This window comes from Choloepus didactylus, chromosome 8 (assembly GCF_015220235.1).
Source record: "Choloepus didactylus isolate mChoDid1 chromosome 8, mChoDid1.pri, whole genome shotgun sequence".
In the NCBI taxonomy this organism is placed as follows: Eukaryota; Metazoa; Chordata; class Mammalia; order Pilosa; family Megalonychidae; genus Choloepus; species Choloepus didactylus.
In genome coordinates, this window is record NC_051314.1 from 51018913 (window position 1) to 52172345 (window position 1153433).

The 1153433-nt window shown below is 36.1% G+C and overlaps 2 protein-coding genes and 2 pseudogenes across 7 annotated transcripts; 3 read left to right on the forward strand and 1 right to left on the reverse strand.

Annotated features, from left to right (window-relative positions):
• Positions 1-3065: 3065 nt before the first annotated feature.
• PAWR (pro-apoptotic WT1 regulator) lies at positions 3066-148269 on the forward strand. 3 transcript variants are annotated; one of them, XM_037846295.1, is made up of 8 exons: positions 3066-3211; positions 3686-4337; positions 85262-85393; positions 101008-101042; positions 136766-136913; positions 138497-138601; positions 140874-140956; positions 147657-148269. In XM_037846295.1, exons 2-8 carry the CDS (start codon positions 3834-3836, stop codon positions 147667-147669), a joined length of 1020 nt encoding a protein of 339 aa, XP_037702223.1. In that variant the 5' UTR covers positions 3066-3211; positions 3686-3833; the 3' UTR covers positions 147670-148269. The 3 variants fall into 3 exon arrangements, with proteins under 3 accessions (XP_037702223.1, XP_037702225.1, XP_037702224.1); XM_037846297.1 differs by lacking the exon at positions 147657-148269 and having other exon boundaries at positions 140874-145513; XM_037846296.1 differs by lacking the exon at positions 3066-3211 and having other exon boundaries at positions 3351-4337.
• A 93750-nt stretch (positions 148270-242019) lies between these two features.
• On the reverse strand, positions 242020-891985 carry SYT1 (synaptotagmin 1). Of its 4 annotated transcripts, none has more exons than XM_037847277.1 (11): positions 891824-891985; positions 891619-891729; positions 767105-767220; positions 511353-511535; positions 444205-444389; positions 438130-438252; positions 434545-434712; positions 431225-431392; positions 377648-377765; positions 249098-249231; positions 242020-245080 (listed from the first exon to the last, which is right to left on the reverse strand). In XM_037847277.1, exons 4-11 carry the CDS (start codon positions 511516-511518, stop codon positions 244874-244876), a joined length of 1269 nt encoding a protein of 422 aa, XP_037703205.1. In that variant the 5' UTR covers positions 511519-511535; positions 767105-767220; positions 891619-891729; positions 891824-891985; the 3' UTR covers positions 242020-244873. The 4 variants fall into 4 exon arrangements, with proteins under 4 accessions (XP_037703205.1, XP_037703204.1, XP_037703203.1 ...); XM_037847276.1 differs by adding an exon at positions 685013-685080 and having other exon boundaries at positions 891619-891985; XM_037847275.1 differs by having other exon boundaries at positions 891619-891985.
• LOC119541554 lies at positions 261436-266558 on the forward strand (annotated as a pseudogene).
• Positions 891986-1129429: 237444 nt separating the features above from the next.
• LOC119542629 lies at positions 1129430-1130035 on the forward strand (annotated as a pseudogene).
• Positions 1130036-1153433: the final 23398 nt, after the last annotated feature.

Sequence of the window (1153433 nt, forward strand, 5' to 3'; positions counted from 1 at the left end):
ACTAAATCCTCTTCCTCTATTGCAGGGAAACAATAAGAGATGTCTACAAATTGCAAACTCAAGAAGCAAAGCAGTAAGCAATTTAAAAAATAATTATGAAAATCTATATTAGCAGAAACAGCTAAAATAGTTCAATGTTCTGGGAAGGGTTTTAGATAGTCGGGAGAGTTAGTAGGGGATTGCTAGTTGTTATAATCCTTTTAGATCTAAAATATTTGACTTTTTAAACTATATGTGTTTTTTTGTTTTGTTTTGTTTTGTTTTTAAAGAGAATGTATTGCATATGCTCCAGAAATATTTGCATTGAAGGCAGAGTGGCTATTTCCCAATATACTATTAATTATTCAATCTCAGACAAACAGGATATTTTGCATCATAGCTAAATCACTGCCTTGAAAACATTAAGACAACATTTAGAAGAAATATCACTGACATATTAAAATGAATCTTTTTATTTTTTTGTTAGCATCAGCATATTCCCCTTTATTAATATCAAGTGGGTCACCAAAATTAGTTATTTTGGGCTTGCTCAGAAGTCCTCAACTTGGGGACAATTTCCCCACCCCATCCCCTGGGGAAATTTGGCAATGTCGGGAGACAATTTTGGTTGTCACTACTGGGTAGCAGGTGCTACTGGTATCTAGTGGGTAGAGGACAAAGATGTTGCTAAACATCCTAAAATGCAAGGATAGCCCCCGCTCTCACCCCCCAACAAAGATTATCCAGCTAAAAATGCCAATAGTGCTAAGGTTGAGAAACCAAGCTCTGAGTCTTTGAGGATTATTTCATCAGAATGTTATACATAAAGATTAAGGATATGCACATATCTTGCAATTTAGGAATGACTCAGCTAATTATCCTGGTGCAATGTTGGGGAAGTAGTCTGGCTGTGAAATATATCTTTGGGAATATTGGGAATGGTAAGGTAAAAGACAAAAGGTGTAATAAACGAAAACAGTAATAATACATACTGCTTTGTACCTCAATAATCTCTTTCATCCATGGTTCCTAGGGCACTCTATAGATTAGTAACTACTCTGGAACTCAAACAGTACCTTTTATCTCAGGACCTCATGCACTTTTACAACACTCTCAAAATGTATGAGTATTATTATTCCCATTTTATATGTAAGTAAACAGAAGCACAAGAGTTAAGCAACTTGCTCAAAGCCACACAAGTCATTAGTAGCCAACTCACAATCTATTAATACTAAGAAAACTGGTCTAAGAGATGCAGTGATATATTTACATGGAATAAATGTTATCCTAGTTCATTCAAAAACTATTGTTCTCAAGTTAATATTGTATATTCAGTAACATCTTTTTGGCTCTCTTTCCAACAACTTCTTAGAGACCCAGGGTTCTAACCTTGTCATCCTATTACTAGAAGGGACTATGTCTATTGAGCACCTTCCTTGCACCAAGCACATTTTACATGTGATGTCACTTAATTCTTATAACAGCTCAAAAATATACGCGATTATTTCTGGTTTTATAGTGAAGGAAGCTGAGTTTCAGAGAAGTTAAGTAACTTGCCTAAGATTTCTCAGCTACTTAACATGTTTGCATGTATGCTGAATATACATGGTCTTTGCATTAGCTGGTGTTAAAAAGCATATAATGTGAATATGTTCAATGCCCAATCATTCCCACTACCTCCTTTCTCCTTAAAACCCAGAAAACAAAATAATGAATCTGTAATTGAGAAATTGCAGGTATGGCATCCAGCTTGGTACCAGCTAGGCAAATAGCCACTTTCCTTCAGCCTTTTAAACCTATATCCATTATTTTTCCAAGGATTTTTCCAGAGTTCTTTCTTGGTTACAGAGATGTTCACTCCAAAAGTCAGACCAAAGATTTGAACTGTGTGACCTTCCTTCTGAGAAATAAATAGCATGTGAATCACTTTCTCTTGTCACAATCCCTGTCACAGAAACATACTGACTGCCTACCCACCATGTGCCACCTGGGCAAAACAAGCATAGTTAAGTAGGGAAGAAAGATTTATGACAGGTAAGGGTGTGACTCAGGGCTCCCTCACTTTTTACAAAATGGTGACTTGATATTTGTAGCCTTACAATGATGTACCCTGGCATTACTTGGAGATAGTGAGATCAGTCTCTTCAGGTGCTTGCCAGTGGCAGCCCACACGGCTCTAATGCAGAAATATTAGATGACCTGCCTCTGCGGATAAGATTTAACTTAGGGCTTATTAAGGATGGAAAAACAGAGATAATCATCTTTGCAGCTCATCTCAAATCAGCATGAATACTGCTTTAGTACTTTCGTAGGGAGCTTTGCTGCTAAATTCAGTATCAGTAAAGAGGAGGTGTAGACATGGGGTTAAGAGGAAAATTCCAAATAGGATTGGAATCGCCAATACATACACTGTCGAAATGAGGTTTTAATTTTCTCTTGCGAGCCTAAACCCATGTAAACCCTTGATAATTCGCCGATAATTTTAAACCTCTCCCTTTGGCCAAGTCTTTAACCAAGAGACCACAGACTCTTCTTAAAAGGAAGGTAGTGGGTTTGTTTCTTTCTAGTACACCCTAGTACTAAAAAAGGGGCAGCGGACGAGGAAAAGAAACTCATGGCTGTTTCTCTATTCTGACTATTCAAGCCCTGAATCATCACCAGTTGATTGCACTTTCCCCCTCAGCCAGCAGTATTTCGAACTTTCCTAGAATATGGTCTTGTACTTAAAAGGAAGAGTGGTGGGAGACGGGAAAGGAGGAGGAGAGAAGCGGGGTTAAGGGCGTGGAGGGCCGCTCCCGCCCCAGAGTCGGAGGCGCCGAGAGGCCGGACGCCCCAAGGCGGCGAGCCCAGGAATGTGCGGTCCGCTCCGCGGGCGGCTGGCGGCGAAAGGCGGGCGCTGGGCTGGCTGCCGTGGTGGGCGGGACGCGGCGCCGCGCACCTGAGCGCCGGAGGCGGGGCGCCGGCTTGTGCGACCACCCTCCCCCCATCGCCGGAGCCGCGCCCCTCGTGCGCCGCCTCGGCCCTTTCCGCCTTGGCTTCGGCGCCGCTCGGCTCCGCTCCCACCGCTCCCTCCCTCCCTCCCGCCCTCCCTCCTACTTTCCGTGAGCAGCGAGCTCGGGACAGCGAGTTTGCCGCGGCTCGTTTCGCGCCGGCCAAGGACCGCACGGCTGCCTCGGCTCACCTGGGCGTTCACTCCCCAGTCCCGCACCTCGTCACCTCAAAGTCCTCAGAGGTAAGGAGGTGCCCCGGCTCGAGTCCGGCGCTCGCGTCCTGCCCGGCTTGACTGGACAGCGGGTGTCTGCACCAGTCCCTGTTCCTCTCCAGCTCCGCGCCTCGTCCCGGGATAGGGGTGTCGTTGGCGGGGATCTGGGCCCGCGGCGGGCCGGGCCGACAGGTGGTGGGTCTAGTCCGGGTCCCCTGACCGCCGCAGGCGCTGACCCTGCTGGGGATGAGGTGGGCGGGACGGGACCCTGGGGGTGGGGTCATTTCTCTCCCCTCCTTTCGAGGCGCGGCGATCCCCCGTCCGGGAGCAGCTGCCCGCCCGCGGTGTAGGTGCGCCGGAGAAACTGCTGGGTGGAGAATCGGCAGCCGTCCGCCACCGGGGAGAAGTGGGCACGCCCTGGGGGTCTCCGAGAGCGCGGCCGAGGGTGGCCGGGCGAGGACCAAACGTTTCCCTTCCCCACCCCCCTTTTGTGTTTCCTCTCAGACCCGCCGCCCGCTGGGGGAGCCGCGGTCGCCCCCGCGGGTCGTTCCCTCGCCTTCTCCCGGCTGCTGAAAGGAAGAGGCGGCGGCGGTCCGAGCCGGGGGAGGTGGGAACGTTCTGAGGTGAGAACCCGCCTGGCCCCGCTGGGAATATGGCGACCGGTGGCTACCGGACCAGCAGCGGCAGCACCACAGACTTCCTGGAAGAATGGAAGGCTAAGCGCGAGAAGATGCGCGCCAAGCAGAACGCCCCGAACTCGGCCGCCTCGGGCGGGGGCAGCAGCGACACGGCCGGGAAGCCCCCAACGGGGGCGCTGGGAACCTCCGTGACCGCCGCGCCAAACGAGCTCAATAACAACCTCCCGGCCGGCGCGGCCGCACCTGCCGCCCCTGGCCCGGGGGGCGTGAACTGCGCGGTGGGCCCCGCGGCGCTAGCCCGCGCCGTGCCCTGCGCGCGGAGGCCGGAGGACGAGTCCCCAGCCGCTGCCGGCTCGGGGACCCCTCCGCTCCGGGGAGAGGAGGAGGAGCGGGACGGCCCCCCAGAGAAGGGCAAGAGCTCGGGCCCCAGTGCCAGGAAAGGCAAGGGGCAGATCGAAAAGAGGAAGCTGCGGGAGAAGCGGCGCTCCACCGGAGTGGTCAACATCCCCGCGGCAGAGGTGAGCGGGCGGGGACCGCAGCCGGACCTTGGCGGGCTGCGGCTTCCTTGTCTTACTCCAGCGAGTTCCGCGGTCTCTGAGGCCGAGTTTTCCCATTTTAGCTCGTACTTCCTATCGTTTCACCGAGTTATGCAGGCAGAGGGTGATGGAGTTTTACTCTGGAACACATGCTTCCTGGGAAGTTACCGAAACCCAAAGTAGGACACGTGTTTTTCAGGCATCCTGGCTAAAGTCTCAGACCCCGGATCCTTCTTTACAAGACTTGCTTACCTAGACTTGTTTGTTTTCGCTTTATCTGTTAGAAAAATTGATTAAAGGTGATGAGGACATACTCATTTTAGTTCCCCCGTATCCATTTGAAGTTATCAGTTTGCTTATCTGTTTTTACTGTCCCCAGTGTTTAATGGCACCTGTAAAGAAACCGTAGCCTTAGCAATATCCAAGACAGCCTAAGTTTGCAGTGAACTCAAAAAGAATATATCCAAACGAGTATACGCACTCTTTAGCCTTCCCACTACTCCCACAGATTTTTCTGAGTGATATTTAGGATAATAGGAATGCAGTACTAACCCACAATTCTTTTGCTTAGATAATCTCTCCACGTTTGTAAGTATTTTGCTCAGTGTATTCTGAAAAACGTTTGCGGTAAGTCTTTTTTTTGGGGGGGTGGTGTTGTTTTTTGTTTTGGTATTTTTGAGCAGTCTCAAGACATTTCTGCCAGCAGAAGCATCTTCTCATTAGAGTGACTGGTGAAACATTTTTTACTTGGTGTATGATTGCACTTCCTCCTATACCTAACAAAACAAAATCCTAAACAAGTTTTGGTTACTTGAAATGTAGGTCACCAGTTTGGGGAAGTAGTTCGATTACCTTATTTCATCCAAAGTAACATCTTTTTAACATTGGCTCTTTAGGTTTCACATTTTTTTTTTTTTGTTTTTTTGTTTACCTCTGATATGTTCAACTTTGACACCAGTTACATTTCTAATAAGAATTTATTAACTTTCATTGTAGTTTAAATAAAAGCATTTGCAATAAATTAAGGTGTATATTGAACTTACCCCAATTTTTCAGTTTTAATACGATTTACTTAGCTGGAAAATTCAGTTTGTCTTTGTAGGCTGTATTTTCATGAGTATTTCAGAGAGACTTTTATCAGCCAGAAAAACTGCCCTCTGTGGTTTGCTACTTGCACAAAAGATCTGTTATTCATTAAATTTCTTTAAAAGGAATTCATAAGAGTGGTAATCAAATTTCTAGGTTTTTTTTTAAGTTCAAAATAAGAAGATTAAGGGGAAACTGAAGACAAGGCTTTGGAAAAGCTACATTCCTTTACTTTATTTTTAAAATTAGCTGGTAATCTAAATAAAATAATTTGTCATTTTCAATTTTTTCCTAACTGTTCATCTGATAAGGGTCTTATTTGGGGAAATATCTTGGCAGATACTGAATTTTACTTTTTGTCTGGCTGTGCTAAAATTATTTCCTCCAGTACTTTTTTTTTTTTCTTTTTTAACAAGGGTAGTGTTTACTGGGAGAAATAAGTAGGGTGTATCTTGTGAGACCCTGAGAAACATCCTTTGTTAAAACTCTTCTGCTTTGGATAAGCGAACAGAGTGCTGAGAATGTAGATGACTCCCCACTACAATTGAGTCTAATACTCTGGAATGTTTTTCGTTTGGGTGTTGGCAACTCCTAAATTTAATCTTCCTTGAAAACAAACAACCCGGGGTACCATTTTTGTCTGTGGAATTTGATCCTTTTTTATTGATGAGGGAATTGAGGGCTGCTTTCTTTTAGTGGTAACTATGGCTCTATCTGTTTCGTGCCATATGACCTAACAACAAACACAACATGGTGATGTTTTACCACAGTATCTAATTAGCAGGCACACTTCTTGAATGCCTTCTCCCACATTTTCAGTTTTTAAAAACAACTTAAGTCTAAAGATCATTTTAATAGTAGTAAAATGTATGACACAAAAGTTGAAAGGTGAATCATTTTCTTAGATTGTTTAGATTTATTTTTTTAGATTTTTGCTCTTTTAGAATGCTGTGCCTTTTCTCTTAGTAATTTCAACAGTGAGAATGGCAGTTGCTGTGAAGCTTCTTGTGTAGTACAACTTAATGCTCTTATTTTAAAGTCATATTACATTTTACAAACTTTTTGGTATGAAAAAAATGTAAAAGCTGAAAATCACCAATCTGTTGATATTCAAAAGTAGATTTGTATTATAGCTAATGTTGTGTAAGATTCTTATTTTCAGACAATATTTCCAGCCAAGTTTATAGTACTAGATAAGCAAGTACTTTGTATGTGAAGAGCCTATTTTCGTGGTTGATAAACATTGAGTTCTTTCAAAAAGTATTTATTAAACATCTGTGTGACACATTCGTGACTTTCATTAACTCATTTTACTAATCATAGGGTATTGTAAAATTGTTGTAAAGGTACCTTGAGAGTAGCTAAAGAAACCAGAATGATCTAGAAGATAATTTTAAAAGGTAATCAGGTAGATAATTTTAAAAGGTAAGCAGGTCAAAAACTGAAAGTGGCAGGTGGGATGGGATATTGCTTGTAATGACTGTAATAAAATGTGTGAATATCCAGATGCACTTTGAGAAAAACTTTAGTTCTCATTTAGTAGGCTAATTAGAGATTTAAAAAAAAATTCCTAATTTAAAAAATTCCTAAATTCCTAAAATAAAAAATATTTTTCTAATTTTTTGTAATAATTAGCCCAAATTGGATAACTTGTATGACATACTTCCTCCCAGTAATTTTTGTGTAAGTCTTACCAGGTCAGTCAAATGTTATTACCTGTCTGTGTTCAAGGTACTATTCTGAATACTGTAGAGAAAACAAGAAGTATAAGGCAGTGCCTCCTCTTAAGGAGTAAGACTGGACTCTAGGAAGAGTAAAAAGGCATTATGAAAACACTAAAATATTGAGGTAACAGTATAAAAGCCATCACATATCATGTGTTTAAAGGGAAGAAATGATTGGGCTGGGAGAAGCTATTGAGGATGAGAGTCTTTAGCTGAGTATTATTTATATATATATTTCTATACCTATATATTTATACTTATATTTGCATGTACACATATATATTGGAACATATCCATTTGTATAGTATTAAGTGTGAGAGTGTAGTGGTTTTAAAGTCTACAGCATATTGATACCATGTGAAACTTTCCCTCTACCCCTTTCCCCATACTGACTCTCTGCCTTGCCCTCCATTATGATTTCATGGGTCTGGAATGGATCCCAGGCATTAATATTTTCCTAAACTCCCCATGTGATTCTAACGAGTCAGGTTAAATAACTATTAGGTTACAGTCTGGGGATAAAAAGTGAATATGACATAGTCCTTGTCCACAAGGGGTTCTCAGTGTAAGGAAATATGGTATGTACAGTGGTATCCTCGTGTCCCAAGTAGGAAGAGGAGGATAGTCAAGGAATACTTCCTAGGGAATCAGACAGCTGTTCTCCAAGTGCTTGTGAAGTTATTACCTTTAAATAGGTTTGCGTGAATTGGTTAACAGAAATGGTTGCCATAGAAAACAGTCTTTCAAAAGGAAGAAGTCAGATGGTTATTGAAGTTTTGATTTATAATGATAACAGTTAACATGTATTGAAGCTTACTGTTTTCATAGTGATTGACTCAAGTACTTTGTGTTATTTTAATTAATCCTCACAGCAGTCCCATGTGGTAGATGTAGTTTCTCTTTCTATTCCCATTTCCAGAGGAAAAACTGAGTCTTAAGAGTTTAATTGGCTCACAGTCATACAAAGTAAGTGGTAGAGCAATGTTTTAAACATTTTTGTGCTTTTGTGGTGTGTGTGTGTGTGTGTGTTTCCCGGGAAAGGAGAGTTTTTAAAAATTAAATTAAGCTACTTTGCATTATTCAGCATTTATCTCTAGATTTTTTCTCATAACTTTTTATTAGAGGTTATTGTAAATAAACATCTGTATGAAGAAAACAGTGAAAGTATGAAATAGAAATTAACGACAAATTTGTAAGCTCAGAGATTGATTGTGATCCTCGACTCTACAGTTTGCTAAGCAAAATTGTGAACACCAGGCTATCAGCAAAATCTGTTTTTGGCTGGGGGTCAAAAATAAGTGGATCTTTGATTCTACTTAAGTTTTGATAGATACATTGTTTTTCTGTCTTGATAGGTTTATAACACCTAATCCTTACTTTGAACTCAGGATGGTAAAAGGGAAGATAAAGGAGCATTTAATGTATATAAAGCACTTTTAAGTGAACACATTTTATATCATAATTATTCAGTGCATTTATTGAATATAATATAGAACAAGTTCCACTTAGGAAATCTTATAAATCCAGGTGGATGAAGAAATGCCTTCTGGTATGCCTATTATATTCCAGACTGTCTACTTTTCTATGTGATGAGTCAGGAGAGGGACTAATAGTGACTCAGAGTTAGAGAAAATAGGACTTAGAAATAGGATAGGTAAAGTGTAAACCCAGGCTGCTTAATAAGATACTAAGCCCTGCTTTCCTAAATGTTTGAGCTCATTAATAAAGAAAATTGAAAATTTAATATGAGGATTTATAATGAGTTGTCTAGGCTGGGATGCCTTTTTCCATAAAAATAATAATTATATGATTAAAATAGATGATATTTATGGTATGCTTTTTGTGTGCCAGGCATTGTTCTAAGCACTTTCCATATATAGATTTATGTAATTATCACCATAACTCTATGAGAAAATGGGGCAGAGAAGGTAAGTCACTTACTTGCCTGAGGTCATATATAAGAAGAAGCAGAGTAGATATAGTTTGCATTCATAGCCTGGTGCTTAATAACCGTCTCATTATACTGCAGTGAATTGCATACTATATACTTACTTTAAGAAATACAAAAATTTTTTTGGAGGTAAAATATAAGATGTTAATACATTGCTATAGAATTTGAAAATAGCTCTAATTATAAAAAGTGGATGAAGTTGGGACTTTAAAGGAAAAATTTTGAGAGCAAATAAACATATAGGCATAGGATCAAAATTCTTATTTAAAATCATCAAGCCGATGGTCTATTTGTGTTCTTTATTATTTCTTAGATTTCAGCATCTATTAGGTAGGCTAGAAAATAATTATGCTATTTACTAGTAAAAGTGATAATGTTTTAGGAGTTTAAAATTATTGGCAAATATTAGAGTTTGAAATTTCTTGTTTTTTTTTTAATTGAGATATAATTTATATACCTTACAATTCACCCTTTTAAATTGTATAATTTAATGGGTTTTAGTACAGTACCCAAATTTTAGCTCCCTCTTCAGTAAAGTGCAAGTGTATTTAAACCGTTAGAACACTGGAAATATATCATTTAATACCAGCTTTACGTGCATTTCACAGAGCAAATGAAATTATGGTGGAATCTCATCAATTTAAAATTTCTTCAAACTTGGGCACTACCACCATTTGTTTGTACTGGGGTTTCTTACAAGAGGTATGTAATTTAACTGAATGTAATACTTTCTTTCAGTTGACTTAAAATTTTTACATTTCACTCTTCCATGGAGTTTACAAATATCTGCTATCTGAACATTTGTGTACATTGTGATCTAGAATACAAAATGGAATTTTAGACCACTTAATAGCTTTGATCATGTTACTTAAATCAGTGTCCTAAAAGGTATGGCTGGGGTGAGCATGGGGAGGCAGACAACCTATGGTAGTATCACCTGTGTTGTTTATTTAAAATGCAGATTTCTGGGTTCCACCTCAATCTGTGGGGAGTTACCTGAGACTGCATTTTAATGTGTCCTTCAGTGATGATTGTACATACTGCAGTTTGGGAAGAACTGAGTTAAATGCCCTGTATTGGTTTACTGATCTATCAAGAGAAATTGATACTGATTACCTAACAGTATTGTTATATGAATTAAATGAAATAATGTTTGTGAAAATGTTATAAAAATGATCAAATGGTAAATAAATTACAGTTATGGTGTAGGTTGCAATAGATAACTTATTGATGTCTAATGGAAATTTCTTATGGGATGCTAAACATTCTCATTTTTTCCTCCCAGTTAAAAATTTATAGATATTTTAACAGAAATCTTGAGCTCCTTGGTAATTCAGAACACTAACCTTTTACTGTTAGTGTCATATATTTAGTGCAAAATCCTGTGCATCGCTTCTTGCCAGAAGTTGTTAGAAGCCTAGACTATCCAAAACAACCTTGAACATTTAATATGTTATTAGAACTTTCACTCATTTTTCATTTTTAAATATCTTTAAGGGAAGATGTGTAATGCTCATAAATATATTTAATATTAATTCACACTCTTAAAGAGTATCTTGGCAATCTTCTGAAGTGCAAGAAAATTTTCCCCTTTGTTTACTATTCTCACATATTAAATCTGCAGGCAGAAGTTGTCTGACGAGCCAATTGTTTCTTACCAATTTTGTTATGGCAACTTTCAGTTAAGGTCTTAGGCACTGGTGTAGAATTGATCCTCAGCCATCTTTACATTCTCTTTAGGTTACTTAAAAATACACTGGGCACCGCAATGGAATAGAATAGTAATATTTAATTTCTAAAAGCCGCAAAATGAGATGTTTCAGAGGTAGGTAGAACAGCTCCACTGAGTTTATATCTTAGCATGTAAATTGGCTAACAAATGTTTATTCTGTGATAGTCTTTAGAAATCTCCTTTACTAAGTTTTTGAATCACAGTGTGTTTTTCAATAATAGTCTCTTTTTTATATAGTTGAATTTAAAGAAAAAGGGGCAGTTGTAGAGAGTGAGTATTGTGTTAGGGTTTTGCTGAATAGAAAAGATAGGAGAGAATTTGTTGTAGATTACAATTCTATGGTAGCTAAAACATTTGTTTGCAGTTTCTTTATATAAACTCTAGAGGACTAAGTGAATAGGATAAGTTAAAAATAATAAAATACAGTTTGAAATACAGAATGAAAACATTTGTAATAAAATTAACTCTAATAAAGATGTCATTTAAAACTGAGCTTATGTATTGGCATATATTGAATTACTTAATCTTATTTCTTTCAGAAATTTGCAGGCTTTATAAAGTATGAAGGGATTTTCTATTATTTTTGGAATTTCTTGCAGAATTTTTTAGTAGTATTTTAAAAGAATGGAAGTATCTGTTATGAAGAACACGTAACATTCAGGAGATGGTACTTGAGGAATATGAATTAAAAGTAAGATTATGTTAGTTGAAATAATCTAAGAAGTTCCTTTAGGTTGTGAATTCTTGATGAGACTTCTTGATATCCTATAATGCAAGCAAAAGTTAACCCAAAGCAAATTTATATAACATTAATTTTTTTCTACTGGCAAAAATAATGTTAGAAATAAAAGTAATTTGTTCATTGTAGTTCCTTGTGGAATATACAAGAAAGAATAGAGAAAATTATCACTTGTTATCTTATACATATTAATATTTGTATTTCTTTCTAATCTTTTTTCTGTGTAGCATCATAAAAAATGGAGCCACACTATAAATACAGCTGTGTGTGTGTATTTAATCATTTATCATGAGTATTTTTATGGTGTTATTCTTACTCTAAAAATAGGGATGGATGTATTTTGTGCTATTATATACTAAAATATTTGAGCATTACTTCATTGAGAAAGGACTCTGGCTTCTCTGCCCTATTCTGTGGCTTTCAAATTGGCAGATCAGTAAGTTTTCTTAGATTAACAGCCATTTATTTCTTTTTATATATTGTGTTTACTGAGACAGTCTTGCATTCAAGAGAAGTGTCTGGGTCACTCAAAGAGTCTCATAGGTATTAGGACCTTTAGATAATTGCATAGTGTGCCCAGAGTTTCCTTTTACCTCCTCGATAGCCTTTGATTTTGGTGGGAAAGAGGTGGTGAGAGCTGCAGTAATTCTAAGTGTAATGTATGCTATAACTGGACATAAAGATTTCAAAAGCTCATCATGATATGCAAAAGCATGCAGTAAAAACCACAGTGCTTATGGGAAAATTGAGGTAGGAATACAGCACTCAAAACTTTTTCACTGACATGTAAAATGAGAGAAATCTAATAAAGGCAGTGGCACATTTTTACATATGTTAAATGGTTAAGAAATACTTAAATAAACTGGCACTTTACCTTGAAAAAGATCTGGAGTTTGCTTAGAATGTGTGTGGGGGGATATATCTGAAATCATACAAATATATTACCAGATGTGGATAGGTGTGGCTCACAATACATGAGAGTGAACTGAAGCCACTAGTAGATGTTTGAGGTATGTGCATGTCTGCGTTTTGTGTATTCTTATGTAACAGTTTCCAGTTTTTTGTACTTCCCTGGTGCTTCTTGTAGTTGCACATAAGCAAAAGCCAAATTTGTTTTATGCTCAAATTGTTCCCTGATATATCAGTTGTGTTGGAACAAATTTGTGTTTTCCAAATGAACTTTATAGTGTATATATGTATATATTTTTATGCATCTGTTTACATCCATATCCACATCACATTACATACATTTATAAAATATGTAAAGTGTTTGGGAAGATCAATCCGAGTAGTGAGATAGGGATAGGAAGCAGACAGAGACTAGAGAAGGGAAAACTCTTTGAGAGAATTCTAATCATGATTGCTAGGGCAACAGCAATAGGAAGGGAGGGGAGAATGAATTTGAGAGGTGTTTCATTGGTGTTAAAAAAAATTACATAACTGGATGTTTTAAGCTGGCAAAGTCTTTAGAAATCATGTAGTCCGTTATAAAATGTATTAACTTGGGCTTCCCGGACAGCTCTTAAAAAATTTTGTTGGATTTCAGTCTTACCCTTCTCAGCCCTAGCTGAGTCATCTGGCATTTTGCTTATTTTATTCTTTTTTTCTTAAATACTCAGCCTCTTGGTCCATCCTACCATGCAAACTTTTCTTTCCTTAATTGTTCAACTTCTGAAAGGTATAGATTTCACCCGCTAATTCCCACTTCACTTCTCACTTCCTACTACTTTATTGGAATTGATCTCTCCAAGTTTGCTTGTGACCTCCTAATTTCTAAACGTGACAGCTTCTTTTCTGTTTTCATCCTGTTTGACCTCCCTGTACCATTTGCCCTTGTCATTCCTCTCCTTTTGATGCTACAGCATTTTTGTTAGATTCTTTTTTAGTTTTTTTTTTTTTTTTTCAGAAACATTTGTGGGTCTGCTGTGCATCCCAGGCACAATGCTAGGTGATAAAAAGATGAATTACATACTCACCATTCTTAAGGAGCTTCCAGTCTTCTGACAGGGAAAAAGATAAGAAAACAAATAATTACAGTTTGGTGTGATAAGAACTAGGATAGAGAAAAGAACCAAGTACTGAACTAGTTCAGAAAAGGGAGTCAAGGAAGGCTTTATATAACATGAGGTGGTATTATGCCTTATGTCTTGACTGGTAAGAAGGATTTCCCAAGTGGAGAGGGAGACAGAGTAACATTCTAGACAGAGTGAATAGCATGTACAAAGACGCAGAGCTGGGAAATGAGAGCATATATTACATATCTAGCATATGCCCAACACTGTGCTGTGGCCTCTGTCAGTGTTATTTCTGATCTTTACATTAACTCACAAGGTAGGTTTTTATATTCCTCATTTTACAGATGAGGAAGTTGAGCCTTAAAGAGGTTGTGACTTGCCCATAGGCTGTAGAAGCTAAGTGACAGAACTTGGATTTGACTCCTGATCTATTTGGTGCCAATTCCCACACATTGGTTATCATTGTTGAAAAGAAGGAATATGTATGTTCTAACAGAGGAAACTTTGATGTGTTGAGATTTCATGGTGGGGAGAACAGCTAACAAGGAATGATATGACTCAATTGTGATGGATGTGAATGCTGTGCCAAAGAATTCAGACTTTATTCTTTGTTAGTATCGTTGGCTGGGCACTTCCTTCCTCTGCCCGTACCTATTTATGCAATAATCCTGACAGCTTCTGGAAGGGAAGAAGTTTTTGCCTACTGAATTTGAAGTCATTAAGAGGATTTTCTTGTTCAGAGACAGGTATTTCTTCAAGAATTGTACGTAATATAAAATCCTGTAAAATTAATGTATGCATATGGTAAAATAAATAAATCCAGATCTCCACACATGGGTTGAAAAGAAACCGGAAGAAAGGCACTAAACTAAGTTGTATGGAGTGATTTTTTTTTTTTTTAATTTTTTTGGTTACAAAAATAATTCTGTTCTGAAAATAGATTTGGGAGTGACTTTTTTTCTTTCTTTTTTTTTTTTTTGTAGGATGGAGTGTGGGTGGGGGGCTCTGGTGATATTGAATTGCCAGAGTCAATTCTGAGTATAACCTTGGAAAAGTTTATAGTTCAATATTGTTCCTGGGTTTAGACTTTGCCCTGCACTTGATTTAAAAGCAGATGTTTATTCCATTTTCAGATTCTTCCATTTCATCTTGCAATACAGGTGTTAAAGTATGAGCATTGCTTTTGAATCTTTTCCCAAGTATTAGCATACTTGTTCAACTTCTACAAATATTTTCTTCTCTTTGTCCTTCCTTTCCTCCTTCCCTCCCTCCCTTTTGTATCTTAGAGGAAGTCAGGTGCTTCTCCAAATCATGTTTTTGACATAGTGTTTATTTTTAATTATAAAAAGCAATTCCTTCTTATTATAGAAAATTAAAAAAAAAACCCAAAAATAGAATTGTGCAAAGATGAGCTACATATTACCATGTTATCAATTTGATGCATTTTCTTCCATTTTTATGTTTATGTATTGAGATTATAGTCTGTGAATTTTTATAACCTACTTTTAAACTTGGCTTTTTATTATGAATGTTGTTTCATTTTTAATTTTTTTGAAAGCAGAAAGGTTATTTACCATGTAATGTTCTTTGTTTCCTAAGCAAGTAATTCCTACTATCCAATGATAACTATTACATTATACTTTCAGTGTACAATTTTTGTGGATTATTTAGGCACATATATATGGTAAGTAGATTTATGTCCAGAAATTTAATCATTCTACAAATACCATTATACAGTTTTTATTATCAATATCTTGTGGACCTCTGTCCATGCCAAATATACAGCTATGTTGTTTTTCTTAATGGCTGAAGAATATTGTCACTTAGATGTTCCATATAGCTACCATATATTTACTACCTGCTTATTATGTGTTAGATACTGTACTAGACCTTTTGGGCATTTGAGTTGCTGTACCTCTTCTGTTACCCCCAGTGCTGGGATTTGGAGGAACTCTTAATTAATGGTTTTTGTCCTTAAGCAGTTTATAATCTAATTTGGAGAAAGAAGAATACATGAGACAATTCTGGAACATTAAAAGACTGTGTTTAATAAAATGTTAAATGTAATGCAAACTGTTGGCTCAGAGAAGTGAGATCCCTGGAGGACTAGATGGTTCAGAAAGCTTCCAGGAGAGAGTGAGATTTGAGCAGGATCTTGAAGGACTGATAAGAGACGTAAAAAAGAGAGTCAGATTTCAGACTGAGAACAGAGTGGGCAGTGGTACAATGGTGAGCATTAGCAACCTAATTGGAATAGAGAGTTTATATTAGGAAGTAGTAATAGTAGGTAAAATTCGGGAGCAAAATTGTGAAGGACCTTATAAACTAGGCTGAAGATTTTTGGCTTGATATGTTAGGCTATTGGAGAAGTTGAGTAGGGGCCTCCACATGATAAGGATTTTAATAATATCTTTTGGGTCAAGGTGTAAAGGGTAGATTAGAGGAAGGAGAGAACAGAGGCAAGGAGTCTGTTTAGGAGGTTATTGCCATAATCCTATTGGGGAGGAACTATATATAAACCATTAGTACACTAATAAAATACATTTTGTTAGCATGTCCTCAGTATTTTGTTTATTGTTTAACTGATTTGTTAGTGTCCACAGTTGGAGTACCTCAAAATACAGTGTCCCTTACACTTGGCAAAAATTGGTTGCAAGATTTAGTAAGAAATCTTAAGAGTTGGAAGTATCTTTCAGGATTATCTAGGCCAGCCTCCTACCTAATACTTTCTCCAGTGTTCCTGACAGATGGGTATGCAGCTTGGCTACTTTCTGCATCAGGAAGCTTATTACTATCTGGGTCATGTAATTTCAAAGGCAGCGATTAAACCAAAAATCACTTAAACTTTAAGTTGACTTTCTAGAATTTTTTTTTTTTTTTGATTATGAGTGAAGACAGGTACTTGTATTTCAGAGTAAACAAGCCACATTAATAATAGATAACATTTTTGTGTTATCAGGCCTGGCACTATTCTAAGCCTTCCTTCATGTGTAATAATTCAGTAAATCCTTTAGCTCTAGGGAGGACAGTACTGTTATCCCTGTTTCACAGATGAAGAAAGTATCAGTTAGGGCTTTCCCAAGAAACAGAAAAAATAGGATATATGTACATATATTAAGAGATTAATATAAAAATTGGTTCACCCAATTGTAGAGCAGGCTAGTAGGTTGGAAATTCAGGCAAGAGTTGATGTAGTCTTGAGGGAGAATTTCTTCTCTGGGAAACTTGAGTTTTTCTACCTCCACCTGACTGGATAAGGCTCATCCACATTTTTGAGGTTAATCTCCTTTACTTAAAGTCAGTTGAGTATAGATACTATTCATGTCTACAGAATACTTTCACAGCAACATCTAGGCTAGTGTTTGATGAAACAGCTGGACACCATAGCCTAGCTAAGTTGACACATAAAATTTAGCCCTTGCCTGCACTTTTTTTTTATTCTTTTTCTTTTTTTATTAAATTCAGTTTTATTGAAATACATTTGCACACCATACAATCATCCATGGTATACAATCCACTGTCCACAGTATGATAACATAGTTATGCGTTCATCACCACAATCTATCTCTGAACATTTTCCTTACATCAGAAAGAACCAGAACAAGAATAAAAAATAAAAGTGAAAAAAGAACACCCAAATCATCCCCCCATCCCACCCCATTTGTCCTTTAGTTTTTATCCCCATTTTTCTACTCATCCATACACTAGATAAAGGGGGTGTGATCCACAAGGTCTTCACAATCACACTGTCACCCCTTGTAATCTACATTATTATATAATTGTCGTCAGGAGTCCAGACTGCTGGGTTGGAGTTTGGTAGTTTCAGGTATTTACTTCTAGCTATTCCAATACATTAAAACCTAAGAGGTGTTATCTGTATAGTGCGTAAGAATGTCCACCAGAGTGACCTCTCGACTCCATTTGAAATCTCTCAGCCACTGAAACTATTTCGTCTCATTTTGCATCCCCCTTTTGGTCAAGAAGATACTCTCAGTCCCACGATGCCGGGTCCACATTCATCCCCAGGAGTCATATTCTGCATTGCCAGGGAGATTTACAACCCTGGGAGTCGGGTCCCACGTAGTGGGGAGGGCAGCGAGTTCACCTGTCGAGATGGCTCAGTTAGAGAGAGAGAGGGCCACATCTGAGCAACAAAGAGGTACTCAGGGGGAGACTCTTAGGCACAACTACATGCAAGTTTGGACTCTCCTTTGCGGTAACGAGCTTCATAAGGGCACGTCCCATGATCGAGGGCTCAGCACATCAAACCGCCAGTCCCAGTGTTTGTGACAACATCAACACCAGTCCAGGTGAGGATGTCCAACACATCCACACCTTCCCCCAGATCCTCGGGGCTGGGGAGGAGGAGGCTGTAAATATATTTTTTATTATCTGCCCAAATTACTCTGGGAGGTGTCACTATTTCACTCCAGCCTATACTAACCTACCTTATCTCACTTCCTATTCAAAGTTCCATGCAATTGTGGTGTTTGAACAAATCGACTGCAGAGTTGTACCATTTAGAAAATTTAGATCCTGTACCAAATAGATATCTCTTCCCTTGGTCTCACACGAAAGTTGAAGTTTTAAAACGCAATCAGTTTCAACCTTTACCCTTTGGCTTGGCTTGCCCTGGTCTTAACCAGACCTCCTGCTTCATTCATATCACTAATTGAAGTCTGGGCTCTTTTTCAGCTGTTTTTTTTTTTTTTTTGACAGTGGCTATATGCACTGATACTGACAATCATATCTCCCAAGCTCTAGCTCTGAGTTTCAGGTGTCTCAGAGAGATGCATTGTTCCAGAGACCAATCAGGTTATACGTTGGGGGATCGGCATCTCAAAGTTTAGAGATAGGCATTACAATTCAGGGATAGAGTTAACTGCTGTAAGAGCTTACAATCTAGGGACTATTACAATTATTATGTCCATGTTAGGCTATGTTCTAAGATTCAATTCTGAGTTTACACATTGTAGTTAGTCCATATTGGTGAGGCATCATCCCTCTCACCATGTTTTCTCCAACACTTTTACTCCTATATATATATATATTTTCCTACAATTTTACAGAGTTATATTCACATACCATACATTTATCCAGTCTACAATCAGTTGTTCATGGTATCATCATAAAGTTGTACATTTACCACCACAAGCAGCACTTGAACATATTGATTACTGCAAGAAAAATTGTTTTTTTTTTTTTAGCAATAAGAAAAAAATGATAAAAAGAAAAATAACATGTCATACAATACAATATACTAGTAAGGACAGCAAATAACACCACTACCAAGAATCCCATATTCCTCCCCTATATCCCCGTCATATACATTTAGCATTGGCATATTGCCTTTGTTACATTTAATGGAGGTATATTACAATGTTACTGTTGACCATAGACTTCAGTTTGCTTTGATTATGTTTTTTCCTGAATACCATCCCCTTTTCAACTCTCTACATGGTTGACATTCATTTGCTTTCCCACATGCAAAAACATTTTTATGTTTGTATATTTAGTAACAGTCATTTTGCCTGCACTTTTGACTTTTTGTTTTTTAACCTCTGCTTCCAACTTCACAGTGGGGTCAATCTCACTTAATTAGCACTAGCCTGAACAAAGCTGACATCCTTATATTAAGCTTGCTTTCAGGTTTTTCATTAAGTATTTTGTTTTAAAAATCTTTTTCTCTTTCCTGGTTATTCTGAAGTAAAAGTTACAATAGTGTCATAAGCTTACTTGATTTCTTTATACCTCAATTTCTGAAAGTTTTAAGTAGAGGCGTTTAACCCATTTGTGAGGTGCTTTTATGGGGATTCAAATACTAATATATAGTATTCTCCTTACTCCTAGCCCTTATTTTTAGTACTCACAAATCAAACTTATATCAGTATAATTGTTTTTTATTTAGTTAATATTTATTTTTATTAATTAGACAGGAAATGACTCTCTCATTGCCAGTATTTTTACAGCTTGTGCCAGTCAGCATCCAGTCTTGCAGTCAGGAGACAGAAACCACACCAGTTATTTTAACAGAAGGAAAGCAAAGTACCAAGAATTATTAACTAAGTATAAAAGATTGGTAACTAGGTAACTGAAAGAGTAAAAAGAGAACACTAAGGTATCATGAATATTGGAGCCACAGAAAACGTCACTTTTAAGACTGAGGAACAAAGGGAAAATGTTAAAACTATTAAAATTTAGATGTTTCAAGGAGGAATCTGGTGAGGTTGAAACTCAGCTGAGAAAGGAGTGCTGTTTGGTTGGTACTTTGTCACTGAGACTGGACGAGGCTCTTTGGAGCCGGGACCCAGATCGTTGAGGAGAGGCCTCCAGCTAGCTGGTGCTAGAGTGTCTGAGGGGGGCATGATAAGGCTGGTTCTAAAACTGGTTTCACCTGCTACTATTTGAATGAACTGTCACTGCTATTGTGAAAAAGTGAGTTTTGGGTGAAACCATGGGAAAAAGAGGAAAGCAGGATAGTTACAGGAAGCACACCTGAAGGAGGAATCATATCTTCCTTCTCCAGCCTTGCAGTTTTCTTCTAGCTTTTTCTATTGGCAGAACTGGACAGCAATCTAATTCAATTGGCTCACTTAATGGTCCTGGTAATTGGGAAATTTGACTTCTGGCCGGTTATTTGGTAATATTAAGGAATTGTTTGTTATTTTTATTGTGATAATGATATTATGTGTGTCTTAAAGGAATCCTTTAAGAGAGTATACAGTGGAATATTTAGAGATGAAATATGTTTGGGATTTGCTTCCAATTAATTTGGGGATAAGGAGCTGTAGATGGAAGTATAGCTGAAATTGATAATTGTTGAAATTGTGGTAATGCTTAATGAGGAGTCACGTTATTTTCTCTACTTCTGTGTATGTTTGAAATTTTCCAGAATAAAAAATGAAAAATCATTTTTTGTGATACTTGCACATAAGTTAATAAAACTGATTCTAGTTGAAGAGTGTGTATGTGTGTATGTTTGTGTTTGTGTGTATATGTGTGTGAGATCCAAGGCAGACAGTAAACTTGATGATAAGAACTGTGAAGAGGATAAAACAGAGTAATGGGCTAGAAAGTGGGGTGGTGGTGTTCCTTATGGTTGCCAGGGAAGACCTCCATGAAGCAGGGTATTAGAGTTGAGATCTGAATTTTGGGAAGGAGCTAGTGAAAAGCATTCTAGGTGGAAGGAATAAAAATTGTTAAGGCCTTCAGGCTGGAAGCTTCTTGATGTATCCAAGATATAGAAGAAAGGTTCACATAGCTAGAGTGAGGTAGATAAGAAGAAGAGTGGTAGATGGACAGGCAGACACCAGATCATGCATCATCATCCTGTGGTTGAGTTTGGACTTTATTCTAATTGCTGTGGGGACCCACTGGTTGATCTAATTTTTGTTTCAGAAAAGGTCGCTTCATGTGCTAGGTGAAAAGTGAGCTGTGTTTGTGGCTTGAGGAGAGAGGGGGAAGACCATTGTAGCAATACAGAGAAGGGAGACTAGGGTGGGGGCAAAGGGAATAGTGAGAAATAATTTCATTAGGAATCTATTTTTGAGAGAATCTATTTCTGTGAGAAATAGAGCAATCAACTATGATAATTGGGTTTTTGTTCAGTGCAGTTGGGTGGTTGTTGCTGCCATGAACTGGATAATACTTTATACTCTATGCAGTAAAAGAAGGCTATGCAAAATTGCAGACTTTTTATATACGTAGATTTTGATCCCCTTCTATACACCCCACACACACATTTTGAGTGTAAGTCCATTCATGTTTTAATTCATTTAATTATCCCCAACAGTGTATGAACTAGATATCATTATTATCTTCATATTACGGTTGAAGAAACTATTCATTTTGCATGGTTAAAAACCTTGCCCAAGATCAACCTAATAAAACTGAGTTAGGATTCAAATTTAGGCAGTTTGAATCCAGAGTTTGTGCTTAATCACTCTTCAAGACAGACTTCTGATTATTTGTCCTTTGGCAGTAACGAGTGATATGTACAAAGGTTTATCCATAAGGATGGATATTAGCCTAGCAGTTGTTTTTTTAAAATAGTATTGAAACTAGCGTAAAAGTCCAAAATAGGGTCTGGATAAAATAAACCATGGCACATTCATTTGTTGGAATACTATGCAATCATTAAAAACAATACTGTCAAAGTAAGAATATAGGAATTTTTTAAAAAATTATTAAGTGAGAAGTAAAAGCAGGATTCAGAGTATGGTGAGCTCTAGTTTTATTTTTGATTTTATTTTAAAGAAGTAAAATACATAAATAACAAAAGGTTTGGAAAGATATCCATAGAGTTGTTAACAGTGGTTATCTCTGGATAGTAGAATTAAGGAGGTTTTTGTTTGTTGAAATGTTCTTTATTACCTAATGCATGACAAGTTTCTGTAGATGTCACAGGGGTATTTGAAAAGACTGCATATTTTCTGGGTATAAAGTGCCAAATACTTTCTATTAAATCAGACTCCCTCATTTTGTTATTCAGATCTTCTAGCCTTACCTATTTCTAATTTGCTTGATTTCTTGATTTCTTAGAGGGATTATATTGATGTTTACCACTGCAGATTTGTCCATTTCTCCTTGAACTTTTAACATAATTACATCTTATAATCAGAAGAAGGTTATTAATTGAAATTTACATACTATAAAATCACCTCTACTTCCAAACACGCAGTGGAGGGTGACAGGTGTTTCAGTTGGTAGGTTGGCTCCATTGTTACCTTTGAAGCTCTCCTATGTGGATATTCTGAACCGTTATTGTTAGTTCATAGTAACATTTCATTATTTTGTCACATATGACTTGTATTACTTAATTTACTCACCTATTTAAGTTACTCCAGATGACCCAGAGTGATTTACAAAGTCATTGTCTACTCCTCGAGGATAAAGATTTACTACCTTTAAGGAGTCACGGCACAAACTAGGTGATCAATTAATATTTGTCAAATACACAGTTCATAAGAATATGCTAAGCTCTAAGGGAATTTTCAGAAGAGGAGCACCAAAAATATTTTTGCTAATGACAGTATTTTTTTTTCCTGCAAATTTTGTTGAGATGTATTCACATACCATAAAATCCATCCAAAGTATACAGAGTTTCACAGTATCATCACCTAGTTGTGCAGTCATCAACACATCCAATTTTAAACCATTTTCATTGCTCCAAAAAGAAAAATAACAGATAGATGTGAAAAAAGGAAACCCAAAACACCCCATACCACCTGTGCCGGTTTGGATATCTTATGTCCCCTTGAAAAGCCATATTCTTTAATGCAGTCTTGTGAGGGCAGAGTTGTTAATCTTTTTGATTAGGTTGTGACCCCTTGATTGAATTTTTCCATGGAGATTTTACCTGCCCATTCTGGGTGGGTCTTAATTAAATCACTGGAGTCCTGTAAGAGAGATCACAGATAGGAGGAGGAGAGAGCAGCTGAGAGGGACATTTTGGAGAGCAACTGAGAGACTTTTGGAGAGACCAAGATGCTTGCTCATGTTTGGAGATGCAGACAGAAGGACGTTTGGAGAGGCTAAGCTAAGAGAAACCCAGAGACATTTTGGAGAATGCCATTTTTGAAGCGCATTTCGGGAGCAAAGGAACAGCAAATGCCAGCCATGTGCCTTCCCACCTGACAGAGGTGTAAGGATGCCATTGGCCATTCTTCAGTAAAGATATCCTCTTGTTGATGCCTTAGTTTGGATGCTTTTATGGCCTTAGAAATATAAATTTGTAACTTAATAAATTCCCTTTATAAAAGCCAGTCCACTTCTGTATTCTGCATAACAGCAGCATTAGCAAACGGGAACACCACCTATCCTCCCCTTTTACTGACCCCTAGTATTGGTGCTGTTGATAAAAAAATATTAAGATATTACTGTTAATTATAGTCTGTAGCTTGCAATAGGTACTTTTTTCTCATATTATTTTTGTTTTTTAATGCAATTTTATTGAGGTGTATTCACATAACATACAATCCTTCAAAGTGTACAATCATTTGTTCATAGTTGTGCATTGATCACCACAATCAATCTTTGAACATATTCATTACTCGAAAAAATAAAAATTAGAATAAAAAAGAACATCCAAAACATTCCATCACCCTCCTGCCTCCACTGTTCACTTACTTTTTTTTCCACACTCATTCATTGTTCTTTTAATTTTATCAAAAAATTTAAAAACAAATAATAAAAATACAACATTTCAAACAAAACCAAAACAAAGGATAAGAGAAAGCAAATAACCTAAAATAACTATATTGCTTCCAACATGTTCTTACCCTACCCCAAGAAAATAAAGACTATAACCTAACAAAGGAATAAGAAAAACAAATAACCTAAAATAACTACATTTCTGTGAACTTGTTCCTACCATACCCCCAGAAATTAACAAACCATAGTCGTTCCTGAGCATTCCCATAACATTAAGTTTACCCTCCATAACTTATCTGTTCTTACTAGATTATCGTTCCTCCTTCACTGTTTGCTGTCTATTGCTAGGTCCGCTACATTCTGCAATATAAACTATTTATTTTACATTTTTCACAGTGTTCACATTAGTGGTAACATACAATATTTCTCTTTTTGTGCCTGGCTTATTTTACACAGCATTATGTCTTCAAGGTTAATCCATGTTGTCGTATGTTTCACGACATCGTTTCTTCTTACTGCCATGTAGGATTCCATCATGTGTATATACCACATTTTGTTTATCCACTCATCTATTGAAGGACATTTGGGTTGTTCCTGTATCTTGGGAATTGTGAATATTGCTGCTGTGAACATTGGCATGCAGATGTCTGTTCGTGTCACTGCTTCCAGATCTTCCGGGTATATACCGAGGAGCAATTGCTGGATCGAAGGATAACTCTGTATCTACTTTTCTAAGGAACTGCCAAACTGTTGTCCAGAGTGGCTGTACCATCATACATCCCCATCAACAATGAATAAGAGTTCCAGTTTCTCCACATCCTCTCCAGCAATTGTAGTTTCCTGTTTGTTTAATGGCAGCCAAACTAATTGGTGTGAGATGGTATCTCATTGTGGTCTTAATTTGCATCTCCCTAATAGCTAGTGAAGCTGAAAATTTTTTCATGTGTTTCTTGGCCATTTGTATTTCCTCTTCAGAGAACTGTCTTCTCATATCTTTTGCCCATTTTATAATTGGGCTGTTTTTACTCTTGTTGCTGAATTGTAGGATTTCTTTATATATGCAAGATATCAGTCTTTTGTCAGATACATGGTTTCCAAAAATTTTTTCCCATTGAGTTGGCTGCCTCTTTACCTTTTTGAGAAATTCCTTTGAGGTACAGAAACTTCTAAGCTTGAGGAGTTCCCATTTATCTATTTTTTCTTTTGTTGCTTGTGCTTTGGGTGCAAAGTCTAGGAAGTGGCCGCCTAATACAAGGTTTTGAAGATGTTTTCCTACATTATCTTCTAGAAGTTTTATGGTACTTTCTTTTATATTGAGATCTTTAGTCCATTTTGAGTTAATTTGTGTGTAGGGTATGAGGTAGGGGTCCTCTTTGATTCTTTTGGATATGGTTATCCAACTCTCCCAGCCCCATTTGTTGAAAAGACCATTATGACCCAGTTCAGTGACTTTGGGGGCCTTATCAAAGATCAGTCGGCCATAGATCTGGGGGTCTATCTCCGAATTCTCAATTCGATTCCATTAATCTATATGTCTGTCTTTGTGCCAGTACCATGCTGTTTTGGCAACTGTGGCTTTATAATAAGCTTCAAAGTCAGGGAGTGTAAGTCCTCCCACTTCATTGTTCTTTTTTAGAGTGTTTTTAGCAATTCGAGGCATCTTTCCTTTTCAAATAAATTTGTTAACTAGCTTTTCCAAGTCTGCAACATAGGTTGTTGGAATTTTGATTGGGATTGCATTGAATCTGTAGATGAGTTTGGGTAGAATTGACATGTTAATGACATTTAGCCTTCCTATCCATGAACATGGAATATTTTTCCATCTTTTAAGGTCCCCTTCTATTTCTTTTAATAGAGTTATGTAGTTTTCTTTGTATAGGTCTTTTACATCTTTGGTTAAGTTTATTCCTAGGTACTTGATTTTTTTAGTTGCTGTTGAAAATGGTGTCTTTTCTTGAGTGTCTCTTCAGTTTGTTCATTTCTAGCATATAGAAACATTACTGACTTATGTGCATTAATCTTGTATCCTGCTACTTTGCTAAATTTATTAGCTCTAGTAGCTGTATCGTCGATTTCTCAGGGTTTTCCAGATACAAGATCATATCATCTGCAAACAATGACAGTTTTACTTCTTCCTTTCCAATTTGGATGCCTTTTATTTCTTTGTCTTGCCAGATTGCCCTGGCTAGCACTTCCAGCACAATGTTGAATAAGAGTGGTGATAGCGGGCATCCTTGTCTTGTTCCTGATCTTAGAGGGAAGGCTTTCAGTCTCTCACCATTGAGTAGTATGCTGGCTGTGGGTTTTTCATGTATGCTCTTTATAATATTGAGGAAGTTTCCTTCAAGTCCTACCTTTTGAAGTGTTTTTATCAAAAAGGGATGTTGGATTTTGTCAAATGCTTTTTCAGCATCTATTGAGATGATCATTTGATTTTTCCCTTTTGATTTGTTAATGTGTTGTAATACATTGATTTTCTTATGTTGAACCATCCTTGCATGCCTGGAATGAACCCCACTTGGTCATGGTGTATGATTTTTTTAATGTGTCTTTGGATTCGATTTGCAAATATTTTGTAGAGGATTTTTGCATCTGTGTTCATTAGGGAGATTGGCCGGTAGTTTTCCTCTTGTAGCATCTTTACCTGGTTTTGGTATTTGAGTGATGTTAGTTTCATAAAATTAGTTAGATAGTGTTCCATTTTCTTCAATTTTTTGGAAGAGTTTAAATAAGATTGGTGTCAGTTCTTTTGGAAAGTTTGGTAGAATTCCCCTGTGAAGCTGTCTGGCCCTGGGCATTTATTTGTGGGAAGCTTTTTGATGACTGATTGGATCTCTTTCCCTGTAATTGGTTGGTGAGATCTTCTGTTTCTTTTCTGGTTAGTCTGGATTGTTCATGTGTTTCCAGGAAATTGTCTGTTTCCTCTACATTATCTAGTTTGTTGGTAAACAGTTTTCATCTTATCTTCATATAGTTTTTAAAATTTCTTTGGGATCTACAGTAATGTTGCCTCTCATTTATTATTTTGTTTATATGGGTCTTCTCTCTTTTTGATTTTGTCAATCTAGCTAAGGGCTTGTCAATCTTGTTGATATCCTCAAAGAACCAGCTTTTGGTGTTATTTATTCTCTCTCTCTTTTTTTTTTTTTTGGTTCTCTATGTCATTTATTTCTGCTTTAATCCTTGTTACTTCTTTTCTTCTCCTTGGTTTAGGATTAGTTTGCTGTTCATTTTCTAGCTTCTTCAGTTTTTCCATTAGTTCTTTGATTTTAGCTCTTTCTTCCTTTTTAATGTATGCATTTAGAGCTATAAATTTCCCCCTCAATACTACCTTCAGTGCATCCCATAAGTTTTGATATGTTGTGTTCTCATTTTCATTCGTTTCTATATATTTAGCAGTTTCTCTTGCTATTTCTTCTTTAATCCACTGATTGTTTAGGAGTGTGTTGTTTAACCTCCAGATATTTGTGAATTTTCTAAGTCTCTGATAGTTATTGACTTCTAATTGTATTCCACTGTGATCAGAGAATGTTCTTTGAATAATTTCACTCTTTTTAAATTTATTGAGGCTTGTCTTATGGCCCAGCATATGATCTATTCTGGAGAAAGTTCCATTAGCATTAGAGACGGATGTGTATCCTGGTGATTTGGGATGTAGTGTTCTATATATATCTGTTAATTCAAATTCATTTATCATGTTGTTTAGGTTTTCAGTTTCCTTATTGGTCCTCTGTCTGGTTGATCTATCTATAGGAGAGAGTGATGTATTGAAGTCTCCCACAATTATTGTGGAAACATTTATTGCTTTCTTCAGTTTTGCTAATTGTTTGTCTCATGTATTTTGGGGGACCTTGATCAGGTGCATAGAGATTTATGATTGTTATTTCTTCTTGTTGAATTGTCCCTTTTATTACTATATAGTGTCCTTCTTTGTCTCTTATAACATCCTTGAATTTAAACTCTTTTATGTGAGATTAATATTGCTACTGCTGCTTTCTTTTGGCTGTAGCTTGCATGGAATATTTTTTTCTATCCTTTCACTTTCAATTTCTTTGTGTCTCTGTGTCTTAAGATGAATCTCTTGTAAGTAACATATTGATGGTTCATATTTTTAAATCCATTCTACCAATCTCTATCTTTTAATTGGGGAGTTTAATCCATTCACATTCAATGTTATTACTGTGAAGGCATTTCTTGAATTGGCCATCCTATCCTTTTGTTTTTGTTTTTCCCCCTCTCTCTTTATTTCCTTTAACATACCCTTACTAAATCTCTTTAGTTCTGAACTCTTCTTCATACCGCTCTCTCCTTACTTTGTTTCTCTGCTGGTAGAGCTCCCTTTAGTATCTCAAGTAGGGCAGGTCTCTTGTTAGCAAATTCTCTCAGCACTTTTTTGTCTGTGAAGATTTTAAGCTATCCCTCAAATTTGAAGGAGAGCTTTGCTGAGTAAAGGATTCTTGATTGGTAATTTTTCTCTTTCAGAATTTTAAAAATGTCTTAATACTGTCTTCTCACCTCCATGGTGGCCGCTGGGTAGTCACTGCTTAGTCTTATATTGTTGCCCTTGTATGTGGTGACTTGCTTCTCTCTTGCTGCTTTCAGAACTTGGTCCTTCTCTTCAGCATTTGACAGTCTGATCAGAATATGTCTCAGAGTGGGTTTATTTGGATTTATTCTGTTTGGAGTTTGTTGGACATCTATGATTTGTGTATTTATGTCATTTAGGAGGGCTAGGAATTTTTCCCCAACAATATCTTTGAATACTCTTCCTAGACCTTTACCCTTCTCTTCCCCTTCTGGAACACCAATGATTCTTACATTTGTGAGCTTTATTTTGTCCATCATATCCCTGAGATCCATTTCAAATTTTTTGATTTTTTTCTCCATTCTCTCTTTTGTACTTTTGCTTTCAAGCCTGCACTGTTCCAGTTCACTTATTCTTTCCTCCACTTCCACTAATCTAGTACTGTGTGTATACAGAATCTTTTTAATTTGATCAAGTTTATTTTTTTCCATAAGATGTCTTTTTTTAGTTTACTTTTGCAAATTCTTCTTTACGCTCTTCTAGGATCTTCTTCATGTCCTTTATATCCTGTGCCATTATCTTGTTGTTTGTGATTACTTCTTTGATTAATTGCTCCAAGTAGTGTGTCTCCTTTAGTTTTTTCATTTGGGTGTTTGGGTTTGGGTTATCCATATCTTCTGGTTTCTTCATATGCTTTAAATTTTTCTGTTGTTTTTGGCCTCTTGACATTTGCTTATCTGAATTGGTTTCTTTTAGGATATGCAGGCTTATTTGCAAAACTAGAATTTGTCAGCTTGGTGGAGTGCACTTTCCCTAGCTTACCAGCAGATGGCGCCCTGGAGCCACTTATTACGCTCAAGCCAGTTCTTCCCAACCTTGTGTATTTGGTGCGTGGGGGTCTGGATCTTGTGGGGGTCCAATCAGTGCACCTGATTTCCTTATGCAGTTGGTACAGCCAGACCTGAAGGTGGGCAGTGTGCCCTGTGCAGTTAGGGAGGGAAGGCAGCTTTAAGACTCAAGTCTCCTGGCTGTTCCTGGAGACTTAAAGCTGTTGCACAAGTCCAGCCCTTCAATTCAGACTCCCCACAGTCTCTCTCTGCTGCAGGCCCACAAGTCCCTGGGATTGGTGTAGGGCCTTTGGGACTTCCGTGCAGGACCCTGCCTCCAAGCTATGCCCTCTACAGACCTCAGTGAAGGAAGACTGTGCAGTGTCACAGACGAGCGGAATCCACAAGGGAAGCTCTTGGCTGCAGTGCTGCACAGGGGCATTCCAGCACACTGCAAGGAGGGCTGTATGGGGTGTGAAGAACTTCCCATTTCTGCAGATGTCCGCCTTCCTAATGGGGGCAGTTAGCTGCTGGTGTGTGAAAGGCTATTGTCCACGCCAGATACGAGGCGGGTGCCTGGGATGTGGAAGGCACTCCCCACTGCGCTCAACTGCATGGCTCTCGCTGCCGGATCCATGGCTGCTTTTGGAGTTTTTATACTAATCCATCTTCAAATGCCACCCGTTTCTCCCCATTGCAGCATGGCTGCTGTTTCCCCAGCAGCCTCACTCACTTGTTTCTGAATGCAGACTTTAGGTTTCACAAGTGTATGGTCACTGTGAATGTAGCAGACCTTGTCCAGGTGGAACAACGCTGGCATTGGTATTCTGGAGCACTTTCTGTCTTTTATCTAGTGTTTTTCACAGAGAACTATTTTGCTCTGTCTCTTGTAATCCACCATCTTGGGTCTCCAATAATTTGTTGTTAACTCTGTTATAAGTGTCATACATTTGTATTAGCTCATGAGAGAACTTATTTATATTTGTAGTGTTGATCTTAAATAACATCCACCTCAAGGTTCACTGTGTTATAACATTCCATATTTAAACTTCTAGCTTTCCTTCTGATGACATACATGACTCTAAACAACAACTTTCAACCAAATTCACTTACCATCCAGCACTATTACTTACAATCCCATTAACCAGCTACCTTCACTTCTGTTCTTTTCCAAACATTTAAGTTCAGCTTCATTAAAAATTCTGCACATAATAGGTAACCGTTGCGCTCCCCATTCTTTAGCTTCAGTCTGTCTCTTGGTAACCTATATTCTATTTTTTATGACTATGAGTTTACATATTCTGGTTAGTTCATATTAGTGAAATCATATATATAATATCTGTCCCTTTGTGTCTGGCTTATTTCACTTAGCTTTATGTTCTCAAGATTCATCCATGTTGTTGGGTGCTTCAGTACTTCATTCCTTCTTACTGCTAAGTAATATTCTATCATATGTATATACCACATTTTGTTTATCCATTCATCAGTTGGTGGACTCTTGGGTTGTTTCCTTCTTTTGGCAATTGTGAATAATGCCTCTTTGAACATTGGTGTGCAAGTCTGTTTGTGTCTCTGCTTTCAGATCTTCTGGGTATATACTGAGTAGTGGAATTGCTGGGTCATAGGGCAGCTCAATATTTCGTTTTTTGAGGAACCACCAAACTGCCTTCCATAGCGGCTGTACAATTTTACATTCCCACCAGCAGTGAGTAAGTGTTCCTATTTCTCCACATCCTCTCCAACCCTTGTAGTTTCCCGTTTGTTTAATAGCAGCCATTCTTATAGGTGTGAAATGATACCTCTTTGTGGTTTTGATTTGCATTTCCCTAATAGCTAATGAAGACGAACATCTTTTCATGTGTTTTTTAGCCATTTGTGTTTCCTCTTTGGAGAAATATTTATTCATTTCTTTTGCCCATTTTTAAATTGGGTTGTTTGTCTTTATATTGTTGAGTTGTAGGATTTCTTTATAGATACTAGATAGCAAACCCTTATTAGATAAATAGTTACCAATTGTTTTCTCCCATTGAGTTGGTTGCCTTTTCACCCTTTTGACAGATTCATTTGAAGCACTGAGGTATTTGATTTTTAGGAGTTCCCATTTATCTATTTTTTTTCTTCCATTGCCTGTGCTTTGGGTGTAAAGTCTAAGAAGCTACTGCCTATCACTAGGTCCTGCAGATGTTTCCCTATATTTTCTTCTATGAGTTTTATGGTTCTGGTTCTTCTATTTAGATCTTTGATCCATTTTGAGTTAATTTTTGTATAAGGTGTGAGGTAGGGGTACTCTTTCATTCCTTTGGGTATGGGTATCCAGTTCTTCCAGCACACTGATTGAAGAGACTATTGTAATAATGACAGTATTTTCATGAAGTGTCTGCTTTGAGAATATACTGTTACTTGTTTGATCATATCAATTAGAAAATGTATATGTTAAAATATTAATCATATTCCTTTTTAGTTCAGACTCAGTTTTTCATGTGTCTTTCCATTAAATATCTGACTAGATGGTTTCACAAAGAAACAGATGAAAATCTATCTTGACTTTCTAAAGGTTCATAGAAAGGGATGTTTATTTTTTTAATCCGTCAGTGAAATGTTAGAAGGGCAAACATCTAGAGCTAATGTGCTTGCTTTCTGCCTAGCTTCATTTCTAAATGGCAATATATATATATACACAGAACATAAATGTATTCTAGTATATTGATTAAATCCTGTGTGAATGAAGTCTATGAACTTGATTCTTCCAGAGAAGGGATTCAGTCTTGCAGTTGGTGAAATATTTCTGGTGGCAAATTGGTTAGAAAAAAGGAACTTCAAATACCTTCCTCAACACTTCTGATTTTACTAGATTCAAATTTAAGAGTCAAAGCAACTTCAGGCTGTAGCTGAATACCAAATGAGTATTTGAATGTAATCTTTTCCTTCTTTAAGCTAGGTCTTACTGAAAAATCTACTATTTTAGTACCCTCAACACTTAGTAGGTCAGTGCCTGGCAGGTGGGATTAAAAATATTAAGAATGTGGCAAATGTGGCCTGATGATTTTTACAATTGAGAAATGGTTTCATTTCTAAATCTTGTTCTCTCTTAGAGTCATGTTCTAAAATCACAGAATGCTCCAACAAAAGTTGGAGTTCAAGTTATGATGGCCCTTTTTTTCTTGCACTATAGTTTTTAACATTGTTATCCATGACAAAGAATAACTGAACATTACAAATACTAGAAAATATCTGCCAAGATATTGGGTGTAAGAGTCAGTTATAGTAATTGCTGTTATCTTGATATTTTGTACTCCCCTTACAACAGTTGATGTCTTAGGAAACCGTATTTTTTTAATGTCAAATGGAATTTTTCAGAATGAAATTGAGTAAAAGTTGTGTTTAGCAGTTTGAAACGTATTGATTTTTCTATAAAGAATTTTCATTCTTAATAATTGAAATTTTTTGTTCAAGAAAAAGCAATTGTAATAGTAACACATAAGATTGGCATTCTTATATGGTAAAATATTTATCTGTTTCATTTTACTTTGGTTACAGGAGCAGATTTGATAGTTTCAGTTTTTAAAGTTTGTATTACTTGGTTCCATGGTAAACTTTGAGAATATAGTTAAAAAGCAACCAAAAAAAAAAAAAAAAAACTACCCAAAAAACCCCACAATTCCTTTTGTAAGTCAATAACCTTTCCTGCATTTTTCTTTTAGTCTTGGCTTATACACTATCAATTTTTAGTTCTTTTGAACTTTTAGTGGTGGTGGTTGTAAAACTGTTTACATTTTCTAAAAATATGGGTGAAAAACAATAAAATTTGCCTTGTGCAAATCCAGAAGTAGTATGATTAACAACTTAATATTTTCCTATTTCTAATAAACATTTATATTTTGTATTTTGTGTACCCACAGGTTTAAAAAATTGACACTTTTCGTCTTAGAAAAGTAGTCTGGAAAAAAACAAAGATTAACTACTTATCCATATAGAAATAACTATTTCACATTTTAACATATTTTTCCTATCTTTTTTCCGTGTATCATCCAATTTTTGTTTTTTTTTTTAAAGAACACTTGAGAGTTTCTCAACTAAGGATAGATTACCAAGATATTTGTTACAGTTACTTTCCTTGGAAGATTTAAAAATGAAGCATAATTTAAGATGAGTAACAGAAGAATAAATATTATTTAAATATTTATTTTAGTTATTTCAGTTATTTGGATATGATGACCATATTTTCTAAACCATATTTGAAATTTGGGTGGATCTGGAAGAATAGACATGGCCCTACTATCCTTTCCTGCCATTCAAGGAAAGTTCTGTGGTCTCTGATTCACAAATTGTTATGCAAATTACATTTTTCCCCAAAGTTCTGTTAAGATCATTGTGCAAGCAATCTTCTACTTCTGATTATTGGTCTTACACATCTGATCTTTACATAGTCTCCATTTGATGGGATTTCCTGTATATAACTCAAGCCAACAACTTTTAGGAATTGTCCTCCAACACATCCAGGATTGAAGATATTGAACCCAAGATGCAAAGACTAATCAAATGTGTTTGCTGTATCTGAAATAGAAAAAGTCAGGGATGAAATTATTTTAAAATTCACTTGTTCTTCCTTGCTCTGGCTTTTTTTGTTTTGAATTGTTTTTTCATTTCAGTGTCTGGGCATTAGCACACTATGGGAGTACACGTTTATCAGTATGCCGGTATTTGTTCAGTTGAGACTAGAGTACTTGCCTCTAGTATGAAGTCCCTAACTTGCTATCCTAATCCCTATCCTAGTATTTGTCCTCTCTACAACCACCCTTTCTTATCAGGATTTTTTTTTTTAAATTCTCCGTGGTACATTGTTCACAAATAAGCTGCTAGAAGGCAAAAAACAAACTACTCAGTGTTACCTTGTGAAGCAGAAAAGTAAATTTAATTAGGAATCTTTTACTTATGCATATAACACATCATCAGACAGCTTAGTAGGAGAAAACAGTGGTTATAATGCCCTACATTTTAAGAATAAATGATTCAATTCACCTATGGAAATAAATTTTCTCTTAATCTGAAACATTAAAAGCATGCATACACACACACACACACACAACCTTTTACTGTAGAAAAAACCCAACAAACAAAAGTAAACAGAATAGTATAATTACCCAGGTTCAATAATTATCAACTTTTGGTCAATCTTACTTACCCCCAATTCCGTACTTTGGACTTTGTGTGCCTGGCAGAGCGGATAGAGGAAAGCAAATTGAATTGAATTCTAATTCAGCTTGGCAGTGGGGTCCGTCAGTTAATGGGTCAGAACTAGGATGGGAAAGACCAATCATCTTGGACTTTCTGTAGCTATATGACTGTGAGCAAGGTTCCATACCTCTGATCCTTTATTTATTTGTTAGAATACATCATAACCTATTCACAGAGTTGTGAGAATCAAATGAGATGTTAACTGTAAAAACTGTTTTGACATATGTGAAGTATTATTCCTGTGCATGATTTTGTGACTATTTCCTGTCCTGAATGTTCTGGATCTTTTAACCTCTCCTGTACTGACTGAGATTTTTCTGTGATTCAGGTAATGTATCTTGCATACCAATTTAAAATAGGACCTAAAAAAAAAAATTATGATGTTAAAAGATAGCTAACAAAATTTGCAGTTTTAGCCATTATTAAGTGTACAATTCAGTGATATTAATTAAATTCATGCCGTTGTGCTGCCATTACCACCATCCATTAGCAAAACCTTTTCATCATCCCAAACAGAAACTGTGTACCCATTAAGCAATAACTCCTTCTTCCTCTCTCTAATCTACTTTCTGTCTCTGAATTTCCTTTAGAATAGGCCGTTTTGAAAAGACTGTTTAGTTTGAGAAACTTTTCTAGCATTTTTCAAGTGGCAAATTTGGGTAGTTTTTTGAGGTGTTGTTATTTTGACTTTCTTTTGCTTTTCTGCTTTATTTTCTGAATGTGATTAAACCAGACTGTAGAGGACACTCCTATACTACAATTCTCTGTACGCTTTTGTCTCTGAACCCTGCTTAAAGCATGGCCCTAGGTGATCAGATTACCTTTTATGAATGATAGGACTTTCATAGATGCTTATTGAAATAAGTGTTCATGAAAGTGAGGAGAACATGGTGGGAGAAGGAGGCTTTTGTTTGATGTACATAAGAATAATGCAAAGGCAGATTGATGATGTCTTCAAAGTAAATCACAGATGGCAGCTGTTAGGCTTCCCAATTTTAATAGAGCTTTAATAAATGTAAAATGTTACTAATGTAAAACTTTTATTTTCTGAAAGTAAATAAGAAAACTGTCTTCTTATAGCTGAAAATAAAATATTACCTTAAGTGTAACATACATTAACTTTTAAAAAGTTAAATGCCCATAATAAAATTTCAAAAGGTACAAGCACCTGTTACCATTTTCTTGTGTATCCTTCCAGAAATATTCTCTACATTTACCAACAAATATGTATGGTTATCCCCTCCTCTCCTTCCCCTACAACACACACACTCAACATCATATCTTCTTGTATACATTGTTCTGCACTTTGATTTTTCATTTAACATTATCATGCAGATCTTTTTGCAATGAATAAATTTATACAAAGTTCATATTAAGGTCATAGAAGTATACCCAAAATTTATACTTAGATGAGTAGTGTCATCAACGTGGAGACATAAATAGCTGTTGAGAATCTCCCAAGAGATTCAGTGGAAAAAAAAGGAAAATTCTCACTTGTTCAGGACTTTGGAGGAAGGTAAGAACTGGAGAAGGTTCCCACAAACACTGAACCAAAAAAAGAGAAAAATACCAGGTAGGAAACTTCCATTCCGGACCAGCCAGTCCTCTCCTCTCCCCCTCACTTAGTCCCACACAGCTCAGGAAGTGCCCAAAGGCAGCAGCCAGGTTCCCTCCCACCTTCCACCAGAGACACAGACTATAAAGTCTCTCACAATGGTAAGACAGATCCACACCTATATCTGGACACAGAGACTCAAGCCCACAGGAACCACGGCAGAACTTAAGCCACCGGGGAGGGTAGAATATAAAAGGGCAATAAGGAGGAGTTTCCAAAGTGGAGAATTAGGGAGGGAATGGCAGAATTTTTCCCCAAAGCAGCAAGTAGCCTGGCAGAAGCTGTCTGAATCCACTGGGGACCTGGGAAATGGGAGGACATTTCAAGGCCCAAGGCAGAGAGGGACAAAGAGGCTGAGAAAACGTGGACACAGACTGTATTTCCAGCCATGAGTCCTGGTGCCCATCTGCCACTCTTGAGGGCAAAAATCAGTGGGTGGCCTTATCTTTGCCTGAGGGACAGCTGCAGACTAGATAGCTGGGGGGATTCTCTGCTGCAAGTAAAGTTAGGGGCACAGCCCCACATTGACTCAGTATTTGGCAGTGAAGGGAGGACACAGGAATCCCACAGTTTCAGTACCGCCTCGTCAGATGCTGTGGAGCTCCAGGAGTAAAGAGCTTCCGAGGACGATTAAGTGAGTGAACAGCACTATCTGCCGAGCAGGCTGGAAAGTGCAGGGGAAAACTGCAGGGCTTTTCAGAGCCTCTCCAGAACCTATCCCAGGCCCATTGGAACTGGTCTACACCCCATGCAGGGGTACCTGACCCTGTTTTGGCTGAGAAATGCTGATGACCCAACTAGCAAAGCAGTGCCCTAATAAAACTCAGGCAACACTAAATCCTAGACAAGAGAGAGAAACCGACAGTTCCAGTTTTCTAAAGCTGCTGATATGCAAAATACCAGAAATGGATTGGCTTTTATAAATGGGATTTATTAGGTTACAAATTTACAGTTTTGTGGGCATAGAAGTGTCCAAACTAAGGCATCAACAAGAGGATACCTTCACTGAAGAAAGGCAGATGGTGTCGGGAACACCTCTGTCAGCTATGAAGGCATGTGGCTGGCATCTGCTAGTTCTTTGCTCCTGGGTTCTCATTTCAAAATGGCCTTCTCCAAAATGTCTCTGGCCTTCTCTGTCTCTTAGCTTATTTCAGCCCTCTGCTTGGTTCTCCTGGGGGTTTCTCTGTAAGCGTCTGGGAGTCCTGTCTTAGCTTTTCTGGGGCAAACTCTGGGCTTCATTTCTTAGCGTAGCGTCTCCCAGTATCTCCAAGCATCTAGGTCTGTGTTAGCGCTTATCTTCTCTTGGGGGCAAACTCTGGATTACATATCTTAGTTTCTCTCCAAAATGTCTTTCTCAGCTTCTCTGAGCTCCTTTTCTCTGTGAGCTCTCTTAATGGACTCTAGTGATCTAATTAAGACCCACCCTGACTGGGTAGGGTCACATCTCCATGGAAATAATAAAAAAATCCCACCCCACAAGATTGGATTAAAAGATAATGGCTCTTCTGGGGTCCATAACAGCTTCAAACCAGCGAACTGACCTTCAGAATAGATCCATCAAAATAATCAGATGACCAAATATCAGCAAAAAATCACAAGGTGTACTAAAGCTCAAGAAGAAATGGCCTAGTCAAAGGAACAGATAGAAAAGAGGACACACAGAATTTGAAACAACTAATCATAGATGTGTAACCATATATCCTGAATCAATTCAAAGGAATGAAATGTGTATAAAGAGAAAAAGGATATTAAGAGAACACTCGAAGAGCATAAAGAAGAATTTGGAAGAATACATAGAAAAATAACAGACATGGAAGTAAAGGACACTGTGATGTAAATTAAAAATATACTGGAGACATACAACAGATTTGAAGAGGCAGAAGAAAGAATCAGCAAACTAGAAGACAGATCAACTGAATTCAAGAAGACAAAAGAACAAATGGAGAAAAAAATGGAAAATGTGAGCAAGGTCTCAGGGAATTGATTGGCAACGCAAAGAGCACAAACGTCTGCATCACAGGCATCCCAGAAGGAGAAGGGAAAAGGGCCAGAAAGAATATTTGAAGAAATAATGGCTGAAAATTTCCCACCCCTTATAAATGACACAGATATGCAAATTGAAGAAGCCCGACGTACTCCAAACAGACTAGATCCAAATAGACCCACTCCAAGACACATAGTAATCACACTGTCAAATGCTGAAGAGCAGGAGAAAATTCTGAAAGCAGCAAGAGAAAAGTGATTCATCACACACAAGGGAAGCCACGTAAGACTAAGTGCTGATTTCACACCATATACCATGGAAGTGAGAAGGCAGTGGCATGACGTGTAAGATACTGAATGAGAAAAATAGCCAGCCAAAAATTCCCTGTCCAAATGCTGTCCTTCAAAAATAAGGGAAAGTTTACAATATTCACAGATAAACAAACTGAGAGAGTTTGTTACTAAGAGACTGGCCCTACAAGAACTACTGAAGGGAGTATTGCTGGCTGAAAAGAAAAGACAGGAGAGAGAAGTCTGGAGGATGGTCAGAATTGAAGAGTATTAGTAAGGGTAAGTTAAAGGATCAGAAGACAGAGAAAAAAAACAGATTTGACAAATCAAAACCCAGTGATAAGATGGTTAAATGTTAATGGACACAAATTGGCAGAATGGATTTAAAAATATGATTCATCCATATGCTGTTTCTAAGAGACTTGTCTTAGACCCAAAGATACAGATAGGTTGAAAGTGAGAGGTTGTGTGGAAAAAAGATATTTCACACAAGTAGTAACCAAGAAAACATTTGGGGTAGCTATACTAATGTCAGACAAAATAGACTTTATTCTGATTTGTTAATGCTGCTGTTTTGCAAAACACCAGAAATGGATTGGCTTTTATAAAGGGGGTTTATTTGGTTACAGAGTTACAGTCTTAAGGCCATAAAGTGTCCAAGGTATGGCAACAATAGGGTACCTTCACTGAAGGGTGGCCATTGGTGTCCGGAAAACCTCTGTTAGCTTGGAAGGCATGTGGCTGGCGTCCGCTTGCTCCCAGGTTGCGTTTCAAAATGGCGTTCTCCAAAATGTTGCTGTTGGGGTGTTTTGTCCTCTCGTAGCTGCAGCTCCTCTTCAAAATGTCACTCTCAGTTGCTCTGAGGTCCCTCTGTTTGTGAGCTCTTTTTATAGGACTCCAGTTAACTAATCAAGACCCACCTTGAATGGGCGGGGCCACATTTCTATGGAAACATTCAATCAAGAGGTCACACCCTAATCAAAGGTGTCACTCGCAGTTGGGTGGGTCACATCTCCATGGAAACACTTAATCAAAAGGTTCCAACCTAATCAACACTAATACATCTGCCCCCACAAGATTACTTTTTCTGGGGGACATAGTACATACAAACTAGCACAGACTTTAAATGTAAAAGTGTTTTAAGAGATAAAGAAAGACACTATTTATTAATAAAAGGAACAATTCACCAAGAAGAAATAAAAATCATAAATATATATGTTCCTAATCAAGGACGCCCAAAGTACATGAGGCAAACACTGGCAAAACTGAAGGGAGTAATAGATGACTCTACCATAATAGTGGGAGATTTCAACACGCCACTCTCTCTGATAGATAGAACGTCTAAACAGAAGGTCAATAAAGAAACAGAGAACCTAAGTAATATGATAAGTGAATTAGACCTAATGACATATATGGAACATTGCACCCCCAAACAGCAGGCTATAAATTCTTCTCAAGTCCTCATGGAACATTCTCCAGAATAGACCATATGCTGGCACACAAATCAGGCCTTAGTAAATTTTAAAAGATTGAAATTATACAAAGTCCTTTCTCTGACAATAATGGAATGAAGCTGGAAATCAGTAACAAACAGGGAACTGGAAAATGCACAAATACAAACAACATGCTCTTCTACAGTGGGTCAAAGAAGAAATTGCAAGAGAAATCAGTAAATATCTTGAGACAAATGAAAATGAAAACACAGCTAATCAAAACTTATGGAATGCAGCAAAGGCTGTGTTGAGAGGGAAATTTATAGCCCTAAATGCCTACATTAAAAAAGGAAGAAAGTGCTAAAACTAGTGACCTAACTGAACAACTGGAGAAACTGGGTAAAGAACAGCAAACTAACCCCAAAGCAAGCAGAAGGAAAAAAATAATGAATATTAGAGCAGAAATTAATGAAATGGAGAATAATGAAACGATAAAGAGAATCAATAAAACTGAAAGTTGGTTCTTTGAGAAAATCAATAAAATCTACAAACTCTTAGCTAGACTGACAAAGACAAAAAGAGAAGCTGCAAATAAAATCAGTAACAAGATGTGTGTGTGTGGGGGCATTACCATGGACCCCAAAGAAGTAAAGAAGATCATAAGAGGTGACTATGAACAACTGTATACCAACAAACTAGACAATGTAGATGAAATAGACAACTTCCTAGAAACATATAAACAACCTACAGTGACTCAGAAGAAATAGAAGACCTCAACAAACCAATCACAAGTAAAGAGATTGAATCAGTCATCAAAAACTTATGAACAAAGAAAAACCCAGGACTGGATGGCTTCACAGGCGAATTTTACCAAGCATTCCAAGAACAGTTAATACCATTCCTGCACAGACTCTTCCAAAAAATTGAAGAAGAGGGAACACTAACTCATTCTATGAAGCCAGCATTACTCTAATACCAAAGCCATATAAAGATACTACAAGAAAAGAAAACTTCAGACCAATCTCTCTAATGAATATAGATGCAAAAATCCTCAACAAAATACTTGCAAATTGAATCCAACAGCATATTAAAAGAATTATGTACCGTAACCAAGTGGATTTTATCTCGTGTATGCAAGGGTGGTTCAACACAAGAAAATCAATGTAATACACCACATTAACAAATCAAAAGAGAAAAACTGCATGATTATCTTGGTGTAGAAAAAGTGTTTGACAAAATCCAGCATCCTTTCATTATAAAAACACTTCAAAAAGTAGGAGTCAAAGGAAACTTCCTCAACATGATAAACAGTATATATGAAAAACCCACCGCTAACATCATACTCAATGGTGAGAGACTGAAAGCTTTCCCTCTAAGATCAGGAACAAGATAAAAATGCCCACTGTCACCACTGCTATTCAACATTGTGCATGAAGTTCTAGCTAGAGCAGTTAGGCAAGATAAAGAAACACAAGGCATCCAAATTAGAAAGGAAGAAGTAAAATTGTCACTATTTGCAGATGACATAATGCTATATTTAGAAAATCCTGAAAAATGACAACAAAGCTGCTTGAGCTAATAATCGAGTTCAGTAAAGTGGCAGCATACAAGATGAACACACATAATATATGGTAGTAATAAGTTTTCTGAGGAGGTAATCAAGGAAAAAGTTCCATTTACCTTAGCAACCTAAAGGATCAAATATTTAAGAATAGCCTTAACTAAGGATGTAAAGGACTTGTACACAGGAAACTAGAAAACATTGCTAAAAGAAATCAAAGAAGACCTGAATAAATGGAAAGACATTCTGTGTTCATGGATTGGATGGCTAAATATTGTTAAGAATTCAATTCTTCCCAAATTAATTTGCAGATTCAATGCAATACCAGTCAAAATTCCAACAAACTACTTTGCATAAATGGAAAAGCTAAGTATCAGTTTTTTTGTTTTTTTGTTTTTTGTTTTTTTTTTGGAAGCTTAAGGGTCCTTGAAGAGCTAAAAGACATCTTGAAAAAGAAGAATGAAGTGGGAGGTATCATACTTCCTGACTTGAAAGCATATTATAAAGCCACAGTGGTGAAAACAGAAGGGTACTCGCATATAGATAGACATATTGATCAGTGGAATCGAATTGAGAGTTCAATAATGGACCATAATATCTATGGTTAGTTGATTTTTGACAAGGCTCCCAAGCCCACTCAATTGGTATACAATAGTCTCTTCAATTAAATGGTGTTGGGAGCACTGGATATCCATAACCAAAAGAAAGAGGACCCGTATCTCACACACTATACAAAAATTAACTCAAAATGGATCAAAGACCTAAATTTAAGAACCAGTACCATAAAACTCCTAGAAGAAAATATAGAGAAATAGCTCCAAGATCTAATGATAGTTGGTGGTTTCTTGGCCTTAAACCCAAAGCACAAGTAACAGAAAAAATAGATAAATAGGAAGTCTTCAAAATTGAATACTTCAGGGCTTCAAAGGATTTTATCAAAATGGTGAAAAGGTAACCGACTCAGTGGGAGAACATATTTGGTAACCACATATTTGATAAGAGTTTGATACCTAGTATGTATGAAGAAATCCTGCAACTCAACAGTGAAAAGACAACCCAATTTAAAAGTTGGGAAAAGACATGAATAGACATTTTTCTGAAGAGGAAATACAGCTGGCTAAAAAGCACATGAAAAAATGCTCAGCTTCACTAGCTATTAGGGAAATGCAAAAAAAAAAAAACTACAATGAGATATCATACCTATTATAATGGCCACTATTAAACAAATAAGAAGCTACAGGTGTTGGAGAGGATGTGGAGAAATAGGAGTGCTTTTTCACTGCTGGTGGTAATGTGAAAAGGTACAGCCACAGACAGTTTGGCAGTTCCTTGGGAAGCTAAGTATCCAGTTGCCTTATGACCCAGCAATCCCACTACTTGGTAAGATCTGAAAGCAGGGACTCAGATGTTTTCACACCAATGTTCACAGTAGCATTATTCACAATTGACAAAAGATGGCAACAACCCAGTTGTCCATCAACTGGTGAATGGAGAGACAAAATGTGGTATATACATACAATGGAATACTATTCAGCAGTAAGAAGGAATGAAGTCCTGAAGCACGCTACAACATGGATGTACCTTGAGAACATCATGTTATAGTGAAATTAGTGAGACACAAAAGGACAAATATTTTATGATTTCAGCGATTTGAACTGATTACAATATGTAAACTCATACATATAAAATATAGAACATAGGTTACCAGGATATAGAATGAGGCTAAAGAATGGGTAGTGGTTGCTTAATATGTGCAGAATGCTTAACTAGCTTGAATGTAAATATTTGGAAATGGACAGAGGTGATGGTAGCACCTTATTGTGAGAATAATTAACAGTGCTGAATGTTATGTGAATGTGGTGGGAAGAGTTATATATGATAAGAGTTTTATATATATATATGTATATAGTTATATATATATATAAAGAGTTATATATGACAGTTATATATGACAGCAGAAGGAAAGTTGGAGGGTGTGCTGGTTTGTATATTTATGTCCCCCAGAAAAAGCCATTTTCTTTAATTCATTCTTGTGGGGGCAGACGTATTAGTGTGGATTGGGTTGGAACCTGTTGGTTCAGTGTCCATGGAGATGTGACTCACCCAACTGTAGGTGATAACTCTGGATAATTTCCATGGAGGCGTGGCCCCACCCATTCATCATGGGCCTTGTTTAGTTTACTGAAGCACTATATAAGCTCAGACAGAAGGAGCTCACAGCTAGCTGGAGCTGAGACAGACATTTTGAAGATGGCCATTGGAAGCTGATGCAGGCATTTTGGAGAACACCATTTTGAAATGCAACCTGGAAGCAAGCAGATGCCAGCCATGTGCCTTCCCAGATAACAGGTTTTCCAGATGCCAACAGCCTTTCTCCAGTGAAGGTACCCTTTGTTGATGGACACTTTATGGCCTTAAGACTGTAACTGTGTAACCAAATAAACCCCCTTTTATAAAAGCCAATCCATTTCTGGTGTTTTGCAAAATGGCAGCATTAGCAAACTAGAACAGAGTGTAAAACATGGGAATGTATAACAGTCAGTGTTCTTGTGGACAATGTCTGTGATTAAGATTACAGATATAAAAAAGTTCTTTCAGGAACTAGAGCTAGTGTATGACACTATTACAAGGAGTTAATAATAGGTATATGGGGGAAAATGTACCTATTGCAAACTATGGCCTATAGTTAACAGTAATATTTTAATACTCTTTCATCAATAGGAACCAATGTACTACACCAATACTAGGGGTCAGTAATTGAGGGAATAAGGGGTGTGAGAGGATTGGGTTTTCTTTTTTATTTTTATTTTTTTTCTGGAGTAATGAAAGTGTTCTAACATTTATCATGGGGTTGTATGCACAACTATGTGATGATACTGGGAGCCAATAATTGTATACTTAGGATGGTTTGTATGGGATATGGATATATCTCGAAACTGCATTTAAAAAAAGAAATACTTAAAAGTGGAATTGCTTGTTAAAGGTTATATGAAATGCAATACATTTCTAATATTTAAGATTTTTTGTAACAAATGATTGTAGTTATTTTTGAGTTACTAAATTGTAACAAAGTGATATGTAGTTTATAGTTCTGCTACCATTGGAGCTTGATTTGTTGTTGATAGCATCACCAAATAGTAATACTGCTCCAAGCTCCAGAACAGGTTTCAGTTTTTAATAAAGAAATTAATGGCCTAGGGATTCTTTCTTTTAATGCTGTTAATAAACACTGTAATGAATTTGAAATCTTTTGTTAGTAAGTTTCCTAGTTAAATATATTATAATTATGTAATGAAGTATTCCCTACGTTTTAGGAACTGTTTTGGTCCCATGAACCCTGTTTTCCTTTCGGTTTCTCCCTATGGCAATGATAATGTTTATCCTGTGACAGCAGATATCCTATTGGCATCAGATAACTTGTGAGTTTCACAAGTCCATAGCCAGAGAGGAATTTTGCCTTAGGACAGACCATGCCTGTAACTGATTTTAATAACATCTTGTACTTACCTGTTGTTATTGAAGTGATTTAGGCTTTTGTGATATTGTGATAGAATGAGTGTATTTTGTATATGGAAAGAACATGTCTTTTTGGAGTCCAGGAGGTAGAATGTACTGGTTTGGATATATTATGTCCCCCCCAAAACCATGTTTTAATCCAATCTTGTGGGATATTTGGATTAGGTTGTTTCCACGGAGATGTGACTCACCCAGCTGTGTGGCCCTGCCCATTCAGAGTGGGTCTTAATTAGAACACTGGAATACTTTAAGAGGAGCCAGATGCTTAGAGATGCTTGGAGTTGTGGACAGAAGGACGTTTGGAGATGCTAAGCTAAGAGATGAAACCCAGAGTTTGTCCTGGAAAAGCACAGACTTAAGTCATATGCCTTCCCAGCTGACAGAGGTGTTCAGGATGCCGTTGACTGTTCTTCAGTGAAGAACCTCTTGTTGATGCCGTAGTTTGGGCACTTTTATGGGGTTAGGGCTGTAAATTTGTGATTTAATAAATCCTGTTTATAAAAGCCAAAAACATACATATATGTTATGGTTACGAGTTTGAAATGTAAGTTTTAAAGGGCAGATTTTTTTCCCCTTAGCTGTAAGTATGTATTTACTGTTTATATTAATTCTGTAGTCTATACGAATTTATATATATTCAAGTGGAAGTGGGAGACAGGATCCATTTTTGCTGTGTCTGAATTGTGATCGTTTTATCTCAAGCATCCTGAGTTAGAAGTCAATGTAGATAATGGGTATATATGATTTCTTTCCTTGTTCCTCATCCTAATCCTAGAACTTGGAGCTGAAAGAGTCCTTAGGTCCAAACTCTATTTTACAGATGAAGAAATTGACTCAGAAAAGGACTTGGCTGAGCTAGGATTAGAACTTGGGTCAGTCCAGCACCCTTTCCAGACTGCCTTCTGTTCCTGGGGATGTCCTACCCCAACCACTCACTGACTTCCAAGAGGTTTTGGATTCTTTCTTTTTTAATGTACAATAAAATGGTTTTTTGGACATCCCTAGTGTAGATAGGTTGAGTCTGGATTTTAGGGAAGAGGTCTGGGCTAGTGACAAAAAGTTGGAGCTAGTGAGTCAGTTTATACAAGGCAGTGATTCTTAAACTTTTGTGTACATCAGCATCACTTGGAGAGCTCGTTATAACCTAGATTGCTGGGGCTCACCCAAACAGTTTCAGTAGGTTCTGGGGTAGGCCCAAGAATTTGCATTTCTAACATTGATGCTGCTCTGGGGATCACACTTTGAGAACTATTGTTCTGTGCTATTTAAGCCATGAGAGAGTAAACGCTTCTAGGGAATTAGCTTAGAAAAGAACAGGGATCTGAGAGCTGAGTACATTTAGTTAATGGAGGCAGCAAGTGAATGTGGGGTGAGGTCCTGGGCAGGAGGCAGTCAAATAAATTTGGAAAATCCTGGGTTATAGCACTCTCTCAGAAGTTCAGAGCACACAAGAACATGCTAAAGGGTTTGAGAAATTCCTGAGGGAAAAAATGTGTTTTACCCAGTGGTCCTGTTGGAACAGGTAGTATGAGTGAGTGTGTAGTAGGATTGGGTTGTGTCAACAGAGGAATATTATGGTTCTTTAGAAGTCATTTCTGGGCCTTAGGAAGTGCTTGTCACTGGTCTAGAAATACTCAGAGAGGCAGACGCACTCATTGGAGGTATTATTTTGCCAGATTGCTTCTTCATTTTCATGCCAGAAAGAGAGGACAATCCAGTTGGCCTCCAGCGCTAGGAATTTGTAGGCATTCATATGGGAGTGGAGGGGAAGGTTTGACACCATCCTCATTAATGAAGCCTGATGGGTTTTCATTTTATGAGATGAGATTATAGATTAAGATTATAGGTTAAGAATTATTTTTTTAAGTAAATTTATTTGTACATATTCCTATAATGATTCAGAGTATGATATTTTTTAAAGCAAAGTTCTGTGTGCTTGCCTCATGGACAGAAGGAAGAAGTTTCAGTAAAGAGTGTTCCAGTTTGAAGGCTGGTTTGGGGAGGTATATGTGGTATGGAAAAGTAAGATATTGGCAGCTACCAATCCAGATTTATAGCAGAAAGGTGAACATGGTACCAGCACAAATGTCCTGATGGAGTTTCCCACCTCTTCAGTCAGTTTAGTTTGCCTGTTTAAAAACATTCCAATCCTGCATCTCTTTGGCAGTGTAACTTGAGCTAGTTAATGAAACTTTCTTTGCTTTACCTTGCTTATCTGTAATATGGGTATAATCACTGTATCTAGCTCATAGGGTAATTTGGGGGGAATTACATAAGAAAATGGGTTTGTGTTAAACATTGCTCGGTACATAGTAAGTGCTAAATAAATGTAACATGTTTATAACATCTAAATTTTGTCTCTCATAGGGATTATAAAGCTTTTAGAAGATTAGAACTGTGATTTCCAGACTTTGCTGATGATTTGAGTCATTTGGGGAAATTTTCAAAGAGATTACTCAGGGGTAGAACTCTGTATTAAACAGATCCTAGAATCTTTTTCAAAAACAAACGTGGGTAGTTTTGATGAACAGCGATGTTTGGGAATAACTGACACATGTATTCATACTTTTTATAATTGACTGTTAGAGTAGTTACTCAGTAAATGCTCCATTAATGCATTTTCACGTTCACTAGACTTTTTTTGTTTGCTTGTTTGGTATCTGTATTGACTGTACACCATCAAATCTTTTTTTACTTTTGCAAGTGCAGACATTTATGCTTTTTGTGTTTATAAGTTGAATAACTCACATTTCTTTGTATTTAGTTTTACAGTATTACTGTGATACACAAGCAAAAGAGGTGTGGGTAAAATCTCTTTTTTAATTGCTTTAGTAAATTAGGTAGGCACAAAAATAAGGAATTTGAAACCTTCAGTTTTGGGAATGCTTTATTTAGGTTGTCATATAAGATTTCCCTGTCTAATACCATAGCCACTAGCCACATGTAGCTATTGAGCACTTGAAATGTGACTAGTTTGAATTGAGATATGCTGTAAATACAACATACACACTGGATTTTGAAGACTTAGTGTGAAAAAAATGTGAAGTGTCTTAATATTTTATATGAATTACATGTTGAAATCATGAAGTTTTTTGATATTTCCGGTTAAACAGTCTATTTTATTAAAAGTAATTTCACCTGTTTCTTTTTGCCTTTTTTATGGGTTATTAGAACAATTTAAAATTACATGTTTGGCTCATATTTTATTTCTATCAGACTGCATGGATCTAGAGGGATGAAAATTATAATAGAAACATCCAACTTTTACTGCTCTTTGGAATTTGTCAGTTGGTGAAAAAACTGTGCATGGGAAAGAAAAAGGTAAACCAGATAGTGAATTATATAATGTTATAAAAAGACTGAAACAAATCTTGTTTTAAAATTGCTTAGCAAAGCAGTTGGCATAGATGTTCTAAAGACTGAGTTGGTAGAGAATGTTCTATAAATGTTAATTATAAAAGGCACTTTTTACTTGGAGAGAGAAGCAACCATCTGTTACTTGAGCTCTTTCTTCAAGGAGGTGAGTCGTAGTTTAAAAACAAAGCAATAAGATTAATGAATTAAAAATAAGATTAATGAACATAAGTCAATAATGTTCCTATATAGTAGAAATGACATAACTGAAGAGACACTCAAGAAAGAGATTCCATTCTCAATAGCAACTAAAAAAATTAAGTACCTAAGAATAAACTTAACCAAGGATGTAAAAGACCTCTACACAGAATATTACATAACTCTACTAAAAGAAATAAAAGGGGACCTAAAGAGATGGAAAGATATTCCATGTTCATGGATAGAAGGATGAATGTCATTAAGATGTCAGTCCTACCCAAACTGATCTACAGAGTCAATGCAATTCCCATCAAAATTCCAACAGTCTACTTTGCAGAACTGGAAAAGCTAGTCATCAAATTTATTTGGAAGGGAAAGATGCCTTGAATTGCTAAAAACATTCAAAAAAGAAAAAGTGGGAAGACTTACACTGCCTTACTTTGAAGCCTACTATGAAGCCACAGTAGTTAAAACAGCGTGGTATTGGCACAAAAATAGACATATTGATCAGTGGAATCAAACTGAGAATTTGAAAATAGATCCCAGATCTACAGTTGACTGATTCTTGATAAGGCCCCAAAATCCACCAAACCGGGCCATAACAGCCTCTTCAACAAATGGAGCTGGGAGAATTGGATATCTATATCCAAAAGAATGAAACACGACCCTTACATTTACACCCTATACAAAAACTAACTCAACCTTGATCAAAGATCTTGATGTAAGAGACAGTACCGTAAAACTCCTAGAAGATGATGTAGGAAAACATCTTCAAGATCTAGAATTAGGGGGTCACTTCATAGACATTACAACCAAAGTACAAGCAAAGAAAGAAAAAATAGATAAATGGGAACTCTTCAGAATTAAAACTCCTGTACCTCAAAGGAATTTGTCAAAAAAGTAAAGAGGCAGCCAACTCAATGGGAAAAAATATTTGGAAACCATGTATCTGACAAAAGACTGATATCTTGCATATATAAAGAAGTCTTACAACTCAATGACAATAGTAAAAAGAGCCCAATTATAAAATGGGCAAAAAATATGAAAAGACCTCTCCAAGGAGGAAATACAAATGGCTAAAAAACACATGAAAAAATGTTCATCTTCACTAGCTATTAGGGAGATGCAAATCAAGACCACCATGAGCTATCATCTCATACCAATAAGAATGGCTGCCATTAAACAAACAGGAAACTACAAATGCTGGAGAGGGTGTGGAGAAATTGGAACTCTTACTTATTGCTGGTGGGACTGTGTAACAGTTCAGCCCGTCTGGAAGACAGTTTGGCATTTCTTCAGAAAACTAGATAATGAGTTACAATCCAGCAATTTCACTTCTCGGTATTTACCCAGAGGATCTGAAAGCAGTAACATGAACAAGTATTTGTACATTGATGTTCATAGCGGCATTGTTCACAATTGCCAAGAGATGGGAATAACATAAATATCCTTCATCAGATGAGTGGATAAACAAAATGTGGTATATACACATGATGGAATACTACACAGTAGTAAGAATGAATGAGGTCATAAATCTTGAAGACAGTGCTGAGTGAAATAAGCCAGACACAAAAGGGGAGATATTATATGTTACCATTAATGTGAACTCTGCAAAAAATGTAAAATAAGTGTCTTATATTGTAGAATATAGGGACCTAGAGATAGACAGCAGCTGGTGAAAGGCAAACAATAATCTAATAAGACAAGATACTGAGGGTGATCTTGATATAGGAATGCTCAGGTGGGACTATGGTTTGTTAATTTTCTTTTGGTGTGGTAGGGGTATATTGGAAGGAATGAAGTTATTTCAGGATATTTGTTTTTCCCATTGCTTTGTTTTGTTTGGAAATGTTTTTTTTATTTGATAAAGTATTTTCTGTATAAAAAAACAAAAACAAAGCAGCCATCAATACTAGTTTATGTAGATAGCGCTTGACACACACATCCCGTTAGATCATATCAGCCTCATCTTTGGTAATAGAAAAAGATTTAGTGTTATACCACTGATTAGATTTATTATGCAAACTGCCACCAGATCACTTCTGGGCAGGGGAGGGTAGGTGAGTATAGATCTATATCCCAGGTCTTTCAAGTCTCCTGTTCTACTTCTCCCCTCATTTCCATCTTTGAATACATTAGTGCTCTAGGAATATGTCATATATATACACTGTGCCTCTGCACAACTGTGTCGTGGTGTCTTTTCAGGAAGGATGTTTGTATTCTAAAGTGAGAAGTACAACTTCTGAGAAGTGGAAATATGTCTGCATCTTGAGCACCTACTTTATGAGCTCTGGACATACCATAGAAGAATATAATATTGCCCCTGCTTTCTTTTCTCTTTAACACCACCCTTCTAACTATTCTTATTTGGAGGTTAATTCTGTTATGGTGTCTCCCTCCCAGCCCCCCTCAAACACACACAAATTATTTTCCTGTGTATCAGAAGACCCAGTACTTTAGGGTTCATGAATTGCAACTTTTAAAAATGAAATTATAATTAATAGCATTTAGAGTTTAGATAAAATAATGAAATTCACCAAACTTAAATTGAATTGATAGAGTTAATTATAGATTCCAGGTCCTGATGGCTCTTAACCTCAATTTCCTCACTCAAAATGGTGCTAATATTTTATCTTTTATGTTGCTAATGTATTAATAGTAATAACAATGATAAATAAATAATAAAAGCTAGGTTTTATTGCTAGACACTGCTAAGCTCTATGTAGTTGGTATTGCTATTATTATTCTCCTTTTATAAGTGAAGAAGTTGGTCTGTCTGGAATTCGGACCCGTGCATTATGTTCACTGAGGCTTGCACCTTCATGCCCTTGACCACCACGTTATTTAGCATGCAGGGTGCTCATTAAATGGTATGTTAAAAAGAAACATCAAACAAAACAACCATAGTAAATAACAAAAACTGATTTCATAGCATGAGTAAACAGTTAAGCAAGAGGTTAAAATTTTTTTTTAATCTTCATTTTATTGAGATATATTCACATACCACGCAGTCATACAAAACAAATCGTACATTCAATTGTTCACATTATCATTACATAGTTGTACATTCATCACCTAAATCAATTCCTGACACCTTCATTAGCACACACCCAAAAATAGCAAGAATAATAATTAAAGTGAAAAAGAGCAATTGAAGTAAAAAAAAGAACACTGGGTACCTTTGTCTGTTTGTTTGTTTGTTTCAAGAGGTTAAAATTTTAAAAGATTTGCCCAAGGGCATTCTACTAGGGGATGAGGTAGGAAAAACTGGGGTTTAATCCTAGGCCCACCTAACACTAAAAACAAATGATTTGATCTTTTACAACCTAGTTTGCTTACCTGTAAAAAGTAGAAAAGAGCTACTTGGAGGGTTTGATTGAATATAAGTGCTTAGATACTCAATGAATTTTAAATGATCATAATTATTATCATGGATATCTAATGGCAGTAATCTGGAACATAACTGATTCTCTCCACTTGAGTTTAACTCACCATCCTTGCCATTTTGAAACATCATCTTTCTGATCATCGTACCAAATCTTCACTGATTTTTTTTTTTTTTTTTCTTATTCATCTTGTACTTTTTGCTTTCTCTGTCTGATTGTCACACATATTTCCCTGGCTGTGGACTCCCTGTCACATTAGATGAGTGTCACTCTCATTAAGACTTGGTTAGTTCTTGCTGCAAATACTTGTAAATTTATATTGTGCCTTTACTTTTTATGTCTTCTTAACTTTTGTTTTTCTTTTAAGTGCCTTTTTTTTCCTTTGCTTTCACTTCTGTCATATATACAAGCCATGTACTTCATTGCAGTCTTGATTCACTAAATAAATTTTGGGGACTTTGATATATCAGGCACTGTGCTAAGTAGTAGGGATATAATGATGGATTTGAAAGAATCCATCCTATCCCAGAAGACAGACATTAAATAAATAAATGGTCACAGGTAGGGTGAGTGTTAGAAAAGCGTTTTTAACCTCTCTGCTTTCTTTCATTAGCCTCTCTCCCAGCTCTTTTCTCCTCTCATTGTATCCTCCTAGCACTCTGCTGCCTGTTTGTATTTCTGTCATCTTGAATTGTCATGTGGTACTTAATAATTCTTTTCCTTCTCTGCCTTGTAAAATTTTCAGTTGATCAAGAAGGGACCAGATGCCTATCAATACCACCATGAAGAAAGTTTACCTTAGAAAAAAAGCATTTTATCTGTGCTTTTTCCTGTTTCCCTAATTTCATTTTCCCTGGCCACTCCTGACATGCTTTAGGATGTTCACTGTAGCTAATTGCAGAGTTCCAAGTACTTCCACTGTGTTTGTGGTAATTTTGCTTTTAATGAGTTTTAATGGATACTTTTGTCTCCCAAACCTAGCACTAAACATCATAGAGGTATATTGTACTGAACATTTTTTTCTTTTTACTATTATTTCTTGCAGATGTGTCTTAATAAAATAGTCAATTAAGAATAATAAGTCTTTTCTTTTCAAATCCCTACTTCTTTTCCTCATTTTAATTTTTCTTCTTTTAGACAATCTGCAAAACTCCTTTTGCAGAGTATGTAGTCTTTTAAACCCAAATGTTTTCCTTTGTTGTTTATCAGAAAAGAAAAGAGACAGGATGGGCCACATGCAGAGTCTTCTAAATATCACAGAAAAATTGCCTAAAACTTTTTATTAGTGTTCTGTCTTGACTGTTGCTAGGATTTTTAATAAATGTGTACTCAACCATATTATAGTTTACTTTCCTCTTTAATTGTACAGGAATGTAATAAGTATTCTGAGTGATTACAGATCAAAATGTATATAACTGTAAAAACAGGATTTACTGTGAATTTTTTTTTAACATGTTAGTCTTATTTAAGGATTGTTTGGTCTAGACAATATATGAACTAATGAACTTTTTCCAGTCATATATTGTACTGTACAAGTGAGGAGTAAGACAGAAGGTAGAAGGCAGGGGCTATTTCCTGTCCCTGTCCATTTATCATCATCATCATCATCATCATCATTATTATTATTAGGGAAGTTTTAGGTTTACAGAAAAATTATGCATCAAATGCAGGGTTCCATATACCACCCTATTTTTAACAGCTTGAATTGGTTCAGCATATTTGTTACAATTGATGAAAGCACATTTTTATAATTGCACTGTTACTATAGACCATGGTTTAATGTAGAGTTAATGGTTTTTGTTGTTCACTTTCACGGACTTTAAAATTTTATTTTAATTCTAGTAACGTATATATAGCCTAACATTTTCCCTTTTAACCACATTCAAATATATAACTGAGTGCAATTACTTTCACAATATTGTGCTACCATCACCACCATCCATTACCAAAATTTTCCATTGTTCGAAATAGAAACTGTTTATTTTAAGCCTTAACTCTCTCTCCCCTACTCCTACTGTGTCCCTTGGTAACCTATAGTCTAGATTCTGCCTCTATGAGTTTGCTTATTCTAATTATTTCTTATTAGTGAGATAATACAATATTGTCCTTTTGTATCTGGCTTATTTCACTCAGCGTGGTATCTTCATGGTTCATCAGTCAGTGTTGGTATATTTATCAGAACTTCATTGCTGTTTATGGCTGAATAATATTCCATTGTATTATATACCACAATTAATTTATCCATTTATTGGTCGATGGACACTTGGGTTGCTTCCATCTTTTGGTAATTGTGAATAATACTGCTGTGAACATTGGTGTGCAAATATCTGTTCGAGTCCTTGCTTTCAATTCTTTTGGGTATATACCAGGAAGTGGAATTGCCAGATCATATGGTAATTTCTATACTTTAACTTTCTGAGGAGCTGATCTTAGAGGGAAAGCTTTCAGTCTTTCATCATTAAGGAGGATGTTAGCCATGGGTTTTTCATAGATGTCTTTATCATAGTTCTATTTCTAGTTTTCTAAGTGTTTTATCATGAAATGATGCTGGATTTTTATCAGATGGCTTTTCTGCGTCAGTTGAGATGATCATGTTTTTTTCTCTCTCTCTTCATTCTGTTAATGTGGTGTATTACATTAAATGATTTTCTTATATTGAGCAACTGTTACCTACCTTTGATAAAATTCCACTTGATTATGTTGTATAATTATTTTAATGTGCTGTTGGATTCGGTTTGCTGGTATTTTATTGAAGATTTTTGTATCTGTATTTGTAAGAGTTATTGGTCTGTAATTTTCTTGTGGTACCTTTGTCTGGATTTTTTATGTGGCTGATGTTGGCTTCATAAAATGAATTAGGGAGTGGTCCCTTCTCTTTTTAATTTGGAAGAATTTGAGCAGATTTGAGGTTAATTCTTCCTGGAATGTTTGGCAAAATTCCCCTGTGAACCCCTGTAGTCCTGAACTTTTTCTTTATTGATTCAATCTGTATTCCAGTTATTTATTTTTTGAGATCTTCTTACGTAAGTATAGGTAGTTGGAGTGCTTCTAGGAATTTGTCTATTTCATCTCAGCTATGTAATTGTTGGTATACAGTTGTTCACAGTATCTTATAGTCCTTTTTATTTCAGTGGTGTCAGTAGTAATGTTTCCCCTTCTCATTTCCAATTTTAGTTAGTTATGTACTCTCCTTTTTTTTTTCCTTTGTCAGTCTAGCTAAAGATTTGTCAATTTGATTGTTCTTTACAAAGAACCAACTTTTGGCATTGTTTATTACGTTGTTTCTTTATTCTCTTTCATTTATCTTTGCTCTCATCTTTGTTATTTCCTTGTGCCCACTTTGAGTTTAGTTTGCTTTTGCTTTCTCTAGTTCTGCCAGTTTGATTAGGCCTCTGTGGTGGTTTGAAATTGTTCTGTACCCCAGAAAAATACATTCTTAATCTAACCCATTCCTGTGGGTATAAAGCCATTGTCAGTAGGACCTTTTGATGAGGTTACTTCAGTTAAGGTGTGCCCCACCTCATTCGAGTGGGTTTTAATCCTATTACTGGAAGCCTTTATAAGAGAATGAAATTCAGACAGAAAGAGAAACCTACATACAGGAAGCATGAAGCTGAAATCAATGAAATCAGAAGAGAAGGGCGATACCAGGAGACACCACCATGCCTCGCCATGTGGCAGATGAGCCAAGGATCACGGGCAGCTTATCTTCAGGAAGAAAGCATCACCTTCATGATTTCTTGATTTGGATATTTTCACAGCATCAAAACCATAAGCTAGTAAATTCCCATTGTGTAAGCCAGGCTGCTTCATGGTATGTGCTTTGAGCAGCCTAAGACACTTAAAATAGTCTCTGATTTGAAATCTTTCTTCTATTTTATTGTAAGCATTGAGAGCTATAAATTTCCCAATCAGCACTGCCTTTACTGCATTCTGTAAGTTCTGGTATGTTGTATTTTCATTTTATTCACCTTGACATATTGGCTAATTTTCCTTGTGATTTCTTCTTTAACCCATTGATGCTTGAGTAGGTTCTTTAATTTCCACGTTTGGCCAATTTTCCATTTCTCCCTCTGTTACTGATTTCCTGCTTCATTCCATTGGGTCGGAGAAGATACAGTGTATGTTTTCAGTATTTTTTAAATTATTGAGACTTGTTTTGTGACCCAGGATATGGTCTGTTCTGGAGAATGATCCTTGGGCACTGAAGAAGAATGTCTATTCTGTTGTTGTTGCGTGAAGTGCCCTATATATGTGTGTTATGTCTATATATGTGTGTTTAAGGCATCGTTCAAGCCTTTATTTCCTTATTGATGTTCTGTCTAGATGTTCTATCTTATTGAAAGTAGTGTAGTAAAGCTTATTACTATTAATGTAGTACTGTTAATTTCTCCTTTCCAGTCTGTCAGTATTTCATATATTTTGGGGCTCTACTGTTTGGTGCATATGTATTTATAATTGTTATGTGTTTTGTTTAGTTGACCCCTTTGAAAGTATATAATGACTGCCTTTTCCCCTCATAACAGTGTTTTACGTAAAGTCTATTTTATCTTACATTAGTATAGCCCCCAGCTCTCTTTGGTTACTATTTGCATAGTATATATTTTTTCCATCCTTTCATTTTCAGTGTACTTATATTTTTGAACTTAGGGTGAGTCTGTTGTAAACGGCATATAGTTTGGTCAAGTTGTTTATCAATTCTACCAATCTCTGCCATTTGAGTGTAGAGTTTAATCAGTTTACGTTTAAAGCCTCTATTGATGATGCAAGAATTTCTTCTGCCAGTTTGCAAATTAGTCTTTGTGAGTCTTACTCCTTTTTTGTCCCTCAGTTCTTCCATTAATGCCTACTTTTGTATTTATTTCATTGTTTCTATTGAGTCCCTTCTTATTTCTATCTGGATTTATTTTTCTTTTATTTTCCTTGTGGTTACCATGGGGTTAAAATTTAACATACTAAAAATATAAAAATCAATATTTAATTTGATGCCAATTGACTTCAATAGCATGCACATACACTGTCTTATACCACTTTGTATCCCACCTTATTTTGTACTTGTTACAAATTATAGCTTTGTATATTTTATGTCAAAAACCATAGATTTATCAATATTTTTTATGCATTGCATTTTAGCGCCTATAGGAAGTAGGAAATGAAGTTACATCCCAAAAAATACAGTACAATACTTCTGTCATTTATAATTACCTGAATGGTTACCTTTTCTGGAGGTCTTTATTTCTTGGAGGTCTTTATTTCTTGAGCCACTGTCTAGTGTCCTTTCCTTTCAGTCTGAAGATTTCCATTTAGCATTGCTTATAGGGGAGGTCTAGTGTTGATGAACTCCCTCAGCTTTTGTTTATCTGGAAATATCTTAATCCCCTCCTCATTTTTGAAAGAAAGTCTTGCTGGATATAACATTCTTGATTGGTAATTATTTTCTCTCAGAACTTTAAGTATTTCAACCCACTGCCTTCTTGTCTCCATGGTTTCTAATGAGAAATTGGTGCTTCATCTAATTGGGACTCCTTTGCATTCAGTAGTTTGATCACTATATGTCTGAGTGTTTTTCTCTTCCAAGTTTATTCAGTTTGTTTTTCATTGTCTTTTGCTAAATTTGGGAAGTTTTCTGTCATTATTTCTTTGAATATTCCTTCTACCTGTTTCTCTCTTTCTTCTCCTTCTGGTACTCCCATAATGTGTATTGGTTTGCTTGATCATGTCCCAGAGAATTCTTTGGCTGTTTTCACATTTTATAATTCCTATTTTCTTTCTTCCCCTCAGCCTGACTCATTTCAATTGTCTTGTCATTTAGTCTGCTGATTCTTCTACAGGCTCCAATCTGCTGTTAAAACCCTCCTGGGAATTATTCATTTCAGTTATTGTGGTTTTCAACTTCAGTGATTCTGTTTGGTTCCTTTTAAAATTTCTTTTCTCTTTTATCAAGATTCTCATATTGTTCATTCATTGTTTTCCTGATACCCTGTAGTTCTTTTTATGCCTTTTCCTTCCTATCCTTGAGGATATTGAAGATTTTTTTTTTTAAGTCTTTGTCTGGTATGTCCACAATTGGGTCTTCTTCATTGGTGTTTTCTGGATTTTTATCCTTTTCCTTTGGATGAGCCATCATTTCCTGTTTCTTTGTTTGTCTTGTAATCTTTTGTTGCACAGTGTATATTTTAATATTTTTAAATATTTTTTTCTGAAATTTATTCCCTGTGATGTCTGTTTCTTGAGTTTGTGATCAGCTGGTGATATGATGATTTTCTTGAGTTTCAGGAACTAACAAAACTAAGCAAACCTAAGCAGAAAAATATCTTTCACCATCTTTGCAAATTTGCTTTGCCTTGGCTGGTGCTCTCAGTCAGAGTTCAACCCTTCTATCAGTAAGGTCAGCCTAAGGTGAATGCAAAGTTCTGGGTCCTCCCTCTTTTCTAGACCCATGTTTTGTCCTGAGCTTGTAAGCTTGCTAGTGACCTTTGAAGTTTCCCTGTTTATAGGAGTTTGAAAGCTCCCACTACTTCCCAGGAAATAGACTTTCTCTTTCTCCCAGGGGTTCCACTGCTTAAAGCAGGTAAGCCTTTGCCCCAGGCTGTCTACCTCATGTGTTTCTTACACTGCTTTTGTTGTTCCAGGAGGGCAAATTCTGACCTGGAAGGGGAGGAGAGGGGTACTCCAGAGAGGAGTTCACCAAGTCAGTTTTTCTCAACTGAACATTTCCCGGGCTCCACAGATGGATCCCTGGCCTCCCACCTCCAAACTGCCTTGGGGAGGGGGTCGGGAGGGGGCTTATTCCACAGCTCCCCAAACCTACACATTTTTGATTTGTCACCTGCTCAGCAAATACAACCCTTCTAATATTGTCTACAGCTCTGAGGAAGCCTACTGTCTTTAAGTTCCCTCTGCCTTTGCTGGGGGTGGTTTGGAGCAGTCTCCACACTCAGAGACGGGTCCCCAGCAATTGGAAGTAGCTAATCAAAAGAAGTGAACAGGGATGCTGCCCACCACCTGAGTGGGGGAATGGCTGACAGTAACAACTGCATGGAGAGAGCAGTTTACTGGTGTTTACTGTAATTTACCAGTCTCTTCCTCCAGCTCTTCCCTGGATGCTATACAATGTTCTTTTGAACTCCAGAGTTTCAAAATAGTTAATTCAGACAGTTTCTGCCTGTTTAGTAGTTGTTCTGTTGGAGGGACTGATTCCTGGAGCTTACTACTTTGCCATGGTCCCTCCAGGAGCAGTGTTTTTATGATAAGAAAAAGTAAATCCTGTCCACATTTGTGAAAGTATTTGACTGTATTTTGCCTTCTACATTTGTTTATTACCTAAATGCCCCCATTAGAAAATATTACAGGGATTTTTCCCTTGGTTTTAGATGTTTTTAAAAATGTATGTAAGAATCTGTATTTTAAAACTTTCATGTTGGAATATTTAGTAAATTGAATCTGTGTAGACATTAAGAAACAGTTAAACATAACTACTTTCTTGTATAATTTACTTTGAAGGGTTGACTAGTTTGCTCTGGGAATTTTTAGTGTTATATAACATAAATAAGTCTGCATATCTTTTGAAGATTATTCACTCATTTTAATTTATTGAATTAAATTCTTATAAGTAGTTCTGTGCATCTGTATTAAACATAAATTTTTATTCTAACACAAGGCAAAAAACTTATTTCTCTGCTTCTTTGACTGTTAGAAGGAACATAAAGAACTCAATTATTTATTAATATAGGTACACAAGTAGCAAGTCAGATATTTAGTTTCCTATTAAATTTAGATCAGAAGATAGACCTCCAAGTTGGATTTTTCCTAATGATTAATGAGTATATGCATTAATAACTCTTAGCTTGATTCTGATTTAATTTCCTTTAAAGACTCAATTAAAGACAGTTAATTACTATTACATGAGTATAGCATTTTAGTTAGGAGGATGCCAATGCCAATGTAGAATCTTGGAACCTAGGCGTCATAGTTTTTCTTTACTGTCAAACCTAAGATTTAAATTTTACTTAATTTATCTTAGTGATTCCAGGTAAACCAACTGGAATTTTTGGGTAAAGGATGACTGTTTGCCTTGGTGCTCTTCCTTTCCATGCTGCCTAACTCAGAATCTTCCTCTTTTACCTTGGACAATTTTTAGGTCTTACCTTGTATTTGACCTTGTAAATCGATCACTCTTCCTTTGAAAGATTCCCTGAGAGAAGACTCTTTTCTTTTGTTACCATGATGTCATACTCTCCAGGTTTCTCAATTCCTTGGACACTCTTTCACAATCTCCTTGCTTTATTACTTCTTTAAATTTGGCATTCCTTATGGTTCTTTGACGCTCTTCTGAGTCTGTATATGAGTTCTCAACAATCTCAGCCACTCCCCATAGCTTCAGTTACCATGTATATGTTGATAGGTTATTTTATTGAGGTATAATTGTCATATAATTCACATCTAATTTGAAGTTTACAGTTTTGACATATTTATGCACCCAAGAAACTATCACCACAATCAAGATATTAAATATATCGATCACCACCAGAAATTTACCAGTATTCCTCTGTTAAACCACCATTTCCCCCACCCCAAGATAACCACTGATCTGTGTATCAGCTTTGTTCGGATTTGTTCCCTCTAATTCTTTCAGGTTGTTTTTTTCCTGGCCTTGTGGTATTTCCTCGTGTGCCTGTGCTGGTCAGTATTTAGTTTAAGCCTGGGGTAAGGGGTAGATGCCTTCTGATCTCTGAAAATCTCTCTATGCAGATCTCTCCTCTCCAGAATTCTACTCTACTAATTATCCACCTTTGCCTTTCTGAACTCCTGTCTCCGTCTTCAATTCAGGGAGATTGCCGCGCTCTGCCCAAGGTTGCTCCTCGTTGTGCTGCAGTCTGGAAACTCTTTAGGCAGGCAGTAAGCTGGTAAATTGTAGAGCTCACCTTGCTTGTTTCCCGTCTCTTAGGGGTCATTGTTTTGTGCTGCCTTAGGTCTAGTGTCTGAAAACCATTATTTCATGAATATGATCTGGTTTTGTATGTGTGTGTATGGTTTTAGGCAGATGGTAAATCTGGTCCCTATTACTCTAACTTGGCCAGAAGTGGACCATCATATTGTTATTTATTAGTCTTATTTCTAGTCCTTGTTTTCCCCCTTGAGCTTGAGACCTGTGGGCCAGTCTGCCTGCTAGGCATTCTGCTTTTTTCTAACATTTCTTAATTTTCTTCTGCGAAACTTCATTGTTCTTGTGTTCCCTAGCTTGTGTTATCACCATCTGCCTAGTTTTACCAAGTCATTGACTTGAATGTTCTGAATTGACATGAGTTTCTTTTTTATTTGCCTGCCATACCCCCATGTCTCATCTGTTCATTTGTGTTGTCAATTTTAGTTCCTAGACATCACTCAGATTCACCAACTTCTGTCCCTTTCTTATTACTGCTACACTAGTCCAGGGCCATTATCACTCACTTGGATCACTGTAGTAGTTCTTAATTAATTTAAGAACTGTAATCTGCTTTCCATATTGCAGTCAGAATTAGCTTTCTAAAACACAAATCTGTTCACATCACTTCCCTGTTGCTCTTAAAAAAATCGGGTTTACAAGATACTTCATATTTTGGCCTCTGCTCACTCTTTCCCTCAGTCTCATCTCTCAGATCTTCTATCCCTTACTTCCTGGACTTTAGAAATAATGAATTCTGGGTTCCTCGAGTGACATGTTCTTCCTCATCTTCAGTCCTTCATATGTACTGCTCTTTGCCTGAAGGAATCCCTTCCCAAATGAGGTCATCTCCTCTCCCTTAGAGGTCATTTGAGAAACCTTCCTTGATCCTGGATTTGGGTTTAGGTGTCCCTGTACTGCCTCCATGAGCACTCCACTTTAGTTGCTTATTTGTTTCTTTCACATATTAGACTATATATAGCTCCATGAGGGTAGGATTTTTTTACTTTATGCTTCATGAAGGTAGGAATTTTGTACATCTTGTTAATTTTTATATTGGCTTTGCAAAAAACAGTGTCTGGCTCATAAGTGAATAGTCTGAATTGGAGACCATATTCACACTTAGCTATTGAAGAGGAAGAGCTGAGAGCAGAAACTTGAAATCTTTGGTTTTGACAACTTATTCTCAAGTTCTTAGACCTGTTGGACACAGGCTTGATCAGTTCATTCTCAGAATCTTGTTAGAAATATAATATCCATACTGAATCAGAATCTGCATTTTAACAGATCCACAGGTGATGCACGTGCACATTAAAGGTGGAGGTGCAGTGCTTTAGTTTAGTGGTTATTCTTTGTTGATACATATTAAAATCGCCTAGAGAACTGATGCTTAGGATTTAATACTTCTGTGCGGGCTCTGAGCATTTCTTTAAAAAATCCCTTCAGGATCCTAAGAGCCAGACATAAAAACCTGTGTTTTAGTTCAAGTCCTCTTCTTTTTAGTCTGAAATTGGAGAAAGTGTCAGTGTGTGTTCATATTTCTAGCTGTTACTCAGATTTCAAAAGCTTAAACGTTTGGAGAGGGGTGATATGTACTATGTAAAAGCACTTTACTGACTGTAAATTATACACAGAGCCTGGTGCTGCTTAAATGAAGCCTAGTGGCATTGGCAGGTGTGGCCACTTGAGACCAGTACACCTCAGGCTTTAAGGTGCATATGTGAATCATGTGAGGTTCTTGTGAAAATGCAGATTCTATTTAAAGAATCTAGGATGAGGCCTGAGATTCTGCATTTGTAACAAGCTTTCAAGCAATGCATTAAAAAACTGACAAATGCTAAGTGACTTTGATTAAACAAACAAATTTATACTTCCTTAGTTTTTCCATTAGCTTTTTCCTCAAAACAGCAGCAGTGCTTGGCACATCAGCAAGCAGAAAGAATTGCTTGATTGCTACTGAACATTTTAAGTCCCCACTATCCAAATAGTAACCCTCCCATGGGATAAAGCATGCCCTAATCAAGACTTTTTGAGCAGCCATTCATGTTAATAAAGGAAGCCAACTCTCTCAGAGTCCATTGATTTATGGGAATGAGGAACACATTGCTTTTATACAGAGGGTTCAAAAGAGTGTCTCCTCAGCCATTGTCTTAGAATTTGGTACAAAGCTTTGTCTGTTATATGGAGCCACATCCCTTCTTTTTATAAATATGTTAATCATATGTACTCTCTATTTTTTAATTTTTCACTTTATAACCAGTAGATTGATAGTCTGTGTGTGGTCAATCTCCATCCCATTCCCCATTCCTCCCCCACCCCCACTTTTCCGGTTCTTCGGTTGAATGTTATTTGTAATTAAGATAAATTTTAAATGCAGTCATGTTTAAACACACATACCATTTATGCTAATTGAATGGTGGGTACTGCTAGGCCATTGCAGGTAAACTTTCCTCCATTATTCTAGTAATGGTTGTGTTACAAGGATGCTACTTCCCTGAGTCATAGGACTGGAATGTTCTTCCAGTATTATCAAAAAGATCTTTTGGTTTTCCCCTACCTATTCTTTAAGGACAGTCAATTCATTTTGTTAATCTTTTAATTTTGCTGTCTCAGAGCTGCAGCAGCTGTTTTAACATGTTTAAGTACTTAAAAAAAAAATTAAACTGGTCTGACAATTTGGCTATTATAAGGAGATGTCATATATCATTCAGATGGTACCTTTACTTGTGCTTGATTTTCTATAATTTACCATACTAGAAATAAGGATCCTTTAAAGCAGCTTGAGTTTTTAGGCCTAAATTAAAAGTTGCAGGATTAAATGAGTTCCTGTTATCTACAACTAAAATAATACGTCAAACTAACATTTTTTTAAACGAGAATTTGAAATAAAAATAAAATGAGGGGGTAGGTTTTTTTTTTCTTAAATAAGCACTGAAAATATTCAAATGAAAAATGTTTATGGGATAAAAAATTGCATCAATTAAAACAATTATTGTAATTTCTAGTAGAGATCTTCTGTTGGGTCTTCAAAAGTAGATCCTTTAAGAGTTTTAAAATTATGCACTTGAAACAAGATTTCCTGCCAGTGGAATATTTACTTTAGTCATTTTTTGCTAAAAGTAGAAATGTGATTTCAAATGCTGTATTGCTGTAGACAGATAAAGTTAGCACAACATTGTATGGAAAACTACCAATAGTTAACTTTTAATTATTTTATATTATTTTTAAAATTTACTAATGTAATGATGAACAGTTTAAATGTGAAAACTCATGACAACATTTTAAGTTCTTCAGAGAAGAAACTCTTCCTCAAATTATAAATACGATTCTTTGCTTATAAGCCCGGTTTCAGTACCTCACAAACTAATTTAAATCCTCCCAGGAATGCACACTGTCCTTGCCAAAGGTTTTCACATGGTGATTGATGAAAAGATTTGCTGCAGAATATGCATTCTTTGTAAATATATTTCAGGAAAAGGTTAATATAAAGGTTAGAAAATGAAGTAAGTGCATGATAGTCCATATTTTTATCTTATCTTATGATTGAAGTCTTTCCAAAGAGCTTTTGAAAAGGACACATTCCCTGCAGAATCACAAATCTGAGCCTTTTTCATATAAAAGCTTTAAAGTGACTTGTATTGAAAGCCTTTCTTTAATCAGCTCAAATCCTAACATTCATCAGGTTGTGGTCTGTATTACAAGGTAAATTTAGCCCCTGAGTATCTTCGTAAAATTCCATTAAGCTGTTGAAAGCCTTTTAGGGTCTTTGCAATTTTGTGCATAATTGCTTTCATCTTTTCTTCCCTTTTATGTTATAGGTTTTAATACTGAATTGTGTCAGTCCTTTCTAGTGCTTTACCAATGGTTAGAACCCACAGTAGAAGGGATGGAGGAACTTAAGTGACAGGGCCATTGCTTCTGATTTTCTCATTGCTTTTGATTTTCTCTTTGTCCCTTGAGTCTTTTATTTTGCTGGATCAATCTTGACCTCGTCCTCTTGGCCAGTTCTAAACTGAGGTACCTGATGAGGGAGGTATGTTTGGAGTGACTGAACTGAGATAGGGAAGACTGACATGGGATCCAGGATTCAGGCTCATTATAAGCTTCAAATACAAATTATATGCCATAATTTTTTTTAACTAATTCTATGTCTTTTGGTTGTAATTTGCTTTACTTTGAGATTGTACCTGTTTGTATTTAACTTACTGGGTTTTTGTTTTTCTTTTCTGAATTGCTGCTTCATGGTTATGGTGTATTTCCTATTCAGTTACTTGAAGTAAAAATTTAAGTGTAAAGAAAGAAAAAATACATTAAATATCAGAAATGCAATATTTTGCTCTATTTAAATTTTTAAATTTACATCAGTGATTCTGCTTCATGCTTTTCCCAACCACCTAGTCTTTTGTATTCAAGGTCTTTTACTCTAGCACCTAAGTTGTTCTACTAATCACAGAATTGTTACTATAGAATTTGTGTAGAATTATTTCTTTACATCATACTGGCCTTATTCACAAAGGTAAGGATTGCTTTAAACATTAAAGTTTTGTGTTGGGTCTCACAAGTTGTTGTTCTTCCCTTATATTTACTTTTTATATTGCATTATAACTTGGGAATTAACTTGTTTGTGTAAAAGTATGGAGTATACAAATCTGCTTTTTGTAGTATCCAACTTAGAGAACTGACATCTGAGTCTGTTGCTAAATCTTACCTCTGAGTGTGGACTCAGAACTGAAAAGGCAGTAAAAAGAATTGGTGCTGATGAGGTTTAAAATATTATTTCAGCCATTGAATTTTATGGAAAGGAATAATCGAGATACTAGGGTCTCTCATCCTTCTATGTAAGAAGAATTTAAAAGTTAAATTGGGCTTGGCTTCCTCTTGGAGAGGAATGGCCACTTAGAGCCAGTGTTATTTACCAACTGCACCTGTGAAAACATTCCTTTTTACCCTCGGATGCTCACTCAGCCTTCTGTTTTCCAAGTGACATTATTACAGCCTTTAGTGGTCAGAGAAATTAAAAGCACATTTTAAAAGTATGTATAGCAGAATCTCCCTTCAGTTGCACAAAATTATTACTTTTTATGATAATACAAGTATGGGAGGATTTTGGAAAACTTAAAAGAGAATTTAAGTTTTACTGCTAAACAGTTCTTTGACTTTTTAAAGACCCAAGTCTTAGAAGTATCAAGCAGAATGATTGAGATTTTGGTTGTTTTTATGTTGTTGTTGTTGTTCGACTGTTCAATAACTTCTGATTTTGTTTAATTAAAAAGTATAGATGTGACTGTTTAAGAAGTTTGGATAATCTTTTGCTAGGACTCTGAACCAGCAATATGATTAAGTCCTCAGCTAGGATGAGATGAGTAGGATGATGAGTCTACTGTATTAAATTCAAGGTTTTTCTGAGAATACCATCTGAGAATACTAAATGGAGCAAATGTAATCTATTGGCTTTTTGTTTACTTCCCAGTTAATAATTTTATTTACTTTATAGATTTTATGAGGATTTTCAGGCTAAGAACCAACCTAAGTCTATTATACCTTAAAGTTGCTGTGTATATTTTTATACCTTCTTTGAATGCTAAGTACTGTGGTTCGAATAGTCTGCAGGGTACCAAATTAAAAGCAGATATGAGACAGATAAGACAGGAGTACCGTAAAAGGGTAACTAACGTAAACTTTCTTCCTCATTCTCTCTCCCATTGCTTCCTCCCTTTCTTCCCTCCTTCCTTCCATCCCTTCTGATATTTATTGAGCAGCTACATGCATTCCAGGCACTATGTGAGAAGCTAGTGAGTCAATGGTTTCTGTTCTCAAGTAATTTAGAGAATAGTGTGTGCAAATTGTCTAAAGTTTTATCTTGCCTCTGTAATTCAAAATGTGGAATTGATTCTAGTATGAGGATGTAGCATGAACTGAAAATAAGGACACTTTTTTGAAACTTAAAGAATTTTTAAAAACCCATACAGTAATTTAGTCTCATGAAGAGTTCTGTTTTTTAAGTTGTTGGTTCTTATGTAAAAATGACTGTGTGTTGGATAGAATTACCTCAACAATAGATTGCTGTAACAGATATAATATCTTATATTCTAACAATCGGTTCCAATAAGATCAGTTATTACATGCCATAACCTAGGCATATGTTTGGAAAACCACTTTCTCTTGGCATCTTGAAGTTCCCTACAACCACAATGAAAACCTCAATCTTAGACTGTTTCCGAGTCCTGATTTCTTCTAAATATGTTGATTCCCAAATGCTATAACAGATTAGAAGAAATGTTAATTTTCTTTTACATGGTGTGCTGGTTTAGAACTGTTATGTACCCCAGAAAACGCCATGTTCTTTTAATCCATTCTTGTGGGTGAAGATCTATCATGGGCAGAACCTTTGGTTAGGTTCCTTCAATTGGGATGTGACCCATCCACTTCAAGACAGGTCTTAATCCTTTACTAGAGCCCTTTATGAGGGGATAAGAGGCAGAGACACATGGAGAGAGAAGCACTCGGAGATGCTAAGAAAGCACCCCCAGACACCCAGAGAGAAAGCCACTGAAAACAGGAGCTAAACCTGGGAGAAAAGGACCAGCAGACTCCGGCTTGTGCCTTTCCATGTGGCAGAGAAGCACCAGATGCCAGCAGCCTTTCCTAAGAGAAAGCATCCTCTTGTTGATCCCTTAGTTTGGCCGTTTTTCATGGCATTAGAATTGTACCTTGTAACCTAATAAATCCCCATTGTTAAAAGCCAGTCCCTATCTGGTGTATTGCATTTCAGCAGCTTTAGCAGACTGGAACGCATGGTCTCATCTATTAAGCAACCATATATTGAAGGTATTCTTGATAAGTGACTGTCATTCTTTACCTTAGCCACAGTTTGTTCATTTTTTTTAATGTAATAATATACTTTTAAAGAGCAGTGTGTTGTATTTTGGCAGCATTTTCTTCTTGGTGGCATATAAAGTAATTGTGTATTTTCAACTGGTGGCATTTTGGATTCAATGAAATACATTATCTATTCCTATTATAACCCCCCCCCCCAAAAAAAAAAAATTCCTGTTCTAGCATATGAGATAAGTGTTTGTGATTCCACAAAATGCTCTGGAAAGGAGTTATTATGACGCATCCCTTGGTAAATAATTTGACATTCTTAATTCTGTTAATCATTGTATAAAATATTTGCTGTATTTGAGGCCTTGTTTTTTATAGGTAAAAGTCTAGAACATGCTAATTATGACACTAATTATAACATTAGCTGTTACTAGCTGTGTGATAGCCACTAGTAGTCTTTTGCATACATTATTTCATTTAATCCTCACAACAACTTTATAAGGTACAGGTATTGTTTTTACTCCCACCTTACAGATGAGAAAAACTGAAGCATAGAGTGGTTAAGTAAACTGCTCAAAGTCATACAGCTAGGAAGTTGAAGAATAACTTATGGAATTAGAGTGCATCATTAGATGTAACTGAAGCAAGACTGAATACTGGACTGTTTAAATCTGATAATAGCTGGAAGTTAACTGTAGATATTTTGAGTTATTTGCTGTCTTTGATTATTCATATCAATACTTCTTTATGGATGTAACCAATAATTTGTGAGGTATTGATCTGAAATGTGATGTTTATTTTTCTGATCTCAGCTACTGTTTAAAAGCTATCATTGATACTTTTAAGCTAAAATATATTTTATATATTTATCTGTTTTAATAGTTCCTTTGATAAGTTCTTTCCATACACTAGTGCCTGGTTTGTTTTACTAGCATTGTTTGTACTAGCATCCTTTGTGTGACTCACGTTGAGGAATTTTTATATTGTAAATATACAGCCTACTACTCTCAACTGCTGAGTATTAAAACAAGTCTAATTAGGCTGAAACCTGGGTTGTGGAAAATTTTTTAGATTGTATAATAGAAAAAACTGAGAAATAAATTTTCACCAGACTGGTATGATCCTAGAGTATGTCTTACTAAGTTTAGTAACATAAAAGGAAAAAAAAAAAATCCAGTGGGCTCAGATACTAATGGAAAATTATATTAACAAAGTTATTATATTCAAATATAATTGTATAATTAATATCCTGCTTGTCAAGACTTACTTCTTTCTCAGTCATCTGTTGAACAATTCAAGAGGATTACTCCCCCCTACATGGGACATGACTCCCAGGGGTGTAAGTCTCCCTGGCAATGTGGGACATGACTCCCAGGGATGAGTCTGGCCCTGGCATCATGGGATTGAGAATGCCTTCTAGACCAAAAGGAGGAAAAGAAATGGAACAAAATAAAATTTCAGTGGCTAAGAGATTTCAAATAGTGTCAAGTCATCATTCTGGAGGTATTCTCATGCAAGCTTTAGACAGCTGTTGGAAATTACCATATTATGCCAAGCCCTAATCAACAGTATTCCTGATAATCCTAAGGAGTGCCCAGGGCTCTATCTAAGTCTCTATAAAAGTTTTTCTTAAGTTTATTTTTTCAGAAATTTAAGGCCTCCAAATTGTTCCTATGCTGGATAAGCCCTGAAACCCAGAGGTACCAGTCTCTCCAAGAACATCAACCAGTTTCATTCCTACCCCGAAAGATCAATATCCCTTTCCAGCACAAAGAAGTTAAAATGGTCATTGCCCAGATGTCTCTGAAGATTGAGAGAAAGATGAGATGAGGGGGAGGAAGTGTAACTGAGAAATTAGGATGTAACAAATGACTGTAAATACTGATCATTATACAGATACTTCTTTTAGTGTATAGTGCTTTCGAATAGCTAGAAGGAAATACCTGAAGTTGTTGAACTATAATCCAGTAGCCTTGCTCTTTGATAATGATTGTATGACTATATGACAACAACAACAAAAATGATTGCCCGTGTTTGTTTGGCTCTACTTCTGGTTTGTTCTGTTCTGCTGATTTATGTATCTATCTCTGACAATACTATGCTGTCTTAGTTAACCTATCTCTAGTGTAAGTCTTAAAATTGGGTCGAGTGTAATACTAGCTGTCAATTAAGATGTTTTGGTTCTTTTTTCATTTCTTTTTCTTGAGTAATGCAAATGTTCTAACAAATGATCATGGTGATGAATACACAAATATGTTGTGATATTGTGAACCATTGATTGTATACTTTGCACAGATTGTATGGTGTGTGAATATATCTCAATAAAATTATATAAAAGAAAAAGAAAAGCTCTACCTTCCCAGGTTAATTATATGCAAGTAAAATGATAGCAGTATCAATGCATATATGCAAATGTATACCTTTCATGTTGGATAGAAGCAAAATCATATTCATATACAATAACTGATGTAATAACTGTCAGCAAATATATTTTTTAAAACAAAAAAGAAAGATTAGGATGACCCTTTTTGACACTCATTCCAAAAATGAGATAACTTGATGAAAATATTGATTAATAAGTTTCATAGTAGAATTGGACTCAAGGCAGTAATAAGCTTTAAAATAGTAACAGATAATTTTGCAGATTAGTGCTATGGAAGTATTCTTTCTGAGCTGGGCCCTCAGCTTGTCTGGAAATGCTTTTAAGTATCTTAGTTTCATTCTCTTTCATATTTCCTACAGTATCTATTTTAAACTTTTCCTAGCCTTAAGCCCACCACCTTACCCTAAACTTCTGCCTGTGATCATCAGCTGAGAAGTAACATTACCTCTCAGGGAAACAAGAGAACCGTTAGTCAGAACTTCCTCAGTTTTTGTGTGTATGTATCATCTAATTTATCTACATTTAGACTCTTCCTGGGAGGCTTCCCTGCAGTTTTTTGTTGTTTTTTTTTTTTTTTAATTTTATTTTGAAATAAATTCAAAGTTATAGGAACAGCTGCAAAAACAATACAAACTCCATACACAGAACTCCAGCATACCCTGACCCCCCTCCGCCGATACCCCAATCCACCAACTTTAACATGCTGTCACACCGCCATTTCTCTTTCCCTCCCTCCCTCCCTAACATCCATCATCTGTTGTTCTGTCTTCTGAACATAAGACAGCAAACTGCACATATCCTTGAACAAACACTATAATTCACATATACAATTCCCATGAATAAGAACATTCTTTTATGCAATCCCATTAAGTGCAGCTAAGAAGTTCAAGAAATTCAACATTGATACAAAGCTTACATTCTATATTTCCTTTTTTGTTTTTTTCTTTTGTCCCAACTGTGTCCTTTTGAGCCTCCTGTCCTCCATCCTCAGATCCCATCCAGGATCATCCTTGGCATTCAATTGTCATCTATTTAGACTTTTTTTTTTTTCAATTGTGGAAACATGTATACAGCCTAAATCTTTCCATTCCACCCCCTCCCTAGCATTCCATTAGTGGGATTAATCACATTTAGAATGTTGTAATGCTATCACCTTCCCACCATCCATTACTAGAAATTTCCCTTCACCTCAAACAGCAACCCTTCACTCATTTCTTAACTCCCCATTGCCCCTTCCCCCACTTCTCGTAACCCATACTTTTCATCTCTATGGTCATATTCTCTGATAATTTCTTTGTGTTTACTGTGGGGCTTAAATTTAACCTCTTAATCCATAACAATCTTGTTTTTCTTTGATAGCAACTTAACTTCAATAGGACATGTAAACTATGTTCCTATACTTCTTCATTCCCCCACCTTTATATAGTTCTTGTCAAAAATTACATATTTTACATTGAGTCGAAAACCACTGATTTGTCATTAGAGTTTATGCATTTTATATCCTCTAGGAAGTAAATAATGGAGTTACAAATAAAAAATTATTGACTTCTATTTGTATTCCATTGTGGTTGGAGAATGTGCTTTGAATATATTCAGTTTTTTTTCTTTTTTTTTTTTTTTTTTTTTTTTTAATTTGTTGAGGCTTGTTTTATGTCCCAGCATATATGGTCTATTCTGGAGAAAGATCTGTGATCACTAGAGAAAAATGTGTGTCCTGGTGATTTGGGATGTAATGTTATATATATGTCTATTAAAATTCTCTGTATCTCTCTCTCCTTTCTTTGTTTCTCTGTTGGTAGGGCTCTCTTTAGTATCTGTAGTAGGGCAGGTCTTTTATTGGCAAAATCTCTCAGCATTTGTTTGTCTGTGAAAAATTCAAGCTCTCCCTCAAATTTGAAGGAGAGTTTTGCTGGATAAAGTATTCTTGGTTGGAAATTTTTCTCTCTCAGAATTTTAAATATGTTGTGCCACTGCCTTCTTGCCTCCATGGTGGCCTCTGAATAGTCACTACTTAGTCTTAATGTTGTTTCCTTTGTATGTGGTGAATTGCTTTTCTCTTGCTGCTTTCAGAACTTGCTCCTTCTCGTCAGTATTTGAGAGTCTGATCAGAATATATCTTGGAGTGGGTTTATTTGGATTTATTCTATTTGGAGTTCGCTGGCCATTTATGCTTTGTTTATTTATATTGTATAGAAGGTTTGGGAAGTGTTCCCCAACAATTTCTTTGAATACTCTTTCTAGACCTTTACCCTTCTTTTCCCCTTCTGGGACACCAATGAGTCTTAAATTTGGACGTTTTATTTTATCTATCATATCCCTGAGATCTATTTCGATTTTTTTTGATTTTTTTCTCCATTCTTTCTTTTGTTCTTTCATTTTCTGTTCTGTGGACTTCTAGGACATTGAGTCATTGTTCACCTTCCTCTAATCTTGTATTATGACTATCCAGAGTCTTTTTAATTTGGTCAGCAGTTTCTTTTATTTCCATAAGATCTTCTATTTTTTATTTACTCTTGCAGTGTCTTCTTTATGCTCTTCTAGGGTCTTCTTTTTGTCCTTTATATCCTGTGCCATGTTCTTCTTCATGTCCTTTATATCCTGTGCCATGCTCTTGTTCTTTGATTGTAGTTCTTTGATTAATTGTGCCAAGTACTGTGTCTCTTCTGATAATTTGATATGGGTGTTTGGGATTGGGTTCTCCATATCATCTGGTTTTATCATATGCATTAAGATTTTCTGTTGTTTTTGGCCTCTTGGCATTTGGTTTGCTTGATAGGGTTCTTTCAAGTTCTAAAAAATACCAATCTAATTTTTCAGATCTACAACTTGGTGGCGTACACTTTCTCTAACCCGCAGATAGCGTCCGCGAGTCACCTATTCCCCTCAAGTCAGTTCTCCTCAACTTTGTCTTTGTGGTGTGTGGGGAAATGATTCTTGTGGGGTTCAATTGGTGAACTCCATTTGGGTGTGTTGTTGGTGCTGTCTGCCCTGAATGTGGGGTGTGTGTCTGGGTGGTTAGGCAGGCAGGGCCATGTTAATAATCAAACCTCCCAGGTGTTCCCGGAGATTCAAGGCTGTTGCAAGAATCTAAGCCTTCATTTCAGCTTTGCCCCACATTTTCTCTGCCGTTGACCCACAAGTCCCTGGCATTGACGTAGTGTCCCTGGGTTTTCCGAGCGGGCCCCCCTTCTCAGCTGTGATCTTCCAGGACCTCTGCTGAGGGAAGGCTGTGCTATGTCACAATTGCGCACCGTCCGTCAAGGGAAGCCCTGGACTGCTGGGCCATGCAGGGGCGCTCCCAGCCTGATGCAAAAATGACTGAATGTGGCGTCTCAACCCCCCCCCCCCGCCCCCCGCCTTTCACACAGCTCCGCCTTCCCAGCTCCGGGACAGCTAGCTGTGTGTGCACCCAAGGCCACTGTCCACAGCTGATATTGTGGCGTGTGCGCGTTGCCATGGGAGATACTCCCCATCACACTGAGTTTCCTGGCACGGCTCTGGGCTGTGGATCCAGCCCCGGGCAGTAGTGTTTCCAGCCCTCCGGGGAGCCGGCTACAAGCAGCGCGGTTTCTTTCTCCTTTTGGCTCTACCCTCTGCCCCCTGGCCCTAAGGGAATCAGCAGCGTTTTGTCCTCCACGCCAGACACTGAGAGGTTGGCACAGCCCGCTCCTGCCATGCTTCACTGCGTGGTTCTCACAGTCGTAACTGCAGCCACTCTTGGGTTTTTTGTTTTTTTTTTAAAAAAAGAACTAGTCTGTCTCCAAACGCCAACCCCCGGTTTCCCCACACCGCAGCTCGGCCACGGGACTTTCAGCCGTCTTACTCACTCATTTCAGAACGCAGACTCCCGGTTTCACCAAGTGCACAGTCCCTGTGGTTTTAGCAGACCTTGTCCAGCTGGTGCATCCCTGGAACTGGTGTTCTGGGTCACTTTCTGGTTTTTATCTAGTATTTTTCACGGAGGTGTTTTTTTGCCCTGTCTCATCTAGCCACCATCTTAGGTTCTCCCCTGCAGTTTTGATAGAAGTGTAGCTCTTCACTTGTACCTTTGATCCTTCCTTTCCTCTTGGATATCCAACAGATACCTCAAATGCTCATCAGCGATCTTCTTTTCCTTTTCTCCTCCTCTTTGATATCTTATCTGTATGGATGACACCATGAACTACAAAACCAGGAGTCACCTCTCTTTGCTCTTTTTTTCCCTGTTTTTTTTCCCTTTGTATTTGTCCGCCACTACCCCCCACCCTAATACAGTCAGATTCCTATCCACATTCCATATCTACTTCTATTGCCTTAGTTCTAACTCATTGCTAACCTATATTTCAGCAGCCCTGTTATGTGGGTACTGCTATTGTCTTCATTTTACAAGCTAGTAAGTGTTATCAGTAGTTTCCTCCAAATAATTAATACATTAATATAAATTTATTGGAATAATTTTTCTATCAGGAGAATACGTTGGCTGGGAATGGCCAACTGAAAAATGAAGAGAACTGTTAGATATTACTAAATACTATCAACTTACAATGAGGAAAATTCTGTGGTTTAATTTTCTCGTTGTTTAAAGTTTTGTAGGCAATTCTTGTAGAAATGAATATTTGATAAGCAGATCAGATGATGTCTTGTACCTCTTTTCAGCAGTGTGGTACTTCATGTAGTAGATGTACCATATTTTATTTGACTAGAGTTTTATTGATGGATATTGGGGTTGTTATGGTCTTTTGCTTTAAAAAAATGATGGAAAGCCTTGTGTATATTTCTTTTTATATATGTGCAGTGTATCTTCTGGAGAGATTCCTAGTAGGGGGATTGCTGGCTCAAAGGGCAAATGAATATGTAAATTTAGTAGAAATGCCAAATTTACTCTGTAAGACTTGTACCATTTTGCATTCCCTCCAGCATAGAGGGTTTTCATACTTTGGGATTTTTTCCAATAATAGGTGATATACAATATTTCGATGTAGTTTTAGTGTCTTTTCATATAGTTAATGTTAGTGTATGTGGAATATCTTTTCATATGGTTAGGAGTAATTTACATTTCTTCTCAGAACTATTTTTACTTTTTCTAGTCCATTTTTCTATACATTGCTATAGTTTATCTTTTCTCTTTTAGAAGTTCTTTAAATATTAGGTATGTTATGTTGCTATGTTGTTTTCTGCCATGCACATTCTTTTTTTATTTTCATGTAATCAGATTTAAATATTTTCTCTTTTTATGCCTAAATTTTAAGTTATTAATTAGGAAAGTTTTTCCATTTCTAGGTCACAGAATTCACTCATGTTCCCTTCTAGTACTTATCTTTTGTTTTTTTTTTTTACCTTTAAGTCTTTAATGCATTGAAATTTATCCTGGTCTGTGGTGTGTGAAATGGGAATTTGTAGGGTACTTGTGGCTAAAAGAACTGTATTGGTTGCTAGCAGAACTTTGGAGAGGGAGGTTGTGATTTATCAGGTAATCTCTGTTCTAAAACCTGTTTGGAATGTAAGATACACACAGTCTGCAGAAGGTTAGTATGTGTGAGGAATAGTTGCCAGGAAGTGGGTAAGCAGTGTTGCCATGGTTAAGAACATGGAGAATATCAACTTTGGGTCCCAGTATCTCTCTCCCTGATTGGACTTCTTCTGGTAACTCATTCATTCATTTATCAAACATTTACTGAGGGGTTTGTTTTTTTGTTTGTTTGTTTGTTTTGTTTTTTAAACTGTGCTGATAAGAGAGTCAGCCGTTATTGAGGAAGTGGGAGGGGGGAAGATTAGTGTTGAAGGGGTCTCAGAAAATGAACACAAGGTAAATAAAATAGCATCCTACTGCTCAAGGAGTTCATGGCTACCTGCCTCAACTTTTACTGTCTATCTGTACTACTCTTTGACTTAAGAATTCTAACTTCAAGCTACTGACAGTGGATTTGTTTTTTTCCTGGCAATGGATTTTATGGTCCAAGTGCTGGAGAAAGAGAGATGATTGCTTGTACTGAGTAGAAGACAAGAAATGAGACCACTCTTTTTTCTTTCCAGATTTTAACCTGTGTGTCTCAGTCCCCACATACCTTAAATAGTTGACCCCTCATCTCAGTAGTATTTACTGAAGAATTCCTTTGATTTAAAATGCTTTTTATACTGTTTTCATTCTCCTTTTTATAGTAGGACCTCTCTCGTACAGTTTTCATTGTTGTAGTTTTATACATTTTATCATTGACTGGGGTGAGTGTTCTATCATAATTCTTACTAAAAAGTAATTTTTGTGGATGTCTTAAGTATTTTTCTTTCAGATAACTCAACTCTACCTTCCACATAAATTCCATTAGGATTTTGATGAGAATTTTTAGTCACTTTGTAAATTGATTTCCAGATTATTGGCAGCTATACAATATTGGATTTTTCATTTAAGAATAGGTTTACCTATACATCTATGGTCAACTGATTTTACTATAAAACTCTTAAAAGAAAACATAGGGGTGACTCTTTATGACCTTGGATTTGGCAAAAGTTTCTTAGATATGATATCAAAAGTACAAGCAACAAGAAGAAAAAAGATAAATTGGACTTCATCAAAATTAAAAATTTTGTGTAAAAGGACACTGTCTAGAAAGTGAAAAGGCAACCCATAAATGGAAGAAAGTATTTCCAAATCATATCTGTAAGGGCTTTGTATTTAGAATATGTAAAGAACTCCTACAGCTCTGTAATAGACAACCCAATTCAAAAACAAAGGTTCTGAATAGACATTTTGCCAAGAAAGATAAACACATGGCCAATAAGTACATGAAAAGATTCTGAACCTTATTATTTGATTAGGGAAACGCAGATAAAACCACAATGAGATACTACTTCATATCCAACTAGGATGGCTAGAATAAAAAGATAATAAATGTTGGTAAGGATGTGGAGAAATTGTAACTCGCATACACTGCTGGTGGGAATATAAAATGGTGTAGCTGTTTTGGAAGACAGTCTGGTAGTTCCTTGGATGATTAAACATAGAATTACCCCGTGACCCAGCAATTCCACTCCAATATAGCTGTTGCTTTTTTGGGGGGGATGGTATTTATTTTTGCATATTTGAAGCATCTTAAGGAACTCTCATAATTCTACAATGTTTTTAGGTTATTTTCTTAACAAAATCATATTATTTGAAATGAGAATAATTTTGCCTTCCTTCCAATACTGAAGTCTCTTATTCCCCTTACCTAATATGTATCAGCTAGCATTTCCAGAATGATGTCAACGACTATATTAATAGTGGGCGTTAAAGTCTGAGTTTGATTTTACTTTGACATTACTTTGGTATTTTGCCATTAAGTATGATAATGTCTTAGCTTGAGTAAGTTTTTAAAAGTCACAAGAATCTAAAACAGGACTAATTTCTTCAATTTTTATACCCTTTACTAGGTTTATTTTACTGATTCTGCTTTCCACCTAGGATATATTGTTTTTCATGTGCTCGCATTCCCTACTATGTTTTTTGTTTTGTTTTGTTTTGTTTTTGAGTACCAGTGGTTTATTTTATTATCCAAAGTGTAAATCCTTCTGTATTAGCCTCACAAGAAGTTTGGGGTTCAGAAAATCGCAAAGGAAAACTTGGAGAGCAGGAGGGAGTGAGCAGTGTTTGTGAACACTAGTGTTTTCTTTGCATAATCTACAGCTGCTCTTAGTCTTTTTTTCTCCCTCTAGGATGATTCTGACAGCACAATTGCAACAAATAATTAACTTTCTATGACAGCATAGCTCAGCAGGAGGGTGTGGCCATCTTCAAGTAACTCTGAAAAGCCAGGATCTAGGTCGTTTCAGCTCTATGGTTATGCACCAGTGTCCTCTGAGATCTCAGAACTGTCCTAGAAGTTCTTTTATTTTTTAATGGATTTTTTTTATTGTGAACTTTAGCATATATACATAACAGGTATAACTTTCAAAGTACAATTTAACAAGTAGTTAGAAAGCAATTTTCAAAGAGTGTCATGGGTCACAGTTCCACAACTTCAACTATCTCCATTATTGTAAAATATGACATGCATACAGAAGATGTTAACTTACAATGTACAGCTCAACAAGCAGTTATATAGGTAATTTCAAAAACTGTTATGGGTTACAGTTCCACAGTTTCACTTCTTTCCTTATTATGGAATATAGGGTATGTACAAAAAGGTGAAGAGTTTCAAAGCAGAATTCAACAAGTAGCTATAGAGCAAATTTCAAAGATGTTACAGGCTACAGTTCCACCATGTAATTTACCTCCTTCCAGTTATTCCAACACCCCAGCATCTAAAAAAAGTATTTTTATGTAAAGTTTCAGTATTCATAGACCTTTGTTAAATATTATCTTGTTGGTTGCTACCCCTTCCTCTCACTTAATCTCTTTCTCCATCTTCAGGAGTGGAACACCCTGATGTTCACATTGAAAGACGGTGTCGACAGTATGGGAAAGGGGGCTGCATCTAATTATTGTTCTTAAAGAGGCTATTGCCTCTGGGTTTTAGGGACTTGTCTGGCATAGGAACACTCTGGTGGATTTAAGTTTCTGAGAGATAAAACTTAGTGAGTGAATCTTTTATAGAATCTCAGGTAGGGACCTATGTATTTGGGGACTACTTTTGATAAGGGCATGCCATATTGTGGCCGTTGGGATGTCTAGCTGGAGCTTGCATAAGAGAAACCTCCAGGATAGCCTCTCAACTCTATTTGGGTTCTCTCAGCCACTTGTGACCTCAGCTTGTTACCTTTCTTTTTTCCTCCTTTTGATCGAATAGGAATTTTCAGTCCCTCGCTGCCAGGGCCAGGCTCATTCTTGGGAGTCATGTCCCATTTCACCAAGGAGATTTATTCCCATGGGAGTCATGTCTCTCCTGGCGGAGGTTAATGAATTTATTTGCTGAGTTGGGCTTAGAGAGAAAAAGGCCACATCTGAGCAACTGAAGAGGTTCCTTGGAGGTGCCTCTTAAGCATAATCATAGGAGGGGTCGGCCTCCCATTTACAACCCTTAGTTTCACAACAGCAAGTCCCAAGTCAAGGGCTTGATTTATTAAGTAGTGGTTTCCTAATTTCACTTTATATATATTCCCAAGATAAATGGTCAGTTTCTTACATTATCTTCATTAGTTGTTCAGTCCTCATCACTCTCAACTTGAAACAATTACATAACATAATATATCCCAGAGCTCTTATCAGCTGCTAATTATTCATCCCTACTATTAGTGTAGTGTTGCTAAGGTATTCCTATTAAATACAGTCTTTAATATGTAATGGGAGGGTTTTCCATACAATTCTGTTGTTAACCCTCTGCATCTGTGTCATACCTTATAAGTATATCATGCTAATACTTGATTTTGGTTTGCGGTGCTACTCTGTGAGATACGTGCCTTTAAACAACCATTTACACACATGTTCACCTTCAGTGCGTCACTGATATTTATAATCCCATTAACGAGTCATAGTCACACCTGACAATTTCCACACCATTAAATTCACCCTCGTTTTCATATCTGTACATATTACATTATCAGTCCCCCTTCACTAGCTTTTGTCTATCTCTAGGTCCCCTATATTCTGCATTATAAGACACTTATTTTATATTTTCACAGAGTTCACATTACTGATAACATACAATGTCTCTCCTTTTATGTCTGGCTTATTTCAGTCAGGATTCTGTCTTCAGGGTTCATCCACATTGTCTTATATTTCACGACCTTGTTCCTTCTTCCTGCTAGTAGTATTTCATCATACATATATACCACATTTTGTTAAGTCCCTCATCTGTTGAAGGACATTTGGATTGTTTCCATCCCTTTGCAGTTGTGAACAATGCCATTATGAACATTGGTGTGCAAGTGTCTGTTTGTGTAACTGCTTTCAGATCTGTGTATATACCAAGAAGTGAAATTGCTGGATTATAGGGTAGCTCAATATCTAGTTTTCTGAGGAACCGTCAAACTGTCTTCCAGAGTGGCTGCACTGTTTGTTATACAGTCCATAAAGAATGATGAGAGTTCCAATTTCTCCACATCCTTTCCAGCATTTGTAGTTTCGTGTTTGTTTAATGGCAGCCATTCTTATTGGTGTGAGATGAGCTCTCATTGTGGTCTTGATTTGCATCTCCCTAATAGCTAGTAAAGATGAACATTTTTTCATGGGTTTTTTAGCCATTTGTATTTCCTCTTTGGAGAAATGTCTTTTCACATTGTTCGCCCATTTTATAATTGGGTTGTTTGTACAACTGTCATTGAGTTGTAAGATTTCTTTATAAATGCAAGATATTAGTCTCTTATCAGTTACATAGTTTCCAAATATTTTCTCCCATTGCATTGGCTGCCTCTGTATGATTTTTTGGTGTATGATTTTTTTTTAATGTTGTCTTTGGATTTGATTTGCAAATATTTTGTTGAGAATTTTTTTCATCTGTATTCATTAGGAAAATTGGCCTGTAGCTTTCCTTGTAGCATCTTTATTTGGTTTTGACATTAGAGTGATGCTGGCTTCATAAAATGAGTTAGGTGGTGTTCCGTTTTCTTCAGTTTTTTGAAAGAGTTTGAGTAGCAATGGTGTCAATTGTTTTTGGAAAGTTTGGTAGAATTCCCTTATGAAGCCATCTGGCTTTTATTTCTAGAAGTCTTTTTGATGACTGATTGGATCTCTTTAGTTGTGATTGGTTTGTTGAGGTCTTCTATTTCTTCTCTGGTCAGTCTGTGTTATTCTTGTATTTCCAGGAAATTATCCATTTCCTCTAAGTTGTTTAGCTTGTTGGCATCCAGTTGTTCATAGTATCGTCCTTTGATTTTTTTAAATTCTTTGGGATCTGCAGTAATGTCCCCCCTCATTTATTATTTTGTTTGTTTGGTTTCTCTCTCTTTGACTTTGTCAGTCTAGCTAAGTGTTTTTCAGTCTTGTTGATCTTCTCAGAGAACCAACTTTTGGTTTTATTTATTCTCTGTTGTTTTTTTTGATTTCCGTATCATTTATTTCTGTTTAATCCTTGTTATTTCTTTTCTTCTACTTGCTTTAGAATTAGTTTGCTGTTCATTTTCTAGCTTCTTCGGTTGTTCCATTAGTTCTTTGGTTTTAGCTCTTTCTTCCTTTTTAATGTATTCATTTAGAGTTGTAAATGCATCCCACAGATTTTGATATGTTGTGTTCTCTTTTTCATTTGTCTCTAGTTATTTAGCAATTTCTCTTGCAATTTCTTCTTTGACCCACTGATTGTTTCAGAGTGTGTTATTTAACCTCCATATATTTGTGACTTTTCTTTGTCTTTGATAGTTATTGACTCCTAGTTGCATTCCATTGTGCTCAGAGAATGTGCTTTGAATAATTTCAATCTTTTTAAATTTATTGAGGCTTGTTTGATGGCTCAGCATATATTCTATCCTGGAGAAAGTTCCATGAGCACTAGAGAAGAATATATGTCTTGGTAATTTAGGATGTAATGTTCTGTATATGTCTGTTAAATCTAATTCATTTATCACATTTTTTATGTTTTGAATTTCCTTATTGGTCCTCTGTCTGGTTGATCTGTCTATAGCAGAAGTGGTGTATTGAAATATCCCATGGTTATTTTGGAAACAGTTTTGCCAGTGTTTGTCTCATGTACTTTGGAGCACCTTGATTGGGTACATAAACATTTGTGATTGTTATTTCTTCTTGGTGAATTGTCCCTTTTATTAGTATATAGTGTCTTTCTTTGTCTCTTATGACATCCTTGCATTTAAAGCCTATTTTATCTGAAATTAGTATTGTTACTCCTGCTTTCTTTTGGCTATGGCTTGCCTGGAATATTTTTTTCCATCCTTTCACTTTCAATCTCTTTGTGTCACTGGGTCTAAGTTGAGTCTCTTGTAAACAGCATATTGATGGTTCTTTTTTTTTGTTTAATTTATTCTGCCAATCTTTATCTTTTAATTGGGGAGTTTAATCCATTCACATTCAGTGTTATTACTATGAAGGTGGTTCTTGAATCAGCCATCTTCTCCTTTGGTTTTTATTTGTCTGATAGGTTTTTTCCCTGTCTCTCTTTATTTCCTTTAAGTTACCCTTACCAATACTCTTCAATTCTGTGCCCTTCTCCATGCCTCTCTCTCCCGTCTTTTTTTCTCACCCAGTAGAGCGCTCTTTAGTATTCTTGTAGGGCACGTCTCTTGTTAACAAATTCTCTCAGTATTTGTTCATCTGTGAAAATTTTAACCTCTCCCTCAATGTTGAAGGAGTGCTTTGCTGGATAAAGAATTCTTGGGTGGCAATTTTTGTCTTTCAGGAATTTTAAATATGTGATACCACTGCCCTCTTGCCTCTGTGGTACCTGCTGAGTTTGCTGTGAATTGCTTCTCCCTTGCTGCTTTTAGAACTTGCTCCTTCTCTTCAGCATTTGACAATCTGATCAGAATATGTCTCGGAGCAGGTTTATTTTGATTTATTCTATATGGAGTTCATTGGTTATCTTTGATTTACATATTTATGTCATTTAGAAGGGTTGGGAAGTTTTCCCCAGCAATATCTTCGAATACTCTTCCTGACCCTTTACTCTTCACCTTCTGGAAGAGCAACGATTCTTATTTGGTGCGCTTCTTGTTGTCTGTCATTTCCCTGAGATCCATTTCAAATTTTTCTTTTATGCCCTCTTTTGTTATTTTGTGATTTTGCATTCCATCCTCCTGTCCTCGAGTTCACTAATTTATTCTGCCTGTTCAGAACTACTGTTATGTGTCTCAAGAATATTTTTAGTTTGGCCAACAGTGTCTTTTATTTCCATAAGATCCATTATTTTTTTATTTACTCTTGCAAATTCTTCTTTGTGCTCTTCTTGGATCTTCTTCATGTACTTTATATCCTGAGCCATGATGTTGATGTTTGCTAATACTTCTTTGATCAATTGCTCCATGTTCTGTGTCTCCTCTGGCTTTTTAATTTGGACGTTTGGGTTATCCATATCTTCTGGTCTCGTCATATGCTGTATAATTTTCTGTTGGTTTTGGCCTCTTGGCATTTACTTACCTTGATAGGATTCTTTTAGGATATGCATGATTATTTCAACATTTATCTATAATTTGGCCAAGAAACAGGTTGGTAGAGTGCATTTTCCCGGACCAACCAGCAGATGGCACTCTTGAGCCCCCTTCTTCCCCTCAAACCAGTTCTTCCCAACTTCATATTTGCACTTTGCACTAAGTGGATGTCCAAATCATGTGGAAGTCTGAACAGTGCACTAATTTTCCTCGTGCACTGGGGACTGCCAGCCCTGTGGGTGGGGCGGAGGTGTGCCCTTCACAGTTTGGAGTGGAGTCCGCTCTAGCACACGGGTCCTGGCCATTACCAGGGCTGCGAGTGGAGTACTCTGTGGCTGCAGAGCTGCATGTCTCACCTTCTAGCTCAAATGCCCTACAGCCCCTGTCTGCCATGTTCCTGTGAGTCCCTGGTATTGGGGGAGAGCTCCTGGCACTTCCATGTGTCGCCCTTGCCTCTAGGCTGTGTACACTGAGGTCTTCCTGGAGGAAGAGTGGATGCTGTCACAAGCCTGTCGAATCCCAAATTCCCTCAAGGAAGCTCTCAGCTGTAGGGCTGCAAAGGGTCATCTCCCTAGCCAACTGCAAAGCTGACTGCACAGGGCATGGAAAGCTGCTCCCCCTCCGCACTTGTCTGCCTGTTCCAACTGCCAGTTCCTGGCATGGGGGCTCTCTGCTGCAGGTCCACAAAGGGTTATCCCTGAGCCAAGTGCTGAGTAAGGTGCCTTGGACCTGGAAGGCTGCTTCCCTCCGTGCTCTCAGCTGGCTCCAACTACCCATTGCCCCATGGTCTTAAATGCAGTCTCTCAGCTTCTCCAAGTACATACTCAATATGGTTGTAGAAGTTCCTGCCCAGCTGGTGAAACCCTGGAACTGCTGTTCTGGAGCACTTTCTGTCCTTTATCTGGTGTTTTTCATGGAGGAGAATTTTGCTCTGTCTTTCCTAATCTGTCATCTTCCCAGAAGCCACTGCCTACTATGTATTTTATCTCTCCACTGTCACTGCCTATCCCTGTTAATCATTGCTGTAGCCAGGTTCTTTTCCCAAACACAATTTGCCTTTTCAGTCCTCACCTCCTTCAAGAACTGTGAAGTATCTGAGATCTTACCCTGCTGGTATAGTGTCAAGAACTGTGGAGTATCTGAGATCTTACCCTACTTGGTATAGTTTCAGGGATTCTGGCAGAAGACACTCGTCTTCTGCATCAGAGCCAAGATTAGTCGATTACTCACAGCAGTCTCAGGACCTACAAAATCATTTTTCTTTTCCCTGTTCCCCAAGCCCCAATTCCCCCAGGGTGAGATGACGAGGACCACATGACAACTGTACATGCAGTCAGTTGCATTATAGGAGAGGAATGTAAATATTCTGTGGGATCTCAGCCTGCTTATTAACTTTAATTTACCCCTGCCATTTTGTCCCAGCTTCCCTCTCCACATAATCCTAATGTAGAACTTCTCAGACAGTTGCTTTTTTCCCTATCCCCTCTGTGACCCTTTGTCTTTGAATGTTCTGGTTTATTAAGATAGCACCCCTTCTTCTATGTTCCTTCTAGCTCCAGACACTCCAGTGACCCTTCCTGATCAGTACAATGGCCTCCATCCTTTCTTCTTCATGCCTAAGTTGTCTTCTTGCCGACCCTGTCCTACTGTGATTTGGTCTGTGTCTTAGTGTTTACAGAGTTCCTGTGGAGATCTATTTCATCTATCCTCATTGATCCCTGTAGGGCAATTAGGAATGTGTTAGGAATGCCCTCATCTTTAAGGAACAGATAACCCATCCCACAATAAGTGTCATGAGTAGAGGTTCATTTTTGTTTTTTACCCCATGTAACAAAAAGTCTGGAGGTAGATCCTTGGTGTTGATTTAGCTTTTCAACAACATCTTCTCCTGCAAGCTTTTCCACATGCTGTTCCTACCCTCTGAAATTCTCTTTTCTCTCTATCTGCACTCCAAATTATACCTATCCTTTAAATTATAAGCCCTTCTACAGAGGCTTTCCTTACTATCCAGGTGAAAATACTTTTCCTTTGTATTCTTATAGGCCCTGCCAAGATAGAAAGGGCCTTTATCACTAAATTTTATATGTATACATGTCTTACCTTTCCCACTTCCATGTCTGTAGTATATCTTTTGTCACCCTCCATAAAGTGTGTTAAGGTAGACACACTCAGTTTACTTGTTGAATGAATGATAATGAATGAACCTTTTAAGAAAACCCTGTCTCTGTTAGCTAGAACTTAAAGATAGGTTGGGGGTGTTGATGTGGAGGCACAGATTTTAAACAGAAAATTGGGGTTCTTTAACTGTAATTTTCCCTAGTACATTTAAGATGATTTAGTTGCTGAAAGGAACATCTTTATCATATAAACTAGTCTATGAATGCTCAGATATTTCCTAATATGTCTTTATAGTATCAATATTCTACTAAGTATATGGAGATATAAAATGAAAAATATTCTTTTTTCAGTGCTTAGATGAATATGAAGATGATGAAGCAGGGCAGAAAGAACGGAAACGAGAGGATGCAGTTACACAACAGAACACAATGCAGAATGAAGCTGTAAGCTTATTAGATCCAGCCAGTTCCTGTCTGCTACAAGTGAGTATTTAAAAATATCAGAAAGTCATTAGGTTTTTTTAACAGTAGTTTTTAAGTGATTGTTAATAATTTTTCCAGTCTCAGTTTGGTAGTGTCAGCTCATTTTTAGTATTTCTAATGGATTTAACCACTGATTTTCCTCATATCCAAATACTTTTTGACTTAAGGAGAGTTTGGTCCTCGGTACATGATCAGTGAATATTTGTTGACTGAATGATTAAGCAAACTTAAGCAGTAGTCAATTATAAAAATAATCAAGGAAAGTTATTTCTTCCTTGCTCTTGCAAAAGTAAGAATTGGTAAGTTTAAGTGAATGGACAGCTCTGCTTTGGGCTAATCATTGCATTAGGATTACATAGCGAAGAAAGAATTGAATAGCAGTTTTCTCCAAAGTCAAATTAGCTATTCTTTTGGGCTCTTCTGGCACAAAATTGGGAGTTGATGGTATAGGGATATCTCGTTATAAAGCAAATCTCTCTAAAGAATCATTTCATATGAAGGTAATTTGAGAATGTTCTTGATATAATCTAGTCTTAAATTATTTTTGTTGTGTTCTGAGATCCCTGGCTAGTTTGTTGTCTTTTAGAATTCTAGTCCTCACTTTCTAAATGTATTTTATTATGATAAAACTTTTAAAGACGTTTCAGAGCAGTACACACATCTGCACATTTTATTGATGAAAAAAAGATGAAGTATAAACCTGTTGGCAAAGTTATGAAGGCATTCAGCAGAAAAATGCAAAATATTTTGAGATGCCTAGGGAATGGGTATACAAAACTTCTTTTCCTTTGCTTTCTGGGGCAGATGTATGGCTATGAAGATTTATACAGTAATACAGGTCCAGCTCTTCTCCCTCACCCAGATTGCTGCTACTATAAATGCTAATCATCAACAGTTTCAGAAAAAGTAGTACCTTATTATGATATGGTATAAGCCAACAAGCAATACTCTCCCAACATCTGTGAGAGCTTCATAATCTAAAATGTCTTTGTATCCCTTGTCTGACAGAGTTAAGATTAAATCTGGGCCTCCTCCAGGGAAGACTTCCCACAAGAATAGGTTTTAATTTATTAGGATAGAGATATTATAGCATTTTGATTAAGAGCTTGGGCTTTGCCTTCAGATACACCTGATTTCATTTCTTGGCGATACCACTTACTCTAGCATACTCAAATAATGGCATACTTAAATACACCAGGCAGCAGCTTTCTATACAGAGGCCTGATTTCCTCTACAATGAAGGCTTTCCTTATTCACAGCTGGGGAGCCAAGTGTTAAAACACACAGGGTATTCCTAAATGTATACACAGAGATGGAAAGTTTCTGTTGATCTGGACTTTCTAAAGAGCTTTCTACTTCATCCTGTTCGTATTCTTTATTTGTGTCTCTTTTCTAATCTCTTCCCAGGCCCACTATTCATTTCTCCCCATTTTTGTTTGTTTGTTTTATTGGTATTATTGGGATGTGATTATTTTTGGTGACCTGGCTCCAAGTGTCTATTTTGCCAGGTTATTTGCTTAGAATGAGAGTGAGACTGAGACTCTAGCATGGATACCAAATTATATCGCTGAAGTTGAAGTAGGAACAGGAACTGTTTTGTCTGCATAGCTGACTCAGATATTCTGTTACTCATATATTACTCATATAAAATAGGTATTTTTTTTACTGCTTCAAATTCAAAACCAAGAGAGAGAAAAAAATATATAAATCAGTATCATTGATTGACTTAAGCTTTCTTGAATAGGAAATAGAGAAATACTCTCTTAGTATTGTCCATGAATCTGAGCCTGTCCATGAAACAAATCTTTAAAAATGAAGAATGAAACAGGAATATGAATTTGGTATAACAAAATGCTTTGTGACAGGTTAGAGTATTTTAAGTTTCTGCTTTGTATTTTTCAAATAACGTGGAATAGTTGTAATTAAAAATGACAATTTAAAAAGTTTTCCTATTTTTAGCTACGATTTTACACATTTACATGTTTTCTAGATCAACATGTCAGTTTTCAAAGTAATATATTAATTTTTTTATTAAATAATCCATGATCAAAGGTAAAAATTAGCAAACACTAAAGAGAAAAGAGAAATCATTCAGCTTGGTCTGTTTTCTCTCCATTTTTCTACACATTATGAAATTTTAAACTTTAAGCTTAATTTTTACTTAAAAAAGGCATAGAGTCACATGGTAAAAAATGCAAAAAGTATAAAAGGGTATATGACAAAAAAACTCCCTCACCTACCTTTTAAACTTCTCTGGAGGCAGCTAATACTCTTTTCCATAGCCATTCCATAAACAAAGGGTGTGAGTGGGGGTTGGCAGATGGGTGGGTGTGTGTGTGGCTGTCTGTATGTCCTTTTTTGACCGCCTTTTCCTCAAATAGTATTTTCAGTACACTGGTTTGCATCTGTTTCACAATTTTCCTTGTTTTTTACAGATTTATAGTAGTCCATTTTATTGATGTACCATAATTTTTCTAATTCCTATTGATGTCATTTAGATTGTTTATACTCTGTATTTAAAACAATGTGGTGATAAAAAACTTGGAATGTATGCCAGTTTTGCATATGTGTATGTAAATTAGTAGGATAAAATTTTAGTATTGGAGTTCCTGATGAAAGGGAATGTGCATTTGTAATTTTTATGATATTTCCAAAATATTCTTTGTAGGTATATTGCAGCATGAACACTTTTTCATGTTATTCAAAATTCTTTGTGTGTTATTTTCAGTGGCATAGGATTTTCTTTTATTAATATGTATAATAATTAACACAAATTTCCCATTATTGGAAATGCTCAGCATGTAAATATTTTTACTATTGTAAATAATGCTGCAGTTAACATCTATATGGATTAAATTTTCTTCTGTTTTGAATTATTTTCTTTAGCTAAATTTCCAGAGATAAACTTATTGGGTCAAAAGATACAAAGAATAGTTTAAGGATTTTTAAAAATTTGTCACATATTGCCAATTACTTATGACAAAAGATATATCAGTTTATATAATCAATAGCTTTTTTTTTTTTTTTTTTTTTTGTGAGCCTTTATAGAATACTTTCTCATTTTCTTCTCTGTGACAGATAGCTTTTTTTTTTTAGTTGTACTTTTTTTTTTAAATTCATTTTATTGAGCTCTATTCACATACCTTGCAGTCATACAAAACAAATCGTACATACGATTGTTCACAGTATCATTACATAGTTGTGCATCTATCCCCAAAATCAATCCCTGACACCTTCATTACCACACACACAAAAATAACAAGAATAATAATTAAAGTGAAAAAGGGCAATTAAAGTAAAAAAGAACACTGGGTGCCTTTGTTTGTTTGTTTTTTTCCTTCCTCTATTTTTCTACTCATCCATCCATAAACTAGACAAAGGGGAGTGTGGTCCATATGGCTTTCCCAATCACATTGTCACCCCTCATAAGCTACATTTTTATACAATTGTCTTCAAGATTCATGGGTTCTAGGTTGTAGTTTGATAGTTTCAGGTATCTACTGCCAGCTACCTCAATTCATTAGAACCTAAAAAGGATTGTCTATGTTGTGTGTAAGAGTGCCCACCAGAGTGACCTCTCGGCTCCTTTTGGAATCTCTCTGCCACTGAAGCTTATTTCATTTCCTTTCACTTCCCCCTTTTGGTCAAGAAGATGTTCTCCGTCCCACGATGCCGGGTCTAGATTCCTCCCCGGGAGTCAGATTCCACGTTGCCACAGAGATTCACTCCCCTGGGTGTCTGATCCCACTTAGGGGGGGAGTGTAATCAGTAGCATTTTGAGAGGACATTCATGAGTTTTATGTTTTGCTTCTTTTTTATTTTGAAACAGTCTCAAACTTAACTGAAAAGTTGCAAGTACTGTACAGAGAACTTTTTACCCATAAATCATTTGAAAGTAAATTGCCAACCTGATGCCCCATTACATGTTGCCCCCCCCCTTATTTTATTGTGTTTTTATAAACAAGGTCATTTTCCTACCTAACCATAGGTATTAAAATAGGAAATTAAAATTGACACATTACTACCATCTGATTTTCAGATCTCATTCAAGGTTTGCCAATTGTCCCATCATGACCTAATTTATAGCAAAGGGATCTAATTTGAAACCACACATTGTGTTTTGTTGCTATATCTCTTCAGTTTCCTTCCATCTGGAACAGTTCCACAGCCTTTCCTTGACTTTCTTAATACTTCAGAGATTATAGATCAGTTATTTTGTGAAGTTTCTCTCAATGTGGGTTATCTGTGATTCCTTCTAATTAGATTCAAGTTATGCATCTTCATTAGGAATATCACACATTTGATTCTTCTCACTGCATTTTATCAGGTGGCTCATGATTTTACTTTGTCTCATTGCTGGTGGTGATCACTTTGGTTGCTTTAAGATGGTGTTTGCCAGGTTTCTCCAATGTAAAATTACTTTTTCCCTTCTTAATTAATAAGTATTTTATGGGTAAGTGCTTTGAACTATGTAGATATCTCAATCTCCATCAAACTTTATATTTTTCCCTCTCTCCCTCCTTCCTTCCCTCCCTCCTTCCTTCCTCCCTTCCATCCTTCCTCCCTTTCCTTCCTTCCTTCCTTCCTTTCGTTTCTTTCTTTCTTTCTTTCTTTTTCTTTCTTTCTTTCTTTCTTTCTTTCTTTCTTTCTTTCTTTTTCTTTCTTTCTTTCTTTTTCTTTCTTTCTCTCTTTCTTTTTCTTTCTTTCATCTATCTATCGATCTATCATTCTATCTATCTTTTTATCTATCTCTGTATCAACTCCCAATTTCCTATTTCATCCAATAGATTATACCTGCTACTGTCTGTATTAGTTTTCTATTGCTGCTATTACAAAGTACCACAAACTTGGTGGCTTAAAAACAACACAGATTTATTATCTTACAGTACTTTAGGTTAAAAGTCTGACACAGGTCTCATTGGACTAGACACAAAGTTACTGGTAGGGCTGCATTCCTTTGTGGAGGCTATGAAGGACAATCCAGTTCCTTGCCTTTTCCAGCTCCTGAAGGCTGCCTGTATTCCTTGGCTCATGGCCCCCATCCTCCTTTCTTCAAAGCCAGGAATAGCAGGTCATGTCCTTCTCTCATTGCATCATTCTGACCTTTCTTCTGTAGTCATATCTTCTCCGACCTGCTGCTGCTGCGCTTTCTTCCCTGGGACCACCATATAATCCAGGATAATCTCCCTGCTGTAAAATCAGTTGATTAGCGGGCGTAATTCAAATGCAACCTTAATTCTCCTTTGCCAAGTAACAACATATTCACAGGTTCCAGGGATTACGATGTAGACATCTTCGAGGGGCCGTTATTCTGCCTGCCACACCATTTGTTTTGATCTTCAGATTGTCCCAGATTTGGCCACTGGTAGCCCCCTTCAAGCATTTTTGTCCTTTTGACGTGTCCTCATCATTCTTGGAGCACTTCCTTTTTTGGGGGCTCATCTTTAACTTTTCCTGTCCCAGCCTTGGAATCAGCGATTTCTCTAAAGAGCCTCGACTCCTTCTACTGGAAAATATTTTGAAGCCAAGATCTGGGTTCTCATTGTATTCATTGTTATCAGGTCACCCTTTCTAGTCCTTCCACATACAGACCTACAGAATATATATATGTATGTACATACATATATATAACTGTGTCTATTAATATTTTGAGTTCATACTGTACCGCCAATTCCAACCTAGTACCACAGGGTTTATTCTAGTATTTGTAACTCCCTTTTGTGACATTGAGTTTTCTTAAAATGTTTTCTTACTTGTTCAGTTTCCCCTGTCTGTGACCCATTATGTACAACCTCTCTGCCATACATTTGCCCTCTTCACCATAAGTGGGTTCTGATACCCCATGGTGACTATTCCTGTTCATGAAAATTTTCGTCATTCTCTTTAGGCTTGAGCATCCTGTGCCAGGCTGCCACTTTACCAGGATGCTCTTCTGACTCCCCACACTGGGACACCCCACTGCATGGATCTCCTCCTTATCTTTCTTTATTCTGCAATCCTCTGCCAGACTTCTTTTCTCTAGGACCAGTCTCTGTCACGGCTCACACTCTGAGACCTCATGCTGGGCTGCTCCTTCATGGGGAAATCCTACTTAACCTGATTAAATTTTGACCCTTCCAGTCCAGGCTGCTGCTCCAGGTGGATACTTCAGTCATCCTGCTTGGTTCTGGCACATCACCACTGGTCAGGGGCTGTGAATACCCCCATGGTAGCCTGCCTCTCTAGGAGTATGTCTTCTTTATCCTTCTGCGGCTCTGACACCCCATCTTGAGGCATTCTCCTGAATGGATGACCTTTACATCCTTCTTATGGCTCTGGCTGCACTTCGAGGGGGGGGGTACCTGTTTCACCTTGCTTAAGTTGATAACAGTCTTCATTCCCATCCCCCACTTTTATAGACATCCTTTTCAGTCTGCTTGGGCTTGGATTTATTTCTCATGCTGAGTCAGGTCTCCCAGTTGTATGGATTCTTTCTCCAGTCTGCTTGGACTCTTTGCCAAACAGCTCTTGTCCATGTAGGGTTCCAGTATTCCAATACCCCAGTTTGGATAAATACAGCTCTGCCTCACCTTGTTCTGCTCCACCTAATGGCTTTAGGATTGCACTGTTCAGGAAAGGAGGGTGTTCCAGTTTGCTAAAGCTGCCACTTTGTAAAATACTAGAAATGGATTGGCTTTTATAAAGGGGATTTAATTGGTTACGGATTTATAGTTCTAAGGACATAAAACCGTCCAAACTAAGGCATCAACAAGAGGATGTCTTCACTGAAGAAAGGCTGATAGCGTCCGGAACACCTCTGTCAGCCGGAAAGGCTGGTGTCTGTTGGTCCTTTGCTACTGGGTTGTGTTTCAAAATGGCTTTCTCCAAAATATCTCTGGGCTTTTGTCTTAGCTCCTCTCTCTCAGCTCTTGTGCATCCTTGCTTCTTGTTCCCAGGGCATTTCTCTCTAAGTCTCTGGGGGTCTTCTCTTAGCTTCTCTGGGGCAAACTCTGGGCTTCATCTCTTAGCTTAGCATCTCCAGACATCTTTCTGTCTGCATCTCCCAGCATCTCCAAGCATCTGTGTCGACGCAGCTTCTTTGAGCTCCTTCTCACTGTGAGCTCTCTTAAAGGATTCCAGTGATCTAATTAAGACCCACCCTGAATGGGCAGGGCCACATCTCCATGGAGATAATCTAATCAAAAGGTCTCACCACAGCTGGGTGAGTCACCTCTCCATGGAAACAACCTGATCAAAAGATTCCACCCATAATAAGTCTGCCCCCACAAGATTGCATTAAAAAACATAGTCTTGCCTGGGGTACATAACAATTTCAAACTGGTAGAGGGATAGTGCAAATGTCTCCTTTTTTGTTAATTTGATGACGTTCTTATTTTATTTTCCATTTTCTTAGTTATGTTACCAATTATATAATACATTACAAATATTTTGTTTTGCAGTCGTCTTCAGCATTGCATCTTACTACATTATATATGCCAATATAGGTGTTTTAAATTAGTCTTGAAAGTCAGTTGACATGGCATGTTGTAGTACTACTGAGGGCTATGGCTTTGTTGCTAATTAGTTTACTTGAATAACTTCAGTCTTATTTTGCTATATTCTACTAGCCTTATATTTGTCTCATCTTATTTCACATATGCTTTTATTTTTGTTTATACTTTACAAGTTCTGATCGGCCACTGCACCTATAAAGACAGTATTCATGGGATTTCCTTATTGACCATTCTAAGCTTGAAAAAAGCAGAATGGCTTATTTAAACTTACACAAAACAGTTTGTGCTTTGCCAACATTTTCTCAGCTCTACATAGGTGTCTCCTTCTCTATTTAGTAATATTAAACCATTCCATTACAAGGAAGATTATTTCAGCAAGACTGTTTTTGAGCTCAGTTGTATAACAGACTTTGGGGTTATTGGACTCTCTAATTACATAATCTTTGAGACTTTTTAAGACCAGTATCAATCTTAGCAGTTACACTTTTAAAAGCAATTTCAGTGATACTGATATTTATCCATTTTTCCCACATATAGAATATAGTTGTCAACTTTAACAGTTGCAATAATTATTAGGTTGTCATCTTTGCTTGGAAATCTTTGTGGCTAACAGAAATAAGGAGGCTTCTAGTTAACAGTCTAAGGTAGAGTTTATATCTGTATAGAATTTTAGCATGAAGGGACATCAAGCATTTCCTCCTTAAAATTTATAAGGGATGATTCTGCTGCACCTTAAAGATTCATTTTATTGTCTCTTTACATTTGTAATTCAACCTCTGCCTAATTATTACTTTTTGGCAAGTATATAGATATCATCTTAAACTCCAACTATAATTGATAATTTTGAATACACATGAGAAGCAGCCTACCACCCCTTCCAATCTCTGTTAATACTAATACTGATTCTATTACCGGTTCTAGTAACACAATATAGCCTGTCCAATTTGGAGTGCATTCCATCGTCAGTGTTTGTAATTCAGTTATTAGAATTACTGTGAAATAACATTTAGCTACAAAATGTGTAATCTCTACTAAAGCTTGCATTTAAATCCATCAATAGAGAATAAAACTTAAGTGTTGCCTATCTGCTTCCGAATTTTAACCATTGAAATATCAGTTATATAGAACTAAAAAAAACTTAAATTTTAATTGTTTATACTTCTTGGTCCTGAGCATAGAGCAATTTGGTAAGGTATTTCAGAGTTCTAATTGTATCAGTTGTACCAAGCTAACTGTATAAAACTATGTAAAACTCTTGAGATATGTTTGAGTGACTAGTTGTTTAAAAAGAAAAATCTGTTAAAAATGTAGAAAATTGATATTATTACATGACTTCCTATTAATGTGTTTAACTGGAAACTTGTTGATACTGACTTCAATTCATTTATAATTGGGTCAGAGTCTAAAATTAATATAATGCCATTATAGTTTTTTTTAACTTTATTTATCAAAAAACTTTAAAAAAAATTTCAAACAAAACAAAGGAAGAATAAAAACAAATATCGTAAAATAATTACATTGCTTCCAATATGTTCCTACTGTACCCTAAGAAAATTAACAAACCATAGTCATTTCTGGCATTCCCATATCATTAAGATTACCCTCAATATCTTATCTGTTCTTATCAGATTATCATTCCCCCTTAACTAGTTGCAGTGTATCTCTAGGTCCCCTATATTCTACAGTATAAGACACTTGTTTTATGATTTTCACAAAGTTCACACAATATCTCTCTTCTTGTATCTGACTTATTTCACTCAACATTGTGTCCTCAAGGTTCATCCATGTTGCCATACTTGACAACCTTGTTCTTTCTCACTGCTGCATAGTGTTCCATCTTATGTATGTACCACAGTTTATTTATCCACTCATCTGATGTAGGACATTTAGGTTGTTTCCATCTCTATGAAGTTGTGAACAGTGCTACTATGAACATCGCTGTGCAAATATCTGTTCATGTCACTGCTTTCAGATCTTCTGTGTATATACCAAGAAGTGAAATTGCTGGATCATAGGGTAGCTCAATATCTAGTTTTCTGAGGAACCGTCAGACTGTCTTCCAGAGCAGCTGTACTGTTATATAGTCCCATAAAGAATGATAAGAGTTCCAATTTCTCCACATCCTCTCCAGCATTTGTAGTTTCTGTTTGCTTAATGGCAGCCATTCTTACTGGTGTGAGATGATACCTCATTCTCGTCTTGATTTGCATCTCCCTAATAATTAGTGAAGATAAACATTTTTTAATGTGTTTTTTAGCCATTTGTATTTCCTCTTTGGAGAAATGTCTTCTCATATCTTTTGCCCATTTTATAATTGGGCAGTTTGTGCTAATGTCGTTGAGTTGTAAAATTTCTTTATATATGCAAGATATCAGTCTCTTATCAGATAGATAGTTTCCAAATATTTTCTCCCATTGAGTCGACTGTCTCTTTACCTTTTTGACAAATTCCTTTGAGCCACAGAAGCTTTTAATTCTAAGGAGTTCCTATGTATGTATGTATGTATGTATGTATTTATTTATTTATTTTTCATTGCTTGTGCTTTAGGTGTAAGGCCTAAGAAGCGACCTCCTAGTACTAGTCTTGAAGATGTTTCCCTACATTATCTTCTAAGAGTTTTATGGTGGAGTCTTATTTCAGGTCTTTGATCTACTTTGAGTTAAGGTAGGGGTCCTCCTTCATTCTTTTAGATACAGATATCCAATTCTCCCAGCCCAGTTTATTGAGAGGCTGTAATGTCCCAATTCAGTTGATTTGGGGGCCATATCAAAAATCAGATGACCATAGATCTGGGGGTCTATTTCCAAATTCTCAGTTTGATTCTATTGATCGATATGTCTATCTTTGTGCCAATACCATGCTGTTTTCACTACCGTGGCTTTATAGTAGACTTCAAAGTCAGGAAGTATAAGTCCTCCCACTTTGTTTTTCTTTTTTAGAATATTTTTAGCAATTTTAGGCATCTTTCCCTTCCAAATAAATTTGATGACTAGATTTTCCAAGTCGGCAAAGTAGATTGTTGAAATTTTGATTGGAATTGCCTCGAATCTGTAGATCAGTTTGAATAGAATTGACAACTACGGTTTAGCCTTACTATCCATGATCATGGAATAAATCTCCTCTCTTTAGGTCACCTTCTATTTCTTTTAGTAGAGTTTTGTAATTTTCTGTGTAGAGGCCTTTACATCCTTGGTTGAGTTTATTCCTAGGTACTTAATTTTTTTAGCTGCTATTGTGAATGGAATCTTTTTCTTGAGTGTCTCTTCAGTTATGTCTTTTCTGTATAGAAATATTACTGACTTATGTGCATTAATCTTATATCCTGCCACTTTTGCCGAAATTGTTTAATAGTTCATGTAGGTGTGTTGTTGATTTCTCGGGGTTTTCCAAGTATAAAATCATATCATCTGCAAGTAAAGAGAGTTTTGTTTCTTCCTTTCCAATTTGATGCCATTTATTTCTTTTTCTTGCCGAATTGCTCTGGCTAGAACTTCTACCACAGTGTTGAATAATAATGATGACAGCAGGCATCCTTGTCTTGTTCCTGATCTTAGAGGGAAAGCTTTCAGTCTCTCACCATGGAGAACCATACTAGCTGTGGGTTTTTCATATATGCCCTTTATCATATTGAGGAAATTTCCTTCAATTCCTAACATTTTAAGTGTTTTTTAATCATAAAAGAATGCTGGATTTTGTCGAATGCTTTTTCAGCATCTATTGAGATAATTATTTGATTTTTCCCTTCTGATTTGTTAATGTATTTTATTACATTAATTGATATTCTTATGTTGATCCACCCTTGCATGCCAGGATGAACTGCACTTGGTCAGGGTTATAATTATTTTTAATATGTTTTTGAATTTGATTTGCAAGTGTTTGGTTAAAATTTTTGTGTCTGTATTCATTAGGGAAATTGGCCTGTAGTTTTCCTTTCTTGTAGCATCTTTATTTGGTTTTATATTTGTGCGATGTTGGCTTCATAAAATAAGTTAGGTAATGTTCCATTTTCTTCAGTTTTTTGAAAGAGTTTAAGTAGGAATGGTGTCAGTTCTTTTTGGAAAGTTTGGTAGAATACCTTGTGAAACCATCTGGGCCTGGGGTTTTATTTGTAGGAAGCTTTTTTGATAACTGATTGCATCTCTTTACTTGTAACTGGTTTGTTGAGTTCTTCTATTTCTTCTTTATTCAATCTGGGTTGTTCGTGTGTTTATAGGAAATTATCCATTTCCTCTAAATTATCTAGTTTATTGGCATAGAGTTGTTCATAGTATCCTCTTACGATATTTTTTATTTCTTCAGGATCCGTAGTAATATCCCCCTTCTCATTTATTGTTTTGTTTATTTTGGTCTTCTCTTTGATTTTGTCAGTCTAGCTAAAGGTTTGTCAATCTTGTTGATCTTCTCAAAGAACCAACTTTTGGTTTTACTTATTCTCTCTTTTGTTTTTTTGTTTTCTGTATCATTTATTTCTGCCTTAATCCTTGTTATTTCTTTTCTTTTACTTGCTTTAGGATTAGTTTGCTGATCATTTTCTAGCTTCTTCAGTTGTTCCATTAGTTCTTTGATTTTGGCTCTTCCGTTCCAATTGATACATTATTTAATCTACAAACCAGGAAATGAAGGAAGAACTGCTATCATTTTGCTTACTTTGTTTCAGTAAGGTTAGTCTGGGCAATCAATCTGATGTGATATGTTTTTAAGTATTTCATATATAACCAAAATTAGAGAGGTGTCATGTTTTTAAACTTTATTTTGGAGATTCTGGCATTATTCTCACTTCAGCATTCTTTCTCATACATATTTAGATACACATTATTTAAAGTGTATATCTTAGTTTTAGATCATGTAGGAATAAAATAACGGAATTTTATAAATGAAAGCCTTTAAAATAAGAACCAAGTACTGTTTGTGAAACTCTAGGGGAAACATTCCATATAAAATCATTTTCATACTCATTCAGTAAAATGTAGTTTGAGTGGACAAGTATAATCTTAATGTTTCTCTTTTGTATCTAAATATTAGTAATAAACAGTTTAATCTACTTAAGTTTTCAAAAATAATTTAAAAACTAGATTTTATGAAGTATATTATCTGTTCTTCATCAGAGATATATTAATAGGGGATCTGTTTTTTACCTTTGGTGTACAAAGTAACTGATTCTTAAATTTATTACGTATATTCAGCTATTTCTGTATTTGAAAACAGTTGGTGCTCTATATCTGAAAGCAGTTAATATTTCTGAGTGTTTTCTCAGACCTCAATTTGGTTACTTACATTTGAAATGTAAACTCAGTTTAACAGTTTGAACATTGTGCTAAGATAGAAAAAAGAAAAGTTAATCCCCAATTCAGGGCTGGATCATTCCAAAGATTAGCTGGACATTTGCCCAGTGATTTGTGGAATCTGTTTATTTGTCTGAACTTTCAACATATGGAGTAAGGAGGCTCTTGGCTGATGATTTGACTTTATAGGAAAATGCTAGTCTTGCCTAATTATTGTAGAAGGAACTCTTTCTGTATTACGTATTCAAATTATATGAATTTGCCAAATTATTTCCTTCTCTTATACAGTGTCATTTTAATGACTACATCTTCCCTTTTTTGGAGAAATTAATAAATTTACCTTTTTCAGTTGTTTCCATGGAATTCTGTTACAAACAAACAAAAACATAGCTTTTGAAAAGGATTATGAAAGAATTCAGTTTTTTAAAAAATTGTGTTTAATACAGTTTATCATAGAGTATGTTTGTAACTAGTTCTTAAATTTCAGCATGTTTATGAAAAGATGAACTCTTTGGGTCTTAATAAAAAACTAAATACATTGTGTGAACAATATTTTCTAAACTTAGTAAAATTAAGCAAGCATGGTGTGCTTTCTGTCTTTCTTGCCTTTTCTCCAGTAAAATGGTAATGAGCCTCTGTTTCATTCTAGGTACTGTACTAAGTGCTTTCATCTCAGTTAATTTGCTTGCAACATCTCTGTGAGATAGGACTATTATTATCCCCACATTACAGATGAGAAACCCTAGGCCTAGGTGGCATAGCTAGTTAAGTAGTGTACCTAGAATTTGAATACAGGCACTCTGACTACAGAGCCCTCATGTTATTTGATTAGATTCTGAATCTGTTCTGATGCTAGAATATAGACTGAATTAGAGAGTAATTTTTTGTGGAGATACTTTTTCACATAGAACTTATGAAAATCATTAGGTTTGGGGAGGCGGGCCACTAAAGCAAACCTCAACCACTGCCTAAGATAAGTTGTTTTTTCACTGTTATGGCTCTGTGGGTTCTAGGCTTTGACTTAGAAATCAGGTTTTCTCAAGGAAAGTTACCTCTTCCCTTTCTCATTGTCCATCTGTTATTGACCTGTCTCTTGGATTTTTGCCATTTAAGCTCCCCCAATTTCTAATTGCATAGCTTCAGAGGGTGCATTAAAATTTTAAAGCTTTATCTACCCCATCTTAAGGGAATACCATCGTTTTGTTCCTGTCCCTGCTGTAAGAGCAGTTGATGCCCAGGGAGGGTTAAAATGTCTTTGAACCAATTTTTAAGCCCACACACATGGGCATTCCAGGATCCTGTCACCTGATTACTTCCTGTAACTAGTTATTTACCTGCCAGTAATTTGTTGATAACTGTTGGTTATTAAGAAAGTTATTTCATAAGTTGTCAATATATATTTACTGCATATGAGCTAAGCTGGTGTTTTCAGGGGGAGAAAGAAAGGAATCACAGGTGGGGTCCCTGCCTGCCAGAAACTTATATTTTATTTAGAAAATAAGCATATACATTAAAAAAACTTGAGATAAAGTTGTGATTTAGGCTGTTGTTGTAATGGGACTGTTTTGACTGGGAATTATTATGACAAAATCATTAAGATTCAGCATAAAAAAGTCATAAAGCTATTTTCATGTCGGTTTGTTTTTTTATCTTAGCTGTCAAGCTTATATTGTAAGCCTATGGTCAGGAGTTATGCTAATTGCTTTATTCCCTTATGTTATTTAATCCTCATAACAGCCCAATAAAATAGGGGTTTTTTATATTCTTATTTTAGAGATAAGGAAACTGAGAGAGGTTAAGTAACTTACAGTCTCAGATCTTCTGAGTGGCCTAGACATTTGGGCTTCAAATCTAATTCCTCCTTTTAACCATTTGGTAGCTGTACCATTTGGTAGCTTGTATGCTTGTCCTTTACCATACAATACAGTCAGTTTTTACTGTTTTACTCTGGAACTGGTCATATTATAAAGGGAACTTAACTTTTAGGTTTTAACTAGATCAGAAATTTTAACCAGATCAGAAATTCTTTAATTTTAGGATCTCTCTTAGAGACTTAATTAACTAGAAAAAAAAGGACATTTACTGCTTTTTTAAAAGGCTAATTTAATTTTGAACTGTTTTATTAAAATGACTCTGCAGATAATTAGTTTTTTTTTTTAAGACTCATCATTTGATTTTCACTTGTTTTATTAAAATGAAACTGCAAAAATATTTGGGGAACCTGGACTGTCAAAATACTGAACAGAGACATGAATGACTAGGTACTTGTGAGGTAATAATTTTCCCACCTGAATGGTTAATGTTAACTTCCAGCAGTCTTTTTCATTGTTGTAGCTTAGAATCTGCCTGATGAAAAGTACTTTCTTGCTTTCATTTTTAGCTATATATAGTCTTTAAAAATAAGCATTAACCACCATGTGTGGTGAGTTACAGCATTTAAAAAAAATAATTGAGAGCATTAAAAAAACTGGAAGAAGAAATATATAAAGATAACAGTGGTTGTGGGTTTTGTTTTTGTTTTTAATTTTTTTTAAATGCCCATTGACTTCTAATAGAAATTTAACTGGCTGTTTTTTAGTGATGCTCCTATTGTCCGTTCTCTGAACTTGAAAAATATTTCCATGGGAAATTTAATTTTCCAAAAAGTCATTGGTTTTGGTTAAAAAATCAGATGTAGAATCGTGTTTATTTTGTTTGACCCATAATATGAATTTTTTGAAAGTAAAAGTTAATTGGTCTCAATTAGTTTCTTTCTAAATTAGATTTCTGTGTAATGTAATCAGTAATTGTGTGCTTACACACAAACTGAAGCTGATATGTCATTATTTTTACTTTACAGGAGCCATCTAGAACAGTTTCTGGCAGATACAAAAGGTAAGAATCTTTAACTTATGAATTACATTATAAACATAAATGTAATGTCTGTGTGACCATGGCTTATCTAACTAAAAATGTTTGAAGCAGCTGTTTTAGAGATAAGAAGAAATCTTAATGTTGTGCTCTTAAAAAGAAATTACCTTGTAAGCAGGACTGTAATATCTGTCTGACCATTGCTTATCCAGACATACCCTGCAGTGTTTGAATATTGCCCACTCCATGAATTTGCATGGGCCTGATGAACTTCACAAAATGAAAACTTAGAATCTCTTTCCCACAAATATTTGAACTTTGAAAATGCAAGTGTACCACATCTGCCCAATGTGTAACACCTCTACCAGAGAATGCATTTTGTGTATGCACATGTGTAATAGAAAATCAGAACTTGGTGTGAGAAATTGTTCATTGGAGGTGCCTACGGTATTAGCTTCCTTCTTCTCGGGCGATGCCAGAAAGGTTTGTGGCCACACTTGTGCTAATAATCATAGAATAACAGTCAGTCTTATTAAGTGCTTACGATGTCGAAGATGCTTTACATTGAGCTTTCACTCAGTTCTTAGTTATGTTACTTGGTAGGTACAGTATTTACTTTCAGTTTTATAAATGAATGAAGGAGTCAGGTTTAAAGAAGAAGAATAATTTACAGGGGTAATGTCAACAGCAGAATCTAGATTTCAGCTAATGCAGTCAGACTCCTGAGCCCACATGCTTAGTGACTACACAAAATTGCCTGCCCAGATTTACATTTAAACTTTTATGTTTTTTATCTATTTCTATGTTAAAGATTAAAATATTTTGGTCATTATTCCCATCTATAACAAAACATTAATTAACAGTAGCTCTAATTTTTAATACTAAGTTATATGTAGATAAAATTCAATTATTAATTTTTACCATGGGCCATAATATAGATAGATAAATAGATAATATAGATAAGAAAACCAAGATAATCAACAATTGAATAAGTAGGTTTGAAATGGTTCCCACCAATTAGCAGCTGTGTGGTTTTTGTGTGTCAGTTTCCTTACCTTTAAAATGGGGTCAGTAGTAGCAAGCAGGATGATTAAATGATACATGTAAGGTATGAAGATTAAATCAATTAGTACATTTAAAGTGCTTAGAAAGGTACCTGGCATGCAGAAAAACATTCTACATGTTAGCTGCTATAACTGTTATTGTTTGAGTAATTTTGATTTAGGTATAATGAAACCTATGATTCTTTTAGGCTTTTGATATTTTTACAGTGCTTGGTAATTTTTATTTACCAAGAATAGTTTAAATAAAAAAAGAATACCTTTTCTTTTGCTAGAAGTTATTGCCAAATAGTTTGATTTGGCCAGTTCCCCAGCCACATTCTCAAACCAAAATTTTTATCATCAGTTTTCGATTTGGGGGATAAATATAAACTTTGATAACTTTGTTAGTTTGTTATATCAATTATACACATGTAGTTCTTATTAGATAGAATTTTAGGTTATTACAGGCTATTTTTAAGTAAGTGTTCTTTAATTAGACTCAATAGGGGAAACTTTTTCATAGAAATCCCCTTCAGAAGCTTTATTTACTTATCATTGTGTTAAAAATCAGGAAAGAAAAATTTTTTTCATGGCGTACCTTTTTATTTTTAAGCTTTTGAGATCACTATTTTACTTGTGACATGTTTTATTTTTGTACTTTCCCTTTTATTTTTTTCTAAGTTTCTAGTCACTGTCCCTGAATTTCAACAACTCATAGTTTTATACTGTTTAAAAAGAAAAAAAAAAAAAAGCAGCAGCAGCCTAGGATCTATATCTGAAATTATAAATTCCTTATCTGGTATGAATTTTTCGTATTTTGCATTAACACTAAATTACTTTCAGCAGGCTGGGAAAATGAGTGAAGAATGGGTGTTTCTGGCGAGAATGTCTACTAACTAATAGGGATGAAAAAAGGAGTGTCTACTAACTAATAGAGTTGAAAAATAAATAGAATTTTGGCATCTTATGTTAGAAAATATTTTCAGTAAACCAAATACCTTATAATATACATACAGCTAGAAATAACTCTTATTCAAGTTATTAGTGGGTTCAAGCACCCAAAAGACAATTTTGAATGTTTGCTTTCATACATTATGAATTAAATAATTTTTCCTCACCAAAATCAGGAATATACTTTTTGTGTTTAACTTTTATTGTGGTAATATATGCAACATAAAATTTCCCATTTTAACCACTTTTAAGTGTAGAATGTAGTGGTGTTACTTAGATTTACAATGTTGTGCTGCTATTGCCACTATCCATTACCAAAATGTTTCCATCATTACAAACAGAAACTCTGTAGCCAGTAATTATTAACTCTCATTCCTCAGCCCAACTCTGTCCCTGGTAACATGTAATTTTCTTTGTGTCTCTATGAATTTACATATTCTAGTTATTTCAAATAACTGAGATCATGTAATAGTTGGTTTTCTGTGCCTGGCTTATTGAATTCAACATGATGTCTTTAAGGGTTATCCATGTTGTAGCATGTATTGATACTAGATTCCTTTTTACAGCTGAATAGTACTCCATTTTATATTTATACCATATTTTATTTATCTGTTTATCCATTGATGGACACTTGGGTTGCTTCCACCTTTTTGGTCTTGTGAATAATGCTGTTGTGAACATTGATGTGTAAATATCTGTGTGAGTTCCTGCTTTTGATTCCTTTAGGTATGTACCTAGCGAGGGCATTGCTGGATCATATGGTAATTCTATAACTTTCAGCGGAACTTCCAAACTTTTTTTGGAATGAGTGCACCATTTTATGTTCCCTCCAACAATGAATGAGGGTTCCTACTTTTTCACATTGTCACCAGCACTTTTTATTTTCTGCCTTTTTAAAAATTTGATGATAATGGTCATTCTAGTTGATGTGGGTTGGTATTTCATTGTGGTTGTGATTTCATTTCCCTCTGACTAATGATATTGAGCATCTTTTCATGTCTTTATGTCTGTTTCATTATTTTCTTTGGAGAAGTGTCTATTCAAGTCCCTGGCCCAATTGTTAATTGGATTGTTTGTCTTTTTGTTTGGTTGAGTTGTAGGGGTTCTTTCCGTTTTCTAGATATTAAGCCCTTATCAAATATTTGGTTTCCAAATATTTTCTCTCATTCTGTTTGTTGTCTTTCCACTTTCAGAATAATTTCCTTTGCACAAAAGTTTTAAATTTTGATGAAGTCAAATTTATGTATTTTTTTTTCTTTTATTGCTTATGCTTTTGATGTAAAGTCTAAGAATCCATTGCTTAATCCAGCATCCTAAAGATGCTTCTCTGTGTTTTCTCCTAGGAGCTTTACAGTTTTAGTTGTTATATTTAAGTCATTGACCCATTTTGAGTTAATTTTTGTATATGGTATGAGGTAAGTGTCCAGTTTCATTCTTTTGCATGTAGATATTATTGGGGATTATTGTTCCCCAATGAGTGGATTTGTAACCCTTGTCAAAAATCATTTGGCCTGGTTTCAGATCCCAAGATGGTGGCACAAAACACTCCAGTGTGCTGTTCCCCCACAGAATCTTTGAAGAACTAGGAAAAAACTCGTAGAGCAATCTTCTTCAGAAATCTAGAAAACAGTTAGAGACTGTAGTACCTGAGTGAACACCATATCAAGAAAGCACAGCTTTAAAAAATGGTAGAAGAGATGGTTTATATGGTGTGTACATATGTCTCAATAAAATTACGTTAAAAAATGGTATAAGAAACTTACGGAGCCCTTTCTGGCCCCTCCACTACCCCTTCCCCAGGGTTCACCAGCCAACACCTCTCTTGCGGGTCCCTGTCCTTTCCAAAGGGAGCAGAACAACCCCTATGCTCATACTGAAGTGCCTGTATGTTGGTGCCGTTCTATCAGGTGTCAGCTTGAAAGATGGAACCAAGAAACTCACCTCTGGCTCAGTTTCTAGGAACTTACCCTGTAAGCAGAAGAAGCTTGGAGACAGCATAAATCAGTATGAGAAATAATTAAGTCAAAGAAGCCTGGTGCAAAAGATTACTTGCTTTAAGTCATACAGTAGTACAGTAGAGCACCCAGGAAGGGAAGAAAGTCTGTTTCATTAGGTATAGAGGGAGCACTTAAATTCTTGTGAACATGGAAATTCCTAAGGCCATGAGCAAACATAAACCAAGAGCAAGATGCAGACTCAGAAAGCCAGGAGAGGACCCTGCACTTCACATTTGCTTCAGGCTGAGCTTCTTGATAGAAGGGCTATATGCTGAAGGGGAGCACTGGCGAATGCAGAGCCATTTTTCAGAGGCTGTGAAAGTTGTGTTTTGCATTTTTGTTGTTAGTTCCTGGCACTCAAGGAAATCTGCATCATATTGCCAATTGGATAAACACATAAGGAACAGACAGCCAGGGAATGAATCCAAGTAAACATTTTGAAATATGAAAGTGTACAGTGTGCAGCAAAAGATTAAAAGAAAACGAAAATCTAAATGATGGCCCTTCCAAACAAACAAGATTAAAATCCAGAAACCATCAATAAAGACCAGACTTTAGAAATATTGGGCAAAGACTTTAAAAAAGTGATCCTGGTATGCTCAAGGAGATAAAGGAAAACACAGAGAAAGAACTAAAGGATATCAAGAAAACAATGAATGAGCAATATGAGAATCTCAATGAAGAGATGTAAATTTTAAAGAGAAACCAAATATATACTGGAATTGAAGACCACTGAATTTTCAGCAGCAGACTGGAGCTGTCAGAAGAAAGAATTAGTGAACTTGAAGACAAGACAATTGAAATGATAGATGTTGAGGGGCAGAGAGAAAAGAGAATTAAAAAAAGCAAATAGAGCCTAAGAGACCTCTGGGATGCCATCAAACTTACAAATATATGCATTTTGGGAGTCCCAGATGGAGAAGAGAGAGAGAAAGGGACAGGAGGAATAGTAAAGGAAGTAATGGAAGAAAACTTCCCAAATATAATAAAAGACATGAATATATACATTCAGGAAACCTGCTGAACCCCAAACAGGACAAACTTGAAAAGAATCATGCTAAGACACATAGTAGTCAAATTGTCAAATGTCAAGGACCAGGGAAGTGTTCTGAAAGCCACAGGAGAAATATGAGTTATGTACAAGGGAGTCCCAGTAAGAATAAGTGCCAATTTCTCTTCAGACATCACAGAAGCAAGAAGCCCATGGAACAAAATATTTAACATGGTGAAAGAAAATAATTGCCAGGCAAGAAATTTATATCAGGTAAGACTGTCTTTCACAAATAAGGGAGAGATTAAGACATTCCGAGAGAAGTAAAAGCTGGGGGAGTTCGTCACCACTGCACCTTCCCTACAAGCAATTCTAATGGGAGTTCTTAAGACTGAAAGGAAAGGACACTAGACAGTGGATTGATGCAGCATAAAGAAATAAAGACCTCTGGTAAAGGGAAACATATGGGTAGTTATGAATGCCATTTCTATGGTACTGTATTTTTTTGGTATGTAACTCTACTTTTTACTTCTTACAGGTTATAAAATGCAAATGCATAAAAGCCTTGATAAATCTATGGTTTTGGACATACTAATGTATGAAGATATAATTTGTAACAAGTAAAACACAAAGGTGGGAGTTCAGAGTGTATAGAACAGTATATATATATATATATATATATATATATATATATATATATCCTGTTGAAAGTAAAGTAAATTGGTATCAAATCAAATGTGATGTAAATAGATTTAGGATTATTAATTTAAGCCCCATGGTAACCACAGAGAAAACATGTGAACAATATATACAGAAAGAAATGAGAAGGGACTCGAAATGGTACAGTGAAAAATCAAATAAATATGAAAGTAGGCGTTACTGGGAGAATTGAGGGGCAAGAAAGGTATAAGACTCACAAAGACCAAATTTCAAAATGACAGAAGGAAAGTTCTGCATTATCAGTAAATGGATTAAATGTAAATTGATTAAACTCTCCAGTCAAAAGTCTGGAGAATGGGTAAGAAAGCATGACCCAACTATATACTGTTTACAAGAGACTCACCTTAAATGCAGACAGAAGTAGATTGAAAGTGAAAGAATGGGAAGAAATATATACCATGCCTAGTAGTAGTAACCGAAAGAAAACTGGAGTAGATATTAGCTTTACTAATGTCAGATTAAATAAACTAAGTCATTTCAGATTTATCTGAAGAGCACCCAGGGAAGATGGCAGGGAGCTCCAGGACTCAGTTCTGCCACCAAAACAACTATTAGGGGCAGTTTAATAGTTGTCTGATACAACTATTTTGAAACTCCAGAGGCCAGGAGAACACTGAACCGCATCCAGGGAAGAACAGGAGGAAGAGACTGATAAATTATGAAAAAGAACTGTAAAAAATTGCTCTCTCCACATGGTAGCTACTGGTGCCCATTCCCCATTCTCACTGCAGGATCCTTTGGTGTCCAGTCCCTGGCTAGCTGCTGCTGACAGAAAAGGACATAAAAATCCTCTTTCCCAAGAACGGGTATACATGGCCAATCATTGATCACAGCTTTTGATTAACAAATTTGGATCACTGGGTCCTGGCTCTGAGGGCAGCTATTGTTTCAACCTGGACAAAGGTAGTGGAGCTGGCTGCCATTGTTTCAGCCCACCTAGGAAATAGGTGGAAGCAGTGTAGATTTAAAGACATGGGACTTCCTCAGGGATGCAGGGGAAAGTTAACCGAAGGGCTACAGTTAACTGGGCAGGCCAGGAAAGCTTACCTTTGGGGAGCCATCAGAGAATTTTTTGTGCCCTTCCTGACCCTCTCCACAGGGCACTTTGGAGCCAGTCTGTGCCCCCTTTGTGGGTTCCTGGACCTGTTTTGACTGGGAAAGTCCTCCTCTGCATGACCTTCCTCCCAGAATTTGCCCTCCAGGCAAAAGCAATGCATGACAACGTAAGGAGTGTAAAAATTACAGGGCCGACAGTCTGTGACAAAAAGGCCTGCTGGCTTCAGATACCCAGGAGAGGGAAGTTTAACTCCTGGAAACAGAGGGGACAACCAAACTCCGGGAAACAGGGGAACTCCAAAACAACTAATAAGGCAAAGCCCAGAGCAAGACAGAGACCTAGTAGTGCGACAGGGAAACGCACACTGCTTTTGTCTTGGTCAACCTTCCTGATAGGAGGGCTGCAGCTCAAGAAAATCTCTGTCTTATTACCAGCTGATTACAAAACCATGAAACAGACATTCCAGGGAGTAACTCCCAGAGTAAACATTTTTAAATATTAAAATGTGCAGTGTGCAAAAAAAAGAGTACAAGACAAAGAAACAGGAAATGATGGTCCATTCCAAAAGAAGAGAATATAAATACAGAAAACACCAGTGAAGAAGACAAGAATGTGGACATACTGACCAAAGCCTTTAAAAAAATCACCAATACTGTGGGCCAATAATGGGCAGAGAGGAGGGGAGATAAAGGGTATGGGAGGATTTGGGTTTTCTTTTTTATTTTTATTTCTTTTCTGGAGTAATGGAAATGTAAAATTGATCATGGGGTTGTATGCAAAACTATGTGATGATGCTGTGAGCAGTGATTGTATACTTCAGATGGGTTGAATGGTGTGTGAATATGTTTCAATAAAACTGCATTTTTAAAAAAGACCAAAAAAATGATCTTTAAAACGCTTAAGGAGGCTGCAGCCAAGATAGACATTTTGGAGACAGCTATTGAAAGCAGACTTTTGCTAGCCCAGAGTTTGCCTGGAAGAAACTAAGAGAACAGCCCCAGATGCCTAGAGAGGAATGTCCTGGGAGAAAGCCATTTTGAAAGCAGAACCCCAGAGCGGACACCAGCCACATGCTTGTGCCTTCCCAGCTAACAGATTTTTCCAAATGCTATCGGTATTCAATGAAGGTAGCCTATTGTTGATGCCTTTGTTTGGACACTTTTACGGCCTTAGGACTATAACTTCGTACCCAAATAAACCCCCTTTATAGAAGCCAGTCCATTTCTGGTGTTTTGCGTAAGGGCAGTATTAGCAAACTGGAACAAATTTTGGTACCAGAGAGGTGGGGGGCTGCTGAGTTTGCAAATTCCAAACATGTTAGAATGGCTTTTAAAATGGATAAGGGGAAGATTCTGGAAGAATTGTGAAGAACTTGATAGAAAAGGCCTAGATTGCTTTGAAGAGACTGTTGGTAGAAATACAGATTCTAAAGAAACTTCTGATGAGGCCTTGAGCAGAAATGATGAATATGTCATTGCCAACTGGAAGACAGGTGATTCTTACTTTAAAGTTGTGGAGAATTTGGCAAAATTGAGTCCTGGTGTTGGATGGAAGGCAGAATTTGAAAACAACGAGCTGGGATACTTCGCTGAAGAGATTTCAACACTAAATACCAAAAGTGTGGCCTGGCTTCTTCTTGTAGCTTATAGTAAAATGCGAGCGGAGAGAGATAAACTTAGAACTGAACTCTTAGGTACAAAGAAACCAGAAATTGATGATCTGGAAAACTCTGGGTTTCCAGAAAGTGAGACCCCAGAGGCTACAGCCCCACATGAGGATTTAACCAAACATGGAACCCAACTGCCATTTCAGTACAAGCCAGGATTGGAGATGAAGTTATCCAGAAAGGACTTGTGGAAAGTCCTATTGTCTGATGTAAACTACATGCCAAGCCTTCAGAATTTTTGTGTGAGATCTATATAAACAGAACCACTGCTGGTCTGGACTGGAGGGGAACAAATTGAAGGAAAAATTTCTTCAAAAAGAGAGCCATGGAGATTGAGGTCTGAAGTCAAGATCTTGGGCAGGGAGAGCGGCGCGGCCAGTGCACATGGAAAGGGTGAGTGTGCCCCGGATGTTGAGGATGGGCCTTCCGCCTTGATGCTCCGGAAGAGTGCTGCCACCCCAGGCTCAGAGAGGGTGGAGCCCATTCCCTGGGGATTGGGGAGAGCCTGGCCACCACCCCACTGTTTGGAGAGGGGAGAGCCTTTGCCCTGGAAAGGCAGAGTCTGGGTGGTGCCCCAATGTTTGAGGAGGCTGGCACCGAAAAGAAGGTGGTCTCCACAAACTGTGCATATGTTGGAGCACTCACCCCAGTGTTTGGAGAGAAAAGGGCTGCTGCAAAGGCCCTTAGAAAGGGTTGGACTGTCACTCTCTCAGGCCCCAAGGCTTGAGATAAAACGTCATTCTAGGACGTGTGGCAAGATGGCAGAGTGGTGATATGTAGGTTTTCGTTACTCCTCCAGGGCAGTAGGTAGAAAGCCAGGAACTGCATAGACTGGACACCGCAGAGCAATTTGACTTTGGGCATACTTCATACAACACTCACGAACGTGTGGAACAACTGAGATCAGTGAAATCTAAGCCTACTACAGAAAGCCTCGAAGACTTACAATTTGGGCCCAGACAAGAGTAGAGCTAAGATATCTCTGAGAGACAAAGCAATAAGTCTAGTGGCTGAGGAAATTCGCTAAACGCCACAACTTGCCAAGAAAAGGGTTGCGTCCCCTGACAGCCATCTTCCCGGAGAGTTGGGAATGCTCCTGCCCAGCGCCAGTGCCACAGCCCAGAGCTGCCCCAAACAACCCATGTGACGGGAAGTGGTGCCAACACCACACGCACACATCACAACATAGAGCGTGGACAATAGCCTTTCACACACCCACAGCTAATTGTCCCGGAGCCTGGAAGGCGGAGCTGTGTGAAAATGCGGAAATTAACATGTCCCATTCAACTATCCTTTCAGCAGACTGGGAACACCCCTACACAGCCCTGCAGCCCAGAACTTCCTTTGGGGAGCAGTGCTTACCTGTGACATAGCACAGTCTTCCTTCAGCAGGGGACCTAGGAGGGCACAGCTTGGAAGAGGGACTCACTCACAAGTCCCGGGGACCATACGCCATTACCAAGGACTTGTGGGTCAGAGGAGGAGACAAACTGTGGCTAGACTGAACTAAAGGATTAGACTATTGCAACAGCTTTAAATCTCCAGGAACGTCTGGGAGATTTGATTATTAAAGCCACCCTCCCTCCCTAACCACTCAGACAAACACCCCACATTCATGGTGGAAAGCACCAACTACACACGCAAACTTGGTGCACCAGTTAAACCCCACATGACTCACAACCCCACTCACCACAAAGACAAAGCTGGGGAGAACTGGCTTGAGGTGACTAGGTGGCTCACGGACGCCACCTGCGAAGCTGTAGATCTGACAAATTGGAGACAAGTGTTTGAATCAGTCAACATATCCTAAAAGAACCCTATCAAGTTAAGCAAATGCCAAGAAGCGAAAAACAACAGAAAATTTTAAAGCATATGAAAAAACCACATGATATGGATAACCCAAACCCAAACACCCAAATCGAAAGATCAGAGGAGACACAGTACTTGGAGCAATTAATCAAAGAACTAAAGACAAACATCACGAGCATGGCCCAGGATATAAAGGACATGAAGACCCCAGAAGAGCATAAAGAAGAAATTGCAAGAGTAAATTAAAAAAATAGACAGTCTTATGAAAATAAAAGAAACTGTCGACCAAATTAAAAAGATTCTGGATACTCATAGTACAAGACTAGAGGAAGCTGAACCAGCGAATCAGTGACCTCGAGGACGACAGAATGGAAAATGAAAAAAAAAAAAAGAAAGAATGGGGAAGAAATTGAAAAAATCGAAATGGACCTCAGTGATATGATAGATAATATAAAACGTCCAAATATAAGACTCATTGGTGTTCCAAAAGGGGAAGAGAAGGGTAAAGGTCTAGGAAGAGTATTCAAAGAAATTGTTGGGGAAAACTTCCCAAATCTTCTAAACACCATAAATACACAAATCATAAGTGCCCATTGAACTCCAAATAGAATAAATCCAAATAAACCCACTCCGAGACATATTCTGATCAGATTGTCAAGATACTGAAGAGAAGGAGTAAGTTCTGAAAGCAGCAAGAGAAAAGCAATTCACCACTTACAAAGGAAACAGTGTAAGACTAAGCAGTGACTACTCAGCAGCCACCATGGGGCAAGAAGGCACTGGCATGACATATTTAAAATTCTGAGAGAGAAAAATTTCCAACCAAGAATTCTTTATCCAACAAAGCTCTCCTTCAAATTTGAGGGACAGCTTAAATTTTTCACAGACAAACAAATGCCGAGAGAATTTGCTAACAGGAGACCTGCCCTACTTGAGATACTAAAGGGAGCCCTACCGACAGAGAATAAAGAAAGGAGAGGGAGATATGGAGAAAGGTTCAGTATTAAAGAGATTCAGTATGGGTACATTAAAGGACATTAAGAGAGAGAGAGAAAATATATATCTGATAAACATAAACCAAAGGATAGGATGGCTGATTCAAGAAATGCCTTCACAGTAATAACATTGAATGTAAATGGATTAAACTCCCACTTAAAAAATATAGGTTGGCAGAATGGGTCAAAAAAAATGAACCGTCAATATGTTGCATACAAGAGACTCATCTTAGACACAGGGACACAAAGAAATTGAAAGTGAAAGGATGGAAAAAGTGTTTATGCAAGCTACAGCCAAAAGAAAGCAGGAGTAGCAGTATTAATCTCAGATAAAATAGACTTTAAATGCAAGGATGTTATGAGAGACAAAGAAGTAGTTATTACTTACTAATACAAGGGGCAATTCAACAAGAAGAAATAACAATCATAAATGTTTATGCACCCAGTCAAGGTGCCACAAAATATGTGAGACAAACACTGGCAAAACTAAAAGAAGCAATGAATGTTTCCACAATAATTGTGGGAGACTTCAACACATCACTCTCTCCTATAGATAGATCAGCCAGACAGAAGACCAATAAAGAAATTGAAAACCTAAACAATCTGATAAATGAATTGGATTAAACAGACATGTATAGAACATTACATCCCACATCACCAAGATACACATTCTTCTCTAGTGCTCATGGAATTTTCTCGAGAATACATCATATGCTGGGACGTAAAACAAGCCTCAGTAAATGTAAAAAAATTGAAATTATTCAAAGCACATTCTCTGACCACAATGGAATACAATTAGAAGTCAATAACCATCGGACTTAGAAAGTTCACAAATACCTGGAGGTTAAACAACACTCTCCTAAAGAATCAGTGGGTTAAAGAAGAAATAACAAGAGAAATTGCTAAATATAGAGAGATAAATGAAAATGAAAACACAACATATCAAAAACCTATGGGATGCAGCAAAAGTGGTACTCGGAGAAATTTATAGCACTAAACACATACATCAAAAAGGAAGAAAGAGCTAAAATTACAGAACTTATGGAGCAACTGAAGAAGCTAGAAAAGGAACAGCAAACCAATCCTAAACCAAGTAGAAGAAAAGAAATAACAAGGATTAAAGCAGAAATAAATGACACAGAGAACAAAAAAAAATAGAAAACAAATAACACCAAAAGTTGGTTCTTTGAGAAGATCAAGATTGACAAGCCCCTCACTAGACTGACAAAATCAAAAAGAGAGAAGATCCATATAAGCAAAATAATGAATGAGAAAGGTGACATTACTACAGATCCTGAAGAAATTTAAAAAATTATTATAACAGGATACTATGAACAACTGTTTGCCAACAAACTGGATAATATAGAGGAAATGGACAATTTCCTGGAAACATATGAACAACCTAGACTGACCAGAGAAGAAATAGAACACTTCAGCCAACTAATCACAAGCAGAGAGATCCAATCAGTCATCAAAAAGCTTCCCACAAATAAATGCCCAGGGCCAGATGGCTTCACAGGGGAATTCTACCAAACTTTCCAAAAAGAACTGGCACCAATCTTACTTAAACTCTTCCAAAACATTGAAGAAAATGGAACACTACCTAGCACATTTTATGAAGCTAACATCAGTCTAATACAAAACCAGGCAAAGATGCTACAATAAAGGAAAACTACAGGCTAATCTCCGTAATGAATATAGATGCAAAAATTCTCAACAAAATACATGCAAATCGAATCCAAAGACACATTTGAAAAATCATACACCATGACCAAGTGGGGTTCATGCCAGGCATGCAAGGATGGTTCAACATAAGAAAATCAGTCAGTGTATTACAACACATTAACAAATCAAAAGAGAAAAATCAATTGATCATCTCAATAGATGCTGAAAAAGCATTCGACAAAATCCAGCATCCCTTCAATAGGTAGGAATTGAAGGAAACTTCCTCAATATGATAAAAGGCATATATGAAAAACCCACAGCCAGCATAGTACTCAATGGTGAGAGACTGAAAGCCTTCCCTGTAAGATTAGGAATGAGACAAGGGTGCCCGCTGTCACCACTATTATTCAAGATTGTGCTAGAAGTGCTAGCCAAGGCAATCCGGCAAGACAAAGAAATAAAAAAGACAAAGAAATAAAAGGCATCCAAATTGGAAAGGAAGAAGTAAAACTGTCATTATTTGCAGATGATATGATCTTATATCTGGAAAACCCTGAGAAATCGTCAGTACAGCTACTTGAGCTAATAAGCAAATTTAGCAAAGTATCAGGATACAAGATTAATGCACATAAGTCAATAATGTTTCTACACACTAGAAATGAACAAAGAGAAGAGACAGTCAAGAAAAAGATACCATTTTCATTCGCAACTAAAAAAATCAAATACCTAGAGATAACTTAACCAGAGATGTAAAAGACCTATACAAAGAAAACTACATAACTCTACTAAAAGAAATAGAAGTGGACCTTAAAAGATGGAAAAATATTCCATGTTCATGGATAGGAAGGCTAAATGTCCTTAAGATGTCAGTTCTACCCAAACTCATCTACAGATTCAATGCAATCTCAATCAAAATTCCAACAACCTATGTTGCAGACTTGGAAAAGCTAGTTATCAAATTTATTTGAAAAGGAAAGATGCCTCGAATTGCTAAAAGCACTCTAAAAAAGAACAATGAAGTGGGAGGACTTACACTCCCTGACTTTGAAGCTTATTATAAAGCCACAGTTGTCAAAACAGCATGGTACTGGCACAAATATAGACATCTTGATCAATGGAATCGAGTTGAGAATTTGGAGATAGACCGACCCCCAGATGTACGGCCGACTGATCTTTGCTAAGGCCCCCAAAGCCACTGAACTGAGACATAACAGTCTTTTCAACAAATGGGGCTGGGAGAGTTGGATATCCATATCCAAAAGAATGAAAGAGGACCCCTACCTCACACCCTACATAAAAATTAACTCAAAGTGGATAAAAGATCTCAATACAGAAGACAGTACCATAAAACTCCTAGAAGATAACGTAGGAAAACATCTTCAAGACCTCGTATTAGGTGGCCACTTCCTATACTTTACACCCAAAGCACAAGCAACAAAAGAGAAAATAGATAAATGGGAACTCCTCAAGCTTAGAAGTTTCTGTATCTCAAAGGAATTTCTCAAAAAGGTAAAGAGGCAGCCAATTCAATGTGAAAAAAATTTTGGAAACCATATATCTGACAAAAGACTGATATCTTGCATATATAAAGAAATCCTGCAACTCAATGACGATAGTACAGACAGCCCAATTATAAAATGGGCAAAAGATATGAAAAGACAGTTCTCTGAAGAGGAAATATAAATGGCCAAGAAACACATGAAAAAATATTCTGCTTCACTAGCTATTGAAGAGATGCAAATTAAGACCACAGTGCGATACCGTCTCACACCAATTAGAATGGCTGCCATTAAACAAACAGGAAAGTACAAATGCTGGAGAGGACGTGGAGAATGGAACTCATATTCATTGTTGGTGGGACTGTAAAATGCTTCAGCCACTCTGGAAGTTAGTCTGGCAGTTCCTTAGAAAACTAGATATAGAGTTACTCTTCAATCCAGCGATTGCACTTCTCGGTATATACCCGGAAGGTCGGAAAGCAGTGACATGAACAGATATCTGCACGCCAATGTTCAGAGCAGCATTATTCACAATTGCCAAGAGATGGAAACAACCCAAATGTCCTTCAGCAGATGAGTGGTTAAATAAAATGTGGTATATACACATGATGGAATACTACACGGCAGTGAGAAGGAACAATGTTGTGAAACATATGACAACATGGATGAACCTTGAAGACATAATGCTGAACGAAATAAGCCAGGCACAGAAAGAGAAATATTATATGCTACCTCTAATGTGAACATTGAAAAATGTAAATTAAATCATTTATAATGTAGAATGTAGGGGAACTAGCAATAGAGAGCAATTAAGGAAGGGGGAATGATAACCCAATAAGAACAGATAAGCTATTATGGGTAAATTCAACGTTCTGGGAATGCCCAGAAATGACTATGGTTTGTTAATTTCTGATAGGTATAGTAGGAACAAGTTCACAAAATATTGCTATATTAGGTTATTTTCTTGGGGTAGAGTAGGAGCATGTTGGAAGTAAAGTAGTTATTTTAGGTTAGTTGTCTTTTTCTTACTCCCTTGTTATGTTCGTTTGAAATGTTTTTTTACTGTATTTTTTTTTGATAGTTAATTTTTTTAAAAAAGTTAATTAAAAAAAAAAAAAAACAATGAAAATATATGCAGCAACCATCCCTGCCCTCCCCCCTACGTGGGATCAGACACCCAGGGGAGTGAATCTCCCTGGCAACGTGGAATACGACTCCCGGGGAGGAATGTAGACCTGGCATTGTGGGATGGAGAACATCTTCTTGACCAAAAGGGGGATGTGAAAGGAAATGAAATAAGCTTCAGTGGCAGAGAGATTCCAAAAGGAGCCGAGAGGGCACTCTGGTGGGCACTCTTATGCACACTTCAGACAACCCTTTTTAGGTTCTAAAGAATTGGGGTAGCTGGTGGTGGATACCTGAAACTATCAAACTACAACCCAGAACCCATGAATCTCGAAGACAGTTGTATAAAAATGTAGCTTATGAGGGGTGACAGTGGGATTGGGAAAGCCATAAGGACCACACTCCACTTTGTCTAGTTTATGGATGGATGAGTAGAAAAATAGGGGAAGGAAACAAACAGACAAAGGTACCCAGTGTTCTTTTTTACTTCAATTGCTCTTTTTTACTCTAATTATTATTCTTGTTATTTTTGTGTGTGTGCTAATGAAGGTGTCAGGGATTGATTTGGGTGATGAATGTACCACTATGTAATGGTACTGTAAACAATCGAAAGTACGATTTGTTTTGTATGACTGCGTGGTATGTGAATATATCTCAATAAAATGAAGATTAAAAATATATATATATATATATGCAGAGCTCCCTTGAGGAGCTGGTGGAGAATTCAGGTGTGTTTGGGCTTCCCCACCTTGTTGTTTGCTGATGTGCTCACAGACATAGGGGACTTGTGGTTTGATGGGCTGAGCCCTTTACCACAGGACTTGCCCTTGTCAAGACTGTTGCTGCAAAGGAGAGGCTAGGCCTGCTTATAATTGTGCCTAAGAGTCTCCCCCTGAATGCCTCTTTGTTGCTCAGATGTGGCCCTCTCTTTCTAGCTAAGCCAACTTGGCAGGTGAAATCACTGCCCTCCCCACTACATGGGATCTGACACCCAGGGGAGTGAATCTCCCTGGCAGCATGGAATATGTCTCCCGGGGAGGAATCTAAATCCAGCATTGTGGGATGGAGAACATCTTCTTGACCAAAAAAGGGGATGTGAAAGGAAATGAAATAAGTTTCAGTGGCTGAGAGATTCCAAAAGGAGCTGAGAGGTCACTCGGGGAGGCACTCTTACACACAATATAGACAACCCTTTTTAGGTTCTAATGAATTGGAATAGCTAGCAGTAAATACCTGAAACTATCAAACTACAACCCAGATCCCATGAATCTTGAAGGCGATTGTATAAAAATGTAGCTTATGAGGGGTGACAATGTGATTGGGAAAGCCATATGGACCATACTCCCCTTTGTCCAGTGTATGGATGAATGAGTAGAAAAATGGAGGCAAAAGAAAAGGCATCCAGTGTTCTTTTTTTACTTTAATTGTTCTTTTTCACTTTAATTTTCGTCTTACTATTTTTGTGTGTGTGGTAATGAAAATGTTCAAAAATTAATTTTGGTGATGAATGTACAACTATATCATGGTACTGTGAACAACTGAATGTATGCTTTGTATGACTGCATGATATGTGAATATATCTCAATAAAAATGAATTTTAAAAAGAAAAGGAAAAAAACATTCTGTAAATGACTTTCAGACTTTGAAATCTAATGGAATTTGCTGTGCGGGTTTTAGGAACTCTTTTGGTCCCATGAACCCTGATTTCCTTTCTGTTTCTACTTACAGCAATGGGAATGTTTATACTATGACTGTCCCCCCATATTGGAAACAGATAACTTGTTTTAGGTTTGAGAGATCCACAGCCAGAGGGGAGTTTTGCTTTAGGACAGGACCACACTTGTGACTTTTTTTGATGGGATCTTCTGCTTACCTACTGTTAATGAAAGGATTTAAGCTTTTGTGATATTGTGATGGGATGAATGTATCTTGTATATGGAAAGATCAAGTCATTTTGTGGTCCAGCGGATGGAATGTGCTGGTTTGGATTATTATGTCCCCCGAAATGCCATGTTTTTTGATGCAGTCTTGTGGGGGCATATGTATTTGTGTTGATTAGGTTGTGTCCATGGAGCTATGACCCATCCAACTGTGGGTAATACCTTTGATTAGATTATTTCTATGGAGGTGTGGCTCTGCACATTCAGCATGGGTCTTAATTAAATCACTTGAGTCCTATGAGAGCACAGACAGAAGAAGCTCACTGCTGCAGCCGAGATAGACGTTTTGGAGATGGCCGTTGAAAGCAGACTTTTGCTAGCCCAGAGTTTACCTGGGAGAAACTAAGAGAACAGCTGCAGATGCCTAGAGAGGAATGTCCTGGAGGAAGCTATTTTGAAAGCAGAACCCCAGAGCAGATGCCAGCCATGTGCCTGTGTCTTTCCAGCTAACAGAGGTTTTCCAGATGCCATCGGTGTTTTTCAATGAAGGTAGCCTATTGTTGATGCCTTTGTTTGGACACTTTTATGGCCTTGGGACTATAACTTTGTAACCAAATAAACCCCTTTATAAAAGCCAAAAAAAAAAAAAAGGTGCTTAAGGAGAGGAAGGAAAGTACAGAGAAAGAGCTAAAAAGGGTATCAGGAAAACAATGAATGAACAAATGAGTCTAAAAGATAGAAATTTTAAAAGGAACCAAACAGAACTACTGGAGTTGAAGACCACAATTACTGAAATGAAGAATGCCCCTGAGGGTTTCAAGAGCAGAATCAAGCTGGCAGAAGAAAAAGGTCAGTGAACTTGAAGACAAGACACTTAAAATGAGAGGCTGAGGAACAAAAATAAATATTAAAAGCAAAGATAACCTAAGACAGCTATGGACACAATCAGGCACACCGATATACATGTTATGGGAGTCCTAGAAGGAGAAAAGAGAGAAGGGGGCATAAGGAATGGTCAAGGAAATAATGACAGAGAACTTTCCAAACTTAGCAAAAGACTTGAATATGCACAGCTAAAAACTCGGAGAACACCAAACAGAATAAACATGAAGAAAAATACAACCTATCATATATTGATTACACCATCAAATGCAAAAGACAAGGAGAGAGTTCTGAAAGCTGCAAGACAAAAGCAGGGTGTTACATACAAGAGAATCTCAATAAGAGTGAGTGCCCCGATTTCTCATCAGAAACCACAGAGGCAGGAAGGCAGTGAGTGTAAATCTTTAAAGTGCTGAAGGAAAACAACTGCTACCAAGAATTTTATATCCGGTGGGCTTTCTTTCAAAAATAAGGGAGAGATTAAGGCATTCTCAGATAAACAAAAGGTGAGAAAGTACATCACCAGTAGACCTACCCTACAAGCAGTGCTAAGGGGGATTTCTTCAGACAGAAGCAAAAGGACTCTAGCCAGTGGTTCAAAGCAGTATAAAGAAATAAAGACCTCGAGAAAAGGTAACTATTTGGGTAATTATAAATGACATACTATTGTATTGTAACTTACAGACCATAAAATTCACCTTTTAAAGTGTACAATTTGGTAGTTTTTAATATATTGGCATAGTCATACAACCAACACCACTAATGTTAGAACATTTTCATCACCCCAAAGAAGAAACTCCACATCCATCAGCAGAAACTATTCTTGCCTCCCCTCTCCTGCTGGCAACTACTAATCTACTTTCTGTCTTTATAGATTTGCCTATTCTGGACATTTCATATAAGTGGAATTACACGATATGTGAGGGGTTTTTTTGCATCTGGCTGCTTTCAATTAGCTTGCTTTCAAGGTCCATCCATATTAGCATATATAAGTGCTTCAGTTCTTTTTAAGACTTCATTTTGTTTATCCATTCATCAGCTGATGTTTATACCTTTTGGATTTTGTGAATATTGCTGTTATAAACATTTGCTTACAAGGTTTTGTGTCATCCCTATCCTTAATACCCAGAAATTTTTCATATTGCTTATTTAGTTTTAGCAAATACATGGACATGATATGTCAAACACTTATTGAATAGTTCTAAGTACAAGGTACTATGCTTGTCTGTTCGGGAGACATGTGATAAGATAATAATGAGCATGTGACTTTGCCGTTTTTCCTGGATACAATGAACTGCATATGAAAGAGTATTTTCTGGACATGTTTTATCTAGTTCTTAGGTGTGGTATTTGAGCAACCGAGTATATTTGATGAGATAACTATTGCATTTATGTCGTTAGGATAATTTGCTATATTTAATACACCAGAAATAAACATGTATGATACCCCTAAGTGGAACAACTTAAATTTCTAACAGTGGGATAGTTTATAATCTATAACATAGTCTTATAAACAGTTACTATACAACCATTAAAATGATACTGTAGAAAAATATTAATTACACAGGAAATGATTGCCTATTTATTTTGGAGGTGGGGGCGTATTACAAAAAGTATGCTAGAAACAAAGTCTAGCATAATATATATTCAGGTTCTTAACCTGAGGTCAAGAGGTGTCGTGAACCAGTAAAAATCCTATGCAAAAAGATGTAGTGTTATTTTTCTGGGGAGAAGCTCTGTACTGTTCATCAGATTCTCAAAGGGTTCTGTGACCCCAAGGGTTAAAAACTACAAGTATGTTGTAAAATGTTAACAGTTATTATCTCTGGTTTGGTGGGATTACTGGTAATATTCATTTGTATTTTCTGTCTTTCTCAGTGAATATGTATCACAGTTGTAATAAAGAATATGAGAGTTGATTTTGATTTTTAGTTGTTAAGTTGTGTGTGCGCATGTTTTTTCTTAAAGGAAGAAGAGAGAATAGACCACATAGAGCAAGAGGTTGTTTTGAGGGGTCGGAAGGTGAGGGAGGATGAGGAAGTTAGAAATATTGAAAGGATGGAAGACAGTCACATACTTGTTAGTTATTTAGGGATTTCATGTTTTTTCCAGTATTTCTGAACTACCAATACCCATTTGATATCTGTTTTAAAAATGGGACTTTACCCACGAGTCTTGTATTTCTTCTAATTGCTAAGCTATAAAATATCTATTTTAGTGGAAAATTCCTCTAGTTGTAATCTCATAATGCTGTCAATCTTGTTCTCTGACAGTTTTAGAATAACAGTGTTTTTTCCCAACACAACACCTCCCAGGCATGGTATGTCTTTCCACAAAAGATGTGAAAATTCCCAGAAGGGAAACAAACACTTCCAGTAAAGGGGAGGTATTTATCTTTGATGATACTGTTAATTCTTTTCCCTTTTCTGAACATTATAGTTAGTATCTTCACAGCTAAGGGCAGAGGGGGAATTCTTTTTGGAGTCTTATTAGAGATTTGTGTTGACATTCCTAAGTAGAACATTACAGACTTTTTGGAGTTGATGAAACAATCTTTTTATTCTAGGTATTTTACATTTTGCCTATACAGCCTTCAAAATAGGTTAAAAACATTACTGTTTCCAGAATAGACTGAGCTAAATTTGACAATAAGATCAAGTAACAATTCTTCACAATTATGACAGTATTCTTTACAAACCTAATTATACTGGGACGATAATGCACTGATTTTGTTTTTTAGTACTAGTTATTGCTTGCTTTTGAATCTGCATAAAAGTTGCATTTATGTATTGACAAGCCTAATGTGGAGGATTTTTTAAATTGTTAGACTTTTTAAAAATACTATTTTAAAATTATCAAGCAAATACAAGATTATTAAGAAATATCCATATTTCTGGTGTTTTCTGTTTTATAGTTTCTACTTGAATAAGCGTGTCATTGATGCAGTAGTTAGACTTTCTTTTAAAGCTGCAAGATGTCCATTAAAATGGTTTTAATGCTCTTATATAATATGGTATAGCTTCAGTGATGTCTTACTCTCTCGATTTTCTTCCTACTTTTCTGCCAATACTTTCCTGTCTGATTTGTAGTTCTTCCTTTGCTGTACCTGTTTGTTATATGTTGGTGTTAATCAGCTCTCTATCTTAAATTTTATTTTTGTATTTTGTGTATTTGTGCTAGAAATTTCAGTCTAATGACTTGTTACTATCTATATATATGCTGATTACTCCAGATCATTAGCTCAGTATTTGTATAAGCAGCAACTATTAAATATCTACTTTTAGTTATGTCAGAAGCACCCAAAACTTAGCATGTTCAAAAATAAAATTATGAATCCCCGTGAGTGTCAGTGTTTGGCATCAGTATCCACTATGCTCAAGCCGAAAACCTGTACACCATTTATGACTCTTCTTTTTCCTTTCTCCACCCTACCCATATCTAGTCATTCACCAAGTCTGTTGATTCTGTCTTCTGAGTATCTACACTGCCACTACACCTATCTAAGACACTGTCATCTTTTACAATAGCCTCCAAACCAGCCTCCGTGCCTCCAGTTTTGGTCATCTCCAGTGCATTCCATTAAAATGATTCAGTTACTTTCCCTGCTTTAATGGCTTCCCATTACCTTTAAATGAAGACTTAACCAGTGGTCTCCGAAGAGGGGAAATGTACAAGATAAGCTAGTAGACTGCAGAGACAACTATTAAAATTTCTATTTCTATTTACCTTTTTATCTAAAAAAAGCAAGACATTTATATTTTATGTAATATGTAAATAAATAAACTGTGTACTAGTCATTCAGTACTCCCTTTCTCTGTATCTGTCAGTTGGTCATTTCGTACTGGAGGTATCCTGACAGTAGCATGCTTTGTTTGTTCAGTTTCTCCATGTTGTACATTACTGTGATTTTAGTGTTTTTTTTTTAATGAATTTATGGATTATTATGTAGTTAACTAATACAACTTGGATAAAACTGAGGGGGAATATTAGAGAAAGTCAAGCCTAATATACATGCAAAGATGATGGCATGGTAGTTCAGCTGGCAAGGTACACAAAGTCAAACCTGTTCTCATAAGTTTGAAAAATATCTTTATGTATCAGTTCTCGATGCAGAGTTTCTGTTTGGGGGTAATAGAAAAATTTGGTAATGTATAGTGGTAATGGTAGCACAACATTGTGAATATAATTAACACCTCTGAATTATATATCTGAATGTGGTTAAAAGGGAGTTTTAGGTTGTATATATGTTGAAAGAATAAAAATTCAACAACCACCACCGTAGGACTGTTCAGCACAGTGAACCTAATGTAAACAATGGGCTATAGCCAATAGGGCGTTGTAATAATGTTCTTTCATCAGTTGTAACAGAAGTACTGCACTGATGTAAAATGTTAAAACTAGGAGCATAATAAGGGGTGGGCGGGGCAAGGTGGCAGACTGGTGAGCTGTAAGTTTTAGTTACTCCTCCAGGAAAGTAGGTAGAAAGCCAGGAACTGCGTGGACTGGACACCACAGAGCAATCTGACTTTGGGCATACTTCATACAACACTCATGAGAACGTGGAACTGCTGAGATCAGCGAAATCTGTAAGTTTTTGCGGCCAGGGGACCCGCGCCCCTCCCTGCCAGGCTCAGTCCCGGGGGAGGAGGGGCTGTCAGCTCCGGGAAGGAGAAGGGAGAACTGCAGTGGCAGCCCTTATCGGAAACTCATTCTGCTGATCCAAACTCCAACCATAGATAGACTGAGACCAGACACCAGAGAATCTGAGAGCAGCCAGCCCAGCAGAGAGGAGACAGGCATAGAAAAAAAACAACACGAAAAACTCCAAAATAAAAGCGGAGGATTTTTGGAGTTCTGGTGAACATAGAAGGGGGAAGGGCAGAGCTCAGGCCTGAGCTCAGGCCCTGAGGCGCATATGCAAATCCCGAAGAAAAGCTGATCTCTCTGCCCTGTGGACCTTTCCTTAATGGCCCTGGTTGCTTTGTCTCTTAGCATTTCAATAACCCATTAGATCTCTGAGGAGGGCCCTTTTTTTTTCTTAATCCTTTTTTCTTTTTCTAAAACAATTACTCTAAGAAGCCCAATACAGAAAGCTTCAAAGACCTGCAATTTGGGCAGGTCAAGTCAAGAGCAGAACTAGGAGAGCTCTGAGACAAAACGCAATAATCCAGTGGCTGAGAAAATTCACTAAACACCACAACTTCCCAAGAAAACGGGGGTGTCCGCTCACAGCCATCATCCTGGTGGACAGGAAACACTCCTGCCCATCACCAGCCCCATCGCCCAGAACTGCCCCAGACAACCCAGTGTGACGGAAGTGCTTCAAATAACAGGCACACACCACAAAACTGGGCGTGGACATTAGCCTTCCCTGCAACCTCAGCTGATTGTCCCAGAGTTGGGAAGGTGGAGCAGTGTGAATTAACAAAGCCCCATTCAGCCATCATTTCAGCAGACTGGGAGCCTCCCTACACAGCCCAGCAGCCCAGTACTGCCCTGGGGGGACGGCACTCACCTGTGACATAGCACAGTCATCCCTCAACAGAGGACCAGGGGGTGCACGGCCTGGAAGAGGGGCCCACTTGCAAGTCTCAGGAGCCATACGCCAATACCAAGGACTTGTGGGTCAGTGGCAGAGACAAACTGTGGCAGGACTGAACTGAAGGATTAGACTATTGCAGCAGCCTTAAAACTCTAGGATCACCAGGGAGATTTGATTGTTAGAGCCACCCCCCACTCCCTGACTGCCCAGAAACACGCCCCATATACAGGGCAGGCAACACCAACTACACACGCAAGCTTGGTACACCATTTGGACCCCACAAGACTCACTCCCCCACTCACCAAAAAGGCTAAGCAGGGGAGAACTGGCTTGTGGAGAACAGGTGGCTCGTGGACGCCACCTGCTGGTTAGTTAGAGAAAGTGTACTCCACGAAGCTGTAGATCTGATAAATTAGACATAAGGACTTCAATTGGTCTACAAATCCTAAAAGAACCCTATCAAGTTCAGCAAATGCCACGAGGCCAAAAACAACAGAAAATTATAAAGCATATGAAAAAACCAGACAATATGGATAACCCAAGCCCAAGCACCCAAATCAAAAGATCAGAAGAGACACAGCACCTAGAGCAGCTACTCAAAGAACTAAAGATGAACAATGAGACCATAGTACGGGAGACAAAGGAAATCAAGAAGACCCTAGAAGAGCATAAAGAAGACATTGCAAGACTAAATAAAAAAATGGATGATCTTATGGAAATTAAAGAAACTGTTGACCAAATTAAAAAGATTCTGGACACTCATAGTACAAGACTAGAGGAAGTTGAAGAACGAATCAGTGACCTGGAAGATGACAGAATGGAAAATGAAAGCATAAAAGAAAGAATGGGGAAAAAAATTGAAAAAATCGAAATGGACCTCAGGGATATGATAGATAATATGAAACGTCCAAATATAAGACTCATTGGTGTCCCAGAAGGGGAAGAAAAGGGTAAAGGTCTAGGAAGAGTATTCAAAGAAATTGTTGGGGAAAACTTCCCAAATCTTCTAAACAACATAAATACACAAATCATAAATGCTCAGCGAACTCCAAATAGTATAAATCCAAATAAACCCACTCCGAGACATATACTGATCACACTGTCAAACACAGAAGAGAAGGAGCAAGTTCTGAAAGCAGCAAGAGAAAAGCAATTCACCACATACAAAGGAAACAGCATAAGACTAAGTAGTGACTACTCAGCAGCCACCATGGAGGCAAGAAGGCAGTGGCACGATATATTTAAAATTCTGGGTGAGAAAAATTTCCAGCCAAGAATACTTTATCCAGCAAAGCTCTCTTTCAAATTTGAGGGAGAGCTTAAATTTTTCACAGACAAACAAATGCTGAGAGAATTTGCTAACAAGAGACCTGCCCTACTGGAGATACTAAAGGGAGCCCTACAGACCGAGAAACAAAGAAAGGACAGAGAGACTTGGAGAAAGGTTCAGTACTAAAGAGATTCGGTATGGGTACAATAAAGGATATTAATAGACAGAGGGGAAAAATATGACAAACATAAACCAAAGGATAAGATGGCTGATTCAAGAAATGCCTTCACGGTTATAACGTTGAATGTAAATGGATTAAACTCCCCAATTAAAAGATATAGATTCACAGAATGGATCAAAAAAAATGAACCATCAATATGTTGCATACAAGAGACTCATCTTAGACACAGGGACACAAAAAAACTGAAAGTGAAAGGATGGAAAAAAAATATTTCATGCAAGCTACAGCCAAAAGAAAGCAGGTATAGCAATATTAATCTCAGATAAAATAGACTTCAAATGCAGGGATGTTTTGAGAGACAAAGAAGGCCACTACATACTAATAAAAGGGGCAATTCAGCAAGAAGAAATAACAATCGTAAATGTCTATGCACCCAATCAAGGTGCCACAAAATACATGAGAGAAACACTGGCAAAACTAAAGGAAGCAATTGATGTTTCCACAATAATTGTGGGAGACTTCAACACATCACTCTCTCCTATAGATAGATCAACCAGACAGAAGACCAATAAGGAAATTGAAAACCTAAACAATCTGATAAATGAATTAGATTTAACAGACATATGCAGGACATTACATCCCAAATCACCAGGATACACATACTTTTCTAGTGCTCATGGAACTTTCTCCAGAATAGATCATATGCTGGGACATAAAACAAGCCTCAATAAATTTAAAAAGATTGAAATTATTCAAAGCACATTCTCTGACCACAATGGAATACAATTAGAAGTCAATAACCATCAGAGACTTAGAAAATTCACAAATACCTGGAGGTTAAACAACACACTCCTAAACAATCAGTGGGTTAAAGAAGAAATAGCAAGAGAAATTGCTAAATATATAGAGACGAATGAAAATGAGAACACAGCATACCAAAACCTATGGGATGCAGCAAAAGCAGTGCTAAGGGGGAAATTTATAGCACTAAATGTGTCCCGGCCCGCGGGACGTTCAACGAAGACTCCGAATCCTGTGAGGGAGGAATGGTATGGGACAAGAGACACGAGGAACGACAGCAAGACAGGTTTCTGATCAAGCTGCAAAATTTTATTGAAGAGGCAGAGCATATATACTCTAGGAGAAGGGGAAGTGGCTAGCAAGGGCTCGTGGCGGTCTAGGATTGGTGGCTGCTGTTGCTAGGGTAGATGGCAGATGTAAGGTTAGCACTTTGGCGCGAACTAGCACTTTTGGCGCGGACTACTTCCGTAAAGAAGGCTGAGGGTAACTTAAGCTGTTGTTGCATTAGCCCTGGCGGCCATGTTGCATATTTCCGGCATTGCTGAGGGTGGATTTTATACATGCTACCTTAATCGCCCTCTACATAAATGCATATATTAAAAAGGAAGAAAGAGCCCAAATCAAAGAACTAATGGATCAACTGAAGAAGCTAGAAAATGAACAGGAAACCAATCCTAAACCAAGTACAAGAAAAGAAATAACAAGGATTAAAGCAGAAATAAATGACATAGAGAACAAAAAAACAATAGAGAGGATAAATATCACCAAAAGTTGGTTCTTTGAGAAGATCAACAAGATTGACAAGCCCCTAGCTAGACTGACAAAATCAAAAAGAGAGAAGACCCATATAAACAAACTAATGAATGAAAAAGGGGACATAACTGCAGATCCTGAAGAAATTAAAAAAATTGTAAGAGGATACTATGAACAACTGTATGGCAACAAACTGGATAATGTAGAGGAAATGGACAATTTCCTGGAAACATATGAACAACCTAGACTGACCAGAGAAGAAATAGAAGACCTCAACCAACCCATCACAAGCAAAGAGATCCAATCAGTCATCAAAAATCTTCCCACAAATAAATACCCAGGGCCAGATGGCTTCACAGGGGAATTCTACCAAACTTTCCGGAAAGAACTGACACCAATCTTACTCAAACTCTTTCAAAACATTGAAGAAAATGGAACACTACCTAACTCATTCTATGAAGCTAACATCAATCTAATACCAAAACCAGGCAAAGATGCTACAAAAAAGGAAAACTACCGGCCAATCTCCCTAATGAATATAGATGCAAAAATCCTCAACAAAATACTTGCAAATCGAATCCAAAGACACATTAAAAAAATCATACACCATGACCAAGTGGGGTTCATTCCAGGCATGCAAGGATGGTTCAACATAAGAAAATCAATCAATGTATTACAACACATTAACAAGTCAAAAGGGAAAAATCAATTGATCATCTCAATAGATGCTGAAAAAGCATTTGACAAAATCCAACATCCGTTTTTGATAAAAACACTTCAAAAGGTAGGAATTGAAGGAAACTTCCTCAACATGATAAAGCGCATATATGAAAAACCCACAGCCAGCATAGTACTCAATGGTAAGAGACTGAAAGCCTTCCCTCTAAGATCAGGAACAAGACAAGGATGCCCGCTGTCACCACTGTTATTCAACATTGTGCTGGAAGTGCTAGCCAGGGCAATCCGGCAAGACAAAGAAATAAAAGGCATCCAAATTGGAAAAGAAGAAGTAAAACTGTCATTGTTTGCAGATGATATGATCTTATATCTAGAAAACCCTGAGAAATCGACGATACAGCTACTAGAACTAATAAACAAATTTAGCAAAGTAGCAGGATACAAGGTTAATGCACATAAGTCAGTAATGTTTCTATATGCTAGAAATGAACAAACTGAAGAGACACTCAAGAAAAAGATACCATTTTCAATAGCAACGAAAAAAATCAAGTACCTAGGAATAAACTTAACCAAAGATGTAAAAGACCTATACAAAGAAAACTACATAACTCTACTAAAAGAAATAGAAGGGGACCTTAAAAGATGGAAAAATATTCCATGTTCATGGATAGGAAGGCTAAATGTCATTAAGATGTCAATTCTACCCAAACTCATCTACAGATTCAATGCAATCCCAATCAAAATTCCATCAACCTACTTTGCAGACTTGGAAAAGCTAGTCATCAAATTTATTTGGAAAGGGAAGATGCCTCGAATTGCTAAAGACACTCTAAAAAAGAAAAACGAAGTGGGAGGACTTTGAAGCTTATTATAAAGCCACAGTTGCCAAAACAGCATGGTACTGGCACAAAGATAGACATATAGATCAATGGAATCGAATTGAGAATTCGGAGATAGACCCTCAGATCTATGGCCGACTGATCTTTGATAAGGCCCCCAAAGTCACTGAACTGAGTCATAATGGTCTTTTCAACAAATGGGGCTGGGAGAGTTGGATATCCATATCCAAAAGAATGAAAGAGGACCCCTACCTCACCCCCTACACAAAAATTAACTCAAAATGGACCAAAGATCTCAATATAAAAGAAAGTACCATAAAACTCCTAGAAGATAATGTAGGAAAACATCTTCAAGACCTTGTATTAGGCGGCCACTTCCTAGACTTTACACCCAAAGCACAAGCAACAAAAGAGAAAATAGATAAATTGGAACTCCTCAAGCTTAGAAGTTTCTGCACCTCAAAGGAATTTCTCAAAAAGGTAAAGAGGCAGCCAACTCAATGGGAAAAAAATTTTGGAAACCATGTATCTGACAAAAGACTTATATCTTGCATATATAAAGAAATCCTACAACTCAGTGACAATAGTACAGTCGGCCCAATTATAAAATGGGCAAAAGATATGAAAAGACAGTTCTCTGAAGAGGAAATGCAAATGGCCAAGAAACACATGAAAAAATGTTCAGCTTCACTAGCTATTAGAGAGATGCAAATTAAGACCACAATGAGATACCATCTAACACCGGTTAGAATGGCTGCCATTAAACAAACAAGAAACTACAAATGCTGGAGGGGATGTGGAGAAATTGGAACTCTTATTCATTGTTGGTGGGACTGTATAATGGTTCAGCCACTCTGGAAGTCAGTCTGGCAGTTCCTTAGAAAACTAGATATAGAGTTACCATTCGATCCAGCGATTGCACTTCTCAGTATATACCCGGAAGATCGGAAAGCAGTGACACGAACAGATATCTGCACGCCAATGTTCATAGCAGCATTATTCACAATTGCCAAGAGATGGAAACAACCCAAATGTCCTTCAACAGATGAGTGGATAAATAAAATGTGGTATATACACACGATGGAATACTACGCGGTAGTAAGAAGGAACGATCTGGTGAAACATATGACAACATGGATGAACCTTGAAGACATAATGCTGAGCGAAATAAGCCAGGCACAAAAAGAGAAATATTATATGCTACCACTAATGTGAACTTTGAAAAATGTAAAACAAATGGTTTATAATGTAGAATGTAGGGGAACTAGCAATAGAGAGCAATTAAGGAAGGGGGAACAATAATCCAAGAAGAACAGATAAGCTATTTAACGTTCTGGGGATGCCCAGGAATGACTATGGTCTGTGAATTTCTGATGGATATAGTAGGAGCAAGTTCACAGAAATGTTGCTATATTAGGTAACTTTCTTGGGGTAAAGTAGGAACATGTTGGAAGTTAAGCAGTTATCTTAGGTTAGTTGTCTTTTTCTTACTCCCTTGTTATGGTCTCTTTGAAATGTTCTTTTATTGTATGTTTGTTTTCTTTTTAACTTTTTTTTTCATACAGTTGATTTAAAAAAGAAGGGAAAGTTAAAAAAAAAGAAAAGAAAAAAAGAAAAACAAGGAAAAAAAAAAAAGATGTAGTGCCCCCTTGAGGAGCCTGTGGAGAATGCAGGGGTATTCGCCTACCCCACCTCCATGGTTGCTAACATGACCACAGACATAGGGGACTGGTGGTTTGATGGGTTGAGCCCTCTACCACAGGTTTTACCCTTGGGAAGACGGTTGCTGCAAAGGAGAGACTAGGCCTCCCTATGGTTATGCCTAAGAGCCTCCTCCCGAATGCCTCTTTGTTGCTCAGATGTGGCCCTGTCTCTCTAGCTAAGCCAAGTTGAAAGGTGAAATCACTGCCCTCCCCCCTACGTGGGATCAGACACCCAGGGGAGTGAATCTCCCTGGCAACGTGGAATACGACTCCCGGGGAGGAATGTAGACCTGGCATCGTGGGACGGAGAACATCTTCTTGACCAAAAGGGGGATGTGAAAGGAAATGAAATAATCTTCAGTGGCAGAGAGATTCCAAAAGGAGCCGAGAGGTCACTCTGGTGGGCACTCTTATGCACACTTTAGACAACCCTTTTTAGGTTCTAAAGAATTGGGGTAGCTGGTGGTGGATACCTGAAACTATCAAACTACAACCCAGAACCCATGAACCTTGAAGACAGTTGTATAAAAATATAGCTTATGAGGGGTGACAATGGGATTGGGAAAGCCATAAGGACCACACTCCACTTTGTCTAGTTTATGGATGGATGAGTAGAAAAATAGGGGAAGGAAACAAACAGACAAAGATACCCAGTGTTCTTTTTTACTTCAATTGCTCTTTTTCACTCTAATTTTTATTCTTGTTATTTTTGTGTGTGTGCTAATGAAGGTGCCAGGGATTGATTTGGGTGATGAATGTACCACTATGTAATGGTACTGTAAACAATCGAAAGTACGATTTGTTTTGTATGACTGCATGGTATGTGAATATATCTCAAGAAAATGAAGATAAAAAAAAAATAGGAGCAGGTACGTATATGGGAACTATTTTCTGCATGATCTTTCTGTAAACGTATAACGTCTTTAATAATTAATTAATTTTAAAAATACATCTTTATGCCAATTATGAGGTATTAAGTGAAACATTTTTAAAATTCAAATTCTTATTGCGAGGCATCTTTTTCTGATATGACAGTCATTAAAAATCAAATATGAAACTGATCTTAAACTAGCTTTTCAGATCTTTGTATCATAGTGTTAAAATGATACCTTCAGAAATAATGAAGCGTATTCAATTATACTTTTCATTTTAAAATATTATCATCAATTTTAGTGTTGCATAAGTAATTAAAACAAATTTTAAAGTCTTTCATTCTTTTCTATTTTTTGTGATAAAGGTAATATTATTTTTATAATATATAAATCATAAAAATGGTAAATTAGCATACATACCAACATGCGTATGTAATGGAAAAATTTTGGAGACTGGTGGTTTAAATTCTTCCATAAGATATCTTTTAAGTCTTGTGTTTGCCTTTCTAGCTTCATTTCTTGTCATTCTTAGGTTTACATTTCATGCTTTGACCATTTTGGACTTTTTGTTTCTCTAATGGGCCACATGCTTTTTGGTTACAGGTATTTGCATTATTCTGATCTCTCTTTCATGTCTTAGTGTAAATATACTCTAACATAATGCTACTCGAAGTGTGCTGTGAACTGTTTGTTACAATTCATGGCAAGATAAGAACAGACTTAAGCATTGAATTACAATTTGACGTGCATGATCAATGGACTTCTCCTTGGACAAGTTCTGCAAGTGCTGGGGGTGGATTTCATACGGTGTGGGTTGCATGCTAGTCATGTCTAGCAGGACCATGTTACAAGTGTGATGTTTTTATATTAGTCATTTGTAACCCAAAAATGTGTATGGATTATGGAAACTACTGACTGCATGATTTTTCTGTAAACCTACAACTGCTCTAAAAGTAAATAAATGAAAAAAAAGTAAAATGCAAAAAACATGATGTGAAGAAAATGTAAATTTTTATTTTTAAAATTTAATTTTTTGTATCTTGTATTATTTTATTTTTGCTCCATAAAGTAATTTAAAGTAAATAATAAATAAAATAATAAATGTAAATAAAATAAATAAAACCAATAAATAATTTAAAAGTAAAAGCATTTTTCATTCTTTTAAATGTCTACATTTATATGTATTAGCTAAATCTAATTTCTTCAAAAATGTAAAGAAATTTTTGTACTATTTGTTTTTTGTTTTTTTAATATATATATATATCTCATTGAGATTGTTCACATACCGTACAACTATTCAGAGATCCAAAGTGTACAATCAGTTGCCCATGGTACCATCATAAAGCTGTGCACAGCTGTACTATTTGTTTTTAACTTTAATTTACTGGTGGCAAAACTACTTTACTGAACCTTATTAACAAGATAATATTGAACTTTTCTGAAGATGACAGTGGTAGCAAACCAAATGATGATTTCAAAGAGATGTAGATGAAAAGAGTTTGTACTACTTTTGATTTTTCTATATTCAGTTCAATTTTTTGCCATAATTAATTGGGAAGTGCTAAAACTGTAAGTTATTTGTAGAAATGTACTGACTGATAAAACAATGATTCACATCAAAATTTAAGTGGCATTTGTATGCATGACATAAATATGATAAAAACCAAGAGCATTTTTTTAAGAAAGACTGTTACATTAAAAAGTTAACAGAAGCAGATATTCAGTTTCACATGTAGTCATTATTGCTTTGTTGGTTTCTTATAAAGTCTCACTTGAGGTTGCTAAGATTAAAAAACTACAACCGATGACAAGACAAAGATGTTTGCTTGGAAAAGATGAGCAGGTCTGCAGTAAAGAAGGTAGTTTGTATACCAGTTTCCAGCAACACCACAGCTTGATGTATTTAGAAACTGGACAATGATACAGAAAACCAACTCTTAAATAAGGATAGCAGTTTTCATTGCAATTTGATGAACACACAGATTTTACTAACATGGCAACATGAAGGGAGAATTTATTTTTCATTTTCAATGCTGATAAAACAACTTGCTTTCTGAACTCAATAAAACTTTGAAGGGTTACAATGTCAACAAATATGGTTTAGAGTTTAGCTTTGTTGAGAGTGTGTTGTGATTGTGCAGACACAGTGACAGGAAAATAAGCTGGCGCTTGTCCAAAAAGTACATCAGTGTCCTGCTTCTTTCATTGAGAAAGTCTTGAAATTTCAACTGAACTAAATAGTATGTTTGTTATATCAGCTGAATAAACAGTAATTTACTGACAGTGTTGAATTATGTAAGCATTAATATATTAAATTTGAGATTTTTAAAAATTAAATGATAGTTTGGAAGCTGATTATAATCAACTGTTCATCATATACTGCGGTACAGTGGTTTTCAAAGGGCAATTTTCAGTTAAGAGTATTTGTATTGGGGGATGAATTCAGTGTTTTTGCAAGATAAAAAGTCAATTTGGTCCCCAGCTTTTAAACTATGTGAATTAGACAACCAAACCTACTTAAGTTGTCTGATAGCTTTGTTTTTTTCTTTTAATGAGCTTAACCTTCTATGGAAGGAAGGAATGTAAAATGTTTATCAGTGACAGATAAGAGCAAAAGACAAAAATGAATGTTAAAAACTTAGGAAAGAGCTTCTGTAGATTGTTATGATGTATTCCACAATGCAGTAACAGTTATCAGTAAAGTAAATGGTATTGCACATTTGCAGAAAGTTAAAATCAAATACCATTTTGAATTTTATTTCCCATCAAAAGAACATCCATGTTGAAGACATCATGTTGAGTGAAATGAACTAGTCACAAAAGTACAAATATTGTATGATTTCACTTGTATGTTCACATGCCTAGACTAAGCAAATTCATAGGGGCAGAAAGTAGATTACAGGTTACCAGGGCCTCAGATTATGGAGAGAAGGGAGGAGAGAATGGTAAGTTATTGCTTAATGGGTACAGTGTTTCTTGGGGTGATGAAAAAGTTTTGGTAATGGATGGTGGTAATGGTAGCACAGTATTGTGAATGTAATTGTACAATTTGTACACATGAATTGTACAAATGTAAGTGAAAATGGGAAATTTGATGTATGTATGTTATCACGATTTTTTTTCTAAGTTAAGCATTACAAAAAGGAAAATCCATGTGTAGGAAATTCATAGATTGGGAATTCATTTTTTTCACCAAGTTATTTAGATTTCCTGTAATTTTCTGGGATAAATGATTGGAGCTGGCTACCAATGAAAGATTGAAGATGCATTTTTTAAAAGTATAGTTTTCAGCATTTTGTATAAAAGGAGAAAATGAATATTCTGAGCTTGCTAAAATTGGCAGTCTCTCCTATTCCTGTCAACATACTTCTGTCAGACTAGTTTCTCTATTATTTTTGCTATTAAAACAAAACATAGGAGTAGTTTAGATATACATTATCCCTTGTGAGTATTGTCATCAGTCCAACCTAGATTAGAAAAATTAACAAGTATGGTAGCCAGACTCCAAGATAGACTCCAATGAGCCCTACCTCCTGGTATTTACACCTTTGTGTAATCATCTCTTGTATTGCACTGGTGTTGATCTGTGTGACCAGTAGAATAAGGCAGAAGTCATGATATGTCACTTCTGAGATTAGGCGATAGACACTGCAGCTTCTCTCTTGATTGCTTTGTTATTTTCTCTCTGGAATCACTTGTTTTGGGCTAACCTAGCTTTCATATGGTGAGCAGCCCAACAGAGAGGCCCACAAAGTGAAGAACTGAGGCCTTTTTCTATTAGCCACCTGAGTGTGCTTAGAAGCAGATTCTTCAACCCAGTCAAGCCTTCAGATGACTGTATCCCTGACTTGACATCTTGATTAAAATCTCATGAAAGACCCTGAGCCATAACCACCTAGCTAAGCTGCTCACAAATTCCTAACAGAAACTGTGACATAAGAAATATTTGTTATTTTAAGCCACTAAGTTTTGGAGTGATCCAAAATCAGTAGTTACACAGATAACTACTGTATTAGTTATCTATGCACTAATACATAACTAATACAGCAAGCAAGAAGTAAGCACATTTGTTATATTAAAAACTTTAAATAGTGATATATATGCTATTAGTTCAGACTGATAAGGTGTTTAATGGGGCAATTGCTATTTCATGTATTACTTTTTATTAAGTTAGCATTGTTAAGAGTGTGATAACAGTTTTCTGTATTAATTGCCTATATGAACACTTTCAATGAAAATATGCAATTTTATCTAACTCTTTTTTTCTGTATTTATTCTAATTATAATATAACATTTGGATTTGTACTTTGTATGTCCTTTTTATTTTTATTTTTCTAGTAGTTCATTTTAATTTTATTTTGTAAATGTATTGGTCCTTGATCACTTGGAATTTAAGAAATGAGAAGTTCTTCATCACAGATTGCAATGATGATGACTATCCCTCTGTTATAGTCCATGGTACCCTACACTTACCTTTATCGTAATGGTCATCTTGCTTTATTATTATTGGTTATTTCCCTGCTAAATTGAAAGTTCTATAAGGGCAGGGTCCATGTCTGTGTTTGCTGTTGTATCTGCAGTACCTTGCATGGTGCCAAGTACTTAGTAGGTTCTCAATATATATATATTTGAAAGGATTAATGTTCCTTTAAATTTTTTTTCATTTTGTTGGAATAATAAGTAACTTGTACAATTGTAAATAAGTCAGCTACTAGAACAAGGTGTCCTCAGGGGAATGTTAATTGTTTAGGGTGAATAGAAAATATTCTGCTGTTCTTCGTGCTGAGTACTAGGGAATTTTATAAAATAAGTATTTTTGTTTCCATAGCACAATTACTGCCTCTGAAGAAGATGTTTCAAATAGATATCCCCGAACAGATAGAAGTGGGTTCAGCAGATATAACAGGGATGCAAATGCTTCAGGTAATTTGGTTTCAAGTAGCACGTTGGAAAAGAAAATTGAAGATCTTGAAAAGGTATGAGTTACAAATTATTTAAGACTGATTTGGGTTTTTTTCCCCCCGTTTCCCTTTTACAACAGTTGAAAAGGAAAAGAAATTGAAATTTGCAGAAGAGAGAAGTGCCAAAAGAGGGAAAAGAGAGACAGTAATGGGATCATGTTAATCTGAATTTCCATATGTAGTCAAATAACAGCTTTTAATCACTATCTTATTGATATAGTTTCTAGATACTAGGTGGCTGGACATTTTCTGATTTCCCCAGTACTTTCCTATTCGGTTCTGCATTGCTAACGCTTTAGGAATAGAGCCAGTTCTTGTATTCCTTAATATTTAATGAAGATGTCCATTCTGCCAAGTGTTATCTCCAGTATATTGGAAACAGTCCCTGCCTCTGAAATGATTAGTAGACTGAGCTGGCAATATACACTACTATATACACGCTACAGATTTCATTTATAGACTTCCCTCTGGGTTCTGAGTTAGGGCTGTCTTTGCTGACTGACACAATTTTGTGTAAGAATAAGCCTAACTGTTTTGAAGAATTTTTTTAGAATAGCTCAAATTAATATTGGCATAAATTTATTAAACATTGGGTCTAAGGTTCTTTAGCTGTTCAACCCCTAGGACCAATCATGGTGCTGAATTACTTTCTGATTGTTGAAATTATGTTTTCTTTTACTGAACTGAAGTTATTTCCTGTGATATAAAGATTGTTTTAAATAATTAATTTAAAATTTTTGTTTCTCTATTATAAAATGAGTTATTTTTAGTTCACTTCTACGCTTTAACACTGGTTTCTACTTAGAACCATTATTTCATAGGTTTAAATTAAAAACTTTAGAGAAGATATAATCTAATAGTTTTCAAGGGTGTTCCTCAGGAGGGCTTCTGGAATTCCACAAGAGTTTGGATTAAGTTGCTTGTGGTTGGCAGCATCTGATTAACGCAGGTGGCTGACTGATTTCTCTGACGGTAGTATAAAAGGAAACAAGTTCTGGGTGATGCTTTTTCTACTCTGCCTCCCCTTTGGCCCCATGGTGGCTAACCTAGCCCAAGGTCCTGGTTTCTAAATAAAATTTATTTGAAAAAGGTGTTGAATTGTTTAAAGAAAAAAAAATTTTTTTAATCAGAAATCTAATCAATTCCTCAATTTTACCCATAATCAGTGAATGGCAGAGCCCATAGTAAAATCTAAGACCATTATTTTTCCATTGGGCCATCTCTTTTTCTTAAACTTTGGAACTTTTAAAAAATTGTTTGAATTTCCTCAAGCAGAATATAATCCATAAAGCAGTAAGATGTTAATCACTACCGGTTGTGATAATCTAAACAGAGTAAGTCGTTGAGTCTGTTAGTATTTGTTGAAACACATGTGTAAACCTGGACTTAATCAGGAACATACTTTACAGCGTCTGTATTTCCCTCATTCCCTGGTTCTTCTCTGGGTGAGTTCTTTCTTCACCGAGTATCCTAAGGAGTTCACTGAAAATTTTCATATACCTAAGTTACTTTACCAAATTTGGCAGATATATGCCATTTAAGAAGATTATAAGCAGCCAATTACTTCTCAGTTAATACTTTGTGATTATGTCTACCAGGAAGTAATAAGAGAAAGGCAAGAAAACTTAAGACTTGTGAGATTGATGCAAGATAAAGAGGAAATGATCGGAAAACTCAAAGAAGAAATTGATTTGTTAAATAGAGTGAGTATTTCACATATTTCACTTTCATGGTTTCCTTTCCCTTTTTTTTCTGTAATTGGATGAAAATGCATAGATATGAAGAAATTACTTGATTGCATTAATCAGTTTGTTCCTTGTTAATGTAATAGTATTTTGTAGTAGTAAGAACCATCAGTTCATTCCATTAGCTGATTTCCTCTGGCCAGTTTCCAACCATTTCTTGGTTCAGAATACAAATTATCAGTTTTATTCAGCTAATTTTATTCTTTTGGGGATGGATTAATGAATGGATTTGTTCCCTTTTGTCAGAATTTGGAGAGGTGAAAGGTGGCTTGGTTACCACCATATATTGAAAGGCATTGGCAAAGGGTTAACTCAGTGAAGAACTAAAATTGCTAGTTGCAATTTAACTTGCTCTTTGTAAGAAATTCTCAGATGTCCTTGTGTCTGTTTTCACCACTTTTTTTTCAGCTACACATATGCATCTCCAACTTTAGATTTACTCTTACATTAGACTCTATATTATTCTTCTTTGTAGCTTTTCCTTTTTCTTTCAGCCCCAGAATTTATTTGCTGTTTAAGAAACAGGTATTAGTACTAGATCATATTTAGGAGGTGGTCAGATGAGAAAAAAGATTCTACAGTTTTGCATTAAAGAGCTTTAGATAAGATGGAGGGAAGAGTGAAGTTTGCTTCAGGGAAAAAAGGACCAGATCCTCAATTCACTCTTAAGTGTAACCAAGAAAATAGAGCAAATAGAGAGGGTTCATTATGTGCAGACCTATGTTCTAATAAAGCTCTAATGCATTAACTACAGGCTATGGGTGAGGAAACTGAAAAGAGTTAAAGTAACTTGTTGATGGTCATAAATAGTAATCACATGGTAATCAGCTGAAGCAGTATTTGACCTTAGGTATTAAGCTCTTTCCACTGTTGTAGACTGCCTTTCATCTTGGTTCAGCATACAAGGCATTCCTATATTGGTACTGGAATTTGAGTTACTAAATTCTGCAAGTATTTTAGATGAGTATGGTATATTACAACTGCCTTAAGCACTGTAGGTATTAAAAAGAATAATAAAACCCCTGCTTTTACAAAGTTTATAACCTAACAATGATACATGAATGTATTCTGTTCAATTCTAAATCTTGGGAGATCTCAGTTGTAGTAATTTTAGGAATTCTGTAGTTTTGTTGCTTTAAATATTAGCTTCCCAACATCATTTGGTTAGTAAATACAAATTCTGTTTCTGTAAATTCTTAAATCCTTTGCCTTATTTTCCAAAGGCAATACTAAATTTATCAGAGTGCATATTTATTGTTATTATTTATTATTATTATTATAGCACGTATTATGGAATTTTATAGAAGAATATAGCTTATATTATAGATTGCATTATTATGGCATATTTATAATTCATATTGATACATCATAGTTCGTGTTTTAAGCTGTAAGGATAAATTTACAAATTTCTGCTTTTCCAACCATTACTAAGAAGTCTGCCTTGAAATGTTTCTTATAACTAAAACATGCATTTTCTTAATATTATCATGTTTTACATTTGGAACTAGTATTAATATGGAAAACATAGAGCTGAAATCATGTACCCTTAAAGCTACAGAATGATCACCTAGTTTAGTGGTTTTAAGTTTTCTTCAAAGCTCCAAACCTTCCCTCAAACAAAAAATCATGAAGAAGCCCAAAGTGTGAGTCAAACCAAATCAACCCATGTTCCAGATGCCTCCTGTGTATGCCTCAGTTCTATCATGTCCCCAGATTCTCACCCCCACATGTACACCTGTTAAAGTTCACACAAGAAGGTAGGAATATGTCCAGACTTGTACCCATACTTCTTAATGTCCAGTTTGAAACAAGGTTGGAACCCAAGCTCCTTAAACTACAAATGGCCTGCCATATGTGTTTTGTTTAGACCTTAAATTTGGGGGGTTTGGGGTACGGGGAGAAGTGGACAAGGATTGTTTTTAACCAAACATTTATGTCATTTGCAATGGTTACAAATTGGGAGATTCACAATTTAAGAATCCTGAATTTGGACTTCTTAGGAAAAATGGAAAGATCTGCCAAATTGTCCAGGTTCTCTCATGGTAACTAAGCCAGTTACTGAGTAGCGGCTGCTCCCTTGAGGTAGAGCATATTCCACCTAAAATTATTTTTAGAACTTGCCCTCTTTTCAAAATTAATAGTTAAATGCATGCTTATGTAAAGTACTTTTATCTTTTTTCAGACTATTTTAAGTACTTTTAATACATATTATTTTACTTTTTTCCTTAAGGACCTAGATGACATAGAAGATGAAAATGAACAACTAAAGCAAGAAAATAAAACTCTTTTGAAAGTTGTTGGGCAACTGACAAGGTAGAAGATTCAAGGCTCAATATGGAAAAAATATTTTAAAACTACTGATTGAATGTTATGTTCATTGCTAGGACAATATTCCTATGCTGCAATACTTTAAAATAACTATGTATATTTATTTCTATGAAACTGATGGATGTTTATTTTCAAAATACTTCTTTTTCATTGTTACGGTTCAAAAAAAGTCTCCACCTTTCATTTCACGTATCAGTAACATCTTCCAGCTATTAAAATGTTAGGTTTTGTCTTTTTTTGGCTTTTTGTGGTAGTCAAATAATTTATGGTTTAAAGTCATAACCATTTGAATATATTTTATCTGCAGTAGTGCATTTTCTCCCTAAAGAAATATACATAGTCATTGTTTACATGAATCCAGATACTTTGGGGGACTTACCTGCAAATGCCTTATTACTGATGTGTGCAACTTTTTATGTGTTGATGACTTACTCAGAAAAGTCTTTGTCTACTCTCATTTTTATTTTCAACTTAGTCTAAGTGATTTAGAATAACAGTCACTATTTTGTATAAATCATCTCTTTTAAAAGGAAAGGTATTATAAAAAGTCACAATATCATGTACTAGTTGGCTAAATATAAATTTAGAAGAACACTTGAAACAAAAATTTACTATTTTGTCTGAGTATTGAAAATTTTTAAAAATCACTTTATCTTTTGAAAAACTGTATACGATTGTGTTTTAATGTAAAATTTCTTATGTAGGTACTAATTTTTTTATTGCTCCAAGGTTTCTTAGTGAACATGGGATATTTAAAAAGTTGTTTAGTAATTATTCTTCAGGCCTGAGAAGTGTGTACAATTTCAGTGTGTAGGAAAACAATCCATATTCTTGATTATCATATTATGCATTAAAATCAAAACCAAATTATATATCCACACTTAAAAACTTCTATATTTACATTAACAAAACAGCACACAAGCAGAAATAGTAGTTCTAAAATACTTCGCTTAATTTCTAACTTTTTATAATAACACTGTGACACAGTTCTTATGTGAGAGAGTATTCTGCTACCTGAAATTTAAGGAATTTTCTTCCTAACATTAGAATTATTAAAACAGACTTATTTTTGACAAATTATAAATTTTCTTTTCTATTGAATATTGTTAGTATTTAGGATTGTTATTTTATATTACATTTTCATGTTGAGTAAAATGCCCCCTCCCTTAATATATGTTAACATTAAGAAATGTCTGCTTTATAGTTGACTCTTAAACAGAGAACAGATATCCCTTTGCATCCAGTTAATATACATAAGTGACTTGAATATAGTAAAATCTATTTTGGGTACCCTACTGGCTCCCCTCACTTGCCAAGCTCATTTATGGTTCACCATTAGAAAAGTAGGAAAGATAAAACAATTGGAAACAATATAGAGTAAATGATAAGTGTCAGATTTGGGTTAAAGCTCACCATCTTATGATTCTGATCATCACCTAGGCTTGCAAACAACTGCTCTTCCCACTTTCCTCCATGTCTTCTATTGGAGACCCTGTAATTAAAATAATTTTAGCTACTAGCAGTTTTTCCCCTTTTAGTTTATTCTATAATTAACCTGGTCACTTGGGGTAGTTTTCATATGTTTGTGTATGTATTTACTGCTCACAGAAAGTTCATTATTATATTACCAAACATGGTATAGTTACAAAATTATTACATTAAGTGCTTCTTGGAGAATATTACCCATCATGGGAATAGTGATCTGCTGCCTACATGTCAACATGGTATGCCAGGCTCAGTTGTCACCTTTGGCTGTGTGGTGCTCACCATTTTTTAGTTACCCTTACATAAGTGAAAGAAATGTTGGTGTTGCTTCCCATTCACATTTGGATGTTGTGAAAATGCTGTCATTTTCCAACCTTAAAATATATTATTAGTGTATTGATTTTTCAGTTATATAGAAGAAGTCAGAATTATTTTGAATTTTCTGTTTAATCCATAGATAGATAAATGAATATTTCATTTCACTTTTAAATGTTTCACCAGTCACTAATCCTTTAATCTTTAAGATTGAGCTGTTTTAAAATTTTTCCTGTTCAGTTTATTGGGAACATTTCCAGCAATGATTTTTACTTTTTTAACATAATAATATATAGTGCAAATAGAGGAGCACTGACAACAGAAGCACAAGCATTTCACATGCAGTCTCCCCCCACTCTTTAAAATGTGTATGTATTTCACACATAAATTTACATTGACTATTGAAAAATGAAATAGAATATATCATTCCCCCTTAAAGATTTGTGAAGTTTTGAGATTTTAAGAAGTTAACTTAAATATATATTCATTACCTTAGAAAAATTGGTTATTGTCAGTACTGTACTAGTATTTGTGAAATTATTAGTGCTATTCAGAAATATTTCTTAAATCTCCTGGGAATTTGTGGCATAATAAAACACATCAAAAGTTTTAATGTGTTTATGAGATCATTTTAAAACAGTAAGTTTATTATCTTTACAATGAGCAAGACTTTGCCTCCCTGATTTCTGATAGGCATTAACTTGAAAGTTACTGCAGTAATTTTTACTCAATTTCTAGAAATCGTTAGTAATTTTATTGGACTGCAGTTACCTTTAGGGAGCAAGGAGATGGTTTTGTAGGGTGTAGTTCTAAGTATTCTAAGGGAATTTGCTAAATATAGTAGACTAGCACTATCACACTTGTTCAAGTAGTTTAATAAAACATAGAAAATGAAATATCAGGGGCAGGTACATGAAGCAGTGTATACTTAAGATGGAAAATCTACCTCAGTTGCATGTGGTTTTTCTTTTCTGAATTAATCTGGATTTTTGTAATTAGACTGAAAGCCAAATTTGCAAAGTCCTTGGATTTGATCATTGATCTGGCCTCTTGGACCATTTTTTTAGGTGTGGGGATAGTTACATTACATCTTTTTTCTATTTGTATGATTTTTGAATCAGCACCTAGGAAGTTCCATGCAGCATTGGCACTTATTTCATAACTGTTTTGTGATTTTTATTAATAACCAGTTAAAAAATTCAGGCATATATTTTCGTTTCTGTAATATGAGAAATCTAATACACCAGCTTTCCTTTGGTGGAGTATATTAAGTGAAAAAGAACCTAGCATTCAGGAGCTTTAAAATAATATGTTAAAATTAGTGCTGAACATTCTTATATTGTATCTGAACCATTCCTAATAAATAACAATAAAGCTTGACCTCTTTTACATTGGAACTGTGCTCTGGTAAATATACGACAACCTTCAATTAGGATTGTAACTTACAGTACTTTATCTGAGAATTAGTGTGAGGCTTATTATTTTTTATGCTTTCAGTTTAAACTGAAAGCATAACATTAATAGCATATAACTAACATTTTGCTCGTCAGGCATGTCAACAAAGCACCTTCTTCCATGTTACTAAGTTTTCTCCTTAATGTTAGAAGTTGATTGTTTAAAGACTTTAACCATTACCCAAGAGAACTTGAGCCCATATGCATTTTTTTAATTAGCCAGAATCTCATAGCGTGTTAAATAAAGTCTTATCTCCAGCCTCCCCCAAATAATTACATGTGAGTATGTGAGAGAATATGTATGCGGGGGGGGGGGGGGGTTGCAGTAAATTTTCAGACCTATTCCTTCAGCAAGTATTTATTAGTCAACTGGGTATATACTATTATGGGTATTATGGGGGTTTAAAGAACGGTCATGGGCCAACCCTTCCATCTGGCAGTGTACAGTCAGAAACACAGAGTATAGTCTTAGCTGGTATTAGTCTATCTAATCTGAATTATTCATTCAAAAGTTTTTTGTTTTTTTGCTTTTCTTTTACATTAATTATCCAGCCCTTGTCTTTTAGGTCTGGTTAATAGGTACTGTTATATTTGCTGTAGCATTTATTCAACAGTGGATTGAAAGACCTGATTCTTATTGGGAAGTATCTTATACTTTTAACAATTGTATATGTATTAGAAGAAGAATATTTTTAGGGAATTTATAGCAGTAATTTGGTGAAAAGAATTTAGTTTATGTCAGATCAGCCAAACTATTGGTAGTATTCAAATGTGATCAAAAATTAGTATTTGTATATATGTTATTGATAATTAGTTTGCTTTAAGTATTTAAGTCTAATCTACAGTTTGCATATTGGCAGTTACCATGGTAATAATAGAATGTTAGTGATTTTTATTTGATGGACATTGGTTATGTACCTTGGTTGTTGGTTTTTGTTTTTTCACTAGATACCTGAAAGGTGTTTGCTACTTTTTTTGATGAACTTGTTTCTTGAAAAATTTAGCCATGCTATTCCGGGTTTTTGTTATGTTTTTCTTCTAAATTTAATTATCAGGCTTCTGCTGTTACCAGAAAAGACCATAGGAAAACTAAGACAATCCTAATACTTGTGGAAAAACATCTGGATAAATTATTGAACACATTACTATTTTGTACACTGCTTTCATCATTCCCATTGCATAGGTTGTCATTATATAGTAGTCACCTCATATAGATTTACCTTTAATATGCATTACATGTAAAATAATAGTCACTCAATAAAAAAGTAAAATTTCACTTTTTTTTCAACAAGCTAATTATTTTTTTTCTTTCCTGTATTGTTAGTAAAACCCTGACTACAAGTTTTTACTTTTTAAGTTCAAGGATAATTCTAATTAGCAAATTTATATTGACTGTTACTGAAACAAGATGCATTACTTTAAAATTCTTTATTTAGCATATTATCTAAGAAGGAATAATGTTTTAAGAAACAAAAATATGGAGGTGAGAAATCTGAATACATCAACAGTGGGACTTCTTGAACATGTGAGGAAGTACACACATGTTCAACCTGACTGAGAATTAATTATCCCTGTTTGTGTTTTAAAAGTGTATGGATTTAAAAAAGAAAAATAAAGGAAAAAATAAAATTAAAAAGTGCAGAAATAATTTCTTAATTAAAAATTGGAACTATTTTTAACTAAATATGGTATTTAAAGAATTTCAAGTCCTTCTTGGTTTGAAAAAGATAATAAAGGAATCTCGGAATGTAAAAATCTAGTCATTTCTTCAGTAAATGGTTTACATAACCTTTTGTCTAATGTGTCATTCTTCATAACCTACATAAGCTAATCAGTCTTCTTTACTTTTAGAACTCTAAATTAATCTTCTCAGTAATGCCATACATGTCTAACAAGTGAGCAAGCATCCTTCAGTCAGTCTGTTTAGATATCTCAAGTCCTGATGTAAGAACACACTCCATTAATAATCTTATTGAAAAATGTTACAAGGTTGCATGGTCTTAATTGAAACTGGAACCCTTTAGCTCAAATTCCTATTATTTCTTTTAGATTTAACTCCCACTCTGTGTCTCAGTGCATGCATGACACAAGTCTATCACCAGCTAGAAATACCCACATTTTCTTAAACTTGCTCTTCCAGTTTCTCTTTTTTCTCTCTACACGAGGTTGGATTTTCATTCTGGTCAACTTCTTGGAAAGAATTATGTTATGTTGATCATCATGTTAAAGGGATAGATCTGGCTATGATATCCTTTACAAAACACTCATTTTATTTTGATGCCTAGCCAAATAAGGTTAAAAAAAGAAGCTAAAGAACTAAGCTTTCATCTTAATCCTGGAGCAAATGCACAATTTTATTCTCACTTTCAAAACACTGACTGAATCAAAATGCTTTTTGTTGTTCAGATAGTTGAACAACATGAACAAATTTTAATATAAGCCAGTTTAGAAAGGTAGACTGAACTTTTTACTTTACATGTGAAAGAAAAAATAAGAGTTTTGACTGTGTTTTTCATGTTGAAATGTGTTCAGTTATTCAATATGAATTGCAGTCTTATTATATGATCAGTTGCTGTCTCCATTTAGATATATCATGGGACATGAAATTCACAATCTTTGCATTATGTTACAGGCTTCCTTAAAATGTAAACTGTTTACTGTGGTTAAAAAAAGGTAGATTGTCATCAGTGGACATTGTAATTTTAAGAAAGCAAATTATTAAAAATAAATAGAAATTTTTCTATTATTCTTTTAGGGCAAAATTATAAACAAAACTATTAATCAAAGGCATAGAAATCCACATTTGAAGAGTCTCTAAATCATTTTTTATAAGAATACATTCATCTGATGGTGTTAAGAAAAGTTTGTAGCTATCCATAGTGAATTGAACATGCATGGATGTTTCAAGAGAATGAATGGCATCATTTTTTTCAAGTAAAATTATTCAAGTCATTTTTGTATGAGCTGTATCCTTTACCATTTAAAGTATGGCAGCTGAATCAGTGAAAATTGTATTGAGATGTATAAACACACATTTCAAAAATGCTAATTAATGATCAAAGCAGCCTAAAAGTGAATCTTGTTTCTTGTAACCCTTTAAAGATCAATAAAACAGTATATCCTAAGATTTCAGCTACACATAAGAACTCTTTTAGGTAACAATTTGAGCATAACTTTAACTCTAATTTAGTACAGCATAAAAAATTTGAATAATTAATAGTTCAGTAGTCATATGTCCCAGGCATTGTGTTAGGTGCTTTACATTTTGTTTTAAAAAACTGCAAAAACCTGTGCAAGGTATAGATTGGGATGGTAGCTAATCTGCCCAAGGTCACAAAGCTGTTAATGTGCCTGGCTACAAAATTTTGTACTTCATCCTATGACATACTTGATTTTTTGACATAATTATTGTCCTATTAAATATTTTGCAGGCCCCCAGACTAGTAGCATTGGCTTCACTTAAGAACCCATTAGAAATGAAAATTCTTGGGCCCCACCCAAGACCTACTGAATCGGAAACTTTGGAGATGAAGCTCAGCAATTTTCCAGATGATTCTAATGTAGGTCAAAGCTTGTGAACCACTGCATTATGCATTTCTATTTTTAAGGAAATATTTTAGTCTTTCTTTTTGGACACTGTATAAATAACAACATGAACTTGTGAAAAAAAAAGATCCTTTTCATCGTTGCTTACATTGCAAAAGATTGTTATCAGCAAAAGCCTCAGCATGGATATTGGCAACTTGACATAACCCCATTAGTTTAGTATTTATTATCTCTGGAACTCAAATGGATTCCCAAGTCTGAAAGACTGTGCAAACAACAAATCTTTGTTTTTCTGACCAGATTTATCTCTGTTATTGCCTGAAGTTTCTTGGTAACTGTAATGCCTTTTTGTCAAATTTTAAAATTAGATTAGAATAAATGAATGTATGTTTCACCAGAGTTATGGTTTTTTGTATGTACAGAAGCTGTGAGGTAGCTATGGGAGATTGAATCTTGAGAGTTTACTACCTGTAAACTCAGAAATCAATAGAATTTCTATCTAATTGATCAGTGGGGAGAAATCGACAATATTGCATCCCATTGAGAAAAGAAAAAAAAATTAAAAACACTATTGTTTTGGTATCATTCTCTTATGTAATGAGATAGATGAGATAGTTAAATACACTACTTTTTTTTTAACTTTTTAAAAATTTTAGAATAGTTTTAGATTTACAAAATCATTGTGAATATAAGTGCAGAGTTTCCCTTATTAACATCATTTAGTAGTCGTGTCTCCATAGACTTCTCTTGGTTATGACAGTTTCTTGGACTTTTTGTTTTTGTTGACTTTGACAGTTTTGGGTATTACTTGATCAAGTATTTTTCACTTTTTACTGTGGGCATTTTCAAATATACACAAAAGTAGAGAGAATAGTTAAACAAACCCATCATATCCATCACCCAGCTCCAGTAATAATCAGCATCTTGCCAATCATATTTTATCTATATACGCCATCCTTTTTTCTTTTTTGCTGGGGTATGGTAAAGCAAATTCTAATCATATCATTTCAACTGTAAATGCTTTGGTATGTATCTCTAATAGATAAAGACTTTAAAAAATAATATTACCATGCTTAATAAAAATAATGCTAATTCCTTAATATCATCTGTTTAGTTGGGGTCCTCTGAGAAGCATGTATACAAAAGATTTATTAGAGGAAAACAACTGTGAAGTAAAATAGAGAAGAAGCCAAAGGAGCCTGGTGGTGCTATCAGACCTCTATGCAGGCCTGATGCCTGTGAAGGAGTAGTAGTATGATAGTTGGGTAGCAAGTCTTAGAGGGCACTGCAGTTCTAAGAGAATTGTAGCAAGGCAGATGGGGAGTCCTCAAGCCCGAGTTGCTTTCTTGTCAGTTATACCACATCTTTCTTAACTTAGGAATTATACACCACCCCCCCACACCGTTTTTGTAAATTGAGGACATTCCATTGTTTGCTCTGTGGAATTGCCCACATTCTGGATTTGGCTGATAGCATCTTCATGATATTAATATATTCTCCTAATCCCCTCTATTTACTGTAAAATGTTAGATGTAGAGGCTTTATTAGATTCTCTGGATATTATGCATTAGATATTTTATATGTTATAAATTTGTAGTACACATATAGAATAGTAATTCATGGTTAAATCACACTTTTAACGACGTTAAGATTGATCAGTGAGCAGGTTCAGATGCTATTAGTATGATTGCTCTATTTTTAAGTTTCCCATCAACCTTTTATCTAATGGTTATAGCAACCATTGATGAACATTTCCTAGATCCATTATATTATTAGGGGTTGCAAAGTGATAGTTTTCTAATTCTTTCAGACCTTTTTTGAGTAGTTAGAATTCTTCAGAGAAGAACTTTTCTTTATCAACTACTTGGTTTCCCTAAAATACAAAACAGATGGGATCACATTTGATTCTATCCCTTTATTTACCAATTTTACAATAATGGGCCAGAGCCCTATCAACCTCCAAAGGTAAGTCATTAATTTGTCTTATTTATTTTGTGTATCTTAATGTGTTGCGCTCACTATTTTTTATGTCCAAATTGTCTTGTCTTTGACCACTGGGAGCCCCTTAAAGTTGTGTCCTTTTGATCATTGCTAGTGTCCTTGTTTTCTGGCATAAGATATTTCAGTCTCATCTTGTATATTTCCTTTCCAGAGCCTACAAGAAAGAACTTTCTTTGTAGAGAATTAAGGCTTTGATAACCACCTAAAATTTTAGCAGAGGGCATTTATGGAGATCTTTTAAGTATAAAGGCTGTTAAGACATTGAAGCCTCTTTCTTTTTAAACTTTCACTGGAGATTTTTAAGTAGATAGCATCTTATTTCTTTGCTGTTTCTCATTTATTTTCTCACTCATTTTCTGTGCAATAGTAGATAGGTCTCACATATGAATTTTTCTTTGAAAATTTTTCTCCCTTCCTACCTGTGGGAATCCCAGGAAATGGATTATAACAGAAAAAAAAAAAAAGTGTTTATTTGTATTTAAGTAGTGTTCAAATTAGGATGTAGGCACAATAACGTATGTAAAGATGTATGGCTTTTCATTGTATTAGATAGCAAAAGATTAGCCATGTTAATTATATAAAAATACATAAATTCATAATAAAAATATGGTCCCCAAATTGACCTTGTCACCCCCAACCCCCACATAACATTTGTCCAAAACTCGTAATATGGGTTTTAATAGAAAGGAACTCTCCATCTCTAGTCACATCTGAAGGAAGGTCTTTGTGAGTTACCAGGCGTGGGTAAGTTTTCACAGCTGGTTGTGAGCCAGAGTATAAAGTTGTCCTGTAATGCTTGTGATAAAGCCCAGTTGCTAGCAGCCGTCACCTAGGGCTTATAATTAATGTTACAATTAATGTTCAACTTCCTCTACTCCCACCAAAATCTCCATTCAAAAGGTGGGGTCCACTATTTTCTTCCAGAACTCAGAAACCAGTTGTAGTCTGGAATTCTTGCGTTTTGCATACTGGTTTGTTAACCCCTGATTCATTCACAGATATTTATTTTTTGCCTATTTTGTGTTAAGCACTGTTCTAAGTACTAGGAATGTAGTAATGAAACAAAAAACAAAAAAGACAAATCCTGGCCTACACCATTTTATTTCTTAGTGGCCCAATAAAACTGTTAACTCAGGGTTGGGAAGTGGTTGCTCTTCAAAACATCCTTTGGTTGTTCCCAGAAGAGAGTTGAACTACACTTTTGTGTCATGGACCATAGTTTGTAAAAAGCATGCTGTGATGTAACATTAGTTTTGTTTGTCAGCTTTTGTAATAGCTGAGTTAATCAATTAAACACTAATCTAGTTGTCTTTGAAGATTACCCTTGATTATCTGGGTGAGTCGCATCCCATTAGTTGAAAGGCCATAAGAGCAAAACTCCTTCCCTCAGGAAGAAGAAATTCTGTCTGAAGATTGTAGCATCAGCTGTTGCCAGAGAGTTTCCAGCCTACTGTCTGCCCTATAGATTTCAGCTTTGCCAGCCTTGCAATTACAAAAGCTAATTCCTTGAAATAAATCTCTCTCTATACATACACAAACACACACACACTAATTCTGTTTCCCTGGAGAATCTTGACTGATATAGATTTGGATATCAGAGTGGTTCCAAAGGAACAGAACCTAAAAGATTAGTTTTTCAGTAGGTTCTGGGTTTTCTGGAATTCGTTTGCTAATCTGATTAGATTTAAAGGCACTAATGACTTTCTAGTGGTAAAGCAGTTACTGGTAGTCCATGAAGTAATGCGGCAATAAATAAACAAAATGTCACTTTTGGATATGCCTAATCAAATTCTTATAAAAGGCAAGGTTTTAGGTGACCATGTGTTCAATACCTTAGAAAATTTTTGTCAAACTAATGAGTATAACGAGATTGGTTGCTCTTAGCTGTACTGGAGTATGTGAGGAAAGAAAAACAAAAGGTTGCACTCAGGGCTTCAAATTCCCAGTTCAAACTCTGCATAAATGACCTGAAACTTTCTGTGTGCCTTGGAAGAAATCCTCATCTCCTACAGCTGCAGGGCTGAGATTTCTGGAAACCAAACCCAGAGTCTCATCCTTTATGTGGCTGAATTACAACACAACTTGACTGCTCAATGACACAAGATATCTTCTGTTAAAGTGAGGGCATTTTTACGGTAGGAATGGAATCCTGAAAATTGACGTGGAAACATTTGGGAAAATCCCAGTGAAGCTGGGGATATTGTATCCCTAACTTTTGCTGAGTCGTCTTTGTCTGTGGAATCAGCCTTAACACCCCTATCTAATAAGGTTAACTCTGCTTTACTGGAAGAAACTGTAGTAGCCTTCTCAGAAAGTAGTTGCCTTAAGTACTGCTGATTTTCCCTAAGACCTATCCCTATGCCCTTCTTTGCTTTTAGACCTATAACTAGACCCAAAGCCCAGTGTGATCTATTAGATGATGTGTTATACACCAAAACAACTTAATGGTTTCTCCAGTTTATATAGACAGGAATTGGGTGAATGTGTGTGGGAATGAACATTAAGGGTGTAGGATAATAGTGGGAGAGACATAAACTTGGATCTGGCTAAATTTATTGATATGGGCCCACTAAGCAGAGATTCTGGATTTAGTGTTCTATCTTGAAGGGTTAGAAAAATCTCCTAACTGGTTGGTTGGTTGGTTGGTTGGTTGACTGAAACACGGACCAAAAGGTGGCCTACACTAAATGAAGTTGAATTGCCAAAACTATCTTGGTGTACTGTAGAGGAAGGTAACCAAATTTGCGAAGGTCCTTGAAATGCTCTGTGGTCGCTCTTCTCTGTAAGTTAGAAATTAAAGTGGGAACTGCTGCCATAGAACTGGAATCCCTAAATGTAATGGGGATCATTGGCTCCTACGGTGGCAGGGCCAGGTGGCAGCACTTTATCACCAAATGCAAGTTGGGTGTGGTTACTGCAATAGTAGTGGGTGTCATTGTAATAATCAGAATAGTATGATTTGCAAGAAACCTATGGTTTTGGCTAGGTGATCTTGGTGTCTCTAGAAAAGTAGATTGGAAGTCTGCTAACTTCTTAGCTTATCAGTATAAGCAGAAGAGTTCTAGGTCAAATGAAAAGAAGTCTTAGCTTGAATGACCAAAACATTCACGGCCCTTCAATTCCTGGACTTGAACCGGTTTACAGTCACAGAACCCCTTGAATGAAGGGAATGTGGGGTCCCCTTGAGGGAAGACCTCACTTCACTGCCAATTCTTATACTGTTAATCTTCCAGCCTTCTCCAAAGGAATTTACCACCTTTTACCAAGGTGACTGTGCACTGGGGAAAAAGAAATTATCATACTTTTCGGAGATCACTGACACTGGCTCTGAAGTGACACTACTTCCAGGAGACCCAAAATGTCACTGTGGCCCACCAGTTAGAGTAGGGGCTTATGTGGGTAAGTTGATCAATAGAGTGTTAGCTCAGGTCAGTTCTACAGTGGGTTCAATGGGTTCTCAAAGCCAACCTTTGGATATTTCCCCAGTTCTGGACTGCATAATTGAAAAAGACATACTCCGTAACTGGCAAAACCTTCACATTGGTTCCCTGACCTGTGAAATGATGGCTTTTTATTGTAGGAGAAGCCAAGTGGAAGCCACTAGACCTGCCTCTAACCAAAAAATCAACCAAAAGCAATATTGCATTCCTGGAAGGATTGCAGAGATTAGTGCTATCATTGAGGACTTGAAGGATGCAGGGGTGGCAATTTCCACCACATGCCCATTGAACTCATCTATTTGTGCAGCAAACAAATGGCTCTTGGAGAATGATAGTGGGTTATTGTAAGTAACCAAGTGGTGACTCCAGTTGCAGCTGCTGTTCCAGGTGTGGCTTCATTGCTTGGCTCCCAAGTACCTGGTATACAGTTCTAAAGATGGCAGATGCTTTTTTTTCTCTATACCAGCTAGTAAATACCAATAAACACCAGGCCAGAAAATACACTTTCAATGTTCTACTTCAGGGGTATATCAACTCTAGCCCTAAGTCACAATTTAGTCCTCAGGGACCTTCATCAGCTTTCCCTTACACAGGACTTAAGAGTGGCCCATTATATGGATGATATGCTAACTGGACTTAGCAGAAGTAGCAACTACTCTCGATTTGTGGGTAAGACAAGTCAGAGGATGGGAAATCCAACAAAAACTCAGAGGCCTTCACCTCAGTGAAATTTCTAGGGGTCCAGTGGTATGGGACATGTTGAGATATTCCTTCAAAGGTGAAGAATAAATTATTCTGTCTGGCCCCGGCTACAATACCTTTTCTCCCAGCCCACACCTATGGCATCATGTAGAATTTAACTTATGATCATTTGACTGAGGAAGTGGAAACTTGGGCCTGATTTCCAGATGGTTCTGTGTGATATTCAGGCACTTCTCAAAGGTGGTCAGCTGCAGGACGGCAGCCCCTTTTTGGGACATCCCTGAAGGATAGTGGTGAATGGCAGTCCTCTCAGTAGGCAGAACTTTTAGCACTGTACCTGGTTGTTCTTTCACTTGGAAGAAGAGATGGCCAGAGGTGTGATTGTATGCCAATTCATGTGCTGTGGTCAGTAGTTTGACTGAGTGATCAAGCACTTTGGAGGACCATTATTAGAAAATTGGTGACAAGGAGGTCTGGGGAAGAAGTGTGTGGATAGACCTCTATGGATGGGCAAAATCATGAAGATATTTATGCCCCACATGAATGCTTACCAAAGAGCAACCTCATTAGAGGAGGATTTTAATAATCAAATGGATAGGATGACCCATTCTGTGGATGCAGCAGCTTCTTTCTCCTTTAGCTCCTTTCATTGTCCAATGGGCTCTTGAACACAGTGGCCATGGTGGCAGGGACAGATGTATTGAATGGGCTAAGCAGCATAGCAACAGCAATATGGACTCACCAAAGCCAACCTGGCTGCAGCCATTGGTGAAGTACCCAGTCTGCCAGCAGCAGAGACCAACATTCAGTCCCCAATATGGCATTATTTCCTGGCGTGATCAGCCAGCTACCTGGTAACAGGTCTATTACACTGGACCATTCCCATCATGGAAGGTCAGCACTTTATTCTTACTGCAATAGATACATCCTAGATGCAGATTTTCTTTTCCTGCATGCAATGCTTCAGCCAAAACTGTCTATAGACTTAAAGAATGCCTTATCCATTCTGCATTCTATCCCCACAATATTTCTTTTGATTGAGGGACTCACTTTGCAGCAAATGAAATGCAGCGTTAGCCTCATGCTCATGGATTTCATTGGTCTTACTGTGTTCCCCATCATCCTGAAGCAGCTGGCTTGACAGAATGTTGTAATGGACTTTTGAAGACCCACTTACAGTGCCAGCTAGGTGGTAATCCTTGCAGAGTTGGATGCACTAGTAAAACATTTTCCTCTTTTCCATGTGACCTTATGCTCTGCCTGTCCAGCGATAGTAGTTCCATAGGGAGGAATGCTCGCACCAGAAGACACAATTCCATTGAACTGGAAAGTAAGACTGTTACCTGGCCATTTTGAGGTTCTGCCTCTGAATCAGCAGCTAAAGAATGAAGTTACTGTTCTGGCTGGCTTGATTGATCCTGATTATCAGGAGAAATTGGAATGCTAATACACAATGGAGATAAGGAAGAGTATATCTGGAATACAGGAGCTCCCTTAGGGCATCTCATTACTACGATGCCCTGTAATTAAGTCAATGGAAAACTTCAGACAGAACTAGTAATGGCCCAGACTCTTGGGGGATGAAAGCTTAGGTCTCCCCACCAGGCAAAGAATTACAACCAGCTGAGGTGCCTCCTGACAGCAAAGGGAACGTGGAATTCTTAGTGAAAGAGAAGGTACTTGTAAGTGTGAACTATGATGATAAACCAGCTGCAGAACAAAATGATTTTCTTTATTTTGTTATGAATGTGTGTGTGTATAACCTGAAGTATTTTTGTTTTCTTCCCTCCCTTATCCCCTTATCATCTAACATGAGATGTATTAATAATAGTTAACTTTACATCGCAGTGTTTAAGTTGCAGGATTATCAAGAAGAGTGAATATCACCCAATGATTTTGCATCCTCTTCTGGGGAAAAGGTTGGTGTGTTTTCAGTTGTACACATAATAGTTATCTCACATGAGGTGGAAGTAGACTTTGTTATTATCTTTATTTGGAGATTAAGTATGGTTTAAGGAGATGTGAATGGGTGCCAAGTTGACAAGGGGTAGACTGTGATGGTTAGTTTTATATGTCAACCAGGCTAGGCTATATGACTTGCAAGAGACATATAAATATTCAATTAAATACCAATCTAGGTGTTGCTATGAAGGTATTTTATAGTTATGGTTAACAACAACAATCAGATGACTTTAAGTAAAGGAGATTACCCTTAATAATGTGGGTGAGCCTCATCCAATCAATTGAAAAACTTAAGAGCAAAAGTGAGGTTTCCTTGAGGAGGAAGAAACGCTGCCTCAAGACTGCAGCATCCCCTCCTGCCCGAGTTTCTAGCAACTGGCCCTCCCTAAACTTCAGACCTGCCAGCCTCATAATCACAAAAGCCGTTCCTCCAGGTATATGTAGTCTATATGTTGTATACATATGTAGGTATGTGTGGGTGTGTGTATCTCCTACTGGTCCTGTTTTTCTGGAGAACTTTGACTGATACACATGCTGATATATTTATGTTTTGGAAAAAGACAAGATTTATTCCCCTATTCTTGAGCAGTCAGAGATGACTGAAGACTTGGAGCACAAATTCATGTTTCCGTTAATCTATTATACTGAATTTTATTTTTGCCCCAAAGTCATGTCCTATTTAACAGTTATTACTAATAAGTTTTCAACAAGGTCAGCACCCCCCATTTTCCAGAGATTACATTCTGATCATCTGAAGCATTGGTAATTATTCACAGATCATTTCTGTGCTTAATTTTATAATGGATTTCTAAATATCTGGGTCCCAAGAACTCAAATTCCCAAAGTCACTCATGGTTAAATAAAACTATTTCTTCCTGTGTTTTTATTTCTTTCTAAGCTGTGCAACTGAAGTGGAACTAATGACAGTGTACTTTACAAGCTCTTGGTATCTAGTTACTTGAGAAACACTCCGCTGTGGTGAAATCATCCTCTTAATTTTTTTTTCCTATAATTGAGTGGTCAGGATACTTTATACTTTTGCTATGATTCTTGCCTAAAAATTTATTTCATTTAGAAGGACATGGGTGGGGGCATTAAATCCAAATTTGGAAATTTACTCTTGATTCATTTCTGAACTTACTGTAGCACTTAGCCTTTTATATTTTGATTTTTAAAATTTCTTAACTTAAATGATTAATTGCTGTTTCCCTTCCTGGGGTACTTGAGAAGTTTCTCTTAATTGGCCTCAAATGGGTTTACAATATCTTCCTGACTACCTTTTAAAAAGTCAGTTATCTCTGTATAGATGGGGAAATAAGACTCAGAAGGATAGTTTATTTACCTTGAAGTCACATGATGATATGAACTTAATCATATATCTTGCCTCCTAGTGCCAGCACCTGAAAACTGCCTGGCCACTAATAATATTAGTCTGCAACAAAGGTCTGTTTAGAAGGAAGGTTAGCGATTACAAGATAATATAAACCCATATGATATAGGAAGTTATGGAAGTTAGTGTTTGAGCAGAAAGAAAGTAGACATGAACAATTAGGATTTTGTCCTTGCCTCTTGAGATCGTGATTTCAATTCAGTGTTTCCAACAACAGTTGGAGGCAGTATTTCTTGAAGTGTGGTAGTCCCTCTACCACCTATATCAGAATCACCTGGAGTGCTTAGGAATATTAAAATGATTCGGGCAGTCTCTGTCCTCAAAAAGCTTGCGTATAGTTAAAGAATAGACACAATGTGCATAAGGCAGAAGAGGGAGAAATTAATTCCTTAAAGGATGTGGGTAAAAATTTTTAGGATCTAACATTTGAGGCAAGCTTTGAAGGAATCATGGAGGGAAATTGATATCTATCATGGTCAGGAATATTTAGAAAAATACAGTCAAAATTTGATGAGCTACGGTATGACACCTGATTGCTGCATTTAGGTTCTTTGTGCACACTCAACCTAGTGACACTTGAACACTAGTTTCCAAATGCTGGTGCTGTGACCTTGGAAAAGTTCCTTTACAGTGTCCTCACCTGTAACATGGAGAAAATAGTGCCTAATTTGGTTGGGTCATTGTGAAGAATATATGAAATAATGCATTATACTATGTGACACAAAGCTTCTTTATAGCTATGATATGAAGAAAATTAAAGTGAACATTTTATAGTGTGGTTTATAACCAATGAAAAGTTGAGAGGATTGTAATAGTTCTCTTTCCTGAAAGTTGGGAGAAAAAAAAAAAAAGGTTATCAGGAAGCATCTGGATTAGTAATAAATCTGCCATCTGCTCTTACATTTCAGCTTTCCTAGGAAGGCTGTCCTTAGAAGTCTAATTGAAGCGAATCAGAACTCTGTCCTAAAAAGAATGCAGTATGTGTTGATACAAATTTAATGTAATCGCTGTTGCCCCTAGTAAATTGCGACTACTCAAGAAACATTGAACGAAGTCTTGGGTAAAGAAAAACATCTTTTAGAAAGAAAAAGCTTCTTGAGTTAGTTTACTTAAGAAGGTCAGAGTATTTCCCTGTTTCAAAAGTGGGCCTGTTTTCCTACTAAGAAATGTCTCTCTGCCTTGACTCCTGAACAAACATATTCCAGGACCATATCATTAACCAAGCTGATAGGGAACTAAACAAACAGGGCGAATCAGCTTGAGTTTGTGCGCGTTGGCAACAAGTCATTTTCTCCTTCTACTTCTCCACTTTTTTTTTCCAGTGTACCTGATTACTAGTGATGGATATGTCCTGATAGCAGAGAGCAGGAAGCATATCAAACAAAGCAAGAGGTTTTTTATCCACTGACTTGCTCCTGTATAGTAACAAGCAGTTTTTGCTGATCTGGCTATACATGCCATAAAACAGCAAAACACAGGATGGCAATTACAGCTGTTGGAACTAGAGATGATTTTTTGTCCCTAAGGCAGAAGGCTACAGGGACACTTGATAGGGTCTACAAAAAAATATTTTTCTTCCTAAATTATGCAAGTTTGAAATTATGTTTCATGATCTAGAAAAATAATCTAGCTGGAATGTGAATATTTTATTTATCCAGGCATATGTATTACTTTGAAATTATACACACAGGCTAATTCCTGTGTGTTCTATTTTCTCCTCAAATATGTTGGATCATATACTTGGCCATTTTTAGAACTTACATTTCATTCTAAAAAGACTTACTGTGCTCTGCTTACACGTGGGTGATGACATGAGATTTGTGGAAAATAGGAAATAAATAAGGATTGGTCTCTGTTTAAATTAAGTTCAGAACTAGTAGGAACTTCTTTTCCCCCTAGTGAGTGAAAAAAAAGCAGGCAATAGAAGCTTTTCAACTGAAAATATTAGGGTCTTCAATTTAAATTGGTGGCAGTTACAATGATAATGTAGATTTAAAGAGATTGTTTTCTCAACAGCTAAAAGATGGCAGACTAAGCCACTAAACAGGATAAGAGATTAAAAAGGTACCTTTTAAAATGTTATTCCCCACTGAAAAAAAAATCAGTATCCAAAGAAAAAAGCTATTCCTTAAACAGTGAAGTGCTGCCATATATATCTAGAAATAAAAATAGGATATCCCTTTTCTCTTGCTTTTAAATTTATAACTTTTCTGATGGCTACCAGGAATATATTGGTAAGGGGAAGGTTTTCAGGACTGTTAGCTAACAGTATGGGAATAATTGGTGTTTTGGTGTCTGAAGGCATTTCCCTTTTGGAACCCCATAGGAGGTTCTCAAATAACTGTAGAATAAGTGAATACAAGACTGAATGAGTGGGTTAGACACCTTGTTTGCTACACCAGCCTAACCCTGACTCATCTCTTTTAAGTTTTGTGACTTTTAGCAGGATACTTTACATCCCCATGACTCTGTTTCCCAGTCAATAAAGTGAAGTTGATAACTTCATAAGGTACTCAATAATTGTTTGCTGAGTGTCTGAATTAATCACAACATCCAACCAAGATATACTGAGTCAAGTTTTCTAGAGTGTGGAGTTGAGGATTTGCCCTTTTAATAAGTACTGGTGATTCTTACACATCCAGTGCTTGAAAACTACTCCTTTAGACTCTGCTATTTACTGGGCCGGGCACTATTTTAGATGCCCTAGGAAATACTCAAATGACTCAGACCGTCTCTCTTCAATAAACTTACATATAGTTAAAGGATAGATTGAATGTGAACAAGCACTGAGGATGGAGAGATTAATTCCTTAAAGAACCAGGGAATGGAAGCAATACAGTTATTTTAAGTTATTTGTTTTTCTTATTCCTTTGTTTTGTTTTGTTTGAATTTTTTAAAAAATTTTTTGATCAAGTAAAAAAAAAAAAAAAAGGACAAGGGAAGACTTCTTTAGGATACAGAATTTCAAAACTAAGTAAAATTATAGATTTAAAATGCCTGGACAAGAATCTCTCGCATGGTCAATGCAGACTAATTGGCAACTATTGGTATGCTATTTCCACATGTGCTTTGTCTTTCCTCTCCATACATTTCTTCCTAATCTGTAAGGACTATATCTGTATATTTTCAAAAGATCTTCTCTAGCCAGTAAGTTTTATATTTCTTTGGGTGGCTAGACTACTTTTTTCTGAAAGATTTTTGTTGATTTTTACCATGTCTTGATGACAGATTTCCCACTGGTGTGTTTTTTTCTCTTCCTTTTTCTAATCAACTTACGCATTTTCTCATTTCTACTTTGGGACTCTGGCTATGAGGAAAATTTCATGAAAATAAAATTAATTGCAAACTAACATTTTATGCTGCATTTATATCCTGAGACTCTTTATATGACTTAAGAAATTTCATTTTTCTGAACTGTAGGGAAAAAATCCATTTAGTTAATTTTTATTGAGTCAGGGTAAGACTTTTTCTGGTTTCTGGATTGTCCAGATGCTTTTCTCTTCTCTTTACACATTTCCTTTTATCTGTTTATTTGTTTATTAGTCATGAGCAGAGGAAGAGAAAACAGCATGGGATTTAGCATGGGAAGTGAATGAAATTTATAGGTAAAATGAGGCTCAGATTAGAGAATTCTGTTGACATTAGGGTGCGGTGTAACAGATCTGTCTTGTTAGCAGAGGTGTAACCTAATGATCCTGGCATGGTTAGGAAAGATTTTGACCTTTGATTCTGGTATTAACTTATTGTGTAACTTGTGCAAATCAATCCATCCATTTGTACAATAGGGGAAAATGCCTACATAATTTTGGATTCAGGACTGAAAGGGATGTCAGATGTTAGGTAAAAGGAATCTAAGGAATTCAGTGAATATGAACATATTCTAGATCCTAAACAAGAAACTTAAAAAAAAAAAAAGTACTTTGCCTTGTAAGATATGCATGAAATGAAAATGGAAATTAGCTGCTTTCTCTTTCTTGAGAATTCTTTCACCAGTTGTTGTAGGTACTATATAAAATATTTAAAATTAATGATTTTGTACTGCTTATAAAATATAAAGGACACATTTTGGATCTGATTTTAGTAGTGTAGAAAACTGATATATGGGACTTGGGGACTTGCCCAAGGTTAACATAGCTAAATAATGCTGAAATAGAGGTTAAAACAGTTTTTCTGATTTCCTCTTCATAATATGGTATGCTCTAACTAACCAGTGAATATTTTTGTTCTATTTATGGAAGCCTGACATATTTATAGTCTGATGTTATCATGTGTTTAATTTTTGTTTTCCTACTGAATGGGGCAGGTGACATGTTGTCCAAACACTTAGGACTAAGCAGGAATTTTTTGAATCATAAAGAGGGATTCTAGATGTGTCTGCGGCATAAAAGAATCTCAATCCCTAGCACATGGCAGACAAAAGCTTAAATTTTACACTAAACTTAAATTGAGGAAAAGTAGAAAAGAACTCTGATCAGATCATCCTAAGATTTGGATACTCCACTTACCATGACCTTGGGCATGTTATTTCATCTCCCTGAGCCTCCATTTCCTAGTCCACAAAATGGACATAGTATCTCTATTTTGTGAGGGTGGTTTTGAATATCAAAAATGTCAAAGTTTTTAACATGGACTATAATAATAGTGGCTTATCATTAGTATAAAACTGTATATAGCTATTTTATTACTAGCTCTTATATTCTTAGCAAACAAAACTGGCTTTATCCTTTAGAGGTAAATCTTGACATCAAAAGATGATCTAAAATTCTTTGGTTTAAAATAATCCAAAAGCTACTGATTGCCAAAATCAGAAGGGAAAGTTTTAATCCGGCATCCAAATTACTAGAAGATAAAAGCATATAAAAAGTAAAGCTTGTGCTCACAGATTTCACAATATACAGAAAGAATATTATTGATGGATGGGGAGTGGCGAGGGAGAGAGGAGACTGGCCTTAGTTCAGAACTGGGCACCAAAAAAGCAAACACTCTTCTGAAGTTTCCTCTCTCATAAGATCTGAGTATAGAATGTCTGCTGTATAGTAAGTGTTCAATAAATATTTGTTGAATGAATGGATGAACAGTCATGAGTGAATGCAAATGCATCTGCTTCTCCCTTGGCTGCTTTTCCCTTTGGAAGACTTGATCTTGTAGCATTCAAATTGCACAAGAAACGTATCTTTACCAAGTCCTGTCTTTGGGCCAATTTGTTTTCAGGCTTGCTTTTGTTTTCCACATTCTTTTTTTTTGGCCTGCATTCTTATTCTCTGACCTCTGTCATGAATTCCAGTAGGTCATTCAGTTGCGACCCAAGGAAGTCAGTAAATTAAACTTGATTTGGAAAGGAATACATAGGGTATGTGGCTTGGATTCTAATCAAATTAGGTTTGGCTAAATTTATTTTGGTTTAATCTATGTGGGAAAAGATAAAAAGAGAGGAAAAGCAAACAAAAAACCGGGGAAACTATTCTTGTATAATTGGCCTGTAAGGAATAGTTCTGAGGTCCAAAACCCAAGTTATTTTTATTAGAAGTTTTGGGGACAAGATTCAGCTAAGGAACTTAGATTAACTTCTTCAGTTATCATAGTAGTTGGTATTTGTTTACTCATCTAGTTTCCCCAACCGGGATCTCCAGGCTTTTAAAATGTGGATTCTCCATAGGAAAGATAAATTTTTTAATGTAGTTTTTTTTTTTTTTTTTTTTTTTTTTTTATCTCCTTCAGGGTTCTAATAATGGATAAGCCCAATTTTTAGGAAACTTTAGCAACTAGAGAGGCAAACAAATTTCTAACACTGGGTTTACAGTCAAGTTATCCAGACTCAGTCTTGAGTTTTCATAGAACTGTTTAGAAAGTGCAAAATGTTCCTGCACTAATCATTTCTTTAAACTGACTTTTTAAAAATTATTTTCAACTTGAAATGTGTTGGACCAGTGAAGATTCAACCTTGGTACTCAGAGTTCAGGGAATCCCCTCTCTAAACTGGCTGAAAGCATTGAAATAAAATGGGAAACTTCTTCAAAGTAGGGAGGAGCAAGCCTGGAGGGAGCAAGTGAAGCTATCAACAAACAGGAGCCCTTTGATTTAGAGTTTTGATTGGGGCCTGAGGGGCCATGGATGTGATTGTTCCTTGAAGAGAATTTCATGTGATTGAAAGACTAACCATGTAGGGGTTTCTGGAATGTAAAAATATTTGTTCTTGAGAATTGACATTCCCCTCCCACAGAAGTCACTGTTTTTAATGTTCATTTAGTGTTGTTGGTTTCTTTGTTTGTTTTTGTTTTGTTTTGTTTTGTTTTGCTTCCTTAATAGGGGAAATTTAGTTGTCATTTAAAAGGTGGGGAGGAGAAGTCATCACTTTAGTTCTAATGCTGAATATTTTGACCTGTGAATTAATGGTATGAATTAAGGTTATGAAACAAGGGAATATAATATGGAATTTTTTCCAATACTTGATAGGGGGATGTAAATATTTTGTCTCCCTCAGAGTAGTTGCCTGGTGTTGGTGAAGGTGTCACTTGCCTGATCACATAATATGGGAATATGTTAATTCATCTGTCTAAAGCAGATGACTAGATCAAATTATTTCATACAGTTCTTTTACTATTAAGGTTAATGGTTCCACAACAGCAAATGAATTATGACTTTGATTAATTTTCCAAGAACAAAACTAGTTAGTGGCAATCTTGTTAACAATACAAATGACTTCTGGCAGCTGCAGCCATACTTATGTATTTTAAACAGTATTTTGTTATGTAGTCTTTTCTACATATAAAATAATATATGTACTTAAATTTAGGTGTGAAAAACAGGAAAATGAAGATCCAAGTCCCTACAAACCAACTCAAGAAATAGTATATTTTATACTTTTTAATAGGTCTTATAGTGAATAGTGTTTGAACTGCATGGATAACTTTTTTTCATTCTGTTTTGGAATAAGAAAAATGTTAAAGTTTCATTTTTTTCTGTTCTGATTCTCTATGATAATTGGTTTTGTTTTGGAAGTGGCCTCTTAAAATGTAAATTTACTGGTCGAGGTACTATTGGTAATATTTAGGTAATTGTTGCTAATAGGAAAAAGGCTAAATAAAACAAGCAACATTGTAATCAGTGATCTTTTGAAAGAGTTTATAAAAATATGGACACATGCAGATGCCTTAAATCTTTTGTGAAACAGAAGATGTGTGAATAAATAAGGTTTGAAAGTAGACCTATTATGAAAGTTTATAAGGGAGGATATAAAGTTGCATATATTGTATAATCACAACTTCTAATCATAATAGAAAGAATTATTGAAAGTTTGTCCATATCTCTGGGTGATAGAATTCTCTTCCCTCTTTCTAACTTTTCTTATTATACAAACTTTCTTTATTGAGCATGTTTCTTCATGTAATGGGAAAGATGTCTTAATTTTTTTTTTTTAAATAAAGTGATTGTTGCTGTGGTTTCCTTGGGGCTCTAGTTGCCCTAAAGCTCATTTCCGTTGCATTTCTAGCCTGATTCTGCCACCTTGTGCTTTCTGAAACCCATTGCATCACAGTTTTTTTCTTGGCCACTCACAGACAATAAGGATCAATGAAGAAAGAAAACTATTTATGAAGATTGTTATTTTGGGGGGATAATTTTACTTCACAGTGTGGGAAGCGAGAGGGAAGGAAACATTTTTCAAATACCTGGAAGATCTAAACGGTGCATGCATGTGCATGTGTGGTGTGGGTGTATGTTAAAAATCTTTCCAGAGGTCTCCAGGATTGTTCACTGAATTAGATCAGTACTAAAATTGCATTTTATCACTAGGAACTGTAACCTCGTAAAGGAGGAGAGTAAAAACATGGTTTTTAGCACTGATAGCAATCAGCTCCTTAGGTAAGATACTAAAATACGTTTTGCTACTCTCTCTCTTTGCTTGCTTTAGAAATGCGTTCCTTTCCAGATAAAAAACCTCAACTAGATACTTGTGCCTAGAAAACTCCAGATGGCTATTTAAATATGTTTCTTTAAATTAAATGACCTTCTGTGTTTACATGAAATGTTCTTCTCTTTCCGCATTATCATTCCAGACAACATTCCATTTGTTCAGTGTCTCAAACTGTTTATATGGTCTGCTGCCTTGGAGTTATGCTGAGCTCTAGAAAGGAGAGGCTTTACCTGGAACTTTGGCCTTCCTGTCCTAGCATACACGGTTCTGATTTGATGACTTGTCTGAGGACCTCTCAGATCTTTTCTTTTAGGAATTAACTTAAATCCATTTGACTTGGAAATAGTATTTAGAGAGCCCTGGATGCAAATGACTTACATTTGTCTGCTAGGTAAACACTCACTTTTAGGATGATGGTGGAATACTTTTTCTTAGTAAATATTAGTAAAATATTGACAGTACCAGGCCTAAGGCATAATTACTCACACTCTGGTTTCATGATTGTATTGAAGAATTATGACTGTAGCTGTAGGTACAGAGTTACAGTCCCAGAGAGCTTAAATGGTACAGAAACCACATTTACTGAGCACCTACTACATGGCAGGTCCAGTGCTAGGACAACACAATATAATCCTTAGTACAAAACTGTGAGACATTTATTCCTCATTTCACATTTGGGGAAAGTGAGATCAGATAGATATTAAGTGGCCTATCCAAAGTCAAATAGCTTGGAAGCAGCAGAGCTGCAATTTGACCTCAAGCATTTCTGACTCTCAAGCCTGTGCTTTTTATTTTTATTTTTATTTTTTTTATTTGAGAAGTTGTAAAATCACAGAAAAATCGTAAAGAATATACAAAGTTCCCATGTACCCCCCAAACACAGACCCATGCTTTTTATTTTATAACAGGGCATCTTTCCTTTGCAAATGGTAAGGATCTTTATGGTCATGGTGGTCGGGAAAGGGAACTCTGGTCTAGAGGGATCGAATATACTGTTGGGGCCAAGAGCAGGAGCAGGGCCTGCTGGGACGTGTACTGGCAGCCTCAGTATCACCTCCTTGCTTCCTGGTAGAGCCGTGCCATGATGGTTGGCAAAGCATTACAGCAAACTTGGAAGCGCTTCCAGTTTTCCCTATTTGATCTGCTCTGGCTTGTATTAGTACAATAACCTCCTAACTAATCTCTTGGCCTCTATTCTTGCTCTACCTCCAATCCATTCTCCACACTACATTTAGAGCAAACTTTCTGAAGAACAAATTGGATCTTGTTGCTTCCATGCTTTTAACTCTTTCAAAGATTTTGTTATAATTAGGATAAAGTCTAAATTCCTTAGCATGGCTTGTTAGCTCATTATATCCTAGCCTCACTTGTCTCTACTACCTACTACAAATACCACGTTTCAATCCAGCAGTACTTCTTACTATTTCCTCAGATGCGCTTTATGTTCTCCCCTCAGCACCTGGGTGTGTTCTATTCCTTTAGCATTGGTCATTCTTCCTCCTTTGTTCTCTTACTCTTGCTTGTCTTTTACAGTCTCTGTGTTAAAGTCGCTTCTTAGAGGAAGGCTTCCTGAACCACTCCTCAAACCCCATTTCAAATGTGTTCCAACAAGACTCTGTTCTAAGATGGCACTCATCACACTGCATTATAATTGCGGTTGTTAAGATTCAGTCTTTTAAAGTGTACAGTGGTGGGTTTTTAGTATATTCACAAAGTTGTGCAACTATCACCAATATGTAATTCTAGAATATTTTCATCATCCCAAAAAGAAACCACATACTTGGTAGCATGGTAGAATTCACTCCCCATTCCCTACTCCCCCAGTCTGTTGGCAACTATTAATCTATTTTCTATCTCAATGGATTTTCCTTTTCTGGACTTTTCATATAATATGTAGCCTTTCTTTCTGGCTTCTTTCACTCAGCATGTTTTCAAAGTTTATCCATGTTGTAGCACAGGTACTTCATTCCTTTTTATGGCTAAATAATATTCTACTGTATGGATATACCACATTTTATTAATCTACTCATAAGTTGGACATTTGGATTGTTTCTACCTTTTGGCTTTCATGAAGAGTGTGCCACAAACATTTTGGTACAAGTTCTTGCATGAACTTACGTTTTCAGTTCTCTTGGGAAGATACCTTAAGAATGGAACTGCTTGGTCATTTGGTAATTCTGTGTGTGTCTTTTTGAAAAACTGCCAAACTGTTTTCCATAGTGACTGTACAATTTACATTCTCTGAGCAATGTATGAGGGCCACAATATCTCCACATCCTTGCCAGCACTTGTTATTTTCTGTTTATTATTATTATTGTTATTATTATAGCCATCCTAGTGCTGTGTATTTCTTTACATCATATAAAAATGGCTAGAATTCAGCTTATGAATACCACTCATTAGTAAAAATTTCCTTCGCGACAATAAGTTCTGTGATGTCAAAGACTGTCCTAGAGCTTATTCATTATTATACCCCTAGTGCTGAATAAATATCTGATGAATAGGTGAGAAGACTTAAAGCTATCTTCGTTGCTTTGTTCCTATAAACCCAGGAATTATAGGGACTGGGTTGGAAAAAGATGTTTTGGCTGCCAACCCACAACACTGTTCACCATAATGCTACATGATTTTAATAACCAGACTAAGTAGATGGCTCCATGGCTTTAACAGTCTTACCTGAGAAATTCCCTGCATGGAGGATGGCGTGAGTTCCCATTTAACTAGCTCAGAATGGGGAAGAACATACTCAGCTCTGCTGGCATTTTAATCTATGATTCCGGGGAGTCTCTCTATTCCAAACACATTTTTGGAGGGCATGTGAACATTGCCTAATGAGAAAGCCACTCATTCTGAGTGAAAGTGGAGTAGAAAAAAGCAAAACAAAACTTCCTTTACTGGAAACAGGCAGGCCACATCAATTATACATTCAGCATAATACAGATTGAAGCCAAGTTGCCATGTTCTGTAACAACTCTATTTAGCCAAGTTACAACAATTGGGAATTCATCTACCATTTACCCTTTCCTAGTTCTCTGTTTTTATTTGTCCCAGCATGTCAAAATCTTAGATTTGTAAAGGTGAGCTGGGAGAAGGGAAGTGCTTTTTCTCTGATTTCTTGGGGCACAAGGTGCCTGTAAGATAAAAGGCTGTGATGCCTTCTTGCTAATGTTCCTGGGGTGGTGAGTAGATGGGTGATGACCAATAATACTGTCTGCAAAACTTTTGAATTCATCTCTACCCTTTGACAACATTCCGCCTTGTCAGGTTTTGCTAAGTCAGGAACAATCTCTCACAGCATTTTCCTCTATTCACTCTGCACCTCTCCACACTACACTTCCACCCTTGTTTTTCTATACTTTTTCTATGTTCACCTGCTGAGGAACACAAACCACCACATGTTTGCCCAACCCTGAGAGCATTTTTCTGCATCCTCCACCCAGTAAATGCCTGAAAAGGATTTCCCAAATTACAATTGCCACCTGACTAATTTTAATAAACTTTTCCTCCTTTATTTTTACCATCAGAAACATAGGCTGTACCTGTGACCTTTTGAGGACCTTTGGAAAAGTCTTACATAAATAGTACTGACTTTGTATAGTGTTAATATTATTATAGCAGTGCAAATACAAAAGCAATCTTTGTCCAGATATGGCCCATTTGAACTGTAGATGGTATTTGGCACTGCAGGAAAATTTCAGATATCTCTCTGCCTGTAAATGTTTCCCTCATTTTATATGCCTCTGTTGATAAACTGATGAGCTTGATGTCAGTGGTTATCAGTGTTTTGAAGAAGTACAGCACCAGTGTTGAGGGCAGCAATATCTATGTCCATGAAAAGCCTGTTTCATCCTTAACCTGATTTCTTTAGTACATGCATGGGTGTAAGGTCCAAGCCAAGGAGCACTAGTTGAACTCACGGGCAGGGAAATTCCGTCTCAAAAGCTTCTAGCAACTTTTGCTCTCTTTAGCATACCGACTAGCTTACCACATTTACTGGGTCACCGTTTACAATTCCCTGTGCCTCAAGTAGAGAGAAACATATGACTCTCAGTTCACATGTTCGCATACATAACTCATTGATGGATAACTTTTGACCAGCTGGGCAACCCTGCATTTAACCAACCCAAACACTTGTAGCTTGAATATGAAAACAAAACAGAATCTTGTACAAACAGGTTGTGCTGGATTATTTAACTCTTCATTCCTTTGAAAGATTCCCTTTGTTCTTAAGTAAGACTCGAGAGAAATCCCAAAATTCAGGGAGACATTTAGGGTAAAATGCAATGTTAAAAACTGGATTCTGAACTGTGCTGCAAAATTAGATAAGATTGTTCCAGATACACCAGAACGTTGGCCCGTGCAATTCATGCTGTGTGTTGCTGTGATGTGCATCTGGGTGTATCCACCCGGGAGTTTGTATATTTACAGAATTGAAACATCCTGTCACAGGATGTGTGGATGGGCCTTCTTGAATACCAAAGCCAGAGGAAATCAGGCGAGTTGGAGCAATTAGCGATGAGATTGCCCTCTAGTGGTTTGTGGCTTAAGTGAATAAACTGCAGATGCATCCCAGTTCTCCAAAAACTTTGTCCAAATAAATTCCCAGATTGTGTATGGGAAAGGGAGAGGCAGGAGGAGTGGTAGAGGGAGGGACAGAGTGAGAAAAGAAAGGAAGGAGAAGGGAGAGGACTCTTGTTAATGTAGCTCATCTCAGTAACTGAAGCTCTAGTAGCTGGGCTTTCTAGATAGGACCCCTGAGATCCAGTTAGGTCCCTAGTGGAAACATGTTTTCAAGCTTCCAGAAAGGATGTAGTAGCTAAATATCTTAATTCAGGATTATACTGGGGCCCCAGTTTCCTTTCCAGCTTCCATAACTTTTTACCGGCTTCCCCTCCCTGCTCACATTCCATTCCTAGGTAAGTCACTCCACGTGCTGTGCAAACTGCTTACCTAGAACAAGCTCCTTTTCTTGCCCCTTCCACCCTTCTGGTGTTTTGGCCTCATTCTCATCTTCCCTAATAGGCTTGCTGCCCTTCGGACTTAATTTCCTGCTGGCTTCCCACAAAAGGACTTGTGGCCCAATTCCTCAGGTAACAGTGGCAGGAATGTTTAGAGAGCTGCCTCAGCCCTTAGAGAATGACAGGAATGCTGAGAATTTGAGACACTGCTTTTCAGACCCATGGGAAGGAAAGTTTTGACATGGAGGAAGAGGAGGTTTCAAATATACCTCAGATCACAATTACCTAAGCCTATGGAACTGGCCCTGAAGCTCGAGTCCTCCCATGTCTGCTGACCTGGGAGTGGAGACTTCTAGGAAAGATTGTTGTTTGTGTAGCAAACTAAAGATTGGCAAAATTAATCTGACTCTAGGTCTTGAGATATGAGATATTTATTGTAACGTTTTAATTGTGGTGATCAATATAATGGTAAAGTGGAAGGAGAGTTATTGCTGTTTATGATCACTCTTTTCGGTGTTGAATTGTAGGGTACTGTTCCTGGGTTTGACAAATCCTGGAAGTTCTCCTGGAGTCTTACTTCATTACAAGAAAAGAAGCAAAAATTGTTAGGATTTGACCCAGAACTGTCACCAGAGTCTGTCTGATTCTCTATCCACATTGGCTTTTCCATTTGGTTATTTTTGAATGCTTTGCGCTTGACTCACACAGTTATGAGGGTAACCATCAGGTCAAAACCCACATCACAAACTCAACAACGTTTTTAATAATAGAGGAATTTCACATGAGAAACGTGATTTCATTGCTGGGGATTTAATCTGGAAAGGTAGGGCCCCTGTTTTGAATTATTTATTTACTTATGATCCTGAGGCATGTCTGGCTCTTGGTGAAGACTTACTATTGCTCCCAAATGCAGTAGCCACCTCGCTTGGCCCTTCTCCACCTTTGTCTTTGAAACCTGCTTGGAAACATAAACATGATACTTATCATGGAATGCAAACATTTACATGTGAAATCAGTTTAGTGAGAATATTTCCTTTTGTTACGGTATAAACATGAAAGGGTTTTATTTTTCCCATAATTGCTACTTTATGGTGTTCTGTCAAAACTCTCTTTTCCTGCTGAATAGTGAACTCTCTTAAGGACATCTCAACCCAATTCCATAACTTGTGCTACTTTCAGTTTATTAAAACAGTCTATTGACATCTAGACTCAGTAGTAGTATTCATTATGAAAGTTTAAAAATCATTTTCTATTCAAAGGTCTTCTCCTACCAAGACCCAGAAAGGCTAAGTCCAGCAATCCTAAGTGCTCGTAGGTGGTGGTGGGGTCTCGGTCTGTTCTCTCACATCCCAGCCCCTTTCCCTGTGCTTGCCTTGCTGGTGTAGTCAGTCACTGCACTCTGCTTTTCCTTCTCATTGCACTTTTCACACCCTTTTGTAGTATTCTCCTTACTGTCTGTTTTCCCTAATTGATCAAGTATCTTGTCTTTTCCTTTTTTCTTCAGGTCCTCCAGGAGTTTATTTGTTGGGAATATAAAATTAACCCACACATGAAATACATATGCTCATATATACCGATGTGTTTTTGAATCTGGGTACTAAATCAGCATTACAAAGGATTATTTTAGCGAAGTCCACTGGAAATGCTTGCCTACTTACTACATTGGCAATAGCTTTCCCTTTCTTTTCAGACCCTCTGAAGTCATGTTACACCTCCAGCTGTGTCTTCCTCTAGCTACATGTTCACAAGTTGTCAGTGAATCCACCCTGGATGCAGTAATGTTTATGAGGGCTTTCACAAAGTCAAAGAACTTCTACCAGTCCCTTATTGCCTAGGAAGTTTACTCTGTTTCCTTGAAGATGCTTAGAGCTGCAATAAAACAGGCATTTGAAGGTTTTCTCTGATACGCTTTCATGTTCCTTTTGGCAGGCAAGACACCATCATTTGAATAGCTTTTGTCAGGCATCATTGGTCAGAACTGTTTGCCAGAACACAAAATAAATGGAGAGAGACCACATTAGAATAAATAAGACACTTAACTCAGGATAACATGGTAGAGTGCTGAGTGGCTGAGAGAATAGTGTATAGTCTACTGCATCAGAGCATAGGAGAAAATATTTAGCAATTATAGGAAACTACATATAAGCAATATTTCATAAAATGTCTTTTTGAAAGGCTTATGGTTGTTACATAGAATGACTTTAAAGAAGGTATCTGGGTGCTAATGTATTAAATTATTGTATAGTGACCTAATTTGGGGTTCCTGCTCATCACACATCTGTTTTTTGTTTGTTTGTTTTTTTGTTTTTTTTTTCAGATGTAAACTCATAGCCCCTGCTGAAAGGAGAGGTTTAGGTTGCTAGATTTGTGCCACAGGACCCACACCCCTGTCTCCATGGACTGGGCCAGGGATGTGGACATTTGACCTAAACTGAACTAGTCAGATTTTCTTTCTCACTTTCCTAATGTAGTAAGGTAATGTTGAGCATAGTGTACTAAGTAAAATAGAGTTGTGATCTGTACCCCAACTTTTTTTAAAATTCAGTTTTATTGAGATATATTCACATAACTTACAATTATCCATGAGTACAATCAGCTGTTCACAGTACCATCATATAGTTGTGCATTCATCACCAGAAACAATTTTTGAACATTTTCCTGACACCAGAAAGAATAAAAATAAAAGTAAAATATAAAAGTGAAAAAGAACACTCAAATCATTACCCCCCACCCTACCCTATTTTTCATTTAGTTTTTGTCCCCATTTTTCTACTCATCCATCCATACACTGGATAAAGGGAGTGTGAGACGTAAGGTTTTCACAATCACACCATCACCCCATGTAAGCTACATAGTTAATCATCTTCAAGAATCAAGGCTACTGGGTTGCAGTTTGGTAGTTTCAGGTATTTCCTTCCAGCTATTCCAATACACTAAAAACTAAAAAGGGATATCTATATAGTGTAAGAATACCCTCCAGAGTGACCGCTCGACTCCATTTGAAATCTCTCAGCCACTGAAACTTTATTTTGTTTCATTTTGCTTCCCCCTTTTGGTCAAGAAGATTTGCTGAATCCCATGATGTCCAGGCTCATCCCTGGAAGTCATATCATGTGTTGCCAGGGAGATTTACTCCCCTGGGAGTCAGGTCCCATGTAGGGGGGAGGGCAGCGAAAGTGCCCTAACTTTGATATAAGGTGTTTCAGTTTGCTAATGCTGCCATTATGCAAAACACCAGAAATGTATTGACTTCTATAAAGGGAGGTTATTTGTTTACAAAGTTATAGTCTTAAAGCCATAAAGTGTCCAATGTAAAGCATCAACAATGGGGTACCTTCACTGAAGGATGGCCATTGGCATCTGGAAAACCTCTGTTAGCTCAGAAGGCATGTGGCTGGCATCTGCTGGCTCATAGGTTGCATTTCAAACTGGCATTCTCCAAAATGTTGCTCTTGGGGTGTTTTGTCCTCTCTTAGCTGAAGCTGCTCTTCAAAATGTCACTCTCAGTTGCTTTTGGGGCATTTGTCCTCTCAGCTTCTCCAGAACAAAAGTCTGCTTTCAAAGGCCGTCTTCAAACTGTTTCTCATCTGTAGCTCCTCTCTCAGCTCCTGTGTGTTCTTCAAAGTGTCCCTCTTGGCTGTAGCAAGCTAGCTCCTACTGTCTGAGCTTATATAGTGCTCTAGTAAACTAATCAAGGCCCATGCTGAATGGGCGGGGCTACACCTCCATGGAAATGATCTAATCAGAGTTATCCTCTACACTTGGGTGGGTCACATCTCCATGGAAACACTCAAAGAATTACAATCTAATGAACACTAATACCCCTGTCCACACAGGATTGCATCAGATAATGGCATTTTGGGGGACATAATACATTCGAACTGGCACATAAGGATTAAGTTTGGTTTTGAGGGAAAGAAAGCACAAATTACAATGTTGAAAGAAGATGGAAGCTCATTTTTCTCTCACATGAACCAGGCAGTCCAGGACTCATATAACTAGACATTTTATGATTTCAGAGACTCCGGCTCCTTCTGTCTTACTGCTCTGCCATCTTCAACATATGGCTTCTATCCAGTGGTGTGTTGGAAAACCAGCTCTGAGAAAAAAAAAGAAAAAAGGCTTGAATTATAGCATTTGCCTGATTTCCATAGTGGGAATACTCCCACCATGGCCAATTTCAAGCCATCAACAGTTTAATAACCAGCTTGCAAAACTGCTGAATGTTTAACAGTCCACTCTCATGTGCCCATATGAGTAACTCTCGCATACCAGGGCTTCTACCTCATGGTTCAAAATGGCTGCCCCAACCCCAGATGTTAAAACTGCATTCCTTTTGTTTTGTTTTGCTTTGTTCTTTTTTTTATTTTATTTCTTGTATTTTTTTATTAAAGAAGTTGTAGATTTACAGAAAAAAGTCATACAGAAAATACAAAGAAGACTGCATTTTGACCAGCAAGAAGGAAGAAACAGGAAGATAAGGGCAAATTCCCTCCCCTTTTAGGCTATCTCCCAGAAGTTTTAAACACCCCTTCCACTTACATCCCATTGGCCAGAAATTAATCACTTGACCATACCTACATGGAAATATATTCTTTGTTCTGTGCTGCCATGTTCCCAGCTAAAATTTGAGTATTCTGTTGTTAAAGAAGACGGGAATAAATTTTGGGGAAAATTAGCAGTCTTTTATTCATGTTAAAACCCAATACCACATAGAAGCCCAAGTTAATGAGGAACTGGACAACCAAGTTAAAAAGATAGCTTTCAGAGTGAGAAGAATTGGAGTGATATAAAGCAGAGATGGTACATATGCAGCTCCAGATAAAGAGAGATTAGCTTTGCCTTTTATTTAAATTTTAGGGTGATCAGTTGTTACTGGGCCAAGGTGGTGGATTCTTTTGCCTGTTGCACTCAAATGACCAATTCCTGAGACACCAGGGTTTCAAAGAAAGAGTTTTATTGCTAGGCATGAAGCAGGAGAACAGATGGTATATCAGTCCAAAATCTGTCTCCCTGAACAGCAGAAATTCTGATAGTTTCATAGCATCAAAAGATGGGCAGGTTTTAGGATAATGAGTACAATGGCCCCAGATGATGTAATTCAAAGTAATCTAATTGTTGAGCATGTGCAGATTGATTACATGCTTAGTCACAGAACGTATGTAAGAAAATGGTGGCCTTAATATGATGATGGGCATGGTTTTTAGTATTATGATGAGGTATAGGTAACTTGTAGGTTAAAGTCTAAGCTACTGTGCATGTCAAGTGGGCCCATTTTGGTTAGATCCAGCTTTAGTTATCATGATAACTTTGGCCTTGGGGTGGGTTAGTTCTGGGCTGACCCAAGACCCTTCATTAATAAACATTAGGGGCTGTCTTTAGTGATCATAAGACTTTGAAGTCAAAAAACTGGACAAATGGGTACAAGTGAAGGTTAGTCACAAGATTTTTGCAATCACAAGGGCACAAGGAAAAGACTATACAATCATTATCAGAGATCAAAGCAGTTGTATTACAGTTTAGATTTCAAGTATTTCCCTCTGTCTGTTCTAATATTCCAGAAAATAAAACAGAATATTTATATAATGATTCTGTAATCATCATCAGTCCTTAAATCTTAACTTCTCAGTTACACAGTAATAATACCCCATTCTTCCTTCCTGAATTCCAAACCAAATTGACAGATGGAGATAAAAGTGTGATCTTTATTACTGATGAAACTGTTTGGAGAACAACTTTTGTTCTGTAGTAACTAACAATAGGCTTACTAACTTCCCTCCAAAAATAAACTTACCCATCTAGTCAAAGGCAGAGTTATGACAGCTGTAGTGCTGCTTACCTCCCTTCCCCCACCCTCCATTCTTCCCTGCCCTGGGCATCTGCCCTGAGTGTTCCCTACTGAAGAAACCCAAAGAGTGTCTAAAAGAGAAAAAGAGAAAGGGGCTGCCTTAAGCATATGAGATTCTTCATCCAAACTCACCAATCAAATAATCAGAATTGAGGGGTAGGGAAAGAGGCCAGGATTTGTCCATCCATACTGAAACATGAAGAGTAAGTGTTTTTATCTAATATTTATGGCCTTTCAAACTTGTTGAGGTTTGACTAATCATCCCAAAATTGGGTTATGTGAAATCCCTCTGCATCCTTACAAGTATTGCCTTTTATAAACTAGTACAGATGCTTTCTCTTGTAACAAAACAATCTTTTACTAAAACAAAAATGTAATTAAGGGCCATATTGCAGGATGAGACATCAAATACTATAGGAGTTGATAAGAAAGTTTTTAAGAGGGTTGTAGCAGACAAAAGAGATTTCATGGAAGTGGTACAACTTGAACTTGCTATTAAAGCCTGGACAGGATTTCAAAAGGCTGAAGGGAATGGAAAGTGTTTCATTCAAGTGGAACTTCATAGATGAAATGAGAGGCAGGGATGGGCAATGTATGATCAAGGCCCAGGAAAGAGACCACAAAGACTAGCTGCCTGTTGGAGAGCAGTGGGCAATCAAATTAGATTGGTAGTGTGGAGCGAGTTGCTACACAGTGCGTTGTGGGAACACAGGCTCAGGGCACAACAGAAACTTTCAGCAAATGTCTGCTCTGTTCTTACACAGCACGAAGACTCCAAAAGAGCAGGGGAAGAATACTGTTGTGACCGGTCTCCCAAGGAGACCTAAACTGCTTGGGTCGGGGTCAGGAGATGGCAGCTCCACCCACCCCACCTCTCTTCAGAGTAGAGAGACAAATCTATACTGTTTGACTGTGGTGTTTATCCACCCTACCCCTGCCACTGAAAATTCCTGTCTTGATCAGCATCTGGGGCTGCTTGTTCCCAGTTTCTGGATTTACAGTCTGGTTGGGCCTTTTCATTAGACTTATCATCCCCTCCAGTTTGTGGAATGGAAATAGACTGAAACATTGTCACACAATAGAAGAGGAGACAGGGTGGCCTTGAATGTGTGTCCCTAACTTGGTCCCAACAGAGGAGTTTTTAGTTACTGGAGAAGGAAATTTGGAGTCTTTGAAGGAAAGTAGTGTTTTAACAGATTATTCTGGAGGAAGTATCCAGATTCATTTGAGAGAATAAAGACTGTCATCAAAGAGGATATTGTTTCAGTTGAATGGAGAAGAAGAAATAAAAGTGTTTTAAAGGAAAAAATAATCGAAGATTACATGATTAACTGGATATGGAGAGTAAAGCAGAAGAATGTATCAAAATGACTTAATTTCAACCACTATTTGTTCGATATGAATTATCTGTGGCGACTGTCTGTGGGTTTTGACTGGCTTGCATTCATTCCTCTTCTTCAGGAAACTCCACTCTCACTGTTCTTGGGGAATTACCCTTCTCCCACTCTCAGTCCACAGGGTTTGGTGGAGGGGACGCTGTTGAGCATGAGCCTCAGGACTGGCCAATCAAAATACTGTATATGCCTGGCCACAGTGACTGGAACAGAGATGGTTTTCCATGCAGCCAGGCCAGAGTCAGTGAGACTCAATTCCTAGACTTTTTAGGCACAAGAGAAGCTTGCAAGAGAAGCTCCTCCACCTCCACTGTATTTAAGATGATACTTTTGTAAACCTGAGATACCTGCCTAGAAGTCCACCACAAGAGAAGAACTTGCCTAAGAATGACAACACAAAGGAAAGCAGAGGGAAGAGGATGGAGACTGCTTCCCAACATTATTTGAATTGCTACAGCCAGTCGCTCCTGATTAACCCCCTGAACTTTGTAGTTGCATGGATCAACAGATTCCCTTCTCTTTTAATCTGGTTAAACTAAATAGCCCTGACTAATACATTCCATTTATATTGTATAGGGCAGTGATTCTCAGCCTTCAGCGTGCATTAGAATAACCTGAAGGGATTGTTAAAATGCAGATTGCTGGACCCTACCCCTGGAGTTTCTGATTAGTAGGTCTGGGATGAGGCCCAAGAATCTGCATTTTTAGAAAGTTCTCAGGTGATGCTGATGCTACTGGTCCTCAGATCACACTTTGAGAACTCCTGGGATGAATACTGTCCTGTTGGAATAAATGAATGAGTGAGAATGAATTCTCTAGATCACAAAATGGGAGATTAGATGAGAAGTTCTCTGAGATCTTTTTTAGTCTACACTTATGCGATTCTAACCTACAGGATACTCTTTTTTTTTTTTTCATACTATAAAAATCCCAGTGATTTCTGAGAATGTTTCATCCCTTGCTAATACATTGATTTTACATGAGCGTTCATTATCATTACCTAGGTGCAAATGTGAAGGTGAGTGTTGGACTTAAGATGCTTTTTTAACACGGGCCTTCCTTGCTTCCACAATCAAGGGAGAAAGAACAGCAGCAGCTAATGCAAATCTTGTCCATACTGCTTTAAAAGGTCGAAAGAGAAGGGGTGAGACTTTTTCCCTAAAGGAAAAATGCAGGTTGGCCCAGGGCTTGATGCTTTGGAGACACTCAAACTCTTAGAAATTTTCAGCCTTAAGAAAATATTTACCCAACTCATAATTGCCCCAAACAATCAGTTGGATGTCTGGAGGCCTGGGTCAGAAGCTTCTTAACAAGCTCAAACTCTCAACACAGAGGACCAGTGCAGGTTTATCCAGCTACAGGTCAAGGGCGTTTGTCAACATTTTGGAGGGACAGCAAACCTATCCTTATTCTAATTGGCCTAAATTAGGCCATACTGCTTGCTGAGAGAAGGCTGGCCTAAGCAGGGAGCCACGAGCAGCTGTAAGGAGAGAGCTCTGTTCAGACTGGGGGATTTCCTGCATTTCATTTAGAGTGATCTTTATATGCAGCCCTGCATCAAAGAGGTAAGGAATTGAGGTGTCTCCAAGGCAACCAGATGACAGGAGAAGCAGCCCTTAGCAGCAGAGGCAAGATTTTGAGAGCAGTAGGACAATAAGGTTTCATCCCTTGTTCAAGTAAGATGGGTTTTGTGGTTAGAGCCAAAAAGGAAGTGGTTACCCTTTCTTTGGTAATTCTCCTACATGTTGTAACCCATGGGTAAATTCTCCCTTGATCAGGAAGCACCGCATAACTTAGTAGACAAGGAGAATGTAAAACCCTTGAGTCTCTGCCCCATGATAGGATAACCTGATCCTTGTGAATTGAGTTTATTCACTGAATTGGGAACATGAGGCTGGAACAGGATTTAAATGCAGCTACTTTCACCTTGCCCCGTCTCCTCTAACTCATGTAGAATTTTATAAATATTGAAACATTGACCTTGCCACTGGGATAAGATTTCAAATGATTTCCTAGGCACTATTACTTTGAAAGCCAGAGGCTGACTAACTTTTTGGCCAGATAGCTTTATATCCATTTCACACCACATTTCCCCTTCCTCCTGGTCAATCTTCATTTACTTAAGTTATTAGCATACTTTTCTGTCTAAACCCATTACATTGTAAATTCCTTTGAGGTTGGGGGCTCTGTGTTACTCATCGTTGTAGTCTACACAGTGAGTATGCATTAGTGATATTCTCAATTCATATCTGTGTTCTAAAACTGAGCACTGATAGTGCTAAGCAGAATTCATAATATCAAAGGTCAGAACCTTCTGGAAATGACTCTGGGGAGATGCAGTGGAGGGGAGAGATAAAGAAGTAAATAGAAACCATACTACTAATATGATGTGTTTCACCCCACCTTACCTTGTTCATTTTGATCCCACTGCTTGAATGTCCTTTGCCTTGACTCTATCAAATTCTTATTCATCCTGTTACTGGACAAAGGCAGTGGATTTTCTGCCTGATGCACTCAATGACCAATTCCTGAGACACTGGGATTTCAAAGAGAGAAAGAGTTTATTGTTAGGCACGAAGCAGGAAAGCAAATGGCTTATCGGCCCAAAAATCTGCCTCTCCAAACTGCAGTAATTCTGATAGTTTTATAGTAAAAAGATGGGCAGGTTTTAGGTTAATGAGCACAATGGCTCCAGATGAAGAAACTACAGGTGGTCTAATTATTGATCATGCACAGATTGATTACATGCTTAGTAAAGAATGTATGTAAGAAAATGGTGGTCTTAAAATGATGATGGGCGTGATTTTTAGTATTATAATGAGGTATAGGTTAAAGTCTAAGCTACTGTGCGTGTCAGGCGGGCCTATTTGGTTAGATCCAGCTTTGGTTAGCAAGATAACTTTGAATTTGGGGTGGGTTAGTTCTGGGCTGACCCAATACTCTTCATTAATAAACATTAAAGGCTGTCTTTAGTGATCATAAGACTCTAAATTCGAAAAACCAGATAAAATGGCTACAAGTGAAGGTTAGTCACAAAGTTTTTACAATCATAAGGGCACAAGATAAAAACTATACAATCATTATCAGGGATCAAGGCAGCTGGATTACAGTTCAGAGATTTCAGTTATTTCCCCCTGTCTACTCTTATATACCAGAAAAGTAAAAATGATTCAGTATTCACAATCATCCCTTAAATCCTAACTTCTCAGTTACAATCCTTCAAAACCAATCTTAGCCATTGTCTCCTCTATGAAGTCCTCCCTCTTTAGTACTAATTTTGCCTTTAAATATTTTTATAATTTTTCATGAATGAAAATTAGTTGTTTACATGTCTGTGAACTATGAACTACTTGGGGTTAGACCTTTTTTTTTTCTTTTTTTTTCCTTTTTTAAGTTTTTAACTGAATTGACTTAACCACAGTAAAGGCAGAGCAGGTAGCAGTTGCATGGTACAATTTCAGAGATTCATGGAAAACTCCCCTATAGTCTCCTTACCTGTTCCCTTAATCTTGAAAACGTTCTGTAATTCAAAGCAGTGATTTCTGTTTGTTCTCTTAACTTCTTGAGAAAGGTCATCCTTGAAGCTTCTAGCAGACATTTATTTTAGTGCTAAGGATTTCAAATCTCTTCCTTAAGAGGCTGTTTTGATAGGGAAAGAACTTGAGCCATAATGTAGGGGTTTGGGGGAAGGTGGAGATGAAAGGTCACATAAGATAAACTTTGCCTTGTTTCTAATTTCACTAAGGGCTGAAGCCTTCTAATGAGTTAATCCAACGAAAAACCGTGATAGTGGAGCTCATGCTCCTTAAAGCTAGGAAAAGGAAGAATAATGCTATGCCCATCAATCATATATTGAAACTGGGTTTGAAATGGTTTTAAAATCTTAGTTGCTGAAGTGGTGGAGGCTGTGTAGCTCTCATGTCGAGTGATGATGTGTTACTAGAAATCAGATTATAATTTGGTAATTTAGACACCCAAAATTGCAATGTATTAAATCCTTAGAAATGTTAAAGTATTTCTGAACTTTTCTTGGAGGACTCATTAACTCATTTCCATACCATTTACCTGATCTGTTAAAAGCTGAGCCAGTTGGATATTGATTAGGTCTTGATTTGTTGTTGCTCATAATTATTGGCAGCTTCACAAAGGAACTTTTTCCTTAGGAAAGAATCCAGGGATACTAGTTAGTGAAAAATAGTCTTTCCCTTTTCAAAACAGGCAGTGCTGCCTCTGCTAGTTTCCATGGCTGCATCTCTATGCATCTAGATATAGGAAATCATTTGCATTTAATCTTTGCATTTCTAGGTCTGACTAGAATGAACTTTATGTTTTACATTTGTGATTTTCATACATGTCACTGTATCTACTGACAGAGATGCAGTGGTTAAAAGAGAAAATTGCTGAGTACTTTCAAGCCTACCATGGAAATAAAAGAGTTGAGAAGACAGGAAAACAGAGCAAGTTAATTCTCAAACACTTGTTAGATGCTAATTCATATTTAATTTTTAGAGATTACCATAACCAACCGAAAGAATAAAACACTTTTCATTCTGATATTTTATGCGTATACTTTTTACAGACTACAATCTCTTATACATAGTTTTCCAAAATTTCTCAGTGGTCATGTAGGTAACATACCTATTGTACTACCTATCTTCCCTGATTTTCCACAGAGTGGAGCTGTAACTTCACTAAGATGAATCAAACAGAATTCTGAAGATCAAAGATTGTGTAAACGATAGTGAGAATTGACCAGAAATTTCTTTTTGTTGAAAGACTGGAGAGGGAAAATAACTCATCAGGTTTAGTTTGAGGATCTCAGGGTGTTGAAAACAAACTTTTATATCTTAATATAGTGAAGTGAGAGATGAACTACCTATGGTACTCATTCATGACAAGCCATTTCTTTACCTTGGGATACAAATCTTATCACAGAGTGGCCTGATATACTCCTTTCAAAGAGATAGGTTGTTTGTTTTTCAAAATAGTGCCTTCCAGGTGTGTTAATTCTGGCAGAACAGTAGATCCGGTATTTGGAAAAAATTCTTTTTTGTGTGGTACTCAAGTAGTTGACAAATATTTATGAATGCATACTTTGTGACAGAAACTGCTCCAGTCCTTGGCAATAGGGCAGAGAACAAAACAGATGAATCCCTGCCCTTAAAAAGCTTCCAGTCTAGTGGCAAGAGATAATAAATGTGTAATCATGAGAAAGATAAAATAGGGTAAATTGTTAGAGCTTGGCTTAAGCTGGTCAGGAAAAACCTGAGGAGTGATGTCTGAATTAAGGTCTGAATGTTGAGAAGAAAACAGCCATTTGGCAATTTTGAGGAGTGTGAGGGGAGTGTGGCATGCCTGGCACATAGAAACAAGGCTGGCAGATTGGAATGTGGTGAACAAGGGAGGAGGAGAAAGGAAGATGAGGCCGGAGAGAAAGGGAGAGTCTGGGTCATGGAAGCCTTTATAGCCATGGTAAGGATTTTGAATTTTATTCTTGTTGTAATGAGAAGTCACTGAGTGTTTTATGCAGGCAAGGGAAGTGGTTCTTGTATAATAGAAAAATTAATTTGGCTGCTATGAAGAGGATGGATCAAATGGGTGGCAGGTAGACCTGTTTTTTGGCTTAGACTAGAGTAGTAACAGGAAATGGTCAGTTTAGAGATATTTATTGTAGCTAGGACTTATAGATGGACTGAATATAGAATATGAACAGATAGAATCAGGCAGGTTTTTGACCTGAACAATGAGTGATTCTATTGACTTAGTTTTCTGTGGCATTGGGCAGAGAGGGAGATTTACCAGGGAAATGATTCTCTACAAACTGCTTTTCAGATTTGTATAAAGGAATGAGTATTCTGTACTAAACTACTCCATTGATGTAATTAGAGGTCATGTATTTAGAAATACTTCTAGCTAGCGATTTCTAGAGAGGGACACTTTTGCTTAATAGTTTGTTTCCCAGTACTCAGTGACCTAAGATTTGTGATGGGAGTGAAGTGTTAACTTGGTAACATGTGATTTCTTTAGTCAGGTTTTTTCAGACCAAATGGTACCAAGGAAGGTGAGATGGGATTCTAATTCCCTAGTCAGTAGATGGCTGGGTTATAATTTTATTTTCAAATAGTTTGTCTAGTTTGCTGTAGTGGCTTTTGGCATGTTAAATGAATGATAAAAAATTAGCCTTGAGTACAACAAAGTAAACACAAGTAGACACTTTCTTGGGTTCAACAATTCCCGTTGAGGAGAGTAACATATCTAAAATATCAGGTTTTGTTGAGCTACCATAGATAGATAGATAGATAGATAGATAAAGATAGATGTAGATACAGATATTTTCTCCTGTGAATATAGGCATAAATATATAAATTTTCCCGCTATGAATATGAGCTAGCAGGAACATTCACAATGTTGTATCAAAACAACAAGACAGAATCGTATAAGAGCATTGTCTCATTCATTTGTTTCTTCTTACATTTATTCATTTTTGCTTATTTATTCAACAAGTACCTGCTCTTTTCTAAGCACTCTCTTGGTCTCTGTGGATACAAACACTTACAGTCTATTATCAGTTATTAACAGTTACTACTAAAGAGGAATAGCAAGAAAAGTTTAGTTTCATTGCATCCCAGATGGAGAAGATTTTTGCCAGACCCTGAAAGGTGACAGACATCATGTTAAGAGGGTTATCTTCAGGGCCATTGATGTAGATTTGCATTTTAGAAAAGATTACTATGGAAGCAATATATGGAGATATAAAGTAAAAGAATAAGAATACCCTCCACCCTCCCCCCAGCCCTGTGCCTCCCCCTTCCCCTTCTTACATTTACACAGTCTTGTGACTTTGCTGCTATTAGGGTATTCAGTGCTTCCTAAAAAAAAAAAACACATTTGTAGTATGTGCCTTGAAATTTTATAAGCAAATGCTTCTAGGTCAGGGAAAGAAAATTGCCAAACCAATTGATAGCAGCAGCTTTTTAATCTCATCATGATTTAATTGCTCTATTAAATAATATAACCTGAGTCATTTTCCAATCCAAGAACATTCCAGTGAAGTGTGTGGTTGACCATTTACATCAGCAGCCTCCTCTTTTCATTGCTCCAAACCTGTTCTTATGTGGTCAAGCAATGATGTAAACTGGGAACAGATCTTTACCTTTGCAACTATTGAGACTTGTAGTGTTCAGGTGAGGTTTCCTCTCAGGGCTTAAAGACCTTTTCCAATCAACTATATCTATATTTTTGGCATGCTTTTTGTTTTGCTTTGCTTTGCTTTGCTCCATTTCTTTTTCTTCCGTGGATCCTGAAGACTTTGGGTTTCTGGATATATCTTGGAAGCTGTTTTTCCTCTCTGTTGGCTGATGTATCTTTCTATTTGTATGATATATAGGCACTGAGACTCAGGTGGCAAGCAATGAGCTCAAGCAGAAAAATTTAAGATGGATAAAAAACTAAACAGGAGCATATAAAAGTTTTAGATTTCTATTCTACAGGATTTATATAATATCATCAGAAAAAAGCATGTGAATAACTTGTAGTAATCTAGCTTGTCATTCATTTCCTCACTAAATATTTATTGAGTGCCTTAGTATGCCAGGCAATGTCTCGGGTGTTTGATATATAATACAAATGCAGCTCCTACCTTCATAGCTATTTTGGCACAGGATTAGAAAAGGTTGGTATGCTTCTTAAGAAAAAAAAAATTCCTTAGAACTTTAAAGTAATTAGTTCTTACTCTACTTGTTTATTTAGAGATTCATTTACTAATTCATTAAACAAATATATTTATTTTGATTATTATAGAAAAGATTCTGCTAGGCTCAGGATTCATGAAAGAAAGTCAAATAAAGATGCAGCTTTCCAAGAGCTATGGAGACCCCTGCATTTCATTGGTTCCTGTGGTGTCAGTAAATGCATCAGTAGAGTTAAATCCAATATAATAACCAGCAGTTGTTTGCAACACTCATTTGAAATGTCCTGGGGCTGGAATAAATAATGAATCATTATCATGAAGTGCTAGATCCCTGGGGAGTATGATCTGTGGGCCAGCCCGAGATGGGATGAAAGGCATTTCTGGTCACTGAAGCTGTGTGAGAATACAGCATCAATAATAAATCCAGTCACATCTCAGGCTACATGATAGGGGAGAGCGCTACCTACCCTCAGATGCCTATTGTATTTTCCCGTTTCTTATTTACTGTGCTTTGCATTAGCTAAACCCTACCGAGTTTTACTCGTTGGTTCTAATGAACATTTCCCTTTAAAAATTGTTGGCCACTGTCCCTCCCACAGAGTTGCTAACAAATACTACAAATTCAAGGTGAGGAATGACAAACCATGTGAAAGTAGAGCTGGAAAAGGTGTTAGGGTCAAAAGACCATGACTCTGCAATATTTTTGTTTTGTTAATATCTGAAACATAACCCCCACACCTGTAAGATGTTAGGGTATATAAATAAGATCTTAGGTTTAGAAGCTGTGAGGTCTCGTCAACACTAAAGAAATCTGTTCAGGCTTCAGGTTGAGAGAAATCTAGAGAATTTAGGCCGACTTCCCTGAGGGAATTTTTAAAAATAAGTTAAAGGTAGAAGATTGGTTTGAAAGAGTGTCGTTTAGAGTCGGGAGGAGATGGTGGCTCATGAAGGACAATTTTCATTAGGAGGTGAGCATGATGAGAAGCGATTTTTGAGGCCTACACAAATTCTATCTCCTTTAATTCTGTAACAACTCTGCAAGGTAAATTTTGAACATTCACAGTATATGCTATTTCCATTTACAAAAGTAATTGAATTTGAATGGAAATGAATGATTTGATTTAGATGTGTGTTCTAGTTTGCTAATGCTGCAGAATGCAAAACACCAGAGATGGATTGGCTTTTATAAAAAGGGGGTTTATTTGGCTACACAGTTACAGTCTTAAGGCCATAAAGTGTCCATCAGTAATCAGGTACCTTCACTGGAAAACCTCTGCTAGCTGGGAAGGCACGTGGCTGGCATCTGCTCCAAAGTTCTGGTTTCAAAATGGCTTTCTCCCAGGATGTTCCTCCCTAGCAAGCTTGCTCCTCTTCAAAAGGTCACTCACAGCTGCACTGAGTTCCTTCTCTTTGAGTCAGCTCATTTATATGGCTCCACTGATCAAGGCCCACCCTGAATGGGTGGGGCCATGCCTCCATGGGAATATCTCATCAGAGTCATCACCCACAGCTGGGTGGGGCACATTCCAAGCAAATCTAATCAGCACCAAAACGTCTGTCCCACAAGACTACATCAAAGATAATGGCATTTGGGGGACACAATACATTCAAACTATTGTGTGCCTAATACAGTATAGTCTTCAGAAGAACACAAGCTTTCCAGTTAGATCTGCTTTGGAATCCAAGCTAGGCTACTTACTAGATTTATGTGGTCTTGTGTTAAGTTATGAGCCTAATAAAACCTGTTCTGTTATTGGAGGATTACGTAAATAATTGTATGTGAAGCATTTACTACCATATCAGGCACATCTTAGCCTTTCAATAAATGGAAACTATTATGACAGAGTTACACAAATGGTTTCAAAATCTTTATTTCCTGGGGATATTGAAAAACCAGACAGATTTTCATTGAATTGTGATACTAGGTGTTATCCTGGAAAAAACGAACTTGATAACCTACCTCATACCCCCTGAAAATAAATTTTATTTTTCCCCTTCAACACAAAATAATGTATCATTGATATAACAATTCAAAACATTCACTAATAAGTATATAAAGTAAAATTTTACTCCCTTCTAATCCCATACCCCGAGGCTATCACCATTAACAGTCTGATATATGCCCTTTTATACCATTTTATATACATGCACAATTTTTAGAATAAAAGTGGAATCATGTTGTGTACATGTTCTGGTTTGCTCGTGCTTCTGTTAAGCAAAATACCAGAAATGGATTGGCTTTTATAAAGGGGATTTATTAAGTTACAAATTTACCATTCTAAGGCTATGAATGTGTCCAAACAAAGGCATCAACAAGAGGATACTTTCACTAAAGAATGGCTGATGGCGTCCAGAACACCTCTGCCAGCTGGGAAGGCACGTGGCTGGCGTGTGCTGTTCCTTTGCTCCCAGGTTGTGTTTCAAAAGGGCATTCTCCAAAATGTCTCTGGGCTTGTCTCTTTTAGCTTCTCTGGAGCAAACTCTGGGCTAGCATCTCTTAGCTAAGCATCTCCAAACATCCTTCTGTCCACATCTCTAAGCATCTCTAGGTGTCAGCAAGCATCTCTGTCATCTTCCAGGCATCTAATGTCTATGTGTCCTGGCTTAGCATATCTCAGGGCATCTTCATCCGTCTGCTCTCTGTGTGAGCTCCGTTTAAAGGACTCCAGTGATTTAATTAAGACCCACCCTGAATGGGCAGGGCCCATATCTCCATGGGCATAATTTAATCAAAGGTCTAACTCACAGTTGATTGAGTCATATCTCCATGGAGACACTCAATCAGAAGATTAATGTCTGCCCTCACAAGCTTGCATTAAAGAATATGGCTTGGGGAACATAATATATCCAAACCAGCACAGTATATGACTCTGCAACTTGCTTTTTTCATAGGACAATGTATCACGGACATCTTTCTATGTCAGTTCATGGAGCTCTATCTATTTTTATTTTGGTTTTGGCTTAATGGCTATGTGATATCCCCTAGTATGGATATATCATTATTTGTTCAATCTCCTGCTTTTGACTTTGAGATTGTTTCTGGTTGGGTTTTATTTTTTAACATAAAAATTTCTGGTATAAAGAACAAACTTACATATTTTATTTCTGTGGGATTTATTACTAGACTTAAGAATTGTTAGGTCAATGCATGTTTAATATTATAATAGGTACTACCAGATTAGTTTTTGGAAGACTTCGCTAGATTCAGGTTAGGATTTATTTTAGCTGACTTTAAACCAATATGTATGACTTGCATTACTGGAAAACAGCTTAAAGGAAATGGTCTATTGACCATGAGCTCAATTAACTGAATAAGTTCATTAACTGAATAAGTTTGGAAATAAATGTTTATTTCTCTTGGACCTCCTCTTCGTAGAACTTGTTTCAGTAACTCTGATCCCCTGGGAACACAATTGCAGCTTCAGAGGCTTTGGGATTTATTGAAGAGGAATGTCCTTGGCAGATGTCAAGATATGCTGGTGGCTCAAGTTAGATCATTAGACCCTTTTAGTCAGCAATGCCAATGTGGTAGATCCAGTTTGAAGTGTGATCTTTGTTCATATCCCTGAGGAGACTGTTAGGATAACCAAGGTGATTTTCTCTTGCACTTTTAAGAGTGAAATCAGCTTGGAGAAAATTGGTGTCTTACTTTAGTGGGAGAAATACAGCATGCTTAGTTATCCAACTCCTATAATTGCTAATTGTTTCAACAAAATGCAATCATAGTCTGTGACATTTGTATTGTTTGGAAGGAGAAGAGAACTGGTTGGACTGTAGCTGGGAGTGGAGTAAAGGGTGGGGATTCTCTTTCTTTGCTCTCCAAGCTCCCTTATCTCTCCCTGTTTCAAACACCTTCACTGCCAAAGTCTAATCCACATCTGTACAGAGAACTACACTAATAGGGGAAGGAAAAGCACTAGAGCCCTTGGAACTCTTCCTGGGTTAAAAGCACTTCTTTTAACTTGCTGATTTGTCTAGAGAACAATTCTTATTTTCTTTCTAGTGCCTCCAGAAGAAGAAATTAATTTCTAGTTTGTATTTTCTTTTTTTATGTAGAATTTTTAAAATTTTAGCAAAATAATACATGTGCATATTATTAAAACAAAATAGTGTAAAAGGACTTATAATAAAAAGCAATTTTTACCCATTCCTTCCTCCTCAATTCTGTCTCTCTCTCTCTCTCTCTTTTTAAGCTAAGAAAATTTTCTTGGTTTTATTGTATAACAAGGTATTAAAACATCTGAACAAATCAATGCCTGGGCAGCAACAGAGCTGCTTTCTCCTTTACTTCTTTGGGTTACTAGAGCAACTTGTCAAAAAAAAAAAAAAAGAAGAAGAGAGAAAAGAAAAGAAAAGAGAAGAGAAAAGAAAAGAGAAGAAAGTAGAAAAAAGACAACCTTTTGCATTACTTAAGTCTTTCCAAGGCTTGCCCAGGTACAACATACACCTCTGTCAAATGCAACTGGTCTCTAGCTTCCAAACATCATGCACAACACCTTGGTGGCAGCAGCCCACGGTGCCCTCTCCCACCAAAGCCCTGCTTGTTTGTGTATGATATTTGAAGCATCAAGGAGTGTGAATAGTGTAGGGAAGAGGAGGAAGGAGGAAACAGCATGGGTGCCTGTCTGGGAGGCAGTCAGCCAAAGTTTTGCAGGGCAAGCCTGAACATGTCATTGGTGCAAACAAAGCATCACTGATGCATCTTTAATAGGCTGATGGTCCTGCACCATAATGCTGTATTGGATTTTCTGGAAGGGAAGGCTATAAATTGCACCTAGTTGCATTCTCTTGTCATCATTGTCAAATAACTGGTAGTAATGCTGAATGAAGCTGGATCCAATCTGCTCCCAAAAATGGCTTGTCTCCCATTCTGGAGCATCACCTGGCCTCGCTGAGACCCTTGGGGCTGGCAACATGGCGTCAGTGACAGAGGCTCTGTCTCATTTTTAACTCCTGTTTTTTTTCTGATGATTACCTCCATCTCTCTAATATCTTATAGTCTATTGACCATCTACTGTTATATATGAGAATTTACTTCACTTATATTTCCTTTTCCCTTCTGTTTTCCTTCCTTCCAGTATAGTTATATCACCAATTTTAGTTCCTCATTGAGTTACCATATGTTAGGATGCTTTCAACTACTAGTAATAGAAAACCAACTCAAAATGTTTAAACAATAAGGATAATGTATCATAATAAGATGCCCCATGATAAGTTAGCTACAAGGTTAATTAATTCAAATAGTGTCTAAAAGAATATGAGAGGCTATTTCTTCTTTTATATCTACCCAGAAGCCCAGTGAAGATTTCTCCTCAGACTGACAAGGGGTGTGGAGTAGCCACAATTTAGATGATTCATAATTTATCCTTGATCTTCCCTGAACATGATCCCAAAGAATATTATAGACTCCTGAGTAAAATCTGGGCTCTGCTGTCAAAGAAAAGTATGAGTGTGTTTGTGGGTGGGATGTGTATGTGCGTAGCAATAGGGTAGGGACTGGTAATGTCTGCTCTATTTAATTCAGTAGCTTTAATATATTTATTCTTTTCTTTCTTGCTCCATTGACTCTAGAGAGTATCTCTTAATTCCCCAACCCTTCCCTTCAGTAATGCTCCTTCCCTTCCACTTCCTGACATTTGTTGTCTGTGCTTTCACATTTTCATTTTTGCTGACATTCATATTCTGTACATTTTTAAGCATTCCAAGTTTCATGCATAGGTTGACTCTAAAAGTTGAAAATCAATAATCAGTGTTTGTATTATTGTGGCCTGTAATTCTCTTTCAAAATGAAAATTCTTTTTTTTTTCTTTTTCCTCCAGTGATTTGGATCTGTCTACAATGGTGCCTGGTACATAACAGGCCCTGATAAACGTTTGCTGAGTGAGTGAATGTGCCTTGAATTATTTCCAAATGGATTCTATATGTAACGTTAAGTCCGTTAGGATGGATTGAGGATAGAGGAAGAGTGAGGAAATAGATGTAGAAACATGCTTAAATTTAGGAACCTACCTTCTCAAGCTGGGATCTGATGTTAAGATGGCTAAAGCTGCTATAGTAACAAAGTATTTGGCATGGGGAAATTTCAGATTGCATTTGTGAATTTCAATACTATATGATTACTCTTCTCTAAGAATTGGAAGGGTCTTTCTTCCAAAGACAGTAATAGGGCATGTGAGTTATTGCTAGCTGGTGGGACTTTTTCCATTATGTTATCGGTGGATGATGCAGGGTGTGAAATAATTTCCTTTGCTCAGTACTGGCATCCAGGTTGCACACAGGAGAATATACAGACTTTCAATCAGGATTTACCTCAACAGGCCACCTCCCTATGATAAATGACCCAAGGGGAAAGACAAATGGATCCTGGCCCTGGGAAAGCTGTTCTTTGAGATTAACTCTGCTTTCCAGGTATTGTCAGTGAAGCTTCCTGGTGAGGGGAAATGGATTGTGTCCCAGGGAGAAAAAAAGCACACAGGAGTGAGTATTGCTGAGAGGACTGTGGGTGAGGTGGCTTCAAGGAAGAGTCAATAGCAGATGGATGGAGAGTTAGAAATGTGAGATTTTATATAGGAAATCTTTGTAGTTCTAATTAGAGACAGAATATGGATTCAGCTCAGAAGGCATTTCTGAAACACTTGCCACTCTATTTTGCTATTCATGGCATTCACCTGATTTAGCATATCGGTAGGCAGGAACCCTGGTTACTATGGCTCTAATTAGGGTGTCTGTACCAGCACCTAGTGGACCATTTTCCTCGCTTTGCATTCCTCGCTTTGCATCTCAAGTACTGAATGGAAGAGGGAATTTTAATGATGCCCTATTAAGGCAACTAAACAGTGTAACAAAAAGTTCTCATTTTCTCAGCTTCTCAGCTGGCCTTGTTAATAAAATGATTTGTTCTAATAGAATTCTAGTTCCCTAACAATTGGGAGTTACTGTTGACTCTCAAAGGACCACTGATTTAGATACCTCTTTAGATGAATATAGGGGAAAAGGTGGGAAATGTCCTTTTGGTTTGCATGGAGCATAATTTTATTCCCCTCATTGAAAGTCTGGTTTTCTTTTTCCTTATGATAATTATTTTGGAATAATTTTCTCCCACTGTGGGCCAACTTAAGGGTAACTGTAGAAATTGAGTTACAGAGAAGAGGTAAGGCAGATTTCCTGCATCATTAAATTGAGTATAGAATAACACTTGTACTATTAGTGAGTAGCCATTTAAGGAGCATGCTGCCATTTCAAACCAAAAAAGTTGGCCCAGGTTTTGAATGGCCCTTGACATTCAGGGATTGTATAATCTGGATCTTGGAACTTCTCTAAATGGATACTGACACCTCTCCACCTCGCCCTCACCTGTAACTCTGGCTGAGTTTACATGAACCCAGACCGCTTAGATTACTAACTCCAACCTGAAACAGACGACTTGTTTTTCCTGAACTGAAGACCTGAGACTGTTTGGAGGGCTGTTTGCTGGAACCGGACCTAGTGGTGGAGCAGCAGGACTGTGAGTGAAAGATTCACACCAATGCCAGTTTCTTTTCATGATTGCTTTTACTCTGGGTAGCTGTACCTCAAGTATTTCTTGTTCTTTGTACCTGTTTCTTTTCTTCCTTCTTGTTGGTATTTTATGCCTTTCAGTCTTGGGTCTTGCATCACCATAGGTCCATCCCAGACATAATGGTGATGGTTGCTGTCTTTCCTGCAATAAGTTGGGGTATAGGATGGCAGGATAGCTGCATATCTTGCCCCATCTGACAAGGGTTTGAAAATAGTTTCTTTTGCTTTTTCATTGATGGCTGAATCACATTCCCCTATCCCTTCTTCTTTTACTTTTTGAATCTTCCTCCCTGGCTTCTTCCCTTAGACCTACAAATGTGTTTAGATTTCCCGTATAATTAGCAAAGACCTGTTTTTTATACATCTCTCTCCTTTTTTTCAACCTGATACTCCACTGAGCTATGGCCAAAATTCCTAAAAGTAAAGCTCTTCTCACCACCTTCATGCTTTCATCACTCAAGTACTCTTTGAAACTTTGAAATCTGCCTTTTCCCCATAGCATTTATCTAAAATGGCTTTCTTCAAGATTACTAGTAACTTTTTTAATTAAAAATTTTTATTATGGAAAATGTCAAATACTTATAAAATTAGAGAGAACATTATGGTTCTCATTGAATTCCTGGTTATTTCTTTCTTTTGATACTTTCATAATCATCACCTCTCCTCCCCCACCCCCATCCCATTCCCATTGTGGGTCAATTGTAGAAGTTAAGGGAAGCTATGGAAACTGAACTACATCTATAACAGAGAAGGACGTTTTAAAAAATATGACCACCGTTTAACTATTACACCTAACCAAACTGGCAATTCCTTGGTATTTTCTAATATCCAAGGTATTTTCCATTTTTCCTGATACTAGTTGTTTTTAATTACCAAAACCAATGACCTTTTTTCTTTATTCCTTTGATGCTTATTTTTTTTTTACAGTTACTACAGACCTTTTAAATATTGTATTAAACTCTGGGCATAGATTATCTCAGCTCTTATTTTCTTTTTTTCAGGTAGGAGTTGAGGCATAGCATGGACACAGTCTCACATACTCACTTGAATTTGACTGAGCATCTCAGAGGATGTAACATCTCTCAGAAGCCTTCCCCAGCTGCCTTGACCCAGCCAGTTCCAATCCAAGTATCCATTCTCTCTGTTCCCATAGCTTCCTATACATCCCTCTATCATTCCCACAGGGTCCTGAATTTTTTATTTGTCTGTCTCCACTGGACATATTCATTCCTGTATGCCCAATGCCTGGTTGAATAGGACTGAATTCAACTATCTAATTACTCCTTAATATTAACATTACTCTGATAGTTATCGAGTACTTGCTACATGCTAGGTGCTGTGTTAAATGCTTTGCATCCTTTATTTCATTTAAATCTCATAATAACTTTTTGATTAAAGCTGTATTGTCATTGTTTTACAGTTGAGGAAGCTGAGAATTGTGAGGTTATCACTTGAGCAAGATAAGAGAATAATGTGGTTTATAGAGAGGTAGTATGGCAGAGTGGGTAGGGAGAGGTTGCAGTCAGAAAAGACCTAAGTTTGAGTTCCAGGTCCACTATTCCTTGACTGTATGGCTATGGACAAACTTTGTTAAATTATTTAAGCTTCTGCTTCTTCATTTGTAGTATGAGGATGGTAGAAATCCTTGCCTCGCAGAATGGTGAGGAGTAAATGGGATAAGGCATTTGAAGTCACTTAAAAACTGTTGGGTTTGTGAGAAAATAACCCACAGTCTTTCAACTATAATCCATTATTCTTATTTGGCTATAACTATTTTCCATTCTTTTCCACCTAGTCATATAATGCACATAGCTGTAATCATAGTATGCATTCAATTTTATAGCCTACTTTTCCAGTTATGAGCATTATTATGTTCCTGTATGCTGTTTTTCTTTTTTATTGTGAAGTGTGTCACACACATAGAAGAATGTATAAAGTGTATATGTACGTTTTAAAAAACTATTATAAAATGAAAACTTGTGTATACACCAACCAGATCAAAATATTACCAATACTTTAGAAATACCTCTGTGTTCCTCCCTGAATATATCTTCCTTTTTTCCCTTCCAGAGGAACTGCTATACTAGTTCAGTGTTCATTCTGATGTTTCCCTTTATAGTTATATCACCTATACATGGATCCTTAAACAATATGTTGTTTAATTTTGAAAAACTGAGTAGCAAGAACAAACATAGCTGTGTAATGAAAGTACAAAATTCTCACTATTAGATGAAAACTCCCAAGAAAATATAAACTAAACAGAGTCACTGAGTCATACCCTGGCCTTGACTTCCCTGAAAGTTTTCAAGAGCCTCTTTTGGGAAAGTCAGGGGGCAAGATCATGAGTGAATCCTAGGAAATAAGGCTTATCACAATGGGGCACCTGGAAGGACTGTACATGGACATGGTACTGTTTGTCCAGTTGGAATAATGTCAGGAGGAGAAGGATATACTGCATTTTATGCTTCTAAGTTTACCATATGGCCTACCTCACACTTGCAGGAATAGGACAAAGCAAAACTGTTTTCTAGGAAGAAATGAATATTCTCAGCTAATCCAAGCATCAGTATAGATATGGTGAAAACCAGAGTATCAACATCTGGTTCAAATAAGCAAAGTACATATGAAAATCAAGGCCAGACTTTATTTGGACATTTAGGCCTCCTCAGATTAAAATGAAGGCAAAAAGGCAGGAGGGTCTTGCTAATGACACTCTTCAATATGTCAGTCTTTTGAGTAATACTGTTCTATCTGGACTGGTTGCTCTCTGTATTTGCTGTATAACTATCATCTTGGGATTGTCCTTTTCTTTTCTCCTATGGATTCCATTTGGTTCCTTTTTGTGTGGAATCGCCTGTTTTCATAAAGCTCATGTTTTCCTCTTTCTCGGTTTACTTCTTCATTTTGTGACACATTCATCAGTTTTACTTGATAATGGGTTAGTGGGAGACAGATTTCCTTTTTTGAGATTGCAAATGTCTAAAAAACATGACTGTATTCTACCTCCACACTTGTTTGGTAGTTTGGTTGAGTGTATAGTTCTAGGTTTAACACCATTTTGAAGACATTTTCCCCTTGTATTCTAGCTTCCAGTATAGTGCTGAGATGTCTAAAGTTATTCTGATTTCAGATTCTTTGTAACTCCTTTTCTCTCTCTTTCTTTGGAAGCTTATAGAAGCTTCTCTTTGTCCCCAGTGTTTTGAAACTTCATAGTAATGTGCCTCACTGTGGTGGTTTGAAGCCAAAGAAGTATGTTCTTAAATCTAATCCATTCCTGTGGGTGTAAACTCATTTAAGTAGGATCTTTTGATGAAGCTACTTCATTTAAGGTGTGGCCCACCTCAATGAGAATGGGTCTTAATCCCATTACTGGAGTCCTTTATAAAAGAATGAAATTCAGACAAAGAGAGAAAGCCATGGAAGCAAGAAGCTAAAATCAACAAAACCTGGAAGAGAAGGGGGAGACCAGCAAACACTGCTATGTGCCTTGCCATGTGGCAGAGGAGCAAGGATCACTGGCAGCTGGTCTTTGGGGAGAAAGTATCACCTTAATTTGGACATTTTCCCAGCCTCAAAATTGTGACTGAATGAATTCCCATTGTTTAAGCTGAACCATTTCATGGTATTTGCCTGAGCAGCCTAGGAAACTAATACACCTACTTCAATTTGTTTTCATTCAATATACTGGGCACTCAGTGGGAGCTTTCAATGTAGCATCTCAGTTTGGGGAACTTTTCTTGATATTTTGTTAATGACATCTTCTCCTTTGTTTTCTCTGTTTCTGGAGCTCCTGCTACTTAGTCATTGGATTTCTTAGATTGGCCCTCTTGTTGTTTTTGTTTGTTTGTTTGCTTGCTTTTATCTTTTTTTTTTTTCCTTATTTCCCACATCTTTGTCTTTTTTTGTGTGAGTGTGCAATGTATTGGAAATTTCTTTAACACTTCTATTGTTATTTTTTTTTTTACTTTTGCAATCACATTTTAAATTTATAACTTTTTTTGTTCTCTGAAAATTCCTTTTTTTTTAAATAAAAAAATAGCTTCCTCTTCTTGTTTTATGAAGGCAATATCCACTCTGATTAATAATGTATTTACTGATGTTTTCTTTTTCTGCATTGTCTCTGTTTCTATTATGTTGTTTTTTTCCTATATTTGTACTTTGGGTTTCTATAGTCTATATTAGACTGAGCATGTTTTCATATGTTTGAGTTTTCATTTGAATTTCCTATTCTGATTATTGTCTATCCCTAGCCAATGTTTTAAGATTTGTAATAATTAGTATTGGCATGAATGCATAAAAATAGGCACTGTCCAAAACTCTTGGTGGAATATATATTTATAGCACTGGTTTTGTAGAACAAGTAAGTAGTTTCTCAAAAATTTGAAATAAAAAACTCAGCATCAGAGAAATGTAAATTAAAGCTACATTGAGAGCCTTCTGGCCAAGATGGAGCAAAGGGACAGGATTTACCTTCTCACCTTAAAAACTATAAAACCAGACAAAATACATGAAACAACAGTTTTTATGCATTAGATAATAGGCAGCACAGAGCTATATCCCTGAGAGGAGGAAAACAAACAAGACGAGACCTATGACTATACCAGCTTACTACCAGGAGACGGTTTTCAGGCCACAGCACAAGGAGAGAGAACCCAAAGGAAGCCTGGCAGTCTCACTTAAGTGAAGAGACAGGACTGACATTTGTGGAGACCCACATGGCAAGAATCTGTGAGTCAGAGTCCTACAGAAGTGTGAGAGAGAAATTGAGAGAAAGGGAGAGAGAGAAAACCTGACACCTGCAGAGGATATATACTCTCATGGCTGAGTACTGATGAGTGCATATGTGAGGTAAACTGTCTGAGGCCAGAAAAAACAGCCATAGCAAAGGAGTAGGGAGAACAATTATTGGCACTCAAACAAAGCTGAATATAGTTTGTGCTTCCATCACCCATAGTGGAAAGACATCATTATTTGCAATGCATTGGGAAGAAACCTCCAAAGAGGTTGTCTTAGAATTGGAACTAACTTAGCTCTGGACTAATGACTGCTCTGAAAACATCCCAACAAACTTAAAAGCAAGTCTTAAAAACATCCAATTCACTCCAAGTAACTTATCTGCCTGCCTGAAAAATATTCAACCTTATTGAAAGGAAAACAACAAAGTCTATCAATCAACAATGTAAAATTCATAATGTCTGCCATCTAATAAAAAAATTTACCAAACATTCAAAGATGCAAGAAGATATTATCTATAACCAGAAGAAAAAATAAATCAATAGAAATGGACCCAGAGGTGATAGAGATGATGGAACTAGCAGAAAGGACATTGAAGAATCTATTGTAAATATGCTCCATGTTTTCAAGAACATAAAAGAAAATAGGAGTATGTTGAGAAGAGAAAAGGAAGATATATAAAAGACCCAAAAGGAACTTCTAGAGATGAAAAATACCATATCCGAATTGAAAAAAGACTGGATGGGTTTAACAGCAGATTAGACCCGAAGAAGCAAAGATTAGCATATTTGAAGACAGTAATAGAAACTAACCAAAAGAAACACAGAGAAAGAAGAACAAGAAAAAAAACAAAACAGAGCATCATAATTTGTGGGACAATATCAGTATCAGATAGTTTTCAGGCCACAGCACAAGGAGAGAGAACCCAAAGGGAGCCTGGCAGTGTAATTGGACTCCTAGAAAAAAGGGGAGGGAGAAAAAATATTTGGAAAAAAAGGCCCCAAATTTTCCAAATTTGATGTAACTATGAACTTAGAGATCTAAGATGCTCAACAAACCCCAAACTTAAGAAACATTAATAAAACCAAAACTCATGATAAAATTTCTTTCTAGAAACCATTGGTAAGGAAAAAAAAATCTCAAAAGCAGCTTGAATAAAGAAAGACATAATTAGAGAAAACACAAAGATAAGATGACAGAACACTTCTCAGTCAACAGAAACTACGCAAGCCAGAAGATAATGGAGAACGATCTTTATCTTAGAACTCTTTACTCAGCAAAAATATATTTCAAAATTGAAGGTGAAACTTCATGTAAATGGAATCATTCAGCACGTACTACTTTGTGTCTGATTTATTTTGCTTAACAAACTGCTTTTGGAATTCCTTCCTGTTGGGTGTATCAGTTCATTTCTTGTTGTTGCTGAGTAATGTTCAGTTGTATGAATATACCACAGTTTGTTTATTCTCCTGTTTATGAACAATAGAGTAGTTCTGGTTTGGGGCTATTATGAATGAAACTGTTATTATCATTTCTGTACAAGTCTTTTTTGTGGGCGATGTGTTCACTTTTCTTGGATGTGTGCTTAGGAGTGAGCCTCAGTCATTTTAAAAGCTGTATAGTATTTCATTGAAGTATGTACTATACAATAAACAAGTTTCTAATTGGAAAAAAAATTGAAGGTAAAAGAAAGACTTGATCTTCTATATTTTCTTCTACTAGTGTTATAGTTTGATTCTACTAGTGTTATAGTTTGATTCTTCACATTAGCCCTTTGATCCATCTGGAATTTATTTTTGTCTTTGGTATGAGGTAGGGGAATTTACCTTTTTCCAAATGGCTAGACAATTTCTTAACCAGTCTATCTTTTCCCCTATTGAGGTAAAATACCACCTTTATCAAAATAATTAATTCCTACATAAAAATGGCTCTGTTTCTGAAATCTCTTAGTTTCCTAAAACATGTCTTCTAAATCAACAAATCAAGAACGTTTAAGTAAGGAAAGATATAGAGGATTTGAGTTATATTAATGGATTTCCTAAAGTTGAGCCATCTCTCTCTTCCTGGGCCAAAACCTGCTTGTTGAGTAAACATTTTTTTTTAAAGATATTACTGGATTTGATTTGTTGATAGTCAGTCCTCATTATATGCAGATTCTGTATTTGTGAATTTGCTTACTTGCTAAAATTTATTTGTAACCCCAAAAATCAATACCCACAGCATTTTCATGATTATTCACAGATATGAGCAAAGCAGTGACAATTTTGAGTTACCCAATGTGCATGTTCCAAACTGAACTTGGGCACGATGACCCTCTGCCTTCTTGTTTCAGTTCTCATTATGTTTATATTATACATATATATCATCAGCTCTCATATATTTTTGCAGTAAATTTACTACCATGTTTTTCACATTTTTGTCCTTTTTGTTGATGAGTTCACTGTTTAAAATTTCACCCTGTATAGGGCTGAAGTGCTGTCTAGTTTTCCTATATGCCAGAGGCTGTGATGTGCCTCGTGGAGAAAGTACATGTGTTAGATAAGCTTTGTTCAGGCATGAGTTACAGTGCTGTTGGCTGTGAGTTCAATGCTAATAAATCAACAATATATATTAAATAAGGTATCTTTAAACAGAAACACTCATTAAACAAGATCATATATTGATAAGTTGATGAAAGTGTTGTGAGAGAGGCTTGCAGGAAACCACCATATTTCCCTTAGGAGCAACGGTTCAATACTTTTTAATTAGGTGTTCACGATGACTTTACAGAGCATAACTACCACAAAGAATGAAAATTGACTGTATTTTATTTTGATTTTTATACAGTTTTATTGAGATATATACACATACCCTACAATCATCCACAGGTGTACAATCAACTATTCACAGCACCATCATATAGTGCAATCATCAAGAATCAACTTTTGCACATTTTTCTTACTCCAAAATAATAATAATAATAATAATAATAATAAAAGTAAAAGTAAAAAGAACACCCAAAACATTCCATACCACCCTATTTTTCATTTAGTTTTTGTCCCCATTTTTCTACTCATCTGTCCATATACTGGATAAAGGGAGTGTGAGCCCTGAGGTTTTCACAGTCATACAGTCACACCATGTAAGCTACATAGTTATACAATCGTCTTCAAGGATCAAGGCTACTGGGTTGCAGTTTGGCAGTTTCAGGTATTTCCTTCCAGCTACTCCAATACACTAAAAACTAAAAAGGGATATCTATGTAGTGCATACAAATGCCCTCCAGAGTGACCACTCGACTCTGTTTGAAATCTCTCAGCCACTGAAACTTTATTTTGTTTAATTTCACTTCCCCCTTTTGGTCAAGAAGATTTTCTCAATCCCACGATGCCATGTCCAGGCTCATCCCCAGGAGCCATGTCCCACATTGCCAGGAAGATTTCTACCCTTGGGAGTCATATCCCAGGTAGAGGGGAGGGCAGTGAGTTCGCCTGACACATGGGCTTAGAGAGAGAGAGAGGGCCACATCTGAACAACAAAGAGATTCTCTGGGGGAGACTCTTAGGTACAATGAGAAGTAAGCTCAGCCTCTCCTTTGCAGCAACAAGCTTTACAAGGGCACTCCCCAAGATCGAGGGCTCATCCTACCAAACTGTCAGTCCTCAACATTTGCAAGAATACCAGTAACAACCCAGGTGGGGAAGTCCAACATTTCTGCATTCTTCCTCGGTTCCCCAGGGAACCTGCAATTGTATCCTCATTCTCTGCCCAAATTACTTTGGGATGTAGTGGGATTTCACACTAACCTGTACAAACCTACCAGACCTCATTTCCTATTGAAAGTTCCATGTAATTATGGTGTTTGAATAAATTGACCATACAAGTTAAATTATTTAGTGTGCTGCAGAAAATATAGATCCCACACCAAATAAACATCTCTTCCCTTTATCTCAAACAGAAGTTGAAGTTTTAAAACACAGTCATAATTTTCCTTTATCCTTTGGCCTGATTTGCCTTAGTCCTGACAAGTTCTGCTTCATTCATATCTCTAATTGAAGTCTGGACTCTTTTTCAGGTTTTTTAACAGTTGCTGTATGAGGTAACACTGACATTCATGGCTGCCAAGCTCTAGCTCTGAGTTTCAGATGTCACACAGATACCCAAAGTTCCAGAGACTGACCAGATTATACACAAAGAGTTCAGCATCTCAGAATTTGGAGACAGCCGTTACAACTCAGGAATAGATGTGACTGCTATAAGAGCTTACAATTCTAGGGATCGTTACAATAAGCATTCCCCTGATAAGCTGTGCTCTAAGATTCAATTCTCAGAGTTTACTCATTATAGTCAGTCCACATTAGTAAGGCATTATAATGTTTGTCTTTTCGTTTCTGGTTACTTCACTCAAAATGCTGTCCTCAAGATCCATTCACCTAGTTGTGTGTCTTACAGCTTCATTCCTTCTTGCAGCTGCTCAATATTCTATTATGTGCATATACCACAGTTCACCATTCTGTTCATCAGTCAATGTATCCTTAAGCCACCTCCATCCATTGCAAATCGTGAATATTGCTGCTATAAACACCAGTGTGCAAATGTCTATTCATGTCCCTGCTCAGATCTTCCGAGTATACACCCCATAATGAGGTTGCAGGACCTTATGGCACCCACATACTTAGCTTCTTGTGGAACCACCACACTGTCCTCCAGATAGGCTACACCATTCTACTTCCACACCAACAGTAAATAGGTACATCCCTCTCTCCATGTTTTCTCCAGCACTTGTATCCCTCTGTTTATGTTTTTCCCTGCAATTTTATAGAGATATATTCACATACCATACACAGTGTACAGTCAATTGTTCACAGTATCATCATATAGTTGTGCATTCATCACCACAATCAGCACTTAAGCATATTCATTACTTCAAAAAATTTTTAAAGAATAATAAAAAAGATTAAAAAAATAAAATACCATACAATACAATATAATAATAAGGTCAGACAACAACATCACTATCAAGAATCCCATACCCCTCCCTTATATCCCCCTCTCATAGACATTTAGCTTTGTTATATTGCCTTTGTTACATTTAATGGAAGTGTATTACAATGTTACTGTTAACCATAGGCTCCAGTTTGCTTTGATTATATTTTTCCCCAATACCATCCCTTTTTGAACACTTTGCAAGGTTAACATTCATTTGTTCTCCCACATGTAAGAACATTTTTATTTTTGTACATTTAGTCCCCATCATTGACCCATCTTTTTAGTCTCTCTTTCCTTCTGGTGTCACACTTGCCCATAGAACTCCTCTTTCAACTTCACTCACAGATATCTTTCTTCAGCATACTTACAATATTGAGCTACCATCACACAGTATTATGCTATCCATTTCTGGATCTACACAGTCAATCCTGTTGAACATTTTATTGTCCTTCAGCATCAAATGCCTGATTTCTATCCTCTTTCTATGTGCTGATAACCTGTGTTCTCAGCTATTGACTCTCACAGTTTGCTCATTAATGTTAGTTCATATTAGTGAGATTGTACCAGTTTGTATATATTATGTCCCCCAGAAAAAGCCATGTTCTTTGATGTAATCTTGTGTGGGCAGACATATCAGTGTTAATTAGATTGCAATTCCTTGAGTGTTTCTATGGCGATTCACCCCGCCCAACTGTGGGTGATGACTGATTGGATAATTTCCATGGAGGTGTTACCCCATCCATTCAGGGTGGGTCTAAATTAAATCACTAATAAATTAAATTAAATAATTATAATTATTTATATTAATTAATTAATCAATAATAAATTAAATTAATAATAAATTAAATCATTATAAATGAGCTAACAAACAGAAGGAACTCAGTGCAGCTGTGAGTGACATTTTGAAGAGAAACTACAGCCAAGAGGGACACTTTGAAGAATGCACAGAAGCTGACAGAGTAGCTACAGATGAGAGACAGTTTGAAGATGGCTGTTGAAAGCAGACTCTTGCTCTGGAGAAGCTAAGAGAGGACAAACACCCCAAGAGCAACTAGGAGTGAGATTTTTGAGGAACTTCATCCTAGAGAGGAACGTCCTGGAAGAAAGCCATTTTGAAACCAGAACTTTGGAGCAGATGCCAGCCTAGCTAACAGAGGTTTTCTGGATGCCATCGGCCATCCTTCAGTAAAGGTACCTGACTGTTGATGCATTACCTTGTACACTTTATGGCCTTAAGACTGTAACTGTGTAACAAAATAAATCCCCTTTATAAAAGCCAATCCATTTCTGGTGTTTTGCATTCTGGAAGCATTGGCAAACTGGAGCAGAGATCATATAGTATTTGTCCTTTTGTTACTGGCTAACTTCGCTCAACGTAACATCCTCAAGGTTCATCCACATTATTATATGTTCCGTGACTTTGTTCTGTCTTACAGCTGCATAATATTACATTGTGTGTACATACCACAGTTTGTTTATCCACTCATTTGTTGATGGACATTTGGGCTGTTTCATCTCTTGGCAATCATGAATAATGCTGCTATAAATGCTGGTTTTCAAATGTCCATCCATGTCTTAACTTTCAGTTCCTCTGAGTATATACCTAGTAATGGAATTACTGGATCATATAGCAATTCTATACTTAGCTTCCTGAGGAACCACCACACTGCCTTCCAGAGCGGTTGCAACATTCTACATTCCCACCAACAGGGAAGTTGAGCATATTTTCATATAGTTTTGAGCCATTTGTATTTCCTCTTCAGAAAAGTGTTTATCCATGCCTTCTGCCCATTTCTTAAATTGGGTTGTTTGTCTTTCTGTTGTTGAGTTGTAGGATCTCTAAACATATTCTGGATATTAAATCCTTATCTGATATGTGGTTTCCAAATATTGTCTCCCATTGCACGGGCTGCCTTTTTACTTTTCTGACAAAGTCCTTTGAATGTAAAAAGTGTTTAATTTTGGGGTGATCCCATTTATCTATTTTTTCTTTCATTGCTCACACATTGGGTGTAAGGTCTAGGAAACCACCTCCTATCACAGGATCTGTAAGATATTTCCTTACATTTTCTTCTAAAAGTCTTATGGTCTTAGCATTAATGTTCAGGTCTTTGATCCATTTCAAGTTAATTTTTGTGTAAGGTGTGATATAGGAGTCTTCTTTCATTCTTTTGGATATGGATATCCAGTTCTCCGAATACTATTTATTGAAGAGGTTGCTCTGTCCCAGTTGCTTTGGCTTGACTGCCTTATCAAAGATCAATTGTCTGTAGATGAGAGGGTCTATTTCTGAACACTCAATTTGATTCCATTTGTTAGTATATCTATCTTTATTCCAGTACCATGCTTTTTTGACCACTGCAGCTTTGAAGTATGCTTTAAAGTCAGGTAGTGTGAGAATTTCCACTTTGTTCCTCTTTCTCAGGATGTTTTTGGCTTTTCAGGGCACCCTGACATTCCAAATAATTTTGGTTATTGGTGTTTTTGTTTCTTAAAGTAAGTTGTTGGGATTTTAGTTGATATTGCATTGAATCTATAAATCAGTTTAGATAGAACTGACATCTTAATGATATTTAGTCTTCCAATCCATGAACATGGTATGTTCTTCCATTTTTTTTCAGGTCCTGTTTGATTTCTTTTAGCAGTTTCTTGTAGTTTTCTCTGTATAGGTCTTTTGTGTCCTTGGTTAAGGTTATTCCTAAATACTTGATTCTTTTGGTTGCTATTGTAAATGGAATTTTTTTCTTGATTTCCTCCTCCTGTTGCTCATTTCTTGTGTATAGGAACACTACAGATTTTTGCGTGTTGATCTTGTAGCCTGTCACTTTGCTGTATTTGTTGATTAGCTCTAGTAGCTTTGCTGTAGATTCTTCTGGATTTTCTACATATAGGATCATGTCATCTGAAAACAGTGAAAGTTTTACTTCTTTCTCTCCAATTTGGATGTCTTTTATTTCTTTTTCTTGCGTAATTGCTCTAGCTAGAACTTCCACCATAGTGTTGAATAACCATGGTGACAGTGGGCATCCCTGTCTTGTTCCTGATCTTAGAGGAAAAGCTTTCAGTTTTTCTCCATTAAGTATGATGTTAGCTGGGAGTTTTTCATATATTGCCTTAATCATATTGAGAAAGTTCCCTTATATTCCTATCCTTTGAAGTGTTTTCATCAAGAAAGGATGTTGAATTTTGTCAAATGCCTTTTCTGCATCAATCGAGATGATCATGTGGTTCTTCTGCTTTGATTTATTGATATGGTTTATTACATTAATTGATTTTCTTGTGTTGAACCAGCCTTTCATACCTGGAATAAATCCCACTTGGTCATGGTGTATAATTCTTTTAATGTGCTGCTGGATTTGATTTGTGAGTATTTTGTTGAGGATTTTTGCATCTATACTCATTAAAGAGATTGGTCTGTGATTTTCTTTTTTTGGAGTATCTTTGTCTGACCTTGGTATTAGGGTGATGTGGGCTTCATAGAATGAGTTAGGTAGCTTTCCCTCCTCTTCAATTGTTTTGAAGAGTTTGAGCAGGATTGGTATTAATTCTTTCTTGAATGCTTGGTAGAATTCACATGTGAAGCCATCTTGTCCTGGGCTTTTCTTTTTTGGGAGCTTTCTGATGAATGACTCAATCTCTTTACTTGTGATTGGTTTGTTGAGGTCATCTATTTCTTCTCAAGTCAATGTTGGTTGTTCATACTTTTATAGGAAGTTGTCCATTTCACCTAAGTTGTCTAGTTTATTAGCATATAGTTGCTCATAAATTCCTCTCATTATCTCCTTTATTTCTGTGGGGTGAGTAGTTATGTCCCCTTTCACCTTTATGATTGTGTTTCATTTGCATCTGCTCATTCTCGCACCCTAGCTCTAGCTCTAGCTCTAGCTCTTTCTTTTTTGCTAGCCTAGCTAAGGGCCCATTGATTTTATTTATTTTCTCAAAGAACCAACTTCTGGTTTTGTTGATTCTCTCTATTGTTTTCATGTTCTCAATTTCATTTATTTCTTCTCTAATCTTTGTTATTTCTTTCCTTCTGTTTGCTTTGGGGTTAGTTTGCTGTTCTTTCTCTAGTTCCTCCAGGTTAACATTTAATGCTCCAATGTTTTCTCCTTCTTCTCTTTTAATGTAGGCATTTAGGGCAATAAATTTCCCTCTCAGCACTGCCTTTGTTGCATTTCATAAGTTTTGATATGCTGTATTTTCATTTTCACTTGCCTCAAGGTATTTACTAATTTATCTTGTAATTTCTTCCTTTACCCACTGGTTGTCTAAGAGTGTGTTTTTAGCCTCCATATATTTGTGAATTTTCTGACCTTCTGCCTGTTATTGATTTCCAACTTCATTCCATTGTGATTTGAATATGTGTTTTGCGTAATATCAATTTTTTAAAAATTTGTTGAGACTTGCTTTGTGACCCAACATGTGATCTATCCTAGAGAATGTTCCATGAGCACTTGAGAAGAATGTGTATCCTGCTGTTGTGGGGTGTAGTGTTCTATAAATGTCTGTCAAGTCTAGTTCATTTATCATACATTTCAACATCTCTGTTTCCTTACTGATCTTCTGTCTAGATGTTCTATCCATTGATGAGAGTGCTATATTGAAGTCTCCAACTATTATTGTGGAGTTATCTACTTCTCTCTTCAGTGTTCTTAGTGTTTGCCTCATGTATTTTGGGGCACTCTGGCTCAGTGCATAAATATTTATGATTGTTATGTTTTCTTGATGAATTGTCCCTTTTATTTATATATAGTTTCCTTCTTTGTCTCTGTTAATTGTTTTACATATGAAGTTTAATTTTTCTGATATTAATATAGCTACTCCCACTTTTTTCTGGTTGTTGTTTACATGAAACATCTTTTTTCCAACCTTTCACTTTCAGCCTATTTTTGTCCTTGTGTCTAAAGTGAGTCTCTTGTAGACAGCATATAGATGGGTCTTGTTTTTTAATCCATTCTGCCAGTCTATGTCTTTTTATTGGAGAGTTTAATACATTAACATTTAGTGTTACTACTGCAAGTGCAGTACTTTCTTCTACCATTTCATCTTTTGGTTTTTATATGTCATAACTTACTTTTTCTCTCTCTCCTTTCACTCTTCTAATAGTCTTCATTTCTACACTCTTCTCCAAACCTCTCTCTCCTGTCTTTTCCTATCAACCTATAGCACTCCCTTCAGTATATCTTGAAGCACAGTTCTCTTATTCACAGACTCTCTCAGTGTCTCTTTGTCTGAAAATATTTTAATTTCTCCCTCATTTTTGAAAGACAGTTTTTGCAGAACATAGAATCCTTGGTTGGCAGTTTTTCTCTTTCAGTATCTTAAATATATCATACCACTGCCTTCTTGCCTCCATGGTTTCTACGGAGAAATCTGTACACAGTCTTATCGAGCTTCCCTGGTATGTGACAGATAGCTTTTTCTCTTGCTGCTTTCAGAATTCTCTTTGTTTTTGACATTGGACAATCTGATCAGTAGGTGTCTTGGAGTAGGTCTATTGGCATCTATTCTGTTTGGGGTATGCTGTACTTCTTGAATCTGTAATTTTATGTCTTTCATAAGGGTTGGGAAATTTTCAGTGATTATTTTTTCTATTATTTTTTCTGCCCCTTTTCCCTTCCCTTCACCTTCTGGGACTCCCATAACACCTATATTCATGGACTTCTTGTTAGCATTCAGTTCCCTAAGACCTTGCTCAAATTTTTCCATTCTTTTTCCTATCTGTTCCTTTGTGTGCAGGATTTCAGATGTCCTGTCTTCTAGTTCACTTATCCTTTATTCTGCTTCTTCAAATCCACATTGTAAGTTGCCATTGTGTTTTCCATCTATTCTATTGTGCCTTTCATTCCCATATGTTCTGCCATTTGTTTGTTTTGTTTTCCCAGTTTTCAAGTTCCTCCTTATGTTATGTTCACCCAATTTCTTCTTTATATCCTTCATCTCTTTCTTCAGCTTATTGATTGGACTTTTGAATTGATTTAGGGGATTTGCTTGATTATTAATTAGTTGTTTCAATTCCTGTATCTCAGTTGAACTGTTTGTTTGGTCCATATTTTCATGTTTCCTAGTATGGCTTATTATTTTTAGCCATCTAGGCATCTGATTTTCTTGATTAGTTTATTCTGGAGTTCATTTTCCCTCTTTTACCTACAGCTTTCTTATTGGTTGTTTTTGTTCCCTATCTGTTCTTTGGTGTGCAGTTCTACTTATTCTATACCTCTAACCTAGCTTCTGTTTAGTTGATCAGAATTTTTCACCTTTTATTTTTCTGATTCTTGCCCTGCCTCTAGTAACCTTTTTGTGAGAGGGTTTGCCCAGATATGATCAAGCCCAATCAGATTTTCTCAGTCCAGAGAGGCCCAGGTCTCAGGAAGAGGGTGTGAATTTTCCCTGAGAATGATACTCCTCAGGTTGTCAGACCCTTCTGTTAAGCCTCTACTATGCTTTTCCTATCCTTTCTAGCAGGTGGCGCTTGTCAGCCCCACAGCTCCCCACCAGTGTAAAGAGGTGCCACAGGTGCCTTTAATTCTCTGCAGACCCTGTCCCTGCCAGGGGCATGGCTGACTCAAGCTGGTTTCTGTTATCCAGCCCCTGGGGTCTGAGTTCTTAGAGGGAGGGTGACCACTTGAGTTGGGCCCCATCCCCCCTTGTCTTTGGGAAGTCATGCCCTTTAGGGAATTGCCTCCCCCACTAGACTCATTGCTTTGTCTCTGAGACCTATCTTAGCTCCACCCTTGCCTGGATCCAGGGGTTAATTGCAAATATCTGCAGCTTTCTGTAATAAGCTACTTAGAATAGTTATTTCAGAAAGAGAGAGAGAGAGAGAGAGAGAGAGAGAGAGAGAGAGAGAGAGAGAGAGAGAGAGAGAGGGAGAGAAAGAAAGAAAGAAAGAAAGAAAGAAAGAAAGAAGGAAGGAAGGAAGGAAGGAAGGAAGAGAGAAAGGAAAAAGAAAGAAAGAAAACCCTTTTCAAGGCCTTTTCCCAGCCCCCAAGTTTTCTCAGTCTGGGTATGGACTATTTAAAGATAAGCCCTTTAGGCTCTTATCTCTTTCACCTGAATAGTTACTCTCAGACAACTTTAATTCTTAATTCCACCCTTGCCCAGAGCAGTGCTGAAGCAGAATCTCTGATGGGCTATTGAAAAGTAAAAAGATAGCCAGTCCCCAGATCCCTGGGTTTGGAAGCCAGAGCCTGATTTGGTAATGGTCTCTATGTGCCCCTTTTTCCTGGAGCCCAGCCCTTTTCCAGTATTCTGAACAACTACACCTGCAAAAGTCTCTTGCTTTTTTGTTCTTGTTGTCAGCCCTGCCTCCTTTCTGCAGGACAGATTCCTCTTGGCTCCTTTGGTGCTCAAGGCTGGTTTATCTGTGCTTGGAGGTTTTATTCAGCAGTCCAAATTTGCAATTGATGCTGGGTTGAGACCCCATCCTTGCTCCCAGCACAGATTGTTTCTTTTCCCCTCAGGGAACCAGCTCCAAGACAGTCTGCTGTGTCTGGGCGAGAGGGGCACCAGCCCCCTGGTCAGAGAAACTTAGTTTTTTCACTGTGATCCAAGCTATACCACCTGTTCCACATTGGTGTATTATGTGTGACCAGTCACAGAAGGCCCTGAAGTGGCTTTTCCATACAGTTCCTGCCCTAGAGGAGTAATTAGATTCCACACCTACTACTCTGCCATCTTGCCCCATCTCTTTTATTTAGATTTTTGCATTTACCTTCATAAATGAATTTGGACCCTAATGTGTGTGTGTATTTGAAACTATTTGGTTTCAGGGTTATGAAAGCTCCATAGAATGAATTGGTACTGCTCCTTACTTTTTAGTGCTCTGGGATATTTTCTTTAATACAGGGATTATGTATTTCTTGAAAGTTTGTAAGAACTTGCCTTCAAGATTATTTGTTTCTGTGTCTTTTTTACAGATAGATCTTTAACCATCTTTTAAATGTTTCCTAAGTTCATTTCATTCATTAGATGTCTTACTTATTGTTAACTGAATATTGGGAATATATTTTCCTAGAAAATTTATCCTATTTATCTGTTCAAATGTATTGATGTAATATTTTTACATGGCATTTTCTTATATTTTTAATATCATCTCCCTATGTAGCTATATTTCCTTCCTTGTTTCTAATGGTATGTGTGTGTTTGCATGTGTATGTGTTTGATCAGATTTCCAAAAGTTGCACTTTTTTGCTTTTTTCAGAACACCAGCTTACTATTTTACTGATATCTATTTTTAATATTTAATTTGTCCTCATTTTCCACTTCTTATTCTGTGTGCTAATTTTGTTATCCTTTCCCCTAGTTTCCAAAGTTGCTAGATTAGTTTTATTCTGCATGTGTGTCTTTCTTATTTTTAATATATATGGTTTAGGCTATAATATTTCCTGAGTACAGCTTGGGCTACATTCAAAGTGTTTGATATATGGTGCTTTTTTTTGTCCTTCTTAACTGGCTTTTAAATTTACTTTTGGTTTACTCTTGGACCTGAGTTGTTTAGAAGGATACTTCTTTAAGGTCCAAGTAGATACAAACTTTTTTTCCTTTTGCCTTTCTTTTTGTTGTTTATATGTAATTGCATTATGATTGTAGAGTGTGGTCTGCTTGGTTTATACTTTTGAAATTTGTTGAAAATTTCTTTGTGGCCTAATTTATGGTAAGGCTCTTAAGGGTTGCATTGGTATTAGAAAAGAAGTGTATATTGTTTTATTAAGTTACACACAATATCCTCTATTAGATTTAGTTTGTCAACTGTTTTGCAAATTCCCTGTCTTTATTATATTTCTTTTTTAAGTAGTGGAATTTAACCCGTTTATATTTTTGCATTGCTAATATATGAGGACCTATTTCTGTCATCTTATTTTTAGAGATATCTTTACCATGCTGCCTTGCCCCCCTCTTTCCTGCCTCTTATTGGATAATCAAGTTTTATTTTCCATTTTTTTTTCTATCAGCGTGGTTTGGAAGTTATATGTTCTACTTCTTTTATTTATTTTATGAATTTAATTTAATATTTTTAAACTAACAAATGAACATTGTTAAAAAGTCACATTATACTAAAAGGCTCCACTTGCCGGGCTGCCCTCCCAGAACCTGAGGCTGACCACAGGACTCTGAAATGACCCCAAAGACGTGAATCCTGGAGCTCCTTAGGGCATCAGTTCAACCCCACGCATGGGTGGGGCCTAGGTGGGGTGGGGGGCCCTCTGAAGGGAGAAACCCGACCGAAGCCCAGTCAGGGCCAGTCCCAGCCCAGGGTGCCCCGCAGGGACCTCTCTGCCAGCCTCAGCTGGTCCCAGTAGCTGGAGGGGCTTTGAGGTCCCTGTGTTGGGGACATTGCTATCTCTGGCCACTTTCAGGCATCAGATGGGACTCAGAAAATGTTAGGGAAGATACTTCAAAGCACAGGGCTCCCTGAGGAGCAAGGTCCAGGACCAGAACCCCACTTGCCCTGGCCTCGGGGTGTTACTGCCTCTATCTTCTTTCTCATCCCAGGGAAATCTCAAAAGCCATAGTTTGAAGATCAACTATTAAAATCAGCCTGAATGACAACATAGAGCATCCCCCATCCCTACAATTCCTGTGCTGCTAGTTGCATGTGATGTGAATGAGGGAAATAAACTTCTATTGTTTTAAACCAGTGAGATTTCATGGTATCTCTGTTGGAGCAGCTACCCAGTAATTCCCTAAATTAATCACTATTTTTTAATTACCTGTGAACTTGGATAACCTCCAGAATGGCTAGCATCAGAGCAGTCTTTTTTTTTTTTTTTTTGTATGTGCTTGGGTTTCCTCCATCAAGCCAGTGCCATTTGATTTTTATAGTTCAGGAATTTTATAACATTTCTATTTAACTTTGTTCTGTTTCTTTATATCTTTCCTATCATTTTGGGGTTTGAGGTTAAAGAATAATTAGATTTGTGTGCTTAATCCACCATCTTGAGTCAATTTTCCTCTCATATTTTAAAAAAATTACTAATAGAATTTATTTTTTGGAACAGCACTATATTTACAGAAAACTGATAGTACAGAGTTACCATTTTCCTTTGCCCTCCCCCTCACATGTTCCCCTATTATTAACATCTTACATCAGTGTGGTAAATGTGTTACCATTAATGTACCAATATGGATACATTATTATTAAAATTCATAGCTTATTCAGATTTCCTTATTCTTTATCTAATGTCCTTTTTCTGTTCCAGGATCCTAACCAGGGTACCATGTTACATTTAGTCATCATATCTCCTTAGATTCATCTAGGCTATGACACCTTTCAGACTTTCTTACAAAGCATGTACTTTTAAAGTCAGAAATATATTTTTTCCATTAAAAAAATAACTTATCTACATAGTTCAAGAATAGCATAGATTTATCCACTCACTCAAACAATGTTTACTGATCTCTTACTGTGTTTTAGGACTATCCCAGGTGCAGGGAATCTGGGGTAAACACAGGATACCTGTTGTACCGCTCACATCCTAGTTCAGCAGGCTGCAGTTTGTGGAGGAAAGAGACAGTAAATCAATCAACTAGAATAATAAAATAAGAAGATTGCAGAAATGCTTTGCAAAGAATTAAAACAGTTATGCAATTAAAAGTGAATGTTTGCTATAAAAATTTTTTTTTAATGTTCTATCATCAATTGTAACAAATGTTCCACACCGATGCAAGTTGAGTTGGTGGGGATGGGGTGGGGGTGGTTTATAGGACTCCTGTATTTTATGCATGATTGTTCTGTAAACCCACAATTTCCCTAATAAAGAAAAAAAAAAAAAATAAATAAATAAAAATTGACTGCTCGATTACTTTAGATTTTGTGGATCTGGGAAGGCTACTGAGGGATTCACAATGAAGCTGAGTCCTGGCAATAAGGTGTCATCCATGTGCCCATGTGGAGAAAAAGCATTCCATGTACAGGTCCCAGGGCAAAGGTAGTCAAGCAAGAAGTGGTTGGTGAGTTCTGGGAAGAGGAAGCAGGTTCATATCACCCAAGCAATGGGTTGAGGGGAAAATATAGTGGTAGGAAAGTTATGGGAAGGAATCAAGAGCTGGAATGCCATGAAAGAGCTTGAACCAGGGTCATGACATGATATTTTCAAAAGATTAGTCCGGCTGAAAAGTTAGTTTTCCTTCAATATCCATTCTTACAGCTTCAGCTCATTGTATTTTAATTCACGTTTTTAAAATTCCTAGTAAGACTGAATATTTTTCCATAGTTTGTTTACTGATTATATTTCCTAATTTGTGAATTTCCTACACATGCTTCTTTATCTGTTGTAATATTCATTTTTTAAAATGAACTGCTCAAATGCATTCACATTTATTAATTTCAAAACATATGCCCTGTGCATTCCTGTTTCCCTGTACTTATTCTTGCTGGTCCATACTTTTGGTTATTTCCTTTCTTCCATCTTCCATCTGCTCATATGGGATCCTTCATGACACGACTCTTCTGGAAAGACTTCCAGTGCAGTTGCAAACCCAATCCTCCTTTATCACCCCTTTCTAATAATTATTTATAATGGGTAATATTTATTGTGTAGTTACTCTTGCCAGACACCAGACTCCTTTACTTACGTTATCTTGTTTAATCCTTACAACAGCCTTGTGAGGTAGGTACAGTTATTAAAACCCTTTTACAGATGAGGATATTGAAACAGAGAGAGTATATGTAACATGCCTGGAGTTACAGAAGTGGACTGTGATGGAATGGAGATTCAAGAGCGTTTCTGCCTGTTTACGAAGCTCTTAATCATGGCACTCTATTTATTCCTTTGAATTCCTATAGTCATTTTGGCTTACATCACTTGTATGAAGCCTACTTCATCTTTGTATCTTTATTTATGTTTTTCTTATAATGTCCTATATTTCCTATTTAGTTGTAAACTTTTGTAATTGTAAACCTTTGAGATTACCTGCTTTTTGTATCCCCAGCATATATCTCAGTGCTGGCAAGTAGGTGCTCAATAAAGTTTGCTAAATTTAAAAATTGCTTATGAACTCATTTGGGTGAATTAATTACTCCCCAAAGAAGATACTTTTTGCATACAAAACTGAGAGGCACTGCTCAGGTGACTCTTGCCACAGATTAAATATTGCCACACCTTTATGGTGGGTTACTTAGAGGGTCTTTGAGTAACAGCCTCAGCACTCTATAGGATTCCATGTTTAATTATGATAGACATAATAACTCATAATTAAACAAGGAATTTTGGTGGAAAATGCACTGAAATTTCCAGAATTGGGCTTAATCTCCTTGGCCCCTTTTCAATCAGATGAAACTTCCTAAATGAGCCTGGATTCTGTCTCATCACCTTTCTACAGCTAACAATTTCAGCTCTCTGTAGTTATCTTTGAAAATTGCAGGGCAATTTGTAATAATAGCAAAGCAGCCCATCTTCAAAAGAACCTTGAAAGTGGTTTGGATTATTGCCCTTCCTTTCTTGGGTAGATGTACAGAGTTCAATTTTATCTCTTTTCCCAGTCAGTGAATCTGTGTCTAAAGAAGAGAAAAAGACTACAATGCCATCAAGATGATAATGCTCAGCAATTTATATCCCCTTCATTTGACCGTATATTTTAAAGCAATCCATTTCCCAGCATTCCCAAGTCCAGTTGTGCTGGGAACTGGAATGAAGTCAGATTTCCCTCATGCAAAGAGAACAAAGTAGAAGTTAAGGATATTTATCTGGATCCTGGCATCTCAACCCAGGATTATAATATTTAAGCGTGTTTATAGTTTTTACAAAGAATGCAATAAAATTCTCACAAGATTTATTTGCATTTACTTAAATTCTGAGTAGAAATATATTACAAACAGAATTCTTAGGTGATGATTGCTATAAAGTTGAACAATACTAATGGTTTTAGATTCTTTGATCAATACTCAGATTTAGAAAAATTATTCCACACTATTTTTGTATTTATTTCCGAATGCAGTTCTGCAGAAGTCTACAGTGTGGAGCTTGCAATTTATATATATATATACATTCATATATAGACACACACATATATTTTTTCATATGTATACACATATATTTTTCATATCTATTACATATACATACATTAATGTGTAGTGCATATATTCATTTCTATTATATATCCATATACATATATATTCATGTATAGGGCATATATTCATATCTATTTTATATCCGTGTTTGCTATGCCTACTTTCAAAAAACTTGCATGAATTATAATAAAAGTACAAGAAAAATAAGTCTAAAATATAATTAACTCATTGCAAGGTAAAATATGTATAATGTGATCATATGAGACACCTGGTTAGGAATGTGTTTGGTTAAAATTAGCAGAAAACTTGACAATGGCTTAAACAAGAAAGGAATATATTTTTCTCAAACAAAAAAAGAAATTCTGGAGCCCAGAGCTGTTAAGGCAGGTTAGAGTCCCAGGCTGCTTCCATCTTTCCTCTCCACTCTCCTTGGAGTGTGGCTTTCAAGCTCATAGTTGGAAGAGCCGCTGCACCTCAGACACCGTGGCTGAGTTCCAGGCAGGAAAAAAGGGAGAGAGGCAAAAGGCTAAATAGGTGCACCAGCAGAATTAGCTCTTCTTAGCTAAAGCTTTTCTAGAAGCCATACCTAGTTGCTGCTACTTAGTTCTCATTTGGTAAAACTTGGTTATATGACCACAGGGGAATCTGGGTTAGATGAGCAATTTTAGCCCAGCACATCACACACAGAACAAAGGGTTTTGTTTTGTTAAGGTAGAAGGGAAAAGTGGATGTCAAAAATGCAATTTACAGTAAACGGTTTAAAAAAAATAGATATATTTAAAACCTCTGTCTAAGTAGCTGTTGAGCACCTACTCAACACCTACTTAGTGTCCTTGGTGCTCAACATAGTTGAGCAGCAAGGGCCAAAAATATGATGGAAATATGCTTTGTGAATCTCCAAGGTAGAGAAATATAATGAAATAGTTTCTAAATATATTTGGCTACAAAACAGTTTTGTTGGTTTTTGTTTAAGCCCAGTACACAAGGGATCCCAATTTGAGAAATGTTGAGTAGAATTTTATCTTGTAGCCAACCAAAAGAAATTCTTTCTATCTCAGCTGTATCTAAAACCTTTGGTTACTTAACAAGTTAAATCCATCCTTGGGATGTTTTTATGAATATGGTTACTAAAAGGAATTCTAAAAGTGTTTTGAACAATAGGAAAATCAATGGAATTCTCTCTTTTCTCTGTCCCCCCATTCCTCTCTCCCTCCCTGACTCTTTCTCTCTCTCTCACACTCTCACACACCCACACACAGAAGTTCTTTTTTCTTTAAGAACCAGGCATATTAGTTTCTACAGTCTTGTTCCATATTATTTTTCTGCAGTACGCACTTCTCATTAGCGACTTTATCAAGGTTCTCTATGTAGTAAGCTACTATGGGGGTGAGAAACAGAGTGAAAATAACTCCTATTGAAGAGAAGGCAGTGAATTGTAGACCAGTCTAGGATCCCTTGATTTTCTCTCCATTTTGCAGGGAATTGTTAATGCAGTTTGTGTTTTGCATCTTGTGGAGACAGAGCCTCTCTGTAAATGTGTAGGTGAGGTTGAGACACTGAATGGAAGAAGGATGACTGAGACAGCTAGAATAAAGGTGCTGGTGCCCAAGGGAGTTAGCAATTAGTTAAACTTTTATCCAAAGTCCTCTTTATTCCTAGCATTTTTGACAATCTTGTCACCAAAAATTCTTTTTCGAATAAATCGTATGTCTTTTGCTTGGGTGATAAACTCACCACCTAACTGAGTGCTTGGCACTTTTAGGCACTCAGCAATTACTCTTGTTGAATAAAAGGATGAATGAAGCAGAAGGAAGAGAAAGAGTGAAGAAAAGTGATCAGAGCCTGTGAAACCTGTGGGACATCATCAAGTATACCAATACACACATGGTGGGACTCCCAGGAGAAGAAAGAAAGGGGAAGAGAGAATATTGAAAGATGTATTGGCTGAAAACTTCCCAAATTTAATGAAAGACATGAATATACATATCCAAAATGTTCAATGAAATCCAAATAGGATAAACTCAAGTAGACCCACACCATGCCATGTTATAATCAAATTGTTAAATGACAAAGATAAAGAGGGAATTCTGAAATCTGCAAGAAAGAAGCAACGTGTCACATACAAGAGAGCATCTATAAGATTAAATGCTGATTTCTCACCAGAAACTATGGAGGCAGCAAGGCAATGTGAAGATATATTTTAAGTGCTGAAAGCAAAAATTTCCAGCCAAGAATTCTATATCTGGCAAAACTGTCTTTCAAAAATTAGGGTGTGATTAAGACATTTTCAGATAAACAAAAGTTGAAGGACTTTGTCACTACCAGACTGCCCCTACAAGAAAGACTAAAGGAAGTCTTCTGCAGGTCGGAAGGAAAGGACACTAGACAACGGACAGACCTACATGAAGAAATAAAGACCTCTGGTAAAGATAATGACATGGGTAAATATAAATACCAGTACTGCTGTATTTTTGGTTTGTAACTCCATTTTTTACTTTCTACAGGGTCTAAAAGGCAAGTTCACAACATGTAATGATAAATCAGTGGTTTGGGACTCCTAATGTATAGTAATTTGTGATAAGAACTACATAAGGGTGGGGGGACAGAGAGGTGTAGGAACATAATGTGTGTATACTATTAAAGTTAAGTTGGCATCAAAGCAAATGAGATTTTAATAGATTTTGGATCTTAAATTTAAGCCCCATAGTAACCACAATGAAAATATCAGAAAATATGCAAACTCATAGAGAGACAAGTTGGGGGGTGGGGGCACAATAGGAAGTTAATGAAAAATGAGTGTAGGGTTTCTCCTTAGGGTGAGGGGAAAGTTCTATAGTGGATGAGGGTACTGCAACATTGTGAATGTGATTAATCCCACTGAATGGTATGCTTGGGAGGGGTTGGGATGGGAAGATATATGTTGTTTATAAGTTTTCACAATTAAAAAAAAAAGAAAGAGGAAAAGAAAGAAAGCAAACGAAAAAGAAACTAAAGAGATAATGAAATGCAATGCAAATGGATAGAATCTAAGAATCGAGGAGAAAAGTCTCAAAAGGACATTATTGGGATATAAGACAAAATTGGAAAAAAGACTGTAAACTTTATATCAATGTTAAATTTCCAGAACTTGAGGACTGCACTTGATGCAATTACATAAGTGAATATCCTTGTTTGTAGGAAATGAACATGGAAGTATTATGTGTTCAAAGAGTATGATGAATGCAATCTACTCTCAGATGTTCAGAAATTAAATGGATGGATAGATGGATAGATAAAATGTTACACAGATAGATAGGTAGATAGATAGATATAGATGATAGATAAAATGATTTGGCAAAGGTGACAAAATGTTAAAATTGATAGATCTGGGTATCTGGGAGTGGGGTTGGAGTATGTTGGAGTTCTCTGTATGGGGTTTGTATTATTTTTGGGACTGTCCTGTAAATTGAAAACTATTTAAAAATAAAAAGTGAAAAAAATGAATGAATGAAAGGAAAAAGCCCCTGTCCTCAAAATACTCAATTTGGACAATGTATTGTTTTTTTTCTGGACATAAATTTGGAATTTAATCAGGTAGAAATGAGTAATATGAAGAATAACTTTACTACAGGTAAAAAATTAAAACTACATTTAAATACTAGTGTGTCCATTGTATAAAAATGTAGCTTATGAGGGGTGACAGTGGGATTGGGAAAGCCATAAGGACCACACTCCCCTTTGTCTAGTTTATGGATGGATGAGTAGAAAAATAGGGGAAGGAAACAAACAAACAAACAAACAGACAAAGGTACCCAGTGTTCTTTTTTGCTTTATTTGCTCTTTTTCACTTTAATTATTATTCTTGCTATTTTTGTGTGTGTGCTAATGAAGGTGTCAGGGATTGATTTAGGTGATGAATGTACAATGTAATGGTACTGTGAACAATCGAATGTATGATTTGTTTTGTATGACTGCATGGTATGTGAATATATCTCAATAAAATGAAGATTTAAACAACAAAAAAAAAATACTAGTGTGTCCAGGACTGCATCTGAGGGATTTTCACTTTTACTTGCCAATAGTTGTATTTTTTTCTATCTTGTTACCTTTAAATTTCAAAACATGGTAATATCTAACAATTCTAAAGAAAAAATTTTTTTAAAAAGCACCCATAAATCCCTATTTTGCCCCAAATCAAGAATAGCAATTTTTTTTTAACAAAAAGTATAATCAGCAAAAACAATAACTGGGTGTACTACAGAGAAAGAAGACAAAGAAATATTGGTGGTGGAGGTGATTTAAAAACCAAATAAGAGAAATTAAATTTCCTGGGGACTCTAGACTCCACAAGTGAATTTTTAACAGGGCTAGATTATTGTTCTATAGAGAAGGTGGTAATAGAGAAGGTGGGATTTTGTTCCCACATCTCACTCCTTGGTGAATATGTTAATTAGAAAAATCAGATTCCTTGGCTCTTGCTTCTAGTTGCTCTTGCCTCCGGCTTGAACTCTGCTAAATGGTCCCCTCGAGGGGGTATTTCTGTCAATCCCCACGAGAATCTTTCATGTGACACAAGTCAGTCTAGGAGCTCACCTCTGGCCTCAGCTGCTCCGAAGCGGACTTCTTTCCAGCACCTCCTCCCTTTAACCGTCACGGTTCTGCATAGGCTCTTTCAATAGCTCCCTCCTCTCAGTGTAAATTCAGTTAGGGGTGGCCTCAAGAAGGGTTCCTTGGACAGTTAGGTGTGGCAGAGTTTAGAGAGATGGCTCATTTAGTTTTTACACTTTTTGTCTTTTTACACTGCCATGGTGGTTGGGTCAGTGAATGTAAAAGTATCAGCTACCACTTTGTGCTTAGAGTCCACTGCTTGTTATAAACAACCCTGTGATGAACATTGTCACATACACAAACATCCCGTGCACTTATCTAGTTATTTTCTTAGGCTATATTCCTGGATGTAGAATTGCAGAGTTGGACATTATAAGCAGTTTTTTAGCTGTTGACAAATGCAGCCAAATTACCCTTCAAAATGGATCTACCCCCACATCAGTGGTATATAAAAGTCTCCCTTACCATTGTTAACACCAGTATATTATGTGAAACAATAAGTTCTGGCATTTATCTGTGCCTTTATATTTCTATTAATGAAGCTAAATGTTTTACATGTTTATTGAGTTAAATATTTTTTGTTACCCATTTTTTTCATTTAAAAATTAATCTCAAAGAGCCTTTATATGTTAATAATTTTAACTATTTTCGTAGAAATTGCATTTTCCCCAGTTTAACTCAGTTCAAGTATTTTGTTGTTGTTGATTCATAGGTGTTTTAAATTAATAGGTAGTCAAATATATCAGTTCTCTTTATATATTTTACTTTCATTATAAAAGCTTGGAAATTCCCACTTACATTTCTTCTAGCACATTTATGTTTTCCATTTTGCCTTTAAATATTTTTATCATACTGAATTTATTTTGCTTCTATTGATTGATTTTCTCTTCATTGTGGATGCAGCTTTTTTTTTAATTCAGTTTTACTGAAATATATTCACATACCATACAGTCATCCATGGTGTATAATCAACTGTTCACAGCACCATCTTATAGTTGTGCATTCATCATCCCAATCTATTTTGAAAATTTTCCATGCACCAGAAGGAATCAGAATCAGAATAAAAAATTAAAAAAAAATTAAAAATTAAAAAAAGAACACCCAAATCTCCCCCCCTCCATCCCACCCTATTTTTCATTTGGGTTTTGTCCCCATTTTTCTACTCATCCACCAATACACTGGATAAAGGGAGTGCAATCCACAGGGTTTTCACAATCACACTGTCACCCTTTGTAAGCTACATTGTTATACAATCGTTTTCAAGAGTCAAGGCTACTGGGTTGGAGTTTGGTAGATTCAGGTATTTACTTCTAGCTATTCCAACATATTAAAACCTAAAAAGTTTTATCTATGTAGTGTGTAAGGATACCCACCAGAGTGACCTCTCAATTCCGTTTGAAATCTCTCAACCACTGAAGCTTTATGTCATTTCATTTCGCATCCCCCTTTTGGTCAAGATGTTCTCAATCCCATGATGCCAGGTCCAGATTCATCCCCGGGAGTCATATCCTGTGTTGCCAAGGAGATTTACACCCCTTGGAGTCAGGTCCAATGAAGGGGGGAGGGTAGCAAGATCACCCACCAAGGTGGCTTAGTTGGAGAAACAGGGCCACATCTGAGCAACAAAGAGGCACCAAGGGGAGACTCTAAGGCACAATTTTAAGCAGGTTAAGCCTCCCCTTGCAACAACAAGCTTCATAGGGGCCAGCCCCAAGACAGAGGGCTCAGCAAATCAAGCCGTCAGTCCCCAATGTTTGTGAGAACATCAGCAACAATCCAGGTGAGGAAGTCCAACACCTCTCGTGGATGCACCATTTTTGATTGTCTAGATTTTTTTTTTTTGTCTTTCTTAATAGAGTGTTGAATTTTGTTCGGTAGGCAGATAATGCATGTGTGTGTCAGCATGATCCTTTCTAGGCTTGTTTTTAGCTTTCTTAGGGCAAGTGTAGAGTGGCCTTTACTGTAGGACTAGGTTAGCCTTACCAGCAGCATGGCCTTTGAGGGAGTCTCTACCAAATGCAATAGATGTTCCACAAGGTCTTTTTGCTCTGACTGGTGGGAACTCAAATATCTCCCAGGCCCATGAAAGCTTTGATTTTTTTCAGCTCCAAGCTCCCAAGCAGTTTTTCCTTCCCTGGTAGTTCTTTTTTATCCAGCCTTGTGGAGTATCATCTTACACATTCAAACTTAGTATTTGGCCAAAGACTCAAGAGGCATCTTAGTTTGCCTGATCTGCTATCACAAATACCACAAACTAGTTTTCATTTAACAGCAGGAATTTATTGGCTCATGGTTTTGAAGCTAGAAGTCGAAAATCAAGATAGTGGCAAGGCTTGCTTTCTCCCTGAAGAGCTGTAGCTTTCTGCTGCTGGCAATGGGAAATCCTTGAGGGTTCTTTGGCCTGTATTTCTGCCTCTTTTCACATGATGATGTCCTCTCCTTTCTGGCTGCTCTGATTTCCAGGTTCTTTTTATAAGACCTCTAATAATCTGGATTAAGACCCTCATTCAATTGGACCACACCTTAAAAAAAATAACATCTTCCAGAGGTCCTATTTACAATGGGTTCACACCCACAGGGACGTAGATGACAATTTAGAAAATGTGTTTGTTGGGGTCTATAATTCAATCTACCGCAGATTCCTATGCCAATTTTTGGAACTCTTTCCATGTACATATCTCTTCTTTCTGGTACTTTGCCCCACAAATTCTAGCCACCCCAGTATTTCTGAACTTAATCTCTTTTATCTCAGCAAGACCACCATCCTTTGTTTGGGCTCACCTTCCTTCAGCTGCAGTCTGAAAGCTCCTCCATGGAGAAAGCTGGGATGGTAGTATGGTTCACTTTGTTTTGTTTCCTTCTCTCAGGGATCACAGGCCTGTGCATCCTGTTGTCCAAACTCTGAAAGTCATTTCATATATTTTTTCCAGTTTTATTGTTGTGTACTGAAGGAAGGCTAGTCCAGTACCATTTGGTCTCATGATGGCTAGAAGCATATATATGTGATATGTTACTGAGGATCTGACTGTGTACTTAATATCCATTTCCAGCCCTCTTTCCCCTTCTCCAGTTCCTACTGCAGAGACTGAAAAAAAAAAAAAAAAAAAAAAAGCCAGATGCCAGCCTCCCCTGCATTTTCTGCAGCAAGGAAAGGCCATAAACCCAGTCCAGCCAATGAGGCATAAAGGGAATTCTGCTGGGAGGCTTCAGGAAAGAGGGTTTTTCCATCTGATATGAGGAGAGAAGCACTAAAGGAGAGCTCTCGCTCACAAGCCTGGCCTGCTTTTACCTCTTGCCTTTGGATGTAGGGATGTGAGGGCTGAAGTCTTAAGTTGTGACAGCCATCGTGGAACACAAGGCAACAATCCCAAGGATAAAAAAACCAACCCACTGAGTAAGATGTGTGGAAGGATTCAAAGAATTTGGGTACTTGATAATATCTTTGAGGTACTGAACCAATTCTGGGACTGCTTACCTTTTGACTTCATGTTATGTAAAAATAAGCATCATTTTTAAAAATTATTGTGGCAACATATTAACAACGTATTTCCCATTTTAATCACTTTCAATATGCAATTCAGTGGTATTAACCACATTCACAATGTAATATTACCATCACCACCATCCATTACCAAAACTTTCCGCCACTCTAAACAGAAACTCCGTTAACTATTATGCATTAACTCTTGATCCCCTACCTCTACCCCACCCCGGGTGGCCTGTAATCTTTCTTCTGTCTCTATGAATCTGCATATTCTAGTAATTTCATAAAAGTGAGATCATACAATATTTGTTCTTTTTTGTCTGGCTTATTTCATTCAACATGATGTGTTCAAGGTTCATCCATGTTGTAGCATGCATCAGAACTTCATTCCTTTTTATGGCTGCATATTTTATTACATATTACCACATTTTGTTTATCCATAATTATGTTGATGGACACTTGGGTTCTTTCTACCTTTTGGCTATTGTGACAAGTGCTGCCATGAACACTAGCATACAAGTATCTGAGGTCCTACTTTCAATTCTTTTGTGTACATACATACAAGAGGGATTGCTAGCATATGGTGAGTCTATATTTAACTTTCTGAGGAACCACCACACTGTTTTCCACAGTGGTTACATTATTTTACCTTCCTGCCAACAATGCACATGGGTTCCTATTCGCCACAGCCTCATCAACACTCACTGTTTTCTGTTCTTCTTTTTTTAAATAATAACTATTCTGGTGGGTGTAAAATGGTTTTGATTTGCACTTCCCTAATGGCTAATGAGATTGAGCATCTTTTCATGTGCTTATTGGCCATTTGTATATCTTCTTTGGATAAATGTCTATTAAAATCCTTTGCCTATTTTTAAATTGCCCATTTTGTTGTTGAGTTGTAGGAGTTCTTTATTTATTCTGGATATTAAACCCTTAGCAGATATATGGCTTCTAAAGATTTTCTCTCATTCTGCAAGTTGTCCTCTCATTTTCTTGATAATGTCTTTTGATGTACAAGTTTTAAATTTTGATGAGCTCTAAATTATCTATTTTTTTCTTTTACTGCTCTTGCTTTTGACAGAAAGAACATCCTTATGTTTTAAGCACCTGTTAGTTGTTGTTTCGTTAACTTGCATGCAGTGCATTCCTAACTGATTTTGGATTTAATCTTTTATTTTCTAAATGATTGCACAGTTATAAAACACTGTTTTCAGAAATATATTGTTTCTCATTGATTTGAAATTTCTGCTTTCTCCTATACTACATATATATATATATATATATATATATATATATATATATATGTATATTGCTCTATTTCTGGGCTTTCTATTCCATTCCATTGTTTTCTTTGTATAGACTGCTGACTATCTAATTATTTAATATCTGGTAGGGCAAGAGTTAGTACAGCCTAAATTATGAATTAAGACATTTCTTTTCAACTATATAATATTCTTTTTAGGTCCAACTTCATGGTAGTTTTAAAAATGGTTCAGTGGAATAGTTCCTTCTTCTTTTTGTGAATGTAAGGGTTATAAGACTGATAAATCATTGAGCAAAAAATGTAGACATTTCCTCAGGGTTTTATGGAAAAGAGGTGAAGGCTGTTGAGGGTTTGGAGGTTTCTTTTAAACATACCAGTGCTGCATGTGGACAATAATGTCAAGGAAAATGTGATTTTAAGGAAAATAAAGCAGAGGAAGTTTTCACAAACATCTGGTATCTATATGGGTTGAAAAAATGGCAATTTGATAGTTGAGATCAACAGCTGTATAAATATTTTCAAGTAAGGAAATAGAGTTGTACAGTAATAAAAAATAGAATGCCCCTCTTCCCACACTGCATAAGTGATGAGCAATTAGTTTGCTTTCTGAGACTTGTGATGTGAGAAGAGACTGAGAAATGCAAGCCCTTTAGTTGCTAACTGAGGCTGTCAGTTGGGAAGGATGTTTTGCTTGACAGTTGATTAGGGGTTAAATGAACTGAAAAAAATTGGCATTTTTTTCTGCTTTTCCATTTATTTTAACAGCAATTATCTGCATTTTTTTCTTCTGTCAGTTCTAAAGGCCAGATTTAAACAATTATCCATGTAAGAAAAACTGATTTTGAATGGCCAAACGGCAAATGGGATTTGATACCAGCAGTCTTTGAAGGATAAGATTCTCATCTGAAAATTGGCTAACATGGTTGATAAGTCTTGGAAGATGCCTTTATATACTATCTAGACTAAATAATGAAAAAATGAATGTTGAATATGTAATTATCTAGCTTATTCTTAATTATTCAGCATAACATTTCTAATTCTTTCTGAGTCAATAGTTTATTCATTCACCAAATACTTATTGAGTGCCTACTATATACCAGACACTCTCTTGATGCTGGGGAAATAAACAAAGTAGATGAAAGACTCTGGATCTTGCCTTCTTTGAGCAGAAATGGCCAATAAATGGATAAACATGAAAATATTTGGTTTGACAGATGGTGATGTGTTATGGAGAAAAATAAGTCAAGGTAGGGGATAGAAGAGTGATGGGATGGGGATCCTGATAAGTTGATATTTAATCAAGGACCTAAAGGGACTGAAGGAATAAGATATGGGGCTTTTGTTCAAGTAGAGGGAATAGCAGCTGCAAAGGCCCTGAAGAGCATGTTTAGCATATCTGAGAAACAGCAGACTTACTGAGATGGAGAAAACTATATGAGCAGCAGGTTGGGATGGAGAATGGAAGGTGGTACTGAGCAAGAACAAGTGTTGAATTTGAGACATATTGCATTTTAGATGCCTGTGACACATCCAAGGGGAAACATTGAGTAGGCAGTTGTATATATGAGACTAGAGTTCCAGGGTGAGGTCTGGGCTAGAGGTATAAATCTGAGTCATCAGCATGCAGTATTATTAAAATCACTAGAGGATGAGGTCACCCAGGGTGTGAGGGTAGAAAGAGTAGAGGTCTGAGTACTGAGCCCTGGGGTGTTTCAAAGTTGTTAGCATCATAATTGAGTTGCTATGTAACTTTTATAAAAACAGCTTTATGAGATGTAATTCATATGTAACACAATTCATCAATTTAAGTGTACAATTCAATGGTTTTATTTTTTTAAATTCAATTTATTGGCATTTATTCACATACCATCCAATCATCCATGGTGTACAGTTGTTCACAGTACCATTATATAGTTGCGCATTGAGCACCACAATCCATTTTTGAACATTTTTATTATTACACACAAAAAGAAAGACAGTAGGAGGAGGGGGCAAGATGGTGGCATAGAGAGAAGTGGAATTTAGTTAGTCCACTGGAACAACTAATAAACAACCAGGAACAACTAGTAAATAATTTGGAATAACTGCCAGGGTACAACTGTGACTGTCTGCACATTGTACACTAACCTGGATTGGGAGGAATGCCTGAGATCACAGCATAAAATTAAGTAAAAACTGTGGAACAGTGCTGGGAGCCCCCTCACCCATGGCAGGCTGAGCTGCAAAACCTCGTGGAAGAAAGTAGCACTCTCTGAGCAAGAGAATATAGGTCAGCCCAACTCCAACTGGGATTTTAATTAACAAATGTGGACTGCTGAATACAAGCTACAAAACCCCAACAAGAGGACAGAGGCTTTCAGTGATGACTGACCTTAAAGAACCAGAAGACTCATCTGTCCCGGAGGGGGAACCCAGAAGACCAAGTGTTACCTCTGGCCGATGAGTGAAACTGGGGGTCCGTGTACTAGCTCTAAAAGGGGGCTTTCTGTCCCCTTTTCTCTCTCTCAACCTGAGGGGCTCAGTGGAGAGAGCCTCAGCCATTTTCAGTTTGGAGCACTCTGACCCAGACAGGGGTGGATATAACAGAGTCAGAAAGACAACAATTCAAATGCAGATGATAACTCCCTAGGGGGTCTATCTTCCCTAAGAGTAAGGAGGTGGGGCCCAACTCAACTCCCACCTTCCCTTCAGAACTCAGTCCCCAGAGCCTGAGGGGAAAACAGCCAAAACAGAAACTAAAGGGGCCACATCTTCTTACACCAGTTGGGAGCGACAGGCTGAAAGGTGCCACCTGCTGGGCAGGTTAGGAAAAGCACAGTGGCTAGAGACCTCACAGGAAAGCCTGTCAATCTCTAAGACACACCTGCAGGGAGATCTGAAACTGAATATAACCCCATTCTGAGATCTGAATACTTAATGAAGTTATGTGATATATTTAAGACACTGAAAATAAACACAAACCAAGAATCCTATATCCAGCAAAAGTGTCATTCAAGTATGAGGGAGAGTTTAAAATATTCTCTGACAAGCAGGCAATGAGAGAGCTTGTGAACAAGATAATTGCACTACAGGAAGTACTAAAGAGAGAACTACACCTCGATGGTTGCTAACATGACCACAGATATAGGGGACTGGTGGTTTGATGGGTTGAGCCCTCTACCATAGGTTTTACCCTTGGGAAGACAGTTGCTGCAAAGGAGAGGCTAGGCCTCCCTATAATTGTGCCTAAGAGCCTCCTCCCGAATGCCTCTTTGTTGCTCAGATGTGGCCCTCTCTCTCTAGCTAAGCCAACTTGAAAGGTGAAATCACTGCCCTCCCCACTACGTGGGATCAGACACCCGGAGGAGTGAATCTCCCTGGCAACGTGGAATATGACTCCCGGGGAGGAATGTAGACCTGGCATCGTGGGACGGAGAACATCTTCTTGACCAAAAGGGGGATGTGAAAGGAAATGAAATAAGCTTCAGTGGCAGAGAGATTCCAAAAGGAGCCGAGAGGTCACTCTGGTGGGCACTCTTACGCACACTTTAGACAACCCTTTTTAGGTTCTAAAGAATTGGGGTAGCTGGTGGTGGATACCTGAAACTATCAAACTACAACCCAGAACCCATGAATCTTGAAGACAGTTGTATAAAAATGTAGCTTATGAGGGGTGACAATGGGATTGGGAAAGCCATAAGGACCACACTCCACTTTGTCTAGTTTATGGATGGATGAGTAGAAAAATAGGGGAAGGAAACAAACAGACAAAGGTACCCAGTGTTCTTTTTTACTTCAATTGCTCTTTTTCACTCTAATTATTATTCTTGTTATTTTTGTGTGTGTGCTAATGAAGGTGTCAGGGATTGATTTAGGTGATGAATGTACAACTATGTAATGGTACTGTGAACAATCGAAAGTACGATTTGTTTTGTATGACTGCGTGGTATGTGAATATATCTCAATAAAATGAAGATAAAAAAAAGAGAGAGAGAGAACTACAGACAGATAGGAAAAGACAGGATGGAGAGGTTTGGAACACAATTTTGGATGAAGGTAGCACAGCAATGTAAGTACACTGACAAAGATGACTGTGAGTATGGTTGAAAGAGGAAGGTTAGGAGCATGTGGGACACCAGAAGGAAAGAGGAAAGATAAAGACTGGGACTGTATAACTCAGTGAAACCTAGAGTGCTCAACAATTGTAATAAAATGTACAAATATGTTTTTACATGAGAGAGAACAAATGAATGTCAACCTTGCAAGGTGTTAAAAATAGGGTGGCATTGGGGAAAAATACAATCAATGCAAACTAGAGGCTATATTTAACAGAAACATTGTATTATGCTTCCTTTTATGGTACAAAGGCAATATACCAAAGCTAAATGCCTATAAGAGGGGGACATAAGGGAAGGGTTGGGACTCTTGGCATTGGTGATGTTGTCTGACTCTTTTATTCTACTTTAGTTTAATTCTATCTTTCCTTTTTTTGCTTTTTAGCTGTCATGTTTTTTTTTTCTTTCTTTTTCTTTTTATTTTGTCTCTCTACCTTCTTTGACTCTTCCTCCTTTGTGGAAGAAATGGAGATGTCCTTATATAGATAGTGGTGACAGTGGTGAATACATAAATATGTGACTAAACAGGGAACCATCAATTGTTTATTTAGAATGGAAAGTATGGTGGGTGAACAACACCATCTTAAAAAAAATGGGTTGATGAAGAAACCTTGAGGACATTATATTGAGCAAAATAAGTCAGATATATAAGGACAAATATTTCATGGTCTAACTGATAGGAACTGATTATAATATGTAAACTCAAAGACATGAAGTATAAGTTACCAGGATATAGAATGAGGCTAAAGAATGAGGAGCAGTTGCTTATTATGAGCAGAATGTTCAACTAGGGTGAACTTAAGTGTTTGGAAATGGACAGAAGTGACAATAGCACATTGTTGTGAGAGTAACTAACAATGCTGAATGGTGTGTGAATGTGGTGGAAAGGGGAAGCTTACAGTCACATATGTCACCAGAAGGAAAGTTGGAGGTTAAAAGTTGGGAATGTATGAAACAGTGAATCTTTTGGTGGAAAATGTCTGTGATTAACTGTACAAATATTAGAAATCTCTTTCATGAACTACAACAAATGTATGACACTATAACTAGAAGTTAATAATATAGGGGTATATAGTGGAAATATATAGCCATTGCAGACTAAAATAAACAGTTAGTAATATTTTAACATTCTTTCATCAACAGTAACAAATGTACTACACCAATACTATGAGTCAGTAATGGAGGGGGGGTGGTTAGGGGTATAGGAGAATTTGAGTTTTCTTTTTTTGTATTTATTTCTTTTCTGGAACAATGAAAATGTTCTAAAAATTGGAAAAAATTAATTGTGGTGATGGATGCACAGCTGTATGATGGTACTGTGGGCAACTGATTGTGCACTTTGGATCTTTGGATAATTGTGTGGTATGTGAACAATCTCAATAAAATTAAATCAAAAAAAATAAAGATAAAGGTGAAGGGTGATGAAGTAGCCTAGGAGTTACTCAGATTTTAAGATGCTTTTTAGCTGAAAGATAAATTTCAGTAAGATACAAGGGGGTACAATATAGAAAATATAAGAAATGAACATGAAGAAATTTACAGAATGAGAAGTCAGGTATTTCAGATATTACATAATCAAGTTGTTTAATAAAATTAATATCACAGATAACAAAACATAATAAGAATTAAGGTAAAAATGCACACCCAAGCCATCCCATATTCCCTTCTGTCCCTATTATTCATTTACTTTTTATCCTGATTTCTCTATTCATCTGTCCACACACTGTATAAAGAGAGTGGGAGCCACAAAGTTTTCACAATCACACGGTCACACAATGTAAGCTATATAGTTATACAATCATCTTCAAGAATAAAGTCTCCTGGGTTACAGTTCAGTTTCAGGTATTTCCCTCTAGATATCCCAATACACTAAAAACTGAAAAGGGATATCTATATAATACGTAAGAATAACCTCCAGAATCACCCCTCAACTCTATCTGAGATCTCTCAGTTGCTGAAACTTTATTTTGTTTCCTTTCTCTTCCACCTTTTGGTTCAAGAAGGCTTTCTCAATCCCACAATTCCAGGGCCAAGCTCATCCCTGCAAGTCATGTCCCACATTGCCAGGGAGATTTACACCCCTGGGAGTCATGTCCCACATGGGGGAGGGGTGGTCAGTGAGTTTACCTGCAGAGTTGACTTAGAGAGAGAGGCTGTATCTGAGCAACAAAAGTTCTCTGGGGGTGACTCTTAGGCACAATTTTAAGTAGGCTTAGCCTCTGCTTTACAGTAACAACCTTCATAAGGGCAAGCCCCAAGATTGAGGGCTTGGCCTTCTAAATTTGTAGCCCCCAATGCTTGTGAGAATATCATTAATTCCCCAGATGGAGAAATTTAATATTCCCACATTTTTCCCCAGTCCCTCAAGGGGGCTTTGCAAATACATCTTTATTCTCTGCCTAAATTACTCTGGGATGTACTGGGGCTTTGCACCAACCTGTACTAACCAACCAGATCTCACTTCCTCTTCAATGTCATTTTTGTGTGAATAAAATGACCATACAAGTTAAATTATACAGCATGTTAAAAAAAATATATATATATTGCACCTAATAAACATCTCTTCCTTTGGCCTCACCCAGAAGTTGAAGTTTTAAAAACACTGTGAATTTCACCATTTACCCTCTAGTCTAATTTACCTTAATCCTCACCAAGTCTATTTCATTCATATCTCTAGTTGAAGTCTGATGTCTTTTTTTCAGACTCCTTAACAGTTGCTGTATGGGGTAATGCTGACATTCATAGCTGTCAGACTCTGGCTCTGAATCTCCGGTGCCACATAGATACCCAAAGTTCCAGGGAAAAGCCAGATTATACACAAAGAGCTCAGCATCTCAGAATTTAGAAATAGCATTACAATTCAGAAATAGATGTAACTGCTGTAAGAGCTTACAATCTAGGAACCTTTACAATAAGCCTTCCCCTGATAATCTATGCTCTCAGACTCAATTCTCAGAGATTGCTCATTATAGTTAGTCCCTATTAGTGAGGCATTATAATGTTTTTCTTTTTGTTTCTGGTTTATTTCACTCAACGTACTGTCCTCAATGTCCTTTCACCTCACAACTTCACTCCTTCTTGTAGCAGCTCAATATTCCATTGTATGTATACACTACAGTTTGCCATTCCATTCATCAGTTGGTGTACCCTTTGGCCACCTCCATCCACTGCAAATCGTGAAGACTGACACCATAAACCCCACTGTGCATGTGTCCATTCATGTTCCCCTTTTCAGTTCTTTCAAGTATATACCCAATAACCAAGTTGCAGAACCATATGGCAACCCCATGCTTAGCTTCCTGTGGAACCACCACACTGCCCTCCAGATGGGCTGTACCATTCTACTTCCCCACCAGTGGTGATTAGGTACATCCCTTTTTCCACATTTTCTCCAGCACTTTTATCCCTCTGTTTATTTTTTAGACAGTTTTATTCACACACCATGCATTACATCCTAAGTAAACAATCAATGGTTCCCTGTATAATCACATAGGTATGCATTCACCAACACTATCTATATAAGAACATTTCCATTTCTTCCACAATGAAAGAGGAAGAGGTGAAAGAAGTAAAAAGAAAAAAGACAAAGAAAAAATGACAACTAAGAAGCAACAAAAGAAAAAAATAAAATGAAGAGAACATACAATAAAAAAGTCAGACACCACCACCAATGTCAAGAATTCCATACCCCTTGCTTATATTGAAATATCTGATGGATATTTAGCTTTGGTATATTGCTTTTGTTACAATTAATGGAAACATATTACAATGTGACTGTTAACTATAGACTCTAGTTTGCATTGATAGTATTTTTTCCCCAATACCACCCCATTTTTAACACCTTGCAAAGTTGACATTCATTTGTTCTCCCTCATGTAAAAACATATTTGTACTTTCAATCACAATCATTGACCACTTTAGGTTTCACTGAGTTAAACAGTCTTTATCTCCTATCTTTCCTTCTGGTGTCCTACATGTCCCTCACCTTCCTCTTTCAACCATACCCACAGTCATCTTTGTTCAGCATACTTACATTATTGTGCTACCATAACCCTACATTGTGCTCCAAACCTCTCTCTCCTGTCTTTTCCTATCTGTCTGTAGTGCTACCTTTAGTATTTCCTGTAGAGTAGTTATCTTTTTCACAAACTCTCTCAGTGTCTGTTTGTCTGGGAATATTTTAAACTCTCCCTCATATTTGAATGACAGTTTTGCCAGATTTAGAATTCTGGGTTGGCAGTTTTTCTCCTTCAGTATCTTAAATATATCTTACCACTGCCTTCTCACCTCTATGGTTTCTGCTGAGAAATCTGCACATAGTCTTCTCAAGCTTCCTTTCTTTGTGGAGGATCACTTTTCTCTTGCTGCTTTCAGGATTCTCTCTTTGTCTTTGACGTTTGATAATCCGATTATTAAGTGTCATGGCGTAGGTCTGGTCAGATCTATTCTGTTTGGGGTATGCTGTGCTTCTTGGATCTGTAATTTTATATCTTCCATAACACATGGGAAATTCTCATTTATTATTTCCTCCATTATTGTTTCTGCTCCCTTTCCCTTCTTTTCTCCTTCTGGGACACTATGGCACATACATTCATGTGCTTCATGTTGTCATTCAGTTCCCTGAGACATTGCTCATATTTTTCCATTCTTATCTCCATCTGTTCTTTTGTGTGTAGAATTTCAGATTTCCTTTCTTCCAATTCATGAATCTTTTCTTCTGTCTCTTCAAATCTGCTGTTGTGTTTCCCCATGGTGTTTTTCATCTCTTTTGTTGTGCCTTTCATTCCCATTAGTTCTGCCAATTGTTTTTTCAACTTTTGAGTTCTTCTTTGTGTTCATCCAATGTCTTCTTTATATCCTTCATCTCTTTTGCCATATCTTCCTTCAACTAGTTGTTTTGATATTTGGATTGATTTAGGAGAGTTGTTTGATTAATAATTAGTTGTTTCAATTCCTGTATCTCAGTTGAAGTGTAAGTTTTTTCCTTTGACTGGGCCATATCTTCATTCTTCCTAATGTGTTTCATAATTTTTTGTTGTCTAGGCATCTGGGTTCCTTGATTATCCCAATTAGATTTTTCCCAGGCCCAGCTCTCAGGAGGAAGGTGTAATCAGTATCAAGTTTCCCCAAAGAGCAGGTTGTCAGACTTTCCTGTGAGGCCTCTAGACACTGTGCTTTTCCTATCCCATCCAGCAGGTGGAACTTAGCCCACAGCTCCCCACTGGTGTAAAGAGGTGTGGTCCCTTTAATTTTCAGTGGACCCTGTCCTGGCCAGGGTCTGAGGGCGTCAGAAGCCAAGCTTAAGTTGTTTCTGGTTTGTTTGTCTTTTCCCCCAGGTCCTGGGCTCTGAATTCTTTGAGGGATGGCAACCACTTGACTGGACCACCCCCCAAACCCCTCCTTTTTAGCAAAGATACACCCTTTAGGGAGTTATCTTCTACACTTGAATTCCTCCTTTGTCTCTCTCTCTGACTCTGTTAACTCCACCCTTGCCTGGTTTAGGGCTGGCAATTGAAAATGCCTGAGGTTTTCTCTAATGAGCTGCGTTGTTTCTGCCTTTTGGCTATTATGAATAATACCACTGTAAATATTCATGTATAAGTTTTGTGTGGATATATTTTTTATTTCTCTTGGGTGAATGTGAAATTTTGGGTCAGCTATATAAGTTTTGACAAACCCCTTAATCTCTGTGTCTTTCAAATTTTAATCCAGCACCATCCAATAGAAATAATGTGAGCAACAAATGTGAGCTACAAATATGATTTTAAACTGTTCAGTAACCATATTCAGAAAAGTAAAAAAGAAACGTGAAATAAATTTTAACAATGTATTTTATTTAACACTCCTCCCCACCCCCACCCCCACCCCCCACCTCTGCCACCCCCAACCCCACAAATCATGTTCCTTACATGGCAAATGGGACTTTGCAGAAATGAGTAAGTTTATGGACATTAAAATGGGGAGATTATCCTGGATTATCCAGGTGGGCCCAGGCTTAATTACATTAATCCTTAAAAATGGAGAACCTTTCCCTGCTGAGGTCAGAAAGAGATGTGAGACTGGAGGAAGGGTCAGAGAGAAGCATTGTTGCTGGTTTTAAAAATAGAGCAAAGGGTCCTTGAGCCATGGAATGCAGCAGCCTTTAAAAACCGGAAAAGGCAAGCAAACATATTACCATTTAGAACCTCTAGAAGAAATGAGCCCTGACAACACCTTGATTTTACCTTAGTAAGATCCATGTAGGACTTTTGAAAGGCAAAACTGTGAAATAATAAATTTGTATTGCTTTTAAGGTACAAAGTCAGTGGTAATTTATTATGGCAGCTATGAGAAGTGAATCTACTCAACATTTCCCCCAAGTTAACCTTTCAATATGAAATCAACAGAAAAAAATTGGTACTGACATAATTTACTTTTTTGTGTATGCTTAGTCTTTGGTGCCTGTTGCATATTTTAGACTTACAACACATCTCAATTCGGACTAGCTTCATTTCAGGGGCTCAGTAGCCACATATGGCTGTGGCTGCTTTAATGAACAATGCAGGTCCAATTGGTGCACTGAGCGCAGGGCTATGCAGCATATTACAAAGCAGATATGTGTCTGAGAAAAAGGGGAGACACATACTCATATCTAACCCTCCATGCTTCCAGGTCCTGAGTTTCATGGAATAGTGGCCACTCTATGGAGGGAAAGATGTAGATTGGAAATGGGTAAGTAGGGGCAGGAGGAGAGGTGCAATATTGTCCAGGGAGATGGGAGAAGGGAGGGAGATAGAGGAGAAGGATTTGTGTTGGGACAGACATTAGAAAGAGAGTGCATGTTCCGTTTCCAGTCAGAGAGCAAGCCAGAGAGGTCTGATCTGCAGTCCAGGGAAGGCTGGTTTCACTAAGGTTGAAGAATTTTGAGTTCTAAGGGTTAAAGGGATTAGGCCCAAGTGATCCCCACCTACTTCTACCTCACAGATTTCCAACCCAAAGAATTAGCACTTAGTTCAGAGGAAGTGTTGAGTAAATATGTAGAAATGGTATGCATCTTCCTATACAACTCTCAGCAAAGTAGAAGCATCTTTTCAGGGTAACAATGCAGGCTTGGGGGGGTGGGTGGGTGGAGGGGTGTGGTGAGGGTCTGAAGCCACAGTGGTTTCTGGGGTTAGGGAGGTAAAAGGGGCCTGATGGCTTTTTCCTTGGCTGTGATCCCTTCCTGACAGTGATGTTCTGACTGGAGGCAAAGCAAAGGTTAACGAGTCACTGAGCCCATAAATTACTGTCCCAAACCTGCTAATTTGAGTCACCTGGGTCTGAGGACTTTCTGTGAGAAGCCAAGCAATACATATTTTAGAGAAATGTGTGAAAAAGAGAAAACTGTGACACTGACAGGAAATTAGTCAGGGACCTATCTTCCAATTATTCCTTTTTATAATTTATAAATCATCTGACTATCTCATGTTCTCTGGAGGAAGCATTGCTGAAATATTCTGAAATTTGTTCTTTTTCCCCAGAATTAAAACAAAACATCTTCAAATGTTCAGGGAAAGTGCTAAGTCTTTCAGGCATGTTTCCTTTAAAGAACATTGTTGTTTGCCTCTGGATCAGAGGCAGGAGGGAATAGAGTTAACCGTTTGCGGGTCTGAAGGACACAGGAAAGGAAATAATGAACTCAGCCGGAGAACCCTGATTGTGCTTCACAGAGAAAGTGACAGTGCAGTGCTTTGGAAATAAATGGCCAACCTCTCTCCTTCCCCAAACCACCCGATTGCCACTACACAATTCCCTTTCTTCTCATACCTCTCACAATTTTGTCAGGAAATTGCAGGTGGAGGGGACAGCATTAGTGAAAGCATGGAGCTGTGAGAGCACATGGCTTGTCCAGAGAACTGTGTAGCTGGAATATGGATGGGCAAGGTTGAAGGAGAGGGAAGTGGTTGATACCTGAGGACGACCTTGAATTTGATACCAAAGAATTGCAGCATTCATCTGTGAGGAACAGGAAACAGAGAAGGTTTTTACAAGAAGAGTGATGTGACTTGAAATCTAGTCAGCAAATGTAGCTGACTATTTTTGTATGGCCTGTGAGCTATGGATGACTTTTATCTTTTTAATGGGAAAGGAAGAGAGGAAGGGAGGAAAGGAGAAAATGTGGCAGAGATCATTTTGCCCACAAAGCCTAAGATATTTACTCTCTGCCTCTTTAAAGAAAAAGTTTACTGGTTCCCAGACTAGATTTAGAAAACAATAACTACAATTAATTGAATGCTTATTTTATGTCAGGTTTTTGTGTCCATCATCTATAATTCTCAAAATTAAGTAACTTGCCCAGGGTTGTACAGCTAAGTGAATATTTGAACCCAAGGGTTGCTGGCTCCAAATCTGGTGCTCTTTCAGTTCTACAATGAGAGCAGGCACAGGGTGAGGCCAGACCCTGGGAGACAGTTGAGGCTCCTGTGCTGTTCCATTTGGGACATGATGTGAGGCTGAATGAGGGAAGGGATGGTTGGGAGGAGAGCAGGGAAGGACCTGAGAAGCTTTTCAGCCCTGAAAGCCTACAGGATTTGATGGAAAGGTGAGAGAGAGGAAGACACTCCTGAAGAACCTTCCTCCTGGGTATTATTATCTTCTCTGGGACTCTCTTCCTCCAGCATCTCTTGGCAGGCTCTCCCACATGCTTTCTCCTGTCGGTGATTTTTAAAACCCAGCTCTTGGTGCAGTGAAGAAGACCATGGCCAGGGTTGAGTTCTGAACCTGTCATTACCAGGACATGAGCCCCTGTTGGCAGACATGAAAATCTCAGTGACCAACAACTAGGAGCAGCTGTGGGGAAACTGCAGCCCATAATACCAAGGGCAGTGGGTTTTTGGGGAACTTTCGCAAGAAACTAATTGACAATATGTCCACAATTTTGAAATTGCCATTTTTTTTTTTAAATCACGGGAAAAAGATTGTCTACTTTCCAAAACACTCCTAATTCTGGGAACTTATCCTAAGAAAATAAATAAAAAGAAAAAAATATATACCCACACTCATTAAAGTATTAATACAATGGTTGTTTATATTATAAATGAATTAGTAACAACTTAAATGTGCAATACTAGAGAAATGATTGAATAAGTTTTTGTTACCTACCTGAAAAAAGTCAGATGGCCATTAAAAAGAAAAATTGTAAAGACTATGTGGCAATGATAAAAAAGGCTTCGTTTTCATGAGTGAAAGACTTGATACTAAATTTTATGTACACTATGTTTAAAACGACTCAAAATGTGGCTATGTATGGACCAAACTGTCAGCACATATGTAAAGCAAAAAGGCTTGTGTTAGAGTGGTTTTTTCTCTTTCCTTTCTGTTTATTCCTGTTAAATTTCTACTAAATTTTTTCATGTATCTGGAATCTGTAATGTGTTAATGTCTCAATCCTTTCAAAAAAAAAGATGCTTAAAATATATAGCAGATGATTGCTTTTCCTGGGAATCGAATGGAAGGTGAATGGATATTTTCAGATAACTGAAAGGTGGCGCTACTTTTAAAGTTTCCTTTCCAGGAGTGTTTTTGGTCAAAAGGGAAAATGACCAGGCCTGCGGTGGCCTTTGTGCTTCAGAATCCTGCCCTCTTAGGGCTGGGCGTGTTCTAGCAGACAAAGAATAAGCACCTCTTGTTTTTGTCTGCTCAGCATCCACTTTTCTATCTTGGTAACAGTGCTTTGATTTTCCTTTGGAAAACTATCCTCATCTCCTCATGGCGGCTCCAGGGCTGGCGGCCTGCCCTAGGCTTGACCAAAGTGAACCAGGACCATAGTGGTAATTTTAAGGAGGGCATGTGAGCCAAGCACGTAAGTGAGGTCTGGGAATGTGGTTTCCTTTCTTATGCAATTTTATTGAGATATATTTTCACACATTAACAACCATCCATAGTGTCCAATCAGTGGCCTAGAGTATCATCGCCTAGTTGTGCATTTATCACCACAAGGCCTGGGAATTGTGATGAAGCAGTTGTGAAAGACGCACTCTCTGTGAGCATGATAAAGTGTGCCACAGGGAGACACTGAAGCTTGACAGTGATGTCAATACTGAGGATAGCAGAGTTTAGGGGATGGAAAGGAGGAGGGAGGCAGAGAGATAGAGAGACAGAGGGAGAGACAGAGAGAAAGAGAGAGAGAGTCATGGAGAGATAGAGCCACACAGAGAATGAGAATAATGACATTGTTTGGGGTCCGTGGTCCAGCTGTTCCTGAATGTAATCACCCCTTGAACCTCCTGGATAGTTGTTTTTCTTCATCTCCCAACCACCTTCGTTAATCCTGCTTGAATTGTGTTATTTCTGCTTACCAATGAAACAGTCCTGCCTATAAAGAGTGTCGAGATTTTCCTCTGTATGCCCAGTCCAAAGGAAGTAGGAAGGTGGCAGAATTAAAGCGACCAGCCGAGAAGGAAATGAGTCCCGATCTATTCTGTATAAAATGTTTTTTAACCTTGTATGTGCCCTGGTGGGGGCATGTACATTTTACATAGCAGAAAAGGCTTTGCTGGTGGTGTGGTTGCTGTAAAGAAGGGTGAATGTGGGAAACTTTGGGGATGTACCTTGGTGGGGAAGGTGAGAAGAAACCACTATAGTTGAAATGCAGATTTTAAGATACAGGTAACTTACAGACAGCCTCAGAACCAAGAGCACACAAATCAGCAGGTTTGCATGGCGTCTATATCTGATCTTTCTTGATGCTTCCTCTTGAGTAATTATTTGTATGCTTTGGAAAATTTCTTTGTACATTTAATACCAGGCTATTTTTCATTTTTATTTTCCTGCTTTTTAATCTTCTTATTCCAAAGTCACCGTCTGACTGTTTTACAGTGAAGATTTGTGTGCAGCTTAAATCTGTTGCTAAACATCAAATAGTTCTGTGAATATGTAATAAAGATGTGTTGCAGGGAGTGGATAACTGCAATCATGGTTGGAATTTTCAAATCTGCAACAGTAAATTCTCTGCATAAATAGAGTAAGAGTGTGATTTCATGAATATATTTTATCAGGTGTGGGATGACTCGTATGGCTTCTATAGGAATACCTGAATCCTCTGAGTTAAAACATGAAAGCGTTTAGAAAGTGTGAGCAGTTGGGGGAAAGGATTCCTAATGTATAGGTTATTTGCCTGCTTGTTCTCAGCCCTTGTTCTCATCTCTCTGTGCTCTGCAGACTGTATTTCCTAGGCTCTCTCACCAGCTGACCCTGATTAGATTCTGGTGATGGGAGGCACTGGTGGAAGTGAGGAGGAGAGGAGAAAGGGTCTGCCTCCTGCTTCCAGTTCTGTTGGCTTCCCTCTAGCAATAGTGAGCAGCTACTGATCAGGGTCTCCTGGAAGATCCAGTATCTCCAACATGAAGTCTCTTCCTTGGTCCCAAACCAGTACCTGACACCCTTTGGTGGTCCCAGCAACCGGGGAGCCCCAGGCACCTTCTAGAAGGATCTAGCACCTCTCCAACAGTTCTGGGCTCCAATAACACTGTCTCTTCCATTTTGTTCTCCCAGTCTTAGGGGTGGTACCTATTAATCTCTGGGTTATTCCACTCCCTCCATTTGGCTTTCTCAACTCTCCCTAAGTAGCCAATTTCCTATATTAAATTCCCTCTTTGAAATACCTTCTTTTCCTGGTTTTCTTTTCCTGACTAATACAGGAAATTTTTTTTACAGGAAATGTGTCTTGGACTACAAATGTTTTGGGAAAACAGACATTGAAGAAAGGATGGGAAGATATTTTTAGAATTCATTCAGAAATATTCTTTCAATAGTTTTAGACTTAATATCAAGAGCTGTTTTAAAAAAACAAAATTCTTACCACTGAAAACCAAAACCAAACAATTTTATTTATAATGCTGATTATTTTGCACCTATCCCTAGTGGGCCTTAAGTTACTTTTCTCAGCTTACATTTAGAATTCTTTACCAATTGCTTCCTCCAAGTGTACAGTATTAAAGTGATCTACCCTCTGGCCATCTAAGCAGTTTTGGCTGGGGCCCTATCTTTATTTGGCAATGACTAAGAGAGCTGGCTGAAGAATGTATAAAGTAGCCAGTTGGTCAAAGACCCTATCATGGTTAAATTTAAGTCTTGTCAAATGAGATAAATTTTGTAGCAGTCTTGCCCACTCCCTGCCTTGGATACCTCCTGCCATTTCCTTTAGGACTTTGTTGTTGTGTTAACCTCTCTAGAAAACTTTCCCGATATCTCCTCTCCCATAGAATGGCATTTATAGGCTGGGATCCCCAGGAAACAGATCTTCAGAGGGATATATATATATATATATGGGTTTTATTGGAGGGCGCTCTTGGGAACACCACCTGTAAAAGGAGTCAGAAAAACTGGGCAGAGGGAGAAGGTAAACTTCAGCGCAATTCTAGAGGCAGTCTCAACTAATCCCTCAGAGCTGTGAAGCTGGGAAATATCCTGCATTGATCACTAAGTGTGGGCTGCCCTTGGGTAGGACACATAATGGTGAGACAGCTTTCTTCTGTAGAGGGTCTTGGCATAGAGATGGGAGCTGTCAGCAGGCAAACTGCTAACAGCCAGACATGAGTGCTTCAGCACTGACGGGGGATCAGAGTGGCACTCTGTGGTGTCCACTATGATTGAGTTAGTGAAAGTTCTCAGGGACCCAATGTGCTTACTTCTAAGTACACATCATAGTATATTGTGATAGTACATTTACATGTCTGTTTACATGACTTCTTGGGGGCCAATGTGTCTTATTAGATCATTCATTGTATCTCCAGCATCTAGTAAAACATCGTACCTAGTAGGCATGTGATAAATGTTGAATTCAGTGAAGGAAAAATGCTTACTTATTTCTCCTAGCAATTGCAATAGGCAGGGAATTTGATGTATCATGCTGTTCTCTGAAAACAGGGTTAAAAAATCTTATTTTCAGTCCCATTCTGGGTCAGAAGCTATGTGACTTAGGCTCTGTAGTAAAAGTGAAAGACACATTTTGGGCAAAGGAGAAATCTTGAAAGTGTGCCAGATGATTATAAACAGGAATAGAGAAACACATGTTGAGAATGACACTGCCCCAAACACTCTTCAGTAATGCCAAGTCTTCCCTGGGCATTGTTTTCCCTTGAGCCATTCTGCATTCATAGACATGACTCAGAGGCTGGCATTCAGTGCAAGCTTTTGTTTAGCTGCCATTGCTTCCAGCAGGCCCCAAAAGTCAGTCGACCGTTGACTTTACCACCAGAATTAGGTAAGAAAAAGAGTTGAAAGGCAGCAACATCAACAGGAAATAAAACATTTTTATTGAATATCTGTGTAATGTTAAGTCATTTTTAACAACAATCAGAAAACTACTGTGGAATTCACTACACAGTGAAACAAAATTTAAACCACCTCATCAAAAATGAAGGTAAAATACAGCTAAAGTAGTTGGCTCGTGGGCCACGAGCCATATGGCAGAAGAAAACACCCCAACATTTCTACAAGATACAGAGAAAACCCCCACATAGAACACTCAAGCAGGCAGTTAAATATACACAAAGGCAACTAGGATCATTCTAGAGCATCAGATTCTAATACTTCACACAGCTTTGTCAGAGAGATACATGTGGCTTATCTGAGGATGAATCTTAGCAAGCAGGTTCAGTCACTGATTTGTGAAAGATGGCCTAGTACCAACTAATTCTGTGGTGACAACCCCATGTCTGGCAGTGCTGCAAGAGAATGCATTAACTGTACTTTAATGCAAGAAATAATGCATATTCGACAGTTTGAACCTGCTTGTTTTTAAAGTGTTGTTTCAGTGTGAACAACTTAAAGCTGAAAACAGTGAAATTAAATTTCAGTTTCTGCTATTTAATGAATTTTACGAACCCAATCAATTCTCTCTCTTTGGTAGGGTCTGGTCATTTAAACTGTAAAGAGTCTTGTTTGAATTTTCTGTTCAAACAGATATTTAATCTCATCCTATGACTTCTGCATTTTCTATTATCTGTGTTAAAAAAGTATGAACCATTGACAGAAGAGGGGATTGTTAGTCTCCTTTTGTCCTTTGTGTGTGTCCCAGCTCTTAAAGAGTTTGCAGTGACTGGGCTGAAAGACCAAAGAGCTTGTTTCTTCTCTGATGAGGAAAAAATCATGACAGGAATTCTTGTTTTATCGGGAATCAGCCAACGCCATGTTTGAAGCCTACCATCGGCCCTTTTTGAATTCTCTTTGAGTTTTTAGAAAACGTGGCATGATATCTTCAAGTGTGAACATGAGACTGGTGCTTAGTTTTCCTCCATTTTGTTCTGGTATTTCTGAAGATGATAGACTTCCACTTTCAAGTTTCACTACTATCTGTGGCCTAGGAGTTAAAATGGGTCACAGAAGTGAGTTGGTGAAAAAAAGTCTAGCTACAGTGTGAGATAAGAGGCTGCCCTCCCACCAAGTGGTTGTCTATCATAAGGAAAAATATGGAGTATTGCACAGTGCTTGACAAAATGCTGTGTGTTCACCCCATTCTATGTGTCTTTCTTGTCCTATGCATAGCTTTTCAGTTCTGAATTGGTCCTTTGTAATGAGAACTGTTTGTGCTACACACACCTTGGGCAGTGCAGTAGAAGGGAATGGCAGTATTGTTACAAGATCACTACGTAATAAATTGAGTGCTATCCACTGAGGAAACTATGTTTCTAAGCACACACGGCAGTCACAGTGTTACACAGAGCAGTCCTTTAAGACTCTTAGGGAATGACTAATAGCTTCATAATAGTGCCATTTACTACATAATAACATTGAAAACGTTTAAAAATTCCTCCTACATCAAGCATCTAGTATACATAAGAGGTTGCTTCAGTTTCTAGAACTTGTTCTTGGTTTTATTTCACCTTTTTTTAAAGGACAAATTAAAACTTATTTAAGTAAAAAGAGCATATAAAAAAGATCACTAGCTATCTGTTTTGGCTTAATTGAAGTGCATTCAGAACTATGGCTAATTGTTTGTGTTTTTTTTTTCATCTTTTGATGGGATTACAATACTGTCTGTTTAACACAAAGTAATTTTTTTTTTGTAATAAGCACAGATTGCTGTGTTAAAAATATTCTGCATTCCTTCTACTCTGGTTTTGTATAATAAAATATTTTGTTACAAAGTCTAATGTGCATACCTTTTAGGATGATTATAGTTGTGAAATCTGGAACAGAATTCACAGGTTGCACGTGTTGTATAAAGGTGATAACGGAGAGCTATTTTTTCTTTTTAATAGGCAATATTTCAGAAATGCTGACTTCTCCCCTCAGCTTTTTCCCACCCACCCCCATCCCCAAACAAAATCACACATATACGCACACACACATATAAACATGGAACACCATCATGTTGTTACTCTATATGCAGTAATATCCTATTTAATTGCTTCCTCAAATGTAAGAGTGAAGCCATGATTTTAGCTCTGTAGATATGTACAGACAGATGCTATTCTGGTTTGTGGCTATGCTTCCTTGAGGTCAGCCTGGATACTGCTCAGATCATGCTAATTTGCCTGTGAAGGAATTCTACAAAATTGGATTTACCCACCAAATATGTGGTATAAGCGTATCTTGGTACTCAATTGATTCAATATAAAGCTCAGGTTTAAGTTGTCCTTTAAGATGTCAGTTTAACTGTACTAGTGCCTCACAAGTTGAAATTTTTGCTGGAATGCAGACGATACTATATTTACCATATAATATATTATCAGTTCTCCTATATCTCAGTCAATTTACATAGTTTAAAATAGAACATCTTATTAAAAACATCTAGATATACATAGATTAGGAAACGCTTACAACATACAAATACACAAACTAGAAATAAATCTTTAGCATACTGGTATATACAACAGTGTGATACAATAAATAATTTCAGTCATGCTCTATCTACACATAATATTGCTTAAAAGAAGAGTGGATTTGGAGGGCAGTGGCATGATGAAGGACTTAGGGGCTCTCTACATTTAAATTTGTGCAAATTAAAACAGGATTTGAAGTACCACTGAATTGTGTTAGGGATGCATGGCTAGAAAAAAATGAAAGGACCCATATTACTGAGGTATTTACAGATACTGGCTAAAGAGCACTATGTGGGCAAATGCAGAAAGGCTTGTTTCCTTTACTTCTTGACTGCCAGCATGGCGTCAACTTCCTCCTCTACCTGTAGGGTGTGCCACTGAGCAATGGGTCGCCTGGGGTTGGCCAGCATGTCTGACCAGTGTCGCAGCTCTGCGCCGGTGCTGTTGTAGCCCACAAAGACTTTGCCGATGGCATCGTTCTTGCCAATCTTGTCATAGTCCAAAACAGTTACCACCACTTGCACTTTCTGAAAAAAGTACACAAAAGAAACATGAATCACCCGGATCTAGAGATAAAACCCTATATCAAAGCTTCCTTGAGATCTAAGGAATTGGAAATAAGAGGAAACAATCTCCAACCGCTAGGACAAAGCTGAGAAGGACTCAAATAAGAAAACCTGGGTCTGATCCTTATTTTACCATTCTACAATATCATCCTCGTCATTGTCAATATCAACTTCAAAATACACAGTAAATATTAAATCTTGTTGTATACTTGTCACTTTTCAAGTCTTGTGCATGAACTAACTCAGTTACTCCTGACAATGGATCCTATTAATGTTGCCATTTTACAGACGAGGACACTGAAACTAGAGAAGTAACCTGCCCACTGTGACATATGGAATGAGTGACCAGGAGTTTGTCTTCAGAGCCTGTGTTGTAAACCACTATGCTATGCTGCTTGTGTCAATTTGGGTTATCTTCTAAATCCATTTCTGTTTCAATTGTGTCATAAGTGAAATTTCTGGCATTGGTATTCAGACCATTCGTTTTTTGGTTACAATTCCCAATGCAGCAACGTGCTGTCATTTTGGGGGTGGGGGATGGGGCAGTCAACACAGAATTATTATAGAATAACCAATTACATGAGCATAGTGAGTATACAATGTGACAATATAGTGAAAGTCTTTTAAATAGTAATAACTAAATAAAGATTTTTTTTTTCTCATTCATACAGTCTCTCAATAAACATTTATTGAGTAACTGCTGTGTGTCTGGCACTGACATCAAATGGAAATGGTCTGTTAGGCCACACAGGATTACAGTTCAGTGATTCAATCAGATTTTGAGTGTTTATTTAATTATTTAATAATTTACTTTTTGAACTGACTGAAAGAAAATCCATAGCACAGTGATATGAGAGAAATGTGTTTTAAAAGCACATTTTAGTCCTGCTTCCTAAGAAATGAATTTGTTTAGTCAGAGTATGTGATGGCTCCAATATAGAAAATGAGTACAAAGATAAAGGGAGAGTTTAAACTAAAGCAAAACGCATAACATTTGGAGGACGTACTAAAAGGAGCAGAAAATGTAATCATGAAAGTCAGGGCCAGAAGAAGATCCAGCTGAGTTATGGCCCTTTAGTGGACTTAGTGTTCTGAGGGCTGCTTTTATTGCACTAGTGTGCAGAGACATCACTACTGCACAGCTTCAGAAAAGAATGTGGATAAATAAATTTAGAGGAAGTAGAATGTAGATAAATAAAATACAATATACTGACAATAAAAGAGACAAACTCCCATCTTCCCTTCTGCAGCGTTGTATTGATTCCATCATCAAGGGGATTACTTATCAATTGGATGGTATCTGGAACCCGGATGGGATCCCCTTGGTTCTCGGAACTTTCTCTAAGCAAATTCTTCAGGTGCAATTGCATTGCAGGGAACAGGGGGCATTAAGCACACAGGTAACAGGGCTTTTCAGAGTTTGGGGTGAGCTTTGCTAATTCTACTTAGGAATGCATTGATTAGTAGCACTCAAGACAAAATATCCTTGTGGAGGCTCTGGATCCATTTTTCCAGTTATGTAATTTTATAATTCACATATTTTTGGGGGATAGGCAGTATTTTTCATGTGCTTTTGGAAATGAGCATATTTTTCTTCTCTCACAATACATTTCTTAGCTCTAGAGAAAGATAGAAGGATAGACCGTCATAATCTCAGGATGAGGACACCTAAACTCCTATTTTAGTATGTGAAATGCTCAACTATTTTCTCAAGAAAATGCAGGACTAGGCAAGTAGTCTCCTGAAAACCAAACCAAACCAAACCAAAGAACAAGTTAATGCAAGGAGCAGAGAAAGAGGGATGCAGCAAAGGTTTGCTCATTATTTCCATGCCTAATCTACTGTATACTGGTCTTAGATTCTCTGTGTCCTGATAAAATGTTATTGCCTACAAAATGCTGCCCCAGAAACCCAACATGTCTCTTTTCTAATGTGCTTCACTTTCAATATATTTATATTTGCTGCCATGCATAGCTGAATACAGGACATTTATTTTTAAAAAGGTATGAAATTGTAGCTCCAAGGAGGTTTACAATAGGATTTTTCATTGCAATACCATACCTTATATTGTCTTGCAGAATTAAAAATAAAATGCCAGGAGGTGTTAGTTTCCATAGGAATAAGGTCTTAGAACTCAAAAGAATTCACTGAAACAAATATTGCAAAATGTTGGGAAAAATTGGATGCCTTAGGGGTTTGCCACTGGGTCCAAAGCAGTGGATTGAATGATTCGGACTACTGAACACATGACTGGGGATAGGAATCAGGGTTCTCTGCAATGTATGTAACAGCTGTTGAAAGTAAATAAGCATGTATAGTTTGTACTATGTGAAAAAACATGAACTGAAGTGACGATAGTGGGATTATAGGTGATTTTTGGTCATTTTATAATTGTGCTATAAAATAGAGTAGCTACCAGCCACAAGTTGCTGTTTAAATTTAAATTAACCAAAATTAAATAAAGTTCCTAAATCACATGAACAGCCACCCATGGCTAATGGCTACCATATTGGACAGCAAAATGATAGAACATTTTCATCATCACAGAGAGATCTATTGGACAGTGCCACATTGAATGCTTCTGTAGTCTTTTCGTTAGATTAATTTTCTGATAAAATGTTAATTTGAAAAAGAGAAGGCATTAACTTTGTGAATGATAATAATGATGAGAACCATTTACTGGGTGCTCCCATGTGCTTGGCACTGCTCCTATCACTTTACATGCTTAATCTCACTTTGACATGGATTCTATTATTGTTCCTATTTTATATGTGAGGGAATGCTAAGCCTCAGTTTTCTTATCTATAAAATTGGTATAATAATGGTACATCCCTATAAGGTTATTGTGAGGATTAAATGAGATTGTGTGTGCAAAGGGCTTAACATGTATCTAGGCACATAATAAAAGCACAATAAATATATCTATTATATTAGCTTTCTTCATGAAATAAAGATGGGATTCACTCATAGGATACTGTATTCTAAGAAAAGATAAAAAGTAAAAATCTATGACTGAAGAGTATTTGCTGACTTGTTATTCTGTACGATTAGAAAGTGGTAGTCTTGTATGTCTACCCTTCATTTCTCCTTCAAATCACAATCTTTTAAACTCTGAAAAGATAGACCCACATCAATTATTTAGTAAAGTATAAAAATACTGTAGCTTTAAGCAATTTGACTTTCTAATACTCATTAAAGATTAATGAAAAAATGGCCCATAATTATTGGATGTGAACTTTGGATTCTGACAGTCTCACTATAGATACAAAGTAAGAAAATTTAAATATATTTTTAAGAATGCCTAAATAATAAGGTCATATGCTATAATTTTGACCACATGTAGCATCCTATTTTGAACACATTAACCATAAAGTCTTTTAGCAGAATACTTCCTTTTCATAACAGTTGTTATCAAGCAAATTAAGGTTACATATTTACAAAAATATCCATCCATTCCAACTCAGCCACAGAAAGCTGTATTTAAACAATTAAAAATAGCAACTTATTCTAATTTTTCTCTTGCTAATTATCATTTCATAATTAAGGACAAAAGATGCTGCATATTTAGCATTAACCAAAAATATTTGTTTTATCTCTATTTGTTGGCTATGAAGACGTGACAAAGGGAATTACATACTATGGCCTAGGGGAAAACCGTGAAAGCTCATTTTATCTTGGCCTTTTAACCTTTGTGGATGTACTTTTTCAGTTAGCAGAATTATTGTTGATTTTCTTTTTGTTATTTTATTTCTGCTCAACAGAAGATGGCAACTGTTTTTGGCTGATGAATCAGCACGCTGTGTGCTGTATATTTTTATCATCCCTCTTGATGTAGCTGGAGCATAAAATGTCATGGGAGTCTGAGCAGCAGTTCTAACGAAGGCGTGTAGGCTGATAATTTGCAAGGTCTTTGTGTATAATTTATGTGGTCTGAAGGAATGAAATTGAATGGGAACACAAAATTACGTTTGACATTACCTGGATTTGCTCAAAAGGTACTTCAAAGCTGAATGACTCATTGTAGTAGGGGTTAAGTGTGTTCTTTTTAATTGTTGTCTTTTTCTTCTTCAGCCTCTTGCCATTCTGCATCAGATGAATCTTCACATAAGGATCTGAAAACCAGAAACAAAAGCTTTAGAGATCAGTGACACATATTCTAGACCACAATTTAGCTTATAAAAGAAACAAATATTCCCAATAGGTAAATATTATATAGCACATATTTAGTATTTTAAGATTTTTCACGCATCTTTTATTAAAGGTGTTAAGTAACTGATGGGATTTTTTTTTTTTTTTTTTTTTTTTGTCATGATATCTCCCTGTTCATTTCTGATTTTCAAAGATTCAACTTTTGGTTTTGTTGATTCTATTGTTTTTTATTCTCTATTTCATTTGTCTCTAATCTTTGATATTTCCTTACTTCTGCTTGCTTTGGGCTGAGTTTACTCTTCTTTAGTTCTTCCAGTTTTGAGGTTGTCTCTGATTTGAAATCTTCTTTTTAAAGTAAGCATTTAAAGCTATAAATTTCCTTCTCAGCATTGCCTTCACTGCATACCATGTTTTGGTATGTTGTATTTTCATTTTCATTCCCTGAGATGTCTGTTTCTTGAGTTTGTAATCAGCTGGTGATATGACAGCAACTTTCTTGAGTGTCAGGAGCTAACAAAACCAAACACACCTAAACATAAAACACCTCTCACCATCTTTGCAAATTGGTCTTACATTGCCTGTGCCCTCAGAGTGCAGCCTTTCCATCAGGAAGGTCAGCGAAAGCAAATGCAAAGTGCAGGTCAGCCCTGTCTTTCCTAGGCCAGTGTCTTGCCCTGGGCTTGTGCTTGCTAATGGCCTCAGCAGTTTCCTTGTTTATAGGAGTTTGACCTTCTCCTTTCAGGACTGCTTCACTGAAGGAATTAAAGCGGATAAGCCTTTGCCCCAGGCTGTCCACCTCAATAGTTTCTACTTTGTCTCAAGCTGCTTTTTCCTGGAGGGCAAATTCTGAGAGGTAGGGCAAGCCGGGGAGGAGTTTCCCAAGTCCCTCTTTACCAGCTGAAACAAGGCCAGGGACCGCAAAGGGAGCACTGACTGGGTCCAGAATGCCCTGGACAGGGCATGAGGGAGCGGCCAGGAAAGGCACCAGGAGCTTCTGCCACAGTTCCCCAAAGATGTGTTTTCTTGGCTCAGACCCTGCCCAGCAAATGCAGTCCATCAGCTGTTCTCCCAGCTCTGAGGGGGTGTACTGCCTTTGTCTCCCCCTCCGCCTTTGACTGGGGCAGGTTGGAACAATGGCTGCCCTCAGAGCTGGGACCCCAGCGATCCCGAGTAGCTACTTGAAAGCAATGATCTGCAATCGGCCTGGGTCCCACCGGATCTTGGGGAAGTGGATTTTTATGTCCCTCTCTGGCACCAGCAAGCTATGCCAGGGGCTGGACCCCACTGCTGCCTGCCATGAGAGAGGGAAATGGGCCACGGTAACCACTGCACAGAGAGAGCAGTTTACTGGTATTTACTGTAATTTACCAGCCTCTTCCTCCTGCTCTTCCCTGGATGCTGCACAGTGTTCTCCTGGACTCCGGATTGCAAAAGAGTTGATTCAGAATGTTCCTGCCTGTTTAATAGTTGTTCTTGTGGAGGGACTGATTCCTGGAGCTTCCTACTCCACCATTTCCCCAAATTTCACACACATATTTTTAAAGCAAGTACCAGTTCTTTTGCAATATAGGACTCTGTATATTTAAATTTGTTCTGTTTTGGGGGTTGAGTTAATTCTCTTCCATAAAGCAAATGATCTGTCTGTATCTGTTCAGAGCTTCTTGGTGGCTTGGAAGTCCTGGTGATTGCAAAATAGGATATGATTTTATGGAAATGACAAAATAGGCTCTAATGAGACTCACTAATGTTGCTGTAGCTTTTCCTAAGTACAGCTGCTGGATGCCACACAAGGCATCCAAACATCTATTGGATTTTTGGAAACATGTAAATAACATGGGGGAAAAGTGTAAGCCTCAAAATTCGGCTTCTATCCTCGGGCGCCCCAGTGTTTCTGTGGATGTATCGCTTCATTCTGTTCACCAGAGCATGCACTCATGGAATTCTTCATCACCTAAGGACTGATAACTCTTCTTCAGCAGCATTTAGATAATCCCTGTTGCCAGTGAAATAGGAGCAAGACTTAGAACAGTTTACTTCTTCCATTTCTTTAATTTATCTTTAAAAAAGGGAAGTTTTATTTTTTTAAAAAAAGTCTTTGCTAGGAAGGAAGGACTTGCTCCTAATAGTATATGACTGTAACTTTTTGCTTCTGGAAAATAATGGGCTGGAACCAGAAAGAAGGTTTTTTTATTCCCAATAATACAGTGCAGGTACAAAGAGTACAGATTATTTATTACTTCATTTTGGATAATTTTCAGGCCTCTCATTTGGTTTTATTATTGATTTGGCACTGCTAAACATCATCCACCATTTGTCAGGCCTTCTTTTAGTCTAAATTAGACTAACTGGACTTCATTTTCTTTCTCCCATTATAGCTGTTATGATTTGGAGGTTTATCAGGACATTTAATGAAATCATCTTCAAACTTTTGTATGTTGACAAGCCAATATAACAAGTTGAGGTTTTTGTTCCTAATGTTCACAACTGCGGTAGGCAGAATAGTGGTCACCCGAATATGTCCACATCCTCATTTCCAGAACCCGAGAGTATATTACCTTACATGGCTAAAGGTACTTTGCAGATGTGATTAAGATTAAGGACTTTAAGATGGACTTTGGATTATCCAGGAGGGCCCAGTCTAATCACAAGAGTCCTTAACAATGGAGAATCTTTCCTGGATATGGGAAGAAAGAGATGTGATAAAATGATATGCTTTCCAATCTTCTAAAAATTATTACTCTGTTCTTCAAAGACATTTGAAAAGTTTAAGGCTTTAAAGCTTAAACATAGATGATATATACAGATATTTCAGGATCTATGGTAAAATCAGTGAAAATGTATGAAATGTTCCCTAAGAATAAGTTTTAAAGTAAGATCCAGTACAAGGTGTAAAATAATAATTCTCCTTTGCATTTGTAGAGTACTCCAGAGGTTAGTTGTATTTTCACAAATTATATCATCTCTTTTAATCCTCACAACAATCCCAGCGAGGAAACTGGGCTTTAGCAAAGCTGATTTCTCCCATGATCTTGAACCAGGGTTTTCTGACTCTAAACTCATTGCATTTTGTGATGCTTTGGAGAAGCAACTCTGTAAAGTACTTACAAGTTCAGACTCTGGAGCCAGACTAGCTTGAATCTTGAGTCTGCTGCTTACTAGCTGTGTGGTCTTGAGCAAGTTGTTTAATTCTCTTTGTGCTTTAGTTCTTTCAACTGTAATGTGGTGAAAATGACAATACCTGGCTCATTAAGTTGTGAAGAGTAAACTGAGCTACTATGTGGAAAGTGCTTTTAATTGGACCTAGTACACATTATTGCTGTTGTTGTTATGGTTATTATAGTTTTGTAAAAAGGCTAACATCTAAGTCAGCATTTGTGTATCTTATTCACTCTGCTGGAGCCCACCATTAGCCAATGGGAATAAGTCTTTCCATTGGCTGCAGAGGTAAGCCAAGCTTTCCCAAGTGCAGATTTGTTTCTAGAAAGAAGCATACTCATGCTAAGCAACTGGTTTGTTAATGAAGACTTTAATCATGTCTGGCGTAAAAGAGAAAGGGAGAGGTTCTCAGTACTGCCTGAATGTGCTGGTCTCAAGGTGTGTTAGATGGGAAACAAATTCAATGTCCTGCACAGTTTTCTCCCACTCTTCAAGTCAATAGATCAGATTATACAAGGCTGAAAAGTTAAACTCAGAGTTCTAAGTGGAATCTTATTATTGAAGCTTTAGGACAATGTGAGCCAAAACTATGATTTATGGAGCTTTCATTCCAGATACTGAGGCTAGCTAATGTTGATACACCTCAGCATATTATGTGTGCAGTATCTATTTCCTTATGCTGCTAAAAATGAGGAAACACTGAGAAAAACAACCCTTTAGCTTTGCAATTTATTGTTGTTGTCGAGGCTGGGAAATACCTATTGGTTCTTGAAGAGGGGGATAATCTATTATACCTCCTGCCTTACTTTTTCCTTTCTGCTATGAGAAAATTTTGTAGTCTGTCTCTACCTTCTGATTTAGCCTTAGAACTCCTTCTTTCTTTCTTTCTTTTTTTTTTTTTTTTTCACTCTTTCCTCTCTGGAGTAAGCAAATCATTATGTTAAAGCTACAGTGATATGATTTGCCAAATCATTTATTGTACCTTAGCACTAAGACAGTGGAGACTTGGAAGCACTGACTATGCCATGTGACAGAGATGCAGAAGACTCCTAGACAGTGACCAGATGAATGCTTTGGTCTCACTTGTCATTTTCAGGGATTAGGGTATAGACCTTCTTTGACTGGCTTCACTATTATTCCTTCAGCTCTAGACTGTGAGCAACGGTGAAGGTGGAAGGGCAATTTCACGGTCCAGATAGTGGGCAGCCCCTTATGAATATAATTCATGGGGTGGACAACCTGTGGTCTGGTTCCTTCCCTTTTAGTTCATTTTGTCCCTATTCAGGGATTAACCTTGAGTGGGAGTCCCCTCACATATATCTGGCATGTTACTCTGTAGGAGTTTCCTTTCTGAAGGGTTCTGTATAACAACAAATTCCCAGTATGCTGGTTTCCAATATCTAGCTGGAGTGACCCATCACCTCCAACAGTCCTTCAGGCATTGCATCCCAGCCCACTCCCCTCCATCAGGTGGACATCTGCCTTGCTTTTTTGGTTGGAAGAAGGAGAAGAGTGATGACACACATAGGCCCCCTTTCCTTCTGTCCCCATTGCTGTCATTTGCTACCTGCCCTTCTGCACAATGGCTTGGTTAGTTTGAGTTTAACTGTTTTTGGAGGGGATCATTCCCCTCCAAAAATAGTTGAACTCAAAAGTTCACTCTCTACCAGATACTTCTTGATCCTGCCTTAGCAGGCGTTGCCATGGCACTCGTCCTGCCAGACTTTCCCTTGTTCTCCTCTCTTTACTCTCTGAGCTTGAGCTGATCCTCCTTTCTTTTTCCCTTTCCCTCTATCTGCCCCAAGACTTTCAAGTACATATCTTATGAGTTTAATCACACCAGGCATTATTTTAACCCATATTTAATAGGAGTTTTCTGTATACTACTTTTCCCAGACATCCTACAATGCAAACTTATGCTTCTAATATTATTGCTGTCTCTATTAAACAAAGTTTCTGACCATGGAGTCTGGCACTGGAATGCAATGTCTTCACCAACACTGGTGTCACTGGCATGTATAGCTACATGGTGTCAACATGTAGATATACATCCCAAGAAAACAATATAAACTAACCTTGGAGGATGACTTTCGAATTAAGTCCAGAATTCAGTGGTTTTCCTTTGCTAACAAGGATGTAATGGGCAAGCTTTGCAGAAATATCAGTGCAGCCTACAGCTGTACCATATGGCTACAACTACCCCAATTCTTCTCTTATCCTTCAGACAGAAACCTATTGAGCCCACTAATTTCCCTTCATGCCCGTTTTTGTGCCATGAACCTAGCCTCCTGGACCTGAAAGTAGAAAATTTGAGGCCATTTTGATTCCTTCTCCTTTACCCCATGGGAACAATTAAACACCACATCCTGCCAATTTACCTTCATATTGTCTCTCACTGATTTTCTGTTTATAATCCATTGCTACATCACAAGAGCAGAAATCCAATCTCTCTTGCAATTATGTCCTTGATTTCAAGTCATTCTTCATATTATTATTGCTAAAGTTATATTTGATGATACCATCCTTTTATTAAAAACCTTTAGTAGTTTGCCTACTAAAAAAAACTCCAAATTCCACCAAGGTATTCACAGCCCCATGCTACTTATTTGTCTCATTTCCAAAAAATCTATGCTGTACTCATGGTAGATACTCACTGGTCCTCACAGGTGATTTAAAAGCCTGTGTTTTAGTCTGTTCTTTAGCCTGAAATGCCCTTTCTTGTTTTTCCCATCTTAAGCACAGTTTAAAATCCAATCTTCCATGAAGATTTTACTGATGATTTTCTCTGGTTGAAATCAGGCACACCTTCCTTTGCCCTGCAGCATTTTCTTTTTTACCATTGCACAGTACATATATCTTTTCTGGTATTGGAGAACTTCTGTGGTAATCTAATCACATAAAAAAGAATACTCCCATGGGAAAAATGTGTTTTGAGTTCAGAACTATTGGTTTCAAGATGAACTTTGGGAAGGTCATCCACTTGTAAAATGGGAACTTCTTCCATTACTATTCCATTCCCACTTTAATGCCCTAGAACATTGTCACCCCCTTCTTCCCTTAGGCAATTCTAATGTCAAATTATGCTAACTTCATAGAAATATAATTGCAAAACAGCTAGCTGTAAGCAATGATCCTTTTGTGTGACATATAAAGGAGCCACTAAAGGCTTTTTGTATTTACAATGAGAACTAGAAAGGAGCAGTTCAAAGCCAAATAATGCAAGATGCCTGCAGTTTTCATTTTGACAGTTTTGCATAATTATACTGTCTTCTTTCTTAGCTACCATAGTGACTGTGGGCCTTGTGACCATGACCTTTCCACTTCAACCAAAGAGTCCCCTTGATAAGAGAGAGCCTTATTTCAGCTGTTTTGTTCAATGCCTCCTGAGCCAGTACCCAGCTTCTGAGTAACTTCAGGTATTATTCCCATTATCCTTTTGCCTTTGGATAATGTTCACTCAATTTCTCCTTATAGTGTTGGATGGGGAAAGTAATACTTGGGTCAATTAGGGCTCTGAAAATGCATTTCAAAATGGTGTAAATTTTAAAAGTAACTTACTGGCATATATGATGGAAAAGTCCAGAAGTAGGGATTGTGGCAGAGGTTGTTAATTGTCCCCTAAAATCCACTTTCCCCTTCTTTTTAGCAATAGAACCCCTGAAGTTTACCTGGGCACCAGTCACCCAGTAGAAATATTTTTTCTAGGGTCTCATAACTTGGCATGTCTACATTACTAAATTTTGGCTTTCGGATGTGAATGGAATGGACGTGTGAATGGAATGTGTGTGTAAACTTTCCACAGCGTATCCTTAAAACAAAGGGGGACTCATTTTTCTCCCTACAGGACATGTGGCAATGTCTGGCGATGTTTTTAATATCCAACTTGGTGGAGGGGGAGGGGGTGCTACAGGTAAAGGTCAGGGTGGCTGCTAAACATACCACAATGCACAGGATAGCCCCTCACAAGAAAGATTATTGGGTCCTATTCACATAGGACTGAGATTGAGAAACCCTGACTTTAAAGAAGCTACTTGCTATCTACTCTTCCTGTCTCTTTTCTTGTAAACTAAAACACAGGTGGGAGGGTGGTGAACCAGCTTTTATCCAGCAACATGGAGACAATACTCTAGGAGGACAGTCGAAAAAAAAACAGGATAGAAAGATACTGAGTCCCCAAATTACCTGATGGCCCAATGTTGCCTACCAGTCTTGGACACCAACCTACAAATGGAGGTGGTGATTTATCTATGAGAGATATATAGGAGACAAATATACATTTCTATCTTTTTGAACCACTGTATTTTGGGGCCTTTTGTTATAGCAGCTCAACCTGTGTCCTATCTAATACAGATCCAACAATGTCAGCAAGGCCCCAGGTTTGTCTGTATCTCTGCCCTGTTTTCTATGGGGTTCTTCTCAAGTTCCACATGGTGGCCTTCCCAAGAAATTCCAGGTTTTCCTCCAAGGATGTAAATGACTGCACCAGCTACAGGTCTCATATCATCACGCTGTGATATCCAGGGGAAAAGAGAGTCTAACATCCCAGATTACCAGGAAAAGTCCTAAATTCATACAGATTGAACTAACATGGATGCAACTCCTATTACATATTAATCCCTGCGGCAAAGAGAATGTGATGAGTCAGATTGGCCTAGGCCTTTTTTTATGTGTCCATCCTGAAACCCATCAGGAGGGGCAGGGAGAACTACCTATGGAGCTGGGAGTAGGTTCAACTCTATTCTAAGGACATGGCTAAGTAAAAAAATTTGGCAGTTCCTCAAACAGGAATCAGAAGGCCTTACCAAGAGAAGGGGGAAATGGAAATTGGGAGGCAACCGATTAATATTTACAAAGTTTCTCAACCTATGGTCTCTAGAATCCCATCTCTGCCTAAACTTGGAAGCGTGCATACACTTATTTGCAGAAAAACATTTCCTTCCCACTTCAGATCAAATTCTTAGGAATGCAACATCAAGCACATGTATAAAGTGGTCTGATACTAGCAGAGGCAGAAGAGTTAAAACATGGTAGCTATCGGATTAAGAGTTTCTTTGCCAATTGCAGTTTGTTCTTATGCACTTATTGAGTAAGCCTTATTTCATCAATAAGCCAGTCATTTAACAGTATACAAATAATTAAATAGTAATAGGGTTCACAGAGCAAACAATTTCCATTTCTGTCACTGGCAGTTGTAATACATTAACCTAAGGGGGCCTTTGTAAATAATTTACAAGTACTTAGAGAAGACTACATTAAAGAGCTATATAGTCTTTATAGTTTAAAATGTCTGTATAGTTTAAAATGCTCCCTGTAATGCTACAGTACGGATGCAACATTAAAAATATATTTTGGGAAAATTTTCTATGTGAGCACACAACTTAAAAATGAATTTACATTAGTTAAGTGCAGTGTTTGCTAGAAGAAAACAATATTACATAAGTGACTACCACAGAGAAAATCAACCCCATTTTAATGAGACAGATTATAAAAGATCAAAGGCTAATTTAGTTCATTAATGGTGGCAGAGTGCTTTGAGGAGACAAAAACATAAACGCACAATGCTAATATTATGAATTAAATGGAAAGCATTTTTGGTGGTGGTGGAGGAAGATACTAACTTCTGACAATCATTTCTAACATTGCCAAACAGACCATATGGGACTGCCAGCTTCTTTACTAAAACTGTAGAAATACCCACACAAAGACTGGAGAATGAGGATCTAGCAAAGAAAGACTGCACAGATGGGGCATGCTTATGGGCAGGTGAAATAGCAGTATGAGGGTGTGAGCTCCACACTTAGAAGTGGAAGAAGGACATTTTGTTGGCACAATCCAAATCTCTTCTGTTCATTTTTAAAGATGAAATTCTTTGTAATCCAAACCTATTGCTCCTGAAGTTTCGAAAATCTTTCAGGAAGGGCAAATGCACGAAAATAGGAGCAGTTGTAATTATGTTTGGTTCTTTCTGGATGACTACAAGGAATTTGATGGAATCACCAACTATAAACTGTTTGTATGAGTTGATTAACAAACGAAAAAAAATAAGTCAAGTGATTCAGCAAAGCAAACAAAATTCCATATGACAAATTTGACTCAGTATTTTTTTCCCTGGAAACTTGGGATTAGCCTCTTGTTTATGCCAGAAGATAGGTTTCTAGTAAGACTTTTTGTTTTTTACAAAATTATTAAAGATTTCTATGTGATGTAACAACATTGGAAGTATTAATGCTTGGTAATATTGCTAGGATTTTTAAGTGCATGTAAATATGTCAAATGGATGCTTATCTTTATCCATATAGAGGCAGTTTCCTGGCAATTCAAAATGAGTACGAAATGAAAGGAATGTAAGAAAAGAGGGGATCCTGCAGTATAATATGACCAAATGGCATTAGTGCTCTTTTGTGGGGTTACCTAAGGCTCACCCAGTTCTCAGGCTGCTTTAGCCAGAATCAGTTTCTACCCTCATTAACTCCCTATTCCTTGCATGCACTTTCTTTAAAATATTCATGTGTCTTCTAAACAGTCCACCATCTAAGCATTAGGAAGTTTATGAGCTGGGATAGTCCTAGGATAATTGAGGGATACAATTGGAAATGTTTCCAGAAGGAGTGGAGGGATATCTCTCCATTTCCTCACTTTGAACTGCTTCCAGAATTTGTCAAGGGTCTTGGTATATGTCCTAGGAGGCAAGCTAACAGCCCTGAGTTTTCTTAGCTGGAAATGTCCCAGTGCTTCTTTCTCTGCTTAAGAAAAGAAAATTTACTAATTTTTTTTCAAGAGGGTTTCTTTCCTTCTTTCTCTTTGCTGCCTCCCTTCCTGCTGTTGAACATTTTTGAGGCTGTGGACCTGAAACAGGATGAAGAGATAATGTGTTAAGATGTAGTACTGTCAATACTCATACTTCCCACCTCTGGTTTGAGATTCTACAGTATGAATAATGCATGTCCTGTTAAAAAATAAACAATTTTAAATCCCCTGGTAGGCTTGTTATTAAGTTTCTTTATTTGAATGCTGATTTCCCTTATCCTTCCAGAGAGATATTTCATTTTAGCTCATTGGTGGCCAAATATGGTTCTCTTTCATCAAGCCATGAAACTGAAATCAGCTGATGCTCTGCCTGTCAAGAAGATAAGTAGCTTTGCAGGAGAGATCAACTTCTACTTTAGTAATCTGGTTTTCTTACAATAATGTGAGGAGAAAATAAAAATATGCTATGGCTTCAATATTAAGTAGCATATAGGAAAATGACCTGAAGTAATGAAATTCTGTGATTTTACTGCTTTTGATGAAGCAAATTTGTGATTAGAGCCAATCACCACATATCATTATCTCAGATTTCAATAAAAAATCACAATGATATTATTGTATACACTGATTTCTTTTAAGTGATATCATATAAGATGTTTTGTCCCTGAATCTGGGAGAAATAACAATCGAGGTGTTAAGAGTTAGACAGATTCTCTATATAGAAAAAACTTGGTTTCTATGAAATGTTTTAATTCTTTTCAAGACTCAAGAGCCACATCTAAATGGCCACAGAGATGGCCTGGAGTTAAGGTGGTTTCATTTTCCCCACATTTTCCATTTTTGTCACTTGCAGACATTGTGCCAGGCTGACATCTTTCACCTTGATGACTTTTGGTCTAAGGCAACTTAATTGATTATTCTATTTTTCTTGATGTTGTCTTTTAGTGCTCTGGTACAGAATTCATTCATTCATCCATCATTCATTCACTCATTCATTCACTCATGAACACAGTGCCTGTTATATGCCAGATACTTATCTTTCAGTCAGTGTTTTGTTCAGTGCTGTGCCCACGTTTGGTATGGAGTCTAGCACATGGTAGGGATTCAGTAAGTATTTGCTAAATGACTGAATGAATCCATGAAGTGTAAATATCTTTTAAGCAATTCTCCATGACTGTAAGAGAGTGAGGGGATACAGAAAACTATGGAACCCAGGTTTTTCTTCAAAGAGCTTGCAGATCAGTTGGGAAGAGAAGCTGTAAATTCCTGAAAAGTTAAGTTGAAATCAACCAATATATTTTTAAAGTAGGAAACATTCATAATATACATTCATAATACAAAGTGTGTTTTCTTGCTAAATGATTTGTACAGCAAAACTGTGAGCAGAATTCAAAGCAGGAAAACTCCCTTCACTCTGCTGAAAAGGCTGAATTTGAATCTGAGGAATTCAAATTCAGGGAATCCAAGCAAGTTTCACAAAGAAAGATCTGACCTTGTGTTCAGATCTCATGAGATCTCATGCCTTCTCTGAACACCTCCACACATAGATGTACCATTCCATAAAACAAAACTAGAGTGATATTTGAATAGTGTCCATACTTATACAGAAAGGAAAAGAGGTAACTAGATGGATTGTCTCTCTGAACTTGTTTTTTCCCTCAATCTTTCCCAGTCTTCTGTGCGTAATGGAAATTCATGATAACACTAATGTGATTTTCATAGTCAATTCATATATACTGAGATGGTTTAAATGAAATGGAATTTTATGTGATATGTAGAATTTTATGAACCATAAGATCACACCTGCCTGTAACATTTGCAGAGCCCAGGGAAGACTACAGATGGAAGTCCATTTACCATATGTCTAAATAGTTAAAAGTCACACCTTGACAAATATACTTTCATAATGACCAGTAAATCAGGCTTTGAATTTAGAATTCTCAGACACCGTGGGGTTCCAGTGGGGGAGTATTTGCTGCCAGCCCTAGCCTGCCTCTGTTCTCTTCTCACTGTCAGTTCCAAAATGTACCATGAGAAGTTTCACATGCACACTTGGGAACACCCCAGCCCTCCTGTCTAAGATCCATTCACCAGCACCCAACAGCAGCTCCTTAGTCATCCCTCCATCATGGAGTGTGCATACTTGTGATATGTCACCTTAGGAAGTCAGAGGCAGGGAAGAGGTCCTCAGAGACCATGCAAATCATCTTGGAACTATTTTGGCAGGGAAACTTGGGGTACTGGTATCCAGAGCATGGTCTACAATGGAGGGTTGGGCCTCCAGGTGAGTATATCCTGTGGGTCTGTAGGCTCATAATCCTATGGGCAGGTATAGCTGGAGGAGGCCTAGAGTCGGGCCCTCCAAAGTGTGGGTTCCAGGGTAGGTTCCCTCTTTCCCAGGTATAAGGGCTGTACTGCAAACTCTCTCCAGTTTAAAAAAAAGCTATTATCAGGCACTATACTAGTCACTTTCCATAATTTACTTCGTTTACTTTTGACGATCACCCTGATAGGTAGGTATTATTACCCCCTTTTTACAGATGAGGAACCTGAAACTAAGTGAAGTTAAGTAATCAGCCCATGGTCACACAGTTAATATTCATTATCACAGAAGTCCTGCTACTTCCAACATTCATCATAATTCATCATTCATCAACTTTATCAATTTTAGACTATCTACATTGTAAAAAGAGGGATGATTAAAGCATGGTACAACTCTTTAACCTTTTCAATCCAGGGGTGATACTGTAACTACAATGGCCATGTTTCTTAACCAACCTTCTAGATCCTGCATGATCTGACATCTCTCATTTCTTCTCCTAGGACATTCCCTCTTGCTGCCTCTGCTCTAGCCACACTAACCTATTAGGACCCTGAATGCATTGTGTTCCATTGCTCGTTGGGGCCTCGTGCCTAGGATGCCTCCTCTTCACGTCCCCACCTCACACTCATTTAATTAAGCTCAGCTCTAATATCACTTCTTCATGGAAATTTTATCGACTCCGCATTCTAAAGCAGCTTCTCCTTTTACAATCCTCATAAAACCTTGATATCCCTATATTTGTGTGATTATAGGTGTGCTGGTTTCTTTGTACCCAACAGTTCATTTCTCAGCTTATCTCTGTGCTGTCACAGTTTACTATAAGCTGCAAGGAGAAGCCATGCTGCATTTTCTATATTTAGCTTGGAGATCTCTTAAGCTAAGTATTCCAGCTTATTGCCTTCAAATTCTGCCTTCTATCCAACACCAGAACTCAATTTTGCCAAATTTACCACCACTTTAAAACAAGGATCGCCTTTCTTCCAGTTGGCAATGACACATTCATCATTTTTGCTCAAGGCCTCTTCAGAATTATCTTTAGAGTCCATATTTCTACCAACAATCTCTTCAAAGCAATTCAGGGCTTTTCTGTCAAGCTCCTCACAATTCTTCCAGAATTTCCCCCTTACCCACTTAAAAAGTCGTTCCAACATGTTTAGTATTTGCAAGCTCAGCAGCACCCCACTTCTCTGGTACCAAAACTCTTTTCCAAAGAACATGGCATTTGGAGAGAAAAGGGCTGCCACACAGGCCTTTGGAAAGGGTAGCACAGCCGCTCTCTCAAGCCTTGAGGATAAAACTATGTTTCGTGAATGACTCTCAGACTTTGAAATCTAATGGAGTTTGCCCTGCGGGTTTTAGGAACTGTTTTGGTCCCTTAAACCCTGTTTTCCTTTCAGTTTCTCCCTATGGCAATGGGAATGTTTATCTTGTGATTGTCCCTCCTTTGTATATTGGCAGTACATAACTTGTTCTGAGTTTCACAGGTCTACAGCTAGAGGGGAATTTTTCCTTAGGACAGACCACACATGATTGATTTTGATGGGATCTTGTACTTACCTATTATTACTGAAATGATTTAAGTTTCTGTGATATTGTGATGGGATGAATTTATTTTTTAAATGCAAAGATCATGTTTTTCTGGGGTCCAAGGGGTGGAATGTGCTGGTTGGTATATATTTTGTCCCCAGAAAAAGTCATATTCTTTAATGTAAACTTGTGGGGGCAGATGGATTAGTGTTGATTGGGTTGGAAACTTCCGATTGAGTGTTTCCATGGAGACGTGACCCACCCAACTGTGAGTGACACCTTTGATTAGGGTGTGACCTCTTGATTGAATGTTTCTATGGAAATGTGGCCCCACCCATTCAGGGTGGGTCTTGATTAGTTCACTGGAGTCCCATAAAAAGAACTGACAAACAAAAGGAACTCAGCAGCTGTGAGTGACATTTTGGAGATGGCCATTGAAAGCAGACTTATGCTAGCCCAGAGTTTGCTCCAGAGAAGCTAAGAGAGGACAAAATGCCCCAAGAGCAGCACTTTGGAGAATGCCATTTTGAAACACAACCTGGGAGCAAGCAGACACCAGCCATGAGCCTTCCCAGCCAACAGAGGTTTTCTGGATGCCAACGGCCTTTCTCCAGTGAAGGTACCCTACTGTTGATGCCTTACCTTGGACACATTATGGCCTTAAGACTGTCACTGTGTAACCAAATGAACCCCCTTCATAAAAGCCAATCCATTTCTGGTATATTGCATAATGGCAGCATTAGCTAACTGGAATATTAGGACTAGTGTTGTTTTTCCTCACTAAGCACCAAGAATCATGAGGACAGGGACCATTTCTAATTTTTATTTTTTGCACCCCACCCTAGCACTAGCAGAGAACCTGATAGCATCCAACAGACCTTCAACATACATTTCTTAAATGTATAAAAGCATGCTGGCTTATTCTCCTAGCATATTTCAGTGAGGGCACTAACCTTTGCAGGCATCTCTTGGGCACTGCTTCATGGAAGCTGTCCCCAGACCCCTCCAAGGCATATTCCATTTACTGGACATTTACTAGATGGCTAATGAGACTCAGTGAACACAACTGATTTACCCAACACACCCTTCCTCGAGCTATTCATCAGAAATACTCTAATAGGTATTGCTCAGATTGAATTTGATAAAAATTACCAGTTGGAATCATAGTAGTGAGTTAATATCTTTATAGTCACTGAAAACCTTTTAAAAATTTTGTTAGAAACAGAATTACTAATTTCCTGTTATGGAACTTTTCCCCCTGCCTTATTTTCTTGAGAGCTTCCTGGTGTAAGCAAGACTGCAAACTGTTAAATTATCACCATCAAACAACATTGCAAGACTTAGGGCTGTTAATGATTTGCATCAGATCTCTAGCAATTAAGGACATGAGCTTTCTCAGAGAAGAGGGACTAATGTCATGGAATCTTTTTGGAGAAAAGCTGTTTTGCATCATCCTTCGGAAGATTGTGCCCTGTTTGTAAAGCAAGTTTATCTAGAAAAGGCTGTGAAATATGTTTTTTCCTTGCATAACTGCCTGTGGTATGGATGAGGTTAGAACACTCTGTTCTCATTCTTCCCAGTTTAGCTTCAGGGTGGGAAGGGTTGCTTGTGCTAAATGCTAAGTGCTGTCATTTCTACCAGCAAGCAAAGATTAGACCCAGAGGAAATATTTTAAAGCAAACTCATGATTTGCCTTGAAAATCCATCCAAGAAGAGTGCAGAATGAATTAATTTAGTGGAATTGTTGGGCAGGGTCAGAGGTCTGATTTTGAATCTTGTCTGGAAACATTCTGGATGATTCGGGTCCCACATTTCATTTCAAAAAGATTAATAATTACCAAGCAAAACTGGAGGTGAATTTATTTTGCTTCAAACAAGTCACAACTTGTTACTTATCTGAAGGCTACTTTATGGGATGGTTAAATATCTTTATAGAATAAATGAGTAAAGGAGTAGACATAATGTTCCAAGAGATGCTACCATTTATGGCCTCTGAATTAAATACAAAAGCTCTCTGTGTTTTTAATGCCTTTTTTTAGGAAATAGTATAAATGAATTAAAGGCCAGATGCCAATAAGCTATCTTAATGTTTTTTAGGCATCATTCCTATGCAACTATGTAAGATTGGGAGAAATCAACATTTCAGACAATCAACTTGGGTATATTGTGCTAGATTCTTTCGAGTTAAAATTTAACTAAGCAATTATTAACTAAAATATCAATGTATTCCCCTTTCAAAAATATTGAAAGAGAAAAGAGTTATATTTAGTTGAATGGAAGACAATTTTCTTACAATGGTGTTTTCAACCTGGAAGTCAGGGTAGCCTAAAGAACTTAGTGAGGTTACTAATACGAATTTGATATTTGCCCTCAGTTCAAAACAATGTGATTTCAGGCCTACAGACAAGGCAGTGGAACAGAAATGGAAAATAGAGCCAAAGCAGTTAACTGAACTTGACCCATGATGCTCTGCAGAAAATAGACATTACTGCACATGGTTAGTAAAAGGAGAATCTAAGATAATACCATTGTGAGGCCACTGTGAACAGTAAAAGGCAAAAGATGAGTTTGAAAGCATGGCTAAAGAGCTTTTGAAAGTTGTTGGAGGGCAAATTATATGATGAGTTGGTTTACTGAACATCCATTATACGTCCAGCACTTTGCTAGATGAATATAAGAAGATTAAAAAAAAAAAAAAAAAAAAAAAAGATTATCCCTACCATTACCTTGGAGGAAGTTACACTGAGTGAGGGCTGAGAGTAGAAAAAGGAGTGCATGTGAAAGCATAATAAGAACAGATATAACTATGACATAAAGCATGACCTTGTTGGGCTAGAAGAAGGAAAATAGGTCTGATTTTCATATTTTAGGCAACATTCTGCTTACAGTGTTATTTGCTGTCTCTTTGACTGTAATGAAGGTTTAACTTCTATTGCTGGAATTGTTTACAAGTGCATATTAAATTAGAACCAGAGCTTTCGGCTTGGAGGAGGCCAGGGTGTAACTTTCTTGGGTCGTCCCCACTTCCAGATTCATCCGACACCAGGCACCGCCTAAGTCTGACCCTGACGTCATCAAAGTCGTGTACCTGAGGTGCACCAATGGGGAAGTCGGTGCCTCGTCTACCCTGGCCCCCAAAGGCGGCCCCCTCGGTGTGTCTCTAAAAAAGGTTGGTGATGACATGGCCAAGGCAACTGGCATCTGGAAAGGTCTGAGGATTAAGGTGAAACGGACCATTCAGAACAGACAGGCCCAGACTGAGGTGGCTCTGCCTCGGCCCTTATCATCAAAGCCCTTAAAGAACCACCCAGAGACAGGAAGAAGCAGAAAAGCACTGGGCACAGTGGAAATGTCACTTTTGATGAGATCGTCAACATTGCCCAACACATGCACGGACCATCGGCTAGAGAACTCTCTGGAACCATTACAGAGGTTCTGGGGAGCACCCAGTCTGTGAGCTGCAATGTGGATGGCCGCCACCATCGTGACATGATAGAGGACATCAACAGTGGTGCAATGGAATGCCTAGCTAGTTAAGAACTACAAAATAAAATGGTTCAAAAAAGGATCAGTTGATAGTTTAAAAAAAGGTAGAACCAGAATTTTTCAAAAAGTTGGAGGGGCAGCAGCTGAAGCACCAAATCTCTTCTGTAAGTAAAAGGATGATGATTAATGGAAATTAAATTATACAACCCAGATGTTTACACAATCACAAAATAAAATTTTACAGAAAAAATGGGAGACCAAATGGAGGTTAGAGGGTAGAAACTGTGGCATAATTTTGAGGAAATCAAAACAGCTACCAAGTAGTCACATTTATTTTGGAACTATTAACGGCCAATCAATTGGTTTGCAAAAATCAGTCCTCACCAACCACCTGTCATCCCACTCCAACACCACTACAAAAACCTCAAAAGAGGAGCTGAGCAAGAAACAGAAACTGCAAATGGAAAGTATGTTAGCACTGCTGAGAAATCACTATAACCATGGCCATGCATTTCAAATTGTAGAACAAGGAAGCCCGCCTATATGCCTATTCCTACCAGTGTTTGTACTGCCTTCTTTACTGTTGGAGTGCTTAGAAAAACTGATATTTCGTGAGAACCTTTGCAAATCCTAATTTGAGCAAATCTACAGACACACACACAATCCATTTATGGCATTTGTTTGTAAAGGCACTTTCAGAGAAAGAGCATGGTTCATTTGTAAGGCTCTCTCTGTGGTTATTTCTTTTCTAGCAAGGCAGAAGTTCCCTAAATAGGTCATCATAATACTGATAATCATATCCACGGTGACAGCTCTCAAGGCATCTGACTGAGGATTACATTTCTGGATGGGGGGAAATTACATTAGAGACATGGTAGTGACACAGGAAGATGTAAGCCAGTACCATTCAAATTCCTTTATGTGTACAGAATTTATCAAATATTCTCTTCATAATATGAATTAAAGATGATTTATTTGGGGAACATCTGTAGGTAGTACTCAGCCTTTTACTTTATAGCTACAGTCAGCATGGTATAATATGCCCAAGTATTTGATTATTTTAATTGTTTAGGTTAAGCACGTAGATCTAGGTGTTTGGGGCTTCTAATGGTAACCCAGAGCCCAGCATATCTTGATAGAAGTCTAGGGATAGCTATTTATTCTCACTTCCTATCACTGCCTGCCACTATTTGTATCACCTTTGACGTATTCAGGAGAGTGACTGGATTCTTATGGGATTGGGCAAGAATAATCTTGAGCATGACGTGTCATGAAATTGAAGAACTCTTCGAACAAATTTATTTCCTAAATATGAGCAAATCTGTTTTTCAGTGTTCAGGGATAAGACTAACCAATTTCTTAAAAGTACCACAAAATTTAAGTTCTTGTAATGTTTTTAGCCAAGAACAAAAGGCTAAGCTAGTGCACACCCAACCAAACCTCCTATTTTTAGCTGTGTCTTAAAGTACTTGAAAAATTCCCCTGGGAAAAAGCTACTTCGTTGCAATCTTAAAATTGCAGACCATAAATAGGATGTTTTATGAGAGTTAAGAGTATTAGTTGAGGCCTCCAGCTGAAGGTAATAGAGTGAAAGCAGATCATAAAATATCCCTATGGCAATCCCAATGACTAGCAAAATGATTGCAAACAACAAGAAACACCAGCCTTTCCCTACCAAAAAAAGCAAAGGGGTGCAACCTAATAATATGGATACCAAAACAAGGCAAAATAAAAACAATACATACACACAATACTGACTAAGAAAACATTCTGTTGGAGCAACACAGTGCAGCTCCTAACCCTCACCTCCCTCCCTGCCCATCTAAAGCCTTTGTTTAAAAAGATGAAATCTTGAGCTGTCACTATTGCCCTCAAATCTGGAAAGAAGCTATTTGGATGACTATCTTTAATTTTTCCTCTTTTTACTGAGGGGTAGTGGAATGGCTTTTGGGCAGAAGTGGGCTGCTTCTCTCTGAAAGAAGTAGAGATGCAACAAGGAATATAAACTCACGAGAAAGGAGATTTCTGTCTGTTTTGTTCACACAGCTATATTCCCACCTGATTCCCAGATTAGCATAGGCCAAGTGGATGATAGACACTTGATAAAAATTTGTTGAATGACTGAAAAAAACTCTCAGAGTATTCCTCTTAGGGTGGTTATATGCCTTTTGATTGGGGGTGGGGGTAGGGGTTAAAACTTAGTTTACATCATGTGACAAATCCTAGAGTAGAGAGCATAGCCCAGGAGTTGAACTCACACAGTTGTCACCCAGCTGCAGCAGAGCTTTCTCCTCTCCTCCTCTCCCCTGCTCCATCATTCCTTTAGACTACAGTAAAGGAGATGGTAATGCAAGACCAAGTTCTCAAGTCATAGCTTGCGGGGAATACAAATAAGATAGGGTCAATGGAAATGGAGTCAAGGAGAAGTCACCTACGCTAGATCAGAACAAAGAGAAGATCTGGAGAGAGCTGTATGAACATGATAAAAAACAAAACCTCTAACAAATATCCAAACATGCTAAAGCAATGAATGCCCCCAAATAAAAACAAACAAAACCAATCAACCATTCCAAGAAAAGAACATAGCATGCAAAAGAATGACAAAACCCCTACTCATAAAGAAAATATAATCCAAAGAACAAAACAAAATTCCTTAAAAGTACTTTGTACTACAGTCAAGTTAATGAGAACATGAACTCAGAAAAGCATGAACTCAAAGATGAGATGATGGAACAACAGAAAGGATACAGAACTAAGGAAGCTGAGGACAAAAACAATATTATAGAATGAATAAATAAAGGTGACATAGCAAGGAACAGAATAAACATGACTGCAAATAAAATTATTGACCTAGAGGAAAAGCTTATAAATACAAGGGGATCATAGGGATAGAAGATAAGAGACTGGAACTCAAAAAGCACTTAACATAAGGAAAATTGATATCCCTGAAGATGAGGATCCACTAAATGGAGCAGGAAAAGATTTACAAATATCATACAAAGAAATTTCACCAAAGAATAAGAATAAGCACATTTATAGATGGTAAGAGCATACCATGTTCTAGGAAATATTGATAATAGAATGCTCAATAGCTTGATAACAATACAAGCTTATCCCTAATTGAATAATTAAGTAGAAATTAAGCAGAAAAAACAAGCCACATACAAGGAAGCAAAAATCAGCCTTGACTCGAATGTATCCACAACCACATTTAGTGCAGGAATAATGTGTATACCCAACCAGCACATCAAGACATTCCATCATGAAAGAATTTCAGGGAAGAAGGACAAATAATTGGGTCTTGTGAATTTCTGGTCTCAATGATTTAGGAATAATGGTGTAGCCAACCTTAGAATATCTATCCTAGCATTTTCCACAGTGTGTCCTTTGAACTCTTATCTCTTGAGGTGTTCCACGAAAAAGGAAACAATTGTCAAACAGTTGGGAAACATAGAATGTCTAAGAGTTCTGTCTTAAAGATTCATAATGCACATCAGCATATAAAAGACTTCAAGACCTTCTGCATTAAAGAAACCTGATATTCTTTTTAAAAACATTTTCCTTGGAATGAATTTTACTCCCCTGTATACCTATTAGCATCTTGCCAAAAGTTTGACAGAGCACATTTTGAGAAAGTTCGACTCCTCATAATGAGAGGAGAAAAGATTAATAATAACTCAAGACAGTGATCAATCCAAAAGTAATTCAATTTATATGTTCATTCTTCCCCCCAAGGATAACAATGAAAAAAAAAATATATATATATATATATATATATATATATATATATATATATATATATATACTTATTTATTTGAAAGGTATGAAATCCTAAAAGCTGTTTTCATGAAGGAAAAGTACTTCTATCAGAGTGGTGGTTGTAGGACCACTTTGAGAGTACTAACAATAAATTTCCTTTTAGAGCAGCCATTTCAAATCTTTAAGCACAGCTCAATTTCATATCTGCTTTGTTTAAAGGAATGTATCTGTGAAGGCTGTTTTCCCACCGTGGAACTCTGGATGTGGCAGGACTCCCTTTCATTACAAAATGAGAGAAATAGGAGGAGGAGAACTGAAACTGAACACTGCTTTTCTTCTTTAGGGAACCAGAAACAATGTAACTAAGAAGGCAAAGGAGTAAACATCTTCCATTCCACAAGAAAAAGCCACCACTACTTTGCAATACCTTTCCTTACTTCTCAGTATTGTTCCAATTTACATAAGCACAGTTTATGACAGCGTGCAACCCCTAATTAGATTACATACCCCTGCTTCTGTACCCTGGAAGACTTTGCTGTCTGCTCACATAATGTCTCTTCTTATGCTACTTTGAACTGGAAAAAAAGTATTCTTGTTCAAGACTGAGTTGTCTGTATTTCCCTCACTTCCTGTCAGAATACAGAAGAGCGCTAGGAATGCGTGTAAACAAGCAGGAGGGAGCTTTCAGCTTTCAGACAGTGATATATTTGTGCTTCTAAGATAGAGCCAGGGAGGTGATTGAGAGAGTAGGTTGAGGAGTAACTGACTTAGAGAAGGTCCAAGGGTTTCGAGGAGTAGAGAAGGGAGGGACCCGTAACTATGCTCCATGATAAGAAGCAGCAATCACCAGAAGATGCTGCCCTCTTCAGGATTTTTAGGGCAAAAGCTACCAGTTAAAATTGGCCAAATGTTTTAAAATTTTGACAATACCAATATTGTGAAGGACACGAACAGTAGAAGCTCTCATATATTGCTGGTTGGGAGGTAATTTAGCAATATCTACAAAAGCTCACGATGTGTATAACCTACATCCCAGCAATCCCTCGCTCATGTAAGTATCTACAGATACTCTCTCATATTTGCATAAGGGGACGAAGTATGGAAATGTTCTTTGTTGAATTGTATGTATCAGCAAGAAATTGGAAGCAACCTAAATATTCAACAGGAGAGTGACATCAGTTGGGCTATCTCCCTACCATGGAATGCTAAACAGAAATGAAAATAAGCAAATTAAAGTTATATGAATCAACAGGGATACATCTCAAGAACATAATATGGAGAGACAAATTGTAGAGGGATGCATAAATATGAATCCATTTATATAAAATTAGAACACATAAAACACATGGAGTGGGATATCATTTATATACCTGAAAACATGCAAAGATAAAACTCTGTATGTGTGCATAATAAAAACATGCATGGGATGACCAACATAAATATAAAACAGGCCTGAGAAAGACAAACATCAAAGACAAGATAGCCATGACCTCTGAGGAGAGATGAGAGAAAGGGGATAGGGAGAGGAACACAGGGGCTTTTGATTAGATATGATATATTTCATTTCTTTAGTGGGTGAGCACGTAAGTATTCATTGTGTTATTATCTATACTTATTGTTGTAGGTCGGAAATCTTTCAGTTAAAATGGAGGAGCTCTGATTCAGATTTAACTAAAATTTATGAAGTGCCTGTCATCTATATAGCATAGTACACTTTCATATTTAGAAGTATGATATAGCTGATACTGGAGGAATCTGTGCTTATAAATGTAATTAAATTCCATTATTCTGAAACTTCTGCATCTTGACTTCAGATCCTTTGTTAGGCAATGACTTCAGCTGACCTGCCAGAATCAAGTTCCCACCTGATCTCCTACCAGATGCTGTAAGCTCACCATTTGACTGGTGGATTCATGGGGAAAGGGTGCAGGTGAAGAAGGAGGACTCCAAAGAAAGGAAATTAAACTGATTTTTTCATTTGCACCCTCACACTCTCTCTCAACTTTCTAATTTCCTAATATTGAAAAGGAGGGTGAGAATAAAGCTATTCTAGTATAGAATTATTAGTGTATGTTGTATGGGGGACAAAGAAAAAACCATCTGTGTTGGTTTTATTTGCATAAAATGGATAAGACTCAAAGGCCAGTTAGTGGAGATGCTCAAACAGAGGCCACAAGATCACCTTTGGGGCACCTGTAGGGGACTTCAAACATCCAGTGAGGTTGATATTCTCCATCAGTGGTTGTTACCTCTGGCTACACAGTATAATCACTAGGTGAGCTTTATAAAATACTGAACTTGTAGCCCTGCCCCCAGAGATTCTAACTTAGTTGCTCTGGGGTGGGGTTGCAAATGTTCATATTTTATAAAAGTCCCTTCCCAGATTATTCTAATGTGCATTCAGCATTGAGAGCCACTGTGCCATCATATTGTCTTTGAGGCCTTGAGATACTACTGTTGACCAAGTTTCAGGCTGTTGGTTACCACACTTGGGATGGTTACTGCTGTCCCTTCCTGTCATGTCTGTTACATGCTGAAAGAAACCTTGGATATTTGTTGTTTGTTTCTATTAAATCTCTCTCTACTCAGACCTGCGAATGTTTTGGATGTGCCACTCTTGCCCACTCTCTAGCTGGAGATTATTCATGGTGTTTTGGCTCATCTTTCATTCTTTTGTGCAAGGCCAGGTGCTTGGAAACGACCAGGATTGTGCCATGCAATGGGGGTGATGAAATCACCCACAAAGGCCACAAGGACAGTCCATTTGTTGTACTGACTAGCAGCCCGGGGCCCTTCAGACCCTTAGCGAGCCTCTGGACTTGCATTCTGGTTAAAAGGATAATAAATCAATTAGTTCTAGACTCTCCCCCAACCCTCACGGAAAAATTGGAGGTATTTGTAATAACAGGAAAAAAATACATAAAATTGAGTTACGAATTTAATTTAACCTCCAAGCAAAGATGGCTTTAATTACACCTTGTCAGATGGTCATTGAGACACTGATTTAAAAATTTTATCTGATTTCTGTTCAATATACTTTCTATGAAATGCCTCTGCATTCAGGCCCTGATATTACTAGGGAATATAAGGAGGAAGCGATCACGGTTCCAGGCCTTAGATAATCCACGGGTGGTTAAAGGGACAGGCACATAATCAAGTAATTACAATAGAATGTGAGACATGTAAAAGGATCTGTAAGTGTTCCATATGCAAGTTATAAAAGTCAGAAAGAGAAGGCTTTGTGTGGATCAGCTTTGTAGGGAGGAGTTTTCATAGAGGCAGGGATGACAAAGTATTGTCCTAGAGCCTTGCTAGTTAACATGTGTTTTATACACGAGCAGCCTTAGCATTATCTGTGAACTTATTAGAAATGCAGAATCTCAAGCCCCATCCTAGACCTACTGAAGCAGAATCTCCATTTTAACAAGATTTCTAGGAGATTCATATGCACATGAATGCTTGAAAAGCACCATTTTGGAGGATGAATTAAGGGCTTTCAGCAGTGGAGGCCAGGGGGTGACGATCCTAGCAGAGCGACACTATCAACAAAGGCTTCGAAGTGTGAAGCAGTATAGTGTTATTATGGTTTGAGCATGGGGTAAACGAGGAACAAGAGATATCATTGGAGAGGCAGGCCTGGGCCTGTCATGAAGGGGCTTCTGGCGCATCCTAAGGGACCCGGATTTCATCATGAAGCAGTGAGAAACCAATTAAAGCCAGTGAAAAGTTTTAAACACGAGAGTGGCATGAGGAGATTTTTGCTTTGGGAAGATGCCATGGGCAGTTGTATGGAGTTTGGAAGGAAGAAGGTCAAGCAGGAGGCAAGGGAGTCCGGCTCTGGGAGACTGTGGCCGCCACAGAGAAGTGGTGAGGCCCAAACTGAGGCACAGCCACGGGAAGGAAGGCAGAGGAGGAGGGGAGACGTACAGAGATACGAACAACAGGACTTACTAAGACGTGACCACTCACATTTCCTTTTGAGAGTTTGTTTATGTGTTAGTTTTTCTTCTTCCATTAACACATAACTTAATTTTTTAAAAGATTTTAAAGGAAAAAATTATGTGTTAATGGAAGAAGAAAAACTAACACATAAACAAACTCTCAAGTACCTAAGCCTAAATAAAAGCAAAATTTAAGAAAATGTGAAAGGAAGACACAGGTATCAATGGTAAACTGTAGAAGCAGGGCAGACTGAATGAAAATGTTTGTTCCATTATTTTTGTGCCATCTCAAATTGTGCTAAAAAGATACTTTTATGATTGGTAATAGATAAATGCATTCCAATTTAGATTAAGTTAAAAATATCAATCCAATATCAACTGTCGGATAATTTTGTAGAAACTTGAACAGAAAATACACACACACACAATTTCTGTATATGTGTGTGTATATTTATATCTCTATAAATATACATATAAGTACTAGGATTTTTGTTGTATTTTTTGCTGTTTAATGATGCAGAGGTTTCAAACATGGTTTTCTTACCAATGAACAAAGAAGCTATTCTTTTTATAGTTCATTAAAGGTGATAATCTTTTCCAAGGGCATATCGTACACTTTATAGCTCCTTTCTTCATCAGTAGCACATACATACTAGAATTTATTAGTCCCAAACTTTTCTTCAAAGGCAGAAATAAATTTCCAATTATTTCCTGCTTAAAATATTAACATGGCTGAATATTTTTATTCATTCTTTTAGCAGATAAAAACTGGATTGTCTTTTTCTTTCCATTTTTAGATTTTAATCAATAACATAAATTATTTATGAGGTTTAGTGTATTATTAGCTGAGCTTTTAAAAGACATTTGACAAAACTTGAAACTGAATTGCCAATGCCATCATTTTTCTATCAGTCATATTTTCCATATCTTTGAAAATATAGTTATTTTATTTTAGCTATTTTATTATAAAAGCATGAATATAAATCCAAACTCCATTTATATATTAAAAACCAAAATCTTAATGAAAATGAAGTATATTTCTAAGACACATTTGAATACGAGGTGAAAATAGCAAAGGGATTGATCTTTTTGTGGTCTTTGCCATCTAGCAAAGACATCCATTCTGACATCTTCTCCCTGAGGAGTTTTCAGGAAAGCACCTAAGGGACCTTTTCTTTCATGTGACCAAAATAGCCACAAGACAGTTCATTTCCAATTTCTTCAACTTGTCTCTCTACCGTGTTTCTTTCTGTCTGCCTTCTTGCCAACAGTTATTTAGACTAGGTCTTCACTGCTCCCTCTCTCTTATTGCTTTGCTTTCTCAATAAATTTTCCTTGGGATTGGAATGGAGACTCTCTAATTACAATTTATACCCCAGAAAGTTAAGACCAAGAGAAAAAAAAGGATCCCTAATGTAGATGTGTAGATGGAACGGAAGCCGTTCCACAGCTCAGCTGCACTGCTAATGCAAACTGATTTGAGCCACCAAAAGCTCAGAGAAAACCAAGCTTGAATCCATGGCTGGCATCCTTGTTGCAATGGATAGGTGGACCTTGAAACTTAAACCAGCAGAACCAGTTCTGTAGCAGCATAGCTCAGCACTCCTACAAGGAAATCCTAAACACAAAGGCCATCTCTCTCATTAACTCTAAATTGGAAGAGCTTCTTGGGAGAGCATTTGGGCAACATTTATAAACAATTAAAAGGTGCAATGCCTTCTACTCAACAATTCCATGCATAGGAATTTGCCCTAAAGGTCCCTTGCCTAAGTACCCAAAGATATATGGACAAAGAGATTCCAAATGGTATTGTTTATAAAGGCAAAAACCGTGCAAACAAACTGTTACGTTTATTACTGGGGAATAGTTAAAAATAATGGCACATTCACACAATGCAGTAGGCAGCTGTTAAAAAGAAGGAGGCTGATCTACATGTGCTCTCATGGGAAAGATGCCTTAGTGGTAAAGCCAAGGAATTGCTTGGGCCTATATTTTCCAACACTCTCCTTTCTTTGATATGGACAATTGACATTCTATTTGATGTAAAGTGTTTGTGTCAGAGTTTTAAGACCCTCTTTCCAACCAGTCCTCAAGTCCCTCCCATATCAGCTTTATAAGGCTAACACTATATCAGAGTTATATTTTAAAAAACCTGTTGTAAATGAGTATGATAATATTTGTACATCATATAGAATCTGTGTATGGAAAACTTCTGGAAGGATACACATGAAACAATTTAACAGTGGTTATCTTTGAGTTGATGGGCTGGGTGTGGGTATGGGGAGAGGGACTTTACACTTCTGGTCTGTTTTTACTGATTTCTCACAAACACATATTTATAATTTAAAAAATGAAATTGAAACAAACAATTCTTTATAAATAAGTAAATAAAATGGAAAAAAATCTAAAGACCATTGAAAAGAGGGAAGTTATCTAAGTCCTTTGGGTTGGGGTATCCTAACAAGGCCCTGAAAAAACTATAGGTTCCTGGGTTTTCTGTGGTGGTCTGTGAGATTGGAGGCTTGTCTGTTTTGCTTACCACGGTATCCCCACTGAACAAATAGTTCACTGGAGCCCCAATGCCACTTGATTCTTCAAAACCTTGAAAGTTATGCCTAAAATCTGACACGGGTATGCAGCACCTCCTCTGCAAAGCCTTCTGTGATTCTTCCAGCTCTTTTTAGTCTCTCCTTTTTTCCACTCCTGTTTCAGATAAATTCATTATCTCAGAGTTTGTGTTTATCTGACCTTTATTTATATTAAATGTATTCCTTTTATCTCAGGTGGTTGATGGCAAGAAATAGGCCTTTAGCTTGACTCACTGCTGCTCCCATCATAGTGTTTTCCTTGTTGCCCTGAAGATCTGTCAATAAGGAATATGGGTTTTCTTTCTCTATCAAGATTGCAGGCATAGGACCTCTTTATGCAGTTAAGGGGAGATCACATAGAGTGTACCAAATTGCATATAATGGTACATCACTGGACTGTAGCAGCGAGTCTCCTGGGAGACTCCTGGGAGATCCACACTTCAGGACAATATTTCAACTTCTTAGCACAAAGGACTTATATGCATCCCCACCCTGCCAACAGGTACACACACACACACACACACACACACACACACACACAGACAGACTCAGGATCTTCATCTGCTGTTACTTCCTGTACACACCCATACTCCAGTTTCACCAAATAACTTGCCTTCCTGGAATGTACAATGCATTCTTATATCAGTAATAATTTGTACCAACTATGGTTCAGTGACATCCAGAATGCTAACCCATATCCATTTTCCCCTTCCTTTTCATTTTGATTTAATGATGCTTGATCTACATAGCTTCTCCTATAGATGGAGGTAAAAAAGACTCCATCATGACAATTGGAGGAGGGGCAAACCATAGTTATGTCTTATAATCTCTGGGTTGGTAGTGTTCTGTATTACTGCCCACTAAATTTTCTTTGGGGTGTGCCCAAAGTGAGTCATTGTACACAGCCCAGCCTAAATTGTAAATGAAATGCATATTTGCCATCCTTATATATGTGGAAAAGAATTTGCTAGGCCTACAGAGAAAAAGAGATAGCTGTGGTTCAATGTTTACCTTTTGCTTTTGCTGGCAGGGGATGAAGTTTACTTTTATTCCTCTAGTTTTAGTTGCACTTTAGTATTTAGGCCTACAATGATCTGAAATCCTATCCTATGGTATAGCTGGGAATTATCCTATAGTGTTCAAACTATTTTCTAGATTAACTCTTGATTTATTAATTGGTGTTTGGGCCCAAGGAAAGAGTTAATTTTTTCCAAAGGTGCAGAGAACAAATTACTCCACGGTTAACTTATACAACACGGAAGAAAGAAATTATATCACTTCCATCCGTAGATAGCATGTACCTAAGGTATTTGGAATTCTTTACTTAGCAAGCATTGGAAATGATACAAACAGTTGTTTGACTGGCATATTGTGATCTGGCTACTTACTGTACATCACCTTGGCTTCAAATGTAATGAAACCCGACACATTATCAGATATTTAAAGGCACAAAGTTGTTTCCATTTAGATGGGAGATAACTTGTTTGGTACAAAAGTAGTTGATCAGACAGATCTTGTGGTTCGCTGATTACCTGAATTAAATTTGAGCCCCTTGGGGAGAGTATTTTCACTTGCCACTCTGCTGAGATAAGAGCTTGACAGTTAACTCAAGGGAATAACTGTGCTGGGAGGAAACCCATAAATCACATATGAAGCAGTGTCCTTCAAGCTCAACACAACACAAGTTATGATAGTGGTAGCTTGTTTCATAAACAATGGAGGAAAAATTGAGGTACATTACTTGAAATGGTGTGGCATCTTCATTGACTGACTCTTGAAACGGAAGGATAACCTCTCCTTTATGCTGCCATTCATAGTTAGCATGTATGACTTCTCTTAAGAACCAGAGACTTGTTAGTGGTTGAAGTTAGTATTTCCAAATTTGAGCCCATAAGCCTCTTTCTCACCTGTCAGTTTTTCAAAATAATAAAGAAGGCTAAATATAAAACAGGGGAAATAGTCAATTCAGGAGTAATCAAAGAAATGCAAATAAAAGTGAGGCCTCACATTTTGGTCTATCAAACTGGTAAAGACTTAAAAAAATTATGTAATGCCCATTTTTGTTCAAAGGGTACTCTCATCTCAGGTGAGAGTCTAACAATGTAAAATGTTAAGAATCTAGATGGGAACTAGGCATATCAAAGCCTTAAAACAGACAACTTCTTTGATCAGAAATTCATTTTCTAAGGAAGATAACTGAGAACATGAGCAAAGATTTAGTGACAAAGATGTCAATTGCAGTGTGTTTTATAATATAGAAAAACTTGAAATGACAAAAATTTTCAACAATAGGACACTGGTTAAATTATGGAACATTCATATAAAGAAATGATTGATAGCCATTTAAGACAATGTTGAATAAGACTATTTATTGATGCAAAAAGATGTTTACAATATTGTGTTGTTCACAAAGTGGTTACAAATTAGTATGCTTAGTATTTTCTATCTCTCTTAAAGAAAGTACGTGTTTGCACATGCATGCATAAAAATATGTCTGGAATTATGCACCAAAAAGTTAACCCTACATATTTCTGGGTGGGGAATTTTATGACTTTTAATTTTTTCTTTCTAATTCTGTGCACTTTAAAATTTTGTACCATTTATGCATATTATTTTAGTGAAAAGGAAAAAGTTACTTTTAATTTAAATAAATAAATAAGTATAGATAGGCATGGGGAAGCTGTCATTGTATGACCCTGACAATGAAAGCAAGCCAAGGAGGCTGTGAACCTGACTATGGTAGAGACTGTGTACTGCCCTCTTCAATATCCATCACACCCCTTTCTTTACTTTTAGCAACCTGATTTTTAGATGGGCATATTGCCACCCAGAATAAGACTACATTTCCCAGCTTCCCTTGAAGGTAAGTTTGGTCATGTGACTAGATTCTGATCATTGAGATCCAAGCTGAAGTACTGCATGGGACTTGAAGAACTTTCATTAAAGGGTCAGGGTCACCATTATTTCCCCCATTTTCCCCTTCACTTGGATGTCTTGGCCAAAGGCTCAGCTGCCATACAGGTCCATGACATGGAAGGTACATGCTAAGGAAGATAGAAGAGAAAGATAGCAGCCTAGGTTCCATGAGATTGATGGAGACTGATGTCAGCTTTGGATTGCTTACCTTCACATTCTTTTATATTACAGAAAAATATGTTTCCATTTCATTTAAACCCTATCATTTTAGGGTATTCAGTTACTTGCGGCTAATCCTGGGCGTAACTAATATGCTCTCTAATCATATGTTTGTGGCTGTTGCTAACTTATCAGGATTCTTAAGTCTTCTTAGAATAAATTGTCTAGAAAAGGAAAATATTTGGAGCATCATAAAAGCAACAATTTTACATGTATCTACACTAGCATATTGAATTTCTTGGATTTCTAGATGACTCTCATTAGCAATTTTTTATTTTTTATGTTTATGCAGCAGCAGCAGATAAGCCTAGATAGACAGGACCTCAAATGTTGATCTAGCCAATGTGGAGGCAAGAGCTGCCAAATGGAATTCTTTATTATAAAAAGTAATACCTAAAAGGATGTGACTAATGATGAAAATAATGACATTTTTACATCAGTGCAAATATGATTAATTAAAGTACGGAGGCCTTTAGGGAAAATAAGCCCATTACTAAAGGGAAGTCGTCATCTGGGCCTTGCTTAAAGAATTTTTACCAAAGTAATGTTTCTGCCGACTAATTTATAACCTTGAGAGAAAAATTGTATTGACTTCCTTAACAGTCAATACATGGATTGGCAATTGAGGTATTTCTTTAGCATTAGTTCAGATTACTACAAATATTAAATGTAATTTGTACCTTGTGAAAAGATAGCATGATCTACTACTCTCTTTTAGGAACATGAAACATTCTTTCACATTTCACCATTTTGTGGTTAACTTACAGGCAGTGTGATAGGATGCTTCAAGGATTTGAACCTTGATGGTGATGAAAACTTTATTTTGGTAGTGTGGTCTCTGGACAAACACTCAGGTATTACAAAATAATTTTTGAAATAGTTGTGAAAATATGGGTAATAAAAGAGTGAAGCATTAATTCCCCATACCCCCCAACCATAAGACATTATTAGAAATGAAAGTGGCCAGAATAAGAAATAGAAAAACTATTTTTTTTTTTTAGAAAATCACCTCTTTTTTTCTTTTCTTTTTCTCTTTATCAATGTAAATGTACATGTTTTCATCTCTGTAGGATTCTTTCCTCACTGCATTCCACAAGCCCAGAAAAACTTGCTGGAACTCACACAAAACCCTCTCCTGCTACCATATTAGGAATCAAAATGTGTAGCAGAAACCCACTGCCAAGTCGAGATAATCAACAGGGAATGTCTGTGCCTTCAAGCCAAATGAGCACAGAAAAATGATCAAGGCAGCAAAATAAATAATAAAACAGAACTGGCTTTAGATTATGGTCTTATCATATCCCACTCTAATAAAGCTGTGCTGGAAATTTTTATATCTCATGGCCATTCAGGTACAAGAGCCTAGTTAGGTCTAATTTTACTATGGATGAAATTTACTCTGGGTCACAAGTGGAGCAAAGTTAAATTATACATCTTTGTCTTATTAGCCACATCAAAATTTTTTATGTGGTTGCATACATCATAACTCTTCTACCATGATACCAAACTGCTTCTTGCAAGACTTAAAAATTTTACATGTATTTTTCAACTTTTGCAAAGGGTCTGAACATGTATGGCAGTTACCAGAAAACTTTCTAGTTAACTTGTTTTCACTCCAAGTGAAATTGGTTAAGATTACTTATATTTTCCTTATTTATATCCAGCACTTGATCTGTCACACACTTGGCTAGAAATAATTTTTAATTAATACATGTGGCAAATTAATAGATATTTTAAGCCACAATACAATATTTCTGGAATCCTAGCAAGGGACTGGATGGGGGTTATATAGGGAAGGCTGAGCAATTATCTCGTGGATTAAACAGACCATTGTGGAAGTAACTGACTGCTTTATCTAGACAATAATGATTACACCTGAGAGTGTAATGCTGTAATGATGAGAAATTTGACCTTGCAGCCACATTTCATAAGTTTTAAAGGAGGGAGAGGTAAGAAATGAGGACATCAGAGAGTAGGAGGTTTTATAAATCAAGACAACAGATGACAGAGCCATGGGTGAAAGCGTAATTGCAGACTCAGGATGAAGCAAAGAATTTAGAGCTATTACAAAGTAATTTGTATGTCATAACTCTCTGGGAAATTATAATTATAATTATAAGAAAAGTAATAGATCCATGGTCAAACTGCTTCTGCTTATATTACCTGGACAAAATTAAAAAAAAAAAAGCAGTCTAAGACAACCCTTTTTAGGTTCTAAAGAATTGGGGTAGCTGGTGGTGGATACCTGAAACTATCAAACTACAACCCAGAACCCATGAATCTCGAAGACAGTTGTATAAAAATGTAGCTTATGAGGGGTGACAATGGGATTGGGAAAGCCATAAGGACCACACTCCACTTTGTCTAGTTTATGGATGGATGAGTAGAAAAATAGGGGAAGGAAACAAACAGACAAAGGTACCCAGTGTTCTTTTTTACTTCAATTGCTCTTTTTCACTCTAATTATTATTCTTGTTATTTTTGTGTGTGTGCTAATGAAGGTGTCAGGGATTGATTTGGGTGATGAATGTACCACTATGTAATGGTACTGTAAACAATTGAAAGTACGATTTGTTTTGTATGACTGCGTGGTATGTGAATATATCTCAATAAAATGAAGATAAAAAAAAAAAAGCAGTCTAAGAAATTTGGAGGTGCAGGGACAAATTCAGAGAAACAGTCTAAAACCAACAAAAATGTCATCCTGGTATGTTTATAGCAGATCATAGTTCACAAAGAAAGTTTTCCTGGCTATTATCTCATTTGACCCTAAGGCAAGCCTCTGAGAAATTCTTCCTTGTCCCTTAATCCACAGGAGAGATGGGGAGAATCACCTCTGCTAAATAACTTGCAAAAAAGTCTCAGTTTGTAAGAATGTGCCCTGGATCTCAAATTCCTGTTCTTCCCAAAAAACCCACTAATGCCAACCTACATAGGAGTATCTGTTTACTTTCTGGAGGGCTCCTCCTTTCTTTTGCAGTGAGACCGACTGTTCCCCACTGTTTTCACTTGGCTGTTCAGTCTGCAATTTGAGCAAGTTCTGCTTCTTCAATAGTTGTGAGGCCCTACAAGGTCTGGGAACCTTGGGCATGTTATTCAACCACCTTGGCTTTGGTGAGGCAAAACTACAACCCAGGATTGACAATCAACAGATGGGAATTGTCCTGTGTTACGACTGGGGAAAGGATGCCCAAATGCCTTAGCTGCTACTGCCATCTCCTGTTCAGAGTGACTTGCTCAGAATTGCCTTTATATACATTCGCTTTAAATTCAAGTGTAATAACCAGGCCTAATTGATTCCAGATAAGGTTCATGAATATTTCCTATGCATTTGAAGTTCCCCTGCTCTGGAAGTAACATCTTTTGGCAGTGGTAGGTGTTAGAAGGCTGAACAAGGTTAAGGAAGTGAAGGGGATGGTTTGTAGGAGCTGGGAAGAAGAAGTCATGACGATAGGAGATAGGGTCAAAGATGGAGGAAAAGAAGATGGCAGTGCGCTTCTACTCTGAATGTGCTGGGTGAAAAGACAAACGCCTCCACTTTGAAATTGAAACTACGCTGCATGGGCCATGCCCAAGAGAGTTGCAAGTACCATAGAGAAATCAGATCTTTGATTTCAGGAAGGACTATCAGAGGTAGCTGTGATGTGCCTAGAAATCACAGACTCTGTGCTGTAGGTACAGCCCTCCTACAAGTGAGGTCAAGTATTGGTCAAGTATTGGGATGGCAGTGGAACACAAAGATTCTGGATCTTCCCAGAGCTTAGTAACTGCATTTCTGAGTATGTGACAATCGGAGCCATCCCAGTGGTACAGCAAATGGGGCAACTATTCCAAGACTCAAACCTATCTTGCTCTGCTGGTTGGCAAGCAACTCTAGGGGGCAGCTAAGAAACTGGGTGTGGGTGGGGAGATGGGACAGAAAAGTAGTAATACTACCACCTGGTGCTAAAGAGTCAGAACAGGTAACAGTATCCTACCTCTGTCATCATCAAGGTCCTTATCATATTTACGGGATAAGAGGCTACTCTTATGAGCCTATTTTCCTTTCAAGATAGTTCCTGATGCTAAATTTAAGCTGATTTCACTCAGAAATACTAATGGGAGAAGCCCACGCTGTACGATTAGTCATAGGTAACAAATCATCCTGGGGCAGTTCTAGCGATAAACCCAAAGAAAAGAGTGAGTCATGGAGGAGTAAAAAAAATTAATACACATTACCATTTTTTATAGGCTGCCAGGACTTGTGTTCAGCACTGTCATATGCCATCTTGTTTAATACTCATTATAGTCCTATGAAGAAGGCATTATTATCCCTTTTGGACAGATGAAGAAACTGAGGATCAGGACCAGTGATCAACTGGTCATGTAAGTGGAAAGTGCTAATATTAGGATTTGAATCAAGGTTTAGAATGATTTCGGCAATGGCAATACAAATAGCTAATATTCAGTGAGTGTGGACATGAGCCAGGCATTTTTCAAGCACTTTCATATATTAACTCACTTTCTTTCTCACCACAACTCTGTGAGATAGATACTATTGTTCTCTACATTTTACTGATGAATACAAAAAATTTAAGCCGTTTCCTAAGGTTATACCACTCGTAAGTGGCAGAACTGGGATTCAAACCTGGATAGTCAGATTCTGAAGCCTGCACTATGTCATGAAAATATCAGAGCCAGCCAATAGAGACCAGAGTTTGTGACACTTTACTGATCAATTAATGTTTCCAACATTAGTTTTTCTGTTGTTTCTATAATGTGGACAGGGGACAAAAATGTAGAACAAGAGTCATAATAATATAAAACATTATAATGATAATATTAATATATAAAACATATATATTAATATTACTATAATGATAATAATTATATAGAACATGGTTCTAGCCTTATCTCCTGGTTTCCTTCAAACCCTTTTGGCCTAGATTTAGCCCCATTCTGTTGCCATAAACTTGGGCGTGAGGTCGACTTAAGTGGCAAGGTCTTTTGAAGCTTCTGTTCTGTCGACAGAGATGTGCCTATGTCAGGGCTGTGGTGTTTGATTCCCTTCTTGGTTTTCAGAGTATTCCTCAGGGGCTAAGAGCCTATAAAATCTAACTATTAAGAGCTCAGAGGAAATATCTTGTCAAAAGCAAAGACGACTCTGTGCTTGCGATAGCACTTAACTTGTGACCATAGACATCCTAGCCATCTTAGTGCAGTGTAAGTTGTGACTCTTATTTGGGTGGCACTTGGCCAGCTATTCATGATGTTTTCATTTTCATGAATATTAAAAACCAAGGCATCAATAGAGGCTCCTTCACTGGACCTTCATGTTCCTATGCCAGAATTATATTAACAATGCTCCACTGGGTCTTATTGACTCCCTTTCTCTCCCCTTTCAGTGCCACATTAGTTGCTTTAAAATATTGCTTTCCTATGTCATTCTCACACTTAAGAACCAGTCATGACAATCTGGTTTCTTTGTTTCTCATCTAGCCTTTCACCTAAAAGTAGCCATGTAACTCTCCTGCCAACAAGATCTAAGGGGATTCTGCATGGAATTTCTGGGAAACTTGCTTTCCTGATAAGGAGGAAAGACAAATGGGACAGGTATTAACTTCAATCACACCACAAAGACGGGGGCACGGGAACAGAGACCAACACTCTAAGATGAGCTGAAGAGAAAGATCCGCAGTCCCTGATGACACCACGGAGTAGCTGAACCAATGCTTACATTCTGACATCTTGTTATGTGACAAAAGTAACCCTCCAATTCGCCTAAGCTACTGTTTACAGTTGGGTTTTCTGTTACTTGCAGCCTGTTCTGGTTTGTTAAAGCTGCCATTAAGCAACATACTAGAAATGGATTGGCTTTTATAAAGGGGGTTTATTTGGTTACACAGTTATAGTCTTAAGGCCATGTGTCCAAGGTAAGGCATCAACAGTCGGGTACCTTCACTGGAGGATGGCCAGTGGCATCCGGAAAACTTCTGTTAGCTGGGAAGGCACATGGCTGCCGTCTGCAGAGTTCTGGTTTCAAAATAGCTTTCTCCAAAATGTCAGTGTCAGCTACCAGCAGCCATCTTCAAAATATGTCTCTCAGCTGCAGCTTCTCTCCAAAATGTCACTCTCAGTTGCTCTCCAATGGTCATCTTCAAAACGTGTCTTTCAGCTGCAGCTTCTCTCCAAAATGTCACTGACAGCTACTCTGCGTCTGAGCCTGTGCGGGTCTTTTTAAAGTACTCCAGTGATCCAATAAAGACCCACCCTGAATGGGTGGGGCAACACCTCCATGGAAATAATACAATGAAAGGTCTCACCCACAGTTGATTGAGTCACATCTATATACAAACTGGTACACAGCCTAACACATTCTTAACTGAAATATATACATCTGATGGTATATCCCTAACTCTAAGTGCATCCTTGAGGACAGGGGTCTGTGAGAGCATGTACTTAGGAATTTATTCCTCAAACCACAGTATAATGCCCCAAATGTAGCAAGTGATCATTAAATGTTTGTTTAGTGAACCTATTTTTGTATTCTCCATAGCTAAGCCCACAGTAGGTGCTTACAGAATTCTAGTTAAATTAATCAAATATTGACATTCTGAGTCTTTGATGAAGAAGGCTCCCATTGAAAAATCCAACAAGAACCCTAAGGAATATCTATTTCTGCCAGTTTGGAATTTTAGGAACTAAAATTATTAGGGAAAGAAGTACTTTCAATTCTGTGAAATTCTATGATTTAAAAAATAGTACACAAAAGGAGAGGCTAAGCCTACTTATAATTGTGCTTAAGAGTCACCCCCAGAGAACCTCTTTTAGTGCTCTGATATAGCTTTTCTCTCTCTAAGCTCACTTGGCAGGTAAACTCACTGCCCTCCCCACTACGTGGGACATGACTCCCAGGGGTATAAATCTCCCTGGCAATGTGGGACATGACTCATGGGGATGAGCCTAGACCTGGCATTGTGGGATTGAGAAAGCCTTCTTGACCAAAAGGGGTAAGAGAAATGAAACAAAATAAAGTTTCGGTGGCTAAGAGATCTCAAAGAAGTTGAGAGGTCATTCTGGAGGTTATTCTTATGGGTTATACAGATATCCCTTTTTAGTTTTTAGTGTATTGGCATAGCTAGAAGCAAATACCTGAAACTGTGGAACAGCAACCCAGAAACCTTGATTCTTGAAGATGATTGTAAGCTATGTAGCTTACTTGGTGTGACTGTGTGATCATGAAAACATTGTGGCTCACTCTGCCTTTATCCAGTGTATGGACAGATGAGTAGAAAAATGGGAATGAAAATTAAATGAACAATAGGGGGGATGGTATATTTTGGATGTTCTTTTTTACTTGTATTTTTGTTTTTATTTCTTTTTTTTTTTTTTTTGAGTAATGAAAATGCTCAAAAATTGATTGTGGTGATGACCGCACAACTATATGATGGTACTATGAACAACTAATTGTATATGTGGATGACTGTAGGGTGTGTGAATATATCTCCATAAAACTGAATTAAAAAAAAAAAGTGCACAAGAAGGTGTGGAAATTTTTCAGATTTCATTTGATCCAGTAGAAATAAAAGAAAATTCAAAACTTGGAGAATCTCCAATTCCTTAAAAAACCCTAATGACAAACACTTTCTCTATTTTGAAATGATAAAGCACTAGTTTCTGGCAATGGGACTGCCCTCATTCATGTGGCACCAGACAAATGTCAACTTCGTAATCCATGACGCCCTGGTAAAATAACTCAGTGTGAGCATACTCTCAAGTCCATCTGGACACTGCTAAGTAATGCAACTTGCAAGTAGTTCTGAAGCTTGGCCCGCATAAGGCCTGCTGAGATATATTAATCTCACAGTGTCATTTGGCGACAGAATGTCACAGAGGGAGTACATCTAGATCCAAGTCCAAAGGGGCCACTTGAGAATTTTATCGATAACCAATATAAAAATTAGGTTTAACAGATAATAATTTTTTCCTGAAGACTTGAGAAATTCTTGTTGCATAAATCACACAAAAAGTATGCCTTTTAGATCCAGTTGCATTGCGCAATGTGATCTGGCATCTTTTGTTCCAAGCACTGTGCTAGGCAAGTCGCATAAGCATCCTGGACATGGGCTCTATCTTTAGTGGCTTGCCCCTGACCACCATATAGCATATGCCTTAAACGATGCCGACTTCTCCAGATAAGCTGATTATGTGTACCCTTGTTTGCAGATACGACTGCCCACTGAAGCTCAGAAACAAGTTACAGATGAATTCAAACTTTTTGCTCCCGATGCTGTGGTTGAGATTCTCAAAGGGCATGGGAGAGCTGTGTTAACTGGCCAGTGTATTTGCAAAGACTAATATTGTGAGGGTGTAGAACACATCTTTGGGCAAAGTGTAGTATAGTATAAATGTAATTCATGCTCAAAGGTGGACACAAAAGTTCTATTGCCAGTGTTTCATTTTTTAAGAAAAGTAGAATGACTTTTACTAAGTTTAACCATTATAATTTGGTCTGCCATTCCTCGGAAGATTTATATAAGGCAAGAATTACTTAAGGTAATTGAGGCCTCCAACCAGACAAAGAGCAATTAGATGGCTCTGGTATTTGAAACATTAGCTTTATTGGGTACCCAGTTCTGCTTTTGCAATACTCAGAGACCAAGTTCTTTTGCAGTGTTGTTATCATGCTTATTCTTGGAACTCTGGCTTCATTTCCAATTTACACAAGTAAAGTGGATCCAAGGCCCACTTATCAAATATGACTCAGTTGAATATATTGAAAGAAAACACACAAATTATACAATATTTACACCCGTGTCTGTTAGACAAGTTTCTCAGGTGGCATCATTCTTGTAACCAAGCAACTCCGAGACAGTGGGTCTCAAACTTTAGCCTACATCAGAGCCACCTGGAGGCCTTTATAAAACACAGATTGCTGGGCTCCATTCCCAGATACAGTAGATAGGGGGTCAGTCCAAGAATCTGCATTTCTAACAAAATTCCCAGGTGAGGTTGACCTGCTAGTCCAGTGACCACACTCTGAGAATTGCTATTCCAAGAAATATATATTTTATTAAACCTCAATCTCAGTCTTAATCTCTCACTATATGTGTCTACAAACACACACACACAAGCAGCAGTCAATCCTCATTATTTGTGGATTCCGTATTTGCAAATTCACCTACTCATTAAAATTTATTTTTAACCCCCAAATCAATACTCATGGCCCTTTTCAGGTCATTTGCAGACCTATGCGAGTGGCCAAAAATTGGAGTCACCCGACCTGCATGTTCCCAGCTGAGGGGAAACAAGGCAATAGGCTGCCTTGTTGTTCCAGCTCTCATATTATAAATAAATGCCCTTTTCACATTAAATTTACTGCCACAGTTTTTGCTTCTCCTTGCCATTGGTGATTTTACTGTTTAAAATGGCTCCCAAGCATACTGCTGAAATGCTGCCTGATGTTCCTATACCCAAAAGGTCTATGCTGTACCTTATAGAGAAAGTACATGTTTTAGATCAGCTTCATTCAGGCATCAGTTACATTCCTGTTGGCAGTGAGTTCAATGTTAATGAATCAACAATGTATATTAAATTAGGTGTCTTTAAAAAGAACCACATGCAAAAAAATTTTATATATTGATCGATTGACAAAAATGTGGTACTACAGGCTTGGAGGACCCTAACCCTTTATTTCCCCTACATCAATAGTTAAGTATTTACTAATTCAGTATTCATGGTGACTCTGTAGAACATAATTACTATTAATAATGAGAACTGACTGCATGTATATCTATGTTTGTGTGTGTGTGTAAATATATATATATATTTACACACACACACAGTAATAACGTCAATGGTTTTGTTGCCATTTAGATTATGGTTGAAATATGAGGTTAGACCTTCTCTTAGGAATATTTTTCACAAAGTTAAAGCACTGGGAGAACCAAATTTATTGACTTTTCTTATAAGCATCAGTCATCAAAAGAATTTTATTATCATTTATTCCAATATATTGGATATTCATGACTTTCCTCATGAAGAGGACCCAACCAGCTCTTAATCCTGGGGACTATGCTTGGAGTTATCTTTTTAATAGCTTTGTTTGTGGTCAAGGCTATGACAAAACTAATTGCATCTCTGAAGTATGCGATTGTTAATGTGGATGATGGTCCAAGTAGCTGAGCTAATTCAGGCCCTATAATGTGCCGGGGAGTCAAGTTGAATCTCCTTGCAGTATTCTGATTACTAAATGCTTTACAAATAGGTCAGTGTGGGTGGGTATGGTGTTTCAGCTTCATTTTGACTTTTCCTTAAGCCGTGCCTCACACGCTGAGGATTTAATGAGCTTTTACAGAGATCTCTACTTCAAAAGAGTTCTTAGGGAGCCACAAGCTTTACTGAGCTTGCTATCTTTTCATTTTTTGTTGCCGTTTATTTCCTGCCTCTGGCATCAATGTGATTGAATTTGGGGGGCTATTTAGGTTTGCAGCACAGAGGAAACACCCGTGAAAATCTACTTCTTAGGCTGCCCATCCAAGAGGGATATTTCTCAGGATGCTTTATTTTAAGTTAGCTTGAAGACCAGAAATTCAAGCTTTCAGAATTGATCAACCTTAGGTAACTACTGTAAAAAAAGATTTTATCAAACTTGAAATCCAGTCTTTATACCAAATCTTGAAACTCTGAACTGTTCAGAATGGAAAATAACACATGTTTAGATGGCAGCACCTACAGGCCAAGAGTGATGTTGCAGCTCTGAAAGGAGCCTACACTTCCTGGCAAGAGGAGAGGAGCTATCTGCAGGGGATTTGCGTGGAGCATTACTGAAGTTTTCAGGGGAGAAATTCTTATTATTTGAATTTAGGAGGGGGTGGAGTGTAGATTGACTCAAGCTGGAGAGTCAACTCCAGTGTTTTGTCAAGAGCGGGATGTTTTGAAAGTGCTAAAACACCCATTTGGCAAACAGTGCTACAGGCATACACAATCAGTAAACCCCAGGGACAGGAGACCTTCTTAATCTTTTTCTTCCTAAAAAGTTTGAATCTTATTACTATTTTTAATCTCTTTCTTTCTTTGTGGTCATCTCCTCTTTGTAAATGAAAGAAATTGAAAAATAAAATTCCCTTTACAGAAATTTTTACAGAACTCATAAAAGACATTTATTTCAAAGTGGAATAAGTAGGAAACCCAGATTTTGTCATAGGCTATTTCAGCAATGTGCCTTTGGGACCAGAATTCTCTATGAAGCATCGTGTGGTTGCACTGTTGTGTTCTGTCAGATGGTGTGGTTACCTGTAGCTAAACCTGTCTAGCCAGAGGTGATTAAAACATCCAGAATGTTCCAAAGCTCTGGTTCTGGCCTCCTACTGCCTTGCATACAGCCATTGATCTATCCCCTGGTGTTTCTCTGCTCTCTGAAAAACTGAAAACCCTGTCTGGCATCTTCATTCTCTCACTTCCCGCCCAATACAAACATGTGAAGGATGGAAGTTCCAGGAGCATGAAAAGGAAACTCATTTTACAGGCAGATGAGGCCTTCTACATGTTAGGCATTGTTATATACATATTATATATTGTGCCAGTTTGAATGTATTATGTCCCCCCAAAAGCCATTATCTTTGATGTAATCTTGTGTGGGCAGACCTATCAGTGTTAATTAGATTGTAATTCATTGAGTGTTTCCATGGAGATGCGCCCCACCCAACCATGGGTGTTGACTCTCATTGGATACTTTCCATGGAGGTGTTGGCCCGCCTATTGGGTGGGTCTGAATTAAATTACTGGCACACTATATAAGATCAGATAGGAGCGAGCTTGCTATAGCCAAGAGGGGCACTTTGAAGAAAGCACAGGAGCTGCAGATGAGAGACAGTTTGAAGACGGCCATTGAAAGCAGACTCTTGCTCCGGAGAAGCTGAGAAAGGACAAATATCCCAAGTGCAACTAAGAGTGACATTTTTGAGGAACTGCAGCCTAGTGAGGAACGTTCTGGGAGAAAGCCATTTTGAAACCAGAACTTTGGAGCAGACACCAGCCACGTGCCTTCCCAGCTAACAGAGGTTTTCTGGACACCATTGGCCATCCTCCAGTGAAGGTACCCGATTGCTGATGTGTTACCTTGGACACTTTATGGCCTTAAGACTGTAACTGTGTAACCAAATAACCCCCCTTTTATAAAAGCCAATCCATCTCTGGTGTTTTGCATTCTGGCAGCACTAGTAAACTAGAACGTATATATAATCTTATTTAATTATCAACAATAGCCAGAAGTAGGTATTATTATCTCCATGTTTTGGAAGAGAGACTGTGGTTCAGACTCAATAACTTGCTCCAGGTCCCATGCCCACTTGTTTCTATCATGCCACTCCATGTCTGTAAATAGTTAGGATAACTTAGGCATGGAGGAGTGAGAGAGCAGACTGGGGAATTTGAATTTGATGGTGAGAGCACAATTAGTGCATCCTTGAAGAAAAAGTGGAGATCCAAGAATTGGAGAAAAGGCGGGTGTGATGGTTTGAAGCTGTGATGGTTTGAAGCTGTGTGTACTGCAGAAAAGTATGTTCTAAAACTCAATCTAGTCCTGTGGGTATGGTCCCAGTGTAAGTAGGATCTTTTGGTGAGTAGGACCTTAAATTAAGATGTGACCTACCCCATTCACGGTGGGTCTTAATGCTTTTAATGGTGTCCTTTATAAAAGAATGAAATTCAAACAGAGAGAAAAACCACAGATGCAAGAAGCTGAAAGCAATGGAACCAGGAAGAGAAGGGAGAGACCAGCAGATGCTGCCATGTGCCTTGCCACGTGACAGAGGAGCCCAGGATCGCTGGCAGCTGGTCTTTGGGGCAGAGGCATCGCCTGATGATTCCTCGGTTTGGACCATTTTTCTCAGCCTCTAAACTATAAGCTTGTAAGCTAATAAATTCCCATAGTTAAAGCCAATGCATTTTATGGTATCTGCTTTTGGCATAGAAAACTAGAACAGCAGGACTAAGTGATGTTCTAGTCATTTTGACTTTAAAGAGAATGATGCTCAGATAAACTTTTCACTTTTACCCAAATCAATTTGGTTTGTCCAGGAAAGCTGCACATTAGTGTGGTTAAAGATCTTATAAAAGTGTCTCTTAAAATGACATTGTCCTTGTGGTTATAACTGAATAGCTTAAAATAAAATTATTCCTCAAGGAAAGAAGGGGACAGATAAGCAACCTCAATTCCAGTGGTTATCAAAGTGTAGCCCCATATCAGCAACATCAGCATCACCTGGGAACTTGTTAAAACTGCAAATTCTAGCCACTCATCTCAGACTTACTAAATCAGAAACTCTGGGAAGGGGGCCAGCAATCTGCATTTTAAGTAGACATTGAGATGATTCCAAAGCATGTCTAAGTTTGAGAGCCACTTCTTTACTCTGTGCTATCTTCAGGTGAGAATTTTAATTTCTTTCTTCATTTATATATGAAAAGGTGCCTTTAAAAACAATTCCATCAGCAATCATCAAATGTACCTTGAAAAGACTTACTCTGCTTCCTCCCCTAATATATTGCGGACGATGAGATAAAATGTAATAATGTAGACTGTACCATCTATAAATAAATCTAATAAAGATTTTGTTTTCTCTTTTGGTAATATATTTGAATAATTTAATTGACTTCAAGAGAATATTAAATATAATTTCTAAATAACAGGAACAGTACATCTTAACTTTCATTTTATTTTTTATCATAAAATTATTTTCTTTAAAGTTATCTGAAAAAGACAATGATTGGAATTTTCAAATATACCACAGATGCTAGTTATAATGCCATATACCATATGCATTTAAAAATAATAATATCAAAAATCCTTCTAATACTTCTCTGCACTCTTCCACTTTTCCTTTGCTCAAATTGCACTATTTATGAAACATGCCCATTCTATATATTTTATCTTTTCTTTTTTATGATAGCAATTTAGATGAGTTCTCCCAGAAAACTTTCCTCATCAAAAAATCATCTTTGCAAATGTTTTGATCGATGTCAATTGTTGGCAAAATTTTATACATGTTGACTTATATGCTAGCCTTAATTTAAGTATATATATATATATATATATATTTAAACTATTTTATTTTACTCTGTGGCTTCTGGAGTAGAAGGACCATGTTCTATTCAATGTTCACTTTGTTTAGCAGATTCTATGAACTTCCTCTTACCTATTTTACACTGTATTAGGCCTATTAAGACACATGCTCCACATGTGATATCTGGTCCTGCCATCAGGAAACACAGTCAAGCTGGCTGACAGTTGAAAGCCAGGGTAAGTTTAAGGACTATTTAAAGAATTGAATGGAACAAAATAATTCAAGAGGTCTTTTAAGACAGTACTTGTTTAAAAGCCAAATAGATGATTATATACAAGATAGCAACTCCCATGAACATGGAGGAGAGTCTTCATTATTCTTCCTAAAGTGTGAAATTCACTTGCTAGCGTTTGAACGATTTCCCCTGGTCCAGACGTGCTCAGACGTGTTGTAACAAGGCCCTCCCTACCCCAGTGTTCTTATTCTGTGGATGAGACTGACTTTGCATACTGATCACTCTTTCTGAAATGTAATAAATGACAAATGAAATATAATTGGTAGTAATAGGAAAAATAGTTCATATTTAGAAATTAATTCAATTCGAAGGTCAACTTTTAGCTTTGAGCAGTAATTCAGAATCTAATATTTGTAGCATGAACATAACCTGACCTTTTTCAGTTACAAGACTAAAATATTCACCAAAATCTTCTGAAAATTACAGAAACTTCAGGGGATTTCCATTCTAAGGAGTAATATATAGAACTGACAGTTGAAAGTGGTCAGCATTCTGTAAATTTTCCCTAAGATCAAATCTGTTTGGATTAAAACATCACATAAAGTTAGAAAAATATATCAGGATGGTTCCTTTTATATGAATCACATCTTATTATTATTATTTTTCATACTTAAGACTTGAAATATGGACTTTTTGATCTAAAAGTATAATGAAAGATCAATATTTGTGACATTTAGAGGGTCAAATAGAGTATTCCCAGCACTGAACCACCATCATCTTGCTGTGGCAGGGGTCTCCTAACTCATTCTCCTGCCTCCTGTTTTGATCCCCTCCCCGAGGCCATTTTCCATACAGAAATCAGAGTAACAAGGTGCAGGCAGATCTTATCATTGCCATCCTTTCATTTTAAAACCTCCCACGGCTGGAATAACAACAAACCCCTTCCTATGGTCTCCAAGACCCTACACAAGCCGGCTGCTACCTGCCTCCCAGATTGCATTCCCTACACTATCCCAGCCATGCTAATCTTCTGGATAGTTCCTCAAACGTCAAGTTCCTTCCCATCTCAGGACCTTGGCACTCATGGTTCTTACTGCTTGAAACACTCTTACTCCAGGTTTTCAAATATCCCCTTTTGTAAAGAGGCTTCCCTGTTAGCCAGGGCCAAGTCAATCCCCTGGATTCATCCTTTACATTATTCTATTTGTTTTCCTAGCACTTACCACTACTTGAAATTATCTTACTTAACTGGTTTTTTGTGTGTTTATTATCTATCTCTCCCTACTAAAATATAAGCCACTTAAGGGCAGAGTCTATTGTGTTAATCTCTCTGTTTCCACTGGCACTAAATAAGCCCTCAATAAATATTTGTTGACAGACTGTCTGAAAAATATGATCCTTTAACCAAGCCACACAAAGTATTTAGATTTTCTCCATTTAACACTGATCGAATTGAGAGTTCAGAAAAGGACCCTCACATCTTGGCCTGGATATATAATTTATATTAAATGTCTATTTTTTTAGCTCTATTTTTTTATTCTCAATAGGAAAAGGGATGTGAAGAGTTCATTTATTCTAGCTTTCACACTGGATTACTATCACCTGGGAAACTTTTAACAAAGCATTGATGTCTGTGACCTTTGGCCAACTATCCCTCTGGAGAGGGAGTGGTGGCATCTGTATTTTAAAAATTTCCCAAGGGTGATTCTGATTACTGAGGGGGTTGACAAAGGCTGGATTAATTAATATTTATTTTCAATATGTTGCATATTTAGCAAATATTTTCTTCCAAAATGAATTCAAGTGAAATAGAAAGTATTAGTGTTGGGCAGAAACCACATCAACCAATCATTCCTTTATTGAGGGTGGTCCCAGATGATAACTAGTTACCACTGAAAAGATCCCTACTCTCACCTGGACACATTAACATTTTTCTGGATCTGATAAGTTTTTCTGTATACTAAACACCTCACTCAGTTTTTAAAGTATTATAACATCCAGTTTAGAAATTGTTACTGATAGCTTCACATGTAAGCATTAACCAATTTTAAATTTTATGCCAACATGTAGGAACTAATTTAGGATATGGAGTATTACAGAATGTCTGCAGTCAATGATTATAGCCCATATAAGTATGTCTCCTTAAATCTGCAGTCAACAGCTGTCATTTGGACTATAAGAATAATTCTCAGCTGGAGTAATTAGGCAAGAAAAAGAAATAAAAGGCATCCATATTGAAAAGAAGAAGTAAAACTTTCACTATTTGCAGATGACACAATTCTATACATAAAAAGTCCCAAAAATCTACAACAAAGCTACTAGAGCTAAAAAATGAGTTCAGCAAAGTAGCAGAGCATAAGATCAACATGCAAAAATTGGTTGTGTTTCTATACACTAGTAATGAGCAATCTGAGGAGGAAATCAAGAAAAAAATTCCATTTACAATAGTGACTAAAGGAATCAAATATCCAGGAATAAATTTAACCAAAGATATAAAAAAAAACCTTGCACACAGAAAACTATAAAACAATGCTAAAAGAAATTAAAGCAGACCTAAATAAATGGAAAGACCGGGAGACTAAATATTGTGAAGATGTCAATTTTAACCAAACTGATTAACAAATTCAACACAATCCCAATCAAAATTCCAACGTCCTACTTTTCAGAAATGGAAAAGCCAACTAATCAAATGTATTTGGAAAGGTAAGGGGCCCTGAATAGCTAAAAACTTCTTGAAAAAGAGGAATGAAGTTGGAGGACTCACACTTCTTGGCATTAAAGCATACTACAAAGCTACTGTGGTGAAAACAGCACAGTACTGGCATGAAGACAGATATACTGCTCAATAGAATCGAATTGAGAGTTCAGAAAAGGACCCTCACATCTATGGCCAACTGATATTTGACAAGGCTGCCAAGTCCATTCAACTGGAAAAGAATAGTCTCTTCAAAAAATGATGCTGGGAGAACTGGATATCCATATGCAAAACAATGAAAGAGGACCCCTATCTCATACCATATACAAAAATTAACTCAAAATGGAGCAAAGACCTAAATACAAGAGCCAGAACCATAAAACTTATAGAAGAATATGTAGGGAAGTATCTTCCTGACCTTGTGTTAGGAAAAGGTTTCTTATACTTTACACCCAAAAACATAAGTAATGAAAGAAAAAATAGATAAATGGGACCTCTTCAAAATTAAATACTTTTATGCTTCAAAGGACTTTGTCAAGAATGTGAAAAGATGGCCTACTCAATTGGAGAAAATATTTGGAAACCTCATATCTGATAAGGGTGTAATATCCAGAAAATATAAAGAAATCCTACAACTCAATAATAAAAAAGACAAACAACCCAATTAAAAAATGGGAAAAAAGACTTGAATAGACATTTTTCCAAAGAGGAAACACAAATGGCTAAAAAGTACATGAAAAGATGCTCAACATCACTAGCAGTTAGGGAAAGGCAAATCAAAACCATGAGAGATCATTTCACATCTGCTAGAATGACCACTATTAAAAAACAGAAAACTGCAAGTGTTGGAGAGGGTGTGGAGAAATAGGAACACACGTTCATTGCTGTTGGGATATAAATTGGTGAAGCTGTTGTGGTAGACAGTTTGGCGGTTCTCAGGAAGTATAGAATTGCTGTATGAAACCGCAATCCTGTTACTTGGTATAAATCCAGAAGAACTGAAAGCAGGGATGCAAACAGACATTTGCACGCCGATGTTCAAAGTGGTCTTAGTCACAACTACCAAAAGGTGGAAGCAACCCATCAACTGATGAATAGATAAACAAAATTTGGCATGTATGTAAAATGGAACGTTATTCAGCATTAAAAAGGAATGAAGTCCTGATGCATGCTACAATTTGGATGAACCTTGAGGACATTATGTTGAGTGAAATAAGCTGGACACAAAAGGAAAAATATTGTATGATCTCACTAATATGATCAAATTATAATAAGTAAACTCATAGAGTTAAAATCTGGACTATAGGTTACCAGTAGATAGAATGAGGATAGAGAATGGGTAGTCATTGCTTAATTTGTGCAGATTTTTAAAAAAATTTTTATTAAAGAAGTTGTAGGTTTATAGAAAAATCATGCAGAAAATACAGAGTCCTTACATACTTCCCTTATTAACACCTTGCATTAGTCTGGTACATTTGTTACAACTGATGAAGGAATATTATTACAATTGTACTATTAATTATAGTCCATGGTTTACATTAAGGTTCTCTGTTTCCGTTTTACAATCTTATGGTTTATTTTTTTAAAATTTTTATTGTACCATATATGACCTAAAATTTTCCCTTTTAACCACTGGGTACAGCTTTTAATTAGGTTGATTGTAAATATTGGGAGATGCATAGAAGTGATGGTAGCACATTATTTTCAGTGTAATTAACAGTGCTGAATTATGTGTGTGAATGTGGTTGAAAGGGGAAGTTTAGGGTCATGCATGTCATTAGAAGGAAAGCTAGAGGATAAAACATGAGACTAATATAACATAGTCAATCTTGTGAATGATGACTGTGGTTAATAGTACAAATAGATTATTCTCTCATGAACTAGACAAATGTACATCACTATCAAAAGGTATTAACAATAAGGTAGCATATGGGAAAATAATACACTGATGTAGACTATGGACTATAGTTAACAATAATATTTTCATATTCTTTCATTGGTTGTAACAAACATACCACACCAATGCCAAGTGTCAATAATAGGGGGGTACAAGAGGTATGGGGTTTTTCTTTTTGGAGTAATGAAAATCTTCTAAAATTGGCTGTGGTGACAAATTCACAACTCTGAATATACTGTAAGCCATGGATTTCACACTTGGGATGGTTTGTATGGTGTGTGAATATATCTCAATAAAACTGCTTTAAAAATGAATAATTCTCCCTAAATTTATTACTAAAGATTAATTTAGGAAATTAGGAAAATATGGATACTTATTTTCTTTACCCAGGGTGATAATGATCAATTTAATTATTTACTGTAAATTATTTTTTAATTTTATGATGTGTATCAGCTTATATTGGTTTTTCTCTACCTCCATATTTGTCCTGTGTCCTTTTTTCTGCTTTGTTATATGGTAATCATATACTTGCATGATCAAAAGAGGAAATAACTTTACTCCACAAATGAAAGATTACCATTGAAATCTACAGTAAATATTGAGGTTTTTATTTCACTAATTCATCTATAATTAAATCATTCAGGGGAATTTTTGAAGTGTAGACATGATTGATTCATGTCTCTTCTATAACCAGTATTCTGTTCTACCTCTTTTCTTTTCTCTCACTTATTTGACAAATGTATTTAATGCCTATTATGTATCAGGTTCCTTAAAATCATCTTGGCATTAAAATAATAATAATAATAATAATACAAAATAATAAAAGTGTTTGTGGAGGGGTGAAACGAGTTTTCAAACACTGGGATTCTCATGAAATTTATCAATTTAACTTAATTATATTGAGAATAACTATGGAGGTAATTTTAGCTAATTCATTTCATGACAATATTCTTAATAGCAAAACAACTCTATTGTGTAGATATGACATTGTTAAGATTAAATTTATGGTTCAGATGTTTTAGCATTTGAGTGTTAATAAGAGTAAAAACATGTTCTCTAGCTTTTTGAATTGATTCAGTGGAAACCTATTTTGATGAATTCTAGTTAGGTGTTACATTTTATTGATGTGGGCTGAAACAAGTTTTGTTTAACATAAAATAAGCCAAAGAGATCAATTTCTATCCCAATAGTCAAGCATCTTTAAATGTATGAATTCTGAAATGTGTCACCCTCTAAGAGGAGACATGAAAATAAAGGGTAGGTTATGTATCATCAAATTCTGCTTGGTATTGATCTTTGTGAGTTTAAATGGGTTCAGATTTGGTTACTGAATCATCTTGCAGACTCTATTTTACATACTGTCACAGCAATCCTTCATTATTAATGTTTATCAATTGCCTATACAAGTTAAACCTGACACTGTGAGTTTTTTCCCATAATTTTTTTCTAGCTTCATTTTCTCTGTTTTCATTTTTTCCTTCCTGATAAAAGCAATATTATTTGACAACTCCTTCGGCGATATTCCAAATCATATTCATATTTGCTGGTGCATTGCAATTCAAGTTAATACCCAGCCACATACCCCTGGTATTTACCGGGTGCTTATCACCAAGCTATCTGGGCCATAAGAAGAGTTTATGTATTTGTCTGACTTTAAATAATACATGTGACCAGATGCTAAGGCATTGGAGCAGATCGCAGCCGAATAATATATTACCTCTTCAATGCAGTCCCTGCTATAGCTTCCAGGTTAGTCACAAACAAGACATATATCGAAATAGCAGCTGTGACTGGTCCTCACTCTCCCAAAATGGAATAGCACAGAGACATTAGAGCTTGGCAGAGAAGTAAATATTGGTGGAGCTGGTTGGTCTTTGTTCCTTCCCCAAAAGGCAGAGGAAATCAGGGAGAAGAATGGGACAGCGGAAGATACAGGGAGGCTGACAGAAGCCTAAAGAAGTGCTTTCAGGATTGTCTATCTGGACATGTTTAGAATAGGTTTTCTTTATTAAATAGATTAGATTCATCTTTATTAAGCCAGCTGAATTCTTGATTTCTTTTTATTTTACGTACATCAGACATATAAATGTCTTTTATCATTTTACACTAGCTTAAATTGGTTTATCTCGCTCTTGAATTTTTTTCTGTGAGCTTTTTCTTCCTTCCTTATACTCTTTGAGTAAACTGTATAACACACATAGGATCAAATGGGGAATAAATAAGTATCCCCCATCTTTCTGTTCTCATTTGTGTAAAACAGTACATATTCTCACTTATATCAACAATCTCTACTACTTGGATATGAACTTACAGAATCTTTGTACACCTGATGAGCATAATAAAATCTATCAGTCTACATATCATAACTTCTTTTTCCTATTACATGTTGTTTTTCACAATGGCAAAAAGTTGAAGTGGTTCTTGTAGGTAAGCTAGGAAGCTAAAATGCTTTTTAGATAACAGGTTGTAATTATAAGATTTTTCAAAATTGTTTTCCAGGGAAACACCTTGTCCTAGTTTGCTAATCCTGCAGAATGCAAAACACCAGAGATGGATAGGCTTTTATAAAACAGGGGTTTATTTTGCTACACAGTTACAGTCTTAAGGCCACAAAGTATCCAAGGTAACACACCAGCAATCGAGTACCTTCACCGGAGGATGGCCAATGGTGTCCGGAAAACCTCTGCTAGCTAGGAAGGCAGGGGGCATCTGCTCCAAAGCTCCGCCCTCAAAACGGCTTTCTCCCAGGACGCTCCTCTCTAGCAAGCTTGCTCCTCTTCAAAACATCACTCCCAGCTGCACTCACTGAGTCTTCTCTCTCTCAGTCAGTTCATTTATATGGCTCCACTGATCAAGGCCCACCCCGAATGGGCGGGGCCACACCTCCATGGGAACATCTCATCAAAATTATTACCCACAGCTGAGTGGGGCACATTCCAAGCAAATCTAACCAGCACCAAAAACGTCTGTCCAACAAGACCACAAAGATAATGGCATTTGGGGGACACGACACATTCAAACCGGCACACACCTATTTAGGCCCATTTAGGGTGCTTAAAACATGTATTTTAAGAAGATTGAAAATATGATGGTCATGGAGATACTCTCACAAAGCACTGTCGAAGCTGTTCCTTCTTTGGGAAGCAATGATTAATAGCAGGTTGTCATATTTCACTTATCTGTCCGCACCCACCTATTCTTCAAAGAACATTATTTTTGCGGTGATATATGCTGTTTATGTAGTGTGGATGTGGCGCATTTTTAGTAAGAGTTTAAAATGTTCATGAATTGGTGAGTTTTCAACAACGGATTGATATTTGTCATGTAGTTTGGAAAATTGCTGTATTGATGGCCGCGATTTTAGTTTTGACATCTGGCTTTCTGCCTATTGTCTTAGATTTTTTCATGCAGCTTTGTACTCCTCGGTATTTTAAAGTTCTTTGATTTCTGATCACAACAAATCAGCCAGCCTGAATAAAAATAAATCCATCTATATCTTTCTTTCTTTCCTAAGTGGTGTAATCATGTGTAATTCTCACTGTCTACTCAAAACTGTTAGGGGATCAACTAAAGATTCTATTTCAATGATTATAAAAGATAATGTCTTCTTTTCTTTGCTCTTGGCAACATCTTCTCCACATTCAGAAAATAATGAAAATGGGCCACTTTAGCTCTTGGCCATCTTCCTAATACATGCTTTAGAGTTAATGACCTACGGACTATGTCATTCTTTATTAAATTAGGTTTTCCCATTCCTAGGGAGCTTTTTTAAAAAATTTAAGCAATATGATTCTGGCATCCCCAGATGCATACATTTTGGAACTGGGAAGGATTTAAAAAAAAAAGTTATTGTGGTTTAACATATATGCAACACAAGGTTTCGCATTTTAACCAACTTTCATATGGTTTCACATTTCAAATTCGTGATATTAACTACATTCACAATAGTGTGATTCCAGTAACACCTTCCATTACCAAAGCTTTTTCATCATCCCATATAGAAACACTGTGTCCATTAATCAACAGCCACCTAATCCCTCTACCTCCTCCCCCTCCACCCCCCAGTCCATGATAGCTTGCCATCTCCTTTCTTTCTCTGTGAATTTGCTTATTCTAGGCATTTCATATAAGTGTCCTTCTGTCTCTGGCTTATTTCACTCAACATGATGTCTTCAAAATTCATCCATGCAGTAGCATGTATATGGGAAGGAAATTTTGGAAGTTACTTTTACTGTTGGTTTTGAAAACTACTGTTGTCCCTGACTACTTTTGTTCTGTATCTTTAAGCTAGTGTTTCTCAAAGGGTGGTTTTTCAGTAGTTTGCATGAGCATAATCAGGGGTTGTTAATAGACAGATTCCTGAGCTCTGATCTCAGAGCTACTGAATTATAATTTCTGAGCAGGCCTGGGCACCTGCATTTTTAGCAAGCATCCCAGGAGATTCTGGTAAACTCCACTAATGGAAAACCACAGCTTTAACCACTAGGCCTAGGACTGTGACTGGTCTTTAAAGTAGTGACTATTATCTTGTTCCTAGTGACATAATTTGTGTTGAATGGCTGGAGTAAGCATATTAAAGACTTTGAATTCAACTTCAAATGTTTGGAAATCAAGCTAAATACTTTTAAATACTTCCAGAATTTCACCGACATTTAAAATTGTATGCTATTACTTGTGGTAGAACTGAGCATTGAATCTCTTCATCCATTAAGATGACGTAGCAGCATTTTATGGTTAGAGAACAAAAGAAAACTGCATTCAAATAAACCACTAGGGGTAATGTAGAATAATGATTTAGCAGTGAGACAAATTTGATTTGAATTCTAGCTCCTTCTCTGTAATCATGGGCAAGTTATTTAGGTCTTTAATTCTTAGTTTACTCATCTGCAAAATAATAATTACAATAGTTATCTCATAGGGTCACTGTGAAGATTGGGCAGGCTACTCTCTGTAAATGACTTAGCACAAGACCTGATTCATACCAAGCGTTTAGCAAATGGTAGTTGCTTAAATTACTTTCTTAAATAAACTAAAAATGTTTTAAGTTTCATAAGCTGTATTATTCCATTTAGGGCATATTAGATCTATCAAAGGATACTATACTGGAAAAAGTATAGATAGCTCATACTAGAATTTTTTACAATGTGATTTAAATTCAATGTCATTACACAGTAAACTGTGGTTCACAAACATGTTGCTGAAAGATTTGATCAGTCAGATATTCTACAGCCTATTGAAAATGTCCCTTGAGTCAGAGAGCTGATATTCCTATATTTTAATCTCTTTTCATGGTTTGTAAATGTGAGTGAGAACAGCTTATTATATACAATAGCTGCAAGTACATAGAATCATGGAAATTAATGAACAAGTGGAATAAATCTACTCACTAAACATATTTTTCTAAACATTGTGGGATAACGAGGTTTCTAGCATCATGGATACACATCCTTAATGGCATCCAAAGATGGGTTCCTTTGGGGCATATTTGTTAAACAGCAGTATTTAGGTATGAATGTATATATATGCAAATGTGGTTAAAAGGGGGGAATTTTAGGTCGCACATATGTTAGTATAAAAATGAAAAAAATATATAGGACTGTATAACACAGTGAACCCTGTTGTAAATGATGGACTATAGCTAATAGAACAATTATAAAATGTTCTTCCAAGAATTGTAACAAATATCACATTAATTCAAGGTGTTAATAACAGGATGGCATTTGGGAGCACTGCATTTCATGTATTTTATCCATGATATTTCTGTAAACCTACAACTCCTCTAATAAAAAAATTAATTAAAACAAATTCCCACTACTACAAAATTTATGCTGTTTAAAATATGTAATTCTTCCCCTGAAATCAGTAGTCATTTTATGAGTTTAGTTCCACAGTTGGACAGAAAAGGATATAGGTAAAGGCCATAATGTTGAAAAGTGGTAGTGAAGGAACTGGAAAATCTTACAAGGGCACTGCAGACATTTCTTGACATGGCTCCACCTATAGGTCCCTGCAGCTATGTACAGTTAGGTTCAAATATTCATGAAATGTAATAGAGGAAAAAGTTGTGCATTGAATATAGAGGGTCTTTCGTTTCAGTTTTATGACAAGTCTTCATGAGCTATCAAAGATTTTGGATTAAATATATCACCTAAAAATGCTCAAATAATGATAAAAAGCAACTTTCTAAGAAAAAATTAAATTTCTACTTATTTGCCAGTATTGGTCAAACCATACTCATTCCCAGCAATAAGATGCATGTCAAGCATAGATAGTCTGCATCTATCATATTTAGATATTACTGAAATTTCCAAGATCCTCTGACAGGCCTAGTGGTCTCTTCTAACAACTATAGTTTGGACATTTCCTAGGAATGTATTAAAATTATAAGCAGTTTTTTTTAAAATAAACAAGTAAAAGACATTTTATTTGGCATCCCCACTAAAATGGATATTGAAAGAAGAGAATTTTGTATAGTGCCCTTAATCAAATGTATATAGAAAGAAGAATGAAAAGAATTAGAAACAATGATTATGACTGACTAGAACTATTTCAGACATATATGCACAGCTGATATTTAAATAGCCCTATATTTGAAAAGTAATATTTATTAGTTATTCTCCGCAGTGACTTCATTTGATAGGCCAGCTTTCTAAACCTCATTTAATCAAAGAAACAGAAAAAGTAACAGAATCATTGATTTAAAGGTGGAAGGGACTTCAAATATCAATCAATTTACCTTTTTCATTTGAGGAAGTGATTGCCCAGACAAGTTAGTGATTTGCCCATGGTTATGGTTCTAATTATGGTAAAACTGAGGCCAGAACTCAGTTTAGTGTCCTGTCCATTAAACTTAACTAAGGTAGAAAAGACAGGCAGATCCAGACCCGAATTTTCACTAAACTTCCATTCCCTTCTCTGGGACACTGCTGTCCCAGAGAGTAATCATCTCTCCTAGCAAAAGTATATAATACATGCAGAAATATTCCCCTTAATGCAGGACACCAGTTAGAGACACTATTCAAAGATTATCAGACACATGAGAGAGGGTGGAAATAGCAGTAGTGCTGAAAATGGAGGTAAATTGAGATAAATTAGGATAAAGACAGGTTAAGATATTAGCCATGACTGTGATTTGCAATAATATGTAGGTCTCCAATCTCAAACTCATTTCCTTTATTCCCTACAGGCAGGTTGCTGGGCAGACATCTTCACATCAGGTATGTTCAGAATGACTTTATTAAGTGCTGGATAGGTTACTCTTCCAGTGACATGTCTTTCAGGTATGTGAGGTTAATGTCAGGAGAAAAAGTAAGGATGAGAAGAATTGCAAAACTGTAAAAACTTCAGCTGTATACAAGAAGGCAGGAGGTGAGAGGTAGGCAACGATGGGGAAACTGAAACAACTGTGAAAAGGCTGCAGGGGCAGGCACAGACCCATGGGATACGTGAAACTCTAGGCATGGAGGATGCCTGAAAACTACCAATTTTAAGAAGGGGCACGGGGACTTTTTGTAAAGCACAATTAGGTGAGAGACATTATGGCGGTAATAGGTATGTAAAGACCCAAACGCAAGGAAATGCCAGGAATGCAGACTTGCTGCTGTTGAATAAAAGCAAGAGAGCATGAAGAAAGTCCATGCAATAAAAAACCAAATGAAGAAACCCCAAATACACAGAAAAAGTATGGCAAGTTCCAAAGTATGGCTATTCTGAAGTTTGTGAATTTGTCTTGGTTGGATATTTACCATTTATATAAAAATATATTTTAGTTTGTCAAACACCAAGAAATTTCTTCTCAGGAGAGGAATGGGGCACATTTCTTTTGGAATGGTTTAAAACAAAATAGCAGGGTGATAGGTCAGACAATACTTTTGGGTTAATTCAAGTCCTATGATTCACTGATGTTGACATAAAGTAGCAGTTCCACCATCACTAGAACAGTATGGGAAACCATAGCAATGGCATTCACCATCACCACCATGAACCATTTTCCATCTTGGGCCAGCCTGAGTTTCCATAAAAATGTGAACTCTCCTTGTGACTCCATGATTTTTCTAGCTTGTTCACTTCCTGATAGATTGCTTTCTCTAGTTTACTGACAAAAGCAGGAAAAGATGCAATTTGGGGGGAGTTATGAATGTCTGTTCTACCCAAATTGATTTACAGATTCAATGCAATCCCAATCAAAATTCCAACAGCCTACTTTGCAGAAATGGAAAAATCCAATCATCAAACTTATTTGGAAGGGTAAGGGGACCTGATTAGCCAAAAGCATCATGAAAAAGAGGAACAAAGTTGGAGGACTAGCAATTCCAGACTTTAAAGCTTATTACAGCTTTAAAGCTACAGTGGTGGTGAAAACAGTATGGTACTGGCATAAAGATAGATATATTGACCAATGGAATAAAATTGAGAGTTCACAAGTGGATCCTTACATGCAAGGCTAATTGATATTTAACAAGGCTGCCAACTCCACTCAACTGGGAAAGAATAGTCTCTTCAACAAATGATGCTGGGAGAACTGGATATCTATACACACAATAATGAAAAGAGGACCCCTATCTCACACCCTATACAAAAATTAACTCAAAACGGATCAAAGACCAAAATATAAGAACCATGACCATAAAACTCCTAGAATATGTAGGGAAGCATCATCAAGATCTTGACGGTTTCTTTAGACTTTGCACCCAAAGTACAAGTAACAAAAGAAAAAGTAGATAAATAGGACCTCCTCAAAATTAAAAAACTCTGTTCTTCAAAGAACTTTGTCAAGAAAATGAAAGGGAGGCGGGGCAAGATGGCAGACTGGTGAGCTGTATGTTTTAGTTACTCCTCCAGGAAAGTAGGTAAAAAGCCAGGAACTGCGTGGACTGGACACCACAGAGCAATCTGTCTTTGGGCATACTTCATACAACACTCATGAAAACGTGGAACTGCTGAGATCAGCGAAATCTGTAAGTTTTTTGCGGCCAGGGGACCCGCGCCCCTCCCTGCCAGGCTCAGTCCCGGGGGAGGAGGGGCTGTCAGCTCCAGGAAGGAGAAGGGAGAATTGCAGTGGCTGCTCTTATCGGAAACTCATTCTACTGATTCAAACTCCAACCATAGATAGACTGAGACCAGACACCAGAGACTCTGAGAGCAGCCAGCCCAGCAGAGAGGAAACAGGCATAGAAAAAAAACAACACGAAAAACTCCAAAATAAAAGCAGAGGATTTTTGGAGTTCTGGTGAACACAGAAAGGGGAAGGGCGGAGATCAGGCCTTGAGGCGCATATGCAAATCCGGAAGCAAGGCTGATCTCTCTGCCCTGTGCACCTCTCCTTAATGGCCCTGGTTGCTTTGTCTATTAGCATTTCAATAACCCATTAGATCTCTGAGGAGGGCCGTTTTTTTTTTTTTTTAAATCCTTTTTGCTTTTTCTAAAACAATTACTCTAAGAAGCTCAATACAGAAAGCTTCAAAGAATTGAAATTTGGGCACGTCAAGTCAAGAGCAGAACTAAGAGAGCTCTGAGACAAAAGGCAATAATCCAGTGGCTGAGAAAATTCACTAAACAACACAACTTCCCAAGAAAAGGGGGGTGTCCGCTCACAGCCACCATCCTGGTAGACAGGAAACACTCCTGCCCATCGCCAGCCCCATAGCCCAGAGCTGCCCCAGACAACCCAGTGTGACGGAAGTGCTTCAAATAACAGGCACACACCACAAAACTGGGCGTGGACATTAGCCTTCCCTGCAACCTCAGCTGAATGTCCCAGAGCTGGGAAGGGGGAGCAGTGTGAATTAACAGAGCCCCATTCAGCCATCATTTGAGCAGACTGGGAGCCTCCCAACACAGCCCAGCAGCCCAGAACTGCCCTGGGGGGACGGCACTCACCTGTGACATAGCACAGTCATCCCTCAACAGAGGACCCGGGGTGCACAGCCTGGAAGAGGGGCCCACTTGCAAGTCTCAGGAGCCATACGCCAATACCAAAGACTTGTGGGTCAGTGGCAGAGACAAACTGTGGCAGGACTGAACTGAAGGATTAGACTATTGCAGTAGCTTTAAAACTCTAGGATCACCAGGGAGATTTGATTGTTAGGGCCACCCCCCCCTCCCCGACTGCCCAGAAACACGCCCCACATACAGGGCAGGCAACACCAACTACACACGCAAGCTTGGTACACCAATTGGGCCCCACAAGACTCACTCCCCCACTCACCAAAAAGGCTAAGCAGGGGAGATCTGGCTTGTGGAGAACAGGTGGCTCGTGGACACCACCTGCTGGTTAGTTAGAGAAAGTGTACTCCACGAAGCTGTAGATCTGATAAATTAGAGATAAGGACTTCAACTGGTCTACAAACCCTAAAAGAACCCTATCAAGTTCAGCAAATGCCACGAGGCCAAAAACAACAGAAAATTATAAAGCATATGAAAAAACCAGACGATATGGATAACCCAAGCCCAAGCACCCAAATCAAAAGACCAGAAGAGACACACCTAGAGCAGCTACTCAAAGAACTAAAGATGAACAATGAGACCATAGTACGGGATATGAAGGAAATCAAGAAGACCCTAGAAGAGCATAAAGAAGACATTGCAAGACTAAATAAAAAAATGGATGATCTTATGGAAATTAAAGAAACTGTTGACCAAATTAAAAAGATTCTGGACACTCATAGTACAAGACTAGAGGAAGTTGAACAACGAATCAGTGACCTGGAAGATGACAGAATGGAAAATGAAAGCATAAAAGAAAGAATGGGGAAAAAAATTGAAAAACTCGAAATGGACCTCAGGGATATGATAGATAATATGAAACGTCCGAATATAAGACTCATTGGTGTCCCAGAAGGGGAAGAAAAGGGTAAAGGTCTAGGAAGAGTATTCAAAGAAATTGTTGGGGAAAACTTCCCAAATCTTCTAAACAACATAAAAACACAAATCATAAATGCTCAGCGAACTCCAAATAGAATAAATCCAAAAAAAACCCACTCCGAGACATATACTGATCACACTGTCAAACATAGAAGAGAAGGAGCAAGTTCTGAAAGCAGCAAGAGAAAAGCAATTCACCACATACAAAGGAAACAGCATAAGACTAAGTAGTGACTACTCAGCAGCCACCATGGAGGCAAGAAGGCAGTGGCACGATATATTTAAAATTCTGAGTGAGAGGAATTTCTAGCCAAGAATACTTTATCCAGCAAAGCTCTCCTTCAAATTTGAGGGAGAGCTTAAATTTTTCACAGACAAAGAAATGCTGAGAGAATTTGCTAACAAGAGACCTGCCCTACTGGAGATACTAAAGGGAGCCCTACAGACAGAGAAACAAAGACAGGACAGAGAGACTTGGAGAAAGGTTCAGTACTAAAGAGATTCGGTATGGGTACAATAAAGGATATTAATAGAGAGAGGGAAAAATATGGCAAACATAATCCAAAGGATAAGATGGCCGATTCAAGAAATGCCTTCACGGTTTTAACGTTGAATGTAAATGGATTAAACTCCCCAATTAAAAGATATAGATTCGCAGAATGGATCAAAAAAAATGAACCATCAATATGTTGCATACAAGAGACTCATCTTAGACACAGGGACACAAAGAAACTGAAAGTGAAAGGATGGAAAAAAATATTTCATGCAAGCTACAGCCAAAAGAAAGCAGGTGTAGCAATATTAATCTCAGATAAAATAGACTTCAAATGCAGGGATGTTTTGAGAGACAAAGAAGGCCACTACATACTAATAAAAGGGGCAATTCAGCAAGAAGAAATAACAATCGTAAATGTCTATGCACCCAATCAAGGTGCCACAAAATACATGAGAGAAACATTGGCAAAACTAAAGGAAGCAATTGATGTTTCCACAATAATTGTGGGAGACTTCAACACATCACTCTCTCCTATAGATAGATCAACCAGACAGAAGACCAATAAGGAAATTGAAAACCTAAACAATCTGATAAATGAATTAGATTTAACAGACATCTACAGGACATTACATCCCAAATCACCAGGATACACATACTTTTCTAGTGCTCACGGAACTTTCTCCAGAATAGATCATATGCTGGGACATAAAACAAGCCTCAATAAATTTAAAAAGATTGAAATCATTCAAAGCACATTCTCTGACCACAATGGAATACAATTAGAAGTCAATAACCATCAGAGACTTAGAAAATTCACAAATACCTGGAGGTTAAACAACACACTCCTAAACAATCAGTGGGTTAAAGAAGAAATAGCAAGAGAAATTGCTAAATATATAGAGACGAATGAAAATGAGAACACAACATACCAAAACCTATGGGATGCAGCAAAAGCAGTGCTAAGGGGGAAATTTATAGCACTAAACGCATATATTAAAAAGGAAGAAAGAGCCAAAATCAAAGAACTAATGGATCAACTGAAGAAGCTAGAAAATGAACAGCAAACCAATCCTAAACCAAGTAGAAGAAAAGAAATAAGAAGGATTAAAGCAGAAATAAATGACATAGAGAACAAAAAAACAATAGAGAGGATAAATATCACCAAAAGTTGGTTCTTTGAGAAGATCAACAAGATTGACAAGCCCCTAGCTAGACTGACAAAATCAAAAAGAGAGAAGACCCATATAAACAAAATAATGAATGAAAAAGGTGACATAACTGCAGATCCTGAAGAAATTAAAAAAATTATAAGAGGATATTATGAACAACTGTATGGCAACAAACTGGATAATGTAGAAGAAATGGACAATTTCCTGGAAACATATGAACAACCTAGACTGACCAGAGAAGAAATAGAAGACCTCAACCAACCCATCACAAGCAAAGAGATCCAATCAGTCATCAAAAATCTTCCCACAAATAAATGCCCAGGGCCAGATGGCTTCACAGGGGAATTCTACCAAACTTTCCAGAAAGAACTGACACCAATCTTACTCAAACTCTTTCAAAACATTGAAAAAAATGGAACACTACCTAACTCATTTTATGAAGCTAACATCAATCTAATACCAAAACCAGGCAAAGATGCTACAAAAAAGGAAAACTACCGGCCAATCTCCCTAATGAATATAGATGCAAAAATCCTCAACAAAATACTTGCAAATCGAATCCAAAGACACATTAAAAAAATCATACACCATGACCAAGTGGGGTTCATTCCAGGCATGCAAGGATGGTTCAACATAAGAAAAACAATCAATGTATTACAACACATTAAAAACTCGAAGGGGAAAAATCAATTGATCATCTCAATAGATGCTGAAAAAGCATTTGACAAAATCCAACATCCCTTTTTGATAAAAACACTTCAAAAGGTAGGAATTGAAGGAAACTTCCTCAACATGATAAACAGCATATATGAAAAACCCACAGCCAGCATAGTACTCAATGGTGAGAGACTGAAAGCCTTCCCTCTAAGATCAGGAACAAGACAAGGATGCCCGCTGTCACCACTGTTATTCAACATTGTGCTGGAAGTGCTAGCCAGGGCAATCCGGCAAGACAAAGAAATAAAAGGCATCCAAATTGGAAAAGAAGAAGTAAAACTGTCATTGTTTGCAGATGATATGATCTTATATCTAGAAAACCCTGAGAAATCAACGATACACCTACTAGAGCTAATAAACAAATTTAGCAAAGTAGCGGGATACAAGATTAATGCACATAAGTCAGTAATGTTTCTATATGCTAGAAATGAACAAACTGAAGAGACACTCAAGAAAAAGATACCATTTTCAATAGCAACTAAAAAAATCAAGTACCTAGGAATAAACTTAACCAAAGATGTAAAAGACCTATACAAAGAAAACTACATAACTCTACTAAAAGAAATAGAAGGGGACCTTAAAAGATGGAAAAATATTCCATGTTCATGGATAGGAAGGCTAAATGTCATTAAGATGTCAATTCTACCCAAACTCATCTACAGATTCAATGCAATCCCAATCAAAATTCCAACAACCTACTTTGCAGACTTGGAAAAGCTAGTTATCAAATTTATTTGGAAAGGGAAGATGCCTCGAATTGCTAAAGACACTCTAAAAAAGAAAAACGAAGTGGGAGGACTTACACTCCCTGACTTTGAAGCTTATTATAAAGCCACAGTTGCCAAAACAGCATGGTACTGGCACAAAGATAGACATATAGATCAATGGAATCGAATTGAGAATTCAGAGATAGACCCTCAGATCTATGGCCGACTGATCTTTGATAAGGCCCCTAAAGTCACCGAACTGAGCCATAATGGTCTTTTCAACAAATGGGGCTGGGAGAGTTGGATATCCATATCCAAAAGAATGAAAGAGGACCCCTACCTCACCCCCTACACAAAAATTAACTCAAAATGGACCAAAGATCTCAATATAAAAGAAAGTACCATAAAACTCCTAGAAGATAATGTAGGAAAACATCTTCAAGACCTTGTATTAGGAGGCCACTTCCTAGACTTTACACCCAAAGCACAAGCAACAAAAGAGAAAATAGATAAATGGGAACTCCTCAAGCTTAGAAGTTTCTGCACCTCAAAGGAATTTCTCAAAAAGGTAAAGAGGCAGCCAACTCAATGGGAAAAAATTTTTGGAAACCATGTATCTGACAAAAGACTGATATCTTGCATATACAAAGAAATCCTACAACTCAATGACAATAGTACAGACAGCCCAATTATAAAATGGGCAAAAGATATGAAAAGACAGGTCTCTGAAGAGGAAATACAAATGGCCAAGAAACACATGAAAAAATGTTCAGCTTCACTAGCTATTAGAGAGATGCAAATTAAGACCACAATGAGATACCATCTAACACCGGTTAGAATGGCTGCCATTAAACAAACAGGAAACTACAAATGCTGGAGGGGATGTGGAGAAATTGGAACTCTTATTCATTGTTGGTGGGACTGTATAATGGTTCAGCCACTCTGGAAGTCAGTCTGGCAGTTCCTTAGAAAACTAGATATAGAGCTACCATTCGATCCAGCGATTGCACTTCTCGGTATATACCCGGAAGATCGGAAAGCAGTGACACGAACAGATATCTGCACGCCAATGTTCATAGCAGCATTATTCATAATTGCCAAGAGATGGAAACAACCCAAATGTCCTTCAACAGATGAGTGGATAAATAAAATGTGGTATATACACACGATGGAATACTACGCGGCAGTAAGAAGGAACGATCTGGTGAAACATATGACAACATGGATGAACCTTGAAGACATAATGCTGAGCGAAATAAGCCAGGCACAAAAAGAGAAATATTATATGCTACCACTAATGTGAACTTTGAAAAATGTAAAACAAATGGTTTATAATGTAGAATGTAGGGGAACTAGCAGTAGAGAGCAATTAAGGAAGGGGGAACAATAATCCAAGAAGAACAGATAAGCTATTTAACGTTCTGGGGATGCCCAGAAATGACTGTGATCTGTTAATTTCTGATGGATGTAGTAGGAACAAGTTCACTGAAATGTTGCTATATTATGTAACTTTCTTGGGGTAAAGTAGGAACATGTTGGAAGTTAAGCAGTTATCGTAGGTTAGTTGTCTTTTTCTTACTCCCTTGCTATGGTCTCTTTGAAATGTTTTTTTTATTGTATGTTTGTTTTCTTTTTAACTTTTTTTTTCATACAGTTGATTTGAAAAAAGAAGGGAAAGTTAAAAAAAAAAAAAAAAAAGAAAAAAGACAAACAAGGAAAAAAAAAAAAAAGATGTAGTGCCCCCTTGAGGAGCCTGTGGAGAATGCAGGGGTATTCACCTACCCCACCTCCATGGTTGCTAACATGACCACAGACATAGGGGACTGGTGGTTTGATGGGTTGAGCCCTCTACCATAAGTTTTCCCCTTGGGAAGACGGTTGCTGCAAAGGAGAGGCTAGGCCTCCCTGTATTTGTGCCTAAGAGTCTCCTCCTGAATGCCTCTTTGTTGCTCAGATGTGGCCCTCTCTCTCTGGCTAAGCCAACTTGAAAGGTGAAATCACTGCCCTCCCCCCTACGTGGGATCAGACACCCAGGGAAGTGAATCTCCCTGGCAACGTGGAATATGACTCCCGGGGAGAAATGTAGACCCGGCATCGTGGGATGGAGAACATCTTCTTGACCAAAAGGGGGATGTGAAAGGAAATGAAATAAGCTTCAGTGGCAGAGAGATTCCAAAACGAGCCGAGAGATCACTCTGGTGGGCACTCTTACGCACACTTTAGACAACCTTTTTTAGGTTCTAAAGAATTGGGGTAGCTGGTGGTGGATACCTGAAACTATTAAACTACAACCCTGAACCCATGAATCTCGAAGACAGTTGTATAAAAATGTAGCTTATGAGGGGTGACAGTGGGATTGGGAATGCCATAAGGACCAAACTCCACTTTGTCTAGTTTATGGATGGATGTGTAGAAAAGTAGGGGAAGCAAACAAACAGACAAAGGTACCTAGTGTTCTTTTTTACTTCAATTGCTCTTTTTCACTCTAATTATTATTCTTGTTATTTTTGTGTGTGTGCTAATGAAGGTGTCAGGGATTGATTTAGGTGATGAATGTACAACTATGTAATGGTACTGTAAACAATCGAAAGCACAATTTGTTTTGTATGACTGCGTGGTATGTGAATATATCTCAATAAAATGATGATAAAATAAAAAAAAAATAAAAAAAAAATAAAAAAAAAATAAATAAATAAATAAAAAAAAAAAAAAAAAAGAAAATGAAAGGACAACCTACTCAATTGGAGTAAATAGTTAGAAACTACATATCTGAAAAAGGTTTAATATCCAGGATATATAAAGAAATCCTACAACCCAACAATAAAAAGACAAACAACCCAATTAAAAAATTGACAAAAGACATGAATAGACATTTTTCCAAAGCAGAAACACAAATGGCTAAAAAGTACATGAAAAGATGCTCAACATCACTAGCTATTGGGGGAAATACAGATCAAAACCACAATGAGATGTCATTTCCCACTTACTAGAATGGCCACTACTAAAAAAGAAAAAAAGAAAATTGCATGTGTTGGAGAGGATGTGGAGAAATAGGAACACACATTCATTGATGTTGGGAATATAAATTGGTGAAGCTGCTATGGTAGACAGCCTTGCGGTTCTCAGAAAGCTAAGTAAGAATTGCCATATATCCTGCAATCACATTACTTGGTATATATCCAGAAGAACTGAAAGCAGGGATGCAACAGACATTTGCACACTGATGTTCAAAGTGGTATTATTCAAATTGCCAAAAGAAGAAAGCAACCTAATGTCCGTCCATCAACCAATTACTGGATAAGTAAAATGTGGTATATACATACAACAGAGAATTATTCAACTGGAAAAGGAATGAAGTTCTGATGTATGTGACAATATGCATGAGCCTTGAGGACATTATGTTGAGTGAAATAAGTTAGACATAAAAGGACAAATATTGTTATCTCACTGTTATAAACTAAGTATAATTAGCAAGCTCACAGAGTTAGAGTCTAGAATATTGGTTACCAAGTGATAGACTGGGGTGAGAGAATGGGGAGCTGATGCTTAACTTTTATAGAATTTCTATTTAAGGTGCTGGTAAAGGTTTGGAAATGGATGGTGGTGATGGTAGTATATTATTGTAAGTGTAATCAACAGCACTGAAATATATGGGTTAATGTGGTTAAAAAAGGAAACTTTAGGGTGTAAATACAGGTAGAATAAAAATTAGAAGATAAAACATAGGACTGTTCAGTACAATGACTCCTATTGTAGATGATGGACTATAGTTATTAGTACAAGTATAAGAAAGTGCTTTCATGGGTTATAACAAATGTATGACAAGGTGATAATAATAGAGTAACATATGGGAAAAAATACACTTACTGTAAATAAGGGACAACAGAAAGAACTATATACTAATAATCTTTCATCAATTTTAACAAAGGTAACTACTGTTAAAAAATAGTACAATCATAAAAAAGCACTATCATTAACATAACAAATGTTCCACACCAATGCGAGGTGTCGGTGGTGAGGTGGTGTATGGGAATCTTGTATTTTATACGTGATTGTTTTGTAAACTCACAACTTCTCTAATAAAAAAAAACTATATATATATCTATTTATTAATTCTAATAGTGTGCTTGCAGACATTTTAGATTTTGTACATCAAGTTTTGTATGAATTATGAGTGCTTTATTTCTTTCTTCCCAATCTTGTATCTTGTTCCAGTTATTATTGCTGTGTAAAAAATTTTTATAATTCTTTACATCTTAATAAACATTTTATTTTGCTTTGGAAAACAGGCAACCAATTTTATACCCACAGTTGATTGATGCCCCATTCAAATTGGTAACTATGTCTACTATACCATTCTATTCTAAATCCAACAATGGCCTGCACATACAAAACTAGTCTAATTTATTACTTTTCCCTCACCACCATTATTGAATTGTAAATCCTGGCACTCTTCCACAAGTAATTTTTTTTCATGACATTAATTGAGGGTGACATTTTTTGGGGGAATGAACATAAAGACTCAAATTATGTTTTTAGGCTAATTAGGCTTGAAAAACCAATGAATATTCATCAACCTCGATTGATCATCCACAAATAAATAGAAAACAAAAATTATACAAAAAATCCTCAGCATTCATTTTCACTAACTGATTATAGTCCTTGTCTATGTACAGTTTGGAAAAACATCTCTTTCATTCCATTCTGAAACCCATAAGCCCCCCCAAACAACTGTTTATAATAAATTTTTTGGTGGAATTTGGGTGTTAAACACCTATGTTTAAAAAGATTAGGCACATAATATCTATGTAATCTGAAGAATTAAACCTATCATATAAGTAATGATGTTTTCTCACATCTGTCAACAATACTGTATAAACTTTCAATCTCATTTTCTGATGTGTTTCTATTCAAAACTTAAAATGATGGAGCTGTAAATTAAAATCATCATCGTGGCTACGAGAGCATGGTGCTCTGGATCTCCCAAGATACAATGTCAAAAATATTGTGTCCAAATAGAAGCATTCTTCCAGTGCCAATAGCTATTTATCTATAACCCATATGGTTAAAGCCATTAAATTTTGTTGTTGTTGTTGAATTCATAACAAAACTTTACATGTCAGTGTTAACCTGAATATTGAACATTTTTTATTCCTAGTCCAAACACAGGACACTGGTTACAGATCCCTGTAGATGATAAATTTCTACTTATTTTACTATTAAAGTCTTCAACTGATTTTGTCTTTGATGCCCAAGAGTTAGAGAATAATAGAAATGGAAGAGGTTGTCTAAAGATTCTTTTTGGCATGCAAATCTAATCATAAGAAATTTGGTATACGTTTATTAGCAATCACAATTAGCATATCTTTGAGAGGTGGTTAGGGTACATAACAATACTTAAATCTGCTGGATTATTTTCATAGCTGGAAACTCTTCTTCAGTTGCTGTGTTTATTGTATATGCTCCATATTGAGTGAAATATAAAAACATGATGCATGTGGAAAAAATTGCTCTAACTACAAATATTCAATCTCCTTTATTTATTGGAAAATTTCCAGATTGAAATGATCACTTCATTGTCCAGAGGAGGGTAAATCCTCTAGTTGAATAGCTGGAAACAAGTAATACTTCTGTAAGATTCTAGTTTCCCAGAGAATTTCCAAATAACAGGTATGATCAAGGAGATGCTATATGCTTGGAGGCCATTCATCACAATTTAGTTTTTATAGTGTTCTAGAGATGAATTCATGTTGTTGGCTCATCAAAATAACAAAGATAAAGAAGAATTTGCACTTCTTTTACAAAGGCACAGGTGCTTTACATGATTAAGAACTAAGAAGTGCAATGTGAAAATTCCTCTATGTAGTTTTCTTTTAATTATCATGTATCTATGAGTAATCTAGGGATTCACTCTTTTATAAGATGAAAGAATTTGAAAGCTGTTGCAACAATAAATAAACCTAATTAAATTCTGATCATTCTACTGTGTACTTTGTCCAATACTGTCAATTCTTCAAGGGACAACAACAAAATGTTCATAACAAGAAGATAAGAAACAAAAGGAGTTTTTTATTTTTATTTTTTTATTTTAATAAAAAAACTATTTATCTTGAATAGCAACTATACCATATGAATTTATTTTGCTTTTGTATCATAATGAGCAGCAAAACTGTATCCTAAAAATAGGGAGGAAATGTTTGTATCTATCACAAAGGATCTAAGGGTCTCTATTACTATGGCAGGAATAAACATTTCCACAATTGTATTTAGTTGGGAAAAACTCTCCTTAGAACATTCATAGAAGACATGTAAGTGAACCTAGATTTATTATTTATAGCCCCAAACACCATACAGGCTATTTGGGAGAAAATTTTATATTTTACAAGCAGTCAAGATATGATTGCATTTCTGCTATTTCTGTTTATTTAGTAATTCAAAGACGGAACTGCAGTGTGGCTTTTATAATTCATCAAAACCTAAGAATCTCTATTCAGTCTTTGATTTGATGTTTATTTCTTTTGGCATTATTTTAAAGTGAAAAACCTTTCTTCCCTCAGAAGTATCAGTGACTTGGCCCAGACCTCTTAGAAAGAAAGCCCATATTGTTGGAAATAAAGCGGTACCTGTAAGGGAATAAACGCTCTCTCGGTTCTGGAGGAGAAAAGAATTTATTTACGATCTTGCAAGATGGGGCGTCCAGCCAAACACGCGGAAGGCTGGCGCGCCAGAGGAAGAGAATGGCGATGTTTAAATCTCCTACTCCTAATTCGCAAGTCCCTCCCCTGTTTCCCCATTGACTGGGTACTACAGAGGTTACAGCCTATCCGAGAACACTAACTAATTCATCTTTTGAGATTTTAATTTGTACAGCCAATCCCAGAGAGCCAACTAGCTCATTATTGAGATTTTGAACTGATTAGCCAATGCCCCCCCCAAATTTTTATTTTTTTTGCTGTGAGTTCCCGCCTCTGATACTACCTCATGTCTCTTTACATCAGGCAGATTCTCTCTTCTCTTTGTCTGGGGCTTGTTTAAACTGGTTTTGCCTCCATTTCCCTTATTCCATGCTGTCTCTATGTGAAAATGAAACTTATTCCTTTCTTACAATATCATTTTAGTAAGATGGATCATTTTGAGAAGGGCAGTATTTGTGTACATTTTCACATTTTTTGATAAAGCTTTCTTTAAGTTTCTTTTACTTCCTTTCTCCATATTCTCCAATTCTGTCTTTTTTATCTATATATTATTTGCTATCTACCAATAAATAACAAGAGGAGAGAAATCACCACCCCTTTTTTTCTTTTTCATCAAGGTCAATTAAGGTTGGGGTAGGGTGGAAATTTCTCAAGAGGATGCAGAAGGGAGTAAAGCACATGTGTTTGATTGTGTACCTTTGAAAATAAATTCCCTGAGGTCATGGTATCTTCTAAATGTTATCCAGAATTGTGTAGGAATTTGTATCTGAATTAGTAGGGGGGAATAATCTCGTAGGGAATGTAAGTGCAATAAAGAAACCAGCCCTCTTTTCCATACTAGGAATACACTTTAGAGCAAAGGCATCCTATAGAGCAGAGCATCATATTTTCAAGAAATGCTCTCCTTTTCAACCTAAGAACAGTCTCTTACCATTCAATACTTCCCAGAAGCAACAGACTCCCATGACTGAGAATCACTGTCATTTTCGTAAGCAGCATTTCTTTAACTAGGGGTGGGGATGTTGATAACTGATTGAAAAACATGAGACTAAAATGGTCTTAATAAGCATGCCTCATGACCTTCCTCCCCCGTGGTCTCATCAGCAGGCAATAAACTAGGCCCACAGTCCTCCATTCTTATGTAAAAACCTACCCACCAGAGTAGTAATTACCCAGCCAGATATACGCCCCACTAAGGTGAAGCCCGGGATTCATTATAATACTCTGTAATTAGTGTTTATTACTTTATCTGTTCATGTCCACAAAAGTAAAAAAAAAAAAAAAAAAAAAAAAAAAAAAAGTACCCCTCAGTTGGACAATCCTATCATAATAAGATGCACAAAATATTAAGGTAAAAGCTTTTCATTGTCTGCATTTTCTTTGCCACGGCAACTTAAAATCAGCCGACTTCTAAGCAATTTGTAGCTCAACCACGTTCCCTAACCTTGATAGGGCAGACCTGGCATTTCATCCAGGAGTATCTAAATCTTTAGTCTGACAACAGGTGTAGATATTATTTTGAAAAAGACCTGCATGATAAGCGCCTCATTTTTCTCTACAGGGACAAGTGAGTAGTACATTCAGGGCTTGTTATTGGCAGATCTTATTCTAACAGAAATTCAGGATTTAAACCCTTCCATATTCCTGCCATGCTGTGTGCTAGGATGGTGAGTAAGTACAAAGAGATGCTTTCTGCATTTCAATGAAGTACTGGTAACTGGATCTTGGCTTTGATTGTTCTGCACTTTGTAACCATGGTGGTCCTTTTATCTTCTTTCAAGGAGCTCTGATAAGCATTATCTGATTCACTGGGAACTTGAGACAGTCTCAACGACAGAGTTTTACAAGTTTACAGTTTTACCTTCCAACAAAGGAGAGTTTCCTTTGGGGAGAGAAAAAGAATTGCAACATCTATAATCCTTTTTTTAAAAAAATTGAAACTTGTATTTTAAAGATGGAAACAGGGAATTCAGAATAACAGTATTGTAGCTTAATATATGCCATTGATCTTCAATTTTGCAAGAAATAGAAACATTAAATCCTGGGAAAAAGTATGGTTTAGTGGCTAAGAGCATGGATTTTAGATTCCTTGGGTTTCTAAGACATAGCTTCCTCAACTACAAAATGTTGATAATAATAGTATGCATTTTGTAGAATTGTCAAAAGAATTAAATGAGTCAAAGATTGTCAACTGTTTAGTCCTACACAGTAGCTAGCTCATAAGAAGCTCTCAGTAAGGTAGCAGTTACTTCTATTCTACTAGGCTACATAAGTATTACATATTAGTGCTGTGGTGGCTTAGACTTATGTCCCCCAGAAAAACACGTTCTTAATCTTAATCATTTCCTGTGGATGTGAATCCATTGTAAGTAGGACCTTTTGATTAGGTTACTTCAGTTAAAGTGTGGCCCAATTGACTCAGGTCAGGTCTTAATCCTTTTACTGAAATTCAGACACACAGAAAGCCACAAGAAGCAGCTAGAAGTTCATGGAGCCCAGAAAAGTCAAGAGATGCCACCAAGTGCATTGTCAAGTGACCAAAAAGCCAAAAAGTGATGGAAAAGCTAAAAACCAAAGATCACCGGCAGCCAGCCCCAGAACTCCAGGAGAAAGGGAGAAAACATCACCTTGATGATGTCTTGATTTTGGACTTCCAGCCTCAAAACCATAAGCCAATCAGTTAAGTGCCTGTCATTTAAGTGAACCCATTGTATGGTATTTGTTTCAGCAGTCAGAGAAACTAAGAAGTGCTAATCCTCTTTTGTGAATGTGGCCTTCTGGAACACACTCTACATTCCTTTTTCTAACTTTGGGATCCTACAGGAGTTGCTATGGCTCAAGCTGGCCCAGGAAATTTGGGATTTCAGGAAGGAAGAAAGCATGTTTAGGTATTTCTAGGAGGCAGTGGAGTTGCAAGGAGGATCTTATGCAAAGTTCTACTTGGGGAATTGTAGTGGAAGCTTCTTCCAGTCCTGCTCACACAAGCTGACTTCACTTTCAGGAAACCAACTTGTCCCAGGCACAGACAGAGGATTAATCGATTGAATAAGGTATACATTTTCTCCAGGAACATATTTCAAATTGCGTCTTTGCCAAAGAGTCCCTCTGAACTCTAGACCCTATCTGTTGTTCAGAGCATGCTAATTAGTTCCTGCTGTTAATATTTTCTCGAAAGATCTAAATGACAGATGTTATTTCCTGAACATTTCCTCTTTTTAAAAGGGGTTGAAAGCTGTTGAAAGAAAGACCAAGATTAGATTTTAAGTCTTTGATTAATCTTCACAGTAAATGGTATCTTTTTAAGTAGAATAGGTCGATTTTAACAGAAGCTATCCAAAGACATCAGTTGTTTCTGGAAATTTTCACAAATCAGAAAACATGATCGAAGTGGAGTTAGAAAGCATGGGTTGGAATATTGGTTCAGTCATTTACTCTCTGTGTGAACTTTGGCGAGTTATTTAACTTCCTTAGGCCCGTTTCCTCATCTGGTCAACAGGACAAATAATAAGTAACTCAGGTTTGTTGTGAAAATAAGATGCACACAGTGTATTAAGCACAGTGGGTGGAAGATAGTGTACACTCAATGATATCTTTTATTATTTTTATTGTCATATTCTCTTTTGGGTAATATTAGTGTCCCGTTAGTAAACATGGTTGTCAAAGTTAGAGTCTTATTAGATGGTTATATACATATTATTACTTTATTAAGAGGCAAAAAAACACAACAGAAAGGTCTATTTAAAGTCACAACTGTCCAGGGGTTTGCTACACAGCTTGAAAATAAAGATCTTAACAAATCCAAATCTCTGGCTAACTGGGGCTTTCCATAAAACACCAGGAAGTTTATGTGGATTTAGTGCATTATCATGAAGTATAGATTGCTCTTAAGATTTTAAGATGATTAACAAAACCCATATGTATTTTCAGGGTCCTCAGGAGACTCCTTGGAATGGTACACAGCTGACACCTTTTGGTAACCTTCAAAAGGCCAATTTTATTCATTCCATGAAAATGTACATGTCATTACCTAGAAATATTGTCAACTGAGGTTTTAACAAATGACAGGGTTTCATTTTGTGGCGGTCTTGCTAACCTAATTAACTAATCAAGTGATTTGTTATTTCAAGCATATCCCATTGTCTTTCTTGCATTTTGATTAACTTGTTAAAAAAATTCTCTGCTGATATGCTTATTTGGTCTGAGGACCATTTACTAAACTATAATCTCAGAACTGAAAATGAGGATGTAAATTGTCAAAAACATGACAGGAACAGTAGAATTAAATGCATTTCTTTTTCTCAGGAGGAAATCTGCATAGAAGGATGCAGACGATAACAGATCCCCTACTCCCACTGCCCATTTTAAAAAGAAACACTTTGATCCAAGCCCTGTTTTCAAATACATACTTATTTTGTAATGATTTAGGAAGTCACTGTCATTACTTCCACAAATTTCCTAGCCTCTGTATACAAGTAATTGATGTAAGCACTTTCCCAATTTTGTCTGTAAATTCAATTAGTGCCCATATTTAGTTATGATGGTGTTTCCACAAGTGGAGTCCTTAGGTTAGGTCAGGGTGTGGGCATTCCTGTGTGTTCCTGTGTCACTGCTGATCTGGATTCCAATCTTCATACTTGAGTTCTTGGCATGAGTTAGTGATTTAACACTGGTGTCCCATCAAAAGCATTGGCTGAACTGTGAGTCAGGTTTTGTTTGTTTTTATAGCCAATGAGGTTAGTAAATTGTGTTTTTCACCTTTACAAGTGGTTCTTGGGTCAGAATGGTATGAAAATCATGGCCAAGTAAGGACCTAGACTTGCTTTTCATAAAGAAGTCTCTTCAGCTGATTCTTTACAAATCCATTTTTGTAAATTGTCTGTAAAGGATGTGCAATCCATCCCGTTTGGCTGTAAGAAGAACCAAAAAAACTGTTTCTAATGGACTTTTTTTTTTTTTTGAGTTTTAAGTGTTTGTATTTCGGCATCACAGATTTATATAACACAATGGAAGATCTTCCAAACTAGGTCATACTTGTGACATTTCTGAAGGTTTTTAAATCTGTTCTGAAGAAAGGCATGCCTGCGTATGCTGGAATTGGATTAGAAGGATTTCATAAAAGAATTAAACATTGAATATCTTCCAGTTACTGAGGGAAAGATTTACAAGGAAATAGAATTTGATCTTGATAATCTGAGAAACAAATATTTTAAGTATAATGTGTGGTATAAGATCTAGGATGAGGACTAAGTGTGAGGATGACAGTAAATTCCATAGTTTTTGTCCTTGATTTTAATGTAGTTAGGTGTTTTAAGAATGAGATGGGATGAAGACTGAGAAACAGCCTTGCCAACAACTTTCAAATGTATTAGAAGAGATAAACAAATAGGAGTGATTTGTCATGGTTGAGATGAAGAATAAGACACTTTTCCACAACAAAGTTAAAAAAACTTAAGAAGTGAAATAAGAAGTTATAATTTTGATGGTTAACTACACACTCTATTTGTTGTTCTAATGGGTATATAAACTTAAGATTTTCCAAACTAAGCCCATGATGTCTACTCTCCCTGGAGCTGGACTATTGCTAATTTTTGCATCCCAGTATTTGGCAACTCCATTTGTGGTGGTTTGAAGCTATAAATACCCCAGAAAAACACTTTCTTAAACTTAATCCATTCCCATGGGTGTAAACTCATTGTAAGTAGGACCTTCTGATGAGGTGCCTTCAGCTAGGGCATGGCCCACCTCAATTAGAATGGGTCTTAATCCTATTACTTGAGTCCTTTAGAAGCAGAATGAAATTCAGACAGAGAGGGAGAGAAAGCCACAGGAAGCAAGAAGCTGAAGGAAGAGAAGGGAGAGCCCAGGAGAGGCCACCATGTGCAGAGGCACCCAGGCCAAGGATCACTGGCAGCCAGCCCCAGCACACCAGTCTTCAGGAATAAAGCATCCTGATGACACCTTGACTTCACATTTTTCATAGTCTTAAAACCGAGGGTTAATAAATTCCAATTGTTTATGCAGGGTATTTGCTTGAGCAGCCAAGGAGACTAAACACCATTCTTCCCATTGCTCAGGCCAAGAAAAATGGATCCATTCTTGGTTTCTGGGTCTCTTTCATACCTGCAAGTAAATCTTGCTGGCTCTTCCTTTAAAATACATCCAAAATCTGGCCACTTCTAATCAACATTTCTTGCTTTATTTTCCCCCTAAGCACTAACATGCTTTGTATTTTACTCACATCTCTTATTTAGAGTTTTTCTCTTCCTCTAGAATGTCAGACACATGAGGGGAGGATTTTTACCTATTTTATTAACTGCTGGGTACTTAGACCTTAGAATTGCCTGACACATTGTAATAAGCACCCAATAAATACTTTTTGAATGAATGAGTGAATGAAGACAGAGAAGAAAGAGGAAGGGCACACAAATACTAAATTGGATTTTCTCTTAAATTATTAATTCAGCAGCTATTTTTGTGTACTTACTGTGTGTCTACTTGATATTAAATGTCTTTAAATCTTCTATATATATATATCAACTAATGAAAGAAGTTCAAACAAATCTCCTAATCAATTCAAGGAGATGAATAAAAATATGGATACAGAGCTACAGGATATTAAGAAGACAATGTGTGAGCAAAAAGAAGAATTTGGAAATATGAAAAAAAAATAACAGAAATTATGGGGATGAAAGGCACAATAACAGAATTTAAAAATACACCAGAGGCAAGCAGCAGATTTGAACAAGCAGAAGAAGGAATCAGCAAACAAGAATACAGGACAATTGAAATCATATACATAGAAAAGCAGATAGAGAAAAGAACAGAAAAAATTGAGCAGTATCCCAGGGATATGAGTGATGGCATGAAGGGCACAAACACACGCATCATGGGTATCCCAGGGGAAGAGAAGGAAAACAAGGCAGAAAAAATATTTGAGAAAATAATGGCCCAAAATTTCCCAACTCTTACGTAAGACATAAATATACATGTCCAAGAAGTGCAACATACTCCAAACAGAATAAATCCTATATACCTACTCCAAGACACATACTAAGCAGAATATAAAATGCCAAAGATAAAGAAAGAATTCTGAAAGCAGCAAAAGAGAAGTGATTTGTCACATACAAGAGATCCTCAATAAAACTAAGTGCCTAATTTCTCATCAGAAACCATGAAAGCAAGAAGCCAGTGGTATGATAAATTAAGGTATTGAAAGAGAAAAACTGACAGCCCCAAATTCTTTATTTGGCAAAACTGTCCTTCAAAAATGAGGGAGAGTTTAAAATAGTTAGTATGTTAACAAAAGGCCTGCCCTATAAGAATTACTAAAGGGGTTTTTGCAGGCTAAAAGGAAACAGCAGGAGAGAGTGACTTGGAGTAGTGTGAAAAAATGAAGACCTCCAGGAAGGGTAATTAAAAGGGTAAATGCAAAACCCAACAGTACTGTATCCTCAATATGGAACTCTACTCTTTAATTCCTATAGGAGTCAGACTACAACTTAACAAGAAAGAAACATATTTCCTGACAATGGGCATGTGAAATATAAAGTGGTGAAGTGGAATAAAAACAATATAAACAGGGGATATGGAGGGATATGGGAGCAGAGACCATGTATACTTTTGAAGCTAAGTTGATATCTTTTCAAATTAGTAGGTTACAGATGTAGGCTGTGTAAGAAAAACCCAGGGTAACCACAAAGAAAATATTTTAAAAATATACAGAAACAGAAATGAGAAAGCTACAAGCAAGAAACATCACAAAAGATCAAATGTATAGAAAAGGAGGTTGCAATAAAGGAAAAGAAAGACAAAAAAATCTGACATATAAAAACTAAAGGAGGAGGCGGGGCAAGATGGCGGACTGGTGAGCTGTATGTTTTAGTTACTCCTCCAGGAAAGTAGGTAGAAAGCCAGGAACTGCGTGGACTGGGCACCACAGAGCAATCTGACTTTGGGCATACTTCATACAACACTCATGAAAACCTGCAACTGCTGAGATCAGCGAAATCTGTAAGTTTTTGCGGCCAGGGGACCAGCGCCCCTCCCTGCCAGGCTCAGTCCCGTGGGAGGAGGGGCTGCCAGCTCCGGGAAGCAGAAGGGAGAACTGCAGTGGTAGCCCTTCTCGGAAACTCATTCTACTGATTCAAACTCCAACCATAGATAGACTGAGACCAGACACCAGAGAATCTGAGAGCTGCCAGCCCAGCAGAGAGGAGACAGGCATAGAAAAAAAAAAATAACACGAAAAACTCCAAAATAAAAGCAGAGGATTTTTGGAGTTCTGGTGAACACAGAAAGGGGAAGGGCGGAGCTCAGGCCTTGAGGCGCATATGCAAATCCTGAAGAAAAGCTGATCTCTCTGCCCTGTGGACCTTTCCTTAATGGCCCTGGTTGCTTTGTCTATTAGCATTTCAATAACCCATTAGATCTCTGAGGAGGGCCCTTTTTTTTTTTTTTTTTTTTAATCCTTTTTTCTTTTTCTAAAACAATTACTCTAAGAAGCCCAATACAGAAAGCTTCAAAGAATTGCAATTTGGGCACATCAAGTCAAGAGCAGAACTAAGAGAGCTCTGAGACAAAAGGCAATAATCCAGTGGCTGAGAAAATTCACTAAACACCACAACTTCCCAAGAAAAGGGGGGTGTCCGCTCACAGCCACAATCCTGGTGGACAGGAAACACTCCTGCCCATCGCCAGCCCCATAGCCCAGAACTGCCCCAGACAACCCAGTGTGACGGAAGTGCTTCAAATAACAGGCACACACCACAAAACTGGGCGTGGACATTAGCCTTCCCTGCAACCTCAGCTGATTGTCCCAGAGCTGGGAAGGTGGAGCAGTGTGAATTAACAAAGCCCCATTCAGCCATCATTTCAGCAGACTGGGAGCCTCCCTACACAGCCCAGCAGCCCAGAACTGCCCTGGGGGGACGGCACTCACCTGTGACATAGCACAGTCATCCCTCAACAGAGGACCCGGGGTGCACAGCCTGGAAGAGGGGCCCACTTGCAAGTCTCAGGAGCCATACGCCAATACCAAAGACTTGTGGGTCAGTGGCAGAGACAAACTGTGGCAGGACTGAACTGAAGGATTAGACTATTGCAGCAGCTTTAAAACTCTAGGATCATCAGGGAGATTTGATTGTTAGGGCCACCCACCCTCCCTGACTGCCCAGAAACACGCCCCACATACAGGGCAGGCAACACCAACTACACACGCAAGCTTGGTACACCAATTGGGCCCCACAAGACTCACTCCCCCACTCACCAAAAAAAAGGCTAAGCAGGGGAGAACTGGCTTGTGGAGAACAAGTGGCTCGTGGACGCCACCTGCTGGTTAGTTAGAGAAAGTGTACTCCACGAAGCTGTAGATCTGATAGAGATAAGGACTTCAATAGGTCTACAAATCCTAAAAGAACCCTATCAAGTTCAGCAAATGCCACGAGGCCAAAAACAACAGAAAATTATAAAGCATATGAAAAAACCAGACGATATGGATAACCCAAGCCCAAGCACCCAAATCAAAAGACCAGAAGAGACACAGCACCTAGAGCAGCTACTCAAAGAACTAAAGATGAACAATGAGACCATAGTACGGGATATGAAGGAAATCAAGAAGACTCTAGAAGAGCATAAAGAAGACATTGCAAGACTAAATAAAAAAATGGATGATCTTATGGAAATTAAAGAAACTGTTGACCAAATTAAAAAGATTCTGGACACTCATAGTACAAGACTAGAGGAAGTTGAACAACGAATCAGTGACCTGGAAGATGACAGAATGGAAAATGAAAGCATAAAAGAAAGAATGGGGAAAAAAAATTGAAAAAAATCGAAATGGACCTCAGGGATATGATAGATAATATGAAACGTCCAAATATAAGACTCATTGGTGTCCCAGAACGGGAAGAAAAGGGTAAAGGTCTAGGAAGAGTATTCAAAGAAATTGTTGGGGAAAACTTCCCAAATCTTCTAAACAACATAAATACACAAATCATAAATGCTCAGCGAACTCCAAATAGAATAAACCCAAATAAACCCACTCCGAGACATATACTGATCACACTGTCAAACACAGAAGAGAAGGAGCAAGTTCTGAAAGCAGCAAGAGAAAAGCAATTCACCACATACAAAGGAAACAGCATAAGACTAAGTAGTGACTACTCAGCAGCCACCATGGAGGCGAGAAGGCAGTGGCATGATATATTTAAAATTCTGAGTGAGAAAAATTTCCAGCCAAGAATACTTTATCCAGCAAAGCTCTCCTTCAAATTTGAGGGAGAGCTTAAATTTTTCACAGACAAACAAATGCTGAGAGAATTTGCTAACAAGAGACCTGCCCTACTGGAGATACTAAAGGGAGCCCTACAGACAGAGAAACAAAGACAGGACAGAGAGACTTGGAGAAAGGTTCAGTACTAAAGAGATTCGGTATGGGTACAATAAAGGATATTAATAGAGAGAGGGAAAAATATGGCAAACATAATCCAAAGGATAAGATGGCCGATTCAAGAAATGCCTTCACGGTTTTAACGTTGAATGTAAATGGATTAAACTCCCCAATTAAAAGATATAGATTCGCAGAATGGATCAAAAAAAATGAACCATCAGTATGTTGCATACAAGAGACTCATCTTAGACACAGGGACACAAAGAAACTGAAAGTGAAAGGATGGAAAAAAATATTTAATGCAAGCCACAGCCAAAAGAAAGCAGGTGTAGCAATATTAATCTCAGATAAAATAGACTTCAAATGCAGGGATGTTTTGAGAGACAAAGAAGGCCACTACGTACTAATAAAAGGGGCAATTCAGCAAGAAGAAATAACAATCGTAAATGTCTATGCACCCAATCAAGGTGCCACAAAATACATGAGAGAAACACTGGCAAAACTAAAGGAAGCAATTGATGTTTCCACAATAATTGTGGGAGACTTCAACACATCACTCTCTCCTATAGATAGATCAAGCAGACAGAAGACCAAGAAGGAAATTGCAAACCTAAACAATCTGATAAATGAATTAGATTTAACAGACATCTACAGGACATTACATCCCAAATCACCAGGATACACATACTTTTCTAGTGCTCATGGAACTTTCTCCAGAATAGATCATATGCTGGGACATAAAACAAGCCTCAATAAATTTAAAAAGATTGAAATTATTCAAAGCACATTCTCTGACCACAATGGAATACAATTAGAAGTCAATAACCATCAGAGACTTAGAAAATTCACAAATACCTGGAGGTTAAACAACACACTCCTAAACAATCAGTGGGTTAAAGAAGAAATAGCAAGAGAAATTGCTAAATATATAGAGACGAATGAAAATGAGAACACAACATACCAAAACCTATGGGATGCAGCAAAAGCAGTGCTAAGGGGGAAATTTATAGCACTAAACGCATATATTAAAAAGGAAGAAAGAGCCAAAATCAAAGAACTAATGGATCAACTGAAGAAGCTAGAAAATGAACAGCAAACCAATCCTAAACCAAGTAGAAGAAAAGAAATAAGAAGGATTAAAGCAGAAATAAATGACATAGAGAACAAAAAAACAATAGAGAGGATAAATATCACCAAAAGTTGGTTCTTTGAGAAGATCAACAAGATTGACAAGCCCCTAGCTAGACTGACAAAATCAAAAAGAGAGAAGACCCATATAAACAAAATAATGAATGAAAAAGGTGACATAACTGCAGATCATGAAGAAATTAAAAAAATTATAAGAGGATATTATGAACAACTGTATGGCAACAAACTGGATAATGTAGAAGAAATGGACAATTTCCTGGAAACATATGAACAACCTAGACTGACCAGAGAAGAAATAGAAGACCTCAACCAACCCATCACAAGCAAAGAGATCCAATCAGTCATCAAAAATCTTCCCACAAATAAATGCCCAGGGCCAGATGGCTTCACAGGGGAATTCTACCAAACTTTCCAGAAAGAACTGACACCAATCTTACTCAAACTCTTTCAAAACATTGAAAAAAATGGAACACTACCTAACTCATTTTATGAAGCTAACATCAATCTAATACCAAAACCAGGCAAAGATGCTACAAAAAAGGAAAACTACCGGCCAATCTCCCTAATGAATATAGATGCAAAAATCCTCAACAAAATACTTGCAAATCGAATCCAAAGACACATTAAAAAAATCATACACCATGACCAAGTGGGGTTCATTCCAGGCATGCAAGGATGGTTCAACAAAAGAAAAACAATCAATGTATTACAACACATTAACAAGTCAAAAGGGAAAAATCAATTGATCATCTCAATAGATGCTGAAAAAGCATTTGACAAAATCCAACATCCCTTTTTGATAAAAACACTTCAAAAGGTAGGAATTGAAGGAAACTTCCTCAACATGATAAACAGCATATATGAAAAACCCACAGCCAGCATAGTACTCAATGGTGAGAGACTGAAAGCCTTCCCTCTAAGATCAGGAACAAGACAAGGATGCCCGCTGTCACCACTGTTATTCAACATTGTGCTGGAAGTGCTAGCCAGGGCAATCCGGCAAGACAAAGAAATAAAAGGCATCCAAATTGGAAAAGAAGAAGTAAAACTGTCATTGTTTGCAGATGATATGATCTTATATGTAGAAAACCCTGAGAAATCAACGATACACCTACTAGAGCTAATAAACAAATTTAGCAAAGTAGCGGGATACAAGATTAATGTACATAAGTCAGTAATGTTTCTATATGCTAGAAATGAACAAACTGAAGAGACACTCAAGAAAAAGATACTATTTTCAATAGCAACTAAAAAAATCAAGTACCTAGGAATAAACTTAACCAAAGATGTAAAAGACCTATACAAAGAAAACTACATAACTCTACTGAAAGAAATAGAAGGGGACCTTAAAAGATGGAAAAATATTCCATGTTCATGGATAGGAAGACTAAATGTCATTAAGATGTCAATTCTACCCAAACTCATCTACAGATTCAATGCAATCCCAATCAAAATTCCAACAACCTACTTTGCAGACTTGGAAAAGCTAGTTATCAAATTTATTTGGAAAGGGAAGATGCCTCAAATTGCTAAAGACACTCTAAAAAAGAAAAACGAAGTGGGAGGACTTACACTCCCTGACTTTGAAGCTTATTATAAAGCCACAGTTGCCAAAACAGCATGGTACTGGCACAAAGATAGACATATAGATCAATGGAATCGAATTGAGAATTCAGAGATAGACCCTGAGATCTATGGCCGACTGATCTTTGTTAAGGCCCCCAAAGTCACTGAACTGAGTCATAATGGTCTTTTCAACAAATGGGGCTGGGAGAGTTGGATATCCATATCCAAAAGAATGAAAGAGGACCCCTACCTCACCCCCTACATAAAAATTAACTCAAAATGGGCCAAAGATCTCAATATAAAAGAAAGTACCATAAAACTCCTAGAAGATAATGTAGGAAAACATCTTCAAGACCTTGTATTAGGCGGCCACTTCCTAGACTTTACACCCAAAGCACAAGCAACAAAAGAGAAAATAGATAAATGGGAACTCCTCAAGCTTAGAAGTTTCTGCACCTCAAAGGAATTTCTCAAAAAGGTAAAGAGGCAGCCAACTCAATGGGAAAAAATTTTTGGAAACCATGTATCTGACAAAAGACTGATATCTTGCATATGTAAAGAAATCCTACAACTCAATGACAATAGTACAGACGGCCCAATTATACAATGGGCAAAAGATATGTAAAGACAGTTCTCTGAAGAGGAAATACAAATGGCCAAGAAACACATGAAAAAATGTTCAGCTTCACTAGCTATTAGAGAGATGCAAATTAAGACCACAATGAGATACCATCTAACACCGGTTAGAATGGCTGCCATTAAACAAACAGGAAACTACAAATGCTGGAGGGGATGTGGAGAAATTGGAACTCTTATTCATTGTTGGTGGGACTGTATAATGGTTCAGCCACTCTGGAAGTCAGTCTGGCAGTTCCTTAGAAAACTAGATATAGAGCTACCATTCGATCCAGCGATTGCACTTCTCGGTATATACCCGGAAGATCGGAAAGCAGTGACACGAACAGATATCTGCACGCCAATGTTCATAGCAGCATTATTCACAATTGCCAAGAGATGGAAACAACCCAAATGTCCTTCAACAGATGAGTGGATAAATAAAATGTGGTATATACACACGATGGAATACTACGCGTCAGTAAGAAGGAACGATCTCGTGAAACATATGACAACATGGATGAACCTTGAAGACATAATGCTGAGCGAAATAAGCCAGGCACTAAAAGAGAAATATTATATGCTACCACTAATGTGAACTTTGAAAAATGTAAAACAAATGGTTTATAATGTAGAATGTAGGGGAACTAGCAATAGAGAGCAATTAAGGAAGGGGGAAAAATAATCCAAGAAGAATAGATAAGCTATTTAACGTTCTGGGGATGCCCAGGAATGACTATGGTCTGTTAATTTCTGATGGATATAGTAGGAGCAAGTTCACAGAAATGTTGCTATATTAGGTAACTTTCTTGGGGTAAAGTAGGAACATGTTGGAAATTAAGCAGTTATCTTAGGTTAGTTGTCTTTTTCTTACTCCCTTGTTATGGTCTCTTTGAAATGTTCTTTTATTGTATGTTTGTTTTCTTTTTAACTTTTTTTTCATACAGTTGATTTAAAAAAGAAGGGAAAGTTAAAAAAAAAAAAAAAAGATGCAGTGGCCCCTTGAGGAGCCTGTGGAGAATGCAGGGGTATTCGCCTACCCCACCTCCATGGTTGCTAACATGACCACAGACATAGGGGACTGATGGTTTGATGGGTTGTGCCCTCTACCATAAGTTTTACCCTTGGGAAGACGGTTGCTGCAAAGGAGAGGCTAGGCCTCCCTGTATTTGTGCCTAAGAGTCTCCTCCTGAATGCCTCTTTGTTGCTCAGATGTGGCCCTCTCTCTCTGGCTAAGCCAACTTGAAAGGTGAAATCACTGCCCTCTCCCCTACGTGGGATCAGACACCCAGGGAAGTGAATCTCCCTGGCAACGTGGAATATGACTCCCAGGGAGGAATGTAGACCTGGCACCGTGGGACGGAGAACATCTTCTTGACCAAAAGGGGGATGTGAAAGGAAATGAAATAAGCTTCAGTGGCAGAGAGATTCCAAAAGGAGCCGAGAGGTCACTCTGGTGGGCACTCTTATACACACTTTAGACAACCCTTTTTAGGTTCTAAAGAATTGGGGTAGCTGGTGGTGGATACCTGAAACTATCAAACTACAACCCAGAACCCATGAATCTCGAAGACAGTTGTATAAAAATGTAGCTTATGAGGGGTGACAATGGGATTGGGAAAGCCATAAGGACCAAACACCACTTTGTCTAGTTTATGGATGGATGTGTAGAAAAGTAGGGGAAGGAAACAAACAGACAAAGGTACCCAGTGTTCTTTTTTACTTCAATTGCTCTTTTTCACTCTAATTATTATTCTTGTTATTTTTGTGTGTGTGCTAATGAAGGTGTCAGGGATTGATTTAGGTGATGAATGTACAGCTATGTAATGGTACTGTAAACAATCGAAAGTACAATTTGTTTTGTATGACTGCGTGGTATGTGAATATATCTCAATAAAATGATGATTAAAAAAAAAAAAAAAAAAAAGAAGGGAAAGTTAAAAAAAAAAGAAAGAAAAAAAAAAGAAAAACAAGGAAAAAAAAAAAAAGATGTAGTGCCCCCTTGAGGAGCCTGTGGAGAATGCTGGGTTATTCACCTACCCCACCTCCATGGTTGCTAACATGACCACAGACATAGGGGACTGGTGGTTTGATGGGTTGAGCCCTCTACCATAAGTTTTACCCTTGGGAAGACGGTTGCTGCAAAGGAGAGGCTAGGCCTCCCTATATTTGTGCCTAAGAGTCTCCTCCTGAATGCCTCTTTGTTGCTCAGATGTGGCCCTCTCTCTCTGGCTAAGCCAACTTGAAAGGTGAAATCACTGCCCTCCCCCCTACATGGGATCAGACACCCAGGGAAGTGAATCTCTCTGGCAACGTGGAATATGACTCCCGGGGAGGAATGTAGACCCGGCATCGTGGGACGGAGAACATCTTCTTGACCAAAAGGGGGATGTGAAGGGAAATGAAATAAGCTTCAGTGGCAGAGAGATTCCAAAAGGAGCCGAGAGATCACTCTGGTGGGCACTCTTACGTACACTTTAGACAACCCTTTTTAGGTTCTAAAGAATTGGGGTAGCTGGTGGTGGATACCTGAAACTATCAAACTACAGCCCAGAACCCATGAATCTCGAAGACAGTTGTATAAAAATGTAGCTTATGAGGGGTGACAATGGGATTGGGAAAGCCATAAGGACCATACTCCACTTTGTCTAGTTTATGGATGGATGAGTAGAAAAATAGGGGAAGGAAACAAACAGACAAAGGTACCCAGTGTTCTTTTTTACTTCAATTGCTCTTTTTCACTCTAATTATTATGCTTGTTATTTTTGTGTGTGTGCTAATGAAGGTGTCAGGGATTGATTTAGGTGATGAATGTACAACTATGTAATGGTACTGTAAACAATTGAAAGTACTATTTGTTTTGTATGACTGTGTGGTATGTGAATATATCTCAATAAAATGATGATAAAAAAAAGAAATCAAAAAAAAAAAAAAAAGAAGGGAAAGTTAAAAAAAAAAAAAAGAAAAACAAGGAAAAAAAAAGATTTAGTGCCCCCTTGAGGGGCCTGTGGAGAATGCAGGGGTATTGGCCTACCCCACCTCCATGGTTGCTAACATGACCACAGACATAGGGGACTGGTGGTTTGATGGGTTGAGCCCTCTACCATAGGTTTTACCCTTGGGAAGATGGTTGCTGCAAAGGAGAGGCTAGGCCTCCCTATGGTTATGCCTATGAGCCTCCTCCCGAATGCCTCTTTGTTGCTCAGATGTGGCCCTCTCTCTCTGGCTAAGCCAACTTGAAAGGTGAAATCACTGCCCTCCCCCCTACGTGGGATCAGACACCCAGGGGAGTGAATCTCCCTGGGAACGTGGAATACGACTCCCGGGGAGGAATGTAGAACTGGCATCGTGGGACGGAGAACATCTTCTTGACCAAAAGGGGGATGTGAAAGGAAATGAAATAAGCTTCAGTGGCAGAGAGATTCCAAAAGGAGCCGAGAGGTCACTCTGGTGGGCACTCTTATGCACACTTTAGACAACCCTTTTTAGGTTCTAAAGAATTGGGGTAGCTGGTGGTGGATACCTGAAACTATCAAACTACAACCCAGAACCCATGAATCTCGAAGACAGTTGTATAAAAATGTAGCTTATGAGGGGTGACAGTGGGATTGGGAAAGCCATAAGGACCACACTCTACTTTGTCTAGTTTATGGATGGATGAGTAGAAAAATAGGGGAAGGAAACAAACAGACAAAGGTACCCAGTGTTCTTTTTTACTTCAATTGCTCTTTTTCACTCTAATTATTATTCTTGTTATTTTTGTGTGTGTGCTAATGAAGGTGTCAGGGATTGATTTAGGTGATGAATGTACAACTATGTAATGGTACTGTAAACAATCGAAAGTACGATTTGTTTTGTATGACTGCGTGGTATGTGAATATATCTCAATAAAATGAAGATTAAAAAAAAAAAAAAAACCAAAGGATAAAATGGTTGAAGTAAGTTCTGCTTTTACAGTAATAACATTGAATACTAATGGATTAAACTCCCTAATAAAAAGACAGATTGACAGAATGGACAAAGAAGCATGATCTAACTTTATGCTGTCTACAGGAAACTCACCCTAGACCCAAAGACACAAATAGGTTGAAAGTGAAAGGTTGGAAAAAGATATTTTATGCAAACAGCAACAACAACAACAAAAAACAGCTGAAGCAGCTATACTAATATTGGAAAAAATAGACTTTTAATGCAAAACTGTTATAAGAGACAAAGGGCACTATATATTAATAAAAGGGGCAATCCACCAAGAAGAAATAACAATTATAAATATATATGCATCTAACCATGGTGCCCCAAAATATATGAGGCAAACACTGGCAAAATTGAAGGGAGACACCTTTAAAATAACAGCTGGACCTTGATATACCACTCTCATCAGTAGATAGAACATCTAGATAGAGGATCAATAAGATAAAAGAGAACTTGAGTAATATGATAAATGAACTAGATCTTACAGACATATAAAGAACATTGCACCCAAAATAGCAGGATATACATTCTTCTCAAGTGCTCCTGGATCATTATTCAGAACAGATCACGTATTGGGTCACAAAACAAGTCTTGATAAATTTAAAAAGATCGAAATTATACAAATCACTTTCTCTGACCATAAAGGGATGAAGCTGGAAATTAATAACAGGCAGAGAACTGGAAAATCCACAAATACATGGAAGTTAAACAACACACACTTAAACAATCTGTGGGTCAAAGAAGAATTGTAAGAGAAATCAGTAAATATCTAGAGGTTAATGACAATGAGCACACAACATATCAAAACAGCAAAGGCTATTTGATATTTATAGCCCTAAATGCCTACATTAAAAAAGAAAGAGATAAAATGAAAGATCTGACTGTATACCTCGGGGACTAGAAAAAGAACAGCAAAGTAATCCCATAGCAAGCAGAAGAAATAACAGTGATTAGAGGAGAAATAAGTGAAATTGAGAATACAAAATAGAGGGAATTAACAAAACCAAAAGTTGGTTCTTTGAAAAGTCCAATAAAATTGTCAAATCCGTGATGAGTCTGACAAAGAAAAAGAGATAACATGCAAAAAAAAAAAAAAAAAAAAAAATCAGAAATGAGAGCAGGCCTTTACAATTTACCATATAGAAATAAAAAGGATGCATGCTTAGATACATATATATCTATGATTGTTATTTCTTCTTGTTGGATTGCCCCTTTTATTAATATATAGTGCCCTTCTTTGTCTCTTATAACCATTTTGCAACCTCCTTTTCTATGCAAGCTAGGTGAAATGGACAAATTCCTAGAAAGACATAAACAACTTACACTGACTCTAGAAGATACAGAAGAGCTCAACAGACCAATTACAAATAAAGAGATTGAATTAGCCATCAAAAACCTCTCAACAAAGAAAAGCCAAGGACCAGATGGCTTCATGGGTGAATTCTAGCAAATATTCCTAGAAGAATTAATACCAATCCTGCTAAAACTCTTCAAAAAAATTGAAGAAAGAGAACACTACATAACTCATTCTACAAGGCCAACATCACCCTAATATACAAGCCTGATAAAGATACTATAAGAAAATAAAATTACAGACCAATTTCTCTAATGAATATAGATGCAAACATCCTCAACAAAATACTTGCAAATTGAATCCAACAGCCCAATAAAAGAATCATACACCATGATCAAGTGGGTTTTAGCCTAGGTATGTAAGGGTGGTTTAACACAAGGAAATGAATTAATGTAATACACCACATTAACAAACTGAAGGGGAAAAACCACATAATCATCTTGATTGATGAGAAAAGGCATTTGACAAAATCTAGCATCCTTTCCTGATAAAAACACTTAGAAAAAATAGGAATAGAAGGAAACTTCCTCATCATGACAAAATGCATATATGAAAAACCAACAGCTAACATCACACTTATTGGTGAAAGAGTGAAAGTTTTCCCTCTAAGATCTGGAACAACACAAGGCTGTCCAATGTCACCACTGTTATTCAACATTGTAATGGAGCAGAGCAGTTAGACAAAAAAAAGAAATAAAAAGCATCAAAATTGGAAAGGAAGAAGTAAAACTTTCACTATTTGCAGATGACATGATCTTATGTATAGAAAGTCCCAAAAAACTACAACAAAGTTACTAGAGCTATTAAACGAATTCAGCGAAGTGATGGGATACAATATCAACTTGTAAAAATCAGTAGTGTTTACATATACTGGTATAGAAAATGGTAATGAGCAATCTGAAGAGGAAATCAATAAAAAAATTCCATCTACAATAGAAAATAAAAGAATCAAAGATCTAGAAATAAATTTAACTGAGGAAGTAAAGGATCACTACACAAAAAACTACAAAATATTGCTAAAAGAAGCATTGTTAAAATAAATGAAAGGCCACTCCATGGTCATTGATTAGAAGACTAAATATTATTAAGATATACCTCAAATTATTAACAATCCCAATGAAAATTCCAAAAGCCTACTTTGTAGAAGTGGAAAATCAAATTAACAAATTTATTTGGAAGAGTAAGGGGCCCCTGATAGCCAAAAACATCTTGAAAAAGAATGAAGTGGGAGGACTCACTCCCAGACTTCAAAGCTTATTACTAAGCTACAGTGGTGAAAACAGCATGGTACTGGCACAAAGACAGATATATTGACCAATGAATTTGAATTTACAGTTTAGATATAGACCCTTGTATCTATGGACAATTGATTTTTGACAAGCCTGCCAAGTCCACTGAATTGGGAAAGAATAGTTTCTTCAACAAATGGTGCTGGGAGCACTGGATATCTATTTGCAAAAGATTGTAAGAGGACCCCTAACTCATACCATATATAAAAATTAACTCAAAATGGATCAAATATATATATACGAACAAGGACTATAAAACTCCTAGAAAATGTAGGGAAGCATCTTCAGGATCTTTTGTAAGGCAACAGTTCCTTAGAATTTACTCTCAAAACACAAGTAATGAAAGAAAAAAATAGATAAATGGGACCGCCTCAAAATTACATACTTTTGTGCTTCAAAGGACTGTGAAAAAAGTGAAAAGACAACCTACTCAATGGGAGAAAATGTTTGGAAATCACATGCCTGATAAAGATTTAATATCCAGAATATGTAAAGAAATCCTACAACTCAACAGTAACAAATGGACAAAATACTTGAAATTCAAAATACTTGAACATCTCCAAACAGGATATACAAATGGCTAAGAAGCACATGAGAAGATGCTCAACATCACTAGATATTAGGGAAATGCAAATCAAAACCACCATGAGATACCATTTCATACCCACTAGAATGGCTACTATGAAAAAAACAGAAAATTACTGTTGTTGGAGAGGACGTAGAGAAATAAGAACACTCATTCATTGCCGATGGGAATGTGAAATGGCACAGCCACAGTGGAAGACAGTTTGGCAGTTCCTCAGGAAGCTAAGTATAGAATTATCATATGACCTGGCAATCCCTCTACTGGGTATATGCCCAAAAGAATTGAAAGCATGAACTTGAACAAAAATTTGTCCACTGATATTCATAGCAGCGTTACTCACAATTTTCAAAAGATGAAACAACCCAAGTGTCTATCAGCTAATGAATGGATAAACAAATTGTGGTATGTATATACATATACATACATATATATATATATACACACACACACACACAATGGAATATTATTCAGCTATTAAAAGGAATGAAGTCCTGATACATGTGACAACATGGATGAACCTTGAAGACATTTTGCTGAGTGATATAAGCCAGACACAAAAGAACAAATATTGTATGATCTCACTGGTATGCAATAATTTGAATAAGTAAACTCATAGAGTTAGAATCTAGAATATTGGTTACAGGGGCTAGGTAGGGTGTAGAGAATGAGATGTTAATCCTTAATTTGTACAGAATTTCTACTTAGGTTGATTGTAATGTTTTAGATATGGTGGTGGTGATGGTAGCACAATATTGTGAGTGTAATTAACACCAGTGAATTATATATGTGAATGAGGTTAAAAGAGGAAATTTTAGGTCGTATAAATGTTACTGGAATAAAAATTAAAAGATAAAACACAAGACTGTTTAACATAACGAACCCTATTTTAAACGATGGACTATGGTTAATATAATACAAGTATAAAAATGTTCTTTCATGAATTATAGCAAATGTATCACACTAATACAAGGTGCTAATAATAGGGTGATATATGGGGAAAAATGCACTTAATGTAGACTATAGACTATAGTTAATAGTACAATTTTAATATCGTTTCATCAATTGTAACAAAGGTACTGTGCTAATGCAAAATGTCAAATAGTATATATATGGGAACACTGTAATTTTTGCATGTAGTTTCTGTAAACCTACAATTTCTCTAATAAAAAAATAATTTAAAAAGTTAGCCTGATGAATTGTGCATTAGAAAGATTGTGCTTCACTTCAAGTGCAATATAAACTAGAAACTTGGCTACTTAGATTGCAAAAATTTCTTGAAGAAAATGCATCTCCATGGAATAGGAAAAAAACGTGTAGCAAAATGAAATGTAATTAGAACACTCTCAGGAAAATAAACTTATTACGGATAAGACAGTACTATAGAGAATGATTAATCATTTTTTCTCTCGATGTCTTTTTTCTAAATTTTAAATAAATAATGCAACATATTTATCCTTGCAAAGCAAGAAGCAAGCATAGACAGTGATAGAATGAAAAGGTGGGAGAACTTTGACTTTATGACTGATTGATTGATTGATGCTTTATTTTTTTCATTATTCATTTACTACTTTTGAGTCCCTGCTATGTCAGGCACTTGGTGAATACTGATGATGACGTGTTCTGGCAATCTAGTTGGGGGTATCAGTCAAAAAACAAGTTAGCAATGACACTCATATGATCAGTTATTTCTGTGCAATGAAAATAAAGGAAGCAAACAGATGCAATAATAGACAATAATAAATAATAAAGAAGGGATTGTCTTTGGTTTATAGATGAGGGACTTGAGACTTAGAGAGATAAGCAACTGGTTTGAGATCATATGCTGGGTAAGTGGCAGAACTGAAATCCTAACCCAAGTCATAATGACTCCACAGCCAGAAGTGGAATTGCCCTTATGAGACCCTTCACTGCTGACCATTCCAATACAAACTCCCTGCTTAAAGCTCTCGATGGCTACCCACCACCTCCACAGCATAGAGTTCATTTTTCTTGTTTTGGCCCTGCCTACCTCTCTGTGCCAGTTTGGATGTATTATGTCCCCCAAAACACCATTATCTTTGATGTAATTTTGTGGGGGCAGATGTATTACTGTTGATTAGGTTGGAATCTTTGATTGAGTGTTTCCATGGAGATGTGACTCAATCAACTAAGGGCAAGACCTTTGATTGGATCATTTTCATAGAGGTTTTACCCCACCCATTCAGGGTGGGTGTTAACTGAATCACTGGAGTCCTATAAAAGTGTTCACAGACAGAAGGAGCTGCTGCAACTTACAGAGAAATTTTTGAAGATGGCTGTTGAAAGCAGAGTTTTGCTGATGCTTTGGAGGTACTAGCCCAAAGTTTGCCCCCTTCATAAAAGCCAATCCATTTCTGGTATTTTGTGTAATGGCAGCATTAGCAAACTAGAACACTATTCAACTTCATTTGTTACTCCTTTCTGCTCAATCAATTTGCTCGTGGTTCATCTGCACTGCCCAGTCTGTTTCATACGAATAGCCATGTGAAATACCTTTGGGTCTGCCTCCCTGTCTACCTACTGTCGCCTTGATTCACATAATCCTTCAACTCAGTTCTTTCTTTCTCCAGGAAGTTGCCAGGAGTTTTCTAGTCAGGGCTAAGTATCCTTCCTCTGAATTCCCTTAAAACCCTGCTAATTTTAATCAGCAGTCCACAAATTACTACCTGTGGACCTAATCTGTCCTTATTTTCATACAGTTATGTGCTAAGACAGTTTTTACATTTTAAAGACTGGAAAAAAAATAAAAAGACTGATATTAATAATATTTCATGACATGACATTATTTGAAATTCAAATTTCAGTGTCCATAAAGAAAGTTTTATACATTTACACATTGTCTATGGCTGCTCTCTCTTGCTGCAATGACAGAGTTGAATATTTACAAAGGAAACCGTATGGCCTGCAAAGCCTAAAATATTTACTATCTAGTCCCTTACAGAAAAAAAAAAAGTTTATCGGCTTCTGATCTAAAATACACACAGCACTACCCTCATCTCTCTAAGTGGAGCTCCCGGAGCAGGCTCTGAGCTCCTTGAAGGCAGGTATGTTTTATTCATCTTTGATCACTACTCCTAGCCCACTGTGATACAAAATAGTATTTCATGCATATTTGGTAAATGCATGACTCCATATCTTTGTCTCTAGCATAGTTCTACAAATACTTTCGGAGATCTATACTGCTTCCCACCCAGCCCACCCTTTTATGGACCAAACAACCAGCTATTCCTGTTCCTTGTGTGGCACTGAGAGTCATTGTTTGCCTCTTTACACAATCCAGTTTGTGTGTTTTTCATTTTTAGAATGTGGCATTATCACTGACATTTATGAAGAACTCACCATTTATTGGAACATGTTCCACTATTAGATGAAAATTATACATCATATTGATAAATTAGAATGTACTGTTCCTCTAAAAATCTAATTGATTTTTAAAGGAAGAAAAATTAAAGCAACCTAATATAATATTTTTTTTTTTTTTGTCTTTGTGGTAAGAGAAAATATAAGAAAATGTAGTACTGTCAGCAGAGTTTTGGTTTATAAACCAGAAACCTTTAGTCTTCTGTGGTCTCCAGGGTGGAATTACATGCTTTCCCAGGGATATTGGAAGAAAATACTAGAATTTTTACTTTATATTTATTTTTTCATCTAAAAATAATTAAAGATTAGAAATTTACTAAGATTTGATGTACAGAACTACAGTGGTGCCCTTAACTGGGCATAACACACACATAATACTTAAAATATCCTGAGGGGGGAGTGAGAGGGCCACCTTGCGGGGAGTCACAGAGGGGATCTGACTTGTTTATTTGCTTTTAGCATTTTTCTATGTACTGCAGTTTATGTGGGCCCAGTTAAATGGATTTGTGGATTATATTATTTAATTATAACCACAAAATGAGAATGTTGCTCAATATGTAGCCTGAAAAACAACAACAACAACTGTGGCTTGAAGAAAAATAGATAAGGCAAACACAAATGAAAATAAGTAAATGGCAGAGCTAGATGCTCTTTGACTTCCAGAATAAACTCTGTGTCAGTTATATTTAGAGGTGAAAATGATAATGATCTACTTCAGGTCAGAGAAGTTGGCTAAGATTAAAAAGAAATAAAAAAACACAGTCAAATATGACTTACTGATTTATATTTACTGTGAATTTCAAGTGAGTCCATATTATATATTTTGAATATGGTACATTTGGGTAATATTTCAGATGTGATACCTTTTAAAACTATGTATTTAAATAAACTGAATCCAGTATATTTGCGAATTACTATAACACAGAGTTAAACCAATATCTTCAAAAATAAAGAGGCACATGTATGAAGATAATAGTGATAATGATATTTTAAAGGGAGAGCAATATTTTTATCATTCATAAATAAAATAATTTTAAACATTTATCTTATTTTTGTTTAGCCTTTAATCTTCTACTTTTAAGTAAGTTTATAATGTCCATTTTATATTACTACAGTAGTAAATATACAAAATTTACAATCCCACATGTAAATATATAGGGAATACGTGCTACCAAAACTTTACTGATAGGTGAACACCATCAAACGTTTGGAGACATCTGGTCTCATCATTAGACAAATCTATGCTAGTTTCACAATTGTGAAAAGGCATATCTTCCCCAATCACTTTGAATTTTATTAAAATGTTGATTTGGTTTACAAATAATTTACTTCTTTGATGAAAAGGGGTATCTATAATTTTGAGAAAAGAATTGCCTGCAACTCCTAAATCTGGGTCTATATCCTTCAAACGTGAGGAACCCTCTTTTCATTCTCCATTTCACATCCTCTCCAGATAATGTGATTGCCATAGGATTTGTGATAACTTGTTTTTTGCGTGTACTTGTTTATTGCAGGCCTCCTTCCTGAGTCTGTAAGCTCCATGAGTGGAAGGACAGTGACCGTCTTGTTGACTGAATCTCAAGTGCTTAATGCAGGGCTGAGCCCAGAGGGGGTTCACAGAAGGCTCAGATGCCGAGATGACAGGAACAGAGGAGTGATGCTAGGGGCTTCAGCTGATTGGGCTGCTTCCTTCCCTGAGATCACAGCAAACTTTGGACCAAGAAGGAGACCTAGCTCTGGAAATGAGATTTAAGATCTACTTGTTTGAGGGATCCTCCTCTATAATCAATAGGATCAGTTCACTTTATTTTATACATCATTTATTTTTTTCAGAAATACTGACAATCTTCTAGAGTCTGTATTTCCCAGCCATTCTTTCAATACACAGTGACTTAGGCTGTGTTCACCATTATGCCTGGGTTTAAAGAACTAATTGCAACATGAGGCCTAAAGGGCCAATGCTGCATTCTCTATGGTAACACAAAAGTTAATTCTAAAGTATGTCATTAGAAATATACAACATCATAGCTAGGTTGTGCCAATCAATTTGCCTACAAATTATAAATATAATAAAAGTAGTTTTATTATGACATAATAATGCCAGTTGTTTGATTTGATCTGATACAATTTAATTTAATTTAATTTAATTCATTTCATTTCAGTTTAATTTATACTGCATATGCAGCCCTGAGATTAAAATAAAGGGTTTTTTTTTTTACTTAATTTCAAGCTTTTTTTTTTTACTTAATTTCAAGCTTTACGGTGGCCTACCATGTGCTAGGCAATGCTAACCAATGGCCATACAAAAATGAATTGTTAGATCACTGATGAATAGAGGTCACAGGGAAAGAAACACAAATACCTACAACTTGTGATAAATCATGGATAGGTATATCTCCAGTGTGCCATGGAACACAGAGAAAGGAATAATTAGGGTGCTTGGCAGCCCTATGATTAAAGAATTCAGAGTCTTAAGAGTGAGAAAAGGTGAATACAGGAAACAATCAAAGACAAACAACAATCAATGATCAAGTGAAAAAATGGGGACAGCCTGAAGGTAAAGAATAATGAATATGGGGTGAGGACATTTGGGGAGGTTTCCTGGAAAAGTAAATACTGAATTGGTTATATTCATATTTGTTTTTGTGGACTATTTTTTTCCCACTTTTTCCAACTGATGGAAAAGTTTTGGTAATGGATGGTGATGATGGTAGCATAACATTGTGAGCAGCATGGAATTATATAGTTGAATGTGATTAAAATGGGAAATTTCAGGTTGTATATGTTACCAGAATAAATTTTTTTTAAAAATGCTTGGAACTGCTCAACACAAACAGTGAACCCTGAGTTAAACCATGGACTATAGTTAATAGTGTAATTATAAAAATGTGCTTTTATCAATTTTAACAAATATACCACACCAAGGCAAAGCATTAATAATATGGTGTAAACAGGAAACCTATATTAAACATGATTGTTCTGTAAGCCCACAACTTCTCTAAAATGAAAAAAAAAAAAGGTAAATTAAAACTGCCCAGGAATTCAGTGGCTACATATGATTGTCTTCCCACCAGGAAGGCACAACTCACTGTGTTACAGTGGTTCTTTTTTGTATTATGTAAACTTGTAAACACTAACATTCTCTTTTTTTAGATGGTGAAAAGAACAGAAATTCCTTCCAGACATTACTTTCAGCAGAAGTAAGAAACACAATGAAAAAATGAATAAAGAACAGTTGTTCTTTTGCTCATTAGGGCATTTGCTGTTTATCTATGAAGTTGCAGGGATTTGCATGTGTTGGTGTTTACAGGCAGAGTTGGATATCATTACTTTTTTATAATAATCTATAGAGGGAGGGCGGGGCAAGATGGCAGACTGGTGAGCTGTATGTTTTAGTTACTCCTCCAGGAAAGTAGGTAGAAAGCCAGGAACTGCGTGGACTGGACACCACAGAGCAATCTGACTTTGGGCATACTTCATACAACACTCATGAAAACGTGGAACTGCTGAGATCAGCGAAATCTGTAAGTTTTTGTGGCCAGGGGACCCGCGCCCCTCCCTGCCAGGCTCAGTCCCGGGGGAGGAGGGGCTGTCAGCTTCGGGAAGGAGAAGGGAGAACTGCAGTGGCAGCCCTTATCGGAAACTCATTCTACTGATCCAAACTCCAAACATAGATAGACTGAGACCAGACACCAGAGAATCTGAGAGCAGCCAGCACAGCAGAGAGGAGACAGGCATAGAAAAAAAACAACACGAAAAACTCCAAAATAAAAGCGGAGGATTTTTGGAGTTCTGGTGAACATAGAAAGGGGAAGGGCCCTGAGGCGCATATGCAAATCCCGAAGAAAAGCTGATCTCTCTGCCCTGTGGACCTTTCCTTAATGGCCCTGGTTGCTTTGTCTCTTAGCATTTCAATAACCCATTAGATCTCTGAGGAGGGCCCGTTTTTTTTTTTTTTTTTTTTTTTTTTTAATCCTTTTTTCTTTTTCTAAAACAATTACTCTAAGAAGCCCAATACAGAAAGCTTCAAAGACTTGCTATTTGGGCAGGTCAAGTCAAGAGCAGAACTAGGAGAGCTCTGAGACAAAACGCAATAATCCAGTGGCTGAGAAAATTCACTAAACACCACAACTTCCCAAGAAAAGGGGGGTGTCCGCTCACAGTCATCATCCTGGTGGACAGGAAACACTCCTGCCCTTCGCCAGCCCCATAGCCCAGAACTGCCCCAGACAACCCAGTGTGACGGAAGTGCTTCAAATAACAGGCACACACCACAAAACTGGGCGTGGACATTAGCCTTCCCTGCAACCTCAGCTGATTGTCCCAGAGTTGGGAAGGTAGAGCAGTGTGAATTAACAAAGCCCCATTCAGCCATCATTTCAGCAGACTGGGAGCCTCCCTACACAGCCCAGCAGCCCAGAACTGCCCTGGGGGGACGGCACTCACCTGTGACATAGCACAGTCATCCCTCAACAGAGGACCCAGGGTGCACGGCCTGGAAGAGGGGCCCACTTGCAAGTCTGAGGAGCCATACGCCAATACCAAGGACTTGTGGGTCAGAGGCAGAGACAAACTGTGGCAGGACTGAACTGAAGGATTAGACTATTGCAGCAGCTTTAAAACTCTACGATCACCAGGGAGATTTGATTGTTAGAGCCACCCCCCACTCCCTGACTGCCCAGAAACACGCCCCATATACAGGGCAGGCAACACCAACTACACACGCAAGCTTGGTACACCAATTGGACCCCACAACACTCACTCCCCCACTCACCAAAAAGGCTAAGCAGGGGAGAACTGGCTTGTGGAGAACAGGTGGCTCGTGGACGCCACCTGCTGGTTAGTTAGAGAAAGTGTACTCCACGAAGCTGTAGATCTGATAAATTAGAGATAAGGACTTCAATTGGTCTACAAATCCTAAAAGAACCCTATCAGGTTCAGCAAATGCCACGAGGCCAAAAACAACAGAAAATTATAAAGCATATGAAAAAACCAGACGATATGGATAACCCAAGCCCAAGCACCCAAATCAAAAGACCAGAAGAGACACAGCACCTAGAGCAGCTACTCAAAGAACTAAAGATGAACAATGAGACCATAGTACGGGAGATAAAGGAAATCAAGAAGACCCTAGAAGAGCATAAAGAAGACATTGCAAGACTAAATAAAAAAATGGATGATCTTATGGAAATTAAAGAAACTGTTGACCAAATTAAAAAGATTCTGGACACTCATAGTACAAGACTAGAGGAAGTTGAACAACGAATCAGTGACCTGGAAGATGACAGAATGGAAAATGAAAGCATAAAAGAAAGAATGGGGAAAAAAATTGAAAAAATCGAAATGGACCTCAGGGATATGATAGATAATATGAAACATCCAAATATAAGACTCATTGGTGTCCCAGAAGGGGAAGAAAAGGGTAAAGGTCTAGGAAGAGTATTCAAAGAAATTGTTGGGGAAAACTTCCCAAATCTTCTAAACAACATAAATACACAAATCATAAATGCTCAGCGAACTCCAAATAGAATAAATCCAAAAAAACCCACTCCGAGACATATACTGATCACACTATCAAACACAGAAGAGAAGGAGCAAGTTCTGAAAGCAGCAAGAGAAAAGCAATTCACCACATACAAAGGAAACAGCATAAGACTAAGTAGTGACTACTCAGCAGCCACCATGGAGGCAAGAAGGCAGTGGCACGATATATTTAAAATTCTGAGTGAGAAAAATTTCCAGCCAAGAATACTTTATCCAGCAAAGCTCTCCTTCAAATTTGAGGGAGAGCTTAAATTTTTCACAGACAAACAAATGCTGAGAGAATTTGCTAACAAGAGACCTGCCCTACTGGAGATACTAAAGGGAGCCCTACAGACAGAGAAACAAAGAAAGGACAGAGAGACTTGGAGAAAGGTTCAGTACTAAAGAGATTCGGTATGGGTACAATAAAGGATATTAATAGACAGAGGGGAAAAATATGACAAACATAAACCAAAGGATAAGATGGCTGATTCAAGAAATGCCTTCACGGTTATAACGTTGAATGTAAATGGATTAAACTCCCCAATTAAAAGATATAGATTCGCAGAATGGATCAAAAAAAATGAACCATCAATATGTTGCATACAAGAGACTCATCTTAGACACAGGGACACAAAGAAACTGAAAGTGAAAGGATGGAAAAAAATATTTCATGCAAGCTACAGCCAAAAGAAAGCAGGTGTAGCAATATTAATCTCAGATAAAATAGACTTCAAATGCAGGGATGTTTTGAGAGACAAGAAGGCCACTACGTACTAATAAAAGGGGCAACTCAGCAAGAAGAAATAACAATCGTAAATGTCTATGCACCCAACCAAGGTGCCACAAAATACATGAGAGAAACACTGGCAAAACTAAAGGAAGCAATTGATGTTTCCACAATAATTGTGGGAGACTTCAACACATCACTCTCTCCTATAGATAGATCAACCAGACAGAAGACCAATAAGGAAATTGAAAACCTAAACAATCTGATAAATGAATTAGATTTAACAGACATATACAGGACATTACATCCCAAATCACCAGGATACACATACTTTTCTAGTGCTCATGGAACTTTCTCCAGAATAGATCATATACTGGGACATAAAACAAGCCTCAATAAATTTAAAAAGATTGAAATTATTCAAAGCACATTCTCTGACCACAATGGAATACAATTAGAAGTCAATAACCATCAGAGACTTGGAAAATTCACAAATACCTGGAGGTTAAACAACACACTCCTAAACAATCAGTGGGTTAAAGAAGAAATAGCAAGAGAAATTGCTAAATATATAGAGACGAATGAAAATGAGAACACAACATACCAAAACCTATGGGATGCAGCAAAAGCAGTGCTAAGGGGGAAATTTATAGCACTAAACGCATATATTAAAAAGGAAGAAAGAGCCAAAATCAAAGAACTAATGGATCAACTGAAGAAGCTAGAAAATGAACAGCAAACCAATCCTAAACCAAGTAGAAGAAAAGAAATAAGAAGGATTAAAGCAGAAATAAATGACATAGAGAACAAAAAAACAATAGAGAGAATAAATATCACCAAAAGTTGGTTCTTTGAGAAGATCAACAAGATTGACAAGCCCCTAGCTAGACTGACAAAATCAAAAAGAGAGAAGACCCATATAAACAAAATAATGAATGAAAAAGGTGACATAACTGCAGATCCTGAAGAAATTAAAAAAATTATAAGAGGATACTATGAACAACTGTATGGGAACAAACTGGATAATGTAGAGGAAATGGACAATTTCCTGGAAACATATGAACAACCTAGACTGACCAGAGAAGAAATAGAAGACCTCAACCAACCCATCACAAGCAAAGAGATCCAATCAGTCATCAAAAATCTTCCCACAAATAAATGCCCAGGGCCAGATGGCTTCACAGGGGAATTCTACCAAACTTTCCAGAAAGAACTGACACTAATCTTACTCAAACTCTTTCAAAACATTGAAGAAAATGGAACACTACCTAACTCATTTTATGAAGCTAACATCAATCTAATACCAAAACCAGGCAAAGATGCTACAAAAAAGGAAAACTACCGGCCAATCTCCCTAATGAATATAGATGCAAAAATCCTCAACAAAATACTTGCAAATCGAATCCAAAGACACATTAAAAAAAATCATACACCATGACCAAGTGGGGTTTATTCCAGGCATGCAAGGATGGTTCAAAATAAGAAAATCAATCAATGTATTACAACACATTAACAAGTCAAAAGGGAAAAATCAATTGATCATCTCAATAGATGCTGAAAAAGCATTTGACAAAATCCAACATCTCTTTTTGATAAAAACACTTCAAAAGGTAGGAATTGAAGGAAACTTCCTCAACATGATAAAGAGCATATATGAGAAACCCACAGCCAGCATAGTACTGAATGGAGAGAGACTGAAAGCCTTCCCTCTAAGATCAGGAACAAGACAAGGATGCCCGCTATCACCACTGTTATTCAACATTGTGCTGGAAGTGCTAGCCAGGGCAATCTGGCAAGACAAAGAAATAAAAGGCATCCAAATTGGAAAAGAAGAAGTAAAACTGTCATTGTTTGCAGATGATATGATCTTATATCTAGAAAACCCTGAGAAATCGGCGATACAGCTACTAGAGCTAATAAACAAATTTAGCAAAGTAGTGGGATACAAGGTTAATGCACATAAGTCAGTAATGTTTCTATATGCTAGAAATGAACAAACTGAAGAGACACTCAAGAAAAAGATACCATTTTCAATAGCAACTAAAAAAATCAAGTACCTAGGAATAAACTTAACCAAAGATGTAAAAGACCTATACAAAGAAAACTACATAACTCTACTAAAAGAAATGGAAGGGGACCTTAAAAGATGGAAAAATATTCCATGTTCATGGATAGGAAGACTAAATGTCATTAAGATGTCAATTCTACCCAAACTCATCTACAGATTCAATGCAATCCCAATCAAAATTCCAACAACCTACTTTGCAGACTTGGAAAAGCTAGTTATCAAATTTATTTGGAAAGGGAAGATGCCTCGAATTGCTAAAGACACTCTAAAAAAGAAAAACGAAGTGGGAGGACTTACACTCCCTGACTTTGAAGCTTATTATAAAGCCACAGTTGCCAAAACAGCATGGTACTGGCACAAAGATAGACATACAGATCAATGGAATCGAATTGAGAATTCGGAGATAGACCCTCAGATCTATGGCCGACTGATCTTTGTTAAGGCCCCCAAAGTCACTGAACTGAGTCATAATGGTCTTTTCAACAAATGGGGCTGGGAGAGTTGGATATCCATATCCAAAAGAATGAAAGAGGACCCCTACCTCACCCCCTACACAAAAATTAACTCAAAATGGACAAAAGATCTCAATATAAAAGAAAGTACCATAAAACTCCTAGAAGATAATGTAGGAAAACATCTTCAAGACCTTGTATTAGGCGGCCACTTCCTAGACTTTACACCCAAAGCACAAGCAACAAAAGAGAAAATAGATAAATGGGAACTCCTCAAGCTTAGAAGTTTCTGCACCTCAAAGGAATTTCTCAAAAAGGTAAAGAGGCAGCCAACTCAATGGGAAAAAATTTTTGGAAACCATGTATCTGACAAAAGACTGATATCTTGCATATATAAAGAAATCCTACAACTCAATGACAATAGTACAGTCGGCCCAATTATACAATGGGCAAAAGATATGAAAAGACAGTTCTCTGAAGAGGAAATACAAATGGCCAAGAAACACATGAAAAAATGTTCAGCTTCACTAGCTATTAGAGAGATGCAAATTAAGACCACAATGAGATACCATCTAACACCGGTTAGAATGGCTGCCATTAAACAAACAGGAAACTACAAATGCTGGAGGGGATGCGGAGAAATTGGAACTCTTATTCACTGTTGGTGGGACTGTATAATGGTTCAGCCACTCTGGAAGTCAGTCTGGCAGTTCCTTAGAAAACTAGATATAGAGTTACCATTCGATCCAGCGATTGCACTTCTCGGTATATACCCGGAAGATCGGAAAGCAGTGACACGAACAGATATCTGCACGCCAATGTTCATAGCAGCATTATTCACAATTGCCAAAAGATGGAAACAACCCAAATGTCCTTCAACAGATGAGTGGATAAATAAAATGTGGTATATACACACGATGGAATACTACGCGGCAGTAAGAAGGAACGATCTCGTGAAACATATGACAACATGGATGAACCTTGAAGACATAATGCTGAGCGAAATAAGCCAGGCACAAAAAGAGAAATATTATATGCTACCACTAATGTGAACTTTGAAAAATATAAAACAAATGGCTTATAATGTAGAATGTAGGGGAACTAGCAATAGAGAGCAATTAAGGAAGGGGGAACAATAATCCAAGAAGATCAGATAAGCTATTTAACGTTCTGGGGATGCCCAGGAATGACTAGGGTCTGTTAATTTGTGATGGATATAGTAGGAGCAAGTTCACAGAAATGTTGCTATATTAGGTAACTTTCTTGGGGTAAAGTAGGAACATGTTGGAAGTTAAGCAGTTATCTTAGGTTAGTTGTCTTTTTCTTACTCCTTTGTTATGGTCTCTTTGAAATATTCTTTTATTGTATGTTTGTTTTCTTTTTAACTTTTTTTTCATACAGTTGATTTAAAAAAGAAGGGAAAGTTAAAAAAAAAAAAAAAGATGCAGTGGCCCCTTGAGGAGCCTGTGGAGAATGCAGGGGTATTCGCCTACCCCACCTCCATGGTTGCTAACATGACCACAGACATAGGGGACTGGTGGTTTGATGGGTTGAGCCCTCTACCACAGGTTTTACCCTTGGGAAGATGGTTGCTGCAAAGGAGAGGCTAGGTCTCCCTATGGTTGTGCCTAAGAGCGTCCTCCCGAATGCCTCTTTGTTGCTCAGATGTGGCCCTGTCTCTCTAGCTAAGCCAACTTGAAAGGTGAAATCACTGCCCTCCCCCCTACGTGGGATCAGACACCCAGGGGAGTGAATCTCCCTGGCAACGTGGAATATGACTCCCGGGGAGGAATGTAGACCCGGCATCGTGGGACGGAGAACATCTTCTTGACCAAAAGGGGGATGTGAAAGGAAATGAAATAAGCTTCAGTGGCAGAGAGAATCCAAAAGGAGCCGAGAGGTCACTCTGGTGGGCACTCTTACGCACACTTTAGACAACCCTTTTTAGGTTCTAAAGAATTGGGGTAGCTGGTGGTGGATACCTGAAACTATCAAACTACAACCCAGAACCCATGAATCTCGAAGACAGTTGTATAAAAATGTAGCTTATGAGGGGTGACAGTGGGATTGGGAAAGCCATAAGGACCACACTCCACTTTGTCTAGTTTATGGATGGATGAGTAGAAAAATAGGGGAAGGAAACAAACAGACAAAGGTACCCAGTGTTCTTTTTTACTTCAATTGCTCTTTTTCACTCTAATTATTAATCTTGTTATTCTTGTGTGTGTGCTAATGAAGGTGTCAGGGATTGATTTGGGTGATGAATGTACAACTATGTAATGGTACTGTGAACAATCGAAAGTACGATTTGTTTTGTATGACTGCGTGGTATATGAATATATCTCAATAAAATGAAGATTTAAAAAAAAAAAAAAAAAAATAAAGACATAATGCTGAGCAAAATAAGCCAGGCACAAAAAGAGAGATATTGTATGTTACCACTAATGTGAATTCCATGAAAAATGTACAATGTTTTATACTGTAGAATGTAGGGGACCTAGAGATACCAATTAGGGGAGGGGGAATGATAATCTAATAAGTACAGATAAACTATGGAGGGTAATCTCAATGTTATGGGAATGCTCAGGAATGATTATGGTTTGTAAACTTTCTTGGATATTGTAAGATCATGTTGGAAGCAATAGAGTTATTTTAGGTTTTTTTTTTCTCTTATTCCTTTGTTTTCTTAGGGGTTGTTAATTTTCTTGGGGTATGGTAGGAACATGTTGGAAGCAATGTAGCTATTTTAGATTATTTGTTTTTCTTACTCCTCTGTTTGGACATGGTTTACTAATTTTCTTGGGGTATGGTAGGAACATATCGGAGGCAAAGTAGTTATTTTAGGTTATTTGTTTTCCTTAATCCATTGCTTTGTTTGAAATGTTGTGGGGTTTTTTTGGTTGTTGTTTGCCTGTTTGTTTTTAATTTTTTGATAAACAAAGTTAAAAAATTGAAAAAAAATCAGTAGAAAAATGGGAGTAAAAACTAAATGACAAATAGGGTGGGATGGGGGGATGGTTTGGGTATTCTCTTTTCACTTTTATTTTTTATTCTTATTCTGATTCTTTCTGATGTAAGGAAAATGTTCAGAAATAGATTGTGGTGATGAACGCATAACTACATGATCATACTGTGAACAGTTGATTGTATACCATGGATGACTGTATGGTTTGTGAATATATTTCAATAAAACTGAATTTAAAAAAAAAAATCTATAGAGGGTATTAATTGTGAATCAACTGATGATTTACAGCTCAAAAGCATTTATTGTCTTCTGGAGTCGAGGTTTCTGTGGTTTGGGGTTTATGGTCAAATGAAATTATAGTCTGCCCAGTCTAGACCGTGGAACATCCTAGGTAAGCAGACAGGCTTTGTTTACGGACATGGCTGCAGTAAGGAGCTGGGACCTGCCATTGATTCACTCTGTGACCTTGAGCAAGTCCTTTACATTTTCCAAACCTGTTTTCTCATTTGTGTATGGGGATAATGGTACCTACTTATGGAGTTGTGATAAGATTAAACAAGACCAAATTAGTAAGTGCTTACCATAGAAAGCATTGACTAGATTACAGCTATCATGATCATGATCATCGTCATCATTATTAGCAGTAGTAGTCTTTCATTCTGTTTTTTATTTCAAGGAAAAAAATTTAAAAATGGCTCTTGGTGGGGATAAATTTGTCTTTAATAGATGTGCTTCTCTATGCCCCAATGTTAACTTTAGGCTGGGCTTGATCATTTAGAGCTTTAGTTTTCACCTAGAATGAGAATCTTAGGAGACTGAAGGGATTTAACAGGTTACCCTCCTAATTTATGGCAGGTAGGTAGGGAAGCCTCCCTAACCCAGTGTTTCTGGTAAACTAATCTATAGTCTTTGCTTAAGAATAGAAATTGAAAGAACCAAGTGTGGATCTCAGTTGCTTACACCCATTGATGCAGTTCCAATCTCCATAGTTAATAAGAGTAAGTCCAATTATTTTTCCACATCTTTGCAGGTAGTTATCATGTCCTCTCTAAAACTTTTCTTTCGTAAGTTAAACATTTCCAATTCCTTTGAACGTTTCCTCAGCTGAGATTGGATCTGCCCTCTGCATGACGCTGATTTTCCCTTTGGATTGGCTTCAGAAAGTTCACATCCCTCCTCTTAAGTGTGTTTCCAGAAACAGGTGCAGTATTCCAGACCTTTCCATATAGAGCATGGGAGCTCTGCTGCTGGAGTCCCATCATGGAAATGAATAATCTCACTTGGTAATAAGATTTCACTGCTGCTTTAAATTTCAGATTCAATCATTTTGAAATTCAAATAGAAAGTTAGAGAGGCAATGACAACAACCACTCATACCAATAGCAGTCCCACAGAAATAAAAAGAATTATCTCTTTGCTCTCTGCTCACCCAAGATGAAAAAATACCATTCCTGATGACTTGCTTGCAAGCAAATATTAAGTTTTGGAAGCTTTAATAACTCATTCCTTTTGCAGCATTAGAGTTGACTGGTCTAATTATATTTTTTAGAAATTTACGAGTGGCAGTTAGAATAAAAATCTATATGTGCTATAATAGTGTGTGGGCAAGTATAAATGTATACATGTATATTTGGCTTGAAGATAGTATCTTTCTTTTTAGCTTTGGGCTAAATGTACATAATAATTTAATTCTATTATGTTGAACATTATTGTATGGATACTAAAGATATGTTTATTAATAATAAATTAAAAAGTAGCCCTGATTTCAATGTATGTTTCTGAAAAGTCTTTTCATTTTTGGCTCAGGCTGTTAACATACCTCCTAATTTTGTATTTTTATCTGCCTTCGCTTCCTGTGAAGCTCTGACATTTTCATCCCTGGAGTTTGGAATATAGATAGTCTTCAGGTTCACAGCTTCAGAGAAAACGGTTTCTAAGCAATTGGTTTAACCTTGGGTCAGGCTGGCTAGTTGCTTGAGAGAAGCACTCTGATGCCCACTGATGTGGGCACATTTAGCAATTAAACAACAAATCAAGGTGGCATAGAGGAATCATCTCTGCTGTAGGACTAACACACAATCAGTTTTCACCTTTCTTTCTTAGTTTCTTAGCAAGTATTTTAACTCAGTCGCTTTTCCTATAGGCAAGTGGAACAATTCATATGATTTAGGGTGAAGGCTGTATAGTAGATGCATGATCCAACACAATTTTTTTTCCATTTTAAAAAATGCTAGGATGGGCATAATTTGGGGGTGTGTTTGACTAAGAAAAGGAAACTTCAGGAAGCTTACATGAGTATTTTTCTTACTGAATTTGGTGTTGATTTTATTTTTGGAGATTTGAGAATTTGTAGCATTAAGTGAGAGTTGGAATCTTGACCATTCAATTATACATCAACAGTGAGCAAATAATACTGACTCATATTGTATTCAATTAGGTATTCATTAGCTTGAGCACAGTTATTTGAAATGACAAACAGAGTTGCTTTGGGATCAGGCTCTGCCACTTTTAGTCAAATTAACATAGCAACAGCAGGTTCCATCTTGTGGTGTTTCATTTTAGAGAGAGAGAGAGAGAGTTTGTCCAGCAACCAGGCATTAACTTGGTAATTAGGATAACATAGACTCTATTCTTCCTATTTGTTTGCCCAATTAGCATGGTTATTCTGGGGCCTCTTATCATAAAAGCAGCCCTTGGATGAGAACTCTGGTATCTTAAAAAAACTCAAATAAAAATCTAAGAGTATTTTTTAAGGCAGTAGAAATACACTACTTGAGAAATATGCTACTGAGCTTATTTCTTATAAAATATGTTAGGTCTTGTGATCAAATAGTAACAGAAGAGAAGAGGAGAATTTGTGGCTAGCTTCAGGATGCTCTCATAAGGTTAGTCTGTTGGAATGATTCCCATTCCAAAAATGAAGGGGCATTTTTATAAACACATAGAGAAAGTATATCAGCCATTATAGTGGTTTGAAGTTGTGTGTACCCCAGAAAAACATGTTCTTAAATCTAATCCATTCCTGTGGGTGTAAACCCGTAGTAAGTAGGACCTTTTGAATGAGGCTACTTCAGTTAAGGTGTGACCCACTTCAATCAGGGTAGGTCTTAATCCTATTATCTGGTTCCTTTATAAGAGAATGAAACACAGACAAAGAGCGAGAAAGCCATGGAAGCAAGAAGTTGAAAGCAATGAAACCTGAAGGAGAAGGGAGAGACCAGCAGATGCTGCCATGTGCCTTGCCATGTGGCAGAGGAGCCAAGGATCACCAGCAGCTGGCCTTCAGGAAGAAAGCATCACCTTGATGAAGCTTTGATTTGGACACTTTCCTGGCCTCAAACTAATATATTCCTATTGTTTAAACCAACTTATTTTATGGCATCTGCTTTCAGCAGCCTAGGAAACTAAAACAGCCATATAGGGACACATATTCTCCTGGCATCAGGAAATGCTGAGGAAAATTAAGTAAAAGTTGACTGAGAGCTATCTTTTGCTTAATAATAACCAACATTTAATTAGTACTTCCAACTAAAAGCTTTCATCTGACATTATCTCATTTGTTTTCTCAACAAAGTTGCTGTCATTAATACCCCAATTTTATAAGTGAACAAATGGAGGATCAGAAAGTTTAAAAGCATCAGAGCCAGGTTTTCCAAAACCAGTTGTTGCTCCCTTTCCACTGAATCCTGCTGTCTCTCAGGAGAGAGTCTGTTTATGGCTGAGTTTCAACTCCACTGGAGGCCAAGGAGGTAAGAAGAAATGCTGGCATTTTCCAGATAGGTATTTAATATTAGGCTTTGCGCTGTAATAACTGTTAAATCATTCCTTAGGTGTGCTCTTGGCAAGGTCAGAGCATGTATAAAGCATTTCTATAAAGTTAAGTTCCTGTTGGGAGGTTTTTAAGGTTTTTATTTTTAATGAAGTTATAAAAATGAAAGTTCAGACTTGCATAATTCATAAGCATTTGCTGCCTCTTTTAAAATCTCTGCTACTAAACAATTTAAAAAATTTTGGGAGGAAATGCTTATATAAAACATGAGCACATTTTTCAGTTAAGATTAAAATAGATTTCTAATTATAGTAAACAGAAGCTTCACTGTAAGATAAAGTAGCTCTTTCGATTAGTTTCATTTACAATGTTTTCCTTGTATATATAGGTGTTATAAAATTCAGGAGTATTTTCTAGATTTATGCCTTGAATTGGCAGCTCTTACGATAAACAGCTTCCAAATATTTAATTAAACAGTTTTTAAGGTCTAGAAATAGAGAAATTCTTTTAAAAATGCTGGTTTGACTTTTTAAAAGGTATATATTTTATTTTGACTTTTAGTGATTGTTGAGATAGCTTCAATCTGCTGTCAAAACAATGCTGTTGAATTGAGTGTTTTAATAGATTCAAACTCCTGGCAAATAATAGCTGCTGAAAATGTGAAAATTTACCAGCTAATGACCTGATTTTCTTTCTTTCTTTCTTTCTTTTTTGTACTCTCTGCAATCAACCCAGGTTGTCTTTTTAAGCAATATATTTTTAGGTTTTGAACTTAGGGTAATTGCATCTTACTTTAAAATCTTTTCTTATTTAGATGCATGAATAGACTGCATAAATTAACGTCTTACTCCTCAGCCACAGGAGCCAGTGGTGGAAAAGTGAGCAAATTTCAACATTTAAAAAAATGGGGACTTTTCCCCATTGCATTTCTTTCTTTTATTGATAAATAGGATCTCTTTGTATTATGGGATGTTAACATCTCATCTCTTTATGTGAGGCATACCTTTGTTCCAGTCTGTTACCTACCTTTAAACTGTATTTATGGCACTTATTTAATATTAATTTGGGAAGAATTGACAACTTTGTTTTCCTATCCAGGAGTAGGTTATGCTTCTATTTATTTAGGTCTTATTTTAAGTTCCTCAGAGAAATTAAACAATTTTCCTCATAGAGTTATATTAATAAGGGAATTTCTAAATATATCATGAGACATCCAAATAAAAGTGGTGCTATGCAACCACTAGAAATAATGGCAAATCTTTACATACTGATCTGGAAGGATCTCTATTATATATGGCTAGGTGAAAAACAAATATTGCAGAATAATGTGTTTAATATGATCTCATTTTTGTAAAATGCATGTGTGTGTGTATAATGTACATAAGCATAAGAGAAAATATGGAAGGATATGTAATTTTGCATTGTTTCCTTGAGACTGTGAATGATATCTGAGGAATGGGAAGGGATTAGAAGGTCCAGTATGGGGATGTAATTTCTTACATTTATATATTACAATAAGTAGTAGGGATATGGGTTATTTTATTTTTTGAAAATTTCTATAATTTTAAAACAAAAAAATCTAGGCAAATATTGAAACATAGCTCTATTTGTGAATGCCTTTGTTTCCTTAATTAATCAGGATATGAAAGTCCATAATATTATCAACAAATAACAGCTGTAATATTGGTAGATAACTGTGTAATCTTACGGTTCCACTTTTTTTTTTTTTTTTTTTTTTGGTTATCAGGGGACAATTTATTAATTAACTACAAATTATATTTCTGGCTGAAATCAGTAGCTCAAAACCTAACAATTTCTTAAGTCAATCAACCATCTTGCTTTAATTTTATGCAAAAGTGGTTTCAGCATTCCTAAGGATAAAAAACTGAAATTTTTATTGGATATTTTAAAATTAAAAGTCAATTTCCAAAGTAGAGAACACAATATTATTTATTTATGGATGAAAAATTATAGGAAGCTTTGAGTTTTCCAGGATCACTGAGAATGCTGTGTAGCAAAAATTATAGTAATTCAAAGAATCAACCTATGGTTTTTTGACTTCTACTTGTAAGGAGTTAATCTATAAAGCAGTAGACAACTAAGATGCTGAATCATTGCCTTATTTTTCATGCCAGGCAGAAACATGTGACCAGGGATTCATTCTCTGTCTTAAATTCTTCCCTAGAAAATGCCTTTATGACAGTTATTGAGGAATTACTATAGCAATGTGTGCATTTCTGGATCACTCTCTTCCTTTTATCTCTAGGAGATAGTCTGTTGCATTTTTCTACCCCTAAAGGGGGAGCAGGCAGTGAGAATAAAGGAAGGAGAAAAAAATCTCCTTAACTTAACAGCTAAAATAACCAATTTCAAGAGGTACATTTTCTATTATTTCTGGTTTTATTTATTTCTCAGATGCTTTAGTTATTTATATTTATTATTTATTTATTTCTATTACAATTAATTAATTCCATTATAATTATTATATATTAATTAATTCTATTATAATAAAATTACTACTATATGATGCAAAAAGAATTTACTAAGTGAAAAAATTAGACAAAAATGGTCAATTAGATTGGCAGAATTTTAAAATTCATAACTGGTTGTTTAGGTAGGGTATATTGAGGTCTGCTCCTTCAACATATGTGCTAGAGACTCAGGGAATGCAATCATAAGGAGACTTTATGCTCAAAGTAGCTCATGGTACAGCAGAGGAGAAGGGCAAAATGGACAATGGACAAGAGACAATGTAGAAGAGAGAAAAAGAGAGTGTGATACATTTATAACAAGATTAGGCATAAAGGATTAGGGGATAGATACAATGTATCCTTTTGAAAGTGGAGGTGACTATAATAAAGTACAAACTAAAAAAGAGATTATTTTCGATGTTTCTAGTTTCCTGAGCATTATTGAAGTATTTGAGAATCAATAATATTTTGTTTTTGTCACCTGTTACAGGCTTTACTAACAGGAATCAATTGCCCATGGTAACATGATACAGCTGTGCATCCATCACCACAATTTTTTTTTTTTTAATTTCTAGAACATTTTCAATACTCCAGAAAAGAAACAAAGACAAAAAAGAAAACTCAAATCCTCCCATACCCCTAAGCACCCCCTCCATTATTGACTCATTATTGGTATAGTATATTTGTTACTGTTGATGAAAGAATGTTAAAATACTACGAACTGTAGTGTAGTTTGCAATAGGTATATTTTTCCCTATATACCCCTCTATTATTAACTTCTAGTTATAGTGTCATATATTTGTTCCTGTTCATGAAAGAGATTTCTAATATTTGTACAGTTAATCATGGACAATGTCCACCACAAGATTCACTGTTTTATACATTCCCATCATTTAACCTCCAACTTTTCTTCTGGTGACATACATGACTCTAAGCTTCCCCTTTCCACCACATTCACACACCATTCAGCACTGTTAGTTATTCTCACAATAATGCTACTGTCACCTCTGTCCATTTCCAAACGCTAAAGTTCAACTTAGTTAAACATTGTGCTCATAATAAGCAACTACTCCCCATTCTTTAGCCTCATTCCATATTCGGATAACTTATATTTCACATATATGAGTTTACATATTGTAATTAGTTCATATCAGTGAAACCATACAACATTTGTCTTTATGTGTCTGACTTATTTCACTCAATATAGTGCCTTCAGGGTTTCTTCATCAACCCATTTCTTTAAAGACAGCTCTGTTCACCCACCATACATTCCATCCTAAGTAAACAATTGATGGTTCCCTGTATAATCACATATTTATACATTCATCACCATCACCACTATCTATATAAGGACATCTCCATTTCTTCCACAAAGAAGGAGGAAGAGTCAAAAAAGGTAGAGAGACAAAAGAAAAAGAAAAAGAAAGAAAAAACATGTCAGCTAAAAAGCAACAAAAGGAAAGATAAAATTAAACTAAAGTAGAATAAAAGAGTCGGACAACATCACCAATGCCAAAAGTCCCATACCCCTCCCTTGTGTTCCCCTCTTATAGGCATTTAGCTTTGGTATATTACCTTTGTTACATTAAAGGAAGCATAATACAAAGTTTCTGTTAACTATAGTCTCTAGTTTGCATTGATTGTATTTTTCCCCATTCCACCCTATTTTTAACACCTTGCAAGGTTGGCATTCATTAGCTCTCCCTCAAGTAAAAATACAATCGTTGAGCACTCCAGGTTTCACTGAGTTATACAGTCCCAGTCTTTATCTTTCCTGTTTCCTTCTGGTATCCCATATGCTCCTAACCTTCTCTTTCAACCATACTCACAGTCATCTTTGTTCAGTGTACTTACATTGCTGTGCTACCATCACCCAAAATTGTTTTCCAAACCTCTCACACCTGTCTTTTCCTATCCATCTATAGTGCTCCCTTTAGTATTTCCTATAGAGCAGGTATCTTGTTCACAAACTCTCTCTGTCTGTCAGAGAATATTTTAAACTCTCTTTCATATTTGAAGGACAGTTTTGCTGGATACAGGATTCTTGGTTGGTGGTTTTTCTCTTTCAGTATCTTAAATATATCACAACCTTTCCTTCTTGCCTCCATGGTTTCTACTGAGAAATCCACACATAGTCTTATCAAGCGTCTTTGTATGTGATGGATCACTTTTCTCTTACTGCTTTCAGGATTCTCTCTTTGTCTTTGATGGTTGGTAATCTGACTATTAAGTGTCTTGGCATAGGTCTATTCAGATCTATTCTGTTTGGGGTATAGATCAAAAGACAAAATGTCTTTCATAAGAGATGGGAAATTTTCACTGATTATTTCCTCCATTATTGCTTCTGCCCCTTTTCCCTTCTCTTCTCCTTTTGGGACAACCATGACATGTAAATCCATGTGCTTCATGTTGTCATTCAATTCCCTGAGCCATTGCTCATATTTTTCCACTCTTTTCCCTATCTGTTCTTTTGTGTGTAGGATTTCAGGTGTCTTGTTCTCCATTTCCTGAGTGTTTTCTTCTGCCTCTTGAAATCTGCAGTTGTATGTCTCCATTGTGTTTTTCATCTCTTGTGTTATGTGTTTCATTTCCATAGATTCTGCCAGTTTTCTCAAATTTTTGACTTCTACCTTATGTTCATCCACTGTTTTCTTTATATCTTTCAACTCTTTTGTCATATCTTTTCTGAACTCATTGATTTGGTTTCTGAATTGAATTAGCATATTCCTTTGAAAATCCTTAAAAGATTGTTTCATTAAAGTGAAACAATATCTCAACTGTGTCTTAATTGAGGTGTAAGTTTGTTCCTTTGACTGAGCCATAGCTTCATTTTTCCTAGTGTAATTTGTAAATTTTCTGTTGTCTAGGCATCTGGTTTCCTCGGTTACCCCAATCAGATTTTCCCAGACCAGAATGGGTTCAGGTCTCAGAATGGGGTTATATTCAGTGTTAAGTTTCCCTGAGGGTGTATCTTAGAAGACAGACTTCCCTGTGAGGCCTCTAGCTGCTGTGCTTTTCCTATCCTGCCCAGCAGTGGCACCTGTCAACCTGTTGCTCCTGACTGATGTAAGGAGGTGTGGCCCCTTTAGTTCTCTGCTTAGGTTGTTTCTGTTTTGGTTGTTTTCCCCCAGGCCCTGGGGTCTGACTTCTGAAGGGAAGGCTGGCACTAGAGCTGGGCCCCACCTCCTTCCTCTTAGGGAAGATACACCCCCTAGGGAGTTATCTTCAGCATTTGAATTGCTCCTTTGTCTCTCTGGCTCTGTTAATTCCACCCATCTGCGTCAGAGTGCTGTGAACTGAAAATGGCTGAGGCTCTCTCCACTGAGCCCCTCAGGTTGAGAGAGAGAAAAAGGGAAAGAAAGCCCCCTTTCAGATCAATAGCCCCCCAGTTATGCCCATTGGTCAGAGAAAGCACCTGGTCTTCTGGGCTTAATTTTTGGGGCATAAGCTTTTTCTGGCTCTTTAAGGTCAGTCATCTCTAAAAGTCTCTGTGTTTTTCCTTTAATTTTTTTTTTCATTGGCCCCACCTCCTCTCCACTGGGAGCAGCCTTAGGGTATTTTGCTGCTTTTTAGGGGTTTGTCTGTGTTTGTAGCTTGTATTCAGCAGTCCACATTTGTTCATTAAAACCCCAGTTGGAGCTCAGTTGAGCTACATTCACTTGCTCTGGGAATGCTGCTTTCTCCTACAGCAAGGTCTTGCAGCTCAGCCTGCTGTGGGGGGAGGGGGCTCCTGGCACAGTTCCACAGTTTTTACTTACAGATTTTATGCTATGATCTCAGCCATTCCACCCAATCCAGGCTGGTGTACAATGTGTGGACAGTCATGGTTGTCCCCCAGCAATTGTTTCAGATTATTTACTAGCTGTTCCTGGTTGTTTATTAGTTGCTCCAGGGGATTAACTAAATTCCACACCTCTCTATGCCACCATCTTGCTGATGCTATATATTTTTAATAGTTTATTTGGATAATAACATCTCTTTTGTAAGATCCAGCTAAATATTTTTGTGGCTTTAATCCTGCAAACCCAAGTATCTCTCTCCCTATACCTTTCCTGTATATTGAATGGAGAGCAGAGGATAGAATCATTCAGTTCAAGGATCCAAATACAGTCATTCTGTATTGGACTAGTGGGCATGCAGCTGTGCGGTCTGTTTTTGATAGTTATTTGAGGGAAGGTATGGCAGTCCTGCATGATAACACAAAGGTTTAGAGATATCCTGTTTTAAACTTATAACTCAAAACAGTCCCATACATTTATCTCCACCTTTTATTTCAATCTTTTTCACTTCCCAGAGCAGTAAGTTTCATAAACTTACCACCCAAGTATAAAGTAGCAAAGAAAAATTGACAAAGAATTTTTGAGTAGAAAGGAGCTTTTGAGATCATTCTGAATGGCTCTTCCTTTTATCTATTCTCTTTCAAACATCAAAGTTGCTCACTAATTCTAGTATTGGAGGATGTGGCAAACAGGTAGATATTACTCTAGCTATATGCTTTATGATTTTCAGACTTTAATCATATCCCTGTTCTGTCTTCCTTTTCTAGACTACAATGACCATCTTAGCCTGTCCTCACACATGGCACCTTCATCCCTTTATTTTAGCTGCCCTCTCCTGAGGTGGGCAGACATAACTACATGCACTCCACATGAGTGAGCTTTAGTCTTGAACAAAGGTAAGGAATTCCTTTCCTATTATTTTTACAAAATCTTCTATGACAACACATTTTTGGCTGTAGCAACACACTTGGAGAATGCTGTAAATGGATGGCTCTATATTACTTTTTGCCTGGTTTGTAATTGACCCTATTATTCTATACTCTAATTTGGGCTATCTTCCCCCTTTCAACATATTATTTCTAAGCTTGCCCCATGGAGCCCCTCCCTCCATCCTCTCTGGCACAGTGTAGAACCAGCCTGCACTTCCATTGTAGGTCCTTGGCCCAGTTCCTAGAGGGAACAAAGTAACCCCTCTGCATTATTACTGGGGTGCCTGTATGTCAGTGCCAGTCTATCAGGTGGCAGCCTGAAAGAATGAACCGATCCGCTCACTCTTCCAGAATTTTGCCCTGCAGGCAGAATCAGCATACAGACAACGAATGTAGTATGAGAAACAGTTAAGTCAAAGCAACCTGGAACAAAGGATTACCTGCTTTAAGTCATACAGTAGGCACCCAGCAGGGGAGAAAGTCTGTTTCGTAGGGTATAGGCAGGGTATTCAAATTCCTATAAATGAGGGAATTTCTAAGGCCATGAGCAAGTACAAGTCCAGGAGAAGATGCAGGCTTGGAAAAGAAAGGAGAGGACCTTGTACTTTGCATTTATGTCAGGGTGATCTTCTTGATAGGAGGGCTAAACTCTGAGGGAGAGCAACTGTCAAAACAGAGACAATTTGCAAAGACTTTGAAAGGTGTTTTTGTTGTTCTTGTTGTTTTTGCGTTGGTTTGTTTGCTTTTGTTAGCTGCTGGCACCCAAGAAAATATCTGTCATATCACAAGAAAATTTAAAGAACAGATCGCTCAGGGAATAAATTCCAGAGTTAACATTTTTAATTATTAAAATGTACAGTGTGCAATAAAAAATTAAAAGACAAAGAAACATGACATGGTGGCTTATTCAAATGAACAAATAATGCCTTAATTGGGACATTTTCATGGCTTTAGAATTGTAAATTTCTGAACAAATAAACCCCTATTGTAAAAGCAAATCCATTGCTGGTATTTTGCATTCTGAGGATGGCTTTATCAAACCAGAACACCATGGGACAAGTGCCTGGGTTGCAACTTGTATGGGGCTTGTTATACATCTTTTTAACATAAGAACTCAAAGTCTAGAAACCATCAATGAAGAAGACCAGACTTTGGACATAGTAGACAAATACTTTAAAACATGAACATCAATATGCTCAAGCAGATAAAGGACAGAGGAAGAACTAAAGGGTAGGAAAACACCATTTACAAAAATTAACTCAAAATGGATCAAAGATCTAGATATATGAACCCAAACTATATAACTTCTAGAAAAGCATCTTCAGAACCTTGTGTTATAAATGGTTTCTTAGACTTTACATCAAAAGCACAAGCACAAAGAAAAAAAAAAAAGGAAACAGATAAATGGGACTTTATCAAAATTTAAAACTTGTGCATTAAAGGACTTCATTATGAAAGTAAAAAGACAGCCTATAGAATGGGAGAAAATATTTGAAAACCACATTTTTTGGTAGGGGTTTAATATATAAAGAAATCCTATAACTTAACAACAAAAAGACAAACAATCCAATCAAAAACTGGGCAAAAGACTTGATTAGAAAGTTATTCAAAGAAGATATACAAATGGCTAGAAAGCACATGAAAAGATGCTCAACAATAGTCATTAAAGAAATGCAAATCGAAACCTCAATGAATTACCATTTCACATCCATTAGAATGGCGACTATTTATAAAAATGAAGATAACAAGTGTTGGAGAGGATGTGGAGAAATAGCACACTCATTCTTTGCTGTTGGGAATGTAAAGTGGTGAAGCCACTGTGGAAAAAATTTGGTGGCTCCTCAGAAAGTTAAGTATAGAATTACCATATGATCTGGCAATTCCAATTCTATGCATATACACAAAAGAATTGAAAGCAGGGACTTGAACAGATATTTGCACACTGATGTTCATAGCAGCATTATTTGCAATTGCCAAACCAAGTGTCCATCAACAGATGAATGGAAAAACAATATATGGTATATACATATAGTGGAATATTATTTTGTTGTATAAAGGAATGAAGTTCTGATACATGAGACAACATGGATGAACCTTGAAGACATCATGTTGAGTGAAATAAGCCAGATAGAAAAGGACACATATTATATGATTGCATTGATATGAAATAATTAGAATAAGCAAATTCGAAGAGTCAGAAACTAGAATACAGTTTACCAGGGACTGTGATTGGGAGTTAATTCTTAATTGGTGCAGACTATCTGTTTGAGATGATGGAAAAGTTTTGGTAATGGATGGTGGTGGTGATAGCACATTGTTGAATGCAATTAACACCCATGAATTATATACTTGAATGTGGTTAAAGGGGGAAATTTTAGGTGGTGTACATGTTACTAGAGTTAAACATTTAAAAAAAAATCTCATAGGAATCTGCAACATAAAAGTGAACTCTAACGTAAACTATGGATTAATAGTTAATAGTACAATTATATTATTTCATCAATTGTAACAAAGTTACACACTAATGCAAAGTGTTAATAGGAAAAACAATGTGTGGGTGTTGGGGGGAATATCTGGAAACTGTATTTTCTGTATGGTTTTTCTGTAAACCTACAACTTCTCTAATGAAAACGATTATATACAAAAAATAAACAGTACTTCATGGGGTTATAATGGGGATTAATCAGTTAACATATGTGAAGCATTTAGAACATTGTCTGGTGTATGTGCTATGCAAGTATGCCTGCTGTTGTTACTATCACCATATACCCAAGAAGTGACTTTGAGCCTGGCACACACTGCATATTCAAATGATGTTTATTGAATGATTAGATATATATATATATCTGCTGGCTAAATGACCTTGTTAGGAATTTTTGTGCTAGCTGTTCTGAATTAATACATTTTCAGCCCATTGCTCATTTCTCTTGGTTTCAAATCTGGCCCTACATCCCACTTCTACTCTTCTCTTTCCATTAAAACCTCTGTTAATTCTTCAGGCATAGCATTTCTATCCATCCCATGTGTGCTGGTTTGAATCTGTTATGTACCCCATAAAAGACTATGTTCTTTTATTCCACTCTTGTGGGGGCAGACCTATTGTGGGTGGGACCTTTTGATTAGATTATTTCCATGGAGATGTGACCCTGCCTATTCAAGGTGGGTCTTAATTAGTTTTCTGGCATCCTCTATGAGAAGATAAAAGGCAGAGATGTTTTGAAGAGGGCTCAGAGATGCTTAGAGAGAAAATGCCCAGAGACATTTTGGAGATAGCCATTGAAACCAGAACGAAGAGAGAAGCTAACAGATGAAATCTAGAGTTTGCCCCAGAGAAGCTAAGAGAGGACCCCCAGATGCATAGAGAGAAATGCCTTGGGAGAAAGAAATAACCAAAGACACACAGGAGTTGAGAGAGAGAAGCTAAGACAGAAGTCCAGAGACATTTTTGAGAAAGCAACGGAAACCAGAAGCTAACCCCGGGAAAGGCCCAGCAGACTCTGGCCTTGTTCCTTCCCATATGACAGAGGAACCCCAGGTCCCATTAGCCTTTCTTCAGAGAAGGTAGCGTCCTATTGATGCCTTAACTGGGACATTTTCATGGCTTTAGAATTGTAAATTTCTGAACTAATAAACCCCCATTGTAAAAGCAAATCCATTGCTGGTATTTTGCATTCCAACAACTTTATCAAACCAGAACACCATGGGACAAGTGCCTGGGTTGCAACTTGTATGGGGCTTGGTTATACATCTTTTTAATATAAGAACTCAATGTTTAGGATGGTTCTATTTCAATATTTGTCATTTCTTTTCTAGATCAATTTGTTCACATCCAGCAATTAAAATTATTTTGTCAATCTTATAATTAAGCATTTTGAAGTATATCAGAGTTAATTTTTATATTGTAACATTCAAGCCTAAAATTGTGATGATAACTTCTGACATAACAGCCAACTTATTATGCATATTTCTGTCCCATTAGCTCAATAAGGGGCAAGTTTATTTGCATATTATTGCTTGACCCTCATATCATGGTCAATTAATTTGCATATCCCTATCTAATTGGCTCAAATAAGTTTTTGCCACTTTATTTATTGGCCCAACTCCCAGACTAGTAGCTTTTAGTTCAAGTCAATTGAATTGGAGTTTTCTTTGTCATGTTTTCAGCACCAGTGGAGGAACATATATGGGTGATGGTCAAGGGTATTAGGAAAAGATTCTGGAATGTATAAGGGATCCATTTACTGGTTCTATCTTCTCTTTCAGTGGAGGAGACTGAAGAAAAAAGGAGAAGAGTTCAGACGTGTGGGCAAAGAATTTTTCTGGAACCAGGTTATTAGGATGATGAAAGAAATATTGAGGAAATCCCAAATGAGGCAAGGATATATTCTGTATTACTGACAAAAATATTCTTAACTTGGTACTTGGCCTATTCTGTGTCTCAGCTAAAATTATGATGTAGCATTTATGCCTCTAAAGCTGTGTTTTTCAAATTCAAGATGCAGAAGTATAATATGGAGGAGGGGACTTGTTTGAATGCAATTTCCAGGTTCTCACCTGTGCTGGTTTGGATCTATTATGTTCCCCAGAAAAGCTATGTTCTTTAATGCAATCTTGTGGGGGCAGACTTATTAGTCTTTTGATTAGGTTAGAACCTTTTGATTGTTTCCATTGAGATGTGACTCACCCAACTGGGGTGAGGCCATTGATTAAATTACTTCCACAGAGGTGTGGACCCCACCCAATCTGGGTGGGTCTTGATTCATTTACTGGAGTCCTTTAAATAGAGCTCACACAGAGAGCAGAGAGACGAAAATGCCCTGGGATATCCTAAGGCAGGACACATGGAAACTGACGTAGCTGACAAAGATGCTTAGAGATGCTTGGAGATATGGACAGAATGACATTTGGAGATGCTAGGCTAAGAGATGAAGCCCAGAGTTTGCCCTGGAGAAGCTAAGAGAGGGCCCCCAGACACTTAGAGATGTCCTGGGAGAAAGTAGCAAAGATGCACAGGAGCTGAGAAAAAGGAACTAAAGCAAAAGACCAGAGATGTTTTGGAAAAAGCCATTATGAACCACAACCTGGGAGCAAAGGACCAGCAGATGCCAGCCACATGCCTTCCCAGTTGACAGAGGTGTTCCGGATGCTATTGGCCTTCCCTCAGTGAAGGTATTGTCTTTTTGATGCCTTAGTTTGGGCACTTTATGGCCTTCAAACTGTAAATTTGTAACCTAATAAATCCCCTTTATAAAAGCTAATCCATTTCTGTTATTTTGCATAATGGCAGCAATAGCAAACCAAAACACCAGCTTTAGATGTTCAGGTATAGATTTGTCCAAGGAAGTCCCTGAAATCCCATTTTAACAAGGTACCCAAGGTGATTCTTATGTAGGTAGGCAAAGTATCACATCTAGATTAATATTGCTTGAAGGGATGATTCATGGTTTCTATGTGGAATCTTGTGGTTGCTTGATATTCGGTGAATTGCACTTTCCTAGATGACTTCAAATATTTAAATGTGGCTGTATTTCCCAAATTATTTTTCTAGGACAGTGGTAAAGCAGATAGGAAAAAGACAAATCCATGAAAAATTTTTAAAAATTGCATTTTATAGAAAAGAGAGAATGCATATGTGGGGGTAGGACAGGGTAAATCTTACTCATCTAGGTCTCAGTGGCTATCCACACACCAGCACTCTGACATATGATGGTGACTCCTTTATCACCACAAGTCCCCTTTCTTCCTCCCCCATCATCTTGCCTCAAGTAATTGCTGCCACTTGTGAGTTTCACTATCCTTTTCTTTGGGAGACTTACATACTTTGGGGAACCTCTTCTACAGCCTACCCCCCTTGCTTTTCACTGGATAGATTCCATAGTGATAAGACAGGATTGGGGATGACAAGGAAGAAAATGGTGTTTGGGGTTGGGATGGAAAGTGGAAGGGACAGATGATAAGTGAGAATACTCTCAGCCACTTTGCTTCCCAGCTCTGAAAGGTGTCCATGACATGATCCCACCTCATAGCCACCTCTCTAGCCCCCTGATATTCAGGAGACTGCTGGAATAGATGAATGTGATTTTAGTCCTTTATATAGATTTCCCCAGCATTCTCTTGCCCCAAATTTGGTGTGCTATCATTGTTCTTTTCAGTATGTAGGTGAATACAAATCACATCAGGAAAGCAGAGATACAAATTTTTTACCCTTGTCTGTTTGCCGTGGTTCCTAGTAATGCAAACACTTGGAAAATTTTTCAAAAGGATGATGTGTTGGCTTTGGAGACAGAAGGAAATGGAATGGGTCTGAGGCTCATTCCATTTCAAAATGAGTCAGGTAAGAAGAGAAATCTGCCAGAAGCCACAAGTGAGGCAAGAGAATTAATTCGTGGTTCATGGTTCTATGAAACGGGGGTGGGGGTGGGGTGCCAGAGAGCTTTTTTATTGGGAGTGTGTGTAGGTGTTTGTAAATATGGAAATTTCCCCACTCTCAAAGAATGCCTCAATTTCTAGTTCTTGAAATCTCTGTTTCTGTCCTTCCTAACTCTCAAGACCTCATCTTGGTGTTTTAGCTCCAGGCAAGGGAGTCACTTTTTAGTAGGTAAGAGCTAGGGATCCTCATGCTCCCATCTTGAAGGTGGTGGGTGTGGGGAAGGCTGAATGATGTATTGGAAAGTATTCTGAATTGGGAATCAGGAGACATGGGCCTCAGTCCCAGCTATGCCACCTACAAATCAGGTAACTAAATGGCAGTAATGACAAAGGCACCTGCCAGTATTGAATGCCTTCTCTATGTCAGACATGGAACAAGATGCTTTATGTACATCATCAAATGTCTCTACACTTCAGTTTTCCTCACTGGTAAATGGGAATATTGTTGTCAGAAACTACCTCACAGGACTCTGCGGATCACATTAAAAAAACAAGTTGGAAATGGATTTCTAAATTGGAAAATGTTCTACAACTAAGGGATAATGTGACTTTTTTAACAGTTAAAATAATTTCCCAATTTAAGCAGACGAATAGGATTTCTACCTAATAGAACAAAATTTAAAAGCTTATGAGCACTTCCATTTTGCTGATTTAGAAATTTATTCTTTCCTTTTTGAAACATCCATGTCCTTAAATAGAAAACTTTTAGACTTTTAATTTATAGATCTAAAGCCAAAACTGAACTTATTGTTTTGATATTTCTCATTAAAGCTGTATTCAGAAGCCTCAAATTTCTGGTGTGACCGAAAAAAAAAAAGGACAAAAAATTCAATTAGGAAAAAGTTACCTGATTTGGGATGTTGCACAGGTCTCAATTTGAGTATAAAAGCTATATAATATATATGAAAACTGCAAGACATGAATAAACTCACACCTTAGGGAATCCTCAAGTTTTCCAATGCCTTTACTTTTGTAGATCTCTTCATATTTTCCATGAATTTTCACAAATAGAAAACATTTTTATCATTTGAAGTGAGATTTATTCCAAACATGCAGATGCATAAAAGGCAGTGAAAATATTGGGATGTGGTTACTAGGCAGATGGCTTGATTCTCTCCAAGTACAGGGCAACAAAGATCTCCATTTTTTACCTCCCCATCTTGCTTCTGAAGAATAGCTCTGCAGCCTGCAAGATTCAAGATCTCAGGATAAATAGCTAGATTCAGAGACCCTTGCTGTTGCTTACAAATACTTGAGAGTTGGAATGTAAGAATGCAAACACATGGGTCTATTAAAGAGATGTGAACAGTCCAGTCAAATTTGTGACTGTAAGGTATAAAGGGTTGGGGTTTGCATGGTTTGCTATATTAATGTATAACAGAGGCAAAGTCTTTATGCAGTGTATTTTGAGGTAGCAAAGTAGGAAAGAAATAGACTCATTTGGTAGTAAGAAAGTTTATTTAAAAAAATTTGCAACTCTCACTTTCTTCCTTTTTTTTTTTAAATTAATTCCATATCTTGCTTAATTCACTATTCAGTTTGTGCAAAACATGAGCCTACTGGTATCATTCTGCCTGAATTGATCTGCCAATCCCATCAAACAACAGATGAACCTTTTTTTTCCTCCATTGAATCAATCAATTGGTTTAATTGTCCTTTGGTTGCTTTTACATTTTGCATATCTAGCACAAGATTTGATAAAGTTACTAAAAGAAATAACAAAAAATATTTACTGAGCATTTATGTGTGTCAGATCCTATGCGCTCATTTATTCTTCCCAATACCTTATCATGGGTGTCCTTGTATTACTCCCACTTTATAGATAACACAACTAAGGTTTAGAAAAGCTAAATAACTTGTTAAAGTCAAAACAGCTAGTTAGTGACAGAGCTGGATTTAAAAGTTGACAAAACAGCCCACTTTTGTTCCAGTTAACTAGCCATTTCCAGCAAATGTAGTCTGGCATTGGAATTAGCTGGAATGATCTTGTTATATAATTTTGGTCTCCTCAGACATAGGTCAACTTACTTTGAGACAGACCATCCAAATGCTTAAAGTCATTTTAATGGTAAGTAGGTTAAACAATTTGAAATGCAAGACTTGTTTTTTTCTCAGGCCATAGCTCCTCTGTAAATAATTCATTATTCATTCAGCAGTATGCTCTGTGCTACCAGTGAGGGCATGGTGGGATATATAAATACACAACACAGTCTTATGAGGGAGACGTGAAGTTTGAAGGGTAAAAACAAACTGCCCTTGGCATTTTAAAAAGGCAAAGATTTGTTCTACTGGATTGGATCATAAAGGGCTGCATGGAGTTTCTCCACTTAAAATGCTCTTTCCCCAAACACCCCATGGCTCACTCCTTACCTGTTCCAGGTCGTACTCATGAGGCCTTTCCTGACCACCTCATTTAAAACTGCACTCCCCCAACATTTCCTACCCTACTTCCACCTTTACTGTCTCCATACTGTTTGACATACTATATGCTTTTCTTATTTATTGTTTTCTTGTCTGTCTCCTCCATTAGAATGTCAACTCCGCAAGGGGAGGGTCTTTTGACTGTTTTTGCTCATGCAAACCTAGTCTTTTTAACAATGCCTGACACAAAGTCAGGACACAATAAGAATTCATTGAATGGATGGGGAAAATAATACCTAAGCTGGGCCTGAAGAATGGGTAGGACTTACCCAGGCATTGTTGAAAGAATGTGAATTCCAGATGGAGAAAAAGACCTAAGTAAAAACTGGAGGCTGTAAGTTGCATAACTTGTTTGGAAAACAGAGTGCTGATCAATTTGACTGATATATTGTGGGACATAAGTCTGGAAGGATCTACATTATGTAAACTTGAGTGATTATGACTTAATTCCACAGGCAAGAGGAAGTCCTTACATTTAGAGCTCTTTAAGGATATTTATCTGATGCAATGTTGGACATAGATTGTGCAGGGTATGAAGTTTAAACAATTTTGTGTTTTCCCTTTATAAAAAAGAATATGAAATTATGAACACGAAATTAGAGATGACTAACTTTATCCCTTTCATGTCACAATGCTGAATGAGAAAATGCAATGGGTGGTAGGAGTCATCCAGATGACATTTCTTCACCTGATGGTTGGCAATAACCTAACCACGCCTGGATATAACTGTGAACCACATAATGTATCCTGCTAAACCTGACTTCCCTTGGCCAGATCCCTCAAATGCCTGCAGCCTCTCTGATATCACTGAACAAGAAGGGGTGGATACTGGAGGAGAAGTCAGGGTGGAATGAAACAGCAAACTGTGATTAACAAATTGCAGTTTAAATGTTTCTATGACTATGGGAACTTATTTCTAGGACTTGGAAGAAGCTGGAACAAATGAGGGATCTTAACATATTATTGCTAACTTTATTCATGGTAATCTGTTTCAGGAGCTCTGCTGTCAAGTATAAGATGAATTGGAAGGGACAACTAGGGGAATACTAGGTACAGGGTGATGGGAAGATGGTTGCCATGGGAATTAGAAATGGAACATGACATGCGAGAGAGGATGCTAAAGAACCGTGTAATCGTCTTTGGCTTTGAACCAAGGAAAAGGGAAAGGTCAAAGATGTCCAAAGTTATTGCTTCAGGATACTAAATAGTAATATGGGAGTGAACTGTTACTGCAGTTAAAAATTCCTCTGGATTTTTTTTTCACATATTATATACTTTTTACAGTTTTAGAGGAAACTGTATTAATTCTTTGCTTTAAATTTGCTCTTATGCTATTCAGCAATGAGAGCAGTAAGTTATGAAATAGGGTCTTAGTGACATGAAAGAATTAATGTAGCTTCCCCTGGTGACTTATTTATAAAGAAAAATAAACGACGAAATAGTGGTTCAGTAAGCAGTAACTCAGCTTTAGTATTTTTTAGTTGTTACGCATTAGAATGTAACATAACCCTGTTACAATAGGGTGACCTTTTAAAGTTAGCAATGATTTTATTCAAGAAAGCATTGAATAACCAGTAATATTGATTCTAATTCCACAGGCACAAACCATTATAACCATAGTCTATTTATAATGACCTTGGGATATATCAAGAAAATCCCTCACTGAAATGTATTATCGGAAAATTAGAAATACAATTGGTCTAATCACTCAGTGAAGAAAATAAAAAAATTATGTTCATTTGTGAAGTGACAAGATTTTGAGTTGACTTAGCTTCTGAGCAGGAGTATACTTTACTCACCATATTTTACTAAGTAGGTTTGTATAGAACTTTCTAAGCAAAAGTCTCATCCAACCCCCAAAAAAGCTGTAGAAGATAAATGCATTATCATGGACATTCACTCTCAAATAGAAATTTTATTGTTCATAAACATTTGAAATGCTGAATTTTTAATTACATGGTATTGTAAAAACTAGGTTAGGTTATCAAATATCTAATAAATAGAGATATAACACCAGTTTTTTTATACCATGAATGAATTTTGATAAATTAAAAACCTCAACAAAACTATAATCCATAGTAGGGATTGCCTTTCAGAAGAGAAGCAAAAATGTTCAATGCCTTAGAACTGACAATTGATATTTTGGTTATGAGTCAGGGAAATAGGTTTCATCTTAGGAGCCAATTCCAAAAGATTGAGAGTGGCTTCCTGGGGCCTGTGCTGAGATGAATTTTGAGATTGCTTCCAGACTCCGTAGGAAGGAGAACAGTGATCAGTTAAGAAGTGGGGAGTTGCAGCATATGTGCTATGCTTTTGGTATCCATGGCAAAACAGCACATTTTTAAAATCCATAAACATCATAGACTTACCAGATAAGCCACCCACATCCATCTTCTTCAGGTTCTTTGCCTCCAGAATAACAACAGTCAGTTTACCAGCGGTAGGTACATAGCGAAGGGAAAAGCAGATGTCACCCAGTTTCTCTTGCTATAAAAACCAATAAGAAGATATTAGTGATTTTTTAATAGTTTATACACATGCACACACATTGAGGAATGTAGATTCTTCAAGAGGAAAATTATAGCAATCAGAATTTGAAAACTCTTAGGTCTATCAGAAGTTACACATGGTCATTCATTCATTAAGGTATTGTCAAGAATGATTATAATCCATGTCAGTTTTTAAAAAATCCTTCTATATTTTTAACATTCATCAAAAAATCTATAATTTAACAGTACAGGAAATGAAACCAAGATGACTTTCTTAGAGACTCTGAACTCTGCATAGCACTGCTAAACTTTTGGCAAAGTTTCATTACTTTATTAAATAGCTTTTAAAAGAGCCTAATTGCTTTTTCAGTAGAATCAACCTAAATTTTTGTCTTTTTGCATTCCAAATTGATTATGTCTAGTACTTTACATTTAGATTTTGGGGAAAAGACACGTGTATCTGTGTTCCATTAAATTTTATTTATTAATGTGAAATTTTGAGTTTCTAACAGCTGAAGTGCAACAAAGTGTAAGTTTTTATATGATTGATATTTTTAGTTTAACTCATTTCAGTGAGATCTAACTTTCTTTTTCCTTATCCTAAGAGTACTAAAATCTGAGCAGCAGGCTGGAAAATGGAATCACATGGTAATACAAAGTAAAGCATCTCATATCCCCTTACATTACTTCACTGGTACCACAGTTTAGGTCCAAAGTTCACTCACCAATCCTGTACTCAGGCATTTTTGAACAACGTATTCAGAGTTTAAAATGACCATGCTATACAAAAGTTTAACTTTTTTTCAGAAAGGAATCCTATCTTTCTCCCACCTTAAGTCTTATTTTCCAGGATTACTAATTAAGCATCACACTATTATTTAACACAGGTAGAATTTGCATCCATATTTATAAGCATGAGAGAAAGAAAAGTATCAATTGATTTGCTATACCCTCCTCAGATACTGGAGACCTTAGACTGCCTTCTGATGTAAGGAATTCTCTACGTGGTAGATCAGGGTTCATTTCTTAGCATTTTCCACCCCCAAAATGTGAATTCTGGTTTCAAAAGAAGGCAGCAAGTGTGAAGATTTCCACAGAAAGATTTTTAACGTAGGGATGTGGTACAGAAGACCATATCCTAAGGAGCGCTCATGTTATACTCTTATTACAATTGCATTTGGCCTGCGCGTGTGCTAAATCAGCCATAGTTGCCAAGTGTGAAAATTACTGCCTACGTGTAATTTAACAATTTTAGGAAATGTAATTCCTTTTTGTCAGTATTCATTATATCAGTTTTTCAAAAAGGAAAGCATATCTACTCATTCAATGATTTATAAGTGAGAAGTAATATATTCAACGTATTTGTGTGTGTATGTGCATGTGAAATGGTGCCTTTCTCCTTAAGTAATGCCTCTCTTGAAAACATCACCATATGTTTATTACCACAATCGTTTCATTTCTTGTGTCTCCATAGCATCTTACCTGTACATCGCTTATGTCAGTGAGGACTTATTTTTGTCTCATTGTGTACATGTCTTAATTCTCCCAGAAGACTGTAAACTCCTTGAAGACAGGATCCTTGCCTGAATTACCACTCTCCACACATTTTCAAAAACAGAATAAATGGAAATTTTAGATAATACCCCCATTTTGAATGATATTGGTCATAACTCCTTTACTTTAGTGTAGATAATAAGGTACTTAAAATGTGCCAAATTCACCTGAAGTGCATACTTGCCCCTAGGAATTAATTTACACATCAGGAGAATGGAGTGGAATAAATTGCTTTTCACAGTCTTGGCAAATACATAAAAAAGAATGGGAGCCAATATCACAGAAATTAATACAAAGCATGGGCAAATTCATCTGAACTTTATGAGACAAGAGAAATGTAAATGAACAAAATTGCTGTTCAAAAATGCTTTTTAGGAGAAGGATTCTTTTTGTAGGATTCTTTCCATTTTCCACAATAGCGTCCCCAGGGAGCTCGCTGTGTTGCAGTATCAGGTTACTCTAACCATTCTAATTAGGTTTTTCAGATATGAGCACTGTCTCTTAACTGATACCTCCCTTTATGGCCCATAATCTAATTTCACTATTAATTTAGGGCATCTCAATTGTTTTAAATGAAGAAATGTCAAAACTTATCTTTCTTCCAGTGTCTTTTTATTTTTTAACCTTATGATGTCTAAGAAGCTTTTGAGATTTTACATGGTATTTAGTTTCAGAAGACAGGATTTGAAACATTTGAAAAACTATGTCTGAAGTAGGAGAAAAATGTGAAGGTACCTGTCATTTTAAAGCTATAGGCTGGGGGAAGAATGCTTGAAGGAAAACAATCAAAACGGATCCTCTGGAGAAAGAGAAATATGGAAATGTGCTTATTTTTAGAACGCTTTACAGATCGACATTTAATTTATTAATTTAGGAACTTACATAAAATTTCATTTGCTCAAAAAATTATCATACTTGGTGTGCCAAATTTAATATGTAATTATATATTTATTATTTGAATGTATTTTTCAGAGCTTTAAAATTTTATTACTTTGGAATCAACAGGCTATATGGAAGCTAGTCACTGTTTTGTATGGAATTTGCATCTTTTATGGCATTGAGCAGATAGAGAAAAACTCATTTTCCAGAAAAAGGCAAGGAAAATACCCAATTCATACGGACCTTTGCCTTGAATTGGGGCAACGTTTTTACTTACATGATGGTTTGACCCTTGATTAATTAATTTGGGGCCTTTCCAAATGTGATTGAAAATTGTTTTTCATACGTTTTCAGTGATATGGGAATCTGAAGTTGATGTGAAACAAGAAGAGCCCGAATACGTGTGTGTCATGGACCTCTGGGCCCCTGCAGGGAAGACAAGTGGCAGAACTCCTGACTGCTCTGCCATCCCCTGAAGGTGCATTTCCTTCTGCTATAGTCAAAACAAGGCTTAATTGTGAGGTTTATGCAGTAGGCCAGTGCTGTCACACCTGACAATTCGACCTTTAAACCTTAAATTTAGGGACTCAGAGCAGTATGAATTGTTGGAAAACATATGCTCTTCTGTCTCTAGAGTCTGAAATAGGCCTTATTCTACCATGTGGAGATTTTACTAAATCTTGTGCCATCTACATAGAAGAATTGGAATGATCTGATAATTTTGTACAGACAGTTTCAAACTCTTTTATTTCATAGTTTTTACATGTTAGTTTGGGAGAATGAAGGTTGGGTAGCAATATATATAACCATTTAATATTAAATATGTTTATCACTACAAAACTCTAGGGGTTGTGGTCTTGCGGAACAAAAAATATTCTTGGAAAATTTACAAAAAGGCAAAAAAAAAAAAAAACACAAGATACCCAAATCTACATCTCTGATCCTTATTGCTCTTCGACAAGCTTATCTAGTTTTCTTTGCAATAACCCTGAAAGTAGATACAATAATGTCTATTTTACAAAATAAAGACTTTGAGATGCAGAGGTTACATAGGTTATATAGATAGCTGAGTGTGGAACTGAAGCAAGGTCATTTGACCAAAAATCATGCGTTTATCTTTACTACTAGACTGTCATCTGGAATGACAGAGATAAAAATTCCAACTAACTACCCACTTGGCTATTCTACTCTCACTTTAAATTAACTATGTCTCTAACTAAACTGACATTCATCACCAACCTCTCCCCTCTACTGCTTTTTTGTTTTCTGTCATGGTTACTAGCTAATCTGCTTCCAATGGATCACTTTCCTTCTCTCTCTTTTCCTCTATTTATTCAGCTCTCATAACTTTTTTGTAAATGTCTCTCAGATTAAATTTCTTTCTTTCATTTACTACCATCATCACCACTACCTCCACCTCCAGCCATGACCTCCATCTCCACTATGATATTTGCTACCATCACCTCCATTATGACAACTTACACTGCTATCACAGAGACCTCCACATGACCTTCACCACTTCTTCTCTACCATGACCTCCAGTAATACTACTTACCTCTGCCATCACCACAACCACCACCACCTCCATCACAACCTCCACCATAACTTCCATCACTATCATCATCACCATCCGCAGCCTGGATTTCTGGAATAACCTCCTAATTGGTCTCTTTCACTCTTGGTACTCTCCAGGCATTTTTTCACATAGAAGCAGAGTGATCCTTTTAAAATGTAAATCTATCTGTTCATGGGACATTCCTGTTCAAAACCCTTCAATATGTTCCCATTTCACTTAGAATAATCTTTTAGGATAAGAGACCTTATATGATCTGACCTTTCGTTACCCAACTCCTGCTACTATTCCCCGATCTCACTATGCTCTTTGCTTTTCCCAAAGCATGTCAAGCATACTTCCACCTCAGCGTCTTTGCGCTTGCTGTGTCTTCTGCCTAGTATTCTTCCCACAGAGACTAGAAATGGATTATTCCCTTAGTTTAATTAGTTCTCTGTTCATATTTAGAGAACTTTTTTGTGCCCACCCTATTAAAACAGTATCATGCATCCTAAACACGCACACTATCTATCCCTTTATCCTGCTTCATGTTTGTCCTAGCACATGTTATCACCTGACATTCTATTATGTTTACTTTGGCTTCCCTCACATGAATATCAACTCTGTTGGAAGAGACTTGTTTTTCTCACTTCTCTGTGCCCAGCAGTAGAATAGTGCCTGTCACAGAGCAGGACTGCAAATATGCTTGTTCAAAGAATAATACAGATCCCCTACAATCTGATACAGTCAGGTTGGTCTCCTTAGTATCCTCTATTTCCACAGGTCAGGTTCCCTGGAAAATAAACTCTGAGGCAGAAATTTGCAAGCAGGAGGCCCGTGGGATCAATGAGTTTGATGGAGTGAGCCAAACAGGATTGGATAGATGGAGAATTTGGGCTGTGATGCAGTCACATCAAAGGCCTCAGCTGATCTTATAGGGAGCTCTGGAGCTGGGATAGCTCTTTAGATATGATCTGACTCAGGGCAACAGGGATGACAGTTTGTATTCCTGCATCTACCAGTCACTCTGCATGTGGCCTGTCCCCACTTTTTTGGGTCAGGGTCTCTTCACAGCTGAGAGCAATGCCAAAAAGGGGGACCCAGTTATGAACTGTCAGCCATCAACACTCTTAGCAGACAGGAGAATACATGCCTTGGTCTTGAAGATGGGGCAAGGACTGGAGGTTCATCACAGCACTCACTACATCTCTATGAACTAGAATCCTTCCCATCACCCAGATCTTTGCAGTCAGGACATCCACCAGCAATGCCTTTATTCCCTTCCACCTAATTAAATTATTCCTAACCATGAAGCCATAGTCCAAATTCCATAACTTTAATGAAGCACCTCCTTACTATTCTAGGCCACATGGATTTCTTCTAGCAGTTGCTTATAGCTAATATTATGATGCTTAGAGACTATTTTTTCCCCTTTTATTTCATATGTTTGTGTTCTCTTCACCCTAAACTCCAGAAGAGCATGACTTTTCTACATCTAGCACCAGGCACATAATAAGGTCTTATAAATAATTGTCGGTTGATTGTATTGAAATGTGAACCCCACCAGTCTTTTGCTTTGTAAACAACATCAACACACATGCTCTATCAACAGTGTCTCCAGTTAAATCACTGAGTCAACTAATTAATAGGTTTTGAGTGCCTCCTTTATGTCCAGTACCATGGCCAGTACCATGGTGGCCCTGTTCCAGAACCAGAAGCGAAAACATTGCTGGAGGTGCAGGTTTTATAAGATAATTTCAAGACTCTGTAGAGTTGCAGCCTACAGATGAGTGCTTTTGCTGGTGTGATTATCTCATGAAGGGGCCTTATTACCATTAGGAATTTCAGCTTTATGTATAATTTATTTTAGTCAATTACCTTGATCACTAGGTGGAAACTGCCAGTTACTGTTAGAAAGTTCCAACTGTGAGATTCAGAGAAATTAACCTGCCCTTTTAGAATATGGAGCTGACAATCAGAAGGCATCTTTGTTCTGAGCAGCTTGATAATTCCATTATGTTTTAAAAGCAGCCATTGAATAGAGTAGACACAAATTAATGATTTAATAGACAACCACTGCAACAATTTTCCTTTTTAAAGAACAGTATAGGTAATAGAACAGAGGTCATTGCCAATGGATAAATAAAAAGTTAGATTTAAAATGGATATTTACTTAATGGCTTCTATGACACTATCCATCATTTTATGTATAAAAGGAGTGATTCACTTTAGTGGCCTTTGTATAATGGTGTTAAGTTTGTATGTCTGTTGGAAAAGTACTTTTGAATTAGTTTTAAAAAGCTACCTGAATTGGTTTAATACTATGACATTTTAAAATGACATTTTATTTATTTTAATTTTAAGAAGATTTTTTTCTATGTATTAAATTGGCAACAGATTCTCTGATGATGGGTAGAGAGTTTTTCTCTGAATTTTTGTGAGTCTATTTAGAGGTGATAAATAAACAAATGGAGATACAACAATTTCTCAAAATGAAAACTAAAACTGCATATTTTCCATTTGTGAAACTGCTAAAATGTTCTTAATTTATAAAAGGACATTGGCATGTTTTTAATCTTAATAAGAGAATTGGTGGCTTTAAAAATATCCTTTTGATGGCAGTATCTTTCAAATTTATTTTCTTCCCATAACTACTCTCATACCCCTGAAGTATCTGCCAAACTGGTATTTACATCTAATGGTCCAGATGGTCACAGTGTGAAACAATAATGTGGAATGTGCACAGCCTAAAAAGATTGAACCTGCCCTTGTGTACAAACATACTGTGAATCGTTCAAGTGAATTAGACAGTATGTTGTGTCTTAGGAAAATTATTTTGTGAGGATCCACTAATTTCTTATTAAAAAATAATTGTTGAGTTTCACCATAGACCCTTCCAGGCTTCAGTCCAAGCTCCATGTATACCTAGATGAACATGATGACTATAAGAAGGTCATAATGTAGTGCAGAGACACAGTGATAGACAGAGAAAATAATAAAATGTGTTAGCTGCACCACAGAGTGGCACAAATGCTTTGGGAGCAAAGTGGAGAGAGATGGAACTTTCCAGGGTTTAGTATAAAAAATAAGGAGAGGGAGACATTAGTCAGAGATTTATACCCCCAACAATCAGTATCAATTTTTCCAAGCCACCTCAAATGCACATGCTTTATAAAACCAATGTGCTTGTTGTGCAAATGCAAATTTAAGACAAGTCTACTAGCTCTCCCCTTTCCAACCAGCCCAAGAAATTCCAGAGCTAGTGAGTATGGGTGGGGGTAACATGTAAGTCCCCAGGAAGAGCCATTTTCTGGGCTGAGATGTGAAGGGTCAGCAGGAGGAGTCAGCTTGAACCCCGCAAAGAAGAGGCAAGAGTGTTGTAGGCACAGGGAAGCATGTGTAAAGTCTTTTAACAGCTTAAACTAAGTTACTCTTATATAAGTGTAAAATTCATGTAATTTAATTAAAGATGGATTTCTACTTTATGATTTAGATCTTTGAAATTTCTTCATACCTATAATTTATATTTTGATTTAAAATTCACTTGTAATCCTATTAGAAAAAAATACTTTAAAAATAGAAAAGTAGATATACTGATGTGTTTCAAATACGAAGATGAAAACAGAAAACCAAAATGGCTGTTCCAAGGAGGTGGCAATGCTCACTCTGCCTCTCTTTGCTCCTGAGAAGATGCAGCGCAGCCGCCCAAGATGGTGCTGTTTGTACGTTTGGGTAAAATTTGTTGATCACCCACTGCAGAAGCAGTTTTCAGAAAACTTGTAACTGATAAAAAAGTATTTTGGATAACTGGAGGATAGACAATGCTGCAACGTCCACTTATGAGACAGGAAACCCTCCTGATTATCGAGCAAAATTGCCCGGAGAAGCATGATCATTCCTATGAATCATGTGGCTGAGCAAGTTACCAAAGAACTTTGCCACATTTGATTGTATGGTATACATGGAATAAAGCAATCTGGGAGTTCTGAACAGAAAAGATAGTGAAGTTAAAAACTGCAAAGTGAAAACTGAACTACTTAGGAGCTATGATCCACAAAAACAACTTATTATTGAGGATCCCTATTATGGGAATGACTCTGACTTTGAGACTCTGGACAAACTGTGTGTTAGGTGCCCCAAAGCATTTTGGAGAAGTCACAGTAAAGCTGTATCCATTCACTGCTGAAGGCCATCAATGATTAACATCTTTACAGTGATGTTCTAGGGTTTTCAATCATTGTGTTAAAAGTGTAATGTTTCATAGCTCAAGGCCACAACTTTTTTTTTCAATTGACTTATTGTTTTTTATCTAAAAAAAAAATTGTAGATGGAAATTAATGTGCTTGGCAGAAGAATTAATAAAAATCTTTGATTCAGGCAGTTTATGGGGTATATTGAATGTTCTTAAGCAAATTGGACCATTTATCTTGCCCCAATTACAAAAATAGTGGAACAAACAAAATAGTAGAACCACAAAATATAATGTTTTGTGTGTTTTGTAACATCATTTCTTTCCAGTTTTTAACCTTAAAGTACTAATGCAGTGATGGCTAACATTCTAATATGCTTAATAAGTAATTAAAACATCACTTTGAGGCCCAAGTCAATATCTGAGCCTGTTGAGACTTTTAAATAATCTACCTTATTAAGTCGATATGTATAACTTGATGGACAAATGTCCTCTATTCACTTATAATACATCTCTTTTTACCCCAGGAACTTTTAATGAATTAGATATCCCTAGTCCTAGGAATTCACAATCTTGATTGGAAGTATATTTTGATTCACATAACCCAGAGTGCACACTTGTATGTTAGAAGAATAGGAATGAGAATGATTTGTGATATGGAATCAATCTTTAGCATTATTCTTAATTTTTGTTTATCTAGTTTATTTCATGTGGAAGTCAGTTTTTTGCTCCTATTTGGACCACCTTGCCTCTGAAAATTTATATCCAGAAAGGAAACTGTATGCTGTTACATCTTATGCTCACTTTGACAAATGTGTCTGTTTTATATGCACATATAACCCAAATGTCAAATATTACATATTGGGTAAAATGGGAAAAAAGTAGTTTAAAAAGCTGGAAAAGAGAATTCTGTTATGTTGAAGTCCTTAAATAATATGCTAAGTGTTCTTTTATCACTGTTTCATTTATAGGGGACTATAGGTAATTTCAAATTCATTTGGATATATATCAGAAAAGATTGTTTTCAAAATAAACGGGGGAGTATAAAAATAAAAAAAGAGGAAGTAGTAGTACAGTACAGTATGGATGGGTGGAAAGGGCACCAGACTGAGATGTGGGCATTATCTTACTATTCATTCATTCACCCAACAGATGTTTATTGAACACCTCCTATGTGTCAGTCACTGTTCTAGGTGCTGGGGGCACAGCAGTTGACAAAGCTTGCAAAAATCAATGAACAAAATAAACAATGCAAAATATAAATTATGTTAGAAGATGGTATGTTCTAGGGAGAAATATAAAGCAGATAGGGGATAGGGAGTGTATTTTGAAACAGGGAGGTCAGGGAAGGTCTCAATGAGTAGGAATGAAGGAGGGGAAACACGTCAATCACTTAATCATCTGGGCTCCACTTTCCTTGTATTTATGGAAGGGGATTGGAAGACGTAACTCTGAAGATTCTTCTGACTGGGAAATCATATGTTTCTATACCTTTACTGTAACTACTTGTCTGCTTGTTCTCTCTTTCACTGGGCTGTGAGCTGATAAGTGGGTGTTGTGTTAAACTGTCAAGTTCGGTGTACTTTGTCACACAGCAATAGAAACTAATATATACACTCTGTTGTTCTTTTTCTGTCTTGAAGATTACCCTATCTTTCTTCTGAAGTTGTCCCCATTGTCAGATTTCACCAGGTAACATCGATGTATAGAAAGAAAACATTGGACCTTCTATTTATATTTATTTATATTTCATATTTTCATTTCTATTGCTTGTTTATGTGTTTTGTTTATTGGTACAGTATTAAATATATAATTTGTAGACAAAGAAATGCACATATATTGAGGGCACATACCGAATTTTTTTATTACTGAGAAAAAGCAAAAGAAAGTTTGGATTCTTTTCTTCAACATTAAAATATGCCTAGGAGACTGTTGGACTACATTTCCCAGCCTCTCTTGCTGTTAGATGCAGTTTTAAGATTGAGTTGAGACCAATGAAATGTGAACCAAAACGATATGTACCACTGCTAAACTTCATCCTTAAAGCTCCTACTCGTGATCTTCTCTCCCTTCTATGCCTATGTTGATGACTTCAGAGTGACCTTGGAGGTCACATGTTGACAATGGCAGGGATTCAATCTGCCTGGATCCCTGAGATTTAATGAAGCAGGGCCCTACCTAATAATTGGAAACACCTTGTCCTATTAAACGAACAAGAAATAAACTTCTTATATGGAACTATTACATATTTGGGTCTATTTGTTACTCTAGCTTAGCTTAACATAATTGACACAAATAAGTAGTGAATACTAAACAGTGGTTTTAAAAGTATGATTAGTGATCCATTTCACATACTGTGGTTTGTCGAAAATGAGTGTTTAGTCTTATATTTCCTTAATTCTGTTTTCTAAATAATTATTTTGTGTTTTCAATATGTCAGCCATGGTGCAAGATACTGGGAATAGAAGGATGATTAAAATTTGTCCTTACTCGTAAGAAACTTATTTTGTGTTGGGGAAGACAGACATATGAACAAAAAATTCAACATCAATTGGTAAGTGCCATTTTAAAAACAAGTATTAGGAAGAACGACTATAGAGAAGGTAGGAGACTTTGCTGTGGCCAATTACATATGTGAATTTTGGGTGGAGGGTAAGGGAAAGTAAGTCCCAGAAATATCTCTGTTTAAAGATTTCCCATGCTTTATTGTGCTATGTTGGCTGAAATTCCCCCACTTATTTCCTTTAGTTAAAGCTGTAGATTGAAATAATACAAACACTGTTTTGTCCCCTAGTGGGTGACATGGTAATCCATCATATTAAATTTTAGTTGATAATTTCTTGGGTTATGGAAGAATTATCTAAAGAACTGGAAATGTGCAAAAATGGGGAAGATGGTGGATATGACCCCATAGCTTGGGGTGCTGCTTTAGTTACCAGAGGGCTCAGTGGGAATCCACGTAAATGGCCAATTGCCTAAGGACATGTAAAGAGGAAGGAAAGCAGTGAACAATAGTTTGTGGAAGGTGCCCAGAGGCAAACTTTTGCCAAGTTGCTTTATTCCTTTACCATTCTCCCTTTGCCAACCACATGTCCTCATTTAGTGGATCAGAACCAATTTCAAATATTCTATTTTCTTGTCCTCACTTGGCTTTGAGGGTCTTGGGTAAAATGGCCTCTCCCAGATAATGGTTTGGATTATGGGAACCAGATTTATCATCTGTTGAAATGTATATGTGAACAGCAAGTAATTTTGAAATATGGGCAACATATATTTCTAAATGAAAATGCAGATTTATCCTATGCAGTCATAAAGTAGGGATTGTGAAGAAATATTATGCCCAAAGGCAGGCCACTGAGCCTGGAGCATTCATGAAAAACAATGCCAGATAATCCTTGGAGGACATTGGTTAGTATTTCTAATTCCTAGAAGTATTATCTGTATGGCAGAGGTATGTATTTGAGTGCTTTATACATGGGCTTACAGAAGGAGCAATATTAAATTTTTACTAATTATATGCAATGGCTGCAAAGACTGTATACTGAAATTCTGTCACTGTAGCCACTTTTACTGATGCATTCTAGCTAGGACTTGAGACGATGGATACGGGAGAATAGGGTCTTTACAGGGAAAGTTCATCAATCAGGGTCCTGTTGTATCCGAAGAATACTTTTCCCTTTTTAGTTCTGGGATGACGGTAACCAAGGGGATCCCCAAAAAGATGGCCACCCAACTCGGAGAAGCCATTGCCCCAGAAAAGTTTTTCTTCTCTTCATCAGGGAGGGGTGGGTAAAAGAAGAGAGGGTACATACTCAGCAGACCTTAGTTTTCCTACTAACCAGCTCATGGGAGCACTTGAAGTAAGTCCTTTTCTGTCATTAATATAGAGAGTACTATCCACTCTTTCTACCTGTGAGGATTAAATGAGATCCATCTGTGAGCAAAGAGAGCCTAAAACCATAGAGAGGAGAGCCAAAAGAAAGAGAATAAAAAAGAGAAGGTGTAAACTAAGGCAAGTCACATAGAAGCTGTGAGGAGAGAAAAGCTGTTTAACAGCAGAACTATAAGAAGTCATAGTGACCAAGTCTAGCATCTCTGTTTCTGGCCTCAGAAGGCCATGGGCTCTGTCAAGAGAAAATGGGAACTTTGAACAAAGAGAAAAAAAATCTGAAGCAATGGGGTTGGGGGAGGAAAAAATTAAACAAAGGAATAGAGAAAGGAATAAACAAAGGAGAAAAGAAGCTTGGGGAAGAGAGTAAAGGAAAAAAGTGCTTGTTTGTATCTAGTTTATCATCCGTAGAAAGACAACAGAAGAAAGAGAGAAGATAAGAAAAATTGAACAACTTGGTAATGGTGAGAAAAGCAGTGGGAGGACTTTGAAAGAAGTTATTTTTTGTGTGTGCATTCACTTCATAAGGATGAGAGCAGTTGCCTGGAGAGGGACTATGTGGAGGAGACCCCAATTCTAGTTCAAATGGGAAGAAGTATTTGCAGCAATCCAATCTCAGAAATTAAGAATTTTATGTGACCCTCAGCTAGCAGAGAAAGTGGATATATTTTGTAGACTGTATCAGAAGGCAAAATATGAGGAGCTGTGGTGATTTCACCAAGCAAGCTAAGGCTAAAGACTGTTAGTTCTCTCCTGGATTGAAACAGGGGATATGAGTCATGAAGCAATTTTATTGAAAAAAAAAAAAAAGATACTATGATACTAAATTCCCATTAACAGCAGTAGAGAGATTTGGCATTAGGAGAGAGAAATGTAAGTGTGAAATAGAAAGGTGTTTAGAGAAATATGGGGCTTCCAGTTGCTTTTAATCCAGAACAGAGATGAGTTCTCATTGCTGTTGTGACAGCCAGAGATGTTCTCTGCACATATGTTGATGAATCATATGAGCAGAAAGGTCCTGGAGCACAGTTTTAGATAAAGGCAAGATAGCACGAGGGGCTTCAGCAGGCAATGAAGGTATAGCAGTTATGAGCAGGTGGTTCCTAAAAAGGTTTCCATTGGGTACTTTGGGGGTGGTGGTAGTTTGAATAAACTGGTTTTGATTGACTGGAGCAAATGCTATCAATATTACATAATTATACCTTTTCCAAAATGGATTTGAAGGTGATCAGGGATTTAGATAAACTAGTCAGAAAGAGGAGGAGCTGAAGATAAAAATGGCTAGAGAAGATGGCTCTTCTAGAGGTCAGAGAAACTGCTACCCAAGAATAGAAGCTTGTGTTTGAAGTCCACAAGCGAAAAAAAGAAAAGAGGGGGGAAAAAAGAAGAGCCCCTGGAGAATCCAATGCAAGGAAAGGCCAAAGAAAACAAGAATACTAGGCCCTCTGTAGATGAAACCCAAGTCACAGAAGAAAGAAATACAGAAGAGTCTGAGACAAGAAGAGGGGATAGATCACAGAAAGAAAGGGGATAGTTTAAATGGAGGCTTTAAGGCCTAAATAAAACCACCCTGGTCTAGATAGAGCACTATTTGTGGTAGGAATATGTAACACAAGTGACAAAGAGTACCAAAATCTATAAGCAGAATGAAATTGTACAATAAAGTACAATGCCGACTATGAAAAGGTAGTTTATTATACCTGAAAGGATTGACTTGTGGTTCCTGGATACTCATTAATAGGGTAAGAATGTCACATGGATTAGGGAATAGATTGTTGGAAAGGGGAAATGCAGGTTAGGAGAAGTGTAAGTGTGGATGTGCAGTGGGAAAGAAAAAAGAGCAGCTTTGTGAATGCTCCTTTCTCTCCCAATACTTACGAGCAGAAAGAATTAAGTCAGTGGAAACTGGAGGACAGGGGTCAAATATAACTTGCCTTTTTGATAGACTGGTGGAAAAGGTGGTTCCACTTGAAAAGATTTTTGAAAACACAAAGTGGCCAACTATGAAGATGATGCCAGAGTACAGGATAAAGGCAAGGACATACAAAAGGAAAATTATAAAAGTAGTGTAACAAATATCAAAGGAGATATACACGTAAATAGAAATGCAACTACCTGAAAGTAAATTCATTTGAGGGTTGCAGGAAACAGAACAAGGAGAACTATTACTTGCATATTCTCCATTGCACAATGTTCTCCTGTGCCTTTGAGTCTTTGAACACGCTGTTTTCTCTGCCTGGCATTCTCTCCCTCCCTTTGTTTTTTCTACTGAACTACTTATTTCTAAGCTGTCAACTCTTTAGTGAATATTGTCCTGATGATTCCCAGCAGAGTTCGGTTCTTCTGCCCACTCTGTTTTTATAACACCTTGCCAAATCTCTAGTGCAGCACTTTGGTATTGCACTGCAATTGTCTGTTCACCTATCTGCTTCTTTCATTAAACAGGACCTGTGCTTTAATCATTTTTTCCTAACACAGTGTTCAGCATACGGCAATATAAAGTTACAGATCAAGAGAGATTGTGTCTTAATTTGGGAAAGGCAGGGAAAATGGTAATTTTCTTACTCTCTGTGTTTCAGTAAGAAAAGTTTTGGCATTAGTTGGTTAAAATTGTGAGGGGGAAAAAAAGAAACACTAAGTTATAAGCAGCAGTGATATAAAAAAATAGAGCCGTGTCTTGCATACAGCTGACATTAAATACATTTTTTGCCTTTGAGTTATGATATCAGTAAGATAAGAAGAAAAACATGGAAGTAGGATTTGGGGGATAAAGACTTTCTGGGAGAGTAGAAATGCAAAGTACAATGTATAAAGATCATTGGGGAAAGAACTAGGCAAAATAAGACTGTAGAAGAGGCAAAGTGAAAACAATTGCAATTTAGGAGAACTGAACAAGTTTTAAAAATGATACATGAGTATCATTGGAAATTAGGCTGGTTTGGTGGTTGGAGACAAATTGTAATTAGGTTTATATATGTAAGCAGCTACATTTTATAATAAAGTAACCGTAAGAATGAAATGAATCAAATATATGAGAGTTTTGAAATATTAAACCTGTTCTGTCAATGAAAGGTATTAGTATTATTTTTCTTCCCAGTTTAATGTCAGTAGAAGAAATATTTTAAAGGGTTTCCCCTGATTCATTATATTTTTAGACCTTGAGTGGCTGGATCTTATAAAGATACAAAAGAACCTTCTTTGGACATGGTTCATTAGTTGATGGCATAATAGCTGAGGCAGAATATTTGCATTTCTGAAAAAGTATAAAACCTAATTATGACTGTGGTCATTTTAGTAAAACCCAAGAGGGTTATAACTCTCTGTAGCTGGAATGCTATAGGAATTGTGAGAATTCTTTACCTGAGGGGGGTGAGGGGGAAGAACAGTCTATCTTTTATGCTACAAGCATGTTGTATCTACTTGACAGTTTCATAGTGTCACTGTGAAAATAATATAATCAGATGTGGGTAATAGACACAAAATCTTTCTTCTGCACAGTCTATTCAGTTTAGTTTTCAGGCATAGTTGAGAGTACATGGAGCAGCAATTATAGGCATATAGATAAGGAAGTTGAATAGAGATTTTCATTCTTAGCTGTATAACTGACTTGGAGCAATTTGCTTAATTTTAGTTACCTCTTTCACAAAATAAGGTTAATAAGAACCAATTCAAAAGTGGTAAGTAAACACCTCTAACACCATCTATGTTAATCTCACACTTTCCTAGTGAAGACGTCCCATCTGCATATTACTTCTTTTTCAGAGTTTTTAATTTTTTGTCTTTCATGGTGATCTTCTGTTTTCATTCATTTCTGCTCAAAGGTCATGCAATCAATTAGTATATTTCCCATGTAGGCCTTAAACACATCACATGGCAGAGTTACAGAGGAAGTTAAGATCATCTCTAAGTATATTTGGAATTCAATTTGCAAAGATTTCACAAATTGTTCATTTTGCAGATATAATTTGGTTTCCATCTGGTTTGCCTAGGGGAAAGTTCACTGGTATTCATTGTTATGAAAAGCAGAACCTCATTAGGGAATTCAATGGTCCCTTGCATGGAAATGTGGATGCCACTAAATCACACAGTGCAAAAATATAGTTTATCTGCAAATGAGGAAGATGTGAATTTGAATGAAAGCTGTTCTCTTCAGACAAAGGTATATCTTATTTGCCTCATTTTGCATGTATTCATACTAACAGCCGAAGTGACCCTGCTGAGATGTGAGGGATTTTTTTTAGTTATGTAAAGTACATCAGAGATTTTTGTGAGAAATAACTAGCAGAAGACTTTTTTTTTTTTTTTTAAAGCATATGTCATGCAATTGTGACCCAAGTTACTTTAAACTACAACATAGTTTTATTTATGGCCATTTTCCTCTTTGTTTGCACTGACATTCTGGTTTTCAACTTTAGAGCAGCACATTTTGATGAAGGAAACTTCATTAGGAGGTTTCTGGAAAAGGCAAATGAGAAAATCGGCCTACAAATTTCTGGTCAATTTCACCATATGACTTTTATCATAATGTTTTATTATGCAATATGGAGATCAATATTAAATTATTATTTTTTTAAAATATCCTTTTCACATATGAAATCTCATAAAAGCACATTTACCAACACTGTCTTAAAATAGTTTACAGGTTTCCATGGAAATCTACCTCAGAAATCTGGTACCTTTTGTTGAATAAATCTTGCAAAGGGACAAATTGAGTCTGAAATAACCCTTATTTTCATTGCTTTAAAATGTGTATTAATTCATGGAAAATAAATGAAAAAAAGGTAACTGAAAATGACATAAGTTAAAAAATTCACCACACAAATTTCATTTAGCCCAAAAATATTTCAACTAGCAGAAAGAAAATGAGACATCTAAGGGGAATCATTTTGAATTTAAAGCTGAAAATAATATGTATCCAATTGTGTTATCTGAAAAAGTCTTTAGGCAGTCTCAGTCCTTAAATATCTCAGAACATTTTACTGCAGGAGCTGTATCACAGATATATATGACTAGTTTTGAGAGATGTTAAGAGAGAGGAAGATTTGTAGGTTTAAGCTTGTGGGAAAAACCACAAAGTTGTAAAAAAAAAAAAAAAAAGTGTAATGTTGAAAAAGGTGATTTCCACATTTATCCAGGATGAGTTAAAGCTAGAGAAATGAGTTAATGATGTTGCTGATAGGTGAGAATGGTAAAGAGTTAAGTGGGAAAGCTTTCTAAAGAAGTCATTTCCGTTATAAATTAAAGATATTCCCAGCTGCATGTGAGGGTAAAAGTGAACAGGCTACAAAGGTGAATTGTTTCCTAAGTTTACAGATAAACTAAGTACATAAAGAAAGGAAAACGGTCTGAAGATTAAGCCTAGATCCCCAAAAGATCTTATGTTCTTAAAATGATTTTAGAGGCAATGAGTTCTGTGTGAAGACTGGAGCTGGACTTCTGAGTTCCAATCTTGGCTCATCACTTACTGGCTGTGTGATCTGGGAATATTCTTAAACTTTATATGCCCTAGTATTCTCATCAGTAACATGGGAACAATGGTAACAATAGCTAAGTCTAAAGACTGTTGTGAGGATTAAATGAGTTAATACATGTAAAGTTCATACAACAGAAACTGACACATAATAAATTTGGAATAAATGTTAATCATTCTTAATAATGGACTGTCATTTATAAAACAGCTTATGTGTGCCAATTCTTTCATATAACTTTTTCCATATTTTCACAATAGCCCTGAAATAAAAGTTACCATTATTGCCATGTTGTGAATGAATGAACAAACTGAGGCTCAGTTCTGTGAAATAATTTTCCTAAGGTGACATGGTTATTAGGACCCAGAACACAGGTCTGTTAATCACCAAAGTCATGTTCTTTCTTCTATGTGGTGAAAGCTTCCAAAGTTTTCATTTCTTTTTTATACTAGATCATTATTCAATAGTATTCAACACTAAGCCAGTAATATGCTGTTAGCACAAAGTTCTGGACTGGGGAAAAAAATCACATGGCAGAGTTTCCCTGGTGTAAGTTGGTTCACAGCCAGATTCTTCATCTCTAATATTATGCATAGTCTGTTAAGCAATTTGTAATTGCTTTCATGTCTTCCTGAATGCACAGGAATCAGTAGGCTACAATTCCTGAATGACCGTCTCAAGGTCTTCTACAGAAATCTGCAGACTGTTGAGGTGAAAGTATTTCTCAGAGGAGCAGAGCCATGTCCAAACACAAGCTCCTTGATTTTCCTTTACATTTCTGAGGTTGTCTGAGTTAAACAGATCAACTTAAAGGAGATGTAATACATTGCCTCAAGTCAGCTGGGATAACGAAATTTATTCCTCTCTCCTCTGAGGGATTTAATGAGGTCAAGTAAGATAAAATAGGTGGAAGGATAAGCTTTTTGCAAGAAAGGGATTATTTTTATTATAAGCAGCAAATTAGACAAATAGAAAAGCAAACCACCTTCTCTAAATAAGTGGTAAGTTCTACATCCTCTGTTCTCATGTGGTCAAAGGTTTGGAAGGTGAAAGGATGCAATGTAGAGTTCACGGTATGAGTGAAGTACCTGCTGGGCTACATATGGTAGGGATTAAGAGGTAAGGTCTCAAGTCAGATAGACCAAGATTTGAAACCTTGGTTTGCTGCTTCTAGCTGTATGACCTTGTGCAAATTGCTTCATCTCTCTAAGTCTCAGTTTCATACTATATATAATGGGGATAATAATATTATCAATCTCAATTGGTTGTTGTAAAAATTAAATGAGATAAAAGATTAAACACTATAAAGTGTTTAGAACAGTGCCTAGGATATGGCATGTGCACAATGCATGCTAGTTATTTCATTATTATTCTAAGTAACAGTGGCATTTCCATGCATATACAATTAAGAATGATTTCTTTAAAATAATGCTTTATCCATTATTGTGTGTCCCCTGCTCAGCCAGTGCCAGGTACAGTGCTGGTACATAGCAGACATTCTTATTTCTGTTATATTAATTATTGGAAGGATAATGTCATGTAAGTGTTTACATAGACATGTCTCCTTAAGTGAGCCCCCTTATTAGGCTGTTGTTGGACACACAGAGGAGCACATGGACAGCCAGAGTTGGGGCCTGGTAAAATGTCTATGTGGAGATGTCTATCTGGCCACTCTCGAGTCTTGCCCAGGGTGCTTCTCACTTCTTCAGGGAGGCCCAAGGCCTCTTCACACAGTGGGTCTCTCAGAGTTGAAATCCACTGGATAAAACACAGTTTAGATTTCATCCCCTGTTTGAGCCCAGTGGCTCTGAGCTTGGGTCAGTGCGAAAAGGAGCAGTTAGTTATAATGGTTTCTCACACCTGCCTGTGAACTGGGTTGAAATGGAAATCCCAAAGTCCATAGGATGCCTGAAAATACACCGTCTAAACTGCAAGAGCAAAGGGCAGGCTTGCTGTTCTTTAGGATATTGGTTTTTTGTAGTTTTTTTTTTTTTTTTAAGAAAGGATATAGCTTTTGGCTTTAACTATTCATGAGTAATTTTAGAACAGGTGCTGATTTATAAGGAAGCATTGGAATTAGAAAAATTAAGTAGTCAATTTTGGGCATGGTACTATTTAGGAGGACATTAAATCCTGTATACAATGCATTTAACTTTAAAAGCTGTTGTGAGAAAAAAAGGGGGTGTTAATATGATCTCATCCAGAAATGAACTCTGTTTTAGTCCTATCCAAAATAACTTACTGTTTTCCCTTAAAATTGGTACATCTTTCTGAAATTCCATTTATTGCCCTTTTTTCTCATTTCTTAGATAACCAATAGAATTGGTATCATTTTTAATGGTTCTCTGACCCTCACCCCTCCATCTAATCAATAACAAAATTTTGTAAATTCTACTAAAAACGTTTTCATATCTGAATTCTTATCTTACCCTCACTGCCACATGATTTCATAGACTGCAAAAACCTCTCAAATGGAGGCAGTGGCCTCCAATTAGTTTCCGTATTTTCACAGGATTAGCTTTTTTAAACCACAGAGCTGACAGAGCTACTTGGCTGCTTTAATACTTTCTCTGATCTCCCAGCTGTGAGAATAAAATGTTGACTCCCACATTCAAAGCCCTAAAAATAATACCCTTATCTATTTTTTCTGGATTATACCCTGCCATTCTCCCCTCATGTGTACTGTATCCCAACCAAATCTGGATATCTTAGTGTCCTATAATGTTCCAATGCTCACTCTGCTTCTTCTGTTTAGAAGTCCTTATCATCAATTTATTGAATCCTAGTCATCCCTTATAACTCACTTCAAATTCACACTCTTACTCATCCCTTCTGAATTCCCCACCTCTGGAAGGTACAATCTCTTCCTCATTACCACTGAGTACCTTGAGTGCAGAAACAATGTCTATTTCATCTTTTTATCACCAGGGCCCAGCATAGAATAATCCACCAAAGTATGTTTGTTGGACTGAATCATAAGATTAATAAATCTTCCAGAGGAACCATTTCCTTTGCTGGTGTATTTTCATTTGTGATCATTAAATGCAGAAGGTGTAGAACACAGTTGCTCTACCATAAAGGACACTGGTATGTATAGTATCTATAGTGGATTGATTGCTGGCAGGCCACGCGACAGCAGTGTCTGTGGTTGTGTCACCAGAAGCACAGGTTTGGAGCTGGAATACACTGAGTTAAAATACAGACTCTGTGACCTTATACTCATGTTACCTCAGGGGAGTCCCTTCATTTTTCCTTTGTAAAATGAGGATAACAATACTTCTATATTGTATAGGATGGCTGCCGATATTAAACATTATGTACAGCCCAGAATATAGAGGTTGTAGTTTTATTAAAATAGAGCACCGCTTATACACAAGTTTAAAAATCGGGTGGTGCATCAACAGTTCTCCTGAACAGACAAAAAATTTTGTGCTGATAGATTCACAAAGGAAACAAAGAACTGTTACAATGGGATGTAGCCAAAACTAAATTGTCAGGCTTACAGAATGATGAAGTACAAGGTCCCCTTAAACCATTTTCTAGTTTCTCTCTATAGTGACCACCTTTATAGGGAAATCCCCATTTTGTAACGTGATTTCTTGTTATGTGATTTCTGGTTGCAACAGTTGAAATATTATAGCTCAAAGGGAAAAAGACAAGATGTTACATCAGCCATTTTGATCATCTGATCCCTGAGTCATCCAGAAACTTTTCCTTCCATTCAATATATTTCTTTTGACTGTTTACAGACAGTATAATTATGTGGGCCATTGGCAGGATATGTATGTGTGGGAAATCTGTAGAAGTCCTGTAATAAAAATCTCCATCAGGACTTTCAGATTCTACTTTATGGTCATCAGTTTAAAAGCTGTTACCAATCAGCTGCTTCTTGCAGGCAGAAAAAAAAAAAATTGTGGGTTGAAGACACTATAAATCAGAGATTAGCAGGAAGATGCTCTTTCGTTTCCAAACTGGGAGCCAGGATGTTGAAACATCTCTAGTTTCTCTAAGGACAACATGTCTCTTCAGGACTTTTTTAAAGGGCAAAATCAGCGAAAACAAAAAACTCCATAAGTTTGCTATAATAATATCCTGCACCTCTTTGCCTGTGCCCACAAATGCTTCCAGCTGCCTGCTCTGCTCTAATGGTCGCGGTTCATTCTGTTTTGCCACATGGCTCTTTCTCAGCTCCTGCCTGATCATATTTCGAAATGTCATTCACGTTTACGCAGGCCAGTGCACAAAGCAAAATTAATTTCACTTATTATGGCACGTTAACATTATTACTTTTGACACCATGGAAAACTTATTAACTGTAGCTTGTAATAGGCCTCTTGGTCTGAATAGCCCAACTACAACACTGAGAACAAAAGTAATATAAGCTAAAGGATTTTGTATAGGCTGACATTGTAAGAAGTTAAAGTAGTTGAGTTTTCAATAATTATGCTAAAATTAACTTTTAATTACTCTTTCCATGAATAGCAAGAAAATTTCCATCTCATTTTTTTGGACTACTCTTTAAGAAAATATTTTATGGCACATAATTTAACATAATGTATTTTTTCCTCTATCAATAAATATGGTCTCTGTATTTTAAAGAGGTAGTTGGTGTGAGAAACTGAAATTTAAGTAAAATAGTTGTATAAATTACAATAGCCCAAGAGCCTAGAGGAAGGGAAACAAGCATGCTCACTAGTTTTCATTTTTCTCACATACCTCTCATTTAATCCTCACAATAGCTTGTGATGAGGTTTTATATTTTCCACCCCATAAGGAAATTAAAGCACAGAGATGTTAGCTGACGTCTTTAAATTTGCACAGTTCATGAATGGCAGAGGCACACTATGACTGCAGGTCTATCTGACTATAAAAACCCTGCTTGTTGCACGAGCCCTCTACGTAGCCACACTAAATCAGAATGAAAGAGGAAGTCATAGGTCTTACATGAAATAGAAAACACTTTCTCTGTTTTCCATAAACTGTAGGTTTCATGGAAATGATTTTATACAAATTTTTGTATTGCTTAACACTGGCATTTACAAATAGACAGACTTGGCATCTAAAATGCAATGGTAAGCTCAAAAGTAAGTCCTATAACTTTTTTTCAGTATGAAATTAGGGGCATAACAGTGTTTATCTTCCTTGTTCAGCATCCAATGGTTTGTTTATTACCATCCACCAAGAATGAGGTTATATACTTTTCTTTTTGGCAATAACACAACTCTTCTCCACCTAGGACGGTGTACCATGTCACACTTTGCAACTGTGATACAAAAAGTGACACAGTAAATATTAGAATGCCTCACTCCCCTGAGCTTTTGCTAGGTCAGCCAGGGAGTCAAATCTCCTGAGCTGTCAGAAGGAGGCCAAGGGTTGGAGAGATGAATGGCTGGCCTGGTCTCTCCCATACCACACACACTTACCCTGGGGAAGATACTTCAGTGGGACTCAGATATTGCAACAGAGTATCTAAAGGTTACTAAGTTTTATTACAGTAGAGCAAACCTGCCAACCACCGAACAATTTCTTGCTATGGACTTTCTCCAGGCAGGAGAGGGGAATAAAAACTTGATGGTGACTTATAATAGAGCTCAGTTGGCATTAAAAAAGACAAGTTTTTATCTATGCTTCAAGGAGGTATTTTGGATAGATTGTTAGTGATGTATTATCTTAAAGGTGTTGAAACCTTTTCACAATATATTTTCTGCTGCATTAATCCAGGATATAAGCTCTTATCCATTTATTTGCCCCATTTCTTCATAGGGCATGGAAACATTAACCTTAGAAAACTCTCTTTGCCAGTCAAGACTTTATTTCAGCCACACAACTTGATTTTAGCCCCTTCCAAATTCATTACTTTCCCAGTGATGTAAAACATGTGTAATGCTGCAAATCTCAGCCCCTACAAAAGCACTGCAGGGGTGCTCTGGGTCTTATTGTTAAATGTTAATCAATTTTGACCTTCCTATTTCTGAATTCTTTAGGACAAAAAATAACTAAGATCCTGGAATAATGTACTGCATAATTTCTTGGGCAAACTATGGTGGATAAAGGAAAAGAAAAACTCACCTAAGTTAAAAAGGAAACTCACTCAAGAGGATTGTGGGAAGGTGGCAGAATAGGAACCACCAGGAATCAGTCCTTCCACCAAAACAACAAAATAGAAATGCTGGAGTCTAGTGGAACACTGTGCAGCACCCAGGGAAGAACTGGAAGAAAAGGCTGGTAAATATTGGTGAATTTCACTCTCCCTGTAGCTGCTACCATCCCCACCCCCCAAATGCATGGCAGACAACAGTGGGGACTGCAGCCCTGGCTCCTGGAGCAGCTTGCTGGTGCCAGGGTGGGCTACAAGGACCTAGTCCTCCAAAATCCAGGAGTGTGTGGTCTGATTGCTGATCATGGCTTCTGAACAGTTACTTCAGATCACTGGGGACACAGCACTGAGGGTGGCCATTGTTCCAAACCCCTTTAGGCAAAGGCTGTAGAGGAGTCTTAAAGAGGCAATACCTATTTTTTTTTTCTCTCTCTCTTTTACCTTTTCATTCTCCATTTGAGAGCAAAAATAATTTGGAAAAGTCACAAATTGATGGTTCCAGCCCTCAACAACAACAACAAAATCTAGCAATCCTAGAGGAGTGGGAGAATGAAATTTCCAGAGTTTTAACAACATGAAACTGAGAATGTCCAGTTCTCAACAAAAAATTACAAAACACACAAAGAAACAGGAAAGCATGGTCCAGTCACAGGAAAAAAAAAAGAAGTTGCCAGATACCATCCCTGAAGAAGCTCATGCATTGGAACTATTAGTCAAAAACTTTAAGTCAATTGTCTTAAATATGTTCAATGAGCTGAAGGAATCCATACACAAAGAACTAGAGGAAATTAGGACAACACTGTCCGAACAAAACAAAGAGAGGAAAGTTGTAAAACGGAGCCAACCAGAAATTTTGGAACATCAAAGTACAGTAATTGAAATGAAAACTTCGTTACATGGATTCAAAAGCAGATTTGAACAGGCAGAAGAAAGAATCAGTGAACTTGAAGACAAGATAATAGAAACCAGCCAGTGTAAGGAGCACAAAGAAAAAATAATGAAGAAAAATGAACAGAGCAGAACTTTGAGACACTATCGAGCATACTAACATATGCATCATTGAACTTTGAAAGTGGTCATTTATTATGTCAAATGTATATATATGTGTGTGTATGCATATATTTATATATGCAGCTATACTTATATATTAGTGGTAAAAATGGGACCAAATATATCATAATCTTTTTTATAGATCCCTATATTATTTTTATTCATATACAAATACTTAAAAACAGAAGTGTATATATATATATAAATATAATATCATATTCTGCTTTTTCTGCTTATTATAGTAAAGTGTTTTTTCATATAATTATATCTAATGGCTGACTAATATTCTACGAAGTGGTACTATCAGTAACCATTTTCTTACTGTTGAACACTGAGCCATTTTAATGTGTGAAATTATAAGTTAGAGTAAATTGTTATCCATGAATGTGAATATTGTAATAGTTTAGATATGACAGCAAGAGGCTTAGCTTGTTAGTGTTTCTTTTTTTTTTTTTTTTTTTTATTGAGATTGTTCAGATACCATACAATTATCCAAAGGTCCAAAGTGTACAATCACTTGCCCCTGGGTACCCTCATACAGCTGTGCATCCATCACACTTAATTTTTGTTCCATTTTTAGAAACTTTTCATTACTCCAGACAAGAAATAAAGTGAAAGATGAAAAAAGAAAAAAAGAAAAGGAAACTCTAATCCTCCCCTATCCCTAACCAACCCCCCTCAATTGTTGACTCATAGTATTGATATAGTACATTTGTTACTGTTTATGAAAAAATGTTGAAATACTACTAACTGTAGTATACAGTTTGTAATAGGTATATAGTTCTTCCCTATATGCCCCTCTATTATAAACTTCTAATTGTATTGTCATACATTTGCTCTGGTTCATGGAAGTGATTTCTAGTATTTGTACAGTTGATCATGGACATTGTCCACCATAGGATTCAGTTTTATACGTTCCCATTTTGACCTCCAACTTTCTTTCTGGTGACATATATGACTCTGAGCTTCCCCTTTCCACCTCATTCACATGCCATTCAGCGCTGTTAGTTATTCTCACATCTTGCTACCTACACCTCTGTTTATTTCCAAACATTTAAGTTAGTCCTAGTTGAACATTCTGCTCATGCTAAGCAACCACTCCCCATTCTTAAGCCTCATCCTATATCTTGGTGCCTTATATTTCATGTCTATGAGTTTACATATTATAATTAGTCCCTATCAGTGAGACCCTGCAATAATTGTCCTAATGTGTCTGGCTTATTTCACTCAGTATATTGCCCTCGAGGTTTTGTCATCAACCCATTTTTTTTTTAATATGGTTTTGTTCACTCACCATACATTCCATCCCAAGTAAATAATCGATGGTTTTCTGCATGGTCATACATTTAGGTGTTCACCACCTTCACCGCTATCTATATAAGAGCATCTACATTTCTTCCACAAGGCAGGAGGGAGAGTCAAAGAAGGTAGAGAGGCAAAAGAAAGAGGAAAAAAAACTGACAGCTAGGAAGCAGCAAAAGGAAAAATAACCTTAAATCAAAGTAGAATAAAGAATCAGACAATACCACCAATGTCAAGTGTCTAACATGCCTCCCCTATCCCCCCCTCTTATCTGCATTCACCTTGGTATATTACCTTTGTTACATTAAAGGAAGCATAATACAATGATTCTATTAGTTACAGTCTCTAGTTTATGCTGCTTGCATCCCTCCCCCAATGCCTCCCCATTTTTAACACCTTGCAAGGTTGACATTTGCTTGTTCTCCCTCGTAAAAGAACATATTTGTACATTTTATCACAATTGTTGAATACTCTAGATTTCACCAAGTTACACAGTCCCAGTCGTTATCTTTCCTCCTTTCTTCTGGTATCTCACACTCTCCCCACTTTCCTCTCTCAACCGTATTCATAGTTACCTTTGTTCAGTGTACTTACATTGTTGTGCTACCATCTCCCAAAATTTGTTCCAAACCACGCACTCCTGTCTTCTATCACCCTGTAGTCCTCCCTTTAGTATTTCCTGTAGGACAGGTGTCTTGTTCACAAAGTCTCTCATTGTCTGTTTGTCAGAAAATATTTTGAGCTCTCCCTCATATTTGAAGGACAGCTTTGCTGGATACAGGATTCTTGGTTGGCAGTTTTTCTCTTTCAATATCTTAAATATATCACACCACTTCCTTCTTGCCTCCATGGTTTCTGCTGAGAGATCTGCACATAGTCTTATGAAGCTTCCTTTGTATGTAATGGATCGCTTTTCTCTTGCTGCTTTCAGGATTCTCTCTTTGTCTTTGACATTTGATAATCTGATTATCAAGTGTCTTGGCGTAGGCCTATTCATATCTCTTCTGTTTGGAGTACACTGCGCTTCTTGGATCTGTAATTTTATGTCTTTCATAAGAGATGGGAAATTTTCATTAATTATTTCCTCTATTATTGCTTCTGCCCCCTTTCCCTTCTCTTCTCCTTCTGGGACACCAATGATACATACATTATTGTACTTTGTTTCATCCTTGAGTTTCCAGAAACGTTGCTCATGTTTTTTCATTCTTTTCTCCATCTGCTCCTTTGCGTGTAGGCTTTCAGGTGTTTTGTTCTCCAGCTCCTGAGTGTTTTCTTCTGCCTCTTGAGATCTGCTGTTGTATGTTTCCATTGTATCTTTCATCTCTTGTGTTGTGCCTTTCATTTCCATAGATTCTACTAGTTGTTTTCTTGAACTTTTGATTTCTGCTGTATACATGTCCAGTGCTTCCTTTACAGCCTCTATCTCTTTTGCAATATCTTCTCTAAACTTTTTGAATTGATTTAGCATTAGTTGTTTAAATTCCTGTATCTCAGTTGAAGTGTACGTTTGTTCCTTTGACTGGGCCATAACTTTGTTTTTCTTAGTGTAGGTTGTAATTTTCTGTTGTCTAGGCATGGTTTCCTTGGTTATCCAAATCAGGTTTTCCCAGACCAGAACAGGCTCAGGTCCCAGAGGGAAGAAATATTCAGTATCTGGTTTCCCTGCGGGTGTGTTTTAGAAAATTGCTCCACCCTTTGATGCCTTGGGTCACTGTGCTTTTCTGCCCAGCAGGTGATGCCTGTTAGCCTATAATTCTTGACTGGTGTGAGGAGGTATGGCCGTGTTCCCTCAGGCTCTGGGGTCTGGTTCTGAATGGAAAGGGCCCCACCCCTTTCCTCCTAGAGAAGACAGATCCCCCAGGTGGAGGTCATTAGCATTTCTCGCTCTCTGCTTGTGCTGTCTCCACCCTTCCTGGAGTCACAGCCCTGGAAACTGAAAATGGCTGGGGCTTTCTCCACTGAGCCGAAAAAGAAACAGATAGTCCCCTTCAGACCCAGTCCAAGGCGATCCTCCGGCTCTCCTAGGTCAGTCGTCACCCAAAACCTCTGTCTGGTTTTTGGGGATTCGTACCTGTAGTGAGCAGTTCACACTCGCTACTTAAAACCCCAGTTGGAGCTCAGCTGAGCTATATTCGCTTGCTGGGAGAGAGCTTCTCTCTGGCACCACGAGGCTTTGCAGCTCAGGCTATGGGGGATGGGGTCTCACGACTTGGTTCTGCAGGTTTTACTTACAGATTTTATGCTGTGTTCTTGGGCATTCCTCCCAATTCAGGTTGGTGTATGATGAGTGGATGGTCTCAGTTGTCCCCCCACAGTTATTTTGGATTATTTACTAGTTGTTTCTGGTTTTTTGTAGTTGTTCCAGGGGGACTACTTAGCTTCCACTCCTCTCTATGCTGCCATCTTGCCCGACTCCTTGTTAGTGTTTCTAACTGCTAACAACAACTCTTTACAATGTGAAATTCACATCTCTGGGCAGAGTTTTTTGGTGCAACATGCCCTCATTAAAAAAAAACTTTTAGATATCTGGTAGGAGAGAAAACATGATTTGTGTGTGTGTGTGTGTGTGTGCGTGTGTGTACATATCTAACTTTCCACTGAGGGCAATTTTCCAAGAAAGTTAGCAAGGGGCTGACATAAGAAAATACATTCTGCTAAATTCAACTCCTCAAATTTATCATTGTAGTCTATAGCTTCAGGAATCAGTTTCCTGTGTTTTTCACTGTCAAAAATTGATTACTTTGGAAAAGACTAAAAATCTAAGTACTGTTAACATTGTTTGTCAAAGTGATTGCAGAAGGTATGTCCTCCTGTGATAGTTTGTATGAAGATGCAGGGAGAGATTAGACATTTTAAAAAAAAAGAGAAAATATACCTAAGTCTTGATTTACATTGATGCCACAGCTCTTTTTCTCTTAAGGCCTTTGCTTCTTTTTTTTTAAGCAGTTTTATTGAGATATATTCACCTACTATACAATCCATCCAAGGTATACAATCAATGACTTTTAGTATTTGCACAAGTTTTTCAGTCATCACCAAAATCCGTTTTAGAACATTATTACTCCAAAAAAAAAAAAATACCTCTGAATCCCTCTATCCTTCCCCAACCCTATATAAATACTAATCTATTTCTATCTCTATAGATTTACTTATATTGCATTGAATCTGTAAATCAATTTGGGTAGAATTGACAACTTAATGATATTCAGTCTTCCTGTCCATGAACATGCAATTTCCTTCCATTTACTTAGGTCTTCTTTGATTTCTTTTAGCAGTGACTTATAGTTTTCTGTGTACAAGTCTTTTACATCATTGGATAAATTTGTTCTTAGACATTTGATTCTTTTAGTTGCTATTGTAAATGGAATTTTTTTCTTGATTTCCTCCTCAGATTGCTCATTACTAGTGTATGAAACACTACTGATTTTTGTGTTGATCTTGTATCCACCACCTTCCTGAACTCATTTACTAGCTTGAGTAGCTCTGTTGTAGATTTTTACTTCTCCTTTTCCAATTTGCATGCCTTTTATTTCTTTTGATTATCTAACTGCTCTAACTGGAACTTCCAGGTCAATGTTGAATAATAGTGGTGACAGTGGGAATCCTTGTGTTGTTCTAGATTGTGCTGGTTTGGAGCTGTTACGTACCCCAGAAAAGGCCATGTTCTTTTAATCCATTCTTGTGGGGGTAGACCTATTGTTGATGGGACCTTTTGGTTAGGTTGTTTTAATTGAGATGTGACCCAACCAATTCAAGGTGGATCTTAATCCTTTACTGGAGTCATTTATGAGAGAATAAAAGGCAGAGACATTTGGAGAGAGCTTGGAGAGAGAAATGCCTAGAGAAGCAAGAAGGACCTACAGGAGCTGAGAGAGAGAACCATTGAAAGTAGAACCTAGGAGAGAAGGACCAGCAGACATCACTGTGTGCCTTCCCATCTGACAGAGGAACCTCATATGTCAGCAGCCTTTCTTCAGAGAAGGTATCCTCTTGTTGATGTCTTAATTTAGACATTTTTCATAGCCTCAGAATTGTAACTTATAACCAATAAATCCCCATTGTTAAAAGTCAGTCCATTTCTGGTATATTGCACTTCAGCACCTTTGGCAAACTGAAACACAAATCTTAGAAGGAAAGCTTTCACTCTTTCACCAATGAATATGGTGTTAGCTGTGGGGTTTTCATATATGCTCTTTATCATGATGAGGGAGTTTCTTTCTATTCCTATTTTTCAAAGTTTTTTTTTTCAAGAAAGAATGTTGGATTTTGTCAAATGTCTTTTCTATGTCAATCAAGATAATTATGTGGTTTTTCCCCCTCAATTTGTTAATGTGGTGTATTATCTTAATTTATTTCCTTGCATTGAACCACCCTTGCATAAACCCCAGTTTATCATAGGGTATAATTCTTTTAATGTGCTGTTGGATTTGATTAGTAAGTATTTTTTTGAGGATTTTTGCATCTACATTCTTTAGAGAAATTTTTTTTTCTTGTAGTATCTTAATCTGGTTTGTGTATTTGGGTGATGTTGGCCTCATAAAATGAGCTAAGTAGTATTCCCTCCCATTCAATTTTTTGGAAGTGTTTGAGTGGGATTAGTATTAATTCTGCTGGGAATATTTGGTAGAATTCACATGTGAAGCCATCTGGTCCTTGGCTTTTTTGATGGCCCTCCAATCTCTTTACTTGTAGTCTGTTGAGATCCTCTGTTTCTTCTAGAGTCAGTGTAGGTTGTTTATATCTTTCCAGGAATTTGTCCATTTCATCTAGGTTGTCTAATTTGTTGGCATACAGTTGTTCATAGTATCTTCTTTTGATCCTTTTTTTCCTGTGGTGTCAATAGTACTGTCCTCCCTCTCATTTCTGTTTTTATTATCTTTCATCTTATCTCTTTTTTTCTTTGTCATTCTAGCTAAGGGTTTGTCAATTTTATTGATCTCCTCAAAGAACCAACTTCTGGTTTTGTTAGTTTTCTCTATTTTTTAAATTCTCAATTTCATTTATTTCTGCTCAAATCTTTGTTATTTCTTTTCTTCTATTTGCTTTGGGATTAGTTTGCTGTTCTTTTCTAGTTCTGTCTGTGTGCTGTTAGGTCTTTTATTTTAACTCTTTCTTCTTTTTTAATGTAGTTGTTTAGGGCTAGAAATTTCCCTCTCAGCACTACCTTGCTGCATCTCATAGGTTTTGATAGGTTTGTTCTAGTTTTCATTCATCTTGAGGTATTTACTGATTCTTCTTTGATCCATGGATTGTTTAAGAGTGTATTGTTTAACTTCCATGTATTTGTGAATTTTCCAATTTTTTTGGAAAAATCCAAAAAAAATAGAATTTTCCTGCTATTAATTTCCAGCTTCATTCTTTTGTGGTCAAAGAAAGTGCTTTGTATAATTTCAATCTTTTAAAATTTATTGAGACTTGTTTTGTGACCCAAAATGTGGTCTACCTTGGAGAATGATCCATGATCACTTGAGAAGAATGTATATCTTGCTCTTTTGGGGGTACAATGTTCTGTATATGTCTGTGAGGTCTAGGTCATTTACCACATTACTCATGTTCTCTGTTTCCTTATTTACCCTCTGTCTAGTTCTTTCTATTGATGAGAGTGGTGTATTGAAGTATCCAGCTCGCTTTTGGTTACTATTTGTGTGCAATAGCTTTTTCCAATCTTTTACTTTCAACCTATTTGTGTCTTTGAGTCTAAGGTGAGTCTGGGGTAGCTATACTAATATTGGACAAAATAGACTTTAAATGCAAAACTGTTATAAAAGAAAAAGAAGGATACTATATATTAATAAAGGGGCAATCCATCAATAATAAATAATAATCATAATATTTATGCATCTAATCATGGTGCTCCAAAATACATGAGGCAAACACTGACAAAATTGAAGGGAAAAATAGATACCTCTACAATAATAGCTGCAGACTGGATCATATCTTCCTGCTTCTTAGTATGGCTTTAATTTTTTGCTGATGTCTGGGCATCTGATTATCTTGATGAGTTTACTCTGAAGGTCAGTTTCTCTCTTTTGCCTAGGGTTTTATTGTTGATTGGTTCTCTGTTAAGGCTCTTCTTTGACATTTGGTTCAACTTATTCTATACCTTTAGAATAGACTGTGTTTAACTGATAAGATTTTTACAGCTCTTCTTCATCTGAGTCTTGCCCTAGATATGTGGAACAATTTTTAAGGTTGCACTATTTGTGCAATTGTTTCACCCCAGAGGAGACCTTCCTGTCTTCTGTTCCTTCTCTGGCTATCTTGAGCTGTTCTGTTTGTTTTTGTTTTGTCCCTATAGATATTTTTACACTCCTTTCATTGTTCCTAGCTGCTTTTGCCTGGAGGGCAAATTCTGGGAGGAGAGTCACCCAGAGAGGACTGTCTCAAGTCAGTATTTCCCAGCCAAAACAGGGCCAGGGACTCCATGAAGGGGGCACAGACCAGCTCCAAATGTCCTGGGGAGAGGGTCAGGAAAGATGCCCAAAAGCCTTTTGACAGCTTCCCAAAGTTGGGCTTTCCTGACATGCCCAGCAGATGTCACCCTTCTGCAAACTGTTCCCTGCAGCCCTAAGGAGGCACTGTCTTTAAACCTCCACAGCCTCCATACCTGTAGGAGGCATGGTTGAAACAGTGGCTGCCACCACTTTGGTCTGAGGTAGGCTGAAACAGTAGCTCAGAGGCAGGATCCAGTGATCCAAATTTGCTAATCAAAAGCCATGAGCTGTGCTCCCCCCAACTCCAATCTTGGGGAAGAGAATTTTTAAGCCCCTTTTTGACAGCAGCAGCTAGCCAGGGGTTGGAACCCAAGGTGGCCCACCCTGAAAGTGGGGGATGGTCTCCAGTAGCTGCTACATGGAGAGAGCTACGCACAATTCTTTACCACACTCTATCAGCCTCTTCCTTATGCTCTTTGCTGGCTGCTGTACAGTGTTCCTTTTGGCCTCTGGAGCTCCAGAACAGTTGTTTCAGATAGTTCTTGTTTACCAGCTGTTTTGGAGGAAGGAGTGAGTCCTAGAGCTCCCCACCCCACCATCTTCCCCAGAAGTTCCTCCAAGGCCTTTGCTTTTTATACACCTGCTCTGATGAATCACAGAACATTAGATTCCACTAGAGATCACCTTGTTTATTCCCCTCCCTTAAAGCAGGACTACAAAACCATGACCCAATTTTTATTTTTAAAACTCTCCAGAAGCACAAGCAACGAAAGAGCAAATAGATTAATGGAATCTCCTCAAAATTAAATACTTTTGTACTTCAAAGGACTTTGCCAAGGGGGTGAAAAGGTAGCCTTCTCAATGCGAGAAAATATTTGGAAACCATGTATTTGATAAGGGTTTAAAATCCAGGATATATAAAGAGATTCTGTAACTCAATGGAAAGAAAAACAACCTAATTTTAAAAATGGGCAAAAGACTTGAATAGACAGTTTTCCAGAGAGGATATACAAATGGCAAAAAGCACATGAAAAGATGCTCACCATCACTAGTTAAGAGGGAAATGCAAATCAAAAGTACAGTGAGATATTTCACATCTACTAGAATGGCCACTATTTAAAAACAGAAAAGTACAAGTGTTAGAGAGAATGTGGAGAAATAGGAACAATTTATTCACTGTTGGTGGGAATGTAGGATGTTATACTGCTGTGAAAGACAGTTTGGCAGTTCCTCAGGAAGCTAAGTATAGAACTACCACATAATCCAGCAATCCTGCTACTAGGAAGAACTGAAAACAGGGACGTGAACAGACATTTGCACACCAATGTTCATAGCAGCACTATTCACAATTGCCAAAAGATGGGAGCAACCTAGATGTCCATCAACCAATGAATGGTTTGCTGGTTTGGATGTATTATGTCCCCCAAAATGCCATTATCTTTGATGCAGTCTTGTGTGGGCAGGAAACGTATTGGTGTTGATTGGGTTGGAGACTTTTGATTGGCTGTTTCCATGGAGATGTGATCACTCAACTGTGGGCAAGATTTTTCACTGGATAATTTCCATGGAGGTGTGGCCCTGCCCATTCAGCATGGGCCTTGATTAGTTTACTGGAGCACTGTACAAGCTCAGACAGAAGAAGCAAGCTTGCTACAGCCAAGAGGGACACTGAAGAATGCCCAGGAGCTGAGAGAGGAGCTGCAGATGAGAGACAGTTTGAAAATGGCCATTGAAAGCAGACTCTTGCTCTGGAGAAGCTGAGAGGACAAATGCCCCAAGAGCAACTGAGAGTGACATTTTGAAGAGGAGCTGTGGCCTAAAGAGGAACGTTCTGGGAGAAAGCCATTTTGAAATGCAACCTGGGAGCAAGCAGACACCAGCCATGTGCCTTCCCAGCTAAGAGAGGTTTTCCAGACACCATTGGCCATCCTCCAGTGAAGGTACCCAATTGTTGATGGGACACTTTAGGGCCTTAAGACTGTAACTGTGCAACTAAATAAACCCCCTTTTATAAAAGCCAATCCATTTCCTTTTATAAAAGCCAATCCATTTCTGGTGTTTTGCAGTTTGGCAGCATTAGCAAACTAGAACAAATGTATAAACAAAATGTGGTATATACATTCAATGGAATATTATACAGCTTTAAGAAAAAATGAATTTATGATGCATGTAACTACATGGATGAAGCTTGAGGACATTCAGTTGAGTGAAATAAGTCAGAGACAAAAAGACAAATATTGTATGACCTCACTAATATGAACTAAATATAACTAGCAAACTCATGGTGTTAATATCTAGAACACAGATCACCTGAAGATAAACTAAGGGCAGAGAATGGGGAGCTGATGCTTACTTTGTGCAGAATATGTAATAAGGTTGACTGTAAATGTTTGGAAATGGATAGAGGGGACGGTAGCACATTATAGTGAGTGTAATTAACAGCAATGGTATTTGGGAGTGATTGTGATTGAAAAGGAAAGTTTAGGGTCATTTATGTCACTAGAAGGAAAGCCAGAGGATGAAAAATGGGACTGTATAACATAGTGACTGCTGAAGGTAAAAATGTTCTAGAATTGATTGTGACAATGAATGCACAACTCTGTGAATATAACAGAAGATACTGATTGTACACCGTAGACTGATTGTATGGTATGTGAATTTATCTCAGAAAAAAATGCAATTAATTAATTATTATTATTATAGTGTAGAATTCAATTCAGAGAGTGGAAGAATATGAACTCAAAAGCCTGGTGGGGACCAGATTCTTGTTTGCTGGGCCAATAAACTTGACTGGATTTGTTGAGGAGTCCCTGAGTTCCTCATTCAGGGAAATGCTATAAAATGTTTAGTTTAAGTTAAAATCACCAAACGTAATCCATATTTACCAAGTTTATCTTACATATATTGATAATAATATTTTCCAGGATTGTGAAGGACCAACTGCAATATGGAAACACTATATAATACGTTCTGAATGTCAACGTGAGTTTGGATTTAGGAAGAAGAGAGCAATGGGGAAAATACAGATCTATAGACTCTATTTAAGGTTTTGAAATACAATACTGTGGTGGTAGCTAAAGTTTCATTAGGGCACATTATGTCCTCTTGAAAAAAAGTAAATATTTTAAAAAGAAAAAAAAACTCCAGAGAGGTAGACTCTTTAAGATGCCTGCTTCCATGTTTAACACTGTCAGAAAAGTCTGTTTGGTTTAATTCTTCCATGCTACATTTAAATGCCTTTCTTTTTATTTGGACTGCAGTGGTTTCAGAAGGTCATTCTAAGCCTCCTAAAATGGGTGTTTTATCTCCAGTTAATGGGCATGCATCACTCAGTGCTCTCGTTCTGAGAGATTCTAGTTCTTCTATGAGAATCCAAATCAGATGGGGACTACCATAGATTTCACAGTCTTGGGGCTTGAGGGGGCTGAGAATTTGGTTTGGTAGCACATGGCTGGGTCCCAATGGCCTCTAGAGCACATGAAAATGGCACGCAAATAGGACACAATGTTAATAATATTTGCTGATAGACTCATAAGAATACAGACAATGTAAATCTTATTTAAACTTATCATTTGTGTAACGACCTACATTTTTAAAGACAAATATGAGCAAATAAAGGTTGAATAGATACACGACAAGAAAACTAATCCAAGTGATTACAGCATTTTAAGTAAGAAATCTCAGAATTCTTTCGAAGGATGGATGAGGCACAGACAATGATGTAAGTAGCAGTTTCCATGTGAGGAAAGACGAATCTTAGTTAATTTTCACTCTCTCAGAATATGTTTGAATATCTAACTTACATCTTAAACTCTTAGGGAGATTTTAGCTTACCCTTTTAAAAAAATCTACATTTAGGTATGCCAGAATTTGCATTTAGGCATGAACCATTTCCATTTTCAGTTTTGAGGTGAAGTGCATATGATATTATCTGGAGTCATTCTGAAGCATTTTCTCGGAGAACATTGGCCAGGCTGGTCAACGGAGAAAGGGAGAGATGTAGGAAATGGCTGGGTCACCACAGCAGTGCCATGAGAGAAATGATCGACCACACTCTCCCTCTTATGCTCCCAGCCTCTGCTCCTCTCCTTTCATCCAGGCTCTCCAACTAATGGCTGGGCAAGTGGTTCTCTGCTCCACTTAGGAGTGGTCACACAATGTTTCAAGCATTATCTGTCTGTAGAAATTATACATGATACAGGTTCTGCTCCCAGTACTTAAGTTCTAGCCCAGGGCCCTGACTATGAGGATCTGAGAGAACGTTTGATCCCTGGGATTGTGGACTGGTTTTTTCCATGAATTCATCCTCCGGTGACTTGTATAACACAACTCAGTCTGGGGTAAATACTTATCTCAGAATCAAGTCTAATGTCCCAAACAGCAGCTCTGGTCAAAATCAGCTTTGTTAAAATGCAGCTATGTCCCATCTCTTTTCTATCTTAAGGCCCGGTTCTGTTATTTATGCAGTAGCAGCTACTGGGATAAACAATTTCTTTTCCTCCATCATGCCAACAGAGGAAGAACAAGAATCCAAACTGAATGTTTGTTACTTAAACAGGCAGCTTTCTGATCGTGATTACTTCTTCAGGAAAACCTCACTCCATTGTTAAAACAGATAAGATATTCTTATCTCACACTTATTTCATAAGTGAATGGCCAGGGCCCCTTCTACTTTTCTTGAACAATGCCTGAACTTCCAATGGAAGATTGGAATTTGATGTGAAATTCTTATTCTAAAGGAATTTAAAAAACAGCACAAATAGTCCAATAGTAACTAATGTGGACTTTATAATAAGGCAAAACTTTGGTTTAAATTTCTGGCCACTACTTAGTTACATGATTCCAGGCAAGTTTCTCAACCTCTGTGAGCCTCAGTTTCCTCATTTGAAAATTTGGCTTAATAATATCTACAATGCAGTTTTGTTGTGAGATTTCATTGAGCTAATGGATTTAATTATTTCAGGTTTAAATTAAATTTGTAATTTTTTTTTACTCCCTAGGGAATTCATCAGCAATTAGAATCACAATTAGAAAGTTCTGACAAGGGAACACAAGCCAGCAGGTAGAGAAGGTTGGATTTGGGGGTTTGGGGTGGTAGTGGTGGTGGTGAGGATAAAGTCTGCTAGAAATCACCTGGTAGAGATGTTGTGACCAGGAGAAGCCAGATCTAGCACCAGATGATGCAAGGCTTAGAAAGTAATGACTGAAAATGACAACAACTGGTGTTCATTTAATAAAGGCTAGTTATCCTGTTAAAATTCCAATATGACATAAAAGTGTTTAAATTCAGCTAAGTTATATGTGAAATTGGTCAACATAATTCATACATAGAATGACATGAAACTGTGATGGTATGTAGCTGCATGTGCCCCACAAAAGATCATGTTCTTCTAATCCATTCCTGTGAGTATAGACCTATTATGGGTAGGAGCTTTTGATTAGGTTATTTTAGTTGATGGGTGGGTCTTAATCCTCTTACTGGAATCCTTTATAAGAGGATAAAAGGCAGAGAGAAGACATAGAAAAAAAGCCCCAGAGAAGTTGAGAGAGGAAGCCACTGAAGCCAGAGCTGAAAGCAATAAAACTTGGGAGAGAAGGCAGAGACCAGCAGACATTGCCATGTGCCTGGCCATGTGACAGAGGAGCTGAGGATTGCTGGTAGCTGGTCTTTGGGGGAGGAAGCATTGTCTTTTTTTTGCCTTGAGTTGGACATTTTCATGGCCTGAGAACTGTAATCTTGTAAGTTAATAAATCCCCATTGTAAAAGTCACCCATTTTCTGGTATACTACATTTTGTCAGCTTTAGCAAACCAAAACACCTCCAGACAGGAATGCTGCAATTTTATTCCTCAAAATATTAAATATTTGGATTCGAAGAAGAGATAAAATAAGGACCGAATAACATGTATTCAGTAATCGTCTAGTTTTGTATTACACAGCGCGAGCCTGCTTTCTCTCCTTCTGTGTCGTAAGAAGTAGCATTTTGAAATGGAAATCTAGGAGGATGGTCAGTGTCATATTTCAAATTGTAGTCCTTCATAGGAGAATCATCCAGTTTTGGCAGATTTATTGCACTTTAAAAAGTATTTTCATGATGACAAAAAATCAGACAATTCTGTAAAGCTCAAATCTTGTGTTCCTAGAGGGTACTAATAAAGAGCTTATTCTATTACTTTATGAAACACAGGGCCTTAAAAAACTCCAAGCTTACAAAAATACATTTGCTTTGCAAAGAAATTTCCTTCATAGCCAAGTATATCCAATTAAATGTTATTTTAAGAAAGCCATTATTTTTAAATTTATGTTAAAGCTGATCTCTTCTTTGGTGGAAGTGTTTTTAAGTGCTTTTGGATATTTTTGAGAAGGGAATGTATAATCTTTATTGAGTAACATTAATAATAAATGTTTTAATGATCTTTGGTATTATAAGTTCATTGAATTTAGTTCATTGAACTTTGGTGTTCAAGGCAAGACTTTCTATTTGTGTGCATCATCATATTAACACAAGAAAGGGTGATGGAAGAGATGGAAGCAATTACTTTCTCCTTCCAGGAACTTGCAATATAGTAGGATAAAACAAACCAGAGGAAATAAGGAGTCAAGAGACTTAAAAACAGAAACATATGAACCCTTTCACATGTATCTAAGACACAGAAAGAGTGACCCAGGGAGTTGGGGAGTGGCTAAGAGACTTGGGAACAGGGAGTGGTGTCAAATCGATGCAGGTTGTTGTAGCCTCCATTTGCACATGCAGTGGAGGCCTTGAAAGGGGGAGAATGGGAGTAAGGGAAACAAACAAACTATAGGGTATGTGCTGAGTATGTGTAGGTTTACAGACTTAAATATCATCCTTTGTATTGGCCCTGGAACCTCTTTCTCATTAAGAGGTAGTTTAGTGTGATGGATATGAGTCTTCGGAGTCCAAACAAAGTCCTTCCACTTATTAGTTATGTGGTTGCATGCAATTGCAGCCTCTAAATTTCAGCTTCTTTGTCTATAAATTGGGGAAAACAATGGTATCTAGCCCATTCTGGTGTTTTGAGGGGAAATGAGGTAGTAACAGCAGTATGTGGTTCATAAAAACACTCAATAGATGTGTTCTTCAACATAGTTAAAGGAAGTTTGCAATATACTTGATTTTCCAGGTCACTGAGCTTTGAAAGCACTATCTACAAAAAAAAAAAAGGAATTATTTTAAAACTAAAAAATCCTACTGTGACACTGAGGTTCCATAGCCTTTATTTTCAAACATGGTCTCAATATAAACAAAGTATCAGTGTGAAACTGCTTGGTAAGTCAATGACCTTAAAAAGAAGCATGCACCTCTCCTTAGATTCCAAGTTAAACATTGATACTGATTTTATATCAGGCAGACATTTCAAAGACTGTTTTCTGCATTCCCTATTTATGACTTAAACTATCCAAAAATACGTTTTAAAATCAAAACATAAACCCCCAGAGCTTACCGATTTTAATATTCAAATTGCACTCTTTTTATTTATTGACACTGAGTTGCAATTAAGAACAGACTTTTCCTGACACTGTATACTGGCTCATGAGAGAGAATTTTCTTCCCTCTCTTGAAACACAAACAGAAAGTGAAAATTCAGGGAAGCACACCTGTCAGCATGTTGATTTATTCATGTAAAAATAAGTTTAAAGGGAAGAGCAGTTGGTTAAATTTTGGTAAACAGCAACCTCTGACCACATTCCAGAGTGTTTGCAGTTTAGACAATGAGAAGGCTTGACTATAGGTGTTTTCAAATTTTCCTTTTTACCCTCTACTAGAATTGTACACGGCCTTCTGCTTCACTCACAAGTGCTCATTTCTGTACTCCAGTGTTATCTAGTGCTCCTGAATTTAAACTAATTATGTTCCACATGAAAAGAAAAATACTGATTTAGAAGGTACTTTCAGAGAGCTTGCTGGAAGCAGAGTCTTATTCTAGGATGAAAGGAGGCACTTCTAACAACATTTGCCCTCTAATCTTTTGAAAGTGGTAAGTAGATGGTTTGGCCCAGGCTGGATTTCCTGTTCCCTGGGTTCTCCCCTGTGCAATGCTGTCCTGTGCTTTTTAAACCTGGAGGCTGCCAGCACTTGAAGCCCAGGAGAGAGACACCCCAGTGAGCACTCTGACACACACTCCTGGTTCATAATCTTGCCGTGGTCCATCTCTGGGGAAAAATAATTGCATCCTTACTGCTTTGCGGGACATTTAAAATGGAGCAAAAAGTAAGCTGAACATCTCCTGACTGTCTTAGTTTGCTAAAGCTGCAGAACTGCAGATACCACAAAATGGGTTGGCTTTTACAATGAGGATTTATAAACATACAAGCTTACAGTTCTGAGACCATGAAAATGTCCAAATCAAGGCATCACCAGGCAAAGCTTTGTCCTAGAAGACCTGCTACCAGCAGTCTCGGACTCTGTCACATGGAAAGACGTGGCGGCATCTGTGTCTCTTCCTTCTCTCTTGGTTTTCTTTGTTTTCAGCTTCTGGCTGCGCCATCTATCACTTTCTTTCTGGGTTCTGTGGCTTTCTCTCTATTTCTTTCCCTGAATTCCACTCTCTTATAAGGGACTCCAGTAAGGGGATTAAGACCCACCTGGGGCACACCTCAATTGAAATAACCTCATCAAAATTCCAACCCACAATAGGTTTACAACCACAGGAATGGACTCGCTTTAAGAACATGATCTTTTGGGGTCCATAAAGCCTTGAAACCATCACACTGACTTCTCCTTGTGAAGAGATAAAGAAGAAAAGAGAGGAGAGAAGACAGGAGATAAGACTGGCAGGGAGAGAGCAGCTGCCAGAAGCTATTTTGTATGAACCAGACTGACAGAGATTTCTTCCACCAGCTTTTCCAGAAGCTTAGGATACCTTTCCACTTTGCCTTCCGGAACCTGAAATCTCAGAAAGGTGGACAGGAATGGGCAAAACGGAGCCTGTAGCGGGCCTCACAGTGAAAGGAAAAATACTGAATCTTTTAAATGGTTCTGGAAACAATGGATAGCTCCCCCCATAAAATAGAGAAACTGAAGGGCTACTTGATGTAGTTAAATTGTTTCTTTTAGGAATTCGTTTGGCATCAGACAGGCCTGTGTTTCAAAAATAACTTTTTAATTTCAAACTTTTACATCCCTAATGTATTTTAATTTTTTTCAATAGGGCTTTACCTATGAGGAAATTGAGGTTCACAGAGTTTATGGGATTTGGACTCTGAGTTTCGTACTTATTTGCTCCATGCCATACTTTCTCCTAAGAGCTACTACAATGTGCAAAAGTAAAAGACTCTTTATTCATAAGGAGCTTATTCTTTACTTGGGAGAGGACAAAAGCAGGTAAACAAGGTATCTTTTTATGTAACAGTGTTATATGACTAGGTGTCTACACTTAGAGAACAGGAATGAATGTAATGAGTGTCAATTGTGGGGTATAGGATAGACAGTATGCTACCGAGGTCAAAGAAAATGTGATGCTGGGCATCATCAGGGAGGCTAGTGGAATGGAGAAGGAAATATGAAGAAGCCCCACATAATAAGCATCACAAGGAATCCCTATAAAGACTATTATCTGGGTGGGGGTAGGGGGGAGATTAGTCATTTTCACTGAAAAAAAAAAAAACAAAAAAAAACATGATACCTACATGCACCTATGAGCCAGAAATTCCAGGAGAAATGAAAACATGTGTTCACAGAAAGAATTGTTCAAAACTCTTCATAACAGCTTCATTTACAACAGCCCCCAAGAGAAAACTACCCAAAAGTCCATCCAAAGGAAGATAGGTAAACAATTTGTGGCATATGCATACAAGTGAATACTACTTGACAGTGAAAATGAGTGAACTACCACTGCATGTAATTGTGTGAAGGAAACTTGAAAACAATTTTGAGCAAAAGAAATGATTCCATTTATATGTACTTCAAGAAGAGGAATATTAATCTCTGATGAGAAAATCAGGATGAGGTTGCCTCTGGGAACTGAGAATGGGGATTAACTGAAGAGAGGAATGAAGAAACCTTTTGGGGTAAGAAATATTCTATAACTTGATTGGTGTGATGGTTACACTGATACATACAATTGTCAAAACTCATTTAACTATATACTTAACATCTGTGCATTTTATTGTATGTCAATTTTATCTCAATTAATAAAGACATGATGGAGTCAGAAAAGGTCCAAAAAAGAGCAATTAAGTAAGGTGAAGAATCCCTGAAAAACTGTTATATGAAGACTGACTGAGAAGCCACTGTATGAAAACTGAAAAATATTAGTTATACTTAAAGCAATGTTTTTACAACAGGAGAATTAAACTTCTTACTCCAAAGGAGAGAGGCTGGTAGAAAATGACTCTGGAATCCAAAAACTGGTGTTTGAATCCTGACTTCTTACTAGCTAGCAACATGGCCTAAACCTCAGTTCCTCATCTACAAAAAGAGAGTTGTAGTGCCGACTTATATCAAGAGAATAGTGGTGAGGAGCATGATCTTGGAGACTGACTGCCCCTGTTTAAAGAGAGATCAGAATATTTTGAGGGAACATTCCTGGGCTTTTGAAATGATACCAGGAAAAACGTTCCCATTGTGAGACGGGGCCCCAGATCAACCGGAACCTCATGCATCCAAGTTTAAGATTTTGGTGTCTGAAAATGTTTAAAATAACATTATTGAAATATAATTCATATACCATAAAATTCACCTGTTTAAATTGTACTATTCAGTGATTTTAGTATATTCATAGAGATGTGCAACCATCACCACAATCTAATTTTAGAACATTTCATCACCCCCCCAAAGAAATCCCTGCCCATTAGCAGTCACACCTCATTCCCCTCCACCCCTAACCCCACAGAGCTCTAGGCAACAACTAATCCACTTTCTTTGTCTCTATGGATTTGTCTACTCTGGTTCATCCATGTGGTTGCATGTATCAGTACTTCATTTCTTTTCACGGCTGAATAATATTCCACTGTATGGGTATGCAACATTTTGTTTATCCATTCATCAATTGATGGACATCTGGGTTGTCTCCATTTTGGTGCTATTATGATAAATGCTGCTATGAAATATTTATGTGAGCATATTTTCATTATTTCCTGGGTATGTATCAGCTGGAAGTGGAATTGCTAGGTCATATGGTAATTCTATGTTTAACATTTTGAGGAACTGTCAAACTGTTTTCCAAAGTGGGTGCACCCTTTTACATTTCCAATAGCAATGCATGGAGGGTTCCAATTTCTCCACATGCTCACCAGCACTTCTATGGCCTCTCTTTATTATTATAGAAGGCCCTGACTTTGAATTCCTTTGTGTGGTATCACAGCAGAGTAGTTAATGGGTACACAGTAATATTCATCAGAGTCACACCATGTTGGTACCGCCCTTATCCACGCATGCTGGGCCTTACTCCTGTTGGCCTTTGTGACCTCTTTTCATGTGCACAGCTTCTTTACACTTGGGTATCTGGACTCCCTTTCATCAAAACTGTGTGTGAAAATGCCTTCTGGACACTTAGGTCATCCCAGTCTCTTCAAAAAAAGAATAAGATACAAGCCTAGTGGTCAGAACACTGCTTTTTTCTGTTAGCAAGGAACTAAGGGCCTGGTCAGTATTTTCAATGATAAAAAATAGTAATATTTACAAAGAGTTCATCATGTGCAAGTACTATTCTTAGTGCTTTATATGAATTGTCCCACTTAGAGTGTATCACCACTCTCGGAAGGAGGCTAATATTAATTCCACTTTACAGAAGGTCTGAGTAGCTTGTCTAGTTGTAAATGGAGTCTTGGTTGAATCCACTCAGGTTGATTCCAGAGCCAAAGTTCTAGTCAACCTTGGGATACTGTGTCATCATTAATTTATACTTGACTAAACTTTGATGAGTCTGTCTTACTCATCTCACCATTGTAGTACCAGAAACTTGCATAGTCCCTGGCTTACAGAAGGGGCTCAATAAATATATGTTGAATAAATGAAAGAATGAACGAATGAATAACATTAATTTGCAATATTTAAGACCTCTTGCTCATAGTTAGAAATAAATTTCTGTTCTGCTAAACCATGTTTAAAACAAGTAAGCTTGTGAATATGTGTGTTCCTTCTTTCTTCTTTTCAGTATTTAAGCTGCTTGCTTTTTCAGTAAGTCCTTATTCTCCTGCCTCATTCTGTACCACAACTACTAGTACAACTCAATGGCTGACATTTCACCTACTTGCCAGGTAACAGATTGTAATGGATTAAAGATTTCACAATACAAACATTTGGCCTGTTTTAAGCTAGGTAGGCGTAAGACAGAAGGTGAAAACATTTAATTTGAAGAATTCACCAAACAAGATATTAAAAAAGAATTGTTCCAAAACATACAATGAACTTAACAGAAAAGATTGTTTTAAAAGATCCAAGTGTGTGGAAGATGGAAGACAAGACAGAACAAGACATTCTCCTGCTCTGATCACATCACTTCCCACTCAAAATCCTCTTCACTACTTCAATAATACGGAAAACCAAGATGTAGACAAGATTATTCTTCTATCATTTTTCTCATTCTCCTTTTGTTTTCTGTTTTTTTTCTTTTTCATTTCAACTCCCACTCTTCACTTTCTGCTGTGCCAACTTATATAAGTGAAATCCATGCTTCCAACCACTTTTCTCTGTCTTATTTTAAAATCACTGAAAGCGCTCACTCTTTTTATTTTTGGAATAATAATAATAATAATAATAATAATAATAATAATAAACCTGAAAACAAACCTCAACACCTACACTGCTTTCTATTACATCTCTCTAGTACTACATACATCAGAACTTCTATCTCCCAGTGAGAATTTTCTCCATAGTGAACCATTTGAGAGACTATGTAGTGATACTCATGCTCAAAACATTTTGGGAACACTTCTCCTTTCAGAGTCAGAATATAAGCCTAACAGAACATCCATCTCCTTTACTTTATCATGCTGACTAAAACCTATTATACCCAATTTGATTGCCAACTCTTAGTCTGTATTTGGCTCTAAATACTTGATGGCCATTTCAATAAACTTTACCTTTTAAAGACACAGACAAGTGATTATTGAGGGCAGTGAATGTCCTGTACACTGAGAAAGAAACCTGGAGAGAGGGGCTGGACTTCAAAAGTGTTTGGGGCTAAGGTGATATAACTGGAGTAAGTGAGGATGTTTTAAACATTCCTTGAGGATGTTAAGTCTTACAATGCTTGTTAAAGAAAATCCTCATTTAATTCTAATTGGTTCAACTAATTCACTTGAAAATATGTATTTAAGCACTTTGGATGTGCCAGGCACAGTGCTAGGCCCTGGAGATAAGAAGGTAAATAAGAAAGACCTTCTCCTTTAGTTAGCTAAGCGGCAATATGGCAGAGTAGAGAGAAAATGGATTTGGGTGTCAGATAGATGCAGGTCCAAATTCTCATTCTGTTGCTAATTTTCTGGGTGGTACAGGGCAAATTACTTTTTCTAGCATGTGAAAGGGGGATAGGAAGAGTTACCCTACAGGACTACTCCAAGGATTACATGAAAAAATACAAGGAAAACATCTGATAAAGCCTTGGCACAGAGATAGGCTTGGCTTTCAGATTCCAACTCTTGTCCTTGGGAAGAACAAGCTATTCGAGCTTTACTTAATGTCTCGAGTCTAGATTGATCGATTTGTTATTTAATGGACACACTGTTATTAAATGATTTCATTCAATCCAATTCCTCATGACATTTGCTCAAGCCTTCAGTCCAGTCTTACCTCTACCTGTTATTGGCAGGCTGAGCTCTGCATATTTGCTCTTTCTGCTCTCTTTTCTTTTACTTCTAGAAGGGCACTTTCTGTTTCTTTCTGCCTACTCAACTTTTACTCAGTTCTAAAGACTAGCTCATCTTTTCCAACTCTTCCACTGAGCCCTCCTGATCATGCCTTTTTTTTTTTCTGCCCCATATAGAACTTTTTTGCTTATACCTCTTATTTGGCTCTCTGTGAAGCTTCTTTTGTTATTATTTTGCAATATAACATTTTACCATTCTTATTGACCATTTCCAATGTGTGAGATGTGAGTGTTAATCTTCCATATTCTATATACTTTGTACCCTTACAGTGCTAATTTTACAGTTATTAAGTATGTACTTTGAATGAATGGATGGGAATTTATATTCTGTTCCTCAAAGTAAAAATTATTAATGGAAAGTAAAATCTCTCTGGCTTCATTAAATTCATCAGCCCTCATGAGGGAATAACAACATGTTTGTGTTTATGTGTAGCTTTGCATCTTAGGGTTTTGCACCTTGGACAGGAATTAATGCTGACTATTTATGAAAAATACTGTTACAAAGAGATAAAAATGTTGTAGCTACTTCCTGTGTTTTTGCTATGTTATATGCATTGTGCAAATATTTTAACCGGTTGCAATTTGTCAAAGCAAACTGGCCAAATATTAAGGTTACAAAAAAACAAAAAACAAACAAAACAAAAAACAAAAAACAAAAAAACTAAGCCAAAGCTGAAAAAAACTAGTTTTTGGACATATTTTTGTATTAAATGAAGTTTAGAGCTACACTTTGGGGCTGAGAAGATGGACAGAGTAAAGAAGACAGTATGGTGAAATAAAAAGGGTTTGTGCTTCAGATCAGTGAATTTATCTCTGGCATTGCTTATGTGAACTTGGAAAACTACTTAGATTTTCTTGGGCCTTACTTTTTTTTCCCCTCTCATTTTATAAAACAGATTTAATAATAGTAATTTTGAGGAATGTTGTGAGAATTATTTATCTTGGCACATAGTAACCTCTCAGTAAATGGTAGCTTCTATTATTATTTGTGTTCATAGCTTAGGTAGAAGAGTTAAGGCAAATTTTAATGAAGATGAACTTTGGAAACACGGGAGCCAGACTGTCTTTGGATGTTTGTAACTGAAAGGGAGGCTAGATGCAGTAAGTTAAGATATGAAAATGAGGCAACAAAGGAGGGTAGTCAAAGGGCAATTTAAAAATGCTCAGGGCTCTCCTTGCATTTAATTATTACTTGAGAGACTAATTTTATATTACTTTCCAGGAAATTCACAATAAAAAAATAAAATGATATTAAATTTTTATTTAGAAACTCAATGAAGTGAGAATTTGGATTTCATCCATCTGTGCCTAGAAAGTCTTAATTAAAAAGGCAATCAAATCACAGTCCTACACCCAAAAGGGAGATTTCAAATTATCTACTGTTTTCCTATTATGTTCTTAGAAACCACATCATGAATTAAACAGTATTTATTATGCATAAAAATACAGTTAAAGTTGGTGATTGAAATTCTGACCAAGGGCTCAGAATCCAGTAAAACAGCTATGGCCAAAGATATGTCATACAATCAGATGCAGCTGTAATCTGGCAATAGTTTGAAAGGGAAATCATTGTATTTCAAGTCTCCTAAAATGGACACAAATATCCTAAGTACACTAAAATATACATGGTTTAATCTACTGTAAAATAATTCAATACTGCTATATTGTATCTATTAAATTTTCAAGTTGGATAAAAATGGATATCCTAGGTATGATAAACTTCAATATTGTTCAGATTCTTTGCATTCTTCTTAGAACTGATTCTTTCCAAAATTTTGGGTAAATTTCCATTTTGCAAACTGAGTCTTACAGCATGACTTTAAATAAATCTATCTTTAAATAAAAGCTAAATTAAGCTGAACCACAAGCTCTATGCGCATCACAGAAATAGCATGAAAAGAGGGTTACAGAGAAGAAAGAGAAATTGAATAAGCCTTTACTAACACACACACACACACACACCCACAAATAACTATTATGTAAGTGAGAGAAAAACTATCATTTTCACGAGCATCAGTCATCTATACTTCCTCTGTTTTTAAAGAAACAGATTGATATACAAAAAGAGGTACTAAATCATTTTCATTGTTCAGTACTAGGATATTTAGTTGACGGACTAAATACTTTAGGCTTCATTTGTGAAAAAAGAAAACAATTACTGTTCCTAACATGGACGTTCGAAAGGGAGTTTTAAAACACACACTCATAGTATAATGAATATCTCTCCCCATTCATACATTCCACAATATTTTTGCACACCTACTGTGTGTTTGCTTCTGTGATGGGACCTGGTTACACAGTGAGGAACAGCAGATATGGCAACTGCCTGGATGGAGTTAGTGGGGAAGACAGACAATGAACAAGTAAGCAAATCCAAATAAGTATACCTTCTTGGAAGCCTGCGGATCTATATGAATGTCTTTGTTGCATTCCTCTAATGTGTTAAGGAAGGTTCTTATTGGCATCCATGTTTAAAGTTCCAGCAAATTAACCTTTTATAAGGATTTCCATTCAGGGAATTGATTTATTGTGCAGAGATTCTCGGAGGGCATGAGTTAAACACCTGACTGCTGAATATACTTAGAAACAGCATCAGTTCTCTCATGGTCCTTGGGCAAAAAAGATGCCATAAGGAACAATGACTTTAACCCCTCCCCAAGAAATATCAAGTTATTGACCATCGGAAGCTAAAAACTTTGACCCTTCGATGAAATATTTATTCTCCAAATGCTTTTCTGTGAGGTAAATGTTTTCCTAATTAGGCTTGAAAATGTGAAATTTTGTTGCAAAATTGATTTTCTATTAAGGCATTAAAGTAGTTTCTCTTTCCTTCTGCTTAGGTACTAATTAAATTATGTCCCAACTTGTTTTAATTCAGCAATCAATTTTTTTTTCCATTTGCACTGGATTACAGAATCTCATTTAAAAATCACTCTAACAAACTCCACACAAAACAGAAGGGATAGATGTATTCTCTAACAGAGACAAAACAGTACCAGAGTTTGCAGCATTTGGAACAGACTGCTAAAAAAAAAAAAGAGGATCAGTTGTTTTCTGGTGGCATCTATTTCTTTCTTATGCTGTATTTAGACATAAGAAATACTAGTGGAAGGCATAAGGATGGAAAATAAATAAATAAATAGTCATGAAATGCTGAAATATAAAAACTCTGAATGCTGAGACTGAGACAATTTCAAAAATGATCATAAATTCATTAAAAGGAAAATTGTTAAAAGAGAAAAATGGAGTCATAGCTGTTGAGTATAACGTTTGGAGTAATTAAACAAAAATATTAAATAAATGCATTATTCCAAATGTATGAAGGTCAGTTTCAGGTCTGATGTGTGGGTGACAGAATATGTTCTTAATAAATATGTATTGAATGATTAAATAAAAGAAGAAGATGTCAAAAATCCAACACAGACAACCCGAGGAAAGACATTTTAGAAGACTTTTGCTAATGGAAGAACTGTATGTACCGATTACGAAGGGTGATTTTGAGGCCCTATAATGAGATGGGAAATATTAAGAAAAGTAACAGTTTCATATATAACCATCTCTTGAAACTCAGAGGATATACAACTTCTGTTTTAATGAAACAAAAATAAGAAAAGGTTGAGTTGTCCCCAAGGTCAAATTCCATCCTGATCTTTTGTGGGGCAGGCAGCGGAAGGAGGGAGTGGTCAATCAGGCACATAAAAAATGGCAAGTGAACCAAACCAGTAGGGTAGCTTTGATTGTGTTAATTAGAGGAATATTATCAAGTCGTCATGGAAACCTCACAGTGATGTTTTCACCAAGAGGACGGAATTGAACAGTGGGAGTTATGTGCTTGTTAAGATTCTTCCTGGACCAGCTTATAGCCCTTCTACAGCTCCTTTGCTTTAAACAGTGAGCTTAGTAACTTCCAGATAAGGCTCTATATCCCACTCTTTTCTATTTCTTTCTAAATTGCTTGCACATTTAATTGATCATTAAAATAACATAGAGTCCTTCACTTAGGTGATTGTTTCACCATCCTAGGACTTGAATGTTTCAACTTTCTGGCAACAAAGCCTACCCCATTCTATCAAAATCATGGAACTGAATCTCAGTGGGTCAGATTTAGCTTGTTTAAATCCAAGTCTAACTGAACAGACTATACAGTGACTAGTGGTTTGGTTTCTAGATTCCAAAGCTGTTCCTTCAATTTCTTTTTCTTACTTTCTCTGGTATCTTTCTATTTTATATGACATTAAAAATAACAAGTAACAATGTTAGATGAAAGCAAAATTAAATCACGAACAAAACTGCTCATGTGAAATGGAAAAACAATTTCTCTAAAATCATGAAACTCAAATCAATCTAAGGCTTCAACTTATTCACACAATTATAATTTTTTGCAGTTAATGGACAGTGTCATGAAAAGATGGAGCACATATCGGTAAGAATAAGTATTTCTTCAAATATAAAATGTAACTGTAAACTTATTTCATTTATTATGGGAAAGTTGATACCTGGGTCTAGTCATCCAGAGATACTTTATAAGCTAGACATCTGCTTTATCAAGTTTTCTATATTATCATAAAGGGAAATAGTCACTCAACTGAAAATCAAAAATTACTATTCCTGACAAGATATCAAAGAGAAAGGAGTACAGATTTTAATAAAAGTATTTACAGAATTATCATTCCCCATTAAAAATTTCTAGAGACAGTCAATAAGCACAATGGTGTTGAAAAAAAGAATAGAGAAGTAGATATAGAAAGAGGGAAAAGAGAGAAAGAAGAGGAAACACAAGGAGAAAGAGACACATGAAAAAGACTGGCCAAGAAAAGAGAATGGGAGACCTGTCAATTATTGAACACTTACCACATACCAGATCCTATACTGGGTGTTTTACAATGTATCCTATTTAATCTGTAGATAAGATAAAGCATGGATAATGTTGAGCCCACTTTAAGGATTAAAAAATGGAATTTTAGGTGAAATGACTTATCTAAGACCTCAGAAGTAGTAAATGGACTGGTGAGAACTGAAACACAGGAGTGTCTGATCAAAGACAGGACTTTTCCAGAAACCAGTCTGGTTGGCAAATAAACAAGCAAAGATTAGAGTTAGGGAGGAAAATGAGACCAGGCTAACCTCCCTGAAGGCAGGGTCATTGTCTACCCTTTTCACTGGTTTTTTTTTTTTTTTTCAATAGCTAACAGTTTCAGGAATAGAACAGTACATAATAAATATTTGCATGATGGACATCTTTGAATGTGTTGGATGGCAAGAGTATAATATAGGGAGAGAAGTCATGGAAGAAGAAAGAAATAGGAAAAAAAAGAAAAAGAAACAGAAAGAAGGAGGCAAGGAAGAAAGAAAGAGGGTAAGACCAAAATGTGATCGATTCTTTATGGACACTTCTCACCTTCTAGATCCTAGAGTCACATCATCAGCTTAGTGTCAAGTCTCATACTCTGAGAATATTTGAAAGAGGAAAACTCTTTGACAGTCTACATTCCCTTAACTCAAACAAAAATATTTCTCAACTTTTCAGAAACCCAGTGGGTGCAACGTTGAAACCTCACACCACCTGACAGTACCCAGGTAGAAATAAAGAGTATGAGCCCTGCACTCCGGACAGGTGGGGCTTGAGCAGTACAAATAGGTCATATTCTGATAGTCAACCAACAAATCAACCAAAAAACAATCAAGCACTAAAAACTGATCAGTTAATAAATATTTGTTATGGTCACATTTTGTCCCCCAACTTAGTCACAAGAAATTGACAGAAAGGCAAACATGTCAATAAAATACAAAAATTCAATGAAACATCTCACTGCTTTGTTAAATTATTAGAAACATTAGGATCAAATGGCTGAATAATTTCTCTTTTTCATATAGATATTGGACTTCAGGTCAATATTAGTTCATTCCTAGGGAAGAACAACTTATAAAAGTCATAAAATTTAAAAATTCAATTTAATTCTTGGATTGTTGTTGAAAATGCACTGTAGGGCTACAGCTACCTCAATATCCAAGAATGGTCAATTTTGACTAACCTATTTGGTTAAGTTATGCATATCTCCTTCAGAAAAAAAAGCAAAGCTTTGCTCATAAATTGGACCCCTTTTGTGCAATCAAATAATAATTTTAGAGCGCCAACAAAATCTGGTTTCAGCATAGCAATCTACAAGCCTGTTCAAAAACTGCACTTCATTATATAGGGGTTATTGGGTTAGTAACTTCATATTGGTTACAGAAAACCTTAGGCTGAGAGCATTCCCAGGTGATAGGTTTGGTTGGGTTTCCCTGAAGACTTGGGCCACTCTCTGATCCCCCTGGTGCCCCAAAGTGACAGAATCTTATGGAATCCTGGGTATCTTGGCATCATAAATCACTGAAGGCTGTTGACAATGCCTTTGGTATTTACGACCCCATGTCAGGACCCAAAAATCGCTGGAAAAGGAGTTGCTTTAGCAGTTCAGACAAGCTAAAAGAGTTTCTTTGATTTTCTGGTATTGGTCTGCTGAGACATTCACACAAAAGAATGCCTGTGCCAGGCAGGCATAGTATAATCAAATAGAATTGCTTGTTATGTAACTTCAATGCACTAAGGATATTGAACTTCCCTTTTTAAATCACAGAAAAATACTGAGCTAAACTATTAAACTGGGAAAAAACAGAGTGAAGAGTACTATAAAAATGTGAGTCATTTTACAAATGGATTTAATATCAGCATTTGTGAATTACATTTGATATTTCACCCATCACATTCCGAGGTCTTCAGGAGAAACAATGAACACAGAAATAATCAAGGAAAATGTGTTACTTTATTTCTACTTAATAGCTACATAAGCAATGCAGAAAGTGCAAAATGTTTTGGAAACACAGGAAGAATAATATGATTTTTCACTGTCCTTTTAAAGAAGGCTGTTTTCCTTTTTGGGGGGTGGCATTTTGTAAGCTTTTAAAAACAGATTATGTATGTGTGTGTGTCCAGGGGAGTTGTTTATAGAGTCTGTGCACAAATCTCTCTCTCTCTCTTTTTTTCTGAACAACACCCAGAAGACGCGGATACTTTTTAACGAGGTTTTGTAATCCCCTGACCCTATTTTGCCAGCTGTCAGCAGCTGGAGGCCCATATCACCGTTTGTAAAGAGCATCTCTCAATAGATTATTATGTGAGTAGCAACTGGTGAGTGCAGCTTGTCATATAAAAATGCAAATGTTTTTCTTACCTCTTCCTTCTCAGCACTTTGCAGATCACGCCACTCCTCAGTTACATGACCAAAATCCACTGTGTTCATGGGTACTTTAAATTCCCCAATGATATCATGCTTGGAGAAACGATCAAAATCATATACAGCCATCACCAGAGTTTTGCCACCCAATTCCGAGTATGGCACCTAAATAAAGAGCAATGAGAGTAAAATATCTGGTCTCAAAAATGCTTAAAACACATTGCTTGTTTACAGTTTTTAATTTTAATATTTATGTTGTATAAACAGAACAGCGAGATAATTATATTTTTGGCTTTTTCTTAAGTTGAGTCATTTGACTAACTGCTTGAGGCTTAAATTACTCTCAGGGAAATGAAAACTTACCATATTATCTGAAAATTCTAGAAGCTTTTAGTATTATTAATAACAGACCCTATTATTAGTCATACTATAAACATATCAAGATTAATTAAATAATAAAACAAGCCAGTTGCATTTGACTCTGTAAGAAAGGTTTTTCTTGTAGAATATTTTTGTTGTTATAATGTTCTTTGGTCAGGAAGTGACTTAGGAACAGATAACTTGGTTCAAAAGTTCCATTGACTCTTTCAAGCCATTTGAATACTACAGTTTAATGGAGCAGTGATTTATTAAAAGACATGCTGGAGCCTGAAAGGATTTAAGTGAAATTCACAAAGTGCCTCACCTACTCCCTAAAATAATTTAATGATTGACAAGAACTGACAAGAAAATTGATGTTTTGAATATTGGAGATGCATTACAATAAGGATCTTGAAGTTCATTCCTGGGTATGATACTCTTTAGGATGAGTGATGGCAAAAGGCCAAGAACTGATGAATTCTCCAGCTGTTCAAATTTATCTGGGACACATGCTATGGGTTGGGATGTTTATCAGTGGCATTCTTAATATTCAGGGAAACTGCAATCCAAGTAAGCTACACTTCAGTAACTGGACAGAAATGCCTAATTAAGAAATTGTTTAGACTTGTATTCAAGGCTTGATCAACTTTAATACACTTTCTATTATTTTATCAGTGTAAATGGTTATCTTATGCTGCAGCAAACATTTCTCAATTAACTCTGCCTCTTAAAAAGGGAAGGAGAAGGAAGGAAATAAAAAATTTTAGTTTTCTGAAGAGTTTTTAGTTTTCTTTCGTTCACTTACCATATCTGGAATTGGATTATTTTGTAAAATGCTATGATGACAACCTAGGCACAATGGTTCTTCAGTTATAGAAGAAATCTAAAATAATGCCTTTCAGTGAGCTGAATTTTGAAGGAAGAGATAAGAAATTTTAGAGTTGGGATAACCTTTGAAATTTTCATCCTATTTTTAAAACCTTCCTGTACTTTCTGATGATTGTACTGAAATGGCAGCAGTCAAAAATCTAGGCGTGGGGTCAGACAGACCTGGGTTTGGGCTTCTCAATTTTCCAGTTGATGGACCTGGAGCAAGTGAATAAGTCTCAGCTTGTTTATCTATTAAAATGTGATAATAATAGTGCCTCCTACATGGGGCTATTGTGAGGATGAATTATGCATGTAAAGCATTTAGCACAGTATTGGTACATAGTAGGCACTTAATAAATATTCATTGTTTGATGAGTGGCAGAAGTGAAGGAACTCAGGAGGGGCATTTGTTTAGGGAGAAAGAAGATGAATTTAGTTAGGGGTATGGTGAATTCACATTAAGTGGGCTTGAACTTACTTATAAAGTCAATCCTCTTTAAACTCTATTATGCTTCCATTCTTACCTATTACTGCTTGGCATTTCAAAATGCATCATCTATAATATCAACTGGAGAAATTAACCAATTTCCAGAAAATAGGCACATTTCTTAAATAAATGAAAATACATTGTACTCTGGATCAATTTATTGTTTGATCAATCTTCCTGAAATAAAATGGAACCTGACAAAAGTTTATAGGCAATTTCAAAATTTCAATAACTACACTACTCAAATAACGAGTAATAACATTTAAAAAAAAACGTAGATAACTCAAAACAAGTCAAAGGCCCCATAATATTATTTCAAATAATTTATAAATCTGCTTACTAACTTCTGGTTAGAAACTATTTGTCTAAATTAAAATGATTAATAGAGTCAAGTAAAATTGTGATAATTTTTAGTTTTGCAATATTTTAACTTTTATTTTCATTTTCTGTTTTGTGGAATATTGACTAAAGATCTTCATAAGATGAGTATTTCCTGGATGTTTTTTCTGCTTCTTTAGATTTTCTCTCTGAATTCAAGAAAGTGCAGATTTTAAATAGAGTGACAAATTCGGAACTTTTCCTTGAAAAGTCAAAAATTTCAGAGTGAATAGGAAAACACTGCTCCATTACAAAATTGGAAAAAAATTTCATGAAAATGACTCATGCCCTAAGTTTCATCAACTTACTTCATGCCAGAATGTTTGCCCACACAAGGCACATGCTAACACTAAGCCTGGCTGATGGACAGGGTGATTCTGAATCAGCCTTCTGGCATATTCACAGACATTTCATTTTTAAGAAAGGTGTTGTTTTAACTAATGCATTTTAAAACATTTTCACATATGAAAGATATCTAGCAAAAGAATAGGTTTTTATGAACAACCTCAAGTCAAGAGCTACAAAACTTGTGCATGCAGAAATGATGGAGGCCTGCAGGGTGTGTTCCCAGTGAGTTATTACATTGCCAGTCTCTCTCTTGGTTATTGTTTGTCAGCTAAAGTATCTCAGCAAGATGAAGAACACCAGGGGAGAGCCCAGAGTAAAGGAGAAATGCTAGAAATGCAGAGAAACAATATATTCACATTATTTTTATTGATAAGTTGAGAATGGTTTTAGAGTGCTCAAACTGTTCCTGTATACCCAGAATTTTGCAAAGAGAATAATATCTATTTGTACAAGTTAAACTCTGGGACACAGCTTACTTTAATCTGTGTTTGCAAGCGGGTTTCCTTATTTTCAGGCTCTTTGAAAAACAGAGAAATAATGATTTCATTACTCCTTTGGGTTTTTTTGAGAGAAGGAAATGTTCAAGCTTGTTGGTACACTTGAAGCAAACCTCACTTTCAGGTGTGAATATGACATCTCATTACCAGTCTATATTCCAGTCTGAAATGACTGAGCGGGATCCTAACTTGAACAAATTTAAATGCAGTATAAAATTCTCTCTAGACTGAAGATAAGAATTCTGAATATTCTGGATAGAATCAATGTGAGCCCCTGAACAAGTGTTCATGTGCAAGTCTATGTATGTGTGAGATGAGATCAATCTTTTTATCTAAACTCAACAGAGGAAAAGTTATAGGTAAGTATAAAAAAGTACCTTGAAAGTAAACTGCTCGTTAAAGACAGGATTGAGGGTCTTTCGGTGGACTTTTGTCTCAAATTTCTTCTTTTTATCGGGCAGCAGGAACACTTTTACATAGGGATCAGATGTGCCCCCCATGTCTAAGGCGGGCAGCTCGGCAGCCTGGATAATCCCTACCAGCAGCTGAAATGAATCACAGAAAATAGCAAACACAAATGTTGATGGACGTTTTGGAAAAGACTGATTTACTAACAATGTTGCATATCGGGATTTCTCCCTTTTCCTCTCATGAATCTGAACACAGAAGGCTGATGAAACAAGAGAAACAGGCTTCACAGAAACCCAATTATGACAGATGCAGGCTCTAGAAAGGCTGATTTTAAGTACAAAAGGGGCTTTTAAAAAGGTTGCTGATTACAGTCAAATATGGGATTCACAGTTACGAAAGAGTTGCAATCAAATAACTTACCAGTTGCTAAAAGCCCCAATGCATTATTTTCTTTCCAGGGCATGGTAAATGGTAAATTGTGAAACAATCACAAGTCTGTAATTATAGAGTAAGAAGTTCTTAATTCTGAACCAAAGCCTCAGACCAGCTAAACAGAAACTTCTTTGGGTATCATTTTGAGAGAGAAAATAAGATCTTCCAAGTTTCTTTCATATTTGACCTTCATTTGTGTGCTGGCTATTTTATTTTTACTTACAGTAAAATGATTATTGTCTATTTAATTCTGTTTAAATATAGAATATGGAGTCAAAGAAATTAAATATTTTCATTTATAAAGAGGAAGGTAAGATTATAGATATCATTTTTTAATGCTTAGTGACTACGTTTCTAATTTTTTCCAAATACACAAGAAACATCTGCATTTTTTCAAGTCTTATCATCAGTGATACATTCCTGACTTACTGTGAATGTGAGTTTAAGCTGGCATTGTTAATACTTTTGCAAAGAAAATAAAAAGGTGTCAGTAGATTAATCTAGATGTCCTGCTGTCAGAGATTTTGTGTCAACACAGTGCTGTAGAGTCATTTGGAAACAAAAGTGTACCCTCTTATTGTTGTTCAAGGCGTATACTATTCAGTAAAAGCAGTCACACCATAGCTTTTCACATGAAAGCCTGAAAATTTGAGTCAGTGACTTCTTAGTGACTACAATAGAAAAGTAATTCACCTTCTTTAAAAAAAGCACACCCTAAATGATTATGTTGTTTCCATTTTAATGCTTCAAGTTCTTTGTGTTGGTTTCATCATCAAACTGTAATAATAAGGGTACTGAGTTGTAGGTACACAAAACAGAGAGATGGTCAAAGAAAAGCTAAAATAGGCATCATACATAAATACGTAATAGTAAAGCAAACAGTTGTCTCTTGATTTGTCAAATGGTATCTGGTATTTGCCTTTAGATAACAATGTGAATAAACAAGATGATATTTCTTCTGCATGTGATACTCATTCTTACTTTTTATAACAAATTTTCTTTTTGGAGGGGAAAGCACTATAGATATAGCTTAAACTCTTCGGCGGTCATTTAGTTTAAAGAGTTTGGGGTAGTTTGTTGATGAAGGGTGAAGTCACTTCCAATCCCCTCTGACTACTGCCTAAGAAATGTTATTGTCATATTTCTTTCCACCACGAAAGCTTTTCAATTAGAGTATTTTTGGGTGGCATTCTAGTTTTGGTAAGCAATCATGCACTTTTGATTACAGCTTTATCTACAAAGTTCTTCAGAATTTATCTTCACCATCTCATAGGAATCATTTTATAAATCAAATTAGCTGAGAACATTTGGAAAAATTAATGCATGATATTAAGAAAAATTCATTAAATGGAATCTTCCAGATTCTCAGAATGAAATCCTTTTTAGATTTTATGTTTGCTAGGAAAGGGAGCAGGAAATGTACTCCCATAATGTGAGCAAAGATCAAATTCAATGCTATTATTTTCTTAAAAATACTATTTTAGAAAATGAGATTTATGGTAATCAAAACCAATTTAGATGTTTCAAAATTATGAACAACCAGAGTGAGATATCACTTGATTTCCCATAGAATACAAAAATAGAATAAATTAGGAGAAAATAATTAGATGCATATATACAGGCAGATTCAATATATATGTTATATATTAACATAACAGAAATTGATGTTGACTTTCTCTAGAATATATAAATAAAAGGAGGTTTTGCTCCCAGCCAAGTCCTGATGCATAAATTTTGGCCATATTTTATTAACTACCAATGATATACCTACAAAGCTATATAAATCCATACCTATAAATCTGTGTCTATAAATCAATATACAGCTTTCAAGAGTGTAATATGAAACAACCAGTCAGAGCTATAATGAATCTGATCAAATAAAATTACTTTTACTATGATAGAACATATCCATATATTCTTCATGAGGAACCCTCTGGAAACTTCCGAAAGTAGACAATCTTTGAACAGTCAATCCCTAAATAAAGCACAGAATTTCTATAATTGCTTAGAGCTCTTACATAATTTCTGACTTTGGACATTTGTGGTAAGAGCTGAGCATTGGTTTTGAAACATTTATTGTTCATTCTTCATAAAACTGTAAATAACACTGTTGTATTAATGTTAACTGTATTCACTTTGCATTTATCAGTTCTTTTTCATCCAAAAAGATGAGTGAAATAAATCAAACTGGAGAGAAGATTTAAAACTCCCCTACTCTGAAAAGGGTTATGTCCTAAGGATTCTTAAGAGTCTGATTTCTAAGTCAGCTGATGCCACACATTGTTATCTAGCTTTTAAGTTTCTTTAACAATGCAGAAGGTAAAGGAATATCTTCTTCAATGGCATGGATGCTTGACAGTCTTTTATATAAAGAGATTTTGTAGCAGTTATCATTGAGTTACCTATATAACAGGCATTCTATAAAAGATAGCTGGTACTATTACTCATGTAGATGGCATTTCACAAATTTTTAAGAAATCGAGGCAGGAATGTATGCTTTGTTATCTTCTTTAGTTCCTTGTCACTTTTTGGGTAGCAGTCATGGGCACTAGAAATCAAGTAGCTGGTCCTTCTAGTTTTTTAGAATTTCTAGCTTATTAGCACTTGGAGTTTCACCTAAGTATCATGATATTATGTAACACATTCTTGCCTTTCATATTCATAGATGATAATCAAATTGTCCATCATTTGATTCCTTATCAAACTGTAGTATTATATTTTAAAACTTTGACTTGAATGGTGGCCAGAATCAAAGACCCCTAGCTTTGTGTGACTGCGAAGTTAGGTTTTTCTAGCTCAGGCTGAAGGGTGCTGTGGGCTAAGCCTGTGGCCAGTTGTTGTCAGAAGCAGACTGACTGCTTCAAGTTAATTTGTATTCTGCCTGCCTGCTCTAAGTGCCGAAAGTAGATGTAATCGGTTGAAACTGTGATTACCAGAAGTTAAATTAGCAAGTAGGGGGACTGTCTGTACTTAGAAATTATTTCATCAATAGCTTTGATAATTGCATTTTCCCTTCGCAGCAAACGAAATGTTTTAAGAACTATCTTGCTTCAATTTCTACTTGGTAATTTCAGAAAAATGTAATAGAATTAGAAGACATTTCTCCCCTCACCACAGACCTGGTTATTCTGGAAATCGTAATCCAGTGAATACTGAAGTTTTCCCAATTTCTCCTCTTCTTTGGGTTCTTCCTTTTCTTCCCCATCAGTCAATCCAGTTTCAGCATCATCATCCTTAAGGGCCTATGAGTAGGGAAATGGATCATAAGTGAATTCAAGTGAATTTTCATTGAAACCCAAATTAAACTGGGCTCATAGTTATACTTCCAAGCTGTTAGAAGCAAGCACTAAGATGTCAGAAATCTCAGTTGTCTGACACACATTCACATTTGCTGCTTACATATTTTTTAAATTCCATTTGTGCATGGAATTTTTTCCCCTAATCAGCAAGCAACATGGAAGCAATGGAAGAAGCCCTCACAGTATTGCAAGCAAAAATGTAAAATTGTTACAAAGAAAATGTCAACTTGGTGTTAAATTCGACTCTGGTAAAATTGCTTCTTTCAGAGGTAAATGTGATAAACATGCTATTCACCAGGCCAGGTTTCACATTTGGTTTCAAGAGATGTTAAGCATCATGTAAAACATCATTGTTACATGCAGTGGAGTAATTTATGGAATGCGTGGCCTTTTGTTGCCTTCTTTCCTATGAAATAGATAGTTGAGTAAGTGATTCTCAAATGTTTTAATTCCTTAAGTTTCACATATACATTTATAATGATTATGGAAAAAGAGGAAAAAACATGCCACCAGCAAATGCATTTTTAGAGAAAAGTTCATCCCACTTCCAGTTTAAGTTTACCACTTTATTTTCATAACAGCTCCACAAAAAGCTAGGCTGAAATAAATTGACTTACGGGTCTATTTGAACTCAAAATGTAAAAAGAGTCTTGGTTGCAATTTTTTAAAAAAGTCAAATTGGTCTAAAGACTTATTCTGTATCAAAGAACAAAAATTATCATACTGAACCCTTTTCTTGAAACTCAGTTCTGAACAAGTGAATAGTATTTATAATTTAAAACTTAAATGTAACATAAATTAAAATACCAGAAAGCTTATTAGTTCAGAAAATACATTCAAATGCTCCTCTTTTTTAAAAGTCAAAATATATAATGCACATTCCTAACAAATGCAAAAATTTTGCTAAAAATATGGAAGATTATAAATGTCATAAATCTCAGAAGCTTTGTTTCCAAGGATGTGCAATCTTACTGTTTTAAGGAATTAGAAAAAGCTAATTGGAAATCAACACATAACTATTATCCAAAATTAAAAATCATAAATATTACGTTTCTCTGATCACTAATGAGGTTGAATAATTTAAAAATCTTTATAGTAACCACTCGTATTTTTTCTTCTAAGACTGCATGCTCATACCCTTTGCTAATTTTTCTATTGTGTTGTTTGTCTTTTTCTTACTGATTCGTAGGAACTCTTTGTATTTTAGTGATCTCACTCTTTTTGTTGTTCTAGTTATATGCAGCAAATATCGTGTCCTAGATTCGGTTATGACATAATCATTGACTTTTTTTTTTTTTTTTTTTTTGTATGTATGTGTCTGTAGGTGGGGAAAGGTATGTGTAGACACTCATAGAAATCAAGAGCTATGAGTGGTGGACTGCTTTGTATCTCTGACAAAATACAGGAAATCTGAACTGTTGTCAGCTCTAAAATTCAGTCTGAAGACTTGTAGAACTCAAATGCAAGAAGCATAACCAGACTTCAAAAAGGTATCATTGTCATTAGACTATAGCTCTACCAGCCCTGCCACCCATTTCACCCCACAGACTACCTGGTCTTTTCTGTCTGTTGTGTTCATTAATCTTAGGAGAAAGTTTCTCTGTTCACTCATTCATTTACACAGGGACTCTGAGTGGTGCTACAAAAAGGCACTTCCAGGCCCTGAATTTATAAGATTTGCAATTTGGCCCTACCGGACTAACTCCAATTTGATCTTTAAAAACTGAGACTTGTATGATCACAGCTAAATGGAGGTGGGACGATCACGTAAGCAGAGAGTTAGGCTTTGATCAGAGATGACATTCCTTTTGTGTTTCTTGAAATTTCTCAGGAGCCTACAATGAATTTGGAAAATCAAAAATTACTATTATTATATCTATGTAGAAACCTTTTCAAATATCGTTAGCCACACACCATTTCACCTGGAAAGTTTAATTCATACTTGAATGCTGCCTTGAATATTAAAATGTTGATTTACTCATAGCCAAAGGCAGGAAATAATACAGTAATTTAAAAATTTGTATTAATCTTTTAACTTGAGGGAGGTCATTTAAGGGACCATGAGTTAGTAAAGTGACAAGAAAAGACTACCAAATTTAATTAGAGAACTTGAGGCAACAGAATTCTATTGCCCTTTCAAAGCCTTGGCTGTGTCTAAGTCTTTAACATTGTCATAGAAGTTGTGCTTAGAAAACTGCAGCTAAGGTAAATTGCCTCCCTGTAAGATTTTGATTTAAAAAAAAAAATAATAGCAAACTAATGGTATTTCCATCTGAAAAAAAATTTGTATGTTACTGTATCACAGTAATAAAAAAATTCACTATTAAAATACTTTTTCAAAAGTCTCTTTCAGAACTAACAATTTACATATCATGTCTCAGCCCAGTGCAATTTGAAATAGCTGAGATATTAAATCTCCTTCTCCCTAAGTGTTTTTTTCTCTAATAAAAGGTGCAAGACCATCTCTGCAATTATTCTGCATGAAATAGGGCTAAATTTTTAATAATTTCTCAGTGCCACTGTTCATCACTGAATTGATTAAGTCTATTGCTGTCCCAAAGGCTGAGCTTAAGCAAGACATTTTCCGTACCATCACATTAAATACAGACCCATTAAATCAGTACCTATTATAATGTCTCAAGAGCAATGCTCATCACTCCCCACCCCCCCCCCCCACAAAATAGAACAAAATGGAGGGGGGGAAAAAGCCTCTAAACCTAGCAGTTCTGGGACTTTGATAAATTATAGTAGAAATGTCTGTGTTGGGAACATCAGACTTTATTTTAAATTTCAAAGATTTTAATGTACATGCCTAACGCCTGCTTCGTTCACACCCAACATGAGGAGCATTTGTTCATTGTAAATTACATTGCTCCAGATTTGGATTTGATGAGGCACTCTAAAAAGGCAGCACAAGGGACAGAATTTCCTTTCTGTGCCCAACCATTTAGAATGTAAGCTTTCTAATACTTTTGTACTTAATATATGTTGGTCATGTCAAAAATAAGAACCCTTTAAAAATATCAATTTAGTTCAGCCTCTTGATGTGTGTCAGAATGGTACACCCTGAGCTGTGGAGCCCCAGCGGCCAGGCCACTAAATGGATCTGAGTGTTGACCAGGGGTATCTACGGAGCAGAGGAAACCTACCGCAGGGACAGTCCAGAACAGTCATGAGACACAACACAGATAAGGGGAACATAGAAGGAAGAAATAAAAATTAAAATATCCACACACATTAGTGAAAACCATGGAGAAATGACCTTTCCAGACCTAGACACCACAACTTGATATTTTCCCTCTGTATTTTTAATATTCTCAAGTTTTAAGTCTTAAACAACTTAACCTAAATGTGTATCATGCTATAGAAATACAATATCTATAATTATTTTTTTTTCTCATTACAGAATATTATAAATTTCTTTCTGGGTTATAAAATCTTACCATATGGACACGTAGCCATGAACAATGAAATTTGAATTTCTATGAGTTTTGTATGTTTTGAAATTGGAAAAACTTATTGATTACCCTAGCACCTTTATATCATAGGAAATCATGTCTAAAATGTGTCTCACAGCTGTCCTATTTTGAAATGAGAGAGGCATAGGGTATCTGTATCATCTTCCCCATGTTTGCATCAGTATTCAACTTAAAAGATTTTGAGAATATAATTATCTGGGAATAATGCTGCATCATGTTTGTGCTGTTTTGAATTTGGATGATCTGATGATCACTGTAAGATAGCATCTTAAAATCCGCAATTCTATTTTGTTTCTTCTTCCTTCCTCTTCATAAAATGATAGAACCCTTATTAGCTACTTTTTGTTTGTCTTAAAAAGTAGCATAAGCTGATGTGATATAAATGTTTGTCAGTGGTGCCTATTTTCATTACGCAAATTGTATTTCATTTTCTACATTTAATTGTTCATAAATTATACTTAAGAGCTAGCTAAAACCTATGTAAACAAAGTTATCTACTTAAATCAATATAAACACTTTTTGAGTGGTTGAACTTTAAATGCTTTATTACGTAGATTATTTTTTATAAACTGTCACCGATTTCTTAGTATTTCCTTTTTTGACTCATTTTTGCTGCCCTTCCCCACCCATCTAAAGGAATTGGTGATCAATATGAAATTAAGCATCACCAATTCTATGTATCTAGTGCTCTTGGGATCTTGGTCATTTATCCAGGTCATAACAGGGGTAATAAACACCACTACTATGCTGTAAGCGTACAATCTTACATTATAGAGAAAAAATTCCACAATTAAAAATATAAATTTCTTGTCCTAGGAAGAAATGCTATGGTTATCATTTAACATTGTTCAGTGCTTTTAATCGTTAATTCTAGGACTCAGGGAAACCATATTTGAATTTCATTGTAGTCATGAAAATCATAGGATTGTATTTTCAGATTATTGTTCTCACAGATATAGCTGAAATTAACATATATAGTACTCAGTCTATGTAGGAGATTATTTCCACATTTAATCTCTCAGTAAGTTGTTTAAAGAAATCTGTATCAAATCCAGCTCGCTATGGAAAATGTTGGAATAAAGCAAGACATAATTTAGAATTTCAGTTTCTACTTAACAAATTAACCAAAGAGAAAAATCCTTATTAGACATCTGTGGTTGAACATTTGTGCATGGGTCTCCTGTGGTTGTGATTAGTTAACTGTCAGAAAAATTTAACCCTTGTTACCCTGAACTCAGACAAAACTGCAAGTGAGTGCGGGCTTTGCACAGATTCTGTAGCTCTGAAAACAAACAAAAGGGCAGGGAGTGAATCATCACAAGATCCAACAGTGCCTTTGAGAAAAGAGGTTTATAAAGGTGAGTAGAGGAGGTTAGTGTCCAGAATGTGTGGTGAACTATGCCAATGTACTAAAAATGCCTATTATGACACATGCTTAGATTGTTTTTTAAGATTAAGGGAGAAGATTCACAAGTTTGAGTTTAATTAATGATAATTATTACTATAAGAGAAATTTAAAAAACACTGCATGTGTATGTTTTGAATTATTTGATGGGAAACACTAATAATTGAAAATGTTATTTCTATAAAAATCTCTACTTTTACATTTTCTTCATAAGAATTAAATGTTTGTTAGAACTATCCAATATGAATAATTCAAAAAAAAAAATAAAGAGGCATTTAATCATTACCATAATTAATATTAACTTTATCCTCAATCAAATTATCCAGTTAATTTAGTGAAACTCGACAACACAAAGGACATCCAAACAGCTTCTTTAGGCTTGGGAAAACAACTCAGCTGGATAGATTTTATTACCAGTGTTCTCGTTTTAATTGTCTCTAAGGGAGGAAATAAGAATTTTGCCTTAAAATTCTGTCCTGCTCTTTAGGGCTGGTTCCTACTTCTCTGCCTTCCTTTATGTGACTCATTATTCTTGAGAACCAATTATCGAGCTTGCTGGATATGTAGGAATGGAAGCTTTCATCCAGCTTTCAGACTCAGTCATTAAATAGCGACTGCAAACAGTGAGAAAGCCAGAAAGATCTCCTGCCCAGGAAGGAGAACATTCAGGTACACTTGATTCTGTTTCTCTAACTCTCAACACAATTAAGACTGGCTAAACAATGTATTCAAAATATTCAGGCACCGTTGTAGCATGCTGGACTCGAGGTGGCTGTGCTGGTCACAGACACCCTTTTCTGGTGCATATGCTTGGGAGACTGGAAAGCCTACAAATATTACCATTACACCCTGGGAGGTTGAAAAATGACTGAAAGGATGGCAAGGCATCTCTACAACAGTGATATGCTCAGAGTTGTTTATTTCTATAATTATTTGGCATTACATAATAAAACATTTATTTATTAGTTTTTAACAGCATAACCAAGAAGAAATACAGAATGAATACGTTACCTGATCTTTCATTGTCTTCCCTAAGTCTTTCACATCTTTCATGTTAATGGCATTCTTGCCTCCCTTTTCCTTTCCCTTCTTCTTGTTTTTCTTTTTGAACAAACATTTCTTACAGATACAAAAGCAGCAGGTCAGGACTAAAAGGACTGCGACTATGGCTATGGCAATTAAGGCCCACGGTGGCACTGAAAGAAAAAAAAATGTGCAGAGAACTTTAGTAATGAATCACATATGCAAAATCTTTTATTCCATGGTTTATATATAACATTCATTCATTCATGCATTCATGTGTATTGAGCACCCATTATGCTTTAGGCTCTATCTGTCATGTTGCCTCTGCCTAGAGTGTTTTTCTATCTTTACCACTTCGCCCTTCCAGATATCTCAAAGTCACCCTTTCTCGATTGCTTTCCCTGACTCTGCAGGCTAGGTTTTCATTAATCCATTCCTTCCTTAATTCAGGGCATGGCTCTGGAGTTTGACCTTTGAGTTTAAATCCTGGCTCCACCATTTACTAGGTGGGTGACCTTGAGCAAGTTACCTTACCCCTCTCTGCCTCAGTTTACACAACTATAAAGTGGAGGTAAATTGGTAGGCACCTCATAGAGTCTTTTTGAGGATTAATAATAATACGCAGTGCATGGTATGTGGTAAAAACTTAATAAAGTTCCTCTAGAGGCCAGGGAATGAATGGTTAAGTGTTCGGGCTCCAGAACCAGGCTTGGATTCAGGTCCTGGCTTGACTACTTTCAGGCTGTGTAACTCGGGTGACATTGCTTAACCATTCCGCATTCCTGTGTGTGTCTCTTTCTCTATAAAGTGACGATAATAGTGGTACCCATTTCACTAGGTTGTAGAGATTAAAGAAGTTAATACACCAAAACACTTATTTGGCATGTAGCAAAAGCTCAATTAATGTTAGCTATTATTTCTTTATACTTAAGGCATAGGGGTAAGTACCGTGGGTAACAGAAAGCTCAGGGTATACGAGGGTACATAAAACATGCACATCAGTAAGTCTATCAAAAGAAAGATGAAAACACAAAGGAGTTCAGTTGAAATGCAAAGGGAATCCAGAGGAAGATAGATTTTTAGATAAAAGGGGATGTTTCAGATTTACAGGCCCTGTGTAAAATAATAAAACATGTATAAGTGAACATACTCAAATAAACACTAGTTTTCTATTATAGTTGTCCATTTCTTAAAAGTTAACATATGTTCTGATTTGGCATCCCCTCCACCTACTATCCTTTTAAAAAAATAAGGTCTTATAGAAACATTTGGGATTTCACTTTGATTGGAAAGGAATTATGCATGATACAAATCACAGCTGTTGAGATTAACCAGAAGAAGTAATTAGATGTATCTGTTGTAATTTTTTTAAAAAGGCATTGGACACTGAAATGATTAAAAAAAGTGCTGTTTTCCTTTAGCCACATAAACATCATTAGTACTAACTATTGCTGCACATCAAGTCAGGAGTACTTTAATAAAGTCAAGACACTTAAAAATTAACTCTCTTCAAAATTGAGAAGATCCACTCTTCACTCTCCTTTCTCATTTAGCTTCATAGGGTAGAATACTCACTCTGCATATTATTCTAGGTTGTGACTGGATGCTTCATGTTGACCTAAGAACCTATGAAATTAATTACAACCTCTGAAATTGTGTTTTCTGCCAAAGAAATATTTGTGTGAAGGTTATAGATAAGCCCACACCAAAAGGCATGTTTTCTTATGGTTCTTTACCCCCATTAAACAATGCATATTTTTAAAAATATGTAAATTAAAGTAAGCTTTTATAACCAACAACATCATTATAATACCTGATTTAAAGCTTCTACCTCTGTTGATCTAGTTAAATCCTGGCATGCTTGACCGAAACAGTCTATGTATTCACTGCTGGCAAGACAGCATTAATAATGACCCTTCATTTTCAACCTCGTAAATTATTCTCCCAGTCGGACTTGTGTGGTAGTCTCCCAGAGAACTACATAAAAGTCTCCTAAATTACAGAGAACAAGAAGGAGATGATTTGACAAGTGCACAAAAAGAAAATAGAGAGTGAAAGCATAGGAACATTATTTATCAAAAGGAGTTAAAGAAATAGGAATGTGGAATTACAGTAAGAAACTTGAAGGTAAATTAAAGCCACCGAAAAACTTCATGATTTTTCTCTGTTTAAGTGCTGCTGTCTTCCAGGTTTGTTTTCAGTTCATCTGCAGAATACCTTAATTTTACTTTTGAATATGCTATGTTGAATAAATTAAATTATTAGTAGAATTTTCCTTACAACTTACTGGCACCTTTAGATAATCTAAAAAAAGCACCTTAATGTTATCATTTGTGGAACACTTTATTGCAAATTTAGATTTTTTAGTCTTCAAATGTTTATATTGATAAATTAAATGATGGAGGACTGTATCTTAACTACAAAAATTTTAGAAACCAGATAGCCACTGCTATCTTGGGAAAGAACCTGGCTAACAGGAGAGGAGCTGGTTCTAAAACATGTTGAAAACACACATGGCAGTCCTATTGGGCTTTCAAGCCCAAACTGGAAAATGTTTTTTGCTTGCTTGTTTTTAAGTCAGAAACATATCTTCTCTCTGGTATAGGATTTTGGTAAATATGCAATAGGATTTACCCATGCTTGTTTTGAGAATAATTATCCTCTCAACAAACATTAATGGAACATCTTCTAACAACTGGGGATAAAAAGAGGTTTGTTCTTCTCGTAAAGGGAAAAATCCAGTTAGTAAGATAGTATATCTCTCTCTCTCTGTGAAAAAAATTATTCAAAATCACACAAATTTATAGGTAATAACAGAAAATCAGTATTCCATTAAAACTATGTATGGCAACCCTTATAAAAGCCTGACTGATCAGTTAATAATCATAGTAATATAGAGAAATGTCATTTTTTAAAAATTCAGTTTTATTGAGATATATTCACATACCATACAATCAACCATGTTGTACAATCAACTGTTCACAGTACCATCATATAGTTGTACGTTCATCACCCCAATCTATTTTTGAACATTTTCCTTAAAGCAGAAAGAATCAGAATAAGAATCGAAAATAAAAGTAAAAAAGAACACCCAAATCATCTCCCCCATCCTACCCTATTTTTCATTTAGTTTTTGTGCCCACTTTTCTACTCATCCATCCTTACACTGGATAAAGGGAGTGTGATTCACAAGGTTTTCACAATCACACTGTCACCCCTTGTAATCTACATTGTTATACAATCGTCTTCAAGAGTCAAGGCTACTGGGTTGCAGTTTGATAGTTTCAGGTATTTACTTCTAGCTATTCCAATATATTAAAACCTAAAAAGTGTTATCTATATGGTGCGTAAGAATGTCAACCAGAGTGACCTCTTGATTCCATTTGAAATCTCTCAGCCACTGAAACTTTATTTCGTTTCATTTCTCAATCCCATGATGTCGGTCTAGATTCATACCTGGGAGTCATATCCTGCGTTGCCAGGGAGATTTACACCCCTGGGAGTCAGGTCCCATGTAGGAGGGAGGGCAGTGAGTTCACCTGTCAAGGTGGCTTAGTTAGAGAGAGAGAGGGCCACATCTGAGCAACAAAGAGGCACTCAGGGGAGACTCTTAGGTACAAGTATAAGCAGGTTTAGCCTCTCCTTTGCAGTAACAAGCCTCAAAGGGGCAAGCCCCAAGACAGAGGGCTGAGCATATCAACCATCAGTCCCCAGTTTTCTGAGAACATCAGCAACAATCCAGGTGACGAAGTCCAACACCTATGCATCCTCCCCCAGCTCCTCAGGGGGGTCCTGAATGTATATTTTTATTCTCTGCCCAATTACTTTGGGATGTGTCGCTAGAGAAATAGCCATTTTTAATTAGAGTTATTTGACTTGAATGTTCATGTTAAAAATTTACTTTGTTATGCAGAGCAATATAATATTTAAAATTTGTTAAGTTTTCTAAAAATGCACATCCACAGTATTATTGATTTGTTATTATTACAGGGACATGTTTCCATATTAGTGAGTGAGTCTTATGGAATATATTTCAGATTAGGCTAAGATTTAGCCTACTGTGCTACAGTTTCATATATATTATCTCAGTTAATGTACACAGTAGTTTTGTTGATTAGTTATTATCCCTTCAGATTTACAGAGGAAAAACTGGTGCTCTATAGATTGAATAGTTTGAGATATTTAAATATGTCTTTAAGTTATTAGGTTTTAAAATTTTTATAAATGTACACAAAGGATGGAAAAAACCCTATCTAACTTTGGTCTTTTTAAAAGAACATATTATATTAAAAACAACAACAACAGTGAAGCAAATAGTATGGCAAGAAGCTGCTGAGAGTGATTTCTTTAATATAAAACACAGTTTCTATCAAAATAGTCTCATTAAAATATTGCTATTGGCAGAAAGCTATTAGCTTATTATTATTGCTACCAGACTATCATTAAAAGGAATTTTATAACAAGAATTTTAACATAACTTAAAATAAACAACCAGTAAAAGCTCTCCATTAAAATATTAGTATTTTCTGGTTAATGAATTAACCTCACATTTGTTATTTGATCCAAAAGTAAACCAATGCATCTGAACTAAGTCAAAATCAAGTTAATTTAAAACTGCTTCTGACATTTTAACATAGACCTTGTAATAGGCAGAATTATGGCCTCGCAAAGACGTCCATGCCTTAATCCCTGGAACTTGTGAATATATTCTTACAAGGCAAAAGAACTCTGAAGATATGATTAAGTTTTGAGAAGAGGAGATTGTCCTGGATTATCTGTGGGAACACTGAAATCACTAGGGTCTTTATAAGTGAAAGAAGGAAGCAGGAGTATCAGAGTCAGAGGGAGTGATCTGAAGATGTGACACTCTGAAGCTAGAGAAAGGGAGCCAGGAGCCAAGGATGCAGGCAGCTTTTAGAAGCTAGAAAAGGCAAGAATATACATTCTCCTGTAGAGCTTCCAGAAAGGAACGCAGCCCTGCCAACACCTTGATGTTAGCCTAGTGAGACCTATTTTGGACTTTTGACCTCCAGATGTGAAAGCTAATGTGTGTGTGTGTGTGTGTGTATGTGTGTGTTTTAATGCCAGTAAATTTGTGGTAATTTGTTACAGCAGGAATATGAAACTATTACACCCCTCAAGAGATTTGTAATGTGTGCTGCAAATAGACAGCTATACAACTGGAACAGTATTGTGGGCTCTCGCTTTAATTTCTGCTCTCTTTCCTTCTTATCCACCCCTTTTACCTATTTCTTCTGCAATCATTCTCATGACTACAACATCCTGCCCAAGAATTTCTCAAAGGTAACCGATGATTTCCTCCTGGTCAAATCCAAACAACACTGTCTGTGGTATTAAAAGTCTTGATCACACTTTCCTTCTTGAAATTTTCTTCTGTTTTTGTTTCCACATTGCCACCATTACTAGCAGATCCTGCTATGCCTTTGATGTTCTTTCTTTGGTCCCGTACCCAAGTATTAAGTGGTTGTTATTCAAGGTTCTTCGCATTCACTCACTGTTGATCACAACCTTTCCCATGTTCTAAACGTTTAGACCAGTCATTCTATTTTGCTTCTCTTCTACACTGTAGACCTGCATTCCTAACTGCCCATGGAATGTTTCCTAACTGGTTTTCCTCAAACCAGTTCCCCAATCCAACGATATGACTTCTGTCACTGCTTCTATCATTTTTCTGTCTCAATGGACATAATTTGGGAACATTTAGCAATAAACTTGCACTTGCAGGTCTTTTGTTGAAAAGTATGATTTCTCTTTTTTTTTGAGAGAGGCTGTTCTTTCATGGAAAGTGGGCACAAATTGAGCACTTTAAAAAAATTAATTATTTAATTAAAAACAGATTTATTGAGTATCTACCATGTGCCAGGCATTTTTCTCAGGAAAATTTTATTTCTAAAGCAAATTGGTTACTAAGTCTTGCCATTTCTTTCTTCAATGAATTTTAGTGCTTTTACATCATTTCTACTTACAAGGTGCAGGACTGACATCTCCCTTCCTGTCAATTATCTCCTCTCCCCATTCATTGCTGTCACACAAAATTTTCTAAAACACAATTTTCAATTATTTTTCATATATCTTTCAAATTCCTCTATAATTTTGCCAACCCTACTTATCCATCTTTATTTCTTATTTCTCCTTCTCCACCCATCACTAGTCTGGTCAGACTGGGTAACTCATTGTTCCCAGCTTAAGTCTCTCCCCATGTTTTTATAAAGTCTGTTCCTTCTCTTCTGAAATGCTATTCTTTTTCCTCTTCAGTCTTTAAATGATATTTATTTTTTGAGGTTTCACTACAAGTCTCATCTAGTTTTGATGGGTATTTAAATAAATATATTAGATATACTTGCTAAAATGCCCCTCTTGCCTCTAATCCTACCAAATAGGAAATACTGACTATGTGTTATATTACATTGCATGGTTTACATTAGACTCATAAAAAAATGCATTATTTAAAATTAAAAAAAATCTGACAAGCTGTATAAATGTATAAAATCAAGTTAATAAATTCCCTTCTTACACATGAAATTCACTTCTTACTGACTCAACATTCAGGGTTTTTTTGGAGATTATTCATGACATGAAGCACTGGTAGTTGATTCAAAAAAATTTTTTTAAAAGTTTGGAACGATTTAGAAAAAAATTGCATTAGCAGGTCTTTGATTGGAAAAAAAAAAAAGATTTCCACCTATCAAGAGAAGCTGTTCTTTCATGGGAAATAGGCATAAATTGAGCACTTTAAAAAAGAAATTATTTAATTAAACACATATTTACTGAGCATCTACTATGTGACAGGCACTTTTCTCAGGGCTAGGATACAGTGCTATCATGGTTTGTGCAAACATGAAACCTAATAATTTACTTCCCTGGTGTCAAAAGCTAGATTTTATTTACTTTATTAAAAGAAGATTTCTCATATTTGCCAAAATCATGGTACTCAGATCATAATATGGCAGATTTTCAAATGAGATCTACATAGCTTAATAGGCTCTTGCATACAAATGTAGTACTCCAAGGGTATATTTATTGAAGAAATCAACTAGTAAATATTCTTTATACAATAAAAATTTAACTCCCAGATTGAAAAACATCATTTGCTTTTCTCCTGGGGAGTTTTATCAATAAATAAATTTTTTTTTAAAAAAGCTCTGTACTTAAGGGGCCCTGACATATTTATTTTTAAAAAGTAGACTCTCCAAATACCCTTCCCTTTAATAGAACATTATGAAATTGAGAGGAAAGTTTCATAAAGAACAAAGCTGCTGCTGAGTGTACATTTATAAATGAGAGATCTTTAGCATTATTATGTAGCAGCTGTATTGTGCCAGTTTGAATGTATTATGTCCCCCAAACACCATTATCTTTGATGCAATCTTGTGGGGCAGACATTTTAGTGCTGATTAGATTGGAATTCTTTGAGTGTTTCCATGGAATGTGCCCCACCCAACTGTAGGTGATAACTCTGATTAGATATTTCCATGGAGGCGTGGCCCCATCCATTCAGGGTGGGCCTTGATCAGTGGAGCTATATAAATGAGCCCACAGGCAGAGGGAACACAGTGCAGCTTTGAGTGATGTTTTGAGGAGCAGCTACAGCCAAGAGGGACACTTTGAAGAAAGCACAGGAGCTGCAGATGAGAGACAGTTTGAAGATAGCCGTTGAAAGCAGACTCTTGCTCCAGAGAAGCTAAGAGAGGACAAATACCCCAAGTACAACTAAGAGTGACATTTTTGAGGAACTGCAGCCTAGAGAGGAACGTCCTGGGAGAAAGCCATTTTGAAACCAGAACTTTGGAGCAGATGCCAGCCACGTGCATTCCCAGCTAACAGAGGTTTTCTGGATGCCATTGGCCATCCTCCAGTGAAGGTACCTGATTGTTGATGTGTTACCTTGGACACTTTATGGCCTTAAGACTGTAACTGTCTAACCATATAAACTCCTTTTATAAAAGCCAATCCATTTCTGGTGTTTTGCATTTTGGCAGCATTAGCAAACTAGAACATGTGTGTATCACATTTATGCCTTCAAATCTGGAGTCTACCCATCAGAGATGCATTGCAGCTCAGATCTACACAATGAACAGTTGGAGGAGGTGCTTTTTCTACTTTACACAAAGTGTTCTATGGCTAGTGGAGGCGCATTCCATGGGTGTTGGGGATTAAATCATACCCCCACAAAAGGCATGTTCAGGTCCTAACCCCTGGTCCTGTGGGTGTGAATCCACTTGTAAATAGGACCTTTGATGACATTATTATTAAGTTAAAATGTCCCACACTGAATGAGGGTAGGACTTAATCCAATATGGCTGAAGTCCTTACATGGGAAAAAGCACTGGACATGGGAAAAAGAGAAAGCCATAGGGAGGAAATGGAAGCTGGAAGTCAATGGAACCTTGAAGAGAAAGGAGACAACATGGCGCTGTGATGGGAAAGCCAAGGAACCCAAGGATTGTTGGTTAACCAGAACTTTACCAACTCCAAAAGGAAGCAAGCCTTCTAGCCTCTAAAACCATGAGCCAATAAATTCCTGTTGTTTAGCCAACCACTGGGTGGTATTTGCCATAGCAGCCAGAAGATTGACACAGGGGATGGAACTCTCACTTCTAAACAGATTTAGTTTGCATTCCCTAGAATGCCTAGCTCAATATTACAAACTTAACACTCAGTTCTCTCATGCTAGGTGAGAAGAAAGCAATGCACAAAGCCATGTTCTTGATCTCAGGTAGGAGAAGTTGAAAGTCTCTCCTTCTCATTTTGATTCACAGTTAGCAACTGCAGTCACCTAGCCTGACAAACTTTTGGTAGATTTACTCATTGGGTACTAGGTTTAATCAAGGACAAACTCACTGGTTTTTTATTTATGCCTTGATTTCACTTTCAAATACAGATCTGCATTTTTTGTCAATTCCATTACCATTCACCATATTCAGAGACAACATAAAATCCATATCATTTTCATAAGATGAGCTATTATTTCCTGCCTGGGAAATATAAGCTTGAAATGTCTTCATCATACCAGAATATTTCAGCCAAGAGCTTCAAAGATGACACGTCTTTGCTATTGTCATTACAAAAATTCAGCAATAATTTCAAGCAGTTTCTACTTTCAATATATCTCTATTTTGTTATCTGAGTGTCTCATCACTGCACAAGTTTCTATGTAATTCATTTTATGAATAATTTATGTATTTTTTCATTGTTGGCTTTTTGCCAACTTCTAATTTTATTCAAAATAATCCATATTCTTTCTAGATCATCATACATTGATGCAAGATGCAGAATACAATGTGAAAATTACTTTGCTATTAACTAGTAGAAAAAATAATCTGTATTTCAAAGCTTTGCTTCTGAGATGGTTTATGAATAATTTCACACAAGGATAATCATTTTTTTTCAAAAATTGGCAAAAAACAAAATAGGCCTTGCATTTGAAAGCTTTTTCTAAATTACAGAATGCAAATGAGGAAAAAAAAACCTCTGGAGATATGTGGATTAATATACTCATTAACCACCCCTGAAGACAGAATGTTAAATACAAAATTTGAATGAGTGTACAAAATTATATAGAGTATGGTTTAAGATTAAACCCATGAGTCAGAGGTCAGAATTAACAATTTCTTGCTATGACTAACATAGATTCAAAGATGACCCATCTTGGTTCCTGGGTATTAGACAAACTTACATTTTCCTCACCTTTTAGAATAGTAGTTCTAACTGTATTCTGAATCATATGCCCCTTTAAAAATATGGCAAAAGCATGGACTCTCCATGGGAAAATATGTGCGTGGGTGTGTGTATGTGTGAGGCCACAAGCGAGAGAAACCATAGATTTGTAGACAAGGAAAAAAAACAACCCTCCCTCTAGGTACATCTTAAAGCGCATGTGCGCATTCCTGAGCGTGATAGCTATCTGTACTAGATTACTCCTGCTACATATCAGTAATTTCAAAGAAACATGTTTATGATCTTGTAAATCCCAACTTGGCCCTGTGCCTTCCTTATTCTTACTCTATAGAAACGCCCTGTAACACCCTGGGTGATGAGGAGTGCTACTATGAATGACCTATGGCCACCTAGGACCAGCTTCCTAGTCTGTAAGTTCCCTAATAAATTGTTACTATTTTGCTCTATGGAGTGGCCTTCTTCATTTTTCAGTCTTAAGTGCCCACTGAACTTTCACAGAAACTATTCTGTAGGTTCATAGCCAGATAGTGTGTATGTATAAATTTTCACATAGGTGGGAGTGTATGGTACCCCAGTGATGATCAGTCATAGTTCCCTGGAACTAGGAGAACTTTGGATTCTAAATTTAAAACTCCTTTCCCAGAGGATCAATGCAAAATTCACCAACAGTAGTGGAAGTGAAAGTTCATTCTTTCATTCATTTAGGCTTTTGTTTATCCTTATTGACAATCTGCTATGTGCTTAACCTGTACTTGGGTGGTGTGATGATTAAGTTCATGTGTCAACTTGGCCAGGTCATGGTTTCCAATTGTTTGGTCAACAAAGCACTGGAATAATTGTTATTATAAGGATATTTCACTGATTTAAATCATCAAATGGTTGATTGCATCTGTGGCTGATTACATCTACAATCAATAGAGGAGACTGCCTTCAGCAATAAGAGAAGTCTCATTCAATCCCTTGAAGACTTTAAAGGTAGAACTGATGATTTTAGTAGTCAGAAAGAAGAATTTCTAACTGTACTTCATCCAGCCAGTTTCTCCTGGGGAATTCATCAAAACCTTCATTGGAGTTCCCGGCAAGAAGCCTGCCCTGTGGAATGCGGACTTGCCAATTCCCACGATCAAATGAGCCAATTCCTATAATAAATCTTCTATTGGTTCTATTTCCCTGGAGAACCCTGACTAATACAGATTTGGTATCGGATGTGGTTCTTGAGAAACAGAATTTTAAGGATGACACTTCTGAGTTGGTTCTGGGGTTTTGGGAATTGATTTTCTAATCTGATTAAATTCAAAGGTACTAATGACTGTTTCAAATGATCAAGATGGCCCTGATAGTCTGTGGTATGAACTGGCAGTATTAATATGCAAAATAGTACCACTGGATATGCTACTCAGCTGCTTATAAGAGGCAAGGCTTTGGGTGACAGTATATTTGATACCTTACCAAAGTTCTGTGGAATTAAAAAGTATAATGATGTTCGCTGGTTGCTCCTAAATATACTAGATAAAGTTGTTAAAAAAGGGATGAGCTCAGGCTTCAAATTCTCAGCTCAAGCACTACATGAAGGACATGAAAGTATCTATGTGTGCCCTGAAAGAAACTCTTATTTCATGTACCTGCAGACTTGAGATTTCTGAAAACCAGACCCAGGGTCTTGTGTAAGTAGCTGAATTACAATATAAATTGAATCCCAACTATGCAGGGTGCCTGCTGTTAAAGCAAAGTCATTGACTGGAAAGAAATGGGATCTTAAAAATTGGGATGGGGACATATGGGCTGATAATAATGATAGTGGGGACACTGAAACTCAATATTTTGATGAGTCTTCTTTGCCAGATAAACCTGCAGTGGTCTGCCCTGAGGAATCAGCCACCCCACCTCCAATCTTCCCTGAGGAATTAGCCATCCAACCTCCACCTGAAGAGATTAACCATGCTGTGTCTGTTAAAGCTATAACTGAGTTTACCTTCATTGCCTAAGTTAAAATGCCAGAACTACCACGATCTAATGTAGATGAGGGTATCCAAAGGTTTATAGAGATTGATTGGCTAGAGTGGATTTATCATGTAAGACCTGCTCACTGACCTTAGGAATGTTCAGAGAGCATACCTTCCACCAGGACTATGAGAAATAAATTTATGAAAGCAGCTCCATCATCTCTGAAGAGCTCTGTGGTTGCCCTTCTCTGTAGGTCATATATTACTTTGGAACTGCTACCACTGAGCTTGGATCCTAAAACACAATGGGGATTATCAGGTCTTGGATTGGCAGAAGCCAAGTGGCAGCATTTAATCAACAAAGAAAAGGTGGGCATGGCCACCATAATGGACAGCAGTATTCAGAATAGTCTGACTCACAGAGACCTATGACGTTGGCTAGTTGGTCATGGGGCACCTTGATATGAAATAGGTGGGTAGGCTACTAAATTCTTAATTGATTTGTATAAGCAGAAGAGTACTAGGTCAAGTGAACAAAAGTCAAACTTGAATCACAAAAACAGAGTCATAGTTCCTCAGTCAATTCCCAGACTTGAGATAGTTTACAGACCCAGAACCCCTTCAATGAAAAGAAGGCTGGGTCCCCTTGGGGAAGGGCCTGCTACACTGCCAAAACTTTAAAAACTTTATACTGCTGATCTTTCTCCCAGCCTTCCTCCAAAGGGACCTACGGCCTTTTACCAGGGTAACTGTGCACTGGGGAAAGAGAAATGATCAGACACTTCAGGGCTTTTTAGATACTGTCTCAGAACTGACATTAATTCCAGGAGACCCAAAATATCATTGTGGTTTACCAGAGTATGTACTTATGGAAGTCAGGTAATCAACGGAGTCTTAGTGCAGATCCATCTCACAGTGGGTACAGTGGGTCCCTGGACCCATTCTGTGGTTATTTTCCCAGTTCCAAAAAGCAAAATTGGAACAGACATACTGAACAACTGGTAGAATCTCCACACTGGTTCCTTGACTTGTGGAGTGAGGGCTACTATGATAGGAAAGGCCAAGCAGAAGCCACTAAAACTGCCTCTGCCTAGTAAAATAGCAAATCAAAAGCAATACTGCATACCTGAAGGGATTGCAGAGATTAGTGCCACCATCACTTTTACATTATTTTTTCGTGAGCCACTGTGATATCCATCTTTCTGGCTTTTCCCTTATCTCTTCTCCTTACCCAAAAGACAAGAACATTTTAAGGAAAAAATTGTTACTAAAAGGACCAAGTGCTGCAAAAAAGGCAAGAATACTTGCCAGTGAATTTCATTCTAGGCACTCTTAAAGTATGCAAGGGTTGTGTTTTAGTTTCCTTGGCTGCTCAAGCAAGTACCATGCAATAGATTGGCTTACACAATCATATTGGCTTATGCTTCCGAGGCTAAGAGAAATCCAAAATCAAGGCATCATCAAGGTGATGCTTTCTCCCAGAAGACAGTGGCATTCTGTGGCTGGCTGCCAGTTATCCTTGGTCCTTAGCTTCTCTGTCACATAGTAACAAACATGGTGGCCTCTCCCTTCTTTGCTGAGTTCCACTGACTTTCAGTTTCTAGTTGCTCCCTCTGGCTTTCTCTCTCTGTCTGAATTTCCTTCTGCTTATAAAGGACTCCAGTAAGGTGGGATTGAGACCCACCTTAACTGAGTCAGGCAACACCTTAACTTAAGTAACCTCATCAAAATATCCTACTTACAATAAGCTCATATCCACAGGAATGAATTAAGTTTAAGAATACGTTTTTCTGGAGTACATAGGTCTAAATCACCACAAGTAGTGATTCCCACCACATTCCCATTGAATTTTTCTATTTGGCATGTGCAGAAAACAGAAGGATCTTGGAGTAGGACAGTGAAATATCATAAACTTAACCATGTGGTAAGTCCAATCGTAGCTGCTCTTTCATATGTGGTATCATTGCTTGAGCAAATCAACACATCCCCTGGGAATAAGGAGCTACTGATCTGGCAAATGCAATTTTCTCAAAACCTGCTAATAAAGACCACCAGTTTTCTTTTAGCTGGCAAGGCCAGCAATATATCTTCACTATATTACCTCAGGGATGTATCAACTCTCCAGCCCTATGTCATAATCTAGTCCACAGAGAACCTGATTGCCTCTCCCTTCCACAAAATATCACACTGGTTCATTATATTGACGCAATGTGCTGAGTAGACTAGTGAGCAAGAAGTGGCAAATATTCTTGACTTATTGGTAAGGTATTTGTGTTTCAGAGGGTGGGAGATAAATCCAACAAACACTCAAGGGCCTTCCACGTCAGTGAAATTTCTAGGCATCTGGTGGTGTGAGGCATGTCAAGATATCTCTTCTAAGGTGAAGGATAAGCTGTTGCTTCTGGCCTCTCCTATAACCAAACAAAAAAAAAAAAGGCACAATGCCTAATTGTCTTTATAGCTTCATGGGAAGTTCCCTACAATTAGTTAACTGTAGAAGAGAAAATTCAGGCCTGGTTTACAGACGGTACTGCACAATAGACAGGTACCACCCAAAAGTAGTCAGCTGCAGCACTACAGCTCCTTTCTGTTATATTTCTGAAGGACAGTGGTGAAGGGAAATCCTCCTAGTAGGCAGAACTTTGAGCAGTGCACCTGGTTGTCCATTTTGCTTGGATGGAGAAATGGCTGGAGATGCATTTGTATACTGACTTATATAGACAGTGGCCAATACTTTGACTGGATGGTCAGGGACCTGGAAGGAACATGATCGGAAGACTGGCAACAAGAGGTCTGGGGGAGAGGTATGTGGATAGACCTTTCTGAATGAATGAAAAATATGAAGATATTTGTGTCCTATGTGAATGCCCACCAGAGGGTGCCTTCAGTAGAGGAGAGTTTTAACAATCAAGTGGATAGGATGACCCATTCTGTGGATACCATTTAGCTTCTTTCCTCAGCTGCTCCTGTCATTGCCCAATGGGCTCATGAACAAAGTGGCCAAGGTGGTAGGGATGGAGGTTATGCATGAGCTCAGCAACTTGGACATACATTCACCAAAGCTTACCTGGCCCAATCTGCCAGCGGTAGAGAACAACACTCAGTACCCAATAGGGCACCATTCCCTGAGGTGATCAGCCCAGTATTGGGTGGCAGGTTGATTATAATGGACCACTTCCATGATGGAAGAGGCAGCATTTTGTTCTAATAGGAATAGACACATACTCCAATATGGATTTGTCATCTTTTTTAGTGTGCTAAAGCTGATACAATGCAATAAACCAGCAATGGGCTGGCTTTTTCATTGGGGATTTATTAACTTACAAATTTACATTCTCAGTCCATGAAAATGTCCAAATCAAGGCCTCATTAGACAATATCTGGACTCCTCTGTCACATGAGAAGGCACATGGTGGCATCTACTGGTCTCTCCCTTCACTTCTGGGTTTCTTTGTTTTTGGCTTCTGGCTTCTGTGGCTTCCTCTCTGTTTTCTGTCTCTCTAAGCTTTTGTGATTTTTCTCTCTCAGCTTCTCTGGCTTTTCTGTCTCAGATTCTCTGTGGCTTTTTTCTGTATTTATCTCTTATATAGGACTCCATAGAAGGATTAAGACCTACCTGGGGCGTGCCTCAACTGAAATAACCTAACCAAAAGTCCTATCCGCAATAGGTCTACACCCACAGGAATGGATTAGCTTAAGAATATGATCTTTTCAGGGGGATACATACAGCTTCAAACCATCACACCTTCATTGCACACACTTCTGCCAAAATTCCCATCCATATACTTGTGGAATGACTTATCCGTCATCACGGTATTCCACACAGCATTGCTTCTGAACAAGGAACTCACTTTATGGGAAATGAAGTACAGGGATTGGTACATGCTCATGAAATTCACTAGTTTTACCATGTTCTCCATCATCCTGAAGCAGCTGAATTGATAGAACAGTGGATTGGCCTTTTCAAAACTCAATTATGATGCCAACTGGATGGTAATACCCTGCAGGGCTGGGGTAATGCTCTCCAGAAGGTTTATATGCTCTAAATTGGTGCTGTTTTCCCATAGTCAGAATTCATGAGTCCGATAGTCAAGGAGTAGAAATGGGAGTGGTGCCACTCGCTGTTACCCCTAAGTGATTAACTAGAAAAAATTATGTTTCCTGTCCCCACAACCTTTAACTCTGATAGTCTATAGAGGTCTTAGCTCCATAAGGGGGAGTGCTTCCACTAGGAGACACAACAATGATTCCTTTGAACTAGAAGTTAAGACTGCTATCCGGCCACTTTGGGCTCCTTATACCTCTGAATTAACAGGTAAGGGAATTATTATACTGGCTGGGCTGATTGACTCTGATTATCAAGGAGAAATAGGACTGCTTCACACACAATGGAGGTAAAGAAGAGTTTGCCTGTAAAAGGATATCCCTTGGAGTGTCTCTTAGTACTAATCATGCCCCATGATTAAAGTCAATGGAAAACTGCAGCAGCCCAATTTAAGAAGGGCTACTAATGGCCCAGAAACTTCAAGAATGAAGATTTGGTTCACCCGCCAAGCAAAGACCTACAACCAGCTGAAGTGAAGTGATTACTGAAGGTAAAGGGAATACAGAATGGGTAGTGGTAGCAAATAGTTATAAATATGAGTTATGACAATGTGACCAGTGGCAGAAATGAAGATTGTAATGGTTATGAGTAATATCTTCCTTGTTTTGTTATGTATACATTTGTATATATACATGAAGCAAATATCTTTGTATTCTTCCTTATCTTATCCCCTTATCATATAACATAGGTTGCATTAACTTTATGTCATAGTATTTAAGTTACAGGATATCAAGTTTAAGAGTGAATATTATCCAAGGACTTGCAGCCTATTCTGGGGAAAGAGTTAATGTGTTTCCAGTTGTACACGGAACAGCTGAATTACGTTAGGCAAAGTGACTGCTATTGCTTTTATTTGGAGATTAAGTATGGTTTGAGGAGATGTGTATGGGTGCCAAGTTGACAAGGGCTGGACCATGATGTTTAAGTTCATGTGTCAACTTGGCCAGGTTATGGTGTCCAGTTGTTTGGTCAAGCAAGCAATGACCTAATGGTTACTGCGAGGATATTTTGTAGATTTAAATAATCAGTCAGATAATCGCATCTATGGCTGATTACATTTCAACCACAAGGGAGATTTCCAAGAGCAATGAGAGTCTCACCCAATCAGTTGAAGGCCTTAAAGAAAAAACTGATGATTTCAGCAGTCAGAAAGAATTATTTCCATCTCTAATTCAGCCAGTCAGCTGCTCCTGGGGAAATTCATCAAAACCTTCACTGGAGTTCCCAGTTTGTGGGATGCCCCACATAATTCAGATTTGCCAATCCCCAACAGTCAAATCAGACAATTCCTATAATAAATCTCATAGTATTTACATTATATATTTATATAATATAGTATATATTCAGTTCCATTTCTCTGGAAGCTATAAAGACTGACTCCTAGGTAACCACTAGAAAATGACAGGAGGCAGTACAGAGTTAAGCCCCAAATTTTGTGGAACATATGGGTTCCTCAAGTAACATTTTAGTGATAGGCAAATTAAAAGAGGCCTGGAATTCAGGTAAGTCTTCATGAAGGAAGTGGGTCTTGAGATGCACTCAAAGCCTTGCTTGTTGCACAGTGAAAATATCATTTTGAGGACTTCAGTTCTTTTCCTCCTTCCTTCCCTCCATCCACTTTTACCTCCCTTCTTTTCTCTCTTTCCTTTGTTTTTTAGACTCCAGTCTAAAAAATTTATCAGCCAGTGACCATCTTGTTAAACAAAGTTCTCCCAATAGGACACAGACTTATGAAAGTCTACATTAGATTTTTTTCCAAAATCATAGTAAATGAAAAGGCATTTCCTTGTGGCAAATTAATGTAGCCTTTTCCAAACAGCTTTCAGAATTACCTTCTTAAGAACACATCTCACATTCTCTTCTCACATAGTTCTGCTTAGCTTTTCAATATGTGCCCTTGACAAAGCAATCTGGAAGATGTGTCTCTGTAAATATGCAGTAAAAATAACACAAGCCATTGACTTGGGTCAGTTACCTGTGACTTTACTGGGCAGATGGATTGTGGTGAATCATAATGTAGGAGAGAAAGCTTTCTTTTCCTCCCTCCCTTCCTTCCTTCCTTCCTTCTTCTCATCCATGTGTTCGTCTAACACATTAATATTCAGCACATTGGAGGAATAGTGAGAATGTTTAAAATAATTTCCTTACTTAAAGAGTTTACAGCCTAGCTGGGCAGATTAGCCTAATATACATGAAACAAATTATGAACAATACCAGAGAACATTAAATGCTAAATTAAACTTGGTCTCTGGCTACATTCTATTCCCATTATATAGTCACAGCAACCATATTCTACATATTAAATGAACACTTATTTAGAATTATTTTTAAAATATTAAAATTTAATAAAATGGAAACTCTCAGAATTATTTCTTACTGCATAAAAACTTAATATATAAAAATATTCAGTAAACTATATTACATTGTTTGATATTGCAGAGTCACAAAATATACATTGACAAATTTATGTCAAAATCCCTATCAGTTGATGTGATTTCTATATTCACTGTGCTATTGGACAAATTCACAGTCCCTGCTGAATGAGTTTTTAAAGTTACTGATATTTCTCAGTAAATGCAATGATTAGTCTTGATAACAAAAGTTAGTTGACAGAAAGCCATTTTATCTGCACATGTATTAATCAAATAATTAATGTTATAAAATGCTGTGATAATAATAGCCTGCTTTAAGTGATAAGGCGAAGTCATCTGTATCTTCACAATACTGGAAATGTCTGAAATTTGACGTGGAAAATAATGTTGGGTCTTCAGGCAGAGATAAGCCCCAGAACAACTTCCAGAGGATTTAGATAAGGTGCCACATTCAGCCCAGCAGCTTTCTATCTGCAGGCTCTAGGGAGAAGTGTGTTGGTAAACATAAAGGAATGCCAGGTAAGTTGGCAGAGGGGAAGGCAATTCGGGGACTAATCAGTTCTAAAGGCTTTGGAAGTTTGTAACAGTTTTCAATCATGCTGTGGACAACACAATTTTGAGGTTAACGGGAAATCCATTTATCCTATGAAATTTGCAGCATGTCTCTCTTGAATTCTGATTTCTAAGTTCACAACTAAAAAAGAGTTGTGGCTCAGATTTTTTTTTTCCCCAGTGGAAGCTAATGTTATTCTTAAGTTTTAGATTAGAAGTCTTCAAAATAAGCAGCTCTTGCATTCTGATGCCATTAGTATTTGGATTTATTTTGATGGTTCAAATTTGGTAAGGAATTTCCTTAATCTATTTTCTATCTATCCAAGGGAAAAAAAAAATTCTATTCAAGAATAAATATGACATCTGTTGTAATTTTTGGATAATTTAATATTTGGGTGACTACTTATTTGTTTTCTAAGAAATTTAATGTTATTGTGATTCAATGCAATTAGGATTAAAAGAGTATCAACTGGGGACTCGGGCAAGATGGTGGCATAGAGAGGAGTGGAAGCTAAGTAGTCCCCCTGGAACAACTACAAAAAACCAGAAACAACTAGTAAATAATCCAGAATAACTGCGGGGGGACAAACGAGACCATCCACTCATCATATACCAACCTGAATTGGGAGGAATGCCCGAGAACACAGCATAAAATCTGTAAGTAAAACCTGCGGAACCAAGTCGTGAAACCCTCTCCCCCATAGACCGAGCTGCAAAGCCTCGTGGTGCCAGAGAGAAGCTCTCTCCCAGCAAGCGAATACAGCTCAGCTGAGCTCCAACTGGGGTTTTAAGTAGCGAGTGTGAACTGCTCACTACAGGTACGAATCCCCAAAAAACAGACAGAGGCTTTGGGTGACGACTGACCTGGGAGAGCCTGAGGGTCACCTTGGACTGGGTCTGAAGGGGACTATCTGTTTCTTTTTCGGCTCAGTGGAGAAAGCCCCAGTCATATTCAGTTTCCAGGGCTGTGACTTGGGGAAGGGTGGAGACAGCACAAGCAGAGAGAGAGACCATTGAAATGCTAATGATCTCCACCTGGGGGGTCTGTCTTCTCTAGGAGGAAAGGGGTGGAGCCCTTTCCATTCAGAACCAGACCCCAGAGCCTGGGGGAACATACCTCCTCACACCAGTCAAGAATTATAGGCTAACAGGCATCACCTGCTGGGCAGAAAAGCACAGTGACCCGAGGCATCAAAGGGTGGAGCAATTTTCTAAGACACACCCGCAGGGAAACCAGATACTGAATATTTCTTCCCTCTAGGACCTGAGCCTGTTCTGGTCTGGGAAAACCTGATTTGGATAACCAAGGAAACCATGCCTAGACAACAGAAAATTACAACCTACACTAAGAAAAACAAAGTTATGGCCCAGTCATAGGAACAAACATACACTTCAACTGAGATACAGGAATTTAAACAACTAATGCTAAATCAATTCAAAAAGTTTAGAGAAGATATTGCAAAAGAGATAGAGGCTGTAAGGAAGCACTGGCACGTATACGGCAGAAATCAAAAGTTCAAAAAAACAACTAGTAGAATCTATGGAAATGAAAGGCACAACACAAGAGATGAAAGACACAATGGAAACATACAACAGCAGATCTCAAGAGGCAGAAGAAAACACTCAGGAACTGGAGAACAAAACACCTGAAAGCCTACACGCAAAGGAGCAGATGGAGAAAAGAATGAAAAAATATGAGCAACGTCTCCAGGAACTCAAGGATGAAACAAAGTACAATAATGTACATATCATTGGTGTCCCAGAAGGAGAAGAGAAGGGAAAGGGGGCAGAAGCAATAATAGAGGAAATAATTAATGAAAATTTCCCATCTCTTATGAAAGACATAAAATTACAGATCCAAGAAGTGCAGCGTACTCCAAACAGAAGAGATATGAATAGGCCTACGCCAAGACACTTAATAATCAGATTATCAAATGTCAAAGACAAAGAGAGAATCCTGAAAGCAGCAAGAGAAAAGCGATCCATTACATACAAAGGAAACTTAATAAGACCATGTGCGGATCTCTCAGCAGAAACCATGGAGGCAAGAAGGAAGTGGTGTGATATATTTAAGATACTGAAAGAGAAAAAAACGCCAACCAAGAATCCTGTATCCAGCAAAGCTGTCCTTCAAATATGAGGGAGAGCTCAAAATATTTTCTGACAAACAGACAATGAGAGACTTTGTGAACAAGACACCTGTCCTACAGGAAATACTACAGGGAGCACTACAGGGTGATAGAAGACAGGAGTGTGTGGTTTGGAACACAATTTTGGGAGATGGTAGCACAACAATGTAAGTACACTGAACAAAGGTAACTATGAATACGGTTGAGAGAGGAAGGTGGGGAGCATGTGAGACACCACAAGAAAGGAGGAAAGATAGAGACTGGGACTATGTAACTTGGTGAAATCTAGAGTATTCAACAATTGTGATAAAATGTACAAATATGTTCTTTTACGAGGGAGAACAAGCAAATGTCAACCTTGCAAGGTGTTAAAAATGGGGAGGCACTGGGGGACGGATGTAATCAGCATAAACTAGAGGCTGTAACTAATAGAATCATTGTATTATGCTTCCTTTAATGTAACAAAGGTGATATACCAAGGTGAATGCAGATAAGAGGGGGGGATAGGGGAGGCATGTTAGACACTTGACATTGGTGGTATTGTCTGATTCTTTATTCTACTTTGATTTAAGGTTATTTTTCCTTTTGCTGCTTCCTAGCTGTCATTTTTTTTTTCCTCTTTCTTTTGCCTCTCTACCTTCTTTGACTCTCCCTCCTGCCTTGTGGAAGAAATGTAGATGCTCTTATATAGACACTGGTGAAGGTGGTGAACACATAAATGTATGACCATGCAGAAAACCATCGATTATTTACTTGGGATGGAATGTATGGTGAGTGAACAAAACCATATTAAAAAAAAATGGGTTGATGACAAAACCTCGAGGGCAATATACTGAGTGAAATAAGCCAGACACATTAGGACAATTATTGCAGGGTCTCACTAATAGGAACTAATTATAATATGTAAACTCATAGACATGAAATATAAGGTACCAAGATATAGGACGAGGCTTAAGAATGGGGAGTGGTTGCTTAGTATGAGCAGAATGTTCAATTAGGATGAACTTAAATGTTTGGAAATGAACAGAGGTGTTGGTAGCAAGATGTGAGAATAACTAACAGCGCCGAATGGTGTGTGAATGTGGTAGAAAGGGGAAGCTCAGAGGTATATATGTCACCAGAAGGAAAGTTGGAGGTCAAAAGATGGGAACGTATAAAACTGAATCCTATGGTGAGCAATGTCCATAATCAACTGTACAAATACTAGAAATCGCTTCCATGAACCAGAACAAATGTATGACAATACAATTAGAAGTTAATAATAGAGGGGCATATAGGGAAGAACTATATACGTATTGCAAACTATATACTACAGTTAGTAGTATTTCAACATTTTTTCATAAACAGTAACAAATGTACTATATCAATACTAGGAGTCAACAATTGAGGGGGGTTGGTTAGGGATAGGGGAGGATTAGAGTTTCCTTTTCTTGTTTTCTTTTTTCATCTTTCACTTTATTTCTTGTCTGGAGTAATGAAAAGTTTCTAAAAATTGAACAAAAATTAAGTGTGATGGATGCACAGCTATATGAGGGTACCCAGGGGCAAGTGATTGTACACTTTGGATCTTTGGATAATTGTATGGTATCTGAACAATCTCAATAAAAAAGAAAAAAAAAAAAAGAGTATCAACTAAGAGGCAGATATGGTCTCTGCTTCCCTATGTTATACAATTGAATGCCAACAGTTATAAGAAACAAACAAACAAAAATGCCTACAGTCTTATTACCTGTTTTTTAGAAGAGTTTTTTTTTTCTCCCTGTACTCTGTTTATTTTTTTAGAAGCAAGCGAGCATGTTTTCAGATTCCATGTAATTTGGAGAGATTTGATTGCATTGACAGGAGAATTGTGTGGCTGCCATGTATAAGCAGAGAAGAGCAGGAGGCATGAGCGCTTCCAGTCATGAAAGGGAAGACTCAGGCTCATTAACTTCATTACCATACAAAGTGACAGGCAGGCAACAGTGAAAACAAAGTTCCTTGCTTGTCTAGCTATCCACAGGACATTTTCCCTTGATTATACAACGGATTCCTGCTGCTACAGACCGGATGTATTAATTTTCCCCTCAAACTGTTGTTTTCTTTGCTTCTCTCAATATATTTCTCTTCATGGCAATTTTATTTTTTCAATTCTCAATTTGCAGCATCATTTCTTCTTTTTATTTCCTGGCTCTTGGATTTGAACTTTCATCTTATTCTTCGACAACTTTCACAATCCTTGATTTCTTTTCTGGTCTTGTTACAGAAGAGGCTTCCTTATGCCAGTCAGTCTCAGATATAGTGGGTTTTCCTTCTGTTTTTTTCTTTTTAACTCTTATCCCTCTTCTCTTTAGACTGTACTTTGTAAGCACCACAAATGTAAGCATATAACCTTAAGGACCTGCTGGAATCTTCTTTGTTTTTGTAGGCTCTCTCAGATCTCCACTATGAGTGTAGAATTTCCTTTCTTCCCTTTGCTTTGCCAAAATTAGTCATTCTTTCCCTAAAGAGACTCCTGGTAGACTTTCTTCAAATACCTCCTCAGGGTAATACCATATATAAGTCCTTAACTTTGTATCTTGCTCACATTTATTTGTGCCTTCCTTCTGCCTCTATTATCATATATTAGTTCTTGTTTTCTGGTTGCTTTGTGACTTATCTCTCCAACATGGTGGAGGCTGCCTGAAGAGAGATACTGTTATCTTCCTTTCCTTTGCCTTCTTTGAAGTGTCAGTTACACCGGGTACTTGGTAAGTCTTTAGTAAATTCTTAGTGAATAAATGAAGGTATAATCAAAGGTAGAGAAAGCCTTCTTGAAGTATTGTTTATGCATACCCAGGCATGGCTCCATTAGACATGGAGGATATACTTCTGTTTTCTTTAATTCTATGACTCAAATCCTGATAAAACTTCAGAGATACATCAACTTTTCCAGGTCATTTTGAAAATCTGTGCAAGTACTCTTGATTTTTTATTTTAGATAGATTATGGAAAAGGCAGTAAGGGCCAATTTTTTTTTTGGGTCAATTATTTTTCCTAAATAATTTCTGTTCTGTATATATTGCCTCAAAAAGATTCTTTTAAAATTGGGTTAGAAATGCTAATATGGTTTTCTTTTTCTCACATCCAGCACCAGCTGTATTTACTAATTATAGATTTCATTAGTATATTTTTTTTCAGTTTATGAAAACCTTTCCCACACCTCATCTGATTTGACTCTAAAAACCAACTTATAAGGAAGCTAAAGTGGAAACCATTATCTCCATTTTCCAGATTAGAAAACTGAGGATCTAAAATGAGGCTGCTGTAATGTGTTTCTTGGAGTTGAGATCATATTTAGGCTCTTTGGGGTTAAATTGTCATGCTCTTTCTACATATTCTGGCATTCTTTTGTGTCTAGGCTTGAAGACAAGCAAATACTAATTATATTTCTGCTGAGCAGAGTTTAGTTTTGTAGACTTATTAGTTAGTATGTTATTACCAAGCCTCTTTTAACTGAAATAATTTTTGTTTACTCCAAATTGATGAAAATAATTTGTCTCAAAATATGACTTATAATAATCATAATGACGACAGGGAAATATCAAATACAAGATGGAGCATGGATTTTGACTCCAAGCTCTGCCACTTAAATTGCTGAATAAACTTGATCAGGTCTAAAATGGGAGGTGGGTGGAAAGAGGAGATAATATAAAACTCATAAATGATGTGTGATATGTAAATGTGAAATATGTAAAGTACCTACTTACACAAAGAAGGTATTAAGAATGCCAGTTATTATTATTTTTTCCCAGCAAGTCCTGTTCACTTTTGTAACTTGAAAATGCTGAAAACTTGGCTGAGAGAGTAAACTAAAAGTTCTGTAGATAAAAGATTAAATAAAAGCAATTTTGTATGTATAATACAACTTCTGATGCATTCAACATGTTCTGACTTAACAGTATATCAGAGTGTCAGGGTAACATTCTAAAATAAAGATTGCTATTGGAATACCAGAGGGTAAGGCATTTTGGTGGTACTCAAGTTATTCATAGATAAATAATAGAAATGAATAAATCAAACTTTTGGGGAGATTAAGTAATAGTCCTTTGAAGTCACAATGGCCAAAAATTGTTTATATTATTCAAATCATGCAATTAGTGTTAGAATAATATTAAATTTGTAGTAATGGCTGTAAGCATAATGATAGGCACTATTTTGTATTTTCAATAACTTATTAACCCAGCTGACATTATTAGTGGCAAGATTTTTCATTCTCTTTCTGCCAGTAAAATGGTAGGTTTTGCTTGAACACACTCTCAATTCTATAGATCCTATGCATTCATAACAATATGCTCTTGGGTGTTTTTTTTCCCCTTCAAAACTGGTCAGGTATTTTAAATGTCTGAAAAAGCTACATTGAATTCACAATGTATTATTCAATAATTATTTACATTCACATTTAAAATATAATGATCATTTTTATCAAAAACCAACTTTGAATTTTTACCATGTTTCTACTGAAGAATTTATGGAATACTTTTTATCTATTCATTTTAAGCAAAATTATTCCCATAGATATCATATGTATATGGTAAACTTAAGATACTGAAAAATAATATGACTGCCAAAGATCCTTGAAAAATAATTACAGTGCCCAATTTCATACTTAGTTCTTCAAACCATCAAACTTTTTCTATTAATCCAATCTCTGATAACTCTTTTGTTTCAAATCAATTAATGATGACACAATTCAAACATACATAGTAACAAAATTTTTGTTCCTTTACTATTTAAATCACCCCATATTTAATATTTACTTTTTAAATATGGATATCAGACTATCTCTGCTCATAGTTTTCAAGAAAGCACGTTTAGGTGCTCATAGTTTTCTTTTGGTGGTTTTGACTAGACTGTGACATTACCTGAAGTTTGTATTTTCACATGATTTAGGGAAATAGCTAAAGAATATTCTTCAGGTACTAGAAACTATGACACTTAATGGAAGGGGTAGCTTTGTTTATTTTTGTTTTTCTTCAGTACTTTATTTATATATACCCATCAGAGTCAAGAACCTGGTCACTATGCAAATACTGCTTATAATCTTATAGGATTGCTAAATCCAGCTATTGCCTGGAAGAAATATAATTATCTTACCATACCTTACTATATCTTACTATAATTATCTTACTGTAACTGTGACCTATTAAGATTCTTTAAAAACTATAGTAAATACAGTACTTAATATATTTAGGCAAATGCCTTTCAAGCTATGTAAATTTTTATAATTGAAGTTTATCTTAATGCTTTTAAGTGAAAGAATATAAAATGGAGAATTCAATGGACTGGTATAGGTAAATCTTTTTTGCTGAGGGTCAACTATTATCTCTGAAAAAGGTGTGTTATTTTATATTAAATATTGATGGGCAGAAAGGAGAAGAACAGGGCATTTGACATAAAACAGATCATCAAAAGAAGGATCTTGAGAAAAAAGAAAAAGAAATGAACAGAGTATGCTTTCTCCTATTTAAAAGCATATCACTGATCCCAGAAGGGTAGTTCACTGACTTTAAGTGGTGATTGATTGCACAAAATCATTTCTTTAATCAGTACAATTTTAAGTCCTATCATGCATTTGAGACAAATGGAATTAAATTTAGGAATGCAGTCTACAGACATTGCAAAGGGAACAGTAAGTGACCATATGTTTATGTCAAACTAGGTTAGCTTCCTCCTTGAATCGTGTATTCCAAAATAAACTTCACTCCTGGTCTTTCTAGAAGCACCCGGTGCTCCTTATGCCTTAGAATTCTTTTCATTTACTCTTAACCACCCCTGCAGGCTGCTTTATGCCTATTTGATATGTGGAGGAGTCAAGAGAGGGGAGAATACAGTATAGAGCTGGGGGAAGCTATCTGGAGTGATTTTGTTCTTTGGCACTTTTTCTGATGTCTCTGAGCACCCATCTACATTGGGCAATGGGGAGGAGAGGTGGTGAGTAGTATAAGAATTGCAGTACATTTCCAGAAGAGTTGAAGAGCTACCTCAGTCTCAACAGTGCTCAAGGAGTGACAGAAAAAGCAGTGTGCACCTCCATATTCCAACATTGTGAGAAGAGTGTCAACTGGCTTATTTAAGGGTAGTATGGGTGAAAAATCTCAGGAACAATCTCAAAAATACAAATGCTAATATGATGAAGACTAGTTTAAAGATCTACATTCTTTCATGAAGTCCCAGAAATCTGTGGAGGTGATATGTGGCATGATTATATAATATTTAGTGTAAAAAGTGATCTCACTTCAGTTTTCACCAATCAACACCAAAGACTTTATAGCAGCAGATGTTAATACCTATAGCTGGAAATTTATCAGAGAAGAGTCACAAGGCTGGAATTAGATAGATTTTTTTTTCTTCAGAAAATTGGGATAAATACTGTTTATTTTGAGTGATTCTGTAATTTTCTAGGCAAAATTTCAACTATAATATAAAACAAAATAGACTGTTGGGAAAAAACAAAGTATAAGGAGAAAAAGACTTGTTAACACACTGATCAAAATCATGATCAAAAACAGCAATGGAAAATAAGTTGCTGAAATGGCTGAACTTTAATTATTGAGTATTTTGTTGTTATAAAGTGACATACAAGGGCTTTGCCTTTCTAGTTTAGAATAGATTTGGATTAACTGACCTTTATAGAGAAGTTATTTTGCATGAGGTAAATATAATTTTATTTTAAATTAAAATGAATGTTTATGTGTGAATTTTCATAAATATGAAATTTAATAATGAAAACAGCAAAATCATAGAAAATCAATAATAATGTTACATACTATTTCAATTCATCATGATATACTAGAAGGTACTTGAGGTTTGCAGTCAGAGAACGCTGAGTTTAAAACTCGGTCAGTCTTTCTTCTTCTTTGAGCCTTTCTTTACATGAAAAGTGGGAATAACATCACAATAATAATTGTGAGAATTACATCAGATGATACATGTGAACACCTGGCACAGAGATGGAATTTAATAAGTGCTAATTCTCTTTCCCATTTTAAATAATAAGAAATATATATCAAATTCGGTTCTAAAATTTAATATTTTTATCCTAAAAGCATTCCTTGGTGACATATTTAAAATGATTAGATTCAAACACTAAAACTATATGAAACCTGCTGGGTTTCCTCTAAAGAATTGGTCCCATTTGCCTTTCTTAAAAAATTGGCCCAATGTAATTTCTACAATTTGTAAGGAATATAGATGATTTGAAGTTAATCTAAGCATCAAATAAAGAAGACATTTAAGTCATAGAAAAAGGGATCTACTGGGCTTATCAGGGAATTAAGAACCTGTTTTCTATTTTTTGAGAAGGAAGATGGAGAGGAAATAGACATTGCAGCAGAACAGATTACAAGTATTAGGGGTAGGGAGGCAGAAATCTTATAACATTAAAAATTGATAGATACTGAATGAATTTTAAAAAGGGCACCACTGGCCATAGATTATGAAGTCTGATAGGCCAGGAAGGATCGTAGGCAGTTTTGGTTTTTGGACCCGTCCATCACTTCATACTGTCCTATTGGGTTTCAAGCCTGTATTAGTTTCCTAGGGCTACTGTAACAAATCACCACAAACTCGATGACTTAAAACAACATAAATGTATTTTTCTGGAAGCCAGAAGTTCAAAATCAAGGTGTTAGCAGGGACGAGCCCCCTGCAGGCTCCAGGAAGACTGTGTCCTCGCCTGTTCCAGCTCCTGGTGGGGGCAGATTGGCGGATCACCCCAGTCTCTGTCTCTGTCTTCCTGTGGCCTTCTCCTTTATTAGAACACTATTGGTCAGGGCCCAAGCAAGTCATCTAGGATGATCTCATCTCCAGATCCTTAACTTAATTACATCTACAAATACCTTTACTCCAAAATAACATCATATTCACACGTTCAGGGGTGGGAGTTAGGAGGGGGGATATCTTTTGGGGGATCACCATTCAACTCACTACAAAGCCCATGACTTTAAGGGATAGGAAACTAAGTTACTACCCTTGATTGAGAAATCTGCATATTACTCTAAGACTACTGAATACTAAAAGGCTTTCACAACCCCAAAGAACAATGACATTGGGGGTGGGGAGTTGGCTTGAGGGGCTGCCTGAGATGGCTCAAGTCCCAGCAGTGCTCAACAATCGATTTAAGTGTGCAGTTTTTTGAGGTAGAAGAATCCGCATGTGATCCTCAAGATGACTCTTTATCCTCAATCACATATGGTCAGATATTTTAATATGGTAAATTATCTCTCTCCCCATTTTAAACAAAATTGAGACTCAGGTCTATGAAAAAGCTGAGACTTTTTAAAATTAAAAACAAAACAAAACAAAACAGATCAGGCTTTTCCTTAGGGAAATGACCTAATACCCAGATAAACTGAAGAATTCTTAATTTCAACTTTTGAATACATTGTGATCAATGGATAAGGAGGGTGGGATGGAGAAAAACATAATGAGATGTAGGTGCTGCAAGTAGGATCTCAGCCACATGAGAAAGTTCAGACCTGGGAAAGGTGGCAGCTTCACTGCTTAGCATTATTCTGGGACAAGACAAGGTCTTAGTTCAGAAAGACTGTCTTCTTCAGAACACAGCCAAATTTTCTCTAACAGTTCATGTCATCCAGACAGAGTTGCTGAACCATGAGGCAGAGGGGGTTGTTACTGTCATCTTCTGGATATTAGGGCAGATTTGAAAATACTTGTGTTAACAGTTATTTTGATTCCATAAATCTGCATTGCCTGTTAATTTAGAATTACATCAAAATGCAACTTTTATGGTATTTGTGGTTTCTCTGTGGAAGCATATTGTACTTTTGTTTCTGAGGGCATCTTGGTGTTGGATCTTCTATAAGAGATTGCTATAATATGATTTTCTGCATTATTAAGGTCTGGAAAACAACAAAATCTTAAAAAAAAATTCTTTAAAGTTCAATGAAATAGCCTTTTCCTCTAAATGCTTATTTAATCAATCAAGAGATTTTTTGTTTAGAACACCTTCCAATTTCAAAGAAACAAGGAAGGAGAATTTGACTGAAATAGATCAAAATAAAATAAATCCAACAGAATAATAGTAGCTAAATTACAGGTTCCACCGTGAGTTTTATCAAAACAGTGCTGTATTTGAATTTATCCAAGGCCCTCCAAAATAAAGAATTGTAAAATCAAAACAAAGGAAAATCTTTTGCAAATCAGACTGAGCAAGTTTTGCTCTTTCTGGCTGTAAGCATTTCTGAATCATTCTGAGAGTTATTTGCTCTTGCCTCTTAAATCTCCGTATAATCAAGTCCCTTAAGAAAATAAACCTGAGGTTTTTGTTTTTGTTTTGTTTCTGGCACAATTACCATAAAAATGACAAATCCTACTGTTTTTTCTTTAACCATTGTCTTATTTTACCTGCTTAATTTAAGCTTTAAGTCTATGGGTGGTAGACTATGTCTAAATCCAAATATTTCATAAATAGGAAATTTAATTCAATTTCAGTTACTGTACTTGTAAGATTTTAAAATTGTGAATGTCCTTGTACCTTGTTTTATGTTTACAGCCCTGATTTGCATTTTCTTGTATAACTTTGAATATTAACCCTAGACGCACATACAAAAGAAAGTGCTTTGTCTTTAATGGAAAGAATGTAAAATTATTTGATGAGTATGGGAAAAAGGCAAAGAGAAAGCACAAGTTCAAATTGATGAAATTGATTTATGCTGAATTTGTCCTTAGTTTTAAGTTAAAGAATCTTTAATTTCCCTTAGGCATAAATTCTCCCTTTCTTGATCACCAAGACTCATAATTCTACCTCTTGACAGGTCACCTCTTTTCATTTTCCCTTCTTGTCCTTATTCATATATATACACTTAGAATTGCCTTCCTAACACATATTTTATATGCAGCTTTTTCATTAGGAATTTTGTTATTACATGAACTTTTTTAATTCCTTTAAACATTATTATTAAAATTTAAGTGAAGCAAAAAGGAATAAAGCCTGATATCTATTTACCCAAACCCAGCTGAACAATTAAAAGATTATGGTTACTTTGAGGCCACATATGACCAGCCCTGATTGCATCTCTTTCTCTCTTCCAAGAAACCTCTACACAAAATCCAGTGTTTTTTACTCTCGTGCATTTATTTGTGCTTTCACTGCACATTGTTGTCTTCTTAGAAACTTTTTAGACTTAATTTTCATTCTTAAGAGAACCCCAGTACATATCATGAAGCAAAATCTTAACAGCTCTTTGAATTTTCAAGTGATAGAGAAAAATAACTTAACTTCAAAACCACAATAGAGTAGTAAATAGACCATACATGATTCACCTCTCAAATTACCAAAAAGCACCCCACATGCCTGGAAATCCACGCTATGTATGGTCTTTGTAGTTCAGCACCACACCCTGTATCATTGGAAACACTATCATATTTTATCAAAGTGATGCTGTCCAGCCAACCCTCCATCTACTTCCCTTGTCTAGTTAGCAGTCTCTTTTCTGTTAGACTACCTGAAAGTCAGACTGGATGCTAAGTCAGAGAAAGAAAAAAAAAAAAAAAGAAAAGAAAAGAAACATAAAACCTTGAATCCTTGAATTCTAACACTGGTACAATCATTTTGAAAATAAATAAATCAGAATCATTATTCTTTAATGTTTGTGAAAGTGCAATCCATAGGGATATGTAAAATAAAGGTGTATTTTACATTGATTTTTCTTCCGACAATGAGACATCTTTTTCATTTCCATGGCAAAAGCAAAAGAATCTTTTCTTACATTAAGTACTTAATTTTGCTTCCTCATCTAAGGAACTGATCTTTTTCTCCTTTTAGTAGCCTTGCCCTTTGGGTTTTGAAATGCTAAGGATCAAAGGGAAAGATTCAGATATTGTTGTGATGCATCTTAAAACTTTCGAGTTAGCTTTCTTCCTACTCTTTTGTCCACTAGCAAGGATTTTCACCTCCAAGGCCATAACCCAGTATATTAGAAAGTCTGTGGACACAAAAATCCATTTCCCAAAGTATTTGAGGTTAATAGTGAGGTGCTTTTCTTTCTTTCTTGGTTCATTTAACAGTGATGTTACAGTGGGATGATGATGATAGATTCCTGGTTTCTGTTTGTTCTCTACTAAAAGTGTGACCTCATTGCAGTAACCACTGGCAAGATGAAAAACAGATTTAGTTGGTATTAGCCTTGAGACAAACACGTCATTTGACCTCAATAAATCACTGCTACTGATCAAAATAATGTTTCCAGCTATCAAATATGCTAACCTACAGTGTTAGGAAGGTATGGATTACCGTATTTCTACATCTCAATTAATATCATCATTATCTACCAGTTTGAAAGTGAGTCTCTGTCTTACTTGAATTTCTAATACATTTTCTTCAGTTTCAGATAAAATAAAATTTCCATACATGTTGCTAAATATTTGTTGAGGCTAAATTCAAAAAAATTGTCTCTGGTGCTCTAAATCTTCATGGTCATTTATCTTAGGCATGACCACACAGGGACTTTCCCAGCTAGTTGCTAGAAGCTATTTTTGTTGGTAACGTCAGTCTCCACTGGAAATGGGACCTAAGAAAAGTTTGGATTAGCAAGCTTTGATTTGAGATTTCTTACAGTTAATTTAAAAGAGAATCATGAATATACAGAGGGAAAATACAGTATTGTCATACTGTGCAAATAAATTTTGTAACATTGCTACTCAGACATATACAAGGATAATGAATTTGGATACAAGGATAATGAATTTGGGTGGGCAGCATTTTTCTTCTGTATCAGGCTGAGTAACTGGCATTAAATTTTTGGAAGGATTCCTATTATTAGTGAACTATTAGATGGATACTGTTAAAAGTAGTGTAGGTCTCTTGATCAAAAACTAGTTTGGGATTACTGACTGATCCCTTTTAAAGGTCTTGGAACTAAGGCATGAGAAAAATTTATCTTTCCATTATTGGACTTGTTCAAAACAGTCAGCGGAAACTCTTGTACTTTACTACAAAGAACTCAGAAATCACAAGGGTTGGTAAAACTTTGTGCTTGAGTGGGTTAAGGAATGGTAATTTTAAATGCCATTCTAAAGCAAACACAATGACAAAGAGTAAAAACTAAAATTGCTCAGATATAATAAAATCAATCTGCAGCTATGGGATTATACAGGCCAACAAAGCCTGTGATTCTTTGTAGGGCTCTTATTTTAACAATATTCTGAGGCAATTAAATACACCTGTGCTATTAAAAATTGGAATTGCAAATATTAGTAAGGGAAACATGGACCATGAGTTAGAATTTGTTTTTCCGTTTTTCATCTTCCTGCATGAGCACATTATGGAAAGACTTTGGTAGTTTTCAACCAGAATCCATGCTTTCAAACTGTAAATTGTGTCATTTTTCAAAGCTATAAGGGGGTTTTAGAATAGGTCATCAACATTCTCTGGCAAGCTCTTCTTTTTCCACACCTTTCACTTTTGATCAAAGTGAGAAACTATTCATTTTGTATTCCAGGAATTATTTTAATTTAAAAAACTGTTTAAAGTTGGGATAATTATAATCTAGGTAATTAATTCATGATTACAATTCTTCCTTTTTAACATGCTTCCGTGTATGCAAATTATTAGGCATCTATCTAATCATATGGCTGAGCAAATTTGGAAATCCACGTTATCCACTTTAACATGTAAGCAGAGAGATTTACCAGTATACTTCAGTCTCTTTCAGTAGACCTAAAATCCTTTCCTGAGACAAACTGTATATACTATAAGTACAGAGGAAGAAGATCACATCTTTTGTAAAAGACACTGTTTGTTGCTTACACAAACAGCCATTCTTCTTTCCTATTCTTGGCTAAAAGAATCCTGATTTTGCTCAGTTATATCATGCAGGGACTAGTATGCTCAAGAATGATAGGTCCTTCCTCCAGATCTAGTGGATAAATTATGCTTTGATTGGATTAAGCCAGTTTTATAATTCCTTCACTTCATAACTGATTGTCCTAGAGTTGGACATATGATTCCATACTGCCAACTGATCAATCTTACGTTAAGAAAAAAAAAAAGTGCAATTCTCATAACACTATTGTTTTAAAAAGTAACATAAAACTCCCTTAGAGAATGTTTACCATGTTTATCAGTTACTGTCCAGTTAGTTGGAGTCATCGTACTAGACAAACAAATTCTGAATCAATTTTCTCAAAGCACAGGGGGTAGTTTTTCACCCATGACACGGAGGAGTAGATGTTATAAATCACCAAGCCTGGGGCCTGAATCACTAACAGCTTGAGCCCTACTCAGTTGCGGGTGACACAAGATTGAACACACCTTTCACTGTTCATGGAAAGAAGGAAGTACCCACAACCCAGAGCTATTCACTCAGTAGGTGCTCACATTCTATATAAGAAAAACCTAATATTCAGACAGTTACTGCAGACAGCTATCATCCATAGAAGTGTGACTATTCCCAACTTACTATTTATTGGAAGAGTATTTTCCTGCAGTGCTCATTAACTAAATGAGGGGGCACCTAGACTTGGTAATTCCAGAAGCTTATTTGGCTCAAATTTACATTTTCTCTTATCAGAGCAAGTTCTGTATGTTTTCCAGGGAGATTTTCCCATTTAACCTCCCTGAATTTGGATTTTAGGGTATGAATTGAATTTTTTCTCCCACCTCACACCTGTTGTTTAGGAAAAGCACCCCAGTTCCTCTTTGGGAAACTAGTGCTCCCTCATTCTTAATCAAGGTAGTTTGTTATTGGTCCCATCATCCCTTCTCCAGAAGGGCATGCACCTTAGGTCTGGTGAATCAGGATGCTCCATTTCCCCAGAGCACAGTGATTGGTCCATGGATGGGTACATGATCCAGACTTGGGGCTATTGTAACAAATACTGGATCTAGGAATAGAAAAAGGACGGCAGAGATTTTTCTGTCCTTTTTATTGGTGCTTCTATACACTGAGATAAATGCTAGCACAGGGTAGGCACTCAACAAATATTGCTGAATGAATGAAAAATTCACTTCATGCTGGAGTTGCTTGCTACACAGTTTGAATGTCAGCCTTGAGCTTGAGCTGCCAGGCAGCAACCATGTGGAGAACTCCTGCCTGCGAAGGAAGTCAAAACTGAAGAAACCCACACCAAAAGATAAAGAGAGAAAAACTGAATCCTGATGATATCATTTGAGCTTTAGGAATCAGCTGTGCTGGAAGCCAGGGTATGCTGGTACTTGTTCCAAGAACCAAAAAATTCTCCTTACCACTTATGCAAGTTGGAGATGGGTTTCACCAAAAGAAGGCTTATGAATAGTTCAGCCATTTTTATGTCTGAAGACTCACTACCTCTGGTCAATAATAATGGAATGACCAAAATTGTATCTCCCTAAGTCAAGGACTTCAACATTTCATCATAAGTATTGTATCAGAGGCCATGTATACTGGAGCAGTAAAAACAGCTCCAAAGATGTACCAAAATTGTGCATGTGAAGTACTCTCTATTTTAAAAATATGTTAAGTGGTCTACTCTTTGTGGACTCAAGGAAGTTGAGATATCTGAGAGTGGATCAACTTAAGTGAGCATTTCAGAGAAACCCTTGATGGGATACTAAGGATACATTTAAAACTGTGATTATGTTTATTAATCCAGGGTTTGTGAGAACAAGAGCTTGGAGCTCTGTCTCTTGGGAAAGCATCTTATCCTGGAAAGCAGACACATCTACCAGTGGCCCTTTCTTTCCTGGGAGGACTTCTAGAAGTATTGTTATAACAAGTTTAAATTTGTCCTGAATCCTCCTTTTACCCATAGAAGTGGTATCCTTTTGTCATCCATTTAAAGATTTAGAGTCTCCTGGCTGCACACTAGCTGTCTAACTTTGGTCAAGTTAGTCTCTCTAAAATGGAAATAATGATAGTACTTATTTAATAGGATTGCAGGAAGATTAAATGAGATAATTCAGATAAAGCCCTTAATAATTACTATATAAGTGGTAATTATTATTACTTTTAGAGGCTCTAGATCCCAACCTCTTAACTCTCTAGGGATTTAAGGATCACTAGCTTTCTACTGATATTTTCTGATTTAGAAATTTACTTCTAGGTAGGTATTTGGGTTCCAAACCTTCATTTTTAATATTCTACTCCAATATCTATGATGGGCTCATTCTCCTAAATTGCTGTCAGGATGAAATACCCACTTTCTCCAGGATTGGTGACCTAACCTTCTTTGGTTGATCCATCCAAAGGCATGAAACCAATCCAAATGGTTAGGATCCTGCTATTTGCTGCCATACCCCCTGTCTAGGTATTTCTAAATCATCAGGTCCTAGTGTCTACCTCCTTTCTGAGGGTACTCACCAATTAGCTCTGTCTCAATATTTTTCTGGCCTGTCCTTAAAAAAAAAACAAAACAAACAGCTTGGACTTTCTTTCTTCAATTGCTTGATTGGGCACCTAGTCCCCCCTTATGTCCCCCAGGATCAGTCTCCACCAGATGGCTTTATCTTCTTGCTATTTACACCTCCATCTCTTGTTAAGATGTTTAGATGCAAGACTTTGAGGAAAAAGTGAGTAAAAGAGGGAATAAATTTCATAGTCATTGCCTTTCAGCACCTCTAAGTCTGATACAGCCATATTGCTCCAGATAATATGTCTGAGAGATGGGAAATGGCTAAAATATACAAATGAAAAATGAAATTGCTTTATTCTGTCAAGGATCTCCCACCTCTCAAAACGGAGAATTAATTGACTTCATGAATTCATGCTGGCTCAATGTTCTGAGATGTTCTATACAATCATTTATTTGTTAGAATCAATCCCATCAACTATCTCCTTTGCAGGCCACCTCTCAAATATGACGTCCTACCTGTCAACGGTCTCTGTTTGACTTCGACTTTTGACCTATAAGGTATTTCTCTAAGCAGTATATGAGATCTGATGTGTTACAGAATCAACCCTGCTTTCCCTGTCTGTATCCCAAATAAGCTGCCTTTTCAGCTTTTGCATTTTGTTAGAGATATAATTTCACCGTTCTTCCAGTTTTATTCTGAAGTTCATTTTGCTAGCTCTCTCTTCTTTGTCACACATTTACATTCTCTCTGTTGCCAATTCTTTTTCACGGCATTTTTGACATTCAAGATTTCTTCCTTTCACAAACAACGTTCTTCTGTACACTTTTACTATTCCATGCCTGAATTGCTATAATGATTTCTAAGCAAATAGGCAAGAAGGGTCTCTGGCTTTCATACTGTTAAAATAATCTTCTTTCTCAAATGTTTACTTTCTGCTTTTAAGAATGTTAGGTAAGTTGATCTTTACCAATCACTTTAGCAATAGAGGTTCTCCACCGACTAACATACTCAACTTCTCCTTCTATTGATTTCTTGTTTTTTTTTTTTAATAACATGACATATACCCTTTAAGCAATGTAGTCATGCTGCATTCTCCATCCATCTCACTACTTCCTACTTAGTATTAAATACTGCCTTTTGAATACAAAAATAATGTTCTTGACTCTCCATCAATGGAGAATTTACTTTGAGTATTTTCTCAGAAATGTCACTGGGTTTTCACCAGTCTTTATATGCCTAGTTCGCCTGATGCAATGTCGGCCATCCTGGATGGGATTAAAGCGGGCTGTGTTCTCAGTTGGGTCAAATGGACTTAATGCTGCCTCAATGAATTCTAAAAATTTGGCTTAATCAGCCTGACTGTCCTTTGCTTTTTTTTTTTTTTTTTTTTTAACAGATGAGATCTTTATTTACCTTCATTTTCTGTAAACCAAAATTCAAAATGTACTTTCTCAGGAGGAATATATTTAGCCTTCAAGATGGCTATTATTTTCCACTGTATGCTCCTTCACTGTGCGTATTTATATATATTTTTTATTATCGTGCACTGCACTTTTTGAATTATTACTCTGGAAAAGTGCTCTCCAATTTTGTGTAAGTGCTTTTTTTCTCTCCATGTATAATTGTAAGCCTTTTGATTATCTATGACTATGTGCCATAAGCACCTACTGTGTGGTAACTCACCCCTACTTAACATTGCTGTGGATTCTGGAATGTTGATTGGTGCACAGCAGGCACCCATTAAATGTTCAGCAATTGACTGCCAACATGTAGATGGTTGTAAAACAATCCAGCGTGTGTAAAGGGAACATATGTTTTCGTTTTTCACAATTGGTAGTGAGATGTAGATAACCCCAGCATCCTTAATAATGTCCCCAAACGGTTTCCGTCATAGTGTAGAGTTGTGAATCATTGATTTTGTGTGTATGTTATTTCAGTTTACACCCAATATATCCCAATGGTTAGCAAGAATGTTTATATAAAATGTTGTGAAGTAGAATTGTGAGAAAAACTGATCCCTACATCATAGCTTTATCTATTAGCTAGTTTGTAATTTCTAATATCTCTTTAACAATAGTGAACCAAAAGTGCTGGCAAATGGAAGAAATGAGAATGTATTTGTCATATACTTGTACAAAGATGTCTAATCACTGTTGACTTTGGGACATTCTCCCTGAAGTCTTAACACCCACTTTATAAAAAACATACACTACAAGGTCATGGGTGATAAACTAATCACTAAATTCGTTATCTTCACTTCCTCTGGAAGTGACCCCTTGGAACTATAGACAGCTTTTTTATTTTCAAATTAAAAAAATCCCTCTTCTTTTGAAACCCTTGCTTCCATTCTTCAACTTCCCAACAAGTCTATATCTCTAATTCTGTCATTTTATCTATCTAAAACCCCCAACAATGAAACATGTGTCACCCTCATACTGAACATTTATTATGTTTTAGTCACTGGGTTGGATAAGGGTGATAGAAAGAAATGACTATGATACAAGATAGAATTAATGATAAATGCATCAGATGCAAAGGTAAAAAAATATGTAGAAATTCACAGAAGGAAGAGAAGATTCAGAATGGCCTCATGAAGGTGATATCAGGAAGGATGTGCAAAATATGTACATGCAAAATGGAGGGGGAAGGGTGAGACATGGGAACAAAAGAAGGGAGGCAAAAATGAACACGTGGTTGGGAATAGGGAGCAATATCTTTTACGCAGATTTCCTTCTTTGTATTACTATCTCCTTTTATTGAATTTCTAAGTCAGCTTGTTCTTACCTCATGCCTAGACTATTTGAATCCTTACTGATTCCTTTTCTCCAGCTTCTCTTCCCCACTTCATTTCTACTTTACTGCCCAGAGTAATCTTCATAAAGCTCTGATCAGATCACTTCCCTGCTCAAAACACTTCAATGGTACCGAATATGGCACAAATCGAAGGCCTTCCAGGATCAGACTCTATTCATTTTTACCATCTTATCTCCATTTCCCTCTATGAAATACATGTGCACATGCTCTAAGCTTTCCAGTTTTTATCAATGTGCCTCCATTCTTTCAGCTTTCCTTACGCTTAAAGTTGTAAACATCTTTGATTCTCATTTTACCCGTGAGAGGAACTTCATCTCTTAAAATTGAGTATTAATACGTCTTCTGTTCTCCAGAATCTACCTTCCATTAATTCTTCCACATAATTTCCATTAAATATCATTTTTATCATATTATTACAATCCTAGCAAAAACTTCAACACCCTGTTTTTTAACAAAAGAAAATACTGCTTTTGACTGATAAAGTACTTTATGAACAGATGCTAAAAGTGCATTCCATGACGGACTGATTTGCAGTAGCCACACTGATTTTTCTACATTTCTCAAATATGTCACATCTGTGCTTTTGCTGATGTGATTTACTTTTCCTGAAAAAACTAGTCTTTGTTATTCTACTTCTCTCTGTCCTTTTACTTTCATGAAACCCTCTTAAATTACTCTGATAGATCCTTCCAGGACTGAAGATGCCATGTATTATGTATGTTTGGTATCTTGCTTATACCCACATTACTATGTAATCAACAAGAAATTTTGTTGAATTTAATTAGACAACCACAGAGCTTAGTCTGGGAGATTTTCTCCTAAGTTTCTCCTCAGAAAACCTTGTCCTGGCCTGGGTAAAATTAACGAAATTGCTCAAGATTGTTACTTTCAATATTATTTTTCTTCTTTTTGCCACAATTTTTTTTGCAGTTACATTTGCTTCCCACAAGCATTACCTCTCATGAAATTCTGCACAAAAATATAATGTTCTGCTTATGAAGTCAAAATAGGCTTAAAAGTTGTTTATTTATATTTGAGTTTTCAAGTAATCAGCAAGGTGATATTTTTTAAAAGCATGGCTTCTATACAGAGGCATGACCATTTCAGAGTAATTCCTTTGGCAAGAGAAGTCATTGCTCATAGTAAATCTTGCAGCCATAAGAGCTGTCATTAAACTGGAAACAATTTCTAGGGATTGTATTTACTTGCTAAGACTGCCACCTACTTCATCACACTAAGTTTTAGAATAACTTTTAAGGTGCTCTTTCCATTTTTGGCACATGAGAAAAGAAACGAAAGAGAGAAGTCACAATTTAGAAAAAAAGTTTTCAAAAGTCCAACCAGAACTCCAGTTCAGGTACTAAATCAAAATGTTTGGAAACTTAGGGAGAAAGGTTGATACAGGATGGAGCTGTTTAGCTTTATGATCAAGTATCAATGTTCTCTGCAGAATTATATAAAAATGAAACTTTCTATGATGAGAGAAAACAAGGCAAAAGGACCGCAAAGGAAACCACGTGGAAGGTCTTTGAAGATCAAGGTTATCAGACAGGAAAAATGCTTTAGAAAATTGTAAAGATAATAATGGTATAGCAACGTGCAAAGCCAGTGACAGTGATGAAGGTATTAACAAAGGCACCTTAATTTTAGGCCAGGAAAAGAACAATTGATAATTACCAGTATGACGTCCTTCGCTACAATACTTTGAAGCACCCTGAATGCAGTGGAGATGAATTGATCAATTGCCTTAACACATTCGAAAATGTGGTGTTTAAGAGTCCATTGTGAAACTGGGTAAAATATACAATGATTTCTCTTACTTTATGATTGATTACACAAGATTATGCTTTTGTATCATAAAATTTATACCACATTCTCAGCTTTATTAGGTATAATTATCCCTTTTTCCACATATCTTTTTTTTTTCATGCTAACTTTGTAATCTTGCTCCTTTCCTTTTATGGCCCTGTTAAACACAGCACATTTAGCTAGCAGACTTTTGATAGTGTTAACATTTCAATTAAAGTCTATCATTGAAAGTAACAAAACATGTCACTCTGGAATGGGTTTAGCTTCATAGTCCTTGTGCTTGCAAATGGCAAAGCTTCATGATTATTTAGTATGGAAATAGGGAAAAGGGATGGAATTTCCTGCAATTCAAATCTGAGTTTAGCAATCCTTGCTCCCAAGCAGGGTTCTCAAATTCATTTTTTGCTGCACTGACTTTGCTTTAGAATTTATTTCAATATACAGGGATGCAAAAAGGATCTAGTAAATGTTTTTATTTAAATTCCCCAGCAAAATTGCACTAATGTTAAAAAAGTACTGTATGTCTGATTTTCTGTTTGATACTGAAACACAAGAAAAGCATGGGATTATACTTGAGTATTTTAAGAACTTCTATTTAACAAGCTACAGAGGAAAAAAATCAAGGAAAAATGAAGAAGTGGGAAAACTGTTTTTTTCAAATTTTGGAGAAAATTTTAGGAGAAAAGTAGCAAATACTCTCATATTCAAGTTACATATTAAATCCAATATTCAATTTCTCATTATGGGAGTTCTGTGAGGAGGCAGCTTTTTGTAGTAGATAAGAGCCTGGATGGATTCAGGACCATCAGGTTTAGGATTAAATCCCGCCTTGCCTACTTTGTAGTTGAATGATACTCGTTATTGCATTAGTTTCTTCCAGCTGGCATAACAAATTATTTCAAACTGGGTCACTTAATCGGCAGAAATTTATTCCTTATTCTTTCAGAGTTCTGAAGGCTAGAAATCTGAAATCAAGGTTTCAGCACGGTTGGTTTCTTCTTGACACTGTGATGGAAAATCTGTTCCATGCCCCTCTCCAAGCTTCTTGTGGTTACCTGCCAGCAAACCCTGGTGTACTGCTTGTAGATGCATCACTCTAATACTGACCACTTGTCTTCACGAGGTTTTTTCCTCACTGTCTCTGTGTGTTTTCTCCTTTTCTTACAAGAACACCATTCACCGGATGTAGGGTCCACCTTGATCCAGTATGACCTTATTTTAATGCTACCAATTACATGTGCAAAGATCCTATTTCCAAATAAGGTCACTGTCTTAGCTTCCCAGTGGCTAGTAGACTTGGAATTTATTGCCCCGCTGTTTTGGGTTTTGAAGACTTCAGCAAGGTGATGCTTTCTCCCTGAAGAGTGTGACACTCAGGGGCTGGCTGCTGCTGATCTTTGGGTCCTTGGCTTTCCCTTCACATGGTGTGCACATGGTGAAGTCTTTTCCTTTCCCTTCTGGGTGCCTTTGAGTTTCAGCTTTTTGTTCCTTCTCCTGGCTTTTTCTTATTATTACTGCATTTCTTCTGCTTATAAAGCATTTCAGTCATCTGGATTAAGACCCAACCTATTTGAATTGGCTACGCCTTAACTAAAATAACATCTTCAAAAGGTCCAATTTGCAATGGGATCACACCCACAGGAAAAGGTTAAGATTAAGAATATTTTCTTTCTGGGCTATATAATTCAGACTACCACAGTCACATTTTGAGGTTTTCAGGAGACACTACTCAACCCAGTATAGTCACTAAGTTTCTCTAAACTTCAATTTCCTTATCTGTAAATGAGATAATTCTAGTAGCTACCTCACAGGATTGTTGTAAGGAAAAAATGTGATAACGCACAAGCACTGTGCATTAGAGTATATCCTCAGTAAGTGGTGGCTATTATGAAATTTAACTCACAGTGCATAAACCAGTGTTCCCATATGCTCAGCACACAGGGGAGGAGCCATTCCAGGCAAAAGTGACTCTGCCGAGTCTTTTACTTGTGCTCACACAATTGAAAGTACACTTAAATAGCCCATGGGATGGTGATGAAGCAGATGAAGCCTCCTGCTTTCCTATTCTCTCTGTACCCCTCTCATTGCCAAATGGTCAAGAGAGGTGACTGGGAATGCAGCTGTGCCGAGATAGAAAAGCATTCATTCACAAGGACTCAGATGATTCTTAGGCAACTTGCTCGCTATGAACTTTTGCGTATATACACACATATACTTACATAATTTTTTAATACGAATATGTTATTTTTTCTTTCCACCAACACCGCTTATTTGCTGTTTAGTCTAGAAAAGAGCTCTGCTGATGGCATGGCAATCTATTTCCTTTCATCTCATTTGATTCCCTACCTCAACACTTACCCAACTTCCACTGATTCTGTTAAGCGCATGGACTATAATTCTGTATTCTTATGACAGAGAGCAGTTCACCCTCACTGCTTTCACTTTCTCTCCCCAAATTCTCACTTCTTAAATCCCACCCCCTGCAAGATGGTTTCTGATTCCAGCTCTCTAATGAAACTAGGCTTTCCAAGGTCACTAAAGAGCATGAAATCCATTGGCTTTTTCTGAGGTGTACTGTTTCATGATCTATTTGCAGGATTTGCCATGCCTGGATGCTTATATCTCTAATTATTTCTTCTCACAGTCAAAAAAGAAAACAAAATAATTTGGATAATACTCTATGCTTTAAAGCCCATAAAAGCTTATGGTTTGCAGAATAAAGTATGACTTGTTTAGGAAAACATTCAAGGTTCTCAAAAATAGAGCCAGACACTTTCTCTCCCAACCACATCATTGATTGTATCCTGTAATCCAACCACACGAAGCCCACTGTTAACTAAAAAACTGAGATGGTACTCATGTTATCAAGTGTGGAATGGCTTACTATCAATTCTCTAGTTACTTCTATCCTTTTTGTTCCAGGCACAATTCCAACACCACCTTTTTCTCAACTCCTTTCCTCTTATTCCCAAACATCTTTGTCCTTCCTTTGTGCCTAACCTAATCATATCTCTCTTTAGTACTTATTTAATTATGCCTTGCACTTAACTTATGGTTTGCTTAAAATAGATTTGAACCTAAAAGTGTTGTTATGAAGATTAAATTGGTCAAGTAATAATTCAATATATAGATGAGGGCCCATCAAAAATATTGGTAATGGTAATGGTGAAGACTGTGCCTTATCCCTTTGCCCCCACCAGACTGAAGACACAGCAAAGGTCGATTCCATGTTTTAGTGCTGCATCTCAGAAACTCTCTATTTACTTAGCTTCTGTGATATTCTGCTATTCTGTTCTCCCACTACTCTCTCATCACTCATTTATTTCTTTAAGTTCTCTATTCAGCCATGAGTTCTGTATTTTAAGGCTATATCACTGGCTCTCTCTCTTTTGTTCCCTCTATACATTCTTATGAATGACAGCTACCCACTTTCACACCCTAAATATATATGTGGTCAACCCAGAAACATCAACTTCTAGTGCTGAACGCTTTCTTATATTCCGCCCCCTCCCTACAGGGCATGATTCTGGAATGGTTACCTAGCTTCTCTGGACTTGTTTTCCATTTTCTCTTTCCTGAACATCCTCACATCCAGTCACAGTGCCTGTCAACAGCTCGCCCACAGAGTCTGTCATATCTGTGATCTGTGCCTTCCTTTCCATAACATTTCAGGTTTTCATTATTTCTCTCTTGTATTCATTCACCTGCCTCCTTCCTGTTTTTCTTCCTCTTGCCAGATTCTCCCTTGCTCAGTCTATCCTACCTACACACTGCTACCAAACTGATGTTCCTAAGACAAATAATAATTATGTTACTGCCACATTTAAATATTTCCAATGGTTCCTGGCTCCTCTTACCTATTAAATAAAGTCTAAACTTCTTAGCTTGATATATTTTTTTTAATCATTTTATTGAGATATATTCACATACCACGCAGTCATACAAAACAAATCGTACTTTCGATTGTTTACAGTACCATTACATAGTTGTACATTCATCACCTAAATCAATCCCTGACACCTTCATTAGCACACACACAAAAATAACAAGAATAATACTTAGAGTGAAAAAGAGCAATTGAAGTAAAAAAGAACACTGGGTACCTTTGTCTGTTTGTTTCCTTCCCCTATTTTTCTACTCATCCATCCATAAACTAGACAAAGTGGAGTGTGGTCCTTATGGCTTTCCCAATCCCATTGTCAGCCCTCATAAGCTACATTTTTATACATCTGTCTTCGAGATTCATGGGTTCTGGGTTGTAGTTTTATAGTTTCAGGTATCCACCACCAGCTACCCCAATTCTTTAGAACCTAAAAAGGGTTGTCTAAAGTGTGCGTAAGAGTGCCCACCAGAGTGACCTCTCGGCTCGTTTTGGAATCTCTCTGCCACTGAAGCTTATTTCATTTCCTTTCACATCCCCCTTTTGGTCAAGAAGATGTTCTCCGTCCCACGATGCCGGGTCTACATTCCTCCCCGGGAGTCATATTCCACGTTGCCAGGGAGATTCACTCCCCTGGGTGTCTGATCCCACGTAGGGGGGAGGGCAGTGATTTCACCTTTCAACTTGGCTTAGCTAGAGAGACAGGGCCACATCTGAGCAACAAAGAGGCATTCAGGAGGAGACTCTTAGGCACAAATATAGGGAGGCCTAGCCTCTCCTTTGCAGCAACCGTCTTCCCAAGGGTAAAACTTATGGTAGAGGGCTCAACCCATCAAACCACCAGTCCCCTATGTCTGTGGTCATGTTAGCAACCATGGAGGTGGGGTAGGCGAATACCCCTGCATTCTCCACAGGCTCCTCAAGGGGGCACTACATCATTTTTTTTTCCTTGTTTTTCTTTCTTTCTTTTTTTTTTTTTAACTTTCCCTTCTTTTTTAAATCAACTATATGAAAAAAAAAAGTTAAAAAGAAAACAAACATACAATAAAAGAACATTTCAGAGACCATAACAAGGGAGTAAGAAAAAGACAACTAACCTAAGATAACTGCTTAACTTCCAGCATGTTCCTACTTTACCCCAAAAAAGTTACATAATATAGCAACCTTTCTGTGAACTTGTTCCTACTATATCCATCAGAAATTAACAGACCATAGTCATTTCTGGGCATCCCCAGAACGTTAAAAAGCTTATCTGTTCTTCTTGGATTATTGTTCCCCCTTCCTTAATTACTCTCTACTGCTAGTTCCCCTACATTCTACATTATAAACCATTTGTTTTACATTTTTGAAAGTTCACATTAGTGGTAGCATATAATATTTCTCTTTTTGTGCCTGGCTTATTTCACTCAGCATTATGTCTTCAAGGTTCATCCATGTTGTCATATGTTTCATGAGATCGTTCCTTCTTACTGCCGCGTAGTATTCCATCGTGTGTATATACCACATTTTATTTATCCACTCATCTGTTGAAGGACATTTGGGTTGTTTCCATCTCTTGGCAATTGTGAATAATGCTGCTATGAACATTGGCGTGCAGATATCTGTTCGTGTCACTGCTTTCCGATCTTCCGGGTATATACCGAGAAGTGCAATCGCCGGATCGAATGGTAGCTCTATATCTAGTTTTCTAAGGAACTGCCAGACTGACTTCCAGAGTGGCTGAACCATTATACAGTCCCACCAACAGTGAATAAGAGTTCCAATTTCTCCACATCCCCTCCAGCATTTGTAGTTTCCTGTTTGTTTAATGGCAGCCATTCTAACCGGTGTTAGATGGTATCTCATTGTGGTTTTAATTTGCATCTCTCTAATAGCTAGTGAAGCTGAACATTTTTTCATGTGTTTCTTGGCCATTTGTATTTCCTCTTCAGAGAACTGTCTTTTCATATCTTTTGCCCATTTTATAATTGGGCTGTCTGTACTATTGTCATTGAGTTGTAGGATTTCTTTGTATATGCAAGATATCAGTCTTTTGTCAGATACATGGTTTCCAAAAATTTTTTCCCATTGAGTTGGCTGCCTCTTTACCTTTTTGAGAAATTCCTTTGAGGTGCAGAAACTTCTAAGCTTGAGGAGTTCCCATTTATCTATTTTCTCTTTTGTTGCTTGTGCTTTGGGTGTAAAGTCTAGGAAGTGGCCGCCTAATACAAGGTCTTGAAGATGTTTTCCTACATTATCTTCTAGGAGTTTTATGGTACTTTCTTTTATATTGAGATCTTTGGTCCATTTTGAGTTAATTTTTGTGTAGGGGGTGAGGTAGGGGTCCTCTTTCATTCTTTTGGATATGGATATCCAACTCTCCCAGCCCCATTTGTTGAAAAGACCATTATGGCTCAGTTCAGTGACTTTGGGGGCCTTATCAAAGATCAGTCGGCCATAGATCTGAGGGTCTATCTCTGAGTTCTCAATTCGATTCCATTGATCTATATGTCTATCTTTGTGCCAGTACCATGCTGTTTTGGCAACTGTGGCTTTATAATAAGCTTCAAAGTCAGGGAGTGTAAGTCCTCCCACTTCGTTTTTCTTTTTTAGAGTGTCTTTAGCAATTCGAGGCATCTTCCCTTTCCAAATAAATTTGATAACTAGCTTTTCCAAGTCTGCAAAGTAGGTTGTTGGAATTTTGATTGGGATTGCATTGAATCTGTAGATGAGTTTGGGTAGAATTGACATCTTAATGACATTTAGCCTTCCTATCCATGAACATGGAATATTTTTCCATCTTTTAAGGTCCCCTTCTATTTCTTTTAGTAGAGTTATGTAGTTTTCTTTGTATAGGTCTTTTACATCTTTGGTTAAGTTTATTCCTAGGTACTTGATTTTTTTAGTTGCTATTGAAAATGGTATCTTTTTCTTGAGTGTCTCTTCCGTTTGTTCATTTCTAGCATATAGAAACATTACTGACTTATGTGCATTAACCTTGTATCCCGCTACTTTGCTAAATTTGTTTATTAGCTCTACTAGCTGTATCGTCGATTTCTCAGGGTTTTCTAGATATAAGATCATATCGTCTGCAAACAATGACAGTTTTACTTCTTCTTTTCCAATTTGGATGCCTTTTATTTCTTTGTCTTGCCGGATTGCCCTGGCTAGCACTTCCAGCACAATGTTGAATAACAGTGGTGACAGCGGGCATCCTTGTCTTGTTCCTGATCTTAGAGGGAAGGCTTTCAGTCTCTCACCATTGAGTACTATGCTGGCTGTGGGTTTTTCATATATGCTGTTTATCATGTTGAGGAAGTTTCCTTCAATTCCTACCTTTTGAAGTGTTTTTATCAAAAACGGATGTTGGATTTTGTCAAATGCTTTTTCAGCATCTATTGAGATGATCAATTGATTTTTCCCTTTCGAGTTTTTAATGTGTTGTAATACATTGATTGTTTTTCTTATGTTGAACCATCCTTGCATGCCTGGAATGAACCCCACTTGGTCATGGTGTATGATTTTTTTAATGTGTCTTTGGATTCGAATTGCAAGTATTTTGTTGAGGATTTTTGCATCTATATTCATTAGGGAGATTGGCCGGTAGTTTTCCTTTTTTGTAGCATCTTTGCCTGGTTTTGGTATTAGATTGATGTTAGCTTCATAAAATGAGTTAGGTAGTGTTCCATTTTCTTCAATGTTTTGAAAGAGTTTGAGTAAGATTGGTGTCAGTTCTTTCTGGAAAGTTTGGTAGAATTCCCCTGTGAAGCCATCTGGCCCTGGGCATTTATTTGTGGGAAGGTTTTTGATGACTGATTGGATCTCTTTGCTTGTGATGGGTTGGTTGAGGTCTTCTATTTCTTCTCTGGTCAGTCTAGGTTGTTCATATGTTTCCAGGAAATTGTCCATTTCTTCTACATTGTCCAGTTTGTTGCCATACAGTTGTTCATAATATCCTCTTATAATTTTTTTAATTTCTTCAGGATCTGCAGTTATGTCACCTTTTTCATTCATTATTTTGTTTATATGGGTCTTCTCTCTTTTTGATTTTGTCAGTCTAGCTAGGGGCTTGTCAATCTTGTTGATCTTCTCAAAGAACCAACTTTTGGTGATATTTATCCTCTCTATTGTTTTTTTGTTCTCTATGTCATTTATTTCTGCTTTAATCCTTGTTATTTCTTTTCTTGTACTTGGTTTAGGATTGGTTTGCTGTTAATTTTCTAGCTTCTTCAGTTGATTCATTAATTCTTTGATTTTGGCTCTTTCTTCCTTTTTAATATATGCGTTTAGTGCTATAAATTTCCCCCTTAGCACTGTTTTTGCTGCATCCCACAAGTTTTGGTATGTTGTGTTCTCATTTTCGTTCGTCTCTATATATTTAGCAATTTCTCTTGCTATTTCTTCTTTAACCCACTGATTGTTTAGGAGTGTGTTGTTTAACCTCCAGGTATTTGTGAATTTTCTAAGTCTCTGATGGTTATTGACTTCTAATTGTATTTCATTGTGGTCAGAGAATGTGCTTTGAATAATTTCAATCTTTTTAAATTTATTGAGGCTTGTTTTATGTCCCAGCATATGATCTATTCTGGAGAAAGTTCCGTGAGCACTAGAAAAGTATGTGTATCCTGGTGATTTGGGATGTAATGTCCTGTATATGTCTGTTAAATCTAATTCCTTTATCAGATTGTTTAGGTTTTCAATTTCCTTATTGGTCTTCTGTCTGGTTGATCTATCTATAGAAGAGAGTGATGTGTTGAAGTCCCCCACAATTATTGTGGAAACATCAATTGCTTCCTTTAGTTTTGCCAGTGTTTCTCTCATGTATTTTGTGGCACCTTGATTGGGTGCATAGACATTTACGATTGTTATTTCTTCTTGCTGAATTGCCCCTTTTATTAGTATGTAGTGACCTTCTTTGTCTCTCAAAACATCCCTGCATTTGAAGTCTATTTTATCTGAGATTAATATTGCTACACCTGCTTTCTTTTGGCTGTAGCTTGCATGAAATATTTTTTTCCATCCTTTCACTTTCAGTTTCTTTGTGTCCCTGTGTCTAAGATGAGTCTCTTGTATGCAACATATTGATGGTTCATTTTTTTTGATCCATTCTGCGAATCTATATCTTTTAATTGGGGAGTTTAATCCATTTACATTCAACGTTATAACCGTGAAGGCATTTCTTGAATCAGCCATCTTATCCTTTGGTTTATGTTTGCCATATTTTTCCCCTCTCTCTATTAATATCCTTTATTGTACCCATACCGAATCTCTTTAGTACTGAACCTTTCTCCAAGTCTCTCTGTCCTGTCTTTGTTTCTCTGTCTGTAGGGCTCCCTTGAGTATCTCCAGTAGGGCAGGTCTCTTGTTAGCAAATTCTCTCAGCATTTGTTTGTCTGTGAAAAATTTAAGCTCTCCCTCAAATTTGAAGGAGAGCTTTGCTGGATAAAGTATTCTTGGCTGGAAATTTTTCTCACCCAGAATTTTAAATATATCGTGCCACTGCCTTCTTGCCTCCATGGTGGCTGCTGAGTAGTCACTACTTAGTCTTATGCTGTTTCCTTTGTATGTAGTGAATTGCTTTTCTCTTGCTGCTTTCAGAACTTGCTCCTTCTCTTCTGTGTTTGACAGTGTGATCAGTATATGTCTCGGAGTGGGTTTATTTGGATTTATTCTATTTGGAGTTCGCTGAGCATTTATGATTTGTGTATTTATGTTGTTTAGAAGATTTGGGAAGTTTTCCCCAACAATTTCTTTGAATACTCTTCCTAGACCTTTACCCTTTTCTTCCCCTTCTGGGACACCAATGAGTCTTATATTTGGACGTTTCATATTATCTATCATATCCCTGAGGTCCATTTCGATTTTTTCAATTTTTTTCCCCATTCTTTCTTTTATGCTTTCATTTTCCATTCTGTCATCTTCCAGGTCACTGATTCGTTGTTCAACTTCCTCTAGTCTTGTACTATGAGTGTCCAGAATCTTTTTAATTTGGTCAACAGTTTCTTTAATTTCCGTAAGATCATCCATTTTTTTATTTAGTCTTGCAATGTCTTCTTTATGCTCTTCTAGAGTCTTCTTGATTTCCTTCATATCCCGTACTATGGTCTCATTGTTCATCTTTAGTTCTTTGAGTAGCTGCTCTAGGTGCTGTGTCTCTTCTGGTCTTTTGATTTGGGTGCTTGGGCTTGGGTTATCCATATCGTCTGGTTTTTTCATATGCTTTATAATTTTCTGTTGTTTTTGGCCTCGTGGCATTTGCTGAACTTGATAGGGTTCTTTTAGGGTTTGTAGACCTATTGAAGTCCTTATCTCTAATTTATCAGATCTACAGCTTCGTGGAGTACACGTTCTCTAACTAACCAGCAGGTGGCGTCCACGAGCCACCTGTTCTCCACAAGCCAGTTCTCCCCTGCTTAGCCTTTTTGGTGAGTGGGGGAGTGAGTCTTGTGGGGCCCAATTGGTGTACCAAGCTTGCGTGTGTAGTTGGTGTTGCCTGCCCTGTATGTGGGGCGTGTTTCTGGGCAGTCGGGGAGGGGGGGTGGCCCTAACAATCAAATCTCCCTGGTGATCCTAGAGTTTTAAAGCTGGTGCAATAGTCTAATCCTTCAGTTCAGTCCTGCCACAGTTTGTCTCTGCCACTGACCCACAAGTCCTTGGTATTGGCATATGGCTTCTGAGACTTGCAAGTGGGCCCCTCTTCCAGGCTGTGCACCCCAGGTCCTCTGTTGAGGGGTGACTGTGCTATGTCACAGGTGAGTGCCGTCCCCTCAAGGCAGTTCTGGGCTGCTGGGCTGTGTAGGGAGGCTCCCAGTCTGCTCAAATGATGGCTGAATGGGGCTTTGTTAATTCACACTGCTCCACCTTCCCAACTCTGGGACAATCAGCTGAGGTTTCAGGGAAGGCTAATGTCCACGCCCAGTTTTGTGGTGTGTGCCTGTTATTTGAAGCCCTTCCGTCACACTGGGCTGTCTGGGGCAGCTCTGGGCTATGGGGCTGGCGATGGGCAGGAGTGTTTCCTGTCCACCAGGATGGTGGCTGTGAGCGGACACCCCCGTTTTCTTGGGAAGTTGTGGTGTTTAGTGAATTTTCTCAGCCACTGAATTATTGCCTTTTGTCTCAGAGCTCTCTTAGTTCTGCTCTTGACTTGACGTGCCCAAATTGAAAGTCTTTGAAGCTTTCTGTATTGGGCTTCTTAGAGTAATTGTTTTAGAAAAAGAAAAAAGGATTAAAAAAAAAAAAAAAAAAGGGTCCTCCTCAGAGATCTAATGGGTTATTGAAATGCTAAGAGACAAAGCAACCAGGGCCATTAAGGAAAGGTCCACAGGGCAGAGAGATCGGCTTTTCTTCGGGATTTGCATATGCGACTTAGGGTCTGAGCTCCGCCCTTCCCCTTTCTGTGTTTACCAGAACTCTAAAAATCCTCTGCTTTTATTTTGGAGTTTTTCGTGTTGTTTTTTTTTTTCTATGCCTGTCTCCTCTCTGCTGGGCTGGCTGCTCACAGATTCTCTGGTGTCTGGTCTCTGTCTATCTATGGTTGGAGTCTGGATCAGTAGAATGAGTTTCCGATAAGAGCAGCCACTGCAGTTCTCCCTTCTCCTTCCCGGAGCTGACAGCCCCTCCTCCCACGGGACTGAGCCTGGCAGGGAGGGGCGCGGGTCCCCTGGCTGCAAAAACTTACAGATTTCGCTGATCTCAGCAGTTCGACATTTTCATGAGTGTTGTATGAAGTATGCCCAAAGACAGATTGCTCTGTGGTGTCCAGTCCACGCAGTTCCTGGCTTTCTACCTACTTTCCTGGAGGAGTAACTAAAACATACAGCTCACCAGTCTTCCATCTTGCCCCGCCCATACATCCTTAGCTTGATATTAATGGTCCTCTCTAGCTTAATTCCAAATTGCATTTGCAGTCCCATCTTTGATGACTCTACACATCTCTTAAGTTTCTGCATGCATCACATTCTTATATTGTTACTGTTTCTATCCATATCTCATCTCTCCTATTAGATTATAAAAATGATGACTTATTCTCTATTGTATTCCACTACCAAGTTCATCCATGTCGCACACATTTACTGAGTGTTAGCTCTTACTGAGGCATAAGGCATGTGGTCTGGAGTATGAATGGGTAAAACCCTGGGACTATTTTTAAAGAATTTAAAGTCCTGTAAAGGAAATAAGACATGAGCATAGTAATACTACATGGTACAAGCTGATAAGTATATTAAAAGAATAAGATGGGGGTTCAGGAGGAGCTTTATAGAAGAGCTAGCATTAGAACTGAGTCTTGGCCTTTTAGGATAGTGCCTTAGTTTGCTCTGGCTGCTATGACAAATATCATAGGTTAGTTGGCTTAAACAACAGGAATTTTATTGTCTCAAAGTTTTGGAGGCTAGAAGTCCAAAATCAAGGTATTATCAAGGCCATGCTTTCTTCCAGAACTACAGCGTTCCGGTGGTAGTTTTCCAGCAATCCTTCATCACATGGCAATCTGTCTCCTTGGGTCTCCTCCTCTGACTTCTACTTCCATGTCCAATTTCCTCTTTTTAAAGGACTGCAGTCGCATTGGATTAAGGTCCCTGATTCAATTTGGCCTCACCAAGGTCCTATTTACAAATGAGTTCCCACCCACAGGACTGAGGTTAGGACTTGAACATGTCTTTGTGGGGGACATGGACCAATCCATAATACACAGAGGGCCTTGGATATGCAAGACAGGGGTGATGGTATTTCAGATGGACTAAGGCATGAAGGTGGGAAATGTAAGCATGTCTATGTGGAACAATGAATAGTTCAGTTCACCCACAGTACTTGGTATTTGAAAGAGAAGCCAAAATGAAGCTGAAGGGCAGGCTGGGGCAAGACTATAGAGGGTTTTGAATGCAAAATGAAGGAGGTGAAGTCAGCAAAGAAGCACTAAAAGGTTTCTGAGCAAAGGACTTGTGTGTTCAGAGCTGGGCTCCAGAAAGGGTCATCTGGAATATTTTGAGTGGCTATGAGTGGACATGGTTGTTAGAAGATGTGTTAGGAGGCTCTGATAATTGTTACATAGATGAGGGCCCAAACTAGGGCAGTGGCAATGGGGATGGAGAGGAGTGGAGAGGCAAAGATTGACACACTAAGACTTGTTAACTAGCTGGATAATGGGGACAAAAAGTGAGAAGAATCAAAGATGACACTAAGGTTTGAGTTTCAAGGTAGAAGAACATGTGTGTATGTTTTGTAGGGGAAAAGGAAGGTGAGTTTAATTTTGGATATATTGAATTTCAATTGCAAATGGAACATACATATGAATGGATTTCATTGTAGTTTTTATTTGCATTTCCCTAATGACTTAAGGACCCTGAATATCTTTACATGAGTTTATCAACCATTTGTATCTTTTTTCATTAAGTGTCTGTTCAAATCTTTTGCTTATTTTTGTATCAGAGTGAAAGCAGTTTTAAAAATATATTCTGGAAACAACTTCTTTGTCAAATACATGTATTGCAGATACTTTCTCCCAGTCTGTGACTTTGTTTTTTTATTTTCTTAATGGTGTGTTTCAAAAAGCAGAAGTTTTTACTCTTGATGAAGTGTAATTTATCAATTTTTTTCTTTCATAGTTAGGGCTTTTGGTGCCCCATGTAGAAAATCTTTGTCTACACCAAGATCATGAAAATTGTCTTTTATGTTTTCTTCTGGAATTTGAGGACTGTGCCTATCCTTTGCCCCCACCAGACTGAAGACACAGCAAAGGTAGATTACATGTTTTAGTACTGTCTCTCAGAAACTCTCTATTTACTTAGTTTATATCATATTCTGCTATTCTGCTTTTCCCACTACTCTCTCATCACTCATTTTAACTTTTACATTTAGATCCACAATCTATTTTTAGTTAACAGGGAAATGCACATTAAAACCACAATGATGCATACACTAGAATGGCTAAAATTAAAAAGACGGACAATTCTGAGTGTCAGCAAAAGTGTGGAGCAACTGGAACTCTCATACATTGCTGGTGGGGATGTAAATAATGCAACCACTTTAGATACTACCCACCAATTCCATACCTGGGTACTTTCCTAAGAGAAAAGAAAACATATGTCCATTCAAAGAATTGTACAAGAATATTTGTAACAGCCTCATTCTTAAGAGCCCCAGACAGTCAAAAATCTAAACGCCCATCAACAGATGGATGGATAAGCAAACATTATTCAGCAATAAAAAGGATTGGAAAAGGATTGGACTACGGAAACACTCAAGAACATGGATGAACCTTAAAAGCATTATGCTAAGTGAAAAAACCAGACACAAAAGACTACACACTATGCATGGTTCCATTTTTACGAAATTCTAGAACAGTCAAAGCTAATCTAAAGTGACAAAGAGCAGATCAATTGTTGGCTAGAACCAGAGGCTACAGGAAATTTTTTGGAGTGATGATTATATTGTATCCATTTGTGAAAATGCATAGAACTATGCATTACAGTAAGGGCATTTTATTGTATACAAGTAATTCCTTGATAAGTTAATTTTTTAAAATTACTTTATTTATCAAATAAAAACATTTCCAAATGAAATAAAGCAAAGCAATGGGGAGAAAGAAATATTTTGGAATAACTTCATTCCTTCCAATATACTCCTACCATAACAAAAGAACATTAATGAACCACAGTTACATAAATACATTAATTTTGAAAAATGGAGGGGAGAGGAGCTTAATAGAAATCTTAAGGCTAGAGATTGAGTTTTGCTTAGGATTTACCATAAAATAGTATTGGAAGTCCTGAAATTATGAAGAAATAAATAATAGAGCTGGAAAAAATGCCAGAGACAGATCCTTACAGAGGACCTGAAGGTTATAGGAGGTAGAGAAAAAGAGAAAAAATGCTCAGAAAAAAAGGATGAGAATTAGAGTTTAAAGCTGCAGAAGCTAAGTGAGAAGAGAGTTTCAGTTAGAGTAAGGTAAATGACATTGGGTACCTTTTACATATAGGCAACAAACTTCCCCAGGCTGCATGAAATGGCCAAATCAAGTAAACCAGTAGGGCCTTTGGCAGATAGAGGCAAAGTTGCTTCAAGCTGCAACCGAATATAAAAGTAGCAGAACTGAATTTGGGAAACTGTTTATATGCTTTCCTGCATTTGAGGCACTGGTAGAACCATGCAGTGCTCAACTTTTAGACAGATTGTTAAACTCAAACTGCTATAGAAGTACCCTGGCTTTCATATCAGTAACGTTGGTGTTATAGCTTAAGACTACTTAATATAAAATAGCAAAACAGATTTGCTAATGATGAGGACCTGGAAGGCAGCCAGGCAAATCACATTAGCACCACATTAGCAGATCTGGAAAAGAAGGGTGGATGGATGACAGCAGCTGTGGAAAGGTGTGGTGATTTGGAACAGTTCCAATCAGTGTGGGCAGAAGATGGCTGGCAAGGCCATTTTGAAGCACCACTCAAATGCTATTCCGCAGTTGTGGCATTATCAGCAACAACAGTCGCTGAAAGACTAAACTGCCGTGCTTTGTGTGGCTGATGAGGTGAAGTAGAGAAACTCACACATGTTACATCCTATAAACAGCTACTCACGGAAGCAAACCTCACAAAAGTACCCGCTGTGGAAAAAGCCACTGTAGCACAATGTTTGCAGCTAGCTTTATTTGTAGAAAGTAGAGCCAAGGATAGACTATCTGAACTCTCAGTCAAAGCACAGGAAGCTGGGCTGTGTTGTATAGCAAAAGTCATAAGGAATGAGTTCATCTTGTTTCTTGGGTATTCCAATACAATATGTTAGTTTTAAAATGAAAAGATGAAACTAGTACTAAGTCCCAGATCTCCACTTGAATTAAAATGCTTGTGGGGAGAACTGTTTACTTGAGGACCAATTTGATGACTACTGGTATCTTGGCTCTGAATCACACAGGGCTGCCACCAGGCTAAAGAGAATACAAGGAAGATTTTCTTCAGCACAGGCAGGGAGGACAGAAAACAGATAACAGGAAATAAAGTTAAAGAAAGGCCACGGAATGGGAGAGAAAAAATAAAAGGAGAGGGACTATAATAAAATGGGTTACAAAGTTCTGAGTGGTAAGAGGGCAAAGCAATGCAGTGCCAGAAGGTTGTCACCTTTGGTCCAGCATAACACTGAATGTCGCCTGTGGTTATTACGTCCTCTCTCACTCCTTTCCAGTAAGCCCCTTTCCCTCAATTTTCTTAATAATTCACTATGATTAAGTAGGATTGTTTGAGTTAATTCTGCCTACCATGGGCCCAATTTTGTGCTGGGACTAAAGACACCAAAATGAAAAGACTGTTTCTGACCTCAAGTAGCTTGCATAGCATTAAGAGACAAAAATACAAACAAATAAATAAAATATAAAGTAAAAATTATAAGCATATGCCAAATACAAACTCATTACAGAGGGAGATTTACTAACCAATGGCAGAATGGAAATTTGTTCACAGGGGACCAGGAAGAGCTTTAAGGAGTTGAGTTTTGTAGGATAAACAAAAGCAGTCCAGATAGACAAGCAGTGGCAAGGAAGAGATTTCAGGCAAGGGAGACAGTTTGTGCAAAGACTTGGAGGCATGAAACAATATGGGTAATAAATTCAGTAACTCTAAGTTCTATCTTGCTGGAGCACACAGTATGAGGGGCAAATGGTTGGAGAAGAGGCTGGAGAATATACAACAGCTGTATCAGTCATATCATAAAAAGCCATCTATGTCTAAATAAGAAATATTAATTTAGAGGTCCTTCTGGCAGAAAAATTTAAGGCTGTAATGCTATTGATACCCAGAAACAAGTTAATATGATGTGCTTTCTTTAGTTCCTGAACTTGGCATATACAGCCTAGCACACAGTAGATGCTAAATAAAGATGCATTGGAAGCCTATAAATTTTCAGTATGGCCAACATTATATTCCAGACATTGCCCTAAGCACTTTATTTATATTAACAATTCAATGCTCACATATATCCAATGAGGCAAGGACTATTATTAGCTTTATTTTACAGGGATGGTAAATGATTTGCTCAAGGTCAAACAACTAGTAATGGTAGAGTTGGGATTTTGCATCCCGGCAGGCCAACTCCTGAGCTCCCACTATTAATCACCTTACTACCTGGTCAAGGACATTCCCTGGACCTGGATTAATAGCTAACATTGAGCCAGAGCCAACAAGTGAGTAACAAAGTATTATTGATGAAGTATTAACTTCTTTGGGCTACTTACTATACCAAGGAGTTTAGGGAATAATATTTATGATTATGACAGCAGTGTTTTTAATCCACTGTACAATTGTTTACTTATTTTAAAGAATCTAATCCAAACTCTTATGAAATGGAAACTATTACATAAAATTTAACATTACTCAATAAATTACAGTTTATTACCCTGAGATCCTGGCTCTGTTATAAAGTACATACTACTTCCAATAAATGGCATGTTTATTAGTCAAATATATTTCTATTATATTGTAGTCTACTGCTGTCCTTTTCTTGTGAAAGGCGTGACGACAACTCTAAGGAGAAGAGAAAGAGGAGAGGGTTCAAGTGGTTTTGAAATTCCTCCAGGGCAGCAGTTTCAATGAAAGTGTTGCTTGATGAGGAAATCTTTAAATGGAGCAATATTTTCCTAATCTTTATTTCAAAAGTATACCTAAGTTCACTCAAAAGACACATGGACCCAGAAGATATCAATTTCAAATCCTTTATTATAGTAGTCTCATAAATGAAAATCAAAACAAAGAAAAATACAGCCAAGTGCCAAAAATATAGCACCTCACATAATTATGAAGTAATTACCCTCTGTTTTTTTCTTCTGAATTCTTTACCTAATATAATAGAAACTGGTACAAACCTGACAGATCAGCAATGCAGTCAAAGATCTACATAGTCATTAGAGTAAGAAGAAAAGAGCAGTCGCTCAGCTTCTCTTGTGCTACTATTTTCTTTATCGATTTGCCTCTGTAGTCAGGCTTTGCTTAGTGAATATGTAGCTGGAATTTTGACCTGCAATGGATTTGCAGAGCTATTTAAAACATATATTATTTCAGGAGAGGGTAACTCCTGAGCTAATTTAATACAGGTCCAAAATATGATTCATTCCCTTATTTTCCTCAGGTGTTTTCATTTAATATCTTTGAGATGCTAATAAGTGTCTCTGAGTAAAGTTTAGAAACTTAACTGAGATCTTAATTCAATTAGTGGCTTTATGTGTCTGCTGTTGTTCCATATTACCCATGCTTTGGAAGTTTATAAAATCCCTTGACACTAGTTCATTTTAGAGGCACGAATTTCTTGAGGGGATTTTCTGTATAATAGGCTTCTAAGCAGAAAGCAAAACTCAGGGACATATATAAACAACCGTCTCAAAATACACCATCAGTAGCATATACTTCTGTTAGGTTTCTACATTGACTATAGCAATGTTGGATGGTGATAGAGCCTTAGCACACACTTGTTCTTTTAAATCATTAGATTATACAGTGCCCCCAGTTTATGCAAAATATTTTATAATATTTCCTTTACTACATTGAAATATAAATAATAGACCATACAACATGCCATATAAATAATTTAAAATAATTAACAAAATGTATTAACAGTAAGATAAAGGAGAAATAAGAATAAATTAACTTTAAATAATTTGTATTTCAATATAAAAATGTTCAGTCACAACTATACTAGAAGACATAATGGAGTGTCCTAGTTTGCTAATGCTGCAGAATGCAAAACACCAGAGATGGATAGGCTTTTATAAAACGGGGGTTTATTTCACTACACAGTTACAGTCTTAAGGCCACAAAGCATCCAAGGTAACACCTCAGCAATCGGATACCTTCACCTGAGGATGGCCAATGGCGTCTGGAAAACCTCCGCTAGCTAGGAAGGCAGCTGGCATCTGCTCCAAAGCTCCGGCCTCAAAACGGCTTTCTCCCAGGACGTTCCTTTCTAGCAAGCTTGCTTCTCTTCAAAACATCACTCCCAGCTGCACTCTCTTTCCTCTTTGAGTCAGCTCATTTATATAGCGCCACCGATCAAGGCCCACCCCGAATGGGTGGGGCCACGCCTCCATGGGAACATCTCATCAAAATTATTGCCCACAGCTGGGTGGGGCACATTCCAAGCAAATCCAGCCATCACCAAAACGCCTGCCCCACACAAGACCATAAAGATAATGGCATTTGGGGGACACAATACACTCAAACCGGCACAATGGAGTCATCAAACGCTTGTAACTACTAAAATAAATGTATTTAAGGAATTAAGGTAATCAGAAGATTTTCAAAAATCTGAAGAAAATTAAATTAGGTGGACATTAGAATGAAAGCTAATGCAAAAAAATACTTTACGTTTATATGTAAAACAGTTCTAGGTTCGAATAGGGTTTTCTTTTATATGCATGTCCTATGAGACTTTTGGAATTTGTGCAGGATGTGGGACAATTCTTTGCACATTGTATGATGTCTAATCTCCCAGATCCATGCCCTCTAAATGCCAGTAGATACCCCCACACACACTACTCTATCATCAACCACACTAAAAAATGGCCCAACAAATATCCATAATATCCTCTAGGGGGCAATGCCACCTCTATTAAGAACTACTGTTTTAGATGAATCAAACAGACTTTCTGCCATATGATAAGTTTTAATGGTGATTCTTAAATATATATATATATATGTATATACACACACACACTTGTATTTGGATACACACATATATATTTCCTATATTTTCAATCAGAATTATACTAAAATAAAGTTTTGATAATGAAATATGTTTATTAAATATAAGCATGAATCACAACATTGTGTTGTGATGAATTGCAATCTGTATTGCTAAGTCTTCCTGTTCCAAATAGATGGCTTCAGTATTCACTGATGAAGTCACTCAATACTGCAAAGCACTTGATCTGAGACTAACACATCAGTATTGTAACAGTTTTCTTAAAGATATTTCAATTAAGTAGGGGTTAACAATAATTTCACTTAATACTTAAGCCAATGCTTTCTGAGCATGGAAAGAATTGAATCAACAGATGATTATTGAAACTGAGTCATATACAAAGAGTTCATTGTTCATTCATACAATGAAACAAAATCTCACTGTTAGTACTTAGGTAGTAATGGGTTGTTAAAATAGGAATCCATCTGAGTAAAGTTGGTCAACAAAAGAAATACAGAAGCATAAAATGAACAAGTACATGTCTTTAGATCCAGACATGCAATGAGAAATTCTGAGTTACTATAAACCTTGCATTCCAGGTATTTGGTCATTTAAAACAAGATGCATATCTTAACCTCTGAACAGGTATGTAAGATACTGATGGTTTCAAGTCCTAGTTGTGTTAAGGAATGGTGGAGGTGATTGCCTTTGTGAGACATAATTGTATTACCGGAAAATTTTTCATGATCGCAACCCCACATCACAACCTGCACCATATCTGACTCCCTTAGGCAAGTCAGTCACCTTGCTGAGCCTCAGTTTTATCTGCAAAATGGAGACAATTGTTCTCATTTAGTAGAGTTTTTACAGGGCTCAAAGAAAGGAGGTTCACTTCACAGAATGTATGGCATATACAGGCTAAGCGCTTAATAAGCATTGGCAACTTTTACAATAATTATTGTTATTCACATGCTTTCAATCACTGTATGCTCTTAACAGAACACTGTATGCTTTGTTTCTTGGAATTATCTTCTTGACATTGACTTATGTTTCTGCAGCCACATGAAGGAAAACAAAGTGACTGGACCACATTTTTTCTTGTTGATGAATATTTGCTTGTGCCATATTTAATGAACTATATCAATACTAGTTTAGTTTATTGGCTGTTGCTGTGAAGGATAACACTAATACATCTCTTCAGGTCACTACTTTCAAACTGTATTCCACATAACCAGATGTCCTCGGAGCTGCTGAATTGAGCATCTTGGGAGGGTAGCTGAGGAAGACACCTTTGATTCCTCAGAACAGCTCTGATTTGCTTTCATTCACCCTATGAACATATATTTGGCTGCAAAGTTTTTGGAATTTTCTCAATTTGGGTGACTGTCTGACCTGAATTTAGGGCTTTTCTAAAATAGAATCATACTTTTTGAAATAACAGCTTGAGTTTAAAAATAGCTAACCTTTATAGAATGCTTAGTCTATGTCAGACACTCTGCTAAGCATTTTATGCCCATCACTGCCATTACCCAGAAACCCTTTGATGGGGATATTCTCTTCATCCCCATTTAAAAAAATCATTTATTATTTTTATAAGGACAACATATACACATACGTACAAAATACCTACTGGTAGAATCGTCTTTTATAATTTCATTTGATTTACAAAAACAGGACAGCAAAATAACTTAGGTCACTAATACTGTACAAAAATAAAACTGATAAACAGCTGTAAAGGTCGGTATCTTACAGTGTTACAGATCACTCTCCTGTCGTGAAAGAACATCTCAATCTGCCCAGAGCGATGAGTACTACGCTACGTCTATTGGCAAACTGACAACTAATCGGTTTCTGTAACTGTAACTACTAAATATAATCTCAAAAGAAGCATGGTGTAGAGCTAGACCTTAAAACCAGAGCATCATTCCACAATGGTGAAGGGCTTCACCGTGGTGAAGGAGAGGAGTTATCATAACTCTAAAACTATTAATTTTGTAGACTATGACAGCTACTTAACTATATTAGATAAAACAACTTTTCTTCCTTTTTAAACATCTGCAATAGTCTTTCAAAAGTTCAGTTTGGTTAAAAAAGTAAACAAAATTATAGTATAAAAAGTAATTGCTTCATAGTTCTAGTGTTCAATGATTTCTAGTAGTCCTATTTGAACCATATCTTGATATAGTAACTCTAACTAGATTCATTCCCATTTTGTAAAGCAGTAAACTGATACACAGAAAGATTAAGTAACATGTACAAGGTCACATAGTGCTTATGCAGTGGAGCTAGGATTTGAACTCATAACAGTTTGTATCCAGCGTCTGTGCTTTCAGTCTCTATATTATACTGTATATCCAATAGTATTTCTACACAAATTGTACAACTACCCCTATCCAACTTGTACTGATTCAGGACTGAATCAGGTTCTGGCTGTTTGGCTGTCCGCTGTGCTTAAGGAAAGGTGCACTCTACTTCAAGAAGCTCATGAATATCAAAACCTTAATCACAGCTATTTGGATGACAGGAATTCATGCTTTACAAACCAACCATGGCCCTACTTATATTAAAATCAAAGTTGCAAAATAAAGAAACATTCTGAAAAACATTGTCTGCTTCATTTAGATAACAGTGTGCAGAATGAATTGAAAGATAAAAATGCTCAGCATTTGCTGTTTCCTTTTCCTTTTTTTATTTTAAGCCCCATGGTGTTATGGATGATATTATCAGGCAATTTGGTTTGAATATGTTCCCATGCTGGACTGCACAGATTACCCAACTAATGACATGCATACTCCTTGCCATTGTGACACCTCTCTTCTCACAAGTGGGAATTTCAAGTGACAGACTAAAGCTGTTTGCTATCAATTTTGCAAAAAACACATCTGCCAGATAGCCAAGATTTAGTTCAGAGACCGAAATCGATTAATATTCTAATTTGTTACCTGTCATTAGTGTCACACTATATTATGCCAAGTCAAAAGCAATAACCTTTATATAATATATGCTCCTAAAGGAATTTGATTTTAGGGATGTGTGTTGTTGTTGTTGTTGTTGTTGTTCAGAGTTGCTCCGTGTGTATAAATCCCATTAGAAATTTCAATTACACCAGTCATAAAAAACTGTGATGGATTAAAATGAAAGTGTAAAATATTCACTGTTAAATATTTTTAATAAAACTGCACTGCTGTATTTATGATTCATTTTTCCCTAACACTTATTTACCATACTATTTTAAGATTTTAGGTATTTCAGGGTTTCTTCCTATTAACTCAAGAAGAAAGCTAGCAACATATAGGAGTTACCCAGATCCTCAGATATCCTATTATTTTAGGTGGCTAGTCAAAGGCAAATCTCCAAGGAGCAGACTGATTACCAGGTCTGATTTCCATTGCCCAAGAAAAGGATGTGAGAATGGGACAATGACTTGAGTAGGAATGGGATGAGGTGGGCTAGGTCAAAAACAAAAGAAAAAGAAAGAAAAGGGAGTTTCATAGATATTTCTTTTTAGCTGATTTTTTTTTTTCTGCTAATGAACAGAGAGGAGAAACTAAGGTAAGAGCCAGCACTAAGGTGGCAAAGGATAAGAAGATGGTATTGCCACTACAAAGGCAGGAACAATTTGCTTTTTCAATGTGAGAGACATAGTCAAGTCTTGAACAGATGTTTTCTTTACTGTTAGAAAATTTTATTTTTAATATGCTTTAATTTTTCAGCATTTTAAGACTTTGTGCCAGTTTGGATATATTATATCCCCCAGAAAAGCCATCTTGTGGGGGCAGACTGATTGGTCTGTTGATTATGGCGGAACCTCTGATTGAATTATTTCCATGGAGGTGTAGACCTTGATTAGTCTACCGGAGCATTTTAGAGAGAAGGTATGTACCAACACAGCCCCAGATGCTTGCTGATGCTTGGAGGCACTTGGAGATGCAGACAGAAGGATGTTTGGAGACGCTAAGCTAAGAGATGAAGCCCAGAGTTCGCCCTGGAGAACTAAGAGAAGACCCCCAGATACTTAGAAAGAAACATCCTGGGAGAAATAAGCAAGGACACACAGAAACTGAGAGACAGAGGAGCTAAGACAGAAGCTGAGAGACATTTTGGAGAAAGCCATTTTGAACCACAACCCAGAAGCAAAGTACCAGCTGACAAATGTGTTTCAGATGCCATTATCCCTTCTTCATGAAAGTGACATCTTACTGATGCCTTTGTCTGGACTGATCTATGGCCTTAGAACTGTGACACTGTAACTTAATAAATCCCCTTTATAAAAGCCAATTCATTTCTGGTATTCTGCATAACAGCTGCATTCGCAAACCGGAACAGACTTCATAGTCTAAGAGGGGTGGTTCAGGATATAAATTAAATTGACATACAGTCATGCAGCTATTCATGTATTCATTCTTTATTTTAGTGAATAGACAATGAGGGCCTCATATGTGCTAGGCTCTACCCTAGGTGCTGGGGATAAAGCTGTGCATAAAAACAGATCCAATTCCTTGTTCTCAAGAGGCTTACATTCTTTTGAAGAGAGAGAGCAAAATTTAAAGTCACATAATAAAATACAAAGCATTACAGATGTTGCTGCGTAATACAAAGAGAAGTAAAGCAAGGATGGGGGCAGGAATAATACAAAGAGCAATAAAGCAAGGATGGGGGCAGGAAATGCTGCCAAAAATGGGGTGGGATGAATGGATTGGAATTTCAGGTAGTGTGGTTGGAGAAGTCCTAACTAAGAAGATGGAGTTTGAGCAAAGACCTAAAGGAGGTGAGTGAATGAGTTGCAAAGACCTAAAGGAGGTGAGTGAATGAGGAGACGTATTTCAGGCAGATGGAACATTTCTATCCCATAGTTATCAATTTTGCGATCTCTCTCATATTGTTTACTCTTTCAGAGAAGAAGGCGGTGTTGAAGATAAGCATATTAAAAATAAAATTTTCTAACACTAGGGAAAGCATCGGTTCAAGGCTTGACTATGTCTCTCACATTTAATTTGGTGTTGTTCATTGCTTTCTCTGCCTCCCTACTGCAAAATTCTCTGAAAGCAAACTTTTTGATAAAATATTTCTTAAGAGAGTATGGCCTTAGAACTGTGACACTGTAACCTAAGAAATCCCCTTTATAAAAGCCATATAGGCATTTGGTTTCTGCCTTGTAGCTACAACCTCAAAATTAGATCAAAAGTACCAGGATTTATAAACCAGTCCATCAGCTCAGCTGCAGAGTATGGTGGAGAACTGAGATCTTGTGGTTCCCATCCCAGGGCTCCGTCTATTGGAGCGGGTCCATCTCCAAATGGTTACAGATCTTCCTGCTGAGGATGGTAATTACTGCCTACTGTGCTGAGTGTTTCTCAGATGAACTTGAATTTGTTAAAAAGTGGACAGACGAATCAACAATTACTGAGAAATAAGAAAGAACTTGATTCCTTTTTCATTCTGTTTCTCAGTGTCCTTACAGTAAAATTCTCTAATAAATCTTATAACTCTTCCATCTGGATTATTGCAACAGCCTGCTAACTGGCTCTTTTGTCTTTTACCTTTGCCCATCAACAGCCCATTTTTGATACAGTAGCAAGAGTGATCTTTTAGAAAACCCAAGTCAGATCATGGGACACCTCCAAAAGCATTTCACTTAGAATAAAAACCAAGTACCTTAGAATGATCCACAAGAGCTTACATGATCCGGCTGTCTGCTACTCTCAAATTCCTTTTCTGTCCCTCATCCTCTTGCTGATTCCACTTAAGATACACTGGGCTTCCTGCTCTTCTTGGCAAATTCTTGTCTAAGGGCCTTTGCTGCCATTTCCCAGGTTTTAAGATCTCTTGCTCCCCCACTTCCTCCAGATTCCATTATCAAAGTAACCAGTCCTGATCATCTTGAAAGATAATAAACTTTTACCCTCTATCCCCAAGTCTACTCAACTTACTTTCCTTTATTTTTCTTAATATCATTCATCACTACTTGACATAATGTATATATTTATCTCTTTATTCTCCCCAGTAGAATATAAGCCTTTTGAGGCCAAAATCTATATTCCCAGCATCTATGAAGTCCCTAGTACATTGTAAGTGTTCAATGAATATTGTTGAATGAATGAAATATCTGATTTTTTTTAAAGACTTTCTAATTTTCTGGTGGTTGCTTTACAAAATAATTCTATAAACAAATAATAGCTTTCTTAGGTTCCTAAGACCTTGATTTGAAACTTCAAACTAGAATTAGAAATCATTAGAATAATCAAAATTAAATAGTCAGAAAATTTTGTCCTCCACTAGAATAACTTCAGATTTACAAGTTACACACACACACAAATATGAAGAAGAAAGACCAACCTGCAGTTAAAGATTTAAGTTAAATGCCATGAATTGGACTTAGTGCTATACTCATACAAATGAACTTAAGTGCAAGTTTTTCCTTTTTCTGATCACAACAAAGAGAATTTTTTTAAACTTCACAAAAGACTTTAAGAAGTAAACAAATGAATAAAAGAAAATCAAACTTGTAATACTGGGAAAGTAGATATTAGCTATTGCTTAGATATCATCTCTACAATGGAATAATTTCATAAGTAAAAACCCAAAAGTACCCATGAACATTAATGTTCTTGAGAGAAAATGGACACTGATGAAGATAAAAATCAGAACCTACATTAAACACAAGATACGGATTTTTTTATAAACTAGGCTTTCATTCATAAATAATAATAGGAATATTCCACTTCCATAAATATTCCTTTTTATTATTGGAATATTAGTATTTTGATAATAAAAATTTCAAATGTAAGTTTATAGAATCTTAGAAGGAGTCCTGCTTTCTTTGCAATGGGTAGGGTGAGTTTCAACCACTTATTTTTATCTTAATAACAATATATAATACTCACATGGAATTTTGTGCAACTCATTCATGAACTTCTCCTTCAGCTTAGAAAAGCCACCTTCTTTTCCTTCTCCAGGACTGGCTGGCTCTGCGGTATTATTTGGTAGAAGAGTCGCAACAGTGGTGACTGGCGGGGCTGCCAGGGCCTCGTGATGACTCTCGCTCACCATTTTAGATTCAGCTGAAACTGTGAGGGGAAAGAGGCAAAGAAAGAACATTCAAGATGGCTTACCCGATCCCATATCAAAGGTATACGAGAGAAGAAAAAACATCAGAGTGTGCACCTGCTCGCTGGATAAATAGTCCATCATTAGCATATTACTTTATGTTGGCTCATGAAATATTTAGGGGACCACAGTGGAGAGTCTTCCCCAGAAGGTAAGACTAGACATAGTTACTGCATAGCATTCTTTCCCAACAACACTATATAAACTGTCAAATCTATTATTTATATGGCCAATTATTTCCTGTATAGATTTAATTTCTGATCCATATCTTACTTAAATGTGTATGAAACAAGTTGCTGACAACCCACTACATTCTAAACATTTTGCATTTTCTAAAGGTAAAGAGATCAAATATTTGTTTTGGAAATGATGATAAATGATGACATATATTCAAAATGTTAGTGGACTTTAAAAATGATTCCATACAATACTATTAAAACATTGATACTTTAAGATGTCATGAATGTTATTCAGAATTTGGTTTTCAAATCTCATTTATTGATGCTAAGCTTTCCTCCCAGTCATTTTTCTGACATTTACTATAGACAATATTCTGATCAATAATTCACTTGTCTTGCCGGGTGATTTTTGGAAGCCATTGCAAGTGTGGCAGGATTGACAAGATATGTCAAGGCACAGATGAAGTTAAACACATGACTTGTCTGTTTAATTATTCCAATTTATTCAGTTTGATACAATTATTTTACTAAATTAATGTATTTATTTAAAATGTTTATTTACCTCTGGAAGATTAAAAAAAAAGCCTCACAATGCTTAACTAGTCAATGAAATAACCTTAGCCTTGAATTCAGAAGACCTCAGTTCTAGTCCTCTTCACTAGCTGAATTGATTTTGACGAGGCATGTAATCTCTTAATTTATCCATCTTTGAAATATGAAAAACTGAAACCTGCCCTTCCTAGAGATTTCTCTGTAAATATTAAGTGCTCTATTTATCTGTGGAGGGTATTCAAAAGAAGAAGAAATGAAGTCATCTTCCCCAGTCTAAAAATTTTCTGGACTTTAATAATTTCACTGTGTGACTTAAAATTTCAGGCTGTGTTGATAATGGAATGGTCGTGATTTGAGCATAATAGACAAATGAAAAGAGGCTAGGCAGGAGCAACTCACAGGCTCCGCAGGAAAGTTGGACCCATAAAGCCCATTTGTGTTGCAAAGAAATGGAAGAGTCCAGCAAAGAGATAAAAGCTTTTTATAGAATTAAAAACTTTTATGAATTAATTACACATACTGACTTAAGTGATGAAAGTACAACTGAAAGTAGAATAATTTCAGATGCATGGAATTGTTATTACGCACTTACTAAAAATCAAGAGATTCTGGATCTCCTGGAAGAAGATCATGTCTGAGGCTAATGCATATATGAATAATCAATTTTTATTTTGTAATTAATTAGTCCTCTTTTTGAAGCTTTTAATTTTCCACTACTAGCTACTAATGTAATCCTTAAGGATAGAATCAGACATATTTTGGTTCGAATCTTCTCTGTTCTTGAGTCTCTTCGTTTGTAAAATGAGGATAATCATACCAAATATAAAAGGTTTCTTATGAATATGAAAATAGATAATCTATGAAAGAATTAGCACAATGCCTGGCACGTAAATTTTGTTCCATCCATCCATCCATCTCTAATAGCACATGGCCATCCAGAATATGGAAAATATTATTATTTTTTGAATTCAAGTTCCTTCCCAGAGATTTGTCCTGATTTTCTGATTATGTTTTGCTTAGGATCTTCTCTCCCTGCAAAAAAGTGGGGTTCTGGGTCCTGTGTGCACTGCTAGCACAATTTAAGTAAAACCATTGATGCAGATACCATAAATTCTATATTTCAAGTAAGTCAGCAAGATTAAATTATAAACACACATATGCAACCATTTATGTGTATGGAACATCAGCAAGCATACATTCAAACCATGAAGGAGATTTTGTTTCTCTGCTATGAGACACACTAGCTATTATATGCATTATTACTTATGTCTCTATGATAGTTGGGAATATTTGAGATATTATGGTTTAAAGGAAATGATTAAGTTAAATAAAAGTAGCTAAATCCAATAGTGTCATCATTAAATTTAGGGCTATCTCCTAACTGTGTTGTGCCTAATTTTTTTCAATTTCTGGAAGTGGGATATTATTGCTGGTCATAACAGATTAATGATCAGCTGCTACTTCCATATGGCTACACAAGTTGGTTTTAGTCTGATGGTTGTGTACCTGTGACATACTGGTTGTTAAATATTTCTCATACTCTCATAACAGCTTATTATGAAACATAAACCATTTCTACAAATAATTTTAATGATCTGAAAGACTATAGGAAAAAGACTTTTGCTAAATAGGGTCAACATTTAGAAAATGTACTTGAAGTTTCCTAGTGTTTTTAAGGAAGCAAAAAATATTTTATGATTTCCAAAAACAATCCTCTTTGGAAATAAGGTATGTGTTGAAGGTGTTCCATCAAAAAAGGTAAAAGCTATCTGCTTTCCACTCTTACCAGCCAATGATCCCCATCATTTCTGATTTTTTAACAAAATCAAGAATAGATTGTAACAAACATATAGACAAGGCTCGTTTTACTTAGTGCAGTATTACTGTGAAATTAAAAAAAAACTTTCATAAAATGCAAAAATGTAATAGGCAATTAAAGGTCTAATATACTAACAAAGGAAGATTGTTTAATATTTTATTATTCTTTCATATCTTCTGAGATAATATTTTTGGAAATAAAAAAACTAAGAAGAGTTACATGATTCTTGAAAATTCACATTTGTGGAAATACCAAGAGGCATCATACTGTAGATGGAAAAACGAGCTAATTATTCAGTCCTGGCTAACAGGATGACTTTTCATGTTCTATTATGTACTTTAGTGTATGAGGTGTTGTTTGCTTAGTCAAGAAAAAAAAGTTGTATTCCACTCAAGCATTAATAAAATAAGTTAGTTATTGAGCACTTGCTAAGTTGCTTAGATATATTGAGCCATATAGTTCTGATACCACTCTCGTGAGATAAGTGTAATTATCTTCCCATTTCAAAGATGAGGAAACTAAGACAGAGAGGTTATATAGTTCAAAGTCATATGGTAGTGATTAGTGGAGTTGGAATTTGAACTTAGGTATCACAGCCACTACAGTATAAGGGACTTGCACACTATAAGAGACAAGTTTCTGATAAGCTAGTGTTTTTAGCAAGATTTTTTACCACTGTCCATAGTAGGAAGTACATTTTACATTGTGATCCAGTATACACACGTCTCTCTGCCTATATGCTATATAATGGACAAGTTTTACATAAAAACACTCATCCTTACCATGTGAAAAGTAATCTGATATATTCAATTCTAGTCTCTTAATGTTCACTAAAAAATTCTAGTTGTACCTCCAAATTATGTATATCCATTTCACAATCCACTAATAGTTTAAGACTGGCAGTTTAGAAAAAACACTATAATAAAAGACTCATTAAGATACAATAACATTAAGTGGGGATAATAATAGCTAACGATGTCATTTATTAACACCTACTAAGTGCCAAATACTATAGTTGATATTTAAATATAATATCCTTAATTCTCAGTACAGTCCTAAAGAGAAACTCAATCCTATATTACAGAAGAAACTGGGACTTGGAGAGGTTAAGTAATTTGCCTGATTCAAGGTTTCTTCTGCTGGTCTCCTCTAATAATAACATTTAAGTATTATTAAACAATTAAATCAGTACCTGAAAGATATTTATGGTTTTCTTTTAAATCCTTTTACTGGTAAATGGAAAACACAAGTCATCTTAATAATGGGAAACAGATTGCTTAATTTTAAAGGTTAGTCATTTAGTTTGTTAAAGTGGAATTTAGCATCCTGAACTCCAAGAGAAATAAGATTGAATGGAAAGATAAATTCTCTCCTAGAAGAAAGTCAGCACAAAAGACACGAATGAGCAATTACCAAATAAAGAAGTATAAATGGTCTGCTGTTCAACATGAAAAAGTGTTCAATCTCACAGATAATCAAAGAAATGAAAGTTGACATAACAATGAGATATCACATATTCATTTATAAATTTGCTAAATATAAATAGAGAAGGAGAGGATACAGTGAGCTAGGCACTTGGGAGGGAGCATAGATTAGCAAAATACTTTATAGAGGTCAAGCTAATAGAATCTATCAAAAGCTTTAGAAGTGCTCATTCCTCATTTAAGAATTCACGATAAAGAATTAATCACGGATATGCAAAACAATTTAATATAAAGATACTTAAAGTAGAATTATTTATATTAAAAACATCAAAAACTGTACAACAGAAACTTCTTAAATTTTGGAAATCCACAAAACAATGTTATTAAAATTATACTAAAGGTAAATGTATAAAGTTGGAAATACATTAGAGTGTTAGATAAAAAAAAAAGCAGGTTACAAAACATATGCAAAGAAAAAAAAATTAAAAATCTGCAGAAAAAATTCTGGAGAGATATATTTAAAGATGTTAACTTCATTGTAGAATACTCAGTGATTTTTTCTTATATCTATGTTGTTGACATATTATAAATCTGAATTATTTTAATTACAAAAAGAAAATCCTTTCAAAGTATTTGTTTTCCTCTTAAGAAAACTGGGATCTCTTCTGACTTGCAGAACAGGTTTTATTTCCTAATGTCAGAATATATAAAAACTACTCTAAAATGTAATATAAGGAGCTAAATCTCAAGAATGAATAATTCAGCTAAATATTTAGCAAAATAGTATGCAAAATGTTCAGTGGCTAAAATACATTGTACAAACAAAATGTTAAGGTATCATAAAGGTTAATACTTTTGTTGTATAAAATGAAGACAACTTTCCTCTGACTCCTTATATTTATTTTTTTTAGTAGGATTTTAATTATGTCCATCTCTAGATCTACAAATTGATATACATCTCTTGGATATTTTAGGATTATACAGTGAGATAGTCTACTATACTGCATAAACATAATGATTTCTAGAGAAAGAACTATTTCTATCTTTAAGTTTTGTATTTTGTAACAACATACAAAATTAAAAAGCAAACAGGAGAAGAGGCTAAAGAAATATTTAAAAATTATTATTACTAAAAAAAAATACTCTTAACACAGAAAAGCCCCAAACTGAAAGTCAATCTTGAAGCACCTATTTAAAGTTGGGGAAACATCACAGAATACGTTAGAATGTATTTTTGATGTAGAGCTCAGAATGTATTGATTCAATTCCATCAAAATTTCCCTTGACCTACTGTCGCTGTAGGTGGATACTGTAAATGGGTACTACGGTATCTATGCTTGCTCACCCCTTCCCCAACAACCTTCCTTTCCAGATTGAGACGCTCAGCTTCTTTCTCTCAACTTTAGGGAGTGCCACCTGCTGACAGTTAATAGCCGAGTCCCCTCACAATCATTGCCCGTGGTAACCAGAAAACTTTTTTAAAGAGAACTGCTGTGCAATTCAAAATGAAGCATTTGTAAGTAATTGAAAGTGACAGTATAATAACACTTCCTGTATAAAAGTATACACACACACACACACATAATGTGATTAATTCCTGCTAAATGAAAGTGCACTAGTGCATCATTTAAGGACCCTTGCACCCAGGGCCTGTAAGTGACTAAGGAACAATGTGACCAAAGGGGGGCGCCTCACGTAAGGTTTAGCCCCTTCCCCAGGGACAGCCTGCATCCAAAGACTGGTGGATGCTGGTACAAATGCCTGGTCCCTCACCTCAATTTGATTCATCTCTGAAGGGTCCAGTAGGATCAGCTCAAGCCTCTGTTGACACTGCATATTCTTTTGCCTAAACCTTCTTCTTCCACTTTCTTCCAAGGGAAGCATTCCCCAATAAACTACTTCTGACTCAGAGTAGACTTCCAAGGGAATTTGACCTATGACAACCATTCTTAAAAAAATTGGGGGGGGGGGATAAATGAACCAATATCAAAAGCTTCATTTAAATTCTTTCCAAACCCAAGCATCCTTAGGCAGTAAGTGAAGACTAGCAGCATATCAAAATCTTCTGCAGTTTTGCAGATGTTTGATTGTCAGGCCCGAGGTATATCTTTTCTCCAGTTCAAATAGATAATTTCTCTCGAGGCAAGAAAGAGGAATGCAAGAGATTATAGAGCCCCTGTCATGGAGGGAGAGAACTGGCTTCTGGCAAGAGTCCCAGTCAAAGGGCTATAGATGAAAGGTTGTTTATCACACCTTGGAGGAAGTGGAAGCACAGCAGGCAGCCTACCCTTTTAAACCATAAAATATGTAGGCACTGGATTCTTCTTCTTTTTCTAAAATAAATCTAGGCCTTTGCAGATATTACCCATTTAACTAGTCACAAAATTCTTCTCAGAGGAGCTGGGAGAATTTTGCTTAGGAGTATGGTTCCCAGGCAGCCTCTCATATAAGCACTTTTGCAAACTGGGTGTAAGTGGGCCTTCTTAGCTTTACTTTGAGAAGAGAAACAACACTCTTCTCTAATCCCACAAATCCCACAGTACAAACACTGAAGAGGTGTACAGACGTTTACAGTGACACTGTCTTTGGTCGAATGTGGGGAGGCAGGAAATACTGCACACTCCCCAGTTGCACTTCCTAAGAATCCCCTTTAAACATCTCTATTTCCCTCCAGTTGCTGGCCTTACGGAAGGTACTATTATCTCTTCTCTAACCCTGCTTTCAAACTGATCTCTATATAGCCTCATACAGTCATCCTGGTTTTATTCTGGTCTCTCCCTAACCACAGTCATCCAGTTTTCTTTCTTTCTCAGGACCTTCCTGGTCTCCTTATCTTTACCTTTTCTTCTTCTTTTTTCCCTACAATGGGGGTGCAGGGGATAATCATTTATTGTTAGGGCTCCTTTATTATACAGTGGGCACTTGATGAATATCACAAGTAATGAATATTACTGAGTCCTATGCTTTGTTTGGGTTTAGAGGTAACGAAGAATAAGACACCAGTCCACACCATCAAGACAGCAGTGAGTTTCTTGTTTGCTCCATTATGGAAATTCAGATATGCCTCATTGTGGCACGTCCTGTCACCAGTGGAGGTAAAGTACAATCCAGTTATCTTCTTGACATAGTTAGACAATTGGGAACATGACTTTAATCCCCAAGAAGCAGGTGGGAAAGCAGGAATAAGAAGTAGCATTTAGGACTGGGAATTAGGAAATTTAGATCCAAAGGGGATAAATGGGGAGAGGTGCAGAAGTGAGGTGCTCAGCAGGGCAGGCTAGCTTGAAAGGCAAATATGTATCAAAAATCAGGGGTCAAACTTTTTAAATGGCTAGCTACTCTTACTTCTAGAAGTTAGAAAACTTTGACTTATCAAGATCCAGACTTCATATTGCTTATTGTGAATTATTCTTTGACTTATCAAGATCCAGACTTCATATTGCTTAGTGTGAATTATTTCCTATCTTTTCTTATGTGGAGCAAGAACTGGCTTTCCAGATTCTCCAGCTTTCATCACCTCCCATCCCTGTATTCCATAGCCAAGCAAAAGCAGTTCCCCCATGACCTGACTTCCTTAAAGGTGGAAGAAGACTCACCCTAATTTTCACTGTTTAAAAAGTATAATCAAGGTCTATGTTTTAAAAATGTCATTACTGCTAGGTTTCTTTCTAAGTTGGCTCAACTTGTTCAAAGTCTTTATAACTTTGTGTTTTTTTTTAAACTCTATTTTCTCTGAGGAGAAACCGAGCCATCCCTGGCCCCTGCAGGTGGTAGATGGGAGATGCAGTCAAGGTGTCAATCCCAGTGCTTGCCAATCCATAGTTCCTTTTCAGCAAAATTGCCCAGCTCACGTGCTCTATTGCAGGAAAGAGAATAGATAGATTGTGTGACCATACCATGGCAGTTGAATACTGATTTAAGGGCAGCTCTCCTACACACTGGCCAAGAGGTCAATGACACTGTTTTGGCATGAAAAGATGAGTTAGGCTAATATGATTCTCTCTTTCAGGAATTTAAGCTATGAAATGTGAAGAAACAGAGGCACAGAGAGAAGAAACATATGCCTGGTCCTAGAGTTAGTAAATGGTGCAGCCAGGATTCCATATCCGGCTGTCTGACCACAGGGATACACCTGTAAGCACAGTGCAACATTATCCCTGAAGTTATTCTGCTTCCTCTGGCCTGTTGTTTTTTTTTTTCAGCTCTGTCTGAGTTTCAGTACATAGTATCTTCCAGATACTAATACTGGATGGCAATCTGAGTATCTGTACCTTGTCATCAAGAAAGCATAAAGAGAAGTAAAACCTACTGTGTGGGTTCATGAGGCGTCTTAGTTTCTGGAACATTTGAATTTATAGCCAGAGGTGGTGAATTTGTTACTAAGCATTTGTTCTGCATTCATAACTAGATATGTATGTGGAAGAGTGACAGAACTGATGATATAGAGTGATCTAGGGCTCCTATCACGTAGGTTTAGAAAAATGTCATGGAGACTGATAGTCGAGGGATTAAAAACACACAACTGAATATCGTTTTTCACATTTTTTATTTCTGAAATGGGGATTTGTCTCATAATCAATGACATCTTACTATCACTGTCTGCCAGGCTGAATTGTCATTTGCGTGTGCATGCTTAGGTTGGTTGTTATTCCTTTAACATTCAAGTCAACAAATCATTTAAAGGCCACTTCAGGAAGGAACCGGTATCCGGGTTATCTGAAAGCCTTCTCTTTTCAGTTTGTATTATCAAAACTAGCAGAATGAGAATCAAACAACTTGGAAGAAGATTTTGAGGGTGATAATGGAACAATAGTTAAGGAAATGCTTTATTATAACATTCTTGATGACACAAAGGAGAAGGTGTGTGAAAAAAACACAGGCATCATCAACTCTCAGCTGAGAACAGATTCAGAAGTTTTAGGAGTTTATTTACCAATCTATTTTCTTTTTATTTCCCTCTTCTGTTTGCACAAGAGTGACACAAAATAAAATCTGTCTAAATCAGTCTGAAAGATCTTATGATAAGTACCAAATAAATTCAAAGTGCTACGAAATCATTTTTGACGCAATTTAATTGAAAGCATTTTTCTTGCTTAGGGGTATATAAAATACTGGTGAAGCTTAAAATTAATGGTTTCTTAGAGTAAATGAAATACAGACTTCCTAAAGAACTAAGAAATCAATGAACATTGTTTGCAAAAAGTGGACTAATAAGTAACAGATTTTATAAAATTTTCAAACAGTTTATCAATCGCAGAAGATCAGTCACCACAATTATATTTATTAATCATAGTCAATGTACATTTCAAATAAAACTAGCTAAAAGGAAAAGGAATCCATGTGCCAAGTGAAAACTGTCTTCATTGCTGCATAATTTTCCCCTTCAGGATTATATTCTAGAAAATAAGAGAATGGAAACAAACAAACAAAACCCAATTTACAAACCCCAAGCATAGAATCACTGCAGTAGCAATACAGATACAAAATTGAAAATTTCCCAACAATAACAGGGAGACAAATTTTGAAAGTAGGGGCTACTGGAATTGTTTCTAGAAGCACTTACTAATGAATTCACAAATTTAACATTGTCTTGTTGAAAATCCATTTATTGTGCATCTATTTCCTATTAAAGAAATATTTTATCAATGCAGTTCCAAAGACTGTCATTTATTTTAAAAACTACACTCAAGAATGGAGTATTTCTATAGCTTTAAAGAGTTTCTTAATTTTTGGTAAGAAAACTAAGGTCATGATCAAGAAAGGATATCAAAATAGCCTTCCAAATGCATTATAAAGACTTCTGTAATATTTTTTAAATGTACAGTTTGGGTCAAAATCTCTATTTTTTCTTTCTTCCTTTTTCATATTTTTTTGATAAAAAAGGTAGACATGAAAACCTGGACATGAAATTGAAATCATTCATGGATCAATTTGACATAGTTTCTGGGACTGTACTTGGATATAATATTAATTGAAGTTACCACACTAACTTCTGTAAAGTAAGATGAAACCAGATGCTTTGGGCAGTTATTGAAGAGATACAGCTTAGCTGGAACAAGACAATTGGCTCTCAAATTGTTTTCTATAGAAGGAACAGATAAACAATTTGAAATTCCTCTTTTCCAATGCTTTGCTGAAACTCAGCTTTGAACTCTTGCTGTTTCCGAGCTGCAGGCACTTGAGAGAAAATCTAAGCCTGCAACTCAAAGCCCTCTTTTATCAAACTGTGTTCTGTCATTGTTTTGTCACATAGTGAAGCAAAGCCTTAAAATTGATTTACACACAGTTCAGATTGTGGTAAATATGTTACCAGAAAATGCTGCAGTTAGAAATAGTTTATTGATAACAACAAACACCTATTAAGCTCATACTATTAGCCTGGCATAGTTACAAGCACTTTAAACATAAAAGCTCATTTAATACCCCCAAAAATAAACCCCACGAGCCAGGCAATAGTATTATCTCTCTATTATAGATGAGAAAACTTTCCAAAGTTGCACAGCTATTAGTGGCGGAGCCAGGATTTGAATTGCAACAGGCTAGCTACAGAGCCTTGGAATTCTGCCTGGCTAATAAACAAATAGACAAATATTGAATGAATGAGCAAATTGAGTACCTACAATGTGTCTGACATGATACTTTGTGTTCTGAGCAATTCTGAAGTAGTTCATTCACATCTGTATAAATGGTGTAATAGTTAGGTTCATGTGTCAGCTTGGCCAAGTGATGGTACCCAGATGTCTGGTCAAGCAAGCACTGCCCTGTTACTGAAAGGAAATTTGCTGGTTTACTAAATCATCAGTCAATTGACTGCATCTGTGGCTGATTATATCAAGTAGGGAGTGACTTCTGCAATGAGATAATTCAATCAGCTGAATTTAACCCTATCAATTGAAGACTTTAAAGGGAGAAGAGCGAGAACTCTCACTTCCTCAGCCAGCCAGCCTCTCCTGGGGAGTTCATCGAAGACATTCATCGGAGTAGCCAGCTCACTTCCTGCCCCATGGAATTTGGATTCATGCTGTCTACCCTATGGAATTTGGACTCATGCTGCGTGCCCTATGGAATTTGGACTCGTGCATCCTGCCCTATGGAATTTGGACTTATGCATCCCCACAGGTGCGTGAGAGACTTCTACAAAATCTCATATTTACACATCTCCTGTTGGTTCTGTTTCCCTAGAGAACCCAAACTAATACAAATGGGGACACAGCTATGCACACAGATGACTGAAATCCAATGTGTTATGTGCTCTAGTAGAAATGATTATGGGAGACTGCCCGGAAGGACCATACCACATTGAAAACTGTTGAGATTTAAAATATCTGAATATAGCAGGACTTAAAGGCTAAATTTATGTGTGAAATATGTCAGATGTGAAGTATAAAAAGTGGTGATTTGGCTTATTCTTCTCCCCAAATTCTACTTTCTATTATGTGCCAACAGATTCATTTGGGGACATGAGATGTGAATGAACAGTATCCACAATTTACAAAATAATAATAAAGAAGATCATTATGTTGGTTGCTTACCTAACAGACATTCTTTCCCTCTGATTGAAGATAAACCCTATTTTTTAGGCTACTACTGTTGGAGGGAGATCACCTTATCCCCAGCTCAGGATAAATCTTGTTAGTCTGTATACCAGTCATGGTAATCCTATTCTACCTGCCAGTGCAGGAAACCAGTGCCTTGATTTAGGCAAGTGCATATGATTCAATATGGGCCTTTAGTGATATAAGGGGAAGTCTGTTGGGTGACTTCCAGGAAACTTTTTCTAACTCTTAAAGAGATACACACAGGAAGTAACTCCTCTTCTGCTGAGTGTTGTTAGGATTAACATGTGGTATTTGGAACTGCTTGCAGCCATATTGTGATCATGAGGGAAACTAGATCATGAAAGACAAAGCCAGTGCTTTATGGATGGCAGAACTGAAAGTTGGAAGGAATAATTTCTCTCATGGTTGTGTTGAGCTGCTATATTAACCAACTCTGGAACCACCCTTCCTTGGAACTTTTTTGTAATGGGAGATAATACATTTTCCCTATGGTTTAATTCATTTTGTGTTAGATGTGCTGTTGCTTGCAACTAAAAGTAGCATATACAAATGCTTTATAATCTGATTTCCACAATAACAGTCCTTAAAATTTACTTTTTCGAAATATTTTCCTATTATGCTATGCCAACTTGACTTCTTGCTGTACCCTTTACCTGTGTGTACTTTCACCTCCAATTTTTTATTCTCAGTAGGTGTAAGAGTTAGACATTCATTACATTTTCTCCTATTTCAGAACACAGCTATATCCTCCCTATATCCCATAAATTATGTTGAAATGCAGCAGCACCCTGCACCCTACGATGCTTGATAAATAGGATACGCATTGAAGTGATTTGAAACACAAGAAAATTGGTTTTGTGATTGGTTACATCTAATTTGAAAGACTTGAAAAATTCAGGTAAGGTTCCAAATTTGCACATTGTATTTAAATTGCATGCTGTGTGTTCTGGTTTGCTAATGCTGCCATTATGCCAAATACCAGAAATGGATTGACTTTTATGAAGGGGATTTATTAAGTTACAAGTTTACAATTCGAAGTGTCCAAACTAAGGCATCAACAAGAGACACCTTCACTGGAGAATGGCCTATGGAGTCTGGAATACCTCTGTCAGCTGGGAAGGCACGTGTCTGGAGTCTGGTGTTCCTTTGCTCCCTGGTTGTGTTTCAAAACGGCTTTCTCCAGAATGTCTCTGGACTTGTCTTTCTTAGCTTCTTTAGCTCCTGTGCATCTAAGCATCAGGGTCCTCTCTTAACTTCTCCGGAGCAAACTCTGGGCTACCTCTCTTAGCTTAGCATCTCCAAATGTCTTTCTGTCAGCATCTCCAGAATCTAAGCATCAGCAAGCATCTGGGTCTGAAGCTCTTTTAAGTAGTCCAGTGAACCAATCAAGACCTACCCTAAATGGGCAGAGTCAAATCTCCGTGGAAACATTCAATCAAGAGGTCACACCCTAATCAACAGACTAATAAATCTGCTCCCACAAGATTGCATTAAAGAACATAGCTCTTTAGGCGATATACAAACAGGTACACTTTGCATGCATATTAATACGTGAGGGGAAAGAATACAATTATTCCTTGAACCACTAGGAGTACTTAGAAATAAACTGGGGGACTCAAAAGATTGGGATGAATATTTGGAAGGCAGGTATCCTATTGTGACTATTGTGTGACATGGTCTCCATGTGTTTCTTAGTGTATTCCTTTTCTTGTTCTCCTCTTTCCCTGCGCCCTGTTGCTATTCCTGTTTATCTTCCTTTCCCCTGCTTTTGTCTCTTAATAAGAAATTTTAGTTCCCTTCTCTTCAACAAGCTTTGATAAAGTTAGGTTATGCCCATGAAAAGTTTTTGTGTCTTCTCTCTTCTCTTGACAAACCCAGATCACAATCACTTTATGAAAATGGACTTAAGAACAGATTTCCTATAAGATACCAGTGAGTCATGAACTCACCTTAAGCATCATTGTGAAAACAGTAACTTTGATAAAAGATCATTCCCTGTGGCTTTGTAACTTTTACTTTCATTTTGTCCAATGGCTGTACTTAATGTCATTACTCTCTGAATGGCTCAAAAATAAGACTGATGTGTGGAAAGCCGCCTCCCGAATCGGGCCTAGCGTATGCGCTGCAGCCTGCTCTAGAGTTACCCCCGCCCATCGAGTGAGCCAAGATGGCGCCTGCATCCTGTTTCCGCATAGTGACGCATGTATCCGCCACCCGCTCCTACCAATCGAAATCCTGTATACGCGATACTAGCCTAGAAGCTTATTGGTTGTTAATTGTGTATAAAAGGTCTTACCCGGACGGGGTAGGGTGAGACAGCCCACAAGGAGCCGTGCCTGACGGCCACATCGAGGCTGCTCTCCCACGAGGCGCCGTGCCCCCGTGTGGGAACCAGTAACACAGAATGTTCATCTAGCTGTAGTAAAGGGCTTGCTTTCACAACTGCCGTGTGGTTCGAGTCGTGATTCATGACCAGGTTAGTTCGCGCAGTCTGCATCTCTCTCTCTCCTTCCCTGTTTCCCCTCGCCGGCCGGGAACCGGGGACCGAGCGGGGCAGCGCCGGACAAGTGGTGGCCCGTACGGGGAAGCTCCTCCTCCTGCCTCGCTCTCGACGGTCCCTCTGTGAGGAGAGCAGCGCTGCGCGTCGAGCTTACGGCGGACTTCCCGCGCCTGATCAACGCGAGAAGGTGAGTGCGTCTTATTACATGATAGTTAGGGCCCGTGGGTTTTCAGGTGACCCCGGGGGACTCGGAAGAGCTCTCCGAGTGACTGAAGTATAGTGCCGACTGCAATCATGGGGCAGTCCGGAAGTTCACCTCTCTTAGCTCCCTTAAAGAACCTTTTGAAACAACGGGGTATCTCGGTCAGGAAAAGCTCCCTTCAGCGTTTTCTTGATGATGTTGATACTTTTGCCCCTTGGTTTGCCTGCACCGGCAGCCTTAGCCTACCCTCTTGGATGAAGCTCGGTCGCGACATAGACCGAGCGCGCCAGACGGGCGTGTGTATGGACCCGATTCTAGTACCCATATGGGAGACCGTCCGTGCGGTCCTTGAACTAGAATCGGCTACCGGCCTAAGCCCGTCCTCTGTCTTGCAAGAAGCACGGTGCGCGCTCCAAGAAACCCAGTCAGTTTCGTCAGCGGACGGCTCCTGTAAGGGCAAACCGCCGGAGTCCAGTGACTCTGACTCAGAGTCAGATAGCGATACTGACGAGAAGGCGGAAGCATCCCCGCTAATTGAGTGGGAGGAGCCTCCCGCCACACCCGTGCGGCCTTCCGCCCCGCCAATGTCTACCGCTGCACCCCCAGGGACACCCCAGCTCCCAACTGACGCCTTGGGCGGTCCCACCAAAGGACCTTGCCGAGAGCTCCCTCTAGTGGCCATGCCCAGTAAATGTAATTATCCTTTGCTGCCAGACCCGGAAACCCCGATGGGTCGGTCAGGGGAGGGGCAACCTTTGCCGTACCCCCCGCCCGAGTATACAGGCCCTCAGGACCCTTTGCCATTAGGTAGTGGTGGGAGACATTTCTGGAGATGGAACCCTTTCACAACATTTAGACCTTTTGGCATGCTGGGTGGCTACCAGCCACTTGAGCCGCAGCCAGTCTCAGAAATGTACCCGGTTATTATCAATCCCCAAGGTGGCAATCGGCACGAATCATATGATTACAAACTATTGAGGGAATTGAGGCAGGCCGTCCATCAGTATGGCCCCAATGCCCCTTATACCTTGAACATGATCGAGAACCTCTCTGCTCTAAATCATACACCCGCAGATATTTTTCAGCTAGCCCGTGCTTGCTTGCCGTCAGGCCGATTCATAGATTGGAAAGCATGGTTTGAGGAGTTAGCTGAAGAGCAGGCCGCAAGGAATGCGGCGGGGAGACGTGGCGGGTGGAATGCTGACATGCTGTTGGGGAGAGGCGCCCATGCCCAGAACCAAACGGGTTTCCCACAAGAGGTCTATGCCCAGATCTTCCGCTGTTTTGTGGGTGCCTGGAAAAAGCTAACAGGTGAGGGAGAGGCTCAGGCCTCACTCAGCAATATACACCAAGGCCCCACAGAACCATTTGCGGATTTTGTAGCCAGGATGCAAACCGCAGCTGAGAGAATCTTCTCAGATCCAGGAGTAGCAGAGACTGTGGTTAAGCAAATGATTTTTGAGCAGTGCAACAAGGAGTGCAAAGTTATCCTGGCACAAAACAGAGCAAAAAATTTGACAGAGTGGGTCAGGCTCTGTAGAGATGCTGGCAGCCCTTTAACTAATGCAGGTCTAGCTGCCATGCTAGCCAGCTCCCTACAGGTGGCTACAAAAAGCCCGAGAACCTTAGGGGCAAAGTCTAACGGGTGCTATGGCTGTGGCCAATCAGGGCACTTTAAGAGAGATTGTCCCAATAGACGTCAACCCCCTGCCACTCAACGGTTTGGCGAACCAGGTGCAGCAACCAGGCCGTGTGGCCGTTGCCACAAAGGCCCCCACCGCGCAGAAGACTGTAAATCGGTTTTCGATGAGCAGGGTAGACGCCTCTCTGGCCGCCCCGAGCAGATTCCAAAAAACGGGAAGAGGGGGTCCGCCCTTTCGACGGACCCCCTTGCATGCCATTCGACAACACAGGATCCGATCAAATTCGTGCGTCCCCCGGCTCAGCAGGACTGGACCTCTGTGCCACCTCCAGACTCGTACTAACCCCCTCCATGGGTGTCCAGTTAGTAGGGACCTCCTTCAAGGGGCCCTTACCGGCTGGTACTGTAGGGCTCATATTGGGAAGAGCATCCACGGCCCTGAAAGGATTAACAGTTATACCAGGACTTGTAGATTCAGATTTCACAGGCCGTGCCCAAGTTATGGTTCAATCTCAGCGGGGCACCTTAGTCATTGCAGAAGGTGATAAGCTGGCGCAGCTCCTGCTCTTACCCAGCTTACATGCAGTCTTTCCAAGCAGAATCAGACAGAGAGGGGAAAAAGGGTTCGGATCCAGTGGAGCGATTTTTGAGGGACTCCATATGTCCCTGGAGTCTCGACCTATGCTAACCATTAAGGTGCAAGGCAGATCTTTCTTGGGCCTGCTCGATACAGGGGCCGATCGGTCTATCATAAGACAACAAGAATGGCCCCCCACCTGGCCAACGAGCAGGGCGGAAGAGCCCATTAGAGGAATAGGCCAAATTTCAGCGCCCATGCTCAGTGCAGCTGCCCTTCATTGGGCCGATGAAGAAGGACACCAAGGCAGTTTCCAGCCTTATGTATTAGCCCTGCCTGTGTCTTTGTGGGGAAGAGACATTCTGACCCAAATGGACGTTACTTTAATTAGCGGCTACTCCCCAACCTCTAAGCGACTGCTAAAAGAAATGGGGTATACCCCCGGCAAGGGTTTAGGAGCTTCACTGCACGGACGTGCGGAGCCTATACAAGCTGCCCCCAAGTCTGACAGACGAGGCTTGGGTTTTTCATAGGGGCCACTGAGGAGAGATTCCCACCCACACCTATAAAACTAAAATGGAAAACCGAGGCTCCGGTGTGGGTGCCTCAGTGGCCCTTGCCACAGGAAAAACTTGCAGCGTTGCACGCCCTAGTATCAGAACAACTAGAAAAGGGCCATATCGCCCCTTCCACGTCACCGTGGAACACCCCTATATTCGTAATAAAAAAGAAATCTGGTAAATGGAGACTGCTACATGATCTAAGAGCTATTAACGATTGCATGGAGCCTTTAGGGCCCGTTCAGATGGGACTGCCCCTCCTCTCGGCATTACCGGAGCACTGGTCGATTTTCATCATAGATCTGAAAGATTGCTTCTTTTCTATTCCGCTCCACCCTGAAGACACCCCTAAGTTTGCCTTTACTGTGCCCTCTAGTAATCAAGAGGAGCCCTGTCAACGCTTTGAATGGACAGTCCTGCCCCAAGGCATGGCTAATAGTCCTACCATGTGCCAGCTGTATGTCGCTGCGAAGCTAGCTAGCACTCGGCAGCAGTTCCCTCAAGTGAAAATCATCCATTATATGGATGACATTCTCTTAGCCCATAGAGACACAGATCTTCTTAAAACAGTTTTGTCACATTTAGTCCTTAGTCTTAGAGAAGCTAACCTAGAGATTGCCCCTGAAAAAATCCAAATGACTGACATTACCACTTTCCTGGGGGCGAAAGTCGCACCCACTCATGTTTCCCCCCAAAAGGTGTCTCTCAGGCTAGACAATATACACACTCTCAATGATCTACAAAAACTCATGGGGGATATCAATTGGATCCGTCCATACCTAAAAATACCCAATGTCAAACTAACACCTTTGTTCGACCTGTTGAAGGGGGATTCTAATATAAACTCACCTCGAAGCTTCACTCCAGAGGCAAGGCGAGCACTATGCCAGGTGGAACAGGCGCTCAGTGGCGCTGCATTGAAGAGAATAGACCCTGATGAGCCTTTTGAAGCCTGCGTGCTGCCGACAGAATTACAGCCCACTGCGGTACTGTGGCAGCGGGGGCCGCTGCTCTGGGTCCACCCTGGAGTTTCCCCCAAAAAAGTCCTAGAGCACTATCCTACAGCGGTTGCAGACTTGGCCCTAGAATGCATTAAAAGGGCTGTGCAGCATTTCGGTCAGCAGCCCAAAAATCTCAGGGTGCCTTATTCTTCCCAGCAGCTTGAGATACTCACCGGATGCATAGATCAATGGGCCATTCTCCGGTGTACATTTCTTGGTCCCATTAACAATCAGTTCCCTAAGGCTCCTCTCTTGCAGTTTGTCACCCGGCACCCAGTGATTTTTCCCAAAGTAACCTCTCCTAGGCCACTAGCAGGCGCCCCCACCGTATACACGGACGGCTCCAGCTCTGGAACAGGGGCGTATTGTGTGGAGGGAGACACTCCTAAAACAGTGCTCTTCCAACCACAAAAGCCTCAATGGGTAGAACTGCAGGTTATCATTGCAGTCCTGGAAAGCCTTTCCGAGCCCTTAAATGTCGTCTCGGATTCTGCTTATGTTGTGAACTCTGTACAAATTTTAGAAATGGTGGGCATTGTTAAACATTCCTCTACAGTAAGGACGTTCTTTGCCAAACTACAGGAGGTTATATGGACCAGGCAACACCCTTTTTACATAACCCATATTAGAGCCCACACAGGTTTGCCTGGCCCTATGGCCCAGGGGAACCATAGCGCAGATGTAGCCACTCGACAGCTGCACATCTTTCCGACGCTGGTACCGTATCAACAAGCCCGAGAATTCCATGCCAAGTTTCACATCAATGCAGGTACCCTAGCTAAGCGGTTCAGCATACCACGTGCAGCTGCTCGAGATATTGTCCGAGCCTGCAACAATTGTGCAGAGCAGAGAGCAGTCCCCTCGGTTGGGGTCAACCCTAGGGGTCTCACCCCAGGGGATACTTGGCAGATGGATGTCACTCATCATTCAGAGTATGGTAAGATCAAGTACTTACATGTGTCGGTGGACACATGCTCCCAAGTTTTATTTGCCTCTGCTGAACCAGGAGAAAGAGTCTCCCACGTCATTGCACACTGCCTTGCTGCATGGGCAGCTTGGGGTAAGCCAAAGACGTTAAAGACGGATAACGGGCCTGCCTACACTAGTAAATCCTTCCAAAAATTTTGTGACAACATGGATGTCCAATTAAAACATGGCATCCCCTATAACCCTCAGGGGCAAGGAATCATTGAAAGAGCGCACAGATCTCTCAAAGACTTGCTTAAAAAACAGAAAGAGGGTATAGGCCACGGCCTGTCCCCAAAAGCTCGACTGTCTGTAGCCTTGCTCACATATAATTTTTTAAACGAAAATTCACAAGGAATGACACCTGCCCTGCAACACACCACCCCGAGTCCTCCGCATAGAGGTCTAGTCCGTTGGAAGGATGTCCTGTCGGGGCAGTGGAAAGGCCCTGACCCGGTGCTCAGCTGGGCCAGAGGCTCTGTTTGTGTTTTTCCCCAGGAACCAGGACGTCAACCAGTGTGGGTTCCGGAAAGACTGGTGAGAACCGTGACATCACCTGAAGAAGCCAAGGAACAGCTGTCAGAAACGCCAACGAATATACAACCTGAACCATTAGACCAAGCCTCCGACCCTGCTGATGATGGCGACGACCGACAAGACGATAATATGGAACTATATTTCCTCCACAAGCTTCAACGAGTCCTTCCCCCTCACCAATGACACACTGATCCTCTCTTTTGCTAACCTCTCTGTCAAGGTTGTCAACACCACAGTTGCGGCGAATGCTACTTGTGAAACTGGGCTTGCTCCTACAGTCTGCAACCGTTCCAAAGACCCGGATGCCTCGCCGCCCCGCTATCCTAGTGTATCGCCCAAGTTATGTCTGGCTCCCCGTCAAGGCAACCGACTGGGTTGGCCCTGTTTCTCAAGTTGTTTCACTTAACAATATCCCCTTCTCTAAGTCTAGGCGTCCAAGAGGCATAAAAGAATGGCTATCGAATGCTGCCAGTGTAGCTTCCTCTTTGTTTGTCCCAACGATCGGGCAGGCTGTGCTACAAGCATGGACAGATCGGCAGCTCGCCATAACGATGGAAACGGTAAATGGCTTGGTCAACCTTACCCGAGACGTGCTACGCCGCCACAATCAGATGCTGAACTTAAATTTCCAGGCCATTCAGAAACTCCAAGCGGAGATAGATGAACTTGGACTGGAAATAGATGGACTCTGGAGAGTGCTTCAGCAAACATGTGACACCCGGTGGCTTACGGTTAAACTCTGTGTCACTCCTGTCAGGGCCAACGTGACCGGAAGCATTTCCAGAGTCTCTGATTGGCTGAAAAGGTCATATTTTCCTGAATTTGTTAATCTCTCCCAACAGGTGGAATCTAGTTTAGACACAATTGGGGGGATCAAGTTAAAACCCGTTAAAGTCGATCTCTCCGGGTTAGGCGAGGTTCTACAGAAACTATTGCACAGTGTTTCTTCCTGGTTCTCTTGGCCCAATTTAACTAATTGGATCCTCATTGCAGTGGGATTATTGGTGGGATTAGTCGTTGTTAAATGTTTGCTAGAACGCCTGTTTCAAGCGCAGCAGCAATTGCGTGTTACCACTATGATGGCTATGACTCCCACCTCTGTTACCCCCGATAGTGACCGATTTATTAACCATACCCCTTCCTGGTCGCCTCAGGTGGGGCGCTTTGGAGCAAAATTTGTAGCGAATCGCATGGCTGTTTCTCGGGTGTAAAAGGCGACACCAGTAGTCATAATTTTGTCTCAGGTGGGTCTCTAGGGCAGAGTCCTAGTTGTGGCCAGACTGGACCCTAGCCATTGCACAGAGACACCTAGTGACACCCCCGACTCTGGTTACTGCTGTTCCTGCCCCCGTCGTTGTTCCCCAGTTGCCAGGCAAAGCACTGCAGGGAGAGTCACGTTGTTTCCAGCTTACGGACTCTCCGGTCTCCATATGACGTGAGCATTCTGGTTGGTGCTAGAGGCTCCGCCGCTGGATGGCTGAGGCCTAGTCCAGACTCCCCAAAGCACCAAAGAGGTTGTGAACCATTTGGGTTCACGGGAGCACGCTCATCACTGGAGACACTGGGTCAAAAATAAATAAGAAAGGGGGAGATGTGGAAAGCCGCCTCCCGAATCGGGCCTAGCGTATGCGCTGCAGCCTGCTCTAGAGTTACCCCCGCCCATCGAGTGAGCCAAGATGGCGCCTGCATCCTGTTTCCGCATAGTGACGCATGTATCCGCCACCCGCTCCTACCAATCGAAATCCTGTATACGCGATACTAGCCTAGAAGCTTATTGGTTGTTAATTGTGTATAAAAGGTCTTACCCGGACGGGGTAGGGTGAGACAGCCCACAAGGAGCCGTGCCTGACGGCCACATCGAGGCTGCTCTCCCACGAGGCGCCGTGCCCCGTGTGGGAACCAGTAACACAGAATGTTCATCTAGCTGTAGTAAAGGGCTTGCTTTCACAACTGCCGTGTGGTTCGAGTCGTGATTCATGACCAGGTTAGTTCGCGCAGTCTGCATCTCTCTCTCTCCTTCCCTGTTTCCCCTCGCCGGCCGGGAACCGGGGACCGAGCGGGGCAGCGCCGGACACTGATGAATATACCTCAGTTTGCCTCTTGGATCTTCAGAAAAAGAGTTTAGTGTAATAATTTGCTTTTTGAAGCATGATCAGTAAATACCTTCTCATTTGCATCATAAACAGGAATGCTGACCTACAAAGCAGTATCTGTAGCTTAATTGCCTTTTCCTTTTATATTCAGTAATTACATACTATAATTTCATCAATATAGTCATTCTACAGGCAACCCCCTCATTTCTTTAGTCTTTTTTCCAAACTTATTTATCAATAATTTGATATAATAACATTAAAACTAAAAAGTGATCAAAAGTACTTGTTCTGAGTATGTTAAACTTTGTCTTTGAAAATAAAGTTAGGTGAATTTTTATCTCAATATGCTGTGTGTGCCAGTTTGGATGTATTATGGCCCCCCAAACACCATTATCTTTGATGCAGCCTTGTGGAGGCAAATGTATTACTGTTGAATAGATTGGAATTCTTTGATTGTTTCCTTGGAGATGTGAGTCAATCAACTGTGAGCGAAACATGTGATTGGATAATTTCCATGGTGGTATTACTGCGCCCATTCAGGATGGGTGTTAATTGGATCACTAGAGTAATATAAGGGAATTCACAGATAGAAGGACCTTAGAGCAACTGAGACTGACATTTCTGAGAGAAGCTGCAACTGAGAGAAACATTTTGAAGATGGCCATTGGAAGCTGACACTGACAATTTGGAGAAAGCCATTCTGAAACCAGAACTCCAGAGCAGACCCCAGCCACATGCCTTCCCAGCTAACAGAGGTTTTCTGGACACCACTGGCCATCCTTCAGTGAAGGTACCCAATCGTTGATGCCTTGGAAACCTTATAGCCTTAGGACTGTAACTGTGCAACCAAGTAAACCCCCTTTATAAAAGCCCATCTATTTCCGGTATTTTGCATAACGGGCAGCATTATGGAACACTGTGTAATAACCATTTTTGAAATATTCTTAAGTAGAAATCATCGCTGCCTTTTTGTAAAGCAACAGATGCAGTGAAGGTTTGCAACTTACACTATTGTGTAGTTCAAGATTGTAAATTACTAGAACCCCAAGTTCATCGTGTTATTGCAAACTCTCATGTTTTTGTTATATTTATATTTAGCCACATTCTTCCTTCCATGCCATTGATATGAAACTACTTTTCCTTTAAACAGGTAGTATCAGTGGCTGAATCTCAATTAATAGCTGACTGGCTAAGGAGACATTCAGAGTGAGGACACACTATTACAAATTCATAACTGAATATTATATTACAGATAAACTATCATTTTTTACTGAGATAAAAATATACTGATAGCATGAATAAAATGTGAGTAGCTGAGTTCAATCAACAAAAAGTCACCCTGTATTTTAGAAGGTGAAATATAGAATAAAATGGGAGATATGACAGAATAAAATTCCACTTATTTGCCAGAGGTTTTGCACATAGAAATCCCTCAGAGGTTTTTGCAATCAAAGATAAAATCAGTGGGGAAGAAAAAAACCACCAAAAGATTGTGCCAAATTTTGTACCTAAACACACACACAACACACACACACACACCATCAACAACCCAGGAACACTAGCACCACTAAAGTAAATAGAGTAAAATTATAAAATCAACTAAAATACACAGGAATGATTTTTACAAAGGCAACTTACAGTCAGAGAATTTCCCAGGCTACAAGTAGGAAGAATAGGCAAAATATAGCTCTTTTAGAAAGTTCAAAGCTGTAAGGGCAAAAATAATAACAACATATCTAAAGAAAGAATAATTCTGAGTGAAATGCAGGAAGTATGATATCAGAAAAAAAAATGATAGAACCCATCAAGCAGAGAGAGACTTTTCTCAAGGGAAGTGGTGCAGTTAAAGGAGCTCCTTGCTCAGCACATATGGTCTCTAGGATTGTAGACCTGAGGGGGATCTGAGTTCTGACCTTTGCCTTTTCTCAGATACAAGAACAAGAACATTACTTGCACTCTGATCTTCTATTTCTACATTTATTAAAAAGTATAATACACAGCTCATAAATTTATTATGGGATTGAATAAAATAATACATGAAGAAGCACACAGCAGGCACTCAATGGTAATTAATAATTATGTTAATATAATGTTATAACAGTAATAATAGTACCTTGTTTTGCATGATGTTTATCAAAACAACAATAACAATAATAATAACATATTGCCTATAGCAAATATATCCCTATTACAGAGCTGCTCTGATTCCTTGAATTTCTGTAAGGTGTAGCTTACCATGCATATTTCTCAACCCAAGAGATGCACAGGTGAGAGGATGCCATATCCAGTCCTTGAACAAACACTGGCATTCTGGTTTATACATTAGTCACTTGTGAATTGATTAATGTGAGTCATACCAAAATATGGCTCTCAAAATCAATTTTTTAAGCCTGTCACTTTGAAGGACAGGTGTTGGAATACAGCCAACTTTTTTCTGTCCATCTCTCTATCTCATCACCCTCTGGTCCCATAACAACATGAATTAGACTCATAACTGAAGATATCTTTGTCTGTTTCTTTATGGAGGTGGCTTGTCTTTCTTTCTTTATGGATTAGGATCTAAATATATTTTTAGATCTTCAAATTTTAAATAAAATAGGAGCTGTTACCAAAGGAATTTTTCAGGATTTTGTGTGAAGCTGGCTAGAATTTCTGTAGCTCTTTGGCTCTCGCAAGGCTGTGCAGGACACCTCGAGGTAGCCAACTAATTACAAGCCCTAACTTCCAGAGAGCACATCCAGGAAGTCACCCCTTCCTAGCACTAGCAGTTCTACCACAGCTGCTAGGACCATTAGTATGAAAAACCATGAAGGGTTTACAGGCCCTGTGGCTTCAGAAGGGAACAAGTTCAAAGTTCTGAGAATCAGAAAGAGACAGGGATGGATCTGAAGGTTATGTTACTGAGTTTTGTTGATTGTATGTTATGAGTTCTGTAGTCTGGTCTGGGATGTAACTGACTCAGTTATGTACTAGATAACAGCATGGACTCTAAAGCCAGAACGTCTATGTTTAAATCTGATGTTGATTAATATAGGTGGCTGGTACAGATTTCTTTTAAATTGGGCAGGTCTCTGTGTTAGAAATTGTAGGAAGGTGTAATGTGTGGATCAAACCAACATGAACCGTAAGCAGATAGCTGCCCTACACGACAGCAGGTGCTGGCCTGTCTACAAGGGAATGAGAACCAAAGATACATATAACAAAGGAAGTCACTGAAGCCTAACAGAGTTTACCTGGAGTTTCCATAATAGTTTATAGATCACCTGTGTCTCCACCAAGGGGTAGGCTCCCCTGCTGTGGACATGCCAGTGAAACGAAGATAAGGAAGTTTTTGTGTTCTCCCAAGGAATTAGCCCTTCCTTGAGACGTGCAGCAAAGCACTTCTACTCCTAGACAAATTGCCTTAAATACTGACCTGAGTCCCAGGAAAAGCTGGAGCTCTGCCTGGGACTGCATGCCAGCTGGGACTCTGATCGGCTGAAGAACCGGGACCTCCCTAGCCAGTAGTATCAGATGTGGGGGCTTTCCCCAGCTTGGTGAGTTTTTCTTTTCCTTTCCTTTATCTGCTGGACAGACCGCTTTACTTTCAACTATCGTGCCGTTAATGATAAATGTTTATAACCCTGGTTTGATGAGTTTTTTCTTTTCCTTTCCTTTGCTTGCTGGACAGACCACTTTACTTTCAACTATCATATCATTAATAATAAATGTTTGTAGACTTGTAATTCAATAAATTCTCTTCTGTAAAGTTATACTATATCAGTTTGTGTCTCTTCCCTCCTCCCACGATTCACCTCGCACAACAGTCTCTTTCCGCAGCTAGTGTCTCTCCGAATGGAAGGGTTGACTGGGAGCACCGTGTACAAGGTTAGGATGCACTGAGGGGCCAGCTTCCCTTCTAGATGCCTAGGCACGTAGCTGCAGGTAGGCTGGGAACTCCTTCAATCGCCTTTCCTTTGGCAGAGGGGTTGGGCCAGCTTCCCTTCTAGATGCCTAGGCACGTAGCCGCAGGTAGGCTGGGAACTCCTTCAATCGCCTTTCCTTTGGCAGAGGGGTTATTCCTTTCCTCCTTCACTGCACCCTTTTGAGATTCAGCGTACCCTAAATCCTCCTCAGACTTCTCCCCACGTTACTCCCAGAGCACTCATAGTGGCTTTAGCACCTATAAATAAACTGGAACCTAACTCCAGTTAGTCTAACTATGAGAAGGTTGTCCTCCGTTAACCAATTACTCCATCCTAATTACTCTCGAGGCAGCAATCCTTTGGCAATTTATTACACTATTGAGGGTCAGCTGGGGGAAATGGCCCCATCTCTGGAGCACATTTTCTCCCATACACTTTTGAATTGCAGTTTTCTCAAATTCAGTGTCTTTATCAATTATTATGAATTTTTTTTTATCTTTTGGTAACTTTGCAACATTTTTAATTTGTAAAGGTATTCTGTTATGAGGGAGTAGAATATAACTACCTATGTAACCTTAGATGAATTTGTCCACAATTCTTCATTGTCCTCTTCATTTCCAGGTTTTGCAAGTTTGATCAGATTTAGTTCAATTTTGGAGAGAATTGGTATTTGGAGAAGTGATAGGGCATTTTCAATTTTAAGAATGGAGGCCTGTTTCAAAGCCTGGATGAATATAAAGCCTACACGATATTGGGCACAGATTATAACTGAATCTTTTTCATCGCAAAATGCCGACAGTGGGGAAAGAGAAGGCAGCTGGTAGGGGGAGAACGGATATAGAACATTTAATGTTGAAAGAGGGGAATATGTTGCTGCAAAATCATGCTGTTATTCACGGTAACAAGTAAAGAACCCAGCCAGCATTTTTCAGAGGGTGTTAGAAAGAAACAATGTCTCTGTAGAAATCAGCTGACTAAGATGGCACTTTGTGGAAGTTCATCATCAGAGACTAAATAAAAGTTCTGAATGAGAAAACAGTAATCCAAGGTGAAATAAAAATGGGATGGCATTGAAGAGGCTCAAAGAACTTAGTCTACAAAGCAGGAATCCCATTGTCCTTGAGACCCCTCTCATGGCCACGTTGGTGAAGGATTATAACCACTTCCTTGGTGAAGGAAGCCTGGAAATTGCTATCAGAATGTCAACATCCAAGGTTTTTAGTTCAAAAATTCATGCAGTCTCCCCCTTCTTCTAGTAACATTCCCCATGATGTCTGGGCATGTTCTGTGTTGTGTATATAATTTAGGCCTGAGTCTCCTGCAATTCTCAGCCAGATTGAAAGAAAAGAACTGAACTCCTTAAATTTAAGTATTTTCTTTATGAATAGGAATGAAGGAGAGAAAAGCTGGTGCAATATCTTCCCACATAAACACACTGTCAGTTTTCACACTTACATCTTGTTTCTTGAAGGTTCTATCTATCTCCCACTCCCCTGACACTTCTGAATGCAGACTTCTATGCTACCGTAGCAGACAAAAAGCTCATAAAAATTAATGTTCAATTTGATTTAGGCATGAAATTCTAATACTGTCCTGAGATGGCTCATGCTGCTTCAAAACAATTTTTAGTGTAATTTTATAAAGAAGCCATTTATATCAATAAAATACTTGTTTTCTGTGTATTGCATAAAATCAATTTATATTCAAATATTTGGTTATTGCCAAATCAATGTCTTATAGAGTGCTTAGACAGAAAAGTACTGTAGAGATTAAATGTGAAACATTTTGCTCTTTGAAAAACAATAAAACAGAAATTAGAATATTAAGAAGGTAGCAAAGCAGTGCTGACAAGTTCACTTTGGTAGCCGTGGGTCACTTCTGAAATAACAATTTTCTACCACTGTTCTTGCAACTGATGGATTTTTTTCTGATCCTGATTTACTTATTCATTAACTAAAGGGACCAGTAAATTAATTAGAACATGAACACTGATATAAGTACTAAAACACCAGACAAGGAACTGAGAATATCAATTTACTTTCCCTCATAGCTAATGCCTAGAATTAAATTACAAAGTGGAATTTCAGAAGAAATTTCTACAACATTTTTATTGAAAGGTTTGGAAAACTTATATTAGATAAGTGGAATTCTTTTCTGTTTAGGTCTAAAAACAGATTTAATATTTAGAATTAATTTTCCCTGTTAGTATTACCTTGTTTTTCAGGCTGATAGTGATGTTTTACTTGCCTTTTTTTATTTTTAGCTGTCTTATCCGTCAGAGAGCTTTTTAGCAGGAGATTATCTATTCATCAAAGAAATAGTGCTACTTTTAAAAATAAAAGTTTTCACTGAGGGATTAAATTTGAGGAACTCTAGAGCATTTTTCTCAGAATGTATATGGGTTTTCAATAATACACATAAACATATGTTAAGATCAGTATTCCCTTTGTTTCTTTACGGAAGTCTGGACAAACTAGAAGATATATGGAACTCGTCAGGGATTTACATTCTGGACTGAGATAGCTTAGATTATTATTGAATAAGGATTGGCTGATCTCCATGCTTAAACCTAGGCTGAGTTATGGCTTTAAACTCTATCCTATATCTTGTTTTAAAAGATACAGCATTTTTATTAAAGATTTTGAATGTTTTGCAGTTTTTCACTGTTGTAAAAATGAAATGTTCTTTACCATTTGTATTATTTCTTTTCTGCTTTCTCTTTTCCTAGATCAGAGAGATCTTAGACTTTTACCAGGCTCAGAATCCTATAACCTGCATGAGACATAACTTAGAATTCACTTAGAACTAGGCTATCACCCTTGTCCATGCTGAATTCTACACCCACCTTGAATTTTACACTCTGATATTGCAATGGAAACTAAGTCTAGATAGACTTCTTTGCGATCTGAGGCTCCCCTCAAATTGTATTACTCTAAATCGATTCATGGATTTGGTTGCAGGAGCATTGCTCTCATAAATCTTAGAATATTCCTATATATTTCATCTCTCTAAATGCAAATGCCAATTAAATATATCCACTGGACCCCAAAGAAGATATCAGGTTGCACTGCATGTTTGGTTCCAAGAATTTTCAACCTAAGATCCATAGAGGTGGAGTCACAGAACTGCATCCTCTAAATTCATTAATAATGTTGAGTTTTTCAAGAATACAATCAGCCATATCATGTCAAAGCTAAAATCAGCAGCCTTCCAAAACCATGAAAACAACTTGACTGGTTTTGACAGTCTGTTTATTAATTGCTGCTAAATCCTAATTGTGATTGCTTGAACGTCACCTATCTGCAGAAAAGCAGTATCACTAAGCATCTGAGCCTAAAATTTGAATATAAATTTATTTCTTTAGGTTTCATCACTGATCTTTTGACGTTCTTAATATTTTCAGGCAATTTTACCTACAACCTCAAATAAATCGGAGAAACTGGAACTAATTGTTCCCTTAATTGATTGATTGTCTTACCCCCTGTTGTGTTTACAATGCATAGGATCCCCACTGTATATAGCAACAGGAGGGAAACTAGCAATCACAGAACAATTAATTCTCATCTGAAACTCACCCTTCCCCCATCCTCCCCCCTCTCCTAACCTGTTTCTAATGGAAAAAGATACGTAAGTTATACTGACTTTTCCACATATGATTTAAATTAAATTCTAAACTAAGGTTCCTTAAATTTGGGTGGAGTACCCAGGTATTATGATTAGGACTAGGGAACCCTTGCTACATTGCATCATAGTTCCATGTACTTTTCCTGTTTCATAGTCGATGCATTTTACTGCTATTATTTATTTCTTGGTATGTTTTGCATAATAAATATTTGTTGAATGAATGAATGGATTTTGTAGTCGTCAAATAAAAGCAATACAAGTAATTTTAAGTTATGTATTCCACTGGAAGCATGGAGTTGGTTCTCTATAAGAAACCTATAGGTAGAGCAGTTCAAATGGGATATCTAGTTTCCACCTTGTCTTCTATACCTTTAATCTTATCAAAAAGGGAAAATGTAGGTAATTTGATTTTTATGTTTTCAAATTTGTTCCTCCCAGGTTGGACTCCAAAAGAAGGTAGATGATGTAACAAAATTGCGAATTTGGCACATTTCAATATATTTTAAACTTAAATCTATATTCAGTGTTTCCTTATCCCACTTTAGGTACCTTTCTCCTTCCCCATAAACAGTCCCAAAGTCTGATGATGACTACATACTTTATCTTCTTGAGTGCCAAATAGCTCCCATGTTTCAGAGCTTCTGTAGTCTCACACTCTCCAAACCACAGCTTATTTGACTTGTATTCTTTTTTTCCAAGGTTTTCGCTCTCATTCTAGGTATTTAATTGTGCAGGGGATAAGTTTGAATTAATCAAAACAGTTGGTAGACCTAATGTAGTATTCAAGCCAACAAAGTATACAATTTCTTTTTTTAAAAAATATCTAAATATAGCTAAAATTTTCATTTTGGAGGGGTGAAAAAATAGGTTAAAATTTTTGGACTTTGAAAAATGATTATAGGCAAGTATAGGAAAAAATAAGAAAGATGAGAATGGAATGTCAGAATGACAGCAAACACTTTTTCAAAGGTTTTTTTCTATTTTCTGCAAACACTGGAAAGCTGTTGCTAAAGTCACATCAGGCATCTACATCTAATAGAATATGAGGAAAAGGCAAAAGCAAAGACCTGGAATGTAGAGATTAGCTTTCATTACATAGACTGACATGCCCTTACAAATTAAAAGGGATAGCAATAAATATGCAAAATGGGCTTAGTTAACAACAGGGATTTCCTCTCTTATTTGCATTTTCATCAGGGCTCTAAGGTTTACAGAATTTGTGTTATTAAACTACCAAAGTAGCTTATTGAAATGCCAATTTTATATCTATCTTCCTGGCATTAAATCTACCCAAGCAGGATCCTAGTGACAATTTGACCTTAGCATTTCCCAACAGCTGAGAATTGATTTTTCCAGGTTTGCACCTCAAAACAGCTCCATAGGGCAGAAGTGGTGATATAAACTACAGCATAACTAAGAAAAGACTAACAGGTTAAAGAATGTAGCTGGTTGAATAATGCACATATACACAGTTATCTTTAAAAAAACACACCCTTTTAAAACAAGAGTTAATTTTAAAATGTTGGTGTGCATGTGTGTGTGTGTGTGTTTTTATTAGAGCTATGTTTCTCCAAGTGGAGTCCCCAGACCAGTAGCATCAGCATCAGTGGTAACTTGTTAGAAATGCAAATTCTTGGGTCCCACTCCAGACCTACTGAGGGTGGAATCCAGCAATCTGTGTTTTAACAAGCCCTCCATGTGATTCTGATGCATGCTTATATTTGAGAACTACTACAGTAATAATTAAACATACATGACTCCAACCACATCCATTCAGAAAAATAAAAACAAAACAAAAACCAACAACAATAACAGCAGGGCTTCTAATTCAAGGAAATTGTTTCATCAACATCTCAAACTAAGAATAGTGATCTGTTTCAATATTATGTTAGATTTACTGAGAGACAGAAAAAATCAATCTATTGAATTTTATGGTAGGCTTATTTTCAAAGGTTATTTAGACTATAATTTTTGCTTTAGAAGCTCACTTTACATAAACCCTTACATAAAACGACTCTTTTGAATGAATTTAAACAAGTGTCAATGCTTAGAAAAGACTTTAAATTTGGGGTTCAATAGTTGTTAGAGGATTACTATATAAAGGTCTATAAATTTTATAGCCAATTACATTTTTACTTCAATTCCAATATTTTAAATAATTTGGGGATCTGATAATCACAATATGATCTATAATAACTATATACCAGAGCACTGTGAGATATAAAACACCTACCAGAGCATTGTGGGATATGAAACACCTAGAGGTAGGGAAAAATAAAACAAAGCAAAAAATTCTGAAATTTGATGAAGAAATGAATAAGAAAGATTTTTAAAGTAAAAAACGAGTAAATGATAATGAGTAACAATAAGCAGGGAATTTAAAGCAAATGCTTGGTGTGAAATTGAATTTCTCTTTGAACAAGTAATTCACCATATTGACAGGAGTCATTTTCCCCTAGGTCTGGCAAAGTTCCTTTCCCAAACTCTGTCCCCACCTAATTCTTCACTTTTCTAATCCTTTTAATGTTTCAAGCTCTAAATCAATGTGTCCTTCTTCTCTGAGCCAGCCTATTCAGAATTAACTTGTTTTCCTAGTATGTCTCTTATGTCCCCACTACACAGTAAGAGTATTTATTGTTTACACATATTTTTCTTATACTAGCTTGTAAACTCAAGAGGCAGATAGTGGCATCTTTGCATCTCCTTAGGTCAGGCTGGTCCCTAGGTAAACCCGACTGATTTCACAAAGTGCTTCACTCACAAGCAAGATCACTGAGCTCTGCTATGGGGGAAAGGTCACCTTTGCTGCCTTCAAACTGAGTGCCTTTTCCTCCTTGGCATCTCTTTTCTTCACGTGCTAGGTTAACATTACTAAAATTCCTTTTCCTGGAGTAATGAGTACCTGAGCCTCAAATATCCTACATATGTGACCAGATACTTAAGTCTTCCCTCTCCTTGCCCTTATCCATCCCATAGATGTCGTCTCCTCTGACATTTAGTTGGGTCATTTCAGGCGACAAACACTCTGACTGTCTTGATAATGTCAATTGGTAGTTTTATCAAGGGGGTTTCAAACAATGACTTTCTTACCCCCTCCTGAAGGATTGTGCAAAGTATCACCTGCCCTTGTATTTTTAATGCATAAGAATAAGACCTTCTTTTCATCTTTCACCATCTCATTTTCACTAAAACATGCACACCACCTCCTTTTCACTTGTCCTTGTTAAGTATTTCAGACATTCTCCGATCCTTGATTTCTTCCCCTTTTCCTTTATCTTTGCCAAGGCATCACCCTAATCTTGTTTATTTAATTCTAGAGTTATGTTACTGATACTCATCTAAAGGGGAGGGGGAGCCATACGTTTTGGAGTGAAATTAGAAACATTTTCTCCTTGAGTCTGACTTTAGTGTCACGTTTTTATTATTTCCTCAAGTAGAAGCAACTTCATCTTTGGAAAGGTCACTGCTATTTATCTCTCTACTTTGTTTATAGCAGTCTTCATTTTTGTGTCTTATGTTGTAGTCATTCAGGTATAGGGTCCATTTGCCATACTGGACCAGCAAGTACTTCACAGGTTGCCGTGAGGATGAAGTGTAATGTTATGTACATGTGAAGTCTCTGAGACATAGTAAGTGTCCAGTGTATATTTGCTGACCATGTGAAAGAAAGCAATCACTTATCACTAATTTTTGAAGTATAGAAATACATCCTAAACTTCTTAGAATCTCAACAAATTTTTCTACCTAACTGTCATCCTGGTCTAATGAAACCTGCGTATCTTCATGCATATAAATGTATCAGGAGGTGGAAGTAAAGAGAAAATGTTAATTGAACATCAACTAATATGCAGGTGGTTATACTATAATTACAAATATTTCTACTAGCAGGAATCCTCATTGTAAGGATTGTGTCTTCTTTATTCCCAAGGTGTCTCATGTACTAGAATCTGTCACTTCAGAAGAAAATTTCCATGTGTGGTGTGTGTCTTTGATCAACAAAATAGTTAGATTTTTATACATGTTCTTGATAAGTAAACTTTTAATAAGGGAAAAACCTGTCATATATGTGGATTTAAAGATCAGGAATATCTATATCTTTTTCTTTTTTTATAGCTATATACATATCTCTCTAATATCAAGATATTCCTTATTTTCATCAGTGGCATTTTGGTAGAAATAGTGATTTATATTGAGTGACCCTATGACTAAATCTTAATTTAGAAGTAATGCCAGCTGCATAAGCAAACAAATAATAGGATAATTGAGAAATAGAGCAAAAGGTTTACATATATTCAGTTCAGATTACTAGCCAACAATGTATATATTAGTGTGTTATACACACAACGAAACTCCTTATCTTCTCTGCTCCCAGATTCTTATTCTAATTATCTCCTTGGTAAGTGAAAGGTAGAACTTCCTGTGCATAATTAGTGTAAGGAACATGAATCTTTTTGCTTCTGTAAGCACCTGTTCTCATTATTAGGGGCATAGACACATCTTTCCAGATAGAAACCTGTAATAGATTATCAAAAAATGATTGTGGGACACAAAGTCCTGGAAAAAAGGAGCAACTGGAAGTAAAGTGATCAAATGCTATGAAAATTAGTGCCTTACAAAATAGAACTAATGAAAAGCTAGGCTTTTTGAGCCCATCAATCCATGATATTAGTGAATGATGACTGAGAGAATGAATATAAATTGCTTCCCAAATGAAGAGCATATAGTCTAAAATAGCTGAAAATCATTTCTCTGAAACAAGAGCATTAATATGATGTGGAGAATGAAACATGGATCTCCTTCTCCAGTGCTGGAGAGTGCTGCACCATGCTGAGAGCATGGGGATTGAAATGTATCAATTTCAAATATCATAATTTCCACTAGCTATGGAAAGCAATGTGGTCAAAACTCTGGCTTCTTACGTTTGAAATGAAGGTGTGTGTGTGTGTGTGTGTGTGTGAACGTAGTTTTTTGTGGTGCTCTTTCAGGCCTTTCAACACATTTCATCTAATTTTCAGTGAATTTCAGGCTAAATCTAAACAAGTTTCTGAACTTCTCAAGAAATTTCATCCTTCATATATGATTCTGAAAAGAGTAACAAGCTGTGATTTGAAAATTCTCTTTAATTTTATGGGTTAAATTGCTCAAAAAATAGATATTTGGTCATACTCTAAAGTTCAGCAGCAAGTTTGGAAAAGAATTAATATAAATCATATATGAATTGTAAAAATGGTTCAGGAATGATAGAAAAGTTCATTTGGATTAGGACCTAGTGCTACATTTAATTATGTATTAGTCATCTAGACTGAAGGCAGAAGACTCAAATATAGCACAATGATTAAAAGAGTGGACTCCTGGAAAAATTGTATACATTTATATACTACCTCCACCACTTTTTAAAAAAATCTTGTGTGACTCTGCTTATCTAAGCTTTAGTTTCCTCTTGGGTAAACCAGGTATGACAGTATCTTCTACACTGTGTTGTAAGAATCACATACAATTTACAAATAAAGGACTTAATGTTTGGCACATAAATACTTGATAAATGTTAGCTATTATACAAATGTTTAAGAATCAAATTGTTTATATTTTTAAGTTATGCTCACTTTTAATGTATCTGTGATAATTTTAATACAGCTCTAGTCAAATAACAGCTAACCAGTGGTAGGTACTTACGTCATTTGATACTCCTTCCACCGTAGATACTACAATGATCTTTTATAGACAAGGAAACTAAAGCTTAGACAGATTATATAGCAAATGTACGACCGACCACACAGCTACAGCTAGTAGAGTGGCAGAGTCTAAATTGAAATCCAAAGAAATTATTGCAGAGCCATTAAAAAATGATTTGCTTAGCCTTCCCAATTTTAGAGGAGAAAAATATTATTTGGAAAGGCACCATTATTTTTAAAAGTCAGGAAACTAGATAGTGCAAAACAGACTAGACTTGGATTTTTGATTTTCAGTCTAGGTCATCTTTTCACTCAATTATATTTTTACTCCATTAGCTGTCCCTAAAACTAGAAAGTGGAAGTTGATGCAACCATCATAGAACCAGTAAGTGTGAGACAACTACTTTCAGAGCTTGAGGATCAAGATTTTTTATTTGGGTTTGTGATTTATATTCAGACCTTTGATTTTTCTTAAGAAAAATAATGTGGGGTTCTCCCTACCCCTCTATGCACTTTCAAAGACTTGAAAATTCCCAGTTACATTTCCTAGACATCTATTTCATCAACATTTGAAAATCTATCTTTAGTGACTCATTCATTTACATTGATTATTTCTTCTCCTTACTCTTTGTAAAAAAATAATAAATAAAGGCACATTCTCCTTTGGAGTGATGCTATAAGTTAATAAGACTCTTCCATCAAGATAGAAAAAATAGTGCTAGCTATAGAGCAGTGGGGTCTGTAATAGGAAATATGGAACTAAAAATGGCAAAATGAAACAAAGAAAAATGAAGCTTTATTTACAGCTTTACCTATGGAGAGCCCTTGTAAAGGAGGTATGATAACATGTTCCCTTTTTTCCATGAGGATGCAATAGGGATAAAAGAGGTCAACATAAGTGAAAACAATCTAAGTCCTGCAAAAAGGATTCAAAATCCAAATTACACCCTTTCTTTCTCCTTAAAAATCAATTCAGCATGGCCACTTTCAGAAAGGGAGGGATTGCTTTTAAATCATAGATATGAATTCTAAATGTCCAATCAAAAATCTTGCACTCAGATGTTCCAGATACATTTTTTATAAGTTCCAAATCCATTTTTCATAAGCCCTAAAATGGAAAAAAATCTGTCATTTTTACAATGTCTCCATTCTAAAAATATTTCTGGTATGTTGGATTTTTCTTTGTATTACATGCTATGCAATCTTATAAAAGTCTGGATGCATAAGGGAAATGGAATAGAAAATTATTTTTAATAACAGCACAGTAAATATCAAAGTTACAAGACAACAATATGGTGTGAACAAATTATCTGGAATTGAAAAGGAGTAAACTGTGCTGTATATGTGGGGTTTTCTTAAGTTTTCAAGGTATATCACTTTCCCAGTGGGGTCTGGTTATCTCACTGAAAGAAAATGGAAATTACAAAACGAGACATACTCTTTAAGTAATACAAATGGGGGAAGAACTAGGGGGAAAGAGGCACGATGTAAAGTTTAGCTGGAGCTTTACAACAGCCAAACAGGGGCATTGTGGTAGGCTGTCTTGGGGGAATCAAAATTAGACATTCTTACATATCAGGGGGATCCCTAGTGGTCCCAGGAAGACTCTCTTTTGTTCACTACCAAATATCCCTTCTTTGAAGGGAATTCCTGCCTGCCCTTTCAGGAAAAGGGGAAAAAAACCTCAAACCAATCTGCTAGAACAGTGAGACGCTATTCGTAGGGCTCCTACTAATCTTTTATGAAGTCTTGTCTGCTCTCTCCATTAGAAACTAAAAATAACATGGGGTGATATATGAATATGCAATGAAATATTAAAGGTGCTCTCTCAAATTGGGGCAAGGTTCTCACTGTTACAATTGGGAAATTACCCAAATTAATGCGAATTTATGAAATCCAGCAGGAATTGAATCCCAGGTGCTTGTTAGCTGTTGAGATGTGAGTGACAGACAGGCCTGAAAACTAAAGGAGAAAGTGGAGGCGCTAAGAGTATTGCTTTCTGGACTATACCTGCAGCATGATGATGGGAGAATTATCCCAGCACTCCTGAGCAGCTGCTGCGTGTGACCTCCCTGTTATTCCCACTGTTATGCTCAATGACTTTTAAAAAGCTATTCTGGGCACAGTTCCTGGGCTCCATCCAATATATATTTTTTTATTCTTCACTGGTATATTGCCACTTGAATGGGCTTAGAGAGTTATGTAAAACAAGCCAGGTGTCTGCTGCTTGGGGTTTAAGATACCTTATGCTGTAAGGGGGTGTAGAAAAAAAGAACCATAAAAACATAAAATCAAGTGTGAATAAAATAATGTTTAGATGAGGGGACTAACATTTTTATCTAATTAGCAAAACATTCCTGAAATGTAGAGAAGACAAATGCTAACTAAAATTTTTTAATGGGACCAGATTAGATGATCTTTTAAGGAGGAAAATAATAACAATATTTATGGTATTGTCTCCAGCAATTGGTGTATCATCACAGCTAAAGGGCCTGCTAAGTATTTTAATATGACTATATTTGTCTTTTGCAGGGACTGAGAAAACACGAAATTGGCATTCACTAATTATTCATTTGCAAGGAAAATGCATCTCAGGCCTTAATTGACTACTACTTAGAAGATGACAAATTACAACTACAGGAGAAATCTAGCAGGAGGAAGTGTATCCTGCAGCTAGCGTTATAATGTAGGTAATCAGGGAACTTGGAGTCTTCTTCTGATTTTAATACTTATTGGATATTTAATCTTTGGGGAATCAACCTCTCAGTGATTTTTACTAACTAAGATTGCCATTATGGATAAAATTACTTCCTTTCTCTCAGTAAAGAATCTTAAAAGTTCAATTTCTTTTCTACACCTGGGGAGGGTAGAAAATTAAAGAGCACATGCAAAAAACCTCACACATTTTAATAGAGTTATGGGAATAAGAATGCAATCTATTCCAATTCTTCTATTCTACACATGAAGAAACAGACTCAGTGGGGCAAAGAAAGTTCCAACCTATTCAGAACTAGGACCAAGGTCTCTGTGGTGGGTTGAATTGTGTACCCCAGTTTGGATATGTTCTTGGGCTTTGTTTGCATTCTAGTGAGTGTGGACCCACTGTAAATAAAATCTCTTCAATATGTTACTTCAGTTGAGGTGTGGCCCAACTAAATCAGGTTAGGCTTTAATCTGGATTACTGAAATCTTTTCTAAACAGAGTGAAAGTCAGACATAGAGAAGCCACAGGTTGCCGCCAGAAGCTGGAAGTCAATGGAACCCAGAAGAGAAGCAATGAGAGGCTGCCATGTGCATTGCCATGTGATAGAAAAGCCAAGGAGCAAGGATTGCTGGCAGCCAGTCCATGAATGTCATTGACTTCTGGGAGAAAGCATCGTCTTTGTGACACCTTGATTTTGAACTTCTCTTAGACTCAAAACTGTGAGCCAATAAATTCCCATTGTTTAAGCCAACCCATTGCATGGTATTTGTTTTAGCAACCAGGAAACCAGAACAGCCCTACATTTTCTCCACTATACTCTAAGAATACTGTTTTCAAAGTTATGGGTTATGTGCAACAAATATAAATAAAATGCAAACCAACTCTAGGTATCATGAATATGAGATAGAATCAATAAGAAATTTGAATGTTCAGAATTGATAGAGTAAGTAGCTGACTTTTATGTCATATGATTTATTAGGATTTCATACTTACACAAAATCCAGGTGACGGTAATAAATTACATGCAAAGAAAGACGATAGTAAACTTTTAGAAGCTCTGAATATTTTAGGATCTTTGAGTATAAAGAAAATCCTGTAGTTTCAGGGAAAAGGGGGTGAAAGGAGCTTTTTGAATAAAGAAAAATGATATACAATATGCTACTAAAGCAAAATTAACTCTCTTTGAGGAGTAAAATGTCAGAAGATAAAACACTTCAATTCCTGATTGCAGGATTACATTTAAATTTTTGTGTGCCAAAAAATGCTGAAGATTTTAAAAAATAAGAACATCTCTCAGATTTTTCTAGTGGAAACTAATAGTAATATAGGACTTTATAGAAAAAGCACACATAGCTAACTTTTCTATAAAATAAATGATTTGATTTGCTGGAACTCATACATAACATGGGGATTTTCAAATTTTTTCCATATACTACTTATCTACATCTTGAGTATGTACTGCTGGTAGATAGCTGGTACTATGATGATTTGCTAAAACAATGATTTTTTTTATGCATGGACTACTCTTTTTCATATATATTTGTCTCTTATCTCTAATAAAGATGACAGCTCCTGGAAGAAACAGACCATTGCTTCTGCAGTGCATATCTGTATAAAAAGAGCACTGTGGCCACTTTCTGTCTGAGTAATCTGAAGAAATCTAGTACAGAGGGGATACTGGAGAGGTGGGATACTTATTCTTTGAAACATCATAATAGAATCAGCCTATTAGGCATTCAACCTCAAAAGTGCTGATGGAGGTGGAGACCTTACCATACTGAACAGGTTTGCCTAGAAAAATGGTGTGAATAAATAAAAAATGCAAATAGATAGGTGAAGGGTATACGAAGTATATTTAATTTCATTTTAATATTCCCTCATCATCTAGTTATTTGTGATTGAAATAGGTATTCTTCATAAGCATTGATGATTGATTTCTTGGGAGGACAGGTAATTAGAAATTCACAGAATTGGGAAATTATACACTCAGAATTGGTCCTGTTGAGGATCAGTAGTCACAGAGCAATTGGCAATTAATAGTGGAGAGGACCTAGCTCATGCTGTTCTTTTTGCTAGGCAATTTTTTGTTTGCTAGTGAAGATGTTCTTGCTGTAAGAACAAAGCTGATGAAGTTTTATGTCAGGAAAGAAGAGAAATTCTGAGACAGGAGCATTTTTTCAAGCTTATATGAATCAAAAAGGAAATATTCAGTTTCTAATTGTTAGTTATTCCCCAGCGAATCTAAAATACTTAGAAAGCATATGTTAAGAAAATGATATCTAGAACCATTGGCATGCAAATTACATTGCTACTTCCCATACATCTATGCCTAGATATGGAGTATAGTAATTTACTTGAAAAAGAAGCGGAAATATAGAGTTTAAAAACCTACCTAAAATTGGCTAATTTGAAAATCCCAAAACACTGGATATCATCTCTTAGATATAGTTTAGGGTGATTTTGAGTTGTGTCAGTAGAGTTAAAAGACACATTAAAGATGACCATCTGATGATGACAACAACAATGGCAAAAATCTTCACAATGCCCAAAATACTTTTACCTACCTCATCTCATATTATAAGCTCTCTAAATGGGGGTGGGGGGGTGGGGGGGGGCAGCTTGCTCATGCCAAATATAAACCAGATATCATGTCAGATACTAGCTCAATTTATTTAATATGTTACTAATTCATTCTTTAAAAGGTTAAATGACTTATCCAACGTTACATAAGTAGTGAAGGAATTAATCCCATTTGGAGCTCAACTGTTGTCTAGAGACGTAGTTCATGTTCATTCAAACACTCATACTGGTAGAGTGATGGCATTACAGCCTAAAAAGTTTAAACAGCTTTTGAAAGAAAGAGAAAGCAAATGAATTTTGGACTAACAAACAAGATCTCTGTGAGTTTCCTACTATAAGAAATATAACAGTGATTAACATGACTAATTCCACTTCTATACTTCATGAATTAAATAGCAACATATCAACTGTATGGGAAAAATACTTATCCATGTGGGCAAAACTGCAGAATGTTTCTGAACCCTGGGAGGTTTGTTGCTTCTGATATTTTAGGAAGGTAGCTAGAAAAATGGTGGCTGGCGGGGATCGCGATTTGATCCTGCTGTGAGCTGCTGAGGGCACTAACACACTGGAAAGGATTGTAATTTGTGGATTGTGCTTGTGCTTCCTGTTATGAGATTTTAAAAATGAAGTTGTTTTGTATAATTATACCCAGCAGGTGCAGAACTTGCTACCTTAGTGCTTGCTTGAAAACTTTTGTAAGCATTGATTGACCCTAGAGAACAGCCCAGAAAGCAAATAGAAGGTACAGATCTTAAATGAACATTATATGTTTACTTATGAAAAAAAAAAAAAAAGAACAGAGGAATGAGCTGGAAAGGATATTTGCATGGTCAAGGGTAGGAGTGAAGCAATGGGAGAAGCATGGTTTTATGTTTCTCTTCTAAAAGAGAACACAAGAATTAAACCACATGGACCATCTGGCCTATAGCAAGATTCCTCAATCATGGTACTGTTGAAAGTTTGGACTGGATAATTCTTTGTCGGGGAGAGGCTGCCCTAGGCATTGCAGAATGGTTAACAGCATCACTAGGTGCCAGAAGCATCTCCCATCCCAGCTATGACAACCAAAAATGTCTCTAGACATTGCCAAATCTCCCCTGGGGACTGAATGGCCCCTGGTTGAGAACCACTGGCTGAGAAAAACTAGCTCCTCTTTGAATTTGAGGTTGGAATCAGGATGCGAGTATGTAAGGAATTCTTATCCACAATACTTTCATGTTTTTAGTGTTTAATTTTTTCAGGGAGGAAAAATGATTTAGTTATTTTAAGAAGTACAATGGTGAGAATTCAAAATGGTACAATCCCTATGAAGGAGAATTTGGCAATATGTAAGAAGAGTATATATACCTTTGAATACTCTTTCCTCTGAAATCCCACTTCTAGGAATTTACCTCAAAGATACACATTCAAAATACAAAATAAATACACAAAATTAATCATTGTGGCATATTAAAAAAAAAAAAAACACCCTAAATGCCAAGTTATAGGAGATTAGTTGAATATACCCTGGTATATCCATAAAATGGAGTACTATGTAAGCATAAAAAAGAATAAAGGATACCTCTATGAACTGCTATGGGGTGAGTTTTAGGATTCACTGTTAAGTGAAACACTCATAGTGGTACATAATTTAAGGGCAAAAAAAGAAAAGTTAAAAAATCTTGAGCTTGACAGACAGGGTTTGATTTTGGTACTGCTTTTGGCATAGCAATTCTGAAAAGATGTTTTTTATATTGTAAGATAGAGTAAATGGTACATATATTGATTTATTAGAAACCAGAGTTCTCTCCTTGAGAGATGGGACATAAATGTAGAGAATGGGGAAAGGTGAAGGAGAATCCTGGTGGAACTGACTTAGAGGTATTAGCATGAACTCATTCTTTAAAATATAAAGACGCATATTGTAGAATGGCAGATTTTAGTAAAAACATTATTCAGAATTAATTTAATATTGATAAATAGTATGGAGTATTTAATCACATGAGTTAAGAACAAAAGCAGTTAACTCATATGAACTAAAAAACATTTCTATTATTATCATTACCACCAGTCTGGGTAGTATTAGATCAGTAGTTTCTCTTTGGCTCCCTCACCCCTGCAAATCTGCAGAGAGTTCCAGCATCTACATAAATACCAACTTCTTCTCCAAATCAATTCTTTATTTTTGGAACTGAAATTTAGTAGTCTAAGGACAAATAGTGTGAAAATAATCAAATGACAATACGCTTCAAATCTTTTCAAGTTGAAGTGGTTTTTTAAAATGCTATATCAGTTTCCCAAAATCAGTTGTGGTAGTGCTGTCCCTCTTCAATATTAATGTACATTTTTCTAGGGTGGATTAGATATACTTAGGCCTGCTGATAAAGGAGTAATGTAACGGCCTTTATAGGTCCTCCATGGACGAACCGTTTAGTGATTCAACATACAAATGATAATGAAGATGATAAAATTGTCTCTGCTCTTGCATTGCTTTGTAGAAAAATAATTACAGTAGCTACCTCATAAACCTAATTTACCATGGAGATTCAAATAATGAATTTTAACAGAAATGGAGAATTTCTTCACCAGAGGTTTGAGTGTCCCAATTGGGATGTCATTAAAATTACTATTAAATATATATTTAAAGACGTGCAATATATTTGACAGCTGCATTTCTACAAAAATTTTAAGGGCCTCTGGTAATGGCAGTTTGATTTGTCCTGCCTTGTCAGCAGCCAGATTAGTCTCCCAGCTAAATTTGCCCATGTGACCTTACAGATAACTGAGACTAACTATAAGTTAAGATAAAAGTATTTATTACATTATTACTATACTGATGAGCATATCATGAAAGATAAAACCCAGAGCACCAATAAAATCACAGCAGAAAAGAACCATTACTTTCCTATAATCAACCAGGCCTATGTCACAATGTTATTTTCCATTGTGTTTATGTTAGAACTAAAATTGAATACAGTGTGAGTCCCATTATTTCATGGTTACTTATTGCATTAATTTCGATAGAAGACAGGCTAAATCATGTTACCCAGAGCATAACACATATAGAAAACAAGCTGGATATAACTCCATTAGCTTGGAAGTGGATAGCAAATCAAATCCCTTCTATGTGAGCTTTGAAGAGACGATAAAATGCCTTTCATAGGAAGCTTGCTAAAACATAGATGAATATTCACTATAAAATAAAGTAAATCCATGAAGAGTGATGGGAAGTACCTGTAAAGGTAACCAAACTAACCTCTGGATGATATTGTGACTACATTAAAATGTGTTGGCAGGACCATGTATCTGTCTCAAAAACTGTCACGTTGATAGCAGCAAGCTCTAACAGGATGACACCAATTTCTGTTCTTAATTATGAAGTGTTGAAGGAATATAATTTTTTAACACTCTAAAGTAACTTGACACTACTACCATTCCAAAGGACTGAAATAATTAAATTATTCTACTTCCTCTACTGTCAACAGTTCCATCAGAGCTTCTTTCTCAAACCATTGTTTCGTTAATCCTTGCTACTGGAAGTTCCCAACTAGGTTGCCCTTCTTTCCAGGGCCAGTTGTACTCTGGTCCATCTCTTTATTAGTACCTCATACACAGTAGGTTATGAACTGCTTACATTTTATTCACCTTGTTATAAATCCTCAAATCTTCCTTCAAAAATGATTTCCATGGTTCCTCAAGAAGCTAAGCATAGATTTGCCATATGACCCACCTATTCCATTGCTAGGTACATACTCAGAGGAACTGAAACTTAAGACACAAATGGACATTTGTAAACTGATGTTTATTGCAGCATTATTCAGGATTGCCAAGAGATGGAAAAAGCCCAAATTCCATCAATGGACGAGTGGATAAACAAACTGTGGTGTATACACATGACGGAATATTATGCAGCTGTAAGGCAGAACAAAGACATGGAACGTATCATAACATGATGAACCTTGAGGACATCACGTTGAGTGAAGTTAGCCAGAAACAAAAGGACAGATACTGTATGGTTTCACTAATATGAACAAACATTGATAAACAAACGTTGAGAGTTAAAAGCTGACAACACAGGCTACCAGGAGATAGAAAGAGGGTAGAGATTGGGCATTTGATGCTGAAGGACTGCAGAATGTTTAGCAGGATTGATTGTATAGATCCAGAAGTAGATAGCATAATACTACTATGTGATGGCAGCACAGAATTAAGTATATGGAACAAAGATGTCTGTGAGTAAAGCTGAAAGAGGTGGGATAGGGGAATGTATGACACCAGAGGTAAAGATAGATGATAAAGACTGGGACTGTATAACTTGGCAAAAACTAGAGTGCCCAATGACTGTGCTAAATGTACAAATATAAAAATGTATTTACATGTGGGAGAGCAAATGAATGTCAACCATGCAGAGAGTTGAAAAAGGGATGGTATTTGGGAAAAAACATAATCAAAGCAAACCGGAGACTATGGTCAACAGTAACATTGTAATATGCTTCTATTAAATGTAACAAAGGCAATATACCAAAGCTAGGTGTGTATAAGAGGGGGATATAAGGGGGGGATATGGGATTCTTGGAAATGGTGTTGTTTTCTGTCCTTACTATTATATTGTATTGTATCACATGTTATTTTTCATTTTATCCTCTTTTTTATTATTCACTAAAAAAAAATAACTTTTTTTTGTAGTAATCAATATGTTCAAGTGCTGACTGTGGTGATAAATGTACAACTTTATGATGATACCATGAACAACTGATTGTACACTGTGGATAAATGTCTGGTATGTGAATATAACTCTACAAAATTGTAGGAAAAAATATAAATAGGAGTAAAATTGTTGGAGAAAACATGGAGAAAGGGATGTACCTATCTACTGTTGATGAGCAGGCAGAATGGTGTAGCCTTTCTGGAGGTCAGTGTGGTGGTTCCACAAAAAGCCAAGTATGTGGGGGCCATAAGGTCCTGCAACCTCATTATGGGGTATGTAATTAGAAGATCTGAGAGCAGAGACATGAATGGATGTTTGCACACTGGTGTTCATGGAGACAGTATTCATGATTTGCAATGGGTGAAGGTGGCCTAACGGTACATAGACTGAGGAACAGAATGGTGAACTGTGGTGTTGAGCACCTACGAGCAAGGAGTGAAGCTGTGAGACACGCAACAAGGTGAATGGATCCTGTACACAGCATTTTGAGTGAAATATGCCAGAAATAAAGGCAAACACTATAATGCCTCACCAATATGGACTAACTACAATATGTAAACTCAGAATCGAATCTTAGAACACAGTCTAAGAGGGGAATGATTATTGTAATGGCCCCTAGATTGTCAGCTCTTACAACAATCAAATCTATTCCTGAATTGTAATGGCTATCTCCAAAGTTTGAGATGCTGATCCCTTAGTGTATAACCTGATTGGTCTCTAGAACATTGGGTATCTGTGTTACACCTGAAACTCAGAGCTAGAGCCTGGCAGATATCAATGTCAGTATTAGTGCATATAGCAACTGTTAAAAAAAACCAAAAAGCTGAAAAAGAGCCCAGACTTCAATTAGTGATACGAATGAAGCAGACCTGGTTAAGACTAGGGCAAACCGGGCCAAAGGATAAAGGTTGAAACTAACTATGTTTTAAAACTTCAGCTTCCATGTGAGACCAAGGGAACAGATGTCTATTTGGTGCAGGATCTAAATTTTCTAAACAGTATAACTCTACAGTCAGTTTGCTCAAACACCACAATAAGATGGATCTTTGAATAGGAAATGAGATATGGTAGGTTTGCATAGGTTAGAGTGAAATAGTGACACATCCCAAAGTAATTTGGCCAGAGAATAAAAATATATTTGCAGGGCCCCCCTGAGGAGCTGGGGGAAAATGTGAAAGTGTTGGAATTCCTCACTTGGACTGATGCAGATGTTGTCACAAACGTTGAGAACTGGCGGTTTGATGTGCTGAGCCCTCTATCATAGCACTTGCCCTTATGAAGCTCATTACTGTAAAGGAGAGACTAAACTTCCATATAATTGTGCCTAAGAGTCTCCCCACAAGTACCTCTTTGTTGCTCAGATGTGGCCTCTCTCTCTCTCTCTAACTGAGCCACCTCCACAGGTGAACTCACTGCCCTCTCCCCTATGTGGGACCTGACTCTCAGGGGTGTAAATCACCCTGGCAGTGCAGGATATGACTCCCGGGGATGAATCTGGACCCGGCATCGTGGGATTGAGAACATCTTCTTGACCAAAAGGGGGATGTGAAATGAAAAGAAAGTTTCAGTGGCTGAGAGATTTCAAATGGAGTCGAGAGGTCATTCTGGTGGACATTCTCATGCACTATATAGATAACACCTCTTAGGTTTTAATGTATTGGAATAGTTAGAAGTAAATACCTGAAACTATCAAACTCCAACCCAGTGGTCTGAACTTCTGAAGACGATTGTATAACAATGTAGGTTACAAGGGGTGTCAGTGTGATTGTGAAAACCTTGTGGATCACACTCCCTTTATCTAGTGTATGGGTGGATGAGTAGAAAAATGGAGACAAAAACTAAATGAAAAATAGAGTGGGATGAGGGGATGGTTTGGGTGTTCTTTTTTACTTTTATTTTTTATTCTTATTCTTTCTGATGTAAGGAAATGTTCAAAAATAGATTGGAGAAGTGCAGGGGCAAGATGGCAGCATAGAGAGGAGTGGAAGCTAAGTAGTCCCCCTGGAACAACTACAAAAAACCAGAAACAACTAGTAAATAATCCAGAATAACTGCAGGGGGACAAACGAGACCATCCACTCATCATACACCAACCTGAATTGGGAGGAATGCCCAAGAACACAGCAGAAAATCTGTAAGTAAAACCTGCGGATCCAAGTCGCAAGACCCCCTCCCCCATAGCCCAAGCTGCAAAGCCTCGTGGTGCCAGAGAGAAGTTCTCTCCCAGCAAGCGAATATAGCTCAGCTGAGCTCCAACTGGGATTTTAAGTAGCAAGTGTGAACTGCTCACTACAGGTACGAATCCCCAAAAAACTGACAGAGGCTTTGGGTGACGACTGACCTTGGAGAGCCAGAGGGTCGCCTTGGACTGGGTCTGAAGGGGACTATCTGTTTCTTTTTCGACTCAGTGGAGAAAGCCCCAATCATTTTCAGTTTCTAGGGCTTTGACTCAGGGAAGGGTGGAGACAGCACAAGCAGAGAGCGAGACCATTGAAATGCTAATGATCTCCACCTGGGGGGTCTGTCTTCTTTAGGAGGAAAGGGGTGGGGCCTTTTCCATTCAGAACCAGACCCCAGAGCCTGAGGGAACACGGCCATACCGCCTCACACCAGTCAAGAATTATAGGCTAACAGGCATCACCTGCCGGGCAGAAAAGCACAGTGACCTTGAGGCATCACAGGGTGGAGCAATTTTCTAAGACACACCCGTAGGGAAACCAGATGCTGAATATTTCTTCCCTCTGGGACCTGAGCCTGTTCTGGTCTGGGAAAACCTGATTTGGATAACCAAGGAAACCATGCCTAGACAACAGAAAATTACAACCTACACTAAGAAAAACAAAGTTATGGCCCAGTCAAAGGAACAAACGTACACTTCAACTGAGATACAGGAATTTAAACAACTAATGCTAAATCAATTCAAAAAGTTTAGAGAAGATATTGCAAAAGAGATAGAGGTTGTAAAGGAATCACTGGGCATGTATACGGCAGAAATCAAAAGTTCAAAAAAACAACTGGTAGAATCTATGGAAATGAAAGGCACAACACAAGAGATGAAAGACACAATGGAAACATACAACAGCAGATCTCAAGAGGCAGAAGAAAACACTCAGGAGCTGGAGAACAAAACACCTGAAAGCCTACACGCAAAGGAGCAGATGGAGAAAAGAATGAAAAAATATGAGCAACGTCTCTGGGAACTCAAGGATGAAACAAAGTACAACAACGTATGTATCATTGGTGTCCCAGAAGGAGAAGAGAAGGGAAAAGGGGCAGAAGCAATAATAGAGGAAATAATTGATGAAAATTTCCCATCTCTTATGAAAGACATAAAATTACAGATCAAAGAAGCACAGCGTACTCCAAACAGAAGAGATCTGAATAGGCCTATGCCAAGACACTTAATAATCAGATTATCAAATGTCAAAGACAAAGAGAGAATCCTGAAAGCAGCAAGAGAAAAGCGATCCATCACATACAAAGGAAGCTTAATAAGACTATGTGCGGATCTCTCAGCAGAAACCATGGAGGCAAGAAGGAAGTGGTGTGATATATTTAAGATACTGAAAGAAAAACCATCAACCAAAAATCCTATATCCAGCAAAGCTGTCCTTCAAATATGAGGGAGAGCTCAAAATATTTTCTGACAAACAGACAATGAGAGACTTTGTGAACAAGACACCCGCCCTACAGAAAATACTAAAGGGAGCATTGCAGAGTGATAGAAGACAGGAGTGCGTGGTTTGGAACGCAATTTTGGGAGATGGTAGCACAACAATGTAACTACACTGAACAAAGATAACTATGAATATGGTTGAGAGAGGAAGGTGGGGAGCATGTGAGACACCACAAGAAAGGAGGAAAGATAAAGACTGGGACTGTGTAACTTGGTAAAATGTAGAGTATTCAACAATTGTGATAAAATGTACAAATATGTTCTTTTACGAGGGAGAACAAGCAAATGTCAACCTTGCAAGGTGTTAAAAATGGGGAGGTATTGAGGGAGGGATGCAATCAGCATAAACTAGAGACTGTAACTAATAGAATCATTGTATTATGCTTCCTTTAATGTAACAAAGGTGATATACCAAGGTAAATGCAGATAAGGGGGGGATAGGGGAGGCATGTTGGACACTTGACATTGGTGGTATTGTCTGATTCTTTATTCTGCTTTGATTTAAGGTTATTTTTCCTTTTGCTGCTTCCTAGCTGTCATTTTTTTTTCCTCTTCCTTTTGCCTCTCTGCCTTGACTCTCTCTCCTGCCTTGTGGAAGAAATGTAGATGCCCTTATATAGATAGTGGTGAAGGTGGTAAACACATAAATGTATGACCATGCAGAGAACCATCGATTATTTACTTGGGATGGAATGTATGGTGAGTGAACAAAACCATATTAAAAAAAATATGGGTTGATGACAAAACCTCGAGGGCAATATACTGAGTGAAATAAGCCAGACACATAAGGACAATTATTGCAGGGTCTCACTGATAGGAACTAATTATAATATTCAAACTCATAGACATGAAATATAAGGTACCAAGATATAGGACGAGGCTTAAGAATGGGGAGTGGTTGCTTAGTATGAGCAGAATGTTCAATTAGGATGAACTTAAAAGTTTGGAAATGAACAGGGGTGTTGGTAGCAAGATGTGAGAATAACTAACAGCACTGAATGGTGTGTGAATGAGATGGAAAGGGGAAGCTCAGAGTCATATATGTCACCAGAAGGAAAGCTGGAGGTCAAAAGATGGGAATGTATAAAACTGAATCCTATGGTGGGCAATGTCCATGATCAACTGTACAAATACTAGAAATCACTTCCACGAACCAGAACAAATGTATGCAATACAATTAGAAGTTAATAATAGAGGGGCATATTGGGAAGAAATATATACCTATTGCAAACTATATACTACAGTTAGTAGTATTTCAACATTTTTTCATAAACAGTAACAAATGTACTATACCAACACTACGAGTAAACAATTGAGGGGGGTTGGTTAGGGATAGGGGAGGATTAGAGTTTCCTTTTCTTTTTTTCTTTTTTCATCTTTCACTTTATTTCTTGTCTGGAGTAATGAAAAGTTTCTAAAAATTGAACAAAAATTAAGTGTGATGGATGCACAGCTGTATGAGGGTACCCAGGGGCAAGTGATTGTACACTTTGGATCTTTGGATAATTGTATGGTATCTGAACAATCTCAATAAAAATGAAAAAAAAAATAGATTGGAGTGATGAATGCATAACTATTTGATGGTACTGTGAATAGTTGATTGTACATCATGGATTGTATGCTATGTGAATATATTTTAATAAAACTGAATTTAATTAAAAAAATGATTTCCACCTTTTATTGACTAAAATGTGATTTCCTTTATTTCCCTATAAGCCAGGAGAACAGGCTGGCATATTATTTGTCCCTCAATACTACTTCCAGACCTTTATCCAATAACACTTACTTTAACCACCGACTTTCTCTGTACTTATACCATGTCATTCTCCATTAGCGTCACCAACAACTGCTGGGATGGGTGCCCATCTTCCCGTGAGTGCAGCCTCAGACTCACTACATGTATTCTGTCAACATCCTGAGAGGTATCCTTAGTGATTTCAGTAGCCATTGATGACCCTCCACATTTCTTTATTTATTTGAATCTAATGCTTTTCATAATTAAAAGTTTGGGCTTCATCTTTGGCAATTGCTCCACATTCCAAATTATGCATCCCGAAATTTCTTTCACTATAGCCTTCTGTCTTCCACTTTTCCCAAAAAATCTGTTCATTATTTTCCTATTTTCCTACCCCTTCTAATCTGTAGTCCAGAAACTGGTTTCATTTGTCCAGTGACTGAACCTGAACCCCACCACATTTATTTTAATGATACGCTAATTTTATAGAATTCTACATCTATTTAAATATCCACCGCATGTGCCTGCTTATCTACTTATTCAATTCCTACTCCTTGCCTGCTAAATATTAATAAAGAAGGTCTCAAAGCTTTCTGGTTAAATGTATTAAAAATTCATTCCACTGTCAAGTGGGTCCTCTTTGATGACTGGAAATGCATCTAGTTATTTCTTCTGGACTCTCTGTCAGGCTTCTCACCATAGCCCTATTCTTTCATCTTGTCTGTCTAACTTGTGTTCCTTTTTTAACCTATCTCAGATGCTATCTCTACTCTGAATTATTTTCTGATCATTCCAACCATCTGGGCTCTTTCTTCTTTGAACCTCATGCATGTTGTCTTTTAGGATGGGAACACTTATTTTTTCACTCCTCATATTTTCACAGAATTAAGAGGGATTTCCATTGCATTCCTAAAGAGAAAATTAAGGGAGCAACACTTCCCTTTTTTAAAAATTTTGTCCCTTGCCCCTCTGTCTTTCCCAGGAGAGGGATGCCTGGCCTGATGGATGCATTCAGGAGAAGGAATTGAGCATGCTTGACCCAGGGCATTTGTGGTTCTCATCGTCCATCTGACTGCCCACAGAGAGGGAGCATGCTGCTTTCGGGGATTTGCAATGAATTTAGAGGGGCCCACTCTGCCCTTGCAGGAGAACACTATAGATGTAAATTGTAAGATCAATTCAAGGAAGCACAGTAAAACCATGTATTTAAGCCACATAATGCAATCAACCTGTTGTAAAAATTATTACTTTGATCTGTAGGAGCTTTGTTCCTCAGCCTACTTATCAATTGGTTCTGGACTCTGGAGGGAAAAGACAGGGATGCCAGAAATCAGTCCCCTAAAATCTCAAGAGTTTGAATGCCTTATACATCATATCATTTATTTATTGTGTATCTATCTTACTACATGTGAAACTCCTTCTTTGAGGTCAGGAACTCTTACTGACCTCTAGGACATGTAGTAGCATCCAGCCACATATTCACTGAACTGAACTATGAAGCCAATGTGAGAAAGGCATCTAGAATCTGAAGCCCTGTAGTGCAGTGAAATGACCACAGTATTTCCAAAGGAAGATGTTTTTCTCATAGGCTTAAAAGAAAACATCTTATACTGTAAAAATAATAACTGCAATAAATGGCAGAATGGTAGGATAGTTCACTGAAATTCCAGAATCAAAACTGATGACAAATGGAGAACTATGAGTCACTAGAAACTTGACAAATCCTGAATGGACTGAATGATATTTTTTAATTCAGAAATGTAATTCAGAGCATTATAAATATTACATTAGAATGTCCAGGATAACTAACTCCTTTCTCTAGAAAAAGTTTTCTAAGATAAAAGAAGAAAACAACACGAACAAAATACTGAAAACAATGATAACACCAGCACCTATGAAAACATCTAACTACCGTTTTCCAATTACCAAGGCTTACCTATATATATACATATATATATATATACACACACACATATATATATTTTATTGAGATTGTTGACATACCATACAACCATCCAAAGATCCAAAGTGCACAATCAATTGCCCATGATACCATCATACAGTTGTGCATCCATCACCACAATTAATTTTTTTTCCAATTTTTAGGACATTTTCAATACTCCAGAAAAGAAATAAAGACAAAAAAGGAAACTCAAATCCTCCCATACCCCTAATCACCCCCCCTCCATTATTGATTCATAGTTTTGGTATAGTACATTTGTTACTGTTGATGAAAGAATGTTAAAATGCTATTAATTACAGTATATAGTTTGCAATAGGAATATATATATCTTTCCTATATGCCTCTCTATTATTAACTTCTAGTTATAATGTCATACATTTGTTCTAGTTCATGAGAGAGATTTCTAATATTTCTATAGCTGGTCATGGACATTGTCCACCACAAGTTCACTGTTTTATACATTCCCATCTTTAACCTCCAACTTTCCTTCTGGTGACATACGTGACTCTGAGGTTACCCTTTCCACCACCTTCACACACCATTCAGCACTGTTAGTTATTCTCACAACATGCTACCATCACCCCTGTCCATTTCCAAACGTTTAAGTTCACTCTAGTTGACATTCTGCTCATAATAAGCAAACACTTCCCCTTCTTTAGCCTCAGTCTATATTCTGGTAACATATTTCATATCTATGAGTTTACATATTATAATTAGTTCATATGAGTGAGACCCTGCAATATTTGCCTTTATGTGCCTATCTTATTTCACTCAATATAGTGCCCTCAAGGTTTCTTCATCAACTCTTCTTTTAAGACAGTTCTGTTCACACACCATACATTCCGTCCTAAGTCAGCAATTGTTGATTCCCTGTATAGTAATGTATTTATGTATTCAGCACCATTGCCACTGTCAAAGAAGGCAGAGAGACAAAAGAAAAAGAAAAAAGAGAGAGAAAAATAAAACAAAAACAACAACAAAAAACATGACAGCTAGAAAGCAATAAAAGGAAAGATAGCATTAATCTAAAGTAGAGTAAAGAGTCAGACAACATCACCAATGCCAGGAGTCCCATATCCTTCCCCTAACCTCCCCCCACCCCTTTGCATTTAGCTTTGGTATATTGCCTTTGTTACACTAAAGGAAGCATAATACAATTTTTCTGTTAATTACAGTCTCTAGTTTGCATTGATTGTATTTTCTCCCCAGTCCCACCCTATTTTTAACACCTTGCGAAGTTGACATTCATTTGTTCTACCTCATGTAAAAACATATTTGTACTTTTTATTACAATCATTGAGCACCCTAGGTTTCCCTGAGTTACACAGTCCCAGTCTTTATCCTTCATCTTTTGTTCTGGTGTCCCACATGGTCCCAGCCTTCCTCTTTCAACCATACTCACAGTCATCTTTGTTCAGTGTACTTATGTTGCTGTGCTACTATCTCCCAAAATTGTATTCCAAACCTCTCACTCCTGTCTTTTCCTTTCTGTCTGCAGTGCTTCCTTTAGTATTTCCTGTAGAGCAGGTATCTTGTTCACAAACTCTGCTATTGTCTGTTTGTCAGAGAATATTTTAAGCTCTCCCTCATATCTGAAGGACCATTTTGCCAGATATAGGATTCTTGGTTGGTGGTTTTTCTCTTTCAGTATCTTAAATATATCACCCCACTTCCTTCATGCCTCCATGGTGTCTATTGAGAAATCTGCACATAGTCTTATCAAGCTTCCTTTGTATGTGATGGATCGCTTTTCTCTTGCTGCTTTCAGGATTCTCTCTTTATCTTTGACATTTGGTAATCTAATTATCTGTCTTGGCATGGGCCTGTTCAAATTTATTCTGTTTCGGGTATGCTGTGCTTCTTGGATCTGTAATTTTATGTCTTTCATAAGAGATGGGAAATTTTCATCGATTATTTCCTCTATTATTGCTTCTGCCCTTTTTCCCTTCTCTTCTACTTCTGGGAAACCAATGACATGTACATTCCTGATTTTCATTTTGTCCTCAAGTTCCTGGAGACGTTGCTTGTATTTTTCCATTCTTTTCTCTATCTGTTCTTTTGTGTGTGGGCTTTCAGGTACCTTGTTCTCCAGTTCCTGAGTATTTTCTTCTGCCTCTTGAGATCTGCTGTTGTATGTTTCCATTGTGTCTTTCATCTCTTGTGTTGTGCCCTTCATTTCCATAAATTCTGCCAGTTGGTTTCTCGAACTTTCAATTTCTACCTTATGTAGGCCCAGTGTTTTCATTATATGGTCCATCTCTTTTGCCATATCCTCCCTAAACTTTTTGAATTGACTTAGTATTAGTATTAGTTTTTTAAGTCCCTGCATCTCAGTTGAAGTGTAACTTTGTTCCTTTGACTGGGCCATAACTTTGTTTCTCTTAGTGTAGGTTGTAGTTTTCTGTTGTCTAGGCATGGTTTCCTTGGTTACCCCAAACAGGTTTTCCCAGACCAAAATGGGCTCCGGTCTCAGAAGGAAGAACTATTCAGTATCCAGTTTCCCTGAGGGTGTGTCTTAGAAAATTGGTACACCCTGTGAGGTCTCAGGTCACTATGCTTTTCTGCCCAGCAGGTGGCACCTGTCAGCCTATCACTCCAGACTGGTGTAAGGAGGTGTGGCCCATGGTTGTTTTTCCCCAGGCTCTGGGGTCTGGTTCTGAATGGAAGGTGGGTAGTAGAGCTGGGCCCCACCCCTTTCCTCTTAGGGAAGATAGATCCTCTAGGGAGAGGTCATTAGCTTTTCAATGGTCTCTCTCTGCCTGTGCTATTTCCACCCTTGTCTGGGTCAGAGCACTGGGAACTGGCAATGGCTGTGACTTTCTCCACTGAGCTGAAACAGGGACAGAAAGCCCCCTCCAGGGCCAGTCCGCGGCCACCCTCCGGCTCTCCAAGGTCAGTCTTCCCCAAAGCCTCTGCCTGCTTGTTGGGGATTTGTATCTAGCAGTCCACACTTGTTAATGAAAACCCTAGCTGGAGCTTGGCTGTGCTATATTCACTCGCTCGGAGAGAGCTACTCTCTGGCTCCATGAGGCTTTGCATCTTGGGCCATGGGGAGAGGGGGCTCCCAGCTTGGATCCACAGTTTTTACTTACAGATTTTATGCTGTGATCTTGGGTATTCTTCCCAATTCAGGTTGGTATATGATGAGTGGACAGTCATGTTTGTCCCCCCGCAGTTATTCCGGATTATTTACTAGCTGTTCCTGGTTGCTTATTAGTTGTTCCAGGGGGCTAACTAGCTTCCACTCTTCTCTATGCTGCCATCTTAAATCTCTGTCTCCCAAGGCTTACTTTTAAATAGACATTAAAGTTACCTTAAACTCATCAACCTGATATTGTGTCTTCATAAATTTTCACAATGATTTTATTCAGTTCTTCTCAACAAATATCTTACCATGAAAAAAACTAGAGCATTTTAAAATGAAGTCCCAATTTGCCTATAGCTACATTAGCCAAAGATAAATTTTTTCATTTTTTTAAATACAAGAAGTTTATGCATCTAGTTTAAAGCAATTAGAACCATTTTACAAGCAGTGGTTGTAAAGTTCTAGTGAGTTAAAACATTGCTGCAAATTTTAAATTGTTTATATCTCTATTTAGAAATTACTTAGGCAAAATTTATTTTGATTTTTCAGTTTTTACAGTTTTTTTCTCTATTACAGAAATCAAGAAAAGAGATGCGGATTCACATGATGTGGTGGTAAAAGTCAAGATGCCTTAAAAATAAGTGGCCTATTTAAATCTGGAAACCCTAATAATAACTAGCATTTATAATGTGTCAAATACTGTTGAAATGCTTTCTCAACAGGCTATCATTTAATCCACCATTTAAAACAAGGAGGGAGATATTCTTATAATTTCTATCTTATAAATGAGGAGACTAAAGTTTGGAAAGACCAAGTAGTCTGTCCAGATTACACAGTTAGCAAGGAGAACAGGCAGGATCTAAACCCAGATTGTCTGGCTCCAGACCTATGCTTCTAACCACTCTGACACCCAACCCCTGTGTATCTCCTTCCCTGGAAAATCATGAATGGTTTTGGCAGATTAACCCTGTACTGAACAAATAGTTGATTTTAGAGGGAATATACTAAAAACAGTGAGTGGGACTTAATTTGAAAGACCTATATAATATAAAACATTGTGATTAATACAAAGGCTAAATGATTCTTTCTTTTCTATGGTTACTTAGGAGCAGCAAGACTCATTTTCCTTAAATATTGTTCTGCCTCATTCTACACTCCTGCTCAGAAGAATATAGGGCAAACCTCAATAGACTCCTTTCAAATCTAACTACTTCATCTTAGAACACCAATAGGTCAAGTCTGCTTGCAGTCTTTGCAGTTCATTTTCCCCACCTTTGAACTTTCACTGGTTCCATTTTCTTCCAGAGAGGGCTTTAAAATTTGGCTTGCCTCCTCATTTCCAATAAACCTTCCCTAAATCATTCTGTTCACAGATGCATGGGAAAATAATAAGCAGATAGCTGAATAAGTTTTTCTATGTTTCTGTTTCCCCACATGAGTTCTTACATCCTCTTTTGGCTTTTAAACATTTTCAGAACATTTATACTTCATACTCCTAGAAGGTAGGGATTTATACATATTTGGTAGGTGTCTGCCAGTGACCAGTACATTCAGTGTTTTTATACAACTTGATAAAATGGTTGACTCCTTTACTTATTGTACTTGTGTGACTCTTTGGAGTCATTAAAAAAAGGGTGAGAATTACCTAAAAAGAAAAAAAAAAAAAACAAAACAGAAAAAAACTAGACACTGGCAATAATGAGTTAACATTTATAGAGAGTTCTAAAGGATGACAGTTTTTAGAAAGATATTTGCAAATTCAGAAATCTGGACTTCCTGCTGTCCCTTGATTTTATTGGGACTCTCATTTAAAAGTGCCTACATTGTTGACATTCCATTTAATTTCCCATTCAAAAAAACATTCAACTGGTGATTGCTGCAAATAGGGAAAATTGCTGCTCAAGCATTCAAGATACTTTGAAAAGAATATTGGAAACTTTAAAGATGAGGGAACCAATGGCCCAAAAGGATATGGAAAAGCTTTTTAGAAATTTGACTGTTGATTATTATTTTTCAGGCCTAGCTAAATTAGAAAACATTATCTGCTAATTAAGAAAAACCTATAGAAAATTAGCCTCTGATCTCATTTATCTTATATACATCCGGTAAATAATAGCTGTTTGTGATCTCAAAATTACTTTCTTGCTAATCTAAAATAACACAACTATACTCAAGCTCAAATATTTCTGAGGACAAGTTCTAGTTTGAGACATTTCTGGAAAAGGATTTCAGGAAATTGTGCGTTATTTTCTAACCATAAAAAATTCTGTCCCTTTTCTTTTCAATTACTCTATTAGAAAAATTTTAAACTTAAAATGTAAGAAAGAGATGTTTTTATTTTGTAAATATTAGTGGTTCACTAGTAAGAACTAGCAGAATTTTGTGGGAAAGGGAGTAGGTAAGTTTAGTGCAGGGTTTTCTATCTTTGCTAGGTTGAAATATTACTTGATGGATTTTTAAAAATGCAGATTCCTGACACTGAATAATCACTTATTTTTTTGAGCTCCGAGCGCTTGCCTGGCACAGTTTTGCTTGCTTTTGCTCATTATAATGCTGAATCCTCACAACATTCCAGTGAATTAGTAATTTCCTCATTTACAAATGTGGAAACTGAGTCTCAGTGAGGTAATTTGATTACTGTTACTCATAAGTGACAAAATAAGGATTTATATCATATCTGATTGACTACTAAGTTTTCTGTTCCTTCTCAGGTCTGAAAGAATCATTAGAAGATTAAGAAGCTACATATATACATATGTTAGACCATAACATTTATTCTTAATCTTGAATGTTTTAAATAAAACTTATTTGACTTTTGGAAATGTATAGCTACAAATATTTGGTCTCTGATATTTAATATTTTAATAATATTTTTGGTAAAAATAATTAAAAACCAGTTTCTACACAGTGGTCTCAGTAAGTTCCAATAATATAATTTGACATTCATTTTATGCTTCTTCACGTTATAAAATTTTACTAGTTTGGCAATAATATAAGCTTATTGAAGGGTGGGAAGGGAACATATATTTACCCTTTTTTGTAGCATATATTTACAACTCTATTCCCACCTCACTCCATCCACTCTCACAAATCTAGGCATAGTACAGTGTTTTCTATACATATTTTATACTCAGTAAATGAGGATTATTGATGTCAGATGTCAGGTTTAATCATTAATGTATAACACAGGCAAATTTTTGTTTATGGTTTATTTTCCTTAGATATTGCAGAGACTCAAAATATGCCCTTACCTCCTCTTGAAATTGTAAGATGCTCAAGGTCACAACTTTGTCCATCCTATTTCCTTGCCCCTCCCCATAGGGACACTGAGATGGTTGTATAATAAGTGCTCAACAGAAGAACTCCCTTAAATTGCCTGTCCTATATAAACTGTTTTTTAAAGTAGATAATTGTATTTATTTTGTTATAAATATCTTTTCTTCACCAATAAATACTCTAATAACAATACATTATGTTAATATTGTACTTCATTGTTTACTTCTATTGCTACTCTCATTCTAGACCTCATTTAGTTTGAAGTGGTTTATAAAACAGCACTGTAGTAGAAACTAGGATACCTCTTTTGCGTATAAAAAAACCGAGACTCAGAGAAATTAAATCTAAATGATTTGCCCAAAAGAACACAGCTAGTAAAACTCAGATTTTTCTAACAAGTCCAAAGCTCCTTTCATTGTATCAAAGCTGTCTCTAAAAAAGCCTTCCCTTAGAATTAAACCAACACTGGTACAGTATTGTGAATTCTTTCATATACATCATCTCATTTGATCTTCACAATATCAAGAGTTAGGTATTTTTATACCTATTTTGATGTCAACTGCATTTCAAAAAATAGAACATGTTATCACATAGGGCTTAAGGCTGTTTGGGATACTACTGAACCAATACTAGGGCATAATAAAAATAAAATTAAATAAGTTTTCGGTCTATAGAAATGACCTAAATAGTTATTCAATACCCTATTTTCCCTCCCAAAATATTCTTCTTTAGAAAAATCTTGTTCTTCCCAGCAGCCCCTGTAGTATTTATCTCAGTATAGAGCCTGGTTTTCTGTGCATAGAGAATGAAGTGACCACTGCTTAAATCAGTTACTGAACACTATTCTATGCATAGCATTAAACTTTTATATTTATTATTGATATATTCTAATGTAATTATTGTGGCAGAATTAACCAGAATTGATTTTCTTTAAATAATGACCAGCAGAACTTTCTACGCCTACAACAATTGGTTTTTATTTGAGAACTCTAAGTAATCTCTGAAAAACTATTTGTTTCAAAATGGTGTTTTGCAAAGGCAGGTCTCGTGATCTTAAGTTCCAGATGACATACACAGGTAAATGTGTTTTTTTTCCCTTTTAATTCTGCGCCATGTTTTGTATAATCTAATCCTGGAATCCCAAATTAGTAAATCTGGCATACCATCTGATGATTTGGAGGTTTTTCCAATTTTAATTATTATCTTTTGTCTGCTTTTTCCATTTGAAAAGAAAAGATAATGATTTCTTTTAAATAGTAATGTAATTTTGTGAAAGAAAGCAGGTAGTCAAAATGAGAAAAGGTAGGGAAGACTTGAGGAACTCAGTAGGTGAGCTTTTATTAAGTAATTAGATTTTAGCCTGAAATAGCTAAATACAGCTTTCCTATAACATTGTTCTTTAGAAGAAAATGTGCTTTAGAGCTCATCCAATTGTGTATGTTTAATATATAACTTTATAAACAATGGAGAAGGTTGACAATTCATTTCCTTTTCAATATTTCCTCAATGCTCATAGAACAGGCTAGCAAAAGATTAAGTTGTTCAGAGGTTTCAAAACAGGCCGATTAATATTCACTTATTTAGGAATGAGAGTCAGGTCTTCAAATAGCAAGTGCTTGATGATAAAAGCTCTTGAGTCATTATAAGGATAAATAATTGTTCCAAATTGCCATCTTCTACTGCAATCAAGATAGATTTCTTAGGCGTCTGCCCAAAGGATAAATTTTCAGTGAAGCACATTTTAATAGAAGTCTTTTCACATTACAAGCATCATATAAAATCAACAACCATATCTTCCTTTGAAAGTATACAGAATATTAGAAATTTTGAAGTAAGTTTAGTGAACAAAACATTTCCACTTTATTCTAAATTTGAGTTGGTATGGTGCCCAGTTCACAAAAAGGCTTTTATTGTGAACAATCCTCTCAAGTTACAAATATGTAATAAATGTGGCTATTCAAATGCCGTGTAAGCTATGTAATTATCAGCACAGATTTTTCTAACTGTTCAATTACAATTTTCAATGACAAATAACATAGAAAAACAGTTAAAAATCATTTCTAAAGATAAATGCAGTAAAAATGTTCCTTAGAACAAACTTCCCTTAAATGAGCTTAGACGATATTTGTCTTAGGAAAACTACATTTTCAAATGCACATAGGACATCCTTGAGCGAAAATTATGAAGACAATGGGGGAAAAAAAACAAACAAACTATTCTTGCCTCCCCTTTCCCTTCCAGAAGGATTCAGATACAAAATTTCTTCCTCCCTACCTCCTATCAAAATCTGTGCCCAATTCCTTTACTTGTACTAATATGCAAAAGATGAATGATCATTAAAAGGTCACTTTTCTAAATATTTGCCTTTTACTTTATATCAAAGTCTTAAACAGAAGGGATAAAAGTCTCCATCCGCATAAATTTAGGGATCCACCAGGGTTCTATGTGTATCAATATACCCTTTTGTGCATTTGTCAGTTCTTAATTAAATGTAAAAACTGAATATTTCTTGACCAATTTTAAAAATAAATTTCTCAAGCCATCCACTTTGCAAAGCAAGGCACTGCATGCCTCCTCCCATGAGAAAGTAATATTCTGACATATTAGGAAATGGTTAAGCATTAAGTTCCCAAAGAGAAACCAATGGGCTCAACAGAGATTGTGGCCTCTGAGAAAAGTAATTACTAAGGATATCTCTCCGTATTGTGTTTCTCTGGGCATGCTCCAAAGCAGGTAACCAGACATGGTTTCTTCCCTTTATTCTCAATTAGTTTATGACATCTAACCCTGGTGTGGATCACCAATTTGTTTGTGAGTATTTATTCATATATATCCACTTTTTCATTAGAGAGGAATTTTACACAATCCCTTGTGATATTTTTGTAAAACAAATGGAAAACTAAGGACCGAGAGGATAGTCAAGCTGAGATGAATGAATAGTGGAACAATAAAGGGAAAGGAAAAAAATAACACATACACCAAAGTCTCTGACGTCACTGCAAAGCTAGGTGGTCCTCCAGAGTGGTGTCCAGGCACACCAGTAAGTCGTCACTGATAGTAAAGCACCAGCACTTCTTAATTATTTACTTTAAAAATAATAACAGATTCGATGTTGTCCCTGTGATAACATCATGTTTACTCTTTTGTATGCTGATGAACTTCTTTTCTTTTAGTGGAAAAGAAGTTGTAGAATTGGGAGTGCGGTGGAGACCGTGAACATGTTAGACATGTATGTCATCAGTCATTCAGTGTCATGGTGGAACAAAGATAGAAAACCATGTATCAATGGCACATTCAAGCGTTCGGTTCTTTTTTGTTCATTATTTTTCCTAACAACCTGATTGAAGAAATGAAGGTTGTGAAGTACACAACTAACAAATTGTTAAAGACTTAAAAATGTCTGAAAAATATTCTCCCCTTGACTTCTCAGGGTTAAATATTATAGGCCTAGCAGCAGACAAGTGGGTCATTTTTACTTTAGGGGCTGAGGCATACCTGCAAATAAGCCTTCGGTTTTCCACAGAACATGAAGCTCTTTCTTTAGAGATCGTCTCAGACCGACTGGCAATTAATTGGAATTGGAGTGAGAATAGCTGCTGAGAGTAGGGTTTTTGGTGGAGACAAAACTGGTTGGAACATTGACACTAATACTTTCTGACTGTGTGAGGCTACTAAAGTTCTTTATGTCTCAGTTTCCTCAGATGCTACATGTGTTTAATAAGGCTATAACCATTGTCGCCAGGAATACAGGAGATGGCTTACACATGGTTAGTGGCATAGAACTTGGCTCATAGTGAGCCCTCAGGAAGTGGGATCTGCTATCATTACTGATACTAGGGCTGAATAGTTTACTGAAAGAAAACCATGTGGAGTGCAAGTCAGATAAACTGATGCTCATGGGTTAGTCCTCTTTCAAGCAGAGACACAGGAAGATGATGTTCTTTAATTTATGATCAAAGGTATATTTATAGTTGCCAGCTGGGAATTTTGTAATCCAGGTGAACATAGGAGGTAATGAAAAGGCTAGAGTGGTGGATGATGGCAGGAGGCAATAGCTGAAATTATTTAACTCTTACCCTACAAGCAAGCAGGTGTGCCAGGGTATGTGGTTTCTCTCTGGGTGCACAGAAGTAATGAAGGAAAATGCAAAAATCCTGTGGTTATATCTAAACCGTGTGGGGGACAACACTTAAGATCTAATGTAATATTACAATATGGATGAATTTTGCTTTGACTCTTTTGGAATTGCATATACCTTGATGGGCAAGACTTTTGATGAACAGTCACTGTGTCTGCAAACAGTACAGAGTTAACTGCAGATCTTTATACTGGGACCTGTGGAAAGAGATAGATGATTGGAAACTCTACCTGAACTCTAGAATAAAGAGCCCAAATTAATAAAAATACAATTTAATAGGGAAAACATAAAGTCTTGTATTTAAGTTCAAAACAAATTTGTAGCAAATGTACAAGTGTAGGATGTATGAGATTTATCTTGGCAGTTAGTGTGAAAAAAGAACCAAGGGTTTTTTTGTTTTGTTTTGCTGAGACTCAACAGGCACTGATAAAATGATGTCAGTGCCAGAAAGAAGAAAAAAGCTCATGCTGTACTAGGTCACATTAGCATACAGTGCTCGGCACAGAGGCAGTAGCAGTTCCATTGAATTCTGAATGGTGAGAGAGAAGCTGGAGGAGTGCGTTTAGCTCTAAGTGTCATATTTTAAGAGGAACACCGACAGAATGAATTCTGTTCAAAGGAGAGTAAAATTTTATTAACTCAAGCAACACTGGAAGGAAGATGGAAATATTAAACTTGGAGACTATAAGGTAGGTTGATGTCTTCAGCATTAGACGTTGTCATGTAGAAGCACATACAGTCATAAATTGGTATCATGTAGTCTGTATTCTACTCACTGGCAGTTTTTCTTTAATTGGCATGATGTTAAAAATAATCACATTTAAAAATTGGGAGGTTTCACCTGATCTAAGTTTTCACGTTCCCTTCCCAAATCTGAAGATTTGGCAACACAGAACTTTAAGATTTTGCCACCTTTTTTAGATGGGGCCTTTATTCTCCATTTTGCCATAGTCCCCATCATTTCCTATTGTCCTTAGGACCGAATTCAAATACTTTTTGCTCTTATTATTACCTTGCATTGTTGATTTCTTATGATAAATATTTCTTTGTATCCAAGTTATCGAAAGTAGGAAAAATAAGAATAGGAAATCTCCTCAGCTAAATATCCAAGTTCATCACTCTCAAATTCTGCCTTCCATCCAACATCGTAACTCAATATTGCCAAGTTCTCTGCCACTTTAAAACAAGGATTGCCTTTCCTACAGGTTCCAGGAACACATTCATCATTTTCTTTTAAGGCCTCATAAGAAGTACCTTCAGCATCCATATTTCTACCAACAGTCTCTTCAAAACAATCTAGGCCTTTTCTATCAAGCACCTCACAATTCTTCCAGCCTCTACCCATCATCCAATTCCAAAGCTGTTTCCACACCTTTGGTATTTGCAATAGCAGCATCCCACTCTCCTGGTACCAAAATCTGTTTTGTTTTCCTGGTCTTCTCAAAGCAAATACCATGAAATGGTACAGATTAAACAATGGGAATTGCTGGCAATTCTTGGTCCTTAGCTTGTCACATGGCAAGGTACATAGTGGTGTCTCCTGGTCTTTCTCTTCTCTTCCGGGTTTCATCGATTTCAGCATCTTATTTCCTATGGCTCTGTCTGTCTGAATTTCATTCTTTTATCAAAGGACTTCAGTAATAGGATTAAGACCCATCCTGGGCCATACCTTAACTGAAGTAGCCTCATCAAAAGGTCCCACTTACAATGGGTTCACAGTCACAGGGGTGGATCAAATTTAAGAACATATTTTTCCAGGGCAATACAGCTTCCAACCATTGCAACATCCTTAAAGTTAAGTCCCATTTTAATTTCAACCTCAGCATGTACAAAGCAAAACTCTATGATGTCATCATGGGATTGAGACATCTTCTTGACCAAAAGGAGGTTTTGAAATGAAATGAAATAAAATTGCAGTGGCTGAGAGATTCCAAATGAAGTTGAGAGGTCACTCTGGTGGGCATTCTTATGCACTATATAGATACCCCTTTTTAGGTTTTAATACATTAGAATAGTTAGAAGTAAATACCTGAAACTATCAAACTGCAACCCAGTAGACTTGACTCTTGAAGACAATTGTATAGCAATGTAGCTTACAAGAGGTGACAGTGTGATTGTGAAAGCCTTACGGATCACACTCCCTTTATCCAGTGTATGGATGGATGAGTAGAAAAACAGAGACAAAAAACTAAATGAAAAATGGGGGGGGGGGGATGTGATTTGGGTATTCTTCTTTACTTTTATTTTTTATTCTTACTTTCACTTTTTCTGGTACAAGGAAACTTCAAAAAATAGATTGGGGTGATGAATGCACAATTATATGATGGTACTGTGAATAACTGATTGTACATTTTGGATGATTGTATGGTATGTGAATATATCACAATAAAATTGAATTAAAAAAATCTATGATGTCATATTCCAATGTTCTCTCCTTTCTGGATGTTTGCTCTTAAAGTTATTACCTTGTCAGCCAAGTTAGATTATCATTAGACATCTTTAGACTTCTTTACCTCACCATCTATATTCAGTAGTGTGACAAAGTCCAACAATTCTATTTTCTAAATATCTTACATCCATTATTCTTTCTTTCCTTCAATTGTTACTGCCTTTATTCTCAACATTTCCATTTTATTTCTACATAACAACACCCAATAAATACTTGTTCAATGAGTTCATGCTTTAACTTACATGGTGACTAGGACAACTGATTAGGTTTCCCTTTGCTTGAAAGATTATAACATATTTCATAAATCCTAAGATATTCTCATTCCTACATTTTAGCATCTGTAAAATTGGGATGTATCTCATTATAAATGGTGTTTAATTGGAAGCATTTTGATTTCTTAGTATTTCTTAAAATCATGTGCATTAAAATTGATGTTGCCTTAGATTTGTTGAAACATACTGATGGCTTTCTGATTACTTCCCTACTTTCTATGTCTTCTTCACTTTTCTCTCTTCTCTGTCTCTTCTCACCCCTGTGTGTGTTTGTCAGCAACCAGAACAAGTCTTTGAAAACAAAATGCTGAATATGATATGTTTGTTTGTCCCCTCCTCTATCCAATTTCTGCATTTTACTTTTTCCATTGTTTGGTCAGAATCCACCACCCTTTACTCCATCTTACTGATCATGTCTCCTTACCTGTTTTGGAATCCTTTGTTGTTTCTTTATTGTTTATAGAAAAAAAAAATCAGAACTCCTCAGTATAGCATAAATGATGGCCCTAATGTAATTTCTCTGCCTTTCTTTACCACTCCCCCCATTTCCACAGAATTTATCAATGCCCCCTGAAAAACCTGTCATGCCTCAGTACTTGCTATATGTTTTGCCTTGAAACACTTTTCTTAAATACCTCATCTTCCAGAAGTCAGTTCTAACACCAGCTTTCATACTTCCCAGCTCTCCTTGAGAGTCTCTCTCTATTTTATGTACTTTAGAGCATGGTGGATAAGAGTGTGGGCTTGGAAGTCAGACTGCCAGGGTTTTTGTCCCAGCTCCAAAATTTACTAGCTTGATGAATTAGTAAGTCACTTTACCTCTCTGTGCCTTATTTTTTCCATCACTAAAATGAGGATAATAATAGCAACTACCTCAAAAGATTGTTGGGAAAATTGTATGAGTTAAAACATAAGCAAAGTGCTTAGAAGAGTCCCAGATGTATAGTAAAGATAACATTTAAATCTTGGTTATCATTATTTATGTAAAATCTTAATTACATCTCTTATTACAATGTCCTGTAATTGTGTTTTTTTAATCTCCAATCTAGTTCCCGACACTCGTTCAACACTTCAGAAATGTTTATGGAATGAACAGTGCCATCAAACAGACATTAAATAAAAGCACAATTTAACATATATGATTAAATGGGTATATTATTTTTGTCAGGTTCTCTGTGCAGGGAGTTCAATGTATTCAGGATTTTATTTCCAGTGGGGAAATGCTTACTTTCTACTTTGAAAGGAAGTCTTAAAATAGTGGAGGGGACTAAGATTCATTCTGAAGTAGCTATTTCAGTTTTCTTTCCTCATGTCCCTCAGTCTTTTGTAGTTTTTAATTACCCAAGGACTGTGAGCTGGCTTCATAACTCCAACCAGCTGCATCAACACAAAGGGTGAATGATAATCATGCCTAAAGATTATTTGTGTTTTTAAAGGTCACAGCTAAAATGTTCCCTTGCAATAAACTACAAGCAGCTCACTTGGTCTCCCTATCAAGCTTGCCTGATAGGGGAAAGGACCGGATAATAAATACCATGGGATTCAGAGAGAAGGGACAGGCATTTTGGCCCCAAGATTGAGCTTGTCATTAGACTTGAACTCTTCATCTTCCTCTTCTCAGTATCTTCTCTGAATACCACTATTCCCTGATTCTCCAGTTTCTTCTACTCCATCCGTCTGTCTCTCCCGCCTTAAGCCAGTCCTGAAGGTAAAGCTTTGGCAAACTTTGTAAAGTCTCAGTGAAGGGTAAAGGTTAAATGACTGTTGTCCTTAAAAGAGAAGGAAATTTGGATGCACAGAGACAGACAAAGGGGAGAACGCCATGGATTTCTGGCAAGCCATAGCTGGCAAGGAGAGAGGCATGGAAAAAATTCTTCCCTACATACATCAAAGGAAGCATGGCCCTGCCAACATACAGATTTTGGACTTCTAGCCTCTGGAACTGTGAGACAATAAATTTCTGCTGTTTTAAGCCCCCTAGTTTGGGGCATTTTGTTACAGCAGCCCTAGAAATTAAGACAGGATAACAATAATATCCATCGTGCCCAAGGTTGTTTTTACTCTGAGGCCATACATATAAAACACTTGGCACGCAGTACTTGACACATGGTAGTGTATAATGACCAAATGTCAGACTCAAAGCCTAATATGAGGTTTCTCCAGAAAGATGAGATGAAGACAGATGATATAATGGATCTGCTGCAGACATATAAAAATGGTCAATTAGGCAACCAAATCATCCACAAGTTATATAATTTTTATCAAATTTTATCTGATGTTAGTTGATTTAAAGTGCTCAACAAGTTCTACTATGTGAAAAGGGAGCAACAGAAGAATTCCATTTTGCTTTTTTTATTCTGAAATGGAGTCACCACTAGAAGTTCACCAGAGAAAAGTTTATTCTCCCATTTTAATGTCCATTTTAAAAGCCTAACTAGATATTTCTGGTTGTGCAAGAAAGTGCATTAATGGCATCATCTCTAATAGGTTGTCTTTCCTGATGTATAAAGTGCATTTAAAAAATATTTTGTATTATTTAGAGATGTCATCCTGTGAATCTAGGACACTATTGAATTATTCATGGATTTTAAACAAAATACATACAGTTGATTTGATGTCTAGGAGAAAGAAAATTTTACTCTATTTTAAAAGAATAAATTGTCAACAAAGGAATGCAAGTATAGTTGGATTATTGATACCTCAGATGCAACTATTACAGCTGAATATGGATATCTGTATTAAATGATGGGATTCTAGGGAATCTCTACCTTCAGACATCTGAGTTTTTAATTACTAAAGATGAACATCCTTCTTTTTTGATATTCTGAGACCAAGGTTATATAATCTCACTTTAGCAGCCCATTCTAATATCTTATTCCCTTTTCCTAAAGGGATTCTTCCTAAGTTCAATTTAAAATCTCTTGTTTTATTTTCATCATTTTTTCATTTGGTTCTCCATGGCAATGGATATAGTTCATTGGTATGTCCTTCAGCAAGATATCACATATTTTAAATAATTTCATTTGTTCATTAACTTGGTGTTGGTATATGTTCAACTTCTCAAATTGAATCATGAACTTTACCAAATATTTATCTTTACTTTATCTTGCTCATCAGATCCTGAGTATAAAGAGCTCAGAGGAAAGGAATGGTAGTGCCATAGCCAAATGGCTCTTTTTTCTGGGAGTAGAAAGAAGTTCCTGGCTCTTTCATAAGTTTCTTGGTAGCTCTATTCAGTAATGAGTATCTCCGAGTGGTACAATATGACTTGTGGCACAAAAGCAGCAATTTTCTCCCTATGCCTTTGTAGTCATCTTGATTCCAAGGGCTCAAGTCCATATGCTTTTCATTGGGAGATTATCTTTCCACATTCCTGGGTGAAACTATGAAGAAATATGACTTCAGAGTCCCCTTCTTGAGCTCTTTCAAGTTCTTCCCCCATTGTCACTACATGATCCTGGTTTAGGTATCAAATGCCCCAACAGCAATTATTTTCTCAGTGCTTTATTCCACAGGGTTTTTCCTAATTGTCTCCCATGAAGTTCCATTATCCAATAGTCACTGGATAATATGTTCTGATTTTATTTTTTTTCCTTATCTGAGAGTCATTTAGAGCATAGACACTTCACAACTGTTTATGCGTAGCCACAAGAAAAGGAATTCACAGGAGATAAAGATTCCTGGAAAATGATGGATTTATCATCTTGTACATGTGGCTGTTAGGTCCTGTGTGCTCTGCTGGTCTTGCAAAACAGGCCTCTCATAATCTTTGCTATCCTTAGATAATGGTCATGTATCAATAGACGTGTGAAGACTTAAAAGAATTCTGGTGTGGCAGTGTAGGGACTGGAGTATGGTACCACTCACTAGCTGTGTTTAAGTCACTTAACTTTTCAGGTCTTGAGTTCCTTACATATAAATGAGGACGGTAATAAGGCCAGATGAAACCTAAGGTTTTTCCTACTCTAAATTTCTAGTACCTTTTCTTTTAACTTCTTTTTCTTCTTTTTATAAACCACGATTAATAAATTAACTTTGGATGTTTAGGCCCACAGGAAAGCTTTGCCTTTAGCAAAAATTTCTGTGTAATTTTTCCACTTGTCCCCATCTTCCCCCTCCCACTTTTCTTCAAACATTTACTATGCTCATTTCTAAACCCTCAATCTCCCAAACTGTGTCCTCCCTCACAGGCAATTTCTATTTCATAGAGAAAATAGAGGCCAGCTGGCCATAATTTCCTTCATCTTTTGCACTTTTCAACCACTTCTTCCTTCTGTACATAGAGGCAAAATAATTCTGGCTTCCTAAAGATTCTAACTTCCTTCCTTTCCATTTCAATAGAAGAGGTATGTCTGCATCAAGCAACATGAACAAGTCACTCCACTTCCTTGATCCTAAAACCCATTCAGAGCCCTTCCCTATCAATCTCCCCTTCCCTGTTAAATTTTATAACTCCTCCATGTTCATTATCTCTACTTCCTCATCTAGAATTCTCTTCTTGACTTACTGAAGTCTGGCTTTCATACCCTTCTTCTGTATCATAAAAGTCCTCCATATAAGTCATCAAAGATCTCATTATCTAAATTTCCCAAAATTTATTTTACTTGCTAAATTTGTTTGTTTGTTTGTCAGTTTCCCAGAATTTATTTTACTTGCTTTCCTTTAGGTAGCATCTACACAGGTTACATCCCTCTCCTTCCTGAAATTTCTTCTATGGTATCACTCTCCACTGCTCTTTTCCTAGGTTTCTGTTTACTCTTTCTCAGTCTTCTATAACGCTTCTCTTCCTGAGTACACAGAGTTCTCTTCTCAGTCCTTTTACTCTATATATATTTCCTGGGCTATGTCTCCTATATCTGTGTCTCAAACTTCAACTTCACTAATGAGCTCCAAATCCCTCCAGATCATCTTCTTTCTTCTCTCAGCAGCACACACCCCCATATTCTTTTCATATAAATAGCAATACTATGATACCTTTACCCACAGCTATTCCAACTAGAAACCCAGGAATCATCTGAGATTCTTCTTTTTCCTTTGCCATACACATCCAATCAGGCAATAAGCCCTGTTGGTTATATATCCTAAATATCTCTGAAACCACTGGCTCCTTTCTATTCTCATAACCTTACATTCAGCTCACCATCTCTTGACTGAATTTATTGCTTGTACCTGGTCAACTTCCCTCTAGTCTTGTTGTTATTCAATCCATTCTTCTTATTGCCATTAGGATGATGTTCATGAAATTTCTATCTAAACCTGATTATAAAACTCAATGGCTGGGTTTCTTCAGAATCAAGAAACCCATTAACTCTTTAGATCAATAAATTATGCCTTCCAATGAAGTGACTCCAACTTCACGCTCTAGGTTATGCAACAATTATAAGTCTGAAGTAACAACATCAAATGACAAGAAATACTGCAGTTCTTTACGTTCTTAAGCCATATTTAAAATTACTCCAAGCTTCCATTCTTCCTGGCATGTGGGAGGGTCAATCTTAGTAAATATGGGACTTCATCACCTCAAGATTGTCCCAAAGTCCCAAGGATATACGGAATGCCAAAGGGTAAAGGAGGTACCTGTGGTCATAATTCATCTGCCCATACTAGTCACCCCTGAGATGCCCAATGTCTCAGTCAGCATTATCTCTTTAATGGGTCTCTCACCTCAGTAGCTCTCTTTTCTCCACTCCCTGCTTGGGGCACAGAAAACTTTGGTGAAGCTGGCAGCCTCCGACTCTGTGGCACAGCAATTCCCTCTGAGGTATTACCATCTGTGCTGGTTTGAATGTATTATGTCCCCCAGAAAAAGCCATATTCTTTAAAGCAATCTTGTGGGGCAGACATATTAGTGAGGATTAAGTTGGAACATTTGGATTAGGTTGTTTGCATGGAAATGCACCCCACCCAACTGTAGGTGATAACTCTTATGAGATAATTTCCATGGAGGTGTGGCCCCACCCATTCAGGGTGGTCCTTGGTCAGTGGAGCCATATAAATAAGCTGACAAACAATGCAGCTGTTAGTGACATTTTGAGGAGGAGCGACAGCCAAGAGGGACACTTTGAAGAAAGCACAGGAGCTGCAGATGAGAGACAGTTTGAAGACAGCTGTTGAAAGCAGACTTGCTCCGGAGAAGCTAAGAGAGGACAAATACCGCAAGTGCAACCAACTAAGAGTGACATTTTTGGGGAACTGCAGCCTAGAGAGGAATGTCCTGGGAGAAAGCCATTTTGAAACTAGAACTTTGGAGCAGACACCAGCCACGTGACTTCCCAGCTAACAGAGGTTTTCCAGACACAATTGGCCATCCTCCAGTGAAGGTACCCGATTGTTGATGTGTTACCTTGGACCTTTATGGCCTTAAGACTGTAGCTGTGTAACCAAATAAAACCCCCTTTAATAAAAGCCAATTCATCTCTGGTGTTTTGCATTCTGGCAGCATTAGCAAACAAGAACACCATCTCTCTAAGGCACTGACAAATTATCTCCCCTTACCTATCTCAAGAAATTTTCCTTCTTACTCTTTCCCTGTCTGCAAAAGTATGTTCTCCTTTATGTTTATTTCCTAGACACTTAGCATTATCTCTCCACTGAGTTTAAATACCTAACAAAAACAAGAAATGCTATTGACTCTTGGCTGTTTCTCCTTTCTTTCTTGGAAAAAAAAATTACTTCTAGGCAAGGGACAGATTACTTACTTGAAACACAGCAAAGCATTATAATCAAAATACAAAATAATATCTCAACAAATAGTCAGGGTCACTATTGTTTCACAGCTTCTACAGAAGTTCTAGCCATCCCGGATTACTTATCACTGCTCTGTGTTCTTTCTCACTTCTGTACCTTTGCAGATGCTGTGTCTTGTTTTGACTGCCCTCCCTCACCATCTTCCCCCAGACTTCCCCTTATAACTTTGTTCAATTTTAATGTCCAAAAATTGTATGATTCGGATTAAATAGGAGAACATCCTTTTCATACTGATCAGTTATTTGTCAATTTATTTTCATTCATTCATTTATGCAAGAAGTATTTATAAAGCAGCTGCTACATGCCAGGAATGGTGCTAGACACTGAAGCTACTATGGTGAACAAAAGAGAATGTATTGGCCCTTGGACAGATTTGTAAAAGGCAATTGCCATAAAGGTTGTGGCATATTTTATCAAGGGGACTTCAGTGGTCCAGGGGTGCATAAAACAAGGGGATATGCTCTAGTTTATCGGACCCTGAGGCAGTGATGCTTAAGCATTTGTCAGTATTTTTCATTAGACTGTGGGTTCCTCACAGGCCAGGGCAAAGATTTTCATCTCTTTCAAGTTAAAAAAAAAATGTGTCGTATGTTGCAATGATACAAGAAAAAGGCTACTTAGAAAACTATTTTAAGATACTTAACTTTTTAGAGACAATTTAGAAAAAAAAAGTCACCATTAATGCCTTAACGTTTCATAAAATGTGTGATACAAATGAGTAATTTTACTTACGGAAATTAGATACAAATTAATAAATCTTAGTAAGAACTATTTCACACTTAGTTGAATTTGAAAACTTTGACAGAAGAAAACCATATTTTAGTCATTTCATTTGAAATTCAAGATCACTATTTTTTAAGCAATGCTTTCAAAAAGCAATGAAACCAATATTTACTTTCAAAGATTTAAAACTAGCAGATACATTCTTTTTTTCATAATAACATCGTTTTAGGTTAGAAGGAGCCTACAACTCAAAAGGTCAAATAGAAAATGTTAATGAAAACAGAATGTAGTCAAGTCAAATAAAATAAGAAAATAAACTGAGAATTTGCTTTAGGCATTGCAAGTCTGACTTAAACAGCCTTCTCAGAAAAATAAAGCTGCTATTTACTGAAATTTAAAGTAATGTTCTTATACTTATGTGCAGATAATTCTCCTTTTTAACATCAGCATGTAACATTCTTCCAAAGATAATAACCTAAGATAATTTTATGTACAGGAACTAATTTAAATAATTATTGGGAAGCTAATTAAAAAACCTTGATTTAACAAAGTAGGTCAAAAAACCTTATGAAAATGACTAATTACCAATATTTAATAAAGAAAGCCAATGGGTAATTTTGAATATTAATGTTTTAGAATCAAATTACAGACATTTCAATAGTGATTGTACAAGTCCATGATCATTATTGTTTCAAAGCCTTAGAAAATAATTTAAGTTTTTGCTAATACAGGCCTAGCATTGCATGCCTTTGGAAACTACAGTAGGTCGTGTGTAATAGCAAAGACCTGTTTCCATAGAACAGTGCCCACTTATGTCCTAAGTGTGCATTATTAGTCACAGAATGATTTTGGACCCATGATATTCTCAATGATATACAACCAGGAAGATTAAAATACTCTTTATTTTTGTGAGATTGTGTCATTTCTCTATTAATTACAATGAAGTGTGCGCCTATTAGCTGATCTTTAGTTGGACAGGTCAAGGATGATTCAGGAAGGACTTTCTCCTGAAATTAAATGTGTCAATTGTAAAATCAGATAGCAATTTAACTGTGGAATTAATTTTGTACAGTTTTATGGAAAAAAGGTTATCACTGAAAAATATTCCTGTTCTCTGTCCTGAATTGATTATTTCTATCTCACCGTCTCCAGACTTTCAAAACGGTTTTAACAAGAGATTGGAATGAGTTTGCTGCCCACTCATGATGATGCTTCAAAAAAGGTTCTTCAGAATGGATCAAAGGCTGTAATTTCCATGCCATTTCTGTCCAATTTTCTTTTCTCCTAATGTTTTCATTTTTTGAAATGGCTATGATTGCAATCCAATTTTGCCCACACAGCACTGCATGCCTAAATGAACCATTTATCACAAACTTTTCGTCTTTTTGATGCGTGAGATTTTATTTGCTTAGAAATCTTTTTTTTTTCATTAATGTTTACCACTCAAGATGCATTACAATTACCTTCAGTAATTACTACCTGTAGTGGCTTATATTATTCTATTCTCCAGATGTGGCATCAAAAGTTCCTATTTCAAACCAATTATAAACTAGTGCCAAATTCATTGCTGCTTCACCAAATAACAATTCCCAGACACATCCTTGAAGGATTTTAAGTTTGACCCTCATCCTGACTTATAAATACTAACTCTTTAAAATTCTCCTGGTTCATATTTCATTTTCCTTCCTGTAATAATCTCATAGACTTTCATAAACTCATTAAGTGTAACTGCTCCTTTTGTGTCAATTGAAAAACTTTGAAGTCCAATGATGGGATCATTCAAGTTAAATATTATAGGTACCATTGTATGGCATTTAACTGCATATTTTAAGAAATAGTTATTAGTTGACAAACTTTAGAACTCAAGGTCTGTTAATATAATTTAGTCTAACAAAGGCTAGTTAAATTGTCTAAACCTTTATGATAATCATTACAATAAGATTTATAATAAGCTCTTTTTCTCCATTTTTAGAATTTACAAAGATATAAGAAAAATCAGAGTGGATTTAGGAAAAATTGGGCTACAGAACTTAAAATATGTACATCTCCACTCCTTTGTTTTTTAATTTTCATAAAAATCTCCAATTAGGGAACACTAAAAGTATATTTGCTGAAGGTCTGTGTTTTCATTTACTTGGGGGATAAAGAAAATAAGAGCTAAGAATAAGTATGATATTAACTAAGGGGTGGTGGAGGGGAGCAGACAGAAATGTAGGTAGCTTAAATAGAAATTTGTAGTAATGATTGTAAAGGTGCATTTTCATAAATGATACTTATATTATGAATATTTACATAAATTAAATAAGATTTAAATTCTTAAAAAGTAGATATAGGCTATTTACTGTTACCCAAAGAGCTTTTCTATCTCCTTTCCTTGCAGACACATATCACAATTTTTTTCATAACCCATATCAGATATAAAAACCTTAAAAAACATTCTGTTAAATTTCAATAGGCTCTGAACATTCTTCCATTACATCACTCCACAGAATGGTATTTTAAAGTTTATTATTTTGCAGAATTGCTGAAGTAGGGATACTCCTTTTTATTATTATTGTCTACAGGCTTCTGGGCAAGTCTCTGTGGAATTAACACTTCAGATTGCTCAAAGCATTGTCTGAACCAGGAGGAACGTAGGTTATCATCTCTGTCTTGTGGTGCACTGCTGTCATGGGCTTGGAATCAGAAAGAACGTGGTTTGAATTCTAGCTCTTTTATAATTATCTGTGAGATACTCAGCAAGTTATTTAACTTCCTTAAATCTTCATTTTATCTGTACAAAGTGATGATGATAAAATGAAATTGTGTAGGGAAAGTGCCTGGGACATTGTTGACAATATCTATATAGTAGCTCAGTCCTTTTGAGGATTGCTTCCTACACAAGTGTTAATTTACATTGTCTTGTAAGTTATTTGTAAATTCTATTGTGGGTTGTATGGAGATGGAGTGGTGTGTTGGTCGTGTGTGTGTGTGTGTGTGTGTGTGTGTGTGTGTGTGAGTGTGCTGCCTGTCTGTGGTAATATATTTAGGGCCAGAGGGTAGTTAGGGTATTGGACTTGCATTCACTCATGGTTAAGAGATCCTTGAGGTCTGAAGCAGTTTTTGTTTAGTGATTGTGGTTGGTTGGCTTTTATTTTTATTTTTTTGTTAATTTCCTTTTCCCCTTCTCCATAGGACCTAATACCTTATTTGTGTTAACAGAGATAGCATAGGTATCATAATGGTTAAAACCTTGAGCTCAGGGGCCAACTGTTTGGGTTTGAATCATGCATTGGCTGTATGATGATGCACAAGTTACTTAAAATCTCCGTGACTCAACTTACGCATGTGCAAATTAGGGCTGTTGATAATGATGCCCACCTCACTGGGTTGTTTCTGTGAAGAGTAAATTTTAATACATTTTAGTGCTTGATGCATGTTAGGTATTATTAATTATTACATGACATGCTTTGTATGGCTAAACAGTTTTTGCTATACATAAAGTGAGTTTGTTTTAAAAGTGTTGAAAAAGCCAGATAAAAATAAGCATTACCTGTTTTTGGTGAGTTACGGGAGAGTATGGTCTTTAAAATTTAATGTATGGTGAAATTGATAAGGTTTACTGAACAGTGTTTCTAATAAAAATGTTAACATTAAGAATAAAATTATAACAACAGATTTTTAATGAAGGTGAGGCAAAGCCATAGAGATTTAGAAAACTGGATAATATACTATATATTATTAGACATGTACAGTACACATTCAAGAATACTAAGTAAATTTGTTATCAACTAAGCATTTGGGAGAAGGCTAGAAATGAGCAGACAAGGTATTCTTTTTTTAAGAGTGGAGATTGTTTTGTAAAGTTTGAAATATCAATGATTAGTAAATTGATGAAATAATTAAAAGGAACTTCCAGAAATCCATAGTGCAAAGAAGACACACGTGACTTGGGCATTGGGAAATATGCAGAAAGAATGTGATTAATTTATTAAATACAGTATAGATATTATCAATAAGATGAACTAAGACATGCAAAAAGTAACAGCACTATTAATTAAAAAAAAAACACAAACATTTATTCCTATGACTGGAAATTTTCTACTTAATAAAGAAATCTTCTACCCAATTTAAAATATAAAGAATTTTTATTGGGCAGTTTTTTCATTCTCTTGACACCAATAGCTGCACTGATATTTAACCAAAATGATTGATCCTTGCCTTAATTGGTCTTGTAGAAAGGGTATGGCTTTTTTTTTCCTCTTAATGCCAGGTCCACATTTTCCTTTCTTGAGGTACAATTTAAGTCACTATAGCAGCTTCTATTTGCCTGCTGAGGAATTCTCTATTAGGAGAGTGGAGTTCCAATGGTTGAAATGACTCAGCAGAAAATCAAGTAGATTCTGTCCAACCAATATCCTTACTAAGGGGACCATGAGAAATATCACTTGCAATTCTTTATATATAGATGAAACAAAGGTAAGTTTGTCTTTATATTTGTAGTAATTCATAACCATTCAAGAAATGTAGCAATATGTTCCTAAATAAAAATGAAGATGTTCATAGTTTAATTCATTAGTTGCTTAAGCCAAAGGAAGTTTTATCAGAATACAATTTTATTCATCTAGTCATTCATTTCTTCATTTTTTCACTAAATATTTCTTATATAAATATGACATGTTAGACACTGTGCAAGGCATTAGAGACAGAGTAGTAAATAAGACATAGCTATTCCTTTGTGGTGCCTACAATTTAGTTGAAGACACAAACAACTAAATAAATGATTGCATAATTACATTGGTAATGGATTATATGAAGGAAAATATAAAGTCTTATTAGAACATAAAAAGAGATGTTAACTAAGCTTATTTATAATTCTAAATTATTCATCTGGAAGTTGACATGGGATGCTAGCTAAAGAAATTTGAAATTGGCACTGAAGTCCAATGCTGGGACACATGCATAGTGTTTTCTAAAAATGGTTCCAAGAAGGTAAGAAAAACAATAAGAAAATGTATAGGGTAATTGAAATAGAGAACTAAACACCAATAAAAGAGTAAACTCTTTGGCACTGCTTATAGAAATATTACTTTTGGATACAATTAACTATAACTTCTGATGACTACGAGGGAACTTAGGTAGTTTTATTGTTTGCAATCCTGTAGCTAGTTTTTATACAGTAACCCAAATGTTGAGTTTAATTGGATCTCAATTGTCTTACAATTTTTTGTATACCAAGTTTCTCTAAAACAGTCTTTATCTTTGTTTTCTTTCGAATTTAGTACAGTTTTCAAGTTTACCTTTAAGTTTCAGGAAAGTTACTGCTTTTATTTCAGCTTACTATGTCGGAAGACAATTCATTTTAATAAATATTTATTGACCAATTACTATGTACAAAATACTCTGATATGTGATGCTAAACACAAATAGACAGACACTTCATGATTTCTACTCCCAAGAAACTTTGATATACACTGCAATTTGTATGTATGTTTGTGTACAGGAGTCGTTTTTTTGTGTGTGTGCATATGTACAAGGCTCTAAAGAGGTATAAATAGGATTGAGAATTATGGAAAATAGGTAAAATGAGGTGCAACGCAATGAGAGGGATAACATTAAATTACGTTTTGAGTCAATCTGTCAAAAAGTAGGAATCAAAAAACATTAGGGATTATAAAAAATAAGTGTGCCGATGATCAAAGGACAAAAAGAAAATAAGTGAGAGAAAATCTTTAGGAAATGATGAGGATGAAAAAAATGACAAATCTGGCCATCCAATATATGGAAGCCCGAGAGGCAGACTAATAAAGCTTGGGGATACTATTGGTCATAACTAAAAATAACAGAATGAAATAAATGAAAACAGAAAATCTGGCCTGAGTATCAGGAAAGAACTTTGACAGTAAGATTTATTGATTATGAAATAGTTTTTCAAGGGAAATAGGGACAGCTTTGTCACTTAGGACATTAGACACAAAGACTAGACAAAACTCTTGAGTGTAGAGAATGGGCAAAGCAGGACTGATGACTGTTAGTCTTTTTTCATTTCTGGTTTTTTGACTTTCTGGTTTCTCTACATTGCACTACTTGAATTATGACAAACAAATATTTTCATTGCCTTCTATAACAGTATTTCTTACCAATATATTGGTGGTCCTGTGGGCATTTCCTTTTATCAAGTTTGGAAAACACCAACCTGGAACTTGAATTAACTTTAAATTTCAAAGTAAGAGATCCATGGCTGACAGTCACAATGAGAAGTGCATTTTAAAATCAGCCCAAGCAGAAGTGATTGCAATTAGGAATATAAGCCTGATTTTGATTTCCCCTTTAATCAGCCCTATAGATAATGTAATGGTAGAAGCTACCATCTATGCAAAATTTCCTATATTCTAGATGCAGTGCTATGTATCTTCATATGCATTATCTAGCTTAATCCTCATTAAACTCCAATGCTATGGAGTAAGGCTATGTTCTTCATTTTCCATATATGGAAACTAAGGCTTAGAGAATTGCTGATACCAAGGTTCTTGCTCTTTTTTTTTTGCAGCTGATGGGGAGAACAAATTGTCCAGGGCAAGGGTAGCTTATTCAAAATGTGATGGATAATGCTGATATGATACAAAATTTAGAAAGGGCCTTCAAGCTGTAATTAAATGGGCTGAAACAGTTTTTAATTTTGGTGTTATAGATGGATGCAAAGCCATTTCTACTCCGGAAATGTAAAACAACTTTTGCTAGTTTAAAATGGATTCTAATTGGAAATGCCATGGCTCACTCCTTGGGAAACAAGATCCTCTTAAACAAAATGAGCCAGGGTGTGAAGAGGGTCCTCCCAGTGCTGGGTCAGTAGTTGCAATGGCTGACCCAGGTAAAGACTCTGGTTGAAAGGACCACCTCCTGGTGCTGTGGAGTTCAGTCATCTGTAAGTGGAATTGTGCCCCGTGGACCTGTGGGTCTGGGTCATCTTAGAAAGGGCTCTTACACAGACAGGAAGACTCCTCCATCCCCCACCACACTGGGCTGAAGACACCAGCAAGCCATGCCCTCTTAGCCACGGGAAAAGAGACAGTGTCACTGAGGAATGGCAGGGAATGGATTCTTGTCCTGGATCCCACATCTTTGTTCCTTGTATCATAGATGTAGTACCTTATATATGTCATTTGGGTGCAGAATCCTTGTTAATAGCTATTATTGATTCTACCTTTTCTCTCTGCTCTAAGGATTTGGGGAAATATGTTTGATGCCCTGTCAGGGTATTTCATAGCTGCAGTGATAGATGGCAGACTTTGTTGATAGAAATTCAAAACTAATTTGTTCTATAGTAAAATTAATGAACTAATTTTGGAGGGAATGGTAGGCCAAGGAGGTGATGATGGATGTGACATTAGCAGAAGCCTATTGTGATCAAGTGTGTTGTGCTTCATCTTCCCCAACTCTAAGAATCTCTACTTACAGTATTTCAGGAAGTCCACAAGAATTGCACAAATGCACAACCAGGACAAGGGAATGCTTATCCCCATTTTGTTTTCTAGCAACATGATAATACTTAGGTCCCAAATTCAGACTTCTTTCTGTTTGTTTTAGAGAGCTATGCATATTCTTTGAACAAAAACCACAGGGTTAGAATCAACATCTGTGCCACACAGTCTACTAAATATTTTCTTGATAAGAAAAATAGCGGAGAATTTTCCCGAAGTGGCTTGAGCTGAACTCTCTTCAGTTTGGTCAGAGTATGTGATTTTTAATGAAAAACCAGAAAAAGCATGTTTCAAAGAATTTTAGGATGATTTTGTGTTTTCAGAATAATACTCAACATAAAAACAACTGGGTTATGGGTGAAGCACAACTCAAATCTGCAGCAACGCTAATGTTTTCTTTGATTTTCTTATTTGATTACAGCAGCCCCATTAGGAATGAGCACCCACAACTGCTGTGACTCAATATTTCTGATAAAAATGACAGTTGGCCTCAGCCAATACTAAAGCTTTTTTTCTTATATGCCAAAGAAAAAACTACAATGTAGCTAAGTGTGGATTGCGGAGTGAGGATTTAAACTAATGAAAGCCACCGGTGGACAAATTTATACATGCTTGCCTAAAAGAGGGCTTAATTAGTTTTACTACAAACATACACATACATACACACATACACACACATCAAAAGACGATATATAATTTTAAAATTATTTTAATTAAATTACTTTCCAGGCTTGCGTTACGTGTGTGTAAATGATGCTTACTAGTATCATTGTTCCTATGGTAACAATTGCTCCTAGCAACATGAAAAGATCTTAACAGGATCTGCTCTTAAGAATCCATTTTCAGAGTATCACCAGAGGAAACTGTATTACTCTCTACACCTAATCATCCATTTGTTTTAAAACATGAGATTTTCAGAAAATCACAGACCCACAATCAAGGGTTTGAAGTTTTACTATGTCTGCTTCTCACTTGTCCAAGGAAAACTTCAGCTTGACCTCCTGCCTTAAAATACACTTGAGGCACGCCATGTCTATTTTTGTTTTCTGTAAGCAAAAGTGATATTCCTCCAAGCATCCTGTGGCTGACACAATACCATAAATAAACTATTCTCTTATTCAGAACACTGGATCTTGGACTCATGCACAGGAATAGTCAACAATGAGTGATTGAAGTCTGAAAAGAATTCTGGTTCTCAAGTGATTAAAAGCAATGACAGCCATTATATTCTGTTGCTCAAAAGACAAATGGAAAGTCACATGAAATCGTGATATGCTTATGGTTTCTTATTTTTCCTCATTTTATTAATGTTTGCATTTGATTTATTAAACTTGTCTCCACCTCCAAGCATTTTGCCAAATGGAAACATTCTATTCCATCTATCTTAGTAAATGACTATTTCCTGGCAAGTTAGATTAATAAAAAGTCATACTGCTAAGTCTCTCATGTTTGGTCCACATGCAGGTTGATTATTATTATTATTGTTATTTTTTTTTGGCCACCTTTTCAGTTTACTTACCCCAGCCAGCCATGTATTTATTTCCATCTTTAGTACCTTCCGGAAAATGCACATACTAAGTCCTTCAATAAAAAGGTGAATACTGTAAAATTTGAAGTAGTAGCAAAGAAGAGTCTTAACTTCTCAATCATTTCTCAGCAGTAACTTCAGTGCACTGAGAAGTGAGGGTGAGATGCTTACCTGCCACCACAGGGGCCCTCTTTGGAATTCTGCATGGGTGTGCTGTAACGTGAGTGAGCTGTAAATCCCCAGGTGTAACACTGGTCCTGCACTGCCTGTGCGTTAATCGCCCAACAATGATACTGACATTTCCTGAGGAGCTTTCCTGAGATTCCAAACTAGGCATAGCCACACAGGATTGCTCCATGGTGCCTGGAACATGTTTTCTCTCTGGCTCTCAGCAATTCTGCTCACGCTTCGCACAAGACAGCTACTAGAGCACATTCAAGGACATTCCCCAAGAAACAATATGCTAATTCTGTATCTCAAATACTGCTAGCTGAACTGGGTCCTGATGCACTTCAGGAGCACCCCAAAGAAAGAAAGCCAAGTCAATGACACATACAGTTTAACCTAATGAATTATGCATCCTAATGCAATGTGTTCTTATGGTCCCAAGATGCTCCTTAGAAACTATGGGATCAATAAGCTACAAAAAATACTGAGAGCAGTAGAAGCAACGAAAATCACACCTTGAATGAAACTTAATCATGGCAAGCAGAGTATTTCTGAAAGGCAGTTTGTATTTTTTTTTAATAGATGATATCTGGCCTCCCAGTTCTAAATAATTACTAACCTTTTATATTTTTTTAAAAATATTTTCCAATTACTTAATGTTTTCTCTTTTTCACTCATAACATTAAAACAGCATTAGTTTTACCTATTTTATGCTATGACATGCAAGATATTTTAACTACCACATATTCCTCATGTTTCTCAAATGTGTTAAACTTCCATAACCACAGTAATATTAAAGGAGACAAACAAAATAAATAGCTTGTTTTAGTTAAACTATCCATTCTGAATGTGTCTAATATCACGTCTTTTATCTTAGGTACCTAAATAGTAATTAATTAACTATAGGAACAGCAAAGATAAAAATATGCATTATTTGCACATTTCCAAAGGAATACATTTCTGAAAAGATAAGGAATCCAGAGTTTTACTAAATATTACAAGATAAAATTTCTTAGTCCCAAATCAGGAATAAAATGAAGCAGAAAGAATAGATTATTATATTAATATATACATTGAATCTAATCAGATTAAGCTGGTGTGGAGAGAGAGATGAAGATGAACAAACATAATATGGAGGTGCAAAACAAATATTTGTTGTTGAATGAAAAACAATACAGAACTTTGATATCTGAAAGGGGACAGATGGCATATATACTTGTTTCCATAGACAAAAATAGTCTTTGTTTTAACAAAACTCAAGATAGGAAGCAAGAGGAAATAACTGACCTATATTTTTCAAGATGAACACTTAGAAAGTTTACTCCCTCGACATTGTGTGGCCCTGCCGGCCCGTTCACTGTGGTATAGAGGCTGAACTCAGATTGGGGTAGGGATTACAGTACATTGATGCTCATCAACAATGCAATTGTTTTGAGGAAAGCAACAGGAAGTCGTCAGAGTGGTGCTAGCAATGTGTTTAACTATAGGTTTCTTCCCTAAGTCAACCAGAGTTTCAAATTGTAAAGGACTCATTGCAACATGGATGCAGTGGTACCTAATTAGGTCAGTGGTACCTAAATTTTAGCTTGCATGAAGCAACTGACAGTCTATAAAAATAACAATTCCTGGGCCCCATCCCCAAAGATTGTGATTCAGGAGAAAATCTAGGAAGGTGCCCAGAAATTCTGTATTTAATAAGCATTCCAGATAAGTCTGATGCAGGTATCCTGGGTAATTAAGAACACAGTCCTTGTAAGTCAAGTAGACTTGGATTCAAACTCATTCATTAGCTCTGAGACCTCAACTTTCCAAGCACTTAACTTTGTACAATGCCAGGTACATAGTGAGGATTAAACATACTTCAAAGAAGTGAATTTCTGATTATTATTGCCAGACTAGGGAACCTCAATGAGATTAAGTACCAGTTTCTCATTGGAAACCACTGAGGCAAGAAGGCAGTGGGATGACATATGTAAAGTGCTGAAAGCTAAAAATAGCCAACCCAGAATTCTACCTCTGGCAAAATTGTTTTTCAAAAATGGAGAGATTAAGACATTTCCAGATAAACAAAAGCTGAGGGAATTTGTCACTACCGGATCAGCCCTACAATAGATGCTAAAGAAAGTTCCACAGGTTGAAGGGAAATGCTAATAGACAACAGATCAAAGTCAGATGAAGAAATAAAGATTTCCAGTGAGGGTAACAATATGGGTAAATATAAATGCCAGCACTATTGAATTTTTGGTTTGTAATTCTACTTTTTACTTCCTATGGGATCTAAAAGGCAAATGTATAAAATGTAATGAGAAATCAGTGGTTTTGGCCTTGTTATGTATAAACATAGTTTGTGAAAAGAGCTTCATAAAGATGGAGGTACAAAGGAGTATAGGAACACAGTTTGCATATACTATTGAAGTTAAGTTAGTATCAAAGCAGTTGAGATTGTTATAGATTTAGGATGTTAAATTTAAGCACCCTGAGAGCCATAAAGAAAATATTGTATAATATGCAAGGATGGGGATAGAAATTAACAGTACGGGTTGCCAGGGGTTGGGGAAAGGGGGATTTAGGAGTTAATGCATAATAGGTAATGGGTTTTCACTTGGGGATAATGGAAGATGGTGAAAGTACAACAATATTGTGAATATGATTAATCTCACTGAGAGATATGCTTGATGTGGTTGAGATGGGAATGTTTATGTTGTATATATGTTCCCATAATAAAAAAGTGAAAGCAACTAAAGAGACAATGACAAATGCCATATATGATCCCAGAAGGGATCTAGCAAGGGAGGAGAAAAGGCTCAAAGGGACACTCCTCAGATAAATGAAAAAGTTGGAATATAGACTGTAAACTCTTTTGTCCATGTTAAATTTCTTGACCTTGATAACTGCACTTAAGTTGGTTATATGAGTGAATATCCTTGTTCTTAGGAAATGTACATGGCACTGTTAAGTGTTCAAGGAGCATGATGTATGAAACCTATACTCAAGTATTCAGAAAATGGATTGATAAATAGATGGATAGATGGATGGATGCCTTCATATAGAATAATACAGTAAATGTGACAAAAAGTTAAAACTTGTAGATCTGAGTTTCTGGAAGGGTAGGGATATGTTGGAGTTCTCTGTATGGATTCTGTATTATTTCTGTAACTGTGCTGTAAATCTGGAAGTATTTCAAAATAAAAAGTAAAAAAGGGGTATTCTGTCAGAAAATGTTGTCTGGTGATAATAGGATTCCAGAGGCAGAGATGCTTACTGTAAAGGGAACCCTGACTCTGCTTTCTCTCCCCTGAAAAGAATGTGGGCTTCCTGGGGACTAGTTTGTAGAATTGGCCATGTCTGAAGTTTGTAACTGTTCCCTTAATGGAAGCACCTAAGTTACTAGTTTAATTTCCTCTGCAATGACATTGTATACCCATGTATCGAAAGACTTGTGGCAAAACAAGAACTTGGCTATGTTCTCAATGTTAGCAGGGCCTTCCCAGGATAAAGCGAGGCCCTGGCAGCTGTGTGCCCCTCAGGGAACCCAGGAGCAAGAAGAAAGCCATATGCTATGTATCTGCTCCTGCTGTGTGGAGCCATCGTGTTTCCATTAATTTCAGTACATTTGTTAAATAAACCACAGACTTTCAGTAGGTTCACATGGTCTTTTCCTGCCAGTTATAGCCCACCTGAAATGCTGCATGCACAGCACCACTAACTGCTTGAGAGCTGAACTACAGATATGTTTGCGCACAATTCAGCAACTGAGGGGTAGAAATACTGTCACTCACTTGTTCTGTTCTGTGGCCTGGTTAGTTTGTTCCCCGAGTTGCCTAGTGGTGACAATTCTTTCCTCCAGAGTATATCAAAGAGGTTGCAATGTGGTCCGCCACAGGGAGAGAACCAAAACAAACCAGATTACATCAAGCCCTCTAACTTGGTCTACAGTTTGGTTTTAGTAGAGGCTTGTTTAAATATTCGGGACTAGGTGAAACAGGAAATAACAGGAAAATATCATAGAAAGAGAATGTCACCATTCTAATTTCTCCAATAGTACTATTAAAATTGATTATACCTATATATGATAAGTACTTAGATAACTATTAGGTATCTGTGTTTTTTTTTCAAGTATAACAGAAAGAAAAATACTTATGGGGTACTCCATTATATTCATAGATCAATAAGGAACCAGAAGTTTATCGTTTGCCTCCTAAAACCATTACAGAAACATGCATATTTAGTCAATGTTATGGTCAAAAATTATTCTGGGAAGAGAAAATTGAAGCAAAGTGGGGAAAGAGACAGTCCTCTTCTGTGGCCTTTTCAGCCTTGGCAAGTTCCAGAACTGAAGCCCCTCCCAGTGCTTTGTCTTTGTGACCCTTGGGACTTGCCCACTCTTGCTTTCTCAAGTTCTCAGCAGTTAGTTCAGCCTTTGTTCCTATCTCCAGGTTCAAGAGTTAAACTTTTCAGCCTCAAACTGGGAAATAAGAGTGAAGCTGTGAGTTTGTTTATGAGGGATACCCACAATTAGAAACACAGAAATTTTGAATATTGCTTCTGTGGAAGGGTTGAAGAGCTATGAGACATGTCCAGGAAATACTAGTGAAGGCAGTACCAAGTTGGAACTAAGTGGGAAGACAAATAGCAATACTGACCCTGTCTTTGTTTACTATTTTGATATTTTGTTCATCATGGAATTTTGTATGAATTCTTATTTTTTTAAATATTGTATTAAAATATTATTTTTGTTGATTACTGAAGTTTTATCTATGTATCTATCTATCTATCTATCTATCTATCTATTTATTTATTTACACAAGGCAGTATCTCACTTGCCTCACCCTGGCCCCAGCCCTGGGTGAAAGCCTTGTGAAGTATAAAATATTTAACTAGGTGTTTTAGTTTCCTAGGCTGCTTAAATCAAGTACAATGAAATGCATTGGCTTAAACAATGGGAATTTATTAGCTTACAACTTTGAGGCCATGAAAATGTCCAGATCAAGCCATCCTCAAGGCGATGCTTTCTTCCCGCAGACTCTTTGCAGGTGATCCTTGGCTCCTCTGCCACAGGGCCAGGCACATGGAGGAGTCTGCTGGTCTCTCCCTTCTCTTCTGGGTTTCAGTGATTTCAGCTTCTTGCTTCTGTGTTCTCTCTCTCCTTGTATTCATTCTGTTTAGTAAGGGCTCCAGGAGAGGATTAAGACATTCTGAATGAGGTGGGTTGCACCTTAACTGAAGTAGTCTCATCATGAGATCCTACTTAAAATGGGTTTACACCCACAGGAATGGATTCCTTTAAGAACATGATTTTCTGGGGTACATACAGTTCCAAACCACCACAGTAAGCATATACATATGCATGTAATATAGATGTAAATAAATGAAAAAGAAATAAAGGGAGGGAACTCACACTTGTTGAGAGCCTACTACACTCCCCCACCCTGTATATCTATATATAAAGAGTATGTATGCATGTGTGCATTACATGCATTCTCATTTAATCCTGTGGTAGATTATCTCCATTTTACAGATGTGTAAGTCAGAGCTTGGGAGAGGTTAATTAACTTGACCAAAGTTACAGGACTAGGGGGTCAGAGGGAGGAGAGGAAGGGTAGTGAGAGAGAGAGTGGTCTGTGAATTAAGGCAATAAGTTGTGAGTACTAATAACTTGCTAGTAGTAGGTATTATCCTATCTGGGAAATGCAGCAAAATATCATCCAAAGTTTTATTAAATAGCAACCATGTTAATGCATCTTTCAGTGATATTGCAAATATAAATTTGATGCTGAGAATGCAAGTTTCTATTGAATCTAGAAATCTAGTGAAACTCAAAATCTTAGCAGAAGATTTTATTGGTTTCAGTTGATTTCTCAAGTTCTTAGTTTGAATTATTGCTTTTTTAGCAAGTCTTTTATTATACCCTGGTAATATTTAGTGAGCTATGAGATGGAAGCCAAATATTTAAACGTAAGAGCTTCAGTTTTAAGGTATTTCTCTATCAATCAGTTGTAATGAAAGCTGTATTGGTTAGAGGCAATATTGGGAAAATCAATATTAATTATTTATGTTCTTGTCATAGGGGAATAAATATCTATGAATGACATGAGGGTTAAATCAGTATGTGTTTGGGCTTGAGAAAGGTCATGAATATCTATGATCACATTTTTATGCATTACTGCTTGCAGGAGTGGAATAAATATCTGCTAACATCGTGATGGCAAACAGTTTTGTGCAGAGGAATAGGAAAGAGAAAGAAATATCCCTAGTCAATAGGATATGAAAACCAAATCATATACACAAATACCAAGGCTGGAAAAGGTCTGCGATGCAAACAAAGGGTTAATATGATACTGACTGTGTGGCAGCATGGTGAAAGTATAAAAAATTACTGTTAGGAGGCAGGTAGTGCTTGTTGGTTTTGAAAACAGCTTTTGTCATTTACTAACTGCATAACTTGTGAGAGTTATTTAACTTCTCTGAGGCACATAGGTCTTGTATAAATGTGTTACTGAGATCTACTTTACAAGAAGGTTGCAAGTATTAAATGAGATAATGGAAACAAAGTTCCAAGTACCAAAAAAAGTTTCAATTATGGTGCCTGGAACATTATCAGTCATTTAATCAGTGGTAGACTTAACTGTTGTTATTGGTGTTCACGCAGACAAAGGAATAATACTTTATAATACTTTTGGACAAATGTTTGATATGATTTACAGAAATGACTATCCATACCTTGGAAAAAGGGAATAATAAAAATTTATGATTTTCTTTCTTTCCAGATAAGTAATAACTTCAGAACTAAAAATACAGAGCAAAATCAATTTTAATATTCAGAGAGAGCCCCTATTTAAAATTGATTACTTGCCATTATAATTAATGAAAAAAACACAAGAAACATGATTTTTTTCTCTAAAAATAGGCTATTTCATTTTTACATGAAATAATAACATTTAATGGATTTTCTTTTAGTTTAACAAAAGCAATAAATTATTGGCCAAGAAAAAATGTTTCATCAAAAAAACCTTAGATAACATGTTAAAAATGAAAATTACAGAGAGAAGCTAGCCACCTTTATTAATAATTAAAATGTCTTATTAGGGTGTTATTTATTGTTAGAAGCTGTAGAAAATAGAGGACTAGGAAGGTGTAGTTAAAAAATATATTGTAGAATAGGTGTCTCTGTGATTGGCTATTATTTTACCCCACATCTTGTATATAATACCTAAAATTTACTGCTGGTCAGGGTTGGCAATATAGGGTGGTGGTTAAGATGGCTTTGGGGTCAGCATGTTTGGATTCCAATCCCAGACCAACCATTTGCAATCTTTTGGATCTTGGACAAGTTACTACACTTCTACATGTTTTTTTTTTCTTCTTTGTTAAAAATGGTTAACTAAAGTACCTACCTCATAATATTGCTGTGAGAATTAACCAAGAAATGCAACTAGCACAGTGCCTTGCTAATAAGAGCTCAATATATGCCAGCAGCAAGGATGTCTATTCTACTAACTGGAATAATATGTTTATTTTGTAATAATGGAAAAGTAAGTGATTTTCTGTCTAAGTGTTAAATTTTTAAATTCACTGTTTATTCTAAACATAGACACATTTTCCAATCTATGTTGAACTGCAGTCAATGCCCAACTACTTTCTAGCATTCAGGAAATTTCCAGGTAACGTTGTCTCAGGCTGCCCTTCTGAGCTTCCCAGCATTGATACGAGTTGGAGTGAAAGCTTGCCACTTTGACTTGCTCCCCCCAGTTCAAATAGTAAAAGCTTTTAATTAGTGACTTACTATAATTACTCTTGCTAGGATTTGTTCAGAAACTCAACCAGTCCAAAGGGCACATGAATCCCTCAATCTTTCTACTTCTGCCAGGAGAATAAGCATCCATTCTCCACTAAACCCTTGTGTCTCCCATAGCCCTAAAAGTAAAGACATGGAGTTAGACAAGCTGATGTCCCCGTAGGTGTTTTTCCCAGTCAAAACTGAGATTCTGATGTTAACCAGTGGGGCATTTCCATCCAACTCTCTCACTCTTCCTAATCATAGAATGAATTGATGAATAACTATTTTATGCATTTCAGTCATGCCATCCAAATAGATTGTAATTTCTTCCTAATCTTAAATTTCTCATAACGCCCAGCCCTGTACTAGGCACATGGTAGGTGCTCACTGAAACCTTGCTATTTATTATTACCGGAGAAGAGAAGAGCTTAGAAGAATTTTGCACTTATAAGTAAAGTTAGAAAAACAATCTATAGATTCAAGGGATGAAATGTGATGAAACAAACATATACATTAACCAAATAAGCATACTATTAAAACCATATATATTGGAAAACTTCCATGTAAAATAAATGCAGGAGCATTTTGGAAGAGCCGATGTCTTTCAACATTTGATTGCCTACTTTTGTGAAGCCACAATTAAATCTTGCCATGTACCAATCAACAGAGTGTGCTGAAGTACAAAATCTTCATCGTTACCCTGACATTTTCATTTAGCTTCTGCTGAATACCCAGTCAATTCTTCCAACATTCAGAAAAATGTTCCTCAGCATTTATCTTGTCATTTTGATGATGTTATACATCCCACAATCAAACAAAAATTGACAGGTCTCCTTTTCTTTCACAGTACTTCAAACATATCTTTGTAAACCTGAATTACTTGTATTGATGGGGAAATGATTTATTATTTTTTTCACACTTCCATATTGATCAGGCAAAGGAAGATATAATTATTCAGTTTGCATATTCCCAACATCTTTTAAAACTTTCAAACTTAAAATGGAGGTAAATTTTAGTTTGACACCTTGCAACTGGGAAACCAATTTGAGGCAATTTACTGAGTCACAATAAAGTCAGAATGTGGGCTTTTTATTGGAAAGAATGGCAGAAATTTAACAGCATGACCAGCACTTCCAGATTTAAGATTAACAGATACTTTCTGATATTTGAAGCCTGCAATGTATAGCAGTGGGCTTAGCTGTCATTCAAAAGGGATAGGGGTTTCTAAGCATTTTTCTTTCTTACCCTAAGTTTCAAATCATGATGTTTCTCTTACTTTATTCATCCTATAACTTATCCATCTCTCTGTGGTCTATCATCTAGCCATCCATCCATATATGATTTTATCTGTCTTTCTGTTCATCTATCCATCCATGCATCTATCTACCTATCTACCTCTCTATATTTATCATTTATCTATCTATTTGGCTAGATATTTTATTTCTTAAATAGCTGAGTTTAAACAATATTAAACTATATTAACCACCCCCAAACATGTCTCAACAGTCTTTCCTAAGCAAGGACCCTTTTTATTGCTCTTAATAATTAAGACAAGGTAATCATCATTGTTTTCTAGGTTTCTTATGTACTTTTCTGTCTGTGTAGCAGATGAAAGAAGGCAGGAAAAAGAAACAACCAGAATGAGGCAGAATTTTGGTAGCACATGAAAGCCACAGAGACTGGGCCCTTCCCAAGTGAAGGAAGAAAGACTAGTCCAACTGTTGTGTGATAGTCATTTTCATGTCCACTGCTCTGCTCATTCCTCACAATAACTTTGTTCAGTACTTACTAGTATCCCCACATCAGTCCTCTAAGTTAGCTACTATCATTATTCCCATTTTACAGTTGAAGAAACTGAGTTTTGGAGACATTAAGTAGCTTTCTCACATTCACATGGCTGTGAGTCCCAAACTGGAATATAATACAAACCAGGAATGCTTCAAAGCAATTGCTCTTAAATATAAACTCCACACCCTTAATTTATTTCATGGTGGAAATTTACCTTCTGTTTTTTCATATCTTCTATGCAACCAGGAGTAGAAAAAGTACAAAGTCAGACTAAGAGAGAGCCAGTCAGGAAGTTAGAGAAAGTCAATGTATGTGTGAGACACCATTTTTTATCTGTGGAATGTAAGAGGATGGGAAAAATTGTATTTACCAGAACTTGTTTCTGCCTCTGGGAGGAATACTCTGATGATGTGGGATGAGGATCTAAGGGATTATGCTTAAGTAACACATGTGAATTGCCCACTTTGAAAGGAAGGTAGGTCCATATAATTTCAGAACTTTTGTTTTGTTGAGTAAGATATGAAACTTCGGGCCACATCTTAATTGCTCCAGAAAATACATTGAGAGATGCCTTCAACAAAACCCTAACAGCCTCCTTCTGGTGGAGTGTGAACCTGGTTGAGTGTCTTCCATGAATGTGAATGATGCAAAATTGTTATAAGGCAGCTAAGGTGCTAATTCTCAAGTTGAAGGCCAGAGTTTTAAGGAAACCTGTACAGACACCTGTAGAATTTGTTTAATTGGTACACTCTACCCAAACTACAATCATGAGTTTGAGATATGGTAACAGACTCACGACTCCTGGATTTTTCACTCCAGTAGCCCTCTATACCTCCTCACCCAGTAATAATGGATGTCTATCTTACTCTAGTTTGAAAATACTTCTTATCAACACCATTTTGAAGTGTGTGGATAGATACCTTAGATGAGATCAGTTTATAAATCATAAGCAAATTATCCAAAGTGGGTATTTCACTGGAGTTATTTATGTGACAATTCTAGTATATAATTAAACAGTTTTAATGGGGCCTAAACAGAGGAATTTATTCATTTTCAATGTGCTGATGTTAATTTTTGTCAGTCTTTGATACCTGATCAGGGCTTGGGCACTTCTAAAAGATAATAATAGTTCTTTAACATAAATTAGTTTAACACATAATTACTGAGGGCCTCCTGCATATCACACAGTCATGAACAAAACAGATGTCCCTGATCTTGATCTCAGGGAAATTACATTCCAATGAGGTGGGAATGACACTACAAAACTGCTAGTTGTCAGATGATGACAAGTGATATGAAGAAAATAAAGAAAAAGCTGGGTAAGCAGTGTAGGAAGGGATGGGGGAGAGGGGTTGCAGGGAGGGGTACTTATTGCCTATGGAGGTGTCAGGAAAGGTCTCTCTAAGGTGGTGTTTGAGCAGAGACCTGAGGAAAGCTGGAAGCAGGTCCTGTGGATACCTGGGGGCTGCCTGTTCCAGGAAAGCGAACATCCCTGATTCAGGAACAAGATACACCTATTAACAAAGTACACATTGATATCAGAGCAATTGAGAGAATGATCTGTTTTTCATATTTTAAATTTTGTATAAATAAGCTGAGAACTCTGAAACTTTTTCAGTGCTTTAAAATGTTTGCTGAAGAAGACTGGAGTTCTGAACTGGAGGAAGGAAAAAAAACATAAACAATTGGAATGAAATTTTCCATTTACCCAGTTTTTAATGCTTTCTACCTATTTTTCTTGAGGATCCTGTGATTTGACCTTCTGTGAAAATTAATCTGACAAGCCTTAAGACACACACCAAAGAAGGGATGGATTACTCTTCACCAGAAATAAAAAGATTCAGAGATGCATATGTCAATGATATAGTAACTGTAAAATAGCATACAAGGACAGAGAATGGAGAATATCTAACATATTTTCATTTGGTTCCCCCCCACCTCTTTCTCAAGTCCCTCTGTTTCTCCCTTCTTTCTTTCCTGGTTTAACAGCCAGTCTTTTTTTCCCCCTTCAGCTTCATTTGAAGTAAATCAAGTCCTTTAATACTCACACTACTCAAATCAAATTCAAATAATCAAATTCTTCAAACTTCTATGGGATCAACATTTGATTGATAAACTTAAAAAAAAAGAGTAGGATATAGTTGTCTGGTCTACAAGTAAGTACGAATACGTAGCTACAACATGGACAAGTCTTGTTTTCCTCTCGTGCTCTGTCTCCCCAGTGAATCTGAGGAGGTACCATGTAATAAGGATGCCGATAATCAAGATGCTCTGTCATTTATTGGGCACTCTTATTTCCACGTTATTTTCATGTTATCTATATTCTTTCTCATCACAATACCTTGAGTTTGACATCATAATCCTCATTTGTCAGATGAGGTTGGGTATTGTTCTCCATTATCATACAGTAAAAAGGTTGCAGAGACTGTATTAAAACACTGGGTGTCTATGCCTTTCCATTTCATTACACCCTAGCAGGCCACATAATTTGGAATCCTAAATGCAGGTTCTTGTCACAGTGTCTAGCACATAGTACATGCTCAAAAAATATTAGCTGAAAACATGACAAGCGCAACAACAAAACAGAAGCAAGGTGGGAAAAGATATTTCTCCCATCTGTGTCTTAGAGTCCCTAATTAGCCTTCCTCTGAAGGGGAAGAGAAAAACTATTCAGAATTTTTTTTCTTTTTTGTTAATTTACTAATCAAGGAAATAATAAATTTTAATATATATTTTTAAAAACATTTCTATTTATTAGTTTCAGGTTTATCAAGAATCACTAATTTGAGTTTATTGAGATCTAACCTAAAATAGGAAACTAAATCTTTAGACACCTGTTGGCAATTAAGGAAATAAAAAAGGCTTCAATTTCATTTTAGTCAGAGGAAAAATATATAGTAAGATTATATGCACAAAAGTACTGGATTTATGCAGTAAATGTGTTTCTAAAATATAAGTAAGCAAGATGTTTTCAATATAATAAGGCAGTGCTGTGCTTAAGAGCACAGGTTTGAGCAAATTACTTAATTCCTATGAGCCTCAGTTTGCTTATCTGTTGAATGAGAATGATAGTATCTGAAGAGTCAAATGAAATAAACGCTTAGTGTTTTTTTAAACAAAATTACCTGTATTGTTTCCTCTAAGATTCCCTTTCCTACTTTCTGAAGTGACAGCTAAGGAATCTGAACATCAGTTGTACTAATTTGTTAATGGGCATTTTTCCTTTGAATCTACTCCCTACACACATATACACATACATGCATTTTAGATGGAGATCTTTAGAAATCAAGTGTGGTCCAAAGGATTAGACCCAATGTTTGCAATTTCAATGCCGAGGGAGCCAACCCAAGTCATTTCTAGACAGATGGCAACTTTAAGTAGGTTTTGCCTAGGAATCCATTAGCTTTTGCCTCGTGTAGTGTTAGAGACTACTTGAAATATATGGATGAAAAGGCAAATTAGTTGGAAGGTTTTTAAGGATATTTCATTCTCTATCATAACTAAATTAAACACACATGTTTCGTAGGTGGCTACAGAACTTGTCTCCAAAAGGAAGGATAAAGCACCCTCTTGTAAAACTAAAACCAGGCTCTCATCTGATTGTAATTCTTTATTTTCAGTGAAACTGCTTTTAAGGATGATGGATGTTAATAATCACCTCACTAAGAAGTTGTCATCATTTATTAAAAAGAATAGAGCAAGTTGGATTTAATAGTTAGAATTATAACTTGGAGGGGATCAGGCAATATGGGTAAGATAAAAACAGTGATTCTCAAAAGAATTGAGAATTTATTATTTTCAAAGGACTTGATGGAAACAAAGCCTTGCCTTACATTTCAATATGTTTTGAGCATTTTCATATCTTTTACACAAATTTACCATACTCAATGTGGTGGTTTGTATCCCACATTCTATCCCAGAAAAACATGTTCTTAAATCTAATCCATTCCTGTGAGTTACTTCAGTTACTTCAGTCAAATCAGGATGGGTCTTAATCCTATTAACTGGAATCCTTTATAAACAGAATGAAATTCAGACACAGAGGAAAAAGACAGAGAGAAAATGCAGATAGGAAGCAAAAAACTGAACCTGGAAGAGAAGGGAGAGACCAGAAGATGCCACCACGTGCCTTGCCTTGTGACAAGCGAAGGGCCCCAGATCACTGGAAGTCAGCTCTGGAATACCACAGTCTTCAAGGAGAAAGCATTGCTTTGATGGTGCCTTGATTTAGACTTTCTTTTAGCCTCAAAATGGTGAACAAATAAATTCTCAACGTTTAAGCCAATTGGTATTTGTTTCAGCAGCCCAAGAAACTAAAATACTGAATTTATAGGCAATACAAAGAATGGAATTTATATATGACCAGAAAAATTTGCCTTACTAATCACATTTGGAATCTGAATTAGATGTATTCAAGTTAAGTAATAGCTCAATTTATAGGAAATGTTTAATAACTAGTTAAAAGTTTACACACTTATTTAGAGTGTGAATCTGTTTATTGAACTTTTTTGGAAGGAATTTCATAACTTTTCCACAGTCTTTTATATATCTAATTATATGAGTGATGATGAGTTTGAAGAAATGAGGGTGTAATCAAGATACATGCTATAGTTCTGTAATTTGAAGGGTCTTATAAATCTTGCCAGGAATCATGCTAGAAGACATCTACTTCAAAAAGTGCTGAAAAGCAATGATAAGAGGGAAACATTCACATTAAGATGTGTGGTTACACCCTGCTTTCCCTAGTTCCCCTTTACCAGGGGGAGCAGGACTTCTCATTTTCTGTGTATGTCTGTCTGTCACCTATAATTCAATAAATACTAGCTGCCTTGAATCTTTCATGCTGTGTATTATTTGATACTTTAGCAGGTTATAGATAATCAAACAAATACAAGGTTTGCCTTCTTCTCTATATAAGGATTGACCTTGAGACATTAAATATACTAGTTGGTCCTCAGTTTTGTTTATTTAAAGCAGCTAATAAAATTTCCTTTCTAGTAATGCCTTGGGTGGTTTAGTGTCCAGGTTTAGCAGACTCACTGCTTGTTAGTGGCTACTGACCTGACCTTATCCCAAGGCATACACAGCTGAAACGTGCACTGGAAGTGCTTGCTGGTGATGGTAGGGGGAGGAGGGTGACTCCCTGTGGTCAAGTCTCAAGCGGGGAGAGGGAATAAAGGGAGAAAATGAATATGCCATTACAGAAGCCTTGCTTCTGAAATCAAAGAGAAGTACACCAATGTCGAATAAGCACTCTACCTTTTCTTTTAAATCTATCTGATGCCTCTTAAAGCTTGCCCTACATTTCATTCAAGATTGTTCACAGGATGTTAGAGAAGCCCATTAGACAAAGAAAACATTCACCTTCAATTAGTTTATGAAACTGCCTGCTTCTCCAGAGCAAAAACATGCATAAGCAAGTCCTGAATGCTTGGAAAGGAGGTGTCTTTTGCTAGCTAAATCCAATACTCATAATCTTGGAGTCAGGTAGGGTAATGAGCAGTGTGAATACAGGCAAAGGGATTTTCACGGTTTGGGTATGTGTTTGCTAGAAGAGAAGAAGATGGGCTAGGAATAATTTCGGGGAAATGAAACAGATCCCATCCCTGGAATATATATGGAGGACAGTGTAACATTACGGGCTGAGGCCTCGCAGTTAAATAAAAATCAATTTGAGACAACATGTAGATGATTTCTGTCAATTTGAAATAACATAACTCATGCAATGAACACTTTGCAGTGGAACAGCCCTCAGGGTCAGGAGATTTCACTTTTGAGGCAGATATTGGCTGCACAATCATGAGTAAGTCACTTAACTGCTATGTGTATCAGTTTTCCAGCTTGCAAAGTGAGGATTTTGGATCAGATGATGCTGGAACTACTTTCTAGTTGTAAGAGTGTATGGAAAGTCTATTAGAATTTAATCACATGAAACACCACATAACTTTTGAAAAACATAAAATTTTCATATGAAATCCTTTGTTTTGATGCTTATATTTCACTCAGCTGATGTATTTGGAGGAACAAAACAAAAGAGAGTCTTAGAAGACCCTCTGTTCATAAGCATATGGAATCCAGCATGTTACTGATAACATGTTATTTTGGATAACTTATATATTGTGACTGTATAACTGGTTGCTAAACAGAAATTGCAAGAAATATGGGCACTATGAAACTATTCTAAGCATAGCTTCTCCCTCAGACTTCGCAGTTCACATTTTCAAAATTATATATAAATTAATTGCTCTATTTTCCTGAATTGACTGGATTCGCTTCACCACATTAAGAACGTTCTGATTTGGGTAAAAGTTTTTCTCCCTTAAGCTCATTTCTTTGTGTGGTGATATTTCCCATAAGCAGAGGATTGGGTAGGGAGTTGGGAGTTGAATTCACTGCTTCTGGGGAAGCCTTTCAAAGCCCCTGTTAAGCTTGGTTGACTGGCCCATTCTCTTGAATCCTGTTGCTCCACAGCAGGCCTTTAACAGGCAGTTGGGACCTCTGAACATCTGTTTATTCCAGGGATTAAGGAAAGAGGAAGGGAGATGATTTTTCCCAATCTGTGCCTTGGAGAATGCCTCATTAGTTTCATTCCTTACTCAATGGGAGAACAAGGCTATTTAAGTAATTTAACTTAAAAACAAACAAACAAACAAACAAAAACTTACAAGTTAATCCAGGAAGTAAAGGAATCTTCCAAAATAATTTGCAGTTTTCCTCTTTGTTTCAGCAAGTCCTAGGCTTTTCAAGCATTTGCAAGCATGCATTTCTCATTGCTAAGCTCTACTACAAACGATGTCAAGCCAAATCTCTAGACATTTGTTAGCAACTTCCAAAATGTAAACCTCAGCATTCTGATTTTTGTAGAGGTCAGAGAAGGGTTTCTAGAGATAGTGACATATACTGAATCTTAAAAGGTGAGGAGGAATCAGCTGGAAAAATGAAGATGTAGAGAAGAAGGACCTTCTAAGTCTGAAGGAATAATATGACCAAAGAAAAACCATGTTATGTGAGAAAAAATATAAAGAGTTGGCCTTTCTGGAGAATGAAGTGTGGGCAGGAGTTGAAGAGCGATGAAGCTTCATAAAGCAGTGCATGAACCAGATCGCAGAGGGCCTTTTATGCCACGCTAGGGAGCTCAGTCTTGATTCTACAAGAAATGCAGAACTAAGAAAGTTTTTAAGAAAGGGAATGGATGATCATATTTGCATTATTTACATGGACTTCTCCTGCATTATTGGGAGTGAAAAAGCTGGGGGACTTAAAACTGAAGGCAGGAGGCCTTGTTGGGAAGCAAGTGTAATAGTTCAGGTAAGAGGTGATGACAGACACTGTGGATTTTTCGGAATTTTCTGTATATAGGATCATATTATCTGCAAATAGGGAAAGTTTTACTTCTTCCTTTCCAGTGTGGATGCCTTTTATTTCTTTTTCTTGCCTAACTGCTCTGGCAGGAACTTGCAGTACAATGTTAAATAACAGTGGTAACATTGGCCATCCTTGTCTTGTTCTTGATCTTAGAGGGAAAACTTTCAGTCTTTCAGCATTGAGTAGGATGTCAGCTGTGGGCTTTTCATCTATGCCCTTTATCATGTTGAGGAATTTTCCTTCTATTTCTACTGTTATATGTGTTTTATCAAGAAAGGGTGCTGCATTTTGTCGAATGCCTTTTCTGCATCAATTGCGATGATTATGTGTTTTTTATTTTCTTTCATTCTGTGAATGTGCTGTATTACATTAATTGGATTTCTTATGTTGAACCAATCTTGCATACCAGGGATAAATTCCACTTGAGCTTGGGGTACAATTCTTTTACTATGCTGTTGGATTCAGTTTGCTAGTATTTTGTTGAGCATTTTTGCATCTATATTCATAAGAGATATTGGTCCATAGTTTTCCTTTCATGTGGTATCTTTATCATGCTTTGTAGACTGAGTTAGGGAGTGTTTCCTCCTTTTCAATTTTTTTGGAAGAGTTTGAGCAGAGTTGGAGTTAAGTCTTCGTCAAATGTTTGGTAGAATTCTCCTGCAAAACTATCTGTTACTGGGCTTTTCTTGTCGGAGGGTCTGATACTGAGTCAATGTCTTCGCTAGTAATTGCTCTGTTGAGATCTTCTATTTCTTCTTGAGCCAATGTAGGTAGTTTGTGTTTTTCTAAGAATTTGTCCAAATCACCTTGGTTATCTAATTCATTGGCATACAGTTGTTCGTAGTATCCACTTATAGTCCTTTTTATTTCAGCGATGCCAGTAGTAACGTCCCCCTTTTCATTTCTGTTTTTTCTTATTTGTATCCTCTCTCTTTTTTCTTTGTCAGTCTAGCTAAAGATTTTCCAATTTTATTGATGTTTCCAAAGAATCAATCTTTGGTTTTGTTGATTCTCTCTATTGTGCTTTTATATTCTATTTCATTTTTCCCCACTCTAATCTTGTTATTTCCTTCCTTCTGCTTGCTTAGCGTTTAGTTTGCTCTTCTTTTTCTAGTTATTCCAGGTTTGAGGTTAGGTCTTTGATTTGAAGTCTTTCTTCTTTTGTAATGTAGCATTTAGGGATATAAATTTCCCTCTCAGGTCTGTTTTGCTGCATCCCATAACTCTTGGTATGTTGTATTTTCATTTTCATTCACCTCAAGATATTTCCTAATTTCACTTCTGATTTCCTTTTAAACCCATTTGTTGTTTAAGAGTATGTTTATTTTTCACATATTTGTGAATTTTCTCTTTTTCCCTCTGTTATTTATTTCTAGCTTCATTCAATTGTTGTCAGAGAATATATGTTGTATGATTTCATTATTACTGAATTTATTGAGACTTGTTTTGTGGCCCAACATATGTTCTATCCTGGAATGAACCATGTGCACTCAAGAAGAATGTAATTCTGTTTTCTTTGAATGCAGTGTTATATAAATGTCTATGGTTTAGTGTATTATTCAAGACCTATACTTCCTTATTGATCTTCTGACTAGATGTTCTGTCCATTATTGAGTGGTGTGTTAAATATACCATTAGATTTTACACCAACAGAGGTACATGGAAATGGTATGCAGACTTGAAAGGAGATGCCTATTGAAATTACATGAAAAAAATCCTTGCTGAACATTAAATTTGAAAAATGTTTAATATTATGATTATATACAACTATAAATCTACCCCAATAGACTGCTGTACATACATTTCTAGAAACATCAGCTTCTCTACCATAATTTTAGCTGGAGCATAACAATATATAACCAATTATTCATAAGTATATGCATTAAAATAATTCATTCTTATATGCTACTCACAAGTAGAAGGTAATGCATTGGATAAGTTATAATGTAGTTCAGGAATAAAGGGGTTTGTAAATAACAGGCTGGATCATCTCTACATAAATTATTTGTTAGAATCAGCATATACAGGAAATTAGAGACAAGAGTAGGGAGGTCAAATGGATACTAAACCACATCAATAAATCAAAGGCAGAAAATCATATGATCATCTTGATTGATGCAGAAAAGGTATTTGACAAAATTTAACATACTTTCTTGATGAAAACACTCCAAAGGACAGGAATAGGAGGAAACTGTTTCAACATGGTAAAGGAAATACATGAAAAGCCCACAGTTAACATCATACTCAATGGAGAAAGACTGAAAGTTTTTCCTGTAAGATCTAGAGCAAGACAAGGATGCTCACTGTCACCACTGTTGTTCAGTATTGTACTAGAAGTTCCAGCTAGAGCAATTAAGCAAGAAAAAGAAATAAAAGGCATCCGAATTGGAAAGGAAGAAGTAAACTTTCACTGTTTGCAAATGACATGATCCTATATGTAGAAAATCCTGAAAAATCTAAAGCAAAGCTACTAGACCTAATAAAAGAATACAGCAAAGTGTCAGGATAGAAGATCAACATGCAAAAATCAGAAGTGTTTTCATACTAGTAATGAGCAATCTAAGGAGGAAATCAAGAAAAAAATTCCATTTACAATAGCATCAAAAGAATCAAATATTTAGCACTAAACTTAACCAAGAACATAAAAGACCATATACAGAAAACTACAAAACATTCCTAAAAGAATCAAGGAAGACCTAAGCATATGGAAGGACATTCCATGTTCATAGATAAGAAGACTAAACATAGTTAAGATGTCAATTCTACTCAAATTGATTTACAGATTCAATGCAATACCAATCAAAAGCCTAACAATTTGCCTTGCAGAAATAGAAAAGCTAATGATCAAATTTATTTGGAAGGGCATGGTGCCCTGAATAGCTAAAAATATCTTGAGAAAGAAAAATGAAGTGGGAGGTCTCACACTACCTGACATTAAAGCATATTACAAAGCTACAGTGGTCAAAACAGCATGGTACTGGCATAAAGACAAATATACTGACCAATGGAATCAAATTGAAAGTTCAGAAATAGATCGTCTTCATCTATGGACAACTAATTTTTTGATAAGGTGGCTAAGACCATTCAACTGGGAGAGAACAGTCTCTTCAACAAATGGTGCTAGGAGAACTGCATATCCTTATACAAAAGAATGAAAGAGGACCCCATCTCACACCTTATACAAAAATTAACTCAAAATGGATCAAAGACCTAAACATTGGAGTTAAGAATATAAAACTTTTAGAAGAAAATGCAGGGAAATATCTTAAAGGTCTTGTGGTAGGATGTGCAAGCAATGAAAGAAGAAATAGATAAAGGGATCTCCTCAAAATTGAATACTTTTGCACATCAAAGAACTTTTTCAGGAAAATACAAAAGCAGCCTACTCAATGGGAGACAATATTTGGAAGCCACATATCAGATAAGGGTTTAATATCCAGCACAAAGAGATATTATAACTCAACAACAAAAAGACAAGCCACCCAATTAAAAAAAATGGGCAAAAGACATGGATAGAAACTTTTCCAAAGAGGAAATACAAATGGCTCAAAATCATATGAAAAGATGCTCAACTTCACTGGCTATTAGGGAAATGTAAATCAAAACTACCATGAGACATCATTTTGCACTTCCTAGAATGGTCATTGTCAAAAAAACAAAACAAAACAAAACAAAACAGAAAACTACAATGCTGGAGAGGAAGTAGAGAAATAGGCAAACTTATTCATTGTTGATAGGAATGCAGAATGGTGCAGCTGCTCTGAAAGGCAGTTTGGCGGTTCCTCATGAAGCTAAGTATAGAATTGCCGTATGATCCAGCAATGCCATTACTAGCTATATACCCAGAAGAACTGAAAGCAGGGACATGAACAGACATTTGCACACTGATATTCATAGTGGCATTATTCAGGATTGCCAGTAGTGGAAACAGTCCAAGTGTCCATCAACAGAGGAGTGGATAAACAAACTGTGGTATATACATATGACGGAATACTATGCAACTGTAAGATGGAATAAAGTCATGATGCATGCAACAATGTGGATGAAACTTGAGGATATTATGTTGAGCAAAATAAGCCAGAAACAAGAGGACAAATACTACATGTCTCACTAATATGAACTAAATATAATGACCAAACTCTGAGAGTTAAATAGAGGGCACAGGTTATCAGGAGATAGAAAGAGGGCAGAGATTGGGCAACTGATGCTTAACGAGTACAGAATTTCAATAAGGTTGATTGCAAAGGTATAGAAACGGATTGCACAATACTGTGTGATGGTAGCACAATACTGTGAGCATAATTAACAAAGCTGAGTGTGAGTATGATTGAAAGAAGTAAGGCTAGAGTTGTGTATATCACCAGAAGTCAAGCTAGAGGATAAAAAATGGGACCGTATAACTTAGCGAAACCTAGAGTAGACAATGATGGTGGTTAATTGTACAATATAAGAAAGCTTTTACATGAACGAGAATAATGTATGTCGGTCTTACAAGGTGTTAATAATGGGAAGGTATATGGGAAAAATACAATTAATGCAAACTAAGGTCTACAGTTAACAATAACACTGTAATATTCTTTCATTAATTGTAACAAAGGCAATACACCAAAGCCAAATGTAAATAAGGGGGAGATATAAGGGAGGGGTATGGGATTTTTTTTTCCCTTTATTTTTATTTTCCTTCTTTCTTTTTAGAAGAAATGGGAATGTTTACATATAGATTGTGGTGGTTAATGCATAACTATGTGATCATACTTAGGATGGATTGTATGGCATGTGGCTGAAACTTTTTAAAAAAATAAAGAGAAAACTACAAGTGTTGGAGGAGAGGTGGAGAAAGAGGTATACCTATTCATTGTTGGTGGGGAAGTGGAATTGTATAGCCCTTCTGAAGGGCAGTGTGGTGGTTCCTCAGGAAGCTGGGTATGGAGCTGCCATGTTATCTGGCAATCCCTTTACTAGGGATATGCCTGGAAGAACTGAAAGCAGGAACATGAATAGACATTTTCACACTGCTGTTTACGGTGGCATTATCCATGATTGCCAGTGAATGGAGGTGGCCCAAGGGTACATCAACTGATGAGCAGAAGGATGAGCTGTGGTGTATGTATATGATGGAATATTGCGCAGCTGCAGAAATGAAGCATTATGTTGAGCAAAATAAGCCAGAAACAAAGAGAAATATTTATGGTCTATGATATTGTCTACACGTTAAAAACTTCAACATCTGTGTGAGACCAAATGTAGAGATGTTTTTTTGTCCAAAACTTAAAATCTCTGTAGCACATTATCTAATTTAACCTGTCTGGTCAGTTTATTTAAACAAACTAAATACAGGGAACCTAGATTGGGAATGAGATCTTGTTATTCTGTACAGGTTAATGTAATACCCTGAAACATTCTAGAGTATTTGGGGCTTAAAATAAAAAAGTATTGGCAAAGTCCCTGGAGGGAATGGAGAAAAAATGTAGAACTATTAAACTTCCACATCTGGGGAACTCCTGATATTCTCTCAAACATTAGGGACTCTCAATTTAATAAGCCAAGCCCTTGATCTTGAGTCTTGCCCTTTTGAAACTTATTTCTATAATGATGAAGCTAAGCCTACTTATAATTATGCCTAAAAGTCACCCCCAGAGAACTTCTTTGGTTGCTCAGATGTGGCCTCTGTCTCTAAGCCAAAATCTGCAAATAGACTCAATACCTACATGGGACATGACTCCCAGGGGTATAAATCTCCCTCACAAAGAGGGACATGATTCCCAGGGATGAGACTGGCCCTGGCATCATGGGACTGACAATACCTTCTTGACCAAAAGGGAGAAAGGAAATGAAACAAAATAAAGTTTCAGTGGCTAAAAGATTTCAAATAGAGCCAAAAGGTCATTCTGGAGGTTACTCTTATGCAAGCTTCAGCTAGACATTGCAATTTGTCACAGTATGTCAAGCTCCAACCAACAGGACAGAGGTCCTTATTTTGCCCCCATGTTGTAGATTTTCTGTTAACGGCTTAGCACAAGATTATTTAGTAAAAACAGCTATTTGAAGTTGATGATAGCCATCCATGAAAATTTCTGAACATTGAGGCTCCAACTCCCTGACCCTGAAAATTATCAGTTTTAAGATGTTACCCTGGAGGCGGGGCAAGATGGCAGACTGGTGAGCTGTAAGTCTTAGTTACTCCTCCATGAAAGTAGGTAAAAAGCCAGGAACTGCGTGGACTGGACATCACAGAGCAATCTGTCTTTGGGCATACTTCATACAACACTCATGAAAACGTGGAACTGCTGAGATCAGCGAAATCTGTAAGTTTTTGCGGCCAGGGGACCCGCGCCCCTCCCTGCCAGGCTCAGTCCCGGGGGAGGAGGGGCTGTCAGCTCCGGGAAGGAGAAGGGAGAACTGCAGTGGCTGCTCTTATCGAAAACTCATTCTACTGATTCAAACTCCAACCATAGATAGACTGAGACCAGACACCAGAGACTCTGAGAGCAGCCAGCCCAGCAGACAGGAGACAGGCATAGAAAAAAAACAACACGAAAAACTCCAAAATAAAAGCAGAGGATTTTTGGAGTTCTGGTGAACACAGAAAGGGGAAGGGCGGAGCTCAGGCCTTGAGGCGCATATGCAAATCCCGAAGCAAAGCTGATCTCTCTGCCCTGTGCACCTTTCCTTAATGGCCCTGGTTGCTTTGTCTATTAGCATTTCAATAACCCATTAGATCTCTAAGGAGGGCCGTTTTTTTTTTTTTTTTTTTTTTAAATCCTTTTTGCTTTTTCTAAAACAATTACTCTAAGAAGCTCAATACAGAAAGCTTCAAAGAATTGCAATTTGGGCAAGTCAAGTCAAGAGCAGAACTAAGAGAGCTCTGAGACAAAAGGCAATAATCCAGTGGCTGAGAAAATTCACTAAACAACACAACTTCCCAAGAAAAGGGGGGTGTCCGCTCACAGCCACCATCCTGCTGGACAGGAAACACTCCTGCCCATCGCCAGCCCCATAGCCCAGAGCTGCCCCAGACAACCCAGTGTGACGGAAGTGCTTCAAATAACAGGCACACACCACAAAACTGGGCGTGGACATTAGCCTTCCCTGCAACCTCAGCTGAATGTCCCAGAGCTGGGAAGGTGGAGCAGTGTGAATTAACAAAGCCCCATTCAGCCATCATTTGAGCAGACTGGGAGCCTCCCTACACAGCCCAGCAGCCCAGAACGGCCCTGGGGGGACGGCACTCACCTGTGACATAGCACAGTCATCCCTCAACAGAGGACCCGGGGTGCACAGCCTGGAAGAGGGGCCCACTTGCAAGTCTCAGGAGCCATACGTCAATACCAAAGACTTGTGGGTCAGTGGCAGAGACAAACTGTGGCAGGACTGAACTGAAGGAATAGACTATTGCAGCAGCTTTAAAACTCTAGGATCATCAGGGAGATTTGATTGTTAGGGCCACCCCCCCTCCCCGACTGCCCAGAAACACGCCCCACATACAGGGCAGGCAACACCAACTACACACGCAAGCTTGGTACACCAATTGGGCCCCACAAGACTCACTCCCCCACTCACCAAAAAGGCTAAGCAGGGGAGATCTGGCTTGTGGAGAACAGGTGGCTCGTGGACGCCACCTGCTGGTTAGTTAGAGAAAGTGTACTCCACGAAGCTGTAGATCTGATAAATTAGAGATAAGGACTTCAATAGGTCTACAAACCCTAAAAGAACCCTATCAAGTTCAGCAAATGCCACGAGGCCAAAAACAACAGAAAATTATAAAGCATATGAAAAAACCAGACGATATGGATAATCCAAGCCCAAGCACCCAAATCAAAAGACCAGAAGAGACACAGCACCTAGAGCAGCTACTCAAAGAACTAAAGATGAACAATGAGACCATAGTATGGGATATGAAGGAAATCAAGAAGACCCTAGAAGAGCATAAAGAAGACATTGCAAGACTAAATAAAAAAATGGATGATCTTATGGAAATTAAAGAAACTGTTGACCAAATTAAAAAGATTCTGGACGCTCATAGTACAAGACTAGAGGAAGTTGAACAACGAATCAGTGACCTTGAAGATGACAGAATGGAAAATGAAAGCATAAAAGAAAGAATGGGGAAAAAAATTGAAAAACTCGAAATGGACCTCAGGGATATGATAGATAATATGAAACGTCCGAATATAAGACTCATTGGTGTCCCAGAAGGGGAAGAAAAGGGTAAAGGTTTAGGAAGAGTATTCAAAGAAATTGTTGGGGAAAACTTCCCAAATCTTCTAAACAACATAAATACACAAATCATAAATGCTCAGCGAACTCCAAATAGAATAAATCCAAAAAAACCCACTCCGAGACATATACTGATCACACTGTCAAACATAGAAGAGAAGGAGCAAGTTCTGAAAGCAGCAAGAGAAAAGCAATTCACCACATACAAAGGAAACAGCATAAGACTAAGTAGTGACTACTCAGCAGCCACCATGGAGGCAAGAAGGCAGTGGCACGATATATTTAAAATTCTGAGTGAGAGGAATTTCCAGCCAAGAATACTTTATCCAGCAAAGCTCTCCTTCAAATTTGAGGGAGAGCTTAAATTTTTCACAGACAAAGAAATGCTGAGAGAATTTGCTAACAAGAGACCTGCCCTACTGGAGATACTAAAGGGAGCCCTACAAACAGAGAAACAAAGACAGGACAGAGAGACTTGGAGAAAGGTTCAGTACTAAAGAGATTCGGTATGGGTACAATAAAGGATATTAATAGAGAGAGGGAAAAATATGGCAAACATAATCCAAAGGATAAGATGGCCGATTCAAGAAATGCCTTCACGGTTTTAACGTTGAATGTAAATGGATTAAACTCCCCAATTAAAAGATATAGATTCGCAGAATGGATCAAAAAAAATGAACCATCAATATGTTGCATACAAGAGACTCATCTTAGACACAGGGACACAAAGAAACTGAAAGTGAAAGGATGGAAAAAAATATTTCATGCAAGCTACAGCCAAAAGAAAGCAGGTGTAGCAATATTAATCTCAGATAAAATAGACTTCAAATGCAGGGATGTTTTGAGAGACAAAGAAGGCCACTACATACTAATAAAAGGGGCAATTCAGCAAGAAGAAATAACAATCGTAAATGTCTATGCACCCAATCAAGGTGCCACAAAATACATGAGAGAAACACTGGCAAAACTAAAGGAAGCAATTGATGTTTCCACAATAATTGTGGGAGACTTCAACACATCACTCTCTCCTATAGATAGATCAACCAGACAGAAGACCAATAAGGAAATTGAAAACCTAAACAATCTGATAAATGAATTAGATTTAACAGACATCTATAGGACATTACATCCCAAATCACCAGGATACACATACTTTTCTAGTGCTCACGGAACTTTCTCCAGAATAGATCATATGCTGGGACATAAAACAAGCCTCAATAAATTTAAAAAGATTGAAATTATTCAAAGCACATTCTCTGACCACAATGGAATACAATTAGAAGTCAATAACCATCAGAGACTTAGAAAATTCACAAATACCTGGAGGTTAAACAACACACTCCTAAACAATCAGTGGGTTAAAGAAGAAATAGCAAGAGAAATTGCTAAATATATAGAGACGAATGAAAATGAGAACACAACATACCAAAACCTATGGGATGCAGCAAAAGCAGTGCTAAGGGGGAAATTTATAGCACTAAATGCATATATTAAAAAGGAAGAAAGAGCCAAAATCGAAGAACTAATGGATCAACTGAAGAAGCTAGAAAATGAACAGCAAACCAATCCTAAACCAAGTACAAGAAAAGAAATAACAAGGATTAAAGCAGAAATAAATGACATAGAGAACAAAAAAATAATAGAGAGGATAAATATCACCAAAAGTTGGTTCTTTGAGAAGATCAACAAGATTGACAAGCCCCTAGCTAGACTGACAAAATCAAAAAGAGAGAAGACCCATATAAACAAAATAATGAATGAAAAAGGTGACATAACTGCAGATCCTGAAGAAATTAAAAAAATTATAAGAGGATATTATGAACAACTGTATGGCAACAAACTGGATAATGTAGAAGAAATGGACAATTTCCTGGAAACATATGAACAACCTAGACTGACCAGAGAAGAAATAGAAGACCTCAACCAACCCATCACAAGCAAAGAGATCCAATCAGTCATCAAAAATCTTCCCACAAATAAATGCCCAGGGCCAGATGGCTTCACAGGGGAATTCTACCAAACTTTCCAGAAAGAACTGACACCAATCTTACTCAAACTCTTTCAAAACATTGAAAAAAATGGAACACTACCTAACTCATTTTATGAAGCTAACATCAATCTAATACCAAAACCAGGCAAAGATGCTACAAAAAAGGAAAACTACCGGCCAATCTCCCTAATGAATATAGATGCAAAAATCCTCAACAAAATACTTGCAAATCGAATCCAAAGACACATTAAAAAAATCATACACCATGACCAAGTGGGGTTCATTCCAGGCATGCAAGGATGGTTCAACATAAGAAAAACAATCAATGTATTACAACACATTAAAAACTCAAAAGGGAAAAATCAATTGATCATCTCAATAGATGCTGAAAAAGCATTTGACAAAATCCAACATCCCTTTTTGATAAAAACACTTCAAAAGGTAGGAATTGAAGGAAACTTCCTCAACATGATAAAGAGCATATATGAAAAACCCACAGCCAGCATAGTACTCAATGGTGAGAGACTGAAAGCCTTCCCTCTAAGATCAGGAACAAGACAAGGATGCCCGCTGTCACCACTGTTATTCAACATTGTGCTGGAAGTGCTAGCCAGGGCAATCCGGCAAGACAAAGAAATAAAAGGCATCCAAATTGGAAAAGAAGAAGTAAAACTGTCATTGTTTGCAGATGATATGATCTTATATCTAGAAAACCCTGAGAAATCAACGATACACCTACTAGAGCTAATAAACAAATTTAGCAAAGTAGCGGGATACAAGATTAATGCACATAAGTCAGTAATGTTTCTAAATGCTAGAAATGAACAAACTGAAGAGACACTCAAGAAAAAGATACCATTTTCAATAGCAACTAAAAAAATCAAGTACCTAGGAATAAACTTAACCAAAGATGTAAAAGACCTATACAAAGAAAACTACATAACTCTACTAAAAGAAATAGAAGGGGACTTAAAAGATGGAAAAATATTCCATGTTCATGGATAGGAAGGCTAAATGTCATTAAGATGTCAATTCTACCCAAACTCATCTACAGATTCAATGCAATCCCAATCAAAATTCCAACAACCTACTTTGCAGACTTGGAAAAGCTAGTTATCAAATTTATTTGGAAAGGGAAGATGCCTCGAATTGCTAAAGACACTCTAAAAAAGAAAAACGAAGTGGGAGGACTTACACTCCCTGACTTTGAAGCTTATTATAAAGCCACAGTTGCCAAAACAGCATGGTACTGGCACAAAGATAGACATATAGATCAATGGAATCGAATTGAGAATTCAGAGATAGACCCTCAGATCTATGGCCGACTGATCTTTGATAAGGCCCCCAAAGTCACCGAACTGAGCCATAATGGTCTTTTCAACAAATGGGGCTGGGAGAGTTGGATATCCATATCCGAAAGAATGAAAGAGGACCCCTACCTCACCCCCTACACAAAAATTAACTCAAAATGGACCAAAGATCTCAATATAAAAGAAAGTACCATTAAACTCCTAGAAGATAATGTAGGAAAACATCTTCAAGACCTTGTATTAGGAGGCCACTTCCTAGACTTTACACCCAAAGCACAAGCAACAAAAGAGAAAATAGATAAATGGGAACTCCTCAAGCTTAGAAGTTTCTGCACCTCAAAGGAATTTCTCAAAAAGGTAAAGAGGCAGCCAACTCAATGGGAAAAAATTTTTGGAAACCATGTATCTGACAAAAGACTGATATCTTGCATATACAAAGAAATCCTACAACTCAATGACAATAGTACAGACAGCCCAATTATAAAATGGGCAAAAGATATGAAAAGACAGTTCTCTGAAGAGGAAATACAAATGGCCAAGAAACACATGAAAAAATGTTCAGCTTCACTAGCTATTAGAGAGATGCAAATTAAGACCACAATGAGATACCATCTAACACCATTTAGAATGGCTGCCATTAAACAAACAGGAAACTACAAATGCTGGAGGGGATGTGGAGAAATTGGAACTCTTATTCATTGTTGGTGGGACTGTATAATGGTTCAGCCACTCTGGAAGTCAGTCTGGCAGTTCCTTAGAAAACTAGATATAGAGCTACCATTCGATCCAGCGATTGCACTTCTCGGTATATACCCGGAAGATCGGAAAGCAGTGACACGAACAGATATCTGCACGCCAATGTTCATAGCAGCATTATTCACAATTGCCAAGAGATGGAAACAACCCAAATGTCCTTCAACAGATGAGTGGATAAATAAAATGTGGTATATACACACGATGGAATACTACGCGGCAGTAAGAAGGAACGATCTGGTGAAACATATGACAACATGGATGAACCTTGAAGACATAATGCTGAGCGAAATAAGCCAGGCACAAAAAGAGAAATATTATATGCTACCACTAATGTGAACTTTGAAAAATGTAAAACAAATGGTTTATAATGTAGAATGTAGGGGAACTAGCAGTAGAGAGCAATTAAGGAAGGGGGAACAATAATCCAAGAAGAACAGATAAGCTATTTAACGTTCTGGGGATGCCCAGAAATGACTATGGTCTGTTAATTTCTGATGGATGTAGTAGGAACAAGTTCACTGAAATGTTGCTATATTATGTAACTTTCTTGGGGTAAAGTAGGAACATGTTGGAAGTTAAGCAGTTATCTTAGGTTAGTTGTCTTTTTCTTACTCCCTTGTTATGGTCTCTTTGAAATGTTCTTTTATTGTATGTTTGTTTTCTTTTTAACTTTTTTTTTCATACAGTTGATTTAAAAAAGAAGGGAAAGTTAAAAAAAAAAAAAGACAAGAAAAAAGACAAACAAGGAAAAAAAAAAATAAAGATGTAGTGCCCCCTTGAGGAGCCTGTGGAGAATGCAGGGGTATTCGCCTACCCCACCTCCATGGTTGCTAACATGACCACAGACATAGGGGACTGGTGGTTTGATGGGTTGAGCCCTCTACCATAAGTTTTACCCTTGGGAAGACGGTTGCTGCAAAGGAGAGGCTAGGCCTCCCTGTATTTGTGCCTAAGAGTCTCCTCCTGAATGCCTCTTTGTTGCTCAGATGTGGCCCTCTCTCTCTGGCTAAGCCAACTTGAAAGGTGAAATCACTGCCCTCCCCCCTACGTGGGATCAGACACCCAGGGAAGTGAATCTCCCTGGCAACGTGGAATATGACTCCCGGGGAGGAATGTAGACCCGGCATCGTAGGATGGAGAACATCTTCTTGACCAAAAGGGGGATGTGAAAGGAAATGAAATAAGCTTCAGTGGCAGAGAGATTCCAAAACGAGCCGAGAGATCACTCTGGTGGGCACTCTTACGCACACTTTAGACAACCTTTTTTAGGTTCTAAAGAATTGGGGTAGCTGGTGGTGGATACCTGAAACTATTAAGCTACAACCCAGAACCCATGAATCTCGAAGACAGTTGTATAAAAATGTAGCTTATGAGGGGTGACAGTGGGATTGGGAATGCCATAAGGACCAAACTCCACTTTGTCTAGTTTATGGATGGATGTGTAGAAAAGTAGGGGAAGGAAACAAACAGACAAAGGTACCCAGTGTTCTTTTTTACTTCAATTGCTCTTTTTCACTCTAATTATTATTCTTGTTATTTTTGTGTGTGTGCTAATGAAGGTGTCAGGGATTGATTTAGGTGATGAATGTACAACTATGTAATGGTACTGTAAACAATCGAAAGTACAATTTGTTTTGTATGACTGCGTGGTATGTGAATATATCTCAATAAAATGATGATTAAAAAAAAAAAAAAAAAAAGATGTTACCCTAAGATTTCTCTAATTTCATCTGAAAGTTAAGATTAGCATTGTTAATAACTGGCCATCAACAATCAAGTATGGCCTAGCACTTACACATGTGAACCACTGGTTTGAAAATGTTCTCGGTGCAAGCTCTTTTTCCTTATATTTTCTGCATTTTTTTTTTTTTTTTAACAGCAAAAGCAAGTCCTGAGCTAGAGGGCGCCGAGCTGTATATAGCTCTGTGTCCCATGTGCAAAAGCTGGGATCTTCTAGGCCAGAAGCTGCTGCTGCTGCTGCTGCTGAGGAACTGAGCACACTCGTGCTTGGAAGCTTTTTGCTTGATACAAGTTTACTCCCTAAGAGTGATGGCGTGGAACTGCAGTCAGCAGTCATCCACAGTGGAGTTGGTTGCTCCTTCTGAACTTGAAATAAATTGGCTGAGGGAATCTGCGAAACAACAGTTGGTGAATTTAACATGGAGCACTGTGGGTCCGCATACATAGTGATTTCATTACATTAAAGCAGAGAAATGCAAAGGGAAAACCCACTTAAGAACGTTGTATTTCTCAGTACATACCAAGGCATCAAAAACGTAAACAGAGAATTATATTTCAATTGTAGCAAAACTTTGAGTGAAAGGGGAATTTAATTAGCCTATGAAAGATTTTATCAGAATCTCCATTTCCCACTAATCTGTCCTCTTATATCACTGGCAGATTAATCTCTTCTCTTTCGAGAAGCAACTTCTATGCTCAAGAGAATTCATCCCTATCCAGGAACTGCATGACTTTAAAATTTTCTAACCCTCCTTCTTCAAACCCTTTATTATTCACTAGTCCCCAGTGGACTCTTGTCCATTTGCTGTTTACCATGTGTGTCTACTCATTCCCTTTCCGAAGTCTTTGCTCATACTGTCACTCCCTCCTGGATTGCAGTTTTCACTAACATTGATTTAGCATACATGTTTAAGCTTCTTTTCCTTTTATGTACAGGAATCATTTATCATTCTTGTTTTTGAAATCCTACAGTAAGAATTACTGTGCCAGCAACTTCAGTACTTCATTACATTGTACACTCACTATTTCATTCATTCATTCATACACAAACATTTATTTAATATCTACAGGGCCTTGGGCTTCTTTTTGTGTCAGAGAGGTCTGATTTACTTTTGGGGAGCTAATTATCCCCCACTCTTAAAATGATTCTCTTTTATCCTTTAGGAAGTTAGCCAGAGAAAGTTCTCAATAACAACTCTGGACATATACCAAAGGAGTAAATCTGACCCTATGTAGGTCTTAAAGGAATGAATAAAGACATTTGAAGTTCTTTGATGGGTCACATTTTGTACATAATTGTCCATATTTTTTCTTAACTATATTTTTGACCCTGGACCAACTGCCAAATCTATCACTCATAAAGCTGTTGGGGATTAAACATCAAGAGCTGCTTGTGGATTTCAGAGGAGCCCAGATAGAACCCTGGAGTGGGAGAAGAAGAGACTTGCCTGCCCAGTACTTTACTGGTGGAAATCAGAGTGGGTGTAGGCCTTGAGATATAAAGAAAAATAAGACATGAATAAGACATTCTCCTTGATCTCCAGAAGCTCACAATTTAGTAGAAAGAGATAGAATGGAGCAAAAAATTACACTATTTTGAGTTTGACATACAATGGGAATTCAGAATAGGCAATGACTAAAGAGGTTGACCAATGGGGAAGAATATGGAGAGGACTGCTGGCAAACGACAGTGAGCAGAGACTGGTCTAAGTGGGTAAAGCACTAAATTTGGACACAGAAATCTTGGTTTGAATCCTGGTTCAATCATGTTGGGCAGGTTACATTAATATTCTAACCTGTATGTTCCCTATCTATAAAGCGGAATACTAATAAGAGACTTTTTTCCTTTCTTTTTTTTAAATAAGACATTTTGTATATGTATCCTAAATTAACACCTCATCATTTCAAAGAGGAAATGTTTTAATTGCCTCCTTGATTGTTACTTACTTTCTACTCCTTTGAACATTGTGTGCATCCCCACCTGTGTAAAACACCAACCACTTCTCTCAGTGAACACTAATGCCAAACAAACTTTTCTCTGGGCTTTCCAGGCCTCTATCTCTGTCACTCCCAATAGAGTGATGCTACTAACAAGAACATCAGTAACAATCATGGCAGCTGCAAACAAGAGTGAGGGCAAACATGACCCTGTATTAACTGCTTTCTGCGAGTTATCTCACTTAATTCTTACTCTAACTTGTAAGGCAGGTATTATTATTTTCATTTTAATGACAAGGGACCTGAACCTCACACAGGCTAAATGGTGTTTCCAAGATCATTCAGCTAATTAGAGACAGATCTCAGTTTCAAGCAGAGAACTTTCTTACTTCAAAGGCTGTATGCTACCTTTTCACTGCTCCAGACTACCCCTCTGCACCTTGTAGCTTTCAGAGTACAGGGAAGAGAGGAACTCTGTAGGAACTTAATACATATGTGGTTGAAAAACTAACATATGCTCTCAGAACCATTCTAGCAATCTTCAAAGAAGCCCTGAATTGTCATAGGGCAGGCTCAGGAAGGGAGCCTACTTGCTGTAATGAGTGATAAACGGAGAACAGTAGACTGTTAAAACTTTGCAGAGGATATCTGACATCTCCCAGATTCCCAACAAAAATCTGTCATTAAAAAAAATTATTATTATTCTATCATGCCAGTGGAGGAAGCTGTGCCTATTTTACGAGTTTCATGGGAATAACAAAATGTATTTGTGCAGAAGCTAGATTATCCTACTACCCTTAAAAGGCTATCTTGATATTACACCTAGAGGTGGTTAAAAAATTGTCTAGGTAGTGCTGGCTTTTAGATGAAAATAGAAATATCAAGATGAAGAAATGAAATGTTTTCTTCAAATCTTCTTGGAGTAAAAGTAATTAATGGATTTATTTACTTTTTTTGGTTGTTGTTTAGATACCATTTACTTGTGTTGAGGTTGTAGAACATGAATTTTTGAGAGTTTAGCTGAATATAAATATAAGAATCATTAAGAAATGCACATAATATGAGAAAAAATCATTTCTATCTAAGTTTAATTGAACTCTGTGCTAACAAGAATAATTCTCTTTAGATGGTTATTTTTCTAGAATTATTTGCAATTCAGTCCTGCACAGAGGCAAGGAAAATAGGCTAGACATGTTTTTGAAACTCCTTTCAGAGTTATAATTGTATTATATTATAATAAATTCTAAGATGACCATGATGTTTCCTAAACATGCATTTTACTGCTACTATGAATTTACAGTAATTGGAGATAATTTACTATTTTATGAAGCATAACAGAATAATTGTGCCATTTTTTACTTTAAAGGCAAAGAGGTGGGAGAGCTCTGGTCAGTATGATAACTGATCCGTATCTTCCTGTGAATGTTCCCTTTTAAAAATGTAGAATTGCTACATATGATAACATATACCAGTTTTGTTTTGTTTCTTAACACTTTAACCTTCATTTTATTAGAATGTTGCTAAATTAGTGTTTTTGAGTTCATATGAATAATGCTGACATTTCTAATTTTAGAAGCTCTTTAATGTTGCCTTTAATTTGACCTTTATGTATGGTTGTAATCACGACCCAGGTTGGCTTGCTGCTGTGAAGGACCTTCTGCAGGGTTGGATAGGGCCCCAGAGTAAAAGCACTTTGGGAATTGTGTGTAAGCGATGCCGCTCTTCGCTGCTCTGGATGTAAATCATGGGTGGAGTCCAGCCCTAGCCCCCTTCCCTTGCAGTCCCGATCAAGGGACTGATGGATGAGCTTCTAACAGGCATGATGCCACCTCCCTCCATCCCCCCATAATCCTAGAGGGGCCAGGATTGGGTAATGTTTCCATGCTTCCCTGAGAAGAGAAACCTAAATGATAATACCTTGTATTTCATGCTAGCATGAATGGAGCAAATTAACACACTTTGGTTTTTCCTAAAATCATGCTCTTCTACGCCAAGGCCTTACCTGAAACTCTTCCTTATATCCCCTTACTCATCCTTCATTTTTCAGCTAATTCTCAGGACTTCCTCAGTCCACCAAGGCAGTATGGGTGCCCTAATCTGTATTCTCACAGTGAAAAGTATTTTCCTTAGCAAAAATGTATTGGACTCTCTTTGTCTCTTTCTTCCACCACAGTGTTTGTTTAGTGAAGGTGAGAATCATTAAGTCTACTTGCCATTTTATCTCCAGTATAAACCATAGTTCCTCTCATACTTCTGTTCATCACACAGGAAACACTGGCTTAACAGATGGACTATAGCCATCAGAGATGAGGAAACAATAGGAGATAATTTTATTCTTATGAGGCACAGCTTATTAGGGATATGGGATCCTGGAACACCTATGTTAAATCTGACTTGACTCAGAACAGGATTCCAGTAGTATTTTGGCGAAGTGGGGTTAGTGGTAAACAGATTTTTTATTAAAACTTCACATTTCCCTTGTACGTAATGCTGTCTCCCTTGTTCTTTGGCAGGATTTCCTAAAGTCAGCATGCAATGTGAATAGATGCTAAAGAAAATAAATGAGTTATGTGCTCAAATATGTTTGGAAAGCACTGGGTTAAATAGTTAAACATGTTTTATATTTAGGCAGGACATATCAGACCTTACCACGCTAATGTGCAATATGTGTCTCCAAAGGGGAGAGATACACAGTTTTACAAAATGTCATTGACAATACAATTTTTTTTAGATTATCATATGAAATTTTTATCCCAGAATGTGTTCTGACCAATTCATGCAATATCGTTTGAAAGCCATATCTCTTTAGTATAAAATAATTATCATCAAAGAACTATTTATTCAGTACTCATAGTGTCATACCCAATCGTACAACACCATGACAAGTGTCTTCCTATTTTATCTGATAAAAACATCAAGTTGAATCACTGAAGTTGATCACTTAAGGCATTTAGGAATTTCAATTGTTAAAATCATAATTAGCAGTAAATGCTTAGTATTAATACCATTAAACTTACAATAACACATAAAATATTTAATTTATATGTGAAATGCAAATATCCTAAAAATGACTGCCTTTGAAAACAACAATCAAAAATGACTTGACTCTTCTGTGGAAGAGGCTTTGGAATTGAAAGCTATCTGGGCTTATTCTTTCAGCAGCAGCTAACTCACACAAGTTCATTGTCTCTTTATATATTTCTGTTGGTGTTTGTAAATGAGTCAGAGAAACTCTTTTATTTGTCTAATTTATATGCCTTCCTTTGCACTCTGCCCGTTTATATGTCACCTGTAATAACTATGAAAAATTGCTGTGTGCTTCATGTTCTTTTTCTTTCAAATCTGCAATAGATGTTCTCTACAACTACCAAAGGGAGTTTAGTTACAGGAAATAACAAATCTAATTTAACTGTACTGAGGTGCAATCTCTTGCCCTAATAGGTATTTTGTTTAGTATGAAAACTCATCAGTAGGGATCCTTAAATTTTTTCCCTCTGTTTTAGAGTAATAAATTAAAGGAATATGTTTATTTTAGATCACTTAAATATCTTCTCTAATATAATGATGTAATTAAATGATGCTACTTTATCGTCCTTAGCTCTGAAAACTTGACTAGTGTACCTGCTATGAGTTTTTTACCAGGTCCTGTGTGCATCTGGTCGATAAATCCTTACAAATCCCAGTATCAATAATGTCACTCTCCTGATCAAAAACTCTCAGTAGTTCCCCATTACTTATCAAATTATGAATGAATTTCTTAGCCTAGAACTTAAGGTTCTAATATTTCACTTTTATTTGTCCATTTTTATTATTCTAATTAAACTGGCTCTTTCCTAAACATTCCCTACAAGTTTCTTCCTTTAGCTTTATTTAATGTCTCAGTATCTTCCCAGAATGACAACCTTCATCCTTGCCTTTTTTTAATTGAAAATTTTTAATCTTTATTAAGCCTTTTTTAAAATTGTGTTAATATATGTACAACATACCATTTCCCATTTTCACCACTTTCAAAAGTATACAATTCAGTGCTGCTAATTATATTCACAATGTAGTGCTACCATTATCACTATCTGTTACCAAAATGTTTCCATCACCCCAAATGGAAATTCTGTCCCCATTAAGCATTAACTCCCCATTCTCCACCCTCACCCCTGGTACCCTGCAATCTTCTTTCTGTCTCTACGAATTTGTATGTTCTAGTTATTTCATATAAGTGAGATCATTCACTTATATTTTCTTTCGAGTTTGGCTTATTTCACTCAACATGATGTCTTCAAGGTTCATTCAGGTTGTAGCATGCATCAGAACTTCATTCCTTTTTACCGCTAAATAATATTCCATTGTATGTATGTGCCACATTGTGTTTATTCACACTAGGGTTGCTTCTACCTTTTGGCTATCATAAATAATGTTGCTATAAACATTGGTGCACAGATATCTGTTCAAGTCTCTGCTTTCAATTCTTTAGGGTATATATCTAGAAGTGGGTTTGCTGGGTCATATGGTTATCTATACTTAAATTTCTCAGGAACTGCAAAACTGTTTTCCACAGTCGCTGCACCATTTTACGTTCTCACCAACAATGCACAAAGGTTCCTATTTTTCCACATCCTCACTGTGCTGGTTTGGATCTATTATGTCCCTTAGAAAAGCCATGTTCTTTTAATCCAATCTTGTGGACTTATTGTGGGTGGGACTTTTTGATTAGATTTTTTTCCATGGAGATGTGACCTTGCCCATTCAAGGTGGGTCTTAATTAGTTTACTGGCATCCTCTATGAGATAATAAAAGGCAGAAACATTTTGAAGACAGTTTAGAGCTGACAGAGACCCAGACTTTTGAAGATGCTAAGCTCAGAGATGAAGCCCCCGATTTGTCCTGGGGAAGCTAAGTGAGAAGCCACAGAAGCTTAAGAAGAAAGCTACTGGAATCAGAAACTGAAAGCAATGCAACCTGGGAGCAAAGGACAAGCAAACGCCAGCCATGTGCCTTCTCATCTGACAGAGGTGTTCTGGATGCCAACTGGCCTTTTCCTCAGAGAAGCTATGCACCCCTTGATGACTTAATTTGGACATTTTCATGGCCTTAGAACTGTAAAATTGTGGACTCATAAACCCCCATCTTAAAGCTGATTCATTTCTGGTATATTGATTTTACAGCAGCTTTAGCAAACCAAAATACTCAGCAATACTTATTTTCCATCTTTTTAAATAGTCACTGTGTTAGGGTTCCCCAGAGAAACAGAACCAACCAACACAGATTACAGTAATTATATATTAATAATTATATAGTAAGAGATTTGGTACAGGAATTTGCTCACACAACTTTGGGGATTGGCAAGCCTGAATTCCATAAGGCAGGTAACAAGCTAGAAAATCCACTAAAGGTGAGACTGTGAAATCTGGCACATCAGAACTCTATAGGGCAGGCAACAGGCTGGAAACCCTGATGAAGGTGGTTTGAAATTCTCCAGGACAAGCTACTGATGTAATTTACCATCCTCTTCCTCCCAGTCTTCCCTAGATGCTGTACAGCGTTCTACTGGCCGCTGTAATTTCAAAATGGTTGTTTCAGATAGACCCTGCCTATTTAATAGTTGTTGCAGTGTTGGGACTGAATCCTAGAGCTCCCTACTCAGCCATCTTCCCTCAATCCTCTACTCTTGCCTTTCGAAAGTCAACCAACTCTTCAAGTGTCCTTTCAGATTTGACCACCTCCACGAATCCATTCTTAATCCAACACTTTGGATGACATCTCTTTCTTTTGGGAGACAACAAACCTCTATTTTTCAATTCTTCTATATTCAGCACATTGCACTGAGCTTGGCGCATAGAAATAGCTATTTAATAAAGATTTGTTCAATGAATTATTGACTCTCTGGTAGCATCTCTTTCTTGCCTTGAGTTACAGTTATTTGTGTGTTCTTTGATCCTTTCCAGTAAACTCTAAGTTCTCTCAAGGGCAAGGACTGTATCTTTTATTCATTACCACGGTGCTCTGAAATAAAGAGTTAGTGAATTGAAGAACACTTTTATCTTGCCCATTTAAATTGAAATGGAAAGTTAAAAATTTTATGTACCTATGTTACCACTTCAAAGTAGTAAAATTTTTTAGATCATGAAATTTGTTACATCAGAGGTACCTCCTGAATTTTTCTAGAAGACTAATTTCTCATCTATGTTGTAAGGGAAACACGGCACATATAGTATCCGAAGACATGAGTTTGAGTCTCAGTTCTTTTTGCTGCAGCATTTGGATCCTTGACATTATGGTAGTTACTGGAGATATAAATAATAGTCACCTTGGATTTTTACAATTGATTACTACATTAAGATAAATGAAACTCATTGTTCCTGCTTGGAAGAGAAACCCCAGAGAAAATATTGAAGTTCAGCCTCCTTTTATCCATTGGAATAAAGTGATCTTCATCTCTTGTGACTTATCTACCACTCTGTACTCATAGCAGAGTTTTCTTTAAATCTTCAGTTCATAAAAGGAAAAAAAAAAATGTTTAAAAAATCTTGGTCACTCCTCTGGACTACTTTTCTTGTAAAATGGAGCAGAAGTCAACAGGAGACAATACAAAATTCATCTTATCCAGCTGAAATTAGGGTGAAATGAGATATCATAAATGGGATGCAATTCAATCAAACTACTTGTCTGTAAATTTCTTTATTACATTCTTAATCACATGTGGTTAAATCTTTTTTTTTTCTTTTGTATATCATTGAGGGTTCTTTGGCAGTAGTAAAATATAATGAAAAAATAATATAGGTACATTTTTATTATTTGCTGCAAATAAAGCCTTGTACACCAGGACAGACATCTGTGTTGGGATTTACTTACAAAGAGGCCACTAAAAGTTTAGTCCATAATAAAAGGTTTAGTTCATAACTAGCAACACCGGGTACATAAAACCTCAAATACTGTACTCAATAAAGAGCAAGAATTTCTACAAATTATCACAGAATTTTTAAAAGAGTGAGCAAGGGAAAAGCAAGTAGTGAAACTAAGAAAGACACTTTTTAGAGAGGAATCCTTATCTAAATACTTAATCTGCATTTTTCTATGATAATGCTTTAAATTTATGGAATTTACCATTCATTGTGCTTTTGCATATAATATATCATTTGGATTTCACAACAGCACTGCCAAGTGTTGTTATCTTCATTTTATAGCTGACTGGAGAAAATTTTGACTCAAGTAAGTTACATGACCTCTCAAGGAAAATGAGAAGCAAGTGATCTTACCAGAGATAAGGTTCTGGCATCCCATTTCCTGGTGCCAATGCTGTCCTGCACATTGGCTTAACCTCTCTGAGCCTCAGTTATCTTGTCTGCAAAATGGGGAAGGCAGCAATAATATCCACCATAAAGCGTTTGATGATTAACTGTGATAATGCCTCTGAAGTGCTTAACATTGTACTGAGCATATGGGAATATTCAATATTTTTGCTCTTTTTAATGTTGTTATGGTGATTATTATACTATCCAGCATCCCTCTGGGAAGAAATCTGTGTATTTTCATTTCAACTACTAGAATGTGATGAATGAACTTATTGGGAAAAGGACTGACTGACAGAAAAAAAAATTGCTAAGAAAAACCATTTTAAGGAAGACTATATATGTTTTTAAAAATATCTAACTTGCTGAATTTATATCTAACATGACTTTTTTGATTTAAAAATATTTTTAATGTCTTCTGATTATAAAAATAATATGTACCCATTATGGAAAGTTTTTTAAATACACAAATGTATAAAGTGGAAAATAAAAATCCTTTATGATCTCACACTCAGAGATTTCCATTTATTCATTTACAATCCTATTGGAAGGATATGGGATGGTTCTCTCACTGTATCCTTATCACTTTTATGTATTACCCATCATTTTAAAACACCAAATTACAAACATAAAATTGCTGGGGGTATTTTGTTTTTAATGTATTTTATTAATGATATTGAACATGTTATTTCTTATTCCTTCTGCCAATTACCTGACGATGATATTTTATCAAAATTTCTATTGGAATAAAATTAGCATTTTTAATATAGAATATATATTTATACATGAAATATAGTAATCTTTTGTTGTTTTGATTGTAAATATTTCCCACAATTTTCATTGTTTTTTATTGCTTTAACTATATATATATATTAATTGAAAAATACAGTGAGCAGGTACAAAAATAACTTCTACTTAAAATACATAGAAAGAAAGAAATGAAAGCTTGATCTCTTCATCAAAATTCGTTTTATCCTATCTGAAAGAGATTAGCACTGCTAGTAACTTGGTGCATATCTTTTGCTCTTTTAAGAAAATTAGTATTCCTTTTTTCTTATTAAAAAAAGTAATACAATTTTAGCATAGCCATTCTTCTACTCTTTTTTTTTTTTCCAGAAGAACATTAGAACCACGCAGTCAAGTTGTCAAAAATATCCCGATGAGAGATTGTTTGGTATTGCATTAAATCTCTACATTTATTTGGGAAGAATTCATATTTTAACAATATTTAAGTTTCATTGAGAAGCCCACCTAGTACATCTCCCTATTTATTTAGTCTTTTTTTTAATTCTTTAAATAAAGTTTTACAATTTTCTTGATAAGAGTTCCCATAGTTTCTACAAATTTGTTAGGATGATTCCTGGATATGTTTTAGATTTTTAAATTAAAGGGCAGTGAATTATTTCCATCTTCTGACTGGTATTTGGCAATGCAAAATACATTTTCTGGTTTTCAAGTATGTATAGTATCTCTACATACTTTTAGCTAAAGACTTAAGAATATCAAATATCTAATAGGTTATATATAATTGGTTTTCCATTAACCCTCTGAGGTATTCCATGCAGAATGATGGTGAAAATAAGCATGTCCTGTTTCTGATTTTTATGTTAAAGCTTCTAGTGTGAATGCTAAATTTCTTTAGATTCATTGTTTTTACTAATGTTTTTTCATTTCTGGAAGGAGTCTACCTTGCTTCATTATCAATCATCCTTTAATGTATTTTTGAAATTATTTTGGTAGTACATTTTTAATATTTTTCATCCATCCATGTTAATAACTCAGATTTTCTGCATTTTTTGATGTTTCTTCATACTGTAGATAAAATTTTGTAATCATCAGGAAAAATGATAAGCATTTCACTTTTTCTATATGATAGAAAAATAACATAATAATGTTATGAATTGAATTTTAAGATAATTCACTGGTAAACTCTTTGGCCCTAGGCTTCTTTGATAAAAGTTACAATTTCATCCTTGTTCATTAATCTATTTATGTTTGATACTACTTGAGTTAATTTTGATCATTTATTTATTCAGATATTTATTGCATTGGCATTTTCAAGTTTATTAATCCACACTTGATCATAGCATTTCAATCTCTTGTATCAGTTGTCTTATCTTTTATCTCATTCATAATTTTATTTATATCAATAAGCCTCCTTGTTTAAAAAGAAGAAAATATTTTTCTTCTATTAGCCTGAATTTTCATCTACATGACATGAAGAGAGATATGGGGATAAGGACCACATAAAATGAAACAATGTGTATAATTTTTATTTTTACTTGCTGATTTTGTTTATACTTTGTTTCTATTATGATTGAATGAAAAGTAGGAAAAAATGTGTAGCAGTTATAAAAAATCTTAATGAAAATACCTAATTTACTATGCATTCCTAAATGCCATCATAAAACTAGAGTCATTTAAAGAGAAAATAGTTTCATCACCTTTAGCTACTATGTCAAAGAAAGAGTTTTTCCATATTTTCTAGGCGGCTATATTGAGGATCTGAATCTTTTACAGCTTCCTTGGGAAGTTATTCTAGGATTTAGAAATAAAACATTTTTAAAAAGAGACTTCTCTGTGAGAGTTTTGCAAATAAACTGAAGTCTGTATTTTTTAAAAGACACAGAGTTCAAGAATTTTTACATAGTTTTTGTCATGAGTGAAAAGCATTATCAACAATTTTTTAACGAGTTGCTTGGCATCCTGTAAACTGAATGTCTGTTTGTTTGTATTGATTACTTAGGTATTATTTATCTCCAGCAATTGATATATAGAATCTGCTCATTGTGTTCTTCTGGGTTTTCTTTGGTCGTGTGGACCACACACTTCCCTGTCTCGTTCACAGATTCCTTCTTCTTGTCTTGTTAGTAGAAATATATTTGGAGCTTGGGATTATGCCTTTAGCATTATTCTCTTCTCTCTCTATTCTGTCTTGGCAATTCCATCAACAATCAGCCTTCAGCTAAAACCTGAATGTTGTCAATACTCTAACCTACATGTCCACCTGGTACTTTTCCCCTTATTTTTAGTTTTGCATTTCCCACTGTTTGCTGGATATCTGCTGGAATCTCAAACTAGCCTGTCCACAGCTGAATCATTTTTTTTTTTCTGACTTAAATCAGCTCCTTCTACCCCATCTCTATCTCAGCTATTCCATCAAGCCGCAGCTTTGAAACCCGTACTCATTCAATTAATCACAACAACCTAACAATCTGGCCTCAGCGATGTCTGCAATCCATTCCCTGCTTTTGATGTCTATTGCAGAACAAATTAATTTGTTTCTTAACTGATTTCTCTACTCCTATCTCTCCAATGTCCAAAATATTCCATAAACAACTGCTGTACCGAGTTCCAAAGCCTAATCTGATATATAAATTCCCCATTCAAAAAAGTTTGGTGATTTTCTTCTGCTATGGAATAGTCTGGTATTCCATATTCTCCTTGCTCTGGATGCAGTTATATTTGTATACTCATCTTCCATTTCTTTTTTCCATATTTATTGTCAAACTGAATTAAATTCTATTCCCCAATGGTCGTGTTCATTAGTGCTAGACTCTTTGGTAAGTCTTTTATATGTATTCTACCAGTTAGCACTATCAAAAATTGCAAGATAGACATCATCATTATTCCTGCATAAAAATGAGGAAACTGAGGCTTGAAGAAGTAACTTGGCCAAGGCTAAACAACTAGGGAGTGGGAGAGCCAGACTTGAAGCCAAGACACTTGGCTCCAATGTGTGTTCAACCAAGAGTTACCATGTGTTCTGAATGTTTTCTTGACTCTTGCTATTCTTTCCCCCTGGAATACCTCTCCTTTTCAGCTCCTTCATGATCTGGCACACTGTACCACCCTTGTTTACATTGCTCCAGCTACACAGGCCTGTTTTTTTAACTCAGGACCAACACTGTGGTCATCTTATGACTTTTGAACTGGCTATTTCCTCTTTCTGGAATGCTCTATCCTCCAGATATTTGAAAGACTGGCTCTTTATTATTATTCAGATGCCATGTTCTCTGAAAGCCTTACCTTCACACAAAGACCCTTTTTGTCTCCTCTTTCAGTCACTTTACTCATTCTCATGTTACCCTATTTTTTGTTATAATAGAACTTATCACTATCTGAATTTACCTCATTTCTTTGTTTACTAGAATGTATGAGAGTTGTCCTCTAGTCAGTCTTATTTAACTGCTCTGCCTAGCCTTAAACAAATGCTTAATAGGGTGTTAAATTAATATTTATCAAATGAATAAAGGAATATTTACCTATTAAAAGCCTAACAATCCATCGTGACCCAAATCAAAGCCAGCAACTTGAAGATACCAAATGATTTCTGCATCCTCACCATCATCCCCCAATCATATTAGCATGATTACTCTTTTCTCTGAGTTGTTTTAGAACTTTGTAACTATTAGGGAATCCATAATTTATGCATTATATCTATTGCATATTGCACTTCTTTTAATCATATTCCCTGGTAGTTTTTAAGTTCCTTGAGGGAAGGTACTGTCTCCTATTCAGTTATGTAAACACCATAAAAATCCTTGTTTATGAACTCTCTGAAGAATTTCTCAATAAATCTCTATTAAACTTGAAAAAGAATTCTTCATACTTTGAATTACATTTGGGGAGCAATGTTCTGTAGTGCAGTAGACAAAACTACAAAAAAATTGTTTTGACTCCACTGAATGGTGCCAACATTTTTTGATAATAACGAATCATGTAACATTGCAATATATTTGAAACAAAAGCTATTTTCCCAGTGATGATAGCTCATAATACTAAAAAAACAATTTCAGGGAATACAATGTTAATATAATTTAATTATTTGTCACTGTGGGGACATTCTTGAATTATGTCTTTTGTTTTTTCTACCTGAAGTCCTTAGAATAAACATTTGGAATCTCTATCAAGTTAAATTTACAGACCCCAGGACAAGAGCACTAACAGTGTGGGTAAAACTATATTGTTTAAAGAGATCACTATCCTCAGGTATTATCTATTAAAGCACTGAATGACTCATGTTCACGCATATGAAAAATGCCTGGCTAGAACAAACTTTTCTAAGTATAATCGATGATGACAGATACATTTAACCCAGGGAAGTAGAGTTGGATACTATTAGATCACACCATTCTCATTTCTTTAAATATATTAGGGGCCACTATGAATCTAACATTAATAACTACTGAAAATATGTTTTAAATTTAGATGGAATAAGTGTTATCTATATTTCTTAGTGAAAACTTAAATAACAAATTTATCTGTACCTACATAACATATTATACCTGCTACCTGCCAGATTACTTTTTAAATGAAAAATTTTCAACCACCTTCCATTTGTAACTCTAGATTATCAATGTAAGAAAAAGAATGGATAGGTAGAATGAAAAAAAAAATTAACAAAGAAAAACATATCTATTAGGACTTTACTCTGAAATTTTATTTCCATCCCTTTCTTTCACTTTAATTATTTTAAATTGTCCAGGCAAAGGAAAAAGACAAGAACAAAATATTTTAAAAATGGTACTCTCTAGATAGATGATTAGGAATAATTTTTATTTTATTTTATCTTTTTATTTGAATATTTATGTCAACATCTTTTTTGAATGAGCATTTTTTTAAATGTAATCAGTAATAAGAAAAATAAATGCTACAACAAAACAAATGTCCATGTTTAGGGAAAGCCATAGCAATGCTGGTTAAAAGTATTAGCCCTGGAATTATAGCTAATAATTGAATTCAAATTTGAATACTTACTTGATCTTGGGTAAATTGCTCTCTGTATCTCAGTTTCTACATCTATACTATGGGAATAATAATAACAAAATTTATCTCATAGTGTTGTGAGGATGAAATGCTACAATAAATGTAATTCATTCAAGAAATATGTGACAGATATCTATCTCAAATTATCTCTCAGTGGAGACAAGGGCTGAGTTCATTTCATTAAATTCTATTATCTGCAATCAGGTATGATCTTGGAGAATAAATGACAAACTACTCAACATTACATTGGTTTAGAAAAGGCTCATCCTTACAATGCAAGTCCTAACTCTATTTGTCTATACCACAAATACAAATAAATAACAACTGATGCAATATTTGAGTCTATTTAGAACAGTTTTTCATGCAACTGATATTAATTGAGCATTTACTTTATACCAGGTACTATTCTAGGTGCTGAGTTACTGGAAATACAGAAGTAAGAAGTCAGTCAAGATCCCTGCTCTCCTAGAGCTTGCATTCCAGTATGGAAAGAAAGAAAATATACAAGTAGAACATAATAGCATTTCAGTTACTGATAATTGAGAGGCAGGATATAGGCTAGAGAGTGGCAACATCTTAGAGGGAGTGCTAGTTCAGACAGAGCCTTTTAGGAATGACCTCTCCGAGAAGGGACAGGGACATCTGGGAGAAGATTTCTAGGTGGGGGAATCAGTGGGTGTCTAGACTCAGGATGTAAAGAGGTTGGTTTATACCAAGACAGGGAGAAGCCTGTGCAACTGGAGAAGAGAGTAAGAAAGACAATGAAAGAGAGCGAGCGAGCAAGAGAGCACATGTGTACAAGCGAGCATGTTAGTATATGTGTAGGGGCCAATATAATGAAGGGTCATTTTAGAATTTGTGTATTATTCACAATGTGAATGAAAGCCATGGGAGGGGTTCAAGAAGCAGGAATATGTCATGATCAAAGATCAAATAGGAGGGGGTAAATTCAAGGAAAACTATTTCTACATTTTCAGTAAAAACATTTTATGAGCAGAACCCTATGACCAAATCATTTCAAGGATTTCCAGAGTGTATTCTTTCTAGAAGTCAATTAAAAATGGAAGAAATAATATTCAGCATCTTTCCTTTGATTATAAGGAATGATTTACTTGTTTGGAATTCTGACATTAAAAGAAATTCTGGCAGCAATAAAAATATACACCTATTGAGAACCATTTTTGTTTTATTCTATATAATAATATTGGAGAACAAAATGAGGTTTGATTAAGTTTTTCATTGCAGCGTTGTAGCAATAACTTATTTATTTTCAATGTGACAATGTGGTTTGGATTTTTTTTTTTAAACAGAACAACAATATAAGATTTATATGTAAGGATCAAACCATTCTTCAAATTAAAACAAACAGCTACTATATGGATCTACATTTTTATATCTCTAAAGGTAGCAAATTGAAGTTCTAAAAGACTGTAATTAAAAGTCAAGATCCTTTGATATTTTTATGAAATAGCTCAACCATTACTACATTTAGTCATTTGGTAAAGTGACTTAATTGTTTTCTTTTGATTGCAAGAGTGACTCATGCTCACTGCACAAAATTTGGAAAATAGAAAAAACATAGTTAATCACTGCAACCCCATCAGCATATAACAAACAAATGTTTTGGTTTATACATTTTCATCCTTTTTGTTTTTTTCCTCTATGCATATTTTCACAAATATTTACAAAACATTTGTGTCTGAATTGGTTGGTAAGATTGTCTTTTCTTTTTCTATTTTTTTTTTTTTTTTAATACCTAACAATGTTTTGAGAGCATTTGCATTTCTAAGCAGGCCACTGTTTTTGTTTTTTTTGTTTTGTTTTGTTTTGTTTTTTTTTTGCTCAGGCTTGGTCAAGGTGCCTCAGAGTTAAGGCCTTCCAAGATGTATCCTCTTCTCTGATCCTTATTAACATGTTTACCATTTCAGTGACAAGCATTTAAGACACAGTATGACCTGGTGGTTAAGATGAGTCTTTGGGAGAAACATTGCATGAAATTAAAATCGGCTCTGCCACTTGCGAGCTGTGTGACTTGGGTAAGTTATTTAACCTCTCTGTGCCTCAGTTTCCTCATCCTAAAATGGAGTTAAAAACAATACTTCATAGAGTTGCTATCAGTAGTCAACAAATTAACATTCAAGAATTACTTAGAACAGCACTGGGCACCTAATAAGTGTTGGTTATTGTTATTTAACATAAAGGTAATATTTTATTATCTTAATGTTGGCAAACCATATAAAACTATGTAAGAATTTAATGATTTGACAAAACTTGGGAAAATTCTTCTATGGCAACATATGAATTCTTGTGATTCTAAAATTTTAGCATACATAATCACTTGGATGTTGAATGGAAATGTATCCTCTGATTTCTGATTTGGAGGATATGGGATACAGCCCATGTTTTGAAAAATGCTGAACTAGATCAATCTCTAGCTGAATCATAATCAGGGACCAGTGTCTATGCCATTTAAATAAATCACATGGGGCATAAGTGATATTTATTTTAAAGTGTACAAGTATTTGTTGTTAATGCAGACAAAGATTAGGGAAAAATATTTGCATTCTTTTTAAGGATATTTATCAACAGTTTTCTCCTGTTCAATTAGAAATGCTAACCTATGCAAAGTTTAAAAGCCTACTTTATATTTTAAAAAGGATTACATTATCATCCATGAAGTTTTGACTCCACCATTATTTCTGATTTTTAAATAATTCTTCACTGTTCTATCTTAGGAATACATTTCTATCAAACCAGATGCCCTACAACTTATAACTTAAAATTATTAATTTTTTATTCCTCTCTAGAGATATTATTAACCAGGCATATGTTTATGTCAAATTATGTTGTTTTAAAATTCCCAGTTGCAATGAATAAATAAAGGCTAGACAAAAAGAACATTATTGTACTAGAGCTTCTTTTTGATGGGAATAAACTGTTGTTTTTGAATTAATATATTCTTGATTGTGGGAAGGATTAAGTGATATCACAGAGGAATTAAATTTTTTCTCTGGATCAGTAACATAACGGAGAGTGAGACGAGTAACAAAATTCACTTCCTGGCTGCATTACCTTTACTTGATAGAGTTTGTATAGTTTTGTCATGCCGATTCGACAGAGCTACTAAGGACAGGTAAACTATTAACTATCAGGTTAAGCATTTATTTATATTTTATTTCCATTTTTCCAGTGCTCACAAAGTAGAAAATTACCATTGACTGCATTTTTGGAAATTATTTCCTTGTTTGTCCTTGAGTGGTTACAGTAAAGCTCTGAAGGACAACAAAATCAATACTCACATTGGAGCAGCTGAAATTGCTCTTCAACCAATCTATTCAGTGTGTTGTTCACATGTTCTAAATAACACGTGCACAGGCAACAATTTGGGGATCATGTTCTGCTCAAATCAGATCTGTCTTAAGAGCTACTCATTATTTCACAAAAAGACAGTCCTACAACAGGTCCTGACAGGTGCTTCTGCTGGTGGTGTGTTTCTTTCCCGCTGAGCCATTGCAGAGAACAACATGTCCAAGATTGCAGTTGAAGCCAAGGGCTCAAAGTTGGGAACATTACTATGAGTCACCACTAGCCAAACCTCAAATGTTTTCACCTAGTGATAAGTTGGACTCCCTACAAAATAATTCCTTTTTGACGGTCATTGAAACCATACCTTCATAGCCTGAAATTCTAGTATACCCTTTGAAATGGAGAAACATAAATAATATTGTTTGACATGGTCAAGTTTATTTCCAGCCAACTGGGTAGCTAAAATGAAAATTAGGCCCAGAGAGGGTATGTGAAAAATGTATAACGGAAAAAGCATTTTGGGAAAATGGAACAAAGAATGAAAGTTCATGGAATGTCTACTGTATTTCAGGAAAATGTAAGCACACACATTTGAAGGTAATTGGTTCCTTAGTCTCACCCCAGGGAGGTGAAGAAAAAGCAAGGGTCCTCTTAGTAACCAGCAGTGGTTTGGGACTTTGGAAAGTCCTGCTTTTCTATCCCTAAGCAGAGTCCTGAAGGTTAAATTTTTCTACTTTTATTAAGTATAAATTTTCAGTTTTTTTTTTCCTTTTACTTTAAATTTTCAGTTTTTATAGTTAGTTTTTGTTAATACTCCTTAGAGGCGAAGGCAACTAGGTCAATTTTCAGAAGTCCAGAAGGACTGTTTTCCTCCTTGAAAAGGGCTGGGTAAGGCCTAGTTTGACAAAGCTCTTAGCTTTATTTTATAAGTATGCTTTGATTTTCCAGAGGAACTTTCAAAGATTAGATAGTATCCTACAGTAATACAACTCCTATGGGTATTTGTAAGAAAAGGAAGAAATTTGGTTTTACAGCCCCTCCAAATTGCTTTCTAAGACCTCAGAGTTTTAAACCCTTGTGAATAGATGTTATCAATGATCTCTTGTTCATGGATCATTCTGGCAGTATCACGTGTTATTAGAGGATGAGAATATATTATTTTAATTTGCAAACTGGGATAGATGTGTGAGGGCTCCCATATGAATGGCTGATATCTCTCAAACTAGTTTGTTGAGAGAAACCAAGTCTACTCAAGGTAAGGGATTAAACTTTGAATACTGTGGTAAGGGAGTAAACTGTGCCCTTGGGTCAGTCTCAAACATTGTTTTTTTCTTCATCCCTGCTTCTTTTAAATCTACATGTTCTGCCTTGAGTGATCACAGTCACACCCGTGCTGTCAAACTGCCTGCCTATGTAGTGTCTCCCAAGTATATGTCAGCTCATATCACAGGTTCCTCAAATTCAGCACTTCCAAAATCAGCTATGTTATCTCCCCTGCCCCAAGTCAACCCCAGTCAATGTCTCTTTCATTCTCTATTTTGTTTAATGACACCTGGGAAGTATCCTTTATTTCCTCCCTCATGCTGTCCCCTCTTCTTTGTCATTAACTGATGGGAATGCTGCTTCCTAAAACCCCTTAAATTTGTCCCAGATTCTTAATTCCCTGACCGTGCTACTGTCCCACCTCACTATGAATTTGGCATATTAGACTTTAACCTGAACTTTTGCCCAAGTTAATTCATCTTCCATACTTCTTCCAGTTTGATGAGAGCACAAGTCTGATCAAAATCTTTTACTAGCTTCCCATTCAGCATCTTGTCCCTGTTATCTATTCAGCATAACCTTTTCTACTCTTCCTCTTACTCACCCGAAACATTTTTCCAAATGGGTGATACCATTGCAACATACTACTTTTTTTTTCCTTCACCTAAAATGCTTCCTCTCATTGGTTAATTCCTAATCAACCTCTAAGGTTTAATTAGCATTACTGTTGCTGTGAAATATTCCATGATTTATCCAGCAGGAGTTCTGAGCCCTCTCCTGTGGCCTACATCTATTAAAGGGTGAATCACATTTAGCAAAGTTTATTTATGTAGCCTCCCGCTCAGGAGACTGGAAGATCTTTGTGAGCAGGTATACTATCACATCTGACCAACTGCTTGTCACCTAGAAAATTATGATATTCATGAGCCCCAATACTGCTCAGGGGTTTCTGGTGGTCTTAGTTCCTCAATAATGATGAGACATTGTGTTGAGGGATAAGAACAGGAACATGTACGAGGCATGATGGAAGCTCACAGCAATGAGGAACTATAGATGGGAGACAAGAAGGAGAGACACCGATCGTTCTGGAATGATATGCAATTGGCTATAAATGGGGCTCGAGAAAAAATATTGGTATCCTACAACTTAAGTTTGAATTATTGTTATCAAAATTTGAACATGCTGCATCAACTTAAAATGACATCTATTTTCGTGCCTTTAAAAACATTTTTAATGGGACAGTTTTATTGCAATAAAAAGAAATTGTGTTTTCAAGTGGAAAAGACAGAATATGTTCTATCTTCAAGAAAATATCACTCACTAAAAGCAAGCAGGAGGCATAGTAAATAAACTCCCATTGAAAAGACAAGTCTCAGAGAGATGTAGAGACCCATCTTAGGCTATTTGTCCATCTCATTAGGGTGTTAGCTCACACAAGACAAGCTACAGAGATTATTTTCACCTTAATGTTGTTACACAGTTGTTGGAATAACTGGATGGGGAGCAATCAATGCCACACAAATGTTTCAATACAGATGCATTTTTCTCTGAGTTTCGAGTGAATTAGGGAGACAAATGAACCTGCACAGGGTTGGAAAAACTACATTTCTGTTATTTCTTCAAGTAGACCAGCATTCAATTTAACTTGAAGCTTAGCAAATTAAATGTAAGAGTGGCCTGAGACAAAGGATTACCTGCATTAAGGGGAAGAAATTCTATGTCACAGGGACTAGATGGGGCATTCAGATTCCTGTATATGGGGGAATTTCTAAGGTCATGAACAAGCACAGGCCCAGGACAATATGCAGGCTCAGAAAAGATGAAGAGGACCTAGAATTCCATGGTTACCTCAGGCAGATCTTTGTAAAAGGAGGCTTAAAATCCCAAGGAGAGTACCAGCCAATTCAGGGCCAACTTGCAAAGACTGAGAAAGGAATTTTTTGCTTTTTTTGTTTTTGTTTTTGTTAAAAACTCCTGGTACTCAAGGAAATCTCTCTCATATCATTATGTGGGTAGAAACTTAAGGAACACACAGAACTCGGGCTAAAATCTAGAGCAAACACATTAATATATTAAAACGTGCAGTATGCAACAAAAGCTTATAAGATAAAGAAAGAAGAAATGATAGCCCATCCACAGGAACAAGTTAAAAATCCAGAAACCATCAACAAAGAAGAGAAGACTTTGGATATACCAGGCAAAGACTTTTTAGAAAAATGATCGTCAATATACTGAAGGAGATAAAGAAAAACACAGAGAAAGAACTAAAGGATTTCAGGAAAACAATGAATGAACAATATGAGAGTCTTGATAAAGAGATAGAAATTTTAAAAAGGGACCAAACAGAAATACTGGGAGTTAAAGACCACAATAACTGAAATGAAAATTTCCCTAGAGGGTTTTGACAGCAGAATGGAGCTGGCAGAAGAAAGACTCGGTGAACCTGAAGAAAAGACATTGAAATGATTCAGGCTGAAGAGAGGAAAGAAAAAAGAATGAAAAAAAGTGAACAGAGCCTAAGAGACCTGTGGGACACCATCAAGCACATGAATATGCATATTACGGGAGTCCCAGAAGGAGAAGAAAGAAAGAAGGGTAAAGGAATATTCAAAGAAATAATGGCAGAACAACTTCCTAAATTTAACAAAGACATGAATATGCACATTTAAGATGCCCTTACCCTAAAGAGGAAAGCTCAAAGAGAACCAGAACCAGACACATAGTAGTCATAATGTTGAATGTCATGGACAAGGAAAGAGTTCAGAAAGCTGCAAGAGAAAACCTACATGTAATGTACAAGAGAGTCTCAGTAAGATTATATGCTGATATCTCATCAGAAACCATGGAGGCAAGAAGGCAGTAGGACAAAATATTTATAGTGCTGAAAGAAAACAATTGTTGAACAAGAATTTTACATCTGGGGAGACTGTCTTTAGAAAGTGAGGGAGAGATTAAGATATTCCCAGATAAAGAAAAGCTGTGGGAGTTTAACACCATTAGATATGCCCTATAAAAAATGCTAAAGGAGCTCTTCAGATTGAAAGGAAAGGACATTAGACAGTGGATTGAAGCAACATAAAGAAATAAAGACTTCCAGTAAAGGTAACCATATGGGTAATTATAAATGCCAGTAGCATTGTATTATATTTTTTTGGTATGTAAGTCTACTTTTTACTTCTTACAGATTCTAAAATGCTAATGAATAAAATGCAAATGATAAATCTATGGTTTTGGACATATAATGTATAAACATATCATTTGTAACATATGCAACAAAAAACGTGGTGGCAAAGGAACAGTGTGTGCTTCTGAAGTTAAACTAGTATAAATCAAACATGATTGTTAAAGATTTAGGGTGTTAAATTTAAAACCCATGTAACCGCAAGGAAATATAAGAAAAATACATACAAAAAGAAATTAGAAGGGACTTGTGGTGGTATGAAGCTGTATGTACCCCCAGAAAAACATGTCTTCAATTTACTCCATCCTGTGGGCATAAACCCATGGTAAGTAGGGAACTTTTGAAGAGGCTACTTAAGCTAAGGTATGTCCCACCTCAATCAGGATGGGTCTTAATCCTGTAAGTGGAAGTCCTTTATAATAGAATGAAATTCAGACAGAAGAGAAAGCCACAGGAAGCAAGAGGCTTCAGCAGAACCCAGCAGAGAAGGGAGAGACGCCGCCATGTTGCATTGCCATGTGACAGAGGACCAAGGATTGCCGGCAGCCAGCCCCAGACGCTTCTTCAGGAAGAAAGCATCATCTTGATGATGCCTTGATTTGGACTTTCTTTTAACCTCAAAACCATAGTTAATAAATTCTTCCTTCCTCCCCCAGCGCTGTGGCCCAAAGCCATTATTATCTGATTCTTTTACAATATTAGATCATGTCCCTTTTTCACTTAAAATTCTAAATTCATACCACCGACTTGTAAATTCCTATACAACTATGCCTTTGCTCCCCTACCAAAACTTTCAACTTTGGTTCCTTTTATTTCCCCTCTCAGTCAGTCATTCTAGCCACACTTTAAACTGAAAAACAAGCTGAAAGCCAGCTTTTGTTATGATCTTTCTTGGCACCTAAAATAGCCTGGTGTACTACTAATAGTAGTATTACCTAGTTTATATAACACTTATTTTGATCCCAACACTATTCTATGTTAATAAAATAGTATTTCATTTATTCCTCACAAATCCTATGATAAAGGTATGATCGTTATGTTACTTTTGGAGGTAAAGAAACTGAGGCACAGGCAGAGAGTAGTATACTCTCAGTGAATATTTGTTAAGGTGCTCCATCAACTAACTTTCTAAGAGTGAACTCTGAGACCCAGATCCCTAACCTGAAAAATAGAGGAATACTGGTTTGCACATCTCAAGGGGCTTTTAGGGACGAAGGGATAAGCAGGTAAATAACACGAAAGTCCTCTGCAAATTGTTCAATTGTCCTATTTCAAACTCTGACTTTCCTAACACTGATTATTATTTTATCCCTTTTTATCCAGCTCAGATATCACTTTGTCCAGGAAGCTTCCCTTCAACTCCCAGACAGAAGTAACCTCATTCTCTTCTATTAATTCTAGGCCTAGTACATGTTTCTGCCACTGGGGTTTGATGCACCATATGTATTTCCTGTTGCATGTCTTGCCTCCTTCGCCAGACTAGGAGCTCTCTGAGGACAGGGATTTTGTCCTGTTCATCTCTGAATTCTTGACCCAGACAACAGGAGGTGCCAAATACATGCTTATTCAATGAATGGCTAGCCCATTAAATTGTTACTTGCCTAACAACTTAAAGAGAAATTATATTGAATTGAAATGGGCACTAAACTGTATATCCCGAAAGAGAAAGTTTAGTTTTATTTGTTTTAGATGGAATTAAAATAAATGTCCTATTCAGATTAATCACTACAAGCTAACGACTTCCATAAAGAGACTTGTGATAACTCTCCTTCTGTTGTTTTAGGAGCTCGTCCATAAACCAGACAGGGAAGTCCATTTGTAATGAAATCAGAGATCAATGAGGAGCATTACAATTTTTGGAGATGGATTATAACTACTCTGTAAACGTAATATATACAACTTAATTCAAACAAAGGAACTATTTAGAGGCATAAAACTAAAAAAGGCCTGAATTGTGCACTAACACAGCTGTGAAGGTAGAGTTGCAGACTTTGTTTTTGGTTTTTCATTCATTTCTGACCATCGTAACTAGTCCTTTATACTTCAGTTCAATCCTCTCAGGCTATTTCAAGCTTGTCAGAATATAAAGTAAAAAGACTATCATGATGCTGATTGGAAAGACCATAAGATTAATTAGAAGTAGAAAGATGGCATTTTATAAATGAATATGAAATGCCAGGATGCTGACCAAGAAAACCCAGCCAAGTACTCATCATTGAATTTGGATTCTACTGCACACAGTACGCCATGGCCTTGGGAGAAAACCCCTTGTCAAATGTCACTTGAAGCTGCTCAGCCAGGCATATAGAAAGGCACATGGCACCAATAATATTTGACAAGCCTGGAGGTGATTTTTCTGCTTCAGTGGCCAACTTGTCCAAATTCCAGGCAAGGCAACACACAAATAGTTCATAAAGAACGAGGCTGTCAGTATCATCTGTACAAGGGAGCAACTAAGACTTTCTTTTAATGCATATTTCACATTCCTGTGGTAGCCAGGAATGCTTCAACCACTAAAATATCTGGGAGAAAGGATACTAAACTGCTGGGAGTAGGGGAGACGTCTATCAAAAATATCATTAGCTCAATATTTATTCTAATCTGCAGGGAAAAACAACTATTTCTCACTATATGTTCTGAGCTTGCTACCTCATTTCTTACCATCTTATATTCTAATATTATTTATTTTACATTTCTAGTGCCTGATACAGAGTAGCTATCTTGGCAGTAAAGTAGAAAAACTGATGGAAGTTTAATGGTTTAATTTATATTATATTATATTATATTATATTATATTATATTATATTATACTGTATTACATTATCTTCTATCCTGTCCTATATCCTATTAACATATACCCACATATAGCAGGCAACTACTAGGTTTTTCACACATCAGATTAATTTAATAATGACAATGATGGGGAAAATAATAACTGATTGTAGACCAACTTTATCGATCTCATTTTATGTGCCAGGCATGTTCTAAGTGCTAACATGCATTATCTTATTAATAGTCCACAATAATGCTAAAAGGTAAGTTATAGGGAACTGTTTTTAGAGCAGTTAAGTAATTTGGTCAATGTCAGACAACTAGTAAGTGAAGAATATGGGATTCAAACACAGATGATCTGATTCTGGGGCCCATCTTTTGTCCTAATTAATTTAATCTTAAGAGACCATTTTATCCAGTAATTTTTCAGTTCCTGGGTTGTTATAAAGTGCTCCTTGAGAGGTCTCCAAGGATTTGGGGAGAATGCTCAAATTCTCTTACCAGGCTCAAATTTACATATTTGACTTTTGCTTAAAATTTCAATGAAACAAAAGGCTCTAGGATTAAAAGCACAATTGAAAACCATTCCTTGTTCTAGTCCAAAGTTTTCATTGTATAGATGAAAAAAACAGGGGCCTGAAGAGATGACGCTCAGGATCTCAGGTGTTTGGGTCTCACAACCTGTTTAATGGCAGTTCTGTGTTCATGAGCCAAACTCTCCTAACTTGGGTCATGTCCTTCTTTTCCACAATGAGCCTCAGAAACGGACAACCCCATTGACAGTAAGAGGTGCCAGCACTTCAGTAGATGTCATGGAAAGCACCACGTCACATGGTGAGCTGCATTTTCCACCACAGATGAACTTCCCAGATTACCTAAAAACTCAAAGGGACTGGCTAAGGTTTTCAAGCATAAGGTTCACTCTTACATATCATTTTCTTACATATGCATATTTTTTTCTGTTCTTATTAAACCAATAGCATAATATCTGGATAACTAATTTACCTATTCCAAATTCTGTAATACACAGTGCAAAACAGTTGAAAAATCATATGATTAAGGTTAAGCAGTTTTGTTCTTTTCTACTCTGAATTATATTTTATTATATTGTAATTATGTATTATTAATAGCTATATTAATTATTTTATAGCATAATTGAGATATCATGGTATCATTGTTAAATATTGGCTGAATGTGTAGACCTTTTTTTTTGAACAATAGAAAACATATAGTAGCATTCAGAGAGGCAATATGGTATAGAATATGGCTCGCAAATATTTTTAAACTGACATAACGGATGTGAGCTCAGTTTGAATTTCACTGTGCTGGTTTGAATCTGTTATGTACACCATAAAAGACTATGCTCTTTTATTCCATTCTTGTGGGGGAAGACCTATTGTGGGTGGGATCTTTTGATAAGATTATATCCATAGAGATGTGACCCTGCCCATTCAAAGTGGGCCTTAATTAGTTTACTGGAGTCCTCTTTGAGAGGATAAAAGGCAGAGACATTTTGAAGAGAGCTCAGAGATGCTTAGAGAGAAAATGCCCAGAGGCATTTTGGAGAAAGCTGTTGAAACTAGAACCAGGAGAGAAGTTAAGAGATGAAATCCAGAGTTGGCCCTGGAGATGTGAAGAAAGGACCAGCAGACTCGGGCCATGTGCCTTCCCATGTGATAGAAGAACCCCAGATGCCATCGGGTCTTTCTTCAGTGAGGTATTATCCTATTGATGCCTTAATTGGGACATTTTCATGGCCTTAGAACTGTAAATTTGTGAACTAATAAACCCCTACTGTAAAAAGCCAATACATTGCTGGTATTTTGTATTCCGGCAGCTTTAGCAACCAGAACAGTCACTAAGGAAAAGAACTCAGGAGTCAGATGCAGGCTTTAATCTGGACCTCAGGACTCTCAATAGCTTGGAGATTTAGGCAATGATAGAGTTGTGATTGCCTGGTTATTTTGAGGATTACAGAAGAATTATGTAAAGTGCCTGGAGCCTAGGGGATGTTCAAGTAATGGTTCCTATCAAATTACAATACCACTCCACATACCCTCATAATATCTTCATGATATTATGCTATTAGCCTGGACGTTTTGATAATTTCTGGAAGAGTGAATGGACCGTGTGTCCATATATTTATGGAGCATTTATTCCACACACAGTGCCAATTGCTTTAAATATCCTATTTTAGTATATTTTTCCTTCATAAAAATTCTATAAAGTAGATTCCACTATTATCTTTACATCATCACTAGTGGTGGGTGGTGGACTGCAGATTAGACCACACCTGATAGCAAAGCTCACCACCAGTCCCTCACTATTCTAACCTCTGTGGCACTCAGCCCTCATCACCTTCTGGCTCACTCCCCGACAAACTGTGGTTTTAGTTCTTGTTATGATACATGCCTGTTTGTGAAATCTCCCACTATAATTGTGAATGCATCTAAATAAAAAATGATATAAAATTCAAAGGAAGTCAACTTCTATGAATAAACAGATGCTGATATACTTGCATGAGGGCACTCTCTCCCTCTCTCTTAAGAAGAAATATTACACACACATCTAAAACCTCTCCCACTCCTTCCCCTCCCCTTCTCAGATGCAATCACTTTCCTGAAGTCAGTATATATTATAACTATTATATATAGAGTTATATTATATAATATAATAATATATAATATAATATATATATAGTTTATAATATATTAGTTATAATATCTTAGTATATATTATAACTATATTATATATTATATTTTATAACTATGTATAATTTTATAAAATATGGATAGCTACATAGGCAAGGTATACTATTTTCTGGATTTATGATTTTTAAATAATTGCTATCACTTAATACAAGTATTTTTGCAACTTAGTTTTCAAAAAATTCGACAAGGCTATTACAATTTATTCAGGTCAGTACATGTAATATAGTTAATTTGTTTCTATTTCTATTCATTAGCCCACTGAGAGAATACACTGTATCCATTTCCATACTGAAGAACAATTAGGTTGTTGCTAAGTTTAGAATTACAAAGTGAGCCCTTATGAGCACTCTTGTAACAGACTCCTTGTGCAAATGTGCTAGCAGCTTCACCAGGGAATTCATCTGAAAGTAAAATTGCTGAGTCACAGTTCGTGAGCATGTTCAAATTTACCAGATACTTCCAAGGTGTTCTCCTCTGTAGTGGCACTGGTTTAAAGTTGTACTGGTAAAGCATGTGTCCTTGCTTCATCCACATGAAGATTACCAACTGAGAATCATACAATTCATCAATTTTGGTCAGTCTCCTCTATTTACTGTTTCATAAGTTATTAGTGAGCTTTAACATATTTTGCTATTGATGAAATACCTGTTCTTATCTTTTGCCCAATTTTCTTCTGGGTTACTTGATTTTTTTATTTCTAGTATTTTCTGTCTGTGGCTTGTCCTTTCACTTTTAAAAATAAGTTTTGTTTTGTTTTGTTTTGTTTTTTATCAGAGTGGACTCATGTTAAACAATCATTTCTTATGGTTTATGCTTTTCTGTTTCTTGATCAAAAAATCCTTCCATCACCTAGAAGCTGGTCAAAGACCAGGGAGATTGGTCAACAATGAAAGGAATATTCTTGTGGGCAGCCTCCGCTCATCTATCCCTCAGGCCAGGCTTTCCCCAGAATCCACCCGTTTTAGTTTGTAAAGGTGATGAAAAGCAATGTAGCAGAAATGGACGGGCTTTTAACAATGATTTATTAGCTTAAAAGTTTACAATTCTAAGGCCCTGAAAATGTCCAAATTAAGGCATCAACAGGACGATACCTTCTCTGAAGAGACCAGTTACCTGCGAGCTTGGGCTCCTCTATCAGAGAGCAAGATAAATGGCAATATCTGCTGGTTCTTCTCTCCCGGGGGTTTCCTTGCTTCCAGTGTCTGGCTTCAGTGGCTTCCTCTCTCAGTTTCTGTGGGTGTGTCCTTTGTTTCTCAGGTTTTCTGAGGCTTTACCTGTGAGCTTCTCTAGATTCTCTGTGTGTCCTTTATCCTTTTATAAAGGACTCTAGTAAGAGGATTAAGACCCACCTTGAATGAGGTGGGTCACATCTCAATTGAAATAACATAATCAAAAGTCCCACCCACATAGGTCTACACCACAGGAATGGATTAAAAGAATATGATCTTTTCTGGGGTACATAACAACTTCAAACCAATACACCACCACATTCATTCCTAGTCGCCCCTCAGACCTTTCTCCCACTGGTCCCTGGCCTCTTCCTTAGTGCATGGAGTAACAATTCCTGTACTATCACTTTCTTTCAAGCTCTCATCAGGGTCTAAGGCCCCAGCAGCATTTTGCTTCAGATACAGCTGTGTGGGCAAGGATAGCAAGGTTATATTCAAGCTATCATCTTCCTGGAATTCTCTCCCAGTTATTCTCTATCACTGTACAATTTGTTTCCTTCACAGCACTTTTTATAAAGTATGAGTTTATGTGTATTTATTTTTTCATCCTTTGTTTTCTGACTTTTGCTCTATTCTGCCAGCTCCTTGAGGATAGAATCCACGTCTGTTCATATCTACATACCTGTGCTTAAAGTACTGCCTGCATGTAGTAGGTGCATAAAAATTTGTGTTGAATGAAATAATAAAGAAATGACTACATTTCCTTGTAATACCTGGAGGGTTGCTATTCTGTAATGCTAATTGAGGGTACTTCTCACAGACTGTTGAGCTGGAGATGGGTTTAAAAGCCTTTGTAAACACTGATGAACAAACAACAAAGGACATACATCCGGATAAAAGGCCATGTAACTTCTGCTGATGTAGGTCAACAGAAGGGTCAAAATTTCTCCCCCAAACTGAAGGAAGCTGTGCCAGAATTTCAATGTGCAAGCATTTGACGCTCAACATACTACCATATAAATCTTGGCCGCATAGTTGTAGTAGGAGACATTTTAATGCTGATGTATATACTACTGCTATTTTGTAGAGAAAGTTGTGAAACAAAAACCTAAGGTTTTAAGGTCACATAATCAGTCAGCTATCATGTAATAAAATAGGAAGCTTACAAACTCCCAAATTCCTTCATATACTAAGTGTGATGAATTGAATGGTAAAGCAGTCACTTGTAATCTTAGAAGCTCCAAGGAAATCTGGCGAGAGGTACTTGAATTGACAGAAAATGCTACACAAGAGATCCAAATTATAGAATGTAACTTAATTTGATAGGGAAAGGAAACTGTGGAAAAGAGAGAATCAGGATCGACTACCAGGTACAGGAGAGTAGAATTCAAGCATAGTTTGGGGCAAAAAGTGAATCTGTGAGTCAAACATTGTCCTTCCATTGTGTAGGTAAAAATGTAGCAAAATATATGTTTTCTTTTCTTTTTAGATTTTATAGACAATATTTATACTGCTTGTAGATATATGGCATGCTCTGTAAGGGAAGAAGAATGAGGGAGTTGAGAGTTAACTGTGCATATACAAACAGTTGTTTTTGACATAAATAATTCCTTCAATCTTTTTCTTTTTAAACTTTTCATTTGCAAACTTTTTCAGTTGCATTACAGATCCATCCCTACCAACTTCAGCCTCCTCACTGCCCCAGTTTAGTGAGCTCTTTATCATCAGATAGCTTTGCAGCGTGATTCTAAACCCCCTAACTAGCCTCAATAGCTTTCCCTTCAATTTACTGTTATCATAAAGCTATGACTTGGCTATAGACACTCTCCCGTCTCATGTCCATTAATCAAAACTTCTAAATTCCCTACCCCTCTGTCATCTTAAACCATTTTGACAAGGGATTGACAGTGGAAGTGAAACAACTTGATTAGTCTAATAGTATCCTTGTGGCTGTTAAGTTGCTTCTCTGGAGCTATGGCAATTAAGCGATGGCCTTGGTAGCCTTGATAAGATCTGAATGCCTTTAAGATAATAGAGTCCCAGTATTATTACCTGGTATCCTTGCTGTTAATTTACATGAGAGCCATTAAATCTTTCTCATCAAATTTTTCTTGTGATATTTAGCCCACAAAACCTAAGCAATTATTCAAGTCTACAATCTTTTCGTGATTTTTTGCCTTAATGGCTGAATAAAATGTACTTTTACATAAACCTTACCATTATCCAATTGTGATTTATTTCAAATTCAGATATAGGCAACATAATTTTAGTGTAGTGAATGACTTCATTTTATTTTTCACAGTGGAAATTTCTCTAACTCTTCTCGGACCTTAAGGTTAATTAATAATCATTAAGTCTGTTTTTTATTGGTGTGAAATCATTTAGATAAAATAAACAGTCATTTAATCATATTGAGTTGGTAGTTGTCAACATCCAGATGTCCTAACATATCAAGTTCTTTGGTGCAATGTAAAAGAAATAAATAATTTGCATAATTCTTCCCCCTTTTTAATCCAAACATTATGATGTTATATAAATGGGAAAGTGTCTGCATATTTAAATCATTAGGCTGTTTTCCTATGTAATCCAATAATTTATATTAAGAAATTTATTAAGTATCAATCAAATGCTTATCTTATACGATCATTAAAAGAGTAAGAGATTTATTTCTGAAGAAGTAAAGGTTTTATATTTAGATCAATGACTCACACATAAGGAATAGAAAATATTGTACTTCAGATTCAAGGTTTTTCTCATCCATAACAATCAGTGGCCACCTGGTAATACCAATCTTGTCTTTTAAGAAATTTTGAACTGAGTCAGCAAAAAGAACAGATGGTCTATTTTTCATGTCTTTGGATCTGCTCAATATTAATATTAATATTTCATGTCTATGGGTCTGGTCAGTATTAAAGTCAACTTTAAGACCACAGGTCTGTTTTATTACTTGAATATATTTCATTTTGGTATATGTTAACTGAAACAGTTTCTGTAGCTGATAGAGAACATTGCTACAATTAGGAAAGAAAAAAAATCCCAAAGCAATTCAAACATCTGAAAATGTTATTCCTACAATCATAATCTGATAAATTAATTTCATTTATTGATATATATCCATATAAAAATTTAGATAGGTCAAATAACAACATTCAGATTGATTTTAATTTAAATGAGATGATAATCTATATTAATGTAAATTTAAGCCTAGCTAGATAAAACTTCCTATTTTACATTCCTACAAAATAATCCCACAAATACATGCCAATCCTCTTACAAAGTTCCAAGGCTTGTATAGCTTAGATTCAGGGACCTCTGATATATCTAATGCTCCATCAGTATGGGGAGTCATTTAAGTCCACTCCTCTGTCTTTTAATATGAATTAGACACCAAAGAACATACTATTACTATATTAATTGCTGCTGTAGGGAGAAGGTAAATTCAGTTATGATACATTTCTCACATTCTTTACAGTTTGTGACAATAGTTTTCTATATTAGTCTTGTTTTTGTTAACTGTGATTAAATGTTAAATGTTCTATTCATTCCTTATTTTCAAACTTTTATAGGGGTATTTCTTACATCAAAAGAGCTAAATGTGCTAGGGATTCTGGGTTGTAGCTTAAATTAGCCCCCTGTAAGAACAGAAATTTTGTGGATCTTGTGTATTTTTAAAATTTTAATTCACCTCTCTTTTTAAACTCTACCCTAAAATATAGCTGAAGCCAGCATATAATTATCAACACCCACCTAAATCCTTCCAGATATGTAATTAATTGGTATTTTAATAATTCATTTATTACATTCCTCCCATATGTCAGGCACTGAACTATGTGGCTTTACATATATTGTCTGTTTTAGCCCTCACAATGGCCCTTTAATGAAAAAGATGTTGATGTTCTTACTATTAGAGATGATGAAATTTGAAGGCTACAGAGGGTAAGTAGTAGGTCCAAGGCCACAGTGGAGGTGAGCGGAGAAGCCAGAATTAATTAGTTCCCGCTCTGACTGACTCGAAAATCAACATGCTTTTCCTCAGTATTGCTTAACTCCTCAATGACAGTCAGGAGCTTAGGTTCAAAACTGGACAAAGACCAGTGAGAAAAAGAAAGAAGGCAAACTAAATGTGATGGTTCTATTGATAGCTTATTGAAATCTTAGAGAAAATATCTTTCATGGGAAGCAATAGTATTAACAACCAAAAATGAATGCTCAAATTTACTTCTTTAAAACTCTGCTTTGTTCCTAACTGACATAAATTGTTCAAAATTTCAAAAAATGTATCATAAAAAAATGTGAATAGTACTTTATAATGATGTGCAATTTAAATGCAAAAAATGAACCAGGAAAAATAAACATATCATTTTAAGAAGAGCATATTATTTCTAAAAGGGCCATATTGGTTATTTTATCACAATTTTTAGGCCAAGTGACCAAGATGGAAGTGATAATATTGAATGGTTTAATGCCTGCTTTTCAATCTGCTTTTTATAGTTCCCTTCAGCTAACAATTTGTAGGAAAACCAACAATAGCTTGAAAAACATTAAGTATGTAATGCTTTTTTTAAAGTTTATGTCCCTATCTAACTAATTGCATTCTTGCAATTACTGCACAGTAGACCACTTTATTTTAGAAGGTGATTGTCCATAGTCTCAATTTTTTTACGATTCAGTGTGCAAGTCAGTCTTTAATAATCCAAACAACTACATAATTTTCTCTGTTCTTTGGATCTGTCAGAACGGGTCAGAGTGTCATTTCATCAATAAGAGGCAAATGGAGAGTGGTGGGAATGTGTGCCAGTTGGATATATGTCCCTCCAAAAGACATGTTTAATCCAATCTTGTGGATATTTGGATTAAGTTGCTTCCATGGAGATGTGATTCACCCAACTGTGTGGTGATTATTTTGATAGATTATTTCCCATTCAGTGTGGTCTTGAGTAGTTTACTGGAGTCCTTTAAAAAAAACCATCACAGGGCCCAGGCTGCTGAAGCTGACAGAGACATTTTGGAGATAGCCAATAAAAACAGACTTTGCTAGCCCAGAGTTTGCCTGGGAGAAACTAAGAGAACATCCCCAGACGCTTAGAGAGAAACGTCCTGGAGAAAAGCCATTTTGAAACCAGAGCCCGAGAGCAGACAGCAGCCATGTGCTTCCCCAGGTGACAGAGGTTTTCCAGACACCACTGACAGTTCTTCAGTGAAGGTACCCTATTGTTCATGCCTTAGTTTGGACACTTTTTGACCTTAGGACAGTAAAAATTGTAGCCAAATGAACCCCCTTTATAAAAGCCAATCCATTTCTGGTATTTTGCATATGGCAGCATTAGCAAAAATGGAACAAGATGTGAAAACTGAAAACTAGGAAAGCAGACCTATCCTTGGGGCTGCCCAGTGTGGATGTTACAATCAAGGGGTGGAGTGAGCCACATCTGTGGAAGAACAAGGTTAAAATACTTGGATGACAGTGCTGTGTCTCTGAACAGAGGAGCCCAGGAGAAACATAACAATGTGGGGGGAATAAACAGCTTCTTGCTCTCTAGAGGTGGACTGATGAGAACTTTATCCAAGAGAAAGCATATCCAGCAGGAGCTGGAAGCAGAAGGTCCAGCATAGGTCAATGCAGTGACTGGAGCTGGAGAATAAAGGCAGGGGCTAGAACTTACTGGGTATATCAGTAAGACCATCCAATGACTATGCACTTCTGAACTGAAGCCTGCAATAAGCATCTGAATTTTGTCAGGATTGGCTCAGGAAACTGACAAAGTTGACCCAGCAAGTGAGAGTATGGAGAAGAGTGTCAGCGGGGGGAGAGGTCAGGAGGAAGCCAGGGGCTAAAAAACCATCCCTAGGAAGGTCAGTAAAATCTATGTATGTAGTGGGGGCCTTCAATGACAAACCCATTAGTGAACTCTGAAGATTTATTTAGAAAATTAAGAAAATATCTCAATTCATTTTAAAAACCAGTTAATACAATCATTTGGGATCTCTCAGATAAAGTGGCTGACTGAGTCTTAATTTAAAATATGTTCTTTAGGCAGTGTTCATTTATAACCAACCCTGGAGTGTGAGCTTTGCAATATAAATACTCCTCACACGGAATATTCTTACAAATTGACTAACACTAATTTTCTACACTTATAATATCCACTATGGAAAAAGTAAAACAGAGGAACAAGAGCTCATAATTACATTTTATTCAAACTGTATAATGCTGAAAAGTCTACCACTATATATGTACTCACCTCTAATAAAGCAGAAAAGAATTAGCAAAGTATAAAAGTAATAATATCTTAGAATGTTGCAATATTTCTTTATAGTAAGTGTTAGCACTATTAAAATACTCTTTATTTTAAAGTTGATATGATTTGTAATTTATAGTTATCTGAGTGTATGGCTATGTAGATAGAAACCTTGATAGGAAAATCATGGCTGGAATCATTTTAATTCTCTCATTCTGATCCATGGATTTGAAATTTTTGTAGAGAGGAGAAAGAATCTGTCAAATGCGATGAATAGTTTGCATCACAGTCTGCAGGACCTTGGAGATCAAATAACCAATATCTTTTTTTTTCTTTAACAAATGAAGAATCAGGTTTGGGGATTAAGATCACATAGCTAATTAGTAGAAACGTTAGCTCTAGAACATAAACGTTAAAGCATCAGAAGCATGTTCCCACAGCAAAACGGACAATTCTGTGTTGTACCCTTGCGACTCAGCCAAATATGGCTCTTACATCAGGAAAGGGTTCTTTGGTTAAACTGTGCATCATGCTTCAGAGAGGCACTTAATGGGAAGAAAGAGCTAATTGTCTGCAAGAGCCACACAGAACAGCCCGCTTGGACCAGCACCTACAGAGAAGTTTAGTGGGCATAAGGGGGAAAGCCATAAAGAGATGTCAAAATGAAAGTAACAAAAGTGGAGAATGGTCCAGAGACCAATAAGAGAAATTCATTAGGAAACCCAAAGTCTTGATACTTTGGCTACGAAATGAACATAGAATGAATTGAGAGGGAGGGAACTTAATGCTATCTCTTTTGCAAGAGAACTGCAAAATGAAGAGAATAAAAATGCTTTAAGTTAATTAAGTTCCTAATTTCTGCAAATATAGGGCTTGACCTTTTAATGCCTGGTTCTGGAAGTATGTAACAATATGAATATGGTATATCTAATTAGAGATCCTTAAGATACAGTTATTTATAATAATATTTTTGTTTTGGGGGGTTTCAGTGTGAATTATATTATTTTTTTGTTTTATTTCAAACTCTTTTGGAAAATGAGAAGGAGCAATATCCAATATCCATGTGAGGGGCTTACTTTATGTCCATGTGTACTGGCCCTTCCAAATCCAAAAAGGGCAACGATAGTAGGATCTGGAATTGTATTCATGAATTGAGGCTGAATGGACAATAAGGGCAGATCCATCTTGCTGATGCTCAGAGAAAGTTCAGTCTAACAGGCAATCATAACCTAAGCCAAGAAGCAGGCAAATAGCCAGAGAGAAGACCAAGCAAAAAGCCAGAAAGGGGGAGTCTGAGCAGTTGAGTTGGGATGTATTGGTTCACAAATGAGCAAAACCTAGGGATGAAGAATAATTAATACTCTGGCATTTTATTCAGAAAATTTATCAGTGGGTAAAATGATCTCAGCAACCAGACCAGGGTTCAGAGAACAAGTGGGTTTCTAGAAGAGTTAACAAGAGAAAGGTAGAATTCCAGGCTTCTAGGGACTGTAGTACCGGAAGCTACTGAGTCAGAAACTTATGCACAAGGATGGAGGCAGAACCTGTGCCCAAACTGTCCCCACAAGTCACTTGGCTCTGCAACTATTTAAATCCCTTATGTTTAAAATATCTGCCTCATGTGGGGACCACATAGACCACAGCTATGTTGAGATGAAGGCCTAGGGGCAGGAACGAGGCAGTAGACATTGTGACAGAATGTTAAATGGAGACTGATTGTCAGAACAAAGACTGATATTAACAATTTTGGGCATTACAGTCCTGTACATGGTGTTATTTTGAAGGTTATCCAATTGTTATTAATTCAACAGGATTTGATTACAGGCTACATTAAATTAAAACACTCCCTATGTCTTGGTCTCTGTTGCAAAATGCAAAATGTATAAAATCTAACATATTTATAGAATTTGAAGCCATTATTATTTATAGATAGAATCTAATGACAGCAATGAACGCAGAACATTTCAGTTAAATAAGCAAATGATCAAAACTGACTACACAAGTGTAAATAAGGCTCAGAGTAATTAAGTTTGCTCGTTATTTTTCCTTGTAGCAGACATTGCTTTGCATTTAGTCTCTAAGTAAGCTATGTATGAATATATGAACATTTGCAGAGAGGCAGAGATAAAGAGAGGAAGAAAGACTTGAGAGAGAGGGAGAAAGGGAGAGAGAGGTGGAGGAACATATACAGCTGAAGGTCATATCTTGATTAATACCAAAGAATTAATCCTAGCTAATAACAGATTCTCAAAGTGCCAACAAAAATGTGCCCTTTTCCGTGTTTCCTCTGCTCCAGCCACATTGAACACCTCTCTGTGTTCTTGAGAACTCCACCATTTGCCTGCCTCCAGGGTTTTCATTTGCTATCCCCTTAGCCTGGAAAGCCCTTCTCTCAGCTAGTAGCCCCCACATCCTCACTTCCTTCAGGTCTCTGCTCAAATGTCCCCTTAGTAAAGAGAGGTATTCCCTCTGATATGCAAAATGGGCAACCCCCAATCTTGCAGCATTCTTAAGTCTCCTAGCCCTGCTTTATTCTCTTCACAGCATTTATACCATATGGCATATTACTTTTTGGGTTTATTTCTGTTTCCCTCACCAGAGTTGCCTGATTTAGCAAATAAAACACAAGGCACCCAGTTAATTTGAATTTCAGAGAAGCAACGAATAATTTTTTAGTGTAAGTATGTCCAAATATTGCACAAGACACACTTATACTAAAAATATTATTTATCATTAGTTACACTAAAAACACATTTATTGTTTAATTATACAAGTGTCCCAAATATTGCATGGGACATACCTATTCTAAAAACTTATTTGCCATTTTTCTAGAAGTCAGATTTAATAGGGCATCTTGTATTTTACCTGACGAGTACACCTATCTATCTTTCTCCCATTCCTGAAGGAATTTAAGCTATTTGAGGGCAGGAAGTTAGGACATTGTGTTCATTGCTGCAATCCCAGTGCCTGATCAGTGCCTGGAACACAGCAAGTTCTCAATATATATTTTGTTGAATAAAGAATTAATCATTTCATCTTCCTGAAATATCCATCCCATCATGCAATTATCATCTTCATGAAATTTCTTAAGGCCAAGCTCATCCTCTAATATTTGTATATCTACATTTAGACAAATACAACACTTATAGTAATAGCATGCTCCTTGAGGTAATGGCAAAGGTCTTATTTCTCTATGCAGGGCTTAGCATATAGTTGGGAATTTTGCTGAATATAATAAATTTATAACATTCAGCAAAACTAGGCAAAAAATTGAAAATATATCATTTATGCATCCTTAGGATATAGGAAGCTCAAATATTAAAACAATATTATATTTTCACACTGGACATGCACTGTAAATGCAAATAACTATTAGAGATAAAATTTGTGAATCTATGTAAATATTTCTACTTATGTGTAATACTATTTCCAAAAATTTTAAATTTTATTACATTAAAATTATTGCTGTTGAATGCCAGGACTTCCACAGTTGTGGACAAGATTTTATCAGTCAATTCTATTAGTTTACCCCTTTTAAACAAAGTTCTAGAGAGAGTGATTCAACAATATCCCCTATTTGTTTGTTTTAGAGGGTCTCTGCTCTTTTCTATCCCCATCTTTAATTTCTAATTAAATCTAGTCCCCCCCCTTGTTCAGAGGAGATAATGCTTTTTATATTTAAAGACAATAATAAATGCTATAGATAATGAAATACTGACAACCATTCATAGAAAAACATGAAATTAAAAAAATGATGATGTTTTAATTAAACTATTACCTTTTAAACCCTGAGTTGGCAGGGAGCCAGTGTTATCTACCTTTGTTTAATGAGCACCCAGATCAAAGTGGGCATTTAATAAATATTCATTCTATAGGATCCAGTTTTCCTCATCTAAAAAGGGTTACTGTCCCCAAAGTAATTCTTTCTTCCATTTGTACTCTTATGGCACAAATTTCTTATATTTAGGTTTCTTTCTCTCTCTCATTTTTACAAACTGTGAGCTTTCTGAGGGCAAGTTCCATATCATTTATTTCCTATATCTTCAGTCCTCAATGTATCTGACATAGAAAGATAGTGAGTAAATATTGTTGAATGAATTATTACTTTTAAAGCAAACTGGTATTGACCTACAAGGATTTTTCTACATTTCATCACCCAAAAAAGATACTGCAGAAAGGTCCTGTTTCTCTCAAACACCAATACAAGTTTAACATAAGCTGTAGATTCCTTTTGTTTTGTTGTTTTCCTACTAGAGTTCAGATGTAGTTTCTTTAAAAAAAAAAGATGAGGTTCAGGATTTCAAATCATTTGGTCTCTTTTGACCAAACTCCTCTATATTCAGAACTTATTGTCTGAGGGGACCTAGGTTTGGGTATCTTCTCTTACCTATGTAGAACTTGGTAAGTGTTCCATTGTAGCTGATAATTTCTGTCATAGATTGGCTAATTTAACATGACCAAGCCATTTTTAATGCTTATTTTTCTGGAATAAAGTCAAGCTTGAAAAAAACCAAACATTTTCAAAAACTGTTAGTTACGGAAATAGATATTTAAAATAGAGGTGCAATCTCAAGTACAAGTATAGTTATAGTACAGCTTCACAATGATGGTGCACAGTTCCTTAAAAGAAAAAGAAACTTTTAGAGGTTAAAGCATTAAAGCAATACAAATAATCAATTGGGGTAAAAAAAATATCAGCCTGAAAACCCCTAATCTGACTATCTTTGGCTTTGACAAGTTAGTAACCATCAGTTTCTTCACCATAAATTGTTGATAACAGCAAATACCTCCCCGCGGTGTAGAATTTCTAAGCCTATAAATCATTTTGAGGGCAAAAACCGTAAGGATTGATACGCTGCCTTTCTTGAATTGATGCATATCAAGATTTCTAGGTCTGTCATGGAAAGTTTGTATGTTACTCATTCTGTATATTTGGTAGGGCCCATTATGGTTGTATAAAATAGCAGGAATTGGTGATAAGCAGCTTTCAAAAGATAAGCTTTAGTTATAATGGAAGCATTATTATTATATCTCTGACACCTTAAGTAGCTTTTGAAATATTTAAGAGAATGAAAAATGAATAGTACTTGAAAATTCTTACAACTGTGCAAAACATTATGTTCAAGGTTATATTTGAGCATCTTTTTATATTTATTTTTCTTATTTATTATTTATTGAATCTGCTAGATAATGAGATATTCAATTTCTCTATTCAGTTTTTCCATTTTGCATCACAAATAGCAGCATATGTATTTTTGGAAAGAGATAAAAGTAAAATTATCTTTTCACCAAGCACTTTAATAAAAATATAGAGAGAAACACAATACTTTAGGTTATTAAGAAGACTGAGTCCCATAAAGGAATTTTAATGTCTGAAAATATTCACATTTGTATTTATCATGTATTCATGGGCAGACACATATATTTTTATGTCAATGTCAAATAACATTCAAGTAGTAATTAGTAGCCATCAATTTATATAACAGGAATTTCCAGCTCTCATTTTGTATTTTAATGTAGTTTTTAATTATTGTTAAAATTAATATTACAGTATCCATAATAAAACATTAAAAAGAAATAAATTCACTTGAAGTCTCAATACCTAAGCATAGCTATGGAAAAATAGGAATGTATATAGATAAATCCATAAAAATAAATGTGATAAAATGAAAAGTTTGTGAAGCATTTTTCAACAGACATATTTGAATAAGAAATTAAGTCATCATTTTGGCCTCAATTATGTATGTAATATATTTTGTGAAGTCTGCAAATTAGTAGAAAAAAGAAGTGCCTAAAAGATGTTTTGATTAACTTGTCTTCTTGTAGATTTCTTAGCTGCTGTGGTTGGTATTGTCATGAAGCCATTATCAGGAACATCACCTGTATTTTTGTTTCATCTTATTGCCATTTATAGATGAGCATCATCCCATGCTCCTTCCTTTAAAAATACATTAATTCTCTACAATTTACCCACAAATATAATAATTATTAACTGCTTTTCTTTTATTGAATGCCACAGCTTTGTTTTTACAATTCTCTGTGACCTAAATATGCAGGAAGGGCATTGAATGCTCCATTTATTTCTTCTCTTTGACATGGATGGGCACAGGAAAGGTATACTGATCCCAGGTCTTTATTTATTGAGAAGCTGAGTATTTTAGTTGATTTAGTAGATCATAAAAGGAAGTAGGAAGTTAAAGAAATTGCTACATTTTTTTTCCTTTGGAATTCCTTTTCATGGTCCAGGAAGGAGAAGACTAGGGACAATTAGTCTGCAAGTACCTAAGGACTCTTTAATATATAGCAAAGATAGTATCATTTAGGACCAAAACATATTAAAATGCTGTCACCTCCAAATGAGAAAATTTAGATTAACTTGTGGAGAGAATTTCCACTATTGAATATTGATAAAACTGATAATTAAATTAGTTTCTAGTTGGTTTAGGTTGTTTTTATAAGAAGAGAGGAATTTTTATCTGTTTACATTGCCTTGTAAAAAATATCAGAATGTGAGGTGATTATTCTACGTTTACTATATTATCTCTTTCATTTAACTTTTCTTATGGAAAGCTCTTTAACAATCTTACCTCACTGAAAAAACAATTGCATTTAGTATTTATGCTTGATTTCTTGAGAATTTGGCATTAAAATACTGGCTGGAAAACAAAGCTAACTGTCGAATAAAGGCACCCAGTAGGTAGCATATGAACAGGACAGACAGGCCTGAGTTCAGCTCCTAGGTCATGCCCTTATTAACTCGGAAATCATCAGTTCTCCCTACATCCCTCACAGAGTAAATGTTTTTATTATATTATGTTATTAGACTAAATGGGATAATGTGGGTAAAACTCCCCTTATATAGTTGCTGATACAATGAATGCACTCAACAAAAGTTAGTTCCCTTGTTTTGATTGTATCTATTTACTGATTACTGAAGATGTTCGAGATAGTGTAAATCAATCAGTTGTCCATAAGTGATAAACACATTCATACAGAAGAGACCCTTTCTTCCTCTGAGGCATAATTTTTTTAGGGTAATGCTATACCGCTTAATAAAGGGATATTATGAGCAGAAAAGAATTCCAGAACACAACTAGCACTCCTGAGCTCTAGAAGAATTTATCCACTTTGCATATATGAACAGTTTATCCCCAGAGTATATTTTTCAAACTCCATCACTGAAGTATTAGGCCCAATTATAATTAATTCTTTAATAATGAAACTGATACCCCTTTCAAGCATTTAGACCAGATATTAGATTATAGTACACTATAAAACATGCTTCCAAGTAATTATGAACTAATTAATTATTTTAGACAGCTTTTTAAAGTTTGATGATTACTAATTGGGCTCTCTGAAATTGAAAGCAAGAAATTCAGCCATCCAGTTCACCAGAGGCTTCACTCCACTTGGCACAAAACAAGAGTGAAAAGCTGACTTAATGGTACTGTTTTGCATGGTTGGATTTGACAGTATGTTTAGATTTCATAAAAGAATCAAGGCTCATTTTGGCGTGGGTTTTTGCAATACAACCCAAATTATTAAGAATGTAATCCAAAGCATGAAGTAGCACTGGGGATGATATCGACTCCTGACTTCCGCTTTCAGGCTTGCTCTATGAGTGTGTACTTGGGGAAATAAAAGTGTAGAGGCAATGTTGCCAAATGATTATACTCAACCCTGAAACACGGAGATACAAAACATGTTCTAATCAGTTTCTACTTTGTGTGATCTTGGACAAATATATTCTCTGAGTCTCAGTTTCTAGCCCAGTGCAGTTTGATTCTAGGGAACAATGTATGCTAGATAAGGAACTGGAAGTTTAAGTGAATATCTGAAGTTCAGGACCTTGTTGTCCATATTGTGAGTTCTTCCATCTGCCTTTCTACACCACCGAACATGAAAGTACAGTCGGTATAGATGTTTTACCTGCAAACCCCAACAACCCTACATTACTAAGGTCTTATTACGAGCTAGCTGGTAGATAGAATCATCTGTGGTCTCACTTGCATTCATTCAATCTTGTTAGCTATCTGCTTCAAAGTTTATATAGTCTTTTGAAAGCTGTGGTCTTTTATGATCTTGGCTTTGTAAGAAATTTTTCATAAGGAACTCCAACTAAAGCACCTGAAAGTTTCTATTTTTTAAAATGACCTAGGACTGGCTCTCCAAAAATGTCTGTATATCAATATACTGCTATAATACTTTTAATATTTAAATGGCATTCAAGTGTATATCTCCAAATTCTGTTCCACAGCTCCACGACTCAATTTCTCTACTCAAGACAGGAAACTGAAATTGAACTCAATGGAAAGAGTTCCATAAATGTAAGGGCTGTATTTTTGTATGAGGCACTTCTGAAAGAATGGGTAGTCATGAGCTATATGCTTTGATAATAGAAAATTACCTTTAATCAACATCTATAGCATCATAATTTCCTTGAAATTTCAAAGCACTTAAAAATACCTTTTCTTTTGAAAAGGCATTTGTATTTTATAAGCTGGCCTGACTCTCACAGTAGGACAAAGTAACTGGCTTGTTGAAACAGAAAAGTATCCCCAGAGTTTGGATATATTGATCCCCAAAACATACTCTACATCAAGGTAGTATGTACATAACACTTACATAATGTGTATTTCTGACCTATCTTTGAAAGATTTCAGGTTTTATCCAGGTTTCAGAAACACAGTAACGTGGTCTTGGGGGGTCCATTTTAATGTATCTTAACATACAGGAAGTGATAAAATTGGAAAATGCAATTAGCAATGGAGTCTAAGCTAATGAATTATGTGAGGGGAAACCAAACAGACCAAGAGAAACTGGAAACCATTAATTGTAACAAAGAGATAACACTCTGTTTCACTCTTATCCATTTATTTTTTTTTTAAACTTTTTTTAGGTACCAGCATTGGTACAGAAGATGTATTAAATGTGTTACAAGCAGTATTTCATTTATTTCATTAAGCAAGGATATTATTCACATTTTACAGATTTTTTATTAGGCTAATTGTGAGGATGCGACCTTGATGTCACTGAGTTTGGTTTGGGAACTGAAAGATGTGATGTTTGATATGAAACAGAAGCACATGACAACATGTTGCATCCTTGGCTAATTAAATTGGGAGCATAACTTTGCTCTGTGTGTGTGAGTACATGTGTGCATGTGTGCTAGTGTATGGCCTGTGCATTTGCATATGGGGGTGATATATACATACTTGTGGGGGGGGGCATGGTCTTCCCCAACAATCCATAACCCAATCATTTATGTGAAATATGCTTTTTCTATCTTGTGAATAATTACTTTGTTCTCTTGTAAATTTTGCCACCCTTTTTTTAGGGTACTAACTTTTCCTCTACTTAAAAAAAAAACAACATTAAATTTTCTGCTCATTAGCAATTATACCATAAGACAATAAAAAGAAGGGAAATTCAAACCAATTCATACAGCATGTTTTATGCATATAAACACACAAAGGCTAATAAATGTTCCTTTCTCATTTTATAATTTTGATTGTCCTATAGATTTCAAGATAGTGGAGGAAGAGTTGACCAGGTTTGATTCAGAAATTGGGAAGCGATCATGAAGGTTTTCAAGATACAATAATAAATATTCAAAAGCTATCCTTGATTTTTTTCTTGAATTTATTTATCTTCCTATTTATCTTCTTACTCAGTGTGGTGGTTTGAAGCTGTAACCACCCCAGGAAAACATGTTCTTAAATTTAATCTATTCCTATGAGTGTGAACCCATTGTAAGTAGGACCTTTGGGTGAAGTTAGTTCAGTTAAGGTGTGAGCCATCTCATTCAGGACAGGCCTTAATCCTATTACTGGAGTCGTTTATAAAAGAGAATGAAATTCAGACACAGACAGAAAAGCCACAGTAAGCAAGAAGTGAAATGGAACCCAGAAGAGAAGAGAAGAGACCAGGAGATGCCTGGTCTCACATGCTTTGCCATTTAACAGAGGAGCCAAGGATCACTGTAGCCATCCCCAGAAGGCCAGAGTCTTTGGGGAGAAAGTTTTGTGTTAATGCCTTGATCTGGACTTTCTTTTAGCTTCAAAACTGTAAGCTAATAAATTCCCATTGCCTAACTTGACCCATTTCATATTATTTGCTTAAATAGCCAAGGTAACTAAAACACCCAGAGATATCCTACAGTGACTACTAACGAGTGTTACTGGGATTTTCACTTTTCTGAAGCAGAGAGATAGGAAGTACTGCACAAGAAAATATCTGTTATATTTGATATGTTCTTTTCTAAGATATATGACCAGAACTGGAATCAGTCTACATCACTAAGCAGCAGGAAAGCCTCCTCTGGTACTGTTCCAGTTTGCTAATGCTGCCGTTTTGCAAAACACCAGAAATGGATTGGCTTTCATAAAGGGGGTTTATTTGGTTACAAATTTACAGTCTTAAGGACATTAAGTGCCCAAGGTAAGGCATCAACAATAGGGTACCTTCACTAGAGAAAGGCCATTGGCATCCGGAAAACCTCCGTTAGCTCAGAAGGCACATGGCTGGGTATCCGCTTGCTCCCAGGTTGCATTTCAAATGGCATTCTCCAAAATGTTGCTCTTGGGGTGTTTTGTTCTCTCTTAGCTGCAGCTTCTCTTCAAAATGTCACTCTCAGTTGCTCTGAGGTTTGTGAGCTCTTTTTATAGGACTCCAGTGAACTAATCAAGACCCACTCTAAATGGGCGGGGCCACATTTCCATGGAAACATTCAATCAAGAGGTTGCACCCTAATCAAAGGTGCCACTCACAGTTGGGTGGGTCACATCTCCGTGGAAACACTCAATCAGAAGTTTCCAACATAATCAACACTAACACATTTGCCCCCACAAGAATGCATCAAAGAACATGCCATTCTGGGGGACATAATACATACTCCACCCCTGGGTTTCTGATTGGAATGTATGCAGAGCAGTGGAATGGCAGCATGTGTTGGAAGCTCTAGAGGAAATAGGAATATCAGGGGTTTCCTTAAGGCTGGTGAAAGCAGAGCTGAAAGGGGAGAAAAGAAAAGGAAGGAACCAAAGCTATGGAGAGCCTATACAGGAGAAGGAACAGTAAATGGGGAGGGAGGAGGGAATGGGGAGATGTGAGTGGATAGTTCCTACCAGAAACACTGGCATGAATTACCATGTTTTGGTCTCAAACAGACCAAAAAGAAATGCACTCCAACACATACACACTTGTGTGAAGATGGTGGATTTTGCATTATTCAGGAATATTTTAATGCAGAAATTTGAAGATTGGAAGATAATATTATTTTGCCTTCTCACTTAACTTATTGCATTATAAAAATATATGAAAGAGTCTGTTTCTAAAATTTGTTAGCTATGGAGTAAGCAAAGGCCCTGTCTTCTCACATATGTGAACAGAAATATTTTCGTTATAAGAAAAATAAACTTACAAATTTAAGAGAAAGAAAAACATCTAAGACCTGATTTCTAGTCTTATATAATATTCATTTCCCCTCATTTATACTGTGCATTCTGAAGCTCTCTGAAGTATCTATTTTCTCAAATAATTTTCTTTGCTGAAAGAAAACAATCAGATTTATGAAATGTTATTTGCTATCTCAAATTATTACAGTTTTACTTACATCTATGGCCTTCTTTCTTCCTTCCTTTCTCTGCTCCCTCCCTTTCACCATCCCACTCCCTTTCTTCCTTTCCTTCTTTCTTCAAACATTCTTTGATTATAGCACTTGGTGTTAGCACAGGATCTGACATTGTTGAATGAATGAATAGAATCATGTGCTGTGTGTTAGACATTGTGCTCAAAGTGCTGGATTGTTGTCTGGACAGGTGAGGGTGGGGAGTGGCCAGATGACCTTGCTGTTGGCTCATATCCATCATATGACATGAGTGCTGAAGTGGAGGCATGTCCTGGATTCTCTGGAAACACAGTAGAGAGGAAGCAACTAACTCAGCCTAGCAGGAAGATAGGTTGGGAAAAGTGGGGTCAGAGACTTGGGTAAAGGCTCTGACATTTAAGAGAACAGGTGCTTTCCAGAATGGTGAGTAGTTTGGTCTGGTATTCCCATGGAGGGTAGTATATGTGTTGCTTTATCTGTTTCGTTGCTTTCCTCCATTTAATCTTATAACCTCTTTGCTTGTTGTTCTTTGTACCCAATTGCTGCTTCCCATCTATAAATTGCTTCAGATAATTTGATGTAATTGGGTTTTAAGAAATACCAGTGATGAAACAGAAATGTATCTACTAGTCATTTTCATGTTACTGTATCTTTGTGTATCTCTCTCCATATATAATACGACATACACACACACACACACACACACACACACACACACACACACACACACACACGTTTATTCATGTGTATGAATAGGATGCATTGGTTTATATAAGAAAATATGGGGACAGTTTGCACAGGGCTGGGAATGTCTTCAAAGGACAAAGATGCTCCTTGGCTTGGATCCCTTCATAGATGACAGCAGGAATTATAGCTGCAGTTTTGTGGGACTGAGCAGTTTGGTCTCAAAAGTATTATTTTGCTTCTGCTTCATAGAACTATTGCCTGGGTAAGAATAATACCACAAATTCTATCATGGTATCAACAAGTGAGCTCTCCAGCCACTCTTCCCCTGATTAAAGTAAAAATATAAACTAGCAGTTGGTAGAGATGAAGCCATTTTTTACAAATGATGCTAACTTAACAGAGGGTCATATTTCAGTATAAGGAAATTCATAATCAGGTTCTGAATCCAGAGCTTCAAGATGGTATCATAAAGAATAAAATGTGAGGTTGAAAGAGGTACCATATGTGAAACTGCTATAGAATTTGTGAAGTGCTAGGCAAATTCAAACAATGTTATTATCAGTTTAGAGAAAAGCCAATCATGATTAGACAGAAAAGCCAACAATGATTAGAAGGATAGAAGTCATTATTATTATTTTGGGCAAGTCATTTAACCTCTTAGTCTTAGCTTCCTCATCTGTAAAGTGGGGTAATGATACCTGCCTTTCAGGATTGTCAAAATTGGTGATAACATAAAAATTGTTAATCACTGAGCCTGGCAAATGGTAGGTATTCAACAAATGATAGTTACTTTTATTATGATTATAACAGACATTTCTTATCACCCACAATTTTAGAAACATCCCACAAAAAGATTTCTTTTAAATTGCACTATCAAAAAAATTGCTTGGAATTCAAGTTAGCTTCTAGTCCATGTGACAAAAAAAAAAAGAAAACACCTAAGACTTTATATCTTTATATTTCAAGTTGCAGTATCAGCATGGGGTACTTCTAAGAATGAAGTTGAAACCTTTAAAGAATAAGAAGTGCACTGGAATGTCTGGAAGAATAAAGCAAAGAGAAGAAAAAAGAATAGCAGAGAAAACACAACCCTTTTATGGCAACAGCCTAGAACACAGGGTGATTTTCAGAATGATAATAAGCACTCACTACCTCATGGCTCAGAGCTGCTCCAACTTCACGCACAATGGGGAATCTTCTGTGTTCCTCAATATCAAATTGTACATGCAAGTTATTTGTAACAGAACATTGAAAAGTCAATGAAGGCAAACCTGGTAGGTAGCTACTGTCAGAAAACAGCTGAATCAATAAGACACTATCAAAATTGTCTTTCCCAAGCAAAACACAAAATTATATTAACTAAAAGCATGACAGCACTGTGAAATTTTCTTATAACTGTAACTTAAAGCAACATTGACATTGGGTAGCAGGCTTAAGCGCCTCACCCAACAGATCAGAAAATAACAAGAAGATGTTACAATGTAATCTGCTGTCGTGAACTACCTGAGAGTCATGATGGTTCTGAACAAGAGGAAAGGTCATTCAGTTAAATCGCTAATTATTTCTATAATGCAAGAAAATGAAAAAAAAAAAAAAAAGAAGAAAAATCCAACATAAACTATGAAAGGATTATTTTTATGTATCTTTCTTTTTCTTGCTACTTACTGATGCTCCTATAGACTGAGAGATTAAGCAGGAAAAACAACAATATTGAAACAACAGTTTTCCACTGCCTAAAGATAAACTTAAAACTCTTTCACTTGACCTTCACTTTGTCATTACAGCCTCAACCCTAACAACCATACCATGTGTTAAATTAAATTCTTTCCCAATCAAAATGAAATAAATAAACAGCATGGAACTAAGTTATGTAAGGTCAAGATGGAATGGCTTCTTTGTAAAGCTTTTCAGGCTTTATGGTTTCCAAAATACTTCTCATCATTACACATTCTATTTTATTTCAGTTAATATAAAAATATCCATTTACTTTACGATAATGTGGATTACATGGAAACTGTGCTGTATTCATCTTTGCTTCCCCAGCACATAATGCCATGCATGACGCGTAGGGGGCAGCATGAGAGTGACAGTACTGTATCTAAAAGTCCCGCTTTCAAATTCCAACTCTGACACTTATTAACTGTGAAAATCACTTAACCTTTTGAACCTCAGCTTCCTCATTGATAAAATGGTGATGATGTCTACCTTGCAATGTAAGGATTAGAAGATTAGAGAAAAGGCTTGTGTATTAGAAGATACATACAAGATATATACATAGTATTTATGTGTGTGTACCTTGCAGTCAATAAATGCTAGCTATAAATTATTAGCAGGCACATAAGGAATGCTTGTTGAAAATTTGAAGGAGTGAATAAATAGAGGTTATTTCTTTCTTATTGATTTAAGATTCAGCCAGTAACTCTTGAAGAACATTATTCCATAATACACAGTTTAGAAGTTAAACTGTAGTTTTAGAAAAGTTGAAGGCCATAAATTTTCATTCTTATTTTGAATTGACACACCTCTCCCTATTATTCTATTTATTTTTAGAGAACTGGCAATTTAAACATGCCCCTAGCTTCACAATTATTCTAAAGAACAGTCAATGTATAAAAACGTCAGACAACAATGAAGACTGGCTAATTTCAGTCTGAGCAGTTAAAATGTGGCATATTTATGACTCAGAAACTCTAAATTATCTTAAATCCATTTATTTCTTTTGCTAACTGCCTATACTAAACTAGTGTTTCATTATTAATTTTAGGGTTTCTGATATAAAAAAGGGAGAAGTCCTACAAATCATGAACTCATTGCATTTCTGTATTTGCATCGCATCCTTTAGTTAGACAATTGGCAAAAGGATCTCATTGCAGACAGCTACTTTAATTCAATACACTATAGATCTGTACAAGGCTAAAGAAACAGCTCCTGAAAATAAAAGCATAATTTAATGGAGTGCTTGAGGACATGGAGAATCTAGGTTTAGTGGGTAAAAATAAGAGCACACTGAATTTTAATAAAGCCAATATCATGGTAAAATCGTTGTCACTTTGGTTCAACCAGCATTGAGTAGTGTCTATGCTGTGCTGAGATCTGGGATTGCAAAGATGACCTGCCCGTCACCCTTGGGGTCACACCCTCTCATGCAGACAGAAACTCTTCAAACATCATTTCGGTATAAACCTGTGAAGTGGTTTGCATAATGGCTAAGGGGGTACAGGTTTTAGCATTATACAGACCCAGGTCTGCATCTGGCCCTAAATCTATAAGCTGCGTTACTTTGGACAAGGTAGTTTGCCTCTGTCAATCTCAGCCTCCTAATTTTGTGAAATGTGGACACAAGACTGGACCTCATGAGAAGGAAATGACATGCAAAGCACTCAGCAGAGAGTGAGTGCTCAGTTAAGGTTGTTGCAAGTCCTGGGGCAGAGGTGTGAGCTGGCTCCATCTGCCTGATAATGGCCTGGCATGAACAGGTGTCATAGGCTGGCCTGTCCTAACCACACCCTTCCATAATTGTTGATGCCAGCACAGAACGAGCACAGCATTTGTTCGATCATTATTAGTGGAGTTATTTTTGAAAACATATTATATTCACTTTTGAGCTCTAGAATTATGATAAATATTGAAAAATTAAATTTCTAAGATTATTTCCTTGACCTGAGTTGTCAGATACCAGAGGAGGTACCAATGGAACAAAAAATAATTTCCTTCATATAGAGGAGGCACATAAATATTTACTTCATGAATGGATGGTTTTACCTTTTAGCTTTTTAAAGGATTGAAAAAAAAATTAAAGTGTAAAGAAATGGAATTATGTAATTATATACTTTAAATAAGAGATATTACAGAGAAAAAGAAACATAATCTCCACAGCCTACATGCCCTTCACTCACCGCCAGATTCCTATCATAAGTTCTGAAACAAGCCCTGGTGAAACTTGTAGGTATTAAAATAGAGAATTCCTGGACTCTGAAGTGAAGGATTGGAAGAAGTGATACCTCACAAGCAGAGCAGGGATGCTGATTCCAGGTACTGCACCACATCGGCATTGGTTCCCACCCCAAATATCTACTTGCACCCCTACGATCTCACACTGCATAAAATGCCTTACCTCAGATTGTTTCTATGTTCAGTTGGGTTAACAACTGTCCTTGGCAGGGGGTGGGGCGTAAGGGGTGGTACAGGGGAGGTTTAAAGTCCATGTGAATATCTTGATCTGATCTAGGTACTTTCTTCTTAGAAGTTTTCTCAGACCCAGCTAAATGGAGGCATTGTGATCAAGAGAAAAGTAGGGTTAGGAAATTTGGAACCAAAACCACTAGAAAGAAAAGGCAGCTCAAGAATATCAGACAGTGTGAAAAGCCAGCTTTACTTATTTTTCAAATTTTGGTCAGGGTCGCTAGAGAGTCAGGAAAAATGGAGGAACATTTTGCTTCTTGTCTCCCTCTTACTCATGCACTTGACATTCCCAATGCTATAAAGATTATGGGCCAGTATAAACCATGGGTTTTCACAGGTTTGTTTGTGCAACCCTCTGGGAACACGTCCAGCTTATGAAACTGAAAGAAAACTTCTTAAAATGAATTTTGTTACATAACTCTTTATTAAGTTGGGGACTATCTGTATTTTCTCCAGTATGTCAGTTATCTCATATAATAACCAACTTGGCTTTGCCTTTTGTAAAACACACAGATAATTATTCAGTTCTTATAACAATTGGAAACACTTGCTATATAAATAAATAAAATTATGTTAATAGGTATAATTTAGTTAATAAGAACTTCATGTATTCTATAATACAATGGTATTATAAATACTATGACATATAATGCTCTAAGAGATGGATAGGGGCCTTAAGAAAGTCTTTAAAATTTGAAAAGAAGGGAAATGGGAATCCAAGATTAAAACCATTAGAGTTCAGATGTTACATACCTAATATAAGATGTTATAATAGAAGACGTTCCAGCAAATTATGTCAATGCTACATGCAAACATAAAATGAATAAGCAAAACCCTTGAAGAACTCGCAAATCTGCTGCTAAGAATTATTTCTTATAATACATTTTAGACTATTGAAAATTCATAATATATCACTTTCTGGGGGCCATATGAGTTAGCAAACCAATGTATTTTGTGCATTTGTATAGAGACAGCGTTCCCAAAGTCTGCAACATTTTGTACAAATTCATAAACATTATTTTTGAAACCAGAAATAAAAACAATAGCAGGGTTAAGCAATTCATTTTAATCATAAGAACAGAGGAAATAAATTGCTGAAATGTACAATGGAGCATATGCTAAAACAGATTTTTCATATTTTGGAACAGGAAAGAAATAAAATTGTCAGTAATATAAGTAATAACTAAATTTTAAGTAAAGGAGAAAAAATGATAAAGTATTTACCATGAATTACATTTTGTTGATATAGCAATCACTATTACTAAGATTGGGATATGCTTATCTCTTAGAAGTAGAGCATGATTTGACATTAAAAGGAAGAGTGATGTTAGTGTTGACATTCCATGTCAGTATTATAAAGGGATTTTTATTGTATTTGCAAAAGAATGACCCCAAACAATAAAGCCAATTAAAATGACAGAGTCAGAATTTATAACAGAGCATAATTAATTGAGGTACTAAAATGAGGAGAAACTCATAAAATATTCTTTATCTTGGGAGAAAAAGCAGCAAAATAAGCAATTTAGCCTGAGATTTCTTTGGTGAAAGAATAATTTTATGATTTAATTATCAGATATCACTCACAAAATTATATATATATGTGTGTGTGTGTATATATATATATATATATATGTATTTTTTTTTTTTTTAAAGGAGAGGGTATCATTTTGTAATGCAATGGCCTAAAACTGCCCTTAACTTCTACAATGTATAAGCAATAACATGTATAGGACATAATTTATTTCAAAGACATGCTCAGCCTTGTTTGGTTAGGTCTGCTTCTTCTGGAGAAAACCAACCCATTTGAGAGCACAAAAGAACTAATTTCATGGTAGGGTAAAAAGCCATTTTGGTACATTTCAAATCATATTGCATCAGCTTACTTTTAGGGCCATGAAGACTGTCACAATGTCTCAAGTGTTACTCTGACTTCCTGGAAAGGGAGTCCTGTTGACATTGTATCATTTCATATCTGCTTAAAGAAGGAAGAAGCCTTCAAGGTGAGGAATCACAGAGGACCTCTCCCAGAGCAAACCTACATCTCACTGCATCCAAACCAAATTTCATCTCCCATACAAGATTTCCAACCAGCCTCCACTTTTCCTTCCTCCTTCACACTTTCCCTTCTTTACTCCCTGCAGACTTGTAGATGCTTGACAATTTTAAAAGAATGCTCATTCGGAATAGCAAAGGAGATATTTTTATTAGCACTATAGCAATAAAGTTACAATTTATTGATGCTATTTTATTATGTTCTGTAATTAACTCTTAACAAATGTCTTATAATCCTCATATGAAGCCTTTAAGATAGAATTTATTATTCCCATTTTTACAGAAGAAGACACTGACACTTATAGTGTCTCCCCAAGACAAACAGGCAGCAATTGGCAGAACCAGCTTCTTTGTCCAGTGGCTATGTTCTTAATCACAGAAAAGAATAATGCAATCCAAAATAATACGATGGCACCAATAAATAAATGCATAAATCTGAATGTTATAGCAGATCAAAATTAGCAGTAATTATTCAGACAGAAAAATCATTTGTTTTAAAGTCTTATTCACTTCAGACTCTAAATGATACTTTAAAACTACAAATGCTACTTCTCTAGTAACTCCAATTTCATCTCTTTTGTAAGTATACAATTATATTTCAGAATCATGTATGATGATAAAGTTTTTCTGAAAAAATAAAGCCTAATCTCAATACCTTCCAGTTCAAAGACTGATGAGTTTCTAGAAATAAGGGACTGAATTCTCACAAATAATTGCTAACATTAATATAGTGCCTACTATTAACCAGACATGGTTACCTAAACAAAGATATCACATCTTTAACTCATTTAATTATCACAAGTACCCAAGGAAGAAATTAAAACATAGTGATGTCGACTAATTTTCCCTAGTCTCATAGCTGATAAATGGTGGAGCTGGGATTTGAACCCAGAAAATGAGTTTCCAAGCAATGCTATCATGAGATAATAGAGGACTCTATCTACAATGTTGTAGGAAACTGGAACTTCCACCTTTAGTCATGAATTATTGATTAGCTTTATCTTTGTCATGTATAATAAAGATTGTGTGAAATCTTTCCCAAAGAAAGCTACAAAATTCTCAGTTACTTGATGAATAAAAACATAAAGTGATTTTGATAATGGTTAATAAGAACATCTTGTAAAGACTGTCTATTACTATAAGTAAATAGTACTGTTATTCTTTTTATGAAGTAAACATTCTGATATTTGTAATTACTCTAAAATGTAAACCACATGATGGCAGAAGCTATCTATGTTTTGGTCACACCTATATCTCTAGCACTTGGAGCAATGTATACAATAAGTACTCAGTAGCATTTGTTGAATAATGAATGAGGAATGAATAAAGGAATGAATTTCCAAAATCATACTAAAGAAAGTACTTGTGAGAGTAAGTCCAGATAATGTAGTACACATAACAATCTAAGAAGCAAATATTGTTAGCATCTGTTTTATTGTTACTTAATTTACAAACAAAATAAATGTAGTACTTTTCCTTTATGTGATCTATTATCCTTATGGCTATCATCCATTTTAATTTTGGTTCTACCTTTCTATCTAAAGATGGCTGTCTTTAATAATTAAATTCTTTTACTGTGGCTTAATTTTAGCACCTGAAGGACAAATTTATATGATGTAATCTAATGTTTATTAATAAGTAGTAAAGAAAAGCAATATCATATGTACATTAAGTATTTTGCATGGGCCGATGATATTTGAAAAATATCATTTTTCCGTACTCATCCCACCACCCAACCTGCTGTCATTCCTATACAAAAGTGACATATGCCTTGCCTTGATCAGTTGTGATGTGTTTAGTTAAGAGTGATATCTTGGAAAGAGGTAACAGGAAGACCAGAGTTCAAGCTGTAATTCTTCTGATTACTAATTAGGCTAACTTTTTAAGGTTTTTAATCTTCATTTTCATCATCTATAAAATCATGATAATATAGGAAGAGATCTTTGAGAATTAAATGAAATTTAATTCTATGCCTAGTAGAACACATGACAGAAAGTAAATGTCCAATAAATGTTCCTTTTCCTTAATTATATCTCTTTCTTTTATGCATGGTCCCTCTTAGACCTAGGTGTAAGAAAGCTGATCAGGAATAAAGGATAAATTATGAATTCAAGGAAAAGGGAATTTTTGGCAGGATGACCATTTTTGTGTAAGGCAGAAATCAATTAATAACTTGGGTCTCAAGAGCAACACACTCTTGTAAAATGATATATTGGGCTACCAAGGCAGTAAAGGCAAATTTTCACCCCAAAAAAAGTTCTCTTCATAGTCATATAACGTAAGGTTTTATATCACTGATTTAATAACCATAACTAACAATGAAATAGCACTACAAGGATCTTGATATATCTAATTTGATCTCAAGAGAACTTTGGAGAGTAGGTGGGAAGATATGTATTGCATCATCCAGATGAGAAAACAGAAAATCAGAATAAATGCCTAACGACTGCTATGGCAGATTGTAGGTATATATTATATTGTGCATTATTATTATCCAGCAATGTTGAGCTGTGTGATCTTGAATGGCATCACCTTCATCTTAGCTCTTGGGCTCTTCACTTTGAGAGGGGGAGTTGGATGTAGCCAAGAATAGAACTTGGATTCCTGAACTCTCCATACATAATTATTTCCACTATAAACATTATCTTGATGAGTTTTATATATATATATATGATTCTAGACAGGTAAAGTCTATGCAAAGAGTTATTTACATAAAATTTCATTGGAATTTGGATGAAAGAAGTTGTAAAATGTGGACAAGAGACATTTTGAACAGTTCTGGGACCCTCATTTTTTGTATAAGCACTTTTAGTCAACATGACAGATAGAAAAAATAGTGGGTGGTTAATTAGGCCAGAAATTGTGTTGGTTCTGCCGCTAGAATGAAAGCTTGGGTAAATGACTTAACCTATCTGGCCCTCTATAAATAAGAATATTAAATGAGATAATCTCTATAAAAGGATACTATCAGATTAGATAACCTGTAAATTTTCTCCTAGCTATGCAATACTGATACACCCATAGCCTCCCCTCCCCACTGGCTTAAACTTTTTGATTTCAGGGACTTGTTACTTTTCATTGGGGCAGTTTTGACTAAACGAAATGTGAGAGGTGTTTGCATATATATTCATTCTCTAATCAATCACAAAATATTTCCTTTGTCAAAACCTACTTTCATTAGGTAAGAACCAAAAACTTCCTGTTCTCTTTGTTGTGCTAGGAAGCTAGGTTGTTAATAATAGTCAAGTTTTTAGTTAGAACATCAATTCCCAGTAGTATTTAAAGAGGTTTAGCAAATCTAGGATAAGATGAATAGTTTCCAAGAAGGATGCCTGAACATCTGAATGTTTTTTTCAATGCATTCTCTTTGTTATTATTATTCAGTGTAATCAGAGTCTACGGAGAGCAGGCCCATGGAGTTCTTGAAAGTAACACTGAGTGCTCAGTGATAGAGAGGAAAATAACTATTTTAAAATAAAATTTTCACTGGCCTTTTCCCCTTAAATTTTCTGCACCTTTTTGTGAAATATAAATTCAGTGTGCTCTAATGATCTTTAAGAATGTTTTAATAAATTAACAAATTGTTCTTAAGCTATGGGTTTTGGGGCAAAATTGTAGGAGGCTTTATGGCATGTCATGCTGAAAATCTTTCCTTTAGAAGGCTTTAATTCAAATTCAAATTATGAAAATTCATTCATTATTCATTGGCTTGCAAATAAGCACATATTCTAGAGACAAAGATAAAAAAGGAGTCACTGTATTCTCTAGTGTCCTCACCTTGTAACATGCTTTATTCCATGTACTTACCACCCCTACCTCATGAACTCTTTGGAGGTTAAGACACTTATATTTAAATAATGTAATTTTAATTCAGAGTATTTCCCTTCAAAATAGTCCATAAAAATGTTTAGTAATAAAGAACACATTTTATTATAAGGGCAGATATTTTTTCTTGCATGTTATTTATGAGTAAGTATGTAGTTGTTCAGTAACAGACAATTAAAAGCTGAAAAGAAAAACAGTCCAAACTATAATAATATTCCAAGAAGAGGCACTATTTCTTGCTTGGAAGCATGTAAATTATTTTCTCTTGGAATATTCTAAATGAACAGGAGATCTCAGTATTTGAATGAGATTCTTCCAAAGTATGCTATACTGAATTCTATTTCAAATGCTATTATGAAAGTTACAGGTCAAATCAAAGAACTTACATGTCACACCTGACTAATAAGCCAAATAACTTATGCATAAATTAGACCAGAAAAGTAGCCATTGATGTTTTCCCACAGGAAATTACAGGAGGATTAAGAAATTGTGAGGGCATTAGGTAGGTATTATCTAGTTCTTGCATAAAGAGCTTAAAACAAATAAATCTGATTCTTCCATTTAAACATTAAACTTTTTTCTAATGAGTAATGTACAGAATTGAAATTATGTTTAAAAACTGAATTATAATAAAGAAAGTAAAGTTTAAGAGAGCCTAGGCTTCTTGTGGGACAATTGTTAGGTGCTGAGAAATGTTTATGCATTGACCAAATGACTTAGTTGACCCTGTTTGGTCAGTGAGATGATGAACCATGTCAAAAAGAAAATTGCTCGAAGAGCAATAAAATAAAGACCACATACACACACACACACACACACACACACACACATATATGTATATATATATAAAATAGGGGGAAATGGGTATGGGATGTTTTGGGTGTTCTTTTTTATTTCTATTTTTATTTTTTCTTTACTTTGGAGTAATGGAAATGTTCTAAAATTGACTATGGCAATGTATGCACAACTATATGATGATACTGTGAGTCATTGATTGTATACTTTGGATGGATTATATGGTGTGAATTTATCTCAATAAAATTGCATTTTAAAAAAGAAATTGCTCATTCACCAAAGATCTTGCAATTCAGATTGACAGGTTTTTAAAAAAATATAATAGGAATATCTGATTTTTAAAGTATTATTTTATCCTTAGAACTCTGTAAACATGTTCATAAACTGCTCTACTATCTCAAAAGAGAGCTTCATATAATGTGAGTTTATTTTTTTAAAGCAAGGAACAATTTTTCAAAGAGTGAAAATGTTGTAGTTCGGATTTTATAAATTGCTGACTTAAAAATTTAAAGTGTATGGTCATTTATAACTATGGCAAAAAATAAGGTATAGAGTGAATTGTGTAAAGTGAGGCTGCACATGAATAATACTCAGGCAGTTGAGCAAAGGAACATCCTTCTTTCCTTGCTGCTCTCACACGTCAATAAATACATAAAATAGGTTTAAGAGAAATTAAATTTATATCATAACCATGATAATGTATTTAATCATTGAAAATTATGATGCTGATTTATACATTAAGGTTTTATGGGGACTAGGAAATTTTATTAGGTAAGTGTAATTTATCTATATCCTAGAAAACTTATTTATGGGTTTCTATTTTTTATATCACTTACAAATACACCAAGATATAGATTTATCATTTTCTTTATTCACTACATTTAACTTTCATACTTCTGTCTGAAATTTTAGATATCTGAATTTGCAAAGTCATTTCAAAACACCTACAGTATTAAATGTGTTTCAATGGGGGTCATCCACATAGATTTTGCTTTTCCATCTACTATTTTCTTATTTCCGATATTCACATATTCAAAATTTGTAATTATTTGTATCTAGGAAGTCTTTACAATGCACCCAACTCCACCCTAAAGCATGTCATCAAGAATATATTTAATTTTGCTTAACAAAAACACATTAAGGAAAAATATTATCATTATCAAATAATAGCTAAATAAGAAAATTGATTTCATAATTAAGTTGTGAGATTATTAGAAAGATATACTAATGAGAGTAAGCTAAAGATTTTAAGACTGCAGATGTTTGCCAATCTGCAACCACGATTAGACTATAAACAGATAAATCAACTATATCGATTCAGTTTAAAATTTTGTTCAAAATTATTGCATTTTATATCATATACAGAAAAAATGAGGTGCCTGAACTGATGAAATTTTATTTATTTATTCTTTTGTTCTTCAGAATTTAAAATTATATGCTGTTAAAAGATAGGATGGCATCAACATAAACACTTTCTGCCCCATAGATGTATTACAAGGATTACCTTACCTCTTATTTAAGAGGATTATAGTATAAATGATTTATAGTTTACCCAGTAAACTGAAATTGAGTGTTAGAAGGTTCTAGTTGCTTTCTATGAAATTTCTTATTTTATAAAATAAAAAGGTGAATATTTCTATAAAAGAAATTTGTAGGATCTCATTTTATAGAAGTGCTATTATAATTATTATATCTTTAAAGTACTTACTGTTCTCTTAAGAATTCTGGGATAATTTTTCTTTATTTTCTTTCTTTCAGAATTCTTTTTTTTGTTTTCTAAAAGGAAAAACAGTTTGTACAGTGGTTATGTGACTTCTAGTGTAGACTCATACTACATAGTTCATTAGTACGACATAGTTCAGAATCATTTTGGATGGCCAAAAACATAGCTTTTAAATTTTTATTTTTAAAGATTTCTACTTAAAAATCTGACATATATATATCTTGCGATTTTAAAATTGGTTTGAAGAGCTACAGAAGATTCTGTGACTAATTTGTATACTGATTTTGTAAAAATTAAATCATGCTTCCTAAATAATGGTTTTATAATTTGAAAACTGGAATAATACTAATCTAGATAGACATTGTTTGAGGGAATATTATATTATTATATTCATTGAAAAAATAAATCATACAATTATTAGTCATTTAAGTACTGATATTTAAAATCAGTATGTTTATTATAAATCAATATTATAAATCTCATGTTACATTTGAATTTGATATTTTTCACTAAAGTTGTGAACACCTAAATATATTACACATATTTGTCTATTTTCTGAGTCTAATTAATGTCCAGATACAACCTAATCCTATTCTAGTACATAGCACAACACATGGAGTATATGCTTATTATTATTATTATTGAACTTGGAATTGAATGTTTGTTGATTTTTGTCAAAGCCAGTGCTTAGGTGCAGACATTTTTTTTAAAGCTATATCCAAAATTTTCAATAGATGCTTTTTAAAGATCTACACAGAGAAACACAAGTTTAAACTTGTGGAAGAATAATATAAACTTGTGGAAGAATATAAAGTTTAAAGATAAACATGAAATTTCCTCTTTACTTTCATTTCAAACTACGCAAATCTCCCAACAGAGTTTGAGAGTCACAGCACTCAGGTTCTAGGTTTCCCCACATCTCCTTCACATTTTGGGTGCTGTTATATTCCCTCTATCTTTTACAGTTTCAGATGTAATTTGTGGTCAAGAGATAATAGAGTAGAGAATTTCAGAGGTGAAACTTTTGATAGATGATGTGGATAGTTAGGAAACAAATCTATCACAAAGGGTGCATAATAAGAGGTAAAGAGAAGGTACCATCGAGTTAGGGCAGGCAGAGAGAATAACAACCCCTAGGAATAGAGGTGGGCAGGGGTGCTGTGATGTGATCGGGGCAGGAAACAACAGCTGCTTAGTATAAAATATGTTGATCAAGAAAGTTTACATACAAGAATAAAAGGAGGAGAAGTTGGCTCACCCCTTGAAAATATGTTTCAGCCCCCCACCTATCAAGCATCATTTTTTTAATTATAATTTTTTATTGTGGAATATAACATATATCCATAGTAGTGATAACTTTCCAAGTGGAGTTTAACAAGTAGTGAGCAAATTTCAAAGAATATTATGGGTTACAGTTCCACAGTTTCAGTTATTTCCTTATTGTGAAATATAACATATATGCAAAAAGGTAATAACTTTCAAAGTACAATTAACAAGTAGTTATGTAGGAAATTTCCAAAAATGTTATGATTTACAGTACCATAGTTGCAGTTATTTCCTTATTGTGAGATATAACATATATACAAAAAGGTGATAACTTTCAAATTACAATTTGACAAACAGCTATAGAGCAAATTTCAAAGAATGCTATGGGTTACAGTTTCGTCATTTCAGTTCTTTCCTTCTAGCTATTCCAATATCCCAGCAACTAAGAAAAAGAAAATTACATAGATATTCAGCATTCATAATCCTTTGTTAAATTCCATTTTGTCTGTTGCTACCCTTCCTCTAGTTTAATCACTTTGCCGATCTTCAGGGATTTCTAGGCAGTGACCACCCTAACTTGTTCATGTTGAAAAGGGGTGTTGACATTATGGGGAAAGGAGACAAATCTGGTTGATGTTCTTGAAGATGCTATTGCATCTGGGTTTCGGGACTTAGCTGGATAGGAGCTCTCTGGAGGATTTAGGTTTCTGAAGAATAAACTTTGTGAGTGAAACTTTTATGGAGTCTCAGATAGGGATCAGGTATTCTTTAGGGTTTTCAGGACAACTGTTGACTTGGGCTTATCATACTGTGGCCATTTGGCATATCTAGCCGAAGCTTGCAAAGGAGTAACCTCCAGGACAGCCTCTCGATTCTAATTGAAATTAGAATCTTAGCCACTAAAACCTTATTTTGTTGCCTTTCTTTTCCCCCTTTTGGTCAAAAAGGCATTCTCAACCCCTTGATGCCAGGGTCAAGCTCATTCCTGGAATCTGTGTCCCACATTGCCAGGGAGACTCATTCACCTGGGGGGTCCTGTCCCACATTGGGAGGAGGGTGATGAATTTATTTGCAGAGTTGGGCTTAGAAAGAGAAAGTCCACATTTGAAGAAGAAAAGAGGTTCTCTGAAGGTGACTCACAGGCATAATTATAGGAAAGGCTTAGCCTCCCCTTTACAACCATAAGTTTCATAAGAGCAAGCCTCAAGATCGAGGGCTTGACTTATAAAGTAGGGGTTCCTAAATTCACATAGCATATGTTCTGTCCACAACAATTCATCCCTATCTCACATTATCGTCACTTAATTGTACAAAATCCTCATCATTTTCCATTTTATGAAATTCTCATGACCCCAAACACCCGACAGCTCTTTTCAGTCAGACATCATTTTGAATCCAAGCCTGATCTGTAGCTTCAGCTTCAAAACCCTGATCAGAAATCTTCCTGATTTTATTCTTTTCCTCCTACAAAGTAGTTACCTAGAGAAAACTGCTTATGATTACGTTACAGACCAAGATTAGAAATAATGTATATCTTATTAAAGAAAAAACCTTTCTGAAGTGGTTGGTTGTTAAAGAGTAAAAAATAATTATATATCCCATTATATTTAATATAATATAAATAACATGTCATATAGTATATATAATAGATATATATTATAAGCCTATCAGGTGCTAGAAGAAAAATAATTGCACATTATTGCATGAAAAAGTAGGTTTCAGTTTAGGGAGGAGTAAAATTAAATCCTTCCCAAGGGTCAATATCAGGAATTGCTTTCATGTAATAAAGATGTCAAGAATTTCTGATTTGGTTTCACATGTTAGCAACTTATAAAACAAAAGTTTTGCAGTACTAGAGGCAAGTACCTTAATACATAAGTTCTCATTATTTTTATTGCAAAAAAAAAATTTAGGTAGAATGAAAACCAAGAAGGATGAAATATTTAAAAATAGGTTTATAAGAACCATGCTACTCTGTTTTTAAGAGTTCTCACAGTGTCCATTTTCAACAGACCTACAGAAATTTAATGCCAGCAGCTTTAGCTATTGGCTCATGTAGGTACTCATTGGAAAAGATCTGAAGTGACAGCTATATTTCTGAAGCTTCATTTACTGCATCTGTTCAATAGTTAAGCCTCCAAGGTCTGCTTTCCTTTTAGTTCTACTTGAAACTCAACTGTGTTCTAGTAAAATCCATTAGAAAGAGCAATGTAAAAATGCTCTTAGATATGCCAGGCTGCCTATTAAATATGACTTTGAGCCACAATCAATTTTAGATAAGACTTCTATAGATAGATTCAGTATACTGACACTTTTTTTCTTAAAACAAAAAAATATAGAAAAACACATTAAAGTAAACAGACTGACATAAAGCTCTTCCTGAGAAATATGAGGAAAAAAACCTGTTAGAGAAAACAAAGGCTTTCCACTCAAAAAATGAGAATAGTCGAATACATATATATATATATATATCCGTACACATATGTACATTATTACTTACCAAGGGGCAGACTTCCCAAAGGGATGCAGTGAAAGGATTAAACAGTTTTTGTGACTTATTGAACCATCTGCAGGGATTTGATTTCATTTTGCTTTTGCATACAGATCCATCACAAGGATGAATGGGCAAGCCTGTTTTACTGTAGGGGACAAAAAACGATTTTATTTTTAATCTATGCGCTGAATATGAATGTGCACAGTGTTTTTCTGGTTGCTACTTGTATAAGCACCTTCCCTTTATTTTAGAGAAAAAGAGTGAAAATAGCACAGGGTTATTTTGCAACTTCTGTCATCTATTTGGTTTTTCAGTAATGAAACAACTATCAGTTAAGACTGACTCAGACATTTTCCTGGTATCCAGGCATGGTACTTTTGTCTTTATATAGCACTTTAAAAAAATAACACAAGTCTATTTAGTTTGGTTTATATATTTTTCATAAAAGAGTATGTGCACTCATAGTCAATAAAGCTGATGCCTCTTCAATGCTCTTTTGATCCAGTTTTAGATCCAGGCCTGACATGGAGTAGAAAGCAAATTATCTGAGGTATAGGAATTACTGTTGCTTCAATAGCAGTTAGAAAGCAAACTGCTGATAACTTGCAGCCCTAAATATGATTCTATTTACAGAATTAAGCAAAATACTTCATGCTTTAGGCATTATAAATACTATAAATAGTTCACTTTTCTGTTTTTTTTTTTTTTTTTTGGAGGCAACTATTTGTATTCATTTTAAAATTAGATATTTAAAAGTGCACAGTTGAAAGTTTTTTTTAAGAGAAATTCTTTTCAAGGATGACAAATAACTGATTATTTATATCTAAACTTTGCTTTTAAACATATCAAGCATTTAATTTTGATGAAAATATTGATTTTAACTGAGACTTCATTAACACAGCACTGTGTAAAGATTTGTTAGGGTTGGTTTTAGAATGTGCACGGTGAAACCTTTCAACATGGCTACTTACGAATATTATCCCACTAGCCCCAGGGGCACTGTAACGACAACAGAGTCTCAATTCTTAGGTTTTCTAAGTTTTAAAACCATAAAATATTGATGAACTAACAGTTCTCTCTCTTGGACCCTCTTTGATTATAATGCCAGAATTTGTGGCTAGAACATGGTTTTGAGGTGGATGTGCCATTTCCTCAACTAAGGGATTTTGTTAGATATCTTTTGGTTTAAATTCTTATTCTTGGCACAGCAGACAGCAAAAAGAGATTACTTTTAAAACAGACACTATCCAAGTCATTACTGACTGAATGTAAACTTTTTTTTTTTAGATTGAGATTGTTCAGATGCCATACAACTATCCAAAGATCCAAAGTGTACAATCAATTGCCCACAGCACCACCATACAGCTGTGTATCCATCAACACAATTATTTTTTTTTCAATTTTTAGAACATTTTCACTACTCCAGAAAAGAGACACAGACAAAAAAAAGGAAACTCACATCCTCCCATACCCCTAACCACACCCCCCCCCCATTATTGATTCATAGTTTTGGTATAGTACATCTGTTACTGTTGATGAAAGAATGTTAAAATACTACTAACTGTAGTATATAGCTTACAATAGGTATATATTTTTTCCCTATACACCTCTCTATTATTAACCTCTAGTTATAGTGACATACATTTGTTCTAGTTAGTGAGAGAGATTTCTAACATTTGTACAGTTAATCACAGACATTGCCCACCACAAGATTCACTGTTTTATACATTCCCATCTTTTAACCTCCAACTTTCCTTCTGGTGACATGCATGACTCTGCGTTTACCCTTTCCACCACCTTCACACAACTTTTAGCACCATTAGTTATTCTCATTACATGCTACCATCACTCCTGTCCATTTCCAAATATTTAAGTTCACCCTAGTTGAGCACTCTGCTCATAACAAGCAACCGCTCCCCATTCTTTAGCCTCATTCTATATCCTGGTAGCTTATATTTCATGTCTATGAGTTTACATTTTATAATTAGTTCATATCAGTGAAACCCTGAAATATTTGCCTTTATGTGTCTGTCTTATTTCACTCAATATAGTGCCCTCAAGTTTTCTTCATCAAACCATTTCTTTTAAGATGGTTTTGTTCAAACACTATACATTCTGTCCTAAGTAAACAGTTGTTAGTTCCCTGTATAGTCACGTATTTATGTATTGAGCACCATCGCCACTCTCTATATAAGGACATTTCTTCCACAAAGACAGAGGAAGAGTCAAAGAAGGCAGAGAGGCAAAAGAAAAAGGCAAGAGAAAGAGAGAAAAACAAACAAACAAAAAAACTTGATTGCTAGAAGGTGACAAAAGGAAAGATAGCATTAACCAAAAGTAGAATAAAGAGTCAGACAACATCACCAATGCCAGGAGTCCCATACCCTTCCCCTATTCCCCAGCCCCCCACATGCATTTAGCTTTGGTATATTGCTTTGGTTACATTAAAGGAAGCATAATACAATGTTTCTGTTAATTCTAGCCTCTAGTTTGCATTGATTGTATTTTCCCCTGAGTCCCACCCTATTTTTAACACCTTGCAATGTTGACATTCATTTGTTCTACCTCATGTAAAAACGTATTTGTACCTTTTATTACAATCGCTGAGCATCCTAGGTTTCCCTGAGTTACACAGTCCCAGTCTTTATCATTCATCTTTCGTTCTGGTGTCCCACATGATCCCATCTTTCCTCTTTCAACCATACTCACAGTCATCTTTGTTCAGTGTACTTACATTGCTACTATCTCCCAAAATTGTATTCCAAACTTCTCACTCCTGTCTTTTCCTTTCTGTCTGCAGTGCTTCCTTTAGTGTTTCCTATAGAGCAGGTTTCTTGTTCACAAACTCGGTCACTGTCTGTCTGTCAGAGAATATTTTAAGCTTTCTCTCATATCTGAAGGATAGTTTTGCCGGATATAGGATTCTTGGTTGGTGGTTTTTCTCTTTCAGTATCTTAAAAATATCATACCACTTCTTTCTTGCCTCCATGGTTTCTATTGAGAAATCCACACATAGTCTTATCAAGCTTCCTTTGTATGTGATAGATCGTTTCTCTCTTGCTGCTCTCAGGATTCTCTCATTATCTTTGATGTTTGCTAATCTGATTATTAAGTGTCTTGGCATAGCCCTATTCAGATCTATTCTGTTTGGGGCACGCTGAGCTTCTTGGATCCGTAATTTTCTGCCTTTCATAAGAGATGGGAAATTTTCATTGATTATTTCCTCTATTATTACTTCTGCCCCTTTTCCCTTCTCTTCTCCTTCTGGGACACCAATGACACGTACATTCTTGCTTTTTGTTTTGTCCTTAAGTTCCCAGAGATGTTGCTCATATTTTTCCATTCTTTTCTCTATCTTTTCTTTTGTGTGTAGGCTTTCAGGTGCCTTGTTCTCCAGTTCCTGAGTGTTTTCTTCTGCCTCTTGAAATCTGCTGTTGTATGTTTCCATTGTGTCTTCCATCTCTTGTGTTGTGCCTTTTGTTTCCATTAGATTTCGCCATTTGGTTTTTTGAACTTTCAATTTCTACCTTATGTACATCCTGTGTTTTCATTATACGGTTCAGCTTTTTCGCCATATCTTCCCTAAACTTTTTGAATTGACTTATTATTAGTTGTTTCAATGCCTGCATCATGGTTGAAGTGCAAGTTTGTACCCCTGACCGGGCCATAATCTTATTTTTCTTGGTGTAGGTTGTAGTTTTCTGTTGTCTAGGCATGGTTTCCTTGGTTACCCCAATCAGGCCTCCCCAGACTTGAATGGGCTAAGGTCCCAGAAGGAAGAAATATTCAGTATCTGGTTTCCCTGAGGGTATATCTTAGAAAATTGGCATACCCTCTGATGCCTCCAGTCACTGTGCTTTTCTGTCCAGCAGGTGGCATCTGTTAGCCTATAATTCTTGACTGGTATAAGGAGTGTCTCTTTCTCCCCAAGTTCTGAATGAAAGGCAGGTAGTAGAGCTGGGCCCCATTCCTTTCCTCTTAGAGAAGATATACTCCCTAGGGGGAGGTCATTAGCATTTCAATGGTCTCTCTCTGCCTGTATTATACCCTTGTCTGGGTCACAGAACTGGGAACTGAAAATAGCTGAGGCTTTCTCCACTGAGTTGAAAAAGGAACAGAGCTAGTCCAAGGCGACCCTCCGGCTCTCCAGGGTCAGTCGTCACCTGAAGCCTCTGTCTACTTGTTGGGGATTTGTACCTCATAGTGAGCAGTTCACACTCGCTAATTAAAATCCCAGTTGGAGCTCAGCTGAGCTGTATTTGCTTGGTGGGAGAAAGCTTCTCTCTGGCACCACGAGGCTTTGTAGCTCAGGCTGTGGGGAGAGGGTCTCCTGATTTGGATTCACAGTTTTTACTTACATGTGTGATCTCGGGCATTCCTCCCAATTCAGGTTGGTGTATGATGAGTGGACACTCATGTTTGTCCCCCTGCAGTTATTCCAGATTATTTACTAGTTGTTTCTGTTTTTTTTCAGTTGTTCCAGGGGGACTACTTAGCTTCCAATCCTCTCTATGCTGCCATCTTAGATCCTCCTCCTGAATGTAAACTTTTAAATGCAAAAATAAAGCATGGTATGGCAACTAAATGATTCTGGATTTGATCCTGAACCAATGGGAAAAACAATTAGCTATTAAGAGTATTAGTGGGACAGTGGGTGAAATTTGAATATGGACTGTGAATTAGATAATTATATTGTCAGTGGTAAATTGCCTGTGTTCTGTAGCTGTTCTGTGTAATGCAAGAGAATATCCTCATTCTTAGGAAACACATTGAAATATATGCAAAGTATTTAGGAGGGGGAGTACCATGTCTCCAACTTGCTCTCAAATAATTCAGAAAAAGACACTTAAAGTATACGTGTGTGTGTGTGTGTGTGTGTGTGTGTGTGTGTGTGTGTGTGTGTTGAGAGAGAATGATCAAAGACAGAGGATAAAATGTAAACAATTGTGAATCTAGGTAAAGGGTATATGGAAATTTCTTGTACTATTCTTGCAATTTTTTTGAGGGTATGAAATTAGTACAAAACAAAACACCACCAAGAAACAGACTACAACACTATCTCTAAAAAAATACAGATAAAAATAAAAAATAAAGTGCTATTTTTCAATTATCTCTACAAAATATTACACTCTATTATAGCTATTTTTGTTTTAGCCATTAAATGCTAGATTGTTTTATTCAGTCCATAACTGTAAAAGATAGTGAAGTTTATCTGGATAACTATTAAAGTATTAGGCAATAGATGAAAAAAATTCATCAAGCAACAGAGTAAACAAACAAATTGTGTCAGTTTGAATATATTGTGTCCCCCAAACACCATTATCTTTGATGTAATCTTGTGTGGGCAGATGTTATCAGTGTTGATTAGATTGTAATTCTTTGAGTGTTTCTGTGGAGATGCGCCTCACCCAACTGTGGGTGATGACTCTAATTGGATAATTTCCATGGAGTGTTGGCCCACCCATTGGGTGGGTCTTGATCAGTGGAGCCATATAAATGAGCTGATGTGCAGAGGGAACTCAGTGCAGCTGTGAGTGACATTTTGAAGAGGAGCTACAGCCAAGAGGGACAATTTGAAGAATTCACAGGAATTGCGAGAGGAGCTGCAGATGATGGGACAGTTTCAAGACAGCCATTGAAGGCAGAATTTTGCTCCGGAGAAGCTGTGAGAGGAAAAATGCCCCAAGAGCAACTAAGAGTGACTTTTTGAGCAACTGCAGCCTAGAGAGGAACTTCCTGGGAGAAAGCCATTTTGAAACCAGAACTTTGGGGCAGATGCCAGCCATGTGCCTTCCCAGCTAACAGAGGTTTTCCGGACGCCATTGGCCATCCTCCAGTGAAGGTACCCTATTGCTGATGTGTTACCTTGAACACTTTATGGCCTTAAGACTGTAACTGTGCAACCAAATAAACCCCCTTTTATAAAAGCCAATCCATTTCTGGTGTTTTGCATTCTAGCAGCATTAGCAAACTAGAACACAAATGTTCTCTAAATAATTGCAATCACATTAGGCACCTATGATGTTGTGCATGGGGAGGGGGAGTGTATGAAAAGTGACAGCACAGAATATGGACTTCCCTTGAAATGAAGGTAGAAAGCAAAAAGATTGTACCTCATATCTAGGGCAAAGAACTTTCCCATCTTTTCACTTCGGTGTCTAACCATTGACAGCCATTTAAGAGGCTTCAGTCTTCACGTCTCTCCTCAGCATGATGGAAATAAATGTTTACCAATAAAGATTTAAAAGAGCAGTGTCGGGGGATAAAGAACGTCTCATTCTTCTGTCTTGATGCTTTATAACACAAATCAACACTTACTAAAACATTTGTTGGCAGTCGTAGTTACAATAATCATATTCTGGGTTCAACCATGTTTAACATTTTCATTATACTCAAAATAATTACTTTAGAATGGGGGGATAATAGTGAGGCAGAATGACACTAAGCAGGAGAGCCAGTTTGTACCTTGAAAAGGAAGATGGAAATTAATTAAAGGAGAAACCTGGGGAAGTTAATTGGGACTGAGTAAAGATAAGAGCACTATCAAAGCATGAAGAAATAAAACTATTTGGAAAAAAAGGTATAGGAGAAAGTCACAATGAGCTATGTCCTTGACGGAGAATACTGCAGACATATGAGCGGCAGAAGCAGAATTTTGCCTATGGGGACCACTGCTGGCTTCCAGCCCCTAGAATAGTGCCTGCCATATAAATAAATGTTTGTTGAATGAATGGAATTGTATATTGACAAAAGTAAAATTTAGTGTCATGTTATTAATCTTAGTACTGACTCTACCTCTATCAATTGTGTGACCTTAGGCAAATTGCTTAATCTATTTTGACCTCAATTTCATCAGCTGTGAAATAAGAGTGGAAAAGGTGATTCTCCAAGGTGCCATGATGTTCTAAATAACTCTTTATACAGTTCCGTTTATTCAAGTGGGCAATTGTGAACATTTTGTAGATGAGAACAGCCTGATGTGAGTTTTCTATGAAAAAGTGAATAAAAGAACAATGCACTGATTCAAGCAATGGAGAACAAGTCCTTTTGAAAGCAGCTTTGATATGGAAGGAAATATAAAAGGTGATTTACAGTTTTTGTGTGTTTGAAGTCACATTTACCTGCACTATTGATACAGGTGTGCAGACACAGAAATCTTTATCTGATGCTTTTATTATAATCAGAGTGATTCCACACACTCCTTGCTTCCACATGTAGAGTCCCCAAGTGAACAGAAATGGAGAGTGTTCAAAAGAAGCCATAACATAGAAAGAGCTTATGTAAACTTTTTTTTTTTTTTACCATAAGGTTATAGAATTGAGACTGTCCATCTTAGAGAAGAGAAAGCTGAAGAAACTTTTAGGATCTATATTTAATTCCATGAAGAGCTATTTAATTCAAGACCCAGCTGCACATTTGCTGACACCTTCATGAAGCCTTCCATAATCAACATTGGCTTCCTCATGCATTTTCTTTTCTACAAACTTGTAGTGCACTTGCATTCTGTAACCCACAATTTAGCAATTACTTATATATGATCTCATTATTTTCCTCAGTTTCATTTATGCTAGTTTTAACTTTACAAGTAGAGGTGGCTTTTGCCATATATTTGTGCTTCTTACAATAAGATGGCACACTCATCAGTTGATGGAGATGTGCAGAGTATACCCTGGGTTCAGAAAATGTATAGGAATGTTTATTGGCAGCTGCCATAAAAGAATGGGAAATTTTGAGTTGCATATATGTTACTACAATAAAAAGTTTTAAGAAATTGACTTAGTCTTCAAGCCTGGTTGGTGACCCTGGGACTTCTGTGGTTCCCCTAAACTGTCTTTATTCTCATTGTCCTATTCTTCTGTGGTTCCCCTAAATTGTCTTTATTCTCATTGTCCTATCCTTCCAGATTTTGGGAAGAAAGGATACGGAGCTTGTCATGTGGAGTCAAAGGTACATAGTTCATTAGTGAAATGTCTATTCAAACAGCGTTATAGGAACCAGAAGCTTTGGCTTGAAATAAGCTTTGAACTGATCCACTGCAGAGTGAGAAGGGGCCACTTTCTAATTTCTAACAGAACAAAGCAGAATGTCTTCCATGATTCTATTGTTCAATTCAACACTGCGGTGCCAATACCCCTTTAAGAAAGCTGGAGGGGCAGTGGAGGTAGAATTAGGGCAGAAAGTGGTGGGTAAAGGGAGAGAGAATACACAAGAGGAGGAAGGCAGGAAGGAGAGAACACAAAAGAACTGGCCTATTTTCAGAGGGTTTTGATTTCTTTAAGGAGTTTGTTACTCAACAGAGACTGAAGAATATTTAGATAAAGTAGATACTTATATAATTGCTGGCTTTATACAAAGGAGAAGCCAACCAAATATCTTTACAAAGAGCTCCTAGGTAGATGTGTAACTTATGCACATTTCCTAACAGAACAGAAGATATTGGTTAAGTGACAAGAAATGAAAATTAGTTGACTCAGTTTTCCCAACTTTTGGTGGGGTTGTCTGGAGAGTGGGGCAGCAATTCTCTATACACCTTTCAGGGTGAAAGAGAGAAAAATAATTAATTTGAACTTGCTTTGCTGCAAATTCACACCCAGAGGCGAAGTGTCATTACATAAATAAGTGAGATGTTGGGATTTGGCAAGAGAACTTTATAGTTCTATGCTGATCAGGTCAATCTCAGTGCTTTGCTGTACTGAACTTGGGTTAGCACCAAACCCCATGATATAATCATGGGACAGTGCCATGCTGAAAGTTCAAGGCCCAGTAGGACAAAACTGTAGCCTAGAGGAAGTGGTCTTCAGTCTCCCAGCCTCTTTATTGTATGTCCATATGGGGAACAATTTTAGAAAAAAAAATAGAATATAAGGAATTTCTCATGTTAGATTTGACCTCAGGTAAACACCTTCTTCCTTCTGTCTTTGTTTAAGATACTAGCCTATGGATAACTAAAAAAGGTGTGCAATTATACATAGCAATACAGATTGGTTCACAGATAGCCTGACCTTTACATTTATATGAAAACTACCTTCTTCAAAGATTAATTGTAGAAGTTTATACATACCTATTTTGGGAGAAGCACCATGGTTTTAAAAAATAATTATAACTGCTGTTTAATGGGCCTCTTTCAGTAGATTGCATATGTTTATCACATTCATCTTCACAAGAACATAGTGAAGTAGGTGCTACATTTCTTATTTACATATGAGCAAATTCAGCTCACAACTTCTTTGGAGTTATTAAGTGGAAGAACCAAGATCTAAATTCAGGTCTGTCTGTATTTTAATTTTTTTTTTTTTTTTTTTTTTTTTTTTTTTTTTTTTTACCCAGTGTTCTTTTTTACTTCAATTGCTCTTCTTCACTCCAATCATCAATCCCGTCACTCTTGTGTGCGTGCCAATGAAGGCGCCAGGGACCGACCCGGGTGATGAATGCACAACCATGCAATGGTACCGCGAACAATCGAAAGCACGACTTGCTCTGTATGACTGCGTGGCATACGAATATATCTCAATAAAATGAAGATTAAAAAAAAAAAAAGACATAATGCTGAGCAAAATAAGCCAGGCACAAAAAGAGAGACATTGTATGCTACCACCAATGTGAATTCTGTGAAAAATGTACAATGTTTTATACTGTAGAATGTAGGGGACCTAGAGATACCAATTAGGGTAGGGGGGATGATAATCTAATAAGAACAGATAAACTATGGAGGGTAATCTCAATGTTATGGGAATGCTCAGGAATGATCATGGTTCGTAAACTTCCTTGGATATAGTAAGATCATGTTGGAAGCAACAGAGTTATTTTAGTTTTTTTTTTTCTCTTATTCCTTTGTTTTCTTAGGGGTTGTTAATTTTCTTGGGGTATGGTAGGAACATGTTGGAAGCAATGTAGCTATTTTAGATTATTTGTTTTTCTTACTCCTCTGTTTGGACATGGTTTATTAATTTTCTTGGGGTATGGTAGGAACATATTGGAAGCAAAGCAGTCACCCTAGGTTATTTGTTTTCCTTAATCCATTGCTTTGTTTGAAATGTTGTGGGGTTTTTTTGGTTGTTGTTTGCCTGTTTGTTTTTAATTTTTTGATAAACAAAGTTAAAAAATTGAAAAAAAAATCAGTAGAAAAATGGGAGTAAAAACTAAATGACAAATAGGGTGGGATGGGGGGATGGTTTGGGTATTCTCTTTTCACTTTTATTTTTTATTCTTATTCTGATTCTTTCTGATGTAAGGAAAATGTTCAGAAATAGATTGTGGTGATGAACGCATAACTATATGTTCATACTGTGAACAGTTGATTGTATACCATGGATGACTGTATGGTTTGTGAATATATTTCAATAAAACTGAATTAAAAAAAAAAAAATCACTGAGGTTTTAAGTCTGGGTCTTAGAAAAGCTGATGCTATCATCTGACATAAAGCCACAGAAGAGGAAGTTGTTTTTGAAGATGATGATGTGTTCTGTTTAAGACTTGCTGAGTTCGAGGGATTTAACCGGTTAACTGTTGAGCCCCAGAGTCACTCTGCGTGGGTTGGACTCCCGGCTCCACTGATTAGTTCTGTGAACTGGAACAGGTCCTTGTGCCTCCCGTCTGTAAAATGGGGAAACAGTACCTTCCTTCTAGGTTTGCTGGGAGGATTAGATGAGCTGAGAATACACGTGAAGCCTTCAGAACAGCGCCTGGCACACAGAGAAGAGCCAGTTGAAACTGCAGCTACTTTATCTTCCCAGAGAACATAAATAAAAGTTCCAAGGCACCTTCCCTTCTGGCCTCCACATTCCAGGAGGAGTCACCTGCCCTGTGTGGGTGGTGACACTCCTAGACAGTCTGTAATTAGTCTGTATCTCCATGACAAATCTTCTCTGTCTTTTGGTTCACAGCGCTAGAAACTGCCAACGCGCGAAGAGAGAATTTGTGGGAAGTCCAGGGTCCCACCTACGTCCTACCTAAGTAGAGAACTCTGAGCTGGACAGTTGTAACAAGATGTCTGCGGTCACGTGACCCGCCATCCCCTCGGCTTGGAGCCTCTCTTTGCCTAGTTCCGACTTCGGGAAAGCTACACGAGGAAGAGCGAAGGCTGCTTAGAACAGAGAAATCTCACGATACCCGGGGACTGAGACAGAAAGAAAGGAGAGGAAGAGCGCTAGAAAGAAAGGAAGAGCTGTATTTGAATTTTATTCTTTTCTTTCAACAAGGTCTCTAGAGTGTTGGGATGGACTTACAGAAGGTAGACAATGTATTTCCAGCCATTCCTCTAATACTTATTAGATATGTCAACTTGAAGTAATTCAAACAGGTTTTCTGCATTTTAATTTCCTCATCTGTAAAATGGAAATAATATGATACTTCCCTGAAGGAAAAATATAATGGTACTAGCTGATTTATTGAGTTCTCTTTGATTTCTAAAACTAATAGATGTATCTATTCTTAAAAAGACAAAGAGTTTTAATTAAAAAAAAAAAAAAAAAGGCTTTCCAAGGAATGTTCAACATGCAACGTTCTTTAAAATCATCAGTTCTCCTGGAGCTTTATTGGAAGAGCAGGGATCCTTACATTAAACAAAAGATTCCAAAATCAACACAACCAGTTCATCTACAACTGACGATTTGTGGTATTGACAGCAAGATATATTTATAAGAAGCATAAAAAGTTTGTCATACTATTTTTAACTTGAAAACATTTGTTTCAGAATTATATATAATTCTGCATATATATATATATATATATATATATATACACACACACACACACACACACACACATATAAAATGCAGAAATACAGTCATGTGGTCATAGGGGTCTCTGCATACATATATTTTTCTTTAGAGTTTATAAAATATTGGTAAAACTCTATGTTAAGAGATAATACCAAAGATATAACATGAAAGATGTTATTTGATGACTTAAAAAACCACAAGATCAACTCTTAAATGAACAGCATTTCCTTAATTCTAAAAACCCAGTAAAATTTTAAAAATTCATTTTGATAAAAAAAAAATCATAAAAGCTAGTCCTTAGGATTTCTGGTGAACAAAGATGGTCCCATAAGAAACTCCACCTACAGAATTGTTGAACTGGCAAAAACGGGCAGAGCCATCTTCCTCAAAACTCTGAAAATCAGTTACAGAGTTGGAATAATCGGGCAAGTGCTGAATCAAGAAAAGGCAGCTGTAAAAACAGTAGGAAAAGCTTCTGTCACCTTTGCTGGCCACTCTCCCAACCCATTCTGGTGTGGTGTGGCACCAGCCTGTTCTCCCATTGTAGGTCCCTGGCCATGTTCTGGAGGGAGCAGTGTAACTGTAGGTGCATATTAGGGTGCTTGTATGTCTGTGCCAATTAACATGTGGCAGGCCTAAAAGTCTGAAATGGGAAATTTGTGTTGGACTCACATTCTCAGCAATGCTCTACAAGCAAAAGTAGCTACTAGGACAGCTAAAGTAGTGTGTGAACAATTAAGTCAAAGTGGCCTGAAGCAAAGTATTACCTGCTTTAAGTCATACAATAGAGCCCACAAGAGAGGGACAAAGTCTATCTCATAAGGAGTAGAGGGGGCATTCAAATTCCTATAAAGGGGCGATTTCTAAGGCCATGAACAAGCCCAACACCAGGACAAGACACAGGCTCAGAAAAGACAGTTTACATTCACCTTGGATTGATCTTCTTGAAGAAGAAGAAGAGCATCAACCAATGCAGAACCAATTTGCTAAGACTGTTAAAGACGTTTTTTTTTTTTGCATTGGTTTGTTTTTATTAGCTCCTGGAACTCAAGGAAATCTCTGTCATATCACTATGTGGATACAAATTAAAAAAACAGACAGATTCAAGACTGAAATCCAGCATTAACACTTTAAATTATGATACTCTTCAGCATGCAACAAATGATTATAAGACAAAAAAAGAAACAAGAAATGATGGTCCTTCATTTGATGGTCCGAAGGAACAAGATGTAAATCCAGGAACCATCATTGAACAGGACCAGGCTTTAGATACTGGAAAAAGATTTTATAAAATGATCCTCAATGCGCTCAAGAAGGTAGAGTAAAATCTGGCGAGAGAACTAAAGGATATCAGGAAAACAATGAATAAACAGTATTAAAATTTCCAATAAGGAGCTAGAAATTTTAAAAAGGAGCCCAGCAGAGTTACTGCAGTTGAAGACCACAATAACTGAAATGGAAAATCCCCTAGAGGATTTTAACAGCAAATTGTAGCAGGCAGAAGAAATACTCAGTAAACCTGAAGACAAGACAATTGAAATGATTCATACTGAGGAGCAGAAAGAGAAAAGAATTTAAAAACGCAGAGCCTGAGAGTCCTGTGGGAGAGATTATATTCAATATGGGAGTCTCAGAAAGAGAAGAAGTAGAAGGAGGAACACAAGAATTATTCAAAGAAATAATGGCAAAAAACTTCCTAAATTGAATGAAAGGCATAAATATGAATATTCAAGTCCAACGAAACCAAGACAGGATAAACTCAAAGAGAACCATGCTCAGACTAAAGTAATCAAACTGTTGAATGCCAAGGACAAGGAGAGAGTTCAGAAGGCTGCAAGAGAAAAGTAATTTGTTACTTATAAGGGAGTCTCAATAAAATTAAGTGCTGATTTCTCTCAGAATCCATTGAGGCAAGAAGGCAGTGGAACAAAATATGTAAAATACTGAAGGAAATCAGTTGCCAACCAAGAATTTTTTTATCCGGTGAGAATTTGTTTCAAAATTGAGGGAGAAATGAAGAGATTCCCAGGAGAACAAAAGCTGAAGGAGTTCACAACCACTAGACCTGTCCTACAAGCAATGCTATAGGGAATTCATCAGACTGAAAGGAAAGGACACAAGACAGTTGACTGAGGCAGCATAAAGAAATAAAGACCTCTGGTTAAGGTAATCAAATGTGTAATTACAAATGCCAGTACTATTGTATTGTATTTCAGACGGGGTGGGGGTTAGAAGGGAGAGGATGTATCTCCACTTTGTACTTCTTACAGATTCTAAAATGCAAATGCATAAATAATAATGGTAAATGTAAAGTTTTAGACAAACAATGTATAAAGATATAATTTGTAATAAGTACAATAAAAAGGTGGGGTAATGGAACAGTATATGTACAGTGTTTGTGTATGGTATTGACATTAAATTGGTATCAAATCAAATGTGATGTTATAGAGTCAGTGTGTTAAATTTAAACCCCATGGTGACCACAAAAAAAATATATGAAATGGTACACTAAAAAAAAAATCAAAGAAAAATGAATGTATGTATTAACAGAAAAATTGAGTGACAAAAAGTCTAAGATTTACAAAGACCAAACAGCAAAATAGAAGAAGAAAGTACTGCATCATAAGCAGTTACTTTGATATAAATGGATTAAACTCTCCAGTCAAAAGGCAGAGATTGGTAGAATGGATTAAAAGCATGACATAACTATATGCTGTCTATAAGAGACTTACCTTGAATTCAAAGATGCCAATAGGTTGAAAGTGAAAGGATTAAAAAAAATTGTACCATGAAAACCCTTCAAAAAGAGAGCTTAGGGTAGCAATTATAACATCAGATAAAATAGACTTTAAGTCAAAAACTGTTGCAGGGCAAAGAATGTCACTCTATTCAGATAAAGGGGTCGATTCAACAAGAAGACATAACAATTAATATATGCACCTAATGTCAGAGTCCCAAGATATATGAAGCAAATATTGACAAGTTTGAAGGGAGAAATAGTGGTTCTATATTAATAGCAGGAGATTTCAATACACCAATTTCAATAATGGATTAAACATCTAGAAAGAATATCAGCAAGGAAATAGAAGACTGAAAGATACTATAAAGCAACTATATCTAACAGACATATAGAACACTTCACCCAACACCAGCAGAATACATATTCTTCTGTATTGTACCTGGATAATTCTTCAGGATAAACCATATTTTAGGTCACAAAACAAATCTCAAGTTTAAAAATATTGAAATCATACAGTGTATCTTATTTGACCACAATTGAACAAATCTAGAAATGAATAAAAGAGAGAAGTCTGGAAAATTCGCAAAAATTTGGAAATTAAACCACACACTTTTAAACAAACAATGGTTCAATAAAGTTATCACATGGGAAATAAGAAATATCTTGAGGCAAATGAAAATGGAACAACATATACCAAAATTTATGGGATGCAGCAAAGAGTGCTGAGAGGGAAATTTATAGCTTAAATACTTACTGTAAAAAAGAAGAAACACCTCAAATCAGAGATCTAACTTCAAAATTGGAGTATCTAGAAAAAAAAGAGCAAACTGAACTCAAAGCAAGCAGAGGAAGGAAATAAAGATTAGAGCAGAGATAAAGAGAGAATAAAAGACAACAGAAAATCAACAAAATCAAAAGCTTGTTCTTTGCCAAATAAAATTGGCAAAACTTTAGCTACAATGACAAAGAAAAAAGAGAGAGAACACAAATAACTAAAAGCAGAAATGAAAAAGGGAACATTACTAACTGCACAGAAATAAAAAAGATTTTAAGAGGATAATATGAACAACTGTCCACCAACAAATTAGATAGCCTAGATAAAATGGACAAATTCTAAGGAACACATAAACTTCCTAGGCTGACTCAAGAAGAAATAGAAGATCTGAACAGACCAATAACAAGTAAACAGATTTAATCAGTCATCAAAAAACCTGCCAACAAAGAAAAGCCCACGAACACATGCCCTCACTTGTGAATTTCACCAAACATTCCAAGAAGAATTAATAATAATCATGCTCAAACTCTTCCAAAAAAATTGAAGAAGAGGGAAAACTTCCTAACTCATTCTAATGCCAAAACCAGATAAAGATATCACAAGAAAAGAAAATTACAGAAAGATAACCCTTATGAATATAGATGCAAAAATCCTCAACAAAATACTAGCAAACTGAATTCAACAGCACATGAAAAGAATTATACAGGATGGTCAAGTGATATTTTTCCCAGGTACGCAAGGGTAGTTCAACATAAGAAAATAAATTAACATAATACACCCATTAATAGAATGAAGGGGAAAAAAACACATGATAATCTGGGTGGATGTAGAAAAGGAATCTGACAAAATCCATCACTTTCCTGATAAAAACATTTAGAAAACTAGAAATAGAGGGAAATGTCTTCAGCATGATAAAGGGCATAAATGAAAAACCCACAGATAACATCATGCTTATTGGTGAAAGACTGAAAACTTTCCCTCTAAGATCAGTAACAAGAAAAGTTTGCCCTGTTTCACCATTTTTATTCAACACTATACCAGAATTTCTAGCCAGGGCAATTAAGCAAGAAAAAGAAATAAAAGGCATCTAAAGTGCAAAGAATATAGTAAACTTTCTCTACTTAATAAGTTGTAGGATTTCTTTATATATTCTGGATGTTAAACCCTTATCGGATATGAAGTTTCCAAATATTTTCTCCCATTTTGTAGGTTGTTTTTTCTTACTTCCATGATGAAATCCTTGATGCACAAAAGTTTTTAATTTAGTTGAAGTACTATTGATCAATTTTTTCTTTTGCTGCTCATGCCTTTGGTGTAAAATCTAAGAAACAATTGCCTAATACAAGGTCCTGAAGTTGCTTCCTTATGTTTTCTTCTAGGAGTTTCATAAAGAAATCCTACAACTCAACACTGAAAAAAAACAACCAACCCAATACAAAAATGAGAAAAAGACTTGAATAGACATTTCTCCAAAGAAGATATACAAAGGACCAAAAAGCCCATGAAAAGATCTCAACTTCATTAGCCAGGAGGGAAATGTAAACCAAAACCACAATAAAATACCATTTCATACCTACTAGAACAGCTACTATTAAAAACAATGGAAAATAACAATTGTTGGTGAGGATGTGGAGAAATTGGATAAGTTGTTCATTGTTGGTGGGAATGTAAAATGGTGCAACTGCTATGGAATAGAGTTTGGTGGTTCCTCAGAAAGTTGAATCCTACTTCCAGGTATATACCCAAAAGAATTGAGAGCAGGGACTAAAACAGATACTTGCACACCAACGTTCATAGCATGTTATTCACAATTGTCAAAGATGGAAGCAATCCAAGTGTTCATCAACAAATTAATGGATAAACAAAATGTGGTATTAGATACAATGGAATATTATTCCATTGTAAAAAGGAATGAAATTCCGATACATGCAACATGGCTAAACCATGAAGACATCATGTTGAGTGAAATAAGCCAGAATCAGAAGGACAAATATTGTATGAAACCACTGATATGAAATAATTAGAAACAAATTCACAGAGTCAGAAACTGGAATACAGGTTACCAGGGGCCATGGGTTTGGAATAGGGGAGTTAATGCTTAATTGATACAGAGTTCCTGTTTGGGATGATGGAAAAGGTTTGGTTACGGATGGTGGTGATGGTAGTACGACATTGTGAAGGTAATTAACACCACTGAATAATATATTTGAATGTGGTTAAAATGAAAATTTTAGACTGTATATATGCTACTTGAATAAAAATTTTTAAAAGAGCATAGGACTGTACAATACAAATAGTGAACCGTAATGTAAACTATGGATTATAATTAATAGTAATTATAATAATATTTTCCAGTAATTGCAACAAAGGTACCACACTAATGCAAAGCATTGATAATAGGGAAAACTCTGCATATGAGAGGTGGGTGTATGAGAACTCCATATTTTCTGCATGATTTTTCTAAAAGCCTACAAATTTTCTAAAAAAAGTACTAGTCTTAGATTTGAATTTTTGGAAGTTGGAAATGGTATGATTTCAAAGAATGAAATGGGATTTCCATTCTGAAACAATATATCTAACTGCACAGTTTCAGAAATCCAGACTTTAGATCCCCCATCAATGGATGAAAACGGACTGATAAACAGAAAAGACTGATGGTAGGAGGAGATGCTAGGAAATGCCCTCACCATAAGTAAGAAGCAACCATCTAATTCTGATAAAAGTTTTTCTTAAAAAATGCAACTCTGAAATTCTAAACCATTGATTTATTTCAAGAAGGATTCAAAGATTTTTAAAAAACTAAAGCCTAAATACATTTGGCAGAAATGGAGAACATCCATCAAATTACATGGAGGATGTTTAGTTAGGTTATACTAAATTCACTAGAGAAAGCAATTAGGTGTACTGGCATTAGAGATTTGGGGGGCAGTTCAATATATTTTCACTTAAAATTTTGCCATTGTTTTACTGGGGCTTGAAAGAGACTCTCATTTCACCTATGAAATGACGTAACTAATAGAATAACAGCCAAACATTTGAGGTGATAACATGCATAAACTGTTTTATCAGCTTCCCCTCTTTGATCCTCAGGTGCCTAATGTGAATGGCAACTAATATTTGCTGACTAAAGAATATTATCTAAGAAAACGATCAGACTAATTCCTTAGAACAAGCTGATTAACCGGGAGGTAAGAGTCTAGGCATGGGTTACAAGGGTCGATGGCTCTGGGTTTCTGGCCTGTGATATCAAACTCATTTGAAGATACCAAACTTCAATTTGAAATTAAAATTATTTTGGAATTACATACCGCAACAAGCAAATTGTTCCGTGTTTTTCAGTGTTGTTATTGTGGTATTTGTCATACAATCCCCTAGTATTGTAATTTCCTCTTCATTTATAGTTCAAGATTTGTCATTTTTTAAAAGAAACTGATTTTAGTATAATTACCTCCATATCCTAAAAATAGGGGAGAATCAGAATATAATCATATAATAATTCACTTTAATGGAATATAATGGAGTCTATATAATACCATCTACCACATGTGGATTTTTAATTTTGCTAGCAATCATAACATGATCTACAATGTCAACATAATGAAATCATTTAAATGCTAATTATATTAAGAATAGTAGACTTTGTTTGGCAGAGGTTTATGGGAAGTTCAGACCTCCTAGCGAATACAACTCACAGTCTTATTGCTATTACACTGGAGGTGGCCCCAAGTGATGCCAAAACTAATTCTCTCTAAGCAGGCAAATCTCAACAAATATTCTTGAGTTTCTAGGGTACAATTCAAGGGGTTGTAAGGTATAAAAAAGTAGAAGACAAGATCTCTGCCTGTAAAATCTGTATTCATATCTCTGTCACTGCACTTATTATATCAAAGTTTTTGTTTTTGTTATGTTGTTTAACCCTTTGTCAATGAAAGCTTCCCAAGAGACTGTCTAGTTAATTTTCAAATCACAGCAACTAGCACGTTGCCTGGCACATATGAAGTTCTAAATTGAACTCCTAAAGAAACTAACAAGTTGCCTTCTCTCTACACATAATTCTCCCACTGAGAATATACTTGGCCAATTTGCTGGCAAAGTTAAATCATGGCACTACAAATATAATTAGACAAGCTTAATTCTAGATATGCTCCTGATTTTTATGTGCCTGTGAAGAAGTTACTTGATTTCTATGGGATGAGTAGTTATTGTGTAGGATATAGAAATGATTTTCAATTATCTCCCATGACATTTAGATTTATACCTTATTTTCAGAAAGGTTTATAGGGAGCTTGAATAATTCATCATACTTTGTGACCATCAATAGAAAGGAAAAGGGGTACACCTTGCCATATATGGACATATACTTCAGGTATTTTCCATTCATAGGGATTTTATGTTTTATCATAGACTTTTAACATTTGACTTAGTAGCAAATACTTTTGGTTATCAATTTTAAATAATATAAAATTTGAGGTTGTAGTAGATTGTGCCTGTGATGGTTGATTTCATGTGTTAACTTGGCTAAGGTTATGGTTTCCAGTTGTTTGGTCAATCAAACAGTCAATCTTTATTGCTACTGTGAGGGTATTTTGTAGACAGATTTACATCATTAGTTAATTGCATCTACAACTGACTGCATCTACAACCAATTAGGGAGATTGCCTTCAGCAATGAAGGGAGTCTCCTCCTGCAGTAAGTTGGAGATCTTAAAGTGATAACTTAGGGTTTCAGATGCCAGAAAGAAGAATTTTGGCTCTTCTTTGGCCAGTTAGTGTCTCCTGGGGAATACAACTTCACCTTCATTGCCCTACAGAGTTTGGATGTGCCAGATTTCAGAATCAACTTTTTAATTTTTGATTGTTTAATTAGAAAAATTCTAAATGTTTCTTCTATGGCCTGCCCTACAGAATTCAGATTTTCCAATTCCCTGCAGTTGTGTAAGCCAATTCCTAGAATAAATCTCTTTTTATATAAATACATAGATCTCCTTATTTTTTCTGTTTCTTGGGAAAACTTGAGTAATATAATACCTAATGTGTTGATCTGATCCTCATGTAACATTTTTTTTTGGCATTTGCTTCTTTTTAAATAAAGAAGCATGAAGATGGTGCAACACAGAAGCAAGCTCTTGGGATTGTGTGTAACCTTTGTAGCTTGTCAGAAAATGAAAGAAATTTTTATATCTGTAGCTTGAATTCACCAAGCCAATCAGCTCTTACTCCAGGTAAAACTGATGATCCTTGTTAGCACCCTATCATGTACCTTTAATTAAAAAGTGAATTGTGAAAATCCTAATTTAGCATTTTTGAGTCTTTCATAGAATTGTTCTCACTGAAACTCTTGACAAATAGAAGAGAAAGGCAGTGCCTGACTACCATCACAAAATTTCCTATAGTTTGGTCTATATGACACTGACAATGTACATTCAAGGAGCAACAACAGAAAAAGTGTTGACAATGAAGCAAGTCTAACATAAAAAACTAAATAGAGTGGCACTTTAATGTATCAGGAATTTATGCAATCCAGGTGGATACAAACATAAAAATATTTAATTAAAATTACTGTTCTTCCTATGGTTGAGTAAAGGAGAAAAGCATTGACTTGATAGCACAGTTGGCTATAAAATTATCTTTACTTGCAAAATGTTACCATTGGACTTCTTAAAGGATAGTTTATCACAGCTATAACTGATTAATTAACTTTCAATTACCATATAACTACCTATGTTTACACTTAGCATATCTATATAAACAAATTTACATTCAAGGGTCATTAGCTAGAGAATAGCATTACCTGCTTGGAAAATATTTTAATTTTACTAATTTCACAAGTGAAGCTAAATTAATCACCAAGTCAGAAGTTGCAAATGCTTTTTAAATGTGTATAGTGGTGTGCAGGTTTGAATGTATTATGTCCCCCAGAAAAAGCCATATTCTTTGATGCAATCTTGTGGGGCAGACATTTTAGTGCTGATTTAGATTGGAATTCTTTGACTGTTTCCATGGAGATGTGACCCACCCAACTGTAGGTAATAACTCTCATGAGATAATTTCCATGGAGGTGTGGCCCTGCCCATTCATCATGGGCCTCAATTACTGGAGCAGTATATAAGCTGAGACAGAAGGAGTGAGCTTGCCACAGCCAAGAGGGACACTTTGAAGATGCACAAAAGCTGACAGAGATGCTGCAGATGAGAGACAGTTTGAAGACGGCTGTTGAAAGCAGACTCTTGCTCCAGAGAAACTAAGACATGATGCCCCAAGAGCAACCAAGAGTGACATTTTGAAGAGGAGCTGTGTCCCAGAGAGGAACATACTGGGAGAATGCCATTTTGAAACCAGAACTTGGAGCAGACGCCAGCCACGTGCCTTCCCAGCTAACAGAGGTTTTCTGGATGCCATTGGCCATCCTCCAGTGAAGGTACCCAATTGTCGATGCGTTACCTTGGACACTTTATGGCCTTAAGACAGTAACTGTGTGACCAAATAAACCCCCTTTATAAAAGCCAATCCATTTCTGGTGATTTCCATTCAGCAGCATTAGCAAACTAGAATAGGTGGGAAGAGGGCAGAATGTATGTTTGGCTTCATATCCATTTTCTTTACTGTTCCTCAGTTTTAAGAAGCACACAAAAATATATTTGCTCTAGCAATATAACTTTCCACAGAATGGACTTTAGTCAATTAAATTTTTTTTTACTGATTTGTACAATGTAGTACCCTGGAACAGTTGGTAACATGAAAAAGAAAAGAAAAAACCAGTTTGCCCTGTCGATGCTGATGTATGGAGTAATTTTCTAAGACTCTTTCAATGCAATCTGCAAATGCATTAACAAAGGCTATAAAACAAAAACAATCTCTACTACCCATAACACACAGGAATGAGATATTGAAAAGTTTGAAAGCATAATTGATATCTGCATTAGTAAAAATTAGCTAGGAGTGAGAAGGTATCCAACTACCATGTAGGGCTTCAAAAGCTAAATAAATCTTGTTCAGCTTCCTGAATAACAATGTTCCAGGCACTGAATATAAGAAAAAGAAATATTTGTGCGACTATTGTTTACATAAAGGGCTCTTTTGAAATATAACACTCTTAGAAAATCTATTACTGTTATTATTCCTACCTGACTGGCAGGAATCCCTACATACATTTTCTATTTCTTATTCCTATTTCAACTACTCTATTGCTTTTGAGACAAGGTCAGCAGTTAAAGTGTAGTTTTTATTTAAGGAAAAAGCTTAAGATCTTCTCCCAGTTACACAATCAGCATATTGATATATTTCATTGCTTTCCATTACCACGTTTAGAAAACAGACACTTTTAAGATCAAAAAGATTATATTATTAACCATCTTTTTCAGTTACACCTAACTGGTTAACAGTATGTCGTGATTCTTTTGGTGGGAGGGAGTAGGGGTCATAGATATGGCCTTAAAAATTATTTTATTCAACAAAGGTATACTGAGTGACTATTATGTGCCAGATATAGTCCTAAGTGCCTTGGATACAAAGGCTCAGAGCAAACACATGGACTTTGCCCTCATGGCATTACAACTCAGCAATGGACATGTATGCTCTAATTTTCTCTATGGGCAAAAATTTTTAATAACAATCATCTCTATCCATATTGTTTCAATTCTGCGTTTTGCGATTTCTAATCTCAAAAGGTGTTAGACTGTCCTGGAACACATTATAATACAGCATTTACACTTAAAGTTTCAGAAGAACAATATTATAAGAGATCATGTTTAAAATTTACTTTTCTATTAGAGTAAAAAAATATCTGATGAAGCCTGACAGGGCTAATGGAACACAAATATTAACTCTTAAGAAAGGAAATTTGAAATGGTTTGTCAAAAAGTAGTGTGATTTTTCTAACATGGTTTAACACTTTCATCATGGAGTCATCTTTGAGATAATAAAACTAATCATGTATTTCTACAATATTATTTGAACAGGCAGGTAATAATCTCATCTTATGGATTTAGTAATATCCAATATGCCTCTTTTGCTCCTTTATCCTTTCAAATAAGGAGATCTTTGCCTCTCATACTACACCACCCACAGAAACGGGCAACTTCAAATTTATATAGCTTGGGAATGGGTAAGGAAGTATATCCAAGCACAGCATAGCTAGATGACCATTAGACTGGACCAATGATTAAAGTGTGAATTCCACAGCTACACTGGTCTCCACTGGTTTACAGCAAATCCTAGATAATCAGAGCAATTCCATACCTTTAAATTAATTGTTGCAAATAGGATTTATCTTAATAAAGCATCTTATTTAGGCTTTTAAATAATTAGTCTATATGGGTCCAAGTTAAAATATCTATGGAATATTGTGTTCTAGGTTGATTACTTCTGAGGAAAAGGGAATTCATTTTTATAGACTCTTTGGATATATTATTTAATCAAAAATTGTCCTCAAGTGTGTGCGGTCATTTCCCTCAAAGCTTTTGGTTTCAATCTGCCTTATACAACTCTTTCAATGGGATTTTTCTTTTTTTTCTTTCTTTTTTTGAACATCTCCTGTGGCAGAGCACTCACTGTTCATAGAGTTGAATATAGCAGAAAGGTCCTTATCCTCAAGGAGTCAATGGGTGGGAGAAGATAAACCAATATAACTTCAGGTAGTAATAACGCTATGAAGAATAGTATGTGTGGATAAGACTTCAAAGAATTAAGCAGGAGGCAGGCAGGAAAGGCTATTTTATGTAGTGTGGTCAGGAAAGACCTCTCTGGAAACACATCTGAGCAGAGACCAAAGTAAAGTAAGGAAGATAGTCATGTAAATATCCAGGGATTACTTTCAGCAGAAGAGAATGAAAACAATGGCTCCAAGGCAAGGAAGACTTGTGCTCAAGAAATACTAGTTTCTTTAATACAGCAGAGTAAAGCATTTTCCAAATATTAAGATTAGATTATTGCATGAATAATTTTGAGGTCTATGAAAGTGTCAAAAGGAACATAGTATCCAATGTCATGTGGATTTTCAAATAGCTTTAATATATTCTGATAGCTGAAAACAAAGAAACTAAGGTATTCCAATAAAATAAAAGGACAGTGTTTTATTTAATGTTGTTTTATTTTTCCTAACTAAAGAATGGCAATTCCTTATCAGGGAAAAGCATTTTAAATGGATAAAAATGGAGACTTTTTATCCTCCAAGAAGCCAATATACAAATGCATTAAATGTCCACAGAATGCAAGTAATTATTTATAGAAACCAGGACACTAAAACCTCCTTGATCAGGAAACAAGGATAACTCCACACACTCAATATATTTACGGAACAGACAAAATTCTTATTCTCAACAGGTAAATACTTTTCTTCCTTTTTGAAAATAATCAAACTGAAGAATAAACAGCCAATATGCAACTTAGAACCACAAAAATGAAGTGATTTAAATGCTTGAATCTTTTCAATCTTTTGTTAAAAGACTGTGAGAAACTAGAAAAAAATGTTGCATAAAATTAACAAATCAAGCCTAAAATATAATTATATTATGCCAAAGCCATTTATATTTCAAGGGTGTTTTTTAATAATTATTTTTTATATCTCATATCTAGTACTGAGGGAAACATTCATCTTGAAGTAGTTGCACATTCATATATAAATAATCTACTTTAACAAAATCAAAATAAACCTCCCAACAATATCTGTGTGTGTCAATACTGCCAACCTTTTCAAAAGGTCATTCATGCAGGTACAGTGTGTGATATTAAAAATAAAAACTCTAGTGTCAGATAGGCTCTGTCACTTGCTACCACCTAATAGCTATGGCACTCACATGTATATAAACATATATATGTATTTTATATATATACACATATGTATATGTAGACATTACAGAATAAAATTGCCATATACATGCAAATATACATGTACACATAAAATACATATATAACACATATACATGTATATTTATATATATGTATGCCTGCGTATAATACTTGTGTATGTGTATGCCTAAGAAATAAGTCATATTTTTATTCTGTCACGTATAATGAATGGCCAGCAATCTGCCACAAAGCATACTTCCAGTTCATCTATCTAGATTTATGAGTCTAGAAAGATATCCCAAAGTGAGCTATTAAACTTTGTTTCTCATGATTTTAAAAATGGCTATTAGAAGATCAAGTTTCAATATAATTTAAGCATTATTACCAGGTATCCCAATGCTTCTATAAAGCTCAACAAGCAAATATAATTACATTTTGGCTTTGAGTTTAGGAGTTTTAAAGTCAACTTAGAGGAAATGGAATCATGTTGATAAGGCCCATGTTTCCCATTGAAGTCAAAGTAATGATAGCTTAGATAACTTTTTTTTTTTTTCCTCCAAGGGAAAATTACTCCGAATTCAGACTTGACTTGAGGGTTTAATACATTTATCGAGTCAAAATACTTCTAGATGAATCACAACTGCCTAAATGGTTTGGATAAAAAATCAACACTCATACAATATAAACAATAATTAATTAGCATACACCCATGAGGGCTTTAGTTTCTTAATGTATGGATCTATCTACCTAAAGAAACTTTCTATAAGCATATTTTAAATAAATGTGTTCTACTTTGCAATTGACTACCAAAGAGTCACAATAAATTCAGGATAAAGGACATACTATTCTGGAGCTATTAAAAAATAACGAAGTATGTCGCCAACAAGCAGTATTGCAAAAAGACAAAGCTTCATTACATGGGAACAAAACTGGACTAAATTCTCTTCTAGCTCTATTTTCTGATCCAGATCCTTCCTTAATCACTGCAGCATAAAAACTATAGCAGGTCAGACATTCCAAAACATAATTGCAGCATTTCCTGGTAAAGATGATAGTGCTGAGCTCAAGAAAGACAACAGAATGTACCTCACTAGGTAATTTCTAGGTGAGCAGGGATCTTGCCCATTTCAGTAAAATACTGTTTTCCTGGCACCTAGAAAGTCTGGTATATTATAATTCTCCGTTAATGCACACATGAATAAAGGAATGAATGTATGAATGTTGAACAGGCTGCTCAGGATCTATTCCTAGACCAGAACTTACAATGTAGACCTTCAGTTAATATTTGATTACTGAAAGAATAAATGCCTCTATAGCTCTAGAATGGTAAAGATAAGGATTTTTACATTAGCACACCTGTCAAGCAAAATTCGAGTTTGGGATAATATTACAGCAGCTAATCTGGGCTGCTGCATATGAGATCTCTACCGACAGAAGCTGCACAGATTCTGCAATCAATTCTGGCATTAGGCAGAGGGGTTAAAATTTAGGGATAGGCACTCTCACTCAGACTTGAATTTGTCTTGATGCTTGTTGGCCAGGTACCCTGCTCGACCTCAGTTACCAGCAAATGAGTCTCTGAGTTGTTCTTCAGAGAATGAGTCTTTTCTATTCCCAGACTTAATTTCCTGGAATCCTTGCAGGCACTCAAGACAGGGTTAGAGACCCCAAAATTCACCATCTGCCTATTTATCCCTATTTTAGTATGTAACAAGCTCCACTATAAATACTTGTTTCTTTGCCCATTTACCTTCAATTTTGAGCCCTTTCTAGCCCACTAAGTAGCACAACGTCTGGAATGCAATTGGTGCCCCCCCAAAAATATCTGTTGAATGTGAATGGCTTCCAGCACTGTGCTTTAGTTCGTCAGTAGCTGAGAACTTGCCTAAAGAATACCCCAGACTTTTCAAATATTCTGATATTTTTTTTTTGCCTTGTGCAATCGTGAAATGGAATTCTGCCCCAATTTCTTCATTATTCATTACTGATCACCTTATGCTATATTTTTTCTGATACCACCTAGCTTTTGTGTGATTCTGTGAATCAACATGGATTTTCTCATTGTCAGCGGTTCTGATAGACATTAAGATGAATTTTTCAAAACATATGTATTACTTCTCTAGTAACGATACTGTGTCAAATAACACAGTGAAGAATGGATATGTTTTTGTTCAGAAGATTCAATACTTTTTTAAGTAGAATGTCTAAATCTTTTGTAAAAATAAGAGGGCTTAAAATGTAAGACAATTAAAAAATTCCCAAAAGGGAATATGATAATATTATTACATAAATACCATAACTTATCAAATAGTATTTTACAAACTAATTGTGTGATTCTATGTTTATTATATCTACACATATTACTTTTTAAGTCAAATAAAAATTAATGTATATCTATTTCTGATTTACATGACATTGGATCTGTATGTTACATCTCCAAACATCATGATAAAATAATAATCATAATATAATAGTTCTTCATTTTATTTAATAGAATATCTTTGGAAATAAATAGTAAATTATAGAAAATACTTGTTTAGTAATACTTGAAACCATAGATTTCTCTGTAAAATTTATTTTAGAGTTCTATTTAAAAGATGCTGAAAAATGACTATGTTTTGAAAAATAAGAAGAATCTTAAAGACAGTGTATAATTTTGCTCAGAAAGAAAGCTGAAATAACTTTTTTTAGCTCTTTTCAAATGATTATAGAGGATGCTTATGTGAGTCCCAAGCAAGCCAGTAAAATGTGTAAGATGGGAGATAAATCATCTCAATAGTAAGGGCTATATTACACATTGGAAAAAACAACTCTGAATTCTTTTCCACTTAAATGTTTTAAACAAGAATGGACATTTCAAGGAAATTTGTGCAGTACCTCAAGCTGCTGCATCAAACAGATGGGACCTGAATCTCACACCCATGAGGATATGTCTGGTTCCTCTAGAGCTCAACTGCTCTGTGATGGAAGGTGAAGGGATGGAGGGTAGAGCTGGAAGGTAGGGAAAGTCATGTGTGAGGGAACAGATAAAATGCAGCCATCTCTCAGCCTTCACCTATGCCCTCTTCTTTTCTTTGTATGCAGATATTTCCATGGGTTTCCATTTCACAGCCAAGGAGAAATGTTAGCTCTAATGGAAAGGCTTGACTGTACCTAAAACCCAAACCTGGGAACAAAGAGCCCCAGTTGCTTATCAGGGCAGGAACTCTGCACAAGTGTTATTTTTTACGAACTTTTTGTCAATGCAGGGCCCCCACTTCCTGAGGCGTATAAATACCATGACCTTAGGCAGCACAGATCTGTCCCTCATCTCAGATACTAAGTGGGGCATGCAGAACCACCATCCACTGACCTGACCTGAGCAGTAGGCTTCCCTGGGGGACGGGACACAATGGGATCTCTTCCCCTGCTCTTTTGGACCCTTTGTGCTGTGTAAGTAATAAAGCAGTCATTTGTTGAGAATCTCTCTTATACCTGAGCCTGTGTTCCCTCAATGTGCCATCCAGTAACTTGTTCCATAGACCTTCTGTGTATGTGTTAGAGCTACAGATACACAATTTCTTAGAAAGCAAAAGTAATAAATTAAAAATATTAATTTATTTAAAATAACTTATAATGTTAACATAATTAACATGTTTTACAAAAACTAACTCTTTTTCAAAAAAATTAGTGAGACCAGTATTATTTTACATATTCGTAAATCTTTTTTATTGTCTGACAATAGAAAGCACTGAACTGTCAAGTCTACTTCTTCAGTTTGTGGTGTTATCACATATCCTATAATCTCTGGAAAACTCCACTGTATACCTATTAGAGAATGAGGTAGAAAGTGGTATTATTATGAAAACAGTTTTGATCTCCTAAACTTCATGAAAGGGTCTATGGGGCTCCCAGAAGACAAGATACACTGATTTAGAGGACCAAGCCTCCATTTTGTAGTGACAATCCTGAATTAGAATCCCAGCATTGCCTCTAAATAGTTTTATGGCCTTGGCTGAACTACTTACCTGAGTCTGTCATCTAAGAAATTGAGTTAATGCTTCTTCACAGAGTTGCTATGAGAATTAAATGAAATGACATATATAAAGTGTCTCTTGAAGAGTTCAACACAAATCAGTTGATACTCAGTAATCCTAAATTTCTTCTCTTTTTCCTTCCTCTTGGGAGATTCGGTCCATTGGCTCTAATATTGTCAATGTCTGAAGGGATTAATTTGTGAACTTGGTGAGGTTATATTGTAATGCTCCCTTTTTTTACAGTGTCCTCAGTGAAAAAAAAAAAGCAGAAACATTAATAGCTACTTTATAGGACAGCTATGATGAGAAAATGAAATGATAGATTTGAACATGTTTTAAAGAATAAAAGGGGCATTAAAATCTAAAAAAAAATTATACTTATTTTAGCTCTGAATAAAAATGTTAATGAATAGATTAAATTTTCTAATTAGATAAAATTTCAATGCTTTGAGAGATTAAATAAAAACATGAATTATCATAAATTTTGTCTTTAAACACTCTAGGTATGGGCACTATAAATTTTCTAAAACCCTGATTCTATTGTCAAGTTATATAGCACACTGAAGGGTAAAATAGTTTTCTTGGGAAAGATGATAGCACTCTGGTCTATTCTTCTATCACTAGCAAACTTTCTCATTTGGGGCAAATCAAACTCTTTGAAATGATTTAAAATGATTTATGTGGATTATGTGTTCTTTAAGTTTCCTTTCAGTTCCTGAACTGTATAATGTTAAGATTTGTTTTTTTTCCTATAAAGTAATAGATTCTTTTTAAAGAAAGGAAGTATTCACAGTATTTTAGGCTCATCTTATCACTACATATATGCACAATTTTAACTGAGGGTCATTGTACTTGAAGGAAAATATGATGTATCTTGACAATGACCATTCTCTATATAAAGGAAAACAAACCTATAGTAGAGAAATCTACAGGAAGAAGAAAAGGTTCTTATTTTTGGGGGCTCATGATAGAATCTCAACACTTTAGCTCTGTTTCTTTTCTCAATTGTCCAAAACCAATTTTATAACTCAGTTGTCTCCCAGCTAAATGTGCAGCCTGATGCAGAGACAAGTTTGTGAAACTTAAACATACAAAATGATATCTCTAAAGAGTGGCCACATATATTTGCAGGGATGCTCTTATGGTTGAAAGGAGCTTTGTTTCTGTTTGTCTCCCCCCCCCCACCCTTTTTCTTCATTTCTAATGTAGGCTTACAAAAACAATTAACAAAAAGGAATATATCAAGAATAGAACATAGAGAAATTGGATCATACTAAAAAAAGCTGTGATTTACACCTATAATTATGTTAAAAGTCCATCATACACCAATTCTAAGTATGAGAAGTCAGAGTTTTTAATCTCATTAAAGTGTTATTGAAAAGCTGCATCAATTCTTCATGAAGCCATTTGGAGTCCTCCTCACACTGTGCTTTTATTTTAGTACCCATTAGGAAGCCATGCTTAGCACTGGTCTAGGATTAAACACCACAGGTTTCTTCAAAGTGTTCATACAGTAAACAATATTTAAGCATTAGAATGATGCATTTTCTTCAGAGTGTTTCTTTCCAGAGCACAGGAAACCCAGACCTATTACTATGGACAAGAGCAGGCAATAGTAGCAATATAAATTCACGGATGTATCCATCTATTTTTCTACAGGAGTGACAGAATTAGGAAATGAATGACAGGCATATAAACTACAATGTGCAGAAAAAAGAAATCACACATCTCTAAGTTCCAGCAAATATATATTATTTTTCCATTATTCATGTTGGCTTCCTGTTAAGACTTTGTTTTCTGCCAAAAAAAAAAAAAAAATAGAAGTTGACTTCATAGTAACAGTACCTATTATGTTCTTCTATTTCAGAGAAAAGGCAAATCAGCAAACACTTTCATTATACTGACTAATGTCTTGGGTGTCCTGTTTATTGAAACGGACTATTTCCTAGGCTCAAAAATCTGTCAGGTGGTCTTGTGGCAGCAACATAATGCTAACCACAGGCACAGATGAAATGAGTCATATTCGCAACATGCTTCTGGTTAAATTGATTTAGGGAGATGAAAATTACACGTTGGAAAATAAGCTGATGATCACAGAAACATACATTAAAAAACTGCTAATTCATACCGATGAAGAACATCCTTAGTATTGTTCTTCATTTGCATTTGGGGTCATAAATTCTGTTAATACCAAGGTCAGGGAAAAAGATAGTGGGCTTTCCAAATAATTTCTTTTAGATCTAAAGTGTCAGATCCTATATCAATTTGGAATGTAGTATTCATTCTTTTGCCATATAAATTGACACTGCTTTTGTTTTTCAAAATGAGCTTTTGCATCAGCTCTCTGAGTTAAGTGTCCTATGGTGCAGTATATCACACAAAAGCAATTTGTATAGGTGTGGAAAGAAAAAAATATTAATGCATTTTTGCTTTTCAGGAAACACCTACTTGCTAAATGGTTTATGAAAATGAAAGCATTTAAATATATATAACAAGAATTGATTACTTGTTTGACTTCACTTACAAATTCTATTCTTGTTTTCTCTAGTCAACAATTTTTTCTTTCTCTGACATGAAAGGAGCTTATCAAAAAAGAAAAATGTATGTTGTTTCCTTACTTCTTAAAAAAAACAAAAACAAAAACAAATCTCACTTTGCCTAGTAAAGTTAAAAGTTAGTACCAACCAGGCAGATTACACATATGCAATAAATACTTGTTGAATGAATGAAATATTAATCACAGAAAAAAATGCCTCTCATGCTGGCATTCATAAAGATAGAAACTGTGTTAGATATACACTCTGAGTTACAATGTTTGCATTCATTTTTAATTTTGTCTTATTAATTGGAATGGTGACATTAATTATCAGTGTATGTAACTGGTTTACTTTCTAAATCCTCTTGTAGGCTTGGGAATATAACTCTGAAACCACCGCTGGTAATTCAAACTAGTTACCTTTTGTGCCAGTTTGGAGATATTACATCCCCCAGAAAAAGCCATGATCTTTTAATCCAATCTAGTGAGATATTGAGATTAGGTTGTTTCCATGGAGATGTGGCCCACCCAACTGTGAGTGACGCCTTTGGTTAGGGTGTGACCTCTGACTGAATGCTTCCATGGAGGTGTGGCCCAGCCCATTCAGTGTGGGCCTTGATTTGGAGTCTTATAAAAGCTCACAAATAGAAAGACCTCAGAGCTGCAGCTGAGACAGACATTTTGGAAGATGGCCATTGAATGCTGACACTTTGCAGAACATCATCTTGAAACACAACCTGAGAGCAAGCAGACACCAGACACGAGCCTTCCCAGCTAACAGAGGTTTTCCAGATGCCAACAGTCTTTCTCCAGTGAAGGTACCCTATTGTTGATGTCTTACCTTGGACACTTTATGGTCTTAAGACTGTACTTTGTAACCAAATAAATCCCCTTTATAAAAGCCAATCCATTTCTGGTGTTTGCAGAATGGCAGCATTAGCAAACTGGAACACCCTTTAAGTAATTCAATTGGGCTGCAAATTTATCCAATAGTCTTAAAGTAGAATTCCCCAATTAAGTCATTTTAAGTAAGATATTGACAGATTACATGAGTGAAATATTATGCACATATATTTATAAACTATGAGATGAAATCTTGTTTTCTTTATTTGCCTGCATTCCCCTCTCCCCATTAGATTGTCAGACCATGGTTAGTAATCCTATATTCCCCAGCTTTATCTTGATACAGGACTGGGGAACAAAAACTATTGTTAAATGAAGAAAGGAATAATGTAAGACATAAATATAAAATAAAACTGAGGAATAGAAGCACTTTAATTTAATTTAAATTTAATTTAATTTAACAGACATATGTCCTACTTTCAAATAGGAACTTGAGAAATAATTACAAAGTGCTGAGAAGAACATAAAACACCTTACCTATATTATTTCATTTAATCCTAGAAATAATTCTATGAGATGTGTATTAATCCCCTATTTTAAGGATAATATAATTGAGTTTCACAGAGAATCCAAGTGACTCATGCAAGGTCACATGTCTACTAATTCATGGAACTGGGATTAACATACATCTATCATAAATTATTCTAAAGAAATGCTTTTAACTATCAAATAATCCAGTCCTGGGCTTGTTTACTTAAGCTAAATAATAATATCCCTAAGGAAAACTTTCCTTCCAGGAAATTCCTGCTGTCCAGCCTTAGACACTTTCCTACCTCTAAATGGCAATTTTTTTCCCCTAGCCCTCTTTATTATTTAGGTTGACTCAATCCAACCAAGTGCAATCCATTTTTAGCACCTCTGTCTTCTCTAGCATTTGGCTTTCACTGACCATTTGGATCCTCTAAGATAAAGGATTGAATGGATATAAAATTAAAAAAAAAAAACAAACTTTTAAAAACCATTATCTTTTTGCCCTAAACTTAGATCTCCTATATTTCTCAACTTGATAGAAGAAACCTTTGTCTTCTCCCCCTCGTTATCCATAGCTACCCAGCTACCCAGTATTCTTTTCATATCAATTCCTTTTTAACCATCCCCTCTGACTAAATCCCCTTCTCCCTGTACCATTACCATAGTTTCCTTCCTTGACTCCTTGTCACTAGTTTCCAATGACTCATGTTATTCCTTCTATCCATTTTTTTAGATTGTTGACAGTTATTTAAACAAAGTACAATCTAACCTTGCCAACTTTCTGTTTAAAAATCTTCAACAGTTGCTTCCTATGGTGGTTTGGAACTGTATATACCCCAGCTAAACCATTCTGTAGGTGTAAACCTACTGTAGGTAAGACCTTTGAATGAGGCTACTTCAGTTAAGGTGTGACCCAGAGTGGGTCTTAATACTTTTACTGGAGTCCTTCATAAGAGAATGAAATTCAGACAAAGAGAGAGACAGCCACGAAAGCAAGAAGCTGAAATCAACAAAACCTGGAAGAGACAGGAGAGACCAGCAGGCACCACCATGTGCCTTGCCACATGGCAGAGGAACCAAGGATAGCCGGCAGTCGGTCTTCAGAAGACAGCATCACCTTGATGATGCATTGATTTGGACATTTTTCCAGACTCTAACCGTAAGCGAATAAATTCCCATTGTTGAAGCGGAACCATTTCATGGTATATTGCCTTCAGCAACCTAGGAAACTATTGAAACAGATTTTGGTACCAGGAGAGTGGGGTGCTGCTATTGCAATGACATTCCTTAGCACAACATGCGGGGCCTCTATCAACCTAATACCTTCTTACATCTCCAGACTCCTCTCCAAATGTTGGCTCCCAACTCTTAACAGCATGTTCTGACTATTTTGACATCCCTTCCTCACAATGTGTCATTCTCTTTTATATTTCCTATCTTATGTCACAACCATTACTCATAAACCCTCCTTGTTTATCAATTCTATGGTAAAACAAACAAAAAACATAACAACAACAACAAAAAACTTTGAAAAACCATCATTTCTTCAGCAAAGCTCTCCCTGTTTTTTCTAACTATCTTAGTTGATATTTCTTTATTTGTCTACATGCCTCAACTATTGACTTTACTCATTGTGGCTATTTGGTTACATTTCTGATTCTTTCATTCGATTGTGAGCTCACTGAAGAAGAGGGCTATGATTAGCTATTCCTATATTTTTAACATTTAGCATAACCTGATAAAAAATAAGTGCCTACTCCAACAAGTATAATATATGCTTACTACTGTTATTCTTATCTCCATTTAGAAGTCATATTTTCCTTGAATAGGAAAATTTACATATGATAAAGTAGAGAAGTTCCCAGCTATCAACTAGTTGTCTTGAGATCATCTTCTTTAGTATCACCTTTGGAAATCTTGTGAAATATTACAGATCTCCGTAATTTTCTCTCTATTCCCATCAGGGATTTCACAGCTGAGAACTTCAAAGGTGGATTGGTGATGGAAATAATACGATTGACGTGAACACAATAAGTGCTTTGTCTATATCTAGGAGTAGATAATTAGTGAGACAAATGCTTTGTCCCTTCCAAATACCTAAAGTCATTGTAGCCAGTATATGGAAAAATTTGGATTTATGGTGGCCTTTATTCACCATGCTATGCTCCCCTTCTAACACAGACTTAGAATTTTCTCAAATTGATGCTTATTTGGGAGTTATTGATAAAGCTGTTACAAACTGAATAGGGGAACAAATGTAGATATTTAAATCCTAAGCATACACAAGAATTTAACATGATCACACTCTCTCCAATCCCCCACCCACCTCACAGTGACATCATTAGAAACAACTTTTACTCCTTTAAAAAATCTGTTTCAACTTAAGTTGCAGAAAGCATTGCTATCCACTTAAATACTCAGGTATTTTGTAATTGTTTTCCCCTTTAAATGTATAAATCCATTGCAGGATAATATTTCTGACACCAGTGCCCTTAGTAAATAATTTAATTGATCCCAGATCTGAAAAACTGACTTCTGTTTAGTTTAAGTTGCTCTCCTATGCCAAGATATAAGTAAAAATGCAACAACAGTTTTCAGTTGAAATATAATTACAATCACTATGACAGCAGTAGCAGTGAGGACAGCTGTTTAAATATGAAAATGTGACTCCAAAGGAAAACATAATGCTTCTGAAAACATGCTAGATGCAGCCTTAATTCTAGAAACAACAAGAATGAGATCAGTGCATTGAAGAGCCATGGACCTACTCTTTTTAGCTTTCATCTGGCCATAAAATGTGAGAAAATTCCCTATACATAATCTATATCACTCATATGTTATGATAGGGAAAGGATATGAAATCTTTGATGTGATTAGTAGGAAGAAACTTTGTTTTTAACTTTGTGTTTTAGTTTCATTACATGCCCTATGTAGAGTCATAATGCATAAATAATACAGCTCAGCCATATTAGTTGAATGTGCTTCAGTGAAGGAAGAACTCTCATCTAACCCAATTAATCTTCATTTGGGATAAATGTTTGATAAATTATTTCCCAGGAAGGAAGGCACCATGGCTTATTGCACTTTGTTCTCATCTTAGATCTGCCTTGGACTTACTTTGTGACCTTGGCAAAGTCATTTAACCTTTCCCTACCTCAGATTTTTTATTTGTAAAGGGTAGAAAATCCTGGTCTACCTCACTTGACAAAAACAAAACTAGGAGATTATATTAAATAGGTGCAAATGTGAAAGATTATTGTTATAAAGGATAAACATGATGGTCTAAGAATATTACTGTGTTACTCACATAAGCCTCTGAACAAATTGCCATCATGTAGAACTGAGTGCTTCTGACAACTCTGTACTCTGGATTCATTTAAAAAATCAAGTGCTTTGATATTTACTGTGGTCCATTAACACAGATCTGCTGGCTGCATAAAAAAGGTACAATGTAAATATAATCTTTATTAGGATAAATCTATTTAATGCATACATTTTTATTCTTCTGGCTTAGACTTCGACCCTTCTAGTGTGAACTATTAACAAGGAAGCAAGTGATAGAGGAAGCAAAATTATTAATCAGATAAAAGAAATATCCAAAGAAATAATATATGGTGTGAATCAATATGCACAAGTCAAACAACAAACAGGAAAAGCAAATGAAAATAAATTCAATACTTATAGTAATCTAAAATGAAAGAAAATATTACAAACATATTAAAACAGAGTCAGGCCTGTGTAGCAAAATCTTGTATTTTTATACATCTTTAATTTGAAAACTGTTAAACTGAATTTAATATGAGGATATTGGAATATGTTTTCAAAAGAGAAGAATACTTGCACTAGTATAGGTGTGATATGGAATGGTTAAAGGGAAGGAAAATTCTAAACATTATTCTAAATAGTGTCAAGGAGTCTGAAAGACCTGCAATCAAATTTGAATATAGATTTTAGTTAGATTTAAGGAAAAATAAATCATCATAACTGTGAGTCTGTGACTAATGAAAGTATTTGAGTTGTTTTCTTCACTAGAAGTTATCGAAAGTACTCTAGATTTATTTTCAAGAAAACTGATATAATGATGGAATCTCATAAAAACTTATAAAAGAAAGAGGTGATGGACTATGTGAGCTACTAGTATTTCTGCTTTAAACCTTGTGTTCTATATGATCTAGGGGAAAAAGTGCTATTTTTAAGTACTACATAAAGAATTGATCTGAGGTTTTGGTTTGTTTTGTAGAAATGGGCTGAATTGACCCTTTTATTCACAACTCCTGGAACTGGGGTAGGTAGTGTGGGGGAAAATAGAAGAAATAAAATGGAATATGTCCAAGTTGTTGTAGATAAGATGGGTAGATGAGCCAGTGAGAAAGGATGACCATATAAACAAATGGGTGACCCAGCAGCATCTACTTACAGGAAAGCTGGCTAAAACTGGGGGTGAATGTTATGGTTACAGCTCACAGTTATTCATCTCTGCATCCCCAGTGCTTATTGTAAGCACATAGCAAGTATTGAATAAATATTTGATGAACTGAATGGATTGATATCATAGGCCTGACTCTCTTAGACTGTTTTAAATTTTTCATTCACTTTTTAAACAACTATTTATGAGCACCTTGTGATGGGTTAGGTTCATGTGTCAACTTGGCCAGGTGATGGTGCCCAGTTGTCTGGTGAGGCAAGCACTGACCTAATCTTATTGCAAGGACATTTTGTGGTTGGTTAATAAAACAGAAGGCTGGGGCTTATTAAATCATCAGTCAACTGATTGCATCTGTGGCTGATTATATCTACAAATCAACTGAGGGAGTGTCTTCAACAATGAGATAATCCAATCAGTTGGATGTAATCTGATCAGCTGAAGACTTTTAAGGGAGAAGAGAGAAGTTTTCACTTCTTCAGTTAGTCAGCCTCTCCTGGGTAGTTCATCAAAGACCTTCATTGGAGTTACCAGGTCGTGGCTGCCCTATGGAATTTGGACTTTTACATCCTGCCCTAAAGAATTTGGACTCGTGCATCCCCACAGTTGCATGAGAGACTTTTATAAAATGTCATATTTACAGATATCTCTTGCTGGTTCTGTTCCCTAGAGAACCCTGACTAATAACACATTGCCTAGTGCATAGGCAATATGATGAACACACACACACACACACATGCAAACAGAGACCTTTCCTTCAGTCTAGTAAGGGAGACATTAAGCAAATAATTTCATGAAAGAGTATACAATTAAAACAGAGAAAAGCACTCTAAAAGATAGAAATAGTGTTAAGTAAGAACTGACCTTGACTGGGAACAAGGCAGACTTCTCTAAGTGACTCCTGATCTGGGATGTGAAAGAAGAGTGTGAACTGGGCTGATGTGGAAGCAACCAGAGATGGCAGAGAGCTCCAGGCAGAGGAAATGCATGGGCAAAGGGGCCCTGTAGCAGAAAAGGGTTTGGCACATTTAATGAAGCGGAGAAAGAGGGGAGAAGCAGCTGGAGATGGGTCCGGGTCACGCCCTATAGAGCACTGTAGGCCATATTAAGAGATGACTCCGTTATAAAGAGTGACAAGAAATCACAGAAGGGGAAAGGCTACTCTGACTACAGAGCAGGGGGACTATGGAAGGAGGCACGGGAAGCAGCTAGAAGGTACAATATGCTTTTCTCCCACTGGTCTACAGAAAGCCCTCAGTTTTTGCCTATAAACTTCACAAAGAACCAGGAGTTAGTATAATAAATTTTTTTTCTCAGCTCTTTCTGAAAGCAAAAGCTATATAATGGTGACTTCATCACATGAATCCCAGAAGGGTCACAAATAAAAATAAGAGAATTGAAAAAGCCTCAGGGCTTTCCTTACATATTGGAACCTCTGCATACACTCGTACTTGTACTATCAAAGAATGATGTTTGCCATTTGTATGTCAGAGTAGACCCTGCTCAATTTTGCTCAGGTGTGAAATGTTTCATGCTAGATGCATCCAAAAAAGTAAGACAACATCCATATGACTGACCAAATTTGCCTCTAAAACCTAAATCAATGTCTAGTCCACAGTCTTCTGTAACACTGTTTAAAGCTTTAGAACACTGCTTTTCCATGTGTCCTACCACTGAACCAGCATCAATTGGGCTGATTCCTGAAAATGAAGCTTCTGGGCCTCTTAGTTCTAGACTTCTTGGGTACTCAGGTGTGCCAGAATTCTGTGCAGATATAAAACAGGTTCAGATTCAGATATTCAGATTCTCATGAACACTTACGTTTAAATCTTAGGTGATGATTCCCAAGCATTAATGTAAATAGGAGTAAACTGGGGACCTTGTTAAATACAAATCCTTAGGTCCCAGCCCCAGAAATTCTAAATTTAGGAGGTTTGGTACAGTGACTGGGCATAGATATCTTTAAGCTCAGGTAGAATTTCAAATACAAGTTTGAGAGTCATTGGTCTAAAAGTTCTTCCTAGTTTACTCAAACTATTTCTAGTAAGATCTCACAGAAAGCCTATGCACCCCTCTATGGTAAATTCTTGGAGATCATTCCCTTTCAGTACCAAGATACATTTAATTCTTATACATTCTTTGGGTCTCAGATGAAAGATCATTTCCTTCTTGTCTAGATGGGATACCGCAGCTATAAATTTTCATACCTCTTAATCAAAAACTCTCGTAACACTTCTTTAAAAACAAATTTATCTTTCTTCAAAGCTGGGCTGTAAACTCTGTGCAACTTTGTCCATTGTAGTCACAACAGAATTCTTAACATCTATTTAAGTACCTAGTGACCAGTAGGTACTTAAATATTTATTGAATGAGTAAATATGCAGTAAATGCTAAATAAATGTTTCTATTACTTGAAGGCTCTTCCTTAGCCCCTTCTTCATCAGTGAAAATATATTATTTCATTTAACATTTCCTATTAGATCCTAATTTCCAATCTACTAATGCAACTTCTTAAGCTACTTTTAAGAAACAGACATCAAATTCTGGTTGAACTTATCTATAATGATAGACATAATGACCCAAATTTGTCCAATTCTCACCATCTCTATAGTCATGTTCCTAGTCCAAAAACTTTCCCTTGAATGGGTAATCAAATAGCTTGAAAGAAATGAAGGTATCCTCACTGGAGTGAGACTGCTTAGGAATTAGATGGGTATGAAACGTAGGGCACATTTGGAGGATCTAAGCTTTAGAAGAAAACTGTCTTCAGAGACCGCAATGAATCATGAGAATATAGATAAAAAGATAAAGTTGTTAGGGTAGGAGCCGGAAAAAATGGTAGCATCCAGGAAGATGAACTAAAATTTGGTAACAGGGAAGGGCTCCATGAATCTACAGTGCAGGAATAAAGGAAGTATGGGAAAGAGTAAAAATGATCAGGAGGATTTGGAGTCTTAGAAGTGTTATGGGACACATGAAGCTTTTAATTAAAATCCATGTTCAGTAAAGACTATACTATAGTAAAGACTGGTTTAATGGACTTTGATAAGTGGGAGGTTGAAATACGGATAATTCCTTGCTTATAAGAAGGCGGTGGAAAATGTTATTACAATTAAGACCCTGTTATGAACACATCAGAGACATCATTTTATGAGAGGAGAGTTTATTTAGAATGAAATAGAGGATTCCAAAGGAGGCGGCCAAAGTGAGGAAGAGCATGAGATGGATATGTGTAAGATATCCGCCCCCACCCCCTTATTGCCTGAGAAAAGGGGGAGGCACCTGGTAATCTTTTACTTAGACTGGAAAAAAAAAACCATTCAATTTGTTTCTGTCCAATTTTCATCTCATCATGGTCTCTTTTCAATTCTAATTCTATTGATTTCTCAACCTCTCTCTCCATCTTACTAGAAAAATATTGAAAGTACAGGATAAAGAAACATTAACCTACAGTAATAGGAATGCCATACTATTCATCTAGTAATAAAAAAAAGAAACCAATAAAACTTCTGGTACAGAGTTCAGACTTCCCAGAGGTATTCCACTCACAGACACTGGAAAGCTAGCTAAAGAAATCTTGGAAATATTATTGGAGCTCAGTATTGCAAATCTAGAAGACAGGATAGCAGCAGTGTGGGAAAATGTCACAAAATATAGAGACTGCCTTCTCTGTTCTGAGTGCTAAGTACATGTAGAGTGCAGTACCAAATCTAGGTTAGTGAGAAAAAGAACTGAACACCCAGGTTTTTATTCACCTGCTGCTGACAGAGCTTTTCTCGATGCTTTGTGGAAGATGAAAGTTGTTATAAAAAGAAGTATTATCCAGTTTCTGCTCTCCATTCACAATTTGACTTTCCACTACCTTTTGAACTCAGATGATCTGTTAACTTAAGAGAAAGAGAACTCTAGATTCTTGGACCTAGAGGTCTTTAGGATTCTAAGCTCAGGTTCCTGCAGTACTTTTTCTGCAACATGATGGTTAGGAAGCTTTGGGGCTGATACGGGCAATAATCTCCTAAAAGATTAGCTGACTAACTAAAAATACAAGAACCGTATAAAACATCTTTTTGCTCTGGGAAAGTAGTTCCAAGTGCCAAACAACTTACACATGAATTTACAGAATGCATCTTAATTTTAATTCAAAAACTACCTGAATAAACCCTGAGCTGTAGAAGTCCAGGGCACAGTGAGGTCAACACAAGCTGGAGTGATTAATGGGTCATCATGGCGGAGGAGAGACTTGGGGTGGGCCTTGAATTAGGGCCCAATTTAAATAGATGCTACATTTAATCACATAACTTCCCCTCACCTAATTTTGAGGGGAGATATGTATCTCCTTTATGCCTAGTTTCTCCCAGCTGGCTGACAAGTTTGTCAGCAGCAGCAGCCTTTTAGCAGAAAAAATGGTCAATGAGTTAACTGAAAATTTCAGGTTGAAAATGCTTAAAACTTCCACAAACTGAAATGCTAATGGGTAGAGCATCTTAGGAGTATATTTGTATGAATACAAATCTACTGCTTCTTTTTTTAAAAGATTTCTCTTGGCACTTTAAAAATGTACAAAGCAACAAAATTGCAGAAGTTATATATTAACTGAAGTCAATAATTAATGCAAAACACCTTCATCACTTGCAACTGAAGTGTGCTTCAAAGGAATTACTCATAATAGTGTGTGCTTCAAAGGAATTACTCATAATAGTGTGCTTCACTGTTTGCTTTGATGCTGTTCATCATGGAGAAAGTGAAACTACATTCCAGGATTCTTCTCTTACCCTCTACTAGAATCAAAATTACTAAGTAAATGTCTCAAATTAGGAACAGTGTAGGCCCTTTCTGTGACTATCTAATATTCACATTCCAGATGACCAAAAACAAAACAAACCACACAAATAAAACAGATGGCCCAGATGTCATTTCAGGGACTTTCAGAAGATGGCACCAAATACTCATCCCCACCAACTGCCAAAAGACAAGAAAAGCCCAACATCCAGGCTGCAATGTCATCGTTCTTAGTAACAGGACTAGTTTTCCAAAAGAGCATCTGTTGCCTGGAACTCAATCATGGTCACTGCCACTTCTGCTTTCACTTTTCTCCAAATAAAACTTTTTGTGGGAAACCACTGCTTGCTTAATAGTTGACTTTGGTTTTGTCAACTTCAGTCATATAACCGCCAGTTGTTGGCAAGTTGTTGGATTGGCTAGTCCTAATTAAGCATTTCCCTGATGATGCAGAATCTAATACTTTAATTCCCATGCCTTAAATAAGTGATGTTCATACATCATCACATCATTAGACCTGTCTGAGATAGAAAATCCTGAGAGTAATGAATGCCATCAATTCCTTGCCAAGCCCAAATGAAAATTGGTATTTCCAGTCAATTTCAAGGTTTTAGTTAACCCTAGAAGAGGACCCTGAATAAGAAACTTTTGTAGGCTTTTTACATGAAGTCACATCCTGTTTTTGGAACTAAGACATAGGCTTTTTTGACATCCTAAAAAACACACTGCAACTTTTCACCGCAAACCAATTAGAGTAGAGAAACACAGGCAAACTGAGCACCTGCCCAAAGGACAGTACTTCCCTGGATATCTGATCCAAATCTATCAGTGCTGAAGTGCTTTCCATGGTGGTAAGGACAATTAAAAATGTGGGTTTGACTAGGTCCCTAGTGAAATATATAGCTTTGGCGTAACCACTTCTCATCTTGGAATGTCTTTTTAAACTAAGGGAAAGCTTTTGGAACTGTGTTTTAGTCTTTCTTTCATCAGAGTAATTAGCAAACTGCATAGCTACCGCTTGTTTAGCTGCTTGTCTTTTCAAGTCATAAACTCTATGAAGGTAGGGACCATATCTGTTTGCTCATAAGGACCTTGTATAGCATGCAATGTATATTAATCACATTATGAATGCTAATACACAAAAATCATAATCATTTCTGAAGTGTTCCCTATAGGTTAGATACTCCATTAAGTTTTTGTAATGTGTATCTCATTTAATACACAATTAATGGAACTGTCCCAAGTATTATCATCCATATCTTACCTACAAAGCCACTGTAGATTTCAGAGCTGAAGTAGTTTGCCCTAGACCACTAAAAGCTAGTAAAAGAGAATATGGGATTATAATCCAGGCTTTATGTGACTTTAAAATACATGTTCTTAATTTCCATGGGGTATTCTTTCCATCAATATATATTTGTTTAATTTAATGAACTCAATAAAGTATAATGTTAAAACATTATTTAATCAGTTCAGATATATTATAAATTCAGTTGTATTCCCTTTCAAAAGATCATGGTTGACCTACAATATGTGATATTGATTGTTACCCTGAAACAGGATGTTCTGCTGACTTTATGTATAGCTGGGGCAAGTATATTAGCATAGTCAAACAGGAAGCTTGTTATTTGTTAGGACTTGGATGGCTACCAGAAAGTTTTGTTGTGCCTATATAGTAAAGATCCCAGACTCTTTATGAGATGCCATCTATCAGGGTTTTCAAATTATGTTCTAGGGAATTCTAGTGTTTCATAAAAGTATAATAAAGAGTAAAGCTTCATATTTTTGTGTAAGTGCTGCTTTGAAAGTTTGATTTCATTTGAACTTCTTGTTTACCTAATCAGTTTCACTGTTTAATGGAAAGGGTTTTAGAATCTGATCCATGGATCTATCACTTATAACCAGGTGATGAAGGGCAAGTAACCTAACTTCTTTCAGCTCCATTTTCTTCATCTAAATGTGGAAATAATATTTTCCTCATAATGTTTTTTGTGAAATGAAACGAGATAAGGTACTTACAGGAAGCTGAGACATATTAGACACTCAAAAAATATTGCTCCAGAGTCTACTCACCTGTTTATCTAAATTACATTATTTTCACCCTGTATTTATTAACAATTCCAACTTTACAAGTGAAATACCTAAACCCAACAGCAACATCAAATCTTTTTTTATCTTTTGCCCCAAATTAACAAAACAAAATAGCATTAACATGGGATATTATTGACATTTTATTGAAATATAGTTAGTTATGCTAACCAGGGAAAACAAGAATGTAATAATGACAAAACTTGTATAGCACCAAACATTTCCCAGTATTGTTGTACGTGCTTTGCATCCAAATCATGGAACTTATCAGACATTTATGTGAAGTCAATGAGAATTAGCTGAATATGTTACATGCTAAAATTATTGACATAAATAAAAAGAACAGTGTCACTAGATATTGGAAAACATAGAAAATGGAATTCTTAGTGGTGTCATAGTTAGTCTAAAAATGAAGGCTAACCGTTTTATTATGGTTTCTGGTCATGGAAATTTTTCCAAATAATTGATGCTTTTTGCGATGCTAGCAACTGTTACTTTAAAAGTGGAACAAAATAAATTAATTATTTTACAGAGAGTGATGATTCAGACCTGCCAGATAAAAAAGTAGCTCTAATCTGACTTCAAAGCCTACATTCTTCTTTGTAGAAGATGAGTTTCTAAAGAGTTATGTATAATGAAATGGGACTAACATACTTATAAATTGAGAAAATAGGCTACATCACCAAAAGGAAAAGTACGAGTAGACCACAATTATGAAAATGCATAATTTTTCTTCATAAGGGAAAATGAAATACACATAAACATACACACATTTTAATATAAATTCACCTGCAGAAGGTCACAATTCAGGAAGTTGGAAAGCTTTATAATGTAATATAAATTAAGGATACCCTTCTGTAAGCAGAGACAAAGAGGCAACAACCTCTCAATGGCACATATTTAGATCTATTTTACCTCTAATTACTCACTTGACTTCACTGAATCTCTCTAAATTTCTGATTTTGCAGGGATGCCTTTGGCATCTTTTCCTATTTATTATGAATTAGAAAACCTATCTTATAACCTACAACTCTGCCACCTTGGGTTTTAAATAACTTTTGAATTATAAAACTAGTAACATTGACTACAACTGGTGGTATTTGGCAAGGAGGCTGAAGGCTGGAACCCTGGGCTCTAGAAGAGTGAAAATCAGAAAGTCATTAAGTGGAATTTTTTTTTTTTTTCTGGGTCAGTTCTGAATCAGTAACTATCATGGACAACATCTAGGGGATGAATACCATGTGTTAGAAACACTAAAATTTCAAGACACCGATCATTGGGTCAAAGGCAACTATGAAGTTTAAGAACAAAGCTGCAAGGAAGTGTTTGGCCTGAATATCCTGGCCAAATTCCAAGTTGAGAGATTGCAGTCTGCTTTCTTAAATCCCCCCTGTAGTTTCTTTTGGATCCTGTACTCTCATTCAATTCCTTTCCTAAATTATTTTCCAGTATCGTTGTGTTCTGTTAAACAACTGCTGTGTTCCACTCCACTGGTGGGTAAAGTGATTTCTGTGTTCTGTACAGTTTGTAGCAAACTCCTTAGGGGGTTAAAGGTGTTGCAAAATGTAAGATCCTGCTACTCATTTTAAAAGGAAGCTACATAGAGATCTTATTATAACAGATATATATTTAAAGCCCAATAATGTAGGTTTCATGAAATCATTTTCCAAACAAAGTGAATAAGGTCTTAAGCATGTTTTGTCTCCCATTTTTCTCATTCTGCCTAGCTTTACCTGCTTCCTTAGTTTAAGAACAATAGAAGGATTCCAAAGGAGTGACTTGGTGAATTTCAGATTCAAGGAATACACAGTCATTAAACAAATGCAATGTGTTTAGTGATGCTAAACTAGATTCACAGTAAGAACAGACATGGGATATAAATTAAATAAGCTCGGGGCAAGAGTTCAGGGCCTCTCAATACATGCAGAATGAGAACATTTCTGCATAGCTTGCTACCTAGATATCAAAATTGAGGTTCAAAAGCCAAATTTTATTCAGTGGAAAAAACTTTTAAAAATGTGAAATGATGAGACAACATGATTCTTAGCAAATATTCCTCTCATAATAAAAAAACATGACATTGAGAGATAAAGCCAAATGTGGAATAATTCATTTTGCAGTCATAAGTGCATTGTTATTCCTCAGCCAAAATAAATCAGCTAAGAAAAAAAAAGTTGCTTATAAATGAAAATTATCATAAATGAGCAGTAAGCATATACCATAATGATTTTTAATTTATTGTCTTACTGATTGGTGAAGGAGCACACTGCATTGACGTGCTTCATTCTCCCTTACACTTCTTTATCCATGCAATTTCTGCCATTGTTTTTAACCAGTGAAGCATTATAGAAAAATTATAGTAAACTTTTTAGCCTTTTTTGAAGAAGATGGGAAGAAACAAAAGGTATAATTCAATTCATTTTTAAAAACAAGTATCTGCAAATATTCCTATGCATTCCACAGCAACAGCATTTTTCCTTAAATATTTTAGCTATTTTACCATGCAGATGATTAAAGAAGAGAACACTTAAAATAGAATTATAAAACCTTGAAATTACCAAAAGCAAAAATCTCTCAGTTAATCCAACCATTGAATTTAATCCATGTCCTCTGTTCTGCTTCTTTTGAATTTGAAGAAAGTGCCAAAAAATATGAAAGTTTATTTGGATGAAGAAAGTTGAAATAGCAGTAATCACTCAGATGATGAACCTCACATCGGGAAAAACAGGTGATCACTTTGCACCATTCAGTAAGACAGTATTTTAAAATCGGCACCACTTTGGCAAAAATATTATCTGAAAAACAAGCTTTACAATGTGCTGTTCTCTCAGGCATCACTGACTCTAAGAATAAACCATAAATTGGTAGTCTAGAATGCTTTTCAGACTCAATTTTTGTAAAAGCACTTCACAAAGCAATTAGGCAGATAATGGTGGCATGCTGGCTCCCTTGCATCCTTTAAGTAGTCACTAATAGCATAGGATGTTTCCAACCAATAGAATGGATGGTGGTAAGAGCAGTGTAACATTTTTAGACTTCTCAACCCTAGTCACATTGTCTCCTTAAATAATCTGTTTGGACCTGATTCTTATTTACAAAACAGTTTAGAGTTAAAACTTGCACTAATGGACAATAAAAGCATTGATTTTTTAATCCAATTAATCATAGGCTCTACAGTTGACAGCCTCTAAATCATCTGTGAATGATGAATGTCCAGAATGTTGCCATGTTAGTGGAATTGGGGATTTTTTTTTTTAACTGAAATTAACTTTATAATGTGTAAAGGATTTGTAAAATATCATCATTGTAGCCCATCAAATACCACATGACACAGAGGGTCTGGTTTTCGTATTATAGTTTTTAGTTACCTAAAACAAGATTGAGATGATATTATTTGTACTGGTTCTTTTGTAATCTACTATCTCAATCAAAATACTATTTTACAAAATTACTTGTATGCATTTGTTTGATATTTATAAATTTAGTTATATATATAATAAATAATCAAATTATTAAAAAAGATAAATTAGAATTGTTCTGGAGCTCTTTAAGCTTACTGTAATTTTTACATTAGAATGGGATATGAACTAAGATATGCACAATGGTGGTTCTCTGCCTACAGAAAAACCATCCAGTGGGCAAACACACTGAAGTTTGAACTTGCAGAATCCTTGAAGCCTAAACTTGCAGAGACTAGTGTCACCTAATTTATTTGAGAAGAGTTCTGTTGACAGTGTAGCTGAGTTTTTTTGTTTATTGTTTGCTTATTCTTTGTAAGTAGAGTGTCTCTCAGAATTTAAATTGGCATTTCTTGGAGTGTCAGTACACACACATTTGACCAATACAAGGGTAAACCACTTGGTCTAACAATATTCAATTCACTCAAAGACAAGGACTCAGACAATTATCTGGGGAGAACAAAATAAAACACTAAACCAGCAGGATCCAGGTTCACTGATTGGAGTCTTTTAGCCCCAGGATAATGCATGTAACTAAGGCCTGTTATAAAATATAAGCTCAGCCTTGATAGCTTCAAATGTAGAGATAAAATATAATTTTCCTTTAAGAGTTGAAAGCTTCAAGTATTCAAAACTAAGTGGTGTTAAATCACTTCTAAAAAGTGATTTTTCTATACCATTTATGTTCAAAAGCAAAAGAAGTGCTTTAAATTTCCACGTTCACAAGTTTTAATCTCTTCACTGCTTACCTGAAAAAATAAAAAAAAGCATTTGACTTTCCATTTTGCTTGCATCTGAGTCACAGCTTAGTAATGGTGAATTAGTTTTGGATTAGTTTTGAAATATACTGTCTTATATTTTAGCATATCCTAATCCAATTTAATATAATCTGATCTAATGTCAGTAATGCTTGCATTTATTTCACATTCCAAACATTTTGCATATTTTTACTAACCTCACTGATACATTTAAAATAGTCAGCATTTCTCAGTATGAAATACCCAGATGTATAATCAAAACCCTGGCACCTATTAAGTACAAGTGCTTATTTAAAATGTGTGATGATTAAAACCTTTTCTCTCAAATCACATCTTGTTGAAGTTATTGAATTCTTTGCAGGAATATTAACCAGCTTCTACATTTCACTGATGAGCCCTTCTCCCCTTCTCACACTGAATACATTAACTATCGACAGTGACTGATTCCTAAATAATCTCTAATACAGTGGACCAGACTACTGCACCAGACCCTGCATCACGCATTTTTTCCCTCTCTGTAGCACATGATTTCAAATTTTGAGTAGGGGATTATTTTAATTTTAATTACCATTAAGCATACATGTCCTGGAAGACATACATTTAATCCAGGCTGGAGGAATTAGAAATGGAAGGTTGATACAAATCAGAATTGTGTTTGTCATTAGAAGGACTGTCAGAAGCAGTTTATACCAAGGTTCCCTTGGTTTTGATCAGCACCATTGGTCTCCCACTTTCCGAAAAAGAAATATGAAAACATGTCACAGATCTAGGTCTAAACATAACCCCAGAAAGTGAAACTTATAAAGAATTTGCCTTTAACAATCACACCATCATATTAGTTTCAAATCACTGGCCTTTGTAGTGTGTGTGCCTTTACAAATCAAAGTTTAAAAATGCTTGATAGATTAGAGCTTCTAATTGAATATTTAATAAGTTATGCATTGGTTAGTTGATACAACTGAGAACTACAACAAGCCATGTGCCATCACATAGTCACAAGAGTGTTACTGTTCTAGAACTTCAATGTCATTAACCAAAAATGGTTCCTTTCCAGCATGCCTCTTCACTGCACTCATCCTTTGATAATTAATGAGTGTAATAAAGAAAAAATTTATGCCGATACTAAAACTCATGGTACTAAGCAATTTTAATTGGTCTTTGCATATAGTTCTGCATGACAACTTGTTGTAGTTAATATTTTGGAGGGCTTGCTATATGACAGGAGATGTGCCAATTGCTTAATGCCCAATAGCAGACTTATTCTTAAGAACTACCTCATGATGGAAACTTGTATTATTACTCCAATTTTGCATAGAAGAAAGCTGGTTCCAGAGAAGTTAAATAAATCAGCCAATGTCATAGAAAGTGGCAGTCATGATTTGAATCAATTCATTCTCACTTTGGTGCCCCCCACTCTAAAGCACTGTGCTGATTCTATACTCCCTCCCCACATTTCTTAAATATCACATTGCTGTTTAAAAAGTGCTTCATGATTTAATATTCTTTCAGCAAATATCATCTAGTGCCTCTGTGTGCAGGCCCTGTGCTAGGTTCTAGATATTCAATTGTGACAAAACAGACCTGGTCCCTGCCCTCGTGGAGCTTACAGTTGAGTGGCTTGGACAAAGCAAGTAGCACTTTTCCCTGGTAAAGAGGCATCAGGGCAGATAGAGGCTGGAGCAAGTTTTCACATTTAGGTCTACCTTGGGCAACAAGGCAAGGAGGGTGAAATTTGTTTCTTAGGGAAATTCTGACCACTGTGCTCTTACCCTAACTTTTTCTTCAGCTAGCTAAACAGAAAGTTAAATCTATAAAGTATTTCAGTGCTTGGTCTTAATTTCAATATTTTATTTATCATAGGCAAATGAAACAAAATTACTTCTCATCAAGGAGAGCACCAGGCAAACTATCAAGATAGCAAGGATCATTTTAGGGGTTCTCAGATTCTACTCTTTTTCTCCTTTTCCTTTTGGGTGATTATAGCTTTTCTGTTCCTCCCCAAGTCTATCAAAATCCAGTCCAGGGAAAAGTTTTGAAATGAATCAATGTGTAGCCTGTTTTGAATTTAAATCCACTTAGTCTTTCATCTTTTAAGTGTGTACTGAAAGCTCTTGTAACATCATTTTAGGCATTAGGGCACTGAGGGAGGGGCAGAAGTAACTGTGAGGCTCCATAAGTGACTTAAATTATTCCTTGAAGTAGTTGTTCCTCTAAGTTTCAATTAGTGTATGGGGTGAGGGAATGCCTTGTTTGAACATGGCGTCCTCTGAAAGACACTCTGCTTCCCCATGTTTTTCTTCTTCTTTACTCTTTCTTTTGTCCTCACTACCATTCTCTTTCTCTTCCTTCTCACCCATCTCTCACCCAAAAATAGAGAAAGAAAGTTGAAAGAGAATTTAAGGAAGAGACAGTTTCCGGGGAACCACAGGGAGAAGATCACCTCGGTGCACCTTCTTCTTCCAGTGTTCTGGAAATTTAAGAGAAAAGTAACAACTGCCCATTTTCAAGATTGTTCATCTATCAGTTTAATACTATCTCTTTTTTTAAAACAAAGGATTCTCACATTCTCTCAATGCACTATTGCTTTATACACAGCAGTCAAGAGTGTAGGACCATTTAGGCAAAATAAAAAGGCCCGAGGCTTTAGAAATAACATGATACGTAAGTTTCCCTATCTTTGACGATCTCTCCGTTATATTTCCAGGATTCTACAGTAATAGCTGTAATAGAAACCTATTGAGTTATCTGTCTGGGCCTTCCTAATTGGAAATGCCTACATTGTCTATAGGAATGACTCCCAGGGGCCATGTTTTTGTTCAAAGAACAGCTTTCCTAGCTATTACTGATTGATATGGGATAGGCACCTCACTCCAAATGGGACAATCAAGTTACTTTCCTGCCAATTTGGAATTTGAACTGAGACATACAGACACTTAAGCTGTTGGGACTTAGAGACGCCTGGAGAACACAGTCCTGTCCCTGAGTTGCCTCCAGTTGCTTAGGGTCCCACCCTCCCTGATGTGTGAATGCTTAATGCTTCCTTGGATTCCACAGACACCCCAATGACTTTCTGATAAAATTACTGAGACTTATGCAAGCCCAGATGACTTCCGTGACTTGCCATTCAAAGATTCTTACTTAATAATATAACCAGACCTATATTTATCCTGTGAATAATCCAATTTCTGTTTCTCTGAGTTTGTTTCAAGCATTGTATTTCCAAGGCCACATGTATTAGTTTATCTTTGTTACTTATCTTTCTGATTTCTTTTACCCCTTTCTGTATTTTGCCTCGCTGGAGTTGAGGAGGTGGCATAAAGCAGATGGATGGGGTTGTAGAACATGATATAGGACCCTATATCATTCCCAAACCATATGTCCTTTGAGATCACTCTGCATGTGCTATTTGGTGTGGTACTTAGAATCCTAATTCCTGACCAGTTAACACTCTCAACATGCCCATTCTGAATTTTGAGGCCTTTCAAGAATACCCTTAAATATTAGGATAAAAAAAAAAAACAACAACAACAACAAAAAACAAAACTGTAAGAGAACTCTGAAGCTCTTCCCCAGGGCTGCAAAACAGAACTTTCAAAAACCTAGCAGAGTAACTACTTCATGCTTCCTTCTAAATTTGTTATCAATGTAGTGTAGCTTGGAATGAAAGGAAAAGGCATTTTCGCAAGATTCCCCGTTAAAATAATGGAACTAACACTTCCCTTGGTTGAATATCAGGGCCTGGTAATATTTTCCCATAGCTGTAGAGGTGATTAAGAGATTCTTTTGAGAGAAGCTGGACTTTGATGTGGAACATAAATGTTATATTCATTGAAAGTTACTATCACTGCCTAATTTTATAGTCTACTTATGCACTGAGTCATCAAAACATAAAAATTATAGCAAAAGCTGACAAAGATATTTCAATCCTTTAAAAATAAATGATATAAAGGTAGAATGAAGGAAGTAAATCATCCTCATAATTACATCTGTAGACATTTCTGTAACAATTATGGCTGGAGACAGACCTGAATTATAAGTGAAACTGACCTTAGGGACAGTTCGTTCAGTTCAGGAACTTCAGGCAGATTTTGACTCTAAAAGTGTATAATGTTACATAGTGAAAGAAAACCACCTCTGTTTCTAAATGAAAGAATGTCATTTTCAATGTAAATTAAGACTGAGTCCAAATAACAACATAGTCCATTCAAACAGCAAGTAATTTGGGGATTGGTTACATGTTTGGGGCTCCTTTCTTACTCCCAATGTTTCTTTCCTTCTAGCGAACCTCAGCAGCAACTGCAAGAACTGGGCACAGAGTCAAAGGAGATTGGGTTAAATCCACCATTAGGCTTTCTCAGCATAATCCACTTTGGAGAACCAACCGATGTAGATATTTAATAGAAATTAATCCCTTCCAGTTATTCATTCTCACAATGCTTCACGTAATACTGATTGTACTGATGTTCTAAGATATGCTGGCAAAACGCTGCTGTAATACAATTTCTTTGCTGCTAGAAACAAAAGCTCTTGAGATTGCCCTCCCTTACATAGCTGCTTCAGGTGATTACATCTTTACACAGATGTTAATTACTCTCATGAGAAAGCTGCCCAAATCATCGGGTGAGTAGAATAATCTTGCAGTGGATACCTATGAGTGATTTAAGAGCTATTACTGATATTTCTCAATTCTGTTAAGATCTGACTCCATTCTCATGAATTTAATGCAGATATAAAAAAATTCATGAATGGTAGCCTGCTCACTACCCAGCAAAGTGGGTTACTCCCAGTGGTTATAGATACTAACTTTTAGGCTTTTCCAAAGTTTAGGCCTGGCTTTAACAAGACAAGGACAGAAAACCCTGCCTGGGAGTTCTTATTAAAATTTTGACCAGCGGTTCTCAGTCTTTACTATGCATTAGACTTACCTTGGAAGTTTTTAATTCTGATACCCAGGACTTGATTGAGAACAATTTAATCAGAATCTGGGGTGTGAAACCTAGGCATCAGTATTTTTAAAGCTCTCCCAGGTGATTTCAAATTTGCAGCCAAGATACAGCTATATTGCCAGCTGTACTCAGCCCACAGACTCAGGAGCTGCTGGGTAGCAATCATAGGTGGGATGGTCAATATGCAGACACAAAACAAGAGCTCTCCGAAGAAAATAAAAGCCCTGTAGCATTGGATATCGATGGTTGGAAGGAATAGTTACAAAAGCATCAGCCACAGAACAAAGGGCTCCCTCCAAGCAAAAAATCATGATGCAATTTCTAAGGTGAATGTGAAAGAGCTACAGATAGCAACGGACAGGCTATGCAATGAAAGTCTTATAAAGGGGCCAACTACACAGATATTCACTAATTATTCTCTGCTCAAAAATGAAGGAACAATTATATCTGAACAAATGTAGTATTTCGTTGATCTTAGCTGGAACAATTAAAATGTTAAAGACTTACTTTAGGTCTTTGTTAATGCTTCAAAACACAGAGACTGTAGGTGGTTAAATTCTTACAGCTAGACCATCTATATTAAAGATTGGGGGGAAAATACATGGGAAAGACTAACTTCAATCCAAAGATTATTAGCCAAATGTATCTATTTAGGTGGAAATAACTATAGGGACAACCTAGGAAGAACTTTGATGATGGCAGCAGCAAACTGAGGAAATACTTAAGAACAACCACCCTGTTAACTGGGATAACAAGTCTTGAGTTATTCTATGAACCAAAGAAGCATATAACTTTCTCTGTTTTGCTACCTGTCACCATTAATCAGAAATAAAATGATGACTGCTTCTTAAGCATTTGTATCAGCTTTGACTCCATCTTTACCATATGCTTTTTGCTTTGAACATAGTAGAAACTTAATAAACATTTGTGGAATGTAAGAATGAGAAAAGCATCAGACCGCATGTATTCCCAGCTGAACTCAGAGAGTCTAGATATAGAAAAGGAATTGTACATCAGATATAGGATATTGCCTTACCCCTTTCAAAAGTAATATTATTTTGAGCTAATTAAAATCACCATTTTTATAGGTCAAATTTCAGCAATTTCATATGGTTCAGCATATATACCTTTTTTTCTAGAAAGATAAATGTTTATTTTCATAGAAAGTGGAGAAATTCTACATATAAAGATAGTAAAGATTAATAATAGCAATTATGTTTCTCTGTAACATTAAACCGTGTGAGCCAAAATTATAATATAAATTCAAATTAAAATATATGACTAACTGGATAAGAGAACAAAACTCCAAGAAAGCTACCTGGCTAATTATCAACTTACAATGCACAAGCCCATCAGCTGCACAAGTTCAGGTTCAACTAAACGACTACCTAAGCAATGACATTGCCCTAAGTAACATCATATGTGAGATGTCCAAACCATGGCTTTGCGTCTAGCATATATACCTTTTAATTTCGTTTGCTTTTAAAACTTGGTTTAACGTGAAAGATCTTCTTTGCAGAAGCTGGATGTTATAAATGCGCTACTGCTCAAAAAAAAAGAAAAACAAAAAACAAAAAAACACAAAAGTGGGGTCTCAGTGGAATAGCAGAATTTCTGACTGGTTATCCATGTCAGTAAGCAACATGTAAAACAGCATCCCAGGACCTAATAAAGTCAAAGGCTTCAGATATTCAAGGCTGGCTGGTTTGATTCATCAACCTGATTTCATCAAGAATGATTATTCTAAAAGTAAAATATCAAACTCATAGAAAATAAAAACTTCTTTCCTCCCAGTGTTTCTGAATGATGGTGTGTACTCTGTACGTATTTTTTTTAAAACTTGTCCTGGATGGTCCAGCTCCTTAGACCAATGTCTTTAAACATTTTTTTTTTTTGACCCATAGTGAGAAATATATTTAACAGCACAACTCAGTACACACAATGCAAATATATAACTGAAACCAAAATTTCACGAAGCAACTATTCTCATTCTCACTGTATTTGATGTAATGTATAAATATATTTTATTCTTTTCTATTTCCTTTAAAATGCTGGACACAAACCATTAATTTGATTCCATGATCCACTAGTATGTCACCATTCACTGTTTAAAAATCACCATTTTAAGTGACACCTTAATAGAGCCTTGATACTGATAAACTGTCAAAATAGTCTGGAAAAACAGTATTTACCTTCACTGTTTGTCTTTGAGATGATGTTCAGAGGACACTTTTAGACTATTGTGTAAAAAGGACAATATGTTAGAGAGATTAAGTACCTTATCCTGGGTCAAATGCAGGTAGTTGGTAGAGCTAGGATTGAAGTCTAGATGTAACCACCTTTAAACTTCTTGAATCTTCCTACCTCCACCATGACTTCCAGGTGATCTGTTATCTATGGCTCATAGGGCTCAGATAAAAAAAAAGGAGTTATTCTTTTCCTTTCCCTATAGATGAATCTTCCTGTCTATTACAGTGACTATGAGTTGAGGAAAGAACAATGGTATGGGCAGGACCTTGGTGAGGACATGGCCCTCAATTTGCCTAGGGCTACCAATCTACATTCTGAGCCCCCTTCTCAAAAGGCTCCAGGTAGTAATGGCCCTTCATATAATGACCCTCACTACCAAATGATGGGCCTTTTGTCTCAGGCAGTAATCCACACAGAAGCATATCAGCTTGGCATAAACATACTTAGCCACAAAACAATTCACCATGATTTTATAAAATTGATAAATAGGTTCAGTGTTTATATACAGCTATCAATTTTATAAACAGCACCAAAAATTATGATAGCAAGAAAACTTTTTAGCCTAAGAAAGAGTTCAGAGAGGGGACAAGGCTGAATAATGTCTAGTTTTTCTAATCACTTTACAGTTGGAAACCAAAAGCATTTCTCTAAAATTTTCTTGGATAAAAATGTTACTGATTTTAAATAGACAATAAATCTTTAATTCTGTGCTTTTTTTACATAACATGATTCCTAATAACCATTTCTTCCCTTCTTTATAATTACAAATCAAATTTTACTTTCATCTTAAAAATCCAAAGGAAAATAATTATCTAGGGGTCTACAATTTTTGAATGTTGGCATTAATTAGCTGTAATGTTTTTGACATTGGCTTAGGAAAAAAACAAACAAACATGATCCTCTATTACAAATTTTCTAAGGAAAAAAAAAACTAGTTTACTTTAGAATATACAGACTTCTGGTATAAGGAAGAGTTTTCTATTTCTATAAGATATTGTAAGATCAACTTTACAGAAAGTCTTTTAAAATTACATATCTGCCCAGAATCAGGCATGAACTATATAATTTCTTAAGGTTTCTTTTATTATGTTTTTCCTCAAATATTCTTTTCAGTTTGATAATTATTTACAATATATTCAAATTGAGTAAAATGTTTGAATTTTTCCTAATTCTTATGTCATTTCTACTCATAAATTGTTAGGTATGAATAAAAGTGCTATTGTTCTGAATAAAAAGGGTAATGTAATAAACAAGGCCCTGCTCATGAAATTACTGTACCTTTAAAGTAAAACAAAGATTCTCATAAGGCCATTTTAGCTTGTTTTGTTTCAATAATTTCTTCCTTCATATATTTGTAAAAGAAGGGCTGTCCCTTGGCATTTGTGTTTCTTTTTGATACCAGTGAGACTGAGTTGCAGAATGCATACACATTTCCCCCAATATTAATTTGACATAGAAGTTTGATGGATGCTCAAGTAACTAGTGCATGTGACTGTTAACTTCATGTTTTCCTTCTTTATCACATTTTCAGAATCAAAAGGAGATAAGCTCTTACATCAGCCTCTGTTATCAATACTAAGGAGACACACACCAAAGATATATGAACAAAATGAATTTTGCCACATCAATAGGAAACAGACTGCTGTAGGAAAGTACCAGACAATTAAATTTAAGAAAGAACTTAAATTTTGGACTCCTTACAATACAGTGTGATATGTCAGACACAGATAAAAATGTGCTTAAAAACACATGCAGATTTCAACTCACATTGTCTTTTCTACAATAGAACAAATCAAACAAAGTAATTATACCAGAGATTATGACCTTTTTGAGGACAGAGACCTCTGTTTTTTACTTACAATTCAGTTTCTTCCACTCTCCTATGAATTTTCTAAGCTCTCCTTCTAATATTTCTGCTTAATCCATTTATGATTCCTTAACAGGTCTGTCTATCCCCCTTTCAGATTCACTTAATCTCTCTCTGTTTCTTACTGATTTCATTAACTTCCTAGCACAGTCCCTGGGTCAGATCTGTTTGTTTCTGAACTCTCTCTTGTTTCCTTTCTCTGAAGTATTTCTCTGGGTCTTGTTTTTACTAGACATTTCCTGATGGCCTTTCTGTTTATTTTACTTCACATTACCTCTACATTCTCCAACTAGGCTATGGGACTCTCAAATGCATTGAGCCCATTTTTCTCACTGGAATGATTCTAGTATCTAATTCAGCATCCATCACTTAGCAAATGTATCTGAAATAACTACATTAATCAAGTGCTCCCTCCCAAGATGGGTCAAAAGTCCAAATAACGTATATATCCTACAATTGTAGTTTTTAAAGAAAAAGGATAGTGGCATTAGTAAACAAGAAAACAGTGCTTTGCAGACAGGCAAACTGGGATGCTTATGGAAGTAGTACTATAAGTATCAATTACTTTTCCCAACCATTTTCTCATTTATATCCTTTAGACCCATAATCCCAAAAATACAAGGGCCTTTTTTTATTAAAAAGATTATGTTTCGTATCTTGGTTTAGAGGCAAATGATTAATTTCAAAGTTATAAAGACATATAATGAACTTGCAAGCTACTGTTATATCATTCCATTTCCAAATTTAGAGGCAGTGGAAAACATAGGTTAAGAACCTGCCAGTATAAAAGTGTATATGCAAATAAAATCATTACAGCTGTATGAAAAAGTTTCATGATTGGCTTGCTTGTGTTTAATATCCATCCTTAGAACAAATACTATGGCCGGGAAATCAGTTATGTACCTCCATTCACTCTCTATTTTGAAGTGAAACATTTGGATTAAAAGGAAGAAATCCCCTAAAAGAAAGAAGGAGGATAGCTCAGTCATAACCAATAATGTAAGTCTGAGACAAGACTGAGTGACTTCTGAATGCAAACTACTTTCCCTATCAGAAAAAATCCAACAAATGCCATTTTCAAAAGGAAGCTTACCAGGAATCGCAGAACTTAAGTGCTATATGCATTCTTAAAGAGGATGTAAGCCAGTTACTTGTAAGTTACCCTCCTTTACAGAATAGTAAACAAATATTGACTGAGTACCCACTATATGGTACATGCTGTCATATGCACTGTAAGCCTGTGGAGAAGAAAACAGATGAAGTCCTTGACCTCATAGAAAGCTGGGAGAAAACAGTTCATAGGTGCAAGCAAACATACATAAAGCTTTTGGTTAGTGATAAGCTCTATGCATTAAAAGCTGAGTGACTTAAATATGTATTATACAGAGAGTGACTAGATAGGTGTGTGGCTGTTCCAGATAAAGGTTAAAGGAGCAGCTCTAAGAAAATGACATTCAAGCTGAACCCTGAATGATAAGAAGTTATTGGCCCTGTGGGGATTTAAGGGAAGGACATTCCAGGCAGAATGGGCAGCAAATGCAAAAGCCCTGAGGCATTTCAAAGATGAGAAAATTATGGCTCGTAAATGTAAAATGCTCTTACACAGATCAGCTGAATTTAAGTCCACAATCAATATTCTTAAGATTGCTAGGATATTCTCAGCTGTATTTTTATCAAAGATAAAGTTCCTGGAGATGATGTATTATGTGTGTGTGTGTTTAATTCTCATATATAATGAAAAATAATCTTTATTTTCCCCAGCTTAAACTTGTTGGATTATGGTTTTCTTTCATTTCCAAGAGCAACAAATTTCTAGGTGATATTCTAGACTAGATGAGTACTTGATCTTGCTCTTCCAAGGGCCTTATAAAGTGGGTATTATGGAGGGAGAGTGAAGATATTTTCAAGGTACAGTGGGTATATTTTTAGTGATATTATCCTGTCCTGCAATTTTGAATGCCATCAATAAGCTGATGACTCCTCTAAAAGACACAAATGAACCTACTCAACATATCCTAGCATCTTCCTTGATGACAGAAACCTGGCCAAAAAGAATGACTCATACTTGTCTTATTGACTCAAGATAATACCCTTCCATTTTGCAAGGATGTTCTAGGGATGGAGATTTAATGCAGCTCTGGCCAACACATTAGGGAAAGTCTGTTGATGGTTTTCCGGAAAAGATTTTGCTCCCCAATCAAATGAGAGAGCCAATTTAAAAAAAAAAAAAAAAGCCTCTTTCTGATGTACACTCTCCTTCTGCTTTCTTGCCTTTCTCTGTTGGATGTTGCCATATGTGGACATGATGTTTGTGTACTGCACCAATACTGCAAATCTGGGAGGGAGGCAGGGAGCCTATCAGAGGCTGACCCAGGGTTTTAATATCGATTATGTGCTGAATGCACTCTGGTACTATTTAGTGCCAGACTTGACAAATAACTGTGTTAAAGTGACTAACAAATGTCAGTAATATTTAAACAACATTTGGTAAGGTGTACTTCAATTTGCTTAATTAATACAAATCTGAATTTGATATCTACATCCCAGTATTTTGCCTTGAGGTTCAGCCTCCTATAGTTAACTGCTTATTTGACATCTCTTGCAAGTCCAGTGAGATTCTCAAGCTTAATATGTGTAAAACAAAACTTGTTTTCTCCTCCCTTAACTAGTCCTGTTTAGCATCTTGATCCATCACAGTAAAGGGCTTCACCAAAGTTGTTCAAGGCAAAACCTAGAATCATACTTGATTACTTCTTCTCTCTTATTTCCCATTTCCAATCCATTAGCAGGTTGTGTCGGTTCTTCTTTCAAAAGCTGCCTCGAGTCTTTTCTTCTTACCATTATACTGTTACCAACCTAATCAAAGCTAGAAACCCCTGACAGCTAACTCACCTAGATGACTACAACAGATTTCTACTGGTCTCTCTGCCTCTACACTTGACACCTGCATACTTTCTTCTCCACTGAAACTAGAATGGATTTTTTAAACACTCAATCATTTAACGTCATTCTCTGCCTAAAACCGTGCAATGGTTTCCCATTACACTAGGCAGAAAAGCCAAACTCCTTACCACTTCTCACAAGGCCCTGCATGATTTGGCTTCTACCCACCTCCAACTTCATCTCTAAACAAGCACCCTCACTCACTCTACAATGGTCTCCTTATTATTGATCTTGTTCTTCCTTCCACCTGCAATGTTCATCCAGGAGACATTGCCAAGGCTCTCCCTTCGCTTCTGTTTGGTTTTCACACAGTCACCTTCTCAATGAGGCTGTCTCCGAACACCTATCTAAATTTCACTCCCACCTACACTTTAAATTCTTGTTTTCTCCTTAGCACTTATCACCAAACATACTTTACATTTTACTTACATATCTTGTTTATTGTCTGTTTGCCCAGTACAGTATAAGCTCCATGAAGGCAGGTATTTGGCCTATTTTGTTCATTACTGTTCTCCAGCCCTGGGTATACTGCCTAGCACATTGTACATGTTCAAGACATTTTTGTTGGATGAATAAATTAATAAGTAACAGATAAATGAAGGATGGTAACAAGTCTGACCTCTTTACCACATAGAATAGTGCCCAGAGAAGTAAATATTAGCTGAATAAATGAACAGTTCATAATGGAAGGCAGAACATACCTCCATAGCTACATTACCTTTTTCACCTAGCATGATTAGCTTATGGGCTGGCTTTTCTGAGTCTATTTATACATCCAAATGCAAAGTGAATAGGATATCAAATAGTAACTGAGTATGAGTAAGGTTTTACAACTCAGTAAAGGAAGGTACCTTATACCTTGTCAGGGATACGGATACAACGGAACTATGAAACTATGAAACAGGCAAGTAAAATGATGGGCCCACATCCCCAATAACCCAGCCTGAAACTTTGTACTTCCCAATTTTTGTTCATGCTTTAAAAGATACTAAATCAAATTTTGAGAGTAGCCCATGAGGTTTTCCCCAAAACATGACCTCATGTGCCTATCAGCCCCAGAGTCCTCCTTCTATGGGACAGATGTATCTTATTGCCAAGGAAAAAATACACCATTTATAAAAAATATACACTGAATGCCTATTTCATCTGAAGAGGACACAAACATTAAAAGAAATGTTTAACATGCTCAGAAGGGCTATCCCCACATTTCCCAGATCACAACACAAGCCTTTAAAGTGTTTGCTGAAGAATACTACCTGGTGCATAAACTGGCTCTGAAGAGAGCTCTAAAAATTTGGCAATAAAATATTTTGAAAGCAGCATTTCTGAAATAAGAATGTATCCTTCCAAGGTGACCACAGTGAAGGACAACACTCATTTGGATATAAATTTCTGTACATGAGCTTTTTTTTCTTTTCTTAAAGGAGTTTTATTATTTCATGGTCATTCTTCATAAAATGTATTTCTCAATTTGCCATTGTGACAATTTTTAAATCAAAAATATCAGAAACATTGAGGCAGTTTTCCACCTATTTTCAAAAACTGAAAATGCCGATGTTATTTTTGGAAAGAAAGAAGATATGTATCTAATCCTTCATGTGATTATGGAAAACCACTCATCACAAGCCTGAATTCTATTACAGAGGGACATATAAACAGATATATATCTCTTTCACAAACTAAATTTTGGAGTTCATATCAAATAAATAGATGATTTATATTCCACAAGCTAAAATATGTAGTTTCAGGACATGAATAAAAAGTTTTTCTTAATGTGAAAGAGTAATTTTTCCCCTGTCAGGAGAAATCTGAATTTCATCATATATAAACAAGAAACACTAATCTAGGGAAACCAAGTAACTTTAAGCTACAGATGTATTTATTAATCAATAAATTTAATTTTAATTTATGAACAATAAACAGTACACAGAAGTAATTTTCAATCACTACAATGTGTTAGCTAAAAAGTCTGCAAAAATATAGACATTGAAATATTAACAGAAATAGTTTTCACCGTTTCATTAAAAAAAGAAAAAAACTACCAATAAAAATAATTTTTTGGAAAACATATAAAAGATTTCTTTAAACTGACATATCCTCTAGGGCATAAGAAATATAAAGACTAAAGTAAAGTAAATGGTATATTAAAAATATACAGAGAGAAACTGGAATAAATGTTTAAAGCAATATAAATTCAGTTTTGTGATAAACACAAAAGATTATTTTTTTATAAGGTCAGGTATATATACATATATCATCTTTCCTACTCACCAGAGACATTTCTTTCTGCAGAAAAACATAGACTGCTGGAATTTTGATTTGATGTTCTTGTCTATTTAAAAGAAACTGTTGAGAAATACTAACCTGTATGTCCATGGCATAATAAAAACCAGAGAAGACTAGACAAGTATTGAGCATTGAGAAAATCTCACAAAGGTTTAAAAATATCATATGTAATTTTCCTCCCTTCTGTTTTTTTTTTTTTTTTAACTTTTCTCCTTCCTTCAAAATGCTTTGAGAAAGAAAAGGACAAAAATGTTGCTAAATAAAAATAGAAGAATGCAAATTTTCCTAACTACAGGGAGTTTTTATTAGAGGAATACTTTTTGATATTATTTGCTTTGATGACTTCAATAGATTGTGTACGGAGAACATTTTACATCTAAAATAGTCTTGGAGCATATTGACCTTAATTCAGTTTATAAAGTCTCATTTAAGAGAACATACTATAAAACTGATCAACAGAACTTCCTTACATTTATACTCAGAACTTAAGCAGCAATAGATTAAAAACTATTTCTATAATTAAAAGTCCTAAGAGAACATAACTCATCCTCAAGTCTTCTCCTTGGAATGTGCCCCTTCATATGAAGCAGTCTGTGACAGGTGGTGACAGGAAGCCCCAAGAGGCTGGCTCTACTCTGTCCCTGGAGGAGCGTTTCCTTGGATGCTATCATTATATGTGGTCATTTTTCCTCCTATAGCACATCAAAACAACCAATAAACTCAAAGGATTAAATCTGGTCATTCTCTGTACTCAGCTCCCATTTTATCTGGGAGCTGCTACGGAAAGTGGATTTTTTTTTTTTTTTTTTTTGTGAAATAAATTTTTCCTGACTTTCCCTTGCTCATTCAGAGTGTAATAACAAAATCAGAAAATAACTTATCACCTAGAAAATTGTGATATTGTGCTCATATGTCAGAAAACTTTCAGGTTTATTACATGAAGCCTTCCAAGTACAGTTTCAAGACAAGCCTATAAATATGTGAGAGTTTGGAAGTATTACAAAAATGTATTTCCCCTTCTGGGGGACTTAGTAGGAAGATGGCGGAGTAGGAGGCTGCAGTGCTCACTCCTCCACCAGAAACAGCTAGAGGGTGGGCAGAAACCATCTGAAACAACTGTTCTGGGGCTACTGAGGCCAGGGGAGCACTGTACTGCACCCAGGGAAAGGCAGGACAAAGAGGCTGACACGCTGCAATAAAAAATGTGAGTAAATAGCTCAGTGTGACCCACACTCTCAAGGCTAGCCACTTGGGGTCTGGTACCTAGCTGGCTCCTGCAGACAGACAGGAACATGGAAGTCCCGTTACCCAAGAACAGGGTGCAGGGACAAGGTTGAGTTCTGAACATGGCTTTCGATTGGAGAGTTTAGATTGCTGGGTCCTGGCTCTTCCAGCCCACCCTGGCCAGGGATGATGGCACCATGTTTCAACACCACGCAAGAAAGGGGTGAAGGCAGTGGAGTTTCAAAGAAGCAGGGTCGACATAGGGCTGTGGGGAAAATTTGCTGAAGAATGCCTTCTGCTGGGCAAGCCAGGAAAGCATGACTTCAGAGAGTCATGAAAAAGGCTTTTTGGTCTTTCCTGACCCCCTCCCCAGAGCTCTTTGGAATTGGTATGCACCCCCTTTGTGGATCCCCAGCCCTGTATTGGCTGGGAAATACTTAGAAAGTCCTCTCTGGGGTGACTGTCCTTCCAGACTTTACCCTCCAGGCAAAAGGAGCTAGAGGCAATGATAGAAGAAGTTTGTTTTTTTTTAAAGTGAAGAAAAATATGTACAGGCAAAACAAAAACAAACAGAACAGATGAAGATTCCTGCAGAAGAAACAGAAGAAAGGAAGCTTTCCCCTGGGAAAATTTAAATTTAAAAATTGTACCACATACCTAGGGCAGGAATCAGATGAAGATGAACTGGGAAAACCTATTCAGTCAAACAAGGCAATTCTAAAGGTCTGGAATAAATTGAACCAAGTGTCAAAGAGCTTCAGCACAAAGCCAATCAATAATAAAACCCTAGGCAAGAGAGAGAAGGTGACCTTTAGAGTAAACTCATCAAGATAAACAGATGCCTAGACATCAGCAAAATATTACATGCCATACTAAGAAACAGGAAGATATGACCCAATCAAAGGAACGAATCAAAACTTTGGAGGAGACAGAGAATTTGGAAAAACTAATCAAAGATGTTCAAACAAATCTAAATTATTCCAAGGAGATGAAGGAAAATATGGCCAAAAAGGATAAAGGATATTAAGAAGACAGTATGTGAGCATATGTAGAAAGTCCAGAAAAATCGACAACAAAGCTACTAGAGCTAATAAATGAGTTCACCAAAGTGGTTGGATACAAGATCAACATACAAAAATCAGTGGTGGTTCTATCCACTAGTAATGAGAAATTTGAGGAGTAAATCAAGAAAAAAAAATTTCATTTACAATTGCAACTAAAAGAATCAAATATTTAGGAATAAATTTCACCAAGGATGTAAAGGACTAGCACACAGAAAACTACAAAACATTGCTAAAAGAAATCATAGAAGACCTAAATAAATGTAGAACATTCTGTGTTCATGGATTGGAAGACTATCATTAAGATGTCACTTCTATCCAGATTGATTTACAGATACAACACAATCCCAATCAAAATTCCAACAGTCTACTTTTCAGAAATGGAAAAGCCAATTATCAAATTTATTTGGAAGGGTAAAGAGCCCCAAATAGCCAAAAACATCTAGAAAAAGAACAAAATTGAGCACTCACACTTCCTGACTTTAAATCTTATTACAAAGCTACAGTGGTCAAGACAGCATGGTACTGGCATAAAAATAGATATATTGACCAATGTAATCTAATCGAGAGTTCAGAAATAGGCCCTCACATCTATAGCCAGTTGATATTCGACAAGACTACCAAGTCCACTCAACTGGGACAGAATAGTCTTTCAACAAATGGTGCTGAGAGAACTGGATATACATATGCAAAAGAATGAAAGAGGACCCCTATCTCACACCTTATACAAAAATTAACTCAAAGTGGATCAAAGATCTAAATATAAGAACCAGGACCATAAAACACCTAGAAGAAAATGTAGGGAAGCTTCTTCAAGATCTTGCGTAGGAGGGAATTTCTTAGACCCTACACCCAAAGCACAAGCAATGAAAGTATGCTGGTATATATACAGAAGAACTGAAAGCAGGGACTCAGACATTTGCACACCAATGTTCATAGCAGCATAATTCACAATTGACAAAAGATGGAAGCAACACAAGTATACATTAACTGACGAATGGATAAACAAAATGTGGTATATACATATGATGGAATATTATTCATCTGTAAGAAGGAATAAAGTTCTGATGCATGCAACAACATGCATGAAACTTGAGGACATTATGTTGAGTGAAACAAGCCAGCCACAAAAGGACAAATATAGTATGATCTCACTGATATGGACTAATAATGAGCAAACTCATGGAGTCAGAATCTAGATTATAGGTCATCAGGGGATAGAATGGGTGTAGAGAAAGGGACGTTTATACTTAATTTGTGCAGAATTTCTATCTAGGTTGATTGTAAATGTTTGGAAATAGACAGTGGTGATATTAGCACATTATTGTGAGTGTAATTAACAGTGCTGAAGTATGTTTGTGAATGTGGTTGAAAGAGGAAGTTCTGGGTTGTGTATGTTACTAGAAGGAAAGTTAGAAGATATAACTTGGGTCTGTATAAAATTGTCCTGTTGTGGACAATGGACTGTGGTTAATAGTACAAATATAAGAATGTTCTTTCATGAATTATAACAAATGCATGACACTATTACAGAGCGTTAATAATAAGGTGGTGTACAGGAAAAAATAAACCTAATATAAACTAAGGACTACAGTTAACAGTAATATTTTAATATTCTTTCATTCATTGAAGCAAAAGTACCACACTGATGCAAAGTGTCAATAATAGGTGGGTATATGGGAACACTGTCTTTTTTACATGAATTTTCTGTAAACTTACAAACTCCCCAATTTAAAAAAACAGTAATAATAATAAAACATTATGTTAAGTGAAAGAAACCAGACACAATGTACTACATATGGTGTGACTAAATATATATAAAATGTAAATATAAATAAATTTGTAAAGACAATGAAATTAGATGGTTACGTAGGGCTGGAGAAGGATAAAATGATTGAGAGATGACTGCTGAGGGGTATGAAGTTTTCCTTTTTGGTACAATGAAACACTCTAAAATTGATTGTGGTAATGAATGCACAACTGTGATTATACTAAAAGCCATTGATTGTACACATTGTATGGATAATATGGTATGTAATATATCTCAATAAAACTGCTTTAAAAATCTATTTCTCCACTGCCAGGCAGGATTGTATTAAAATTGTTCACAAAAGATAGATATCTATCCTTTTAAAAAATTTCAAGAACAAATTTCAATATTCACTTCTGCAGAACCTTATATCATCTCACCCAACACTCCATAATTTAAGCAGCTTCTCTCTCTTTGGTCCTCAGTATGCAAAGTTGTAATGGCATATATTTATTTTAATTTACATTTAAGTCTTCTTTTTTTCTCATTTTAACATTGTGAAAACTTCTTTATTATTTTCTTATAAGGTTATATCACAAACCTTAAATAACTTTGGTTTTGTTGCTCTATTCTACCTCTTCTTTAATGCTTGATATTCTTTTTCAGTTCAGTAAATTTGAACTCAGGTCTCCAACACAGTGATCATCCCTAGGATCATTCTTGTTATGTTCTTGTTATGTTTATATTTGAATATCTTGGAATAATGCCTGTTTTTAATAGTAGCATATTGCCAACTAACAACATTTGTGAACCAAAACCCCATCTAATTTTCTGCAATATTTTATAGGAAATTTTCATTCATTTTTATACAGTTTGTTTCTTCTACAAATGTACCCTTCTAATTTTTTTTCTATTAAATTCCATACTTTCTGGTTTCCTAATAAATGATCATCTTAATAAATAGACACATTGGCTTCAGGAAATAAATAGAATAGGTCTAATATGATGGTGGTATGCCATTTTGTCTGGGATGCCCTAATTTTAATTTCCTTGGTACATTCAGTCCAAGGTAAGACCATTAGAAGTAGGTTGTAGTTGTTTGTGAATGTTCTATCTTATCTAAGATACATAAAAATTTTACTCTTAGTAGTTGGTCTGTCTTTTAATTCCGAGTAAAGGTACACTCTTGCTAACGCACTCAACTAATTGCAAGGTCCATCGCTATGCTAAGATTCTCTAGTGACCTCTTCTTCACAGAACTACTTTTCAACATTTAGATGTTGTTTAGGACCATTAATTGGTTCTGGCAAGAACTTACTCCAATTACTCCGGTAACCTTTTTCAGGATCCCTTGCTCAATTTTCCTACTTTACTAAATATGATTGGCTCAAAGATGGTATAAAAGTTTAGTCACTAAATTGCTTATAAATTTCTCACACTACTGCAGAATATTAAAGCAGGAAAGGCTCACATCCTAGGATAGGGAGTGCATATTAAAAAAGCAACAGGTTACATTTAATGACAATTCAAGTACCGGAAGAATGATCTTGGGAGAAAACAAAGATTTCACGTCTGAAACTGCAGTTAAGAAGAATGGCAATGTTATGACTTAGATAACTGCCACTTAACCAGCTGGCCAAAGAGCACCTCTCTGACACCATCAGAATTTCAAACATTTGATATTTATGGATATCCAGTAATAAATTTGGTCTTTAACAAAATTCCCTTGATGGCAATGTATGTTAGTTTAGTGAATCCAAGAATACAAAGTTTTCAAGGCATGAACATTTACAACAAGGTTTTTACCATAATGCAGAGAACATATATTTTTTATTCAAAATTGTTTATAAGTGGTGAACTTCTATAGTCATCTTTTCTGAAAAGAGGCATTTATTTTGCTCTTTCTTGTAAAATAGTTTATATAAATATGGAATTCAAGTTTCCTAGTTATTTTCCTTCAACAATTTGAGCTATTTTTTCATTGTCATCTTGTCTCCATTTTAGTTGATGAGCTATCTATTATCTGATTGACCTTGCTTCTTCATACACGGTCTGTTCTCTCTGGCTGATATTTAAGACCTTTTCATTGTCTTTAGAGTTCCGTGGCTTTGTTACAATGTCTATGTCTGAATTTTATTTTATTCATTTGATTTGTAAATGGGTATGATCTTCATCTGAGTATTCATGTTTTTCTTCAGATCTGGAAAATTCTCAGTTATTATCTCACAATTCTTTCCTTCTGGAATTCCTAGTAGACCTAGGGTGGTCTTTCTCATTTTACTATTCTATATCACTAACTTCTCTTTCACATTTTCTATCTCTTTAACACTCAGTGCTTCATTACAGAAAAAATTTTCAGACATAATTTACAGTACATTAATACACTCTTGGTCTGTTTTTCTTCTCCTAAAAGTTTTCATTAAATTTTTCAAATTTGAAAACTATATTTATCTTTTCTGTGGGTATTATTTGGTTCTTTTTCTAATTTGCTAATTTGTTTTATAGTATCTTATTGTTCATTATGGTTTCTATTTCTTGCTTTTTTTCTTTTCAACCATTTTAAACATGGTTTATAGTTTCTTTCTGGAGGTCTCAAATTCTTAGGATTCTAATCCTCCTATTTATGGTGCTTGCTTATTCTTTCTTATTTGGATAACTTTCATGTGTGGTTTTATCATTATATTTTGTGAACTTATCTGGGGGAGAGGAGGATGCTTTTTCTTCTGATGGTGACCTGTGTGCCCTGGCTGTGACATGGTTCCATACAAAATTGTGGATTTCTATTAGCTTATAAAAATTACATGTTGGGGGATTCAAACACTGTGAAGAACATAAATTCAAGCCCCATGCTACATATATGGCTAAGATCTGGAGTTTTGATTTGTTACAGTAAAGCTATATTTTTTTTCCACTTTATCCAGATTCCAAGGCAGACAAGCTTCTTAGTCACTTCCACGAATCAGTGAGTGCAATTTTATTAATGCTTCACCAAGGAAGAAGCTGCATTTCCAGGGTCCTGAGTTTATGAAAGATTTTCAGATCTCTAGCCTGCTTGGACTCAAGTCAATTAGCCATTAGAGGCTCGATAAGGGGCCACTCTCTCCCTGTTCTGCATGACATCAGCTCTTAGTGTTTCTCTCTGCCTTTGAGTTCCCCTTCCTCTCTGGCCCTTTCAGGTATTCTATTCTTTATTTCTAGCTGAGCTGTGTATATAGAAATATCTAAAATTATATTACTGTTAAGATATATGTATGAATTGGAAGTTGTGAATACCTCAGCCCATCAGTCCACCAGAACTGTTGAAATGAAACAAACTGATAATCAGTGATTAATCTAGATACATACAGTGAAATTAAATAATGTTCAAGTGGATCAATGTGAGTTTTGTGATGTTAGGATACTCACAGATTTCCAGAATTCATTGCTTTAGCACTTAAAACAAATTTTCATTAAACATATCTCTTTGTTGCCTCATATTCTTACTGGGTTTTTGAAAATATTCTTTTATTTATTTTATACATCTCTTGCTTTTATTCTGCTTCTCTACAGTAATATACCAAGTTATCTTCTGTGTTTATGTGGACTTTATTATTCCACTGGGTATAAATGTTCAAGGTATGCTTAGCAGCACATTGCTTAGAGGTCAAATGTAGTTTCTTTTAAACATCTAGCAATCTGCCAAAATTTTTCAAACAAAAAATGAACTAACACTAAATAAACCAATGAACTAAAACAACTAATCTTTTTCTTTTATTAAATTATAATAAAAAGTATTTAACTTATTCATAAAACATTTTGTTAGCCTGACATAAATATCAGTATAAACAAATGTAAAATCATTTTTATTATTTAAATTAGGATGGTTCTGCTCTAATGACACATTTTAATTTTATAAGTTTAAGTGATATTTAGTTTGAAAATTTATCAATATTAATGTCCTATTTATATAGTTCCTTACAGTTATTGATGTATCGTTTCCTGAATTAAAGAATGATTACATCCTTAAATGTGTTATATATCCTTTTCTTATACTCTCTTTTCTGCTTTATATCCAGTATCCTTAATTCAATTATTTTCATTCCTATCAACATAATGAATTCTCAGAAGACTACTGATCCTTTTTTCTTTTTTTTTTGAGTATTCACTAATTTTTTAAATTAAATTTAGTTTTATTGAGATATATTCATATACCATACAATCATCCATGGTGTACAATCAACTGTTCACAGTACCATCATATAGTTAATGCATTCACCACCCCAATCTATTTTTGAACATCTTCCTTACACCAGAAAGAATCAGAATAAGAATAAAAAATAAAAGTAAAAAAGAACATCCAAATCATGCCCCCATCCCACCCTATTTTTCATTTAGTTTTTGTCCCATTTTTCTACTCATCCATCCATACAATGGATAAAGGGAGTATGATCCACAAGATTTTCACAATCACACTGTCACCCCTTCTAAGCTACATTGTTATACCATCATCTTCAAGAGTCAAGACTACTGGGTTGGAGTGATAGTTTCAGGTATTTACTTCTAGCTATTCCAATACATTAAAACCCAAAAAATGTTATCTATATAGCACATAAGAATGTCCACCAGAGTGACCTCTGACTCCATATGAAATCTCTCAGCCACTGAAGCTTTATTTCATTTCATTTCACAGCTCCCTTTTGGTCAAGAAGATGTCCTCAATCCCACGATGCCAGGTCCAGATTCATCCCTGGGAGTCATATCCTGTGTTGTCAGGGTTGGGGGAGGCAATTAGTTTACCTGCTGAAGTGGCTTAGCTAGAGAGAGAGGGCCCATCTGTGCAACAAAGAGACTCTCAGGGGGAGACCCTTAGGCACAGTTATAAGCTGGTTTAGTCTCTCCTTTGCAGTAAGGAGCTTCATAAGGGAAGGCCCCAAGATAGAGGGCTCAACATACAAAGCTGTCAGTCCTCAGTGTTTGTGAGAACATCAGCAATAATCCAGGTGAGGAAGTCCAACACTTCTGCATTTTCCCCTAGCTCCTCAGGAGAGCCCTGCATATATATTTTTATTCTCCACCCAAATTACTTTGGGATGTGTTGCTATTTCACTCTAACCTATACAGACCTACTATATCTCACTTCCTATTCAAAGTTCCATGTAATTGTGGTTGAACAAACTGACTGTAGAAGTTATATTGTTTAGAAAATATAGATCCTGCACCAAATAAACATCTCTTCCCTTGGTCTCACATGGAAGTTGAAGTTTTAACATAATCAGTTTCAACCTTTACTCTTTGGCCCTATTTGCCCCAGTCTTAACCAGACTATTGATCTTTTAATATGGACTAGGTATGTACAAGACTTATTGAAATTAAGAGTGGCTAGGTCAACTTAATCCATACCAAAGTCACTTTGCCAGAAAAGGAGATATTAGAGTAGAATATTTATTATGATGTATCCCAGAATAGGACACTTAGTCATTGGAAAATGCAATTAAGAAAAATCTCAGGATCAGAGAAGATACTTTTTGAGCCTTGGGCTGTGGGCTATTTGATTCCATAACGGCCACATTGCAGCCATGATGGCATTACTTAGGCCCAGTTGTATGGATTAAATTACTCAGGCAATTCAGCTTTTTCTAAAAGGTAAGTTTGTGCATCTCTTTGTCCTTTCCTTTTAAGAGGATGGAAAGTCTTAAAAGAATTAAATAAGAAGATCAGATTGATTACAGCACATGCTTGGCAACAATAAGAATAATGGAGATTAAATGAAAAGGGTGATCATTGACTAGAGAAAAGCTTGGAGAAAATTTAGAGAAAAATATAATTAGAGTTATTGGATGACCAACAGTTCAGTGGGTTTGAGTATTTATGTATTTGTTTACTTATTTATGGTCTGTCTGTCCACTAGAGTGAAATCTCCATGACAGCAAGGGCCTGGACACAGGAACTGGAAGAGTGACTGGCAGGTGCTCAACTAAATCATTGTTGAATAAATAAATGCATGCACTCAGGCTCCATGGGTGGACAAGTGCTGTTGAGCCAGGGGAGGGTAGGAGAGAAGACAGGTTGATTGGGAACGTAAAGGTGGGGTCCATTATCACACCAGTTTATATGTGAAGAGAACTGATGATACAGCATCGATCAGTTCATATGAACTCCGTCGAAGGGACAGGGGAACAAAAGAAGGTAGGGAGGTGAGAACATCATCCTCTTTTGTGGGTTTTTGTAAATAGTTCTGGGGCACAAATTAAGCTCTGATTTTCATAGTAGTTTTTAGAAGCTGTTAAATAGAGATTGAGATGACTAAACAAAGGCATTCATACTTCCTGCCCTAAGATTCTGTTTTCAGTGATGTCAAGACTCCATCTTACTCTCTGCTCTTGTGACTTGAGAACGGAATGGAAAGGAGGGGTGCTTTATATTTAAAAATCACTTTTAACAACTTTCTTCAAAAGAAGTTGAATCAATTTTTTTTTCCCAGTAATATTTCAAGAGTTAAGAGAGATTTCAGGAATTTGCATGAGTCCTGTTTTGCCTCAATCTACATAGTACTATAGGTCCTGGAACTTTTTGTATTAGTGGAATTAGACTTGATGAAGAACTGTGGGCTGTTTCTCCAGGGTGGATTTCTAACTTCTTACTTCTTATACCAGAGATTTGTCATAAGGTTTAGATCAAATGAAGCAATGCTATAAACTTGAAACTCTTATTTTAAATTAATTGATTTTTCTTCACTTTGAATAGAGTTTTAGTCATGAGGAGGCAGTTCTGTTTGCTGGTCCACCCCTAACAATTGTTCTTTAGGTTAAATGGAAGTGATGGGGCTCGCCTTAAAGCTACTATAGACCTCCTTGAGGAAAATAGGGGATGCATAAGACAGACACCCCCTTATTTGGGCCCTTTTCTCTGGATTATACCCACTTCTGCTCCTCAATCCCTAAGCACTTATGCTTCCTATTCTGTCCACCTCTCCAAATTTAATTAAGAGAAAACAGAGAGAAACAATAAAATATAAAATGCTAAAATCCAAATAGGACAAAATATTCTTTGCAGACTAGTGTCTGGTCTAAAAGTAGCAAAATTAGTATAGTGCCTAACAGACAGTAGGTTTCAATAAATATTTGGTAAATTAAGTGGAAAACTATATGAATTAATGCAGCCAGTTGAGTCCACTTGAAGACATGATGCTGACAGTTTTGAGGAACAGAGGGTAGAATTCCTTAAAAGTGGAGTTTAATAAAGTCTTAGGTGGTAGATTGAGCAATTCAGAGAAAAGGACATTGGTATATGGCCACGAAATGATCCGCTGACTTGTGTCTAGGCTGGTGCTCAGCTCGGCATCCTCTACTCGATATGAAGGACACCGTCAATCAAAGCAGCGAGGTAAAAACTCAAAAGTCAGGTGTAAGACCATATGGTATGTCGGGAGTTAGTTCTCAGTTGGAGACTGGGTGGTCCATATAAAGGCATTTATATTTTTAAAAAGAACAAAAAATAAAATAAAACCACCACTATTCTGGTCAAATAAAATATTTCAGTAAGCTAAGTCTTGTTCTCAGGTCACCAGATTGGTACCTCCTACAAGTACAAGCAGTGCCGAGACCACTGCTAAACCGCCGTATGTAAACTGAAAGAACATAAAGAAGTGAATGTTTGACTCTATGCAACTTCTGTCTACTGATTTACACCCCTTCCCTCCTCATTTCTTGCCCCAAATCTTTGAAGTCCATATATATATTTCTTTACTACCAAAGCCACTTTTACTTCCAGGAGTATAACTTTTATTATTTTTATACATCTAAATACATTCAATATAAATGCAAAATCCGATTGATTCATTCTAAACATTTTAAGGATCCCACCTTTGACATTTCTCACTGTCAAAGAGCTGGTCCATGCCTGAACCTTCTCACTGCCTGTGACAACATCATTTTAGATGTTCTAGATAAGAGCGAAGCTTTTCTCCTCTAACGTATCATATACACAGGGCAAACTTTTCTTTTGCCAACTGTAATTTTTATTAGTTCACTCTTCTTCATGGTAGCCTGCAAACACTCTCAACTCACCCTTGAATAACATTTAAATCAACAGTTAACCTTAAGATCTTTTATTAGCTGAAAGAAACTTGTTTAAAAATACTGTCCAACTTATACTCTCCTCTAGCCAATCCAACAAATATGTATGCTAATTTATTATCCAGTTCTTTCTTCACTCCATTCAGTGATGTAATGAATATATCCTCATTGTCTCTGCTTAACTATTTTTTTATGCATCTGCTTTCCAAATGGATTTGTATCTTCTCATTTTAAGAGAACTGAATACACCTTTTCCCCTCAGTTATAAATATCAGCATTAGTGAATCCTCTGCATCTCATGGCTAGTTTAAAAATGTTTGGCTACTAATACTGTAGGCCATTTTGCCCCTCATTCCCTAGCTCTACCTAACATCTCTTCTCTCTCTCTCCTTTTATTGTACTCACAGAAATACTGTTCATAAAATAACCCCACTTTCTCTGGGCTTCATTCCACAGTTCAGATCTATCTTAGAACATCCAGACTAAAAGGTACACATACACATTTTTCCACTGACTATTTTGTACATTTTATCCCAACTCTTGCCTCATTATTTTAGAAAAATTTCCTATCCCCTCTTTTAATTTTTCATTTACTTATTATCAAACTTGCTTTTCTTTAGCACTGAAATTCAATCAATAAACACACTTTGAAAAATATTTTGTCTAATAGGTTTAATTTTTGGAATCACATAGTATTTTTTTTCTTATTTTTCATTTCAGAGCACTAGTTTTGCAAATTGTGTAAGCTGATGACAATTTTGCGGATTTTTTTTTAATTGAGTCTGGAGATATAACATCATTTATAATACTGTTTCTGTGGGAAAATGTATTTTGAGTCCAAAATATTCAACTTATAAATGAAACTTTTGAAACATAACCCAACTGTAAGGTAGTGCCTGCCTGTACTGTGAATTTTAAAACCAGCTGAAAACCAAGGAATTTTTGGTTTATAAAAAGAATCTTAGGGATTTGGAAACAAATTATTCTCATCTTTTCAGAACATGCTTATATTAAAAGTAAGATAACCTGCAAAACCTAAAGACTTTGGCCCTTTTCTCCTTTTAGGCCCTTGTTTCAGAGGAGTCTGCCATGTAGGAGGCAAGAATTAATTTTATGGGTCATACATTCTCCGTAGTTGTCCTACTAGAACTAATTTTGCATTTTGTTGCTCTCTTCCTGTGCCTGAGGTAATCACAACATTCTGTCTTTTCATAGTTCAAAGGACAGTTCTTTGTCCTCTAACTCTCATTTAAGTGCACATTTCCTCTAATATTTGGCATACTAAGCTGACAATGTCTAATTTGCACTAAAAACAATGTGATGAGAAAATTCTCTTGCTAAGATTCGATAACGTAGAAATGTTCACCTATGAAAATATGGGAAATGTTTAGCCCAAAACATTTAACTTAGTTGTTGCAGGAAATTATGTTCTGAAAATTAGGCTGCCACAAAAGTCTTCCAAAAGTACAGGTTGGAATCTTAAAGAAGTGCTGCTTTTTAGATGCATTCAAAAGTTAAAAGATGGACTTGGTATTTAAAAAGCTTTGTAAAACTAAAGATTCAAATGTGAAAATAATAATGAATTGTACAAATTATGCATGTAATATCTTTTACTATTAAAGGGATTGTTATTTGGAAACTTTGGGAGCTTCTGCACAAGCTAAATTAATGCACATTCCTATCTTTGACGTTCTTAACTAACACTCAACATGGCATTTTTAATTTCAAAACATTTGAATCACACTGAAAGAGAAATAAAACATTCTGAAATGCTTTGTGTAGTCCCAGGAAATGTAAATATGTAGGACAAAATTGAAATCCTAATTTAATTTCCTTTCCATGATTTTATTTTTGATATCAATTATATGTCAACAGTTTTTAAATGTTTTGCTATCAGCTTTTTCCTTGCTCTCATAATACAGAGTAGTGGTTCTTAAAACTTTAGAGTGCATTAGAATCACTTGAAATGCACAATTTAAAATGCTAATTCTAGGCCCAACCCACAAAGATTCTGACGTAAGTCAGTCTGGCGTGAAACCCAGAAATATATATTTCTGTTAGGTTTACTTCAGCCCAGGTTTTGAGATTTTCTCAAAATAACTATAGAGTAGAACATGAAATTGTTCCTAAAAGGCATCAAAGTAGAAGAGAACAAAACAGAAATTTTTTAAGAGCAGCATGATAAGCATCACACTACCAGCACATGCCCTTAATTATAAAATGATTGCGATAACCATTCTACATTAGTACTGTGGCAATTATTTCCTAGGAAACTGAAGTGCTTTGATTCTGGCTATCTGAATTTTCAGAACCACTTCCTTTATATTAACAATCAATGTAGAGATATTCTGAAAAAATGTTGCAACAATAACAACCGAGATCCTACACTGGAGTCTCATGCTGCAAGAGAGAGAGTCAAAACTTCTAGTGTTTAAATAGTTCAGTCCCCAAAAGGTGAAGAAGTTGTATAATACAAGCCTAATGGACAGATTTGTTTAAATAAGTAAGTGAATTTACAGTAGTGCATAGTTGGTTTATTTTATCTTTTTTAAAGCATTGGTGACCCATTGGAGCTTACTTTCTCAGAAAAAATGTAAGATTCAAGTAGTGAAATAAAGTCTTCATGACACGGTCACACTAGAACATTATTTCTCCAGAATGCAATGAGAGTAGTGTGAAAAGGTGGTTTTTTGGAAATCCAGATCTCCAGTAACATGAGACCCCAAAAAAGATGCACATGATAATTCAGTCAACTCCATTTGCTTCATAGAACTATGTTTATGCCTAGTAAAAGTGTGTTAGAAATGACTTAGACCAAAGAAGCAACTTCATTGGTTAATGAAGAGTCAAAGAATGATAATTGAATTTGAAGGAATTCATTAGTTAAGACACTCAAGCAGATACTTTACAACCCCAATTATGTTCTCTAACACATATAATAGTCACATTGTGATACATGTACTGAGCTTTGAATTAGGGATATATGAATGAATAAGACATAGCATAGCACAAAGATACATCAGCCTGAGAAATTTTGCTCTCTACTCCCACCCCCCACCCAGTACCCTTGCTAAAATATCATCTATACAGCAGGGCACAAAAGCACAGAGGCAGATGCTATGGCATATTCTTTCAGAATGCAAGGCTGCTCAAGATCATCTACAGATAATGAACCATGACAACTTTGGATCTGATGAAACACAAAATGAGAGTGTAAGAAAGCAAAAATGTTATACCAGTGGTCAGCAACTCACCAGCCAGACTAACTAGCACTTGAAAAACATTAATACTAGTAATAGTTTCAAAGGATGTGGCAAAATACTGATATTTCCTTTAATATCATAAACCATCTTTAAAAGTAAGAGATGTATTTCTTTGATTTTCTGCTCAAATGCTTTCTTTCACACCTCACCAGATATAGATGGTGAAAGATGGTTGATTATCCAAAAAAAAAAAAAAGTATCAAAAATTTGTTCCAAATACCTTAATCAGACACTTTGAGAGCAATATCCAGGAATGAAGCAATTGCCAAGTGAATGGTCTTCCTATCCAGATGTTTGTCACTCAAGCTCTTGCTAGTTCTTGTTTTCCTGTTTTCCCTTGAAGGAGAGAGAATAATAGGAAATCCATGAAAAGGCCGGCCTGCAACTCTGCACTCGCCTCTAGTATTGACCAGGCATAGACTTCTGCTTATGCAGTCCATTCATTATTTACAACTTCTCTAGCGTCCTCAATTCCTGGTTGTATTAGGTGCTCCAGGCTAAGAATCTCATAGGTGTGAATCATGCTGACATTAAAAAAAAATTCCGGAAGAATAAACGTTTCTAAAAAGCAACCTTTTCATATTTCTTTTGCCATCTCCTGTTCAGTGCATTGTTCTATAGAGGAGAAATAGCATGTGCCTCCACTGAGGATACCCAGTGGAATTACTAACAGCAGGGAATTATCTCTAAGAAATTCACACTTTGTTTTGCTAACAAGACTCCTTGTTAGGATACTGGAGTGCTATCCTTCTCTGGCAATGTTCCCCCACCTTTGTAGAATTATTGAAAAGCTAACTGAGTCTATTTTGATTTGTGAATCTCTTTGTAAGCAACAGCAGCTGCAGCAGTGCTAATAAAAAGGAAAGACATTGCTATTTACCTAGGAAGCACATTGAAATACGGCCCTTGCAAAAGCATCTGAGTTGCAGGGAAGAGCTGTCAAATATTTTAATAGTTTCCTTTCTCTTCTTGCTTCCTTCATCCTTTCCTCCTCTTCTCCCCATATTTCCTTCTTTCCTTCCTCCCTCCCTCTCTTATTTCCCATTCTTTTCTTTTCTCTGTTTTCTTCCTCCTTTTATTCTTTCTGTTTTCCTTAAAGCACTCCTTACTACATTTGTTTACTCTTTTTTAAAGAGCTGACAAATAGAATTTTTTGTCTCTCTCACATTAAACAAATCAACCTACTCTCTTATCTTTGAGGTTTTTTAGTGACAATTTTAGAATCTGAAACGTTGAGAAACTGATTAAGGAAAGTAGCATAAATTTTTTCACAAACGTATAAATACAGGTAGAGAGAACTTGAGTTACTAACTAAATTTTGTAGCACCAATTAAAAATGAGATGTTGCAGATTCCAGTGGCTCTGATACTAATCAGACCGTTCTACTCTTTTTACAGTTTGTTTTTCAATTCCCTGGAGGAAGCTAACATGGCAACACCTTGTTATTTGAAGATTCAAGTTTTCCTACAAGATAAAATGCAGCTTTCATTATATTTGGAATAGAATTTTATAGTTCCTCTCCAGTTATTAAGCAGTCCTATTTGCCAACTAATGTAACAGAATTGTTCTGGCGTAAATACACACAGGAAAATGTTCTGAGGATTTAGTGGGTGTGGGAAAGCCTTAGTCTTTCATTTAAAGGAATATGTGCTGCATTAAAGAGTTTTATTCCAAGTGGCTTTTGAGCTACATGTCTGCCTGGCTGAGATAGAAAAAGCGATAGCTGATTCCAGCTCAGGCTGTTTCAATTATAAGTCCTTATTTTCAATCTATGATTAATTTGATGAATATTAATTATCTATTATGGGACTTTTTTTTTCCAGGTCCTGGGGATAAAAAGGAGAAAACATAATTTCTTACCTCTAAAAAAGTTGGGGAGAAAGATATGGAAATAACATGTTATCATAAATTGAAACCACAATGGAGATTTAGGACATAGTAAGCACCGAAGAAGGATTCTTTCCATCCTCAAGGAGGGTTATAATTTCTCACTTCAAACTAAGTAGAAAACACCATCCACATTGTATATGTGTGTGTGCACTTGTGTATGTATGTCCTTCAGAATGTTGGGCATGAAGTGATCAAAGTCCTGAGCTATTGCTACTTGTGATTATTTCATGGTTTACACAATTGTAGCTTTCACAATCAGATCCTTTTCAACATGAATCCAAGTATAAAGTGGCTTTTCCCACCAGAAAGGTTTTAAAACTTTCTCCCATGGCTATAGGCCCCAGAATTTATCTGAATCCTCAGAGAGAACAGTCACCAGAGTCGGACTCTACATGTTGGAGAAAATATGTGCATTAGCAATACACATCCATTCTGTAAGCCAAATAGTAAAGATTAAAAACCATTGCAACTATGAGCTGACAAGCAAGCAGGAGACTTCCAGCAGAGTATGGGGCAGGAACAGAATGTAACACAGATTAAAATATACAGATTAAACTGGAACCATTTGCTCAGTCACATTGTTTAAAGGATATTACCAGCTCCCAATAAGCCTCATTTTCCATGTGTTGCAAAAAACTATGCATTGTAAACTGAAGACGTTTTTGATGGGAATTCTTTCTTACTTCTCCTAGAAACAGTTTCTTTAATGCCTACTCTGTGCCAGGCAAGGTGCAAGACACTGGAAATATACTGGCAAAGAAGAGAAATGGCTGTCTCCACACCCTAATCCACCCCCATTTCCCCACAAGAGGCTTACAGTCTAAAGGGAGAGACAAATGATAAGCACACACATAAAGGGCTTAGGTTATTATATGATTTAAATTGTAGTAAGCTCCAAAAATGAGAGGTAATAGATGCTAGGAAAGTGCGAGCACTTTCACCCACAATTGGTTTCCCCGGAGAAATCACATTTATAGTGGATGCTGAAAGATAAGCAGGAATTAGCTGAGTTTGGAGATGGAGATGGGGAAAACAGGGAGATTCAAAGGTGGGAACAACATGAGTGAAGCCTTGAAACAGAAGGGAGCTTTATGTGTTTGAGAAACTTAAAAAAAGAAGTCAATGTACTTGGAGTCTAGGGAGCCTAGAGAAGCACAGAGGGTAACGAGGCTGGAGGAAGGCAAAGGCCAGTCTCTGCAGAGGGTTTTTGATGAGGGGACCCATGGGAAGCCACTGAAGGTTCTAATCCCGTTGGCTGGGATGGAGGTGGTGGTGAGGAGGGGTGAGATGGAACATTTATTATGATATTCAAAAACATCTTGTACCTATTCTCAGGAATCAAATCTGTCATACTGATTTGAAAGATTAATTTTCTGGCCCCCTGATATTTAGAAGGTTGGTTGTTTTCTGAATTTGTAAGTCATGCTTTATGTTTCTTTATATTTTTTATGGTTACTGTACATACATTTGTTTGCTCTTTATCTCCTCCTGTCTCTGCTATCACCGCTTGGAAAATCTATAAGAGCTGGAAGTTTTCACTTTGATTAACTGCTTTACATCTAGGTCTTAGGACATCATTTGGCATAGGATGGTACTAATTGAACAAATATATTGTGAATGAATAAATGAATGAATTATTTTGAAAACTGTCCCTAAGATGTTAGGATTCATTTAATGTTAAGTTTCCCCCAAAATTACTTGTATGAAAGGTCACCTTTGCATGGTAAAGTGACTATTAGACTAATAGAATGTGCTTCTGATATTTTGTCATTAAAAATAAAGTCTTTAGAGTTGTAGCTTATGGAAAAGGCATAAATAAAACAAGTGTGGGCAAAGCAAATGCATGTAAAATAAAAGTTGAGGTGGTTAACTTGGAAGCAAAATACATTTGTCATTATAGAGTCAGGATCAATTTGTCATTATAGAGTCAGGATCAATCAATTTATAGAGTCAGGATCAATCAATTTAGCAAACTCTCGAAGTTTTTATTAAACCCTGAATCCTTTAGTTATTATCAATTTAGAGATAGATACAGACACGGGACTCTGGCATTCTTTATTTTGTAGGGAAATTTATAGGAATATACTATAAACCAAATGCATGTATTTTAAAATTTGTAACACAAATTCTATATGGCATAGAAATGAATTAACAAAAATTAAAAGTCAAAACATCTAATCAATTGCAATTTTAATATATTTTGATTTCACATAGTGAGATGCTTCTAATTCATCTACTGTTTTCTATATAGTAGATGAAACTATATCTATGAACAGATGTCCATAGATTTTACTGGATAATATAAAAATTGCTCTAATATACCAAACAGCTTAAATAATCTAGAGCAATGTGCTTCTGAATATATTTTCCAAGAAAAACTGCCCAAGGTTATTTGTTTATGACCCCCTCAATTTTTACTTATGTTCATTTTTTCAATGGCTTTCCATAATTTTTAAAAGGCTAATTTGAGTATTACTTTAATATGTAATATTGACTTTATAGTAGTCAATGCAGGTTAAAAGGTTCAGTGGACCTTGGCAAAGAACATATAAATGACTAGTTAAGAATGCATTATCTCAGCTTTTGACATTATGTACAAGTGAATCACAGACCAAATACCAGCAAACTACCAGAGAGATGAAAATTTAAGGAATAATAACATTCGAATATTCCTTGGGTCAAGATGCCCTACAGGATTTCTACATAAGAAGAATCTTGGTTGCCATGGGCAAAGGCAAAATAGTGTGTTTTGGGGAAGGAAAGAGGCAGAGCTAGGCTTTTATTTGCACCATTCAAAAAAAAATTTCCCCATTAAAGAAATAATTTAGAAAAAAATGCTTGCAAATTTTGTTAGCTGCAAAGAATACAAATACACTTCAAGAAGCATTTACTTCTGGGTTTCGTTACCTATTTGTGGGAACTATCCCTCCAAGAAGTCTGTGACCCCCTTGAAATTTCATGTAAAATTGTATGCATTTCTGCATTTGTGCATTTTTCCCCAGATTCTCAAAAGGAGTCAATGATTCCCCATCTTGAAAAAAAGTTCAGAAATGGAAATTCACTAGCCCAAAGTTTCACAGCTAATTAGCAGCATAACTGTAGCTAAAATTCATGTCTTTTGATTCCAATCCAGAGCCCTTTTCAACATAGACTACACGTTGCTTCTGCTGTAATATATCAAATCAACATAGCACTTTTCTTCTCTCTTGGTATACAAAGTTAAAATAGCATAAAATACTTTAAAAAACAAACCTTTATTATTAAAGATAGAACTTACCTGGGTTTTTTTAAAGCAAAATGTTAGGGAAAACTCCTTTACCATTTTATCAGTGTGAGAAGGAAGACACAAGAACTAAATATAATTTTTCTTTGTAAATCTATCAGAAAAGTGAGTTTGAAAAGCTTGGCTCTTTTGTCTGATTTAATCCACAAAACAATGCATCTACTTTCATCTTTTTTTTAAATTTCTAAATTGTCAACATAGAATACACTGTGAATTTTAACAGCCTGTTTTTGTTCAACTGATTGCTTTCACTTTCTCTATTCTTTTGTCATTGAGGATAAATGAATATATTTTTTCTTTTATAATTTATTTTCAAGTTTGATTTTGAATTATTCAGAAGAGATTTAGGCTTCTTTATGTGCTAAATTTAGTTAGCAAGGGAATATAGTCTTGAGTTTTGCTAAAACTAGCCATCATGAGAGAGGGACTTGTAATGTACATAACCTACTGACCAGTGGAGACCAGTGTATCATTACTGGATAACTAATAGAAACGATACTAGCAACAGTTGACCACCAGGGAAATTTAGGTAAACTCTGATCCACAGGGCAGGTAAAATCTTTGGGATAATAGATTTTGGAAAAGCATACAAGCATGGAGGGTCTCTCTCTCTCTCTCTGCATTTTAGGAAAGTAAAGTCAAGTGTAATTTCATGCCCAATCTGAGTCAGTCCAATCTTCAATTTAGCAATAATTCTTGGATTGAATAAGCCAAGAATTGAAAGTTTACTTTGCACAGGAACGAGTTGCTCTAACTCCAGTAAAGGGTTTTTTTGTTTTGTTTATTTGTTTTGTTTTGTTTTTTAGTAGACTGTCATACAATAAACCACACTTTGATTAGTTTTGACACATTTTTATACCCATGAAACCATCAGCACAATCAAGATACTGAACATATCCTTCAACCCCAAAAGTCTCTCCAGTAATGGCTTCTGGACATGTGTGACTTGGAGAAGGGAAAGGGAAAGAGCAATAATTTGTAATTGATGTTAGAAATCTGGAGATACATAATGTTAACACTGACATATTCTTAGCATTTTTATTGCTTGCTTTAAAAAGTACCTTATTAATACATTTTCTAAAATAGCATAATTTGTTAAGTTTCATGCAATTTAATACATTTAAAGTTTTAAATAGTTTGAAACAACATTTATAGTTATGATCATATATAATCATTATCATTACTTTACTGTCAGTTTGATTTAAGAAGCAATGAATGGAATTTTGTATAAAAAAATGTTTAAGTGTATTTACAGTACAGAGTGGTATTTATAATAAGGGATGAACTGACCTTTTAAAAACCATTGTTTTTTGGTTGTTATTAGATTCTGCTTTTAGAAGGCTTGAGTTAAATGCAGGCTTAAGCCCTTCCTAGGTATAATCCTCAGTTTCCTCATCTAAAGAAAATGGGCATGATAACAATAATTTTCCAACAGTACTGTTGTAAGGATTGGATGAATTAATCCAATTAAAATGTATATGCAAAATAAACCAATCAATGATAGTATTATTTTTAGTGTTATTATTATTGACATAATTGTTCATCTTTAAATAAGGTTAACACAAATTAAAATTTGAAAACAATACAATCTAGAGGTTCCCATTCTTAAAACCTCAAAGGAGAAATAATTATGATATATTGTAATATACCTCACTGTACAATTTTTGTGCACGTGATTTATCTCATCTTCCCTGTTAAGTCTCTTGAATGCAAGAGCTGTTTTATTCATTCATTCCTTCCTCTCTCTCCTTCTCCCTCCTTCTCTTGCTCCCTCCTTTCTAAGAACATATATTTATTGAGCATATTTATCTGTGACAGACAGTCTTGTAGGTCTGGAGTTACACAGGCAAAGGAGACAAAGTTGCTGTCTTCATGTTGCTTACATTTTTGTAAAATTCATTTAGAACTACACTACTACTTAATACACTCAATAGCAATGCTGATGTGGGAGTGCCAAATATAAAACATAGATGTGAAAAAAATGCCCATTAATTATTTAGAAAATGTATTTGCAATGTAGGAAATAATAAGAAGACAAACTTCTTTAAAAATGGCAATAAAATGTGAAAAACTAGCTAGAATAAAGAAGGCAGAGTATACCGATTGAATGACTACGTATTATTTCAAGTAAATAAATTCAAGAATTTTTTCACATAAATAAGCATGAATGATACAAGCTTGCAGATGTTTATAGTTAAACCACCATAAAACATTTTTATAATTTACAGAAGAGGTTGTATATTTTGATAAGAAAACACATTTTAATGAAAAAATAATTGAAGCAAATTATAATAATTTTTTTAAGTTTACATTATGGTACAACAGTTTATTTTGAACATAATATTTAGTATGTCCTCATTTTTACATCTTTCTCTGTCAGAACTCAGATATGAGAAAACCCAGACAAAGTGAGTGCAATGCAACAGAATAAGGAAGCCTGTACTAAAATAGTTTGTTTATATAAGGTTAACCACAAACTTTAATTCTAAAATTCATAAATTACCTATTTTTTTAAGTGACCTATCTTATAGGTATGATTTGGGTTAGGAGCAATATACTAAAAGACAACTGTCTGAATCTCAATTGAGAAGTTAAATTTAATAAACATTTACCTGTTTCTTAAATTAGATGTAAAAGCACATAATAATTTATTCCAAAGATTAAAGCTATCCAAGAATCACTGTCTTGACTCCATCAATTATAATGGGGAAAGGGAGATGAGGATATTTATATTTAGTCCCTACAATTATTTAATATTTCTAAAAGCATTGTGAAATAAAGAGCCACTCAGAATATGAATTTAGAAATTTTATAAAGGTTTAAAGCCAAGCACAATTAATAAATGAGCCATTTATTCACAATACACAGATAAAATTTTAGAATAAGTAGAACTTAAAAAAGTCAAGCTACTTTCATTATTTATTTATTCTTTAAAACAAATCATATGTATGAGTGAAATATGTTTACTTTGAAAACTGTTGGACTTTAGGCACTGCAAAGTAAGAAATTGTATTTATCTAAAACGACTATCTTAGAACTCACATATTTTGATCAGAAGCATTGTACTCAACACAGTGTTGTGTACAAAGAGGTAAATAAATAATCTGTATCTCTTGGTTGGGAACCTTGGACAATTAAGATCTCTTTGATCTGCAAACCTCAGGTTTCTAGTGAATTGCTAAAGTTTAGTGACAGTGATCACTTATCAAGTCCTTATTATCTCATGAGGAAGATACTGCTATTATCCCCATTTACAGATCAGAAAGTTCAGGAACAGAGTGACTACATAACTTGCCCAAGATCACATTAGTGTTGAAAGTCTGAGTAGAAATTTGAACTCCTGCTGTCAGGCTTTGAAGCCCATGCTTTTAGACATGACATCTGGCTATATTTCTTAGTATATGGCTAAAAGATGGGTGTGCTTCAATAAATTGACTCATTTTTATAATACTGCAAAGATAATATATGATCCTAAAATGAACATCTGATACTAACGACTTGTTTTAATTTAGGCAAAGGTCTTTCCACTTTCTTTTAAACTCAAAATGCCTAAAACTAAAACCAATTTCCTCAATTTTGTTTCCTCTCTTTCTCATTTGGTCTCATGTTCATTCATTTATTTATTTAACAAGGTTTATTGGAGGTTTTCCATGTGCTAAACACACAAAAGCAAATAACAGTTACTTTAGTCATGAACACCACAGCTTTAAATCTTGGAGCCATCTTTGATTCTTTCCCTCATTCTCCAAGTACACACAAAATACTATGAATTCTTTCTTCTTCATTTCTCTTATAGGCACTTGCCTTTTTCTCTTCATCTTCATCAATACATTGACTTAGGACTTTATTATTTTACCTCTGAATTGCTGAAACAACTTTCAGAGTAACCTTATACCTAAAAATCATCCTACACTCTAATACTAGATTATTTTTACTAAAATACTTGAGTAGACAGTTCCCATTATTAGCAGAGAAGGTAACAGTGGAAAGAGGTACAGGCATTGAGTCTTGGGCCATCACTTAAAAGTTGTCTCCCAAAGGCATTATCCATGATGTAGCCAGTAAAAAAATGCAAATCTAAAAATGCAAGATTGAAGAATCATGTCATTCCCAGATTAAAATCTTCAATTGCTCACCTTTCCTCTCAGGATAAAGTCTGAACTCCTTATGCTTACAAGGTCCTTCTTTTCCTGTACCCTAACGACTTCTCCAACCTTGTCTCTTCCTCTGCCCTCCCCCTGCATGTTCCAATCATGTCAAACTCTTGGAATAAGTTCCCCTTCTCCCTCCAATACTCTGTTGACTCATTCCTACCCAAATCCTTGCCATGGCCCACAAGGCCCTTAGTGATTTCATCTACCACTCTCTGTCCTGCTCAATCTGCTCTAGCCTCATTGGCCATTCCTCCAGTCCAACAAGCATTTTCTCACCCAGGACCATTATACTTACTGTTTCCTCTACCTCTCATGATCTTCCCTTGAATATTTTCATGGCTCATGACCTTGGTTCATTCCAGTCTCTGTTCGTGTTTGTTGAAAACCTTCCATCACCACTATCCTCTGTTCCCATTCCTCGCATTTATTTTCCTTACAGCACTTATCACCTACCTTACATTATAGAATATATTTATTTGCTCATTTGCTTGTTTTCCCTCTTCGATGCTACAATATATGAAGACAGAGGTTTTTGTTTTGTGCATTCAATGATTCCAGAACTTTGGATGTATCTGACCCATGTGTGTACTCTATAAGCATTTCTTGAGTGAACAGATTCTTCACTCCTTAGCTTAGATGTTATATCTGCTAAAATATTATGAATTCCACATCTGCCTGGCCCCATGAAAGTCTAGGTTATGTGCTTGCCTAATAGTTTCCATATATCCTGTACCATGGCTAGTACAGGGAGATAAGTGCTCAGCAATCATTTTTTGAATTAATGAATACAGTGAAAATCATTTTAAGTCTATTTTCTTTTCAGAATGTGGAGTAAATTAAGAGATTATACATTATTCTTTTTTAATGTATTGTAAACATACATGGAACATGTCCCTGTTTGCTAATGTTGCTGTTATGCAAAATACCAGAAATGGACTGGCTTTTATAAGGGGGCTTTATTTGGTTACAGAGTTACAGTCTGAAGGCCATGAAAATGTCCAAATGAAGGCATCAACACAAGTATATTTTCACTGAAGGAAGGACAATGGCATCCGAAAAACCTCTGTTAGCTGGGAAGGCATGTGGCTTGCATCTGCTGATCCCAGGTTGTGTTCCAGCATTCTTCAAAGTGTCTCTCTCTTGGCTGCAGCACCTCCTTCTGTCCATGAACTCTTTTATAGGACTCCAGTGATTCAATTACGAACCACCCTGAATGGATGGGGTAACACCTCCATGGAAATTATCCAATCAAACATCTCACCCACAGTTGATTGAGTCACATCTCCATGGAAACACTCAGTCAAAGGATTCCAACCTAATCAACACTAATGCATCTGCCCCCACAAGATTGCATCAAGGAACATGGCATTTTGGGGGACAGAATACATCCAAACTGGCACAGAACACTTTGAGATAAACTTTTCAATGAAATGGTGTAGAATATATATCCTCTTGAATTAATTTTCTCATGCTTCCTTAGGCATTGCAATAAACTGTTTCCCCCTTGCATATTAGAGATTCCCAAGTTTCTTCTTGTGTGTCTATGGAGTAGTTATGGATCTTTATGAAAATCTGATGACCCTTCCAAAATAATTAACATATAGTCAATATTTTACTTATGCTTTCAGAATTTCAGGAGAACACAAAGTCCCTGTAGCTTCAAATGGACTCCTGTTCTATAAACCTTGGGTTAAGAATCCTGCTTTATTATTTGTTTTTAACGACTTCACAAGTTTGTTCAATTTTCTACATACTAAGCCGAAATATCAATTATACATCACCTACTTTTTAACCATAGACTCATTTCTCTCCTCATTACTGTGAAACTTTTATATTAACCTCTTCTGCATTTACATTCATACATCTATTAAAAGCTTAGCAATCTGGTTTCCTCCATTCTATTCTAACAAAGTCAGGATCAACTTCTCTTAATGTCTTATTTCAGTCTTTGTTTTCTTTTCTAGCTACTCTTCCTTTATCAAATCTGAGTTTGATCCTCCAAGATTTTATCCTCAGCTCTCTTCTGTTCTGCCTTCTTCACTGTACTCCAATGGTTTCAAATATTCCTGTTACGCAAATTACTCCTAACACTATTTCTTTAGTGCTGAGCTCTTTTCTATATTCGAGACCCAAATTTCCAACTGATGTCTATCTACTCATCAATATCCTGCTGGTATATTAAACCCAAAACTCAAATGTAATGTTGCATATTTCCTCCACAGCTTTTTTCTTATTTTGTGTTCCCTAGCTCAGTATCAGATATGAAACTTGAATTCATCTTTGACTCCTTTTCATTTCCACTTCTACATCTGATTAAATGTCACTTATTATTGATTCTTCCCCAGAAATGTCCCTGGTATTCTCTCCCTTCCCTGAGTCCACTGGCTAACTCTGCCCTTATCATGTTATGGCCTATGTGTGCTTTAGCTTCACAACTGATGTCTTGCCTTTAATATCCTGCCACTTCAATCCCAGCTCCACAATGCTTTGCCCTCTAGCCTTGCTCTCTCTCTACAGTACCAGAGAACTTTGTATCACCAATAAAGTATCTACTTTATCCTTCCAAATACTGCACTGATTGCACACATGTCTCCTTTGCCATCAGATTATTAATTCCTCAAGGGCAGAAATGATGTAGTAGTCTCCTTCATATCCTCCACATGTCACCTCACCACAGTATGCATTTAATAAATATTTGTTAAATTGAGTATAAGAGGTGTGAGAAAAAACAATTCTGAAAATATGTCATCATTGTGCTGGGCTGGCTAAAATGCCATTCCCTACTCTGATGCAAGAAAATAAAATGATATCTTTGCCCCTACTAATTTATGCTAATATTAGTTTTTATGGTTGGTATTTAGCTTTTGAACAATGAATTCCTCAGTAACATGCTGGAAAAGTTAAGGAAGGCTTAGATACATATATTGACTTAATATTGATATGCAATTCAGAAAACAATAATTATTTCAGTTAAAGTTGTTTCAATAATCATGTGCAAAGAAAAGCTTTTATGAATATATTTCTGTAATTAATAATGTAAAATATATTAACATTTTGTCTTGTTTTATATATGTGAAAAGATCATAGGAGGAATAAAGTACTTTCTCCAACATCATATCAAAAAGTAATAACGTGGGATTAATTCACATGCCTGAGTTTTTGAATCCTACCTCTGGGTTCAGGCTAAGGTTATGTAAATGAATAGATGGATGAATTAATTACCTTGTTAATATATATTTGATTTAACTTATCTGATACAAGTGATGTGATAGAAATGTTTGATATACATCTTGTGAAAAGCTAAACATGTGCTGTAAATGGAAGCTACTCTCTATAGGTTGCAAGTCAAAAGAAATTGGAAATATAGTGTATTAGAAAGATCAAGGATCCTTAGAATTAGACAAACTTAGAATGAAATTGTAACTTTAACAGATACTAGCTCAGGAATCTTGAGAAAACTGTTTAAACTCTCTGAGTTTTTTCATCTGTAAAATGGTGATAATGGTACCACTCAGAGTTATAACGATAGAATGAGATGAAGCGTAACAAATGAATGATTAAACTATGTAAAGTTAGAGGCACATATTTAATGCTCAACTAATATCAGTCCCTTCCCACTGCCCTGTCTCCCTAAAGAATAGAAAATATGCATAGGAGAAAAATGTGAATTCTGAATTATTATATTGTGCATTATATTCGTTTAGTCAAGAATATTTGTAGATGGTCTACCAGGTTCTAGGCAATGTGGTATCCTCAGGATAGAGTATAGCATGATGGTTAAGGGGCCTGGAGAGTGACCTGGCTTCAAGTATAAGCTCCATGACTTACTAGCTGTGTGAAACTTGGCAAGTGGCTGAACCCCACCAAGCCTCACCTGTGGAAACCTTTACAAGATTGTTTCTTGTAAAGAATAGCTAAAGTAACATGCAATTTACCAGGTAATTATTTTTTAAAAGTGTTATGTATTATTGGGAAGTCAGTCTATTTGGGAAGAAGTGGCTTTGGGTCTTAATTAGAAAATCATGTAGTTAAGTGGAGATCAGAGTTATGTACAAAGTGCCAAGGGAGCAATAGCAGTAAATCTGACTGATAAGAGTTGATATTTGAGCTTAGCCCTGAAAGATTAGTAGAGGTTGGCAAGACAGACAAAGTAGGGAAGGGCATTTCAGAGGTAATATAAACATATGTTTAGGAACCAAAGGTGTGGTTATGGTGGTGGTGATTGGGGGAAGAAGAGATATCCATCAATATCCTAATTTAAGGTCTTACTACACTTAGGAGTTTGGGCTTTATGCTCTAGAAGATGGGTAGCTAAACTATGACCCACTGGCCAATTCAGTCCACTACCTGCTAATGTGAAAAAATTTATTAGAACATATTCATTTATGTATTGTCTATGGCTGTTTTCCTTGCTGCAAGAGTAGAACTGAGGAGCTGCATAACATATTTACCCCTGCTCTAGATAGCGTCTAACTTAATGCCCGTTAAACATTTTTTTAACAAAAAATTTTTAATGTATAAAAGTCTCAGGCAAATCTTTATATATAAGCAAAGTTTCTCTTTGTGAAGTGGACTAGCTGATTAGAGTTCTGTATGGACACTTTTTTCTCTTTACCCTCCCTTCCCCGAAAACCCTGATGGCTGCTGAGGAACACTGGTGGACCTCTAAAACTCCACCAATTTGAAAAGTATTGCTGTGAGTGGTGAGAAAACCTGAAATCCTTGAATTTGGGTAGTGGCAACCTCATATTTGTGATTTAGAACTGGGGAGTAGATGGTAGCACAGTGAAAAAATTGGAAGGAAAGATCTATTTCCACAAAGAAGTTGTGGAAATTCAGCAGGGGTATGAGTGAAAGTAGTGGTGGTAGGGACAGAAGGTAGGGATGCATTTAGGGGATATTTAAATCATCACATCTCTAAGGATTGATGTGAAGGAAGAGAGACAGGGAGGTCTAAAGAGTGGGTGAGTATTTTGCTTGGAAGAATGGGTTAAAAGTGTGCCTTATGTTAGATGTGGTTTTTGAGACATGTATATGTGGATTTAAGTATCTTGCATTTGAAATGCCAGTACATTAACCAAGCAGAAATATCTGCTTGGAAGTTGTTAATAGAAGGTTATAGTCATGTGCTCCAGGAGTGCTGGGAGCATGTTTTGCTTGCTTAGTACTGTATCCCCTAGTGCTCATTATATGTGTTTAACAAGTAATAATGGAAAACCTAACAGAGTATTTATTATGTGCCATGCTCTGAGTATTTTGCCTATAGTAGTTCATTAATAATAATAATAATAATAATGATAATGATAATAAACAGGTACCATATTTTCCAAGTTTTCAGATGAGAAAACTGAATCACAGATCTGTTAAGGAACTTGCCTAAGTTCACTTAACCAGTAAATGAAACTGGCATTTACATCCAAGCATTTTGGCTTGGAAATCCACCCTCTTAACCACCATCTCTAACTTGCAAAATAAAGGCGTAAAGGATAGATTTGGAAGCTGAGGATAGAGATTTAAAAGTCTGCATATACAGGTGAAAACAGAAGGTAAAGGAATAGCTCAGGTCTCTCAGAGACTATACTTTTTTTTCTTAGACTATACTTTTTTTTCTTTTACTACCCTAAGGGTGGAAGAAAACCCATCAGTTTCTGGGATTGAAACTCTAGTTTGAATCAGACCTCAACACATAGGCTGTTCATTACTCTAAACAATCAAGGTTGTTAGGAGAGGGGATGGGACAGGTACAGGTGCTTAATGTTGTAAAACTAAAATATGTTTTCCTCTTTTAAGATTTTTTTTTTACTTTATTATCTCTGTATGGCTATAGTTCCACAACATCTTCTTCAGAACATGAGCAATAAAAGTTTTTATGCCATGTTCAGCATATGTAGGTTTACAATTGTAAACAATTCAATATAGGTTTAATATGGGTAAGCTAAGTTTTGGAACATTCTCTCAAAATATTCCAAAATTCTACAGATAAAATGTTTTCGTTCCCCCACTTATTAATATATTAGTCCTAAATCTGAAAAGAAAATGGTGGCAGATAATGGACTTCTTTTCTCCATTAACCTGCTAAGAATCATAAAAATTCAGGTACATGAATATGAATATAAAGAAAGGAAGCTTTAACTTGGGGAAGGAATGTTTTCTAATTTGAAATTAATTCAAACAGTGGGAAAACAACTAACAAGAGAAGTTTCAAATTGTCCCTTATTACAGACTTGCTGAGAAAATACACATTTAATTAATTATTCATTCATTTCTTCATCCTACATATGTTTATGGGCACTTACCCATAAACATATGTGCCAGCCTATGTGTTGAGGTCTAATTTATAGTTAAAATTTGGTTGAGTGAGGCCTGGAGGGAACAGAGTTCCAGGGAGATGGTTCTATATGTGTGAAGGCTTGGAAGTGAGCAAACAGGCAGGCAGCACATCTGAAGCACAGAAAGCAAAGGGGAGCCCAAAGGCTGTGAAGATAAGAGGGATTCATATCCCAGAGGCTCTTGTATGTCATAGCAAGGATTTTTAACATTTTCCTCATGCTTTAGAAAGTCATCAAAGAGCTTTAAGCAGGAGGGTGACATGATCAGAGTTGGATTTGTAATAACTCACATTGGCTGTGGTGTGGTGAACAGATTTCACCAATAGTGGAGAACAGCAGTGCAGGAATTACATTACACAAGTACTTATTTCTAGCCTCCATTAATCAGTTCCATTGTTCCTACAAGTGATATTATTTTAAAAACTTTGAATGGCAGCTTGGTTTTATAATATCCTATAAAGATTAGGAATGAGAACACACATAGGCCACACACACACCTACACACACACACATTCATATATATATGCATATATATATGAATATCTATATACTGACCACATTTTTCCAATTCCCTTTACAACACGCTTATATTATGTATATAAGTCATAAACTTAGAGAAAGTTTTCTAAGCATTATTGTTCAGTTTTTATTGATCACTTTTAGAATACCCAGGGTAGGTCTGTATGGAGAAAAGCAAAGGTAAATGACCCAGGGAATAATTATGACATTAATCAGAATACCCAAAATAATGTTATTGAGTACTAACTGTGTGTCAGGAAGTGTTCTAAATGCTTTCCCTATATTGATTTATTTAATCTTTGTACTAATTCTGAGATAGTTCCTATGTATGTCTGATCCATTATACAGCCCCAGGCTTATTTAGATAATTCTCTCAGTTAGCTAAAAGGCCCAAATAGCTAAGAGAATATCCATAAACATACAATCCAGAAGTTTGAAGTAAACAAACCAAACCAAATGAATACCCCTTAAAACAAACAAACAAAAAAGGTGGTGGTGGGGAATGAAAGTACAAAAAAAAAAATCCGATACTTCAGTCTCAATACACGTTTGTTACACTGAAAAACATTATAGAACTATTGCTCTATTATGTTTAATCTCTGATGAGTTCTGAGTAACATATGAGTCAAAAGGTTTTACTTTATCACTTTGCTGAAGTATAGCATCAGGTAGTTAGTAAATGATCATGTCCATTTACCAAAATAATGACATATCAAGCAGAAAAGTAAGGGATGTGGTATTCAATGATTATTTCAGTTCAATTATACCGCTTATGTCTTCTAGAAGGATAGTCATTTTGTCAGATGCTAGGGGCCTTCTGCCAAATAGTTCTTAAATTGACATTAGCAATGCCTAAGGACTGCTGTTACTAAGCAAAGTAGGCTATAACTACCTTCTCAGTTCACTCATTTGCCATATTGCTTGTGATCCAAGTAAAGTCAGACTATCACAGGAGACATGGCTATATAAAGATAACCACTTCTTTGTCTGGAAAGTCAAGGGTCAGAGGGGATGTCACCATCTTCTATAAAGATGTGAAGGCCCTCCATAAGGTCAACATTAACTTGTTCATAGAAATCTTGGATCATTAGAATTTAAGAGGGTAAAGAACTGCTTGATGTTTGAAATAACTTAAGACAATCACAGAAACAACAGAAGAAATATCAATTATTCTACACAACAGGCATTTCAAGTACAGAAATGTACTACTTAAGAGAGGTTGAATGAAAATATAAGTATCTTTGAAGAAAATTTCAGATCATTAACGGATGACAGCTCCACATTAGCCTATTCAAAATAGACTATCTAATAGTTTTATATTGCTCTCTGCCTCCACTATATGTTCTCCCATGCCAATATTAGACACAGAATATTGGGATAATAGAATTTTTAAATAATTTAAGTATAAACTAATATTTTTAGTCCAATACAGAAAGCCATAGCAAGTACTTCTTTAAAAAATATTTTTGCTGGCCTATTTAACATTCTTCAAAAATATCCCTTATTTCAGTTGTGCACAGAAATCCTTTCCAGTTCCACTGAGTTGACTTAGAAGCTTTCCTAGGTGTCCCCAGAGCATAGAACTGACTACCTCTTAGCACAGCACTAATAGCATTGCTCTGCAGGGGCTTCTTTATTCATTGTTCTCCACTAGATCATGATATCCAGAGGCAAGGAGCATGCTAATGCATTTGTCTGCTTTACTTAGTTCACCAAATAGTCTAGCTGGTAATCAAACATTTTTTTAAGATGAAGGCAACTAACTAGGTGGGAAAGATTGATTTGGAAAGGTGTTTCTATTTTCCAAATTATTAAGCATATTTTTTTATCCATTCAAGAAGTGCTTATTAAGCATTGACTCTACAAATCACTATATGACCTGGCTGCTAAATACATGTAAAGTGTGCAAAAAATATGACACAAAAGTCCTGAAATTCATGCCATTACTTAAAATACTTGTTAAGAAAAATCTGGACAGGCTAAGGATGAGAAAGAAATCTAAAAGACTGTATTTGAACAGTGCTACAACAAAAAACAGTTAAGATATCTTCTTTTTTACCTTCTCCTTTTATTTCCTTCCATGACAAGCATGACTTCCAAGAAAGCATACAGATGGTAAACTTGCCATTTTTATTAAATTTCTTTATGAATACATGGACTAAGACTATAAAATACAATATTTGTTAAGATTCTAAAAATTATAGATAATTAAATTACTTTGAGTTCATACACCATTTTTAAACCATTCTTCAATGCAGTTTTTTCCAACTCTGGATTTGTGTGGTTTTTCAAAATCACCAGTAGTGTTTCTTTGTTTCTTGAATCCTGTAGTTCAAAGTCTTTAGAACTACATTCCTCAGAAATGGAATCACTTCATGGGGGCTCCCTGTTCATGATATAGCATTCAAATACACTTACAGTTCCAAAGGATGAAAGCATTTCCAACTGTTAATTCACTTTTCCACTGAGTTCTACCTTAGCTTATACAGCTGCATTGCAACTGGGTTTTTATTAGCTTGAAGCAGGGTAGAACTCAACAGCAGTCTGTAATGGGTAAACATTTCCTTAAGAAGCCCTGTCATCCACAAGAACCAGAACCTGTATGTTTGATTGCTTGTTTCTTTTCAGATGCTTCTTGCAAGAATCTCCCATCAGAATTATTACATCTATTAACCTCTCTTTTGTGTTCATATAGAAAAGCCCCTCTAATGGAATGTACCCTTATTTACAGTAAAGGTAGGGAGTCAATTCATAAGCAACCTGTTTGTGGTAATAGATGGGGACAGAAAGATTTACAAACATTTGAAACACAATGAAACCAATATTGTCATACAAGGAAGCTTTTATTACAATTATAGTTTTAATAGCTCTAACCAAACATTCTTAAAATACTGCATTTGCATAAAATTTCATCCTAACCAAATTCATAAATTGCATATATTTAATAAGAAAACCTTTCTTTCTAACCCTTAGGCTTTCCATATTTTCTCTTAACAAGTATTTTAAGTAATAGTAGAAATTTCTTCCAGATGATTAAATACTTTTGCACACTGTCCAAGTTCCACAAAATATGACCTTATACTAGTAAACATATCTTTATTTTTATATCTTTCTAGTAGTTTCTAAATATTTGACTGAATAATTGGTTGAAAAAATTGACAGAACAAAGTTTAAAGTTAGCATATGTTGGGAATTGAATCACATCTTCCTCAAAAGGCATGTTCAGTTCCTAACCCTGGTCCAGTGGATGTGAACCCTTTTGTAAATAGGATCTTTGAATACTTAATATTAAGATGTGCCCAAACTGAATGAGGGTGAGCCTTAATCCAATATGGATGAAGTCCTTTTAAGCAAAAGAAATTAGACACAGAGACCATGGGGAGCAGCCAGAAGCTGGAAGTCAATGGAACCCAGATGGGAAAGGAGAAGATGCATCCATGTGCATTGCCATGTGACAGAAAAGCCAAGGAACCCCAAAGATTGCCGACTAGCAAGAAGATACTGACTATGAAAGGAAGCAAGCCTTCTAAGCCTCTGAAAGCACGATCCAATAAATTCCCAACCCAGTATATGGCATTTGTTTTAGCATCTGGGAAACTAATACAGCATATAATAAGAATAAATGTTTAAATATAAACTAATTTCACATATAAGATACAGTGTAAAATAGATTCTAAGACCCAAAATCACTTTTCCTAATTAATATTATATGGATCTTGAAAATTTTCACATTTATGAACAATATTTAAATTAGACAAAGAACAGCTCACTACTCTATTTAAAATTATAGCTGCCAGTAATAAAACTCAATGACTAGAAACAATAGTATATACTATATTGACCGATCCTTGGTAAGTGCCTGAACATAACTGGAAAGGAAGGACCAGGTAAGAATTGTAACACTGGAATATGTAAACAGGAAAAGAAAAAACATGGCATGAAAAGTGAAAGGAAAAAACCCTCCTCTGTTTGGATTTGTGAAATAAATTAAATGAGAAAACTGCAGTGTTTATTGATTCCTTGGTTTCTAAGTGACAGCTCTTGTGTGCAGTGTATTTGTTGTTGTTTGGAACTACCTGGCCTGCAGAAGCATAATCCTTTATTAAAGAGTACTTGGGGAAGTGAGATAAACCTTTATCTCAAGCTGTAAATTTCTCCTGAAAGAAAGATGAAAAGGACACTCAAAAATGGCTTTTCTTTTCCTTATAAATTAACAGTTTGAACAGAATTATAAGAGGTTATGGTCTCAAACACCACTTTGTCTAGTTTATGGATGGATGTGTAGAAAAGTAGGGGAAGGAAACAAACAGACAAAGGTACCCAGTGTTCTTTTTTACTTCAATTGCTCTTTTTCACTCTAATTATTATTCTTGTTATTTTTGTGTGTGTGCTAATGAAGGTGTCAGGGATTGATTTAGGTGATGAATGTACAACTATGTAATGGTACTGTAAACAATCGAAAGTACAATTTGTTTTGTATGACTGCGTGGTATGTGAATATATCTCAATAAAATGATGATTAAAAAAAAAAAAAAGAGGTTATGGTCTCAAACGAACCTATGATAGGATTTAAGGATAAGAGGAAACTGAGGAAAATGAAATTTTTAAGTTGATTCTAATATTGTTTGAAAATGAACTAAAAATTACAATGTAAATAAAAATGGAGTTTCATTAAATTGATTTAAAAATCTACAGGCTTTTTTTTTAAAGAAACTACACAATTTAGCATAACATTATTGATTTTTCACATTTTTCAGGATTTCTATATTTATTTGGGGGCTGTTATTTGAAAATACCTTACAGGATTAAGATGTTCTTTTTCTTCACTTGAGTCAAATAAAACTGAAAACTCATTTTAGTCCTAGAAAGAATGTAGTATATTCAGGTCAGCTCCAAGTATTGTGACTTCCGAAGGAAAGCAAAGAAGATAATATTTTCAGTTAGACACAGGAGCTTGATAAATACAGAGTGATCTGGTGCTGAGCTACTAAAACAGAGACTATTCATGAACATTGTCCTTGCCAGTCATTAATTTTGATAATAAACTCTTTTTTCCCTCACTTGTGGATAGGTACTTAGAGTTTAAAATTTCGGTGGCTGAGTTTCCACCTTTATTCATTCAACAAATGCTTTCTGAGAAACTACTAATTGCCATAATTGGTCCAAGTATTTCGGATACTTCCTTGAAAAAAACAAAAGAAAAATCCAACTTTTCTTTTCTAGCAGGGGGAAGAAGAGAAATATTAACTCACGTAATCCTTCATACAATTTAATGAGGTCAATGCTATTATTAATCCCATTTTATAGATGAGAAAACTGAGGCTCAGAGAGGTTAAATAAATTGCCCCATTCTACTAATAGTAGGTGGAGGACCCAGGATTCAAACTCAAGCAGTCTGTCCCAAGATTCTTTGGCTGAGTGCTTCATCTAAATATCTTCTGTTAAAATGTTCCAGTTATTTCTCAAAATGCTATTTTACTTTTGTGAAATACTTATTAAACACATACATACACACACCATGCTAATCATTCTATCAATGTTGGCCCTCTATTATTATTAAGGTATGTCTCTCCATAGCTATACACCACATTCCCATTCTGGAAAAAAGACCTAAATTCAATACAAAGTAAAGCATCTTTATGTTACAATATTTCCTTGTATTACAGAAGTTTCCATCATTACTTACACTCCCTGACCTCTTTTCACTACCCCATTCCACACAGATCAACTTATTTATTTTCAGTCAAGGAAAAATGTAATCTTAAACCATGAGTTGACCTTGAAATTTTGAAAGACATAAGAAAATGCAATCCATCTGCTAGATGACCTTAGTGCAAATAAACACTATGTTTGAATGTTTTTCTCCCCCTTCTTGGCACAGCTATATATATATAGATAGATAGATATATAGATACATATATATGCATAATAGGTATGTATATGTGTGTGTGTATATTATATATATATATATGGATACATATATATGCATAATAGGTATGTATATGTGTGTGTGTATATATATCTTTACATACACAAATATAATATCTTGGCAAAAAAATTCATGGTCTTTTACTGTTAGGTTAAAGGCAAGGAAAGATTATTTTCTATCTGATTGTCATAAAGGTGTCAATGACACCAAGGCCAACAAATACATCAACTAAAAACCTATATAACAAACAAGCGTTCACTGCCCCCTGACATCCAATTGGTTTTACAGCACCCAGGATCTACTGATGAAACCTGAATGGTGTGTTTGAAAATCGATTCATCAACACTTTTCTCATCTTCTGAATACTTATCCTGCTTGTCACCCCAAAACAACCTTAATATGTGTGTTGTGTAGACTGAATGGAGTGCCTAAACTATTGTTAAACACTGGGGAAAAAACCACGTTTTTCTATCTTAAGGTATTTCAATATCTTAAAAACTCTGTTTTATTATCAGTTTAAAATAAAGTATCATTTAATGATATCAAAAAATACTGCTTTTACAGGAGAGAAGATAAAAAAACATTAGAATTATTAAATAAAATTGAAAAGAAAGTCTCAAAAGGCAAACGAACTCAGCACTCGCATTCACAGTTTTCCATCATCAAGGTTCAGATAAAGATTTTAATTAGTTCCCTTGAAAACTGTTGTTAACGCTAAAATAAAAATTCCATCATCATTTCCTTTTCACATGGTACTCGTGATACCATGTCTAAAAATAGAATTCAAATTTCTGATTAACATTGCAATAAAAGAGCAGAGAAATACAATGCAGACATTATTGCAATAGTTCAATTTCAGTATATTTTAGCAAATGGGTCTTTAATACTTAGTATTCATTACTTTACACATATTTTATTTTTCCCTTACATGCTATCTGACAAAATCCCAAATGAAAAGTACATATTTAAAGTTAATTATAATAAATAACAAACATGCCATTATTGAAAAAAAGTTCTACAGTAGTTATCACATGTACTACAAAACTGATGAAATTGAGTTCAATGTTAAATCATATTTACATATATGTACTCTCTCTCTATATATAAGTATTTATATTATATATATGGTTAATCACCATAATAAAAGGTGGGCAGATTAGCATATAAAAGCATTTGTATAGCTTACTATTAATTACCTACTAATCATTTTGATATTTTAACTAATCATTATGATCATACCTTGAAATATAAAATTTACGTAAAATTCATACGGAATGGAGATCAGATCCCTTTTTAAATTTAAGAAAAAGTACTTATTTATCAGATGCCTATTCATTCAAGTTGGAGTAAACAGATAACGGCAGATAATGTTTTAGTTAATTCTGAAGCTGTAATTTGCAGCAGCCTAATTTTCATGGCCAAGGTGACTTCTGGATATATTGAGTGAATCCTTACACAGAACTGTACCAAAAAGAAAACAACATATGTCAACCCTGTGGGTGGAGGTGACATGCAATTTAAAATGTCTAATTACACATTTCACCTTAGCTAAACATCCTGAAAAATGACATGATCTAATTGCAGATTAATGCATTATTTCTCTCAGTCCACAAATGAAGTAGCTGGAGGAAATATCTCTCTGATTCTCTAAGTTGTCCAGGAATTCTATTAAATGCCTTTGTTTGCAATGTAAATCTGAATAATTCTCCTGCATATTACTGACTCTAAAATAAAATGAACTAAAACGTTACCGGACATTGAAATATTATTAAGCATGGTTTTTGAAATTTGAATAGTTTAAAAATCAACCCTAGCAAAGCACCCAAAGCAAACCAGGTTAGACTTAATGAAAAGTCTATTAGGCTGTCTTTTCTCTTTCCCTTCCTTTCTACATATTCCTCACTTATTACTCTTTCTTCATGCCCCACCATCTTTTCTTCCTCTTTTTTTAATGAAAAACTATCAAAATTTGCCCCCAAGGCAGAGTAATATTTGTGTTTTCTTAACTTCATACTGTGTTTTTCATGTTTAAATTCTCTTAAAATTGTGTTTGCTAACTGCCAACATACTTTCAGACATTGCTTCTAGAGGATTGTACCAAGGTGAATAATACCTCAATTCCCTTTAAGTTAGGCAATACTATAGTCTGGGATCTGATGGTGATAACAGTGCACACAATGTTTCAGTCCACCCCTAAATGCTCTTTGGGTACTCATAATCTGCCACACTCTGTGTTAGAAGTGAAATGACAAAAATCTCCCTCTAAGCACCTCCTGGGAGCTATAAGGAAGACATGTACTGGGTGTAACAGCAGCACGTGAGCAATGGATGCATGCTCTGAGGAGGAAGTGTTCACTTTGAGGTGGACTCTTAGGCTGCATATATCTTTTTTGTCTCTTCTTCGTATCACTAAATCCTATTCTCATACTTTATTGTGTGTGTGTGTGCATGTGTTGTGTATGTAACTTTCACTGGACTCATAATGGTCTAGCCACATAACCAGTCTTTCATACTCATTTGTTCACACATCCATTTCTACCACCAATCTTCACTGTGCCCCTATTGGGTGGCAAAAGGCTGAAGGCAGGGTGAAGGCTGAAGGAAAGACTGCTTTGCCTTCAGGGAGCTTGTGGGGGTGAAGCAAAGTAAAAACCTATTTAATTGCAACTATTAAGTTCTAGGAATGAGAAGTAAAAGATTCTGATCTCATGGTTCTTGACACTTAAGGTTACTTTTTCCTTATATATATATTCTTTAACTCTAATTCTGATTTACTTTACTTTTAGTGCTTAGTTGAAGAAAAAAAAAATACCACAGGACATAGAATTTGATTCAGGAAATCTATGCAGTCTCTAGTGATGGCCATTTCAGGGGACCTGAAACCACAAAGTGATTAGTGGACCTTTGATTTAATTTTCCTCTTTAAAAAAAGAATTTAAGGGAACAGTAGGAGTAGAATGATTTTATGGGGCTAAAACCTGCCAAAACTGTAGTCTAGGAATATTCCAGAATTACCAATAAATCAGTAGTGACAGCAGTGCTTTTCTGTATAGCTTCTATACAATATGCATCTACAGAGAGGATGAATCATAGCATCCTGACAATCCATGCTGAATTTCAAACAAATTTAAGCTATAATTTATAGTACAATAGAACCCAAGACAGAGGCACATGTAGTTCAGGCTCTTTAAATATTCTATAAATAAAGCTCAAAGCGGCACAATTGACAATGAGCAGAGGCTGGATGATGAATCATCAAGTAGTTTAAGTAAAACTCTGCCTGATTAAACGCTTTGTTTTTAAGCCACCTGCATCAGTGTCTGCTGTAGCAGGACAGATCAAATTGTTCTCAGTCTTTTTTCAAAAAAGCAGACAAGCTTACAAACGATAAGTTTTATTATGTTATGAAACTCATGCCAAACCAGAGTGCTGAGTATTGTGTAATTCCAATTACCTACATTTTGGCCCACGATTTAGTGCCAGGCGATGTTAAAAGATGCAGCTAATGTAAATGATCAAGCTTCTCACGGCTATGGGTTTCAGGCTCATAATTTCATTTCGGTTTTCATGGCCAGGAGAATACATGTTTCCATCCTTCACTTCAGGAGTCTTTTCTGTTCATCCCACCAACCAGTTACCAGATGCTTTATCGACTAAGTTAATCAGTGGAGTCTCCTTCCAAAGCTGGTGCTTGCTGAGTATGGTTATTATAACAGGCAGAAATGCAGACTTCAGAAACATCCTGAATGACACATAAGATCCAGTAAGCTCACTAGGTGGGGGCTGTGATGAGACAATGGCAAAACACCCACTCAGGGTGAACGAAAAATCTGGACATTCATCTAGCTGTTTATTACCATGATGCTGACTGGTAGGTTGACTGACCTTTTCATTGAAATGACTCATAATACATACTGAGTCTTATTTTAATGTTAACCTGGACATTTTATTTGTTTATATAATTACAAACTGACAGTGCATTAACTGATACATAGTAAACTACTACTTTTGCCTCCTTGAAATATTCCAATTACTTTGAAATTTTTATATCATTAATCCTGTATTATTATTGCCCTTAAAACCTAAAGAACACTAGTTCCCATATGTCTTCTATATTCAAACCCAAAATTATCTCTGGGCAGTCATCTTACCTTATATTATATTTTGTATCAATTCTTTCTTATCTAGTACATTGGAAACCCCGTGACGAAATGGACTTTGTCCAATTCATTTTCGTATCTCTAGATTTCTGCATAAATCTAGTAAATAATGATTGTTCAATACATTTTTAACAAATGAATGAATGAAGCTCTTGGACCCAGAATATGCTGACAGAGAGATAACTGGGAGATGACTGAGAAAATTTTACCCAAGAAAAAATTTTTGCTTAATTTAGAAAGAGTTAAATGTGAGGTTTTATGATGAAAACAATGTGATTATTGAATTAGGGCAGAGTTAATCTATATACTGAGAGTCCGGTTTAACTATTAAACTGGAAGGAATACATCTCCTTCTTTACATGGATAATTACTATTTCCTACCCAAATCAGACATCCAACACAATATAATTACTATTTCCTACCAAATCAGACCTCCAACACAATATAAAATGTAAAACTTTTGTCTTTTGGACACAAAACTTCATCTTTTGATGTTCATGGCTGATGTTGCTTGTCTTTCAATTTTAAAGTTACAGAAACCTATCTTTCTGCCTAAAATTATTGCAAGGCAGGTACTTTGGATAAGAGTACACTGACTACACCATTTGCTCTGAGCAACCAGGTTTCCTGTAAAGATATTAAGTGAAGAAGATATTATGATATTAAGTGAAGAAGAGAGCAGTAAATTTTTTTGTCTAGTAATTCTATTTTAAAAATAAAATCAGAGGATTTTAGTTATGGAAAACAATTTGAGAGTCAAAACCCCTGATTAAAAAGGCAAGATATAATTAAACACATATTTACTCGAAGTACCTTTCTCACATTTTGCTGGCCTGGCAAGAACAAGGAATCATATCAAATATATCTGGTTTTTGAATATTAGCATTGTCATTGACTAGGCACTTAATGAATTTTTAACCTCTCTGATACTCATTGTCCTGAGCTGTAAAAGGATGCACATGATTCCTACATCCAAAGGTTGTGAATACATGAAATAATTTATGAAAAACTGCCTGGTACTTTGTATATACTCCATTGAAATAGGTCCTTCCTTATCAAAGGTTGTCATCAGAAAATGTGGCAAAATGTAAATTCTACCAGAAAGATGTTTAATGTGTGATTGTTTATAGTTTCATGTTAGAAAAACAATATGCTTCAAAGGCGGATTGTTTAAATGAATTATGGGGCATCCATTTAACAAAACATTGTAACAACATAACTTACAAAGTAAGTTCATATTCATGTTATTTCACTACTATATGTTCATTTTTATATGCTACTGTATCTTATATATTGAGTGAAAAAGTAGATTGCAGAAAAATATTATAGAAAAATCCTAATAATACAAAAATGCATTTTTTTAAGTATCAAAAAGTCTGTAAGGATGCACACCAAACTGACAATTATAGTTATATTTTAGGGGGTATATTTCTAGGGAAGCTTTTATTTTGTTGCATTTTCAAAGTTTTTTAAGAAATTGTTTTAACAGAAAAATGTTAAGCATTTCTAATTTTGAAAAAAATAATTATTTTTCTATGTATGAACATGGTTTGTAACATACATTTATGTCTTACTCTATTCCTATTAAATTACAGGTAAACTCATATCCAAAAGGTTTTTTTCTTTTTTTATTAGAGAAGTTGTGGGTTTTCAGAACAATCATGCATAAAATACAGGATTCCCATATACCACCTAAACCTTGCATTGCTGTGGAAGATTTGTGGCAATTGATGATAGCACATTTTACAATTTTACTGAAGTCCATGTTTTCACTTAGGATTCACTGTTTCTGTATTGTTGTTCCACAGATTTAAAATTTTTTTTTTTATTTTGTTACCATATATACAACATAACATTTCCGTTTTTAATCATATATATATATATATATATATCAGTGTTGTTAACTGTGTTCACAATGTTGTGGTACCATCATCACCATCCATTACCAAACATTTTCATTATTCCAAATAGGATCCATATACATTTTAAGCCTCAATTTCCCATTTCCTATCCCCACCCCATACCCTGGTAACCTATATTCTAGATTCTGGTTTATGAGTTTGCTTATTCTAATTGTTTCAAATTAGTGAGATCATACAATATTCACCCTTTTGTGTATGGCTTATTTCACTTAACATGATGTCTTCAAGGTTCATCCATATCGTGGCATGTATGAGGACTTCATTCCTTTATAGTTCAAATAACTCAAGGTAATTTAGGTTGCTGCAGTTTCATATTTTCCCCGTTTGTACTTTCTGGCTAATAGAAGGGAGCCACCTTCTATTTTCATCACATGTTTCTTTTTCCACATGCAGCATAAGCCAAAAAGAGAGATTTGTAAGTATGTTTTAATTTTTTCTGTCAGAAAAGAGTTTCTCTATCTGGCTCATTTTAATTCCCTTCATTTAGAGGAAATTCCCTTCATTTAGAGGAAATTATTTCTGCTATACCCCTTCTTAGATATTTTCTCTAGCAATGACTCAGAAACAACTGCCACTGACAATCTCTAGAATACAGACACGTAAAAGTGAATTATAAACGAAATGGTGTTGTGGTTGAAGTCTCTCAAACTGATATTATTCAAGGATTTAAAAACAGAACTATGTTATTTCATGATAACTTATGCCTTTCTTCACTCATTTGGAACTATCTTGAAACCAGGGTACACTTTTTACTCTTTATCATAGTAATGCACAGAAATTGGTTGGTATTATTTTACCAAAATGATAAACTTTATTTCACATCCATTGTTAACATAGACATCTTGCTATTATTTCATAGCAATTCTATATTTCCAAAATTATCTTCTAGAGCAAAACTACTAAAATGTTCTTTCTAGTATGTTTATTTATATGGTTCCAAAAATAACTGCTACCATATTAGCCAAGAGATAAACCATGTATTTCCTATTATTGCAGTTCTTGGTTTGGAGAATAGCCGATTAGCCTCTGGTATAAAGACAAACACTGAGTTCAGTGGGAGTAATAAAGGAAGTGGTGACCCTCTTTGAAAATCTGAAATTTTATAATTGATGTAATATAATGATAGGGATCTTGCTTTTGCTTCAGGAAAAAAGGGATTTTACCTTAATTTCTGTCATTGACCTGTATTTTAGACTCCAAAACTGGAGATATCACACATTAAATATCAGTGCATGCTATAGAAGCATTTCTCCATGGATAACCATGAAAGTACTTATCTAGGTTTTGGCACAGGCACATGAAGGGAATGGATGCTATTTAAAATGCTAACATGTTCAGTCTAATTTAGGATGCTCATATGTCTGTGATAAGACAAAATATAAATGAATTCTTGAACAGATTAGAATCTTGAGAAACTGTCAGTTAGATTGCACTTGTCATGCTTTGGATTGATTAAATTCATATAATCTTATATACACATGCATATAATGAATGCAAATTGTACTCAGTGAAGCCTAAATTAATAAACAGAGTGAATCTGGCTTCAATTTATAGAATTATACAGAATAGACATAAACTGGCCAGAAGTTGGTATATATTATATCTATATCATTACTAATAGTATATTTTCATTAAAATATTGGTTATAGACTATGCTAAGTACTGCAAGCTTCATTAATTTTCTGTCACAGTATATTATAAAATTTAAAAAGGCAGTAATTAACCTGACTTAAGTATTTTTTACAAGGCAGCTTTTAATTTCTAGATAAAATAATACATTCTCTAAACTATATTTTGATTAAGGGCAAAGATAGCAATTTTACTGAATAAGATAATTAAATACATCATTTATTGAAGAGAATGTTTTTCCATGACTAAGTCCTTCATTTCGAAAGGCTATTATATAGCAAGTTATAGTAATATTGACTTTTAAAAAGTTATCTGAGAAATGGTACCCTCTCTTTTCCTAATTAAATCGTTAAAATCCTCAGGACCTTTCAAGTATTATATTTGTATATTTTTCTATTGTTATTGCTAAGTTTATCCATTTTTCATATACAATATTTCCATATTTCTTTAAAAGCTTTGGAAAAAGAACTTAAAAATTTATAGCTGGTATTAAACACTACCCTGAACTATGGGGGTGGTTGTGGTAATATTACAATACTGGATTAAAATAAAGTGTTTCTTAAGATTTTTAAAAGATCGGTTTATATAAAAGACTTACATTAACTTAGTTACTTTATAACCATCCATTTAGAGATTCAACTTCTCTAACTTGTATTATTTTTAAAACAGTACCTCCTGCAACAAACCCAAGCTTTTCTAAATTAATGAAAATAACCCAACCAGTTCTATAAAAAACAAGGCTTTGAAGAAAACACAGAAGTAAAAACAAACAAGCAAACAAAAGTCCTCTTCCCCTTCAAAGCTTTCATTAGCTATTTCCAGACTATTTGTCATCTGTAAGCACTGAGAGTATTATCAGTCTGAATAACAGCAATTTTATGCATATTTAAAAATTTCAATCTTGTATCAGCCATTTTAGGTTAAGTAAATCTGTTTTTCTTTTTCTAGATTCAATCATACTTTTGTCAGGCTCTGTTCTGTCTCGTCTGGTTGAATTTCATAGCTCATGTGAAGAGTTCATGTAACTTAAATTGTCTAGCTTTGCTCTCAGAAGAGCCTCAGTTCACCAGATACTGGTTTTCCAATTCTAAGTCATAATATGGAATCTCACCTAAATGTGAGTGATGTTGATTTCAGGAAAATACCTTCACAAGTGGAAAAGTTTCCAATGTAAAGATAACCTCTTATTTCCTCTCCATCCTTTGGTATATTTTCACATTGCCAAATTGTGCCCAGAAGAGACGCTAAAGAATTGGACAGTATACGAATGTCATTGCTATCTAAAGCAGTTTCTTAAAGGCTAGTTCCTAAATCCATAACATTTCTGCTATTTGTCAGGAAACTGGAGCTCCAGGAGATAATAGCAAAGAACCATGTTAGTGTGGAAAAGGAATACCAGAAAACATCCAAAACACATTAAGTGATGCTCCATTGCAATGTATTAACAGATATGATTAATAAATAAATGTTATAAGCATTTTGGCAAACAAAAATTGTAAAGTTTTAGATTAATATAACAAATGGAAAATTGAGAGATGCAAGATAATTCTTATATCCTTTATACCAAGAGGCAGGCACATAACAAATAAGTATATCTATACCGCATTCTGACTAAATCTATCCTTTGGTTTGTTCACCCCAAAGATGAGATATTTTAGCTTAAAAATTTATCTTCAACAGCTTTTGAATTTGTTGAGTAAATGGATCATCAAAAAATATTATTTTGCTTATTTAGTGTAAGATGAATCTAGAATACAAAGAATATAGTGGTTTTAAGAATAACCCCAGGTTTTATATATACATGATTTTATCCATTAAATATTACTGAAATGTAAACTCTTTGAGGGCAGGGGCTTTGTTCTTTCATTTTCCTGCTGTATCTCCAGTTAGGAGATGCCTGGCATACACTAGTTGGTCAGCAAATTCTTGTGGAACTAATAAAAAATTGTTCCCTCATTGTGAGAGATGATCTTCTAGAATTTTTTTTTCAGATTTAAAATATTTTTTAAAGAACTTTTAATTGAAATAAAACAAAAATATATTTACATTAAAATTCTTTAATATATAAATATTTGTATGTTTTTAATCTGCTCTAACAGTATCTACCTGAGCTGTAGGCTAAAACTTCCTCTTGATTTTGTCAACAATGCCATTTCAGGCATCAAAAAAAGAGGAAAAATAAAGAAGCCATTACTCTGTGATAATAAAGATTATTGGAGAGAATAGGAATATAAACTATAATTGAAAGTTCTAAAAATTGTATCAAAAGATATAAATGAAGTAAAACTAACCAAAACAATAACTAATAAATAAACTAAAAACAGTAACTAATAATAAACAAATTGTTTAACTCCATATATATAACTCCTTAACTTTCTCCCATAGAACGAATTTTAAAAGAATGTACTGCACTGTTTTCCTACATGAATGAATGAATAAATGTTTATTTATGCAGACACATTTAAAAGCTTCTCTGATGTATAAAGTCCAGTCATAATTTAAGGTAGTGATCACATGCTCCATAGAAGTGCAAGGGGTAAATTTATAATACTAAAGTAGCTATTTTCATTAAAGTAATTAGATCTCCTCTCTGACTTTGTACCCACTATGAAAAACTGGGAGGTCAGGAGGGAAATTGGTCAGGAGGTCAGGAGGAAAACTGGGAGGTCAGGAGGGAAAACAGGGAAACAGGAGGGAAAACAGGGAAAACAGGAGGGAAAACAGGGAAAAATCTGGAAAGTAATTTTTTTTTAATTCTCTCTCTTTTTTTCCCACTTATCTCTATATTTTAAATCACAAAAGTAATATATGGACTTTGTAACAAGTTAGTCTTTACAGAAGTATACAAAGAATTGCAAACAATTTGGTATCTTTCTCTCCGTATTGGCTTTCCATTTATACTTTCAAGTCCTAAGTGAGTAGCTAAATATTTGGATTAATGTGCCTTCTCTTTGTCATTTTAAACCAGTGGGGAGAAGGGTGGTGCTATACCATGGGAGAAACCACTGGGATCTATTGAGATACAAAGGAAAATATTAGAAGTTCCTTAACGAAATTCATCCCTTTAAAATTTATACTGTGCTTGTATAATTGTTTCATATACATATGTACCTATACAGTGCAGAGGTACACATAGATAACTCATCAATAAATATATAACTAAGTTATATAAATATATTTATATATGTATATTTGTATACATAGTGGGTATAGTTCTGGTGATCTCTCGAAATAGAAAAGGACCCAGATTGTTTTCTTTCAAAAATGTCATGCAGAATAGTGGCATAAAGGAAGAAATGATATATTTAGAAATAGACTTTTTCTATTCCTTCTCAGTTCTTTTCTTACAAACTTAAGGATAATTAGAAAAGCAGTAAAGCCAAGTTCTGCCTTCAGTTTTATGTAGGATATGGGAGGCATGTTGGTTGTGGGAGAGTGGACATATGACAGAATAAGGGCAGATTAAATCTGGTTTTCCATCCTTCAATCTCTATATACAAATGGAAGTGATTTCCCATTAATATCATTAGATTTGTGTCTTTGACTTATACTGCCAAAACCCATATTATTAGTGAAGCACAAAACTAATGTGAATAGATTAGCACCAAGGAGTAATGTTTCCATGAATGTTTCACATAAAGTACTGCTAATCTCTTCCTGAGGAGAGGAGAAAGGTTTGTAATATTTGCCTAAGCACATCATTGATTAACCCTATACTATACAATCTTGCAAAGAAAAAAATTATATACCCATAACTTATGTAAGTAAAATATATATGAATGTATGTACAGCTATACATAGATAATATATACACACCATGTGAGTATTATATAGACATTTCTGTATATGTATGTCTGTGTATGGAGAAATCCAGTCACAGATGTGGCAAAAAAGCAGTGATAGATGACTGAAGATATAGCTCACGTGGATTATAAACTCCCTATAAATTACTGTGCTATATACAAAAGAACTCAATAAACATTCATCTCCTTCTTATTCAATGAATAGTTATTGAGTGTTTACTATTAACAGGCTACTATACAGAGAGTGATGTGGGAAAATCAAATATAGAAAAGACCTGGTCAGTTTTTCCTGATGATTCCATAAAACACATACAGAATTTAAAACATATTTTAACCATCATCCTCATATTACATATTAGGAAATTATGAGTCAGAAGAGTGAAGTGATAAACCAGAGAGAGCTAATTAGAGGCAGACTGAACTAACACCCTATGTAACTAACACACTAAGCTGGTCCCACTTTTCAGATAGTTAAGTAGACTTAGATAAACACACAATTAAGCACAAAACAAACCAATTAATGCTTTCATGTATGGGACACAATTCTGTAGAAGTTCAGAGAACAGGAATACTTTGTATGGAGAGTCCACGGAATACAATACTTAGGACACTCAAGAAGCATGATTTTTTTTTTTTTTTTTTTTTGGTAGGAAAAGAGGCCATGAAAAGATCTGGAATATGGAAAGTTGGTCATATTTGTAAAGTTATTAGATTAATTATAATCTCGTGCAAATTATGAAAAATGTCTAGAGACAAAAGTTGAGGACCAATTTTTTTAACAAGTTTTTTTTTCAATTAATATATTGACAAAGGTTTTAAGGATGCTAATAACCAGTAATGGTGAACGTATAGGGAAAGAGCATTCTTGTATACTATTTACAAGATTATAAATTAGCAGTAGCTTTCTTAAGATCAGTCTGCCTATATGCTTCAATTTTTAAACTGGTTGCCCAACATTTAAACTTTTGACCCAGCAATTTCATTTTTAGGAATTCATCTAAAGGAAATGGAATAATCAAACAAATATGGAAAGTGGTTTCTTATAGCAGTGTTTAAAATAGTGAAAACCTATGAACAACTTAAATATCATATATAAACATGTAGATATGAACATGATGCATGTATGAAAAGAGAGAGAACAATATGGATAGTATCCCTTTATGTTTTAAATGATTATATTTTTTGTGTGTATTGTGTGTATTTATACATATATATATGTACAATGTATGTAATGACTGGACTTTTATGACAATAAACAAGTCTGGTGTTAAGTAAGAGCTATGGAGAAAACCAAAGCAGAGAAAGGGAAAAAAGCAAAGCTGGGCAGGTGTGGTGGGTAAGGAATATATATATTTTTAACCATGATTTCATCAACTTTATCATTCTACAAAAAAGAATATTCTTCTAATATTAAATCTATGGTTTAATAAACATGGCGAAAGCTACAACTTGTTTTTTTAACATTTTTGAACAATCTCTTCCAATCTTATTTGGCCTTCAGTTGAGTACCAATTTTGAAGGCCACTGAATGCCAGGATAAGAAGAAAGAAGATGTGGCTATGGATAGCAGTGACTGTCTGGATCAGTGTGTGCTTTTGGGAGATTAAACTGGTACTTATAGGGTTAAAGGACATGGAGGCTGAACGCAGACATAGAAATTCCAATAAGGACTCAATGAAGGTTAATTAATCTTTTGCTTGGACCTGAGCTTTGATTATATTTGCTGATGTAGGGTGTCGGTGAAGGGTATGGTGATAAATTATTGGTTTTACAACAAAGACATTGAAATTGAACAAAAGGATGCTTGGCTTTGGGGCCAAACAGAAAATAGTAAGTCAGATGCCAGTGTTTCAATGATTAGCAGACAGTGATGGGATGTATGTGCAAAGGAAGAGTTTTGCATGAAGGCAAAGTAATGGCATTTGAGGGGCCACAGGAACTGAGGACAATGTCAAACTCACTTTCAGTTCTCTCTACCCACTCTGCTGGGTGTAATGGAATGAACAGCCTCCACTTGAATTGCCTCTCCTTCTTGGCCGATGAATTAATCAGGTGTCTATTAACTCAAGGAGGAAGGAGAAATATTATGTAAAGAAATGGAGGATGTAGGTCAGAGGGTACAGAAAAAAGGAATGTGAATGCAGTTGGCTGTAGAAATAATAATCAGTTGGAAATAGTTTATTCAATAGGAATCTTGAATTTTGGCCAGCAGTAAAGGTCAACACAATTAAGGGAAATATTGTGGGTCTGAGTAGGATGAAGTTCCATATGGTGACTGATGATAGCAGACACCTTGATTCCGAATTTAATTTGTATATTGATTAAAAGTTCTCTTCTATTTGTTTCAAAGCATGCAGTGGATGTAATATATTAAAGCCAAAATACTTTTTTTCTCTAACAAAACTTTCACTAACAATGAAAATTATCCATCCATTTATTTGAAAATGTTATACAGGATTTTATGTGTGTATATTCTATTAAGGAATGTTCTAAATGGCATACAGCTGATTGAAATTATCTCACAGTGCACAAAATTAGATATTCAACATTGCCATTTCAATTTAATAACGCAGATGCACATGCATTTTCAATGATGACCTTTTTGAAAGAGAAAGTATCCTCAGACTAATTCTTTAGAACTAGACACACTAATCTAAACTGACACATTTCTTTAGGATTTGTGAATTCTACTGATTTACAAAATGGTTGAAGAACTGTTGCCCTTTTCTTCAAGGAAAAAAGTATCTAGAAATAAAATAGAAGTCCAAAGGACTATACAGAATCTTTTGTTGTGCAGTAATTTTGTCACATTAAAGTTTACTTAAAGAAAGTGAGACAAAATTGAAGCTTGGAAATGTTTGCTTTAATTTGTTCTTATGATATTAGACCACTATCAAATAAAAAAAATGGAGACTTCAAACTGGAATGAATAAAAAGAATGATAATGTTGGAATATAACATTGACATCAACAGTAGAATTATAGTTGTATTCATCTTCCCTGAGGATAGAGCAATAAAGATGATTAGTTTCCAATCAGTTTTGTTAAAAATATTGTTATCAACAGCATTTGCCGAGTCACGATCAAGTAGAGAGTAGCTCTGGGGAGTAGCATTCAAGGACTTTTAGTCTAGGTGGAGAGATGGCAGATGTCACTTACTATGGTTATCTGCATCTGGATTATAGTTATGTCTATATCCTAAAGCTGCACTAAATGTAAGAGGCTAAAATAACCAGTGCAAATTGAGATTGGTAAGGTTTCATGGAGGAAGTAGGACTTCATATAAACTTTGAAGACTTAAGAAATATCAAAAATGACAAAACTACTTAGCAGATGGGACATTACCTGAAATCCTACAATCTCTCTCAATGTTAATATGAAAAATGAGTGACATTTTAGCCAATGTTGCCTTCCATTGCTCTTCCTGAGACTTGAGAATACCATTGTAGGAAGCTTATGGCTTGCTTATAAACTAATGATTTCTTTCTAAACGCTTATTACTAAGACACATTTGCAATGTTTTCAGTAAGAGCCGAAAGTAAATCTAGGGTCTTCATTTTGCTCATTTTTTAGTTTCCTAGGCTGCTAGAAGCAAATTTCATGAAATGGCTCAGCTTGAACAATGGGAATTTGTTAGCTTACAGTTTTGAGGCTGAGAAAATGTCCAAATCAAGACATCATTAAGGTGATGCTTTCTTCCCAAAGACTGGCTGCCAGTGATCCTTGGCTCCTCTGCTACAATGCAAGAACATGGTCTGTTGGTCTCTACCTTCTCTTCCAGGTTTTGTTGATTTCAGCGTCTCACTTTCATGGATTTTCCTCTGTATTTGTTCTGTTTATGAAAGACTCCAGTAATAGGATTAAGACCCATTCTGAATGAGGTGGGTCATACCTAAACTGAAGTAGCCTCATCGGAAGGTCCAACTTAAAATGGGTTTATACCGACAGGAGTGGATTAGATTTAAGAACATATTTTTCTAGGGTACATACAGCTTCAAACCACCACACTCATAACCGGAACATTGTGTGGAGTTTGGTTTACACCAGAGCTAGTCTCTTGGAAACAAGGGACTGGATTAAGTATTTGGAGATTGTGTAATTATCTGTATCGATTCTAATTACCCACAAAGCATGAAACTGCTGAGAACTCTGATTCCAAAGCCATGACTTAAATGTTCCAGAGTCCTATCCTTTCCCCTGTTAATTCAGTTCCCCTGCCTTTACAGGAAAATTAATGCTGCAGATAAAGCTTTAGGTAGCATTTGTCTTTTAACTGTGAAAATAAGGAACTTAAATCCTAACAGCTTGAAGTTTGGAAGCTTACTTTGCAAGTTCAAAAGGTGACTTTGATCCCAGGTGTCTAGGAAAACAAGAATATGAAAAGCCACATTCTCCTTAATAACCCATAGTCCACATTTACATTTAAATGAAATATCCTTTTGAAATGCTTTCTTTTACATTAATCTATTCAACAGTTCATTTTATGAGCTAGGTTTATTTTATTCAAATCAGTTTTTGAAAACCTGATTAAAAGTTTCAATCCAAGGTAGAAAATCCTGCAATGCCACAGATCTTAAGCCTTTCCAGATGTACAAAGTGCCCTTTTGTCTGTGTAATTTGGTAACTGCATGATGGATGCTTTCCCGAAGCAGCAGATGTTTGCCCACAAGACATTCTTATTCTATAAACCCCTAGGTGAATAAAGGATAACATTACTCAGACTACTACTCATTTTTAGTGATTCTAAAGCATAGTATCTCTGATTTCTGGCAATTTCTAATCTGCTAATTGGTTTTGTCCTCATTAGGGTCCACAAAAGCAGCCTATGTGTGAGCCACACAAAGACAGCAGCTGCTCCCATAATGTTACTGTGCAGTGACACTTCCTGGATAGCTTAGATTTATGCTTCTGGTCCAATCTGTCAACTTATTTCAAAATTATTTTTGCAATTTATGTTATGAGTAAATCATGAATGATGAGTCACAGGACTTCATAATATTTACTCTACTGATGAATTATTCTATTCTATAATTTAGTATGCTTTGCCTGCCTGTGCAAATGTGTGAGTCCATGTGTGCATTTTAGGGCTATTTTTATTCTTGCACCTGTGCAAATAGATGGAGGGTCATTATCTCAGGTGATACGTCCATAGAAGCTAAAGGATAAAATAGGCACCATAATAGCAATGAGACAGTAAATCTGGTGAACTGCTGCTAATTCATACTTTATGGCAAGGTTTCCTTATCAGTAGAACCACATTTCTCAATTCCTTTTCCACTACTAGCTTTATCCTATTAAACCCAGAGGCAGGGTGAGTCTTCAGACATGGCTTACTGAGTACTGGAATGATTAGGACTTACTCCCTGATGACTGAAGTTATATGCCCTGTCAGTGTTCTATTTTCCCAGAGAAGAGCAGTGTTAAAGGAGAAAGAAATAGAAGGAAAAGGTTGGAAAGGGACAGAGGAGAGAGACTCAAAGAATTCAGCTGTTATAGGAATGGTAGAAGAAAACAAAAGAAAAAGAAAAAAAAGGGATGCAAAAATAAAATGATTTATAGTCCTGGCTATAATTTTTTGAAATGTAGTTCAAAGACTTGCATTTCCAAATCTTTACATCAACTGTTAACTGCTTCACCTTTACATTCCTTCACATTCCTTTATCACATTAGCAGCATAAAATTCTGATCTCGGGAATACCAGTCATATCTCCTCTTCCCAAAGTAACTGGAAAATCATAACTAATTACCTGAAATAACATTCAATAAATAGATATTAGCAAGCTCTAGCTTTTAGAGAATTAAAAATGATCTAGTATCTTTTCTCACAGACATTTTATGAGCTGTTTAATTCTGAATATTTTTCAGCATTATTTCACTGCAGAATTTTACTGAAATTATGCCTCTTTGTTTAGAAGATTCAGAATGAGAAAGAGAATTTATAATTATTGCTCTCTTCTTTAACAAGGTGACATATAGATAGCTTTTCTCCTCTAATTCCAGTTTGAAGATAAGAAATTGATAGCATAAGAACATGACTATTCTATTTAAGTAATTGTTCAACATCAGTTACCTTCAAATTTACTTATCTTTGTAAGATAGCCACATCTCTTTTCTGTGTATCATGATGGTTATGATCAAAAAAGTATTAAAAATACTATTAGAAGTACTAAATATACCAGTACTAATTGTGTTTCAATGATAATCCCCTTCTGCACAATCCTAACAGTCGAAGATATACTTTGCTTGTTGTTTGTCACTAAGATAAATATCCCATTTCTATTCAAATTTATGGATTTTTAAAGGTCCCAAGGGTAGCTTCTCCAGAAATAAAGAGTGGCTAAAGAAGAGTAATGGAGAGTACAAAAGGCTTCATCCCTGTTGTTTCTCCCACTTTTCAATAGTCCAAATGAGTCTGAGGTGGTATGTACCTCTGAAAAACATGTTCTCAAATCAAATCTATTCCTGTGCGTGTAAACCATTGTAAATAGGAGCTTTTGCTGAGGTTTCTTCAGTTAAGAAGGTATGGCCTACCCCACTCAGGATGGGACTTAATCCTATTACTGGAGTCCTTCATAAGTGAAGTGAAATTCAGACAGAGGGAGAGAAAGACACAGGAAACAAGAAGCTGAACATTAACTCAAAAGAGAAGGGAGATATCAGGAGATGCCACCAAGTGCTTTGCCATGTGACAAACTAAGGACCAAGAATCACCAGCAGCCAGACCCAGAACGCCAGTCTTCGGAAAGAAAGCATCGCCTTGATGACACCTTGATTTGGACAAATTTTAGTGTCAAAACCATTTGGACTTCCTTTGGCATCAAAACCATAAGCAAATAAATATCCATTATTTTACCCAATCCATTTCATGGTATTGGTTTCAGTACCCTAGGAAACTAAAGCAGAGTCACATTTAGGAGGTCCACAGTCAAAGAATTTAGAAAACAAGCTGTCCAATTTACAACATAATTACAACATAATACATTTTAAATCCTGATGAAGTCAAAATAATTTATTTTATGTTCTTATCATATTAAAGGCCAGTGCAAAGTTCCCAAATTGGGTTTCATTCAGAGAAATGTTATTCAGTGGACATGGAAGTTCAGCTTCTTTATAAGGAAAAAATGTAATTAAACTTGCCTCCTAAAGCTACTCATAAAGATCCTATTTAAGGAAAAAAGATAGTCATATGCAAGCATACCTGAAAAGCCAATCTATAAGAAATATACTGAAAGCTTTCAAAGGATGTAACATATATGTGATGATTTAAGAAACCTTAAATAATCAAGATCTAGTTTTCCAATTTTCCAATGATAGAATACTAAGCACACCAAGTCAGCGTTCGAATTCGGACTACTTAGGGTTCATAAAATCATAGTGTTCAAGTTACTAGAAGACTTAGAGATAATTCTTATTCAAACACTATATGTTACAGATGAGGAAGCATGAATACTATGCTCTTACCTAATTAAACATTCCCATTTAGGACATGACTTATTTGTCAGTTAACATCTCCTGAACTAAGATTTCCCCTTTTACATTGTATAGTCTTTGAAGACAAAGCTTAAAATTTCTCCTAACTATGCAATTATGAAACAAGCCCCATAAATATAACAGAACTGAACTGATTTTAATAATAATGAATAATGAGCATTTTCTTCAAACTTTCTCCCTATCTTACTTCCAAAGCCTTCCCTAGTCACTGTATCTTTCTCTTTATTTCCTTTATAGAAAAATTCACTCCTCATACTTTGAACTATTTTGTGAGGTTGCCTACTTTCTGGTTTCTAGATTACATGATCAAGATGGGCTTACTCTGTCCTGATACGTAGCTAAGGTGGCTGCAGATAAATACACACCTTTCAAATGGCTTTACAGCAAATTTCTTTGTTTTTATGTTCTTAGCTCTAACAATTTAGCATTGTAGGAAGAACTGCTTCTTTTTTGTTTGTCTATTTTGACTTATTTAGATTTCTCTTAACTTCTGTATATGGGATTTTCATTGGCAAATGGCAAATTACAATCCATATATAAAAATCATGTGAGTCTTCCTATTAACAAGGAAGATATTTTCCCCTTAATTCTCAAGATAAAGCAAGAACAATTAATCCCATGTTTTTATTCACCCAACTTGAACTAGACTTCAGTTTCTAGTCTTGCGTATTTGCTTCCCTTTTTAGAGGAGTCCTACTTGTGTTCTGTTCTATTCTGTAATATAGTATTTAGCCTCCTTGCTGATGAATGACCTTTTTCTTATCAAAACAATACGATTTAGGTTGCACAAAGCGAGAGCCATGCCTCTCCTGTAACTGTGGAGCCTAAAATACTGCCTGACCCATAGTAGGAGCTCATGAATTTATTGAATCATGACTCCCAGCACTTACCTCTCAGAACCCACTCAGCAGGGTGTCTGCTTCAGACTTTAGAGGAAACTTCAGGAGATACGTACTCAATGCCACTCAGAGAATGGGACACCCCAATGCCATCATAAGAAGCCTAATTGCTCCCTATGCTTGCCCTAGGTCCAATATGTACCATCCCTATAGATTAATTCTCTTAAATTACCTGAGTTTCAATTTTAGTCTTTAATAGGCTCCTGCCTTTCATTTTTGGTAATGGATCCAACCAAATTTAGACTTCCTGGACAATGCATGATTTCTATGACATAAAAGCCCGGGCCTGGTCTTTGTTTTTTCCACACCTCAGTTATCAGCATTTAATAACTTTTCTCTAAGGGCAGAGGATATGGCTTGATAGCAGCCATAAATTCTCCCTCTCTCTCTCTCTTTCCCTCTCTCCTCTCTTGTTCTCTATCTCTGTGTCACTTTCTCTCTTTCCTGTCCTCTCTTAAAGAGGAAAAAAAGGATATATAAAGAAAATTTATTTGTAGATCTTTTGCTAAAATCTGTGACAGAGGGTTATGATAAATATTCAGAAATTACTGAGTTATTGCTAAAATGGATAATCTCTAATGGGATTTGAAACATGAAGTTGATGGCTTTTGGCTCTTTCAAATGGGATGTTTATTAATAAACTGTACTAGCAAAATACTAATATTCTTTCCCAAAGTCTAGACTTGACAAGTAATTTAGGTTGGAAAGAAAACACACTTTGAGAAACAGGACCTTGAAACTGGACATTAACTTTAAATCAAAGTCAAGTTCTTTATGTTGCTGGATTCAGGGATGTGAAAATGGTTTCCCTGAGCTACTCTTATTTTGATAATATGTGGCAAATTTTTATTTGGCAAGTTTTAAACTCTTCTTTTTCCCACCCCAAACTTTAGTCTCCTTGCTTCAAGTAAGGTTTCCTTCCAGGATTCGTACTCAGCCAACAAATTCTTTTGATAACAGGCACACAGAAGTTGATGTGTGTTGGGTCAAAATCGCTCTAATACTAGTCATATAGATTCATTTAACCATATGCATCCCAACAGAGTATAAAGCAAGAAGGTAGAAGAAAGATGAGGATGATATCTATGACCTATATACTTCTTCGCAGATGCACACTTTCAAAGCAGAGAAAAGTAAGTTAAAAATATTGCTCATTTTGACTACTTAGAGGCTTTCTTCAAAGTTAAACAAATAATTTCCAAGGATGCCAGTAGTGTTGCCTGATAACCTTTAGAATTTTGGACATCTTGATGTGACACAGATTTGTTTTATGTTGAACTTTAAAAAATCTTTTTACATAACACTTTCTGTTTTCTGTGTCTCAGAAACATTATGAATTTGTTAGCCTATGATTTCAGTGATGAAATAAAATAAATAATTGTTTTAATATAAGAACAGATTTAACAGGATTGAATTGCCACCCTCTTATCTAAGTTAATAAAATGTTTGAATTATCTTTTATTTTTATTGGTAAGGATTGATAGGAGTTAAATTAGTTCTTGAAGAGTTCTCATATTGTTCCCTAAAGGCAATCACAAAGAAAATTACAAGGAAAGTCAGATAAAAATAAATGATGGTTACACAATTGAATGAAATATGATTTCTATGTGATACCAACATTTACATAAATTTTTAAAATTTAACATAGAACGTATTGCAGTGGATTTGCTTTTTTACTAAAATTCAAATCAAACCATTTAAATCTCATTACAATAGCAGATCCTTTTAAAATTAGTATTTTTGCATAACATTATATAAATTTGGAGGACCAAATTGCTTTATAGCTGTTTTAAACAAACATAGTTAGCATTCAACATAATCCCAAACAACAAAAAGATACTTATATATCTCTGACTAATTTATGTGAGGAAACTGAGGAAAGAATCAGGCAGACTTACATGCCACTCACTGTCCCTATCAGGCTAGTGCAGGAGCTACAATTACTGTCTCATTAGAGAAGCTGTTACAGTAAAAAGATAAAATAAGGAAACACAAAACAAATTAAAACCGTAAACCTGGATATTCAGGATGTTCAGACTATATTCTAAAGATGTTATAGATTTAGAGGAAGCACAAAACTTAGCTTCTCACACTTTAACAAACAAGGGTGGGTGTTATAAACCAAACTACTACTGAGAATACAAAAGAAACTCATCTTACAGTGGAGAAAAGGGGTTGTCCAAACACAGATACAGTCAGCCATGCATAGGCTGAGACATTTCAGATGTGATGATCTCTGTGAGTGTCATCCCTGTCAAGTCGTGTCAGATTTTAGGAATCGTTGTAGAAAGTGGCTCATGTACCAGCTATTTATACATGGATTGGAGAGGTGGGTGCAGAGAACAGACTGCTTTTCCCAACACTACTTCAGTACTCTCCTGATGGCTCAGCTTTCTACCAATAGATTAGGGAAGTCATCTGCATGGCAGGCACACCTTGCACCCCAAGGGCCTCTTTCTTCCAGAGGCAGCAGCAAATAAATTGGCCTATCTCTGTTGACAGAAAGTATTTGCCAACAAGGGGCACAGAACAATAGAAGCTGGTAGGAAAGTTACAAAATGTCTGTTAGAATTCTCCAAGGAACACTGTTAAAATAACTCCTGAGAGAAAAATAAATAAATCTATATCATGCCCATGTACTTGTTTACTCAGTTTTAAGTAACCAAGTTGAATTCTCAAGATGCAGATTGAAATCTTGAGTTCTATAGGCAAGCCCTCTTTTAACTTCTTGCCTAGGGCATTTTCCAACAAGTAAAATAACATTTACTGTTTAGTAAATATCTAAGTCTCAGGTACCACAACTTATGATTTTTGCCTCCTGACAGTCATATGAGATAGATATTATTTTTAACCTCATTTGAGTGATACAAGAAATTAAGCTTAAAGAACTTAAGTGATTTTGCTCAAGATTGCATAGCTATGAAAGTGGGAGCTGAGATCTGACCTTCCATTTGTCTCACTCTAGCTCACATGTCCTAGCTTTGTCCTGCTGCTCATTGTAACTTGCAGCCATGAAGAGATGAATTATGTTTAGAAATCATATTTTGCTTATAGCATTTAACTATCTTTAAGTTTTTCCCACTTCCCAATCTCCAGCTATATAGTATAACTGAATTGACAGTCTTAGAAATTCTTTTCATCCTATTCTTTGAGTCATTATCAGCGTACGAGAGTGGGAAAAACCTCAACCATCCTTTCGCAAATCTAGTATCCCTTCTGGGTTTCAAAGCCTAGTGCTATTTCTGAAGTTTCTTTGGTCATGAGCTCTGCTTAATTTTCCCAACTTCTGACTTTGTTGTTTACTACGTGAATCCCTCTTCATTTTCCCTTCTCCTGATATCCAGGACTGCATAGTTATGTCACTGTGCGGGTTTGGATGCATTATGTCCCCCAAAATGCCATGTTCTTTGGTGTAATCTTGTGGGGGCAGATGTATTAGTGTTGATTAAGTTGGAACCTTTTGATTGAGTGTTTTCATGGAGATGTGACCCACCCAACTTTGAGTGACACCTTTGATTAGGGTGTGACCTCTTGATTGAATGTTTCCATGGAAATGTGGCCCCACCAATTGAGCGTGGGTCTTTGATTTATTCACTGGAGTCTTATATAAGAACTCAGACAGAAGGAGCTGAGTGCTGCAGCTTAGAGAGACATTTTGAAGATAGCTGTTGAAAGCTAACGCTGACATTTTGGAGAATGCCATTTTGAAATGCAACCTAGGAGCAAGCAGATACCAGCCACATGCCTTCCCAGTTAACAGATTTTCCAGACACCATTGGTGTTCTTCAGTGAAGGTACCCTACTGTTGATGCCTTTGTGTGGACATTTGCATGCATATAAGACTGTAACTTAGTAACCAAATAAACCTCTTTTATAAAAGCCAATCCATTTCTGGTATTTTGCGTAACAGCAGCATTAGCAAACCAGAATAGTCACCTTGTTTGAAAATGTGCTCTAACGTGTTCCCAATGTACTTTTCTCTCCACCTTGGCCTGCAGCTTTTCAACTTCAGATTTCTTTATAGGATTTTTTTCTTATCTGCTTTACAATATGTATGTATCTCTCTCCCTCTTCCTCCCTTTGAATTATCTATGTACATCTTTCAAAGTCACTATAAAATTATACACATATAACTACTATATGTACTTCCTATTTGCAGTTTATGAAGTACTTTCACAGATATTTCTTATTGAGCCTTTTGACAATCTCAGTGGTTCATAATTTTATTATCAATCTTATTTTACAGATAATAATACTGAGGCTCAGAAAGAATAAAGGGCATTACAAAGTCACAAGGCTACACAGTGACCATGTTTCCTGACTTAAATTCTATGAGGTGCCATTACATCATTTGGTTTTACTATAAAGTTTATCTTTTGAAAAAGTCCATCTTTTACTAATCAGAGAAGTGGTGATTGTCAATTTTTAATCATTCAGACATACAGAAATTGCTAATTTAGAATTAAAATTACTGAATAAAAATTCATCTTTTCCCAACGATAATTACTATTAGTAGCTTTTTGTATATTTATCTATGTTTTCCCTGATGATGATGATGATGATCATGATGATGATGATGTAGGACAAAACTGGATGTAATTTTCTGTAAGCTTGCTTTTTTCTTAGTTAACAATCTTAAGTTTCATCTTAAAAGTACCCTGGAACTTGTAGATCCTCACTTGAACTTTGTTCAGATTAGAAATGAGTTAGACATAGGTTGGGATATGGTACCAACTGCTCCCTCTCCATTGCCTTGCTATTTGAGCATGGAAGGCAGTGTCACATTCAGGTTCCAATGTTCAGAATATAGAAAGGTCACTTAGGAATATTATGGTAAAATAATACCATACTGACCGACAGAATTCAAATTATAATATCTTGTTTCACTAATCTGCCTGAAGTGCAGACTTCATAGCAACTTTAATCTCAGGGTTCCTTAAGGAAAGCTCTGGCCATGTATTGGGCTTTCTAGCTCATGCTGATGATATCTGACCTCCAGTTTCATTAGCATTATTCTCTTTTCATTTTTCCATGCTGCAAACCTTCTGCACAGGAAATTTTGGCTAAAACCATCCACCATATTTCCGGATGATCAGAAGAGTAAACACTAGCATTCAGATTCTTTTTGTTCTCAAAATGGGTATATGAGCTGGATTAGGATAATTCCTGTTAAATAACTCCAGGGAATTGTATTCATAATTCAGAATGTGTTAGAATTTACGATAATCTTTAGCACAACTAGCAATAATAACATGAGGATATTTTATGATATTCTCAGATTCCCTAGGATTGCCTTAGTTGATGTGTCATTTCTATCTCCTAAACTCTGTTTTTATTTTAATTTATATCTTCTGTCCTTTTTTGTTTTGTTTTTTAAAGAAGTCATAAACTTTTTTAAGGACAGAGATCTGGCAGAGATCATGGTTTTTCACTACCTCTGAACATTTAAGGAATTTGTTTTTATTAAGCTACCATGAATGATGGGCATATTAGGTTATTTAATTGAGCCAAAGGTAAAATAAGTCTAGAAATGAATATAAAAATCACTTATATTCTTAACTTGTGCCACTTTTTAGAAATGATTGGATGTAAGGGAAATAATTTATGCCCAGAGGTAACATATGATATATATTGCTGAAATTATCCCCAACTGAATATGAGTCAAATGTTGACACTTTAAAATGGAGTGTCAAATGACTCTCACAGTAGTTACTAATGAGATCTGCAACAAAGAGAAAATGTCCAAACACTTTCACTGCTGTTACAAGTTACATCTTTCTAAGTTACCTCTTTCTCCCATCTTTTAATAGCAGAATATTTCTTATTTTGAGTTAACGATTACTATTTATTTCAAGTTCAAATGAATACTTTCAATTCCCAAAAGATGAAAATGGGAAGAAAGACTGAAAAACAAGGGAAGGAGAAATCCATGGATTTTTGAGTGGAAGCATAGAGGAGAACATTAGAATAAAATAATAGAAATGCAGACAGAAACATTCTGTATATAGTGCCAAAAATACCTAGCAAATCCTAGACTACAGATGCTTTCTTCCTAATAACAATTTAAAAATTAGGAGAGAGAAGGGCAAGCTTTTGTAGCAAATGGGGGCCTTAAATTATCCCGATGTCTGCTGGAAATTTTATTGTAATAAAGATGTACAAGTTGATAAATATTTTTTCTCTTATCAAGATAATGATTTCATTTAGAGAAGGAAACAAGTTATTAAGATAATTTCTCTTCTGGACTTCAGTCACACCAACAAGGTGAGGTAAAATGTCAGCTAGTGAGAAACATACACTAGACTTTTAGAAAGGTAATTTCAAAAAAGACCAAGAAAATTTAGGCATAATTCCATAGTTACAGATAATGAAATAGGATATATCTCACAAGGGATGGAGATAAAACATATAAACTTATAATCCACAGTGGTCTTATAGTAAAATTTATAGTTGAATTGTCTGAACATTTAACCTTCTTTTTTATAGAAATAGCACTACACGAAGACTGGGTTTGCAAATCAGGCCACAAAAGTCCTTTTAGTTTAATAAACAGCCTGACACCAAATGCATCCCTCACGACAACAGTTGGAAATTCCACTTTCTTCTTCATCCACAAAGACAGAGATGGACAAGAAAAGCATTCATGAGAAGTAAGAGAGGAACGAAATCTTAAGAAGGGGTTATGATATCCAGAAATGAAGGGCTTTGGGAGACCAAGATGGAGCATGGAAAGGGCTTGAATCGTGAGGGGTTTTTGGTAGGGTAAGTTCTATTTACCCTAAGTTGGAAGCTGAAACCCCAGAAATGTGAAAATTGAGTATTAACCAAGCAGTAATAGTCTCTATAGGGCTTTAAAAGTTCTTGTTAAAACTGAAGCTATCTTAAAGTCTGTCTACATGAATAAGCATTTTCTAAGATATCTATGCTACAGGATCACATGTTTAATTTCCTTTCAAATTTAAATATGATATTTACCAAAAGTGCATTAAAATTAACATTCCAAACATTATGCAGCTTGTAATTTAACAACTTTAACCCTGCTATTAAGATATTGACAAGAAAATATATTTCTACCTACTGTTTCAGAACATGGAAAGTATATCTAAAGGTAACCATCTCCCGGGGAGATTGTCATGTTAGTGATAACTGTAGCTATTACATTTTTGATCTTGATATATCATCTCTATTTGCTTCCTGTTTTGGTTTGCTAAAGATGCTGGAATGCAATATACCAGGAATTTGGCTTTTAAAAATGGAGATTTATTAAGTTACAAGTTACAATTCTAAGGCCCATGAAAATGTCCAAATTAAAGCATCAACGAGAGGATACCTTCTCTGAGAGAAGACTGCAGGCATCTGGGGTTCCTCTGTCACATGGAAGGCACATGGCTGGGGTCTGCTGGTCCTTTCTTCACATCTCCAGGGCAAACTCTGGATTTCATCTCTTAGCTTCTCTGAGATCTCTGAGTTTCTTATTTGGAGTCAATGATTATTATTTATTTCAAGTTTAAATGAATACTTTCAAATCCCAAAAGATTTGTCTTCTTTTATCCTCTCATAAAGGACTCCAGTAAAGGATTAAGATGCACCCTGAATGTGTGGGATCACATCTCCAATGGAAACAACCTAATGAAAAGGTCCCACCTATAATAGGTCTGCCCCACAAGAATGTATTAAAGAGCACGGCCTTTTGCAGGGTACACAACAGCTCCAAACTAGCATACACCCCATAAATGTTTAAGAGTCATAGTCATGTTGGTCATTTAAGAGATATCTATAAATATCCTATCTTTTTTGTTTCTCTTATTGCTTACTTATGCAAGTGTGGTAAAATTAATTTAAATATTTTATGAAATGCAATAACTTTTATACATGATCATAAAAAGAAGTATAATGGTATTTTAATAAGAATATATACTTCTCTCAGTGGAAAAGATTCCTCAAATTTGATCCAGAAATTTAATTGCAAACATTTAATCATGACTGAAGAAATCTGTTCCCTAACATATTTATTATCAATACTAAATTATAAACAATAGAATGACTAGTTAAGTATGTACATGGGGAATTCATGGGGGAAAACACAGCAATATTAGGTGTCCCCCCAAACAAAGTTTTTTGTTTAAAGAAATGCATTATAAAACAAAATTGATTCTAATGATGTAATGCTTCCTTTTTCCCCCTTGTGGAGCATGACTTAATCTAGAAACCTTATCTTCTAGAATTAGTTAAGCATGTAATCTGCTCATTTCTTCAGACATGCCTCAGGACTCTTTATTTGTTTCACTCAAATTGAACAATTATAACATTCATACAAAATTACAGCTATTTTCTTCACATTTAAGGCATATCTAAAATGAGGTCTGACCCTGATAGGTTTTGTACATTACTTCTGCAATAATATTATGTTTTCCCACATGCAATAATCATATTCTATATTTTAAGGAATACAAAAGGCCAGTTATTCTTAACTGGGAAATTAAATGCACTAGTGACAAAGGTTGCAAATGATCTCTCACTAAGAAGAGTTAAAGTAAAGTTTGAGAAGAATTTCACACTCACATTTGCATTCCAATTTGGTTTTATAGATGAGAGAAAAAGGTATGAAGCATTAGGGAGTGTATAATTGAACACAGATAAAGCAATATTATTAGATGAATAGCTAGATTAGACTTTCTGAGAGCTAAATGTGTGCTAAGTGCTATGTGAAGTCTAAACATTTACAAACATATTTACTCCTCAAAACAACTCTATAAAGGAAGGGAGAGTGGAATGACCCTTCTGTAAGCATAACTTTTAATACAGTTCTGACTTTTGGGAACTTTTCAATGTTTCACATACTTTAAAAAAAAAAGAAAAGGAAAGGAAATCAACAAGCATGGGTGAAAAAGCCTAAAGCACAAACAAAACCATGTATCCAGAGAATAACATAACCACACAGGGGGTTGGCTGAGGGAGACTCAGATAACTTTGGAACTATTTGGATTTGAATATTTGGACTGTGTATCTTCAGTCTGAAGATACAAAGAACTCTAAACAAATGTCAAATTCTAGTTAATAGACTTCCTTTTTCTTTTTCCAATTCACAGGCCAACAATTTTGAAACTAGTTTCTGTGTATTCTATGGTTGATCAAACCAATAAATTTGTGGTTAGTGGGAGTTAGGTTTTGCACTGTCAGAAAAGGAAATTACAAATATAGGAATGAAAGAAAGACAGAAAAAACACTATGATGCTGGTTGGAATCGGAGGTATCAGGTTAAACTTATGGCTTTTAAGATAAATAGATGGGCATATAGAGAAATATAAAAATAGTATGAACGCGTGGTGATACACACCTATATATATATATGAGTGTGTGTCCCAGTTCTATTTATTTGCTGAGAGGGCCTAGAAGCAGACACCAGTGTCAACAAGGACACTTAGCATCCAGATTTTGGTTTATAAATGCCATTCTTTACTCAAAGGTATCAAAGCATTTTGGAGAAATGACTGATACCAGGGCAAGGCAGGCAAAGTACAAGTTAAGCCTAAAACCTCTTCTTATGCCAGATATTAGGGAAGTACTGCAAGAATGATGGGTTCATGTCAAAAGGACATAGGGACATGAAAGGGCTCCCTCTGGCCAAATCTGGGACAATTTGAGAACCAAAGTAAATAATGATAGTAAAGCATTATAACTCATTGAATAGGTCTACACTGATAAAAACAAAGAATGAGGGAGAAGGGAAAGCTCTTCCTTAGAGCTGAAATCCAACTAATAAATGGAATGGGATTATGGAATTAGAGAATCACTATTTAGCAACCATCGTATGAATAATTCAGACAAGAATCAGCAATAAATGCTAAAACAAGTAGGTGAAAATTTGAAAGGAAACAGTATATTTAGTTTTTCTAAAAGTATCTGTCCACCAGTACTTTTAATTACAAAGGGAAAAATAATAACCATAGCAGAGTTACTGGCAGACATCACCTTAACAAAGTGATAAAATGATCAGAGTAAACATCACCAGCAATGGGGCAAATGGATATCATATATTATACTACACAGGATGCACTGCAAAGGACACGTTACCTCGGTTGCATTCTGACCAGAAGTGCATAATATAAATTAAATCAAGAGGAAACAATGGAAAATACCAAATTGAGAGACAGTCTAAAAATTAATTAGCTTACATTGTTTTAAAATGTCATGGAATATAAAGACTGAGGAACTATCTCAGAATAAATGAAACTAAAGAGATACAAAAATTGAATGCAGAACATAAGGTGGTTTTTTCTTTGCCTATAAAAGACATTATTGGAACAACTAATGAAATGTGATATGATCTGTAGATTATATAATAATATGTCTAGTAAATGTTAATTTCCTTATTTATATAGAAAATGTTCTGATTGTTAGGAAATATACTCCTCAGTACTTAGTATAAGGAAAGAAGGGGCATCATGCCTGCAACTTACTGACAAATGGCTCAAGAAAATAAATCAGAAAGAGACAGAAACAGAGAGACGGAGAGAAGGGCACATATGAGGGGAAGGGGGGAAGGGGAGGAGAGAGAGACATACAAAGAGGAGAGAAAGAGAGAGAGATTAATATTTGAGGATTCTGAGTAAACTGTATATAGAAATTCATTGTACTGTTTATTCTTGCATCTTTTCTGTAAGTCTGAAATTACACCAAAATAAAAGTTTTAAAAATCAGCTCTATGATGTAGTTCAATTGTTATGCCAATTTAAGTGTAAGTCAACTCTCATTCCAGTATCATGCACGAAATACTAGAGCCCAGATATGATCTTAAAACTGCTCAACTTCAGCATCTAAACTCTTAGCCACTGCTCTGCTGTATATACAGGAAAGTGTCTCACATATGAATGTCAGCTGTATCCCAAGCTACATCTACAGGACAGTATCTTGCATGTGAATGTCAGTTGTTATATATGTCAAGGAGGGAAAAAAATGAGTATTGTTCTAGAGTCTAAATCTGCATTGTTCAATATGGTACCCACTAGCCACGTGTGGTTCTTTAAATTTAAATTATTAAAATTAGATATTTGGTACCTCAGTCACACTAGCCACATATCAAGTGCTCAAAAGTCAAATGTGGGTACTGGTACCACATTGGAAAATGTAGATATAGAACCTTTCCATCATCTCAGAAACTTCTATTGGTCTGTGCTGCTCTAGACTCTAAAATGTTATAAAATTGAAAATAATGCCCCTTCCATCTGTCCCCAATTGTATGCACAGAGCAGAGATGATTCCCACATTCCACTTCACATGGATCAATACACTGTGCTGGTTGTAAGGGCAGACTCTGGAAACAGACTGCCTGGGTTCAAGTCCATGGATTGGGAAACTTACTAGCTGCCAGTACTTAGGCAAGTAACTTCACAATTCTGTTTAGGTTTTCTCATCTGTAAAACAGGGGTAGTAATAGTCCTGACCTGATGGGGCTATTGCAAGGATTAAATAAGTAAAGTACTTATAAGAACATATATTTATAACTCAAAGAGGATGTTCTGAGGCACATTGGGGACGGGGAGTTAACAATCCCTTATGTGTAAAATTAAATCAACATCTCATGTTCATCACTTCCCTATTTAGGAAGATAATCAAGCACCAGAGGTAAAGATGAACTGAAGACTTTTTTTTTTTTTTTTTAATCTTCATTTTATTGAGATATATTCACATACCACGCAGTCATACAAAACAAATCGTACTTTCGATTGTTACAGTACCATTACATAGTTGTACATTCATCACCTAAATCAATCCCTGACACCTTCATTAGCACACACACAAAAATAACAAGAATAATAATTTGAGTGAAAAAGAGCAATTGAAGTAAAAAAGAACACTGGGTACCTTTGTCTGTTTGTTTCCTTCCCCTATTTTTCTACTCATCCATCCATAAACTAGACAAAGTGGAGTGTGGTCCTTATGGCTTTCCCATCGCATTGTACCCCTCATAAGCTACATTTTTGTACAACTGTCTTCGAGATTCATGGGTTGGGTTGTAGTTTGATAGTTTCAGGTATCCACCACCAGCTACCCCAATTCTTTAGAACCTAAAAAGGGTTGTCTAAAGTGTGCGTAAGAGTGCCCACCAGAGTGACCTCTCGGCTCCTTTTGGAATCTCTCTGCCACTGAAGCTTATTTCCTTTCCTTTCACATCCCCCTTTTGGTCAAGAAGATGTTCTCCGTCCCACGATGCCAGGTCTACATTCCTCCCCGGGAGTCATATTCCACGTTGCCGGGGAGATTCACTCCCCTGGGTGTCTGATCCCACGTAGGGGGGAGGGCAGTGATTTCACCTTTCAAGTTAGCTTAGCCAGAGAGAGAGGGCCACATCTGAGCAACAAAGAGGCATTCGGGAGGAGGCTCTTAGGCACAACCATAGGGAGGCCTAGCCTCTCCTTTGCAGCAACCGTCTTCCCCAGAGTAAAACCTACAGTAGAGGGCTCAACCCATCAAACCACCAGTCCCCTATGTCTGTGGTCATGTTAGAAACCATCAAGGTGGGGTAGGCGAATACCCCTGCATTCTCCACAGGCTCCTCAAGGGGGCACTACATCTTTTTTTCCTTTTTTTTCTTTTTTTTTTTTTTTTTAACTTTCCCTTCTTTTTTAAATCAACTGTATGAAAAAAAAGTTAAAAAGAAAACAAACATACAATAAAAGAACATTTCAAAGAGACCATAACAAGGGAGTAAGAAAAAGACAACTAACCTAAGATAACTGCTTAACTTCCAGCATGTTCCTACTTTACCCTAAGAAAGTTACCTAATATAGCAACATTTCTGTGAACTTGTTCCTACTATATCCATCAGAAATTAACAGACCATAGTCATTCCTGGGCATCCCCAGAACGTTAAATAGCTTATCTGTTCTTCTTGGATTATTGTTCCCCCTTCTTTAATTGCTCTCTATTGCTAGTTCCCCTACATTCTACATTATAAACCATTTGTTTTACATTTTTCAAAGTTCACATTAGTGGTAGCATATAATATTTCTCTTTTTGTGCCTGGCTTATTTCGCTCAGCATTATGTCTTCAAGGTTCATCCATGTTGTCATATGTTTCACGAGATCGCTCCTTCTTACTGCCGCGTAGTATTCCATCGTGTGTATATACCACATTTTATTTATCCACTCATCTGTTGAAGGACATTTGGGTTGTTTCCATCTCTTGGCAATTGTGAATAATGCTGCTATGAACATTGGCGTACAGATATCTGTTCGTGTCACTGCTTTCCGATCCTCCGGGTATATACCGAGAAGTGCAATCGCTGGATCGAATGGTAACTCTATATCTAGTTTTCTAAGGAACTGCCAGACTGACTTCCAGAGTGGCTGAACCATTATACAGTCCCACCAACAATGAATAAGAGTTCCAATTTCTCCACATCCCCTCCAGCATTTGTAGTTTCCTGTTTGTTTAATGGTAGCCATTCTAATCAGTGTTAGATGGTATCTCATTGTGGTCTTCATTTGCATCTCTCTAATAGCTAGTGAAGCTGAACATTTTTTCATGTGTTTCTTGGCCATTTGTATTTCCTCTTCAGAGAACTGTCTTTTCATATCTTTTGCCCATTTTATAATTGGGCTGTCTGTACTATTGTCATTGAGTTGTAGGATTTCTTTATATATGCAAGATATCAGTCTTTTGTCAGATACATGGTTTCCAAAAATTTTTTCCCATTGAGTTGGCTGCCTCTTTACCTTTTTGAGAAATTCCTTTGAGGTGCAGAAACTTCTAAGCTTGAGGAGTTCCCATTTATCTATTTTCTATTTTGTTGCCTGTGCTTTCGGTGTAAAGTCTAGGAAGTGGCCGCCTAATACAAGGTCTTGAAGATGTTTTCCTACATTATCTTCTAGGAGTTTTATGGTACTTTCTTTTATATTGAGCTCTTTCGTCCATTTTGAGTTAATTTTTGTGTAGGGGGTGAGGTAGGGGTCCTCTTTCATTCTTTTGGATATAGATATCCAACTCTCCCAGCCCCATTTGTTGAAAAGACCATTATGGCTCAGTTCAGTGACTTTGGGGGCCTTATCAAAGATCAGTCGGCCATAGATCTGAGGGTCTATCTCTGAATTCTCAATTCGATTCCATTGATCTATATGTCTATCTTTGTGCCAGTACCATGCTGTTTTGGCAACTGTGGCTTTATAATAAGCTTCAAAGTCAGGGAGTGTAAGTCCTCCCACTTCGTTTTTCTTTTTTAGAGTGTCTTTAGCAATTCGAGGCATCTTCCCTTTCCAAATAAATTTGATAACTAGCTTTTCCAAGTCTGCAAAGTAGGTTGTTGGAATTTTGATTGGGATTGCATTGAATCTGTAGATGAGTTTGGGTGGTATTGACATCTTAATGACATTTAGTCTTCCTATCCATGAACATGGAATATTTTTCCATCTTTTAAGGTCCCCTTCTATTTCTTTAGTAGAGTTATGTAGTTTTCTTTGTATAGGTCTTTTACAACTTTGGTTAAGTTGATTCCTAGGTACTTGATTTTTTTAGTTGCTATTGAAAATGGTATCTTTTTCTTGAGTGTCTCTTCAGTTTGTTCATTTCTAGCATATAGAAACATTACTGACTTATGTGCATTAACCTTGTATCCCGCTACTTTGCTAAATTTGTTTATTAGCTCTAGTAGCTGTATCGTCGATTTCTCAGGGTTTTCTAGATATAAGATCATGTCATCTGCAAACAATGACAGTTTTACTTCTTCTTTTCCAATTTGGATGCCTTTTATTTCTTTGTCTTGCCGGATTGCCCTGGCTAGCACTTCCAGCACAATGTTGAATAACAGTGGTGACAGCGGGCATCCTTGTCTTGTTCCTGATCTTAGAGGGAAGGCTTTCAGTCTCTCACCATTGAGTACTATGCTGGCTGTGGGTTTTTCATATATGCTCTTTATCATGTTGAGGAAGTTTCCTTCAATTCCTACCTTTTGAAGTGTTTTTATCAAAAAGGGATGTTGGATTTTGTCAATGCTTTTTCAGCATCTATTGAGATGATCAATTGATTTTTCCCTTTTGACTTGTTAATGTGTTGTAATACATTGATTGATTTTCTTATGTTGAACCATCCTTGCATGCCTGGAATAAACCCCACTTGGTCATGGTGTATGATTTTTTTAATGTGTCTTTGGATTCGATTTGCAAGTATTTTGTTGAGGATTTTGCATCTATATTCATTAGGGAGATTGGCCGGTAGTTTTCCTTTTTTGTAGCATCTTTGCCTGGTTTTGGTATTAGATTGATGTTAGCTTCATAGAATGAGTTAGGTAGTGTTCCATTTTCGTCAATGTTTTGAAAGAGTTTGAGTAAGATTGGTGTCAGTTCTTTCTGGAAAGTTTGGTAGAATTCCCCTGTGAAGCCATCTGGCCCTGGGCATTTATTTGGGAAAATTTTTGATGACTGATTGGATCTCTTTGCTTGTGATGGGTTAGTTGAGGTCTTCTATTTCTTCTCTGGTCAGTCTAGGTTGTTCATATGTTTCCAGGAAATTGTCCATTCCTCTACATTATCCAGTTTGTTGTCATACAGTTGTCATAGTATCCTCTTATAATTTTTTTAATTTCTTCGGGATCTGCAGTTATGTCACCTTTTTCATTCATTATTTTGTTTATATGGGTCTTCTCTCTTTTTGATTTTGTCAGTCTAGCTAGGGGCTTGTCAATCTTGTTGATCTTCTCAAAGAACCAACTTTTGGTGATATTTATTCTCTCTATTGTTTTTTTGGTCTCTATGTCATTTATTTCTGCTTTAATCCTTGTTATTTCTTTTCTTCTACTTGGTTTAGGATTGGTTTGCTGTTCATTTTCTAGCTTCTTCAGTTGATCCATTAGTTCTTGATTTTGGCTCTTTCTTCCTTTTTAATATATGCATTTAGTGCTATAAATTTCCCCCTTAGCACTGCTTTTGCTCATCCCATAGGTTTTGGTATGTTGTGTTCTCATTTCATTCGTCTCTATATATTTAGCAATTTCTCTTGCTATTTCTTCTTTAACCCACTGATTGTTTAGGAGTGTGTTGTTTAACCTCCAGGTATTTGTGAATTTTCTAAGTCTCTGATGGTTATTGACTTCTAATTGTATTCCATTGTGGTCAGAGAATGTGCTTTGAATAATTTCAATCTTTTTAAATTTATTGAGGCTTTTTTTATGTCCCAGCGTATGATCTATTCTGGAGAAAGTTCCATGAGCACTAGAAAAGTATGTATATCCTGGTGATTTGGGATGTAATGTCCTGTATATGTCTGTTAAATCTAATTCATTTATCAGATTGTTTAGGTTTTCAATTTCCTTATTGGTCTTCTGTCTGGTTGATCTATCTATGGGAGAGAGTGATGTGTTGAAGTCTCCCACAATTATTGTGGAAACATCAATTGCTTCCTTTAGTTTTGCCAGTGTTTCTCTCATGTATTTTGTGGCACCTTGATTGGGTGCGTAGACATTTACAATTGTTATTTCTTCTTGTTGAATTGCCCCTTTTATTAGTATGTAGTGGCCTTCTTTGTCTCTCAAAACATCCCTGCATTTGAAGTCTATTGTATCTGAGATTAATATTGCTACACCTGCTTTCTTTTGGCTGTAGCTTGCATGAAATATTTTTTTCCATCCTTTCACTTTCAGTTTCTTTGTTTCCCTGTGTCTAAGATGAGTCTCTTGTATGCAACATAATGATGGTTCATTTTTTTTTGATCCATTCTGCAAATCTATATCTTTTAATTGGGGAGTTTAATCCATTTACATTCAACGTTATAACCGTGAAGGCATTTCTTGAATCAGCCATCTTATCCTTTGGTTTATGTTTGCCATATTTTTCCCCTCTCTATTAATATCCTTTATTGTACCCATACCGAATCTCTTTAGTACTGAACCTTTCTCCAAGTCTCTCTCCTGTCTTTGTTTCTCTGTCTGTAGGGCTCCCTTTAGTATCTCCAGTAGGGCAGGTCTCTTGTTAGCAAATTCTCTCAGCATTTGTTTGTCTGTGAAAAATTTAAGCTCTCCCTCAGATTTGAAGGAGAGCTTTGCTGGATAAAGTATTCTTGGTTGGAATTTTTCTCAGTCAGAATTTTAAATATATCGTGCCACTGCCTTCTCGCCTCCATGGTGGCTGCTGAGTAGTCACTACTTAGTCTTATGCTGTTTCCTTGTATGTGGTGAATTGCTTTTCTCTTGCTGCTTTCAGAACTTGCTCCTTCTCTTCTGTGTTACAGTGTGATCAGTATATGTCTCGGAGTGGGTTTATTTGGATTTATTTATTTGGAGTTCGCTGAGCATTTATGATTTGTGTATTTTGTTGTTTAGAAGATTTGGGAAGTTTTCCCCAACAATTTCTTTGAATACTCTTCCTAGACCTTTACCTTTTCTTCCCCTTCTGGAACACCAATGAGTCTTATATTCGGACATTTCATATTATCTATCTATCCCTGAGGTCCATTCAATTTTTCAATTTTTTTCCCCATTCTTTCTTTATGCTTTCATTTTCCATTCTGTCATCTTCCAGGTCACTGATTCGTTGTTCAACTTCCTCTAGTCTTGTACTATGAGTGTCCAGAATCTTTTTAATTTGGGCAACAGTTTCTTTCATTTCCATAAGATCATCCATTTTTCTATTTAGTCTTTCAATGTCTTCTTTATGCTCTTCTAGGGTCTTCTTGATATCCTTTGTATCCCGTACTATGGTCTCATTGTTCATCTTTAGTTCTTTGAGTAGCTGCTCTAGGTGCTGTGTCTCTTCTGGTCTTTGATTTGGGTGCTTGGGCTTGGGTTATCCATATCGTCTGGTTTTTTCATATGCTTTATAATTTTCTGTTGTTTTTGGCCTCTTGGCATTTGCTGAACTTGATAGGGTTCTTTTAGGATTTGTAGACCAATTGAAGTCCTTATCTCTAATTTATCAGATCTACAGCTTCGTGGAGTACACTTTCTCTAACTAACCAGCAGGTGGCGTCCACGAGCCCTGTTCTCCACAAGCCAGTTCTCCCTGCTTAGCCTTTTTGGTGAGTGGGGGAGTGAAGTCATGTGGGGTCCAATTGGTGTACCAAGCTTGTGTGTAGTTGGTGTTGCCTGCCCTGTATGGGGCGTGTTTCTGGGCAGTCAGGGAGGGGGGGTGGCTCTAACAATCAAATCTCCCTGGTGATCCTAGAGTTTTAAAGCTGCTGCAATAGTCTAATCCTTCAGTTCAGTCCTGCCATAGTTTGTCTCTGCCACTGACCCACAAGTCCTTGGTATTGGCTTATGGTTCCTGAGACTTGCAAGTGGGCCCCTCTTCCAGGCTGTGCACCCCGGGTCCTCTGTTGAGGGATGACTGTGCTATGTCACAGGTGAGTGCCGTCCCCCCAGGGCAGTTCTGGCTGCTGGGCTGTGTAGGGAGGCTCCCAGTCTGCTGAAAATGATGACCTGAATGGGGCTTTGTTAATTCACCACTGCTCCACCTTCCCAACTCTGGGACAATCAGCTGAGGTTGCAGGGAAGGCTAATGTCCACGCCCAGGTTTTGTGGTGTGTGCCTGTTATTTGAAGCACTTCCGTCACACTGGGTTGTCTGGAGCAGCTCTGGGCTATGGGGCTGGCGATGGGGCAGGAGTGTTTCTTGTCCACCAGGATGATGGCTGTGATGGACACCCCCCTTTTCTTGGGAAGTTGTGGTGTTTAGTGAATTTTCTCAGCCACTGGATTATTGCCTTTTGTCTCAGAGCTCTCTTAGTTCTGCTCTTGTCTTGACCTGCCCAAATTGCAAGTCTTTGAAGCTTTCTGTATTGGGCTTCTTAGAGTAATTGTTTTAGAAAAAGAAAAAGGATTAAAAAAAAGGGCCCTCCTCAGAGATCTAATGGGCTATTGAAATGCTAAGAGACAAAGCAATTAGGGCCATTAAGGAGAGGTTCACAGGGCAGAGAGATCAGCTTTTCTTCGGGATTTGCATATGAGCCTCAGGGCCTGAGCTCTGCCCTTCCCCTTTCTATGTTCACCCAGAACTCCAAAAATCCCTCCGCTTTTATTTTGGAGTTTTTCGTTGTTGTTTTTTCTATGCCTGTCTCCTCTCTGCTGGGCTGGCTGCTCTCAGATTCTCTGGTGTCTGGTCTCAGTCTATCTATGATTGGAGTTTGGATCAGTAGAATGAGTTTTCTGATAAGGGCTGCCACTGCAGTTCTCCCTTCTCTCTTCCCGGAGCTGACAGCCCCTCTCCCACGGGGGACTGAGCCTGGCAGGGAGGGGTGCAGGTCCCCTGGCCACAAAACTTACAGATTTCGCTGATCTCAGGAGTTCCACGTTTTCATGAGTGTTGTATGAAGTATGCCCAAAGTCAGATTGCTCTGTGGTGTCCAGTCCACGCAGCTCCTGGCTTTCTACCTACTTTCCTGGAGGAGTAACTAAAACATACAGCTCACCAGTCCGCCATCTTACCCCGCCTCCTGAACTGAAGACTTTAAAAGTCTCTTCCTATACAGAGACTATATAATAAAGAATATATGTCATTCGCCTTAGAAATGGATTTATAATGATTAGCATTTATAGTTTGCAAAGATTGTTTACATATACTTCCTTAACACATTTCTGATAAAGTTATTTTAAAAATTTTACGAATAAATAAATTTACATTCGAATCAGTTAAATCATTGTCTATAGCTAAATATTCAGTAAGTGGAAAAGCCTAGGATAGAAGAATATGGGTCTTGCAACTCCAATTGACTCAGTTATGCATTCAGTATATATTTGTTGAGCACATAGTATATACAGGATATGCTGGTATATGCTGGAGACTTGATAATTAATATACAGAAATGTCTCTTGTTCTTAGTATAAGTGACAGTCCAGTCCAAGTTTTCTGAATTTTTTGTAGAATCTCACAGTTCATAGAACTTTATTTGATTTAGAATTGTATACGGAAAAGTAAAGTAATTCTGAACAGCTCTGTGTTTAGGTAACCCTAGAGAAACTTGTACAAAGAAATATTTAGATGCAGCTTTTTAATGCAACATAAAATATATTGAAATTTCTGTAGTGATGGTAAAAGGTGCTATCATTTAAAACTATAATCTATTATTTTCTCTTTACATAATTTAGAGCTTATAGTGTCTTCATCAGTAGACAGGTATGAAAAAATAGTTGCTCTTTTGCTTGTTTGCAAAATTCATGCATGATTTATTTAAAATTTTCATCTCATTTTCACCATCTTTTACAACATGCCTATAACATTTCATGATTCATTCATAGCAGAAATACAAAATGAAATTGGTAAGTAACACTGTAATAATCTTGGTAGTGTCATGTTAATAATATTCAAGTGTACACATAGTTGGTTACAAGCAAAAGTTCATCATTAAATATGGCTGTATCAAGGTAGCACATCCAGTCTGTTCAGGCACATCTTTGTAAAGCACTCTATTCTACGCATCCTGGGCATTACAATAATGGCCCCCAAATTTCAGTATTCTTTTCTTAGTAATTTATTATTAGGGGTTCTCTCCTTAAATATTCTGTTTGACTAAAAGCAATAGCTAGCGTCTATTGGTTGCTCTCGGCCAGTACATCTGGTGCTTTTGGCATGAATATAGGTTCCACTAAAATGTGCCCATTCATGACTTAGTTAACTGAAGTCATAGATAACCTGTTTTAGTCATGAATTGAGGGTGAAATAAATTGAAAACAGTTATGTTTGACCAGAATTTCTACTCTTAACTATTCTCTTGTGCTGACTTCTTTCCATTGCAGAACATTAAGAAAATACATCAAAGTAGTAAAAGGATGAGATAAATGATTTATAATCACATTATGCAATAACTTTATGAACATTTTAATATATTTCCTTTTAATCTTATTTATTCGGTGGTCATCATGGTTCTAGGTGTCATAGAAGTTATATTTCTAATAAGGTAACCTCCTCACTTCAAAAAACTGATTATCTGGAGAAGAAAATATAATAATCTATTAATAGCATAGGGACTGAAAGTATGAAATCTGTAGTCAGACTGCTCGGGATTGAGTGTAAGTACCTTATTTATAAATTGTGTGATCTTGAACAAAGTAGCTAATCTGCCTAAGCCTTGATTTTTTAATTATTGAAAGTTCATTATTGTCATCATTATTAGCACCATCACGTTATACAAAATTGCATGAGGTAAAAGCAAATTCAGTGGAATCATGGAGGGGAAAAGAAGGGAATTAATTTCAACCAAACAGATCATAGAAGGCTTTGAATTGCCAACTGAGACTTAATTTATATATACCAAATTAATAATAATGAAAGGTCTCTTTCACCCTTTCCTCAGTTAAAATTATTATCAGTGTGGTTATATGAGTTTTGTTTTGTTTTACTGAAAATGTTTATTCAGAAAACTTCTAGTTACAAAAGTTGACCAAACTGCATTTGACTAGATACCATTAAGAAATAAAAATATGTAGATTGAAAACTCAATCATTCCTGAATTTTTATTAGACAAGCCTCAATGTGTTATAGCCATTTCAACATCTCTTATCACACATCCATTGATGAAATATTCATATATTTGCCTATTAGGTGTGTCCTGTCTTTTCATTTCCATTTGTTGAATGTCATCTTTAGCTCCTAGTTCAGTGACAGATACTGTAAGTGTGTGATCTTGTAAACACCTGTTTAAAAGTGCAGTGAACACTCTTTTTGAATGTTATTGTTTCACTAGGAAGAAGGTGTCACTACATTATTAACCAAATTATGGATTTCCATTACTTTAATTTAGTTACATTTTTCCTTTATGTTTACTAATAAAGAGAAGACAGATTCCTACATATCACTCAAAAATGAGAAAACATATTTACGTATATATAATTTGGGTTTTGGCAGTTAGTCTAGTAATTCATTCTGGCTTAGTCTTTCAAAGACTAAATGCCATAACTCTCTTAATAAAAACTACGCCTTAATAATACTCTATAATATACTGATATTAATATATGGTATCTGAAGTAAGGCAATGTACATATAAATCAGTTCATGTATTCAGGAGAATGAATTTCTGTTATGCTTGAGTCACATAATAAATGATATTGAAATGTTCTAGAGTCTTGGCAATCACAGCACAAACTTTACAGACAAAAAAATTTTAAAGATTTTTAGGGATTTTAAGGCTCTACAGAGGATTATTATCACAGTCATTACTATTTATTCCAATCTTTGACATATAGAATATTTACCATTATTTTGGCTGCTTATCATCTAATACCCTTTCAATTGGAGGGAAGTGATAGGAATCTCAAACAAGAGGCATGGCTTCTACCAGAACAAGGGGTGCGGAGGAACACCACTGCCAGAGACCTGCAGGCTTGGCATCATGAGCATAGTGACTATGGTTTGCCTAATAATACACACCACTTCATCTTGGAATTTTGTATCTTGGTAGAGTGAGGCAAAGATGTAAGGGAGTCAGTGATTACTCAAGACAAGGGCAGAGGAATCAACTGGTTGTGCCATAGCTCAGCTGTCCAGAACCAGCAGAGGAGTTCTAAGCACTCTCTGGTCTGCCTGATCCAGCCCTGAATTTGGTTCCTGACTGACATGGTAATCTGGCTGCCCCTTGATATCTTTCCCAAGCCTGGGATCTAGCCATCCTGTGGATTCTTGATTTGCTCTTTGATAGCCTCCCAACATATCTTTTATTTCCCTCAAGCTACCCAGAGCTGGTTTTCTGTCTATAATCTAGAATTTTACTTTTATATCTCTAATAATTGCTTTCTAATTTTTAAAGTTGCATATATTTTTATAAAAGTAGCATATTTCTATTACAAAGTAGTAATTTTGTTGTCTGAAGAATAGTTTTGGAACACATATGAGCACAAAGGCAGAAATTAAAATCATCAATAACTCTACTACCTCTACAAATCTTTCGAAATTTTTGGTTTTAATCCATTTCTCCTTCTGTCCCCATGTCAGTCCCAATTACTGTTTCTCCTTCACCAAATGTATCATTTATGTATTAGAAGGAGTTTCCGCTATAAATACATACTCCACTGAAACTTTATTTAGTATCTCATAAAAATCTCATGAAGATAGTAAATATTTGTCTTTAGCATCACCATACATGAATGTTTAGTATTTCCCTGTGTGGACGTACTATGATTCATACTATAATTGTTGGTCATTCAGACTGTGTTCTTCCTTGTCACTATAATAATTCTAGGACTATCCTTTATATAAAAATTTTTTCCATCCTCCATCTCTCTCTATATTCTTTTATTTGTGTATTTGTTGTCTAGGTGGTGCTCTGATGAACGCTGTATGTATGAAAAATGCACTTGTGATGAAGATCACTTGAACTGATGTTCAGGAGCAGTGCCTGTCTCAGTAGCACAGCCTTTTCCATAAATACCAAGAGTTGTATCTCCCTGGTTTGAAAAAGAAACCAAATGCAACCAGCTCATATACCCAAAGGGCAACTCTCCTGCCCCAAAGTGGTAGCTTTCAATTCCATCAATGAGTAAACTCTGCCCTGATATGGCTCTCCAGAAAAGCAAATTACACATGCATGCTACATGGACTGATGCTGGCAGTTTTACAGATAGGGATTGAGGCTTTTGGCAGATAGTCTGCCTGGAACAGAGAAACTGGCAAGGAAAAGACTCTTTTACATCAATGCTTCCCTGGCATCTTCCCTGGAGGAATCAGAGCATGTATGGTGCAGTCTTGCTCCAAAACGTGACACAAAAGATATCTACCTATTTGCAATAAAGCATGTATCTTCTATTGTTTTCATTAAAGCATGAAAGCTGAAAGAGTTTATTTTTTTTCTTTAACTTGACAGCAGGTTAAAAAGCACTGGACTGATTTTATAGGTGTTAGAAACTTCAGTAATTAATATACTCTTTAAGATAAAAAAAATCTATGCTAATATTACTTATACATTTCTAAGTTCAGTTACTTTATATATGATTTAATAGAGGAGTACATAAAAACCTTACCAAAGACTTACAAATCTCTTTATCAATGTATGGCTTTTAAAATTTCAAAAAAGGTTTACTCCATATAAAACATGTATTCTTAAGATTTAACTAACTTTTTTGTCTATCTAACAATTATGCTATCTAACAACTGATGTTTGAGGTCCATCTAAGCCCCAAGTTCTAATCAACTTTATATCTAATATGAGCCAACATATTTAATATGAGCCAACTTGGGTCCATCTAACTTGGGTCCATCTAAGCCCCAAGTTCTAATCAACTTTATATTTAATATGAGCCAACAATATGAAGCAATCATCTTAAAAGCTAATCTGATCAGGCCTTTACATGTGTATGTGTGTGGCCTGCTAAGGGGTGTTAATGGAGATATATTCTTAAGAACAAGGTTAGTGAAGAGCCTACTTTATCTTGTTCAGACCAAAGCTAGGGTCCTGCAGTCAACTCTGGGTACATACACTAATTGGGTACATTGAGAGACAGGATGCTAAAAAAATCAAAGCATGACTCATGAAAAACTGCAGAGAGCAGAGACGATGTAGGAGGATGAATATAACTGTCTTCAAATACTTGAAAGTTGTTGTGTGGATAAGGTTTGTTCTGTATAGCCACAAGGGATTGAGCTATAGGTGGAAATGTAAAAAAGCATTTCAACTCAATATAGGAAAGAACTTTCTAATAAAGCAAAAGTCAGTTGTAACTGCTTCAAGATTTATACTGAGACTGTGAAAAGAAAGGTTTTCATTTTTATATTTCTTTTAAAAATGTAGTAAAACAATAATTAAACACTATGGGTGCATAAATATTAAACACAAACTTGGATAGAGAATAGAATTCTAAAAGTAATTAAAAGAGGTTCTGATAGTTTCAATGGGTACAACTCACCAAGGTACTTAAAAATAAAGGACACTTTGCTTATTTCATATGTACATCAATAGAAAAAAAACTATAATTCAAGAGAAAAGAACAACTCGTAAGTAATAAACTAAATATATTTAATTGCCAGTAAAAAGAAAAAGAATAGTATAGAAAGAAAATAAATGGAGTTAGTTGGACTGAAATTTGTATAAAAAAGGGAAAATAAGTCATCAAAGGAGAGTTGGTTTCAATAAACAAATCAGGGCCATTAAATATTCTTTATTAAATTTTTTGAATGACCTTATTTACAATTACCTTTATTATCATTAACTTCATACGAGAATTTTTCCAGGATTTTAACTTGTGTAACAGAAAACGATATATTTGGCCAAGTAATTTATTCAGACACTTCAGCAGAACTAAATAAGAGAAAATTCTGGCTCAACTAGTCTGGCAGGCTCAGCTAGAGAGCTAAACTACTTTTCATTTACAAAATCAACAACTGTAACCTTAGCCTTCCTTTGAGAGTCTTTCCCAGTAAGTTTCCCATCCCTTTTTACATGTTGAACCATTTAATTAAAATAAGACTTTCATTTAGACCAAGAAACATTTGATTAAAGTCAAGAATAAAACATCCCTATTAACACAGCAAAATTAATTTCAAACATTTTCAATGAACATTTAAAAATAAATCAAGCTTCTATCCTTATGCATTTAGAAAGTTTAATAAAAATATATAGAATTTGGAATGAAAAATACATCCCAATACCCTAAAAAGTGTTTCAAACATGATTTCCTTTCTTATCAACTGAAATACTTCTTCTTAAAAATGTCTATGATAGCAAGTACAGTTATTTTAAATATTCCTTAAAATAATTGTAAAAGGACTTGAAATATTAAATTAGCTAAAAAAAAAACCTTCCAGTCAGCATAAATAGAAAAATGAAATACTTTTGAAACTTACTTAAATCAAATTCACTATTGTGTCAATATGAGAAAAATGGCAGGAAAATAGACAGTAAATGCACCCATAAATATACTAATAAAACAAAATGGAAAACTTCACAAGTGCATTTTATAAAATGCAAATAATAGGAAAATTGAAATGCACATAATAGGAAAATTGTCATTTTGAATGTTGAGCAATTAATAGCAACTAATTATCTTATGTCATTCATACATTTCTTTCTTTTTAACCCCCATTATCTTCTAATTTTATTTCCAGTCTTTATCAGTGAGGCCAGAAGTTTTATCACTGCAACCTGTGGTTCCTAACCTTTGCTATTCATTAAAATCTCTTGGGGAGTTTTCAGTATTGCTTCTGGAACCCTACTTTGGATCCACTAAATTAGAATCTCTGAGGGGGGATCTGGAAAACTGCTGTTTAAAAAAATCTCTCAGATCACCCTGTGGCAGTGGGCCAGAGCTTGGAAACCACTGGTCTACTACTAACACAGTGCCCTAGTTGCATTATTACCTACAAACTCATCCCCTGCCTTCTAATCCACCTGGCACACAGCCACCACTTCAGTCTTCTTAAAGCATTCTGTGATGATGTCACTTTCCTATTCTTAAAACCTTTAGTAGCTCACAATTGATCTCCTGTATATCTACCCAGTGGACATGGGGATATAAATAGGTGATTAAATATATGAGACTGAAATTCAGAGAAGAGTATTTAAAGTATTTATAGCCATGAGACTGGATGAAATCACCTGGGAAGTAAGTAAAGATAGAAAAGAAAAAAGTTGGGTCCCTAAAACACTCCCATGCTCAGAGGTTGGAAAAATGAAGAAGAATAGAAAATGATACTTAAAAGGATCAGCCATTGAAGTGGGAAGAGGACCATTCGAGAGAAGTAACCCAGAAGTCAAGAAAGAAGTAAAACAAGCAGCAGGAAGTGATCACCTCTGCCCAGTGCTGCTGACAAGAGCAAGTTGAAGACTGAGACTTGACCAAATTTAGCAAAGAGGATATCATTTGTCTTTATTAAGACCATTTTGGGTGAGTAGTAAATGTAGTAAATGATAGTTCCTTAACTATCAATACTATTCCTTCAAAAAACTAGTATTAAATTACTAGCTAATGCAATATTAGATGATTTATTGCTATTTGAGGAGCAACATATTTTCTCTCCAGATCTTATGTTTGAAAATTTGTATACACTTGAAAACTATTATTTCTCAAATGTTTTGTAGTTTACTCAAGTATTTATCAGTTAATATGGAAAAACACAGTGTATTCGGTTTAACTTAATTCTTGTTCAATGTTTGATAGTACATCTAATCAGTAAATATAAACTCACCCAAAATAAATACACACAAAAAGTATTATTTTTCAAAAACAAAACAAAACAATTACAATAAATAAATCAACATATCTGTAAAGGATAAAAAAATAAAAAAATTAGGATGTGGTTCCTTAAAAATAAGCCTTCTTTATAACAACTACAAATGGGAGATCAATGGTATTGTTTATGTTTTCTTATGACAAAATTGAGATGATCCACTTAATGTCATCTAAGAACAGACTCAACAAAATATACTGGAGTGAATAAGTTGAAAATTATTTTATTTACAATTCATAGTAAAATTTAATTTTCCAATCTGATGTAGAAAATATAATTAAACAGATTTGTAACATATTTTCAATCAATGGATATTCTTACTTGTCTTTAATAATTCATGTCAGAAAATGCTGGTTACAGAGCAGGCCTTCCAAGTGAGCATTCTGGGAAATGTTTAGGTTGCTGTGGGGTAACTCTGAGTGTGTTTTTATTTTCTTCTTCCTTAGTGTATCTATACTTGTATGTCCTACATCATGCTTAATAAGTCAGTAGTTACACTTGTACTCAATAAAAATAACTCCTTTTTAAAGTATCTTGCATTTTAAGCTCCCTTGACTCCAAATTGATTGACTTTTTTTCATTGATATGCTCCCATTCATTACTGAGTCTGGAGATTATTTCCATTATATAATGTCTCTCATTTATCATTATTCTCAAAAATTGATATCCGGATTATTACAATAGCCAATGTCTTTTTTATTTTTGGATCTGTACCGAACTTCTAGGATAATCTCTGTTAAATTTTATCTTCTTAATATCACTGCATCAATTCTCATTCTCTTCAATCCTATTTCTTTTCATTCGCACATACTTTCTGGTCCAGCAACTTCAGTTTATTTGTTATCATCTTTTCATTTCCCTTTTCTCTTTAGCACCTCATGCTTTGTACAGTTTGGCATAAGCATTAGGCATTCATTTATTAAAGCAAAGAAGAAATGAAAGTAAGGATGAAGAAGGAAAGGAAAAAAGGAAAGAAGGGAGGAGAGAAGAAAGGAAAAAAGGAAGAAAATGGAGTGAAGGTATAATCATGAATCCAATTTCATTTTGTGAGATATCACAAATGACTGATACCTCATACTCCCATCCCTGATATTCACTTCCTTATGTACCTAAATTCTAAATTCCATTTCCCAAACACTACAGAGGAAACATAGAAATATCATAGAAACTTATGCAGGAAATCACAGACATAGGAGGTCAAGCAGATGTCATTGCTTATGTTGTACCTCAAGTCCTGTGGAAGACTTTATGATTATATTAAGGCAAATTTGGGAGTATGGTATAAAGTGGACAGTCCCAATGGTGAGACATCTAAGATTAGGACTCTACAGTTACCTGGTTTGGTGTAGAGAGCAAGAACAAGGCAGCAGCATAGGATTTCTCAGGAATTATTACCTCACTTCCCCAAGGAGTCACCAATATCACAATCACAAAGCCTTAGGAAGCCTATATAGTTATCTCCACTTCTATGACTTCCACTCACTGCTCATCCCACACCATTCTGGCTTCTAGCATCATTACTACACTGAAACAGCTCTTACTGAGATCCCCAGTGACTTCCATGTCAAAAATCTAATGGACATTTTTCATTTATTAGGCAATCTCACAGTAGTTTTGACCAATGTCTTCCCTTGTGAAATATATTCTTCCTGGGCCTTTCGTCACACATTTGCCATATTTTACTCCTTCCTCTATGTGGCAGCTCTTCCTTTGTCTCTTGCAGGCTCATTTTAAGGTACAATCCATTAAATGGTGGAGCACATCAGGATTCAGTCCAAGATTCTCTTCATTCTATACTCTCTTCCACATCCAACGCTTAAATTATTGCCTAAACAAATGATTCCTTCTGAGCTCCAAGCCAATACATTCAATTACCTATAAGGCATCTCTCCTAGGATTTATTTCCAAACACACATTAATGTCCAAAATCAAAGTCATCTTCCCACACAGTTGTTCAGTGTTTTCTATCTCAATGTATAACACCGACAACCATCTAGTTGTACCAGCCAGAAAACTCATCTTGATGACAAATTAATCTATCCACATATACCCTAGTGCCCCTTCATTCCACTCACAACAATGAAGCTTGAGTTATACTCCCTTGCCAATTCCTCTCAGTGGCCTCCCACTGCTCTTAGACAAATCTCAACATGACCTAAAAAGCCCTACATGATCTGACTAGTTCTACTTCTTTGGCCTTTTCTTGAGCATGTTTTCCTGCATTCCCTAGTGTCTCCAGGAGAAAAAGAAAATTAGCATAGCTCTGGGAAAAGGGATATTATCTGATTGTGTTTACCTGCTCTTGCCAAACCCAGCAGTTTCTGAGAGATGCAAACAGAGATTATTAACCATTTATGAAATCTCAGATTAAAAAATTATGTGAGGGTTTAAAGGAAAGGTTTTCTTCTTAATCACGGAACCATTAACCAGATGCTGCCTCATTCTGCAAGCATTTACCCAGTCCATACTTTTCACATTTTGTCTGCTCTCTCTCAAGAATTTCCCTGAATTCTCTTTTCTTTGCTCATCAACCATCAAATAATCAGTTCACCCTTCAGATATCAGTTCATGTTACCCCTTTTCAGGAAAGCCTGGTTTTTCCCAAGGTTGAATTTCCTTATGAGTTCTCAAAACACTGTATCTTACTTTCTTTTTGGAATTTGTCAGAGTTGTAACTTCACCTCTTTTGTAAGGCATTATCTAATAACTTTCTTTCCTATTCTAGAATGCAATTTCCATGAAGGTAGAGACTGTGCTGATTTTTACTTTCCTTTATATACATAATGCTCAGTGCATAGTAGGCAATCAACAAATGATTAGCTGAATGAATGAACAAATCAATGCTTTTGTTCTGAGATGGATAGCTGTAGATTTCTAGGTGATAAGGAATGAGTAAAGGGGGCAGGAAAAGTCCCTAAGCAGTTATTTTTTGACATTCGTGGTTTAAGAAAGTTGATCAAGACTTAATGTAAATTTTTAGGCAGAGACTGAATATTTGAGAATTAGGGCACTAAATATGTGATGGGGGACTTGTAAGCCCTAGGCAGGCAGATTAGTATTTAGTGCTCATCGTTTTGTTTATTCAGTTACTTATTCATTCATTTAACAAATATTTATTGGACCCCTACTATACCCCACAGATTATGCTAGGCATTATGGCTACAAAGATAATATGATGACTTTTCTTAAGAAGCTTTCAATCCAGCAGATAAATGACTGTAAGGCTCACCCAATGATGAGGAAGATAATGCTAGGTGGATTTATGTTGAACGGAGGAGGAAGGAAGGGTTCAATCAAACAACACTGGAGATGGTTCTGGGGCATTAAGTGTAAGTATGCAACAACTTTATGGATGACTACTGTTTGAAGGTGAAACATGTTTATTAAAATTAAAATAACAATCTGTTGTGTGTGCTATTTGACACTTTGAGGTCTAAGTTAAGAATGACATACTATCAGATTATAGAAAAATCAAAAGTAAAATGGATTATACTGATTTAGGCATTAGTTATTGGCATACTGGTTTGGTGATGACAATTTTCAAAAAAAAAAAAAAACAACAACAAATAGCTTAGATTGATTATAGTCATTGTTTGTATTTTCTTCCATGGATGTAAGCCAAATCTATATCTGCATCTATGTTCAAATTACCAAAGAACCAAGATTTAACTATAAGGAAAGCCTGGAAAATCTGACTAGAATGGTTTTATAACAACTCTCTGGGGATAAAAGGATGAAGTATATATGTCCCTGGATTTGTTTTCTATGTGAAAAGCTTGAACTTCTATTGGTTATTTTTGTTGCTGTCAGAGGTTAATTAGAATTTTACCAGTAGAAAGGCAGTATATGACCTCAAAGAATTGAACACAAGATCAGAAAAAAAAAATCATCTTTTCTACTTGAAGAAGGAAACAACATAAATAGATGAAACGAAGTAATTTAGAAGTAATTCACTCTGAGAGGTGTTTTGTAAATGAGTGGCTGATAAGAAACCATGGCACACTCTAACCTCAGAAAGTCTCTAAACTAATCGTACATTTATGTGTGATAACCACTCACTTTGGAAATTTTTGCAATGAGTTAATGAAAATGTGAATCGGAGCATGGAGTCTGCATGGAAGCTAGAAAAAGGAGAAATACAGTGTATTTTCAGTACTGAACCATTAGGCAAACACTGCTGGACAAAAATAATCATTCCATATCCACATGAGAGGAGGAGCAGTGTCATAAAATGGAGCTTTCATGCTCACATTGTCCTGCAGAGAGGATTATTTACCTTTTGGTTTATGGTAATGGCCTTAATTTTACATTAATGAATTATGTTCTGACTTTTAAATCAACTCTTTGAGAAAGTGGATAGTGGATCAGTTTGCCAGAACTTGGTTAACCCTGGGCGAAATAATGAAATTGAGTCCTGGAAGTGCCAGGTAGGAGGTTCAACCTGCACAGGTAGTGATTCTCCCTAAAGCCGAAAGAATGGATTTTGTCCTCAACCTGTCCATGATTCCTTCTTTACCTATTTAACTGCAACTTTTTCTTGAGCCTATTTTATTTACAGAAATAAGGAGTGTTACAATGCAGGATAAACTGGAAATATTTTCAAAGAAACATTGGATCATGGCACAACTGTGTTTTAGTGAATAGGGGAAAAAATCTTGGCTTTAAGTTATGATCAGTAGGGCAGAATGATTGACACATATTTTTGTCTAAGAGTGAACTGTTGTGTTCTGTTCAATTTTACATTGTTGAGGTATGTAATTAACAAAGCTGTCAGAATCTGTGGCCTGAGATTCTGGCATCTCTGAAGTTCCACCATGTGCCCTTAAGGTAGCATTATATTTAGAAATAATACACTCAGTACTCGAAGAAAATGCATCAATCTCCAGAATCTGCAAGTTTAATTCAATATTTCAACTAGAATAATGGAATAACAAAGATCCTCTATGTCTGGCAATGAGTATTAGTTGAATAAGTAAATAGAATTTTCACAGAATTTTGGAGATTATGGATATGAGGAACCTGAGGCCAAGGGAGGTGAAGTGATTTGCCCCAGGCTGAACCATCAACTAGTGAAGAGTAGTTACCGGATAGCCCATAGGAGAGTGAGTCATTTGTTCAAAAGTATGTGTCTTCAGGTGGGTAAATGGAGAGATGATAAACACACAAAAAAAAATACAATAATTTTGCAAACGTAAGACTACAGTATGGTCTGAGAAATTTCTATTACTAATATACCCAATTACTTTAATTTTTCAGCATAAAATGAAATACCATATCCTCCATGCGACAACATGGTTACTGGCTGAGCAATTCCAGATATTGCAGAGACTCTAGGAAATGGATAGAAAAGAGATTTTCTCCTCTCTCTACCTCAGAAGTAATTAAAATTACTCACTGCCTTCAAAGCATAAAGCAAAGAATTGGCTCACTAAGCAGCCACCTTGATCATTTTGCTTCTATTAAGTCCTCAAAATGTGTGGTTTTGATGGTATTTTTCTGGTTGTTAAGGCATACAGGCAAATCCACATTTTTATTTCATTTGACAAAATAAAAAAAGAGCTTCATGACAGTAATAACTGGGAGATAGATCAGAGTGTTTGACCTAACTGCACATGGCATTTAATATTTTGGCTTCAGACATTTTGTCTTTTGAGACTTCCATCAGCCTGTAAGAGGGGAATTTGGTAGTTTATGCTCTATTAAGTATGCAAGTTCTGGAGAGAAGAACTGCTTTGAGAATGTAAATCTCTAAGCATCATCACCTAAACTTGATTACTTTGCTTGGAAGAACTCTATCTCTAGGTCCTTCATTAGAGAAGTGGTGCTCCAAAGAGCTAATATATATTTTTGTATTAATTTATGATTTGATGCATTTTCAAATAATCTAATTGATTTTTCCACATTGTTTGCACAATTATGAGTATATCATTAAGCTACACAGTGAATATGTTTCATGGGGTGGTTTTTGTATACATCATATTTTGAAAGAAATAAATGAAGACTTGGAGTCAATTGTCTGCTCTTCCACTTGCTAGCTCCAAGTACTTGGTTTTTCCTTACCTTAAGATGGGAATCATCTCACTGGAATAATGTACTGAATTTATGAGGTAATGTACAAGAAGTACCTACCCCAGAAACAGAACAACAGAAAGTCCTTAATACATGCTAAATTCCCTCCTTACCATAATTGTATGCTTTAATAACTCAAAACATGGAAATCTAATCTTAAAATAAATTACATAAAGGTTACCTACTAGGGAATTTAAGCTTTTCGCATGCAGTTATGAATTCTTAGTCAGCTTTGTAATAAAAGATATAGCATAATTCCTGGCAGAGTAGGCACTAGAATTAATGTTTTGGTGATGATATGTTAAATTAAAATGACAAAATGATCACTATTACCAAGGGATACTCTGTGTTTTGGCAGAAAGAAGATGGGGCCTGCAGCTCTACTTTCTGCTGGGAAAGTTTTCATCACCTCCACTGCCATATTTCCCCCAGCCTGATTCTACCCACATCAAGACAGAAGTAATTAATCCTCTGTTTACTCTAAGTTCCACAGGAGCCTAGGACCTCCAGGTTATTCCTCATGCTTTGGACCCAAATTGCCAAATGAGTTTGTGGGCCATGGGCAACCCCCACACATCTGCTGTTGGCTCACCCTATTCCCCTTTGCTTTTTCCATAGCAATTCTACGATCTGACATATTAAATACTTTATTTTTTGTCTGCCACCCCCACTAGAATATAAACTCCATGGGGCAGCCATTTTTATCTGGTCTGTTCACTGGTATGTCTTTGGCGCTTAGAGCATGGTGCTTGGCAGTACTCATAGCAATAGATGATTGTTTGAATGAACTTGCACTCATCCTGAGGAAACACATTTTTACATTGTTAACTTCTTCCTATTCTTTTGGATATATAAATAAATGTCTATAATAAAGTCAGTCTCTAGCAATTTATACAACTAAAATTTTATTTTATATATTTTCTTAGGTTTTTAAGGGTTTCTGGATATTATTGATAATATCATTATTGATAATAGCCCTTATTCTATTACAAGAACGATCTTCTGTAACTGTACTTTCTAAATACACGAATTTCTTGATTTCTTCCACATCCTTATTCACTGCTTAAGACTATGCTAAAAATAGTGTTTTGATTTCTTCAGATTCCTCAAAAGACATGGAAAGGATGAGTGCTTCTCAATTACAAATATGGTTTTAATCTTACCTAAGGGAAGGAAAAACTCATCAGTGTTTATAAAATACTGAGAAACCCCTCTGAAAAAGTTCCTTGATGCTACATCACACATAATTAGAATCACTTTTCACCATATTAGAGTTTTAAGTGGGTTTTATGCTATTTACAACATTTTCAATAATACTCAAATGTGCTTTAATTTTTAAAGCTGTTTAAGTCAAGTAATCTGCCTTTCTTTCTCCAAGGTCATTTCTCTTTAGGTTTAGTTATTTATGTTTATTTTATTGAAACTGAAGTTAAAATTATAGTAACAAATAAGCAAAGCAAAAACTAATGCATTGTAGATGTTACATAATAAAAGATCAAAGATATAAGAGTGGATTATTTACCTATTTCCAAATCAGTTCTACCTTTGAAGATTTTTAATACATGAAGAGTTCTAAAACAGGTTTCAAAAATTGGTAGTGAACAACACCATTGACAGTTTGTTTAAAGCTACTAAGTATATTGTAGGAAGCCTAGAAAATTTCATTACGAATTTTCAAGTTTCTATTGTTTCTTTTAATTCTAGTAACAAAGAAACTTAAAGCTCTATAGAAAATACCCCAGTGCTTTTCAATTTATATGATTATACTTAGCAAAATGAACACTTCAGTTAAACAAATATTTAGTGCCAAGTGTATTACGGCTTGTGCTTAGAAAGCACAATGGCAAATTTGTGTATTTATGTATTTTTCTCATCATTTATTTTTTTTAATTCTTCCTTTCCTTTTCAAGACTCTAGCAATTTTTCTTCTGCTATTGAATCGAACAGTATTTACTTTGTGTAAAGGAATCGGCAAAAACTATCCGGAAGCCATTTAACAAACTCCATCTTGTTGGCTCACAAGAGTCATACTTAAAAACAGTGTATAAAATTCATTTGTCTTCCCTAATAAAATGAAATGCTTTTAAAAATCCAGAAGACAGGTTTTCCATGTTTAAAAAAAATGCAGATAACAATATTTTCCTGAAAAGATTCTTAGGATGTTTGGCTTGTGTACTTCCTCTAGCAATGCATAACAGAGGCTGACACTCAACAAGAAGTGGCTATAGGGATTTAAGTGGAAGGCCATTAATTCTGTGTCTTTCCTCTTAGAAAAGAAGTCCCCCAAGACTTCTGAGTCTATGTTCACCCTGTATCCCCAGCAATTAGCTTATTGCCTAACTCATTATAGATTATGACCCACTGATTCCACTGAAACCATGGGAAGTTTTGCCAATTTAATTAAGGCAAAAAGACTGCATTTCTTTTAAAGAAAGCATGACATGTAAGGACAGTGATGAGAGACGGTCCAAATAGAAATAAGTACAAAGCAAACTACAGGCAATACTATGCCCAGGCTGACTTGATACATGTGGCCTCAAATTCTACACATCTAAACATCCTTAGTTTTCTCTAATAGCCCATTTAAAATGCAAATCTTTGGGGTCCAATTTATACTTTCAGCCTTTCTGTCTCTTGGCACAGTTCTGTAATTTAACCATTTACTTATGTAAAATATAATTTTGTTTAGTTTGTCCAAAAATCATTTTCTTCCAGCCTCTCCTCAGTTCTGGGAATGGAAGTGAATAATCTCCATCCACTCTCTTCATAGGTTTAATCATTTTCCAAACATTCATTATGCCACTTTTCAGCTTTTATGTCTCCAGGATAGATCTCTAATTTTTGGTAATTCTCATTTGATAATATTTTATACATGCAATCAGCCTAATTAAACTCTCTGCATTGGAAACATTGGCCTTTTCCTTTTAAAGAATAGTTTAGGGTCATTTAGAAACACAGATACTTTGCTGTGAACACAATTTACTCAGGGACCCCACTGTTAACAATTCTATATCCAGCGAAGTACCTCTTCCTAACCTTACTCTTTATATTTTACGGCCAATTCTATTACAAAAAATCTCTTCCCTTAAAATAGCAACTCAAGTTTTGCTTTTGAATTAAGCAACATTATTCTGTGAAACCATATTGTAGGCTTTTTAAAAGTTAACTTTACAAACAGATTGACTTGCTTTTTATTTCATTCAGGTCCTGCCAGCTAAGAAATGCTGCTTATGAAAGCAAACATGTATAAACAATGAAAACTAATTAGATACAAGCTTTATCCTGTTAATCTCAAAAAGCATATTTTTAAGCAAATACAAAGAAAGATCTTCTTGTATTTTCTTTATTCATAAAGATGAATAACATGAATATAATTTTTTGTCACAATTATAATTTCAACTAAGCAAAATTTCAGAGAACTTGATGTTAAAAGCTGATATGCTGAGCAATTTTTCCAGTGACTATATGAAAAGTTACAGAATTCATCACCTTGTGATGAACGTGTTGCCTGTGCAGAGCTTCATGTTAAGACTCTATCCAAGTCTCTAACATCCTTAACTTCACCAGCTAAACTTTGCGATTAAAAAAAAAAATTACTACAAAGGGTCAGAAGCCTTGAATTGGGTCTCTGTTTGATGACTCTAGCTCCCCTGGAGAAGCTACGCAACTATTTGGGATACTTAAAGAGTAACTGATTTTGATAAAACAATTGTTAACATTTTATGTCCAGTAAGGCTTAGAGTTGTCATGGAAACATAAGATAGAAAAAACATCTAATGTCAAGCCAATAGATTCAACTTCATGCAGAATTTAAACTACTGTAAGTGATATCAAATTTCTTTGTCAATCCCCATTATATTATGTTTAACCTTTAAGTATTGAAAGTATTTCTAATATTTTAATTTATTATTCCTGTAGTTAATACTGTATATCTAGTACGTTTCATAACTGAAATTAGAGAGCAACTAATTTCCCTATTACTCTTCTTAGGGGGAAAGGTTTTAGAGAAATAAGACAATTACGATCACTTTTCTATGATTATTAATCTTATTTGCCACATTTCTTACTGTATTATATTATGCAATATTTCAGTAGGATCCAAGGGATTTTAAAGAAAGAAAAAAATTAATCCATTGATTCTCCCATTTCATAACATCAAAAAAAATTTGAATAACCTGTAATATTCTCTTCACATTACTTACTATACTATATTATGCAAGATTTCATTATTACCTAAGGAGTTTTACTGAGAAATGAAAAAACATATTCATTCTTCCAAGCTTAAGAAAATAGTTTTCAAATATCTAACAAAGAATTATTTATACAAGTCTTTTTTTCAGAGACAAAAGATTTCTCTTTAGATTAACATATAAAAATTGAACTGCCATGTATGAATGTCATCTTAATTTTGAAAACTGCCTTATCTTTACTTTACCTTTGAGTGCTTCAGTTCCCTCATGTGCATATAGCTCTTAAGAAGTCTTCTGAGGAATAATGAGCTTAGAGCAATGCTTGGGTCATACATGGTGCTCAGTGAGACAGCAATAAACATTAATATCATCATGATTTTTAGTTTAAAATGAATAAAAAACAAATAGCCACAATATAGTTTCAGTTAAAGTTACAATTCTCTTTTTCTTCTCCTAGTTCCCCCCCTCCAAATAATTGTGGAACTCTGAATGCTTCTAATATAAAAATTTCTCAGTCATACTGAGTAGTTTTAGTGGTTTGTCATGGTATGGCACACACCTATTGCCGTCTTTTCATAACATTTGTTTAGGATAAAGCATACCACTAAAAAAATGCAGCATGCCATATTGATATTCACTGTTTCTTTAGTTTGTATTTCTAATTATCTGCAATCTAAGATCGCATATATACTGTTATTCAATTATCTATAATTCTGACCTTTTCAATGGGCTCATTTAATCAAACTTTAAAAATATTTTAGTTTTTATTTTCCCTATTGAGATCCTCTGTTTTACCAAAACTTTAAACTGAAATACCTGTTTGCCTGGAAGCTACATTTAAAAGTGTCTATACAGAAAAAAAAGCAGTAATCAATTATTTCATGAGTTTTATATACATCTCTCATGCTATTTTGATAATGACCATATAACTAACCTAGCATTGTTTTACATGTATAAAAGCAAGAGAAAGATTTAGTTATTTTAATTAAATGGGTCTTTGAAACAATCCCCTTATAAACTATTTTACAAGTTCATCCAGAGATCATCAATTCAAGTGCCAATTAAGTAGAAATTTTTAATTCCCATTTTCAAAAATATAGCCACCCATATCAATCACTCAGCATGACCTCTGCTATAAGATAAATTTTGTTGACCTGCAGACATGACAACAATATTAGCACAAAATTCAAATACCTTTTTACCATGATACATCAGTTTTGTGATGAAGGTTACATTCCTAAGAAGTCAATAGAGCAAATTCTGGATGAATTGATTAGAGGGACCCATTTTACCCCCAGTTTCACTTCTCATTTTTAAATGTACAAAAGAACTGATGTCTTAAGTCTGCCATGTTGCTAAGACAAACCTAACAACAATGGGATGGCTTAAACAATGGGAATTTATGAGCTCACGGTTTTGAGGCTAGCAGAAATTCAAAATCAAAGTGTCAGGAAGGTGGTGCTTTCTCTCCAAGGTCTGCAATATTCTGGTGCTGGTTGACAGCAATTCTTGGGGTTCTTTCTCTTGTGTCTCTACCTTGCATCACCTGGCAACATCCTCTCCTTTTTTTCTTTCGGGTTCTTTTGACTTCCGAGTTCCAGCACCTCTCCATGCCTTTCTCTAATTATGTCTGAATTTCTTCTGTTTATAAAGGAAGGACTCCAGTAATCCAGATCAAGACCCAACCTCATTCAGTTGGGCCACATCTTAATTTAAAATAACATCTCCAAGAGATCCTGTCTATAACGGGCTCACACCCACAGGAATGTGGATTAAAATACAGAACATGTTTAAATTGGGGTACATAATTCAATATACCACAGTTCACCAGAGAAGAGAATACATATATGCAATGGAGAGAAATAAGGATATTCTATCCAAGAAATAAGAATGCTTTAGCAAACTCTGATCCTATCATTCCTCGTCCTTGTTTCTGATATATAGCATTATTATTACTCCAGGTTGCAAGTAAATATTGATAGTTGAGTGCCGTGGCCCTTTCCAGTGTTTTCTTAAGTTTCCATGGCAGTGGTGTGCGTACTGCCTCTTCATGCTTTTCTTACACCTGTGGCCAGTCATATCACCTTGGTAGCTTGATATCAGTCATGGAAATTGGCAAACACTACATATCAGGAAAATTTTATCTTTTTTAGAGAGATAGTTATCAACCATTCAATAGTGCTCTACTGCATGCCAGGACTTCCATAATTCATGGGAAGAACTCCAGGTCATTTTAAATTTTATTCCATATTCAGTTGAAGATTGGATTCAAGATTTAAAAGTCAGCCAAGTTAAGTCTTTAGCAAAGTGAAGAGACCAAATTTTTGTCTCTGGGTGTCCTCTCTCCTACTTTATTCATCTTTTCCTAATCACCTCTCATGTATTTAATAGTTTTTGTTTCTAACATCATGCCCTTATCAAAATAAGAAAATACCTAATATTAATTACTAATTGGTAATACTTTTATGTAAATGTGTATTATTCCCTATACTACCTTATTATGCCATTTATCTCTCACTGTGAAATGAAATATGTCCTAGTTTTAGGGTTTGTTGTCTGGCTTTGCTTTTTATGTATTGGCAGAGAGATTTGGGACTATTATTTAACTTCGCTAAGCCACAATTTTCTTATTAGTAAAGTGGGTATATTGAGAGCCTCCACTTTATAATTTGTCTGACTTTTGAATGAGACGTTGTTTGTAAAGCTGATATTTAGTGAGTGCTCAACACTATTTAACTATTACTACTACTACTGCTCACCCTTTACTACCATCATACCATACCTCAGTCAGCAAACCAATTAGGTAATTTGAATAGGAAGAGTTTCCAATTCTCCATGAGTTCAATTGACACCTGGTCTTAAATTGATCAAGATTGTAAGACCAAGTCAATCCTTTTATGCTACCTGGGAAGTGTTTAGATAGGCCAGTTTTTTTGTATTGTTTTTTTATTTTTTGTTTTTCTCCTTGGAATTCTTATCTATTCTACTGAGGAGGAACCAAGGGCTGGTCCAAGGGAAGTGATTAAAGACCATTTTTGAAGTGCTACTGAAGAAAGAAGGTTAACTTCCCTGGCATGGAATAGGATATAACGAAGACTCTTCTTAAGATTACTGTGTTCCAAAAATAACAGATTGCCTCATAAATTATTCAGTGCCCACTATTGTCAGTATTCAGGCAAGAACTGAAAGAACACCTGCTATTGTTGTAGGAGATATCTTAGTTGGGAGATTGTTAGTTGGGAGACATCTTAGTTAGGAGATTGAATATAGAATTGAAGTCTGGCCTTCACTTCTCTATTCTAAAATTCAATGATCACTGATTCTCAAGAACTATAAAACAAGACGTAAGAATCTATTAAATATGGTTTGGGAAGTAGAGAATTGATTCTATTTTTTATCAAAAAAGTAAAAATCACTTTAACAACATTCAATTCATTTATGCTTAACTGCCATAATACAATGACAATTATGTATACAATTCAATGTGTCAGATTAAAATTGTATGCATGTTTTTAATACACCAAATAATTCTATCTGTGCTTTTTTGTGTTTCACAGATTATGACTCATAATATAATCATCTACTCACATAATAATGATAAATGCACAGCACATTTTAACAGTAGGGAATAAATGTCAAATGCCCACACTATCTTGCACCAACTTTCCTTTTAAGAGTTGTCTCTACAAAGATGCCTTCTCTCTGTTTGATGTTGTTTTGTATGTCATGTTCTCCAGGATTAATGAGAACCATCTTTTGGCAAAGTTAGTGGAGATACTTGCAAATCTTCTGGTGAGTAGGACCAGACTGTTTTATATATCCATTTTCTCCATAAATCCAACACATCAAGTTGTCTAGAGTAGGTGTGCAATAAATATTTACTAAAAAAAATTAAAATTCTATGTATTTTTACAGAGTAATAGTGGCTGTCTCCAATGCATCTCAGCTTCATATTAGCTTTCTAATGCATAAATCATATATGTAACTAATATACAATTTTCTTAAGGGTTGTCACATCTGACTCCTGACAGATTTAAAATCTCACAAATATTTATAGGCCAAATTATCTAAGAAAAAGTTAACAAATTGAAATTAAATATGCATTAGGATTTCCAGTTTGCTTTCCAAATTGTAACATTTTATTATTAAAAATAAAGATTAACAAATTCAGCTTATAATTAAATTTTAGTCAATTAGGATTCTGATACTCTTATGGTATACAACTATTAATTTTTTTTTTTTTTTTGCTGACCTACAGTAATTATTTGGTTTCATTAATCAGACAGATCCAGTTTTGTATCATATAGATTCAGATTTAACACATTATGTGATTTTTTTTACCAGGAAGAAAAAAAGAAGGGGTAGCATTATTGCTTTCTAGCTTAAAGGGTACAAAGAATTGCTTTTATAAAATATAGTTGGGAGACTCTAAAAAAATCGTTGACTTTTTATGTTTTAATTTATGTATTACTGTTCATGTTACTATTTTTCAATTAAATTAAATTATATATAAAATGAGGGGCTATTTATCAAAGACTATGATAATTAAAAATATTATGTGTATATATAAAAATTTTCTTATAATCAAGTATTCAAAATATCTAAAATATTTATATTCACCAGTTTTGAAATGGTTATATTTGTGTATCTCTTTAAACTATGAACAAAATATTTTATAGCAAATGAAGAAAAACCACTGTATTTTATGTATAACTATAATACATATAAACTATTAAATATTTTGAGATTTTCCCTAATTCTTGTTATAAACTCAAAAATGTATATCCATGTTTACCTTGAAAAATAGATTTGAGATTTAACATTTTTTATTTTACTTCCAATTCTGAAGATCCCACCACTTTCGTACTAGATGTAATATAAATGACTGTTGTCAATTCTCTGATACTGTACAATTGTGATCAAATTCAGTTGATCAATATTTTGACTCCAATCCAACCTCAAGAAGTTATCTTAGTAGAGACTGAATAGTATTGTCTGAATTTCAAGGTTCCTGCTTTATGGTACAATGATACAAATGACTTTCAGAAAACTGGATACACCAAATGCTGGTGTATCAAATATATTTATTTTAGACTTCAAATTGTTAACAATGTTTTACAATAAGAGCCTTTCAGAACAGGTTACAAGTTGCATCGCTATCAGATAACAGAATATTATCGCTCCCTGAAAAGGTCAAGATCAAGCAAAACAAATAGTTAATAGTGAACTAAGCAACTATCACCTTACTTATTGCTTTATAGTTAATATGTATGTTCCCATGTAGATGGCAAAAATACATTTAAATTTGTTATCTTTAATGTGATTGGGAATATCTATTTGGGGTGCTTGGTTGTTAAGTAGCTCACAGTCATCCATTTTCTAGAAAAACAGAAAGTTCCACGTTCATTAAACATTTAAATTTTAATAAATGACAGCTATTATTACTGATTAAATTTATTTTTTTCCTGTTCCTTGATTTCACTTTGTCTTTCTGTTTACATTATCTATACCATTTTGCTTCATAATGTATGCTGAGATAACACTCAGGAGAGAACTATTTGTAAATTCTTATCAATTATTTGCGTGATATGGTGGGTACAGAGGATACATCCCATGTTTTAATTATTGTTATGTGTTGAGCTTGCTTTCATTTGGATCCTTAAAATCTATATAAGTAAATGTATATTCATTGTCCAAGAGTCAGTAACATGCATAATGTTAAGATTAAACAGTTTTGTACCATCAGAGTTAGTAGGATTGGTAAATACATATAAATAGCTGGGATACTTTTTAAAGATGTAGAGAGAAAGACGCAGCACCCACATTTCTTTAACTATGAGTACTCTGTTTTTAAAGATGCCCTATCAAGCATATATGATGAGTTCTGATCACCTTACTATTGTGAAGGCCAAGCACTCAACAGCAACCGGCTGATGCCTGAGGGGGAGAATTGGATTGGCTTACTATCACCATTTTGTTGACAACTACATGAATAAATATTTGGACATGTTTTCATAACAGCACATTATCTCTTCCAATTACCCTCCAATTTGCACTTGTGTTACTTTTAACAGCTAGATTGTCCTTTCGCAAAATAATAATGGCCTCAACCACTTAAATGAAAATCGAAAGCAGGCAAAAGCTTAGTTTTATTAATGCTGAGACAGAAATGTTAATTACAGAGGATATTGAAATATAAAAGAACTCCCTTTGCTATCTCCAATCCCTTTTGAACTTCTCAGGGGTTTAAATATAGTGTTTGTTTGGCAGATATTCATGTCTGCAAAAGAAAAGGAAAAATCCTACGCCAAAATAAAATCTCAAAAATTCTGTAACCTACTCTTAATCTTCATTAATCAGGCACAAAGACTGTCTCTTTTTGATAAAAATTATTTTAAAAGGTCTGAATTCAATTCAAAGTTTAGTTTCTAGAAAATAAGTAATTTTATCATGAACAAATGTTGATGGTGCACAAAAATTTGAACTGAAAATACACTGTTCATTAGTATTCTTTCTACTTAGAGAAGCAATGGATTAGTATCAAGTCAGACAGAAATACACTTAGCAAAGACCACTCAAATGGGAAAGAATAGACTCTTCAACAAATGGTGCTGGGAAAATTGATCTCCATCTACAAAAAAATAAAGGAGAGCCCCTACCTCATACCATTGACAGATATCAACTCAAAATGGATCAGATACCTAAATCTGAGAGCCAGAACTATGCAACTCCTAAAAGAAAATGTAGAGAAGCATCTTTAGGCAATGGTTTCTTATACCCAGAGCACAAGCAACAAAAGAAAAAAAAAAAAAAAAAGAAAGAAAGAAAGAAAAGATAAACGGGACCTCATCAAAATTAAAACCTTTGGGCCTCAAAGAACTTTATCATAAAAATAAATGAGAGAAACACACAATGAGAGAAAATATGTGGAAACCACATATCTGATAAGGGTTTGATATCCAGAATACATAAAGAAATCCTTCAACTCAACAACAAAAAGAGAAACAACCCAATTAAAAACGAAGCAGAAATCTTGAATACACATTTCTTCAAAGAAGATATACAAATGGCCAGAAAGCAGATGCATAGCTGTTCAGCAACATTAGCCATTAGGGAACGGCCAACCAAAACCACGAGATAACATTTTACACCCACTAGAGTGGCTACTATTTAAAAAATAGAAAAGTAAAAGCATTGGAGACAGCCTAACATTTCCCCTTTTAAACACAATCAAATATATTTGTACTATTAATTATAGTCCATGGTTTAACTTAGGGTTCACTGTGCCAGGCAGTTCCATTCATTCATTGCTGGTGGGAATGTAAAACGTTGCAGTTGTTCAGGAAGACAGTTTGGCAGTTCCTCAGAAAGTACAGCGTTACCATATAACCCAGAAACCCCACTTCTAGGAGTACACCCAAAAGAAGTAAAAGCAGGGACTCAAACAGATATTTGCACATCAGTTTTCACAGTAGCATATTCAAAACTGCCGAAAAATGGAAGCATCCCAATTGTCCGTCAACCAATGAATGGATAACCAAAATGTGAGGTGTGTGTGTATTTATATATGTATAAATACACACACACACACAGCAGAATATTATTCAGCTGTAAAAAGGAATGAAGTTCCAATACACAGGATGACATGGATGAACCTTGAAAACATCATGTTGAGTGAAATAAGACAGACACAAAAGGACAAATATTGTATGATCCCACTGATATGAAATAATTAGAATAAGCAAACTCACAGAGTCAAAATTAAGAATACAGGTTATCAGGGGAAAGGGTAGGGGTAGGAAATATAGAGATAAGGCTTATAATGTATAGAGTTTCTATTTGGGATGGTGGAAAAAATGTGGTGGCAATGGTAGCACAGCATTGTGAATATAGTTGGTGGCACTGGGTTATATATTTGATTGTGTTTAAAAGGGGAAATGTTAGGTTGTCTATATTGTCCTAGAATAAAAAAAAAAATTTAATTCCATGGAACTGCCTGGCACAGTGAATCCTAAGATAAACCATTGTCTATAATTAATAGTACAATTATAAAAATGTGCTTTCATCATCACAAATACATCACACCAATGCAAGGTGTTAATAATAGGGTAGTGTTGTTTGAAACTGTACAGTTTGAAACTGTATGTAACCCAGAAAAGCATATTCTTAAAGTTAATCCATGCCTGTGGGCATGGACCCATTTTAAGTAGGATCTTTTGATGAGGCTACTTCAGTTAAGGTGTGACCCACCTCATTCAGGATGGGTCTTAATCCTCTACTGGAGTCCTTTATAAAGGGGATGAATACAGAGAGAGAGAAAAAAAAAAAAGTTATGGGAGCAAGAAGCTGAAAGCAATGAAACCCGAAAGAGAAGGGAGATTCCGTTAGACACCGCCATATGCCTTGCCATGGGGCCGAGGACCCCAGGATTTCCGGAAACCAGTCTTCAGAAAAAAGCACCTCCTTGATGCTGTCTTGATTTGGACATTTTTCTCAGCCTCAAAACCGTAAGCTGAAACATTGTCATTGTTAAAAGCCAACCCATTTTATGGTATCTGTTTTCAGCAACCTGGGAAACTAAAACGTGTGGTATACGGGAATCCTGTATTTTTTTCATGATTGTTCTGTAAACCACAACTTCTCTAACAAAAAAGACGTACATATGCATACACCTTTAAAGACAATCCATGAAGTTTTTATGTAGGAAGAACACAGTGAAATAAATGGATTGGATATTGTTTAATTGAAATATTCAAAGAACCTTAAAAATGCACCTGTGTAAAAGGATAGAAAGGGAAATATTATGAAAAAGGATTTTAATTACCCTCTACACACAATAATGTGCATTTGACAACATTGAATATTTAAATTAAGAAACAAAAATATATTGCCAATAGGGATCCAAATTCATATTTTCATGGATTACAGAACCAATATTTTCTCACATAAAGGGTTTTCCTCTAAAATTATAAATAAGATCTTGTCACTAAGATGTTTACAACTCCTCATGTTACTTGGAGTACAGTCCAATTCTCTCTGTGGCCTGCAGGGCCCTCTATGGCACTGCTCTGTGTTGTATCCAACCTTCTCTCCCCTCAGTTCTCCCAGCTATCTATGCTCCAGGCAAACCTTTCTTATTTCTATCCCTCAAACACACTGAGCTCAGTTCTCCTTCTTGAATCCATTAGCTTTTTCTTCTGCCTGGAGCATCTGACCCACAATTTTCCAAGAGTTTTCATCTTCTTGTTATTCAGGTCTGACTTCAAAGGAGACTTCCTTGACACTCTTCCTTCTAAATTGGTCCTATCTCCTCACAGTCATTCTTTAGTCTGCTTTATTTTCTCCTTACACTTTACTTCATTTGGCTTCACCATATTCATTGACTTAATTACAATTATTAATGTAAATAAGTATGTAGGTTCCATGAAAGCAGCTGTATTGTCTGGCTTGTTCACCAATCTATCCCTAGAAATAGAAGAGTGTCTGACAAAATGTCCAAATTAAATTAATACTTGTCAAATGAAAGAATGAAAGGATAAGCAAATGATCATGTTTATAATAACATTTTTTTCCACCAAAAGTTTTCATGTACCAGAAAACTAGGGAAGTAGAGCTATCCTTACCAATAGCCTGTGTTAGTCACCTCCTTTGGATCTATTAGCATCTTTCAATAACCATTTATTTGATTAACATGGTTTGCCACATTCATGTCTAGTCTTACTATACTACAAGATAATGAAATTCTTAATTCAGATAAGGAGTCTATCTATTCATATAATTTTCTTCATTTGTATTTCTAAAAGCACATTAGACAAAACACACACACATACACCTAGGAGCTAAATTCAATTATTACAAAATTAATGACTTCCCTTCAAAGAATCTTCACATCGGAAGAATATTCTATTTTACCTATAAAATAATCTAGCTATAAGGTTATTTTGGAGTTTCATTAAAACGTTTTGATAAGAAATATAAAGCATACTGAGTTGAACTTTTAGATAGTGTTTTTTTTTTAATTAAATTCACTTTTATTGAAATACATTCACACACCATACAATCATCCATAGTATACAATCAACTGTCCACAGTATGATAACATAGTTATGTGTTCATCACCACATGATGAACATTTTCCTTACATCAGAAAGAACCAGAACAAGAATAAAAAATAAAAGTGAAAAAAGAACACCCAAACCATCCCCTCATCCCACCCCATTTGTCCTTTAGTTTTTATCCCCATTTTTCTACTCATCCATACACTAGATAAAGGGGGTGTGATCCACAAGTTTTTCACAATCAGTGTCACCCCTTGTAATCTACATTATTATATAATTGTCTTCAGGAGTCCAGACTGCTGGATTGGAGTTTGGTAGTTTCAGGTATTTACTTTTTAGATAGTGTTTTAACAGCCAGGTTCTGAAAATCCAATTACATTGAGTTTACAGATTGAATAAAGAACAGAACTTTTTTAAGAGTTGCATCAACTAGAAAAAAAGCAAAGAAAGAAACATCTCAAGTGAAAATGTTAATATTTCACAAGTCAAATTTTAAAAATTTTCAAAGGAAGTGGACTGCTTATCTATCTTCATCCCACTTGAATACAGACATGCATATTTTACCATAGAATACATTAATATATATTTAACATAAACACATACATATTTACATATATCTTTTAGATATAATAAAGTATATCTAGAAAATATCACATAGCTTTTGAAATGAAAACTTTTCATCATGAGCTTAATTCCAGGGTTTGTAGCTTTTCTTCATGAGCTTAATTTTTCTAATGGAATTTCTGTATTACTTAGATTTTTGTATTTATTCATTCAATTATATATTACATTATACTTTTACCTTTTGCTAAGCATTGCTCTAGCTCCAGGAATCCACTGGCGGACAATGTAATGTCCTCACATTAGAGAATCTCATGAATAATTCATCAATACCCTCGATTATTAAAAGTTAAATGAGACATTATTTGCAAAGAATGTATTTGTGAGCAATAGTTTCTAGTATTAGTCTAGTATAAGCAACAGTATTACACAGAATTTACCAACTCAAAACCAAAAATAATGAAGTAAATGCAGTGTAATGCTAGTGCTAGGCACATAGTAGGCACTCGCAAAATATTTACTGAAGAGATGAATCAAAGAAAGAATGAATGAAATATTTCAATATTACCAGTTCCATAATTTTATATCACTGAATCTGCAATTAAATGTTGGGAAAAATACTCTTACAAATGTCCAATCTTAGCTGATATTTTTACCATTATCTATTTTAAAAGGGTACCTATTAAGAGAATTTCAATGTTCTTTTGTTTTAAAGACATAATAACTTCACTACATGTGAAATTCCCGTTAAAAATTTCCTTCCTCATTGAAAACTGTGCTTGAATTGGCCTGAAGGATGAAAATGTCTGTGCGCCTGTTCTCCAAAACCCAGAGTGGAGAGGAAAGCCAGCTGGCAGTGCCCGCTGGCTGTCTGCCATTCTCATCTGCAGTTGCAATGCAGTCCTAGGGGAAAAAACAATCATGAATTCTGTTTAACTAGGGCCATAGAATGGCATTTGTTTCTTGATAGACTGTGAGTCTATTACTAAGACAAACTTGATTAAAGCCATTCAAATCCTACTTTCTATGACTCTGGGAAGATCAGAGGACTGAGGACATTTTGAGAACAGGGATTATGTTTGTTATCCTTTGACAATAATAAAACAACCAAACAGAAAGTAAGCACTTGGGCACCAACTATTCTTTTGACCGATTTTTTTCCTCCCTTGAACTTAATTGTTTTTACATGGTGTTCTGGTTTGCTAATGCTGTCAGGATGCAAAATACCAGAAATGGATTGGCTTTTATAAAAGGGGGTTATTTGGTTACACAGTTACAGCCTTAGGACCATAAAGTGTCCAAGGTAATGCATCAACAATCGGGTACCTTCAATGGAGGATGGCCAGTGGTTTCCAGAAAACCTCTGTCAGCTGGGAAGGCACGTGGCTGGCATCTGCTCTGGAGTTCTGGTTTCAAAATGGCTTTCTCCCAGGACCTTCCTCTCTAAGCTGCAGTTCCTCTTCAATATGTCACTCTCAGTTGCTCCTGGGTCGTTTGTCCTCTCTTAGCTTCTCCGGAGCAAAAGTCTGCTTTTAAAGGCAGTTTCCAAAATGTCTCTGTAAGCTGCATCTCCTCTCTCAGCTCCTGTGCCTTCTTCAAAGTGTCCCTCTTGGCTATAGTAAGCTTGCTCCTTCTGTCTGAGCTTTCATAGTGCTCCAGTGAACTAATCAAGGCCCACGCTGAATGGGCTAGGCCATGGCCTCATGGAAATTAATCAGAGTTATCACCTATAGTTGGGTGGGTCACATCTCTATGGAAACACTCAATCAAAGAATTACAATCTAATCAACACTAATACGTCAGTCCCCACAAGACTGCATCAAAGATAATGGTGTTTTGGGGGACATAATACATTCAAACTGGCATACATGGTATAGTCATGCTCTAAATATGAGAAGAAAACAAAAACAATAATTAATTTTTATTGTTTAAAATTTGCCAAGCATTGTTCCAAAAACATTGTCATTTACTAAGTATTTAAATCTCCATGAGGTAGTACTACTATTATTCCAATTTTACAGTTAAGAAAAATGAGACAGAGAGGATAAGTAAGTTGCTCAAGCTTCTACAGTTATTAAGTACAGTGCAAGGGCAAGAATCTATCGCCCCGAAAAACACTTTTTCATCCCACAGAGATGGGGTAAAAGATTTATGACATTTTAATCACTGACATTCAAGTATTCATGGGCACATTAAGAAAAGGAGTTTTGGTTACTAAGAATTTTCAGTCTGAGATGTTCAACTCCATTGGGAAGGCTGCCTAAACCTAAGCTCCAAGTGGGCCCTTCATATTTCTTAACTTGGGACTTTCAGCTTTGCCCAGGCAGTTGTATGTATTGACTCTAAGAAATAAAACTTGCCAGGGCAGAACTTTCAGCACTGCATTCCCCGGTCAACATAATATTCCAAAAACATTAGGAAGGGCCCCACCCAGGTCTTAATTTATAGTATATACATATCAATAGGCCAATTACAATTTTTGTGAGTTTGAAATGACAAATGTAAAGCCTCCACAGAAAGTCTGCCCTATAGCATTCAATAAATAATAAGAGATCCTTATTAGTATTATAGAGTAAACCAGTGGATGGGATCTAATTTGAATTACTGTTATAAAATCATCCGTCCATTCCTTTAAGGATCAAGACAAACTGTTGTATGTTTCCACACAAGCCTTGGACTGTCTTTTTTTCAGGCTGGTAGAATGTAGAATTTTATGCAATGATGAAGAGCTACCTCCAGTGTTTGGACAGTGTCCAAACCTAGCATACAGAAAGAACAGTTGAACTTCTGGTCGCTGAACATTTAATCCTATCCAAAGTACTTTAACAATAGCTTATTTAAAAAGATTTTTATGTTGACATCTTTAAACCACAGAGAAAGTAAAGTTGCTCTTCTCTTACACTAAACATCTTTAATGATATACTGATATTTGGCTTTTGTTTAGTAAACAATAGCCTGAATATTTTTCAAATGTTATTTCAAAGAAAAAAAATATAAAAACAATTCTATGGTATATTTTAGTTTTACAAATAAAAAGGTATTATATATTTTAGTGCATGATCTGTCACTTCTGCCATCAATTTATATGCAATAAATATAAGAAAAGTTTAAAATGAAATTTACCCAGAACATATTATCTTTTAGGTAATGGTTGACATTATAATAAATTTATTGAAATATTGCATAAAGGTCAAAAGGACATGAATATTATTTTGTGATTCTGAGATTTAAGGAAAGTATATTTTCTAAGTAGAGGTTTCTGTTAAGTGAAACTAACCTAATTTTGCTCTAGAAAGTGATTTTTATTTAATTTTTATGATGTTGAACTTTAAAATTCCTTGTTCTTTTAAAAACACATAAATGGGAAATTAAAAACAGCTACATGTTCTTTTTTCCTTTGTGTATTTGTAAGGGAGAAATGAAGCCAATTCAAACATATCTTCTTGTCACATAATTTTCAATACCTTAGCATGTATCATATTGATTCTGTCTTAAATAAAACAGAATTATATCTACATTATAAACAATTAATAGTGATATCACTGGCTCCTAAATACTGCAAAGTCTGCATTTTCTTGCCGGTATATGGTTTGGAGGGTTTTTTTCTCCCTTGGAGAGGATGGTTGCTGTTAATTTCAAACTGAGCCGTCTATGTTTCAGAATGTTTTTTCTCTCTTTATATTAAGAACAAGTCTTGGATAAAATTAAAAGTCTCAGATAAGTGTCTTTTCCCCAGAGACCATATTTTGTTTGTTCAACAGAAAATGGTTGCTAAAATATTTTTCTTCATAATTTACCCTAAAGCATTTTCCTAGGTATCTCTCTATCACATATTTCTGTACCTTCTTTTCTTTCAAGTACATTTTCCAAGGTGTTTTTTTCTTGCAGTTCCTCTGAGGACACCATTCACTATTTAGCACAACCTTATAAATAGCCAGTTCTCTATTCAAACAGGGCAAGTGGCAATTTAAGTTGGTAGAAAAGAATAAATGTAATTGTAACTTTATACTAAATGCTTAGAAAAAGGAGAGTAATAAAGAGATTTGGAAATACACAGATAAAGATTTCTAAAAACAAATTCTTTCCTTTATCTATTCATAGAACAAAGTCACTGACTATGTTCCAGAAATAGGTGTTTGTGCACCGCCATCCTTTGAAGTAGGTATTATTACTCCCATTTTTACATTTGAGGAAAAGACTCAAGGATAAAATAACCACTCATTGCATGGCAACTAAGTATCTGAGCTTGCTCCTGTCCTCATGTTTCCTTTGCCCATTTTCTTTCTCCTAAATCATTACATTTTCCATAAAGTCCCAGGTATAGTGGGAGGTCTGATTACTCTAGGTTGGAACTCCAACTAGTTATAAAAGCTATAAATGCAATTCAGTCCATAGTTGCAGATACGGTATAAACTTAAGAAAGCATTTTGACACAGTTACTGTTACTCTTCCCCTTTTTGTTGTCCTTAATAAACTAGAATTGGCTCTTTCAAATAATTTGCATATATGGCTTCAGATATAACCTTTTATTTAAAATATTTCAGACTTAGCAAGAAACATGGATCAACAAAAGGAGTGTATTTATTACAAGTAACACCTTCAAAAATATTTAAAAATAAGTCTTACAGAGAAATGAAAACGTGTCTAAGATAATATATTTTATTTTTCAAAAGAAAACGCCATAGTTTAAGCCACCAAATGTGTTTTTTTAGTTGTTTATTATGTGGAAGGTGCACAAATGCCAACTGTTCAGTAATTGCTAAAATACATATTATTTTACAGTGTGTTTAACAGAATAAACACTATAATTTTATTTTAATTGTTTATATCTAATATGTTTAATACTTAATCCTATAATCCCAAACGCCATAAATTAGCTTTTGAAGGGAGCATTTTTTGTCTTTTCTCATTTTGTGTTTCAAATTGATCTTACGGCTTGAAAGAAAATGATCAAATTTCTTATGAATAATTCATTTCAATGCGTTTATTTTCAAGGTATTTTGCTGAATGCTATGGAAAACCTAAAAAGTGGATATCATAAATTGTGACTTAGAATTTTAAGAACTAATCCATAATGAGTTTTTCTATTGTCCAAGCTCTCTGATAAGCATTTTCTATGCATCTTCTCATTTAATCTCAACAAATCTATGACAAGAGTATTCTATTATTTTGATGCTCATTTTATAGGGCAGAAAGAAGCTCAAGCAGAGTAAGTGACTTGCCTGATGTCAGCTAAGAAATTGTGAGGCTTGGAGCAAATCTCTCTCAGCCTGGCTGCTAGGCCTGAGTCAGTTGTCACTAGGCCTGGCAGATGCCAAAAGGAAATGAAAACACAACGGTTCATAAATTTAAACTAAGATTAACACTGAAAATAAATACAATCAAACTGTTACAAACATTATTAACTGAGACAGCCTGCATGGAAAGGGAAGTATCTTGGAGAAGCCTTGAGTGTTAGGTAGGATTTCAAAAGGCTGGAGTTGAGTGGAGGGAGATGTTAGGCAAAGGGAAAGCAAGCAAGAGTTGTGGGTCCTGACATTCAGAAGGCCATTTTGAAGAAAAATAATAAAAGCGATGTGGATACAAAGTTAAGTGCAAAAGAACCCAGTGATCTTGCCAACTGAGGTAAAATACCTTATGTTTGCAAATTTTAATAAAATACATATCCACTGCTGGCCAACCATTCTCCACAGCCGCCGCCACCTCCCTACCCAGGGCCCAGGCAGGTTTGTGTGCACGAGAGACCCTGAAAGCTGAAGCCACCAGGGGAAACATAGAGGGCACTTCTATCGTGTCTTGTGTCATTGCCTTGGTTATGACAGGAAAACACATATAAATAATACATGTTAAACTTATTGCCAATTTACTAATTTAATGCACCATGTTGTTTAAGAATTTTTTTTTTTTGTTACCTGTATAACTTCATGTTTCTGTTGCATAACTACTTTGGGAAATTTGCATAATAGGATGGAGAGCATGGAAATGGTTGTACTTCTTTTACTTCTTCTTATCTGATTATTATCTTTAACATTCACTAGGTACTTTACCACAAGTCAGGTTGGGTACTTACTGGTTATACATGCCATCTTATTTATTCCTTACCTAAGACAGCACTGATTCAAATCTTATAAAATAAATGAATTTTTTTAAAAGTTCAACTAAAAATATGTATATTATTAAACTCAGAAAAAAAATACGTTTTGTCTAGATGTCCTATCTTTCAATGATAATCTTATAAATTCTAATAAATCAGCCAACAGAAACCAAATAAATAAATTAGTAAGAAAAGATTCATTACTAGTAGATTTGAAAAATTAATCTGCCATTTGCTATTGGTCTTGCTTTTGATGATGCAATTGCAAAGTCTCAGGAATTGTTTGCTCATGCTGAGTGTATGAATACTAACTGCAATAATGGTGATCATCCATTTATCTGTACAATTCTAATGGAGCTTGGTAAACACTTTTGATGGAAAAAGCATCAGTATATCAACTTTGTTGTGCAATTTAGTTTGAGTCAAACCATAATGAGAACATTATGATAATACTGATATATGCTATTTTTTCAACTCAAGAATTTGACTTAGGCTTGTCTCTAATTTCTCTGTGAGAGTGACTCTTCTGAAACTAGGATTCAAGAGCCCAGGACATATCTACTCACTTCAAAAAATTGTGAAATTCATAAAAATAACTCCCTCCCTCATTGTTATTTGCCATCAAACTTTTTTTACTTGAGATATTTTTGGGAGTTAACGAGTGTTGCTAAATCAAATACATATTGCATTCCCTATACACCAAATCGAGCTAGTATGCATTTCTTCCTTTACAGGAATTCTAAATTAGAATCCCAGATAAATGAAATAAATGTTATTTTCTATAGCATATCTATGTCTTCCCCTTATTTTCCAAAATCAAAATGCTTTCTAAGACATTTATCTTAAAGTGTGTGCACAGGCAGGAAGGGTGGGGGAAGGATTAATTTTAGGTTCATACAGGTGATTTGTTGAATAGATAAATATTTTACTTATTTTTCTATTACTGAAGAATGATTCAAAGCTTTTTTTTGATATTTTTAATGGCAGTTACTGCTCCCTTGGCTGTGTGTGACTAAGCTAATTTCTTGGGAATTTTACATTCAGAACTCAAAATGTACTATTAATTGAGTGATGATAAAGTTATTATTTTTAAAATTAGTGGTGGGTAGTAGGTAGGTTATTTTCATGTCAAAATACTGAAAGATGATTTTTCCATATTAGTGAATCCAAGATACCAATGAGTACCCCTGGTTTTTGTCATGTCACACAAAGTACTGTCCCATTTAAACCACTTAGCATAGTTCATGCTCTTTGAAGATTTGCCACATCTAGAGTTCAGTTAGATATACAAGACATGGAAGGAAAACCAAACATATTTCAACTCTCAATTCATAAGAATTAGACAAATAAAGATCAAGAGGAACAGAATTGAAAACTGCTAAGGTATAAAATTACAATATAGTTACTATTAATTTATAAGTAATATCAGATTTTCTATTATCTCTTGAATATTTTTCAAATATAGTAGGATTAATTTTAATAATTGTTAGTGATTAGCTTAACAGCACTGGCTGTGTGGATATAAGAGGATACCCATGAGATGACATGCATCTCAGTTTGCATTTGGTTTATTTTGTACTCACTAGTTAGCATTTAAAGAGAGAAGTCAGAGAAAGGACTGCTTGAAGAATCTCACTAAACCAGTGATTTGTGGCCTTCCTCCTAAACACAATTCAAATTGTTACAGGTTTCTAGAGACTTTTCTAAGTTGCCTTTCATTCTACATGTTTTGAGGTGTAAACCTTAAAAAGCTGTTGAAAATGCTTTCTTCCACATTTAAGTAAATACCAATTATCTTTCATTTCATGGTACATGGTTTAGAATTCAGTAACATCTAGAACTTCTAATAGCTATCATGAAGAATTATTTCCCTTTGACCAAAATTAGAAACTATTCAGTTTTTAATTTTCTTCTACAATATGCAGCCTGGGAGGCAGCTATTTCGTAAAATGGAAAGCTGGTAGTATAGCAAAAGTGTTGAATTTAACATACAGCACAGCCACATACTAGTTTCTTATTCCTGAGCAAGTCAATGAATCTCTAAACCTCAGTTTCCTTATCTTCAAAACGAGGTAAAGCATACATAATTGATTGTTATGATTATTAAATGAGACAGCATGTGAAAATGATTTGTATACTGTAAATTACAATATATGTCAGTGGTTTTCCATTTTGTGTCATTCTCCTCATAAAATCTTGCTGATCTCTTAACAAATAACTACATGTTGAGAGCTCATTTTGTGCCTAATGATGTGATGGATGAAAAACAAGAACAACAATAAAAAAGACTTGATCTTTCCCACAAGAAGATTATAAGTTCAGGTGGGAAGATAAGTAAGATGAGTTTACATGAAATATCAGTAGGATTAATTCTAAATAAATCTATAAGAAAAGATAGTATAACATAGTTTATTATCTACATACTTAAAGTCTAGAGAGATTCACGTTAGGGACTTGCTTGCTACTGAAAAGTTCTAATTCACAATAGTCTAGCAGATGGTTACTTTACAGGTAATCCTTGAAGGTAGTGCAATATTGAAATTACTGACTCTAGGTAGGAGATCAGAGGTAAAGGAAATACAGGTGAAGCTTGCAGTGAAAATGAGAAAGATGGTATGAGGAGAGGAAGAGGAAAAAAAGTCTATGGGGAAGAAGGGTCAATTTGTGGGGAGGAAGATTGAGACAATGAAAGACTGATGCTTCAGTTGATGGTAACTGTGAAGCAAGAAAGGGAAGGGAAAGGAAAAGATGATGATGTGAGTATAAAGAGGGTCATGAGAAGTCTAGATTAAGACACACTACTTTTGAGATGACACTGCAGTACTCATGTAGAGAATTTGTTCTCTTAAGCCAGAAAATGTGATTTTTTTTCCCTTCTGAGAAGGGTTAAAGAGAAGCCTGGAGACAAAAATCAGTGGATATATTTAAGAAAACTGAAATTTAAATAGGGTATTCAGTGCCCAGGAATGACTATGGTTTGTTAATTTCTGGTGGGTATGATAGGAACAAGTTCACAGAAATGTTGCTATATTAGGTTATTTTCTTGGGGTAGAGTGGGAACATGTTGGAAGTAAAGTTGTTATTTTAGGTTAGTTGTCTTTTTCTTACTCCCTTGTTATGGTTTGTTTGAAATGTTTTTTTATTGTATGTTTTTTTTTTTAATTTTTTTATATAGTTAATAGTTAATTTTAAAAAATGAGTTAATTTAAATAGGGTATTCAGTTTAAGTGTAAACTGCTATAATATAATTTGCCAGTTAAGAACAGTACTTAATATATTTAGGAAATGGGACACAGTCTTACTTAATTATATATCATTCTGGCTTTAAAAATGGTCATTGTTTTCAAGAGGAGTTCTTTTACCAAAAGAAAAAAAATTTGAAAAATATTTAAGCTTTTCAGAATCCATTCTTAAAAATCTAGGTAAGATTAGCTAAAAGAGAATCTACCAAGTATCTCTTTACTATTCAATATTTTAAATAATTGGAATTATTAATATCTCCTGTACTCAAGCATGGTTTTTCTTTATAAACCAATATCACTCAAGACATGGGCTAGTAATACTGATTCCAAGGCTTTGCTCATGCTCTTTTCCTCACAGGAGAGGTCTCATGAGCTTCATAGATAAATTTATTTCTAAACTTAGACCAATTCCCAATTTTTCCTCTCCCAAATTATTACTAATTGAGGTTTCTCTTCTTACTTATTGCAATCCACTTCACCCTTATTTTTATATTGTTCCTTACTGCTGTCAGTTGCACTTACATTGCAAGCTCCACAACCAGAGGAAGATGTTTTATGCCTTTTTGCCTTACCTAGTGGTCTAAACCCTTTGCCAATCTGATACAAGCAATGAGCCCATCCTCCAGAAAATGCGTGTGCAAACATACACATGATATTTGCATATAATTTCAGGGAAAATAAAAATTCTGAAATCATTGAGGGAACATGGATCCCAGGATAAGGAGTCCTAAACTGGTGTTTAACAAACAACATTGGATAAAGCAGGAATTCAATACATGCTTATCAACTGGTTAACTATAGGTGCCCAAATAATTTTTGATTCGTTTAACAAAATTAACTAGACTAGGCATTCTGGGGGAAATGGGACAGAAAATTGATAATAGTCCAAGAAGGGGAAAGTGGGAGGGGGGTGTATTTAGGAGAAAAGAAAGGCTTTTCTTCATGGATATTACATTAGCTACAGCTGTGTTTTTCCAGCAAAGATTTGCTACTGAGAATAGATTTCTTACAGAGAAACAGGTAGCAAATCTCTAGATATGGAAGTCTAAGAATGCAAGATGCCTTAAAGAATCTTGTGCTTCAAAGTAAAAATAGAAGTGACAGTAAGCAGGAGGATGGGGGAGGATATGCTGGAATGCAAATCACACCCTTCCTTTCCTGATGAACCATGACTCAGAAGCTACCAAAAATATTAACCAATCACCAGGCAGACGTATGCTGAACTGTGGAAGTAAAAGAGGAGTTCAAAAAGGTAGATGGAAGAAGTGATCTTTAAAATATGCCAAAAAGTTTTATTAAACTCCAACAAGTTTAATAAAAATAATAAGCATTATAGAAATAACTATCATTTATTAAACATTTCTATATGCCAAACACCATACTAAGCACTTTAGATGTGTTATCTCTCAGCAGCTTGACTATGTTTCATTAGGGTTTTTAAAAAATGGAGATTGGTCTATACATCTACCCAGATATCCTGTACAAGGATATCAAGGAAAGGGAAGTAAGATGGGGAATATGATTGAAATATGAGCAGTCTATTTGCACCTTTTTAATATAGTCAAGTATGTAGTCTTCTCAAAACAAGGCCATTACTTACATCTCCTAAATAAAAAAATTGAAAAACTTGCTGATTTCTTTAAAAAACATTGATTTTAAAATACATTTTCATCTGAGGTTCTACTAATTTATACTTTTTACTACTAGTAGTAATGCTACTACTTTCCTCACATAATAAATTTGACTACTAACTATAACCTCAAACTATAACCTCAAAATATCTTAGTTTAAAAATGCTCTACTATCAATTTTTTGGTGCAAAACTTGAGCAAAATTCTTTGGCAAAAGAATTCAGTTTGTTTTAAATATCGTTATTGCCAAAAAGATAAGCTGCCTTTAATGAACTAAGGATTATTACATCTGAGAAACATAATAGCTCTCTCAAACAAGTAATAGTAATCTATTCCTCCTAAAAAAAAGGGTTAGATATTGAAATTATGTTTTACCATTGTAGGAGAAAGGGACATGCTTCCTTCTATCAATAACTATTATTGAATAACGATTATGTGTGAGATACTGTTGGGGATATAAAGATAATTAAGACATCCTCCTTACCCTCAAGGAGCTCATGTTCTAATAGGGAAGGTAAACAACATACAGAATCAACTACATTACAAAGTAGAAAATGCAAGTGTCATTGGGGACCATGAACTGCTCAATTCCAAGGAAAAATATTTCTTTTAAAATTTCATGTCAACTGACCTTCTAACCTATACTGATTGGTGAGGTTCCCAGATCACTTGACTGAATACCACACATAGATCATGAAAACTTCTTGACTGACTTAACCACAAATAGCTCATATACGTTTACAAGCTACATTGCTACCTTGTATCTACCACCTCTTTTATTGAAATATCAAATTTATTTATTTTAGCAATAAATAATACACTGTCTCACATTTTTCTCTGAAAGTGTTTTGTGGGTCTTTCTTAACTTTTATATATTATACTATATTATATTATATTATACTATACTATATTATTATATTATGCCTGGAAAAAGTAAGTCTTGTTTTTCCTTTTTTTTTTTTTTTTTTAAACTCTAGAGTATCTCAATGCTCATCTCAGAGTTGTTGTACCGGTTTGTATATATTACGTCCCCCAGAAAAAGCCATGTTCTTTGATACAATCTTATGGGGACAGACATATTAGTGGGGATTAAGTTGGAACATTTGGATTAGGTTGTTACCATGGAAATGCGCCCCACCCAACTGTGGGTGATAACTCTGATTGGATAGTTTCCATGGTGGTGTGGCCCCACCCATTCAGCATGGGTCTTGATTAGTTTACTGGAGCACTATATAAGCTCAGTCAGAAGGAGCGAGCTTGCTACAGCCAAGAGGGACACTTTGAAGAATGCACAGAAGCTGAGGAGAGGAGCTGAAGTTGAGAGACAATTTGAAGATGGCCATTGAAAGCAGACTTTTGCTCCAGAGAAGCTAAGAGAGGACAAATGCCCCAAGAGCAACTAAGAGTGACATTTTTGAGGAACTGCAGCCTAGAGAGGAATGTCCTAGGAGAAAGCCATTTGGAAACCAAAACTCTGGAGCAGACACCAGCCATGTGCCTTCCCAGCTAACAGAGGTTATCCGGACACCATTGACCATCCCCCAGTGAAAGTACCCGATTGCTGATGTGTTACCTTGGACACTTTATGGTCTTAAGACTGTAACTGTGTAACCAGATAAATCCCCTTCTATAAAAGCCAATCCATCTCTGGTATTTTGCATTCCGGCAGCATTAGCAAACTAGAACAGTAGGCAATAGATAATCAGAAGTATGCACAGATTATGCACAGAGATTCCCAAAGCTATAAGGATTATAAACATTTTTTAATTTTAAATTTGTTGCTCTGCATTTGACTATAAGTAACATTTAGGTGATGGCTAATTTAAAGAATTACATCAAATGTCTGACAACTTTCAAAATCAGCCTTCAGTGGAACAGGTATTATTTCGAATGTTGATATATATCATTGAACATCTCCATGTGAATGTGGCATAGGCACTGAAATAATTTTATTTAAGACAAAATTAAATGTAAAATAGTGAAAAGCAAAAGCATTTCACTTAAAAATAAATTTCTTATAAAGCAATATCAATCCAGGTATTTTATGGAAGATAGTCTTTAAAACCAGTTGCATTCACTCTATATTTATGAGCTCGTAATGCTTCTCTTCCTCTGATGTTTGAGAGAGCATTAGTAAGACTTCCAAGCATAGAAAAGAGGTTTCCTCTACTACTCTCCCAGATGCCTTGCATAGTCCAACTTTTATCAACTTGTCCTAAGACAATGAATTAGAAGGCACGGAGGCTGGGAAAGCCCATATAATGTGCTAAAAAAAAATAAAAGGAAATGAAATCAGTGTTATGACAAGCTCTAGCTGGTATGAGGGACATTAGACTCCATTTTTATAGACTTTCTATATAATTCTTGAGCTGTCAACTGATCTCTTAATGTACTTGGGAGCCACAAAATCTAGGAAATCCAAAGAGGGAAGGCATGGGGCCCTTCTGTTTCAAACCTAAGTCTACAAAGAGTAAATTTGCCCCACTCAGTCTGTTCTCTCAAGAACCCTGTGTTCAGAGGAATTCTATAAAAATCTAAGTTGGAATGTTTTATGCCTCTGCTCAAAACCCTCCAATGGTTTCCCATCTCATTCAGAATAAAAATCCAAAATCCACACCATCTGGCCCCATGTTACCTCTTCTAAATAAGCTTTTATTTTAGTGCCTCCTCAGTGCACTCAACCTGGTCCACAATGGTCTCTTTGCTTTTTCTCAAATAACCAGGCATAATCCCACTTCAATTCCTCACCTCCTTCATATCTGTATTCATATGTAAGCTTCACTAACCACCCCACTTAAAAGTTCATCTTGCCTTTATCCCCCATCTTGCATTCTCCACTTTCTTCCCCTTTTTAATATTCTTTCTTGATAGCACTTATCAAGATAAAACATACTCCCAGTAAATGTCCTTCCTCTCTCCCTTCCCTCCTTCCCCCTTCTTATGTTCACTTATTTATTTTCTGCCCCCCCCCCCCCAGGAAATGACAAGCTCTTTGAGGGCAGGAAGTTCACTGATACTGGATAATTTTGAATGAATGCAAGGAATTTTTTGAATAAATGAAAGCATAAATGATCTAATTCCTATTGGCTCTAAAGCCAAACCACCTGCTCTGAATCTCACATGTACCACTTGTCAGCTACATGACCTTAAGAAAATAGCATTGCTTCTCTATGCTTTATTTTTCTTATTTCCAAAAGGGGCATAATAGTAGTGCAAACCTCACAGGTTTTTTGAAGTAAGGATTAAAAGAGCAATCCTTTCAAAAAGTTTTAAAAAAGAGTAAATACTTAGAATAACATCTGAAGCACAAATAAAGCTCTGTATATGTAATCTATTATTATTAAATTTACCAAACTTTGTAAAGACACCAAAAAAAGTCAAATTCCTTCAAACATATTCTATATTCTTTCTTTTGTTATAAAATATTTATCTTGTACATAAAATGTGCAAGATCATTCTTGATAATTTTACATTTTGAAATACTTTAAAATCCCTAAGAATAACATATTGCAGCCCAACCCCAAGGTTTCATTGAATATGATTCCAAAATTTGGTTTTTCATGGTATCTGAATATATATAGGACCTCAAACATTAAAAATAACTAGAAGATGATTATGATCTTTAGTGTTAATTATTAACAAAAATATTAATTTTAAATGGGATAATATACTCTGTTAACACAAGGATATTTTCAATATCAAAAGTTTCCTTCTACAATGAAAGGAAGCATCATTTCATTTCAAATACCAGAATATTTATAAAAATCCTTAAACATGATCGAATGTATAAAATTACTCAATACATATTACATGCATTATCATAATCATCACACTTATACTATAAATACTTAAAATTATACAAATAATTAGCTTAAAGTTAAAGTAAATGGAATCACTTAAAATGAAAATATTTTGCATATTTATTTTCTGCTACATTAGCCAATAGTTCTAATAAATAAATACATAATATATACTAAAAATCATTGTACTTTGTATGAAAATAAAATATAATCCAACATAAACATAATCATTTGATAACTTAAGATGTGCATAACACTCTATATAACGAAACATTAATTTTAAATGTGATATATGTTTGCAAATACACAGAATATTTCTGACAGGGAATGCAAGAGGCTGATAACAGCAGGTATCTCTGGGAAGATAACAAGAGATCTGAAAGAAGACTTACTTTTCAATTCACATCTTTTTAGAGTATTTGAATATTTTAAATTATTCATGGATTACTTTTTCACTTAAAAGTCAAGTTAAAAGCTTTTTTTAAAAAAATATTGCTCTTTATTAACAATAAGCCATGCATTTCCAAAACAAACAACAAAACAAACCACCAGTCTCACATGCAGAACATTAAATATATATTGAAAATCTTTAGAGAAATAATTTTGTTTTTCAGTAATAGAGTCCCCCCTATCCTATAGGAATTTGATTAGGACTTATAATTTAAGGAAAGGGTTAAAACAAGAGAAGGAAGAAACATAGAGAGGGTAAAAAGGAAAAGGTGAAGAGGAAGCGTGATTATTTCAAAGATAGGTAGCATTGACCCAAATAATCCAAAATAGTAATCCCATTAAAGTGAAATTGGAATATACTTTCCTATAAAATATTCTCACTTTACTTATCTATCACAAAATAAACATTTAAAGTAGCACACATTTACCTGAAACTTAACAGTGGCTACCTGACTGTTGCTTGATCATAGAGAAGCTAAACAGATAAGGGAAAAGAAGCCATATTTCACCTTGGATGAAAAGGAGACTTAACTATAATTTCAATTCATGAAAGTTCTTATTACCAAGGGCACACACGAAGGTATTTGTTTGAAGGAAAACAGAAATGAGTGAGAAACAAATGAACAAAAACATAACCAAGATCATTTGTTCAGTAATATCCACCAAAGAGTTTTTAAGTGCCAAGCACTGCTAGGATGGCACTGGGGATATAATTGGGAACAATATAGATAAGGTTCCTGAACTCATAGAGTACTTAAGTTCAATTTGATCTTTGACACTGTGATGATAAACATTCATTTCTCATTGCTATAATTTTAAAATTTAATAGATTATTGTCTAGAGAAAAATTTGAAAATAAACATAATCTCAGAGATTTTTTTACACATTTATTCTCAAATGAGTATCAAGTAATCAGAGATTTTTAAAAAATCATATCAGCTGATATTTCTGTTACAGTCTCACTATTTTATCTTTAGCTAAAAGATTTTTCACTGCATTTTTTCAGATGTTTTCTGAAAATGTGTTTTCACACCCAGAGGATATAAGATCACAGACTGTTCCCATTACAAAGAAAAGTAACAAACAAGAAAAGAAACCAAAAAAAAAAAAAAAAAAAAATCTGTGATGCCATGATTTGAGAAAACACACGCTATCAAAATAATTGCAAAAAGATTCTATGGTTAAAATTTTAACAAGATATATTTAAAGTACTTTTCTACATGGAACTTAAGATTACTTTCAACTAAATTTAGTCTCATCATTGTCCTCTCCTGTAAAACATAAATTTACAAACGCATTTCTTCTTAAAAAGCAGTTTATTCAGCATACTCAAAATTAAACTCTACTTAGTTTCCCAAAATAAAAATTTTTAAGTTTTAATTATCATTCAAAATCCCTCTCTACCACACAGTTTGCTTGCCAATCTTGACAGCTCTGCAGGAGTTTTGAAAAGTGATACATCCATACTCTTATAATATGGAAAAACTTAACATTTACTCTTGGACATAAATAATAAAAAATTTTTTTAACAACCAGTCATATTACATTGTTGAGTTTACAATGTTAGTGTCGGCCAGCAGTATATACCATTCATGGAGTGATTCAGACTTGATCTCGTCACTGAGGAAAAGCTCAGCTCTCTACTTAAACCAAGTTGACTATTCTACATCAAAAACCCCAAATTCCAAAATTCTTTTCTTTTTCCTCTCCATTATAGAAAAATTCATACTTCTTAAAGTTTTGGGGCTAGGAAAATATTGATGCTACAGACAGCCCACATCCAGGCATTGTGAATGTGACCAAAAAGTAGAAGTGGTCCCAGACCTATTGGAATTTATGTTCTTAGTGGCTCCTCATAGCATTTAATAAACAATTTAATAAATACATAAACACAATTGTGCAAGTGCTACAAAGAAAAGTACGGGGCTAAGGAAAATATAATAGGAGACAAAATTTTCCTTGAGATATCAGAGATAGCTTCTCCAATTAAGTTGAAGCCTGAAGGATGAGTCAAGTTTAGCAAGAAGAATCAGCTTAAAGTTGTCTCCTGGCAAATATGAGCCATAGAGTCAGCTTATCAAAGACAGCTCATCTCCCTCCCCTCTCTTTTCCACTCTTTTTTTCCTCCCTTATCCTCCTCCCCTCTTCTCTCTTCTCCTTTCTGTCTTCTCTCTACTTACCTCCCCTACCTTCCCCTCCTCTCTTCTCCTCTTCTCTTCTTTTGGAAGACAAATTACTAAGCTTAAGGCTATTTGGCTTTTGTAGTGTCCTAGACTACATGAAGCTCCCTCTTTCTCAAAGCAGAAATGGTTAATGATAGAGTCAAGTTTACTTTTGCAAACACAGTTAGAAATTGGCTGATTTTGGTACTTATTTCAGAAGGCTTTTTTTTCCAAAACTAAATACATTGATTTTCCATTCTTTCACCAAGCTTTGGTAGTGTCTATTATGCACCAGACACTTTTTAAATTAATGGGAATGTAAACAAGAGTGAGATACAGTCATTAAATCTAGTGAGCTCACAGCCAACATAAAGGTGGCAATATAAATTAGCAATCATAAAACAGCATGGTAAATGCAATGGTAGAAATATGTTCAGGGTATTAAGTGAGCTTTGAACTAAAGAGTTAGTGTTAGGGAAAATTTCTTTGAGAAGACATCTCAACTGAATTATAAATGATGGGACCCATACAAAATGGATATGATTGGGGTGTAAACTGTCCACATGGAAGGACAGGAGGTAAGTATTTGGGGAAGATAAATAATGCAATGAACCCAGTGGAGTAGGTCAAAATGAGCCTTATAGATCATGTTACGAATTTCCATTTTTACTTTAAGAGGACCTGCATGAGTATGTCAAGCAGAAGAGTGACCTGATAGAATTTTTATTTTGATATCTCAAGAAGAGACTGTGTGAAAGACGGTTTGGAAGGAAGCATACTATAAGTTGGAAAAACCAACTGAAAGTCTTTTTTTTTTAACAATAATCAATGCAAAATTAGAGCACAAATGGGAGAAATGTTTAGGAGGGAAGATCAGTAGGCTGGAGTTGACTGGATGATGACAGAAGAAAACAAAGTTGACATTATTTTTATAATATTGCCCTTTCACTAAAAACTTTAAGCTCCTATCTGTGGTATAATAGGCAAATTCATCATTTGGGGCCTTCTTGTGAACTGTAAATTGCTTTCTCTCCCTCCCTCCCTCTCTCTCTCTCTCTCTCTCTCTCTCTCTCTCTATATATATATATATATATATATACATACACACACACACACACACACACACACATCCTCCACAACTCACTTTAAAAATCTAACCCTGTCATACCTATGCAAATTCTTAAAACTAGTATTTTTCCCCATTTAATGATACATAGAACTCTTCTAATTAAAGGAGTGGTAACCTGCAGTCCATTCATTCATTTATTCAGTAAATAATTATTGAACAACCACTATGTGTGTTCTAGGCACCGGGAATCCAAGAATTGAAAAAATATATAACAGTATCTATCATCACGGAGTTTACATTCTAGTGAGTGTAGGGAAACAATAAATAAATAGTTAATTTAAAAATTAGTAATAAACGCTAAGGAGAAAAATACAACGTGGGTGGTTGTAGGAGTGTTGCAAAGCTGGGCAAAGAAGGATGCACTAACCTTGATTAAAGACACAAAGGGGTTGAGGAAGCAAACATAAAGGTTTATGGGGGAAGAACATTCCTGACAGAAGGGAGCAAAGAGGATCTGAAACAGGAATGTAGTATGATGTTTACTATGTGCTAGGTTCTGGTCTATAATAATAGGGAAAATAGACTGTCCTTAGGAAGTGTAAAATCTAGATGGAGAAGAGGTTGTTAATCAAATAATCACACAAATATTCAATTGTAAACTCTGATAATTTCTATAAAGTTAAAGTACAAGGTGCTATAAAATATAATGGAAGGTTCTGAGTATTTCTGAGGGTTGGGAAAGTCTCCCTTGAAGAAGAGCTGCCTGAGTTGAGGTCTAAAGGATGCACAGAAATTAATTAGATGAAAAAGAACAAAGAACTACAAACATAGGGAGCAGCATGTACTAAAACCCTGAGGCAAGAATCAGTTGGAATGTTAAAAAACCTGAAAAGAGACTAATATGGCCGGAAAGTAAAAATGAGGGGAACAATATGAGAAGTTAGACTAGAAAGCAGGCAGGGCCAGATCATGCACAGCCCTGAAAGCCAGGTTCAGAAGAGTAGAATTGAGAAGGTGAGTTCATTTGTATTATTCTGTGGAAATGGAATTAGAGAAAAGTAAACAGATTCAAAAAACATTTATTAAGGAAAAATTATCAAAACCGAATAGAGTTTGGATTTGGGGTTAAGGAGGAGATATGTGAAACCAAAAATGATTCCCAGGTTTCTAGATAAAACAAGATGAATGGTGGGATCATTCACAGAGATCACAGACATTGGAGAAGGACTAGATTTGTTGTGAAAATGATGAGTTCACTTTTGGATGTGGTAAATTTGAGGCATTTTAAACACATCCAAATAGATTTGTTTGGTGCAATGGATTATGTTAGGACTCCTAGTAAGACATGAATGATTTAGTTTACCCTCAAAACTTGCCAGGAGTGCTGGCAATCTTAAACACCTATCCATTTTTTGTTGCAACTTTGATAAAGAAAAGCTTTCATAAATAAATGAACTGAACACCTAATAAAGGAATACAAAATTTTCTCAAAGCCCAGCTCATGCATTGCCTCTACTGTGAAGCAAATTGACTAATTGATCATTTACTCTCCTATGCTTTCAGAGAGTTGCGCTTCCCTCTTGCAACTTCTAGAGAGACTTTGAGTACTTGACGATATCAAGTGGTGAAGGGTAAGAAGTGAGGAAAGGGAGAATAATCACAATTTCCATGTCCTTGTAATTAGAGACCATGTGACTGAGTCTGGCTAATGGGCTGTGAGCAGAAATTATATGTGTGTCTTATAAGGTTAAGGTAGTTACTTGCTGGTGAGAGACCATCCAGTGCTCTCCTCCCTATTGCAATGAATCCTTAAGGCTTTGTTGAGGAGAGGATAAGATGTTAATGCCCTCATCAGTCTGGGTCCCTGAATTAAAGAACCTCTCCCACCCCCAAACACAGTGATCCACAAAGGTTATGTAGTGTGAGGATGAAACAAGGATTCAGTATTTAAGCCAGTGAGGTGTTAGCTACTAGTAGTTTTATTTGTTATTACCTACCCTATCCTGAGGATTTCACAGTTCACATCAGAGTATGTTATCAATTACTTATTTATGGTCTCTCTCCTGACTTGGCTGCACTTTATTCTTTTATTGGTGACTGATAGTATCTGGGACTTTGTCTGTGATCTGTTAATATTTTTGATCAGATTAATGAATGACAATGACAATCTCCAACCTTATCCATTATTATGAGAAAGCGCAAATGGATAATAGAGAAGCGAAAGGAGTGTTTATGTGCCTTGTCTACTTCTATGTCTAATTACCTCGCAAGAAAGTACCATTAAGCACGGCCAATTAAGGACCCTCACATGTTAAGGCTGAAAGGATTTAAAAAATCCGTAGTAACATTCCCAAACAATGAATTTGGTGACAGATTGAGGTTTTTACTTGTTTGCTCATTTTTAAATTTGAACACAAAGCTCTAAATATTTATGCTCAGTCTTCATGGCTTGTTGGTTACATAGACTAGATTTCTACTCAGTATTTTAAAGGGAAAGAAATAATCTCTTACACTTCTGCATAACTTCCTCTGTCTTACAAGAATGTTTATCTATAACCAGAAAAGGAGTACAATATATTGCCACCATTTCAACAAAAGGGAAAAAGGGAGGCTTAATAGGTGTTAACTGAATTCATGGAAGCGAGAACACTACTCTCCAAGTAGTATCTGTTTCACTGAGAATGACAATAACAGCATTATTGTCAGATTCATTGCTGGCTTATTTTTATGGAGCACAGATTCACACATACTTACTCATATATTATTAACAGTATTGTTATTTTGGATGGGAATTCCAATAAACTTCATGCATTTACAGACGATATCTTATTTTCATAAAAAAGCCACAGCAAGTTCCTGAATATCCACTAAATTATACTCACATATGTCTACTTGGACCTTAAACGTACTACAGTTTTTTGAAACTTGGTAATGAATTTAGGAAAATGTTTTTAAACTACAGGTTTTTTCCCACTGTTAGGTTGTAGGATTAAATTCATGGGTCATGACCAGCATTGTTTAATGAAATAGAAAAAAAAAAAAATGAATTGAATGCATTCAGAATGCATCACTGGTGAGTATTATTTCATAGAAGTTTTATATTGTGTGTGTATGTATGCTTGGTTCTGTACTGAGTTTGGATATCAATCAAAAAATGTTAGAAAAATATAGATTTAGAGGCTTCATTCACTAATTCAATAAGCATTCTATAGAATGCTCTCTTCCTACTGTTTATCAAGCAATGGAAATGCATAGATGAGATGAAAATATTACAAAATACTGAAAAACTTGCATTCAGTGCACTAAAAATTTTTAAAAACATATGTATGTGTAAATGTATATGTGCACTATAACATAAGATATTTAGGAAACAAAAGACACAATTTCACAAATAAGGAAAACATATGGTATCACTTATTGACCAGAATATTCCAACAATGGAGACCCATTTTCAAAACATGTCATTATCAGAATATAATGTCTATAGACTAATCTTGGGGGAAAAAAAGAGAGTCACTTAAGATTGACGCTTCAATTATTACTTCATTACCACTGCAGCATTTTGAATGGTATTGCAGGCTCACAAAAGTTAATATGCCTCTGCAAGCACCTAGTTTACTATCATGAAGTGACCTAGGTAGACTTGGGTTATTGAGTTCTTGAAACCAGGATATGAAACTAGATAGAGGAAAAATAATTTCCGGCTAATATTCCAAGATCTCTGTAGTCTAAATGATAATCAACAGAAAATGCTTTGTTTCATTATGTTTTTGGTTTTTATTTACTTTTGTTTCAAAATCTAAATTAGAGTTTTGTAGGATATAATCAAATATATACTCAAAAGGAAATTACATTGAAAAAAAATCATTACCACGATAAAAAAGGCATGATGCTCACTTAAATTCATAGAAATAATAAAATTGGGGTTAGGCCTGTGTTTCTTTTAGAAATGAGGACAAAAGAGAAACGTTATTAGGATTTAACAGAAGACATAAAAAACATCTCAGGAATATATACCCTAAAAGAAAAGGAACTACTCTTTTAAGGAGGAAAATAGAGGATGAAAATATGCACCTACAATACCCCTCACACAAGAGAGTACATTTTAAAAGTCAGTGTGCACGAACATTGAGGACTGGCAGTTTGATGTGCCGAGCCCTCTATCACGGGACTTGCCCTTATGAAGCTCATCACTGCAAAGGAGAGGCTAAACCTGCTTAATTGTGCCTAAGTCTCCCCCTGAGTACCTCTTTGTTGCTCAGATGTGACCCTCTCTCTCTAGCTAAGCCAATTTGGCAGGTGAACTCACTGCCCTCCCCCTTACGTGGGATCTGACTCCCAGGAGTGTAAATCTCCCTGACAACGCAGGATATGACTCCCAGGGATGAATCTGGATCCGACATTGTGAGATTGAGAACATCTTCTTGACCAAAAGCAGGATGCAAAATAAAATCAAGTTTCAGTGGCTGAGAGATTCCAAATGGAGTCGAGAGATCACTCTGGTGGGCATTCCTATGCACTATATAGATAACTCTTTTTAGGTTTTAATGCATTGGAATAGCTAGAAGTAAATACTTGAAACTATCAAACCGCAACCCAGTAGCCTTGAATCTTGAAGATGATTGTATAGCAATGTAGCTTACAAGAGGTGACAGTGTGATTGTGAAAACATTATGGATCACACTTCCTTTATCCAGTGTATGGATGGATGAGTAGAAAAATGCATACAAAAAACTAAATGAAAAATAGGGTGGGAGGTGGGGTGTTTTGGTTGTTCTTTACTTTTATTTTTTATTCTTATTTTCACTTTTTCTGGTACAAGGAAAATGTACCAGATTGGAGTGATGAATGCACAACTATATGATGGTACTGTGAACAACTGTACGCTTTGGATGACTGTATGGTATGTGAATATACCTCAATAAAATTGAATAAAAAAAAGTCAGTGTGCACATGGTATGTACTCCATAATTCTAACCATAAAATAATGTAAGCCTAGGAACACAGCTAGACAAATATTACATTTAAAGAATGGTGAGATTATGTGTGATCATAGTGGTTTGAAAATTTCTTTAATAATGCTCATAGATTGTTTTTAATTAAAATATTAAGGCAGTTGAAGCTTTTGAAACCAGTGTCTCTACACTGCAGCCCAAATTGTCTTTTCTGTTCTTTAGGTAGGTCAAACTCATTCTCACTGCCAAGTTTGACATTGGGTTTTTCCCTAATATTTATATAGTTGGATCCTTTTATTTTAAGTATCAACTTATATATTTTTACACAGTGGACTTGACTGACAACAATCCCTAATGTTGCCTTGTTTTATTTATTAGCCAGTTTTATTATTTTATAGCATTTATCACTATTTGAAATTAACTTAGCTACACTTTTTGTTGTTGGTTGGTTAATTGTATATCTTCTTGCCTAGACTGCAAGCTCCCTAAGAACAGAGAACTTGTCTGTTCTGTTTGCTTCTGTATCTCCAGCATCCAAAATAGTTCCTGGTATGTAACAGGGATGTAATAAGTACATGTGGAAGATATAAATTATTCTCATGTAATTTCCCTTCATTTGGGGGTATAATAAAGAAGAAAATGTTTAATATTTTTGTACAAATTGATTCTATTGAGTGTAGTAAACTATAGGTAGTTCGGGCAATTATGAAATTAAACTTTATAAACTCATTAAATAATATTATCCCCCTCCCTCCCAAAAAATAACAAAATGTGAAGTTCTGACTTACAGACAGGTGGTTCTGTAGTTTGCTACTCTCAGCACTTCTGAGCTAAATCACTCTAAGAAACCTTGAGTCCCATAACTATCTGCCCCACTGCAGGAAAAAAAAAAAAAAAAAAAAAAAAACAAGAATGAAGCAAGGATGCAACTAGCAACTAGAGTTAAATGACGGTCAAATCAGGCCTTAGCTTCTGCCTGATATTTTACCTCTTCATGCTGGTGTAGCCATACTGATGGCTAAATTATTGAATATTTCTACATTTGTTGATTAACAGCCACTGTTTCAAGCCCCCTGAGTGCCATTCCTCCCCACCTCCCCAACTACCATGCATCCTCCCCTAGTACACCCTGGATCTTCCCTGACCCATCAACCAAAGGGTAAGTGTCTGTAAAAATAGGCCTTAATGACCCTTTCTGATGGGTCAGTGCCCCTACAATTTGGACATCTGTTGCTTTGCCTGACCTGAATCTAATCACTTTCCTTCTTGAGATGGCAAAACTCTTTCCATGATGTTAAGTGACGGTATTTCTAACTTCAAATCCAGGAATGGTACCAGGTCCAGGCCAAGATACATAACATATTTCATAGACCTCACCATAGTGATGGGTTTGGGGCAAGGGACGAAACTTGTTCCAGTTAAACTTATCCTGGAATGTTTTGGACAAAGACACTCTCTTTACATAGGGATGTCTGACATAATCCTTTATTTGTCTGGAACATTTTGCCACTGTAGAGAAAGAATAGGACTCTAAAATTCAATTGCAAAGGAAAGTAGAGCTAAAGTGGGTATAGGGAGGGAGTGATAGGACTAGTTCTTGATGATATGGTTTGATTTCCCATTTCTAGCTATTACTGAAGCCAGAATATTCCTGGACTTTATGGTCACATGACCTCCAAATACTTTTTTCTTGCTTCAGCCATTTTAAGTCAAACGGAATTTTTACAAGTGAAAGAATTCCTGATTAATAAAAGGAGAAAGTGGAAGAATGGTCAGATAGCCCCTTTATTAACTGAGTGCCAGAATATTTATAAACATAATTAAATCTCCCTTCCTGGGAAAGGAAACCTGTATAAGTGTAATATCATATTGAAGCTCATCACGACAGAGTAGGTATCTGTACCAGGTCTATAAGTCTCCAAGATTCAGGTTTTTAGCACATTGCCATGATGGTCATATCAACCCATGAGGTGCTTGAATTTTGCTATGACTCTTCACCTCTACCTCTTTGCCACCATCTGTCCACTTCTTCCACCATTTAAGAGTTTAATGATTATGTGATTGCTTATAGTTGAGTATTGGTTCTGTAATCAGACTGCTTGGATTTGAATCCTTATCCTACTATATAATAGTTGTATGGTGCTGGGCAAGTTATTTAAGTGTTCTTTTCATCAATTTTATACTTCAAAAAATACGAATAAATAGTAACAATCTCATAGTGTTACTGGGATATTAAATGGGATGATGCATCAAAAGCATAAAGAAAACTATCTTATGTGAAATAAGAACACAATAATTAATATAATTACCCTACATTCATCCAAAAGTCCCATGTATATCTCTCCCATTCTCAAATAAACTTGCATTCTTTTTATAAGTCATTCCCAATTAAGACTCCTGTTTCCTTAGGTCAGCTACAAAGTAAATTAATCCACATTGCAGTCTACATGGATATTGGCCATTGTTTCCAATTCTTAACATAAGGAATTGCCAATTGATGAACTTCACATTAGGGTTGAATAATGATTGCGTTTGGGTAAGTCCCCTTAAAACTGTTTAGTTCTTTCTACTTTGGACAGAAGAGAAGAAACATCAACAAGATCCAATGACTTCCATTAAAATTAGGTTTGGGAACAGTGAGAAGTTGTGTGTCAGTACTAATGGGGAGAATGACAGATGAGGTTGGAGAGCTAGTGTTAAAGCTACAACACTTAATATTCCAGTCACATCTTTATGCACCATAGGAGGTGGCTTAGGACTATTTATTTTACAAATAAGAAAACAAATGAGATGACATATCTGATATCACAATGATATAGCAGTGACTAATGGCCAACTGAGCCTAGTGACTCAGGCTTGGTGACTTTTCTTACAGATTTGTAACTTTCCCTTGAATAATTTTAAAATTCAAATTTAATTTTATTTTCAAAGTTATAGTCATAGAAGTAATGACATTACACTAAAATTTCCTTATATTTAAATGAGGGGAATGAAGAAATGTGTATACCATATACAATAACAGACTAGTTCCTATGTGCTGAGAGAACTACTAAACACACTTTTTCTTTTATTTTCTTCCTTTTAAATGCAGAGGCAGCATGATTTAGTAAACCAAAAATATAAAAGGCTTTCTAAGTGTATAATTATAGGCGGGTAACTTGACATCTCTGACTCTCCTTTATTGCTTCTGTAAAATGGAGAATCTCTTCATTATCAGGAAGTCAGTAAAATTTTAAAAACCTAATACTACAAAACTGTCATGAAAACAATGGTTTGACTAATCTTTGCAAGAACAATATAGAAAAAAAAAAGGTGATAAACAGTATATGCCATTTGTTTGGACTTTCAAACATGATTATTTATGACTCTCTGTAATCAATGTTGGTGCAGAAATTATCAACAAGCCGGCCTTTATTTATAAGATCTTAAAAACATTCCTAATCATGGCAAATTCTATTTGTGTGCTACTTAAACTAAAAGGCTGCTCCCTTACTTATCTATATGTGTTTTGTTGCACTAACCTAAACTGTATACAAACTAAGAATTAAATTTCTTAGTATTGGACAAAAACACATCCAGCTGGTAGAGATTAATATTAGGCCAAGAATCCCAAGCTCCCAGCTGGTGCTTTCATAGGAAGATAAAATTAAGATAGAAAAAGAAAAGAAAGAATAAATAATGAAGGAAGGAAGGGAACAGTGGGAAGGAAAGGGAAGAGAAGGGAAGAAAATGCAAGGGTATCACTATATTATTCTTAAAGCCATAAAGCTGAATAAATCTCTTTACAAAAGCATAGAGTAGTAATATATTTCAATGCATGAAGTACAGGTCTAAAAGTTCAGAAGTCAAGAGAGATAAAATTGTTTCTATGAATTCAATATATAAACAATGAAACAGATTCTCAAAGGCATAACAGAACTTATCTACTCCACTTTTTACTGAGAAGTTGGCTATCTCCTATCAATATTCATTTTGTATGTGTACATCTGGTTCAGAAAGCATCTGTGACTCTACTGAAAAGAAACAGGAAATTTTTATATCAAGTCTTTTTTTTTTTTACACAATTTGAAAGCAGGGCAGTTTTGGTCAATTTAAGGATGTTTTGGCTTTTTATTGAAATGTCACTTTCTTGAATTACAAACCTCAAGTGTAGCTCAAGGTGACTGCTTGACTTTTTAAATTTAACATTATAACATAAATTTAACATTATAAATTAATAAAAACTAAAAATGGCTTCATTACTTGTAATGTCATGTTATTAACTAATTTTTTTTAACATATGTCCTTTACACAGATAAAATTCAAGCACTTCTAGGCATACAGTAGTCTAGTTTATGTATATTTAAATAAGAAAAAACTTGTGACCTTGGATTCTGAACCTTGGTTAGCATGGGTTGAGAATGTTGTTCTATTTATAGAAGAGGTGCTGTGCTCTAGAAATACGGCCTAATGCCCCAATGGTTCACTTTATTCGTTCCTCAAATCTGATGAAAATGCTAGGGATTAGGCAGAAAGCCAGCTATGTAAGCCAGGATCTGGCAGACACTCTAAGTCAGAAACAGATTTCAGTGCTTTGCTACCTTGTCTTTCTCCTGAGAAATTGTGTCAACTTTTCTTCCTAATAATCTTGCTAACTCAAAACCTGATCACTGGAGGAGCTCAGTTTAGGCTTAAAAATCTGTGTTATACCATTGTCCTTGCTTAAAAGCCCTTAAGTCATTTGTCTAAAAAGCATTTCTGGAGATTTTCTCTTCTAAAATAAACATGTATAAGGCAGTTTCCATATTTCATAGCTAGTGAACAAGGACCTGTCCTCCGTTTGTATTTCATAGAATATTGGAGAGTAGTGTGTCATGGGGGAAAAAGAAACTTGATTGGTTCTTTCCCCTTCTCAAGGAGAGAGAAAACAATTCTAAATTAACATTTTAGTGAGTATAGTCTGCTGCTGTGTTATCTTTTTCCTTACATTTGCAGTAACTCATGTAAAATTATGTCTGAAAATACATTATTGATAATCAATCCCAAAAGCACCACACGTGGTTTTTCACAATAGTTTAATATCCAAGAAAATTGAAGCAGTTCTCAATTATCTGTGATGATGAGGATGAGCTGTGTGTATGTGTAAGGGACTCCATAACAAAAAGCAGGTGGATTTTGTAAGTACTAACAAAAATCCAATAGATTGGAGACTCCTTTTAATAATGATTTCAGTTTTATTCTCTGGTGTTAACATTTAAATACACTATATTGTTCATAGTTGAACAGCTTCAGTTTTTGCTTAAACCACTTGTGAGTAGCCAAATGAAATTCCATGAAGAAAAGCTACCTTATAAATTATTATAAAACCTATGTAAGATTCACCATCACATTTTAAAAGTGTTATGACTAACTTTGTTATATCTATGTATGCTTTATTATATAAAACATACGTAGATGTCACTACTATGACTTTGTTACAGCTATGTATGCTTTGTCTGAGTATTTCTTTTTGCTTTTGCCTTCAGGTGGATGAAAATATGCTGAGGAATCTCAAAACTAGCTATTAGTAAATTCGATTACCTGCTTCCTAGCCAGAGTGGCAGAATACCACGGAGGTACGGAGTGATTGACATGCACGCATGCTGGCTCCGAGAAGAAATGGGCCTCGGAAAGGGCAGGAGGACGTCCCCTGGAGGCCCAACCAAGGGAACTCTCACCAGAGATTTGAAGTGGTTTTGCCTGATTTCCCCTCTATTCCTATATGACTAAAAAGATGTTCTCATCCAGTGAGAGTGTGATAGGAGTTAAAAAAAGTATTTTTCATTTAAGCAACTGCAACATCAGAATGCTTCACATTTAAAATTCTCCAATTCTATTTGTGTTTAAATGCATATGTATGTTTATCCTTAACTAATTAATTGAACTCTTTAGAAAGGAGAATGAAACATTTGTCTATTGCAGGAGACGGAACACATAACAATTTGATTCATACAATACCCTTTGACAAAAATAATTAATTATACGAACTCTAAACTCTTTAGAATTGTTAACAAAGCTACCTTTCACAAATAAAGAAACAGGTTCATTTAGACAAGGTAAGAGCAAGTTCCAGTTCCATACCTGATGTTGATTCATTAAATATTTCAACCAAAAGTTAACTCCTGACTGAAGCACTAAGCTTAATATCTTGTGTCAGTGTTTGTGGTCACTGTAGCCTGGTTATAATCTGTTAAGTGTGATGAAATGTTATTGACAGAGATGTTAGGAAATTTAGGCAAATAAATTGTATATCTTAACCATATGATTTCACCAGATTTTGATGGTAGTTTAAAAAGACCATTCCCATTCTACAAAGAAAAATCTCCAGCTTTTATTTTATCCAAACAACTAAGAAATAGAAGGCATTTATTATCTTCATCTGCTTTCCAATTTTCCGGGGCTCATCTTTAAAGAAAGTGACTCCTTCTGTGTAAAATTAAGATGTCCAACATACTATATGTGAGACAATTATAAGAATGGCCAGTATTTCTTCTTTGTATCTCCACAAGAACAGTAAACAAAAAAGATGAACTTTGCCTTCTTCTCATTTACATACTGGCAAATTATGGAAACAAGCATAGTCTGAATCCCTTTTAAACACTGAATGAATTTAGAGACAAAACATCAAAGAGAATCCAAATTTGTTCTAAACAATTTGGAGTTGAGGTTTAACTAAATAAAAATATTATAGAAGTTACTGAAATAAATGACTTAAATGTTTTTCTTTTCTCAAAGTCATATCAGAAAATTCACTTCTAACATTATCATAAATATGCAGTTTTATTCTAAATGAGGTTTTAATTTGTTTACAAATTTTCCTAAATTTTGTTTTTAAATTAGTGAAACTTGAATGTCCTTTCTAAAGGAAGTTGTTTTGCAATAGGACTTCTAAATGATATTAAAAACTATAGATGTAGAATCTCTGGTGCTTACCATTTCTATAATGGAGCAATATTTCTCATTGAACACTTTCAAAAAAAAGGTTTCCTTATAAAAAATAACAAAAGTTAAACAGGAAAGTCTGCTCTCTTACTTCCAATAGGTAATACGAATATATTTGTGATTTAATTTAAAATAATTTTATTTCCCTATTGCTAATATCTCTGAGCATAGTGGTATTCATATATTTCTCTACCACAGATTATCTTATAGTCAATATAAAAGCAACTCTTCAAGAACTCTTAAAAATGACAGAGAAGCTGAAGGAATATGCAATGTTTTCTTTGGAATGGAAGGATTAAATTTCTGCTTAAAAAACATGGGCACACTTTATGGAGATGTTTGAATCAAGTTTACAAAAATATCATGAAAAAATATTGATTTTTTCCAATTAATTAAATGAAAAGTTACGAATTCACATCCCTCCCCTTACCTGGAAAACAAATAATAATCGTGTCATTAAATTATGTAAAACATTAAGAACAATGCAAACTTGAATGCAAATACTGAAAGAACTATCAGCTAAAAGCCTTAAAACTCAAAAATTTTATTATCCTTGTCCTATCCAAATCATGTGAAAATATGGCTTCAACTTATTTGTTACCTGTTCGCAGAGATGCATCTTCTTGTACTGTGAGTCTTTTTCATCCTTGTTTCCTATAAAATCACCTCTTTCCAAAGCCATAGAGAGCTGGATAAAGGGAAAGATCTAGGCCCCCTTTAATATCACCTCAAAGAGCCATTAAAAACAGCCCCAAGACATTGTCATCTTTCTTTGAATGGTACTTTTCACTTGAGTAACTTCTGGTTTTGCAGATCATATGTTACTGTCCATTAGTCTCTAATCCTTTTTGAAAAAGTTGCATAATTTTAGAATCTATATGTATATGTACATGTATGTGTGTATATATATTCTAAATATATATATACCTTTAAATGCTAATTGAAATAATTTATTTACTTAGTCTGCCATATACTTCATCCTTGTTTAAATAGCACCTCTATTATATTAAACTTTTGGTATAAATGTATTTCTTATAAGTAAAGCATTTAAAAATTTTATTTAAAAAAATCACAAATGGTTCAGATATTTAATTTAAAAAATGTTGTTTTACCAAATACTTGCAAGACCCCACAACTACATTATACTATGGCAGAAAGTCTAACTTCAGTCTTGGTTTTCTGAAACATTAGACAAAATTTGCTCCATTATGCAATCAAACTGTTTCACTTTTGCTCTTTTTTCCTCTAAATCATTTAATCACTACCTTTAGGAAAAGAAATATTATGCTTCAATTTGAAACTTACGATACCTCCTCCCAGCTGTCGCACAAATTTGAAATCACAAGAGCTGTAAGTATTTCAGGTTGATGTAATTGTCTGTGTTAAGTGTAAGTTCTTTAAGATTAGGTGGCTCTAAAACCCTGTTTTGGAAATTTGCTCTAAATTTATTTAATATACTGGCATCAAAAATGATAAATTGATATTATGTCCATGGTGTCGTTAGGCTAATGGGAAATTCAAATTAACTTTCAGATTTATAACACATTTTACATTTTGTTTATTAATCTTCCAGTTCATCTTGTAAACATAATTAAGAGAAGCTACTATTTTCTAGTTTTATTTTCAGTTAGCCTACCAAATCTTATAATGTAAATATCATGTTATTCATTTTCCTATTTCCTGATTAGAAATATCTGATAATCTGAGCAGCTTGAATAACTGATACACTCCATTATGAAATGAAGTACAAAACTTCTCTGAAAAGAACTCTATCCTGTGTTATTTGTGTGCAATAAATACTCTTTAAGATTTCCTCTGCATAGTAGCAATCTTTATAGTAGCAATCTTCAGTTCTGATAAAAAATACCTTAAAATCTAATTATCGTATTTGTTCTGAAACACTGATCATATTTACTAAGACATTCTTTTAAAAGGACAGAAAGTAAAGATTGTAGGGAATTGTTACACTAGAACACTATGTAGAATTACAAGGTAATAATTTGCTTTAATATGTCATTATCCCCTGCCCTTTGGTTCTTTTTCTAAAGTTTCTCTTCAATCCACTCACTGTATGTTGGAATTAGTTCTGGCTTCTAATATATAAAGTCTTAATTTTTCAAAAGTATATGAAAAACTAAGGACTCATCATTTCTATCTCTTTTACACATTTTTGCTATAGTCAATATTTGTAAAGTCAAAAAAACAAACGTCTCAAATCAAGTCCAAACTTTCACATTTTCTTTAAGTCACTAGAGAAGCAAGCAAATAACATTTTACTTGGCTCACATGGAAAGCAGTTCGTTTCCTTTTTGTACATCCCTTCAAGTATAAACTTGTTAATTCAGTTGTATATACACATGAGATAATTAAGCAATTGTCCTTTTGTCCTTGTAACCAAAAGGTGGCACCTCTAAAAATGAGAGTTAGCTTTCAACATAGATACTACATTTTTAAAAAGTCATTTAAATGTCAAAGCTCTAGGAAGAAGATCTTTTTTCTGACTCTAGGTAATTCTGCTTATGCAGAAGAGATAATTGCCTCGGATAAAAAAAATAGAAACTGGAAAATGAAACCAGCTTTTTCTAAGTTGGTATAAAAACTTACACACTAAAGGTATGTGGAGAAAACAATGCTTTCTTGTGTGCATATAAGAAGAGTTAAGCAAGAATATTCCCTTTTCATTTCCCAAGCAGGCATCTAGAGAAAATATAAGACTTGATGTTTCTCCTGACCATCAAAGGAAAGGATTTACTGAAATACTAACATCCGCTGATTTTTCAGAGCTCATTTAGGACCCACTTGGATTGCTTCCCCTTTACATTGAACAAGGCACTTCTCTCTACTTCCTCCCATCTGACAGTAATCACTTAGCTGCCTCTGATGAATAATAGGAAAAGAAAGCTTATATCACCAATGATGGAATTAAAGGTTACTGGAGCTGCCCTCAAGACTCTCCAAAAAAGTACCATTTACTTGACCTATTAGGTAGACAGCCAGGGGCAAGCAGTTGTTTTGATATCTTTCTCTTTCCTGTAACAAGATGTGATAACAAAATATTTTTCCTTTTAAGATTTTTAAAATTTGAGATAATCTTCCTACCATTACTTTCTAAACTTTGTTCCAGTACAAGAGGATTCTTGGCCAACTGAGCCTCCATGTGCCTTCTAAAGGGAGTGCTGAGATTGTGTAAACATGTTTACATCCATTGATTATACTCATAAAAAAAAAAAAAAAAAAAAAAAAAAGCAAGGCATGAATTTGATATCCAGGCAATAAAATTCAAGTAGAGGGCATAAAGGTAAAATAAAATGAAAATTCATAAACAAATGCAGATTTAACATAAAAGTTAAATGGTTGCTTTACTTCACCCATGGGTTAATATCCCAGAAAGTGAGTATTAATATGTACACAAAGCTAACTAGAAGATTAGCTCTCTTGAAGCAGAAATCCAAGCCTCCTGATGACACCGGTGTCATTTACAAATGTTTTGAAACTTTACATTTTTTGCTCCCCACCCCCAACATAAAAGTCATACCAGGGAACCTAAGGAAAATGATAATCTATTTTTAATTTTTTTCTTTACTCAAGAAACCCCTCAAAGTTCAGACATTAACACTGCTGTGCAATACAAAATAGTCAGCCCTGCAGGACAGATGGAAATAGCAAAAGTCAGATGTTTGGCACTTAAAAGCAACAGCAATTAAGCAGCTGAAAGTGGGTTGTATTGTTGGTTTATTTTTGTTCCATTTGAACAAAGCAAGTGAGAGACATAGCCACTTGCGAGATCAAGTTGAACTTGATGCTTCTCCTCTCTGACAGCCCAAGCTGGATGGCTTGTCTACTTTCCTTATTCAGTTTAATTGCTTTCTGTACTCTAATTTTCGCAGAGGTTGTATTATGTTTTTCCCCCTAGGCGTAAGGAAATCTTTCTCCTTTCTTAGCTCCCCCTTTCCTCTGAGAAAAGGCAATCCTCTTCAAGAGGAGAAAGAAACCTTGTGCGTGCTTAGGGTGGGAGGAGGGTGAGGGAGAGAAAGAGAAAGGGGGTTGGGGTGGAGAAGAAGAGGTGGGGGGAGAGAGGGAGAGAGAGACAGAGAAGGAAAGAGAGAGCAAGAAGATGGGGAATGCCCAACATCAACTCCAGGCTCTAAATCACCCGCACAGTACTAAGTGCTTTTCCAAGAGATACACATGTGGTCTCATACTCCTCACAATAGGCCACCCGGGGCTCCCTCCCCAGGTCTCAGTTTCCCACCTCCAAAACCCAAGTGCACCGAGAAGAAAATCTTGCGAGCGGATTCAAGCAAATAGGCGCTGCCGAGGTGGCCGAGCGGCCAGTCCCGCTGCCTTACCTGGAGCGAGGACCAGGAGGTGCTGCTGGGTGTCCGTCCCCACTGCTCTCCCGTGCGGACTCGTGAAAGGCACTCCCGTTCTCTCGCTGCCTCCGCTCTTGCAGGGGCAGCCTGTAACACAAAAGGGGTGTGTGGGTGTGGGTGTGTGGGAGGTTTTCCAGGGCCACCAGCTGGTCCCAGCCGGCCGCCCCCACCCTACACACACCCCTTCGGGGCGCTGAGCCGCCCTCTCAGCGGAGCACCACCCTGGGGCCCTTGCCCGGGTGCAGCCTCAAGTTGTCGCTGCTAACTGCTGCTGCTGCCGTCGCTGCAGAAGGAGGAGGTGGAAAGACACTGGGGGCCGTACTCGGTTTAGAGCATCCCCACACTGCAGCTTCTCCAGGAATCCCTCCAGTGAGGAGGCGGCCGCCCATCATCTCCAAACCCCGACCACCTGATTGGTTCAACCACGGGTACGCTGCGCCAGGGAGCCAATCAGGGCGCACTAATAATAGGTGGATCCGCTCAGCCAACATCGCCCATCCCAGTTCTGGTAGTGTCTCTCCATCCCCACAGCGGACGGGGACCTGAGGAGGGGGTTGCGGAGGGTGGGGAGAGGGAGGGGGAGGGGTGTAAACTGAGGGGGGCAAATCCCAAGGAGAAACAATCAAGGACATCAGATAAACCCTCTGGGTAGGCGCAGAGCTGCTTCACAACCTGCTCAGCAAGCCATATGCACAAGAGAAGAAGACAGCATAATACAAAGCTTTTCTTTTTTTACTTTCAATGAAAAACCTGCCCTGATAACTGAGCATGCTCAGACGGAAACTGCGCCCTAGGAGTTTCGATGTGTGTGGGTACGCCGGCTGTCGGTTTTTGAAAGGGTGGTGTGGGGAAAGGAGAAGCAGAAGTTTGTCTTTGGCCAATTGACCCGGCGGAGTTGTGAAAGCAGGGCAGTGCGGGGATCTGAACGGATTCCGCACAAGTGTCCTCCAACTGAGCCTCAGGGAGACGGCTCTCTGGGCTGTAAGAGGCTAATAACATCATTCTGTCACGGTTCGAGGATGGAAGCGGGGGAAGGATAATCTGAGCCTTGTTAAATGCCAGGAGACTTCTCCTGAAGGGTGCGGTGCATCAGAGCTGCAGGGGATGCTCTGTCCCGTAGGTGGGGCCCGGGAGCGCGACTCCACCCAGCAGCCGCAGCTGCCAGGCAGTGGAGAGTGCACAGGGAGTTTCCACTGCAGCGACCAATAAGTTTGAAGACTTGGGTCAAGTGCGACAATGTTGGGGATGCTTCTTCTGCCAGCCCCCTCCCCCATCTCCCTCCACCCCTAGCTTGCGCGGTGACGACTAAAGCGTAGGTTCCCTCCCTCCTTCCTCTCTTTCCAACGGTTCTGCTCGGAAGTAAGAAGCTTTTCCCTTGTGAAAGCTGTGGTGACCTGATTGTCTCTAAGCTCTCCGGCAATTTATAGCTTGGTAATACCGAGAGATACTAAACGGGGAGGTTCAGAGGGTGGGGGAAGGGAAGGCGAGCTAGGCTTAGGGCAGGAGACAAGCAAGCATAGCTTCGGAAATGAGCAAGTCCATTATCAGCTCTACAGGTGAAAGGCTTCCAAAATGCAAAGTATTTTCCCTTTCTCACTCACTTGACCTTGTTTAATGGCCTTTGAACCTCTTATTTGCTTTACTTAGAAATCCTAGCAGTTTGTGTAAACTTGATCAATAGCAACAAATGAGAACTCTCCTAATTGGGTTCTTTATTTTACCGAGATTATCTTGGCATCCCAGGTAAGGAAATAAATAGCTATCTCAATTCCCCAAACCCATCCTCTTTGAACTGGAGTTTTATTAACATTGGCTTACAAAGGTAACTGTAGCAAGAATTCAATTAACAGTAACACATTTCTTCAAGTTTTTAATTAAATTTCTTCTATTTAGGTAATGTTTAAGATTAAGATACTTATTCTAAATATAGAGGAAAAGACAATTTTGGTATAAACTGATACTTCTAAGTGACAAATTCTTATGTTTTGTGTCTATGTTTACATTATATAGAGTTTAGCCTTAGAATTAGAAGTATGAAAAGGATGCACCCAAGAATTTGTAAATTTATATAAATATTCCTTTTTCATTTTTTTCTAAAATATCCTGCAATCCTTATTCTAAAATAGTTTCATGATGTAAACCCACAACTTCTCTAATAAAAAAATTAGTTTCATGGTTGGAGAAATTAAACAATAGTTTAAAACTGACTAAGTATTTGGTGAAGAAAGAAAAGAAGAAGAAAAAGAAAAATCAATTACCTCTCTAAATATTGCCTCATAAATGTCTTTGTATGAGATTATTATAATATTCACCTAATAGAGATCTTCATTCTAAAAATACACCTAACACTCTCTAGATTCCAGTAATTAATAACCTGCATATTTGTTCTATTTACCAATAGTTACATGTAGAAACAAGTGAACACATTTTAGCAGAAGCTAGTAAACAGAATATGAATATCTCTCTTCTGGGTCCTAATCCTGTCCTCAACATTTTAACCAATTTCTATTTCTGCCCCCCTCACATCCTATCCAACAATCCGTTTCCCTCAGTGTTCAGAATCCTAGACAACACGAATGATGTCAGATGTTGATATCTGAAAGTTCCTTGAGGGAAATTGCTGATTAAAATAAGAACTGGTTTTTACATGTGCTCTTTATTTTACTTTAGAATTAATAGCACTTCTGGTTCATGAATATTAAGAAGACCCTATTTACATACTCAGTGTGAACATACTCTAGTTTTTGCAGGACCAGGATTTTTATTCCCCTTCTATTATGTTCTCCCCATGCTCTGGGAATGGGCTGAAGACCTCTGTCTTGTCCTTCTGGTGCTACACCATACTTTTCTGTTGCTGATAATATATACCACCTCATTGCTGTTTATACCAGATTCATCTCCATTAGAAGATCAGGTTATCTGTCCTCTCTCCTCACTCTCTTTATTCCATTTTTATCTAGTACTATCATCTAGAATCCTTATGTCTTCTGCTACTGAGACTTAACTCCTCCCCTATTCATATGGTCTTTTTTTTTTTATTTGTTATTTTCAGAACTAAGTTTTCATCATTTAATTGCTTTTGCTTCCTCTTTCCTTAGCTAAAAATACCTTTTATTTTCTTCCTGTTCCTACTCTGATCTATATCTCATTGCCATCATTTTCTTTTCAATAGATTCATCTATTTACTACTTTAATGCTTCCTTTGCCATCTATTTTAGGCTACAGGATCAGAATAGAAATTAAATTGGATTGGGACCTTGAGAAGAAAAGTGTGTCTTATGGCAAGAGTGGGAATTAGGGACTTCAGAAACTAGAAACTCATTAAGCTAAAACTTAGGCAAGGTTTTCTGTGGACCATAGAAGGAATACTTGCAAGAAGAGAGATACCAAGAAAATCCTGTATGTCGATGGAAAAACTAGAATATCCTAGTTCATCAATGGAACTAGAGAATTTCATTTACTCAAGACTGTCCTGTATGATTAAAACATATCACTAGTTGTCTGGTAATGGTTATTTTCAAATATTATTCAGGTTTTTAAAAAATAAAAAATAACCAACTTCTCTGTATGTTTCTTATTCTTTCTTCATTCCTTGCATAGATTCATATCTGATTAGTCTTTTCATTTTATATCTATACATTTTCTGCCATTGCCTTTAACAATCCAGCAATTTTTATTTTCTTTCCAGGAGAGATTGTTTAAATGTTTGCCGAAGCAAAAATATAGTCAAAATCCCAGCTTCACCACTAATTGGCTTGGAAAATATACAGGACACCTCTAAATCTCAATTTTCTCATCTATAATGTAATCAAAACAGAACATATATCTTTAAGATTTTTGGTAGCGTTTAGTAAAGCAATGCACATAATATGCTAATTCCTAGTGCATAGTGAAGATTTAATTAGCCATTATTATCACTTTATCTTTATCATTCCTGCAGCTGCTATTTTTTGGTTTTTTTTTTTCACATTTATAAGACACTGGCTTTCCTGTCATCATCTAATTCATTGAAGCCAATAGTGAGGTTATACTCTTCACCTCTAAGCATTATAGTTAGAAGACAGTTAGTTTATGTTTTAAGAACTTGTTTATACAAAAAATGTCAACAGTCATCTGTCTTGCATGTGTTGGTTAGACTATAATCTAGGAAATAAGTACTTTGATTTTTAAAGAATATGCTGTCAAACATTGATTTTTCATTAAAATTCTGTTTATATTGCTCTTTGAAATAAAAAAAATTACTGGCAAAAAGTACATGAACACTGATTTTGTTTTCTAGAAAAAAATCTTAAAGATAGTGGCAGCAACTATTTGTTTCCTTTCTGCTCATCTCTCTCAAGATCATTTGGCCTGGCATCACTACTACCTGATTTTATTGCTGGCTAGTAAGGAAAACATCCTTGCTTTCTGTACCAGAATCAGATAAAGGGAAAATAACCACATGGATTTTTATAATGAACATCCATAGTGTTTAATAAAGGAAATCTAGAATTGGGAGAAGTCAAAAAAAGAAGATATTCACAGATGGACAACAAATATCTGGAGCAGAGAGTAGCAGCCCAATAATTTAACTACAATAATTTCCAATTTCCAAAGAAAAGAAAATAAAGAGCTAACAAATCAGTGTGGCCTAAGCCTTTTCTTAAAGTTATGGCTAAGAAAATATTGGAAATAAAAAGGAGAACAGTGACTCAAAAAGTAAAATACTGTGTCAGGCTGTTGAGGTTAGCAAGGAAAATATCATTTAGGTGAATCTATCTCAAGAGCAAAATAAAAGTAGTTTGAGTTAATGTTAGCCTAAGGTCTTAGAAAGAAATCAAATGATATATTTTTCAAATGCTCTTTCATACAAGGAATACTGTGGTAAAAACTAGTTTGCTAATAAAGCAAGAGCATTAATTCCCTTTGAAATCAGAGGACGGATTTCTATTTAATTGAACATATGAAGAATCATAGTTCAACTTCTTCATTTGACTTATGAGAAAAGTGTGTCTAGAGAGATTAATTGATTTACTGAAAGTCAAAGAGCTGATTTAGGGGAGGACAAGCTAAAATATTTTAATACTATCATTTGGGAGAGAAGCATGGCAGACCTATCTGTGTCTGATTAGTTCTAGGACATTTCCAGAAGCATTCTGCAGAATGGATTATATGGATTTGCTTCCATAATTTATATGCAACTTGGTCCCCTTGTCTCTATTACTAGTACTAAATTAAGCACCACAAATCAGCGGGCTTTTACAAAAAGGTCACTTAATGGGTGTTGAACCAAAACGAAAGATAAGAATGACACCAGTTTTCCTACCCTGTTGCCAGCATAAAGTCTCCTATGGATCTGGTATTCTCTTCCTTAGGATAGTCGAGAATTAGGATAGAGGGGGATGGGGGCCTGAGTGATTTACTGTCCTCTTGGTCTGCGCTCATGCGTCCATCCAGCTGGCAGTAGTTTACTCTGGATGCCATGGTAATGACATCTACAACATGTTTGTCCTGTTTGTGTGTCCCTTTGTTTTCTATCCTAAGCAGATCTGGATTTGGGTATCACAAAGTCAATAGCATATAAATAATAAACATTTTTTGAGGATACTGAGGCACAGAAATATTAAATAATTTCCTCAAGATCATACAGATGGTAAATGCCTCACCATTTTCATCTCAACCATCAAGACATGACAATCTTAACAGAAATTTAAGACGCTTTCAAAATAACTATGATTATTTCAAAGACTCCCAGTACTACTTTAGTAATTGCTCCAGAAATCAGAGTAACTTGATTTATGTGGGAATAGTTTAAATCACATTTATTAATACAGTTATCTCACCATTACCAAGGGCAATCTATTAAACTGGAACAGGGATATTATGCTAGTTACTCTCCTTAATCCTTGAGGTTTCTGAGTTTTAGCTGTGAGCCTGAGAACTTTAAAAATATTCTTTATGAAATACTATGAATCATTTAAAGGATAATAACTAAACCACCAATATAGTCATCATCATGCTTCAGAAATCAGGTATTAAAAATACCTTTGCCTTCACCAGTTTGCTTTTCCCCATCTGATATTCCTTCCTCCCTGATCCACCAAGGTAACCGCTATCCTGAATTTTGCATTTACCACTGCCATTCTATTCTTTTTAGATTTGCCGCATGTATCTCTAAAAAATGTTGCTTTTAGTTTTGCCTGTTTTTGAGTTTTTTATATGTAGAATCATGTGGTAATATATATTTCTGCAAATAGCTTTCTTAGTTTAAGAGTACATCTTGAGATTTATCCATTTAGCTGACTTTTTTTTCATTATCACTCATATTAAATCCCACTGTATAAATATAACAATGCTTTGATCCATTCTTCTGTCTGTAGACATCTGCATTGGTTTTGATTATCTGCTATTCCATTTAATGCTGCTATGAACATTCTCATACAGGTCTCCTGTTTCATATGTGCACGAGTTTCTCTTGGGTATATATCTAAGGTAAGAAATGGAGTCAGGTTCCATAGAAGTTTTTACAATTTGGGGATTTTCTTAAAGAAAAATAGCACAAAATTATGTGTGAAAGTGTATATTTACTTGGAATGAGAAAATAAATCCCAACAAATTTTAATGACAAAATTTTAATTTTTTTAAAATTTGTTGTCTATCACTGCTATCTATCTATATCTTTGAGTTTTAAATTTGTATTTTTCTATTAAATTTTAAAAAATTGTCATATGCTTATTGGCCATATATTTCCTTTTCTGTGAAATTTATTTTTTAATATTTTATTTTGATTCATTGAAGTTCTTTATATATTCTGTACACTAATACTTGGCTGGTTGTATGTATTACAGATATCCCATGTTGTGGCTTGTGTTTTCTTCTTTTTTTTAACTATTTTTTCATGACGAAAACTCCTAATTTTAATGTTGTCCAATTTTGTCATTCATTTTCTTAAAATTCTCTATTTTTTTCTAAAATTCTTAAATTGTAACATTTCATATTTGAGTCCTTAGTCAATCCAAAATTAATTTTTGTGTATGCTATGAGGCAAAATTCAATTACATTTTTTTCTCCTACATGGATGACCAGTTGTCCCACTACAGTTGATGAAACCCTGTCCTTTCCCCATTAATCTGCAATGCTAGCTCTGTCTATATCATCTTTTCATATATGCATGTATCTATTTCTGAAGTCTCCATTCTGATAAATTGGTCTCTTTATCTATCCCACATCAACACCACACTCTCTTAATAATGTAACTTCATAATAGATTTTGATATCCGAAAGAGCAATTCCTACCCCTCCTCTTCTACCACTTCATCCTTCTTCTGTCTGAAAACGTCTTGACTGTTATTCATCTTTAGTATGTTTATACAAATTTGAGAATCCATTCATAAACTTCCAGCAAGAAAAAAACCCAAAACTTCTTAATAGTATCAATATCATTTATGACTTATTTCATTAATGTGCGGTAAAATTGGCAGCATGATGACACTGAGTTTTTCTATCAATTTGGTCTATATTTCCATTTATCCCATTCTTTTCAGAATTCCAATAAAATTTTAATATTTTTCCTAAAAAAGGCCTGTTTTTCCAAGATTTAATACTAAGTACCACTTTTGTTGCTGTGGTGAATTCTACCAGTTTAAAATTTCCAGCTCCATATGAAAATGAAATTCACTTTGTAGAGTGATCAATATCTAGCAATCCTGCTAAAATTTCTTACTAATGACAATAATTTGCATATTAGGATTTCTGTGGAGACACATGTATGATCTATGAACAATGACTGTTCTATATCTCCAACTCCTACCATTTCATTTATTTCACTTGCCTATTGCATTGGGTAGATCACTCACTTAAAATAAAGATCTTTTTTTTTCACATTTTAAGAAAAATGTTTGTAATATGTTACCAATAAGTATAATGTTTGCTGTACACTTTTGGAAAAAGTTGTTTATTAGGAAGGAAGTTCCCTTCTATTTCTAGATTACTTTTAAATTTTAAAATCATGGATTGGTGTTTATTTTATCTTGGTGTTTTGTTTTATTACCTATTGACAGGGCAATTTCCCTTTAATATGTTAACATATATTTTTATATTGAAATAACCTTGAGCTTTTGAAATAAACCTAACTCTGACACTAATTTTTTTAAAATAAATTGCTGGATTTACATTGATAATATTGTTAAGACTTTGTTGAGTAGGACTGGATTATAATTTCCCTCCTGAGCTATGCTTGTTGGCTTTGATTTCAAAGTTACTGTAACATAATAAAATATATTGGGCCTGTGTTCTCTTTTTCTAAGCTCAACTTTTCACATTTTCCCCTTATGGATAACTTGTTTGGTATCTTGTATAAGAAATCTTTGCTTACTCCAAAATGGAAATATTCTCCAATGTTTTCATCTACAAGCTTTGCTATTATTAACAATTAAATATGTAGTGCATTTGGAATTGATTTTTCTGTTTGGTATTATATAGAAGTCAATTCACTTTTTTTTTTCTTTGTGGCTAATCAGTTGACCCAATACAACTTATTAAAATGATCCTTTTACCACTGTACTGCAGTAGCAATTTTCATTTATCAGATGACTTTACAATAGGACTTTTTCTGGACTCTATATTGTTCCATTGGTTTACTTGTCTATCCTGATTTCAAGGTTACACTATCTTATTTACCATTGCTTTATCATAAGCCTAGTTGTGGTAGTATAATGTCACACTTTGTTTCTTTTTCTAAAGAAAGCCTTAGAAAACACTCTATCTTGTTCTATTCCCTGAAACAGTTGCATAAAATTTTTTATTTCTTTTGTAAAGATTTGGAAAAAAGTTACCAGTTACCATATCTAGAACTGGAATATTCATGGGAACTTTTAGTTATGATTCTACTTCTTTAACAGATACAGTGCTTTTGGATTTTCCATTTCTTTTTGCGTCAGTTTTGGTAAGTTGTGTTTTCAAGGAATTTGTTGATTTAATCAAAATAAGTTAAGTAGTGTTAATGATAATATTCCCAATTATATTCTTAATATCAGTTGGATCTATAGCGATTCCTCCCCTTTTCATTCTCAGCATTGGTAGCATTATATTTCTCTATATATCTTGGTAGATGTTCATTAATCTGATTAATATTTTGAAAGTGTAAACTTTCATTTTGTTTGATATCCTGTTTAACATTGGTTTTCTAGTATATAGACTTTATTATTACTTCTTCATGATTTGATTTGATGATTTTTTTCCAGTGTTTGAAGTGGTTGCTTAGATAAGTGAATTTCAGTATTGTATCTTTTCCAATATATACATTTAAGGCTATAAATTTCCCTCCAAGCACCACCTCAGCTGCATTCTCATGCATTTTGTTATGTCATAACTTCAGTACATTGAAGTTCAAAATATTTTCTAATTTCCATTATAATTCCTTCTTTGACTCTTCACTTAGTGGTGTATTTCTTAATTTCCAAGCACCTGGGATTTTTTTTATTATTTATTATGAATTTCTATCTTTGTTTAATATGGTCAGAAACAATTTAAATTTTTTAATATTTTTTGACTTGTTGAGACTTTGTCAGCATATGCTCTATTTTGATAAAAGTCCCATGGTCACTAGAAAATAATGTATGTTCTGTGGTTTGTTGCAATATTTTACTTACATAAATTAGGCCATTTTTGTTAATTTTGTGATTCAAATGTACTATATCCTTATTGATTTTTTTGCTCTACTTATCTGTCAGTTGAGTAGATGTTAAAGAGTTGCATTAGGACTGTGAATATGAATTGTGGATGGTGAATTTAGTTGACTGTTTCTCCATTATATCCTTTATATTTTGGGGCAATTAGGTTTATGATTGTTTCATTTTCCTACTAGTTTGACTCCCTTTTTCATTATGTTATATACTCACTTTTCTGTAGCAATGCTACAACATTTGCTTATAATAATACATCTAATAATAATGTAACATCAACAACTTTCTTTTAGCTAATACTTTTGTGGTATATATTTTTTCCATTATTCTACTCTCTTCCCTTTTGTGTCCTTATATTTAAAGTATACCTTTAAATATATAATACATCCAACTGTGCTGGTTTGGATGTATTATGTTCCCCAAAAAGCCATGTTCTTCAATGCAATCTTGGGGTGGGGGTGGGGGGCAGATGTATTAGTGTTGATTAGGTTGGAATCTTTGGATTAGGTTGTTTCCATGGAGATGTGACTCACCCAACTATGGGTAATACCTTTGATTAGATTATTTCCATGGAAGTGTGGCCCCTCCATTCAGCATGGGTCTTGATTAGTTTACCAGAGTCCTATAAAAGCCCAGACAGGAGCTCAATGCTGCTGCAGTCAAGAGGGACATTTTTAAAATGGCCATTGAAAGTAGACTTTTGCTAGTCCAGAGTTTGACTGGGAGAAACTAAGAGAACACCCCCAGATGCCTACAGAGAAATGTCCTGGGAGAAAGCCATTTTGAAACAGCCACGTGCCTGTGCCTTTCCAGTTGACAGAGGTTTTCCAGACACCATCAGTGTTCTTCAGTGACGGTACCCTATTGTTGACGCCTTTGTTTAGACACTTTTATGGCCTTAGGACTATAACTTTGTAACCAAATAAACCCCCTTTGTAAAAGCCAATCCATTTCTGGTGTTTTGCATAATGGCAGCATTAGCAAACCTGAACACATACATATACTTGATTCCCCCCAGTTAAAAAAACTTAATATTTTTCTTTAGGTGTTTAGTCCATTAACATATAATATAATTACTACAATATTTTGGACTACATTTACTATCTTCCTATTTTTTTTTTCTACTTTCCCCACAGGTTTAACATTCTTTTTTCTCTGCTTTTCTCCTCTTTTGGAGTAATCAAAAATTTTTATTATTTCATTTCCATCTATTTACTTGTTACGTGTGCATTTTAAAAATATTATTTTACTGGTTACTTTACAGAACATTCATCCTTGATTTACTATATTTTAATACACATAGTACTGTATGTGCCACTTTTTCAATGATACTATAAGCTAAGAATATTTAACTCCATTTATCCCCACACTGCCAACATAAGCACAACTATGGCAATTTGTTTTAATTCTAAAATTATTTTAAATCTACAGGTTATTATTAGTTTTACACAATATTCATTTATCTTTACCCACAAATTAGGCTATCTGTTGTCCTTCATTATTTCTTGCTTTTCTATGTTTCCATCTGGGTTCACTTTCCTTCCATTTTATAACTTTTGATGTAGTACAGGTCTGCTGTTCATGAATTATCTGAGCTTCAGTTTGTGCTATTAATGTCATTAATTTTTGAAGGACATCATCACTGAACATAGAATTCTAGTCCAATAGTGTATGCATTTATGCTAGCACTTTAGAAACATTGTCTTCTAGCTTGCATTGGTTTTTATAAAAAGTAAGTGGTTTTTATTATCTTTGGTGGCCTCAATAAAGGTTGTTTTTATCTGGTCGCTTTTAGGATTTCCTCCATATAATTTGTTTTCACCATTTCTGTATGATTTGTCTAGGCAATTTTCTTTGTGTTCATTTTGCTTGGGTTCATTAAGCTCTTTTACTCTTTGTATTTAGAGTTTTCATCAAATTAGGAAATATTTTGACCATTAATTTTCCCAAATATTTTTTCACACAACCTAAACCCACACCCAATTTTTTTCTAGGATTCCACTTTTACATAAGTTAGACTGCTTAACTTGTTCTATTGGTAATCAAAACTCAGTTCTTTATTTATATATATTTTTTGGCCCTTTTCTCTTTTTTCTTCAGTTTTGATAATTTTATTACTGTCTTTATATGCACTGATCTTTTAGTGTCTCATCTACTATTAAGCCTATCAATTTTCATTTCAGATATTGTGTTTTATCAAAAGCTTTAGAATATCCATTTGTTTTATAACTTCAATATCTCCCTCTGTTATGTTTACCTTTAAGTACTTAACTGAATATGCAATAGTTCTTTTAAAGACCTTGTTTGTTAATTCCATCAACTCTGTAATTTCTGGGGCTTTTACTGTTCACTGACTTTCTTCCTGGTTATGGGACAAATTTTTCTTCTTATTCTAATATCTAATGATTTTAAAAATTGGGTACAAGACAACTGAAATAAACTGAAGATAATGTTGTTGAGTTTCTTAATATTGGTGTCTTCCTTTAAAGTGTGTTGAACTTTGTTTTGGCAGGCAGATTAACTTCACCCAGATCAACTTGTTCATTTTATGGCTTATCTAAATTCTAAGCTTCATTAGACTAAGTCTAGAATAGCCATTGTCATAGGGTTATTTTAGCTTTCTTTCTAAGGCATGGCCATTCTGAGTTCTCTGCTAAATGCTCCAATTGTTCAGCAAGGTAACTTCACTTGGGCTGGTGAGAAACTGAACATCTCTCCACCCTGTGTGAGCTCTTGGAATTGTTAAGCATACATCTCTGCAGTGGTTACTCCTGTTGCACCCCTGTGGAGTTCCCCACTGCCCGCATGTATATCTTAATATTCAACCAAAGACTCAAAGGAAGCCAAGATCTCAGATCTCTGCCCAACCTTTCAAACAGGAATCTGGTCCTCTTTTATTTCCAATTTTTCTTCTACAGTCCAACAATATACCAACATTTCCAAGGGAACTTTGTCCCCAGATATGATTTTAGTCAGACAAATTTTGCATTCTCAGTCTTTTTCTCTCTGTCCAGAACTGGCAAATGTCACATGGGAAAATGCCACTGCAGAATGTGAGTTCACTTTTCATTGTTTCATTCTGCTCCAGATTCCTGGTTCCTCTAGCCCTCCTTGCTTCAGCAGCTCTTTGATACCTTTACAGAGCTTTATTCCTTCTTCTATTTTATATGGCTTTTTTAAAAAAATTCTTAATAGAAGCTTTGGTCTGCTACAAGCTACTTAATCTTATACAGAAGGTAAAGTCCTCATGACACATTTACTTTGAATAAATGTTCAATGTTTTAGAGATTTTCTCCTTTTCTTTTACTTCCTGAAGTGGTATATAGTAAAAGAAGCTTCTGCATCTTTGACTTACATCTTTTAGTCTTTTCTAGGCTCATGGTATGAACTTGCTTCAGTCTTTTCCCTCAGTGTATAGTGTATGTCTAGTTCTGGTTCCCACTGAAGTATAACTGAATTTACCTCGTTCTTTGGACTTCTCTGTACACAGATAATTTTACTATTCACTGTCAGCTCAGCAAGAACGACAGCTTGTGAGCATTATGTGAACAGTTACAGAAAAGAGAGATTATTATTTTTTCTTTTTTATTATTTTTGCACTACATAAGTGTTACGGTAAATATTTGACCCTGCTTCATATGGCAGCATTAATGACAATGGAGTGTAGAAGGCAATTTGGGTGTCATTCAAAGGAAAGACACACTAATTGATAAGCAGGTGGCTAAACAGATTAAGGGAGAAAGGAATACCGTAGAGAGTTACCTTTACTTATAGTAAAAATGGGAAATTTTTGCCTAAAGTTTTTGAAAGGCAAGCCACATAAACCTACATAACCCATTATACACCTAAACTTTAGAATTAATAATTCCATGAGTATTTCTAATCACCATTTTGAACACTATTTCTAAAAGAGAAAAACATCAGTATTACATCTCAGAATATTACAAAGATATTTTCAAAATTAGAATATTTTATAATGGTAATGCTTTGTAGTTTATAGAGTATTTTGCCCATATCATATTAATCTCATAGCATCTGATGTCATTTCCACTGCTCCCACTTTACAGAGGATAAAGTTGAGAGTCAGGTGGTTTTAAAGACTTGCTAAACATTCAGGAGCAATTACTGGTAATAGGGATTTAAACCTGGTTCTACTGATACCCCACCTATTACTTGACCTAATCTGTCTCTGTATTGTCTGCATTGAGAATGTCAGAGTAAAACACTGATGCCAGGAAAATCAAGAATGAAGTAACTAGGATGCGGTTGAGGATAAGCCAGTAAGCATGAACAAAACTTGGGGCACTAGGCAAAGGTTACTGTTTTAAGTCAATGATGAGAAAGGTTTTTTTCCAAGAGGTGAAAGAACTGTGATGGCTTTAGGTTAAATACTAAGAATTTAACATTTGTCTTGTTGGGCTGAGCAGACAGGGAATAGATTCTGAGCTATCTTATAGATCAGAGTATAGAATTTTGGAATGGATTAGGAAAATGTCAATGAGAAAGAATAAGGACTGCTTTGAAAGGAAATTCAGGAAAAAAATGTAGCAAAGAGCCAGTAAGAAACGGTAGTTCAAGGAAGATCAAACTGGTTTAATGTTGCATATTCCTAAAACTACAGGTTAGGGTTTGTTGGTAAGGAAAGGACTGTGGTAAAAATTTAAGTGTATTTGATTAAGATTTCTATGATTTGACTTTACTTAAATATTGTGTCTGCAAGATGCAGCTTTCTTCGGGTTTTATCAAAATTAAGAGGGATGTTTTGGCATTTCTAATGTAAATAGTCATGATGAAAGAATTAGGAGCTTCATATCGTCTACTCAACAATTATTGCTTATAATTGTTTATTCTTTTCAAATGTTTCTGTTTCCCTACTTAAATATGTGTTTCTCCACTGAACAATCCCATGTTTTTACTTTCATTAAAATTGAAGAGTTTTCAAAACATAAAAAATTGAATTGGAAATTAAATGTCATTAATACAATTAGATGTAGTTTAATCTCAAATTTAATGTATAGGATTTTACTTTTTATATAGTACATTAAGATATTTTGTGAAATTTTACTTGCAAACCACAAATAACAAACATTGTTAATAATAACTACATTAAGATGATAGGCATTTTACTTTTAAATATAAAATAAATTGTTTATAATTGAATTATGGTACATTTTCTTTTCTTAAAAAATTATATGGAACAAGTATCTCTTACATACTGCCTCAAACACCAACTATGATATTTCTATGCAACCCATCATGAGGAAGACACCCATTTTCATATCCTTACTTCATTAAAAATATTTTCTCTCTGAATGCTTTAGAATACTTTTTGTTGTCTGTTTGCTTTTTGCAAAGTTGTTAGAAGTTTAAGCTATTTATCATGTATACTTACAAGCTGAACATTTAATAGGGGTTTTACACATGAAGAAAGAGCTTATATAGAGGTTTATAGAAATTTATTCCCTGTTTATGTATTGTTTCTGTGTGTCTTCAGGCAAGAAGTTCGTGAGCCTGGGAGAATTGTTAGGAAGAAGAACCGGACATGGAATGGAGAAAAGCAAGGACAAGCTAGAAACGGCGAGGTTCTCTCTGTTACACAGATACTGCACCTGGTCAAGAAAACCTTGAGTGCAAAACAGCTGCAGCTTCACTTCTGTCCTCCATACACTGCCCAAATCTATCCTGGCATGTCAGAAAGAGATTCTGGAAAACAGAGTTCTCATCTTGACCATGATAATACTTATAATAATAATAATATAATATATAATATTAGAATATATAAATATTATATATTACATTATATAAATATTGTGTATTAATATTTATTAATATTTACTTAATATAAAATATATAATGTGTAATAGTAAAAACTAAATAATATATATCATATACATATTATATAATTATATAATTTCATATATTATATACTTCTTATATAATTTCATATATTATATACTTCTTATATAATTTCATATATTATATAATTAATATATATTAACATATATTAAGACTAATTAAATCATTGAAAGATATTTAAATTTTATTTTATGTGGGCTCCAATTTTTAGAGTATACATCCTTACTCCTATGAGGAATTCTTGAATCACAGTGTTATCCATTAGATTTAACTCTTCTCAACCATACATTTGCAGTTAAATAAATTTAACAGCCTAAGGTATCCATTGTATGTAATGAATACACCTCTGTCAGTATCACAGTATTTAGTTGAAAAACTCCCACTAGATGTTGCAGACCAGCCACAGAAACACAACTACTTTCTACCTCAAGATATTTGCAATATTTTGGAGCTGCATGGGATAGAAGGCTAAAGAGCAAAGCCAAAAACCTCCAAACAGTAGTTCTGAATCTCCTATAGTCTTTCATGGCTAGGGAGCAGAAATCCACCATGTTCTGTTACAGTGGAAGAAGGATAAAGAAACAAGGATAAAGGAGAGGGGAAATGAATTTTTCTGAGACTACATGATTTGACTGCTCAATACATGATTTGATTGATGTCATCAGTCATTTGCCCCATCTACAAGTGGAGAAGGTTGTTAATGACTGGAAAAGATATCAGCTAAATCTCTATGATTCTTTTATTCACAATGTCTGACATACAGTAAAATGTTACTGGACAAGTGAAGTCAAAAGAACAGAAGATGCTATAAAAGCCAACTCTTAGATAATCAGATATTGAACTTAGAAAACAAACTTTTTCAAATAAATGTGAATAATATGGTTAACAAAAATAAGATGGGTAAAATGGATGAAAAGATGCACACTGTAACAGAAAATTAAAATCAATAAAAATATCAAATGGAAATTTTAGAACCAAATTATAAAATAAATAAAATTAAGAAATCTTTAGATGGGATATAACAATAGACTGAACAACAACAAAAAGAATATAGGACAAAAGAAGGCAGGTTAACAGAAAATATCTAAACTTAAGTACAGGGAGAAAAAATGCAAAGAACAGAGTATAAGAGATGAGTGAAACACAGCCAAAAATTTACCATACTTGTAATTGGAGTTCCAGATAGAGAACAAAGGGAGAACTATATGGTAATAAGCAACATTTGAAGAGACAATTAACAATTTTTTTTCAAAAATGATGAAAGCTATCAATCCACAGATTCAGTATGTTCAAAGAACATCAAGCAGGATAATTACAAAGAAAATTATATTTTTACATATGATAATGAACTTGCTGAAAGCCAGAGCCAAATAAAAAAGTCTTAAAATCATCTAGATTAAAAAAATAAATTACTTTCAAAGGAGTAACAAGAAAACTAATGCCTGACGTTTGAATGGAAATGGTAGAATATGGAAGAAAATAGAATGATATATTTAATATACTATTAAAACAAAGAAAATTGTTGATTTTCAAGTCAACAAAAATATCCCTCTGTAATTAAGACTAAATAATAAATTTTCAGGAAAAAAAAACCTGTGATAGCATTCACTGGCAGAAGTTGAACACTGCAAGAGATACTAAAGGTAGCCTTTCATGCTTTAGGTGAATTATCTCAAATGGAAGCACCGAACTCCAGAAAGAAATAAAGAGCCCTGCAAAGGGTAAACAGGTGGGAAAATGTAGTAGGATATTCACTATTTTAAATAGTAATATTAATAATAAAATATTGTGAAGGTTTAAATCATTGAGTACAGTACAATATATAACCTTAATAGAATGAACATGAAAGGGATGAATTCAAAGAGTTGAAGGTTTTTACACTATATGAGAAGTAGAAAAAATATACTAACTGTAAAATGCCATGTCAAAGAGGTATATTAACCCAAAGGAACTGAAGCCAGGGACACGAATAGTCATTTGTACACCGATGTTTATAGTGGCATTATTCACAATTGCCAAGAGATGAACACAGCCCAAATGTCCATCATCAGATGAATGGATAAACAAACTGTGGTATATACATAGAATGGAATATTATGCAGCTGTAAGATGGAATAAAGTCATGACACGTTCAACAATGTGGATGAACCTTGAGGACATCATGCTGAATGAAATTAGCCAGAAACAAAAGGACAAATGCTGTATGGTTTCACTAATATGAACTAACTATAATGAGCAAATTCTGAGAGGTTATCAGGAGATAGAAAGAGGGTGGAGATTGGGCATTTGACGCTGAAGGAGTACAGAATGTTCAACAGGACTGACTGTAAAGATCCAGAAATGGATAGCTCAATACTATCTGATGGTAGCACAATATTGTAAGTATAAAGAACAAAGATAACTGTGAATATAGTTGAAAGAGGCAGGCTAGGGGCATGTATGACCCCAGAAGGATACACAGAGGATAAAGACCGCAAATGCATAACTTAGAAAAACCTAGAGTGGACAGTGATGGTGATTAAATGTGCAACTATAAGAAAGTTTTAATATGAGTGAGAACAAATGAATGTCACCATTGCAAGGTGTTGAAAAAGGGATGGTATATGGAAAAAAAATCAATGTAAGCTAGGGTCTATAGTTAACAATAATACTGTAATATTCTGCCATTAATTGTAACAAAGGCAATATACCAAAGCTAAATGTCAATGAGGGGGGATATAATGGAGGAGTATGGGATTTTTGTTGTTGATGTGGTTGTCTCTCCTTTTTATTTTTTTATTCTTTACTTTTTAATCTTTTTCCTCTTCTTCCTTTTTTGCGGAAGAAATGGAAATGTTCTCATATAGAATATGGTGGTGAATGCATAACCATGTGATTATACTGGGAGCCACCAATAGCTCACTTAAGATGGATTGTATGGTGTGTGAATAAAACTGTTTAAAAAACAAACAGAAAGATACAAGTACTGGAGAAGATGTGGAGAGAGAACTATACTTATTCACTGTTGGTAGGAAAGTAGAATGGTGCAGCCCCTCTGAAGGGCAGTGTGGTGGTTCCACAGAAGGCTAAGGATAGGGTTGCCATATGATCCTGCAACCCTGTTATTTGGTATATTTTTGGAAGAACAGAAAGCAAGGACAAAAATAAACATTTGCACACTGATGTTTTTGGTGGCATTATTCATGATTTGTGACAGATGGAAGAGGCCTAAGGGTATATCAACTGATGAATGGAATGGTGAACTGCAGAATATTGAGCAGCTGCAAGAAGGACTGGAGTCATGATGTACGCAACTAAGTGAATGAACGCTGAGGACATTACATTGAGCGAAATAGGCCAGAAACAAAAGGACAAGTATTTTTAGTCCTCACTAATATAAACTACCTATAATTAACAAACACTGAGAATTGAATTTGAGAGCACAGGTTATCAAGGGATAGAATGGGGGCAGAGAATGGGCAATCAATGATTAGGGAGTACAGAATGTTCAATAAGGCTTATTGTAAAGGTTCCTAGATTGTAAGCTTCTATACCAGTCACATCTATTCCTGAGTTTTAACTAAGTTATTTCTGAATTCTGAAATGCTGAGCTATTTGTGTATAACCTCGTAGTTCCCTGGAAATTTGGGTATCTTTGTGACACCTGAGACTCAGAGAAAAGAGTTCTGCAGCTCCGAAAGTCAGCATTATTCCAGAGAGCAACTGTTAACGAACACGAAAAAGAGATCAGAATACAATTAGAGATATGAATGAAATGGACATGGTTAAGATTAAAGTAAATGAGAATACAGGATAAAGGATGATATTGACTGTATTTTAAAACTTTAAATTCTGTGTGAGACCAAAGGAAAAGAGGTTTATTTGGTACAAAATTTATATTTTCTGTAGCACACTAATTTAACCTGTCTGGTCAGTTTATTTAAACAATGTAATTACATGTAGCCTAGAATAAGGAATGAGATCTTGTTATTCTGTACAGGCTAATGTAATACCCCAATATATCCCAGAACATCTTATGCACTATATAGATATTCCTTTTTAGTTTCTAGCATTTTAGAATAGCTAGAAGGAAATACCTGAAACTGTTGAACTGTAATGCAGTAGTGTTGATTTTGATGATGACTGTATAACTATCTAGTTTTTATTATGTGACCATGTGATTGTGAAAACCTTGTGACTGACACTCCTTTGATCAATGTGTGGGCAGATGAGCAATAAATAAAGACAAAAATAAATAAATAATAAGGGTGATAAGGGGTATGGGATGTTTTGGGTGTTCTTTTTTATTTTAATTTTTAATTTCATTTATTTATTTATTTTTGGAGCAATGAAAATGTTCCAAAATTGATTGTGGTGATGAATGCACAACTATATGATGATACTGTGAGCCACTGATTGCTTACTTTGGAGGGGTTATATGGTGTGTGACTATATATCAATAAAATTGCATTTATAAAAACAGAGGCATATTAAAATCTCTAGGAAATCCAATAAATTTAATGATTGTGCTATGGAAAAATTAAAAGAGGAAAATAGAATAATTAAAAGTAAATAATGCATTTAAGGTAAAGAAGAAATAAAATTGAACAGAAGATACATAAAGAAAAACAAATGCATGATACCAGGGATTACATTAAATGGAAATGGTCTAACTACTTCTATTATAAAACAGAAATTTGTCAGACTGGATAAAACAAAACCCAAATAAATGCTGTTTGTGAGAGACACGCTATAACATATATGGACACAAGAGAGTTGAAAGTCAAAGGATAAAAAAAAAAAATGCACATACTAACAAAAAGAAAACTTATGTGGTTATATTAAAATGAGACAATGTACCTTATGAGTACGAGTTATTTCCACAGGTAAATATAGGCATTCATAAAGATGAAATGGTAAAACTCAACAGAAATACATTAAAAACCTTATAATTGTGCAAACCTAACAAAATAGCCACCAAATAATTAAAGGAAAAGTTAAACAAGGGAAAGAGGACATTAGATAAATCCATAATCATAGTTGGAGATGTCAAAATAACTCTGCAAATCTCTGCATAGAACATGCAGAAATGTTCAATAAAAAACAGAAGATTTGAATATTGCAATAAACCAAATTTATCTTTAAAAATTATACAGACCAATATATCCAACAGCTAGAGATTGCACATACTTTTATAGCCTTAACAACTTTCAAAGGATTGAAATAATATAGAGTATCTTTCCTAACCACAGTTAAGTTAAAGTAAAACTCAATTGCAGAAAGATTATAATATAAAGCTCAATTGTCTACCAAGCAAAAGAAAATTTTAGACTAAAATGGGATCACTGCGTGATATTTCACATTTTGTAGAACTCAGCTTACATTATGCTTAGAATAAAGCATCATTTTTTGTTATTCTTTGTTATCTTTATATTAGATAAGTTGTGGATTTACAGAGCAATCATGCATAAAATACAGGATTCCCACATACCACCCCATCACCAACACCTTGCATTGTTGTAGAACATTTGTTACAATTGATGATAGCACATTTTTATAATTGTAATATTAATTAAAGTCCACGGTTCAATTTAGGGCCCACTGTTTGTGCAGTGTAGTTCTATAGACTTAAAATTTTTTTTTATTCTGTTACCATATACACAATTAACATTTCACCCCTTTTAATGATATTCAGACATATATTTCAGTGCTGTTAATGACATTCACAATGTCGTGCTACCATCACCATCATCCATTACCAAAACATTTCCATCATTTGAAATAGGAACCCTGTACATTTCAAGCCTTAATTTCCCATTCCCTATCCCCACCCCATCCTGGTAACCTATATTCTAGATTCTGAGCCTATGAGTTTGCTTGTTCTAGTGGTTTCAAATCAGTGAAATCATACAATATTTGTCCTTTTGTGTCTGACATTTCATATAACATGATGTCTTCAGGGATCATCCATGTTGTTCACAGGTATCGGGACTTCATTCCTTTTGATGGCTGAATGATATTCTGTTGTGTGTATATAGCACATTTTGTTTATCCATTTTTCAATTGATGGACACTTGGGTTGTTTCCATCTTTTGGTAATTGTGAATAATTCCACTATGTACATCAGTGAGTAAATAATCTGTTCAAATCCCTGCTTTCAATTCTTTTGGGTACATACCTAGTGGTGGGATTGCTGGTCATACAGTACTTCTGAGGAAATGCTAAACTGTCTTCCATAGTGACTGCACTATTTTACATTGCCACTAGTAAATGAGTGTTCCTATTCCTCCACATCTTCTCCAAAACTTTTTATTTTCCACTTTTTTAATGTGACTTGGGATCTTATTGTGGTTTTGATTTTCATTTCTCTGATGGCTAATGACGTTGAGCATTTTTTCATGTCTTTTCTGGCCATTTGTATCTTCTTTGGAGAGATGTCTATTTAAATCTTTTGCACATGTTTAAAGTTTGGTTGTTTGTCTTTTTGTTGTTAAGTTGTAAGGATTTCTATATAAATTTTGGATATTAGTCCTTTATCAGATATGTGGTGTACCAGTTTGTATATATTATGTCCTCCAGAAAAAGCCATATTCTTATATGCAATCTTGTGGAGTCAGATGTATTAGTGTTGATTAAGTTGGAAACTTTGGGTTAGGTTGTCTCCATGGAGATGTGACCAGCCCAACTGTAGGTGATAGCTCTGATTAGATAATTTCCAAGGAGGTTTGGCCCCACCCATTCAGCATGGGCCTTGATTAGTTTACTAGAGCACTATATAAGTTCAGACAGAAGGAGTGAGCTTGCAACAGCCAAGAGGGACACTTTGAAGAATGCATGTGAGCTGAGACAGACATTTTGAAGATGGCCGTTGGAAGCCGATGCAGACATTTTGGAGAACGCCATTTTGAAATGCAACCTGGGAGCAAGCAGACGCCAGCCACGTGACTTCCCAGCTAACAGAGGTTTTCCAGACATCATTGGCCATCCTCCAGTGAAGGTACCCAATGGCTGATGTGTTACCTTGGATACTTTATGGCCTTAAGACTGTAACTGTGTAACCAAATAAACCCCCTCTTATAAAAGCCAATCCATTTCTGGTGTTTTGCATTCCAGCAGCATTAGCAAACTAGAACTTGTGGTTTCCAAATATTTTCTCCCACCAGGTAGGGTAACATTTGAGGAAAAAATGTTTTTAATTTTAAGGAGGTCCCATTTATCTATTTTTTATTCTGTTACTTGTGCTTTGAGTGTAAAGTCTAAGAAACCATTGCCTAACACAAGGACCTGAAGATACTTCCCTACATTTTCTTCTAGGAGACTAATAGTTGTAGCTCTTATATTTAGGTCTTTGATTCATTTTGATTTTGATTTTTGTACATTGTATGAAATAGGGGGTCCTTCTTTTTTTCCACAAACAGAAATCCAGTTTTCCAGGCACCATTTGTTGAAGAAAGTATTCTTTCTCAATTGAGTAGTCTTTTCCACCTTGTCAAAAATTAGTTGGCCATAAATGTGAGGGTTGGTTTCTTGAGCCCCAAATTCAATTCTGTTGGTCTATATGTCCCTCCTGGTACCAATATCACACTGTTTTGATTACTGTGGCTTTGTAGTAAGTCTTAACATCGGGAAGCCTGAGTCCTCCAACTTTGTTCTTTTCCAAGATGGGTTAGATATTTGAGACCTTTTCCTTTCCAAATAAATTTGTTGATTGGCTTTTCCATTTCTGCAAAATGAGCATCCTTGTCTCATTCCATACCTTAGAGGGAAAGCTTTCTGTCTTTGACCAGTGAGAATGATGTTAGCTGTGGGTTTTCATATATGCCGCTTATTGTGTTGTGAAGTTTCCTTCTATTCCTATTTTTAAAGTGTTTTTATCAGGAAAGGATGCTGGATTTTGTCAACCGCTTTTTCTGCACCAATCAAGATGATCATGTGGCTTTTCCCCTTTGATCTGTTAATGTGGTCTATTATATTAATTGATTTTCTTATGTTGAACCACCCTTGTATACCAGGGATAAAACCCACTTGATCATGATGTATGATTCTTTTAATGTGCTGTTGGATTCAATTTGCAAGTATTTTGTTGAAGATTTTTGCATCTATTTCACTAGGGAAATTACTCTGTAGTTTTCTTTTCTTATAGTATCTTTATCTGGCTTTGGTATTAGGGTGATATTGGCCTTATAGAATGAGTTAGGTAGTGTTCCTCCCCCCCTTCAATTTTGGGGAAGAGTTTGAGCAGAATTGGTATTAATTCTTCTTGGAATGATTGGTAGAATTGACCCACGAAGCCATATGGTCCTGAGATTTTGTTTGTTGGGAGGTTTTTCATGATAGATTCAATCTCTTTACCTGGAATTTGTCTGTTGAGGTCCTCTATTTCTTCTGGAGTTAGTGTAGGTTGTTCATGTGTTTCTAGGAATTTGTTCATTACATCTAGATTGTCTAATTTGTTGGCATACAGTTGTTCATAGTATCCTTTTTTGGCCCTTTTAATTTCTCTGGGGTCAGTAGCAAAGACTTTATTTCTTTGCATCTTCTTTCTTTTTTTCTTTTTCAGTCTAGCTAAAGGTTTGTCAATTTTTATTTATCTTCTCAAAGAACCAACATTTGGTTTTGTTAACTCTATTGCTTTTTTAATCCTCAATTTCATTTATTTATGCTCTAATCTTTGTTATTTCTTTCCTTCTCCTTGCTTTGGGATTAGTTTGCAGTTCTTTCTCTAGTTCCTCCAGGTGTGCAGTTAGGTCTTTGATTTTATTTCTTTCTTCTTTTTAATGCAGGCATTTAGAGCTATAAATTTCCCTCTTTGTGACCCATACATTTTGATATGTTGTATTCTCATTGTCATTCATCTTGGGTTATTTACTGATTTCACTGGCAATTTTTTCTTTGACCCACTGATTTTTAAGAGTGTGTTGTTTAACTTCCATACGTTTGTGAATTTCCCAGTTCTCTTTCTGTTATTGATTTCCAGATCCATTGCATTATGATCAGAGAAATTGCTTTGTATAATTTCAAGCTTTTAAAAATTTTTTTAGACTTGTTTTGTGACTCAACATGTGGTCAATCCTGGGGAATGATTGATGAGCATTTAAGAAGAATGTATATCCTCATCTTTTGGGGTGCAATGTTCTGTATATGTCTGTGAGGTTTAGTTCATTTATCATATAATTCAAGTTCTCTGTTACCTTATTGCGTCTCCGTCTAGATGTTCTACCTATTGATGATAGTGGTGAACTGAAGCCTCCAAATATTATTGTAGAGATGTCTATTTCTCCTTTCAGTTTTGCCAGTGTTTGCCTCATGTATTTGGGGCACAATGGTTAAGTGTATAAATATTTATTATTGTTTTTTCTTCTTGGATTTCCCCTTTTGTTAATATATCATGTCCTTCTTTCTCTCTTACAACAGTTTTGCATTTAAGGTTTATTTTGTCCAATACTAGTACAGCTACCTCAACTCTTTTTGATTACCTTTTGCATGGAATATCTTTTTCCAACCTTTCACTTTCAAACTATTTGTGTCCTTGGGTCTGAGGTGACTCTCCATAGACAGTACACAGTTGCATAATACTTTGTCCATTCTGCCAATTTGTGTCTTTTGATTGGGGAGTTTAATCAAATCTCAAAGCTCAATGTTATTAATGTAAAGGCAGTACTTACTTTAGCCACTTGATGCTTTGGTTTTTTATATGTCATATCTTATTTTTTTTCTCTTTTTACCCTTTTAGTTATTCTTACTGATAATCATCCTTTACACAGTCTACTCCAAGCCTCTCTGTCCTGTCTTTTCCTTTTAGCATGTGAAACTACTTTTAGTATTTCTTATAGTGTAGGTCTCTTGATGAATTCTGTTTCTGTTTATCTATGAATAATTTTAACTTCTCCTCATTTTTGAAAGACAGTTTTGCCAGATACACAATTCTTGACTGGCAGTTTTCTCTTTCAGTACCTTAAATATATCAACCACTGCCTTCTCCCTTCCATGGTTTCTAATGAGAAATTAGCACTTACTCATATTGCAGCCCTTGTATGTGACAGAGTGCTTTTCCCTTGTTGCTTTCAGGATTCTTTCTTTACCCTGGCATTTGAAATTCTGATTAGTATGTGTCTCAGAGTAGGTATATTAGGATTCATTCCATTTGGAATATGTTGTCTTTCTTGAACATGTATATTTATGACTTTTATCATAAGAGTTGAAAAAATTTTAGACATTATTTCCTCAACAACTCTTTCTGCCCTTTTCCCTTCACTTCTTCTTCTTGAAAACCTATGATGTGTATGTTTGTGTGCTTCATGCTGTCATTCAGTTCCCTGAGACCCTGCTCAAATTTTTCTATTCTCTTCTCTATCTGTTCTCTGTTTTTAAGATTTCAATTTTCCTGTCTTCTCATTTGCTGATTCTTTCTTCTTCCTGTTCAAATCTGCTGTTATCTCTAGGGTATTTTTAATCTCTTCTGTTGTACCTTTAATTCCCATAGTTCCTGTCATGTGTCTTTTCCTACTTTCAAATTCTTCTTTATGTTTATTGAGTGTCTTCTTAATTTGCTTTATTTCTTTAGCCATATTTTCCTTCATCTCCTTGAATTGATTTATCAGATTTGTTTGAACATCTTTGATTAGTTCCAAATTTTTTGTCTGCTCCAAAGCTTTAATTTGTTCCTCTGACAGGGTCATGGTTTCCTGTTTCTTAGTATGACTTGCAATTTTTTGCTGTCATGTCTAGGCATCTGATAATTTGATGAGTTTACTCTGAAGATCAGTTTCTCTCTCTTGCCTATGTTTTTGTTGGTTTTTTGGCTTCTTTGATGCTTGGTTCACCTTATCCAGATATTTTAGCTCTTCTTTATCTGATTCTTGCCCTGGATATGCAGTATGATTTTTAAGGTTACACTATTTGCACAATTGTTTTACCTCCAGGATAATGCATTTTTTTTCTTTGTTCCTTCTCCAGGAATCTTTATCTGTTCTGTTTGTTTTTGTGCAGAATTTTCTCCACAGTTCCTATGATTTATTTAAATTCTCTCCCTCACTTTGTGCCCTATTTTTCTTGTACTTTTCAGTTTTGGGAACATCCATTTTGCAGCAGCTCAATTTAACTCTCTCTTTCTCTTTTTTTCCTCTCTGTCTCTCTCTCTGAGGCTTTTCTGCCTCCAGTTTCTTCCCCATTAGGGTATCCCAACCAGAGGAGCCAGATGGGTCAATCCAGGAAGGTAGATCACTCCAGAAAAACCCATTTATGTTTAGGTGGTCCAACCAACAGAAACTGGATATGAATGTACCCCTCACCAGCTATGACTTCTCTCCCTGTTCTCACCATCACCACCACCAAGGGACCTTATGGATCTGCACTCCCAAGCAGCCTGTGTTCTGCCCTGGGTCTCTGCAGACTTGGGACCCAGTGTCTGGGGTTTCAACAACCTTGTAGTCTGTGACCATGGTGGGAGGGAGGGATCCTGGCTGCTCTTTCTCTGAGGGACTCCCAAACTGTGTGGGACTGAGTGAGGGGGAGTGAAAGGGACTAGCATTTTGGGGCAGCAATTTCCTACCTGATATTTTTCTTTTCCTTTATTTCAGAGTTGTGGAGTCCCCTTTTCCATTCTCTCCTGTCCTGAAGAGTTTTAAGCAAATCAAATTTGTCCTTTTACTTGCTGAATCTCTGGGGAGGTTTATTCAGGTGATAGTCTCACATTGCCATATTGATGACATCACTCCTTAGGGAAGAGTTTTTATGCCCCTTTCTGTTTCCAGTGAGCTAGCCAGGGACTGGAAACCACAAACACCTGCCATGAGAGTGGGAAATTGGCACTGTGAGCCACAGAGTGGGAAATTGGCACTGCAGGTCACAGAGAGAGCAATTTATGGTTCTTTATCATAATTTACCAGGCTCTTCCTCCCACTCTTCCCAGATAGTGTACAGTCTTCTGGCCTCTGGAGTTTTAACATAGTTGTTTCAAACAGTTCCTGCCTGTTTAATGACTGTTTTGGTAGAAGGACTAAATCCTGGTGCTTTCTACACTGCCATCTTCCATGGAAGTCTCCAAACATATCATTTTAAGTATATATATTAGAAAACAAGGACTACAACTCAATTATACAAGCTACCACCTCAAGAAGTTAGAAAAAGAACTTAAAATTAAACCTAAAGAAAGTAGATGAAAGGGAAAAGAAAGAAAAGAGCAGGAATCTATGAATTATAAAAGACAGGAATTATATGCCATTTTATGGTAATAAATGGGGCAACTTGAATGAAATGAATGCATTCTTTAAAAAACACAACAAATGAAAACTGACCCAAGGGATATAACATAGACCCAAGTCTGTTAAATAAATGGAATACATAATTAAAATCTTCCTCATAAAGCAAATGTATAATAAATAATATCAGTTCTATACTAACTCTTTCAGAGAATAAGGAAAGAGGAAACAATTCTCAACTCATTCTATAAGTCCAGCATTTCCCTGACACCAAAACCTGTCAAGGATATTACAAAAAAGGAAAATAAATACATAGGTCAATATCTATTATAGTCATATAGACACCAAAATTTTAAACATAGTATTAGCAAATAAAAATGATAATAAGATAATACATAATAAGCAATAGATTTTTTCCCCAAATGCAAGTTTAATGTCAAATGTTAATGTTTAAATATCAAGCAAGTAAATGTAACTGCATTAATGGGATAAAAAGAAGAAAAGACATACAATCATCTTAACAGACTCAGAAAAAGCTTTGATAAATTTCAGCATCCTTTCAAAATATAACAACTCCTAGCAACCAGATATTGAAGTGCACTTATTTAACCTAGTAAAGGATATCTACTCCAAACCTAAAGCCTTTGGTAAAAAGAATGAACACTTTCCATCTAAATTCAGGAACAAGACAAGGCTGTTCATTATCATCAATCCATTAAACATTCTACTAGAGGTCCTAGCATGAACTAGCAAATAAAGAAATCAACTTGTCCTTATTTGAAAATGACATGTTTTTGTATGTAGAAAATCTAAAAGAATCTCCAAACACAGACTTAGAATTAATAAATGAATTTAACAAATTTTCTAGATAAATGGTCAATATATAAAATCAGTGAATTTTCAGTTCTCTTTCTAGCTTCCTAAGATGGTTGCTTAGATAACTGAATTGTGGTCCTTCTTTTCTAATATGTACTTAAAATGATATATTTCCTCTTGGCATATTTTTAGCTGAATTTCACAATTCCAAGCTAAAATTATAAAATGAAATTAAAGAATAATACCATTTACACTAACATCAAGGAATTTTAAATCCCTAGAAATAAACTTAAAAGATTTTAAGACTTCTAGAATAAATACTATAAAATATTGCTGAGAAAAAAATTAAGGAAACTTAAATAAATGGAAAAAAATAAAACAGTCTTGGAGTGGAGGATTTAATATTGTTAACATGTCAATTTTCTTTATATTTTTAGATTCAATGCAATACCAATTTTAATACAAATTGACCAGCTGATTAAAAATTTATATATAGCTATAAAGGATCTGAAATTGCCATGAAATTCTCAAAATAATGTGACAAAGCTAGAAGTCTTACAGTATCAGATATAAAGACTTATTATAAAGCTACAGTAATCATAACTATGTGTTACTGTTACAAAAATAGACAGGTAGTCCAGTGGAACTGAATGTAGAGTCCAGAAACATATATTTCTGGACTCTGAAATGTCACCCTATTTATAACAAAGACATCCCTGCAATTCAGTGAGAAAAGTATTTGTTTTTTAATAATGTTGCTAAATCAAATGGATACCTGTATCCAATCACATAATTGGAAATGGATAATAGACCTAAATGTGAAAGATAAAACAGTAACACTTTTGGAACAAAATATGAGAATATCTTCATCAGCTTCAGGTAAACAAAGATTTCTTAAATGGAACACATTAAAGATGAAGCATAAATGGAGAGAATTATGTAATGGACTTCATAAAATTAAGAACTTCTAATCATCAAAATGCCATTAAGAGAGTAAAAAAGCAGAACATAAACCAAGAGAAATTATTTGTAATGAGTATATCTGGCAAAGGAGCTAAATCCAAAAAATTTTTAAAATTCCTAACTTCTTAGAACACAGAAAATAATAACTATTAAAGGAAACATTGACAAATTAGATGTCATCAATATTTAAAGTCTTATCAAAAGAAACAAGAAATTGAATAGGCAAACCACATACTGAGAGAAATTATTCACAAATATGTAATAACTAAAACCTAAAACTCTTAAAAGAAAACACTGATAAATTTTGTGACCTTATATTTGACAGTGGATTCATAGATATGACATCAAAAGCACAAAATTAAAAATAGATATACTGGACTTTATCAAAATGCAAAATCCTTTGTGCATCAAAGGACATTATCAAGAAAGTAGAAAGACAACCTATATAATGGAAGACAATATTTTCAAATTAAATATATGGTAAGGGTTTAAAAACCAGAATATATAAGGAACTACAACTCAACAACAAAAAGACGAGCAACCCAATTAAAAAATGGACAAAGGATGTGAATAGATGTTTATCTGAAGAAGATATGCTAATGGCCAACATACACATGAAAAGATGCTCAACATCATTGGTCATTAAGGAAACGCAAATCAAACCCTCAATGATATCTATTTCGCATCACTAGGATGGCTAGATTAAAAAAGAAAAAGGGAAGAAAAACAAACAAGTAAGCAAGTATTGACAAGAATGTGAGAAAAGGAATCCTAGGACATTGCTTGCAGGAATGTAAAATGGTGCAGCCACTATGGAAAACAGTTTGACAGTTCCTCAAAACATTAAAAATAGAATTATCATATGACCCAGAAATTTCACTCCTGGGTATATGCCCAAGAGATATTACTATATGTCAACACAAGAGACTCATACATGAATGTTCATAGTAGAATCATGCATAATAGCCAAAAGATGGAAAAACCCAAGTGTCCATCAATGGATGAATGGATAAGCAAAATGTGGCATATGTATACCAAGGAATATTAGTCATAAAAAGAATGCAGTATTGGTACATGGTACAACACTATGAACCTCAAAAAAATTATGCTACGTTAAAAGAAGCCAGACAGATCACACAGGTCAAATATGTGTGATTCCTTTTACACAAAACATCCAGAATAGGAAATCCATAGTGACAGAAGCAGATTAGTGGCTGCCAGGGGATGGAGGGAAGGGTGAGAGACTGTATAATGGGTATGGGTTTCCTTTTGGGATGATGAAAATATTCTGGAACTACACAGTGGTGATGCACAACATTGTGAATGCAATAAATGCCACTGAATTGTACACTTTAAAATGGTGAGTTTTATGTTATGTGTATTTTACCACAATAAGAAATATCAACACGAAAAGGATAGATAATCCAAAAGAAAAATAGGTGAACAAGTTTAAAAGGGACATTACAGAAGAGGTTTACAAAAAGGGCAATAAACATATAAAGAGTTCTCAACTTCATTAGTAATCAGGGGAATGCAAAAAGGCACAGGACAGTATTTTACACCCATCAGAATGGCTAAAATAAAAATAATAGAGAATGCCAAATTTGGTGATGATGTGGAGGTGGTATATTTTATTACTTCCCTGAAAGTGTTGTAAATTGTTACAAGTCCTTTAAAAAAACTGGCGGTGACTACTGAGGCTAGATACGTGATAATATGATGAACAGCAGTTCCTTTCTTGATTATAAACGCAAAGGAAATGGGTGCATATGTTCACCAAACACCTGTACCATTGTGCTCGTAATGGTTTTATTCCCAAAGATCTAAAGTGGAGACAATCCAAATATCCTTCTATAAATTGTATAAAATATTATAGAATATTCATGTAATGGAATACTATGCAGTGATTATAAAGAAATTAACTACTACTATATGCAATATCATGGATGAATTTCAAAAACATAGAGAAGAGTGAATAAAACCAGACTTAGAAATATGTGTGTAGTATAATTCTTTTCATATAATGTTCAGAAACAGATAACACAACTCTGTGGTGTTAGAAGTCAGAATAGTGGTTACATCCAGACAGACAAGGATTCACGGGCAATGGGCACAAGAAAGCCTTCTGAGATGCAAGAAATAGTGGGGGTTACATGGGCATACGTATATATGTAAAATTTCACTGACCCCTATATGTAAAGTTTATGAACTTTATATGTTATGTGTCAGTAAAAATAATAATAAACTATTGCTTCTGGCTAGTACTACCTGTTTATTAAAAGTTGGATGGAGACTCTGCTCTGTCTCATCAGATGGGATTTGAACGTTGCAGGTTGCTGTGGCAGAGAGCAAGAGAGAAACATTTGCTGCACACACCGGACTTTAAAGTCTCAGCTAGGAAATGATGCTCATTACTTTGACTCACCATCTATTGGTCAAGTAAATTATATGGCCACAGTTTACTTCATTTGGGCAGGGAAAACAATCTTTCCGTGTGCCCAGAAGAATATACGTTCTGTGTTGAGAATACCACTTTTAATGTCCATATGTAGTATGGGTTAAAAGGAATCAAGGGAATATATATGTCAATTGAAAGCTGATTGTGCACTAGACTGAAGTTTCTTCTTTAAGGGAGCTGTCTGCAGTCTACAAAGTATACAGACATTATTCTGAATTTTTTTAGTCTGAGTCTACATTTTTTAACCCCTAGTTAAAGTCAGAGAGTTTTCTAGGGCATCACAATGCAGATCACGCTACTCAATCAGGTATCAGTGTATTACTTCAGTCTCCACAGCACTAAATCGGTTGAGGAAAGCCTCCTAGATCCTCTTTTTCTTGTTATTTTTTACACTGTAACTCTGGTCCTTAAGCCTTCTCTTACAAGAACGATTTTCCAATTCCTTAATTATTCTTGAGTCCTCTAAATTTTCTGTGTGCTACTAAAATTGTGTTGTCTGACACCTGTGCAAGCTCTGACTACCACTAACCAGCCCTTAAATCCAAGTCAGAGCTTACAACATTCATTTCTGAGCCATTTTAAAGTTATTTTTAATTCAAACAATTGAAAACTCTCTGGTTTTATGCATCTTAGCTTTACAATATTATACAAATGGGATATTTTATATTTTGTGAGATTCGAATAAAGATTGAACAAAACATGCATGGCACTTTTCCCCTGTAAACTACAAGTTCCATTTTTAAAGCAAGACAAAGCTGTGCTTTTCTATAGTCTTTCAAAAGTACACATTAATGCTTCTTCTGAAGAGACTTCATTGCTCTCAAATATATAACACTGCAGGAGTTCACTTTTCTTGCTTTCATTCCAATTGATTAAGGGAAATTTTCTCTTTCAAAATGATTATGACAGCATTTTCTACTGTGAGATCTTCAGGCATGTTCATTAATGAGATTCTTTTTTCGTACATAAGAAAATAGCTTTATGTTGTTAAAAATATTAATAAGGCTTTATTTCATTTCCTCATTGCTCATGGTATTCACATAAATGCCTTCTGTATGTTTCAAAGTTTAAAGTCTTGTAATGATATGATTAATTTTTATTTAATTCCATTGAATGTGAAATTCTACATGATTATGATACTTGATCCTGTGCACTTTTTATTTAGGCTTCCATCTAAACAAATCTCCATTATTTTTATCATTTTGAAGTAATAGTAAAAATTACTATTTTTTGAGCATCACTAAGTGGTGATACTATGCACATTTCTTACTTCATTTCATTTAATAACCTACAGAAGTGTGCCAGTTTGAATACATTGTGTCCCCCAAACACCATTATCTTTGATGTAATCTTGTGTGGGCAGACATTATCAGTTTTGATTAGATTTCTTTGAGTGTTTCTTTGGAGATGCGCCCCACCCAGCTGTGGGTGATGACTCTGATTGGATATTTCCATGGAGGCGTGGCCGCACCCATTTAGGGTGGGCCTTGATCAGTGGAGCCATATAAATGAGCTGATGGGCAGAGGGAATTCAGTGCAGCTGTGAGTGGTGTTTTGAAGAAGAGCCACAGCCAAGAGGGACACTTTGAAGAAAGCACAGGAGTTGCAGATGAGATATTTTGAAGACGGCCATTGAAAGCAGACCCTTGCTCCAGGGAAGGTAAGACAGGACAAATACCCCAAGTGCAACTAAGAGTGACATTTTTGAGGAACTGTAGCCTAGAGAGGAACGTCCTGGGAGAAAGCCATTTTGAAACCAGAATTTTGGAGCAGACGCCAGCCATGTGCCTTCCCAGCTAACAGAGGTTTTCCAGACACCATTGGCCATCCTCCAGTGAAGGTACCCAATTGCTGATGTGTTACCTTGGACACTTTATGGCCTTAAGACTATAACTGTGTAACCAAATAAACCCCCTTTTGTAAAAGCCAATCCATCTCCGGTGTTTTGCATTCTGGCAGCATTAGCAAACTAGCACAAGAATGTATTGGTATTTATAAATATTTAAGAATTATAAAAATAGAATAATAAAGCCACCCTCTTAGGATGGGTAGTTGCACTTTAATAACTGTTCACTTACAATTGAGAAAAATATAAATTTAAGGATTTGTTATCAATTGATACAATCTGAAATGTAATGATTAAAATCCCCTTAATATACATTATGCTATCTAGGATAGGAGAATAAATACTGGTTAAGCTGTGTGCAGGGTGGGGAAAGGAACACTGAAGATGAAAGCTGGATTAGGAAATGGGGGAAAGACATTTGCAGGAAAAATAGAAAGAGAGGACACCTTTCAGTAAAATGTAAATTATATAATTAAGGTTTTTGAGGCATCCTAGGCATTGCAATAAACAGTAAATGGGTATTGGGGGGGGGAATTCCATATAACAATTAGAATAACTAATTTATTCTTATTAGCATTTTTAGTTTATTCTAACATTTTAAATCAAGGCTATTTAGACAGATTTAATCAATTAGACATTGTATAAATCATTAAACAAAACAATTCCTCATAAAAACAAGACTTTTTTTTTTCCTCTGTAAGTGGAGGAATTCACTTGTCAATAACCAAAAACATTCCTCTGGTCACCAAGAAAATTCTTTAAAGACTTAATAGTAAGACTCTTGAATGTCAACAACATTTTTAGGCCATGGAAACAAAGACAAGTGAATAAATTTCAGGGGTAGATTTCTGGAATTTTTTATTGTGAATTTCACTATTAAGTTTAATAGTTATTTAAGAGATAACTCAGAAACCAAGTCACAAGGTATAAATAGGAATTCCCTGTTGTGAGAAACAAGCACTATTCCTAAAAAGGAATAAACACTCACCCAATTGTGGAGAAGAAAAGAATTTATTCATGAACTTGCAAGAATGGACGCCCAACCAAAATGTGGGGGGTTTGCACACAGAAAAATAGATGCAGCAGTATTTATTCCCTACACCCAACCCGCAAGTCCCTCCCCTGTTTCTCTAGTGGCTGAATACTTCAGAGGTTACATTCTATTCCACAAGCCTAACTGCAGCCTGCCCAAATTGGAAACATTTGAAAAAAGTCTTCTGGGCAAACTTGAAACATTTGAAACAAGTTCCCACCCCTTTTTCCATTGTTCTTTAACTGCAGAGCCAGTCTGAGCTAGTTTGGTAACAACTTATGAAGCTATTTTAGGAATCTCTACCCCACCCCCACCCCAGTCTCTACCTTGCAAGGACAGTGGGCAGATAAACAGGAGGACTGGCCATGGATTACAGCTTGGCATCTTGACCCTCCGCCATTTCCCTGAGCTGCCCCCACCCTGTGTAAAAGCTAAACTTAATCTAATTCTCACACTATCACTTATGTGGAATTAAAAAAAAATTAAATGGAAAGACTCATAACATTAGTGTTTTTTCAGGATGCTATGATAAGTAACACACAATGGGTTGGCTCAAACAATGGAAATTATTGCCTTACGGTTTTGAGGCTAGGATGAGTCCAAAATTCAGGCATCAGCAAGACAATGCTTTTCCCCCAAAGCCTGCAATATTCTGGTGCTGGCTTTAGCTATCCTTTAGGGTTTCTCCACCTAGGTCCTGCCTTGTGTGTCAGTGGTGATATCCTTTCCTTTCTCTTCTGGGTTTGCTGACTTAAGGCTTCAGGCGCCTCTCTGTGGCTTCCCCTGACCATGTCTTAATTGCTTCTGCTTCTACAGGACTCTCCAATAATCCAGATTAATTTGTAGTCATTGCTGTTTTTCTTATATAAACATTTAAGGCTGTAAATTTTCCCCTAAGGATCATTCAAGCTTCATTCTTCAAGTTTTGCTATGTAGTATTTCCATTAGCATTCAGTTGTAAATATTTTCTAAGCTCCATTATGATTTCTTGTTTAACCCATAATTTAGAAGCATGATTCCAATTTCCAAACATGCTATTTTTAAACTTATTATTTTGTTTACCTATTTCCAAATCAACTGAACAGCAGATAGAGAAAGCCATACCTATTATACCAATCTTTGAAACTTAGAAACTTATTTTTATTGTTTATTGTCATCGACTGTGTTCAATTTTTTTAAGAGTTCTGTGTGATTGCAAAGAACATGTACTCTGCAATATATATATATATATATATTTTTTTTTTGGTGACATGTTCCAAACATGACAATTAGATCAAGCTTGGTGTTCAAATCTTGTCTACTTTTACTACTTTTTTGTTCCTTCCTGCTTGATCTATCCATTTCTGAATGAGGTGCATTAAAATCTTCTTCACAATTTTGTATATGTCTATATCTCATTGCAGTTGATCAGATTTTGCATGTTTATATTTGTGGACAATGTTATTAGATATAAGATGATTTGGCATATTTTATCCTCCTTGTAAAATGGACCATCTATCATAGAATAATGACCCTCTTTATCCCCAGATTTTTTTTTTTTTTGCTTTAAACACTTTTTGTCAGACAATATCTATAGAAACTTTATTTTGCTTAATACAGACCAAGTGAATTATTCTTCATAGTTTTACTTTTAACCTTCCTATGTTCTTATATTTTGGGTATTCATCTTATAAACAGCATATAGCTAGATTCATTTTGTTTGCCTTTATCCAGGCTGATGATCTTTTTTCTTTTAACCAAAGAATTAAACCCATATACAATATTGTAATTAGTGACATAATGGTTTTATCTGTAGTATCTATTTTATGCTTTCTAGGTGATCTGCCATTTCCTCCTTTTTGCCCTGTAGGCCATTCTTTATTCACATATCTTTATATAAAATAAAGAATGTCAAAATACATGGTTGTTCTAGTTTGCTAATGCTACTAGAATGCAAAACACCAGAAATGGATTGGCTTTTATAAAAGGGGGTTTATTTGGTTACACAGTTACAGTCTTAAGGCCATGAGGTGTCCATCAACAAAGGGTACCTTCACTGGAGAAAGGCCATTAGCATCCAGAAACTTCTGTTAGCTGGGAAGGCACGTGACTGACGTCTGCTTGCTCCTAGGTTGCATTTCAAAATGGCGTTCTCCAAAATGTCTGCATCAGCTCCCAACAGCAGTCTTCAAAATGTCTGTCTCAGCTGCAGCTTGCTATGAGCTCCTTCTATCTGACCTTATATAGTGCTCCAGTTAACTAAAAAAGCCCATGCTGAATGTGTGGGGGGGGGGAACGCCTCCATGGAAATTATCCAATCAGAGTTATCACCTACAGTTGGGTGGGTCACATCTCCATGGACACTGAACCAATAGGTTCCAACCCAATCCACGCTACTTCCTCTGCCCCCACAAGAATGCAATAAAGAATATGGCTTTTTCTGGGGGACATAAATATACAAACCAGCACAATGGTCCATTACAACAAATTAAAAAGCCTTTCCCTTTTTGTCCACTTTTCTTGGATTACCCAGATTCTTTTTAATACCTATCTCCTGATGTCCCTATGGAAAAATCAATCCCTATTCCAAGTTCATTGATTAGTTTTCCTTCCCTAATTTTATATTCTTTTTGCTGAATGTAGTTCCAAAGCCTAAGCTTTCTATTTTTGTTCCATCCTTCTCCTTTCTGTTGTTCAGTTTTTCCCAATTTTCCTAATTTTGCCTCTCAAAATCTTAAGGACCTAGTTTGGTGTAGACTTGAATTCTCTGAGAGAGTCAATACCCTTTATAAGAATCTAGTAGCTGCATCAAGAATAGTTAGAAATATAAATTTTATTATCCTTGTACTTTGAGATTTTGGTTCAACATCAGATTATAACAAATAGTGAATTATGTATTTCAGACATACTATGGGTTATAAAGTCTTTTGGAGAGTAGCCTGGGAATCAATATAATGTATATGTCAGTGCTTAAACTGGGAACGTGTTCCATATATCTAAAAACAGATTTAAAAATAAATCATTGAGGACAAGACATTCATATATTGACAGTTTCTCATATATTTTGCATGACTTCTATTTCTGCCCAAATATTTCAAAAAACTGAAAATAAGGGATATAAGAATATAGAGTATATATCTTCTAGAATTCAATTTGGCAAGAGAGAAATTCCTCTATGAACAGGTTAAAGTTCTGAAAGATTGTTATATTCTGTTTTTCCTTTAGTGACCAGATGTTACACAAGCAATGAAAATGTAATGAAAAATTAAAATAAAAATGATGCAATTTGTTCTTTACTTGCACTGAATACCTAGAGCTTATAGGCAATGATGGTGGCAAGAGGGAAACATCATAGTGAAACTTCTATCCCCCCTACAATGCAAGCTATTTAAGTCGTACACAGATAATTTAAGGATGATATAGTCAGTGTTCCCAGAGTAAGCAATTTCCATTCCATTACTGCACCTGCATAAAGGACAACTTTCCAACCACCTACAGAAATTTCTTTATACTATGTCCTAGGAGAATCTAAACATGCAGCTTAGCAGTTTTCTCTGAAGACACAAACCAGGTTAAATTATTGAGGTTCTCCTGATTTCATTACTTCAAGGAGTCCAGTTATGTCTTGCCTCAGAAGCAAAAGAAAATAGCTGATGGCTGTACATGAAGGTCTCATCTTCCTTATCTTAGCAGAAATACCATTTTGAAAATTAAGCTAAACACTTTAAAATTTGCCTTTGTGGGTGATCTGAATCACTGAACACGTGACCTTAAGGCATGAAACTCATAAATACAAATAGATGACCTATCTATTATACGCTTTTTAATCATATTTTTATTATAGAATATAATGTATATACATAGAAGTGATAATTTTCCAAGTCTCTCCTTTGCTATCTGTATTTTATTGGAAAAAATCACATACGATCTTTCAGAATCAGATCATTGTTCAGAATGATCATTTCAGAGTCAGAATGAAAACTTTAGCTAATTAAGTAGCTTTTTAAAAGAATCTTGTTAAATGTAGCCTAGTCTGTGTTTATTTTGTCACTTTTCTTGCTAATATACAGAAATATATTAATAATACCTTTTGAGTTATTTCTCAGAGGACCAGAATAAATGACTTTGAGGACTGTTACAACACAAAGTCAGAAGAGTCATTGAATGTGATTTTGATTTCACAATATTCTTGATCATCATCATGTTTATTAAAAGATCCATTGAAAGTCCATCACGCTAATTTAACTGAGAAAATCTAATAGACTGCCATTGGATAGCTTCCACTAAATTAATGTAGGAGAATTATAACCAAGGCCTTAGCTGTTGTAATTAAAAAGTAAACAAAAAATGTAATGATGTATTAATTACAAGTAGCAATTAATGACATCATTAGTAAATGAATTTAAGTCATTATATAAAACAAAATTTAGTAGAACTTTTTGGTCCTCATTTAATTTTTCTTTTAATTCATTGATATTTTAGTCTCATTCATTAATCTGAATTACTAATTCTAATTCAGACTTGTTTGCCTTAATTTGAAGTGTTATAGGGGAAAATAATCTGTGTTTCCTTCTTTCTGAGAGTGCCTGGGGATATCATATTTTCCCACGTGTTCCTCTGGGGCCAGGCCTTTCTGGGTTAGTCTGTCTGCACGTTCAGTGAGTAATACAATTTTAGTTCTCCTATTATGCCCTTTTACTTAACCTTTATCAACAATAAAGGAGATATTTTGGTTCTGTATCTGACCCTTTATCTTGCTTCTCAAATTATTCAATTTCCAAGGTAGAGAAAAAGACTACTATTTATTGGACTTCCTCAAACAACCTAACCTAGAGCAATATGTATTGGGTATGCCTGCTTGGCCAATCTATCTTCATGTTTCCTAATAAAGTATCTTTTATATTTGGGAAAGGGTACTTAGTAAATAGGAGGTACTCAGTTATAATTTTGAATGAATAAATGAATGAATGATTCAGTGAATCAATGGAAAGCATAGAAGTCTCAATCATGTATGATTTCCTATCATCAATTTTCCTGTTGTCTATAAATATCTTAAATTTGCTTTCCTAATTTATATGTAACATAAAAAACTTTATACTAAACTTTCTTATCTTCACCTTGAACATGGATGGGGTACATTTACTCTACATACTTGAATTAAGTGCCTGGAACTCTGCTAAGTGCTGATATAAAAACCAATGGCACTCAATTCTTTCCCTTAAAAGTTGTCAGTTGTAGAAGATTAAATTAGGTGAATTCATGAGCAGACATTCTGTTCTTCCTAAACATATGTTGGTGGAAACCAATTTTTGTGGTGTTATCTATTTCTCACAAACACAGAAGACAATATGAAGAAATATTTTTGCAATTGGGAAGATTCCCTGTTTGCATATTACTCTTTCCCTCTCATTCTCTCTCCTTCTGTGTTTCTTTGCTTTCCACACTACTTTTACTTTACTGACTTATAGGTATTTCTCTCCCATTTCTGCTTTAATATTCTTTACTTCTAAAACTTTGCCATCTTTGAACTTTTCTATCTACTCCATTAGTCTCTTCCCTGAGAACTATCCCATAATTTATGGGTAAGAGACTGTGCTGGTTTGGGGCTGTTATGGACCCCAGAAATCCATATTCTTTTATTCCAATATTGTGGGGTGGGGCCTTTGATTAGACTATTTCCATGGAGATGTGACCCCACCTATTCAGGGTGGGTCCTAATTAGATCACTGGAGTCCTTAAGAGAGCTGAGATCCCTCACAGACCTAGACCTTGGAGACACTGGGAGATGCAGACTGAAGACGTTTGGAGATGCTAAGCTAAGAGACGTACTATAGAAGCTGAAAGAGGACCCCCAGATGCTTAGAGAGAAACTCCCTGGGAGAACAAGCAAAGATGCACAGTAGTGGAAAGAGAGAAGCTCAGAGACATTCTGGAGACAGCCATTTTGAAACCAGAACCTGGGAGCAAAGAACCAGCAGATGCCAGCCATGTGACTTCCCAGCTAACAGAGGTGTTCTGGATGCCACTGGCCTTTCTTCAGTGAAGGTATCCTTTTGTTGATGCCTTAGTTTGGACACTTAGAACTGTAAATTTGTAACCTAATAGACCCCTTTTATAAAAGCCAATCCATTTCTGGTATTTTGCAGTATGGCAGCTTTAGCAAACTGAAACAGAGATTACCTGATCTCAATTTAATCATACAATTTCAACTCCCTGGTGACCGTTGATTAAACCAGTTATACCAAGAGTAGATCCGTGTTCTAACTGGGTGAAATAAACACTCAAGAATTTGGGATTGGAATTCAGAAATCCTAGCCAGTCTGACATTGCCTGAACTGAGCAGATGAAAAAACCCACAATTCTAGGAAACCAAACTTTTTACGAAGGGAAGCCAGTCTGTGGAAAAGGAGCAATGGAGCAAATCAGATCTCCACTTCCTAGTACTAATCCTTGGAAGGACCTGGCTGAACTTCTACATCTTGTGTTCTCTGAGATACTGTGCCTTCTCTCGTCCCTACACCCCTCTTTCTCTTCTTTCCTCCACAACTCCCTTCCTTCCTTCTTTCTCTGTTCCTTTCTTCCTTTCCTGTGCAATGTAGTTATAGTGTGGTTCTGTAACTTTCATTCAAAAGAGTCTTGACTTGGAATTTTTCTTTCCTTTGCCTCTAACTTTCTCTAGGTCTTTTAATTTCCCTCTTTACCCTTTCTGATTTCCACCTTCCTGACCAAGGTCTGGCATAATCCCCTCTACTTTCTTTTTCTTTTCTCTCCCTTTTTCTCTTACCTCTTTATTTCTATCTAGTCTTTTGTCTCTTTTCCCACTGGTCACTCCTCTCTCCCAGCCTTCTCCTTCTATGGTACTTCTGACCCTTATCTGCCCATTCTTACCACATATTCTCCCCTAAGGTTTCCAGGTCTGTTTTCATCTCATGGCCTTTCTTTTCTTTCTTATTCACCATTTCCCTAATTAGACTTTGTTTAGGTTTTTTTGATCCCTGCATTTCCCTATCTATTTAAGGTAGAAACCTATCATGCCATATTTCAAGGGAGAAACTAAAGGAGAGGTACTCCATTTTATCTTTAAATATATAAACATACTACAAATGAATGCATATATTAATACTGTATGAATTTTTTTCATCAAGGCAATTTATGAAAATCCATTTCACTTTTTTCTTTTAGTAAGAGAAAAATAAATGAGCCTCATATGTTTTAAGTCAAAGTGTCGTGTTATACCATAGCATATAGACCAAAATTCTCAGCTTGCACTATGTGAGAATCTGATAAGTAAAGCTTAATCTTGTCTTCAATTAAAAATGCCACCACATAAGTGTCATTTATTGTTCTCCTTACAGAAGCTGAAAATATGCATCAAGGTAATTCTTACAGTCATTTCTGGGCTAAAGAGCAAGATTTATTTCACTTTATAGGAATATACTTCCTGACATTTGTCCTATTGCATTATGATCAAAGGGTTGTAATGCTGAATGTGGAAACTGCTCAAGCAGCTGACAGTAAGTGATTATGTAAGCTTCTATGCAGAGGCAACCTCCATTATACTATCTGACTGTCAGAAATCCTTTGCAGGATACATATTGCTGAATATAACAAGTTTCTGAATACTTGGATAGCACAGAAGCTTTTAGATTTTTTATAAGTATAAAAATACACAGACATGCTGTTGCCAGTTATTTCCATCCAAAGAAATTTGGCCGCTAGAATCAATCCCATGGATGTTGATCATACTTTCTTTTACAAACAAATGATGAGCACTTTGGTGGCAAATATGGAAACAAAGTTCTTTTCAAATCCATTTCCACTAACATACCAGACAAGAAAATTGGCCTAAGTAATCATGTAACCCTCTGAGCCATATCTTTGAACCCCTCCCATATCAACCTTTTAGTCAAACATACCTATTTGCTATTGTTAATAAGGTATCATGTTAATGCTTTTCTTATGTTGAATGCTTGCTGTGGAGTGATTTTAGGATAGGATATGAAATTACTTAGGATTTTTTCATCTATTGACTTTTATCTGCATATAGAAATACAAATATTTTAAAAGATTTGAAATAAGAAGTTTTTCATATGAAAATGTTTATGGTTTAATTATTTCAGTCAGGTGCCTGATTGAATATTTCCTTTTCTGAGAGGCTTTCCAAATTCATCTTGTCTAAAACAGAGCTTCCCCATAACCCTTTATACTACATCTTGCCTTAGTGTCTTCAAAGTACATTTGCCTTTATTCATATACAGAGGTTTTTATCTATTGAGTGCTCCTTCCCCAGCTAGCATATTAGCACCACAAGGACAGAGATTCTGTCTTTTTTGTTAAATACTGTATCCCCCAGCAGAGAGAATATACTCATTTGGTGAATGAATGCATCATAGTTTTAGCAATAATGATAAAAAATATGGAAGTAAATTGTATTTTTAGTAGAGGGATTTTTTGTGTTGTAACATTGAGTAAAGGAAGACCTAGAATTGCATATGTGATATGATCACAACAGTATATATATGTATGCATTCTTAGAAGAAAAAAAAGACTGCACCCCAAAATACTTACAGTTATTGTGCTTGGATGGTAACATCATGAGTTTTCTTTTTTTTCTGTTTTTCTATATTTTCCAATGTTTTTACAATTATTGCTTGTCACTTGTAGTCAGAAGAAATGAAACAAAAAGGAAGGAAAGGAGAAAAGATGAACAGTAGTGACTGAGTATTTAGATAGGTGTTATCAGCTATCATGCTAGGCACTAAATATGAAGTCTTTAACAACTAATAATAGTTCTTAACATTTTTTGAGTATTCGCTATGTGTAGATACCGTTTGAAGTTTATGTAGATGAAATTGCCTAATTCTCATAAATACCCAGTGAAATCAGTAGTACTATTATGAACCGCCATCTTATAGATTCGGGCATAAAATGGTCCTGCAGCTTCCCAGGGTTACTAGGTAAGTGGCAGATCTTGGATTTGAACCCCTGCCAGACTCAGGGTCCATAGTCTTCTGATTAAAAATGAGGATGGGTGTAACTGCTTCTGAATAAGTATAAAGAGGAAAATATAATTTCATTCATAATTTCACTTCTTATTTTATAAAAATGAACAGCATAAAATGTGTTGTTAACTATTTAAAATGGTTTATTTTGGGTTTAGCTATATATGTGAACAAAACTTAAAAATTTGGACAGAAATTAGCAAGTTGCTGCTGGAACTTTAATTGGTAAGTTACAGGATAACATTATGTTGCAAATAATTATCATATTCTCATGACATTCAAGACTATTATGGAGAGCAAGTGTCCCTAATAAATCAGAATTCTCTATATAAAGAAGCCTATTGAGTCTCATCTCATTTATTTTTACCTATGTATATAATACTCCTAGAGCTTTGTGTCTAGATGCCATTTTAAAGTGGTCTGAAAACTTTTCTCTACATTTAACTTTATGATTTTCACATTTTCCAGAAAAACTAACAAAACGCACATGACTCTAACTCTACCTTTAAGCAGTGAAAAGAACATTGACTTTGGAATTATATAGGTTTAGGTTTGAATCTAAATTAACATTTCAATCCATGGTATTATTGATGAGGCACAAAGCCCGGGTATATGATTTACAATGGAAGTTCAAGTGAGGGGTTTTACTATTTCTGTAATGTTCAAAGTATAGGCCATTACAGTTCCATAGAACTAAATAGCCCAACTCTCATTTTCAAAATTATGAATCCTTGGTATTTATAATTTATTAATTATGAGAAATGGGTTAATTATATAAATATAAAGATGATTTAAGTGACAGCTGACAGTTGAAAATGCTTTTACAAAAGCAACATACTTGATTCTGTTCTCAGTGAAAACAGTTCAGGAAATTTAATTTAGGATGCCAGGTGGCACAATAGGTTATATATTAACTTGTCCCCTCTGGAAAATTAAATTTGAATTTGGCTCTGGTAACAAATGAAATGAGTCATTTGGTACATGCCACTAAGGATACTCACAAAGCCAAAATGACATTTCATTGAAAAATCACCTGTTAGGAAAAATGTCTTCAGTCACTGGGGAATTTTCAAGAAAAAGAAGTGTGTTGGACAAAAAGAAAGGGAACCAAGGGGGCTATTGTAGACTGTAAGCTTGCTGAGAATCTGGAAGAATGAAAATTCTATAGAATTTAAAAGCTTATCTAAGCCAGAAACTATTAAGTTTAGCCTGTATTTCCTTTTTCCCAGTTTCAAGATCTTAGAAGATTATTCAATTTTCTTCCAATGGAATATTTTTTTCTTGTCACAGGTTTAGCCAAATGCCAGTTTGCATCAAATTATCATGGGTTACTGAGCTCACTGTAAGGAACCATCCAATTGTGATTTCAAACCATATGGTTAGATCTTCCTATTATTTCGGGTAAATAAATAATATGTCATATTATCTGTTCATAGGGGACTAAGAAAAAAGTACACTTGTCAGACATTAAAGATAACCTTAGTTCAGAATTAATGCTTATTCTTTTCATTTTTATACCCTTGCCTATATAATGATTTCACAGCAAGCATTTAGACAGACAATGAGATAAGTAAAAGAAAAGTGAAATTTCCAAAACAATATAAAATCCAGGTTCTTAATTCTTCATATTTTAGTTGTCCTCAAATGGGTTCTAAATAAACACTCTGAACATTGTTTTGGGGTCTCCAAATTTGCAGGGGCTATGTTTTCTGAATTGGGCCACGTCCACTTTATGTTCTGCTAAAAGCTATATCCAGACCATACATAGTTGTATCATGACTGCTTTCCAACCCTGTCTGATGATTGACACCTTCAAGATCTGAGTGGTCCATCAGAACTAGTCATGCTGAGGGGCAAATGAAGAGGTTAAGTAGACCCTAGACTACAGTTTTACCTCAGCAGGGAAATTGTAGACCAATCCACTTCATCGCTGGAGGGAGGTAATGATAAAAATTAGAGCATGATGAGGCAAAGTTAATGACAAAAATTTTTTCATAGCAGCCGTAGCTTTTCTTCCCAGTATTATTGCTAGGCAAAGATCCTTGCTTAGCAATTTTACTAGATCTTAAACAAAGAGAAAAAAAAATCAGTTTAAGTAGATTAGGACAATAGAATTAAGCTGCAAGATTAAAAAAAAAATAAATGCCATAGGGATCAAGATGGCAGAGTGAGAAGTTTCGGGTCTCTGTTCCCCAACAGAGGCCTTGAACAGCCAGCAAGAACTGGCATAAACATCTTTATCAAACCTCCAGGAAATGGTTAAAGAATTGCAGTAATAGAATGAGTGCCTAATCAAGAAAAGGGCCACTTAAAAGCAGTACAATCTTTTGGTGCCCTGGCTGGCCCTTCCCCCATCCTTTACTGGTTGGCAAAAGAGCTGGCTTATGCTCCCAGTGCAAGTCCCTGACCCCAGTTCAGGACCAAGCCGAGTACTCCCATGCACACATGCCTGGCTCAATCTGTGTGGGGATGGTTTGAGGAACACAATGTCCCAGAAACTGCCCTGCTTTTACAAAAAGCTATGGGGGAGCAGTCAAGTGGTTGCCTGTGGCAAGGGATTGCTGGCTGTAGGATACACAGTGCAGTGCACAGGACCATGAGGAAACTGTTTTCTAGGAAGAGGAAATAATTATATCCATGTAAACAGGAGAATTCCTAGGGCCCATGCCTCAGACAAGACCCAATTGCAGAAAGGACCAGGAAGGCTCCTGTTCTTTAGCCTAGAGCTATTCTTTAAACTTACTGTTGGATAAGCTCTGAAGGACAGCATTTGCAGAGATCAATCTGTAAAGACTGAGAAGAGTGTTTTCTTTTAATTTTTTTTCATTGTTGTTAGCTCCTGGCATTCAAGGACAGCTCTGTCCTAATACTAGCTGGATACAAGCTTAAGAAACAGATGTCTCAGAGTCCAAATTTCAACAATAACATATTAAAATATCAAAATGTACAAGATTCAACAAAAGACTACAAAACATACAAAAAAAAAAAAAACCAGGAAGTGATATCACAGTTAAAGGTGGAGATTAAAACATTAGAAATCATCAAAAAGGAGGATCAGACCTGCGACATTCCAGATAAAGACTTTTAAAAAATGATCTTATAATCGCTCACAGAGCTAAAGGAAAACTTGGACAAAGAACTGAAGGAAAACATGGACAAAGAACTGAAGGAAATCAGGAAAATGATAGATGGACACAGAGAAAATCAATAGAGTGATGTAAATTTTGAAGAGGAACCAAATAGAGCTGAAGACCACAGTAACAGAAATTAAAAATACCCTAGGGGGTTCAAGAGCAGATTGGAGCTGGCAGAAGAGAGAATTGGTGAACTTGAAGATAAAACAATTGAAATCATCCAGTCTGAAAAGCAAAAAGAAGAAAGAATGAAGAAAGTGAACAGAACCTGAGGAAACTGGGAGACACGAGCAAGTATACCAGTATATGCTTGGTGGGGGTCCCAAACAGAGAAGATAGGGGCAGAGAAAATATTCAAAGAAAACTTTGGAAGCTGAAAACTTCTGAAAGTTAATGAAAGACATGATATGTGCATTCTTGAAGATCAAAGAACTCCAAGCAGAATAAACCCTTAAAGACCCACACTGTCCATGTTATAATCAAACTTTCACATGCCAAATATAGAGAACTGTGAAAGCCTCAAGCAAGAAGCAAAGTGTCATGTACAGGGGAGCCTCAATAAGATTGCACTGATATCTCATTGGAAACCATGGAGGCAAGAAGATAGTGGGAAGACATATTTAAAATGCTGGAAGCAAAAAAATTGCCAACCAAGGATTCCATATCCAGGAAAACTGTCTTTCAAAAATGAGACAGGGATTAAGACATTCCCAGATGTTCCAGTTTGCTAATGCTGCCATTATGCAAAATATCAGAAGTAGATTGGCTTTTATAAAGGTGATTTACTAGGTTAGAAATTACAGTTCTAAGGCCATAAAAGTGTCCAAACTAAGATATCAACAAGAGGATACCTTTAATGAAGAATGGCCGATGGCATCCAGAACACCTCTGTCAGCCAGAAGGCATGTGGCTGACGTCTGCTAGTCCTTTGCTCCTGGTTTGTGCTTCAAAATGGCTTTCTCCAAAATATCTCTGGGCTTTTGTATTAGCTGCTCTCTCTCAGCTCCTCTGCATTCTTGCTTTTTTCTCCCAGGATGTTTTCTTCTAAGTGCCTATGAGTCCTCTCTTACTTCTCTGGGGCAAACTCTGGGCTTCATCTCTTAGCTTAGCATCTCCAGACATCCTACTGTCTGCATCTCCAAGCATCTCCAAGCATCAGCAAGCATCTGGGTCTGTGTCAGCTCTTAGCTTCTCTCTTAAACACTCCAGTGAACTAATCAAGACCCATCCTGAATGGGCAGGGTACACATCTCCATGGAAATAATTTAATCGGAGGTTCCACCATAATCAACAAACTAATCAGTCTGTCCCTACAAGATTGCATTAAAGAATATGGCTTTTCTGGGGGATATAATATATCCAAACTGGCACACCAGATAAACAATAACTGAGGGAGTCCATCACCAACAGATGGACCTTACAAGAAAGAAAGTTCTGTAGATTGTATGGAAAGGATGCTAGACAATTGACTGAAACTTCATGAAGAATTACCAGTAAAGACAAAGACAGGTACATGTAAGTACCGGTATTATTGTATTTTTGACTTGTAACCTTAGTTTTTACCTCCTACTGACTCTAAAGGCAAATGCATGAAATGTAATGATGAATCAATGGTTTTGGACTCCTAATATATAAATATGAAATTTGTGACAAGAACTACATAAAAGTAGGGGGATGGAGGAGTCTAGGAACATAGTTTATGTGTTCTATTGAGGTAAGTAGGTATTAAAACAAGGGAGATTGTTATAGTTTTAGGATGTTAAATTTAAGCCTCTCCCCCCTTGTGACCACAAAGGAAATATCAGAGAATATGCAAATTCATAGAAAGACAGTAGAGTATAGTTTATTAGGGGCTGGGATCAGAGGCAATCAGGAGTGTTAATTCTAAATGAATACAGGGTTTCTGTTTGGGATGAAGGAAAAGTTCTATAATAGATAGTGGTAAGGGTACTGCAACACTGTGAATGTGACTGATCCCACTGAATGTTGTGCTTGGGAGGGGTTGGGATGGGAAGATTTATGTTGCATATATGCCTCCACAATTTGGAAAAAAAAAAAAAGAGAGAGAACCTAAAGAGACAATGACAATTAAATGCAACACATGATCCTGGATGGGCTCTAAGAATGGAAAAGAAGTTCAAAAGGATATTAGTGGGTCATAAGAAAAAATTGTAATATAGAATGTAAGCTTTATGTCAATGTTAAATTTCTTGAACTTGATAACTGCACTTAAGGTGATTATGTAAATGAATAGCCTTGTTCATAGGAAGTGTACATGGAAGTATTATGTGTTCAAGGAGTATCATGTGTAAAAGTTGCTCTCAAATCCTCAGAAAACAGATAGATGGATAGATAGATAGGTAGATAGAGATAAATTACAGAATGATATGGTAAAGGTAGCAAAATGTTAAAATTGGTGAATCTGGGTATCTGGGAGGGTGGGAGTATGTTAGAGTTCTCTGAATAGGGTATGTATTATTTTTGCAACTGCCCTTTAAGTTTGAAATTATTTCAAAATAAAAAGTTTAAAAAATTTAAATGTTATAGGATTGGCCTATGTTACTTTATCCCTCTATAGTATAGATATGCAAACATATTTTTACAGAAAAGAATGCATTGACCTTTTGGCAAAACTTAGGAACAATGACTCTAAATTTATTAATATTCTCTAATCACAGAGAAAGCAGAAATCATTACAATTGGAATGATTGAAAAAAACCCATTATAGAAAATTACAATAAACACATACACATAAAAATAAATACAACCAGCTCTTGTATAAAAAGGATAAAGAAGAAGCAGCTTTATAAGCATAGTTTTTGTCTTTTATATGGCCTAAAAGAAATTTTCTTTCTTTGTATTCTGTGTGTCTATTGTTATCTTCAGAACCCTAAAAACTGAAAATTACAGTTGGTTTTGTATGATAACACCTAGTCCTATATTCTCAAGGAAGAACTCAACATATAAATAATAAGGAACTCTCTCTGCAATGTTCAAGCATAATGGGTGAAATTTTATTTTGCTTTGATTATTTTCAGCTATTTAAAATCTGATTTAAAGAGACTGACAATTATGGAAACAATGAAAGACAAAGTTGGCAATATGTATTTTCTCTCTTCTAAGAAATAGCTATTGAGTTTGACCCACTGTAAATTAAAATTTTTCTTCAGCCTCTGCTTGATCACATACTTCTGACATTATGGGGACAAGCACAACTTTTCAATGATAGGTATGAAACATTTAATTTACTGTCTAAATATTTTTTCAGCTACCAAATTGAAAAGCAATTGACAGTTTTATCAAATGTTAAGTCCAGTTATAGTTTTTCAGAACTCCTTTTGTTCCCTTTGAAATAGAGTTCCAAACATTTAACCAAAATTTTTTAAAACATTTCAAAATCAATAGTGAATTGAAAAAAGTAGCTCTGTGGGACTTTTAGAACATATTTCCTTAGTCATACCATTATCAAAATCATTTCCTAAGAATTGGAGAGTATTGTATCTGGGTTAGGATTTATTTGAAGTTACCATAATAATGAGAACACAATATCACTATATTCTCTTTTTCTAATATTTAAAATTCTCTGAGATTCATGACTTGTCATCGGGAAAAGTTAAGACATTTTACTAATACCCTTAATTTTTAATGTTTGTTTTATTCCATTTCTAATTTATAAAATCAGAATGTAATATCACTATAAAGGATATCTAGCTTATTTTAGCACAATTAGATCATGTCACTCCTCTGTGTAACCTCCTTCAGTGAATGCCTATTGCTTTTAAGTCAGAAAACTGTGCACATATAGGTGCTGCTGTCAGAGTTCTTGATTACAAGCAACAGAATAACTCTGGCTATTTAGTGAAAGAAAAGTTGAATTTATTAAAGGGCCCATACTAATAATGGATGTCTAATTAAGTATCTTGGAAGGCACCCAGGAAAAAAGCAAATATGGGGGTAAAAAATCAGAAAACATAGAAATTATCCTTTAGAAATGACAATCTGGAGAGGTAGCATAGCCTGTCAGGTAAGACTATGGACTCTGGAGCCAGCCTGACTTGCTGCCTACTACTATATGACTTTGTGTGAGTGAATTAAACTCTGTGGCTTAGTCTCCTAATCTGTAAAATGAGAATACTTATAGCATTTACTCCATATGAGTTTACATTAGGAAGGATGGGCTAGAGAGAGCTCTATACTTTGATATCAAACACCACTCAAAATCTCAACATTATATAAATATTGCTTGCTTATGATAAACATTCTTCATGGGTTGCCTGGAGACTGGTCCATATTGTCATCTTCGCTCCAGGCTTAAGAGGTTACTCTCTGGAACATTACCAGTGGCTATTACAAAGGAGAAAGGGGCTGGAGGATATCACACTGGTAAATAGATGGTGGGTTTCAAAGTGAAACTCATTGCTTCACTCACAGCTCACTGGCCAGAACTGATCACTTGGTCCACACAACCAGAGGGACATCAGGTAGTGCACTTCAACCATTTGTCCAGAATGTTTAGAAGTTGCAAAATGAGTTAATACTTGTAAAATGCTTAGAGCTGGACCTGCCACATAGTAAGACCTATATGTGCATTTATAAATGAACAGCCAGGACATTTCTGTCTCCGGAAACCGTTTTGGCCAACCTTACTGAATACAAATCATTTTATTGCCTTTATACCATTCACTTCAGATACACCCCTAGAGATGAGGTCTGGATACTTGCATATGCCTTTGCTGCTATTGCCCTCAATTTCCAGATTGGGACATGAAATAAATATTATACACATCAGTGCCCTTTTTACCAATGGAAGAACAGTTCAATGCTGATGGTACCAAACCATCAAGTGTTACACAATTTCCGCTTTGGCTGCCTGATATCCATGTGCATCCTTCTACCCACACCTATATTTCTAAAAATAATATTCCCACATAATACAGCCATCCCTAAAACTGTGAACATATTCAATTCCTCCCAGAAAGGCAAACAATCCAAAATTTTACCAGCCATTTCAGCTAGCAGTAAGCTCAAGGCTTCTAAGTGTTGTTTTTTATTTCCTTTGGTCTATTATTATTCCTATCTCAATAAAAATGCTCTCTAAATGGTAGAGAAAGAAAGGGAGAAAAAAGAAGGAAAAATATGGGCAGAAACAATGGCCATCTCTTTCTGCAGTCATGGTCCCCTTCTGTCATGGGGCCATGGTTAATATTTATGACTTCTAATCTTCTTACAAATTCATTATTACCTTTACCTTTAGCCAGAACCTTGGCTGCATTCGTTTTATTTTGTTTTTTGAATTTAGAAGGATAACCCAGAGCATTTTTTTTATATCTGAGCTTATGGTGGTTCTACTTATATTACATTGCAATCATTTTCCATTAATTTTTCCAACTGAACAGGTGACATCAGAGGAGTCACCGAGTTCCATTCATGCTTTGATTCAATTCAATATATAGTATAAAAATAATTACTATTTCCAGACACTGTTCTATGCAGGGGGATACATTGGTGGACAAACATCCCCATCCTTGAGTCACATTCATGCATGAACTGATAGATAATAAACATAGAACACGAATAAATAAGTACATTTTATGTAATATTAGAAGGTGATTAGTATGAAAGTAAAGATACAGAGAGAAGGATAAAGGGGCTGGAAATCTTAAAGTGGTGGAGTTTTAACCCTATTTTCTTTAGACAGATCCATCACCCAGGCCAACCCTGTAACCTCTGGTTTGGGGTTACTCACTCAGTGACATGAGGAATTCCAAATGGCCAAGTAGCAATATCAGTTTTTAATTGGTGGCAAAAGTGTTTAAGTTATATTAAAAAAAAAAAAAACAAGTTGATTATTAGGTTTCTTAAGAGCAGGAAACATCAAATTTTTTTTTTTTTCATTTTTATTGAGACTGTTCAGATACCATACAATTATCCAAAGATCCAAAGTGTACAATCACTTGCCCCTGGGTATCCTCATACAGCTGTGCATCCATCACACTTAATTTTTGTTCCATTTTTAGAAACTTCACTACTCCAGACAAGAAATAAAGTGAAAGATGAAAAAAGAAAAAAAGAAAAGGAAACTCTAATCTTCCCCTATCCCTAACCAACCCCCCTCAATTGTTGACTCCTAGTATTGATATAGTACATTTGTTACTGTTTATGAAAAAATGTTGAAATACTACTAACTGTATGCCCCTCTATTATAAACTTCTAATTGTATTGTCATACATTTGTTCTGGTTCATGGAAGTGATTTCTAGTATTTGTACAGTTGATCATGGATATTGCCCACCATAGGATTCAGTTTTATACATTCCCATCTTTTGACCTCCAACTTTCCTTCTGGTGACATATATGACTCTGAGCTTCCCCTTTCCACCTCATTCACAGACCATTCGGTGCTGTTATTCTCACATCTTGCTACCAACACCCCTGTTCATTTCCATAGATTCTACTAGTTGTGTTTTTGAACTTTTGATTTCTGCCATATACATGTCCAGTGCTTCCTTTACAGCCTCTATCTCTTTTGCAATATCTTCTCTAAACTTTTTGAATTGATTTAGCATTAGTTGTTTAAATTCCTGTGTCTCAGTTGAAGTGTACGTTTGTTCCTTTGACTGGGCCATAACTTTGTTTTTCTTAGTGTAGGTTGTAATTTTCTGTTGTCTAGGCATGGTTTCCTTGGTTATCCAAATCAGGTTTTCCCAGACCAGAACAGGCTCAGGTCCCAGAGGGAAGAAATATTCAGTATCTGGTTTCCCTGCGGGTGTGCCTTAGAAAATTGCTCCACCCTTTGATGCCTCGGGTCACTGTGCTTTTCTGCCCAGCAGGTGATGCCTGTTAGCCTACAATTCTTGACTGGTGTGAGGAGGTATGGCCGTGTTCCCCCAGGCTCTGGGGTCTAGTTCTGAATGGAAAGGGCCCCACCCCTTTCCTCCTAGAGAAGACAGACCCCCCAGGTGGAGGTCATTAGCATTTCTCGCTCTCTGCTTGTGCTGTCTCCACCCTTCCTGGAGTCAGAGCCCTGGAAACTGAAAATGGCTGGGGCTTTCTCCACTGAGCCCAAAAAGAAACAGATAGTCTCCTTCAGACCCAGTCCAAGGCGACCCTCTGGCTCTCCCAGGTCAGTCATCACCCAAAGCCTCTGTCTGTTTTTTGGGGATTCGTACCTGTAGTGAGCAGTTCACACTCGCTACTTAAAACCCCAGTTGGAGCTCAGCTGAGCTATATTCACTTGCTGGGAGAGAGCTTCTCTCTGGCACCACAAGGCTTTGCAGCTCGGGCTATGGGGGAGGGGGTCTCACGACTTGGATCCGCAGGTTTTACTTACAGATTTTATGCTGTGTTCTCGGGCATTCCTCCCAATTCAGGTTGGTGTATGATGAGTGGATGGTCTCGTTTGTCCCCCCACAGTTGTTCTGGATTATTTACTAGTTGTTTCTGGTTTTTTATAGTTGTTCCAGGGGGACTACTTAGCTTCCACTCCTCTCTATGCCGCCATCTTGCCCAAGCCGAAACATCAAATTTTGGCTTGGAAAGTCTGACCCATGAATTCTGGCTATGAGAGAAAGACAATGTACATAGACTATTTATCACTCCCTGAAAGTACAGGATAGCATCCAAACCTGATAATAATTTGGCTCCCATGTGCTAGAGAACAAATTGTTTTTACAACAATTTCATCATTCTGTAAGACCACTTGCTTCTTGATGATCAAGAGACTGACAGGGCCAGTGAATCTTATAGTTTGGAATTTTATTTTTTCCCATAACAGGATTTCCTTGGTGAAAGTGTTATTATCATATCAGGATAGTGAATAAGGCATTTAGTCAGTCCATGGGTACTTGTGCTGGTATAACATGACAGGCAAAGAAAGCAGATCAAAGAGTAGAATATGTTTTTGCCTTTTCTGGAATTTTATGTAAGTGGAATCATACAGTAAGTGATTTTTTTGTTTTAGGCTTGTTTACTTAGTATAATGCTTTTAACATTCCTCCTTGTTGTGACTAAGCAGTTTCTTCCTTTTATAAGGATCTGCAACAGTTTGTTATACATTTACCAGTTGATAGACATTTGAGTTGTTTACAGTTTGTGGCCATTACAAATAAAACTTCTGTGAACATTCATGTACAAGTCTTTGAGTGGACATATATTTTCATTTCTCTTGGGTAAATAGATAGGAGTAAGATTGCTGGCTTATTTGGTAGGAATGCATCTTTCTTTATAAGAAACTGCCAAATTATTTTCCAAAAATTCATACCAGCAATGTATGGTAATAGTTCCAGTTGTTCTACATTCTTGCCTTCACATGATTATCAGTCTCTTTAATTTTAGCCTTCCTAGTTTGTTTGTAGTGGTATCTCATTGTAGTTTAATTTGCGTTTCTCAAATTATTAATGGTGTCAAACATCTTGTTTTATGCTTATTGGGGCATTAGTATAACTTCTTTTGTGAACTGTTCAAAACTTTTCCTGTTGTTTAAATAGGGTTGACTCTCTTCTTAATATGTTGTAAGAGTGCTTTAGAAATTCTGTATTAAAATTCTTTGTCAGATATTTATTTTCAAATATTTTCACCAAATCTATTGCTTGCATTTTCACATGTGGCTATTAGAGCACTTGAAATGTGGCTAGCCTGGCTAAGGAATTGAATTTATGGATTTTATTTAAATTTAGTTATTTTAAATTTAAATATAAATAGACTCATATTGATAGTGGCTTCCATATTGGAAAGTGCAGATTTGTACCAATTATATTTAATATAATTCCACAAGCTTGATAACTAATGTGTTCATTATCATTAAGTTCTAGGAATGTGTAATTTCTACAACTCTTTGAAGAATGAATTACTTAATATATTTTCTTTTAATTTCCAAAAATGTGGGAATTCTTAATTATGTTTTTATTATGAATTTCTAACTATATTGTCTCGTTTACTGACATCATGGTCTTTATATTACACATATTTTGAAAATTGTTGAAGCCTTTCTTTATGGCCTAGTACTTGATAAAATTTTGTCAATGTTTAGTGTGTTTTTGAAAAAATCTCTATTCTCTAGTGTGTATATAAATATATATACACACACACAACACACACACATATATTTATATACATGTATGTGTATATATATATCCATTAGGTCAAAATCATTACTTGTATTATTAGGTTGTTAGTTCTTCTACATCTTCGCTTTTTTTTTTTTAACTGCATGACCCGTCAATAATTGAGAGAGTTATATTCAAAATCTGAGATGTGATGGTGAAGTTTTCAAACTCTTCCTTTAGATATATTAAACAATGTTTACTTCATTTGAAACTATTTTATTAGTTTCATACAAGTTTACAATTGCTATAACATCTTGTAGAATTTTCTTCATTATAGTAGTAATGAAGAAAATGTAGTGGTATCTCATTGTAGTTTAATTTGCATTTTTAAAGTTGGACCAACTTTAAAAATCCTTTCCACCTTTGATTATCCTTTGCTTGGTATGTCTTTTTTTTTCATCCTTTTACTTTCAGCCTTTGTGATTTCTTATGTATTAGATTTACCTCTTGCAATCAATTTACATGTAGATTTTGTTTACTTATTCCAATCTGTCATTATTTAACTTTTATTTTGTGAATTAGTCAATTGACATTTATTAAAATGATTTACTTGAAAATTTCCCTTTTATCTAAATTTATTATTCCAGTTTGTACCACCTTTTTTGTTTCTTCTTAGTCTTATTATATATAAAAACAATATCTAAAACACCCCTCTCCCCAGTAAGATTAGAATTTTAGCATGCTCTTTGGTTTATTGGTCTCACTCGTTCCAACTCCACGCTTAGCTATTTAGTCTTGTATTATTTTGAACTAATTTACTTTTGTTAAGAAGTTGTAGGTTTGCAGAAAGATCATGCAGAAAATACAGAGTTCCCATATACCCACCCCCAGTTTTAACATTTTGCATTAGAGTGGTACATTTTTTACAATTGATGAGAGAATATTATTATATTTGTATTACTAACTATGGTCCATCATTGACTTTAGGGATCACTCTTTGTAACATATGGTCCTATGTTGTTGTGTTTGTTTGTTTTTTTTAATTTTTATTCTGGTAACAAATGTACCACCTAAAATTTCCCCCTTTTAATCACATTAAGATACATAATTCATTGGAGTTGGTTACATTCACAATTTTGTGTTATCATCACCTCTATACAGTACCGAAAGTTTTCCATCACTCCAAACAGAAATTCTGCACCAATTAAGAATTAACTTAAAGACACAATTTACAAAGCTATTTAACCGCTTGTCTCTTCTTTGTCTTGCAGCCATCTCTTGGATTTGTACTTTTGCTTTTAAGTAGTACATCAAAAAAAGGTTTTCAATGTGAGTTTTCGTATGGCAAACTTTCTGAGTCCTTCAGTGCCTAAGAATATTTTGGCCACGACCTCATAACGGAATAACAGATTCATTGGCTATTAAGTAGTAGGTGTCAGGAAATTTTTTTCTCGATGCTTTGAAACTATGACTCCATTGTCAGCTTGTGCCAAATGTTTTTGAAAATTCAGATGCTAAACTTTTTTTTATTCTTTGTACCTTATCTTCTCTTTTTGTCTGTATGCTCTATAATTGTTTGTAAAATTCTTAAAACTTACTAAAACGTTTCTAGGTATAGTGTTTTTTTTGTTGTTTTTTTTTTTCCTTATTTGTTCCATTTGGTACTCTATGGGCAGTTGGAATTTGAGTTTTCCCCCCATAACTTTTAGTATGACAAATTTTTAAAGTTTACCTAGATTCAACAATTTTTAAAGTTTTATGATTTTTGCCTTGCCATTCAATATGTATATACATATATTTCTCTTATTATTTAAATGTAAGTCACTAATATTGTAAATTTCATCCCTCTTGGACTGTTTGACTTATTATTTTCCCCTTGTATTTCCTTTAATTTGAATGTTTTGCCTGGATGATTGATTAAATTTAGGCTAAAATTCTTGGAGAGTATACTTCATAGTTGATAATTTGTAGCTTATATAGTGTCACAAAAGGAAATGTATAATGTCAGGTTGTGCCACTATTAGTGACGCTAACTTTAGTGAATTGTTTAAAGTCATGACCTCCATATCTCTCTATTGTAAAGGACAGTTTCTCCCTTTGTGATAAATATTTGGGTATTAATTGTGCACCTTGTGAATATCTTTCCCCTAATATAATTTCAACTGATATTTTTAGTAACTTTTGATGATCTCTGCTTGGGATATTATAAAAATGGTTATTTTTAAATTCAACCATTCCTTTCAAGTTAATTAGTTGGCATTCTTGTGTAAATTAAAGCTCACCTGTGGTTTTTTCCTCTTTCTCATTCTCCTCTCTCCTTGATCTATATCTGCTGTCTATCTCTATTTTCTATCTAATCTATCATCTATCTTTATCTCTCTATCTATTAATCATCATCATCATCATAATCATGGTCATCATCTACCTCTGTCATCGATCACTCTTTTAATATCACTATGGTCATGTTTATTTATTTAATGTGTAACAATCAATTACTGTTGCTTTTCTTTCTGAATTAAAAATTGTCCCAAATATGGTTAGTGGAATTTCCTTCAGACTAGCTTTTGTGTACATTAATCTCTGGACTCTCTTCCATATTTCTGGCTCAGGATACATCAGGCTTATCTCATTACTTGCCTTGCTCCAGATCTATATTTAGCCATATCTACAAGAGGACCTGATGACTTTTAGGTTGAATGGCATTCAGAGATTATTTACTTGTTAGACTTGTTACCAATGCTTCTAGGCTTATGCATTGAAAGAACACTTGTTACTTTTTTCAATTTTTTCATCATCTATTGGTGGGATGATGCTTGTCCACTAGTAGATATTTCAAGATATGTCCACAGATAAAACATTTCCTATATTTTTCAGTTTAAATCAGTTTTTATTTAGCTTTGATTTTTGAAAGTCAATTTAGCTAGAAAAAATACAGTTTACCCCCCCCCTTTTTTTCCCTTGGGTAATTAAAAAATATTACTCCATTATGGGTTCATATTTTGCTGTTGAGAATTATGATGCCAGTCTGAATTTCTTTTCTTCATAAGTGACCTAGTTCTTTCTTCCTGGAAGCACAGAAGGTTTTCTGTTTTTCTTTATCCTTGAAGTCTAATAACTTCACTGGGATATGTTTTGGGGTTGACCAACATTTCAGGTCAATTTTTCTAGAAACAAGGTGGACCCTTTCAATAGAAAGATCCAGGTCTCTTTATTTCAGAACAGTTTTAATTATTTAGTTCTGTTACATTTTTTGTTTTGTGTTTAGGGTTTCCAATTATATGTATGTTGGTCTCCTGTGCCTATCTTCTTATACCTACCATTTCTATTCATACATTTAATCTTTTAAATTTTTATTTAGTTCTCTTTGCTTTTTATGTTCATATTCTCTGTACTTATCACTGGACATTCATTCATATTTATTTACCCTTTGGCACACTATAAGTTAATACTAATTTCTGAGTTGATTCTCTCTTTTTCTTCAGTTTATTGCCTGAATTAATTTGTTTTGCCATCATGTTGTTTTCCATTTCTATTTTCAGTTTCTTACTTTCTGATTCATTGTGGTTTGCCTTTTATGAAACACTTTATTTAATTAGGTTTAATGTATATTGATGTTGTATACCGGTTTTCCTCTGCCTCATGGTTGGCATGTTTTGGGGGTATTTCTTCAGCTGGAAATTTTTTATTTCTACATTCTCTTTTCTTGTCAGAATAGCTTTTTGTGGATTATGGGCTCCTTTTTCTAATATTGGTAAATTTTATAACATTTTCCTGGGCCAGCAATAAGAGCTTATTCTATGGGTGAATGAGAAAATGTTTGGGTGACTTAGTCTATTGGTATATTGGGAGGAGTTGATAGTAATTTTTTTTACCCCATAAGCTCAATTAGCTCTGCACATGTCAGTTACTAGTCAGGAAATGTGGGAAGGTCATGGCAGCTCCAAAGAGATGAAGAAATAGAGAGCAAATGAGCCCTATGATGAAGAGCCTCAACTACCAGAAAATCACAGAAAATTCACTTTTTACTACCTAGAATCAGAAGCAGCATTACCTATATTCCCTCTCAACATCAGGAGGAGACACTCCTTAGATTATAATTTATCAGTCTTTTAATTCTGGAAAAGGAGGGTGAAGAAGCACTGCTTAAATTTAGTTATTTTCCCCTGTTTTTCTCAGCTTCTCATATGCATAAGTCTTCAGATTTTACTCCTGACAAATCCCTCAGTACTCTGAGTCACTGCCAGCATAGGGGCAAGCACTGTTTGTTCCCAAGCAATGACAAGGAGAAGCAAGAGCATAACTCCTATAATTTGTTTTCTATTCTTGTACAGCATTGACATGTGCCAGGCCTAGGTTTCTAATCCCTGCTGTCCCTGATCATCCTCTGACAGAAGACACACACATTAGTTCAAAACAGAGGCCTAGAAGTTTCTGTGGTTTTCCCCATTAATGGTGTTTTCCCTCTATTTTCACCAGAGGTTGATCTTAGGGGAATGGACCAGCAAATGAGTGATCACTAAAATGGTGCTCTTACAAAATGAAAACGTCAAGTCCTTGAAATATTTTTGAAGGATTCCTGCAACTTGTATAATTCTTAGAGTTTTTATAACAATTATTTAAGGGAATAATTTTGATACAAGATATTCATGATAGAAGTGATCCCTATAAATTTTGGAATCTCTATCAGAATATTTTAGAATAAAGAGGTGTTTATTTCATCAATATATTTGCTATAGTAGATAATTTCAGCAAATAAGTATTAAGTTGTATTTCCCTTTGAAGTAGTAAATTATGGACTGATTTTTTTAAAAGTACAGTTAAAAGCAGGAAGAAAACAATGCTTTCGGGAGACCTCGAATTTAATAAATATTTGCTTTTACTGAGGCACTAAATGAAACTGAAATTACTCTTCATAAAAAATCTTGTGTAACAAGATATTAAATTTGGATAAAATCCCAAGTAGTAATATATCAGGCAATCAGAGGAGCCTTAAAGACATATGGCCAGATAATTATTCAACTTTAGATTTGTTTGGGGCTTGTTAAGACCAAGATTAGAATTTTGTAATTCTTTGCTTTTAAAATCAAAACACTTAGGGAAATAAATATTATAAAGGATGGCAGTAATTTAATATATGGGCACACATATCATTTCCCTCACATCCAAGCATACTGAATGAGTGGCAAATTGAGAGAAAGAAATGTGGCACTGATATGTACAAGTTACTAGAAAATTTACCTAAACTTTCAAAATCTCTACATACATAACAGAGATAAAACCATATCTAAACCTCAGGAGTAGAATTCTTAGATTGAAGATTTCACATAAAAATATAGTTTTAACATTATTTTAGAAAGCTCCTTAAGGTCAGTTTAAGAGAAATGTTTTATCAGTGAAACAGGATGGGTTGAAGTTTGCCAATAAAATGAAGTTTTTTTTTTATATATCTTCTATTCTGAAGTAAGCAACCTTGGTAAAGTTAAAGGACTGGAGCAGTGTAGAGCTTTTATAGACCATAGTTGAAAGTCTGCCACCTCTCAGAAAGTCATACATCTTTATTTAATAACCCATACTCTGAGGGCCTTAGGAAATCAGAGAAATTTAAATAAATCAGCCTTGATTTTTCAGACAGAATTAGAGAACCTCTGATTTATGGGCCACTCAAACTTGTACCTGAATAGTGTAGCGACAAAGTAGGAGACAATTTTAGATAAATGTCAACTAAGATTACAGTTAAAACTCATGCTCAATTGGGTCTTGACTGTGTGGTGTGCTCTTTCGTAACTCTGTTTTATCAACATACCAGACGGCACTTGTATTTTATAGAACCTTTCAACATTTATTACTGCCACAAAGGAAAAAATATATAAAAATTGAAAAAGTTCAGTGAACTGCTTTGGGACCAAATTCAAGTTTAAAAGATAAACTCAAAATATTATTCTATCTCATACTCTATAAACCCTGCAAAAACAGATTTTTTTTTTTTTTTTTTTTTTTTTTTGCCACTGAAGCTGGAAACCAGTTTAAATCACTATATGAGCAAATCTTATTGACATAGTAGTTCATATTTAAATACTCCGAAGTGGACTGGCTAGGTTTATGTTCACTGATTATTTTTTCTATTCAGTAGATACAATTTTAAATTGGAGACATAATTAGGAGAAAACAGAGTAATTGACTTTCTCCAATGTGTGATAGTTTAACAAGGAACTTAGCTGTGCATTCCATCCTTGGTAGAATAATAAATGGTAAGTACATTATTTTCTCTGGACATAAGATGAGATTAGATATGAATGAAATAAGGCAGTGACCCTCAAAAATTTCTAAATTCTGTTAGGTTTTTAAATGAATCTATTGTTCACAACATTTTTAAACATGTTTATAATGCATATTAATTATGAAATTAATATGTGTTCATTTTTTCAGACACTGATAGAAATTCTTGAAAATAGAGAAATATATAAGGAAGAAAAAGACATTATCTCTTTTCTTACCTTCTAATTTCAACCTTCTCAGCATATAGAAAATAATTGTGGTGTATTATACTCCAGGATTTCTTCAATATATATATATGACTGTCTTCATCAAATTGGGATTATATTTATGATCAGACAAATTTTGTATTTTGCTTTTGGTCTTTTCAAATTATTTTATGAGTATAGCCTCATATTATTAAATATTCTTCCACAGAGTTTTAATATCCACATAATAGTCTATGATATATCTGTAGTATTTTTTATTTAACTCTTCCCTTGTTTTAATTAGCATGTCTTGAATAGGAAGGCTAAATGTCATTAAGATGTCAATTCTACTCAAACTCATCTACAGATTCAATGCAGTTCCAATAAAAATTCCAACAACCTACTTTGCAGACTTGGAAAAACCAGTTATCAAATTTATTTGGAAGGGAAAGATGCCTTGAATTGCTAAAAGCATTCTAAAAAAGAAAAATGAAGTGGGAGGACTTACACTCCCTGACTTCGAAGCTTATTATAAAGCCACAGTAGTCAAAACAGCATGGTACTGGCACAAAGATAAACATATTGATCAATGGAACTGAACTGAGAATTTGGAGATAGATCCCCAGATCTATAGTCGACTGATCTTTGATAAGGCCCTGAAAACCACTGAACTGAGACATACAACTCTATTCAACAAATGGGTCTGGGATAGCTGGATATCCACATCCAAAAGAATGAAAGAGGACCCTACATCACACCCTATATGAAAATTAACTCAAAATGGATTAAAGACCTCAATGTAAGAGACAGTACCATAAAACTCCTAGAAGATAATGTAGGGAAACATATTCAAGACCTTGTATTAGGGGGTCACTTCTTAGATCTTACACCCAAAACACAAGCAACAAAAGAAAAAATAGATAAATGGGAACTCCTCAAACTTAAAAGCTTCTGTACCTGAAAGGAATTTGTCAAAAAGGTGAAGAGGCAGCCAACTCAATGGCAAAAATATTTGGAAACTATGTATCTGACAAAAGACTGATATCTTGCATACATAAAGAAATCCTACAACTCAACAAGAGTACAGATGGCCCATTTCATAATTGTTTTAATTTTTTGATAAAGTTAAAAAACAATGAGTGACTTAAAAAAAGTAAATGAGTAAATGAACAATGGGGGAGAAGGGGAATGGAATGTTTTGGATGTTCTTTTTTATTTTAATTTTTATTTTATTTTTTCGAGTAATGAAAATGTTCAAAGATTGTGGTGATGAGCGCACAACTATATGGTGATACGCTGAACAACTGACTGTACACTTTGGAGGATTGTATGTTATGTGAATATATCTCAATAAAACTGCACTAAAGAGAAAAGAGGCTATACTTTGTAGCTGGGATATTAAAAAAATAAACAAACAAAAACCCTAGGTTTATGCAAATTTCAGGTCAATTCCCTTTTGTTTGTTTGCTTATTATGGTTACTATACTCCTTGTGGTTTGAAATCAAGAAAATTAAAAGTTTTATTTGGAGAAAAAAAAAATAAGCATGTCTTCACTCCTGCACCATGTGAAGCACAATATGGTGGTTCATATGGGAACACAAGTGGAGGAAGAAATGGCTTCTCTAGAGAGGTAGACATCTGAATAGTATAAAAGAATAAAAATAATAGAGAAATAGAAATAAAACATAGCTACCAATAAATAAATTTAATAGTCCCAAATTTAAAAGATATTAATGTACCCATATTGGGTTAACACTGAGTTCAGTTAAAGTTTATTTTTTATATTCATTTTTTCCCAAACTAAATTACTTATGAATTTTAAGTCATATATTCAGAGTTTCCATATTTCAGTTTATTATTATATTTAAATTCAAATGAAAAACCTTCTCTAAGTTTATGCAATTTGTATTGCATTCCAGATGTCACATGCAAATCAACATTATTTCCATTTTTTTATACCATCTGATTAGAAATGAATTAGGCCAAAATCTGTGTTCTTTCTCATTTTGTAGCTCTCATAGAAGGGTGAAGATTTTAGAAAGATAAGTAACAAATCTTTATAATATATAAAATTCTGCCAGGTAAGAGACATCTTTCCAGTTAAACATAAGGGGACAGAAGCAGAAACTGATCTAAAGCATGCAAATTAACTCATAAACCTGGTTTGCAATACAGCTATGTTATGGAAAACAAATTAATCTAATGCTGAATAAAATTAGCTGGTTAGAAAAATATTTATTTGTGAATTTTATTTGAAATTTCATTGGATATTGTTTCTTTTCTTTTAGTTTTTTGGGTGTTGTCAATATATTGGATAACAAAAATTAAGATAGTAGAGATAAGATTTAAAATTTCATATTAGTGCATCAAATGAAGAAAAATCCATAATTTCTATTAACCATGAAATACTTTTTCCTTTAAGCTTTCTTATCAATAGTATTCTACCCCATGCTCTTCACATTGGGGAGATATATAACATCTACTTGTTTTTAAGGGTAATCACAAGTATAAGAGCTAATTTTAAAGTTTAAATTTTCAGTTTATGATGTAGTTTTATAACCAGAACTCTTCGAGTACCTATTGGACGTCAGGGACAGTACTAGGCATAGTGGGAATCAGAGAAGTTTTTAAAAGTACCTTACAGTTTACAAACTGCTTTACCAAATGAGAAGACTGAGGCTCCAGGAGTCAAATATTTGTCCAAAATGAGATGGCAGGAAAGTGAATTTCAGGACATGAACCCTGATCTGAATTCAAGTCTAGGTCCATAACTCTTGAGCTCACTACTTTTCACTGTCCTTGAAAAGATTCCAGTCAAACTGGAGAAAGTGAAACCATGAATGCATGTGAGATATACAATCCCTCAGTGGGAGATTTTAAGCATGATGAACTATTCAGTTATTTTACAACTGAAAAGGAAATTTAACTTGCTCAAAAACATTTTTAACTAATTTTTTACTGTGATAATAATACATTTTCTGTATATGAAGTCTGTAGGTTCAATCTGCCTGATCATAAACCTATCAAGATCGAGGATCCCATCCATATATCTGAGTCACTTTGTACTTAAATGTACTTTGTTTTCTGTAATTCCCCAAATACAATTACTTGGAACAAGCTTTGATGGGTTGAATAAAGTCCTTCTCACATGTTTTATGTAGTGGGTGTTTTAAAATTTCTGATCAGTTATGAAACTGTGCAATATGTTGTTGTGGAGCTGAGGTTTTCTTTAACTGGTAAAATGGATGCCTAAAACAAGCCAGTGACCCTGGCAGTATCACCACCATGCTTCAACCAATGAAACCAACCAGAATCTACCATAACCTTCTAGGACAACTAATTAAATATATTACTTTGAGCAGTTTGCAAAGGGTCTTTCTGGATCATTATAACATAGTTTTCCCCTGCGTTAAAATAAGAGGTAAACATTAAAATATAAACTCCAGCAAAAAAAATAATGTTTTATTCAAAGGAATAACTTAGTCATATGTTGAGCCAAAAAATGTTTTTGTATTTTTAGTTGTTTATCTTTTCTAGACCATTTGGAGAGTAGGTTAACTGAAAATGCATTTTATGCAATTTTTTTAAGTACAATTGATAATTTCTATTTGAAAACATTCACCATATACAACAAACGAATTAGCCCCAGAGCTCCCAGCCTCCACTTCTGCTCAGTAGAGAGCCTGTTGGCATCAGTTCCTGTGGATGATTTGCAGAAGACCGTCCTTCTAAATCCCTAGCAATCCCTGGATATCCTCCAGAACCAACCTTAATTTAAGCATGAAGGAGAATTAGTACAGAGGTTCCCTCCAGCTCCAAAGCTATGAGCTATTTAATCACTGACTTGGCTGGGCTCAGGGCAATCAACACATCAGGGCAGTGACTCATTCCTGGGTGAGCGGAGTCTGGAGTGGACCTGGGTGGATGAGAGCTTAATCATACTCTGTCTTTTTCACAGTGGGAGCAACGGGTATATTTAGAGTCTTCTGTACTGCCTGAGATCATATTTGATCTACTGACCTGAAGATGAAAAACTCCCACCAAGAATTGCTGAATCATTTAATACTTTTCCTTGCCTTTTCTCTCCATCCTCTTTACATACCTTGTTGGTGGAGGATAAGAGATTATCTCAAATACCTCCAGCACTTTTATTTTCATTTCATTGAAATATGTTTGTTTTCCTGCCTGGCTTAACTTTCCTTCATCTTGGATTTTTTTTTTTTTTTTTAATTCAGTTTTATTGAAATATATTCACATACCATACAATCATCCATGGTATACAATCAACTGTTCACAGCATGATCATATAGTTATGCATTCATCACCACAATCTATTTCTGAACATTTTCCTTACATCAGAAAGAATCAGAATAAGAATAAAAAATAAAAGTGAAAAAAGAACACCCAAACCATCCCCCCCATCCCACCCTATTTGTCATTTAGTTTTTATCCCCATTTTTCTACTCATCCATCCATACACTAGATAAAGGGAGTATGATCCACAAGGTTTTCACAATCACAGTGTCACCCCTTGTAATCTACATTATTGTATAATTGTCTTCAGGAGTATCTTGGATTCTTTTAATTTCTTTTTGAACATGAACAGTTTAAAATTCTTGATTTTAGACCAATTCCAAAGCTGATATCAGAGAACAGGTAGTTTAAGTCATGTACTTGGCAAGTAAATCTGTTCCCTCAAGGTTTAATAATACTGGTTCCTAGGTACCCTGGAATTTGGGGCACAGGTTATTAAGAGGCATATATTAATTTCCCAACATAGTATGGTGACACTGAGTTTGCAATCAATCTGATACTGTTATTTAAACTTTACTTTTTTTTTCAATAATAGTATTTCATATGGGCCAGACACTGTCCTAAGCAGTAGTTTTTAAATCCTGACAAAAATTCCTATGAGATAAATTTTGTCATCTCCATTTTATAAATTTGGAAACTGAGACTTTGTACTTAATGTTGATCTGTCCATACCCCAAAAGCAAGTAAGTGGCAGACCACAGAGTAAAACCCAAGTTTGTCTGAATCTATATCCCATGACCTTAACCAAACAGTTCATGCTACTTCACAAAAAAATCCTACTGACCAGAAGCTATAAAAGAGTTTAGATTATCTTTGAAATAGCTAACTTCCCTCAAAAAGGAAATATAGTTTCTCTGGGTCTAAGGTAATGCAGCCAGAGTTTTTAAAAGCTTAGATAAATTATAACATTTTATATGATGAGGCAGACCTTTACCTGAGCCAACTTTTGCTGGAATGTGCAATGATTTGGCTGCATTCAATACCAGCAACTAAAGTAATAAAGTACACCAAAGATTGTTAGTCTGTGTTTGGAAAATTCTTCCTCAAATGTTAGCCTACAATTCTATAACATAAATATGATACTGGCATCTGTTATTTCACACATGATCAAATGGCAATCCTGGTGAATATTTTATTCATGAGATTTTCTCAACATAAGTTTCTGAGATATTAAGCAGTCTAATTATTTTCAAAAGCAGATACGTGCAGTAACAGCAACAGGAGTACAATTTTAGAATTAGGCTATTTTCACATTAGCTCTGTAGCACAGACTTTAGAACACACTTGAAATGTGGTACTTGTAAATACACTCATCAAAAACACAACTAGGTGGTGGCTACACCCACACTAGCAATGGAGAATTCCCAAAAGCATTCTGAAATGTTTGCTTAGTTGGAAATTTTCCCTACACATTATTTTTAAATTCCATCAATTTCATGCAGTGATTATTTCTTCCATAACAAAGTGTCCTGGAAGAATTAGGTGTATGTTGAACTTTACTAGCTTTCTATGTTTATACTTAACTAACGTCTTTTGTCTCTGACTGTTGCCCCTTCTTGATGTATGTGAGCTTTCATATACACTAAAGGGGAAACAGAAGAACCGGTTGTTCTACTTTATAATATATGTCATAGACAGAGACCCAACTCTGCTGCTGCTTCTTTGATTGTCTGCAGGACCCCTCCAAAACTGGAGCTTTTAAAGCATCACATCTTTCCAACTTGCTTCCTGTATAGACTCAGCTAAAACAATGGCTGAGAATAGCAGACTATCCTTTGAAGAATTCAGCCAGCCCTGCTGTACACATTCCTGTGTGGGAGGGCTCACAGGACTTGCTATGAGCAATAACCTATCTGACTGTGTCTAAGCAATACTAAGGACAGCCTTCCCCTTGTGCCTTAGAAGGTCTACCTTGGGAATTGTGTGTTTACAGTTAATTGCAACAAGGTGCAGAACTTCTAGTGGTTGAGCTGAATTCACATGAGCAGCCAAAGGGGATTTAAACATTTCTGTTACTACAGAAAAGGGCATACTGATATATTGATATAAGATTTTCAATATTTATCCAAACTAACCAAAATATACTTGTGTAATTGGACTATACGTGTCATCGCAAACAAATCATACTGAATCCCGTATTTTTCAAATAGGGGCTTTGAAGTAGAGAGAAAAAAAAAAACTGCAAGCATAACATTTAGCTAACATAATCTATTCTTTCATTTAAATTATGAAGCAATTTAATCATGGCTCTGTGCTTACAACAGTATTCTTAAAACTGTTAGTTTTGTAAAGTATACCGTGATTTTTCCCTAAACAATTTGCTTATTCTTGTCTTCACCCCTTTATTATTCTAATGCTTGAAATTTTGATACAAAGATGTATTTTTAAGAGTTCTCATCCTTGGAAAAAATATTGGTAGGCTTCCAGTGAACCTCTTAAAGCAGTGAAACTGCATTCATATTTTGTATTAAAATGACAGATGAAAGGAGACAGAACACCAATGCAGTCTAGGAGCAAGGCAGCCAGGTGCTTGTAAGGATTATGTTTGCTAATTTAGAAAGGAGGGGGGAAAAAAGGCTGTGCACATCGTCAGTCTGAAAACTGAAACAGAAGCATGGTTGAATTCAAGCTGTGTCATTTATTCCATCACTGCCATGCATGTGCCATGCTCCCCTCCTGCTTTACTTTATTCTTCCATTTCTTCAGATTCCACCCACATGGATTGTTGCTACCACCTATTCTCCACCAAGGGAGATAGGAGGGTGGACTGGCAGCTTCAGCCCCCTGGAGAGATGGTGCAAATACAGTTCTGGAAATCAGCTCACTGTAAGTGCTGAATACCTTCTGAGTACTGAGATTACACACTGTGCTAACATGCTTGCAGTTCCATATTTTAAGCTCTGTGTAATTACAAATGTCTAATGTGCTAGTAAGATCACCCATAGGAAAACATAAGTAGAAACTCTTTATTTCAGAACAATTTCTATATACTTTTTTCTCTGTCTTTTAAAATCAGGGCAGGAATTAGAGGCTGTTCAATTGAGGTAGGATAATGATAGAAAGCTGTTTACTTCAGAAGCTTTTGGATCAAGCTTTTAAGGAGAGCAATTAAAAATGTCTCCATGGCAGGATAAAGATGTACACTGATAGTAAAAGGGTTGTGATTTTATTTTCTTTTCTTAACCTTCTTCGGATATGAATGAGGCTCCTTGCACCATCCTCTCCAAGGACCTTTGAAAGGCATTCCTTCAGTTGCAAAGCATCTTACACCAACTTATAAGGTGTGACAATAAAATAACAAGGACATTCTAATAAATACTACAATGAGTGTTGACCTTTCTAGGTAATTGTCCTGGGAGACTGTATGCTGATTGCATGAGGTTACCATGGCTTGAAACAGTTTCGCAACTCCTCTTCTGGAATTGTATTCCGAGAGATGGTTTTAAAAAGCACCCAAGAAAATGAATTCCATTACCCTGTAGGCACACTGTAGTTCATACTGCTTTGAGGAAACTCAGGATAAGTTTTAAAACTCAGATATTTCATAACCAGTTTGAATTTGATGGTATACTACTTGTCACCAGTGGTATTTACCAGTTTCTGATTTTTTAAACAGAATCTCTCAATTCAGGTATTCATGAACTGCTTATTGAATTTCAACAAGTATTTCATGAATTGCTCAGTGTCTAGTGAGATTGATTAAATAATGTCTAGACCATTTCCATAGAAATGGGCTTATTATTATTACTAACTTCCAATATTTCACATGGCAGATCAAGAGAAAATAATATGTTAAAAACTCATGAAGAAGATATGGTTCATGAGTTTTCAGAAGTTCTAGAAAATGAGATGGTCATTTTTGGGTGAAAACTGACATAGTGAACTGTATAAACTTCAAAGGAAATGGAATGCTGAAAACTGAAAAGGTTATAATTAAAAATAAAATAATGGCTTCATGGTTTTGACTTTAATAAACAATAGAGGAAAATAAAATATGATTTTTCAGTTGTATATGAATAACTCAATCATAGCAGCTATAAGTAAAGTCCTCAAACATCATTTTTTTTGGTTTCTTATTTATTTCATTTTTTTTTCTTTTTCCTTTTCAAATTTATATAGCCTTCTTAAAAATCTTGATTATATTTATACTTAAGTAACCATTGAAGGCAACTGGGCATAACTCTTAAAAGCCAGGTTTTTGTTTTTGTTTGTCATGGAAGTACCAATATAATGTAAAATATCTCTTAAAATCAGTAGTGAATTATTCTAAATTATTCTCTAAAATACTATGGATCATCAACTCTTATCAAAGTGATACCCTTCTAATTAAGTAAAACAATTTAATAGAATTTCGAAAGCACCAGCAATAAGCTATGGATGGGTTATATTCCAAATGTTTATACATCAATGGGTTGCAAAATTTAACTCAGAATATATATCAGATATGCAGGGGGAAGGTAAATTATTTATTTTTGTCTGTATTTGAATTGGTCTTGTGTGCACCTAGTTAGGCAGTTAGTAGGCAGATGTATTTGTGTGAGAGAGGGGAGGATGATATCTAACTAACATCCAAAAACTTTTAAAGTTAGATCAACACAATTATTTGGGTCATTCCCATCCAATCATGATCAGTTTCTGCTGGAGAAAAAGCTAATATGTATTTTTCAGTTTTGTACTTCCCTGCTCAGTAACAACATGACAATCAGGTCTGTGGGTGGAAATGTGTGGCCAAAAAGAAACTAACAGAAACAGACACTGTATGCAAAAGCCTGCTGAAACCCAGGAGCTTTCCTACCTTACCTCCTGCTGCCCTAATGGAGTATGATGTGGCTGCCTGTTTTGATTATCCCCTTATTTTTGTTCACCTTGTGATTATTTTCCTCTGTTAGTGGAGATATAATCAAGGTATTTGCTGCATACTGAGATTTGCCATGTTGTGGTACAAAAGAAAAATGAGAGCTTAATTACTTTTTTTGTAGGCATTACAAATGTTCAAACCAGCTATTCTTGCATTTGTCACCCTTTTAATATCTTAGCATCCATCTCTCCTTAGGATCTCTACTCAAAATGTGATGCAGGAATGAGCAGCATTGTGATGCAGGAATGAATTTGTTAGAAATGCAGAATCACTAACCACTCTTTAGACCTATTGAATCAAAATCTGCATTTTAATAATATATCCCAGTGAATCTTAGGCACCTTAATGTTTGAGAACACTTCACCAGAAGACAGAAAAATACGGATATGAATTCTGGTTCCACCACTTAAAAACCCTTTGTGACTTTGACCATCTGAGGATCACATTTCTCATCCAGAAGATGGGAATGATAACATGTTCTTGGGTTTTTTATTTATATATTTTGGCATTTAACAGGATTTCTTCTTCCCTTTCCACAGGTAACCAAAAAGTCCTTAAGACCCTATTGGGATATCCACCTGCACAACCCTTCAAAATACTGTATCTGACAAAATTCTCTGCAGTGCATGCTCAAACAAGAGATGAATTTCCACCGTGGCTCTGTGTCTTTCAAGATTTTTATGAAGATTAAATCACATAAATAAAGTGAAAAAGTCTAACAGTTTTTCTGGAACATAATAAGAATTCAACAGGGTTTACCTAATGAGTATTAATTTGCTCCAAAATAGTTGAGTAAACTAAATGTTACATCGTTTCGTTTGTCTAAATCCAGTAGAGTCTGATTCTGAGACCCAAATCACTGAACAGAGTTCTATGAGATTCCTGGAGGTGTATTTGTTTTCTAGAAACCAGAGATATTATCTAGTCCTTAGAATATGTTGGCCAGGATGGCTTCAGGACTCAAATATTTGATTTCTTGATTACCTGGCCAGACTCCTTTCCTATCTCCTTTCTTTCCCTTTTCTAACTATTCCTATCCTCATTCATTACTTGAAACTCCTACCCTTTCAAGGTTGTGGTATTAGCTTTTAATCTGAAAAAATATTAAAGAACAAATTCACACAAGTAAATTTCTGGTACTAAACAAATCTTCCCATAAATAATCATATATTAAAAAGGATATTTCTTAATCCAAATGAATTTTTATTTTGTTTTAATAGACACTGTGCTGTTCACACACACAAATGTTTATTCTTTTATTAAAAAATATCTGAATGCCTACTAGGCACAATTCTCAGCAATGAGTATTTAACAGTTTACAAACAGAGAAAAAGCTCTGCCCTCATGGAACTTATGGTCTAGTAGAGGGGAAAAATTTAAAAAAAGCAAATGAACAAAATATACAGTATGTTAGATGGTGATACATTATATACAGAATAATCTGGCTGGGAGAAAGGCACTGTGTGGAGGGGGCTGAAATTTTAAATGGATAAGAAGAGGAGGCCTCACTGAGGTGGTGACATTTGACACGTGGAAAAGGAGGGGGATTGATCTATGCAAATATCAGATGGAAGTGCGTTTCAGCTGTGGGACAGCAAGTTCAAAGGTCTCAGGGTGGATTGGATCTGGTTTGTTTTAAGGACAGCAAGAAGGCTAGTGTGTCAGAAGCAGAGTGGAGAGTAGGCATATGATCAGACCATATCAAGCTTTGTAGGCCTGTTTAAGGACTTTGGCTTTTACTCCAGTGAGATGAGAACACATTGGAAAATTTTGAGCAGAGAAGTGACATGATTTGTGTTTTAAAAAGAGCACTGGCCATTATCATGAGAATAGATTGAATTGGGGCAAAGTAAAATAAAATAGATCTCTTAGAAAACTAATGCAATAATCAAGACAAGCAATGATGGTAACTCGGTTCAGTGAGGTAGCTCTGGGATCAGTCAGAAGTCTTTAAATTCAGTATATATTTTAAGGATACAGCCAGGCATATTTGCTGTCAGATTGGATTTGGGGGTGTGAAGAAAATTGGAAGACTAGTAGGTTTTTTGTCTTAGTGAATGGAAGAATGGAACTGCTTTCAACTGAGATGGGGAAGATTTCAAGAGAAGCAGGCTTAGGGAACGCAGTAGACAGGATAGGCCAAGTTAAATGTCAGTAACATACAGTAACATAATCTCAGAGACATAAGACAACAAAAGTTTACTTTTCTCTCATGTTACATGTGCAGTTTAGGTCAGCTGAGGGCTATATTTTACCTTCAAAGATGCATATACATGTAGCTCCCTTCATTTTAAGTGTATTTCAATATAAACTATTTTATACATTGCAGTACACAGAACAACAGAAGAAAAGAAACTCTCTTAAAAGGGATCAAAAGGAATTTTGCAAAAGGTCTTCATATCTCTGAAATGCAAAGATTGGAACCCACTGTCTTCTGGCCTTCGTCATCTTGATCCCATTCTCATTGGTTACAGGAATTAATTTTCTCTAATCTTCTTCTGGTTTCCCTTCCTTCTCTTTTCCTTCCCAAGGAGAGAAATTTGGGTTCTTCTTCATGCATTTCTGCATGATGTGGAGCTAATATACGATGCCACACAGTCTAGCCCTTTGATCTCCCCTCTGTTGTACTGAAAGCAGAAAATTCTAACTTGAATAGCTCTACCAAGGTGTCACAGGCTATTTTTTCAAAGCACAGGAGATTAAAGTAACATATCCTTTGGCAACTTCAAAACATGCTCGATTTTTCAGTTTAAATTTTTACTTTAATTCATCTTTATAAATTCCAAGTATCTCAAGAAAATCCCTATTTTCTCATTTGTTTTTCAATATTTCCTCTATTTCCTTCACATATTGATAATATCTATTTTAAATTCCTTTCTACTAATTCTAAAACCAGTCATCTATGGGTCTGTTTCAGTTGTCTATGTTTTCTCTTTGGTTTGGTTGGAAAGCTGCCTTTTTAAAATGCATGGTATTTCTTACTTGAATTTGAGATAACATGTATGAAAATTTGTAGAGGATCTGGAGGCTCTCCAAAGAATGTTTAGTCTTTTCATTGCTGAGCATTGAAATTGATTATTATAGTCTAATCATGAATGAGTTGGCTTGAGGATGGATTTCAGTGTAAGACTTGGTCTACTTTTGGTTCATTGATTGTCTTTGGATATAGCCTTCCAGCTCCACCTGAGGTGTTCTCGGGTGAGTTCTGTGAACACTAATCCTGGTTTCCATTAAAAAAAAGACTACCAAAAATTTTTCTTTGATTTTTTGGAATTTGTGCTTGGTTTCATAATTTTGTGACACCCGAAGCTTTAAATTTCCAAATATCTTGAGTGAAAACTGAGATAATTTGGATTGAGTTCTTTGTACAACTCTCCTTATGGGGATCCTGGTCTCTTGAGGTTTTTTTTTTTGTATATCATATGGGACTGCCAAAAGCTATGCCGCTTCTTCTTCACCTTTTAGGAGAGGCTTTCTTCCAGAGTCTATGCTGGACTCATCATTCTCTCATCCTGAGTTTAAAATCCTGAGGGTAAAAGTGGCTGCAAAATAATAGTTTGCTTAACCTTGCAGTTGCTTGTTTCTTAGAAGTTATATCTCCCAAGTCCCTGTTGACTTAGCAATTTTCCAAAGTCTATAATGGTTTTAAAATTATACATTAGGCTTCTCTTTTTGTGCTCTGGTGGAACAGCTGTCACTTGTCAACTGCATCATCTTAGGCAAAATTGGAAATCCATCTACATAATACTTTTTTCAATTTGTATGCTTACTACATTTTGATCTTCTTTTAGATTAGAAGCTGTATCATAGCAGGCAGTTTATTTGTGTTGTCCCTTACTATTTTCTGAGTGCCCATGAACAGTGACTATCACATAATAGGAAATGAATTTATGTTGAACATATGAATATACAAAGCCCAAAGAAAATATGTATGTCTCAAATAAAAGCCATCTACTCCTTTCTTTCCTTCTATTGTTAGAAGCAGTGGAGGCTCAGGAAAAACTGTTTTGGGGATCAGAAAAGACATGTTAAATTTATCTTCTCTGATGTTTATATTTCATTACTTATAAATTGTGTAAAATGATAACTATCTCACTTGCTACCTCCAAATAAAGGCACAATATTTGTGAAAGAAGCTTTAAAATCTCAAAACAGAGTATAACTAGCAGATACATTTGCAGTTCCCCACATCACTAAATAACAAGCATACTGATAACTTCTTTATAATCCATTTTCAAAGAAAAGTCCAAATTAATTAGAATTATGAAAAGCAGAAGTAAAAACTAAACACTTTTTTCTGGTTTCTTTTAATGGTATCCATATCCCCCTGTATTTTAACTCAAATTTGCTTAGGCCATAGAAACAGGAAAAATTGTTCTGTGATGACTGAATTAGAACACTGATGCAGTGGTAGGGAAAAAATTGATTCGGCCATTCTTAATGGTCTATTGGATTTTATAAAGTAAAAAAAAAAAAGTCTATTTAAATTAGTGACACTTGAAAGATTTTTTATTTTAACCATGATAAACGATGATAAACGATTACAGTAGACTCAATGTTTAGAAGTCCAATACCTAATTCTTCTACTTGATTGCTGGAATTTGCTCATTTTTTTTTTGCTAATGTCACTGGCAATATATGAAGAATAGTTTTCCATCACAGTCTTAGACCTAGAAGGACCTGTATTAGTTTTGGACAAGAGTTTATATTCAACTTATTGCTTTCTACTGATAAAGACATTCTAGGAATACTTATAAAATTCTTATCTAGATAAGTACTGAAGCAAAAACCACATATACGGAACATTATCAAAAGGAAACTCATTTTTATTTTTGTTGAATTGAAAATTATAGTCAAGTTATGTGAACTAGACATTCATAATTTCTAATTCTTTAAGAAAAAAAGTAACCAATTTTAATATAAACAAAACATTACTATGACCCTGTCTTTCATCGTTTCAGAATCTGCTCTCATCAAAAATACACTCAGCCCAGATTTTAACAAATATATTCATTAATTCATGAATATAACAAACCTTTATTTAGCATCTATTATACCATGTAGTAAAGCTAGTGATAAAATAAACATACAAATAAGCAAAAGTATGTATCGTATTAAGTACTGAGAATTGCTTCTGAAAGAAATATATCAGCTATGTATCTATATAACAATATGAATGTAATTGTCATTTTTTATGTTTCTTGGGCTGCTAAGAAATAAACGATCTTTTTAAAAAAAATTAGCTTTCCCCCTTATTATAGAAGTTATTTCTGTTTATTATAGAAATTTAGACATAAACAAAAGAGAAATTAAATCACCCATAACCCTACCACTTTTAACTCATTAATATTGTGATGTATATCCTCACGTAGATAGATACATACACATTTATGTGCAGATCACAAAGGTGATTTCTGTACTTTAATATGTTATATATGTACTTTATATGTAAGTAGGTATTTATAATTTTTATGATGGGAAATTTCAAACATATACAAAATAAAAAGAATGACATAAAAACTGTGTATCTATTACCAAGTGTCAACAATTATTAACATTCAGCCATTTTCATAACATTCATAACTTAATAAATAGTCAATTATTAAATTTTTAGTTTTTGATGAAAATTTACATACATTGATAATGGGCAAATCTTTAGGGTACCATTTTAACAATCAGCCTTATAGAATGCTTCTCCTACTGAAAGCGACTTAGTACCATACTCAGTAACTCTAATCTACCCTGCCATCCCACCCCTATCCCTTTTGATGAACAGAAGTTTAAATTTTGAAGAAATGTAATTGATCAATATTTTCTTTTTTGGTTGCTTTCAATGTCTTATCTACGAAATTTCTGACTACCCACAAGACACAGTTATTCTACTATGTCTTCTTTTCATAAACTTTATAGATTAACTTGTATACTTAGGCCTATGATCTATTTCAGATTAATATTTGTGTACATTGTGAAGAAGGGTTCAAAGTTCATATTTTCCATATACTTATCTAGTTGTTCCAGTGCTATTTATTGAAAGATGTGTTCAATATTTCACAACTACTATGACATAATTAATTTGAAGTTGCTTATCAAATTAAGGGAGTGGCTTTCTATTCCAAGTTTGTTAAGAGATTTTATCATAAATGGCTGTTGAGTTTTATAAAATGATTTTGTTTAACAAATGGAAATTCAATTTTATAAAATAATTCATCTCTATCTATTGAGATTATCAATTGTATTTTTGTCTTTTATTTTGTCATTGTGGTGGATCAAATTGAATGCATTTTCTTTTTTTTTTTCCTAATAATGTCTATTTTGCTTATAAGAGAAGTTGTAGGTTAACAAAAAAATTACGCAGAAAATACATTACCACCCCTCTTATTAACACTTTGCATTAATGTGTTATAGTTGTTACAAATGACAAAAAAAATAGTACTATAATTGTACTACTAACTACAGTTCATGGTTTACATTAAGATTCATTGTGTTATACAGCCCTACATTTTGTTTTGTCTTTTAATTTTTATTCTGGTAACATTTTTACAACCTAAAATTTTCCCTTTTAACCACATTCAAATATATAAGTCAGTGCTGTTACTTATATTCACAATGTTGTGCTACCATCACCACCATCCATTACCAAAACATTTCCAGTACATATTAAGCCTCAACTTCCCATTCCTATCCTCACCCCATTACTGGTATCCTATATTCTAGATTCTGGCTCTATGAGTTTGTTTACTCTAATTGTTTCAAATCAGTGAGATAATACAATATTTGTCCTTTTGTGTCTGGCTTATTTCACTCAACATGATGTCTTCAAGGTTTATTCATGGTGTTGCATGTATCAGAAGTCCATTCCATTTTATGGCTGAATAATATCCCATTGTATGTATGTACCACATTTTGCTCATCCATTCATCGGCTGATGAACACTTGGGTTGTTTTCATCTTTTGGCAATTGTGAATAATGCCGATGGGAACACTGGGTGTACATACATTTGTTTGAGTCCCTGTTTTCAATTCTTTTATATATGTACCTTGAAGTGGGATTGCCAGATCATATAGTAATTTTACACATAAGTTTCTGTTGAACTTCCAAACTGTCTTCCACAGTGGCTGGCACCACTTTACATTCTCACTAACAAAGAGTGGGCATTCCTATTTTTCAATACCCTCTCCAACACATGTAATTTTCCATTTTTAAAAATAGTGGTCATACTTGTGTGTGTGAAATGGTATCTTATTGTGCTTTTGATTTCCATTTCTCTAATGGCTAATGAGGTTGAGCATCTTGTCATGTGCTTTTTGGCCATTTGCATCTCTTCTTTGGAGGAATTTCTTCTCAACTATTTTGCCCAGTTTATAATTGGGTTGTTTGCCTTTTTATTGTTGAGTTATAGGATTTCTTTCTATATTCTGGATATTAAACTCTGATTGGATATATGATTTCCAAATATTTTCTCCCACTCAGTAGGTTGTCTTTTCACTTTCATGATCAAGTCTTTTGATGCACAAAAGTTTTTTATTTTGATAAGGCCTTTTTTGGTTTGTTAAGGCTGCTGGAATGCAATATACCAGAAATGGGTTGGTTTTTTCAATGGGGATTTATTAGGTTGCAAATTTGCAGTTCTAAAGCCATGAAAATGTCCAAATTAAGGCATGAAGAGGTAGATACCTTCTCTGAGGAAAGGCTGATGGCATCCAGAGTTCCTCTGTCACGGGGGAAGGCACGTGGTGATGTCTGCTGCTCCTTCTTCTCCTGGGTTCTGGTTTCAAAATGGCTTTCTCCAAAATGTCTCTGAGCTTCTGTCTAGGCATCTCTGAGCTCTCTCTGTTTCATCTGTCTTTTATCTTCTCATAGAGGACTCCAGCAAGAGAATAGACCCAACTTGAATGGGCTGGGTTACATTTCCATGCAACAATCTAATCAAAAAGTCTCACCCAACAATAGTTCTGCCCCTAAAAGACTGGATTAAAAGGACATGGCTTTTCTGGGCAACATAACAGACAGAAACCAGCACAAGTTCCCATTTATCTATTTTTTTCTTTTATTGCTTCTGCATTAGGTATAAAGTCTAAGAAACCATTGGCTAACACAAGGTCCTAAAGTTGATTCCGTATGTTTTCTTCAAGGAGTTTTATAGTTCCAGTTCTTTTCTTTAACTCTCTGACCCATTTTGAGTTGACATTTTTATTATGTTTAGTTTTTGTATACAAGAATAAAATATGCATTTTTAACAAAATTTATTATTGTGCCTTTTATTGGGTTTTAGTTTACTCGTATAATGCTTGCACAATTTTTTAAAGTTTGTGCCTACATTTTTTTCTGGCTTTTGTTTTTGTTGCCATGAAAAATAGCATTTTTTTTTCCTGGCATATCTTTTAACTGGTTATTCATCACATTGATTTCTGTATTTTAATTTTATTTCCTCTTATTTTACTATATTCTCTTAATGTTTGTAGTAGCTTTTCTATGGATTCTCTTGGGTTTTCCAGATAGATAATCACATCATCTGTACAACTTCTTTCAATTCTTGTTTTTATGCCTCTAATTACCTTCTTTTATCAAATTTCACTAATAGCTCAGTATCATAAATTGAGAGCAATGAAAATGGTGGCCATCTTGTCTTGCTTCAGATTTTTGCACAAATGCCTCTAGTATTTCCTCAATAAATTAATTTGTTGATATATTAGTCAACTTTTTCAGCAACAATGCTGCATAATAAACAACCCAAAATTTACATGGTCTTTGGCAAATATTTATTTCTCACTCTCAGACCTATGGGTTGACTGTGACTTTGCTTGACTCCTCTGGTCTCAGCTGGGCCAAGCTCCAGGCTGTAGGTTGGGTTCAGTTCTCCTTTACGCATCTTCTCATGCCAGGATCCAGGTTAAAGAGGCAGCAATGTTTGCAACATACTGTTTTCATCATGTAGGGCAGGAAAGGAGAATTTAAATATGAAATGCCTTTTTTTAAACCTTTGCTAGAATTGACAAACTGTTACTTCTACACCTGTTTTATTGGTCAAAAAAAGCCATATGGCCAAGTTGAAAATCTATGGAGCAGGAAATCATAATCATTCCTCAGATAATTTATGTTCTAAGGAAATAATTAGAAGAAATAAATAATGCAAGCTATCATAAGTATTCTAAAAACATATTCATCAATTACTATTTTCTTGAAAAAAAATTTAAAATCAGGAATGGAGGTTGAATTTTGCCAAATGGCTTAATTTTGGTGTATATAGAGAAAAGATGATATTTTCTATAGATATGTTAATATAATAAACCAATAATATAATTAAGTATATTAATGGCTTCCTACCATTGAACAACTCATGCAATCTTGAAATGGACCATAATTTATCACAGATATTATTTTATTAAAATGCTGTTGGATTATATTTATTAATAATTTAAGATTATCTTACCAGCATTTGTAAATGAGATTAATCTGTTTTTTGGTTTTTTTTTTTTTTTTTTTTTTCATTTGTACAATCATAATCAGGTTTGGATTTCAACAGTATATTCATTTTCCTATTCTCTGTAACATGGAAGTAGCATTTAGACAGTTTTAAAAGTTTTAGCAGGTGTACACTGCTGAACTCTATGGACCAGTTGCACTTTGTTGTTGCTGTTTGTTTTTTGTTTTGTTTTGTTTATTTTGCAGAGGAGCTCTTTGCTAACTTTCTCAGTTTTTTTCTATAGTATTGTTCTGTTGAGATTTTTCTCTCTCTACTGAGTCAATTTTGAAAGTTATAGCATTTTAGAAAGGTGTACATATCATTCATGTCTTTAAATTTACTTGTAAATAATTACACAAAATTATCTGATATGATTTCTTTAAATTTTGTCTGTCATTAGTATCTTTTTCTTTGTACCCTGTTATTTCTTATTTTTAATATTTGTATATTATCCCTTCATTCATTTTAAAAATAAATGGTGTTGGATAGTTGCATGTCTATTTTGCTGATTTTAAACATATTTGAATTGTTTGTTTTTCTATGCTTTTGTTTTTCTGTTCCCTTTTTTATTATTTTATGCTTTATCTTTATTCTTTCAGTTAATTAATTAGTTCAGTTTCTGAATTTTTGAGTTGAAAATTCAATTCATCTATTTTCCTTTTTTTATTGTATAGGCATTTAGTATTATGAAATTTCCTCTGAGCAGTATTTCAGTGGTATTCCATAGATACTGATGTCACCATCATTATTATTATTCAGAAACTATGTGATTTAATTTTGTATTTCCCTTTGACATAAAAGGTGATTAATAAAGTATTTATTTTAATTTCCTGTAATTGAGCCTTACTCCTGCTGCTGCAGATTCTTTTTCTACTTCTATTTCTCCTGCTCCTTCCCCCTACTTCCTTCCTTTTTTTCTTCTCTTCATCCTATTATTTAAAAGAAAAGACCAGCAAAATGGAATGAGGGAGAGAGAGGTAGAGGATATGAAAGAAGGAAAACAAGGGCTTAAACCAAGAATTACATATGTGTATGAAATGAAATAAAAACAGAAGGAAAATTTAAAAACAGATGGGAAAATCATTTTAATTAAATACTAAGTAAGTATATAGATATAAGGGATCAACTGCTCTCTCAAAAATCAAACTGAAGATTCATACCAAGATATATCTTATTAAAAGTTTTGAATTTCAAAGAGAGATGAGGACAAAACCTATAAACTTTGGGCAAAAAGGAAGTAGCGTTTAATTGTATACCCAAGTAAAATAAATGCCAAAAGGCAATGAAATAACAGCCGAAAGGTACTGAGCAAATAAGACAAAAGAATTTTATAGAAAACCAAGTTTCTTCCATCCTAGAAAACAATGAAATCCTTGGATATACAAGGGCTCAGAAAACATACTACCTATGTACTGTGAATACACACACACATGATATACAACATAAAACTTCAAAATTTCCTTGTCACATTCAAGAAATATTGCAATATGACAATATGTATCAGGTCTACCAAGCACTGGGGATAAACTGGTATTCAAAACTGTAGCGGATCTTACCTTCATGGGGCTTTACAGAGAAAAATACAAGAAAAATCATAACTAAAAAAAAAATAACTTGTAATATAAAAGAACTTTCAAGTTTCAATACAGTTTGGACTTTTGACTTTGAGAATTAATTTGATTTTTGCAGTTTTCCTCATGTGAATTGGATGAATATTAGCCCTGATCTTTTATTCTCCCAGTAAGGAGAAAATGTGATTTTTAAGCCTAATCCTTAACCCTATAATTTTCATAAAAGTTATTTGCATTTTTCTAAACCATTTAACAGTATTATGCTGAAAAAATAAATTCTTTGTCCTCTCCAAAAAGGAAACCTTTCACAAATAACTTTAGTAATTATCTTTTTAAATGCAATTTTATTGAGATACATTCATATACCAGATAATCATACAAATTGTACAACAATGGTTCATGGTATCATCATATATTTGTGCATTCATCACTACAATCAATTTTTGAACATTTACTTACTCCAAAAAACAAAGAATAAAAATAAAAATGAAATACTTAAGATGGATTTTATGGGTTGTGAATAAAACTGTTTAAAAAATAAAACAGAATGATACTAGTGCTGGAGAAAATGTGGAGAGAGGGATTGTTCTAGTTTGCTAATGCTGCTGGAATGCAAAACACCAGAGGTGGATTGGCTTTTGTAAAAGGGGGTTTATTTGGTTACACAGTTACAGTCTTAAGGCCATAAAGTGTCCAAGGTAACACATCAGTAATCGGGTACCTTCACTGGAGGATGGCCAATGGTGTCCGGAAAACCTCTGTTAGCTGGGAAGGCATGTGGCTGGCGTCTGCTCCAAAGTTCTGGTTTCAAAATGGCTTTCTCCCAGGACGTTCCTCTCTAGGCTGCAGTTCCTCCAAAATGTCACTCTTATACACACTTGGGATATTTGTCCTCTCTCAGCTTCTCCAGAGCAAGAGTCTGCTTTCAACAGCCGTTTTCAAATTGTCTCTCAACTGCAGCTCCTGTGCTTTCTTCAAAGTGTCCCTCTTGGCTGTAGCTCCTCTTCAAACATCACTCACAGCTGCACTGAGTTCCTTCTGCCCGTCAGCTCATTTATATGGCTCCACTGATCAAGGCCCACCCTAAATGGGTGGGGCCACGCCTCCACGGAAATATCCAGAGTCATCACCCACAGCTGGGTGGGGTGCATCTCCAAAGAAACACTCAAGGAAATCTAATCAAATCTGATAACGTCTGCCCACACAAGATTACATCAAAGATGATGGCGTTTGGGGGACACAGCACATTCAAACTGGGACAGGGATGCACCTATTCACTGTCGGTAGAGAATTAGAATGGTGCAGCCCCTCTTGAGGGCAGTGTGGTGGTTCCACAAGGAGGCTAAGTATAGGGTTGCCATATAATCTTGCAACCAGGTTATTAGGCATATACTTGGGAAAACTGAAAGCAGGGTCATGAATAGACATTTGCATACTGGTGTTTTTGGTGGCAGTAGTCACAATTTGCAATGGATGAAGGTGGCCTAAGGGTATATCAGACTGATGAACAGAAAGGCAAACTGTGGTGTATACATACAACAGAATACTAAGTCGCTACAAGAAGGAATGAAATTGTGAGACATGCAACTAGATGAATGAAACTTGAGGGCAGAATGTTGAATGAAATACACCAGAAATGAAAAGACTAATATTATAACACCTCACTAATATGGACTAACTATAATGCACAAACTCTGAGAATTGAATTTCAGAACATAGGTTATCAGAGGAAGGCTTATTTTAAAGGTTCCCAGGTTGTAAGCTCTTACAGCAGTCACATCTATTCCTGAGTTGTTACAGTTATTTCTAAATTCTGAGATGTTGAGCTCTTTGTATATAACCTGGTCATTCCCTGGAATTTCAGGTATCTGTGTGACATTTAAGACTCAGAACTAGAGTTCTGTAGCTATGAAAGTCAGCATTACCCCATTCAGACATTGCTTAAAAAGCTGAAAAAGAGATCAGACTTCAATTGGTGATACGAATGAAGCTGATCTGGTTAGAGCTAAAGCAAATCATACTAAAGGTAAAGGACAATATTGACTGTTTTAAAACTTCAACTTCTGTGTGAGATTAAAGGATGAGATGTTTATTTGGTGCAGAATTTATATTTTCTGTAGCACACTCTTTAATTTAACTTGTATGGCCAGTCTATTCAAACACCATAATGACATGGACCCTTGATTATGGAGTGGAAATCTCATTGGTTTGTACAGGTTACTGTGAAGCCCCAATACATCCCAAGTAATTTGGTACTTGCAAAACCTGCCTGAGGAACTGGGGAAAATGTGGAAATATTAAACTTCCCCACCTGGGGAATTCCTGATATTCTTGCAAGCATTGGGGACTACCAATTTAATAGGCCAAGCCCTCAATCTTGGGGCTTGCCCTTATGAAACTTATTCCTGCAAAGGAGAAGTCAAGCCTACTTATAACTATGCCTAAGAGTCACCCACAGAGAACCTCTTTTGTTGCTCAGATGTGGCCTCTCTATCTCTCTAAGCCAACTCTGCAGGTAAACTCACTTCCCTCCTCCCTATGTGGGACATGACTCCCAGGGGTGTAAATCTCCCTAAAAATATAGGACATGATTCCTGGGATGAACCTGGCCCTGGCATTGTGGGATTGAGAAAGCCTTCTTGGACCGAAAGGGGGAAGAGAAATGACACAAAATTAAGTTTCAGTAGCTGAGAGATCTCAAATAGAGTTGAGAGGTCATTCTGGAGGTTATTCTTATGCATTATATAGATATCTCTTTTTAGTTTTTAGTGTATTACAATAGCTAGAAGGAAATACCTGAAGCTGTTGAACTGTAATCCAGTAGCCTTGATTCTTGAAGATGATTGTATAACTATATAGCGCTTAAGGTGTGACTGTAATTGTGGAAACCTTGCAACTGACACTCCCTTTATCCAGTGAAAGGACTTTTTAGTAATTATATTTTGAATCTTTATATTCAGAGATTTTTTTTTTAATTAGGAAAAAAAAAAAGCTAATAAACCATGAAGTATATCTATTAGAAAGACAATGGACATATCATTTTACACCTAAAACCTGTAAATACTCCTGTGTTGTCTATTTTAAAAATCATAGAGAATAATCTGAACTATGTAAAGTAAAAATCTGAGTAGGATAAAAGCCTATAAGGAACAATGATAACATGTGAATGAGTTATCTGTGGACAAATTTACTGTTTTCCTTATGCCTTCTATATTATTAATTTTTTTCAATAAATACAAAGTATATTTATACTTAGGATAAAGGTAGATATTGCCCTAAGAAAAACAGTATTTGTATCATTTTATATAGTCCTTATGATCATAATTATGTAAATATAATATGTACATCAAAAACACTATAAAGAAATACATGAAAAGAAGAACTCATGTTTAACTATGGGCCATGTAATGATTAATGACATGCTTTTTCTACTTTTGAGCATTTTCCAAATTAAAAATTATAATATAATGAATAAATTTATTTGAATATAGAATTGACATAAAATGAATACATAAATAAACATCTTGTTATAGGTATTAGCATCTATAGGAATTTAACATATTGAAAATGTAAATTCCTGTCTAGTGGAACATTAAATGATGTTGGAACAGTTATTTGGAAAAAAAATAAAATTAATCCATTTTCATACTATCACAAAACTATATTTTATGTAGATAAAAATGCATAACTATAAAACAACAAACAAAAATTTGAAGAATATGTGAATATTAATTTATGATGTTTATTTAGGAAGCATTTTGCAAACATCAATTATAGAAAGCATAAAGAAAACAATAGCTTGCTTTAATATTTAAAAATTTTAAATATCTGTATAAAAAATCATTAAATTGAAAATAAATTATAAACTGGGGAAAAAACAAAATTTTCACCAAATACCATGTGGTAGAGTAGATTGGATGAAAACCAAAATGTATGCCTTCCTTTCCACAGGAGAGAATTGTTGCAGAAAGTAGCTTTGCAGGCAGGAACAAAATATCTCAGTTCCCCTTGAAATTAGGTATGGCAGTGGGATTGCATTCTAGCTATTGGAACGCAACATTTTTTTAGGCTTGGTTCATAGAAATTTTCCATGCACTATCTTTCTGTGATTTTTATCCCCATCTAGAACAACCAAGACACCCAGGCCAAACTTAGAAATCCATAAGTGAGGACGGCTGAACCTCTGTCTACCTGAGTATGCCATTGAAAATTATGATATAAAGAACTGCATCAATGCAATATTTCTACATGAGCACATAATAAATGCATCTTATTTATGATACTTTCTACATTTTAGAATCTATTCATTAAAGTAGTGGGCCTCCTTTAGCTAATATCTGGACATTATTCTTCTTTGTATACAAAGAACTCTTTCAAATTTAAAAGTGATCTATGAAAACCTATTTCAAAAACATGAAAGACCTGAACAGATAATTTTCAAAACACTACATTATTTTATGAAATCATGATTAGTGCTCACTACAAGAAAGTTCAAATTTGTTTAAACAATGAGATACAATTTTTAGCTTATTAAGAAAAGACAGATACTATTTACTGCTAGAGAACTTACAATTTGACTTCACATTTCTGTAAAGTGTTTTGACAATATGCATCAAAATTTAGAAATGGGCATAATTTTGAATGGATAATTATAAATATATCAACTTATCCTAGGCAGACACTCAGTTATGTGGTTATATTTGTTTCTATAAGGGTGAAAAATATAACATTATTTAAAATAAGTACTTTTGCATTTCTGACCTGGTTATTGGAATTTAGGTAGATGTATCTCTATCCCAGGTTTCTACAGAAATGGCCGAAAAAAAACAAAAAGGGTAGGAGGAACCTGTGTCAGGCTGGAATCAGAAAAGAGTCATCAGTCCTTTGAAACGTTGAGGAATTTGTTAGATAGAATGCAAGCAGGACTGGAACCACAGAGGCATTATGGGCTTTTTATGAAAGCACGAATCTGGGAAAGCAAGCAAGAAAGGGCACTGTCAAAACACCATCACTACCACAGATTCGAAGCTGAGGATGTTTGTGGTTTCGGACCAGATGGTACAAGAATAAGGATGTTAAATCTGCATGTAATATAGAACTCAGAAAGAGAAACACAATGCATGGATTAAGACAGTGATGAAATAAACTTAAAAAGAAAACATTTTTGAGCTGAAAAAAATACCCAAACTTTTTCCAAAAACAATTTTACCTAAGGAAAAGAGTCCCAAATCTAGACATAACTTGGTAGGATACAGGATGAAGAAAACCAAAACAAACAAATTAAAACCTCTACAAATGCCCTTATAGCAAAAACCAGGTTTTCATCAGACATCTGCGCAATTCTGAATGTAAGAAAGTAACATGCCCCCACCCTGACTCCACCGAAAAAAAACAACCAAGTATTAAAGGTAAAACGATCGCAAGTACTAAATTATTTATGCAACCAAATTGTTGTTCCTATGCAAGGGCAGTGCAAAGACATTCTCAGATATTAAAAGGCTAATATAATTTCTTAAAAATAAAAGTAATTACTCAAAAATGTACTCCAATTGACTGAGAGTTAAATGAAGAATGGATGAACAATAAGGTTATGATTTGAAAAGGACTGAAGCTGGGCCATAGATTCATGGTTAAGCAAAGATTTTAGTTTAATAAAAGTATTCCCACAGTTAAAAAGTAATTAAAAGATTAAAAATTATTTGTGAGAACTAAATACTTTTAAAAATATTAATAAAACCTACTGTTTAATTATATCAAGAAAAACAGAGAAGATATATTTAGAAAGTAAGTGAAATAAGATTTTTAAAAAATTGTATCATAGTCCTGGCAGCCAATTTATTGAAAAAGATTAGCTTGACAGTAATGAAATTACAAAGACAAACATTTTTCATACCCCATTGCTGAATGCAATCCCAGATTTCATAATTTTTAACCTCTTTCAGATATTGACTAAAAGTCTCATTTTTCTATTATGAAGTCTAGTTTGATCCAAAGCAAAAGTTTACGTCCTCTTTCCTTTCAAAGCTTCTTACCTTCTTCCCGCTTGGATGTCTGACACAACCTGCCAGGTGGAAAGGCTATGAGTTTCAAGATTTGCCACTTCCCCTATGAGTGACGCTGGCCTCAGCAGGAATTAGAATTTATAGGCGAGTCCAAGTCTTATGTGGCTTGGGGCTGTTGTAGTCTAGCGAACTGGTAGATTTTTGTTCAGATATTTAAATATTTTTTTCTTGTTTTGGTGTGATCTTTGGAGACACTTGTCACTCCATCTCTCACCTGAAGTGCCCTGATGTGGAAGCACCCCATGTGGTGACTAGCTATGACCCTTCCTCATTCTCTCTGCTCTGCATTCCAGGGGCCCTCACCACATAGACTAAATCAGCTAACGTTGTCATTTCCCATCAGACTGACCCTTGCCCAGCTACCTTCCTCAGATGTTTTTCCACAGGAAAACCTTACCTGCCAAACTCTGGCCCTCAGTCTGCTTCCAACACAGCACTCTCAGCTCTGCCGCTCCAGGCCCCTCCAGCCAACTTCCGACCTTCAGGTTTTTCAGACTCGACAAAGTCTCCAATGGAGTGCGTCTCCAACTGACACCTGTTAATCTTTCTGAGTACTATCTTTGAAGCTTTCTTTCTTGCCTACAGGTGGGGAGGGAGCAAAAGGTCTGCACCTGTGGGCGTTCCTTCACCTCTCTTCAAGAATTCCTTCTTCTCCTCATGGCCGTCTCTCAGTAATGATTTATTAGCTTTGGCTCAAATAATAACGTCATGGGCAATGGACTAAAAGTAGAAGAACCAGTTTTGGATACCTCCTTTGCTAGTCCTGCATAAAAAGCTCTAGTACCTTAAATGAAGGGAGACTTTGCACTGATTGATTTCAGACCAGCCTTGATTATGGAAACAGTCTCATTTTAAAATTCTGTTACATCCTTAACTCACTCTAGAAATACAAATTCCTATGTTACCTGGCTCCTGCAAACCGATCTCACTCCCACTTGCTCCATGCACTCCAGAAAGCTACAATAGCTTTCTTCACGTCCAAAGTCAATACACCTGATCTTTCCTCTCCCTAGACCACTATTTCCTTTAAAATTTGTCATGCCTGGATGTTGATCTTCATTCAGAAATTAGGAAATGCTGTCTCCTCAGAAAGCTCTTCCCTGCTCATTTATCTAAAATACATCATCCCCCTTCCCCATGACTCTTTATGCCATTACCTCTTTTTATTGTCTTCACAGCATTTACCGATATCTCCAATATGGTCTGTCTCTCCTCACTTGAAAGTAAATTCCGGAGACACAGCAACCTTGCTTGTCTTGTGTCCTAGTTTGCTAATGCTGCAGAATGCAAAACACCAGAGATGGATAGGCTTTTATAAAACGGGGGTTTATTTCGCTACACAGTTACAGTCTTAAGGCCACAAAGCATCCAAGGTAACACCTCAGCAATCGGGTACGTTCACCGGAGGATGGCCAATGGCATCCGGAAAACCTCTGTTAGCTGGGAAGGCAGCCGGCGTCTGCTCCAAAGCTCCGGCCTCCAAACGGCTTTCTCCCAGGACGTTCCTCTCTAGCAAGCTTGCTCCTCTTCAAAACAGCACTCCCAGCTGCACTCAGTGAGTTCCTTCTCTTTGAGTCAGCACGTTTATATGGCTCCACTGATCAAGGCCCACCCTGAATGGGTGGGGCCATGCCTCCATGGAAATATCCCGTCAGTTATCATCTACAGTTGGGTGGGGCACATCTCCATGCAAACAACCTAATCCAACTGTTCCAACTTAATCCCCATTAGTATGTCTGCCCCACAAGATTGCATCAAAGAATATGGCTTTTTCTGGGGGACATAATACATTCAAACTGGCACATCTTGTAAACTGCTTAATCCCCAGGAACTAGAAAACTGCCTGTGGGCAATCTATAAAAACATGGAGAAAGGTGTAAAAAAATTTTTTTAAAGGACAGGTAATATTATGCCAGGAAAGTAAAAACATAATAAATAGATGAAAATATTAAAAGTTGACAGACCATGTATACTAAGAAAAAAATATAAGCCAAAATTAATACCTACTCTCACAATCTTTTAGTGTCAAACATCAAAGTATCAAAGATGGTACTATAATACTAGAAAATGAGCTTCATTAGAGGAGTGACTTTTGGATTTTTTGTCTTTCCTATTAACTAATATTTCACAGTACCACAAAAATGCCTAGAATATAACAGATATTCAGTAAATATTTGTTGAATGAATGAATGACTCATTCTAAAGGAAAACAGGTTATAAATTTGACACAAAATTGAAGGATAATTTATTGTAGTTGAAGTTTTCAAAATACCACTCAAAGTTTTGGCAGATCAATTAGGAAAAAAAGATAAATCAATAGAAGTTTTAAGAAATGCAATTATTATCATTTATAATATTACTTTGCAAACATCTTTATTTCATTCCTCTTTTTTATGTATTCACCTTGAGCAACTCCAACTTTGGCATTTGTATATGATTTTTTTTTAAATGAATGTTGATTGGATATTGTGTAATGAGTGAATAAATAATATAATTTATAAGTTGATTCATATAGAATATTTTACTTTACAAGGAAAGAATATATAATTTTGCAAATATTTAAAAACCTGGTTATATACTAGGCTACATAGAATACCGCAATAAATTCCTTAAAATAAGATCTGTACAGGCATATTCTCCAACTACAGTGCAACAAACTGGAAATTAATCACAACTGTTTATGAAATCTTTATCATCTATTAAATTAAGAAAATAAACATTCTCAAGTAATCATTGTTTCAAATGAGAAATCAAAATAATATATTTAAAAACACTAAACAAAAAATACAAATGATTCACCAGAAGCTGTGTTAGAAACTAATTCATGGGTTTAAACTATTATGTTACTTAATAATTTAAGAAGAAAAATAAGGGACTAACTATTCCATTCAAACATCTATATAGTAAAGCACAAATGAAGGGAGACCAGTGAAGACTTTGACTAACTTTATTCACATTTATGTTTGTATATATTTTGCAATATCCATTCATGACTTCTGTAATCACAAGAGCAGTGTATAATAAAGATAAATGAATAGAGGAGAACACTTTTCATATCTCTATACTAACTTTTAGAACCATTGTACCACAAAGCATTCTTTTACAGCATACTTATAGACATGTTTTTGGATGGGTGGGAGAACTGTCAGTGTTGAAGTATATTTTTAAAACACTAGGTTAAAGACAAATAAGCAGGTATTTTTAATCTAGGACTTCTCAGAAGGATAGAAAGACAAATATAAATATTGCAGTTTTCCAATTTGCTTTTTATAGTATTCAAATTTGTATTACCAAGAATACATAGCATACTCATTAACAATTCCTGAATCTAATATCTCAAAACACCACTTTGAGGAATACAATTCTATGCTGACACATTTAAAACCTTTATTAAATTGGTAATTTTCTAGGTAATATAAAAGAAAAAATAAAGCATACCAATAACAATAGAATAAATAAAAAGGTTGTTAAAGAATTATGTTCAAAGCAGTCAATGTCCCCAAATAATTTTATGAATAATTTTTTTCAGTCATTTTAAATGAAAAATCCATGTAATATTCAAGAAATTTAAAGTATAGGTTGTTTTCCAATGAATTTTATGAATCTTGCTTATCACTGATACCAAAATATATCAAGAAGGAATAAAAATAAAATTTATAGAATAATCTCACTTAGAGGTACCTAATACCAAATAAAATATCCAGCAATATAGTAAAAAAATAACATTACTTGACAAAGTAGGATTATCAGACATTCAAAGATTTGTATGCTTATCCTTTATTAAATGTATATATATATAATTCATCTTATCAATGAGCAGAGAAAAAATGGTTCAGCAATCACATTTATTTAATGAACCAGGAACAATGTACACTGTAATAGTAGATTATAACTCCTGCTTCTACCCCATGTCTCTTATCTAATCACTATATGATGATAAAATGTTTTCTAGTCTACTTTGAAAGTCTTCATTTATTTTTTAAAATTATGAACACAAAATCATTTGAAGCACATTTGTTTCTAGGAAGGTGCAGATGAAATGGCTGATGAAAATCTTTCTTCTGTTACTAAAGTCCTCCATTCTCTTTTTTTTCTGAACTCCATTGTACTTTGTACCTCTAACGTGGGTTGTCATTTAATTTTTGTCATGAATTAGACTAATTAATAATCATGTGTAATATGTAGGAAAAACTCTTTCCCTCTAACAAGAACATACATGGAGAAATAAAATAATCAAATTAATATAATATACATTATTGCTTCCCAATATAACCTTACTCACTCATGATTACACTAGGGATCATGACCAAACAAATATGGGAGTCAATTTTTTTTTTTTTTTTGCTCTACCAAGATGGTGACTTTTAGGTTTAGAGTTAATAAAAATCAAACTTTTTCTCTAATATTTCATCAAAGTTTTGTAGGAGATGAATTTTATTCACTTTAAAATACATTAGAGACACTTTATCTAAGGAATCATAAGAGTCAATATAAAGTTCACACTATGCAAATATGCTCTTATATCTGGAAACTCGAAAGCTGTAAAGTTCCTGTTGAGATTAGCATAGTCTCAACATTTCAGAGTCTAAAGAAAGCTAGGAAGTGAGAAGACTGAGCTATAACAAATATCAAAAAGGTCAATTATAAGCCTTGATCCAGTATTTTTCTGGAAGATTACTTCTCTTAAATCTCACCTTTGGCCAATCGGCACACTGGTAAGAGAATGTTTGTCATTGCTAGGAATATATTTTTGTTTCCAACATAGGAGGGTACTATTTAGGATTTGGGGGTTTTTCTTCTAAATTCATTCATTCATCTATTCTTTCATTCATTCAATCAGCCAGTCAGTAAGTCTTAAATCTACATGATAAACAAATTTACCCTTTGAAGAAAGAATGAATACAATTGAAAATGAAAAAAAAAAAAGGTGAAGTATACTGACACCATAAATGATATGTAGTGTAAAGGACAAAACATTGCAAATCAATGATATCATACCACCCTATCTTTTTATGATAACATATAATATTTGTGAATATAATTCTGTTGGAATGGATGAATAGTGTAAAGGAAAGAACACTACTCCCAATAGTCCTATGACGTAATTACGTAACTTGAGCCAATTGTATCCCTGTTTCTAAAATAAAGGTGCTACCAAGGACATTCTGAGATGCGATACCTTTATGAGACCCAATCAGACAAATCTCTCCTGGCTGCCAGGAATCACATAAAAGTTAAGTCACTAACAGTTCTCCTAAGTATTTAGGTTTTTCTTCTGTTTTGTTTTGATTTTTAGCATTTCAGTATGGCTTTGTCTTTTAACATATAGATATCACTTTCACTTTTCTTCTTGCCATTATTTACTGGGATTCTCATAGCCACAACTGTATCTTGTTTAACATGTGGAATATCTTTATAATCTTAGTATAGCAAACATTTGAACAAGCATATGAAAAGCCAATATACATAAGGAAAGGTACTTAACATCATTAGTCACCAGAAAGTATTATACCTAACCAATCAACAAGTGCAAAATGAATCAATGATCAGGCATAATTTTACTCTATTAAATAAACAAATTAAAGTGTGTGTATATATAATAAGAGGCAATGCTCATGATACCGGTGTGAGAGACTGGTACACTCACATAATGTGGTGATGTACATTGGGATGTAGTTATGATTCAGTTATCTTACTTTTGGGAATGAATGTATTTTAAAATATTAATTCACTTTAGGTAATCTATAGCCTTAAACACTTTTTATTTCAGTTATATTAATAATCACAAAAAAGTGGAAAGAAATGAAATGCTCTATAATAGAGGACTCATTTAGTTAATTAGGGTTTATCAGTTTAATGCGTTATAATGCAGACATGACAAAAAAATAACTGCACTAAGTGATAATATGAATTGTGCTTGCTATATAACTTTGAAAGCCAATTGTGTGTAAAATTTGATTTCAACATATTTTAAAATATATTTCTATGGACATGAAGTCAATCAAGATGAACAGAGAATAACATCTGAAAGTATACATAGTATACATGGTATACATGTGGATTTATTGCTTTTTTTTCTTTTCCATTAGTAGGCATTTCTCCTGTAAAACAAAATGTGTGTCTGTGTGTGTGTGTGTAAAGTGCCAGATTCTGTGCTCAGCAGCAAGCATATAAAAACAGTCAAGTTCTTTGCCTTCCAGAAGCTCTCTATCTAGGTGTAAGGAACCAGAAGGATGTAAACAGATTGCTACAGAGAAGACATGAAAAACATGCACAGTCACTGCATTGAAGGGATGCTTTTATGCTCATTTTCTGAATTTTCCTTTACTTTCTTATAATACTATTTAACAATAAATAGCTAATTAATTTTTTTCTAATGTAACTTCACTTTCACAATAAATTTTAAACTCTCAACCCTGACATTCAAGGATCTGCACTATTTGTAGCTTTCTCTTCAATCTTAGCCGACATCTTTCCCTACCCAAACTCATCATTCTAGCCCATATGCCCTATTTACTTATTTACAAAATAACTCTTGTGAATTCCTACCCCTGAAACTTTGCTCAGGCTGTTGTCCTAGATATGAGGTCAGCAAACCAGGTCCATGGGCTAAATTTGGCCCACTGCCTGTTTTCATTTAAAAAAAAAACTTTATAGTTTTATTAGAAATCATTTATTTATATATTGTCTATGGCTGCTTTTGAGCAACAAAGGCAAAGGTGAGTAGCTGTGACCAAGACCATCTGGCCCACAAAGTCAGAAGTGTTTACTATCTTGCCCTTTACAGAAAAACTTGGCTGATCCTATCCTAGACAGTTGTTGAAGGTTATAATGTTCTCTTTCCTTGTAGAGATCTTCCACTTCAATCCCTTCCAGGGCAAAGGTAAACATCAAAAAATTGTGAGAGGGGAACTAGCATTAATTGAGCACCTACTCTGTGCCAAGTTCCATACTAGGCTCTTTACTCAACTATCACAATAGTATGATTTAAATTTTATCACTACCCCATTCAATAGTTTCACAAATTTTTGTCCAGAGAGGTTAAGTAATTTATTTAAGTTAACACAGCCAGTGTGGAAAATGTCTTAGAACCTAATCTGCCTTGCCAATAGCCCTGCTATCTCTGCATTTTACACATTTTACATTTTAGCCTTCCTAAATTATTTTCCCTTGAAAATTCCCGTATTATTTATTGTCTTTTCACACATTGTCATCTAACTATGCTTCCTCAGCTATCTTATGTATATTCTGTCACTCCACTTAGATTGTCACTCATTTACTATATCTTCACCTTCCCTATCAGAGAACTCTACAAAGAGGACCTACATTGATGAAAATAATAAAATTGATTACATTGATTAATTGATTAGCTTTCTTCCTTGACAAGAGTCTGTATATGAAAATTCTCTCTTCTATCATCTTTGCATTTTGGAGATTGTTCTCATGGATATATAGCTAAAGGATTTTTCTTTATCTTATCTAACAATAACACAGTGGGGAGAGTAGTTCACTTCCAAGTAAAGGAATTAATATGCATTATAAGTTTGATTTCTCTTTGGGTGGCTGAATACTAGTATACATGGATGATAATCAGAATTCAAAACTCCCAAGGAGGCTTCTTTGGTCCTTCATCTTTACTTCCATTATTATTTCTCTTTCTCCTGTATTTCTCTATCATTATCACTTCTAAGGGCTATGCTCAGTTTGTTGCTCTGAACTCATCTAATTTGAAAGGTACAGACAGAGCTCTACCTAGATATCTGTGGTAAGAGGCTTCAGAAGTACAACAAAAATTAGACCATGACTGGTCTATTCTAGAGCAGCTAGAGTTTTCCATCCACTGAAAGTACTGATGTTAATGTTACCACCTTGAGGTTGAGTCATTGTGGGGATTTTAAAACATTTCCACAAATTCTTTAACACTCTTTCATCAGGAGGTGGAGTATAATCCTTCTTTCTTTGACTATGGACTTATTTTAGCAACTTGCTTTTAATGAATAGAATGTAGTGAAATAACATTACTTGAAGGTTGGTCCTGTAAGTTGACAGAGCTTTCATCAGGTTCTCTTGCTTAGGGTGCTCACCCTTAGAAACCAGCCACCATGATGTGAGGAAGCCTAAGCCATATAGAGAAGACACATATATGTGTCCCTATGGCAGTCCCTCTTTGAAGTCCCCGTAAACAACAAGGATCAATTGCCAGACATGCTAATAAATAAGAGCCTTGGAATAGAGTGGAACTTACTCATTTTAATAAAGAATATATGCAAAAAAACCCTACAGTTAACATCATACTAAATGGTAAAAAACTTGTTGTCTTCCCCCTAAAACTGTGAACAAGGCAAAATATTCCTGCCCTCAATTCCTAAGAAGGGTAATTGCTAGGATACCCTGCTAATAATAAGGCAAAAAAAGAAAATAAAAGTTACACATATTGGAAAGGGCTCTATTCACAGATGACATGATATCTATGTAGAAAATCCCAAAGAATCAACAAGAAAATTTCTGGAACTAATAAGTGAGTGTATGAAGGTAAAATGTAATACTAAGATATAAATTTAAGAAAATCTGTAGAGGAACTATATGTAGAAAACTGCAAAATGCTGATTAAAAAAGTCAAAATTAATGGAGAGATATTCCATGTTCATGGATTAAAAACTCAACCTTGTTAAGATGTCACTTCTTTCCCAACTTGAAGCATAGAGTCAATGAATTTCCAATCAAATTCTCAGTAGCTATTTTGTAAATATTGACAAACTAATCCTAAAGTTGTTATGAAAAGAAAATAACCTAAAACAGATGACCCAATATTGGTGAAGAAAATAGTTGGAAGATACATACTACCCAATTTCAATACTTATTATAAAGCTAAATTAATACAGATAGCATGGTGTTGGTGAAAGAATAAACACATAGATCAATGGAACAGAATACAGAGCACAGAAACAGATATGCGCAAATACAGTCAACTGATCTTTGATAAAGGTGCAAAGGCAATTCAATAGAGAAATAATAGTCTTCAATAAATGGTGTTAGAACAATTGGAAGTCCATATGCAAAAAAGTAAACATAGACACAGACTTTATACCTTACACAATTAGCTCAAAATGGATCATAGACCTAAGTATAAAATTCAAAACTATAAGACTTCTTGAAGAAACCATGGGACAAAAACTACAGAATCATAGGTTTGGTGGTAAGTTTTTAGTACAACACCAATATCACAATCCATGAAAGAAAAAAATTGATAAGTTGGAATTTATGCACTGCCAAACTTCTGCTCTGCCAAAGACACCGTGAAGAGAATGAAAAGACAAGCCATAGACTGGGATAAAATATTAGCAAAACACATATCTAATAAAGGACCTTTAAGAATTATTAAAACTCAACACTAAAAAAACAAACAACACAATTAAAAAATGGGCAAAATGTCTAAACAGACCTCTCACCAGAGACAAAAGATTGCTACTTAAGCATATGTGGAAAAGAGGCTCAACATTATTTGTTATTAGGGAATTGCAAATTAAAACAACAATAAGGTATCACTACACATCTATTAGAATGACTAAATTCCCAGATCACTGACACCAGCAATTACTGGTAAGGATGTGGAACAACAGAAACTCTCATTCCTTGTGGTGGGAATGCAAAATTGTGTAACTACTTTGGAAGACAGTTTGGCAGTTTCTTACAAAGCTGAACATAGTCTTACCATACAATCCTGCAACTGTGCTAGTATGTATTTACCAACTGATTTGAAAACTTAGGTCCTCACAAAAGCTTGTTCATGATTATAGCAGCTTTATTCAAAATTGCCAAAAACTGAGAGCAACCAAGAGGTCCTTTAACAGGTAAATGCATAAAAAACCATGGTACATTTATACAATGAGTTATTATTCATCCATGAAAAGAAATGAGCTATTAAGCCACCAAAAGACATAGTAGAATCTTAAACACGTGTTGGTAAGTGAAATAAGCTAGTCTGAAAAAACTATATGCAATATGATTCCGATTATACAATATCTGGAAAGCAAAGCTAGAAAGGGTAAACAGGTTATTTTGAGGGAGGTTGACTAGATGAAGCATAGGAGATTTTTTAGGGTAGCAAAAACTATTCTATGATGCTGTTATGGTGAATACAAGACATTAAGCATTTTCCAAAACTCGTAGAACTTTACAGCACAGAGAGTGAGCTTTAATTGTGAAAAATTTTAAGAAATCATTTAGGAGGTCTGGAGACCCCAGGATGGAATGCTGAATGTGACAAAAGTATCTGTATTATGAATATATGCAACATCACTGAATGGGGTGGGGCATTAAGATGCTGACTGAAGTTATTTTGGAAATGAGTGGAATCTGTAACACTAAAAACAAAAGGAACCATGCAAGCACTGTATTCTAATTGATAAAGTTGCTTCCTACAACACACAATTCTGAAACCATTATATAGGTACTGAGGAATTGAAAAATTAGGCAAATGGAAGGGGATGGTGAAAATCCATTTTCTCACTGTTGAAGTGACAGGTAATAATTAAGAAAGGAGAAGAGGTTAGAATTACCCATTTGGTAATTGATTTGAGTTTGAAGATACCATTATTAATTCACGCTTAGCTTAATATAGATATAGGTGGTTACATATAAAAATATTTATAGATATGCATAGATTCACAAGTTAATATACACATATATATCTCCTTGCTCGGTCAGCTGAGTGTTTTAGTTTGCTAAAGCTGATAAAATACAAAATGCCAGAAATGGACTGGCTTTTAACAATGGGGATTTATTAGCTTACAAAGCTTACAGTTCTGAAGCCATGAAAACATCCAAATCAAGGCATCGTCAGATGATATCTGGACTTTTCTGTCACATTGTGAGGCACATGGCTAGCAATTGCTGGTCCTTTTCTCCCGGGTTTAATTGCTTCAGCTTCTGGCTTCTCTTTCTGTGGCCTCCTTTCTGAGCTTCTGTGTAACTCCTTCTCTCAGATTCTCTTCTTTCTCTCTGAGCTTCCCTCTGTGCTTCTCTGAATATCATCTCTTATATAGGACTCCAGTAAGAGGATTAAGACCAAACTGGGGCATACCTCTACTGAAATAACCTAAATAAAAATTTCTACCCACAATAGATTTACACCCACAGGAATGCACTAGCTTTAAGAACATGATCTTTTCTGGGTACATACAGCTTCAGATCATCATACTGAGAGACCTAGAAGTAATGACATCTTATTACCAATAAGTACACCTTAGTGCCCAGATCTTAGTTTCTAAACCTATTCCCCCCAGAAAAGGAATAAGGGCTACTTGGAGCAGTGGCTGATTCAAAGCAAGACACAGCATTCAGTGAGTGTTTACTTTGTGCCATGTCCAGTACTTACACATATTACACAATTTTAGCCTTACTTCTACTCTGTGATGGAAATTCTATCATTTATTTTATAGATGATGAAAGACTTAAGGAAGTTAAGTAACTTGCTAAAATTGCACAGCTAGTAAACACTGCAGGAAGACTTGTAATAGATGGTTTGACTTCAGAATCCTTGCAACTAACCAATACATTACACTTCCTACAAACAAGCAAGCCATCCAAACCACCTGGACTTAACAAACACTGAGAAAATTTAAACCAGTGTTCTATTGGGATCTCAAAGATTGAGCCACATCACGTTCCTCTTCCTTGGGCATCATGCCAAATGACTGCCTTTCCTGACATCTATTCTCTTATGCTGCCATCGTCATACATTTCTGCATGACCTCTTTTTAACCCATTTTTTTCACTGTTACACTTCCTTGTAAGTCTTCCAGCTCTGGCCTCTGGAATGGCCCTTTCATGGTAAACAAACTTCCCTATATCCTCAACTATTTCACTATTATGTTTATTCCAGTGCCTTTCCTTGACTGTTGCTCATCTCATTTACTATTGGCTCCATTCAGCTCAGCTTCTCTCATCACTGATCATTTCCCCATAATCCATAGAAAGCATTATGTTGGTGGTGACGATGACAGTGGTGAATTCAGCATTCATTTAGTTCCTTTTCTCCACTGTCAAATTATATCTCAATTGTAAGAACCTTTCTCTTGAGATTCATGGTATCTATTGACAGAACCTTGTTATCTCTCCTTGAAACTGTCATCTGTCAACCTGGCCAAATCTATGGTAATGGAAGGTTTTGGAAACTAATCCAGAATGTGTATCTTCATCTCTAGCTCCCATATAATCCTGAGTGACTTTGACATTCCTATGTATAAATAGCTAGTCTTCTTCCTCTGCCCTGGAATTCCTTTAGTTCCTCAGCTCAAGAGCCATCACCTCTTCTTTACTGAAACCATCCATACCCAAGGTCAGATATGGGAACTACTCAGTTTTCTCAACAGTTCCATCTCCAAATTTTAAATTCTAATAACCCATCCTCTTAATACTTTTTGTTTGTCAACCACACTCTTGCAGCACCACTAATAGCCTTACTTCTTTTTGATCTTCTATACTTGCTTGAAAAAAAAAAAAATAAAACTCTAATCCTGTATAAAGCTAACATTATACCTTGTCTACTCTTTTTGGGGTTCTCAGGACAGTTGAGAAAGTCACATAATAGTGTCATCGTTTGCCACTCTAAATTCATAGTGTAATCCTTAGGAGTTCCTCAAGGCTACCTGGCAATGACATCAGTTGGATCCCTTTTCCCATTCTTCAATACTTAATTATACCTAAATACTAACTACAGTTTCTCTAGAGCCTTATTAAGTGCTCCTCAAAATTTCACAGGTGCTCAAAATTTTTATATAACTTGCTACCTTCATTGCACCAAGTATCTATCAAATATATTCAGAATGAATAGTTGTGGATTCTGCCTACATATTTTCTATTCTTATAAATATTTGAATGTTTATTCTATGCCAGACAGTTTTTAAGTACTTTACATAATTATATTTACTCATATCAAGAATCATCAAGATACATATTATTATCATAATTTTCAGATCAGGGAAAAGTCTTATAGCCAGTCATTAAGGTCACATAGAGACTGAGTGTTAGAGTCAGGATTTGAAACCAGTTCTACATGAAACTGCTGCTCTGATTCACTGTGCCTTGCTTCTTGTCTCAGTAGTCTCAAACACACTGTCTAGTGTATTTTCCTACTGGTCACTCCAATATAAATACAGGGCTGGCTGTATTTCACTGCAACACAGAGCCTGAGGGAAACCATTCTGACATTTTTAAATTTTAGTAAAGTTCCAGGGTCCATATTTTGATTCTGTGAACTCAAAAAATTACCCACTGTATCTGCTTGAGGGGTGGACAACAGAATTGGAAGAGCAGAGACAAGAAGGTTGCAATAGCCCCAGGGAGGAACATAATCTAAGAAAATCTGACAGAGGAGACAGTGGCTGTTTGAGCTAAGCAGGAGCTGATTGTGGAATCCTTGCCTTCTAGTCCCTCTCATCTCTTCTATTTTGCAATATCCTCATGATTCATCTAGAACTATGTAAACTTCATGGCATTAATGGTGTCATCAAGCAAACCAGATATCACAGGTTAATCCATACTTTCTTTAAAATAAATTATCTTGGCTATTTAATTTAACAGAATGTTTCCAGGGAAAAATGTGGAAATTTTATTTTATTATTAAAAAAGTTTAAATATAGTGAAAGAACCCTTTCCAAATACACTGTGTTACATGTATAATCAATGAATATGTGTGTACTGCACAGACATTAACTTTTCATCACACCCCAAAACTTGCGATGTGTGTTTGTTTGAGGTAGATTTTCTTTCATGTTATACAAGTTTACAGAAAAGAAAAAATAAAAACCAATACCAATACTTGCAGAGACATGAAATCCATTTTAGAGGCAATTACTTTTCTATTTTTTTACATTAAAATAATGTTTGGCACCTTATCTTTCTACATACTTTCTGAGATATCACTTCAAAATACACATTCCTCATTTTTAATATAAAATTACTATTTTGAAAGCATTTGCACAGTCACATAACCAAGATCTCATTTTACCCTCATGATAAGCATATCTAAATTTGTATTTGGCTTTCCCATATCAAACTACAGTAATTTTTACTTTTCATTAATGTCTCCATTATCATATTGAGTTGTTCAAATATATTAGTTATTAGGTGTCCATCTTTGTAAATTCAACTCTTGTAGACAACATGCAAAACAGAGAATTTAACATTTATGATAGATGTAGGTTTAAGCATGCAGCAAAAAGGCATTTTTGTTCTTGCTATAAATTTAAAAATCAGCTGTCCAAAGTGACACAGGAAGATTTTCATTTGTTAACCCTGATTCCCAAACTTTGGCGGGGTGCATCAGAAACATCCATGGAGTTTGCTAAAAATGTAAATGTTGCTTTCCCTTTTGAGACCAACAGAGGTGGAGGCTGGGGCATTTGTATGTTACTCTTCATTGGTGAGCCTGCAGCACATGAAATTTTAGACCCATTGCACTGTCAGATTTTTCAAATTATGTCTCTCCTTAGCAACTTTGAGTTTATTACCTGCACTCATTATATTTTTTGGTAAATGAATGAGAATATTAAATTCTATGAGTTCTCTTAGAAATTTGCCTAAGAAGAAACTTTTATGTGATCTTTTCTAGACAATTGAAATGGTTAGATCTGCAACAGTAATGCATAGAAGGAAAGTGATTGACAAAATTAGTAGGGAGAGTTTTTATTAAAATTATTATTCTATTGCCTAAATTGATGACAACATGTAATTTTCTTCTTTGTAGCCCTCACTATAATTTGCTTCATTTGGTTCACTAAAAGGAAAGTTATATTTTTCTGTGATCACTGTAGCAACTTCAAAAGAGGGTGCTTTCAGGTGTTAAGCGTTTCATAATGCCAACCAAAAGGCACATTCTACACAACAAGAAGTCAAAAGGTTAATTTCCATTATGATAATACTTTACTTGTGACCACTCAAGTGATCCTGCTCAGATAGTACAGAGTATACAAAATACCCTCCTCCTACACATGCCAACCTGTTATAGAGATAGCTTGCTAAAATGTTTCAATCCTTAAAATAGATATTTCTAAAGATCAGCCTCAGAACTCAGAATTCATAGTCTCAACTTGCTTGTAAAAAAATAAATTTACTACAAAAAGAACTCTTGCTGTATTTTTTTTTTTTTTTTTCTTTTGAGCCTTGGGCACTGGTAAGATAGCAAAAATTTGTTTCTTTATCCCTCAATTCTGGGATTCTTAAGGGGCAGAGGACAATTAACCTCCCATAAAGAGAAAGTTGATTTCTGAGCTCATAAGTTTCTTGAGAAGAGGGATACTTCTTTCTCTTCAGAGTCTGACCATGTCATTCCCAGATTCAAACCCATGTGTTTCTCTGTTGCCCATAGGATAAAACTGACATTCCACACAACATGGCACGTATCTCTCCATAATCTCTCTTCTCCCTATTTCTCCAGCTTAATCTCCAATCATTTCTTCCTCTCCCAGAAGCAAGGGCAACACTAAACTGCTTGTAGCTCCAAGCATATTATTTGATTATGTTTTCTTCTCTCTCTCTCCTCTCCTGGTACTCCAACTTTACATATATTGGCATGCTTGGGGCCTACAGGTCTCAAGGCTCTGTTCATTTTCCACTATATTATTTTCTTTCTGTTCCTCAGACTGGATGATACCAGTTGACTTGTTTTCAAGTTCACTGATTCTTTCTTCTCTATGCTCAAATCTAGAGTCCCTCCAGTGAATTTTTCATTTCTGTTATTGTACTGTCCAGAATTTCAATTTTGTGACTTTTTATAGTTTCTATCTCTTTATTGATATTTTCTATCTCTTTACTGATATCCTTTAGTACCTTAGATATGCCTTCTTTTATCTCTTTGAATCTATTTTAAATAACTGATGTAATGTGTTTGTCTAGTAAGTCCAACCAATGGTCTCCTTAGAGATAGTTTCTACTGATTTTTTCCTGTTTCTTCTTGTGTACATTCTTGTAGTTTTGCTTTGCATGTCTAAATTTTATATTGAAAATGACATTTAAAATAATATATTGTGGCTACTCTGAAAACCAGTTTTTCCCTCATCCTTAGAGTTTGTTGATATTGCTGCTTTCTGTAGTTGTTGATTTTTTATTTAGTGGCTTTTCTGAACTAATGCTGTGGTCAGCATTCTTTATTGTGTGTGGCCCCTGAACTCTCTAATCAGTTAGCGAAGTAGTCAGCTAATGTCTGGGACCAGTAGATCTCTGACTCTTTGCTGAGGGACTCTGTGTACCTGTTCAGACATGCCTTCAAAACTCAGCCAAGAATTTGACAACTCTGCCTCGGCTTTCGTGTCTTACTTGCACCGAGCCTTAAGCCATAAATGAGAGCTTAGAGCCTTCTCAAGTGTTTCCTGAGCATTCACACAGCCTTTAGCATGCACACAACATTATATATGAAAACGGTCTTTTAGATTCCCAGAATTTTGTCATAGCTTTTCAAAGCCCCTCAGGAAATATCATTCCCAGCTTTTTAAAATTTTTTAATTAGTTTATTGTTTGTACCAACAATGTTATCCATCACCTTAGGCAGCTGTGAAGGTAAAACACTTGCCTATAATTCTTTCCCAAACTCCTCCCACCACCATACCTAACTCCTGGAAAAAGGATTTTCACACTGGGTATGATCTAAGTCAGGTCAAATTCAGACAGCCTTGCAATAGGGTCTTCCAGGGAACCACTAAAGAGGTAAAATGACGACAAATTATTTGGAATGAAACTTTGAAGTAGCTCATTTATTGCCCCTCAGGTGGCTGCCATGTTATACCAGGAATGCAGGCTGTTATTTTTCAAGGCTACCACATAGATGGAGAGTGGGGATGAGACTGGGGAAAGTTAAAACAACACAAAGCTCACTGTTCATACCAAAATCCAGTACTTTTTTCTAGAAAAAAAAGTGTCTGTTTCAAGCCTTTGGTTAGATTCTGGAGTTCTCAAAAAGTTGTTTCTGAGAATCTTTGCCAGGTTTTTGTTGTTATTGTTGTTGTTGTTGTTTTTATGGAAAAGAGAATTTTCAGAGGTCCTTATTCTGCTATTTTCATGGATGTCAAGTTTTCTCAGCTTCTGTGTCCTGAATTTTGACACACTATTGCTAGGTGCATATATGTTTAGGATTGCTATGGCTTCTTGGATTATGGACTTCTTTATCTTTATGAAATGCCATTCATTATCCCTGATAATTTTCCCTGTTCTGAAGTCTTCTTCATCTGAAATTAATATAGCTATTCCAGATTTCTTTTGATTAGTGAGAGCATGGTATATCTTTCTCCTTCCCTTTATGTTTCACCTATATGAGTCTTTATACTTAAAGTGAGTTTCTTGTAGATCAAATAGTGTTGGGTTTCATATTTTTATCCACTCTGAATATTGATATGGCTGGATTAATATCGACCATATTTGTAACTATTTGTATTCATTGCATTTTTTTCATTGCCTTTTTGCCCTCCCTGTAATTACTTTTTTGAAAGCGAGACATTTTGTAATAGGAATTAGTAACTGAAATAAGCCTTTCAAGTGATGATTTATGGTGATCTGGCTAGGAATTGGGCTGTGTTCAATGTTTGATGTAGCTATAAGAGCCAGAAGCCTCAATTTTCTCTGGTATATTTGTTTTAGCCTCCTCTCTTGACTTTGGTCTTCCTTAAGTACTTCCCTTCAGAAAGAGTCTGTATCTTGCAGCTCTTTCATTATAACCCACTGTTGATTTACTGAAGCCCTGTTGGTGTGGTGGTGTAAGGTTTAGTCTTTTAGTTGGCATGTGTCTCCATGCTGTGACCTTTGCAAGTGTTTCTCCAATGGTATACTTTTTAACCCCTAATCTCCTTTCCCTTCCCTGACTAAGCATTCACAATCTGTTTTCTTGAAGCTCTTGCCCCTGCTAACTATGACTCTATCTTCACTCCCATCAGGTGGGGCAGAAGGGCTACAGAGTGCCGTAGTGGGAGTAATTCCCTTCTCCCAGCTGAGGTAAGGCTCATAAATTCTTGTTCCCTGGAAAGAATCCCTTTGTTCAATATAAAGCTTTGGTTGTATTTCATAATGGTTACTATTCTCTTTCCCCTGGAGAGCCAGGAGGAGATGTCTCTCAGATCTTCAATGTGATAACCTGGTATGGTTCCTGGAGATAAATCTCATAAAATTGTGGGGAACTCCTAAGAATCCATTTCCCAGTAGTTTCTCAGTCCCATTCTAATCCACACTGCCTCTAGCAATTCACCAAAGTTTCTATTTAAATGTTCCAACAAGTTAGTTTATGGCTCTTGGCTTCTGCTCCAAGTAAGGAGATCTCAGTTGTGATCCTTGGTATGCATCTGAGGGCTGGTGAGCACTGCAACCCCATTTCTCTGATGAGTACAAGAAAAGTCATTGATTTTCAATTTTTCAGATTTTTCTTGTTAAAAGTGATGAGATGTTATCTGGCTAGGTGATATCTTCCAAACTCTTTCATGGTGGAACTGAAACCAGAGCACTCCCCGTCCCTATTCTGGACCACTGTATTCTAATTTTTCCTGATATTTCTATGACTGCTATTCTGGCAAAACAGAAATGAGAAGTGGTTTTCTTTTGTAAGATTTTAATTTCAAGTTCTCTGGATTTCTGACCAAGGCTTCAAGTCTCATAGTTGCTGTAATGTACTAATTTTATGTCCTCAGTGGTTTCCATGTTACCAGACTGCTCTCTAGTACTAAAAACACCATTATTTCTGTTTTTTTTTTTTACCGTATCTCATCATAACTTTCTTCTAAGGGTATTTAAAAGTTGTCTCTGACAAGTAAAGATGTAGATTTATGTCGATTGTAAGTGAGATATAGATACATTCCTCTTCGTTGAATTGGTTAATAAGAGGACTGAGTTCTACTCTAGTGGTTCTCAAAATGTGGTCTTTAGACCACCTGTATCAGAAGAAAACTAGGGCTTTGTTTAGAATACAGATTTCTAGGCCCAGATCCATATTTACCAGAACATAAAGGAATGGGGCTTGAGACTATGTATATTATAAAATTTCAAGGTAATTCCTATATACTGAATTTTGAGAACTACTGTTGTAGACATTCATCATTAACTTTCACTATTACCTATGATGAGAAATATGTAAGAAATATGTAAGCCTACCTTTATCCAAGGAAGTGACTGCTCACTCAAGTATCTTTCTATATAACTGAATGAAGATGTAACCCAATTTATTATGGGCTGCATGAATCACAGACACAACACTTATTTTTTAAATCCTTTAATGTTATAAAGATTCATCCCATGGACCTGTTTATTTCTTCAACCAGGGCAGAGGTGTGAAAGCTTTCTTCACAGTTCTTCTAATTATATAATCATTCTATCAACCATGTAAAAAGAATCAATACTGCAATGTTGTTTCCATACACAGATTTAAGGAGAAATGCACTATGAAGCTAGACCATACTGTCAATCTTAAAACAAAACTGGACTCCAGACTAAAATGAATCAGAACATCCCAAAATCAAATATAGAAAATAATCAATTTTTTTCCTCCTGCCTTCCTCAGAAAAGGAAATGAAAGAGCTCATAAGGGACCACTTACTATTACTTTTAATATATATAACTACATTTTTTAAATCTCTCAATGAGAGGTTAACACATCATGTTCTCTTTACTCCATTAAATTCTATTTTCAAAAAATGAATATTTGGCATTTTACATTTTTCATTCCATTTTTGGAACAGGAGTTGTAAGTAAAAATCGGGTCGTAGTGTCCTCCCAGTTCTATTTCATCTTTCATTTCTCCATCCCAACCTACTTTTCCCTGTCATCAATCAAGGACCATGACAGGGATAGTGTAAGAGTCAGTCAAGGTCAAAGTGGAAGTTTTTCAAAAGGATTGAGTATAGATAGAATTTTCCTTGAGAAAGTAGCATTGAAGATTTGATGTAGTTCATGGATTTCATGGAAATTCAGAGGATCTAGGTTATAAGGAATGACTTCTCCTGTTTAGGCTGAAACAAACAGGATAAAACTCTCTTCTTTGTAACTGGTCTTGGAAGGACAAGAAAGATTCTTACTTTTATTTTTTGGAATTCCAAGAGAAGGAAAACCTTTTTACAATTAAAATTTTATGGTAATGAAAAGCTTATAGTGTTAGCAAATATGAGGTTCCTATGGTATTAAATAATCTGATTTTCAATGTACTACTGGTGAAATCTGGGGTATATGTGGAAAAAAAGAAGGTGTCCTGGGGCAGCAATGTAAAATATTTTGCAAAATGTATAGTGAGATACCGGACAAGGATAGAAGATATTCATGTTGGAATGTGCATTTATTGAGTTATTAAAATGCACCAGGCTCAGTGCCTGTGTTTTATATCAATATTTTATTTAACAACTACACCATTTTGGTGAATTAATTATTATTATCATGAAAGTTTATGGACAGGGAATCTAAGGGTCACAAAGTTGGTCTTTGTCAGAGAAAGGACTGGAATCCAGATCAATCTGATTCCAAAATACACACTTTTCCCTATACTATGCCCCAAGAAACATAGATCCTACACTCACTTTGACTTCCATGTCTTCTAGACTTTGTGTCTCCAAGAATCAGATAATTTTGAGAAGACTGACCTCCACAATTGACTTGGTAATTTTGTTCTCCATTCACTTCTCTTGCTTATTCAGTATTTAGCCCTTTGGTTGAATAAAATACCCTTTCAATTTTAAAATCATAATATTAAATATATTATAATTCCTACTGATTTGCAGTCATTTTGTCTAGAAAAATATAAATTTGATATTTAATAGCAGTAGGGACTCCTGAAAGATACTTGCTTTTGTGAAAATGTTAAATGATTCTTTAACGTATCCAACACCTACTACTGCAAGTTAGGAACAATCTTGAGTGGAACTAACAGACACAATTTGCTGTATGTGGCTCCAGGATAAGAAAATCTCATTAAATATGTTCTTATGTTATTTATTTTAGCAATATAATCAGATAATTTAATATCAATGCCATAATCCAACATCTCAAGATTTAATAGAAAATCTATGTAATTGTCCTTCCCTTTTCAAAGATTATTGAAAGTCTATGAACTGCCAGACCATGTTCTAAGCAAGGGCATGCAATCGTGAATTAAAGAAAATCCCAGACTTCAAGGCACTTCCCTTGTTATAGGATTATATTTATATAAAAGGAGTGAATTTACATTTAGATTTTTTCTTTTAAATATTACATCTTTTTCTGGATGATTAACATCCAAGAAAGGGGATCTAAAGATACTTTTAACAACGGACCTGCAACCACTTTTGAAACCCCTTATGTCCTCAGAACATATCATATTAGCACATTAGCTGGTACTTACTTGGCATTTCAAAAATCTCCAACACCTGGATTTTGGTCTTCTAGCCTCCAAAACTGTGAGAGATAAATTCCTGTTGTTCAAACCAACCAGCCTATGGTATTTTGTTATAGCAGTCATGGCTATCGGACCATGACATAAGCATATATTCCATGTCCTTCCATGTGTATGGTCATAACTAATAATCTCATATTGTAAAACTCAACTTTCTTCAATTTAGCCAAAATGCTAATATGTTTTATTTGCACTGATTTCTATAGTGTAAAAAATACTTTATGTATGTTCCTAAGTCTAGGTAGTCTTTTATTTTCTTTTCTGCTCTACCCTTGTAGTAAGTAAAAAAGAAGAAAAAAGATGGGAGGAAATACAGAAGAATAACTACATACAGAACTTCTACGTTTATTACTAGTATAGATAATACATGTGCAACACTAATAAAATTGAGGGCCTATGTAGTCTAGGTTTTATGCAAAATTACATTAAAATATGCAACAACATTCCATCAGAAAAATTTAAATCTCTGCTTAGGTTTTTAAAAATACTCAAAAGGGAATACATTCTGAAAACAAAGCCATATGGTTTTGATTTTTTGCATGCCTTCATTCTTTCTCTATCTCTCTCCAATGCCATATTGTAACTGCCGGAAAATATTTTTCTCTTCCTTCAGAGAACTCTGATTCCTCAAACTTTCCTGATCCCCCATGTGTGTGTGGCTCTGCTCTCTCATTCTCTTGCTCTCTATCTCTTCTTCCTCTTCTAGCCATATTGTTCTCTAAGTGACCTCCCCCTTCTATAAACCTTCCCATAAAATGTTCCCATTTCCTTAAATAAATTTTTCCACTTTGCTTCTCTTTTCCTTGAGAATTTTAGAAAGCTTCCACTCCCCTGAAGAATATTTGTTACAAACTAGTAGGAAAAGTTTCAGGTATAGTACAGGTTTTCCCCTATTTTGACCCTGAATTTGCCTGTTATTGGCTGTGTATTATTTCACAATATTTTTCCTCTCCATGCCTTAATTTCTTTATTTTTAAAAAGAAGAAAACAATTTATATCTCAAAATTGTGGAAAAAGGTACATAAGAAAATGAATGTGAAAATACCTAGCAGCTATTTCAATGTTTTTTTCCTCTTCTACCACACCCTCCACTGTTCCAATACAGCTTAAATGTCTATAGAAAATGTCATGTTAGAAAATCTTATAAAACATCCACTGTGTTTAATTTAGTTCATTCAATATGCTTTCCTTTCACATCTGACGCAATAAAAAATTACATTATATGGAAGGAAAAAAGACATCAAAATTTGGTTCAAGTCTATCACAATAAGCTTGTAATTAAAAAGTAAAGGGATTTGGGGCATTCTTTGCTACTTTACCACATCCTCACTGTGACAAAGAAGGAAACTAAATAGAAAGGAATATTTATTAAATCAAATTACTCTATTTTTGAAGTCTGTTAGAGGATTCTATGCTGACTTTATACTTCACTCAATAGCCATAGTAGTAAGAATTCCTCGGAATTATATAAAGATATTAATCTATGAAGAGGTAAATATATTCAATTAAGTTCATGGGGTATTACTGACTAAGGTTTCACAAGGATTTCCTATATTTGGCAACAAAATTAAATCCTGTGAAAATTTTTAAAATAAATGATTCACATTGATGGAATATAGCTTACACATTTATTTTTCTATTTTAATTTAAGACTAATGAGAGAATCATTTGAAAAAGAGCAGAATTTTCAGGTGCAGTTTTGTTGAGAGCTTTTCAAAAAGGCAGCAGAGTATTGGTAAATTGCAGAGATGCAAGAGTGAAATTGATTGGGTTAGAATCCAGTTCTACCCTTTACTGGGGTAAAGTACTTTCTTTGTGCCTCAAGCACCTCATCCATAAAGGTAGGATAATAAGAGAAGGCCAAACACTGGAGATGCTATCGGATAATTTATATAGCATCTAGTAAGTGTTAAATAAAATAACTGCAGGAGTCAATGTTACTGGAGAAGCAGCACATAATGAAGTGGAAGTAAACTTGCCTGAATCCACATGGCTAGAGCTCAAGCTGTCGTCTGGTTAGGGGCCTTCTATGGGACTGCGCAAGCAAAGCTTGCTTTAGCTTTCCTGGCCTTGATTTTCTCATCCTGAAATAAGCCCTAATTTTTAAAATTCCATGAGCTATTGAGTTTTTAAAATATGAGAAATAAGATGGTTGAATCAAAATCTGGCATGTATTCAACATCTGTTCTTAAAATCTACAAAGAACTAGAATAAATAAAGGTATGGGGCTATAATATTTATGATTATGCTCAGGAGATATTAGTGAATACATTATCATCTGAAGGAACAAAGCTGAAATCTATTGAATACTGAACAGAAATAGTCTTACCTGTTTTATATAACATTAATCAAAAAAAGGGACAAAAAGATTGACAATCGTGTAACATTGCATGTTTGGGATATACAAGGATATTTTTCTTATCACAGGTCTCTTCAGGAAAAAAAACAACTTTGTAGCTAAGTATGGAAAATAACTAGATTTTTGTTTTGCTGTTAAATGGAAATTTCTTACTCAGGTTTAAATTGTTTTGGGAGATGTGATCAGTAAACTGATTAGAGTAAACTGACTACATTTTCCAGGAAGGCTGTTTAGCAATAATGTAAAGAAAAACACATTTAGCACAGATTTTTAAAAGGCCAATTTTGTACTTGCATATATGTTTACATATTCTGTTTCCATTCTTCTACCAAATTAACAATTGTATGAGCTAGAAAGAACCATCTACTTTAAAGAACAAAATACAATCTGCACTGTACTGTTACACTTTCCTTGGTCCTCTCATAGATTTATCTGTGAAGATGATGAAATACTGCTCAGTACTAAGTGACTTATACTTATATGGTCATTTATCATTAGAGGAAATTATAACTTAGTGTAGGCCCTTGGGTACTGCAGTAATGCAGTTTTAGCAATCGGTTTTTGGAATGATCTGAGGTAATCTTCATAAAATAATCTTAATTATCTCCACCATCCCTCCTCCACATGCATTGCATTCCTTGTAGTGTTTTCCATCTCAGAGAATGGAACCACCATTTATCCAGAAGCACAAACTGGAAATCTGAAAGTCATCCATGAAACTGCCCTTCCCTTCTCCACCCCTTCCACATCTAATTTATCAGTAAATTTTTTAGATTTTATCTCCTAATATTTCTTGAGTCTTCCCATTTCTCTCCATCTCCAACACTACCACCTAACTTAACCCATGCTGCCATTATTTGTCTTCTTTCCTATTTATAACTTTTCTTCATTCACACTTCAGTTCATTCTCCATCTTTTTCAATACATTCTCCATCTTTTTCAATCCATTCTGCATCCTTACATGACTTTCTTTGTTCTTAGGATAAGGTACAGTGACCTTAACATGATGATTTCCTTTACTAGAATATTCTCTCTCCATCACTTACACTTCAGATAAATAGGCACATCCTCAGAGATGTCTTCCCATTCAGCTACTTTCCTTCATATTATTTATCTCCTAATGTATTTGTATATTCACTTATGTAATTATTTGATTACCATCTGTCTCCCCATTACTCTGTACATTCCCTAAGAGCAGGGATGGTGTCCAGTTTACCTGTCCATTGTTTTCCCAGTACAAAGATCACTGCTTGCAGCACAAATGGTACTGAGTCTTTTTTGAAGATATGAGTGAATAAATTAGAAAATGATTGCCAATACCATTACTAGTCATTCTGGTTCATGGCTCCACATTTGACTAAGATAAATATCTTGTATCTAGTGATTTAGGGTAAAAACAATAGAAGAAACAGATGAGCATATAATTAAGCAATCTACATAAAATATGTTCATGTCATCAAATTATCACTTTTGCATGTTTGAGATATACAAGGATATGCAGCAATATAATTAAGTGATTAGGGAACTTTTCATTGTTTAAATTTCTTTTTTTATTATCTTAATGTAACTAAGTTTCCTCAGAAAGTTGTGAGATTTAACTTAAAACTTCCATTAAGCTGTAATGTTGTTGTTTTATTGTACACTGCAAAGTGTTAAATAATTATATATAATTTTTACTTAGGCCTGAAATAACTACTGTTTTTATTTTATCCTTCCTGTGTTCAGATTCTTTCTTTATTTTCCTTATTGCTTTAAACTGTAAGCTAACATTAAAGGAGCCAAATAATAACTTTTCACTATATACTTCACATATGTTCCCTAGACAATAATAGTCAAAAACATACTTTCAAGTAGGTATCTGTTGCTGACAGGGCGACGCTGAAATGAGACACAAAGTTAAGATTTAAGGGAGCAGGGGACCCACAGCATTGTGTGCCAAGTGGGTGCTGATGCACCTGTGCTCCAGTTATTTATTCATTTGTTACACAAAGCTAGACTATGCTACGTGATCAAAAGCATTCAGGGTCTCTCAGATATTAATCTTTACTTCCTGCTGCAGATAAGAAGGAACAATCTGGGGTCAATGGTTAACACTGCTGTCATAGTCACAAGACACATATCTTTACAGGGCATGCCTACATGGCGTTCCATGCAGGCTTGTGACCCAGCGTTCCAGGCCACCATCCCAGACATGGTCTAAGTGACATGAAAAGCTTGGTTCCCCATAGGTATCTATTCTTTGGAGGCAGAAGAACCCTAACAGATTGTTCAACTAAACCAAAAGCTTCATTCTCTTTCTCTCCCTTCATCCTCATCTTTCTCTTATTCTCTCTTCCCATCTCCCTTCTCTGGCCTCACTTCTCTTCTTCCTCTCAAAATTTTCTTAGAGTATCTCTTCACTCAATCTCTCAACTTCCACAAGTCTCTTCTCTATCCCCTCAACCTGCTCAGTATACAAAGGCATGCCCCTCTGGGCTACACATACTTTTATTTCACTTTTTTTTTCTATTTTTCTTCATTATATTGGCCATTTGAGCCATTTGTCCCTGGATTCCTTTTTCAGGGTCACATTACATTCCCCATTACATTTACCTCACCACTGCAGTTATCCTGCTCTGCAACTTACTAGCTGTGAGAGTCTGGGCTTTGTGCCTCAGTTTCCTCTACTGTAAACTGGAGATAACAACAGTGACTAGAGAAAGAGACACTGAAGCTTACACAATTTGAGGACCCTTCAAGAAAAATATAAAATTTAATAATTAAAAATAGATACAAATTGGTTGTTTATTGAGAATGAGAAAATAATTCACAATAAAATACAATTTAAAAAAAATCATTGAGACCACAAGCATTACAAATTGGAGGAAATAACATAATATTTGTACTCATGAACCAAACACTATCTTTAGAATACTGTTTTCTATATATTTTCATATGGCAGCAACTTTGTAAAATCATTTTGTAAAGAGAGAGTGAAATTTAAAACTTTGGTTCTTCCTCTAACATGGTTGAGTTCATTTTTTATTGATAATTTAGAAATTTTTTTTTTTTAACTTTACAACCCATCTTGGCATTGTCACATAGTTTTTTAGAACCTTTACTTACATGTGAAAATGTCTATCAGGTTTCTTTTACATATGTACCGTAAGATTGGAAGGATTTTTCCCACCAGTTCTGGCTCTGTACCTTTCATATCATTTTTCTCCTCTACTCTCTATGCACTTCCAGGGCTGGGAGTCATGGGAACCATTTATATCCTGATGCCATCCTTGGCCCATCATGCAGGATGAGTGGGCATAGGGACAGGTATTCCTGTTCCATTTTGCTAACGCTGCTAGAATGCAAAATACCAGAAATGGATTGGCTTTTATAAAAGGGGTTTATTTGGTTACACAGTCACAGTATTTAGGCCATAAAGTGTTCAAGGTAAGGCATCAACAACTGAGTACCTTCACTGGAGGATGGCCAATGGCATCTGGAAAACCTCCGTTAGCTGAGAAGGCATGTGGCTGGCATCTGCTTGCTCCCAGGTTGCATTTCAAAATGGCTTTCTCCCAGGATGTTCCTCTCTAGGCTGCAGTGCCTCAAAAATGTCGCTCTTAGTTACTCTTAGGGTATTTTTCATCTCTTGGCTTCTCTGGAACAAAAGTCTGCCTTCAACAGCCATCTTCAAATGGTCTCTCATCTGCAGCTATTCTTTCAGCTCCTGTACATTCTTCAAAGTGTCCCTCTTGGCTGTAGCAAGCTCGCTCCTTCTTTCTGAGCTTTTATAGGGCTCTGGTGAAGTAATTAAAGCCCACACTGAATGGGAAGGGCCATGCCTCCACAGAAATTATCTAATCAGAATTGTCACCTACAGTTGGGTGGGTCATATCTCCATGGAAACAATCAAAGAATTACAATCTATTCAACACTAAAATGTCTGTCCACACAAGATTGCATTATAGATAATGGTGTTTGGGGGGACATAATACATTCAAACTGGCACACCAATGCTACCCAGGACTACTAGACATAACTTAAACTTCATGGAAATGACTACAAGCCAGACAAGTGTATTCCATTAAACCAAAACTAAATGTATCCCCTACTCAAATGCCCATCCCCAAAATATGTGTGACCACTGTTCTCCATCCAACGTGAAAGGAAGAATGTTGGAGGAGAAATCAGAGTGGAAGCAAGGCTCATGTTAACAAAATGAAGTTAGGAGAACCTAAGATGGTGGCTAGGAGAGATGGCAAAAAAACGCCTCTGTGAAAAATACTAGATGAAAGCCAGAAAGTGACCCAGAACACCTGTTGCAGCGATGTACCAGCTGGATAAGGTCTGTTAAAAACACAAGGACTGTGTACTTGGTGAAACTGGGAGTCTGCGTTCTGAAATGAGTGAATAAGCCTGCTGAATGTCCAGCAGCCATGCTGTGGTGTGGGGAAACCATGGGTTGGCATTTGGAGGCAGGCTAGTTCTTTTTTAAAAAACCCCAAAGTGGCTGCAGATACAGCAGCGAGAACTGCACAGTGAAGCATGGCAGGAACAGGCTGTGTGAATGCCTCAATATCTGGCGTGGAAGATAGCCTTTCGCACACCCGCTGCTAATTGTCTCGGAGTGAAGCAGGCAGAGGTTAGCCAAAAGGGGAAAATAACTAGGCCTCTTGCAGTCATTTTCCCGGTGGGCTGGGAATGCTCCTGCCCGGCACTGGAGCCACAGCCCAGAGCTGCACCAAAAAACCCAGTGTGACAGGACGGGAAGTGTTTCCAGCAACACGCGCACATGCCACAATATCAGGTGTGGACCATAGCCTTTTGCGCATCCACAGCTAATTGTCCCAGAGCTGGGAAAGCGGAGCTGTGAGAAAAGGGGGAAATTAACGCACCCTATGCAGCCATCCTTACAGCAGGCTGGGAACGCACCTACATGGCCCGGTGGCCCAGAACTTCCCATGAGGGATGGCACACGCTTGTGACATAGCACAACCTTCCCTCAGCAGAGGTCCTAGAAGGGCACGGCTTGGAAGAGGGACCCACTCAGAAATCCCAGGGACCATACACCAATACCAAGTGCTTGGTCAGTGGCAGAGACAGTCTGTGGCAAGACTGAAATGATGGTTTAGACTCTTGCAACAGCCTTAAATCTCCAGAACACCTGGGACGCCTGATTATTAAAGCTGCCCTCCCTCCCTAACTGCTCAGACACACGCCCCACATTCAGGGTGGACGGTGCCAACAACACACCCAAACTTGGTGCACCAATTAGACCCCACAAGAATCAGACCCGACACACCACAAAGACAAAGTTGGGGAGAACTGACTTGAAGGGAATAGGTGACTCACGGACGCCATCTGCTGGTTAGTTAAAGAAAGTGTACTCCACCAAGCTGTAGATCTGACAAATTAGAGATTAGGCTTTGAATAATCCTACATATCCTAAAAGAACCCTATCAAGTGCAGCAAATTCCAAGAGGCCAAAAACAACAGAAAAATTTAAAGCATATGAAAAAAACAGACGATATGGATAACCTAAACCCAAACACCCAAATCAAAAGATCAGAGGAGACATAGTACTTGGAGCAATTAATCAAAGAACTAAAGATGAACAACAAGACCATGCCACAGGATATAAACAACATGAAGAAGAGCATGGCACAGCATAAAAAGGAAATGAAGAAGATCCTAGAAGATCATAAAGAAGAAATTGCAAGAGTAAATTAAATAACAGATGATCTTATGGAAATAAAGGAACTGTTAACCAAATTAAAAAGATTCTGGATACTCATAATAGAAGACTAGAGGAAGCCACATAAAAGACTCAAGGGCCACAGAATGGAAAATGAAAGAACAAAAGAAAGAATTGGGAAAAAAATTGAAAAAATTGAAATGGACCTCAGGGATATGATAGATAAAATAAAACATCCAAATATAAGACTCATTTGTGTCCCAGAAGGAGAAGAGAAGGGTAAAGGTCTAGAAAGAGTATTTAAAGAAATTGTTGGGGAACACTTCCCAAACTTTCTACACAATATAAATACACGAAGCATAAATGTTCAGTGAACTCCAAATAGAATAAATCCAAATAAACCCACTCCAAGACATATTCTGATCAGACTGCCAAATACTGAGAAGAAGGAGCAAGTTCTGAAAGCAGCAAGAGAAAAGCAATTCACCACATACAAAGGAAACAACATAAGACTAAGTAGTGACTACTCAGTGGCCACCATGGAGGCAAGAAGGTAGTGGCATGACATATTTAAAATTCTGAGGGAGAAAAATTTCCAACCAAGCATATTTTATCCAGCAAAGCTCTCCTTCAAATTTGAGGGAGAGCTTAAATTTTTCACAGACAAACAAATGCTGAGAGATTTTGCTAATAAAAGACATGCCCTACTTGAGATACTAAAGGGAGCCCTACAGACAGAGAAACAAAGAAAGGAGAAAGAGATGGAGAAAGGTTCAGTACTAAAGAGATTCAATACTGGTTCATTAAAGGACAATAAATGAGAGAGGCAAAAAATATACCTGACCAACATAAACCCAAGGATAGGATGGCTGATTCAAGAAATGCCTTCACAGTAATAATGTTGAATGTAAATGGATTACTCCCCAATTAAAAGATATAGATAGGCAGAATGGATCAAAAAATAGGAACCGTCAATATGTTGCATACAAGAGACTCATCTTAGCCACAGGGACACAAACAAATTGAAAGTGAAATGATGGGAAAAAATATTCCATGCAAGCTACAGCCAAAAGAAAGCAGGAGTAGCAATAGTAATCCCAGATAAAATAGACTTTAAGTGCAAGGATGTTATGAGAGACAAAGAAGGCCACTACATACTAACACAAGGGGCAATTCAACAAGAAGAAATAACAATCATAAATGTTTATGTACCCAATTATGGTGCCACAAAATACATGAGACAAACACTGGCAGAACTAAAGGAAGCAATGGATGTTTCCACAATAATTGTGGGAGACTTCAACACATCACTCTCTCCTATAGATAGATCAGCCACACAGAAGACCAAGAAGGAAACTGAAAACCTAAACAACCAGATAAATGAATTTGATTTAACAGACATATATAGAACATCACATTCCAAATCACCAGGAATCACATTCTTCTCTAGTGATCATGGAACTTTCTCCAGAATAGACCATATGCTGGGACATAAAACAAGCCTCAATAAATTTAAAAAAATTGGAATTATTCAAAGCACATTCTCTGACCACAATGGAATACAATTAGAAGTCAATAACCATCAGAGACTTAGAAAATTCACAAACACCTGGAGGTTAAACAACACACTCCTGAAATAAATGGTTTATAATGTAGAATGTAGGGGAACTAGCCATAGAGAGCAATTGGTGAAGGGGGAATGGTAACCCAATAAGAACAGATAAGCTATCATGGGTGAGTTTAACATTCTGGGAATGCCCAGGAATGACTATGGTTTGTTAATTTCTGGTGGGTGTGGTGGGAACAAGTTTACAGAAATGTTGCTATATTGGCTTATTTTCTTAGGGTAGGGTAGGAATATGTTGGACTCCCTTGTTATGGTTTGTTTGAAATGTTTTTCTAATTGTATGGGTTTTTTTAATTTTTTTTTTTTTTATATATAGTTGGTTTAAAAAAAAAAGAGTTAATGAAAAAAAAGCAATGAAAAAAATATGCAGCACCTCCTTGAGGAGCTGGTGGAGAATGCAGGAGTGTTGGGCTTCCCTACCTCGATGGTTGCTGATGTGCTCACAGACATAGGGGACTGGTGGTTTGATGGGCTGAGCCCTCTGCCACAGGACTTGCCCTTGGTAAGTCTGGTGCTACAAAGAAGAGGCTAGGCATCCCCACAATTGTGCCTAAGAGCCTCTTCCCGAATGCCTCCTTGTTGTTCAGATGTGGCTCTGTCTCTCTAGCTAAGCCAACTTGGCAGGTGAAATCACTGCCCTCCCCCCTATGTGGGATCTGACACCCAGGGGAGTGAATCTCCCTGGCAACGTGGAATATGACTCCTGGGGAGGAATCTAGACCCGGCATCGTGGGATGGAGAACATCTTCTAGACCAAAAGGGGGATGTGAAAGGAAATGAAATAAGCTTCAATGGCAGAGAGATTCCAAAAGGAGCTGCGAGGTCACTCAGGTGGGCACTCTTAAGCACAATATAGACAATGCTTTTTAGGTTCTAATGAATTGGAATAGCTAGCAGTAAATACCTGAAACTATCAAACTACAACCCAGAATCCACGAATCTTGAAGACGATTGTATAAAAATGTAGCTTATGAGGGGTGACAATGTGATTGGGAAAGCCATATGGACCACACTCCCCTTTGTCCAGTTTATGGATGGATGAGTAGAAAAATGGGGGAAGAAAAAAACAAAAAAGGAGAAAAAGGCACACAGTATTCTTTTTCATTTTATTGTTCTTTTTCACTTTAATTTTTATTCTTATTATTTTTGTGTGTGTGGTAATGAAAATGTCAAAAATTAATGTTGGCAATGAATGCACAACTATATAATGGTACTGTAAATAACTGAATGTACGCTTTGTTTTGTATGACTGCATGGTATGTGAATATATCTCAATAAACATGAATGAAAAAAAAATGAAGTTAAATATCTTTTTCCGACTTAGCAAAAGTCCGTCATCATTTGGACAGGCTAGCAAGGCCTCTCACAGAGCCTTGGAGGAGACCTGTGCAAACCTGTGCAAGTGGGACCTCGAGTAAATCTTTCTCCTACAGCACCTGTATCATACAGCTCACGAGAGGCTTAAATGAATTAATACATGAAAAGAAGGTACTTAAGTTTTAAGAAATGTTAGCTATTAATAATATTAATCTGTCTTGTGATAGCCCTTTAGACAAGCTGTGAGCTTCTCCAGAGTAGAGGCAGTGCCTTTTTCCTCCTTGAAATTCCAGCACCTAGCATAATGTCAAATGTTCAGCATTGTTGACCCCATTTTACAAATGAGGCGAATTAAGGACCAGTGAGAATTTTGGTTCGCACACTCAGTAAACAGTGGAATGTATATCTAAACTACAATATATCTGATTCCAAAGGATCCTTATCTTTTTTTCAAAAATGATGTGTTGTCTCCTCCGTGTGTTGTTCTTCCGAAAGCTGGCCTCTTTCAATGATCTCTGGATAAATATTCACTCTCTTTATCTTTCAACCCTCAAAGATAAAAAAATTCATACGTGTATATCCAAACAATGCCCAGGATTTATGGCTTCCATATAAGGCATCTCAAGACCACCTTAAATTAACTTACAAGTAACATGTTACAAATAAAATCAATTTACCAAATATTCTACAGTGATGTCTATTAATTTTATATTAAGAAAACAATAAACATAATAAAAGTCACATAACATGAAAAATAAACTCATTCTATTGTTTCATTTAAAGAGCTATTGAAAAAATATGTATCTAGAATGTGTCAGGCATTCTGTAATAATAGTAATGATAATAACACCAATATTAATGATAATCATAATAACGAATAATATTTATTGAATTTACTGTGTGCCAGGCACTCTTTTAAGCATTTTATATAGATAACTTAATCCGTTCTACAACCCTCTGTGGCATGTGCCTTTAGAATCCCTATTTTACAGATAAAGAAACTGAGGTGCAGAAAATTTATTTTCTATCACATTTAATCTCTACAGTGCATATATGTTTCTCCTTTGAACTGAAAATTGAGAAATGCGTATGCTATTTTTATCTGAAATAACCTTAAAACACTTTTCCAGGGACAAATATACAGACAAATATACAGGACTACATATATTTTCTCTTCATTTTCAAACTTCTCTAAATTTCTAATGATGGACTCAGCAAAACTTACAAGCTTGTGCAAGAGAAATGTTTTCTATAGAAATTATTGCTTAAAATGACATTCATACTACTGTGCTGGTTTGGATATATTATGTCCCCCAAAAGCCATGTTCTTTAATGCAATCTTATGAGGGCAGACATTAATCTTTTGATTGTTTCCATGGAGAAGTGACTCAATCAACTGTGGGTGAGACCTTTGATTAAATTATTTCCATGGAGATATGGACCCTGCCCATTCAGGGTGGGTCTCATTTAACTAACTGGAGTTCTATAAAAGAGCTCACAAACAGAAGGAGCTCCAAGCAGCTGGGAGAGACTTTTGGAAAGATGCTTGGGAGCTGACAGAGATATTCAGAGATGCTTGGAGTTGCGGATAGAAGGACGTTTGGAGACACTAAGCTAAGGATGCACAGGAGCTGAGAGAGGGCTGAAACAGGAGCCAGGCTAGCAGACACCAGCCACATGCCTTCTGAGCAGACACAGCTGTTCTGGATGCCATTGGCCTTTTTTTCAGTGACAGTATCTCTTGTTGATACCTTACTGTGGCCACTTTTATGGCTGTAGAACTGTAAATGTATAGCCAAATAAACCCCCTTTATAAAGGCCAATCCATTTCTGATATTTTGCATAACAGCAGCATTAGCAAACTGGAACAACTACATATTAGATTATTTAAGAAATTAGTCTTAGGGCAGGGTTGGCTTGAGTTTGCAATGACTTCCAGTCAACCTTTCTGTCTTTTAAAGGACTTCCCTTTGTTATAAGATTCAGTCCAAAGATTTCTTCTTTGCAGTCTTTCCCTCCACTCATCTAAAGGAGATTTACTGTGTTTCTTTTAAACCATACCTGCATCTTTTATAAACAAATCTGTATATAATCATTTCCCTCAACACTGACAAAAAAGTTTTGCTGGCATGGTCATATAAAATTTCACATTTGGGATAGATAGCTATTTTTATTCTTTTCTGCCACCTTTTAAAAGTCTGGTGCCTTCTGAACTATTTTATGCCAGTAATAATACTTCTTACAAACATGGAAATAACAGACCTTTTTGGGAATCCCTGAAAAAATTTACATAAGTTTAAATATAAAATATTAATTTTAAAGTATCTTTGAAAGTTTCTTTGGGGGTCATTTTATACATTACAGAATAGTAATTAATAATTTGCTTTCTCTTTAAAATAGTCCTTCTGTCTTTCATCACATCTATTTACAACATATTATACTGGATTTTAATTTATATTTTAGTTATTACTTATATACGGATATCATTTGTCTTGAAAGTCTATAACTAGACATTCAGATCACCCACTTTAGTTTAACAAAGCCACAGTGTTACAATAAGCTAATGAAAGATTTAAGCAGTACATAATATGCTCAGGTTTATGTTTGAATAGGGACATTCTGACAAATGTGTGGAGAACAAAAATGAATGTGGGAAGATCAGTTACAAGCCTATTTTAAAAGTTCAGGCTAAAGTTGATGAGTCTTGTACCAAAGCGATTGTAGCTAGGGTGAAAAAGAAAGGGTGGATTCTAGAGATGTTTAAAAAAGAAGAAAATAATTGGAATGATTCAATAACCAGTTAGACGTGCAGGATGACAGGGAGAAAATACTGCCATTTTCTGGTTTGGATTTCTGTTGGAAGCAATTTTGTACCTTCATCTGCAAAATGAATGATACTTAGTAGATGCTTAAAAGTATTTGTAAATATAGAAACTGAATGAATAGATAGACAGCATAGGTACTGTTTTTGAAAATTTTTAATCTTTATTTTATGTATCATCTTTACATAAACTATAGCAAAATGGGAATTGTACTTTTATGTTTTTGGATTTGGACAATATGTCCCATTCTCCAGGGTCTCCTCTGAATTTGAAATTTCTAGGGTTATCTTTTATGCTTTTACTATCCTTTGATAAAATAATTGTCTAAAAATGAGCATCAATCTTACTTTCATATGATCAACAGAATGCTCTCCAAAACCAGTTAATACATTCTCAGAATTTTGGTTTTTTAATTATTTATGTATAACCTACACTTAACCTATTTCCAAAATAAGATTTTAGCAGCTCTCAATGAATGCCCCTGTAACAACAGCTAGCATTACTGAGTGATTACAAAGTATTAAGCATTGCTCTAGAAGCTGTCCATACAATAACTTACTTAATCCTCTAAATAACTGTATGAGATAGGTTGTATTAGAAGCCCCATTTTACATATGAGAAAGTTGTGGAATAGAGAGGTTAAGCAACTTGCCCAAGGTTATAAAGCTAGTAATTTGTGGAGCTGGGTTTTCAACTCAGGCAGCCTAAGCTCTTAATGACAGAAATTGACCATGTCCATAGAGAATGCATCTAAAATAATAATAAAGGAGATTATAACAACCAGGAGCTGGGATGAGGCACTTACTGTATTTGTGCACTAATAGCAATATGTTTCATCCATCTATTCACAAATATTGATTTTGCCCAGGTTCTAAGCTAGGCATCATAAACAGAGTGATATTTAGGATATGGTCCTTACCCACATACTATTTATTCTTTGGGGAAACCTGACTCTTAAGGATAAAAAAATAATGATGATATAGTCAAATTTTATTAAAGACTTACCATGTTCTAGCCAATTTTTAAATTGCTTTTTTTAAAAAAAATTACTGGCAGCCTTCATTCATTCATTAATCAATACAAATTTGTTGAACATCAACTGTGAGCCAGGTCATCTGCTGAATGCTGGGGACACTATGGTATACTTAGTGGTAAAACTCAGTCCTTTAAGGCAGGTGTTGGCAGAATAATGACAAGTAACCAGAAATTACTAGAAAACACTTCTGTTTTCCTGTTTTGTAGATTATGTAATTGAGGATCAGAAAGTGTTGGAAAACTTTCCCAGAATCACAGAACTTTTACATGGCAAAGCTAGGAATTGAACCCAGGCCATCTGTCTTATAAGTTCATTATTAACTCAGTCAATATATACTGAGAGCTCACTATGTTTCAGAGCAGCAATAGGACTGTGAACCATGTAGACACAGTTCCTGTCTTCCAAGTACATATTGCTGTATCCATAGCACCATGCTCTGAGTAGGAGTCTGTGACCAGGGAGGAAAATGGAAACTACTGTGGCAAATTTAATATCAGGAAATGATTAAACAGGTGTTAGAAGTCTGAAAAAGAAGTTGGAGTGTTGAAAGAAGCTGGGGACTGGAACCAATTGCTTGGGAAATGTGTGATTGCAAGGCATTGCACATGGAACAAAAAGCATGGGAAAGGAGCAAATCCCATTTCAGCCTCCAGCCCTGCCGTCTTCCTCTAGCACCTCCTGCTGACAGGATGTAATAGGAAAGCAGGTGGCAGAGGAGAATACTGTTTGCTGAGTCCCAGTCCCAAGCAACACAGAGCAAAGTGGTGACAGACAATAGGTGAATGCCCAGTACACCCTATATCAAAGAGAATATAAGCAGAAAGTTGTGGAGATTTGGAGCTGGATAGGGCCGTAGAAACTAGTCCAACCTGCTTATTTTTCAAATGAAAAACTGCGGCCTAAAGGGACTAAGTGCTTTGTAAAAGGCTGTAGCACTTGTAAGTATCAGAGCCAGGACAGGAATCTAAAATTTCCTATTCTGCATTTCACTGAAATTTCCAGTATTCAATGCTGTCTCTAATGGCAATGAACAAATTAATGGACAGTGTTAGCAAACAATGAAAAGATGATTGGCTAAGGATGCAAAAGATGAAAAACTTCTTAAACTGGCAAATATTATTAACTTCTCTAGATCAGAATAAAATAAATAGCTTCCTGATGTCTTTATTTTGTATAATGGCAAACTTTAAGAACTCAGAGAGGAGATGAAAACATATTCCTTAGTCTATTTTTTTCAGATTCCATTCTTTCTGTCTGGAGCTGAGAACCACTCAGATTAAGATTAGTCCGCTGTGGGGACTGATTAATGATTCTAGTATAATTAGAAATTTTTGGTGCTATCTATTTGATAATTTAGTTCTACCCATTGATTCTAAGATATAAGATTGCATAGAAAGACTACATAGTGCAAAGAATGTTGAGCAACATCAAAGCCTGCTTCCTTATTCCTTGATCACAAAGGACTGGGCTAATTGCATTGCCACGGACACACCATTGTTAGGGAATAGAGAATTAAATGATGGACGGCATACTGTAACAATATCTCCTCTGCTCAGCAGAGTCAAGCCAAATCAAGGATCTTTTTGAATTAGTCTGTTTGAGTAGCCTGATTTGTACCATCTCGAACCTTTGTGAAAAGGTAAGTTTGACAAAGTTCTATAAATCTTTCATTGGCTGCTTTCACAGATGAGCTATTGAATAAAGACTCCTACACTTCAAACTCCTTTTAACCTATTTTATGTAGGTTGAAAAAAATTCCAACTTATATTAAAATACTACAAAATGTTTTTGTCTTTGGGCTTTTCAAGGATTTACTGACTAACATTGCAAATGCTTTTCTTGGGGATTTTGCTCAGTGATTCGCTGATGTCAAAGTCTTTTGTGTAGTTTATTCAACATAAGCTGACTTTTCAATTGTTTAAAATGAGAAACATTTAATTTTCACACTTTATGGTCTTGGCATAAAGCTGAACTTTGGCAGTCAGAAAAACAATAAAAATAAAAAAGTTTCCAGAAATTTAAAAGATTGTACAGCTAATTCATCGGGAAATTACATGGTTGCAGACCCATTGGCTTTTTGTGAGATGAGTTGTTCTGAAGCAATGAATAGTACCAATTTGGAAACCTGCTCAGTTTCAGAAGGTGGACTTATTCCACAAATAATGATCAATCATAAATGATGCATTAACCATTCACATTAAGTTAGAGAAGAAATCATCAAATTTTATCTAAATGATATGGAGAGATACAAGCTGATGGTCATTTTAGAGAATATAAGGTCAATGGATCACTCAAACTTTGCATTTACATTTGACTTAATTATTTGATTTAAAATCTCTCTTCTTGTTTGAGAAGCCAAATAAAAATTAAATGAAATTAAATGGTATAATTATTTATATACCACTGGATCTTCATTGTATTGTCTCTGGGATCCTTTTTTTCTTTAACAAAATAGAAAACTAAGATAGCCTCAGATTCAGAAAAAAAAAAATCATTTTCACCTTGACATTCAAATCTTTTCCCCTTAAGACTTATACTCTTGCTTCTAATTAAATCTTATATTTATCACAGAGAGATGAAATATTTTCTGCAACATCAGAAATCCCTGGGTTGTCAAGATTAGCCAAAGATATAATAGAATATTAGATAGAAAAGAGCACCATTAGGTGCTCAGAAATGTGAAGGCAGAGGAGAATTAGGGAAATGAGTAAGAGAAGAGAAGCAAAAGCAGTGTAGATAAATAACTGTAGATGATAGAGACAATTGCATGCCAGGTTAGAAACAGGTGAATCTTCATAGTTTTAAAAGTGATTTTTTAATAGCAAATAAACATTTAACATATTAGATAGGTATAACCTGAAATAGATTTGTAATTTGTGGATATTTCTTGTCTTTTTTAAAATCATTAAACAGGAATTTATCTATTTTAGATGTAGTTGGTTTTTGTGCTTTGAACTAAAACATCCCTCTGTTCCTCTTTTCAAGCTTTTAGATCTGTTTGACTGCAAGAATTCCAAGATACAAATCTGTTTTCCATAGCCAAACATAAGATGCAAAAAGAGCTTTTCTCATGAACATGAAATAAAATATGAAAAAAAATAGATTTGATACAAGGGTTGATGTATGCCCATAACCAACCCCTAAGTTTAAAAATTTGTTTTAGTCAAAACAACTTCATTTTTCTCATTGATTGATTTGATAAGCAATAAATATTATAAATTTGAAAGTAGAAAATATGGCTTATATGAATAGACCTTTTTTAGATATTAGGTATATAGTTTTCAAATAAGAGTTACTTCTGAGGTAAAAAGCTATTCAGCTCATAAAACAATAATTGTTTTCTTAATGCAGCCTAATGTTATGAGATATACTGAAGCAGGGTTTATTTACTAAACACATTTATAAATGGCTTAATCATCTCTACATTGATTTTGGAATCAAGATTTAACACACTTTTAAAATTTAGCTGTGTAATCTTGGTAAAGTTATTTAGTCTTGCTGATGATCTTTTTCCTTGTCTTTAAAATGGGAATAATGATAGGCACCTTGTAAGTGTGTTGAGGAAAATCAAGGCAATATATTCAAATATAGTAAATAGTAGTTATTCTGATTGTTGCTATGCCCTGCCTACCCACTTGGAAGCAAAATTCATCAAGTATATTTTCTTCTATCATGGAGCAGGAGACAAGGGAAAGTATGCAGCTAAGTTATTACAATGGTATACCATGAGTATATTTTATTAAATTAAGGATAGTGATATTATGTGCTGCCTTTTTTACAGAAAGATTTTGTTTGGTAGACTGAAGGTTAACTTTTTACTTTGGGTGTATTTCTACCAGAATGGACTGTGGAAAAATAATTACTTATTCCTTCTGGAAAGCTAAGTCTCAGTTTATAAATCAGAAGATTGTCTGGGCTGCTGACTGACAACAATCTGATCAGTGATAATAATGTGGGACCCCTCAACAAACAGAACAACTAATATTATTGAACATGATATGTTGCCAGGCACCCCTTTTAGTGCTTTACCATGAAATATATAAAATGATTGTCATACCAACACTATGAGGAAAGGACTACTATTATAACCCATTTTAGAGACGGGGGCATAGAGAAATTAAATAACACCTAAGATTTCACAAACTGGTAGATGACAAAACCAAGGTTCAAATCCAGTCAGTCTAACTCCAGATACTTTTTGACCATAAAAAGAGTTTGATGATGTCCAAGGAATTATAGGATGGCCAGGAGGACAACCAATGACTGATCCAGAAAACAACTCCAAACTGAACCAAACCCAAGTAGGGTCAAGGTGATGAAGTGATAGCCCATGTTTTTGGGTTTAAATGCAAAGATTTTCTTCCAATGAACGTTCTTATCTCTAAACCATATGAGAATAATATACAATGCATTATTACCTTCTCCCAGAAATTCTTTATATACAAAATATGTAACAAGGATCATGGTTTCTATCAATAGAAGGTAAAAGCAGAATCCTGGGGAACTACTTCTGTGTCAAATGTTACCTCATTAGTCCTATATCTTGGTGCAATCTTGGGAGGATGTCCAGTATGCTGGGGAGACACTTAGGGGGCTCAGGACTGTGGTTATTTTTCTAACAGTTCAAAAATATTCAAAATTTTGACATTGGAACATATGGCATGATTAAAATTGTGCATATGGGCTGAATATCAGTCCTACTTTGAACATAAAGCATTTAGTCATAAAACAGGAACATAAAACTTACTGTTTTTAAAATTACTGTACATAATAAAGAGTAAACAGTGACCTTTTTCTGTGAGCTTGTGTTGTTGCTATTGAAAGGTTTGATAAAGAGTTAGAATGTAATTTTGTAATCAGAAACCAATTGCATAGGTTAAGCCTGCCATAAAGAAAATCTATTTTTTTAAAGGCTCCTGGAGATCATAAAACTGCAATACATTATAAAAGACACACTGTATCTGAAATCTTTTTACTATACTAGCTACTTTACAATGTCTCTCTGGACTCATAGAAACTATAAGTAGGCTTGTGTGGGATCATTCTTTGTTTATGACCAAAAAAATAAAGAAATGATTGCGGTATAATTCTTGCTACTATTATAATAAATAGACTGAGTATAATGTTTCCTATTTATTTAATAACAGTTTCCTCCTGGTAAAGGTTTAAACTCAATATTCCAATTAAAGCAATAAAGAGGTTATATTATAACTTAAAGTAATAAATTAGCATAATTTGGTCTCTGGTTTAAGAGACAAGTGGAATTGAAATCTTACAGTACAGAGAAAGGAAGAAACTTTCTCTGGATGAATTTAAATGTAGTTGGGAATTGGTACGAAATTTAATGTTTTCAGAGTGAAAACAGAGTGAAAGAGTAAAATACAAAGAAAATAAGCATTTTATGCTAGCTTAAATATTATTGAATAGTAAAGGATGACATACTCAACTAGCATAAAAATATATACAATACAGAATTTTACAAGTTAAAATACAGCATTCCTTTCCCTAGCGCTATTTTACTTCTCAGAGAAATCACTTTTATCATTTCGCTGTGCATTTTGTTTGTACGTTTGTGAATCATAAATAGAATCATATATAGTCTAGCACGTGAATGTGACGATGCATTAACTTGTAAAAAAAGTGGTAGTAAAGTAGCATAATGCTTAGGGGGAAAGAAGAAACAATAACAATATTTAAAAGTTTGGGATAGAGACCTCAAAATTCTAAGGAAGCTAAGGAAGAGACTATAATTAATTAACCCCACACCTTCCCCCTCCACTCTAATCTCACACAGGAAATATCCTTAGTCTTTTAAATTTATTCTGTTTTAGTGTGATTTTTTTTTTTCTGAATCAAATGATAGTAAGGCCTTTTAACTTTCTGCAGTTTGCATGTGGCACTGTAAAAACAAACAAAACAAACAAAAAAACCCGAAACCTCGCCTTGAAGTCAAGATACCATTCTATGGTAAGAATGAGTCATTTAACTCTCCTGGCCTTAGTTTACCTGTTTGCAAAATGACATTGTTAAACCAGGTGATTCTGAAGGTCCCTCCCACTTTTTAGGGTATTCTTTAATTCTTTTGATTTGTTAGTGTTTATTGTTTTACTATGCCTTCATGCTTCTTTTATCCTAACCAAAAAAGGAATATTCTCTAACAACAGCTTTTAAGATCAAAGGAGGTTTACTAAATTTTCCAGTCAAAATATTATCCATTAATGTATTACAAAGAATTTTTAATAGGATATATAGATTCATCTTTGATCAAAAAATATTAAGATGAATGTATTATAAAAGAGCACAGATCAACTAACATCAATGGCCACTAAATATTCATTGAATATTCACATTGTGCCAGAAATGATTCTAGAGAACTTGGCATGGCATTAATTCATTTAGCCTCACAACCGCACCATGAGTCCCTTTGATTATCAGAACCCAGTTTGGGAAATGTTAAGACAGAGGTTACCTGGGATTCAGAGGGAGTGGGGTCATGATTGACCTTTCCCTAGCTTTGGGATGGTATCTAGTTACTTCCAGTCCCCCATTACATCACTCTCTATCACTGAATCCTATAATGCTGTTGTTAATATTTTATATTATAATTACTTGGGTGCACACTAAGAGGCATTCTGGGCCTTTCTGAGCCCAGAGATCGGTAAACCTGGCTCACACCATGTGCTTCACCATCTGGTAAGATCAGATCTTTGCTACTCTCTCTGTGAACATCCACCTTAATTCCCTCAAAGCTTCTTCAGTCTCTGTCTGGACCTGCCTTCAGGGAGACCATGTGTCCTCTTGGGTACAAGACTATTCCTATCATTGGACATGACAACAACTTCAGTCACATCAGGCATATCAAATTCTAGGCTTTATTACACATTTGGTGATAGGGAAAGGGGTCACACAGAAAGTTTGCGGCTGGTCTGCTATTTCACTAGGTCCAAACGCAAATCCTGTCCTCTTGGAGTCCCCCTTGCTCATGCCTCATTCAGTCACCTTCTCCAGGCAGAAGTTTTAAACTATGGCTCTGTTGAAAGCTTTAAGACCTTGGGAACAGTGGTACAATCACACACTGATTCTTTTTTTTTTCCTTACTGTCTGTTCAACAAACATTTCAATATACAGATAAGGAAAGAAGAAGGGATATCTGTGTTTATTATTTATAGTAACCAGGAGAGACTTATTTCAGCACCTATCACCACTCCAACCTCGCTGAACTCCCCACTCCACATCTAACAGTCACACACCAACTAGGCTTTTCTCTTCTAGGCATTCTTCATATAACAACACTCAGCCCTATTTCTTAGTAAGTGTGCTCTTCTACAAGGGATGGATAATGACCAGAACAAACCAACAAGGAGACCCCATCTCCAAGATAGCACTAGGTTCCACCATAACATCTTGGACCTTCATTTTTCTTCCTTGGTTCATAATCTCTCTCTCCCACCACATCATTTGTATCATATTCAAGACCACAATCACTCTTTACTCCTGCTTCCTTGGTAACTTTTCTTTACCTCCCTTGGAGAACTTAGACTTTTCCTACCTGTCCATTTGCCTTGAGCCCATGCAGTAGCTGCCTATAGACGTCCATTCCTGCTTATTTGCATTTGCAACATTGGTTAAGTCCAACTCACTTCCTTGGTCCTCTGCTTAAATGTTACCAGATCAGAAAGACTTTCCTGTGGTTAATAGAATAAAATAACACTACCGCTACCCCCTGTAATCCTCATCTTCTTTACCCTGCTTTATTTATCTTCAAAATCCTTGTAATTATCTGATGTGCTTTGTATTTCTTTTTTTAAAAAAAATTTTTATGAATAATAATCTGAAACCAGATTGCTTGGACTCAAGTACCAGCTAAGCCACTAATTAGCTGTGTGACCTTGAGAAGGTTACTTAGCCTCTATGCTTCAGTTTCAGTAAAATATATAGTAGTAACTACTTAATAGGGTTTATTAGTTAATATTTATAAAGTGGACAAAATATTGCCTAGCATGCACTACATGTAATATCAGCTTCGGTTTTGCATATTATTACTATTTATAGTCTCATAGATAGTATAAGCATGGTATTCTTCTCTTTTGTCATTTCTATATTCTAGAACCTTGAACAATGCCTGGCACATACTAGTCACTCAGTAAATTTTTGTTGATTGAATATATGAATGAACTAATTAACCTCTGCTTATATGTCATTTTGTAAGACCAGTGGTTTAGGGCTGGGAGGAATTTTAAATGCTAATTAAATGGGTGCCCAGACCTGCAGAAAATTACAATACCACATGTTTCAGTTTCCTAGGCTGCTCAAAGAAGATACCATGAAATGAATTGGCTTAAACAATGGGAATTTATTAGCTAGAGTTTTGAGGCTGAGAAAAATGTCCAAATCAAGGCATCATCAAGGCAGTGCTTTCTTCCCAAGACTGGCTGCTGGAACATGGCGACATCTGCTGGTCTCTCCCTTCTCTTCTGGGTTTTGTTGTTTTCAGCTTCTTGCTTCCATGGATTTCTTTCTCCCTCTCTATATCATCCATTATAAAGGACTCCAGTAATAGGAATTAATGAGGTGGGTCACACTTAACTGAAGTAGCCTCATCAAAAGTCCTACCTTTCAATGGATCCCTGCCCATTCAACCAGTCCACTGGATACCAGTGTAGCCCCCAGGAACGGAATTAAATTTAAGAACATCTTTCTAGGGTACATACAGCTTGAAACCACCACACCAAGGTACAACAGAGTAGCTTCAATATTTAAGAACATTTTTCTGGGGCACATACACCTTGAAACCACCACACCAAGGTACTTAGAGTAGCTTTAATATTTGGTGCTCCACTAACTGAAATTGTTCACAATTCCTTAACTCAACCATGTCCAGGCACAATGAATGAATATGGGTTCATGAGCTACCAAAGATGATTTGATTATAGCTAATGGACACATTCTTGATGCAAATATGATCAGTTTTGAGAAGTCTAACATAACCTTCCCCTTTTGACAAACGACTTGAGAGATTAATTTCAGTTTCAGAAATCACATGAAGAGGGGGGCAAGTGGCAATCTGGGAGGGGTTTGTGGATAAATGTTTTTGTCCAGAGAGGCTCCTCAAGAATCTATGGATTAGAGGCAGTGACAGTCTATAGGTGAAGAGATACTTCCCTAGGACTATGCATCTGATTATATCTTTAGTTCCCTGAATTCTAAAATAAATAGAGAGTTGGGATAGTTAATAGAAGGAGCTAGTTTCATACAGTGGCTAGGTGGATTGTATTTAAAAAAGTTGTCTCCTATCACTTTAAAATGGTAGAACAATTAAGTGCTTACCTTAAATGCAATCTAGCTACCATTTCATTTCACAGATGAGAAAGCTGAAGGCTACAGTTTACCTAATTTGCTAACTTTCATATGGAGACAGTCTCATTAAATAATAATAATTCCATTTGAAACTCTAAATATCCAAAAAATTTTCAAATCCTTAGAATTCTTTAAATTCTCAAAAATAGAGATACAGAAGAACAAATTGGGGAGCATAACTTATTGGCCTGTATATACTTAAGACTTTCCAGCAACCTATTGATAATGCAGAACATGATTCACTAAGGAAAAAAAGTCCAATTACTATGGAAACTTAAAGAAAGGATGATAAGGATTAATACTTATTTCCATGCCAGAGGAAAAAAAATCCTTGGTGTAAATAATGATATTACCCCTTAATTTATATTAAACATAGTCTGGGCAAGGGTGTTTAACAGATGATCAGCAAAGTTCAGAAGAAAAATACAGTATACCAATATACATGGGATTGGCTAATATTTTCATTATCTTGCCCAAGTTAGTTTTTTAAAAAGTATTTTTGAGAGCAAACAATGTATCTACTAATTTTTGTATATAAAGCATAAATTTCAAACAATCTTGCAAACCAGATATTGTCATTAACACTTTACTGGTGATGAAACCTAGGCTTGGAATGCACGATGATTTTCTCAAGTTTAGTGTGTAGAATGAGTGGGAGAGCCAAGAACTGAAGTTTCAATTTGTCTGATTCCAAGCTCATGCCTCTTTCCACTAAAAAATGTATTTTTCCCTTCCAATTTGACAAAGTTGATTAGAAAAAATATTAAAATTCAAAAATTAAATCAAGGGTAAAAACATGAAAGGAATTTGCATTATCTGATCCTGAGCTGAGAAGTAGCAGAATAGTGGGATATGAGTGCTAATGTTAAAATCACAACCTTCAATTTCATCTTAAATAGGGGAAGTAAATTTCAATCATCGATAGATTCGCTCTTATTTTTCCCTTTTTACCCACAGACATCTACGAGCAGTTTCAGAGCTAAAATTTTAACCTTAGCATATGAACTTTAAAAATGTGTTTGAGGCTCTTAAAGTTCTGGGATAGCTAAGAGATCATTTTTTTTTCTTCAATTGCCCCAACTTCCAATGACAGATGGAGAGAACTTTCTAAAGTATCCACGAAGTCTATCTCACTCTGCCTCAAGTAAAAAAACAGAACAGCCAAAACAAAACCTCTGAATGCATAGTACCCTATTGAAAAAGAATGAGATTCCTCAAAAAGTTAAATATTTAGACCCAGCAATTCCACTCCCAGGTGTACACCCAGAGAACTGAAAAATGGTATGCAAATACTCGTACGCGGATGTTCACAGCAGCATTATCACTGCAGCCAAGGATAGAAACAGCCCAATGTCCATCACAATGTGGGACCCTCCATCCACCAAACACTCAGCCATAAAAGGAACGACGATCTGACCCTCCACGGAGGGATGAAACTGAAGACAATCATGCTGAGTGAAAGAATCTGAGCAGAGAAGGGGCATCTGACACGCTTCACACCCCCCCACTCCATGGAACACCCGGGGGGGGGGGGCAATGGGCAGAAAGCAGACACAGCACCAGAATGTGCTAAATGCCACTGAAGCGTTCACTTCAAAATGGTTAATTTATGTTGCGTGAATTTCACTCCATTAAAAAAAGAAATGAGATCTGCCAAGAAATAAACTTTCAAAAGAGCCTCTAAAAAAAAAAAAGTGTATAGCCTACAAACCAGAGATCTTGAAATAATTAAACAATAAGAACAGTGAGACATTGCTAACAATAGAAGAATTATAAAAAATAGTGATTTAAAAATAATCAAACATTTGTAAACATGGGAAGTATTTTTCAAGTTATGCCCCTGTGAGATTATCTTTTCTCCCCCAAATATCCAGGAAAGATAAGTCCCACCCCCCATTCCACACCCCTACCATGGACTACCCCATAAGTAGCTTAGGGATTCAGGGAGGGAGAGAGTTGTGGCAGTGATTTTGCAAATATATGCAAAGTATTGGGGGGGGGACAGAAACATAGTGTCCTGTGGAGTGTTGGATAAGTCGTCTTTTTTTTTTGGAGGGGGGGTTCAAATTAGCAGCTGACATTTTGAAAACTATAATGAAGGGGGGTAAGTCAGTCTTACTTCTTGGGCAATTAAGAACACAATTAAGAGTAGAATTACCAGAGCTATATAAATTCAATCTATAAGGGTTATCTGATTAAAATTAGATCTCTGAGCAGCTTCAGACTTAGATACAGAATCCTTTTAAATTGATGCTAAATATTTTTCTAGAGAAACTGATTTAGTTACAGAAGAGAACTCAGGTGATAAAAGTGTAGACTGCATTTGGCCAACACAGACTTATTATCTCAGCCACATGTAAGTAACAATTTCACTAATTCCTACAAAGGAGCAATTAGAAATTACTATAGACTCACGTTATATTATATAAACAATTTTTTATGTAATCATCATTAATTTAACCATATAATGAACTGTATACTTCAGTCATCATTAATCCTAAAGTTGTACATCAGGGAAACACTTTCCCCTCGGAGGGAAGATAAGTACTCAAATGAGAATTTATTCTATCAATGCAGGGAGAAGGGAGGGAGCATGGTCACTGGATCCCACTTGCAAAATGTGAACTAGCCCCAAGGGGAAGAGGAAAAAAATGTCTACTGTGCTTATCCCCAAGGAGAAGAAACAACTCAAATGACCCCATCATGTTTCATTCTCCTCAGAATGAAGCATCCTCTATCTAAAATTTTGTATGCATCTAATTTTTTAAATCTCCACAAAAGAGTATCCAACTGAGTCATTTTAAGTCCACCCAATAAGGACTACTCTTGTGGGGCAGAGGCTTTGACCAAGCATCTCATAGACAGCTGCCTCCCCCAATATCCAGTCTAGCCATCAGTATGTTTGCCTGCCTTGGACACCACTCCTTGGTTATGGCTTTGCATTCCAATGCTGATATTCCTGATGATTCCCACTGATTCATCCCACACTTCATGAGCAAGACTAAGGCAGGAGAATACTGAACATTAGTGCAAAAATCAAGGATAAGAACCACATCCAGTCAAAGTGTAAGAAGCAGGGAATGGACGCCATCTAAAACAAGGAGTCATGTACCCTGTTCCTAGCACAATGATGAATCAAAATTTCTGCTGATGCCACAAAAGATCAAATATTGGCCATTTCCATGCCCTGTCATTTTTATCCCATTGTCTGTTTTAGTTTTTAGTGATGCTTTCTTTTTTCTATTTCTTTAAAATATGCTTGGTTTTAGTATAATTCCTTTTCAGCTACTTTTATTCTCAATGCATAGCTGTTGCTCACTAAAATTAATCAAATATCCTTGTGAAGATTCTCATTTAAGATACCCTATTCAGCTTAAAGGACTTTTAGCAAACTCTTTAAGAATTTTTGAGTTGTTCTTTTTCTATTTATTGTTTTAACTATGGCAACTACTTATAATCCTAAACTCTCAGTATTCCCAACACCAAAAATTGTATTAATAACAACTGCAGTAAGAGAGGTAACTATATTGGATTTCTTAAGAAAGGGGATTTGAAATAGAAATTAGAATTAATAAACCAAAGAAAGATTGCTGGTTTATGTATTGTTCAGGAAAAAATGAAATTTCCCATGATATAGAAATATGATAATTTTTATACATAATGCCTAAATTATGGCAAGTGAATTAGTTTAATTTGATAGGTCTCAATATACTGAGCCTTTTTGTAAGTGTTAATGTCAGTCAAATGTTTAATGCCTATTAGGGAAGTTAGTATTTAAGTAAGTAAAGATAGAAGCATGAGAAAATACTACCGGGAGGCAATTCTCCATGGGTCTCTCACGTTTCTGCATATCCTGAGAATAGAGGCACTGAATATCTTCGTTCTGGACTATCTTTCTGAACTAGCAAACAACATGGAAAGCTAGACATAGTGTCTCTGTCTCTGGAGCAAAGATCAAGCGTACTTACTTCCCATTATAAAATATTTGGGTTCCCCATGTTTGGGGTTCCTCTCCAGCATATGCACATGTCCACTGGTCCTCTTCATGTCACCCTATGAACATTGGGGCTAAGGGAACCAATGAAAAAAATATGATACTCTGTCTACTGCTATTGCTGTGACAAATAAACTGTCATTAGTCTCTGATCCAGGAGTTTGTGTCTTGTGCCAGCATTAATGAACTGTGGCAGGCTAACTTGTTATGTTGAAAGATGGTAAAACCTAAGATCCTTCACAATTCTTTAAAAAATCCATGATTTTTATTAAAAGTTTTCCAGTAAATATTTTTCAAATGGTTCCTGAGGTTCCTTAACATATGTTGGATGATGCTTATCTTTATGAACTGTATAAGAGAAGGTAAACAATTATAATGTTGCTGCTGATAAATAATTTGCAGACTTATTTAGTGGAAATATTAAAGTTCATAAAATGTTGGCTGGTTTAAATTATAGTCTCATTAATTTGAAATGGGTCTTTTAAAAGATTAATTTGGAAAATCAAAAATAGGCATTTTAACATTTATTTAAATGTACTTTTTAATGGAGAAATCATCAACATTTAATACTTCTTTTCAAGTAAGGATTTTTGTTTTGTGGAAGATTTTCAACAGAGTTTTCCATTATGATATACAGAGATAACTTGAAGGGACAGAAAGACAGAATAACTTGTCAAATAAATTAAACTTAATTCCTGAAACTTTCCATGGAAACTTACAAGAACTATTAAGTACTCTAAGAAAGAGTTAACTGCATCTTGATAATGAAGAAAAGTTCTCAGCTACAGAGTATCACAAATGACTGATATTTCACACTTTTACTGTAGCCTGCTGCTAGGGGGGAAGAAATGGAAGTTAATCTTCAGTCCCTTGATAATTAGCTCTTGTCTCAAAGCTTCAGTTACAATTTAATAAAAAAAAAATCCTAAATGTCAAGAACCATGTGGTCTGATAAATATGGATGACATTTAAAAAGCAAAGTGGGTAGTGTCTATAAGCACAGAAAAGGAAAAGTGTCATGTGTTGCTTTTATTAATAAAATACCTTATATCCTATTCGCATCACTATTTACCCTTCTATATGAACAATATCTTCCATTATAAATAATGGTGGAACACTTGATCTCCCCTACTAGGTAGGTGGGTGACTTAAATACTAACAAGTTTACAAGTAATACCTTAGACTTACAAATAGACTACTTCAAAAGAGAAATTAGAGTATGCACAAGAAACTCCCCCAAATTATGATATTTTCTTCTTGATTCATTTTACTTACTAATTGAATCCTTGAGACTACATCAGTGAATATTCATTAATTATTGCATAATATAATTCAGACCTGTCATTTTGGTAAGCAGCACTTCATACCAAATCAAAGGCTTACTAACAGTTGGGAGGTATATTGCTAAATTGAGTGATAAATGAACAGCAGGAGGAGCTCCTAGTAGAACAAATTGGGAGAAACAGCTAGTTGTGAATTTGAAAAGTATCATCGAATTTAGCAACTTAATTGTCAAGAAGATTTTCAACACTACATTGCATTCCATTTTGACCTGTCAGAGTAGGTCCTGGTCAATAAATTATATGCTAATCATATGTGCATATTAAACTAGTTTTTTCATTTCTCCAAAAATGTTTTAATGGCTTTACTGAAGTATATTTGACATTCAACAAACTGTATGTTTAAAGCATGAAATTTGGTAAGGTTGACATTACCCATAAACCCAATAAAACCATCACTACAATCAAGAAAGTGAACATATCTATGACCTCCAAAGTTTCTTTGTGCCTCTTTGAAACCCCTACTTCCAATCCTTCCCCAGTTACTCACTCCACTCCAGACCGATTTGCTTTATGACACAATAATTTATTTGCATTTTCTAGAATTTTATATAAAGAAATCACTGTTTTCTTATGTGTTTGGCCTCTTTCACTTAAGATGAATGGATCAACAGCTCATTCTTTTATTGTTGAGTTTTATTTCACTATATGCATATTCCATAAGTTGTTTATCCATTTACCTTATGTTGGACATATGCGCTATTTCCAGTTTGGGGCAAGTAAAAATAAACCTATTATGAATATTGATGTACAAGTCTTTGTATCGACATATGTTTTTATTTCTCTTGAGTAAATATATAGGAGAGGAATAGCTAGATTATATGTAGGAATATGTGTTTATTTCAGAAACTGCCAAATTCTTCCAAATAGTTGAAATTAGAAAGCAGTGCCATTTTGCAATATCATCAAAAATATGAAATACTTAGGGGTAGATCTAACAAAGATGTGAAAGACTTGAAAACTTCAAAACATTGCTGGAAGAAGACTTAAATAAAGAGAGATATCTTCTAATGGATTGAACGACTCAATATGGTATGAGGTCAGTTATCCCCAAATAACCTGATCTATAGATTAATGCCCAATTAAAACCCAACAAATAATTTTGTAGAAATTGGCAAATTGATTCTAAAATTCATATGGAAATGCAAAGTCAACTAAATAAGAACTTTGAAAAATTTGGAGGACAAACACTATCTTATAAAGCTACAATAAATAAGATAGTGTGGTATTGGTATAAAATAGACAAATAGATCAATAGAACAGAATGGAGAGTCAGAAATAGACCCACATATATATGGACAACTGATTGTCAACAAAGGACAAAATCAACTCAGCAGAGAAAGGACAGTCTTAAATAAATGGTGCTGGAGCAGTTGGATACCATTTGCAAAACAATGCACTTCAATCTACACCTTGCCCCACTTAAAAAATTAACTCAAAGTGGAGCACAGACCCAAATGTAACACCTAAAACTATAAAATTTCTATTAAAAATTGGAGAACACCTTTTATGGGGCCTATAATAGTTTCTCTCAACATGCAGAAAACAATTCAGTCAAGTCAATTTCTGATTGTCTTAAACATCTCTAAAAGTAAATGGCCAAAAACTAATTTAGATACTTCATTTCTCTGTTTACAAGGAGTTATTTTGCTTAAATAGCTCTTAAATAACTATAACAAATGATACAAAAATAAAAATTAGAACATATTTTGCTTTACTGTGTACAAGATCTTAAAATCATTATTTCATGGGCCTTATTCTCTGGGGAAAATGCTATTGTTTCCAACATGATATCAATGAACAGATAACTAAGCCAAAATAATTGAGAGACGGGTTAACATATGAGGCCATGGTCTGGGAAGTCTTTGTCAAGAAGTAGGATTTGATCAGGTTTTAAAATAAGCAGTAATTTTGAGGGATGGCATGTGGAAAAAGAGCCTACCAACACTGATTTTTTAATATTGAAAAATGAGTTCATCTGTTTTAACTGGCAAAACTGTGGGAGCAAGCTGTGTGCAATTGAAATAAAGAAAGTGAGAAGACTGCAGAAATAAGGGGAAAAATAGAGCGATTACAATTTTCTAAGCAATAAATACTAACACCTTATTATCACTGTTGTTGCATGCAAACAAAACAATTCTTCAAAACCCATGGTGGGAAGCAGAGGATGGGGCATTTCAAGCAATACGAAGTAAGCAAGGCATTTTTTCAATTCCTTCTTTATAACTCTCTTGACTCTCATCTTCTCCTGTCTGGCTTATTGCAATAGCCATCTCAATGGCCTTCTAGTTGGTTAACTTTTCTGGCTTCCAATCCATTCTGTTCACAACCACAGTGTTAATTTCCCCCAAACACCCATTTGCCATGTCAGTCTTTTGGTCAAATGTCCTAAGGCAGCATTTTTAAGAATGCTACTCTAGTTTGGGAGGTATTAAAAGTTGTTCCTCACAAAGTTTTTGTTGTCAAATAACTTTGGAAAACATTGATTTAAAAATCAATGTTAAAGAACAAGTTACTCGGGTTTTTTTGTGGAACTGCTCAAGAATTTAATGTGTTAATGTTTGAAATTAATCTTCAAAGTGAAGTCTTTGATCTAAGTACTGGTCCAAGGAATATCCAGTTGGGAAAAACTGACATAAAATAAAGACAAAATTCCTTAGCTTGGCCTTTATTACACTCTGCAATCTGAACAGTGACTGAGAATACTTATATGACATTTGGCCACATCTTCGGATCAATGAGATCTGAAAATGGTCTGACAAAATAATATCCTCCACCCCCTTGGAATTGTGCAATGCTTTTCTGGTTCTTGTGGGATTTTTTTTTTTACTCAAAGTTTTCAAATATTTTGCCATATATTCTTCATTTCTTTTCCCTTTTCCTCAGTATTCTACTTGTGAAGTTGGAATGGTAAATAGCTTTACTAATCACCTTGATTTGCTTAAACTCCCATTTTACTCAGGAAAAGACGAAGAAGAACAAAAAGCAACTGAGGCAGGCTGACATGCCAAAGTTCCCTTGCAATACTGATAAAGATCTCACACTGCAACAAAATGAGTCAAACTGATGCTAGCAAGTCTGCTAATCTTCAAAAGATAAACCACAACCTTGGCATAAACCATCCTGCTTGTGTGGGTTGCTAATTAATAGCCTATGACCAAAAGGCACCCTGCTCATGTCCCCCTCACAGCTCAAATGGTTCACACTTCCCTCACAACTCAAATCTTCCTCACCTCTCTCCACCCCCTCCCCACACACATCCTCCCTTTGTAAACTGCTTCCCCAAACCCGACCCTTTGAGCAGTAACTTCCTTTGGTTCTGCTCTACACATGTGCTACTTTAGCTCAATAAACTTCTTCTGTACTTGGGTTTTCAAAGTCTGTGCTTTCTGGATAACATACTTGTACTCCTCAAGTCTGTCTGGTATGGCATTGAATGAATACATGTTTTATGCTGTTTTAAATATTTTTGAAATTATCTATTTTTAATTTATTTTATTAGCTCTGCTATTTCCTTTTCCAAATGATAAATTTATTTGATACTTTGAAACTTATCTTTGATATCTTTAATTTGCTTGAAAGGGTAAAACTGTTCTTTTCTAAAATTCCATAAACTGTGTGCTTTGCATACAACTTTATCTTCTTTCATAGTGTTGAGGAACCATTGCATCAATTTAATTTTCATGCATTTCTTTTTTATTTTGCCTTTAAGATAGTCCCAGTGAGGCCTTTTTTTGCCCCTAAATACTGGGCAGAGATTCTTTTTGATTTTCCTTCCTGTTTGCTTGGCAATGCTTCAATATCTTAAACTGTGGCGCTCAATATTATTGATGTTTTTATTCTTTGTCCAGCGTTTCAACTTATTCAACGGTTGAGGGATGGGTCCTAAGGGAGCTAGGGGAGCACACAGCCAACTTCTTGCCCATGTTGCCTAAAAACTTTTTGAATTCCATCTCCTACTGGCATGTCTGCTCAAATGCCTGTGAGGTCAGGTTAGGAACTCCATTTCTAGACTCCCAGGAATGAATACAACCTGAGAAACATTACCAGTCAATGTGAATTTCTATGACTACTGAATTTATACACAGAATATTTTTGTGGACCCAAAAATGTTCCCATGAGATTGTTTCCTTGTTTCTCTTCTGACCAAGCTATGACTACAATCTGTCCTTTCCTTTTAGATCAGAAATCATAGATAGTTTTTGTGATCAGAAGGTCTCTTGCTCAGTCTCACTCCCATTATGGAGGATGTTCTATGTTCTATGAAAGTAGAATGAGTCCATACACATTTGCCACCATTGACTACTCCCCAACCCCCAATTTAGTAGTGTTCTTCAGAATGACCCCCTTATCATATTTGGGATTATAGGTGATATTTGTTGAATCATGAAGTACTTCATCTAGTTATAAATTGTATATTATCTAGCATAACCTTTAGATTTTGAAGTAGGGCTTTGTTGTCACTATTTAGTGAGAGTACATATGTAGTTTACATCCAATATGGGGTTGATTTGCTATTTCAAAGAACTTCAAAGAGATGAATGCACTATGCCAACTTTCTTGGAAGTCTTTCCAAATTAGTATTAAAATCACATTCAGATTTTCTCTGTGCAGCAAACAAAACATTTGATCAATTCAGATGAGGCATGATTAGCACCCATTTGCCTAATCTCTTTTAATAATTTGACAGGTAATAGCCTCCTAACTGGTCTCTCTGCTTCAGCTCTTGTTCCCATTTTCAGTTTATTTTCAGCAAAGCAGCCAGAATTATTCCATTAAAATGAAAGCCAGATCACATCACTCCTCAGCTCAAAATCCTCTCACAGCTTCCATCTCACCCAGAATAAAAGCTGAGGTGCATACTATAAATCATAAGGATCTTCAGTCCGGACCCCCCACCCCCACCCCATTTTCCTTTTCTAACCTCATCTCTTACAATTTCCCCTGTAATTCATATCAGTTGAGCCACACTGCTTTGTCATTGTCTTGAATAGCCCAGATATGCTCCTCCTTTAAGTCCTTTGTGTTTTGATTCTTTCCCCAGCATGGGCCATTCAGATCAAGAATCAACTTCTCAGGCTTTGCTGACTATTCTACCCAACTTTAAACATCTCTCTCCATCCTATACTTGCTAGCCCTCCTTCCTGCCTTTTATCTCTTCTAACACTTACCACTATCAAACAGTCTGTAGTTTACAGTACTTACTTATCTTCCTTATTATCTATCTTCCCCATGAGATAATAAACTCCATGTGGGCAAGGCTTCTTGTTTGCTTTGTTCGCTGCTGTATTTTCAGTACCTAGAACAGTGCCCAGCCTATGGTAGACACTCACAGTTGTTAAATAATTGTGTAAATAAATGAATGAAAACCAGGGTCTAGTGGACCTTTTCTCTAAATGGGAGGACTCAGCTGCCACAGACCACTAAAGTACTTCATGCTATTCAGTTTGATGGTAAAACAATACAAGCAATTATCTGGGAATATAATTGACAGTGTTCATTTAAATTCAACATTTGTTTATTACATAGAAATAGTAATGTATTAATTATCTATGTAGGCTGTGGAACCAGAATGCCTAGATTATATCCTCAGCTCCACCACTTACCATGTGCAAGTTACTTAATTGCTGGTGCTTCATAGAATTGTCTCATAGAATTGTTGTGAACAGTTCGAGTTCACTTAAAAGAATTTTTTAACACATATTTAGTGTTCATTAAGTGTTATCTATCATTTATCAATTGTTATGAAGTTGCACAGCTTCACTCTAGTATTCTCTAGTATTCATAGATAAGGGAAGCTGTGCCTCCAAGATTTGTAAATCACCTTGGTTTGTATCCCCTTTTCAGAGGAACAAACCTCACAAAGAATGTAAAGCTCATTCTTTCAGTTTTTCTGGGAACAAGCAATGCATTTAACATTCAAAAATGAAACACTATTAATTGTTCCTTGTACTGGTTTGTATACATTATGTCCCCCAGAAAAAGCCATGTTCTTTGATGCAATCTTGTGGGGGCAGACATATTAGTGGGGATTAAGTTGGAATGTTTGGATTAGGTTGTCTTCATGGAAATGTGCCCCACCCACCTGTGGGTGATAACTCTGATTGGATAATTTCCATGGAAGTGTGGCCCTGCCCATTTAGCATGGGCCTTGTTTAGTTTACTGGAGCATTACATAAGCTCAGACACAAGGACACTTTGAAGAATGCACAGAAGCTGAGAGAGGAGCTGAAGCTTACAGAGACATTTTCGAGATGGCCTTTGAAAGCAGACTTTTGCTTTGGAGAAGCTAAGAGAGGACAAACACCCTATTTTGAAAAGAAGCTGAAGCCTAGAGAGGAATATCCTGAGAGAAAGCCACTTGGAAACCAGAACTCTGGAGCAGATACCAGCCACATGCCTTCCCAGCTAACAGGTTTTTCGGACGCCATTGGCCATCCTCCAGTGGACACTTTATGGCCTTAAGACTGTAACTTTGTAACCAAATAAACCCTTAAAAGCCAATTCATCTCTGGATTTTGCATTCTGGCAGCATCAGCAAACTAGAACATTCCTGATGCTCCTAAATCCCTCAAAGTCATAACTGCCTAGAAATGAATCCAGCAATCTGAGAACTTTCACATAGGGTAAAGATACTATGTTTACTTGTATCCTTTGTAATAAGGCACATCAATAATTACAGTAAGAGACTACTAGAACTAAAAGAGATGTAGGAGATCATCCAGGTCACACTCCTCATTTTTCTAATGAGAAACTGGAAGTCTTAGTGGAGATCTTTCATAGTGGGTGTTCAACATGTGATTCAACTCTTAGGGTTGAATCTAATTCTTATTATATTATAACAGTGCACTTTCTACTTGCTTACACTAACACTGAAAGTATTTTTCCATAAGCAGATCATTAAAAATTAAACACATTTAACAATACCTAAATGCTAGAGAATACTCAAACATATATGAACAGGAACAAACACTTATTGAATACATGTGTTTTACACTGAAAAAGAACATGCCTATGCATAAACACGTTTACATTTAATACATCATGAGGACATTGCACTTCTTTTCAAATCAACTTTTTGCCTTTTCCGTGCAGAACATAATGCCAAATATGTTGAAAGTTCCTATTTTTGTGACTGAAATGGTAGAAGCAGTAGCATCTGATTTCTATAGTAAGTCAAAATCATTAAAAAATCTTCATATATCTTCACGCAATTGTAAGCAATTTAGCATTATGATTTCTCTGTTTTACTAACTAAAACTAACAATCTTAAGAAATAATATGTAATTAAGTAAAGACAAAGGATTTGGGGGACTTCTTTGCACTGATCACCCAATACACTGAGAGCATACTATCCCCAAGTGACAGTTAATCCTGCAAAAACCACTCTGCCCTTTATCTATACAAAAATTTCAACTGTCTCTGAATTTTAAGCTGCTGATTATTCTAGCTTGCTTGCTTTTTCTGCCCCTGATTTCCTCTCTGCTTACAGAACTTGGTATGCACAACGTGGCCATGCCTTTAACTAACATACAACTCATAAAAAGGGAATTGCACTTACTCTTGGGAATGTTTTGCAAAAATACCTTTCATAGGAAAGCCCATTTCCACTTATTAGGATGTCTGAGTAATAAGCAGTCAGCAGCAGTCACTGGGTTATTTTTAAATGGCATCACTTAAATATTTCTAATCCTTTAAAGAATCTTGGGAATGCAAGGCTGATTTCCAAGCCAGAGATTTAACTATTTTTTTTTTTAATTAGCAGATATCATTTGCTGTAATACTCAAAATGATATTTAGTAGCACCTCAACCAAAAACTGTCACTTCTTTCAAATGTCTTATGTAATGCTGACAAGGCTAAAGCAGTCGGTTAATTTTTTAAAAATTTAGTCATATTTTATATCAAGTAGGTGTAAGTATATTTTTATATGCAGTAATAGCACTTATGCATGAACCTTGATTGAATCCCAGTTCCCAAGCATCAACTTCTTCCTAGATTAGCTGAGTGCATTGGGCCTATTGAGCCATTAGCTTTTATTGAAGGATAGATGAATATCAGTCCCTACAGAATAGTGAATTAGCTCTTGCCTTGTAGCAAAGCTTTTTCCTCGTTTCTCTTCACAATGGGGCTCTTTTAAGCATGCCTTTTTCTAATGCTACCAGAGAGTAAAGTGGCAGTCAAAAGAAAATGAAATCTATTGAAATAAAATCATCAAGTAGGCATCGCTTTAGCTTCTCACAGTAGGGTGATCTGACACGATTAATCCACAATGATAAAGGTGACCCTTTGGGGTCTACGGCAATTTCTCTGATATTGAATAGGGTACATGTTCTAGAATAGATATAATAGCTGTCATTTATTGAAAATACCAAAAAAAATTATCTACAGAGCTTTAATAAATAAATGAAACTTATGATAGAATAAAATGTTCCTTCATTCTTCAACATTTTTGCTTTTAAGATATTTTTACCCTTAGTCTTCTTTTTATAGTACATTTTAGTAATTTAAAAAATTAGGCAGATAAAAATGATGTGAAAGAGATACTTTAGATAACCTTATCTCAGAATTTTGCAAGTCATCAGCTCATTTGGAAAAAAGAAAGTAAATGATAACTGTTTACTTTCCTGGAAAGGCTTAAACCTCTTATATTATATTTACCAAATTTTAAAGTAATTTTTCTGAGATTTAAAAAAGTTAATATACCATGATTTTCCTTAGGAATAATTAGGAAAATGGCAAAAGGTGCTCAGATATCTATGTGTTTCATTAACTTAAAATTAACAGAACCTCGATGTTCAGGAAATGTAGACTAAAGAACCATTAAATATCCTTCCACTACAGGTAAGATGTAAAAGGATTTGAAAGACCTTTTCTCCAATGGAAAAAGCAAGGCAAAATAAAATTCATACTTCTCTATGGGATTAGGAAAAAAAAGCATTTGCCAAACAACAACAACAACAACAACAACAAAACACCCTGATAAAACTAAATTCCAGAGAGAAATAGGCCTTCATAGCTGGGCAAAGTATAATGAAGGCTTCCCAACAGTTTCAAGATGAAATCTGTAGATTTAGAAAAGTTCTAAAGAAACTAGAAGAAACAAGAAAAAAGATCACATTAAACCCAAAGTAAGTAGAAGAGAGAAAATAGTAGAAGTAAGAATAGAAGATTACGAAATAGAAAACAGAAAGTAATTGAGAAAATCAATGAAACCAAAAGCTGGTTTTTAAAAAATATCAACAAAATCAATAAGATTCTAGCTAACATGAGCCACACAAAAAAAGAGAGAAAATATAAATTTTCACTATCAGGATGTAACTGAGAGTTAAGAATTAACAAATGATTATGATTATGGAATCCTTATATAGATGCTTTTCTTACTTTCTCATATATTGTAAATTGACTGAAGAGAAAAGCCTAAGGTTGCTGAACAGTGGCCCAGTTACCTTGATCTTTGATAATGATTGTATAACCATATAGCCTTTATCTTGTGATTGTACAAACCTCATGACTGGTCCTGCTTATACCCCCTTATCCTGTTTTACAACTTTAGATCTTATGATTAAAAAGATACTCCCTAATGTTTATTAATGAAAAAACTTGAATCAGCCCAGAATTAACTGCCCCCCCCAATTCCTAAACCAACTTACTAGACAAATCTAGCATGTAATTAAGCTGTGCATGCTCAGTAATTACACCATCTCTAACTTCGTTCATCTCAAGCCATTATACTCATTTTCCTAAAGCCTGCTCATCTTTTGATACTATAAAACCATCAGGGTTACTACAGTTCTGGGAGAAAGACTTTTGGGCCAATAGGCCAAATGATCTTCTGCTTTGTGCTTAGCAATAATCTTTCTTTCTTTGAAACCCCAGTGTCATAGATTGGCTATTATGTGCATCGGGCAAAGAACCTAATGTTTTGTTTGGTATCAAGGAGTAAAAGAAGGAGAATTATTATGGATCTTACAGGTGCTCAAAGGATAATAAGAGACTATTATGAACAATTTTATGCCAATAATTTTGACAATTCAGATGAAATGGGACAAACTTCTTAAAAAACATAAATTACCAAAACTAATGCAATAACAAATAGAGAGCCAGGATAGCTTGACTTCATAATTTAAAACCTTTGCAGAGCCTAGAATAGGGAATGTGATATTGTTATTCTGTACAGGTTAATATAATACCCTGAAACATCCTAGAGTATTTGGGGCAGAGAAAAAGAAAGTATTTGCAAAGTCCTCTTGAGGCACTGGGGGAAAATGTGGAAATATTAGGCTTCCCCACCTGGGGAATTCCTGATAGTCTTGCAAGCACTGGGGACTCCCAATTTCACAAGTCAAGCCCTTGATCTTGGGTTCTGCCCTTATGAAACTTTTTCCTGTAAAGGAGAAGCTAAGCCTACTTACAACTATGCTTAAGAGTTACCCCCAGTCACTGTTGCTCAGAGGTAGCCTCTCTCTCAGCCAACTCTGCAAATAATCTCACTACCCTCCCCACCTACGTAGGACATGACTCCCAGGGGTGAACTTGGTCCTGGCATTGTAGGACTGAGAATGCCTTCTTGATCACAATGGGGAAAAGAAATGAAACAAAATAAAGTTTCAGTGGCTACGAAATTTCAAATAGAGTCGAGAGGTCATTCTGGAGGTTATTCTTATGCATTATATATACATTCCTTTTTAGTTTCTAGTATATTCAAATAGCTAGAAGGAAATACCTGAAACTATGAGATTGTAATCCAGTAGACTGGATTGTTGATGATGATTGTATAACTATATAGCTTTTATCGTGTGACTGTGTGATTGTGAAAACCTTGTGACTAACACTCCCTTTATCCGGTGTATGGGCAGATGAGTAATAAAATAAAGAAAATAAATAAATAAATAATTGGGGGGGATAAGGAGTATGGGATGTTTTGGAAGTTCTTTTATATTTTTATTTTTATTTTTTTCTTGGAGTAATGAAAATGTTCAAAAATTGATTGTGGTGATGAATGCACAACTAGATGGTGACATTTGAGCCACTGATTACATACTTTGGATGATTATTTGGTGTGTGAATATGTCTCAATACAATTGCATAAAAAGAAAAAAACTTTCCAGAAATAAAATACTAGGCCCAAATGGTTTCAATGGTGAATTCTAAAAAATATTTACAAAATAATACAGTCATTTCAATAGATGCAGAAATAGCATTTGATCAGATTCCATACACATCCTTGATAAAAACCTTAACAAACTAGAAATGGAAGGTAAATTCCTCAATTTGACAAAAATGAAAATAATGCCTCAATTTGACAAAAATGAAAATAATTTTCCAATTGAAAATAATTTTCCACATGAAAAAAATCTACAGTTTTTCCACATGAAAAAATCTACAGTTAACAACAGTTAACCACATATTAAGACAAACTATTAAACACCTTCCTCCCTAAAAGAACAAGGCAAACTTATCTGTTAACACCATGTTTACACATCTGTTCTGGTCATCCCAACCAGTACAATGAAGCAGGTAAAAGAAATAAAAATAGTAAAGATTGAAAAGGAGGAACTGAAATGTTTTTTATAGACAGCTGTGTACATAATTAACTCATAAAATCTAAAAAGAATAAAAATATATATTAAAAAAACTAGAACTACTAAGCAAATTATCCAGGTCATAGTTTATAAGAACAATAAACAAAAATCATCTCCATTTTTACAAACTAGCAACAACATATGGATAATGAAATTTAAAAATCAATACCATTCATAATATCATGGATAAGGGAATATATTTAACTGAATACCAAGAAACTACAAAACACTGTTGAGGAAAAAAAAACTAAAGAAAAATTAAATAAATGGAAAAATACACTATTTTTTATTAATTAGATGATTCAACATTAAGATTTCAATTCTACCCAAATTGATCAATCCCAATCAAAAGAAGGTAGCAGAACATGGATTCAGTCAGCCATTTCATTGGAAGTCAAGATTGGAAATGCAGTTATCCAGGATTTTTGGAAAGTTCTATTGTCTGATGATTTGGACCTGGTTGAACTGCATGCAAAGCCAACAAGTTTTCTGCAAAATTTGTGTGAGCAAAACCACCTCCAACCTCGTTTTAAAGGGACAGAGAAGGGATAATTTGAAGGAAGAATGACATCAAGGGCAGAACCATGGAAGTAAAAGTCTAAACCAAAAAGATCTCCTCAGATCAAGAGAGTGAGCCCAGCCAGATGTGTGGAAAGTCCTGCACTTGGCGAGAACAGGCCATCTGCCTCAGTGTCTGGAGGCTCAGGCTTTGTGCTTGTTGTTCAGGGAGAGTGTTGCCACACCAATGCTTGGGGATGGTAGGGCCTTTGTGGAGATTCTGGTTCTTACTCCAGTGCTCAGACATGTGGGGCCTGTGCCCCAGTGTTCCTGGAGAGCCTGTCTGCCATCCCAATGCTCAGTGAGGTTGGAGCCTACACCACAGTGTTTGGGAGAGTATAGCTGCTATGCAATTGCTTGGAAGAGGTGGAGCTGAATTGTGCATTAAAATGATATTAGTGATTTGAATCCCTCCAAAATATTGTAAACATATTTACCACAATTAGAATGTAACCAAATTGACAAAAACATGTTTTGTAACAACTGATAAGTAGACATTTTTTTCAAGAATATGATATGGACTGACTCGATATCAACAAGAAGGACACTTTCTATAAAATCCAGTGCAGATGCTACTTTGGCAAGCATCAGGTATGTTCATGCCATGCTGTGAGATTTGCTGCTGTTCTCACTGATGTCCTGGGACTACTCCAACACTTCCTGCCATCCACTTTGGAATCTCCGCTGAGCACTGTGTTGAACCTGGCTCTTGAGACTGCTTGTTAAGGTGTCCACCTGCAGTCCATTGGCCCTCAGGGTCTGGAAATTAAGGTGGCTCTTACCAAATTTAACAGCAGTAAAAACAGGGACTTGATCCTCTGCTGAGAATGCCACTAATATCTTGATGAAGCTGGGGCTATTGACTATGATCTATGATAGTTGTTCTAATAGTCCATTAGAAGCAGAAGCAACAGACCAAATTAAGAAAATTATACTAAGATCAGCACCCAGTCATAATAGGAGAGCTCTAGCCACAATTTGCATAGGTGCTGACACAGTTGGCAAATTAATGGATGCAATTATAACTTCTGAAGAATTAAGTCAGGATAAAAATTATAAATTCAGAGCACAGTTCAGGTTTAAAAATTCAATGAGACCACCCCCATTTAATGCAGAATGGGAAAAACCCATACCAACAGGGAAAACATAACAAAATGGGATACAATATTTTAGGAATCCCTTTAATAATAGGAATAGCAGATTTAAGAAACTAAATCAAGTAAGAACACCATTTAGAAACAATGGCAATGGCAGATGGAATTTCAGACTACCTAGAACCCTTACATAACTAGGGTAGTAAGGAATGAAAGGCAAGGGAGAAATCGAGGAAAAGGATAGAGACCCATAAAGATCTCATCTCCCTGTAGGGACTTGGCAGCCTCCATCTCCTGGCCAAACCAAAGACAACTGTCCATATGTAAGGCTGGCCATTTCTAAGGATAATTGTAGAATATGAACAACGTTTAATGTTAGTAGATACCAGACCTAAAACTACAATGATTAAAAGCCAGATTAACAAAGATGAAAGAAATAACAAAAAAGGTTATACTGAAAGTCTGGTAGGCAAAATGAGCATAGGAACTTGGGTTAATATATATTTAATAGAAGAGATAGAACCCATGAAAGCCAAATGCCTAATAGGGCCTGAGTTAGTAAACATATTGGGAATGTACAATTTGGCCCCACATGTAAATAGAAGAATATATGAGAGTTGTATTAGCAAAGGCTAAATGGATTCCTGTCATGTTACCAGAAGTAAATAGAGTAATTAATACCCCAAAATACAATTTAAAATAAGGTTTCCAGCATAATACTAAAAAGATACAAGAGCTGTTGGAAGAAGGCATAATAATCCCTACCACCTCACTTTATAATAATCCCATTCAGCCAGTTAAACAATCAGATGGATTTTATAGATTCATTGTAGATTTTAGAAATCTCAATAAGGTTACTCCTAAACCAGAAGAAGCACTGCCAGATATTGGTACATTAATTATAAAATTACCACAGGGAAAGAAACATGGTATACAACCATAGAGCTCAGTGATATATTCTTTGCTATACCTATTGCTAGTCAAAGTCAACTCATGACAGCATTCTCATGGGAAAGAAGGCAATATATGTTCACTAGATTGCCACAGAAATTTACTAATAGCCCAGTAAGAGCACACAACCTATTAACACAAAACTTACATACATTTTCTAAATAACACCATGATACTATCTTATCTTACAATGACAACATGATTATAATTGGTACAAACAAGAATAAAAGAATATTAAATTACAAATAATTTCCTTTCTAAAAGAAACGGACTGGACTACAAATCCTAATAAGGTGAAGGACCAGATACTACTGTAAAATTTTCAGGAATACACTAGTCCTTGGAAGAACAAACTACACCACATCCAATCACAAAAAAACTACAACAGTTACAACCACCCAACATGAAGAAGGCACAAAAATTTGTAGGTTTATTTGGCTGTTGTAAGCAGCATATCTCCCATATAGGTATATCGTTGAAACCAATATATGAAACCACAAGGAAAAGCAAAGTATATAACTGGGGAGAAAAACAGGAATTAACACCATAACAACTAAAAGATGTAATTACAAATTATCAGACATTAGCACAGATAGTACCAGACTAAATTTAGACTAGCATGTATATTACACAAAGCTTTGCCACATGGTCATGATGGCCCAAGTCGCCAAAAGACTCTTAATTTTATCCAATAAGTTTCCGGACTAAAAAATGTCCATGGGTTCAGACAAAATACTCTCCATTAGAAAAGAATATTTGGGCACTGAATGACCTATGGAGTTATTAATGGAAAAACAAAGGTATTGCTAAGAATCCCACAGCACATACTGGCATGGGATAAGAAAACACCAAGAAAGCACAAAGGAATTGGGCCAGGTTTTCAACTGGAAATGGGAAATTTCCAAAAGAGACACTCAGATGAATGGTCTACCCTCTGCATTAACTGAGGAAATAGCATTGCAATGGCGTGCTTCCAAAATTTCCAAAGAGTAAATCAATCCAAGTACAAGCAATTGGGCAATGGGGACTATGCTGGTCTGAGGCACTTGAAAATGCTTGGTTTACAGGTGGTGGAGCCACCATGTCCTCCTTTTGTAGTACACTGGAAGGCTGTGGTCTAGAGACCTAAGGAAGCAAAACCTTGAATAGTGAGGGGACTGGGCATCAGCACAATATGCAGAATTAGTAGCAATCTGGCTGATAAATGAACAAACACTGAAAGAGAAAAAAGAAGGAAATAAACATATTTACGGATTAATGAGCAATAGCTAATGAAGTGGTAATATGGTATGGATCATGGAAACCAGGTAATTGGCAAATAAATAATCATGACTTGGGAGCAAAGAAATATGGGATAAAATAGAAAATTCAAAAATAGATACCATGATCACACATGTATCGACACATCAAAAGGAGAAATCTAAGACAACAAAATATAATAATACAGTAGGCAGGTTAAGTAGGACAGAGAAGGCACATAGAGCACCTCTACCTAAGGTAACACTAAAGAAAGAAAAAGAAGAATGGAAAATACCAAAAGATGACATGATACAATGGGGGAAAATACATGAATGGGCACATGAACAGGCAGAACACCAAGGATTACATGGTGCAATTAAATAGACACAAAAGAGAAATTTGCCCATATACACACATTGCAAGAAATGTTGTTCACAAATATGAGATCTGTAAGAAACTTGAAGTGTAGAAACACACAAACATTATATCTGACAAACAAAGACCAGGTACTACATTTCAAATAATACAAATTGATTCTGTAAGTCCTATGCCACTAACAGAAATTAAAGCTTACTCTTGTATTATAAGACACATGGTCACGAATTAGAATGCCTTTTCCATGTAAAACGAATGATCAGAAATCAACTAATAAAGCTCTTGAAACATATTATGCATGCTATAGAAACCCTCTAATCATAGAATCAGATCAAGGAAGTCATTTTATAGGAAAAGAAGTACAGAGAATAAAGGAATATGTAGGGATTTTAATTTAACATGTAATCCCACAGCAGCCAAAAGCATAGTAAAAATATAATGGATTTTTAAAATAAAAATTAAGAATACTAAGAAATAATGCATACCTGAAAGTTTGTTCTAAACAAGTATGGAAGGCTGCTAAAGCCCTAATTAATAGGGAAAGGTTGAAATACCAGCCATATAGATATGATTAGAACCCAACCTACTTAAATAAAAATACAAGGTAGTACAGATCGACAGTCTAAAATAAGCATGGAGGAAAGGTGTTAGTTAGAAGCATAGATAGAAATATGGAGATTGGAGAAATTATACACCAGCCTCAAGCAAGACTTAGTGGCTACCCCTATGAAAAGGACATCTAGTGCAGGTTAAACATACTAATATCATATGTATTGTGGTGGTTTGAAGCTGTTATGTACCCCAGAAAATATCAAGGTCTTAAAGCTAATCCATTCTTGTGGGTGTGGATCCATTGTGAGTAGGATCTTTGAGTGAAGAGGATCTTAATTTAAGTTGAGATGTGAACCACCTCATTCAAGGTGGGTCTTAATCTTCTTACTGGAGTCTTTTGTAAGAGGAGAAGACAGAGAAAAAGATACAGAAGACAGAGAGGCAAAGAAAAATACATAGAGAAGCTGAGAGAGGACACATAGAAAACACAGAAACCTCAGAAACAGAGAGGAAGCCACTGAAGCCAGAAGCCAGAAGCAATGAAACCTAGGAGAGAAGGGAGAAACCAGCAGACGTCACCATGTGCCTGGCCATGTGCTGAGGAGTTGAGGATCACAGGTAGCCAGTCTTCGGAGAGAAGGTATCATCCTGTTGATGCCTTGATTTGGACATTTTCACAGCCTCAGGACTGTACATTTCTAAGCCAATAAATCCCCATTGTTAAAAACCAGTCCATTTCTGGTATATTACACTTCAGCAGTTTTAGCAAAGTAAAACACCTATCTAGCTTGCAGATGGGTTGCAGGGTCCTGATCACAGCAGTCCTGGTTGGACTATTCATCTTTTCGACCTGCATCTTGGTGGGAAGCCAAACTCACTGCAAGAATGAAGAAACCAGCAACAATAGTTGCACCCTCTCCAACTTCTACAATATAACTATCTGTTGCACCACCAAACAACTTTACCCCTCTGTAATCTGAAGTCATATACATACCTCTTAGTACACCTCCCTACAGTTCATTAAATTCAGCACTTTTGAGGAGTGGAGAGAAGCAATGGTACAAAGAATCTGTGACGAGGAACTCTAGGACCTGGAGTATAATGACTGGGAGTGCCCAGTGCCAACCTGAAGCACTGAGGACTTTGATAATATAACTACTGAAGGTACTGAGAATGATTTTCCTGAACAATTCCCAAGTGAGCTAGACACAGTTTTAGGCACTATTCAAGGCTTTTGTGAATGACATCCAAATTTGATAACCAGTTTGGTTCTTGCAATCACATATTAAAGTGAAAGAGCAGGTGCATATTATGCACAATAGGCTCTTGGTATTCTAGAACCAATAGAACTGCCAACAAAAGCAACCCAAAGGGTTCTAAGAAGACTGTTTGCTGCCAGAGTAGCTCCTTTTTTAGGGAAACTAGTAATATATCCACAGGGAATATTTGCTAATAGCTCTAAAATGCTATTTATGTTGTTATTGTTTAGTGTTATGCTTGCTATGTTTCTGTTGAATGATATTGCCAATAATACTAATCATGGAACACATAAGAGAAGTATGACTGGTGACTGTGGTAATAAATCTACAACCATAGTTACAACTACCAAGGATCCAATTGTACAAATTAAAGGAAAATATTTAATTTCTGGATGGCTATACTGGCTAGCAGAAACAAGTAGCTTTCATACACAGGGATATCTATACAAGTATATGAATTCATCAGAATTAGAACATTAATTCTCTCAGGATTACGCAGATTACTTTAACAATTCCAGTGGAAATGTTATCATACTTTGAGATATTTAAATAGGTATGAAGATCACTATTATAAGCACATTAGAGTCCATAATATAACCCAGGGGCCAAGCAAAAGGACTACTTTGCTCTGTAAGTACTAATACAGCTAGGGTTTACCAAGCAATGGGAAATTGCCAAACAATTCTGGGATGTGCTTTGAGTAATTACTATAATCTTAAAGGCAGAAATAAGACAAATCTCCTAACAGAAATGATCCCACATGATCTACAAAATAGAAAAGTTGAGAAAGGGACGTAGAATCATCAGCAAGAGGTTTATAATATTTGACTATGACACAATGGATATCTGACAGTTAGTAATGTTGATTATCATGATGATTATGAGGATGAGGAAAAAAAGAGGCAAAAAGGCAGAAGAGGAAGATAAGGGAAATAGTACCAAACGCATTACTACACCATGTCCAAGCATCATATCTGTGATCTCTTACAGCAACAATTGTTAACTTCTACAAAAGAATGGCCTAAGGTTAATGTGAAATGACCCCCATTACCGTGCAATGATTTCATGAGAACAGGAGTGCTGTGAAGCTATGATACCACAGACTATACTGCCATAAAATTTAAAGTCACAGAATGGCCAAATATATTCTATTATGGAAATATGACTATAAACAAGACTAAATTAGTCACTTCAAAAGCCAAAGTCTTTAATGAGAAGTATTCTAGCAGTGGTTTGATAATGAGCTTGTTTATGCAGAGTTAGATTTACAACATAGGATATTTCCCTTACTGACAACCACAGTGAATTTTGTGAATTACAAGAATTCTTTAAATATAGACCAGAATTTATAAATGGACCATACCTACTAGACATTCACTGATGAATTTTAAAAATCCTTTGTCATGAATGCAGACAAATGTGTATCAAATATTGATGTGGAATGAATTGTATACCCCAGTTTGGGCATGGTTTTGGTGTTGGCCCATATTCTGGGGGGGTGGGGGTGGACTCATTGTAGATAAGATCTCTTCAAGATGTTACTTCAATTAAGGTGTGGCCCAACTAAACCAAATTTGGCTTTAATTCAGATTACTGGAGCCCTTTATAAGCAGAGTGAAAGTCAGAGAGTGAAGCCACGGGAAGTCAACAGAACGTGGAACCCATAATAAAAGAAGACATCACCATGTGCATAGCTATGTGACGTAAAAGCCAAGGAACCCCAAAGATTGCTGGCCAGCCAGAAGATACTGACCCCAGGAAGAAACAAGCCTTCTAGCCTCTGAAACCACAAGTCAATAAATTTCTGTTAAGCCAACCCACAGTATGATATTTGTTTTAGAGCTAGTAAACTTAAACAGACGCCTACACACTAAGAAATTGTAAACTAAAGACAGGAACAAGAGCATTATAGAGAACATGCACCACAGCCTTTTCCATGGTAGTAAACAAATACTGGCCATTAGGATATGAAATAATGAACATTATGTGAAACCACGCACTGAGAAATAGCATCAGCTAACATCTCTGCAGGATCTGACTTGACAGGATTCTTCAAACCATTTTTGAATGACTATAAATATATAGGTATGCCATACACTAAGATTAACACCAATAACACAATGCTGGTGAATAAAATAACTTATGAACAAATTCATAATAAGAAGGCTAATAAGATCTGTATAGGGGTTAAGATCCTAATAATGGATACACCACTCTTAAGTACACACATAAAGCACTGACCAACATAACTGGGGGAGTTACCTATAGACTTTGCAAAATAATAGAATAAGGGAAACATTTTAAAAATGATAACCAATAACACAAGGCATGGTAATATTGTTAATACAGCAGCTAGGAAACTAAAACAATGTATAAACAAATTTTGGTATATTTATATTCATTCTGTGGAATGCAACTCACCAATATAAAGTTATTCACTATTGATACTTTCAATGCCATGGATGAATCTTTTAAAATGTGAGGGGAAAAAGCCAACAGAGCAAAAAATGTATATGCTGCATGACTCCATTTATAGGAAGCTCACAGATAGGCAAAACTAATTTATGGTGTTAGAAATAAGAAAAGTGTGGAATTGCCAAAAACAGAGCATGAAAGACCTTTCCAGAGATGGAAATTTTCTATATCTTGTTTGGGATGGTGGTTTCACTGGTGTATACATTTGTCAAAACAAGCCATAGAATACATTTAAGAACTGTGCATTTACTTTATGTAAATAGCATCTCAATAAAAAATGTTTTAAAATCCTGGTGAATATTTTCCTTTGTTCTCTTTCTCTTTCACAGCATTGAATACTGTCATAAAGAAGGAAAGGTAGGAAGTGAATGAGGGATATATAAATGCTTATATATCCTAAATTATATTTTATGAAATTTGTGAAGCAATAGGCATACAAACCTCAGGGTTTAAGGTATGACAAAGACTCCAATAATTAATTCAGGTACCCTCTACTTAACCCAGGTCACACCACCTTGTAGATTCCAACTAACGTCGTTTAAAGAATGTGCCATCAAATCACCTGGATCCATAGCCAAAAATTGCCATATCATGGAAAGCCAGTTCTACTTGTTCTTTTGTCTCTGGAAGTAATTTCATGTGTGGGGTGGAGGGAATGTCTCAAATGGAATCCATTGTACTGTCTAAATCCAACTGCTGCTTCTGATGGCTCTGTGATAAACTGTCCTGTGATCCCAGGGTGGCAAATGTAGATACTGCATGCACATTCCAGTGATGAGCCAAAGAGGCAGGCAAGGGCAGAGTGTGAAATACCCATATACTAGCCTTTGTATTTTATCTTGAAAGCTGTGGAAGGCCATTACAGTTTTTAAGCAAAAGAAAAGCAGGCTCAGTTTTGTCTAAAGCGAGGTCACTCTAGTCACAGTGGGAAGTTTGGAGGATGGAAATATTCAATATAGGGAGATCACTTTGTGGCCATTATCCTCACTCAGTCAAGTGGTCATGAGAAACTAAATTAAAACAGTGGAGTGGATTGGAGACATACAAGAAATATTAACGAAGAATATATATGGAGTGATTACTGATTAGATATAGGGGTTTCATACAATACTATTTTCTAAGATGATTCTTACATTTCTGATTTGAGTAACTGCGTGGATAGTAGTGCCATTTTCTAAGATGGAATAGTTAACACCTGGGGATAGTGTTAACTTTAGTACTGGACTATTTGTTTCATATAATTGTGGGACATCCCTCAGAGATATTCAGCAAGTAGCTAGTGAGTCTGAAGTATCACAGAGAAGGTTGAACTGAAGATGGTTGTATGTTGGGAGTCACCAGTTTAGAAATGGTACTTCAAGCTATTGAGATCATTCACCAGGAATATAGAGTATGAATAGCAGAGAGTCAATGAAAAATACACTGAGTAATTTGGGCTTTTAAGTGAAAGAGTTAAAAAAAAAAAAAAAGAAAGAAAAAACTCAAATAACCAACCTGAGAAAGAGTAGCCAATTAAGTAGGAAGAAAATAAAAAATATTATAAAAGCCAAGCAAAAAATGAGCAAAGAAGGAATTAGTCTCTGCTACACATTGGCTGCTTAGTCTTCCCAAGAGAAATCTGCATTCTGAAAGAAGTGCCCATTCAGCTCAAATCACCCTTGATGGACCAGTTGGTAGGAAATGATGTTTAATATAAAGTAGAAATAGAAATGTACTTATTTATTACCATGTCTGAACCAATATCCCTCCACAGCTAGTCACTGTAACCCCTTCTTGGAATTCCCTAACTGCCTTTATAAGCAGCCAGCTGTGATCTGATGGTTATTGAGACTCTCACTCCCACTTCCTGCTCTCCAACAGTTTTCTGTCTCAATAAACCCTTTTAATAGTTTCTTTTATATGTAGTAAATTGTTTCTTTTGACCTGGGGCTTAGTAAAAACAGTAAGTCAGGCAGAGAGAATTGCAAATACTTGATTCCACATAAATGCAAAATTTAACATATATTCATAATAATAACAATGTCACATCTGCCTCTAAATAGTGCACTGATCCAGGTTTTTCAATGCTTGAAGTTCATTATTAGAGATTTGTTCCTTTGGGATAAACTTTGCTTGTTCCAGATATGAGCTATTGACTTCAACTCACTTTAACCTTCTTGTGAATTCAATTGTTTTAAAAAGGCAGCCGGTGACGGGGTAGAACAAAGATGTGTGGAATATAGAGAGATGCTGGGAGGGGCTAAATGAAGAGGTAAACAAGGTGAGATTTCTACTGGGAGCCTTTCTGATTTAATCAGAATTACTCATAAATAGATAAGAGGGGTGAGGGGTGTGACAGAGCTCAGCCCTAGAATTCAAGCCTCAATTTTTAGCGTTAATCTACCTAATAGAGCAAAACTTCTTTCGTTTTTTATGTGTTCTGCTGCTTACGTTTCTGAAATGTGGAGGTATATTTATTCATCTTAATTTAATATTCTACTTGTAAGACTGGATTTTGGCAAACCATGGCTAATTACCTTTGTTCTCCAGGAAGCAGAATAGCAGTATCCATAGCTCTACCAATTTCAGCTGCAAAATAAAAGGAGCTCATAAAGTTTGACTGGTTGTTTGTAGTTAACTAAGAAAGGAAATGGTCTAATTTTCCAAATAAAAAAAACATGGTCTGTTTCTTCAATGTGCATCTGCTAAAATAGGGCATGAACAAATTCTATTACTAGTGCTCTGAAAATGATTCAGCTGTACCCTTGAAGCCTTATTTTTCACCTCTTTTGGTCATTTTGGTGTTCTCTAACACTTACAATTGGAGAAAGGAAAGAAATTCAACCTAGTCTTTTTAACACTTAGTATCTCTAGGAAAAGATTTTCTTAAAGGGAGTTAAGGAAAACTGCAAATATTGATGAAAATTTTAAAAAAGATTGTGTTCATATCTCCAAAGCACTTTCTCTGTAAGATATTTAATGCTGTGGAAAATCAAAAGACAGGTGCCTTAAATTATATTCTCAGTTCAAAAATCCTATAATATTCTCTATTAAAATTATTGTATATTCCTCAAGGAGAGAAGATGAAGTCAAATACACCATAAAGCATAAAAAAATTACTTTTTGGCAAACTATTAGAAAATATATACCCAAGTCAAAGCTTTTCTTTCCAATAGTAATTTGCACTGCTTCATTTATTCAGTGGTATCAAGTCAACATCTAAAGATGATGTCTCTCTAGCCAGCAACTTCAGTACAGCCAGGGCTACCTGGGCAACAAAAAAACAGGAAGAGGATGGCTCTTCCGGCTGTGGCAAAGGCTCTGAAGCTATCTATATCTAGACAAAGATGCATAATACCTGCCCTAATACACTCCCTACTTCCAGCTCGGAATGAGACTCAGAGTTTCTTGCTCCATCTAATCTTATTACTGTTAACGTTTTTGTTGATATCTTTATCCTTCTAAAAAGAAATTAAAAATATAATGATGCAAAGAAAAAATTAACAAGGGATTACTTACATAAAAATAACTTTAAAATATTATTGTTGATATTTTGAATTGGAATTTCATGCAGGAACCATGTCTTCCTCCTGCTTAAAACCCTTTACTGGGTTCCTATTTCCTCTGGGATAAAGTCCAAATCTTGTAACATGGCATTAATTGCCTTTTATAATCTACCTGCAACCTACTTTTCCAGCCTCATCTCTTCCATTTCCTTATACAGACCTCAACTAACTGCTATAAAACACTTGACTCTACCTTGAGTAGATCAAGGATTTTTATCTCCTTGCTTTTGTGCATACCTCCTATGAAATGAAGTCTTGCCAATGATGCAAAGCAGCACCCTATGGTGCATCAGATTGTCTGGCTTTGAATTCTGACTCTATCATTTATTAGCTGTGTGACCTTGGGCAACTTACTAATCATCTGTGTCTCAGTTTTCTCATCTATACAATCAGGACAATAACTATGCCTCCTCTACTTAGAATTTTTGGGAAGATAAATGGAATCAATTCTTACAAAGAATTTAGAACTGTGCTGCCACTTCTGTGATGCTTTTCCTGAGCGAATCACTTTTTACATTATTTTATTCATACCTCTGGTAGTACTTATCAATTTGTACATTACTGGTACATATAAATAACCTTTATAACTCCAGTGTCTAAAACAGATTGTTATAGGCTTTCAATGACTGACTGAATTTTATGTTAAATATAACTGTAGAGACATTATTTTTGAGAAAAAGTACAATGAACCATATTGCTACAACTGATGTTTAAAATATCAGACATGTGTATGCCAAAAGGCACTAGTAGGCCAAGTATCAAGTTATTTGGGGTTATCTCAAAGTGATGGGATTATGAGTGATTTTTATTTTCTTCTTTATGGTTTTCTGGTAGTTTGCTAATGATTTGCAATGAACTACAATGGATTAGTATTGAAATATGAAAACAGTACAAATATTGAAAATATCTTTAAAGCCTGACACATTGGAGGATAAGCTAAAGGAGATTCAAATAGACAAGCTATTGAGGGGTGGGAAGGAATCTACAATCTGCTTGGAACTGGTACCAGTCATTAATTATTCTGTTTTCATTTCAAAATGTATACTTGGCCTGTTTGGAAGCAGGCATTTTACTAGTCTCACACTCAAGGTCACAAACCATAATTGGAATAAAATATAGGTTCATAAATGAAACAAATACCGGAGAAAAAATCCAGGTGAAAATGACAGAGAAAAGTATTTTGTGAAGTACCTGGGGAAGCTAGAAGAGGAGATGGTGGGAGTGGGAGGGAGTTGTGAGAAACCTACACTAGAATGAAATGACCTGCTAATGGTGCAACCTGTCGGGAAATGGAACAGAGAGACATACACTTGGGTATCTCCTCATTCTCTTTGAATCTCTCTCTCTCTCTCTCATTTATTTATTTTTTTGCTTTCACCTCTTAATTGTTTTTGCTTCTGTTGTACTTTTTTTTCATCATGGACTGTTTTTGGCTTTTTTTCTTTTCTTCTGCAATATTCTTATTCTGTTCAATTATTACTCTACACTTCTCTATTCTCCTCTAATCTCTGACTCTCCCCCTCTCCCTCACTCTCAGCTGATGCCATTGAGGAAGAACTACCTTGACTTCTAGTTATTAAACCTTTCTTTACCTATGGCTATCACTTTTTTGTTCCTTCCTTCTGGCTCCAATGGAAGAACTAAGACCAGCTCTTCTGTCTGTGTTTAGAATTGCATCTTAGCCTATCTTCTCAAAAATTTTGTTGTTTCACTCATCTCTCTCTTCTTATATTTTCAAACTTGCTTTCTTCACTTGGACTTTCCAATTAGCATTTCAACATAATCACATTTTATTTAAAAACGAACAACAACAAAAAAGACAAAAACACACCCTGCATTTATCCCCATGACCTTTTCCACTCACTGCTCTGTTTTTATTAACAGTTACATTTAGCACTAATGAAAATAATTATTTATACTCAGTATCTCAGCATCCTCACTTCTGATGTCCCAGTAGGTCCCAGTCTGGCTTCTCCTCTCTCCATTCCACTGACTGCTCCTACTGTTCACTAATGACCTCCAAGTTACTAAATACAATGGATGTCTCTCAGGACTCATCATTTTGATGACTCAGTTACATTTGATACAGCTGATCACACACTTTTACTTGAACTATGTTCTCCCTTTGGCTTCCATGTTACCACCTTTCCAGATTTTACTTTACTATTTCCATCATCTATTCCTTTACTGGATTTTCTTTTTCAACTAAACCATTAAATTTTAGAAACTATCAGGATCCTCTTCTAGGTTCTCTTCTCTTCCCATATTCTTTCATCTAGGGAATATCATATACTTCCATGACTTATAAAATATATGCAGTCTTTCTAAAGGCCTCATATTGCTTCTGATTTCAAAATTCTCATATCCAACCATCTGTTTGACATTTGGATAGCTCACAGTCATCTCGGACTTAATATGTATAAAACCTCTTCACATCTCTGTAAATGACACCACCTTCCACCGAATTCAAGCTAGAAACCTAGCTGTTGTCCTTGATTGCTCTCTTTTGCTTCCCTTATTCTATATTCACTTAATTACCTAATAATGCTTATTCTTATGAATATTCTTATGAATATTTTTCAAATCCACCCACATTACTCCACTCTCACTGCTAACACTATGTTTTAAGTCCCAAATAACCCTCTTGTAGTACTTCAATAGCCTTTTAATTGGCCCCCTGAATTTTTCTTAACCTAATCCTTCTTGGATATCACCAATATCCCCATGATTTCCATCAAACATCAAGTCCTTCAGTGTGCTAATTACTGTGCCAGACACTGTAGACATTACAGTGAATTCAATTATGACCACGGGCTCTGCTATTGAGGAATTCACAGCCTAATTGGAAAAGGGGGAAATTAGAGGAAGGAAGAAGGTACACTGATAAACAAATTATCTGAATAATAATAAGTTTACTTCTAGGCCAGTATCTCCTTTGGTTTTGGATCGGAATAACCAGTGACCAGTAGGCAAGTCTATCTCGATGTCAAAATTGAACTCATTCTCTTATCCTGCAGATATACCAGCACCATAACATGAATTGTCTTATTGAATCTTTATAGTAACTGTGAAAAAGGAAAAGTTAACCCCCCTTTTGAAGGTAAGGAATTAATGTGCCTAAAGAATATCTGGAATATTAATATGCTTCATTCCACAAGCCACAATTGTCTCCAATCAAAGCAAAACTCTGAAACTTTTGTGTTGGTTGAGTGGGTGGTAATTGGCACCATTCATCAGTAGAATTGGAGACTGCTGTATGTAATGGGTCATTTGTGTTCATAAGCTATGTAGAGGCTGCATGCTCATAATTCAAGTGGTTTCTTGAAATATAACAATAAAGTTTTAAAGCTAGTGGAAAGATGAAGATTATTTGATTTAACACCTCAGGTGTAAAGGATGAGAAATTGAAAGGTTAAATGATTTATTTGCCTGAGATTACACAATAAGTCTTTGTGAGGGCTGGATCCCTGATCTGGCTCATGTAGCTTCCAACCCAATGCACAGTCCAACCCACAAACCTCCCTATATTATTTCAGGATTCCTTGCCTTATAAACTGACTCCCCATACATTTATTTTAAATTGTACAGTTGACATGTGAAGTCTTCCCAGGGTGTCAGGAACAGAATAATGATATTATTGAACTAAAGAGATACAGGAAGAAATTTTGAAAGACAAGATTCTGGCTGGGTCTGCTTGTCTAACTAAATCAGGCCTAGATTCAAGGCAAACAAACAAAAGGTCAAGTCTAGAGACAGAGTGCTAAGTGGGTTACAGATTCTGACAGAAAATGCAGTGTTCTGCCTAGCTCCCTGAGAGGGAAGCATTAGGGCAGATCGCAAGGTCCTCAGAGCACCAGGATACCTCCCTTGCCTCGGTCTTCTCTGATGCACTTATTAAAGCAACCTCACTCCTCTTGTGCCAGATTTAGTAATTTCTGGGTTAGTTCTTTAAGAATTATGGTAAACAAGCCTGAAGAATACACACCTTGATTGTGCCCACTACATTAATATTTATCGAAAATGCACGAGTCTGGTTAGATGATATATATCCAACATCTTCTCATTGGTCATTGCATTGCCTCGAGGTCCAATCAATCTTTGTTCTGAAGCCAGAATTTAGCCAATATGGGTGCTTTTTCATATGCTCCTCTCTCAGACTCCTCCCTTCAACAGGGAAAATACTGGACTTCACAAAGACCTGGAGATGCTTAACCACAACATTCAACAAAAGGATGTCAAGCTCATCTTCAAACTCTAAACTCTTTCATTCTACCAGATATTGCAGTTGTCTTGCGTTCCATGATTGTACAGTTTGTATATTTTACATGTCTAATCTATATGGCCTGAGGTTAGACTATACAGTTTCTGTGTAGAGAGGTGATTAGTCATGTTTGACAGCTTGATGAGGAAATAACGGGAATATGCTATTGGGTACCAGACATTTAAAGCTTAAAGGCCTCAGGATTGATTGCTTTCTCAATGAGGACAGGCATGACAAATTGTGACGTGGCTTTAGTCACACTAATGCTTTTCAGGGGACCATATAGACAGACTTCATCTTATATGCTAGGATTTTCAGATTGTAATGTAATGGTCATTTTCCTTTGTATATGACTGATGTCTGAATCAATCATAGTTAGGTGGAAGCCAACTTGGGCAGCCTGAATTTAAGTTTTATGCTAATTTATCATTTGGCCTGAGCATGAAAGGATTTGGATTTGGAAACAAAGGTAAGTAAATAAACGTGAATTTTTAGTGAAGCTGTGAATTGCACAATTCTATGTTATTTGAGAGTAGGGAGGAGCATAATTCAATATTTGACAAGTCAAATAACAATATAAGCCTACAATTAAACAGAATCTGACTTTTCTTGTGGAAGATAATTAGGATTGAAAAAAGCATTTGACTAAAACAAGATGTGAATTAGGAGCTTGAACTGAAATTCACAAGATGTGAATTAGGAGCTTGAACTGAAATAATTTATTTAAGGAGATAGATAAATTATTTTATCAATAAATGAAAATATATTGAACCAAGTGTTCAGGACTTGATAGCATGATCTCAAAATCAGCTTCTCTTATCAAGACTTTCTCCAGGATTGAGGTAGGAATAACAGTTATAAAAGTACCAAAATTAGATGTAAAGTGCATAGAGGCTTATGGATCAAGGATTCTTAAAAGTGAGTAATAGTTATTGGAGTCCTTCAATTAACCACATATTTTGTTATATGACTTGGAATTCTGCCCTTCCCTTTGGAATAAATTGGTCAAAGAAGATTTGGATGAGACTGCTAAGTAAAACCTATCTGCAATCACTCACCAAATATGAAAACACAACAGAAGTCTTTGGTTTTGTTAGGGGCTAGTCTGGAACAACATATTTAGATTTTCCAAGTATCTGTGTTAGTTGACTGAAGTGAGACAATGAAGATGATAGGAATGATGACGACAATGATGATGATGTCCTCCTATAATAGTGAAAAAGCTCAGAACTTCAATTTTCTATAGATGTAAGTGCTACAAAACCAGTTTAAAATGAGATGGGTAGGAGTTATATACTTTAATGAAGTTTAAGGAACTACTTAGCATATCATAGAAGTTTATGACTGTGGATTTCTCAAGTCGGTCATGGAAGATGTTATACCTAGATTGCTGATTGCAAATGATTAACTGCATTATATTCTTAATTTTATAAATATAATTCTCTGCCCCACTCTTTCAAATAAAGGTCATATATTTCTCATTATAAAATGCATCCATGCAAGAAATTTATTAGAAAAAAAATTATCAAGACATTTAAAGAAATAAAGACAAAAGCATCTATTTTCCCATCACAAAAAATAGCCGTAATTAATACTTGGTTTTGTCCTAGCTTTCTATGCATTATGTTTTGCTTTTGTTTGATAGTATATATAGAGTTAAGTTGATATTGTATAAAGAATTTATTAAGCTATTTTTAAAATTTGCCACAGCAACATAAACATTTTCTACATTACATATTCTATTCCATTATTTTGATTTAATATGAACATCAATTTTTACAGTTGTGTTATAGTACATCAAGAGCCTGTTTATCCATTTGGTATTGCTAAATATTTATGTTGCTTCCTAGCTTTCAATTGCATAAATAAAGCAGATAAACATCATGTCCCTAAGACTTTTTCTATACCTACAAATTCTTGCTTAGGATAAGTTCCTAAAAATAAATTATCAGGTCAAAAGAACCGCTTTTCTAAATTTGTTCATTTATATTCCAATCAGCAAAATATGAGATTGCAAATTTTGCTAATAGGATACAGGAAAGCTATTGAATTTTGTTTTTGTCATTTCCTATTAAATATTTTAGGTATATAAATATTGCATAAAAGATAAAGTAATTTTGCCTCTTTATTTCTAAGAGTTATACTTATATCTATTTCCAATCTTAGCCATCTTATTGGCCCAGACTTCCAAATTATTGTTAGATAAGGTCTACATATGTGTGATGGGGGGAAAGCATGGGTTTTGGCATCAGAAAACCTGAATTTTAAAATGTGACTCTGACAGTTAAAAACAGTGGAAGCTTGGCCAAATTACAAAACATCCTGAGTTTCAGGTCTTTGTTGATAAAATAGGGGTAATAGTAGCTATGTTAAAGGATTAGTGTGAGGATTAGCAGGGATCTTTTTAAAAGACTGACACGTAGCAGATATTCAACTAGTGCTAAATTTTATTATTCTGACTGTTGGACTTTTTTGCTGTTTTCATTGATGTTTTGTGATAGCCACAAAATATGACAGAGATGGCTAGGTGTTGATACAGTGTAGTTGTTTTTAAGCCGTGGCTGCTCAGTCAGGGACTACATTTCCCAGCTTTCCCTTCCACACAGATCGCTTGCATTTTGGTGGAGCTGGCCATGTGATGCTTCCAGGCTTGGCCCATTGACGTATTCTGCACACCACTCCATATGCATTCTCTTACTTCTGCTGCTGGGTTTGAATGTTGACTCTCAGGGTGACCTGGAAACCACATGAGGACAGCAATGTCTTTGTCATCTGGGTCCCTGAAGGGCTGCATAGAGTAGAACTCCCCCTCTGTTGCCATTTGGCTTTTACCAGAGTGGGAAATTGTGTTATTGTGTTAATCTAAGACTCCAGGTTTTTTGTTACACTTCTAATATTTCCTTATACTGACAGACAAATTTGTTTCAGAAGTATTGTGGTGCAAAACAAAACAAAACTAAAATATGTGGCTTTTTCTTAGTAGGTGGATGGCAAATGGCAACAAAACTGATGCTGGTAACTGGAAAGATATTGACCTACAGTCTGCAGTGGCAAAATATTTGGTTAAATTCTCATAAACAATTATTTGGAACATAATCACCCCATACCTGTAGCTCTTGGGAAAGAAGATAGAAACAGAATCTTAGGAGTTATTCCAGACTAAATTTAGTGAAGCATTAGGTGAAAGTGTTAAATGTTCAGTCAAGAGTTGGCCAGGTTGCAAAGTTCCTAAGGTTCAAATTTTGCAGAGGGGTTCTGGTGGAGATTTCAATTCCACTTAGTCAATCAGAAATCTAGCTGAAAGAAGTTTGCCATTTTCTGTATATGGTTTCCATTTTCCCTGGATATTGACAAGCTGTTAAGGAGAAAAGACAGAGAGAAGATCGCATATGTGAGATTGTTTCCTTGATTTTTAAGAGATAGGCATTATAAGTCATTTCTACCCATTTTCCATTTGGTAGAACTCATTCAAACTGAATGAGAGGGCTGTAAAATTAAGCCCTAGACTGAACAGTTGCTTCCCAGCAACAGTCTACCCCAAGGAAGTAGAGCCAACGTCTTTGCTGGACAGATAGTCAATTCCACCATAGCTATTAGGTTGAGCAACTAATATTTCAGGATTTATCTGTTACCAAGTTAGTGTTTGCACACAGTTTACTGGGATTTTTATCAGTAAGTCAATGATGGAGGGGAATAATTTCAAAGGCAATTGATCTCTCTTAGTACTCCATATCCAGTGTTGATACGGGCTTATTTCTATGTCCTAAGACAGTTCAGATACCTGATTCCTGATGCTCAGTTCTGCTTCTATGTCTATGACATTTGGTTTTCTCATTGAATGTGATTGACATTCTCCCTCTGGCTATATCATCTTTTATCAGCCCACAATAATCTTATAGCCAGTTCAACTGGGTTTCCAGCCCTTCTCTGTTTGTACAATCCTTATAGATAGATACTCTTGATGGATTTGCCCTGGACATCTATATTCAGAATTGTTCAGGACTTTGTAGAAATATTTGAGGAAGGCAAGAAATGAAATCTCTAAGGTTAGGTTTTATAAAGGATAGTGAATTTAGAAGCATGCATTTTCCATGAACTCAAGAGATTTCTTTCAACTTTGTCAAATGTCCTTCTACAGAAAAAAAATTAACAAAATAAAGCTCCATTAGGTGCTGTTGCTTTGACAGATTTAATAGTAATAGGCACAGACAGGAGACAGATGCTCCTGTGTGTGAGTTACACAGCTGGTGTGCCAGAACCAACATCTTTGTTTTCTGCTACCCTTGGTTTCATTAACCTTCAGAACTCCTTTTATTCTTCTATCTTAAACTAATCTTATTATTCCCTTGAAAATCAGGCATGAGCAACAGAAAATGAGCAATGTCAATGATCGTGTTAACCGATTAGGTTATCATTTTAAGGAAGGCTAATGTTTACTCCATATCTTAGATAGGCTTGAAGGTAAAAATGGAGGCCCTCATCTTAGCTAATGTGATACAATTTCCAAATATATCTCTTTCTCAGATAAATTTGTGTCCAATCTGCATAAAGCCTATTGCTGTAATTCCTAATTATGCTGCATTCTTGAGCTCTCCTAGAAGCACACTGGAAAAATGAAATGGGAGTCTCAATTTTTTTCATCTCTCCTCTGCGGTCGGGGTTACTGCTTCTAGGGGGAGTGGCGGCCGGTAGCCGAGCCCTCAGCTCTCGGGGCTGCTTAAAGGGTACCGGCGGCGGGGGCTCTTTCCCGGAGGCGAGGGCGAGGCGGAGGACGTGGCCAAAGTCCTCGGCGAGAGGCGTGCAAGGAGGGCGGCGATAAGGACAAAAAACACTCTTCATCCAGTAGGAGTATGCGCCAAAGAGATTTATTCAGGGGTGATTACAGGTTATATAGGCTGGTAAGAGGGGCAGGGCTGGAAAGGAGGTGAAGTAGCCTAAAATGGCAATATTGAAGGGAGAGGGGCTAGGATTGGTTCTGAGAGGACGCAGGAGCCGTTGCAGCGGGCGGGGGTTGTTCTGGCCACGGTGCATGCGCGCTGGCGGTGGCAGGAGCGGCCTTGGCACCAGGGAGTGTGTGGGTAAGATAAGGAAGTGGGGAAAGGGCAGTTGGGAGAAAGGCGGTTTCCTCCGGCAAGCCTCCCCTGCCAGTGGCATTTTGGGTGAGGAAAAGGGAGCTGCCTTGACCTCGCTCCTCAGGCTCGGGGGGGCTGCAGAGGGCACTCACGCCCGTACCTACTACCCTCCCCAGGGGGTGATCAGGTCCCCTGGCCCAGGCCTGGTAAGTCGAGGCACAAGCTCAGTCCCCGCAATTCCCCTTTCTTTTCTAATTAGAGGAAGAGGCTTTACCGGAGAGGTCCGCTAAGGGTGAGGGAAGGGGGAGGTCAGGGAAGGGAAAAAGGGGTTGACGGTGGTTCAGCGAGGCTGGAGCTTAGTGTTGGTGTGGTGCCCGGGCGCTTGACAATGGCTCCGCTGCAGCGGGCTGGGAGAAGGTGAGGGGTTTAAAGTTCAGGGGTTTAAAGTTCAGGGGTTCAGAGAAGCTGGAACTCAAGGCGAGAGCGATGTTCAGGTGATTGAGAAGGGCCTCGCGGTTGGCGGGTTGACCGGTGGCGTTGAGGTCGCGGAGGGTTGGCTGTCATCTTGGAGTGGGGGGCGTCAGAGGTGGCGAGTCGCTGATACTGGATTTGCACGAACGAGGAAAAAATGGCATTTGTTTGTTTTCTTACAAGCTGGACAATTTTGCGTATGATGCAGGGTCCTAAGATGAGAGCTAGAATAATTATTAATAGGGGGCCAAGAAAAGGAAGGATGTATGGGAGGATGGGAGTGAAAAAACTGGACCAATAACTGGTGGCTTCACGATCTCTTTTACGCTTTTCCAGTCCCTCTCGGACCCTTTTCAGGCTGTCCTCGACGAGACCTGTGGAATTGGCATAAACACAGCACTCTTCTCCTAGGGCGGCGCAGAGGCCTCCTTCTTTGAGGAGGAGAAGGTCAAGACCTCGGCGGTTTTGGAGCACGACTTCAGAGAGGGAATTGACAGAATTTTTTAGATGGTAAATAGCGTTTTGTAGGTGGCGAATGTCCTCGTCAACAGCCGCCCTGAGGTGAGTTAGGGCGGAGCCTTGACTGGCTAACGCAGCGATTCCGGTGCCAGCGCCGGCAAGACCTAGGAGGGAGGCAATTGTAAGGACGGTGATGGGCTCTCGCTTTTGCAGAAGGGCAGGAGCTGCAGTTCTTTCCAGACGGAGGAAGAAGTCTTCTTCGCTGTGATATAAGACCCTAGGGATAAGGACAATTAGGAGGCAAGTTTCTTTATATTCGCTGATGATATTCGTGCTGAGACAGGGGGTAAGTCCTGTAGAGGAGCAGAGCCATTGGGAGGAATTATGAGGAATGAGAAATTTTGCCGAGCTGCTAGGAGATGAGTAGCTGGCACAGGCAGTGAGGTCGGGAGAGTTACTGGAGCGAGGGCGGACGCACTTTCCCGTATAGGAGACTGAATGAAAGGTCAGGGGGACGGCAGAGGTATTCCAAATGCATTCCGAGGGGCTGTCTTCTGTGCTTTCTGAAAAGGAGAGGTTGGAGGCAACGGGCTCGTACAGTGAGGAAGAGGTGGAGAGGCAGAGCCAGCAGGAGGAGGTAAAATTGGGGTTGGAGGAGTTCACTGAGGCAAAGGCGGCTTGGATGAGGCTGAGGAGGGGAGAGGAATAACGAGAAGGGGGCAGAGGAAGCTGGGGTGGTGGGGTTGGCGATGCGCTGTTTGCAGCTGAGGTGCGGCCTCCGGATGCGCTGCTTGTACTTGAAGTGCGGCTGGAGGGCTGTGGAAAAAGGGGGTTAATGACTTGGTTGGGACCTATGCCAGAGGGTGTTTTTAAAGCAGTATTTTGGCCTGATTGGCTTATAGCCTCCTTTTTTATTAGAATAAGTGATTCTCGGTCGGCTCCTTTTTCATAGATTCTGAAGCCTCAAGTTTGACCGAGTAACCAGGAGGGATCAGTGGGGAGCTGCACTGTAAAATTAAGATGTGTGCAGGATTCCTTACTTTCTTGGCCAAGCCAGTTAACAGTAGGGAGTTTGCACCCTGTAGGGGTCCATTTTAAGGAAAGGTAATGATTAGGAACAGGAGGCTTCCAATTAGTGGCTAATGTTTCACACCCCCAGTATGCACAGTAGTACTCGTTGGGGGAATTACAGTACGATTTTTCAGGATTTGAGGATGGGCACATGTAATATTGGGCTTGGGGATCACTTACCTTTTGAGCGCAGGTTTCTTCGACTCTGGAGACAAAGGTGGCGAAAGGCTTACTTGGCTCCTGGAAGAGCTTGGTGAATTTATTAGGCCAACAGGTAGAGCAGTTGGCAAATGCTCGTAAGGCGATGCCTCTGAGGACAGTCCAGAAGGCAGCAGGGGCATTAATATAAGCAGACGCATTTAGAAACGCTCCAGTGCCCAAATAGGCTTCGGGGGGATGATAGACTCCAATGGCTGCATCTTGCTCACTTTGCTTAGCTGCTTCTGCCTGGAAGTGAGCACGCCAGTCAACAAACTGGCCGGGGTTAAAAATTGAACGGGCAAGCGAGGCCCAGTCTTGGGGGATGCAATAGTTCATGGCGAGATCCTGTAGTATTTGGGAAGCATATGGGCTACCTAACCCGTCCTCCCTGACGGCCTTGCGAAGCTGCTTGATAGTATCTAAGTCAATGGGATACCAGTCATGCGGCCTCTGTGGGGTGGGGGCAAGGTTAAGAGGAAAACAGCGAAAAGCACAAGAGAAAGGAGGACGCGCTTGCAGAGGACTTGGCGCGGGAGTGGGGGTAGGGGGAGCGTTGCCCCAAGGGTTGCCTTGAGGTGCAGAAGGCAGCCAGGGGTTGTTAGACGGCAGGGTGGGAGGAGCGGCGGCAGCTGCCGGTAGCGGCTCCGAGGGGGAGCTCGCCGGAGGGAGAGGCGGGAGTGGGAGGCCCCAAGCGTCGCAAGATGGCGGCGCAGTAGGCGTGGCTAAGACACAAGATGGTGGATCAGCCCCGCCCTGTGAAAGGGTGGGGTTCAAGGCATAAGATGGTGGACTAGCTCCGCCCTGTGGAAGGGCGGGGTAAAGCGTACGCGGTTTCCGGCCCAGCTTAGGGCTGATGTCATCGCCGGAGCATTTCCTCCCCTCGATGGAAGAAGAAGGAGGAAGTTCGCCATCTTGGCGTGGCGCAGTGTTATTTTGCTTTTTGGGAGTCACCTCGAGCGCGTTGTTAATCTGCTCGACTAAGGACTCCGTGTCCGAGTCATGATTTGAATTAGTATCGCTATCTGAGTCTGTTGGCTGGGTTGCTAGGGCCTCTTTGGATTTAACGGGGCCTCTATCAGGGGGGAGGGAGCCTTGAAGGCAGGAGCGGATGGTTATTAAGGTGGGGAGCAAGCCGGGAGGGAAGCGCTTGCTCTCATGTTCCATGGCATTAGTGACTCGATCAATAAGACGATCATAAGTAACAGGGTCCCAAAGATGGCAAGTGGTGAGCCATGGGTTAAAGGGCAGCAGGAGATCCCAGTATATCTGCAGCTGCCGGACAGACACTTTACAGCGATGCGTGTCTAGGAGACCCGCTAGAGCATGAACTTGAGGTGCCTGACATGTAGATATACGATTACCCATAGCTGAGGGGAGAGGAGGGGGAGTTGTTCCCGAGCCGGGCCGGCCGGCTGGCAGGGAGGAGAAGGAGGAGTAGTTTACTGAGCAGAGAGAATGAGATAAACTGTGGCTGCAAGGCCGAAGGAGACGGCGAGAGCAGAAAGCAGTGCCCTTTGGCAACGAGAGCAGTCAGGGGGGGCGGTTGCAAAGAGGCACACGGCACCAAATGAGGAAATAAAGATACAAAGAACTACAGCAAAGTAATGGAGGGGAAGAGGGAAAGTGTTAGGAGGAACGGGGGTCATAGAAGTGCGCATACAAGAGGACGAAGAGAGCGTGGGGGAAGGGAGGAGTTCCTACTGGATGAAGAGAGCGTGGGGGAAGGGAGGAGCGGCTTCGGAGCAAGGAACCTCACACGGCTCCGGAAGCGGCGAGGGAGAGGCGGCCCTTTACCTTGCAGGCGAGGAAATGGGAAGCTGGAGAGGCGTCCGGGCGAGCGGGTGACCTGCCAAACTGTCGTGTGGAGACGTTCCTCACACGGGGCACCAGTTGCGGTCGGGGTTACTGCTTCTAGGGGGAGTGGCGGCCGGTAGCCGAGCCCTCAGCTCTCGGGGCTGCTTAAAGGGTACCGGCGGCGGGGGCTCTTTCCCGGAGGCGAGGGCGAGGCGGAGGACGTGGCCAAAGTCCTCGGCGAGAGGCGTGCAAGGAGGGCGGCGATAAGGACAAAAAACACTCTTCATCCAGTAGGAGTATGCGCCAAAGAGATTTATTCAGGGGTGATTACAGGTTATATAGGCTGGTAAGAGGGGCAGGGCTGGAAAGGAGGTGAAGTAGCCTAAAATGGCAATATTGAAGGGAGAGGGGCTAGGATTGGTTCTGAGAGGACGCAGGAGCCGTTGCAGCGGGCGGGGGTTGTTCTGGCCACGGTGCATGCGCGCTGGCGGTGGCAGGAGCGGCCTTGGCACCAGGGAGTGTGTGGGTAAGATAAGGAAGTGGGGAAAGGGCAGTTGGGAGAAAGGCGGTTTCCTCCGGCTAGCCTCCCCTGCCAGTGGCATTTTGGGTGAGGAAAAGGGAGCTGCCTTGACCTCGCTCCTCAGGCTCGGGGGGGCTGCAGAGGGCACTCACGCCCGTACCTACTACCCTCCCCAGGGGGTGATCAGGTCCCCTGGCCCAGGCCTGGTAAGTCGAGGCACAAGCTCAGTCCCCGCACTCCTCCATGATATTATATTGTTATCAATGCTTAAAAATTATTATTCTAGTAATATTTTACATTCATTAGGAACATGGTAGAGAATTATGTCAGATGTGGCATATCAAACAGTATAAGAATACATCTGAGTGACCCAACATTTTATTTATCCTGCTCAGTACTCTATTACTAATCTAGTTATTCTGAATATTCCCAACCCCCCACTCCACACCCCTTTCCCAATCTCTTGATGGATTAGCCCTGGACATCTATAATCAGATTTGTTCAGGACTTTGTAGAAAAATTTGAGGAAGGCAAGAAATGAAACCTCCAAGGTTAAGATTTATAAAGGATACTGGTTTTAGAAGCATGCATTTTCCATGAACTCAAGAGATTTCTTTCAACTTTGTCAAATGTCCTTCTACAGGAAAAAAAAAAAAAAAGTAAAATAAAGCTCCATTAGGTGCTATTGCTTTGACAAATTTAATAGTAATAGGCACAGACAGGAGACAGATTTTCCCAATTTTGTTAGTATATGTTGATATATCTCATTGGTGGTCAATGTTAGAGAATATTATAAAATGGAGTTAATATAATCAAACTCACAGGCTTGACTCTTTGGCAGAAACTTTATGGAGAAATTGTTTTTTTAGTTAGAATCTAAATCAACCAATCTTGCTCTTTCTCTCTCTCTCTCTCTCTCTCTCTCTCTCTCTCTCTTCAGTCAGCCATTGGTAAGGTGGTTTGGTCAAGAACGTGGTTTTCTTTTGTGAGGTCTCACAATTTTCACAATTCCAAGTCTATATCTCATTGAGAATATATCAGGGAAAATCTTTAAATACAAAGACCAGTGACTTTAAGCAATTTTCTCCCCTTTTCTAACAATTGAAACATGCTATTTGACTGTCTGTGACTATTTTTATTATTTCTATTTATTTTCATTCCTTTCATTATTTCCTTTTATGTTATTATTTCCTTTTACTCTAATATCTTTGCTGTTCTCTGGACTTGCTTTTCCTTACATTCAGCGCTCACCACTTTCCAATGTAGCAATAGCTACTATTCTTACTTTCCATTCAATAAAAAGGAAAAAAAAATGTTCACTTCATGTCAGGCATGCATGATTTTGGAACATACTGTCATATTCAGTGAGTACTCAGCTTTTTTAGCACCAAAGGTAATTTTAATCCATAAGACTTACTTATTATTAGCATATAATCTAGACACTCTGAGCCTTCCATTCCTTTCCTGAAAAAAAAAGTGAACAAAAAGATGTATTTTGTACAACTCAAGGTTATTGAGAAGATTTAATAAAATAATATATATATAAGAACTTTACAGTACTAGGAATGTTTTTATTACTATTTTTTATCATTGGGATGAAAGAGATTTTTACTTCGTAGGCAATTAGATCAATATAATCCCAATATGAGGAACCAAACTTACATATAGATGGAAGAATAATCCATTCATGTCATATGATTTCTGAGATGCTGAACAGAGACTAGTACTCTGAAATATAATTCTCCCTCCTGCTCACTGGTGCCTGAAGGTAATTCCCTAGAGTGTCATTATTTTGACTTAAGGCTTCTTGGACTCTGTTAACATGAAAACAGCCCTGGGAACATAGACATATTTATGTTGTACCTGTGCACATGATTTTAGCACCTTTCTCTTAAACCTGGCTTAATTCAGGAATTAAGACCTTGAACAAATTGGGAAGGTTTAGGGCAGTGTCCTGTATCATAACACTGTCTACTACATTTCACATTATTTACTTCTTAAGTTTAGTATTCTTGTTTTCTATGGCTTATATTTTTTTTATCTCTACTTCCTAGTCATTGAGACTTCTGGGCATTCAATAACATAACAAATTTAATTGAATGCAAGAGAGGATTCCAGTGGAAAACTGAAGCATTTTCTCTTTTTTTTTTAGCTGCAAAGCAAGCATAGGTTCAGATGCTAAAATGTGACAGACACATTTCTAGTGGCATATGGCTTGTTGGAAGGCTTCCCTGGTTAGGAAACTGGCAGTTCTAAAGTTACCTCTGGTTAGTCACATGTTAGCTTGCTAATGGGCTGTCTGAAGCTTCCAGCAGACTTTCAGAATCATCAAAACATACTTGATTCACATTTAATATTTGGTGTCACTATAAGCACTGGAGTTACTTTCTTCTTCTATCAGAAGTGCCTAAAATTTTAGTGAAAGACTTAGCTGAATATTTTGCTTCCAAATATCACAGCCTCCTCCTCCAAATATTCTTCTCTTGGATGGAGGTATCAAGACAGATTGCCCAACTCAGCTGGTGGTAATTGGGTTGAAAACTTCTTCAGTCCTGAATCATCTCAGATAAAGGCCTAAATAAATCTTTCTTCTTCGGCCCAACTCTCTCTTCAAAAGAAGAGCTTTTCACAGCTGTGTGGCTGGGTAGGCCCTGGGGATTCTACTGTACAATATGTTTGGTTTCTCTGTGCAAAGTCTTGAGAGATGGAAATTTCTAAAAGTATAATGTTGATAACAGTCAAAGTCTTAATGATGTAGGATGTTTCTCAGAGGGTAATTTGCAAACAGGTCAAAATCCTTACCTTTGGAAGCAAAATATGTCTGTTCTCATTTGCACCAAATGTTTATTTTATAATTTGCTTTATGGCTAAATATTGGGCTAAAGGATTAAACCAATGAGTTGGGTAAAGGTTAGTAGCGATACATATAAAACAGTGCAGCAAATTTGTATAATTACAAATTGCAAACATAGCTGCTTTGTTTTCCTGAAAGAAAATCCAATTTTTCAAATGCACAGTTTCCCCTGCAGAAGTTTAAATAGCTTAACAGTCCAAAAATGGGTATAAGTGGCCAAATCTGATTTTTAAAAATACATTTCTCACTGTGAAATCCAACATATACTAGAACAGCAACAACTTTCAAAGCACGATTCAATGAGCAGCCAGGGACAAACCTCAAAGAATGCTATGGGCTACAGCTCTACAACCCCAGCCATTTCCCCATGGTGATATACAACATACACATAGAAAGGTGATAGCCCTCAAAGTATGACCCAATAAGTAGCCATATAGGCAATTCCAAAGAATGCCTTGGGCTACAGTTCCACAGTTTCAGCCATTTCCCCATTCTGAAATACAAGATATGCACAGAAAGGTGATAATTCCCAAAACACAATTCAACAAGTAGCCACAGAGCAAACCCCAAAGAATGCCATGAACCACAGTCCCACCACCCAGACATCACCCTCCAGCCATTCCAACACCCCAGAATCCAATATAAATATAAATATATATATATTTATATTTATATGAAGATTCAGTATTTGCAATCCCCTGCCAAATCCCATCCTGTCCTCTGCCACTCCCTCCCCTCATCTGATCGCCCTCTCAGTCCTCAGGGGTGTCCAGGCAGTGACCAACCTAACTTGTTCATATTGAAAAGGGGTGTTGACATTATGGGGAAGGGGACTGCATCTGGTTGATGTTCTTAAAGAGGTTGTTACCTCTGAGTTTTAGGACATGTCTGGCATAGGAACACTCTGGTGGATTTAAGTTTCTGAAAAATATACTTAGTGAGTGAAACTTTTAGAGTCTTACATAGGGACCTAGGCATTTTGGGACTACTGTTGGTTAGGACTTAGCATACTGTGGTCATTTGGGATATCTAGCTGGAATTTGCATAAGGGTAACCTCCAGGATAGCCTCTCGACTCTATTTGAAATCTCTTAGCCACTGTAACCTTATTATGTTACCTTTCTTTCCCTCTTTTGGTCAAGAAGGCATTTTCAATCCCCTGATGCCAGGGCCAGGCTCATTCCTCAGAGCAATGTCCCTCATAGGGGTGAGGTTAATGAATTGATTTGCCAAGTTGGACTTAGAGAGAAAAGGCCACATCTGAGCAACAAAAGAGGTTCTCTGGAGGTGCCTCTTAGACAAAATTGTAGGAAGGCTTAGCCTCACTTTTACAGCCATAAGTCACAAGAGAAAGCCTGAAGATCAAGCACTTAACTCATTAAGTAGGGGGCTCCTAATTTCACATAGCATATATTCCATCCAAGGTAAACAATTAGTGTCTCATATCTTCACTTAGTTGTACATTCATCATCACTCTCAATTTTTTTTTTCAGTGATGATAATGTTTTATGAGAACACAGCCACATTCAGTCTATGCATTTCCAGTGGTTGATTGCACACTATAATGGCAGAGTTCAATCATTGCTACAGAGACTATTTGGACTGCAAACTTGAAACACTTACCATCTGGCTCTTTACAAAAAGAGTTCACTGACCATGAAGCAAATTCTAATTTCTTAACGCAATGATTTTTTTTTTGGTCATATATATATATATATATATAGACATTGTTCACACACCATACAACTATCCAAAGATCCAAACTGTACAATCAATTGCCCATGGCACCACCACACAGCTGTGCATCCATCAACACAATTAATTTTTTTTCAATTTTTAGAACATTTTCATTACTCCAGAAAAGAAATAAAGACAAAAAAAAGGAAACTCAGATCCTCTCATATCCCTAACCATGCCCCACTCCATTACTGATTCATAGTTTTGGTATAGTACATTTATTACTGTTTGATGAAAGAATGTTAAAATACTAGTAACTGTAGTATATAGTTTGCAATAGATATATGTTTTTTCCCTATATGCCTCTCTATTATTAACTTCCAGTTACAGTGTCATACATTTGTTCTAGTTCATGACAGAGATTTCTAATATTTGTATGGTTAATCACAGACATTGTCCACCACAAGATTCACTGTTTTAGACATTCCCATCTTTTAACCTCCAACTTTCCTTCTGGTGACATGCATGACTCTGAGCTTACTCTTTCCACCAGTTTCACACACCTTTCAGCACTGTTATTCTCATAAGATGCTACCATCACCCCTGAACATTTCCAAACATTTAAGTTCACCCTAGTTGAACATTCTGCTCAGAATGAGCAACCACTCCCCATTCTTTAACCTCATTCTATATCCTGGTAACTTATATTTCATGTCTATGAGTTTACATATTATAATTAGTTCATATCAGTGAGATCCTGCAATATTTGCCTTAATGTGTCTGTCTTATTTCACTCAATATAGTGCTCTCAAGGTTTCCTCATCAACCCATTTTTTTTAAGATGGTTTTGTTCACACACCATACATTCTGTCCTAAGTAAACAATCATTGGTTCCCTGTATAGTCACATATTTATATATTCAGCACCATCACCACTATCTATATAAGCACTTCTCCATTTCTTCCACAAAGAAGGAGGAAGAGTCAAAGAAGGCAGAGAGGCAAAAGAAAAAGAAAGGAGAAAGTAAAAACAAACAAATAAACAACAACAACAAAAATAAAACTTCATAGCTAGAAAGTGACAAAGGGAAAGATAGCATTAACCTAAAGTAGAATAAAGTCAGACAACATCACCAATGCCAGGAGTCGCATACCCTTCCCCTATTCCCCACCCCCGCCATATGCATTTAACTTTAGTATATTGCCTTTGTTATATTAAAGGAAGCAAAATACAATGTTTCTGTTAATTATAGTCTCTAGTTTGCATTCCCCCTAACCCCCCCTATTTTTAACACTTTGCAATGTTGACATTCATTTGTTCTACCTCATGTAAAAACATATTTGTACCTTTTATTACAATTGTTGAGCACCCTAGGTTTCCCTGAGTTACACAGTCCCAGTCTTCTTCATTCATCTTTTGTTCTGGTGTCCCACATGGTCCAACCTTTCTCTTTCAACCATATTCACAGTCATCTTTGTTCAGTGTACTTACATTCCTGTGCTACTATCTCCCAAAACTGTGTTCCAAACCTCTCACTCCTGTCTTTTCCTTTCTGTCTGCAGTACTTTCTTTAGTGAGAAAGTACTGTAGAGCAGATATCTTGTTCACAAACTCTGTCATTGTCTGTTTGTCAGAGAATATTTTAAGCTCTCCCACACATTTGAAGGACAGTTTTTCCGGATATAGGATTCTTGGTTGGTGGTTTTTCTCTTTCAGTATCTTAAATATATCACACCACTTCCTTCTTGCCTCCATGGTTTCTATTGAGAAATCTGCACAGAGTCTTATCAAGCTTCCTTTGTATGTGATGGGTTGCTTTTTTCTTGCTGCTTTCAGGATTCTCTTTTTATCTTTGACATTTGATAATCTGATTATTAAGTGTCTTGGCGTAGGCCTATTCAGATCTATTCTGTTTGGGGTGTGCTGTGCTTCTTGGATCCGTAATTTTATGTCTTTCAAAAGAGATGGGAAATTTTCATTGATTATTTCCTCTATTATTGCTTCTGCCCCTTTTCCCTTCTCTTCTCCTTCTGGGACACCCATGACATGTACATTCTAGTTTGTATTTTGTCCTTAAGTTACTGGAGATGTTGCTCATATTTTTCCATACTTTTCTCTATCTGTTCTTTTGTGTAGGCTTTCAGGTACCTTGTTCTTCAGTTCCTGAGTGTTTTCTTCTGCCTCTTGAGATCTGCTGTTGTATGTTTCCATTGTATCTTTCATCTCTTGGGTTGTGCCTTTCATTTCCTTAGATTCCGCCACTTGGTTTTTTGAACTTTCAATTTCTACCTTATGTATGTCCAGTGTTTTCATTATGTGTTCAGCTCTTTCAGCATATCTTCCCTAAACTTTCTGAATTGATTTATTATTAGTTATTTAAATTCCTGTATCTCAGTTGAAGTGTAAGTTTGTTCCTTTTACTGGGCCATAACTTCATTTTTCTTAGTGTAGGTTGTGGTTTTCTGTTGTCTAGGCATGGTTTCCTTGGTTACACCAATCAGGTTTTCCCAGACCAGAACAGGCTCAGGTCCCAGAAAGAAGAAATATTCAGAATCTGGTTTCCCTGAGGGTGTCTTAGAAAATTGGTACACCCTGTGATGCCTCAGATCACTGTGCTTTTCTGCCCAGCAGTTGACACCTGTCAGCCTATAATTCCAGACTGGTGTAAAGAGGTGTGACCCATGGATGTTTTTCCCCAGGCTCTGGGGTCTGGTTCTGAATGGAAGGCAGGTAGTAGAACTAGGACCCACCCCTTTCTTCTTAGAGAAGATAGACCCCCTAGGGAGAGGTCATTAACATTCAATGGTCTCTATCTGCCTGTGCTATCTCCAGCTTTTTCTGGGTCATGGCACTGGGAACTGAAAATGGCTGAGGCTTTCTCTACTGAGCCAAAACAGGGGCAGAAAATCCCCTTCACAGCTAGTCTGTGGTGACCCTCTGGCTCACCAAAGCCTCTGCCTATTGGGGATTCATAGCTCATAGTGAGCAGTTCACACTCGCTAATTAAAACCCTAGTTGGAGCTCAGCTGAGCTATATTCACTTGCTGGGAGAGACCTTCTCTCTAGCACTACTCTACAAGACTATTTTCTTCAACAAATAAATAGCAGAGAGAAAAAAAGAGGAGGATGAAAAAGCATTTAAAAGATACTTAAAAGACATATCAACACATGAAATATGTGGAAATTATTAGGATTCTAATTCAAGCAAATTAGCTGATTAGAATGCACATACATTGAGTTAATTGGAAAATGTGTACTGACTAGATAGTTTATGATATTAAGAAATTATTATTTTTTTGAAATGTGATAGTCTTTTAATTATAAAATACAGAGAATTCTTGTCTTTTAGAGATATATGATAAGGTTTTTATGGATTAAAGGTTATGAAGTTTGGGATTTGCTTCAAAATAGTTCAGAGGAAGAGGGAAAACGTAGATAGACTCTAGATGAAATCAGATTAGACATGTGTTGATAATTGCTGACAAATGGTGATAGGTACATGTAGTAGGGTCATAATAATACCCTCTTCATGCATACACTTGAAAATTTCCATTATAACAAGTTTAAAAAGCTTTAAATGACTTGCTCAAGTTCCACAACAAAAATATTAGTGACTTAAGAATTCAAATCAGGTGTGTTTCACTCTAAAATCCGTGCTTGTATCTTTCTTTTGACTTTACCCCATCCCCAGAGTACTTGATACACCTCCCAGTATTGTTCCTCATTTATTCAGTGTATACTGTGTATCAGGCATTGTGTTATGCTTTGAAAGATAAACAACATGAGTACTATAATAGAAGCAGGAACAGAGTCCAGGGACCGATAAGAGGAAATATCTTGGCCCCGGACATAGACACATATTTCATAGAAGGTATAGCATTTGAGCCAGGCATGAGTAGAAATTACTTATTGGAAGGTTGGTAGATAATATTTCCTAGATAGAGAAATCAGCATGTACAAAGACAATAAATCATGGAAAGACCTGGAATAGCTTTGGAATGCTAATAAATAAAATGTGGAGGAAACACAGTGTGGATGGTGAGGAAGTGTCAGCAGATGAGCTAGAAGAAGTAAGTGGCAGCCAGGATAGGAAGGGTCTGAAAATGCTGCTAGGACACATGGATTCTTAAGAAGAATACAACTGCCTTGTTCATCAGTGTCCCCAAGCATCTTGGCACAGTTACTACAGCAGAGTGAATGAATGAATGATTTTTATCCCAAGGTGAATTAACAGACATCTCATAACTCAAGTGTTAGTGACATAATTTTAGTTTTAGAAAAATAACAATGGCAACAGTGAAGTGAATGGAGCGGAGGTATAAATAGCTGATGAGAGGAGCAAAAAGTTGTTCTGATAGTTTAGGAGAATAATAGTGGATACCTAAACTGGAGAGGGAGCAGTATGCTGGGGTGGGGGTGGGGGGTGTATCAGCTTTAGAAACATTTCTGAATGATAATTGGCAGGATATAGTGACTGGATATGACACTAGGACTAAAAAGGAAGTATAAATTTATGATTTTGATGTTCTAACTTGGTTGGCTGGGTTTATGATGCTATTTACTGTGACATGGGAAAAGAACAAAGGCTTTATCTTGCAGAGGATTAATAATTTCTATTTTGAACAATAAATCTGAGATGTTCAGGGCAACATTAGAATTATACATCTGAAGCTACCTATGGAAATCAGGATGGTCATTTTTTATATAAACAAATAATAATACTGAAAGGTAATACTTTTATTTTATTAAAATTTCTTTCTAGCCAGGCTATCAATGTATTTCATTTATATGCCAGTTAAAACCATATGGTAGATTTAAAAAAAAAAAATAACTGAAGGAAAGAGAAAAATGATTTAAAGCAGAATCTTGATTTAACATTGCCTATCACTCACAATATTGACAATGTGTTCTCTCTCACTTCTTACCAGGAAAATTCTAGTTTTCACTTTCCTTGTGGCCTAAGGTCCTTCCCTTTCCTCTTTTCTCAAGCCCATCACCCTTTTAGGCCTTATTTGCCTCTTCAGTTAGTTGGGTTTCATGACTCATCTTTTTCAACAATTTGTCTGGTAGCTCTTAAGAATTCCTCTATCTAGAATCCTGAGTGATCTCATCATTCATTTCCTCCATTCCCAAATGCTGAGATGCTCAGGATTGTGAGAAAATGTCTTGGTACCATGTTGGCTTATTCATTCATTCTTTTATTCAGATATTATAACAAATATCTATTGAAATCCTACCATATGCCAAGAGCTGTTGCAGAAACAGAAATACAGTAGGAATGAAAAAAGTCCCTGTTCTTATGAGTGCAGATAAATAGTATAAATGTTAATAATTAAGTGATATCAGATGGTGGAAAGTACCATGAAGAACAATAATTCAGAATAAGGAGATGGAAAGTGGAGTAGCATGAGTGTGCTGGTGAGTAAGTACACAGAAGTAGGTGTGTGTGTGTGTGAGTGTGTGTGTGTGTGATTCTAATTTAAAGAGTGTTGTTAGAAGGATCTTCTCCAGTCAGGGAGTTTCTCTTCATGGATGTCTCTTGTTCACATTACAAAATGCTCAATAGATTTTTGGCTCCCCTTTCATTCAACATAATTTTTTTGGTCAATTTTAGTAATTTGTATAGATTTCTACTTTCATTATGCCAATAATTATCAAAGTTGAATTTCTAGATCTACTTTTCCTCACAGGTGAATTCTAGTCCCAATCTACCAGCTACATATGGGGAGTTTTTACCTGATAATTTTAAAAGTTTCTCACATCCAAAGAGTACAAAATAATTATCTCTCCCTCCTAACTAATCCAGTTTTCTTTTTTCTGATTTAACTTTTTACAGAATTACTACCATTTTCTAAGCCACCCAGGATAGTCAACTGCAGTTTCCCTGCCTTCTATTTCTACTTAAATCAATTTTCACATGTTGAAGTTCTCTCCATATTCTCTCTCAAATATCGTTACACTGGAGCAGAGTCAGGCTCCCAGTTACGGAGAGTCTGGGATGTCACATGAAATCATGTTGCTTTTACCCAAAAGCATTGAGGAGCCATTGAAGGGTTTGGACGGGACAGAGACTTGGTCCATTTTGTGCTTTTCTGAGGTCATTCTGGTAGTAGTATTGAAAGAAGATTTAAGGGCAAGCAAGGAAAAGCTTTTCGTGGAGAGAAAGGATGTGGGCTTGGCCTGGGAAGAAGTAGCAACCATACCATCATCAAATGAGCCATTCTGAATCATTAATTTCAATCCCTGTTCCAAAACCATGAGTAGGCCCTCATTTCCTTCAGAATAAAATACAAATTGCTCAGATTAGTACTCAATTCCTCCATAATCTGATCCCAATCCAATTTGTGAGGTAATACCATTCTATTTCCTATATGATCAGACAGACTTAACACTTCACCAATTTCTGACTAAATGTCATTTTCCAATTGTCCCTGCCTTTCCTCTGTCATTCTTGTCACAAAGAATGACCATTCTTAAGAACTTGACTACTGAGAGCCTACCAATTCACCAAGACCCTGCTCAAAGTCCACCCTTTCTATGGACCTTCCTTAATAACCTTGGATGGAATAATCTTTCCCTCCTCAGAGTGACTGCAAGCTTTTTAGGTTTTGTTTTCTTGCTTATTACAGTTATTTCTACCACTTATTAATGCTATATTGTCTTATTTATTTATGTACATGTTTAATCTTCCCAATTAGATCATAATATCATTGTGGGTAGGGCCATTTTATATTCTCTCAGAGCCTAATTCAGTAATTTGCTCAAATAAAAGAGACAAATAATATTGATTGCTTGAAATAAAGTTTACAAACAACTGCAAGCTAAAGACAATTCAATGCAAGGGTCAGGCAAAATATCATCATGTGGAGCCTAAAAATAAAGTGAAGTTATAGTATATAGACTTGTTCCAGATTTACCATCCCAAAGGAAAATAATCATGAGAAAAATCATGGGTGCAGAATCATTTTTCATTCCAAGCTGAGGCTCATCTTCAAATCTCAAGGCAATTCCCTAATGAGCTAGATTTGCTCCAGTGAACTCTGGCTTCTCAAAAAAAAAAATAAAAATAACAATAAAAAATGTAAGGGCAAACCACAGAGAACATTCCTCATTCCTTCCTAAGGAGGTCTAGAGAAAACCTCCACAAGCCATTCTCTTTTGGAGGCAATATGGGAGTTGTTCCAGTTTGCTAAAGCTACCAGAATGCAATATACCAGAAATGAATTGGCTTTTACAATGGAGGTTTATTTGTTCACAAATTTACAGTTCTTAGGCCATGAAAATGTCCCAATTAAGGCATCAATAGGACGATACCTTCTCTGAAGAAAGACTGATGGCATCTGGGGTTCCTCTGTCACATGGGAAGGCACATGGCCAGAGTCTGCTGGGCCTCTTCTGGGATTAGCTTCTTGTTTCTGTTGCTGTCTCCAAAATCTCTGGACTTCCGTCTTAGCTTCTCTCTCTCAGTGACTGTTCATCCTTGTTTGTTTCTCCCAGGGCATTTCTCTCTAAGCGTCTGGGGGTCCTCTCTTAGGTTCTCCCGGGCAAACTCTGGATTTCATCTCTTGGCTTTCTCCTGGTTCTGGTTTCCACGGTGGTCTCCAAAATGTCTCTGGTTGTTTTTTCTCTAAGCGTCTCTGGGTTGTCACTTAGTTTCTCTGGCACAACTCAGGTTTCATCTCTTAGCTTAGCATCTACAAAGTCTTTCTGTCTGCATTTCCAAATGTCTGGTTCTATGTCATCTCTGAGCTCTATCTCTCTGCCTGAGCTCTCTTAACCTCTCCATCAAACTAATTAAGACCCACTTTGAATGGGTCGGGTCACATCTCCATAGAAAAATCTAATCTCCTTGGAAATCACAGCTCCATGGAAACAACCTAATCAAAAGATCCCACCCACGATGGGTCTGCCCCCCACAAGAGTGGATTAAAAGATCATAGTCTTTTATGGGGTACATAACAGATTCAAACCAGCACAGGAGTCAAAGAAGAGTAAGGAGGGTGGGGAAAGAAGAGGGAGAAGGAGAGAGAGAGAGAGAGGAGAAAAGAGAGAGAGATAAAGGATGATAGGCAGTGAAATTGCTAGCCTTTTCAAAGGAAAAAAAAATTCTATCCTCATTTTTTCTCTCCCATACTTTTAGCAACTGCACCAGAGATGAGAGATTGTCCTAATGTATTTGCTGATTTGCTCACAAAGCTCCATCTATTAACACAATGACCAATAAAATATCCTTGCTCATTTCATGACCTTGGTCCATGTAGTGAAAACATTTCTTTAGGTATGAGAAGGAGATGGAATAGGAAGGCTGTTCCTCTGAACTTGCCTTAGCTAACTTGGATTTTCCACTTCCTCTTTGGTTTTTTGTTGGACCTCAAAAATGCTCTAAACTTCAAAGTTTTAGTTTTCTTTGGCTGAGATTTGGATGGGAATGAGGAAGACATTGGTTACATGTATAAAGCGGTGTCCTTGTAGTTCTCATGGACTGGGAAAAATTTCAGGTTGCAAAGTCATAAGGAGAGCTTAAGGCTGAGGAGAAAGTGACTACAATTGAGAGGAGGCATTCTTTTAAGACTGGATAGTTAATGATGGGTGCAAGAATATTCTGCTCTTCACACTTTCTAGCTTATATTTCAGTCTGTTTGGTGATGGGTCTGAAATTATCAGAAAAAGAAATCAATTGTAGTCTTTGGGGATGTCAAGGCATATGATAAACATTCAACAGCAGTATCTCAAGGCTATGGATCAATGGTATCAGCCTCCGTTCCAGTCCTTTTGTTTTTAATCCTGCTTCATATGGATATGGAATACAGGTTCATTGTTTCTGATTCTACTGGCTGATTTTATCTCACTTTCCCAATTCTGATTCCCCTGAAAAACTGTTAAATTAGGAACTGTATGAGCAAGTCCTTTACCATATGGGAACTTTTACAGAATTAATTGAATTAATTAGTTAATCAACCAGTTAATGTTTAATTAATTGAATAAATTGAAATTAATTAACTAATATTAATAATTAGTTGATTAATTATTTAATTGAATTGATTGAAAGACTTATTATAGAATCTCATATTGCTAGTTATACTCTATTAGAAAATGAGGGTGTTTGCTAATAAAACCAGTAATACAAAATAAAGAAAACAAAAGTATTTCCACATGTTCTAATTTTTAACTGGTCCAGCACCTAAAAGCTTTCAGTTTGCTCATAAGTCAAACATCTCTGAGACATAGAAGTAAAAGTCTTAGGAGAAATAAAAGAAATATACTTTCAATGAAAAAATGCCAGATTGTTTTTCTTCTATCAAAAAGCAGCCACCCAAGAATCCTTACATTCTCTCCAACATAGCTGACCTTTAAAACTTTACATCTTGGAAAAGAAAATGAAAGATGTCTGCTTTGCAAATTTAAGAAAACCATTTGGGAATGTGTGGGAGGCAAGTGACACATCAGGGCCCGCCGCAGAGGCTCGAGAGCAGTGAGCTCCAACCACCTTGTCATGCCATGAGGGAGTGAGGGCAGCCCTCCTCCTCATTCCTGCCATCCGCCGTCCAGATGGCTTCCTCTGTGAGAATGGGAAAACCATTCTCCCTTTGCGCTTGTCCAGAAGTAGAATCTGTTACAGAACATTGACTTCTCCAGGTAAGATGTGAGGACGTCAGTTTCTTGGACCCCCCAGGGCCATAGCTTTCCAAGTAGAGGCTCATCAAACACTGAGTGAATTGGACCTTCCTGAGAGGAACTTCTGTGATGGGAGGTGGAAGGCACCAGCACGGAGCAGGGCTCCCGGGGACCTCTCACTAATCCCACAGCCACAGCACGATTTACAAGAACATTTCTGCAACAACTGTTGTAGCCCGTGGCCTGAGCAAAACAGACCTGCAGATCTTGGTGCACAGCAGTTGCGTGATCTAGAGAACAACGGTAAATTAACCTTAAAATGTAACTTTAAAACGTGAAACGAGAAGTAAGCAGAAGGTGAGAGACTCGGTCTCACAAAACAGCAAGGTGTAAATGTACCCCTTAGGGAATGCCTTTGTCTCAAACCCTTATTAAAAGGATGACCTTGCCATCCTTTTTAATCGTGCAATCAACTCCCTGCGAATGCGGTGCCCGCCTAGCCTGAGAGAGCCGTCATGTCATGATCTCTCCGTGACTTCTCACCCTGTCGGTAAGCCCTGAATAAAAGCTCATGTATCAGACAATGCCCGGTGTCTTCTTTAGCCTCTGGATTGGCAAAGCCCTTATGGGCCATGACAACAAAAATGAAAATAAATAGAAGGCTAGAGGCTTAATTAAAATCATTAATAAGGATTAGGTTTCCCTTTGTTAGGAAACATTTTTCTACAGGATCTTACTGCAGAAGGCTTTAATTCATGCTTCTACAATTTCTCGCAAAACACAAAAGATTATCTGATTCACCCATGACTTGCATGTGTGGAAGCAAGAGTGCTGTGATTCATATTCCGTAAATGACAGTTAGATTTTTGAAGGACATATACCCTTTAAGGAACTGGGATTAGGACTGGCAGCATCATAATCCACTGCAAAGGATTCCAGGTTTTTCTTTGCCTATTGTTTTAGGGAGAAAGGTGTTTATGAAGCATATCAACAGGAAGTCACTGAGTGAGAGAGCTTTGTTTAACAACTGTCTGTCAGCTAAAGCACTACTATGGGGAGGTTGGCGGAGTCTTTTGGCTTTTAAGCAGAAGTCTTTGTGTTTCTCAAAAGCACCTTCCAGTGTAAGAAAATTTTCCACGCAACTGGGGATGCACACACCGTACAATTCAGAGAAAATTTTTTCTCTCTCTTCTTCTCATTACCACATTTTTTAAAAATTAAAAATCTTCAAGACAAGTCCTGAGTTGTACATGTAAGCTCAAAATTTTCCATTGCCTTCTTTTTGTAGCTTTTTTAAAAGAACATGCTGATGATACACAATATTTCTTAGTGTATTTCATTTTGAAAAGGGGTATAATCTACTGGAAAAAAAGAAGAAAGAAAAAATAGACTGGTATGTTTATTCTGCTAGGAAAGATCTAGGCATTTAATTTTCAGGACTGGTGTGAAAATGTGCATCAAAAGATATTTCTGTTTGATTCACCTTAAAAATAATACATCCAGCTGTTTCTGGTTACTTTGAATTTTATTTTAAAAAGTCCTAAATTTGAGAGTCTGTGAAATTCTACCACATTCAAGTACTAAATGAAATAAGCTATTTCATGGTTCCTGATTAAAATCATCAGTTTCCACATTCCCAGGAGCAGTTTTTAATTGGAGATTAATTTGTAAAGGATGGAATGCTCATCAGTTCATCCAGATCAAAGGCACAGATGGAAGAACGCTGAAAATGATTCTTCTTGAATAATTCAGAATGATTTCACATTAAAATAACAATACTTCCCTTTATCTTTGTTTTATACAAGAAATGGAAATTACCAAAAATTATCTGTAAATGGTTTGTTAAAAATTATACGTGATTGTAATCATTTTATAGGAGATAAATTTATGGAACGTCATTACTAACTTTTACCCAAATTGATACATAAGATCAGTATGTTGTTTTAGGGAAGGAAATCAAGGATAATCATGGCAGAGCCCCCATGCTCTGGCAGCAAACATACAACATAGGAAACCACTTATCAAATTATCTTTCTAAAATGATTGTCTTAAGAAGATTCTACTTTTCCCTGAAGCGTTTTTCCTAGTTAAAACAAAACAAAACAAAACAAAACAAAACAATCACATTTCTATAAAATATACAAAGGTTGTATGCTTTTTCTTTGGCTCTTAACACCTACTCGTTTGTTCTCCTGAAGGCCAAACATTGGCCTTTTATCAGTGTCTTTCTGCATTGGAGTCAAAGTGTTTTCAAACCATTCTAATCTTGTAAGTTATCCCCTCTGTGACAATTTTCTAATTTCAGAGGTCCATCCAGTCCCACCTCCCCAAATGCCTACAGGGCATTTGTGTTTGGCTTACCACCACCAGCTGCTTAATGCTGAATTTATCTTCCCTCTGAATTCCTCGGTTCTCAAGTTTATTTTTATTGTTTTTATTTTTGCATATATTCTTATATCCATCCCTATCTAATCCACTGTGTAATACCATTTGCATTCAATGCTTCATATTTCTTTCTTTTGTTGTCACTCTACCTCACAGTACTGCATGACTTCAAAGATTCCTGGCTAAGTAATTTTCATAATAATAATAGTAATAAATAAGTAATAATAAAATTTTTCTTAAGTGCACTCAATTCTTAAAGTCTGTTTCACCTTGAATTCACTCTACACAAATCTTGGGGACAATCTTGAATCTTGAGCTGAAAAGCATGTCACACTTCTCCATAAAATGATTTTATGGCTCTCCATAATCTAAAGGATAAAGACTCAGCTTCTCATATTTTTGTTTTTCTGCCTTTAGGACTTAACTGTCTTTTATGATCTCTCTTTCATTAAATCTCCTACTTGAATCATCTACTTCAACTGGTTGACCTCTCTTCTAGGGACTCTGTCTTGATTATTTTACTGTAGGCACTGGACTAAGTGATAAGATATAGAAAGGTAAATAGGAAAAGTTCCCTGCCTTCATGGAGCTCCCAGTCTATTCTGGGAAACAGACAAAGGGACATTTACCAAACAATATACCAAGGGCCCTTTCAGAGTGATAGTTTAACTTTGAAATGTCAGAATCCTTGATCATCTCCTATTTCTTTGTAATGGTCTGCAAGCTATAGGACCTAATCTTTCCATGACAGTTTAAGCTTCTTTGGATAATTTGGGCTTCAGAGTGGATAGGAGCATCTTACTCTGCCTGGGAGCATCAAAGAAAGCTTACTAACTGAGGGACTGTTTCAACAGAGTTTTAAAGCATGAACAGAAGAACACCGGGTAACAAGGGAAGAAGGTGAAGTTCAGGGAGAAGGAAAACAGGTATACATAGAAGTGTGAGGTGTGAAATAGTACAGCATGTTCAAGAAAAGCCAAAAATTGGCACCTACTTAGAGGAAGTGGTAAAAACTGGGACTGAAACTGTAGGCAAATCACTATATGGCATTCTAAAATAAGGAATTCTGGGGAGCTTTAGAATCACTGATGCCTGACTCCATTCAAGACTAATTAAATCATAAATGCTGGGGATGTGATGGAGAGGAAGGTCTGAGCATTGGTGTATTTTTAAAAGTTTGCTAAGGTGATCCTAATGCACAGTCATGGTTAAAAATCAGTGCTGCAGGCATAGAGAAACCAAATAAGTTTAGGAAGCAAAAGGCATGATCAAATTTGAGCTTTAGAAAGAGCATTCTGGCAACAGTGCAGAAAATAAACTGGAGGGTGGCAAAGCAGGAAGTAGGAATGCATTGTCTGTTACAATAGTCCAGGCAGGAAACGATAAGCCCTTAAAATTACTTTTTATGCCTTTATGCCTTTATGTTAACTAGATTACGAACATGATGTCTGAAGGGTCCTTTTCAAATTTTGCCTCCCAGACAACACTGTATCATAAGCATTTTTTTTTACATCATTAAAAACTTTTGATCAAGTTTATTTAAAAAGATTGAATGATAAGATTAACCGTCATTTTTCTGTTGGACATTTGGTGATTTCTAATATTTTACTATTGTAGATGATAAAACCATATTTGACAAAAACCTTTGTTTGAATTTCTGATTATTTCTTTAGACTGAATCTCAATAAATTGATTTATTGAAGAAAAGAGAAAAAATGTTCTAAATGTTTTGGATAGATATTGCAAAATTATTTTCCAAAGAGCTGCTCCAGTATCCGTTCTCCCCAACCATCTACTCTATAGTAGACTTTCTGATTCACACACATTGTAGAAAAGATGGGTCATGAAACCCAGCTAAGCAAAAAGGCAAACAAGTCTAGAAGGATGGGCTTGGAGAAAAAGGAGAGTGAGGACCTGAAGCCATAGGGAGGGTGAAGACTGGCATTTTGCAGGCATGAAATAGTGAGAGAGGAAGCATTTTGTAGATTATAGTGAAGGACAGAAATGTCAAATTCAATATACTGCCTTAGCTCATTTTTCTCTCCCCTTCATTGTTTTATTTTTAATCCATCCCTATGGCTGCGTAATATAAAAACAAAATCCTTGCCTTCCCAGAGCTCTCAGGCTAGTGTGAGAGAAAATAATGGGATTTTATAAAACTATGAAATTAGGATTTTATCAGAAAGATGTATCTACCTTTTAAATGTCAAAATCCTCTATCACCTCCATTTCCTCATGGTGGCCACTCTGCTTCAGGACCTAATCTTTTCATGCCTGAATATGTTTGGGTTTCAGGAAACACAGGGTAACAGGACACAATTACATTCCATTATTTTAATTTACATTTATGTGATAGATAACCTCTATAATTTCTTAGACAGCATATTTCCTCTTTTATAAATCATATGATATATTATATATTTTCTACATTTATAAAGTGGGACCTTAGTATTTTTCCCTGGGTATAGATAAGATGATTAAAAGTTTTTGTTTAAAAATAATTCTCCTCCTCAAGGCATCTAAAAATATAAGTATGCAACTGTGCTAATTGTATCATTATTCTTTTAAAAATCTTGGTGTAACAATGTAATCCATGTCCTCTTTAAATATGTTCTGCTTATAAATCTTTTATATTAATTGGTTTTTTCAGAGTTTGGTTTTTCATGTTTAAAGAGTAACTTTCTTAACTGTACTGATTTTAAGTTTATTAATTCAGTAATTATTTTTTAGATCTTTCCTCTTGCTGCCCATGAAGCTATTTTTAATATAAATATTCTATCTTCTTTAGTTGAATATTTTGTTAATTCAACTTTTCCATTTTATTAATTATGCTTGTGAGGATTAGAATTTATTTTATAAAATCATGAAATTTTTTAAGTACAGAGAAATTTCTAGAGAATAACATGACAAAAATACATGTAATTATCATTGTTTTATCAGTTTTTAAATTTTGCAATACTTGTTAGTATGGAGTATTTTTTAAGAAACAAAAAATAACAAATATCCTTGAAGTCTTCCATATAATCCTTCTTGAATCCCTTTTTCCCTACTGACCTAAAATTTAAAAATCCTTTCCAGCATTTTTATGTTATTTTACATATGAAGGCATCCATAAGCAAGATATAAGTTTGCTTGACATATTTTCAATCTTTATATAAATAGTACATTCTGTACTTATCGTTCTCTAACTTGTTTGTTTTTGGAACTTATATTTTTGAGATCTATTAATGCTGAATGTTAACTGTAATTCATTCATTTTTAACTGCTGTTTGATAGCTTTACATATAAACACACAAAAGTTCATTTATACCATCTTCTAATGATGGATATTTTGGTTGTTTTGATTTTTTGTTATTATAAACAATGCTATAATAAGCATTTCTGTATGTGTCTCTACTTTCATATATTAGGAGAATTTCTCAGGGGAATATATCTGTAAATGGAATTGTCCACTAGGAGAATATATGCTTCTTCAATACCAATTTGTCCTTCAAAATGGTTTTACCACTGGACATTACCAACAGCAGTGGGAATGTTCCAGTTTCCTCATCAGTACTTACTATTGCCATGATTTGGAACATTGCCAATTGGATGGTTGCAATGATTTTCTTTTCTTGTTTAAAATGTGTCATCATATTTGATTGTTTTTCAGAATTACAATTCTTAGCTATTCTTGGCTTTTTGGACAAGTCTGTGCTTTCTTGGATTAGCTTGTCCTGTTCTTGAAAACTCCTGTTGGGAATTTTGATTGGAATTTTATTGAATTTATAGATACATTTAGGAAAATCTGACACCTTCAGGATATTGACTCTTTCTACCCATAAACACATTATAATCTCCATTTGTTTGTGTGTTCTTATATGCTTCTCAATGTTTTATATCTTTTCCATACTGTCTTGCATATATTGGTGATTATTTCCATATAATTTAAGATTTCTGCAAACAGCATTTTTTTCTCAATTATATTTCTAGAAAGGTCATTGTGGCATATAGAAAAATTATTACTTATGCATTTTGATCTAGTAATCTCACTGAACTTTGCTCTACCTTTAATAGTTTATAAATTCTCTTGAATTTTCCATGAACACAAGTAGAATGCAGCTTCATTTTTAATCCAATCATTTGTACTTATATTTTAATAAGTGAGTTTAATTACATATTTGTGCTCATTTTCACTATCAAATTTTCTGTCTTCCATTTGAGATCTTTTCATGTTATCTTCTTTTTTATTTTTTTCCACTCCTGTCTTCTGATAGTTTGATAAAGTTTTCTACTCCCATCTCCTCTTACTGTTTTTTCCCTGCTGCTCAGGAAGTTATAGATTGTATTTCTAATTTTTGTTGCCATTTTTAAACATATTTTCTTAATTATAAACTAAGGTACTACATTCAAAGTGATGATATACATTTATAATATAAAAGAGAAGATTATTCTTGCAATTGTAATCCAAATTTGGCTTTACTTTTTTAACACAAAAGTTCTTACACTATTTTACAATTAATTACCAAAATATTTTTCAACTTATGTGCTCTATATTGTTTATTGCATCCTGGTTTTACTTTTATTTTTCATGAACCACAATTTTGTTGTTGCCATTGTTTGAACCCTCTTAGGTCTGGTAAAACTGAAAATAACTTTATTTTTCACAATTTATAATTTATCAAGCTACAATATTTTAGTTTCACAATCATTGTCCCTCACTCATTTAAGATAATATTACTTTTTTTTTCTGATGTGATATCTCTTTAGTGGTGGAGTGGCTTGAATTATGAACCCTGATTTAGACAAATTCTTGACCTTATTCCCCATTCCTGTGGGTGTGAAGCCACTGTAAATAGGACCCTATGTTTAGTTAAGGTGCAGCCCAACTGACTGAGGCTGTGCCCTAATTCCATTACTGGATGCTCTATGAAGAGGAAGCCATGGTGAGGAGAAGAGCTGGAAATGAACAGAAACTGGAAGGAAAAGGAGAGGACATTGTGCCAGGGATGCCAAGGAACCAAGGATTGTTAGCCAACCAGAATGCTACTGACCCCACGGGGAAGTAAGACCTTTGGCCTCCCAAAACCTTGAGCCAATAAATTCCTGTTAAGCCAACCCATTGTGTGGTATTTGTCATAGCAGTTGGGAAATAGACAACTGTCTAATTGTTATTTAATTGTGGATAATCTGAATTTACTCTAGTATCTTTCCAGTATGTTTCTCTGTACCCTGATGTTATTCAGTTTCAGTGTATTATGTCTAGATGTGAATATAACTTTACTGATCCTGGTTGGTACTTATTTAGAATGAACTTTTAATCTGAGAATCTTTGTCCTTAATTAAGGAAAATTTGCACCTATTAGACCTTAAATATTACTTCTCTACCAGTTTTTCAAAATTTTATTCTGAAATTCCTATTATATGTTTGTTGGAGCTTTTCAAACTACCCTTCGAATCACTTAATTCTTCAGTCCCTCTGCTAATTTTCTAGAATACAGCCTGCTGGCATATTAATTTCAGTGACTACAATTTTCATTTCCAACATTTCTAGCTGCTTCTTTTTCATATATATTTGTTTCATCTCTACCTGTTTTTGTTTCATAATTTCTTATCTATTTTAATGTTTAATAAGTACCATGTCTTCATTTGTCTCTTTGAGAATATTAAAGAATTTAAAAATTCTTATTGTTTTTCCATAAAATTAATCTCACCTACAGTGGCATCCACAGGGGTGGAGGCAGTGAGAGTAGTCTGTCACAAAGTGCAGGCAAAAAGAGGATATATTATCTGTAGAGAATTTTAAAACAATCTTTTTTTTTTTTTTTTGGAAGACAATTTTTAAAATGACAAATTCAGTCTGCTTTTTATCATCACTATATTCTAGCAATTCTAAACAACATCACTGTGATAAAATACTTCTACTCCAATAACTCCTGGAGTACATCATTATTCTTATTAAATGAGATTTTAATTCATTTTTGGTTTTGTTCATCTTTCTTAACATGAGGTTTCTTTTTTTTTTTTTTGTAAACATAGTTTAAAAATGTGATGTGTTGAATCACTTTGGGTGAAAGGATTTTTGCTTGTTTTGTTTTTCATCCTCTGTATTTCTACCTGGACTGATGGCTCCCAGCCTCCAATCAAGTGGTAAATTACATTTCTGGCTCTCACATTATAGTGTTAATGGAGATATTATGTAGCCAGTCCTGGAACTCAAGGGGCTTAGCTTGGTTCTTTGTTTTGGGAATGTTGTTTTCCTCACCCTTCCTCTAGACCTTTAATAGATGTTAGCTACTTTTTTTTTTTTCAAATATTCTTTACAAGCATGCAAGAGAGAAGATTGTCTGAGCCTTAACCCCAGATATAGGCCCTGGATTCAGTGTTGGGGGCGGGGGCACTATTTCTTTTTTGCTTTATCTCCTTTTTATAATGTATCATCACAATGTATTCCAACACAGATAGAATATCAAAGCATGAATTTACTGATGTACCATTACCAGAATTATCCTGAATTTACTTTTGATAACAACTTTGGCATTATCCCAGATAATTTAATATATGAATGTTTCCAGTTAAATTATTTTCTAAATCAATGATAACTTCATTTACATTTTTTCTTTGTCTTAATAGTAGTCAAGAACTGAGTTGGGCTGAGCTGAGAGAGCTGAGCTGCCAGGTGATGAAATAGTCAATTAAGACAAGCCAACATGAAAGTAAAGGACAAGGCTTTAATCAGTTATTGCAATAGTAAAAGCAAGTGTCTAAACCAGAAAGCACCAGCTCCACTGTTCCATTTTTCCCAAAAATTCAGTGCCAAAGTGTCAGATGAATCAGTACAGACATAGAGAATCACCTCACTGCTAAGGGAGCACCAAATATTAGGCTCCTACTGTCTTATGGACCCAGGATCCAGGTAGAGAAAAAAGGGGGAAGGGTTAGAAGTGAAAAATACTGCAGAGTGGATAAAGGTGTCATTAAGTTCCCTTCTTTTTCCCTGATAAGATCTCAGCAGATTCACCTGATGAAGGCCTGCGCTTCAGACCCCCAATAAGGAAGTCTCCAAATGGAGGCAACTGAGGTAGGAATGTAGCTATGCAGAAGAGAATGACTGGCCAGGAGGGCATAAGTCATTGACTGGAACTCCCTTCTGAGACTGCAGTGCGTTGGTTTTGCACAAGTCTGGTTTGGAGAGGGCAGCTTTCCTCAGGAAGCTTGCCAGATAAAGCTTTTTTAACTGCCTATGGTTGGGCCTGAAAAACTGAGAAATTATGATTTAAGGGATGATTATGATTACTGAATTATTATATAGATATTCCTTTTTACTTCTTGGTATATTAGAGTAGACAGAGGGAAATACCTGAAATCTCTGAACTATAATTCAGCTGTCTTGATCCCTGATAATGACTGTATAACCTTCATCTTGTACCCTTATGATTGTAAAAACCTTGTGACTAACCTTCACTTGTACCCATTTTATCTGGTTTTTAGACTTCAGAGTCTTATGAGCACAAAAGACAGCCCCCAATGTTTATTAATGAAGGGTCTTGGGTCCACCCAGAACTAACCACCCGAAGTCCAAAGTTGTCATGATAACTGAAGCTAGATCTAAACAAAAAAGTGCTCACCTGACATGTGCAGCAGTAAACTACAAGTCACCTACACCTCATTATAATGCTAAAAATCACACCCATCATAGTACTAAGGCTGCCATTTTCTTACATACGTTCTGTGACTAAGCATGTAAATCAATCTGCATGCTCAACAATTAGATCAACTCTAATTACATCATCTGGGGTCACTGTGCTCATTATCCTAAAACTTGCCCATCTTTTGATACTATAAAACTATCAGAATTACTGCAATTCAGGAAGACAGGTTTTGGGCCAATAAGCCATCTGCTCTCCTGCTTTGTGCCTAGCAGTAAAACTCTTTCTCCCTGCGAAACTCCGTTTTCTCAGGAATTGGTCATTTGAGTGCATCAAGCAGAGAATACACTGCCTTTGTCTGATATCAAAATCACATTTAGGATTTTGGCCAGGAATCTGACTCCTTGATAGTTACATCAGAAACATGTTTCTGTGTTGGGGGAGGGGAAAGATTCTTTTAAAATCAACTTTAATGAGGTATAATTTATATACAAATATGCACTCATTTAAGTGTATACTTTGCTGAGTTTGAACAAATGTAACCAATACCACAATTAAGATATGGGATATTTCTATCACCCCAAAAATTTCCCTTTTGGTTTTCTGCTCTTAGTCCAAGTCACCACCAGTCCCAGTCAACCACATGAAAGGTTTAAAAATTTCTAGTTGGTCATAATTATAGTTTAAATAGCTTGATATTAAATCCTAGTATTTTTCTACTATGTTCACAAAATATGGCTTGAAATGTATACTTTTTTGAATACATTGAGATTTTTATGAAGTATAGGATCAATGAAATTTGTAAATATTTCATGGATCATTTAAAAATAGTTTTATGCTCAATTTTTAGTTTATTTTATTAATATATTAATTTCTGCTATTTCATTTTTTATTAGACTATTGTTAAAGTCATCCATAATATTTAGCATGTCTATTATTTTCTTATAGCTTTTGCCATATATATTTTGATACTATGATTTGTGGAACTATATATATATGTATATAAAAATTTTTTGTGGCGTATACCTTTTTATGAATATAAAAATTTGCTTCTCTCCAGTTTAGTGTTTTTATCTTGATTTCTAGTTTGATGATGTTGACAACTCTACTAATTTTTATTTTTGAATTACCTCATATAGATTTTAAGAAAAATTCTTAAAAATATGTCCTTTGGAGTTATCCTAATTTTAAAGACTATATACGCAATTTATTTTAAATTGTCAAGAGAAAAAAAGGTAGATATTAATTGGGATTAAGATTATTTTTATGTTTTTCCAAAAGTTTTTAAATAAGGAGATATCTTACACATTATATTTCAGATTTTTTTCTAAGTAATTTCTACTTTTTATTTTATTTTAATTAATATATTTATAATTGTCATAAAACTTATCACTAGAATATTGAAAGACAATTATTTTTTTTTCTTAGAGAAGTTATGGGTTTACAGAACATTTATGAATAAAATACAGGATTCCCATATACTGCCCTACCACCAACACCTTGCATAGGTGTGGAAAATTTGTTACAATTTATAATAGCACACTTGTATAATTGAACTATTAATTAAAATCCATGGTTTAACTTAGGGGTCTACTATTGTGTACTGTAGTTCATGGATCTTTTGTAAAATTTTAATTCTGTTACCTTACATAGAATCTAACATTTCCCCTTTTAATCATATTCAGATATATATTTCAGTGCTGTGAATTGCATTCACAATGTTGTGTTACCATCACCACCATCCGTTAAATTATTTCCATCATTCTAAATCAGAAACTTGTACATTTTAAGCTTTAATTTCCCATTCCCTATCCCACCCCATAACCTGATAACCTATATTCTAGATTCTGACTATGAATGTGCTTATACTAATTGTTTCAAAATGGTGAGACTGTTCAATATTTGTCTTTTTGTGTCTGGCTTATTTCACTCAACATGATGTCTTCAAGGTTCATCCAGGTAGTTGCATGTATCAGAACTTCATTCCATTTTATGGCGGCATAATGTTCCACTGCATGTATATACCACATTTTGTTTATCCTTTCATCAGTTGATGGACACTTGTCTTCCATCTTTGGCTAACTGTGAATAATGTCACTATGAACATCAGTGTGTAAATATCTGATAAAGTCTCTGCTTTCAATTCTTTTAGTAATGGGATGCCAGGTCATATACTAATTCTATACCTAGCCATTTGAGGAACTGCCAAACTATCTTCCACAGTGGCTGCACCATTTTACATTGCCACCAGCAATGAATGAGTGTTCCTATTACACCACATCCTCTTCAACACTTGTAATTTTCTAGTTTTTTAATAGCAGCCATTCTAATGGGTATAAATGGGATCTCAATGTTGTTTTGATTGGTATTTCCCTGATGGCTAATGATGTACAGCAATATATCATGTGCTTTTTGGCTATTTGTATATGCTTTTTGGAAATATGTCTGTTCAAATCTTTTGCCCATTTTAAAATTGGATTGTTTGTCTTTGTTATTAAGTGGAAGGATTTCTTTATATATCCTGAATATTAATCCTTTATCAGATATGTGGTTTCCAAATATTTTCTCATAATTGTGTAGATGGTTTTTTACTTTCATGATAAAGCCATTTGAGGAATAAAAGTTTCTTAATTTTGATGTGGTCCCATTTATTTATTTTTTTCTTTTGTTGCGTGTGCTTTTGGTGTAAAGTCTAAGAAACCATTGCCTAACACAAATCCTGAAGATACTTCCCTACTTTTACCTCTAGAAGTTTGATAGTTCTAGCTCTTATATTAAGATCTTTGATCCATTTTGAGTTGAGTTTAGTATATGATGTGAAGGTAGGGGTCCTTCTTGTTTTTAAAAATTATTTATTTATTTATTTATTTATTTATTTATTTATTTACTTTGCACATGGAGATTCAGTTTTCCCAACACAATTTGTTAAAGAGACTATTGTTTCCCAGTTGAGTGGTCTTTGCTACCTTGTAAAAAATCAGTTGGCTATAAATGTGAGGATTGATTTCTGAGCTTTCAATTCAATTCCATTTGTTTTTATCACTATCCTGGTGTCAGTAACTTGCCATTTTGATTACTGTGGCTTTGTAATAAACTTTAGGAATGAGCAGTGTGAGTTTTCCAGCTTCTTTACTATTTTTCAGAGACACTTTCCTTTCCATAGAAATTTGATTAACATTTCTATTTGTGCAAATAAAGTTGCTGGAATTTTTATTGGGATTTAATTGAATCTATAAATTGCTTTGGGTAGTATTGACATCTTAATGATATTTACTCTTCCAATCCATGAGCACATAATATCCTTCCATTCATTTAGGTCTTCTTTTATTTCTTTTTGTAATCTTTTGTAGTTTTTTGTGTACAAGTCCTTTATATCCTTGGTTAGATTTATTCCTAGATATTTGATTCTTTTAGGTGCTATTGTGAATGGAATTTTTTTCTTTATTTCTTCTTCCAATTGTTCATTTCTTGTGTATTGAAACACTGCTGATTTTGGTGTATTGCTCTTGTATCCTGCCACTTTACTGAATTCATTTATTAACTCTAGGAACTTTGTTGTGGATTTTTCAGGATTTTCTATATATAGGATCATGTCATCTGAATATAGGGTACGATTTACTTCTTCTTTTCCAATTTGGATGCCTTTTACCTGTTTTTCTTGCCTGTCTGCTCTGGCAAATCTTCCAGTAAAATGCTGAATAACAGTGGTGACAGTGAGCATCCTTGTCATGTTCCTGATTTTAGAGCAAGAGTTTCAGTATTTTACCATTAAGGAGGAGGTTAACTGTGGGCTTTTCATATATGTCCTTTATCATGTTGAGGAAATTTCCTTCTATTCCTGGTGTTCTAAGTGTTTTTATAAAGAATGCATTCTGTATTTTGTCAAATGACTTTTCTCTACCAATAGAGATGATCATGTGTTTTTTTCCCCTTCATTTGTTAATGTGCTTTTTTACATTAATTTGTTTTCTTATGTTGAATCAACCTTACATAAGGGATAAATCCCATTTGATCATGGTCTATAATTCTTTTAAGATGCTTTTGGATTTTGTTTGCTAGTATTTTATTGAGGATTTTTGTACTATATTCATAAGAGATATTGCTCTGTAGTTTTCATTTCTTGCGGTATCTATCTGGTTTGGTATGAGGGTGACATTGGCCTCATAGAATGAGTTAGGGAGTATTCCCTTCTCTTCAATATTTTGGAAGAGGTTAAGCAGAGTTTGTATCAAGTCTTCTTAGAATAGTTGATAGAATCCCCTGTGAAACCATCTGGTCCTTTTCTTTTCTTTGTTGGGATGTTTTTGTTACTGATTCAATCTGTTTACTAGTAATTGGTTTGTTGAGATCTTCTATTTCCTCTTGAGCCAATGTAGGTAGTTTGATTCTAAGAATTTGTCCATTTCATCTAGGTTATCTAATTTAGTGACATACAGATGTTCATAATATTCACTGATAATCCTTTTTATTTTACCTGGGTTGGCAGTAATGTCCCCATTTTCATTTCTGATTTTTGTTATTTGTATCCTCTTTTTTTCTTTGTCAGTCTAGCTAAAAGTTTGTCAATTTTATAGATTTTTCAAAGAAACAACTTTTGGTTTTGTTGATTCTCTCTATTGTTCTGTTTGTTTTTCTATTTCATTTATCTTGACTCTAATCTTTGCTATTTCCTTTCTTATGCTTCCTTTGGATTTAGTTTGCTCTTCTTTTTCTAGTTCTTCCAGTTTTATGGTTAGGTCTTTGATTTGAAATCTTTCTTCTTTTTTAATGTAAGCATTTAGAGCTATACATCTCCTTCTTGGCACTGCCTTGGCTGCATCCCGTAAGTTTTGGTCTGTTGTTTTTTTCATTTTCATTCCTCCCAAGATATTTCCTAATTTCACTTCTGATTTACTCTATAATCCATTGGTTGTTTAAGAGTATGTTGTTTAATTTCCACATATTTGTGAATTTTCCATTTCTTCCTCTGTTACTGATTTCTAGCTTAATTCTATTGAGTTCAGAGAATACACATTGTCTGATTTCAGTATTTTTGTATTTATTGAGACTTGTTTTGTGACCCAACATATGGTCTATTCTGGAGAACAATCCATGTGCAGCACTCAAGAAGAATGTGGATTCTGTTTCTTTTGAATTCAGTGTCCTATGTATGTCTGTTAGGCCTAATATGTTAAGTGTATCATTCAATTTCTGTACTTCCTTATTGATCTTCTGACTAGATGTCCCATCCACCATTGAGAGTGGTGTGTTAAAGTATCTTACTCTTAAGGTAGAACCATCAATTTATCTCTTCAACTCAGTCAGTATTTGATTCATATATTTTGGAACTCTGCTGTTAGGTGCATATATATTAACAATTGTTACATCTTCCTGGTGAATTGTCCCCTTTATCAACATATAATGACCACTTTTGTCCCTCTGTTTTTGACTTAAAATCATTTTTTATCCAATATTAGTTTAGGTACCCCAGCTCTCTTTTGGATACTTCTTGCATGGTATATATTTTTTTCTATTCTTTCACCCTCAGCATACTTACGTCTTGGACTTTAAGGTGAGTTTCTTGTAGACAGCATATAGTTTGCTCCTGCTATTTTACCCATTCCGCCTCTCTCTGCCTTTTGACTTGAGCATTTAATCTATTTACATTTGACGTCATTACTGATAATACAGGACTTTGTTCTGCAATTTTGCTATTTAGTCTTTGCAGGTTGTGCCGGTTTGTATGTATTATGTCCCCCAAAATGCCATTATCTTTGATGCAATCTTGTGTGGGCAGATGCATTAGTGTTGATTAGATTGTAATGCTTTGATTGTTTCCATGGAGATGCAACCCACCTAATTGTAGGTGGTAACTCTGATTGGATAATTTCCATGGAGGTGTAGCCCTGCCCATTCAGCGCAGGCATTGATTAGTTTATGAGAGCACTATGTATGATCAGATAGAAGGAGCAAGCTTGCTATAGCCAAGGGGGACACTTTGAAGAATACACAGGAGCTGAGAGAGGAGTTGCAGCTTACAGAGCAACATTTTGGAGATGGCCGCTGAAAGCAGACTTTTGCTCCAGAAAAGCTAAACAGGACAAATGCAAGAGCAATTAAGAGTGACATTTTTGAGGAGCTGTAGCCTAGAGAGGAATGTCCTGGGGGAAAGCCATTTTGAAACCAGAACTCTGGAGCAGATGCCAGCCACATGTCTTCCCAGATAACAGGGGTTTTCCAGATGCCATTGGCCATCCTCCGATGAAGGTACTCAATTGTTGATGACTTACCTTAGAAACTTTATGGCTTTAAGACTGTAACTTTAAACCAAATAAACCCCCTTTATAAAAGCCAATCCATTTCTGGTGTTTTGCATTCTGGCAGCATTAGCAAACTAGAATACAAGTCTTAATACCTCTTTTGTCTCTTATTTCCATTAAAGCCTACCTTTATGTCTATTTGCTTTTTTGTTCTGTACAATATTGAGTGCCTTTTCAATTCTATCTGGATTGATTCAATTTCATCTATATTCCTTGTGGTTACTGTGGGGTTAACATTTAACATCCTAAATATATATCATATATCATATTTGGTTTGATACCAACTTAAATTCAGCAGCATGCACATATTCATTTCACATACCCCTCTGTTCAATACCTTTTTATTTTTATACTTGCTACCACTTATATCTTTGTACACTATATTCCAAAAATCTAAATTTATCATTACTTTTTTTAAATTCAGTTTTATTGAAATATATTCATATACCATAAAATCATCCATGGTGTGCAATCAGCTATCCACAGTACCATCATATAGTTGTGCTTTCATCACCCCAGTCTATTTTTGAATATTTTCCTTACACCAAAAACGTCAGAATAAGAATAAAAAATAAGAATAAAAATGAACACCCAAATCATCCCCCGCCCATTCCACCATATTTTTCATTTAGTTTTTATCCCCATTTTTCTATTCCATCCATACACTGGATAAAGGGAGTGTGATCCACAAGGTTTTCACAATCACACTGTCACCCCTTATAATCTACATTGTTATTAAACTGTCTTCAAGAGTCAAGGCTACTGGGTTGGAGTTTTGTAGTTTCAGGTATTTACTTCTAGCTATTCCAATACATTAAAACCTAAGAGGTGTCATCTATATAGCACATAAGAATGTCCACCAGAGTGACCTCTCGACTCCATTTGAAATCTCTCAGCCACTGAAGCTTTGTTTCATTTCACATCCCCGCTTTGGTCAAGAAGATGCTCCCAATCCCACAATGCCAGGTCCAGATTCATCCCTGGGAGTCATATCCTGCATTGCCAGGGAGATTTACACCCCTCAGTCAGGTACCATGTAGGGGGAAGGGCAGTGAGATCACCTGCCAAGGTGGCTTAGTTAGAGAGAGAGTGCCACATCTGAGCAACAAAGAGGTACTCAGGGGGAGATTCTTAGGTAAAATTATAAGCGGATTTAGTCTCTCCTTTGCAGTAACAAGCTTCATAGGGCCATGCCCCAAGACAGAGGGCTCAGCATATCAGGCTGTCAGTCTCCATATCATTACTTTTTATGCCTTTTCCTTTTAGCCACGATAGGAAGTAAGAAGTGGAGTTACATACCAAAAAATACAATAAACTGGATTTATAATCACCCAAATGGTTACCTATACCAGAGGTTTTTATTTCTTTATGTCTCTTTAAACCACTGTCTAGTGTCTTTCCCTTTCAGTCTGAAGAACTCCTTTTAGCATTGCTTATAGGACCAGTCTAATGGTGATGAACTACCTCAGCTTTTGCTTATCTGAGAATGTCTTAATCTCTCCATCAGTTTTGAAAGTGAGTCTCTCTGAATATAAAGTTCTTGGCTGGCAATTGTTTTCCTTCAGCACTTTAAGGATGTCAGCCCATTGTATTCTTGTCTCCATGGTTTCAGATGGGAAACTGGAAATCACTCTAATTGGGACTCCCTTGTATATTACATATTGCCTTTCTCTTGCAGCTTTCACAAGTCCCCTTGCCCTTTGCATCTGATGGTGTAATCATTATATTGCAGGGCCTATTTTTATTCATGTTTGTCCTGTTTGGTGTTCTTTGTTTCCTGGATATGCATATTCATGTCTTTTTCTAAGGTTTGGAAGTTCTTGGTCACTATTTCTTTGACTATTCCTTCTGTTCCTTTCTCTCTTTCTTCTCCTTCTGAAACTCCCATAAACTATGCATTGGTGTGCTTGATGGTTTCCCACAGCTGTCTTAGACTATTTTCACTTTTAATATCTCTTTTTCCTTTCTGATCTTCAGCCTGACTCATTTCAATGTCTTGCCTTCAAGTTCACTGATTCTTTTTTCTGCCATCTCCAATCTGCTCTTGAAGCCCTCCTGGGTAATTTTCATTTCAGTTATTGTGGTCTTCAATATTGTTAGTTCTGTTTGGATCCTTTTTAAACTTTCTTTCTCTTTACTTAGACTCTCATATTGCTCATTCATTGTTTTCCCGATATTCTTCAGTTCTTTCTCATTTTCTTGAGCATTTTTAAGACCATTTTTTAAAAGGCTTTTTTTGATATGTCCACATTCTCATCTTCTCCATTGGTGTTTTCTGTATTTTCATCCTCTTCCTTTCAACGAGCCATCATTTCCTGTTTCTTTGTTTGCCTCATACTCTTTTGTTGCACACTATATATTTTATTGAGATTGTTCACAGTCCATGCAATTATCCAGAGATCCAAAGTGTACAATCAATTGCCCACAGTACCATCATACAACTGTGCATTCATCACCACAGTTAATTTTTTTTTCAATTTTTAGAACATTTTCATTACTCCACAAGAGAAATACAGAAAAAAAAAAAAAAAAGGAAACTCAAATCCTCCCATAACCCCAACCACCCCCCTCCATTACTGACTCATGGTTTTGGTATAGTACATTTGTTACTATTGATGAAAGAATGCTAAAATACTACTAACTGTAGTATATAGTTTGCAATAGGTATATATATTTTTTCCTAAATGCCCCTCTTATTATCTTCTAGTTATAGTGTCATACATTTGTGCTAGTGCATGAGAGAGTTTTCTAAGATTTGTACAGTTACTCACAGACATTGTTCACCACAAGATTCACTGTTTTATACATTCCCATCCTTTATCCTCCAACTTTCCTTCTGGTGACATACATGACTCTGAGCTTACCCTTTCCACCACATTCACAGACCACTCAGCACTGTTAGTTATTCTCATAATGTGCTACCATCACCTCTGTCCATTTCCCAATGATTAAGTTCACCCTAGTTGAACACTCTGCTCATAATAAGCAACCGCTCCCCATTCTTTACCCTCATTCTATATCCTGGTAATTTATATTTCATGTCTATGAGTTTACATATTATAATTAGTTCCTATCAGTGAGGCCCTGCAATATTCGTCCTTATGTGTCCATCTTATTTCACTCAGTATAGTGCCCTCAAGGTTTCTTCATCAACCCATTTTTTTTAAGACAGTTTTGTTCACACACCATACATTCTGTCCTGAGTAAACAATTGATGGTTCTCTGTATAGTCACGTATTTATGTATTCACCACCATCACCACTGTCTATATAAGGGCATCTCCATTTCTTCCACAAAGGAGGAGGAAGAGTCAAAGAAGGTAGAGAGACAAAAGAAAAAGAAAAAAGAAAGAGAAAAAAAATATGACATCTAAGAAGCAACAAAAAGAAAGATAGCATTAAACTAAAGTGGAATAAAGAGTCAGACAACATCACCAATGCCAAGAGCCCCATATCCCTCCCCTCTGTCCCCCCCCCCATATGCATTTAGCGTTGGTGTATTGCCTTTGTTACATTAGAGGAAGCATAATACAATGTTTCTGTTAATTATAGCCTCTAGTTTGCATTGATTATATTTTCCCCTAATCCCATCCTATTTTTAACACCTTGCAATGTTGACATTATTTGTTCTCCCTAATGTAAAAATATATTTGTACTTTTTATCACAATCATTGAGCACCCTAGGTTTCACTGAGTTATAAAGTCACAGTCTTTATCTTTTCTCTTTCCTTCTGGTGTCCCACATGCTCCTAACTTTCCTCTTTCAACCATACTCACAGTCATCTTTTTTCAGTGTACTTACATAGCTGTGCTACTATTTCCCAAAACTGTGTTCCAAACTTCTCACTCCTGTCTTTTCCTTTCTGTCTGTAGAGCTCCCCTTAGTGTTTCCTGTAGAGCAGGTATCTTGTTCACAAACTCTATCATTGTGTGTCAGAGAATATTTTAAACTCTCCCTCATATTTAAAGGACAGTTTTGCTGGATATAGCATTCTTGGTTGGTGGTTTTTCTCTTTCAGTATCTTAAATATATCACCCCACTTCCTTCTTGCCTCCATGGTTTCTGTTGAGAAATCTGCACATAGTCTTATCAAGCTTCCTGTGTATGTGATGGATCGCTTTTCTCTTGATGCTTTCAGGATTCTCTATCTTTGATGTTTGATAATCTGAATATTAAGTGTCTTGGCCTAGGCCTATTCAGATCTATTCTCTTGGGGTACACTGCACTTCTTGGATCCGTAATTTTACGTCTTTCATAAGAGATGGGAAATTTTCATTGATTATTTCCTCTATTATTGCTTCTGCCCCTTTTCCTTTCTCTTCTTCTGGGACACCCATGACATGTACATTTTGCATTTCATGTTGTCATTCAATTCCTGGAGATGTTGCTCATATTTTTCCATTCTTTTCTCTATCTGTTCTTTTGTGTGTAGGCTTTCAGGTGCCTTGTTCTCCAGTTCCTGAGTGTTTTCTTCTGCCTCTTGAGATCTGCTGTTGTATGTCTCCATTGTGTCCTTCATCTCTTGTGTTGTGCCTTTCATTTCCATAGATTCTGCCAGTTGTTTTTTGAACTTTCAATTTCTACCTTATGTACACCCATTGTTTTCATTATATGCTTCATCTCTTTTGCCATATTGTCCCTAAACTTTTTGAATTGATTTAGCATTAGTTGTTTCAATTTCTGTATCCCAGTTGAAGTGTAAGTTTGTTCATTTGACTGGGCCGTAACTTCGCTTTTCTTAGTGTAGGCTGTAGTTTTCTGTTGTCTAGGCATCTGGTTTCCTTGGAAAACCAGGTTTTCCAAGACCAGAATCGGCTCAGGTCTTAGAAGGAGGCAATAGTATCAGGGCTCCCTGAGGATTTCTTAGAAGATTGATGCACCCTGTGAGGCCTCAAGCCACTGTGCTTTCCTGCTCAGCAGTTGGCACCTGTCAGTGTAACTCCTGACTAGTGTAAGGCAGTGTGGACCATGGCTGTTTTCCCCTAGGCTCTAGGGTCTGGTTCTGAATAGAAGGCAGGTAGTAGAGCTTGGCACCACATCTTTTATCTTAGGGAAGATACAACCCCTAGGGAGATATCATTTGCATTTGAATAGTCAGTCTCTCTGACTCTGCTATCTCCACCCTTGTCTTGGTCCGAGCACTGAGAACTGAAAATGGCTGAAGCTTATCCACTGAGCCAAAAAAGGGACAGAAAGCCCCCTTCAGGCCAGTCTGCAGCCACCGTCAGTTTCACTGATCAGCCAGAGACAGTACCTGGTCCTCTGGGATCCCCCTCCCTCCCAGAGAGGTCCTCTGGCTCTCCAAAATCAGTTTTCACCAAAAGCCTCTCTCTGTTTTTTGGGGATTTCTAGCTTGTATTGAGCAGTCAACATTTGTTATTTAAAATCCCAATTGAAGCTGGACTAAGGAATATTTACTTGTTCAGAGACTGCTGCTCTCTACCACAGTAAGGTTGCAGTTCGGGCTGCCGTATAGGAGGGACTCTCAGTGCGGGTCCACAGTCTTTACTTACAGATTTTATGCTATGATCGCAGGCATTCCTCCCAATCCAAGTTGGGGTATGATGTGTGGATAGTCAAGTTTGTCTCCCAGCAGTTATTCCAGATTATTTACTAGTTGTTCCTGGTTGTTTATCAATTGTTCTAGGGGAACTAACTAGCTTCCACTCTTCTCTATGCTACCATCTTCTTCTGACTTCATACTGTACATTTTAATATTTTAAAATGTTAACCCTGGGATGTACTCCCTGGGATTTCTATTTCTTGCTTTTGCAAACAGCTGGTGATGACAGATTTTTTTTGAGCTTTAGCCCTCCTGTCAGGAAGATCTGCCTAAGGTAAACACAATGTGCAGAGTTTTCCCTGTCTTTCTGGGTCTCTATCTTATCCTGGGCCTTTGTTGTTAGTTGTTTTGGAGTCCCCTTGTTTATAGGAGTTTGGTTGTCCCCTTGTTTCCCAGGAGACAGACCTTCCTTTCCTGGGTATTTGACATCAGGCCTTTGTCCCAGAATCTGTGCCTCTCTCTGTATTTTTTACATGCATTTCATTGTTTCATGCTGCTTTTGCCTGGAGGGAACATTATGGGAGGATGGTCAACCCAAGAGGACTTTCTGAAGTCAGTCTTTCCAAGCCAAAATAGGGCCATGGACCCATGAGGGGGATGGAGACTGGCTCCAAAGTGCCTTGAGGAGGGGATCAGGAAGGGCTCCAAAAGTTTCTCCAATGGTTCCCTGAAACCCAACAAATCCAGCCTTTTAGCTGTTTCCCACAGCCCCTAAGTAAGCATTTGTCTTTAAAACTCCACATTTCCACCCACTTCTATTGTGCATTGATACAATGGCTGCTGCCACCTTTGTCCCAGGCTGGTTGAAACAGTAACTGCCCCCAAGCCACAAAGGGATTCGAATTTGCTAATCAAAAGCTATGATGGACAATCGACCATGCCCACCCTTGTTCTTGGGGAAGAGGATTTTTACATCCCTATCTATCACCAGCAGTTAACCAGGGACTGGCCTTTCCTGGGCTGCTGTGCACTTTGGTGACGGGTGCCAGTAGCCACCGCATGGAAAGAGCAATTTACAGTTCTTTCCAATAATTTATGTGCCTCTTCCTCCTGCTCTTCCCTGGATGATTCCATGTTCTTCTGGCCTCTGGAGTTTCAAAAGCGTTGTTTCAGACAGTTTCAGCCTGTTTAAGAGTTGTTTTGGTCAGTGGATTGTGTCCTGAAGCTCCCTACTCTGCCATCTTCCCCAGAAGTCACCAACAGTGAATTTTTGATTATTGATTTCGTTTATGAAGGAAAGTTGCATAGTCTCTTCAATTATAATAATGTATTTAAATTTTTTTCTTGGTGTGTCTACAGTTAAAATCATATAGTTTATGCATAATGACAGTTTTTCAAACATTTCCTTTTGCTTTTTCCTTTAAAATTTCTTTTTTCCTACCTGGTAATGGGCATAATAAAGCAGGAGCCCTTGTCTGAGCCTCTAATTCAAACACATGCTTTCAAGATTCCACCATGGAAATTAGTGCAGATTCCTTGTAGAGATACTGTATCAAGTTGTGCAAGTTTTCTGTTCTTACTTTGCTAAGAATATAATGAATAGATAAGTTCTACTGAACTATTTTCCTGCATTTATTAAATGATTATGTTCTTTTCTCTCCTTTAAATTGTAATCTGATGATTTTCATTAACCAATTTTTTTAGTTAAACCAGCCTTGCATTCCTTGAATAAATCCCATGACCAATTTGGTTACAATGGGTATTTTTAAGCTTTGATTCAAATGCTCTCATAGCAATTTTCTTTTGAATTTTCCTATCAATGTCTTTTAAATTTAATTTTGAGTAACAGATCCAAATTATCACTATATAATTTTGGATTTTAACATATAAATCTTTTTAAAGAATAGTTTTGTCAGTTTCATTCAAATTTATGATATTTATCCCAGATATAACTAATTAGCTCTATATTGAAATGGTTATGTTCATTACCACCAATTTTATATTATACATTTCTCATTCTTGAATCATTGAAACTAATTTCTCATTCAGTTTATCTGTAGTATATTACAGCATCCACAAAGAAACTGTACTAGAAATTTTTTCCTTCTTAAAACTTTGCATATTTGAGATCTTTAAAAGCTATTGTTTTACCACAAAATAAAAATTTGGCTAGCTTTTTATTGTATGTCAAGTTTTTTTTCCCCCACTCAAGATATATAGACATTGTTCCACTGTCTTCTAGAATTGAGTATTGTAGTCATAAAATCTGCAGTCTAATTTTAACTCCTTTCAACTAACCTTCTTTTCCCCCATATAATTATAGAATATTATAATATCTTTTACATCAAAGGAATGACAGGCTATGTTAACATATGTGTCAGATGGAAATTATTTTTTCTGAAACATGGCAAGCATAGCCTTATCATCTGGTCACAATATATTTATTAAATACTTACACTCTTATTTTTTAGTATTTTCGTTTCAAATCTGTGAAAAACATATTCTGTTACATCTTTAATCATTTCTTCTCTTCCTATTGTTGTATTCTCCTTCTAGAAAGATGAGATTCTATTTATACTTTGGCTACCCAAATCTATTATCTTCTCATGCTATTTTTATGTCTTGTAATTTTTCTTACACTTTCTTGGAGAGTTCCTGCAGTTTTTTTCTCCATTATGGACATACCAGTTTTCTGCAATGCTATTTATTGATTTACTATTTTTCTTTTTTGTGGAGTTTCTTTGTATTCTTGTTTCATTTTGGCCAACTGTCTTATAATTTCTGAATCACATTAGCCTACTTATTTATATTTTTTTAAATCAGTCTTTCTTTTTCTTCTCTTTTCTTATTGTTAAAATATGAATAATAATAACACTGACTTCATAAGTTTGGTATAGTTATTCAATGAGATAATCTATACAGGAATTGTGTCATGTCATGTCATATTAATTTTAGTGGTATATCTATTCAGTGGTGATCTAGTTATTAAAAATGCACCTGAATATAAGGTTACAGTCTTCTCTTGCCATTAGTTTCTAGGGGACTAGTTTCTTACAATATATCATTTTCTCTTTTCTTCTTTACTATTTGAGTGTGATAATATGTTCAATTAAAAAATAATACTTTACAGGTATTACAGTGGCTAGGTGACTAAGTAGTATAAGTGAAAGTTGGGGGGGTGGGGGGCGGGCATGTTCCAGTTTGCTAAAGCTGTCGAAATGCAATACACCAGAAATGGATTGGCTTTTACAATGAGGATTTATTAGGTTGCAAATTTACAGTTTTAAGGCTATGAAAATGTACAAATTAAGGCATCAAGAGGTATATACCTTCTCTGAGGAAAGGCTGATGGCATCCGGGGTTCCTCTGTCACAGGGGAAGGCACATGGCGATGTCTGCTAGTCCTTCTCCTAGATTCTCGTTTCAAAACAGTTGTCACCAAAATAGGCCTTCTGTGTCTCTTAGCTTCTGTCTTAGCTTCTCCCAGGGGCAAACTCTGGATTACATTTCTTAGCTTCTCTCCAAAGTGTCTCTGCCTTTTTATCCTCTCACAGAGGACTACAGCAAGGAGATTAAAACCCACCTTGAATGGGCTGGATTACATCTCCATGGAAACAACCTAATCAAAAGGTCCCCCCACTATAGGTATGCCCCCACAAGATTGGATTAAAAGAGCATAGTCTTTTCTGGGCTACATAACAGATCCAAATGAGCACTGGGGGGCTTTAAGAAAATATCCTTGAGAGCATCATCAGCTTATAATGTAGATGCTAAAGGATTCATGAATCATGAAGGAAGAGAGGCAATATTAAATATGCCACACCCTGTAGGACTAGATGGAACTTGGGTCTCTAATTACATCTTTGAGATATAATGTTAGTTCTGGATTTTCTGCTCCTTGGCCTTGTCATTATTGAGAGAAAAATTACCCCCTTCTTGTTTAAGCTGCTATTGTTTAGGGCTTCTGTTACATGCTGCTGAACTCAAACCTTAACTGATAAAGGTTCCATGACACATATAACCTACCACAAAGAATTTCTCCTTTAGGAGGAAATACAAAACCAAAAAACTTTTTTGCAATTTCGAGAAGCAATACTGTTTTGTTGGGCAGTATGATGTGAGTGTAGGCCACCGACTGTGTCTCTAAATGAAGCTTCTCCTCGCTAGTTGGTCAATTTTCTTTCCTGGCACTTACAAAGCATTGATTTCATATTTTCAGACACCAGCTTAGACCAAACTTCATCAGAAGTTTTTTACAACAAAATTAAACACACCAAATAGCAGTAAATCTGTATACTACCAGTAAAAGGGTGGAGACAAATTATTAGCAGAGTTGCATCTGGAGGGTGAGAAGAGGAATATTAGACTGACCCCAAAGTGATACTGTGTACTATAATGGAATCTATTACCTTGTAATCATATCAGCTCATTATCTTGCATTACAAGGTATTTTAAAATGCTATTTTCTTTTTGGATAGACAGTAGTGCTTTTACTCAATTCCCTCCAGCAGTCACAGATGTGCAGGTGCATTACTCTTCATGATCAAACTTCTAAGCATAAGGGATAGCATTAAGAATAATTTACACTGACTTATCATCTGGCTTGCTTGTTTTTCCTATATAACACTGGAAATCTTTATTCCAGATCCTGGTTTCCATATTTTATTGTCAAATAGCATTCTATTGATGTCTAATACATATTGTCAACCCTCAGGTGAAAAAGTACTCCTTTAAATACTGTATTAAACTTGTCAAGGGCAGTTATATATTTAGTAATACTCAGGAATGTTATATTTGTGAAAAAACAAATAGTTACCAATTTGAAGCTCAATTATTTCATACTTACCAATATAAGAATTTGGAGACAATTCTCCCCAATTTGACTTCACATAGGAAAAAAAGAATCAACTAAAATAAAAATCATGCATGCCGCTACTTCTAATTCATTTTTATGAAAGTATTTTGATGAAAATCTTGGTTTAAAATTATACACAATTAGCCCAACTGCAAGATTCAAAGCACAGTCCTACAGATACCATGTGTGCTGGTTTGTATATTTATGTCCCCCAGAAAAAGCCATATTCTTTAATGCATTCTTGTGGGGGCAGACGTATTAGCGTGGATTGGGTTAGAACCTATTGGTTCAGTGTTGATGCGACCCACCCAACTGTAGGTGATAACTCTGATTGGACAATTTCCATGGAGGTGTGGCCCCGCCCATTCTGCATGGGCCTTGTTTAGTTTACTGGTGCACTGTAGAAGCTCAGACAGAAGGAGCTCATAGCTAGCTGGAGCTGAGACAGACATTTTGAAGACAGCCATTGGAAGCTGATGCAGACATTTTGGAGTACGCCATTTTGAAACGCAACCTGGAAGCAAGCAGACGCCAGCCACATGCCTCCCAGCTAACAGAGGTTTTCCAGATGCCAACTGCCTTTCTCCAGTGAAGGTACCCTTTGTTGATGGACACTTTATGGCCTTAAGACTGTAACCATGTAACCAAATAAACCCCCTTTTATAAAAGCCAGTCCATTTCTGGTATTTTGCATAATGGGCATCATTAGCAAACCAGAACACCATGTGTTCCCAAGACTTCTGGCCCCAACTTCAAGAAGTTTAGGGTTCAACTACAATGTTAGAGAAGAGTTCACACAAGACCACCCTCACTGTAAGTGCAGGGGTTTCCCAAAAACACCCTCAGTTTTGATAACCCAATAGAAAAGCTCACAGAACTCACTGAGAGCTATTATAGGTACAATTTATATGGTACAATTTACTACAGGGAAAAAATTCAGGAAAATCAGCCAAAGGAAGAGACATATAGGGTAGAGTCTAGGAAAATTCCAAACTTGAAGTTTCCATTGTTTTCAGGATTGTTACCTTTTGGTATTGATGTGTGGAGTATTGCCAATTGGGGAAGTTCACCTGAGCTTCAGTTTTCTGCGATTTATTGGGACTGCATTCTAGAGCACTTGATTGATTAATTGCCCACGTGGTTGAACTCAATCTCTAGCTTCACCCCTCCCTGGAGACTGATATTATGTGTGTTCCGGTGTGCTAATGCTGCCAATATGCAAAATACCAGAAAGGGATTGGCTTTTCATAAAAGGGGTTTATTAGGTTACAAATTTACAGTCTTAAGGTCATAAAAGTGTCCAAACAAAGGCACCAACAATAGGGTACCTTCACTGAAAAACACCAGTGGTGTCTGAAAAACCTCTGTTAGCTTCTGCTTCGGGGTTCTGGTTTCAAAATGGCTTTCTCCAGGATGTTTCTCTCTAAGCATCTGGGGGTGTTCTCTTAGTTTCTCCCAGGAAAACTCTGGGCTAGCAGAAGTATGCTTTCAACAGTCATCTCCAAAATGTCTCTCTCAGCTGCAGCAGCCTGGGCCCATGATGGCTCTTTTTAAAGGACTCCAGTAAACCAGTCAAGACCCACACTGAATGGGTGTGGCCACACCTCCATGGAAATAATCTGATCAAAATTATCACCTACAATTGGGTGAGTCACCTCTCCATGGAAGCAACCTAATCCAAATATCCCACAACACTGGATTAAAAGATCATGGTTTTTCTTGGGGGATATAATATACCCAAACTGGCACAATGTGACATGAGGGATCTACCATGAGTTATCTTGTTAGCAGAAGCCATCAGGTGTGGTTCAAGGAGCTCACCATAAAAAACAAAGACACTCTTATCACTTGAGAAATTCCAAAGATTTAGAAATCAGCTTTCAGGTGCTGGGGACAAAGGCCAGACTTCTCTTTGGGTGAGGTCAAGTTCCTTCCTACACAAAAATACATTACAAACCAGCAGTTTGGAATGAATAAAATACTATCACAATTATATCCTAATAAAGATTATATTTCTACTTTTCAAACTATATCCCTAAAAAATCATATTCTACACAATGATTAATGCTTCCAATAATAACTTAAGTATCATAGAAAAGATTCACGAATCAGGATTTGGACTTACTCAGATGTAAAGCAGGACACTGCCTCGTGATGTCATTTGAGGACATCTTTGTACCCAAATGCTCTCCCACATGATGCCGTATTATTTGGAATTCTATGTTTAGCAAATATCTATAAAGTACCTGCACTGTTCTAGGACATAGGGATATAATACTAAGTTTATATTTTCACTTCTCAGGATTCTCAATTTTAAACAATGGAAACCAATTCTGATTAGATTAAACAGAAACAGAGCTTATTCAGAGTATCAAGTAGCTCACCAAATCAACAGCAAGAGTGGAAAACTAATCTCCAGCAGGAACCAAGGGAGTTAAGTCTCAGTCAAGATTCAGCCAAGGAAATGATATGCTTAGGACATGTGGCAGATTACAGTATGCTCCCAATCTCCATTTCCTTGTATATAAGTAATGTATGTATGTATGTATCTATTTATGTAAGACCTAAATCCTAGCCACAGCCTTAAGCCAAGTCTTGCCATGCCCAGTTTAGAACAGCTGAGCCACCATTAACATGCAATGCATGAGTGAGAAGCAAATGAATTTGTTATATGTCATTGAGCTTTTTCAGTTGGTTGTTATGCAGTGAAAGCTGAGTGAGACAGAGAAACAAGGTCCCAGTACTACTGGACACCAACAGCCACTGCTGTTGCTCTAAATAGTTCACAACTTTCCTTGCACTTTTATGAATGTGCCTCAAGTTTCAAATTCCCAGATGAAAATAGATGATTAGGTATGTACTACCAAAACGGAATATAACCCCTTCTGTTTTCATGGTGGTGAGTGGAGTTCTATTTACCAAATATCTAAGGGTAACTCCAAAACAGAAAGGGTGTTCCAACATTGGATAGCCAAATCGGCAAACATCCACCACAGTACTGTAGTGAGAGGTACAGACATGGAAAAATAACCCCAGTCGAGGGAATCAAATACTAACAATGCAGCATTCTCAAAAGAGTTTCCTTAATAAGAATTATAATAAATTTGTTAAAGGTTTATTTTTAAAATCTGGGGAGCAATGGATTAAACAAAAGAAAAATGACCATCTTTCCTTAAGGACTTCTCTAAGCCTTTAAAATGTTAAAATAGTTCCTGATTTTTCAAGGTGCAAGAAGGAATAGCGTATAGCACTTCCTAAAATTCGACCACAATCACCTGTTTAGTAAAGCTTCTCATAAGACTTTTGTTACCTATAACACAAATTAAGAAATATCATTAGAGGTGATCATAAAGTGCTTTTGGTGTTTGAGGAAACAGTGACTAATTATGTCTGCAGGAATTGCAATTGGAGGGTTGCTTGTGAGTGGAAACTAGAATGAAGTGTAGAACTTTTCCAGGAAAACTTTGAGAGATGGCATTTCAAGTACAGGAAAGGCAATCTAATATGAAAGACAGATAGATAATGAAATAGTGGGAAGTTTCAATTAGCATATGCACAAGGATGAGTGATGATGATGACGGTGTAGATGATTGTGGTGACACTAAAGTCAAATGAGGCGTATTACGTGGTACTTAAGAGCATGAGCTGTGGTCCTTAACACTCCAGAGTGACTGGCTGTGCTGTGTGTCCTCAGGCAAAATGTTACTTCTCTATGCCCAATTTCTGCATTTGGGCGGTGCTACACTTAATGTCACAAAGCATGTCAAGTAATTCAGACAGGTTGTAATGAAGCAGGTGAGGTAGGGAAGGGAAAGTAAAAGATGATGTTACAGAACTAGGCTCAGAGCCAGATTAAAAAATAATAATAAAACAAAAACAACCAAAATAACCTCCAAAGAATATAGTTACCGTTTATTGGGTACTGACTTTGAGTCAGGCACTTTTCTATGCAATTCATGTAATCACTAATTTATGTTGATCAACCATTAGAATTATTCTTAGCCTCATTTCAGGTGAGAAACCTGGAGGACAGAGGTGTTAAGAAATTTACCCACAATTACACAACTAGGAAATCGCTGAGCTGTATTTGAAGCCCTGGTCACCTTGCTCCAGAAGTCCATGTTCCTAACCACTATGACAGGAGCTTTCTAATTAACTTTTTTAAACCTCAATCCATAATAAGACATGTGTTTTACATCATGACCCAGAATATGCATCTATCTATCTATCTATCTATCTATCTGTCCATCTGTATGTGTGTGTATATCTCAAGTCCCTTAAAATTAAAGTTACCCTTAACCAACCATGTATGCTGTATCCTGATATTTCTATTCTAGTGTAGTCTACTTCATTTTTAAATGCTGATAATAAAAGAGTAAATTCATTTTACAACCACTAACTGATCACAGCCTACAGTTTGAATAATATTACAGTGTTCCATAATTCACATTTCTTTCTAAGGAATGAAGAATTTATCCATCACAGAATAAATAGGAAGTGAAGGATTTTAAGTAAATGAATGACCTAGACAAATTATCTGTTTCAGAAAGATCATTTCCAGCAGTGTAGAGGATAAACTGGAGAGAGTTGGCACTGCAAGTAACAAGCCTATTTAAGAAACTATTGTCATTCTACAAAAGAAAATGAAGCATGGAGAACAGAGACAAGAAACACAATCAAAGGATGGAGTGACCAATAAAATATGGATGGTGAGGTAGAGGTATGACTTGAGAATGACTCCTTTGTTTCTAGTTGCAGGACTAGATAGTAGCATCATTAACCAGGCTAGAGATTACGGAACAAATATGTTTTAACAAAAAGATTTTTAAAATTCAGTATTCTGAATTTTGTCCTTTGAGTGTCAAAAATTAAGTAGAATCACTCTTTGGCATAACAGTCCTTGCAGTGCATCAATGTTACTAATAAATGACTATGCTCAAACCTAATACTATATTGGAACTATATAGTCTAAGAATAAATTAACTCCTTTATCAGCTTTTTTCATTATTGACATACTGAGTTTGTAGTCAACTAATACTCCTATTTTATTTTCATATGAACTTTGGACAGTGGTTTTGTCTCCTTGTTCCAAGGTTCTTTTATTATCAAAAAGAGTATAAAACTTAATTATCTAATCCACTCCATTCCTATCATTCTCACCTTTCTTCATTCATGAACTTATTTGATAATCATGATGACTAAGGTGACTTCTTAGTGAATCCATGTTGGATCCTAGCTATTACAACTTATTTGGGGGAGGTTCATAAATCATCTGATTAGTCATCTCTTCTAGAGTTTTACAGAGAATTTACATGTTTGCTGTTTTGAATTTTTCAGACTTTATCTATTTCACCCTGCTTAAAAAAATTAAAGAAACATTTCCCATCTTCTGGCATCACTTCAATTTTTCAAAATTTAAATATGATTATTCTTACTGATCCCACAATTAAACATGTAAATTCCTCCCATAATATGATATAAAATTAATTTGAGCTTGGGACCTGAATTCACTAAAGTGCTTATCTACTGACAGCATGATGCCAGACTTGTCTAGAGCACATTTCTCAGCTTCCCTTATAGTTTTGTTTGAACCATGTGACCGAGTTTTGTCCAGCGAGATGGGGGGTGGCATCATACACACTACTTACCCTTGTATAATTACCCACCCTTTTTTTTTTCTTGTAGTGAACTTGGACAGTAACTCAAGAAGGATAGAACCTGGAAAACTGTGTGTCCTGCCAAGAAGAGTCCCAGGCATACACTGGATTGTAAAATTGGGAGGTTTATTTTTACTTCATCATAGCCTGGTCTATCCTGACTTGTAAAAGATATATTTCCTTTTTCATATTTACTCTTTCCTTTACATACTGAAAACATTCTTCATTATGGAAGAAGTTGGGCTTTCTTTCTGTACCAGTTAATATTATTTCACCTTCCCTAAGCAATGTGTTTATCCCATCTTTGTTCTACTTGATCTATTCATTCATCCATTCACTCTGTTAGTCAACAAATATTAGCACCTATTCTGGGGCAGGTACTGGTCTGGGAATAGGATGTATAGGAGTGGGCAAAACAAAACACAATCCCTGCCTGCAAGTGGCCTACATTAAAGGAAAGGTACACAAACTATAAGCAAATGCATAAATAAAACATGTTCCATCAGATGGTGATAAGTGAAATGGATAAAAATTAAGAAGGAAAGTAGAATAGGGAGTGTGAGGATGGGGTTGCGTGGGGCTGATAATCGTAAATCTGGGTGGTCTGTTGAGGTCTCACTAGGAAGGTGAGACTGGAACAGTGACATTTAGTATGTGAAGTTGTGGTCCTTTTGTTTCTCTAGAATATTTTTAAAGCCCATTATCTATGATACTTCAATTTTCCTGATTTACTTATATTTATCTTCGTATAGATGCCCCTTCTTCTATTTCCTTTTGACCAAGAGTATTCAATACTTATTATAAACCAGGCACTGAGATAATCGCTTTAAAAATGGTATCTAATTTAATCATCAAAACCCCTTTGAGACAGGTAATTTTATTTTTCCCATTTACAGATGAGGAAACAGATGCTTTCATTGCTTAAGTAACTTGCTAAAAGTCACATAGCTGGTGAGAGAAGAGAATTTTAAACCCAAAATCCAAAGATTTAACTACTAGGGGTCTTAACCTCTATTCTTTACTGGCTCGTTTATACATGCCTGCTTGAAAATATTAATGTATCTGTAAATTACATTTCAGTTTGTTTGGAGGGCTCTGAATTATTCCTCAATGAGAGTATTTCTATTTGTGGAGTCAAAATTTAGTTTTTCAATCATCTGATACTTCTTGAAGTATATTCTTTTAAAACTTACCTAGACAGAAGGATATAATTTTTGTCAAAATATTTTATTAGTAAAATCTAAGGCATGTTCTAACTATCTTCTTTGTGTTATTAATTTCACACTGATACAGTCATTTTCCTCTAAGGGACCCAGTACTATACAGATCAGTGTTATGGAACACTTCTCAGTGACCCTGGCTGAGTGAGTACTAAGAATAGAGCATAAGTTAGAAGCCTTAGAGAAATGGTCTGCAATCCTGCATGTGTGTTTGTGAATGGTTACTAGAATATTTCTGAGAGATGCAATAGGCTACTTTTGGCCTTGAAATTTAATAATCGGAGAAGAGGAGATTGTACAAGCAACAGCTGCGCTGTAGATAGGTCTCAGATGTTCAGTATGAACCCTTGCATCTTATAAGAATATTGTCTGAAAGACTGGGATGAAAAGGAGCTGGAGAGGATAGTCACCACTTTGTGAACCAAGTAACAAAAGGAAATCAATGTAAGCAAACAAAGATAAGGTATTAGATGTTTTGGAAACATGAGCTTCCAGTGCTGGCATAGCAGTCTTCAACTCTTCAGTATGACTGGTACTGAAGGATAACATTTGAACAGATGTGTCTAATGTGAAATATATAGAGTATTGAGACCTATAAATGTTTAAAGTCAGTATTCAGTCTTGTGAATTTTTAACAAATTTCCTTCTTACATTTTCAATGATTCCATCTGGTGATAAATGATCATTTCACCCAAAGTTTTCCACTTAAATATAGTGCAGAAACTACCTTTGTGACTTCCATGGCTTTTTGAAAATTTAAAATATAAGCAAGGTATATCAAGATACATCAAATGCTCTCTTAGTGTAATCGTAGTTTCTAAATGCTACTGGCATATCTGGCTTCTTGCTTCATCAGTAGATGATTATTAAGAAATTGACATTTTCTTCTTTAAAGAAATACAAAAGGGTAAGAAAAGTTCAAAAATTATCTCTGATTTCACTTATGGTTGAAAAGAGGTGGTGGGAGGGTATGAGGGGGAAGGGGGTAAAAATACCAATCTGTCAGGCAGACACACATTTATTGCTTAGAACTTGGTGTGGGATAGCATGTGATCTTCTATATTTGTTAACATCTACATGAAATGTTTCTGTTACCTGGTAGCATGCACTGTGTCACGTTGCATGGAATTACTGTAATCTTTAAGAATAAGATCCCCAATAACACAGATATCATGTCTTAATTATGAAGCGGCAGTGAAATTTTCAGGGCAGTTTTACCATGCTAAGAATCAAGGAATAAATGACTCATTGTTTTTAAGCTGAATTTTTACGCGGATGAACTCCTGAACCTCAATAGTACAAAACAATTCATTTTGAACTGTTTGTGCTTCTAGGGGAAATAAAGTGTTCATGCTAAAAAAGGTTTTGCATGTGGGTGTGTTTAATTTTTTCCAGCTTTATCCATATATTTTATATATGATACTGAGTTTATAGATTATTGCTTAATTTTTAAATATTACCCTTTCTAAATATGTACAGCTTACTAGCATACAATGTATTTCCCACATTACCATATATTCAAGTCTTACTTATGAAAAAAGTAGAGAACAGAATGTATTACTTAAAATGACATTTCAAGACTTGTGTTCTCTCTTGTCTATCTAGCCCATCCCTATCTTTCAATACAGGAATCTAGTAATACCAGAAAATATCCAGACATAAATAGCACATTGAGAAAAACTACCAACAGTGAGTAAACTAGAGTATTAACCAGAGCACTTTAGTTGTAATGCGTAAACATATGGATTCATATACATGAAAGGAATTTCATCATGAATATTTACAATTAGTTTTGAAGTCTCAAAGCTATACCATTGCATATTTAACAAAGGAGTTCAACAGCTTGAAATTATATATATATGCATACACACACACACACAGATATGAAATCATATCCATATCAATATCTAGAATCTTATGACTCTAGATTCCTGAGGAAAATGTCCACATGGTTTTGTTAACACTCTATCCAAGCCCCTACCAGTATGATGTCTGGCGCATAGTAAACCCTCTAGAAATACCATGAATCGACTTGCCAGGTCAGGCAACATGTTGAATTAATTTATTTCACAAATGCTTACTATAATTGCCTATTTGCATTTTTTTTAACAATAGACTGCTAGGGTTTTGAGCCTCAGGTTTGTATCTTGTTCACAAAGTATGTTTACTAAATAAGTATGTCTTGCACGTAGTAAATTCTCAAAAATGTTGTTGAATGACCACTTGAGTAGCCCTTGCTACTTAAAGCCATTGCTAGGCATAGATGTCATTGTGCTGACCTGATAGAGTCATTCCCTTTCTGAGACCTGACTTCAGGATGTGGCTGTGGAATAGGCAGCAGCCTCTTTAGTCCATTTTTGATGCAATGTTATTAAGATATATTCACATACCATACAACCATCCAAAGTGTACAACCAGTTGTTCACAGTATCATCATATAATTGTGCATTCATCATCACAATTTTTCAACATTTTCATTACTCCAAGAAATAAAAATGAAAATATGAATAAAGATTAAAATAAAAGTATGAAAGAACACCCAAAACATCTCATACTACTTTCCCACCCTGTTATTCATTTACTATTTGTTACTCATCTGTCCATACACTGGATAAGGGACTGTGAGCCACAATGTTTTCACAATCACCCAATCACACTGTATAAGCTATATAGTTATACAATCGTCTTCAAGAATAAGGATACTGGATTACAGTTCAAGAGTTTCAGGTATTTCCTTCTAGCTATTCTAATACACTAATAAGTAAAAAGGGATATCTATAAAATGCATAAGAATAACCTCCAGAATGACGTCTCAACTATATTTGAAATCTCTCAGCCAATGAAACTTTATTTTGTTTCATTTTGCTTCCTCCTATCAGTCAAGAAGGCTTTCTTAATCCTGCAATGCTAGGTCCAGGATCATCTGCAGAGTCATGGTCCATGTTTCCAGGGAGATTTACACTCCTGGGAGTCATGTCCCATGTAGGGGGAGGGCACTGGGTTTACTTGCAGTGTTGGTTTAGAGAGAAAGGCCACATCTGAGCAACCACAGAGGTTCTCTGGGGGTGACTCAGGCAAATTATAAGTAGGGTTAGCCTCTCCTTTGCAGTAACAAGCTTCATAAGGGCAAGCCCCAAGATGGAGGGCTTGGCCTACTACAATGGTAGTCCCCAATACTTGCAAGAATATCAGGAATTCCCCAGGTGGGAAGTTTAATATTCCTAAGTTTTCTCCAGTCCCTCAGGGGGCTTTGCAAATACATTTTTATTCTCTGCCCAAATTACTCTGGGATGTACTGGGACTTCATGCTAACCTGTACAAACCAACTGGATATCACCCCCTATTGATGGTTCCATGTAATTATGGTGTTTGAATAAACTGACCATACAAGTTAAATTATATAGAGTCTCCCATAGAAGTTAAAATTTAAAAACACAATCAATACCTTCCTCTGCCCTTTAGTCTAGTTTACCTTAGTCCTAACCAAGTCCATTTCATTCATATCTCTAATTAAAATTTGATCTGTTTTTCAGCTTCTTTAACATTTTTGGTATGGGGTAATGCTGACATTCATAGCTGCCAAACTCTGGCTCTAAGTCTCAGGTGTCACACAGATACCCGAAGATCCAGGGACTGACCAGATTATACACAAACAGCTCATCATCTCAGAATTTAGAAATAACCATTATAACTCATGAATAGATGTGACTGCTGTAAGAGCTTACAATTTAGGTACCTTTATCATAGGTATCCCCTGATAACCTGTGCTCTCAGATTCAATTCTCAGAGTTTGCACATTATAGTTAGTCCATATTAGTGAGGCATTATATTTATTTTTTTGATTCTGGGTTATTTCACTCAACATACTGTCCTCAAGGTCCATTCACTAGTTGCATACCTCATAACTTCAATTCTTCTTGCTGCTGCTCAACAAATGTGTACACCACAGTTCACCATTCCATATATCAGTCTATGTACCCTTAGGTCACTTCCATGCATTGTGAATCATGAATACTGCCACCATAAACACCAGTGTGCAATGTCCATTCATGTCCCTGCTCTTAGTTCTTCCAAGTATATACCCAATAATTGGGTTAGCTTCCTGTAGAACCAACACACTGCCCCTCAGATGGGCTGCACCATTCTACTTCCCTAACAACAGTGAATAGGTACATCCCTCTCTCCACATTTTTTCTAGCACTTGTATCCCTCTGTTTATTTTTAAACAGTTTTATTTACACACTATACAATCCAATCTAAGAAAACAATCAATGATTCCTGGTATAATCACATAGTTATGCATTCACCTCCACAACCCATATAAGGACACTTCCATTTCTTCCACAAAGAAGGAGGAAAAGGAGAAAAAAAATTAAGAATAAAAATATAAAAGATATACAAAAATTAAAAAAAAAGTATAATATAATGAAAAGGTCAGACAACAACATCACCACCGAGAATCCCGTATCACTTCCTTATAAACCCCTCTTACAGACATTTAGCTTTGGTATATTACTTATTTTACAATTAATGGAAGCATCTTACAATGCTACCATTAACTATAGATTCTAGTTTGCATTGATTGTATTTTTTTCCCTTGTACCATCCAATTTTCAACACCTTGCAATATTGGCATTCATTTGTTCTCCTCTCTCTTTTAAAAACATTCTCATATTTGTACATTTAATCACCATCATTGACCACTCTAGGTTTCACTAAGTTATACAATTCCAGTCTTTATCTTCCGTCTTTCCTTCTGGTGTCATACATGCCCTTAGCCGCCTTCTTTCCACTGTACTCACACTCATCTTTGTTCAGAGTACTTACAATACTGTGCTACCATCACTCAGCATTACGCTATCCATTTCTGGATCTATACAATCAATCCTGTTTACCCTTATGTACTTCTTCATCATCAAATGCCCAATTTCTAACCTCTATCTTCTGATAACCTGTGTTCTCAACTTTAACTCTCAAATTTCACTCATCAATGTTAGTTCATAATAGTGAGTCCATAGAGTACCCATCCTTTTGTTTCCGGCTAATTTCACTCAACGTAATGTCTACTGCCTACCATTTTGGCTTTGGAATTTATATGTCATATCTTATTTCATTTTATTTTCTCTCTCTCTCTCTTTTTACTCCCACTGATAGTCTTCATTTCTACTCTCTTCTCCAAACCTCTCTCTCCTGTCTTTTCCTATCTGCCTGCAGTGCTCCCTTTACCATTTCTTATAGATCAGGTCTCTTGTTCACAAACTCTCTCAGTGTTTGTCTGAAAATATTTTAAACTCTCCCTCATTTTTGAAGGACAGTTTTGCTGGATATAGAATTCTTTGGTGGCAGTTTTTCTCTTTCAGTATTTTAAATATATCATGCCACTGCCTTCTTGCCGCCACGGTTTCTACTGAGAAAACTGCACATACTCTTATCAAACTTCTTTTGTATGTGATGGATCACTTTTCTCTTGATGCTTTCAGAATTCTTTTTCTTTGATGTTTGATAATCTGATTATTAAGTGTCTTGGAGTAGGTCTATGCAGATCTATTCTGTTTGGGGTATGCTGTGCTTCTTGGATCTGCAATTTTATGTCTTTCATAAGAGATGGGAAATTTTTAGTGATTATTTTCTCTATTATTCTTTCTGCCCCTTTTCCCTTCTCTTCTCCTTTTGGGACACCCATGACACATATATTTGTGCACTTCATGTTGCCGTTCAATTTCCTGAGACCCAGCTCATATTTTTCCATTATTTTTCATGTCTGTTCTTTTGTTGTAGGATTTCAGATGTCTTGTCCTCTAGGTCCTAAATCCTTTCTTCTGCATCTTCAAATCTGCTATTGTGTGTCTCCATTGTGTTTTTCATCTCTTCTATTGTGCCTTTCATTCTCTCAAGTTATGCCAATTGTTTTTTCAAACTTTCAAGTTCTTCCTCATGTTCACCCAATGTCTTCTTTATACACTTCATCTCTTTTGCCATATCTTCCCTCAGCTGATTAATTTGATTTTTGAATTGACAGCATATTTGTTTGAAGATCTTTAATTAGTTGTTTCAACTCCTGTATATTATTTGAAGTGTAAGTTTGGTCCTTTGACTGGGCCATATCTTCTTTTTTTTTCTAGTGTGATTCATAATTTTTGATTGTCTAGGCATCTGGTTTCCTTGATTACCCCAATCAGATTTTCCCAGACCAGATGGTCCTTGGTCTCAGGGGAAGGCTGTATTCAGTATCAGGTTTCCCTGAGGATGAGACCCAGCAGGTTGTCACACTTTCCTGTGAGGCCTCTAGATGTTGTGCTTTTCCTATCCTGCCTAGCAGGTGTCACCTGTCAGTCCACAGCTTCCCACCAGAGTAAAGAGGTATGTTGCCCTTATTTCTCAGTAGACCCTGTCCCTGCCAGGGGCTGAGAGTGTCAGAAGCCAAGCTTAAAAAGCTGTTTTTGTTGTGCCCGCCATCTCCAGGCCCTAGGGTCTGTGTTCTTTGAGGGAGGGAAGCCAGGTAAGCAGGGCCCTGCCTCCCCTATTTTCTTAGGGAAATTACGCCCTTTAGGGATTCATCTCTTACACTTGATTTTTTCCTTTGTCTCTCTAACTATCTCAAATCCACCCTTGCTTGGGTCAGTGCTGACAATTGAAAATTCCTGTGGCTTTCTCTAATAAGCTACTTAGAATGAGAGAAATAAAAGGAAAAGAGAAAGAAATCTCCTTTGCAGAGCCAGTCCCCAGCCCCCCAGTTAACAGTCAAGAACCAGAGTTGGTCCCCAGTTCTATGTGCCCCTTTTCTTGGCACACAGTCTGTTTCCAGTATTCTGAGCTCAGCCAACTCCAAAAGCATGTTTTTTATTTATTTATGTATTTTTTTCCCATCAGCCCTGCCTCTTCCCTGCCAGGAGAAACCTCTGTGTTCCTTTCCTGACTGCTCCAGGTTTATCTGTGCTCATAGCTTGTATTCAGTAGTCCAAATTCATTAACTAAAACTGCAGTTGGAGCTTGGTTGAGCTACCTTCCCTTCCTCCTAGTTGACTACTTCTTTTTCCCACAGGGAAGTGTTTCAGCTCAGCCTGCTGTGCTGGTGGGGGAGGGGCACCAGCACCACAGTTTGAGGAGTTTTACTTACAGTTTCTATGCTATGATCTCAGATGTTCCACCCATTTCAGATTTGTTTACAATGTGTGACCAGTCACAGATATCCCCCAACAGTTGTTCCAGACTATTTACTAGTTGTTCCTGGCTATATGCTGGTTGTTCCAGAGGACTAACTAAATTCCATACCTCCCTATGCTGCCATCTTTTTAGTCCATTTTTAATGGAGGAAATAATTTCCAATTCCCAGCTCAAATGTCACTTACTCTGTGTAACTTTGGCCAACTTCTAACTGTTTATTCCATAAGCAGAATGCACCCCTCCACACACAGAGAACCATGTTCCTATGAAACTTTATTCCATTTATACAGCATTTATCATACTTTATTATGGTTAATAATATGCTTATATGACTATAACCTACACTAACTTGTTAGTCCTTTGAGGTCTTCCCCTCATTGTTTCTTTAATCTCTAGCCTTAACACAGTGTTGGACAAATTATAAGTTCTCTACAAATACTTGTTTAATTACCAAAGGGTCAAAGACCCCTGGTTTGGCTCATTGTTAAATGGTAAGATTGCAGAAACTTGGCTATGGCTGAACAAGGGGTGTGGCCTTTGGACAGCATGTAGGTGATAGCAGATAGAAATTCCCAGAGAGTATTATACAGGACAATTGGCCATTCTTTGCTAGGTGCCTGACAGTTGGAGAGTTCCCTTCTATAAAGCTTCAGAGTCACTGTTATACTTCCAATTCCCTTCTGAGGGTCTCCTTTTGCACAGGTTACCCCTTCCCCAGAGCACACTGGGGTGAACACAGAATTGATATCCGCCTAAAAAGGCATCCTGTGGGAGACTCCCCAGTACCCCATGAGCTTTGTATACCTCCCCTACATATGTGCTCTCATGTATTTTTTTAAAGATGTATTTCTGTCTTTCCAACAGTGTTTTTTAGAACATTTGTTCCATGGCATATCAGTACTTTTTACTTATAGGGTTTCATGATCAAATAAGTTGGATTATAAAAGGTAAAATGAAACAAAGCTAAGTGTTCTAGTTTGCTAATGCTGCAGAATGCAAAACACCAGAGATGGACAGGCTTTTATAAAACGGGGATTTATTTCACTACACAGTTACAGTCTTAAGGCCACAAAGCGTCCAAGGTAACACATCAGCAATCACCGGAGGATGGCCAATGGTGTCCGGAAAACCTCTACTAGCTAGGAAGGCAGCCGGCGTCTGCTCCAAAGCTCTGGCCTCAAAATGGCTTTCTCCCAGGACGTTCCTCTCCAGCAAGCTTGCTCCTCCTCAAAACATCATTCACAGCTGCACTCAGTTCCCTCTCTCTGAGTCAGCTCATTTATATGGCTCCACTGATCAAGGCCCACCCCGAATGGGCGGGGCTATGCCTTCATGGGAACATCTCATCAAAATCATCACCCACAGCTGGGTGGGGCACATTCCAAGCAAATCTAACCAGCACCAAAACGTCTGCCCACAAGACCACAAAGATAATGGCATTTGGGGGACACAATACATTCAAACCGGCACACTAAGCAAAACAAAACAAAAAAGTAGGATTTCAAGATTAGGATTTTCAGAGCCTCCAATTTACCAATGAACTCTGAATTTCCAAGGGAAATAATATGTAATGTATTACAAAATGTTTCCACCAGAGAACCTAATTATTATTTTTTTTTACGTTTCATTATACAACTCTAGGTACCGGTATTTTGAGGAATATGCTTTAGGACATATGACTCAATATCACATTCCCTACTCCTAAAGGCCCTCATCAAATGGTTCTCTTCATCACATAACAACTCTCCCTGCATGAATCAGATGCTGAAAGATGCTCAAGAATATTTCTTAAACTAGTGCTGATGGCATTATCAGATATGGCACATGAATATTCTTTGTCAAATTAAGTTTTAAATGAGTATATAGGCTCAAAAGTAATTGCTGCATGAGCAAATAAAAATATGTCACTGTATGAATGCAAAATCTGTTGAACTTTCAAATAATCCTGTATGTTATTATAGTAACTGTATGTTCTTTTTATTCCTTTGTCCTTTTCAAAATCAATTTGTGATGTTCTTATGTATATCCCTTACCACAGTAAAAATAGAATTTTAGAACTATGAAGTAAAAATTAGCAAACGTACAGCAACAATAAAAATGCTGAATGTGCTTCTACTAAAATACGAAAAATAATTTTGTCTAAAATCTCAGCTTTCATCTGACTTCCCAATACACAGGAAAATTTAATGAGAGTGATTTTAGAATTCTGTTCTGTGAACAGGGATGTATTATCCAAGCTACTGTGTAATTCTGCTTACATTTCACCACATGCAGTTATTATTTAACACTTTTCTCTGGGCAAGGATTCATATCCTTATAGTTCTGGGATTGTTTAAAACTATTCATGCTATACCCCAATGTTAATGGCATACTAATACAGGAAAATGGGACAAAGACATAAAGTTACAATAAAGAACATGAATATTTTCCAGAGATTTGTTAAACAAAATGATAGTGATAAGAAGTCACAAAAGATTGAGCCAAAATTTATGCCTTAACTATTGTACAGATATACGCTTGAAGGTGACAAAGCCAATGAAATATCCTGAGAAGGTCAAATGATTTCACTTAACTCATCAACAAGAGACTGTCTGTTTATAATGAGTTATAGCCTCTCTTTAGCTTCTTAAGCTTATGTCTTAAAGGAATAAAAATATTATTCTTCAAAATTATATTTTTTTAATTTCTCATAACTAGTAATTTAATGTGCTATATTGGGATTCACAAAAATTAATATAATTCAAACTTCAAATTAATAGAATGAACCTATTTTTCTAGTTACTCAGTTTTGCTAAACACCTACAATAAATTAAATTTTAGTGATTTTTCAGTTCCAACATGCCCCCCTTCTCCCCGCAGCCCCCACCCAAAGAAATTTGCTTACAAGCTTTGGTTGCTGGCATCTGTACTAATGACTAGGAAACCTTTCAGCTATCAATGAATAGGAGGCAGAGCTGCTCATATCCACAGCTGGAATGGATTTGTTTCTATAAAATGGGAAGTAGCAGCTGCAGGGAACATAAATTGTACAATTGATTTGATTTTGCAAAGCAAACACATTTTTCGTGTCATGAGTTAGCTTGCTAATTAGGCCTTGCCTAATCAAAGGAACTTTGGAAGAAAATAATTTTGGATTAAGCTCAACTTCCACACCTTCTGAGAGTTCCTTATACATTTTCACCCTTTCAAAATAATTATATCTCAAACAGAATGTCTCAAACAACAAAAGAATGATCTGTGAATAATGTCCAATTGGAGATTGTGTCCTGTGTCAGACTCCTATTACAACTGAATAAAGGATAAACTTAAAAAGAGGAATATCAAAAGATCTATGACACCTGGGTCTCAGGAGCTATGGAAACAATAGCACTATATTTTTTTCTTAGTTTATGCCTAGTATTGGCAATGAAGGGCCATGAAGGGCCACATTGAATATTTTAGGCTTTGTGTGCCATGAGGTCTATGTGAAACTACTCAGCTCTGCCTTTTAATAGGTAGGCACCCATGGACAATACATAAACAAATGGGTGTGACTGTGCTCCAATTAAACTTTACTTACAAAAACAGGTTGTGGGTCAGATCTGCCAACTCCTGGTTTTCAATTCTCAGAAAATGAACACTAATGATTCTCTGGTTAATAATTGGTTCTACATTGGTCTGCCTGGTAGGTAGTAAATGTGACTAAGTTGCCAAACCAACACTGGGGCATATGTATTTAATATCTGTTATATGCTATAGAGAGAGAATCTGCATGTATGGATGAATATATGTACATGTATAGATATTGTGCATATGCATATGTAAATATATATGTATATGTAAAAGTAAGACAGAGAGGGAATATATACAGAGTGCATTTTATAAAGTGTGCATGGGATAAGAGGGGAAAATGGGAAAGAATTGTGAAACTAGCCAAACCTTGGCTAACAAATGGAATAAGAACAATTATATTAGCAAACTCATGATTTGTATTTGTTTATAATTTATACATAGGTGTTTAATCAATCAACATATATCTGTTGAGTATTTATTATAAGCTGAATACCCTTCTATTGCTAACAAAAAAATAAAAGAAAACCATTCTTGCCTTTCAGAAGCTCAAAATTCTATAATTGTCACACATGCACACATATTCATACATGCATACATGCTCACAAATAGGAAAATTGTAAAATAAGGAAATATGCTAATAGTGCATACAACAAATATCATCAAAATTGGGAAAGAAAAGGGATAATTCTTCCCCAAAAGAAGGAGACTTAGAAGTGGCCTTTGAAATTTGAGTAACATGGATTAGATTTATATTGGAGGGAGAGGAATATTATTTTAGGTGGTGCAGAACACTAAACACAGGCAACAGAAAATTTCAAGGTATGTTAATGTGGCAGATAAGAACTTTAAATAGTGTATTAGGACCAAATGCTTGGGAAGTTGGGGACTCATCTAGAGGCCACTTCCTAGCCCTTGCCTACCAAGCCTCTTTTTCTATTGTGTACAGATGTTTCAGTGTGTTTCCATTCCACAGCCTGGAGGAGATGTTAGGTCTAACAAAGCAGCCTGACTATTCCTTAAACCTGGACACTGGGAACAAGCAATTCCAGCTGCTTATCAGGGTTGGGAACTCAGTGGCTGGGTGCCCTCCCCAATGGAGTGTTTCAATACTCTGCCCTCAGGTAGCACTGACTTGTCTCTCTTCTCAGAGCTGCCATCCACACTGCGGACCAAGCAGTTGGCCTCCCCAGAGACCAGTCAGGGGACCCCAGGGGATCAGTTCTCTAGCTCTTTCGGGCCCTTTGTGCTGTGTAATAAAGTGGTCATTTGCTGAAAGTTTCTGTTGTGCCCGAGCCTTTGTTCCTATGATGCAACATAGCTTGCTCCACAGCAAACTGAATAAAGAACTTTGAATATCAAATAATAAAATTTCAACTTGACTCTGTAGCCAATGTAGAGCCAATTGTTAATCAGTGCTTTTCAAGGTGATTACTCCTACAGGGGTTACAGAATATGATGGACGCAGAAAGGGGCAAAAGACAGTAAAGCTAGTTGTGGGGGTGGTGGTTTCCAAGATGAACTGAGAATGATTGAAGTAGTGTGGTGCCAATGCCAGTGGAAATGGAAATACGTGTCACTAGTGGAGCTAGTCTAAAGGAACTATGACAGTAACACCTAGTGTTTTATTCACTTAGTGCAAATTTACTACCATGAACCAGAAAATATGGTAGGCATTGACATTTTTAATTGCACTCACGTGTTTTATTTAGATAGAAATGATAGAACTTGCAAAACGATTGGCTATAGAGGGGCAGATACTTGGACATTCACATGAAATATCTAGCATAGCACACCAATAAATGTTTAAGGAAAAACAACCCCCAACAATAACAAATACAGTTCTGGAATCAAACCAATTAGAGACATGATAAAATAATTAAAAAAAAAAAAGATTCTTTAAAGCAAGACTTGTCAGAGCCTTTAATTGCCTCTGGATTAGGGTCTTTTATTATTTCCTTTTTCTAGGATGTTCTTTCCTCAGGCTCTCTCGCTGATTTCATTCACTTCATTCAGGTCCCAGCTCCAATGTAACCTCCTCTAAAGCCTCTCCTGACTGCCTAATCTCAACTAGCCACCCTCCACAATTACTTCCTATCCTATTATTTTACTTTATTTTTTCAATTTTTACCATTATATAAAGTGATTTATTTGTTTATTTCCCATGGTCTGTGGAAGAAAATACTTTGCGAATGGGGGCTTTGCCTATCTTGGCCATTGCTGTATTTCTGGGGCCTGGAAAAGAACTTGGCCCCAATATTCTCTCAATAAATATGAGCTGAATGATAAAACAAGTGAACAAGTTTAAAAAGACCCACCATGGAGTCAATATCTGCCACAACAGGGACTGAAAGTTCAGTGCAAAGAGCCCAAGAGCCAGGACATCCATGAGAGGCTGCTGCTCAAGCTATATGGGTTTCTGGCCAGAGGACCCAACTTTACCTTCAACCAAATGAGGTGGTTCATGAGTCGCACCTACCAGCCACCCCTGTCCCTTTCCAGAATGATGCAGAAGATGAATTTTCCTGGCCAGGAAAACGAAATCGCTATGGTTCTGGGGACCAAAATGAAGGAAGTGCGGGTTCAGGAGGTGCCCAAACTGAAGGTTTGCGGCCAGAATCGCACCCTCAAGGCCAAAGACAAGATCCTCGCCTTAGACCCACTGGCCCTGGACTCCTCCAAGTGCTGTGACCCTGTCCTGCGCTTTGGTCCCCTCAAGGGCTGGAAGAGTGTACAGGCATATCGGCAAGACCCCAGGAACCTCGCACAGCCACACCAAATCCTACATCTGTTCCAAGGACTGGAAGTTCCAGCACGCCAAAGGCTGCCAGGCAAGCAGCAGCTACAAACATAACCCCGGATCCTGCCCTGTTACTAAAATGATTTGAGATGCTGAAACAAAAAATAAAATAACTGTCCTAGGGAGTAGACTTAACCTTTTCTCATTACCACTGGCACTACCAGTAGCCTAGGCTCTAATCACTTCACAGATAGGTTAATACAAATACCTTGTTTCTCTCTTGAGTTTTCCAAACTCCCACTTGAAACTGTCCTTGCAGAGGAAGGGGGCGATTAATCTTACTATAATCTTGCTCTGATCAGGTCAGTTCACTTATTTCAATGGCTTCTTCTTCTCTGTGAGATAAAACTAAAATTCCTCATCCAGGAATTCAAAGGACAGAGGAATCTCATTTCACTTAAACTATCCAACGTTGTTTTCTAAGACTTCAAAACACTTTCCTCAGTCATACTGTTTTCTTAAGATTTGCCTGCAAGCTCTAGGCTCATTTCTGTCTCTGTGTTTTTCCATGGGCTGTTCCTAATGTAAGAAGACACGTTCCATTCAAATCCATTCATCAAAATCCCGTGAAGTTTTTGGACTGTCTCAAGTGAGTTATTTGCCATGAAGTCTTCTCTGACCTATTAAACTTCTTGTCTTCATCCTTGAGTTCAATATTTTTCTTTTTATGTTTTCTGTTACAGTGTTTTAGGATGACTCCTCATATTCTTCATGGCAAAGTTATAAACATCTCAAGAGAATTGATCTTTGCCCATTATAAAAGCAATATTTCTCTTATGCTCTGCAGGGAATCTACCACAAAAAGGGGTGTTATATATAACTGCTTCCTAAATTGTTTTATAATTCAAATATTCGTTAATTTTTTGTGGTTATTAATATGTATTTCTCTTTTTTATATGTATTCATTTATATGCATATATAGAAAGTTAAAAATGATTTCTGAGCCCCAAGTGACATTTTATAAGGAATATTCCCTTTACAAAGTTCCACCATTAATAATGCCCTTTGGTTTACAGCTGAATTTGGTTTATGAGACCTACCTCTACTTGTGTCGCTGCTTCTTTGCCCCATAGTGTGATCTACTTCACCGAGTATTGCCAGGATGCATTGGATAAAGGATGATCTTTATTTTGAGTTGCTAGAAGCAAAAGTGGATGGTTTGCTCCTTTCAGTTATCCTACAGCCATGCCACATCATGCTATCTTGTGGCCCAGCATGCTTTATCCTTTTTTGTTTCTGCTCTTCCAACAGGAAACTGTATCACTTCTTCACATGCCACAGCTGCTTGACGATCTTATGACAGTCTATCGTGTGCACACACACTACATAGTTGAGATGCACCATGTACCACTGTGGTGATTACACATTGTCTGCATTCCACAATCCCATGGTTGGCCCTATGTTACTGCTTTATTGTACATGAGTCTTATAATTCCTTTGAATGTTGTACTTCAAAGCAATAGTTTTATCGGCCTTTTCTAAGAGTCACACAGTATGGACAATCTTACTTCATCTTTAGTTTGTTACACCTATTCTGTTAAAGATGTTTGTTTAAGGTTTGTTCTCCCTAGTTTTTCTGTAACAATCACTTAGCCTATGTAGCAATGTTTACTGTCTTTTTATATTATTAGTAAAAATGTGACTGCCAAGTGCCTCTGTTTAGCCTGTCTATCTCTAATTCTTACTTTCATAGTTTGTGGTTGCTTATACTTTTTAGATACTGTTTTGGTATGGTAAAGCTGCCAGAATGCAATATACCAGAAATGAGCTGGCTTTTACAATGGGGATTTATTAACTTCCAACTTACAGTTCTTAGACTGTGAAAATGTCCAGCTTAAGGCATCAATAGGACAATACCTGGACTCTGAAGATAGGCTGCCAGCATCTGGGACACCTCTGTCAAATGGGAAGGCACCTGGTCAGCATCTGCTGGTCCTTCTCTCCTGGGTTTCACTGCTTTCAGCTTTTGGCTTCAGTGGCTTCCTCTCTGAGCTTCTGTAGGTTCTGTCTTAGCTTCTCCAGGGCTTTTCTTGGCACGCTCTGGGCTCTCTCTGAGTGTCCTTTATCGTCTTATAAAGGACTACAGTAATGGGATTAAGGCCTTCCCTGAATGAGGAAGGTCACATCTCAATGAAATAACTTAATCAAAAGGTCCCACCCACAATAGGTCTGCACCCACAGGAATGGATTAAAGGAACATGGCCTTTTCTGGGTTATGTAACAGCCTCCAAAACACCACAGGTATGTATTTTAAAATAAAATCACATCACGTCTCCCAAATGCTTGCTTCCACCAAGTTTCATTCCTTGCTTGCATTAGTGAATATACTTACTACTGTCAATTAAATAGAGTGGGATGTGCTACAACACATGCTTTAATACACTTGACAGCAAATAACTGAACTGTTAGGAATCTAATTCTGTTTTCATAGCATAGCTTTTGGGATTTCCAAATATTTCTCTAAAGACTCAAACTGCTTCTATAGCTGTGAGCTCAGACCTATTCTTGACAACAAAAACTCTTTGAACCAGACATAATTGAGAACTTTGTCTTGTGTTCTTTAGTTTTAGTTCATAGCAAACACTACCCTTTCTCTTTCACACTATTTTCTCAAGACACATTGTGATTCTGAAACAATATAAGAATAAGAAAGTATGGATAGAGATATATAGACTAAACATCCATGTAATGGAATTACTACTCCAGAAAGAATTCAGCCAAGATTTTTCTGGAGATGAAAATCAAAAGATGGTGGTATTGACTAGTAAACCATACAATAATAAAGGAAGGGAGATTAAACTATTTAAGCACATCCTCTTTTCCTATTTTAAAGATGTTTACTCTGAAAATTTCAAGACGAGAAAAAATATATATAAATAATACAGTGAACTTATCAGCCAGTTTTTATAGGGTTGAAGGTCTTTATGTAACTCTCTCTTATTTAATACTCTCTTTCTCCTCAGAAGGAGACACTATTATTTTAGTATACTGAAGCAATAATTTTTTTCATTCAACATTGTGAAATTCATCCATGTTAATATGCAGGGCTCTAGGGCATTTATTTCTGCTGCTGTATAATAGTTCATTGTATAAATATGCTAGACTTTTTTTTTTTCCTATGGTAACATTGCTACTAGACATGTCTCCCTGTGCAAATATAAGAGATTCTCTAAAGTATACACCTAAAAGTGGTCTTTCTGGTTCACAGGCTCTATGTTCCTATTAGCAGGGTGGAGTTTTCATTTATCCGTCTTTGAGTTATTAAGCTTTTTGCTTTTGACCACTGCGGTATAAAATTACACAACAGTGGTTTTAATTTGCTTTTCTTTGGTTATTGGTGAAATTGATCATCCTTTCATAGTCTTTCTGGGTATTTGGATTATCTTTTCCATCAATTATCTGAATCTTTTGCCCACTATTCCATTAGATTTTGCCTTTTTCTTACTAATTTGTTGATGATTTCCCTATAGACTACTTAAATCCTTTGCCAGTTACATGAATTTAAACATCTTTTCTCTCTTTCTGTCTTGTATTTCTTACATTTCATGAACAGAAGTTTTAATCTTTTCATTCACCTCAAGATAGAGAAGTTTTTAATTTTAATGCAGCTGAAATTAACTTTTTCTTTCATGGTTATTGCTTTTTGTTTCTTCTTAAGAAGTCCTTTTTAACCAAAAGCCATCATAATATTTTTTCTGTAAATTTTCGATCTCCATATTTATATTTTTAATTAACCTGCAAATTGTGTGTGTATGTGTGCTGCAAGTTAGGAATCTAATTGTATCTTATTTTCTATTTGGGAAGCCCCCAATTGACTAAACATCAAATATTGAATGGCTCATCCTTTCTTAATTTTTAGTGCTCCTGCTGTGATAAATAAAGTTTTCATAGATGAATGGGTGTGATTTATTTATGAAAAATCTTGGTATGTTATAATAAATATCTAATAATAAACCTTAGTAACTGGAAACTCACATACTCCTTTATTCTTTTTCAAGACTGAGTGGTCTATTCTTGGCCATCTAGTCTTACAAATAAATGATTTTTTTCAGTTTGTAAAATCCATGAAAAACCTACACAGAATTTTAATTTTTATTGCATTGAAGGACTAATTGTCATCTCTAAAGTATTGAATTTTCCTACCCAATAGCTCAATATATTTCTCTTATTTTTGATGTTTTTAATGCCTTTAAATAAAGTTTCGTTATTTTCTCCATACACGTTTTTAGCATCCTTTGCATTTGTATCCATGTATTTTATATTTTTGTTATAAATGATCTTTAAAAAACAGATTTTCTAATAATTGTGTAGAAAGCCACTGATTATTTTTAGCAATCTTTTATCCAGCCGCCTTGCTATATTTCTATTTTTTCAATTTTTTTCTAGATTATTCTGAGCCTTTTCTGTGAATTTCACTCATAAACTGTGAATGATTATAATTTTTGTTCCTTTATAATCTTTATTATAATCTTTATTCTTCTTTTTCACCTTTATTTTTCTATGACTGTTCTCACTAGAACTTTCAGTCCTAGGTAGAATTCAAGTGGTGATAATGGTCCTACTCCTGACTGTAAAAGAATTTTTGCCAGTGAAACCTTTTAAGATTAAATAGCTTTCCTTTCTCAGAGTAAGAGATTTACAATATCTTCCCAGCTTGCTAAAAGTTTATTATTATTTTTATTCTTATTGTTTATTATCAATGAGTGTTTGCTTTTATCAAATGCCTTTAATTAATCCATAGAGATAGTCATATTAGTGTTCTCTTTAATCAATTAATATACAGAATTGCAGTCACAGATTTTATAATATTAAACCACTTTTGCATTATTGGGATAAACATAAATCATTCAAATATTATTAGAATCAATTTGATAATATTTATTGAGTAATTTTTGTGTACATTTTAATAAATTAGATTTACTTATAATTTTTTCTTTTTATGTTCTTGTCTAGTTAGGACATTGAGGTCATACTAGTTACATAAAATGAATTTGGGAATATTCTTTCTTTTTTTAATCTACACATTTAAAATTACGTGTACCTTGGCCATTTGGTAGAAATCACTTGTAAAACAATATAAGGTTAGTCGTTATAGCATATATAGTATTTGCTGGGTAGATTTATGACTGCTAATTAATTTACCTTAATGACATACATCTATCAAGGTCTTCAATTTCTTTAGGAGTCCCTTCTAGTAAGTTACATTTTAAAAAAGAAATTGACTGTTTCACATTTTCTCAAATGTAACGGCCTAAAATTTATCCTAATATTTGCTCTCTATCCTATTTGTAATTATGTCTCTCTTTTCATTTCTAGTAATATTTATTCATGTGTCTTCTCTTTTTCCCTTGATCATTCTTACCAAAGATTAATGTAATATATGTCTTTTTTTTTTTTTTGGAACGAAATGCTGGCTTTATTGTTCTTCTCTAATATTTACTTTTATCCTTATTTTTCCAGTTCCTATGCTTTAATGCTTTATTTGGATTTATTATGTTAGGTTTTTTTCCCTAAGGTTTTTGTTTGAATGCTTAGCTTGATAAACTTAGCCAAAGTAAATGGTTAAAGTAAATGTTTTCTTTCATGCACCTCTTTAGCTGTTTTCCATAGGCTTAATATGTGGTATTTTCATTAATATACAGTTTAAAATATTTTTTAGTTTTAATAGTAATTGCTTCTTTGTAGTATATTAAATTTGCAGTTGCTTTTTAAAGTCTCTTTCATTATTTGTGTCTAAATTATTGCTTCTGCTCAGGAAAATCAGTAATTATTTTACACTGTTCCAGGTAACTTGAGAAGAATATACTTTATGAATTGTTGGATGCATTATTTTGTCTTTGTTTGCTAACTTCTGTGACATTATTCAAATTAATCTTTCCAATTCATTAATTCTATTTTCAGCTGGGTCTCATAATACACTTTATCCATTGATTTTCATTTCAATAATTATAGATTTTATTGATATGAATTCTGTTTTGTTCTTTTCCTATCCACCTGAATAATAACCTTCAAAGAGAAGCTTTTCTGACCACTCTATCTAAAATACTCTCCGTGGTATTATAATACCCTCTATTCCAAAACCCTGCATTATTTTTCTTCATAGTACTCAATACTACTTCACCTTTTACTGTGTTCCTTTATTTATTATTGTCTCTGGTCCTTAAAAGGATGTAAACTCTACAAAAACAGGCTGTTATTGCTAGCACCTAGACTAATGCATGAAACCTACTAAGCACTAATGTAGATTTGCTCATTAATCAGAATTAGTAACACTGTAGTGAATAATACAGAGCCAGTGTTAGAGTACATGGTGCTTGCTGTGGGGTGACAGGGGTGGGGCTTGGGACCCATTAGTCTGTGTTCAAGTCACCATGTGAACTCAAGAGATGAACCTTGAACACAGTTCTCTCCTTAGCTTCCACTGAGGTTTAAAGTAAGGCAAAGAAGTTAACTTTTGGCTGCTGATATGTACCGTCAATTTTAACACTAATATTTAAGACAAAAACCTCACATATTTATCCTCTGTAAAACAAGTGGAATTAGCTACTTTTGAAATCTGCCTGCAGACGACTAAATGCATTCAAGGAAAAAAACAAACTATGTTAATAAAATTAAGTCCATACACCATATAGATTTAAAAGGCTTTACATTGAAACTCTGATTTTTGATACATTTTTTGTCCTAAAATAATTTATTTCTCAATAATATAAAATAGCAGCTGTACTGTTGTATTTTATTACATATTATCTGGTCTCAGGCATCCAGAGCTGGCCTTGACAGTTCACTTTGCAGAGCAAGAGAAGGGAGAGAGGAAAGGCCCTCTCCTACTGAAAATAAATTAGCCTTGGCTCTTCAACTACAGAATCAGTAGGGATCCAGGAAATGAAGAAGAGAATAGGTCACAGAAGCACTGGGAAACAAGATGGCCGGATCTGAAGAGTAGATTTGGATTAATTTATCTAACCATTTGCATTCCCAGAGGAGGTAAAGGTAGACGCATGCAAAGATGCTACCTGCCCTGAAGGTCTAGGCCGTTTAGTGCTCCTCGCCCATGAAAGCTGGCAGCAATCAGTGCACATGGCATGCCTGCACCCAAGAGTAAAAGTGACCCAACCAATGTCTCACATTCTCAACAGTTAGATTAGTTTCTTTTCTCTTGGGGAAGAATTAGGAAAGGAAAATACCTTCCTCTACGGAGCATAAATAGGTGAGAATATAGAGAGAGCAAAGCAATGAACGTGAAAATTTCTCATATTCCCGAAGAATGTGGAGAAAAAAAAGTTATTAAATTGTTAGGAAGGTAAGGGATGAACCAGAAATATTGTGCCTGAGAGCAAGAGAGAGTTTTATGAAGTGATTAGTGGTCTGGAATATTCCTGAAAAGTTGAGGAAAATGAGAAAAGGTCATTGACTGGATGATTATATATTTGAATTTTATGGCCCATGGAACATAATGCTGGTTTGAATCTATTATGAACCCCACAAAAGCCATGTTTTTTTAACCAGTCTTGTGGCTGCAGACTTATTGTGGGTGAGATCTTTTGATTAGGTTGTTTCCATGGAGATGTGACCCTGCCCATTCAAGGTGGGTCTTAATTAGTTTACTGGAGTCCTTAAGAGAACTCAGGGAGGGAGAGAGAGCTAACAGCCAATAAAGACCCAGACACTTGGAGAAGCAGAGAGAGACATTTTGGAGAGAAGCTCAGATATATAATCCAGAGCTTGCCCCCAGGAGAAGCAACCAAGGACCCACAGGAACTGAGGCAGAAGCCCAGAGACATTTTGAAGAAAGCCACTGAAACCAGAAGCTAAACCCAGGAGAGAGGATTCAGCAGAGCCAGCCATGTGCCTTCCCATGTGACGGAGGTACCCCGAATGCAACTGGTCTTTCCTCAGAGAAGGTATCTACCTCTTGATGCCTTAATTTGGACATTTTCTTGGCCTGTAAATTTGCAACCTAATAAATACCCATTGTAAAAGCCAATCCATTTCTGGCATTTTGAATTCAGCAGCCTTAACAAACCCGAACAAACGTCATATTATTTATTTAGTTTCTGACACAGGCAGGTAAATTCTAAGTAATTCTTTAACATGCAATATATAGCACAGTACCTATCTAATGGAATGAAATTTTTGAAATAAACTTACATTAGGCAAACCTGCACATGACAGAGAAAAACTATTGCTCCAGTATGGAGCTAAGTTCAAGGTTTATAAGAACCACATTTATATTCTAATTCTCCACACACAAAAAATGGCATTACTGTATATTAATGAGATTCTAACTCTCCCTAAAATTCCTAGCTCACGCTTAGTGTAACCACATGTAGGTTAAGTTGAGGCAGCTTATCAGAAAGCCTTACCTGACTCCCTTCTGCACTCACATAGTACTTCGGTCTTACCTTGAATCAACTAGAACTTGACTATTCCCCCAAAATGGAATAGTTTATTGTCCATTTTTTGGACTCAGAATTTAGCAATGTTACTGACACATTGTAATTAAGAAATAAACATTTATTGAATAAATGAAACAATGACTGGGGATTTGAGTCATTGGGAAAACAAACATGAAAAATGATGTTTTTGGTGTATTTTGATACTACTGTGGGGCATCAAACTTGCAGAAATGAAATTCACAGTGCAGAATATCCACTGATACTTAAAAATAGTACAGAATACAAATTGAACAGAGGCATAGAATCAAAGTTAATGAGAGTAGGACCCAGGTTAGTTACGGAAACTTCCTTGGAAAACTAATTTCAAAGCTAGTTCTCAGTGAAGTCAATGGAAATGGAATGGCTGTGTTTGTGGGAGTGTGTAGCTGGGGGAATATGGAGCTCATTCAAGGCTGGAGGAGAATAAGGAACAGAATCTTAAAGCCAGTTTCTTGAAAAAAAAAATATGCAGAGGAAAGCGAGCCAATCTTTTTGAATTGACTAAAGAGGCTCTGTTTGCTGGCACAGTAGGGCAAAGGAGCATTTGGAAGAGGACCACTGGGGATGCCAAGCTGAAGAATTTGGATTTAATGTGGTAAACACCAGGGTGCTTTTCCCTAAGGGTCTTTGAGTAGGAAGGACATGATGAAAATGGTACTTGAGAAAGATTATTCATGCAGCAAGGGGCCAACAGCCCAATACTATAAAGGAGAACATTTAAACATTCAAACACCAAAACATTACACTTTGCCATCATCCTAAAAGGCTTCAGTGATTACAAGAGACTCTTTGAAAGGCCCTGCACTTCTGGTGGCACATTTCATTCAAGCTCTTTGCCATTAGATTTTTTGTCCCCTTTTTCTTCTCTTATCTTTGTACTTTAACAAATGCCTTGCCACTGGCAAAGATGGGAGCCACAATCATTTGTTTTCTGGCGCCTGTGGCAGATTGATGAAAACAGTTGCATTTTAAGCTACTTCTCGGTGTTTGCTTGACAGTGACTTCTGCTGTGACAGGGGCATTAACCTTAGGGGTGAGGAAACCATTCTTACTTCATGCTCTCTCAGTTCAGAGCTTCTCCTCAGCAGGGAGAAAGCAAATCACTTACATTATTTGAAGCAATTTTGTGATTTATCCAGTGGGTACTGACCTACAATCAAGTGAACTTTGCTTAAAACCTCTGGATAGATTTTTAACTGCCGCTGTGGGGCAAAAGGGAGACATGTTCATGCAGCCACCTTCTCAAAAGCAAACTTTTATAAAAAAATCTTCCCCAGACTGAAAGGGCATGCTGCATCTTTAACCTAAAAATTGGCTTGCACCCTGTTTCAAAAATAGAGCAATAGAGTTTCCTTAAAGTTTTCTTAAAAGCATGTACTAGTTACATAAACACACCAAACACAATGAACAGAAGACTCCTTGAATTCAGTGTTCTTTACACTTAAGCCACAGAGTTGAACACTATGGTGATTTTAGAAATGGAAGCTGAAGATTAACCCACAGCAAATTATTTTCTGTGCCCAATTAAATCTTACTAGCAGAATTTAAACTGGAGATGTCTTAAGAAACTCACACATTGTAAATTATAGATCAAACTACACAGCTGTTCCTCATTGACAACTTAATTGGTTGATAACTGCTGAATCAAATTGATGAATTTAATAATCAGATTATCACAAATCAATTTTCAGTAGAATACATTTCAGACTACTCTGTTCTCCAAAGCAATGGTTTACCACCTTCTGAGATTGTACCACTCTAACATGATTTATTCTCATGTCAACCTCATTTTCTGCTTTTCTACAAAATAAAATAAATTGAAAGAATTTTATTTTGAACTTTTAAAAATGGATTGATGCTTTGAGGATGGAGACTTCTCAGGATGTCATATTACAGGGTTGAATATCAGGGCCCCTGAGAAGTGGTATAGCTATTTTGCAGATGTTTCTAGGCAATGTGTCAGAGGCTGTCAGTTCCAGAGGATGCCTGAGGAGGGGGCCGGGCAGGCAGCTGATGAAGAGGGAAGCAGCAAGGATGGTGAAAAGTGACAGTTGTGTAATTCAGAGTGTGATTGCTTCTCCACATTGTCAGTGGTGAATTTTGAGTGACTAGCTAAAGTGCTGGATAAATGAGGATTTAAGAAGAGCAGAGAGACTATATGTAGAAGGAATAACTCATCCTTAACCATGTCAGAAGGAACTATTCATATTCAGAAGTTCTGGCCACAGGTGTAAGAATAAGGTATTATATTAGGGTTAGGGTTAGAGTTATACCCTAATATAATACCTTAATACCTAGTACCTTAATACCGTAATACCCTAATATAATACTATAATACCTAGGGTTAATCATATAACCTAATATAATAGCTTATTATATTAGGGTTAGGGTTAGAGCTTGAATGAATATGATATTATTATCATAAAATAATAATAGGAAATAATGATTTAGTGCTTACTATCTACTAGATATTATTCTAATTGCTTCATATGGATTATCTCATTCCTCACAACTAAGTTATGAGGTATTTTATTAGCATTCATTATTTTTAGATGAGGAAAAACTGGGTACAGAAAAGTCAAGTAACTTGCCATAAGGTCACGAAACTGTTAGAGATGAATTGAATGTGATATCAAACATTATAAAAATAACATGTAAATATTAAAACAATTATATACTAGGATGAAATAAGGAATAAAGAAACTGAGAGAAATTCATATAGTGTAACATATATATGCCAGATATACATGTATATACATTTGAATACATAGAAAACACTATACGTATATAATAAATTATATATTTAAGTACATAGAAAAATATATTCATAAATCAAACTCTTTACAATAGCTACTCTGAGAAAAAAGTGGGTTATGGAAGGAAAAGGTGAACTTCCACTTTTTAATATATATATATTTGTTTCAACTTTTTACAATAAGCTTGCTTTATTTCATACTGTAAAATAAGAAAAATAAATAAAAAGTAAATTCAAGAATGAAAAGCAAATGGCTACTATGTTGAAAAAATGTTTGAGAGTTTTTCTATTTTAGAATTTAAAAATGTACGGCTATTGGTCAGACTAGAAATGTCAGAATATTTTTGGGAAGAAAATAAAAATCACCCTGTATTAATTTCCTTTTGTTGCTGTAACAAATTACCACAAACTTAAAACAGCACGAATTTATCTTACAGTTCTGGAGATCAGAAGTCTAATATCAATGAATAGCAGGATTTCTTTCATTCCTTCTGGAGGCTTCAGGGGAGAATTCATTTCCTTGCCTTTCCAGTGTCTAGAGGCTACATGCAGTCCTTGGTTCTTGTCCCTTTGTTGCTTCACTCCAACCTCCTACTTCCACCATCACATCTCCCCCTTCTCATTCTGATCTCCTGCTCTCCTCTCATAAAGACCCTTATGATCACATTGGGTCCACCTGGATAATACAGGATAATGTCCCAAACTCAAGATCTTTAATCACATCTGAAAAGCTTCTTTTGCCATAAAGGTAACGTTCATAAGTTAAAGAGATTAGGATGTGGACATATTGGGGGACAATTATCTAGCTTACCACAGCCCAAAAGATAACCACTATTGAAATTTTTATGTATTTTCTTTATATATACAGACAAATAATTGGTATTGGGCTGAGACAACTGTGCATTTTGCTGTTTGATTTTAAAGTATCAGAGTCAACTTCCAATTCCCATCAAGATGGAGTAATAAAGACTAGGCTTATCCTCCTGCCTGAAAAAGCAAATAAAACAAAACAAAACAAAAACAGACAAAATATAAGAAACAAATATTTTCAAGACACTGAAAATAAGGCAACAGAAGACAATGATCCCTGAGAAACACAAAAAAATGAGGTGAGCCTTATGATTTTTCCTGCTTCCTACCTTGAGTTTCCAGCCTGCAGCACAAAAAGGGGCACAAGGCAGAGCCCAGAAGGATTCATGAACTGAGGAGATAGAGCTGGGAGTCTAGAGAGATCAAGGCAGCTAGAGTTCACAAAAGAGTACTGGAAAGCAGAAAGCAGGAGAGAACTCTGGAACTGCAGAGTACCTGTTGATATTTAATTTTCTCATGCATGTGAGGAAATTAATGAGGCCAAGAAGATAAATACCCAAAAGGAGTAGAAGTAACAGTGCCCAGAATTCACACCAGCAAGTGTCTATTCCTGCCCATAAGAGCAGAAAATCACAAGATTCATGGGCCATTTAGTAGCATACAAAGAAAGGTCCAGCGTCAGTAGTTGGGAATGATTAGCTGTACTGAGCACTTCTCCATTCCCGCTTAACAAATCCTAAGATCAAGACTTGAAGGTTCAAACTGTTCCCAAGTAATTTAACTGTATACCAGAGCAAAGCTCAAGAATATTTATAGTAATACAAAAATATTCAACAAGTGACAAAGTAAAGTTCACAATATCTGGGATCCAGTTAAAAAAAAATCTGTGAGAGAATGATGAAATGAGAGGGAGGAGTTGTAACAGAGAAGTTAGGATTTAAGAAACAATTATTACTACTGACTTATTATATAGATATTTCTTTTTAGTTTCTAGTGTATTAGAGTAGCCAGAAAAAATAGTTAAAAATGTTGAACTGTAATCCAGTAGCCTTGATCTTTGATAATGATTGTGTGACTACATAGCTTTTATCTTGTGACCGTGTAACTGTAAAAATTTTGGGACTGATACCCCCTTTATCCAGTGTATGGGTAGATGAGTAATAAAGACAAGTAAGAAAAAAAAATCTAGTTTGCAATGAAGCTGGAAAATGTGGTACATAAGGAGGAGAAAAATCAGTGAATTGTAAATGACTCAGAAATGTCCTAGATGTTGGAATTACACAGATATATAATAAAAATATTTTTATTTTAATTGTATTCCATATATTTAAGAAATTAGGTAGAGACATGGAAGATATAAAAAAAGACACAAACTCCTAGTGACAAAACCTACAATGTATAATACGAAAAATATTTTGAATGTAGTTAACAGATTAGATAATGCAAAAGAAAGATTAGTGAACTTGAAAACACGTAAAATGAATAAAAGAATGAAACACAAAGATAAAAATTTTTTTTTAATTTAAAAAGAGCACACCAATGAGCTGTGGAACAAATTGAGTGTTCATATAATCGGAAATACACATATGATTGGAAATATATATATAATTGGAAAACCCAAAGAAAAGGTGAGAGGAAGAAGAGAATACCTGAAGATATAATGGCTGAAATTTTTTCAAATTTGACAGAAACTATAAACCCCCAGATCCAAGAAAATTGAGAATATATCCAGCATAAGAAATATGAATAAAACAATATAATCAAATACCTCAAAATCAGAGATAAAAAAAATTTGGAAAGTAACCAAAGAATGAAAACACATTATGTACAGTGGAATAAATATAAGTATGACAGTATATTTCTTGTCAGAAACAAGAAAAGAGACAGTGGATCTTGAGAGTACTGAAAGAAAGAAAAACTGTTAACTTAGAATTCTTTAACCAGAGAAAGTATCTTTCAAAAACAATGATGTACTAAGGACTTCTTCAGACATTTAAAAGCCAAAAGAATTCATCCCTAAAAGAATTGTTAACGGAAGTCCTTCAGAAAATAGGAAACTAATACCATATGGAAAAGTGGATCTACACAAATGAATGAAGATCATTGGAAATGGTAATTAAATGAGGAAATATATAAGATTGTTTTTTCTTATTGTTTAAACCATTTAAAAGAAAATTGACAGTTGAATAAAAATGATAACAATGTAGCATGAGATTTATAAAAATATTTAAAAGTAAATTTATGACAATAATAGCTCAAAGATGAGGAGGGGGAAATGGAGTAAAATATTGTGAGGTTGTTGAGCTATATATGAAGTGATACAATATCACTTACATATAGAATGTGACAAAATAAAAATGTATACTTTAAACCGTAAAGCAACCATTAAAACAACCAAACAGGTATAGCTTAAAAGCCAAAATCAATTAAAAATAGATCTATAAATATTCAATTAATAGAAAATAAGGCAAATAAAGAGGAATATAGGATGAAAAAACAGATGGCACAAATTAAAAACAAATGGCATAATGACAGATTTAAACCCAACCATATCAACAATCACACTAATGTACATGATCTAAACATTCCAAATAAAAGCTGAAGATTACCAAATTGGAAAAAAAAAATCAAGACAACTACATGCTGCCTACAAGAAACATAATAAATCTGAAGATTTAAGTTAAAAGTGAAAGGATAGAAAAAGCTGTACCACACTAATACTACTTAGAAAGTTGGAATGGCTAAGCTAATATCAAACAAGGAAGATTTCAGAGCAAAGAATATTAGCAGGGTTTTAAAGAAAAAGGTGATTTGATAATAATATATATCAAGAGGCTATAACAACAATCCTAAGTATTTATGTTCTTAATAACAGAGCTTCAAAATACATGCAGCAAAAATTGGCCTAATTGCAAAGAGAAATAAATATCCATGATTACACTCAGAGACTTCAATACCCCTTTCAATAATTGATAGAACAAGTAGACAGAAAACCCAGAAGGATACAGAAGATTTGAGCAGCACTTTCAAACAGCTTACAAAAATTGACATGTTTTATTTTCCAATACAGCAGCATAAATACATAGTCGTCTCAAATGCACATGAAACATCTGTAAGATAAATCAATTACTGGGCTGTAAAACATATCTCAATAAATTCAAAAGGATCCAAGCCATGGAAAATATGTTCTCTGATCACAATGAAATCAAGATAAAAAATATGAAGACTTCCGGAAAATATTAAAGTAGGTAGAAACTAAATAATATACTACTAAATAAAACATGAAGCTAAAAATAATTCAAAATAAAAATGAGAAATTATTATGAACTGAATGAAAATAAAATAACAAAACATCAAAGTATGTGGGATGCTATTAAAACAGTAGTTAGGGGAAAATGGAAAGCACTAAACACCTACATGAGGGAAAAGGGAAGATCTGAAGTCAGTAACCTCAGCATGTACCTTAAGAACTAGAAAAATGAGAGAAAAATTAAGCCAAAATAATGGAAGAAGTGAAACAGTAATTATTAGAGTAGAAACCAACAAAATAAAAAACAGAAAAACAATAAAGAATATCAATGAAACCAAAATCTGTTTCTTTGAGAAATCCAATTAAATTGCTAAACCTCTAGCCAGAGTAATCAAACAACAAAAAATAAAAAACCCACAAAGACACAAAATACCAAGAGCAGAAATGAACAAGGTGACATCTCTATAGATTCCACAGCTATTAAGAAGACAGTAAGGGAATATTATGAACAACTTTATGTCAACAAATTTGGCAACTTAGACTAAACAGACATATTTCTTGAAAGACACAAACTATCAATGTTCATTCAAGAAGAAATAGACTGAAGAGCCTACAGCTATTAAATAAATTGCAGCTGTAGTTAAAATCCTCTGCATGCACAGACACATAGGCCCAGATGACTCCATTGGTGAATTATACCAAACATTTAAGGAAGAAATGAAACCAATACTACACAAAATTTTCAAAAAAATTGAAGAGGAGGAAATATATCAACCAATACTATGAGGTCGGTGTGGTGGTTTGAAGCTTTTCTTAAATTTAATCCATTCCTGTGGATGTAATCCCATTGTAAGCCTTCTGATGAGGCTACTTCAGTTAAGGTGTGACCCACCTCATTCAGGATGGGTCTTAATCCTCCTGCTGGAGTCCTTTATTAGGGAATGAAATTCAGAAAAGGAGAGGAGCCATGGAAGCACAAAGCAAAAATCAACAAAATCCAAAAGAGAAGGAAGAGGCCAGGAGACAAAGCCATGCCTTGCCATGTGGGAGAGGAGCCAAGGATGGCCAGCATCTAGTCTTTGGGAAGAAAGCATCACCTTGATGATGGCTTGGTTTGAACATTTTCATGGCCTCAAAATTGTGAGCTAATAAATTCTGATTGTTTAAGCCAACCCATTTCATGGTATTTGCTTTAAGCAGCTTAGGAAACTAAAACAGCACTATACTGGAACCAAAACCAGATTATGATATTATAAGAAAAAAATTTATAGACCAATATCTCTCATGAATATATATGCAAATATTCTAAACACAATTTTAGGAAAACAAATTTGACAATATGTAAAAAGAATAATAAATCATGGCCAGGAGGGCAAGTCAGACTTAATATTTGAAATCTAATCAATTTAATTCAACATATTAACAAACTGAAAAAGAACAAGCATATGTTAATCTCAATAGACACAGAAAAAAAATCATTTAAATAAATCCAATATCTATTTCTGATAAAGCTCTTATTAAATTAAAATTAGAAACATCCTCAACCTGATAAAAATCAACTCAAAAAACCTACAGCTACCATTAAACTTAATGAACAAAGACTAAATGGTATCCCTCTTATTGCCCACCCCTCCAATCCCCAACTGGTAAAAAGACAAAAGATATAACTCTCACCATTTCTATTCAAAATTGTACTGGAGGTGCTAGTGAGTGCCCTAAAAACTAAATAAAAAGCAGAGATATACATCGTCCTTGGGTTGGAAGACAATATTGTTGAGATGTCAATTCTCCCCAAATACGTATATGTAGATTCTATCCAATCCCAACTAAAATCCCGGAAATATTTTTCTAGTAGAAACTGACAAACTGAATCTAAAATTCATATAGAAATGTAAAAGACCAAAACAAATTTGAAAAAGAAGAATGAAGTTGAGGGACTAGCATTATGCAATTTTAAGACTTGTAAAGCTACAGTAAATAAAACAGTGTGGTATTGGCCTAAAAATAGACAACTAGATCAATGGAACAGAAAAGTGTCCAGAAATAGACACTCACATATGTGGACAACTGATGTTTTTAACAGCTATATCATGATATATTCCACATACCATAAAATTCATCCATTCAAAGTGTATAATTCGAGGACTTTTAGTATATTCACAGAGTGGTACGACTATTAACACTATTTAATTTTAGAACATTTTAATCACCCAAAAAAGAAATCCCATGCTCATTAGCAGTTACTCCCCATTTTCTTCCTCCCTCCAACCACCCATCCCTAGATAACCACTACTCTGCCTTTTGTCTCTACACAGTTGCCTAATCTGGACTTGTCATATGAATGGAATCATACCATCTGTTGTCTTTTTTTGATTGGCTTCTTTCAATAAGCATACTGTTTTCATTTTGTGAATGTGAATAATTGGGATTCTGAACAGGAGAGAGCTTATAGTACATATGACAGGGACATTCAGATTTAGTTAATAAATTTAATTTAAAATTTTTCATATTAATATTTCAATTTTTGTTATTTAATAAATATTTTTAAATTATGCACATCAAAATGAAACACTTCTGTGGGCCAGATTCTACCAGGAACATGATAGTTTTGACTCTTGGAGCCAAACTGAGTTTGACTGGATGACTCACACCCTATACCAGTAGTTCTGATCTGGAAGACACTTGACCATGAGAGAGGAGGTTCTAGAGAACTGCCCCATGTCTAAAATGGGTCATGGGATTTCCTCTGAAAATTCAGTGCACTCCCACATATCTTATATTTATAAAACACTTTTAATTTTAAAATATGTAAATCAATTGTCCTATTTAAATATAACAACCTACCTGTGAGTAAGACAGTATGAAAGTTTTATAGATCAGAAACTGAAGCGCAGATAAGTGACTTGCTCCGATTTTATTCAGCACGTAAATGACAGAGTAAGCTTCCAATTGAAGTTAATCCTCTTTCTAAGATATAACAGGTATTCCAGTGAATGCAAGAACTGATTTCTAGAGTGAAATTCACTGGAGAAATCTCAGACCATACCCCAAGCTACTGTGTTGCATGTTTGGGCATCAAGAAAATAAAAGGCTTAAATTCAGGCCCTGGCACCATGGTGGCACATACAACTGACAATTACCTCTCAAAGCAATTCATAGCCCAAATATGGGCACTGGAGAGTTATGAAACATCATCAACCAGGAAACCAAAGCCACAAATAGTAAGGACTCAACATTTAAAAAGTTCCTTGTGAGAAATAACAAGCACATTACTAAGAATACAAAAGTGACACATGTGTATCTCAGAATGTCACAGTCCTTTGAAAGGCCAGTTATACAACATTTTGGAAGCCACTTAAAATTAGTATTTTCCATAGGTAATAAAAATCTTATATATTCTAATCTGCTTAATAAAAATCAGCACAACTTTGTAAAATTAAATTGTAGAAAATAACCATTTAAGTAGCTTTAAAAATATGTCTAACCTCTTATTCACGTATCCTTATTATCTGACTGTCCCCTGAATACATGCACAGATCAACTGCAGTGCACAATTCAATTTAAATCAACCCAACTCTTCCAATAAGCATGTGCATTTTACTGGAATCAGGAGGTTGGGACTGAAGGAAAAAAATAGTCTGGCATATGTTCACTGCAGGAAATGCTTGTTCATGACTTCAGATTTCACACAGGAAACATCATTTATAATATTTAAAATAAAGGTTATGCTTAGATACTTAAGTTCTTATTGTCAAAATAGCAATGAGCAAAGAAGTTGTGATGGGGTTGCTTTATACGTTTGCTTGTATATTTGTAAGAAGTTTGTGTTGATACTGCCTGTTGAAGGACATTTGGCAGCAACAATCAAAAGTTTAAAAAGGTATACTCTTTGACTAAAAGGAACCTATCTTACAAAATTTAACTTACACCCATGTACAAAGCTATTTTTAGTAAGAATGTGCAACGTAGCATCATCACTAAATATGGAAAAAAAAAAAACCACACAATTGCCCACCACTTAAAGGCTTATTAGTAGTGGTATGGTGAAAAAAAAAAATCATGTACATCCAATTCATGAAATATTATATGCAGCCATTAAAACACAAAGGTAGACGTGCATGTATTGTAGGGTGTAAAAAAGAAAATTACAATATTAGTATGTATGTATATATATATATTTATGTTGCATAAAAATATTCTTAAAAAGATATATATGAAGCACTGCCTATTTACTTTTTATTATCTACCTTATATATTTTAATGTTTGCATTTTACAATAAGCATAATATTATACCTGTAATTTAATAAAAGCAAAACCAAAAAATAAAAGAAAAAGTAATTCTATAATAAATGATTAATTTTTAATCTACTTTAATTCATATATATCTTTATATATCTATTGAGCAACTACTAAATCTGAGATACTGAGTAGAAAGTGATAAACAAAACAAACATGATTCTTTTCCTTTTGTGAACTTACCTGGTGCTTAAACTTGGATTTGAATTTTTCTTTCCTTAGCCCACAAGGAGTTCTCCAATGTAGTTCAGCTACTTCTGCTGATTGTGATCTTATTCATTTCTAATATTGCCATTTAACTAAATAACTTATTGAAATGATGTCTATCAATACTCCTCTTCCAGGTTTTCTCCAAATCCCCTTAAATAATGGCTTCCTCAAAATATGCCTTTGGCTCTGTCACCTTCTGTTTAGACTCTTCTTTCTCAATTACCTGATTCAAATACCACCTTATATTTATCTCTAGCTATTATTTCATGCAAAATTCAGGCTTGTCTGTCCACATACCTATGACTGAATGTCTAAAAAGTAATATATCCTTGGCATTTAAACACGTGTTCAAAACTTAGCCCTTTATCTTTCTTCAAAATATTCTTTTTGCCTTTCTTGTGAATGTCCATTATACCCTCAAATTTATACACCCCAGGTTGAAATCTAGGAGTCATTTTTGACCTCTTCCTTGACACTAATGGCCTATTAGCTTTCAAACCTGTCAATTCTACCTCTAAAATATTTATTAGTCATACTCCCTATTGCAAATGCCATGCCCAAGTCAAGTCCCAGTGATGTTCACTGCTGGTCTATTGCAATCATTTCTAAATCACTTTCCCTGTCAATGGTTTTTCCCCATTCAATTCATCTTGTCCATTGATATAAGACGTCTAACAATTAAAAATGAAAACTTGTATTAAGTATCTGTTTTTTGCAGGGCTGTACTTAGATACCAGAGAATCAAAGTTAAATAAATCACAAGCCCTACCTTGTTAGAACTCTAGTCAGATTCCTCCCCTTTCCCCAACCTTAAAGACTTCTAATTTCTCCCTAAGTAGTCCCAATCCCTTCATATGACATTGAAGGTCCCTCATGCAACCCTACTCCCCACTCGAGTAGTCTTTATTGTCCAATTCAATATTTCTAGTAAAACACTAGGTAAATGGAGCAAACAGAATTCACCACAGGAAAGATAAATGGATTTTCAGAAACACCATCATCAGATATCATGCCCACCCACCCCCCAAAAAAAGAAAAAAACAACAAAACAACTAAATTTCTTTCTCACTAGAAGATGGTACCAGTTCACTTTCACAATTTCTCTGAATTCCTCTTTCATATTTCAGATCAAAAGTCTGGATTGGTTTTGTCCATGTGTCTGAGGGAGTATCACATGAGATTGGGAACATATTCACCACGTCTTAAGCTTCAAATGAGAAAAATTTTAATCTTAGATTTGACCAGGCCCCTACCCCAAGAAGTAAAATCAGGGGCACTAACCTGCAGCGTGTGCCAGTGCCTTGGTTTCCCGGCTTAACAACGGGAATTTATTGGCTCATGGTATCCGAGACTAGAAGGTTTGTTTCCTCCAGGGATGGGTAGGATTCTGACTGGCCGTCAATTCTTAAATTCCTCGGCTTTCTTGTCACTTGGCAATATCCTCTCCTTTTTATACCAATTTCCATCTGCCTTCCAGTTTCCAGCTCCTTCCCATGGCTTTCTTTCTATAAGGTCCCAGTAATAAATTAAGACCCATCTTAATGCAATTAGCTTACTTCAACTAAAAATAGGTCCTATTTACAATTGTTCACACCTGCAGGAAATGGGATTAAGATAAAGAGCATGTTTTGTTGTTGCTGCTGCTGTTGTTTTCTGGGGTACATAATTCAACCTACCACAGACAGTCCCTGGAATCCTCCTCAAGCCAAACTGATCTACTGGCTTTTAGCTACTCCTACTCCCTGCTTCCTGTTTTGATCCTTGTGCTGTTCCTTTTTTTCTACACAGATTCTTTATTTTATTATCTGTAAGTCCAAATTCTCTGTATCTTTGAACTCAGCACAAATGCTACCTTTCCATTAAATCTTCCCTGATTATTCAATTGAATATAATATTTTCTTCTTGGTAATACCATTGATCATCATTGCACCTTTTATATGGTAGTTACGACTTTTTATATTGTATTATAGTTATTTAAATACAATCCTATTCTCTATTCCACTGTATGCCACTTTATGACAGGATTCTCATCTCATTCTTTGTAGTAACCCAATGGACAGCCCCTTGCATGTACTGAATATGCTTTTAAAGTAAAGGAATAAATATAATTTCCATCAGAAAATAAATATGTAAATAGCTTCTTTAAAGAAAAAAAATTAATCATCTTCCTCCCTAACATCGGATTATTTTGTATTTTACTTCTTTCCCAATTAGGAATAGTGTGTGTTCTTACTGATGGAAATATTTCTAATATCACTTCCTAAATTATCCAATAACCCCAACTGACATTGCAACCAAATGAAGACTTTCCAAATTCAAATTTTTGATACATTAACTTTTGATCAAGTAGTATAAAGAGTCAAATTATCCATTTATTAAATTAGAATATAACAAGTATCTTCAAATGAAGGCTTTGGTCAGCATTTTTCTCTATTTCTTTCTTAGATCTCTTTCATCTAGTATGAAAATTTTTAATGAAGAGAACATGTTTCACAAAAAAAACTCCACATACACATTGTCTATGCCAGCTATAAAGGAGATTTTCTTCACTTTGCCTAATCTATAGCTCAAGGAAAAAAAATAACGTTTTATCACTATCTTATGACCTTTAAATGGCTGAACTCCCCCAAGAAGCTTTGATAACTTAGAAGACTTGCTTTTTTGAAAAAGTCTAAATTTAAAATCTGATCTACTTTACTGGTCCAAGTTTCAAAACAAATGGGTTTCCAGCAGTAAGCTTTAGCCTTGTTCCCATTTCTGAGTGCCCCTATAGAGCAGGAGCTGTGAGAGAATTATTTTTGTGCCTACTTTCTAGCATAGCTGCTGCATCTTTCCCATTTCTGTGCAATAGACTCCAGAAACACAAATTGTTCTGTTGCAGCATTTCACTGCATGATATTTTCCTGGACCTCTATGATGGAAGGAGGTCACAATGAGAAAGAAAAGACTTCTTATATGAATGACTCGTCAAACACCCAAAGATTTGCGGTCACTAAGTAGGACTTGGCCAAGTGTTTGAAAAGGAACAATATCTTTATCACTAAAAAGGAAATAAGGCACAATGATAAAGTTTTCCTTATGATTGAATGAAATGTCATGGTTAGTAGCTTGAGACGTCGACAAACCTGGAACCAAATCTTGCATCTGATGGACTATTAGTAAATTATATAAACTCTCAAAACTTATTTCTTCAATTAAGCAAGGGTTTTATGGACATTGAATATGATAACATAAAGTGCCTAGCAACTTTCTTAATATATCCCTCCAAATTTGTAAATATTAATATTTCTACTTTAGTACCTAAGCCCTTTGCAGTGGATATTGTGGACATTGGACCCCTAATTGCCATTCCCTCTTCTTCCTTCTTAACAGAGCTTCAATTTTGTGTATATTTCCAATCTTTCTCACAATATCCACATGACTGAGGGAAACTAACTTTAGCCTATTTATTAAATTGCCTGAACCACTATCACAAATACCACAAAATGGGTTGGCTTAAACTACAAGCATTTATTGGCTTACTGTTTCAGAGGTCAGAAGTTCAACATCAAGATATCAGCAAGGCCATGCTTTCTCCTTGAAGATTACAGTGTTCTGGTGCTGACGGCCAGAAACCCTTGGGGTTCCCTTCACATGGTTATATCCTCTCCTCTCTCTTACTGGGTCCTACTGACATCTGGCTTCTCATTCATTATAAGGCCTTTACTAATCTGGATTAAGACCCACCTT

Excerpts from the sequence above, each read along its gene's own strand:
- PAWR (XM_037846295.1), top strand. The coding sequence starts at position 3,834 with ATGGCGACCGGTGGCTACCGGACCAGCAGCGGCAGCACCACAGACTTC. Across the intron at positions 101,043-136,765 it reads GTTTCTGGCAGATACAAAAG|CACAATTACTGCCTCTGAAG; the intron begins GTAAGAATCTTT and ends TTGTTTCCATAG. Across the intron at positions 136,914-138,496 it reads AAATTGAAGATCTTGAAAAG|GAAGTAATAAGAGAAAGGCA; the intron begins GTATGAGTTACA and ends TATGTCTACCAG.
- SYT1 (XM_037847277.1), bottom strand. The coding sequence starts at position 511,518 with ATGGTGAGCGAGAGTCATCACGAGGCCCTGGCAGCCCCGCCAGTCACC. Across the intron at positions 444,390-511,352 it reads TGAGTTGCACAAAATTCCAT|TGCCACCGTGGGCCTTAATT; the intron begins GTGAGTATTATA and ends TTTTTCTTTCAG. Across the intron at positions 434,713-438,129 it reads ACGATTTCCAGAATAACCAG|CTGCTGGTAGGGATTATCCA; the intron begins GTCTGTGGTGAG and ends GATTCATTTCAG.